Source organism: Mus caroli, unplaced genomic scaffold (assembly GCF_978045245.1).
Source record: "Mus caroli unplaced genomic scaffold, Mus_caroli_1 scaffold_2, whole genome shotgun sequence".
Classification (NCBI taxonomy): Eukaryota; Metazoa; Chordata; class Mammalia; order Rodentia; family Muridae; genus Mus; species Mus caroli.
This window is the reverse complement of record NW_028227257.1, coordinates 119,885,430-120,994,348: the sequence shown is the minus strand read 5'-3', so window position 1 is coordinate 120,994,348 and position 1,108,919 is coordinate 119,885,430. Positions and strand designations below refer to the sequence as shown.

At 42.7% G+C, this 1,108,919-nt stretch overlaps 10 protein-coding genes, 3 long non-coding RNA genes and 3 pseudogenes across 54 annotated transcripts in view; 8 read left to right on the top strand and 8 right to left on the bottom strand.

The window, feature by feature from the left end:
- The window catches only part of Tanc1 (tetratricopeptide repeat, ankyrin repeat and coiled-coil containing 1), a 237,244-nt gene extending 95,861 nt beyond the window's left edge, over window positions 1–141,383 (top strand). The window contains exons 4-27 of one of the 5 annotated variants that reach the window (XM_021177913.3): window positions 17,918–18,106; window positions 54,368–54,472; window positions 67,093–67,223; window positions 68,323–68,509; window positions 80,889–81,152; window positions 86,401–86,502; window positions 87,240–87,521; window positions 88,747–88,898; window positions 91,260–91,491; window positions 93,088–93,254; window positions 95,016–95,623; window positions 101,573–101,681; window positions 102,853–102,975; window positions 110,557–110,793; window positions 112,655–112,840; window positions 115,362–115,440; window positions 128,432–128,565; window positions 129,891–130,014; window positions 130,703–130,878; window positions 132,393–132,525; window positions 134,303–134,394; window positions 136,474–136,620; window positions 137,637–137,737; window positions 138,344–141,383. In XM_021177913.3, the coding sequence (XP_021033572.1) occupies window positions 17,918–18,106; window positions 54,368–54,472; window positions 67,093–67,223; window positions 68,323–68,509; window positions 80,889–81,152; window positions 86,401–86,502; window positions 87,240–87,521; window positions 88,747–88,898; window positions 91,260–91,491; window positions 93,088–93,254; window positions 95,016–95,623; window positions 101,573–101,681; window positions 102,853–102,975; window positions 110,557–110,793; window positions 112,655–112,840; window positions 115,362–115,440; window positions 128,432–128,565; window positions 129,891–130,014; window positions 130,703–130,878; window positions 132,393–132,525; window positions 134,303–134,394; window positions 136,474–136,620; window positions 137,637–137,737; window positions 138,344–139,772 (5,489 nt within the window). In that variant the 3' untranslated portion in view covers window positions 139,773–141,383. Of the gene's footprint in view, window positions 1–17,917; window positions 18,107–54,367; window positions 54,473–67,092; window positions 67,224–68,322; window positions 68,510–75,082; window positions 75,173–75,282; window positions 75,441–79,917; window positions 80,095–80,888; window positions 81,153–86,400; window positions 86,524–87,239; window positions 87,522–88,746; window positions 88,899–91,259; window positions 91,492–93,087; window positions 93,255–95,015; window positions 95,624–101,572; window positions 101,682–102,852; window positions 102,976–110,556; window positions 110,794–112,654; window positions 112,841–115,361; window positions 115,441–128,431; window positions 128,566–129,890; window positions 130,015–130,702; window positions 130,879–132,392; window positions 132,526–134,302; window positions 134,395–136,473; window positions 136,621–137,636; window positions 137,738–138,343 lie in introns of those variants that run through there. The other 4 variants (XM_021177906.2, XM_085834887.1, XM_085834888.1 and 1 more) reach the window with 4 other exon arrangements.
- A 10,266-nt stretch (window positions 141,384–151,649) lies between these two features.
- Wdsub1 (WD repeat, sterile alpha motif and U-box domain containing 1) lies at window positions 151,650–182,090 on the bottom strand. Of its 5 annotated transcripts, none has more exons than XM_029474718.2 (11): window positions 181,897–182,084; window positions 177,649–178,069; window positions 176,184–176,368; window positions 173,749–173,838; window positions 172,260–172,353; window positions 163,264–163,297; window positions 161,785–161,825; window positions 161,588–161,694; window positions 160,514–160,690; window positions 157,590–157,730; window positions 151,650–152,258 (listed from the first exon to the last, which is right to left on the bottom strand). In XM_029474718.2, the coding sequence occupies exons 2-11, from the start codon at window positions 178,044–178,046 to the stop codon at window positions 152,101–152,103; spliced, it is 1,425 nt and encodes a 474-aa protein (XP_029330578.1). In that variant the 5' UTR covers window positions 178,047–178,069; window positions 181,897–182,084; the 3' UTR covers window positions 151,650–152,100. The 5 variants fall into 5 exon arrangements, with proteins under 5 accessions (XP_029330578.1, XP_029330576.1, XP_029330577.1 ...); XM_029474716.2 differs by having other exon boundaries at window positions 160,514–160,693; window positions 177,649–178,050; XM_029474717.2 differs by having other exon boundaries at window positions 160,514–160,693; window positions 181,908–182,084.
- A 16,592-nt stretch (window positions 182,091–198,682) lies between these two features.
- On the bottom strand, window positions 198,683–589,263 carry Baz2b (bromodomain adjacent to zinc finger domain 2B). 27 transcript variants are annotated; one of them, XM_085834859.1, is made up of 42 exons: window positions 517,150–517,272; window positions 466,049–466,148; window positions 423,138–423,485; window positions 393,848–393,914; window positions 382,692–382,816; window positions 375,994–376,035; window positions 306,392–306,538; window positions 302,076–302,126; window positions 284,125–284,313; window positions 279,020–279,184; window positions 277,831–278,024; window positions 270,609–270,809; window positions 270,017–270,412; window positions 263,040–263,655; window positions 260,630–260,914; window positions 259,282–259,342; window positions 258,486–258,594; window positions 248,551–248,761; window positions 241,118–241,210; window positions 240,940–241,001; window positions 235,466–235,531; window positions 233,994–234,059; window positions 232,426–232,470; window positions 232,163–232,195; window positions 230,855–230,920; window positions 225,927–226,067; window positions 223,830–224,084; window positions 222,704–222,918; window positions 221,295–221,369; window positions 219,465–219,708; window positions 218,140–218,202; window positions 217,032–217,176; window positions 212,851–213,506; window positions 212,040–212,316; window positions 211,712–211,867; window positions 210,973–211,133; window positions 206,651–206,961; window positions 206,120–206,255; window positions 202,619–202,765; window positions 201,196–201,461; window positions 200,945–201,088; window positions 198,683–200,119 (listed from the first exon to the last, which is right to left on the bottom strand). In XM_085834859.1, the coding sequence occupies exons 7-42, from the start codon at window positions 306,534–306,536 to the stop codon at window positions 199,966–199,968; spliced, it is 6,600 nt and encodes a 2,199-aa protein (XP_085690985.1). In that variant the 5' UTR covers window positions 306,537–306,538; window positions 375,994–376,035; window positions 382,692–382,816; window positions 393,848–393,914; window positions 423,138–423,485; window positions 466,049–466,148; window positions 517,150–517,272; the 3' UTR covers window positions 198,683–199,965. The 27 variants fall into 27 exon arrangements, with proteins under 27 accessions (XP_085690985.1, XP_085690983.1, XP_085690986.1 ...); XM_085834857.1 differs by lacking the exons at window positions 382,692–382,816; window positions 393,848–393,914; window positions 517,150–517,272 and adding exons at window positions 540,309–540,408; window positions 589,148–589,263; XM_085834860.1 differs by lacking the exon at window positions 382,692–382,816.
- Window positions 396,205–399,127, bottom strand: LOC110289314 (mitochondrial pyruvate carrier-like protein). Its single transcript, XM_021155468.3, has one exon. The coding sequence runs from the start codon at window positions 397,266–397,268 to the stop codon at window positions 396,900–396,902; it is 369 nt and encodes a 122-aa protein (XP_021011127.1). The 5' UTR covers window positions 397,269–399,127; the 3' UTR covers window positions 396,205–396,899.
- On the top strand, window positions 438,666–439,734 carry LOC110289313 (L-lactate dehydrogenase A chain pseudogene; annotated as a pseudogene).
- LOC147005910 (uncharacterized) lies at window positions 515,789–532,181 on the top strand. Its single transcript, XM_085828445.1, has 3 exons — window positions 515,789–515,795; window positions 516,928–517,526; window positions 531,516–532,181. The coding sequence occupies exons 1-3, from the start codon at window positions 515,789–515,791 to the stop codon at window positions 531,888–531,890; spliced, it is 981 nt and encodes a 326-aa protein (XP_085684571.1). The 3' UTR covers window positions 531,891–532,181.
- Window positions 518,911–523,605, bottom strand: LOC147005911 (DNA excision repair protein ERCC-6-like 2). The gene is given in 5 exon segments (XM_085834886.1): window positions 518,911–520,463; window positions 520,466–521,431; window positions 521,434–521,741; window positions 521,869–523,007; window positions 523,009–523,605. Coding segments are annotated over 5 exon segments (4,563 nt in total).
- LOC147005909 (uncharacterized) lies at window positions 566,330–569,584 on the top strand. The gene is made up of 3 exons (XR_015046526.1): window positions 566,330–566,917; window positions 568,276–568,648; window positions 568,863–569,584. It is a non-coding gene; the product is annotated as an uncharacterized LOC147005909 (long non-coding RNA).
- A 37-nt stretch (window positions 589,264–589,300) lies between the features above and the next one.
- Marchf7 (membrane associated ring-CH-type finger 7) lies at window positions 589,301–623,096 on the top strand. The gene is given in 11 exon segments (XM_085834885.1): window positions 589,301–589,527; window positions 602,902–603,066; window positions 603,674–603,869; window positions 606,177–606,344; window positions 607,864–608,962; window positions 610,711–610,883; window positions 614,832–614,941; window positions 617,452–617,565; window positions 619,106–619,154; window positions 621,797–621,810; window positions 621,812–623,096. Coding segments are annotated over 10 exon segments (2,121 nt in total). The 5' UTR covers window positions 589,301–589,527; window positions 602,902–602,913; the 3' UTR covers window positions 621,857–623,096.
- Window positions 623,097–625,850: 2,754 nt separating this feature from the next.
- Window positions 625,851–753,694, bottom strand: Ly75 (lymphocyte antigen 75). Of its 4 annotated transcripts, XM_085834884.1 has the most exons (39): window positions 753,529–753,693; window positions 746,275–746,646; window positions 739,417–739,587; window positions 735,759–735,923; window positions 729,021–729,131; window positions 727,815–727,955; window positions 725,902–726,093; window positions 724,926–725,083; window positions 723,441–723,551; window positions 722,875–722,963; window positions 722,579–722,748; window positions 720,380–720,579; window positions 718,873–719,015; window positions 710,483–710,564; window positions 708,640–708,708; window positions 704,824–704,942; window positions 703,312–703,343; window positions 702,610–702,785; window positions 701,401–701,468; window positions 701,048–701,130; window positions 700,304–700,443; window positions 698,729–698,834; window positions 698,087–698,247; window positions 694,091–694,220; window positions 691,975–692,201; window positions 688,686–688,851; window positions 686,893–687,060; window positions 684,982–685,098; window positions 682,619–682,813; window positions 679,189–679,415; window positions 677,226–677,394; window positions 674,047–674,196; window positions 671,452–671,574; window positions 669,568–669,735; window positions 644,566–644,676; window positions 631,642–631,758; window positions 630,787–630,957; window positions 628,835–628,861; window positions 625,851–626,346 (listed from the first exon to the last, which is right to left on the bottom strand). In XM_085834884.1, exons 1-39 carry the CDS (start codon window positions 753,620–753,622, stop codon window positions 626,147–626,149), a joined length of 5,619 nt encoding a protein of 1,872 aa, XP_085691010.1. In that variant the 5' UTR covers window positions 753,623–753,693; the 3' UTR covers window positions 625,851–626,146. The 4 variants fall into 4 exon arrangements, with proteins under 4 accessions (XP_085691010.1, XP_021005612.1, XP_021005620.1 ...); XM_085834883.1 differs by lacking the exons at window positions 625,851–626,346; window positions 628,835–628,861; window positions 630,787–630,957; window positions 631,642–631,758; window positions 644,566–644,676 and adding an exon at window positions 666,587–667,208 and having other exon boundaries at window positions 753,529–753,694; XM_021149953.3 differs by lacking the exons at window positions 669,568–669,735; window positions 671,452–671,574; window positions 674,047–674,196; ... (29 more) ...; window positions 746,275–746,646; window positions 753,529–753,693 and adding an exon at window positions 656,315–656,760.
- On the top strand, window positions 656,894–663,809 carry LOC147005908 (uncharacterized). Its single transcript, XR_015045311.1, has 3 exons — window positions 656,894–656,969; window positions 658,525–659,817; window positions 662,935–663,809. It is a non-coding gene; the product is annotated as an uncharacterized LOC147005908 (long non-coding RNA).
- A 62-nt stretch (window positions 753,695–753,756) lies between the features above and the next one.
- Window positions 753,757–782,732, top strand: LOC115032789 (uncharacterized). The gene is made up of 6 exons (XR_003838422.2): window positions 753,757–753,865; window positions 754,570–754,698; window positions 781,536–781,634; window positions 781,739–781,824; window positions 781,954–782,112; window positions 782,475–782,732. It is a non-coding gene; the product is annotated as an uncharacterized LOC115032789 (long non-coding RNA).
- Window positions 782,733–789,745: 7,013 nt separating this feature from the next.
- Window positions 789,746–934,178, bottom strand: Pla2r1 (phospholipase A2 receptor 1). Its single transcript, XM_021186203.3, has 30 exons — window positions 933,899–934,178; window positions 916,442–916,822; window positions 912,143–912,316; window positions 904,867–905,040; window positions 891,892–892,005; window positions 891,210–891,350; window positions 878,297–878,491; window positions 876,277–876,434; window positions 871,578–871,676; window positions 868,389–868,501; window positions 850,326–850,489; window positions 829,747–829,949; window positions 826,513–826,658; window positions 823,331–823,415; window positions 819,738–819,870; window positions 819,167–819,202; window positions 818,286–818,443; window positions 815,075–815,139; window positions 814,140–814,243; window positions 811,879–812,015; window positions 803,935–804,052; window positions 803,160–803,290; window positions 802,567–802,714; window positions 798,654–798,892; window positions 797,759–797,927; window positions 795,715–795,855; window positions 794,592–794,708; window positions 793,079–793,255; window positions 790,779–790,811; window positions 789,746–790,673 (listed from the first exon to the last, which is right to left on the bottom strand). The coding sequence occupies exons 1-30, from the start codon at window positions 934,017–934,019 to the stop codon at window positions 790,384–790,386; spliced, it is 4,464 nt and encodes a 1,487-aa protein (XP_021041862.1). The 5' UTR covers window positions 934,020–934,178; the 3' UTR covers window positions 789,746–790,383.
- Window positions 934,179–948,374: 14,196 nt separating this feature from the next.
- LOC147005907 (TBC1 domain family member 15 pseudogene) lies at window positions 948,375–949,707 on the top strand (annotated as a pseudogene).
- Window positions 949,708–960,353: 10,646 nt separating this feature from the next.
- LOC110305814 (small ribosomal subunit protein eS21 pseudogene) lies at window positions 960,354–960,605 on the bottom strand (annotated as a pseudogene).
- Window positions 960,606–961,985: 1,380 nt separating this feature from the next.
- Itgb6 (integrin subunit beta 6) lies at window positions 961,986–1,086,724 on the bottom strand. 5 transcript variants are annotated; one of them, XM_021156163.3, is made up of 18 exons: window positions 1,086,493–1,086,724; window positions 1,037,381–1,037,462; window positions 1,036,744–1,036,795; window positions 1,036,138–1,036,213; window positions 1,035,369–1,035,448; window positions 1,031,910–1,032,114; window positions 1,031,096–1,031,342; window positions 1,017,359–1,017,524; window positions 1,015,860–1,016,021; window positions 1,012,640–1,012,735; window positions 996,792–996,881; window positions 991,834–991,968; window positions 991,254–991,671; window positions 983,728–983,950; window positions 980,479–980,573; window positions 975,630–975,749; window positions 969,238–969,404; window positions 961,986–964,652 (listed from the first exon to the last, which is right to left on the bottom strand). In XM_021156163.3, exons 4-18 carry the CDS (start codon window positions 1,036,196–1,036,198, stop codon window positions 964,554–964,556), a joined length of 2,364 nt encoding a protein of 787 aa, XP_021011822.1. In that variant the 5' UTR covers window positions 1,036,199–1,036,213; window positions 1,036,744–1,036,795; window positions 1,037,381–1,037,462; window positions 1,086,493–1,086,724; the 3' UTR covers window positions 961,986–964,553. The 5 variants fall into 5 exon arrangements, with proteins under 5 accessions (XP_021011822.1, XP_085690981.1, XP_029330287.1 ...); XM_085834855.1 differs by having other exon boundaries at window positions 1,017,359–1,017,521; XM_029474427.2 differs by lacking the exon at window positions 1,086,493–1,086,724 and adding an exon at window positions 1,069,749–1,069,875.
- Window positions 1,086,725–1,108,919: the final 22,195 nt, after the last annotated feature.

The following is a 1,108,919-nucleotide window of genomic DNA, read 5'->3' as shown; positions in this document are numbered from 1 at the left end:
ATACTTAGGTTGTAACTTTCTCTGTACAATTAAACTGAAAGACATCTTCCCTTGCAAAAGATGTTTCAGGAGGTGCCAAGCAGATCTGAGGATAGATTTCTAAATACAGTTTATAAAGACTTTATTCTAACACTTCCTCGTTCTTGAAGGTCTATTTTTGGAAGACCTCCATCCTCTGGTGGCTTTCCTGTGCCTTCCGGAAACTCGGGAATCTACCAGAAGAGGATGTATCAGGTGTGGGACATTCATCATGTGTTGGACACCCGCACACGTGTGCCATGGTGGCTTCACAATGGGCTTCCGGTCTGCTGTGTCACACATTCTTGCTCAGAGGGAAGGGACAGGATCACCCAGACCCTCCCACTCTGTATGGCCAATGAGGCGTCCAGGAAGACGCTTCCTGCTAGCGTCATCATAAAGGGGAATGCAAAGCTCTCAGCGCTTTGCCCTGAGCCCCCGCTGGATGTGTGTGTATGCAAAAGGAAGCTTAACCTCAGTAGAGAAATGATGGATTAGAAACTCAGTCAAAAATATTTGTTTGCCAGCCGTGGTGGTGCATGCCTTTAATCCCAGTACTCAGGAGGCAGAGGCAGGCGGATTTCTGAGTTCGAGGCCAGCCTGGTCTATAGAGTGAGTTCCAGGACAGCCAGGGATACACAGAGGAACCCTGTGTCAGAAAACCAAAAAACCAAAAACAAAAAAAAAAAGTTTTGTTTACCAAATTGAATTTCATTTCAGTTTTTTTTCTCCCATGAAAGGTGCTTTTCTGGTTTGTTTTTTTGTTTTTTGTTTAAAAAAAAAAAAAAAAGACTGCAGAGAGCCTCATCAGCCTCATCCCATAAAATCTCCATAATTTAGTTTTCATGTGGGCTGTTTGCATTTTCGGGAGAGAGTTCCAAGGCCTTATTTCTATTCTGTAAACGTGTGCAGAATGATTCACCTCACTGTCTAAACTACATACAGTAGCAACGGAGAACTTACCAGTTACATTACAGAGAAATAGATGAAGATGGGAGACACACAGTAGTAGACTCTATGTCCACTCACCTCCTTAGCAGTTTCTGAGAGGAGAATATGAGGAAGACCTGAGCTCACCAGTTCTCATTACAGGCTTAGGAGCAAAGTCAAACAAGGGCCGCACCAACTCATTTTAATTTAATGGCCAAGACTTGCCCATGTTTAAGGTGGTGTGAGAGCATCCAGGCTGTTAGATTTGACCCATGAAGGCTGTCCCAGGGCACCAGCAACGTCACATGCCCTGGAGCTAGAGTTACAGGCTAGGGAGCAGCCTGACATAGGTGCTGGAATTATCTGGAGTTTCTGTAGATCACGGGACTGGCTGACCAGCAAGGCTTGGAGCTTGACTGCGAACTCTAGGTTAAGGCTGGAAGTGGGAGTTACTGCTGATTGATTGTGCTGAGCTCCACTTACTGCTGATTGACTGTGCTGGGCTCTGCTTACCCACCCTGAGCAGTTTGGATGAGAGCTTTGTCTCTCCAGAAGGACAGTTTTCAGATAACTGGAGTTTCTTTTAGAAAATATTTTTCCTGAGTACCAGATGCGACAAAATATTTTTATTTTTGATAGTGTATTTCCTTATCTGCTTCGGCCACCATAACAGAGTATCTTTGATGGGGTGGCTAAAAAACCAGGGATTATGTTCTTTCAATGCTGAGAGCTGAAAATCTGAGCTCAGGGACCCAGCATATGAGGGTATGGCGAGGGCTTTTCTTGGTTGGTGGAAGGCAGCCTTCTAGCTGTGCCTGCACGTCGTGTAGAGAGGCAGCAAGCTCTCAGGGGCCCCTTCCTAGCCGTGTGTTCTACACTGACAAGGACTGTACTACTCCTGTGTCACATGGTTGTCCACCTGATTCTCAGAGTCTCATCTCTAAACACTGCCGCATGTCACACGTGTGACAGCTTCAGCTGAAGAGTTTCGGAGAGGACACCAAGTGCCATGACATTTGATTGTTCTTGGAGTGTAATGCCATAATTCATTGATGATAAAACACGCTACTGTTTTGTATACTATTAAAGAAAAATAAAACTGTTGTCCATTAAACTCCTACAGTACTTTATTGCTTAAGATACTTTTATCAAGGTTTTACCTAATCTATTTTAGAGATAGTTTTTAACACATAGTACGTTAAGGAGTTCTTTTGCGTTTACTTGTGTTTGTGTATGGTGTATGCCTGTGGCATGCCTGTGGAAGTCAGAGGGAAATTTCTGGGAGTTGGTTCTTTTCCACCGTTGGGTATTGAACTCGGGTCACCAGGCCTGGCGGCAAGCGCCTCCATCAGCCTGCCCTCACTTTATTTTTATTGTTATACTTTTTTAACTATAAAAATGAAACAAATTGATTAAGATCTTTTAAAAAAATTACGTGCAGAGTGCAGTCACTGTTAATTTTGCTTGGCATTTCTAGGTGTGGCGGTACAGGTTTGCAATCCCAACACTCTGGAGGCTGGGGCGGAAGGACGGCTGAGTTCAAGGCCAGCTTGGAGTACACAGGGAGGCTTTGTCTTAACACAAACATTTTTAAAAAAATGACTCTCTAATAGTAAAATCGAGAGTAAATATGGGTCTTTAGAGCAATGTCCAGCCTGGGAGAAGGGAGGTTCCCAGACTGCAGTCAAGAGTTAGGAGAAATGTATTCATTTTGAGCTCTTGGCGCCCTTTGTAAGTTGTTTCCAGAAATTCTCAACTGGTTGTCATGTATTTAAGTATCAAGCGCATGCTATTTGCTTGATTCTCCCTAGTCGTGAGTTTGTTGTGAATTTTACTAACGTGTCAATTCTGCAAGTAACACTGTATCTTACTGCTTTAAGTTAGGACCTTTTGCAATTGAGACCTTTGTGTGTATCTCTTGCTTACCTTTTACTGACCGGTGGTTTCTTGGTACCCCCTATTCTGTTGTCGTGGGGAAGGGCTTCTCAGCCTGGCTCTTCTCCTTTCCCAGTGTGGCCCCTGGTTTGTATTTGTGGTGTTTCCTTTTCTTCCCTTGACTTCCCTTATGAGATAGGATATTTGCTTTGTTGATCCTAAGCTTGGGAACCTCACAGGTCCTCCAGCTTCAGCCTCCCGAGTGCTGCCTTGCAGCCTGACTGGCAGGTATGCTGTGATTCATTTCAGCAGTTCACAGACAGTGAAGGTGCACATGCCTGTAGCCCCAGCACTTGGAAGCAACGCGAGTCCAGAGCCCGTGCTAACCTATTTAATGATTTCCTGGTCATCCTGGGCAATATAATGAGAACCTATCTTAAAATAAAAAGTTTTATTGTCTTTCTGGTCATATTACAAATCAGTTCTGAAGCGAATCTCCCTAAATGTGCTTATGCTTTGGAGAGAAGAATTCTTTTAAAGTAGTTTTAAAATTTTGTATTTTTTCAATTTTTTGCTGAAACACCCTTCAAATGATAACATATTTATCTAGGTCTACCAACAATATATTAGAATATGTGTTTGTTGGAATCCTTACCAACATTGTCATTAAATGATTTAATCTTTGATAGTATCAGGAAAGCCCCATTTTAATGTTTTAATTGTGTTTTTTTTTTGTTTGTTTGTTTTTGTTTTTTGAAGGTATGAATTCAGCACTGTTTGTATGTGCATGGTTCAGTTTGAAACCATCTGTCTGGGGCTGTGTGGCTTACCAGCTCTGTGGCCCTAGACAAAAGACTTGCATGCTCTGTGTTCAGGGCTGGCTCATGAGGAGGCCTCAATTAATATCTTAGAAGCATTTAATCTGGTCTTTGACACAGTATTGTATGGCTTTTTGTCAATAATTAACATTTGTTTCTCTGTTCTGCCTGTTGACCTCTTTTTCTTTTTGGTTTCGTAGCTGCTTTAATATTTTGATGAGTGTTTAATTATTGAGCGCTCACTAGCTAACGTTTTAAGAAAGACAAACATGTCTTATGTTTAATTTTGAATTACAAAGCCTTAAGATTTATCTAAGGCACCCTTTATATTTGGTAGGATTAAGTAAAGGAGTCTATACTAATTCTCTAAGTTCCATGTTAAAAACTGCAGTTACAAATCACTTTTTGAGGCGACCAACTCTCTTTCCCTGTTTTGTGCACGAGTTCGCTGCTTTTGTGGGTGGATGGAACTGCATCCATCTCCGACTTGCATCTGCAGCTCTGTGGTTCTGAAGCTGGGAGCCTTTAGAGGCCTTGCTCCTTCATAGGAGTCTCTGGAGGGCTTGGTCCTTCTTAGGAGCTCAGTTGTTACAGTGGCTGCCTGGGTCTCCAAGCAGGAGATCAGGTATCTTTTGATGTAGGGAAGTATCATGTTGAAATGAGTTAAGAGCTTTGAGAGCTTGCCTTCCAGTCAGGCTGATGTAGGATTGTAAGTTGGAGACCAGCCGGGCTGTGCAGAGAGCAAATCCTGATGGGCAAACCTAAAACAAAACCAGCGTCCCCCGAGGTAGCCCCTCAGTCCCAAGTTTGAAGGCACCTGATAGTTTCCTCAGAAGAGGTTGCCTTATTTCTTAGAACCTTGAGTTTTCTTGCCTATACAATAAAGATAATTTGTGTCAGCCGTGAGGCGTCAAACACAATGCATTTTGTTTGAAAATGGCATCATCAGGTGAGACTAAAAGGAACCCTACATAGCACCTTTGACCCCAGAGAGATGCTGTCAGCAAAGAGAAAGGATACCCATGCAAGCCTCCAAGCTCAGATCATGCATGTTGGTGTGAAGATGCTGAGGAAGCGGGAGGAGAGTTCATATTTTCAGAGTATTGAGGAAATCGGGAGGTGAGCCACAGTTAGCCAGAAAGCAAATTCTCTAGAGAACACATGATGGTCCTTATGAAACAGTTATTCTTCACTGCACACTGTTACGTACGTGATGTCCCGCATGCCTACGTTTACTAATGTAATAGATAGTTCATAAATAGGGAGGGTAAGGAACTACTGTAAGGGCTGGGGTGTCATAGTGGTAGAGGACTTGCTAAACATGCTCAAGGTCCCGGGTTTGATTCCCAGATCCACAAAGGGAAATCCATTCTGAAATACAGAAAGATGGCCCGGTTCTTAAGCTGGAGAGCGTAACCCTGTTTCTCTGTCCCTAAAGTTAGTGATTGGGTGCTTGGGTTTGGGTCCCAGCATAAGCTGTTGAGCCTCTTTCTGGTTTGTGTCTTGAAATGGGGGAGAAAACGATACAGAACTGACCTGTTGAATATTTAAAATCTGAACTAAAATCAGGAAAAAGCTACATGAACATTGACCACAAACAGACTTCTGCTTCGTATTCCTAAACAATACAGCATGCCCTCCAATTTACATAGCATTTCCATTGTATTAGGTATTGCCTAACATCTGTCTGTGATTTACAGTATACAAGAGGATGTATGTGGGCTTTATGCAAATACGGTGCGCTTTCCCAAAAGGGACTTGATCATCCCAAGATCTGATGGGGATATTGGGACCAATCTCCCACCAATACCAAGGGCAGGTATTCTCTCTACGTGGTTGATTCTTGGAAGAGTAAGTCAGTTAAAAGTCCTTATAACAACGTCGTTACCAGAGAAAGCAGGTTAGAAATATTTGCCCTTATCATTGATGGCATGTTCTATACCGTTCTGCGTTCTTTGCTTTTCTGTCTCTTGACACTCTTCCTTCAAACTTTGGTAACTAGTGGCACTTTGGACACGTCATTTCATTAGCTCACTTGCCTGTGTGGTCAACCCAGCCCTGGCCACTCCATCTGGTGCAGATGGAGGAAGGAGCTGCTTATTAGGCATGCCCTTAGCAGACTGCTGCAGGGGCAGTTGCTGTAAACAGTCTGGGAAGACATGTGTTTGCTAAGAGATTGGGGGGTGGGGGGAGAACGTTATAGAGGCCTAGATGCAAGGATGGGAAACAAGAGGCTTCTGTGTGTACAAAGATGTCTGTGCCTCTCAACTGCTGTGCTCGAGATTCACAGCTCACTTCATCGTGACAGGAACGGGCTCTAGTTTACCTGGTGTGCTGTGAGTCCTAACTCTGGCTAGTCCTTCACCAGATCTACTCAGTGTCACCTTGGAAATGACTAGGTGAGGACGACACATTTGCACCGTTGTGGGAGTTTGTGAGTGGTTAGAGCTTCGGGTCTGCTGCCATTTCTTCCTGTGTCACTGCAGGGACATCCCAACTAGTTATGCAACATTTTGTGTATGTGACTTTGAAAATGCTTAGGAAAAATACATTCTGCCATTATCTAGCAAACGGCGTTCTTGGCAGTCCTATAAAGACGAACTTTAAATACAGATACACAAGTACAGAAGCTAAGGGATTCTATTACAGAATAACAAGGCACATGATTTGATCAAAGCAATTTGCCTGAGTATTTCATTTGATTTTGTGTTTATGCTGATTCTGTGTGAACATCCGCTCGGTCACGTACTTACGCTTACAAGTTAGATACACAGTAAGGAGTAGCTACTGAATATAATTTTGCTGTTCAATTTACGTGATGTTAGAGGGCTTCCCCCCTAGAGACATACTTGAAGAATGAATGAAGCAAATGACTTGCAATCCATTTTATGTTTTGAGAAATCATGATTACAGTGGAATGCTAATATGGTTAGCTGCAGAGAGACAACATTGACATTGTTGCTAAGATATTTTACCAGACATGTCATTGAAACTGCTGTTTTGAAAACGGAGCTCTGTGTGTGTGTGTGTGTGTGTGTGTGAGTGAGAGAGAGAGAGAGAGAGAGAGAGAGAGAGAGAGAGAGAGAGAGAGAGATAGAGAGAGTGAGTGATGGCAGAGTGTGGATATAGTGTATAGAATATAAAAGACACAAAACAGGAAATGCAGAGGCATCTTCTTCTCTCCTCTAATCTGCGTACCTCAGAGTAGGCCTGAAGAGGGCTTTGTTAAATAGCTACTTGTACAGTGAATTTATATGTTCTTTTTCTGGAAAATGAAGGGAGATGGCTGTGCTGTGCTGTTTTATGTATATAATGGAGGTGTGTATATGTATGCACGTTCATGTGGTGGCCAGAGGACAACCTCAAGTACATGCCACCCACCTTGGATTCTCTCACTGACTGGGGGTTCATTAGGTAGGTTGGGTCCACCATGTAGTGAGCTCAGGAATATTCCCTCCTCCCTGCCTCTTTGCCCCTCCAGTGCTGGCTGGGATTGCTGGTATACCTCCATGCCTGTGGAGCTTTTTAAATGTAGGTTGTATGGAGAAAGCACAGGTCCTCATACTTGGAAGGCAAGCACTTTACTCTTGAATGGTTTTTATTGCTGTTTAGTTTTGAGAAACTTTACATGCTACCTAGAAACTTTGAGCCACCCCTTCCAACCCCTAACTTCCCTCCCCCATGTTTATAGATCCCACTGTCCATATAAGGACATTTCCTTTTAGTTGAAGGAAGAGAGAGAGCAGCTCCCTTTATTCTTGTCCTTTCTCTTGTGGTGAGTCTGCTGGCACACAGCTTCGCCATCGGGAATGCCAGGGTTTGAGACTGAGTAGTGGGTGAGGGGTGGTGTACAGGTTATGGTATTGTTCCAAAAGCCTTTCTCCCTCTACTTATTTTTCCACCCCCAAAATGTCATCATGTCCAATGTGACAGAATGTTCCCGATGATTATCCTTCAGGGAAACACGGCTTGCTAAATGATCTGTGGGTGATAGAATTTCTTAGGCACTGCACAGTGAGTTCTCCATGCTCTGTGAGCACTGTGGTTAGGGCATCTGCTACTTGGGCCAGCAAGCCAGTGTGATACTGTGATAGAGTCGTGACTAGAGTTAGGCAGCCTGGGTTCTAGTCTGTGGGCAACTTTGTTGTGTTCTTACCTGAAAGAAGGAGAAGTTGAAGCATCTATTTTAAATGGATTATGATGAATAAACTAATGTAAATAGAATGTTTAATAAGGTGTCTGGCACACTTAGTAAGGACTTAATGAGTACTAGCTTAATCATCGTTAGTAGGGAGCTGGCAAGATGGCTCAGCAGTAACCGTACTTACTGCCAAGCCTGACGACCTGAGTTCCATTCCCAGAATGTACATAACAGAAGGAGAAAACCGATCACTGCAAGTTGTCTTCCGCATGCAACAGCCGCTCCCACACATACTCAATCAGCAATCTTTATTAGTCCAGATACACTCAGTAGTATGATAACATTTATTATTAAGACATAACTACAAATTCCGATGTGTACTGTGATACCCACTTGACGTGAATTTCAGGAGTCAGTGAGCTTGGGCTGTAATCATAGGGCTAAGGCATTTTAAATGAGATGGGGGAATAGCTTAAGGATGGATACCCCGAAGGCACTGGCCGGTCCAGGCTCTCTTGCTGCTTGGTTTCAGGACACTAATGACATAGTTGTGAGATCTGTGACACCGTGTTCCTCTTACTTCTCATGTCGACCACAAGACATAGAGGGTTTGGTGAGAAAAGGCAGGTTGGTTGTGTTACTACAAATTAAGAGGGCGTATTTGGGTTGTGTTTAAGGAAATTTAACATTAAGACAAGAAAGCATGCATTCATTGGTTTAGGTTGGAATAAGACAGCCGGGTTATGGTTACCATGTGTTAATCTTAGTTTTGGGAGTAGTTTGAGGCCACCCTGGTCTTCATGGGGAGACCCTATGTCCACACAGGGAAAAATGGCAGCCAGACAGAAGCCAGTTTAGAACGTCACTGGAGAACAATCTTACAGCAGGAAGGCCTGGGTTTATGGGTCAGGTATGTTAGGTGCACAAGGACAAGACTGAGCCTGTGGATTGAAGTCCATAGTGGTTATGATTGAAAGCTTCTAGAAAGAGGAAAAGTAGCCCACCCTTTTGGTAAGTATCCAGTGAGATAGCTTTACTGGGTAGCCCCAGGAAGTAAAAGGAGATGGGTGTTAAGTTTCTGTTTGAAGTAAGTTTGTGCTAGAAAATCAAGTATACTTTATGAAACATTCGTGTCCTGACATTGCCAGAATACATGGCAGACTGAGAGCAGCCAAGGAAGAGGAAACCCATCCAGGCCTCTGAGCCGTAAGAACGGCCACCACCACCACGTTACTGGACTCCTTCTCTGATACGGGTTGTGCATCCCATTTTGCTGTTACTGTCATACAGTATATAAAACATTGTGTATACTGGCTAGGATGTTTATTCCACATAGTTTAAAAAAATGCCGATCATATGGCAAACTGTTTTCTTTTTCTCTCTTGTAACTTGTTCACTGGCACCAAAACCAGCCTTTGTGCCTCTGCCTTTGTCCAGTGTCCTGACCATTAAAATGCTAGCCGCTGTTAGCGAGTTCTGGCAGGACAGCTACAGTTATTATTTTAAGAGATCAGTCAGATTCTTTTTTTTACTAAGAGGTGAAGTGAATGGTTGAAGACCACATTTCCTGAAAGGGAAGGGGGTGAAAAGGGACAGTTGGCCGAAGTGTTACAAGGCGTGGGTTATATATACAGACTTTGTGAAACCATAGTGTCTCCATTGTAGTTGATGTAGGCGGCTCTCTGAAGTAATGTCTTCTTCTCTCCAGAGGAATATATGTCCTGTGTGTTGATACTGGGAGTATCTCAGAATGCTTTCGCTTGATAAGACGAACAATTGTAAACTTGCTTTAGGAGACTTGGTCATGGCTAGCCCTTCTCTCTAGATACAGCTATTGTTTTGTGACTTCTGGCTTTTGATGTTGGAGAAGGTAACGTGTTGAGCGTTGATTTGCATTTCCTGCCAAAGATAAGTTGAAGCTGAAACCTTTAATATCATGGCTGTGGAAATGACCCAGTTTAGAAATACAGTATTTACAGATGTGATTAATTTAAGATTTCGATAGAATTAGGTTGGTCCTAATTTCAAATCCTGGGGTTCCTAAGAAAGACGGAAACAATGTAAGACTGAAACAATGAGTGATGTTTGTACCCGTAATCCCAGGACCTGGGAGGTTGAGGCAAGCCTGAGCTATAGAGTGAGTTCTGGGCCAGCCTGAGCTACAGAGGGAGACCCTGTTTCAAACACACAGATACACATGGAGAGAGAACATTGTGGATTGATGAAGGCAGGGTTGGAGGGCTGGGTCTTCAAACCAAGAAACATCAGAGATGGCTGGCTAGAGATGAAGAAATAGGTATGGACTGACTAGTCTCCCGAGAGAGCATGATCCTGCCTCCACTTTGACTGTGGACGACTGTAAGGTCTGGAAATGACAGGAATTAACTTGTGGTTGGTTTTTGAGTTGCCTGCTTTGTGGTTCCTTCGTTCACACAGCTCTAGAACGGCTCAGTAGCCAGGTACCGCTGGGTTCTGCTCTTTGCAGCATCCTGTTTTATGCACATTGAAAAACACATACCTTGGTCTGTAACAATCTTTTCTTTAAGCTTTCGATACAGAGTTTTTACCAGGTGACATTAGGACTGTGTCTTCCTCCAGGGAAGCAGCATAGAACCTAATGGGTCCGTTAGACTATATTCCTCCTGTCAGAACAGAGTTTTGCTTTAATGACTTTATTTTCTAGGTTTCTTCTGAGAAACATCTTTTGTTCTCCATATCTGTAATCTTTTCTCACATCATTAAGCTTTCTTGCCATTTTCCTCTATGGCCTGGGGAAACTCTCCTGAGCTCTTTATCAGTGCTGGGTACTGATAAAGTAGTGGTGGATCCAGGTCTGTGCTGCATACTAAGTGGTCCTGAACAGCCTAGGCCAACCACTCCATGTTCCACCAGGATGCCCAGTGCTTATGAATGGTGTTCTCTGTTGTTTTTCTCTGAGTCTTAAAGATGCTCACTTTCCGAGGGGCTAGAGGGACGGCTCAGTGGGTAAGAGTACCATTTGTTCTTCCAGAGGACCTGGAGTTCAATTTACAGTACCCATATTGGAGTTTACAACTGTCTGTAACTCCAGTTCCAGGGGATCCAACACTTTCACGCAGACATACAGGTAGGCAAAACACCAATGCACATAAAATAAACCATTTTTTAAAAAGCTACTTACTTTCCTTTCATTGATCAACTATATAATTTGTCAGCTCCTCACCACTGAGGATTTTAGGGGAGGCCCGTTGTGTAAGGGGAACCTGTTTAATGGAGGTCCAGGAAGGGTTCATGCTGGGAGACTTGGGGTGAAGCAGCCTCAGTGGAGGGAGTAGGGACTCTATTGCCCCGCTGACTGGAATGTGGTTAAGCCACGCATTGTTGCAACAGCAAAGGATGCTCCAGTGTCCTCTTTTAGATTGCTATGGTTTTCCTAGCTATCTCCTGTTTCTTGGGGGTTTACCTCTTTGTTGACAGACATTTTACTGGGCTGTAGGGAGGCTTTGCGTAACTACTTGCCTGATGCGGTTTTACACACAGTCCAGGACTCATGCTTTACCCACCTGCAGCCCACCTCAACCCTGCCCACTCCTCCGTCAGCTGGCTGTCCCTTGCCAGTGACAGCCCTGGTAGTTGGCGCTGGCACAGAGACAGTGCAGGCTGAGAAAGAAGAAGTACCTGCCATTGGTGATGGCCTTCTGTTGCTCCTCTCCCTTGTCTCAGGGTAGCCTGCCAAGTGCAGACAGGTCACCTCTGGGTGGCAGTCACTTGCAGGTGTCCCTGAGCACAAAGCCTGTGGGATGGCGCTTCCTTTCACTCACTCCCAAGGGAGAGCAGAGCAGGTGGCCCACTTAACTCAAAACCCTTCACATATACACATAGCTCTATCCTTGGGAGTATAAATGTAAATATTTACATCACACATGCACATAGAGGGTGTGAGCCATATGTAAGGATTAACCTCTGCCCATTCTCCCAGTTGTTTACATCCTATTTGCAGAGGCAGGCCTGATACAAACTCCAGAGATCCTCCGTTCCCAAACAGTAGGCGTGTTGACATGTACACAGCACACACAGAGTTGTATATACATATGACATGAACATCGGTATATACACATACACCCCCAGGAAACATACATTTTCAAATACTGAAAACTTGGTTTGCAGGGTCATTTCCTATGGTTTTTCTTCTTTCCCTTTCTCTCCTGCTTGTCTTTTTATTTTTCCCCATGTTTGCCTTGACCTCTGGCTTCTTACCTCAGCCTTCTGAGCGTTGGGATTGCAGATATGCACTAACGTTCCCAACTGCCATTTCTTTTCTTTCATTTTCTTTTTTCCTTTCCTTTATAAAAATCAGAACACAAGCGTCTCAGATCCTGACCAGCTTCTTGTTCCAGTGGCGAGAGAAATCCCCGGTACACGTTGCGTTCATTACATTGCCCTCTTTGGGAGAACCTTAAAGCCTATGACTTGAGCTGCAGTAGTTGAGACAGCTACCCTAGCAGCAATTGGCCTCCTCCCTGAACAGAGGAGGTGGGGCCGCTGCCCTGATCAGATATAGCATTACAAGGCCTTGAAAGCCTCGGCATCTAAGAAGTGGGGAGGTCTGTGAGGTCAGAAAACATCTATGCGATGCTGAATGTAGATTAAGGAATTTGCATGCATCCCACAGACCTTTCCAGGCTGCAGTTGGTGGCAGCTGACCCACATTTTTATTCTTCCTCTGGGCCAGGCTCCCTGCAGGAACTGCAGGCCCATATGCTGCAAGAGTTAATGAATGTACAGTCCTGGTGAAAGAGAAGGACGCTATTTTGAGTGCTTGATGACTAAACACCTATGCTTCAGATGCTCTTGGTTTGTGTGACAGCAGCATAAGGTGCGACTGAAGGTAAATTAATGATCAGGAGGCCCGGGTACCTCCCCAGTGGAACGTTCGGGAGTGCTTGGATCTAATTAAGCAGCCGGCACAGAACTGGAAAGTAGACGAGGGAACAGCTTTCTTCCTGGTGGCCTGGGACTGCGTGCAGACCTATATATACACACTATTTTTGGTTTTCTCCATCGGGTACACAGAATGACGTCATATTGAAAGAGTATCTCAGCAGCAGTCTAAAAGGGGAGTGGCACCAGGGAGATGGGCAACATGCGGTTGCCTGAGTTCACGGTTGACACTGGCTGGTGCCCTCAGGCCCTCAGGCACGCTGCTTATTCCTGTCTACTTCTAGGTCTTCTCGTCTAGAAGAGAACTAGGAACAGTAACGGCTTGGTAGGGAGGCTGTGAAGACAAAGTGAGGGAGCGGGGTGCTCCTAGCACTCTGTCTGGGGACCTACCTGCATCCCTGAGAGCATTTGCTTTCATTTATGCTTCTGTAGAGTCTGAGAATGGAGGGTTTTCTGAGGTCATAGATTTTTTAAAAGCACTGTAGCTCTTGCATGGTGACTTGTTTTAAAGGAAAAGCTTGCACAGTCAGGGAGAAAATGACATTCTGTTTATGTTTCAGGATAGAGAGCGTGAAGTGTGAGGACGTTTGCTGACCCCCACAATGAGAAGGTGGACTGGCTTGTCTCATTAGCTAGTACTTTTTGGACCCTGGGGAATCAGCTCTGTGTGTGTGTGTGTGTGTGTGTGTGTGTATGATGGTACTGTGGTACTGTTTGAGAATTAGTCATGATTGTGTGGATATGTTTTGAGAAGTTGTCGACACAGGTCCACTTATTCTTTCTTTTTGAAAATGTACACTGCATATTCAGTGGCTGGGCCTAGAAGCCAGGGCATTGTGTAAGGTGCTTTGAAGTGTTTTCCATTGCAGAGAGAGCCTTCTACAAGGTTCCAGAAAGACACTGGGTCTTGCAGAGGAAATCTTTCCCAACGTGCTGGGTTTCTGTAAATATATATGAGTTATGTGGTTATAAAACCTTATGATGGAAAATATGTTTAAAAAGCAGTGCGCCCAGAGGCGGGAACCACATAAGATGCCGTAATACATCTAATGCCCTAGTTAAATGTATCACCCGAGTCCCGTTTTCCGGAGCTGGATAAACAGAACATCTTTCTATTCTAAACCTCCAGCCCCGCCTTCCCTGGCCACTTTATGGCACGATAAATGGAAATCTTATTTCCTGCCTCTGTAGACCTATTTACCTGAATGTGTGAGCTCACCCTTGCCACTCTCAGGGCCACCCGTTCTCAAATAGGCTTTGCTTTCATCCACCTGCCTTCTCTGCCCTCCTTTGAAAGCCGTCTCTAATCCTGCGGTCCATGTACTTTAATCTGCAGGGCTGACTGCCATTCTGCGTGGCCACCTTTAAATGTTCGTCTCCTAGATTCACATTTTTTTTCTTCCATTATGAATTTAAATTCAAAGTCTTTAGGAGTGTGTGTGGGGTGTGTGTGTTAAATACAGAACTATTGTCAAAAGCCATTTTTGCTGATTTACACGGATTTATTAGATGTCTTATTCTCTTTGGTGAGTCCGTTATCTTTTACGTACGGCTTTCACTCTTATACTTTATTATGTGTGTATTTTAATTTTGATTTATTATAAATACAGAAGACCTTACAAACATCCATTTATCCCCCATGTCCTTCCTGATCTTTTATTTTTAGAATGTAGGAAATTGGTGATTTTAAAGTAGGAAAAGGTGTGTGTGTGTGTGTGTGTGTGTGTGTGTGTGTAGACTGTATATAACTAACAGAGCCTGAGATACGATCGGCCCCTTTTACAGGAAAAGTGTGATTGCTCCTTACATATTTAGCTCATTTAGGATGTGTTTCTTTGGGGATTCTCCATTCTTCCCAACATCCTTATAACAACTGCAGAGTGTGTTAGGATCTGAGACGGCTGCTGGTTGGGTGAAGGTTCCAGCTGCTCCCTCTGTCCTCCCAGTTAATGCTGCTCTGCTTTCTAGCCTATGGGAGGGGTGCTTGGATCAGGGGACTCTCTGAGATGGACTCATGCTGGGTGATGCGATTCTCTCTGGGGTTTAAATGTTCCATGGGAAGCACCTGCCAGCGTTGGAGGGGAGCCTGGCAAATCCTGGTCCTTGATAACATGGCTTGTGTACCCTGGGGAGGACGCACTGTCCTGCCCAGTCTGGGCCTTTCTGCTGCCGCAACAGGAAGCGTGATTGACATGTGCTTCCTAGTACTTAATTGGAATGAGGAATAAAAGAGATGACAGTTAAAACAACGTCTACTCAAGGCCAAAAGAAATGCCCCAGTCACGCTGGCTGCTGCCGTGAAACAACCTTAATTCTTCTGAAACCCTTTTCAGCATCTGCTGAGGAATGTTGAGGGAGCCGGGGATTTCTGATGCCTCGCTGCTCTGAACACCCCATCATCATTCATGTGTGTGCCCCTACCACAGTTCTACTCTTGGCCTCTGGTGTCATGAGATGCTCTGGGCTGCCTTGGACCTTAACCTGCTGCTCTGTGCTGTTAAAGTTAAAGCTCTAGGACTCCAGGATGCTGTCCAGCCTCTGAGCAGGCTCATCTCCCACTTGGTACTCGGTGCCTCCTGATCTTCCATAGAGCTGCTCTCTCTGCCTTGGGCTTTCCCTATAAAAGGAAGCTGGAAGTTTAATTGTTTCTGGGAAGCCAAACAGAACAGCATGTTTGGGACAGATACCGTCAGGAGATGGCAAAGTCAAAGCTGGAATGGAAGCGCCCCCCCCCCCCCGAACCCCATCTCTAAGTCCCATTTTTATTGCAGCCTACATAAAATCAAAGAGCTGGAGCCCAGCTGGTCCCAAGGCTGAGGGTCCTCATGGCTGCCGCATGCCTTGGAGGCTCTGCCTTACAGACTTGCAGTTAATGAAAATATTTGCTGTGCTCGATACAAACAAAGTTTACGGGCAGGATTTGTGATTGGAAAATGCTGTAAATCTGCACTCCAGCCCCTGATTTCTCTTGTTCCGTGTTAGAGGACTCTGTCTCTGTCTCTGAGACAGCAACTCTTTTCTCAGGAGCACGCTGAATTTTTTAGCAGTTCCTGGCAATGGTGTGTGTATTTCCATTGCTTTGTGTTCCAATTGAAAGGAAGGGACTGGAAGTCTAGGTTTGCACGTGTAGGTCAGAGATCTTTCCGAGTGGGTAGGGAGGCTATTCCTTATGGCCTAGCGGGCCACCTCGCTGCCATTTACAGACCGAGTCTATGACTTAGGTAGTACATGAGGCCACATAGCTCTCTTCAAACACATGGAAAATCAGCCTTGCCTGCAGCTCCGCCATCCTCAGTAACTCTGTGTGTGTGTGTGTGTGTGTGTGTGTGTGTGTGTGTAACTACTTATATGTTCTTGTCCGACTCCTGTTGCCTAAATCTTGTAGGCACTGTATCTGCTTTAGAACCAAATGGTAGTAGGATCTGGTCATGGGACTAGTTGTGAGACGGAGAGAGTAAGTGCCCAAAACTCTCATGAATCTCTTCTGAGTATAAGCATACAGCCCCACTGGGAGATGTGCTCTGGTTGTAGCCTTGGCTCTGCCTTTCATTGGCAGCCACAGAAGTGGTTGTCAGGGTGCCTCATGCACTGGCTACAGATCTCAAGAGGTGGTATCGGCAAGAGTCCAGGGGGTGTAACATCCAAGGCAGGAACCTCTCCTGTTCACCTGGACAGTATAAAGGGCCTCTACTAACTCCTGTTTACCCTCCCCACTTAGGGTTTACCCTCTGCCCTTAGGGGTAGAATGCCTTGGCCACCTGCCTTTAGTGTGTTTGTTATTCTAGTGAGGGCTGTTTAGTAATTGTGCATTTCTTCCTTCCTTCAAATGAGCGACCTGGGCAATTCGTGATAACTCATTAGCGTCTCAGGTTTATTGAAATGCCTCGAGTGTAGTTGGCCCAGGTGAGGCTGAAGAGTCTTTGCTGGCTCTGCCTGCTTGCCCACAGCTTTGCTGTTGACAGCTCTGTCACTTTTGAGTTGCTTGGGAAGCCAAGGCTTCAGTGTGTTCCCCCAGTCTGGGGCAGGGTTAACAGCCCTTCCCATGTGAAAAGCCAGCACAGCAGCACAGCATGAATAATGGCGGTTTGGGTCACATCCCTTTCTGGCCTTATGCACAGAGATCTGGGGGGGGGGGGGGGGGGAATGAGTGCCTGCCTGGCTAGACATCTCAGAGGGTTCATCCCCCCACCCCCAAGGGTGGCACATGGGTTTCTTTTGTAGCCAGGAAGTCATGACAAAGAATAGTTGGAAGGAGTCTTTGTCAGACAGACAGGTTTTGCTTATGGAAAACTTACATGTCTCCTCTGAATTCTACTGTCTATAATTTAGAACTTTGAAGATGGTTTGTAATCTATGGAGTGATGACTCAAGTTTCTTTGCTGTCCTTGGTTGCTTCTTGGTGCATTCTGAGGAATGTGACTTGGGGTGGGGCGGCCGAGTTGGGGGAGGGGCAGGTAGGAGGAAAGTGTACCATCTGAGTGCATGTAACCAGCCACGCTTCTTCTCTAAGAGGCTTGTCCCTGCCGAGGCCTGTGTCCCTGTATTCTTTGTACACTATGATTGCATCCTCTATGTTGGAGAGGCCTGTATCCCTGTATTCTTTGTATACTATAATTGCATCCTGTATCCCTGTATCCTTTGTACACTATAGGTACATCCTGTATCCCTGTATCCTTTGTACACTATAGGTGCATCCTATATGTTGGAGGATCTGCTTATTCTTGAAAGTTTGATTTCATAATGGTGTGCTAGTTTGTTCCCAGGTTCCTTTGGGGGTCAGATCCTAGGGGAACCTGCTCAGAATTGAGCGCTGTGATGGGTTGGGGTTGGCTGGGGTTCAGTGAGGGAAGAGTAGGTGGGATCTGAAAAGAGAAAAGTGAGGCCAGGAAGCCCTGTGGGTGCAGTCCAGGTCTTCCATTGGGATTCCCATATTGGAGGAAGCAGACTTGGGCTGGAAGTCCAGAGAGTTCCTGGCTTTGGACTTTGTGTGGCAGTTGAGTAGGACAGAAGGCCTCCTGGCAGAGTTGTCTCATGCTCCTGTGGTAAAGCTTGAGTTCCCCTGCAGGCAATGGAGTTCAAGAGTGATCAGGAGAAGTCGTTTAAAGAAGTATGTCTGGTATATGGGAATTATATTCTAAGAATGTAGCTCTTGGAAATTAAAGTCTTATCAACTTGTCACGAGTGGTATAACCTAAATATCATCTTTCCACTCCAGGAGGTGACTTTGGCTCAGAGACGCCTGCCTTGTCCTCCAGTGGTGACTCTCCTGTGAACAGTTTGTCCACAACAGAGGACACCTATCGTGTGAGCTTGGCCAAAGGGGTCTCTATGTCTCTTCCTTCATCACCTTTGCTGCCTCGACAATCTCTCCTGACACAGTCAAGATCGAACAAAAAATCTCCAGGTAAAAAAGCATCCCAGTATCTACATAAGCTATCTTTATCTTGGTCATTTAAATTATATATATATATATATATATATACACACACACACATACATATATAATCATATATAATTGCATCACATATGGTCTATATATCATGTATACATCATATACATGTATATATCAAGATGAGTACATGTAAGAAATCTTCTGGGAGAGCCCGGTGTGGTGGTGTATGCCTGTATATGTATAATCCCAGCACCTAAGACAACAGAAGCAGAAATGCATGAACTTGGGAGTTCCAGGCCAGCTTAGGCAACATAGTGAGATCTCATCTCAAAAATACCAAATCTTTTAGGAGAATATTTTTTCAACGTTAAAATAACTTTTAGAAAAATTGGGTTCGAAAATTATTTCTATCTACATATATGTTTGTGCCTCTGTGTGTATGTGCACGCATGAATTCAGGTGCCCTCAGAGTCCAGAAGAAATGGTTGGGTCTCTTGGAACTGAAGTTTTAAGTGATTGCAAGCCTCCTGATGTGGATGCTGGGAACTGCACTCAGATTCTCTGTAAGAACAGAAGTTACTCTGAACTGCTGCTGCCCCCAGGGCAAACAACTCAAGTATTTCAACCTGCCTGCCTGTCGTTCCACCTCCAAGTATACTAATGAGCTGCCCAGGATAGACTTTCATAGAGATTCAAGAAGCCCTTAAAGTTATGGATATAGGCAAGTACCATTGACAACAGGCTGCCTGTTCATCCCTACCAAGCCTTATATAGCAGATGTGTTTGCTTGCTGACATTATCCAGCATTGGAGCAGCTGTACGGTTTAGAATCTGCTGACGACTCAGGCTTGTAACAGGGCAGGAGCCATGGGTCACTTGTGTAGGGCATCTTGCCTCCCTCTGTCATTACCAGCTTCATGCACGCTTGCCCATACTGAGAACAAAAACCAGCAGCAGTTAACTATGAGAGGCTGGGATTCAGATGTGAGGAAAGCCCTTCCTGTCCTCATCCCTGGCGTCCTAGCAGTTCTTTGATATTCTTTTAAATTGGCCAAATATTTGCTTATAAAAGGCAGGATAATTTGGGTTCCTACTGATCATGTGCCAATGAAAATTCCTCTCAATTACATGGGAACATATTCAGAGTTCATCTAAATTGTGCCCTGGGGCTATGAAATTAATTAGTTTCTGGTTTCCTAAATATTTGTGTTAACTTGGAATGACATATGCATTATTTTTTGAGTCCTGCAGTCGGTGTTTGAGATTTGTGCGTGGTAAAATGAAGAGGGGAAACCCTGAGGCGCTGCGTGTGAGAAATGTTGACGTGAATTCGGTTGAGTCTCCAGAATCTCTCATTGTTCCAGAACTTTCTTATTTTGGACAGCATTGTTTACAGTTCAGTCATTAGCTAGAAATTGGTTTTTGGTATGAGGTGATTTCCTGTGCCAAGGAATTTGACCTGTTTATCAGTATTTAGGGAAATTCCTGGGATGGCCTTTGCTGGCCACACTGCTGTATCTCTGTGTCTTTTCCTCCTGCAAATTGGGGTTCTCACAGGGCCTTTCCTGCTAGGCTCCCCTGGCTGGGCTGACTGACTCTCCTTGGGATCTGCACACATCTCTTTTTACTCAGCTGTGTTGCTTGTCTGTAGGTTAGTCAGTTTATCAACAGAAACTCTGCTTTGCCAGATTCCAGTTCGACGCATGAACCCTCTCCCAGACCTATCTGGGCCTTCTTATCAAATCCAGATTTAGTCAAGAAACCTGTTTTAGGGCTGGCGAGATGGCTCAGTGGTTAAGAGCGCTGACTGCTCTTCCTAAGGTCCAGACTTCAAATCCCAGCAACCACATGGTGGCTCACAACCATCCGTAACGAAATCTGATGCCCTCTTCTGGAGTGTCTGAAGACCGCTACAGTGTACTTACATATAATAAATAAATAAATCTTTAAAAAAAAAAAACAAACCTGTTTTATCAGTTTAACAAGGAAGTCTCGGCCCCACCCCCAGCTCTGCCACCATCTCCATCCCCTCCGCCCCCCTGTCTCATGACCTAACTGCAACAAAAGTTCTGTGAGCTCAGTGAAGTCCCCTCCTGATTTTTGATCTCTTTGTGATTTTTTTTTTCCTTTACTGACTGTCACCCTGTACCTTGGCAATGCATTCCTACTTGGCTGTGCACCTTTCAGAGTTGAGCCTAGTCGTACCTTGATTGAAAAATTCTACTGCAGTGGGGTCCACCATCTACTCCTGAATGAAGTGCACCTTCCTGAACTTTTACAAGTATCACTAAGTAATGTTCAGTTTTTGTTTTTTTTCTTCTTTAACCTTGTGGACTTCACAGATGTGGTTGGTAATTTAGGGCAAGAAAAAATGTCTTAGCCAAGCATGGCGTGAAGAACGGATGATTCTGAGCCTGTGTCTTACTAAGAACCTCAGTCGGAGGGAATGCCAAGCACAGAGGTTGACATACTGAGCCATGGTCAGTTGCTCTGACTATGAAATGCTATTGCTTTTGCCTCGGGGCTAGGGATCACCTGAGACTCTAGGGAATCTACATTTTAGACATAAGTTTATTACTGATGGCAAAGTCCGTATCTGTTCGGTGGGGCTTTCTGTAGAGTTGGCAGGTGAACCTGGGCAATGTGACTGGTCTGAGAAGTTTGGAGAGGCGAGCTGGGCAGTGGTGGCGCACGCCTTTAATCCCAGCACTCGGGAGGCAGAGGCAGGAGGATTTCTAAGTTCGAGGCCAGCCTGATCTACAGAGTGAGTTCCAGGACAGCCAGGGCTATATAGAGAAACCCTGTCTCGGAAAAAACAAACAAACAAACAAACAGAAAAAACCAAACAACAACAACAACAAAAGAGTTTCGAGAGGACTCTCAATATATGTATGGGCAGAGAAACCCTGACCGACTTGTCCCATATGAGATTTGGCTTTGAGACCAATATGAGATTTGGCTTTGAGAAATAACTCCCATAAAGATGAAATTTATTTCTAAGTTCTGTGGTTAGTCTTATAGACAGAAAGATGTAGCAGTCTTTCCAAATATTCAATCTTTTAATGGGTTCAAGAAAATACCTTCCAGTTTAGATGTTTTTGTTCAACTGAGCATATCCTTGCTAGCAGAACATTTTTTTGTGCACTACCCAAATCCATGTAGCAAATTAGTGTCTCACAGTGGTGATTTGGCACTATCATCTCAGTCATTTTAAGTTAAAAAAACTTAAGGCAAAAATGGCTGCTTAAAAATGGCAGTGACTCAGAAGACCTAAAATGATATTTTCATGGCTTTTAACATACATTTTTCTTTGAACCATATCAGTGGAAAAGCATTCAGAATGCTAATGTCTTACCTGTCTTTTTTTCCCCCCATTTTTAAGAAAGGTTGACATATGGCTGTGAACATGCAGTGGCTTTAAAAATACCCGTCTATTTTAAAACTAGCACTATTGCTACTAACGATACAGTAAATACAGTGTATCTGCAATTCCCAAGGATAACGACAAGCCAGTCCATCCCAGGTACCCATACCTTCTCCCTGTGGCCTGTGCTCCCTCACTGTTGTTCAAATCCAGCCTTCAAATTACCTTGCTGACTTTTGTTGTGATGTTTATAAAGTGGCTTTTTAAAAAAAATTTTAACATAAGTTTTTATTGATTCCTTGTGAATTTTACACACGTATACAAATCCCACTAATTCCCTAGTCCTCATTTCTGTCCCCCAAAAGAAATTAAACAATAATAAGAACAACAAGCAAACAAATAAACAAAACAAACCATCGCTCTGTGGAAGCTACAGTGTGTCAGTGTGTCAATGTGTCCGTGTGTCCCACAGTGTCACCGTTTTGCCCTAACAGCTTTACTTGCAAATGAGTCATTAGTCTGGTTGGAGGCCCGTTGGCTTCTGATATACCATCAACACTGGAGCCTCACTGACTCTTCTTGGGTATCCTGTTGTTACATTGTGTCATGGTGACCCTGTAGCTTTGGATCGGCAGGGCCAGCCTCTTCATGAGCACCAGCAGCGTACAGATGGGGTAGATGTCAGGGTGGACCAACCCAAAGCCCTGGATCTGAGCCTGGGTAGTAACTGAGTTGTTTAAACCTTCCAGCTCTCCCACACCCCTGCCACCAGGACTAGCTTTCCCACACCCATGCCACCAGGGCCAGCTCCCCACTCCCTATATAACTGCTGGTGCCAGTGGCAGTGAGGGGCAGGAACAGCTTAGCAAGGCCCTTAGACAACAATACTTCAGGTGGCAGCCCAGACTATGGAGGTCTGCATGGCCTTTGGTGATAACATGGGTACAGGCATTGCCACAGACCCTTGCTGCATTAGGGCCATATGACCCTTGGAGGCAGCATGTGCCTAGACATCACATGACCTCAGGTGGCAGTGGCTGTTCCTCACCCCCATTGCATCCCCAGTTCCTCCTCTCTTCATAGCGCATAAAGTGCTCCACTTCTCTTTCCCATCTCTCTAGCACATACTTGCTCATTGTAGTACAGCCTGCTGGCTCACACAGCAAGACCTCTCCATGTCTTCTGTCTGCCCAGGCGTGGGCCTCTCATGAAATTACTTTTAAAAGACACCAAACCTTGGAATCAAGACCAGGCAGGCTACACATAACAAGATTTTTTTTCTCCATAAACAAAACAAACAAAATATGTAGAGCACCCCCCCCCCCCCAAATCTCTAATCTGTTTTACTTGCCTGTATAGAAACTCTTCACTACCTGATGTTTATCAAACTTAAGGGAGGGCATGTAGTTATCTATTTTGCTTGGACGGAGGAATATCCAGATATGCAATTCTTTACTGATTGGACTGTAACCAGTGGATTGGGTGGATGGTCAAGAACTTGGAAAGAGCATGATTGGAAAATTGGTGAGGAAGACATTTGAGAAATGTGGTGGTTTGACTGAGAATGGCCTCTGTAGGCTCACATATTTGAATGCTTGGTCCCCAGTGGTTGGAACTCTTTGGAAAGGATTAGGAGGTGTGGCCTTGTTGGATTAGGTGTGTCACTGAGGATGGGCTTTGGGTTTCAACTTACACATTCTCTCCCTCTCCCTCTCTCCCCCCTCTCTCTTCCCCCCCCTCCCCTCTGTATGTCTGTGTGTGTGTGTGTGTGTGTGTGTGTGTGTGTGTGTGGTGTGTGTGAAACAGGGTTTCTCTGTGTAGTCCTGGCTATCCTGGAACTAGCTCTGTAGGCTGGCCTCAAACTTGGAGATCTACCTGCCTCTTCCTCTTGTACTTGCTACCTTGTTGATAAGTGTGTAAGCTCTCAGGTACTGCTCCAGAACCTGTCTGCTCCTCACCATTATGGGTCATAAACCTCTACGGCTATGAGTCCCAAATTTCAACCTTTTTCTTTTATGAGTTGACTTGACTTAGTCACAATATTTTTCTACAGCCGTTGAAAAATAATCAAGACAAGGAAGTATGTGGATAGATTTCTTTGAGTGGGAAAAGCATGGGTGAATGCTTGTGCCCCATAAAAATGCTCACCAAAAGGTGACTTCAGCAGAGTAGAGTCCAGTAATCAAGTAGACAGCGTGACTGTTCTGTGGACACCTCTTTCCATGGCCATCTCTGTCCTTGCCCAATGGGTTCATGAACAAAGTGGCCATGGTGGCAGAGATGTAAGTCATGCATGGGCGTGACAACATGTGCACTTCCACTCACTAAGGCTCTGCCTGACAGCGGAGATGCCAGCAGCTTGGTGGTGAGCTGAGTACACTGGACTACTTCCTTCTCGGAAAGAACAGTGCTTTGTCCTTAGCTTAGAAAAGAAACAAGGAACTGTCAGGCTGGAGCTCTTATTCCGTTATGAGTCAACTTCTGTATCTGTAATAAAGCGTCTTGATCAACACAACTTATAGTCATGAAAGTTTGGATTAGTACTATGGGTAACTACTTAGATCCTGGGACCTGTGGGCCAGGGATCATATTAAAGCCAGCTTGGGTAGCTCATGCTTGTTAACTGCCACACGTGGAAGTCAGAGACAGGAGGACTGGCACAAAAATTCAAGGCCAGCTTGGTCTACATAGAGTTCCAGGCTAGCCAACGCTGCAATGCAAGACTCTGTCTCAAACAAACAGACAGACAGAGGTCATTAACCGTGTGTTAATGTAAATTCTATGTGATTGAGTTTCTTGTTTTCATCACTTACTTTTGGAAGGACTGAGGATTGAACTCAGGGCCTCCTTTATGCTAGGCAAGTGTTCTCCCCACCCAGCTATCTGTCCAGCCCCTGCTTTGTATTCAGTTGTTTATATTTACCCTTCTGCAGCCTTCCTCTGTTTGTGCATATTTTATTCCTCTGTTTGCCAGAACATTTCCATTTTCTGGGTTTCTCCTTTCGATATTATTTGGACTAGATGATCCATTTTATGATAACCACAAACAAGGACGGACACTCATTAAGATATCTCTGTGGTTGTTTGTGAGCTCATGGGACTAGGGACTCGCCAGTGTCTGTCCTGTATCTTTGCTTTGTCTCCCAGAGATGAGAAATGGCCTTTTCCCAGGGCTTCTTCCTAGTAATATCATTAGCTCTTTCATCTCCGCAGGCTGCTTTGGCTCCATTAGGATTAGGCATGGATGAGAAGCAGCCTTGGAAATCTACAGAAAGTGATGACAGGTGGCCGTAGAGGTTGAACAGCCTTCATCTTGAAATCTGAAATGCCCCAGTATCTATGACTTTGAGAATTGATAGGACATCACACTCAACCCCAGGTGATTGGCAAAATTCAGGCACATTAAAAGTGTGACATACATTTCCTTCTGGCTGTGCCTACAGGATGCACACGGACATCAACCAATTCCATGTGGGTCCCACTAGCTTACCCCCAACCCCCCCCCCATGTCAGCAGCTATGTTCACATATTCTGAAACCTGGAACACTGGCTCCTGCACACCTTGGACTAAGGATCCTTGCGCCATGTTGCCCCCTGATACTTTTGGCTAGGGCGGGGCGACTAGATAACACTGGCTACTTCTACTTCTATCTTACATTTGACCTAACTGCTGTGGTGGTTGTACAAACTCGACGTGCTGTCTGTTTCCTTTAGAGAAAACCCTGGCGAGCTATGAAGTAGAGGTCATCTTCTTCGGGTGATTCTTGGACAGTGAGTTAATGTCTGCCAAGGCTTCCCTACTACTCTGCAAGAGTGTTGCTTAATTTGGAAGTCCCATCTAGGAGAGAGAAGTACTGCTGGCCTTTTCAATATGTTTTGCTTGTGTGTGCATGTGTGTGTGTGTGTGTGTGTGTGTTTGTATGTACATTTATGTGTACATGTGCATGTGGAAGACAGAGACTGATACTAAAAGTCTTCCCCCAATTTCTTTTCCACCTTATTTTACCATTGAGACAGGATCTCACAATATTCATGGCTGCCCTGAAACTTGCCATGTAGATCAGGCTGGTCTCAAACTTTGGAGATCTACCTGCTTTCACCTCCCGACTGCTGGGTTCAAAGACATGCCCACCATACCCAACTGTCCCACATTTCGTTGTTTTAAGACATATTCTCACTGTGCCCCAAGATTCCCCATTCATCTAAGACAGCCATCATCTTAGCCATCTGAAAGCCCCAAGGAGTCTCCTTTCTCAACACAGGGACTACAGGCACACACTGCTGTGCCTGGCTTTTTAATATGGGCACTGGAACTCAAATTCATGTCCTCATGTTTGAATAGCAGCTCCATCATTGGCTGATCCACACCCCCACTGTCCTCCTCTATCACACGTAAACCAGAGACCCGCATGATAGAAGGTTTTCCTGCTCTCTCCTTTTTCCCACTTAACATCACACTGCATTCCTAGTTTTCCTGAGGATCTTGATGTTTATTGACAGCTGTTTCAATATTTTATAATTGACTTTAGAACTAGCTGCCACCTAAATACTTATATTGTTTTTCATTTAAAGGAACTATAGCCATGTATTGTGAGACATGCATATAATCCCAGGGCATGGAAGGGCATGTTTTGTTCGCATACAAAACAAACCTTGTAGCACGACCTAAAATGTTTCCTGATTTGTTTGTAATTCCTGGAGTGATTTTTTTTAAACTGTAGTGTAACATGTATCACAATATGTATCATTTCCCATCTCGCCAAGAATCCGTGCATGCCCATAAGCCCAGTACTTATGAGGCAGAGATAGCAAGGTCAGAGGTTCAAGACTAGCCTGGGCTACATAAGACCCTGCCTATAAGCGTACATTTATCAGTAAGTCATTAGTGTTGTTGTGTAACCTTTCTCCAGAACTCCTGAGTCTTTTGTCTGGTAAATTTTATGCACATCAAATACCTCTTCAAGGACGGTAGCTTCCCAGAGTTCAATTTCTCAACCAAATGGACTGTATTTGTGAAGAATCTTGTTGCACACTGGCCAGTTGCTTTCCAGAAAGTTGTATTGATTTTGATGCTCCCTTCAGAGTTCACTGAGAGGTATTCTTTTTGAAGTTAACATCTTCTGGAAAATATCTAAATGGACGGTGCTTGTAGGCACTCTGTTTGGGCTAGTTGTGGACTGCTGAGACCTTAAAAGAGGGTGGAAGGGTCTCTCTGTAACCCTCCTCTTTTGAACTCCCCATCTGTCTGGGCTTCTTAGACATTTCCATTTTCTTTCTTTCCAGGGTACAGTGTTGGGGGGGGCATTATCACAGCTGAGTCAGATCAAGTTCATGTTTAGAAAAACATTCAGCTGGCGTCCAGTTGCATCTGTAACTGCTTGCTGTCTTTGATGCTTGGAGAGGCTCTCAGAGATCATGGAGGCTTCTTAGACTGTTGGACTTGGGGGAGGGCTCTTAGAACAGCTTTCTGGCTCAGAATTCTTTGAAGAAAAGGAAGCAAAGATCCCACAGTCATTATGGAACATGCCTGAAGTTTGTACAAGTTACTGATCTGTCAGTAGTAGTACCCATCTGCCTGTACGCTGCGGCTGCATGAGCAGAGAATGAGAGTGTGAATGTTTCACACATGGAGGAGAGCACAGGCTGAGGTGCATGTCTGGTGAGGTAGTTAGGTGTGTCTCTGAGGCTGGCTGCTTCTGGACATGGAGAATAAGGCAGGGGACACACAGCCCCTCTTCGCCTTGTAGAGACAGCTACTTTTAACCCTGCTTTCGGTTCGAGCGCCTCAGACTACAACTAAGACTCAGCCTTCAGTAGGGACACATCCCTCTGCTGCAGTGACTAGAACAGTGCTTCTTCCCTCCTGGAAGCTGTGGTTTGATAGCCTTCTCCAAGCAGTAGGCAGCAGCTACACTCTTTCTTAGACTAGGTGTGACTGTAACACAGGCATTTTCTGTTATTATAAAAACATGTGTTCACACACAGAGCCAGTGTGGGTTCCACTTTGTTTTTTAAGATTTTTTTTTATTTTATTTATATAAGTACAGAAGAGGGCATCGGATCCCATTACAGATGGTTGTGAGCCACCATGTAGTTGCTGGGAATTGAACTCAGGGCCTCTGGAAGAACAGTCAGTGCTCTTAACCTCTGAGCCATCTCTCCAGCCCTGTGTGTTCCACTTTGAATTCAAGGGCCTGAGTCCACTTATTTCTCTGATTATAACTCCTAGCTCCCTACGTGTCATTTGGCTATACCCAGAAACTGCTCCCGGGGTATCCAAAGAATACCAGCACACCGAGTCCCCTGCTAGAGCTTGCGAGTAAGGCAGTTGAGGAGTGGCTCGGGGTTTGTTTCTTTAGCATCCAGACTAATGCTAATATATAGCAAGTTGCCAGCCACTGATGAAGAATATATGATTACTACATATAAGTCCTTTTTAATGAGGGCAAGTGTATGTATATATGTGTGTGTGTGTGTGTGTGTGTATCATTAACTTCCAATATTAGAGATGAGAGTTGACAAAGAATTATTCATTCTAATATCTTGATAATAACTAATTATCACAGTTTATGATATTTGCCAGACATAGTGACATACTTCAGTGGTCTCAGCTATCTAGGAGGCTGAGACAGGAGGATTGCTCAAGGCCAGTCAGGTAATATTGAGACCTTAAAAAGCACGAGTGCGTACCTCTGTGTGTGTGTGTCTGTCTGTCTGTCTGTCAATGTCTAGTCCTCTGTCCCTCCTAACCACTTCTCTTGTCTTTGTCTGTTGTTTGTTTTGTCAGGGTCTCCTATGGATCCCAGGCTGGCCTCCAGCTCCCTGTCTTGCCTCAGCCCTTCTGTGGGACTGCCACTGGGCACCACCACACCTGGTCTCCTCCCTCTCTTCCACAGTGCACAAGACAGCAGTCACAGGTTTCCACGGTACCCCTCATGCTGGGCAAGTGAGGGGCTCGGTAAGGAGCAGGAGGAGAGCCCCTTTTGTTGTTGCCCGCCGCTTTTGTTCCCCCTGGTAAGAACACACTCAGGGCAACCGGAATCTTCTGCGGCACAAGCTTTATTGCTTACCCCATCAGGAGCCAGTGGAGAAGAGAGCCAGAGAGAGAGAGAGATGGCAGAGCCCCCTCCCTTTTATGGAGGACTGTCCTCCGCCTCGGACGTGTCACTCCCTGATTGGCTGCAGCCCATCAGCCAGAGTTGTCATCACGGGAAAGGCAGAGCACATGGGGTGGGAAACTACCCCAGCGCATGTGCAGATGGTTTGTTTACTACTTAGAACACAGGTGTCAGTGCCATCTTATAATGGCGAATGTGAGGACGGCTCCTTACATCTCCCCCTTTTCTTTTATTTAAGAGCAATAGGCCACCCATAATAATGAGAGTGGAGATAGAGGTCAAATCCCCAGTGTGTAAAATAGGGGCTTTACACAAAACCTCCTCCCAGGCTCATCACCCGAAGGGGTCTTGGTCTGCTCCCGTGTCGTTTTTCCTGGGGGAAGGACACTTGGACACTCAACCTTCTTGAAAGATGACATGTCTCCCTAGAATAGGCTCATATATGCCACAGAGCCCTTCTACTGCAGTGCTTAGCCATGCAACTCTCTCGGGCTGCTGAAGCACACTCACTCTATCCCGTGCAATGAGACTAGCCTCGTGGGGTGCAAGAGCTGAGTGGCCAGCGACCTATTGCTTAAGCATAGATAACCATATATCAGGGGAAGCACCATGTTCTAGTGCTGCAAGCGCCTGGGAAGTAACCACTTTGTCTCTCCTAGTTTGGGCCTTAAGCTTACAGACCAATCAGAGAAGCAACACTAATCCACAGCAAAGAACAGCTCCAAATAATTCCACCCCCACCCATTCTTTAAAGAAGGAAAATGTTGAAAAGATAGTCCTTAGGTCAGGGACAGGTCCAAGTGCGTGGGGCAAGTCTCAATTTTCAAAGGGTCTGTTCAAATTTAGCCGTCCAATTCTGTATCTCCCAACGCTGCTTTCCCTTTGTTGTTGTCGCACTGGACATCACCAAGACGAGGGACATCAGTATTCCCTTGGTCAGTCTGGATTTTTCGGGTGAGTCTTTCTGGTATCCAAAATGGGTTGTCTTCATTCTGTGGAAAAACACAAACAGCTCCCCTGGATCTTATCAAAATAGGATCCGGGCCTTTCCATTTGTTATTTAAAACATCTTTCCATTTAACCATCTCTTTGGGCCTATCTGGCTCTGAACAATGACGTTCAGCCGCTGTATCTTTGTTAATTGTCCAGTGGCTTCACCTGTTCAGGAGAGCGCCTTCCAGGCCTTAATAGCCATGGAGGAAATTTGGGCATAAGCTCCCCAGTGATAATTTGTTTGATCAGCGGTATAAGCTCCCTGACCCGTTAACAGGTCAAAGGTCCAATCTCTCTGCTCTGGAGTCAAAGCGGCAGCATTTGCTCGGGCCTGAGTTTGTGCAGCCTCTTGCCATAGAGCTCTCCATTCCATATATTTGCCCGCACTGGGGAGAGCGGCTTTTGCAATCATTTGCCAGACGGCAGGAGTTAATGCCTCGCCAGCAAGCCTGCCTAACTGCACCAAGGTGAAATTAGCATTGGCTCCATATTTACGAACCAACTTAGCAAGCTCTTTAACCTGTAAATACTCTACTGGAGCGTGGACATGCCCACCCTCGGCTCCTTCAAAGACTGAAAATGCCTGTTGTATCTTCCTTTGTGCCTCTCTTGAAATGAACGAGTCCGCGCACTGCCTCTCTGCACAGGGCTGACGCACTACGCAGGGAGGGGGCTCGTATAGGGCGGAGGTGCACTATGACCTTGAGGCCAAGCAGCAAGCTGGCCTTTGCCAGTCGCTTTTGGCTTTTTTCTTGACCTATAAGCTCGCATTTCTCTCTCATAATGAGCTGCTCCCTCCTCCAAGTCTGTTTCCTCAGAAGGGCTTATTTCTTTATCTGATTCACAGCTACTAAGAACTGGCTCCTTAAACTCATCTCTTTTCTCCTCTTTCCTTCCAATCTCTCCCCAGGTATTTTTCCCTGACATTAACTTTTCTTTTTTCCTTTGTTTTTTCTCCTCTTTCCTTCTAATCTCTCCCCAGGTATTCTTCCCTGACATTAACTTTTCCTCGGGTTCAAGACCCGTGGAAAGGCCTGTATACTTATTTGGCGCGCCATGTTTCCTCTTTGCTCCTGCTCTCTCTCCCCGCTTTACTTCTGATAGACTGTCTTGAATTTTGTCCAGAATTCTCCACCCTGCCTTAACCACTTGTTGACATGTGAAAAGAAATAAAAGGGCTTTTAACACTAGAGAAAGTTCAAGACCAGACATACCTTGTAAAGCTGTAACGAACACGCATCCGTTCCCCAGCTGAAGAGTTCTGAACCCACGCCGGATCCTTCTCAACAGTCTGTTTTGTGGGAACACTTCATTACCACAGTTCCCCAGCTGAAGAGTTCTGAATCCACACCGGATCCTTCTCAACAGTCTGTTTTCCGGGAACACTTCATTAACCGCTCCTTCCCCGTGATGTAGTAGCTCCCGGGTTTCGGCACCATTTGTTGCCCGCCGCTTTTGTTCCCCCTGGTAAGAACACACTCAGGGCAACCGGAATCTTCTGCGGCACAAGCTTTATTGCTTACCCCATCAGGAGCCAGTGGAGAAGAGAGCCAGAGAGAGAGAGAGATGGCAGAGCCCCCTCCCTTTTATGGAGGACTGTCCTCCGCCTCGGACGTGTCACTCCCTGATTGGCTGCAGCCCATCAGCCAGAGTTGTCATCACGGGAAAGGCAGAGCACATGGGGTGGGAAACTACCCCAGCGCATGTGCAGATGGTTTGTTTATTACTTAGAACACAGGTGTCAGTGCCATCTTATAATGGCGAATGTGAGGACGGCTCCTTACACATCCCTGCCTGGCTGCTTGAGCTGTCAGTCACGAATGTTGCACGAAACATTTTGGTCCGTTTTTCTACTTAAGTTATAGCATTTTATGACTGCCAGAAGTTTCTAATTTTCTAAAGTTAAGTCGACACATTTTTCCATTGTAATTCATCTTGTTGCATTTTTTAAAAAACAGGTTCATTGAGACATAATTGCATACCACATAATTCTGCTATTTAAAGTTTCTAGTGCAGTCTTCATAAGACATTTTCACAAGATTGCAACCATTGCTTATGGGCTAATTTTAGAACATTTTTTAACCTCACCTAAAAATACCCAAACAAACTTAACTTCAATTACTAGTCATTCTGCATCCCTCTCTGGCTTTCCTTCCCTACTCCCAAGCCCTGAGCCGCTTCCCTTCCACTTCCTGTGTCTCTAGATTACCTATGGTGGGCACGTCATACAGTTAGCATCATAACGAGGTGGGGTCTTCCGTGAGTGATTTCGGAGCATGCTTTGTGGTATGAATCTACACCATTCAGTTTTGTTACCCAATAAACTCATGCCGTGTCTATTTACCACGCGTCTACTTTCCACATTTGCTTCTCCGTTATGGACAATGGGTTGTTTCTACTTTGGGCTGTTATGAATACAGCCACCGTGAACATAACATCTTCGTAGTTTAACTTTGACATGCATATATATTTTTATTTTGTTCTTGCCTATGTATGTAGTATTAGTACCAGTGGGTCCAGCTAATGTGCCTTGACACTCGTGATGTCGTGAATTAATCTAGCTTCTCGCTCTCCTTCTCCTAAGAAAGAAAGAGAGAGAGAGAGAGATCTGCCTATCTCTCTGTCATTTCTACACCCTGGTATTTAGATCTGTGGTCCATTTTGGGTTAACCTATTTACAGTGTGGAGTGTGGACTAAATTATTTCACATGTGGAATAATTTAATTTAATTCATGTCTCTTACAGTGCATAAGTTCCTTGAGGACAGGAGTCCTGTCTTTGTTCTTGTTTGTGTCATTTCCCCCCCCCCAGCCCCACCCAGGAGCCCTGAAAACAGGATCTCGTCATTTTCTTTATGTGGACGATGGGACCCTGGCATGAAACTGTCTGGATGAGGAGAATTCTGGTGTTCTATGTTTACCAGCTCCGTGCGGTTGGTTGAAAATACCAATGGACACAGAAGCAATGTAGAAGTAGTGGTACCTTACATTCATAAAGCTTTTACCTTTTACCTTACCTATCCAGACCACACTGGACAGTTAAGGGCTGGGCTGTTCGTCAGCGGGGAGGGCAGGGGCGTGTGCTCCAGTGTGGATCTGTTGGCAGCCCCTGTGCTCACTTACCCTGCCCACACTCTCATTTTCCTAGGCTTTTCAGGTTTTGCTGCCTGTTTCCCGCCTCCTGCCTGCAGTTAATGACAGCTGGAGGTTCTAGCCAGGCACACGTATCGCAGTGTCAGCTGCACCCCGTGGCTGTGTCAGATGGCGGCTGGAACAAGCCCAGAGCCATGCTCAGAAATGAATGTTTTGCCTCAAAGAAAATAGGTGGGGGTGGGGACGGTGGGAATCTTTTTGATTATTGCTGATTCACATTGAAACCCAGAAATCACAGAGACTGGTGGAGGCTGTTCTCTCTGTCTCTAACATTAATGAGTGTTAGCGTGAGGTAGGAGCAGACAGAGAAGGCTGGTGCTCTGGCTTGAATCCTCAAATTTGTTGTGAAATGGAAATGTTGGTAGGGGGTCGGAATGGCTGGCTGTGTTGAAGGCAGAGTAGCCAAAGACGTGCAAAGCTGGGAACTGGGAAATGAAGGTAACAGGGTGATTTTTTTTTTTAAAGGAAATAGACTGTGGAGACTAATGTGCCTTTCCTTCTCGGGGTCTCCTCACGTGGCAATTGCAAAACCAGCTCTAGTCTCTTTCCCTAGTCATACAAGGACACATAAGATTGTCACAGGGTCTCTGCTCTCAGAAGCCCACCTATTGTGTGTTTTTTGAGACAGAGTTTCTCTGTATAGCTGTCCTGGAACTCACTCTGAAGATCAGGCTTACCTCAAACTCTAGAATAGAATAGAGACCCACCTACCTCTTCCTCCCAAGTGCTGGGATTAAAGGTGTGCACCGCGCTGCCCAGCTCGGCCCACCTATGTGCAATCATCTCCTCATAGCCTCTTTCCTAACGGCAGGCCATCAGGGCTTAATACAGATACAGTCTGTGTTCCTACCCTTGCCTCCATTAACTCAGGCCCTGTCATACACACCAGACAAACATGGCCACTAAGCTGTACCTCCAGTCCCTCTCAGGATTCGCTTTTTTCCTCTTCTTTTTGTGGTGAGCATGGAAGCCAGGACCTCAAACACATTAGGCAGATGCTCTTCCCCTGAGCTATGTAACCAGCCCCATAACCTTCATGGTGTAGAGCAGTGAGCACTGCGCCCAGGAAGCCTTGCTGAGAATAGGTACTTATCCAGAGTACTTGGCAGGGCCACACCTGGCATCCCTTCTTTAGGAACTGCTTCTCCGAGGAAATAGGATTTTCTCATTACTTCCTTCATCAAAAAGCCTGCCTTGCTGATCACAGGTGCCGAGTGCCAGCAAGCATGTCACCTTGAAAAGGCCTGGGGGATAAATCCACCACCCAAAGCCCCGGTCTGGGTAGAGTGATCCTTCTACCTGAGAGGGGAAAGGCCTCCCTGGTGCAGTCTGTCTGCAGTTCCTGTATTCACAGGCAGGCCAGACTTGGGGCCTCACAGCATGGTGTGTTGGGGCTGACCAGAGGTGTTTCCTTATCGGGGAGATGGGGCTCTGGTGCCCTTCTTACAGGTGTGATCTTGAAGGTGTTTCCTTAAATTCTCGTGCTGAAATATTAAGCTGTGATGACCTACCATTAGGGGATGGGCTTTGGGGAGGAAATTAAGTATAGATGGGCTGGAGAGAGCAGAGAGCCCACGGCGGCAGTACTATGTGTTCTTCTTATATAAGTAGGCAAAGAAACTAAACCTGGCTATACCACAGCCATGTGAGGACACCATGAGAAGACCAATCCTTAGCTTGAATTTTCTACTCTCCACACTGTATAAAATAAGCTGTTTAAGCTACCCTGTGTTTGGTTGTTCTGTTGTGGCAGCCTGAGCTGATTATACCACAGGGCAAGCCAAATTTAACTTAGAGGCTGATGTGTAGGTATGGTGGCTGCTATTTCCTTGGGAACCATACCGTATGAAGCTCATCTCCAGCTTCCTTCGTGGCTCAGTGGCCAACACTGAATTCCCACAGGATCCATCTTCCAGAGCCTTCATCCCCAGCCAGATGCCCTGCAGTGGGATTCCACCCTTAGATCTATAACTTCTGGCAAGGGTGTGTCATCCCGTTGGCTCTGACTCCTTCGAGGCTCTGTTCCTTTGACGAGGGCACAAAAGCAGTACAATGCAGCCAGATCCAGTTCCAGCTCTACCCCAGCTCCTGGGGTCGCTCATGGCCTCTGGCTTTGCACGTGACTCATGTGAAGTGAATAATAGGCTATTTGTGGGTAATTGCCTGGTGAAGGAAGCTGGCTTTCAGACCTGGTGATTGGAGTGAAGAGGCCAAAGAAAGAGATGGGGCTTGGCAGAAAGGGGGACATGTAGGTAGGCAGAAGTGCCTGATGATGTCCTGCCTTGGTATGTATGACAGTCCCCACATGTTCTCAGACATGAGAGGCCAGTGCTTCAGAAGGTGGTGGTGACTGCATACTCCATCTTTGCTCACTAAGCAATGGGAGCAGAGCTGTAGTGCAGTCAAGCTGACAGTAGTAGCCTAGTGTTTGGAGCTGTGCATAGGAGAAAGTCACTGTGGTGTTCCTTAATGCAGTTAAATGATCAGGTCAGTACTGGAGTGGAAGCCTTCGTGTCGGGTGCTTCAACATCGATTCTCTGCTCATGGCAGCCAGCCCCTCACAAACAAACTGTCTCTATATGACACCGCTGTTATTTTTTCTGTCATCGAAACAGATTGATGTTTACTTGGGTGTATACCAGATGGAGTAGAGAATTTGTACAGTGTACATGTAGCAGAAACATGTACCTTGTACATCACAATCCTGTCATGTACAGGACAAGTGTGGGCGGGGCCTGGCTGTGGGGCCAGCAAATGAGACTGCCATTTTTCTTTATGGAGAAGGTGCAGTAAGCTGCAGATGAGGGCACTGTGCCTAGTTATGACTCCACCCACATAAGACTGGAGGCTGTTGTTTGACAGTCCAAGCTCTAGGGACACTGCTGTTTTGGGCAGGACAGTGTTTCTCGAGGACTCTGGATAAAACACGTGTATGCTGGGAAGTACCCCATTGTGCCAGTCAGAAAAGTGACAGTCAGCCTCAAGGTCTTTAGTAAAAACACAATAGGGGTTTCTTTTCTTGAAAACATTTTGCATGTGTGTGTGTGTATATATATATATATGTGTGTGTGTGTGTGTGTGTGTGTGTGTGTGTATAAAATTTAGTGATAACAGTTTTTATTAGAGCCAGATGTATATGTTCTGAGACTTGAATGAATATTTATGCATTCATTTGAGTGTGTGCATGCAAAGAGGTGCTTGGAACAAGCAGCTGTGAAATCTGAGCAGGTATAGTCTGTACTAGGTGAATATGAGCTGTTGTATTCTGTTCCCGCTTTTCTTTTCCTGCTCTAATAGAAATTTTTTTGCACAGGCTTTGTATCATCCAGGCAGACAGACCTGGGTTCAAGTTCCAAGGCCTTGTCTTGGTAGTGCTATATCTTTGCAAGTTACTAGTCTGACCTCCCTGTAGAAATGACAATCAATCACCTACCATATACACTCCTCCCTCCCCCTCCCTTTGGGAGGATACAGATGCCGTTTATAAAGAGCTGTGTTCCCAGAACATGTTGGAGAAAAGCAGTGAATGTTACATCAAACCGGTGCTAGAGATCATACAGTTTGCTCTCTCTGGCCATTGCTGGCCTTGTAGATGTCATTTTAAAAACAAACAAACAAAACCTTTGACTTTCTATCTCTGACTAGGAAGCCAGTGCTGTTGAAAGGCAGGGACTTCTAAACTGCCTTGGATTTGGGTTTGTGAATGTTGATGAACCTGTTCACCTCTGGATTTGTGTTTAGACATTCTGGCCTTGGCTTTGGGAGCGAGTTGGGCCATCCATAGCTTCTGTAGAAAGGGTCTTGCTGGATACTGGTTTCCATTTCCTGTAGCATGTGTTGTTCATTCCTGGTCCCGTGGCCACTTTTATCGAAAGAGATGAAGATGAACCATGACAACATAAGTGAGCATGCGTGGAGAAGTATGAGCTGCCCTGCAGGAGCAACAAGCTGAAAGGTGCCTCAGATGGCTATCTGAGCCCTAGAAGATTCTGACAGGGGAAATGATGTGAGTGTCAAATCCAGGAAACCAACCCAGTACCTGAGGATTGATATGTGCTGTCTTTGGCTTTCACAGCACACTCTATTTTGTTGTAAGACTTAGAAAAAACGCGTGTTTGTGTGCATTTGCATGCACACATTTGTATATGTGCACAGGCGTACATACATACATACATGCAACATACATACAGGTACCTGAAGAGACCAGCAGAGGGCGTTGGGTATCCTCGAGCTGGAGTCACAGACTCCTGAATTGCTTGAAGTGGGAGCTGGGACTTGAACTCCTGTCTTAAGAAAGCAGCAAGCATTCTTAACTGCTAAGTCATCTCTCTCGCCTGTTTTCTATTTCCTACACTGTGTGGTGTCTTACTAATCAATTTACTGTTGAAGAAGGGAAAACAGAATCTTACTTGACCCCTGAAAGCTGTGATGATCCGTATTGGTGGCCCTCAGATTTCTGTCATAGACAGAGGTGAAAAAATAAAGTGTTCCATGAATTTGCTCTGAAGCAAGGAAGAAATTTCTCACAGATTACTTAAGAGAATCACACTTTTACTTGTGTTTTTGCATCTTTATTTCCATGGGTGACATCCCATGTTTTCTTTTACCCTGGAGATTCTCAGTAGCCTCGTCTTTTATATGAGGTGCTCAAAGGTCCCTTTCTGCTCCAGCTTTCCTGGACTCATTAGACTGTTCCAGCCAGGATGCTTTTCGTCACAAGAGGACACTGTGGAGGTGGCTCTCTGGTGGTGATGTTTATTTTTCCCAGTGGCCTCAGAGGCACTCTGAGTTCCTTGAGTCAGTCTTTCACTCTGTGGCTTCTCGAGCTTCCATAAACATTTGTTTCATGCGGGTTTTCTGAATCTTAGCTGGGTGAGCTCTGGGCTCGGGATGAGGGGGATGTAGAGGAAAATAAACACTTGGCTCCAAGCTCTAGGGAAAACCCGCTTGACTGAGCAAGACTGGTGATGGCGAAGTCACAGAAGAGTCTATAGACTGCTGACTGCTGGAAAAACGTGGGTCTCCTCCTCACTGGGGTCACTGGCTACTGGTCCAGAAGGACAAAGGAGGCAGAGTTGGTGACAGGGTTCCAGACTGACAGTGAGTACTAACTGAAAGGACAGTGTTCCAGGACCAGCTTCAGGGAGACAGATCAACTTTATTCAGGGTAAATCAAGGGGAAGTTCTGGGAAGGTAGTGGGGATTTCTAGGGTGGGTGCATGTTCCTGACTCAAGGCTAAGGGGATGAGACGCCTCGTTAGCAGCGGGAGGCATTTGAAGAATGGGCTCTCATCAGAAGAAAGGAAACTGAACCTATAATCTCACCAAGGCCATGAGACATTCCGCAGGGTGTAAGGGGTTTCAGGCTCTTCAGGCAAGGGCAGAGAAGGAGAAGCCCTGCTGGTAAAGGGAATATACCATTTTGTTCTGAGCGCATGGCTTTCCAGTAATGTCAGACTTGGACCTTAGTTAGCAGGGCTCGACAGAAAAAGAGTGAGAATCCCTTGGTTGGAAGCTCAGCCATTCCTGTGTGATGCTGGAAGGGGTCCTTAGTAGATGAAGTCCAAGGCAGACAGGAGCTCCTAAGGGGCTTCTAGTTGACCATGGAACAGCCCCCCAGCCCCCATGGTGAGAAGGAGCGTGAAAAAGTGAGTTAGGGCCAGGGTGGGTGGAGCCTGAGAATAGCGGGCAAGGAACTTTAGGGAGGAAGATGGAAACAGTTGCAGAGGGGCCATGGAGCCTGGGAGGATTTAAGTGTTTTGTTACTTTGTTTTTGTCAGTAATGTCCTTTGGGTGTTTTTATACAGAGGGATGAAAGAGGTTTGAGGTTTGGAGCAGTGTCTGTTTTCTGCTTGCCAGCTGAGAGTTGAGACGGGTTGGGACTTTTGCAGTGTTGGGGGATGAAGTACAGCGGCTTCATTCTCGGCAGTGACAAGAGAACGCAGTGAGGCAGAGGTCAGCCTGAGAAAATGTTAGGAGAAAGAAACTCTGGCTTGCGGTGCCGGTGCCGTATTTGCACATGAGAACTTGAGGGGATAGAGTATGGAGAGTGACTGAGGACAGGGACATTGCATCATCACACACAATGCTGGTGTAGCCGTGGTTGGGGTGTCAGTGGACCACCATTGAGGCACTACCCATGCCTCGGCTCAGCAGTCAGAGTTTGGGGGGCTATGTCTTGGCAGAGCCAGTTGGGAAATTTGCTAGAATTCCAGTTTGCTTTTTTTGGGTGAAATTTTATTTGAAAAAAATGTTGTTCCTTGTACCTTTGCATTTTCCCCTCAAATACAGTTTTTATGATATTTCTAAGGTGGGCAGGACTTCTACATTTTTTTCTTAAACATAAAAGCTCCAAGGCACTAATTGGTCCTTAGGCTCTAAGTTTGAGGAATGCTATTTCTGCTGGAACCCAGGTGGAGCTCGGGTGTAATTTACTACCATGAATACTAATTTGACTTAGCCTGCCAGGGACTTCGGATCTCCCAGGGAGTCCTGTTTGTGCAGAGCACAAGGGAGTCAGAATGCAGACCCCACACTCAGGTCTCAGGCCTTGAGGAAGAAGGTAGTTCAGGATGTTAAAGGTCAAGTATAATATGGAATGAAAAGTATCTGTTGGGCTGGTGAGATGGCTCAGTGGATAAGAGCACTGACTGCTCTTCCAAAGGTCCTGAGTTCAAATCCGAACAACTACATTGGTGGTTCACAACCATCCGTAATGAGATCTGACACTCTCTTCTGAAGTGTCTGAAGACAGCTACATTGAACTTACATATAATAATAAATAAATCTTTGGAGTGAGTGGGGCCAGAGCAAGCAGAGGTTCTAAGTTCATTTCCCAGCAACCACATGATGGCTTACAACCATCTGTACAGCTACAGTGTACTCATATACATAAAATAAATAAATAAATAATATTTAAAAAAAAGAAAATGCAAAAAAAAAAAAAGTATCTGTTAGCATTTGGAAATACACCAATTGACCAGAGTTGGCCATCTTCTGCCATGGGTCAGACAGGAACTACATTAGGCTACTGTGATCTCTGTTGTAACCATTGGATTCAGCTACCATGACACAAAGCAGCCATGGATAATATGTAGATAGATGGTCACAGCTGTAGTCTGGCACACACTTACAAAAGTACTCGGTAGTCATTCAGCCTAGACCATGGTTTTCCTTGACTTTTACCGCTTAGGAAGGGAGAGTTAGAATTTCTTGAGTGCTAGACTCAATACACACATTTTAAATCGCAGATGTAAGTACCAACCCCAACAACAGTTGGTGGGGAGCCCTGGGTGGCTAGGTGCTAGCTCTCCTGGCAGTTACACACCCAGCCAGTAATCGGCTAGGACTTGAATTCTCCTCTGATTTCAAAGCCTGGCTCATCCTACCTCACTGGCTTGCCACCCGTTGTCAAGATCATTCACGAGAGCTCTGGTTGGCACAGAAGACACAGAGGCTCACACTGCTGCTGTTGTCCTTCCTGTGGCCAGCAGTAAAGTTGAGATTTTCTGCTTCTCCTGTGTCCTCTAAGTGTGTGGGACCACAAGGCCACATGTACCACCTTGTGAATAGGCGCTTCCGAATTGGACAGCATTTGCCAAGTACTGTTTGAGCCTTGGGTGATCTTCGGGGTGTGTGTGTGTGTGTGTGTGTGTGTGTGTGTGTGTGTATATATCTTTAAAGACTTATTGATTTTATTTATATGAGTACAATGTTGCTGTCTTCAGAAGAGCATCAGATCCCACTACAGTTGGTTGTGAGCCACCATGTGGTTGCTGGGAATTGAACTCAGGACCTCTGGAAGAGCAGTCATTGCTCTTAACCTCTGAGCCATCTCTCTAGCCCTTTGACTTTATTATTTTTTTTATAAACATTTATTTTGGAGTATTTTTAGGCTTATAGAAGAGGTCAAAAGGGCAGTATTAAGAAGTTCCATATGGTCTATGGTCAATCTCTCATTGTGTGATACTTTGATATAATTAGTGAACCAACAGTGATACCTACTAAAGTCTGTATTTGTGGTTTTTTCCCCCCATTTCTAATTCACTTTTTTTCTGGTCCACATTATCCTATCATGTTCAGAGATCATGTCTCCATAGATACTTTTTTGTCTGTTGGTTTGGTTTGGTTTGGTTTTCTGAGACAGGATTTCTTTCTGTAGCCCAGACTGTCCTGGAACTCTACAGACCAGACCAGGCTGACTTCGAATTCAGAGATGAGCCTGCCTCTGCTGGGGTTAGAGGCATCTCCATATATTCTTGACTGTGACAGTTTCTCAGACATTCTTTGTTTCGATGACCCTGGTGGCTTGGGTATGATATTTTGTAGAGTGCCTGCTTATTGAAACATGTCTGATGTTTTTCTCACCATCGGCCAGGTCTTAGGAGTTTGGGGTGACCTCTTTATCCCACAGAGTCGAAGGTGTGTACCAACAGTGTAGTTCACCTCTCTTGGTTGATCTTCGTCATCCAGCCAAGGTTGTGACTGTTCACTTTCTCCACTGAACTTACCCTGTCTTCTTCCCTCCCTGCCTCCGTCCACCACATAAAGAAGACACTTTATTCTCTGCATGGTCACTGTGCAAAGCCCACAGGTAGGGCTTGGAGCAAAGCCCGTCACTTCTGAGCTTGGAGTATCTATATAAATTGTTGGCGATTATTCTGTATCTTGAGAGCTGCCTCTTTCCCCGTTCATTTATTCCAGTACAGACTTAAGTGTGCACGGACTTTCAGATTTTCCCCTGTGTAACAAGCAGCACTCAGGCCTTTGCATCCGCTTTGGTGCCTGGGTGGCTCTCCGTGAAGTCGGGACCTGCCTAAGTGGGTGTGCTGTGACTATCCAAGTGTACAATGGGCAGGAAGTTGTTGCCTCTGAGACTGAATTCCTTAGTGTAACTGCTAAGCATATATGTGTTACCTAAAACCTTAAAAACATCCAGGACTTCATCCCACTTAGGGTGGCGATCATTTCTTGCCTTGATGGTGAAGAAACCTTTCCCAGCAAGCCTCAGGGCTTTTGTCTGAAACTGGCATCGGAGCAGCGCCACCTTGTGGTAAATACTGAGTCTTCCAGGGACAATGTCTTCTAAATTCTGAAACTCTTAACTGTTCTAGCAGCAAGTTTTAAAAAGAAAAATAGTTTTGTTCTTTAAAGGGAGGCCGCTACTTTGGTATATGTTGTGTTATTACCAAGTTTAGATAAAAGATACATGAGTTATAGTTGTTCTAAAAACAAAAGGAAGTAACCGGGGCTGAACAGTTCAGGGATTAACAGTGGTTTCTGCTCAGTCACAAGGACACAAGGAGTTTGGATTCCTGCATTCTTGTCTGGCAAGTGCCTGTTAACTCTAGCCCCAACTCTTAGGGACCCGGTGCCCTCTCCTGGCCTCGAGAACACAGGCATGGGTATCCTGTGCACACATGGTTTTGAAAGCGTCAACCTGATGTCAATCTCACCCAGCTTTAGTAGGATAGTCAGATACATTGTAGCAGCTTTCGCTAATAAAAGCCCCACAGGCACCTGGGCTGTGCTGTGTTCAGGGTAGAAAGCCTTCTTTCTGTTGTCTTGAACCCAGAACACTGACAGAGTCAGCCCACTGCTGAGGGGGTTGCAGTGGTCTGGGTCCCTGCAGGGGAATGGTGACAAATCGCTCTGTCCAGAACATCACTGCATGGTGTCTGCAGATGTTTCAGTGCGCAGAAGGTGTGTGCTCACGATCAAGTCTGTTTGTCTGACACAAGCCCAGTCTGCTCTTCCACTTACTGACCCTGTACAGTAAGGTCCTGACTGCCGAGATGGCTTCGTGGTTGAGACCAGCGTGCTTCCTTCCTCAAGACACAGCCAACACAGCACAGCAGCGAGCTGCCTTGTACTTTCAAGGACATGGGCAATGATGCATGATGGGTAGCCTTGCTGCCTGGGTAGGAGCTGGAGGACAAGGAGGGACTTGGAGTTCAAGAGTCCCTTTCCTTCCACTAATATTTTGAAAGGAAGGCTTGACCTTACCAGGTTGAGAGACTCTTTTAAGATGAGCCTTTCATCTCTAAAATGAATCTTACATTGCTTTCAGTGTATTCTAGTTACAATTTAGAGCATGGTTTCCATAGCATTTAAACTCAGTTTCTGAGCGTTGCATTTATTAATTAATCTAAAATCATATTTAATATGAATATCACCTGAGACTGAGACACAATTCAGGTAGGACATGAAGGCTGCTCAGTCTTTCCGTTTACTACACTTTTTTTTTAAAGACTAGGAATTCTCTACTAGATATACTCTGGTTCTGGTAGAAGTGACAAGCGTGTTCCTAATAACAATCGTGTTGCTCTCTGAGTTTATTTCAGCTCTTCATTTAGTCGTAAACTCTGCTTAGGTTGTAGGACAGCTGATAAACTCAACCCAGGAGAGGTGAGATTAGGGACAGAAAATGTGTGTTACTATGTCAGGATTAAAGTTGGCTTCGAGTACGGAGCCCCGTCAAACACATAATAGTTGAAACAAGACACCTACTGCCCTTTCTTTTTAGCAGTGCACATTACCTACAAGTACCTTGGTGCCATGAAGTTGCCCCTCATGGGGGGGAGGGGCTGGGAGGAGTTGGGCATGGTGGGGCTCCCATGTTGGTATTGAAGCGTAGGTGTTCCCTGGGGCTATGGTGGCTTGTTATCTCCATTTGGTGGTTTCAGCTGTTTGTCTGTCTGAGCCGCAGGCACCATCCATAGAGTACTTGTCTGGGAAAATGCTTACCTTCTGTAGCTTCTGGTGGCCACACCCTCCACTCTCTACTTCTGTGGCAGTCTTATCCCCTCCTTTCTCATACTAACATGCATGTGTTTGGGACCTGCCTGGATGATTCCAGATGGTTCCTCACCTCAGGGATCTTATCCTAACCCCAGTCTCTGTAGGCCTCTAGAAATCAAGTGACTTGATTGGGGACATGTCTTATCTTATCACACACTTCTAACACAGTACTGCCTGAAGGCCTCATGAAAACTTTCTAAGTTACTCTGCAGACATGTCCACATCCCTTGCCAAAGGAAAGAGAGAAGAGGAAATAGGGACATCTCTCAGCACAGAGCCTCAGCTTCAACAAATGCATTGGAATTGTGTAAATGCCGGCACAATGAAGACAGAGAGCGGTTCTGCATCCCAGTATATTCATATATTCTGTTATAGTTGGCTGCACCCTGAAGCCCTGGAAACCCACGGTCTTTCTCCAAACCCAGAACTTTGCCTTTTCAGGATGTGATGTGTAGAGCCATCTAATGCACACCCTTTTGAGTCCAGCTTCTTGGCTGGGTGCACTTCAGACTCATGCATGTCACAGTGGGTATCGATAAACTTTTACTGCCTGTTTTACAAGTAGTCCACTGCATGCATATGCCACAGCTTGTCCATTTGCCAGTTGGAAGTCACTTGGGTAGTTTCCAGTTTGGGGTGATGATAAATGAAGTTGCTTTAACTGCACGCACACTGTCTTTTGTATAAGCACAAGTGTCCTTTCCCTTGGGGAGGGACTTAGGGGACTTAGGAGTGGAATTGCCAGGATCATATAGTATGTACGATATATTTTGTATGAAAGCATCAACTATTTTTGAAAGCAGTTAAACGTTTTGTAGTCTCACCAGCAGAACGGGAGCTAGGTGGTTCCGCATCATCTGCAGCTGCGCCTTTTGTGTGGTTGAAGGTGTTTGCTGTTCTGTAAGGTCTGCACACTGTCTGAGAGGGGCTTAGGGATCTTTGATGGTCTCTGTATCCAGCTCAGCTGAGAGGGCTTTGTTAACTGTAATTGATGCCACTGGATTTTCTGTAGCCCAGACAAACCTTGAGCCCACTGTGTAGCCAAGGATGACCTTGAACGCTCCAGCCTCCTGCATCTACCATCAAAGTGCTAGGAGTACAGACTTGGGCCACTGCATCTCACTTTATGTGGTGCTGGGGATTGAACTCGGGACGTTATGAATGCTAGCCGGGCACTTTGCCAATTGAGATACATCCCCAGCTCTCAGACTGTTAAAAAAACAACAACTATAATTCATCTTCTTTATAACCTGTAAGTCTTTCCACTTAACAGTCCTTCATAGATACTTCTCTGTAAGAGTGATTGGTGTCTGCATCTCTCAGGCCCTCTTCGCCCTGATGTCAGTGCCCAGAGGTTAGATGGATATGACGGAATGAGACAGATGATTCTGAGGGTGAGGCTGAAGGATAGTATGTGTGTGTCTTTGGGGTGGCCATTTCCTTGTGGTGTGGAATAGGCAGGTTCCTATACATGCTGAGAGGTGGCGGAGTATCCGTGCACACATGCACATCAAAGGTAAAGCCAAGGGAGATGGGCTACTCCTACCTTACCACTGAGAGTGAGACTCAGGATTGTTCTGCTCTGACCCGTTCCTGGATGCTAGGGAGGAAGAATGAAGCAGGAACTCAGCACCTTCCCACGGGGAGGGGATCTTTAGGTGGGTGAGACACCTGCTCTTCATCTGCCTCTTCATGTCTCTTATCTGACAGAAGGGCGGAGGGTTTAGAGTAGGTGTGCTGTAGCCATTGTACTAAATGAAAGTTTGAGGAAGTATTTGCAAATTTAATTTTTTCCCCCTGAGAAATATTACTTCTTAACAATTAAGTAAAATGCATTTTTTAGAAACCCCTTTCTTCTTGGGAGTCAATATCTGTGGGAAGAGACCTTCAACCTCTCAAGCATTCCCTACAGTGACTCCGCCCCCTCACCTGCAAGCATTTCCTACCGTGACTCCGCCTTCCTACTGTGACTCCGCCCCCTCACCTGCAAGCATTTCCTACCATGACTCCTCCCCTCACCTTCAGGTCCTTCGCTGGCGGTGCCTTTTCCTCTCTGATGCTTTCCCTAGTGACAGCACTGTGCCATGACAGCTCTCTCTCTCCTTTTTTCACTTGATTGTAAGCTTCCTCAGGAAGTAGGCAAGGCCACAATACCTATGGGGGGGGGGGGGGCGGCGGCGGTGGTGTGGCTCAGTAGTTAAGAGTGCTGGCTGCTCTTCCAGAGGAGCTTTGTTTAATTCCCAGCACCCACTTGGCAACCCCAGTTCCACTCTCACATAGACATACAGACATGCAGTCAAAATACTGATGTACATGAAATGAAAATAAATTTTACAACCCCCCCGCCCCCATGGGTGGGTAGCCCAGAATTGCTCTTGTAAGGTGGGTCTGAGAATGTGCATTCTGACAACTATAGGTGACCACACTCGGGAATGGAGTGCCCAGAACCGGCAGGGGAAGAAGGTTCCCAGGATCCTCTTCTCTCTCTTTGTATTTAGCTACTTCAAAGGATGCAGGATTCCTTTCCTGCCGTAGGACCAACCAACGGCAGAGCCATCTCCTCTGCCATCTCCTCACTGGCTGTTTCCGTCTCTTCGGAAAACTGGGACATGACCCTTCCAGGAAGGGAACAGATCTTTCTTCCAGGGCCACCATAAAATTAATGGCTCTCCCTTTTACTTAAAACTGGTTCATACCAGTTGACTACACCTAAGCTGAAGTGCCTTGAAGTCAGATTTTAGTGCTTGGAGTATTTATTAATACGTACAGTAAGATATCATAGAGGTGGGACCCACGTCTAAGCACAAAATTAATTTATGGTTTATATACCACAAAGACATGACCTGAAGGTAACTTTAGACAGTATTTCAGTGTGCTTGTGCTTTGATGGTGGCTTGTGACGTGAAAGCAGGTGGGACATTTACCACTTGTATATCAGGTCTCTGCTCAAGATCCAGGTTTGAGAGATATTCTCATATTCTCCCCTCTCCCTGCTCCCACCCCTTTCCCTCTCCCTCCCTCCCTCTCTCCCTCCTTCTCTTTCTCTCTCTCCCTCCCTCTCCCTTCTCCCCTCTCCCCTTCCCCTCTTCCTGCCCCTACCCCTCTCCCTCCCTCTGTCCCTCTTTCTCTCTTATCCTCTCTCTCCCTTCCTCTTTCTCCCCCTCTCCCTCTCTCTCCCTCTCTCTCCCCCTCTCCCCCTCTCCTCTGTCCCCCTTTCTCTCTGTCCCCCCCTCTGTCTCTCTCTCTCTCTCTCTTTGTGTGTATGTCTGCCTCTCCCTGCGTGTGTGTGTGTGTGTGTGGTGTGTGTGTGTGTGTGTGTGTGGTGTGGTGTGTGGGGTGTGTGTGTGTGTGTGTGTGTGTGTGTGTGTGTGTGTGTGTTATTTAGCCACAGAAGCATCAGATTGCCCTGGAGCTATAGTTGCAGGCAGTTGTGGTGCTGGAAACTCAACGTGGGTTCTCTGCAAGAGTAACAAATGTTCTTAACTTCTGAGCTGTCTCTCTAGCCACCACTGGCTCCCAGCAGCTTTTTTTTTGGTGGTGGAGGTGGAGGGGGGGAGTTGGTTATTTTTAATTGGTAGAACAAAGAATACTTTTGTCAGGGCTTGCGGGTGGAGATTGTTTGACTTTGCCTTTCTCAGAATGAATCTTCCCAAGATGCTAGCTTTGGCCTTTGGCTACATCTGTGGGCAGCCATCACTGCTTTAGCCCTCCCTGAGTGCAGGATGGGTGGGCTGAAAAGTCCCTGTCTGCTGCAGCCTCTGTTGACTCTAGTCTTCCTCCTCTTACCATATACCACGTTTTTACAGCTCCCACATTCTCTTTGGAAGTTGTGTTAGTTAGGGTTTTTATGCTGTGAACAGAATCCATGACCAAGACAACTCTTACAAAGACAGCTAAGTGCTGTCTTTATAATTGCGGCTGGCTTACAGGTTCAGAAGTTTATTATTTATTATATTATTTATTATTTATTATATTTATTATTTATTATTCAGATATTTATTATTATCATGGCATGAGGCATGGTGCTGAAGGAACTGAGAGTTCTACATCTTGTTCTGAAGGCAATCAGAAGACTTTCTTTCAAGCAGCTAGGAGGAGGGTCTCAGAGTGACACACTCAGAGTGACACACCCCCACAGTGACACACTTCCTTCAACAAGGCTCCACCTCCAAAGAGCACACTCACTATGGGCCAAGCATATTCAAACCACCACTGGAATACAGGAGGAAAGAGGTCAAACTTTAGAAGCTCTGTCTGTATATCCTGTTCTTCTTAAAAAAAAAAAAATCATTACAGATCTGTATGAGTTTACGGGCAGCCTGGTCTACACAGTGAGTTCGAAGCCAGCCAGAGTTACATAGTGAAACCCTGTTTTAAAAACAAACAATAAAACTAAACCAACAACAACAAAAAGAAACTCTTTAAGACCGGCCATGTCTGGTGCATGCTTCTAATTGCAGCACTTAGGAGGGGCACTGAGGGTGTGATACCAACTTGGCCTGCGTAGCCAGGTCCAGACTACAAGACTCTGCTTCTAAGAAAAGGTGTGTGCTCTGCTGCACTCTGCACTCTGCCTTCTTCCTTTGTGACTGGAACTGGGCTGATCTCTAGTATGCCCCAGCATACCTCGACGGTGCTGTGGTTACAGATGCATACCGATGGTCATACCTGTTTTTATTACTGTGAGCATTGGAATCAGAATGCAGCCTCTCGTTCTTGCGTGCAGCAAGTGTCCTGTCCACTGAGCCCTTTCCACCCGTCCTGAGCCAGTTTTTGTTTTTTGTTGTTGTTGTTGTTTATTTTGTCTTTTATTTATTGAGACCAAAAATCTCTAGAGACTGAGAGCAGCCCACAGTAGTTTGCCATTTGAATTTGCTAATGAAAATCATTGGCTCTAGATAAAGAGCACTCTGCCATCGAGAGAATCCTTAGTCTGTTTGATTTTCCTGTCCTGTGCCCATCTTCCAACATGAAAGGTGAAAACTGAGCCCAGAGAAAATTGATGGGACCTTTACTGCTGTGCAGTGGGCAGCCTCAACCCACCCCGATTATTGCGTGCACAGATACAGGCACAGAATTGTTTTTTAGCAGAAATGCTCTGAAATGAGAAGTAACTTCTGCCCTCCCCTCTTTTACTGCCTGGAGATAAAGCCCAGCTTGCTTTATTTCTATCATCCTCCTTAAAAACATTCCTTATAAGGCAGTTTCTAAGCAGCAAAATAGCTGTGTGATGAAAAAGTCCAAAAGAGTAGGAAGGCCGGCCTCTGGGAAGAGTGTGTGCATGCAGAGATGGAGTACTAGCGGGGACAAGGCTGAGCCTTCCGTTGGCAGAGTACAGCGACTGGGGTGGCTTTACCAGTGTCTTCCAGGCCCTTCTCCGGGATTAAAGCAGCTGAGCGTGTCTGCTGGGCTCTGGCCACTGAAACTCTGGGACTGTATCTTCTGTTTGGCATGTTTTTTCTTTGTATCCTTGGATTTTGAGGGTCCTTTATCATTTTGGGAGCCCCTTCATTAGCACATAGAGAGCTGAGGAAAGCAGATTGGTATAGGGAAAGAGATTTAAAGTTAGCTCACAGGCAGGGTAGTGGTGACATAGGCCTTTAATCCCAGCACTTGGGAGGCAGAGGCAGGCTGACCTCTGAGCTAGCCCGGAGTACATAGTGAGTTCCAGAACAGCCTATGCAGAGAAACCCTGTCTTGGAAAGCCAAAATAAATAGATAGGTAAAACCCATATGGAATAAGTTTGATTTATGATCAAGAATAGGCCATTCACCAGATACAGCTCGGATATCTGTAATCCTAGCCCTTAACAGGTGGAGGCAGGAGGACTGTGTTCTTAAGGTCAGCCTGGGTAAATAGTATATTCTATAATATGTCATTTTGGGCTACATAGGGCTAGCCTGGGCCAACTGAGACTCTGTTTGTTGTTGTTGTTTTTGTTCTGTTTTAAATCAAACAAAACACTGTTACCTTAAGCTTCTTAATCTAGACCAGGCTGGGACACAGCCATCTGACCCTTATTAGCCTACAGGAGTGGGAAAGTCACTGGTGGTCTTTGTGGGTCTCCCTTTTGCTACCAAAGCATGGTCTGAGATCCTGTCGACACCTCAGACCACACTGCATCAAGACTATCTGGGGACACCACTAAAGGTGGACAGCTTCTTGATGTGGCCTTGGGAGACCACGATTCAGGAGTGACCACCAGGAATAGTCATCTGGCCAACACGTTAAACACGTTAGCTCACACTCAGACCTGGCAGCCTTGTTTTTTAGAGCTCTTGCCGTAGTGCAGAGATGTAGCAGGAGCGTCATTCTCTTTGGGCACGTGCTTTGCAGCCTTGCCTTCTTGGTTTGTGTAAGGAGGAAAGTTGTTTTGCTTTAGTCAGTGCTGAGGGGATGTGTAGTGTCTGTTTTAAACAGAAGCCAGTGTGGACAGGCACTGGGCAGTAATTTTCCTCCGAGTGACAGGACTTAAGGGAAATGGGCTCTTCAGTACTAATCTGGGTCCATAGTTGTCTGGCTGTTGTATTTGGAGTGACTTTAAGCATGGACTTTACGCAATAGATGGCCACTCCAGGTGAAGACCAGTGGAGGTAACCGCACCAGTAAGGTCTCGGTCGTCCTCACTTTGAAGCTGCAGCCTGCGTGGCTGACACATTCCTGACTGACACTCCTGGTCACTGTACACTCTTGCTTTCTCCCTGGGGGTGTTCCTCCCTGTATTACCTCAGTCCTTTTATGACTCTGTTTCTTTCAGTCAAGTGACTTATGGGGCAGAATCTTTAGTTGATAGAAATCATCTACCCCCGTTCCCCCATATCTTTACTTATATATGGCTCTGCTGAACATTCAGACTGTGCCACAGTGTGCTCAGGGGTCTGCTAGCTATGGGACTTGGCAGGTCTGAGCTTCCCCAGAGATGTGCCCTCTGCATCACATCCTGCCTTAGTGTCCACCGTGTCTGTCCATATTACCACAGTTGAGTAGAGAGTAAGGGATGTGTATCATTTTGGCCCATTAGTGTGCACATAACATTTTTTTTTAATCCCAATTTATTTTTATTTTAACACTACACTTCTCGGGGGCTTTGAACTCATCCTTCCTAGAAATAAATTCACCTGCCAGGTTCAGGGAAGAAATATTCCTGGCTCAGGAAGAGGCCTCTTTTTCCACCCCGCTGGGTTGGCCTTGCTGGCCCCTGTCTCTGACTGGTCTGAGACTCTCAGGCTCTCTGACCCCTTGGTGTTTTTGTTCTGCTGCGTCCTCTGCTGCATGAATTCTCTTCCCTACCTCAGGAAGAAGCCAGGTTCTCACCTGTAGCTGTCCCCTTTCCTTGGCTGCTTCTGTTTAATCCCTTTACTGCGGCTTTCATGGTGTTTCAGAGGGAGAGAGGGCAGACGAGTCTTCATCTGCTTTGCTTGATAGAAGCCGAGCACGAATTCTCTAACGATCAATTGGGGCAAGAATAAAACCTCTCCGCCTATAAATGTATCTTGTTTTACAGCGTCGGAGGTTCCGCTGTTCGTGAAAAGCAATTTAAATAAAAGGGTCATGCTGGAGAACAGTTGTTTATATTCGCTTTACTGTTTCTGCTGCTAGTAAAAGTTAGGGGACATGCGGGACACACAGCATGAATAAAAAAGCCTTGCTACCTGCTCTGAAGCCCTCGCTCTTGCTCAAACTAGAGTTCCCCGTGGAGGCTCAATCCTGGGCTTCAGAAAGGCACAGACAGCTGTGTGGATTCCTCAGTGCTTGGAGCAAATTGTTGGATTTAACTCGAACCTCAGTTTCCCCGACCTAAAAATAGCGAATACTGTGCCTTTCTCCCCAGATTCCTGGCTCTCCCCAGGTTGAATGCATGGGTGATAATGGTTTTATTTACTTCCCTGTATTCTAGATCGCCTTTCATATCCAGCATCGTTGTTTCTGCCTGGGAACCAAATTGGTCTGGTCTGGGTCCTCATGGATTTTGCCCCCACTGTAAGAGCTTTGTCTGCCTGTTTGTCTCCTAACCCCAGGGGGCATAGTGAGATAGGCATAAGAGGGAGATGAGAAAGGAGGAGTATGGTGATTGAATCTAGATGCATCCAGATCTTTTAACATCTCAGTCCCTCCGGATTGGCAAGCATGAACTTGTAAGCAAGACTCTGAAGGAGGGATTGACTGTAGGCTGTGCATGTGATAGGTGAGTGCGCTCCTAGTGAGCTGTGTCCTTAAGCTCTTTTCACTTGGTGTTTTCAGATAGCCTCAGTAAGTTACCTGGGCTGGCCAGGAAGTTCCTCTGTAGCTGTGGTTGGCCTTGAACCTTCGACCCTAGCTTTGCTTCTCCCGTAGTTGAGTTGAGCCTACTGGACTGCTGTTCTGGGTGTGGCTTAAACAGATGGGTGTGGCTTCTGAAGGCTCTGAGTGACAGAAGGCTCCTGTGCCCACCTTTCACAGAAACCACTGGCTATGCCTGGGAAATGATCCACATTTTAAGAAAGCGCCGAGCTGTTAAGAGAGGGTGCTTTTGAGGGGATAATGGGTAAGTTCTTTGAAGCCCGGAACTAGATCCCTGGATTTGCTGCCGTTGCGCTTTGATGGGTTCTGGTGAGTGGGGCAGGGTATCCGGAGCCGTGGGTAAGGCTGGAGCTGCAACGGCTATACATCATTAGACAGTTGTAATCAGAGGCGTTGCTGCCTCTTTGCTCTTTAACTGTAAGAGATAGGATAGCAGCGCTCCGAGTTGCTGTTGTAGGGAGCTGGGGACAAGCCAAAGCCTGTATAGTTTTCAGCTCTCATGTGCCCCACTCTGTTTCTTTTGTTGTGGCCACCTTGCTGTTTCTGTTCTTCCTGTCAAATGCTTTGGCCTTTTTGTTTTCCCTCTTATGCATCTTGAGTGTGGACGTATATGTGTATTAGATACAGTCTGGATGCTGTTGTATAGGCAATGGTCCCCACTTAGACTGTGAACATAGTTCCCCATTTCTGTAACCATTATACTAAAATTCAAAACAGTCTTCTGACAGAGTTAGATAAATTTTTAAAACAACCATGCACTTCAATGCTTCATTAGTCATTTGTAATCATGCGTGCTAAAGTTTGAAGTAGCATCCTTTTCTAAGAAGAAGCTCCTTTGATAACACAGCCTGTTTCAGACGCAATATATTACCGCCGGCTGGAATTGAGTTGTTTTTCTATAGATGCTTTTACAGTAAGCCTTTAGATGGCAGCATCTCTCACCGTAAGCCATACTTTGAGCACACTCTTTTCAGACGTATGAGATGTACAGACAGGAGGTTGTTCAGAGTCTGTGTGTATCACCCTTTCACTGTGAGGACAAGGCAGGAGCACTGGCCTGGTTAGGGCACTGGCCTAGGCTGCTTAGAGGACAAGCATTGGAGCTTGCCTAGAGTAGTGTCTACCACCTTTTCTGTGACCTTGTGTAAGCTGTTACAAGGTCAAACAGGTGATTCTGGAAAAGGGAACGTAATATTTAGATGGCGCAAATAGACATTATCTTTGCTTTTCAAGTCACTGTAGGTATAGTTCATAGACCAAGTAATTCACTTATCCAGATATGTGCAGAACTGTCATTTTTTTTAGCATGTTTGCAGACATGTTATGAATGATTTGTGAAGTTTGATTTTAGAACATCTTGTTACCTTTCAAAGAATTCCCTCACTCACTACCCGACAAGCTGGCATATCTTTAGCCCTGGCAAGCATTCAAACCTTTGGTTTCTGTAGGCTCACCTACCCTGGAAGTTACATGTCGAAAGGCGTCATGTAGGATGTGGCTTAGCATATTTAAAGTTGGTTCATGTTACAGCATGAATAGGTGCTTCGTCTCTTCTCCTCTCCTAGTAACCAGTGTGTTCTGCTCTCTCCACTGATGGGCCTTTGGTTGTGGCAATCACGCTGCTGTGAACACAGTCTATCCATTTCTATGTGGATGTACGGCTGCATGTGCATAGAACTGCTGGACCCCATGAGAACTCTGTTGAACTTTTTGAACAACTGCTTAGCTGTTTTCCAGAGTGACTTCATCCTTGTCCCCAGCAGCAGGGAACGGGAGTTCCATTCAGTCTCATCAGGAATTCCAAGAGCTTTCTCTGGAGAGGAAAAAAAGAAATCATAAAATTATAAAGAATCCCAGTGGATGTGGTAATATATACCTGTAGTCACTCCAGAGGCTGAGGCAGAAGGATGGATGTCAGTTAGGCATGCCTGACTCAAAAATAAAACAGAAGTGCCAGATCTTTCTGATAAGTTTTGGTTGGGAGAGGGGAATAAGACTCTCAGCGTTCCCAGTTCCCAGATCTGTGCCGGACTGTTGGCCACACCCAACTTGAGGGCAGCTGCTTCAGCTGCCAAGAAAGCAGCCAGGAGTCATCGGTCCCATAAGAGGCCCACATTCAATGGCAGGTCTTGTTGATACCAAGGCCAGCTGTTTTGTAATTCACGAGTCCTGCCTTGTAGATACCAAGAAACCAAAGCATCTGTATCCCAGGGACAGGAAAATAGCATCTCAATAGAACAGCAGTCCTTACCGCTGTGTTGGTCTGAACATGTCAAAACCACCTATTGTCACACAGTAAGGACAGCCACGGAAACTACAGCAGAGGAGAGTGGCTTCGGTTTCGGTCAGAGTTTACGTTCTCCAAACGGAGCTCACCCTGGTCTCCTTTGGCAGGCCAGACTGGACATTCTTGTGTCTGCTCTGAACTGACAGCCTGTGTATTCAAGGGAGGGAAGGGCCAGCCTTTAGGCGTGTTTGGGTCTTGGTAAGGACACACATTGTATGTTCTGAAACTCTGTTTGTATCTGGAAAAAATTAGCTACACTCAGATCTTTCCCTCTGCAGGTCCCGTCAGGAAGCCCAAGTATGTGGAAAGCCCCAGGGTGCCGGGAGATCCAGTTATGATCCCGTTCAGAGAAGGGTCCAAGCCCTCAGAGCCCAGTGCAACTGGTAAGAGTACCTTTTCCATGATGTCTGCATCTTTCCCTAAAGACTGTGCATAGTAAGTAGCATTCTCCATTTCAGAAAGAAACCTGAGAGTCTCTTGCAAGAATGCTTCACTGAATCAAATGTATTTGGGAGGTGTTTTTCCCCTTGGGCAATTGACAGAGATTTGTTTAGCTAATGTGAATTCTTGAAATTGTATACAGTGGCAGAAATAGTTGAGTTGGGTGTATTTGCATTGTTTGAGGCTTGGGTCTTGTATCCTCTGAATTCTGACCTCGCTGGGTTTGGGAAGCATGCAAAGCCAGCCAGTTGACTTTGTTTTTTTGTTTTGTTTTTGTTTTATACAAACACATTACCCCTCCAGAATATTTAAGAGCAGGCTTTGGCTGAGAATCTGAGACTTTCACTAAACAAGCTCACTTAAGAGCACATGGTGACTTTGGAAAGCTTTTTAAAAGTTAAACATCTGAGATTTTTCTATAGAGGGAGCATTGGATTAGGGACAAAGAAAAGAAAATCCAAACTGATTGAAGCCTCTTTTCTTTTTGCCATAAAAGTCAATGTATCACACCCCACATACTTCTAAGTCAAAGTGTACGTATAACATGTGTTAATGCTTGTGGCGTTTAATAGATGCATTAATAGTTTGCGTTTGTTGTTTATTTGTTGAGACAGGGTTTCTCTGTATAGCTTTGGCTGTTCTGGAATTCACTCTGTAAACCAGACTGGCTTCGAACTCATAGAGATCCGCCTGCCTCTGCCTCCCAAGTGCTGGGATCAAAGGTGTGCACCACCGCCACCACCTTGGCTAGGTTTTGTTATTTTTTTTAATCAGCCCCAAGACTTTGTTTGTTTGTTCTTGCCTGGGATTTGATTGGTCCACAGAATGTTCTAAACCCGTAGTGTGTTTCCCTGCACACACATGAGAGTAAAACTCTTAGCCTGTAAAAGCTTGTTTTCTCCTCTGGGGAAGCAGAGGTAAGCGTCTAATTACTTCCAACACTGTAAGACAGTCATCCATGGGAAGAACACCCGGATCTCCACTGTAGAACGCCTATGGCCGGCTCCCTTCTGCCTCCCCCATGGTAGGAATGGAGAACCCCTTCCTTTCATAACCACTGTGTGCATTCTGTGTCTGCTGAGGCACGGGAAGACGTAGGGTAGGCTGAACAGTGGAGTGTATAGTGCTGACCTGAAAATGAACTGAAATGCAAAAGCTGGAATGGGTAAACAGGAGATGGTTTTGGGATGCACTGGACAGGCACTGGTGCTGATGCAGGCTTCCTGGCATGAGGAGACCACCCAGTACCGTTTGGGTAGTAGAAGCAGCGCACATTGAAGATTTGTGACTAGGGGGATGAAGCGGTTGATATATAGGTGTTGAAGGTTTGTGGTACGGACAACTTAGGTCAGATGGCTGTAAGTGAGGGCTTGGGGACACCACTGAACTGGCCACTGCAGGGATAGAAAGGAAAGTTTATTGGGGATCAAACCGAGACTATCTGGGGGGGGGCACAGAGAGGAGTTGAATGGCAGAAAGGCAAGCAGCTTTTTTAAATACCATTTTCTTTCTTTTTTTTAAGATTTATTTATTTTATGCATATGAGTACACTGTCGCTGTCTTCAGACATATCAGGAGAGGGCATCAGATCTCATTACAGATGGTTGTGAGCCACCATGTGGTTGCTGGGAACTGAACTCAGGACCTCTGGAAGAGCAGCCAATGCTCTTAACCTCTGAGCCATCTCTCCAGCCAGAAGCAAGCAGATTTTATATAACAGTCAGCAGGGTGACATCTTTGAGCTGATACTGGCTTTTCAGTTGATCGGTATTAAGATGCCCTTGCCACTTTGGGATAAATTAAGGAACTTCCTGGTAAATAAAAGCCCTCCTTTAGCCTTCTGTCTACCTAATAAAAATCCTTCTATTTACCTGGCCAAAGTTCTTCTGTTTAGGACTTGTCAGAGCACTGCAATTCTGGGGGCCACTTTGGACCTAACAGATGCTGTGACATAGAGAGAGACAGCCTCTCCCCCTTGTCTTTCTTCGTTGAAGGGAAAACAGAAATAGTCTTCAAACTTGAGTACTGGTCATCATACTCAATTCAGATGAATTCTGTCACCCCATACCAGAATCTCTACTGACCAAAGACTTCGTAGTCCTGGCTTGATTAAAGTCCTGGAGTTTTTACTATATTAGACATGGATACCATCAGGAGGATTCATGGGGCTTCTATGATGGATTCTACTGATGTGAGAAGAGGAGACAGACTTCAAATTTTATTGGACTAATAAGAAAAGTGGTTACAAATAATTCTCATTGTCAACTCCTCAGGCTTGAGGCAGATTTGGACGCCTTTCCTGGCAGGAGGAGGTGTGTGTATACTTGACCGTGGGCCAAGCTAAACTCAAGAGCAGCCATTGGTCTTGCTAGAGTGGCCAAACCTTGCACGTGTGCTCATTCCTAAGGTTGCAGCTCTCTGATTCGGCTTCCCCAGACCCCGTTAGGATGCATAGGTTGCAGATGCGAGCCCTGAGACATTTACAGTTGGCTAATTTTAAGAAACAAGGTGTGTTCCTCTTTGTGGGTGTGAGACAGGGGTATGGCTCGTGTTTCTGGGTACATAATCATATGTAGAGATAGCCACGATGTGGCACAAGCTCCAGGAGTTACTCTGTTGGCTGCTGGAGAGGCAGTTGCCTAACGAAATTGAACTTGACAATTAGCAAAGGGTGGCGTGATTTGCAATCCTCGTGGAATCTTTTAAGTTTCAATGGAGTTAATTAAGCCTGCCATATCAAAGTGTAAGTGTTACGTCCAGATCATTGAACCTAAAGTGGACGCTGGTGCTGAGTGGAACCAACCGAGCTTTGAATATTATTATAAGCCAAGCATGCACAGAAGCATGATGGGTAAACTCTAATTCCCAGAGTTTAATATCGGCATCGTAACTCAAGTTCCACTTGAAAGTTTGACCTCCTCGCCTCCCATGCTTCCTTTGGGTGCTCTTATTTATGTCCCTGTGACCCCCTGGCTGCTGTCAGTAGTATGTAACGTGACAGTATTCGGCAGATTAGCAGTCAGTCGAGCACAGCTCCTCCTGAGATGCCTTGGAAATTTCACTTAGACTTGTGCAGTATCAATTTATTCCAGATGTTTAAGTTACATGCTCCTCCATTAACTCTTAGTTTGTTTTTGTTTGTTTGTTTGTTTGTTTTTCCCAGTGTTTGGAATTTAAGTCAAAAGAAAATAAGACCAATGAGCATACATTTTTGTTTACTAAGCTAGCCATCTGGGAAGTAGGTTCAACCAGATGAACTTCTTTTTTTCTGGTAAGCAAAAAACTTGTTTATTAAAGTTTACACAAGCCTGTAAACATCTGTAAGGAAAGACGTACTATATACTTTTTTAATATTTTGAAATATGTTTGAAACATGCATTTTTTTTTAAACTCTGGCAAAAACAGTGACTTAATGGATTGAGAAAACAGCACTTCTCTCTTTCCTCTCCCCCCACCCCCGCCTCCCTCTGTCAAATGGTCCTCATAACCTATGCACCAAATAGAACAGGCCCTTTCTGCATAAGCATCCTGTCATTAAAACTCAGTGTGTTCCTCTCCCCCCCAAAACAATACCTCTTCCTCTACAGGGGAAGGAAGCTCAGGGGAACTACAGGTGATTACTAAACTGCAATAAATAGCTTTAGTTCTTCAGGTTGGGAACAATCATATTTCAGTTTTGGTTGTTTTACTAGATCATTTAGCAAAGTGTGCTATGCTAGGGTGGGGTGAGAAAGCTCCCTTATTTAATGAATCATCTCTCCACGGCAACTGATATCTCAAGGTAGGAGGAAGGAACCCTTTTCCTTAGCAGTTTGGTTTCCAGAGAAAAGTAAGAAACAGCACACACTAGCTGTGTGGTCAGTGCATGACTGTAGTCTCAGCACCCTGTAGAGAGGAAGTTTAAGGCTCGCCCGGTTACATAGTGAGTTGCAGGCCTACCTAGGCCACAAAGCATGACTGTGTCTTAAAAACCAGGACAAACCAAGAATGAAACAACATGCGTAACGCAGCAGTGTCACTGAGCACAAAATGATCTGAGAAGAGCAGAGGGCGTCTTCTGAGATCAATGTGGATGGCCGTATCTTATTGATTAGTTTACTTTTATAAATTATTTATACATACATTCGAAATGATGTAGGGAAGAAAGGAGACCTAAAGAGTAATGGCTTCTGTCTATTCCCTACCTAGTTTTAGAAATAAAAACCACTGTATCTCCCCTGATTATATTCTCCTTCGTTTCCTAAGAAACAAAGCCCAGCCTGGCTTATCTTTAGTTTTCAGCTTTTTAGGTGGCAGTGCACCCTGTTCTAATGGTTGGTTGGGACTCATTCTGATGGAAGTGTTGAAGTGGACGTGCCTAGTGCATGTTCAGAGGAAGCGAGCCTGGGAGTAGAGGAGCTGTTCATTTTGTTTCCTTCAGTAGATAGTCATTTGTGAAAGCCCTTTGTTAGGGACTGTTTGAGATGAGTTACCCAGCATGCATGGCGTCCTCTCTTCATTGAGCTTTGGTGTCTAGTAGGGGATTGAAGACCCGTGTACAAAGTGACTGTGATTCGGAGTGGGAATGGAAATGAATACAGACCGTGGGGAACTGGCAGTTCAGCAGGTGAGCTGCAAGGCTTGACGGCTGCAGCGTGCTTTAGGATTTACTGGTAGTCTATCTAGGATTCTGTGTCAGAAACACTACTCACCTCAGTAGTTTACCCAAAACAGAAACGGATTGCCCCCCCCCCCCGCGGCCCTCCCCCCCCCCCCCCCCCCAGGTTTTGAGGCCTAGAAGGTAAAAATCAAGGGGCTTGCAGATTTGTTGTGCAACAAAGGCTCCTTCCTGGCTCTCAGGGAGCCATCTTTTTGCTGTGACCTCATGCTGCTGAGAGTGATCACAAGGCCCTTCTCTCATATGTGACATGAATCTCATCGTGGAGGGCCATGTGTTTCAGTAATCACCTACCAAAGGCCCCATATTCTGTCACACTGAGGGTTGGGTTTTAACTTAGGAATGGGAGGGGACTTCAACGTTCGAGCCATAGCATCTGGCAGAAGAACAGATGGAAAGAGCGGGTAGTGGCTAGCATTCGGGAGAATGCTGAGGAAATGGTTTCCATAGTGAAATGGGTGAATACAGTCAGTAGAGCAGAGTCAAGAGAGGGGATGGGGGAAGGGCCTGAGAGGAAGAGACTGATGGCCCCTAATCTGTGTGTGTGTGTGGGTGGGGGGTGGTGAATACCGCGGATGAGGAGCCCCAACCCTTTGATGCAGCTTGTTTTAGAGAGGTTGCCCCTTGAAGATGGTAGAAAAGCTAATAAGCCAGAGTGCTGAACTGAGAGTGAGAAAATCATAGTGTGACCCGAGCTATAAGCTCAGTAGATAAACTGGAGAGCCATAGTGGGCACCAAGCTATAAGCTCAGCAGATAAACCAGGGACCCTTTGTCTTAGAAGCCAAATGAAGTGAGTTAGAAGGAGAAAGATCATCCTATTTCGAGAAGACATGGCTAAGCAGTCTTGTGGGGGTTTTTTTGTTTTTGTTTTTTTAAGGATTTATCTATATTATTTATATGAGTACACTGTAGCTGTCTTCAGACACACCAGAAGAGTGCATGGAATTCCATTACAGATGGTTGTGAGCCACCATGTGGTTGCTGGGAACTGAACTCAGGACCTCTGGAAGAGCAGTCAGTGCTCTTAACCGCTGAGCCATCTCTCCAGCCCCAGCCTTGTGGCTTTGTTAAGACACTGTAACACACAGAGGGTGCTCAGGGCGCAGGCAATGAGAAACCATGCTTCCTTTCTCCATGAATCTCCTAGCATTTACCACTCTCCACCTTGCAGGACACAGTGTGCAAAGTTCATAGAAATGGAGGAGTACCATCAAGATGCAGTGAGTAGGGCTATCAGGAGCGTGCTGGGGGTTGAATGAATGAGGTTACAGGTGAGTGGAGAAGAAAGCATTAGTAAGGACAGATGGTTTTTACCCCAGGGAGTTGAGAAAATGAAGGCTTGGCTGTAGGTTTTTTGTTTTGTTTTGTTTTTTCATTTCTAAGAAATGGGCTTTTCTTGAATATAATGGTAGACTTCGTACTGGTTCTCATAATGTGGTCTCTTAGAGCCAACGTGTCTCTAAGTTCCTGTCTGTATTTATTAGGTCAGACTTTTCTTTCTTAAGTAGATACTTATTTCTCGACAGTTTTACACATGCATATGATACATTTTCATCATTTTCACTTCATTACCATTTTTTGAGGCTAAAACTCTAAGAAGTCCTCTCCTGCTGTTGTGTGGTGTGTGTGTCTCATACACGCATGCGCCTCTGTCCTTGCTAGTTAGCTTTTAGTGTCAACTTGACACAGCTTGCAGTCACCTGAGAAGTAAGTCTCAGTTGAGGAGCTGCCCCGATCAGATTGGCCCACGGGCCTCTCTGCGGAGGCTTGTCTTGATTCTTCATCGACTGTAGGATTGCCTAGGCCACTTTGGGCGGCATCCATCCCTACGCAGGTAGTCCTGGGCTGTAAGTAAGAAAGGTAGCTAAGCAGGAGCAAGTGAGTAGTGTTCCCTGTCGTTTCTGCTGGGAGTTCCCATTCTGGCTTCCCTCTCTCAGTAGTTGATGTAACCTCAAAGATAGCACAAACCCTTCCCTCCACTGAGTTACTTTGGCTGGTATTGTGCCACAGCAACAGCAAGAAAACTAGAACAGTGACGCTGGGAACTCTCTGTAACAGTTACAACTATTCCTCAGTAGAACTTCAGCACCAATTGTCAGAGCAGGGTACTGCCTCTTGAGCGTCCTGATAGCCTTCCGTGCTGCGTGCTTGCCACAGGACTGAACAGTCACTCAAGCATTCCCCCGATAAGACACTGAAAATAATTAGTGTTATTAAATCCCGACCCTTGAGTACCTCTCTCTTTAGTATTCTGGATGGTGCAGTAGGAGGTCTGCACAACACATTTCCCCCGCCCCGCGCTGTCTGATAGCTGTCTACAGGTACAGCGTTTTGCCACCATTTGAATTGCAAGCCAGACTAGCAGCTTTTCAAATGAAACATAACATTTATTTGAAATAATGATTGGCAAACTGAGGTCGTTCACAGTTGAGCATTTATCGCACGCTTTATTCCAAAGGGGTGAAATGAGCAGGAAATGAGCCTGTCGCTTCAATTAAAGAAACAAATGTGACAACAGAGAGACACCTCACGGATTAGTCACCATGCTGAAGCTTGACCTTTTAAATGAAAGTTACTTTTTTGGGGAGGAACTTGGCGTTTGTCACATTGAGCTTGGTAGCATCTCAGGATTTTTCAGTTAAGACCTCATGTAATATTAATGATTACGATGGTTTGATATTGTGTAATAAAATGTGCTAACATTTTTAAGATTTGCAAAACCAGCATTTTCCCAGTTGACCCAATCCACGATGTTACAAAATCTCTCATGGCTAAATGATCCTTTTAAAGCAGGAGCAGGCTGGGGGGTAGCTCTCTGGTAGAGTGCCAGCCCATTTAGTATGCACGGTGCCTTGGGTTAATTCTCCAGCACAAAACAGAACAAAACCCATAAAACAGATCATTGGATTTTACAGGACCAGAGTACAGAAAGTTAATTGGTACACATTAAAGTCTGCGCTGGAATTTACCTTTAAGAAATCGCTATTTGTCAGGCATCGGTGAGGGGTAAGAGAATAGCCACACTAAAAGGGTCCTCTGTTTCTGAGGTTCTAGTTCTACAAGACTGCATCCCAAGGCTGACTGCTGTAGCTCAGAACAGTGAGTCCTTGCTTCTGTGCTCTGTCCCCAGCACTGAGAGAGCCAGAAACATGTCTCAGCAGGTTGATTGAGGGGTAAATGAGAGGGAAATACAGAGGTAAATGAGTTGAAGAACTTAAAGCTACCGTGTATGTAGGTATACTTTAATGTTATGGCCTAGAAACAGCGAATTAGCACATAGATGATCTGAGAGCAAAATACTGGTTTGGGGAGATAAGGAGGGAATTGTGGTGGTGCAGAAGAATTAACAAGGAAGAAATTAAAAGTATAACCCAGGCATGGTGGCACACACCTTTAGTCCCAGCACTTAGGAGACAGGCAGATCTCTGAGTTCAAGGCCAGCTTGGTCTACAGAGTAAGTTCTAGGACAGCCAGGGCTACACAGAGAAACTCTGTCTCAGAACCAAAGCAAGCAAGCAAACAAAAACAAAAACAAAAAAACAAGAACAAACAAAGAAGTTGAAATGTTTGTAGCAGCAGTCATAGAGACAACAAGTTAAGCAAGATGTAGGCCATGAGTAGAAGCGCCCGAGATAAGGACAAAAGGCCTGATGTCTGGTCCAGGGCCCATCTCCCCCAACACAGTTGATCAACAGATATATCCTAGGATTTTTTTGTGCTTCAGCTGTTCAAGGCCACATAGCTAGTGAATGGCCAAGAGTTGTCCACAGTAACCAGTGCGCCGTAGAGAACAAAGATGAGGGAGAGGCTTGCTTCTCATGGATGAGCTCCAGGGACCTCGGAGGAGCCCCACATCAGAGAGGGCTTAAATATGCAACTTAATAATGGACCTCAAAAGTCTGGGATGCAGGAACAGAGCAAACCCAAACCCAGTACACAGGAAGGAATAACAGAAATCAATGCAACAGAGACCAGAAAGACAACACCAGGACTCAACCGAGACAAGGAGTTGGTTCTTAGAGAGACACGCAAGGCTGACAGAACAGGACCTTAGCTGGATGAACCAAAAGACAGAGGGAGAAGATCCCGTTAGTGATGAGGCTCCAGTCCCAGCAGGCATCTAACAGTGTCTGCTTTAAGGAGTGGGGGAGATTATCTGGGAAGGGAACTTGTAAGTGTGGGTCTTAGTGAGAACGTTTGGTGTGCGCAGTAAAGCAGATTTTTTTTTTTCCTGGAATAGTGAGTTTAGAAGACGCTATCTGGACCATGAAAATGATAACCAGTTACATTTGTGGGAAAGAGAAATACAAGCAGATTTGAAAATACATGTGAATGTGGGGAACCAAAACTTAAATGCTAGCGAAGAAGTTCAGCCTGGCTGGAGAAGCTGGCGGGGCGCTAACCATCCTGTGGTTCGGAAAGTATTTCTCACGTGTTGCTGGGTTTGAGGTTCACAACCTACAGGAAGTGGGTATGGCCGCATCAGTAGTCAGGAGATTGAAGTTCTGAGAGAGGGTCATACCAGAAGAGGTGTCTGATAGCCTTGGTACAGGGGAATTATCTGGCTCCCGAGATGGCAGAGAAGGAAGGAAAAGGACTGTGAAGGACACCCAAGATTTGCAGTGGTGGTGGTGGTGGTGGCTGTAACAGAGAGTTAGCGTAGAGGTTGTTCTTTGATGTTTGCTTCAAATGTGTGTGGAAGTACTGTGTGTGTGGAAGAGATCCGTGGACTTCGTTTTCACTCTCCTCCGTATGGGCTAACTTCCCACAGTGGCTCCATCCTGAGGATCCTATGAGGATGCCATTGATGAGAGCATCACTGTCCACTTGCTCAGTGGGGTTACCTGAGGCCAGTTCTCTCAGTTCTGCATCTGTGCATCATAAATCTGGGACACGTGAGCTGAACTTAGGTACTTCCCCTTTCTAGTCCTTATTCCACAGATATTGGGCAAAGTATCCCCATGATTGATGAAGGAATTAATATTAGCTGTAAGATGAGGACAGCCTGTTTGTTCTGAGATGCCCAGTAGAGTGCAGTTTAGATCATTCTGGAGCACAAAGCAGCTTCAAGAAAAATCCTAACCTTAGCAACATAGTGGAGCAGCCCTGGGTGGGCTTCCAGACACCTCTCCTCTCCCAGCCTGCACTGCTATTCTTCACTCGGGGTGGGGGTGGGGCAACTCTGCCAGAGGGGTAAAGAAGATGCTGTGAGCTAGGCCAGAGAGATGAATGGCTTAGTGAGCACTAAGGGGGTCAGTCTGAAGGGGACCTTCTAAGGAGACAGTCGCTCAGAGGAAGTTTAGAAAAATTAGTGTCCCCCACCTCACCCCTTCAAAGAAATAAATAGAACAGTTGGGAAGCCTTTGGAGGAAATGAAATTTTGGTGATGTTATGGATGTAAAATGAAATAAAGAATGTGTGTCTCTTCATCTTCAACCATAGTGGGGTTTTAGAGCTTTGGTAATAGCCACACCGAGGCTGAACAGGGAACAGTTAGTTCATCATGAATTGTGATGTGTCTTTTTAACTCAGCCATTAAGCCTGGAGTTCCACAGTTTTCCAGCTCATCTGAACATGGAGATTGAATGAGAAGTTTTGTTTGGCAGGGTTTTTTTTTTGAGACAAATGTCTTCCCGTGTAGCCCTTGCTGTCCTGCATTTCCTATGTAGCCTAGGCTGGTCTCAATCCTGTAACAACCGTTCATTTTCTTCAGCCTAAATGCTATAGGCCTTTACTACCATGCCTGGCCAACTGGTTGTTTTTAGATTCTTGTAGATCTCGATCTCTCTCTCTCTCTCTCTCTCTCTCTCTCTCTCTCTCTCTCTCTCTTATGAAAACTTGGGGTTTCTACCTGCAGGTTCAGTATAGAGGTAGCAGTGACTATGCCAAGGAACAGTAATGTCCCTCTTCCGTGTACAGATCCTGCACAGGGTCTAGAACTTTCAAACGAGTCCCAAGTGAGCCATAGGCTATGTTTGTCAACAGGGTAAATTTTGTAGCAGCCAAGCATGCATGTACAGCTGCTTTTGGCCTCTAGACCAGCTGCCAACAGGGTGGAGTTTCTGGCTCTTTCCCCAGAGTGTTTCAGGTTGAACCAGAAGCTAGACTTTCTGGGGCTGGGACACAGTCCCAGTGGCGCAGCAGTGTGGAGATTGTTTTGGAAAGAGAGGGGCGGGGAGGTGTGGAGTAGAGAAGCTGCTAAGGTCTGTCCCCTCACCCACTCATTTCTCTCTCCATCGTCATCTCATCCCTGCCCCCAGTCATCTTGCCACCTGAGATAAGGAGCTGTCTGAGCCCCGAAGCACACTGCATGCAGAAGGGTGAGGTTTGTAGGATGAAGGTTGTGTGTGGGAGTGGGGGGTGGGAGGGAACCTATAGAACCTGTTTTCCCAACTCAGCCTTTGGGTGTGCCTGGGTTGTGTTGATTTGATTTGGTTTCCCCCGTCCTTTCCCAAGTGCCATCTCCCTTAAGAATTTGTGGTTTGAAGTCTCTAGTAGGAAGGGACTTTTTCTAGGGTTGTGGTAGGGGTGTGGTTCACCTGCCCTGCAGTGTTTCCCTTCACCTGTGTTGGAGTGGGCCCACGGATATAATGAGTTTAACCCAAATGATCTGGAAACAACAGGGCTCTAGACACAGAGCTGCCTCACCACTGTTGTTCTAGAGTGACTAAAAAGATCTATCTTGCAAGCAGGCCTCATGCCCTGAACAGGGAGGTTTTCCAGAGCGAGCAAGTGGTGTGTGTCTTTTGTTTTATGAACATGTCACCAGCCTGGTCTGTCTCACAGCTGCCGTTCTGGGTACCCGGTGTGGCAAAACTGCTGTGTAACCGAGGACCATCATCCATACGGTTTTCACAAAGGTTTTGCCCGCTTACACTTTGCAGATGACGTTAGAGCTGAACATGGCGGTGGCTCACAGCATGGCTGTTATCCACCCTCAGTCTCCTCGCTCATTGTTGGTTTCTACATGTTGGCAAAAGAGGTTCAAGCATGTGTAGGTCTCAGTGTCTTGACAAGTCGAAGAGCAAACAAAACATGGCTTAATTGTCTCGAGACTCACAAATTGTGCTTAAGTTCCAGCTTCAGGAAGCATGGCTAGCTTCTGTGTATCATCTCATCCCAGTGGGTGCTTTAAGTTGTGACAGAGGAGTTAGAATAATGTTGAAAATAGTTATTTATCAGCCATAGTTGACAAAATCTAAGTGCCCTTGGGTTTGGGGTTCAAGATTAGTCTCTAGCTGGACATGTAAGTAACTTTCAATGTGAATGCTCTCTCTAGTACAGAAATCCAGATGATCGGCCTTGGGTCATCCCATCCTTATGTGCAGTGTGCCCAGAACCTTTTGCGTGTGGCATGAACAGCAGTACATTAGGTCCTGTCCGTGACTGTTATCACTGTCTCTGATTCAGGTGGAGTCTTAGAATTGGCACCTGAGTGGGAAGTGGGCTTTGAGTCTCACTGCTCTGGAGTGTATGTCCAGCAAGTTTGCCACCCACGTCTTCCTGCAGCTGGGTCTTTGCAGCATGCGGTTTGGGTTTTAATGCTGGCCTCCTGTGGCACTGGACAGAGTGCTCTCTGAGGATAAGGTGAAGCAGAAACCCTTATCGGTGGTATCCTTTTCACGTGATGTAGGAATTGGAATGCTATCGGATAATGACATGGAAAATATTCTTTTTTCAGATCAAATATTTCCCCTTTTGCATTTGTGACTTTTTCGCAACCTTTCACAGCCTCTTAATTAGAGCGTGCTGCTGCTGGAGGACGGGCAGCATTGTCAAACTTGGTGCATCTTATAAGGGGGCACAAGAGCGCCAGACAGGCAGCTGGAGTGCCAGCTCGTCCAGATATGGAAGCCAGAACTCCCCATTCGAGAATCTTCACTGTTGTCTTTCTTTGTTCCAGAAGCGAAAGCCGATAATGAACCGAGCTGCTCTCCAGCAGCTCAAGAACTGTTGACAAGGCTGGGATTTCTACTGGGAGAGGGGATCCCGAGCGCCACACACATAACCATCGAAGACAAAAACGAAGCCATGGTAATGCCAGAGGAGGAAGCTGCATTTCCTTACATGCTCAGCGTGCACCCTACCGGCATGTGTGGGAGGAGTGGGGCTCTCATTACTGTTCGGTCAAATGAGTTCTGGGCACTTGTGTTTTGAAATTTAATACAACAGTTAGTTTCTGGGTCTCAGCTGGGGATGGTGGTGGAAATTGTTAAGGACAAACAGAAGGGATCAGAACTTAAGAAAATGTCCATATTAACCTTACAGCCATGACCCAGAGAATATCAGCTACAGGTTGTCTTGTAATAAGGGTACTTCTGTCTTGCGAGCACCGTTACTCTCACGGACTGCTTTGGTCTATGGTTTTCTGTGCTCTCTCAGCTGTTGGGATTAGGGGGTGAGGAGGAAGTCAGTGGGGTGAAGAGAATATTGATAGGAGATGAGGTAGAGACAAATTGGGAGAGAATCAAATGTCTTACCCTTCAGGGAGGTGCACTCTGTCTCAGGGAACCCAGCCACCAGGCTCCGGCCACCTGTGAATGTGCAAGTAGCAGTGCATAGAGTTGGGACTTCTGCCTCCCTCCGCCCAGGGTCTCTGTGAGGAGGCATGACTGGGGCAGAGGGTGGCGGGGGAGGGCGTTGATGGAGACTGCAGTGGTCACCAGTCTCCTTTCCTGAACACACAGCTTATAAATCTTGAGGAATAAAGTCAGGCTGCCGTGCTTGTGAAACATTAATAGAAACATGGTCCCCAGGTTTCCCCACACAGAGGTCAAATAACCCATTTGTCTTCTGCAGGCTTTAAATGAAAGGAAGTCTGCCTGTTGGCCATCTCTGTTTTTATGAATTTGTGTTCCCACTGAAGCATTGCTAAGACTGCCCTTTTAGTTGAAACCTCAAAGGAGGCAACCAGAACAAAGAAAGACACATCTCTTTTAAGCATTTTGGAAAATCGTGTCTGTCCCTATTTAGCTACAGAAGTTTTAAAAAAAAAAATGTCTCCGTTTGTCTTGTGTTTAAGTTTCATTATTTTGGCGTCCAAAACAAAAACATGTGTTGAAGCACACATACTGTGTAAGCCGTGTTAACCCCTCCCTCCCTCTCTTCCTCCCTCCCTCCCTTCCCCTTGCAGTGCACAGCCCTGAGTCAAGGCATCAGCCCGTGTTCCACACTCACAAGCAGCACTGCCTCTCCCAGCACCGACAGCCCCTGCTCGACCTTGAATAGCTGTGTCAGCAAGACGGCAGCCAGCAAAAGTCCCTGCGAGACCATTAGCAGCCCCAGTTCCACCCTGGAAAGCAAGGACAGTGGAATTATAGGTAAGAAACACACTATCTGGCAATGTAACGGCCTGACGCACGGCAGCCGGAGCACCGTAGCCACCTCGTGAGAGGGTTCCTTGTGGCCCGTGAAGGTCAAACTGCAGACACCCCCCACCCCCACCCCAGCTTTACTGCTGACAGCTCGGGGCTGCTTGCAGCCAAGAGAATGAATTTTAGCTTCTATATTCCTTAATGTTTATTTTATATCACTGCGCCCATATGCTTTTTTTTTTTTTCCTTAAAAAAACAAAAACAAAAACAAAACCCCTCCCACCTTCCCGGTCACTTCATTCCTTTGCATCAGGTCCCCTTTAGGGCACCACAGCAGGGTAATGAAAAGCCTGCAAATGAAACAGTTTTCACAACCAGATCTCAAGGTTGCTTTCCCGCCTGATGACCTATGGGGCTTGTGGTCTTTGAATGTTGCTTATAATGGGATCTGGTCACTGTTTTGAGGCCAGGGTTTTCTAAGAAAGCCTTCCTGGGCCTCCTGGTAGATGCAGTCCTGCTGAGTTGAAGACTGGATTCTAATGGACTTGAGCAACATTGAATTAACTCCTTCACATACTTCCTTGTCTAGAAAACCAAGGATTTCAGTTAATTCTGTTAGACCTGTGCGATATTAGAATCCAGTGACTCTGAGAGTGTTCGTTTCCGTACCCCAGCCCGGACTGATTGCTTGTGTGATCCTGCAGGCGTGCTCAGCAGTGGCAGAGCAGTGATCTAGCATGTCTGCTTTCCGCCAGCAGACGGGTACAGACGGGTGGGACCCAAAGGCGTCACTCAAGCCTTCTGCTCTACAATCGTGTTGATATCACAGTGGGCCTCTTCTGAACAGTTCCCGGCCCTCCCTTTGCTGGGCTATGGCCATGTCTTTGAGGAGCTGTTATGTGTCATCTTTCATCAGCTCCATAGCCACCTTAATACGTAGTCAAATAGACCTCTGAGCTCTGTGTTCTCCTGTCACTTGCGCTTTCATCCAAGTATAATTTAAAACCCAAATCATGCATTTATCCAGTTCAGACTTTGAAGATGCTCCTGAACCCCACACCCCGGAGAGTACTGGGGTCCCGCTGTAGATCTCTGCATGTACTGGGGAGGACTCAGCTACAGCCAGGAGGCTGATCTCTGTGGGACCGAACTCTTACGGATCCGTTTCATGTTGCACTCATTGCGGTTTCAAAATGTAATCTACACATAATATTCATTCCCTTAAACTATCGGTTAACTTCTAGTATGTTCAAAATCAGGTACCTGTTCTTGCAAGCTGGTCTTAGAACACGGTCGCCATCGCCACGAGTGACATTCCAGCAGCTTGAAATCGTTGTTTCTCCATGTTCTCCAGGTCGTGCCTGGGCATCCAGCGGCCTGCTTCTGTCTTTGTTGAGCTGACTTGGGGATTTCTGTATGAATGGAGGCTTTACCGCAAATCCTTATTTATTTATTTATTTATTTATTTATTTATTTCCCAGCCTCAAGGCCTTTGCCTGAGCTGATCCAGCTAGTTGGCTTTCTCATCTTCTCTACCTCTTCTGCTTTGTGAATTCATTTCAGCAAGCTCTTCCTGTGTAGCAGCTTTGCTTGTGCTCTGTGTCTGTGCTCTCCTCTGTAGACAGACCTTTGATGCAAATTCAGTGGTAGCCACACGACTTCCTTAGCTCTTGAAATGCCATGTCCTTCTGAGAATTTAATCTCCCTTCAAGGATTTGGCCACTGCTACCTTTTGGGGACAGACTTCTCATCTTTACTGTTAGCTCGAGACTTGGCGTTGCATGTGTCTCGATTTTAAAGGTGCCATTCAGGCTGGAGGTCAGACGTCTGCAAGCGTCTTCAGGAGCAGAGCCACCCATTTGCCATTTGCAAAAAGCAAAGGCACTGGCTTAGCTTTCTGCTCTGCCAGGGAAGGACTAAGCTGCCAGGAGGCTCCTAACTAACACTTGATTAATGTAATCTCCCCCCATCTCTGCTATGAGACTCTGTAGTCGATGCTCCCGCAGCCCCGTGGTGGTTTCCTTCAGTGTACTTATTATTTCATTTTGGCTCCATACGGATGAGAGCTGTGTTTTCCCCACTCTGGGATCCGAGCCGAGTACCAGGAAGGAGATATTAAGGAGAGAATTGCTGCCAGTCTGCAATGGCCCTGAAGCAGCCACCTTCTAGTTGCCTTATAAAGAACTACTCGAGATTTCTATTTTGAGTAGATTTGTTAAAACTTTTAATATCATGGTGTCTTAAGTTCTTAGGACCATTATGTCATCAACAGTGCTCCTTGGTCAATATTTTCCCTTAACTTGGCTAAGCATGAAGAGCTGAATAAATTGACATAAGAATGGGAAAGTGAGGGGGGTGGTTAGCAGTCTCTTGTGATGAATGGGAGACCCCAGCTCCTGGGGAACAGGCTTGCACTGCATAGGTCAAGGCCCTGGGTAGGTGAGAGAGGCTGTGCTGGCGACCGTGTGCCTCCGTTCTCTCTCCTCTGTGACCTGTGGCACTAAAGTCTGTTGCCAAGGTGTGGTAGGGAGGAGAAGGAAAAGAAGCAAGCATTTCCTCTCCAGGCTGACTTGAGCTGCAGGTGTCTGAAGAGGCCAGAGGGGAGGAGCAATCTCCTGCTGCGATCTCTGCAGGCTGTGCAGGTTCCCAAGCCCGAGCTGACAGGCATGGATGCTGTATTTGTGGCTCTGTGATTGCCGGAGTAGGACATGTTTCTGTGTTCTGAAGAACTTGCTGAGTTTATGAACTGCAGCCTGTGGTCCCAGCTATTGGGCATCATAGGTGTTTAAGAAAGTAAAAGATTTAAGAACCCCTTTATCTGTCTGGGCGGAAACAAAGGTCAAGCACTCTGGTTTCCCACCTCAGAAGCCCTGGCAGCACCTTTGTAGAATGTGTTGGAGAGGCTTTGAGTTCCAATGAGACACGGCTGGAAGAGAGGGGACCCAGCTTTTCTTTAACTTTCCATTTTAAGTAGGGGTAGCCACTTGAACTGGGGCAGCCAGCATTGAATGGCAAAGGCCCAGGCCTCCTGGGTATTGTGTGCTTGGGGCAGCAAAAGGCTCAAAGCAGTGTTCTGAGCACAGTTTAGTCAGGGCATTAGGGGACATTTCAAAAAGTGCCAACATGTCCTTGGAAATTCCTTAGTCTCCTCTTACTTCTTAGGCCGATTTCCAGCACGCTGATCATGTTGAACCTAAATCGCTCCGCCCAGCAGATGCAGGGAGAGTAGCTTGTGTTGCCACATGCCCAGGCAGCTTCCTCAGAGACCACAGGTACCCCGGCTGCATTGGGTTTCCACAGTTTAGCAAGGGGCCAGTGACTGTTAGAACACACTGGGCCCCCTTCCAATTCTTGCTCTGGGAGACCAGGGGGCTTAAGGAACTTCCCTGGGCCTCTTCACCCTTCTCATGTCATCCAAGAGGTCCAGGTTCCCCGGACATTCAAGTCTTTAGAAGTGCAGTGACTCTGTCATGCGGAAGTACTGGCTAAGCAGCTGGGACTAACTGTGTTCTCTGTGAGTGTCTTTATTTATTTATTTTAAAGACAAGTTCTTCTGGTGCCTGCTCTTAACTTACTGAAATCATTGGTATTACCTGGATGCTGATTTTCAGATTTGCAGTGTGAAAACCTGTTAAGTGTGAACCCCAGATGTACCAGTCACTGTAAACACAACTTGCTTTAAAAGAAAAGCTTTTATAAAGAAATGGCTTAAAAGGTGTTTCCTCTATGCCTCAGGAAATGTTTTCTTACTGACACCCCTTTAAGTTGCTTCCAACTGTTACAGGTAGAATTGTAATTTGTGTTAATCCCAGTTTAGGGGGAAAAGCCTATATATATCTAAAATCTATTTACTAATAAAATAAAAATGAATAAAAAATCCATTACTCTATAGAATATATATATTCTATATAGTAGTAGATTATTTATATATATATGTGTGTGTGTATATATATGTATATACTAATCTGTATTCAGAAATTTTTCAGAAATACTGTGTTTTAAGGCATCTTCTGAATTATATCTGTTCAATTTTTATGTCCAGATGATGATAAATATTTAAATGTGTATACTTATTTCAAGACAAGAGATGTTTTTCACTGAGGAAGACAGGGTAGACTCATTGAGGAGAAGAAATACAAATTAATCCTGGCCTTTCTACCAGAATTTGATTCATATAAATACATAGCTGTGAATTCGCTTCTCTGCTTTAGCTCTGCACCCACTCTTATTTTGACATGCCATGACCAGCTCAGTGGACACTTCTAAACGTGCGCCGCCCCCCCCCCCCCAATGCCTAACATGTACCTCCCCTCCAGTAATCTTGAGTTAACATCTTTTAAAATCTATATTTCATGTCTGCTACCCCAGACCCAATCAGGGGGATGGCCCCAGGGCCACTTTCCTGGCATCTTACATGTTGGCAGGCTTTAAGTCAGTTTCCTCTGCTCCCCTGTCATGGCAATTCTCTTCTCCTTCCCCTCTCTCCCTCAGTCCCTTGCCTGCAAAATCTAAAAGTCCCGCCTCCATCTCCCTGCCCAGCCATTGGCTGTTCTGCAATTCATTATTACCAATTGAAGCCAGCTAGGGGCGGGACCCTCAGCATCTGGAAGCAAGGCTTTTGGGGGCCAAATTAAGACAAAGCATTAGAACCAATTCCCAACATAAATATATACATACGTGTATGTGTGTGTGTGTGTGTATGCATGCATGCATGCATTGCCTGTGTCTGTGTGTGCATGTGTGTATATGTATGATGTGCCTGTGGATATATATGCTATACTGTTCATGTGACAGTCAGAAGACAATCCAGCAGAGTCAGTTTCCTGTTTCTGCCATTATGGGGTGGCAGGAATCATTTTTAGGCTGCCAAGTTTGTGTAGCAAGCAAGCTGTCTCACTTGCCCCAAGACTTAACAAACAAACAAACAAACAAACAAAACCATACCACCACAGTGTGTAAAGATTCTTCCTCTTTATTAACAATAGATATCCCAAGCAGAAGGGTTTCAAGTTAACCATTAGCCACTCTGGCTAAGGGTGGGGCTGTTCAAAGCCTCTTCCCTTCCATTGCCTTCTTCACTGCTTACTTCAACCTGCCCAGGTTCTCACTTGCAGCATCCTGCACCTGTTGCTTTTGAGAGATGGTGTTGGGGAAACTCCAGGAAGACTGGAGGGCTCTGTGCCATGGCCCTGCCCCCCAACTCTGAATCTCTCCCAGATGATGTGTCAGCTCCGTGCACCCGTCCCCCCCCCCTGCCACATATCCCCACCCCCACCCCATTTCTCGTCTGGACCACAGGGTCTGCTGCCTGACTCCCCCCAGTCCGTGCAGTTGCAGGTGGTGAATGCCAATCTCAGCTCTTTGTCTGTTTTTCTTCCTTTGCCTTCCTGGGGTGCTGATATTTGCCCCCCTTCCCTCACTCATTTAGAGATGGGAAGCAAATATAAGCTTTGATGGGAACACCTTCATGGAAACATTTCTCTTGCACGAATGGTTCCTACTAAGCTGTGGGGCCCTCAGGCCATCCCTTGCTGCCGCTCGGTAGGATGTGCTAACATTGGCTTCCATGACCAGTTGCTTAGAACATAAGCCATCTTCTTATCTTCTGTTGACTCTCTGTGCCCCCTCCCGACTTATGAAATGAAAGTGGTTCTGGAGGTGGCCCTAAGTCTGTTCGTTTCTGTGACTTTGTGTCTCCTAGGAAGGTGATCAGATGTGGTAATTTAATTGTACTTTCTTTTCATTTTAGAATCATAAGTCCCACCCTTTTGATTTTATACTTCTGCTGCCCTGCTGCCACCTGTATCGCCATCTCCCCTCCCAAATTAGAATGCTTTGAAATTGATTGGGTAATAACTATTTAGAACGTTTCAAATCTGGGTTAATAGTCATTTTGCTACATTGCCTGCAATTTAAAAATCATCCTTAATTATAGAAGCCTTCTAAAATCTCTTGGGTAAAGAAGGGGAGTTTCTCTTTACATTTATGATCTGGTAACATAGTAAACATGGGGAGAAAGCCTTGGTGGTCCCAGCCAGCAGCATCTGCACCAACTGCAGCCACTGTGGGTGTTTGGGTTTTAAAGGCTGTTCTATTGGAACAGGCAAGCATGTATGGGTACCTGCTGTGTGCCAGGACACACTTGTTCAGTATTGAGACAATAAAAAGTAAGGCACAGTATCTGTTTTCAAAATTGTCTCCTTATGGGACTATGAAATCATTCGTCCTGACACTGGCTTAAGTGGACCTCTCCCATGGAAGGTACTTGCTCTAGGTGCATAATAATGCCAACCACTGTTTGCTGAGAGCCCTTTTCCAAGGAGCCTGGAGCTCTGGGGCATCGCTTGAGTGTGCCAAAAGCTCCATTGTGGATGCGGTCCATGTATAGATTTTCAGAGCATTACCAAAGCACTGTATAACTTGTAGAAAAACTCACATCCAGGCCTTCAGACTTTTCCCAGAGACTTTCATTACCACGCCAGATCCAATTGTGGCAGTGTTCTCGTTGGGAGAGGCGGGTCCAGTCGCCTCCCTCCCACACGGCCCTGCCTGCAGCCATTCCTTCAGGTATTTCCACAATTGAAAGGCCTGATGAATGTACCTGAGAACGGCAGCTGGGTCGCCGGCCTCGCTGCGTGTTGTGGCAAAGCATACCTTGCGCAATTGCGGGTGAGTACAGAGCTGGAGATCTGGTACAGAGACCTGGCTGTCACAATCCAGTGCACAGGGTTCCCAGCACAACACCCAAAGGGCAGGGCTAGCCAGAAGTGCCAGGCTCTCATTCTGGGGCTGTGCAAGAGGAGAAGCCAGATAGTCCCTGGAGCTGAGGGTTTCCAGGGCCCCGTCTGGGCATTCCCTCTGGCAGGAGGGCTAGCTTGCATTCTTCCCAGGGAACCTTCTCCTTGCTGAGCTAATAGATACTAGGAGCTGGGAGCAGGTGAGCCAGGAACTATTGTGTGTGGTCTGTGCTAGTGTGTAGAGGGGTTGGCCTGGGGTTGGGGATTCGAGAGATGTACAGTCCAGCATACCTGGCCGGAAAGATGATGTCACGAAGAATTGAGCTATGCGGTCTTTGCCGGTGTACTCTGGGAATCTATCCTGAGCAACTGTTGGCATGAGGTGTGGTTTCAATGGAGAGGACTGAGACCTTTTGTCTGTCCGGGGACCTAGAGAAGTGCTACGGTGTTGCCTTGACTCTCAGCCTCAGAGTTCCTTTGCTGCGTTGAAGTGTAACCTCAGAAGTGGTCAGAGGACCTTCCTTTGGTCGGGGCAAGGAAGGCACTAAAAAGGCTGGATGTCCCCTTTTAGCCTATTTCTTTCCTTCTTCCACTTCCGGAAGCAGCCGTTATTTTCCTTTCCTCTTTGACTTTTAATCCATTGCTCTAGGTTTTAACTTTGAAGCTCTTCCCAGCATCCATTGAACAGGTGTTTCAATGCTACTTTGTTTGTCTTCAGTTGTCTGGGAAGGGGAAAGAGCTGTTGTGCTAATAATTTAAGAGGCACTTTAACCACGACCTCCTATTGAAATGTTTCCAACCCCAGGGAAGGGCGTGGTTCTCTGTAGCTCAGACTGTGAACGTGGAGAATGACTGACAGCCTATTCAGTGCTCGAAGAAAATTGTAATTTCTGTTTTCCTTTATTTATAATGTATATTTTGGGAGTATGTGCTTCATAGTAAATAAACTAGAGCAGTATATGTTCATATTTTATCAATGTATCAGGGTACATTCTGGGACTCGTGTGGCAGGATCAGAACAGCATTCTGAGGCATGTGACACTTCAGGAGCTGTGGGACTTTCCTGTCAGTGAGGATGGTATGGTAAGGGCTTAGGCCAGAGCCGGGTACACCGTAAGTAAGGAAGCCCTGTTATGCCAGGTGTGTCAACCACCGTAGTAGGCATATTATTTCTTCAGAATACTCATTACTCAATTTTTGCTCCTGGGGGGATAAACAGTGCTCATTCATAGATGTAGAGTGAACCTGGAGTTTTCTTTGAGGGTACGAGTCAGGCAAAGGAGATGAGCCCAGAGAGACGATGGAAGTCAGGATCATGCAGTTATACTTGCTCTCCTAGGAGTGGTCAGAAAGTGATGTTAAGTCCCCAGTGGGAAAGGGAAACACGGTTGCATGAGTTTATGTCTGTAAGATGGACATGAATCCCCTGTGCCATGTGCCTGGAGAATCTACAGTTCCAGTTCTCAAAGGGTGGAGAGCCCAGGTTGGATCTCAAAGCATTTGTGTTTAAGATACTGTTCTAGGTGTGTGTGCACACTGTGTATATATACCCTTTCTCTGCACCTATCCTTCCTCTCTAGCTCAAGTAAGACCCTGCTGCTATGTGCAGCTGAAACTTGGTCAGTGCACTAGGCATGAATTCGAGTTGTAATCTGCCTAGCTTGCTTAATGCTCTTTCAAACCTACAGTGTGATTAGGTCCTAGTGAGATACTTGGCTCTGAACCTACACTGGGTTTTTTGGGGTTTTGTTTGTTTTCTCTTATTTCATTTTAAGTGTACCTCCAACATAGAAGCTGAGATAAGGCAAAGATGGTAGAGGAAAAGCCAAGGAGGGAGCAGTTACTGTCTACCCTTACTCACTACATTATTTGGTGACTGAGTGGATGACCTGATGACAGCAAACCCTCCCGTAGCCACAGCCGCTCCTACATCCTGAGCTTGGGCAAGCCAGGGAGGTCTTGCCAATGCATTGCTTGCACAGAGAAGGGAGCTGCTGTTGGATATGCCACTAGCTCTCTCCAGGTCTGTCCCTGCCTCTGTAGAGTGGGGTGGGCTCCTGGCCTGGGCACCTCTTCCCAGATGCCATGAGGATCCTCTTTCTGTGTGTGCCTTCGAATCTCAGGAAGGTGTTTAGAATGTGTGAATGAGCAGGTACACAGGAAGATTGACAACTTCTCCAAGTGTGTACAGTAAGAGAAAAGTGTCCATCAGGTCAAACTCTGTTTACCACATTGTGGGGCACAATCTAACCAGACAGCTTGATGGAACGTGGGCTCATGTGCCTTATGTCCGTGGTGGAAGAGTGGCTCAGACTAGGTGAGTGATGAAGACAGGCATTTGTCAACAAAGGCTGGCATCTCTGCCAGCTGCCGGGTAGAAATGGTAGAATTGTGAGTGCTTAGATGATTTCAGATTATCTTTTGGGGGAGAGGGGAGATGTTAAACCATATTTAGAAATAACTTTAACATTTTGTTTTTATTTTGACTTTGTATATATCTGTGTACATGTCACAGATATGACAGTATCCACAGAGGCCAGAAGACTTCAGATCCTTAGAACGTGGGAATTCCAGGCAGTTGTAAGCTGCTTGATAGGGGTGCTGGCAGGGGCACTTACCTCAGGGCCTCAGGAAGAACAGCCAATGCTCTTAACTACTGAGCCATCTCTCCAAACTATGCTTTAGGGGAGGGGGTGTTTTCATATTTAATATTGCTCTAGGTGTGTGTGGCTGTGTATGCACACATATTCTTCAAAGAATGTTTATACTAATAACCTACAAAGGAGTTTATGCTGTTGTTAGCCTGGAATCTTTTGCAGCAGTATACTATTTATTATGAGAGCCAGATTTCTCTCTCTCTAGAAGACAGGACCTGTGCTTCTTGAGTGCAAGGAAAATGGAATCACTGGCCTTTCCCTGCCCCACTGGTTTGCTTCGGGGCCTTAGTGATAGCTGAGCTGAGCCAGCAGTCCACTGCCTGCGGTTTGGGCAATATGGCAATCCCACTGGGCTTCAAGAGTCTCTGGATACACACTCTAATGACAATGAGTCCCAACCTTTTCTAGCCTCCCTTCCAAGTGGCTAGCTCAGGGCTAAGGGCGTAGCTCTGCAGTAGAGTACACAGGGTCCTGGATATAGAAATGGCTACACTCCAGTGGAGAATTCCAGTGGCTTAGGGCTAACTTCTATCATCCACTTTTCTTTCTGTCATCACCAAGACTTGAGGGTTCCCACCTATCACCTATCACATCCTGGACACCATGGATAAAACCTTGTCTGTCCCTCTCTGAGAATTAAGCCTTCAGCCTGTCCTGCCACCAAGGAGCCCAGGCCAGGCTCTTCCGGCTGTCCCCAGCTGCTTCTTAGGACCCTGAGGCTGCAAGTCTGCTGTGCTGTCGCTTGTAACAAGAAGTGGGATAATCTGGGTCCCTTGTCCTCCTCTTAGGATATTAGTTAGAACTGAGGTATTTATTTAAGAGCACATGGTACAGAGGGATATCACCATGAGGGACACTTTTTCTTAAGGCCAGGTGATGCCAATAAAATAGCCAAGACAGGGAAGCCAAGCTACCACCCCACCCCCACAAACCCCCTACCGCACCCTCCCGTCTGGACATTCCATTCCCCTTTTATCTCGCCATCATTTAGATGTTGGAGCAGCCTTGAAAACTTAACTCATAACCCGATGGCTCAGGAGAAGCATTCAGAATTCCAAATACTGGATTTAAAACAATTTGTTTTATGGGACTGATTGTATTTTTATGCTTTTAACTTATTAACAGAGTTACTATTAATAATGAATCCCCATAAATAAACAATAAACTCATTAATAAGTTAAACCATTCCTGTAAGGCACTTGCAGCCTCTGGCGTAGAGCAGACCTCCAGTGAGTGTCAGCTGCTGCTGCTAATCCAAGACAGCATTCCCACAATGGGAAGAGTCACCACGCTTGCTCTACTTCCATGTAAACGGTCCCTTTCCAAACGCAGTGAAGGCTGGCTCAGTTCCAGAAAGATGGAGGCTTGGAGTGGTGCTGCTAGCACAGGCAGGAATGTTGGAGTTAAAATCTTGGTTTCCCACAAGTTGAATCAGACCCCACTCATACCGGCTTTCTTTTTTGGATAGGCACGGGGCCGTGGTCCTGAGCAGGTAACCGTGGGGTCAGTGGGGTATAGTGTCTGCTACAGGTGGAATTGAAATATTAATTGCTCATTCACTTGTTCATTCATTCATTCATTCATTCATTCATTCAGCAAATATTAACTGAGTACTTACCATGCTCCCTCCCCACCCCCCACTGCACTGTCTAGAAATGGAGAAGGTCAACTTGAGGTTCAACACTATAAAGGTTCCCACATGTTGAAAGGGCTTATATAGAGAAAGAAACCAGAGAACAGTGTGTCCAGGCTGCAGCAGCAAGGGCAGCCATAGAATTGTGGCAAGGTGTCCTACGGCCTCAGCAAGGAAATCATTTGTCTGCTAAACCTTCAAAATCATTTCAAAGCGTAAGCCATTCAGTCCTTTTGGTCCTAGATATGAGAGACTCTCTCCAAGCTTAATTACCAGTTGCTAATACAGTGTGCTCTTCATAGTGTGTGGATAAAGCTCCAGGCAGCTGGATCTGAGTGCACTCTGACCAGCTCTCTCCCATTTGCCAGGATCCCACTCAGAGGCCTGGTCTGCTGGGATCCAAGCAGGGCATTGGGCTTGGTTCCTATCCTCAAGGACACAAACCAGCATTAGGTCAACAGTTGGGGCCGTACGAGTGGCCGGGGTGACCTGTGGTTACAGGGCATTGAGTACTGCTCAGACAGTCTGGAAATCAGGAGCATCTCCCTGTAGCTGCTGTGGAGGGTGAGTTCTGGGCTTCACTTTCCCATCTGCTCAGTGCTTTTGCCTAGATGGTTTGGGGTTGGTTTTTTTTCCCCCTCCACTGTTTTCTCCACCCCTATTCCCAGCTCTGGTTTGCTTTCATAGAAGTTAAAATTTAATTCTAAAACCAGAGCAGACCTTCCCGTACTGGTCCTTACCCCAAACTGGTCACACCAAGTTTTCCATCTGCGTGTTATGAAACGAGGCAAGTTGATCTCTGTGCACCTTGCTGAACCTGCCTTACAGCTGTTAGTTTCAGGGATCAGATTCTCTGGACTTTAAATTGCATCTTTGTTTCCATATCCTGCATCTTTTCTGCTGTAGCTCTTGTGTTACCAGTGTCTTTCCCCAGCAAGTGTTTGGTGGGATTGGGTATTTAAAGATTCAGAGGAATTTAATGAGATATGAGCAATTCATCTTGGTGGTTAAAGGGAATATTCATTATCTCCAAATTACATAGATTCACTGTTAAATCTCAGATATTTTGACAGCTTTTTCATTATCTTCCTATCAGTTTTTTTCCTTTCCCATAGAAGTGATTTAGCAGTTTATTTCCCCTGATAAGCAACATTCTTTTAATTTACCAAAATACATTGTATGAAATATACTTTGATAAAAATCTCTGTAGACCAGAAAACTTTCCATTGGTGCTGGGGAGGGGTGTGTGTGTGTGTGTGTGTGTGTGTGTGTGTGTGTGTGTGTAAAACTCTCAGCAGTCCCAGCTGTGCCTAGACTCCTTCAAAGTATTTTCAAAGTATTTCGATCTCTCATTTCAGCCACAATCACAAGTTCATCGGAAAATGATGACCGGAGTGGCTCCAGTCTGGAATGGAACAGAGACGGAAGCCTAAGGTTAGGGGTTCAGAAGGGAGTGCTTCATGACCGAAGGGCAGATAACTGTTCCCCAGTGGCAGAAGAGGAGACTACTGGGTCCTCGGAGAGCGTGCTGCCCAAGGCGGAACCCTCAGCTGGAGATGGTCCGGTGCCCTATCCTCAGAGCTCCGGCTCGCTCATAATGCCACGGCCCAATTCAGTTGCAGGTAAGGCCATGCCTCTCCCCAAGCCTCAGGTCCCGGTTCCGTTTACTTAATCCAGACCCAAGCCAGGCGTGTGATCTTCTCCCATAGGCCTCAGTGCACTCACTGTAAGCTCACACGGGCTGTTAGTGGTCCTTTTACTCTGTATTGCTTTAAATCTGTGATTGGTAATGTTGACTCTTTGTAGACGAGGCGGGGAGAAGTTCAGTGACGCTGCCCTTCCTGTTTCCCTTAAGCATGTGTGAATTACGGCTTCTTAATATCTCTTGACATAGTGGGCGTTTTTTAAGGTGAAGCTGATAACGAGATCAAAGGATTTCTGATTCAATTGTAAAACTTTATTTTGTGTAGTGGAAGCCCGTCACAGCTGGGAGGTCAAATATTTCTGTAAAATTCAGCTATCATTGGGAAAGCATGTGTGGTAGTGGGAGCGAGAGCAAGCTGCGGCAGCTAGACAGACAGACAGACAGAGACACACACACACACACACACACACACACACACACACAAGCATGGGCTGAGAGTTGGGCGGGCCCGTGGAGGGTGGCGGGAGCAGCCCCACTCTTGTGCATCTTGAAGGTCCTTCCTTTCTATACTCCTGCTCTCCGGCTGAATTCTGAGGAGGTCCTCATTCAGGTAATTCTCTGTCGCCAGCCTAGTGCTTAAAAATGGCCCTCTCACTACCGTGCTGACTCTGTCCATCCAAAAGATCTTTCTGTAATTTATGCTGCTCCTTCAGTATGTGCTAGGTCATTCTGCCTGTTGCTGGCTGGTTTGGTTTTTTTTTTTTTTTTTTTTTTTGCTGGAGCTCTGAAGCAGCTGGTAAATAAATGGCCTTAATGGAAAAGTTGTGAGGTACAACTCTAATTCACTTTCAAAGGAAGCAAAGTGGCCTTGTGGCCGGTCTGGCAGGGAGGAATCGAGGAGAGCATTATACATACAGATTGATGATTCTCCCAAAAGCTCCTCTACCTCCACCCCCGCAGCCCCACCCCCACTCTTCCACCCCCCTCACTGGCTTGGAACATAATGCGTGGTACTCAAGACGTTGTAGACTGTAGTTACCTAGTTATGATGACTTGTAAGGTAACCAATCGTTTTTAAAATTAGGAAACTTACTTTTTAAGCGTGTTGACAGTACTCAGTTGGGGGTGAAGTGTCCCCTCTAGAAGCTCTTTGTGTTGTCTCTGGCTGTGCAAAGGGACAGAGGCGGTGAGCTGATGTTTTCAGAGGCTGCTTGGATGAAGGAGCAGAGCTGACTGGTTTCTGCTGTACTCACCTGTTATCACCTGTGTGCCCTTGAGCCAGGTCTCCTTACAGCAGTGGGATTTACCTCTGGGTTGGAGCAGACTCTGTGGCCTAATGGCTTTGCTCTTGAACTGTGCTGCAAACCAGATGCAGACATAGGTAGCCGTCCTACCTTGTGCTTCTGTTAACCAGTGAAGAGTCTGGTAGAGTCTTCACTGCTCACCTTCCTGCCACCCAAACTGAACCTCAGCCGAGGGAATGGCACCATGTGTCAAGGTTGTAGAAAAGAATCCTGTGCAGCTGTGTGAACTGGACTCAGCATTGCTTATCCAGCAGGTACGAGGCAGGCTGCAGACAGGGAACACTCAGCATCAGTATTGAAATCAAATGTGATGGGCCATGTAGTAAGATCTTGTGAAAGTACCTGCATGCTATCATTCATGTAAACACAGAGCACAGCTTGGTAGGAAACCTGGCCCAAGGGTTAAAGAGTGAGAGCTGATACCAGGCCTCTGTGATAGCTGTCCACATGGGACCTGTGGTGAAGGGACAGAGGTAGTCTCTAAGATCACCAGCCATTCCTGTTACTCAGCCTCCTGAAGAGAAGTGTAGTGAACAAGGAGTTGTCTTTATTTATTTATTTATTTATTTATTTATTTATTTATTTTTAAATCAAAGACTAAAACTCAGTTGACTAGGATTAGTGATTGGGAAGGTGTTTTTCAGAAGGTGGATTCATCTGCAGTGTTGTCTATTACATCAAAAGGAATAAGATGGACATTTTTTTCTTCGCTAAAAATTAAGCCTCAAAGCATTTAAAATTGTATCTTGGCTAGTCTAGAAGTTGGTCATTAAGTTTTACTATATTGAAAATGATGTGTGTGTGTGTGTGTTTTGGTATTTTGCCTGCATGTAGTTCTGTGTGCCATGTGTGTGTGCCTAGTGTCCGTGGAGACCATAAAGGGCTTTGAGATCTCTTGGAACTGGAGCTATGGACAGTTGTGAGCTGCTATGTGGGTGCTGGGAATTGAACCTGGATCTTTGGAAGAGCAGCCAGCGTTCTTCACCACTGAGCCATCTCTCCAGCTCATGAGGTTTTTCTTTTTTTGACTACTTGTCTAATCTTTTGAAACAATTTCTGAATGGATCAGAGACCACTGTGTGGAATTCTCCAGAAAACCAACAAACACAATAACCAACTGAGTTCCAGTTTTCTTGAAATACTAAATGGTGATTGCCCAGGACTTACGGGCAAATACCGTTCATTGGTAGTTGACCCACAGGTTAGGGCATCAGCACACACCGCTCTATACCTAGCTTAGGAGAATACTCCCTTAAGCAGTTTCCTATGGCACACGTTGAAATGAGCTCCTCAGGAAGCCGTAAAGCACCGGGTGTGCACACACGGGCTCTCGTGTGCCTATGCACATGGCCTAGTCACAGAGATGGTAGCGGCGGGTGTTCTATAGTGTGAGATCATTTAACCTCTGATTTCTTGGCCCAGAATGGTTTTTAGCATTTTAGATGTTTACTGTGTAGACTGACGTGAGCCTGACTCTCTGTGGAAGGGTGCAGAATGGCTTCATCACTTGGAGGGGGGTGCCTGGGCTTGTGGCTGAGCTTGTTCCTCATCTCAGGTGTCCTGGCGACTTCAAACGTGCCCTTAGAAGTAGAGCTCACTACAGCTGGTGCTTCCTGCCATACTGAAGCTTTGGGCTCAGCATAATCGTGTTTGTTTATCGTTTGAAAAAGTCTCACCTGGTAGGCTCAGTCTAACAGTATTTCACTACCCCTTGCCTCAGCCGCCTAAGTGCTGCAATTCAAGAATGTGCCCCATGCCAGCTCTTGGCTATGGTCGAAGTGTAGAATCAGCCAAGTGCAGGGGCGTTGATCAGTCTGCCCTGCCGAGGACTTTGGTACAGACACTGGTGGCTAGAAATCTGAAAATAGAGACACTTGATGTGTCCCCATCTCCTACATCCATGTCACACACACACACACACACACACACACACACACACACGCTCTCCCTAACCTCAACAGTGCTTTGATTTCAATCTTTTATAGTCTTTTATTGTATTTTTTCTTTTTTTTTAGTCTTTTCAGTTGTCACAAAATTACAAAGTGAATGTCATGCTCTAAGGGACCAGGGAGAGGGGAAACAGAAGCCTTTTGAAACTCAGTGCGTCTTTGTATTCCTTAGAAGCAAAGCCCTGGCTCTGAAGTGAGCTGTGGGCCATGGCTGTGAAGGCGCCTCTGCTTGAGCCCCAAAGGAGCTGGGATCCTAGGCCTCAGGCATGAACCTAGGATTGGGTTTCTAGTTGTGTTTCTGTCTGGAGCCTGGCGGGCTGGGGGTAGCCTGTAGTCGCTGCAGGAAGTTTCCCTCTGTGTGTGATCTTTAGAGATGCTTGAGCCCACCACTGGATTAACCTGCCAGTCTGAAAATCCTGCCTGAGGAAATTACTCCCTTTATTCTCTTGATTATATTTCCTTGAGGCAGAGCCTCTTGTAGTCCAGGCTAATGTCATACCGTGTAGGTATCCTATCCTTGCTTAAACTCCCCATCCACCCATCTCTATCACCTAAGCGCTAGGGTCACAGGCATATACTGCATGCCAGCTTGGCTGAATCTTCCAAATGCGGGAGCTGTACATAGTCTCTGACCATGAGCAGAAGAGCAGAACACTTACTTAAGCCTGCACAGGATGTAATTAGACAGTGGATATGCACCAGTAAGATGCAGAAACAGTTGCTTGATGCCTGGGAAGGACAGTTGGTAGAACACTTGCTTGGCTGTTTTTGGATGATATTCAAGAGGGGACTGGTCAGGCCCCAGGCTCTCCTCAACCTTTGGTGCTTGTGGAATAAAGAATGAAGAGTGTTGTGGACAACCAGAGGGTGAACAGGAAGGTGAAGGGGGCACAAAGGGTTCAGGATAGATGCTGCTCTGGGGAGCTCGTTGCTGCTAACAGCCTGAGAGTTTTCAGAGTCTCATAGCCCAGTTTGACTCCTGGACCTTGTATCCTGGTTTTCCTAGGGACTTCAAAAACCTTTGGAATGTAACTTCTCCTGGAATTTCTACTTGTGCTTAATGGCCCCAATACTATTTAATAGATACCTGTATGCTGTGACCCTTACTGCCTTGGTCAGAAGTAAACATGATAATGCGTATTAAAATAAATAAATAAATAAATAAATAAATATCATAGATAATATTACATATAATGTGTGGTAATGTATGGCATGATATATTTTATAATTAATGATAATCAATATATATTATTATATATACATATATTTTGGGTTCTTTTTGTTTTTGTTTGTTTTGTTTTTGAGACAAGGTCTTTTCTAGCCTTTCCTAGCCTGAAACTCTCTATGTAGACCAGACTGGCCAGGAATTCATGGTGATCCACCTGCCTCTATCTTCCAAGTGCTAGGATTAAAGATGTGCACCATCATGCCTGGCTTCATACACACACACATTTTATATATATTTGAACAACATATAGCAAGAGCTAGCCTTTAATGTTCTAAGTGCTGTGGAATTGTACATGCAGGTTCCTCCTTATTTAATTAGAAAGGCTGGAGTTCCAAAGAGCACAGAGCTTCCCAGAGCTGTAGAGAAGAATGGCTTGATGTCATCCGTGTATTAGTGGTAGGTTCTGGTCTGTTGCAAGACACTGGTTGTCAAAGGTTTTTTTGTTTTGTTTTGGTTTAGTTTTTTTTTTTTTTTCCATTAAAAAGAAATTATAGTGAAGTCAGTTTCTTTCCAGGAATAATGGTGAATCCTGGCAACTAGATCAGCGTAACATTAAGAATGAGTAGTCTTAATTGTTCCCATTTTTCAAGTTAACAGTCCCGCCGGAAACATGAGCTGGTGAAAATAATTATCCTGAGGTAAATTTTGTTGAACGTGGAGCTGAGCTGCTTAGTAATTTAGTCATTTATAACTCACAGTAGTTTTAGGTGTGGACATAAACCCAGTTTTGCTTTCATATTGCAGCGACAAGTTCTACCAAATTGGAAGACTTGAGTTATTTGGACGGACAGAGAAATGCTCCTCTTCGGACATCAATTAGATTGCCCTGGCACAATACGGCTGGAGGTAGGGCACCGGAAGTTAAAGGTACTTATTCTGGCATCCCGTGTCACGTTGATGAGCTGACCCTGAAACTGAACCATGAAAGTCCAGTAGCCAGCATCCAAGCTGTGCTGCAAGCATGATGTGAAGTGTGTTTGTGCTGTTCTTTAAAAACAATGGGATCTGGGGGGTCTGCTGGGAGCCAGCTCTGAGAACTCGGGGCTTCTTGCTTAAAGCATGTAATCAAATTAAAACTTCCGAAATGGAGGAATAATTCTGTGACAGGGTAGTTGCCACTCACAAAGCATTTTTGTTTTGTTTTTAGCCCCTTAGACCATATCAGCTATATCCTAGTGCCGTGTGTCACGCCCTGCTGTGTGGTCACAGGCCCTACCTGTATCATGTGGGCAAGGCACCCTTGCATTCGGATAGGGCTGTACCCCCAAATCTGGGAGTCTGTGTTTGGATTTCATCTGAGCAGGAGCAGAAGAAACCAGTCTTCCATGTGCTTTTAGATAAATGAGCCAGACATGATTGGGGCTTTTGCTTTGCTTTCTCTGTGTGTTTGAAAATAACTTGAAAGTGTGAAAGGACTGGGAGTCACTGTAACAGGATACCTGGGGGAACAAAAAAACAATGAATAAAGTATTATAGACAAATGTATAGAATCAAGTTAGACCTGTGTTTCTTCTTATCCTAAATGATACTACCTTCCCCTAATGTAGTTTGTTTGTTTGTTTGTTTGTTTGTTTGTTTTGAAGCACGGTTCGCTCCCTACAAACCACAGGAGATCCTGTTGAAGCCCTTGCTGTTTGAAGTGCCAAGCATCACGACTGACTCTGTGTTTGTGGGAAGAGATTGGCTCTTTCGCCAGATAGAGGAAAACTTGAGGAACACAGAGCTGGCAGAAAACAGAGGAGCAGTGGTCGTGGGGAATGTAGGATTTGGGAAGACAGCCATCATTTCTAAGCTGGTGGCACTGAGCTGTCACGGAAGCCGCATGAGACAGATTGCGTCCAGCAGCCCCAGTTTGTCACCCAAATGTATGTGCGTGGTTGCTATTTATCTGGCTTATTACATTAATATAAGATGGATGGCGGGAACTGCTGTTTGAATAAACAGGAATTAACAGTTTTCTGTAAGTTGTTCTAGCTATTGTATTGGGTCTGAGTTCATAGGTTAAGTGAGCTGTCAGAATATTTCTAGTCATAGTATGGTGGGATGTTTTGTTTTGGCACTTTTTCTGATTGGAGAGGGAGAGAGAGGGTCTCACATTGTTATGGGTGTATTAGCTACGGTCTGGGCTGATGGCAGCCTTCTTGTATCCTTCTAACACGGGAACCCTTGTCTCCCTTTTTCCACAAAGGGGGTTTGCATGCAAGGCTACGTTACTACTGGGTGTTTTGATCAAGTGACCAGGGGAGATTTGGATCGTAAAACCAAGTGGTCTGACTACTGGAAAAACAAGGCAGATAGAGTTTAATGTATTTCCTTTCTTTGTGTGTTTGGGTGTGTGTGTGTACACGTGTGTGCACACGTGTGTGCACACGTGTGTGCACACGTGTGTGCACACGTGCATGTGCTTAGTTTCCCTCCCTTTATCCCATGCAGAATTCTTTTAGATCCTGTTTGCCACAGCCTTTTCTTCTCTGCTGGCTTTACCAAAAATACAAAGACTAATTTAAAAGAGACAGAATAGCTAAACACTGGAGTTCTCACTGTGAGCAAGGACTCTCTGCATCCCAGGCTACCTTTGAACCTGAGATCCTCTTGCCTCTGCCTCCACCCCTGCTCCAAGTGCTGCGATCCAGGCGTACCTCGCCGTGCCTGGCTTCCCTGACTGTTTCAGGTGCTGTGAACCTAGGACAAAGAAACTATTCTTAAAATTTGAACAAGAACATGAGAGTTACATGAGATTTCTGTTTTGTTTTGTTTTCGCTTTTTTGAGGCAGGGTTTTTCTGCCCTGGCCAACCTGGAACCCACTTTGCAGAACAGGCTGCCCTCGAACTCAGAGATTTGCCTGCCTCTGCCTCCCAAATACTGGGATTAAAGTGTGTGCCACCACTACCCAGCAGATTTTTTTTTTAAAACTAGAAGAGATGTGACCTAAGAAGGTAACTCACCAGGGGAGGAGATAGGATGGGAGTGGTATGCATTTTGAGTTATGCTACTTCATCACTATTCAGGTTTGTCTGGGACTAATAGGGACGTATACTCCACATGTTATACCGCATGCTGACGTCCAGTCTGTGGTGCTCTCTCTCCAGCCTCAGATCCCACCCAGGACCTTCCTGGTACTCCATTACTTTCACCAAGTTCTTCTACAAGTGCTCTCAGTGTGACCAGAACACCTGCTGGGCCTGGGCCTGCTGACAGCCAGAGACCGAGAGAGGATGCGGTGAAATACCTCGCTTCTAAGGTAACCTGCTCTTGATTCACGGGGTCCTCCAGATAGAGATTTGCATGTGTGGCATTGAAGAACTGAGTTTGAAGGGGGATTTTTAAAACAGAAACAACTGCTTGGTGCTGAAGTGTAGTGTAGCTCTTGATAAAGTATGATTGCGTACTCCAAATAAAAGGCTTTAGTGAGAATAAGTCCTGACGTCAGCAGCAGAGGGTTTATGTCCATCTGAACGGAGCTCAAAGGGTTCCTTCCTTGAGGCAGCAGGAGAAACCTTGTGCTCACCACACATGCGAGGGCACAGGCGCATGCCCTTTCATCTGCTGTGTAAGCAGGAGATAAGAGAAGCCTTCATCCCGGCTCCAACCACCGTGGCTGCCTACACCCTGTTCACTGGGGCCTGTGGGCCTATGCTTCCTCCGTATCTCTGTCAGAGCTTTCTTGGGAGGTTGTAAAAGAACCTTGACTGACATCTCTAAATGCATGATCATGAAGGGTTTTCTGAACTCCTTCTCCTCCTGCTCTGTCCGACACTGGCCACCTCATAGGCCACCTTTCTGCATGAAAGCAGTCTTGCCTTGCTGAGCTGTCACTCAGCCCAGCCCCCTCCTACTGTCTCTTACCCTATGTCCTATAGCGTGCCCTGTGATTTAAATGAACTTTACCTGTGGTTACAGTTGGATTTGGTGGCCTGCTTTGGGTTACCAAGATGCTTTTGTCAAACATGTGCAAGACAATGTGGTACCGGATAGCTTACGATGATTGGCATGGGCTTGGGGGCCCTCGTGCAGGTTTCTGCTCTTCTCTGTTTATGTAGAAGTTGAAGGGCAGTGAGCATTTCTCTAAGGGCTAATGGTAGATTTAATCTACACTAGAAAATCCAGTTCTAAATTAGCCTAAGACATTGGGTCACAGCAAACCTCTCTCTCCAAACAGTAGCAGAATTACAGTTATGATATAGCAATGAAAATAATTTTATGGTTGGGGGTCAGCACAACACGAGGAACTGTATGAAATGGCCACAGCGTTAGGAAGGCTGAGAACCACTGCCCTAAGAAAAGCTGCATCGTATGTAGATACTCTTGACTCTCGCTAAGAGTCTTAGGATTTCTTGGAAGGTCTCAGACGGCATTGTCATGTTGATATGGTTTACCCTGCATCCATGGTCTCCATGACACACTGAAGCCCCAGTGGTCTGTGGCCTGTCACTGCAGCTTCTGCAGAGTTGGCTGGGTTGAACGGTGGAGACTCAGACCCCTCTAGAAAGCCCAGTGTGCCTCCCTGAGCGTGCTGTCCTTCAAACCCCTCCCTCACTTCTCAATCACGTTCTTGCTTTCATCCTCATTTATTTCTGTAAAGCACAAGAGTCACTGGCACTGCTGGGGCAGAGGTGGGAGAGGTAGCTAGCAAACAACCTACTGCCACTGCCAGTCTGTCTAACGGAGGGAGCTTGCTTGTTGGCAGCTCTTCCCTTCCTCCCCTCGTGCCCCTGCAATAGGTGCATATCTGGTAATTGCTTCTCTATCCCTTTGAATGTCTCTATAATATCCCTTGAAGTGTGGATGATGGGAGGAGGTGAGAGCCATTTCTGCCAGGAGGAAGCGGCAGCTGCGACTTTACAGCTTGGCTTCCTGGCTGCCAACTTGATCCTGTGCTTTTTGGATAAGCAGAGGGTTCCCTCAGGGTGCTGCTGTTCTTGAGAACGGAAATTCAGGGCAGATGGCAGCATTGGGAACATGGCTGGCTTGGAAGCGCTCTAAGCTAGGCTAGGCATTAGGTTTTATTTTTATTTTTTAAGATGTATTTATTTATTTTATGTATATGAGTACACTGTAGCTGTACAGAATTGAATTTTTAGGACCTCTGCTCACTCTGGTCAGCCTGCTCACTCCGGCCCAAAGATTTATTTATTATTATACATAAGTACACTGTAGCTGTCTTCAGACACACCTGAAGAGGCCGTCAGATCTCATTACAGATGGTTGTGAGCCACATGTGGTTGCTGGGATTTGAACTCAGGACCCTCGGAAGAGCAGTCAGTGCTCTTACCCGCTGAGCCATCTCGCCAGGCCGGCATTAAGTTTTATAAGTGACTTTTACTAATCTACATTCAATACAGAATACAGTCATCCTGAATTTTGTGTTAGTCAAGGTGGATTTGTGCCTGCAACTAGTCCTCTGCTGAGAACTTAGCAAATCACACCAGTGAAGAACAGAATGAATGTATCAATTAAGCTAGTCAGTAACACAGTTCTAGGGAATAGACACACACTCTGTGTCTTATCTCGGGAAGAATCCATTGGGTTCCTGTTTGAGTTCATGCAAGGAGCTGTGGAGAGGTGGGAGGGTGCTGGTGCTGATGCCTCTGCCTCTCCACAGGTGGTGGCCTACCATTACTGCCAGGCTGACAACACTTACACGTGTCTGGTACCTGAGTTTGTGCACAGCATTGCCGCTTTGCTATGCCGGTCCCACCAGCTGGCTGCCTACAGAGACCTTCTGATCAAGGAACCCCAGCTGCAGAGCATGCTGAGCCTCCGCTCCTGTGTGCAGGATCCCGTGGCTGCTTTCAAGAGGGGCGTCCTGGAGCCACTTACAAGCCTAAGAAACGGTACCTACCAGAAGCCTTGGGGTGCTTCCCAGTAAAGGCCGATGCCCAAGTGGTCCTCAGAAAGGTGGTCAGCTTAGCCCTGGGGTGGCAGGCACAAGATGTGGGTGACTCAATACACATCTGATCCCACCACATCTGTCCTCTGGGGGCGTCATTTCCAGTGCAACGTCTCTTGTGCTGATGAAATCAGCAACCGAGCAGTTCTAAGGAAGCCTTGGAACTGTAGGGAGCTGTAGGGAAGAGTAGACTTCCTGTCCTACAAAGGTTTGATTCTTGGTCTACAAAATGAGCCAGCGGTAGACATAACGGAGCCAGGAGAGCTTATTAATACCTCCAGTACATGATTGTGGATGGTTACTGAGAAGAGAGCTTTAAGACTCCACCTTCTGAAGGATCCTCAATAAAGGGTGGTAACTTTTAGGAGTGGTAAGATGTCAAAACCAAACAGGCAACAGCTTGGGCCTTCAGAGGCAGGACACTGGGAAGATGAATCCATGGGAAGATTAATGCTAGTTGCAAGGAGTTCGTAAGCTTTGATACCCAGACTTCTCTGCTTCTCCGGTGCCCGGGACCCTGCACTCTTCTTCCCTTCTCCTGGCTGTAAGCTAAAAGGGTGGGCAAGGGGCTGCCCCAACTTCCTTCCTTGTTTTTTCCATCACAGTTGTCCACATTTCAAAGAGGCATAATCTGGTCTCCCCCATGACAGTAACCCGTGTAGGTAATATACACACTGAAAAGTCTACATTCCAGACCTCGGGGGAAACAGTGCGATGTTAGGAATCTTCCAACGTGTTCTCCCCCCACACCCCAACCCCCAACCCCCAATTAGATGAGTTGAAATCTAAACCTAATACTATTTCTAGGAGTTTATATTTAGTTTTTCCTCCCCACCCCCACCCCCCACTTTCCCCTTCCCAAGTAGGATTGTCAGTGACATCATTGATCCATAAGGCTTCCATCCCTTACCCTGCTCCTTCTTTGAGTTACCCGTCTACAAAGCATCTTCTGCTAGAAGATACTGAAAAGGGGCCTGAAATGACTGTCATGCTTGCTCTGTGTCCTGAGCAGAAAGCTGTTGCTAGTAAATAGAAAAGTAGCTTTAGGCTGCTGTATGAAGGACCTACTCTGGGCAGCTGTGAAGCGGCACTTCACCCCTAAGAGATTCCAACCACACAGTCTTGGTGATAGTATGGGGAGCATTGGGTTCCTTGGAGTCAGGCAGCTGAGGGGTTCCAGCAAAGGGCCTGGTGTCTGTTCAGGTTTAGACGATCTGCATGTCAGTGACTTTGGCTGCAGGCTACCCAGGTTTATGAAGAACTAACCGTATTATATATAAGATTGAGATTCTGCTAATGTCTGTAATGCAATATGTTTCTGAAAACTGTTTTGTAAGAATTGATTTCATTTTGGCTCAGTTCTCTGTTTTTCATTATAAATTTAATAGAAAATATGCTTTGTTGAAAACATGTCTTCTGCCATATGTAAACCTTTTTAGGTTTTGCTAACACTTTAGGCTGTGTGTTAAAATGCACTGGGTGGTACCATGTTATAGAAACGTATAATTTCTTAATTTGGAAAAATTATTTCATCTTTTAGAGCAAAAAATTCCAGAAGAGGAATATATCATCCTGATAGATGGCTTGAATGAAGCTGAGTTTCATAAGCCTGATTACGGAGATACGCTGTCTTCGTTTATTACCAAAATTATTCCTAAATTCCCCACCTGGCTGAAGTTGATCGTGACTGTGAGAGCAAATTTTCAGGTGACAAAATACTTCCCCCCTTCTCTTTCCAAGTTCCCACATCCGAAGTATCCAGCGGCAAGCGCTTTGGCCTAGAGTTAAAGTCCGTTTGGCAACTGAATTGAAACCAACATTGAGACTTTGAAAAAGTAGTCCAGAGAGTCCCGTAGGGACAAGGATAGTCACAGTGTCAGCTAAGCATCCTAGCAGCATTGAGCTGTCCCTGTCCTTCTGAAATGACAGTGTGTAAGCCTGGCTTACTGTAGTGAGGTGTGCGCTGGCCAAGGTTTCTGGCCAAGCAATCTACTGGAGCTTCTAGGTGTGGGGACAGCTTGTTATAGCTCTGACTTGTTTCATTTCATTGAACTGGGTGGTCATGCTCATTTCTTTTTCCTTATTAAAACTTGTGATTACCCCAATGGAGGAGCTAGAGAAAGTACCCAAGGAGCTAAAGGGATCTGCAACCCTATAGGTGGAACAACAATATGAACTAACCAGTACCCCTCGGAGCTTGTGTCTCTAGCTGCATATGTATCAGAAGATGGCCTAGTCGGCCATCAGTGGAAAGAGAGGTCCCTTGGTCGTGCAAACTTTATATGCCCCAGTACAGGAGAACGCCAGTGCCAAGAAGTGGGAGTGGGTGGGTAGGGGAGTAGGGGGAGAGGGTATGGGGGACTTTTGGGATAGCACTGGAAATGTAAATGAAGAAAATAACCTAATTAAAAAAAACTTGCGATTACATTTAAATGGCACACTTATTTTCATCCACTTTCAGTCGTATTTCCCTCATTAAGCATAACCTAGCAGCTGGGTTAAAACTTGAACTGGTTCCTGTATGCCTCTGCTGAGTAGTGCTAAGGTTAGCTTCCATGCAAAATGGAAGCGGCTGCTCACTACCGTGTTTTCCTGCCATTCCTACCTTCAAGGGCATGGGCTTCAGAAATATTAGTGAGAAGTTAAATTGTTTCTTGGGGTTAGGACCTTATCTGGGATGACTCTAACATCCGTGACCCTGTGCAAGTCAGATTCAACCAACAGTTCGCTTGGGGCTGGAGAGATGGCTTGGTGATTAAGAACATGGGCTGCTCTTTTGTAGTACTTGGGTTCAAGGCTCACAACCACTGTAACTCTACTTCCCTGGCATCCAACACCCTTGTCGTGGGTACCAGGCATGCATTTGGGACACAGACATGCAGACAAAACAAAATAATTTGTTTTAAAAAGAATACTTAAAATTCTTTTAAGATGAGAACATGCCGTACTAGAGCAGGTAGTGATTTTTGCTGCCTGGTGTCCGGGGACACCGGGGGAACGGGAAGTCTCCTGTTTCCTGGTAGGGTTACACAGCCCTGGTGTCTGGCGCAGAGCGGGCACTTCTTGTCTCAGTGTCTGGCTGTGCTCTTAGATGTGCAGTGATGGTTTGTGTCTACCCTTGTTCTAGAACCAGCTGCTCAGGGATTATGGGCATCGGGTCACCTGCAGGGTCTCGCTGCCCCTTTGTTGGTGTGGCCTGGTTGCTGCCGTCTCCTTGGGCCCCTTCCCCTTGCTCACTTGGCTCAGAGTCCTCAGGGGGAGCTTTGGGGAAGATCCTATCTCACATCGGGATTTCTTTCACTTAAGCTTTTTATCTGTACCTCATCCTGTTACATGTTTTAATACAAAACAGAGAGTCCCCGTAATCCATGAAGATCCTCCTTGAAAGGGAACGAGCGAGCCTGCTTTAAAGGGAAAGGGGAAATTCTGCGGGCTAACACTGCCAGGTTTTGTTTCCCGCCTCCCTAGGAAATCGTCAGTGCACTGCCATTTGTCAAGCTTTCCCTAGACGACTTTCCAGACAACAAGGACATTCACAGTGACCTGCACGCCTACGTCCAGCACAGGGTCCACAGCAGCCAGGACATCCTCAGCAACATCTCCCTGAATGGCAAGGCCGACGCCGCCCTCATCAGCAAAGTCAGCAGCCATCTGGTGCTGCGGAGCCTCGGTTCCTACCTGTACCTCAAGCTCACGCTGGACCTCTTCCAGCTGGGCCACCTGGTCATAAAAAGTGCCAGCTACAAGGTGGTGCCCGTGTCTCTGTCTGAGCTATATCTGCTGCAGTGTAACATGAAGTTCATGACCCAGTCTGCCTTTGACCGGGCCCTTCCCATTTTGAACGTGGCCCTCGCGTCCCTCCACCCCATGACGGATGAGCAGATATTTCAAGCTATCAACGCCGGCCACATCCAAGGGGAGCAGGGCTGGGAGGACTTCCAGCAGAGAATGGAGGCCCTCTCTTGCTTCCTCATTAAGAGGAGGGACAAAACTCGCATGTTCTGCCACCCGTCCTTCAGAGAGTGGCTGGTATGGAGAGCGGATGGTGAAAGCACAGCCTTCCTGTGTGAGCCCAGGTACGGCAGGCACTTCCCTCCTTTGACCTGACTCTTTCCACCTGCATGGCAGGGCCATACGTGGGTAATATGTCTCTGCTTTAGGGAATAGCAAGCTTGCCTGTGACCAGGGAAGGGGTGGGTGTGGGGAGTGTGTGTGTCTTAGATCCTTAATCCCCTACCATTTCCTGACTACCCTTGGCCATATAGCACCTTAATCCTTTGGCCATTTGGCACAGATGTGTGAGGAGAAAGGGGAGCCCTATAATCCTGTTAGCTGTCTCCTCACAGACAAGGCCAGGCAGGGTACAGTTCTCACAACTCAAACCACAGAAAGGTGGGAGACAAGCTTGCTTGCCTCCTAGTACAAGGTAAGTGAGAGGTCAAGAGGCTCTTGCCTTTGGCCTCCGCCATTCTCAAGCCCTCTGTCTGTCTAGCCTGCATCTTTGCCCTCTTGAGCAGCTCTTTGGGTCAGGTTTGCCTCCTAGTCTAGTGATGGGCTGGCAAGCTGCTGGACCGTCTCCTCAGGACTTTGGTGGGCACTGGGCCAGATGATTGGGTCTGGATACGAAGTGGCCAGTGAGTACCTAGGAGGCCACATGGCCACCACCCTCCCGGCCTATAGTGATGGGTATAGTGCAGTCCTATGGTGCACTGTTTCCTTAGGTGACACTGGATTCAGGGTTTATTATCGTTCAGACCTGGTTTAGCTTAGCAGGTTGGCTACTCAAAGCAGATCACCAGAGGTGCCAAAGTGAGAGTGATGACATTGCTCACCGAGTTACAGAGATCATTTCTGAGGAAGGTGAGCTGCAGTTTGGGTTTGTAGAGAGAAAGAGAGAGAGACTCACAGGGTGTGGACGGCTGGTGTTAGAGCAGGAAGTGGCTGGACTGTAGTCATCAATGACGCTGCATTTTAAACGGTGGTGACAGTTCAACACAAGCATATCTGAGTGTGGTGGCTACTCCAGCAACAGTAACCACAGACACACAGTAGTCACCAGGACCTCAGGATAGCATCTCGTGCATGTACCCATTTCATAGGCTGTCCCTGAGCTGACTTCGCTCTCCTCAGTACGACTTCTGCTTTTCTTTTGTTTCCAACCATTTCGAGGTCTTGTTCATTCCAACGCCATCAAGGTTTGCCTGTTTTCCTTATACTCCGCAGCTTAGTCTTGCATTATAAGTCTTTATTTTTGAGCCAGTTTTTTTTTTTTTTAAGTAGTGAAAGATGTGTTCAGTTTTATACTCTTTTCTTTTTAAAGATTTACTTATTTTATGTATATGAGTGCTCGGTCTGCCCAGAAGAGGGCATCAGATCCCATTAAAGATGGTTGCGAGCCACCACGTGGTGGCTAGAGATTGAACTCAGGAAGAACAGACAGTGCTCTTAACCACTGAGCCATCTCTTCAGCCCCAGTTTTACACTCTTCTGCTCAACTGAAGAGAGTTCTTTCTTCGTTCTACGTTAGTATCACTTTTGTTAAAAATCAGTTGGCTGTAAGAATGTGAGTTTACTGTTGTATTCCAGTGGTCTTTGGGCTTTTAGTCTACTACCCTGCCGGTTTGATAACTAGAGCTTTGTGTTAGGGTTTGAGATCAAGTACATTCATGCACTCTGCTTTGTTCTTGTCAGTCATGTGTTTTCTGTCTTTCGTTTTGCAAGGATGCCTCAAAGATTGTGGCAACCATTTCTAAAAGGGGATAGACAGGCCAAGTAGATCAAAGTGCACACCCTTAATCCTAGCACCTGGGAGGCAGACGCAGTCAGATCTCTGTGAGCTTGAGGCCAGCCTGATCTGCAGAGAGAATTCCAGGACAGTCAGGATTACATAGAGAAACTTATGTCCAGAAAAACAAAACCAAAATAAACAAACAAAAAAGGTGATATGCAGTTTTAAATCTCGGTGCGATGCTAGAATCCCTGACCCCCATAGCCTGGGTTTCTCACCTCCTTAACCTTTCCCAAGGACTCATGATCTAGAACTGTTTGATCTAGAACAGTCCTGGCTATTTTCTCCGTGCAGTTAACTTGAAGAAGAAAAGGATATAAGATTATTAATAGGAAGAACAAGCTACTGCAGACAGGGAGAGCCATCAGAAGCAGCACGGTGCATGTTCTGGCAATAATACATCTAGTTTGACTGGAGCTCTCTCTCTCATGGCGTAGAAGACTGGGACGAGCCACCAGAAGAATACGATAGAGAAGACCTCTTAGCTGTCATCCCTGGAGAACTCTTGAAGGTTCTGCAGAATAGAGTGCCTGAGGGAAGGAGTGGGAGGGTACAGGGCTTAGGGGCTGCTGTGCCGGTAGAGGGAGAAAGTGGTAGGAAGGTAGGAGCTGTGGATCAGGTCTTCTCACGTCAGAACTGGCGCTGCTTTAGAGCAGTTGGAGCCTGTGGAGAACCTCTCTCAAGGGGCAGGGTTGGAGAAGTCGGTAGATTGAACATCAGTGACAGAAAGAGTGACTTGGTGAGGCCACTTGACATGGGGAGGGGGAAAGCTCTCTGTGTCTCAGGATGTGGAGGAGGGTTGGAGGGAAGAGGGTTGGAGATACTGAGAGAGGTTAAAGGCAATGAGGGTTTGGAGGAGACTATTAGAAACTAGCCCTGCATCCTCAGGAGACTCCATCTTCTGGGTTGTAAGGAGGCACAGGGGAGAAAAGGGAAGTTGTGGCTTGGGTTCAATAATGCAGGAAACTGGGATCTTGTAGGGGACATCACTGAGACTGTATTGCCCAAGGAAAAGGAACTGGAAATTCAAAGGAAGGGAAGTAGGATTGTTTCAGGCCAGGGCTGCCTCCTGTTTCTCTCGCCACATCTCTCTTTACAGGGTTTTTCATTACATGGTGATATATGTCCCCTCCAGTTGGGTACCTCCTGAAGGGGGTACCCAGTGCTGTTCTCCCACAAGCCCAAGCTCTTGAGTCTGGCAGACTGCCCACTTCTGGCTATTAGTCATTTGATCTTGGACAAGTCACCTAACCTATTGAGGCCATTTCCACATATAAGCAGACGGGCTATGAGAACGCTCACAAGGTCATGAGGGTGAAGGAAATAGTTTAGTTTGGTTTCTGGACCTAAAGTGGAGCACATGGAGCATGGACAGACCCAGTAGTGTGTAGTGTGGGGACTGCACAGAAACAGCGATAGGACTTTGGACAGGTGGGAAGCCATGTGCTGTGCTGAGAACCCTGGAAACCCTTGGGCTGGCCACTGAAGTCTGTGCTTGTTGCCCACAGTGGGGCCATCTGTAACTGCGTAATTAATTATATAGAGTACTAGTTTCATTGTACGCTTTCATGTATGTATTTAAGGTGTTTTGATTATATGCAGTCCCTCCCAGTACCCAAGTTTGCCCTTCCCTTACCCCCAAGAGGCCTTCTCCTCATTTCATGCTGGTTTCTTCTAGATGCCACATCTGACAGAAGCCTCATACACTTGTCCTTCTGAGTCAGGCTTACTTAACATGATGAACTCCAGTTCCAGCCTCTTCTGTAAATAGCTTGAGTTCTTTCTTCTTTGTGTCTGGACAGTACTCCACTATACATGTTATACACCATGCTCCTTCATTCATAAGCTTACTAGTAACTCATATAGGCTGATTCATTCCATAACTTAGCTATTGGGAAGGGTGTGGTGGTAAACACTGGATCTGAAGGTGTATGTTGACTTTGATTCTTAAAGGTACACATTTGGAGGAACCCCCATACTGCTTTGTATGGTGACTTGTACAGCCTACATTGTACAACCTCAAAAATATGTAAGGGCTCTCTTCTTGGCCAGCATTTATTGTTCTATTATTGCTGTTGTTTTGTTTGGAACTAGGTCTCAGGTATCCTAGGTCAGCAGGCCTTGAACTCATTAAATATCAAGAATGACTTTGCTATCAGATCCTCCTTAACCACAGACGTGTGCCCCTCCATCTCCTCTGCCACACTGGGGATTGAACCCAGGATTTTCACGCATGCGAGGCATTCATTATACCAAGCACACCTTAGCAGCAGCCTTTTTCCCTGATGATAAATGTCATCTGACATGAGATAGTTTCTCAGTATATTTTTATTTGAATTTTCCTAGTGCCTAAAAACGAACTTTTTTTTTTTTCCATATTGCTGGCCATTTATGCTTCTTTTGAGAAGTGTCTGTTCAGTTCGCTGGTTGGATTTCCTGTTCTTTTGTGGAATGTTTTTTGAGTTCTTGATACGTTCTGGATGTTAATCCTCTCTTGGTTGAGTACCCAGTAAGGATCCCATGCTGTGGGCTGTCTCCCCACACCTGGGAATCCTTTCCTTTGCTGCACCGACATTGCTCTCACAGTCCTCTCTGTCTGCTCTTTGCTACTTGCTGCTGTTTCTGGAGACATTGGACTCTGATTCAGAAAGCCATTGCCAATGTAGGTATCTGAGAGTGTTTTTCTTAGAAGATTCAAATGTTCAGATCTTACACTGATCTCTAATCAGTTAGATTAACTTTTGTGTAGGACCAGAGATATGTATATAGTTCCATTTTTAAAAAGGATTTATTTATTTTATATGACTATACTGTAACTTTACAGATGGTTGTGAGCCTTCATGTGGTTGTTGGGAATTGAATTTAGGACCTCTGCTCGCTCCAGTCAGCCCTGCTCGCTCCAGCCCAAAGATTTATTATAAATAAGTACACTGTAGCTGTCTTCAGACACACCAGGAGAGGGTGTCAGATCTCATGACATGTGGTGAGCCACCATGTGGTTGCTGGGAATTGATCTCAGGACCTTTGGAAGAGCAGTCAGTTATTCTGGCCTCTTCTGGAAAACCAGGTGGCCGTAGTCACAGTGTTTATTCCTAGGGTCTACGGTTGGGTCCAGTGGTCTATCGATCTGGTTTTATTCCAATGTCATCCTGGGTTTTGTTACTATGACTCTCTAGTATATTTTAAAATCAAATATTGTACCTCCAGTATTGTTCTTTCTACTCGGGATTGTATTTGGATTTTCCACATTTTTGTATTATCATATAAATCTTAAAGATTACTTTTTCTAGTTGTGTCAAGAATGCCATTGGTATTTTATAGGGAATTTTGCATTGACTATATAGATCCCTTTCAATAATTTGGCCATTTAAGCAGTGGTATATCACCAGTCTTGGAATGTAGGACATCCCATTTTCTATTATCTTCAAGTCTCTTTCTTCGATGCTTTTTAATTTTCATTGCAGAGGGCTCTCACCTCCTTACCGTGAATGGAATTGTTTTTCCTGGGTTCTTAGCAGATTTGTTACTAGTATTTAGAAACCTACTGAGTTTTGTACCTGGTACAAACTGGCTGTTTGATGCCTTTAACCCCAGTCATAACTTAGGAGGCAGAGGCAGGCAGTTCTGTGTGAGTTTGAGATACATGGCTTCCATCTAGTCTTCTACACTACTCCTCGGAAACTGTTGCTATGCAGAGCCTGCCTTTTCTTCCCTTCCCCCATAAGGCCAGACCTGTCTCCTGCTGGTTATGCTCCACTAGGGATAATGGGGTGTGAGGTGGGGTTGGGGGAGGGCTGAGGCCAGAGGATCGTGTTCCATCCTTGCCTATGTTCATCCACTAAGTACTTCCTTGTGTATCTGCTTAGAACTGGGCCCCTTGGTAGGCATCGTGATTATGGCTGTGACTTAATGCCATGCAGTTTGCATTTTTGTGTGACAGGCTTGAGCAAAACTCCAGGTGGTGAGAGAGTGAATGTGATGAGCAGGCAGTGATGTTTCTGGAAAGTCAAGCATCAGGGTCACCTACCGATAGGGAACCCCAGAAGAGGCCCTGCAAATGACTGCAGAATAATCATTGTTTGCCCTCGTTATAAAGAGTTAGCAGCCTGAATGTTCTCTGAGCTCATGCTGCCTCCCACCGATGACAGTTCAGGGGCACAGTGGGATGTCCTTATCTGAGGCCTGTGGTGTGAAGGGAGGGATCTTTTGTCATGAGCCTTTGTGTTTCTTGTCCTAGGAATGGACACGCTCTACTGGCGTTCATGTTCTCTCGACAGGAGAGCAAGCTGAACCGCCAGCAGACCATGGAGCTTGGCCACCACATCCTGAAGGCACACATTTTCAAGGTGAGTTGTGGGGAGTTTGTGGTTTGATTTTAGACAGTCTGTAAGCCATCTCAGAAGTGTCTGTGAGCCCTGCATCCATTCCCTAATGTGCATTACAAGTCAGAGAACCAGAGCTCCATCCATGGGTGTATAGTTTCATATCACCTTGGTTCTCTGACTCTCCTTGTCTCAAAGTGATGTGTGATGTGTCCCCCTTCCCCCCTGTGTAGAGCAGTGGTTCTCAACCTTCTTAATACCGTGACCCTTTAATACAGTTTTTCATGGAGCGGTAACCCCCAAACATAAAGTGATTTTTGTTGCTACTTACTAACTGTAATTTTGCTACTGGTATAAGTATAAATATTTACATTTTATTTTAAATTTATGTAAGTACCCTGTAGCTGTCTTCAGACACACTAGAAGAGGGCATCAGATCTTATTACAGATGGTTGTGAGCCACCATGTGGTTTCTGGGTATCAAACTCAGGACCTCTGGAAGAGCAGTCAGTGCTCTTAACCACTGAGCCATCTCTCCAGCACAATATCTGCATTTTCTGATGATCTTAGGCAACCCCTATAAAAGGGTCATTCCACACTGTCCCCACCCCCCACCCCCAAAGGGTTGCAACCCACAGGTTGAGAACTGCTGCTCTAAAGCCTTTACTGGGTGTGAGGAGTTTTTGTTTTGGTTGGTTGTTTTGTTTTGGTTTTCCACTTGCAAAGTACCAAGATTACAATGGTGAAAATACTCTACATGGGCAGACACAGTGCTAAGCTTGGGTCTTATTTTGGAATGCCACCGACCTTTGCAGGCCACTGCCTAGGACTTATAGATGGTGATCCTCTCTAACTTTACTATTTATTATTTCTCTGGTTTTCTTCTGCAAAAGGAAGCTTTCTCCTTATGCACACGTTCTCTCTCTCCCCTCCCTCCCCTTTTCCTCACCTCTTCCTCCCTCTCCCTCCCCGTCTCTCTTTCTCTCTCCCCCTCCCTCCCTCTCCCCGGTGTGCATATAGTTGACAGGGCCTGTGGTCTCCTGATCTTCCATCATAGCTCACCCACCAAGGTGTCCTTTTGTATAGTTGCTCTCTGTACAGAGGAGTATCTCCAGTGTGCTGGACAGACTCACTTTCAAACTGATGCTCAGCTGGGATGAGACGCTCACAGGTGTCTATCTTTGGTCGTTTCTAGGGCCTCAGTAAGAAGACTGGAGTCTCCTCAAGCCATCTGCAGGCCCTGTGGATCGGTTACAGCACAGAGGGGCTGTCTGCTGCCCTGGCCTCTCTCAGGAATCTCTATACTCCCAACGTGAAGGTGAGCAGCCCTCTGCACAGGAACCTAGCCTATTCCTCCTCTGCCAGTCCTGCCACCATGGCTCCTGAGAGGGCAGAGATTCTCCTGGTGATGCCTTCCCGTCCTCATCACACACACTTCCCCCTAGAGGTCTGGCTTTGCTGCTGCAGGGAGATCTGGGTAGATGGGGCCTTTTGGTGAGCCCATCAAGACCATTTCAGAAAGGGAGATGGTTTCCAAAGGTCAGAGAGAGAGCTTTGCAGGGAAAATGGATTTTTGGTGTCCCAAATTACTATAGCAACTCAACTCTTCCTGGATCATATGAAATTGAGCATTGAGGACACACAAGGATGGGTCACAGGAAGCTATCTGCAGGTTCCTTCCAGGAGTGCATACCATATGCTTCTGGCAATGGAAAGAGTGTTCCGTTGGTTGCGTGCAGAGCTGAGAACGTCTTGTTCTGTGGTTAGTGACTTTCCGATCGGGCTATTCCTGCTGTCCTTTTGCAGACAGATTTTCCTTCCCCATTTCCAGATTGTACAATACAGTCTTAGAATCAAAATCAGACCGTAGGCCAGGTCTTTCTGGTTAAGGCCACACAGACGTGCTGAGCCCCAGCTCCTGACACGCCCTGCCGCGGAAACCTGGAACTCTTTCCCAGTGGACTGAGTGCTGACAACCACTGTGAAGTGATAATTGTACCCACTCCCTCACAGCAACCCAGAGGAAGCTTAGCATGGCCATCCCGTGAGAGGAGGGGAGGCCTGGCATTCACTTCAGCTCAGGAAAGGGGCTGCATGCACCAGGGATGGAGACACGGGAGCACTCCAGAACCCTGGCGTGCCTGCTGTTCCTCATGGCACCCTCGACACTTCCCTCGGCCGTGGCTCTGGAGTGTGGACTTGTGGAGCCTTCCCCATTGCTTTGGGGTGCTCTGCCTTCTTCCTGTCCCTGAGGAGTTTGAAAAGTGAGGGCATCACATGTCCAAGGATCGGGGGTACCAGGGAGAACCTAGCAGTGGGTGAGTCTGGAAAGATCACCCACTACACTGCTGGCTAGTGTAGGATCTTGGTATGGAGCAAGAGAGTCTATTGCCTCTTGGTGGATACAGATAGGGTTTGTAAGGATAAAAAGGCTACCTGTGGCCTCCCAATCTCTGCTGGGCAGTTTCAGCATTGCCCTTATCTGGGTACCCTGGTGTGCTGCAATATACCCATGCTCCTTGGGACCCTGCACACAGTCTCTCCCTTTAGGCTCCTAGCTTTCAATGCCGTTTTCCTCACTAAACCTTGTATGCAGGTTCACGCTGCTCTCCATTGTCCCAGGTATCCCTTGCTTTCCGGATGGAGGTTTTCCCAAAGTGGATGACTCTAAATTTAGACATTGCGAAAAGGGTGCTATGTTGTGAATTTTTTTCCACGTGGATTTTATAAGAAATCAGGTTTAAAGCAAGATTTTGCTGAAAGGACCCTGATATAGCTGTCTCTTGTGAGTCTATGCCAGTGCCTGGCAAACACAGAAGTGGATGCTCACAGTCATCTATAGGATGGAACACAGGGCCCCCAATGGAGGAGCTAGAGAAAGTACCCAAGGAGCTGAAGGGGTCTGCAACCCTATAGGTGGAACAATATGAGCTAACCAGTACCCCCAGAGCTCGTGTCTCTAGCTGCATATGTAATAGAAGATGGCCTAGTCGGCCATCAGTGGAAAGAGAGGTCCATTGGTCGTGCAAACTTTATATGCCCCAGAACTGGGAAACGCCAGGGCCAAGAAGTGGGAGTGGGTGGGTAGGGGAGCAGGGCAAGGGGAAGGGTATAGGAAACTTTCGGGATAGCATTTGAAATGTAAATAAAGAAAATATCTAATTAAAAAAAAAAGAAATCAGGTTTAAGTGACTATAACATTGGTCCTTTTTCTGACTGTAGCAAGCTTTTGGCTTATCTGTAAAATGAGTAAATTATAAAAGAACAGAAGAAATAAGCTGGCAGCACCTGCCCTCCATACTTTAATGAATTCATGGGGATAGACATTTATTTACATAGGCTGTAAGTGTGGAGAAGGGTGGATGGGAAATGTCACACTCTCTTGAACACGGGTTTTCAAGACTGGATTAAAAGGCCTTCCTCGCTAGGCTGCCTGCTTTCCCCGGAACACACTAGCGATTCTGAGGTGTTCGTTTTTACTTTATAAGATTCCCGTGTTACCTACCTCTGCACCGTCCCCAGATTTACCCAACTTGGCTCTGGAATTCTCAATTCCCTTCATTATCTTCCTGTTTTGTCTTTGTAAGTCTTTGATGAGGGGGAAAACGGTTTTCACAGAATATTGAACAAATTACAGTAATTTAAAATTATGCATGCAATTAAGGAACTGTTTTTAGAGAGTATTAACTGTTGTCATACAGGAATGAATGTCATTTTGAAAATAATTGCAGTTTGCCACTTTGGCAAATTAAAATGACTTGTTCCGAAATGAGGGCTTGGTAATTTCGGAAGCATGCTGGTGATGGCTAGCCCTGTGGCCAGGGTCATGGCAGCCTGTGCCTGCATGGCCCACTGGGATCCTTGCCACACGAGCCTCCAGGCTCCTGCCCAGCTGGTTCTTGCCTCAAGTGTTGTCATATGGCTGGTGCCAGCCCCTGCCTATAGATCTGGGAGCATTTGGCTTCTGATGTTTTTCTCTCCTGAAAGGAGAGGAGACCAGGTATAAAAAAAAACAGCGACGTGGCCTGAATTTCCTTGGCTGGGCTCAGGGAGGTTGTACCTCGTGCCACAATCAAGGAGGACAGACTTTTCAGTGTCCCCGCTTCTGTAAGCTTGAGTTGGCTGGCGCTTCTCCGGGTCCTCACTGTCGGGGGTGCTTCAGTACCCTTCCGTGTCTCCATAAGTTGCTAGGTGGCCTTGCCACTTGGGAGTGTTAGCTAAAGAGAGCTTCCATGGTGAAGACTCTGAAGTCTCCTGCAGATGGGCAGGAGTGTATAGGATGAGTCATTTCCCCCTTTCCTGTAGGCCACATAGTATGGCCACATAGTATCTGCTCCAACCCTGCTGTGTGTCCTTGCTGCTCCAGGGACAGCAATTAGCTTTGTGTCCTGAGCTATCTTTGCCCCACCCGCTCAGAGCCTCTGGGTCCTCACCTCTGAAATGGAGACAACAAAACTGCCATCTCCCAGGGGTCAGAAGCTGGCAGGGGAAGCCCTTGGGGACGTGCCTGGCATGGCTCATGTCCCCAGGTGAGTTGTTTTTACTGCTGCTCCCCTCAGCTCTGGAAACTGTGACCGCACCAGGCTGCAGGCACCAGAGAACTTTGAGACGGTAGCTGGAACTGATGTAAGGGCTGCCAGCCTGCTGCTCTGGGCTGTGGATAGTCTAGGGGTGCACACAAGACAGTGTAGGTGGGAGACGGGTCTCCAGGGACCTCGCTCTGAAGACTCCACAAAACGATGACGGGCAACAGTAGCTGCTAATATCTATTTAACTCTTGAAATACTGGGTGTAGTGCTAAGTCAGTCTCTGTCTTTCTCTCTCCTTCCTTCACCCTCTCTCCTTCCTTCCCTCCCCCTGGCTTCCTCTCTCCTTGGTGGGGAAGGGAGTGTTATTATTTTGACACTCATTTTTAATCTTTTCAGCCACCTTGGCAATGGTACATTTGTTCTCATTTTTCAACTGGGAAGTGGAGGGCTGGGGGCACAGAGGATGGCGGGAGACCTGACTCTGAGCCTGCCCCAGTGTGTCTGTGGGTGCGTTTGTCACCTGGTATCTTTACAGCCCTGCCTGCCAAGTCCATTCTCTTGGGAAGCTAGGTTGCCAGGTCTCCAGGCCCTGGAAAGTCCAAATCTCCCCCAAAGGTTTCCAAAGAGACCATGCTGAGAGGGTGGGGAGACACTGCTCACATCCTAGAGGGACCTGGAACACTTAAAAAATGAAGACTGTTTTGAGAAGTCACTTATTCAGACCATTTAGCCTCTCTTTTCCCCCTTAGGTTCTTATGTATCAGGAAAGGATAGGGAGGGAACATGTAGTTGGCCAGCAAAATCGTCACACACTATTCCTGCTTGTCCTGTGGTGGGCCTTAGGAGTCTGTATTTATGTGTATGCATCCTGTTTCAAACTGATTTCTGAGGCCTTTATAAAACACCCACGCATTTCTTCAGCATAATGTTGTTTGTTTTTTCCATACTGATCTAGTTATTCAGAAGGGATTTTATTTTTAAAGAAAAAAATCATTGTTTTTATTTAAACTTACAGTTTTGAAATACCTTTGCAATTAATTGTACTTGAGTCAAGTGGTGTTGTAGGGAGTGGTAAACTTGTTTAACTGTGTTGTAAGAATCAGTCAGCTTGTTTGCTAGATTCTCACATTTCTGAGTACCTTTTCCTCTGTGTTCTACACACACATACACATACTCTCACACAGACACACACTCATACACACTCACACATTCACTCTTACATACACTCACACATGCACACACACACACGCTCTCTCTCTCTCACATTCACACAGACACACTCACACACACTCTCTTTCACATACACACACATGCACACACACTCTCTCACATTCACACACTCACACAGACACACTCACACACACTCACACAGACACTCTCTTTCACATACACACACTCACACACACACATACACACTCTCACACTGTCAGTCACTCTCACACTCTCAATCACTCTCACTCACACACTCTCACACATGCACACACACACTCTCACATTCACACACTCACACAGACACACTCACACACACTCTCACACAGATACACTCTCTTTCACATACACACACTCACACTCTCACACACACACATACACACTCTCTCTCTCACACACACTCACACATATACTCTCTCATACACACACACACATCTCTCTCTCTCTCTCTCTCTCTCTCTCTCTCTCTCTCTCTCACACACACACACACACACACACACACACACACACACACACACACAGTCACAGTGGGAGAGACTGGATTGGTGTTGACCTGGGTCTGGCTATACAATGATGATGATCCTTCTAATGAGGTAAACAGCCAGGCTGATGCCTGGGTGGCCAGATGACTTGACAGGGCATCCTCATTACAAGTATGTAGCTTACCATTTCTTGTCACTAGAATTGGCCCCAGTGATGAGAAAAACCCAGCGTGTGTGCGGTCCCTGACCATGGAAGAGCTTTTTCCTGCATCTCTTCTCTGTGAACTTCTGTTCCAGGACCAATGTCCAGTGAGTGCTAAGAATACAAGAACATGTTGAGAGATGAAGAGGGCTTGGAGTCTATGCGCTAGTGGAATGTGCATGAAGTAGGTCGGGGATTTCACTTTGCGGGTCTGTTGTTGAGTAGAGACCCATAATAAACAGCCTTTGCTGTCTGTGGAACAAACATCCAAGACAGCGGGGTCTGTTCAGAGTTGCTGGGGCAGGGGGACCTGCACTGGGGGGATGGCCCTACAAACAGTGTAAGAGAGAACACTGGGCAGGTGTGTGTGTGAGGCTGTCTTGTGGAGTTCAAGCTTAAGCAGCTTGGAGACATCTGAACATTTCATACTTTAGGTTCTACCATGTCCAGATGCCATCGAGAGCTGTACTTTCCCTACTGATAGTAATAATCTCCTGTAATAATTTGTAAATATTCCATCTGCTGCTCTATGGACAGGGCACTAAACTACCCAGACTTTTTATGTTGCCCATCTCCTGCCTGTAACTTATGATCCCCGATCGACTCCAGTCAGATCCAGGTCTCTGAGGTTTTCTGCATCTAACCGTCAGCCTTGAGGATCTCCCAGGGCAGGGTTGGACGGATGCGGATTGGAGTGGAGCTGTTGAAAGGGACCAGCTAGGTGTGAAAGTGCCATGGGATTTTTCCTCACAATCTGGAGATGGGAAGGAGAGTAGTGTGGCTAGAAATGTCCGTCTGTTCAGTGATTTCATTTTAATATGTGCAGATCAGAAACGCCCCCTGCTATCCAAGGCCGTGCTGTGTGCAGCAGTCAGTGTGAGCGGCAGAGGGCGTGCTGTCAGTGTGCTATGTCCTCAGGACACATGACATTGCTGTGCTTTCTCTCCTCCTTGTCGAGAGAAGGGACTATTTGTGTTTCCTTTGGGCTTTATCTCATTAAGGATTTAATCCTTGCTTATCATTTCATTGTTAAAATCATGAATTTTCTCTATTTGGTGGCTGGTCAGGTCTAGCCCCTACAGTAATAATACAAGTGTTCGCTGGAAATCATTAAAAATGTGCCACCCAGGGGCTGGAGAGATAGCTCAGAGGTCAAAAGCACTTGTTCCCCTGGAAAAGTCCCTGGGTTCAGTTCCCAGCACCTATGTGGTAGCTCATAATCACTCATAAGTCCAGTTATAGGGGACCTGATGCGCTCTTCTGACCTGTGTGTGCACCAGACATGCATGTCATGATGGCACGGACACACATGCAGGCAAAACATCCACACACGTAAAGTCAAAATAAATAAGTACGTTTAAAAAAAAAAAAAACCCACCACCCAGTGTAGGGGACAAGGGAGGAGGGGGTACTGTGTGTATAAAAACATTTTGTTGGGGCTGGTGAGATGGCTCAGTGGTTAAGAGCACTGACTGTTCTTCCAAAGGTCCCGAGTTCAAATCCCAACAACCACATGGTGGCTCACAACCATCTGTAATGAGATCTGATGCCCTCTTCTGGTGTGTCTGAAGACAGCTACAGTGTACTTACATATAATAATAAATAAATCTTTAAAAATTTTTTTTTTGTTTTCACTTGTGATGAACTAAAAGTCCATAGTAGAAAACATAACACCTGAATCATTTTTAAGTGTTCCGTTCAGTGAAGTATATTCACATTTAATGTTGTAAATCTCTAATACTTTTCATTTGGTCAATCTCTTTAGCCATTAGACACTCTTCTTTCCACTGTCCATGGTCTGGGAGCTGTGCTCAGCTTATGTCCTGTTTGATCACCATGGCTGCATCCTTAATAGTGTCATGTGATCACTGTGGCTGCATCCTTAATAGTGTCATGTGATCACTGTGGTTATATACTTAATAGTCTCATGTGACCACTGTGGCTGCATCCTTAATAGAGTCGTGTGATCACTTTGGGTACATCCTTAATAGTGTCACGTGGTCTTGGTCTTCCTGTTTATTTAACGTATTTTTTAATATTAATCTCTGCTGTAGCATCCCACAGGTGAGTTCCTTTCTAAGCCTGAGTTCTGCACTGGTGGCATGTCCCTCTCTGTCTACGTGTATGCTGTGGGCCCTAGGTGGGCTTCACGTCTCAGCTTGGTGAATGGTGTTGATGTGAATGTGTCTCACATTTCTTCAGGATTCTGCTTTCATTTTGGATGTAGCCCCAGAAGTAGGTTTGCTGTGAACAATGAAGTTCTGTTCTTTTCTCATGACTTGGAGAAACCTGTCAGGTTCCTACTAGTGAAGATGCACATGTGTGATGTGTGTGTGTGCATTTCCTGCTGGTACACCTCAAGCTTGAGATCCAGTAGAATAAAACAGGGAGGTTGCAGATACTTCCTGCTTCTCCGGTGCGTTAAAACTAACATACATATGAGATATTAATCTTGCCGGGGGACCATTGCCCAACAGGTGAGCCGGCTCCTGATTTTGGGAGGGGCCAACGTGAACTACAGGACAGAAGTGTTAAACAATGCCCCCATCCTGTGCGTCCAGTCTCACCTTGGCCATGAGGAAGTTGTCACTCTCCTTCTGGAATTTGGCGCCTGCCTGGATGGGATGTCAGAGAACGGTATGAACGCACTGTGCTACGCAGCTGCTGCCGGCCACATGAAGCTGGTGTGTCTGCTCATCAAGAAGGGGGCAAGGGTAAGCAGCAGAGGTTTTGACCTGGAGGGTGACAACAGGGTGTCTGAAAGGGTGGAAAATATCTTCCTGTCATTACTGGAATTGTTGGCCCCTGGGCCAGGCAGGCTTCATGGACTTCAGTTTGTCAGGTGCAGTGACTTGAGAAATTATAGAATCAGTGTAGAAGATTCAGTGTCTGACTGGGAGCCCCAGGAGGGAATGGTAGCCATGTATGCCTATGCCATTGCTTTATTGGATGTTGTACGAGGCAGAGTCTCAGCTACTGGCCACGTGTTCTGTTTTCCATTACTTAGAGGAACTGAGCAGTTCCTACTGGTGAGGATATACATGTGTTGCACCATCCTGAATTTATTCTAGAATCTAACATGGCATCATATTTGTTTGGAAGATGTTTTTTCAAAAGTCTTTTTCCTACATTTTGTGTGTGCTAGTGCGTGTGTGTGTGTGTGTGTGTGTATACATATATATATATATATATGCTATGTGGCATATGAGGAGTTCAGAAACCAGTGCACTGGAGGGAGTTGATTCTTGCCTTCTACTGCATGGATTCTGGGACTCAAACCTAGCAGCAGGTGCCTCTCCCTGATGAACAGTCTTGCCTGCCCTGGTGAAATACTTCATGCTTCATTGTCCCCTTCTTGTTCTATTCCATTTCGTTATTTTTTTAAAACAATTCCGTGAGTTCTCTGGTTCTTAGAGGTCCTGAGCTTGAGCTGTGGAAACTGCCTAATGTCATCTTTCCTTTTCCCGCCTGGGACACTGGGCCTCTGTCTGTTGGAATCTCATGACCCCAGGAGCCTTCTACCAACCTCTTGCTGTTACCATTAGATAACTGTCTGCTACAATGAAGTGAGATGAATGCTGAGCTCAGCATAAGCCCTCTTTAGCTTAATATGAGCGTTATATGCATTTCACAGGCAAGCAAGCCTATTGAGTGACAGTCAATAAAGCACTGTTTGTTGTCTGTAGCCTAGTTAGTTAATTTAGGCTTATCGTAGGTACAGAAATGTAAGTCCAGCATTTGGGACACCTGAACCTCAGCTCTGGTGTTTGAAGTACAAGCTTTATTGCTATGTGGCATTTGCCCCAATTTCTGGATACCAGCTATCTCTTAGCTTTCTTCTGAGTCCAGCAGTTCTTCCTCTGTCATATCTGAGAGCTTGCAGGAAGAGGATAGCTGTCATGTTGAGGACTCTTGCAGAGTCCTAAGTTATGAGGCAGCATGCCCCTAATTTTGCAAACATGTCAGAGCTGGGCTTTGGGCTCTTTTTCAGTCCTGGGACTCCTTTGCTTAGATAAGGAATTCAGGGGTGCCTGCAAGCATCAGGCCTTTAGGAGACATGCGGCACTCACACATTTCTTCTGACTCCCAGGCATCCCCCAACTTGTGTCTTTCCTTTATAATAAAAGCCAAGATGCCTCCCTGTATGTTTTCCTTTCTGTCCTTCCTATAGATCAATGTTCTATTCTATAGATCCCTTCCTTTCTTTGGCTCCCTGGTTTAGTGACCAACCTCCCTCCCATCTCAACATCTGAAAATACTTCATCTTAGTGCCCCACTGGGAAGCATAGGGCTTTGTCTGAGGGTTCAGTCTGTGAGCTTTATGTAGTCTGCTGCGAGATGCCTGAGTGAGGAGACTGTCTTGTGGTTACTAGTCCTGCCAAGGGAACCTGAGGCATGGATTAGTGTTCTTATCCCAGTGAAAGGAGTCACACGTTCAGAGCTGTCCAGAAAGACAAGTTGGAATGTGAACCCTTGCTCTTCTGCAGTAGCATGAATTTGCATGTAGCCTTCAGGGCACATTGCTCCCAGAGTAAAAGGATGCTCACCGTGACCTTTCCCCGACTTCTCCCCCAGGTGGACCACTTGGATAAGAAGGGCCAGTGTGCACTCGTCCACAGCGCACTGAGGGGCCACAGTGACATTCTCCAGTACCTGCTGAACTGTGAGTGGTCGGCAGGCCCTCCCCAGCCTGGCACCCTGAGGAAGAGCCAAGCCCTGCAGCAGGCACTGACAGCCGCCGCCAGCATGGGCCACAGCTCGGTGAGTGGGGCCATGGGGGTTCCTTCCGGAGACATGAGGCTTTGCGGCCCAGTTGTTTGGTCACAGCCTTCTAAGTTGAGAGCCACAGGCAACAAAAGGGAATGGAGATTTCAGAAAGTCGCTGTTGACCCTGACCAATGAAGTGCTTCTAGTGCTGCTGTCCTGGCTGTGACCAAGGTGGGGAGTGAAATGTTCTCCTCAGGAGCTCTGCTGGCTGTTCAGTCTCTCCCGCTCTCACTTCCCCTCCTGTTTGCTCTTCCCTCCCGGTCCCTTCAGTTCCTTCTTTTGTCCCTATAACCTTTAGACTACAATCACATGGAACCCTAGTTCTGAAATCATTCTGGAGTATTTGAAGGGTTTTTAAAACTCAAGCGTGGGTGTTTTGAGAGCCCGTGAGAATGAATGCTCATTATTTGAAGTTGCTTCACCCAAGCAGAGATTCCGCGCTCAGTTTCCTCCTGGATGTCACTGCTCTAGGTTTGGGGATTTAATCATCTTCAGCTGGCCTGGTTCTCTGCCTTGGCTGTGAACATAATAACGTTTGCTCCCGTTTTGCTGGTGTTTCTCACTCTTTGTAATCTTTGAGCAATTGGAGGTGCCAGTGTTTGGAAATATTCTTTCCCCAAAATGACTGAAATTTGAACGCCAAGCTGGCTGGCTGGCACTTGGCACTTATACATGATGGCAGATAAACATATAAGCATGTATTGCTGGCTGGCTAATATTTGGCATGCATAAATGATAGTGCTAAGTACACATATCTGAAAACTCAGACATTTTCCTCTTGTATTTGTCTTAGGTTTTTGTTTTTTTTTTTTTTTGAAACAAGACCTCAAATAGCCTAGTCTCTGTAACTCTGGATGTTCCTGCCTCTACCTCCCAAGTGCTGGAGTCACAGGCATGGGCCACCATGCTCTCTGCCTTGTCCTCCAGGCTGAATCTGTGGCTCCAACATGGGAACAGTTATCTCTGGGAGGTAATGAGCACATGCACACCCACACATGATGCACACACACACACATGGTGCACACACAGTGCACACACACATGATACACACATACACAGTGAACACCCACACACGGTTCACACACACACACATGATACACACACACACGATGCACGCCCACACACGGTACCCCCACACCCACACATGATACACATACACACACACGGTGCACACACACACACGGTGCACACACACACACACACCCACACACACACAGGGTGCACACCCGCACATGATACACAGACACACACATGTGATGCACGCCTACACACGGTGCACACACACACACAAGGTGCACACACACACACACACACACACACGGCACACATGCCCCGTGTATGGAATTGATTCTGTTTTTAAGTCATGTGCCCCACTCAGGAGCTGGCCTGGAGAACATGAGCAGAGCCTGCCTTAGCACAACCAATTACCAGTTCAAGCAGAAGTGCTAGAGTCTAAGAATTCTAGAATCAAAGTCCCGAAGAGGGTATGATTTCCTTTCGCCATCAGAGTAAATGCCCAAATGTTCAGCACACACTTAATCACCGTCTTGGGGTCAAAAATCTAAAACTGAGATGAGCAGAGGTCAGGCTTCTCTCTGAATGCCCTCAGAAGGGCCTTTATGGCTTTGCTAGCTTCTAGAAGCCACTGCCTTCTAGCTAAGGCTGCTTCCTCCATCTTCGTGGACACAACCTCCCTTGCTGCCCCTCCCTCTTACTCCCTCCTTAGACCCTGATGCCTCCTGTCCAGTCCTAAGAATGCTGTGGTTGTACCAGGTAAGCAGCAGACTGTACACCCACAGAATTGCTCCATTTCAAGGCCCGTGATTTCCTCCTGCTATTTACGGAGCTTGGAGCATCCTCGGATTAGAAATAGAGCCAGTCAGCCTACTGTAAACAGTATGGATTGGGAGCCTGGAGAATGGCTTTGTCCCAGTCGCCTGTCACTCAGGATGCTGCTGGCTCTGGTCCAGCAGGTACAGATACCTCATCTCCCCAAGGGCAAGCTCTCCTGCCTCCAGCTTGGGACCTGCTCTGCTTTTTAACAGGAAGATGCCCAGAAGGGAGAGGAACAGAGCTGTCAGGAGAAAAATCACCTGGACGGTACTGAGAGAAAAATTTCACTGTTAAAAGAAAATCACACCTTGTTTTCTTTCCTCGTAAAGAATGGCCTAATGGTGACTTATGCAGAAACTGCACTTTATGTGATCTGCTGGGTCCTTTGTTGATTACATTGGCATATTTGGGTCATGTTGGAATTCATTAGAATTCTGAGTATCCAGTAATCCTGAACAGAGTTGCTGCAATTCCCTGAGATTGTTGTATTTTTTAATTCTCCCCAGTGAAAGTGTGAATGGCATATGAATTATGCCGGGAAATGGCTTTCATTATGTTTTCTTCACTTGCACAGCACAAGATAATAATGGTTAAAAAACAACACTCTTTCCTTTGATCTATGGGCTATAATAAACACCCATTGCTCTGAGAGCTCATTAAATCACCTTGCCACATCTGACAGGTCGTCCAGTCCTTGCTGGGAATGGCAGAGGAACATGAAATCGAAGTCAACGGCACCGACACGTTGTGGGGAGAAACAGGTAATTATGCTTCCAGTGTTTGTAGTCAGAGGCCATGTGCGTGATGTCCCAGCCCCGATGTGGCCTGATTGCCTTAGAGTGGCTGGTGATGCCTGTACTCCTGTTTTCATTTTGTCACGAGGCATTTGAAGCCTTAAAGCCTTTTCAACTTGCCAAATGAGTAGTAGAACTCTGGAAGCAGTGAAAGGGACTCCTTTTGAGTTAGACGGGCTGTTACCCCGTGCACTTGAGGGGCAACTGGCACACGTCTTTAATCCCAGCACTTGGGAGGCAGAGGCAGGTGGATTTCTGAGTTCGAGGCCAGCCAGGACTATACAGAGAAACCCTGTCTCGAAAAAAACAAAAAACAAAAAACAAAAGAAAAAGAAAAAAAAAAAGAAATGCCTTAGTAAGGCTTCATGTTCGCACACGTCCCAACCCACCTGATCCTTCCTTGAAGCCTGGCTAAGGGATCCAGGCAGCAGGTCCATCGTCAAGCAAATCAAAGATGGCTCAGTAGGGAAAGTGTGGCTCAATGTGTCTTGTGGAATGAGGACAGAACTCAGGTCTCACAGACCCATCTAAAATACTTAATACAGTCTGGAGTACCTATCAGTTGGTCAGGGTAGGAGGGCTGCCTGACTTAGTGGGAAAAAAGATTAATATTCAAATTAATGAAGTTACTGCTGCTTTGAAAATTTCCATTCGACAGATGTAGCCAAGGTGCTTTCCTGGCTTCATACATGATGCACTTAGATGCTTTATTTATTTATTTATTTATTTATTTATTTATTGCACAGATTTGTTTCTGACTTCTTCTAGGTTATTTTCTTAACAGAACAGATGGTGGTGCGGAGAGTTTATTAGCTAGTTCACACTTGGGAGAAACCTTAGAGATTTTCCTGGTGGGAGAGCAGGCCTGCCCTCCAGAGTCACATGGCCTGCTCTTGGAAGCCACCATCAGCTGGCTTCCTATGGCTTGCTATGGACTGAAGGAGGAGTGAGCCATGGTGTGAGTTACGGAGACAGTGTAGATCCAGATGGTGTGGATCAGCCCCTTCCCCACTGAGATTCTGCCAGTTGGTTGATGTCTGAAGAGACACTTGAGAAATTAAAGACTTCTCACTTAAAAAAAAAAAAAAAGAAAAGAAAGGTCCACATTTATTATCTCGTAGATTCTGAGAGCCGGAAGTCTAGGCTAATGGGGCTGAGCTCCCAGCTTCAGAATCTCACCAACTGTCATCTAGGTATTGGCTTGAGATGTGTTCCCATCAGACTCACCCAGATTCTAAGCACTGAGCTTGGTCACAGGATTCCTCTCTTTCCAACTGTCCGGGGGTCTGGTGAAAAGTCAGACGCTGTGACCTGGAAACAGTTCTTATCATCATCAGTAGGGATTTGGGTGTATTTAATCAGCCAAGAGGCTTTATATTTGGGGGGTTTCTTCCTTTCATTTATTTTTTGAGAATTTCATACAGTGTCTTGATCATACTCTCCTTCCCTGCCCAGAACTCTCCCTCACCAACTTCATCATGCTCATTCAGTCTCTCAAAAACCAAAAAGCAACACAAAGCACACACACACACACACACACACACACATCCAATAATGTTGGCCAATGGAGACCTGCCCTGGAGTGTGGTTGACAGGCCCAGTGTCACTCTACTGAAGAAAACAGGTTATCCCTCTTCCAGCAGCTATTGGTTGGTTGCAAATGGCTCCTTGGTGAGGGGTGGGCATTTGTTCCCACCTCCCCTTCTCCACGCTGGGGTTTTGTCTAGTGAGGATGCCCCATAGTAGGAAACACTGGCTCTAGGAATCTCTCAAGTAGGGTTTGGATCAGTACAATTCTTGCCTCAGGGCCTAGTGGTTGGTGGATTGGCTGAAGTTCTGGTTGGAACTCGGGGCTCACACTCCAAGCAGTCCCGGATCTTTGAAGTTGGAGAGATGGGGGATAGGCAAGAAGCTGAGGACAGGGACTGATCTGTCCTCATTGTTTGAGACAGATTTGGCTGGCCTGGAATTCACTGTAAAGGACAAGCTAGTCTCTGACTTGTGCAGTCTTACCACCTCACCCTTTAACTGTCAGAATTATGTAGGCATTCACCACCATGCCCAGAAGTCAAGAGTTTTATTGATTGAGAGGATTTGAAAATGTAACGTTTAAAATAAGTAAAGGCCAGGCCAGCTGTCCATCGAGCTTAGAGAGCCACAGCAGCCCTCCAAGAGTCCCGGGCTTCCTTCATCCCTGATGACCGCAACCCTGAACCTTCCTGCCTGCCACAGCTGCCCATGTCAGGGGAACAGCCTGACACCTCACAAGGCACAACTTAGAGGAGAGAATATCAGCAGATTTGGGGCCCGACTGCACGTGTGCTGTCTGGATGCTGAGAGCTGTACTTCGGATTTGACCATTGGGGTCTATTACTTGACTCCAAGTGTGGCATTGAGAGACATGTGGGGTGGTGAGCAGGGTTCTGACTTAGCACACCCTGAAGTGACAGTGGTTCACAGGCCAGCGAGTCACAGCCTTCATCACCAGCTTCTTCTAAGCAGCAGGGCCTGGCCTTTCCTTAGCGACCATAGGGTAGTGCTCCCCACATGTTGTGTGGTGCTCCCCACATGTTGTGTGGTGCTCCCCACATGTTGTGTGATGCTCCCCACATGTTGTGTGATGCTCCCCACATGTTGTCTGGTCCTCATCACAGTAGGAATTCTCAGCAGTAAGAGTGGTTGCTTGGTCGGTGGCTTTGCCTGGTTCTCATTCTTTTTTGTTTTTAAGAATTATTTATTTTATTTTGGTTTTTCGAGACAGGGTTTCTCTGTATTAGCCCTGGCTGTCCTGGAACTCACTCTGTAGGCCAGGCTGGCCTTGAACTCAGAAATCCACCTGCCTCTGTCTCCCAAGTGCTGGGATTAAAGGTGTGCGCCACCACTGCCCAGCTTATTTATTTTATGTATATGAGTACATTATAGCTGTCTTCAGACATACCAGAAGAGGGCATCAGATTCCATTACAGATGGTTGTGAGCCACCATGTAATTGCTGGGAATTGAACTCAGGACCTCTGGAAGAGCAGTCAGTACTCTTAACCGCTAAGCCATGGTTTCAGCCCCTGGTCCTCATTTTGAGTGTTCTCAACAGTGCTTTGTGTCCAGAACATCCCAGGCCCTTGTGTGTTGGCCACAGGGTAGGCCAGGGTCCAGAGAATGACTCCTGTGCAGGGCGTGGGAAGGTAGAGGAACAACGGGAGCTTTATATGGGGAATGCACTCATTATTTCTCCTGGAACCCTTGTATCTATCTGTTTACAAGTCTTCTCCGTGTAGATCTAGCTGTAAACAACTTGGCTTTAAGATCCTAGCTGGGGGGAGGGGGTTGTCAAGGCAGTTTCCACATCTGTTTCAGGCACACCCACCCATGTTTGAAGGGTGCAGTGTCTCTGTGCTGTCTGGCACTCAGCATCTGCTATCACTGGCGTGTCATGCTGAGAGGCGAGCACCAGCTCCTGCACTAAGTATTTCTGCACTGTCGTCAGGACAGACCCGTGCAGGGTCTGTGCACCCGCTTCACAGCATCCATGTCTGGGCATCATGACCCCTACTGATTGAAAGCTGGAGGATGTCTGAAGTGACGCCCGCTCTCAACCAGAAAGGCCAGGGAGAGATGGGGAGGGGTAGCCGGGAGGAGGAGGCATGGATGGTCCTTAGTGCTTGAACTGATAGGTCCTCACGTGTCATCAGGAAGAGCTGGCTCAGAAGAGCAAGAGCTTTATTGCAGGTTCCAGAGACTTTCATCTAAAACAGTGTTTAGTCTGAGCACTGTGATGAACCCACATGTTTTAGAAAACTCCTAAGTACCTGCTGATTTGGGGAGCAGAGGGCTTTACTTAGAAACCCTTCCTTTTCACAGAGCTGCTGCTGCTGCTTGTCTGGGCGGTGTTTAGAGACAAGCCCTTCAAAGTGAGTTCTGTGGTTGCAATAGCACTGAGCCACTGCCTTCCTTTCCCCACGCCTCCTTCCTTGTCTCCTCTTCCTTTCTCTCCTCTCCTCGTCTTCAGAGGAGAGTGAGACCTGTTAGCAGAAACGGCACCACCAATGAGGCTGCCACTGTACCACCCACAGACTGTCAGATGAGGATCATCCCACAGTTTCTGGGCAGCCTGAAACATGGCGGGAGCCCATCAGATGCCTGGATTATCTGCCTCAGCATTCCACAGCCATGACGAGTCAGCCCCGGCTCCCACAGAGTCCCAACTGAATTGAGTTACTGTTTCCACATCAGTGTTTGAAGTGTTTGTGGAGAAGACCAGGGACACTTCACTGGCAACCTAATGCAGTGCTGTGGGAACTGACAGACCATGTTCCCAGCGCCAGGCTTCAGTCCGGCCTGAGTCTGCACCCTGCTTCTGGCTGTTTAGATGGAAACAGGGTTCTCACTTTGCAGCCTACTCTCTGAGAGCAAGGGCTTCTCTGCCATGATTCCCATCTGCCTGGTCTGCAGAAACTTTGTTTCCACAGACTGTCCAGCTGTTTCATCAGGATTAGCTGTGGTACACACACTGTGGGCTTCCCGAGGACCGGAATTCCTGTGTTTCTCACTCTCATGTGACTGCTTGGCCTAGTGCTGTCCTGGGAGTTTCTCCAGGGTAGAGGTGTTGGCCACTTGTATCACTTGTGCTATCAGTTCTACCTGTGGCTGCTGAGCAGAGGAGTGGACAGTATTGGGCTCATCTAGGACTTGCTGTGTTGGGTATTGACCAAGTGAGAACATTGAAAACAAAAGAAAGCTTTACAGCTTTAAGGCCAAGGATGTTCATTTCGTGGAATGATTTGGGAGAAGCACTTGGTAGATAGGGATAGCGCAAGAGAGACCAGTGACACGATTTTGTTTGGTGATAGTCCTGGCCTGCCATGTTGGATTCATAGCTCTGTGTATGTGTGTGCGCGTGGGTGGGTGGGGGCGGGGGGGTGAGTGTTGCTGCCAGCTGCTGAGTGTATCACTCCCTGGTGTAGTATAGCCATGGTCCCTGCACACCTTCTCCCCCTTGTCTCTATAACATCACCATCTCCTGACCCTTGCCTGCCCTCCAGCAAGCTGTTGTATATTGACTTGGTCCTGGGCTTTGTGACTATAGGATGATAGATGCCTCTGGGGGCTGTGCTTTCCTAGTTTCTGAAAAGGGGTGTCCCAGCATGTCCCATCAAAGTAGGTTAAGACTGACTGAGATGCTCTGTGTAAAGTGTCAGGTCTTTTGTTTTGAATCAGTGCTATTTTTGTTGGTGAAAATTTACAAGCGAGTTTGGCTATAGTAAATAATTGGTTCCCACCACCAAAGCTGTTCCTAAGGTGAGCCAAGTTTTCTCTTCTGTAAGTGGAATGAGAGATTTGGGTTAGGGAGTGTGCGCGAGCACAAGCTTCCTAGTCCTACTCACTGTTGGCTATTCCTGGGCAGAATGTGGCCACCTCTGTCCCAAGTATCACCCTGTCGGAGGGGTGCTGTGTTCTCCAGGCCTCCAGTTGTAGGGCAGCCTGGATGCATATACCTACCTGCACACAAGGTCACAGAGCTGAGAAAGCGTTTCATCCTTTGTAATTTAAGTGTCCCTCCTGACTCTGTGGACTCACTTTTCTTTCCGTTCTGTGGCTTTTGAACTAATATCTAAGGTTTAGGGGGTCATGGAAGCCTAGGTTTACCCATGGCTACCTCAGGCCTCAAAGAACGGAGTAGGGTGCCTTATTATTTTCTAATGACTGCTTGTTCATTTTTATTCTATCTTTGGTCTTTAGGTAGATTGGAGAGCTTTTAGTAAGAATTTATATTTTAACCTTGCTGTGTTCAATTTGGTCCTTACGACATTCAGGGTTTTGTTTTGTTTTGTTTTGTTTAAAACTTATTTATTTTATGTGAATACACTGTTGTTCTCTACAGACACACCAGAAAAGTGCATCAGATCCCACTACAGATGGTTGTGAGCCACCATGTGGTTGCTGGGAATTGAACTCAGGACCTCTGGAGAGCAGTCAGTGTTCTTAACCACTGAGCCATCTTTCCAGCGCCCCACATTCAGGTTTTTTAAATACACACATAAGTGTGTGTATTTACTTAAAATGTTTGGGACCAGAAATGTTTCAGACTTGTGAGTTTTCCAGAGTATATGGGTGTTTTCATAATTAGCAATGCTCTAAGGTTGAAAACTTGGAGCATAGTTAAGCAGGCATTTTTGAAGAGTTTCACAGTTTGGCTTTGAGGATTTGGGACACTCACCCTTTCTTTGTTCCCCCCATAGCACATGACCAGGTGAGAGACTAGAGAAAAGGCATGTGTCCAGTACTCGCTGGGGTCTGCCGAGAATGTGAAACACTGACCTAGAAATGTGACATGCCCTCCTGCCTTTGCTCGGACACCCTCTGTGATGCCCTCCACAGGACTCTGTCCACCTCATCTTGTGCTGAGATATTAGGGAGAGAAAGACAGACCATGATACATGTTTTCATGGCCTCGGTGACATTAGGCACGCCTTTGGTGTCTTGGCAGATAGCTGCATCTATCGGAAGTGTGAACACTCTCAGCATGCTTTGGGAGTGACAGCTGTTCAGAGCTGTGGTCTTCGTTCCGGTGTTAGAGGAACAAGGTGTTTGTGAAGTAGGAAGAATGTCAGCTGTGCCTTAGGAAGCTGTGTTCCCGATGCTCCCAAGGCATAGTTGAAATAATATCAGAATAGGGTCAAAAGTTGGGCAGGACTCAGATCCACGTAACAGCTCAGATGTGCGTGCTACACATTGGTACTGATGTGCTCGTAAGATGTTCCGCTGTTCTGGTCTCAGGAGCCCCGTGGCCAGAGTGAGAAGGGAACACAGCCATTGCACGCTGTTCATACTGTCTGTGGGAAAGCTTGGTAGCCCTTTGGGGGCACAGGATCTTGTTCTGGTCTTTTCCTTCTAAAGACATCCACATGTCGTTGTTTGTGAATTCAGTGTCTTTAGGAGAGACCTCCTACAGGCAGCAGTGAAGGAGCCAGGAACTCAGGTGGCATCCACTCTCTTACTTCGTGGACCCAGGCAAGCTGATGAGCTTTTCTGGGAACAGATGAGACTAGCTAGCGCGTGCCCCCCAGGAGTTGTGTATGAAATGGTTTCCTGGATACACAAAACTAGACGCTCTTCACACACGGTGTAGTGTATCATAGAGTAGGTTAGTGGGGCTGGAGGGATGACATTTGTTATATTACTTAATATCTTAGTAGTAATAACTTATCATAAGTCTAGCTGCATGTAACAGCTCTTGAACATCTGTCAGCCGCTGAGCACTGCAGAATACCACAGGGTAGGTTCTGTTTAACCTCAAGGAGCACATTTGAGACCGCTGTCTAGTACACTTGCGTGAGGTTAAAGGAACTGAGCTACAGAAAGTTCTACCTCTTGCCCTAAATCACAAAACAAATTCTCCTAATCTACTGGCTTCTAACCCGGCCACAATGAGGTGGCCTTTCTGAGACCCCGCCCCCCACTGTTTACTTCTAACTGCTGCCTTCCTATATACATATGTGTGTGTGTGTGTGTGTGTGTGTGTGTGTGTGTGTGTGTGTGTGTGTAAATGGGAAAAGCTGACATAACATGGAAATAAATTGAACAAACGAACACACACATCTAAACAAAACTGGGCTGTTGTGCTGACGGTGACCTCATGGCCAGAGAAAGAGGGTATAGCAGCAGGTGCGGGCTCTTGCTTAAGAGCTCAGGGGTATTCATGAAGGGCAGTTGGTATTTTCCATAGGTAATGTGTGAAAGGTAGTTATCTAGCTTGGAGGAGTGGTCTCTACCACCTTCCCTCCAAGCCTCCACGTCAGGTCTGAGAAGCAAGTAAGATGCATCCCTGGTTCTCCTCCTCGGGGCAGCATCCCTGGTTCTCCTCCTCAGGGCAGCATCCCTGGTTCTCCTCCTCAGGGCAGCATCCCTGGTTCTCATCCTCAGGGCAGCATCCCTGGTTCTCATCCTCAGGGCAGCATCCCTGGTTCTCCTCCTCGGGGCAGCATCCCTGGTTCTCATCCTCAGGGCAGCATCCCTGGTTCTCATCCTCAGGGCAGCATCCCTGGTTCTCATCCTCGGGGCAGCATCCCTGGTTCTCATCCTCGGGGCAGCATCCCTGGTTCTCATCCTCGGGGCAGCATCCCTGGTTCTCATCCCCAAGCCCTGTACCACTGCAGGGGCCCACCCTGTGTGTGCTTGAGTGACAGCTCTGTTAGAACACTTCATAAACAGCCTTGTCTGTGATGAGATGACTGTGTTCCCAGCAAGCTGACAGTTGAGAGTTGTTTCTTTTTTTAAAATCAAATCTTTGCCCGGAGAACTTCAATATGTAAAGGATCCTGGCAAATGATCCATTTTATGGTGCCAAGGAGTGTTTCTCCGTGATGTTTTCAGTGAGCTCGGATGGCTGAGTGTCAGTTAGGTTTTTCCTAAAATGAACATCTGCCGGGACGAATCTGCTCATGCTCAGAAGACAGCGCTGCCAAGGTGAAATCACTCAGGATTATCAGGATGGGGGGGGGGGGGGTGGCGGGGGGGGATGTGCTTGCTTTTTTTTTTTTTTAATTTAATCACACAGACGATATCTTGTTAAGCGATTGCCAAGTAAAAGCACTTGTGCCTGGCTTCAGTGCCTCATGTTCACATGGACTGGGGCCTTTCCCTTCACGTGTCCTTGTGTTTTATTGGCCGAACACAAAGCAGCAATGTCCTCTTTCCCACCCTGGTCCTGCCTTTCACACCCCACCCCTACCCCCACTCCTTTTTTTGTCTGATGAAGCCAAGTTCACTGACCCTCATTAGAGCTGGGGCCAAGGTTGGCTTTCTCAGCAGGATGGTTGGAATTCCTGAGCATAGCTTGTTTTGAGTTTGTTTGTTGTAGCCCTCCATGCTTCCGAATATGGGAATGTGGTATCCTGAAGTCCTCACCGCTGTGGAAACTTGAGATGCATCCCCGCCTGGGGAGTTTGGTGATGGAGCTAAAAATACTCACTCTGGGTAGAAGAGGAAGCCAGTGCTCCGGTGTCTGTCATCAGCGGTGTCTCCTTAGGAATTCCTGTATAGAACCTGATCTGGTTTGAGGCTGAGCAAAGTGGACCTGCGCTGACAGGTTCTTAATCCCCCCACAACAGATCTGCACTAACAAGCACACAGCAAATCAAATCTGGCTGTGGAGAAAGAAGGTGGAATCTGACCCTGTTGCCAGGCCTGGCAGGGCGGGCACGCTTGTCAGCTTGTCAGCTGCTCCAACGTCCGGCTTCTCTGCCGGCTGGTGAAACACACGAATCCTATTTTTAGCGCAGGGCTGTCTGATGTGTTACTGTCAAGACTTCAGCAGCAGCTGCAGCAGAGATTCCAGATTCCAACTTAAAGGCACCCCGTTTCTCACAGTGGTGAAGCCCCCTCACTAAATGAGAGGGGGGAGTGTTGAGGAGGTGGACCATCCAGTCTCAAATGCAAGACCAGACTCATCTCTTTCCGGGGACTCCTAGGTCTCGCTGTGCAGACACATGTGTGTGCTCCTGTGCACCTTTGATTTCTTTCTCCTCCTGCTTGGGTCCAGCCATGGAAAGAGGAGGAGAGTCCCTGAGTGGAGGAGAGTTCCAGAGCAGCAGCTGACTCCAAGGTCTTTTATGACCCACTTGAGGGCTCCTGCAAGATCAGTTGAGATAATGTATATTATAGGAGAAGAAAACAAAACAATTTTTATATCCTTCAGAACCCCTAGGGGAGGGACAGACCTTTTGTAACAAAAGGCACGTCAGCTGGAGCTGTGCGCACACCAGTGTTACTCTCCTTGAGGCAGAGGTGCACATGACAGAGAAATGAGCATGGCTCACAGAGACTGCACAGACCCAAGCTTCAGACTCAGCCTCTGCATAGGCTAGACAGACACAGGTAACGTGGGCGAGGCCACACGTGTGAGGTTCTCCAGTGAATCCATACCTGATCCTCCCTGAACAGAGGAGGTGTCTATCAAGGGAGGGTTCCCACAGGGACATCAGCTTCCCACATAAAGTGGAGCAGCTCGTCCATACTCAGGGCTTCTTAGGACATCTGAGCATCTCAATATAGCTTCTCTTTCTGCCAGAGGCAGATGGTGGTGCTAGAGCCTGTAGTTCCTGCCTGACTTCTTACAGGGACTGAGGCTAGCTCTACCACTTCCTTGGAGAGCAGAAAGGGTCCAGTGCTACTTCCTGGAGCAGCGTTCTAAGGGCACTGGACAGTGCCCTTAGGGTGTGCTGTGCTTTGTTTGTGGAACACGTTGACAGCCAGCAGATGTCAGCCTATGCATCCTCATGGTCAGGCCTGAAAAGGCTGGTGTCAGCTTCCAATCTGCTGCCTCCTCCGGTCACCCGACTTACTCCTTCTGTGCTGTCCGCTGCAAAATCAAGACACTTGAGGTCAGTCAGAACAGAGTCCCTTGAACACATTTTCCTGGAGAGCTGTGCTGACCTACTTCCTGAGAGAGAAGAAGGTGTTGTCACTGAGTGAGGAGGAACTCACACTGAGCAAGAGTGGTCTGGTGGAACCAGGCCAGCAGAATGCCCCTCACCTCCCCAGCGAGAGGGGAAGCTACTGAAAGATGGACAGTGCCGACTGTAGGGTCCACATTCATGCCTCAGGGGCTTGGGACCAGAAATACCATGACAACCAGCTTGTCTTTCTGGAAAGATGGTGGCTGCATGTTCCTGCTGTCTTCCTGGGCTTTAGATGCTAGGCCCCCGAGATGAGTCTTCCTGGTAATCTTCTCCCTCCCACGGCTCCTGCCTTCCTCCTTACTCCCTGCACAAGGCTGGGAGTGGGACTCAGGTGATATTAGCAATCTCAGAACCAGCTGTCTGGTCTGCAGTGTCTGTGTCTCTGTCTTCTGTCTGCCTGTCTGTCTGTGTCATGGTTAACTGCAGTCACCAGGGCCATGTATAAGGGAAGCTGGAGTAGTTATGAGCAGAGGGCAGAGGTTAGGAGCCAACCCTGGTGGCATAGTATTTATAGAAGGCCCCAGGAGGAGCAGGCGTCAGGCAGCTGTGTGGGAGGGGCCTGGAGAGACAGGTCCACGCATGCAAGTGGATGGGAAGCAGCCTCCCTGATCACAGGTGTCTGAGGTTCTCGTCACCATATCCCTAGCTCTGATGAGGAGGCAGATCTTGGGTCCCACTCTCTCCAAAAGGAGCATTCAAGGTCCCCTCTCCAGACTGCTCTTGCAGTGTGGGCTTTTACTCACCGAGTCGAGCGTGTAAGAAGGGTCTGTTGTGTTGTCGAGTTGTGTTTAGGTGTGGGGCATGTATTTTCATAGATGTGTGAATTTCCCATCCTATGTTCGCTGGCGTCTCCCACTACTGATGGCAGTGTGGGTAGTGTCCAGCTTGAGGCCTCGTGAGGAACACTGTCACACAAGTGTGCATTCACCCAATCTGACTCCCAACTGCTGTCTCCTGCCATCATTCCCACCAGTGAGGAGTGGGTGACCCCCTCATGCATCTCTCAGTTGCATCGGCTGCTGAGGAGGCGGGCACTTTCATATGATCACTGGCACCGCCTTGCTTTTGTGAAGGGTTTGTTTCTGCTGTTTCCCATTTGTAGCTGAGAAGTCCACCTCTTTCCCCCATTCATGGGGATACTGCTGTCTTCTGGAAGTGGAAATTAAGGATATATTTAAAAACAGTCTTCCAAGCAGGCACGAGAATGGCACCACGGGCATGCTTAAGCTGCTTCCTCCTCCTGGCAGCAGGTCGCTCCCTTCTAGGGAGCATCTATCCTGTGCGGCTCAGAGCTACGCTGCCCTACTGGCCTGGGTTGTCACTGGCACCTGCTATTGTCTTTTTTTGGACACAGTTCACGTGACAAGGCAGAAGCCAGGGCAGAGGTGAGTGGAGGCACTGAGAGTCGCGTGAGCGCTCTTTCCCGATGGAGCTGTGCTCCACACCACACCCAAGAGGCATCCACCCCGCACCTTAATTTTTTCTCTTATGATATGGGATTTTAACTTGTTAAAAGAGGTTTTATGGGCTGGAGAGATGGCTCAGTGGCTAAGAGCACTGACTGCTCTTCCAGAGGTCCTGAGTTTTCAATTCCCAGCAACCACATGGTGGCTCACAACCATCTGTGATGGGATCTGATGTCCTCTTCTGGTGTGTCTGAGGGGAGTGACAGTGAACTCACATATAATTTTAAAAAAAAAAAATTTTTTTTTTTTTTAAGAAAAAGTTTTACATTCTGGCAAAGCAGGAATGATGGGTGCTTTTGATTGTCTCAGTAATTTTTTTTTATTTGAAAAAGCTTTTGATTTTTGTTTATGTCTCTATATGTGCATACCACAGGAATGAGGGGGCCCTGGAGGCCAGGAAAGGGCGTTAGGTCCTCTGGAGCTGGAGTTACAGGTAGTTTGTGAGCAGCTTAATGTATGTGCTGGGAACTGAACTGGGGAGAGGGCCATATCTCCAGCCCTTCAATAATTGTATTTCACTGAATGGACTTGGACTTGAGGCTAAGAGGCCAGCTTTCAGTATAGCACTAGTCTGCCAGTGATAAACTTAGTGAATCTGTGGTTTAAACAGAGCATGGTACGGCCTGCTAAGGTGTCTTTGCTCTCATGGCTCTAGCTGGTATAGCTTGACTTGAGTTGGAGGCCTACGTAGGACAGCTGACACATGGCTGGCCCAACAGTGCTGGCTGGCCCAACAGTGCTGGCTGTCCACTAGGCTGTCAAGTCCGTGTGGCCTCAGTTTGGTCCTCGTGGGTCTCACTACAAAGATGTTCAGTTTTCCTCACAACTTAGCAGCTAGCTTCCAGCGCAGTGCAAACTGCCCATTTCCAGAGACCCAGGGCTTGACATTAGCGGCATGCCACTGTGCTCAGTGGATCCCGGCTATCATGGAGCCCACCCTGATTAAAAGGGCAAGGGCACAAGCACTGAAGGTGATAAGGCACTCAAGGCCCTCTCACTGCACCTACTGACAGTCCCCTCCTCCCTCCCTATCTAGCCCTGACGGCTGCTGCCGGGAGAGGAAAGGTGGAGATCTGCGAGTTGCTGCTGGAGCGTGGAGCTGCCGTGTCTCGGGCCAACAGGAGAGGGGTTCCCCCTCTGTTTTGTGCCGCCCGCCAAGGCCATTGGCAGGTACCCAGGGGCCCTTGGATGCTTCAGGAGCGGTGGGTGGGGATGGGGTTCACTGTTGAGACCACCTGTGGCCCATGAGGCTCTTTCTCCTCCCTGCCTTCCTCCCATGTCCTTGTGACTGCTTCTCAGAGGCCAGCATGACAGACATGTACAGCCAGCCAGATGGACTGAAAGCCACGCCAGAGGCACAGTTGGCTCCCTTAACTCCAAGAGGACTAGACTACAGTGGTAGAGGGTTCACTGTGGCAGCGTGGCTGCCGCTGTTATTTTTGTAGTATGTTCGTACACTGAAAGAGGGCTTCCATGGGAGTTCTTGGACTAGCCATTCTTACGCCATCTTGAATTCAAGGGAACAGGGCATCATTGTCCAGCAGCTTCTTCCTTTGTTTTGAAACAGTGACCACATCTCTGCCCGCACTCAGTACCCTGTGACACATGGATCGTGCACACAAACAACTTCAAGACCACTCATTCATTATAGAATAGTATCTGTGATAGCGTCTGTACTAACCCTCTGCCTGTCTCAGTGTTTCCTAACTCACGGGGAAGGTGGGAGGAGTTTGCTGGTGAATAATGTGAGAACCTGGGATGGTACTACCTCTGCCGCTCTGGCAATGTAACACGCAGGGAATGTGCCCAGGCAACCTCCAGGCCAACCGAGCGGATAAAGTGGCTCCCTCCAGCTCAAGGAGTACGTCGGACTCCTTCCTGAGTTTCTGATCTTTCTCCCCAACCGTTAGTAGTATTATGTGTGGCATAAAGCACATTGCTGATGCTGGAATTTTGCTGACAGTTGTCCTCTGAGGACAAGCCACCCCCTCGTGCTGCATCTTAGCAAAGCATGTAACCAAGGGTTCAGAGTCACTCTCCTGCCTTAGACCCTTCTCTCGTGTAACGGTAGTTACCCTCTCAGCATTACCTGCTGATGTCAAGTCTGAGGAAGCTCGATTCTCTTAGAACGGCACAGTATTTGCATTCCATCTACAGACTGAGTGTAACTGGTTGGTTGGATCTATCGCTGCAGAACCCCAGATCCACAGGGCACTGTGCTTCTCCTCAGGACCAGTTTGGAACATTCCTCTCCCCCAATGGCTGTCCTGTCATCACCTGTTGTGACTGGCATGTCTCACTACCGTTTCTCCCTGATACATGATTCTCATACACATAATAACTGAAAGATACATAGAAGACGGTTTTGTTGAAGTGAATGCAGTAGAAAGATCGCTTGAGTCCCACGCATCACACCGCTGGTGGGAGAGATGGAGAAAGCGGCTGTGGTGTGGAGACGGGCTTCTCAGTGCTGATTATTCTCGGTGCTTCTTCAGGTTGTCCGATTGCTTTTGGATCGAGGCTGCGACGTGAACCTGAGTGACAAGCAGGGTCGAACACCTCTCATGGTGGCTTCCTGTGAGGGACACCTGAGCACCGTGGAATTCCTCCTCTCAAAAGGTATGGCATGCTGCAGTGCGCTGGCTTCTCTTGCAGGAAGAACTTTGTACTTTTGGCTCCCCAGTTAGATGTTTTCTAAGGTATGATGCAGCCCAGGTACTGATGGTCCAACTTTGGTGAGGACTCTCTGCCATCAGCTCTGCAGACCTGCTCAGGTTAACACGTGGGACCCTCAGCAGCCCAGGTTTATTCATGTTCTGTGAATGTGTTATTAGTCTTGGGGCAACCTACACCCCTCTTCAGTATGCCGTTTAAAAGAACCGAATTAAAAGTAGAAAGTCAAGGGAGATTTACTCAATGGGAAGAAGGATGAAGATCTGGAAGCCTCAAGTCCATCTTTGGAGTCCTGAAGTGAAATATATTTAACTCCAGGGCCAAGGATAAGTGCATGTGAGCAGTCCTGTTGAAGGTGTGGTCCCACCTGCCATTGATCCGTCAGAGGCTGGACTTCCATCTTGTCCTGTTAGGGGCTCCAACAAGTTGTTAAAACTCCGAAATCTCTTTTGGGAGACAAGTTCTCCCTCTGCCTGGTGCTTTTCGTTCTCTGGGCATGAGATTCTTGGGGAATTTTCTATTCTTTAGGATCTACTGTTTAGCAGTCTGAGAGTAGATTGAGAGACCCAAGTGTCTCTTTAGAGCATCTTCGTGTCTGCCAACCAGTTATAAATGGACTCTTCCCTTCCCTCAGGTGCTGTTCTTTCTTCCCTGGACAAAGAGGGCCTGTCGGCATTGAGCTGGGCTTGTCTGAAGGGTCACAGGGCAGTGGTCCAGTACCTGGTCGAAGAAGGAGCAGAGATAGACCAGACAGACAAAAACGGCCGTACTCCCTTGGACCTGGCCGCTTTCTATGGCGATGCAGAGACTGTGAGTACCTGATGGATGTTCACTTCTGGTGTGTGCTCTTCCTCCTGTGTGCAAGATGGGTCAGCATGGAAGTTGGTTCATAGCGCCCTGCAAAGTTGTGTCTGTCATGGACTGTGTGTGTGTATATACACTTGCCCACATGGTGTATGGGATCTTTTCAATTATCTATAATTCTGTAGGTGCAGTTCAGTCCAAGACTATTAGTCAAGATTTTAATGTGCTCTTTTTTAAAGACGTAGTTATTTATTTTGTATACAACGTTCCGCCTGCATGTATGCATATTCCTGCGTGCCAGAAGAGGGCATCAGATCTTATTACAGATGGTTTTGATTCACCATATGGGTAGTAGGAATTGAACTCAGGACCTCTGAAAGAGCAGCCAGTGCTCTTAACCTCTGAGCCATCTCTCCAGCCTTCATGTACTCTTAAAAGCCTAAAAGTACTACCCTACATATACCGCAGACATGGAGGGCGGCATGTTTGCCCTGCCCGTGGTTTTATCTTATCATGAGCTGCATATAAATAAAATTCCTCCATAGGTCATTCAGAAACCACTTTCACCTAAGAAAATGCATTATTTAAGCAAATAGATAGATTATAATATACTAATTGTTTTAAATTATTTTTAGTTATAATTTTAATTGATAAGTTAGGATTTCCAGGGCAGACACCATGCCTTTACCAGGCTGCACATCCCAAACCTGAGTCACCGGCATTGTGGAGCTACTAGGGACTCTGCTTTTATAGTGGCATGTGTCTTGACAAGAGGATGGCCTTGAGAGATACATGCTGTGCCGTGGAACGGCACTGATCTGGGCTGCGGCTTTATTTGTCTGTCCATCCATCAGTAGAAATACCACTGGACAAATATCTCTTAAAAGACACCACTCAATCTTTTTAGCTATGAAAATGCTCAGAAATGCACTTGCCAGACCATATGGTAATCCTTTGGGTTTTTAAAAATAAGGCCTCACATAGCCCAGGCTGTAGAGACTGTAGCCAAGGTTGGCCTTGCACTCCTGATCTTTCTGCTTCCACCTCCCAAATACTCTGATGGCAGGCAGGTGTGTACCACTGTCCTTGGCTGTTGTTCTGTTTTTAACTTTCTAAGGACACCCCACCAGCACACAACCTCAGACTGTGTGGATCTGTATGTCTGGAACAAGCTAGAACTCATGGCAGAAGCCATTGCTAATTGCAGGTGAACAGGCAGAACAGGCACAGATCATGCACCTCGGCACACACCTGTCTGCCTGTGGGCATCTTCATCACTGACATTTGTCACTGACATCACTGACTGATGACAGCAGAGAGATGTTCGCGATTGTAGTGCCTTTCTTTTGGTGTCACATTGGTTTTATTTCCACATGCCCCCATCCCCCCACCATGACCAGAGCCATCTCAAGAGGATATAAAGCTAATACTGGTACCCCACAGTCAGAAGGCAGAACTGGGCAGGGGCCTGCTCCTGCCAGGGACTGCTTTTCAGGTTTCTGCTGGCCCTGCTGTTGTAGGTGCTGTATCTGGTGGAGAAGGGAGCCGTGATAGAACATGTGGACCACAGTGGGATGCGCCCCCTGGACAGAGCCATCGGCTGTCGAAACACTGCTGTAGTGGTTACCCTGCTTAGAAAAGGAGCCAAACTAGGTCAGTGAAACCCACTTCCATTTGGCAGAGCCAGAGGGTTGGCTTCTAACATCTTACCTGAAAGACCTAAAGAGTACCTGCTAAGGGGCCAGAGAGTGCAAAGCGCTCTCTCTCTCTCTCTCTCTCTCTCTCTCTCTCTCTCTCTCTCTCTCTCTCTCTTTCTCTCTCTCTCTCTCTCTCTCTCTCTCTCTGCCTTCCCACTCCTTCACTTCTGTCTCATTTAATCACAGACATCCAGAAAACTGAAGCTGCTTATGATTTTCCTCTTTTAAAAAATTACATATTATTTGTGTGCATGAATACAAGTTACACACAGAGGTCCAAGGACAGTTCACGGGAGTTAGTTCTTTACTTCTGTCTCATGGATCCCCAGCCTTGGAGACAAATGCTTCCAGCTGATGAGCCATATTGCTGGCCTTTAGCTTATAGCATTCTTTCCAGGTAGGTAGAGAGCAGAGGCCAAGGGGGAGGGGCAGTCTGGGGTCATGAATGGACACTCACATCAGGAAGTATTAGTGTCCTAAGTTTTGACTGTCGTGAGAACTGAGGCAGCCTGCAGAAGAAAGAGTTTACTGGGGAGTTGCAGTTCAGAGGGTGAGGCCGTGGCCAGGGCAGGGAGTGTGGCAGCAGCAAGCAGGCAGGCAGGCATGGTGCTAGAGCAGTAACTGAGAGCTTAGATCTACCACAGAAGCACGAAGCTTCGGATAGAACTTATCCTCGAGCAGGGCCACACCTCCTCCAACAAGGCCACACCTCCTAATCCTTCCCAAACAGTTCCACCAACTGGAGCCCAACCAATCAAATGCACGAGCCTATGTAGACTATTCTCATCCAAAACCCACTTAGGTTCTTAAATGCAGATGGACTGAGCATCAGTAGCTCAGAGAGCCCTGGATGAAGAGCAGCTGCTGTCCTGGAATTGTCAGGGACAGCTTGTTGAGAAAGTCATGGCTCCAGTACACACAATTTCTGAGAAGGAGGCACCGAGGAGGTCCTTGGAGCAGGAGTGGGCATATATGGGGGTGGCGTGGAGGCCCACATATGTGGCTAGCAGAGCATCACACAGATTCTGCTCGGATGCAGAGACTGCCAAAGTGCCCCTGGTTTTGTTTGCTCTCCAGGCCCTTTGACCATGAGTAGTTGTGGGTATGGGGGCTACACGAAGAACAATCTGTCCCGGTATTAAGCAGTTTCCCATTTTTACCTTGATCCTGTACATAAGTAGTGGGGATGCCATCTTTTTACACAAAAAACAGCAGGAACAAACAAAACACGGGAGCTCAGTGGCCTAGCAGTGTCCCAAGGCTAGGTCAGGGGCGAGAGAGAAGGCTGTAGCCAGTGTAGACCAAAAGAGAAGCTGGACAGGGAGGGGACAGGGGACCCAAGCTAGGACCTCAGAAGAGTGCAGGGGGCCTCAGGACAGTGGCCTCCCACCCTGCCATACTGGGTGCGTCAGGAAATGAGGAAGCCTTTGAGGGTTTAATGATGTCCGTAGAAGGCAAGCACCTTCATTTCTGTTAGCAGAACTAGGTAAGGAAAGCGTTTGTGGGCATTGGTGATTCCTCACGGGGGCTGGTGTGGATAAAATAGTTGAGACGCTTTAACCAGCTTGCCGGTGCCCCGCTGCCAGAAGCACCGAGACCCAGACCAGCACTGGCCTTGCTATGAGTTCCTGCAACGTATACTGTGGAATGGGGGGTGGGGGGTGGAAGGGGGCTGCAGAAAGCTGCTCCCTCTGGGCTGAGGAAGCACCCCTGACAGCGTGTTTATTTTGCAGGAAATGCCGCTTGGGCGATGGCCACTTCCAAGCCTGATATTTTGATAATACTTTTGCAGAAATTGGTAGAGGAAGGAAATGTGATGTACAAGGTACGTGGCTTGTCTCCCGTGCTGCTGCTGCTGTTGACCTGGGGCCGCCCCTCAGTTAGGTATTGGGTGCTGTAGCCATGCAGGGCAGGAACTCTCCAAGAATGGAAGTCCCAAAACATTCCAGCATGACCTCTTGTCTAGATGCCTGTTAATCTCCAAACAGCTGGACCTTAATGGGAAAGAACTTCTCTGTGTTTGAGGACAGTTGTTACTGATACTCCAGGCAGTGGCTAAGGTATGAGAGAGCCACTGCTGCATCAGCTGGCAGAGCCAAGTCCCTTGGCTTTTCCGCCTTTCAAAGATCCAGTTATGGCCCTGGACCTAGTTGGGAGGTACATGACAAAAGCATTTACAGAAGGAAAGGATGTTGAAGAGAGGATGGCACAGTAACTGCAGTTGTTGGCTGCTAAGCATGGCAGCCCAACTCTGAATCCTAGGCCCTGCTGGTAGAAGGAGGGAACCGAGTCTTATAAGTTGTCTTCAGAATTCTACACTATTCTGTGGCATGTGTGTGCCTACCTCATACAAATGTATACAAAATAAATCTTTAAAAAGAAAATTAGGGGGCTGGTGAGATGGCTCAGTGGGTAAGAGCACCCGACTGCTCTTCCGAAGGTCCAGAGTTCAAATCCCAGCAACCACATGGTGGCTCACAACCATCCGTAACGAGATCTGGCGCCCTCTTCTGGAGTGTCTGAAGACAGCTACAGTGTACTTACATATAATAAATAAATCTTTAAAAAAAAAAAAAAAGAAAAGAAAATTAAAACCATCCAGTGTCACCATGACCCCCCCCAACCTTTTACCTTTCAGATCTTAATTCTACAAATGTGGACGTTTTAAGTATTTTTACTGATATCTTTTACTTAATATAGACAAGTAATAAATTCTCAGTTACTCAAGAGATAGTTACTTTTTTCCAGCTCTTCCACGGTCCCTCAAAAATGCAAATAAGACCCACAACTTCATAAATTTGACTTTAAATTTTCTCCAAAGAGCTGCCAGTTTATCTCCATGGTGGGTAGTATGTGCTTCAGGCTCTGCGGTGTGAGCAGGCTAGCCTGCCCACAGCTGGTTCAGAGGTAGTCATGGGTTATAGATGCACAGGCAAGGGAGTGTGGCTGTGCCCCAGGAAAACTGTAAATACACGCCTGTGAGTGGTGGGTGGCCACACCTGGGTTAGGTAGTCGGGTAGGTCATTTGCATAGATGACTATTCTTTCAAGAACCTGTAATTAGGTAGAATTAAGAGTATGGGGGAGGGACCCAAGCTTACGACTGCTTTAATCCTTTTCACTACTGGGGAGATTTATTTGCTATGCTCTTGTTCCTTTCTTTTTCTTTTTTTTTTTTTTTTTCATAGTAACAAATAACTAGGCATATAGCATGACCCAGCAGGGTTCCCGGCTTGAAGTCGGTTGGAAATTGAGTTCAGGGTGTATACTGTTGTGGCTTTGAAGTGGTTTTAATATGGATTCTGCTAGGTAATTATGTCAGAAATATTAAGCCGTTTCCAGCAGGCGGCAGTTCCTGCTGTGCAAGGAGGCTGACAGAGCAAATGGGTTCCTTTGGCCTTGAGAGTGGTGTACTGTGTGTGGCTCTCATTTTTAAAGCCAATTCTTCGGTGCTTCTAAAAGAAAAATTACTATTCTACGTCAAGCTGCAGGTTTATCCATGAGGTTCTGGCTGCCTTAGAAACTACAACATTTTTTTTTCCAATCCGGTGTCTATTATACTTGAAATTAAAATGTATTTCAGAGAAACATGGTTCTTGAAATAACAGTGAAATTAGATGTGAGAAGATAACTGGATGCAGAAGGTGGAGACAGTGATTTTTTTTGCAGTTCGCAAAAACCTTCTTGCTGAGCCATCTTTTTCCTTGCCGTGTGACAGCCTGTGAGGACGGTGCAGTCTGAGATCGTTCAGACTTCTCAGTGGCCTGGTTTCTACTAAGAGGATACCTTGCCATCCGGGTCCTTTTCATGCACTGTGAAGATTTTTACAGGGATGGCCTTCAGAATGGCGGTTCATCTTAGAGCCCCCTCGGAAAGAATAACTTTGTGTGATTTTTGATTCGTAGAAAGGGAAGATGAAGGAGGCAGCCCAGAGGTACCAGTATGCCTTGCGGAAGTTCCCTCGGGAAGGACTCGGAGAAGACATGAGGCCGTTCAATGAACTGAGAGTCTCCCTCTATCTCAATCTGTCGCGATGCCGAAGGAAAACAAACGTAAGCTGGGAGCTGTTGTCCGTCCCAGTTCTTTGGCAGTCGGTGAGGGCCAGACCCTCGACCCAGTCTTGTGACTGACTGAGGTGCTGTGGGGGCCTGCTGCTGTCAGGGACCTCTCATAGGTCACAGCCACTGTCCACCTCACCAGATGCTGATGGAAAGCACTTGGGTTGATAGAATGTGCGTAGGTTGAGTTTCCTTTGCTTTAGTAAAAGCAGCAAAGGCCGACTGTGTCCGGTCCCCGCCAGCTGGACGAGGACGCTCTCTCTCCACATTCAAGAAAAGTCCAAGACAAGTGTCCACACCGTTGACCTGTCTTGCGGTCCTTGGGTTTGCTGTAAAATACTCCCAGTTTATAACCAGTAGTGGTCAACTTGTACTTTGTTAGTAGCAGACATTTTGTAGTTCTTCCTACTAAAGTTTTGAACTTCGCCCCACTCCCTGTCCCACCCCCAGCTCCACCCCTACCCTTACCCACCCCTAGCCCCTCCCAGCCCCACTCCTAGCCCCACCCCCAGCCCCACTCCTAGCCCCACCCCCAGCCTGCTCCCAGCCCCACTCCTAGCCCCACCCCCAGCCTGCTCCCAGCCCCACCCCTAGCCCCACCCCCAGCCTGCTCCCAGCCCCACTCCTAGCCCCACCCCCAGCCTGCTCCCAGCCCCACTCCTAGCCCCACCCCCAGCCTGCTCCCAGCCCCACTCCTAGCCCCACCCCTAGCCCCTCCCAGCCCCACTCCTAGCCCCACCCCCAGCCTGCTCCCAGCCCCAGGGCCTTCTGTGTGCAGCTGTGCTGCTTTCTCCTGAGCCATAATTGCTGCTTCTGTACTGGATGCTTAAGGATAGTCATAAGCTCTGATTATGTATCTTAAACAAGTGTGGGGGAGTCGGGTAAGGGAATGTGCCTGCCCTGCCCCCAGGACCCTGCAGGGTGCCCATGCTCTGCTACCCTTAGGGCAGAGCTCTTAAAGGACAGCCCTTTCTCTCAGTGCTGCTTCTGACTTTAACTGTTGCTACCAGGACTTTGGCTTGGCAGAAGAATTTGCTTCAAAGGCTCTGGAATTGAAACCCAAATCCTACGAAGCCTTTTATGCCCGGGCGAGAGCAAAAAGGAACAGCAGGTACGGTCTGGGGTCATCCACGTGACTACTGGGGCATTTCTCTGGGAGGTCAAACCTGCTAGTTGAGTTTGAGGGTGTTGTTTCCCTTCATCAGAGTTATTATATACACTTCTCATTCCTTTCAGTAAAAACCAGTGGCTTCCAAGAGGCATGGCTGTGGGTGTTACTTTTAGCGGCTAACCTTCATTTTCTTGACATTCTGGTATCTTGCCCACTGTACCAGAACACCCGCTGAGCTATTGTCTCATATGAGACAGACAAAGCGGGGTGACAGAGGAGCAGAAGAGGTTGTCTGAACTTTGAGTTAGAAAGGGACAAGAGGAGGGCCAGAGAGGGCCTCAAGCAGAAACCAGTGCTTAGAGGGACAGGATTCTGGCACCCTCTGCCCTGGTGTCTTTATAGATAGATCAGAGGCCCAGAGTCACCAAGCCCTGGGTTAGAGTACAGCACTGTTCTGTTGGCTCAGCAACTCGGGGCCAACCAGGACTTACCCAGCAAGTCCCTGGACCTCCCCCCTTTCCCTTTGAGGACAGCTAGCTTAAGGACAGTGCACCCAGAGCCTGCTCAGATGTGTCCTCTAATCTTATCTTATACTTTCATATGAAGGCAGTTCCTGGCAGCTCTGGCTGACCTGCAAGAGGCTGTGAAACTCTGTCCCAACAATCAGGAAATCAAGAGGCTCCTGGCCCGTGTTGAAGAAGAGTGCAAGCAACTCCAGAGGAACCAGCAGCAAAAGCAGCAGGGTCCCCCGCCAGCTCCAGCCAATGACTCAGATAATGAAGAGGATGCACCAGCCTCTAGTTTAAAGGACCACTTCCCCATTGAGGAGGCGGAAGAGGAAGACACCTCTTCACAGGAGGAGTCCATTTCCCCGACTCCCAGATCCCAGCCACCACCGTCTGTCCCTTCCCCATATATCCGCAACCTTCAAGAGGGATTACAGTCCAAAGGCAGGTCAGCATCCCCACAGAGCAGGGCAGGAATCAGCAAGTCCCTGAGAGAGACTGTAGCTCAGTCAGGCTTGGTTATGCAGCCTACCAAACAGGCACAGATAGTGAAGACCAACCAACATCTGGGTTCCGGGCAATCTAGCATAAGAAACAGTAGCACAAAAATACAAGTCTCTTCTCAGAACCCTCCCCCGAGTCCGATGCCGGGTAGAGTATCTGCAGCCCCTGCCATGAGCAGAAACCAGCATTTAGAGGGAACGGGTCCCTTCACTGCAGGAACTGGTTGTGGCCACTTCGGGGATCGACTGGGCCCCAGCCAGAGCCTCCAGCTGCAGCGCAGTGAGAGCGGCACAGCGTATCCTCTACCGAGCAAAGTCAAAGCTGCCGAGAGGCTCCTGGCTCATGCCTCGGTGGCTGTGGACATGGCTCCTCCAAACCAGGGCGGACCAGTGAGCTGTAGCGATGTGCGGCACCCGGCTTCCCTCTCTAGCTCAGGCTCCTCTGGCTCTCCGTCGAGCAGCATAAAGATGTCAAGTTCCACCAGTAGTTTGACTTCAAGCAGTAGCGTTTCAGACGGATTCAAGGTCCAAGGACCAGACTCTCGGATCAGAGACAAAGGTACAACCCAAGTGCAGGGCGGCACTGCGGAACACAGGCCCCGCAACACTCCATTCATGGGCATCATGGACAAGACCGCCAGGTTCCAGCAGCAAAACAATCCTCCGAACCGCTCCTGGCACTGCCCAGTGGCAGAGGGACTACTGACAAACACAGCCACTGCAGCTGGCCTGCAGTCTAACTCTGAGAAACCCACTCTCAAGCCAGGAGGATACTGTAGCCAAGCCAAACCGTGTTCAGTTCCTCCCCTGAGCATGGGTGTCCACAATGGGGCTCAGGTGAAGGAGCTAGAAGAGAACAAGTGCCAAATCCCAGCCCTCTGTCAAGATAACAGGATAACTAAGGGGGTTCCTCATCTCTACCCAGAGGGCGTCTCTAAGCAACCACTTCATGTCAGTACAGAAGCCCACAGGAGCCACCTCACTTCAGCAAAACCAAAGCGATCGTTCATAGAGTCCAATGTGTGAGCCTTAAGCAATCCCTGTGTAGAATCTGGAGGCAGTCTGTTGGCTCGTGGTAATAAATAATGTTTCTTTTTCTTTTCATAATAAAAATTACATGTTAGCCATATTTTCCACCTCTTGGGTGGATCTGATGCCATTGACATATTAAAACTGTAGGATAAAACTATAATTAGTAGCTAGAAATCAGCCATAAACAGAAGTACTAAACAGCATTGAACACTGTTGTCAGCTTATATCTGGCGATTTAAAGGCTGCCAAGAAGACATCAACTGATGCCGTTCTCCTAGGAGATTATTTGGTTTGCTCTGTGTATAAGCACATGTACTTAGAGAAGAAAAAAATCCACTGGTAAAAGTTTTTAACTCCTGACATAATATCTGGAAAATTCTGGAAAAGATGGGGAGGGAGGGTGTTTGAGTTACAGATCCCTTAAGTCAAACCTGTCCTTACATATGTGTAAAAAATCGCAACCTGAGTGATTTCTAGCTGAATATAAATGTGACTTTTATCTGCAAAATACAAGCACAGCCAAGTATCTTGTTGGTTCCTGAGAGAATCAAACACCTACTTCCATGATATGGTCATTTGTAGAGTATTTTTATAGCCCCCTTTTTGGAACTATACTTACGTTTCACCGTGTTGCTGATAAGAAGAGAACAGGCTAGCTCGAATTTTGATTGGTGTCCAGGTCAGAGTTGTGCAAAAGTACCAAGAGAAGCACTCTTAGTGACGGCGACAAATTAGCTCTAACTGGTTCCGAAAGTGTTCTGGACAGTGACGGTCCCCAAAACAAGCCTCTAATGTCCTCTAGGGAAAGTGTTCAGACAGGACCCTTGAGGTCTGGGTGGCGGTTTTGATTTCCTTACGCAGCCCGTTATTTCCTAGTCATGTGTCATATATATATATAAATAGCTAGCCTGTTTTATTCAGGCTTGTAAATAACTCGAAGGAAGTTAACCTAAAGGCAAACAACAGAGCCCGCCATCTCTCTGCATCTCTCTCTGCATCTCTGCATCTCTCTGTACACTCCATCATGCTGGTTGCCGCACTGAACGATGCGTTATCACGGCTTGTAACAGTATACCCGCAATGGCACTTTATCTCCTGTGTATGGACACCTCTGAGGTGCTACTTAAATCCAAGTGACATATTTTTTCACCTGTAAAGATAAGGTACAGGGATGAACCTTGGCTTAAGGTATTTTTATATGAAAATGGTGTTATTGGAAGATGTTCAAATGCTGGTTTGAGAGAGGTGGGGGAAGTATTTTATATGTTGAGATGTGAAATGTATTTTCTAGAATCGGGGAGAAGGAAGTTCTATATTTGCAGAATGTTTTAAACGTGAGTACCCGCGATGCTCCTATGAACATCATTAAGGTTTTGTACGAAAAGGAACCTTGCCGCGTCTTTTGGTGTGTCTGTTCCTGTGTGCAGAGTGCTTTGTACAAACAGCTAGGCCGTTTTTATAAGCTCTCTCTGAGTTCTGCTCCAGTTACTATGGCTTATTTATTGTTTCCCTTAATATTTGTGACAGTCTTACTCTTTCGTTATGTAGTTTGTTTCTGCACAACTACTGTACTTTTTCCACATGGAATAAAAACCATTACTCCAAGTGGGTTGGCATTCATTGCTCAGCGGGTAAGCAGGCAGGGACACCTCTCGTGGCTCTCTGCCTCGATTTGTCACCCTAAAGAGTAAAAAGCACTTTGAATACACCAACAGCATGGATTTTATTTTAATTTCAGAATAAGGTGGGAGCTTCTAGAAATTCCAAAGTACTCTAGTCTCATGATCTTTTTGCCTTAAATAGGAAAAATGCATGGGACGAGCAGTGCGGACTAATGGGTCTCGCTGGTCACAGATACCTGTACCCTGTAACCGCCAGTGCACCGTGCCCTCTCAGGACAGCTGCGTCTTCCAGCACATTTGCAGTGTCTTCCCATTGAAACTGTCCTTATGACCACAGATTTGTCTCAAACTGCGTAAGAATAGAGATTGTTTTGGTTGTATCATGATAAAATTCTTACTTGAAGTATTTTATATTTATATATTTTTTCATTTAAAAGATTTAGAAACTTCCCAAATGCATACTGTATTCACCCTGTCTCCATGGTTTCCTGTCGTCCATCCAAGGTCTCCTCCTACATGCAGCTCAAACTCATGACCCTTCAGGTATTGTCACGCTCTCACGTGCACGCGCACGTACACGCACCCCTAACCTGCTGAATCCAGTTACCATTGCTCAGATGTAATGCTTTTAGGGCATTACATGGGGAGCTGGCCCCTGGAGAAGATGAATTCTTCCTCTCAGCAGCCATTAATTGCCTATAGCTCTTTGTCCAGAAGAGGAGATCCTGTGAGATCTCCCTCATCATTCTTGACACATTTCTGGGTTTTTCTTTTCAAGTGCTTTTTAAAAACAATTTTTTTGAGAATTCCATACTTGCATATATGACCGCTCTTCCAGTTTCTCTCCAGCTCCCTGCATCCCTGTCAATGGCATGCCATCGGAACTTCATGGTTTGTTTTTACTAACCTACTAAGCGCAGTTAGTGCGCTGTGTGGGTGTGGGGCTCTCCGTGGAGCAAGGGACCCTACCACTGCAAACACCTTCTGGAAGATTCTCTCTCCCTTGGCTGCTGTCACCTGCCAGGAGAGGGCAACTTGGAATCTGAAGCTCAATACTAATTTAGGTTACTGTTTTGTTGGTGATGTTGCTTACAAACCTAAGCATCTCCAGTCCTCCACACTATTTTAAAGATAAAACACAAGAATGGGCCAGGAGGGCCAAAATAGGGCTGACTACTACCACGTCTTGACTATCCTGTTCAGTGAGCAGCCAGTGTGTGAGGAGAGGCAGCGTTACAGTTGCTGTTCTGATTTAGTTTGGGGTTCATTCAGGTCGACGTCAGGACAGTCCCAAGGTCCCCAGAGGACTCTCCTCACCACAGGCACCCTAGCACACCCAGGATCTTGGGATTACTTTTGAGTGGAATGCAACATCTGTTCCAAAACAACCCAGAGGGGCTTGTGCCAGCAGGAGAGAGAGAGAGAGAGAGAGAGAGAGAGAGAGAGAGAGAGAGAGAGAGGCTTTTAATGGTGACTCTCTTATATTAAAATGTTAGAAATAACAATTTCTCTCTAGATTGCAATGTGAAGCCCCACTCTATAGAACCCATTTTTTCCTGTTTTGCTCACAATGAAACGGTAGATCATATAGAATAAGACATATGACCTTCTATAATAGTAGATGGAGGAAGGGCTCTGCCCGGAAAACAAAGGAATACAGTTCAGCATCCGTCCAGAGGCTCACAAGGCAGTGGTTACAAAGAAAGGACGCTGCTTTGGCAGCTAGAGTTGGCAGTTTTCTGTAATGGAATCTACTCACTGTGTGTTCATGAAATAGGAGAAAGTAAACGGTGTGTTTACATCATTTATCCCTGATTTCTTTTTGTTTTCTTTGTTGTTTGGGGGGCTGGGTTTCTCTTTGAGGTCCTAGCTGTCCTGGAACTCACTCTATAGACCAAACTGGCCTTGAAGTTAGAGATCCCCTTGCCTCTGCTATCCAATGGGAATAAATGTGTGTACCACCACCACCCTTCCTTTCTTCCTTTCTTTTCTTTCTTTCTTTTTTTCTCTTCTTTCTTTTTTTAAATTTCTAAGCAGTATTTTATTTATGCACAGCAGACTGGGACAATCTTGTGATTAAATGTCCATAATGCTTTTCATTTAGAAAATGCTTTTAAGGTGTGTTTATTTCTGTGAGGATTTTGTCTGTCTGAAATAAGTCTGTTTGCTTTGTGTGCTCCTGGTGCTTGTGGAGGCCAGAAGAGGGCCCTGGATTCCCAGGACCTGTCGCGGCAGCGCTGTAAACCTGTGTGGACTCTGTAAACTGAACCCTAGCCATAAGGAAGAACAGCCAGTGCTCCTAACTGCCGACCCCTTCTCCAGCCCCTCATTCACAAGATTTTCTAATTTCTTATTTTCTGTGGTGCTACGTGAATGATAGAGCAGTTCTCACTGGGCCATCCCACAGGCCTTTTCAACATTCATTCAGTTACCAGTTTGTATGTTCACCCATACATTCACGTTGTTTGAGACAAGGTCTATTTATTTACAGCCCAGACATTTCCCCCCATAGGGTCTCTCCCAATCCCCCTCTCCTCTGAGACCCTCCCCCTCCCCCCACTCCACACCCCCACACACACACCCCCCAAGTCTCTTCAGGAATAAGCATAACCTCTCCTACTGAGGCCAGACAAAGCAGTCCGGTTAGGGAATGGATTCCACAGACAGCTTTGGAGACTAAGCTGCTTGTTTGCTACGTATGTTCCAGCAGCCTTGGTCCAGCCTGCTATGCTGTTTGGTTGGTGGCTCAGTCTCTAAGAGCTCCCAGGGGCCCAGGTTAGTTGACTTTGTTGGTCCTCCTCTGGACTTTCAATTCTTCCCCTAACTCTTTCAGAAGAGTCCCTGACGTCTGTCCAATGTTTGGCTGTGGGCATCTGCATCTGTTTCAGTCAGCTGCTGGGTAGAGCCTCTCAGAGGGCAGCTATATTAGGCGCTTGTCTATAAGCATAACAGTATCCTTAACAGTGTCAGGGGTTGGTGCTTGCCTATGGGATGGGTCTCAAGTTGGCCCAGTTACTGGTTAGCCAATCTCTGTTCTTTGTCCCTGCATTTCTTTTAGCCAGGACAAATTTGGGGTTGAAAGTTTTATCGGTGGGTTGGTTGGTGTCATTATCCCTTACTGGGGGGGAGGGGGTCCTGCCTAGCTACAAGAGCCTTTTCAGGTTCTATATCCCCACTGTTAGGCATCTCAGCTAAAGTCACATGCATTAACTCCCGGGAGACCCCCACCCCCAACCCAGGTCTCTGGGACTTCCTAGATATCCCCCCACCCGCAGCTGCTGATTTCCATTCTCCTGGCTTTCTGGCCTTCTGTTCCTCTCTACACTTGTACCTGACACTCCCCCCACCACATCCCCAGTCCTCTCTCCCACCTAGTTCCCACCCTCCATCTGCCTCCTATGACTATTCCCCCTTCTAAGTGAGATTCAAGCCCCTTGGCCTTTCTTGTTTAGCTTCTTTGAGTCTGTGGGGTGTATCATGGGTATCTTGTACTTTTGGGCTAGTACCCATTTAATCAGTGAGTACATACCATGCATGTGTTTTGGGGTCTAGGTTACCTCAACTCAGGATGATATTTTTTAGTTTCATCCATTTGCCTGAAAATTTTATGATGTTCTTGTTTTTAATAGCTGAATAGTATTCCATTGTGTAAATGAGCCACCTTTTCTGTATCCATTCTTCAGTTGAAGGACATCTGGGTTGTTTCTAGTTTCTGGCTATTAAGATTAAAGCTGTTATGAACATAGTGGCGCACACATGTCCTTGTAGTATAGTAGAGTATCTTTTGGGTATATGCTCAGGATCAGTATCAGCAGTGCAGGCTGCTCTGAGATGCTTGGAATAGACAGGCTAGGAGCAAATACATGAGGACATGCCCACCCCTCAGTCACTGAGCCACTGAGCACTACGTTATAGGCAGCACCCGTAACAGGTTCTTTCATGAGTACAGAATGGGCATGCATTCAGAGCTAGTCTGCAACTCACACTGTGGCCCACGCTGGCTTCCAACTAGTGATACTGTACCCTTAACATGATCAGGCCTGAATCACAACCAAGGTCTGAAATATCTGCATTGGATACGATGAGCAGGGACTGCCCAGTGGTGGTGGCACCCACTTTTAATCACACTCAGGAGGAAGAGGCAGATGGATCTCTGTGAGTTCAGCCTGGTCTACAGAGTGAGTTCCAAGATAGCCAAACCCTGCCCCCCCCCCAAAAAAAAAACAAACAAAAAATTAGGGCTGGTGAGATGGCTCTGGTTGAGAACACTGGCTGCTCTTCCAGAGGTCCCAGGTTCAATTCCCAGCAGCCACTTAGCAGCTCACAATTGTCTGTAACTCCGATTCCAGGAGATCTGGCACCCTCACACAGACACATATGTAGGCAAAACACCAGTGCACATTAAAAAAAAAAAAAGGCAAGCAGGGATTCTATGTGTGTCACCTTAAACTGCATGTCATCCCTGCAGGTTGCTTGTGGGTAGATTCAGTGGTGTTTCCATGGGGTGACAACCTCCAGGGGGTCTGGCAGCAATTCTCCATGGTCTTCTCTAATGTTTTTTGTTTGCTTGCTTGATTATTTGTGTGTTTTGTTTTATTAGAGACAGGCTATCACATGTCCTAAGCTAGCCTTTAACAGGTTTTGTAGCTCAAGGTGACCTCAAGATCCTCCTCCTGCCTTGCTCTCCAAAATGCAGAGTTGCAGAAAGGTGCCACCGTGACTCACCTGTGCTGAGGAAGTCTTTTTTTTTTTTAATTTTTAATATTTTTATTACATATTTTCCTCAATTACATTTCCAATGCTATCCCAAAAGTCCCCCATAGCGCCCCCCACTTCCCTACCCACCCATTCCCATTCTTTTGGCCCTGGCATTCCCCTATATTGGGGCATATAAAGTTTGCAAGTCCAATGGGCCTCTCTTTCCATTGATGGCCGACTAGGCCATCTTTCGATACATATGCAGCTAGAGACAAGAGCTCCGGGGTTCTGGTTAGTACATCATGTTGTTCCAACAATAGGGTTGCAGATCCCTTTAGCTCCTTGGGTACTTTCTCTAGCTTCTCCATTGGGAGCCCTGTGATACATCCAATAGCTGACTGTGAACATCCACTCCTGTGTTTGCTAGGCCCCGGCATCGTCTCACAAGAGACAGCTATATTTGGGTCCTTTCAGCAAAATCTTGCTAGTGTATGCAATGGTGTCAGCGTTTAGAAGCTGATTATGGGACGGATCCCTGGATACAGCAGTCTCTAAATGGTCCATCCTTTCATCACAGCTACGAACTTTGTCTCTGTAACTCCTTCCCTGGGTGTTTTGTTCCCAATTCTAAGAAGGTGCACAGTGTCCATACTTTGGTCTTCATTCTTCTTGGGTTTCATGCGTTTAGCAAATTGTATCTTATATCTTGGGTATCCTAAGTTTTGGGCTAATATCCACTTATCAGTGAATACATATTGTGTGAGTTCTTTTGTGATTGTGTTACTTCACTCAAGATGATACCCTCCAGGTCCATCCATTTGGCTAGGAATTTCATAAATTCATTCTTTTTAATAGCTGAGTAGTACTCCATTGTGTAAATGTACCATAATTTCTGTATCCATTCCTCTGTTGAGGGACATCTGGGTTCTTTCCAGCTTCTGGCTATTATAAATAGGGCTGCTATGAACATAGTGGAGCATGTGTCCTTTTTACCGGTTGGGACATCTTCTGGATATATGCCCAGGAGAGGTATTGCTGGATCCTCCGGTAGTACTATGTCCAATTTTCTGAGGAACCGCCAGACTGATTTCCAGAGTGGTTGTACAAGCTTGCAATCCCACCAACAATGGAGGAGTGTTCCTCTTTCTCCACATCCTCGCCAGCATCTGCTGTCACCTGAATTTTTGATCTTAGCCATTCTGACTGGTGTGAGATGGAATCTCAGGGTTGTTTTGATTTGCATTTCCCTGATAATTAAGGATGTTGAACATTTTTTCAGGTGCTTCTCTGCCATTCGGTATTCCTCAGGTGAGAATTCTTTGTTCAGTTCTGAGCCCCATTTTTTAATGGGGTTATTTGACTTTCTGGAGTCCACCTTCTTGAGTTCTTTATATATATTGGATATTAGTCCCTTATCTGATTTAGGATAGGTGAAGATCCTTTCCCAATCTGTTGGTGGTTTTTTTGTCTTATTGATGGTGTCTTTAGCCTTGCAGAAGCTTTGTAGTTTCATGAGGTCCCACTTGTCAATTCTCGATCTTACAGCACAAGCCATTACTGTTCTATTCAGGAATTTTTCCCCTGTGCCCATATCTTCAAGGCTTTTCCCCACTTTCTCCTCTATAAGTTTCAGTGTCTCTGGTTTTATGTGAAGTTCCTTGATCCACTTAGACTTGACCTTAGTACAAGGAGATAGGAATGGATCGATTCGCATTCTTCTACATGTTAACAACCAGTTGTGCCAGCACCATTTGTTGAAAATGCTGTCTTTCTTCCACTGGATGTTTTTAGCTCCCTTGTCGAAGATCAAGTGACCATAGGTGTGTGGGTTCATTTCTGGGTCTTCAATTCTATTCCATTGGTCTATTTGTCTGTCACTATACCAGTACCATGCAGTTTTTATCACAATTGCTCTGTAGTAGAGCTTTAGGTCCCGCATGGTGATTCCACCAGAGGTTCTTTTATCCTTGAGAAGAGTTTTTGCTATCCTAGGTTTTTTGTTATTCCAGATGAATTTGCAGAAGACATCCAAAACACCATCAGATCCTTCTACCAAAGGCTATACTCAACAAAACTGGAGAACCTGGATGAAATGGAGAAGTTCCTAGACAGATACCAGGTACCAAAGTTGAATCAAGATCAGGTTAATGATCTAAACAGCCCTATATCCCCCAAAGAAATAGAAGCAGTCATTAATAGTCTCCCAACTAAAAAAAGCCCAGGACCAGATGGGTTTAGTGCAGAGTTCTATCAGACCTTCAAAGAAGATCTAATCCCAGTTCTTCACAAACTATTCCACAAAATAGAAACAGAAGGTACTCTACCCAACTCATTCTATGAAGCCACAATTACTCTGATACCTAAACCACAAAAAGATCCAACAAAGATAGAAAACTTCAGACCAATATCCCTTATGAATATTGATGCAAAAATCCTCAATAAAGTTCTTGCTAACCGAATCCAAGAACACATCAAAACAATCATCCATCCTGACCAAGTAGGTTTCATCCCAGGGATGCAGGGATGGTTCAATATACGGAAATCCATCAATGTAATCCAGTATATAAACAAACTCAAAGACAAAAACCACATGGTCATCTCGTTAGATGCAGAAAAAGCATTTGACAAGATCCAACACCCATTCATGATAAAAGTCTTGGAAAGATCAGGAATTCAAGGCCCATACCTAAACATGATAAAAGCAATCTACAGCAAACCAGTAGCCAACATCAAAGTAAATGGTGAGAAGCTTGAAGCAATCCCTCTAAAATCAGGGACTAGACAAGGCTGTCCACTTTCTCCATACCTATTCAACATTGTACTTGAAGTCCTAGCCAGAGCAATTCGACAACAAAAGGAGATCAAAGGGATACAAATTGGAAAAGATGAAGTCAAAATATCACTTTTTGCAGATGATATGATAGTATATATAAGTGACCCTAAAAATTCCACCAGAGAACTCCTAAGCCTGATAAACAGCTTCGGTGAAGTAGCTGGATATAAAATTAACTCAAACAAATCAATGGCCTTTCTCTACACAAAGAATAAACAGGCTGAGAAAGAAATTAGGGAAACAACACCCTTCTCAATAGTCACAAATAATATAAAATATCTTGGCGTGACTCTAACTAAGGAAGTGAAAGATCTGTATAATAAAAACTTCAAGTCTCTGAAGAAAGAAATTCTAGAAGATCTCAGAAGATGGAAAGATCTCCCATGCTCATGGATTGGCAGGATCAACATTGTAAAAATGGCTATCTTGCCAAAAGCAATCTACAGATTCAATGCAATCCCCATCAAAATTCCAAATCAATGCTTCAACGAATTAGAAAGTGCAATCTGCAAATTCAGCTGAGGAAGTCTTAACCTCTGGAGTCAAACACACCTTTCTAAAGCTGGCTCCCAGACTTCTCAGATTCCTGATTCTCCACCCATAACATCTATATAGTGTCCCAAACCAACCTTCTCTCCAGTTCAGGGGATACATTTGTTCTGACTTTCTAATGCACCAGGACACTTACACAAATGTAAAATGAAACAGAATACAATCATTTTTGTTTGTTTTTGAAAAGGTGGTCCCAATGTAATCCTGGAGCTCACTGTATAGACCAGGCTAGCCTCAGCTCACAGAGATTTACCTGTCACTGCAGGGACATGGGCCTGTGCCACCACACTGGGGTAAAGTGATACCTTCAAACATTATCTCTAAAAGCCAGAAATATTATTCTGAAAAAAAGGAAAGAGTTTGATTAGCGCAGCCAGAGATGGCAGTAATTAGGAGGCTGGGGTCAGGGCTTCATGATACATTTGTAAAATTCCAGGATTCAGGAGACAGAAGCAGGAGAATTGCAAATTCCAGCCAACCCAAGCCACATAGCCAGTACAAGGCCAATTGCAACTGAGCAAAAACCTGGCTCAAGAAAACAGAACCATAAATTAACAAACAAAAACCATTTGAGATAAAGGCAAAGCTACCTTTAGAGAAAGAAAGCAATCTCTCTCAAGGTGAAGATTATGTTTCCAAGTTTACTGTGCCTTAGAGAGCTATAAAACAAAAACTGTCCCTCTTGCCCCAGGATGATAACTTTCTGTAATACTATTCTTGTAATCGCCTGGTCTTGTACAAACCGTGCGTTTTCCCTTCTGTAAACAAGCTTGCTTGCCCAACTACATGTAGGCAGGATGTGTGCATGACTGCACATAGGTGGGATGTGTATGTGACTACATGTATGTAGAAAGGACATCAGCACGTGTGTTTGCCCTTGATTACACACATGCCTTGTAAATTTTGCCTCTATAAACCCTCGATTAATGTAGTTTGGTGCTGCGTCTTGAAAGTGCTTTCTGGTGCCAGTTTTGTTTCAGGTCTGGGGTCATTTAGATATTCACCAGTAAGACCATGAAGACATTTAAATAAATAAAAGAGGCTTTATTAAATCCTGGCCAGATCCATACCCAGGATTTCCAGCGTATGGCTGCATGGCTAGCTGGCTTTTTCTTTTCCTTTCTTTTCCTTTCTTTCCTTCCCTTCTTTCTTTCTTTTTAAAATTTAATTAGGTATTTTATTTATATTTCAAATGTCCCCTTTCCTGGTTTCCCCTCTGAAAACCCCATCCCATCCCCTTTCCCCCTGCTCACCAACCCACCCACTCCCGCTTCCCTCACCCTGGCTTTTCTCTAAACTGGGGCATTGAGCCTTCACAGGACCAAGGGCCTCTCCTCCCATTGATGACCAACTAGGCCATCCTCTGCTACAATGCAGCAGGAGCCATGGGTCCCTCCATGTGTTTTCTTTGGGTGGTGGTTTAGTCCCTGGGAGCTCAGGAGGTAATGGTTAGTTCATATTGTTGTTCCTCCTACGGGGCTGCAAACCCCTTCACCTCCTTGGGTCCCTTCTCTAGCTCCTCCATTGAGGGGACCCTATGTTCAATCCAATGGTTGATTTCTTAATTTTAATCTTGGACACTTCTCTAGTGTTTGGGGACTTAAAAAGATAAAGGCCAAAGACAGTGTTCTACTCCCTGCCCCGGCGGTCTTGTCCAGCTGACGATGGCTCTGCTCTGGGGAACAGCTTTAGCTGTCATCTGAATGGTCAGTATGGGTAGCCTTCCTGAAGCTCAGTTCCTGTGTGGTAAGTGGAGATGCAGTGCTGGCGGTGTAGTAGGTACCAGGCTAACTCCTGGGCATAGCCAAGCCCAGTGTGTGAGAATGTAAGCACTCTCGAGGTTTAAAAGGAACTAGCTCGCCATTTCTTATAGTTCAGCAAAGTTAACAGGACCGTCTGACCTAGCCCACTCTGAGGTTGGACAATGGAGAAAATCCTTACGCTATAAAAAATTTAGAATACAACAAAATGGCTAGTCAACCTGCCTGGAGGGAGGTGTTTTTCAATTTATTAAACAGTTTACAATGATACTGTCAAAAGTTCTTTTATAAAGGTAACTGAGAATTATGGAATGACTGCTTTCCAAGCTGGCAACGCCCACAGAGTCTAGTCTATTCCAGGGTACAGATGCTACAGAATGGCCTACGCCCAGTAAGAACACACTTAGGCACTGCAATTTAAAGTCATAATGAAGTTTTATTTCTACATATTTTCTCATTATTGCAAAAAAATATTTTCACCTTTACAGAAACATCAATGACAATAGATATATAAATCTGTGTTTTAAAGATAATTGACCTTTTTTTTTTTGGTTTTGGGTTTTTTGAGACAGGGTTTCTCTGTGTAGCCTTGGCCTTCCTGAGACTCGCCCTATAAACTGGGCTGTTCTGGAACTCCTGATTCTGGAGATCCACCTGCCTCTGCCTCTGCCTCTGCCTCCTGAGTGCTGGGATTAAAGGTGGGCACCACCACTGCCCTGCTCATAATTTATAGTTTTTAAAAGTAACTAAATTTAACATTTGTCTTTTCCTTTTATTTTGCTTTCGTGATGGCTGCTTAGCATTTCGAATCATTTGCAGGGCATCACTGCAAGTGGATCCAATGCCTGTCAATGCGTTCACTTCTCATGCGTCTCCAGCCATCGGTTGATGGCCATCTTCAGTGTCCTGTTTGGGGTCAGTACCAGTGAAGGGAGAGCCAAATTTGTCATGGGGCTCGTGCGCTTCTTCTTGTGGATCCAGCTTTCCATTGCTTCTCTCTCGTAGGAGTAGCCATCTGCAAAAGGGACATGGCTTCGGTCAGGTGAAGAGCAGGGATCAGGATGAGTGAGCCGAACTGTACTCAGGCCAGCTGCCTGTTGTGAGTTCAATGGTCATCTCTCTTTGCCTGTACCGTGTCCTAAATACTCCAGCCACAGCAGCTGGCCCGTAGCCCTGAAGGCATGCTAAGCCCGGACCGTGCTCTGTGAAGTGTCAGTCCAGAACAGTACCACCACATACTTACCTTGTTCCCCTGAAGCACAGCGGCTGAGACCAGAACCCTGTTGCAATTCAGACACTGTGGTTGAAAAGGGGGCTAGCAGGTTGTGAAGATTTTGTGAAATTTTGGTGGAAATGAGAGGAGAAAAGAGCCTTAGGAATAACTCGGCAAGACCCTTCAATGTATCAAACGGCACAAGAAAGACGGCAGGAAGAGATGTGGCACCTAAGAACTAAAGCACCGTCATTTTTTATGCCACACTGTGCTGAGTTGTTTGCCTTCACACATGTGAAGTCTGGGGTCTCTGAAGGTGGGCAAAGGGGCCCAGCCCTCAGGAGGGGAGGCCAGTCAGGGTACCTGTGACCTTGGAGTTTCTGTGCTGGTGCCTTCGCTGCTAAGCTTGTGCTGTTCTTACTCAGGCTGATGGCTTGTTTCTCTCTGTGCTAAATGCACACCTGCACCTGCTGCATCTCATGCCGGGGCCTTGGCATCCCCTGCCTGCTCATGCATGCGTTACAAGCCGTGTGCCGTGGTGTGCGCTTCAGCTGTGGTTCCACTTGTGTCCCCTCTTAACACTGTATGGCTAGTGGCATTCTGCGATAGAGCTGTGCATCTGATGGATCTCTTCTCCTATTGACAGAAGCAAATCTGGACTGTTTCCAGTTCTGGGCATTCTCACTGCTGCGGTCTGTGCCCAGCTCCCCTTGCGAACCTGGGCACACACCAAAGATCTACGTTGTACGTTTTGGGGGAAATGCCTAGTTTGTTTTAACAACAGCCAGACTTTTCTGTCCTGTTTGTTTGTTTGTTGTTTGTTTTTTGAGACAGGGTTTCTCGGTGTAGCCCTGGCTGTCCTAGAATTCACTCTGTAGACCAGGCTGTCCTCCTGAAATTCAGAAATCTGCCTGCCTCTGCTTCCCAAGTGCCAGGATTAAAGGCATGCACCATCACTGCCCAGATATTTCCCAACTTTTTGATAATTCATTCTTTTCCCCAGCTTTTTGAGAGTAAGTCGTCAGTTAATACAATTGCCGTTTGGCTTTGACTTCCATTTCACTAGTGACCATGATACTGTACTGCTCTGTTGTAAAAAGGCTTATTCCAACTATTTCCTTTTTTTTCTCTTTTCCCTTGAAAGACATGATTTCACTTTGTAGCCCAGGCTAACCTCAAACTCATATCAATCCTCCTGCCTCTCCACTACTGTAATTACAGGCATGTGGCACCCTGTTGAGTTATAACAACAGTTTGAGCCAGAAAACCTCCATTTTATGGTTGAAACTGCATTTGCTGAGCTCTCTGTCCTTCCCACGACTGAAGACGACAAAGCATGTGCAGTTCAGCCTTACTCAGAGCCCTGCTGTTAGAGCCCTGGTGGCTAATTCCAGAGCTGGCAGGCCAGATGGATAAGTGTGTTAAGTGTATTTTAGCTGAGGTAAAGGATCTTTCAAAACTCCTGTCAACCACTGTGGTTGTGCCTATGCAGAATTAATATCTTGGATGCTGTGCATTCAGACAGAAACTTAAACTTTCTGTTTGCTCTGTTCCTCGTGTTCTTCTCCCTGCTACAGTTTTAGTCAGAGGTGTGACTAACTGTTACAGTGACTTCCCTTCCCAGGGTACAGAGCTGCTTCGTTATGGAAGCTGCTGTTGGCAACCATGATGACCATGCTCACAGAGAGGCAAGGTCTATGGTATTCAACAGTATTCTCTTTCTTTAAAAAAAAAAAATTATTTTCATTTTATGTGCACTGGTGTTTTGCCTGCACTTGTGTCTGGGTGAAGGTGTCAGATCTCAGAGTTACAGACAGTTGTAAGCTGTATGTAGGCACTGGGATTTGAACCCCAGTCCTCTGAAAAAGCAGTCAGTACTCTTTAATGGCTGAGCTATCTCTCCAGTGCACTTAGCAGTATTCTTATGTCTTCCTGAGATCTGGATTATGGGACCCTTGTTTTAGCTGTCCTGCTTTAGATTGCAGGTGGACTATGCTGTGAGCTTTTCTTTCTTTCTTTTATTTCTACGGATCACACATTCTTTCATTATAGAAATTGTTTCTAGGAATTTCTTTTGACCTGCTAGTTACCCTATTTTTTTTAAAAGAGGGCATTATAAGATAGGGTTCATTTGGAACCTATTTATAATATAAATAAGTTATAACCTAGCTAATAATCTTCTTTCTTTCTTCTAGTCTCACATGCATGCACACATGCATGCACACATGCATTCACAAATGCCAACATGCATACACACATCCTCACACCAGACGGTTCAAGCTGTCCTACCAAAGTTCATCCCAAAACAGAACTCCCAGGTTCAGAGGACCACCAGGGCTTTCAAACAGTCTACACTGCCTCAGAACATCTCAAATCCCCGAAGACAGACAACTGAGAACAGGTGTGGCTGCTGACTTTTCATTCAGATTTGCCTACGTAAAATTCAACGATAGTTCGGTAACTGAGCTCAAACAGGTCACCAGGAAGAACTACTTTTCCTTGTTTGCTTGTTTTCACTTTATGTTAGAGCTTTATGGTTCATGTGTGCATGGGTTTCAGGGTCTTACCCAGCAGGCCTGATACAAACTACCAAGTGCCCTACCATTAAGATACATTCCCAGCCCAGACCTAAGGACTGCAGACTTTACACAGAATGAAGAAAAGTTCCTAGAGAGATCCTGGGAAGATGGCCCAGTGGGTAAAGTACGTGATGTGCAAGCATGAAGCTCCGAGTCTGGGTCCCAAGAACTCATGTAGAGAGAACCAGGTGGTAGGGCAGGGCTCTTTGTCTCTCTGTCTCCTACAGTGAGACAGGAGGAGGCAGGGGAATCCACAGAAGCCTGGGCATCCTCCACAGAGTTGAGGAACAAAGACCCTGTCTCAAGCAAGGTGAAAGGTGAGGACCAAAACCCGAGCTGTCCTCTGACCTTTGATGGAGTTCATGGACAACCACATTCACTGACAGCGGGCCGAGTCCCTTCTAGCTTCTATTGTATTTAATTTGTATGGAAGTAGAGTGCGTGATGTGGTCAGAGGACAACTTGTAGGAGTGACCTTTTATCTTTTCACTGCACATGCTCTAGAGGTCAAACTGAGGTCACCAGGCTTGGCCAGCCCTAGTCTCAATGTGCTAGTTCCCATTTCTAGACTTTAATTTCTAGAGAGAAAGCAAATTAAGTATACTAAAACTTTCTTGCTCCACTATGTACTGAATGAAGATATCTTTAAGATGGGCGGCCGCCCTGCAGGGTTAACACTGAGAACTCACCGATTTCAACCTCTTAACATCTTTCTAAATAATGAGTCCATGAGCCGGGCGTGGTGGCGCACGCCTTTAATCCCAGCACTCGGGAGGCAGAGGCAGGTGGATTTCTGAGTTCGAGGCCAGCTTGGTCTACAGAGTGAGGACAGCCAGGGCTACACAGAAAAACCCTTTCTCCAAAAACAAAAAAAAAAACAAAAAAAGAGTCCATGAAGTACCATAAATGCTTACTGCTCAGTATACAGTTCCTACTACTTCATTATAAAGGAACTACGACTTCTATTCCACCACTGTCACAAGCTTATCTCGATTTCAATCGAGAAGACTTTCAAAGGTCACACAGGTATAGGTAATAGAACCAGGCAGCCTGGCTCCAGCGTGTACACTGATATTCCGCGTGCTAAGAGCAACGTCCAGAAATGACTCAACAACTCAAGTTGTGAGCACAGTCTCAGTGGGAAGGTAACGCGTTAGCAGACCAGGCCGCGAAGGTTGTCTAGAAAGGCTTAAGAGGAAAGGTGGAAAAGAATAGTATAGCTGACATTTTCCTACAGAAATGCCAATCGGGAAGAGAGTGTGCCCTGAACAAGAGAACAAATACATGCCGTAGCAATGCCTTGAAGCAACACAGAGCAATCCATTCAGGGAACTCAACCGGAGTCTGACTCCCTCCCCATTGTCAGGCCTTCAGACCACAGGCCAAGCAGTCAGACCTGTGATGGTGGATTCTAAGAATTACGAAATGATCAATCAACGTGAAAATGATGCAGTGGACTCTGTCGAAATCAAACATTGTTTTTCCCAAAGATGCCATAGAGAAAATGCAGGCAACGCATGGCCTTACAAAAGACACACCTAGAATATCAAACTGATAACACAAAATGAGAAAAGGGCTAGAGGGCATGTTATGAAAGACATAATGGGAGGCATGTGGAAGGATGCTTCATTGCAGGGAGAGGACTAACAGCACGATGTGATTCAGGATTAGACCAACCAACACCACCATGCAAATATGGGCAGAAATTGGAATTCTCAGTTATGAACTTAAAATGGTGGATTCCCCCTGGAGAAACGTTTGGGCAGTTTTAACATGCACTGAGTAAACCACCTACGAGCCCCACTGCTGAATATTTTATCGTGAGAAAATGAGTCCAGACAAAGAGATCTCTGCATGAATGTCACGGCAGCTTCAGACGTGACAGCCCATTCACTGCCAGCTATGGAGATAGTGTATCTAGTGCAATGGAACACCACTCAGCAATAAAAAGAGATCATTTACTGATGTAAAACAAGATACATCAATTAGAAGCATCTGTGCCGGGCGGTGGTGGCGCACGCCTTTAATCCCAGCACTTGGGAGGCAGAGGCAGGCGGATTTCTGAGTTCGAGGCCAGCCTGGTCTACAGAGTGAGTTCCAGAACAGCCAGGACTATACAGAGAAACCCTGTCTCGAAAAACCATAAAAAATAAAAATAAAATTAGAAGCATCTGCAAGTTTCAGGCTTCTACTGAGGGAATTATGGGAGTTAGGCAGATGGTGACAGAGAAAGATACCCAGCGTCTGCCTCTATGTGCGCATGCATGCGAACACACAATCCATACAGTCTTTGTGGCTGATAGCCACGTGAAATTTTGAAACTTAATCACTTTGTCTTGATTCCAAACTTAGTATGCCCAGTTTATTTAGTACAAAATATATAGTGTGCTATTTTTTGGATTTAATGATTTTTCTTTTAAAAAGGAGAAAGAAACCCACTTAATAGAAACAAAATGGGAGTTCTGAACATGGCCCAGTCACAAGCTTGTGAGAAGTGTTCTCCTGCCCTCCGGGGAGCGCTTCACACGCTGAGCCCCACAGCGCCCACACATACCTGATGCAATGACAGGGTCCTTCATGAGTTCTCTGGTTATTGGGCAGATGAACTCGTCAGGGATTCCGGAAGAGAGGGAATCCATCTTGGCCCTGAGCTCTTCAATACTCCTCAGGACTTTGCTGCGCAGCCCTAGAGATTCTAAAAGAATATCCGTTACATTAGGCAGCAAGGGAAGGTCTGTGAAGTGAAACGTGCCTGGAAAGGAAATGAACTTTCAAAACTTGAGGCTGTGAAGACGGGTAAGGCATGGAGCCATCGGTATTTTCTCACTGATGGAGTTAGTGATTCGCTTTCACCTAATGGCACAACACTCAGACCAACAAAAAGTGGAAGGAGGGCTGACCTGTCTGGAGGCAGAGGACTGCAAGGGAAAACTCTGTAGTGTCCAGCAAGCAAGAGAGGGAGAGGGAAAGTACAGGCAATGTGATCTCTCAGTTCCTAATGCCAGTTATTGACTGCAAGTTCCAAGCTCCACAGCACCTCGCAGTATTCCGAGGGCCTGGCTGTGAACTCAGGCCAGTGTGCACACACAGGTCTAGTGACTGGACTGAGGGCTGCACTAATCCTGTCCAGAATTGATTTTCTTGCTCTTCAGCCTTAACAGTATGACAATAGCATTCACAAACACACAGGCTCACAAATGCCTTAAAACGTCCCAACATTGTGGACGGATGCTCCTTGTACAAATGTATGTATGACATAAGGAGTCAGCCCTTAGGGGAAACAAGGCCTCTGAACGGGAAGCGTCGGAAGGTAGAAGATGAGCGGAGGACACATCCACAGTGGCGCGCCTTATTCACCCTTCTTGGGAACCTGGTTCTGATGAGACAAGACCTCACTATGAGGGTTTCATTGGCAACGCAGCAATTGGCTTACCTTTGGATAAACCACTCTCAAGGGGCATGACAGTGCTCAGTCTCTTAGCAACAGTTCCTGTGTCCACCATGAATGGATACGCTCGCTACCTTGGGACCACCACACCCCACTATGCTTTACAGCGAACGCATGGCTACTCCCACGCCCCGAATGGTTAACAGATCTGGATTTTAACTGGCATTAGGAACTGGGAGATTAAGCTACAATGACGAATGTAGGCAAACATTTCTGCGTGTAAAATGCAAGCATCAGTATGTACGCCACCAGTTTGCCTCTTCTACTTAATTTTCAATCCCAACTTTAATTCTGTCTCAGCCCAATTTACTGTCTTAAGGAAAAGTATGCTTTTCCTAAATCTCAAAACTAAAGAAAGTTCTTTGTAGTTTAAAATAGAATTTGAAGATTAAAAGTTAACTTCTATCCTGAAGAGAAATAAAACACCGTTTCAACGCCCTTCAGAATGGCTGGCTATGTGGCGTGCATGCCTATAATCATAGCCTGCGAGAGGCGGAGGCAGGAGGATCACAGCGTCATAGCCACATAGATCTTGATATATAATACTAAGATATCAGATATTTCAGAGTGATATGAAGGACCAGATGTCCCAGTGAACGTATTTTCTAGTTCTGCTTCTAAATTACTGAAATTGCCAGTTTTCCAAACTTTAAATCAGAATGTTGACATGTTGAAATCTGTCACCATTGCTTTCCAGCCGTAGGCCAGGACCAAGTATGAAAACAAGCAAATCACACAGTGGTGTTAAAGGGTGAGGCTTTGGGGACAAACAGGATCAGAGACCCCAGAGAGTGAACTTATCCATCCCACTGGGCGAAGGCGAGGGGCAAGGAGGGAAAAGCACTGTCCAGAAACCAGAAATCACTCCTGCCGAGACACCAAACCTGCCAGTCCCTTCAGCATGGACTTGGCAGAATGAAGAAATCAATTTCTGGTAGTACCTAGTTTATAGGTTTTGCGATAGCAACTCAGATGCAATAAGACAAAAACCTAATAAGTCAACAAGGAAATGAAAACCAAAACCTAAAGGAGAAACCATATCTGCTGGACGGTGCTAATAACAAGAGGAGCCAGGGCTGGGGAGACCAGGCCCGCCCCCAGTGCTGGTGGGACTGTATAATAAACAGCCTGACAACATCGCCAGTGTCACACATAGAGTCATCTATGATTCACCAATTCTACTCTGAACAGATGCATTCATTCATCTGAAAAAAGACATTCAAACAAAACTTCATGTTCATAGAAGTATTATTCATTACACCTAAAAGCACGGCACTGTCCCGAATTCTATCAGCTGAAGACAAGCAAAAGGAGACAGGATGGAAAGAAAAGGTCACTTGTGGCAAGTACTAATATAAAATGTCAATAACGGGTGGGTTTGCACACAAAATACGGTTCCAAAAGCTAGAAAGGGAAAGAAATAAGGGATGGGATTTCTTTTACCACTGATAAACATGTTCCAAAATTAAATAGTGATAATGGCTATACTACTCTGTGAATATACTACCCACCACTGCCTAGTGTACACCTCTCTTCAGAGAGTCATTTTGACTGGTGAGGTATCTCAGTCAGTCAGCTGTCACACAAGCATGAGGATCTGAGTTCAACAGCCAGAACCCATGTGACAAGCCAGGTGTGGTGGCCCATGTTTATAATCTTAGCCCTGAGGATACACAGCCTGTCGCAAAAACAGTGTGGCTGGCTCCTGAGCAACAGCAGTTTGCCCTGTGCCCCACCCCCACATGCAGACATGCCTGTTACACGGACTTAGACTCACAAACACAAAGGGTTTTGTTTTGAAAAGTAAATTTTAAGGATCTGAACTGTAATCAAGTTTTAAAATGTGTAACTTCCTAAAATTGTAATTCCAAGCGAGGTTTGGTTACATGAAGAAATGCTTTCTTCTTCCCTCTCCTATGAAGGACTAACCTGGATTAGAAGAGGAAGAGGGAAGTGTGTGCAAGCAGCTAAGCCCATCAGCAGGGGACCTCACTAAGGCCCTCACGACTGCCCAGCTCCACTGTCCTTACCGATTTTCAAATCACCAGCCAGACTTTCCTTTGTGAGATGCAATAGTTCTTTCCCATCGATGTTGTTTGCCCTGAAAATACCGACGAGGTCTTCCAAGCCTTGAGCACGAAGCCACACGGAGACATCCTCCTCTGACCATTCTTCAGTGAAATGTTTCAGCGGGTCGTTCACGCTTCCTGCTTTAAAACACAGCAGGCCAAGTGAATGGCGAACCCCGTACTGTTTCTCCAGACAGCCCCACTTTGGACACACTGGACAGCATGCTAACCTCCTTCTCAGAAGTGTAGCAGCTCTTACAGTAGGGAGCACATGCTACAGCAAACGCTATTCTTTAGGAACGTCTTCTTCACTGCAGAAAGACAATTTTTGTTTTTGTGGTGCTGGGGAACAAATCTCGTGCCTCGTGCATGCCAGCCACACCGACCTTCACTTCTAGTCCAATTTTTCTTCACACTATAATCCTCCCACCAGTGACGGGAAATTCAGCTTGCCCTGTCACCTGCACATCAGCATACCAGATCGTCACTGCTGACAGTGCTCAATGTGAAACGCCTAAGCTGTAGGCCTGTGTTTCTCGGTGAGACCAAGGAAGAAAGCCAGCACGGTAAATCGGTAATTCCTATTCTGTCCTCAGGCTACATTTACCAGAAAAACCTAGCTCCAAACATAAACAATGTAAAAACCATGGGCATCGAGACACACGTGAATGTACATGCAAGCATTTAACACCAGTGTAACACAGGACCCTCTAAAGTTAGTTTTATGGCATACTGAAATTGGATCTGTACGGAGTGTTGAGAAAGGCAATATGAATAGCATGCCAGCCAAAGGACGTATTAAAGTTTAGGCTTGGGAGTATAGCTCTGAGGTAGAGCATGCAGGCTCGATCCCCAGCACCACAACAAAGAAAGTATCCCCCCGCCCCCCAGATTTCTCATTAGTGTTGAGATGGGTTAAGGATGCTCATCGCTTGGCCTGGGGCTGGAGTTTGCAGAGAGCACTTGCCCAGCAGGACGGAGGCCCTGGGTCTGAGAGCACCACGGAACAAACAAGGATGGGGTCATCTTACTGACCTTGGCAAGGTGTTTCCAGGTCAAACTGCCAAATGTTCACTGTCTTGTCCATCGAACCAGTAGCAAGTAAGAGAGTGTTGGGTGCAAACGCACAAGTCGTAACATACCTAGATGATAGACAGACGGATGCAGTCGTTACACAGAGTCTGGCTAATTTGTCAGTAAACACAGTAAACACAGTGAGATTCACTTCTGACCTGGTATGCTGAGTCAGCGTGTGTAGCACACTCTGAGGGCCCTGAAAGACAACAGAGTAACTGTTACTTGGGCAGGTGACAGGCTAGGGATGACGCCTCACTTCCAGGATCCACACGCTGAGGACATTACTAGCAACTAACTTGTCGAATCTAGCTTAGAGACAACAGGAGAGCTGACATCCCTAAGACTTTAGAGCCCTCTATACAGGAACCCCTGCCAGTTGCCAATTCGGTCAAGACTGCTAATAGAAACCCAATTGCATAATAAAGTACCAAGTACTCCTACTGATATAGCTGATCTATCTGTACTGCAGGGTCAGCAAATGAAAGTCGCTGACACTCCCGACTACACTTAGGCAGCCATCGAGGTACAGGTATTATCCTCATTAGGGGTTCTATCGTGATAAATAAAACACCATTTCTAAAAGCAACGTGGGGAGAAAAGGGCTTATTTTGCTTACACTTCCAAACCACGGTCTATCACAGAGGTATGTCAGAGCAGGAACTGAGAAGGAGAGGCCGAGGAGGCCTGCCGTTACTGGCCTGCTCTCCAGGGCTTGCTCTGCCTGCTCGCTTCCAGTACCATGGCCTCAGGGTGGGTGGCTTCTCACAGGCATAATTAAGAGAAATGTCTGACAGACTTGCCTACAGGCAATACAATAGAAGCATTTTCTCAACTGAGGTTGCTCTTCCAAGATTAAATAGTAAGGACGGGTGTATTTAGCGAGGAGTAGCTCATGTTTATAGATGAAAAGCAATGTTATAACTATTTGTGAATATAAACTATCTCATAACAAGCTGGTAGGAAATACCACAGCTCTGTTTCCTTGAGTGTTTGTTCCCAATTTTTGCAAGAGCATCATCTGACTTTAGTTCCTGTGTGGGTAAGTAATCTTCGGTTGATGGCACACTCTGCCGACTTATGCCTCCATTAACTGGCTGGCTTGGCTGAAGCCTGAACCCAGTCAATGATGTACTAGGCAAGGAACTGCTCTCAAAGATCATTCTCACCAACTAGCCTTTTGGTGAGATGTAAAACTTCCATTTTTATTTAAATTCATGTAATTCAGTATTTCCTCATATAAATCCGCCCCCATCTTATATTTGTCCAAGGCTATGGTAACTTCCTCGCATACGCAGGTCCCTAAACCCACCTGTACCCTGAGAACTATCAGCAGGCCCCATTCAGCCAACCCTGCTGTATGGAAGCCACCTATGATGAACGTTTGGACACTGGTGCTCTCTGGCTCTGTGTTCCCTCTTGTTAGATCTAAAATCCCATCCATCATAAAGACATTATTGAAATATTTAAGGTTTTTCCAAGTTATCTTACTATTTCAGCATTGTGAGAATGTATATGATATTCTTGGGCACCATAAATATCTATATAAAAACAAATATATATTTTTAAATCAATCTGAAGTGCAGTGGTCACATAAACAATTTATATAGTTCACATAGGAGATATGAAGTACTTACGATACCATGTATGATGACAGATTTATCCACTGACCTGAAAAAAAAAACCAAAACAATGATGAAAAGTTCTATAAAAACCAAGTGCAGCCTCCTGGAAAAGGGGCAAGGCTGACGGGGAAGCATCTGGAATAGACTGGCCGTGGGGGGAGGGGCTCTTCCTGTAGGAGAAAGACTTGTAAGACACAGAAAACAAAGACACTGCACCAGTGCACGTGGCTTACACAATTGATTAAAATAAGTCTTTTTTTTTCCCACTCTTAGAAGTCTTTCTGCCAGCACCATGCCCACGGCGAGGTCAGCAAGGTGAGTGCTGAGACCGTCTTTGTAACTGTCTGTATTATGAAAATGGACTAGGCTACAGTGAAGGCGGCACACTTAACGTTACCTTAACGTTCTCTGCTCAGTAGGCGACTGAACACTGACAGTGTATACTCAACTCAGAACCTTCGTCATAAATTCAAAATAAGAATTATACTTTGAAAACTTCAACTCTATGACAGGAAACATGTAATATATTTTGCATACAAAAAATCCAAAACACAGAAGGAAAATTACCAAATATTGTATATGCCAGACATAAATTGATAGACTTTCTCATTTAGTCCTGAATTCTGTAAATTACAAGTTATCATTTCTGAAGAATCTAAAATTCTTATGGAAATATCCATTTTTTTAGCATCTTTTAAATAAACCCTAAAGGGTGACATTAGTAAATCAGGCTGGGCTAACACATGCCTTTAATCCCAGCATTCAGAAGGCAGAGAAGGTGGATCTCTTTGAGAGTTCAAGGCCAGCCTGGTCTACAGATTAAGTTCCAGGACAGCCAGGGCTACACAAAGAAACCCTGTCTCGAAAAATCCAAAAAAGTAAATAAATGTTTAAAATTAAAAAAATAAAATAAAAAACAGAGAAGGTAACATGGTGGATGGGACTTCCCAATTTCATAGCAACATCACTGTTGTCATTCATCCAAGATAAACAATAGCTGCACAACAGTAGCCTCTAACTGTGGGGCTATGGAGCTTGGGTATGCTGCTGTACCCAAGCAGTGTGGCTGGACCTCAGCACCACATTAAATGTTAAAGATGTCACGAAAGACAAATAAAAAATCCATAGCGCCAATATATGCACACTTGCACGTGCACACACACACACACACAGAGAAAGAGAGAGAGAGAGAGACAGACAGACAGACAGACAGACACTCAAATCGGCTTAAGCTTCTAAAGGAATGATCCCCATTCTCACATGCAGCTGACCAGAGCCCATTCATGAGTTTGTAGCAAACACAATCCTGGTCCACGTGACACTGTGTCTCAAATGTGTACACTGCTTGGGCGTCTGGTCAACAACAAAACAAAAAGGGAATGCCACTTTGTGACACTGCCTTCAGATGTAACGTCACTTAGGGGGCAGGACTATTGTCCGTGACTTATGTGTGCACTGGATTGGGACAAGTGTTATCGTAATGAGAGTAAGGGAAAGAGAGAGGCTGAGTTTTAGGGAGTGTAGCGTTAAGTCACCTTCTGCTAGTCACTGTGGCATGTAAGGGAGCAGGTGGCTGCGTCACAGAACAACAGGACCCAGTGTTCACATGCAGAACCAAATAGAAGTGGGTGCTGGTGGGGGAGAAGGAGCACGTGTTTTCAGGAATAGGGTTTCTGGCCTTCTGGTTCCTTCCTACTTAGCAGCCAGAAATCAGACGGACTGTAGTTTAGGGAAAGGCAATGGGGTCATGTGGCTCAGCTCCAGCTACACTCCCTGGTTTTCTGATGTTATTAATTATGAGTTATGATCTAATTAATATTAATTAATGAGTGTGGGACCATGCTGCCCCAAAGCCAAAGGCATGGTGTCTGGGATTTTTTTGTTTTGTTTTGTTTTTTCTCATTTTTTAACACAGGAAGAAACCAAAATATCCTTTTTTTGTCCTCAAGAGAATACTGACTTAAATGGACTTGATTCTTTACTGTGCCTTCAATACTTTCTCTGGCAGGTCTCACATGTCAGACCTGCTTCTAAAGCTGTGGCAGAGCTGGGGTCAGAGGTCCAGGGGTCAGGGGAAGAACACATACCGACCATAAACCAGGCCTAGGTATGTTCTTTTTTTTGGGGGGGGGGGTTTCAAGACAGGGTTTCTCTGTGTAGCCCTGGCTGTCCTGCAACTCACTTTGTAGACCAGGCTGGCCTCGGAACTCAGAAATCCACCTGCCTCTGCCTCCCGAGTGCTGGGATTAAAGGTGTGTGCCACCACACCCGGCTGGGTATGTTCTTTAGAACACAAAAGGGAAAGAAAGGCAGCTTCAGGGCTGTACTGGGATAACTTTAGTCTGAGTTCCATGGAAGTCTCTCGTGCCTTGTGCCTTTTTATCCAGCCTAGCCGCTCTGATTCTGTCTGTGTTTATCACAAATGTGTTAGAATCTTGGTCCTCGCCATGGGGACATAAGAGGAGGCGGACTTCTGAAGAGGAAGGCCTTGGTGGAAGGCCATTAGGTTCCTGGCTGCCCTCCTCTCAAAAGAGACTAAGGTGGTTCTTTTGGGACTCCAAGTCAGTCCTTCTGCAAGCAAGTTGTAAGGAAGCTTGCACTGACCCCTGGTTTACTGTCTCGATACATTACTTCTTGGCTGTGTATGGTGGTGCACAGCTTTAATCCCAGCACTTGGGAGGCAGAGGCAGGTGGATCTCTGTGAGCTCAAGGCTAGAGAGTAAGTTCCAGGCAAAATTTATTTATTTATATATTATTTATTTAAAATATTAAAATATATATTAAAATTTATTTAGTTATATATAACTAAATATATTTATTTATAAAAATAAAATATATTTATATATAAATATATTTATATATTTATATATAAAAATAAAAATACATAGGTATATTTATTTATATTTTATATCCATATATTATATGTATGCCACACATGTACAAGTGCCTGTAGAGACTAAGAGCAAGTATCAGATCTTCTGAGGCTGGAGTTAAGGCTGCTGTGAGCCTCCTGACATGGTGCAAATGAACTCAGGTCCTCTGGAAAGCCAGCAGGAGCTCTTTACCACTAAAACATCTTTCTAGCCCCATAACTGCTTTTCTTTATAAGATACCTAGTCTTCAGTATTATAATGTAGTGAGGTGAAATGGACTTACATGATACATTTTAATCAGGAACACATTTCCAGTTTTATATCCGCCTATCTGCACATTTAAATCCTACCACTTTTCACATGTCAGCCCCGTCTCTGCTTACAGCTTCCAACCCAGGATCTTACTCTTCTATTCATTTGCCCTTGAGCCACTGTGTGCGCACACTTCCCCTTCCTTGTGCATTGGTTTTCTCTGTCTCCCTGTCTCAGGCTCACAGTCTGTGTCTCCTGATGACTGAGTGCACAGGAAACCTTCCTCTCGTATTACCCACTCATCTCTTCCTGCCTCACCCAGGAGCCTGCTTTAAGAACTTAAATACTTGTATTCCACCAGCTTATTTCAAATCACTCACTCATTTGTATATCCAAATGAACTTAAAATATCTAGAAAAACAGTTGAATGGAACCAAGAACAGTGGTTCTGGACCTGTGTCATGGCCCCTTCGAGGGATTGCATATCAGACATTTACATTACAATTTATAAGAGTAGCAAAGTTACACAGTTATGAAGTAGCAACAAAAATAATGTTTTGTTACCACACCATGAGGAACTGTATCTAAGGGTGGCAGCATCAGGAAGGTTAAGATCACTGCCTTAGAGCAGGAGCATATACCTAAAGCATTCAAAATTGCAACTTTATGTTATAAAAAGCTAGCCACCTAAGAGTGACACAATACAAGAAAGAGTGACAGACAACAGAGCTCTGAGAAGAACTGGAAAGAAGGCACAGCCAGGGCAGGGCTTCTCCTGTGGTGTGGAAAGAAGGGAGCTACCAGGCCCCAGAGTAATCATCATGGACATCAACTATGAGGGCTAGGACTCACAAGTCCCCATGTCCTGCAGAGCATGTTCCTTGCAGAGTGCTCAGCACATGAGACAGCCATACACGTGTTTAACCTCACATGATCGCTCTGCCCATTAGCCTGTTCCTCAGCCAGGAGAAGAAACTCAACTCTGAGCTCTCCTTTATAAGTCCTGGGTCAACAAAGAATTTGCTCTGTCTTTTGAGCAAGGCTCACTCTGTAACCCTAGGCTTTAAACTCATAATCCTCCTGTTGCAGCTTCTTCGGTAATAGAATTACAATCACAGTGCCCATGGCCCCGAGCTTTTTTTTTTTTTTTTTAATATTTATTTATTATATCTTAAGTACACTGTAGCTGACTTCAGACACACCAGAAGAGGGCATCAGATTTCATTACAGGCGGTTGTGAGCCACCACGTGGTTGCTGAGATTTGAACTCAGGACCTCTGGAAGACCAGTCAGTGCTCTTAGCTGCTGAGCCATCTCTCCAGCCCATGCCCCGAGCTATATATATATATATATATATATTATTCATCTTTTGATATGAACAAGACCCCATCTAAAACAGTGGCAAATATGATTGCTTGGTTGATTGTGTGGCAAGAACGGGAAGACCTGGGGAAAAGATTCAACAGTGTAGGCCAGGTGTTTTAAGCACAAGTTAAGAGCGCATCCATCTTGGCATTAGTCTGAGTTGCTCTAAGTCTTGAGTGTGCGTTAGACTGCCATAGCCTTAGAGAGATTTTAGCCTTAATGTGCAAGAGCCCTAAGTTCAGACCCAGCATCACCTAAAGAAAGAAAACCCAGCGGGACATGTGCTTACACACACACACACAGAATACATATAGTAAAATTATATGTGATTTAAAAGGAAAATATTTGGTTATAGTGACAAAAGCAAACTAAAGTAAGAACTTAGTTTTCTCTATATTAAAAGTCTTCCAGAGGACTTTTACCTACAAAATCATTACGTGTAGAATCTATTTGTATAACATATGGCACTGTTTCCATTCTACCAGAAAATATGTTTATCTGATGTACTGTATATAAGTCAAACTGTACATTTGTGTTGTTTACAACACAAGTATACATTGTTATTTATTCAGAATTATATTTGTACTATATTTTCAAAAGGGTATTTCTTTTTTTTAATTTTTAATATTTTTTATTACATATTTTCCTCAATTACATTTCCAATGCTATCCCAAAAGTCCCCCATAGCGCCCCCCACTTCCCTACCCACCCATTCCCATTCTTTTGGCCCTGGCATTCCCCTATATTGGGGCATATAAAGTTTGCAAGTCCAATGGGCCTCTCTTTCCATTGATGGCTGACTAGGCCATCCAAAAGGGTATTTCTATTGTTGAATTCTGTCAGCTATTATAGTTTTTAGTTCATAATTACTGTATCTTTTTTTTTTAAAGATTTATTTATTTATTATATGTGAGTACACTGTAGCTGTCTTCAGACACTCCAGAAGAGGGCGCCAGATCTCATTACAGATGGTTGTTAGCCACCATGTGGTTGCTGGGATTTGAACTCTGGACCTTTGGAAGAGCAGTCGGGTACTCTTACCCACTGAGCCATCTCACCAGCCCCCGTACTGTATCGTTTTTATGTCATTAAGTCAAAGTGACTCTTCCTGAGTTCCATCCTGCGTGGCTGGTGAGAGCCAGCCCTCCATTCTAGCCACACCCACTGCCTCTCTAGGGCCTCAGAAGCTCAAGCTTCTAGCCCAGTGGTCCTCAGCCTTCCTAATGCTGAGACCCGTTAAGACAGTTCCTCATGTTGCGGTGACCCGCAACCATACAATTATTTTTGTTGCTACTTCATAACTGTAATTTTGCCACTGGTATGAATTGTGATGTATCTGATATACAGAATATCTAATATGTCACCCCAATGACATGGAGTAGTATGACTCGTGCAAGGTATGACCCCCCCAAAACTGGCCCCCTGTGATCTAACTCAGGCTCCCTGTTTCTCTAACTGCCTCCCAGAAGTCTTGTCACAGTATAAATCCATGTATCCCTCCACTAGGCCAGAGCACTTAGGGGCTGTCTCTGAGAACCTAGGGGCATGGCTTACGACCCTCCTGGGTCTCTGCTCTGCAGTTCCCTCCTTCCTACTGCTGTTTGTTTTTATTTAAAGATACAGATTTATAGCCGGATGGTGGTGGTGCACGCCTTTAATCCCAGCACCTGAGAGGCAGAGACAGGCAGATTTCTGAGTTTGAGGCCAGCCTGGTCTACAGAGTGAATTCCAGGACGGCCAGAGCTACATAAAAAAAACTTGTCTCGAACTCCCCCCCCCCACCACCAAAAAAAAGAAGATACAGATTTATTATTTATTTACTTATTTACTTGTGTGCTTATTATGTGTTTATGTCGGTGTGTATGCACCACATGTGTACATCCAGATATTTGAATTTGGCCACATGGACAAGAAAGAAAGGAGACAAATACAGTAATCTAATTTTGCTGTTACAGAATGTGTAAAATTATAGAGTGGGCAATAGTAAGTCTAGAATATAGAGAATCATGCGTCATTTCATTTCAAAACAGTAAGTATTACAAACAGAGGCAAACGGATGAATTTTCTCGGAAAGCTTTTCTGGCCATAGTGCATACTAAATTTCAAGAATGTTTAGGCACTGAAGCAAGGCTCCTCCCACTCTCCAATGAGTCAATCGTGGGTTAGCTCTGCAGTAGTGCAATGCCTGGCATGGGCAAGGTGCTGAGTCTGATTCCTAACATTGCCAAAAGAGGACAGAGGCGACTGGGGGAGGGGGCAGAGCGATGGCACAGTGCTGGTGCAGAGTACCTGTTTCAGCACCCAGAGCCCTCACCAGTACCAGGGTCACCCAGAGCCTTCATCATTACCAGGGTCACCAAGAGCCCTCACCAGTACCAGGGTTTTCTGCCACCGCTGGCATCCTTGGTACCTGCACTCACATGCACACACCCTGATATGGTCACACACTCATGCCCATAAGTATACACGATAAAATAAATCTTAAAAGTTAATGTCAAAGGAGGATGGAGCCTGTCTTATGGAAGTGTCTAGGAATTTTTTTAAAAAATCTAAACAACAAAGGGATCATATCTTTTGTTTTCATCTGAAAACAGGCTAGGATGTCAAACTACAATAACAATTTTATGAAGAAAAAAGATTATAAAGTAACTGAGCCAATCGTGTGTGTTCAAATGAAGCTGCATAACATTTGAAAGCAATGTTCCAACTGAGAATAGGAATCATAAAACTTGTCAAAAGAGCCTTAAAAAAAAAAAGCTGATGAGAAACTTCAAAACTGAAGTTTAAGCAAACTTGTAAGTCGAGAGACTGTTGAATGTAGTACAGTAGGGGCTGGAGAGATGGCTCAGCAGCTAACAGCACTAACTGGTCTTCCTCAGGACTTGAGTTCTAGTCTTAGCACCCACAACTACTCATAACTCCAACTCCAGGGCATTTGACATATGCACTTGGGACACATACATGTAGGCAAAACATTTGTATACATAAAATTAACTAATTAATTAATTAATTTAAAAGTTTTAAGTAGCACAGTAGTTGAAGAAAGCATTAGTAAAAGATTAATCAAGAATGAAATATAAAAAGTTAGAAATGAGCTGGAGAGATGGCTCGTTGGTTAAGGGCATTGGCTAAGTTAGCAAAGGACCTGGTTTGATTCCCAGCACCTACAGGGTGACTCACAACCATTTGTAAGTCCAGTCCCAGGGGATCTGACACTCTCTTCCAGCTTCCATGGGCATCAGGCATACATGTATTACACAGACTAAGCACTCATACACATAAAAAAAAGATAAAAATATAAAAAAGGCTAAAAGACATAACAGTCAGAGTGAGAAGGTACAGTTTGCATTTAACTGACATCTCAGAGAGAGGGAGGGAGGGACAAAGGCAACAGCAGAGGAGGTAAGAATCTCTAAAACTTGATGGAACATTATTCCACAGATTTAGGAAAAGGATCCCTAGCATTGCTGGCCACCGTGGTCCACACCATGCAATCTCTGCATTCAGGAGATGCAGATAAGCGATCACCAAGAGTTTAGGACCAACCTGGTCTGCAGAGCAAGTTCCATCCAACCAGTGCATTGTGGTCTGGCCGGATGGCTCAGTGCGTAAAGGTGCCTGTGGCCCAGCCTGAGGACTTGTGGTCACTCCCTGGTACCCATGAGGAAAAAGGAGAGAAGCCACTCTTCCAGATGCTCTCTGCTATTCACCCGGAGAGCACGCTGCCCCGCTGCCCAGCTTACTGGTCTAAACAAAAACTCCTAGCGAGGTAAAACTAAGCCCACATGTAGATATGCTAAAGCGAGTGTAGGGAACACCACATACTAAAAGTTTTAGGACCATCTAGAAGGGAAAACATGACTCACATTGGGAGTTTCCTTTCGCAATGAGACCGAAAGGTAACTTTCTCTACAGCAACAGATCATTTAAATATGCCCAAGCCTGTCTGCTGTGAGCAAGGCTGTTTACCTTGGAAATAGGTGTGATTTACCTGCTCATCTTATAAGAAGCACAGGGAGAAAATACATCACAACAAGCTGGCTGGTGGTGGTGGCGCACACCTTTGATCCTAGCACTCATCAGGCAGAGGCAGGTGGATCAAGGCCAGCCTGGTCTACAGAATGAGTTCCAGATCAGCCAGGGCTATACACAGAAACCCTATCTTGAAAAAACATAAGTTAAAAAAAAAAATCAAAATGAATCTCTACCATTATTGTTTGGGGGAGTGGATACAAACTAACCATGCTAACGTAGCACTATACCTCTCAATGGATAGAATTTAGAAGACCCAAATATGAAGTACAGGAAAGGATAAGAAACAGTGGGCTGGTGGAATGGCTCAGCAGGTAAAGGTGATTGCCACCAAGCTTGATGATCTGAGCCCCGGCCTAGAACTCATTGAGGGGAAGGAGAGGAAAAATCCCTACAAGTTGTGCTCTGACCTCCGCACACACACTATGGCACCAACAACAGAGAAGGTCTCTAGGAGCATTAAGGCGTTAATTATAGATAGCTTACCCCGATGCAAGCATCTTTCCATCATGTGAAAAAGCACAGGCCAGAACAGGGGCGCAATGCCCACTTAGTGTGCTTTTATATTTTAATTCAAAGCCTGTAATTAACAAGGTGAGAGAAATTAGCAAGCTGATTATGCCTACAGTTTAAGTCAATACTATTTCATTAATACACTTAATAATGTGAGTAACAAAAAATAAAAGCATAAAATTCTTCATGCAGCTTTGATATCCATTCAGATAAGCAGATAATATAATATAGTTTTATGAGAAATTTTTTAAAATTCAGTAGAAGCTGGGTATGTAGCCCTATGTCCAACACAAACATGGTCCTATAATAATTTTTTTCTTATAACCCATTAAATCGATCAGTGCTGCCAATGACAGCTTATTTTAAATGATATACTCTGCAAAAACTAGGCTGAAACAATTTTATAATAACCAACATTTTTAAACATGTGAAGTGTGTGCAATTTATCTGCCAGATAAGTTAAAGATGGGCTGGCCAACTGCCTAAAAGCCTTAAAAATATCGAATGCTTACATTTTGTAAAACCTGACACTACCAAACATTTTGTCTTCTGTACATAAGTCACTTGTAATTTACACATTCTACAAATCCACAATATCTATAGAACTCTTAGAAAGTACAACTATAGCTGGGCAGTGGTAGCACACACCCTTAGTCCCAGCACCCGGGGCAGAGGCAGGCAGATCTTTGTGAGTTTGAGGCCAGTTTGCCCACTGAGAAACCCTGTCTCAAAACTAACAAACAAAAGAAAGTACAACCATAAAATCCTTTTTATGCTTTTTAGAATTACTAAAAAATAAACACAACTCTCTTTAAAGTAAACACACAGAACTCAGTGTGTACTGAAGCCAACATATAGGATAGCCATAAGAGGTTATGGGGTATGGGTGACATCTGTGCTGAAGGGCCAGCTGTGGCCAGAGACATCCACATTTACCCAGACAGGAACGCTGTAAGAGCAACAAAGGCTTCAAGCTCAAAGCGGGACAAATGGGTTTTAACCTGGGAGAGCAGTAGGAACCTTAAGACACTGACAGACTCCAGCACACAAGGTGAGTTTTCAAGTGTTCATCTCAACAGTCAAACAGAAGTCAGCTACGTCACTGCTGACTGTGGAACTCGTACACAGAAGGGTTTATATGCGGGTCCAGGACGCAGGCTTATCTGTGCCCTGTGATACCATCAAGCAGAGTAAGGTGCAGAAACATGCTGTCTAAGGAGGCTTTCTCTGCACACGGAAAAAAACAGGCTGTAGCTGGAACTGACCTGCTCATCTTCCTGCTTTCATCTCCCAAGTATTCAGATTTTAAGTATGTTCCACAACATCCAACTAAATAAAACATTCTTAAAACAGGTTTTTACTATCATTTAAAATATCCAGAGTATCTTAAGTTAAAAAGAATTTTTTAAAAAGGTAAGAATCTTATGTAGGTCACAGGTAATTTTAGATGGTTAAAACCTACCTAAGACACGGGTAATAGTAACAATCCAGAGTTTGATTTCACAGTCTTGACCACATGACGCCAACTGGTAAGACTGGAGGCCTTCTCCGCCTAAAAACAGCAAAGCAGAAAAACACAAATAAATACCAAGAATTGATAAAACATTTAAACCAAGAAGTTTTCATCATATTGCGGTCTGTTAATGTGACTCACTTATGGCATGTAGACCAGGAATGTTTGTTAGCTAACACTAATAAAATGATTACAGAATTTTTTATGTATTACATAGTTTTATAACTTTAGTCTAAAATTGACTTCTTAAAAAAGTCCTTTAGGCTCAAAGTTCTGTTAACATTTTATTATTATATATTATAATATTTATTAAATATAATAATATTATCAAATAAGCCAGCATTTAGCCATGAAAGCAGAATATCTTCCAACTGAATTTTAGAAGTTACAAGGCTGTCATTAATGCAAAAGAGAAATTAGAAAATTCAGCTATTTTAAGAATGGTAAATGGTTAATCACACCCAACGTAATTGCCCTTTGAAGTACCAATTCTTAAAAGCCTTCTGTAATGCACAAAGAATAATAATAATTGATTTTCCATTTGATTTGGCCAAGAGGAAAACTTGAATTACATAAATGTAAAATCATATCAATCCAGCTGATCTGCTGGAAAATATTACACAGTTTAGCAAAATTAACCAAATCAAGTTGGCATCTCAGAAGTCGGTGGCAGCTCTTCCACAGCTGCTGCCTAACAGCACAGTCGCCATTTTACATGGTGGCTTCACATGCACACACCCTCCTGGAGGTAAAGGGTCGGCCCACCCGGAGGTGCTTGGTCTCCTGGCTTGCGTCACTGCAGACCCTTTGGCAAAAGTGAAAACTTTCTTGCCTAGTTAGTGTGCCTCTTTGCAATGTTCTTTTTCAGCAAGTGCATGCCTTAAAGACGTGGAGAAGGTACCACAAAAATGGGTGAAATGGTTCCTGTCTGTTATAAGCCATTCTGGGAATAAATAGCACAAAACAATCATCAAAAATGTTTAGCTAAATTAGGCAGAGACTTTGAAGGAAGAATGGGTTCGTTCAAATAAAACCTATTAAACATATATAAAATGTTAAAAGGTTAAAAAAGAAAAGATTTCATCTAATCAAGCAATCTTGACTGGCGAGCTCTAGTGTCCACTAGGTAAAGGGCTCAGAGGGAGATTGCTTGAAAAACAAATTCAATACAAGAGATGGAAAAAACTGCGTGGCGAGACCGTGTAAAGCCGGGACTGAGTTTCCACACTTCAATCAGGGTTAGGTTCGACATGCTAGACGGATACTGATGTATTGTGCTTTGGGATTTGAAATTTGACCTTCATTCTACTTGAATCACTGAGGGCTCTGGAATAAGGGGAATGTGGAAGCCACTCTGTCTTCTTGCTGTGCCAGGGCTGCCGCTAGCATCACAGCTAGCAGCATGAGGGGACTGAACCCTATGGTACACATACCAGATTTGAAAGGCTTCCTATGAGGGGGGAGTTTAGTTAATTTGTATCTATTATCATTCAACTGACATCCACCAGGGTAAGTTATTTACTCTTGTGGTTCCTCTGTTGCTACAGATACCTCAGATCTGATGACAAGACTAGAGAGGGCAGAGGCAGAATCTCTCCTCTAACAAAGGCAGGGAAAATGAACAAGCCTAACCGCCCTATCCAATGTCTCTACTGAAAACCAAGAGTTTAGTTTAATCAGGAATTCTTGTCGCATCTTTAAAGAAAGAATGAGTTATGTTGTCAAACATCTTAGTCTTTAGAAGATTAAATTAGTAAAGGTGAAATGTTACTTCTATTTCCAATGTGTTGAGTGTACATGTTCACGCGTGCACAGGCACACTGGAGCCAGAGATCGGTATTAGGTGGCTTCCCACAGATGATGAGAAAAGCTCTATCAGTCCCAATCTGGACCCTGCTCATCTGGCTAGGCTCATGTGCAGGCCCCAGGGTCCCCCTGACTCAGCTTCGCCAGTGCTGGGATTACAGAATTACAGGGGCGCACACGCCACTGCTGGATTGCTTGGTGGTGCTGGAGACTCAAACGTATGCCTCCTGGCTTGCACAGCAAGTTGCTTAGCAACTTTAGAGCCCCATCCCTTCCTGAATTTATAAACTTCCCGTTTCTACCTCAATTTTAATTTTTGAAAAAGACAGTAAAAGCAACGGTGCAAGCGAGCCTACTGTGAAGAGCCGAATTGTCCTGCACAGACTTTAAAAGAGACAAACTTTTCCTGTTAGAGTTCTTCACGATTCATGTTGATCTACAAAGAGAAGAGGCAGAAGGATGATTCCGAAATAGAATGGAGAGGCCCTCAGTACTAACGATGACGTGGAGACTCAAAGGACCAAGTCACAGGAATTACAGACAGGGAGCCCGCGCTTAAAAGAGTGAAGCCAACCAACCAGAGAGAGGCTGTGAGGAAAAGCTGCAGCAGGTGATCCCGAGATCGTGCGCCTTCTCGCTGTGTAGACACCTCATCCTGTCATCCCACACTGTCAAGTCCCCGCCGGAGGAGCCAGTGACAAAGAGGCCTCCATCGGGAGAAAACGCACAGGCCACCAATGAGCTATCCTTGACGCTACCACACCTGAAACAGAACAGAAAAGGAGGGCGTGAGGGTCAGAGGCTCTGACTTTCTATTACAGTCCCTTAGAAGTGACAGAACCAGGATGCCTACACAATAAAGCGTCAGACGCTACTCACGGACACACTTTCTACAGGGTACAGCAAGGTCTTAAACACAGTAGCTGATACCCATGAGCCTAGACCTGAGCTACAATCTCATATCTTTATATTTTCATAGCAAGTCTATGAGCACATTAAAACCTCAAAAAAAGCAAAAATCAACCAAGCCTAACAATGGCTTTATTTAAAGATTTATTTATTTATTTATTTATTTATTTATTTATCATAAGTACATTGTCGCTATCTTGAGACACACTAGAAGAGGGCATTGGATCCCATTAGAGATGATTGTGAGCCACCATGTGGTTGTGGGATTTGAACTCAGGACGTCTGGAAGAACAGTCAGTGCTCTTAACCGCTGAGCTATCTCTCCAACCCACAGTGGCCTTATTTAAAATATTCAGAATGATTTCTTACTGAAAAGACATGCTATTAAAATAAAAACCACATTGAATTTCTGTATTCAAATCAGATAATTCTAAGACTCTGCGCCTCAGCATCAAACAAGTTCATTATGAACAAAACCCACATGTGTACCGCAGTTCTCCTGGGAAGACAGTTCAAAGTGCTGTCCTGGCAACACTGGTCCTCAGATAAGAAAACAAACTGGAGAGCCCTGGGCAATTAGAGCGCTGTTAATCACATGCAGGAAGGAACCTGGGCCACAGAGGTGGAAATCACTCCTCACCAGTGGCAAGCCCTCCTTAGCCAGGCACCCATCCTTTCTGAGCTGTCTGGTTATGCTAGGTTAACCCTTGAACACCGCTTAAAAGCAACACTTTCTTCAGCTCTGAGGCCACAGAGGAGCAGCAGTTGTTGCCCAGCTCTACAGACACCAGGCAGGGAGAACATGAGATGATTTCAACTGTTCGCATAAAGAAGGTTACGGTTCTAGAGTACTTAATAATTTCAACGAATGCATCAACTATGTCTGTTTTACCACAATGAAAAATAAAATTTGCCGGGCAGTGGCGGCACATGCCTTTAATCCCAGCACTTGGGAGGCAGAGACAGGGGGATTTCTGAGTTCGAGGCCAGCCTGGTCTACAGAGTGAGTTCCAGGACAGTCAGGGCTACACAGAGAAACCCTGTCTCGAAAAACCAAAAAAAAAAAAAAAAAAAAAAAAAAAAAAAAAAAAATCTTAACGGGATTCAAGCCAGGCAGGGTTTAAACAGCCATACCTATATAGTTTGTATGTCTGTGCATTCCACAAAGCAACGGATCCATCGGCAGCCCCTGACGCTAGGTAGGCAGAGTCTGGGGAAAAGCAGCAGACGCGCACAGGGCTGCCACCCGGCTGCTCCAACACGGTCAGGGTGTGTCCGCTGTGCGAGCTCCACAGCACCGTAGTCCCGTCTGTCGAGCATGATGCTAAAACGTGTCCTGAGGGTGAGAAACAGCAGCAGTGGACGGCATAGGTGTGAAACTTCAGCGGGGAGTACGGCAGTTCAGCAAAGTCACTTAGGGAGTACAGGCGGATGGTCTTGTCCAAGGAGCAGGTGGCCAGGAGGGCAGCCGAGAAGGCGCAGCAGCTGACGTCATCACCGTGATCAGCCAGCGTGTGAATCAGCCTCACCATGTTCCTCACACAAAGTAAACAGCCTGTGAGTTTTTAAACCAGTCAAAGTCACATGTCACCCTAGAAATCAGGGAAATCCAAGCCTGCGTAAAAGAATCTACCCCACAAAAGTCCAGTTTTTAAGGACAATTCATTACCTGGGATAATTTGGAGGTAATGATTAAACAACAAACCCAAGAGAGCCTGCTTCATTTTTGGAGCCTAAAAACCAGCTTTACCTCAGACCTATTAATGTCAACTCAAAAAATGTTACAACTTTTAACTGTATCAGCTGATCCCTCCACCAGAGAGCCAAGCTATTTGCTTCACAATATGATTTACTGATGGAGGGAAAAATCCCAAAGTCTCCTTCAAAATGTAGCTGTATTGAAAGCTGCCTTGTCATGGTCTGCACAAAGACACAAAAGGTTTGAGGCTTGGAAACCAAATGCTAATGGAGCAGAGTTGTCCAGACCACACACAATCCAGAAACACATTTTAAAAACCTAAAATCCAAATTCCTTTCCATAGCTCATAAAAACATACGGTCTGATCCCTTTTTGTAAATTTCAGCAATGTTGACTGATTTCATTTACAAATCTTTGGTGTTCCTGGTGTTTATTCTAAGGTAATTTTTTAGACTCAGTTTGTAATAATTACAGGTTTCATCAAGACATTTTCATTCTGTTTGTCTTTTTAAAATTTCTCCACTCTCCTTCCTGATCTCTGGATCCGTTCCTTCTGGAAATAACACCTTCTGCCTTCATGTTATGTGATATGTATACATATATATATATACATACATACACACACATATATATGTATAAAATATGTGTAGTGTGTATGTGTAGCATATGAGTGTTTGCCTGTATGCATGTTTATATTCATGCATGCGGCATCTGCAGAGAGCCAAAGACGGCCCTGGAACTGGAGGTACAGGCAACTGAACTGCTATGTGGGTGCTGGGAATCAAACCCAGGTCCTCTGGAAGAGCAGCCAGTGCTCCTAACCATTCTCTTCCTGCCATCCCTGAGCTTTCTGCTCTTACTGAGTCCTTTCTAATTTCATGACCCACATATCCCCACACAATTATGAGAATTAAGATCCAGAATCTTATCTTCAAATCCTCAAATCCTCAATTTTGTGTGTCTAGTTTGGAATACATGTGGAAGCCAGGACACTGGACAAGGGTACTGGGAACAGGGAGACTTTAAAGAGCAGAGTCTCAAGGGCTGCTCCATATACAGAGTACAGATGTTCGGGTACTGGGGCAGAAAGACTTAGTTTGGGAGGATGGAAGAGATGAGGGAAGGAGAGTGTGAACCAAAATGAAGGGTTCCAAGAGTCATGGAAACCCCGTTGAAAAATATAAAAGTTCTGAAGGTAGATAACTTTCAAGACTAGCTAATACTGCTCTAGACACATGCCTGGTGGGACTTCACCTATTTTTGTTACTTTTCTGTTGTGGCGAAGACACTATGACCAGGAAAACTTATAAAAGACTTTATTGTGGCTGGTGACTCCAGGGGATCAGAATCTGTCATCTTGCTGGGGGATATGGCGGTAGGCAAGCTGGCCTGCCACTGGAGCAGTCGCTGGGAGCTTCTATCTGATCACAGGCAGGAAGCAGAGAGAGCACTAACTGGAAATGGCATGGGCTTTTGAAACCTCAAAGCCCAACAAGTCCTCCAACAAGGCCTCCAACAAGGCCACATCCCCTAATCCTTATCAAACAGTCCCACCAACTGGGGACCAAGCATTTAAACAGACGAACCTAAGAGAGCCATTCTTGTTCAAACCATTACACTTCCATGGGAATTGTTGGTTGGAGAAGCCCCAGAGGTACCCCCAAACAGCACAGGCTCTTGCCAAGCCTTGGTTGTCCACCAGAACTAGATGACAAAGCTCTACTGCTGAAGGTTCCACATCTCTTGGTTCCAAGATACAAAGAAATGAAGCTACAAGTGACCTGGAAACCTCCTCCACGCTGGCTAGCTGTTAGTGCCATTGGTGCTATGGAGAGAAAAGACAACTCTTAACTAGCCGAGACTCTATGAACTATAATCATAACCTGCCAGGCAAGATGGAGCCACCATTGTAATAGTGGCACAGCTCTTAGGGAGACAACCAATCCTTCTCTGACTGGATTTGTGGACAGATGGGAACCAATGCCCAGTACTGAAAAACCTGTCTATAGCCTATGCCTAGAGAGGTCCTGGGGGAAACTTATTACTGTTGTTGAGCTTAATTGATGAAGAGTCAAACTGTCCTTCTAAGTATCTGTGCTTATAAGCAGCATAGCCAAATAAATGCTGCTCTCAGCCCTAGAGAAACCTCTCTTTGCAATCGACGGTGAATGCAGAGTCTCATGGAATTCAGTATAGATACTGAGGCTAAGGAAAGCTGAGGAATCAGCCCGAAATAAGATGTTTATAGCATCCCTTCTAAGGCTTAGGAACAACTGTAAGACAGGGAACCAAAAGACTTCAAAGGCAGCGGACAGAGGAAGTGCTCTGAAATCCCACTCATTAGATATAGCACTGCCACTGCAATCATAAACGCCCAGCAACCTCGTTACTGTGCTGAGCTCGCACAAGGCTGGCCCTGTCAAGATGGGGATCAGGGGAGTGGCTTATGAGGCACCACTACTTACTTCTGAACTATTGGCCAATGGTAGATTCTGGGAGAGGGAGGCATTGTGTTCAGGTATCCATGGCTGACCAGCATTTGTGTGAGTCCGGCTTATTTCACTTAGCAGGGTCATTTCTAGTTCCATCATTTTCCCACAAATATCATGATTTCATTTTTCTTTGTGGCAAAGTAAAATTCTATTGTGTATATGTACTGATTTTAAAAATTCATTTGTATCAGTTTAAAAAATCCAACTGGCGACAGTCACCTAGGCCAGTTCCATTTCTTGTCCTATGCAGCCCTGTACCGCACACAGTGCATGTATCTCTGTGGTAGAACTTAGACCTTTGGCTATAACAAGAAGTTGTGCAGGCAGGTCGCATGTTAGTCTTCTGCGAATGCTTCATACTGATTCCTGCAGCGGCAGCCCCAGTGTGCATTCCCACCGCCAGTGACCATAAAGAAGTAGGCACCCTGTCCACATTGCTTATCTCTGCAACCACAGCATGCAAGGCAGTGCTAGGTACCTAACGTGCTCAAATGAAACTCCGTTTCTAAATATAGGTGGGTTTGCTTTTAAATGTTACATATGAAATCTAGCATGGAATGATTTAGAAAGTAAAGCTTCCAAAACAAAAATCTAACAGTGGACAAACAGTATAATTAAAAATTAGTGCCGGGCATCCTGGCCTGAGCCTGTAACACCAACACTAGGGAGGCAGAGGCAAGACGAGGATCAGGGGTTCAAGATCACCTTCAGCTAAACAAGGAGGTAAAGCCTACCTAACTAGTCTCAGAAAGCCAACAAACGAATAACAATCGCGGCTGAAACCATCCCTAAGAAACAGATGTGGACCTCGACTTGTAAAATGGATAATCTCTTGTCTTCATCTAGTTTACGGAAATCTCTACAAATAAATAAGTAAATGTTTTCATTTTCATTTTCTTCCCAAAGTTCAGCAGCCTTCCCTCCAGGTCTATCATAGCCTCACAAAACAAAACAAGCAGAAACACTCCAACAGGTTCTCGGAAAACAAGCTCAGATGGAGCTTTCTGGAGCCGGTCCAAATCCCCAGAGTGCCAATGCAGCGAGAGACTTTCCGAACCGGCTCCGGCTCTCTCTCGGCGCGCAGGAGGCCGGGCGAGCCGGCAAGCCAGTGGGGTGTGCGTGACCGCAGCCCACCCGGTGGCCCGGTCCTGCCCCCGCCCCAACGCCACCTGGCGTGCAGCCCACACTCACTTCCCTCGCACCCGGACTGAGAGTCCCGCCTCCGGGCGGCTCCTCCCCTGCGCGGCTCCGGGGTCGAGGTCACGCACCTCCGGGTTCTGAGGTCACCAAGTCTGCACTGCCCCAGGCTCGGCCCCGGGCTGGGCCCCGAGCTGGGCTGCTGGGCTGGGCTGCTCACTAGGCAGAGCCGGACTCACTGGGTCACGTGTTAACGAACTGAGGTGGGCGTGGCTGCGGGGCAGGGAGAGCCGCGCAAGCCCCACCCCGCGCCCGTGCTCGCGCATGCGTGCCCGCGGCAGCTCCGGTAGGACGGTTACCTGTGGGCTTTGGCAGTGGTAATTTGCCTGGAAGTTGGTTTTTTTGCTTGTTTGTTTTGGGTTTTGTTTTGCTTAATGGTCCAATTGGGACTATATCATACTGCCGAATGGTAGTTCAACTTTTTTGCTCACAGAAAAAAAAAAAAGTTAGATTAAGCTCCTTCGTACTTAGATCTCTATCCACACTTCTGAACCTCAACTAGAGCTAAATAGAAATGGGTGTATGAGCCTAAAAAATTTTCAGACTACATTATAAGTACCCAGTGGCTCTTCAGAGAGGCATGGTTTGTACTCTGAATGATATATGTAGAGTGGTGCCTGTCTCTCCACATTCTTGCCAGACTTGAGTGTTATCTTTTTCTATCTCCATAGTGACTGGAGCCCTGGTGAATGTATTTTGTTTGATATGGGCATAGCCGTATCAAGGAGCCCAGTGCCTTAGAGCCATGGGACTGGAAAAGCCACCCCTCCTGTCTGACGATCTAACATTGATGGGGTGTGCAGAAATGTCCTCTGTAGTTTTGTCCTCCTGGATGTTTACCGCCTGAAGACTGGTCCCCCACAGAGACTGCTCCTAGTGATCAGCTAAGCCTGTCTCCTTGTTCAGCTGTATACTATAAACCCTGCCATTTTAATTCAGCTATATGATGAACTGTAACCCCTCTCTGTGTCCAACTGTATGTATTAAACAGGCTGGGTTCCCAGGGTTCTGCAGCCTTTTCCATGAGAGAGCCCAGACCATGTGATCCCAGATTCTGTGGATGTGTGTCTGTCACGCCTTCATTCCTTTGAGGCCTGTTGCAAGGATGCAGCACATCTCCATCAATTTGACTGGCTAATAGTAAAATCTGTGAAATCTATGAAAGAAACCTAGGTGATAGTTAATATTGTCAATGTGTCCAGAGCTAGAATCACCATGGAAACAAAGTTCTGGACGTGGATGTGAGGGATTTTCTTGATTAGGCTAGTGAGGTGGAAAGGTCCACCCTAACTGTGGTGGTACCATCCCACTCGGTGACTTGGGCTGAAGGAAAAGGAGCACCAGTGTTCATCTCTTTCTTGACTTAGATGCAATGTGACCAGTTTCCCCAGGCAGTGCTGCCATGTTCCCTGTCACGATGCTCTTTATCCTCTGGAACTGTGAGCCAAAGTGAACCACCCCTTCCCCAAGTTGCTCTTGCTGTGTGTTTTATCACAGCAATTAGACAAGGGACTAGTAGACCCCACCTACAAACACCAGTTGTTTGCTGCAGCACGTTCACCCCACGGGACAGGTAGTTTGGGAGAGGCAAGCCCTCTCTGGTAGCTTGTCTCTTACTTAAAACCTTGGGATATGGAAGACTTTCTAAAATATGCCAAATAGGAATCATTTATAAAGAAAAGATTATAGAGTTAGGTCTCTGTTCTTCCCCAATTTGGACAGATGGACAGGTATGTCCTCTGTAGCACCACCTGAGTCCTTGAGACCAGATGGCAAAATTCGGGGGAGGGGAGCATGCGTAGTTTATTTTTGGCTTCTGGTCTCTACATTGGCTTCAACAACATGAAAGTGGATATTGCCACCATCAATCTTCCATTGATTTAGCCACGTGATCTCCATGTTCCAGTAATAGTCCACCTCCAGAAAGTTCCAAGGTACAGGTGGTGGTGCATGACAGAGCAGAATCCCAGCTTCATTGACAGGAGTGAAAAAGAAACAGAAAGGGGCACTCTCCCACTACCTGAATCACGGGTGTGTCCTCTACGATCTGATCTGAAGACCTCCCGCTGCCACCACCTTCCAAAAGTGCCAGGGCCTTGAGACCCACATAGACTTTTTCGGTACATCTCAGATCCAAACAAGTGCTTCCCCTGGGACCCGAGTGGCATGCTAGGACTCCCTCGAGAATCATTTCCATTGGTAGTCTGTGAAAGGCCAAACAGCGCTGGGGTCACTCACCTAGCTCTGAGACCACATGGGGAGGCATGGAGGCCCCATCTGTCCATCCAGGCTGAGTTCCAGTAAAGAGTCAGGACCCAGGAGAAGACCTGCCACCTCTCAGTAACACTCTTATGGCAGGAGCCATGTGCCGGACCCTGTCCTCATGACAGTTTATTTCTTGTCTGTCCCAAGGCACTGGGGCTGTGCGCTCACACAGCCTTAGGTGCAGTCTCCAATGCTCAACTCCTCATTGGTCTTCACTCTTGTAAGTTACTTGGAGAAATTTGCTGCCTTAGTGACTTTTTTATTGCTGTGACAAAACACCATGACCAAGGCAACTTAGAAATGACGTGTTTAACTGGGCTTCAGGCTTCAGATGCTTAGAGTCCATGATGTGGAGAAAGGGTTTGGTGGCAGAAACAGCTAAGAGCTCACATCTTCAATCACAAACAGGAGGCAGAGAGCGCTAACTCAAAATGGCACAAGGCTTTGGACTCCTCAAACCCAAGAGGGCCCCCACCGACATTCCTCCTCCAGCAAACCCACACCTCCGAATGCTCCCCCAGTCAACTGAAGACTAAGCATTCAAATACAGGAGCACACTGGGGCCATTCTCATTTAACCACATATGCTAACATAGTTTCTCTTTACACCACATGGGATAATTGAAACTTTAACCTCATAGTTACTGACTTAAAGAACTATTCCTGGATGCTTACCATACAGTTATAGTGGATAGCCAAGAGCAATGACAACCAACTTGTTCTTTTGGGGACTCTGTGGGGTCCCTGTGCAGTGACTCATAGGGAGGGACATCAAGCCTGGCATGGCAGTGTCTGCTTACACCCAGGTCTTCTAGTAGCAGCAGTAACCATCCATGCAGTCTCTGTCTGAACTCCTTTTAAATGCTATACTTAATTAGTGAGTGTTTCAAAGGCTTTTCATACATCTTTAGTTTTGGTTAACCCACTCCCCTATGCCCTCTTCTTCCCCATCGTACACTCCCTCCTTAACCCTTTAACCCCCAGTATCCAACCCTCTTCTTTCATATGAGTCATTCTTTTTTATTATTATATTTATTTACTTATCCCCTTTACAACCCAATATCAGCCCTTCCCCTCCTCCCAGGGCCCCCTCATGCACATCCTTCCCCCATTCCCCTTTGAGAAGGGGAAGCCCCTTTCTGGGTGTCAAACTCCCCCACTACACACACACACACACACACACACACACACACACACACACACACACCAAGTCACTGCTGGACTAGACATTTATGGGTCATTCTTTTTTTTTTCCAAAGATTTATTTATTATTATACATAGATACACTGTAGCTGACTTCAGAAGCACCAGAAGAGGGCATCAGATCTCATTACAGATGGTTGTGAGTCACCATGTGGTTGCTGGGATTTGAACTCAGGAAGAGCAGTCAGTGCTCTTACCCTCTGAGCCATCTCGACAGCCCTTATGGGCCATTCTTAATTAACAGAGGTCAGCACTGAATTTTTTTTTCCCCCAGAAAAGTCTGGTGTTTCAAAACAGTGTATCAATTAAATCAACTCCAGATCCATTTGACATCCAGAGCTAATCACTTTCTCGCCTTATACCTACTCTAAACCATTACAGACACATGTGTTCACGAGAGGTTCTACAATGACATTAAAGAATACAATTAAAACATTCCAGAAGCAAAATCAAAATTCACATGATCAGAATAAGAATACTGATGTCTTCCTGTTATGCAGATCACAGGGAAACATTAAAAGACACAACCCAACAATCTAAGGCTCCAAAGGAATGCATTCAATCCAACTCTCCTGCCCAAAGAAAACCATGCAATGTTTGTTTATCTGACACATGTAGATTGGTGGAGTCTTGCCCTGTGAAGGCTATGAAGTTAATGTTTCTCTAGTCGGTGAAAGGCTATATGGCTTCAATGCTTGCTCACATAGATGAGCGCTTCCTAGTCATACAACATAAGATAGGCGCCAAATGATTTTTCTTTTTGTCTGGGACATCTCTGAATTTTTATGACCCATCTTTCCCATGACTTCTTAAGTTTGTTATTTTAATTAATTACTTAAAGTGTTTCAAGACAGGGTTTCTCTATAGCCAGGTAGCACTAGCTGTTTTGGAACTCACTCTGTAGACCAGGTTGGCCTCAAACTCAGAGATCAGCCTGCCTGTGCCTTCCAAGTGCTGTGATCAAAGGTGTGCGCCACCACCACCACCACCTGGCTGACTTCCTAATATTTTTAATTGATCATATCATTTAAATACCATGAAATTCACCATAAACTTACCCATATAAGGTTTGTTTTTAATATATTTACAGCTGAGCATGATGGCGCATGCATTTAATCCCAGCACTCGGGAGGCAAAGGCAGGCGGATTTCTGAGTTCCAGGACAGTCAGGGCTATACAGAGAAACCCTGTCTCGAAAAACCAAATATATATTTGTACAACTATCATTACAATATAATTCCCTAGATGTTACTAACTAATCCCTAAGCAATAATCTCTGGTCAAATACACCGATCCACTTGCTATTTTTATAGCATTGTTTATTCTTGTCATTATATGTAGAGAGAGTCATATAATGTGGCTTTTATGACCAGCTCTTTTGTTCAGAATAGTATTTCCAGTGCTCTTACATATGTGTTTCTTCCTCTTCATTACGAAATGAAATTTCACAGTGTATGCCAGACAGCATTTCTAGCCATGTATCAGCTGGTAGTGTTTGGCTTGCTTCATATTCTTGACTCTTAATGCTGTTATGAGCACAAGCTTTTGAATGATAATATTTTTAAATTTCTTGACTATACACCTAGGAGCAATATTTTTGGGTCAGACGGTAAATGGAAGTTTCACATTGTGAAGAACTTTCAAACTGCTTTCCAAAATGGCTGTGCTGTCTTACAAAGCCACCAGCAGTGCATGAGAGTCCCTCACGGTCCCTACTGTCTGTCTCAGTTGTGACCGTCCTTAGTTCTGGAGTACGATCTCAGAAAGCCCAGTTTATCTGTCTTGTCCATATTTTATCCAGTAAGTGGTCCTGACTCCATTTTCAAAATCCTGTCTCAGAATTCCCAAGTGACCCTCTGACTGTCATGAGAGCACTCTCCTCTGAAGACTCGGTTCTTCTTTGTTTCTTAACTTCATTGTGAAGTATGAGAACAGTGGGCCAACTTCTATAAAATTGCCTGCTATGGAGGCTGGAGTGAGGGCTCAGCAGTTAAGAGCACTGACTGTTCTTCCAGAGGTCCTGAGTTTGATTCTCGGCAACCACATGGTGGCTCACAACCATCTGTAGTGGGATCCGCTGCCCTCTTCTGGTGTGTCTAAGGGGAGTGACAGTGAACTCACATACATAAAATCAATAAATCTTAAAAAAATTTTTTAATTCTATGTTTTGATATGGATTATGTGAAATATATAGACAAATTTAAGGATGTATTGTCATTATAACTTCAGATCTGTGAAAATGGCATTATTTTTTCCCATTAACTAAGGTTTTGTTTTGTTTCCCCTCCATCCCCACTTTTTTTATTTTTTTTTATTTTTTTGTGAGATAGGGTATGTGTTGCTCAGGCTCTCCTGGAACTCTTTGTAGACCAGGCTGTCCTGAAACAACCTGCCTGCCTCTGCCTTCTGTGTTCTGGGAGCAAAGGCATATGCCACCATCACTCCAGTAATGTCTTACAGTTTTAACAGAACAAGTCATAGGTTACTCTCACCTCCTATTCTCCCTCCGGTCCTTCCTGTATCTCTCCTTCATCCCTCCTTCGTCCTGCCTCTCCTGGGAATTAAACTTAGGGACTCCTCAGGGATGCCAGACAAAAGCTCTACTCTCATCCTCTTTCTACTTTTGATGTTGAGACAAGGCTAAGTTGCCAAAACTGACATTCTTGCAATCCTCCTGCCTCCACGTCCCAAACAACAGAGATGATAGGGTCTGTGCTACCACACCTGGACGTTGTTACATTTATTATAAATATTTTATTCTTTTTGGTGGGACTATCAATGGAATTATTTTAATTCTACTCACAGATTTTATTATTGTTAGAATAGAGAGGGAAGTGGACATGGCTCACCTGGTCAAGTGCCTGCAGTGTAAACCCGAGGACCTGAGGCTGGATCCCCAGAAGCCACACACTGGCAAGACAGGAAATGGAGATAGGAGAATCCCAAAGCTTGAGAGCCAGATAGCCTGCTGCACACAGCAGCAAGCAGCAAGGGACCCTGTGTCAAACAAGGTGAGAGGGAAGGACCAACACCTATGGCTGTCCTCTGGCTCCTACGTGTATGGCACAGCTCACACACATCAATACACGCACATGAGAACACAGAAGCACAACTGAATTCTTTTCTTTTTCTTTTTTTGGTTTTTCGAGACAGGGTTTCTCTGTGTAGCCCTGGCTGTCCTGGAACTCACTCTGTAGACCAGGCTGGCCTCAAACTCAGAAATCCGCCTGCCTCTGCCTCCCAAGTGCTGGGATTAAAGGCAGGTGCCACCATGCCCGGCTGCACAACTGAATTCTTATCTTGACCTTTTCCCCTCTTGCAAAAGATTCTTTTGTGGATTCCTTAGTGTCCTCTGTATCATAAGACCTTCCTCTGAAACAGAGGTTTGACTTCCCACTTCCTAGTCTCCTAGCCCTCATTTCCTTTCCTTTTCCACCCCTGCTGGTTCCTCTACTCGCTGTTGACTGGGGACCTTTCTTTCGTGATGGTTTTCTGGTAACAGCAGAGTTTTCCACAGTTAAGTTTGAGAATGATGTGGGTGTTTTCTTAGATATATTCATACAAGCTTACCATGGCCCAAAAGTCCCTTGGTATCTTAGTATCTCTGCATCTCTAACTGCATCGTTCTCTCCAGAGCCTAGGGAAAAATACATTTTTTTTCCTGTTTGTCTTCAAACTCAAGGCAATCCTCCTGCCTCAGCCTCTAGAATTCTGAGATCATAGGTGCAAGCTACAATCTCAAGCAAAGTAGAAAAATCTGGAGGAACAGGATGTGAAGCCCTTCCCCCAGCCTTGATTAGGCTAAAACAACCCCCCATGGATGGTTTTACAACTTAGCTGGAGTCCCTGCCTTCCTGCATTTTCAGTTCCCTAATGGAGCTTTGAGAAGTTGACTGCCAGCCAAGCTTCCTTTGCAACTCAATCCAGCTGAAACAAAGGATGAGTCTGTGGGTGTGCCTATATAAATGCAGAGCTAAAAATTAAACTTTGAGCCTTGGTCAGAAACCTTTGTCTTGGCTTCATCCCTCAATCGCCCATCCATCCTTTTTCATTCCCAGTCTCCCTTTCAGGTACCCGGTTCTCCCTGACTGTCAGACAGCTACACCCTAGTCTCTTAGGATATCCTAAGGTATGATGCAATCCCAATACTATCTCAGTCACTTAAAACCAAACTGCATTTTCTGTTCATGCTACAAGTCCATTATGAGGTAGTAGGAAGTGCATTGATTGTAGCTGGTCAGAATAAGAGAGCAGAAGTCATGTGAACATGCTATAGGGACAATTAGATATTCACCAGCAGTGCAAACTTCACCAGCATGTGAATGAATGTAATAAAATACCTACAGAAAATAATGCTTGTATTTGAAACTCATAGACCAGAGCTAGTCTTTCCCATGGCTCTATTTACCTACTGGGTCAAGGGAAATACAATCCCATCCTGAACAGTGATAAAAGCTGGGTTACGGTTTCATGGCAATCTCCAGCTTTAAGAGGAATGTGGTCAACATTAGAGAGCAGAGAAAATCAGTCTGGAGAACTTTCTTAAAGTCCTACTTTGTATTAACTTATTCATTTCAACTACAGAATTTACTGGGAAGCTCTTTTTTTTTATTTTTTAAGTTGGATATTTTCTTTATTTACATTTCAAATGTTATCCCCTTTCCTGGTCCCACCCCCATCCCCATGAAATCCCCTAATATCATATCCCCTCCCCCTGCTTCTATGAGGGTGTTCCCCCACCTACCACCCACCCACTCCTGCTTCCCTACCCTCAAATTCTCCTATACTGGAGCATCGAACCTTCACAGGATCAAGGGCCTCTCCTCCCATTGATGGCCAACAAGGCCATCCTCTGCTATATATGCGGCTGGAGTCATGGGTCCCTCCATGTGTATTGGTTGATGGCTTAGTCCTTGGGAGCTCTGGGGGTGGGATGGGGTGTGGGACCTGGTTGGTTGATATGGTTCTTCCTATGGGGTTGCAATCCCCTTCAGTTCCTTCAGTCCTTTCTCTAACTCCTCCATTGGGGACCCTGTTCTCAGTCTAATGGTTGGCTCCGAGCATCCAACTCTGTATTTGTCAGGCTCTGGCACAGCCTCTCAGGAGACAGCTGTATCAGGCTCCTGTTAGCAAGCACTTCTTAGCATCCACAATAGTGTCTGCGTTGGGAAGCTCTTATTAGAACCCTTTGCTATAAACCTCTTCAACATGTCCCTGGAAGCAGATATACTGTATTCAAACACTGCTGAGCTCCAAAAGCAGTATGACTGAAGAATTCATGAAATATCCAAGCTATGTATACAAATAAGAGCCAAACTTTTTAGCCAGGTATGGGGGTTCACACCTTCAATCCCAGCACTGGGGAGGCTGAGTCAGGAGGATTGCCAGGAATTCTAGCAGGGCAGCTTAGGTAACTGAGTGAGATCCTGTCTCACTCACACAGTGTTTGAATAGAGTCCATCTGCTCCCAGGGACATGTTGAAGAGGCTCATGGCTATGATAAAGGGTTCTAATAAGAGCTTCCAAGTTAATTCAGTAGTTGAAATGAAAAGGTCAATACAAAGTGGGACAATAATACAAACAGCAGTAATAAATAATATGCAAACCTTTCTAAGCAAATGTTTTGGAAAGCCAAATGTTTGTCTCAACGAAGCTGAGTTGAAATGATATGTAGAGACCCAGTCTTGACTCTGTTCTCAGGGTGTACTCGAAGGCTGAGCAACTCCTCAGTGGGAAGGCCTGCTAGGCAAAGATTTATTGGCATCTTTAATGTGGCAAATGCTATATTAATCATAAGTCTAAAAGTACGTGTGACACTCTAGTTGAGGACAGTACGCGTCCTCACTTCATGCCCACAGAAACTCTGGAAAGACAAGTCCCACAAACTCGCAAGAATGTCTGCATATACCCCAAGAGCTTGTCCATGAACACAGGACTCATAGTGAGCTCTGGAACGACCCGTAATTGTACTCTGATGGCCCGACAGGATTTTAAAGAGGCAGCATTACAAAATGTAACCATCAAGAAAGCCAAGGTATTTCAGTTCCTCAGTAACAGCTCTGTGGAACCAAACACCAGTCTGAAGGGCAGGATGGGCTGTTAAAGGTGCATTTTGTGGGAGTGCCCCGTTTCAGAAAGATTTGGCTATCTCACGGCCAAGGGCTGGCTCACCTGCCCTTGTCAGCATCTGGATAAAACACTTCTCAGCTTCATCACAAGCTCTTTGTGTTGACTTGGGTGCACAGATCGTCTTTCAGGTGAGTCATTCTCTTCCCAGGTATCCTGACATTGGAAACCCTGGCATTGTTCCCTGGTCACTGGAAAAGAATCCATCCCATTATGATCTAGTTGATAGGCTCCATTATGAGAGGGAGCAACCATGACTCTCCCAGACTTTTAAGCCCTGATAAAATAATTCCCAGAAGATTATTCACCTAGAAGAAAGTAGGTGATCCTGCAGAGCCTGTGCAGTTTGGCTAAGCAGCCACCTGTCCTTCTGGGTGGCTTCACAGCTGAGAATGGTAGCATCCACTTGGAGCTAGCTGACTGGGTGGATAAGCACCCATAAAACACCTAGCCCAATGCAGTACACATGCTAACACTTTCTCTGTGTAACTTCAACAGATGTGCTAACTCTGAACCAAGATGCAAAGAAAATACGCTCTGAAAGTTCTCAGTATGTAATCATTTGGCCTTGAACCTGTAATCTGCCTATCTCAGCCAACCGCGTGGTGGGATTATATAGGCACGTACTCGTGGCCATATTCCTGGCACCCTTATAATTTCGACGCCCGTCTGCTCAGCTGAACACTGCCATTTCTGTGTTCTCTTTGGAGTATCCTTATTTACGGGCAAGCAAGCATCTTCAAGTGGAAGCCTGGGTAAACGGAAGGCCAGCTTTCTTCTTTGCTCTTCAGAAATTATGCTGCTTGCAGCCAGATGAAAACATTTCCTTTGGTCCGACGGCACTGCTTACAGCCCGTTCCAGTTCTCTCCTCACGTACAGAGCAAAGTCTGCTTTCATTTTTTTTAGATTTTTTTTAACCCGAAATGTGTTCCTCTCTTACAAAGTCACCATCTGGAGATCACCCCACAATGCTGTCAAGGCTCCCACAGTTTTTGCCACATTTTGGTGGACAAGGGAATTGAGATGTTTGAAATAATGAGGAAGATTAATTAAAGGTGTCTGGAAGAGGCTGTCTGCATGCACACAGCCCCAGCTGTGCTCGGCTGCATGTGCAGGTATGGACGCCTGAGGTCCACACCTGAATTCCTTACTCTGCACGCACCCAGGGGGAAAAGCCTCAGTGGTCAACAGAACCTCCAAAAGGGCAGCAGCTATCAACTCTGTCACCAGCTCCTGCTAGATTTAAACACTAATGACAAATACCAAATGTAAATACTAAAATACTTATAGGACTCTCAGAGGAGGTCCTAACTGGATTCAGCCAGCTGTCATGTTAGGACTGTAACTTATAACTCTTAGGCCTATCACTTCTCAGCCCTCACCATGATCCTGTGCACATGTTCTTGGCAATGCCAGCCTCATCACCTAGCCAGAACTCACTGTTACCAGAACTGGCTGAAAACAGCCATCAGAAGTAGCACCCGTAGTTCTAAAGCCAGCCACAATTAGATTTTCTTACTACATGGGACAAAACCCACGAGAGAACAAACCACTACCAGAGCTGCTGGGACAATCAGGACAGCCTCATTCCAAAGTTCAAAAATCTGTGAAAATCACCTAAATACTAAGCATCAGTTCGAAGGCCAGACTGCCATCCTCTTCTGCGGCTGGAAGGTGCATCCACTGGAGTGTTCATTGCCCACGGGGCAGTGGGACAAGGCCGTGGGATGCATGCGCACATCCAACAGCTTGGGGATTCCGTCTCAGAGAAACTTTAACATAATTTACTGCAGTGTAACTAATGACGTAAAAAGGTGCATGGGTTAAAGTAACAGACATTAGGGCTTCACCCAGTCGCCCAGACATCCAATCCCAAGGCCCAGCCTGGTTGGGACATCGTGTGCTCTGGCTCAGCATAAAGAGTGCAGTCCTTGGGCCTTAGAGAAGCTTCTTTTGCAGCCAGAGACATTACAGAGCCACAGCGAGTGACAACGCAGAGAACGGGCCGCGGGGGGGCGCAGCCCAAACCCATGAAACACACTCTGGCCCTCGGGGCTTAAGGAACATCTTGTAAGAATGGACAGACACATGGTACACCCCAGAGGACCAAGAATGTGCCTTCCAGCCGTCACAGGGAAACCAGGCCCATGAAATCTCAACAGCATGGTTGTCTAAACAAGACCTACACAGTTTCAACAGTTAGGTGGGAGAAATGTCATGGCGCCCTGGATGAAGAACTACATGCAATTAGCATCTGTGGAGAGAGGAAAAATTATTCTTTCCCAGGGACGAGCCACCTGATTGATCAGGCATAAAAATATATACATTTAAGTAACACTAAATGTATCGGACAGATTGTATTTATGGTTATATTCATTTATATGGATATGTAACAATGATAAAGAAGAGGAGGCTATCAATTTGAAAAGGGGTTAGACATGGGAAGAGGAGAAATATTTTCAAAAATAAAAATACAATAGGTAAGTGTTTAAGGAATCATTTAAGTTCTTTTTTTTTTTTTTTTTTTTTTTCTTTTGGTTTTTCGAGACAGGGTTTCTCTGTATAGCCCTGGCTGTCCTGGAGCTCACTTTGTAGACCAGACTGGCTTCGAACTCAGAAATCCACCTGCATCTGCCTCCCGATTGCTTGGATTAAAGGCGTGCGCCACCACACCCAGCTATCATTTAAGTTCTTATTGATACAGAATTCCATGTACTTATTGAGAAGGAGCCCAATGCTTGTGTAACATTTAATCTTCACAAAACGTGAACAGACCCTTAAAGAACAAGTTTGTAGGCTTGATATAGATGAACTTCATCTGTCAACCGAATGGTGCTCCAAATATTTGACCAAAAAAAAAAAATTCTATGTTTTGGTTGGTTAACATTTAGGTCACTAGACAGAGTAAGCACACTTTAAAACTGTGAGTCAGTGTCATCTACAGAACCCATGCCTGAGCAGAATAAAGATGACCTCATCTCTAGTAAGACAGACTCCTGCCTCAAAGCCTTCAACAGGGACACGCGCTCCTATATGCTTCTATGACAAACTGCCACCTGTAAGGATATAAACTAGGAAGGTTATATACACGATTCTGTTCCCATTAATTACTTATGGATCTATTCTACTTTTCTGTACACCCCAGCAGACTACGATGAACGACCTAAATGAAAACAAAATATGATTGGTCACAGTTTATGTGGGTCATGAGTTCAAGAGTAGCTTAGGTAAGAAGGCCTGGCTCAGGATCTCTCAAGCAATTATCAGGATATTGGCTAAACTTCACTTTGGTATCAGGATAGATATAGACAGTGTCTCAGAGGACTGCCACAGGGCAAATGACCCCGGAGAGAAGCAGGAATGGATTTAAAGACTTGGTCTGGGAACTCACGTGATGCCAGTCTGTCTATAATGTTGATTATAAGGACCACCCTGCCAGGAAGGGATTCTATATGGGCATTAAATCAGAAGGCTTGGGATATTAAACTGGCTTCTATATTAGGATCCTGAATTGCAAGTCATAGCTGTCTCTGTCTTAGTCACAGAGACAGGGTTGCAGGCAGTATAAGTTTTTACCCCAGAGGAACTTCCTAATAAGACTTGGATTGCCTATGATTAAAAGTCATAATCAAGTCACAAGTAACAGAAACAATAAAAAAATAGTTACAGATAAAACTTAACGGTATGTTTTAAGGTGTCTATGGATATATATCCCATATATATTTCACATATTTTTTTCAAGATACAGTTTAAGTGCACAGAAATGGCAAGAGAGACATTAAAAGTAGTTATACATGATGGGTAACAGAACCAGAGAGTAAATAATAAGCTAAAGAAGACAAAGGGATTTGTAAGAACAATGTGGACAATGTGAAAAATGTGCCATGAAATGAGAAGGGACCATGGCAGCTGAGGCTCACACCCCCTATTGCTGGAAGCCTGCAATGTGGCCAAAGTGTATCCAAGAGATTGTAGGACGGGAGACTCTTAGCAGGGAAGGCTCTGCTCCATTCCCTCTGCTGTGTGTTAGTGAGAAAGCTCATTTGAAGTGGAAACTTATAGTTCATTGGAAAGTTAGTTATGTCAAACAATGTTTTGCTGGGGCACATAGGTGAAAGGATGTCTTGCTAAAGCAAACAGGTGAAAGGCTGTTTTCCTGAAGCAGACACAGGTGAAAGAATGTTTAGATATAACAAACACATGAAAGGAGGCTTGATGAAGGAATATAAATATGACATAGCGGGAGCTGAGCACTGAGCTCTGGTTTGCTCCACCTCGCTATTCTTCACTAAAGACATGCTTGTATTGGTTCACCTTACATACCATTGTTGAACTCACTTGTGATAAACTCAAAATAGAGAGAAACTCACTCAAGAATTGTTCAAGAGGTTCCTGTGGCAGCTAGCCAGGTCTGAGGCCTCAACTCAGGCCGTCTGGCGAGCCTGGCAGTTTCATCAGGATTGAACTGCAGCTGGCCGGTGTCTGCTTGCTGAAAGGACTAGACTGTAGCTGCTGGTTTTGCCTGGTGTCTGCCTGCCGAGAGGACTGGTCTACAGGTGCTGAACTGCAGCCAAAGATTAAGCTTGCCCTCAAAGAACTACTGCTGAACAGGTCCACTTCCCCCACCCTAATAACTTTTCTCTTCCGCTACTTCTACTGGGTGGGCTAGAGGTTGACTCTTATTAAAGTAGGTTGTAAAAAAAGTATGCCTGCTCTCATTTGTCATCTCCCTCAGCTCCCTGCCTCACAAACCTCTTGTACTGCTCAAGTGAAGATCTTTAAAATGAATAGTTTTGAGAAACATAGCCTAGAAATTAAATGTATAATAATGAGCGAATGATTCATCTCAGGTTTCCTTGCTGGGAGCAGACAAAAAGGGTGGGGCTGCGAGTTTCCTGCAAGGGCTCGGGAGTAGAACAGAGAAGAGAGTGAAGCGGAGAGGCGTATGAACATGTCAAGTGAGGTGCACACCTGTAATCCCAACACTGGGGAGGAGGAGGCAAGAAGATGCGGAGAGAGGGTGGGAGGCTTACATCAAAACCAGGACAAACCTTCATACTCTTGAACAAAATTACGGTTCAAAACAAATTGATAGTGGATTAAAAAGGAAAAGGCCACTTTGCATATGCAGCCATTTTCTCTTAAGTTTAAGGAGCACCTATAAAATTTCACCCAGTTAATCTTTACTGTTAGAAACTCAGTGATAATTAATTTGCTCTTTCATACTGATAACATTATCTGGGTTTAATAATCGTGGACTGACTGGTTATTTTTGGCTAGCCACTATTTGGGGGATCATCTGAATCTGAACTTGAAGGCAGGGTCCTTACTTAAAACGTACAGGACACTAAGTACTAAGTGGGAAAAGGTCGGAGCTAAAGCCTAGCGCATCTTACTGCAAGTGTGTGGTGTGGAGGTAACAGCTCTTGGGTTAGGACCATTTTCCTTTTATATCTGAGAAGAACAACAAGGGCTATTGTTATTGAGAAGCAGCAATGCGAGTGTACAAGTCGCCTGCACGAGCAGCTCCCATCTAAAGATGTCCCTGGTAGGAGCCCTAGGATCTCATCTTCTGCCTGTCAGTGGCTTCCTCTGCCAGTTACAGCAATGAGGACAATGAGCCAAGGTAGCCAGTGTCAAACTTTCCTTCTTCCAGGGCTATCTTATTCACTCATCTTATTTCCTGGTTTGGTTTTGGGTTTCCAAATGCCTCAGAAGCTGGCGTAATAGCCTCCATGTTCAGATGTGGAGTTTTAAAATGTCTGCTTTTAGAAAACGGCGTTGTACATACAGATTTAAGTATTTTCTCATTTATGGAAGCCCTAGAAACTGGAGGTGATATCATCTCATACAAATTAACCTGTGCAGCTCCTCTCTCCATATGGATAGTTTTCCATACGGAGAGCCCTTGCTGGACAGCAACAGATTTATATGACTGTGGCTGTTCATAGACATCTCCACAAACGATTTGAGAGATTCTAGAAAGTACTTTTAGCTCAGAGTATTTTAAAGCAAGCGATATTTCCTCAGGACATTTTTATTTTTCTTTTACCATGAAAAGCAGTGGCCATGGGCATAGTAAGTCAGCAGGAAAACATTTGCCTGCCATGTACAGTCTTGGGCTCCACTGGCGTCACCAGCACCGCCCCCACCCCTGACCCCTCCTACACAGGGGCCTGTTTGCAAATAGGGGGATGGGCTGTCTTGTCTCCTCCCCCCTCTGCCTACTTGGTGCATACCATGCTTCCTTTTCTCTCTCTCTCTTTTTTTTTTAATCTTCTCTCTTCTGTTCCTCCCACTCCCCGTCCCCCTCAGCGCCTCTCTCCCTGCCTCAGTACATAGATCAGGCTGGCCTCGAACTCACAGGCATCCACCTTGTGTGCACCACCAGGTTCAGCCTTCTCCCTGTGTGTGTGTGAGAGGGGTAGCGGGAGGCGGTATGCATGTGTCTTCTCCGGTGTACCTGCTCGCCCCAGAGGTTGGTGCTAATTAACTCTCTTCTTTTATCAAAGCTGTCCACCGTATTTTTCTGCGTCCCTCAGCAAACCTCACATGGATAAGCATGAGCTTGCCAGTGCAGGCTGCTCAGGGAGCCCCAGGGAGCCTTCCAGCATCGCCTTGCAGTTAAGCTTACAGAAGTGCCACTGTGGCTCTCACGTGGGTGCTGCAGATCTGAACTCCTCAGGCTTGAGCAATGAACACTGTACCAGAGTCCCATCCCCAGCCCTGCCTGGCTGGCTCACCAGTAGCTTTCTAACATCCAGCTTTGGCCCACCAAGATGTACAACTACGGATATCTCATGGCTTAATTTACAGGACTAACTTTATGACAACTGGATTACATATCTATAAACAGTTATTTCTCATTTCCTAATGCTTTCATATTGAAATTGTGGAACAAAACTAAGCCCAGAGAAATGTACACCCTCATAAAACTCAGAGAGGTGACTTTAAGCCAGGCTCTGTACTCGACCTGCTGCTTGCTGAGTCAATACACACACCAAGACTGCAAAAACCCAACTTAAATTACTGCCTTTGAGCAGAATGCATGTTCCAGTTCATTGAGAAAAACTAAAACAAAACACCACCACCAAAAACCCACCCCAGTTGTAAACTCTTACTGTATGCGTGCATAGTATACAGTAATGAAAAATAACACCCCTAAAAAAAAAAAGAATGCTACCTTTTCCACAACATTTTATTTTAAATAAAACTTCAAGTACTTTTACATAGGTACAAAAGAACTCTGATCTATGTGCCTCCAACAGGCCACAACACACAGTAGATAAAACACAGTGGTTACAAATGTCTTTTAAATTTATTTCTGAGGCAAGGCAGATGGGAGGGAAGTGTCTCTATGAAAAAATACTGTGTGTGTAGGAAATTGTCACGATTTTATTTCACATGGATACAAATGATTATACTTTAATTTAGGCCCTGGTGGCTTAAAATTATATAACAAAATAGAAACATGGAAAACTACTATCCTCTACACCCTGTTTCGAAGGCAGGCACTACCAAGATTAGGGAGACGCCACAGTGTCGGTAGAGGATAATTACTGTACACGCTGTAGAGCTGTAATTACGTTCAGACTCAGATAAAATGCTACAGTCCTTCTAAGGCATAAACAATAATGTCTCCAAACAATATATACACATAATACATATTAAAACAAGACTCAATATAAACAATAATGAACAATATATACAGGTCAATTTTCCACTGGCTTGAGATACAATTTAACTACACAAGTGATGCGCAACATATATATATTTATATATAAGTGGACTTGTGACTCTACAGTAAAGTTTATTTTTGGTGCTTTCTGAGCACATCAGTGTAAACAGTTTAACTTGGCTTTGTTTTATATTTTAAAACATTCCTTGTTGTAGTTTCAAGATTTAAAGCAATTTTCTAGTTCTTCCTTTTCACAGAAAACGAAGATTCTGGATGTGGTTTAATCATAAATAATTCATAAAATTAAATACATTCACTAAAAAATAAACTACAAAGTAAAAAAATGAAAAATAGATATTTATTGAGAGGGAAAGGAGAACCATTCCCCACGTTAGAGCTCTGGTGTTGGCTATTCAGTGCGGTTTGATAGAGTTTCGTTGCTATTGCACTATGACACCCTTTCCTTGGAAAACTCTTTGGGTGCGCTTCCCTGTTCTACCTAAATTAGCTGATGAGTCACACAAACCAGTGACCAATGGGCTCGGCTGGAGGAGTGAAGCCTCTAAAACTGGTGTCATTCTTCCCATCCTTCTTAAATATACGTGTGTGTGTGTGTGTGTGTGTGTGTGTGCACATGTACACATGTATACATATACACACACACACACACACCAATCTTAAGGAAAAAGTTAATATGCGTGTGCCTTGCACATCTGTGTGAATGCAGTTCACACCGCTGGTCTTGTTTGTCCTTGTTTAAAAGGGAAAAGGAGAAGAGGGAGATCACAACTTCAGCTCACTTTGAAGGTATCTGTCCACTTTTTTTCAAAGTATTTTCGCATACTGTGGCCAGCTCTGCCTATGTCCGAGTCATCTTCATTAAATGTTTCACAGTTGTCAAAAACAAGCCTGACGTCTAGAGCAAAGGTCTCAAAGTTGGGATACCTGAAAGGAAACACATCGTTATGGACGCTTTCAAGGCTGTGGACTTGACACAGAGAAACGAAGTTAAACAAGGCAAGGTGAGCTAACAGGAGCAGGGAGGCTGTGTTTGCGCAATAATTCCTCCCACATAACTCCTCCTGCGGAAGCAACACCTGGTTACATTCATTAGGCTCTGGGCCACACTGGATTAAAGACAGCATAAAAAAACCAAGTGCTCTCTTGGATAAAACTAGGTATTTTCCAGGACAGGCATGGAACCACATAACTCCTCCTGCGGAAGCAACACCTGGTTACATTCATTAGGCTCTGGGCCACACTGGATTAAAGACAGCATAAAAAAACCAAGTGCTCTCTTGGATAAAACTAGGTATTTTCCAGGACAGGCATGGAACCACATAACTGTGATCCCAGCATTTGGTTGGCGGAGAAGAGGAAAAGTGGGTGAGTCTCACTGAGGCCAGCATGGGCTAGAGAGTAAGACCTCATCTTGAACAGTAAGACCTCATCTTGAATAGCAACCAAAAACAAATATGCTTTTCAACTGTGCTGTGTTTCCCACATCCCATTTACTACCTGACTCCTCACAGTTTTGCTAGAGGACTCTGCAGCTCCGTTACTTGACTCACTCCTATGGCCAATCATATTCCTTATGCATCCTTTTAACCTCCTTCAAAAGTGTTACTAAGCCTCCACCCAGAGAGTGGGAGCATTCCCTACGCCCTAGAAGAATTGTGCTTCCGTGGTCGCTACACACACTTCGTGGTACGTCCCCACGCTAAACCTCCATCGTCGACACTGTTGGCTGAAGAGAAATGGATTACTTACTGTCCATTATTTAGTTTTTCTCTAATTGTAGAAAAATCCATAGGCTTCTTGATAACTTTCTTATAGCCGGGCACAAGTTTCAAGTTCACAGGAAGCAGAAAAGGCCAGGAGTCCTCATGTGTCTCCATTTCAGTCAGGATCATACTGAAGAACATAATGTTGGAAATCGGTACCTAGACCTTGGAACGGCCCAGAGGAAGAACAGCCACAACAGCTGAAGAGAAGAAGAAGAGAGAGAGAGAGAAAGATACCTGCAGAGAGCCAGGTCCCTGGACTCATCCTTTTTGGGTTTCTTAATGGAGGTGGCGCTGTCTGCTTTTGACAGGTTGAGGGAACTGGTTTCCTCCAGTTTCCTCTTTTTGAGCTCTTTGCTTCCTCTCTTGAGGGAGCTGCTTGTGGAAGCCGAGTCTTCATCCTCTGTGTCCCCGGCAATGTTTCCTTTCTTGGTTTTCTTGGAATCATTTGTCTTTTTTCCTTTGACATGAATTTTTTTAATTTTTATACTCTGACCACTTGCCTTTAATTAAAAAAAAGAAAGAAGTAAATAGGGTGTATAAGAAAGCAGCTGCTTACAGATGCTCTATCACTTCAGATCTTAAATGTTTGATAGGATTAACAAGAAGCCCTAGAAGATTGGTAATTCTCTTACAGAGGTCTGGGAATCTCTCCTGTAATAGACGAGTCACGCTCGGTAAAGCATGAGAAAAAGCTATCTTAAAAAAACTGGAGATGCAGCTGCACCTTTGGCAGTTAGAACTTACAGCCAGTGCTCCTGCAGTCTAGGCTGCTGACCAAGTGAGTATACAGGGCTCTTTCAGAGCACAGGACACATAGGAACAAATGTGGCTGAAAACAAATCCACGGAGGTTATCAACAGGAATGCTGACGGGGATACGAAGGTAGACAGACAGACAGGAAAATGAGCTCGAGAAGCGCCAAAGACATTTTAGTTTTAAAGTGATCAAATCTACAAAAAATTATATTCTAGATAAAGGATGATACGTATTTGCGACGAGAAGAGTTTTACAAGCAGTGGTTCAGAGCACAGGAAAAGACAGGGAGGAAAAAAAGAGCCATGAATCTGCTCGGGCCTTTCCAGCACGGTTTTAGTTACACCAGACCCATTTCATCCTAATTTATTATATCTACATATAAGTATATATTTCTATTGCTCTCTTAATTTACTTCACAAGTTTCTATTTAAATGTGACTGAAAAATGACTAAAAATACAGGTGTTCATTATCATCGGACCTAGACATTCTCCCACAGGCCAGGCATCTAAGGTAGAGTTGTTGGAGAGACTGGTACAAGACCAGTAAGAGAATCATCCGCAGTATCTGCAAGGTAGAAACAACTCAGATGTTCATTAGCTGGTGAACGAATAAACAAAACGCAGTAGATCCATATAAGCGAGTATTCTCCGACTATGGAAAGAAGTGCTGGGCTATGCCTGAGCATGAACTTCCAGCGTACTGTGCTTAGGAAAAGAAGGCAGATACACTGGATTTCTGTAAAAAGGCTTCTGATATTGAGAAAATGCTCTGGAATTGAACAGTGCTGATACTGCACAACTTTGTGAATACATTAATTTTATAAAATGTGATTTCTATCTTTAAACAAAACAAGCCACAAAATTCTAGTACTTTAAACAACTTAGTTTCCGACATTCTTACTTTAGAGATGCAAGCTGGGCAAAACCAATCCCCATCGGGGATAGTTGTAATCTTGGGCCTGTGGCAGTAGGTATGGCAGCCTTTGTCACAGCCGTCACAGAGTAGAAGCAGTTCTTCATTGTCGCCCTTTCGACAGATCTGGCAGTACTACAATACAAGGAGAGCACTAAGATCAGTCCTCCGATGTGAGTGCTGGCTGCTGGGTGTCAAACAAACCACGACTCCTCATCCATATTAGTAACGGACATTCCGCTTGCTAACCAATACAGACTAGCCACGCACATCTATGTATCTCTCATTACACAGATATGGACCACATGACAGGGCGAGCAATCTTTTGTGGTAAATGCACATCTCAGATACACTGCATAGAGCAAAGCTAAAGGTCGGATGCTTTCACACACTCCAGAAGCATGTACATATCAACACATGACATCATCAACATGACGTCAAGAGCACACGAAGCAATGGGGAGCTTTAGTGCATGGGACTTTTAATGTCTCATCTTTGCTTATCTTACTGTCCTTACGATATTCTGAGAAAGAAATAAGAATTAGAGTAGTTTTATTCTGAGAGAGAAAGGAGGGTTAGAATAGTTTTTAGTATCAAAACTCAGAAACTTGAATTAGTGTAGTTTTATATATATATATATATATATATATATATATATATATATATAGTCCTAGCTTGTATATTATCCATCTATGCTGTATAACTGACTAAAAACTGAGTCTAAAACAGGAAATGTTGAAAATCAACCAGAGTCAATTTCTGCCACAAACATAGAAAATTCATGTCATAAAATTATTTCCAAGAAAAAAACAATACAATCGTTTATAGTCATAACTTGTTTTCTATAACTAAAAAGAATTATTTTTTTATTCAAAAATGTGTGATACCATTAATTACTTTAGTATGAATAAAGAAAGTCTCAGAGAGAAAGGAAAAGCTGCACAGGATCTGAGGTCCTGTGAGGAAGGCAGGCGAACACCACCACCGTCTTAGGTCATGATGCAGCGCGCCCTGCAGTCAGGATTGAGACGGCTTTCTCTGTGGAGCCCTGACTGTCCTGGAACTTGCTCCGTAGATCAGGTTGGCCACAGACTCACAGAGATTCGCCTACCTCTGCCTCCTGAGTACAGGAATTAAAGCTCATAGCTTAAGTAAAAATACTTAAGTAGAAATGAGTTCATATTAAAGTCAGGTTTTATAATCACAATTCAAAGTTGCTTCATTTAACTTCCAACACATTATTTGTTAGCCTAGAAACTCTAAAATAATCTTATATAACTCAGTATGTATCCAAAGATATTGCTGAAAACTAACTGAAATGGGAGGCACACACTATTCAAGAAACAAATATGAAATCTATCTGGTAAGTGCATCAGGTATGTTATTAGTAAGATAGCCATGTATATAAGGGCAAAAGCTGCAGTAGTGAGTAACTTGAGAGGGTATCTCACCAAATCCACGCTCTGCCTTTAAAACCCTTGCAAAAACACTCGTTCAGAAACAATATTTTAAAACTCTACTGCAAAAACACTTGTTCAGAAATACCATGTAAGGTTATATTTAAATCTATAATATTAAAAATTGTATTTATGAACGTAATTTTCTGTTTACTGGAAAAACACCAGAAATACTACAAAATCTACTTGACATCTTATGCCCAATTTAAAAATATTCAATCTTTTCAGAGACAAGGTGTTAAATATAAAACTTCTGGCATTTTTGAAAAAAATCACAGTAAAAGCTCACAATTATGATGTGAGCGCATATATATTGATATTTGTTTTAACTCCTTTGGTACAAAAGTAAAAAAATATGCAGGCAGAGAATGACCTAGAAGTCAATCAGCAGTATCCTCTTTCTAGGACTGTTTTTAATGATACGGAACACATGACATGTTGTTTTAATTTATTGTGAGGACAATTATGGGGACTGACATTTATAAAAGTACGTCTTAATCTCTCAGCAGCAAACCACATCATATTACCCATCACCGTCACCACCATTACCACCCCTATCATCACCACCACCATCACCAACACCACCATCACCACGGTCTCCATCACCACCACTATTTGCAGTGCTGAGAATGGAACCCAAGACAGTGTGCATACTAGGCAAGTGCTGCACTGCTGAGCCATGCCCTTAGCAGCAAACAATGTGGTAATGAATATTTTTAAAATGACTCTTGTGATAAGGTTAGATTACACGGTGATACATGCGCATTACTAGTGTGGGAAGACATGAAGTTCAAACTGAGAGGGTGCAGGTGCAGGTGCAGGGGTGGTGGTGCTGCCTGCCTCCCACTTTAATTCTTGGGCGACAGAGGCAGGAGGACTGGGAGCTCAAGGCCAGCCTGGGCTATACCAGTGAGCCGCCTCACAAACAAAACAATCAAAGAGAAGTACACCCACAGAACTGTGCTCGTGGCTTCTTTAGGTTTAAAACAAAACTGACCATTAACATGACCTCAGAGGACAATAAAAAAGTATCAATTTCATTTTAACGCAAATTCAATTAATTGTTTTTATTCACTGTAGTCTAGATTTCAACAAATACATTTGCCCAAGGAGATTATTAAACTTGCTTTAATAATACTTTTAGGAGAATTACATTTCTAATAGTTTTCAGAGAATTATAGACCTTTCAGGTCTATGGTAAATGTAATGAGTTGAACAGGCCTTAAGTTTAGACACACTCTAAAACAGTGCAGATTCAGGTTCCACACATATCTTTAAGAAGAAATGAAAATCCACAAGACACAAAATTTGTATAAACTGCATATAAGGCCGTGAGCAGTTTAAGCACTAGGGTAAAACTGAGGGAAGGAAGGCTGGGTTACGGGGAAGGAAGGCTGGGTTATTGGGATCTCTTCTTTCCTTAGGAATGACTATTTCAATAAAGGAATTTTCAGCTTCAGCTCCTCCTGAAAACAAATCTCAAATACTTGAATTTTAAAGCTGGTCTTTAATTCAAAAGCAAATATTAAAGTGATTCATAAGAGTTTATACATTAATAAGTGTTTCTATGTGGGACATAAATAGGTACTAGGGCACCTCATCAGATACAAACCCTGAGTCTGAGCTCGGTACTTAGTATTCTGATTAGTACAGAGAAGTCAGACAACTAGGGCCTGATGGAGCAGAGCTGCCACGGGAGACAGGACTTACAGGAGTGAGCAGCCTTCATAGTATTGACATTTACATCGTGCTGAGAGAGTAGAGGAGGCGGCGTTAGGTTATAGACAAGTATTGAAAGAAGCCGAAAACAAACTCTGAGCGAAGGGAGACAATATATCTGGCAGGTTGCTACGAGAAGCTCAAGGTGAGGGAAAAGTAAGATTATATGCTATGTAAGAATTAGACATACTTCCAAGTACAGAATACATCATTGCAACGGTAGAGTAATATATAGTTAAGAAAGATCTGGAGGTTGGGGAAAAAACAAGACAGAGGGAATCAGTCATAGTATGTCTTAAATGAGAACACTTACAACTTTCATAATTGATTTTTCCCATGCTATTGATCTCTGTAACTGCTGGATGCACAGGGCTACCTGCGCAGCACTGCGAGCTTCTGCTAAGGCCCTTCTCCAGACCCTGAGCCCTGGAGCAATATCCTCTTCAATTCTGCATTGAGATACAGAGAAATTGAGTAGGTCACGGCCACATTTATGGTCACTGAATGTGAAACAATCATCACACTGAAAGCCAAGCAATGACAAAAACATGTAACAGCCAATAAGTATAAAGTTTAAGCAACTAAATCTGATGTAGTGCACAGACTGGCTACGTGCCTTGAAGCTTAGTCACAACCAGATAAATGTAAGATCACTTTGCAGGATTATCAATGCACATAACAAAAAAAAAAAAAAAAAAAAAAGTTTTTACAAAGCACCATGCAAGTAGCATGATCCACGTGGATCACAGACATACAAGAAGATACATAGATAACAGGCAATAGAAAATAGGCTCCAATTAGCAAAGAAGCACGATAATTTGTCAAGTTAATCTCAATAACCTACCCGTCACCATCACCACTAATGGATGGTGCAGGAGCAGGGACAGTAACTGTGCCCACATTATCCAGTTTGATCTGAATGGTGGTACTTAAGGGGCTCTTCAGATACCTTCTCTCAATGTTCCGCTCCAAATCAGCCAGCCTGGTTACAGCTATATCTAGGGGGTTGTCACTCTTCCGAGCCAGTGCATGCGCACTGTTTTCTTCGTCACCAGTAAGTTCTCCATCATGCTCCTTGAACAACTTAGTAAGTGACTTATGTTCAAAATATACCAAGTCCTCCCTTTCCGATGCAGGCTCTGGACACATCCAACCCTATACATCAAGAAAATAATGTCATTACGGTTTCTTCTGACAATGTTAGATGGGTGAGTTACCTTTACTTAAAATTCAGCCGCGACCACCAGTAGATCCTAGGGATCTTTACTAAGAAGGTTTACCTTGTGTTTCTCAATGCTAGGTTAAAAAGGAAAAGCAGTTGGTGAGAAAAGTGTGTAAAAATTGACATTGGTGACATTAGTGATGACTTCCAGCAAAGGGTTGCCAAGGTTTAGACTAACAGTTCGCTAATGCTATGCTTATACTGCGAAGGGAATGGCCTGGTGGCCTGGGAACTTTTCTCTTGGTTTTAGACCACATGCCTTCCACTGCTCCCATGCAGGTCGGCATACCCACCACTTCCGTTGTGCTCCACGACTCGGTATATGCAATTGTCCTTGACCGTGAAGTGCTTCCCTGTCTTTCCCCAGTAAGTCCACTCACTCTGCAGCACCCATGTCAAGAGAGCATTCCCTGAAGGAAATCCTTCCCTCAACACCTTCAGGGGTGACATCCTCCCGCTAAAGGCTCCCCTGGGATCCCAAACTGCTCCAAGGCCTTGCTTGCCCTGGCTGTGCCTTCTTGACAGCGTGATGACTGCATTAACAGCCTTCTCCCCCTAAATCTCATGAGGAGGGCTGGTCCATGGGAGCCTTTACTTGTTTATTTCCAGCACAGCAAAAATAAAATAATGAGCCACTCACTCTATAGGAATTGATTGAATAAATGGTTTTATAACCAAGCCACTCACTCTATAGGAATTGATTGAATAAATGGTTTTATAACCAAGCTGGTCCTTTGTCAAAGATTACCCAGCTTTAACAAGTCCCAATTGCTGACATTCAAGTTCCTCAATCTATGGTTCTTCTCACCTCCCACTTGGACTTCCACACTGTGAGGACTCCATGCCTGGCTCCCCTCTAACAGGGGAAGTTCCCAGCTCCTGGTGCTGCCCACACTCCCACCTCTTACTGCACTATTTATTCACCTGGTTTCTGCCTGACAGTCTCATGCATCTTCTTACACATCTCAACTCTTCATGGCTGGGATTGAGCTCTTCCAAATACCCAGCAGAAACCAGTCCACTCTTTAAAATTCACACACAAAACTATACTTCTTTATGGAGAGTTACTGGAATGCGCCATGTGCTCACACCTTACCTTTCTACTACAAGGCAAGCTTTCTGGGACCCAGAGGCACATTTAATCCATTTATGTAGTCTCTGCCACCTGATTAAACCTCTTTAGAAACTATTCACGTAGTTTCTGCATTAGAACCAGATCGCTTCCTTTATCTCAACAGAACATTTACGTTTAGAAAAGAAGGAAGCATGGGGAGCCGTGCCCAGAGTCCTGCCGAGCTGAATGAAACAGGAGGGGTTGTGAGTTTGTGGGCTGCAAGCATCAGGCCCTGGCTAAGGCAGAGAAGGACTTAGGAGACACTGAAAGTAAATCCTTCCCACATTCTAAAAGGGAAGCAACATTGCTAAATAACAGAAACCTTGTAAATATAGGGTATTTTGATTTCTGCAAGGTCTCCAGCAAGACCACAGGCTGCGCATGCACATGAAGATGGCTAATATCAAGTGTCACTTTAGAAAATACCCTTTATGCCAGTGTGTAAAGGCGCACCATTTGATTTGTTCTGTTAAAAAAAAAAGTCTGAATAACTTAGCTGATTGATCGCTATAAATCCATAAGATTTAAAACTAGAAAGCACACTTCACGCTGGGTCACAGAGTCTGACGCAAGTAGTTCTGTGTGCTGGAACGCACACTCAGACAACACTAATAATAACACTACAACAAAGACATGCAAAGTTTAGCTTTGATATTTCAGCAACGAATCAGAAAAGAATATAGTATGTGAAAGAGGTTCAGGGATGTTTTCGCTGTGGCTCGTACTTAGTAACGTCTGTGGGTGGGGGGATGGTAAAAACTGCCACCAGTGCAGTTAGTGGTAACGAAGACAGAAAATCCCACGCAAACCTGTGCATATCTCCACATACATATATGAATTCAATAGCTGAGAAAGGTTGTACACCCTCGTGGCTTTCAGGAAACACCAGGACCTTGGAAACCATTTCAGAGGGCTCATGATGAAGGGGAAACAAATAGGAGACAGGAGAGCTATCTAGGGGATGGGGAGTCACAGGATTCTAGCATACTCAACACCAAGACTAGGGTCAGACTTTCCTACAATGCACAAAGAAAACATCAACAATATATTATAGACCAACAGCACGGTTTAATGTGCCTTCATAATGTCAAACTCCTTGGGCTAAAAATATTTTCTTTTTAAGAAAAAAATAGACACACACATACACACACACACACATCCTCAATAGATACTAAAAGATTTCATTATTACTTTTACCACTTTTCATCACTTAAAGACAATTCAAGACTAATAAAATTATAATTCAGTTCTTAGAATATTACAGCACCATTCACAACTAGCTCAATGACAACAAGATGCTAAGACACTCCACTTAAAACAGCCAATTCCACTTATTTTAGCTGCCGAGAATGCTAAAATGTTCTAACTACAAACATTGGCATGAAAGCCAGTGATGTGGTAGGGCCAAGCCATCCCATCCCATGTGACTGTTCCAGGCCAAACTCTATAAATGCCTGATGTGCTTTCCCAACCCCTGCTCAGTTAATATTGGCAAATTAAAATAAGGTGAAGGAAAATTAAAAGCACATGAACAAGAGAGGGCAAAATCAGAGTGTGGAACTCAGATACAGTGCACTACCATGCAAGGGGACTCTATTGAGTACACATTTCCTAGGCCCACGGCCTGATAACTGGTCTTCATACTAATAATATTATGCCACCAAGACAATCTAAATTACATTCATTACTCTGAATTTAAGGAGGCAGTGAAAGACATAAACTAACGGATCCAACAAACATGCTTAAAAAAATTATGGCACTAAATGGAATAATTTCCACTTCTCCAGAAAATTAACTTGAGTGGAAGAGTTCCTTTGTTGAAGATGCTAGATAAATGAGGCGTGTGGACAGTGCGCAGGCTGGGAGGGGGAGATGCCCTGCTTTACAGCACAATAGTTTTAGGAGGTAATGCATTTGCTAGTAATTACGCTCGTGGCAAAAAAAGGATATCATATTAGCTCTGGAAAATGACAGAACAGGAGACCTTCAGAACTAATTATGAAGCAAAATATAAATGACTGGGCAGGACAGTCTTATACCATACATTTTCCTTCTGAATAAAGTATAAATAGCATGTGAAGTGACAGAAGAGTCCTCAGTTTTCAAAATCTCTGCAGGTTTCTCTGCTTAGTCAACATGCAGTCAATACTCACCTATTTGAACAACCTCACCACTGCCCTCTTTTTAAACCTAAGCCTCATGCGCAGCAAGAAAAGCCTTCCTTCTGCCTTGCCTCGCTCAGCTCTGACCGCTGCTGTGACATGCCACACCCCTCAGATGACCTATGAGCTTGCATATCGATGTTCAGGGTGTGTCTGCGTTGTAAGAACACGAATCCTAATATGTCTGTATTGTCTTTGAATTTAAACTGTACAAAGTAAAATTGTGACATGTAACAGTTATAAATAAGGGGGTTCTTGGTCTTCCATGAAACACTACAGTAGGACTCTGATAAAATCTACAGGCAAAATTGTATTTCTCACGGTGAAAACAAAAATTCGCTTGAGGTAAAGAACTCCACACCAGAAAAGATTTCTGTAGATAGCACTGAGGAAACAGGGAGCTGTGGGGAACCACAGAGACTGTATAGGGCAAAGAGCGTAGTCTGCATACATGTTTGCCACTTAAAATGATGATCGGAGGATTACTTATATTGATTGAGCCTGCTTCCTTACCGTTAAGATGGGAGAAATTCACTCAGGACAGTTTTGATATTAACTGAAATAATGTATAACTATCTAGTACAATAACGAGTCTCTACTACGCATATAATAAAAGTTAATTACCTTCCGTTATCCTAACCCCAGATTTTATGCCGCGCCAGCTTTACCTTCACTTGCAAACTCGCTGACGCGACCCTCCGTTCCAAGTCCTCCACTTGCTGCAGTATGCTCAGGTCCAGCCCCATTGCTTGCTCTTCCACCGACCAGTTCTCCACTAGATCGCGGGTTACCTGATTTTCTTCATTTTCGTTTAATTCAATAATAGCGACTACATTTGAAAAGAAATCAGTTATTACATTTATTTTTCTAACCCACCCAAAAAACGATTTCTTCCCCTAAATAAGTAAAATGGTAGGGACCCTACATATATCAACTTTTCAAGATCTACAAATGTACTTGTGCACATGTAGGCAGTGAGCGACTGAGTAAGACACCCATCAAACTGTATGTGGACAGGTGCTAAAAACGATAGGTGATACAATTAGAGAAAAGCAATTAGCCATCCTTAAGCAACATTTAAGTCCGTGTGTGTGTGTGTGTGTGTGTGTGTGTGTGTGTGTGTGTGAGTCTGAGTGTGTGTGTACTGGAGAGGTTTCTCAGTGGCGAAAAGTATGAACTGTTCATCCCGGACTTGAGTTGGATTCCCAGTATGCAAATTAGGCACCACCTAATAATTCCAGCTCAGGGGGATCCAACACCTCAGGCCTATCTATGCACACACATATCCATACCAAGAATTAAAAGATAATTGGAAAAACAAAAAAGGTAGAGACATATTAAAACATTTTAGGGTAAAACAACGAGTTTTCATCATAAAATAAGAGTAGAAGTGTCTTGGGCACACACCGTCCTTGTTCCTGACACAGGCTTGGGTAATGTAATCCAAGTGCTTCTGAATTTGCTTTTGCAGCGCCTTTTCCCGGATCCCGCGGAGGTGTAGCACTTTGAGCAATGTCTTCAGGTCCTCGGGGTCAATGATTCTCCACCAACCAAACTGCATTTCTAAGTCAAGAGAGCACATACATAGTTTACATGATTTTTTAATAGAAAATAGTGGCATTAAGGAAATCTCAGGACTTGTTAGCTACACAAATCCATCGGAGATCCATTTATAGATGAGGAACTGTCACCACGAGATACAGCAAGTGACTGCAGGCCAGTGTGTTGCACCTACCTTCTGGGATAGGTTTGGGGCTAGGAAAATCTACTGGCTTTGCTACTTCAACAGCCACTGGCTGAGCGCTGGAGGGTCTTTCAGCTGGAGGGACTGGAGAGTCACTTTTACTTGAAGCAACACTGGAGGTCAGGAATGAACCGCTACCATTTCCTTCTGGCAGTCCCAGCCCTGAGCTGAGAGCAGGCAAAGGTGATGTAAATGGGACATTGGAAGCGAGCACTCCAGCAGGCCACCCACAGAACTGAAGTCCCATCATAGACACACCACCTTTCACCTGTAAAACACAACATTTCAAACGCAGATTAGGGTTCTGTTCATAAGGGCACCTAATACTAGGCCTGATATCCCTGGGGCCCACATGATGGAAAGAACCAACTCCTGCAAGTTACCCTCTGATATATAATAATAAAACATTTAAAAATGTTGCATAATAATAAAAACATTTAAAAAGCCAAATACCAATTCATCTAAACAGTTGGAGGAATGTTTAGAAATTATTTTTCAAATTCTAAAACTCTTACCTTTTTACCAGAGAAAACCTAACTCCATTAGCAACAATGTTACCTTTCATGTTGTATTTGTTCCTGAAGAGTAATTACATGTTTGCTATCCTGCAACTGTAATGAACTGAATATTAAGGTCAACCTAGACACTGGTTAGACATTAGCGGTGCCAATGAAGCTTGGTGACAGAAATCCTGGCTGCTTGGGATTTCAGGCCTGTTAGGATATTTTAACTTTGATCTCTGTGAAGATCACTAAGGGTTCAGTGCGGTGCTGGCACAGTGTGTTTTGTCAGCATCACTAACCTGAAGAGGCGACAGAGCAAATGGGTTCAGTCCAGGGGGGCTCTGAACAGAAGAGGGTCCGAGCAGTGCAGCTGGGGCCGGCGAAGGTGACTTAGATGGTGGCTGAGACTGAGGAGTCACCAAAGTGGTGGACAGGTCAGCGTGGGTCAGGGACGTGTCATCACAAGGTGTTTTTGGCAAAAGGCTAAACCACTGCCTGTTCTTTTCAGTCAGTGTTTTTAACAGCTGGTCATTGGGGAGAGGACTGTAGAACTTCCCACAACTGCCAGAGCCCGAGCTAAACAGACTGGCGTCTGTCTTTCCCACGGGGCTCTGTGCTGCTGTTGCTGAGGGAACGCTCCCCAGTGGATGCTTCCCGCTGTTCTGATGAGACAGTGGGCCCCCGTTTGTACTAACATTCACTTTTGGGGGGGTCATAACATCTGACTCAGGAGGCATTTTAGCTACCTCCAAAAGCTTGCTTAACTTGGAGAAAGAGCCTGGTTTCTGAAGAAATAGATTTGTGTTATCTTTCTCTTTCGGGTCGTCTTTCTGCTCGCAGTGATCTCTAATGGAACAGCTTAATGTCTCCGCAGAAGTCTCGAATACTTCTTCTTTGATCTGGAGACTCTCTGCCTTTTTAAGCTTTTCTTTTTCTTTTGCAATTTCTTCTAGGCCTACAAAAGTAAAAGATTCTATTAAAGCAAATTATTACACAACAAACCACTAGTGGAGTTAAACTGTATTATTCACCAAATCATATGTATATGTAAGCAAACTCCTGTATTATCTTATATTATCTGCATTTTTTCCTACGGAATTTCTTTCACTCATTAGAAACTTAGTATATATTTGCTATAAAGATTAAACTATGGGGGCTGGGGAGATGGCTTGGGGGGTAGGAATGTTTGCTGTGCAACTGTGAGGACTTGAGTTTGAATCCCAGCACCCACATAAAGAATGGGCATATATGACTGCGCATGTGTGGAATCAAGTGTTGGAAGGCAGAGCAGGGAGCTCCTAGGAGTCTGCAGCCAAGAAAGGCAGCAGAAACAGTGAGCTCCTCGTTCAGTCAGGGACCCCAACAGAAGACAATAAAATCAAGAGAGGTAAAGAAAGACATCCAATGTCCTCCTCTGCCTTCCACATGCATGGCACAGACACACACACAACACATAACCCTGTCCTAAAGGTTCAATCATTAAAAACAAAATCTGCAGAGTGAAAACCACTAGATCTACATTAACACTCCAAGGAGTTCATCACTAGATCTACATTAACACTCCAAGGAGTTCACCACGAACCTCTCAGCCTATGTAATCTGAAAAAGGGAACCCGATCTAGACTAGCTGCTTAAATTAATTGGAAATATCAATAAATATATAACTACATCTACATGATTCTAAATGGATGACATCATGACTGACCTGTCACGAGACCAGGCAGAGCGTAACTGCCACTATTAACAATACATGATATGTATTTTCATTTTTTATTGTATTTTTTTCATATCTATTTTCTTGGGCAAATTCTTTAAAACATGCAACTTAAGCTATATACTTGTAACAGTTCTTGAAGCATACTTGGATCAACTGTACCCCAAATACACTTGTACCAGAAGCACACAAGGGTAGCTAGTTTTCTACATCCTCAACAAAATTGTATGCTATCAATATTTTTTCCTTGCCAATGCGCAGGAGCTAAAACACTAATCCGGATCACATCTGATCACTGGCTGACTAATTATCTTTTTATGATTTATTATTTCTTCTATGAATGCCAAATGATCCAAAGATGGTTTAAAAGAACTCTTAAAACAATAAATCTAATAATTCTATCAGAAAAGTAACAGACTTTCAGGTTACAATATTCAGTCATGAAGAGTGCAGTCCCTATCCACTCAGCCTTTCTTCTCCTCAGCAGTAGTCATGTTTAATCAATTCTATGTATGTACAACTTCCTTCTAGAAGTCACACATACCATTTAGTATCTAGCTTCTGGTGTTCATCATTTTTCATATTTATTTCTCATTTGAATGGCTTCTTTGGAGACACATTTGTTTATGTCCATTTTACATTGTGTGTATGCATGTGTGTGAACATATGTGTATGTGTGTGCTGCTTATGGTTTGCAGTACTGCATAAATAGAATCCTGTAAACTCCTCTGCAATATAGGATAAAATCCCAAATCCTTTCTAAGGCCTCAGCATTCTATAAGATCTGAGTGAAAACCCCTATAATCCCCACACCATTGGCCTTTCACCCCACTTTCTGCTTCTCAGTGTGTTAAGACTTTCCTTCAGGCCTTTGTGCTTTCTGATCTCTTGCAGGATAGTGTTCTATCTACTATTTCTTGGCCTCTGTGTCTACAAGAGCTGTTTCTTCTCACTCACCTTGGAATACTTCCTTTAAACACACTGAGTTAAACCATTAAACACACTGATCTCCCTTTTAGTCCTCCCCTTGTGTGTCCAGTGGACTTCAAGCCAATAAGCTCTCCTTACCATGGGGCCACTATAAAATAAAGGGTTAATACATGTCGAAGCGATGGCACTAGAGGACGGAGTTGGGGCCGCAGCTACAGTGCGCTGACAGCCAGCACTGCTGTGGCGTGCATTGGGCACCTAGGTTCAGCCCCTCAGAGTGTGGAGCATGTTTAATTCTCTCTGAAGCTCTAGTGAGAGCATCCCATGGCAAGAAGTGCCAGGAGTTTCGTTGTGATCATCTGCATGACACAGGGTGTCATTTGTCACCAGGTCTTGGGAAACATTTAAAAGCGCTCACTCACATCCTTCTCTTGACTTAGCTTCGAATTGGAATGAATTCTATAGATCATACTAATTCTTCTTCTGGGCAGCTCAGACAGTTGGGGACTAATGCGTGAAATAACCACACGCAGCTTACTAACCCAAGTGTGCTTGTTGGCTGTGAGCTCACAGTCACAGAGTCACCCCTCGAGCCACATTTGGGTCTGAAAGAAAATGTACAGGGAAAGGATGTGTCTGGAAAGGTGAGGGGTTCCTCCAAGGAAACTGCAATTCTGCGTTCTCTCTCTCTTTCTCTCTCTCTCTCTCTCCTCCTCTTCCTCTTCCTCCCTTCCTCTCTCTAACTAACTAAGATGTTGAGAGTTTACACAAGGCTTTTATTTAAAAACAGTGGTTCATAAAAACGTGTTTCGTTTACACTTTCTACTGTCTTCTATATGGTTGATCAATCCTCTCCCTCTACAGGAGACCAACCCTCTGTCCTCTCCCCCACCCACTTCTTGCTATGGTTCAGCCCAAGGTAGTCTCAAGCTCTGGGCCTCTCAAGCGCTGGGATTATAGAAATGAGCTACGGTGCCTAGCTATGAATTGTTCTATGTGTCACATGTGTCAAGAGCCAGCCCCTGGGATTTACAAGTGCTGACACGACCCTTGTGTCCCATCAGGATTTTGACATTTAGCAGTGCTAAGCTGGTACGTTCCGAAAAGCTGAGCTCAATGAACTTTCCTCAACACAGACTTTTTTTTTCCCCTGAGACAGGGTTTTTCTCTGTGTAGCCCTGGCTGTCCTGGAACTCACTTTGTAGACCAGGCTAGCCTCGAACTCAGAAATCCACCTGCCTCTGCCTCCGGAGTGCTGGGACTAAAGGCATGCGCCACCACCACAGGGCTCAACACAGACTTTTAAGCTGGATCACATGGTTCATGGAATGGGATGGGTTAAAGGAGAAATATCAAAAATGAGTGGTGACACCAGACCCAAGGAAGGAAGTCATCAGGTGCCCACAAATTTCAAACATGAACAAGATTTTCAACTGAAATGAAGACCTTACACTTACTGTTCTGTGATTCTGATAGGGTGATGGCCCAAGACTCAAGGAAAAGAGATCATGCAGCAGACTCCTAAGAGTAAAGGCGGGAGGACTGCTGCCGGCAGTACAAGACTCACGTGCTTGGTAGCCAAAAAAAAAAAAAAAAAAAAAAAAAAAACAAAAAAACAAAACAAAACAAAAAACAAAAAAAACTGCCATGGGCATGAAGGAAGCCCGGACCCCAGACCAGTGAAGGTGGCTTCAGGAGAATGGGGACACAGGGACTGAATATTCACTACACTCAGTCATAAAGCACTCTTGATTAAGGAAGGACACAGACACAGAAGCAGTGACAAGCTTTTGAAACCCCCCACAATATCTCATTTAGGAGATCAGTAGTTCCTACCTTCACCACTTTCCATGCCTTCTACAAAAATCCCTCCACATTGAGGGAGAATCCAGTATCTGCGTCGGTACCGATCCTGACCAAACATCATCGAGCGTAGTGAGTGAGAAGCATCAAAGAGCTTTCGTCTGTACTGGCTCTGTTGCTGTGGAAAAGCCGTCCACATGATTACATCGCAGACACTGAGTGCACTGTACATCCACTATGCCACCCTACTGCACAGCAAAGCGAGAAATGTTGCATTCCCAATGCAGGGATGATTCCAAAACAAACGAGGAGAACAAAGACCTTAGGTTCAAGTAGGGCTTAAATGGTAAGTCTAATTTACCAGGATCTTCGTAACAAAACTACGATTGCAGATGCCATCAAACATTACTAAGCCAAAGCAAATAGGCCAATTCCAGTGTACTGCCAACAACACTTCTGCATTAGTTAATCGTGCTCACATCTGCTTAGCTTTATACGAGTGCTTTGTCAACAATGACTAATTTCTGACATACAGCCAGGGGTTAAATACAGACACAGGAGGATACAGGCATTTCATAGTACTTAAAAACTAACTGTTCTGCCACGAGTCTGAAGGAGAGGGGGCTTCGAGGGGGGAAAGAGAAGGAAGAAATGATGTAATTGTCATCACACCCTCTCCACACATTTTTCTTATAAAAAGACTCAGTTTAAATTTTATTAACGATATTGGGATACAGAATATAATCAATAATAAAGACATAAATATACAGTTTATAAATCTAATGTAAATGGAACATAAATACCCAAATGTAAAGTGAAATGCAAATAACCAAACTATTACTATGAAACATATAGAAATTTGAGTAATAAGTTCCCAGAGATTATATCTTTACTGAAACTTTAAAGTTACAATTTGAAGCACCTGGAACGCGCCATAGCTTTGGATACACACAATGCATTCAGAGTCTTTGAACACTAGCATTGAGCCTGTGAGGCATAAGAGGGGACCTGTACAGAGTTCTTCTGTTTAGTAACTTATATAGAGAGCTTGCTTTTACTTAGCAGTCAGAAAAGCGACCCCCTTTCAACACGGATTTTAGAACACTGCACACACAAGTGGACACGGGTCTCAAGTGCTTACTTTGCTCAGTTTTTCAATCTGTTTTTCTAGCTCCTCAACGCTGGCTGTTTGGTCACCTTCATCCTAAACATAACAAAATGCAGTTATTTACCTGCTAGAAAGTTTCATTTTCCAAATACACGAACGTATCAAACCCACATACACACGCACACACACACATACACACACACATGCACACACACATGCACTCACACCCACCCACACCCACCCCATACACACGCGCACGCACGCGCACACACATACATACACACACACCTACATTATATATAAATTACATATAAAGTAGTAAACGAGGATGCACAAGGTCTCAAGGGTCTCTTCTGAGGGTATTTGTCTTCATTTTTCTGTTTGCAGCGCTGAGGGCTTTACAGATACTACAGAAGTGTCTCAGCATTGACCTGCCTGAGCTGTGCCCTCAGACCAGCGCTTGTTTAATGGTAGTGCTTAAAGATAAAAGTGAGGGCTGTGTCTACACACACTAAACATCTTCCCTATCACACCAATTAACATTCTATATCTATTCTGTATATTAAAAAAAAAATACCCAAAACAACCAAACTTCTTCACTCATGGTGAGGGCTCAGTGCCGTCTCCATCTTTAGTAAGGTTGCCCGAAACTAATGCTGGACATATACATCATTTTCACTAAGCCTGATAAAGCCCTTTAAGGCAAGAGCAGTGAGCAGGTATAGCACGGTGTGCCAGTGGTGTGAGAGATCTGATGATCAATCTACACAGATCTAGGGAGGACTGGAGGGAAGATGATACTCATGTGTTCCTAACAGCAGGGACCCACTCAGAGCAAATGCAGTTAGTGATTTCATGATAGTCAAACATCGTGAGGAAGACTGACACAAAGCAAGATGCCAACCATGTCATCAGGTGACACCAGCCTAGGGGACCACTGTCAGACGCCTGCTGAGTGCAGTGTCTGTACACACAAAGCACACACAGTTCCTTTCCTTCCGTCCAAGCGTCCTTCCATCGACAGCCATGGCACTGACTGACTTGTTACTTGATTAGCACAAAACAATTTAAGAGACAACTTCAACAGTACTTTCAGGCTGGGAGCATGGCATGGACAAGCCTGATTGGGGGAGGAGAGGAGGAAGACAAAGGAAGATGGGTGGGGGGAGACAAAGGAAGATGGGGGAGGGAGGAAGAAGAAAAGGAGGAGGAGGAAATCATCTTCAGATGAAGAAACCAGGGCAAGTAAATGTTACAAACTGAATTAATGATAAGCCCACGGCCTTCTATTTCGTGTTGTTTTTCGGCAGGTTGCATCGCTTCTGTTCCCACTTATACATGAACCTGACATGGATTACCTCATCTTCACAGATATCGGTCTTCTTTCCTTTTTTGTCATCTTTATCTTCCTCATCTTCCTCATCCTCATCAGCTTGGTCGTCGCTGTCATCATCGTCATCATCATCATAATCGCTGTCTCCTCCCTTCCTTCTCCGCTTGCGTCCTGGTGTGGGTGTGCCCAAGGGGTGTTGTTCTTCCCCGAGGTCAATGCCCCCTGAAGCGTCTCTCTTGCCTGTTTTCTTAGCATGAATTATCCTAAGCCTTTAAACATCAGAAGGCACAGAATAAAAAGGTACTCTTGCCCCCATTAAGATCATAATTCTCATGTGGTCAATGCTAGGCTTTCCGTTTCCCTTCTTTCTGAGGTACCGAGGATTCAACTCACTGCTTCTTAGTCATCAACCACAAGGTGCAGGCCCCACCAGGCCTTGGCGTCCTAACTGAGTCTTATTTAGTAGGTTAGCTGGCCTAGACATTTGTGATCCTCCTGCTTTCTCCTCCTAAGTGCGGGGATTACAGACAAGCAGGGACACAGCCACATGATAAGCTGAGTCTTAAACAAGAAAAAATGGTACTCAGCAATTTATCAATGGCAGTAAAAAAAGTATAAGAAAAATTAAGACATATGTTTCCACAAGTTACAGAATATATAAAGTTCTATGAACCACCTTGTGGTAATTAGAAGACATTAGACCAACAAAACTCTGAATATCTCTATCAATGTTCAAATGATACTTCCTAATTTCTTTTTTTCAATAATTCATTAATATTTTTATGAATTATTATGAATTTCATTTGCATTGTTATTTTGCCCGAATGTCTGTCTGTGAAGGTGTCAGATTCCCTGAAACTGGAGTTAGAGACGATTTTGAGCTGTCATTGTAGGTGCTGGGAACCGAATCAGAGACCTCTGGCAGAGCAGCCAGGGCTCTTAACCACCAAGCCATCTCCCTAGCCCCCAATTCTTCCTGATTTCTATACTGTGTGCCTGACTAAATTCCAGTTCAAATTACTGCAAAGAAACTAATCTTGTAATCTTTTTAAAAATTCAGTTGATTAGTTTTCATTTTATGTGTTTTCCCTGAATGTATGCATGGGCACTACATTGAGTGCCTGGTACCCACAGAGGACAGAAGAGGGCACAGGTGTCCTGAAACCGGATTTACAAATGGCTGCAAACCACCATGTAGGTGCTGGGAATTGAACTCAGGTCCTCTGCAAGTGCAGTAAGCACTCTCAACCACTGAGCCATCTCTCTGGCCCCCAAACTGCTCTGCCTCTGATTGTTTGTTTTAATTGGGGAACAGGTACCTCTATGTAACCCAGGCTGCTCTTAAACTCTGGATCTTCCTGCCTCAGCTTTCTAAATGCTGGGATTATAAGTATACATCAAAATCTTTGAGAACGATTCCCTTTCACAGTTAATAAATGTACTGGTTCCTGACTGGAGAGGAATTAAATTTTAATGATGAATAATTGTTCTTAGATTTTTGTAGAGGCAGTTTTAATAAACTCACTAAGAAAAAGGATAGTCTCAGGTATCAGTAAGACAGAAGCAATATGGTAGTGACAACAATAGTGGAAAACATGGCCTCCTTCAGAGAGGGAAAAAAAGAAGAAAGAAAGACCTCTTTTATGTTTGAAGCATGAATTCAATAAATCTAATTCTTTTTTTTTTTGTCGGCTATAGACTCTGAACAAAAGTTTTATTAACTGTAGAGTCCATCGTTAGTTTACTATGCCAGATTAAGCAGTATCTTTCCGGTCACAAGAGTTTAAATTCCATCTTTCCAGCCCACCAGCCTCCCAGAGTCTCACACTACCAGCAGGACAGCACATTAACTTACTTGCGGAGTTTACCTTCCACCATCCATTTATCTCTTCTCAAGTTAGACATGTAGTCAATGTTCTTGTCAATCTCACTGCCAATACAAAAATGCATGAGGAGATACAGCCATGTGTGCAAGGTACCCTCTTAGTGGGCATAATCACCTATTTTAGTAGGTAAAATGATACAACACCATTCCACTGCTACACGGCTTTATGCACACATGGGCATTTACTTTAAGAAGCAACCATTTCTTCATTAGATACAATATTGCTATTAGGAAATTTACTTTGGCTTCAAAAATAGAGCGCTGTGATACCATTTCACAATTGTTCATAAAAACAGCATTCTCATGTGGTTGGTATATATTGAAGGAGTGATCATTTCCAAGTTCGTCTTGGAAATGAGGTTGTACACGGATATTTATTTAAGTGTAAACACTTACTGGTTCACAGGGAATATCACTTTACACATGCCCAAATGGAAACTAAAGTGTGGTGTTAGGTGGTGGTGACAGACTAGTGCTGCCTCTATTCTTCTGAAACAGCAAATGCTAGTGCTCTCTGTATGCTGAGTTTACATGCGTGTACAAACATCTGAAGAGCCACTCAGCATTAGCACTGTTATCATGCTTATGCAAAGTCCAAGAATTCCCTCAGTCAAAGCTGTACATTCTTGGAAATACTCCCAAAGAATACAAGAAGTAAGTAACAATCATGTTAATATATCATAGCTAAGATATGGACAGAAGCCTTAACATGCCCACTAACGCCACAAATAAATGGCACCAAATATTTTCAAACACTGTTTTTAAAGGTAAAAGACTAAAAGTAATGTATTTCAATTTTTTAAACAAATGAAGACCAAGCACAGGATGAATGGTGAAGCTGAGAAGCCAGAACTTGAGATGCTAACTCTTTCATTCATAAAAAGTACTAGAGTACCAGATGGACTTGGAATCTTAAATGAGATTAAGTACTTTTGAAAAAAAAAGGAGTAAACTAATTCACTGGCAAGCTAGTAATGGAGGGTTATAGGAGCACACAACCAAGTAGTGGCTGAGTCAGTCTATGGATTTCTAAGGGAAATCGGGTCCTTAGAGATGTCAAGGAATGGAAGTTCTGCACTGCTATCATGGTTCTGGATTCCAGCACTGTACCAAACAATAAAACAAAATTTCCACCACACGAAGAATTAGCAAAATGCTTAAACAACACAGGGCATAAAGACTACAGAGTTCAAATATACAGAAAGATCATTATTTTCAATAGAGCACATAGAAATAAATTGAAATAGTATTGATGGCATCTCTAAATGATGATTTATGATTTTGATTTTCTTCTTGGTGCTAGTCTGTAACTCCAAAGTTTTCTATAAGCAATTTGGCTATCTCCCTATGCTCTTCAAAACAGGAAAGAGCTGACTTACCTTACCACACTCTTGCTGCATGCCAGCTCGTTAATGAGGAAGGCCAGGATGGACGCTTTCTGTGCTGGAGTGTGAGCCTGAAAAGCTTTAGTCTTCAGGCTCTCAGCCAGCTCAGTCTGTCCACAGTGGGCCTCCATGAAAATCTGCAAAACCTCGGACACATTGTCTCGATTCACACCAACATTCAGCAAATGTTCTCCCAGAGCTGTTTTTGCCTATGAAATTTGGCATTTTTATCAGTGTTTACCATAGTCATTCATGAAAAAAAAATAATGTTAAAATATTAGTTTATATACTCTAGATGTTATTGATAGGACTTTATCACAGATTTGGAGTGGAGATAAAAACAGATAAAATGATAAATAAATATTTGAGTGTTCATTCTGTTCTGTCCCCTTGTTAAGCTCTTACTTAATTCAGGTACAGAGAAGAACCTGAACCTAGGCAGCAAACAGATGACAATCAAGTCAATCAAGCATTCTTTGTCTCCAAAGCTGTTTTCTAACTCCTGGCAGAGTAAGGCTGATCAAAGGCATGGTGACTATTTTACCGCTTTATGTACGGCACATGTTTTATAGGTAAGACCAACACATAGGCATACGGGGAGACCACTGCATCTGAAAGCTTATCCTTTTACCATCCTATCTAAAGCCAAACTCCCTGGAGTGTGCATGTGAGCAGGAGAACAGACCACTGGGAACAGGGAGTGCCTATGACCACTACAGAGTCAGCACCTTAACCGATGATTCGACTTATCGTTCATAGCAACTGACAAAGGAAGACTTAGAATAAGCATGCAAGTTCTAAGTCCTTCATAAATTATGAATTCTGTTTTTTACATACATCACTGGACTATTTCCTTAAATTGACTGGGACTTTGCCTATAGCTAGAGCAATAGAGAGTAACTGAGAGACGGTCTGGTTGATACTCTTAAGGTCTAGCAAGATTCTTCTACATTTGCTAATTGCAACCTATTATAAATCTCCATTAATTCCAAGACATATATATATAGGGAAGCAATGAGATAGAGAGAAATCAACACAGTCTTCTGCTACCATGAAAGTTAACTAGAAACGCATGTAGAGTACACACTTAAAACAGTTGGTTATAGTTTGGAGTTTTTACCTTGTATCCTGTAATTAGACCTGGATCACATACAGCAGCTGAGAGGAGCCTCACAAGCAAGTCTTGTACTTCACCCATGCTGTCCCCTATATTTAGCAATCCCTCTTGAAGAACACTGAGGTTTGGAACATCAATATTCACATCAAAGCCCAAAACTTTACCAAAGTTTCGTAAGAACTGCACCACCATGAGACAGTCTGAAAATGTGGTTCCAGAGAGCACAAGTCCCGGGATGCGAGGCCACTCTGGCAAGGGCTGCAAGCAGAACACAGGTAAAATTGAAAAGTTTAAAAATCAAACCAGGACCTTATTTGTACATACAGTATTATGTATGAATTCAAGTGTATGCACACATGTTGACACCAAGTGCCTTCCTCAGTTGCTCTCTACCTTATTAAACATCTATCAATCTATCAATCTATCTATCAATCTATCTATCTATCTATCTATCTATCTATCTATCTATCTATCTATCTATCAATCATCCATCCATCCACCTACATTCCTACCTGTTTGTGTTCTACATGTACAGATATGAGCATACAAGTTACTGGTCTGTCTGTCTGTGTTGCATGTATGCAGGTATGTGCATGCAACAATGTGCCTGTGGTGGTCAGAGAACAACTTGTAGGAGTAGATTCTTTCCTTCTATCACATGGGCTCTGGAGGATCGAATTCAAATTGTCAGGCTTGATCGCAAACACTTTCTCATTGAGCAATCCCACCAGCCATTCCCCACATTTATGCACACACTTCACTTTTTGAAACAGAGCTTCCCACTGAACTGGATGCTCATCAATTTGGCTAAGCTGGTTGGCCAGGGAATTTCTTCCTCTTCTGTTCTGGGTTTAACTAAATATATTTTTGATAATTCACATGATTTAAGTGAAAAGAGAAGTTGCAAGAAAATAGCATCCAGTTCGAATTTTAAAAACCTGCTCACTGTAAGCTTAATAAGTGTGTTAGCTAACTTACAGGAAAGACCCATGCTAGTTAGGAAAATGTAAACATCCAAACACATGAAACTAGTAAGTTTACATTAACTTTTGTCTTACAAGGTATGCTAACTAAACTGAATACAGATACACACATGCAGACAGACACACACACACACACAATATAACCCTTAAGAGGCACTAAACATTTGCATTAAGCATGTTACCAAAGGAGACTGGATAAACCAGGTGATAACAGGAGGCTATGGCAGAACCATACATGAGGCTAGCATAGACCAGGCACAGTGAAGTACTGTGGGGCAGTTAGATAGTACACAATAGTCATACAATCTTCTACAAGCACTATAGTTAGCTATACTTAAAATTAAGCATATGTCTACTCCAGTAGAGCGCGTCATGCTGGTTCCAAGGTCATTCTGATCATAAAGATCACATAAAGAACAGCCACTCTCGGGCACTGCAGCAAAGCTGCATTTGCCTGTGAGACTGTGGAAGAGAAGATGTGGGATTCTGTAGTGGGACACAGTTTCTTGGATTTCAAGGTGATAAGGGGCACGGCTTCTATAGCAGACAAACTGGCTTCAATACACAGCTGCTTGTGAGCTGTGCGATCAAGGGCAAGTGTCTTCTTTTGTCTCTGTTTTTCACCAATAAATGGAGACAAATAGGAAGGAGCTCTGTGGGACTCTGCTGAGGACCAGATCAAAACAGGTCACTCAAGGGGTTCATGTAGCACAGTCCCAAGGGGTTCGTGTAGGTACTCAGCACAGTACCAAGGGGTTCCTGTTGGTACTTAGAACAGTACCAAGCATGTAGTAAACACCTCCTTTAAAGGTTGGCTAACAGCTACGTTTCTGCTAATGTACCGGAGAATTCATAGCTCACTCTAACTCACTAAGGACTCAGTGGTGTGAAGCCTTTCTGTGCCTCAGTGTCTGCGCAGTGTAAGATAGCCACGGAGCACATCTGCTTCCCTAACCTTTCCTTGCTGGTTTCCATGGCTTAGTTATGAAAACTGAGAGGTTTTCAGTGACACAGTGGCTGCCACCACAGGGACAGTTGACCTAGGCTTGGAAACTAATGGTTGTCCTGGAAAAAGGGACCTGGTGAGACAACTGGAGGAGGGCATGGCAGGAGTCACCTTTTGGTCTGCTAAGCACATGTCTTCCTTGGGTTTCTTTAGCTCCTTCGCCATCTCTAACTCCAGTCTCCGCTGCTCTAGTTTGCGTTCCTTATTCAATCTTTTCTCATCACGTTTCTCTTGCTTCAATCGTTCTTTTTCCTTAAAGACAAAATCATGCACACGAGCATTTAATCCTTACAAGTGTTTGAAAACACTCTAGTGGATGTATTTCAACAGTGATCAGATTATTATTATTTCAACGAACAAAATCACCCTAGGAAGCCTATGGAACAAGTTTAGATTACACAGCAACACGACTTACTCTGTTTTAAGTATCCCAACCTCTGGGTACCTTAACAGGCCTGAGCATATGTGCACATCTGTGTGGCTCTGCTCAGTTCTCACCTCAGCCATACGCTCCCGGGCCCCTGAGCTGAGTTGTAGGCACTTACAGGCTGCCTGATGTGGGCACTAGAAACTGACCATGGTCCTCTGCAAGAGCAGCATGCATCCTGAACCACCGAGCCATTCCTTCATCACTGGCAGCTACTGAATGTTTAACTAAATTATGGTTGGTAATCATATTATACATCTTTAATATATAACCAAAAACTTTTAAATCTCAGGACTATATACCCTTAATACTAGATTCAACAAAGACTTCTGTTATTCAAAACTTGTTTGACCTTTTGTCTTTGTATGAAAATCTACGGTATCTGTAAAGCGGAGATAACTGGTATCAGCAAGCTGTGGCTGCAGGATGTGCCAGGGAGTGACATTAAGAAGAGGACCTGAATGTGAACTTGCAGGAGCAGCTCTTCAAGGGCGATTACCTAGCCTCGGAGCATCTGCAATAAAATACGAGCTGTCATCCCAAACAACAAAGACAACACTGAAGGTAATGGCAAAGGCATCACAATGTTTGGGTGATATCAATACAGAAACGACTACCTTTGGTGGGGAATAACACTGTCAGAGAGAAATTAAGAAACTCTCTATTAACATTATCACTACTTTAATGTCACAGATAAAATACAAGTCTCATTCATTCAGAGGAGAAATAACAATCGAAGGTTAGGGACATTGGGTCACTGAGGAACACAGTGTTGTGTTCAAATCCTAAGATCAATCAATGTAAAGCCAGATCTGGTTGCTGTAACCTTAGCACTCCTACTTGGAGATGGGAGGTAGAGATGAGAAAATTCCTAATAGCACATTGGCCAGCTAGTCTGGCATATGTAAGAGAAAAACCAACCAACCAGCCAAACACACAAACTCCAAATACCTAAAAACAAAACCAAAATCTGAAACAAACGAAACCTTGAATCAGGGAACACTGTGCGGAAAGAGGCTCCTCTGCAAGTGACGACTGTAGCGATCTCAATTTTCAGCTGCTTCTATCTTACCAGGCTACAAACTTTATACACTAACTGCAGGTTAAGACATGTAAAGCCAACTCATCTTTCTGGATTAGCTGTTTTATTTTCTTATAACATAAGGCCTTAGTCCTGACTTCTCAATTCCCTCATCTCTTACTTTTAAGTTCCATGTCTGACTATTTTATACCCCATGTATGGCATTGTTTCCTTTCTTCTCTGTGTTGGCTCTCAACAGTCGATGAACCCATCTAGCACATGGAAATGTTAAACGTCCTTTTCTGTCACCCATTACTGTGGTCACAAGGCCTCACCTACAGAGCAGCACAACATGCTTCCTGCATGTGTTGGTCATCACACCACACCCCAGACCGCTCTAGCAGCAGATCACTGGTTGCTGAGAAGGCCATGGCCAAGTGCAAGATAAGGAGGAGCAAGCAAGACACAGCGCTGAGGACACTGCACATCTAACACTGCAAGCAGCCTCAAGCCTTAAGTCGGGGTTGCAGGTTAGTATAGCTGAATATTAGTAAAGAGCTAAAGAGGCCGATCGTGAGGGACCTTTTAATGCCACATGCACAAATCTCTGTTCATTTTACATTGTCTCTTTAGTTTCCAGGTTACTGATTTATATAGAATTTGGGAGGACAAATAATACTTATATTTTTGGACTATTTACAATAAAAATGTACAGTCAATTTATCTATTATATTTCAAAAGGCATTGTGAGGATATAACATAAAATATAACATTCAACATAACCATCCCTGCAATGCAGGGTTCTCTTGCAATTCAGTCTCCAAAGCCTGGAGAAACACTGCTAGTGTAGTCAAGGGTAGCAAAAGCCAACTGCAAAGCCACTCTCCTCTGCACAGAATCAAGACATTCAATTCCTAACCCCAAGAAAGGATACTCTAAGGACCCAGTGCAGCAAGAGAAGAAAAAACATTAAATATTGCTTAAGATTCACAACCTGCTGTTCAACTTTTTTTTGGATTTGGGATTAATCTAAACTACCTTAGCAATTATCAATATAATAACTGAGAATATTCTTCACTCAAAGTGGCAAACTGTTAATGATTATTTATGAAGAGAGAGAAAAGTCACCCAACACTAATGTCCATCTCAGGACATTTACTTCAAGCTCACCTGCACATTATAGATACACAAGCCACAAGGTAGCTCTGAATGCTTCAGATATGCATGGATGACATTTATAGTTATCGAGTGTCAGTTGTAACTAGTGGCTTGGAACATTTATCCAATTAAAAATATAGGACTATAATATAGAATAGATTATGAAGTTCACACTATTTTTTTTTAAATGCAGATATTCAGGAAGTCAGAAACATCTGTGGGACTTTTTCATTGAAGACAAGTATCAATTATCTATAATGGCAACATGGAGCCTGAGTATACATTGAGCTGTGTATGCCCTGTATATTCTGTGGAGCTGTGTATGATGTGTATATTCTGTGGAGCTGTGTATGCCGTTTATATTCTGTGGAGCTGTGTATGCCATTTATATTCTGTGGAGCTGTGTATGCCGTGTATATTCTGTGGAGCTGTGTATGCCGTGTATATTCTGTGGAGCTGTGTATGCCGCGTATATTCTGTGGAGCTATGTATGCCGTGTACGTTCTGTGGAGCTGTGTTTGACATATATATTCTGTGGTTTGGGTGTGACTCATATAGAAGCACCTGCTTCTGCCTCCCAAGTGCTGAGATTAAAGGAGTATCATTACCACCTGGCAAGACTTAAAATTAAAATATTTCAAAAGCTTGTCTTACTTTCTCATGGTTCTTAAACTAAGCTTGTTTATAGAGATAGGTAATCAAGACAAATGCGTTTCATCCTGTATTACTTATGCCAAGTTATAAAGATATTTATGAATTGTATAATATACTAATGATCCTTCAAAAATAGTATACAAAATAATTTATATAAATCAGGCTTAAAAAACCATTTATTTACATGAAGAGAAACATAGAAAGTAGATTTCTAAACCAGAGAACCAATAGTTTAGTAAGTTGGGATTCTTTTAGTAAGACTAGTATACTCAACACAAAGAACTATAAACACTACCTGTTTAGGCAAGGCCCTGCATCCTATCTGAACAACGAGTAAATGCTAGCTATCAACAACAGAAACAGCATGAAGTATAGAAACTCACAGAAACTAAACAACTCACTACTGAATGAAAAATGAGTCAAGACAGGAATCAAGAAAAAAATTTCAAACTTTTTAGAATTTAATGAAAATAAAAACATTTTTAAACAGTGGGATACAATGAAGTTCTATGAGGTAAAAACGGAGAGATCTCATATTAGTAACTTAATGATACCTGAATGCTCTAGAAAAAAAATAAGAAAAAATACCCAAAAGGATTAAATGGTAAGAAATATTCAAATGTAGGGATGAAATCAATGAAATAGAATAAAAATAACAGAAATAATACAAAGAATCAATGAAATGAAGAGTTTGTTCCTTGAGAAAAGCCAGCAATGTTGACAAATTTTCTAAATTAATAAAAAGATAGATTCAAATGAATAAAATTAGAGATGAAAAGGGTAACCTAACGGTAGACACTGAGAAAATCCAGAAAATCCTAAGAACATACTTTAAAATCTATATCTCACCAAACTGGAAAACCTGTACTGAGTGGATGAAGTTGGTGATACACACACACACACACACACACACACACACACACACATATATATATATATATATCCCACCAAAGTTAAATCAAGATAAAATAATCTAAACATACCCACAATCCCTAGTAAAAGAGAAACAGAAATTAAAACTCTTCCAAGAAGTAAAAGCCCACAGCAAAACAGATCAAGTGCAGAATTCTACCAGACCTCCAAAGAACTAAAGTCAATATTCATTAAATTATCCCACAAAGTAAAAACTAAAGGAAGATATGCTAATTCTTTCTTATGAAGACATTATTACAGCTGGGCAGTGGTGGCGCACGCCTTTAATCCCAGCACTTGGACGGCAGAGGCAGGCCGATTTCTCAGTTCGAGGCCAGCCTAGTTTACAGAGTGAGTTCCAGGACAGCCAGGGCTATACAGAGAAACTCTGTCTTGAACCCCCACTACCCCCCAAAAAAGAAGACATTATTACGTTGATACAAAAGGCATGGTCTTCCAGAAGACCTAGGTTCCATCCGTAGCACATGCGGCATGCCTAAATTTTATACATAGAATGAGCTTAAGAGTTCTGATGGCAAGAATTTATGGTTGGTATGATTAGCATTTGAATGAAGATTTTGGGACCTGTCTATACATGCTGTGACATTAGTTTTGTGACATAATGATTACAGTAATAAATAGGTACTGTTATCTAAACCAATACCATCTAATACTCTAAAGAGAATTATTAAAATCTTATTCGGGAAAATTAACATACATTCTAGCACTTGGTTGCCAACTTTAACCTTGGGTTTGCTTCTGAAGTCAGAGAGCGTTGACAAATCTGTGCTCCCCCAACATACAACTATCATTTGAGGAAAACAAAGTTTAATTTCTAAGGCAATATTCTTCAAAACACACACTTACTTCTGCTTTTTTACGAGCTTCCATAGCTTTCATAAGCATCACATGCTGCCGCCTTCGCTCCCGTTCCTGTCGGGCCAGATAAAAGTAGGAAAACAACTCAACCACAGTTAAAGGCTTGCTTTTCAAATAGAACACAACAACAACAACAACAACAACAACAACAGAAACAAAAACTCAATATAGCATGTTTAGCATTTATAGACAAGTCACGGTAAATACTGAATATAAGACAGGAATGGCCATTCTGTGCGTGGTTTAGTTCAGGTTTAGAAAGCAAATACAAGAGCAATCGATCAACAGCAAGGTGAGGCAATGGGCATGGAGACAGTGTCACAGAGCACACGAGGTTTACTGATGGTCAGCTGGGATGCTCCTGAGAAGCTGCCAGGACAAAGAGCATAATGGTTGGCTGGAACAGGTCAGTTACCTTACATCTGCTATCAGAGAAACCACAAAAGGCTATGGCCAATTGTACTCAAGGTTAGATGGTTCTTAAAATTTAAGATCGGGTAGAAATTAATCTATAATCACTTTTGCATCGTAGTTTTAGAATTAAGTTAATTTCAAGTACAAAATCATTTTAAAATCCAATAATCCACCAATAAATTAGGAAGATTTTTTTTTAAAAAAGTGTTTATATGAATTAAAATAGTCATGGCTCATATGTATATATATATATATATGTATACCAATGAAATGTGATATTCCTATTTACTGATGTCTGACGCTTGATGCACTGCTTAAGGAATAAAAAGCTGTACCGTGGGCTGATAGTCATCTAAAAAGCCCATTATGGAAGTACAGTAAGAATTATCTTAATTTGGTAACTAATTTTAATGTAAAAATTTCATATTATTAATGTTTAATCAGCATTTTAGTTCCAATATATTTGGTCCCCCCAAAGGGGTATTTCTAAAATTTGACTATAAAACCAAGATATATTTCATTATTTCATATTCTCTCATCAAGCAAATTCAAAATTCCCATTGCACTTAATGGCAGTTTTGCATCTACAAGGATGGGAGAATATGAGTCATGAGTGTCTCTAAATGTATATTGAGTCAACTTTCCATGTGACATCAGTAACGTACAGTTTTAAACAGGAGTTTTATGCAATTCAATGACAAATCTTAGAGACATATCACACTTCTTTATAGACAGACAAGCAGATGTATGCAATGCACTGTGCTGTAAAGCCATGCAGCAGTATGTAATGACAGCAGCCAGTGCTACACTTTATGCATTGCTATGACAACCATATCACAACCAAATCACAATGCGGTGTTAGATGTACAGAAATAAACATACCCATACCATATCTAGTCTATGCCTCTCCAACTCCTGGGAGAAAGAGTTGGCACAACATTATGGAACAGAAATCACAGAGTCATAAAACCAATTTAACCCCCCAAAGACACCAATACCAAAGCAAGGCAATAAACTGTAAGACAAAGGGAAAACTTAAGCAGAATTATTATTAAAGAATATATTTTTGAAGAGTTCCCCCCGCCAAATAGTTAAGCAAAGTAATGAAGCGCTGTCCACAGCAGTGTGGCTGTGTGCATACAGACCTGATGTTTCAGAAGGACAGCCTGCTGTCTTCTCAGTTCTTTCTCCTTAAAAATAAGAAACTTTTGATATATGGTTTTTAGGAGAGATTGGGAACACACTAAATAATAAAAATTTCACTTTCTGGTACATTTTTAGCCCTCTCATAGCTTTAGCTACAGAAAAAGCTGACCATTCACTCTTTCTTAACTTGCGATGGCTCTACCCATTTGCTTCTTACCACTAAGTGTATGGAGTGATCTGTAGCAAGGACATTTGCAGGAGCTACCTCAACTGAAAGGTCAATGGATTACTGGACAATAAACTTCCACAGCAACATCGTTGGACTGAATGAACAGATTGTCAAACATAACATATAAAAACCATACGTTTAAGTTACTTAATAAAATATGATTCAAGCCTTAAAATTAGCTTACTAAAGCCCTCCCCTACTCTTAAGTATGGATGCATGTGCATGTGTGTATCGACCAGTTCACAGTACAACCCCAAGGGGATGGGGAGTGTGTGTGGGGGGCACAATGCAAAACAATTCTATAAGATTGTTACCTATTGACTTTTGTATAGTAAAATAAAATCTAGGTGAATTTAATATCAAGGGTAAATAAATAGAAAGGAGTACAAAAGAATCAAGAATATTCTTTACTCTAGAGAACAAAGTAAAGGAGTTTATGTTCAAATAATCATGGAGTTATCCTAGCTAGAGTTAGGGTAGAGCGTAGGAGGACAGCTTTGCTTAGCTGGGTAAGTTCTGCTTCATCCCAAGCACAAACCTATGGTGTCTCCAAACAAAAACAAATGAGCTAACAGCAGAACCCTGCCTTGGCTCTCCCTGATAATACTGCACTGGGGCCTACAGCATCAGCAAGCTCAGCTGCCCCGATAAACACTCAGTACCGGTTAGGAGCTGAGCAGGGAGGGAACAGGACAGGGAATCATAATCAAATCACCGCCAAACTACAGTACAGTGATATAACGGACTGACTCCCCCAAACTACAGTACAGTAATATAACGGACTGACTACTATTAGGCAGCGACAGTCAACAGCTTTGTCTCTGTCTGGTTTTCCCTGTTTCTTTATTTGCTTGTATATTTATAGACAGGGTCTTGCTAGGGCACTGCACTGGGAGTCAGAGCCTCCTCAGCCAGCCTCCTGACTGTCAGTCAGCATTACAGGCAAGTACCACAATGCCTAAATTCTGCCTTTATTTTTAACAAATAGAACACTGCACATGAACAGAGAGAGTTATGAGGGACAGTGGGACTTGGGGCATGAACACAAATGACAAGCCACTAGTTTAGGAGATCACGCTTATCAAGCGAAACTTAAACCAGGAGCCATGCAGTACTTTGCACTTCTGATTGATGTCTTCCACTTACAAATATCAAAACTTCACATAAAGCCTACATTAAGAAATAAAAACATACAAAAATATACATACAAATAAGAGCACACATTTACACACAGTTTTCAATAGTAGTTTTGAGAAAACGATTTTCTCATGATTGGTGTTATGCAAATGAAGTTTTTATTTCTAAAAATAAAAACTCTTGATTCTCAGCTACACTAACCTTGGTTCGTTTCTCGGCCTCCAATAATTTGGCATTTGCCGCTTCTTCCTTCTTTTTCTTTTTAGCCTGTGCATGCAAAACAGGTCTCAAGTCATGCAACAGCACCGCTAAGACATGCCTCACCAGGTACAAAACGGTTATGTAACTAACACATGTGCAGACAATGACAAATACCCCCACCTCACAGCACAGTCTCCAGATTAATGGCAATATATATATATATAAAAGCACCCTTAGAAATCACGAGACAACAAGTTTTCTTCTACAAACTGACAAACATCTAAAATAACATATTAACTTGGCACTTAAGAAAACTGACTGTCATTTGCTGCATTTGTGGGAATGTTTAAAAAATTACTTTTTGAAAAAATTTAGAAAGAAATGGTACTAATGGACAATAGAACCTCAAAATAAATTAGTAGCTCGCTTTAAAATACACATCTACTTTTTGAAATTTCCATTCATACTTGATGTTTTAAATAAAGAAAACCATGATTTGGCTATAAACATGAACTGAAATGTAGTAAGGAGCTTTGTACACTGGGTTTTGATTCAGCACTTGTACTCTGACAGCCAGCAGGCATCACGCTATTACCCACTAAAATCACACGCCATCTAAGAATTTCTAACTATCTGCTGTTGTTGTTCATTTGTTTTAAGAAACAAACGTTTTAAATTTGAGAGTTGTGAAATGAACCGAGTGAAGGAGCGTGTGTGCATTCCTAGGAGACAGGACTATCACAGTGGAAGCTTAGGTCTGCAGGCAGCAGGCCACACAGTGGGCCATAAAGCAGCATTCAGGGACAGCTGAAGGTGAAAGATTTCAAATATGAAAATATGAAGGGCTATTTTCACAATATTTGAAGGCAATAATTTCAAGACCTATGTGGGTTTGAATACAGGCCAGGAAACATAATCTGCCTTTTCCTTGATGGGGCAATGGTTTCTAGCACTGATTATTACCTCAGATTGGGACCCAGTGACACTTGGGGGTGGGGGGCCTGTTGAAAACTGCTATGCAGACATTTGCTAGACCTGCTTGGAGACCTGTTCATGTTAAGCCCTCTTTTTCTGGATTTCCTCCAACTGCTTTCTACTCAGCTTGCAGGGAAGAGGGGAACCCTAGGAGCCCTGATAGTGATATGCTTCCTGCACTTAAAACTATACGTTTATAAACATTTGTTTCTAAATCAAAAGAAAGTATCTATGCCCTAAAGGGTTTCCTGACTGACCACCATGAACTGCAACCACGCAGGTCTCCCCGCTCCTCCTCTCTGCTGTGCGCTGTATTTGTGGCTTTCCAGCAGGTGATGGATGGACGTACTGAGGAGCTTCAGAGCCCAGCCCACCCACCCCTTTCTGCAGAGACTTTGTAGTGGTCGCATTCATTTGAACTGATGGGGAAGCCCACACATTTCACGCCCTCCGGGCCTCTGAGTATCATCTGAATTATATTAAGTTAAGAATTCTACCTCGAGAATCTGCTGAGCTCTCAGTTCTTTCTCCATTCTGATTTGCTGTATTCTCTTAATTTTTTCCTGTAAAAAAATGATGAAAATTCAGGATGAATAAATATTAAAGTAATAAGTTTTAACTGGAATCAGATAACTTAAAACATGAATAACAAATTAGCAAACGCTACTGAATCCAAGATTCAGTTATCGGTGAAGACAACTAATATTTCATGTCGTAAATTCATATGAGCGGAGAGATTCTCGTAATTGTAAGCTGTAAATGTTAGATGAATAAAGAGAAGATAAAACAAAGCTAACTACATTTATTATATATTCAGATAGCACTTACAAATAATAGAAATTACAAATAAAACAGAAATATATAGAAAATAAAGAAAAATACATAAAGCTACTGATAAGTTACTACCACTTACTGAACTTGTACAAATAACAGTATTTCTATGAAATAATTCATATACATGCCTTTCTCAGCTTGCTATTAATTTAAAGAATGCTTTAAAATGATAACTATGTATATAAGGCCATTGTTAAAAATAATCTCCATTCTGAAATTTACTTAACATGCTGACAAAATGATATGAACAATGCTTTCAACCATAAGAATAAACTCATCTATAACTGATATAACATGATTTTATAATGAATTAATTCAAATTTGCACACCAAGAAATTGCTTACATGGATAATCAGCATTACAATACTTAAAATAGTAGTTATATTTTATAATTTGACAGTCCTTTAAATTTTCGTGAGAATTACTATTTTTGACTTTAAAAATTACCCCCATAGTTGGGTATTGGCGACGCACACCTTTAACCCCAGCACTCAAGGGCAGAGGCAGTAGGATTTCTGTGAGTTTGGGGCCAGCCTGGTCTACACAGAAAACTCTGTCTCAAAAAAACCAAAAGAAAAAAAATTACCCTCATATGCTAAAATGACAGTTAGAAATTTTTATTAAAAAATGATCTTTCTGGAAGTTTCAAATTACCATGAATGGAAATAAATAGTTAACAACAAACCCCCTGACATTTCCTACTTCAAGTTAGATTTGTTCTAGAATTTCCATATCGAACACATATATGGTATATAAAACATTGTTTCTCTTTCAGTTTCCAGATGTCCTGTCCGAAGCGGTGCTTTACTGGGAATTTTCTTCTCTCTCTCTTCATATTATTGAGCCCATACAGAGGTGTATAATGCGATCATGATTTCTGAGGAGGCAATGATCTAGTTCAGAAGACTCATCACACTCTATGACTTTGCTGCTAATGCTGCCTCTGCCCCTTGAGTGCTGGGATTAAAGGTGTGGGCCCCCAACACCCAGCTTTGGGGGTAATTTTTAAAGTCAAAAATATTAATTATTACCAAAATATAAATGACTGTCAAATTATAAAAATATAGCCCAATTCAGGTATTGTTCATGCTGGTTATCTCATGTAAGTAATTTCTTAAAGTGCAAATTTGTATTAATTTATTATAAAATCATGTTAAATCATTTATAGATGGGTTTATCCTTTTTTGGTAATAGACTGCAAAATCTTTATTTGAATTATTTACTTGTATTTGAAGCTGACATTTTTTTGTTTGTTTACTTTTTGACATAGGGTTTCTCTGTGTGACCCTGTCTATCCAAGAACTCACTGTGTAGACCAGGCTGGCTTGAACTGTTTGCCTCTGCCTCCAGCAATGGGCATGAATGCACGTGCACCACCTCCTGGCATGGCAAACATCTTAGTGAACACTTCCTGCTCTTGTCAACCATAGGCTTTAAAGGGGTGTGCTCTTAAGTCAGAAAAGCAGAGACCCACTCTCTCATGTGCAAATATAGCAGAGACTCTGAGACTAAAGCGATGGGGCTTGAGTATATTCACTTTCACGCTTTACCTTTGTTGCCAAATATGTATTATAATACATATTTACACGTAAACAATATGGCAGCATACAGACTAACATCATTTATAAGTTTTATATATGTCTTAGAATAGTATATACCCAAGTATTGAGATGGTTTATCAATGAGTTTTAGAGTTAAAACTATATTCTTGTTGGAAATGTGAGGATACTGAGTTCAACACAGCAAATCCTTTAGTTTACGAAGAGTCACATTCAACTCACATCCCAGCGACTATGCTCACCCTATTTCATCGGGATGCTTCCACAATCTTGCAAAAAAAATTGCTTTAAGGGCTTCAGTTGTCTTGCGAGACACATAGCTTGCATAGTAGTCAGGTGCTTATGCAGCAACGCCCTGGGTTCAGTCTCCATCACTAGCAGGGACGGGGTGGGTTGGAGGTTTGAAAATGTGGTCCTCTGGACATAGCACAATCAGTGCAAAAATGACCTGACAGTAGCCATGGCTGCCTGTCTTGTGCCTACACAAGATGGCATTAGTCAGCAATCAGGCTATTGATGGATTCTGGGAAAGAGGCAGTCATTGTCATCGGCTGTGTAACCACTGAGGAATGCAGCAGGTTCCACTAGCTACTTCCAACCCATAGTCACACAGAACATCCTGGTTAAACTCAGGGAACTCAAAACAAAAACGAAAGTGCAGTAAAAACAAAAGACATGAATGTAGGAAAATGACTGGGAGGGCACAGGATTGAGGTATGGGATAGGAATAAGATTACAAAGTGAGGGACGGGTTTATTATAGCTAGAATGCATGCATTAAATTGCAAAGTTTTTTTTTCCAATAAAAATTACATAGTAAAAAAGACAGTAAGAAAAAAAAATATTCTGGTGATTTTTTTTTTGGTCAATATTTATGTCAAAAATATCCACAGAATGAGAAGAACAAGATTCGACTTTATTCTAGATCAATGCTTGCTACCTTGCAACAATCATTTCAGGGTCACATAGCACACATCTGCAATCCCAGCTACTCTGGTGACAGATGCAGGGGAGTTACAAGTTACAGGGCTGCCTCCGCAGTATGGAGACACCCAGACTCAAAAATAAATTACAGTAAGAGAAAATAAAATGGTCATTATTTAGCAAAAAATTTTGAGTAGGTTAGTGTTATAAATGTCTATATGTGTGTGACTAATTTGATTGAATTCTTGTCGCTGAGCGCTTTGAAGCCCAATGCTGTTTTAATTAGCAGTGTAGAATGGGAAGATTTACATCCCAGGCACTGGACTTTAAGATCTCAAAGCTGAATTTCAAGTAGTGGGATAATTTGATATATCTTTGGTCAACATAAAATCAAAGAAGCTACAAAAAGCATAACAAATGGCAATATTCTTAAAAATGAACCATAAGCACACATACTACTAAATAAAGGTTTATAACACTTCCTGTTCCACTCCCCAGCCACCCTTACCTCCCTTACAATAAAGGCAATGGAGACATGAGGGGCTCAAAGAGTCCAGGCAGGTCACAAATCCTTAAGCAGCAGAGCCCACATTTAACTCTGGGCTCTCTGATTAGAAACTCTAAGGTCTGAATTCCAACTCTACGGGAACGCACTCGGGTTCACACTTCTTTAGTTAATTCTGGAGGCAACATCAGAGATGAAGTCAGCGACTCCAAGCCATGCACTTTGGTTAGAGCTTCGTCCATAGTAACACAAGGGCTTCCACTTTAGCCTACCAACAACTACTTGCTCTTTCACAATCTGTAAGAATACACTTTCTCCCCGTCTCCTCTGCTTTAGTGATGCACCAGCTGGTGGATGGGAGATAGCTCACATGCCTTGCCACTTAATATTCTGCCAATTTCCAAAATTACTTCATTTTACCAAAATTAATTTTGAAAAGTAGAAAAGAGGGGACCACATAGATACAAGAGAGGATTCTGGGTAATACTTTCTGAGAACATTCAGAAGAAATGAGGGCAAGCTGTCTTTCAGAACACATAGATGTAGTTTTTTACTGCAGTATGTCCACTATTTACTTATTTTGATTAATTAAATGTATAACCATGTGGGCATGGTTATAGGTGTGGGGTGCACATGGCATGGGTCTTAAGTTTAACCAGACAGCTGTTAGTCACTCTCAAGATGCTGGTGCCACTGCTGCTACAGGGGACTCCTCTTTCCAGGCTGGGTTGCTCAGTTAACATTCTGTTAAATTGATACAGTATGCAACTGCCTTCTAAATACTCATCCTTCAACAACTGTAGCTCTTACCCTCTAAAACAAGTTTCTGTATTAGATGGAGGTGGTTACAGGGAAGCATGACTGGTCAAACTGCAGAAAAAGGGACTGTGTAGTGCCTACTGCATCTGTAAGACAATGACTCCACTGAAGGCTCAGAGACATCTGGGAAGAAGTGGCAGAAAAAAGAAAGGGGGCCAGAGCACCAGGAGACTGCATCAAAATAGTTTCTTTTGGAAATCAAAGGAATTCCATAGTAGGGTTGCCTACAACACCAAAGCAGTTGACATCCAAGCATGGGTATGGAAAAAGCTAACAAGGCCTTAGAAGGAGGGAGAGTCAATTTTTTTTCACAGACAAGCTCGTTGCTATATGGCCCATACCCCAAAAGTCAGTGCTACACCCATGTACATATGAACAATACTAGTCAGACTCAGAAGGGTGGATAGCATATACATGCTATTCATACATACACACACACACACACACACACATATATATGTGTGTACACATGTCATATATGTATGTATGTGTGTATATATATACATATATATATACACACATATATATATATATGTCATACACATGGGAGGAATTGGAGGGGAGGAAGGAGGGATGGGCATAATGAAAATTAAATGCACTGGTACATAAAATTCTAAAATATAATTAAAATGTAAAAATAAAACCAAGAGGGTTAAGATGGCTCAGTTAGTAATATTTACCTTACAAGCATGAGAACATAAATTTCAATTCCAAAACCCGTATTAAAAAAAAAAAAGATGGAGAGATGGCTTAGCGGTTAAAAACACTGGTTGCTTTTGTAGAAGTTCGGGTACCAGGATCCACTGGAGGCTCATCCCCATCTGTGATGCCAGCTCTAAAGCATCCAATGTCCTCTCTGGTCTTCGTGAGTACCAGGCACACACACAGCACAAATATATAAATGCAGGCAAACATTCATTCACATATAAGTCAATTTTTTTTTTTTTTTTTTTTTGGTTTTTCGAGACAGGGTTTCTCTGTGTAGCCCTGGCTGTCCTGGAACTCACTTTGTAGGCCAGGCTGGCCTCGAACTCAGAAATCGGCCTGCCTCTGCCTCCTGAGTGCTGGGCCTCTGCCTCCCGAGTGCTGGGATTAAAGGCGTGTGCCACCACACCTGGCTATAAATAAATCTTTAAAAAAATGTTAAATAATAAAAAAACCCCAGAAAACAGAAGGTGTCAACTTTCTAAACAGACAGACATTCACACCTAACAGTAACTACATAGGAGATGCCAGTGAGACCTATGCACATATCCACGTAGTCTTGCACACGTACACACAGATGCCCATGGAAGACCTGTTTAGAAGCCTGCCCCAGTGCATGACCATACCTGCTGCTTCATAATCTTCATCTGTTCTTTCTGTTTCCGCTTCTCTTCAGCAGCCATTATTGCTGTTGAGAGGAACCAAAGTACACCTCGTCATCCCGGAAACACAGGAGGAAGGACCCGCCTCTCAGGAGTCCCCGCTCCCACCTTTCAGATTCATGCACCTGAGTACCCTTCCTACCTTGTTGTTTTTTAGCTTCTTTGGCAACCCGTGCCTGTTCCTGCTTTTGAAGTTTCCTCAAAAGTTTGATTTGTGCTGCTTGTCTGGCTATTTCTGGAAGAAAAAAAAAATTTCAAACCACTCTGGAAATAAGTTGGTGGTTCCTCAGAAAATTGTGCATAGTCCTACTTGAGGACCCAGCTATACCACTCCTGGGTATATACACAGAAGATGCTCCAACATGTAATAAGGACACATGCTCCACTATGCTCATAGCAGCTTTATTTATAATAGCCAGGAGCTGGAAAGAACGCAGATGTCCCTCAACAGAGGAATGGATAAAGAAAATGTGGTACATTTACACAATGGAGTACTACTCAGCTATTAAAAATGATGAATTCATGAATTTCCTAGGCAAATGGATGGAATTAGAAAATATCATCCTGAGTGAGGTAACCCAATCGCAAAAGAACACACATGGTATGCACTCACTGATAAGTGGATATTAGCCCAAAAGCTCCAAATAACCAAGATACAATTTGCAGACCACATGAAGCTCAAGAAGGAAGACCAAAGTGTGGATGCTTCAGTCCTTCTTAGAAGGAGAACAAAACACTCACAGAAGCAAATATGGAGACAAAGTGTTGAGCAGAGACTGAAGGAAAGGCCACCCAGAAACTGTGCCACCTGGGGATTCATCCCATATACAGTTACCAAACCCAGACACTATTGTAGAGGAGTTAGAGAAAGGACTGAAGGAGCTGAAGGGGTTTGCAACCCTGTAGAAAGAACAATAATATCAACCAACCAGATCCCCTGGAGCTCCCAGGGACTAAGCCGTCAACAAAGGAGTACACATGGCTCCAGCTGCATATGTAGCAGAGGATGGCCTTGTCATGCATCAATGGGAGGAGAGGTCCTTGGTCCCATGAAGGCTCGACTGATGCCCCAGTGTAGGGGAATTGAGGGCGGGGAGGTGGGAATGGATGGGTGGGTGGAAGAACACCCTCATAGAAGCAGAGGGAGAGAGGATAGATTAGGGGGTTTCCAGGAGGGAGGGAAATCGGGAAAGAGGGATGTATTAGTTAGGGTTTTACTGCTGTGAACAGACACTATGACCAAGGCAAGTCTTATAAAAAAACAACATTTAATTGGGGCTGGCTTACAGGTTCAGAGGTTCAGTACATTATCATCAAGGTGGGAGCATGGCAGTATCCAGGCAGGCATGGCACAGGAGGAGCTGAGAGTTCTATGTCTTCATCCAAAGGCTGCTAGTGGAAGACTGACTTCCAGGCAACTAGGGTGAGGATCTTATACCCACACCCACAGTGACACACCCATTCCAACCAGGTCACACTTATTCCAACAAGGCCACACCTTCAGATGGTGCCGCTCCCTGGTCCAAAGATATACAAACCATCACATTCCACTCCCTGGTCCCCATAGACGTGTTCAAAAACATGAGTCTATGGGGGCCATACTTAAACATAGCATAATACAAAATGCATTTAGTGTAACTTTCAAAGTCCTCATAGTCTATAGCAGTTGCAACAATGTTAAAAGCCCAAAATTCAAGGTCTCTTCTGAGATTCATTCAACTTAATTAACTGTAATCCCCAAAGCAAGGCAGGAAACCAGCTGGGCAAACTCCAAACTCTGCATCTCCATGGCTGATGTCAAAGTGGTCTTCAGATCTCCATTCCTTTTTCATGTTTTTTGACTGCAACAAACTGCTTCCTCCTGGGCTGGTTCCACTCCCTGTTAGCAGCTTTCCTCAGCATGTATCCCATGGCTCTGGCATCTTTAACATCTTTGAGTCTCCAAGGCAATTTCAATGTTACAGCTTCTTCTTTCAGTGTCTGGGATTCCACTTGATCTTTTGGACTCCTCCTAAGGACTGGCATCACTTCTCCATCTCTGTCCTCTATAGCACTCTATGCTCAGGTTGATCCACTCCATTATGGCTGCTGTTCTTGGTGATCATCCCATGGTACTGACATCTCCAATACACTGGGGTGTTCCACTCCAACTAGGCTTCACCAATAGCCTCTCATAGGCTCTCTTCAGGGTGCCAAGCCTCAAATCCTTTGCATGACCCCTTCAATCCTGGGCCATCAACTACAGCTGAGGCTTCACCTTCTCCAATGGGCTTCCTTGGCCTCTCACAGTGCTAAGCCTCAGCTTCTCTCCATGATCCCTTCATTCCTTCACAAGCAGTACCACCTGAGTGACTCTTACACATTACCAAGTCCAGTCGCAGCATGAGGTACAACCTTGGGTATCTCTGGAACACAGCTTCTTTGTGCTCCCAGAAAACAATTTCCAGAAGATTTCACCTCAACGATGCTGGTCTCTTCTTAATCACTGCTAATTCCTTAGCTCCAGCTAACCAGCATCAATTTTCCCAGTAGTTCCTTCCATTCTTAACTCTACAGCCAGAGGCACATGGCTGAAGCTGCCGAGTTCTGCTGCTTACAGGAACTAGAACATGATCCCCTTGTATTATTACATTATCACTAGCTTTATGTTTTCTAAATCCTTCACTGCCTAAGCTTGGTTATCCTGGTTCTTGCTCTGTAGATTGACCTTGAATGTAGAGATCAGCATGCCTGTCTCATGGGATTAAAGGTGTGTACCACCATGCCTGGATCTAATTTAGCTGGGTAGGATCTTGCCCCAAGGTCCCACTCCCTTAATCTTTATCTCCTAGAACACAAGATTTTTGCTCCATTTCACTTCCTGGTACTCCTTTAATACTCAAACCATATATTTTATATTTTTCCTTTCTAAGCTTGCTATGCTTGTTCAAACTTTTCTTCATAAGACTTAACCAGAGAACAAAGTCTCTGCTGGGCTTTTTTGAAACTTCTTTTGTCAATGCAATTAATCCAAGTCTCTTCACCTTAGCCTCAGGCAAACTTTTCAGACAAGGGCAAAAAGTAGCCACATTCTTCACCAAAATACCACAAAACCAGTCTTTATGCCACATTCTGAAATTCTTCTCCTTTGAAATCTCTTGGGCCAGGTCAACACAGTTCAAATTACTCCCAGCAACAAAGTCTTCCATATTCCTACTAGGATGACCCATTAAGCCCCATTTAAAGCATTCCACTGCTTTCCAAATCCAAAGTCCCAAAATCCACATTCTTTCAAATAAAAGCATGGTCAGGCCTATCACAGAAATACCCCACTCCCGGTACCAACTTCTGTATTAGTTAGGGTTTTACTGCTGTGAACAGACACTATGACCAAGGCAAGTCTTATAAAAAAACAACATTTAATTGGGGCTGGCTTACAGGTTCAGAGGTTCAGTACATTATCATCAAGGTGGGAGCATGGCAGTATCCAGGCAGGCATGGCACAGGAGGAGCTGAGAGTTCTATGTCTTCATCCAAAGGCTGCTAGTGGAAGACTGACTTCCAGGCAACTAGGGTGAGGATCTTATACCCACACCCACAGTGACACACCCATTCCAACCAGGTCACACCTATTCCAACAAGGCCACACCTTCAGATGGTGCCGCTCCCTGGTCCAAAGATATACAAACCATCACAGGGGATAACATTTGAAATGTAAATAAAGAAAATATCCAATAAAAAAAAATTCAAAGGGTATTACTGACAACTTTAGCTATCTTCTAATTCTCAAAGAGTAACTGTGAAACTGTTGCTGCGTCCGTCTCCATGAATGATGACGCAGTCCTTCAGAATGCTGGGCAGGTATAGAGACACCAGGTAGGAGAACAGTTTGGTAGCCAAGCGCCTGCTCACTCCCCTCCCGGAAAGGCCTGCCATCCAGGGGGAGTGGATTCTGTGGGGTTTAACCTTATGGAGCACACTATTGGTGTTACTGGAAGATAAAACAAAGCTGATGCTAAAATCCACTTCCAGCTCCCAATCTTTCCAGGATTTGGAAAGCATAGGCATGGAAACTCGCTGAGTTATGCAAGAGATCATCGTCTATATTGTGAGTACCATAGAAATAAACACCTCTAGACTGACACATAGACAGCAACCTCAGATAATGAAATGCCACAAGAGTATCATAATAATGCAAGACAAATACATTTCAGTATTTTAATATTTCCAGAAGTGAATGGCTTTGTTTTTTCTAAATTGTAGACTAAAGACTCAACTTGGTCTTAAGATGAAAAGTACATGTAATTAGAAAACAGTTTCCTGGAGCTGGGGAGACAGCTCAGTGGTCAAGAGCACTGGCTACTCTTTCAGAAGACCTGGGTTCGATTCCCAGGACCCATATGGCAGCTCACAACTGTCTTCAACTTCAGTTCTGAGGAGTCTGACACCCTCACACAAGCATACATGCTGGCAAAACACCAATGCTCATAAAATAAAAATCAATAAGTTATTTAAAAAATAGTTTCCTAAAAGAAGCCACAGAAGTTGAAGCATGGGTTTAATAAATTCTGAAAATATTTTAATAAACCAAATAATTTTACTCAAAAGATATATGCACTACTGTGATGTCCAGTGCAAGGTACCACTTCCAGCTGCACACAACCTGAGGTGTTAGTGTTGGTCAGTTAACAAGCCGTGCATGCCCCGAAAGCCACTGTCACATCCACACTGTCAGATTTAAAGTTTTTTTCTCTAGTAACTTAAACGTTCTCACAGTTCTACAACACTTGGAAATACATTAAAAACTTGCATTTATCATATTCTCAACTATTCTGTGACTTTAATCAAAATTTTCTGAATAGTTTAATTCAAGTATGATGATAATATATAGCAGAAACTTCTAGAATTCTCTCAACTTCCTTCAACTGTTTGAAATAGCGTTAAATGATTGTTGCTTACATTTCTATAAAAAAAAAAGGAGCACAAAACAATTCATATATTTAGAAATCTAAACAATGTTGTTTACTTTTTTATTACTGTACACAAGTATATGATGTATGCCTGTGGGCAGCCCATGGCAGGCATGTAGAAGTCAGAGGAGAACTTGGGGGGACCCACTTCACTCCTACTTTTGACATGGGGATCCCAGGACAGAATGCAGACCACGAGGCCTGTACAGGAAGTAACGTTGCCCCCTGAGCTTTACTGCTAGCCCAAATGGAGTGACTGTTTATAGTTGAATGCTCGTGGAAAGAGAGATGCTCAGTGGATGAGGACTGTTTCCACCAAGCCTGACAGCCTGAATTTGATCTTGTGAACCCACATGGAAAGAAAGGAAAGAACAGACTCCTGCCATTTGTCCTGTGACCTTCACAATGTGCCCCCCCCCCCCGCCCCCTAGCCACTAACTACCCTTAATACATACATGTATACAAAAAAGAAAGTGTTGCATGTTTGTTTTCATGTAGAGAAAGAATACACACACACACACACACCACAAAGGTAAAAATGAAGCCCATTACAACAAGAGGGAAATAAATCATGGAATAAAATCAATTTGAAATTTAAGAGAATAAAATACAATTAGTTTCTTTGTTACAATACACCTGATTTTTCAAATTTAAATGTTCTATTTTTGAATGTATATGAGAATACATGTATTAGAAATGAAAACATAAGAAAAGTTAACATTTTGTCTACCAATTAACTTCAAGCACTCATTTTTTGAATACAATAAGGCTACCATTATACAAGCTTCAGAAGTGTCATGGCTTTAGTGATAAAATTGTTAAACCTCAGGGCCATCAATTGGCTGAGTGGGTGAAGGTACATCCTACCACGACTGACAATATGTGTCTGATCCATAAGGTCCAGGTGGAAGGAGGAGAAAATTGACTCATGCAAGTTGTCCTTTGACCTTCAGACATGTGACCATACATATATATACACACATGTGTGCACATACACAGAGAGAAAATAATAATTGAAAATGCAATTTTTAAAACTGTAATTTAAAAACTCATGCTTGTCCTTTAATATATTACTGCCTTTCTTTTATTAGGAAGATGATGCCTTAATTTAAACAAAATAACATTTATACATTGACTGAGTTAAAGCAGAGAAAGAATGAAGGTTTACTACAGATGCTAGGCAGTAGTTAATGTCAGTGCGACTAGGTGACTAGGAGTCGGAAGAGGCCTTTTCCAAACACAGAGGCTTGAATGTTGAGAATGTGCACGCATTTCTAGAAAGAGGATCCACTCATGAGTGAGAATGAGAGCTCCCTTTGAAAGTAAATTGTTTTGTGAGCCTTTCCCATAAGTTATGATGTATTTACAATGAACAGAAATATATTTTGTATATTTTTCTAGGTATTGCTATAGAAATAAACAATTCCTGTAATGACATAAAATTCTGATAGCCATTTAAGTAATTTTTTTTTTTTTTTTTGGTTTTTCGAAACAGGGTTTCTCTGTGTAGTCCTGGCTGTCCTAGAACTCACTCAGTAGACCAGGCTGGCCTCGAACTCAGAAATCCACCTGTCTCCGCCTTCCAAGTGCTGAGATTAAAGGCGTGCGCCACCACTGCCTGGCCATTTAAGTAATTTTAATTATTAAAAATTTAAGCAATCTTTTTTTATATGTATCTATTTATGTGTTCAAGACATTTACATGAGAGGAGAGGCTTCAGGCAGCCTGAAAGGGCTTCGCCTTTCTCCTCAGACCCCACAGCAGCAGACCCAGCTTGTCTGAGTCTTCCCTGGGTCCCAGGAACAGCTCTATGATACTGGAAGTGTAATACTGAATAGTAAGTACATTTTGATCGCTTTGGGAAATTTTAAGCTTAATAAATACACTCCCTGGTACCCTTATCAGACGTTGTAAAATACACTGACCATGTGAGCATTCTAAAAACACATGCCCAGACCATTTGGGGTATCTTACCAGTAACTTACCAGTAACCCAGAGTTCTCTGACTCAAAATTTACCTCACAAATCCATATTTTTGATATATTCTCATGTACACTTCGAGAAGTTGGGAGCTGTTAAGTAGATTATTGTGGAAGGAAGGCTACACAAACTTAGGGCATGTGACAAGCAAGTGCGAATTGATTCCTTTCTGTCCAAGTCTTTTTTTTTTAATTATTTTTAAAAATTATGTATTTATTTTTTATATATATATATATATATATATATATATATATATATATATATGAATTTACTGTAGGTGCCTTCAGACACACCAGAAGAAGGCATCAGATCTCATTATGGCTGGTGGTGAGCCACCATGTAGTTACTGGGATTTGAACTAAGGGCCTCTGGAAGAACAGTCAGTGCTCTTAACCAGCCATCTCTCCAGCCCTCTGTCCAAGTCTTAAGATCATAACACACACTTTGGGACTGTAGCACACCAGAGAGGATGAATCAGAACATAAGACTCTTAGGTAACGGTATGTATTCAAAAACCTCCACTTATTAGCAGGGCTCTCTGTTTCCTCTGAGAGCAGCTGTCAACCACTCCCACGTCAAAACTACTGGAAGGATGAGTATTGGATTTTCATATGACCATTAGTGACAGACAACGAGTGCTTCCTACCTTGAGCCTGCAGTTTCCTTAGTAATTTTGCATCTGTGTTATCTAGGAATTCTGCACTGCCAACATTGGGAGGGCGACCCTTCCGGCGTTTCATCCTGGATTCCTCTCTTGCTCTGGGTCTATCTGGATTGGGTGGTCTTCCTCTTCGGCCGTCCATTGCCCTGATACGAGGAATGACATCCTCTTCTTTCAAAAGACACCACTGCATTCCCTTTTGTGGAATAAATTACAGAAGTGAGTATTAAAAATGAAACAAAAATGAATATCAACATAATAGAAAGTTCTAGTTAAAATCAATTTTTTTTAATTTATAAGGCTGATATGAAATTTAACTTTTAAAAACTAACTTTAGATTAGCAATTTTTCATATTCTACAGTATAACTTATTTAAATCATGTACACCTCAATTAAGTATAGATTGATTTGTATCTATGTTTATAAGCATACAGAGATATAACATAACCATCACTTCTAAATAGAACTGCCACAGTTGGTAGATAATTGAAAGTATCATTTGTGTGATGACTTCCCTATGGGTTTTTCTCAAAGGTTACTTTCTCCTATATAAGTATTATAGCTAATACATGAAAGAGAAAGTTACAATATTAGTCTATTGTAATTGTTAATGAAGTAACAGTTGCCCTTGGATGGTTGCCTTTCGGTAAAGAGACAAGATGCCAACACCAGGCTCCTGAGGGGAGGCGCATGTCACTTGTGATCTTGCTCCTACCCCCAGGCAAACCTTGATTTGATCAAGATTCTAGATTTAATCACCATATCGAGATTGGATGGGAAGCATCTCTTGAAAATACCCATGAAACCCAGCCTGTAGGGAGTCAACAAGTAATTTGGCCTCGACAACAAATTAATTATGACAAGTTCAATGAATAATATAGGAAAATTAAGTAGACTTTAAAAGGTATATCAATTTATAAGCTTCAAGGCAATAGATTTAAACAGACAAACTTGAGATTGTAAGAACTAAAAATTGTAAAATATACTGATGTTTGAAAGCATCAAGAATAAAACCCCAACTATTTAAGTGTAAAGCCTGAACTTGTTAATTACAAATAGAGTTGGCAAAAGAGTAGAAAATAGAAATTCACAGTACAAGTCCTGGTTTGTTCCAGGCACACTGAAGGCATTGTGCACCTTGATCGTCACAAATCTCTGATGCATCTGGCTGTTTACTGTTCTTCTATTACAGCTCACAGATCTCAAACCAGTGAGGTTAGAGGTACAGAGAAAGCAAGGGAAAAAAAAACTGTGACTCAATCTAAAACAACCCCAAACTATCACACTGTGACATGACATGCTTTTGACTTTATATCTGATTTACAAAGACATTCTTATACCTTTTGATATGTAAGTATAAATTACATAAGTTGATGAATAACTGATCACAACATTTAGGACTATATCAAGCCAAACTTGGGACAAAAAAACTAGTGTGTATATTCCACATCTGCTTGCTAAAAGCAATATCGAACACTTTCTCTTTCTTCAGTGATTTGAATGTTAAAAATGTTCCCCTAAAAGATTAAAATAAAGTCAACAGAACCAACAAATCTACTGACTGCATTTCAGACCATATATGACATCAGAAGAAAGCCATCAGCACAGTTAGGTTAGAGCAGGCTGTGCTCACCATCAAGGGAAACTTATTATTAGGTTAGGTTGTCACTTCATAGTTACAACTTAGGCACCACAGCAGCATATATCACACAGATCACAAAATAAATAAATAAATACAAGTGACATTTGTGATGGCATCACAAAGAAAGCATATTAAGGAATCATAAACACTGTGTCTTTAAAGTATCTTATTAATAGGAAAATCTGTTTTAAGGCAATATTTAAGGATATTATATGATTACCTCTTCTTATTCAAATATAATTTTTGTGAAATTACTTTTAAAGTTGTTTGGGAAAATCTGCTTGAGTCAAAAAAAAGAGAGAGAGTATGCTCGTGTCTGGGACTCACGGCTTACATTTGTGCCCTCGGAGTTCAAAAGCAAGAGAGTGTGCTTGTGCTGGGACTCATGGCTTACATTTGTGCCCTCAGAGCTCAGAAGCAAATACTTTTTAAAAGATTGCACGTACGGGTTAGATATATCATCACCCAACTTGTGGGTTTCAGAAAACAAGAGAAGAATGGTTAGGAGATCTCAGGCTTATATCTCAACTTTAATTAATTGAACAGCCAAATAGCTGTGGATAAGAACATAACTTAGAGCTTGGCTCTAGGTAACCGTTTCTATAGGAAACTCAAATTTAACCCTTAATACTTGGTCCATGACTCTTGTGAGTCAGAAGTTATAGTTAAAAAGTTAGCTTACATGAGAGGTTGGCTTTGGTTACCCAGCATTAGCAGACAATGCTCTTTTTGGTCTCCCACTAATTTTTAAGGTTTAAGAAAAAAGTGTTTCCTAGAAATAATCTTTTGTGATTAAGATTTAAGATACTTATAAAAAGAGATGATATCGTGGAGATGGTCAAAGATTATATTTATTATTTTACAATCCCTTTTCTGAGCATTATTAATTTATATTCCATTTCATTTAAGAAGACTGAACAAAATGGATAACATATAAAGGAAATACACAATAAGGGACACTGTTCTGTCAAACGACAAAAGTTGATTCTTTTTAGAGTCAGACTCTGGAAGTCTGTGTTGTGTGGTACATTGTCAATCACCCAGAATCCTCTCCCTGAAAGTAATGGCACAGCATTTCTAAGTTTTAACAATGTATTTATTACTCACTGACGTGTTTGTGTGTCACACTGGGTTTGTGTGTATCACACCGGCTTGCTTTGTCCACCGTGACCTGGGTTCCTGAGTTCCCTTCCCCACTAAGTCATCTTTCCAGTCCAAAAAACAGCATGAAAAAAAACATTGTGTGTACATACGGGTATTTTGTCTGATGTATGAGCACCACTTACGGTACCTGCAGAGTCCATGAGAGGGTACTGGATGCCCTGGAGCTGGAGGAAGAAAATGGTTGTAGCCACCATTTGGGTGCTAGGAATCAGACCCTGGGACCCTGGAAGAGTAGGTAGTGATCCTACTGCACTGTGAAACCATCTCTCCATCCCCCCCATGAAAACAGCATTACAACAGCAGCACATTAAAAATATTCCCGAGGCTCAGGCTCTTCAAGTGTGGGTGACTCAGGGCCACATCACTTAGGTGACGTTAACTCCTGTATCATGAAGACTCTAGTGTGGAGCTGTCCCGTCCCTCCCTCCAGCAGCTGAGTTTCCAAGGGGACACTTGAGATGCTGGTGTTTTTTAATGGAATGAGGGATTTTTTTTTGCCCACAACGGATCTTGCTTGCTTGGCTTGGAAATTATTTTGTAGATCACGCTGGCTTCAAACTCAGCCATTTGTCTCTCCTCGGGTTAGAGGTCTGTACCACCACGGCACACGTGGCATGAATGGGGTCTTTATCATCTTACATCCTTGTCTCATAGAAGGAAAAGAACTGTGGTCTATGGTTGAAATCTAGATTAAGGCACATTTTTAGACTTCTTAGTCACTTACCAATTAGATTATTCACCAGACTTATCCTTAAACAACTTTTAGTAAATTTAACAACAGCTTAAAAACAACTTAAAACCAAAACCAAAGCTTCCCTCTGAAAGCGCACTTTCGGAATCTCTTACTTTCTAACGGCTTACATGAGACATTCAGAATGTCATACCTAAAAGAAAAAGGCTTTTTTTTTTTTTTAACTTATTTTATGTTTCTGGATGTTTGCCAGTGCATATATAAGTGTACTGCATGCATGCCTGATGCTTGCGGAGGCTGAGTCATCTGTGGCTATGAGCTGCCATGGAGATGCTGGGAACTGAGCCCAGGTCCTGTACGAGAGCAGCAAGTGCTCTCAAGGGCTGAGCCTTCTGTCTAGTTCGGCAGAGGAGGGATGTGAAAGACCTGGGATATGGATTTCCATTTCAGGTGAGGGAATCAAATCGGCATTAGTGCTTTGCTGTGACATGAGATGCTGAGTGGCATGGACTACACTTCTAAGAAAAGTCATAGGATATGAGCAAAAGCTCATGTAGCAAATACTTTTCAAAAGATTTTTCACAACTTATGATTTAATTAAAATGCTAAAATTAGGGCTGGTGAGATGGCTCAGCAGGTAAGAGCACTGACTGCTCTTATGAAGGTCCTGAGTTCAAATCCCAGCAACCACATGGTCGCTCACAACCATCTGTAATGATATCTGACACCCTCTTCTGATGCGTCTAAAGACAGCTACAGTGTACTTATTTATAATAATAAATAAGTCTTTAAAAAATAAACAAAATGCTAAAATTAACGTGAAGCAAAGTTAAGATTCTGTTGGGGTTTCCCATTGCTTTCTACCTCCCAAGCAACATTTAGCTCAACGTAGTTCACATGAAGGGCACTGGGAAGCCTTTTGTCTCTCCTAGTTACACAGTCCATTAGTGCTACACTCTATTTTGAGTAGCATTTAAGAGCTATACAAGACCAAAAATAGCCTTCTCTGGGAGAAGAGAGGTGCCGCCCATTAAACCGAGTGGAGAAAGGCACAGCGTTGATTCTGCTGTCTCAGTGATTACATCCATGACCGCTGCGGCCACAACTTCAGAGGCCTGAATGATTTCTGGGTTTAGTTCAGGAAAGAAAGGATGTGAAGAGAAGTGACTTTAACGTCAGAATGGCCCTCCTTATCCCCGCACGTGGGCTTAGTCCCTACAGTCCTACCTGGTAAATCGCTGACATAAATCCCCACACTCCCGCCCTGTCCGTGCTGATTGGTCATGTTCCCAGAGTCCATATGTGCCCAGACTAGGTTGTACAGGGGTGGCAGTTAACAGCAGAGCTGGATTAGAACTCTGGTTGTTGACTCCCAGTCTTTAGTTCTTCACTTAATTTAAAATAATTATCGTCACTATATAACTGTGCCTAAGGTAAAGCGTTGCCCATATAATTACAATGGCTTCTTTTACTTTTCACCAGGAAAGCCCTTTCACTGTAGCTGCAGCCGACAGATTGGTATGATATTCACCAGGTAATAATATGCTTCTTTGTAACTTGTATTCTAGTGGACTATTTGGTTTCTCCATCAAAATTAGCTTTTTCTTCAAGTTTATACTTTTAACTTTATTTCTACAGCAACAGGCATGTTCACAATTTCTTTTGTAGAAAAAAATGTCTTTGGGGAAAATTTGGGGACATTGGTCGTAAATATTTATAAAGTGATTTTTAAAATGACCATTCTCTGAAAGAAATACATTTTACTTTACTTATGGCATTACGCCATTAAATAGAATCCTTCAAAACCAATCTCAGAAAGTCTCTGAATCATCACTACTTACTTCTCTGTCCATCTCTCCTCCCCCACGCCCTCCAGGAGCTCTTTCTGTTTTTCTTTTCTTTTTTCTTTTTTCTCTTTTCTCTTTTCTCTTTTCTCTTTTCTCTTTTCTCTTTTCTCTTTTTTTCTCTTCTCTCTTCTCTCTTCTCTCTTCTCTTTTCTTTTCTTTTCTTTCTTTTCTTTCTTTCTTTCTTTCTTTCTTTCTTTCTTTCTTTCTTTCTTTCTTTCTTTCTTTCTTTCTTTCTTTCTTTCTTTCTTTCTTTCTTTCTCTGAATTAGAGTAGACATTCAATGTCCCAGTGCCTCTAAACTTACTCAGGGGATAATATGGAACCTTTTTAAAAGTTATTCTTAGCTACCACAGTTTACACAAATCCTTATCATAGCGCATCACCAGACATTTCAAAGCAACCCTTGTTAACAGCTATCACGCCTCACTGTAAGGCCTTCCTATATTCCTAGAGGTAAATGTGGATAAAAGGAACGGCTTCCAAACTTACCAAAACTGAGCCAGCACAAACATTTCTATTACTTTGGTAACCAAAACCAGTGAAATAAAATAAAACTGATGACAAACATAAGGACCGACACGTTTTTATGATGCAACGGAACAGAACTCTGTAAGGACAAATCTACTGGCATCCTTTCTAAGCTTGGCCCGGAGGCCAAATCGCCAGAGACTGAGCAGAGGCAGCCAGCTGGTAGGGCCTGGCCTTCAGAGCATCACTGCTTCTTAGAGGAAGTCAGCTCCCCTAAAAGGTGGGACTTTACGGGAACTGCTAATAGCATTTGAAATCTGGCTAGCACAAGGCTAACCACACTTAATGAATAAAAGTTTGTCTGGTCTCCTTCCTTTTTTAGCCTACTTCTCTTGATTTAAGGGCATCTGATTTAGTTGATTAAAAGATAACTATTCCCAGCACTCGGGAGGCAGAGGCAGGTAGATTTCTGAGTTCGAGGCCAGCTTGGTCTACAAAGTGAGTTCCAGGACAGCCAGAGTTACACAAAGAAACCCTGTCTCGAAAAACCAAAAAAAAAAAAAAAAAAAAACTATTATACTACGGTTCTTCACTTAAATTTCAACACACTTAAAATGGCTCTCACTGCTTATCCTGTAATATACACAACCACTATTTTCAACAAATGTTTGCTATTGTCAAATACATATATGATTACTAACTTAAGCTCCTGAATACTAAATAAAAATGGTGAACTTTCCCAAAATTATATTTTATCACTTCAAACATTACCTTCTAGCAGAAATTACCATGACCAGTTAAAACCATGATCAATTTTGCTATATTTATATTTTCCCACTGTTTGGGTTTTTACTGTTATTGTTATGCTTTAAGACACAGATCCAATATACAGACCAGGACTGCCTCAAATCTGCAATCTCTCTTCCTTTCTCATTGACTGTAGGGATTGTAGGGACACAATAGCATACTAGGCTCCTTTTGGTGTGTGTGTGTGTGTATGTGTGTGTATGCAGTTTTTACTCTAAGGTTAGCTATCAAACTTCTATACAATTTCTATAAAGTTACAAATATATACACATACAACTACTATTGTGTAACAAGAGTGCACTTGTGCCAAACACTATCCTCCGGAATGTTAGCTGATCAGATTTCCTTCCTGCGTTGTGCTTGCTGGCTGCTGCTGTACCCGACACGTTCAGGAAACGTGGGAATGTGGTGTTGGTCTTGCTGGATGCTAGGCCAGTGCTGACCCTTTATCACAGAGGGAATTGATGATCACATCTCAGATCATCCCTATTGCTGTGTGTGGCACAGTGCCTGCAACTGACCCAAAGTCCAAAACGTGACCACCACAGCCAAGAAGGAACTCACCAGGAGGTTAAAGATCAAGTCCTTTGTGACTATTTATAACTATAGGAGCATCGTGCCTACAAGTTACTCCGTAGTTAGCCCCTGGGGCACAACTGTGGTCAACAGGAATGAGTTCTGAAAGGCAAGGCCAGAGGGCAGCCTCGGTCTAGTCTGAGAAATGGTATAAAACAGTTTTGGGATTACATCTCAGTTTTCATCACTAAAAGAAAAAAACTCTTGACATCTTAACAAAATGATAACATCTGTTAATTTTCATAGAAAACTCTTACATAATTATATGTCTCCAATTAATCCAATGTGTAAACATATAAATAATAACAATATAAAGAAACATATAAGGCTTTGCACCTCTAAGACTTTTGAAAGCATGCACATTTCTAATTAAGTAAAACATTCTATCGGATACCTTTAATCACAGCTCTCTCAAAGGACCTTAAAGATAAATTTCACTTACTAAATTTTTTCTGAACTAAAAAGTGATCTCAGAATTTGTGTTATCTTCCCTGTACACTCTCAGAAAATTTGTTAGCTGAACGTGTTTCAGCTTCAGTAACTCATCTAAGTTCTTAACTGGAATTGATTTCAACAAGACACTATGCATTTGGAAGAACACTGATTGTGTTTAATAAAAAGTGAATGAATATCAAAGAACATTCTGCTCTGTGTAATGAGGCTTTATAGATCAAGTCTAATTATTATTGATACAATAACAAAAATCCTTCATGTATTGAATAACAATTAGCTTTCCTCTCAGAACAAAGATCTATTGAAATAAAAAACATAAAGATGATTTTTGTTATAAATAAAACAGGTAAAGATCTGAAACATGAACCAAAGATCAAAAATAAGAATTTCTAAATGTTCTTGCCTTCCAAAATGTTTGTGCTAACCAATTAAATTACTATGTAAGGAATGTATTAAAAGACACTGTGGTTCATTAAGTTTAAAAAAAAATCTGGTGAAAAACTGAGATGAAATTTAAAAATTAAACTTTAATAATTCAAAATAAGGAACCCTAAAATACACTTATATGCAGAAATTTAAAAAAAAAAAATCAAGATTTTTTTGTCTTGTAAACTAGCACTAAGGTGACAATAAAGCTGCACAGGGCATGTGACTCTGGGGACAATGGGAAAGGGTTCTGTATACGCAAGGAGCACATTTCCAAGTCTTCAGCTCCAGCTTTCGTGCTCCCTCGGTCACTGGTCCCTAGGCTGACACACTCCCTTACTTACACCTGCCACACTGTGGCTATGTGACCTTGGTGGGATTTGCTTCATCTTCTGAGCAATCTAATGCCCTGCACTGAAGTCTAGGACAAGACAGAAACAACTCCCTTTAAACAGAGAAAATAGTAGTTCCTGAAAAATAAATAAAACAGTGAGTTTCAGGACAGCCAGGACTGCATAGAGAAACCATGTCTCAAAAATCCGAAACAAAATGAAGCAAAACAAAGGAAAACAAAAAACGAAAATATTTCTGTGCCTTAAAATAGGTCCAAAGAGGAAGAGTCTCAATCAAGAGAAGAAGTGTCCTCTCTACCTCTCTGAGCACCGGAACCTACCTGAAACATTTTCTTGTGTATTATCTCAGGTTAGCTTTGCCACAATCTCATGAGGCAGAAATACTATTGTCTGTATATGATAAATAAAGAAATTGAATGAAAATGGCTAACAAGAATCTACGTTTCACACTCCCTAAATTAGAGACTCTCAATGGGGCTCGTAAAAAGTAAGAGAAAGTTAATAAACATAGGTGCAAAGTGACAGTCTGCAAGCAGAGATCACAGAGAGGAGGGAGGCTTTCTTGGAAGTTGTTTTTGGAGAGCGAGTATAAGGTTGTACATTTAATTTACAAATGTGCATAATGAATTTAAAGGTAAATTCCTATAAAACATTAGAATTTCTACTCACCAAATACTAACGATCTCGACTTACCAAATTTAAAAAGAAATGTTAACAATGGCTCACACCACATGGTGCGATCAAACGGACCCAATCCTGTCCACACGCCATATGGCTTTCAAAACTCTCTTTACGGTGTCTCATGAATCGCCAATTCAAACTGGGTTTTCTAAGACTGTTTTACCTTATTGGTGTAAAGCTTCACGCCAACACTACAGATTTCTTATACTTAGATAAAGTACAAAATTGTTGGTGCAATTAATAAGCAGAAAACTTTACTTAATATGAAAAACACCCACAGCATAAAGCTCTCTGTTGCTCACACAGTACCCCAAGGTCTTGGTGAATGACCATCAGGATGCTGTATGTCTAACTGTACGAGTGTGTTAAGAAAGGTCACTCTCTAGAGCAGAGAGATTTACTTCATTTAGATTAAGGTACTACTTCTGGTTCAAAGACTTCTTTAAAAGGCAGATTCTGCGGTCCATCGAAAACCTTTCCTAGTTTTACACTGAAGCTAACATTGCCCTTTGTCATATTCATTACTCCAGCAATTGCTGCTGAGATACTGGAAAAAAAAAAAAATCACATTTCTCCGCCTCAGGTCTTAGTAATTACAAGCCAGCTTTGATGTGCAGCTAGCTTTCAAGACATTAATGTTTTGAACATTTCATGATGAGGCTATGTTTGGGAGAGCAATTTAGGTTAAGCACATGAGACCCATACAAGAGACCACTTTGTACCGAGGAGCTCCATCTGACAAAGAAGTGCATTTTCCCCTGCATTAGTATGCCTAATCAGAAGCAAGACGGAAGGTGGAGAACAGTGCTTACCTTTATCATGTCAGGGCACTGCCTCAGCTTCTTCCCACATGGGGCATAATACGCAACTTCTCCTGGAAGACGCCCACCAAAGTTTCTCACCCTTGCCTCCCTCTGCCAGCTACAAAGTAAAAAAAAAAGAAAAGAAAAGAGCATTATAAGATACTTAATTTAAAGGTATTTACTTTAAAAAGTTGAAAAAAGTACACATGCTATTCAGAAAACATTTAAAAAAATGAAAACAAAAATAGACACGCAATCATATAAACCAAATACATCTATTATTGAAATGAATTACATTTTTTAAGCTAATTCACCAACAAAATTAAAGAGTGGTCTTGGAAACATTCAACTGTCAAGTATTATAGAAGTCATGCTGGAATGAGACATATGAGGAGTGCGAAAAGGCACATAAATTGTGTAGGAGCAGAAAGCTCCAAGTATGGAGAGCATACACATGCCTCTCTATGTATACATGCTGGCTAAACGGCTACTTGTAACTAGAACCCGTTAAACTAATCTCCCCTTGACTACTTCTGCCCTTCCAACATCTTTCACTGTCCTTTGTCTTGGCAGCCGACTGATACAATGGCTCCTGCTCTTTGATCCTGGACTGGCTGCTGGTTCAGTCACAGGAGCCTCTCTGAACCCTGCATCAACTTCATCACCTTCATCCTGGGTACACTTTCAGTTTTCTTGGAAGTCAAACACTTTGCCTCTAATCAATGAATGACTATGTAGAGAGGTGAGAAGGGAAAGTTGAGTCTGGAAACACACAGGACTGGCGGGAAAGCCTTCTGCTGCCTACCCGTAGTCCAGAGGGATGCGCAGCTCCTGTTCGTCTGCCACTCTTCTTCGTTTGGATGTACCTTTAAGAGAAGTCAGCCAGAACATGAGTGCTCAGTGTACAAAGGACAGCTGCATGATCATTCAGAAACTCCATACAAGTTCTAATGATAGATTATTCGTACAGTTATGAAAAATGCATTCTCTCTAGTTGTTTTTTAGCTGATCATACTACATAAGATACGTTTCCCCCTTCTGGCCTATGACAGACACAAGGCTTTCTCTACAGCAGCGCTAACACAGCAGCTTTTCCCCTACTGATAATTAGTCGGAAAGTCCACAGGGAGGAAGGGGACAGCTGCCAGGTTTCAAAATCCCATTCACTGTCTTATTTGGAAGCCTATGGCTTTTCAGATAGTTGCTACAAATGTTAAAGGTTTGGCTCAAATATTTAAAGACAATTTAATATCTATGTGCATATATATCCATAGACCAAAACAGTACCAGGCCTTAATTAATTAATTAATTAATTAAAACCGCACAGGAGAGGATTGTGGTTATATGTACATTTTAAAGGCAAAATATAGGTTTCACAAATACCAACATATATTAAATGAGTAGGGCATCATGCTTGATTATTGAAAATAAAAGCAAAGATTAGAAGATGTCAATCAGAGCAAAACAGTAGCAAAATAAACTCATGCTTTCTTAGTTATTTAATGAAACTACAGAGTATCAATATTGGATTGTTAAATGGAACCTTTTAATGAAAATGCCTACAAGTTTTTAAATAAATCAAACAGGTAAAAAGATCATATGCTATTGACTAAGAATGCCATTCACTCCAAAAAATGATTTAGACTATACAGTGAGCGTGTGGGCATTTAGTTGTCCAAGTAATTTTATATAAAGCACAAAAAAAAATCAAATTCTAAACTAAAGGATGAACATTAAAAACGTAAGGACTCAAAAATCAAGAGGGATTATTAATTATAATCTTAAAATAGAAATCATGGGGAAAAATCTAAAATATTGGGCAATGGATTAAATCTTCTAAAATACACATTTCTTAGCCAATTTAAAATCTAGATGTTGGTTAAGAGTACTGGCTGCTCTTCCAAAGGACCTGGGTTCAATTCTCAGCACCCACATGACAGCTTAACAACTGTCTGTGACTCCAGTTCCAGGAGCAAAACACTAAAGCCCTTAGAAATAAATAAATAATTTGGGGGCTGGAGAGATGGCCCAGGGGTTAAAATCTAGACACAGTATATGATTACAACGAGACTGTCTCCAGAAACCTGTGCAAATAGCAATCCTCGCTGCAGTCTGACTGTTACGTTACATCGATAAAAATAAACTGTAGATACCAGAGTGTGGACTTGAAGTGAGTGTGGAAGAAGAAGTGCCAAGAAAAGCAGGAGGCTGGGACTCAGAGCACAGGGCAGCAGGAGCAGAGCCTGGGGGGCTTCCTATGTGGAGGTGAGGTGCTGAGTGCGCTGTGAGACTGGAGGGAGGGCTTTTGGCAGAGGAGCTTGTCTGGGTCAGGTTCACAGCAGGTTTCTCGCCTTCAGTGTCACTATCTGATTCCTCCTGGTCTTTCTCCTCGTCGTCTTCTGAGCCTTCTGAATCTGACTGTGAGTTACTGTCTGATTCTGGGAAGTAAAGAAGCACTTGCATGTTACAGCTAGGTCAGAACCAATCACAGGCAGTTCGCACCTAGGGCAGGATTTCAGAGCCGCCGCTTGTGACCAAAGATTCAAGGAAGCCATTTCCCAAGAGGAAGTGCAAATATGAAAATTACCAACTTACAAGCTATTTGAGTAAAGTGTATGTAGACTACAGTTCCTCAAATCTCTCTTCAAACCATCAGTTTTAACATTTAAATCATAAAAAAGTCCCCACACGGTTGGTACTACTGATGCTGCAGTTCTGCTTCAGGCTTTCAGAATTACTTTACTCTCCATGGAGAAACCGTGGGTAACGGGGGGGGGGGGGGGGGGGACCCTGGCAGGCTCCAGGGGTGTGGCAGCTCCTTGCTCAGCTCCCTGTCCTGGAACTACCGTCAACTTTCCACCTGTGATTCTGCATTAAAAAAAAAAGATTTTCCCCCTAGGGAGTAGTTTTGGTTTTGTGCTTTGCTTTCTTAGCTGTAGCTTTTCAATTCAGGTAAAGACTTCATCAAGCTTTGAGAGATTCACAAACTATGCTCCCAGAAATGACTGTGGTAAGACAAGAGACAAGCTGAGGGAGGCAGGCCTGTCCTGGTTGTGAAGTCTGTGAAGTTAATACATATGTTAGTCAGCACATACTCCTCTAGACATATGACATACAAGAGTGGATTAAACACGGGATAAACAGAGGGCTGTACTACAAAGGTGCCCAGCCAGCATCTCGGTGGCACTGTTTGGTCTGGTATATTGCCCGCACGGGGGCTCAATGAAAGCTGGTTTTTAAAAAGCCCTGATACAGACAGTCAATGCCTTTCGGGATTGTACAATAGTAGAATGTTCAACTGTAGAAGGACTATTTTCCTATCCTCGTTAGTTACTAAAAAATTCCTGTCAGAACAGCAACAAATCCATATACAAACATTAATACATACATCATTTCTGTATCATTTCTGTATTTATATTTTAACTTATCTTTCATTTTATGAATTTAAAAGCAATCTCTATTTATAAAAACCAAACCAAACCGCTAGAGAGAGTAGATGAAGTCAAGGCATAAGATGATGACCCTATGTCGTTTAATAAATCCTGCAATCGAAAGGGACTTAAGAGCCGGGCGTGGTGGCGCACGCCTTTAATCCCAGCACTCGGGAGGCAGAGGCAGGCGGATTTCTGAGTTCGAGGCCAGCCTGGTCTACAAAGTGAGTTCCAGGACAGCCAGGGCTACACAGGGAAACCCTGTCTCGAAAAACCAAAAAAAAAAAAAAAAAAAAAAAAAAAAAAAAAAAAGAAAGGGACTTAAGGTTTTGGTTCTTTAAATGACCATGGTGCAAAATTTTCCATTTTAAAGATAGGTAGTAGTGTTTTAATAGGTAGCAGAAGGAAATGAAGCGCACCCAAGAATACCTGGGCAGCACTAGCTGGCCTTGGTAGGGTAATGGAGAAGGCGTTGCGGGAGGGGATGGGGCGTGGTGAGGAGCGAGAGAGGGGCAAGGTATGCTCAAAACACATTGAGTGAAATTCTAAATTAACGCATAATCCACCCACTCACCCCACCCTACCTCAGACAGGGTTTCTCTGCCCAGTCCTGGCTGTCCTGGAACTCACTCTGTAGAGCAGGCTGGTCTCGAACTCACAGAGATCCACCTGCCACTGCCTCTGCCTCCCAAGTGCTGGGATTAAAGGCGTATGCAGCTAACATGGGTCATAATTATTAGCTGCTGTTGTTGTTATTATTGTTATTATTGGTTTCAATCTGCCTGTGTGTTTCCACAGTGCTGGGATTGAGAGGACGAGTCACCACCACCTGGCTTAAAATTAGTTTTGAAAACATAACAGTTGCACTGTGTAAGTGGTCATGATGAAATGGAAACTCAGCAACCTGATCAAACTGTTTGATTCATGCACCAGCACTTTACAATTAGTCACTAATGCCAGGGGAACCCCAAGCTAAGATTTAACTTACAGTCTCAGAACCAATTTTACGTCTTATCGGCTGTAAGAAATCAGTGAGTGGCGGTGAGTCTAAGTGTGAAAATTAAGACGTTTTAGAAAACTTTCTGCTGCATACACTTAAAAACAAACTTTAAAAGTTAAAGCAGAAAATAACCTGATTGACTGTCATCAGACTCATCATCTTCATCATCCTCTTCATCTTCTTCCTCATCATCTTCCTCCTCGTCCTCATTTGAATCCTCAGAGTCCTTACTACTGGGAATGTCTGAATCTGTTCCTCTAAACTGTTCCACCAAGGCCGCTGCCGCCGCCGCCGCAGCCGGATGAGAGTGATGGTGCGCTTTGAGCGGGGTTGCGTCATTGCTGACCCGCTTTTCCTTCCCACTGCTGTGCAGGATGGGCGAGGCAGAGGGCAGCGCTGGAGTCTGACTGCCAGGGGTTCTCCTCCCACTCGTGCTCAGATTGACAGGTGAGGAGAACGGGGTGCTACTTGAGACATTTTCGTTAATCTTACTCTGCATTTTCGTTTTGGTAGTTAGCGCTAACGGAGCTTCTTGAATGACGCTTTGAATGACTCCATTTGGTTGGTGATTCCCTAAAAGTGCATTTGTCAAAAATGGATTAGGGTGGTTGTTATCTAGTGGTAGTTTTGGATGTGCTGGTGAGCTAGAGGTTGCTTTAGTATTTGACAAAGCTGCAATAACCTTCTTCAGGCTCTTCCCCATCTCCTGTTTCTTTCCTTGTGATGGGAATGTCTGCTTATATTGTTCCTGGTGAAACACAAGTTAAAAACAAAATGAGAAGGCCGGGAGACAGAGACTGCTTCTGTTTGTCAGTATCAGAACACAGCTGTGCAGAGAAACTTACACTGTGACGTCCAGGCGCAGGGAAAGGAATGTCAGCAGCCACAAGGGGCTATCAGACCTTGCTTAGACATCCTGTGTCCATACTCTCATCTGTTTTAACCACTCAGAACACACATGCCTCTTGACTGTCCCCTCTCCTGACTGCTGTTCTCATATTCACAATAGCCTAGTCTGAGGCCCTAAAACTGTCTCCCTCTCCCAGAAGTGGATGCTCACAGTCAGCTATTGGATGGATCACAGGGCTCCCAATGGAGGAGCTAGAGAAAGTATCCAAGGAGCTAAAGGGATCTGCAACCCTATAGGTGGAACAACAATATGTACTAACCAGTACCCCGGAGCTCTTGTCTCTAGCTGCATATGTATCAAAAGATGGCCTAGTCGGCCATCACTGGAAAGAGAGGCCCATTGGACTTGCAAACTTTATATGCCCCAGTACAGGGGAACCCCAGGGCCAAAAAGGGGGAGTGGGTGGGTAGGGGATTGGGGGGGTGGGTATGGGGGACTTTTGGGATAGCATTGAAAATGTAAACGAGGAAAATACCTAATAAAAAAAATAAATTAAAAAACAAAAAACAAAAAAAAAAAACAAAAACACTTTACCAGCTAGTCCATTATGCTGTCTTTGGATTCTTTCATGAAATATTGCTCAAATTTAGGATATTGCTGTTAAGTCTTCCTGTCCAACTCCTAGTAAATACCACATATGAATACAAACTTTGTATTGCATTAGTTTTCTTTGAGTAGCTTCAGGGAGCCCTGTCAACCTCAGTTAGATGCAAATCATTTCATGGCTAGTCACTAGGCAGCTTTCTAGCTGGTCGGGCAGCTGCTTAGACCTGAGTCACGTGGCACCTTCCTCCTCCCACATTTTGCTAAAATCCTTTGTCTACAGAACTGTTTCAGGAGCATGAAGCCCTGTCCATTCTTCAGGCAGTTTTCCACATTCCTCTCAGACAGAAACATCCCTCATTCCATCCCCAGTGCTCCACCCAGCTGATATTCCATGATCGATCAGTTGTTTGGTTTCTTTTTTTTCTTTGTTGAGACAAATTATCATTCATGTAGCTAGGCTAGGCTGGCCTTGAACTCCTAAATTCTGGGATTACAGCATGTGTCCCAAAAACTTGGTTCTATGTATAGTTTACATGTGTATAATGCTTTAAAGAGTTAAGTTTTCACTGTTTGATAAATTTCCGAAGCAGAAATTCTCTCTTAACGGTCTTCTAGAAACATTATCTAGAGCCCTGTTCTTGAAACACACCTGAAACGAATAACACTAGATTACAAAATGAATTTTTGAGGAAGAAAAAAATGGTCTGTTTATTTCTTACTTTTTGAGCTAGAATCTTATTCTAGAGTGCAGGTCACTCTGGGCACATTATTACCCAAGGTTTCTCCAACTCACTATAATTTTCTTGCTTCAGCCTCAGCTGACATTAGAGACATGAGTCATTATATTCAACTTATTTTCAAAGCAAAAATTTAAGGTACTGGGGGGGGGGCAACTGGGAACTGGGTACTAGGTTACTAACTGAATATTCCCAGCATACACAAGGTGCTGAGTTCAATATCCAGCACGGGAGGAAAACAAGTAGAATACAATTTTCTTGGGAAAATGTATAGACAATAAATTCACAAAATTTACTTCTATAGGTAAAAATTAGAAACCAGATATTAAAAATCTGAAATAGTACTTCAGGGGCTAAATTCAGGGGCACAGTGGTTAAGACCACGGGCTGCTCTTCCAGAGAACCTGCTTTAATTTCCAGCAAATAGACATCTGGTGGCTCACAGTTGTCCATAATTCAAGTACAGGGGTTCCCATAAACCCTTCTAGTCTTCCTGGGTACCAGGCACACATGTAGAACACAGACATACATGCAGAAAAAATATCCATTCACGTATAATAAGAAAACAATTAAATCTTTAAAAAGGAACTACTTGATAATAAAAAAGTAGATTTTACTGTTATAATTGAGATAATATATAATGATTTAGAATTATTAAAACATATTTTGCTAATTTGTTTTGTTTTTCAAGACAGGGTTTCTCAGTGTAGCCCTGCTGTCCTGTAGCTCTGTCAACCAGGCTGGCCTCAGTATGGACAACCACCTGCCTCTGTCTCCTGAGTACTGGGATTAAAGGTGTGTGCCACCACGGCCTGGCTGGTTTTGTTACTTTCTAAAATAAGAGGCTGGAAAGATAACCCAGTGGTTAAGAGCATTTATTGCTCTTTCAGAAAGCAACAGGTCATTTCCTAGAATCTATATGATGGCTTTCAACCAACCACAACTCCAGTTCGAGGGGATCTGACACCCCCCGCCCCTTCTAATGCCCTTGGGTATCAAGTACACACACTGCCCATTCTAGCTCAATACAGTGAAAGCAGGCACACAGAGAAAAAATTACATTACTCAAATAATTCTTTGTAAACAAATGCTACTACATTCATACAAAAAACAACCCCCAGGAAAATGTTAACTAGTTAATCATTCAATATGTCCCTTTGGTGTATATACTATGATTCTCAGATAAAATACCTTTATAAATCTGTGATACAATTTTCTGACAGAAAACTCCAATGTGTTGTATCTCTTAGAATATAGCTGGCATATAATATCCCTTTTACTAACATGATTTCTTCTAATATTGGGCCACATGGTTAAATGAAAGATAATCCTACACTGCGCATTCCTATTTTGATTTTCAGCAATTGCTCCTTGCTATAATTCTAAAGACTCTCACACCATAGGTTTACCCCACGGGTTAACAGGTTACAGGAATACACAAAGATTATTGCATTTGTCCCAAGGCTACTGTCAGTTAATCTCAAGAGTATACATGATGTTAGGAAAGGGTCTAAAAATAGTGTGTGCAATCACTGTTTTAGAGCATCGACTACCCGATAGCAAAGGGGAGAGGCAGGCTGGGTGTCATCCCCCACCCACCTGATGCCTTCCCCTCACTGTCCCTTGCCCTCATTTCAGCAAATGCAAAGTACCCTCCCGATCAGACCTGACTTACAGAGGTCTGTCAAGTTCTACTCCATGGCTATATACATTGAATTTATACTTATCCATTTAAATTACATGTTCACAATGTAAGCACTGAAGGAATCAATGATAGAAAATAAATCAGAAGTTCATAGATTAAGGATAAGGCCAAAGAATTAATAGCAGGTAGCATGGAACAAGAGAGACTGTCATAAAAAGTAAGCAAAATTCAGTATATTTTAAAATGTTCTATAAAGAAAATTATATCAAGAAAAATATGGACAAAATGCTCTGTTAACAGTAAATGAGGTGTGTGGATAACACTATTTAGAGCTGAATCTAATACAGATCTAATCACATGGCTGGAGAGACTATTGAGAAACGTTCTGTGGTTAAGAACCCTTGCTGTTCTTGCAGAAAATGCACATTTTGTTCACAGCATCCACACGTAGCTTACAACCATATGTAACTCCAGTTCCAGGGGATTAGATGCCTGTGCAAGCACCAGACTTGGACACACACACACATGTGCACAGCACGCACAAATACACACAAGAAATTCATACATAAAGGAAACAAAGTATCTGCTCGCTGAACTATTCGCAATGAATTATCATCATCTCAGTAACTTAGGTATACTTCTGGAATGGTCTTTATACAGTAAAAACATAATTTTTTAATTAGAATGCTTGTTTTAAACCCCTTTAACTCTGAACTTTCATTTGTTACAGCAATAGCAAGTGACTTTAACCTGAGTCTTACAGAGTTTCTTTACATGGTTTAGTACAGACATAGGACTGTATGTATAATGATCCTAGCTTTAGTTCATTAAGAGACTATGTAACCTATTTAAATTATTTATTATTTATTTAATGTATATGAGTCCACTGTAGCTGTCTTCAGACATACCAGAAGAGGGCATCGGGTTCCATTACAGATGGTTGTGAGCCACCATGTGGTTGCTGAGAATTGAACTCAGGACCTCTGGAAGAGCAGTCAGTGTTCTTAACTGCTGAGCCATCTCTGCAGCTCTGTAACCTATTTAATAAATGGCTCTTCAGTAACCATAGAACTACTCAGTTACTTTTTGTATGTGGCATGCATGTGCATGTACACATTTGTGCACTGCTGCATTGCACAGGCCAGAGATAGACACGGAGAGAGTTGCTCTATTGTTTTATGCTTGATTCCTTTGAGACAGGATCTCTTGTTGAATGTGGAGCTAGGCTAGCAGCTGGCAAGCTCAAACAATTCTCCCGTCTCCACTTCCCACAGTGGCAGGGCTCTGGGCACACATGGACGTGGTCTAGCATCTTATGTAGGTGCCAAGAATGCAAACTCAGCTGTCTCGCCTGCCCAGCAAGTGTCTGTTTGTTCCCACAGAGCATCGCCCCAGCAGGGAATTATTTTATAGAATTATTTATAAGCAACATTTAGGAGACCAAAAGCAAGTACTTATTTGGAGCAAAAGTAACTCATAAGATAGCTCTGTGAATTCATTTATCTGAAAGTGGAATAATTCATTAAGGAAACTCTAAAGCCAGACAGTGTCACTCTTAGCTTACTTAGCTTGCTGCTAGGAAGGAAACCACGTGGTGTTGATTAATCCTTGCTGGGTTTGAGGAGTACAAGTTATATCCGGATCACTGCTCATTGTTAGACTGGTGCCTACTGCATCTGGCTACACATCTCAGTTATCAAGGAAGCTTTAACAAGCCACACACTGTAGTTCTACCACATCAGAGTCTGGCTTAATTTCTTTCACAGAATATTTTTCTTAAACTTTCTCAGATGATCTAATGCAAAACCTGGCTTTCAGACCGTCATAATTTATTCAGATCATCTGTTTCTTTGATCTAGTTCATAACATCATCAGAAGAATTGAGAGTAAAGAACACAGGAAAGATTTTCTTTTCTCTTCTTCTCTTTCTTTCTTGAAAAGAAAAGAAAATACACTTGTTATATTGTTAAAGATGAGGGCGGTAGGGCTGGTGAGGTGGCTGAGCAGATAAACGGGCTGCCACTAAGCCCAAGAACCTGACTTTGATTCCCAGGACCTACATAGTAGAAGGAGAGAACTGGTTCCCACCCACACGTTTTAGGGCTCATGCACATATGTGCACATGGACACACAATCAACAAAAATGTAAACAAAGAAAGGAGAAAGAAATAAGGATTCTAGTACTATATAGCCATCATCTGGATTCTAACTACATCACAAATGTGATCCTGTGAGAGTTGCTATAAAGAACTGAATTATTAAATTGAGTTATATAAGATTAATTCTATAAATCTCAAGTTTATCACTTGTAAATGAAGCTAATAGCATTTAACACTAATATATGATATTAACTAATGAGTAAATGCAGGCTGGCACTTAAAAATCAATAGCTGGGGCTACAGAGATCGCTCAGTGGCTAAGGTGGCTTGCTCTGCAAACATGAGGACCTGAGTTCAAATCACTAGAAGCCACTTAAAAGGTTGGCTACTATAAATTCCAAAGGTCAGTTCTGGTAGGGCAGGGCAAAGGAGCTGGTATCTTTGGGCTAGCCGCTGCCAAGCTAGTTCTAGGTCCTATCTCAGATGGATAAAGTGGCGCTTGATAGAGCGGCATATCTGACATCCCTCTCTGGCCTCTATATACTCATATGTAGCCAGAATCACCGGCATACCAAACACACCAACCACAGACAAAGAAGATTAAAACCTACAATCAACACAAATACAGGAATACATACCATTCTAATGGTAAAAAGGGTTTTTTATAGTTATATTTTTAAAATATACTTATATTTATTCATATTTAATAATATATTTAATGAATTGTATATAATAATATATCATATTTATTAAATGTATTTATATTTTAAATATATATTTAACAATCTATAAATTCTAAGAGTAAAAGAAAATTATGTAAGAGTTAATCCTTTCTACACAGAATATAGTGTAAAATAAAGAGGCATTAATTTTAAACAAAATAGCTATAAAACATGCCTTCCTCAACTATAGTATCCTCTTACTGACAATGCAGGAGTGCATGGGGGTAGAGGTGGGATGACACACTAGTGTTTCAGAAGCACAGGAAACAGGTATGTACGTGAGGATAAGCCCTCTACCACTGAGTTACACCCACAGCAGAAAGCCTTTTTCTCCTCTCCTCAATCCCACTGCCATGCTCCGCGTTCGAGCATGTGCTCCACTCATCGGTACACCCGAGCCCCACTTGTCTTCTAGCAGTAAAATTCTTGTGTACGTGATATTGAGCTTACCCGTTTGGATCGCAATTCACTGGTCAAAGAACTAGATTCTTCAGAGGTATTTTTATTCCCTGCTTTAAGTACATCAGGAGAAGGAACTACGAGTTTCCTGTAAGTTTCCTTTTTGGCTTGATTTACCAAAGACAAAGGTTTCACATTGGACACCAGTCCCGTCGACTGTATTACACTGGTGTGTTTGGTCACAGACTCCTCCTTTGCCTGAGAGCTTTGGAAAATAAACGGAAGCTGCTGTGAGAGAACCTGAGGCTGCTTCTGCTGGGACTGGAATGGTGGGTGCGTCTGGGACTCAGACACAGGAGGTAATGGCTGGTGTGTTCTTCTTTCCTGGGCTTTGTCAGTTGCTTTCTGTCCATCTGTTTTTGGGTCTGAAATACCATGTAATAGCACCTGGAAAAAAAATGTAAATACTTGAGAAAGTTCTGCTAATCGCTGATGACAGAGACATGACACAAAGTTCCCTACAACATAACCAAAGACCCTTAAAGGTAGTGTTCTGTATGAAAGGACTGAAGGTGAAGAATGGCACCGAGTGGAGAGGAGGTGACTGCACTGGTCCTGAGCTCTGCATGCGAGCGAAACATACCTGGTTGTTACTTTTGTGTTGTGCTTCAGTCTCTGAGTCAGAATCGTCATCTTCACTCTCCTCCACGCTTTGATCGTCTTCCTCTTCCTCTTCCAGATCGTCTGAGTCACTGCTGCTAATGCCTTCACTCGAGGTGTCTGACGATGTGCCTGAGTCACTATCACTGTTGCTAGAACTTTCCATAGCCTTCTTCCTTGGTTTCTAGAGAAAGAGTCATTATTTGTCAAGATTATTCTTTAAAAATAAATTCAGGCCTCAGTAGAAGGCATGCTCTTTTAGTTTTCAAATGATAGCTTCCATATTAAAACATCATTAACAAAAGAGAGAGCATATGGCATAAGGGTTATTATTAGCCAACTTATCTGACAGAACACCATCAGTGTAAGTCTTGACATGGCTAGTCACTGAACCTATTTGCCCTATTAATCTGCTTAGAAAAAAACTCATTTAAAAAAAAATGTTATGAGGTGGGGAGTTTTGTAACCCGAGAAAAATCCCCTACACTCTTCTATTTAAAAATATAATTCTATTATGTTACTTAATGTACAAATTGTATTCTTATATATAAAACATAAAATATGGCTTTAATAGTAGACACTGTCACATGTAGAACAGTTAAAATATATATGTATACAAATATTGTACAGTTACCTATGTCACAGCCATGCTTCAAATAGTGCAACATTCAAAACTGCAGTTTACAAAATAATGACACAGATTTGATGTGGAGTAAGCAGACAGACCTTGACCTAAGACAGGCCAAACCACCTTTCCAGGCACCTACTATAACTGTGTGACCCAGTGAATCTTTGTGTACATGATGTCTAATGTCAGTCTAATGTCGGGGGAGAAGGGGAAGAGATTCTTAGTATAAAAGCCAACAATGACATCCAGTTCTGAGTGACAGCCAGAAGACAAGGCAGACAGCAAAAGATGTATGGTGTGGTGGTGAGGAGAGGAGTCCTGTATAAAAATGTTTCGTATCAACCCAGTGCTCAAGAGGCCGAGAGAGAAGTCTCCACCAGTCTTAGACTATCCGAGTCTACATAGTGAGTCCAGAACAGTGAGGGCGTCATAGGGAAACTTGTCTTAGGGGGAGAATTCACATAGGGAGAAAAATAAATTTCTAAAATATTCAAGGCTTTATTGGAAAAAAAAGTATTGAAAGCTGACAGAAAAGGATAATATAGTTCATATGAAAAAGAAGTCTTATGTTTAAGAAATAGCCAGAAGGGGTGGCTGCCTGTAGACCCTGCAGGGAGGGGTGGAAACAGTGTCTTCCTTGTTCACTGACATGTACAAGACCTGCTGAAGTGCAAGCCAGCAAAGGCTCCAGAAATGACAGGGAAGGCGCTCTGGTAGTTTCAGGGCTACTGAGAAGCTAGTGGCAACTGATGGCCACGGGGAGAAGCAAAACCACAGTTCTTAGGATGTGGGCAGTGAAGGGTTACTCACCCTCCAACGGGGTACATGCTCATGTACCCCGTTGGTAACACGACATGGACTCATGGTAATGAGGAGGAGGGAGTGAGGGGAAGAGGAGGGGACAGAGCACGTATGGGGAGGAGTACACACAAGTACACAGCAGCAAGCACATGGGGTTGGGAGGGGAATGTGGGAGAAACTGGAGCAAGAAGGAACAGAGAAGACAGACTGCAGCCAAACCCATTCTAGGAATGTATGGATATTAAATATCAAATAAAAAGGAATGAGTACTGCATAAAACATAACTGTGAGGTGAATTATAACAAACAGAGCATGAGATGAACTATAAAAAGTTATGTCACACTCTTACAAGCTAACTGATAGGAAGACAGCGAGGAAGGGATGCTGAAAGGATACCGCGGCACCATGACATACAACTCGTAGCCAGTCCCTATCACTCAGTAGCATTTACTGCCAGACAAAGAATGAAATATTGAAAAAAATAAATAAATTGCAAGTTTCAGTCCTCACATAAACACAGATGTTGTGACCACTGGCACTGGGGGACAAAAGACCGAATGGAAAACCGAATGGAAGCTGCAGCCTTGGCTTCCACAGACACGACCTCCACCAGGGGACTAAGTGCCTCGTCATTCCCTGTGGCATCTGCCTCATCCTCTCTGGGGCAAATAAACTGAATCTGAGTGGTGTGGGAATAGCAAGGTGAGAAGGACAAGATAGGTAGAGGCCAATGGGAAAGAACACTGTTAATGTTAAATCTACCATTTGGCAAAGGAGCAACTCCTCTGCAGCCAGTATCTGTTATAGGTATCTGAGTATAGCCAGCAAGTTATGTATCTGAGCTGAAGTGACCACTTCTGCCTAGAAAGCAAGTGAGTATGGCACCAACACATATCCAGCAGAGAATTTCATTTCAACACTCACACGACGTGTACACAATCTTATGTTTAAAGATAACAAGGGAATGGGGACTACACATCCTTCATGTGTACTTCTGGTGGAAGTCCTGAAGCTGAAAGGTAGATAAGAGTTCATTCACGAACAGGGAGGGAGGTCACCATTCCTGAACAGCCAATGTGATTCTGATAAGCTGGTCACTGCAGAGTATGGACTGATAATGTCAGGAAGGATGACAAACCCCCGGAAGCTCGGAGACAAGTATCAGAATTAGAGTGGCACTCGAGAAAGGGCAGAAGTAGGTTTGGATCTGAACAATTTCATTTCCACAGCTCCTAGGAGTGCTTTATTTGCAAATTAATTAGGTAATGTCGTTTACTTTCACAAATACTGCTTTAAAATCATCCTGAGTTCATAAAGAGGATAAAAGGAGAGACGAATAATTTTACTCCATCTGATCTCAGAGTCTCTAGAACTCTCATGAATGTTCATTTATCACTGTAAACTTTTTTCAGTATCTAACAAAGACATGTTCAAGACTATTATCTGCTAAGTATAGGTGCTGGACACTTTGGGGATTCAGGATATGAGAAAACTGAATTGGCTAGTGAGGACAGGAGACATGAATCCACATATGACTTGTAAACTTGTGAGTGTAAAGACCATTTATAAAACAGGAGCATTTACCACTTCACATGCTAGAGGGGAAGGCAAGGATTTGGTTGCTGTCATCAGGTACCCTGTGGGTGGAGGCCCCAGAGAGGACAGCAGCCTATGGAGATGTAAGGCTGGAACACTGCAGGACAGGAGGAACAGCATGGAGAAAGCCACTAACTGAAAGGTTCTGCACACAGTCAAAAGAGAAAGTCAGCTAGATCAGTTACAGCACAGTGAACTAGAAAAGAGCGCCAGGAGATAAGGAAGGGTGGGCCAGGAGACCTCTGGGTAAGAGCGAAGGGTGAGTGCATTTTATCTTGAGAGCAGCGGATACTGCTGAAGGAGTAACGACACAGGGAGGCCACCGAAAACCTGCTCTTTCCATGTAAACATTTGAGCATTTAAGTCCACAGCTCAGTACTATTAAGTACATTCAGACTGGTACATAATTATCAGAATATACGTTCAGAACTCTTTTCATCTTGTGACACAGAAACACTAAACCCATTAAACACAATCTCCTGGACCAGTCAGATGGTCAAGGACTAAAGTGACAGCCCACATAGTAGAAAGGGGAACAGTTCTCCAAAGTGTGCTCTGACGGCCACACGTGTGGTGACCTGAGCCCAAGCCCACATGCACAGGAATCTCTCTTAGAAAGAATCAAACTTTTTTTAGCTACCACAGATAATTAACCTAGGGGCTCATATATTTAAGACTCTTCATTTAAATATTTGAGGAATGCAGCCACAAATGGAATGGCTGGATCATACTATAATTCTGTAATTAATGCTTAATATTTTTTGGGGGGAGGGGTCACTGCATACTTTGTCCATAGCAGCTCTGTCATTGTATATTCTTTAACATCTTTAAAAGATGGCATTTGCTCCACAGAACAGAAATTTATATAGTTGCAAGAGTAGAATACATTCAACCTTATGTAACTTTCAAACCGGCCATGTCTATAAACACATGTGTTCTCACCATCCAGGAAAACCACGTACTTCTTAGTGGCTCTGCTGAGCAGGTCTGAGATCAGTGCTCTGCCCTCAAGGATGGACACACAAAATATCTCAACAAATTTCAGACTATACATGAGAAAAGCGAGTGAGGCAACTTTATAAAGCTTCTAATCTTGAAAATACAGAGTCAAGATGAAGGCGTTTATGTTCACTTTAATTAAGCAATGCTACCATAATACATGTTGGCACATGTATTACTCAAAAGTACTTAAGGTTATATGAAATCATAAATTTTGTTATGATTAAATTCTAAGATTAATTAAGACTTAGTAGTCAATCTCTGTACACTGAAACTTTTATTGAGTTGTTTATATGTGCCAATATGGGGCCTCAGATCTGTCTGAACAGTTGGCAAAGGAGGGGTGTCTGTAGTTAAGTTTCAATATGAGCTCCTCATTATCAATATGATAAGAGGTTTGAGTGAGGAGTGCTAATCTCTGTAACAATATCAGTGCAGATTCCTCACTTAGAAAAGAAAATTAGGGCTCTTTCACACTCACACCCTACAAGTGTTTTGTGCAATGCCTTGAACCTGTCAGAAGCTTCAGGTCAGATGACACAGACTTTAAAAGTACAGACAAGGGCTGGAGACAGGGCTCAGTGGTTAAGAGCACTGACTGCTCTTTTAGAGGTCCTGAGTTCAATTCCCAGCAACCGCATGGGGGCTCACGACCATCTACAATGGGATCTGATGCCCCCTTCTGGTGTGAAGACAGCTATTGTGTAGTCATAAAAATAAAAATAAATAAATCTTTAAAAAAAATTAAAAGTAGAGACAACTGGCATTTAATCATACAGTTCAGACAGATCTCCAGTGACATCATGCAAGAGATCTGTGCCACACAGCATGGAAGGCGAGAATATGCAGTGTGTCCCTCAGTGTATGACATGCAGAGAGGCCAGAGAGAGCTCAGAAACAGGCCCTTGTTGCTTAAACTGATAGGACTGTCCTTGGACATGATCCTGAGGGAGACCTAAGAACAGCCTGAGAGAGCAGGTGGGAGAGTGCCCCAGAGAGAGGCCGCTCTTCCTTCAGCTTTGCTCGGTGCTGTTTGAAGCAGAAGATCGTGTTGGTTTGGAGCCCTGTAAAGGACTGTGGAGACAGACACTCAGTAAGCTTCTTAGAGACACCAGATGACATCTGCCAAGCTTTTCTGGGGCGTGCTATATTCTGGGAAATATCTCTTCTCTGCTGAGAAAACAGAGATCAAGGGAAAGAGAACAAAGTAAAATGTAGCTGAAGCTGAATAAACAAAACCTGCACTTCATGGAAGCTGCCATGTCAGGGTTTCCCTTGCTTTATGTGAATAAGGAAGTCAAAAGCTCGGAATGATTGAACTTGGATGACTTTATCACAGGAGCAAATTAGATACTAATGGCACATCTGAAACCAATTCTATAGCAAAAAAAGAGTGATACATATTAGCAATCTTAACCAAAGAGGGTAACAAAGAATTTTCAAGTAGTTGGCTGGACAAATACACACCAGCCGCCTCAGCATGTAGGAGGTGAGGCAGGAGATGCTTAAGTTCCAGGCCAGTGTGGTCCACAAAGAAACACCCTGTCTCAAAACAAAGCAAGCAGAGCTCTAAGAATTACCTTGCAATTTTACTTGTAAAAGATGTCCTATGAAAACAATAAAGGGCACCCCTCTAAATAATACAGAGATAGCCGAGAGCCATTTTTCTGCAGGATTAAGGAGGGCATCTTCCCCATGATCCCCATTCACCGAAGGCTAAGCTTCAGATCTGTTGAGGGAAAGTAGCTCTTGCCCACCGGATCCTATGGGCCAAGGCCCTGGCACACAGGACACACTGTCCAATATAGAGCCCGGGGAATTAGACTGATGTCCTTTGAGCTGGGGTGCCAGAAAAATTATCTAGAAAGGTACCCATTAATTTCTCAGCAAAACTGGCTTATAAACTGCAGCAATGTCGATGAAGTACACTAGACGGTGTACACAATTTGGATTCTCTGTATGTACAGCACTACATGTATCTGGATACCACCAGTCAGGAGGCCCTCAGTTGGCAAGGAATTAACCCACTGACAGGATGGCCTAAAAGAAACAGTACATTTAACGCTGGACAGATGACTCAGTAGTTAAGACAGAGGCTGCTCTTCCAGAACACTCAGGTTCAATCCTCAGGACCCACAAGGCAACTCACAACTGTAACTTAGGCTGGGACCCCGACCCTCTTTTCTGGCCTCCATGTGTACTGCACATGTGTAGACAAACATGAAGGCAAAAAACACCATATACACAGAATTTAAAGAGAGACCGACACAGAGAGAAAGAGAAAGAAAAACTAAACGAGGAACAAAAATCTCCTCGTATAGGACACTGTTCCTAGTCTCTTGGGTTTTTGCTATTGCTCTGTTTCTGACAGGGTCTCTCTCTCTCCAGCAGCCTGGAATTTGCTATGTAGATCAGGCTGATCCAAGATCAGGACCCTCTCTTAAGAAGGCCTAATGTTACAGCAAACAGCAAAGCATGAAACAAGGAAGTTAGTGCTCAGAGACAGTAAACTGAAAGCCTGCATACAGAGACAGAACCTCCTCACTGTGGAAATTGTTCAGTCTATAGGAGTAACTGGTCTGCTGAGATTATATGAAATTTCCCATAACAGCACTTTCTTAGCTTTGTTGCCCCTAAACTATAGACTCTGGAGTTAACATGTTTGCCTTAAAATTCTGACTCAGCAGAATAACTACTTACAGAATAATTACTCTTTTCCCAGTGTGTTATTTTCCAATGTGTACTAGCACCCACCGAATACACAGGGAAAACTGAAATCACTATGTACAGCACTTAGAATAGAGCTGTCATCTAGCATGTCTCCATCAGCTCCACGGGAGCTGGAGCCTCACTCAGTGGCATGATGCAAGCTCCGTGTGTGTGTGTGTGTGTGTGTGTGTGTGTGTGTGTGTGTGTGCGTGCGAGTGCGTGCGTGTGTGTGTGTGTGTGTGTGTGTGTGTGTGTGTGTCCCTAGGTGCAATCCTCACCGCTGAAGAGCTTGGCCCATAACTGCTACTACCGATTATATTATTTGTATAGGTCCTCGGGATTTAACTGGCCAAGACATCTAGTCAAATGTCAGCACTACACTATAAAAATAGACACTTCTGGAAGCTTGGCTTCTAAAATACTTCCCTTCTAGAATGCTGCACTTTGTACTTTTCTTGAGGAAACAGCTTACCTTATCTTTGATTCTGTCGGCTCTGGCGTCCACAGGCTGGCTTTTGTTTTGCTCCTGATGACACTTTAGGGTTCCTCCACCTGAGCTTGTGCTTTGATTCTGTCCCATGGAACTTGAAGCAGGAGTGGCTAGTACAGATGCATTGACACCAAGTACTGATGCTGCACTGTTTCCATTAACGGACCCATTTATACCTTGAAAATAAACAGGTTTATATATTGGGACAGTATTTGGCCAGAACAAGGAGTAGGGTATGTATTGTTGTGTATGTGCAACTGTGAGTGAAAACAGACAGTCACGGGGCTGGAGAGATGACTCAGCAGTGAAGAGCACTGACTGCTCTTCCAGAGGTCCTGAGTTCAATTCCCAGCAACCACATGGTGTCTCACAACCATCTATAAGAAGATCTGATGCCCTCTTCTGGTGTGCCTGAAGACAGCTACAATGTACTCATATAAATAAAATAAATAAATCATTAAAAAAAAGAAAAAGAAAAAAGATACTCACTAAAAGTGACATATCATTCCTCTACATGAAGGATTCATCATGCATACTGTAGAAACAAGATACAAACTAATGCTCACAATGGGCCTGGGAGGGGTTTATTTTAAAGGGTGAAGAACTGTTGGAGATAAATTTTTAGAGTATGTTGGAGGGTGGCCAATATGCAACACTATGAACGCATTAAATTCAACTGACTAAGTCACTAGCATTAACCTGAGTGACTACCATAGACGTTAAACAAACATGTTTAGAAAACAAATCCCATGTAAGCATTGTCCATATGAATAAGCAATGGGCTAGCTACAACACTGCAACTTCTAAACACTCTTGTAACAATACTTAGAGTCCACAGAGATCCTGATCATTTAAAAGGAAAACACAGTAATAGGGGAATGGTTTGGATAAACTAAACTCGAGTTCTGCCTAAGAGATAATGACATACCAAGGAAAGAGCTGTAGGGCTGGGTTCAGATCCTGGGTAATTCACATCAGTATTTCCTAACTCGAGTATTTAACGGTGGTTGCAAAATCAGGAGACTTGAGATATGAAAGGATTGTTATAAGGATCAAGAAAGATGATATAGAAGCAACTAGCACAAGGCTGGAAAAATGTTCTTAAAACCAAACTGCTGCAAAGAGGTGTGGGGACAGGTTTCTGGTCCTTCACTCCTGCGGATGCCAGTACCTTTCTCAGGACCATTTCGACTGCTCTTCCCAGAAGTCCTCGAATGGAATGACGAATCGTGATTCTGGGCTGGAGGAGCAAACAGTGGTGGAATTCCCAGTAATGGTGGAAAGAAGGGTGTTCCAGCACGAGAGTGGCCATCTGTGGCTCGCCACCACTCTGCACCTTAAAACCAAGCAGGGCAACAGGAAGGACTGAGTGAGCTGCGCAAGTCAGGCAGAGGCTATTTGTTGCATCTTATTGCAGAAACAATGTTTCAAGTTTCTGCCAAGCTAGAACTGCTCAAGTCACATAGCTCTGAGAATCTTTTCACTGTAAACCTGTAATTTGAATTTGTATAACCATCTCCCTTATTATTAGGCCATGATTGAAGAACCTTCCCTTAACTATTTTCTAGATTCAAGCCAAAAAGGATGTTTTTCACAATGTTAAAAAAAAAAAAAAGCTAAAACTTAGAATATAAAAATAACCATTTAAATTCATACATCTATTTATTAAATTAATAAGGAAAAGAAAAGAGTTAAATCTGTATTTATCTAAGAATTTAGATTTGAAGTTCACACCTGCAGCCTCTTAAGATGTTCCTCCAGTTATATACAGTATCAATCTGGCTTTCACAAATCAGGGAGCAGGGGGGAAATTAATACTATCAGATAAGTCTAGCATATCTCAAATGTATTTACGGATGAAGTAATTCTATAGCCGAACAAAAACAAACATGTAGAAATAAGTTCTCAAAGAAAATTTCCAAAACACTTAGTTTTTAGTTAAAAATCTAGTCTTACAAAGCTTCTAGCTTTAAAATTTATAAAGACAGCTTGTTTTCCTTTACATTCTTCATGAATTACAGATGATAGTGAATTTTTTATAGTACAAAATAACCAAAATGAAAAAAAAACCATGGAACGAAATTCAGATATTCAAACAGTAGTTCTTCATTAAAACTCTTATGGGGGAGAAAAGCCAATTTTTTATAAAATGCATTTTTCAAGGAAGAGTGTAGATTAAAATGAGATCTGAACCAGGCAGTGGTGGCACAGGACTTTAGTCTCACAGGCAGGTGGATCTCCAAGATACCAGCCTGGTCTGGAGGCCGAGTTCCGGGATAGCCAGGATTACATAGTGAAACCCTGTCTCAAAAAAAAGGGTGGGAGGGAGGAGGAATTTGGTAATCATCCAAAGAATGATCCTGAATTGCCTCATACCACATCCTGGAAACAATCTTCAACTGGCTAATCCGCTAAATTTCAAAGTTAGTTCTCTTTCATACAAGTCTCCTAAACAATATGGCATTATTTCTTTGACTGGAACAGACACAAGAACATTAGACAAAAACACCCACATCGTGTCAGGAGATTGTACTATAGCATCTTTAAAAAGTTCTAGGAACATGCCTTCATTATGTAAGGGTGAAGCGTTCAAGGTCACTGGCATTCCCAGAGGTGTCATGAACAATGTAAGCAAAACACTGCAAAAGCCATTGATGCAACTGCGGTCATTTAGCGTACGGTACCCTGAAAGCTGTGTGAAAACTCCTGTCACTCAACCACTGTGTAGATGCATTTAGATGGGAAAAGGGAGGGTGTGTGTGTGTGTGTTGGGGGAGGGGAGTATCTACACAGCTCATTCCTATCTGCACGCATAGGTTTGCAACTTAGTTTCTCCTTAGTTGCTAAAAACAGACTCTGGCCATAACGCATTGTTTACACCTCTAACCCATGTTTTAAGGCTGGACGTAAGAATAGGTCAAAAACTAAGTAGTTAGAGCACAAGATTCAAATGTTATTGGAATAATCAAGCTCAGAAAAAAAATTACAATGTACCTCAGAATGTCAGTAGTAAGTAGGTACACAGCAGACATTAGAGAAAAATAATAGGGAAACTGTATGTCGGGAGAGGCCCGCTCAGAGACAAACATATACAATTGGTTAGATAAAGACAAGGACCAGTTTTGAAGATAAATGTCTGATATTATTTCAAATGAAATTACAACTTTTCAGTGAAAAATTTACACAGATTTCAAATTGAGGAAAATCAGAAACACATTTTAGTCACAAAATAACTTCCATACCAAATGGAAGATATTAAACAGGCATAACATAAGTAGGTGCAAGGTGAACTTCCCAGCAAACTGAAAATCCCAAGAAATGCTGCAGCAGCCACAGCAACCATTTCCAGGGAGGAGTGCGGACATTTCAGGCTATGCACCAAATCTCAGTCTGATCTGCAGTGCACTTCTCTGCCGCTTGGCTTGTTGGCACCACGGCTTCACTATTTAGCCCAGGCTGGCATCAAACTTGTGATCTTCTGCTTTTCAGGGTTGACACTCACCTACCTGCATACACTCACCTACCTGCATACACTCACCTACCTGCATACACTCACCTACCTGCATACACTCACCTACCTGCATACATTCACCTACCTGCATACACTCACCTACCTGCATACCTGCCTCTGATATGGCAGATTTTTAAAATCACTCATATATAAAAGCCTGATACAACCCAACACTTCACAGATTATAGCATTAAAATGTAAACACAAGGAATTTCAAATATTTTTAAATTAATTTCATAAAATATTATTTCAATATATGATAAAAATTAGATTATAGTAATATCCTATATAAGTTTATATTTGTTCTTTGAAATGAAAAATACCTTAGATATATGTATCTTCATAAAAAAACTATACCTTACTTAAAATTGCTAATAGTATCTATCTTCTTGTGACTTCCTCGTATTTATGGGGAGACTTTTTTCCTGAAGTGTTTACCGTTATGAATTATAATTTATTTAAGTTATTGTATCAAAGTGTAATTTAAAAGTAGGTTCTCTAAAATCAACCATAATCTCCGCCCATTTTTCAAAGAAGTTCATACACATACACGTACCTTACTACTTAGATTATAATGCTTCTGTTTTATAATTATCTACCCTTCAGCAATCCATAAAATAGAGTGCTGGTGTGTTTCTCCAGAAATTATTGGTAAATATGTAGGTTCAAGAAGCATGTTGCTTCTTTATGTCAGATGTTCTTAAAATACTTTTCACATATTTGTTGTATATGTGTATGCACACATTCATTCACACGTATGTGCATGTACAGGCCAGAGGGCAACTAGAGGGAATAGGTTATCTCTTTGTACCACATGGGTCCCATGAATTGAACTCAGGTCAAGGCTTGGCAGCAAGCTTTCCCACTGAGCTGTCTTGCTGGCCCTAGGTTGGTTTTTATATTTTGGAAGTACCATCGCATACAAGTTATTTCTTAATACTCATTTGATCATCTTTCCAATAATTGGGTTTAATACAGTATTTTAATATAAGTTATAAATGTTCAAAAGCAGCACTATAATAAACTATCACAAGACAATAAAAGTACTGAAGGTATCAGTAACTCCTAAATTACTGTGAACTATTTAGATTTTATTTCAAGCTCTTTGGTTTCAGGAGGTGGCTGTTGATACTGAATAACCATGTTAGAAACAGAACAAGCTAGGTATGGTGGTGCTCAGGAGGCAGAAGAAAAGGCAGGGAGAGCTCTGTAAGTTTGAAGCCAGCCTGGTCTAAATAGAAGAGCTCTAGGGTCTATATAGTGAGAAAAAGTTTAGTTCCTATTAATATATTAAGGAAATGTTATTAAGATTTGGTCAAGACTCTGTCCACTCATAAAACTTCTCTACCATCCCCTCTCTTCAAGGCAATAAAATTAAAGAAATAACATGCATCCAGAGATAATAATACTTGAAATCCACAAGTAACCACTTCTATATTCTCTCTCTAGTTTCAAAAGATACTTGGGTTCTTTTTAAAGAAGCAGTAGATACCTTGTCAGCCATTAAAGAGGAAAAAATAGTGAGTTAGCGATCTGGACTAACGCGTGCCAAACACTGTAGACATCTCTACACACGCTGTCTCCCCCAGTCTTTAGGTGGCCCTGGAAAGCGGGCAAGGTTTCAAGTTTACAGGTTTGAATACCCAAGGCTGAGAGGTCAGAGATTTGTCCAAGGCCAGATTTAAATCCAAGTTCTAGCAATTTAAACACTGTCCTAGTGAAACACACTTCCTTTCTAAAAGGTGACATTAATCCCTGCAGAATACAGTTAGATCATCCGGACTTTCAGGGAAAGTTGTGTGAGCTCAGCTACTGTGTGTCCGGTCTACAGAATCCCATCTCACACTGGCCCTGGCCATGCACAAGAGCCAACTGCCTAACTGTAGTGGAAATGTATTCCAAATATGCTTCGGAAACAGTTTTCAAATGGGAAAAAGTACAAAAAATTTAAGATTGAGCCTCACCTTCCTAAAAAGTAAAGAAACATAAAAACCTAAGTCTAGGTTTAGACTGTAAGGTACTCTTTCCCAGTGCTGGGTGTCTAACCCAGGGACTCATATATGCTACCCAAGCATTCTACCACAGAGGACACTGCTAAGCCAAGTTAAATACTTGACTTAAAAATTAGATAATGGGACTGTTTACATAATGGATAGTTTAGGCAGTTAAGCATGTGCCACTAGTGTGTGAGGACCAAGACCAATCCCATGGAGAAAGCAGAAAAAGTCAAGCACACACCTGGGAACAGAGAGAAATCTGGAGCTCGCTGGCTGCTCAATCTCGTGAACCAGAGAGCTCCAGATTCAGGGGAACCCTATGTCAAAAATCAGCATTAGAGTGACAGGAAGTCACTTGACTTCAAACTCTGGCCTTCCACAAGTAAATTCCCACATGGGTATCCATGAGAACATACAAAACACACAGAGACACATGAAAATGTACACATGTACATTGAACACACACACTCAAAGCTGAGAAGAATTAAAACTGTACACGCACAGTACATTTTCTACATCTAATACTTTGGTAAACGAACCAGAAACACTTGCCTTAATTATTCGTTCTAGGACAAGTGAGTATCTAATTGAGTGAATGATGCATGCTTTAACACACATATCGAGCTCCAGTTTGCTGCATGTGATAAAGTGGAGCCAATTCTTGCCCCAGAGTCTAGCACATGCCACTCTGCTGCTCAGTTTAAGAAACAAACACTGCCCGGGCTTTCCCAAGCTTTTCTCCTTTCCTACACCATAAAGGTTTTTTACCTGGAAAAGATGTTAGCTGGGGATGTGCGGCTAAGGCTGTGGGTGTACCAAGTGTCCCCAAACCACCAAATTCTGAATGCCCTGAGCTGGCTGAATGTAGACCAAAGCCTGGGTGGCTGACCATTGGGAAGGCACTCGGCACTGTGGACAGGTTAAACGGCTGATCCCCAGCTGCTCTGAATAAATGTCCTGGGAGGGGAAAAAAACACACTTAAAGTCGTTCAGAGACAACAGACGAGCGTTACCTAATTGCAGCATTCTCGAAGCTTACAAAAATAGCTATTCAATTTTTATATTATATTTTCTTCTTTAAGTTATACTCTTCAAACCCTACAGAATGTTTCCAGAAACACAAAACCATTTTAAGGTTATGACTAGAAGACACTCAGTAGTTTGAATTTCAGATGTTAGAACAGATGCCTAGAAAATAATTTTTGTATCTGAACTGAGGAAGTGGTCAGTTTTGTCAATACAGGTACATCGCTGTGACATTACACTCTTTTGTTCTTGAGAAAAATAAAACCAAATCTAACAATGAAAACCTACAAAATGGACCCAACTCCGTACCAAGCAATCATCCAAACGATCGGACAGGCACAGAGATGTCACTTTCACCTTCAAAGTCAGAGTTCTGTTCTCTGTCTGACTTTGCGTTGAGAAGAGCATCCTGATTCCCGAGGCAGCTTGGACCAGTGTAGTCAAATAGTGCCAAAGACAGCACAATTAATACACTTACTAAGGCCTTTCTAAATAAAGTCACAAATCCATTTGTAGTCAGCTGCAGAACAAGAAAAACAATCTTTCCTTTACTCACAGGAAATAATCAGGACACTTTCTCCTCTTACCATGAAAACAGAGTATGAAACCTTGTATTCTAGGTTCTTTAAAGAATTCACTTTGAATGGCAGGGCACACCTTTAATCCCAGGACTCAGGAGGCAGAGGCCGACTGATCTCTGTGACTGGAGGACAACATGGTCTGTGTAGTGAGTTCTAGACCAGCATGAGACCTGGCCTGAAATAAATTAATTTACTTTGCATATGAAGATGGTGATAATCGTCTGTAACTCTGTATTCAAAAGGTCAAGGCTGGAGGATTCAAAGTTCTAGGCCAGCCTTGGCTGCACAAGTTCAAACCTAGCTCCTGCTAATTAATGAAACTCTGCCTCTTGTAGATGCAGCATAATGGCAGTCAAGGGCTTGCCGCAGATTAGGATCTCCCAGGACTTCATAGGAAAAAAGCCCAGATACTCTGTGAATATTACTGGGCTTTAGTGTCCAAGAAGAGCAACGCTCCTGTATTATCTGTGGTCCACCTGTGACCCTGGATGACATTTTTATTAATTGATTAACTAATCCATGAAGTAAATTTAAGTTAAATTTAAATGGGAATACCTTTGCTTATCATTTAGCTGTCTATCAAATGTTAACTCTGATTTTCTGGTTCTTAAGAGCACAAGGGAAAAGCCTAAGGACTCCACAGACTGTTATGTTTTTAAACGAAATAATGCTAATAGTTTAAAATAAGAATATTCAAAGAGAAAAAGTATATCTTCTACAGGAATAAGTTTGGATTCAGGGAACTGCTCCAGACGGAAGCAGTAGCTCGTGACCCAGGCAAAGTCTCTGGAGGGCATTTACAAGGAAGGAGCACAAAAGTCTATAAGACAAGGGAAGAAGGAAGGAACACAGTGGCTTGGGGGAAGTGAGCTTGGGGGCTTGCTTTATTTTTTTCACTTGGTTAGTTTATTAGTTTGTTCTGTTGGCACAGGCTTTCCCTATGTAGCCCTGGTTAGCCTGGAGCATAATATATAGGCCAGGTTGGCCTCCAACTTACAGAGATCTACTTGCCTCTGCTTTTGAGAGCTGGGATTTAAGGAATGAGCGCTACACCTGACTGAAGACACGATCTTGTGTGTACATTCTAATCAGTCAACCTGGTCTTACTGGTTAATCAGAATAGAAATTTCGTGAGATTTATAAAATCGGAATTTACTTTTGAATTATTAAGGATTCTAGATATTGGCTTCGAAGTTGAGTTCAGACAAAACAGGGACAAATCCAGTTAAGTCAACGATCACCATCTCTGGTTCTAACCAACTAAGCCACTAAATCAACTAAATCAACTTCTTCACTCAGCTGTGCCAATCAAATGGTTTCTTTACAAATATGTGTGTGTGTGGGGGGGGGGTACACCCACCCACATATACGCTTCCTCCTCTACCTATGCTTCTGACAAATGAGTTAAACTCAAAATTCCAGTTGTATAGAGTATACAGTCATGTACTATTTACATATGAGTAAATATACCATATGTGTGCATATGTGTGTGCCTGAGATAGCATGTGGGTCCTACAGAACAAACTTGGTGTCATTCTCAAGCACTGTCCACTGTTTCCTTTGAGACAGACTCTCTGTCTCATTGGTCTGCAGCACACTGACTAGATAGGCTGGTGGGACAAGGCCCGGGAACCCCCGGGGCTCCACTTCCTTAGGGCTGGACAACCACACTAAGTTTCTGATTTTTCCTTTTCTACATGAGTTCTGGAGCTTCAACCCAAGTCCCTATGTTTACACGCATGTTGGTTTTGTTGACAGAGATGTTTCCCAAAGCCCATCTCTTTTCTACCTAGAAAGTAGGTAGTGTTCAATTGTACCTGCCAGCTGTATGTATGTAGCCATGGCTTAACTGAAAAAAAAAAAAAAAAAAAACAAAAAAAACCAAAAAGCAAAAAACTGTGGGACAAATTTAAGCTCCCAAATCTACACAAAATATTATGAAAAACTGAAAACACTAAAATTAGTGATAGTTAAAACCAACAGAAACAATTTTATGAGAACTAATGAATTAGCTTTAAAACATGCATAAAATGTAATTAAGCATTAATTTCTTTTTTTTTTTTTTTTGGTTTTTCGAGACAGGGTTTCTCTGTATAGCCCTGGCTGTCCTGGAACTCACTTTGTAGACCAGGCTGGCCTCGAACTCAGAAATCCGCCTGCCTCTGCCTCCCGAGTGCTGGGATTAAAGGCGTGTACCACCACGCCTGGCTTGTAATTAAGCATTAATTTCATTATTTTGAAGGAGCAAAAGAGCTAAATCTTAATCTCATGGGCAGAAACATAAAATAGCTGAATGCTTATCACTCCTGTAGCAACAATTAAAAATCAGGACCATATCTGATCACATTAAAAGATTTTTAACTATTAAAAAGTACAATAAAAAGAAGATCTGAATGTGTGATATCTTTATTGGGTCTTCTTTTCCTTCCTACAAATGCAAGTCCTCTTAAAGACTTTATCCTGTTCGTTCCCCCTTCCTACTTCCATAGCACCATGGTTTATAATCTCAGTGGGAGGGGACCGTATGCCAGGACAGGCTCCACAAGCAGGGATGGAATCTCGGTATTCCAGGGCCTCCCCATTACTGGACAGCCAGGCCACCAGAGGGCTTGACAGACTGCGACCCACTGTGGTTCTTTCCTCACACTCTCGCTTGCTCTTCGGAACCTCCGAGATGGTATGACTCTTCTCTGTGACTTGTTCTATATAATCCTATCTGCTCTTTACTATCTCCCCAAATATGTTTTTGAATATTATTATTCAATATCTATTTATATTATACCATGACTAGGATATAAAATTATGCAGGAAAAATTCATTTCTTAATTTTTACTATGTACAAAACAGTCAATGATCTCAGTACCTACTATAAGCAACAGAAAAACAGCTGTCTTTTAAAGGGCTAAACTAATCAAGCAAGAGCCATTCTTTAAATCATTAAAAATATAACATCTTCACTGAGGTTTATTTATTCACAGAAGCAAATCCAATATCTGTACTGCAACTTTTATCTTTTTACACAGCAAAAAAACTATTGTAAGGATTACCGGATGCTGCCAGGGCCATGTGGAAGCCCGTAGCTGTAATCCATCTTAAAATCTGAAGCTCTGACTCACAAGGGAATTACTTCTCTCATGCTGAGAGTGTTGTAGTGTGTGTGTGTCTGTTGTATGCGTGTCCACATGCATGTTCAACATTAACTTTTTCTCCATCACTTTCAAACATATGTTTTGAGAAAGGTTCTCTCACTGAACCTAAAACTCTACGATTTGCCTGGTGGCAAATGAACACCAGATGTGCCTGCCCTGACCTCCCCAGCACAGATTACAGCATGCCTTACCAGGCCTGTTTTTGTTAAATGTGTGCTGGAGATCACAGCTAAGGTTCTCACGATACTACACCATCTCCCAGTTCCACAATGGGAACGTTAAATTGATAACAGATAGGGACAGCATGCTGGCTCCTGTCACAGTCGACAACACAATTAAAAATGTAAATGACATTTCAAGTGAAGCTCATCCTGTATTACCAAGAGAGCAGGGCATGACACAAAACATGTCACAGAGGATCTAGGAACTCCCTGAATACAGAACGAGCTTATCTGAATATTAGGAAGTTCTAGTTTTAGAACAGTAATTTTTTTCTACATCGATATACCTAATGTTGATATATGCTCCCAAATCAATGTATCCTGATTAAAACCAAGTTTTCTTAAAGAAAATGTCCGCACACTTAGACAATTAAGGCAGTATTATTCCTTTGACTGAAGATGCTCAGACTGCATGCTGTGTGTGCAAATGTTATTTCACTTTTAGTTTTTGCTTTAACTGATGATAGGTAACCATGGATAACTTAGATAATGAAAATGTATGTACAGTGGCAATGTTAAGATTCCTAAATGATAAGCTGAATAGTTTTTAGCACAACTTTTCAACTCTATCAGGTGACACACAAGCGCCAATGTGTCAGTCATGAGGAATTATATTATAAAAGTCTTTGTTACCAAGCACTTTTGTTACTCTCAGTGAACAATAAGGTCTTTCCACCTCACTGGAAGCAAATAACGATACACAGACTGAACTAATTCCCTGAGCCTAAAGTGCCTGTGTGCAAAGTCTCCTATCACTGTGTAAAAGTCCAAAAGTCAACAGTAAACATAGCTGATATAAGAAACCAGTATGGGAAACATCTAATCTTTAAAAACGGAAACATCAAAACCCAATGAGAGCTCTCTATACAGACTGTTTTTCTGCATGCCAGAGCTGCTCTCGATCTTTCAATGCTGCACAGAGCTGCTGCTCCAGGTCTACATCTTTACACTGCCAACGTGATTTACATCACTGAGGAATCAGTCTCTGGTTTGTAATCTGCACAGCACTGCTCATCCTAGAAACTGGTGTTCATTCAGCTACATCCCATGGGTTTCTAGATCAGTAAGAAGGGAGCATATGAGTCAAAACAAACATAACTGAAATACTATCAATGGAATAATTCAATTATCAGTTAATACACTGAATTCTTACCCATTTCAATGTTTAAGTATTTGAAACTCAAAGTAAGGGAGATATAAATTTGAACTTTAATTAACAAACAACAAAAAGAATTCTTTAGTTCGTGTGGACAGAACATTTTTCCACAAATAATCTTCATTTCATTCTTGTATTCTCTTATTTGGAGCCACTGAAGCCTTATGTTTTAATATTTAGAAAGATGTATGGAATACAAGCAGATTCTAGTCATTCATTTATTTTCTTTCTTGAGACAGGAATTCATAATGTAGCACACACTAGCCTTGGACTCAGTATGTGGCTTAGACTGCCAATGTCCTGGAGCCTTTCTGCTTCAGAGTCTCAACTCAGGGATTACAACATGCATGACCAACCTAGCTTATTTTTATTTTCAAGTACTTATTCTGAGATTATTTTATAATCACAAAAACTGAAAAAGTAACAGCACGTCCCTATGTTCCTTTTCCATAGCCCCTCCTATCTTACATACAACTATAGATCAATCTTCAAAGCCAAGAAATTAACCTTAACTAGGCAAAAAATTATTGGCATTAATCCTAATCCTGTTTCCCATTACCACCATTCCTTGTCCCAAGAGTCAAGGATCCTTTATTACATTGAACTTTGTGCTTTTAGCTTTCTTCAGTCAGCTACAACTTTTGTCTTGTGCTTCAATGATGAATATAAACCAGAGACTGGGGTTCGTCTAATGCTTTGTAACAATCAGAAGAAGTTCTACCTCTCTGAGGATGACACTCAATGGCCCTCTCTCAGAGCAGGATACTCAAGGCCCATGTTTCTTTGCAGCACTGCTGATGTTAATTTTGTCACTAAGCTGCTGCCTGCCAGGATTCTCCACTGTGAAGTTAACTATTTCTCTTCAGTGTTTTTTTTTTTTTTTTTCCTTACCATAAAAACAAGTCAGTAAAATCATGGGTTGCTTTGGAAACAAAAGCTATTAATTTGTGCCACTTCAATCTAAGAGGTTAGAATAATTTCTTCTTTGTTACAAACATTTTTATTAAATCTACTGAAAGGAGTTAAAATGCTAATTTAAAACCCCACATATTTGATATACATTTAAAACATTCAAACACTGCTTTATTATTAAAAGGAAAAAATAACTGAGAATAATTTCAAAGAACGTTTTTTTCAATAAGCAAGAAAATGTTTCCCCACAATGAATAGAAACTATTATAACCAGCTTTCAAAACCACACAGAGCATACTGCTAGGGCTGCCCTCATAGCTTACTGCAGCCAGGTAGTTTAGAACAGACACTCCTGCTAGAGGCTTAAGTCAGCAAGCATGATGGCAGGGTCATGTGCCCTGGGCTACCTCTGGAGCACTAGGAAAGGATCTGCTCCATTGTCTCTGCTAGCCTCAGGCATTGTCCTTTGTCCTCACTGGACGTGCTGTGTAGGAGGGCACAGCCACTGCAGAGAGGGGGCTACTCACTGACTTCCTGTTAACTCACAGACAACTGTTAGAGCCCATCTCCAAGTAAGAGAACACACTGAAGCACTGCAATTTGGGCTCCACACATCTTTTTTCTTTGTAACAAGAAGATGCACTCTAACTCTAATACTGGGTTAGTTACCAATAATCACTTAACTGATTTGGACATTCTATTTTTCTTCAGTAACTTACTACTAAAGTCTCCAACAAAAACTACAAAGTTCTACTAGTAAAAGGTAAAATAACATTCCAGACATGCTTAGGTCCTTGAGTTCAACCTCCCATGAAATATTCCTCACATAAGAAAAGGTAGACAGAGACTAAGCAGACAGTTCAGAGAGTAACCGTACTTGCTGGGCAAGCCTGACGAGCTGAGTCAAATAACTAAAGCCCATGAAGCCAACAGAACAGGTGTGCATCTGCAATCCCAGCATGCCTCACCTGCTGTGCCCTGGGAGCCAGTGGAAATGAGTAGAAGGCGAGACCTGACGCCCAGCACGTATAAGGACATGTGGTAGCACACAATAAGGAAATGAATAATAATGTTTAAAATTAGAGAAAAGACAGCTGGACAATGGAAAGCCTTAAATCAAGACTCACAGGAGTCCTCAAAATTCGTACAGCAACTGCCGAGAAAAGTATTCCCACGTTAACCGTCAGTGTGATGGAGGCAGCGGAACCCTGCTTGTGTCTACTATACATCTAGGAAGACTGCTCGCATCCCTTACTGACCCTCTAGTGCTGGTAAACTTGAAACCTGGCTGTCTTTCAGTTATGTCTGAACTCGGTCTCAGGTTGGTTTTTAAACATTGCCTCTTCAGTATGTCAAATGGGTTTTTTTTTTTTTTATATTTACAAAAGAGCACTTTATTCATATGTATTAAACAATGTTAAACTAAAAAAGTTACACTCCATCTTGATGATAATGGACTAAACCTCAGAACCTTGTAAGCCTGCCCAGTTAAATATTGCCCTTTATAAAAGTTGCTTTGGTCATGGTGTCTGTTCACAGCAATGGAAACCCTAACTGAGATACCCCAGATGCGTACTCTCTAGGACACTGGTTTTATTTTGGGATAGGCCATAGCACCCGACACTCTGAAGTACTGTCTAATATGGCATCAGTGCACTGACGCTGACATGTCCTCCAATAGGCAGCACCTAAGCGTGTCACTTCTGTTATGCACTCCTTGGACTGTCAAGTAAAATATATGCATAATCTATAGACTCTGCCTTGTGTCAGCTGCTGAGTTGCCCCTGAGATTAAGCCTGGCAAATACAGCCTTGCCTAAGCAGTAAGAAAGAATAAAGGGTCACGGGAAGCAAGATACAGGGATTCTAAATAAAATATTAAGAGTATTCCTTTTATTATCTGAAAGTTGATGTTATAAATACTTCTAGTAAGTCTAAATATATACTCTGTATGAATTATGCTAAATATAAATTTAAAAATTTAATTTTAAAATTCAAATAATGCTAGCAGGATGACTTTTTTGGATGCTTTTGACCCTAAAACAGCACTGACCTCTCTCCTCTTTCTCCTCTTCACTGAACTAGGCAACAGACTGCTTATCACTTCAGTGAGGTCACTGATCAATTTGTACCAGACCTGGGGGTTAGTTACTGACCTTTGATTCAGCTTCATGAAGCCATTCAGTTCGTCAGTGCTGCTCGTGAACTTAACAAGTAGGACTCCCTGGATGGTGCCCAGGCTCTTACAGGTACTAGATGTATCTCAGGAATTTGCTGCAGATGATCTGATTCTGAATTACTGATTGATTGATTGATTGATTGATTGATTGATATCTCCTTCCCAGTTCTTCAAAATATCTGAGAAGAAAGGCCCTCTTTCTGCTACATCTGGGAGAGTTGCATCAAAAATATCCCTTTAGATTTTCTATTTCTTTAAAGCATAAGGCCCGGAGAGAAAGAAGAACCCAAACTGATGGAGACCTGAAAAGCCAAAACGTGGCTTAGAGGATTCATTGTCTTAGAATGCTGGAGGGAAGAAGGTGCAGGAATCAGCAGCTTCCATATTAAAAGGACAAGGCCCAAAGGACTAGCTAACAGCCCATGATGATCTGAGCACCTTACTGCTCCACAAGGTGCAGCCCCACTATGAGCTGCCCCACAATGCACTGCACCTCCGTCTGCAGCTCCTCACAACTAAGGAGTTCACATGGATGTTTTTGAGAGGTGACAGGCAGGCTGACAGCTGACAGGATGGCATTCTGCTGCTGCAGCTAGGACCTCTGAGGATGACAGAGCCACAGTGCCCCTGTGGCACGCCTGTAGGAGCCTTGAAGAGCACTGTACACTGTGCTCCCGGAGCTGCAATGTTTACCTCCCTTTTGCCTTTGTAAAATGCCACATCCTCCTCCACAGGGCACACTGAGCATGTGTTTCTGATTAGGGACAAATGAAACAGGGATGTCTTGAGTGCCTTGAGTCTTTAGTAATGAGGGAAGCCTTTTACAGCTTCTGCAAGTGACCAGAAAGCGAGGAATGAATCTGCTTTAAAAGAAAGAAAACAAGGAAACCACCCCCCACCCCCACCCCCCCAAAAAAACCGTATGTGGTTGGTCAATTCATTTCTCTATAATCCCTTGCACTTTTGCTGCTTACTTTTCATCTCAAATTTACAAAGTCATTTGAAATTACCAAAACAGTACCACAGCACAGCACAGCACAGCAAATGTGTAGCTCCTCCCCCACTGAAATGTTTGATTTCCATGCTTATGTTGCATCTTTAGAAACCCGAGGCTTTTCCGGATATCTGCTTCTCCTGGCCCATAATTCAAGCTGAGATGGTCAGTACAATGAAACCAAAGTAAGAGAACACTGCTCTGCTCCTTTCTTAGACCTTTCGTGCTGCACATCAAATCTGCATCCATCACTCCATGGTTAACCTGCCTGTCAGATCCACAACACTGACAGCTCTGTGATCCTTCATGATTCCACTTAGCCACGTAACAAGTTTTACAGTTTTGCCTGTGAGCCTAGCCTTGAACAGCTGAGCCATGGCTCCAGCCCTAGCAATGGCACACAGTTTTATCCGCACAGAAGCCTGAGGGTGGATGTGAAGCAGTCCTACCATGAACCTGGTATTTAGTGTCTTCTAGGCGTTCTTCACACTCAAGGGTATCTGCCAGGACATCCTATGCATCCTTATCCTGGACTGTAAGAGATGGTGGAAAGAGCCAGAAAATTACTAATCATCTAATTTTCAAATCCTATTCCTGCAAATTTTCACTCTCCTTCTCCTTCCTTCAATGATAGTTCCCTTATGCATTGGTTTTTTTGTCAGGTTTTAACCGAACACACTCTGTAGAAGAAAACAGATATAGTCCTTGCTCTTTAGACATAGGAAAAGGATGAATAAAACAAAATCAAATGTATAATTAGACATTGTGAAGAGTGCTGTGGAGGAAATGGATAGGTTCAGGGGTAGATAATAGGAGAGCAATGACCTAGCCATTATGATCAGTGGAGTCATCTATAATTAAGGTCAGTGCTAGTCAACATTCTTCAGAGATGTGGGACCTGAAGGAATCACTGATTATGAAGAATCAGCAAATATAATGATGGTGGCCCACCAGGAAAGCTACTGATAGAAATGCTAGAGCTGGAGAGTTGGCGGTAAGCGCGCGCTCTCTCTCTCTCTCTCTGTCGCTCTTTCGGAACTGAATAATGCTCACCAACACTAGGGAGGGCACTGTGCTCTTCTCAACCCATAGATTCAAATGCTAAGACTAATTTATGGACACATTCAAAAATACTGTTTACTTCAAGACCTCCTGCATCCCCAGCCAAGTGGACACAAAGTTAACCTCCACACCCAAGAGCAAGAATGAGAATCAGACAGACATAGGAAGAATTTTCAGACAAAATGGAGGGCATACTTCAGATACTGATCTAGAAAAGAAAGCTTTATACTTGAAGAAGTCAACGGTCAGGAGGCTGAAATATAATAGATCAGAAGGAACAGAGCACCAGACAAGGAAGAAGAAAGAGGGAAGGTTGGTAAAGGGCGGTGTGTGGCCTCATGGATTACACAGGTTGAAATATTCAAAACATCTCATTCGACCTGGCTATGTGAAAGGCTAATCTGATGACTCCCAGGTCTCAAAAGCTCTTGGGAAAGATGTCTCGGGAGAAGGAGCTGTGTTTGCACACTAATGTGCAGCTTCTTTCCAGGCTTTTGGATCTACACCCTCTGATGTCTCCATCGCATGGACATGCCATGTCTGGAGTGTGGGACCTCAGGTTAAAATACAAATTGAGAAGGTCTTTTCTTTTGAGGTAACAACTTTGGAAGAGGGTTGAAACAGCCACAGTAATCCTACACAAAATGGCAATTGTTTCTAATTTATAAAAAAGGAAAAAGAAAAAGACTGGCCAGGCCTGGTAGTCACTCCTCTAATCCTAGCACTTGGAACTAGAAGTGGAAAGATTCTGAGTTCAAGGAAAGATTCTAAGTCCACTACACAGCAGGTCTCAAGGCCACCCTGTAATAAATGAAAACCAACTTGGGGCTGGGGATCCAGCTCCATCAGTAAAGTGCTTACATGAAGACCTAGTGCCTATGTAAAAAGCTAGGTGTAGGGCTGGGTGCCTGGGAAGGGAGAGGAAGATTGACCCCAGGCGGCTGGCTGACCAGCCAGCTCAATCAACATTGCAAGGCCCAGGTCCTAGTGAGAAAGCATCCTGCCTCAAATGACAAAGTAGAAAGGAATGTCACCTAGGGAGACTCCCAACTTTTCACTTGTAAGGTTCACGCGCGCGCGCGCACACACACACACACACACACACCACACACACCACACACACAACCAATCTGAAGATTCTGAAAATCATCTGAAGTGAGATCAAAGCCAACGGAGAGCATCTGTAAAAGCAAGAATGTGCACTGGAGGCTTCCCATCCAATACTGCTGCATATGTCTCCCAGCCTAGTGCTACAGAAAACAGGGGAACCAGACAACAGCCAGCCTAGCTATATGGCATCGAAGATAGAATTCATAGTTAATAAACACTTAAAAATCAGATGGGGTAAAAAGAAAAATACTAGTGATTAATAACCACAAACAGAACAAAACCCAACCAAATTTAGAGTCTGAGGGATCCAAATGCCTAACTGTCAGTAAGCTACACAAACAGAAGAGGAGCTGGCAGAGAACATACAGAAACCAACTCTTGAAAATCAAAGTCATAGCCAGCAGCTCTGTTGACGGGATCCTGCTTTGTTATATATGCTGCTAAGGTTGGCTCCGGAAGAGAGTAGCGTCTGACAGGCCATACCACAGAGTCCAAAGCAGGAAGAGCAGCTGACATCCACGGGTAATCGTAAAGCAAGGAGTGCACAGACAAGATGCTCATTCCGTGGCTCTAAACACTTTCAAATGCACAGAGAGCGACAGGAGCTTCTCTAAAAATACCAGCAGCAGGTGTGGCATCAATAGTTTCTGATCACTATAAGCGGGTAACGATTTTTAAAATGCCCATGTTAAATTGCTCACTTCTATAAAAACCTGACAGTTAAAGGGGAATAATCAAAGAATAAGAAAATAACAATATTTTAAAATGCACAGCTTGCAGTAATGGTCATACTATAAACGATAATGTATAGCATTAAATACATATTTAACAGGACAGAGGTCCAAAATAAATGATTAATTCTTTTACTTTAAAAAAACGGTGAAAGCAGGCAGTAGTGGTGCATGCCTTAAATCTTAGCATTTGGGAGGCAGAAGCAGGCAGGTCTCTTGAGTTTGAGGCTGGTCTGGTCTACCGAGTTCCCGGACAGCCAGGACGACACAGAGAAACCCTATGTCAAAATCAAAACAACAATGACAAAAACAGAACAAAACAAACACAATGGCAGGAGAAAAGAAAAGGAAATCATACCAATAAAGACAAATAATAAAGATAAGAGATTACTGAAACAGACAAAAAGAAGGCGTAAGAAAATTCAATCAGATTCACAGCTCATTCATTAAAAAAAAAAAAAAAAAAAAAAAACCACTGAAATCAGCTAAGCTCTACAAAAGGCACACATTCTGGATGTTAACAATGAAACAGTACAAACAGGGCTCATGAATTCATCAACACATAAATCCCTTCAAAGACACCAATCAAACCTCACTTAAATGAAAAGATAGATAACCCGTGTTGTTTGCATCTGTTCTCCTAGGGATGAAACCAGGACATCCAGAAAGCAGGAGCAGGACGAACCCAAGAGCCATGACTGCTGTACAGAGTAAAGCTGTGACTTAGCATCTGATGATAAAAGTTTACAACACACACACACACACACACACACACACACACACACACACACACCCCTACCTCAAGGCTTACAAGACTTCACTGCTCAATTATTGCAAACATTTAGAAAAGTAAACACAACTATATCCTCTTCCAAAACACAGTAAGGATGAGGACTCAGCCAAATAATTTGCAACAGAGAATGACAGGGGAAAAAAAAAATGAACCAGTAATCCTGGTAGTTTGCCTAATAGAACTTCAACAATGTTTTAAGAAAACAATACAGCATAATTAATTGGAATTTGATCCCTGAAGGCTACAAAGGTTTATCATATAAAAAAATTAGTCAATTACTTCACCTTATTAGCAAGATAGAAATCAAAGGCTGTGTCAGCATTTCAATAGACGTAACCATGTGACAAAATCAATACTAAATTAAATAAAACCTCAAAAGTCAATGATGTTTGTTATTATCAGTTCTATTCAATTTTGTGCCAAACAGCAAAAGCTCATGACGCAAAGTAAAGAAACAAACATTACACAGGTTGGAAGGCAAGACAGCGCTAGCACGAATCCAGATGTATTAAGAAAAGATAGGAGTGACAAGTGCGTACATGGAATGCGCTCAATCTCACCATTCTCCAGAGATGTACATACTAAAGCCAGCACCAAGTGACCCACAGCTGGAATGACAGCACGCATGTGACTTATATGGGCTGAGCATATACTTCTTTGTATATCTCAAGTGTATATGTAATAATTAAACCCATGAGTGTGAATGAGATATAAGGCGACACATGAGAAGGGTAGGAGGGAGGAAAGGGAAGACAATGGAATTCTATCTAATTTCAAAAAAACAAAAGAATTAAAAACCAAAACCAAAGCCAGATAGATGTCATAATTAATACACCAGCTGGAATGGCACACTAAGCACCCTGACTATGGGGGGTCAACTCTTACACAGTGCTTGTAGAGGATAAATGTTACAGCCACTTTAGAAAGACACTTGCCAAATTTCAAAGTAGGCATATACTTAGAATATTCTCTAGCACTCCCCAACCTAGGTTTTTACCCAAGAGAAATAAAACCATGTGCAAACACAAGGGCTTGTAACTGGAACACTCGTGATTGCCTCAAGCTAAAACACTGCCACGCCTGTCACAGGTGAATGATTACACAAGTTCTGGCATGGTCATAAAACAAAGTAGTACTAGTAAGATAAAAGAGTGAGCTGCTATATAAATAATCATATAAACGTTTTAAAAGAATTATGAAAGACACAAGCCACAAAAGCATACATGACTTCATTTACATAAAAGTCCAGAAACAGTAAACAGTAGCAGAAAGCAGGGCCCCGCCCGCCAGGGTGGAGATGGAAGATCAAACACTGAAGGGAGGGTCTAACCTGGGGCTGCATGAGAACACACAGGCTTTCTCTTTGGGCTGACTCACAGTTTCATTCATTTCAAAGCCCAAAGATGAACTGCAGAGGATAAACTAAATTTGTCTGCTTATCATGTTCCAGTGTTAATAGACTGTAAGGTCTCAGAATTCTGCTTTTTAACACAGTGAGAAAACTAACACAGAGCAAGAATTTACAGTCCTAAATGTCCAAATCATCTCTGAACACTCTAAAGTCCTTGTAGAGTTTTATAAAAATTAATTCTTTAAAGTTCTTCTGTACAATGTATTTTGGCTATATTAACTTCCCGCCAGCAATTTGTCCCAGATCCACCCAACTCCCTAGCTGTCCACATAGTTTAAAACCCAACTGTAAACAAATACTTGAGGTTATTACTGCAGGTAAACTATACCTAAGAAAGCAACAGAAGTGAGAGGTCTTGTTTAACTGCCTTCATGGCTAGTGAGAGGACTAAATTGCACAGTGACTAAGCAAGGAGGCGACAGTCAGGAGGAACTGCACAGACACAGGAGGGAGGTCTTGGTGCCATGTACTGAAGTGACAGAGGGCCAGGAAGAAGATACCACCTGGAACTTTATTGTGAAGGTAGAACCACTGGGGTTAATATGTGGGCGTGGAGGAAAGTCACTGGACTTCCGGAGAAACTGTGGTTCTTCTGTGTAAATGAATGGGGAAGAATGTAAGAGAAACTGGTTTGGTAGAAAATGAAAACTGTTAGTTTGAGTTTGCTGCAGTTGAAATGTGTGTATATAAAGCATTTGTACAAAATGTACAGTTAGGATCTGAAAATGTTCCGACAGTTTTCATTCAGGTACACTTAAACAAAGAGCCTAGAGATAAAAGACCTCAGACCCAAGACCTAAAAAAATTCAGTAAAGAAACTAAACCCAAATCAAAAGAAAACAAATAAAAACTGAAGAAGCTGGAGAAATAGCAAAAAACTAAGAGTGATGTTATGAAGCCCAAGCAAAGATTGGTCAGTGGTCAGCTGCTAGAAGATCAAGGAAGGAAGATCTGTGCTGGGAGTCTGTGCTGGGACCTGGACCACACGGAAGGCTAGGGAACAGAACACAGAGCGCTGTCTCTCTGAGAAAACAGGATGCAGGAACTTTAGCAGAAAATAAAGTAAGGGCCAAGTAGTGGCCAGGAAAAGACGGGCTGGGAAGATACTGGTTATTAAGTATGTGATGTAGGAGGCCTTTACACTCATGGACATGATCAGAGATGACACTGCAGACAAAGATGAAGTTCTTGAGAAGCCCTCAATAATCTTTGTACAGGAAACCACAAGTATTTGTCTCCTAGAAGACTGAAAAAGCTGTGTCTTTGAGTTCGGCACTTACTGCATTTCATTTCTTACACAACGAGCACAAGGGAAATGTCTAAGTACATGTAGGCTTGCTTCTCTTCTCCCTCCCTCTCACTTCCTCCGCTCCTCTTCCGCCTCACCTTTCTTCTCATTTCCGCACTGGGATTGAACTCTAAGTGAGTACTCCACCCATGAAATACATTATTGGGCCTTTCTAATTCTGACAGTTGTCAAGATGTCTGGGCTGTCCTCCTTGAACTTACTATGCACCACAAGCAAGCCTCCTGTTTGTAATCTTTTTGTCTCAAACTCCTGGCCCAGGCAATTATTTATTTAGGAAAGGGCTGGAGGAACAGTTAGAGTCAACTGGACTGCAGATAAGGTGGGACAATCATGAGACTAGCAGTTGTGAAAGTGGCTTGAATTGAATCAGAGGTAAATTCCTTAACAAGTCAATTGGGCAGCAATATTCTGAAGTCAGTCATGGGAACCAGGAGCTGGTTACTCAATAGTTTTCAAAGTACCTGATTGATTATTTTGATTAAATCTCAGTCTACTTTGACTGTTCTTAGTGATTTGTGTTATCTTTATCAGACTTGACACATATTATAACCAAAGCTCAACAGGTGAGAAGTCTAAAACCCCAAGCCTGTGTTCAGTCAGTCTCACTGGCCTGATACCTAACAAGTATACTTTTCTAAGTAGTAGAAATAAAAAGGTTGGTGTTCCGTCCAAACTCATATGTCAAAACCACAATGAGACATCGAACTGTCGTGAGGTAGGGACTCGGGAACAAAGTTGGGAGAGCTGACTCCTCATTAATAAACTAGTGCTTTTAAAAAAAGTGTTCTGCAGCTATTGACCCCCAAATTCTAATGTTCACAGGACTCAAGAAACAAAGGGAATTTACAGGGTTCAAGGTTCTCCTGAGACTTAAGGATTCATAAAACTCCTCGGGAAGATAATGAAAGCAGCCATGTTTGGGAGGATAGACTCTTCAGCGCTCGGAGCTGCCAACAAGTTGTGCACAAAGGATGCAGCTTTCAAGAATTACCATCATACTAGTGTGGGACTTTGATGATGCAGGAGCTACTGATCAGCCATGTTCCTATGGTAACGCTTCACCCACACTCCTACCAGCAACTCAAATATGTCCCGTTGGGCTAAAGATGGGTGGCACTGTTTTTTTTTTCTTTTATTAAGGCATTTTTATTAGATATTTTCTTCATTTACATTTCAAAAGCTATCCTCAAAACCTCCCCCAGCCCTGCTCCCCAACCAACTCCCACTTCCTGGCCCTGGCGTTCCCTGTAATGGGGCATATGATCTTCGAAATACCAAGGGCCTCTCCTCCCATTGATGGCCGACTAGGCCATCCTCTGCTACATATGCAGCTAGAGACACGAGCTCTGGGTGGTACTGATTAGATCATATTGTTGTTCCTCCTATAAGGTTGCAGACCCCTTTAGCTCCTTGGGTACTTTCTCTAGCTCCTCCATTGGGGGCCCTGTGATCCCTCCAATAGCTGACTGGGAGCATCCACTTCTGTAGTTGCCAGGCATTGGTATAGCCTCACAAGAGACAGCTATGTCAGGGTGAAAGGTCGAGAACTACAACCTTCTTACTTTTCTTGAGGGCCTGAACCTTATTCCACTGGAAAAGCTATACTGACTTGCTTTTGATTTTTTTCTACTTTGAGGAAGGACACATGAAGAATGTGAAAATCTCTAAGTAAAAAGCTTTCAATGCTGTCGGTTAGATACACTTTGCTCCCTAAAATTCCATGTGTTGAAAGTTCAGTACTCAATATGTTAAAAAGAGGCGCATCTCTTAAGATGTAGGAACTAACAGAAACTATTAGGTCACCATCAGAAGTGATTAACTAGTTCTCCAGAACAGGTTAGATTTTGTGGACTGTGATAACAATGCCATACCGTGTTTGGTACATTCTCCAAATGACTATTTCCTTGTCTACTTCCCTTCCATGTTTGTTGTAAGTGAGGGGGCATTCACCAGATAGTACCATAATGTTTAGAATATTAATCATTAGAATGAAATGTCATGTAAGTCTCTTTGCATGGAAAATACTTGATAAAATATTGAGCCAGTATCATGTAATAGTAACCCCGGAACAGACTTAGACACTTACCAGACACTGAGTCAGGTGATACCTTGATCTTGGACTTCCCAGCTTCAAGTACTGTAAACACAAATTTTTAATGCATATAAATTACCAACTATGTGGTGTTTTGTTATAGTAGCCAGATTAGGCTAAGCCAAGAAGTGAGTCAAATCTTAAATATATATGCTTAGCCTTGAATGCAAAGCAGGACTTCCTCAGCAAGACACAGAAGCAACCAGAAGTGAGACCACTAAGATTGACTTCATCCAAGCTGGACGTTTTATTATCAAAAGATAATGTATAAGGAACAAAACCACGTACATATCAGACGGTGAAGAGGTGTCTCCACACGTGTAATTTAAAGGCATTTCATATCTAAAATAATGCACAAATACTCAAGGAAAAAAATTGACTCATTAGAAATACGATCCAAAGCCCTACGCAGGCATTAAAAAAAGAAACCGAGAAGCTAAAAGTCTTACAAAAAACTGAAAAAGCACCTCAATTAAGCATTGATTCACTGACCAAAAAATACCTCCAGCTCTGACGATCCCAGGTGCTGGACATGAGGACTGTAAAACACAGCTGTCAGGAAAAGTGATCCTACAGGCGTTAGAACATGCTTAAATGTATCTGTTTCTATACATAGTGATGTCCTTAACAGCATTATTTATAATGCTCAAAACTGGAAATATTGACATTTTCTACCAATAACAACACAGAATATAAATATATAGACCACTGGCGAATAATAAACATAAAGATAACCTAGTCCTGTATCCTTACAAATACATCTCCTCTTCACACCTCTCATTACATCGCCTTTCAGTAAACACGCCGGGTCATGTTAGGGCTTCTCTTTCTCTATATGCCTCCACATGGTCTTTCTATCTCAGATGAATCTGTTACCCACTGTCTCTGGAGCCTTGTTTCCTGCCACACTTCCAGTCCTCCTCAACCTGGGCCCACATCATTTTACATGTGAATAAATGTATCTATCTACAAATGTTAATATAAATGTAAGACCCTCTTCACCTCTGGTTGCATTCTTCATACAAACTGTCACACCCTGCCAGAAGTGTCACCTGAGATTACTGTCGCTATACCAAACCATTCTAATTGGATAAAGGATAAGAAAAAATAATGGTTACAATTTACCAGGCATCAACTGTAGGTCAGTCATTACTTCATTTATCATAATACTTAAACCAGCTGCTACTCCTTGTCCTTACAAATGAAACAAGTGAACCTTACGAAAAGTAATTCACAAAGCTAAAAAGTGGACAAGCCAAGGTTTAATCTCCCAGTCTTTGACTGCAAAGTCCTTGCCTTTAATCATTTCATTATTCTGCATAAACTCTTGTGCATGCATATTAGGTTCTAAGTATTCTGTCATGGCCTGCTCCTAGCATGGCCTCCTTCTTGTCCTCTATAAAGCCATAGCACATATGCCCATGCCAGCTTTCCTTCCTTTCTTCCTAATAGAAGGCCCATAATATGGTCTGTTAAAACCCACACTTCCTGTCCTTCCTTGAAGCCAAGGCTATCACTCACACAATTCTGGAGAGATGAAGTGAAAATCTCTAGGTGGGGCTTCTGGGAAAAGCATTCACTCTCTTGGCCTGCAACCCTGACTTACCTCACTCCCCTGGCCTCGGCTGAAGAGCTGTTCTGTCTAGAGAGGACATTCCTCATGAAGCTGTGAGGTACATATGTGAGAATAGCAGCCTCACACTTCCCGAGGCAGATTTAATCAGGAGCCTCAGGATCTGAGGTTACTCCCACTGCCTATCTATGTGTGATGTGTTTCCCATGCTTTGCCGTCATAGTTAAACATTCCTACCTAACCTACGTGTGTGTGTGTGTGTATGTGTGTGTGTGTAACACAACACTGAGAACTAATCAACCTAACAATTTCCTCATATGCACCATCTTGGCTCACACTTGTAGGGACTGAGATAATGATGTAAATATTCATTTAAAGAAAAGCATGCCTAGTATATCCTTAACCACAAAAGTCTTAGTTTATCAGCTTTACAGATTCGGCTTATTGATTTTAGCATTTGTTTGAAGGGATTGACCTGAAAAATGTACAAAAAGAAAAAGCAGTAGACTATAGTACAGATTGACTATGATTTAAATTACTTAATGTTCTATCTCTGTATTAGGTCAAACAGTCAAAATTCTCAAACAAATGTACTCTGTAAGGTTGGTGTGCGCAATTATATTAAATGTCATTCTCTCAACTTTTCCTTGGAGTCAGTATGTAGGTAGGTACCTGAGTGTCTGTGGGCTTGGTTATGGTGTGCAGCAGCTGCTGTTCTACACAAAGGCTCTAATGGCATGGATCTGCCTTGCTCAGGGCAGAGCAAAGGTTGTTCAGGATTGTTCTGTTCCTGGCAAACAAATGTCTTTATAAGCACTGGAGTGAGTGAGTGAGTGAGTGAGTGGGTGAGTGAGTGAGTGAGTGGGTGGGTGAGTGCGTGAGTGGGTGGGTACTCCTCTTGGCTTGCCTCTTACTCACTGCAGTCTTTGCTCCATATTCATGGCTTGCTAGATGTGATGGCTCATACCAGGAAACCCAGCACTTAGACCAAGGGCAAAGAGGCTCGGCTGTATCTGCAACACCAGGCTAACATCATTAGACACTGTTTAAGCAAAGCTGTCTTCCTTCAGTGAAGAGCTTTTTATTTTTTTAGAGCCTCTCTTTTAATACATTAGTTAATTGATTTTATTTAACATACCCAATTATTTCGGTGAGCACTGTCTAAATTATTTTTTAGGAAAAGATGGAGTTTTGGAGGGGTTTTTTGTTTGTTTAGTTCTTTGTTTTGGTTTTTCAAAACAGGATTTCTCTGTGTGTGGCCTTCCCTGTTCTGGAACTCACTCTGTAGACCATGCTGGCCTTGAACTCAAGTGGTTTATGTAGAAGAAAAAAAAAGTTCCTTCATGAGAAGAAATAATATTATAAAATTGTATTTTATAATACAATTGTAATATTATTCATAAAACCAATAAAACCCACATATGTCAATAGTCCTAACTGTTCTCATGGCAATGATACTTTTTGTCCCAATTATGGCAATCAAAGTGAAGGTTCCCCTGGTTTTAAACACCTCAAAATGTTATCGATCCAAGTCCCAGGAAGGCAAGGCCTTGGCTCTCTTGACCTGAGCTACTTTTCAGGACTGGACTTAAAATGAACAAGTTTAGGTGATTTAGAAAAAACAGAACAAAGCCCCCTGCATATCCTTAAAGAGGACACCTATCCGACTCACGATAAAAGCGGTGTTCTCAAGCAAGGTGCTCTTGACTGTCTCACAACCCTGCTCCACATCATCGAGCCACAGAGCTGATGTGGACAGAGGGAAGCCATGCTAGCCTGCTCCTGTCGTTTACTGTGCCTCTGATCCAGGATCTCACCTGCTCTGTTGGGATTCATCATAGCAACAGCCTCAGCTATGAGTGAGTGTAACTTCAGAGCTAGGGAAGGGATCGATTCAACAGAAAATAGCTATTTGCTTAGTGTCTGAAAGCAAACTCAATGTATATCCTTTAGTGCATAAAGGAATTTGTATAAGCACCACCAGTGACTAAGATGACAAAGAAATAAACTTTAGGATAACGTTTGAAACAGCAGGATGCTATCAAAGAACCCATGAAAGAATTCTTGAGGTTTTCTATTTTAAAGATGAAAGTTCTGTTTTTATTGTTCTCTATAGATCAAAAACATGAGATCAAACTGTTCTAAGATCCAGGGTGAAACTCGTTGTCACTCACACCATGACTTTAAATAAAAAGAATGATCAGATTAACACATGGGCCAATGCAGCAAATCAAGTAAGAAGACAAGAAAGCAGATTAGACTGAATTATATAGAACGGGATCTTCTAAAGCATCTTTGGGTTGGAAGACAACACACAGCCAGCCTGTCTACACCTGTGTATACCTGGACTTTGCCAAGTACAGTTGAACCAAAGGCTTCACCACTTATATATAGCCCTCAGCCCACACCGCTTCACTTTAAATAGGAAGTACAGTGTTACAAATGTTAAAAGCAAAGACTTTATCACCAGCACCAAGGGCTTCCCTTTTCCATGGCCCTGGGACTCTTAATCATGAAACTAAGACTAAACTCTCAGGGAAGAGTTACGGATGTGGAGAACAGGAGTAATCAGGACTCTGCCAGAGGAAAATCTAAATGAAGCAGAAAGAGCACACATTCACCCCAGCAATTATCCAACATGTCAGAAGGACAATATGCTACTTAGAGCCCAGTGTTATATGTACATACAAAATCCTGAAAGAACAGGTCTCTAAAGGCAAGCTTAAAGGATACTAACCACATGGGCTGGCTGTAGAACTAAGTGAAGCAGCTCCCGTGGAAAGGCTGCTCTTTGAAACTGCTGAAGCCACGGAAGGAGCAGAAGATGATGTTGGTGTAGTGGAGGAGGCTGGTGAGGATGGCAACAGTTCTCCAGACTCCATATCTATGACAGAAGAAAAAGATTGGATTAGGCCTAATTACTCAAAAGAATTAGACAGGTTTATACATTTTACCTATTTTTAAAAAGTCTAATATTGGGCTGGAGAGATGGCTTAGCAGTTAAGAGCACTGACTGCTCTTCCAGAGGTCCTGAGTTCAAATCCCAGCAACCACATGGTGGCTCACAACCATCCTAACAAGATCTGACATCCTCTTCTGGAGTGTCTGAAGACAGCTACAGTGTTCTTACATAAAATAAATCTTAAAAAAAGTCTAATATCAATTAGAAATAAAAGGTGAAACATGAACAAAATACTCCTAAGGCTTGAAATACTCCTGTCCAAACTCTCAGACTTAAGTCCTCAGTGTGAGAGGAGGAGGTGGGGTCTAGAAGACTCTAAGTCTTTGATGCCTTTCTCATAGAACAGGGCAGGAATGAGCAAATAATCTTATTCTTATAAAAATACATCTCCCCCTTTTTTTGGTGTAGCAGGTAGCCATCCAGGGAGGCCAACTCACGTGGTTAGCTGCTCAGATTTTCTATTTCTTGGACTTCAGAACTCTCAGCTTTATAAATCATTCAGTCCTAGGTGTTGCAGCAACAGAACGCAAACTAAGACGACCATTTAGGAACCAGGTTTAATTTTGTTTTTGAGACAGGGCTGTGCTCAAGCTGGTTTTAAACTCCCCTCCCACCCCAGTCTCATAGCTGGGGCTACAGGCATGCATGTGTCCCTGCAACTCAGCTTGGAGCAAACTGAATTCTAGGGGCACCACATCCATTAATCAATCTCATTTTGTGCATCTATAAAATGGCCTAGATTCATGCAAGTGTGTGAGGTCATCAACTTGGGAAAAATTGATACTCTCACTCTTCTCAAGGTTCTTAGGCCCTGTTCTGTATTACTGTGAAGCCGTTGTTAGCAACCTGTGACCCTCTTTTAGTGTGTGTGTGGGGACTGCGTATCAGATATCCTGCAGCTCAGATATTTACATTATAACTCATAACAGTAGCAAAATTACAGTTATAAAGTAGCAGTGCAATATCCTCGTGGTGGTGGTGGGGTCACCATAGCATGGGCACTGTATGGGTCACAAGGTCAGAAAAGGTGAGAACCACCATGGCAAGGGAAGAAGGCAGTACAGGCTGAGCATGGGTGTACACGCTTATAAACTCAAATGCTGAGATGGGGTCTCGCTAGTTAAAGGCAAACCTGAGCAACACTGGGAAATCCCCTGTAATGAGGAAGGAGGAAGGACAGTAGGGGAAGAAAATAGGAGGGAGGCTGAGAGGGCAAGAAAAGAAAGAAGACATCAATATAAACAAACGGTGTCTTCATCTTCTCACTCTGGACAGAAGCATCTTATGTCTGGATGACTCAGAAACTTCCAGGAATGGGGTGGGGGAGAGGAAGGGAGGGAGGGAGGGAGGGAGGTGGGGGGGGAGAGAGAGAGAGAGAGAGAGAGAGAGAGAGAGAGAGAGACCCCTCTTTAGAGTTTTATTAGAGCCAAGTTTCCACTATGGTTTCAATAGCCTTAGTATGAACTGTTTATAATGACCAAATCACTTCTTAGCATCCTTATTAATGCAATTCGCTGCTGTAGATTAAATCTAACATAGATTACAATTTCACTGAAATGGTGATATTCAAGCAAGAGGACCTAACAGACCATGGTCACTTTAATATCCCAACTAAGCACAGAAATCACAAAGTTTATGAATTAAGCAAAAAGAAGAAAAGATAGTGCTCATCTATTAGTGAATTTACGACTCATCACATGTAAGCTCTCACCAATAATAATCTTGTTACAAAATAAGTATCTGCATTATATGCTATTGGCAATTCAGACAGAATAGATTTTCTTGAAGAAGTTGTTCAATCACATCCTGAGATTTAGAGTGCTTAAGTACAAGGTTAATGCTGAAGCATCAAGTGAGTTCAAGCACACACATATTTTCTTGATAAAGGAATCACAAGAGAACGGGAATCTTGTGGCTCTCTTAAGCATTTTGAGTGAGACCACTTCAAAAAGCTTCCTATACAATTCAGTAGCTACTCTTAAAATCCCAGTACTGCCGCCAATCACCTCCTTAGATGCAACTACTATGGTATGTATCTCACGTTATTATAGAATCTTGGTCTTTATCAGTATTTGTCTAGGAAAAAGACAGAGGTCCTACTGATGGCTAAATCGACCAATGTTTAAAGGCTGGTTAGGGTCAGATACAGAAAAAATGCCCTTTAAGGTGTATGGCCAAGACCTATGGCTAACACCTTCTTCAGAAATTATTTTTTCATCAATTCTAATTTTTAAAAATAATTTATTTTTATTTTACGTTTTGCCTCGATGTGTGTCTATATGAGGGTGACAGATCTTAAGTAACATAAAGATGCTGAGATCAAAGAAGCAAATGGAAATGGGTAGTGAGGGTCTAACACTCTCGCTGTTAGCAGGGATCTAGGTTTCTGGCTTTTGTTTTGTTTGTTTTGGTTTTTACTAAAGTCTCACAGCAGAGACCGGCTGACCTTGAACTCCTGGCAATCTTCTTGCCTCAGCCTTCTAAGAGCTGAGGCTATGAGTGTGAACCATCACATCCAGACTAGCTTGTCTTAATAAGCAAAAATTTGTTTCTATAATTACCAGTGAATATAGGTGGTGGTAAAAAGAAACCAAAGGGATATCTAGAGTGCACATTAGTATTCACAGGCTCCGCATATATCTGTGTCATGTTCTTCCATTGCTTAGCCAAACAGATGTTGGCTGTGTTAGCCCCATGGGGTAGCCACCAAGCTTCTTTCCATGGCTGCTCTAACTACAGAGGAGCCTGCTGTATTTTTCTGTAATCCCTTCACTTTCCCTTCCAAGTAAACAGCTCATAGCTATCTTTGTATATGGACTTTTATTGTAAAACTTTTTAAATACGTTATAATACAAAAACAGATGATAAAATAGTCTGCTGTCGTAAGTATTCGACGAAGATAGAGTAGTTACAAATCGGTAAAATTAACTCATCAAGTAATTGAAGAAAAACTTGTTAGGACAAAAAACATTTAGATGTGTAGGAATGACCTACTTTCAGATTCTACCAGGGGCAGAGCTCCCATCTGACTCTGCTCCTGTAACCGCCCACCTTCCATTCTGACTTTGCTTTAAGAACATCCTTTTTGTTGGGATTCAAACCATCACCAACATTTCTATCTGCCTTTATAATCACAAAGTTAAGATGAGTGAATGCACTATGAGAACACCATTTCCCTCCCTAGCATTTTCCTGGGGTAAACTATAAAATACATGTAAGTGCATCTTTTGAGGTTATCAATAAGATTATACAGTTCTAGCCAGGTAGTGGTAGCACATGACTTTAAGCCCAGCACTCTGAAACAGGTCACCCTGCTCTACAGAGCAAGTTCTAGGACAGCCAGGGCTCCAAGAAAAACCTTGTTCCAAAAACCAAAAAAGAAAAAAAAATTACATAGTTTCTAAGGTATGACTTAAGACTTCGTTATTTAGAGAGTTGACCAGCTGCCAGGATTAGTGGTGCGTTTTATAGTCTCATCTATCAAGAAGGCTGTGCCCAGAAGGTGAAGACCCAGACGTTCAAATCCAGCCTAGACTACATTCCCAGATGGAGGGATAGATGGGGGGAGGGAGGAGAGGAGGGAGGAAAGGGAGGGGAGGGAGGGAGAGGAGGAGGGAAGGAGGGAGGGAGAGAATAAATTAGGGTAAAAATTACTACAACTAGAAACTTAACATAATATTATAGTACAAAATTGGGGGCTGAAGAGATGACTTTGTAGTTCAGTGCACTTTCCACTCTTCTGGGGGACCTAAGCCTGGCTCCCAGCACTCACACCAGGTGGGTTTTCTTCAAAGAAGTAACTCTAAACAACTACAATAATACAATGATTCAAGCTCATTTTACAAGCCTAAGCCAATGCAGTAAATGGAAAAATTATACTGGATCTATTTGGTCAAAGTACCTCTAAGAATTTAATATTATACAATTTTTCCTAATTGTGTAAAACTGAAATAAGTGGCATGCAGCTGTCATTTGTCACAGTGTTCATGCTAGAAAAGATAAACTCACTTCTGTGTTCTAAAGTGACCTTAATTTGTAACAATCCTGAGGACGTACTATCATCAGGATTGTGAAAAAACCAAAAAGGCCACAAAAATCTTCTTTGCACATGACTTTCTGTACAAAGAAGAAACCAACGATCAGATCTGTTGCTCACACGCATGCATATCAAATATTCTTTTGTGTAACCACAGGAGTTCGGAACACTGACACCTGGTAGGCATAGCCTCATCAGGTGCAATAGGGAAGGGAGACATGTTGATTAAAAGAATCAACATAGCAGCTAACTTCCTTGTTTCATATGCACCAATATTGTACTATTAAAAATATACCAGTTTAGGCTGGGCGTAGTGGCACACGCCTTTAATCCCAGCCCTTGGGAGGCAGAGGCAGGTGGATTTCTGAGCTTGCGGCCAGCCTGGTCTACAGAGTGAGTTCCAGGACAGCCAGGGCTATACAGTACCAGTTTTTTTTTTGTTTTTTTTAAAGTACTGGTTTGATCTGGAGTATTCCTCAGAGGTGGGGTGCTCCCCTACCACATGGGAGATCCTGGGGTTCATCTCCTCACTGGGTGTATGAGGAGCTAACAAGTTATTGCAAAAATATCTACAAATGTAGGTTTGGAAGCAAACAGTGCCAATGGGTCCCCGGCTCCTGTGGGCAGTGCCGGTTAAACGTCCATCTGTAAAGGAACAGGCTTTAGTTGTGTTCCCGGGAAGTATTACTAACAGTGGAAACTCTGCTAACACTCCAAAAGTTCTCTGTGGGAAGCCAAAGTACCAAAACAGAATCAGTGAGTCCTTCCATTTTCTGGGGTTCTTACTTGTTTGCTTCTTTCATTTTCAAGACACAGTTTCTCTGTGTAGGCCTAGTTGTCTTGGAACTCTCTCTGTAGACCAGGCTGGCCTTACATTCAGAGATCTACCTGCCCCTGCCCCTGCCCCTGCCTCCAGTGTACCAAGATTAAAGGTATGCACCACCACCACTTGGCTCCTTCCTTTTTAAATATAATGCCAATTAGGAAGAGGATCAAGGGACAGTCACTGCCTGTCTCTTACCTTAGTGGATCCACTAACCACACAGTGGTATAAGTTTATTATTTTCTAGAAGTTGTAAAGATGGTCCCATTCAAGGATTCTATAGCCAACAAGTGTAGCTCAGCAGGTAAAGGCATTTGTCACACAATCCCTAGAACTCACACAAGGAGGAAGAGAAATGACTCCAGAACACTGTCCTTTGACCTCTGTGCTGTGCTGTGGTGCATAAACACACAATAATAACAAATTTTAAAAATCATTTAGTTGATCAAAAAGTTGAATATATAAAGCTCCAAGATATCAGGTAGCAGACAGAAATAATGGCCAAACAGCAAACAAAAATGTTTCTACTAAAAGACTGTGGGAAGTATGTGGCATCAAGATCTTACCAGACAGGAAACACCATTACTTTGTGGGTATAATATATACATGGGCAAATAATTTTATTAAGAAACATTTATCAGCTGGGCAGGTGGTGCACGCCTTTAATTCCAGCACTGGGGAAGCATAGTCAGGCAGATCTGAGTTTGAGGCCACCCTGGTCTACAGAGTGAGTTCATGGGACAGCAAAAAAAAAAAAAAAAAAAAGAAAAAAAAATCAAAACAAAAGAAACAAAGAAAGGAAGAGAGAGAGAGAGAGAGAGAGAGAGAGAGAGAAAGAGAGAGATATGGAGGGAGGGAGGAAAAAAGAAAGAAGGAGCCGGTGGTGTCGCATGCCTTTAATCCCAGCACTTGGAAGGGAGAGGCAGGTGGATTTCTGAGTTCGAGGCCAGCCTGGTCTACAAAGTGAGTTCCAGGACAGCCAGGGCTATACAGAGAAACCCTGTCTCGAAAAACAAAACAAAAAAAAAAAAAGAAAGAAAGAAAAAGAAAAAGAAAGAAGGAAAATCTTACTATTTTTCAAAATGTTATTTCAAGCAACTAGACAGTCTGCTATGATTTCAAATACAAATATACAAAAGTATTTCACTATTTCCTTGTCAGTTCGCACTGAGCTACAACCATGAGCAGCTAGCTGGCTGCCTGTTTACATCCTGAAAAGAAGTCAGATGATGAGGCTCTGTGCTCAGTCTGATCTACTACTCAGTTTTGGATTCCCAAGATTGCTTCTGTGCCGGAACTGAAGTTAACTGCAAGTCCCAGTAAGTTTTCCACACTTGGTAGTTAAAAGACAACCCTCTCCTAACCAATAAAACTCCTAAGCCACCAGTGTGGCCTGTACCTGCTATCCCAGCAATTCAGAGGCTCAGGAAGACTGTCCCAAATCTGAGTCTATCTTGAGCTGCAGAGAGAATTCCAGGTCAGCTTGGACTTTAGAGTAAGGCTCTGTGTGTGTGTGTGTGTGTGTGTGTGTGTGTTTTCACACACGTGTGTATGTTATATGCATGTGTTGGATAGGTGTCTTCACAAGTGTACTTGAGCACAAGAATGTCAAATGTCACCTTAGTAACCTCATCTGAGATAGGGTCCCTCTCTGAATCTGGAGCTCTCTGCAGTAACAGACACATGCTGCTAGGACCAGCATTTAAGTGGATACTGGCATCCAAGCTCAGGCCCTCACACATGCAAGGCAATCACTCTGCCAAGGGAGCTTTCTCCATGGCCCAAATCACACCGTGCTAAATTACAGGTTTCTGATAAATCTTTTAAAAATTTACTTAAGAGATCTCAAGAGACCTGAAAATGAGAAAATAATCCAAAAGCAAATCACTGGCTTTTATATTTATTACTCAATAAATAATCTATTCAGGGGTATCTTTTTCTATCCAAAAGATTAAGCACTCCTTTGAAAGAAAATATTTGTAGGGAAGAAGTTATCCTAGACAAATAGATATATGAGAATAATAACAAAGGATTAGAACATGTCTGTAGATCAACTAAACCACAGGTCTAATCAATCTATGGGTTTAAGCTCAGAGATTTCTAACAAAGATACAAAGATTTGAAAGATAAAGACAGACAATGTCTGATTAACTAATCCAAACATGAGACACTCCAAAGAACAAACAAAAGACCAAAGCTTTGTTCAACTAAGAAAGACAACTCAAATTTTAGTAGAAATTGTGATGGCTGTTCTAGAAAACAGCAGCAAGCTATGTATTCAACAAATAAGCCATGTATCTAAGAGAAGTTGTTTAACCCTATATAAAATATGGACGCAGTTTAAGAGATGAACTAAGATAAATATTCCATTCCTCTCAGTGGGATCAGGTAGTAATTGGAAAAAATACATCCTTTCTAAATAACAAATGGTTAGAAACAATGAAGAACACATTTAAAACTTTGCCTTTGTTCTGGTCACCCTCATATCAGGTTTGTCTTTAGACTCTGACACTGTCCCTGCTCAGGCCTTCAAGGGTATTTATACTAGAAATGCACTTCCAGAAATGGATATAAATGAGTTCATTAGCATGTTACACCTGCAAAACAGTAAACAATGTGTCCATCAATACGAACTATTCAAGTTCGAACTGACTATACCTTTTTTTAAAGGAAGAGGTGGATCTGTGTTAGCTAACATGTTAAGTGAAAAAGACAGGGTTAGTCAGCACAGTCTCCTCTGTGCTCAGGATAAGGGGATGGAGGTAATGTCTAATGTGTGCATGTTGGCAGAATGTTTGTAGACAAAACTAAGAAAATGCCAACTGTAGGAAAAGGGCTAGAGACTTGGTGTCCAAGCTTTCACTGTACATATTTTTTTATGCCATTTTAATGTTTTGCCATGTTCATGCCATGTTCATTGATGGCAGTTAAATCCATGGGAGAAGCAGTCTAGTACACTGGGGGATCACAGTAAGTAGTGAAATGAAAATTAAGCAAAATCTGATCAAACGAACCTGTGGCTCTGCCAAAAAGAGTCCATAAGTCAACCAAGAGGAAAAAGACCCCTTGGTACAAGATGGCACAAATCTGAAAGGGGGGGGTGCGGCGGCAGTAGGGGGGTGAGTACAAATCAGTTTATGTAATGATTCTTCAATCATGAAGCTGACCCCACACAGGAGTCAGGACTTGATGCTCCGTGTAGAGGGATGGCACAGACATGTCCATCCTCTGACCTATCAGATCTATTTTATTTCTATTATGAATTTGAAATTTATCCACGTTTCTCCATCACCACAGCTACCACACTGCTCTGCCACGTCACTAAGACTGAAGATCTAACAATCTCTCTTTTACTAATGGTGACTGCTTCCACATAGCCACAAAGTAGCTGTGACAGACTATAGATCTATAAAACTTAGAACCTTTCTGACCCTGATGAGACTCCTAGCTGTTTACAAGTGTACTTGCATCTTCCTTATTAAAAACCCATTCTTCCTATAGGAACCATTGTTGAATATATATATATATATATATATATATATATATATATATATATTCCACAATTAAACAATGACAGTTAGCACCTTAACTCCTAGAATAACACTACAGTTACATTATATCACTAACATATGGTCCACGAAACCCTCCATTTGTATCCATAGCACTATAGACAGACACACAGACAGGCCTGTGCACTATAGACAGACAGGCAGACAGACAGACAGGGCTTATTATTAACACAGCAGCCTGGCAGCCAAGCAAGCCTTGGGGTAGCACATAAGAGAGCTGCAAACACACTTGCCATGGTAAACACCATGACCCCTGTCTTCGGCAATCTTACCAAGAAGCTTTAAAAACAACTCAGTGAAAATTTGTTTTACTTTATTTTGCAGTTTGGAGCATATAACCCAGGGAGGGCCTGATGCACAGTAGACCAGCACCCTACCCTCATTTCTAGTCCTAAAATGAAAACCATGTGGGTCTACTGTTTACTCTTTAAATTTTCCGATATACATCTTTTTATTAATTTGAAAATAATTAAAATGAACTCTCTGTTTTTAGGTGAGAGTTTGTTGAAGTAAATAAAAAGAATAATTATATAAAGCTTAAGACACAACAATTCAACAATGAAATAAGTTGGTATAAACAGAACTAAAAATATGACAAATATTAAGACTAGAAAAATCCTCAAAGAGAAATTTTTAAAAATCACATATGTACATACATTTACAGTGATATGTGTGTGGTGGTAGGTGAACTTAAACATAGCATCACTGTGGCAAACCACTGCCTGGATCAACACTGGTTCAACCTTCCCCCAACACAATCACATTATTTGTTGAATGTTTTTGAACCAGGCACTATGATAAGTAACTTCACTATTTTAATCAAGGCAAATAAACTCCAGGTATTCGTTTTTGTTTTTGGTTTTGTTTTTGGTTTTGTTTTTTTTTTTTTTTTTTTTGGTTTCTCAAGACAGGATTTCTCAGTAGCCCTGGCTGTCCTGGAACTCATTTTGTAGACCAGGCTGTCCTCAAACTCAGAAATCTGCCTACCTCTGCCTCCCAAGTGCTGGGATTAAAGGCGTGCACCACCACACCCGGCTCTCCAGGTATAATTGTTAATTTTTACAATAGTCATAAAAAGGTTAAGTAGCTTGCCATACACAGATAGTCTTAAGTGTTTGTCTATGACAGATGTAGGTCACACTTTAACAGGCCATAGTATCTGAGTTTTGGTCTGGTTTGGACTGCACAGTAAAACTGTGTGTTACCAACGTAAAGGGAGGGGCAGTCATGTAGCTCAGGGTGCTGATCTGCCTGCAGCGTGCAATGTCTACGGCGGTAGTGCCAGCAACTTTTTTTTTTTTTTTACAAGAAACCATTTGATTTCATCTGTAGTAGGACACAGCTAGAATGCCACATTCATTCTAGACATGGTTTTGTTTGTTTGTTTGAAGACTATAAAAAAGGAAGCAGAGCAGGAAGCCAGCTCAATAAAAAAAATAATTGGGGCAAGTGCGGTTCAATCATAGATCATAGCCTAGCAAGTAAGTAACAAGGAAAGTCTAGAGCCATATAAATGTCTCTGATACAGCCTTTTCTCCTAAATTACTTACAATGGTCCATAAAATCTAACCATTAAAAAAAAAGAAGCTGCTAACAGATCATGAAAATATTAGGAAAATTTTAGTGAGTAAAAAACCAATGATTTGATAAAAACTAAAATACTTATGTGCTAATGGTCTTATTTTGATACAGAGTGAAATAGAGAAGGAACATAAATAGCATGAAGAATGATCGCCTTGACAAAATAAATACATTTATTGATGTGATGGTATATAAAAATATTTACAGTCAGGCACTGGTGGTGCACACCTTTTAGTCCCAGCACGTGGGAGGCAGAAGCAGGAGGATCTCAGAGTTCGAGGCCAGCCTGTCTCAGAGTTAGTTCCAGGACAGCCAGGGCTACATAGAAAAATCATATATATATATATATATATATATATATATATATATATATATGTGTGTGTGTGTGTGTGTGTGTGTGTGATAATATATTAAGAAAATAAGAACTGACTGAAAATACTTAAGTTGAGGAGAGTTCTCGAAAATGGTCACAGTGGCTTCTCAGAGCAATGAGATTTTGTGCATCCCATTTCTTCGTATATTCTTACGCTGTAGGTCTGTCTACTCCAGTTTTATATTAAAAATATTGCTTGTATATTACAGGCGATAACTTTCTATATCTTAAGGGAGAAATGTAATGTTTTTATTTGATTGTTTTTTAATGTAGCACAGGAAAATGTGATGATGACCAGATAAAATGTGTTCTTAAAGGGACTTTAACAGGACACAACCACACGTCCAACAGTGCCTCCTGGTTGGCCAGTGGGTAGCACTTGGTGGGGGCAGTTGCTCAGAATAGTGCAAAACACATAAATGATCATCAGCTCTAGAGCTTTCTTCTCAATCCCCATTAACAAAGAGAATCACAAAATGACAAGGACATTTAACAATTTCCCACTAAAGGACCAGATGTATTTTGAAAAGCAGCTCATTCATGTTGTTGGCCGGCACTATCATTGTTTAATAATCAACAGCAGAGTGCCGAGACAATTTCCTCCCGGCTTTCGTCTAAACTTTCCTCTAGTAATGAATGGATGTCTTGGCCTACCACAGCATCTGTTTGTTTGTTTGTTTGTTTGTTTTTCTGGGCAGGGTTTTTCTGCATAACCCTGGCTATCCTGTAATCCCAGTGCCTCCTCTGGGATTAAAGGCTCAGACCACCACCGCAAGGCCCTACCATACATTCATAATTCTTGGTTCTTACATAAGTTATCCAGAACAAATTAAAAATGGCATAGGTAAGAGACACAAACACATATGTGTACACATGGAACTTGTGCACGCATAGACACAGAGAGAGAGAGAGAGAGAGAGAGAGAGAGAGAGAGAGAGAGAGAGAGAGAGAGACTCACTGAGTTATTCAATAGCATTAAGAAACTTGAAGAGACATCAGTAAAAAATGAGAATACACATTTATCAGCAAAGACTTGAGGACATATGGGTGAATAGCAGGTTCCAACATTCTCAGTAATCGTTTTGGACGGAGAGGATGGAGGACACAGAGCTGATATCTTAAGGTATAGACAGAATGGCTGCAGAATTTACATTTTCGGTTAAACACATAAACCTGATGATACAAGAAGCTGAGAAACTTGAGACTGAATAAATTCAAAGAAAAGCTGAACTCCAGACAGAAATAAATTTTCAATGAAATGTACACCTTTCACCAAGTGGAGTCAAGCTTCACCATTCAGGAAAAGCTAGTACTTTGGGGAGAGAACCAGAGGAAGAATCTGTTTTGTTTTGCTTTGCTTTTTCCTAGACAGTAAGGGAAGTGCTCCAATGAAACGACTCTTCTCTCCTTGCTTTGCTTTAGGGTAGAGGATGATTCTTAACTTTTTCCCAAGTTCCATAAATACTAGGGATTAATACGGAGCAAAAACCCTTTTCCTTAGTTCTTTTTGTGAATATTACACATTTACTTATAGCTAAGCTCCATAGCTGAAAAAAGTGAATCAAAACAGATAAAACTTTAAAATGAGACCTATAAGGTCATCAAATCTCTCCCTTGTCACACTTTCTAGTTTAAGCCTTAGGGTAAGCAGATTATTTCCCAGAAAAGTTTATACCACAGTAGTCGAAAAATAGCAGCAGAATCCATTCACACACTAAAGTTTACTAATGTGGATGCGTCTAATCTAAGCACAACCACATCTTACCAAAAGAATCAAATTCTCTCCATCTACTGCAACCATCTGGTGCTGTCAGTATCATGTTACTCTCTCCAGTATTGTTCATGCCTGACTGGTCATCTCACACCCCTCTTCCCCTCATGTTTGGTACAGACTCGTTGTGATGGTGCAACCTTACTCCTCCCCATAGTCACAAAAGAACCACAAGCGTCTTGGGCTGGGGCTCTTGTGCTGACCTTGGCAAAACTGCCATGCTTTTCCTTTCCACACTGCAGGGCACTGAGCCCAGGGCCATGTGCACGCTGAACTCACTAAGTTATGCCCTCAGCTTCTCAAAACTGCGTATTCTCCAAGCATACTACCACCACAGCTGGAGTCACCTACCAGCTCATTCACTCAATTCCCAAAACCTTACCTTAACTCCTATTGCATTGGTCTGCGTTCCCTCCCCCTGCCTTACAACCACATGTCAGATTTTTCCCTGTCCCTCAAAACTCAGTGTTTATCTGACTACCCAAGAGGAAGGTCACTGTGCCCACGTCCTCGGGACAGTGACAACAGAAAACAGGAAGAAGTCAGAGTTCCCCAACCGTCACTGCACTGGGCATGTTTTATCTGGCTACAATCATGACCTTGGATAAATATGCCTAACATCTGGACCCTTATATGAGTAGAGCTGGGTTTGTAATATGTCTTAGGTTGCTATTCCTATAGAACATCATGACTAAGCCTAACTCGGGGAGTAAAGGGTTTATTTTGCCTTACAAATCTAGATCACAGTCTATCATTGAGGGGAGTCAGAACAGGAACTCAAGGCAGGAACTGAAGCAGAGGCCATGGAGGACTGCTGTCTTCTAGCGTTCACCCCCTGTACTGCTCAGCCTGCTTCTTAGACCACACAAGACCACCTGACCAGGGGTAGCACAGCCCCAAGTGGAATGGGTCCACACACATCAACCATTAATCAAACAAAACAAAACAAGAAACAAAGGGGCAGAACTCGCCCCACAAGGCACTCTAGTAGGCACATTCTCAACTGAAGGCCAATCTGTCCGAGGCAACTGTCCTCCAACTGAGGCTCCCTCCTTGCAGATGTCTCTAGTTTATGTCAAGGTGACACAAAAAGTAGCCGGTACATGTCTTATATTCTTGGGAACATCTTAGGTGTGTGTACTCTCATTTATGCATCTTAAACTAATATTGTACTTGAGTAGAAAAGAGGAAATGAGCTATTTTCTGTTTCTTGACTACAAGCACACTGCTCCAAGCTCCTCCCCCTAGATCCCCCCATACCATGTACCCTCCTTTCTCTTTTTCTAAGATTTATTTATTGTATTTATATGAGTACACTGTAGCTGTTTTCAGACACACCAGAAGAGGGCATCAGATCCTATTACAGATGGTTGGGGGCCACCATGTGGTTGCTGGGAATTGAACTCAGGACCTCTGGAAGAGCAGTCTGTGCTCTTAACTGGTGAGCCATTTCTCCAGCCCCTCTTTTCTCTCTTAAGTGACTCTACGTCAAGGTAATTTATTATAGCAAACAAACAAACAAACAAACAAACAAACAAAAAACAAGTAGCTAAGATATACTGTAACATCTTCTGCTGTTGTTATTATCAAGATGTAAAATCCTGACTGGAGAACCGGTATTCTCTCAAGTCTATGTTAGAATGGCCACACATTGTACAAGGAAAATGAGTAAATAAAAGTAACTATAGCATTTTTTTAAAACACCACACCAACACTTTCAGTTCAAACTCATAATACAAACTTTTATTTTTATAACTACAGTCCTTATTTTTAATTTGCCAAAAATCTCAGTTCACACAAACACACACACACACCAGTTCTTGATACTTTTAGAAGTCAATCCATTACCACCTGTTAATCTTACAATCAGCAACCAACAGCTTCAGAATAAGTACAGCTACATTAACATAGTAAACACAATGCTTTCGACCCTCAGAATATATATATGTGTGTGTGTATGTGTGTATATATATATGTATGTGTGTGTGTGTGTGTGTGTATATATACATATATATATATATATGTGTGTATTAATGAATGTGAGTACACTGTTGGTCCCTTCAGACACACCGGAAGAGGGCATTGGGTCCCATTACAGATGGTTATAAAACACCATGTGAAGCCGGGCGGTGGTGGCGCACGCCTTTAATCCCAGCACTTGGGAGGCAGAGGCAGGTGGATTTCTGAGTTCGAGGCCAGCCTTGTCTACAGAGTGAGTTCCAGGACAGCCAAGGCTACACAGAGAAACCCTGTCTCAAAACAAAACAAAAACAAAAAACACCATGTGGTTGCTGGGAATTGAACTCAGGACCTCTGGAAGAGCAGTCAGCGCTCTTAACTGCTGAGCCATCTCTCCAGCCCAGAATATATTCTTTTAGGATTTAAGAAAAAAAATTACACTATAACATCCAGAATTAGTTGAAATAATCCTCTCTGTGGCTATACCTTTAACTCTACTTAAAAGCACGTCCCTTTGTTATAATTAACTGCAATATTTAAGGATGGAACTCAACAGGACAGCAAATATTTTTAATAACACAAATCAGTGTGCCCAAAATAACACATAATGGTGGAGGTGTGGCTTGGCTGGTAGAATACTTACCTTGTATACACTGAGTTCTGGATTGGATCTGGTCAAGATATAAACCAGGTGTGGCGGCTGATAACCTCAACACTTTCGAGATAGAGGCAGGAGGATCACAGTTCCAGAGTCACTTTCAAAATACAGCTCAAAGTCAGGCTGGGCTACACCACACTCCGCCCTCTCAGGTAACAAAAGACCATCAATGTTTACAGCTAGATGTGGTGGCTCCTACACATGAGCTCAACACTTGGGAGGCTAAGGCTGAAAACTGCCATAAATTTGAGGCCTGCCTGGGCTACAGAGACCATACCTCAAGCAACAAAACACATAAAAACAGAGCAAAAAATAATATATAAATATGCTTTATCCAGTAGGGCTTTTATTAATCGCATGCATAAATTGAACTGGAGATTAAAACTGAGTAATTTTAAGCCACGTCACTAATACTCCAAGTGTTTAATAACTGTAACAACATCCTTGTCGAAAATACGATTGAGCAGCAGCACCCTGACCTCAATGGCTGACATCGTGCATGGGAAAATCTGTTCCGCATTAGGAGGCTTAAGGTTGTCAGAGGGTGGACTGGCAGCTTTGGGGAAGGGACTGCCTTAGTCAAGTTTTCCTGTGAACTGATGCAAGTTCACGCGAAGCAGCAGTTCCTCCATGACAGAGCTGCAGCCTGACCATGCTGCATGCCTTCTGCGATGTGTGTATCTGACTATCATCAAGGAACTCCATTAAGTGAAATTTAGCTGACTTATAAAATGTCCATTTAAACTAGCTACTCAAAAGTTAATACCAAGTGATCCCAATTATGTATTTCATCATTTCTCACACATTTTCATCAAAACAGCCCTAGTTTAAAAAAAAAAAAATCACAAAAGTTCTGTGCTTTTGCAACACTGTTTAAATCCAGGTATCACTGGCATAGGGTCCACAAATAAACACATGCTGCTCTCTATTTCCCAAATTCACAGTCCCACTGTGATTGGAGAATAAACAGCAGGCAGAGAATGGCAAGGGAGAGCAGCAACAGCAACAGCTGAAGACCTGCCTGTTCACTGTGCTGAGGACGCCAATGGCTGCACAGCCCAGTCTCTCAACAGGAGATATTACGTCAGAATTCCAGAAGAACATCTTTTTTAATTTATTTATTTATTTATTTATTTATTTATTTATTTATTGGAGATTATAGTATAACTACTTTTCCTTCCTCTTCTATTCCTTTCCATACCTCCCATGTATTACCGCCTTTGGTCTCTTTGAAATTCATGACTTTTTAATTGTTGTTACATATACGTGTGTGTATTCCTAAAATAGAAATATAATCTGCTCATCCATACCTGTATGTATGAAAATATTTCCCACTGGTCAAAGCAAAAATGTAGAAAACACTGGCTACTAATTCAAACAATGGCTACCAAGCCTAGACTTCAAGGCTTAGAAACATATTTATTGAATAGTCATAGGTATAATACTGGGTTAAAAATTGTGGGTCATATTCCTTAGAAGATCCCTGATAGAGATCATGAAATCTATATAATAGGACCTCTTCTTTAAGCACCAAAATATTCTGGGTCACTGCAAATATAATCTAATGCATTGGAAAATATTGATCTATCTAGTTCCCAATAATTTGTGATTTTTACAGGAAAGAAAATCTTTTAACTTTCATATAATCAATAATGATAAAACTTTTCATAAAACCAGTTTACAACTTCCATACACCTCTATTCAGAAAGTAGGGGAAAAAATCACACATTATACTGTTGAAAACACAGGGACTGGCATATAACTCAGTTTAATGTGTAAAAGACCCTAGCTTTGATTCCAAAGTCATTAGACCCTACCCTAATGAAAAAAAAAAAAAAAACTTAAGAAGGCACGACTCACAGAAATAATGGCTGTAGAAATTTACCACGTTACTTGTCTCTGAAAGATGGTATAACCTAATTAAGTTCTGTCTCATCCCACAACCAAGGCTGTGAACCAGAGAACAAGTTAAACAAGAGTGCTGTGCCGCACTGCTCTTCGGCTGTATCACCTACCAAAAGCAACTTGGCGAGGAAAGGGCCCACTGCGGTTTACAGATTACAGTCCATTGTCAGGGGACCCAAGGCAGGAACCTGGAAGCGGGATCCATGCAGAAAGCCTGCTTACTGGCTTACCCAGCTTCCTTCCTATCCAACTTCCTTGTATGTAAGGTGGTTCAGGCCTACCTGCCTAGGGACGGCACTGTCTACAGTGGGCCGGGACCTCCCACACCAATTAGTAATCAAGAAAATGCCCTACTCCCCCAGGGCAATTTCTTAACTGAGGCTCCCTCTCCCCAGATGTCTTTAGTTTTGTATCAAGCTGACCGAAGCTGACCAGCACAGATGGGCTGGACAGGGGCTAACCCCAGGTCCTCTTCCTCAGACGTATCCTTTTGAGATTTTTCTATTCTCTGAGACTTTGAGTACATACTGTCTTTTTGCTTGTTTTCCCATGAGCTACTTTCCTTGCCACCTAAAGAGGCTAGCAGAGTATTTCTTAACAAGTACCATGCCACCCTTGCCTTCTCACTGGTGCTCCGGCTCATTTCATATCTGAGACGCTTCCCTTCCATAGCCCAAACACTGAGCGCCATCATACGGACCCACCAGCTGTTTGTTTTTTTAATTTAGTCCTATAATATTTTTGCTTGCTGCTTCTTAATAAGCTGAGCATACCCTGTGCCACTGCTGACATCATCTATGATGTCATAGGATGGCAGCCATCCACACTGCGGCCCATACACTGCAGTATTGAGGGCCACCTCAACAGTTCCAGATGTTCTCAGGCTAAAGGTCGGTACACATTTGCTAGGCAGTGTGGACAATCTCATCAAAGGTAACGTTCCCACTGTGTTTAATGCTCTCCTGCTTCTTTGTCTCTTGGTGGCTCCTGCAGGGCTGTGATGGTCAGGCATCTGGGTCTGTCTGTTCCAGATGGTCAGTTTCATCCTAGTCTTCAGACCTTTTCCGTTACTAGTGCCTTGGTGATGCTATCACCAACTTTCTCGTCAACAGACCCAGGAGGGGTCTGGAGAGCCAAGGGATCTGTGGTGCACACGGCCCCTCCAGTGCACCTGAGGTCCACAGTGTGGCACGATGGAGGCAACTGGTATCAACTGGATGAAACAGATCCAGGACAACTGAAGAAAGCTAGCTGCACAGTAGCCTCCTCTGTATTTTATCCCTACAGCTGTATGTGACTAATTCCAGGTCACAACTCCCCAGCTTCTAATTACAATGAGCTTGAGTGTCTGGCTCCCCACGAAGCTGCTGGTCACTCTGACTTTTTACTGCCCTCTCTTTCCCAGATTCCTTGTGTTATACAGCATGCAGCAATGGCAGCTGAGCCTTAGTTTCTAAATCAATAAAATGGAGTTAATTATACTTGAAAGAGCTTCATAAGAAAGGGAGGGCCTAGCATACTTCCAGCTAGACGTTTTAGTAGAAAACTGCTTTGATTTGCCAAAGGAAGAACAGAAAAGCTCAATAAGTCAACGTCATGTGTTCCTAAGTTCAATGTGACCAAAGGTGAGTGACATGCCCTGAGGATTTACAACAGCAAGCACCCTTCTTGCAGGTAAATACAAGCTGACTATAGCTTACCCACACCGTGGCAATTTAGCATCAAAGAGAATAATCATTGTGTGAACTTTAGACAACAGCAAAGATTTAGTCTATTCTTAAGTATCCGTGTTTTCCCCTTAGATGCTCATTCTTAATTTTATGACTTCATTGTTCAAAAATGAATTTTGTTCAGACTTCAGTTTTTCTTTTTTTCCCCCCAGTAATGTCCTTAAATTCTCAAGTTATTTCCTTTTGGACACTGATAATTTTCATTTTAATTATAAATTTTAATTAATATACATTAACTTATTCTTTTAAATATGTAATTTCTCATTTTTTATTATTTTCTGAATTTCATACTTTTGCCCCAACTGATATCCCCGAGTCTTGTAAGACCATTAAGTTGTACTTGGAAGGGTCAGGACCCTGTGTAGCAATGCTCTGACAGGGATTATAATGAGATCCTGGGAGTAATACAGCTCTTACCTTGACTGCCCAAGGCCTGGATTTCAATTGTGATCATCACAATCAAAATGGTGTACTTTCTATGCACATCCCAAATCTGTCTTAGCATGACATGCATTATATTTCTGAACCATTATTTGACAGAAAAATACACAGATATGAGCCAAAATGTTCTGTATATTTCAGTAAAGTAAAACAAAGTACTAACCAAGAGTAAAACATTCTAAAAAGTGAGTTGTGTAGTACTGGAGACAATTCTCCAAGTACCTTTAGAAAGACTCTGCAGATTAGGTTACTGTGGTCTGGGACTGAACCAGACAGTATATCTACTCCTCTGTGAAGCTGTCACTGCTTTACATGGTGAGGTAAGGCCCCACTTCCATTCGTCTCTGGGCTCCTCACGAAGGCTAAGCGTAAGAGTTACCATGTGATGTCTATTCTTACACGTCAATCTATTATCTGAACTGAATTATAAAGCTATATAAGCACTGTATGCCCTTGTTAACATCACTGTTTGTAAAATCTAGAAGTAAAAATAGCCCAAGTGATCGTTAGTGGGTAAATGACTGTGGTAGGGTATGAAATGAAATATTACCAATAAAAAGGAATAAACTACTACACATGCTGTAACAGAACGTTATTTTGACTTGACTCCCTCCTGATCCCGGACTCTGTTCAAGACTGAATGTAGAGTGCCTGTAACTTTTCTCAGGTGACACAGGGAGGCACTGAGGCAGGAATCAAGTCCCTCTCAGGTCCCTCTTTAATTCACCTTTCAATACCATGTTGTCCTCACTCAAACAACAAAACAAAAGGGCTCCTTGGACCAGGGTACGAGCTAACTAGTTGGCCACACACCAGACCTACCTCCTTCCACCAGTCACATGACTGGCCTTGGGGCTATAAAAGGATCTGCAAGCCCCGCCTCTGAAGCACAACTGACTCTCACCTGTGGATGTCTTTGGATGTCTTCGGTCTGTCTGTAACGTCCCTCAGTATTTGCTGTCAACACTACAATCTCCTTGCAAGGTGCCCCCCCCCCCCCGCCCTTCTTCTTTTCCTCCTCGTCAGAGTCATTAGCTACACTGACTTTTTTAAAGTAGTAATTCTGATAGAACACTGATGCCACTCTTACTTATATAACCTTATAGTGTATCTGTACCTCTCTGTGATAGAAATAAAAACCCAGGTCTTTGTGAAGATGAGAACATTCTCTTGCCCTCACTCTGAATTAAAAGACATTTTTCCCTACTCCCAAACAAATGAGTCTCCCCTTTGGCCCTCACTTGTGTCCGCTGGCACTCAGGCTGGCAAAGTCCTCATGGTCCAGGCTTCCAACTGCAGAAACATTCTGATTCACACAAGCCTGCTTCCTCCCTTACTCTTGCATATTTCTAATTAAATTCTAGTTAACCCACAGGCAGTGCTCTGAAGGGTGGCTTCCTAACATGCTGTGAGGCCTTGAGAAGCAGCAACTTGAGCTTGTAAGATTTCACTGAAGCCTGAATGAGAAAGAATGACAAGCAAGACAACGGCACTACTCCCCAAGTGTACACACATATGCTCACTCTACCCGAAAACCAGCCGAGAAGTAGGTAAATCGGGTCTTACTATTCCCACTTTCAGATGAGGATTCCTATTTTCTTTCATGACAGCAATATTGCAGTACTGTAGACAAGGCCCAGCAATTATCCTAAGCCAAGGTCAGTGTTGGCTACACTCCTAGCCCTGGACATTGAGCTCCCATCATTTGCAGATTTGTTCAACTACAAGAGAAGGCTAAGTGCGGTTAGAGTCAGAACCAGGGAAACAATTCTATATTATCATTTGATTTTTATTTTTTTAGTTCATGGGCTCTCCATGTAGCCCAGGCTACCCTAGAATTTTCTATGTAGACCAAGCTTCTTCTGGTGATCTTCTTGCTCCAGCCTTTTGAATGCTGTGATTACAGGTGTAAACCAGTAGGCCTGTAGTGACTCTAAATTCTTGAAATGTGGGCTGAGAACACTGGTGACATGGCTCCAGGCATGCCCGTGTCTGCACAGAGCTCCTCTGACTAGCCTCCTCAGAGTTGTTTCGCTGTTTATGATATGAGACAGTTGCTGTGACTATTGTCTGATCTCATCAGATCTACTGTTGGATCTGGAATGCTGACCAGCAGGTCTGCTCATCCCAAGACAATCACACTATTCTTGAGCTAGAGGAACCACTTCAAACCTTTCGTCACAGATGGTCATTCGGGTTTGGTAGTAAAAGACTAAATGGCAATACAGCCTTCAGAAGAGGAGAAGGCTCTGACCCTGTTTGACCTGTTCTGATCTACAGCAGTTTTATTACTGTTTAAAATCAGTAACAACTTGACCAAATGCCTGTCACGGGATCTTAACCCATGAAAACAGTTTTGGGGGAAAGAACATCGATCAGCTAGGTTAGGTAGATTAGCAGTTAACTTAATCTATCATTCAAAGCACAACAACAAAAGGACTACTTAAGGGGCCTGAGTCAGACCACTGGCCCATCATGATGCTCATTTTGAACAAAGCCTCCTATACCCACTCTGTTCTATTCTCTTGTTTCTATTAACTTTGCATTCTTAGTTTCCTTTTTTAAAAAAAATGTTAGTGTTTTTCTTTTGAGAGAGAATCCTACCAAGGTGGTCTTGACTCACAGTAATCCTGCCTCAACCTCCCAGACGCTGGGATTACAGATATGAGCCAAAAAGGCCTGGTGTCTTTATTATTTTTTTCTATTTGATGATTCCACTTTTTATTTATATAAGATCCCAGCTTTCCTCAGTGATCGTTTGATATTCACCAATTTCAGTGCTTCTGGTTGCTTCGTGGAAAGTCTTCTCATCCGTGTTAAAACCATTACTAAGCAGCTGTAACCCTGAATTACAACTCTTTCATTTGTAAACCCAACCACCCTAACCATAAAACACAAACAAACAGACAAAAAACATAATTTAATCTTATGCTTAAGTAATGGTGGCTGTTTTGAGTATTAGCATATGCAGTATGGTTCTTTCTGGTCTTTGGTATTCTTTTCAGCAACAACAGATTCATCTTTTTTTTTTTTAGGATTTAGTTATTGTATGTATGTGAGTACATTGTAGCTGTCTTCAGACACAGCAGAAGAGGGCATCAGATCTCATAATAGATGGTTGTGAGTTACCACGTGGTTGCTGGGAATTGAACTCAGGACCTCTGGAAGAAGAGCCAGTGCTCTTAACCGCTGAGTGGTCTCTCCAGCCCAACAGATTCATCATTGCTGATGTTTTCCTATCTTTCTGAAGCAGTCAACTTCTTTTAGGTAATTCTACACACTATCAGCAAGTCATAGAAAAATGCGATAATCCCATATCTAATGACCATCCTCATTTCATCATCCTATTTCAAGTTTTAAAAAAATCATATGAAATGAGCTGTCTGCTTTGTGCACGCCTGAAACTCTAGCACATGGGAGCGGAGGCAGGGAGACTGAAAGCCTGGGCTAGATGACAAGTTCTGGGACAGCCTACCTACATAGTAAGGACTTTTCTTAAAACAGAAAAAAAAACAAAGAAAAGAAAAAGTGAGGCAACCATCACAAACAAAAAGCAACAGAAAAGAATAAACATGAAGTTGGGCATTAATGGTGGCACACCTGTAACTCCAGCACTCAGGAGGCAGGAGAATCTGGACGGTCAGAACAGCTGCATAGGGAGTCTGAGACCAACCTGGATGAACTAAAACCCAGCCTCTCCTTTCAAAGAGCATGCCTGGGGATTAAAACTGGAGGCCAACGCAGGCTAGGCAAGTGCTCTTCCACTGCACCTTGAGAAGCCCTACCTTAAATGAAAAAGAAGTAAACAAAATAGAGTAAGACAGAGCACTGGGAACGGGAGCCTGGCTTTCCTGTCCGGCTTCAGCACTAGGTACTGTCATCTGACACTGACAACACGGCAATGTAGCTAAACCTAAACTTTCCTCTGCATAAACTCCTCAAGTAACCTTAAAAAGATGAACCAAGCCGGGTGTGGTGTCGCACGCCTTTAATCCCAGCACTCCAGAGGCGGAGGCAGGCAGATTTCTGAGTTCAAGGCCAGGGTGGGCTACAAAGTGAGTTCCAGGACTACATAGAGAAACCCTGTCTCGAAAAAACCAAACAAACAAACAAAAAAAAAGAACCAAATAGCCAAGCTTTCTTTTATCTCTGGATAAATATACCATAATCTATAATCATTAAGACAGATGTCATCTTCATTTGTATATTTCTCCTATTGTTCAATTAACTTGATCTACAGTGTATGTCATATAAAATTTTCTGATGATAGCTTCTTATTGGCACAAAAGCCTTTTCTAGGCATTCTTACTTTTTATTTAAAAATTACATTTTTAGCCGGGCAGTGGTGGCGCACACCTTTAATCCCAGCACTTGGAAGGCAGAGGCGGGTGGATTTCTGAGTTTAAGGCCAGCCAGAGTGAGTTTTAGAACACCCAGGGCTACACAGAGAAACCCTGTCTCAAAAAAAAAAAAAAAAACAAAAAAACCAAACAACAAAAAATTACATTTCTATTATTTCATTTTACCTATGTGAATGCTTTGCCTGCATATATTCTGTGTACCATGTGCATATCTCGTGCCCTCAGAGCCAGAGGAAGCCATCAGATCCCTTGGAATTGGAGTTACAGATGACTAAGCTGCCTAGAAGGTACTGGGAATCAAGCACTGGTCCTCTAGAACAGTCAGCACTCAACTGCCAAACTATCTACACACACACACACACACACACACACACACACACACACACACACCTACTACCTCTTAGGACATTAATTTTGGTTTAGGTTTTAAACAAATTCTCACTATGTAATGAGGGGTAGTCTCAAACTGACAACCTCACTTGAGCTTCCTGAGTGCCGAGATTATAGGCTTGTGCTGCTAACCCTACCTCTCCTGATTTCATAAATGGTCAAAACCTTGACATTAGACTTTGCTTCACTTATTCATTTGCTTATCCACATTTCCAAGGAATGTCTCAGATTCACGATAGCAGGGAGTTTGGGCAGCAAACCCTGCTAGCTCACTGGCCTTGCCTGGTTATGTTTCACTATGCACACAGCAATGCCCAGATGTGAAACAAGTCCCAAACTGAACACTTCTGACTTCTAAGAATGACATAAAAGACTGGTTCTACAGTTTTGAGGGAAGCCACATGTGCCGTTGCAGAGTGGCACAGGCTTCTGCTGGCCACCACGCATAGTTGCAGATATTTATATCCCAGTGTTGGGAAGACAGAAACAAGAGGTTATCTATCTGGGGTTCACTGCCAAGCCAGGACAACCTAATTTATTAGCTCCAGGTCAATGAGAGACTCTGTCCTAAAAGGAGATGTCCGGCAGTCCTGAGGGTGATGCCCAGGGTTGTCCTTTAACCTATGTAGATGTGCGCCTGCACCTGTGCCTGCGCCTGCGCCTGCGTGTTCGCGTATGTGCCTGTCTGCTGTTTGGGCTTTACTATATCTTCCTCTTAGGGAAATTTGGTGTTAGAGCAAAAGGCTTCTTCTTACTTCCCATTTTCACTATTAAGAAATCAAATATAAGAAATCCTCCGAACAGGCAGAAACACTCTACCTACAGAAGCATCAGTGCGTATTCTTTTTATTAAGGTCCTGAGAAATAAGTACTCGAAATTCAATCATCACAGTCTATGAAAGCCTTCACCCCGTCTGGGAATGCGTACACCCAGACTGTTCACTACTGGTGCTTCACTGAGAGCAAGCAGCAGCCCTTTGCACACAAACACCTTCACACACAGAACATTTGGCTGCTGTTTTTCTTTCTTTTTCTCTAAAGAAAAATATGTGATGTGCTGAAAGCTATAATCTTGTTCATATTTTTTTAATTTTACCTTATTACTATTTGGGCTTATGTGTGTGTGCATGCTGACATGGCTGCCAAGACAAGCCAAAGGGGGTTCTGGGTGATTGGTTGTGAGCTCCTTGACCTGGGTGCTGAGGATGGCGCAATAGTCCTCTGTACGAGCAGCAAGTTCTTTTAACTGTTGAGCCATATCTTCAGGACCTCCAAAAGTTCATACTTGGTCTATACAATTAAGGGTTTTCTGAACAGCTACTAAAGTATTTGACAATTCTCAAAAGGCTAAGCATAAAATGACCACATGAACTGAAAGCAGAGACTTGTAAAGAGTCTACCCACTGACAGACAAGTGGATGGCACACAGCATAGATGGTGTTTCTTTCGGGTTTTTGTTTACACAATTGAATCATGTAAAGTAGTAGGGTTCTGAAAGTGCTACAGAGGGACGATCCTGGGAAACTGCGCTAAGTGAAATAAGCTGCCCCAAAGAACCATACATTGTGAAAGTAACCAACGCTATGGAGTTATACACATCAAATGGTCCAGAGCCAGACATCATGGCGCAGCCTTCTAAGCAAAGCACTTGGGAGACAGACGCACACAGATCTCTGTGAGTTCAAGGGGTAGCCTGGCCTACATGCTGAATTCCAGGCCAGTCAAGGCACTATAGTGAGACTCTGTCTCCAAAGAAAAGGAAATGATGGTCAACATTGGGAGTATAGGTCAATGGTGGAACACTTGCCTAGCGCACCCACGAGCAAGAAAAACAAAAACAGCACCAGCAACAAAAACCAACCCCTTGGAAAACCTACTAGTGCAAATGGCCCGATTTATGTTAGCTTTCCAGTATGACGGAAAACAAATTTATTGAACTGTGTATAATAAATGGGTGATTTGCTGGAGAGTGAGCTGCATCTCTAGAAAGTTATTTCTTAAACTAGAGTTTGAAGCCTTTTTTGGGTGCTCAGGGATCTCACTCCAGTCTACTCTACACACAGTTCCGCCTCTAGCATTCTGCTTTCCACATTTCCTTTACTGTTAACTCTATTTTATCTTTCACTCTTTGGGCAATGAAGCTTGTGCCCTTTTTGAAATGTCTGATATCTAAAAATTACTATAACAGATTTATTATTTGATTATGCATTGCTTAAACTATCAAATCAATACTCATACTTAATATTTGTTTGGATTTTTATTTGCCAAAGTACATTTGTAGTGGTTCAGGTTGTCAAAACAGGAGCTAATAATACACTGTATGTAAAGGCACACAAATTTCAGCCCTACACTAGCACAAACACATTAAGTGAAGTTTTCTAAACAAGAAACGGTAAGGGGAGCAGTGCAGGAAGCTACCTAAGAGCTCTGGCCATCGCAAGCAATTCAGACACACATAATTCACTAGACTTACTTAATATGTGCAACCATGATATTTACACAGAAATTTGTGATTGTCCTTTAAAAAAAAAGTCTTCTCCCCTCCGCCTCAGCCCCTCTTCTCCTTCCTCACTCTGTAGCTGAGACTGGCCTTAAATAAATTATACCCCAGGTTGCCCTCAGATTCTAGAACCCCTTAGTGTTGCCCTCAGTGTTGGGAAATAAAAAAACTATGCTGTTCAAATAAATACTTTTAAAATAAGTAACATACTGACATTTAATGTGTATGTTAATATTTTCTATGCCTAGATAGAAATAGTCAAAATATATAATTCTAATTCTCTGCAGGGTTATTAAAAATGTAAAAATTACACATAATTTTAAGTACAATTCATGTAAAAGATATTTTGGAGGCCAACTAAATCATTTAAATACCTTATTTAATGATTATGATAACATTAAAATAAACTATACTTAACAAAACTTGTTAGCGTATCATAATAAAGTAGAAGACGTTAATGAAAGGTGTAAGAAGTTTGAATGAACTGTTTCTATTTGAAAAAATTAGCATACAACGTTAAACACTGTATAAAAAACTGAAGAGATCTGGGCTGGAATAACTGTGCCCAGATGTTTGGATGCTCCCCCAGTTGGTAAGTATGTGGAGAAGATAACCACAGATGCACAAAAGCCTTCCGAAGAATCTCTGTGTGTTTTTTTCTCTTAGGCTGGGATAAATCAAACTCATTCCTCAATAGCAATTAGATGGTCACCTTTTGGGTGAATCAAGTCCTGATTCTTTCTTTATCCCTACCCGACCCGGTTCACCAGGAAAGTTGCTGTTATCTATCTTGCAGCTGATGGCAGCAGCAGCCTTCTGGTCATCCTTTTCTCCCTCAACTCTTTTCAGTTTTACCTTTCAACACATTCAGAGTTTAAATTCTACCAAGCCACTCCCTCTGTTAGATTACTATAAGAACTCTTTAAACAATGTTCCATGAATACAGTCAATTCTCAGCTTAGCCAGCGGAAAGATCCTTTAAAAATACAAATTAGATCTATGCAAAAGCCTGAGTTGCACTAAGTCCCACCTGGAGTCTGAAAGGTCTCATGTGACAGCCTCTCCGCTCCTTACTTCTGAAATACCCAACACCTGTCCCCACTCACCCGATCCTCACTCCTCCCTCCAATCACAATGGCCTCCATTTACTTCCAGGTCCTAACAGGCATGCTTTCTGCCTGGAAGGTTCTCCCTCAATTACTTTGTCACTGCCCAATCACCACCTTGATTGTGTCCTTCCTAAGACTAGAACAGCTACAAAAATTACCCTGCTCCATTTTCTTCAGAGTTTTTCCCCCTTTTTCTTTTTTGTAATATTTACTGTCTAACAAGCTATGTATTTTACTAATTATTCTCTATAGCTTATCTCCACCTGAACTATGTGTTATACAAAGGTACACCTTTGGGATGTTTATTTGCTGTTATTTTCCAGGTATCTAGAACAGTCCAGACTACACGCAAATTCAGTATGTAAATGAAGTGGGCTGCACCAGCTCAGAGGTGGAGTGAGTACCTGCCTAACATTCTCGAAGGCTCTATCATCAGAATGTCAATAAAAACAACACATTGGCTCTCACCTCGTACGGCCGTTAGCTGTTGTGTCTACCTGCACTGTATCAGGTATCATGCCTGCTAAATTTTTGCTTCTTCTATTAAACTGTAAATTTTAGAGACACAGATTTTGTTTGGCTTCCTGCTTTAGGTAATTGTACTTCTTACAGTGTCTGATACTTTGGAAGCACAGTATAATATTTGATAAATTAATCCATCTAAACCAAAGATGTGAGCGCCCACCTTTATGATATAAAGTGTCTTAAAAGTGTGCCTCTGGCTTCTGCCCCTGTGTCTCGCCTGACTCTTACACTGGCTAAAAGACCTTAGTCCCATTATTTAGATTCTCTACAATGACTTCTTCATCAATGGAAACGGGAGCAATGATACCATGCCTAATGTGATTACCATGAATATAAGATGACAAATTAGCTCACTGGTTTCTATGTAACAATAAATGGCCTCTATTACCTATCATTACAAAATGAAACAAAGGTTCTGCTGTAAATTTTATCTTGATAACGACATAAAACATAATATTTAGAACCTTCTTGAAATACTACAATAACGTATTAAAAACTATGGAGTCAAATAAAACAAACTTGATGCAAGTTCTGGAAACAAAAGTAGCTTAATTCTCAAGAGGCGCTAGATTATTTATATTTCCCTAGAATACTTTCAAATGTTTATTTTTATTTTAGATTCTATAGAGCCTTCTTCAGAACTTGCAATTAATTTTTAATAATTTTAAAGTGTTATCTCTTACATAAACAAAATACCTACTACTGGAGCTTAATTATTAACGACAAGAATACTTAAGTAACTTACACTTACCAGTGTATAACTTACACTCATTCTTTTCTATTCTATGAAGAAGCTCCTATTAGAAAAGTCAGATGCATACTTGTGACTCCTACTAATTGACCATCAGCTTTCTGCGTATGTTAGTCATGGATCCAAGAATATCCATAATTCTTGGGTAATGAAGGTTTAAGAAAAACAGAGTTCTGCTTAAATTAGATAATCATTTTCATTGTAAAGTCATAAATCGTATACTTTTTATATAATAATAATAATAAAACATTCTCTACCTTATAAAACCCTTGTAAAACATGTTTCCTTTACATTTGTATTTCAATAAATAAACAAACACATTCTACTTAAGCACCTGGGTAGGAGACAAGAAAACAAGGCAAGCAGTTTAAATGACTGTCCCAAGGCCACAGATGGGGTGGCTGCCAGCTCCAGGATTAAAGCTGAGTGGCTATTTATTCCTTCTTATGCTTTCAGTACTTAACGTTCATTTTTATATCACAGAGCCTTTGTAATTAATGTAAGAAAACAATTTAATATAATAAAACAGTCGTCACTACATTGTGACAGCATATACACAGAAATTTCTTATATTAAAGATAAGTCAGAATTAATTCAGAGGGTCTGAAAACAATCTGATTTACATGTCATTTCAGGATTCGGCTTGGAGTACCAAGCAAGTGGCAGCTTACTACAATTTATCATGCTAGTGTTTTTAAGCTTGTTTCTTTAATCAAAATCTATAGTAAGTACCTGAGATAAATTTAAAATACAAAACAGACATATTAACGAATTTTTTAAAAAATCCTCCAAACTTAAAACAGTAGTTTCTACTCTAAATGTAAGTTCAAGTTCAAGAAATACTTCTAAGAGGCTCACCAATGAAAACAGACACACAATAAAGCACCGGCAACGCGCTCGTTAGCAGGAGAAAGACATTCAGCACGGAGCTCTGCTTACTGTGGACTGGCTTTAATCAGGAAGTAGCCATTATCCTTTCGATTCAGAGCAGAGACAGCACTGCACAGCCAGCCACGGTGTTTTCAGTTGAAAGGCTTGAAAGAATACTTACTATTGTATCCTAGCTCTGCCTGACCCCAGAGGTCACAATATGTCTTTTATCAAGCGCTATAATGAAAACACAAGCCAAGCAAGCATTTGCAATGCTCTGTTTGTAGAAACACCTAAAATCTACCTAACACAACCTCTCCCTCACAAAACATGGCTGTCTTATTCAGAGATTAGCAATTATTGTAATGAGATACTGTCGGAGAGGGTCAAATAGTACTTCCTGCAGTTTACACATCTTGATTTCCTGGTAAACAAACTGAGAGGCAGGTGGAGCCCTCGGTGCGCCGGTAACCGAGAGCGCTCACGTGACGACACCGAGCCAGGTAAGGGGCCCGCTCAGGTAATTGTTCTTTCTTAATTTTGTTAAGATTAAAACCTGCAATAAAGCGAAGGATCCTCTTCCTTTTGAAAGAAGGGTTTATTTCTGACGCGCATGATCTCAAGCTTACAATAAAGAATGCTAACAAGTCTTAAGCAGGTTTCAAAAATTGGTTTTGGCAAACAAATTGTAAAAATAAGGCACCACTAATAAGGTTTTTTTATAAATGAACAATGATAAAATAAATAACTGTTCATGAACCTGCTAAAGAATGACCTTTAAATTTCAAATGCTTTTAGAAGTAGTTACTCGAAGTCTGAGTTAGAATAAAAGGTTAAAATTATTTTTTTTTTTTGGCAAAGTACGATGCAATTTGATTAGACTACTATAAATATACAGCATTCGTTGAAAAATATCGTGTGTATCAAAAGTTTGCATGAGAGAGTGATTGCCTACATTTTAAACTTTTTTAAAAATAAAATTTATTCACCTGAGCATAAAAAATATTGTTAATTTGAAAACTGCATGTTCTTAGTTTTTTCCTCCCAATTTTCCTTTTCCCCTTTTCTCTGAAATTCGTAAAAATTGATCGCCTAAATTATCACAACAAAATCCGAAATACTTCATCAAAATGAAGAAGTTACTATTTTCAAGGTGTCTACGTGGTTTTTTTAAATCTGTAAAGTTCATACTTAAAAATCTGATATTTACTACATATGGTTTTGCACTCATGAATATAATATTCAATAATTTTACTGCAAAGAGTGATTAAAGACCATTTTACAATGATATAAGCATATTAAGCATTAAAGTCATGTTGATGAAGCTTACATTAACTCATTTTACAAAATAAAAATTTTATGTACGAGATAGAAAAACCAGAATGACAACAAAAGCAATAAGAAAAAAGCCAAAACCACCTGGACAGAGAACTCTGGGCCGGATGGACAGACGGACTCTCAGAGGTCTGTGTTATTTCTATGAGGTATTGAATCCCATTAGCACAGCAGTTGCTCTCATCACTAATGCTTTTAACTACAGTGAGACTGAATTTTCGGAACACTACAACTGGGGAGCTAAGAGCTCCAGCTCAAGTCTGTGGTCAAAGTAAGTGACATCGATATCCTATTTTCACATGGCACGCAAACATGGTCCTTATGTCGTCAGAGAAGATGGTGAATGGAATTCCTGCCACACAGACGCAGGCTGTGTATTCCACACACAGATTTAATTTTGAAGAGGGACAAGGTGATACGTGCATGGCTCTGTGACTTTTTCTTTCTGACTAGCCGGGCATGGTGGCACATGCCTTTAATCCCAGAACTCGGGAGGCTAGCCTGGTCTACCGAGTGAGTTCCAGGACTACACAGAGAAACCCTGTCTCGAAAAAACAAAACAAACAAACAAACAAACAAAAAACAGAAAGACTTAGACGACAGAAAGCTCTTGTCCCTCCTCTGAGGTTTATTTCAAGCCACCCATGGCTCACCCAGACACTTGTACAGAGCGCATTTATCACAGCTAACTGTAACTACGGGAGGCTGTAAAGACTAAGGGCCTTAGAAAGATCCCCACTCCCTGACAAGTCTAACAAACTAGAGGGCGATTTAGCATAGGTGTGAAGGAGCCAGTGGGATGCAAAATGAGAAGGCCTGTCTGATCCCTGAAACTTATAGAACAGGTTCCTCAAGTAGGTCCTCTCACCTTCACCCTCACACAGTAGCAGATCAATGCTTGCTTGCACTCACACTCACACATTCAAACCACACACATATCATACATACACATCATACACACATACCACATACATATCACACACACACACTCATCACACATATCACATACACACATACACTACATACCATACATACCACATACCACACACACATACCAAACACACATATCACACACATATCATACACATCACACATGCATATCACATACATCACACATACCACACACACAAACCAAACACACCACACACACATACCACACACAACACACACATATCACACACACACATCACACACATACCACACATATCACACACACACATCACATACAACACACACAGACCACACATATCTCACACATACATATGACACACACACTCATACACCACATAGACACATCACACACCACACAGATACACACCACACACATATTACACACACATACTACATACACATCACATACACATACCACACACACATCATAAATGTATCACACACACATACCCCCACCACACATCACACACATATCACATGCACACACACATCACACACATCAAACCACACACGAACAAATAAATAAGATAAAAATTATTCTGTAACAAACATTACTTATATTCTATCTTATACCAAAAAAAAATTTAAAGTGACTTACAGGTAGTAGGAAAAGTGTCTATTAAATGTAAATTCATATGAACAAAAGAAAATAATGTCCAGCTATGGAGCTGCACAGCTGCAAGGCTAACACTCAGGAAGCTGCAGGAGGAGAGTGAGTTGGAGGCCCCGCCTGGCTCATATGGACACTGTCTCAAAGCAAGAACAGCACAGTTCAAGGTCCAGCTGGACACAGAAATGCGGTGGATAGGCTCCTAGCAAGGGATCCGAGGCTCACGGCTCTGAACTGCAGGAAGTAGTCAATAAAAGTCTTCACTCATCATCAGCTGCCACTTCACAAACAAACCCAAAGCTTTACGGTAATCAACACAAACTTATGTTTCAATTAAAGTTTTCTCAGCACATGCATAGAAATTAGAACAATGACGTTGCTATGCCCATCCTCCTTTGCCATTTCCTGAGTATAAGCTACAGTCACAGAACAATAAAAGATGACTTATTGTTATTAGGGTCATGTAGCCAAGAACTCTACTGTATATAATCTGAATCCATATATATATGTGTGTGTGTGTATATTCAGATTATATATATATATATATCTTTGTTAATTTCAATTTCATATTCAAAATTCAGTGTCTTTTCTAAATTCAGTTTTTAGAAATTCAACTTAGCCTGCAGGCTGAGTTGATTAAGCATTCAGGGAAGGTGTGGTTTCAGAAAGGCAGGGGGAGTTTCGGATATAACTGAGGTACTTTACCAGAGACTCTAGCTCCTCTCTCATTGACTTTTCATGGGCTTGCTCCTTCATCTGCCTGTGAGCGAGTCTATGATGTCATGGGCTTTCCCCTTCATCTGCCTGTGAGCGAGTCTATGATGTCATGGGCTTTCCCCTTCATCTGCCTGTGAGCGAGTCTATGATGTCATGGGCTTGCCCCTTCATCTGCCTGTGAGCGAGTCTATGATGTCATGGGCTTGCCCCTTCATCTGCCTGTGAGCGAGTCTATGATGTCATGGGCTTGCCCCTTCATCTGCCTGTGAGCGAGTCTATGATGTCATCTGCCTGTGAAGGAGTCTAGGGTGACTTTTATTGTTATATATATTCCCACCTCCACACTGAGTTCTCATGTGCACAGGTGGAGCTTACTTCCCTGTGACTTTTCCCTCTTACTCCAGGGGAAAGACAGCAAAACAAAGAGTAAGAAAACTTCTTATGCCTGACTATATCATTTAAAAAAAGAAAACCCTCAAACATTACTCTATAATAAGTCAATTGATATGACATAGATTGCATACAATTGAAATTTAACAGTGCTCCACTGATTTTCAGGTGCAATAAATAGGTGATAGCAAATCCAACAGTCACAATGAGGTGGGACTTTTTCTCCCTTGTAAAGATGTTAACATTATGTCCTATGACTTCTCACTCACTATCAGTTCTAGTTTCCTCAAATCCAGGGTGACTCTCTCTTGGAGTCTTGTTAATTGGGCCCACAATCTTTCCCTCACTAACTCTGAAAGAGCTTAGAAATTTTTCATTTACATTGCTCATAATGAATGAAACTCAATATGCAGCAAATTCTTTCATCACAAATTAACTTACTATGAATACAGAACAGATCCTGTTTACTTAATATAGCCAAGATATTGTTAGGATTGAAGTTTGTGGACAAAAGGTCAGGTATTATCACATATGTTCTTGCATGCTATAAAACTAATCTGTATTTACACAATCCCAGGTCCTCATGTGGGGCCCATTCTTAAAAACACTAGCCCAAGCCAACGGACTTCAAAAAGTGCTGTCAAGCCACCAAAGACTGCACTGACAACAGTGTCCCCTCCTGTTCACTGGCTGAAGTCACTCAGCCTGTCTGAACTAGGTTTCAGTGCTCATCTCAAACAAAAACCTCTGGAATAGTTTATCTCAGCTGTAGTTATTTCTATATACAGTTTTTGCTATTGTAAAAAACAGCATCTTTCAAATCTTGCTTACCATATTTTGTAATAAAAAAAGACCCCAATATTTTAAAATGTTAGAAAACATATGCTTGCATAGCTAATAAAATTATTAGTGTAATCAATTGAGCTTATATGCTATTCACTAAAAATTTGTGATAATTAACATGTTTACATTATTTAACATCTTATAATTGTAAACAGAGGACAAAAATAGAAAATATCCATAACACAAATGTAAAGGCCTTTGAGAAACAAATTCAGCAACAATAGAATCCAATTTTCCTTCTTTTTCTTAAAAATATGGTAAAGAAAAGCAAAGGCAGACATATGTTCCAGTAACTGCAGCATCAGAGAGACACAGGACTGTGAGTACAAGATCCATTTTGCTGCAGCAGAACAGACATTGCATAACAATGAGATCTGCTAATGAAAGCAACCATCAACCTGAGATACACATGTATTAAGGCAGCCTCGGAGCCACTGCCTTCTGCATCATTTGTCCCTCCTCTGGCCTTTCTCGAGCCCCTGACCTGTTTGGTGTTTTTGTCCTTTAGACTGAAGAACTCAGTGCTGGGACAGGAACACCCAGACTCAGGTCAGACAGCACTGATCTTGACCCCCACATTTATTTTTAATGCAAACTCTAGCTGCACTGCTGCGTCCTTCAAGAAGACCAACGGCAGCAGGCAGAGCAGGTAGAGCAGACAGAGCAGGGCTTTTCTGGAGATGTGTAGAGCTGGGCTGGAAAGCTTACCCACAGTTGCTGTGAGTTCCATATGTGCACTGTCGGTGCAGTGTGAGCGAGGAGGATGAATTAAGACAGCATTAAGTGCATATTAAATCACTTTTAATTAATCCTCTAGAACTTTCTATCATTGACAACTACTAAATGCAATAATATAGAGCTGTATATTAACGATCAACATGAAAATTATTCTGTTTTTAAATAAAAATCAAATTTCTCCCAAAATGTTTCACTTTGGGGTCTACATTATGTTCATTACTAATTCCCATTTGTTAAAAATAAGTAATTCTGCAGACTTTTTCTAAAGATTGATAGTTTTGTTATGAGCATATTTAGTATTATTAATCGTGAAGTATGAATGCCCCAATCAATTTATACCCTTTTAAAGTACAAGCTTTTTAAGCACAGAGCTATGCATCCCTTTGGCTGTCAAAGCAGCTGTACCCGAGTCTCCCACTCACCTCTGATGCAGGAGACTGGCTCAAGGTCTCTCTTGTATGATTTCCACTTACTCTCAATACCTTTGGGGCTTACGGGGAAGTGGTGCCCAAAGCCAAAGTTAAATGGAACTCTGTTTACATTCGCATTTTAATATCACATTAATGTCAGGAGGGCGTTGCCCATGCCTTTAATCCCAGAACTCAGGAGGGAGAAGCAGGCAGATCTCTGAGTGTGAGGCCAGCCTGGTCTACAGAGTGAGTTCCATGATAGTCAGGGCTACACAGAAAGACCCTGTCTCAAACAAAACAACAAGAAAAACATGTAAATGTCTAAATTATAAGGCTATTCAAAAAGTAACTAAGAGTAATTATAAATTCTAGTTCTACTATAAAAATTAAAGAAAAATTAGACCACTTTCTGCCTAACTGTCTTATAGCTGAGGTCATTAAAATCTGGGGCAACAGGGTTACTCAGCAATACAGCACTTGGCTAACACACTTCAATGCCTCAGCTCAATCCAGTGTTCAAACAAAATAATACTGATCATATGATAACCCTAAAGAGTGATTTTAAACCAATGACCACATAACTCAGAGCAATAACTAACCCAGTCAGTATTTACTAAAAATCATAAATTTCCATTGATATAACAAAATAGTATAAACTGTACCGAATTAAACAAAAGTGTTTAAATAAAACAAGAGAAGGACAGCAATAAGGAAATTTCACTTCTATTCGGAGCAAAGGAAGCAACCTTAAGTGTGACCGCTCAGGGATTCATCCACAGAGGCCACAAGCCAAAGCCCATCCCAGAAGGAGCCCACACTCACACAGCAGAGGCAGGCTGTTCTCTGAGTTCAAGACCAGGGCTACAAAGAGAAACTCTGTTTCAAAAAACCAACCAACCAACCAACAAACAAGGAGCTACAACACCTACAAAACCCACTACTGTGAGAAAGTACATCAATTCCAGTCACTGTTGATACTCCAACAGCCCCTGAGTCCATACTCAAATAGAATACCCAGTGATAAATCATTTGTACCCCAATCTACTGTCTCTCTCCTAATTAGTTATTTAAAGTCTCATGGATTTCTCTTTTGAAGTTTGTAGTCCTGCAGGGAATCAGAGAAGGGCTCACAACCATTGTTTAATAGATTGGGAAATAGTAGCTCAAAGGAGCACTTTACATGGTTTCAGCAAAACTTTTTTAAAAGAATTGTTTAATTTATTTTATATATAAGACTGCCACTGTCTTCAGACACTCCACAAGAGGGAGTCAGATCTCACTGAAGATGGTTGTGAGCCACCATGTGGTTGCTGGGAACTGAATTCAGGATCTCAGAAAGAACAGTCAGTGCTCTTAACTGCTGAGCCATCTCTCCAGGTCAGCATAAATACTTTTCTAAAAATAAAATGTCAGGTAGACCAGTACAGTTAAAAAAAAAAAAATCAAGGTACCTCCAGTGTAGTAATATGGTTTTTGAGGCTAAAGGATCTAAAAACAAGGACCTGACAATGGCCAATGGGTAAAAGTGCTGCAGCCACACCTGACAATCTGTGAAATCTCAAAGAGCAAAGAGAAGGCCAACTGAGTCTGGTTTCTTCACATGGGCAGAGTGCACACCCACACACATGCAAACATACAGACGAGCTGGAAGAGGAATGAGTTTCTTTCTTTTTTTTCTTTAATTTATTTATTATATATATAGGGTTCTGCCTGCATATACACCTACATGCCAGAAGAGGGAATCAGATCCCAGTATAGGTGGTTGTGAGTCAGGATGTAGTTGCTGGAAATGGAACTCAGGACCTTTAAAAGAGCAGCCAGTGTTCTTAATCGCTGAGCCATCTTGGCATCACAGAAATTAATTTCTCAGAGGATGGTGTGCTATTTTCTCTACTGAGCTAATTTAAGCAAAAATAGGATAGTGTAATGGGAGTCTTGAAAAACCATAAACAAAGAGATGAATATTAAATCTATACAACTAAAATGCATTCTAATATCTGACTGATCAGAGTAGAATATTAAATATATGTATAATATACATACATATGTATATTATACATATATTTAATAAAATATACATATTATATGTAACATATAATATACAACATTATACAAGTAAAATCTCTCATCTACTACTAAGCAATTAATGAGATTCTGCATATCTTCCAATTTCAGAGGAGACTGGGTAAGTTCAGTCATAGGGCTATAGAAAACTAGACATTAAAATTTGTTAGACTATGTTACAGGCTGTAGCTAGGAGCTAGAAAACCAAGAACTAAGCAAGTGTATAACATGCAGAGCCAGAAATCCTTTGACACAAGTAGCTAGTAAGATATACATAAAACAATATTTGACAACACAAAACTAAAACTGCATGAAATCTATAACATGATAATTCCACTTAGACACTTCAGCAAGGAAAGTTCTGGAATGTGGATATAAGGAATCATATATAAGAAATGAAATTGCAAGCTGAAGGCAGAGTGGAAAAGCTGGAAATGTTGTGAATGAATAAATCAAAAGTATTAGGACATGTTTTTATTATGAAATAGCACTCAGCAGTTAAAAAGAATTGCACTTGATATTCCTCCTATGCCAACCCAGATTTGGAGCTGTCAGGGTCAGAATGACTTGCACTTCTGCTTATCTTGTTATTTAGGGCAGGGTTCATCTACAGCTGACAGTAAAACAGTGGACATGTGTTAGCTTTATCAGTGATGAGACTTTCTACAGGAGGCAGAAAGCTATACAAATCACAGGTTATGGAAAAAGTCTCAGCTCGAATGAGGAAGTGAAACACTTTCTGGTTCTCAGACATGAAGAGAAAGTAGGAAGAGCTGACCCAGTCCTGCCAGCGAGGTCTGGAACAACAGCTAAGCTACTCTAAGGGGGGACAGGAAAACTTCTGACTTCAAGGACTTCCAGGACAACACAGGGATAGCAAGGCCAGACTGGGCAATTTAGAGAGATCACTAAATAAAAAGTTAAGATAAGGCCGTAGGATAGCTCAGTGGTAGACTGCTTGCCTCTTTTGAGGCCCTGGGTTCAAGTCATAGAACAGCAAATTTTAAAAGCATTTTCTTTTTAAAATAACTGTGTTTGCAAGAAAATGTCAAGATGATACAACGATGACCCATATATCAGCCAGTGTTTCCCTAGTGACTTGCCTTGTATATGCTGACTGCGTGACAAAACCAAAAAGGCAGTTACAGATGTGTTTTCAGCTGTAACCAACACTACCAGAAAAGTCTCTCATGGTCCTCTTTAAAGTCACACTCAAGCCCTTTCCTCTGCCACCTTTAACCCCTAATAACCGCCATTGTTTTCTGGCTTATAAATAGCTATATATAGTATTGCTCTTTTGATTCAGGACAGAAATGGAGTCATAACCCTGCCCCCTTACTTGGTTTTTTGAGACAGGACTTCTTTGTGCAGCCCTGGCTGTCCTGAAACTCCCTCTATGGACCAGGGTGTCCTTGTACTCAGAGATTCACCTGCCTCTGCCCTGAGTGCTGGGATTAAAACAGGCACCATCAACTCCAGGTTTACAATAGCCTTTTATGGCTGGAGTATTTCCTTTAGTCAAATACACTTGACAAGGATCCAAATGGTTGTCTGCATCAATACTTACTGGCTATTTATTGTTTAGTATTTCATGGTAGGAATATACCATATTATGCTTATTCATGTGTTACAAACCCTTTAGGGTGTTTCTGTTTGGATGTACTATAAAGATACTATGGGAGCCGGGCGTGGTGGCGCACGCCTTTAATCCCAGCACTCGGGAGGCAGAGGCAGGCGGATTTCTGAGTTCGAGGCCAGCCTGGTCTACAAAGTGAGTGCCAGGACAGTCAGGGCTATACAGAGAAACCCTGTCTCGAAAAACCAAAAAAAAAAAAAAAAGATACTATGGACATGTTCAGGTTCCTATATGTACATAAGCTTTTATATTTTGTGGGATTAATGCCCAGAAATGTGACTGCTCTGTGTGTGTGTTTGTGTGTTTGTGTGTGTGTGTGTGTGTGTGTGTGTGTGTGTGTGTGAGAGAGAGAGAGAGAGAGAGAGGCAGACAGACAGACAGAGACACAGAGAGACATAGACAGATAGACAGACAGAGTCAGAAGAACTACCCAATTTGTTTTCCAGAAAAGTTGTATCATTTTACTTTCCTACCAGCAATGCATTTAGAATCCAATCTCAACATTCTGGTCAGGATGTGCTATTGTCACTAACATTTTACAACCATTTTCTTTATTTGCCTGTGTGCTGACCACGTGACCATGTGCGGTAGACGTGCATGTGTACACTGGAGTGGTGTGTAAAGAGGCCAGAAGGGGATGTCTGGTGTCCTGTACCCCTGGCCTTCCAATACTGTATTGGGGTTACAGGCTGGGCAGGACCACACATGGCTTTACACATGGGTTTGAAGGATTTAAGCTAAAGCCCTGATGCTTGCACAGCAAATGCTTAGGCCCTGAGCATCTTCCCAAACCCTAAGCTTTGTCCTCATTAGTGAGGAATGAAATGTCACTTTGGGCTTTTCCTAGTGCCCAGGGAAACGAATCATTTCTTTGTAATCTCAGAATGTATCCACAAAGTAACACAGTATTTTATGTCTTTTCTCCGTTTTTTTAATTAGACAGTTAACATTCTCAGTACTGACTTGTGTCCTTCTTTTATAGCCTACATATTCAAATGTCATCAAACACCTCCTCACTGCACCCCATTATCACCTTTTAAAACCAATTCCTATTATTTTTTAACTCGCTGGTCAGATTGCTGCTGTCATTCGTTCGTCATCTGCATGCTACAGCACCATGGCAGGGCACAGGGAGCCCACCATTGGCCACACTCCTAAAGAAAACACTCTCCTTTCAGCAGTAGCTAGCTAGAGACTGCCAATAACCCTCAGCTAGGAACAGGGACTTGAGAACTCCTCCCCACTCCATGCTGGACCTTTTATCATTGTCAAAGGATCTTCTGCAAAGTGAATGTCTTCACCTTTGATGAGACCCTATTTCCTGAGTGGTTCCCTATAGAGCTAACATACTTTTCTGTGAATCATAAATGAGAATTCATACTCAAGTTTGGGCTCCTTAATTTTCCAGTTTTCCTTTCAAAACTTCAGTTATATATCTTTAAACATTTTTCTGAGGCTTTTAAAAAATGGTCTATTTATTTTTATTTTATATGCATTGGTGTTGTGTGCATGTATGTCTGTGAGAGGGAATCAGGTCCTAGAGTTCCAGTTTGCTGTGAGCTGCCATGTGAGTGATGGGAATTGAGTCCAGGTTCTCCAGAAGAGCAGCCACCACCTCAACTGCTGAGCCATCTTCCCAACTCTATCCATTTTAATCTATAGTCCTAACAGGTTTATGAGTAAAGAAAGAGAATGGAATAAGTCTTTCCATCAGAATTTATTCCACTACTGAACAAATCTCAACTCTGCAGTATCTGCTTATGGGATCAGACGTTGGACACGATATGAATTGGACTGTATGGAAAGTGGGGAGAGCAGTGCTCCCCGCTCTGATAAGATTTATCCGGGAGTGCCTGTTTTCCCCAGAAAGATCTTGACTATTCCTGCAGATGATATCTACTCTGAACTTTTTGGGGGGTTGTTTTGTTTGTTTTTCAGGACATGGTGTCTTTCTCTGTGTGGCCCTGGATGACCTGGAACTCTCTCTGTAGATCAGGTTAGCCTTGAACGCAGAGATCTGCCTGTCTCTACTTCCTGAAGTGTGAACTGTCCAACATCTGAACGTTTAAAAATAAAAAAATCAGCCTGAAGCAGTGGTAGACACTTTAATCCAAGCACTCAGGAGGCAGAGGCAGGTGGATTTCCGTGAGTTCCAAGATGGCCAGAGCAACAAACACAGTGACACCCTGTCTCAAAAAAACAAGGCTCAGGACTCAGGAGGCAGAGGGAGGGGGATCTGTTTGTTCAAGGCCAGCCTAGTCTACAAATCAAGTCTAGAACAGCCAAGGCTATTACATAGAGAAACTCTGTCTCGAAAGATAAAAAATTAGGGTGTGTCACACAACACTGAATTAAAAAAAAAAAACCTGCATGTGCATCACCTACTTTAAAACAGTTAAATGATTCTAAACGTAGGGAGTGGTGAGTACCGGAAGCTGAGGCAGAAGTTCAGATAAAAGGAACAGTTTATGAAAGATTTCATGAGCATCCACAGTGCCAGCAAGTCAGTGCAGGAGTTTAGGCAGGCGAGTGACCTAGTTAGATCTGTGCTATCAGTTAAAGCATCACTGAGAGATGGATGAACAGCACTCAGCAAGAGGCATCAGGCTCTCAGCTTATTGCCACAGGCAGAATGAGACATCATGCCATTCTCCAAGAATACATAGGCCTTCAGCTTGAGAGTGGGGAGCTCAGGTCTGGCCTCAGCACTGGAGAGATTGAGGCAGGAAGATCTCAAAGGCAGTCTGGACTAGAGAACAAGACCTCGGCTCACACACACACACACACACACACACACACACACACACACACACACACGGGATTTAAATATCATAGAGAAGAATATACTTGAAAAATGTTTAGAAAGAAAAGGAAGGAATCGTGAAAAAAAAAAAGATGAATGTTTAAATAGAAGAACAGGCTCCAAGGGCTGCCAAGAAAAAGCAAAGTCATTGTGCAAGACCAAGTTTTGGGAAATACAGTACTAACCTGTAGTTAGCCTCTAGTACCACCTAGGGTGCGTCTACCGCAGCATGTACGAAGCATTTATAAGATATCCCTTGAAGGGTCAAATATGTTGTAAATTCTCAAACACAGTACCTTAAAAGATGCCCAGGGACAGCTGCTACATGAAAGAAACCTCTTCTACAATGCTGCTTTCCATCCCCCTTCCTTCCCAGCTCTTCTCTTCCTTCCTAGCTCCCTCCCTCTAGTTCTCCTTGGTTTTGAGACAAAATCATAGGCTCAAACTCAGGATCTTCTGACCAGAGCTTTCCAAACTGCCTTTACCAGAATGTGATGTGTGCCTGGCCTAATTTAACTCTCCACCATGGAAACTTCGCTTTATTTAATGCTCCATACAACCAATGTTCTAACAAAATCACTTTGGAAAACACTGGTTGGACAACAAGAATCAGGTAGGACGACTCATGCCTGTAAATGAAGCACTGAAGAGGCAAGAGGACATCATGAATTTGAAGCCAGCCTATGCTACAAAAATGAGTTATGGGCCAGCTAAAGCAACAATGCAAAATGTTGTCTTAAAAACTTAACAACAAAAAGACCCAAATAATATAAAAGCTCTCTGACTCCCTTTTTTACTTTGCTGGACACTCACAGAACTCCATCCGTGCTGGTTCGCTGGTCCTCCTTGGAACGCACCAAATATTTGCCTTTTCAACTGCAACTAAACCACTTTCTGGTTAGAAAAGCCTTTGGTGAGTGCTCTGTAACTAGTGCCCTGAACTTCAGTTGAGAGACCTTGCTGGTAAGAAGGTGTGTCCCGGTGTTTTCAATTGTTAAAAGAGCTAAGTGGGCAGGATTTTGGTATTGTCATTTCTACAGACCCATCACGGGGTTTTCTATATGTAAAAGATAAGAAGAAAGCTGTCATTGGAAAGGTCAAACAGCTCTCAGTGCCCAAGGCCAACCCTAAGAGACGTCAAAAGTTGTCTTGCTGCTGACAGGTTTGGACTAGAATGTGGGGTTCGGGGGTGGGACTTCTAGGCAGATGCTGAAGGAAACGGAAAGCCTAAGGAGCTGAATCCGGTAGTGAGAACTTGAGTCAAGAACTTAAGTTAGTAGCTCGCCGAGAGCCTGCCCCAGCAAAAGGCCAACTGCTTTAAAACAGATACAACTCTCCGGGTCTCAGTTAAACCTTACAAGGCTCCTCGAAAGCCCCGCAACACACTCACAGCCCTGAACTCACTTTATTTCTCTTCACGGTGCTGACGACTGTCCCCCAGCAAATTAAGCCTTATCTTGCCTTTTACCCATAGAATAAGTCACTTGAGTCTTTGTGTTGTCCTCTCCTCTTTAACCTTACCACTTTCTATAAATAGCTACTTACTAGGCAGCTGTTGAATAATGCAGTTACTATCATTTAAACTGACTATAATGATAGCAACAGGTGAAACTGCTACTGAATATTCACAAGGGGTGGTTACCTCACTCAGGATATTCTGCTCATATTCTTCATATCTATATTCTATGTAAAACGCATGACTGTTTTAAAAAGTTTTCAGGATTTTGCAAAGCTCAAATTTTTCTAATTTTCTCTTCTGCAAAACAATTATAAGACTTTTTATCTTCTCTTTATAAAATGCACAGACAGGATTTTAGTATATCTTATGGTAGAAATTTTCCCTTAACTGTAGACACTGGGTCAGGCTTGTCAGTCGGGACCTGAAGTTGTAGCATGCACCATCTAAGGCAAAAGGCCTTTTTCTCCACTGAAACCCAAGACTCCCTGTTCTAACTCTAGAGACTGACTGCTAAGTGCTATGGTAGATTTCAGATGTGTGGTGTTTCCATTACTTTCTAATGTTCATTAGTTATTGAACTGAACCGTTCTCTATATGGTAATATATACTCTCACAGGTACTTACAACTCCACTAAAAATCAAAATAAGGGGCTGGTGAGATGGCTCAGTGGGTAAGAGCACCCGACTGCTCTTCCAAAGGTCCAGAGTTCAAATCCCAGCAACCACATGGTGGCTCGCAACCATCCGTATCGAGATCTGGCGCCCTCTTCTGGAGTGTCTGAAGACAGCTACAGTGTACTTACATATAATAAATAAATAAATCTTTTAAAAAAAAAAATCAAAATAAATTCTCACAGACATGTACAAGAATTTTTTCAAAATATCTCAGAATACAATCTACAAAATGTTTTAAGTATTTTAATATCAAGTGCAGTATTTCTAAACTCACATCAGTCAACACAATACAAAATAGATTCTATTCAATTAGCAATCAAGTTCTATCCCGATAAACGCAGTGGAAGGGAGAAATGTTCTCAGCAGAAATATACACAGGGTAACACAGACCACTGCTGTTTAACCTTCTGACTTCACAGCTGACAGCCTGTGCCTTACTTCTGGCCATTCTACACCAATAGGTGGGAACCTATTGCTAGCCCAGCAAAAGCTCAAAATTCAAACTTTCAAGTAGAGTGATTGCTGAGTGCGCACAGTGCTTCCATGGCGTTACAGAGCTGAAAGGCGTGGGTGAACTGTCCATTCTGGCTGTGCGACTTGTATGAGCCCTCCCTTGCTCAGGACACAGACATTTCCTAGGTGGTTACAAGCCTGGTGCTCATCACTTCATAGTCCATACAAAACAACTATAAACTTTTGTTTACTCTAGTGATCACGTTTGAATGAAAGCTGCGATTTTAATATATATATAAAAATACCTGAAGCTGAATAATACATAAGACTCTCAGTTGCTTTTATTATAGAGCTATTATGAAGTATGCGCCTTCTATTTAGTATTTTAAATTTTACTTAAAGTAGCATTTACAAAATCGAAAATAACTTATATGATACGTACAACAAACCAAAATCTATCAATCTGTAAGTCATGATTGAATAAAAAATTAATAATAAGAACAGAGGGCATGACTGCTCCTAGGTTCAGTTCAATAACTAATGAACATTAGAAAGTAATGGAAACACCACACATCTGAAATCTACCATAGCACTTAGCAGTCAGTCTCTAGAGTTAGAACAGGGAGTCTTGGGTTTCAGTGGAGAAAAAGGCCTTTTGCCTTAGATGGTGCATGCTACAACTTCAGGTGAAGGTTTATTGTAGAACAAGGGTGATCATAGCCAGAGGCAGAACCATCTAGGAGAGTTCAAAGTGGCCATGACCCTGAGCCAGGCCATGTGAGGAGAAGAGAAAGGGGAGACCCAGAGACCAAGAGGCCAGGAGGGTAAAGGGTAGGTAAAAAAACGCTAAGTAACAAAAATGTCAGGAATGTACAGGGAAGGCCAGCTGGGGAAAGGAAGCAGAGAGCTCAGGAATAGGGCAGGGCATGCCAGCCATACCCTGTAAAAGGTAGGGACTAAGGAGATGCTGGGAAAATCTGGAGGCCAGGTCTGCTTTGATGTGTTTAACAGGCACCTCGGCCATTTTTCCTGATTTGAGACTTAACAATAACTGGCAGAACAGGTCCTGGATAGCCTGAGTCTTGGTCTCTTCATCTGTAAACTCGGTATGTTGGTCTAGGATTTTCTAGCGTACTTTCAAATTATAATATTCTTTTATCCTAAAACAAAGACTTTAAAACTATATTAGGTGCTTTTAATATTGCAATTCAACTGACTAACTCGGGGTTTCTGACCACAAGAAATGCAAATTCCCTTAAAAGCCTACTTCCTTAAAGAACAGACAATAAAACATGTTTATGCGTCTTCATAATGAAACACCTCAATTTGTACTCAAATGTAATGACTACTATTTATCTACTTTTGGAGAATAAAGGCAGAGGACAATTTATTAGAGCCTAGAAAAGTCTCTGAATACAGAAAGGTCACAGCCTGTGTGCTGAGTGGCTAGCAAAGCATCTATGTACTAGAAAGCTGCCATTTTTCTTCCTTGACAAAGACTCCATCTGCCACTGAGCCATTTACAGCCTCCAAGTTAGAATATCAATGATTTCCAACCATTCTGCAAGCCTGCTTTTCACCTTGGCGTCACCTCTGTAATACATCTATGGCAGATGATGAATCTCCTCACACACAGGCACCCAGAGGTTTTAAGTTGCCCTCTAGTGCCCCATTTCCATTCATGCTGGGCTGCAAAGGAATTATAAAGTGCATGCACTTCTGGTTGCTTTACTTACATACTTTAAGTTAGGCATATTCATAAAATGTTAAAACCCAGAAGACTCCACAAGGCAGTTCTCAATAAGGACTTCCGAACCAGAACAACAGAACGCTGTCATATCTTCCTGCTAGTGAGACCGCTCAGTGCAGGAAGGCCCTTGTCACCACCCCCATCCGTGTTAGTCTTCTGGACTCACAGGGTGGAAGGAGAAAACCAATGTCCACAAGTTGTTCATCCTCTGACGGTATGGATGTACACGCCCACATAAGAACGAGCACACAGACACACATAAGATAATAAATAACTATTAATTATGTCATTTAATAAAATCTGCTACCTTTTGGAGGGTGGAGCTATGAATCCAGTGCCTTCCTTGCTCGTACTACAAATCTTCCTGCAATAAATCCTTATCCACTCAAAACTGTTGATTTTTTTTTTAATAAAATTGCTCATCTCTTTAGAAAGTGACATTTACAATGATGTAATGTCTAGTTTTATTCTTAAGTCAGTGCTGTGAACACAGCAAGCAAGCCAAATCCAAAATAGAATGAACAATTTTTAATTATCTTCTGTTGTTTCCCACTATTTTGTGTTCAACAAAGCTTTAAAGACAGATGGTTACTATCAAGACTATTAAAAAGACTTTTGGGGGAGGGCACGTAGCCCAGTTGGTAAAGTGCTTATCCAGTATATACAAAAGTGCCAGTGTGGATCCATGACAGCATATAAACTGGGTGGTAGTACAAGTCTATAATCCCACTGGAGATAGAGACAGGAAGATTAAGAGTTCAAGGCACCCTCAGTTACAGAGTAAATTCAAAGCCAGCTTCCCCATCCCTTCTAAACAAATATAGCATAATATTTGTCTACTACTATCTTTAAACATGAACATACGCTTTTATTTAAAATATCACTTTCTTTTTATTTCGAGAAAAGGACTCACTTAAATAACCTAGGCTGGCTTTGAAGTCAGAAGCCTCTTAGCCCAGGTTCCCAAGTGCTGATACACAGCCAAGTCAAGCTAGAGACACTACTCCTACCGGAAAGTAAGCGTTCTCTACAAAACAAAGGAAGAATTAAAATCTGCTGACATGCAAACTATTATGGGGAATACAAAAGAGTTTAAAACAAGGTTCTTGGTCTTAAGCAAATAATAAAGTCTCTGGTGAAAGAGCACCTGTGTTGACTAGGCATTTTCCAGTGGGGGAAGTGTAACTCCATGGGAAGCACTGGATCTGAGGCAGGAGAGTTGCGTCTGTTTATGCCTCTGGCCTCAACACTCCAGATAGTTTCAAGTCCAGGAAAGTCACTTAGCAAAAAGTAGAGTGAGTGGAAGACATGACATACACAGCCTCCCCGCTCTTATCCGGCATCCCACGATAAGAGACGGCAAACGATAAAGACGCCTCTTGATTCCAGATTTTGCAATTCACACTCCCTTTCCGCCAGAACCCAAAAGGAAATCAATCTGAGTTGGGTATTCCAGGCTGTGCAGCATGTGACTACACAGAGATGTGAGAAAAGATTTTCCCACAAAAATAAGAATAACATAAATAAAAGTGAGAAAAAAGAAGTCATGACTTCAGATATGCTAATGTGGTGGTGTTATCCACAATGTGAGAAGAGGAGACATTGTCCTGGAAACAGAAAGTACTTAGTGGACAGAGCTGTCTAAGCATGAGCTGGAGATGGTAGTGGACGGGGAAATAAAGGACTTAAGCAATACAGGAGGTATATCACGTACTCTTAAGGGCTGGCTGCCTGAAGTCAGAGAGAAAGGGTAATCTACAGAGATGCCAAGAGGCAGTTTCCTTTTAAGGTGGAAACTGGTGACTTTTACACACAGTTGCTAGCAGGCCTGAAACAGGATCACTCACACATACACACACACACACACACACACACACCTTCCTGGTTTTGGTTGGTTGGTTTTTGTTTTTCAAGACAGGGTTTCTCTGTCTAACCCTGATAGTCCTGGAACTCACTCTTATAGACCAAGCTGGTCTCAAACTCAGAGATCAGAGATTCCAACTGCCTATGCCTCAGGAGTGCTGGGATTAAAGGTGTGTACCACCACTGACTGGCAGATCCTTCTTAAACCAACATGAGAGAGAATGAGTGAGTGAGGGAAAGGGAGGGAAGGAGGGAAAGTGGGAGAGAGGGGAGAAACAGAGAGACTGAGACATAGAGACAGACACAGAGAGAGACAGAGAGAGAGAACACACCAAAAGAAAATCACCTAATATTAAAAGAATACTAGATACAGAATTAAGACACTAATGCCACAGTCTATGCCATAATACACATGTCACATAATGTCACTCTAAAGTTCTCTTTTCTCCAAAGTGAGAACACTTGACTTACAATGCATCTTCAGTCCCTTCAGCTTTGTGTGTAATGCATGATCGGCCTTCCTCTACAGATTTCAAGTTATGGAGGTGGCCAATCTTTTAAAGATCTTAATTCTGACAGACTGAAGACCCAAGAGAAAGCACTATATCAAAACAAAACAAAGGAAAACTAGGAGAGCCTTTTCTCCAGTAGGTACATGCAGTTACACAAGAGCTCAAACACTCAAGGCCGAGTCAGCTCTTCAAAGCCTGCTCTGCTGCAAACACATTCCTCACATACCCCTTGGGAGGGCATAGGAAAAGCCTGGAGAAAGGAGAAATAGTCTTTGTGTGTAAACATAACTTGACTAAGTAGATTCACAAAGGAGGAGGAGGAGACATGTGGAATAGTAAAACCTGCCTTATAAGTGTGATCAATGCCAAGGAGACTGTCACTTACACTTGTCAATAAAAAGGCAGCAGAGTGCTTCATTGAACAAGGGAGGCCACAGGTAAACTAACATTGTACTGACACACTACATTGCTATTTTGCATGAAGAGTCCTCATAATTTCAAGTAAAAACTTGGGGGCTGAAGAACTGACTCAGTGCCACATCCCAGTACCAAGATGGTGACTTGAAACCAGCCCTAAGTCCAGTTCCAGGGACTCCAACACCCTCCTCTGACCCCAGCAGGTACCAGACATGCACATGGTATTCTGATGTATGTGCAAAACAGAATGCCTATACACAGATAATAAAAACTGTTGTAAAAAGCATTCATATTTGTGCCCATGATATGATATTTACTTCTGGACATACAAGTGAAATGAATCACTTTTATTACAAATGGAGTTCAAATTTAAATAATGTTCTGTAATGATTTTTATTCCAAACACATATTTTCAATTTGTGATTTTAATTTTCATAGAAATGTAATTGATTTTAAGAAACATACAAATAGGGATTAACTTAAAGCAACTTATGATAAATAATTAAAATCATATTCCAGAGCTTTTAAATTCCTCAGTATTTATTTGCCATTAACATTATACTCAACCCATGACATAATTAAATTAGCAAGTACTATACCCACTCAAACATGATAAATTTGTATTCTCTGGGGGGAAAATATGTCCCTCTATCCAAAGTCTTGGACCTCCCAAATCATTTCTTTCTGATTGAAATACACCTTTATTTTATTTGAGAAATAAAATGACTAGTGTTAAGGTTTGTATTTAAAGATCCCCCACGAGCTCCTGTGTTGAGTGCTTGGCTCAGTGGCTGCTGGCAGCATTAGGAGGACTCTGGAGGAGTCTTTACACGGCAGTACACACCAGGTGGAGAGGCCACAAGGATGAGGACTGTGGTTACAGGTGCCGGGTCCTGCTCTAGCTCTCTCACCTCCATGCCTGCATCCACACAGAGTCCATCATATGCTCCCACTGACACCAGCACTGCCATACCCTTCCTACCAGACTGAAAACACAAGCCTTTCCTCCCTTGTGTTGTTTCTGTTGAGCATTTAGGTCATACCAATGCCAAAGTAACCAACACAGCTAGTAAACTTCATTTTACCAAATCAATGTTGCATTTGTAAAAATGATCACAGTACAGTAGTTAAGACAAAAACATCTAAGAAAACAGTACTAGCTACAAAATACACAGATAACTTTGGCTAACAACTCCAACTTTCTCTTCACATAAAACTTTTATACAAGCCCTTGCATCTAGAGTTACTGTAACTGTTTATAATTCTTTGGCTAGCGTTCAATGTATGATGTATGAAAAGATATAAGTGACTTATTGTTTATGGTAATATACTATTGGTCCCCAAGTCTAAAATTATTAATATCTTATCTCTAAATGGCACTTCAGAAAACAGAAAATAATTGAGTCACAGTATTGTGAAATTATGCTGTATAAACATTTGCTGAACACATAACCAATGCCTACAAAGACACATTTTAAAAGTCAGTCAGTAGAGCAGACAAGACTTGGGGACTTAGATCCTAACACCAGCAACAAACAGAGTGGGGACGGCAGTTTTGTCCTAACGAAGCTCACAATCCATGAGAGGAATCTCTTCTTAAGATTTACTTTTATTGTCAATGATGTGTATCTCTGGATGGTTAATGGAGGTTACACATGTGTGTGTGTGCCCACAGATCCCCATGGAGGTGGTCACTGAGGCTGTAAGATCCTACCATAGGTGTTGAGCACCTTGGATTCAGTTTTCTGCAGGGGCATTATGTGCATGCTCTGAACCACTGAGCCATCTCTCAGGGATTCATAAAATAGTTTGAAAAGTTCATATTTTTGAATGGGATAGTAGTGCTTAAATTTCCAGTTCAGTAATAAACAATGGGATATCTACCATAAGCATACCTCATGTGTAGTACTGTGTACAGCAATCAGATTCAAATGTTTGATCCCTGTCAGAGCTGAGCACAGATACAGGTGCCATGATGGCTTGATAGTTCTGAAGCATGAAGTGCAGCAGTATGGAACTGAATCCCAGGGCTGGGATTACAAGCACACACTGCCATGTGAGAATCCCATAAAATTCAAGCCCTATTTTTTGTACAATTGTACCAGGCTGTCTCCTTGGTCCCATTTTATAACCATAATCCCATTTTCAAAGAACTAATTGGCAAAATTTGCTAAAGAGCCTCCTGTCAAACAGCAATTCTTTTACAGTATTACTTATAGTATTCATAGTACCTTGTGTGTGACAAGCAGAAGCTCAGATGCCCAGTACCCCAGCCCCACCACCAAAACTCCAACAACTTAAAAGTGTGGAGAATGAAAGGCAAAAGGAAACAGACAGGAACAGGATAATGCAGACACTCAGCATCTGTGAAGTTGCAAACCCAATGTTAATTTAAATATATATACTTAATATGTGCAAGCTATAGAATATTATAGCAAGCCCAGCTTATCAGTCCTGAGTCTACAGGGTAACTGGCTTGCTGCCACTGCCCAGCATAATAAGAGTTCAAAATTGAAAGTAGTTTCTACTGAACGAATGCTACTTTTGCAAAATGTTCAAAAACTATGATGGAACCATCCTGGGTCAGGAACTGCCTGTAATAGCATGACAATGCTTTTCAACCTTTATTATGAAAACCAATTCTACTTCTGTGTGTGTGTGTGTGTGTGTGTGTGTGTGTGTGTGTGTGTGTGTGTGCGCGCGCGCGCATGCGCGCATGTGCGCTTGCTTCCATGTATGTATTAATATATACCTGTGGAAACTTATTATAATTAGAAATCATAAGTGCTTTCAAAAGACAGTTTACAGTATCAGCACCCATGGTTCAAAAAGCAGACACACATACAAGTGGTGCCCCACGGTTGACAAAAGGCAGACACAAATACATGTGGCACCCCATGGTTGACAAAAGGCAGACACACATACATGTGGCGCCCCACAGTTGATATTGTGATCATCCTTGATCGTTCTTTCATCATACTAAGTGAGGCAGGGTCTCTGGATAGAAACCAGAGCTCTCTGCCATAACTGACTTCCCACCTTCCCAGGGCAGAGCTATAAGCAGGCAGCCACACCCATGGTGGTGCACACCCTTATTCTGGGCCACACCTTCTGCTGGAGACCTACATAAGGGCACTAGAAGAAGGAAGATTCACTCTACTTTACCACTTGCATTTACTTGCCAGCACATCTGTTAGAATCTACTTCTATAGAAGACCAGCTGAAACAACTGCCTGTGTGGGATGGAACAACTACTAGATCTGGGACTTGTTTTGTCCCAAACTGACCTTGAACTCAGAGATCTCCTTGCCTTAGTCTCCTGGGATTAAAGGCCTGTGCTGCCTTGCTTGGACCTAAGCTTTTCATTGCCTCTATGCTTCAAGATCTGCATGCCAAGATCCAGGTCAGAAACCTGTGTCTTCCAGCCTCAAGATCTGGATCACAGATGAGCCCTTCAATTCTGGATTGTAGTTCATTCCAGATATAGTCAACTTGACAACCAGAAATAGTCATTACACCCGTCATTTTATGTTCATAAGATATATAATGTACATTTTTCTTAAGGTATATAGTAATTCTGTTCAATTCATTTTATGTCACTTTTTCCCTGGACTATAAACTTGGAGAGAATGGTAACAGTGTATTTTCTACTTTTCTAAATTTAACAAGTTAAAAAGAATACAATGTTTATCGAACCAAGATAATGGGACTTTCTTAAGTATGCTACAAGTGTATAGCTTAGGGACAAAATCATGAAATAATGACAGAAATATATATTCATACAAAGCCTGAGGATTTATCATTATGATTTAATGTCACTAATGAATTAAACATGGTTGATTCCTTTACAGCATCCAATATAAAAAGTGTTACCTATGAAGCAATCGCATTAAGCATTAACCAAGGAGGTGGATATAAATCTAGGGACAGGAAACCTTCCAGTGGCTTTACTTTTACTTCACACTTAGAGGCTATGGCCCTAGGGACTGAACCTAAGGCTTCACACCTGCTAGGAAAATGCTCTACAATTAACCTTACCACCCTGCCCCCACATACACACAGTCCTGTGACTACCTCCAATAGCATCTGCTGGTTTCTATTCTCCCCGCATACAATATCCCTGCCTTATTGCTGCTGTAGCCCCATCCCCTCAGGTCTGCTGTGGCTGGACCCTCTTGGGAATTCACTTCTCAATGCAAGATCACTTTATCAAGGGGGCCACCCTAACTTTTAAGTGAATACTGCCCTAGGTTCAACCCAATTGCCTGTAAGCAGGACCACATCTTCCTCATTTTTAAAGTACTTATCAATATTTGAGAATATTTGTTTTTCTCTTCTTCCACACTCCAAGGTGAACTTAATGCCAAAAGAACTTTGTCCTACTAACCACATCACCAGTACATGGACAAAGAAGACAAGATAAACACTCTGTAAATATCTGTAAAATGAATAACAGCATAAAGGAATGACTGAATGCGAGCTAGTATAGTATTGATAGTAATGAATGGCTCATAATTCTTACCTGGGAAATATGTGACAGCAAGTAATTTTCCATTGGGCATCCCGCTGCATATCTATCCCATTACTATCTATACTATAACTATGTTACACAAAAATAAAGCTAAATAAGACCAAGAATAGTAGAGTATAAGCTGGTTTAGTTCTGTGACTCACAATTACCTTGGAAGCCATACTATGTGTTCATGTGCTTTTTCGGATCAATAGAATGAGCCAATGGTATCTAGTTCATACTTCTGGAGGCTGGAAGTAGAGAGTACTTCTGTCTTGCTTTTTCTTGAAACATAACATTGAAGAAGACATCATATGTTGAATATATGTATATATAGGGAGGGAAATTTCCATGCCTACCCATTGTAATTAAATTATCATGTTAAAAGTTCTTAATTCAAGGGGGTGGTGCCCTATAATCCTTCTTATAGAGAGGATTATATAGAGCCCTTATAGTACACAGCTTAACACTGTCACAATGGCAATTAATTTATAAGATGAATTTTGGAGGTGACTGTTAAATCATAACAAATTAGTTTATCTATAATCCTTTTCTTCTATTATATTATTTGTCACTTAAACACATAGAAAATATTTATTGACTATTATGCTTGGTTTTCCTTATACATATACTAGGACCTTTTAAACACAAATTAGTTTTACATTGAGCACATTATAATAGATACATCATTGTCTTTGAACATAAACCTTAGCTATAATACTTCCAAAGTGTGTCAAATTGGAACTGTTACTTTATATTAGTAAGTGTAACAAAATAACACATGGAAACTGTCTGACATATAATTCGTCCCCATAATTTATTCTCAGATAACAAACATTGAAAGGTAGAGAACATCACAGGGGAAAATCAAATGTCTGTTATAAGAGATGTGGTTGAGTTCCTCTGTTTACTTAGAAGCAATAGATGAAAAACAAGCTTTAAATGATGACTGTAGGGTGACTGCATTTTCAAAGTGTAAGACGATAACCCATGAGCAGGTTGGGCACTCAGTAATTACCTGTTGAAGTAATAAGGCACTGGGAAACTTCATGTTTCAGGAACTACAAGCTTGTAGTTTGTTTAGTTTTGGGGTTTGGTGGCTTTGTTCATTCGTTTTGAAACCGGTAAGTCTCAGTAAGTTGCTTAGCCATGTTTCTCCTACCTCAGCCTCCTGAGGAGCTGGAATTACAGGTATGTGCTACCATTTAAAATTTCTTACACATCTAGATTGTTTTAGGAATAAAGTGGCTCAAGTGCCAAACACGCACATTCATCAACTATGGTATAAGTTCTACCATCTAACCACCACTTCATCTGAGCAAGCTGTTTATCCTCTCTGCTGGATAGTTTTATATCAATTCGACACAAGCTACAGTCCTTTTTTTTTTTTTTAGGTTTTTCGAGACAGGGTTTCTCTGTATAGCCCTGGCTGTCCTGGCACTCACTTTGTAGACCAGGCTGGCCTCGAACTCAGAAATCCGCCTGCCTCTGCCTCCCGAGTGCTGGGATTAAAGGCGTGTGCCACCACGCCCGGCTGCTACAGTCCTTTGAAAGGATGGAGTCTCAATACAGAATATGCCTCCATAAGATCATGCTATAGGCAGGCCTATAGGTCATATTTTTAATTAGTGATTAATGTGGGAGATCCTAGACCATTTTGGAGGGGACACTCTAGGCTGGTGTCCTGGTTTCTTTAAGAAGACAGGCAGGGGCTGGTGAGATGGCTCAGTGGGTAAGAGCACCCGACTGCTCTTCCGAAGGTCCAGAGTTCAAATCCCAGCAACCACATGGTGGCTCACAACCATCTGTAACGAGATCTGGCGCCCTCTTCTGGAGTGTCTGAAGACAACTACAGTGTACTTACATATAATAAATAAATAAATCTTAAAAAAAAAAAAAAAAAGAAGACAGGCAGGCTAAGCAAATCATGTGGAGCAAACAAGTAAGCAGCATCCTTCCATGGCCTCTGCATCAGTTCCTGCCTGCCCTGTTTGGCTTCCTGTCATGAGCTCCTTCAGTGATAAACAGTGATGTGGAAGCATAAACCACATACACCCTTTCCTTGACAAGTCGTTTTTGGTCATGTGGTCACAGCAGCAGTAACCCTAACTAAGACACTATGTCCTGAAATGAGGTTACTGGGGACTACAGAGAGTTCATAAGTGTGAGTTACTGACAATTTCAATATGCTTCAAACAGAAAAGCAAGGTCTTATCTTATGCCAGCATTACTCATCTCTGGTTATCTGAACCACAATCCTTGCTTTCTAGATGACAGTCACACATGATTCTATTCTTCAAGCTCCTGTTTTTCCTATCTAGTTCCTTCTGAGTTAAATTAAACAGAGATTAATTTTTTTACTTCAACTTACCATCTAGGATCCTTTAATTCAGTCTAAAGAACTCTCATTAGCATTGCCTTTAGGGTGGGTCTACTAGTAACAGATTAAATTTCTAAATTATGCTTGAAGACCTAAAGGAAATCAAAGACAACAGAGAGAAATCAACAGGGGGAAAAATGAATAAAATCACATCAATAAAGAAACAGAAAATAGAAAATGTAGAGCTAAAAATAACACTAGTGTGAAAATTCACTATGCAAATTTTTAAAAAGATGCAAGAAAGGGAAAACAAGGAGCCAGCCAAGGCCAAGGAAGAAGACCTGGTCTGAGGTGCAAGCAGCATAAAGCACAGTGAAGAGAGCCCATTAATTTGCAACATCATCAATTGAGACAACACATCATTGTGAGTAAGTACAAAAGAGGAGAGAGAGGAGCACAAACACTGTTTGAAATGAGAATAGTGACATCTTCCCTAATTTGAGGAGAGATATAAATCTACAGATCCAACAAAATCAACAAACTCCATCTAGAAAGGTGAGTCCCCACCAAGACATGCTGAGATCTGCTGGATGGGAGAGGCAGTAACAGATGAGACCCTGCTTCTTAAAGACTTCAGGCACGTGCAGAAACAGCTGTATCTCCAGCCAACAGACAGTTTTAAAAGCAAAGAAGCAATTTATGAAGGATGAGTCCCCAACAAAATCAACAGCTAATTTCTACCCAAAAACATAGGGACCAAAAGGCAATGAAGAGTGTTAGGGAGCTGGGGTGTTGGGGCACACACCTTTAATACCAGCACTTGGAAGGCAGTGGCAGGCAGATCTCTGTTAGTTCAAGTCCAGCTTGGTCTAAATAGCAAGTTCCAGGCCAGCCAGAGTTTTAAGGTGAGATCCTGTCTCAGAAAACAAACAAACAACAAAACAAAACAATGCTAGGAAATAAGCAACAATAATTAGCAAGCAGAGGTCCTAAATTCAATTCCCAGCAACTATATGAAGGCTCACAACTATTTGTACAGCTACAGTGTACTGATATACAGAAAATAAACAAACAAATCTTAAAAAAGAAAAAAAAAAGACCACATAATGGGTAGATCTTGCTATGCAAGCCTAGGACCCAAGTTTAAATCTAGTACCCATTAAACATCCCAGGCACAGCTGCCTTTAGGCCCTGCACTGTGGGCCAGAAACAGTTGGATCAGCAGAGCTCACTGGCCAGCCAGCCTAGCTAAAAAAGAATGCTGCACCAGGGGGCTGGTGAGATGGCTCAGTGGGTAAGAGCACCCGACTGCTCTTCCGAAGGTCCAGAGTTCAAATCCCAGCAACCACATGGTGGCTCACAACCATCTGTACCGAGATCTGGTGCCCTCTTCTGGAGTGTCTGAAGACAGCTACAGTGTACTTACATATAATAAATAAATAAATCTTTAAAAAAAAAAAAAAAAAAGAATGCTGCACCAGTTAAGTTTTCCATTGGCATGTGTTTACTTGACATTTATGTCAGATTTTTATTAAGTCTCACATTTCTAATGTCACCATTATTAGTTATTATATTCATTGCAGTAATCTTCGAACAGTGGTGTTCATATCCGTGAAGCCTGAGGCAATATGAACTGCCTCCATATTAGAAGCTGTGGTGGTTTGAATGAAAGTGGCCCCCATAGACCCAGAGGGAGTAGCAGTACTAGAAGGAACAGCCTTGTTGGAGTAGTTGTAGCCTTGTTGGAGGAAGTGCGTCACTGGGGCTGGGTTTTGAGGTCTCAGCTGTTCAAGCCAGACCCAGTGTTTCACTCTCTTCCTGCTGTCCGCAGGTCTGAATGTAGAAATCTCAGTTCTTTCTTCAGCATCATGTCTGACTGCATGCTGCCATGCTTCCCACCATGATGATAATGTACTAAACTTTTGAACTGTAAGCCAGCCCCAGTGAAGTATTTTTCTTAATGAGAGCTGCCATGGTCGCGATGCCTCTTTATAGCAATGAGCCCTAAGACACTGCACTCAATGCACTCTGTGAGAAGAGCCCTGCAGGTTTCATTACTGGCTCTTTGGCAGTCTCAGGCATTCCTAATTCAGAAACACAACAATACTGAAAGTAGGTCAATTCATCCTACTTTTTTAAGTGAAAGGAAGAATCCAACACCTCTCTCATCTTTCAATGATTAGTCTTAGTGGGGAAGGCATATTGAAAACTGAGCCTGGCAGAGAGGTAAGCCTCTGTGTTGAATGGCCAAGTTATGAATGCAGAGGCAAAGTTCCTCAAGGAAACTGAGAAGGCGTTCTAGGGACTGTACAGATGTCTACTGACACAGAGCAGGCAGCCCAGACACACGCCCTCAGACAAACCTTCCAAACCAGCGCCAATGCCTGAGGGCTGAGAGCAGCAGCAGTGTTTGGCCATCTTCACAAGATGTCTGAAGCTACACAGGATGGCTTCTGAGACTTAAGAAAGACTCTGTCTCTACAGTATAACAGTGAACAGTGAAGCATCAAATACAGACGTGGAAAATGCAGCAAATTTTCCTAAGCAACTAAGATAACTGAAGAAGGTGCCAATCACAACACTAAGTGCAACTTGGCCTCATTTGCTTCCAACTGATGTGATGAAGACCATGGGACAAAGTAACTTGAGGAGAAAGAGTTTATTTTAGCTTACAGCTCTCAGTCCGTCGTGAAAAAAAGTCAAGGTAGGAACTTAGTGCAGAAACCTGGAAGCAGGAATTGGGACAGAGGCCAGGCAGGAACAGGGCTTTCTGTGTCTTGCTCAAACAGCTTCAGATGCAGCTCAGGACCAGGAGTAGTCTTCCTGCTGTGCTGGGCCCTCCCACATCAATCATTAATCAAGAAAATACTTCCACACACTTGTCTACGGACCAATTGGAGGGAGGCACTTTCTTGACTGAATTTTCCTCTTCCCAGATAACTTCAGCTTGTGTCAACAAAAAATTAACCGTACGTAGCTGTCCACAAAACAGCCTTCCTTTAGAAGGTCCCCTTATGACTTTTATAACATCAGAAGAGAGGTCCAATACCTAACTTTATGGCCTAAAAGTTCAGGGCAATTCTCTCATTGCAGGGTAATCTAGCAAGCTGTAGCCAACATTAATTTACCAGTCTGACAACCCTGGAGCCCTAAGAATCATCCAAGTCTACTTTTTGCTTTTGCTCTATGAATAGAGAAGGAAAGACCTGGATGACAACATATCTGTTTAAAAGGTTTGATAAATAAGGCTGCCGAGGCCTCCTCTTCACAGAAAGCGATTCCTTTAAAAATATTACTGCTTGGGGTAGGGGAATGATGCAGTAGGTAAAGCACCCCTTGTGCAAGCATAAGGGTCTGAATTCAGGTTCCCAGCACCCACATAAAGGTCAACCTCAGCAACTAAATCTGTAACCCAAATACAGGATGAAGATACGGGCCTGTCCATCTCACTGGCCAGCCAATCCAGCTAAGAAGTGTTCTCCAGGTTCAGTAAGAGACCCTGGCTCAAGAGTGCAGAATGACAGCAAAAGACACCTGATGTCGACCTCTGGACTCTGATATAGGCAGGCACTCTGGCATGAATATTTGCATATATATGCATGGACCACACACCAATATTACTATGTGTTGATACTAGTTACCCAGTGAAATGTAAAATAAGCTCTGTGTTACTTTCATGCCTGTCAACACAAAATCTACTGTGTAACCTGTGATACAAGAGTGACTTTTAACTTACAAGCATCACCACGAAAGAAAGACATTTACTGGAGCTATATGTGCCATAGATAACTACTTCTGTAATTACTATTTTTATGATTTTATTTCATGTATGTGGTTACAGATGGTTGTTATCAGCCATGTAGGTGGTAGGAATAAAACCAAGATCCTCTAGAAGAGCAGTCATGTTCTTAACTGCTGAGCCATCTCTCCAGTCAGATAATGAATTTTTGGCAAAGTAAATTGAAAACCTGTAAAGGAGCAGGGCATGGGGCACATGATGCATGGGGGCACATGATGCATGGGGGCACATGATGCATGGGGGCACATGATACATGGGGGCACATGATGCATGGGGACACATGATGCATGGGGACACATGATGCATGGGGGCACATGCCTACCACCCCAGCATTTCAGAGGCTGAGAACAGAAGATCACAAGTTTAGACCCATCCTGGGCTATTTAGCAAAAACATTGTCTCAAGAAAGGAAAAATACTTTGAAAGATTCCCGAATTTAGGCATCACTAAGAACATCCATGATTCGTGGGAAGAATTGAAAATATCAGCATACGTATGCAAACTCCCGAGATTTTGGGAGATGCTGATTACAGCCCTCAGCGGTGACTTTATGGCTTGAGATTTCAGTGAAGGAAGCAAACACGGTGTCTAGTGAAGGTGGCAGCTGAGTTTCCGTAGGATGTGGGGAACGTGATTCAAATGCTACAATACTGCCATGAAACATGATAAAGAACTGTTTGTTATGAATGAGCAAATGACAGAAAGTGAGATTAAATCTCCTCTGGGGAAAGATACTACCGAGAGTGCTAAAATGCCACGGAAGATTCAGGATATGTGACATAAACATAATAGGTAAAGTAAAGCAGTGCCCGACTGAGACAACTATAATTTTCACAGTTCTACTATGGGTAAAATGCTATCACACAGCACCAGATGCTACAGAGAAATCTTGTGTTTCAAGCTTCATTATCTTAGTTGAAGACAGTGCCACAGACCACCACCTTAGCCAGTCAGCATCCATTAATTCTTGTCAGGATAAGACCCTCTAGCAGCAGAAAGACAAGGATGGCCCGAGGGCTTAGATAATCACATTTTTTAAAAAAAGAAATCAAATACTTTTAAATGTAACATAACCATTTTTTGTATAGATAGTGCTAAAGTATAGCTAAGAGACCAGATAATAATATAAATATAGTTTACAAGCACTAGGAAACTGAAAAAATTGTGGTTACTAGCTTTACTGCAATATTTTATTAGGGTGGTGAGGAACAAAAACCTTTGTATTAATTTTAGCTTAAATGAAAGCAGCAGTATACTTGCAAGATATCAAAATCCTAGCAAATGTTTAACTCTATTCACCTAGCATGTGCAAAGCTCAGAGTTCCACCTCTTCAGCAATGCAGACATCCCTCCTTTCTTCCTCCCCCTCCCCATCTTTCTCTCTTCTATATATTTAATGTTGACAGATTATCAACACACTAAGAAAGCAAAAGGCCTACAAACTCTCTCTACACAGGCCACTCTACTGCACAAACATCAGCTGGGTTACTGGTAGGCACCAGATAATACTGCATCCTCTGCTGGAACTGTGAGAAGGGATAAGTACACTCTGTGCCTTCGCTGGGCTAGAAAGGGTCTACAGGTTAATCCGGGAAATGACTGAAGACATCATCAGCATACAAGGCACCCCAGAGCTTTACAATAATGTTATAAAACTTCACTTGTACACAAGCCACTTTTGAAGAAAGAAAAAACTTACAGTGAAGCCCTGTACCAACTTAGGTAGGTCCTTATCCTAATGCAATGTAGACAGACAAAACTATGGATAGAATGAAACCTTCCTCTGACTTCAGGATCTTACCCAAACATGACGCCAAAACAAATGAGCAAATGTGTTCACAAAAAAGCTAGAAAACCACCAGATTTCAATTTGGTATCACATGATGGCTTTATAAAACGTAATCATTACACTCATTATAAACAGGGCTCTGACTGCTACTTTCCTATTATTTTCTGACCTAGTTTCTTGGCTAAAGACAACTTAAGGGAGAAAGGGTCTATTCAGCCGATACTTCCAAGATACAGTTCATTACAGTCCACTTAAAAGGCAATAGAAACCAATGTATGCACATGAATGGTCAACTTGCTCTAACCACTTACACAGTCCAAGTCACACACACAATTCCTACAATGAGCAAGGCAAGATGTTAGACTTCAGAAAAACAAATAACCCAATTCAATATGGGGTACAGAGCTAAACAAGGAATTCTCAACTGAGGAATCCCAAATGGACAAGTAGCATCTAAAGAAATGGTCACCATCCTTAGTCATCGGGGAAATGCAAATCAAACAACCCTGAGATTCCACCTCACACCAGTCACAATGGCTAAGATCAAAAACAGGTGACACCAGATGCTGGTGAGGATGTGGAGAAAAAGGAACACTTCTCCATTGCTGGTGGGATTGCAAGCTAGTACAACCACTCTGGAAATCAGTCTGGCGATTCCTTAGAAAATTAGAATTGTTCTATCTAAAGACCCAGCTGCACCACTCCTAGGTATATACCCAAAAGATGCTCCACCATATCACAAGGATATGTGCTCCACTATGTTCATAGCAGCTTTGACCCTCAACAGAAGAATGGATACAGAAAATGTGATACATTTACACAATGGAATACTACTCAGCTATTAAAAATGAGGACTTCACGAATTTTTCAGGCAGATGGAACTAGAAAATATCATCTTGAGTGAGGTAACCCAAACTCAAAAAGGATATACATGCTATGCACTCACTAATAACTGGATATTAGCCCAAAAGCTCAGAATACCTACAAACCATATGAAGCTTAATAAGAAGGAAGACCAAAGTGTAGATGCTTCAGTCCCACTTAGAAGGGGGAACAAATAATTACAGGAGGCAGAGGCCTGGGTAGGATGGGGAGGGGGAAGGAAAAAAGGTGGGCAGGATCAAGTATAGAAAGAGACAGGAGAAAATCCAGATGGCCAGGAGAATGAATAGAAATATGTAACAGTAGAGGGAGTAGTGCAGAGATGGGGGGTGGGGGGGGAGGCTATAGAATGTACCAGAGACCTGGGAGTTGAGAGACTCTCAGGACCCAAAGGGAGGAACCTTAGATGAAATGCCCAACAGTAGAGAGATAGAACCTGTAGAGACCAACTCCAATATATAGGCATGGTCCCCAGTTGAGGGATGGAGCCATCTACCCATCTCAAAATTTTTAACCCAGAACTGGTCCTGTCTAAAGGAAATGCAGGAACAAAAATATGGAGCAGAGACTGAAGGAAAAGCCACCCAGAGTCCTCCCCACTGTTGGTTCCTTCCCACCCCCAGACACCAAATCCTGACACTATTGCTGATGCCAAGAAGTACTTGCAGACACGAGCCTGGTATGGCTGTCCTCTGAGTGGCTCTGCCAGCCCCTGACTAAGACAGATGCAGATACTTATAGCCAACCATTGGACTTTTCCCCAGTGGAAAAGTTAGGGGAAGAACTGAAGGAACTGAAGGGGATTGCAACCCCAGAGAAAAAAAATATCAACTAACTGGACCCTACAGAGCTCCCAGGGACTAAACTATCAATCCAAGCACACATGGAGCGATCCATGGCTCCTATTACAGATGTAGCAGGCATCCGTGGGAGGGGAAGTACTTGGTGCTGTGGAGGCTTGATGCCCCTGAGAAGGAGGATGATAGAGAGGTGAGGTGGGAGTGGGTGGATGGGTGGGGGAGCACCCTCTTAGAAGCAAAGGGGAGGAGAAAGGGGTGGGAGGTTTGTGAGGGGAAACCACTTAGGGGACAATATTTGAAATGTAAATAAATAATGAATAAGAGAGAGAGAGAGAGAAAGGGAGAGAGAGAGAGAGGGAGGGAGGGAGGGAGGGAGGGAGGGAGGGAGGGAGGACGGAAGGAAGGAAGGAAGGAAGGAAGGAAGGAAGGAAGGAAGGAAGGAAGGAAGGAAGAGAGAGAGAGAAGGAGCAAGGAAGGAAGGGCGGAAGCAAGGAAAACAAAGAAAGGTAGGTATGTCAGTTGATCGTCAAGGCCTTTTCTCACAGGCCTGGTCTTCCATGCATCTCCTAAGTGACTTTAGAGAGTAAGTGACAGCCCTCACAATTCCACCCCTCATCAATCTGACACCATAACACATCAGTTTTAAAAAATGATGTGCTATGCCTTAAAAATCAGTCCCACCTGGACAATGTGGCCAAGATCCTTCAGCTCAAGATGCAGGCTGCCTCCCAAGCCCTCGGACTACTGCTGAGCTTGGCTTGCTCTGCTGCTCCTAGGGAAACGTGTTTCTAGGCAGTTGCTTTCAAGGCTTGCTTCCTTTACACTTGGACTGGAGCCTTGTGTAAGAGGGGCTTTGCTCTCCTGACTCCTCTGTCACCCGGGAAGATGACAGCAGGCATATCCACAGTGGTGTAGATCTCAACAACCACAGCTGGCTTCTCAGCACCAGTGCGGCTCTAGCAAAGTACTCCATCATCTCATAATTTAACTTCACTTAGATTGGCAGGAGCTAGGTAAATAAAGCCAGACTAGTGGCCAACATATCACAAAATAGTCCATGTCCCACTTCCTGACAGACTACCTGTTCCCCTCTGAAACCTCATAACGTAGGTCAGAGCTATCTCCATCTCCCTCATCACTCCTACCTGCTAAGCTACTGCAGAACGACCCATCAAGCCAGCACTCCTGGGTAGCTGGGATTATAGGACTAAACCTTCAGGAGGGAATGGCTTGATTTGTCTGAAAAGACAGTGACTAGATATGGTTTTTCTAATCTCCTAAAACTCAAACTACCAAAAATAACAGTAGAATTCAAGTAAGTAACAAGGGGGGTAAAAAAAACCCACACAAACAAACCCTACAACTTTTGCCAATGGTAGAAGTTTTCCTTCTAAAAACTGAAGCTATCTTAGTGTTAACAAGGTTAGCTTAAGCCATTCATAGTAACACAAAACCAGCGTTTATGCAACACAGAAATTTAACTCTGCCACAAGAAGAGAAGACGTGAAACGCTGGGGCCAGCCAGGTACATCAGGACGTTCTGGAGACGTCCTTTGTTCCCCCTTCTCAGCACATGGTCTCCAGCCATGGTCCAATTACCACAGCTACATTTCAACAAGAGAGGAGGAAGCCACAGTGCCCCACCTCTTCCTGTGAGGAAGCCTTCTATTCAGCTGGACAGATCATGTCTACCATCCCAGCTCTCAGAAGACAAACAGGACAGCTGTGAGCTGAGTCCAGGCCTTCCAATAATGAGTTCCAGGCCAGCTAGAGCTACACAGATTTCCTTGTGTCTCAAACGATAGAAACACAAGCAAGGCACACTATGTACACACCATAACTGTTTACTCCTTACGCTTGGCTGCAAGGGAAAACTGAGATGTCTCTGTCCAAGTAGAGGTATACTAGGGACATAACTCAGAGGAGCGAGAGCAGTGGACGGTACGCACATGTTATTGCCAAATCTGATCAGGTTTTCCTTTTACCTGGGGACAGACGCCTAACTAACATTATAATTTATAACCTAACACTGACATTTCTAATCATAGAGACACTGTAAGATTATATTATTCTAAGTATCAATTATGAAGTTTATTTCTATTTGTATAGATCTACAAATTTGAAATAACATTCATAATAAAATTACCAAGGAAAAAGGGAATTTTAATAGAAATACGAACTACATTAATTTTTGTTGTTGTTGTTGTTGTTTGAGACAGAATTTCTCTGTGTACTCTTAGCTGTTCTGGAACTTGCTCTATGGACCAGGCTGGCCTCAAACTCAAGAGATCTGCCTGCCTCTGCTTACCAAGTGCTGGGATTAATTAGCATGTGCCACCACTGCCCAGCAAATTATTTATTACTTATCTTCATATTTTTAAATATGCTTTGGTGTTTTGCCTGCATGTATGTCTGTGTGAAGGTGTTGGAAGCCCTGACACTGGAGTTACAGACAGGTGTGAGCTGCCATGTGGGCGCTGGGAATTGAACCCAGGTCCTCTCCAAGAGCAGTCAGTGCTCTTAACCTCTGGACCACCTCTCTGGCCGCTCTACTTAAGTTATTTAAAGCTTGTTTATAACAGATTATTAAGTATATAGTAAAATATTAAGTAAGATTATTTAAAAATACAAGTAACTATAGTGATAGCCACTGTAATGATGCACACAAAACTGGATGTAAATAAAAATGTATATATTCTCTTAGAGAAAAAAAATTGGGGGGATTTGAGAAGAGAGAGAATTATTCTAAGCCAGCGAAATAGCTCAATAGCTACAGGTGCTACAACCCCTGCATGATGACCTGAGTTCGATCCTCGGGACCCACATGTTAGAAGGAGAAAATTCTTACATACTATCCTCTGCACAACATATGCCCACAGAGGCACGCCCCCTCAACATACACACACAACCTTCTAATGGAAATATCCTATTATGCTTTGTATAGATGCTATGCAGAGACTTTTAATCAAGTTACAGGATAATCATAAAACAATAATACAAATTATATCAGAACAAAACAAAACTAGACACTTGATATCTTAGGCGAGGAACTGTAGATAATGTATATGAGAGTCAAAAGAAGTCAGTATGTGCGCTCCTCTGTGCTAAGCGCCTTGGGAACATTATTCCTTCTTACACTCCTGAGATTGAAGTGCAATTCCTAGGGAAGAAAACCTGAATCTTTAAGTACAACTATCACATAAGCCACAGAGGGAAAATATAACCATTTCTGACCCACGTCCATGCTCCTAAATTCTGTACACAATATCACCCCTCCAACTCTATCCATATTCCAAGGTCCAGGCAGAACTGTTCTCAAGTTTATTCTGGCCTAGAGGTTAGCATTCTGGTCAAATAAGATTGCCTTCCCCAAATAAAAGGATATTACATCAGTAGCTCTAATTGAATGAATGCCTCCTTGTTAGAAATTAAAGTATCAGGAGATGCATGTGACTCTGATAAACTTATGTATGTTATAGATACATATGGAGTCTCAGGACATCAGACTAGCTTGTAAGGGGTATGATGTTCAAGTGTGAGGACCTGAGTTTGATCCCCAGAACCCATATAATAAGGTGGGTGTGGTAGCCACACTTGTAATCCCGGTGCTGAGGAGATAGTGGCAGAGCCCTGGGACTCACTGCCTAGCAAGCCTAATCTAATCTAGGGGCCTCAGGTCTTGGTGACCAAGCCTGGCTCAAAAAACCATCGTGAGGGCTGGAGAGATGGTCCAGTGGTTAAGAGCACTCACTGACTGCTCTTCCAGAGGTCCTGAGTTCAATTCCCAGCAACCACATGGTGGCTCACAACCATCTGTAATGGGATCTGATGCCTTCTTCTGGTATGTGTGAAGACAGCTATAGTGTACTCATATACATAAACTAAATAATTCTTAAAAAACGAAACAAAACACGGTGAATGGCTCCTGGGCGTTGATACCATGGTTGCCTTCTGGCTTCTACACATGCACCCAACACACATGTACACATACAGGGGCATGCACAAATATAGATAGAAGGTGGAAATTTATGGAAGCAAACATGCAAGGGCTATGATAAATTGTGAATATTGTAAAATTTGATGTGTAGGTCTTTATAGTTGATTTCATGTCTCTTAGCAATCTATAAAGAAGCAAGCGAGAAAGGTAAGACATTCTATTTAAATATTGGTACAACCCTTTCAAATAGACACAATGCATCACTTCATAGCTGACTATACCAGGGCATAAGGTTGCAAAGTAGCACACAGTGACCTCATTACTTGCACTCGACATCAACCTAAAACCTATCCTCCTTCCTGTGTACCCTGTTCAATACACACACTGAAATCCTCATTCAATTTTAATATAGGGGAAACTAAAGATACTAAGTAATTCAGCTACCAATACGTTTATGACTACCAACAAACACTTGCTGAGTACAGTAGAAAGTACAGTGAAAGGTTGATATATTCAAAATCAATCCAAAATCTGAGTCAATGATCAGTAAAATAAAACTAATAAAAATTAAGCATTACCAAACTGTTAGGGAGAGAGAATCACTTTCAATTAGGATGATTAGGGAAGCCCTCAGAGAGGTGACTGAATATACACAGAGCTTTGGGAGAAGATATGCTTGCATCAGAGTAATCGTTTAAACCTTGAAAAGAAAAAAGAATATTCTATATAAAAATAATGATATAAGAATGGTGTAAGATATATGTAATGCAGCATATGTCATTTATATGGGATACAACATTAAGTTATTATCCTTGAATGTTTTGATGCATTCAGGAGCCAATCAGGATATCCAATTAGAATATGGATCTGAACTAGCAAGAAAGAGCAAGTCACTAAACATCTTCTACTATGGAGATCGTTTTTACAAGACTGGACTTAGGATCATGCGCAAGCTTTGATGCAGCTGGCAGTGCTCCTCCTCACCAACACCCAACACCAACCAGTGCGAGCTGTACTACCTGTGTGAGTGCAGTACAGAGGGAAAGAAGAGCAACTGTCATTTCCTTTATGTTCTAAAAACTGTTAAAATATTTTAAAATTATATACCTGTATGTTATAGAACACAGAAATGTTGCCTGTAGCCTTAACTTTGCAACGCTAAAGTCCACAACTTACTCCTATGCCATCTCCTGATGTCATCCATGATATCGCATGGATTCCTGACTGGATCCTTTTCTCCCCACTGTCTTCAATAACTCGTTATCACCTTTCTCGCCCCAGGCTTGGTGGCCCCCAAAGTCAGTGCTGTTGTTCCCTCTTCTCTCCTGACTGGAGGGTGTGAGCAGAGACTCACAGCCCGGCCACTGTCACAAAGTAAAGTTTCTAAGCACAACCACTTAATCTCAAAGGAAGACTTCTTGTCTTTACTTAGTGCCTCCTCCTGAAATTCCTGGATTTAGAACACGTGCATTTAGCTACTTAATAATTATTTAGCTACTTAATAATTTTAACTTGATTAGCAGCAGGACATGCTGCATAGAAAGGTTCCACAGAAATGCTTTACTATGTTGTTGTAAAATATTCAGTTAGGTCAATAAAACTCAGATGATTACAAACAAAACAAAACAAATCAAAAACCCCCTTAGACACAATGTGGTGATCCAGCGCTTGCCTAGTGTGAGGCCAGGATTCCATCCTACCACAACAAAGAGTGAAGACAAAGGGAGAAAGGAAAAGGAAGAGCAAGGGAAGGGGGGAGGGGGGGAGGAGGAAAGGGTGTATTGAGAGAAAGTAACACTGCTTCCTTAAGCATCAGTGGGACAAAGCAGTCAGAAAGCCTTCAGGGAAAAAGAAAACTCCTCTAGTCAGCACAAAGCAGCAAACCCGAAACAACTTCCAAAAGAAATTCTGTGCGCAACTACTAAGATCTCCTGCGTATGGCTTTGTCTTAGGATGATTTTAATGCCTCTGCTAAAGACCGCTTCTATGCTTAGTTAAGAGTGTGCTGAAAGGAGGTCCTATAAACAATTTCCTCAACGCTCATTCTTTTGTTACTCAGAAAAATACTTTTTTTTTTAATGAGAAAAACAAAATGAAAAAAAGATGACAGTATGATTCACAATGAAATACACATGTAATAATTTTAGTTATGAATTAAATTTTCATCTTAAATTATTTTAAAGTTCTTTAAGGCATTTTACAAGTATTTAAATGCCTAGGAATATGACTTATGAGTCACTGAAAATGTAAACATTCAAGTGGCTGGTGGAGAGACGGTGGTAGTTTACTGATAAACATCTAACTTGGTTCTTATTCTCAGAGAAACAAATGGACTTAGAAGCTGAACAGTCACCGGTCTTACTGTGTCAGTGTGGTCAATCTTGTGACATCACTGTTGGGAAACCTGCAACAGAAACAGAGAATTGGCAATCAGCTGAATCACACTGGAACATTTCAGAAGCCATTTCCTTAGAACTTGTCTGAATTCTCCTTGAATTAACCTAACATGAAGGAAACACAAAACTGCCAAGACACAAACGGGAACAAAGCTCCTGCCGCCTTCAGTGTTTCAGGGTGGGCTTCGTCCAGAGACAGCAACATTACTTAGAGAGTAACCTACAGGCTTGGTTTATCTTCAGACAGTCATCAGGAAAAGAATCGCTGGGTCTTAAATGTATCACAAAGGACTGATTCTAAGCACTTCCTCTATGATTAGTAGCCCAACCCGCAGTCAAAATGTCATTTACTGAAAACAGGAGAAATTGCTACACACTAATCCTTATCAAAGATTAAAAGTATCTCCTGGACGAATCCAGTGTAAGCCGGGAACCCAGGGGAAACTGTACATTAAGCCACTTCCTAAGCTGTTAATGACTTGCAGTCTATCCCTGAGAAATCTGACCTTCTAGAAACTTCTTCATTAACAGGGCTTTATTTAAGACATCTCTTAAATGCTTTAGTATTAAAAAACAACACACTGTCAGTGTTTTCAGGTTAATAGCTTTCATGTGTTGCTTTAACAAATCCTCATAATAATCCCTTCAAAAAAAAAAAAGCAGAAGATGAATAATCTTCATTTCACTCTCAGGGAGAAGCTTGCACCAAAATATGAGAACTGGCCACACAGAAGGAGCTGTCATGGCTTTTGTGAACACCAGACATACATGTGGTGCACTAACAAACATGCAGGCACACTGTGAACATAACAAAGCAAAACAACAAAATACAGAGCAAAGGCCACCTTGATAGCCCACTCCACACTGTTAGCACTGAGTTCCTGAGGAAAGACGCCGTGAGCCCTGCTTCTAGAGATGGAACCCAGCAGCTGCTCAGTGTTCAGCTAAGGGAGAGAGCAGGGAGTTGTGGCGGTCTTACTGCATCTAGTGCAACTCCACCATCTATAGAGAGCTACAGATGTAAGCAAAAAGCACGTAAGATTACTACTGCCTATTTAAGTAAACTAAGTCACTGCAGGAAGCATTTAAAACACTTTCACTTTAGCAAGCAAATACAAGCAAATACGCAAAACAAGGTAGTGAGTGATGGAAAGCTGGGGACTGTGAATTACAGTAGGGTAATAAAGAGTCTGCAGAGTTAAGATTTAAACTTCTGAAAGCAATTGATAACCCAAGATATATAGTTTTTTGTTAAAAACTGTGTGTGTGTGTGTGTGTGTGTGTGTGTGTGCGCATCTACAGTGACAATAAAGATCAGGAGAACTCAGATATCACACTGAGTATCAGGCCCTTGCTTCCCACCTTGTTTGAGGCAGGATTTCCTCTTTGCCCTTCGCTGCTGTGGACAAGGGTTCTCCTCCTATCTCCTCCCATCACACTGTAGGTGGCTTCTGCGGACCAGACACTGGTCTTCATGCGTTTAAAAGGCAAAAGCATCATTCACTGAGCCCTCTCCCCAGTGGAGGTTATGAGGGGAATTCATGTTAAATTAACAAGACAGCAAAGCCCATAAAGTTTTAAGCTGCACAATGAATAGACAGGTAGTGGGAGAGTGTGGTGAGTTTGTTTCGAAAGCCAGTAAGATCCATGCTACTATCATTCATTCAAGTGGCGATGCTCCCTTAAGCAGGTAGAAGTTACAATGCTGTGTGCATGGTACTGACTGTGCGACACTCAGGAGAAGCTCCAGAGCCTCCATTTCAATCGTTGGGTTTATTACGTTCTCTAGACTTGGAGTCCGCTTCACTTTTGTGGGTGGTATTTTTATTTCCTACTAAGTTTTTTTTGTTTTTGTTTTTGTTTTAAAGTTTATTTAAAAATTTTAAAGAAAATCCAAGATTCGAAAATAAATCCTATAAAATTTAGTTCAAATTAAGAGTGCAGATGGGTTCACTAAGGTAAACGGAGAAAGAACAGAATATCCAGCAAAATTTGAGGGATTCTGATAAACTCGACTCACGAGACACGGAGAAGAGGTGTCACAGGCTCTCTGACTCAAAGCAGAATACTGAAAAGTCGGCAGAGCTAGGTGAAGAGCCACCTCTGCAGGGAGAGGGTACCGAGGAACTTCGGATAGGGTGGAGTCAGGGAAGCGGAGCCTGAAAACACTCCTCTTTAAACTACCTTACACTAGCAAAGCAAGAGGCTACACAGATAAAGACCATTACTGTATTGTCTGGATCCAAAGGATCCTTCAAAGGATGTCTTTCAAACAGAAAAAAAAAAAAAAAGTGACTACCATTTGAAACGAATTTCAGGTGTACGTGTTTGTTTCCATACTGGAGTGGGTGATGAATGAAGCTCGTATTAGTTACTTCTCTCTGTCCTCGCAGGGGTGGGTAGACACAGACAGCCTTCCTCTGTACCCATGAAAACATTATGCAATCCCTCTAATCAATACAATAAATAGCAAAAGAGTTAGTTCAAGAATAAATACACTTTCTATAAAACTCTGCAGTGCTCAAGAGGAAATAAAACTTGTGTAGATAGATTGAAAGAATATTCATAACTGGATAAAATATAAAAGTAAATGCTCCATTTTTTAAAAAAAATTACAAGACTATGCTAAAGCATATATGCTTTATTAAAACCCGAAGCTGACATTATCAAAAATTAAGTTTAATTGTGGCATTTTTCACATGTGACTTGGTAGGTACTTGCATGAGGGGGAAATGTGAAATGACTCTAGAGAATAAAGCCAGACAAATATAAAACTTCTCATAAAAATCTAAAGTGAGTTTTATAAGCAACAGATAACTACTTACAATCATGTCAAAACTTGGAAATGTATTCAAATCACACATATAAAAAGTAATGTTTTGCTGGGCATGATGGCACACACCTTTAATCCCAGCACTTGGGAGGCAGAGGCAGGTGAATTTCTGAGTTCGAGGCCAGCCTGGTCTACAGAGTAAGTTCCAGGACAGCCAGGGCTATGCAGAGAAAACCTGTCTCAAAAAACAAAACAAAACAAAACAAACAAACAAAAAGTAATGTTTTGTTTTATGAAAATCTAACTCAACTAAGATACTGGTTATGTACCATTTTTCTACAAGGAACTATTATAACAGATCCTTCAAGTTTACCAAACCTCAGAAAATACATATCAATGTTTCTCACCTACAGATGTGAGAGAACAATTATTAGTCATAAACATTTTTCAAGAGGTTAGCATGTACTGCCTTCATTTTTACCCTCACTCTGACCCAAATCAGAATGCCATCCAGGTCGTTGGCTTTGGCAGCAAGCATATTTTCTCACTGTGCCATCTCACCTGGCCAGGCCTTTCTCACATCCCACATCTTAGCACGCTACTTTACCTTTTACTTGACAGTGTTCTGTAACTTTCCATATCTACGATGTAAGAATACTCAGGTCTACTGAAAGGACTGAAAGAAACAATATCTACTTGCTTTATTCAGCAGCCAGTTAAACATGGAAATAAATATTGATGGCACCTAAAATCACTAAAAGCAATAGTTATAGACTATTAAATAGTTAAACAAAATAGTTTTTGTATCTTGTGTTGTACACTTTTTTAAAGAGGTAGCTACACAATAAAGAGAACCATGTCTGAAGATATACCTCTGTGGTAGGATGTTCGCCTGACATGTATAAGGTGTGGGTTTGAATCCCAGAACTCATATAATTATTTCCAAGATGTATATAAGAAAAATAATTTCAAAAATCACATGTGTATAATATGTTTCAAGCATTGCAAGCTTGAATTGTGGACATAAGCCAAATTTAAAACAATGATAAGCTTCCTTTTTCCCTTTTATTTCTGCTAAGAATAGATCCCAGGGCTTCACACCTAAGCTCTGAACTGAGACCCAGTATCCTGGGCATTTATTATAGGCATATACTGGAGGGATTGTGGGCAATTATTGTAGATGGAAAGAAAAGCACAGTCAAAGGCAGGGACAGCCAGAAGAGTCCAGTCTAGACATGACCCTGATCCACATGAGAAGAGGCCAGGGGGAGGGCAAGGAGGGGGGAAACAGGTGCAGCAGCCAAGCAAGCAAAAGGTCAACGGGGGTCATCAAAATGGCTGGAATTGTTTAGGGAAGGGCCTCTGGGGAGCGGGTGGGGTGAAATACCATCTATAATCTATAACAGGTCGGGATGTTGGGAGAAGCTGCTGGCAAAGTCCGTTTTGATATGTTCAATAGTCTCCTCAGCCGTTTGTCCAAGGATTTGAGACCTACTTAATACAGACCTCTTAGAGTACCGCACGATTGTGGCTCACAGACAGGTAAGAAGGAACATACATATACACATGAATATAAATAAACATTTTTTAAAGTAGAAATCCAATACTAGGGAAACTTTTGGTGATGTAATTTGTTCAGTTCTATGCAAAGAGGCTTTATGCAAACTTTAAATATTTAATTATTTGTTACTATTTCAAATGGTACAACTGTGCACTTTTTTCTTTATGGTATTCGGGGTAGAACCCAGGGTCTTGTGTACTCAAGGTGATAGCTTTATTGATTGAGCTTGACCACAGCCCCACATTTATGCATTTCTGGATATTAATACCAAGTTAAAATAATACTCTTAAATACGTCATTTTTATTTCACCTAAGGAATGTAGGCAGATCTCAATATATGCTTAATAAAGACAAGGCACTGAATTCAATCACCAGAATTAATAAACTAATAAATAAACCTACCCATCCTCCCTCCCTCCCTCCCTCTCTCCCTCCCTCCCTCTCTCTTTTCCGAGACAGGGTTTCTCTGGTTCAGTCCTGGCTCTCCTGGAACTCGCTCTGTAGAGCAGGCTGGCCTCAAACTCACAGAGCTACGCCTGCCTCTACCTCTTGAGTGCTGGGATCAAAGCCCCCACAACCCAGCAAATTTCTATTTTTAACAAAGCAAAATAGAAGCCCTCTCCATTCTGTGAGGTATAATATATTCATTTCAGTATAACAGCCCTACATTTGGAGAAAAGGAACTATGGTTTTTTTTTAAGTCTTACTTTATGTGTATGTGGAAGTGCCTGCATGTATGTACGTGTACCATGAGTGTGCCTGTTGCCCGCTGAGGTAAGAACTTTACTGTGGAGCAGTTATGACTACCATGTTGTGTACTGGAAACCGAACCCAAGTCCTCTGCAAGAGCAAGAACTCAACTCTGTGCCATCTCACCAGCCCCCATAAGAACCATCTTAGATCCAACAGTAATCAAGTTTATCTTTGGAAGAAAATGTTTATTTAACAAAGGAACCCATAATGCAAAAGTGTTTATAAACACAAATCGTCTTTATTCTTTAGTTTTAGAGGAAGGAGGCTTTTTGTGATTGGTTGGTTGGTTGGTTGGTTAAATTGTGAGGATGATATCACACTATGTTGCGAAACTGTAAAAGCTTAGGCTCAAGTGATTTCCCCGAGTAGCTGGGACTACAGATGTCTGCCACCATACCCAGGTGAATTGAGTTTCAAAATTTCCAGGTTGCCTAGCACTTAAGTTTCAATTTGCTTTACTGTGTCTGGCTCCGTAAATTTGCTATAATTCTTTTGCCTCTCTATGCAATGCTAAGGTGTAAAATCTCAACAGACCATAGAAAACAATAAAGTGCAGTTTAGTAACAATTTTAATTGTCTTAGCCATTGGACCCTCATTTGCTAGAAATTATTTGTTTCCTATGTAATATCAGAAAGAAAGTAGGCAGCTTTAAGAACACAGAAAGTTAGAGCATGTTTTGTTAGTTTTGTGTTTTCTGATTAATAGAGACAGTGTCCTACATACCAAAGGCTAGCCTTGAGTTCAGCCATCCTATTGCCCCTGCCTTCCAAGAGCTGGGGGCTTTGAACTTCCTACCACATTCACTTAAGGCAGAGTTTTAACTAAGCAATAAGCATCCTACATAAGAAAGCCTGCCATCTCAGTTTAAAACAGGCATAAAATAGAAGGTATTGGGGTAGAGTGTCAGGGGAAGCCAGTGCTAGGCTTACTCATGAGGTGGGGCGAAGACTCCACATTCAATTCCAGTACCAAACATAAATAAAATACAGTAAGCATCAATAGAAGCCATTCAAACAGTGTAGCACTACATTCTGTTGTGTTAAAATAGCACCAATTAAAGAAATGCAACGCAGCAAGGAAACGGCAGGCCATTTCCTGAGCTGTGCAGACACTATGGGGGAACCCAGGCCAAACAGTATTTGCTAATCTCTGCAGAAGAGATCTGTTTAAAAAAAAAAGAGGAGGAAAAAGACTTAACTTCAGCCACAATAAATTATTTTACTTGAACAAAGAGTGATTCACGAACCAAGCAGCATTCAGAACCAGAGGTTCTGATGGCTCCCTGGCAGTGACAGGAGTCGACCATGACAAGTCAAGGGTGGATCTGATTGGCTGAACTGGATGCTGCTTGGCAGTCTCACTGGAAAGCCTCTAGTTTCTGGTGTCTACTTTTTAATACTGAGCATCTGCTGGGTGGGGGCTGGGGCCTTATTTAAAGTGTTGGAGCTGCCTTCCTAATTTACAAAACAAACAAACAGAACCATTAACACATCCAAAATAGAAAAAGACGGGAAACAGCCAGATTGTATGAACGTGGTCCCAACTCCACGCCCGCACAAAGTAGAGAAGTACTCACTGACTTCAGTGTGAAGGCAAGTCAAGGAAGCACAAACGTAAAATGTGCTTTCTCTTTAAGGTTCAAAGAGGCTACGAAGACAACAGTTCCAATGATTCCTGCTGCCGCAATGATTCTCTGCTAGGCTAAAAAAAAAAAAAAAAAGAACAGAGCCTTAAACCTGGTAGCGAGTGACTCTGTGAAGTAAAGCGTCTGTTCACTGTAGTGATGAAAAACTCTGAGCCTTACAGGCTTCCCAACACAAAGCTATCCGTTTATTTTTAATAATATGGGTATTTTCTCTGTCTGTGTCTGTGTGGCGCAAGTATGCCTGGTGCCCATAGAGGACAGAAGAGGGTGTCAGCCCCCCTAGCAATGGCATGACAGAGGGTGGTTAGCCACTGTGTGCTAGGAACCAAGTTAACTCTCTAGCTCTCAGCCAGCGATTTTCATTCTGACCGTTGGCAATTCCTTATCAACAAAAACAAGAACATCAATAACATATAGTTCTACTTGTTGGGTAGTCTATATTTCTAACAGAAAAAGTAGACCTCTAACTCAATATTGGTCCCTAGGAAATCATTACAAGTTCACTGACTGGACTACTCATAAACCTAGAAGGTGATTCTATTCCCGCCCATGAAAAGTGTAGAAATCAATCAAATGATAATCTTATTTAACACCCTCCAATATTGTCAAATCACAAACTAAAAGACAGTAAGGTTTCTTAAGAATATTTTTTCCTAAGAAAATTTCCTTCAATAGTAAACAATAGCAAAGGTGAAAACAGAAGCCCAATCTATTTACAAACATTAAGAAGTACATTATCAAGATTCCAACTCTCACTGACAAAAATCAAAAATACACTTGCTATTGATCCCCATTCTTAGCACAGAAAACTCAAAATTCTTCAAATTTCCACCTTGGCTTGCTCATTACAAGCCTTTGTTAGGAACACTTGAGTTTATGCTAATCGGGCAATGGGGTAGAACACTCTACATAGCCTGAAAATGGGGCCTGTCACCAGAAAGAACAAATAATAGGAGTCAGAACCTTTAGCGCCCCAAATCTCAGGGACAGGTCGTGGGTACTAGAGATTAAGTGCTACAAGGATTACTAACCATGATGTCCATGATTTGATACACATCTAAGTACGTTATCAGGACGGTAGTCACCCCTAGTCCATGGAGACAGAAGCTCAGACACTAAGCCATGCACCAGACACTGTCCTCTGCTCTTCCTCATTTGGCTGTCTTCCTGCACCTTTAAAACGATCCATACGGAAAGTCCTAATTTACAGGGTATTGATTGGGATTTGCCATCTCAAGAGGGGGCACTGTTGTGACACTTGTTGAGGTTTGGTCTTTTGCTTGTATTGTAATGCTAAATACTGGCCCCCAAGGCCTGGATGCCCCAGGGATGAGAGAACCAACAGGAACCCAAAGGACACACCCAAGTGACTGCTAGGTAACCTTGCTCCCCAAGTTAACCCTGATTCACCAATACTGATGTCTTCAGCTAATGGCTGAAGAAGATGGGAGGGGGTTGTCTCCAGTTCCAGCGCTTGGGGTCTGGGGAGACTATGGTGGGGAAAAGAAGGCAGAGACGGGAGGAAGCTGCCACAGGGCAAGTGACTCTTGAAAACACGGCCATGAGGACTGGCCAAAGGGAGTTAAGGGATGCCCAGGTGGAACATGGCAAGTTATAAAATGGGATTATTGATGAGGAAGTGGATTCTAATAGCAGAGAAGTAGATATCTGCCCAGCTCTAGTGCTGGTTAAGGCCAATCATAAAAATCAAAGTTGTGTGTCTTTTGTCTGGGAACTGAATGGTCACAGGCAGGGTAGAAACCCCAATTTGAGATTAAATAATATCAACAACACTTGAGTCTTAGCTTCTGTGACCTGAAGCATGTGCCACACTGAAATAAGCTGCCATCATTTAGCTGATGTCAGTTAGAGAACGGCTTCCTGTGGGAAACACATCTGGTTCTATGAGTGAAGCATAAAGCAACACAGGGGAGTTGTTTGGGTTTTGGTTGGTTTTTTTTTTTTTTTTTTTTTTTTTTTTTTTTTTTTTTTTTTTTTTTTTTTTGGTTTGGTTTTCTGAGACAGGGTTTCTCTGTGTAGACCTAGCTGTCCTGGAACTCACTCTGTAGACCAGGCTGGCCTTGAACTCAGAAATCCGCCTGCCTCTGCCTCCCAAGTGCTAGGATTAAAGGCGTGCACCACCACTGCCTGGCCCCAGGGGAGTTTCTTTGGCCAGCTCCTCACATGAAGGAACTTATTCTAAGTAGAACTACAGATCTTTACATCGGTTCTTTCCTCAAACTGTAAACTGTATCAAATAGTCATCTCACTATCCTTTCTGGAAAGATACACATCACACACACACACACACACACATACACACACACATACACACACACACATACACACACACACACACACACATACACACACACACACTGCAGTCTCTCAAAATGTACCTACAAGCTGTATGTGATCAAAAACCTCACTAGAACACAGTTTCCCTAGGTTGATGCACAACTTTTGGCTAGAACGCACATGACAGCTTCTTACTGTTGTTCATGAAGCCAGACAAAGCAACACTGTCTATTGAAAGGTGGTAAACTTATTAAAAGTTACATACACACTGCTTGTCTTCCCACCTTACCACTCTAGTCTTTCAACACAAACCAGCACTTCTCAGAAAGCTCCGCTCACTTGTTCACAGCTCCACTTCTGAGGCAAATGGACACAAGAGGAAGGAGGTGGCAGTGCTGCCAACTGGGGCTGAAACATTCCGGAGGTTACGGAATGTGAGCCAATCTCTTGGGTGAAGTAACAGGCGACTGACTCACTTGAGAATAAGCAAAGGTTGTTCCCACTATACCTTCATCTCTTCATGGAATTCAATTTTTAGCAGTACAAGCACTTTAGAGTCAGGAACTACTTGAAATGGAAGTCACATTCCCTAAATATGGAAAAGCAGCTCATTCCTATCGAATCAAGCCTGTTGCAATCCTATCAAGAAATGCAGGGTCAAAATGCCATTTTCTCCTCATCAGACCCCTGCCTGAAGGGTGAGCTTGGGAGCAGAGAACTGTCTCCCATGCACAAAGCGCTCAGAACCCAAAGCCTTAGCAGTCACATTAAGAACAGACCCTAACCTGAACAAGCCAGCAACAAGTCAAACATATGCTCTCAGTTCTTACAAAGTTGTATGTACCATAGCAAAGAAAATAAAATGATACTATTCTAACCTAAATGAAAAATCCATATCAGAGGCTGGCCAGGAAGACTAACAGGGCAATTATCCAACCTAATATTACACAGGCCAAAGAAATAAATACTTCAGATTAAGCTGAACTAGACTGTAGGTACTTTAGACACTTTTTCTATTAAAATAATTTTGTTATGACTAATTAGGAATATAAACGAATTACTTCTATAGGCTTGGGTTTTTTTCTTTCCCCCTTAGGACTTTAGAATGATGTCATGCTATATAAGAAATCTGGCTTCAGGTTAGCAAGGAATATGTATGTGACTCTGACCTTAAATGTGACTTGTTCATGATGTCCTCAGGTGACCCATCAGGACTTCGGTTTTACTATACTATAATTACTAGCGTCACAGGGAAATGGTGAAATTGAGTTAGTTGAAATTGTAAACTATTTTGAGGTACCCAAATACGAGAAAGGGGTAGGACATAAATAAAAGTAATTGCTATGTACATGATGAAACATACTGAAAAACAATCTACGAAAAATATAGGTGAGCCTGAATGACATTATGATCAGTGGAATAAGCCAGTCACAAAGGCAAATGTACGATGACAGTCAAATTCATAGATATGGAAATTAAACAGCTGGGTATGTTTAGTGGGTACAGGGTTTCAGCTATGAATATGAAAAATGTCCTGGTGAGGAGCAGGATTATGCGTAAAGCTACTTAATGCACATTTAAATGGCTACAATAATAAATTTAATGTTTATGTTGCAACAACAATTCTAATAAGTGTGAAAATCAGGATATAAATCATAAACCAACCTTAAAACCATTATGTTGGTTAGGTTTTTGGCAACTTTACATAGACTAGAATCAAAAATGGAGTATCAGGAGCTATTTATTCTGTAGACAAGTCTATGGGGCACTTACATGACTAATGAGGAATGAATGTAGGTAGACTGAGTCCATGGTGGGCAGGGGCACTGTGTGGTCTCTGACTGTGTAAGAAAGCAAAGTGTGTAAGCCACAGGAAGGAAGCAGCAGTCCTCAAAGGTCCTGCCTCCAGTTCCTGCCTCCAAGTTCCTGCCTTCGGATTCTGCCCGATTCCCTGGAACTGTCATAATGTATTTCCTCCTCAAATTGCTTTGGTCCTGGTGTTTGTCACAGAAACTGAAAGTACACTACAACAACCTTCTAATTTATTCATTAAAACAATCTTCTAATTTACTCACTTGTTCCTGAACCATTAATTCAATAACTCTCTTATTCTTGGATGTCGTAAATATTTCTGGGTGTTTGTTTTGTTTTGAGGTAAAGGCCGAAGTATAACCTTATTTAAAAAAAAAAAAAAACCTTATGTTTAAGGGGGTTAACGCTTTAACCCCCTTGTAGCTCACCACCCACCAGAGATAGTGGAAAAGAAAGAATACAGAAGAAGTGAACCTGTTTGGAAAGGTTCTTTGGAGCAACTCCTGTCTGTCTTGTCTGGAAATCAGCAGTTTAGTTCACAGGTTAGCAGGCAGCAGCAGCTCGATCCACTTGCAAATACTTAACAGATACTCCAGCAGCCTAGTAACCAGAGTCCGGTTAGCAACAGCAGTGACACCACCTAGCAGAGACAGCCAGGCCTCAGCCTCAGCTCAAGTCAGCAGGAGGGACAAACAGAAACACCAGAAGCTCTGTGCCTCTCTTTGGCAAACAAAGATCAGCAAAGACTGAGCGACCCACAAGCGTAGCACAGCTAGCTTTCCCAGCAAGCCAAGCTCTGTCTCCATCACTCTGTGGAGCCCAAACATCACATGTCCTCCACGTCCTGCCTCAGCTTGTGCACCTAATCAGCCCTAGTCTGCAGTCCCAGCAACTGTAACTCAACTACGCAATGTAAGGCAGACCAATACATGCCTGTCGTTAGCAAAGAATCCTTCACCACGAGCCCTTTCATGGGCTTGCTTTCACAGAACAACCTGTCTCCTGTGTCTGCTTCAGCGAAATGTTCCTTTATGAGTCTGCCTTAGCCTTTCAGACTTGCATCCACTTTAACAAAACGTTGCTTCACATGTTTGCCCCAGCAAAACACATCCAACCAACTTTCCACAGAACCCTTAAGTTTCCACTTGACTGACGCTCACAGCCCTTCAGAGTGCTGGGACGACAGGCATGCACCATCATGCCTGGCTAGTGAGTACTGACTGTCTATGTGACACTGCTGGACCTGTAGCAGGCAGAAGACGAGTCTCCGTCTTTTAGAGTTTACAGTCTAAGTATGATGCTGAATAACAAGGACAGGGAGGAATGGCAAGGAAGGCAAATCTTGTGACCAGGATAAAGCCAGGATGAGGAGACGGACACGCTCCACGGCTTCTGCATGGGAAGTCCTGGGGTTCTTAAAAACAACAAAAATAAATATAATATAATACCAGAAAGTGCGGGGCTGGTATGGAGGAAGTTGAAACTGTAGAAAAGGGAAGCAGAGATCACAGAAGACCAGGAAAGCCCCAACAAATGGATTGGATAGACTCCCGCCCCTAGACGGTATGCTTGACTAAGAGCGGTGAGCCTGGCTTTACTGCCCTTTCAGAGTCACTCTAAGAACCTCGAAGTAGGGAATAGGACAGGAAAATCAAAACACAGACTAAGTTAGGGGCTCAACTATCACCGGTGTGGGGCAATTGTTGGGATCTGGTCTCTGAAAGACAAGATAAAAGGTTCATAGTGCAGAATAATTTAAGCAGCTTTGAGGCTCTGGGCTCAATGGGCAGTTGGGAAGAAAGGAGCAGGAACCCAGGACATTACAGTGCCCAGCACAACGGAGCAGAACGCTGGAGAGGGATCACCGAACCGGAAGTGACGCAGGGGGGGTTGTAAGAATGGAGGGCTCGGTTTTCACAAAGCTAAATAATAAAGTGAAGGGTCACAGGAAAGGCAGCAGGACAAACATGTTTTAAAACAACGCTGCTGGGAAAGCACTAGAGAGCTGAATTCAGCAAGGCAAATTTTAATGGTACTCACGACTGCAAGGTTTTTCCTGGAATCATGAGGACAAAGGCATGTACAAGGTAACAAAGCAGAAAAGGTCCAAGATGCAGCAGCATACACGAACCTCTGTAAGAGAGTCCCCGTGAAGGGGTACACAGGGGGCACTGCAACCTGCAGGAGATGATATCAAACGCCTGCATTTGGTGAACCAGGACAGCACATCTGTCTGCTGAGGAAAATGATGATGCAAAGCTACAGAAGCATGGTAAATTATTAATAAGCACCTAATAAATACAAGAAACTGTCCTGGCGGCTGGAAAATAAATGAATAGAAGATGTGGCTAGTTAAAGAGTTATTTGAGAACTACTGAGAATCTGAGAATATACCACATATAGATAACTAAATTAAAATTTCTTTGGAGACATCATTTTATAATAAAGGCTGTCATGTTGAAAATATTATGTAATGATGTCTCTCATGAGATGACAACAATGTCCTCCTAAGTGATCCACACACAGCTGTGGGGGATAAAAAGAACACCACGCACAGCTTTTACTTGGTTGCATACAGTGGGATTTAGATAGGATGCACACCAGACAGGCAGTGATGCATGCAATTAAGAATGACAAGCAGCTCCCTGCCTTTCCCTTTGTCCTCCTCTTATTGACCCATTGCTACGTGTTGATTTTCCTCCTCCCCTGATTCTGTAACTCAGCAAATAGTCAAAGAGCACGTCATTCCTCTAGCAGTCACTCAGGCAAGTCTTCGCGGGCTTCTAGGCTCCCCTCTGCTGCATACAACTTCCACCATGTTCCCTTGACTCTAAAAAAAAGTTAAGAATTTGGAAATTATAAGAATGATGGGGGGAGGGGGTAGCTGGAGAGATGGCTCAGCGCTGGAAGAGCACTGACTGCTCTTCCAGAGGTCCTGAGTTCAATTCCCAGCAACCACATGGTGGCTCACAACCATCTGTAATGGGATCTGATGCCCTCTTCTGGTGTGTCTGAAGACAGCTACAGTGTACTCATATATACAAAATAAATAAATAAATCAAAACAAAACAAAAAGAATGATCGAGGCTGTCGAGATGGCTCAGCAAGTAAGAGCACTGATTGCTCTTCCAAAGGTCCTGAGTTCAAATCCCAGGAACCACATGGTGGCTCACAACCACCCATAATGAGAGCTGACACCCTCTTCTGGTGCGTCTGAAGAAAACTACAGTGTACTTATGCATAATAAATCTTCGGGCCAGAGCAAGCAGGGACTAAGTGAGCAGAGTTGACAGGAGCGAGCAGAGGTCCTAAAAATTTAATTCCCAACAACCACATGAAGGCTCACAACCATCTTTACAGCTACAGTGTACTCATATATATAAAATTTAAAAAATCTTTAAAAAATTAAAAATAAAAATAATCACCTAATTACATATTAGTACAAAGCTAATTTAGGTACCTTACTCAAATACACATTTACATTTTTCCTTGTAATTATGAGATTCTTTTGCACTTAGTGTATTTTTATATTTTGCCCTGGGCTATCAGATAGGAGGCAATTTACAAAGGTACATAATATATAAAATAAAGAGTGCTGAAGAAGTTGAGAGAAAATAAGATGAAGGCAAAATAATGTTGGTATCAAAGACGATGTCACAGTAACCTATGTCCTGGCGACTAGCGTGTGCCTTTACATGTCCCATAACAATGCAAAGACACAGCGGGCAGTGCGGCCTCCATGTTAATGTTATTTGCCACGCTTATTGTGGGGACAGGACAAACATCTTAAACGCACATGATACAAGCATGCATCTTGGTGTCAGACGATTTAACTTCTGCCAGGGAATCAATGGCCCAATGCTTGAGCACTTTAGGGCCAGAATGGCAGGTTTCAGCTATGATGCCCATCACCATAAATCAAGGATAAGATCTGAAATATCCAGTATGCGATGTGCTTTAATTTTTAAAGTCACAATGTCTTTTGCTGAAATAAATATCCACCTTTTTCCAGGCGAGTTGGTGCACACCTTTAATCCTAGCACTCGGGAGGCAGAGACAGCTGGATCTCTGAGACTTTGAGGCCAGCCTGGTCTACAAAGGGAGTTCCAGGACAGCCAAGCTGTTCTACAGAGAAACCCTGTCTCAAAAAACCAAATTCACCTTTTAATTGGTTCAGAGTGGGATTCGGGAGTGGTGTAGTTCACACTGATGCATGACCATCACAGTTAATTCCATGTTATTGTATCTACTCCCTACCATAAGAAACAGCACGGGGTTAAAGCAGCAGTCCCCAACGCTTCCGGTTGCCCCTGGTAAATCCTCTTGCCCTCACACACTAGATATAGTGTCCTGTTAATGAGCAAATGATACCTACAGAAAGGCAACAAAAACTTCAAACCATCAGAAAAAAAAATATTAAATACCGAGATATTAAAACAGGCTGCATCACATGAAAAACTATGAAAATCAATAGATTACAGACCGAGAAGCAATAACATACCACTTATTTATCCTCACTTAACAAAGGGAGACAACAAAAGTGCCTCCCAGATAAACTGAATACTGGAAATCATTTTATTTATATAAAGTTATCTGTAAGCTACACAGGTTAAGCTTCTTCATCAGTTCTTCGTGCCAACTGCAGAGTTTAAAGTTCTTTGGTTTCTGAGTTTCCTGGTTTTAAGATTTGAATTTCAAATAATTTGATTGGATTTGCTGACAGGAGGGGACAGATAGTGACAGGTTAGCACTTTTAGTCGGATGACTAGCTGAGCTTTAGTGGGTCTCATCTTAGATTCCCTGCTCTCATAGGAAGTAAGCAAGCGGCTACCGTGTCGAGTCTGGCAAGAGGTCTGCTCAGTAACACTAACACCATCCTCACCATAACAAACCAGTCTTCGATAGACGGGGCCTTGCTACGTAGCCCAGGCTGGCCTCACCTCACAGCAGTGCCCGCCTCCACCTCCCAACTGCTCTTATTACAAACAAGCAGCCTCATACCTGGCTAAAAATCTTGTCTTCTTCTTGAAGATTTGATTTAATTTGATTTATGGATGTGTGTCTACATAACTGATGCCCCATGTGTAAGTGCCCAAAGAGGTCAGAAGAAAATTAGATCCCTTGAAGCTGGAATTATAGGCAAACACTGGTTCTCACAAGTGAACAGGAGGGCTTTTCAGTGCTCTCACCCAGTGAGCCATCTCCACACACACACACACACACACACACAGACACATGCACACATACACATACGGCACACACATACCCTATGATGTCTTGACCTCTAATTCCCGCATGTATTTGTTTGTTACCCCACCTCTGATACAGAAACATTACACATTAAGTCATATAACCTCATTCCCAAGCTAACCATAGGAGATGAAATAAACAAAAAGAAGTCTATGACTGTTGTCTTCAAACTGCTCATAAATTAAATGAGCAGAAAAGCTGGGATTCTTCAGTTTCTGAAATAAGTGAGGGAGGAACTTGTAAAAACGAACCTCTTCCTTAAAATCAATTTTACTCTTCAAAACTGACAGTTTCATTCTAATTTTTTTTAAGATTTATTTATTTATTATATGTAAGTACACTGTAGCTGTCTTCAGATACACCAGAAGAGGGCCTCAGATCTCATTATAGATGGTTGTGAGCCATCTTGTGGTTGCTGGGATTTGAACTCAGGACCTTCTGAAAAGCAGTCAATGCTCTTACCCACTGAGCCATCTCACCAGCCCTCATTCCAGTATTTTTAATGAGATTCTACTATACAGAAAATGTTAAAAGAGGAAAAAGTACAGTGTATTCAATTTTGAAAATCTACCATATACATATCCCTGAGGAAAGAGGGACGCCTTGCTTTACTGACATTTTCCTTCCATCTATAGCCCAGAACATTCTATCTTCCCCTCACCTCTCTCATCCCTCTTCTCCCTCTATGAAAAGCAGCATCTTCCAGAAAACCTTAAACCTCTGTCTTGCGCCCTCTGGCACTTGGCTGAATCTCCTATTCCCTGGCTGAACCAATACAACCTGAATACCCAGTAAGATGCTGTACAAACTTCAGACACTGAGTCACTAATTTATGTTGCCAGGGCTTCCTACTGGGGTCTTTTTTCATTTTGGAGACAAGGTCTTACGATGTAGAACTGGTTTGACTCAAACTCATAATCTTCCTGCCTCCAACCACTAAATTATAAGGACTTATCACCAAGCTCAGCTAAAATAGTCTTTTTATCAACTTGTTTGCTTTTTCTATCCATGGGGGCGAGGGGGTGCTTGTCTTCTATGCCCAAGGCTTGGATTCCATCCCCAGAATCAAAGAAGCAAACAAAAACAAACCCACTAATGGGAAAGCCAGTTTGTTTGCTTTCATCAGACTCCCTAGATAGTTAGTGGTAAGAGCTATGTTGATGTGGATGGAGTTCAGAGCCTTCAATAAAACAAGGGATGCTGGCAGACCCAGATCTTTCAAGCTGAAGGAATCTGGAAGAACAGGATTCACAACAAGTTTACCTGCTGGCCTCTGTTCTAAGTCATAGGTCCTAAAACTCCTAAATCTATCTTCTTTTGTAATCTTGAGATGACTAGCCTTTTGGTTTTTCCAGACAGGGTTTCTCTATGTACCCCTGGGTGTCCTGGAAGTCCCTCTGTAGAGCAGGCTAGCTTCCAACTCACAGAGACTTCCTCTGCCTCCCGAGTGCTGGAACTTAAGGCATATGCCAGCACCTGCTGGCTAGTCTTCCTAGAGAGATGGCTAGTGGACATGCTAGGCCTTCATGATGCGGTTCACCTCTAGAAAGATCAACAGCAGGAGATGGGAGTGGGGCTGGAATTAGAGTTCATAATTTAACCAATTTAACCACACGTTTAAAAAGAAAAGAATGCAGTGTCACATGCTGACTCCATGGGAGTCAGAGGCCCCTATGCTCAGGACCCTTTTGGATCATGCCCTTGTGTCTTTTCATCCAGGCACTTACTTTCCAAATCCAATGTGTCAGTCTGAATATGAGGCGGTCGTAGGACCCTGCAATGGAGTCACCCAGGCTGAAATGCAAACGGCAGAGAAGGCTCATTGTGGCTGACATCTGGGATGGTAGCGGCCTGAGACCCAAACTTGGATAATGCTGGAAATAACTTACACTACTGGACACCAATGTGGTATTATAGAACTACAGAGTTTGTTTTGGGAGTAAAAGATTCAAGCAGTACTCGCTATAATTATTTTGTATAACTTACTGTCTTAGTCAGGGTTTTGATTCCTGCACAGACATCATGACCAAGAAGCAAGTTGGGGAGGAAAGGGTTTATTCAGCTTACACTTCCACACTGCTGTTCATCACCAAAGGAAGTCAGGAGTGGAACTCAAGCAGGTCAGGAAGCAGGAGCTGATGCAGAGGCCATGGAGGGATGTTCTTTACTGCCTTGCTTCCCCTGGCTTGCTCAGCCTGCTCTCTTAGAGAATCCAAGACTACCAGCCCAGGGATGGTCCCACCCACAAGGGGTCTTTCCCCCTTGATCACTAATTGAGAAAATGCCTCACAGCTGGATCTCATGGAGGCATTTCCCCAACTGAAGCTCCTTTCTCTGTGGCAACTCCAGCCTGTGTCAAGTTGCCACACAAAACTAGCCAGTACACTTACTAAACAAGAGAAGAGTAAACCGAGGTACAAATGAGCAGTGTTTATTTTATTTACTACCCTGCACGGCCTTCTTGTTGGAGTCATTGTTCTTTTGGTGCGGAGAACTGACCCCAGAGCCTTGTGCACACATGCACAGCTCTAGCAGACAGACCTCCTGCCCCAGTTTATTAGTGGTTGTTCATGTAATGAGGTTTTTATATTCTGAAATAACCTTGCTTACTTGTACTTTTCTTAGAAATTTTATATCAGACTTTGATCATTTTATATACTTTTTAAAGGTGCATGTGAGGGCGTGGTGGTGCACGCCTTTAATCCCAGCACTCGGGAGGCAGAGGCAATCGGATATCTGAGTTCGAGGCCAGCCTGGTCTACAGAGTGAGTTCCAGGACAGCCAGGACTATACAGAGAAACCCTGTCTCCAAAAAAAAAAAAAAAAAAAAAAAAAAAAAAAAAGGTGCATGTGTTATTTCTTAAAATTTTCTGATGGTGGTGTTTATCATTGATACCTGTCTTCTCTTAGAATGTTTTGACATCTACTTTGTCTGCAATTAGTATAGCCTCTCCAGTTTCATGTCACTAATATTTGAGGAGAATATCTTTAAGTCCTTTTACTATTTCTTTTATATTTTTAATGGGCTTCTCTTTTGACAGCATAAAGTTATGTCTTGTATTTCATCCAAAATGGATATCAATTTCCTCTTTTTTTGGTTTTTTTTTTTGTTTGTTTTTTGGTTTTTTGGTTTTTCGAGACAGGGTTTCTGTGTGTAGCCCTGGCTGTCCTGGAACTCACTCTGTAGACCAGGCTGGCCTCGAACTCAGAAATCCACTGCCTCTGCCTCCCAAGTGCTGGGGTTAAAGGCGTGCACCACCACTGCCCAGCTTAATCAATTTGCTCTTAACTGGTAAAGGTAGGACACTTATACTCTACATGACAGCCGATGCAAAGTTGGGTTCACTCTACCATCTTTCTGGTTATTTTTCATGTGTTCTTTATTCCTTCTTTTCTCTTTTTCATTCTTTTAGAATTATTTTTCATTTAAAGAGAAAATGGAAAGCTAAAAGACATAAAGTTAGGGCAGCTTCAAAGCAAACTCAGTAACAGTGACAAACCCACTGCTCTGGTGAGCCAGGTCCATGAACACATGACAACACTGTCAGTACCTTACAGCTGGGTTGGTTCTATTGGAGGAATACAAGGACAAGTCTGGGCTCTAAACACTATGAACACCGATCACATTGATGGATGAAAGTTATAAAGTTACATTATTCCTCAAGAAAGAACAGATTCAACGCTTACCCAAACCCTTATCTAAGTCAGGTAATCAGAAAGAGGTGAGTGGGACTAGGGTAAGAAACTCAACTTGACAACATTAGCAGTCAAGAATGATGAATTTAGGAGCTTTCCCATTATGGGCAAGGAAAGAACCCTATGTGTTTATTATCATCAACTCTGTTCAGCGTGGCCTTTGACTCACGTAGGATTTTTGGCTAGGAGCCCAGCTGAAGTCTAATCACAACCAACATCAACCATGTGACACAACTGTCAAATCCCACGTCTAAGCTCTGTACAACAGGCATGGGACAGCCTTGCGAGGCCAGCTTCAAATAACTAATACAGAGAAACCATGAGGTATAATCTTTGTTTTAATCTATTAAGTTTTTGTCTACTCACTAGAATAATAAACATTTTTAAAAATAAATCACAAAAAGGCATAATTAGTTATGTGAAGCCCGCAACTGTGTATGTGCAAGCATCATCATACTAAACACTAGTAACTTTAAATGAACAATTTTAATTTTTTAGGTGTGTGCCTGTGTGTGTCTGTGTTCTGCAGGTGTGAATGAGTGTGAGCTGTATTGGAGGCTAGAGAACAACTTCCAGGAGTCAACTCTCTCTCTGCCCTGACGATTCACGGACAATGCTTTTAGCCAGTAAGTCATCTCGCTGGCCCGAAAGGAATAATTTTAAAGCTAACATACAACAAAAACAGTTTAATCAAACTGAAAGAACAAGATATGAGAAAAACATCTCCAAAGAATATTCTACAATATATATATAGGAAAAAAAACAATTTAAAAAATAGGTTCAAGAGATCGAGAGCAAACAGTTGTCAAATAAGATATAAAAGATATTCAACCAGAGGATAAGAGAAATAGAAATCAGCTACCAGTTTGCTTGTAATCAGTCAAATTAAAATTTTAATTCTCATAATGTCAAATTCACTTGGGACTCTTTTTTTTTTTTTTTTTTTAAATTAACCAAACTGGTTTAAATTGGGTTTGCAAACCAAAGTTTTCCTTGGCTTTTCTTTAGGAGGAATAGAGTCCAGTGCTTGCAAGCTGCAAAGTCCGGTTCAGGCTACCCCTCTCATCCCCCCCAGTCATCAGCTTATTTGGCAGGAGGGTTGGTGGCTTTGGCGGCTTTAGCCTTGGCTCCCCCACCATATTGGTGCTTCAGGTAACGGCTCGCCTGGATGCTCTGCGCCAATACGTTGGAGAAATGGCACGCCAGCAGCAGGTAGTTTCGAGGCTGGACACGGTAGGCAAAGCGCATGAAAGCCATGGAGTAGAAGATGAGGGCCGTTGTCATGCGGCCACTGATGATGTCAGGGGGGGCCTTCATATCCTTAAAGGCGGCCAGCGGAAGGCCCCAGTTGGCCACAGGACCCCAGAAGTGGGTGCTGGTTATATAATCCCGAAACTCCTTGGTCTTAAAATAATCTCGCGTTTTCCGCATTAGCGCTACTACCGCCGCCATGGTAGCCTGTCGGAGAAGTGCCAACGGCCAAGCTTCCAGCCACCAGTAGAGCACAGAATGTGGCCACTTGGGACTCTTAAGAAATTAAAACTTGCAGACAAATTTTTATAGATTGTTAACTGCTCAACCATCAAAGAAATCAATTTGTCATCAGCATATCATTTCAGGGTATCAACTGAATGTGAGATACACGCCCTATCCCTTTTCTAGACACAATAGTCTGATGCATATATAAACTCAAGAGACTATGGCAATCACACAAGGCTGAGCCAGGCAGGGTCCCAGCACTGAGATGGGTGAGTAGAAACGGGGGTTCTACTCCTAACCAAGAAGCTATCTGCAATTGATACCCACTGGCGAAAGTATAATCAATTTTCTACAATGAAGTGTCACTGGGTGTAACAACCACACTTCAGGACAGGCTCCACCATGCCCAGGAGTGGTAGCTGGAGAACACAAAATTACTGAATGATATTATTTGTGGACTTTTTAATCTGATTTACTTGTTTTGAGTTTTTGTAGGGTGGGGGGTTGGGGTGGGGGTGTGTTTCTTCTTGTTTGCTTTGGGGAATTTTTTTTTCCTTAAAGGACATAAAGTTAGGTGGGGAGGACCTGTAATAAGTAGAGGGAGAGGGAAACAGGATCAAAATGTATAGTATGAATTTTAAAAAGTATATCCCTTTTTACCATGTGTGGCTTGAAGAAGAATGGCCCCATAGAATGATGCTTGGTCACCGGGGAATGGAACTGAAAGGATTAGGAGGTGTGGCCTTGGAGGAAGTGTGTCACTCACAGATTTCCAAAGACAGTGCTAGGCTCTGTCTCCTTTCCCCTCCTACTCTTCCTTCACTTCTCCTTTCCCTCCTCGACCCTCCCCACCATACACACACACACACACACACACACACACACTTGTCCCTCCTGTTGGTGGGTTACTCCTCCAGCACCATAGCTGCCTCCTACCATGCTCTCTGCTGTGATGATAATGTACCACCCCTCTGAAGCAGTAAGCCAGCCCTAATGAAATGTCTTCCTGCACAGGAGTTGCTTTGGTCCTGGTGTGTCATCACAGAAATAAAGCAGTGACTAAAACACATGATAATAATGAAATATCACAAACACCATAAACTATATAAACATGGAAAGTAAAGATTCTGGAGAAGGCAAGGTGGAAATAGTGCAGAAAATAAAAGGCAGATTAAGCAACTCCGACTTGAAAACCCCAAATCTAAAATGCTTCCAATTCCAAAACATTTGAGCATCACTGTGAGCCCACAAATTGTCAATTCTACACCTGTTGACTTCACGTCAAAGGCTAGAGTCAAAATGTAGGCGTGTTAAAACAAACAACAACAAAACAAAAACCATACACAATACCATCCTGAGATTATCTGATTAAGAGATAGCACTCATTCCATGCTTAGAACTGCTTCCTGAACCTAAAACACTTCATGCTATATGTCCAGATACATCAAAATTTAAAAATAAAAGAAATTTAAAATACTTGTAGTCCTTAGCATGTTGTGTAAGAGATACTCAACTTGCATGGTTTTATCACATGACAACCAGTCTTGTAGATCATATATTCATGGAGTACAACAATGCAGAAACATTTGCATAGAAGCAGTTAGCAGGTACCTCAGGAAACTGAGGTGATATTTAAGATTTCAAGTCTATCTGTTCCTTATTTTTAAAATAAGACGAAATGGATCTGGGGAGGTGGCTCACTAGTTAAGAGTGATTGTTGGTCTTACAAAGGACCCAGGTTCAACTGACAGGACCCACATTGAGCTCATAACCATTTGTCCATCCACTTCGAGGGAATCCAATGCCCTCTGAAGGCATGGACATGCATGCAACCAAACCTTCCATACACGTAAAATAAAATAAATATATAATAATAAATGTAAAAGGAAGGAGGAATATGTAGTAGGTACATTTACATTCATTGTGTTATTTACATATATATTGTAAATAACAATTACAAATATATATATATATTTATATATATATGTATATATGTGTATATATACATATGCAATGTAGTTTAAGCTTTAAAAAAGGCTCTGAGAAACAATATTAAACTGTTAAATCACTTATTCTAGATTCCCCCTATTCCATTTTATGGTCTATGTTTATAAAACATTCTACTTGAATCCTTTGTCCTAGAAAAAGTGTGATCAAACTGCACAGTAAGCAAAGACACAACTCCTTGAGACACTGTAATTTAAATGCAGATCCTGACATGCAATATTTGAGTAGAAAATGCTTTGATTTTATTAACTAGTTAGAGAAAAGTCTATGAAATTTTTCTCAAATTTTCCTTACAACTTATAAGTTTAATCTTAGCTCCCAGTGTTGTTTTCATCATTTGTTGTTCATATCTGATAAGAAAAAACAGTAACACACATGACAGAAAACGTGGGCATAGCAGGATAATAGCAAGCTGAAAGCTGTTTTCTATCTATTACCTATGTTTCTACAAAGTCTGAGCCTCAGTAAACTGAAATTTATATGGTTTGGCTAAAATACATTCCCAATATATCAACATAATTGTGCAAATACCAAACTTTGACTGTTCATGGGCAATGCTCTTAAAATTTATACAGTATCTTCAGTTTTGCCTTATATAACCATAACATGCAGCCCGGCAGTGGTGGTGCACGCCTTTAATTCCAGCACTTGGGAGGCAGAGGCAGGCGGATTTCTGAGTTTAAGGCCAGCCTGGTTACAGAGTGAGTTCCAGGACAGCTAGGGCTACACAGAGAAACCCTGTCTCGAAAAAAAACCAAATAATAATAATAACAATAAAATAATAATAATAATAACAACCATGACATGCTCTATGTATGTGTTATAAATGCTGAGTGAGAGTTTGTGTGCACAGACATGCCTAATGTACACATTTAATTACAGAAAGGATATCAGTGGTTAAGAATCATCTGGCAAAATTCCATGACTGCCTCTGACATTACAGATTCCTACCTCACATCTATACATATATGAATCAGATTTTATAACTTATGAATATTTATGTCTTTATATTAGTTCATAATTTATCAGTGAAGGACAAAGAATAAATATCATTGTAGAAGAGGAAACTGAAGCTCAGAGATTAAATGACCTGAGTAACATGGTAAGGCACAGAGAACAACACTCTGTAAAGGTATACAATTGAAGGACTCTGGCCATGTGACATGAAAAGATGACAAAAGAAATGGGAATGAGGGCTGGAGAGATGGCTCAGTGGGTAAGAGCACTGACTGCTCTTCCGAAGGTCCTGAGTTCAAGTCCCTGCAACCACATGGTGGCTTACAACCACCTGTAATGAGATTTGATGCCTTCTTCAGTTACAGTGTATGTATGTGTAATAATAAATCTTTAAAAAAAAAAAAAAGAAAGAAATGGGAATGATCATGCCTAAGTGAGCACTGTGTGGCTACCTGTCCTTCTACAGTACTGCCCGGACACTCACGGCAACACAGAGGCTTTGTAACTGCAGCCTGCACCATTCTGCAAGAAATGCACATTTCACATACAAAACTGTACGAGGTAAGAAAATTCTGAATTAAGTAGTAATTTCAAAACCAAACATGCCCCAAGTGTGTTTGGACGGCAGGTGCCCTACAACTGAGGTATACTTCCAGCCCGCAAGATCCATGAGCATAGTGTCTTAGATAAATACAGGCACTTAGAGAGCTACCTGTTACTTTGGATTTAGTTACAAATATCCAAATTAACTGTGATAAATCTCAATGCTTCTGAAAATTGAAGAATGAATTAGATATTGAATATCAAAAAATCTATTTCACAATAGTCACAAATAATATAAAATACCTTGGTGTGACTCTAACTAAGGAAATGAAAGATCTGTATGATAAGAACTTCAAGTCTCTGAAGAAAGAAATCAAAGAAGATCTCAGAAGATGGAAAGATCTCCCATGCTCATGGATTGGCAGGATCAACATTGTAAAAATGGCTATCTTACCAAAAGCAATCTACAGATTCAATGCAATCCCCATCAAAGCAAATTCATCTGGAATAACAAAAAACCTAGGATAGCGAAAACTCTTCTCAATGATAAAAGAACCTCTGGTGGAATCACCATGCCTGACCTAAAGCTATACTACAGAGCAATTATGATAAAAACTGCATGGTACTGGTATAGTGACAGACAAGTAGACCAATGGAACAGAATTGAAGACCCAGAAAGGAACCCACATACTTATGGTCACTTGATCTTTGACAAGGGAGCTAAAACCATCCAGTGGAAAAAGATAGCATGGTGCTGGCACAACTGGTGGTTATCATGTAGAAGAATGCGAATTGATCTATTCTTATCTCCTTGTACTAAGGTCAAATCTAAGTAGATCAAGGAAATCCACATAAAACCAGAGACACTGAAACTTATAGAGAAGAAAGTGGGGAAAAGCCTTGAAGATATGGGCACAGGGGAAAAATTCCTGAATAGAATAGCAATGGCTTATGCTGTAAGATCAAGAATCAACAAAGATTCAACAAGAATCATAAAATTGCAAAGCTTCTGTAAGGCAAAAGACACTGTCAATAAGACAAAAAGGCCACCAAAAGATTGGGAAAGGATCTTTACCAATCCTAAATCAGATAGGGGACTAATATCCAATATATATAAAGAACTCAAGAAGGTGGACTCCAGAAAATCAAATAACCCCATTAAAAAATGGGGCTCAGAGCTAAACAAAGAATTCTCACCTGAGGAATACCAAATGGCTGAGAAGCACCTGAAAAAATGTTCAGGTGCTTCTGGACCATCCAGAGACTGCTGCACCCGGGGATCCATCCCATAATCAGCCTCCAAACACTGACACCATTGCATATGCCAGCAAGATTTTGATGAAAGGACCCTGCTATAGCTGTCTCTTGTGAGACTATGCCAGGGCCTAGCAAACACAGAAGTGGATGCCCACAGTCAGCTATTGGATGGATCACAGGGCCCCCAATGGAGGAGCTAGAGAAACTAACCAAGGAGCTAAAGGGGTCTGCAACCCTATAGGTGGAACAACAATATGAACTAACCAGTAGCCCCAGAGCTCATGTCTCTAGCTGCATATGTAGCAGAAGATGGCCTAGTCGGCCATCATTGGGAAGAGAGGCCTCTTGGTCTTGCAAACTTTATATGCCTCAGTACAGGGGAACACCAGGGCCAAGAAGTGGGAGTGGGTGGGTAGGGGAGTGGGTGGGGGAGGGTATGGGGGACTTTTGGGATAGCATTTGAAATGTAAATGAAGAAAATACCTAATAAAAAATATTCAAAAAAAATCTAAACAAGGGAAGGCTATGGACATCTCTTTCTGTTGCTGGATAACGTGCACATAGATAATCTATTTCCATTATTGGCGTATTTCAGCATTGTGATTATTCTTTGAAGCCTAATGGATAACATACATGACTTGGTAATGAAGTTAAAAAATTACCCACAACTGAATGCTGACTAGTATGTGGTTTAGGGCTCTGCCCCCATGTACTCTTGAGCATTCAGAATAAATAAACTATAAAAACAGAATAAACCGAATAAAGAAACAAACAAGTATAGAAGCAGAATACACGGAATAAGTAAATGGTCATCTAATTTGATTTTATTATATTTTACTTGAATATTGTTGTGTAAAGTAACCAAACTATCAGCATAGATCTTTATAAAAACTTACAGTGTTACTATATTTTCAAGTAAGAATTACAAATAGCTTTGTTTCTTTGGGCTGGACTAAACCAGTGGGATTATCAAAAGTTTCCTTCTGGTATACGCTGTATTGTTATTGAAATCATGTTAAAATATAGGGGTCTTGTACTCCTATATGAAAGCTTTAAATTAAGCGAGCATTTTAGTTCAGATTTGAAAATTCTAGTTTAAGATTTGATATAACTCCTTTTTAGTTTTTACTTGCATTTATAAGTTCAGCACAAAATTTGAAAGGCACCTTAAAGAATTCAGAGAATCCTCTCTTCCTCCCTCTCTTCTCTCACCAAATAAAGAAATAAATGTAATAAACATTCTTGCAAGGGCAGCACACGTAAGAGTCAGGACACCAGGACTGTAGCTCCCATTTCCCACTGCCTTAGTCTTTGTCTCGTATAAGATTATTGCTAAGAGTCCTAAATACTTACTAAGGAAAAAATCAATGGTATGGACTGTTCCTCATACAGATTACACAGCCCATTAAAAAAGTTTCATAGAGTTCTATGGTGAAATACACTCAGAAAATTGTATACACTATTTATTCTCTTTGGAGATCTATAATGCACAGAAAAAAATTAACTATGCATAAACCTCTGGTTTCCTAAACTTAGAGACAAATCTAATAGTTCTCTATAAAGAAATGCTCTAAGGTATTGATGCCTACTGTATACTCTTTATGAGAAAATTGTATACATACAGACATTTTATAACACAAGAAGAAAAAGAAAACTACCGATTAATATATATATTAGCAAATTTAAAAAAAAAAAAAAAGACCTACAGCAAACCTGTACGTGTGTGCACATACCCAAGAGTACATGTGTGGACCAGAGGTGGATGTCAGGGACTTCCTCTATCCTTCCGACATCATTATTTGAGACAGGCTGTTTCAGTGAACCTGGAGCTCAGGCTAGACTGGAGGGCCAGTGAGCCCAGAAAAGCCTTGCGTCGTCCCACCTCGTAGTGCTAGATTCCAGACACAGCCAGTCTGACACAGTCTGACATGGTTGTTGAGGACCAGAACCCACATCCTCCTTGTGAATCAAGCACATTACCTGAGCCATCCTCAACCTAACAGACTATTAAAAAAACAACTCTGGAATTGTAACTGACAAGGTCATGGGGAATAAGTTTACTTCATAAATAGATTTGAGCATTTCTAATAAAAATATAATTTTTGTAATGAAAACAAGGAGTAAAGAAAATCTAGAAGCACTGTAAACATTCACTTTCTTTCCTCACTGAAGTCCTGGGGATCATATCCAAGGTCTATACTACATGCAGGGCAAGAAATCTATCAGAGCTACACCAGTCTATTATATTCTATAATATGCATTCCTTATGAGTGTGTCTTGGGGTAACTAGATAAAGACTTTCTCTTTTTGCTATTTTCATTTCTAGTTTTTGATACAGGGTTTCTGTGTAGCCCTGGCTGTCCTGGAACTTGCTGCAGACTAGGCTGGCCTCAAACTTATAGAGATCAAGAGTGCTACCACCTCTCTGTTTGCTTGCTCTCTCTCTCTCTCTCTCTCTCTCTCTCTCTCTCTCTCTCTCTCTCTCTCTCTCTCTCTTCCCTCTCTTTTTTGAAATAAAAACTTTCTAAGACAACCATTAAAGCCTTACTTGTGAAAAGAAAATGTCATCAAAACTTATATACTCACAATAATTAATAGTTAAATAACTAAATTTCAATCAAAGACAACTTTTCAAAGTTATCTAATTTCCTCATGAACTACCTATATAGCTTGAAAACACAACAAAATATTAATTTCATAGAATATACAGCTGGTTACCAGGGACCAAAAGGCCTTAAACACATAAAGGGAAACATTCTGACAAGTTGTTTTGCTATGACTGATCCGTATAAAACAAAAAAGCACGTTATTTGATAAACTGCATTTGTACATTGCAAACTACCTTATGTTAAACACCAAAGGAATAGACTAGGAAAAAAAAAAAAAAAAGCCACAGCCTTTGCCACATAAGCAGTTTAGCATTCCCGGGGATGGTGGACCACACTTGCAATGCCAACACTGAAGCTAGGCATCTTAGTAATGCAAGCACTGAGGAGACTGAGGCTGAGGGATACTGAGTTCCAGGTCGGCCTAGGCTACACAGCTAGACACTGTCCAATGGAGGAGGAGAAGATTCCTCAGTTTAGGATCCAGTGGGATAAAGATAGTAACTGATTTTACTGGGAGGGCATGGTGACCAGGTCTTTAATCCCAGCATTTAAAAAGGCAGGCAAGTGACTGAGTTAGAGACCAGCGTGGTCTACATAGGGTGTTCCAGGACAGCCAGGGGTACAGAGAGACCTTGTTTCAAAAGAACAAGTAAATTTTCTAAGATGTAACTCATCTACTCCATAAAACAATGCATTTGATACCTGTTACAAGACTGTTGCTATCTAAGTGTTGCTCAGTAGTCAACAAAAGTGAAAAGCACTTCTTGCCTTCTTGATGAAAACAAACAGTATATTTCAAACAAATATCAGAAGAAAATTAAAATGGAAAGACACAGAAGCATGCAAAATTGAGAGTCTGAAATTCTCATTAGGGTGTTAAAGGGGGAGGCTTAGTGAAAGCTATATGGGAACAAGAGTTTGAAAGCAACAAAAGAATATTGAATGCAAATGTAGAGGAAAGTGTGTCTGAAACCTGACACACAAGCCATGGTTAGTCTCCACAGCAGGGTCACCAGGAGACACATTAGGAAATCATGTGAAGGTGACACTTGCTTGTCACCCTAGCACAAAGGAGGCCGAGGCAGGAAAACAGCAAGTTTTACAAGGATCTCTCAGCCTGTCTTAAAAAAAAAGGGGGGGAGGGGTTACATGAGCCCCCATCCGGAACTGCTGAGGAGGACTATAACACAACTTAGCTAGGAAGTGGCAGGTAATGATCAAGGGTCAGAATGTGAATACACTTTGTAAGGTCACCCAACATAATTTGTTGATGTGATTCAAGTAGAATATGAAAATAGTTACGATATACAAAAAGGAATAAAATATGGGGGTGGGAGTTGAGTCAACCCTTACATTTTTTTTCCTTCTATTTTGTTGTTGTTTGTTGTTTTTCAAGACAGGGTTTCCATGTGTAACAAACAGACCCCAAATTCACTCTGTAGACAAGGCTGACCTTGAACTCACAGAGCCCACCTTCCTCTGCCTCCTAAGTGTTGCTGTTAAAGGTGTGTGCCAGCACGTCCCGCATGTTTCCTTTTTAAAGAGAAATAATATATTTCACGTCCTCATTTGGGGAAGGTGAGCAAGCATCCACAGTGACCTTGTGGAGGTCAGAGGCAGTCTGTAGATTCAGTTCTCTGCTTCCACCACGTGGGTCCCAGGATCCAAACTCTGACTACCAGTGGTCCATGGTAGCAAAGTGCCTTAAGGGGTCTTGCTGACCCACCATGAGGTTTCCTTGTTGCCAACAAGAGAGAAAGTTGTCACTAGCCAAGACGAAGAGAACCATGGGAGGCAGAGGCCAGGGAGGAGAGCCCGTCCACATCCCTCACTGATTGCCATTCCTCCCTGGCCCTTATCAAACTGGAGACATCCACAGACATTAAGTAAGGATGAAACTTGGGTTATGAATTCCTAACTGTGGGCTAGGAACACTGATTGTTCTTCCAGAGGTCCTGAGTTCAATTCCCAGCAACCACATGGTGGCTCACAACCATCTTGTAAAGTGATCAGATGCACTCTTCTGGTGTGTCTGAAGACAGCTACAATGTACTTATATACACAAAATAAATATTAAAAAAAAAAAAAAAAAAGAGTTCCTAACTGTAGAAAGCCAAGCACAGGCCCAGTCCTGTGCATGTCCCTGTTTTCTACACCCATGAGACTGAATTTTTTTTTTTTTCACTAAAATAGGGCTTGGTTATGAAAGTTCAATCATCAGGGCACAGTGACGCACGCCTTTAATCCCAGCACTTGACAGGCAGAGGCAGGTGGATCTCTGTTGTTCAAGGCCAGCCTAGTCTACAGGAAGTTCCAGAAAAGACAGACCTACAAAGTGAGAATCTGTTTCAAAACAAACAAACAAAAAGAGATCAACCAGGTATTGACTACAGATACAGAACTAACTTTAAAACAATAAGATTCTAGAAGCAAAAGAAAAAAATAAGATTCAAGTCCAGACTATGCTACATGAGACTCTCAAAGTACTCAACAAACAGAACATTATTGGCTTAAATAAACATTTGTTTCTGTATCTCCTGGAAGCATGTTTTTGACAGAAGTCACTCTTGCTATTCTAACTCACAATGTTAAAGATGAGTCAGTCAGATTTCATACTCGGAACTGGAACCCCTTCCCCCCTCCACTTCTGCCTGCCTGCCTTCCTGTTTTTCTAATTGTAGACTTTCATCTTTTTCAATAAAACTCATTTTTAAAACTGCATCTCTTTTAAAACAATATCTACTTGTTAGTTGGCCTTGAACTTGGAATAGCATTTGTTTTTCTATTTGCAAGATTTTAACTTTCTGTGTATGAGGATTTTCCCTGAATGTGTATCAGTGCACCATGTGCACACCTGGTGCCCACAGAACTGGAGGTACAGATGGTTTTGAGCTATCAAGAGCCCACTATATTTGATTATCAACTTATTAATGATTGATACCTTAACAGTGATATTATGATTGGAATTTTTTAACTAACACAGTAAGAGGGGAGTCAAAGAAATCTCAAAACTAAAAAGTACTACTACCGAAGCCTTAAAAGATATGATTTCCTGTGGGCTGAGGACCCGCTGGCGGGGAAGCACATACTTCGCGTGAGTGAGGGCTTAGGGAGACCCCAGCACATACTTCATTTCCTAACCCAACAGTTTTGCTTGCTCTGTTGTGTTTGGTATGTGCTTACTAGAAACATCAGATCAGCCAATTCCACATACAAACTTGCTAGCAAAAATATAACTTACTAGTCTTTGCTTAAAATAAAGCAAACTTCAGGCATATTTATTTTACTATTTATTATTTTTGAAAAAAATTAAGCAAGGATATCAATACTGTGCTGTACCTGAACATTATACTTTTATAAATAAGAGGTCATTTTGAACATTTCTAAGTTAAAATTGTTTTAAAAGCTGGTCATGGTGACTCATGCCTTTAATCCCAGTACTCAGGAGGCAAAGCCAGGTAGATCTTACTTATGCTTAGAATATGCTTAGGTTTACATAATACAAACTCTAAAACCAAAACTTTATAAATGTAGGTTTAGATTTTCCATTACTATCTATTTGTTATTTATTTATTGTATGTATATGGTTGTAACTGCCACATGTGCGCATGCCATGCGTGTGCATGCCACGTGTGCGCAGGCTCTTATGTATGCATGCCGTGTATGTGCATGCTCATGTATGTATATGCCATTTATGTGTGTGCTCATGTGTGTGCGTGCCATGTACTCACATGGAGGCCAGGTCCGAGCATGGGACTTCTCTACCAAGCTTCACTGTACTCATGGAGTCAGGGTTCTGAACCTGGGGGTCCCTCTCCTGTCTCCATCCAGCCACAGCACGAGTGTTACAAGGTGCAGTATGACCATGCTTGACTTTTTATGTAGGCTCAGAGGATTTGAACTCAAAACCTCGTGCCTCCACAGCAAGTACGTTTATTGACTGACCTGGCTGGCCATTGCTCTCCTAACGCCTTATGTATCCGAGGTTCACTACTAAGAAATGATATTTCTGGGATATACATAGAAAAAAAAAAAAAACCAATAAAGCTGGGTTGAAGCAATAGGATCCACAAAAAACTGTTCACAAGAAGCTAGAGTCGACATCAGATTACAGCACCAAGCAAACTGTTTCTTCAGGAGTGCAGCACTGAGCCTGGCCGGGTAGTTCAGTGGGAAGAACCACAGGCACGCTGACCTGAATCCCACGGTTGAAGTGGTAGGAGAGATTCGACTTCCCAAAGTTGTTCTCTGGCCTCCACACATACAGTGTATGTAGTACACACATGCTCACACTCACATGTATGCAGCATACACACTTATACACAACAAATGTTGATAAAATAAGAACAATTTATAAAATTGGAATAGTAAAGACAGTTTTGAGTCTAAGATGAAATCATGAAGCCCGACTTTTACCATGACTAAGAGAAAAGTTTGCTCTCAATGTCTGACATGTGGACTGAGTGTGACCACCACTACTCATAGATACAAAAGCTACTGAAGGCAGAAGCATGGAGCCCACACTACAGAGAACCTACAGAGCCATCCTCACTTACGTGGTCAATGCCTTACACAGAACCACACATGTGAGGTAGTTTTTTAAAGTTAAATTAACTATTTTAAAATCAATTTTCGTTTAAAAAAAGAAAAAGGAAAAGAAAAAAAAGATGACACAGGGGGAGGGGGAGAGGACAACAAGGACACACAGAGAAAACATGGCTCTAAAAACCAAAATTTAAAAATGCATTTCTGAATTTTATAAGGATTTTTAAATTGTATAAAATGTTATAAGGACATCGTAAAGATTTTTCAAGTTTTATAAGAATTCTTTAGTGTATATATGCACCACATGCACACTCCTGCAAAGGACAGAAGACTGCATCAGAGGCCCTGGAACTGGAGTTCCAGGCAGCTGTGAGCCGCCATGCGGGTGCTGGGAACAGAGCCAGGCCACAGTGCTCTCACCCACTGAGTCATCCCAACATCAAGTCTCTAAAACCTTACAGGGAATCAGGTTTAAGGAAAACAGCACCGCACAAGAAAATGTTACTGTTATCATCTACTCAAAGGACTATCAGCAAACTCATCAAAAAGAGACAGAGACGGTCAGATGAAAATTTTCAGGTAAAGACATTTGCTGTGAAGCCTGGTGGCCTAAATTCAATCTCTGGAACCCACGTGGTGGCAGGAGAGAATGGACACCTGCGACACACACATGCCATGCGCATCTACCAGTAAATGAAAGCCAAAATTTAAAGAAAAAAAAAGTGATTTTATTCAAGGGACATAAGGCTGCTTCAACATATACAAATCATAAACATATTAGACACATAAACAGAGCCAGGGCAAAAAAATTCATACAATCATCTTCTAAATACAGAAAAAAGTGATTTCAGGGCCATCCTCCAACCGCACAGGATTCTCTGTGTAGCCCTGGCTGTCCAGGAAGGGCTCTGCAGAGCAGCTGTCCTCGAACTCGGGATCTGCCTGCCTCTACAGACTCCCAAGTGCTGGGATTAAAAGCATGGACCACTACTACCCAGTTCACTTCCACAGCTTTTAATGATTAAAAAAAAAATCCCTGAAAGATATAGGAGCAGAAATATCAAATGTCAATATCATAAAAGCCATATATCCCAGACCTATAACTAGCATTATACTAAATGAAGAAAAAAAAATTAAAGTTCTTAATTCAAAACAAGAGAAGAGGTCTACCATTACCAGTTTTAGTCAGCATAGGTCTACATTTTTAGACAGAACAATAAAGCAAAAGGAAGAGGCAGAGATGATAATACAAATAAGAAAGGATGGAATCAAGTTATCCCCAATTGCCTGTCAAGTGTTCCACACTGAAAAAGTCTCTGAAGACTCCACCAGAAAACTCTGGACTTTCAGTTACTACTTTCAGCAAAGTTAAAGAATCCAAAGTCAACACACAAAACTCAATGCCTTTGCTATATGCCAATGCTGAGCATGCTGAGAAAGAAACCAGGAAAGCCATCCTATTTACAGAAGCCTTAAAAACCTAAGAATGAATATAATCAGGCAGATAAAAGACACATGAAAATTCTAGGACACTGAGAGAAAATGAAGAAGTCACTGCAGGATGAAAAGGCCTAAGATAATCATGGGCAAGAGAATTAATACTGCAAAACTGCCATACTGTCAAAAGTGATCTACAGAAATAATGCACTTCCCATCAAAACATAATGACATCTCTCATAAAAATAGGAAGAGGTCATAATATCTACACAGAAGCACAGAAGGTTCCAAATAGCCACATTAACTCTGAACATAAAGAATATATGACGAAGTGGTCAACATATTTAGCCATGAAAGAAATGCAAACAGACCTGGAGTGAGATTCTAGCTCATCCTGGTCAGAATGCCTTCCACCAAGCAAACAGAAACAAAGGCTGCAAGCTGCAGGAAGGGACTTCTACACACGGTTGGTAGACATGTAAATCACTAGTCATTATGGAAATTACCACAGAGGTTCCTCAAAAACCTAACAGAAAGCACACCACGGGAGCCACCCATGCCACTGCCAAGTACACTCACAGACTCAGTGCCAGCATCGAAGAGCCATCGCTTGATCTCTCAGTATCTGCACAGTCAGGCTATATGTACCAATCAGCTGAGTGAATGAAGGATATGTGGTGTATAAGTGAAATGATGCGTTCTTGAGTTATAAAGAACAGAGTCGTGTCACTTACAGGAAAGTGGCTAGAACTGAGACTGCACTACGTCAAATAAAGTAAACCCAGTCTAACTCATATGCGGAATCTAGATGCAAAGCACGCCATAGTGCAAAGCACTACTGGGAATGGCACACACCTGTAATCCCAGCAGGCAGAAGGCAGAGCCGGGAGGAGGGCTGAGACTCCGAGGGCACTACGAGCTACACAGTGACTTCCTGGCACTCCTTAAGGCAAGAAAGTGGGCTGGGCATGGTGGCGCAGACATCAGCAGCCCCAAACCAGAAAGGAGACATACCCAAATCTGACTCTTCGAAAAGATAAAACTAACTGTTAGACGTCAGGCAGAGGTGGGGTAAATCCCAGCACTGGGGAGGTAGAGATAATCGGATCTTGGAATTCAAGGCCAGCCTGGCCTACAGAGCAAGTTCCAGAACAGCCAGGGCTACACAGGGGAACCTGCCTTTAAAAATAAATGAACAAACAAACAAACAAATAAATAAGGCATGGCAATAGAAGGGGGAAAGCCAGTGGGAAGGGTGGATGAACACAGAAGGCCAGATAGCAAGGTGTGTCATAGAACTGTGAGAAGCTATCAGGAAATGTGCATGCTTTATAGAATTAACATTAATAAAAACTAAGTGAAAACAAGCTTGTTAATCCTGATATACATCTTTCTCATAGGTATACTTCCCAGCTGTCAGTTACACACATGTCTGAAATGGGCATTTCCTCAGTAGAGTCACTAAGGGTATTGGGATTAAATCTGAGTATCCAGCATCATGACTGCAGTAGCCTTTTTAGTGTGGTTTTGTTTTGTTTTGTTTGTTTTGGTGGGGTGAGGGATTTTCATGATAGGGTTTCTCCATGTAGCCCTGGCTGTCCTGGAACTTGCTCTGTAGATCAGGCTGCCTCCACCTCCTGAGTCCTGGGAATAAAGGCATGGAGACCACCACAGCCTGGCTAATATGTTTATTCTTTTTCAAGGTGCTTTATATTCCAAACTTTCTTCTTCCTCACTCACCGAATTCTCTGTGGTCCCCATGCTCTATGGCCAGTTGACAGGCAGGGACAGAGGAACCCCTGGAAGCCTGGTGCAGGCTAGCCCTATGTATGCGGCACTGACCCAGCGCTCCTATCTCCAGGATGGGTGAGGATCAAGAGATGACACTTGTAGCCATCCTCTGACCTCCACTTGTAGCACATGCGTGCATATACTCAAATACACAAACTTAAAAACCTGAAAATTTGTAAGTTGAAAAACTATTTCACAAAGGTATGAAAAATCGCAAATCAAGGCACTGGAGTCAATGGACACTTGATTTGAAGAAAGTAAATCTCTATAGTCATGAGGCTGAGGGAGGAGAGAGCCAAGTACAAGACCAGCCTGGACTACCAAAAAAACTAAATGTGAAATCCTAGTCCCATTCTAGCTGGCCTTTTCCCTACCTTCCCGTTTCACACCTAGCGTGAAAACACCTGCAGTGCTCCCTCGCACTCCTGCAGTTCTGTGGTTTGGCAAAGGCTATAGAGAGGCTTTTTGAAAGGACCAGAAATGATGAGAGCTGTCCCCGTGCCCTCCTCCTTGACCAACTGATGAAGAGCATGCATGCGGCTTTGGTGCCTTTGTGTCGGAATAGTTGATTACTCTTTCCATCTTCAATGCTATTTCTTACGTTTGTATTGCTTGTTACTTGTCTTATTTTGTATGTATGTATATATGTACATGGATAAGAGGTCAAAGGACAACTTAAAGGAGTCACTCAGGTCATCAAGCTTGGTGACAGGAACCTTTAGCCACTGAGCCATCCGCTGACCCTCGTGTTCTCTATCTAATGGGGTTTCTGGTTTTATTGAAACTGTGCTGGTGCCACTGAAAGTGAGGATTGTGTTTTGCTTGCTGCCTTCTGTCCTTATGGGTAGCTCTGATTGGCTGCTCTGCTAGTCTGCCTAAAAGAAAGAGAAACACTTCTCAAGTTAGTGCCATCAAATTCCCTTGGAATGTCAGCCTGTCACCAGCCATGGGAGGAAAGCGCCCTGGGTCTCCTCTGTCCCTCACTATGCTCGCTATTCATTGCAGATACGCGCAGTAGATTAGAAAGAAAAAAAATTGACAAAAGCAGAGGAGAAGGAAAAAAGGGAGGAACTCGGTTAATCATAAAAAGACCAAAACACCTCTGAGAGAAAAGGCTGCTTGCTCCTGCTCATGGCGTTTAGCGTGCCCTGCACAGTCACGCAGATCCTGAATAGCTCGACTCATTAACCCACTTTATTCAGAGAAAGCCAGTCAACTCTGAAAGCAGAGGAAGAAGGGAACATTCCCATGATATCATCTTTCTGGTGCAAAAGGTTTAAGTCGAGATAATCTCAAAGTAAGTTGCAAAACTACGCCACGTTTTCCCAGTGGGAGAGCTTTGATGGGTCTGCTTAACAAGACTTGGCTCCTACAGCCATCCTTTTGTTGGGTCCTTTTCTGACCACTACTCAAAGTATCCGCTATTCGGTCACTTTTCTTGACCAATTCAGTGCTACCCGAACTTTAAAAATTATTCCAACCAGAAGCCATCTCTCCCCTATTCTGATCTTTCAAAGACTTGTGGTGTGTAAACTGGATGGGGTGACTCGAGTCTTTAATCCCAGTGCTGTGGAGGCAGAGGCAGTTCGATCTCTGTGTTTGTGGCCAGCCTGGTCTATAAAGTGAGTTCCAGGATAGCCAGGGCTACACAGAGAAACCCTGTCTTCAAAAGCCAAAGAACATGATGTATTGTGTGTTTGAATGTGGTCACGTATGTATCACAGTCATGCAGGCACGTGTGTGGAGGTCAGAAGGCAACATGGAGGAAGGAGTTGGTTCCCTTCTTCCACCCTGTTTTGAGGCAGGGTCTCTTGTTTCTGTCATTGTGCTGTGTACTCTATCTTCTGAGAGATTCTCTAGTCTCCATCTCCAGTCTTTCTGTAGGAATCCTGGGATTACATGCCCACTCTATCATGCTTCTTACATGGGATGGCCAAGCTTGCAACGCAAGCACTTTACTCCCTTAGACATCTCCACAGCTTCTGTTCTCAACTCCCAGGATACTTCTCTCCATAGCTTTCCAAATGCATGCTTAGACAGAGCGCTCAAATACAAACTTGGAGAGTTAAAGTTGTTCTGTCTTTCCTCTAGTGTTACTAGAACAATAAGTACTTAAAACTTCTCTCGTGGCTGATGCTGAGTCCATTCATTTTTTTTTTTCAAAAGAATGCTGAATTTTATGTTTTACTGATGTATCTAACCCTTCCTCTTCGATCCTCACAATCACCTGTGTGATGAGAACTGGAAGGCAAAATTCCAAACCTACATCTCAGTGAAAAGCTCCGGGAAATCTGAGGGAATCTCAGGAAGAAAGCCAGGCTTACAGCCTTCATGACACCCACAGCCCTGGGAGCAACCCCAGGGCAAAACAAAACAACAACAAAATCCTTTTCTTTCCTCTGCTTATTCACTGATGAGACTCTATGGATCAGAGAAATATCTGAAAGCACAATTGTCCAAAGGGAAAGAAAGGACACAGAATAGTTCACAAAATGACTAATTTCAATAATGGCAGTTTAACTACCTAAAGTTTGTAACTCATAGCTGAAATGCAACGCAGTGCCCTTTAATAACTTTTGAATTTATTATTTAGAAAAAAAAAGAACAACCTACTGCCAGGTAGATTAAACCTGGCCACGTATTCTGCTATATTACCAACATATCCAATCATTTGTGAAGCCAAGAAAGAGTAAAACACACCGTTAGTGCTGTTTCTCAGCCTTGAAGTGTGAGACCTACTCCAGCATTCTGCATGCAAGCACAAGTGTGAAGACACTACCATGTCATGTGGATAGCTCAGGATAACTGCATCATCACACATCCCTCGGGTATGCATTTATCTTAACACATACAAAGCAATGCACTCCTCCTTGTCGCCCCTAAAAAGATAAACAAACCAGCATTTACCACGGGTTCCTCCCACTCTGACTGGAAGCTTGGGGTGCTCAGGTTGTTCCCTTTTCTCTACTTAGAGTTACAAGTGACAGCCACGTACAGGAGGTTAGGAGAGCTGTGGTAACAGGTACCTTTTAAACGTGTAGGACTGCTCACTAGTCCTTCCAGCAACTAGAGTAGCTGTATAGCCTTCACATTATTCTAACCCAGTTAAAGGCCAGTCAGCTGCCTCTCATCTTGTTTTCACACTACCTATGAGCTAAGAGTACTACCTCCTTTCTCCATAAGAAGACAGTATTTTACAAAGTAATTGATAATCTATTGTGTCTCAAACTATTTGTAACTATTAGTTAAACTATTAGTAAACATTAGAATTCTTAAGTAAAATCAACTTGGTTTTTTATCTTGAACAAAATTATAAAATCTTATTATCCAATATTTTAATAGTTGTATAATTTAGGTTTCTTTAGGCAGCTGGCTGGATTTTAGACAAAATTAAATATTTTGCAGATACGTTACAACCATTTGTACTTGTTCCGTTCTAAGGTCCTTCGTTTTATTCAGAATTCAACTTAAAGAGATTATTTAAAATGGAAGCTGTTGTGTGTTGCAAACACAGCTAAAATGAAGAGCTTCTGGGGCAGCGGTGACTAGATTTTAAATGCAGGTAGATCAATAAAAAAAAAAAAAACCCACCTCGCACGGCCTCTGGGTGGGAGGAATGCTTTATAATAGCTTGCAAATGGCTGTGTGCTTGCTGCAACCAGCTGTTCTTAAATTATGAATATGCAACCAATTCATGCTAAAGCCCAGTCCCAGCACTATGTCTACCGAGAAATCCCAGTAGTTCTGCTTGTTCTCCATGTTAGCTCTGTTAAGGATACAAATAGCAGTAAGCTGCCGAACAAACAGGACCAAACTATTGGCATTTCATGCACTAGGTCCATTATCACAGCAGGGAATGTCAATCATTGTACATTCCTATAACAGCTCACGCAATATGACAATGATCTTGCAGGGTAAAAAAAAAAAAAAAATCAAAATCTCTGCAGCATACTCAAAAGTCCTTCTGACAACCTAATGCTTCCTCAGCACAGCCAATCAGACAGGCAGGCCTGATCTACAAGAAGACTGCACTAAGCTTGAAACATTTAAAAACATCAATCATAAAAACAAAGACAGGACATTGAATTATACAGTATTAACCTCCAGGGTTTGCATACAAAGACCTTAGATTTATTTATGTCCCAGTGAGTTAAGAGCGCCAGTACAGTCTTCTTCACACCAAGCTGACTGCCAATTTGATGAACCTCTCTGCCCTCAGCAGGAGTGCACGGTCTTTGATTAATGAGTGCATGTTTGTAGGAAAGTGTTAAGAGGAGAAAACAGAAAGTGGAAAAAAAAAAAAAAGAAAAAGAAAAAAAGAAAAAGAAAAAACCCACACAATTACGTAGACACAGAAGTGAAGTAGCAAGGCAGAAACTATCTTCAAATCATATGCACATCTTTCTGACATTATAAACCTATACAAACAAAATGAGTAAGGTTTCACATCTATGTATTACCTTTGTTATTATCCTCAGTGCTCAGCAATTTTTCTTTAAATGAACATTATTCCAAGGCCAAATTACATGCAAAGCCTTATATAAGAAGTATTTCTAAACAACTTCATTTTCAAAAATATATAATAAAAACAAATATGTGAGATAAAACTATTTCACCTCATAAACATCTATGAAAAACTAGATGCTTAACTGACATTAAAATTTTATAATGAATAGCAAGTTTTAAGTTTAACTGTTATGTATTTTATAGCTCAAACTCTTTAGTTGTCACAAATCAAACAAAACTCGAGACAGATTTAAAAGTCATATAAATCCATTTAATTTTCCTACTTCCAGCAGATGTTCCGAATATTTTACAACTCTCTATGTTTTTGCAAATGAAATTAATATTTTTATTATCCATGTATTATTTTGCTTTTGTTTTGCTTTTGGGTGTTTTGAGACAGGGTTTCTTTGTGTAGCCCTGGCTTTCAGACTGTCCTGGAAGGAGCTGACCTCAAATCCAGAGATCTGCCCTCTTTGGTCCCCCATGTCCTGGGATTAGAGGTGTGCACTATCAAGTCCCGCCAGCCATAGTTTCTAAGTAACACAAGCAACAGACACACATGCAAATTCAAGTTTAAACTCATACAGACTTGCCCAGCATTGTCCTCCCTTACCAATATCATGCTGGAATCTTCTGAATGAGCAGAGTGCCTGCTGGAACTACAATACCTCCTCAGACACTGAGCTAAACCTTCATGCATCTTTAAATAATTCTTAATAAGCAACTCAGTTCACCATAATTTGGTTTGTGTGACTATCTGGCCTGACACAGATATCTGTTAAGTAAATACAGTTCTTCAGACGCTAGACACAGGGCCAGAGAGATGTCTCAGTAACTCGAGGGGCCTGTGTTTAGTCCTAGAACCAATACTGGGTGGCTCAAAAGAGAAATCTGATTCCTCTGGTCTCTGGGGGTGGGGGACCTGCACACACCTGCACACAATCCTACTCCCAACCCCATCCCACCCCCCCCCCCCACATAATTAGAAATAATACAAATGAATCTTCTTTTACAATGAGATTCATACAGTTTAATTCAGCAGCATGATTTGCATTTTAAGGAACTTTATGGCTACAATACAAAGACTAGGGTGTTGTACTGCCTCAAGATAACCTCTAACTTTAGTGACAGTAATGCATGACTTCCCTAAAAGACTTATGATCATAAACTTATGATTTCAGGAAATAATCCCAGAATCACTCAGAGGTGTGTCATACAAGTTGAAAATTTGCTCATATTATACAGGAAGTCATTTTCTGTTGTTTTATTTGAGACAAAGTTTCTCTCTGTATCCCTGGCTATCCTGGAACTCACTCTGTAGATCATGCTGGCCTCAAACTCAGAGATCCAGAGGGCTGGCATTAAAAGCGTGCCCTGCCACTTTATAGGGAGTCTTTTTTTTTTTTTTTTTCCTTTTCTACAGGAAGTCTTTTTTGTTTGTTTGTTTTTTTTTGTTTTGTTTTGTTTTGTTTTGTTTTTTTTGTTTTTCGAGACAGGGTTTCTCTGTATAGCCCTGGCTGTCCTGGAACTCACTCTGTAGACCAGGCTGGCCTCGAACTCAGAAATCCGCCTGCCTCTGCCTCCCGAGTGCTGGCTGGGACTAAAGGCGTGCGCCACCACGCCCGGCTGGAAGTCTTTTTAATAGGAATTATTTCAACAAATTTTACCTTCTAATAATCAATTTTACATTTTATGTATATATGTTTTAAAGTATGTTATACTCTTTGAAGAGTTCTTAAATTTTATTTTACTTTAAGATCTAAAACTTTAGCCGGGCGTGGTGGCGCATGCCTTTAATCCCAGCACTCGGGAGGCAGAGGCAGGCGGATTTCTGAGTTCGAGGCCAGCCTGGTCTACAAAGTGAGTGCCAGGACAGCCAGGGCTACACAGAGAAACCCTGTCTCGAAAAACCAAAAAAAAAAAAAAGATCTAAAACTTTGAGAAAAATTAATAAATATTGGTATTAAAAAGGGTCTCAAAAATAATAAAACACACTGCATTCTGGCACCACCATCAGCTGTTTTCTTTCCCTCCAGTTTTCTTACAGCGCACCTCTGTCTAGTGAGACTAGTAGCCTTTATTCTTACCCTTTGCTCCTTCTTATTTCTACTCCTACCAACAAAACAGAAAAAGTACAAAGCTCAGGAAAATGATACAGCTGGAATACTAAGTCCCAGGCGAGCTGGAAGCCACAGGTAGAAGTGGCACAAGCCTGGGATGCCACCCCTCAGGAAGCCCAGGGAAGACCCTGGACAGGTCAGCAAGAAGCTGCAGTCAGACCCTGCCTCTCAAAACAAACACAACAGATGCAATGAACGCCCTTACTACAACGAACGCATGGCTTTAGTTTAAGAAAATCACTGAACAGCTACTAGGAGGAAAATTTGGAACAGGGTTTTATGAATTTTTAAAGTCTTATGAATTTTGGCCTCGTTAGAAAATTCTCGTTAGCAGAATGGTCTACTCTCCAACAATGATTTCCTTTCTGATCACTTCCCACAGTAAAAGTTTAAAGAAACATTAAGCCAAATGAGCCAATATTTATTAAATAAACCACGATATTTTAAGACTTTATTACTCAAAATATTTAATTTTCTGTAATTAAAAAACCTCCTAAAATACTTACTAGACAATTTGATTAATCCCTCAGGAAATTAAGTATATTAAACAATCACTGAACCCTGATTACATAATTTCTTACAGGGGTCAATTCCACTTTATGACTTTGCTTGCACTGAGCCATGTTTCTTTTTTTTTTTTTTTCTTTTTTTTTTTTTTTTTGGTAGTTTTCTAAGAAAGACTAGTTCAGTCACTCTGAAACTACAATTTCAAAGCCTTTTCTTCTATGAAATCTTTACACCTATGTGTTATCAAGGTCTAATGTGCTACCTTCCACCTACTCAAGGAGATAAGACAGAAGAAACCTTGAACTTCTGAGCAAAGGTGGTATCCCACATCTTGTATAGTAATACAAAAGTAGCAACAAAGACATTAACAATTGCAGTTCAAGCTGGGAGTGACTGTTCTGTTTCAATTCAATGACACCACTAATGGCTTCTTAGCAGCTCCATGAAATCAACCAGCTGTCAAGTTGATGCATCAGAAGGAGCAGCTATGCACTCCCACAAGAACAAGCAACACATCAGGATGTTTGGCAAAACATCTGCTCCTTTACACTGCAACTCTATAATAAACATGCAAACAAAGAAATGAGAGAGAGGGCAACACGGTCAGAATTCCTAGCTTTCCTTACAGCTTGTGTGCATTTTAAATGAGTGGCTTAGATACACTAAAAGCAAATTTCAGCTAAGTCCAATACTTTTTAAGGTAGTCTATTCTTTTGAAAAAGCTAAAGACACTCTGATTCTTCCAGAGAGACCAGAATCACACAGAATATTTACATTTATAAATAAATAGTAAACCACATTCATCAAGTCAAATCATAGTGTTATGTACAAAACTCAAATATGAAAACTAAAATATATTCTTTCACTTCACACACTATTTAGTAAATGAGGCTGACAGTATTGTAACCCATGCATTTGCCAGGACTGAGCAGCTAAGACCCCATTTTCACTAGCATAAAGAGTGAATGTACAAGCTTACCCGAGTCAGTGTATTAGTTTAACCAACAACATTTCAGATAGCACTATCTAGATTTTACAATACCTGTCTAGTTCTATTTTTCTGAAAACCATTACATGAACATACTAAGTTCTGATAAATAACTTCCTATTTTAAAAGCACACAACCTGATTTCCTAAAAAAATAAAACTCTTTGTCACGGTTGCTTAAATATACATTCAGCATTTGCTGCAAATATTTGTAAAATCTTCCTTTTCTACTGAGACACACAAATGCCGTGGTGTCATCTAAATTATTGATTGTGCAGCAGTGTTTACAATAGGTGTGAGACAGCAACGGACTTAACTACCATTTTCTTAACCTGCTTATCCTCTGTTGCTTCCATTTATAATCTGCCAAATCTTCTAGTCCTTTGTTGCATGTATAATTTAGAGCCATCTGTTCTATGTGCTTTTAACTATTTAAACATTTTTCACCTACCTACAGTTCACTAAACAGCAGACACTCAATTCAGTTACGATTTCTATGTAGCATTTTACACAGAGCACATTTCTGAGTAAATAGCAGAAAGCAGCATAGAATATCCCACAGACACTTCAAACATACCACTTACAATGGAAGTTTTCAAATATTAGACAATCTCCTTAATGTAGTTAGAATTTTTCTATTAGCTTCTTTTTGTAAGTTCATTGTAGTCAATGTTTTTTCCCCAACCCAGAAGACAAAGGGAATGCAAATTAAATACAAGCAGTTTCAGGTCCCTGTTAGAAGAGATGTAACTATGCTGACTGCAAATGACGACTGGAGACAAAGTTACGCTTGTCCATTCAATTTACTGTGCCTATTTATATACTCCTCGGTGAGTGTAGCATTAAGTAGGGTCATGTGACCAGCTCAACCTTTTTTTTTTTTGGTAAGGTGAAAAACTATTTTTGACAAACAAATTTAAATTGTAGTTTTTATCATTATTTTTATGATGGTTAATAAAGTTTACATCAAAAGACTGTAAATTATCTATTAAAGCTAATTCTGCCTTTTATGTACTAAATTTATATACTACATTTTTTACCAACCTTTTGACTTTAATATTCACTACAAAGATGTAAAAGTATCAAGAATCTGAATATTCTGATAGTCTGTGTAATTCTTTTAAAATGTAAATAACACGAAAGAGGAGAACACAATTGTAAAAGGGGGGTAGACACCCCAAGTGATGGATATATAAATAGTAACTATTCTCAATTTGTTAGATCTGTGGAACCTCCCAAGAAAAGAAATATATTGTTACAAATACACTTAAAATTTAAAAAAAAAAAAAAAAAACTCGTGCACAAAACTAGGTGGATACTATGTGACACAGTAAAAAGTTTCGATCATTTTTTTAAAAAATAACCTTCCACTTGTTAGCAAACATGGAGGGTTTTGCGATCCGTTCTGAATGCAAAATACAAAAAAAAAAAAAAAGTGCACAACTTATCACTAGCCTCTAAGTTACACGATTTCGAAAAACGAGAAAATTTTGAGGAAAACAAAAAACCACTTTGGGGAAATTTTCTTGATAAAAGTTTACATGACGTCACATGGCCCCCTGAACCGTTCCTAACTTTGAGCCTTATCCAGGCACACTTTTTGCATTTCTATGGCTCCTTTCCCTTCCTTAAAAATTAAAAGAGACAGACAGACTTGGGAATAAAAATTGCCCAAGATGGCGAAACGCTTGTTGTTTAGAGGGCAGGGGGAAAAATGGAGGATATTGTAATATACACAAAGGGATAAATTTCAACAACTCGGCCACGGACTGCAGCTGCTTCTCGCTTCACAAGGAAACAACACACAAAAGATAAACACTGAGGAGAAGGGAAGAGGAGCCAGCCCCCACCCCGCGGGGCCGGCTCCGAGTCCCGGCACACTTCCTAGCCTTTCCCGATCCCAATTCTGGGGTTCGCGGAACTACTTTAGGGGAGGGGAGCGGGGCGTCGCGGGGGAGGGAGGACGCGGAGCCCGAGGACCGGGAGCCCAGCCCGCCAGGCCGCCGCGGCCCCGGGACACCCGGAGCCCGCCCGGAGCCGAGCCGCCCCGTACCTGCCGCCCAGGGCCGCGGCCCCACCCCCACCCGGCTCCGGAGCCCCGGCGGCCTGGCGCGGGGTCGGCGGGAGCGAGGCTGAGGGCCCCGGGCGGCGGCAGGGGCGGCCAGGGCCCGGCGCCTCGGGAGCTGCCCCGCGGGGCGCCGCCGCGGGCCGGGCTGGAGGACGCCGCGAGGCCGGCGGCGAGGGCGGCGGGCACAATGGAGGGACGAGGCCCGCCCGGCCGCTCGTTCGCCCGCCCGCCCGCGCCCGCACTCGCACTCCCAGCAAAGTTTCCGTTCCGCGGAGCCCGCACCCCCCTACCCCGCCCGGTACCAGGGCCCCGCGCCCCGCGCCCTCCGCCCGGGACTCTAGTCGGGACCCCAGAGCCACCGCTGCGTCGCAGCCGCACAACAAAGAGCCACACCGGGCGGCGCGGGTAAACAGCGGCGGGCGCCTCGGGAGGGCTCCAGCCCGCAGCCGCCGCTCTCCGCCCGGAACCCACCTCGCCCGCACCCCCGCACCCCGGCTCTCAAACTCACCTTCACTTTCGAACTGAGTTGCGGGGGAAGGGATTTTCGCCCTTCCCGGGTGCGGGTTAAGCTTTTCGGAATCCCCACCGCCTCCTTATTTCTCTTCTAATTCCTGCCAGAAAGTCTAGGGAGTTGGAGTGGAGGTGAGATCCGTGATCGCGAAAGCCCTGGCTCCCTCCGTCCCCGTCTTCCGCCGCTCGCTCTCTGATTAGTTCCTATCCAGCAGCAGATTGAAGCAGGAGATGATTCTTCTCAAGGTTTGTTCAGCAGCTTCACTTCTAGGCGAAGGCTTCATGAACCAAGTGACGTCAACCAACAAGGCTTCTCTCTCTCTCCTCTCTCTAACAATGAAAGTTGCTGTTAACAAGGGGAAAAAAGAGCGAGAGAATTGTTTATACCATTTCAGTTCCAATAATAAATGACCTATCAGCTCTAAAAGGAGCCAAGGGAGGGGGCTGCTTCTTCATTCCAAGAATACTATATCTTTGAGTTTGCACCGCTCCTCGTCCCAAGAAAAAGTTAAGAAACTTACATGTTTTGTTTTGCTTTTCGGGGGGCGGGGGGGACAGAACTGAATACTTAATTTAAAAAAAAAAAACGTAAACGGACTGTTAGGGAACACAGATAAGCCATCTCCACCAACTTTTATGTTTGTAAACTAGGAATTGTGTTGGAGTCTGCACGTTAAATTAATATGCCAAGAATTTGTGCGTGCTAGGGCTTTAAAAAGCAGGGCGCAAGGCGATCTCAAGGTAAACTACTAATGCTTTTCCATGGACGAATTTAAATGCTTGTGATGTTCATGGTGTGAGTCAATAATATTCAAATGAATAAACACTAAGTTCTTTTACAGTTATTTGTATAACCTGTACGCCGTAATCTCATTTTTTCTAGTTTCAGTTAGAAAAAAAAAAAAGCTAGTTAAACTGTAAGAACTAAACACTTTAAAAGACCAATACAATAGCCCATTACCAACTAAACGCGCTGTGCTCCATCAGAGCCCCAGAATGTCAGCTGGCTGTCTCAATTTTTAACCTTCCACTCCCCAATTCCCTTCAACCAATCAAGTTAAACTAAAGGCAAAGAACACCCCATTCCCTCCAACAGTGTACCCGCAGTCTCCTAAAAACGAGTTAAAAAAGAAAAACCCTTAACCTTGGTGCACGTTATCACCCATGAAGAAAGAAAGGTAATTTAAAAATATATATATTAAGGTGTTCTTTTTCCCCTTAAGAACACAATAAACTCTAGAAGTTTGTGTAATTACAAATTAGATAATTTAGTTTTCATAATGAAGACCAAGTAAAGATTTAGTTATCAGAGAATGATTTGCCCAGATATTATTTTATGTGTGCATATGTGGCTAGATGTATCTTAAAAGATGCTATTGTTTTATGTTTCCTCCTCAGCCACTGGCTGTGATTTTAATTGTGCTGGAGGATCTTCATTAGTATTAACACATGGGGAGATTTCACAAAGCTGCTTCATTAGGAAGGAAAAAAAAGCTGGCAGACTAGGTCTTTTTGCATGCTCTGAGAATGTCAGCCTTACCTCGGTCATTTGTAACATAATAAGTGCAAGTACAATGATTGCGAGGCAGGAGCGTGGGGGAAGGGCGGCGATGCTGCTGTCTAATAGGGGCATCTGAAAAGACGGCTGCTCATTACATAGTAATGTATGCTAAAAATTAGTGAAGATGATGTCTCGGGAGACTGATGCTAAATAAATTAATGTGCTGATATGTTTTTAATTATTATTTTTGTAGTAGTTTATTTCAATCTTAGGATTCACATTGAGCAGCAAAGCTGTGCGAGCAAGCACTTATTGATTTTTTTCCCTGCCACATTCCCGGAATACAGATTTTAATCATTTCACTACACCACACTCAGTAATTTCATTAAAACCTGGAATCTTCCATCCCCAGAAAAGCATTTAATTTCAATGACATACAATTTCTCTTTTAGCAGCAGACTGTCTCTCTAGTAAAGCTGGCCTAAGGTTCAAATGCATGATTTAATCCTGAGTTTGCCAGGCTTTGCGCTCCTTACAAACTATAATTTCAGTAACTACCTAATAACTGTAATAAAGACAATAATTCCCCTACAATATATTATTAACTCATATTTAATTAACTCAGAGGCCAGGCTCTGCACATGTATGACCAGGTCACCAATTCCACCATCTCAGAATTGACTAATGTCCAGATAAACACAGATTAAAATGTAAATATAAAGGGTAGCATGTAGGTAGACCAGGATCCTACGTCACATGGGAAAACTCTCACATTATTCTATAATGGCGGTCAGTATTCAGATGGAACTTGGCAATAGCTCTGTATATAAAGTTGAATGTTGATATTTCAATATTTGTTACTGACACTCTACCTAGATAATATCAGCTTAGGAGACTGAGGAAAGGGGGATGCTTTCAAGTTGTCTTGATTTCCAGAGTTCTCTTTCGATGCAATTCTCCTTAAACAAAGATGACTGATACACCATAACTTCTACAACCAAGAATGTTATTCTGCTTAAATATGTCATGCAAATACCCTCCAGATATGTATTTTTACAATCTTTTAAAGTAAAATTTGATCTAAAGATACTACTAAGTTGGTTTCCAAACAATGGGTTTCATAAGGATATGTGACTTACATTGCTTGGCTTTTAGTGTGTGTGGGAGAGGTATGGGGAAGAAGCATAGTAACTAAATTATGGGAACAGCAGAAAGAAAACTATGTGTGTATACATAATAATCAACTAGTTACTATAAAAAAGTATCATTCCTGTGAATGATTATAGAACCAGAGTTCAAAATGTTTTCAAAGTGTGTACATGAGATTTACATTGAAGCCACCACCAACAAAAAGTTATCTTTCTCCTTTCTGTGACCTACAGCACAGTGAGCTGCAAACTGAGCCTGGGCCTTTTGAAAAGGTTTGAACACAAGAAGTGGATATAGGAAAGAGTTTTATATTAGTGTCTTTTCAGAACACTTGAAAACTTATAATCAAGAGTTTCTTACATAATCAGGAAATTCTTTGGTGGCAGTCTCAAACTGCCACAAAACATAAAATTTGATGTAAATCATATTTGATATCTAAAATTCTAAACCAATTTCTACATTTTCCTATCAATAATAAAAACTTCATTTTTATATTAAAATACAGCTTTGGCTCCTTTCATGTCATTTGGTCATTGAAAGCATACACACACACACACACACATACACACACACACTTTGTTTGAGACAAAGTCTCTCAACATAGCTGTGGCTGTCCTAGAACTCAAATTGTAGACCAAGCTAGCCTGGGACTCGGAGATCCACCTGCCTCTGCCTTCCGAGTGCTAGGATTGCAGGCGTGTGTCACCATGCTGGACAGTTTAGCCTATCTTTTAAACTGATATTTTAAAGTAATGATACACTAGGAACCTCAGGCTTATCATCCCAGCACTGGCACGTTCGGACAAAGCTGGGCTCTGCTTCCTGTAGAGATCATGTCATCCCTTTTCCATGTTTTCTCTTTGATCTTTGCACTGATTAACTCAAGAGTTGAGAAAAATCAGATAAAATAATTACTATAGTTATAAAATTATCTGGTTCCCACAGCACTTCGTCTTCTACCTGAGATCACCTAGTTCAGCATTTAACCATGTGCATACTTGTGAGAGGATTTAATGATGGAGCAATCTCTTCTACTCTTTATTCTGAACTTCTGTGTACTGTCTGTCTACCTGGTCTACAGACTAATTATGGACCACTATGAACTATAAAGTGTTATACTTGTTTCCATAAAGCAACATCTGGTTTAAGGACCAAGGTCGAGAGATCCAATTTATTACCATTAATACTGCCAGTGGTTCCGAAAGAGTAAGGATTCTATCTGAACAACAACATCAACAAAGCCCCCCCCCCCCCACACACACACACATACACACTATAGCAGAGATTCTCAACCTGTGGGTCTCGACCCTATTGGGGGTCAAGTATCATATTTTCATCATGATTCACCACAGTAGCAAAATTGCAGTTATGAAGTAGCAACAAAATAACAATGGTTGGGGGCACCACAACAGGAAACTGTTTAAGGATGGCAGTGTTAGTAAGGGAGGGGTTACAGCTCTGTAGTGCACTGAGCTAGCCAGGTCATATCTTGTTTCTGTCCCAGTTGCTTATGAAGCAGTGTTTGTTTTCACTCACTGAATTTGAGTGCTTGCTGTGTGCTATGTTTGAGTGCTTGCTGTATGCTACGCACTGTGTGAGAAGCTGCAAAAACATGAAGAACTCACTTTCTGTTTGATGTTGAAAGTGCAAAATTGCTAAGAGACAATCCACTTTATAAAAACACAATAAAGTTTTGTGAGATTAAAAATGGAGTTGCGAGGGCCACAGGCCTCATCCGGCCGGAACAGCACCGGGGTAGCTAGAGCGCAGGGTCGGCTGACACCCGCCAGCTACCCACAACCACCGCCACAGGATTTTGAGACTGCTGGTGAGTGGAACACAGCTTCTGCTCCAGTCCAATCACGCGGGACCTGAGACTGCTCTGGTTGGGGAGGCAGAAATCCGGCCTACATAGGGCCACAAGCCTCTTCCGGTCAGAAAAGCACCGGGGCAGCTGGGGCGCAGGGTCTGCTGACAGTCGCCAGCTACCCACAACACCCGCCACAGGATCTTAAGACTTCTGGTGAGTGGAACACAGCTTCTGCTCCAATCCAATTGCGCGCGGGACCTGAGACTGCATTAGTTAGGGAAGCAGAAACCGGCCTGAGTAGGGCCACAGGCCTCATCCGGCCGGAACAGCACCGGTGTAGCTAGAGTGCAGGGTCGGCTGACACCCGCCAGCTACCCACGACCACCGCCACAGGATTTTGAGACTGCTGGTGAGTGGAACACAGCTTCTGCTCCAATCTTTAAACAGTGACAACGACAACAACTAACCCCAGAGATTACCAGATGGCGAAAGGTAAACGTAATAATCTTACTAACAGAAACCAAGACCACTCACCATCATCAGAACCCAGCACTCCCACTTCGCCCAGTCCAGGGCACCCCAACACACCGGAAAAGCTAGACACGGATCTAAAAGCATATCTCCTGATGATGGTAGAGGACTTCAAGAAGGACTTTAATAACACACTTAAAGAAATACAGGGGGGCTGGTGAGATGGCTCAGTGGGTAAGAGCACCCAACTGCTCTTCCGAAGGTCCAGAGTTCAAATCCCAGCAACCACATGGTGGCTCACAACCATCCGTAACGAGATGTGGCGCCCTCTTCTGGAGTGTCTGAAGACAGCTACAGTGCACTTATAATAATAAATAAATAAATCTTTAAAAAAAAAAGAAAAACAGGAGAACACTGCTAAACAGGTAGAAGACATTAAAGAGGAAGCACAAAAATCCCTTAAAGAATTGCAGGAGAACACTGCTAAAGAGTTACAAATCCTTAAAGAAAAACAGGATAACCTAATCAAACAGGTAGAAGTCCTTAATGAAAAACAGGAAAACACATCCAAACAGATGAGGGAAATGAACAAAACCATACTAGACCTAAAAAGGGAAGTAGACACAATAAAGAAAACCCAAAATGAGGCAACACTGGAGATAGAAACCCTAGGAAAGAAATCTGGAACCATAGATACCAGCATCAGCAACAGAATACAAGAGATGGAAGAGAGAATCTCAGGTGCAGAAGATTCCATAGAGAACATCGGCACAACAATCAAGGAAAATGTAAAATGCAAAAAGATCCTAACTCAAAACATCCAAGAAATACAGGACACAATGAGAAGACCAAACCTACGGATAATAGGAATGGATGAGAATGAAGATTTTCAACTCAAAGGACCAGCAAACATCTTCAACAAAATTATAGAAGAAAACTTCCCAAATCTAAAGAAAGAGATGCCCATGAACATACAAGAAGCCTACAGAACTCCAAACAGACTGGACCAGAACAGAAATACCTCCCGACACATAATAATCAGAACAACAAACGCTCTAAATAAAGATAGAATACTAAAAGCAGTAAGAGAAAAAGGCCAAGTATCATATAAAGGCAAGCCTATCAGAATTACACCAGATTTTTCACCAGAGACTATGAAAGCCAGAAGATCCTGGACGGATGTTATACAGACACTAAAAGAACACAAATTCCAGCCCAGGCTACTATACCCAGCCAAACTCTCAATTAACATAGATGGAGAAACCAAAGTATTCCACGACAAAACCAAATTCACACATTATCTCTCCACGAATCCAGCCCTTCAAAGGATAATAACAGAAAAAAAAACAATACAAGGACAGGAACCACGCCCTAGAAACTACAAGAAGGTAATCCCTCAACAAACCTAAAAGAAGACAGCCACAAGAACAGAATGCCAACTTTAACAACAAAAATAACAGGAAACAACAATTACTTTTCCTTAATATCTCTTAATATCAATGGACTCAACTCCCCGATAAAAAGACATAGACTAACAAATAGGCTACACAAACAAGACCCAACATTTTGCTGCTTACAGGAAACTCATCTCAGAGAAAAAGATAGACACTACCTCAGAATGAAAGGCTGGAAAACAATTTTCCAAGCAAATGGTATGAAGAAACAAGCTGGAGTAGCCATTCTAATATCTGATAAGATTGACTTCCAACCCAAAGTCATTAAAAAAGACAGGGAGGGACACTTCATACTCATCAAAGGTAAAATCCTCCAAGAGGAACTATCAATCCTGAATATCTATGCTCCAAATACAAAGGCAGCCACATTCATTAAAGAAACTTTAGTAAATCTCAAAGCACACATTGCACCTCATACAATAATAGTGGGAGACTTCAACACACCACTTTCACCAATGGACAGATCGTGGAAACAGAAACTAAACAGGGACACAGTGAAACTAACAGAAGTTATGAATCAAATGGATCTGGCAGATATCTACAGAACATTCTATCCTAAAACAAAAGGATATACCTTCTTCTCAGCACCTCATGGTACTTTCTCCAAAATTGACCACATAATTGGTCACAAAACAGGCCTCAACAGATACAAAAATATTGAAATTGTCCCATGCATCCTATCAGATCACCATGGACTAAGGCTGATCTTCAATAACAAAATAAATAATAGAAAGCCAACCTTCACGTGGAAACTGAACAACACTCTTCTCAATGATACCTTGGTCAAGGAAGGAATAAAGAAAGAAATTAAGGACTTTTTAGAGTTCAATGAAAATGAAGCCACAACATACCCAAACTTATGGGACGCAATGAAAGCATTTCTAAGAGGAAAACTCATAGCTCTGATTGCCTCCAAAAGGAAACTAGAGAGAGCACACATTAGCAGCTTGACAACATACCTAAAAGCACTAGAACAAAAGGAAGCAAATTCACCCAAGAGGAGTAGACGGCAGGAAATAATCAAACTCAGGGGCGAAATCAACCAAGTGGAAACAAGAAGAACTATTCAAAGAATCAACCAATCAAGGAGCTGGTTCTTTGAGAAAATCAACAAGATAGATAAACCCTTAGCCAGACTCACTAGAGGGCACAGGGAAAGCATCCTAATTAACAAAATCAGAAATGAAAAAGGAGACATAACAACAGATCCTGAAGACATCCAAAACACCATCAGATCCTTCTACCAAAGGCTGTACTCAACAAAACTGGAGAACCTGGATGAAATGGAGAAGTTCCTAGACAGATACCAGGTACCAAAGTTGAATCAAGATCAGGTTAATGATCTAAACAGCCCTATATCCCCCAAAGAAATAGAAGCAGTCATTAATAGTCTCCCAACTAAAAAAAGCCCAGGACCAGATGGGTTTAGTGCAGAGTTCTATCAGACCTTCAAAGAAGATCTAATCCCAGTTCTTCACAAACTATTCCACAAAATAGAAACAGAAGGTACTCTACCCAACTCATTCTATGAAGCCACAATTACTCTGATACCTAAACCACAAAAAGACCCAACAAAGATAGAAAACTTCAGACCAATATCCCTTATGAATATTGATGCAAAAATCCTCAATAAAGTTCTTACTAACCGAATCCAAGAACACATCAAAACAATCATCCATCCTGACCAAGTAGGTTTCATCCCAGGGATGCAGGGATGGTTCAATATACGGAAATCCATCAACGTAATCCAGTATATAAACAAACTCAAAGACAAAAACCACATGGTCATCTCGTTAGATGTGGAAAAAGCATTTGACAAGATCCAACACCCATTCATGATAAAAGTCTTGGAAAGATCAGGAATTCAAGGCCCATACCTAAACATGATAAAAGCAATCTACAGCAAACCAGTAGCCAACATCAAAGTAAATGGTGAGAAGCTTGAAGCAATCCCTCTAAAATCAGGGACTAGACAAGGCTGTCCACTTTCTCCATACCTATTCAACATTGTACTTGAAGTCCTAGCCAGAGCAATTCGACAACAAAAGGAGATCAAAGGGATACAAATTGGAAAAGATGAAGTCAAAATATCACTTTTTGCAGATGATATGATAGTATATATAAGTGACCCTAAAAATTCCACCAGAGAACTCCTAAGCCTGATAAACAGCTTCGGTGAAGTAGCTGGATATAAAATTAACTCAAACAAATCAATGGCCTTTCTCTACACAAAGAATAAACAGGCTGAGAAAGAAATTAGGGAAACAACACCCTTCTCAATAGTCACAAATAATATAAAATATCTTGGCGTGACTCTAACTAAGGAAGTGAAAGATCTGTATAATAAAAACTTCAAGTCTCTGAAGAAAGAAATTATAGAAGATCTCAGAAGATGGAAAGATCTCCCATGCTCATGGATTGGCAGGATCAACATTGTAAAAATGGCTATCTTGCCAAAAGCAATCTACAGATTCAATGCAATCCCCATCAAAATTCCAACTCAATTCTTCAATGAATTAGAAAGTGCAATCTGCAAATTCATCTGGAATAACAAAAAACCTAGGATAGCAAAAACTGTTCTCAAGGATAAAAGAACCTCTGGTGGAATCACCATGCCGGACCTAAAGCTTTACTACAGAGCAATTGTGATAAAAACTGCATGGTACTGGTATAGTGACAGACAAATAGACCAATGGAATAGAATTGAAGACCCAGAAATGAACCCACACACCTACGGTCACTTGATCTTCGACAAGGGAGCTAAAAACATCCAGTGGAAGAAAGACAGCATTTTCAACAAATGGTGCTGGCACAACTGGTTGTTAACATGTAGAAGAATGCGAATCGATCCATTCCTATCTCCTTGTACTAAGGTCAAGTCTAAGTGGATCAAGGAACTACACATAAAACCAGAGACACTGAAACTTATAGAGGAGAAAGTGGGGAAAAGCCTTGAAGATATGGGCACAGGGGAAAAATTCCTGAATAGAACAGTAATGGCTTGTGCTGTAAGATCGAGAATTGACAAGTGGGACCTCATGAAACTGCAAAGCTTCTGCAAGACTAAAGACACCATCAATAAGACAAAAAAACCACCAACAGATTGGGAAAGGATCTTCACCTATCCTAAATCAGATAAGGGACTAATATCCAATATATATAAAGAACTCAAGAAGGTGGACTCCAGAAAGTCAAATAACCCCATTAAAAAATGGGGCTCAGAACTGAACAAAGAATTCTCACCTGAGGAATACCGAATGGCAGAGAAGCACCTGAAAAAATGTTCAACATCCTTAATCATCAGGGAAATGCAAATCAAAACAACCCTGAGATTCTACCTCACACCAGTCAGAATGGCTAAGATCAAAAATTCAGGTGACAGCAGATGCTGACGAGGATGTGGAGAAAGAGGAACACTCCTCCATTGTTGGTGGGATTGCAAGCTTGTACAACCACTCTGGAAATCAGTTTGGCGGTTCCTCAGAAAATTGGACATAGTACTACCTGAGGATCCAGCAATACCTCTCCTGGGCATATATCCAGAAGATGTCCCAACCGGTAAAAAGGACACATGCTCCACTATGTTCATAGCAGCCCTATTTATAATAGCCAGAAGCTGGAAAGAACCCAGATGTCCCTCAACAGAGGAATGGATACAGAAATTATGGTACATTTACACAATGGAGTACTACTCAGCTATTAAAAAGAATGAATTTATGAAATTCCTAGCCAAATGGATGGACCTGGAGGGCATCATCTTGAGTGAAGTAACACAATCACAAAAGAACTCACACAATATGTATTCACTGATAAGTGGATATTAGCCCAAAACTTAGGATACCCAAGATATGAGATACAATTTGCTAAACGCATGAAACTCAAGAAGAATGAAGACCAAAGTGTGGACATTGTGCCCCTTCTTAGAATTGGGAACAAAACACCCAGGGAAGGAGTTACAGAGACAAAGTTCGTAGCTGTGATGAAAGGATGGACCATTTAGAGACTGCCGTATCCAGGGATCCATCCCATAATCAGCTTCTAAACGCTGACACCATTGCATACACTAGCAAGATTTTGCTGAAAGGACCCAAATATAGCTGTCTCTTGTGAGACGATGCCAGGGCCTAGCAAACACAGGAGTGGATGTTCACAGTCAGCTATTGGATGTATCACAGGGCTCCCAATGGAGAAGCTAGAGAAAGTACCCAAGGAGCTAAAGGGATCTGCAACCCTATTGTTGGAACAACATGATGTACTAACCAGAACCCCGGAGCTCTTGTCTCTAGCTGCATATGTATCGAAAGATGGTCTAGTCGGCCATCAATGGAAAGAGAGGCCCATTGGACTTGCAAACTTTATATGCCCCAATATAGGGGAATGCCAGGGCCAAAAGAATGGGAATGGGTGGGTAGGAAAGTGGGGGGCGCTATGGGGGACTTTTGGGATAACATTGGAAATGTAATTGAGGAAAACATGTAATAAAAATATTAAAAATTTAAAAAAAAATGGAGTTGCTAAATTCTGACTGGGCCTAAAAGGCTTTATCAAAGACTGCATTTGAATGGGATCTCCTAAGAGCTTATCTGACCCAAGAGGTTAGGGACTGAGGGAAGAGAGGTATTCTAACTCATGAGTCACTGTTTACACAGCCCCTGCTGGGAAATGCAGTTAAGATGAACTGAGGCAGTGCAAGCCTTTAATCCCAGTACTTGAAAAGCAGAGGCAGAGGCAGGTGGATCTCTGAGTTCAAGGCCAGGATGGGCTATAGAGTGAATTCCAGGCTAGCCAGTGCTACACAGAGAAACCTTATTTTGAAAAACAAAACAAAATAATAATAATATTAAAAAGTATAATTAAATAGGAGCGTTCAGTGTGTGGAATGAAGACATGACAGAGATGGAGAGACTGCAGAGGAGGCGGCCATCTGATGCTGAAAGGCTGAGGTTTTATGGTAAGGTGGGGGGTTTATCTTGAGAGCCAGCAAATGTTAGTAAAGGATTAACATGATTGACCTTGGTTTAAAGGAATACTAACTGCACAGGCGGTGCAAATGATAGGCTGGAGTATGAAGAGAGTGTTTAGTTTAGAATAGTGGTGTAGGCCTGTTATCCAGTCACTGGGAGACTGAGGGAGAGTCCCACAAGTCTAAAGCCGGCATGGGTTACACAGCAAGACTCTATATCAAAATAATAACTAATAACAAATACAGTGAAATAAATAATTCACAAAAGACTGTAGAAGGTAGTGACATTGGAGGCTCCAATAATCTGGGGCAAATTTTCAGTGTGACTAAAGGATAACAGAATTAAGGTGAAGAACGAGTGGGGGAAGGGTAGAGGGATTGCTAGCTTAGGGAATTGGGTCAATGCTGGAGTGCCTAACTACAGTCCAGGTTGTATAGAAAAATGCCAGTCGTAAGATGGTTGGCAATCAGAGTTGTGTTCGACAGGCTTTTATTTTTAACAGTAGCTTCCAAAGTCAAGTATAAAACTTCTTCAAAATATATATACCCAGTCGGGCGTGATGGCGCACGCCTTTAATCCCAGCACTCGGGAGGCAGAGGCAGGCGGATTTCTAAGTTCGAGGCCAGCCTGGTCTACAAAGTGAGTTCCAGGACAGCCAGGACTATACAGAGAAACCCTGTCTCAAAAAAAAAAAAAAAAAAAAAAAAAAGAAAAGAAAAAAGAAAAAATATATATATACCCAACCTTGAACAAAGACTCCCTAGTTGGCCAGACTCCTCTTCTTCTCTTCTTCTCTGCTCTCACCTTGCCTCCCCCACTTGACTTCCTCTCTAAAAGTGTTTGTGGGAACTAACTGCCATAAGCAGAAACTCATTTCAACATTCATGAGGGAAAGAAAGCTTTAAAAAGGCAGAGTGGAGGGCAATCCGACTAGACATTGAATTATTGTGAAGCATTTATAAGTTAGCTGTTGCTAAGTGACAAGGATGCAAAGCCAACTCAAGTAACGACATGTATGTAACACAGATAAAAGGTGTGTCTCACAGCAGACACAGGTGTGACAACGTGTATGTAACACAGATAAAAGGTGTGTCTCACAGCAGACACAGGCAGACTTTAACTAGTGTTTAACTCACTGAGTTTCCATACTGAAAAAGATAAACTTCACTCTTTTCAAGAATTATTTTCAAAGAGATCAGATGGTTCCATATAAAATGTGAATCTTGTAGTGTAGAACTATAGGGGAATCCCTTAGAGGCAGGGAAAACCTTCCTAGCCATGTTGAAATCATATCCAGTACAGTGAAAACTGCTGAATTTCATCACATGAAATTAATTTTATGGAAAAGGGGGGACCCCTCAAGAGCAAAGTAAATCCATAAATGATGGGCTGGGAAATGTGCTTTCCCACATACACACACACAGCTCATAACCTGACATAAAATGAGGAGTTTTAGGCAGAGAGGAAAAGAACTGGGCAGCAAAATGCAGGAGATAGAAACAGATTTTACATGAAAAAAAATGCAAATGTTTCTTAAGTGAAAACACTCACAACCTTTGTACAATGAGAAATGCAAATTAAATCACTCAGATACTAGTTCTCATCCATTAGCTTGCCAAAAAGAAAAAAAAAAATTCTAAGTTTTACAGTACAGTCTCCTAGAAAGGCTCATGTGAGAAATGGGGTGGCCCATACCCCATTTTTACATTTTAGTTTATTTGAGTACAAAATGGAGAAGAAAATCCCAACATGGTAAATTTCACAGCTTCTAACAAAGTTATACAAGTATGAACTTTCAGAATAGCAAATCTCACTTTCAAAAATCCAACTGAAAATGGTGAAAATGGGTGAGAATGGGTGAGATACAGGTTCAGCTCTCAGAAAAGACTCAGAACTAAAGCAAGTGTCTGCTGTAGGACAGTGGACAGAAAACCCACGACGCGGCTACCCAGCAGAGTGCCAGGCCCATCTTCAGGAATGACACAATGCGACAAGGAGTACTTAACAGTAAACTGGGGAGAACACTGCACCAAAAAGCAGGTAAGGGGAGAAAGGTGTATGCGCTCCATCTCTGTATCTTACCCACGCTGCTGTCCAGTGAGTGATACAGGAAAACGGCAAACACAAGTTTACCCAGGAAGAGGCGGGGCAGGGCGGCAAAGGAAGGAGCGAGTTTGTGAGTTTCTCGTAAAATCTATTCAGTACACAGGGTTGGAGAACTTTGTAAACTCAAACTAGAATTGAGTATCTAAAAGACACTCCATGGAATGATGAGCTTGTATTTTGATGGCAAAACTGCATAGGAAAGAATCAGCCATGTCTTTTCCAAAGGCTCTGAGCGCTTGGGGTGTGGCTCAGTGTGGAACACATGCTTAACACCTGTGCGCCTGCACTCAGCCCCGAGCGAGCAGGCACCAAGTGAGCACAGGCGAATCCTACTCTGTAATCATACAACCCTGCAGAACCCTAAGAAAAAGAATCTCAGAGTAACAGTGAATTGTTATTGTTATCAGTAACAATGTCTTTGAGCTATTGCCCATGGGGTCTTCACGCATAGTCTGGGAATGAACAAATAAATAAGCCGGTGTTTGGAGGAAATTAACCTTTGATTGTGGGCCAGATGAGAATCGCGAAAAACTGCTCTGCTTTAAAATGAACTCATTCTGTAGTTTATATTTAAAACGGCCTATTTCTTAGCATGTGCCCACTGTAAATATCAAGAGGTGAGGACTAGTGTGACTTCACCCGCACACAAGCATGGTACTCAGGCTACAGCAGCTAAGCACCTTCTGCCGGAGAATTGCCAGAAGCAAGAGCTGGTTCCAAGTTTGGGGCAGGAATACTTAGGATGGATTTAGAATACCCTGCCATACTACTAAGTACGGAAACCATTAACAATTGTGGATGCCTTGTCAAGAGGACTTGGGAGTCAGTTCAAGGAGAGCAATATGAACATCTTCCATTGGCCACGGGAGACAATGTACATCGTTAAAAGCCACAGTCATGGGCCAAATCATAGCAAGCATTTTTTTTTTCTTTCTTTTTTTTTTTTTGTTAAAGATTTATTTATTTATTACATGTAAGTACACTGTAGCTGTCTTCAGACACACCAGAAGAGGGAGTCAGATCTCGTTACAGATGGTTGTGAGCCACCATGTGGTTGCTGGGATTTGAACTAAGGACCTTTGGAAGAGCAGTCGGGTGCTCTTACCTGCTGAGCCATCTCACCAGCCCGCATTTTTTTTTTCAAACTCACATTTTTAGCTAGGGAAAGGTCTGTATTAGTTACCTTTCTTACACTGATCAAATTCCTGACAGAGTCAGATTCAGGGAGGAGGGGTGTACTTTGGCTCTCCGGGTTCATGGGATGTAGCCAATCACAGCAGGGAATTCGTGATGGAGGCCAGGCCAGGCTGCTGCCACTTCAGCAGAACAGGAAGCTAGAACAGCACAGGAAGTGGTGCCAGAATATAGAGCCCAGGGCCTGCCACCAATAATAGATCTACTTCTTTGAGGTCAGCCCAAACTCCTAAGGGTATAGACTAAAACACTGCTGCTAGCTGTAGATCCAGAGTTCCAATGGGAGCCCTTGGGGGGCCAGTTTTTGTTTTGTTTTTGAAGGTTTTCACTGTGTAGCCCTGGCCCTGTAGTCCTAGAATTACTCTGTACACCAGGCTGGAACTCACGGAGATCTGCCTGCCTCTGCCTCCCAAGGCATGCGTCACCACTGCCAGGCAATGGCAGACATATTTTATACCAAGTATAACTGGAACATCTCATTATTTGTTTCTTAGGGGTTTGCTGTTCTTTTATCCATCTGTTTGTTTTGTTTATGTGTATGGCTGTTTTGCCTACATGTATATCTGTGTACCTCTCGAGTGCCTGCTGTCAGAGGAGGCAAGAAAGGGGTGTCAGGTCCCCTGGGACTGCAGTTACAGACTGCTGGGAGCCATCACCGTGCTGGAGCTGGGGGAGAGTAGTCCCTTGCTGTTGTCCTTTTTACCATGATGGGGATGGAATGGATGGCGTTTACAGCTTCCTATGCATCATACGGAAGTGCTCCTCCACCAAAGAACCAGCTCCAACTCATTCTTTTAAGAACTGATAAACAGGGTGGAGCCACTGTCGCAGAGCCCAGGCAAGACCCTGCTCACCTGTTGCCCGCCCCCCCCCCCCCATCGTGCACTAGCGGTCTCAAAAGATTCAAAGTCCAAGATGGCAACCCTCAAGGACCAGCTGATTGTGAATCTTCTTAAGGAAGCACAGGTCTCCCAGAACAAGATTACAGTTGTTGGGGTTGGTGCTGTTGGCATGGTTTGTGCCATCAGTATTTTAATGAAGGACTTGGCACATGAGCTAGCCCTTGTTGACGTCATGGAAGACAAGCTAAAGGGAAAGATGATGGATCTCTAGCATGGCAGCCTTTTCCTTAAGACACCAAAAATTGTCTCCAGCAAAGACTATTGTGTGAATGCAAACTCCAAGCTGGTCATCATCACAGCGGGGGCCATCAGCAAGAGGGAGAGAGCCGACTCAATCAGGTCCAGTGAAACGTGAACATCTTCAGTTCATCATTCCGAACAGTGTGAAGTACAGGCCACACTGCAAGCTGCTTATTGTTCAAATCCAGTGATATCTTGACCTACATGGCTTGGAAAACCACTGGCTTTCCCAAAAGCCGAGTTATTGGAAGTGGTTGCCATCTGGATTCAGCTCGGTTCCGTTACCTGATGGGAGAAAGGCTGGGGGTTCACCAGCTGAGCTGTCACGGCTGGGTCCTGGGAGAACATGGTGACTCCAGTGTGCCTGTGTGGAGTGGTGTGAATGTTGCCGGCGTCTCCCTGAAGTCTCTAAATCCAGAACTGGGAACTGATGCAGACAAGGAGCAGTGGAAGGAGGTTCACAAGCAGGTGGTGGGCAGTGCGTACAAGGTGATCAAGCTGAGAGGTTATACATCCTGGGCCATTGGCCTCTCTGTGGCAGACTTGGCCAAGAGCATAATGAAGAACCTAAGGTGAGTGCATACCATTTCCACCATGATTAAGGGTCTTTATGGGATCAATGATGATGTCTTCCTCAGTGTCCCATGTATCCTGGGACAAAATGGAATCTCGGATGTTGTGAAGGTGACACTGACTCCTGAAGAAGAGGCTGGCCTGAAGAAGAGTTCAGATAGCCTCTGGGGAATCCAGAAGGAGCTGCAGTTCTAAAGTCTTCCAAGGGTCCTAGCACTTCACTGTCCAGGCTGCAACAGCACTTCTAGGCAGACCACACCCTTCTCGTCTGAGCTGTGGTTAGTACAATGGTGTTGAGGTGGTGTGGGGAAACATCTCAGTGTCCACAGCTCTGCCCTGCTGCCAAGTGGTAGTTGTGTAGTGGTAACCTGGTTAGTGTGACAGTCCCACTGTCTCTGAGACACATTGCCAATTGTGCAAGCTTCCATTACCCTGTGAGCCTGCTGCATTGCTGCACTGCGCATCCTCACCAAACATGCCTAGGCCAACGAGTTCCCAGTTAGTCATAACCTGGTTCCAGTGTATACATCCATTATGCATATCTTTGCATAAATGTTCTATAGAATATTTTATGTATTGTATGTGTCTGTAGGGTACATTGCAATATTATATATTATAATGTATATTGAAGTGTAAGATCTGCATATGATGATGGAACCAACCACTCAAGTGTCATGCCAATGAAAACATCAAATACAGCTGGGCGTGGTGGCGCACGCCTTTAATCCCAGCACTTGGGAGGCAGAGGCAGGCGGATTTCTGAGTTCAAGGCCAGTCTGGTCTACAGAGTGAGTTCCAGGACAGCCAGGGCTGCACAGAGAAACCCTGTCTTGAAAAACCAAAAAAGAAAAAGAAAAAAAGAAAAGAAAAAGAAAAAAGAAAACACTAAATAAACCTTGAACAGTGAGAAAAGGAAAAAAGAAGAAGAAGAAGAACTGATAAAGAAAATAAGAGCCAGGCATGATGGGTCATGATTTTAATCTCAGATCAGGAGTCAGAGGCAGGTGGAACTCTGTGAATTTGAGGCTAGCCTGGTCTACAGATCACGTCCAGGACAGCAAGGGCTCTGTTACACATTAACATCGTGATGGGAGGCATGGCAGCATTCGGGGAAGTAGTGGAGAAGTAACTGAGAGCTACATGCTGATGCTCAGAAAGAGAGAGAATCTGGGCTTTTGAAAGTCCCCCCCCCCCATGACACACTTCTTCCAATAAGATCATACCTAATCTTTCTAATCCTTTCAAACAGTGTCACCCCCTGGTGACTATATTCAAAGAGAAGAGCCTATGGGGTCCATTCTTATTCAAAGCACCATAGCCACACAGGGAGGCACCTGTGTCTTCCCAGCTCTGTCACACTGGTAGGTTGGGGCTGTGAGGGGACTGGTCACACCATCGATGTGTTCATAAAGCAATTCTTGTAACTTCTGTTCTAGGTTTTGTTAAAAGTCTAGGACTTTTTCTCAGTTTCCACCCCTTTATTTTGGAGGGAGGTGAACAACCCTTTCACAGGGCTCAAGTATCTGCTATCTATACCTCTTATATCTATACAATTTATGACAGCAGCAAAATTATAGTTATGAAGTAGCACTAAAAGTAACTTTATTGTTGGGAGTCACCACAACACGAGAGACTGTATTAAAGAGCTGTAACATTAGGAAGGGTGAGAATCACCGGTCTAGACGTAAGCAAGGAAAGGGGAACTAGGTATGGTAGCATACACTTTTAATTCCACACTCATGCAGAGGCAGGGGGACATCTTAGGGTTCCAGACCAGTCAAGGCTATAAAATCCTGACTCAAAATGCTGTATGTGTGCGAGTAAAAAAAAAAAAAAGTGTGTGTAATACTATATACTATAATATAAAATATATGTAATACTATATATAATTATATATTGTAATATATAGTATATAATTTATAATATACACTATATAGTGTATAATTTAAAATATATAATATATAGTATTACATATATTTTATATTATATATAGTGACATATTACCTGTATATATAGATTAAATATACTATGTATTATATTATAATGATATAATATATAGTGACATATTATATATAGTGAATAAAATTTGAAATGTTACACTGAAATAACCAAAAATGAAAATATAATCTAATATTTGAAAGTTATGAACAATTCAGCAAGTTGTTGACATTGATAAAGAGTTTCAACACATCTTTTTATTGATGTAGTTTTCATTTTCTTTTGTTTGTTGTTCTTAAATTCTTTATCCTCCTGTCTTAACTGATTATTAAAGGAATGTACCACCACACTGGGACCCAACAACATATCTATTGTTTCACTTTCATCTTATTCACTTAATTAAACAAAAATAATAATGAGTTCTTGTGTCAGAACTACATCCACTCAAAACCTACACCAACAGACAGCTACTGTTAGGAATATAGAATAAGAGCGTGGTGAGCAAGGTGTAGCTCAGTGGTACAACACTTGTGTAGAACAAACGGCCCAATAACAGAGAACCAGAACCAAAATCCAGAAATCAAACAATAAGGATATTTTATTGAAAATTAACTAAAGCAGGCTGGAGAGATGGCTCAGAGGTTAAGAGCACTGACTGCTCTTCCAGAGGTCCTGAGTTCAGTTCCTAGCAACCCCATGGAGGCTCATAAATCTCTGTAATGGGATCCGATGCCCTCTTCTGGTGTGTCTGAAGACAGCTACAGGGTACTCATATACATGAAATAAAGAAATCTTGAAAGAAAGAAAGATTAACTAAAGCAGGTGTTCAGTGGTGGCGCATGCCTTTAATCCTAGTACTCAGGAGGCAGAAGCAGGCTGATCTCTGAGTTAAAGGCCAGCATGGACTATAGAGAGAGTTCCAAGATAGCCAGAGGAACACAGAGAAACCTTGTCTGGATAAACCAAAAAGAGAAAAAAGAAAAAGAAAAGAAAATCAGCTAAAGCATTCTGTGGCAGTTAACGGGCTATATGAATTTTATGATACTGCATATTTTATAATTTGTAGCTGTATTACAGCTCTTCTGTGTCTGGAAAATTTACAGTTTACATTTGTCTGCATTGTTTTTAAGGTCAGAAATCCCCAGTTTGTATCTGTGGGGAGAAAGGACAAACAACAGCCCCTAAGGAATACAGAGTCCATCCGACTAGCATTCACACGTCTGGTAAATGCGGTATGCGATCGCTGCTTGAATAGAGATAGTAAAAGGGAAGGAATGCACAAGAAAAGACATTTTTTTCTTTCTGGTAGAGATGACATAAGGAAAATGGCTGGGGTTTGTTACAGAATCTACCTCATTGCTACTAAACATTCTTTGGCTCCTAATCTGTACACACACACACACACAGAGGGGGGAGGGACATTGTGGCCAAACAAGACTAGAAGTTAGAACCATAGAAGTTCCTCAAATCATCTAAACAAGGGACAAAGGGAGCTTGGAACCGGATGGCAGTTGCTATGATCTTGGGGTTTATGCATCCCAAATTAATATGTTGAAATTCTAACTCCCAAAATAATGATATTAGGAAATAGAGCCTTTGGAAGGCTTGGGAGCCTCTGTGATTAAGTCGGGAGGGCAAAGTGTTCATTAATAGTAGTTGAACGTCTTTATAAAATAGACCCGAAGGAGCTCATCTGCCCTTCCACATGACCAAAGAATGAGAAGGCATTATTTCTGAACCAGAGGACAGGCCCTCACAAGACAACAAATTTGGTTGGATGCCTTTGATCTTGTACTTCCCACCGTTCAGAACTGTAAAAGAGACCTGCACAGCGTATATGAGCCACATGGCTTATAGTGTTTTGTTGCAATAGATCAGTGACTAAGACGGTGTTGACGGTGGTATTGGCAAGTGGTCAGATTCTGAAATTTTCTTGAAAGTCGAGTTAAAAGATCTGTTGGTGGATTGCCTAGATAATATGAAAGGAAGGAAAGAGTGAATGGTGGCTCGATAGATTTTTGTCTCCAGGAAACAGAGGACTGACGATTTATTTACATAGGCAGACTGCAAAAACAGACAGGCTTAGATAGTGAAGTCGGGGTCTGGTATAGATCAGTGGATTGCAGAGATATGAGTAAGCAAAGCAAACATGATGATATTAAGCATAAATAATGCTAATATATACAAATTGGACTTCAGGAAAAAGATTCAGGGTGGAAGAGAAATTTAGGAGATCTTTGCTTTTAGCATTTAAAGGCATAAAATAGTTGCAATCACCAAAAAGTACGGATGGGCAGACCTCTTTGGTGTTCCAATATTTAGAAGTTGTGGCAAACTGAAAAAGGAAATTGAGAAAGAGTGGCCAGTAAGGTCAATGCAAAGTCTAGAATACTATTCTAGAAATTAACTGTAAAATATGAAGGCTGTAGATGTAGCTCGGTTTGTCAGTGCCTGCCTAGCATGCAAGGTGCCCGCCTTTGACCCCAGCGGCACATAAACGGGGGGGGGGTCTCCTAACTTAGGAGGTGCAAACCAGAGGACTGAAGCTAAGGGCTATGAAGAAGAGAGGGAGCCCTGGGTGTATGACGGTATGAGTGGGTGTGCATTAACATGGGAATAGCCAGGTCAAAGACCACAGCCTCAAACCCAGGGCACACTAACAAAGCCCCGGCATGCGGAGGTGAGACTCAGAGACATGGCAAAGCCTTGCTCTGGTCATTTATGTGGATGTTGACAGTGTGTGTGGAAAATGTCCACCATAGTCTATGGCCCCTGGATCATTATGGCCCAAAGACTGCTCCTGTCCAGAGGCTGCTCCTACACAGAGTGGCAAAGCCTGTCTCCATGTTCAGTGTATATAATAACTCTGCCTTGTTGTTTATTTGTACGTATTAAATCCCCCTCCTTGTTCAGCTCTAAGTAACAGTCCTGCCTGCTGTTCAATTCTATATGGCAACCACACTGAGCTGTCTGGGTGCAGTAGCTTCCCTAGCAGAGAGCCCAGTCTACCTAATCCCAACATTTTACGTACATCTCTCTGTGTACATATTTGCCTTTTCTTTACTCCCTTGCTGTCCGAATCAGGTCCCTGGAGCCCTGAGGGAACCCTCGCAAGCACATCCTTGCCTACAGGTTGAGCTCAGTGAGGAATGAGAGGAGAGAGATGGAGAGAGAGGCCAAGACCATCGAGGATATTTACTGTGCGTTATTTCCACTGGCAATCTGGGTAAAATGACTAAAATTGGCAGATAAATTTGGCAACGTAGTTGGCACAGCAATTTTATAAAGTTATCAAAAAGACAAGAAAACAAAACCTCTCTAAGTCCAGCATAGCCTAGTGATACACACTTACAGTTCTATTAGTAGCTACTTGTGAGACTGCTGTGGGAGTATCAGTTGAGACAAGGAACTCAAGACTAGTCTGATAACCGTACAGAGACCCTGTCTCAAAAAAGACAAAGGGGAAAAAAAAATCTTTCAGTTATGAAGTCTGTCTTTCTGTTGTTGTCTCTGTTGCTGTTGTTTCAAGACATGGTTTCTCTGTGTAGCCCTGGCTGTCCTGAAACTCACTCTGTAAAACAGGCTGGCCTCAAACGCAGAGATCCACCTGCCTGTCTCTGCCTCCCAAGTCCTGGGACTAAAGGTGTGCACCACTACTGCCTGACTATGAAGTATGTCTTAATGAAGTATTTTTCTATATGGGTTTAAAAGAATTTTTTCAGCCGGGCGTGGTGGCACATGCCTTTAATCCCAGCACTCGGGAGGCAGAGGCAGGAGAATTTCTGAGTTTGAGGCCAGCCTGGTCTACAAAGTGAGTTCCAGGACAGCCAGGGCTACACAGAGAAACCCTGACTCAAAAAAAAAAAAAAAAAGAATTTTTTCCTGAACTATGGAGAATGTTTACGTTCTTTTCATTCACAAAATCTGAGCAAAAAGCAAACAAACAAACCCCCCTCTATTTTGTTTATGTATGGAGGTAGGTTCTTAATATGTAAACCAGGTTAACCTTGAAATCAGGGTCCTCCCACCTTAGCTTCCTAAATGATAGGATCTCGGGAACATTACCTAGGCTTGCCCAAAATCATCTTAAAATATTTTATATGTTTAAATTGTTTTAAATTAAAAATAGGTTACAAATGATGTTATGATTTCATGAAAACAGCATAGAACAACTAAACCAACTAATTAATATATCACTTCAAATCCTTATCGTTTTTGGTAGTGAAAACACTTCAATTTACAGTAAGCCATTTGAAATGCACAGTGCATTATTGTTTAATATACTGTGGCACTGCTCAACACCTCAAAGGAAACCCCCCTGCACATTTCTCCTGTCTGATTGAGGTGCACTACCTTGGACCTATCTCCCTTCCCCCTTAGCCTCTGATCACCAGCAGTCTACTCTCTGCTTTTGGTCACTTGTTTAAGATTCTGCATATGTGGTGATAATATGGCATTCTTTCTCTGTGCCTGGCTAATTCCACTTAACATAAAGTTCTCCAACTCATCTATATTGTCTTAACACAATTTCTTTCTTTTTTATGGTAGAATATGTCACTGTGTGTGTATGTGTACACATTTCTTTATTCATTAACATGCTAGTTGATACTTAGCTTGATTCCATAATTGGATTACTATTAGCAATGATGAATTGGACATGAATTCACAATGGATTTGATACTCTTGTTTCTTATTTCAAATCTTTTAGGGGGATATATAAAGTGGGACTAGCTGGATTTTCTTTAGGAAACCCCCAGTCTTGTAAAATGGCTATACAAACTTACATTCCCACCAGCAGTGCTAAGTACTTTGGTGAGAATAGGAAAAACACATCAGTATATAGATGCTAGCTGGCTTTCTTTGCCTCACATGCCCATGTGGTCATAAGGAAGGAAAGGGAATTATTCAGAGGAAAACCAAAAATCCCCAGTAACAACATGGTACAGAGTCCCTCCTTCTTACAGGCAATTCAGGGGACATTAGAATCGTCTGTTATCCAACAAGAAGGTCACAAAAAGAGATACTAATATAATTAAGGGGAATGGTTTTGTAGGCAGGGCAGCGAGGAAGACTCTGAGGAAAACTACCTCACGGGGTGGAGTACTGATGGCTTTACCATCCCAGGAAAATAAAACAGAGCACAGACCAATTTATCTCCAAGATGGAGTAGTTTGCTTCTTATAAGAAGTCATCAAAATAAGCCAGAAGGATGATAGACAGATGAAAAAAAGCCACTGCTCCCAACAGCTGCCAGTGGGAGAAAATAATGTCCACGATTATCCCCCAGGAATGCTAGGAATTGTCAATCCAGTTCTCTGGACAAGATCAGGAAGGGGTCTTTCACGAATAGTCAGGGAAGTGATTCTAACCAATCTGTTACCGTAATTATCGTAGGGGAGGACCAACACTGGATTTTAGCTCAGTCCAAACGAGGTGTAGCTACTTAGGAGAGAAGAGGTAAACAGGCTCACTCAGACCTTCACCTGGTGGACTGAGGAGTTCTGTAAGAGAACTGCAGGGCACAGGGAGTCCCTAAGGCAGTTAGTTACCTCGAGAGTGGTAAGCAATCTTCCCTCCCAGCAAAAACAACTTGATGTCTCTGTTGGAACTGCTATCACTTATCAACCTCTTGCAGCATACAAAACGCAACCATCTAGGAAGGCTGAGAAGGCTAATCTTACCCTCAAAAAGACCTTGTCAGTAAACTTCTAGTCCCAGCTAAAATTGCTACCCACGGCCCTTCCCAGAATAAGAATAGCTCCTAAAGATACCTTACAATTTAGCTTTTTTGATATGCTATGTAGGGCCCTTCCTGACTAAATGTTTACTTTTTGACTCAGAGAACTAAGAAATTGCAGTTATGGAGACAATCTAGGATAGATGCAATGAGCTATAATAAAATACGGAAAGGTCACAGGTGGGCATATTGGCACACAGCTACAATCCCTACACTTAGGTGTCTGAAACAGGAAGACAGTACCCAGGTCATTCCAGGGTTCCATAGGAAGACCTTGACTCATTAGGAAGGAAGAATGGAAGGAAGGAAGAAGAGAGGGAAGGAGGGAGAAGGGAATGGGGAATGGGAAAGAAAAGGGGAAGGGAATGGAAGGGAAAGGAGATTTAAAAAAAAAAGTCTTAACAGCTACTGAGACACCACCCCCACCCCAAGGAACTTATTATCATTTAAATGGTTCCAGAGAGATGAGTTACACCCTCTAATAACCCTAACGTAAAGAACCATACACACTCTGCTGTCAAGCTAAATGGAATACCTTTTGCATTCACTCTTCTAAAACAAATCCTACTGCTTTTGGGTTTTGGGGGGTACAGAAAACAACTTTGACCAAACCTACAACCTTACGGAAGGTCTAAGCCTTCTGTTCATGAGGAAACATAAAAGCAGGTATTTAGAATTTAGATCACCAGCTTCTAGCTGGAGGCCCTGGAATCATCACTGAGATGATTCGCCTGATTTTGCAAACCGCTGTGCACGCCCAGAGTGCTCTCACGGATTTCCCGGTTGCCTACTTAGCCTAGTCTACGTTCATGTTTTTCCTATCACAGTACCCCAATTCTCTCAAACACAAAGGAGTATGTCTATGTCCTCCTTGACCAAACCATACTTAAGGGCCAAAACATAACCAGTTTTTTGAGGCTGGATAAATAAACACCATCATTAACATGAAAGAAGACGATTGGCTGATACAGACTGAAACCCTCCCACCCCACCCCCTAGCCGCCATACCACAAACAGCGTTCGGGTTGGAAGCCTGCAGTATACACACTTGGGAGAGGTGATGCTACGGAAACACCCTATAAGGGACTGTGGTTTTTGTTTGTTTTTTTTTTTTTTTCCAGACAGGGTTTCTCTGTGCTGTCCTGGCTCTCCTGGAATTCACTCTGCAGACCAGGCTGGCCTCAAACTCAGATCTGCCTGTGTCCGCATCCCGAGTGCTGCGACTAAAGGTGTGGACCATCAATGTCCAGCGTGAGGGCTGTGGCTTTTTTGAGGCATGCTTTTTTGAGGCATGCTTTCTTGTAGCACACTAGCCCACTCCCATTTCTCAGGAGTTTGTTCCTTTCTCAATACACCGTCTCTAATTCTCCTTCTAGTCATGTGTCTCTGGTAAAATTCTTTGTCCTTTAGACACAAGAGTCTGGCAACTCCAATGGGTACCCTGGGACTCAAATCCACACCTGTAACAAAACCAGCAACCACACCTGGGAATCTAGCCATCTGTGCTAGGAACCCTTGCAAACCATAACAGAGGTTGTCTTAGACAGTATTAAACACATTTTCTCGTACTAATGCTATAGTAACCCTTACACCAACAAAGGGCACAGGGGTTCCTTTTATTCCTAACTCAAATACTTTCTCAGATACTAATTTTGGAGCTGACTTCAGTATGGCTAGAGACCCATTAATGTAAACGAGCTGTTTTAACACAGACAACCCCAGGAGACGCTCATCCTTCTCATATACCCAGGGCCAAGGCCTTATTTACTGCCTTTACCAGTCCTCAGGAACCACATGCTTATTGGATGTTACACATTTCTTCCCTTCACAGAACCCCATGTATTTGTGACAGAGCTTCCTATTAAATTATTCTGTATCAAAACAAACTACTAGACTTACCCAGAAAGGCATCCAACAGGCGGCTCACCTGGACTCAAAACACAGCCCCTCACCCACGGCACACTCTCTCTGCAGCCTGTTCGTGGGCTCCATGACTCAGTCCTTTCTTATCCTCTCTCAAAGGTCCACCTTCCCTCCAAAGGGAACTTAGTTCTAGAGCACGGTTTTCTTTGTGCCTAATGACCTTGACGTTTCTTAATTCCAGGCAGGGAAGGGTTGAGGTACATAAAGTGTAGATGGGAATCAAGTGGCCCTCTCAAATGAGACTATAATTATGTATAAGCCCTCATTCCCATTACCACTCTCCCATCTTCTTGCAGTAATCACAGAGTTGAAATGCACTGTGGCACCGAGTGGAGCAGTTGGAGGAAGAGCATACAGTGCTAACTGTTGTAAACAGTCTTCATGCCCGTGGCATAATTATTTGAGACTTCAGGTAGTAACTTCAATTCACTAAGGATCATTAGATTGATTCATTGGTTCACACTGACTTTGGACAACCACTTTGCCCCAGATTATTTGCTAATTTAGAGAGGCAGATTATGCATCCTTCCTGGTGTATGCACACATTAACATTACAAATAAGACACAGGAAGAGGTAAAAAAAAAAAAAAAAAAAAGCTACACAATGAAGTTTAATTGCTCCATTAGATTAAAAAAAAGCCAATGGGGTTCTATTTGAGCCACTCTTAAATCAGCTTTGTCCTTCCCCTTGGTAAGGACTGTTCCACCCCTCACACTGCATCCTTTCATTTTTAACCTCTGTAATAGGCATGCCTTCTACACTCCAGAAGCCCCTTGCTAAAATGATGGTCCTACAAGCTTTCCAGCTCTTCCCACTGAGAGACACCCACAGTGCCTCTGGCTTCTCTAACTTCCCGCCCCTGGGATTTGCACTTCCAAGGAAGGAAACCGTTCAGAACTCCTCCCCTACCTTTCTTCATTGCTAAGACTGCTGCTGCCCATGGCTGAGCCATCTTGTAAAGTCCCTTTATTCTGGTCTGTCAATGACAATTACAAAAACTGAAGTAATGTGGTTCCTAAAACTAAAACAACTTGTTCTCTGGATTCTTATCTTTCCTGGGCTATCAACTCCCAGGAATGGCATGCAGGCCAGGAGAGAGGTCTATAATCACCCAAGGATCTTTAACCTAACATGCCCTGCTTACCCCTAGCAATGGCCAACCTTAGGCCCCCCAAAAGAAACTTTTTCAACTGCTTCTTACTCACCACTTTCTCCCCTGTAAGTACCCCAGCCAGTAAGCAAACAGTGGGCTCCATTTCGGCAGGGTTTTCTTTCTCCCCAATAAAAGCCTCCACTGTTAAGTCCTCATTTCCTTGTCTTTCTTTCCCGCTTGCTGACACTATACCTATAAGGTCAGGTATGTGCACAAGATGTGCTCCCCAAACATGGCGGAAGCTCCTTGTCCTGAGAATGCCTGTGATCACCACTTGAGCATACACCGTTCCTAGTAATAAAAGCCTTCTCTCAGTTCTTTGTGTAACTTTCAATGGTAGAAACAATCCTGAAAGCTTCTTGGTGGGATGCCAAACCCGGCTGCCTAAATGGGTATCTGGAAGGAAGTTCTCCCTTTCTTCTACAGCTCTCCTCTGGGACATAGGACATATCCCTCTACACTGAGGGACCTGCATGAATTTTCTTGTTGAGTCCTACAGACCTGAGAGTGCTCAAAGCGCTATACATCATGAAATATAGATGCTAGACACAGAGAGAGTTCTTTTCCTTCCTGTTGTGATTATAAAAAGATGAAGGGCATAAGAATATGTTCTATGGGAGTGTGGTGAGGTGTGAGGGGAAGGGAGTGCCTTGGCGGGTGCCAAGGCATCTCTTCCCCCTGAAGGACCAGCCACACAATGATATAGTATAGAATAGAGTTTATTTAGAGCATAAGGAGGGGAGTTAAGAGGGTAGTAGAGGCAGAGAAAGGCAGAGATAGACAGACAGACAGACAGACAGACAGAGAAGAGGAGAAGAGAGGAGAGGAGAGGAGAGGAGAGGAGAGGAGGGGAGGGGAGAAGGGGAGAGGGGAGAGGGGAGCAGTAGAGGTGGGCCAAGACCACATGGAGAGAGGGGGGAAGAGAATGGGGAAAGAGGGGAAGCAAGAGGGGGTAGTAAGAGTCTAAGAGTAAGAGAGAGTAAGAGGGGAAGGAGGGGGCAAACAGCTCCTTTTTTAGTGGGTCAGGCCTACCTGGCTGTTGCCAGGTAACTGTAGAAGTGGAGTCAAGACAGTATACCAACACTTCCATCCTTCCTTCCTTCCTTCCTTCCTTCCTTCCTTCCTTCCTTCCTTCCTCCCTTCTTTCCTAGACAGGGTTTCTTTGGTTGTCCTAGAACTCACTCTGTACATCAGGCTGTCCTTGAACTCAGAGATCTGCCTGCCTTAGCCAGGTAGAGACTTCTCTTCTCTGATAACAGAAAAGAATTTTAAAAATTGAATTCTTAAATAGGTTCTTGAACTGATACAAATTAACTGGCCCCAACTTGTAATAACCAAATAAGATAACCCAAATTTTATCCTGGGTCCCATTAAAACTATACATACAAACTATAGGTAGAATGGTAGTATCTACCCTCAGATCTAAAAAGAAAAATTATTTAAGTAGCTTCTTAGCACTCTGCTAATGGGGAACCCAAGGTTACCCTGGGGTCCCCCTACTAGGTAATGATATAATTTGGCCCAAATAGGCTTGAACGTTTTCTGTTAATGGCTCTTTAAAAACAAAAACAAAAACAACTTCCTGATGTTCATGCTTGTCCTTCCTCAACTCTAAAGGCTGACTTCCCATCTGGACACTTCTTAGACCAAATACCCTTCCCTGATAGCAGCAACCCTGAAAAGCCTCCTACACAGACCCTTCTTCTTGGCCCAGGAAATTTTAAAGAATAATTTTATCCAGATATAATTAGAAAATCTGAGCATAAGGCTGAAGAGTTGTGATCTTCAGATGGCTTGCCAGTAAGACATTAGGTCAAGGCCAGAAGCAGTTCCAAGCGAGCCTGGGACCCCTCATGCAGTTTCCAAAGGCAAAGGAGGGGGCCCTCTTGTGGTTAAAAACGAGGGGAGGTCCAGGGATTCTCTGGAACCTACAGAAAGGGAATCAGGGACGCGTTTTCTATTTTGCCATGTTACAGATGAACAGTCCAGACTCCTCCTCCACAGTATGGCCTTAAGAATACTTAAGTTGGCCTTTCCAACTTGACAATTCCAGGGAATGGTTCTGACCAAACTCCATCTCTTGGTCAGTATTTAATATTTAATAAAGCTTGCTTTAAATTTGCACTCCTCCCAAGGAATACTTAAGTTTGACCCCCGACACCCCTATGGTCACCTCAGGTGATTTTCTGCCATCAAGTTTGGCCTGTCAGTTGGCAGATGGAGAAAAGAGGTCCCCAAAAGGCAGCATGAAACCACATGATTTTACAACTAGACTTGCTTGCTGGGAGGAGGGAGCCGGGTGTGAGGTTCCTATGTGCAAGCTTTCTTTGCTTTGAGAGAGAAACTAGTTTTATGGCAAAAATGCCACATGGATTCATAAACACAAGCTATGATTACAGCTTAACCCAGAAACTTTAATTACACCCCCTAGGCAGGGAAACTGTCCAAAAGACGGGGAAGCCTCCATCTAGGAAGGAGATACTTTCAGTGTCTCCTTGCTGCCCAAACCAGGGGAACCCAAACCCTAGACACCCTCTACCCATGTCCTCTACCCTAGTGAGGCACACCTGGGCCTAAAGGAAGACCTAGACTCCATTTTTCCTCCAAGATTTAAGACATTAGAAACCTAGGTACATTCTCAGAAAACCTCAGTAAGTATATAGAAGTTTTCTAGGGACTAGCCCAATCCTTTAATTAGACACTAAAAGATATCATGGTAATTCTTTTTTTAAAATAATACCTTAAATTTTTTTCATTTACGTTTTTTACTGAGTGTGTGCTTATGTATGGGTGTGTCTCTCTGTGTGTTTATGCATATGTGTGTCAGAAGACAACTTGCAGAAATCTGTTCTCTTCTTCTACACTGTGGGCTACAGGAACTGAACGCAGGTCTTTAGGCTTGGTGGCAAGCACCTGAAGCTGCTGAGCCATCTTGCAGGCCCTCCTGCTAATTTTTAACTAAACCTTAACAGCCACAGAAAAAGACTGCAATATTATAGGCTGCCGAACTGTATGGGAAAGGAATGTAGAAGACAAATCAAGAAGATAAACTGACAGTGACAGAACACTGGTGGGCAGACAGTCCCCATGAGTGACCATGAATAGGATTAGAACTGTCCCCCAGGGCGATGGAAACAAAAGCGTCCCTTAGAAGGTTTAAAATGAATCCACAATAAACCGTTAAATTACTCTAAGCTTTCTCAAGTAATTCAGGAAGCAGAAGAATTGTCTGAAGCCTTCCTAGAAAGTAACAGGAAGTCGCAATAAACATACCAGCACAGATCATGAGTCAAGAGAGATACCAGAATTTTAAAAATAATTTTAATCCACTTATCTTTATTTGTGTACACATATTTATAGGTTCACAGGGCCATATGTGAATACACCAGAGGATAATTTCCAGGAGTTGGTTCTTTTCTTCCATCAAGTGGGTCCCAGGGATGGAACTGAAACCCAACCTTTCAGGTTATCTATCTGACCTCTGTGGCCCTTGTCTTAGTGAGGGTTTTACTGCTGTGAACAAACACCATGACCAAGGCAACTCATAAGGACAAGATTTACTTGGGGCTGGCTTACAGGTTCAGAAATTCAGTCCTTTATCATCAAGGACGTAGCATGGTCGTGTCCAGGCAGGAGGAGCTGAGAGTTCTACCTCTTCATCTGAAGGCCACTAGAAGATTTGCACTTATACAGTTAGGAGGAGGCTCTCAGTGCCCAGCTCTACAGTAACAGACACACTTCCTCCAACAAGGCCACATTTACTCCAACAAGGCCACACCTTCTAAGAGTGCCGCCACTCCCTGGGCCAACCACATTCAAACCATCGCTGTCCTACTCAGGGTTGAAATCTTATTTAGAAGGTTGGTTAATCTTGGTTGTTAACGACTACATCTACAATCAACTAAAACTCAACCAACCAACTAAGCACACATGTCAGGAATTTTCTTGATTGGCTCATTGAAGGTGAGAAGACTCACCGGAAGTCTGGGCCATAGCCCACATAAATGGGCCTGGTAGACACTTTTTGCATTTTTGCTTGCTATCATTCTGACTGGCAAGCTCATCTATCCTGCTGCTGGGGCATTCCTTTATGGTATTAGGACTCTGTCTAGAGTTTCTATTGCTGTGAATAGACACCATGATCACAACAACTCTTATAACAGAAAACATTTAACTAGGGCTAGTAAACACTTCAGAGGCCATTATTGTCATGGTGGGAAGCATAGTGGTATGCAGGCAGACATGATGTTGAAGAAGGGACTGAAAGTCCTATACCAGGATCAGTGGACTGCAGGGAGAGAGAGTCACTGGGCCTGGCTTGAGCATTTGAAACCTCAAAGCCCACCACCTCCCAGTGCAAGGCTACACCTCCTAATAGTGCCACTATCTATGAGCGTATGGGGTCATTATGATTCAAACCACCACAGACCCACTTCTTTAGGGTTCCAAAATAAACTGAAGATGAACTGAGATATAGTGAACAACTCCAGAATTCTGTTGGGAAACAGCAATTGTAACAATAGCAAGACCCACATCCTGTAAGCTGCTCTACTAAATTTATGTATATGTATATATTCATTATATCAGTTCTATTCTTCCTCACTAATATATCTAAAGAGCAACTTACCTTCTTGAGCCCTTAAGACAAAGTCCTCCAGCATAAAAATGACTTCTTTCTTATGTCACCACAAAAGAAAATACCTAGATACCCACACACTTCTCCATTGTTTGGTGATAGGAGATATAGTATACCCAAGAACATGGCTAAACTGTGCCAACAGTTTAGTTTTATTTATTCTCTATTTTCTTTAGATTTAAGGAATTCTAAATATTGATGATTGGCACAATTTAGCCACGTTTTTGCAGCAAAGGGCTGGCCAGTATGTCTCACAACTATAGCTGCACTTGCTCTGGTGCATCCAAAGGCAACTAAATTGACTGTGGGAAACAATTTAATTGTACAACTCTCACACAACATGGCAGAACTGCAAGAGCACATTTTCTGTCCAGCTTGCACCTGCCCCTGGAAGCAGAGCCTCTGTTCCGCCCTCCCCAACCCACTGACAACCAGAGGCAGCTTGTGCTACAAGACTTCTGGCAGGCACAGGATCACAGGCTTGCACTGGAGACCAGGAGCAGACCTTGGGCTCTGAATCTCCACCCACTCTGCCCACACCCAGAGGTAGTCTGTCCTCACAGGAGTTCTGACACAACCAGAATCACAGGCTCACAGGGTCACAGGAGGGACAGCCTCCATTCAGAGACAGCAAGGCCAGCTAACACTAGATGGCAAGAGGCAAGCCCAAGAACATAAGCAACAGAAACCAATGGCACCATCAGAACCCAGTTCTTCCACCACAGCAAGCCCTGGATACCACAACACACCTGAAAAGCAAGATTTGAATCTAAAATCCCATCTCATGATATGATTGAGGACTTTAAGAAGGTCATAAATAACTCCCTTAAAGAAATGCAGGAGAGGGGTTGGAAAGATGGCTCAGTGGTTAAGAGCACTAACTGGTCTTCCAAAGGTTCTGAGTTCAATTCCCAGCAACCACATGGTGGTTCATAACCATCTGCAATGGGATCTGATACCCTCTTCTGGTATGTCTGAAAACACCTCCAGTGTACTCATATAAATAAAATAAATAAATCTTTTTTTAAAAAAGAGATAGAGAATAGAAATACAGAAGAACACAGGTAAACAGGTAGAAGCCCTTAAAAAGGAAATGCATAAATCCCTTAAAGAAATACAGGAAAACAAAACCAAAGGGGTGAAGGAATTGAACAAAACCATCCAGGATCTAAAAATGGAAATAGAAACAATAGAGAAATCACAAAGAGAGACAACCCTGGAAATGGAAAACCTAGGGAAGAGATCAGGACTCATAAATGCAAACATCACCAACAGAATACAAGAGATAAAAGAGAGAATCTCAGGTGCAGAAGATACCATAGAAAGCACTTCCGAAGGTCCAGAGTTCAAATCCCAGCAACCACATGGTGGCTCACAACCATCTGTAATGAGATCTGACTCCCTCTTCTGGAGTGTGTGAAGACAGCTACAGTATACTTACATATAATAATAAATAAATCTTAAAAAAAAAAAAAAAAAGGAAACACTGACATAACAAAGAAAAGGCAAAATGCAAAAAGCTCCTAACCCAAAACATCCAGGAAATCTAGGACACAATGAGAAGACCAAACCTAAGGATAATAGGTATAGAAAAGAGTGAAAATTCCCAACTCAAAGGGACAATAAATATCTTCAACAAAATTATAGAAGAAAACTTCTTTAACTTAAAGAAAGAGATGACCATAAACATACAAGAAGCCTACAGAACTCCAAATAGATGGTACCAGAAAAGAAATTCCTCCTGACACATAATAATCAAAACACCAAATGCACAGAACAAAGATAGAATATTAAAAGCAGTAAGGGAAAAGGGTCAAGTAACATATAAAGGCAGTCCTATCAGAATTACACCAGACTTCTCAACAGAGACTCTAAAAGTCAGAAGATCCTGGGAAGATGTCATACAGACCCAAGAGAACACAACTGCCAGCCTAGGCTACTATACCGAGCAAAACTCTCAATTACCATAGATGAAGAAACCAAGATATTCCATGACAAACCATATTTACACAATATCTTTCCACAAATCTAGCCCCGAAAAGGATAATATAGTTGGAAAACACTAACACAAGGAGGGAAACTACACCCTAGAAAAAGCAAAAAAGTAATCTTTCAACAAACCCAAAAGAAGATAGCCACATAAACATAATTCCATCTCTAACAACAAAAATGACAGGAAGTAACAGTCACTTTTCCCTAATATCTCTTAACATAAATGGACTCAATTCCCCAAGAAAAAGACATAGACTGAGCCGGGCGTGGTGGCACACGCCTTTAATCCCAGCACTCGGGAGACAGAGGCAGGCGGATTTCTGAGTTCGAGGCCAGCCTGGTCTACAGAGTGAGTTCCAAGACAGCCAGGGCTATACAGAGAAACCCTGTCTCGAAAATCCCAAAAAAAGGACATAGACTAACAGGACACATATACAGTATCCAGCATTTTGCTGCATACAGAAAACACACCTCAGTGACAGACACTACCTCAGGGGATAAGGGGGAGAGGGGTTGCAGAGGGGAAGCAGAGAAGGGGGATAACATTTGAAATGTAAACATATAAAATAACCAATCAAAAAAGTTTAAGTTACTTTTAAACTTATTTATTATATGTGTGCAGCACAGATGTGTTGGTCACAGGACAGCTTGCAGGAATCAGTTCCCTCTTTCTACCAATGTGAGAACTAGGGATTGAACTTAGGTCATCAGGCTTGGTGGCAAGCACCCACTGAGCCCCCTCCCAGGCCCCAAATCTAATGACTGGAACTGTTTGTATTCCCTGAGAGCATGCGGTTTGCATTTTTTTTTTTAAAGATTTATTTATTTGTTATATGTAAGTACACTGTAGCTGTCTTCAGACACTCCAGAAGAGGGCGCCAGATCTCGTTATAGATGGTTGTGAGCCACCATGTGGTTGCTGGGATTTGAACTCTGGACCTTCAGAAGAGCAGTCAGGTGCTCTTACCCACTGAGCCATCTCACCAGCCCGCGGTTTGCATTTTGTTATTGAAGCTTTCTCCTGAAACAATCAATCCTGGGTGTGTTCTTACAGGCCCTCGATTGCCAATCTCCCGTAGCTTCTCCAATTGCTCTTTTCAGTTTTGTGGGGGTCTGTGTGTTTCTCTTTTTCAAGTACCTTCATGAGAACAGCTGTGTTAGGTAGGATTAATGGGAATATATCATTTAAAAAATGCCTTTTAGTGAAATGTAACTTATTCACTATAAACATTTTTATCTGCAAGATGTGTTTTTGTTCTTTTACTTAAAGTTTTTTGTTGTTTTAGTGGCGGTATTTGCTTTTTGAGACAAGGTCTCACCACACTGCCCAGGCTGTCCATAACCCTAAGGTGCTCCTGCTTCACCTCTCAATTCCTGGGGCTACAGGTCTGTCTTTCACCGCGTCCAGGTTAATTGGCCATGTGTTAGTCATACAGAACATCACAGCAAAAAGAGTCTGTGCAAAGTTGCCCAACTTTTGGCCAGGAAGCAAAGAGAATGTATGGAAAGGAAAAAGAGACAAGACCAAGAAACAGCCTTCAAAAGCTGTTGTCTGTGATCCATGCCCTTCCGTCAGGCCCTACCTCCCAGCACCGTCAGTTTTTAAGTTCATCAATGGATTAATCCAATCTTTATGTGACATATTATGATGTAATCACTTCTGAAAAGTCCTACCTCTCACTATTGGCATACCAATACATAAGCCTTTGGAAGGGACAGATGACACAGACCAATAGGAGACCATTCATGTTGTGTTTTTAGATGTGGGGTCATAGGGACTGAAGCCAAACATACATGTACCTCACCACTGAACTCTCTCTCCAGCTCAAACTTGGCTCACCAAGTTCCTAGGAGCAGAACATATAAGAAGACAACAAACCCCCAACACACTTGTCCCAAACTATGGTTCTTTTTAAGGAATTATAAGTTTCTTGATGTTTTTGTTTTGTTTTGTTGTGGAGGGAAATGGCCAACTGCTTCTAGCCAATATAACTGTAAGCCCCCTGTTTATTATACTATGATTTTGTACATTAGTTGATGATAAAATAAATAGGAATATACCATTTAACCATTTCTAGCTGTGAACTTCAGTGACACTAAGCACTTCCAACACTATACAATTATTATTTCTTTTGATTTCCAAAGAGATTTCATCATCTCAAATAGAAACGCTACTCTTGTTAAGCAATAACTCCACTCTACCTCTGCGCTACCCTCCGCCCTAAAAACCTAATGACACTCATTGTCACATGAGTGCAGTCATATGCCATTTGCTTTTTGAAGTCTAGCTTATCTCGCTTACCAGTATTTTGACTGCTAACCATGTGTATCAGTTCTTAATTCATCCTCATGGATACATACTATTCCATGTATGATATAACATGTTTCTATTTCTTCATTTGATGAGACTCAAATTGTTTCTATCTTTTATCTATTCCAAACTATTCTGCTATGAATATTATACTGTTACTTCTTCCAGATGCACATTTTCATTCCTTGTAGTTGTTTGGAGATAGAATCTCACTATGTAGCTCTGGCTGGTGTTGAACTCACAGAGATTTTCCTGCCTCTGCCTCCCAAGTTCTGGGATAAAAGGCTTGTACCTCTATGCACAGCCACATTTTCTTTTTCTTTTTTCTCTCTTCTTTTCATTTCTGTTTTTCTTTAATTTTCTTTGTTGTTGTTGTTATTGTCTTGTTTTGTTTTTTATTTTATTTTATTATATTATTATTATTATTAAATTAAATTTATTTATTTATTTATTTTGTTTTTTTGAGACAGGGTTTCTCTGTATTGCCCTGGCTGTCCTGGAACTCACTTTGTAGACCAGGCTGGTCTCAAACTCAGAAATCTGCCTGCTCTGCCTCCCAAATGCTGGGATTAAAGGTGTGCAGTCAGACTCCATGGTTTTTGTGTGTGCCTTTTTGTTTTGCTTTGTTTTTACTTATGCTTAGTTTGGTTCTCATTCTTTGTTTTTCTTCCTTTCTTTCTCTCTTTACAGAGAGACAGAGACAGAGAGACAGAATATGAAGTTGCATGGGAAAGGAGGTGGGGAGGGCATGAGAAGAGTTGGAGAAGGGAAAGAACACAATCAAAATGTATGAAAAAGTTTTTAAATAAAAAAGCTATGTTTTTATTTTAGATATGTGTACATGTATGTGTGCTGGTGTGTGAACACGTGAGTGCAGGTGTTGTAGGGCTGACTGTGAGCTGGTCAACATGGGTGCTCAGAACCAAGCTCAGGTGCAAACTCAGCAAGCACTCAAGCCCTGAGCAAACGCTCCAGCACTTTACAAGCTAGGTTCTTCCCTTCTGTAGCTCTTTCTCCTTCCCCGGCCCCACCTGACCTCAGACCAGTAACCACCTACTTTACCTTCAGTGGGGATTATTCAATGTATTTGTTTGTTGCTCCCTGTAGCCCTGGCTGTTCTGGAACCCCTCTGTAGACCAGGCTGGCCTCCAGTTCACGCTGTTTCCCCAAAGGCATGTACCACCACTCTATTTTTAGGGTATTTCCATCAGTTATGTCTTCTGCAGCAGGCTCACAGTGCTGGACTTACAGGCATGCAACCTGGCTTTTAGTATTTTAGGAATGAAATCAGATGATAAAAGTGGATGGGCTTCTCCATTTAGCAGAATTATTTTGTGCTTCAGCTTTCCTGTGTCAAGTTTATATTACTTGTCTTTAATTTCTATATTCATGAGTCCCGTCATGGACACTTAGATGTTTCCGATTTGAGAAAGTAAAAGTCAAGCCCCTATGTAAGTCACTGTATCAGAAAACAAGAGTCTGCGTGAACAAACACTCCTTATTCTTGGGCAAACTCCTCAGAGAAGAATGGCTGGGGTCATGTGGCTCATCTGTGTTTAAATCTGGGGTGTGTGTTAATGTGTGTCTGTGCATCTCTGCACAAGTGCATGTGCATGCATGGGTACATACATATGGAGGTCAGAGGGCGATGGTACATGCCTTCCTCAATCACTCTCCACCTTTTTTGAAACAATGTCTCTCACTGAACCTGAAGCTCACTGTCTAGTCAGCCAGCCACCAGGATCCCCCTGTATTTGTGCCACCGCACTCCCAACACCATCCCACTCCAACCTCCCACCCCACCCAACCCCACAACCCGGCTGGGATGTGTTTTGTTGTTGTTAGGCTGTGCTTCTTGTGTGTTGTTTGTTGTTTATTATTGTTTTGTTGCTGTTGTTGTTTGTTTGAGACAGGGCTTCTGTGTGTGTGTAGCCCTGGCTGTCCTGGGACTGGGACTTGCTCTGAGATCTACCTGCCTCTGCCTCCCCGTGCTGGAATTAAAGGTGTGTGCCATCACGCCTGGCTTATGCTGCTTGTTTTTAAACATAGACCATGCTTATGTGACAAATACATTTCTGACTCAGCTAACTGCTCAGGCCTATGTGCAATTTCTTACATAATGGACAAGCTGTTTTAGAGTTTTGCATTCCCAGCAGCAGTAAACAGGGGCTCCAGTTCTTCTACAAAGGTAACAAGATGCAATACTGACTTGGACCTGTAAATTACTTCATTTGCTGTGTAAAGGCATCTGGTTGTAAGCTTGTCTCTCTTCATGTATTTTAATGTGGGAATTCACGCACTACAAAATTATCCATGTTAGGCTTGTAGGTACAGCTTAATAGTAAAACACACAGTTCAGCATGCACAAGGCTCTGTGTTTGGACATTCAAGGCCACACAAAAACACACATGTACACACACAGGCAAAAATTAAGCAGAACATTTTAAAGGGAGCAAGTTAGTGGCATCTAGTACATTTATAATGTTATGAAATTGCAATCCTAATGATAAAACATTTTTATTATGATATAGTTAAATCTCATACCCACAAAACACATGTAATTCCTTCTTCTCCGAAGAATGAGAAATCACTAAATTATTTTGTACTTATTCTGTATATTTCATATAAACAGAACCAACAAATCCAACCTCTTATGGTGGCTTCTTTCACTTAGCACGATGTCATCAGGGCTCCTCTGTGTGCAGCACTGATCTCTCTCTTGTCTCTTTCTGTCTGTCCTCTTAGTGAAAAACCCAGTGTATCTATTTTCCTAGGTTGTATCTGTGCACATATTTGGAAAAAAAAACCAAAGCCTCAACTCTTGGCACGTAGTCCACCACAGAGCGGTAGAGCCAGGCATTTTGTTGGTACATTTAATCAGCTTTCCAGCCAGCTCCCAAGGCTTTTCCATCTTAAATGTTCCCAGTGTGTATGAACATTTTAGTTGGTGCACAGTCTAACCACACTCAGTGCTGACATCATTTTAGTTGTAACAACTTTAATGGATATGAACACGGTCTCCTCTTGAATTTTCTATGCAACTAATAGTGCTAAGTATATTTTATGTTTACCTGTATATACAGCCTCTTTTTGTGGTAAGCCTACGCAGCCCCTTTTTTAATGCGACTCATTTTGTTCTGATTGGTGGACTGTGAGGGGAGGTTCTTTCTACATTCTACAAACAAGACCCTTGAGATGTCCACTTGCAAAGATTTCCTCTAATGCATACACTGACATCATTTCTTTCAGAATTTTTCAACGGCCTGATTTTTTTAAAGAAGTTAATATACATTTTTCTCTTTTACGGTTCATCCTTTAATTTAATAAAGAATCATTTCCCCATCTGGAGGGTGCAAAGATTTTTTTTTAACTTGGATATGTATAGTTTAGACTTCAAGTGTGGGTTTGCATTGTGTTATTTTTTTTGTTTGCTTTGTGAGGAAAGATCTAGTCTTTGTACTCTATGCATATCCTCACTGAGCTACATAGACACCAGGTAGAAACCCAATGCCCGTGGCACATAGCACTAAAACTGCATGGCTTACTCTTGGTTTTGGTCTTTAGCATTCAGATTCATTTTAGAATCAGGTTACCACATTCTCTCAAATCCCCCATTTGGAATTTTGAGAGAGTGTGTGGTTTTTTTTAATTAATTTATTTTTTATTAGGTATTTTCCTCATTTACATTTCTAATGCTATCCCAAAAGAAGAGTGTGTTTTTTATAGTGATCAATTTGGTTAGAGGTGGCATCTCAATAGTCTTGAGTATTACAAACCATAAACATGGTGTATCTGCTATTTGGGGTTATTTTAAAAATTCTGCTTATTCTTTCTTCAGCAGTACATATAGTAAAGGCTGTGATCAAAGTTTAAAATTTTCCAGATAGAGAGCATGTGTCCCCCTTATTTTCTTAAAAAAAAAAACTTATTCCTAGTACTATTTATCTAGTACAATTTTAAAAAACAAAATCTAGGGGTTGGGATTAAAGCATACACTTAGCATGCACAGGAGAGCCCAGGCTCAATCCCCAGGGCCTCCTCCCTAAAACATACATACATACATACATACATACATACATACATACATACATACAGTTTGCTACCAGTATATAAGAATTAGAAATGTCTTTTAAATCTTTTTTTTTTTTTCTGAGACAGGGTTTCTCTGTGTAGCCCTGGCTGTTCTGGAACTCACTTTGTAGACCAGGCTGGCCTTGAACTCAGAAATTCCCCTACCTCTGCCTCCCAAGTGCTGGGACTAAAGGAGTACGCCACCACTGCCAGGCTGTCTTTTAAATCTTAATGCTGTACCCATTATATTGTAGGATTTATTTATTTATTTTTCCTCAAAGTTTTGTTTGTTTGTTTGTTTGTTTGAGACAGTTTCCCTGTGTAACAGCCCTGGCTGTCCTGGAACTCTGTAGACCAGGCTGCCCTGGGACTCACCGAGATCCACCTGCCTCTGCCTCTGCCTCCCAGCTGCTGAGATTTGCCACACCACTGTCTGGTGTTCATCAGTCAGTGCTGTCTTTCAGAGTTAGATTGGCTGTTCTACTTTCTGGTTCTGGACTGCAGATGTCTGCTCTTGTCTGTCTGTCTTCATTGGATTTACTTTGTATTTCTCACTATAGCTTCTTCTTTCTGTTTCTTTGTTTTTTTGGTTTTCAAGACAGAATTTCTCTGTGTGGCCCTGCCTGTCCTGGAACTCCCTCTGTAGACCAGGCTGACCTCAAACTCAGAGATCCACCTGCCTCTGCCTCCCGAGTGTTGGGACTAAAGGCCTGTGCTGTCACATGTCACACTGGCTTTACAGTAGCTTCTGAGCCGGGATTGAATCTGGGGTCTAGGCAATGCTGCGTCACTCAGGACTCCCTGTGCACGCAGCCATCCTCTTTTCTGACGTAAGCAGCGCGAGCTTTGTGTTCTTCACACACTGATCTTCTTCTCCGAATTTCAGCACACTGTATTTTCATACAATCTGGACAGACTTTTTTTTTTTTAATTTTCCTTTTTTTCTCTAATTTCTTTAGTAGTCTGTTGTTATTTTTTAAGATATTTGCTAATTTGCCCCATTTCTCGAGCCCCTGGTATTCATTTTTAACAAAGGTGAACTTTTTATACTTATACTGGTTTTAGTCTTTTTTTTTTTTTTTCATTTTTGTTTTTTCAAGTCATTGTTTCTCTGTATAGCCCTGGCTGTCCTAAAACACACTCTGTAAAGCAGGCTGGCCTGGAACTCAGAGACTAACAGCCTCTGCCTCCTGAGTGCTGAGATTGAAGACGTGCATCACCAGCCACCACAGCCCACTTATACTCTTACAGATAGTATAGCTTGATGTTCTTTATACCTGCATTGACAATCTCTTTAAAATTGAAGTACTTAGCACTTAATATTTAAGGTAATTATTGATCTAATTAGATTTTTCAATTTTATCATTTGGTTCTATTTTTTTAACTCTTGTAATTGTTCCTATTCCTCCTCTAATTTAAATATTTTTAGCATTTCATTTATAAGTTTTTATTGAAAAAAATTCTTATTTAAGAAGAAAAATCTTGCCGGGCGTGGTGGCGCACGCCTTTAATCCCAGCACTCGGGAGGCAGAGGCAGGCAGATTTCTGAGTTCGAGGCCAGCCTGGTCTACAAAGTGAGTGCCAGGACAGCCAGGGCTACACAGAGAAACCCTGTCTCGAAAAACAAAAAAACAAAAAAACAAACAAAAAAAAAAAAAAAAAAAAAGAAGAAAAATCTTACTTAAGGGAAAAATTTCTTATTTAAGGGAATACAAATTCTCATTTAAGGAAAAAAGTTTTTATTGCTTCATCAACTATATTACTTTGTATTATTTAGTAGTTCCTCTATGATTATGATATATAATTCAGTCATTAAAAATTGATGTATCTATTACTTATCTTGTGTGTATGACATATACATGTGTATGTATACATATATGTGTGTGTATGTATGCGCACCACATGTATGACTGGTGCCTGTGGAGGGTATCAGATCCCCTGGACCAGGAGTTGCAGATGGCTGGCGCCATTCTGTAGGTACTGGGAACTGAACTTGGATCCTCTGGAAGAACAGCAGGTGCTATATAGCCACCAAGCCATCTCTCCAGCCACTCTAACCCAGTCTGTCAAAGTTCAACTAGAATGTTGTTGTTGTTGTTGTTGTTTTTATGTAAAATGTCAACAGAGATCATGAAAGCACATAGAACTTTCCTACTTCTTCCTATGTTGTATATTTTCTTGTCATTTTATAGAAGGTTTTTGTTGTTTGTTTGGTTTTGTTCATTCGATTTTGTTCTTGGGGGTTTTATTTTTGTTTGAGGGGGGTTTGTTTGCTTGTTTGGTCTCTTTATTTTTTGATACAATGTCTCTCCCTGCAGTTTTAGCTGTCATGGAACTCAGTAATGTAGACCAGGGTGGCCTCAAACTCACAGAGATCCTCCTGCCTCTGTCTACTCAGTGCTGGAATTAGAGGCATGTACCACAGTGCCCAGCTTTTTCTAACAGTTTTTTATTATTATTATTTTATTATTATTATTATATGTAAGTACACTGTAGTTGTCTTCAGACACTCCAGAAGAGGGCATCAGATCTTGTTATGGATGTTTGTGAGCCACCATGTGGTTGCTGGGATTTGAACTCAGGACCTTTGGAAAAGCAGTGGGCGCTCTTAACCACTGAGCCATCTCACCAGCCCCTAACAGTTTTATGTATTCGCGTTATTATATATGTAAGCAATAACTACATTGAAAATGCTAGGGGACTATTATGCTTTAACTATCCATACATCTTTTAATAGAGCCTAGAAGGATAGAAACAGTGTTTTATTGTAAGCAGATATTTACCATGTCTGCTGACTTGGTTTGCTCCTGAGGATCCACACGTTGTCAGTGTCCTTTCCTCTTCACAGGAGGGACTTCCATTGTCACTTCTGGTAGCACAGGTCTGCTGAAGACAAGTGTCTTTTAGTTTCCCATTTATAAAGTTGACTTAATTCTGTCATTATTCCTAAAGGATACCTCCATTGGACCTGGAAATCAGGTCTAACTTATCTACTGTGGCAGCTTTGAAGATGATATTCTATTGTCTTTTGGCATCTACATTTTTCTGAGCAAAACAAACTGTTGGCACATGAAGTATTAGTCTTTAGTATGAAAAGCACTTCTTTGTCTGGTTTACAGATTTCTTTGTTAAGCGTCAGACAGTCATGTGTCTAGTCTTTGTTTCCCAGGAAGAGCCCTCCCCATTCTAACCTGTACCTGACTCACCTCATCTTTCTGTCTGGTGTCTTGTCTACCAGGCAGACCCTCTGCATCTGGCCCCCACTGCTATCTACTTTCTTTACTTACAAGCTATCTATGCTAATGTTAAGCTGATAGACAAGTTGATTTTTTATAATTTACTTGGGTCACTGTAGTTCCATAACAAAACTTGACACTCTGCCTACAGTGTGCTGTGAGCCTTCCTAGACTCTCATCTGCTGTGGGCTATACATTTTGTTAAGAGGAATATAGTATCTAGTATGTCTATTAGAAACTTTCCAGGTTCAGGGGATTGAGGCACCATTAGACTTGGTGGTGAACGGTTTTAGCCACTAAACATCTCTCAGGTCAACAAAGCAGTTTCTACCAAAACGGTTACTCCTAGCATCTTTTTTTTTTTTAATTTTTTTATTAGGTATTTTCCTCATTTACATTTCCAGTGCTATCCCAAAAGTCCCCCATACCCCCCCCCCACTCTCCTACCCACCCACTCCCACTTCTTGGTCCTGGCGTTCCCCTGTACTGGGGCATATAAAGTTTGCAAGTCCAATAGGCCTCTCTTTCCAGTGATGGCCGACTAGGCCATCTTTTGATACATATGCAGCTAGAGTCAAGAGCTCCGGGGTACTGGTTAGTTCATAATGTTGTTCCACCTATAGGGTTGCAGACCCCTTTAGCTCCTTGGGTATTTTCTCTAGGTCCTCCATTGGGGACCCTGTGATCCATCCAATAGCTGACTGTGAGCATCCACTTTTATGTTTGCTAGGCCCTGGCATAGTACTCCTAGCATCTTTTAAAGATTTTTTTAAAAGGTCTTTTATTTTGTATCTCAGGGTGTTTTGCCAGCATGCATGCATGCATGAATGTAGGCTACTGTCCTTGGAGACTGGAAGATGGATCCCCTGGAACTCGAGCTATAGGTATTGTGAGTCATCATGTGGGTGCTGGGAACTGAGCCCAGGTTCTCTAGAACAGCCTGTGCTCGTAACTGAACAAATCCCAAGAAAAAGCCTCCAAAGCTTTGTATTGAAGTAATTACTCCCAGCTTTGTGTTGTTTTTGTTAGATTTACTTTAATTATGTCTATTTATTTATGTGTAAGATTTATTTGTGTGTGTGTGTGTGTGTCAATGCAGCCATCAGATGCCCCTGGAGCTGAAGTTACAGATGTGTGTGAGGAGCTATAATGGTGCCAGGGAGGAACTCAGTCCTCTGCAAGGATTCTCAGCACTGAGGTATCTTTCCAGCCCCTACGGATACATCCTACTCCTGTATCTCTGATACAGCAACAAAAATTTCTCTGGTTTAACTAGAAAGCATTTGGTTCATTTTTTGTTTGTTTGTTTCGAGACAGCGTTTCTCTGTGTAGCCCTGGCTGTCCTGGAACTCATTCTGTAGACCAGACTGGCCTCGAACTCAGAAATCTGCCTGCCTCTGCCTCCCAAGTGCTGGGATTAAAGGTGTGTGCCACATTTGGTTCATTTTTAAACCTTTAAGAATTATAAGATACATTTTAAAGGGCTATGAATATTAGAAATGGTAGTATCAAACCCCTACTTATCCTTTTAAAACAATTTCAGATACTAGGAAATACTTGGATATACTTGTTCTTGTTCTCTTTCTCTATTCCTTGCCTCAGGAGATTATCTGAAGTAAATCACACATACATTACTTCACTTCTGTGTGAGCGTGCAGCTCAGAACCACACTCAGGAGTCACACATCCAGGGCAAGCATTCTGTGAACTGCCCTACATTCCTAGTCCCACAGAACTTTGCTTTGCTTGTCTGTTTACCCAAACAGAGTTTCTCTGTAGCCCTTGATGTCCTGGAACTCACGCTGTAGATCATGCTGGCCTGAAACTCAGAGATCAACCTGCTTCTGCCTCCCAAGTACTGAGATTAAAGGTGTGTGGCACCACCAGCCAGAAAACTTTTGTTAGTAGAATAACTTGACATCTCAAAATAATTTTCAATATCATTAATGTTGGGAGCAATTGAAGGTTCTGGCACCCACAGATCACTAGGGAAAACAGGAATGTTAATAATCACACAGGTGTGTCTCCTCACAGGAGGAAATTCCTGTTTTCCCATTCAGAAGCTCGGTGATCTATGTTTTCTGCTGGGTTGGGCCATATCAAGCCTCCACAACCATGACTAGGGGCATGATGAGTAGTCTAAATGACCCTCATGTTATCTGTATAGCCAGAGGCTTCCCCAAACTCCTACCACCAGGACTGGAGGTGGCTAATATCTGTAACAAGCTTTACACTATCTGTATAACAGAGCCTTCCATAGCCCCTTAAGCTAGGACAGATAGCTTATCTCCAGAACCCATCCTCTTGGTGGGAATGACACATACCCTTAGTTGAGCTTCAACATGATTATGCTTCCTTGAGCACTGGGGATTGTGTTATACCTGGAAATGTTTTTTTCCAAATTATACTATATTTAAATGTGCTGCAATGAACCAATCTCCCGGCATCAGACTCTGGAAGTTCGTTCCATCCAGTCTGCTGACCAAGTTGGGCTGAACCAAGTTTTCATTTTTACTTCTTCAAGGTTCATTTTCCCAGCTTGCCATGACACCTGCAGGGACCCCTCACATCAATACACGAACATTAGACAGCTTTTCCTTCTTGTATCACTGTCTTAACTGCTAGGTGTTCTTATTTCAAGATGACAAACCAAACAGCATCTATCTAGTGATTTATTTGATACATTTTTAAAGCCTTTTAGAGGAAGGTTAATTTTATTTACTTATTTTTTGTCCACCAGTCCTATGGGTGCAAAGTCCTTCAAATGCTCCTGACATTCATGTTATTGAAAATTATTTTGAGATGTCAAATTGTACAGCAAATAGTTTACTAAAAAAGCTTTTGCCTGCACGTCCCACTTGCAGAGATGGCAGGCCTCCATCACTGCGCTCATCTTACTTTTAGTTCTGAACAATAACTGCCAGCCTTCCGTGTCGCATCACCTAGTCTCATCCTAAGCTGGCAAGCTTCACTTGTATTGTGTTTTCTAAAAACAGTTTTAAAGATTCTGTCCCTTTTTCCTAAGTAGTAGTGACATAATCAGAAGGTGTTGTTGCAACAAAGAGATAAAATAACCACATATTTGTAGGTTGCATTTAGCCAGGAACTCTGACATTTCCACTAAATTCCCAATACATTGCAATACTGCTACTTTATTTTGATATATTTGATATTTGTAATGGTGTCTCCCTCACTTTGTACAGTGGCTATTTGAGCCTTTCTTTCCCTCATAAATGACCACTTTACTTCATTTTTAAAAGTATTTCCTGGTTAAAATATTTCTTCAGTAAATACTGGTATGTGTGTGTGTGTGTGTATGTGTGTGTGTACGTGTACGTGTGTGAGAGAGAGAGAGGGAGAGAGAAAGAGAGAGAAAGAGGGAGAGAGAGACTGACTGACTCATTATGTAGCCCAGGCTGGCCTGGAACTCTGTGCAGCTCAGGCTGGAGCTCAGGACCTGCTGCCTGCGTCTGAGTGCTGGGACTTGACGTGTGCACCCTCACACCGTGCACCAATTCTTTTACCTTTATGATCGCTATCTTCTACTTTCCATGAATGAATCTAACATTTTCTCACATCTTACAGTAGGTTTCTAGATCACTGTTTTGGGGAAGGGGGGGCTGGGAGCTTTTTTCTTTGGGAATATGTGTATCTCTCAATTTGACTCTAAGAAATATATTCTAGAAGTTTATTTGTTTATTTTGGTGGTAAGGCTTGAACCCAGGGCCTTGACTATGATAACATGTGCTTACTACTGAACCTTGTCCTCAGCTTCACACGTTTTTACATATACACATATACTTAGGTATGTATGTGTTTTTCTTCACTTTAAAATACTCTATACTTTCCACCATATTATATTTTGCGGATACTTGCACTTATGGCTTAGTTTCCCAATCACAGACGCCACCTAGACATTGGTTACATATTCGTCCCGAGAGTGAAGCTCTTCACGTCTCCTCCTGCCGTCACAGTTCTCCTCTCCAAACCACTCCCAAACAAAATGGAGGACTGCGGAGCTTCCTGGCTTTCACTTTAAAACTTTGTATTTCATCTTTTTATTGATAGATGGGGAACAGTGCCACAGCGAAAGCATGGAGGCCAGAGGACAAGTTGCTGAAACCTTCAGGTTTGGTGGCAGGGGCCTTTACCCCTTGGCCCCTAAATCTAGAAGCCAGATCAGTAATTTATAGCGATACTTGGTGTTTCAGAGGTGTGGTGACATACAACGGTCTAGTGAGCCACGTCCTTCTGACAGATATGTGGTTTCTCTCCGCTCTACTGCTAACAACAGCATTGTAAATGTCCTTGTACATAAGTGATTATAAATATTTTCAAATTATTTGTACTTTCTTCATAAGATAGAGGCATTGGATCCCTCTGGAAATGGAGTTATAGGTAGTTTGGAACCACCCAATGTAGTGGAATCAAACTCAGATCCTCTGTAAGAACAGCAAGTATCTTGAACCAGTGAGATAGATGCCTCTCCAGCCTCTAAATTTTTTGTCCCCTTGAAATCCCAACCGTTGCTCTCTGTAACGGTTTCTATCTTTTCAAAAAGAAGCTTAATTAAGGATGAGAGTTACATTTATCTGTGGGCCTAGGCTATGCACTTAGATTACACAGAAACCACATTGGTAGGGCTACAGGGAAATGACTCACTGGGTAAAGGTACATGCTGCCAAGCCTGAGGACCTGAGTTCGATCCCTGAGACCCACATATTGGAAGAAGAGAACAAACCCCTTCAAGTTGCCCTCTGACCTCTACATGTACACCGTGGTACCCTGCCCGCTCCTAAGTAAATAAACATAAAAAAAGACACGAAAGAAAGACAAGAAATCACATCGGCAGTAATAGGTTCTCCTCTGGGGTCTATGGCCTCATCAGCCATGGGACAATGTTTAGATTTATAGCACCAGGCATGAATTCCCTCCTACTGAGCAGGTCTTAGGTCCAATTAGCTGTTGGCTACCCACAGGTAAAAGTGTCACTAGGGCACCAGATGAGGATATCTTGCCAGACCAGGTATCACTGTGATTCATGGGTTTTACAGCCGGTAGACTACTGATTGCTTTTGCTTGTCAGCTTGCATAGCACCTTCTGCTTCTCTGAGCCGTGGTCCTCAGGGAGGAGCCTTCCAGGCATGAACTGCAGGCTGCTCAAGCTTCACTGGTGCATCTACTGTGCAAGCCTATATATAGCTAAGGCTCAGGAGAAATAACTCATGAGGGGATGAAACTACGGTATGAGTCAAAGGACCATGACACTTACGAGTTAGTGTCTTTTTGACCTGAAAGAGAAGCTGCATCCATTAAATCTCAACACTATAATTGCCTAACCAAGACTTGCATGATGGTAACACCAGCTGATACACCAATGTGGATGAGAGAAATTTCACAGAGCCCCACCCCTGGAAGAAGAGCTAGAATCAGTCAGTGGCTGCTGAGGAAGGGAGAATCAGTTTTCTCCAAGGACAAACTCCCTGACAGCTTATCCCATCCCACGTGGTCATTCTTTAACACATGTGCACATGAGCAACACAGAATGGACTCAGTAGATCAATAGGTTCTCTCTCTCACTCGCTCGCTCACTCGCTCGCTCTGTCTGTCTGTCTGTGAGCAAAGACCCAGTAGCCAAAGATATTGAATCCATCTAGAACTTGATTAACAAGCAGTTACTGCCTGATAAGGGTGCTGGGATTTGAACTCAGGTCTTCTGGAATAGTATGCCCTTTTAACTGCTGAGTCTTGTCTCCAATCCATTTAGCCTTACTGTTTTATTTTGTTTTTTGTTTTTGGAAGACAGGGTCTCACTATGTAGCTCTGGCTGTCCTGGAACTCACTTTGTAGACCAGACTAGCTTCAAAGTCACGAAGATCTTCCTGCCTCCAAAGGCACGTGCCACTACCCCCTGCCCAACATTATCCTTATGCTAGGGATGGCTTGGCTAGGGATGGCTTTGGGTTTGGGGGCCTATGGTGATTTTGAATGAACTTGGGGACTGTTGTTATACATTTACATTTGACGGCATTGCACTGAACATATAGAATACTTTTGGCAACATAGACAATTTCACGGTATTAGTTCTATTGTGTGAGCTCCCAATTTGAGTGTCCCCTTCAATTCCTTGCTTCAGAGTTTTAATTGTAGAAATCTTTCGTTTTCTTGCTTAGGTTACACCTGTTTGGTTTTTTTTTTCCTGGTTCTGAGGTTACTGTGAACAGTGTTTTCTGTCAATTCTCCCCTTTTTCACTGTGCTTGTTATTGGTACATAGAAAACAAATGATATTTTTACATTGATATTGTAACCTGTTACTTTGTTAAAAGTGTATTAGATCTAATAACTTACTGGTGAAATGTTTTGCTTTTCTGAGACTCCGTACCATGTAGCTCAGGCTGGCCTCACACTGTGTAAATAACCTTGAACTACTGATCTGTTACCACAGCCCATGCTCTGGAATAAAGCCCTGTGCCACCACTCCAGCTAGAGCCTGTGAGGGATCAATCCCGGGGCCTAGTGCATGCTAGGCAAGAATTCCAGCAGGGAAGCTACATCTGTAAGCCTCTGGTAGAGACTGCAGAGTTCTGAAGTACAGGAACCTATCATTTTCAAGCATGGAGGATTTGACTTCTCACAGTGTCAGGCTCATGTCCTCCTCTTCCTTGACTGCTCTGCCTTACCTAACAATTCAACAATATCAACCCCTCCCCAAATGTTTTGTTTGTTTTTGAAAGGGCTTCTCTATGTAACCTGTCTTGGGTCTGACTATGTGGACCAGGCTGGCTTTGAACACACAAAGATCCACCTGCCTAGCAAGAAAGTATGTGCTACCCGCCCTGGCTCAGAGGCCAGCTTTGAAGAGAAGGTTCCCTCCTTGCACCTTGCTGAGACAAGGTCTCTGGCTGTTTCCACCACTGTGCTGAATGCACACTGCAGGAGAGCCAACTTTCACAGTTTCAGCCAATTCACCCAAGTCTAGCTCCCATCTCGTGGTAGGGATGCTGGGGTTGCAGATATATGCTGCTGCATCCATCTCTTTATGTAGGTTCTGTGGATCAAACTCAGGTTGACAGGCCAGTGTGGCTAGCACCTTTCCCTGCAGAGCCAACTTCCCAGCCCTGGAGCACATACTTTTACTCTGCTCCCAGTTTTCGAGGAAATGCATCTAGTTTTCCCTATTTCGTATGTTGGCTAAAGGTTTGTGCTATTTAGTCGTTATTATCCTGGGGTATGTTCCCTCTCTGCCTAGTTTCTTCAGGGCTTTTATGATGAAGGATGTTAGATTAGATTCTGTTGGCCACCTCTTTAAGCCACTGAGGTGCTCCTGTGAATTTGGTCTCCGGTTGTTATTTATGAGCTGAATTAAATCTACTATTATGCACGTGCTAAACATTCTTTGACTATCTGGAGTGAAATGAATTTGATGCAAGATTTTTAAAAAATTATTTGCTGATTTCATTTTGCAAGTATCTTATTGAGAATTCTTTTATCTATGTTCATCAGGAGAACTGGTCTTATTTATTGTTGTTTTTTTTTTTTTTTTTCTGGTTTACCAAAATCATGTCAATCCTCATGAACTCCTCCTGAGTGTTGGGATACAGTCACAAGTCACCACGCCTATTGCCCGCCGCTTTTGTTCCCCCTGGTAAGAACACACTCAGGGCAACCGGAATCTTCTGCGGTACAAGCTTTATTGCTTATCCCATCAGGAGCCAGTGGAGAAGAGAGCCAGAGAGAGAGAGAGAGATGGCGGAGCCCCCTCCCTTTTATGGAGGACTGTCCTCCGCCTCGGACGTGTCACTCCCTGATTGGCTGCAGCCCATCAGCCAGAGTTGTCGTCACGGGAAAGGCAGAGCACATGGGGTGGGAAACTACCCCAGCGCATGTGCAGATGGTTTGTTTATTACTTAGAACACAGGTGTCAGTGCCATCTTATAATGGCGAATGTGAGGACGGCTCCTTACATCTCCCCCTTTTCTTTTATTTAAGAGCAATAGGCCACCCATAATAATGAGAGTGGAGATAGAGGTCAAATCCCCAGTGTGTAAAATAGGGGCTTTACACAAAACCTCCTCCCAGGCTCATCACCCGAAGGGGTCTTGGTCTGCTCCCGTGTCGTTTTTCCTGGGGGAAGGACACTTGGACACTCAACCTTCTTGAAAGATGACATGTCTCCCTAGAATAGGCTCATAAATGCCACAGAGCCCTTCTACTGCAGTGCTTAGCCGTGCAACTCTCTCGGGCTGCTGAAGCACACTCACTCTATCCCGTGCAATGAGACTAGCCTCGTGGGGTGCAAGAGCTGAGTGGCCAGCGACCTATTGCTTAAGCATAGATAACCATATATCAGGGGAAGCACCATGTTCTAGTGCTGCAAGCGTCTGGGAAATAACCACCATGTCTCTCCTAATTTGGGCCTTAAGCTTACAGACCAATCAGAGAAGCAACACTAATCCACAGCAAAGAACAGCTCCAAATAATTCCACCCCCACCCATTCTTTAAAGAAGGAAAATGTTGAAAAGATAGTCCTTAGGTCAGGGACAGGTCCAAGTGCGTGGGGCAAGTCTCAATTTTCAAAGGGTCTGTTCAAATTTAGCCGTCCAATTCTGTATCTCCCAACGCTGCTCTCCCTTTGTTGTTATCGCACTGGACATCACCAAGATGAGGGACATCAGTATTCCCTTGGTCAGTCTGGATTTTTCGGGTGAGTCTTTCTGGTATCCAAAATGGGTTGTCTTCATTCTGTGGAAAAACACAAACAGCTCCCCTGGATCTTATCAAAATAGGATCCGGTCCTTTCCATTTGTTACTTAAAACATCTTTCCATTTAACCATCTCTTTGGGCCTATCTGGCTCTGAACAATGACGTTCAGCCGCTGTATCTTTGTTAATTGTCCAGTGGCTTCACCTGTTCGGGAGAGCGCCTTCCAGGCCTTAATAGCCGTGGAGGAAATTTGGGCATAAGCTCCCCAGTGATAATTTGTTTGATCAGCGGTATAAGCTCCCTGACCCGTTAACAGGTCAAAGGTCCAATCTCTCTGCTCTGGAGTCAAAGCGGCAGCATTTGCTCGGGCCTGCGTTTGTGCAGCCTCTTGCCATAGTGCTCTCCATTCCATATATTTGCCCACACTGGGGAGAGCGGCTTTTGCAATCATTTGCCAATCGGCAGGAGTTAATGCCTCGCCAGCAAGCCTGTCTAACTGCACCAAGGTAAAATTAGCATTGACTCCATATTTACGGAACGATTCGGCAAGCTCTTCAATCTGTGTATAATCTACCGGAGCGTGAACACACCCACCCTCGGCTCCTTCAAAGACCGGAAATGCCTGTTGTATCTTCCTTTGTGCCTCTCTTGAAATGAACGAGTCCACGCACTGCCTCTCTGCACAGGGCTGACGCACTACGCAGGGAGGGGGCTCGCATAGGGCGGAGGTGCACTATGACTTTGAAGCCAACTGCCCAGAGGCCGAGCAGCAAGCTGGCCTTTGCCAGCCGCTTTTGGCTTCTTTCTTGACCTATAAGCTCGCATTTCTCTCTCATAACGAGCTGCTCCCTCCTCTAAGTCTGTTTTCTCAGAAGGGCTAATTTTTTCATCTGATTTACAGCTACTAAGAACTGGCTCTTTAAACTCATCTCTTTTCTCCTCTTTCCTTCTAATCTCTCCCCAGGTATTCTTCCCTGACATTAACTTTTCTTTTTTCCTTTGTTTTTTCTCCTCTTTCCTTCTAATCTCTCCCCAGGTATTCTTCCCTGACATTAACTTTTCCTTGAGTTCAAGACCCGTGGAAAGGCCTGTATACTTATTTGGCGCGCCATGTTTCCTCTTTGCTCCTGCTCTCTCTCCCCGCTTTACTTCTGATAGACTGTCTTGAATTTTGTCCAGAATTCTCCACCCTGCCTTAACCACTTGTTGACATGTGAAAAGAAATAAAAGGGCTTTTAACACTAGAGAAAGTTCAAGACCAGACATACCTTGTAAAGCTGTAACGAACGCGCATCCGTTCCCCAGCTGAAGAGTTCTGAACCCACGCCGGATCCTTCTCAACAGTCTGTTTTGTGGGAACACTTCATTACCACAGTTCCCCAGCTGAAGAGTTCTGAATCCACACCGGATCCTTCTCAACAGTCTGTTTTCCGGGAACACTTCATTAACCCCTCCTTCCCAGTGATGTAGTAGCTCGCGGGTTCCGGCACCATTTATTGCCCGCCGCTTTTGTTCCCCCTGGTAAGAACACACTCAGGGCAACCGGAATCTTCTGCGGTACAAGCTTTATTGCTTACCCCATCAGGAGCCAGTGGAGAAGAGAGCCAGAGAGAGAGAGAGAGATGGCGGAGCCCCCTCCCTTTTATGGAGGACTGTCCTCCGCCTCGGACGTGTCACTCCCTGATTGGCTGCAGCCCATCAGCCAGAGTTGTCGTCACGGGAAAGGCAGAGCACATGGGGTGGGAAACTACCCCAGCGCATGTGCAGATGGTTTGTTTATTACTTAGAACACAGGTGTCAGTGCCATCTTATAATGGCGAATGTGAGGACGGCTCCTTACACACGCCAATATTTGCAGGGTTTTCTTGATACACAATCTCGCCAGTAGTCCATGTTGGCTTGGAAGTCACTCTGTACCCAAGGCTGGTCTCCAGTTCAGAGAATGTCTCCTGCCTTGGCCTCCCTTGTGCTGAGAAATCTATGGTTAGTATTTGTCTTAGTCACTGTTTTACTGTGTGAAGAGACACCATGGCCAAGGCATGTCTTATAAAAGAAAGCATTTAACTGAGGGCTCGCTCACAGTTTTACAGGGTTACATGACCATCATAGTGGGAAACAGACAGAGACAGTCTGGACCACCAGCTAGGACTTTCCATCCTGATCTGCAGGCTACAGGGAGAGAGAGACTCAGAGAGGCATAGAGTGAGACTGGCCCTGGCTTAAGCGTTTGAGCCCTCAAAGCATACGAACAATGACATACTTCCTTCAACAAGGCCACACCTCCTCCAACAAAACCACACTCCCTAATCTTTCTTACAGTTCTACCAATCAGGTCCAAGCATTCAAACATGAACCTATGGAGTCTATTCTCATTCAAACTACCACAGAATCTGTTTCCAACTTCTAATATTATTTCAGCCCTCCAATTTTCAGTCTATGTGTGCTTTTGCCATTGAAGCATGTTTCTTGCATATAATAAATAGCAGGGAAATTATATTTACTATTTAACTGTGTGTGTGTACGCACGCCTGAGTGTGTGTCTGTGCATCACATATGTGCAGGAGCCCGGAGAGATTAGAAAAAGATCCCCTGCAACTGGAGGCATGGGTAGTTGAGAACTACATGTGGGTAGATCACCAAACTCAGGTCCTCAGCAAGAGCATAAGCATTCTTAACCACTGAGCCACCTCTCCAGTCCATGGAAATTATTTTTTAATCCAATAAGCTAGTTTGCATCTTTTGAGAGTTAAGACCATTTTTTTTTTTTAAAGATTTATTTATTATATGTGAGTACACTGTAGCTGTCTTCAGACATTCCAGAAGAGGGCGCCAGATCTCATTGCGGATGGTTGTGAGCCACCATGTGGTTGCTGGGATTTGAACTCTGGACCTTCGGAAGAGCAGTCGGGTGCTCTTACCCACTGAGCCATCTCACCAGCCCCAGTTAAGACCATTTTATGTTATGTTAATATTGAGAAGTATTTGCTGATTCCTGTAATTCTGTTGATAGTTTTCCTAACTGGGTTAAATACTATTCAATTTTTCTTTTGTGCATCTCCTAGGGGCTCACTGGTATAGTGAAATAGATATGCTGACACCTCTTCTATCATAAACTTCATTATTTCCTGGGTCGATGTATGACTTTCTTCCTCTTCTGTGAATGGCCAGTCCTGGCTGCTTCTTTTTCTTTTACTATTCCTTCCTTCCTTCCTTCCTTCCTTCCTTCCTTCCTTCCTTCCTTCCTTCCTTCTTTCTTTCTTTCAGGGCCTTATATGTCCTTGGTTGGCGTGGAACTTGATTTGTAGATGAAGAAGACCCTGGGTTTCTGATCCTCCTGCCTCCACTTCTTAGGTGCTGAGATCACAGATGTGCGCTCCCTTGCCTCGGCTTATACAGTGCTGCGGATTCCAGAGCCTGAGGCTTCTTAGGCAAACACTTGACCCTGCTTTAGCTCCTGTGTGTAACATTTCTTCAAGCAGACATTCCCAATGCTCGTGTATTCCTTGTGAATTAATTTAGTTCGTGCTTATACTGGAATTCCATGTCTGGATTGGTTCTGAGAGGTAAGTGTGAGACATGGCAGTATTGGTTGTCATTTATTTATTGTTTGCACTTAAGAGGGGTCATTATGTGTTATAAAGACACAAAGTCTTTGTAAACAGGCCATCAGTGTTTACATGCAACTTTCTTCTAGCTGGTGTCCACAGCTTTTCCTAACATCCAGGATTTTTCTGCTATGATTCAGTTGCACATACTTTCAATGCCTTCACTGTGTTTATTAGGGCTGTCTATCTCTCACTCCCTTAACAGAGACAGAATTCTTAATATACGACGGTTGTGGTGGCGGTGGAGCAGGCCTCTAATCCTAGCACTCAGAGGCAAAAGCAGATGGATCTCTGAGTTATAGAGGCCAGCCAGGGCTACACAGAGAAACCTTGTCTCAAAAAGACCAAAAACAAAAACAAACACACAAACAAAAAGTTTAGAAATACTTTAAACATAGTAAAACTCAATTGTTAGAATTGGAATGGCTTCTTCCTGGATCCAGGTCTCCCAGGCCTGTGTTTAGGGCAGTGAGTGTTGAAGCATAGTCCTTTGCCATTTTGCCTGTTCTGGCTGTTTTGCCTAGGTTCAAGCCATCCTAGCAGGACTGAAAACGTTTTAAAGATACTTGGGTGCCTTCCCATCATACTATTGAAAACAGTAGCTCCAAGAAATTTGGAATTTTCCAGGGAATTTGATCCTGCGAGAAGAAAAAACCTGGGCACAGTGCTAACCACAGGAGGTGCTTGTCTCTCAGATGGGTGTTTACCTCACACAGTCCTGACAGCTAATCAAGCCAGGTCACTTCACTGGAGCCAAGCAGTGATGAACATGACCACACCTTGGCCAGTGTGCTTAGTCATGCACACCCTTGTCTTCCATTTAAATCTAAGCCTGAGCTGGCAAGCTGGCTCAGTCAGTGAAGTGGTTGCCACCCAACCATGAGAACCTAAGTTCAGTTCCTCAGAACCCACATAAAACAAAACAAAACAAAACAAAACAAAACAAAAACCCAAAAGCCTAGGTGTGTGTCGAGATCTTAGACTCCAGGTATTAAGTGGAGACAGACAGATTCCTGAAGCCTGGCTAGTGACTTAGGGACCTCCAGCTTCAATGAAAGACCCCATCTCAAAGAATAAAGTGGAGGTGGTGGAGAAAGATATTCCATACCAAGTACCTTCTGGACTCCAAGTGCACATGGACAAGGACACACACACACACACAGACAGACAGACACACACGCACATGCGCACACACACACAGACACACACACACACACACACACAGACATACACACACACACACACACACACACACTATACAAAAACTCAAGTCAGGAAGCTGAAGATGAATTTGAGGGATGGTTAGTATACCTTTGTTCCTCTTCCCATTCAATTGTGGCTACATGTAATAAATTTCCTTTTTCTGTCTTTAACTATGCTGTGTATGAGTGTTTTAACTGGCCTCTGGAGGTGGGTGGCTGAGCCACGGTGGGGCCAGGCTCTGACCCTAACCACTGTGGTGGCAAGGCTGGTCAAGAATCACTTGTCCGTCACACTGCATTCACTACAGATGCCTCCCTTCAGTGCACAGCAGAACATGATGCTGGTCACACTTAGCTTTGTAGTCTGTGGGGCCAGTAGGTTCTCACTTCCCCTAGACACCACTGTCTTTATGCAGCCTGAATTGGCTAAAGCCCCAGCCAATAGATGTTGTCTGAAGTGTGTCAGAAGTAACCAGCAGAGTTCTGCAGGAGGAGGGAGAACTTGGGAACTCAAACCCCTGTCTGCCAATGTTACTTACAACTTTCCAGTCCCACCCAGTGTAAGTAGCGGAAATGATTACTGAACTGAGGCAAGACAGAGACACTCGAGCAGAGCAGAGCAGAGCCCCTTACTCAGAAATCATGTTGATGCCTCTTCCCCTCAGAGATACAAGAATTGCAGCACTATTAACAACTGCTTAGAGCCCTTCTCCCTTCATAGCTATAAACCTGCAATTTTCTAGTAATCTCACCTGAAAGCCATTTATAGGGAAAGGATGCGTCCTAAGCCTGTTGTGTAGCCCTGGTGGCTTCAGAATTTACCTTATGAGACTGAAATTCCATTCAAGCTATGCCCAAATCACCTTATAATATCACTCATCTAAAGAGAGAGAGAGAGAAGAAAAACAACAAAACAAGGTCTCTTTGCAAACATGAAGATGTACCTTACGAACCACCAGAAAGGCATATGTGCCCAATGCTGAGACAAGTACAGCGCCCCCTTGAGCCCATACGCAAACTTGGCGACTCTGGAGCCCACAGCCATGCTCTCTAGCATGTCTTCTTAGTTTTTTCTGCTGACATGTTTAAAGTCTATATTAAAATATCTTTAATGAAGCAGGGCAGTAGGGGCACATGCCAAATGCCTTTAATCCCAGCACTCAGGAGTCAGAGGCAGGTAGATCTCTGAGTTTGAGGCCAACCTGATCTACAGAGCAAGTTCCAAGACAGCCAGGGCTACATAGAGAAACTCTGTCTCTAAAAACCAAAACCAAACCAACCAACCAACCAACCAACCAACCAAAAAAACTTTAACAAAAATCTCTGCTTCATACTGGCTAGTCCTGAATTTCTTTCCTACATCCAAACCACAAATCCCAATTTGGCCTGGGTTGAGGCCACTAAAAGATTAGTGGAGCTCCTCAGGCTGTGGAGGTTGCCAGCAGAATCACCTAAGCCCTGTTGAATCACCTTCTCAATGTGTATGCATCCAACTGAGACAGGCAAGCACACACAGTTTAGAGACTAAGGTATGTGCATCCCTCTTTTCTAATTATGGTCTTGGCAGACCAGCTCCTTTAGCTGCATGCACTGTGCACACAAACTGCTTGATGGCATGTATCTTTTATTCGCCTGAAGCAATTTTGTCCTCTCCAAGGCTTATTGCCTCCATCTGTTAACCTAGGCTTAGTCCTGGAAGCTTCTGGCCTCCATAAAATCTAATCTAGGCCTAGAATGTTTTCAGCCTCTGAGACTTGCTGTTGAATAAGCTCACCCCTCCCTAGTTCTTTCTGATTTCTGTTTACCTAGTTAACTTGGTTGTTCTGGCCCAAACTCCTTTCCATGCTGATTGATTCAATCTGGTTTCTCTTGGCCTCTCCTGAATTGCTCTGCCTGACCTCATACTAACTTTGGCAATATGTTCTGATGTTCTGGGTCCTTCTCATTCTCTGAGTCTTTCTGTCTTCACCTGCATCTAGCATGTTCTTTCTGTACAACTGTCTTAGTAAAACTGTCTCCTTCCCTTCTTTCTCTTTATTCATGAGAGTTGGGCATATCCTATTCTGTCAAATCTTTCTCTGGTTCATCACTTTGTCTGCCACTCAAATAGACATCACTTTTAGACATGGGTGCTTCCTTGTACAAACTAACACTTGACCTTCATTGTTTGAGATTAAAGGTGTGTTAGTAAGGGCTGAGCCACACCACAACTAGAAGCAGGGTTTTCCAGTAAACAACACAATCTTGGGGTTCACAGTGTGATCAAATATCCTACAACACAAACTCCTCTCCAAACAATGTACTCAACTCCAAACAATGTACCTGGCAACCAAGTGAAACCCCCACCTATATCAAGCTACCTATTCTCTGGACAATGATCTGTTGCTCTTCCCCTAACAATAACCACCCATAGGATGTTTCTTTTCAAATGAAATTCAAATATATATTCTTTTCAAATATAAATTAAAAGGCAATCCAGTCTAAACTGGTTTTGGGTGCTTGTATATTAATGCGAAACTGTGTCCTCATGTGAACTTTTAGAGAGGAAAGCCTATTTACCACCTTATGCCTACGCATGACTGAGTATGCTTAAGGTTAAAATCTAATGCCTTCTGGGGACATACACAGCAGAAAAAATGATTACATGATCCAATCTATCAACCAAAATATAGACCATTAGAAATCACTTAAACCCCATAAAAGGAAACCCCATACAATCATCAGGGCCCTTGAATACTCTGTCACGTGACCCACAGACACTCTTGACAGGTATCTTTTTCTAATCTGTACTACCACTTCATTTTGAAATTATATTAGCACTTCTGCAAATTTCTGTGAGCCTTTATTTTCAGTTCGTTGGACAAACGGCCAAGAACCTGGTAACAGGCATGATGACACAAGCTTTTAATTCTAGCATTTGAGAGGCAGAGACACAACAGAGAGATCTGTGAGTTCCAGGCTAGCCATGGCTACAAAAGGAAACCTGTCTCCAACCCATGTGACCCCAAGCACTGTAAACCTGGCCCTTCCTCCACCCTCCAGCACAGACACCACTCATCCTGGATTTCAGGTCCCCGAGAGCACTTTACTGTCTCTCCTTCAGAAGGGGTCATGATTACAGCAAATTCCTCCAATGGCTCTAAAGCTTGTGGAAAGCTCTAGGTTTGCCCTTTGGGTGGGGCTGCCAGTCTGGCCCCTCCCTCACCCCCTATTCCCAGGGTTGCTTCATTTATTCCCTGCTTCAGCTTCCCCACAGGGACTCACACCTAGAGCTTTGGTCTGTGTCTCACTTTTCCTCGGTTAACTTTTCTGTTTATGATTTTTCAGCTATTCTATTACTTATGAAGGGAACAATATTAGCAATGAGGCTAGGAAATATGGCTAGTCTGTATTTAGTAATTTATACAAGAATCTCAAGCTGCTAGCCACACAGAACATTGAACACCAACAGAGCAACACCGAAACACTTTAGCCTTCTGACTCAAAACTTTGACCCTGACCACTACTTGCAAGGCAGAGATTGCAGAAAAGGGAAGTACATGCAGATGGGCCCATGCTAGCCTCTCTGAAGTGCACCGGTCAGTGTGGATGGTGTCTCCCTCTCCCTCCCTCCTTCCCTGTGTGTGTGTGTGTGTGTGTGTGTGTGTGCTTATGCATGTAAGTGCCCTGTCCATGAAGTCCAGAAAAAGGAAGCAGACCCCCCAGAGCTGGAGTTACAGGCCTCGGTTGTGAGCTATTGGACCCACACGCTGGGAACGGAAATTAGGTTCTCTGTAAGAGCTGTCTGTGCTCTTAACCGCCGAGGCCCAGCCTCCTCTCCAGCCCCTGAAGACCTTTTTTTTTTTTTTCAATCTGAAGTTTGCTTTTACCTCTGGGTCTTCACTCATATCACTCCATGTTTAAATATCTTTTCAGCAATTCTGAACACATCAAAGCAGGGGAAGCCTTATTTATAGGTCTAGTTATCAGTTATACAGTCATCAGTTATATTTACTTTGCACACTGTATATATTTGGGATGAAAAATCTTTTCATTTTTATACCAATCAACAAGCAAAGAATTCTAAGATATAACAGAAGCTGCGTGTGGTGGAAGCAGAAGAAAACAACAACAACAACAAAACCCTGAGCCTACCTAGGCTACAGTGAGCTCCAGGCTAGCTTGCTGAGACACAGTTAAGCTGCAGATACAGTTGAAGAACACCTGCTAGCATATCATGCTGTGCAGAGTGCTCTGTTTTTTGTTTTGTTTTGTTTTGTTTTGTGTATGTATATGTGTGTGTGAGAGAGACAGAGAGACAGAGACAGAGAGAGTCAGAGAGACGGAGATGGGGAGGAGAGAGAGAGACAGAGAGAGACACAGAGAGAGAGAGAGAGAGAGAGAGAGAGAAGAAGAAGAAGAAGAAGAAGAAGAAGAAGAAGAAGAAGAAGAAGAAGAAGAAGAAGAAGAAGAGGAAGAGGAAGAAGAAGAGGAAGAAGAAGAGGAAGAAGAAGAGGAAGAAGAAGAGGAAGAAGAAGAGGAAGAAGAAGAGGAAGAAGAAGAAGAGGAAGAAGAAGAAGAGGAAGAGGAAGAAGAGGAAGAAGAAGAGGAAGAGGAAGAGGAAGAGGAAGAAGAAGAGGAAGAAGAAGAGGAAGAAGAAGAGGAAGAGGAAGAGGAAGAGGAAGAGGAAGAGGAAGAGGAAGAAGAAGAAGAGGAAGAGGAAGAGGAAGAGGAAGAGGAAGAAGAAGAAGAAGAAGAAGAAGAAGAAGAAGAAGAAGAAGAAGAAGAAGAAGAAGAAGAAGAAGAAGAGAAAATCAATTTAAACAGTAGTGAGAAAGGTAATTTCCTTACCTTTCTCAGAACATAGCTCAATGCTAGAGTCTGGCTAGTATGTATGAATCTCTGAATTCTAGGCCTTAAAACACAACAAATGACAAATTACCAAGATAAAATATACCTAAAAACATTACAAAATGTAATTTTTGAAAGAATGTAAAAATATACAACATTCATCAACAGAATGATTCAGCACTAGTAAAACATAAGTTCCAGTAAAATTAATTTATAACCAGTCTTGGCAGAGACTGAACAAGTTGATACTAAAGTTAGAATGAATAAGTAAGGATGCTGAATCCCCTGAAAAAGCAGCAGGAGAAAGCACTGGGACTGGGGTGATGGTTCAGGGATTAGGAACATGTTCTTGCTGAGGACATGGGTGCCGTTCCCAGCTCCCACAAAGCAGCTTACGGCGGCCTCTGGCTCCCACTCCAGGTGAGCCAACACCACTTCAGCCTCTCCTGTTAATCGGTACACACTCAGTGCACACACATGCACTCAAGTAAACCAACCACACACATAAAGTAAAAACAACCATCTTTTTTTAAAAGAAGAAAACGTGTATTTCAGGCATGAAAACATATTAGAAAGCTTTTATAGTTAAAATATTGTGGCATTGACATATGAACAGATAGGAGACTATAAGGGAGATTATTTCCAGAAATGTATATAAGCATAGAATTGGAAATTTAGTATGCTTTAAAAGTACTATCCATGAAGAATAGGAGAAAAAATACTTCTAATAAAGAATACTGAGAAAATTTCATAGCCAAAAGCAAAGCTCCCAAGTGGACTAAGGGAATGAATGTAAAACAGGAAGTGAGGTAGGAAGCTGGGCGTGGTGGCACACGACTTTTAGCCCAGCACTTGGGAGGCAGAGGCAGGCGGATTTCTGAGTTCGAGGCCAGCCTGGTCTACAGAGTGAGTTCCAGGGCTACGCAGAGAAACCCTGTCTCGAAAACCAAAAAAAAAAAAAAAAAAAAAAAACAAAAAACCCAAAAAACAGGAAGTGAGGTAGGAAAGGCAAGGGAGCTCGGGCTGACATCCTGCCGTCCTCTTTCCTCTCCTTCCTGTCCGTGTGTGTGTGTGTGTGTGTGTGTGTGTGTGTGTGTGTGTGTGTGTGTATGTCAGAAGCCCAGAGTTTCAGGCAGATGTGAGCAGCAACGAGGGTGCTGGGAATTGAACCGGGTTCTCTGAAGAGCAGACAGTACTCTAACTGCGGAGCCATCTCTCCTTTTAATTTCCTTGTCCTCCCCCTCACTTTGTTTCTCTTCCCTTCTTTCAGGGCAACAGAAGGACTGCAAGAGTGCTCTACTGCAGAGCCAAAGCCCCAGCCTTGCCAACTTCTTTCATTTTAGGTAAAAAGGACAATGTCATAAGTAGAACTCAAAATCCAGATGCAAGGGGCTGGAGAGATGGCTCAGCGGTTAAGAGCACTGACTGCTCTTCCAGAGGTCCTGAGTTCAATTCCCAGCAACCAACCATCTGTAATAGAATCTGATGACCTCTTCATGTGTCTGAAGACAGCTACAGTGTACGCATATACATAAAGTAAATAAATAATTCTTTAAAAAAATACAGATGCAATAAAAGAGTGATAAACACGATCTATTAAAATGAATATTTGCATGGCAAGCATGATAAGTACTCAGAAAGGTCACAAGTTCAAATCCAGAGTCTCAAAGCAAACCAAAGCAAGCCACAATAAAGAATGTCTTAAGTCCACAGACAAAGCACAAAGAAAGTAAGTGCAGCACAAACCCCAGGTAAGGAGTTAAGGGGAAATGCTCCTAATGTATCTGTCTCTTAAATCAAGGCCTAAAATATCCTCAAAAGACATTTACAGATGGCTCAGAAAATAACACAAAGGATCTCTTTGTTAGACACAAGAGGGCATATTAAGAGAAAAGTAAACTAGCACGGTACAGTCTCTTTAAAAAGGTACTATTTCTCACCTCGTAGACCAATAAAAAAATCAAAGGTTGACCATAAAAACTGTGGGACTTCAGGAAAAGAAGAATTTACCTCCTGCATCAAGGAATATAAAGTCTCCCAGTGTCTACAGAGAAGAACCTAAGAATGTTAATGAAGGATATATGTGGCTATCTCTGGCTAACAATCCCCTTCCTAAATACACGGTGAAGAAATACTTTTATACCTATAAAATACACATGGGCAAGGCCATGAATTACATTCCGTGTAATTCCAGAACTAGAAAAGCATAATGTCCCATATATTGGTAAGTTAAAACAGAGTATCTACACACTTGAGCACAATAAATCAGGAAGCTGTAAAACTAACAGGGAGGATTTCTCCGAACTGGCAAGTCACTTCGCAGACATAGTAGATAAAATCCAAGCTAATCAAAAGCATACAAAGTGGACATAAGTGGGAGCTGGAGGATAGCTCAGTGCTTTCAAGGCGTGCTTCTTGCTCTTCCAAAGGACTTGAGCTTGGTTTCCAGTACCAATATCACAATCTGGAACTGCAGCTCCAGAGGAGTCCATGGTCACTTCTGGACTGTGAAAGGTACTAGCATACTCATGGCAAATATTTGTATAGACACGTAAATATAAATAAAATTAAATATTTTTAAAAGCATTTATGATTTGTCACTGTCTTCTTTGAAAGAGCAAGTATAAGTATACATGGTTAATGAAACATAAATATCTGTTTACTCTTAAAAAGGAAAATGAGACAATAACAAACCACTCAAACTGGTTACTGAGTCAGTAGTAAAATAGAAGTTGTACTGATATTTTATTTGGTATACAAAATAAATTTGGTACAGTTAATTTTTTTTAATTGAAAAAATCATAAAACACATTTTGATTATGCTTTTCCCTTATCCAAAATCTATTTTAAGATAGATTGCCTCTACACTGCCTCTACACTGAGGCAGAGACAAGCAGACCTCTGAGTTTAAGGACACCCTAGTCTACAGAGCAAGTTCAAGCCAAGAATACACAGAGAAACCCTGTCTCAACCAACCAACCAACCAACCAAACAAACAAACAAACAAAAACCCAACAAATCTTATATTTGACCTGCAACATTTAAACAGATGGAAAATACTTTAAAATGAAAGATGCTTTGTAAGTCCCACCAACTTATATATATTTTCTATTTATTGTATATATTTATGTATATATGTACACATATTTTGATCTTTGTTCTAAGATAAAGCACTTCCCAGTTCTAAAGAACTGTCAGTTCTCTTCTTACTGGGAAATAACTTACACTACATATGTACAAACACTCTTGGGAGGCAGAAGCAGACACTGAGTGGCCTGAAACTGCTGTGGTCCACCTGACACACGTTCTGCAGACAGAGCTCGGGTCTTCTGTAAGAATAGGAGGTGCTCTTAACCCACAGGGTCATCTCTATAGCCCCATACTTTACCTTTTTAACATGTAAACATTTCTGATTTAATATAATTAAACATGTATCAAGAAATGTCCACAAGATAAAAACACCTAACAATTTCTGACCCTGGAGTCATTCAAAGTCAATGCTGTGGTTTCACAATACACCGTTTAAGCAAAAAGGACTTCATAGTTTCAGAAGTTGAGTTTCTCTAAATCCAGGCTGTCACAGCATTTACAAAGAGAAACCAAGTGCCTTTACGGACGGCCATGCCTCTGCCTTATCCGCTCTTCTCTGGGAACTACAGTGAAGGCTGTGTAAAGTTACTCTAGAGCAAATTATAAGAGAAACAGTGCTGTATTGTTTACATCCCCACCTAGTGGTCTGCAAAGCATTCCAAATAAATATTTAAGAATGAAGAAAACATAGATATATAAGTAATATTATACAGACTGAGCAGGTCCTATCTATCTATTTATCTACCCATCCATTTCATATATATATATATATATATATATATATATATATATACATGTATATATATATATATATATATATATACAGACACACACACACACACATATATATGTGTGTGTGTGTGTGTGTATAACAACAACATGTAAAAGACCATGAATTTGAAAGAAAGCAAGGAGAGTTTATGGGTGGGTTTGGAGGATGGAAAGGGAAGGGAAAAATGATGGCATTATAGTCTTAAAAGGAAAAGTATATACCTTTAGTCTCAGCACTCTGGAGGCAGAGGCAGGCAGATTTCTGTGAGTTCAAGCCTGATGTATGTAGTGGATTCCAGGACAGCCAGAGAGATATAGAAAGACCCTGACTCAACATACACCCCTCCCCTCAAAATCCCCAAAACTCAAGAACTTCTCTGGTAATAAAATCACACCATCAGACTTTCATAGACAAAATGAGTGCAATTATAACCTTCTTTCCAATTACAGCTAGAGGATATCTGTCCAAGACCATGTGACATCACTAGCAGAATCATGGAATATCTTCCTAGGGCTTTGTTGTTCCTTAATGCTAAGTAATTAAAACATTTCAGCACCAAAGCAAACTTCATTTGAGTAAAGTGCTCATTGCAAGCATTTTACTTTGAGAAGCATAAGGTCCAGTCTTCTCAATTACAGAAAAATAATCTGATGAGATGGGCAGTTAATTTCCCTGATCAAGTTCCCCTAACCAGACAGTGATAGAGTCAAAGATACAAACCACTTTACTGATATCCTAATACAAAATGCACATCTAAGTTACAAGTCGTGAATTGTTAACCCTACATTTCAGTTTGTTTTCTCTTTGCATATAGCTTCTCAGCTGTTTTCCCCAATTCTCACAATTTTCCTTTCATTCTTTTGCACAGCATACTCACAAGGCTACTAAAACTAAAAGTACCATTTTATGTTATTTTAAAAATCTGTTTAAAATTCTAAAACCAAATTGACTTGGAGTAAGTAGATAGTTTTATGTTCAAAAACATGAGTTGTTAAGATGCACTTAGGTCTATCTTAAGTAGTGGAATGCTTGCTTTACATGCGCAAGGCCCAGGGTTTGATAACCTGAAATACAAACAACAGAAACAGAAAACAAAACACACAAACGATATGTACAAGTTTCTAACTGATACCAGTCAGAGTACAGAAGTCACCTCTCAGTCAAATTCTTTTGACTAAGTTTTTAGAATCGTACACTTTTAACAGGTAACAACCATTGATTTGCTAACATTTGTCTTGTCAAGAACAGCTTATAAATGGATTACACTGTTCAGAGAATACTTTTTATTTCTTATGCCCTTGAAGTTCACGGTTGTTTAATGTGCTAGTACTTTATTCCGAGTCGCTGGCATTATTCTATAGTACATTATATATTACATAACACAGTAGGTAACAGTGTGAAAGAAGCATTAAGTCACAGTTTGTTTACACGCTCAGCCCCTAAAGAACATTTGTATGCTTAAAGTTCATAATGATTATGAATAGAGTGCTCATAAACTTTTATGCCTAGGTTCTTTTCTAATTTTTAAATATAGATAGTTCACTATCATATATATATGTCCTGGTTCTGATGTTTATACATAATGTTCTTAGAAAATGAAGCTTTCGGAAGAACAATGATTTGAATATAAATATTTTTTTTCTGGTGATACTGAGGGTTTAATTAAATGCAGGGCCTGATGCATGTGAGGCAAGTATTCTACCACTAATCTATACCTGCAGTCCTAATAAATATTTAAATGCCTAAATTACTTCATGATTATTCAAAAATTAGCATTAAGAAGACAATTATTCCTATTTGTATGGAAAAAATGAAATGATTGAATAATCATACTTCTTTAAGCACAGACATATGTCATAACTTACTTGGAACCTTAAGAGGGAAATGACAATGTGCCTCCCCCACTTCCTCTACAGGACACACTCCTAGTTATTTAAGGCCTTGAGTGTGGCCTCAGAGTGCTCAAGGAGCAAATCGGCTACATAACAAGGGATGATACTCCTGTTTGAGCAAATTTTCATCTCTAGTTTAAGAAAATATATTTGCAACAATCACTTCTATAAAATTACTGTAGCTTTACAGATGAAAAATAATCACAATGCTCAATAATATTCTTAAACCTTGGGTTTACTGTTATGTGATTTTTCTAAAGACTGAGCAAGAAACATGGGTGGGAGAGTCTGAATAGTCACTCATCCACAGAATCCAGGAAGGAAGAAAGAAAAAGAGGATGAGACGGTTACAATGTGCTGAGAACACATTATGAACGTTGTGAATACATTGTGAACAACTGGAAGAAAAAACAACAAGAGCTGCCAGGGTGGGCTGGAGGGGCAACTCTGGAGAAGAAATCGATTGTACTAAATTATCCCTCTAGTTTTTGTCCTATTCTCTGTGCTACTAGAATTAGATGCTGTATATAAGTACATACTTGAACTGTTTTCTCTGTAAGCTGATGAATATGGACGGTTACACTTGTGAGTGCTATATGCTAACAATGATTGGCATGCTAAGATATGCCCATGATGCAATAGCGCATTGACGTTATGGAAATAATCAATCACTTTCTGATTGGCTTTAAGGCTCATTCCACAGGAAAGAACTCTGATACTGTTTGATTCTGTCAACAGGGCTAAGAACCCAAGCCTAGGTAGGATATAGGCCACAGCAGAGAGCCTATTGGGAATCATTCTGCTAAATGGACAGACATACCATTAAACCAACTCCTACAGACTTATTGTTATAACCATAGATAAGTGAATTTCTTAGCCCTTATCAGAGAAACTTCTCTTCACAGTAGATATTGATTAACATAGAGACCCTCAGTTGGTCAACCTGCAGAGAATAAGAATTTGTGGAGTACAGAGCCCGATGTGGAACCTCTATCTTACACCGCTTTCTCCCGAGGCTCAGGAGATTACTGGGGAAGAGGAGGAGAGAGCCAGCGTCTTCTGGAAACGAGGCACTTCCATGTAACTTAACAGTGGCAGGGATCATTTGCACAAGACCTGCTCGAGGTCAAGCAAGACAAAATCCCAGAATGCACAGGTGTGGTTATCAGGAACATCCACCTTTCCCAGGAGCTAGGGCAACTGATGCCTTTTAAGCAGTGCAGCCCCGGAGAGGTAACCCATGCTCCAGTACATGCCCCTAAGTCACGCACATGCTGGCAACAGTTCGTGGATTCCCTGGATTTAAAGACGAACAAAACCAGGAACCGCGGGATTGGGAGGGAATAGTGGTGTGTGTGTGTGGGCGGGGGGGGGGGGGGATAGGGGTAGAGTTAGAGGAGAGAGGATAGGAGGAGGTGGAATCTATCAAACCATTATATGCACACATACAATTCTATCCACAAGAAGGAGGAACACAAAATGGGGTGGGCATGAAGTTTAGGGCTGGAGGTGAAGGACGAAGGAGTTAAATGGGAGGAATGGTGAAACTGAATATGGTCAAAATACATTGTATGCACGTATGGACCTCTGAAGACAGTAATAATCAGGGACCATGGAGGAAGAGAGCCAGAGGTGGTGAACAGGTACAATGAATGGTGTCTTGGAGACATCCAACAGAGCAGCTGCACATATGAACTCATAGTGACTGTCCCAGAATTCACAAGGTCTGTACAAAATCAAACCACACGAAGTTCTAGCATGGAAGGGGGATGTGCTCATTAGGTCCCACTTTTGGCTCAGCAGCTACTGGCAGCTGATAAGTACAGGTGTCCCACTACTCACTCAGGGTGTGGACAGGAAAGGCTCTCCCTACTCTAGTGAATAGATAGATGGCATTACGTGGACTCACTGGGTACAAAACAGAGCACACAAGGCTGGTAAAGGGCAGGGGATAGGAGGGATTGAAAAAGAGAGAATGGGGGTGCTTGAGTGATGGAGCACACAGGCATGCCTGGAATTCTTCAACAATAAGAAGGAGAAAAACAAAATAAATACAGAAAAGAAAGTGAGAGGCATAACTTGAGAGAAAGGAGGCACATTCAAAACAAATAAATATAGCTGGTATCAAAACAGTGAAGAGAAATACAAACAAGCGGGCTGCTTCTGATTGTCCTAGTCAGCAGTCCGACACATGCACTAACAGATGGAAATCGGCCTCTCTGATTACTCTACAACAATATGCTGCATGTCCTGAAAGGAAGAAGAGAGCCCATCACTGTTTGCTAGTAAAGAAAGGTGCAGAATGATGGTAAGGATATACTACCTGTTACGCCTACTCCAGGAGAACACTATGAAATATGTTATCAGTGGGCAGTCCCAGGCTTCAGTAAAGCTTATAGAAAAGTGTGGACCCAACGAGATGAAAAACAGCCTTGTGAGCACCTACTGCTGTCAGAGCAGCAGTGCCCTCCAGTAAACACTGCAGTAAAACAGCCCTGAGATGACTTCATGAAGCCTGCTCCTACACGGAGGCCCAGGTAAAGGTGGCCTGAAAATTGCTAGGGAGCAAGAGAAGAGAAACGTGAGAAGAGAAATGTGAGAAGAGTCATCTACTTAACCTGAGCCTGCTAGCTAATCAAAGCAATGACCTAGGAGAAAACCTTATGCTGAAAAAGTCTTCTACTTGATTAATCAGAACGTGAATTTGCTTTAATATTTGCTGACTTATTTAACTTTTATTATTTATTTCTTCTTTTGACACAGGCTGATCTTGAACTTGCAGGAGCCTCTTACCCAGTCTCCTGCCTTACTCATGTCATTGCTCCCCACATCTGGCATCTATAAGTGTCCACACCTCTTTCTAGAATGAGGTGCACTAAGGACAATGAGGATCAAAGCATCTGTGAGCATGCTAAGGACGCACCAAGACCTCCGCCAACGTGCACAGAGGCTGATGTGTGGATTTCTTTCTCTAAGGTAATGGCAGATCCCTACGAGGTTGACGTTGCTCTCTTTTTTTTTCTTTTATAATACAAATAAAGCAATAGGGATTTGATTACTTAGATGAATGTTCATTTCTGTTATTAACAATTACAAACTTGAGATCTGCTTAAAACAAAACAAACCCTCTGAACAGGATCCCACATAGATTTTACCTTTCTTCCTTCCTTTTTTCCTTTCTTCCTCCCTTCTTTTCTTTCTTTTTTCTTTTCTTTCCTTTTTTTTTAAAGACAGGGTTTCTCTGTGTAGCCCTGGCTGTCCTGGAACTCGCTCAGAGATCTGCCTGCCTCTGCCTCCTGAGTGCTGGGTTTACAGGTGTGTGCCACCACTGTCCAGTCAGACAGATTTATTAGCTTTTGATAGTCTTTGTGCATTTGCTATGTAGCCTAAGCTAATTCTTCATGCCGGGTGGCTCAGCGTAGTCACAAGGATGTAGACCCCTATATTTCTCTTAGTTTACTGGTCGCTGCTATAGTGAATTGCCAAAAACCATGTGTGTTGCCAAATTTTTAGTTTTTCATGTCAGAAATGTAAAATAAGTTAAATAAAGTCAAGGTGTAACACGTGCTGGCTCCTTCTGGAAGCTTCAGGTAAGAATGTGGTCCTGGCTTCCCCCAGCCTCTAGTGGCAGCCACTCTGGGTAACAGCCATGTGCTTTGCCTGCACGTTGGCACTTTCTCTCCTATTAATCTGTTTGCCCTTCCTAAGAGCCTTACATTACTACATTCAGGGCTCACCCAGCTAATCTCAGATAACTACCACATCTTCAATCGCACCCACAAAGTTTCAGTGCCATGGAAGATAACAATCTCACATTCTAGAAATTAAGATGTGGACCTTTTTAGAAGCCATTGTTCAGTCTATCACAAGAGGCAACTTTCCTGCCACCTGAATGCTGGAAACCACTTATCAATAATCTGTATAATTTCCCCTTTATTAGAATGTCATATAAATGTAATCATTATGGTATGTAGGTTTTTAATCTGGCTTCTTTTGCATCTCATGATGTTCCTGCAATGTACCCATATTGTTGTCTTTTCAGAGCTGCTCCTTGGTACTTGTGGAGGTTTTAGATCCAGAAACCCTCACTGGTACTAAAAACAATCCACAAGTGTTTATCTTTGCAGAAAGCCTACACAATCTTACCATGTACTATATATAAACATCATTATACTACTTATAATTCCTCATATAGTGTCAACTGTGTGCAAATAGTTGTTTTACTGTGTTGTTGGGAGAAAATGGTTTAGTCTGTCGATGTATAGTACTTATAAGACTGACGGATTCTAAATGTATTTTATCTACAGCTGAAATCCGAAGGTGCAGAAGTTCAAGCAAGAAGGGCTAACTGTAGCTTATTACATCACTGAGAATTTTCCAAACATGGTGTACCACACTTCAACCATTTGCAAATTGAAAGATTTGGAGATATTTCAATTATTGGACAAATATTAAGGGGACTGATAAGAATATCAATGTATAATTTTAATTCACATGAGTGTAAAGCTATCATTTCTCTTGGATCAGTATGTAGGAATGAAATTGTCGGCTGAATGGGCAGTGCATGCTTTGCATGCTTAGCTTTCTAAGAGGCTAACATATTTTATTTTAATTTATTTTTGATAACATGGTTGCTCATTATGTAAACAAAGGAAAATGTAATTAAGAGAGAAAAAAAGAAAGCCACTTTTAATGGGACAATACTGTCTCTGGCAAATATACTACGGTAAGAGAGTGGGGCTCAGCTGGTAGAGTGCTTGCTCAGAGTGCATGAAGCTCTGTGTTCAATCTCCAGCACCATGGAGCCAGGTGGTAAATGCCTGTAGTTTCCAGCACTGGGAAGTAGAAACAGGAGAACCAGAAATCCAAGATCATCCTCAGCTACAGTCTCAGGATAGCCTGGACTAGATGGGACCCTGTCTTAGGCAAGAAAAAGAGAGAGAGAGACAGACAGAGAGAGAGAGAGAAAGACAGAGAGAGAGAGAGAGACAGAGAGAGAGAGAGACAGAGAGAGGGAGGGAGGAAGAGAGGGAGGGAGGGAGGAAGAAAGGAAAAAAAGAAAAGAAAAAGCAAAAGATAACGAAATACAGAGACAGGATAATTCTAGGAATTATGTTATTATGTTTAGAATAAAAGAGGATCGGTATTTAACATGTGACAATCCAAATTTTCCATGCAATTAATGACTAAAATAACACACTATGTATATCAAACAGGGCAGTCATACTCAAATAGTTTACAACAGACATGTGACTGATAGGAATAAAGAGAGGGAGATCTTAAAAGCAAAAAGAACAGAAAATCAAAAGGAGCTATTTCACCTGCAGTGAGAAAAGGCAGATGATAAGAGTATTAAAGATCTACAGTTTTTCTTTATTAAAAAGACTATAAGCAGAAGTACTCTAGAATCTGTAATTTGGAGAAGGGGCAGGATGGGAGAGATTCATATGGCTTACACACTAAGGCATAGTAGCACATCCACGCTGCTCCCAAGAATGAAGCTACCAGATCGAGCTGAGAGCAGGGGAGTTGAAGGCAGGTCTGGAAGCTCTACAGCTACTGGAACAAACAAAAGTAGGTAAAGAAGGGTGAGAGAGCATTGTACTTCAGTGGGGGAGGGGGTGCTGGATTAGAGCATTATCCTTCAGTGGGGAGGGAGTGCTGGATTAGAGCATTATCCTTCAGTGGGGGAGGGGGTGCTGGATTAGAGCATTATCCTTCAGTGGGGGAGGGGGTGCTGGATTAGAGCATTATCCTTCAGTGGGGAGGGAGTGCTGGATTAGAGCATTATCCTTCAGTGGGGGAGGGGGTGCTGGATTAGAGCATTATCCTTCAGTGGGGGAGGGGGTGCTGGATGAGAGCATTATCCTTCAGTGGGGGAGAGAGTGCTGCATTAGAGCATTATCCTTCAGTGGGGGAGGGGGTGCTGGATTAGAGCATTATCCTTCAGTGGGGGAGGGGGTGCTGGATTAGAGCATTATCCTTCAGTGGGGGAGGGGTGCTGGATTAGAGCATTATCCTTCAGTGGGGGAGGGGTGCTGGATTAGAGCATTATGCTTCAGTGGGGGAGGGAGTGCTGGATTAGAGCATTATCCTTCAGTGGGGGAGGGGGTGCTGGATTAGAGCAGTATCCTTCAGTGGGGGAGGGGGTGCTGGATTAGAGCATTATCCTTCAGTGGGGGAGAGAGTGCTGCATTAGAGCATTATCCTTCAGTGGGGGAGGGGGTGCTGGATTAGAGCATTATCCTTCAGTGGGGGAGGGGGTGCTGGATTAGAGCATTATCCTTCAGTGGGGGAGGGGGTGCTGGATTAGAGCATTATCCTTCAGTGGGGGAGGGGTGCTGGATTAGAGCATTATCCTTCAGTGGGGGAGGGGTGCTGGATTAGAGCATTATGCTTCAGTGGGGGAGGGAGTGCTGGATTAGAGCATTATCCTTCAGGGGGGAGGGGGTGCTGGATTAGAGCATTATCCTTCAGTGGGGGAGGGAGTGCTGGATTAGAGCATTATCCTTCAGTGGGGGATGCTGGATTACCGGGCCTTGCTTCACAGACCTTGTTAATGATGCTCTCTGGGCTGATTATCCAAAAGAACATGAAGAAGTTAGTTGTAAGACCTTGTCTCCTCACAGCCTCTCCTGCTCAAATCCATCTCCTTTGTGCAAAGGCACACACTTTAATGGTTTTCCATTCCTGTACCAGAATTTAAAAATATGCTATTCTCTCTTCCCCTTTTGTTCTCCTCCTCATCCCCTCTTCTGTCTCTGTCTCTCTTGTGATTAAACCCTGGGCTTTAAACACAGCAGACAAATACTCTTCCTATATCCCTGGTCTTCAAATATTCTCATTTTCCAACTCTGAAAATATAATAATTAACTTTTGTCCCTAGTGTCTGCTACAGTGCTTTCAGGATTCTTGGAATTTCCTGAACTTCTTAGAGTAAAATTAGGTGAAGGGGCATTGTTTTGTTGTTCATAAACTCAGAGTTTATGCTAATAATGTGAATAGCCTAATAATGGAAGCTGGTTACAGGAGAAATTAAACATGTGATTAGATAGGAGAGGGTTCTACCTCTAGACGAATGAGGAAGGAAGAAGGGCTGATAGACGAATGAGGAAGGAAGAAGGGCTGAAGGTTGAGCCATTCATCAATGGTCAATACTTAATCATGCCTATATAATTCTTTCATTAAATCCCTAAATGAAGGGGTTTAGAAAAGAAGTTTCAGGATATTGGAGGAGGGAAGATGTACCGCAGCAAATTCCACAGAGACTGTCGTTCCTGTGTTAAGGATGCAGATGGTCTGGCAGTGGTGGCATATGCCTTTAATTCCAGCACTTGGGAGGCAGAGGCAGGCGGATTTTGAGTTCAAGGCCAGCCTCATCTACAGAGTGAGTTCCAGGACAGCCAGGGCTACACAGAGAAAGCCTGTCTGGAAAAAGCAAAGCAAAGCAAAGCAAAGCAAAGCAAAGCAAAGCAAAGCAAAGCAAAGCAAAGCAAAGCAAAACAAAACAAAACAAAACAAAACAAAACAAAACAAAACAAAACAAAACAAAACGGATACAGATGGTCCTCCCTTAGTTCCTTAAGCTCTTTGCCAAATTGCTGGATATATAAACAGATTCATGGGAACCACAATTTTGTATAGGACCCCTGAGACTTGGAACAGTAGCTGAAGCGGGTGAATGAATCTTGTGGGACCAAGCCAGTGAATGATTTGTGGTTTGGTGGTAAGTCTAGCTAGGTACAATAAACTTAAACTGGGGCTGGAGAGATGGCTGCTCTTCCAGAGGTCCTGAGTTCAACTCACAGCAACCACATGGCTTACAACCATCTGTAATGGGATCCAATGCCTTCTTCTGGTGTGTCTGAAGATAGCTACAGTGTACTCATAATAAATAAATAAATCTTAAAAAGAAAAGAAGCCGGGCTGGTGAGATGGCTCAGTGGGTAAGAGCACCCAACTGCTCTTCCAAAGGTCCGGAGTTCAAATCCCAGCAACCACATGGTGGCTCACAACCATCCGTAACGAGATCTGACGCCCTCTTCTGGTGTGTCTTAAGACAGCTACAGTGTACTCACATATAATAAATAAATAAATCTTAAAAAAAAAGTTTAAAAAAAAAAGAAGCCAAAAAAAAAATCTAGATAGGTAGGTAGGTAGATAGACAGACAGACAGATAGATAGACAGATAGATAAAGTTAAACTGTCAGCACACCAGTTGGTGACAGAAGTGTTAGAAACAGAGAAAACAGCTTTCTTCTTTACCTTGGACTCCAAGGAGACCTGTCTTCCAGACACAATAGGACTGAAGTACATCTGAGCTCACAGAGACTGTGGCAGCATGAACAGGGCCTGCCCAGGGACAAGCTAGACAGGGTCCCAGCGCTGAGAAGAAGAAATGGATACTGGCTCCCAAACCCTACCAGGAAGCTATCTGCCACTGGCACCTGCTTACAAAGAAAAAAATTAGACTTTTCCAATTTGTCTTATTGGTTTATTACTTGTATATTTTGATTTCAGGTTTGTTTTTGTAGGATCTGTTGTTGTATGTGTTTGACTTTCTTGGGATTTGCTTGCAGCTTTTGTTTATTTTTTTTTTAAAGGAGAAAGAAAGGAGTTGGGTGGCTAGAAGAGGTGGGGAGGACCTGGGAGAAGGTGGGAGAAGGGAAAGCATGATTAGAATACATTGTATGAAAGAAAATGTTCCCCAATAAAAATCTATCAATAAAAGGGCATATAAAATTAACTTTGTTATTCTAGTTCCAGGTCTGTAGTGGACTTTTTGGGTTTGCTGTTAAATAAGTACTTACAATATATTCAGAAGTGAAAGTACGAAACCCAATGCAAAGCTGTGCAGCTCCAAAACGGCTAGGTTGGCTCAGTAGAAGCCCACTGATGTTCAGCCTGTGGGTCTGCCTAGTCTCCCCATGTGATCTTCCTCGCTGGCACTATGTCATGTGACTAATGTTGTTCTGATGTTTGCCTTTATGTCACAGATCCTGCAGGATCATCTCAGGGGAAGAGCTCCTTTTAGTGATGTTACTAGGATGCATGTTTGTTGCATTGCTGAGAGCAGTGGCAACTTGGTAAGGATGTGTGTCCACTCTGAAATCACCCCTTTTCCATTTTGTGATTAGTTAATATTAGCTAGTATTTAAGATAAGAGGGAAATTTTTGAGTTTAAAAATATTTTTGCCAACTTTTCATGCATTAACATAGTAAACTATTTGTGTATGCATGGGACAATTCCTGATATCCTTACATATTTTTAAAAACAAGAATTCTGTATCAACTTGTTTAGTGTTGCAAAGATTATATGCCCCAAACAGGGGAATACCAGGGCCAGGAAGCAGGAGTGGGTGGGTTGGAGAGCAGGGTGGGGGGAGGGTATAAGGGACATTTGGGATAGCATTTGAATTGTAAATGAAAAAATATCTAATAAAAAAGTTGTTTAAAAAAAAAAAGGATGTCATGGTGTGTGTGTGTGTGTGTGTGGAGAGAGGGTGTATTTGGTTCCCAGCACCCACGTGGCTGTTTACAACCATCTGTAACTCTAGTTTAGGGGATCTGATGCCCTCTTCTGGCTCCTATGGGAACCAGACATTCACAACATGCTTGCACATACGTGCAGCCAAAAAACTCATGCACACTCACACATACAGAAATCTAAAACCAAATCGTGGTGTATTTCTATATAGGTAATACTACAATTATTAATTAGAACTATCTTTTTATTAGTTCAAATCTAGTTTATATTTTTTATGTTCTAAAGTTTTTTACAATCATTTCCGTACACTCCTTGATAAGGTTATTATTTAGTATTTTATTTCCCTTGTTGCTAATTGAGGTTTTCCCAGTTTAGCTTAGAAATTATTTTTTGCACTTGATTCCCATAGTATCTGACACCCGAGCTACAATGTAGGTATTTAAGGCTTTTGTTTTATTTTCCAAAGCTGAGTCTAACCAAGGAGTGTTTGCATGCTTAGGCAAATACTCTAGCACACTGATCTATTCTCAGCGTGAGTCTCATATTTTAAAACCTGAGATATAACTCATGTACCATAACATTAATCTCTCTCTCTCTTTTTTTTTTTTTTTTTTTTGGTTTTTTGAGAAAGGGTTTCTCTGCGTAGCCCTGGCTATCCTGGAACTCACTTTGTACACCAGGCTGGCCTCAAACTCAGAAATCCACCTGTCTCTGCCTCCCAAGTGCTAGGATTAAAGGCATGCGCCATCACTGCCGGGCCATAACATTAATCTTTTAAGGTCATGTTGTGGAGTAGAGTTCCTCACCATCACTCAGCTCCGTATTTATTTGTGGAAGTCCTAACATCCAGACCGCCGAACATGATGAATCAGAGGGAAGGCCTTAAAGGAAGTGGGAAGATAGAAGGTTGGTATATGGGGGCCTTATCTATTAAGAGTATTCTCCTTCTAGGAGTCTGTGAAGATGCAGGCAAGACACAGAGTGAAGGGTCACCATACAAGCACACAGTAAGAAGGAAACAAGGAACTGTCTTAGAATGAAATCAACTCTTATGACATGTTGATCTTGGACTTCTAGCTCCCAGGTCAGCTTATAGTCTTTGTAAAAGCATTCCTATCCACATGAACACATAAAACGTAATTTGTGGACTTTAGTGCAATTAGCACATCCCCAAATGCAGAAAACCATCCCTGCCATCAGCCGGAGGGAATCATCAGCACCTGGAGAGTAAACCCGCACTCACTGGTCGCCATTCCTTCTATGACAACTCAGGCTTCTCCTCCTCTCCAACAACCACTGATCTGGTTCCATCTCCACAAACAGGTATGCTCGCCATAGCGGCCTTTTATATTTGACTTTTCTCACTTATAATGACATTTTCAAGATTTCTTCATGTTAGATGTCCTAACATCTAACATGTGATGGTTTGTATATGCCTGGCCCAGGGAGTGGCAATATTTGGAGGTGTGGCTTTGTTGGAGTAGGATGCCACTGTGGGCATAGGCTCCTAGCTGTCTGTAATTGAATCTTCCACTAGGAGCCCTTCAGATGAAGATGGAGAACTCTCAGCTCTGCCTGCACCATGCCTGCCTGGATACTGCCATGCTCCTGCCTTGATGATTATCGATTGAACCTCTGAGCCTATAAACCAGCCCTAATTAAATGTTGTCCTTTATAACACTTGCCTGGGTCACAGTGTCTGTTCACAGCAGTAAAACCCTAAAGATAGGCATGAGGCAGAACTTCCATTTTCTGCATGAGTCAGACTACTTTAGTTACTCTGCTCATCACTGTGACCAAACACCCAACAAGCAACCTAAAGGAGGATTTGTTTGGGCTCACAGTTTAGGGATATAGCTCACCATGACAGGGAAGACATGGCAGAAGCGGGGTGGCTTGAAGTTTCAGTAGTGAGAATTTGCTCATACCTCGGTAAATCAGAAAACAGAGAAAGAGTGCTCAGCTGGCTTTCTTCTTTTTCCCTTTTCTACCCATCTCAGGACCCCCGCCAGCCCAGAGATGTCACTCCCATGTTCAGGGTGACTCTTCTCTCTTCAGCTAGCCTCTCTGCAAATGCCCTGTAAAGGCACACCTAGGAGTATGTGTCCTAGGTGACTCTAAATCTAGTCAAGCTGAAAATGATGATTAGCCATTGCACAGAGACATGCTATGTTCTGCTTATCTATCTGTTGGTCAATGAACACAGGCTTCACATCTGGAGCTACTATGGATATTTTATCTTGGATCCTTTGTGACATATGGTCCATTTTCTTTTTTCTTTTTTTTTCTTTCTTTTTTTTTTTATTTTTATTTTTTTTTGTTCGAGACAGGGTTTCTCTGTGTAGCCCTGGCTGTCCTGGAACTCACTCTGTAGACCAGGCTGGCCTCGAACTCCCTCCCAAGTGCTGGGATTAAAGGCGTGTGCCACCACTAGGCCTGGCTTGTGGTCCATTTTCTTAAGTCAATAGCATCTATAGGAATTAAACTAATGAGCCTTTCAGTAATTCTATTTAACCCTTTGAGGAACGGACAAACTGTTTTCCTAAGTATCTATATCATTTTATATTCCCAATAAAGAGGTACTATGGTTCCAGTTGTCCATGTCACCATTAAAATTTACCTTTTTATTGTCTTACTGTGTGAAAGATATCTCACTGTAGTCCTGATCTGCATTCCCCAAATGACTGATGTATCTTTTATGTGGTTGTCTATCTAAATCTTAAATAAAAGTTTGGTTATTTCTCTTCTCGTTGTTGGATTGTTCTGATTGCTTTCCTGTTTTTGTTTTTTTCTGTTCAGTAGCTCAGCCTGCCCTTACCTGGCAACCTTCCTACTTCAGCCTCCCAAGACATGAAGTTATATGTCAGTCCTACCATACCTCCATGTAGATCTTTTACTCACTGTAAATCATGTTTACAGTGTGAGGTGTGGGGTTCAAATTCATTCTTTACATGTCAGTTTCTTTCTACTCTGCATTGTTTAAAATATTTTCTTTCCTTACTGTCTTAGCATTCTTGAAATCAGTTAACCATAAATAAAAATGTTTATGTGTCTGAAAGCAAGTAAAATCAGCATGCCCAATACTTTTATAAAACTCATTTCTTTAGTTGGAACAGAAGAGGTAGTGAGAGAATACCTAAAACATTCCTCTGTTTCCTGCACCTCTATCACTGACCTACACCCCTAGGACAATCCTCTGCCTGTTAAAGACAGGGCCTCACTTGTCCAGACTAGTCTTGAATTTGAAGCTCTACTGCCTCTGCCGCCAGAGGGCGGCCATTACAGGCATGTGCTCAGCAGGCTTTTTCATATGGGGCTAGGAATTGAAGTCAGGTGTTCTGAGCTCTCTCTCCAGCTCCAAAATCCCCTAATCAAGAGGAGTTACCTATTTTTTTTTTTGTTTAAGATTCTCCATTAGGAAAATTGTTTTTATTTAAATAGTCAAGTTTAAGAAAGAGTTTATCGTCAAGTCTATCTAAGAAAGTGTTTCACAGTCTTAAACAATTTTGTCTTTTATGACCTGTGTTTAAGAGAGCTCAGACAGACAGCCGGGCGTGGTGGCGCACGCCTTTAATCCCAGCACTCGGGAGGCAGAGGCAGGCAGATTTCTGAGTTCGAGGCCAGCCTGGTCTACAAAGTGAGTGCCAGGACAGCCAGGGCTACACAGAGAAACCCTGTCTCGAAAAACCAAAAAAAAAAAAAAAAAAAAAAAAAAAGAGAGCTCAGACAGGCCTTTAATCCTAACACCTGGAAGGCAAAGGCAAGCTGAGGACAAAGTGAGTTTCAGAACAGAGTGGACAGAGTGAGTTTCAGAACAGCCAGGGCTATGTAGAGAGATCCTGTCTCAAAACAACCATACAAAACAACAACAAAAGCGCTCAAGAAATCAACTTAAAGGCCATGTTGTTAAAACTGGATGGGAATATCTCATATAAATGTTTATGCTTAACAGAAATCATATTAGAATACTCATTAAAGATGTGTAATTAAACTGCTGTGTTTTAGGGCATTAGTATTTGGATCCCAGCACCTCTATTGGGCGCTGCACAGCCACTGTAACTACAGATCCAGGTCCAATACCTGTGGTTCATGTGTATACTGACATACATTTACACACATACACACAATTAATTAAAAAATATTAAAAACATAAATTATGGGGCTGCAATTTTGGTATTACTACACTTGTTTTGTTTTACACGAGTTATATTTGATTCACAGGAATTTGGAATTACTCAGTTTCCATCAGTTAAATACTATGTGATCACAGATAAATAACTTTGACTCTCTCAGGTTTTTTTTTCATATGAAATATCTAATTATTTAAATTATATGTATCGACCATAAGAGTTTTGAAATTTTTAATTAGTATTTTTAAAGTACTCCAAATTGTCAGAATGAAAAGACTTCATGAAAAGTAGCTGTAATTTTGCCCAGTATATATTATAGTTGCTAACAGATGCCAGAACACTCTTCGTGGGGTCTTCCTTGACTCCTTCCTTCTTTTTCCTTCCTCCTCTCCACTCCCAGCCTCCTCCCCCTTCTCCCTCCCTCCCTCCCTACTGGAGAATGACCCTAGACTTGTCAACCAATAGGAAAATGCTCTCCTGCTGAGCTACCTGACCCACCCTCATTAGAGGAAAGCTGCCCAGATTATCCTTGAACTCACTTTGTAATGCAGGTAGACTCTTGAGTAGCTAGGATTATAGGCTTACACAAAGAGACCTGGACCGACCTGCCTTACATCAGTTCTTTGTTTTCTTAGCAACAAAGTCTTGCTTTGAAGTCAAGTTGCCAACTCACTGTGTGGCACAAGTTGGGCTTCATGTGGCAATCCTCCTGCCTCAGGCTATATGCTAAAGTACTGTTAAAAACATAGTTTTCCAGCTGGAGAGATGACCCAGTGGTTAAGAGCACTGACTGCCCTTCCAGAGGTCCTGAGTTCAATCCAGCAACCACATGGTGATTTGCAACCATCTGTAATGGGATCTAATGCACTCTTCTAGTGTGTGTCTGAAGATAGCTGGAGTGTATTCATATAAATAAATTTAAAAAAACCCTAGTTTTCAAAAATCTATTCTTTCTCATAACATAAAAAAAAAACATTTAGTAGGGGCTAGAGAGATGGTTCAACGGTTAAGAGCACTGACTGCTCTTCCAGAGGTCCTAAGTTCAATTCCCAGCAACCACATGGTAGCTCACAACCATTTGAAATGGGATCTGATGCCTTCTTCTGGTGTGTCTGAAGACAGCTACAGTGGACTCATATAAATAATAAATAAATGTTAAAAATTCTTTTTTAGTGAAGAGGACTAGAGTAATAGCTCAGAAGCCTGCCCATTATATCTAATCCTACAACTGAAAAAGCATTTTATTTTACTAAGAACTACTACTTCACATACTCTAAAAGTATTTAGACCATTCTAACAAATACTATCGTATAGTACTAAAACATAGTCTATTTTCTAAATATAAAATAATTTATTATAAAGTATTGCTACCTCTTACGTTAAGAATGTTCAACTTTTCTAATAACATTTATATTATCATGAGTGATTTTAATAATCCTCTGAATCAATGTTTTCTTTCCCATTTAAAAGTTTTTTAGGAAGTAAAGCCTACATATTAAAAAAAAAAAAACGTTTTCCAAAGAACTAATAACTTACATTTTTTTAATTGCTATTGAAAAATTTTAAATAATGAAATAGTATCTTGAACTGAAGCTATTTTAGTAATAAATGTCTTACCATCATATACATACTAGTACATAGTCAATGCTAGGAGATAATTACCACTTAAGTTTTCACAAACAACCAAAATACAAATGTTTTCACCACTATGATGAGTGTGACGAGGACCAACACACACCGAGTGCCCAGAGACTGCTCTTTGGTAACCCCAGACATCAGAAGTATCGTGTGCTGACAGAACAAACAATGCAGGTTGGAGTCAGACATGTGCAGTCTCCTCAGAGAGGGTGAGCACATGTAACTACAGCTTCTATAAGACGGCCACGCCCTTCCTATCACATGTTTTTGGATTATATAGCAAGTCAATATTGAAGGTGGCTTAACCACATCAAAGCTATTATTAAAAATAGGGTTAGAAACAGATCTTGAATTTTCAAAGTCTAGTCTTTATAGAGCATACAGTAAATTTCAGTGCACACCTGCTAATGTTTTGTTTCAGCACTGAGATGAACAGTGACCCTGAGTGTTTCTTCTTGTTTTCATCTTCTCTGAAGCCTAACCCTTCTTCTTGCCCAAACCTTAGTACCATATCCACAATTTGATTCATTCAAAATTTCAATAATGGGATTGCAAGCTGGCACAATCACTCTGGAAATCAGTTTGGTGGTTCCTCAGAAAATGGGACATAGTATTGAGGACCCAGCTATACCACTCCTGGGCATATACCCAGAAGATGCTCCAACATGTAATAAAGACACATGTTCCACTATGTTCATAGCAGCCTTATTTATAATAGCCAGAAGCTGTAAACACCCTGATGTCCCTCAATGGAGGAATGGGTATGGAAAATGTGGTATATTTACAAACAATGACTTCGTGAATTCACAGGCAAATGGATGGAACTTGAAAATATCATCCTGAGTGAGGTGACCCAATCCCAATCCCAATGCCAATCAAACACACACAGTATGTATTCACTGATTAGTGGATATTAGCCCAAAAGTTCGGAATACCCAAGATTCAATTCACAGACCATATGAAGCCTAAGAAGAAGGAAGACCAAAATGTGGATGCTTCGGTCCTTCTTAGAAGGGGGAACAAAATACTCACAGGAGGAAATAGGGAGACAAAGTGTGGAGCAGAGACTGAAGGAAAGGCTATCCAGAGACTGCCCCACCTGGGGACCCATCCCATATACAGCCACCAAACCCAGATGATATTGTGGATGCCAGAAAGTGCTTGCTGATGGAAGCCTGATATGGCTGTCTCCTGAGAGGCTCTGCCAGAGCCTGACAAATATAGAGGTGGATGCTCATAGCCAATCATTGAACTGAGCGTGGAGGGGCCCAGATGGAGGAGTTGAAGAAGGGACTGAAGGAGTTGAGGGAGTTTGCAGCCCTATGGAGGTAGCAACAGTGTCAAGAGACCACACTCCCCCACCCCCAGAGCTCCAGGGGACTGGACCACCAACCAAAGAATACACATATAGGGACCCATGGCTTCGGCCACATATGTGGCAGAGGATGGCCTTGTAGGACATCAGTGGGAGGAGCAGCCCTTGGGCCTGAGGGTGTTCAATGCCCCAGTGTAGGGGAATGCCAGGGCGGGAAGACTGGAGTGGGTGGGTGGGTGGGTAACAGGCAGGGGGAGGGGAAGGGGGAATGGGATAGGGTATTCCAGAAGGGAGACCTGGCAAGGGGAAAACATTTGAAATGTAAATAAAGAAAATATTTAATTAAAAAAGGAAAAAATAAGCATAAAAACCACACAATTTCAATACATTTTATTATCTCGGAATTCCTAAAACCTTATTTATCTACATCATTTTCAATTATAATATGCTATTGAGACAGGGCCTCATGCAGTTCAGACTTGATCATCCTATGATGTAGAACATCGGAACCGCCTAACCGCACTGCCTGAGTGCTGGCATTAGATCTGTGCCATATGCTTAGTTTACTTGGTGCTGGGGACCAAACCCACAGCTTCCTGTACACTAGACAAACACTTTACTGAACTATATCCCAAGCCCATAATATGCTGTTTTAAAGGTTTTCTCTCTCTATTTATGGTCATGTGTTACATAAAGATGTTTCCCAGCAGGCTCCGTATGTCACAGTGGTCTCATAAGATTACACTGCCTACAACCTCAACACAACAATAAAACTGCCTCACAATGTACTTCTCAGACCTTATGTGAAGCCACATGACTGTGATGATCACAGTTCCTCACTGCATGGAGAGGCCAGTGGTGCTGAGACATTTCCTCACATGGCATTACAATGCAAAAGAAGAAATGGAAAGGACATTACAGTTCTCTAAAATATTGCAGATGTCAAGTAATAAAACTGTGATACATTTCTAATTGTTCTTTTGAATATGAAATGGATAAGCTATTAATTCTATCTGTCACTAAGTGGAAATCACTTAATTGATTCTAAGAAATGTTCAACCTGTCAATGAGAAAGCATACAGAAGGTATGTATCGCAGTTATGGAGGCAAATAACATAGCAAACGATACATGAAGTTCTAAAATTCCATTCTTACCAATTACATTAAAACAGTCAATTTACTAAAAGTTTAAAGGCTCTGAGCTAGGGTCCAAACGCTTGCATCTGGCAGCTGTCAACAGCCACTAACTCCAGTTCCGGTGCATCATGCACCGCCCTCTACTGGACTCCATGGCACTCGCTCATGGGATTCCCCACACAGGCATGTCCATGCATGCTTAGTTAAAAACAAGAAATTCAGGACCAGTTAGGTTCCTCAGTGGGTAAAGGTGTCCGACACCAATCCCGACATGAGCTTAATCCCAGGACTCACGTGCGGCAAAGAGACAACCAACTCCTCAAAGTTGCCCTCTGCCTTCCATACATGCACACACGGAATCAAAATAACTTAAAATCTATCTATACATTTATCTTAGGTAAAGAGTAATGTTAAATAGCCTGCCATAATCCTTTTAGGTAAACATCCTTTCCAAAAGCTTTGAGCATGGGGTCTCGCTCAGTAGTACAATGCTTGCCTTGCACGTATAAGAACCTGGATGCAAACCATAGACCTTAAGGAAAAAGAATTTCCTCACCCCGAGACTTGGCATTAGTCCTGTAGCTCTAGAATATAGGTAGTTATAATCATACGGAGGAAGTTTCACGCACTTATGGTAGAAAGTTGGACTCTTTCTTTTATGTATAAGATGTTAGAGATATAGTTCTCATGGGAGGAAAAGGGTAGTGGTGCATCTGGAAAAACTGAGCAGTTATTAAAGTCTTTAGAATGGGATTCTGGCCTCTGTTTGCACCTGCGCTCACATACGCATTCCGTCACAGCACACATGAACATGCATAACTTAAAAATCTTTTAAACAGTTTTTAAGTGTTGTCTTCCCTCCCTCCCTCCCTCCCTTGCAATGTAAGGTGGTGCTCATGAGTCCCTTGAACTCACCATGTAGCCTAGACCAACTCTGTACTTCTGACTCTTCACTCCCACCTCCAAGTACTGGCGTAACAGCTAGGGTTGCAGGCATGGTCACCGTGGGCCCAGTTCTGTACTGCCCTGGGAACTGGACCATGCATGCTTCTAGTATGCCGGGCAAGCACTCCACCAGAAGACCTATATCGCCAGCTCCTTAAGTATTACTCTCGTCCTCTTAAATTCCTGGAAAAGTCATACTTCAATGACTTGCTATTAAAAGGTGTAGCATAAAAATAGTTCAATCATTTTGTTATTTTGTTATTAAGCCCTAGTATTTATAGATAGTAGCAACTCATTTAAGTAAAAGTTGGTCATTCAGCTACAACCTGCTGCCTCTCTTACTAGATTTGTATTGCTATAACAAAATAATGTAGACTAAACAATATATGCATAGTAGAAATTTATTCCTCAGAGTTCTAGAGGCTGGAAAGTTTAAGATCGAGGTATTTACAAAATAATATAGACTAAGAATCTTATACGTAGTAGAAATTTATCGAAGGCTGGGAAGTTTAAGATGTAGGTGTTTAGAGGTTTGGTATCTTGTAGAGGCTATCCTGTTTCCAAGAGGAGCTGTGCCCTCCACTAGGGAGGAATGTTCTCTCTTCTTTGTCTTCTTTAAGTGGGATAGTAGAACAGCTAGTCAATTCCTTCAGGCCTCCTGTAGCCCCTCCCCCCATGCTTTTTGGTTGTTTTAGGACAGAGTCCTACATATATTTCAGGCTTGTCTCCAACTGGAAATTTCATTTTTATTTTATTTTATTTTATTTTGCCCCAGTTCCCCAGTCTGGGACTACAGGACTATTCAACCTTATGTCCAGGCCTCAAGTGTTTTATCAGGGCTATGGGAGCTTTGCTCTTATGATTTAATTACTTTCCAAAGCCTCCAGTTTTTAATATGGTTGAATTGGCCATTACAGTTCAGCACACATAGGCTGGTAAGGTGCCCAGGCAGGCAACGGTTTGTGCGGCCAAGCCTGATGCTCAAAGTTCAATCCTCAGTATCTAAACTGAAGGAGAGACCCCACTTTTGCAAGTTGTCTAATGAGCTCGTGTACACCCACAGTAACCCGGTAGCACCCATTCACACACAAATAAACACAGGGAAACACAAACCCTGTCTCGAAAAAAAAAATTTTTTTTAAAAAACGTTTCCACGCACACATTTTTGCTGCATTTAGGTTATGGTACTTCGCTAACAGTGGAGGTGAAATTTATAAACAACGGTAAAGGAGAAGCTGCAGGGCTGCAGAGATGGCTCAACTGTCAAAGGCATAGACAGCTCATCTAGAGGACCCAGGTTCAATCCTCAGCACCCACAACTGTAGGCAGCTCACAACTGTAGTGACCACTGTGGAGTTCTGGTTTCTTTGAAAAGCAGAGAACTACTATAAGACTATGTTTTCATTTTAATCCCAGGCATGGGGTACAGGGCTGCTCCAGCCTGTCCACAGCAGCTGACCCGTGCACTAGCAGGGCTGTGGTTTTGCCAGCTGCAGATAGTTTCTGTGGTTGTGTGACAGCTGGAATTCTGGGGACCTTTCAGAGGGTATGTACACGCCAGAGCCCCCAGGGGTGGGTTGGTGGTTGGTTGTTGTGTGCAAAGAAGAAACAACAAGAAGAAATTAGGTATCCTGATGAAGAAGCTCAAATTTGCCCCAACGAGCAGGATGCCCCTTATCAGCAGGAAGTAGTCTAATGATAACATCTCTTTTCCCCCTCTATTTTTTTTTCTCTCTCTCTCTCTTCTAGTATTTGGGAATTAAGAGGGTGGAAGAACTCACAAAGTAGCTGAAGTCCAGTTACATACAACAGTCTGTAACTTCTGTTCTAGCAGATCCGACACCCTCACACAGACACATATGCAGGCAAAACACCAATGCACATAAAATAAAAATAAATTAAACCATACTGAATTGTTGAAGAAACAATAACAGTCTGATGTCATTCTAAATGTATATGTAGGAAATTTTTAAAAAGAGAGAAATTTCTACTATAGGATTTTTTATACTAACAGACAGGATGAGCATTTTCTCAATCTCACACAATAGAATATTCTAGATTATTTTAAAGATGTCTAAGTAAAATTTATATTAAATTTCTACATGTTATTTAGTTTTAATAGTTAAACATGATCTACTAATTGAACTATGTATTTATTAACTTATGGTCCTTCCGCTGACCTTAGCGCCTTTCGTATGCTAGGCAATATTCTCCCAGGAAACAACCCCCCAGTTCCTTAAGATCCAAGGTTAAATTTTATCCTGCTAAAACCCTGCCTTCATTGCCTCTTTTATGACTGCATGGCCACGCACAGAGAACAGAGGAAGGACACACAGTAGTTTCTCAGTGTGACTGCAGAGCGTGCTGGTGGTAGAGGCAGGAGAAGAAGAAAGAGAGACACTCCCCAAGCCTATATTAAAATAGCTAGGATGTGAAACATAATTACTATATATTCTTTAAAACATATCTATATACAAATATGCATGAATGTCTTAGTTTATTTTTCTATTACCATGACAAAATACTGTAGCAAACACAACTCAATAGAAAAAGGGCTCTTCTGGCTCACAGTTACAAGGTACATTCCATCTGGTAGGGAAGTCCCAGTGGTGGGAGCTGGACAGAAGTGGTCCCATGACATCCAAAGTCAAGAGCACACAGCAAAGATCAACAGACACATGCTACTGCTCGTCCAACTCTCTTTCCAGTCAACCCAGAGCTCCACCCAGGAAATGCTGTTGCCCACATTTAGGGTGGGGTTTCCCATGCCAATGAACTCAGTTAATAAAGTTCTTCACAGGGCTACCGAATCTACACAACCCCTGACATGTCGCTCCCAGGTGATTCTAGCCTGTATGGAGTTGATAATTAAAGCTAATCACCGTACATACACGTTTACATAGAACTCAAGTAAAAACTTAAGAAGGGGATGCAACCAAACTTCTCGGAGGGATTATCCACAGAATCTCTATCCGTAGTTGCTTCTGCTTCTAGCCTCTTGAACTATAAACAGGCAACGGAGGCCACATGTGGTTCTTATTATCACAATGAAGTGTGTTATGTGTTATGTATGTGCTTGTCTAGACTATATTATAGGAGCAGTGGCTATTTAATCTGGTTTTGTGGTTCCCTCTAGAAGTTTGCAGGTTTTCTGTAAAGAACCTGTGATGGTTAATCTTCAGTGTTAGCTTGGTGGTCTTTTGAATGACCTCGGAGACAGCCAGTCTTCTGGGCATAGCTAAAAGGCATTTCCTGATAGGTCTCCCTGAGGTTGAGGACCCATCCGGAGTGAAGCCCTCATCATTGTATAGGCTGGGGCCCTGACTAAATGAAAAGGGATTGAGCAGAGCACCGTTCTGTTTCTTTCTGCTTCCTAACTGCACAAGCACTGTGCCCAGCCTCCTCACTACCCTGACACCATCTCTTCTCTGCCATGGTAAGTACCCGAGTCTTAGGGCTTCCACTGCTATGGCAAAACACTATGACCAAAGAAACTTGGGAAAGAATTTTCACTTACGGTTCCACATTACAATCCATCACTGAGAAGCCATGGTTGGAGGCTGAAACTGATGCAGAGGTCACTGAAGAACACTGCTTACTCGCTTGCTCCTCCTGCTTTCTTACCCAGGACACCAGTCCAAGGGTGGCACCACTTACACTGAGCTGGGCCTTGCTATGTCAATCATTGATCAAGAAAATGTACCACAGGTTTGTCCACAGGCCTATCTGACCGGGGCACTTTATCAATTGAAGTTCCCTCTTCTAAAATAACCCCAGCTTCTGCCAAACTGACATAAAACTAGTCAGCTAGCACAGGTCTTCTTTCCAGAAGTTACTTCTGTCAGGTATTTTGTCCCCACAACAAGAAAAATTATGAATACAGGACCAGACAGTGAGTATTGTCTCAGGTACTCAGTTCTGATTCTGTAGGAAGAAAATAATCATACACACGTGATGCTAAATTTACAGTGTTGATTTAAGACTTCGGTACCCAGTTCTGCAATCAACCCTTATCTGGTAGATGCTGTGCAGGAGGTTTGTGTTTGTGGATCACATCTACAGCCTGCTAACTGTACATGAAGGCGATTACTCTCAACGATGTAGATGAGCCTCATCCAATCAGCCTCAAATGGACTGAGGTTTCCCAGGAAAGAGGAAATTCTCCCTCAAGACTGTCAAAGACTCCTGAATCTACGTGCCAGCCTGCCTTATAAATTTCAAACTTGTCAGCCACCCACCACAATGGTATTAACCAACCCTTAAAGTAAATCTCCTGTTAAGTGACAGATAATGTGTGGTATACGACTGCCCGTGCTTCTCTGGAGAACCTTGACTAATACCTAGACAATACGTAAACTAATGGGCATGACTGCCTCATTCAAAGTATTTACAGTAACAGCTGGTGGGGAAGATTCAGCCCAAGCTCTCCACACCCGAGTTGTGTCAATAATAAGAGATGGATGCTTTCACTAAACACATTTTAATTTTTTAAGATTTAACTTTTTAATTAGATGTGTATGTGTGTATCAGTATGAGGGCTTGTGCAAATGAATGCAGTGCCCTCGAAGGCTTGAAAAGGGAATCAGCTGCTTTGCAGCTGGAGGTACAGGCACTTGTGAGACACTGGATGCTGGGAGCCCCAAGCGCTCTTACCCTCTGAGCCATCTCTCCAGCCCCACACCCTAGGTTTTAAGCAGTGTAAAAGGAAGCTGTGCCCCGCGGATTGGAAGTCATCTTGGCTAGGCCAGCGTCTGGAAGAGCTGTGAGTGACTGCAGTCTCTGAAATGAGACCTAGGTGAAGGTGCAGTGTGGGAGCAGTTTCTCAGGGTGCAGGCTGGTTTCATTTCACATGCTCTTATACTTTCAAGGTTACCTTTGGAGAGCAAATTTTTTGCTGCCAAAAAAAGCAGAAGTCAATTAAAGGAATGTTTTTAGATATTCATTTATTAAATTTTGCACTTTTTCAACAAAAATTGTTGAGGAAAATTAAAAATTTATGAGACCATTAAATACAAGGGTTACAATTTTTGGCACAAAAGGAATTCTTTTTATCAAAAATGTACAGCACAGGACTTTCATGTAACATTTATTACAAATAGGGACTCTTAATCTAGAAAAATGGGACCTACCTATATGTTTATTTTTATTAGTTTTTGTTTATTTGAGTCAGAGTCTCATAGCCCAGGCTGGCTTGGAACTCTGTAGCCCAGGCTGGCCTTGAACTTGTGATCCTCCTGCCTCCGCCTCCTGAGTTCGAGTGCTGGGAATACAGGTGTGCGCCACCATGCCAGGCGCTACCTATAAATTTAAATAGTAGATTATCAAGTTAGTTGATGACCCCAGATTCACTTCTCTAGCCTAGGGATTAATAAGATTTTCATCTTAGAAGAAATTGGTATCCCAAAAAGGTTCTGTAAATACTTGTCTCAGCGTGGAGAAACCTGTTTGTCAGAAGATTAAGATAACCTATAATTGAAAATGATCAATTTGCAAAAAGCTAACATCACCCTATCTTCACAATAGTAAAGAATGCATAGAGAAGCCCCTAAGGAGGTTATATGGTACAAAGGTGGAAAGAGCAGACAGGTAGCTTGAAATGTAGTATCTGAATGAGAACTCTAAGTAATCAGGCAGATTAAACAATAGTAACCACAGTGCTTAAACCCAAGAATCAGGGCAGGAGGACCGCGGACAGATGACAGACAAGTTCACAAGGCAGAGGGATGAAGAGAATAAAGGCCACTAAGACAGTGTCTTAGGGAAGGGAGTAAAGAAGTGGAAACTAATGAAACGGTGTTGGCGAGAGGTCAACAGAGACCCTTGAATTCAGAAAGGAGCCATGGCTGTAAGGACAGATCATCAAAGGGCTGAGAGAGAGAGAGAGAATGCTGCCTCTCTCTCTCTCCCTCTGTCTCTCTCTCTCTTACACACTCCCCTAACTGTTCTCAAAGGATAAGCACATGCCCCTGTTTTGTAGCTATTACCTAGCACTAACTAAGAATTAGAATCCAGAGCCCGTGAGGTGGCTCAACACCTAAAGGAGCCCGCTGCAAAGCCTGCTGGCCCGAGTCTGAGTCCCAGGAATCCATAGCAGGAGAGAACCCATTCCCACAAGCTGCCCCCTGACCTTCACACAGGCTCTAGTGGCCAGCACCCCTCCACGTACACACACACACACACACACAGAGGAAGCTGGCACCACACTCACCTCTCATAGAATCCTCAGCACTGAGAGGAGACGAAACCATAATCGGCCAACACCTGCACTGTCCTTGTCAGAGTCAGGGGTTCTGTAGAGAAGTTCCCACTACCACGTTTGTCTACTATAGCTCAGGAAAATGGTGCAGTCGATCCTCTTAACACAAAATAAACTGGGAGAGATGTTCAAGGAGTCTCCACAAGGTTAAGTTCCAGAAAGGCCGAGTGGTGGCTTAGACACATAACGTAACTGTTAACAATTATGGAATGCTTGCTATGTTCTAAGAACTGACAGATCCCCTCATTTAATCCTTTCAACACCACCATGAAGTTTGGGGAGCATGGCGGGTTAGGGTTCCCTAACCCACAGGAAGAAGCCTGGGTTAAGGAATTCTTAGCAGCATTAAAGAACTGCTGAAGACAAAGGTAATCAGACAAAGTGCTGAGATATGAACTCATGAATTCTGACTCTTAAGGGTGTTACACGGCCAACAGAATAGAACAATTATTTCTCTTAAAAGGACAAATTAAATCTCCTCAAAAGTAATGTGTACTTAATTTTATCCTTTACCAGACACTTTGTCTACTACATGTCCTAAAAGGATGACACCTGGGTGTCAACTTTAACAAAATTAAAAAAAAAAAACCCAAACCCTTAAGTTTGTACGAAATTTATTATAGTGATGTGTGAAGAAAAATGAGAGATGATTACTGACTGCTATTCCACATTGATCAGATGGAATTATATATACATATGTGTGTGCCATATATATATATATATATATATGAAATGCCATATATATATATATATATACACACATATGTATATATATATACACACACATACGTATATATACATATATATATATATATATATATATATGGCATTTCACTTAGTCACTTAGTGGAATTATGTAGATCCGAGTTATTCTTTGAAACAAACACCCTTAAATCAAATAAGTCACTTAAAAACCCAAGTGCCCTCCCTGTGCTTCCAAGTTTCAGTAAGAACTTACCGTTAAATAACTTGCGTTTTGGTCCATCATTGAAACGCCACATAATTTGTGGCTTTTCCCATACTCTCTTGCATTTCTTAGTCCTCATTTACATCTTAGTTTAACCACATTCACCGTGGTTTCTGAAAGTTTCTTCTCGTATTCCTCAGACTACGTCACAGATTCCCTCGCTCTTTCTAAATAAGTGAATGTCTGCTGCAAAACCTGTAGCAGCGCTCTCAGAGCTTAAAAAGCCCGATTTTTTTTTTTTTTTAAAGATTCGGAAGTGATCGTCCAAATACCCCGTCGCTACAACTTATTTACTCCAGGGAAACTGCCAGCAGCAGGGTGTAGGAGTCAATCGGAAGGCTGTAGTAGGTGGAGGGAGAGCTGTCAAATCCTACAAGGTTGGGCAGGGAGGACGCGCCAGGGAGGCTCGAGGGGAGGTGGGGGAAAGGCAGCGTCGGACTCCATTCCGTAAACAGTCCCTGCGCCACTTGCCGAGCGCAGAGAAAACAAAATCCACCCCCGCAACCAGCCGGGCGGGACCCGGATCGGCGGGCCTGCCAGGGGCCCGCGGCGGGCGCGGGAGCCAGGCGGGCGCCGAAGCCCCTCGCACTCCGGGCGGCGACCGGCCCGCCCGCCCGGCCTCCCGCGCCGCGCCGCGCCGGGCGCCCGCACGTCGCCGACCTTCTGCGGCCGCTTACCGTGGCGCCTCGCAGCTTCCCCCGAGGCGGCCGTCAACGGCTGCCGCAGTCAGAGCACCACCCCGCGGCGGGGCACGTCTAGCCCGCCCGCAGCTCCCGGCTCCCCCGCAGCGCCGCCAGCGCCGCCGCCGCCGCCGCGCGGCTCTCGCGAGAAGCGGGCGAGCGAGCGCGCAGGGGGCGGGGGAGGAGGAAGGGCGGGGCTGCCAACGGCGGCGGCCACTTCTGAGGTGCATCGGGAGAAGCGGCCGCTATCGTGCTTCCTCGCCGACTTCTCTGCCGGTATCCCGAGAGCCGAGCCGAGCCTAGCGAGGAAGGCGGCGGCGGTGTGGCTGCGGGGAGCGCGACACTCCCTGCGGCGGAGTGCTCGGTGGAAGAGGGTAAAGAGCGGCGGCAGCGGCGGGGGGGGGGGGGGGGGAGGGGAGCGCTGGAGTGCGAGCCACCCCCACCCCCACCCGGGACCCCGGGGGCAGGGCGGGCGGATGGTGCGCGTCCCGTGGGGACCCGCGGCGCCGGGCGGCCGTAGTGTGGGGTCGTCCCACCCGAGATTTCGGTCGGTTTCCACCAGTCCCCTCGGAGTAGGTGGAGGTCGGTAGGCCTCTCGGTGGCCCCGCACCGGCAGTGGCGTGACACGGGCATGTGAGGCAGGAAGGCTGACTCTCCTGACCCGGGGCGAGACTCGGGTGTAAGGGGCCGACTCTAGACACGCAAGGTGTGAGTAGTAAAATGCACCCTCACCTTGGAGAAACTGCGTAGTGAAGAGCGCGCGCGCACACACACACACACACACATCCACCCCGAAACCACTCCAGTGAACATCCTCCTTCCCCACCCCCCCACAAAAGTACGTGTTGGTATATGGGGGTGGGAATCCGTGTGGGTCATAAATACGACGTCACGACCAGTGTGGAAACAGTTTGAAGAGCGGGTCCGGGTCACACCCCATTCTGTAGTTTTTGTGTTTTTTTTTTTTTCAATTAAAATCAAATGTTTATTCATTTCCTTTTACTTAAGAAATACAAAGTTAGGCTATAAATCTTTCTTTATATTTGCTAAATCGTAGTAATGTGAAAAGTTAAGGCATCGGTGTCCTGGCCAAAGATAAAAATCCCATTTCTTTAGCACCACAGCATACAAACTCCGAGTGGTTATAAAAATTAGCACTTTTAACATAATACCATACATTGAGTCCTCATTATTGAGTCCTCATTATAACTTTTATCTAAAATAATAGTAATAGAACATAATTCCAAGGAAGAAGGAAAACAGTAAGTTCCCAATACCAATGAGGAGAGGGCAGTGGCTGCCACTTGACTTTGGGGCATTCTGGAGTTTAAAAGTGGAAGGCTGTGTGTCAGTTATCTTTCAGATAATGAATGGGCAAGTCACTCATGTAAGGCCACGGAATCACACAGGAGGGAAGATGCCCAGTTAATAATAGTTATGACAAGTTACAATATGATACAATTACATTTGTTCTGAAGACCAAATCTGGGGCAGGAGATGTAGCTCAGTTGCCCAGAGTGCTTGCATAAAGTCCTGGGCTTGACCTCCAGGACTACATAAACTACATACATGAGTGTTAATGATTAAAACAGGTATTAGGGAAAGAACCCATGATAACATGCTAGGCTGTTTAGATTATACTAAAGCAATAATTTAATACACAAGTTTGTAAACAAATGTTCAGTGTGCCCCATACATGAACATCCATAGTCAGGGCCAGCAGCTCATCAATATCTAGGTTAATGGCACGTCCACGTCCTACTCTCTCTCTGTATTGCTTATGCTTTCATCGTCAACATCTGAGCTAAATGTCTTCCACAAAAACTTCTCGTTTGCTTTCCAAAGGGAAGCTTCCAGCTCATCTTTCCTTTTGGAGGCTGAGGTGCGGGGTGCTTTGGTACACAGTGTCTCTATCACTGCCAAGTCAGTGAGTTTGCTGAGACTGTCATCATTCTGTTCATTCAAGATGTCCCAGAAATCTTTTGGTTTCTGCTTTGCTTTTGCCACAGGCCCTGAAAGAACATTCTTTGGCAGCTGTGTGGGACCTTCCCCATGGCTTTTAAAGAGGTCGTTAAGAACAGAGGTGTCACCAAGTAAGCCATCCACAGGAGTGTTTTCTGACCCTGGGTTTTCTACCCTTTTGTTTCTCAACTTGGAAGGTGGTCTGTTTCTTGAACTGCTTGCTCCTGTGAGGTCCCACTGATGTCCCGGGGACTTTTCTAGCTCTGACTCCAGGGCTTCAGGGTTGCTGTTTGGACAGAAGACTGTTATGGTATCCTTGAGTGTGTGGTCCTTTCTCTCACTGTGAATCTCTTCAGTAAAGCTGACAGGTGATTTGTTAATCTCTGCATCACTAGGAAATGTGTCCTCTCTATGGAAACCATGACTCTGAGGCCTGACTGATTTCCCTTCACATATTTTTCGGTTGTGAACTTGAGATATCTTGTCGGTGGAATCATAACATGATAAAGTACTATCATTTGAGGGGTTTTCTTTTAAGAGAGATTCTTTTTCTTTAGATTTATTTCTCACCTTCTCTTCTTTCTTGTGGACAGATTTTATCAATTCTGAAGCAGAATCCACAAAGAATTCCTTTACCTCTGGGTGTTGAAGACTGTAGAAGTCTCTGAGCATTTTCTGTCGCTCTTCAGATGTGGCCCTAGTAACTTGTTCAGCAAACTCCTTTACAGGCAGCTTATAGTAAGAGGCCATTTCTTCAAACTGCTTTCTGCGGATTCCTCTTGGTGTTTCTCCAATGATGAAGGTAGTGTGGTTAGTTCGATATACATCTTTCTTTTTCTGGATTACAGGGTGGGATACGTACAGAGGAGAGGAAATGCCTCCATCACTTGGTGGTTGATCTTTCTCTGTAGGTGACACTATGTTTGCCTTCACCTGATTTTTGTATGTCTTAGAACTGCAAACAGCGACATTAGCAGGGAGCTGGGAAAACTGCTTCAACTCAAATACATCACGTGTTGCCCATCGGCTCATGTGGTTCTCAGCTCTGCTTGAGCCGATCACATTCTGATTTGAGTGGATATATGCCACTTCCTGAACACCATCTAATATTTTATCCATTGAGTTGCATATTTGCTCTTGACTGACAAATCCTTCATTTAGAAAACTTGGTGGTTTTCTTGATATAAAAGTGTTATTTTTCTTATCTGGGCCAGGCAGCTTGGGGGACAAGCTGATTTTATCTTTTACAGTTTCTGTTCTGTGACTTAGTTTAGTGAAACTCAAGTGGCTGACAGATAAATTGTCATCTAAGGATGAAAAATCCTCAATAACCTGAGAGCTACGGTCCCATCTGCTGCACACACTTGATTTGCTTCCTTTGCTGTTACAGGAGAATTATCAAGTTTCCTTTTGTTTTCCTTTTTTCTCTTAAATTTCCAGGAAGTAGTGGCTCTTTGCTTTCTTATTCTTGACTTGGGGAACATGTCAATGTCATCAGACTCATCGCTAATATCATCTGTACCTTTTCTTTTCCTAACAGATTTTGAGGTCATGTTCTTGAGACACAAGAGATTTGAAACTGGTCCATTTCCTCTGCCACTGTTCTGTCTGCCATCACCATGATTTACTTTCACAGGGTTTTCTGTTTCAGAATCTTCAGATTCACCTAACAGCAGCTTAAAGCGTCTATGGTTCTTGGGGGTTCTCTGAGTGGGATACTGTGTAGGAAAGATGACATCACTGTCTTCTGACTCTGTGTCACCCTGTCCCATGCAATGATGTCCAGCTGTGCGGTGATCCTTTGTCTCATCATCAGATTCAGAAGAAACATTCTGTTCTAAAGCCTTCTCACTTTTATCAGAAACACATTTTTCATCTGGAGTTTGGATGTTATCTGATTTCTGATGTTCTGAAGTACAAACAGAGTCCCAAGTCTTTTGACGAGCAGCCTGTCTGGCTTCTGCAGAAAGACACATGGGTTGCTCATCAGAACTTCCGTCACTGGAGACAGGGTTTCCATCGCCATCCTGGCCTGACTTATACTTTGCCTCAAACAACTTAGAGAATCCACACTGTAGCAAAGTGAGCTGTGCTGGGAAGCCTGGAGTTCTACTGGTGTCAGAGACTTTGTGTTGATCAGTCTTTCCCAGGGAATGGCCCACCGACTCCTCATCACTGATGTCGCTGTAGAGCTCACAAACATCTGTGGGCTCTTGACAGTCAGGGTCTCTAGGTGTTTCTAGTTCTTGTGCTGAAGGTTCCCCTTTCAACCATGTTGTGGCTGTCATGATGCCAGCTTCCACTTGGCCTTCCCTCTTAGTTTGAAGAGGTTGTGGACACCAAAGAGCTCTCCTCGATGTTCTTTTGATCCTTGTACTGCTTCAAAGTATCGCTTGGCATTTTCACTTCCAACCACCACACAGTGAAGTTGCTGCTTGTAGACCTGTCGTAAGTACATGATCTCCTCCACTGTCCCCAAGGATATTAGCCTAAGCACTTTAACGTCTCTACACTGTCCAATCCTATACGCTCTGTCAACAGCTTGAAGATCGTTGGCTGGATTCCAAGTTGGATCAAATAATATAACAACGTTGGCACCAACAAAATTGAGACCTAGTTCACCAGCCCTGATTAATAACCTTCCAGCTGTTCCAGGTAGGCTCCTGATGGGGAAACCAGGCATGGATTCGTCTCAGACACCCCAGGGAGCTCAAAAAAGTCCTCTGCTAATTAGGGGAACGATCTTCTAAGGGAATTGTGGAGACAAGACAAATGTTCACATCTTGTGAACTGTTAAACTCCTTCACAATCTTGAGCCTTTCCTCGAACTTTGTGCTTCCATCGAGTCGCCGGTAATCGAGGCCCGAGGCCATACAGTACTGCTGCAGCACATCCAGCAGCTTGGTGGAAAAGGAGAAGAGAAGAACCTTATCTCTTTGTTTCCTAAAATGATTCAAAAGCTGCTGGAGGACCTTCATTTTCCCACTATATTTAGGGTCAGAAAGTGTTTCAAAGGCTGCATCTTTGCTTTTCTGCACAAAATCTGGGAATCTGGAAAATACCCGATCACATATCCTCTTGATAATTGTTTCCTGATGTTTGGAGGTGCTAGCAGCCTGCAGCAGTGCAACATGGTTAGCTACTTTCTGAAGCACGGTCAGGTAACTAAGGCACAAGGTCCTCACTGTGTCACCCCGTGAGTTGGTCTTGTAACAACACTTTCTGCGCTTCTGGCCACTGCCACAGGTACAAGGCTGAGAGGATGTGAGGATCAGAGCCACATCTTCTGTTTCTAACACTGTTTGGTAGACAGCTTTCTGGAAGTCTGTCAAAGAACAATACACCATCCGGTCTTCTTTCTTAGGCAGCTGACCCTTGATAAGAGTCTTGGTACGCCTGAGAAAACAGCCAGACATCTTTTTTGCAAGCCTGTGCATAGCTTTTCGACCAGTAGCAAGTTCTCTTTTTGTTGCTGTGTGTCTCTGGCCATGTTCCACTGGGTCAGAAAATTGCTTCTTGAAGTGAATCCTGCTACCTAAAAGTCCTGGCACAGCCCAGTCCATGACACACCACAGCTCCTTCATGTTGTTCTGAAGGATAGTACCAGTGAGGCCAATGCGGACCTTACACTTCACAGCCTTCATAACTCGGGCTTTTGGATTCTTGATTCTATGAGCTTCATCTACAATAATAGCTGACCATTCCAAACTGTTAAGCTCCTCCAGACACAAGCGCAGTGTTTTATAGGTCGTCAGAGCAATTTCACATTTCCTCTGCTTTAAAGGAAGCAGCTCATTGTCTTTTTTGCTACCATGTAAAACAGTAACTCTGAAATATCCCCAGGTATCCAGTTCATCCTTCCAGTTGTAGAGGACAGATAGAGGAGCGACTATTCAAGAACATCTTTTTAGCTGTAGAAGGCGGCTTCTTTTTCATACTTTTTAGTAAAAACTCTGGCATGTTATTTTCAATATCTTCACGAGTTCCCTTTTTATGCAAAACTGCAGCCAGAAATGAAATAACCTGTATTGTTTTTCCAAGTCCCATGTCATCACCAAGAATACACCCTCTTCCCTTGATGTAGTGTCTGTAGAGAAACTGAGTCCCCTCCCTTTGGTAATCTCGCAAGTACCTATTAATAGTATAAGGAATTGAGTCTCCATCTTCAGATAATTGAAAAGCACTAGCCAAAGATGGAATTTTTCAATCTGGGAAATAAGGTTTTTCTAAATCTTCATCATCAAATATAAGACTTCTGGAGTAATCTTTAGTTGATTTTACTTCTTGAAGTCTTTGAAGAGGTATTGTCTCTTCTTGAAAGTCTGGATACAGGACAACTGCAAAAGGTTTCCCATTTCCATCCACAGTAATAGATTTTATGCTTGCTTCACAAAGCTTTTTGTTATCCAAAGATGGAGCAAGACATCTTTCTCCCGGACACCACCTGTCTTTGTGGGAGTCCGTGCGGGACTGCGGGGCGGAGATGTCCATCGGGCTAGGGGCAGGCACTCGGTGGCCAGGAGGGCACGGCACGTGGGCCGCCTGCCCAGCATCGCCCGCCCGGAGCGGGGGTCGCTGTGTGGGGCCTGACGCAGCGGTGTCCAGTGTTTTTTTTTTTTAATTGTCTTAAGTGTCCTTATTTCTTAAGTCCCTTCTACCTCCACCCCCCCACCCCCACCCCGTTTATATCCAGAACGTAGGGGTGAGTACCGAGATACCGTCCTGATTGACAAATTAAACAATAGTAGTCTCACAAGATAACCCGAAATGGGGTCAGTATTTCCTTTTGAGGAGCTCGTGTGTGTGTGTGTGTGTGTGTGTGTAGCAGCAGTTGTGCTGAGGCAGTCGCAATGGAACCAGAAACTCTGGCATCGCCATGGCCATAGTTATTTTACCTCTTCAGATCTCCTAGTTGAGATGAGTCCCCTCCACCCCCGACTCCTGGGATGCCTTTTTTAAGGAGATAGTGTGTGAGCAGTCATCAGGCACACTACAGGGCATAATACTTATACTGTGGATTTTTAATGACTCCAAACAGAAGGAATTTACCACCAGTTTTATCAAGCATTCTGGTCAGAACGAAACTTGGACTTTGTGAGTTGTGTCCCTATAGCTTCATGTTTTTATGGGTTGATTAGAGGGCTCTTACCTTGTGTTTCCCGCTGGCACTGAACTCATGATGTTATCCAGACCCACCTCTAACGTAAGATACTCTTGCCTAAGCCTTCAGAGCTCCGGGATTGCTGGGCTGTGCCACCAGATCCAACACCACCACACAGTTCTAGTTTTGCCCTAGATGTTTGGTATACCATCCACCTCCATCCCGCACCCCCCCCTTTCTCTCATACCCGTAGATTTTTTTTTTCATTATCTGACAGTTTCCTATATGTATATAAGGCAATTCAGTGTCCCCTAGTACCTTATTTTCAGTTACATGATGGGTCAGATTGTCTTCCGCAGTGTAGGGTCTCAGGGCATGCTGAGCGTTTGCTCTCTGAGCTATGTTCAAGACACCTCAACCCAGGTCAGGTGTCTTGAATAAGGAAGGTGGTTTTCTCATATAACTTCACAGATTTTTCTGTGTTCTACATGAAGGTTTTGGATAATGAACTTGAATGTAAGCCATCTGTAGCCTTTATGCAGTCAAATGTTATTCCATATCCATCTCACACACCTGTCATGTTATATCCACGTTTTAATATATTTTAGGAAAGTAATGGTCGAGTGGAAAATTTATCAAGTAGTATAAGCGTTGTTTGGTTACCAGGTTAGAACTTCCCTTTGCAGGAATGAGCTTGACGCAACATCTTCCAACAACTCACAGTTTAGTCATCAGACCAACGCGTAAACATGCACCTTACTGCCTTCCTTACTGTAAATACTGTACGGACAACTGTAGAGTGCTTGGCTAGGACCTGCTGTGATGATGTGCTGTTTTGGGAGGTGACAGGGCTTCCTGTGGTGGAAAGGTAATGAAGGAAAGTTAGAGCTTAGCAGCGAAGACTTGGAGTAATAAATTAGAAAGTTTAGTGCCCTGTGCCAAAGAGCTGTTGTACCCAAGTAAAACTATCTTTATCTTTGTTGACACATTCTTCTGTGTGTCTGTAAAATACCTGGGAATACTTAAGTAGAGTGTATAAGCTTGCATCAAGCTTTATATATAAAGCTTGTATATACCTTTAAGCAACAAATTAAGTCATGAGCTGGTAGACTGTAGATCAGCACTGGGCCAAATTAGATCACAACCTAAAAAGGAACAAGTTCCTACTAAAGTTCTTAGATCACGAAAGGAGAATTCTGTTGGAGTTAATCCAGTTATCTATTTTTTGTTTTGTTTTTACAAAAATTATTAGTAAAGTTGCTGAGATTGAATCCAAAAGAACTGAGTATAAATGGTAAAATTGCTTTATAATTTGACAGTAGACTGAGATTTGATGTTTGTGATTTTTAATTTTCTACACTAACATGAACTTAATGTGGCCAAAGCTGGTTTTACCTGTTCTCAAGTATATTTCCTCTGACTACTGGTTAGACGAGATAAGTTTGAACGGCAAGTTTTAAAATCACCTGCTCCCCTGTGCTCATTTTTGCCAGCAGCTGTAGAGAGGCTCAGCTTGTAAAAGCTAGTAATCACGTATTTCTCAGTTGGCATGAAGAACTCAATTGGTTTGCAGTTGCTGAATGAAGATCGAATTGTGTCACCCAAATAGCAAATTCAATTCAAAAGGTTAAGTGCTGTAGAACTGATAGACAAGATCATTTATATTTTCCAATGATGATGCTAAGTTTTCATATTCCAAAATTAGTTTTAAAATACCATAAAATATTAGGAATACTGTAAGTATGTGATAGCTAAGTATTCAAAGAGATTTTTCTAAAAGACCCCAGAAGTTTGTGTCTCAAATTTCTTCCCTCATTTGGCCACATTTAGCTTTCCTGCCTCATAGTGGTGTTGGTTGACATTTGGATCTTGATATTCCATGTGATCTCTTATGGTATGATGTTTCAGAGTAGCATTTGAAGAATGAAAATGGAAGCTATAAGGCCTCTTAGGACATTTTCAAATCGTACAGTATCATTTACAGTGCACATTTACACCTAAGGGGGAGACAAGAAAAGGGAAAGTTGGCTGTGTTCTATCTAGACCATCATCATGGCATTGCAAAGACACATTCAGACTAAGGTACGGGAGAAAGGCATAGCTGTAGCTTCTGGTTTGCCACAGATTTAGGTCATTTTAAGAATGTACATTCTTTACAATGCCATCATTGCAGTTGCTTTAAAATAATTAATACAGGAAGTGGTAAGTAGATACATCTGACTGAGTAATGAGAATTTGTTTACATTGTTGATTGGTATGTGGAAGTTACTTTTTCTTTCTTTTTTGTATGTATAAGAATTTAATAGGAAATTTAAGTCACACAGATCAGGTGATCTAAACTCTATTTTGTGAATGTGACGTCATCTTAGTCTTTATAAGCACAGCATCATTTGGTATTTACTTTGTAGAAGCCAAGGTTATAAACAGCTATGTATGTTTTGTGTGTGGGGGTCCTCAAGCCCATGTGCTTGTGTGTGGAAGCCAGAGGTCAGTGTCTGGTATCTTGACTGTCTCTACCACCTTCCACCTTGTTTTTTGAGATAAAGTCTTTACAGTTTCTAAATGAACCTGGAACTCACTGGTCATGGGATAGATTGGTGAGCTAGGCTAGCCCTTGGCATCTTCTTGTCTTAGTTTCACAGCTCAGATGTGTGTTACCATAATTTGCTTTTTTATGTGGGTGCTGCAGATCCAAACTCAGGTCTTCTTTCTTGAGCAGAAAATGTTTACATGTTGGGCAATTTCCCCTTCATTTATTTTTTAACACAAGAGTCTCTAGCCCAGGCTGGCCTTACGCAAGTGAGAAATACCTTGACTTTTTAATACACATGCCTCTTCTAGGTGCTGAGAGTATAAGCTAGGATTTTCAGCTGCACATTTCATGTATTTCTGCACACTAGATAAGTATTCTGCCAACTGAGCTATAGCCCTACCCCCGACCCCACCCCCTTTGTAAGAGGTATTCATTTATTTTACGTGTTTGGCTCTGTATGTGTGCACCATGTGTGTAGGAGTCCAGCAAGGTCAAAAGGATGCATCACATCCCTTGGACCTGGAGTAAGAATGACTGAGCTGCCATGTAGGTGCTGTGAACCAAACCCAGTCCTCTACCAGAGATATTACAGTAACTAAATTTGTAAAAGTATCTTTGCAGAGAATGAATTGTATATAGCCCTGAGTGATTCTTAAAGTCTTTTAGTATATGATAAAGGCAAATATCAAATAATAAGCTGGGCTGAAGAGATGGCTCAGCAGTTTAAGAATGCTGGCTGTTCTTCCAGAGGTCCTGAGTTCAATTTCCAGCAACCACATGGTGGCTTACAAGCACTGTAAGGGAATCTGGTGCCTTCTGGTGTGTCTGAAGACAGTGACAATGTACTCATATACACCAAGTTAAAAAAAGAAAAAAAGCCAGTATACTTTTTGAGCTATTTATGTGAAATTACTAGCTCTCTTAGTATTGTTTCATTAAAAACTAGTATTTGTTCAATATGTGCTGTGTCAGCTAATCTTACAATACACTTTTGAAAGCATTATCACCATTTTGTAGGTGAAAAACTTAGGCATTCGAGATTAAATACAGACTTACACCACACAGAGATTTCAAAGCTTCCTACATTCTACCATTTTTCTACAAAATATTTGAATTTGGTGTGTGCTAAAAATTAGGTAGTGGTCAGTTTATTTCCTGCAAAACTTGAGTGTCTTGGTTTGGAAGGAAAGTAGTAAATGAATTAAGTTTGTATTACTAAGTGCATTAGAATACAGGGAAAGGCTTAGGTGTAGGAGACAACCTCGGCTGATATGGATGGACTGGGTCTTTTTGTTGGCCTAGGATTATGGGTTATGTCTACTATGTTACTGTCTGACTTGACATACCCGAGTGAAACTGTTAGGACATTAGTAGGACACAGTGATCTGCAGAGTGATAGAGGAGGAAGCAGAATCAATCACAGCTTAGGGTCAGGCTTAGTGTGACCCAGCCTTTCAGTCCAGCTTGAGGCTGAGGTAGAAAGAAAGGAGGACAGCTGCAGGGCCATTCTGGGCCAACCTAGTGAGACCTGTCCCAACACAGTAGTTTGGTTGTATTTGTTTTTGAGATAGGGTCTCACTGTACAGCTCTGGCTGGCGTTAAGCTAACTACATGGACCACTTTAACCTTGAACTCAGAAGTCAGCTAGCCTCCTGAGTGCTGGTGTTAGGGCACAAGCCACTTATGCTTGACTCAAATAAATTGTTCAGGTTGTATCTCAGTGGTACAGTGCTTGCTTAACATTGTGAGTTTCCAAGTTAAAACTCCCAATACTGAAAAAAAAAGAAGAAAAACAACTTCTTCTGAGTTGTGCTGGTACTTCTCTGCTTTGTAAATTCACAGCTTTCCAAATTTGGGTAAGTGAAAATCCAAGTTTTACACTGACAGGCAGCTTGTGGTAGGGTTCAAACAAAATGGTTCCCATAAGCAGGTAACAGGTAACAAAACTCTTTCTTCACCTGTTTTCTATTACCTCTTTTTTTTTTTTTTTAATCATTGTGTGTGTGTGTGTGTGTGTCTGTCTGTCTGTCTGTCTATATCGAGATACCAGAGGGGAGAGGGTCAGGTTTCTTCTTGGAACTGGAGTTAGGGCATTTGTGAGCCACCTTCCATTGGTGTGAGTTTCTGAATTCCAGTCTTGAAGCAGCAAGTCCTCTTAACTGCTGGCCCATCATCTCCCTGTCTCCTGGTTTTTGGTTTTTGAGAGAAGGTCTTACCATGTTACCCATGCACTCATGATCTTCCTGCATTACACCTGAGTGCTGGGATTGTAGGTGTGCGTTATTATTCAATGCTCCAGAGTTTACTGTTAATTGGAAGAGTAGTGCTAACGGGTGGAAAGCGATGGGATAGGATAGTATGCGCTTGCTGGGAGTTGAACTTAGGACCTCTGGAAGAACAGTTGGTGCTCTTAACTGCTGAGCCATCTCTCCAGCCCTCTGGGAAGCTCTCTTTTAACTGCTGAGCATCTGCCTCCATTCTTTAAAACCATCTTACTCCTTGCTCTCAATTTCCTGGAGTAAAAGGGAAATAAATCATTAAGACTCATTAGTTTATTAGCATTACTGAGTAATTCACGTTCCTCTCCCTCTGGTTTTTAGGTCATTTCTCTGTGTAGCCCTTGCCATCCTGGAACTTACTTTGGCCTGGAACTCAGAAATCCACCTGCCTCTGCCTCAATACTGTTTTGGAGCCAGATTCTCTTCCAGTATCTTGATTGGTTGCCTAGCTAGCTTGGGGGGCAGGGCACTTCTGTTTGTTAACTGAGCTTGTTTGAAAATCTGGAGTAGCTTCTAAATATTTGTAGCATTGACTTCCTGTAAAGGGGGGGTTGGGCACCCACAAACAGTGAAACTCACTTTTTTTTTTTTTTTTTTTTTTTGGTTTTTCCAGACAGGGTTTCTCTGTGTAGCCTTGGCTGTCTTGGAACTCACTTTGTAGACCAGGCTGGCCTCGAACTCAGAAATCCGCCTGCCTCTGCCTCCCGAGTGCTGGTATTAAAGGCGTGCGCCACCATGCCTGGCTGAAACTCACTTTAAATACCTTTTAGCATCACAAAAAGTGCAGGGGTTATATAAGTGAATTTGTTAATGCTAAACAGATAAAAGTTTTGTTGGAATACCAGTTATTTTATTTCTGAAAGTTCTAGAACAGCTTGGAAGTTGAGACTCCTAAGTGCACACGCCTGAGCAGAGTACACAGTGCTTTTATAATCTGCAGAGATCTGCTCTCTGCAGTTAAGATGAGAACTCTGCCTGGCTCCTCTTCTGTGCATTGAATTGCACTCTTTGTAACATTTTCTGGCTTCTATTCTTAAACATGCTTTAGTATCTTTGTGGATTTTTTTCTACCTTAAGTTGTCAAAAGGTCATTTCAAATATTTCTGTGAAGTTGTCTTCATCTTTTTTTGGAAACCAATGTTTCCATAACACTTTAAGGTTAGTTTTCTTTTTAAAACTTTTATTGTGTGTACATAATAGAGGACCACCTGTGGGAGCCCGTTCTTTCCAACGTGTGGATTCTGGGGATTGAACAGTCTTCTAGTTGGCCCACATTTGGAGGGTTTTGTAATCATCTTCAGCCTTCTAAGTAGGTGTGATCTTAATTATCCTAGTTTGTATCTGTGTGCTCTATTTCTGTCAGGGTATAAATGTAATGGGTAGCGTTGTAATGGGTAGCTTCTATTTGCCTAGAAACTCCTCCAGCAGGAGACTGCCTACCACTGCTTTGTCTTTAGTGAGTGTCAGGCTAGAGGGCTGTGTGCTTTTGTCTCAGCTGTATAGTGCTGACCTTAGGGATTTTTGTTTACATTTTATTTTGTGTGTGTGGTGCAGGTGAGTGGTAGACTGCATGTGAAGGTCAGCATAGCTTGTGGGAATGGCTTCTCTTCCTTGGAATGTGTAGGTCCAGAGGTTCAAATTCAGGTTGTAGGCTTGGAGGCATGTGCCTTCCTGTTGGCCCCAACCTCGATGTTGTTTTAAGGTCCTATACCACACAGATTATACTACAGAGGGGTCTCAGGCTTTTTCCACAGTAGACTGCTTTTGCATTTAACTAATTGGAGCAAAATCATATTTAGGGAAGTGTTTTCCATCTTACTGGTACTTCTCCCATCTCAGGCGTGCTCTCTATTTCTGATTGTTTTTGAGAGGTGAGGATTTCTTAGTGTTTCTTCTGCCTTCCTTCCTGTCTTCTGTCTATTCTGGGGTCTAGAGTGCAATCAGATTTTCTATAAGCCTCTCGGTTGATTTCACCGAGATCAAACCGGGAATGTATGGTAACAAGTACCTATTAGTGTTCATAGACACTTTTTCCGGATGGGTTGCATTCCCCACCAAATCTGAGACCGCACAGGTGGTGACTAAGAAGATCCTCGAGGAGATACTACCCAGGTTTGGGATTCCCAAAGTAATTGGGTCTGATAAAGGACCTGCCTTTGTTGCCGAGCTAAGTCAGGGGTTGGCCGCACAGTTGGGCGTTAATTGGAAATTACATTGTGCCTATCGCCCTCATAGCTCAGGACAGGTAGAGAGAATGAATAGAACTCTAAAAGAGACCTTGACCAAATTGGCCATCGAGACCTGCGGAAAGGACTGGGTGGCCCTCCTTCCCTTTGCGCTCCTCCGGGTCCCGAGCACACCTGGACGCTTCGGACTCACCCCTTTTGAGATTCTTTACGGGGGACCGCCCCCCTTAACAGAGACTGGCGGGACATTGGTTCCAGACTCGGGCTCTACCTTACCTTCTGTTTTGCTTGCTCATTTAAAGGCTCTAGAAGTGATCAGAACCCAGATTTGGGACCAGATCAAAGAAGCCTATGCCCCAGGGACCACCGCAGTGCCCCACGGGTTCCAGGTCGGTGATCAAGTCCTAGTCAGACGACATCGAGCAGGCAGCCTTGAGCCTCGGTGGAAAGGACCCTACCTGGTGTTATTGACAACTCCCACCGCTGTAAAAGTGGACGGAGTAGCCGCTTGGATACACGCCTCGCATGTCAAGAAGGCCCCTGTTCAAGATGAAGACGGCCGTGCAGATAAATGGACCGTGGCACCTACTGGTAATCCTCTTAAGCTGCGCCTCCAGCGCAGCTCCAGACCAAAACCCCCGTCAGCCACAGAAGCTGACATGGGAAGTAATGAATGAAGAAAAAGAGACTGTGTGGTCAGTAACTGGCACCCATCCTTTGTGGACGTGGTGGCCCGACCTCACGCCAGACCTTTGCATGCTAGCCTTACATGGCCAGGCTCATTGGGGTCTAGATAACTATCCTCCGCACTCCTCTCCCCCGGGACCCCCCTGTTGCTCAGGAGACAAAGGGACCACACCAGGTTGTGCTAGAGACTGTGATGAGCCCCTGACTTCCTGCACACCCCGGTGCAATACTGCCTGGAACAGAATGAAACTGGCCCAGGTAACCCACAGTCCGAAGGAAGGGTTCTATGTCTGCCCTGGGTCACATCGCCCCATGTGGGCTCGATCGTGTGGGGGTCCAAGTGAATACTATTGTGCCTCATGGGGATGTGAAACAACAGGCCGAGCGGCCTGGAATCCAACTTCCTCTTGGGACTATATCTCAGTAGACAACAACTCGTCATCCCCACAGGCCAAGGAGGTCTGCAAAAACAATGGCTGGTGTAACCCCCTCGCTATACGATTTACAGATCCAGGAAAAAAAGTCACCTCCTGGATTTCAGGTCATAGCTGGGGCCTGCGTTTATATATATCTGGACATGACCCTGGGCTCACCTTTGGGATCCGTCTGAGGGTAGAAGATTTGCCCCCCTCAGGTGGTGGGACCCAACCCGGTACTGGACCAACGGTTACCACTCCCCAAACCCTTTAACCCAACCCCCGAGGCCTTGCTTTCCCCTTCTCCTATCCCACCAATATCTGCCCGGCTTTTTGGCCTCTTAGATGGAGCCTTTTTGGCCTTAAATCGGACTGACCCTACCGTCACCCAATCCTGTTGGATGTGTTTTGCTGCCAGTCCTCCTTATTATGAAGGTATAGCACAAAGGGGAGATTATAATACTACTGAAGATCATTCTCAATGTCCATGGGGAAACCAGCGAAAGTTGACTCTTTCGGCTGTGTCAGGGTCCGGTGTGTGCCTAGGACAGGTGCCTGCTAGCCATCGGTCTCTTTGCAATAAGACAATAGCTAGCCCCTCCAGCGGCTCAAATAGCTATATTGTGCCCCCTCCCAACACCTGGTGGGCTTGCGGATCAGGTTTAACCCCTTGCATACACATGGCAGTGTTTAATGCCTCCTCAGATTATTGTGTGTTAGTACAATTAGTCCCCAGAATTATTTACCATGATGATAATTCCTTCCTTGATGAGTTCGACCACCGCACCCGGCACAAACGTGAACCTGTAACCTTGACTCTGGCAGTAATATTAGGCCTTGGAATGGCGGCAGGGATAGGGACTGGTACGACTGCCCTGATCCGACAACCCATGTACTATGAGGAACTTAGAGCAGCAATGAATACCGACCTAAGTGCACTAGAACAGACAGTCTCAAAATTAGAAGAATCGCTGACCTCGCTGTCTGAAGTAGTGATGCAGAACAGAAGGGGGTTAGACTTACTGTTTTTAAAGGAAGGAGGATTATGTGCAGCCTTAAAAGAAGAGTGTTGTTTTTATGTAGACCACTCGGGAGTAATAAGAGATTCTATGGCTAAGCTAAGGGAATGCCTCAATGCCAGAAAGAGAGAGAGAGAAAACAGCCAGGGCTGGTTCGAAAGCTGGTACAACAAATCCCCCTGGTACGCAACTTTACTTTCCACCGTTGCTGGCCCCCTTTTTGTCATTATATTAATCTTGACCTTTGGTCCCTGTGTCATCAATAGAATGGCGGATTTTGTTAAAGAGAGAATAAGTGCAGTACAGGTAATGGTCTTAAGGCAACAATATAAGGCCTTACAAAATGAGGAAGCCTCGCTCTAAGATTAGAGCTATTTACTAGAAGAAGTGGGGAATGAAGAGTGGATGGCCATGAGAAACTAAACTTTTGACCCAGGGCCCAGGTGTGCTGGTAAGGGCCGTTGGTTTTGAGAAAAACATTTCCTGGAACAACCACAGAATGGTCAAATGTTCTAGGCCAGCTGCCAAAAGTAGGACATGAACCCGATGTTCTTGCCAGCTCAACAGATAGTTAGGCAGATAAAAATAGGCAGGCCTTACCTCCATTTTCCCCCCCTCCCCCTCACTTGTGGTTTTTTCCTTTAAAAGCCCCATGAAAGTTGTAGTCGGGGTCGAGATTCCTCTACCCTATGCTAGGTTGTATGAGTTTCGACCCCAACATGTTGGCTTGAGCTCGCTTTTCTGCTTATATTAAACTGCTTTGTGTGATTCAGACTTTGGTCTCAGCGTCTTCCTTGGATCCGCGCTTGATCCTGAGACTTGAGTGAGGGTCTCCCCAGTTCGGGGGTCTTTCAGTACATGCCTTCCTCAATCACTCTCCACCTTTTTTGAAACAATGTCTCTCACTGAACCTGAAGCTCACTGTCTAGTCAGCCAGCCACCAGGATCCCCCTGTATTTGTGCCACCGCACTCCCAACACCATCCCACTCCAACCTCCCACCCCACCCAACCCCACAACCGGGCTGGGATGTGTTTTGTTGTTGTTAGGCTGAGTTTCTTGTGTGTTGTTTGTTGTTTATTGTTGCCTTGTTGCTGTTGTTGTTTGTTTGAGACAGGGCTTCTCTGTGTGTGTAGCTCTGGCTGTCCTGGGACTGGGACTTGCTCGGGGATCTACCTGCCTCTGCCTCCCCATGCTGGAATTAAAGGTGTGTGCCATCACGCCTGGCTTATGCTGCTTGTTTTTAAACATAGACCATGCTTGTGTGGCAAATACATTTCTGACTCAGCTAACTCCTCAGGCCTATGTGCAATTTCTTACATAATGGACAAGCTATTTTAGAGTTTTGCATTCCCAGCAGCAGTAAACAGGGGCTCCAGTTCTTCCACAAAGGTAACAAGATGCAATACCGAATTTGGACCTGTACATTATTTCATTTGCTGTGTAAAGGCATCTGGTTGTAAGCTTGTCTCTCTGCATGTATTTTAATGTGGGAATTCACGCACTACAAAATTATCCATGTTAGGCTTGTAGGTATAGCTTAATAGTAAAACACACAGTTCAGCATGCACAAGGCTCTGTGTTTGGACATTCAAGGCCACACAAAAACATACATGTACACACACAGGCAAAAATTAAGCAGAACATTTTAAAGGGAGCAAGTTAGTGGCATCTAGTATGTTTATAATGTTATGAAATTACAATCCTAATCATAAAACATTTTTATTATGATATAGTTAAATCTCATACCCACAAAACACATGTAATTCCTTCTTCTCCTAAGAATGAGAAATCACCAAATTATTTTGTACTTATTCTGTATATTTCATATAAACAGAACCAACAAATCCAACCTCTTATGGTGGCTTCTTTCACTTAGCACGATATCATCAGGGCTCCTCTGTGTGCAGCACTGATCTGTCTCTTGTCTCTTTCTGTCTGTCCTCTTAGTGAAAAACCCAGTGTATCTATTTTCCTAGGTTGTATCTGTGCACATATTTGGAAAAAAAAAACCAAAGCCTCAACTCTTGGCACGTAGTCCACCACAGAGCGGTAGAGCCAGGCATTTTGTTGGTACATTTAATCAGCTTTCCAGCCAGCTCCCAAGGCTTTTCCATCTTAAATGTTCCCAGTGTGTATGAACATTTTAGTTGGTGCACAGTCTAACCACACTCAGTGCTGACATCATTTTAGTTGTAACAACTTTAATGGATATGAACACGGTCTCCTCTTGAATTTTCTATGCAACTAATAGTGCTAAGTATATTTTATGTTTACCTGTATATACAGCCTCTTTTTGTGGTAAACCTACGCAAAATTTCAGCCCCTTTTTTAATGTGACTCATTTTGTTCTGATTGGTGGACTGTGAGGGGAGGTTCTTTTTTTTTTTTTAAAGATTTATTTATTTATTATATGTAAGTACACTGTAGCTGTCTTCAGACACTCCAGAAGAGGGCGCCAGATCTCGTTACGGATGGTTGTGAGCCACCATGTGGTTGCTGGGATTTGAACTCTGGACCTTTGGAAGAGCAGTCGGGTGCTCTTACCCACTGAGCCATCTCACCAGCCCGGGGGGGGGGGGGGCAGGTTCTTTCTACATTCTACAAACAAGACCCTTGAGATGTCCACTTGCAAAGATTTCCACTAATGCATGCACTGACATCATTTCTTTCAGAATTTTTCAATGGCCTGATTTTTTTAAAGAAGTTAATATGCATTTTTCTCTTTTACGGTTCATCCTTTAATTTAAAAAAGAATCATTTCCCCATCTGGAGGTTGCAAAGATTTTTTTTTTTTTAACTTGGATATGTATAGTTTAGACTTCAAGTGTGGGTTTGCATTGTGTTATTTTTTTGTTTGCTTTGTGAGGAAAGATCTAGTCTTTGTACTCTATGCATATCCTCACTGAGCTACCTAGACACCAGGTGGAAACCCAATGCCCGTGGCACATAGCATTAAAACTGCATGGCTTACTCTTGGTTTTGGTCTTTAACATTCAGATTCATTTTAGAATCAGGTTACCACATTCTCTCAAATCCCCCATTTGGAATTTTGAGAGTGTTTTGTTTATAGTGATCAATTTGGTTAGAGGTGGCATCTCAATAGTCTTGAGTATTAAACCATAAACATGGTGTATCTGCTATTTGGGGTTATTTTTAAAATTCTGCTTATTTTTTCTTCAGCAGTACATATAGTAAAGGCTGTGATCAAAGTTTAAAATTTTCCAGATAGAGAGCATGTGTGTCCCTTATTTTCTTTAAAAAAAAAAAATCTTATTCCTAGTACTATTTATCTAGTACAATTTTAAAAAACAAAATCATAAAGCATACACTTAGCATGCACAGGAGAGCCCAGGCTCAATCCCCAGGGCCTCCTCCCTAAAACAAGCAAACATACATACATACATACATACATACATACATACATACATACAGTTTGCTACCAGTATATAAGAATTAGAAATGTCTTTTAAATCTTTTTTTTTCTGAGACAGGGTTTCTCTGTGTAGCCCTGGCTGTCCTGGAACTCACTTTGTAGACCAGGCTGGCCTTGAACTCAGAAATTCCCCTGCCTCTGCCTCCCAAGTGCTGGGACTAAAGGAGTACGCCACCACTGCCAGGCTGTCTTTTAAATCTTAATGCTGTACCCATTATATTGTAGGATTTATTTATTTATTTTTCCTCAAAGTGTTTGTTTGTTTGTTTGTTTGTTTGAGACAGTTTCCCTGTGTAACAGCCCTGGCTGTCCTGGAACTCTGTAGACCAGGCTGCCCTGGACTCAACGAGATCCACCTGCCTCTGCCTCCCAGGTGCTGAGATTTGCAACGCCGCTGTCTGGTGTTCATCAGTCAGTGCTGTTTTTCAGAGTTAGATTGGCTGTTCTACTTTCTGGTTCTGGACTGCAGATGTCTGCTCTTGTCTGTCTGTCTTCATTGGATTTACTTTGTATTTCTCACTATAGCTTCTTCTTTCTGTTTCTTTGTTTTTTGTTTTTCGAGACAGAATTTCTCTGTGTGGCCCTGGCTGTCCTGGAACTCCCTCTGTAGACCAGGCTGACCTCAAACTCAGAAATCCACCTGCCTCTGCCTCCCGAGTGCTGGGAATAAAAGCCTGTGCTGTCACATGTCACACTGGCTTTACAGTAGCTTCTGAGCCGGGATTGAATCTGGGGTCTAGGCAACGCTGCGTCACTCAGGACTCCCTGTGCACGCAGCCATCCTCTTTTCTGACGTAAGCAGCTCGAGCTTTGTGTTCTGCACACACTGATCTGCTTCTCCGAATTTCAGCGCACTGTATTTTCATACAATCTGGACAGACTTTTTTTTTTAATTTTCCTTTTTTCTCTAATTTCTTTAGTAGTCTGTTGTTATATTTTAAGATTATTGCTAATTTGCTTAACACTGTTGTTAGATACTATTTTAATTTTGTTGTGGTAAGAGAATATATACACTCTTTTAGAACATACTATATGTACATGGAAAAAATTCATATTTAGAACTTGTAGGGTGCAGTATTCCCTAAATATCTATCAGATCAAGACAGTTCATTTAGGATGCCAAAATGTCCCGACACCTAAACGTTTGTTTTAGTATTTTTAAAATGATAGCCAATACACACAGACACTTACATTTATACCTTCACAATAGAGCATGCACCGTGAATGTCAGAATATCACTGTTTATCGCTGATCTTACCCACTCAGCTCTCCTAAAGACATCATTCTTTGCATATGGTACTTATTTATATTTGCCTGTGTAACTTTGTCCATTCATTTACTTTCACTGTATTTATTTTGTCTGGATGTCTGACATAGTCCAGGCTATCCTGGATGGTGCTATGTAGCTAAGGTTCATCTGATTTTTTTTCTGATCTTCCTGCTTCTGCTTCCCAAATGGTAGGATTACAGGCATACACCCCACAGTTAGCTGCTATTCTTCAGTTTTTTTTTAAGATTTATTTTATTTATTTTATGTATATGAGTACACTGTAGCTGTGCTGATGGTTGTGAGCCATCATGTGATTACTGGGAATGAAGGTTGCTCATTCCAGCCTAAAGATTTATTCATTGTTATATCTAAGTACACTGTAGCTATCTTCAGATGCACCACAACAGGGTGTCAGATCTCATTACGGATGGTTGTGAGCCACTATGTGGTTGCTGGGATTTGAACTCAGAACCTCTGGAAGAGCAGTCAGTGCTCTTATATGCTGAGCCATTTCTCGAGCCCCTGGTATTCATTTTTAACAAAGGTGAACTTTTTATACTTATACTGGTTTTAGTCTTTTTTTTTTTTTTTCATTTTTGTTTTTTCAAGTCATTGTTTCTCTGTATAGCCCTGGCTGTCCTAAAACACACTCTGTAAAGCAGGCTGGCCTGGAACTCAGAGACTAACAGCCTCTGCCTCCTGAGTGCTGAGATTGAAGACGTGCATCACCAGCCACCACAGCCCACTTATACTCTTACAGATAGTATAGCTTGATGTTCTTTATACCTGCATTGACAATTTCTTTAAAATTGAAGTACTTAGCACTTAATATTTAAGGTAATTATTGATCTAATTAGATTTTTCAATTTTATCATTTGGTTCTATTTTTTTAACTCTTGTAATTGTTCCTATTCCTCCTCTAATTTAAATATTTTTAGCATTTCATTTATAAGTTTTTATTGAAAAAAATTCTTATTTAAGAAGAAAAATCTTGCCGGACGTGGTGGCGCACGCCTTTAATCCCAGCACTCGGGAGGCAGAGGCAGGCAGATTTCTGAGTTCGAGGCCAGCCTGGTCTACAAAGTGAGTGCCAGGACAGCCAGGGCTACACAGAGAAACCCTGTCTCGAAAAACCAAAAAAAAAAAAAAAAAAAAAAAGAAGAAAAATCTTATTTAAGGGAAAAATTTCTTATTTAAGGGAATACAAATTCTCATTTAAGGAAAAAAGTTTTTATTGCTTCATCAACTATATTACTTTGTATTATTTAGTAGTTCCTCTATGATTGTGATATATAATTCAGTCATTAAAAATTGATGTATCTATTACTTATCTTGTGTGTATGACATATACATGTGTATGTATACATATATGTATGTGTATGTATGCGCACCACATGTATGACTGGTGCCTGTGGAGGGTATCAGATCCCCTGGACCAGGAGTTGCAGATGGCTGGCGCCATTCTGTAGGTACTGGGAACTGAACCTGGATCCTCTGGAAGAACAGCAGGTGCTATATAGCCACCAAGCCATCTCTCCAGCCACTCTAACCCAGTCTGTCAAAGTTCAACTAGAATGTTGTTGTTGTTGTTGTTGTTTTTATGTAAAATGTCAACAGAGATCATGAAAGCACATAGAATTTTCCTACTTCTTCCTATGTTGTATATTTTCTTGTCATTTTATAGAAGGTTTTTATTGTTTGTTTGGTTTTGTTCATTCGATTTTGTTCTTGGGGGTTTTATTTTTGTTTGAGGGGGGTTTGTTTGCTTGTTTGGTCTCTTTATTTTTTGATACAATGTCTCTCCGTGCAGTTTTAGCTGTCATGGAACTCAGTAATGTAGACCAGGGTGGCCTCAAACTCACAGAGATCCTCCTGCCTCTGTCTACTCAGTGCTGGAATTAGAGGCATGTACCACAGTGCCCAGCTTTTTCTAACAGTTTTTTTTTTTTTTAAATTATTATTATATGTAAGTCCACTGTAGTTGTCTTCAGACACTCCAGAAGAGGGCATCAGATCTTGTTATGGATGTTTGTGAGCCACCATGTGGTTGCTGGGATTTGACCTCAGGACCTTTGGAAAAGCAGTGGGCGCTCTTAACCACTGAGCCATCTCACCAGCCCCTAACAGTTTTATGTATTCGCGTTATTATATATGTAAGCAATAACTACATTGAAAACGCTAGGGGACTATTATGCTTTAACTATCCATACATCTTTTAATAGAGCCTAGAAGGATAGAAACAGTGTTTTATTGTAAGCAGATATTTACCATGTCTGCTGACTTGGTTTGCTCCTGAGGATCCACACGTTGTCAGTGTCCTTTCCTCTTCACAGGAGGGACTTCCATTGTCATTTCTGGTAGCACAGGTCTGCTGAAGACAAGTGTCTTTTAGTTTCCCATTTATAAAGTTGACTTAATTCTGTCATTATTCCTAAAGGATACCTCCATTGGACCTGGAAATCAGGTCTAACTTATCTACTGTGGCAGCTTTGAAGATGATATTCTATTGTCTTTTGGCATCTACATTTTTCTGAGCAAAACAAACTGTTGGCACATGAAGTATTAGTCTTTAGTATGAAAAGCACTTCTTTGTCTGGTTTACAGATTTCTTTGTTAAGCGTCAGACAGTCATGTGTCTAGTCTTCGTTTCCCAGGAAGAGCCCTCCCCATTCTAACCTGTACCTGAATCACCTCATCTTTCTGTCTGGTGTCTTGTCTACCAGGCAGACCCTCTGCATCTGGCCCCCACTGCTATCTACTTTCTTTACTTACAAGCTATCTATGCTAATGTTACGCTGATTGACAAGTTGATTTTTTATAATTTACTTGGGTCACTGTAGTTCCATAACAAAACGTGACAACCTGCCCACAGTGTGCTGTGAGCCTTCCTAGGACTCTCATCTGCTGTGGGTTATACATTTTGTTAAGAGGAATATAGTATCTAGTATGTCTATTGGAAACTTTCCAGGTTCAGGGGATTGAGGCACCATTAGACTTGGTGGTGAACAGTTTTAGCCACTGAACATCTCTCAGGTCAACAAAGCAGTTTCTACCAAAACGCTTACTCCTAGCATCTTTTTTTTTTTTAATTTTTTTATTAGGTATTTTCCTCATTTACATTTCCAGTGCTATCCCAAAAGTCCCCCATACCCCCCCCCCACTCTCCTACCCACCCACTCCCACTTCTTGGTCCTGGCGTTCCCCTGTACTGGGGCATATAAAGTTTGCAAGTCCAATAGGCCTCTCTTTCCAGTGATGGCCGACTAGGCCATCTTTTGATACATATGCAGCTAGAGTCAAGAGCTCCGGGGTACTGGTTAGTTCATAATGTTGTTCCACCTATAGGGTTGCAGACCCCTTTAGCTCCTTGGGTATTTTCTCTAGGTCCTCCATTGGGGACCCTGTGATCCATCCAATAGCTGACTGTGAGCATCCACTTTTATGTTTGCTAGGCCCTGGCATAGTACTCCTAGCATCTTTTAAAGATTTTTTTAAAAGGTCTTTTATTTTGTATCTCAGGGTGTTTTGCCAGCATGCATGCATGCATGAATGTAGGCTACTGTCCTTGGAGACTGGAAGATGGATCCCCTGGAACTCGAGCTATAGGTATTGTGAGTCATCATGTGGGTGCTGGGAACTGAGCCCAGGTTCTCTAGAACAGCCTGTGCTCGTAACTGAACAAATCCCAAGAAAAAGCCTCCAAAGCTTTGTATTGAAGTAATTACTCCCAGCTTTGTGTTGTTTTTGTTAGATTTACTTTAATTATGTGTATTTATTTATGTGTAAGATTTATTTGTGTGTGTGTGTGTGTGTCAATGCAGCCATCAGATGCCCCTCTAGCTGAAGTTACAGATGTGTGTGAGGAGCTATAATGGTGCCAGGGAGGAACTCAGTCCTCTGCAAGGATTCTCAGCACTGAGGTATCTTTCCAGCCCCTACGGATACATCCTACTCCTGTATCTCTGATACAGCAACAAAAATTTCTCTGGTTTAACTAGAAAGCATTTGGTTCATTTTTTGTTTGTTTGTTTTGAGACAGCGTTTCTCTGTGTAGCCCTGGCTGTCGTGGAACTCATTCTGTAGACCAGACTGGCCTCGAACTCAGAAATCTGCCTGCCTCTGCCTCCCAAGTGCTGGGATTAAAGGTGTGTGCCACATTTGGTTCATTTTTAAACCTTTAAGAATTATTAGATACATTTTTAAAGGGCTATGAATATTAGAAATGGTAGTATCAACCCCCTACTTATCCTTTTAAAACAATTTCAGATACTAGGAAATACTTGGATATACTTGTTCTTGTTCTCTTTCTCTATTCCTTGCCTCAGGAGATTATCTGAAGTAAATCACACATACATTACTTCACTTCTGTGTGAGCGTGCAGCTCAGAACCACACTCAGGAGTCACACATCCAGGGCAAGCATTCTGTGAACTGCCCTACATTCCTAGTCCCACAGAACTTTGCTTTGCTTGTCTGTTTATCCAAACAGAGTTTCTCTGTAGCCCTTGATGTCCTGGAACTCACGCTGTAGATCATGCTGGCCTGAAACTCAGAGATCAACCTGCTTCTGCCTCCCAAGTACTGAGATTAAAGGTGTGTGGCACCACCAGCCAGAAAACTTTTGTTAGTAGAATAACTTGACATCTCAAAATAATTTTCAATATCATTAATGTTGGGAGCAATTGAAGGTTCTGGCACCCACAGATCACTAGGGAAACCAGGAATGTTAATAATCACACAGGTGTGTCTCCTCACAGGAGGAAATTCCTGTTTTCCCATTCAGAAGCTCGGTGATCTATGTTTTCTGCTGGGTTGGGCCATATCAAGCCTCCACAACCATGACTAGGGGCATGATGAGTAGTCTAAATGACCCTCATGTTATCTGTATAGCCAGAGGCTTCCCCAAACTCCTACCACCAGGACTGGAGGTGGCTAATATCTGTAACAAGCTTTACACTATCTGTATAACAGAGCCTTCCATAGCCCCTTAAGCTAGCACAGATAGCTTATCTCCAGAACCCATCCTCTTGTTGGGAATGACACATACCCTGAGTTTAGCTTCAACATGATTATGCTTCCTTGAGCACTGGGGATTGTGTTACACCTGGAAATGTTTTTTCCAAATTATACTGTATTTAAATGTGCTGCAATGAACCAATCTCCCGGCATCAGACTCTGGAAGTTCGTTCCATCCAGTCTGCTGACCAAGTTGGGCTAAACCAAGTTTTCATTTTTACTTCTTCAAGGTTCATTTTCCCAGCTTGCCATGACACCTGCAGGGACCCCTCACATCAATACACGAACATTAGACAGCTTTTCCTTCTTGTATCACTGTCTTAACTGCTAGGTGTTCTTATTTCAAGATGACAAACCAAACAGCATCTATCTAGTGATTTATTTGATACATTTTTAAAGCCTTTTAGAGGAAGGTTAATTTTATTTACTTATTTTTTGTCCACCAGTCCTATGGGTGCAAAGTCCTTCAAATGCTCCTGACATTCATGTTATTGAAAATTATTTTGAGATGTCAAATTGTACAGCAAATAGTTTACTAAAAAAGCTTTTGCCTGCACGTCCCACTTGCAGAGATGGCAGGCCTCCATCACTGCGCTCATCTTACTTTTAGTTCTGAACAATAACTGCCAGCCTTCCGTGTCGCATCACCTAGTCTCATCCTAAGCTGGCAAGCTTCACTTGTATTGTGTTTTCTAAAAACAATTTTAAAGATTCTGTCCCTTTTTCCTAAGTAGTAGTGACATATACAGAAGGTGTTGTTGTAACAAAGAGATAAAATAACCACATATTTGTAGGTTGCATTTAGCCAGGAACTCTGACATTTCCACTAAATTCCCAATACATTGCAATACTGCTACTTTATTTTGATATATTTGATATTTGTAATGGTGTCTCCCTCACTTTGTACAGTGGTTTTCTGAGCCTTTCTTTCCCTCATAAGTGACCACTTTACTTCATTTTTTAAAGTATTTCCTGGTTAAAATATTTCTTCAGTAAATACTGGTATGTGTGTGTGTGTGTGTATGTGTGTGTGTATGTGTACGTGTGTGAGAGAGAGAGAGAGGGAGAGAGAAAGAGGGAGAGAGAGACTGACTGACTCATTATGTAGCCCAGGCTGGCCTGGAACTCTGTGCAGCTCAGGCTGGAGCTCAGGACCTGCTGCCTGCGTCTGAGTGCTGGGACTTTACGTGTGCACCCTCACACCGTGCACCAATTCTTTTACCTTTATGATCGCTATCTTCTACTTTCCATGAATGAATCTAACATTTTCTCACATCTTTTTTTTTTTTTTTTGATTTTTATTACATATTTTCCTCAATTACATTTCCAATGCTATCCCAAAAGTCCCCCATAGCGCCCCCCACTTCCCTACCCACCCATTCCCATTCTTTTGGCCCTGGCATTCCCCTATATTGGGGCATATAAAGTTTGCAAGTCCAATGGGCCTCTCTTTCCATTGATGGCCGAGTAGGCCATCTTTCGATACATATGCAGCTAGAGACAAGAGCTCCGGGGTTCTGGTTAGTACATCATGTTGTTCCAACAATAGGGTTGCAGATCCCTTTAGCTCCTTGGGTACTTTCTCTAGCTTCTCCATTGGGAGCCCTGTGATACATCCAATAGCTGACTGTGAACATCCACTCCTGTGTTTGCTAGGCCCCGGCATCGTCTCACAAGAGACAGCTAAATTTGGGTCCTTTAAGCAAAATCTTGCTAGTGTATGCAATGGTGTCAGCGTTTAGAAGCTGATTATGGGATGGATCCCTGGATACGGCAGTCTCTAAATGGTCCATCCTTTCATCACAGCTACGAACTTTGTCTCTGTAACTCCTTCCCTGGGTGTTTTGTTCCCAATTCTAAGAAGGGGCACAGTGTCCACACTTTGGTCTTCATTCTTCTTGAGTTTCATGCGTTTAGCTAATTGTATCTCATATCTTGGGTATCCTAAGTTTTGGGCTAATATCCACTTATCAGTGAATACATATTGTGTGAGTTCTTTTGTGATTGTGTTACTTCACTCAAGATGATGCCCTCCAGGTCCATCCATTTGGCTAGGAATTTCATAAATTCATTCTTTTTAATAGCTGAGTAGTACTCCATTGTGTAAATGTACCATAATTTCTGTATCCATTCCTCTGTTGAGGGACATCTGGGTTCTTTCCAGCTTCTGGCTATTATAAATAGGGCTGCTATGAACATAGTGGAGCATGTGTCCTTTTTACCGGTTGGGACATCTTCTGGATATATGCCCAGGAGAGGTATTGCTGGATCCTCCGGTAGTACTATGTCCAATTTTCTGAGGAACCGCCAGACTGATTTCCAGAGTGGTTGTACAAGCTTGCAATCCCACCAACAATGGAGGAGTGTTCCTCTTTCTCCACATCCTCGCCAGCATCTGCTGTCACCTGAATTTTTGATCTTAGCCATTCTGACTGGTGTGAGGTGGAATCTCAGGGTTGTTTTGATTTGCATTTCCCTGATGATTAAGGATGTTGAACATTTTTTCAGGTGTTTCTCTGCCATTCGGTATTCCTCAGGTGAGAATTCTTTGTTCAGTTCTGAGCCCCATTTTTTAATGGGGTTATTTGACTTTCTGGAGTCCACCTTCTTGAGTTCTTTATATATATTGGATATTAGTCCCTTATCTGATTTAGGATAGGTGAAGATCCTTTCCCAATCTGTTGGTGGTTTTTTTTTTTTTTTTTTTTTTTAAAGATTTATTTATTTATTAAATGTAAGTACACTGTAGCTGTCTTCAGACACTCCAGAAGAGGGCGCCAGATCTCGTTACGGAAGGTTGTGAGCCACCATGTGGTTGCTGGGATTTGAACTCTGGACCTTCAGAAGAGCAGTCGGGTGCTCTTACCCACTGAGCCATCTCACCAGCCCCGTTGATGGTTTTTTTGTCTTATTGATGGTGTCTTTAGCCTTGCAGAAGCTTTGTAGTTTCATGAGGTCCCACTTGTCAATTCTCGATCTTACAGCACAAGCCATTACTGTTCTATTCAGGAATTTTTCCCCTGTGCCCATATCTTCAAGGCTTTTCCCCACTTTCTCCTCTATAAGTTTCAGTGTCTCTGGTTTTATGTGAAGTTCCTTGATCCACTTAGACTTGACCTTAGTACAAGGAGATAGGAATGGATCGATTCGCATTCTTCTACATGTTAACAACCAGTTGTGCCAGCACCATTTGTTGAAAATGCTGTCTTTCTTCCACTGGATGTTTTTAGCTCCCTTGTCGAAGATCAAGTGACCATAGGTGTGTGGGTTCATTTCTGGGTCTTCAATTCTATTCCATTGGTCTATTTGTCACTTTTTGCAGATGATTTTCTCACATCTTACAGTAGGTTTCTAGATCACTGTTTTGGGGAAGGGGGGGCTGGGAGCTTTTTTCTTTGGGAATATGTGTATCTCTCAATTTGACTCTAAGAAATATATTCTAGAAGTTTATTTGTTTATTTTGGTGCTAAGGCTTGAACCCAGGGCCTTGACTATGATAACATGTGCTTACTACTGAACCTTCTCCTCAGCTTCACACGTTTTTACATATACACATATACTTAGGTATGTATGTGTTTTTCTTCACTTTAAAATACTCTATACTTTCCACCATATTATATTTTGCGGATACTTGCACTTATGGCTTAGTTTCCCAATCACAGACGCCACCTAGACATTGGTTACATATTCGTCCCGAGAGTGAAGCTCTTCACGTCTCCTCCTGCCGTCACAGTTCTCCTCTCCAAACCACTCCCAAACAAAATGGAGGACTGCGGAGCTTCCTGGCTTTCACTTTAAAACTTTGTATTTCATCTTTTTATTGATAGATGGGGAACAGTGCCACAGTGAAAGCATGGAGGCCAGAGGACAAGTTGCTGAAACCTTCAGGTTTGGTGGCAGGGGCCTTTACCCCTTGGCCCCTAAATCTAGAAGCCAGATCAGTAATTTATAGCGATACTTCTCCTTAATTTCCATAGCCTGGTGTTTCAGAGGTGTGGTGACATACAACGGTCTAGTGAGCCACGTCCTTCTGACAGATATGTGGTTTCTCTCCGCTCTACTGCTAACAACAGCATTGTAAATGTCCTTGTACATAAGTGATTATAAATATTTTCAAATTATTTGTACTTTCTTCATAAGATAGAAGCATTGGATCCCTCTGGAAATGGAGTTATAGGTAGTTTGGAACCACCCAATGTAGTGGAATCAAACTCAGATCCTCTGTAAGAACAGCAAGTATCTTGAACCAGTGAGATAGATGCCTCTCCAGCCTCTTAAATTTTTGTCCTCTTGAAAACCCAACCGTTGCTCTCTGTAAAGGTTTCTATCTTTTCAAAACGAAGCTTAATTAGGGATGAGAGTTACATTTATCTGTGGTCCTAGGCTATGCACTTAGATTACACAGAAACCACATTGGTAGGGCTACAGGGAAATGACTCACTGGGTAAAGGTACATGCTGCCAATCCTGAGGACCCGAGTTCGATCCCTGAGACCCACATATTGGAAGAAGAGAACAAACCCCTTCAAGTTGCCCTCTGACCTCTACATGTACACCGTGGTACCCTGCCTGCTCCTAAGTAAATAAACATAAAAAAAGACACGAAAGAAAGACAAGAAATCACATCGGCAGTAATAGGTTCTCCTCTGGGGTCTATGGCCTCATCAGCCATGGGACAATGTTAACATTTATAGCACCAGGCTTGAATTCCCTCCTACCGAGCAGGTCTTATGTCCAATTAGTTATTGGCTACCCACAGGTAAAAGTGTCACTAGGGCACCAGATGAGGATACCTTGCCAGACCAGGTATCGTTGTGATTCATGGATTTTACAGCCGGTAGACTACTGATTGCTTTTGCTTGTCAGCTTGCATAGCACCTTCTGCTTCTCTGAGCCGTGGTCCTCAGGGAGGAGCCTTCCAGGCATGAACTGCGGGCTGCTCAAGCTTCACTGGTGCATCTACTGTGCAAGCCTATATATAGCTAAGGCTCAGGGGAAATAACTCATGAGGGGATGAAACTATTGTATGAGTCAAAGGACCATGACACTTACGAGTTAGTGTCTTTTTGACCTGAAAGAGAAGCTGCATCCATTAAATCTCAACACTATAATTGCCTAACCAAGACTTGCATGATGGTAACACCAGCTGATACGCCAATGTGGATGAGAGAAATTTCATAGAGCCCCACCCCTGGAAGAAGAGCTAGAATCAGTCAGTGGCTGCTGAGGAAGGGAGAATCAGTTTTCTCCAAGGACAAACTCCCTGACAGCTTATCCCATCCCACGTGGTCATTCTTTAACACGTGTGCACATGAGCAACACAGAATGGACTCAGTAGATCAATAGGTTCTCTCTCTCACTCGCTCGCTCACTCTGTCTGTCTGTCTGTCTGTGAGCAAAGACCCAGTAGCCAAAGATATTGAATCCATCTAGAACTTGATTAACAAGCAGTTACTGCCTGATAAGGGTGCTGGGATTTGAACTCAGGTCTTCTGGAATAGTATGCCCTTTTAACTGCTGAGTCTTGTCTCCAATCCATTTAGCCTTACTGTTTTATTTTGTTTTTTGTTTTTGGAAGACAGGGTCTCACTATGTAGCTCTGGCTGTCCTGGAACTCACTTTGTAGACCAGACTAGCTTCAAAGTCACGAAGATCTTCCTGCCTCCAAAGGCACGTGCCACTACCCCCTGCCCAACATTATCCTTATGCTAGGGATGGCTTGGCTAGGGATGGCTTTGGGTTTGGGGGCCTATGGTGATTTTGAATGAACTTGAGGACTGTTGTTACACATTTACATTTGACGGCATTGCACTGAACATATAGAATACTTTTGGCAACATAGACAATTTCACGGTATTAGTTCTATTGTGTGAGCTCCCAATTTGAGTGTCCCCTTCAATTCCTTGCTTCAGAGTTTTAATTGTAGAAATCTTTTGTTTTCTTGCTTAGGTTACACCTGTTTGGTTTTTTTTTTCCTGGTTCTGAGGTTACTGTGAACAGTGTTTTCTGTCAATTCTCCCCTTTTTCACAGTGCTTGTTATTGGTACATAGAAAACAAATGATATTTTTACATTGATATTGTAACCTGTTACTTTGTTAAAAGTGTATTAGATCTAATAACTTACTGGTGAAATGTTTTGCTTTTCTGAGACTCCGTACCATGTAGCTCAGGCTGGCCTCACACTGTGTAAATAACCTTGAACTACTGATCTGTTACCACAGCCCATGCTCTGGAATAAAGCCCTGTGCCACCACTCCAGCTAGAGCCTGTGAGGGATCAATCCCGGGGCCTAGTGCACGCTAGGCAAGAATTCCAGCAGGGAAGCCACATCTGTAAGCCTCTGGTAGAGACTGCAGAGTTCTGAAGTACAGGAACCTATCATTTTCAAGCATGGAGGATTTGACTTCTCACAGTGTCAGGCTCATGTCCTCCTCTTCCTTGACTGCTCTGCCTTACCTAACAATTCAACAATATCAACCCCTCCCCAAATGTTTTGTTTGTTTTTGAAAGGGCTTCTCTATGTAACCTGTCTTGGGTCTGACTATGTGGACCAGGCTGGCTTTGAACACACAAAGATCCACCTGCCTAGCAAGAAAGTATGTGCTACCCGCCCTGGCTCAGAGGCCAGCTTTGAAGAGAAGGTTCCCTCCTTGCACCTTGCTGAGACAAGGTCTCTGGCTGTTTCCACCACTGTGCTGAATGCACACTGCAGGAGAGCCAACTTTCACAGTTTCAGCCAATTCACCCACGTCTAGCTCCCATCTCGTGGTAGGGATGCTGGGGTTGCAGATAAATGCTGCTGCATCCATCTCTTTATGTAGGTTCTGTGGATCAAACTCAGGTTGACAGGCCAGTGTGGCTAGCACCTTTCCCTGCAGAGCCAACTTCCCAGCCCTGGAGCACATACTTTTACTCTGCTCCCAGTTTTCGAGGAAATGCATCTAGTTTTCCCTATTTCGTATGTTGGCTAACGGTTTGTGCTATTTAGTCGTTATTATCCTGGGGTATGTTCCCTCTCTGCCTAGTTTCTTCAGGGCTTTTATGATGAAGGATGTTAGATTAGATTCTGTTGGCCACCTCTTTAAGCCACTGAGGTGGTCCTGTGAGTTTGGTCTCCGGTTGTTATTTATGAGCTGAATTAAATCTACTATTATACACGTGCTAAACATTCTCTGACTATCTGGAGTGAAATGAATTTGATGCAAGAATTTTAAAAAATTATTTGCTGATTTCATTTTGCAAGTATCTTATTGAGAATTTTTTTATCTATGTTCATCAGGAGAACTGGTCTTATTTATTGTTGTTTGGTTTTTTTTTTTTTCTGGTTTACCAAAATCATGTCAATCCTCATGAACTCCTCCTGAGTGTTGGGATACAGTCACAAGTCACCATGCCAATATTTGCGGGGTTTTCTTGATACACAATCTCGCCAGTAGTCCATGTTGGCTTGGAAGTCACTCTGTACCCAAGGCTGGTCTCCAGTTCAGAGAATGTCTCCTGCCTTGGCCTCCCTTGTGCTGAGAAATCTATGGTTAGTATTTGTCTTAGTCACTGTTTTACTGTGTGAAGAGACACCATGGCCAAGGCATGTCTTATAAAAGAAAGCATTTAACTGAGGGCTCGCTCACAGTTTTACAGGGTTACATGACCATCATAGTGGGAAACAGACAGAGACAGTCTGGACCACCAGCTAGGAGCTTTCCATCCTCATCTGCAGGCTACAGGGAGAGAGAGACTCAGAGAGGCAGAGAGTGAGACTGGCCCTGGCTTAAGCGTTTGAGCCCTCAAAGCATACGGAAAAATGACCTTCTTCCTTCAACAAGGCCACACCTCCTCCAACAAAACCACACTCCCTAATCTTTCTTACAGTTCTACCAATCAGGTCCAAGCATTCAAACATGAACCTATGGAGTCTATTCTCATTCAAACTACCACAGAATCTGTTTCCAACTTCTAATATTATTTCAGCCCTCCAATTTTCAGTCTATGTGTGCTTTTGCCATTGAAGCATGTTTCTTGCATATAATAAATAGCAGGGAAATTATATTTACTATTTAACTGTGTGTGTGTGCGCACGCCTGAGTGTGTGTCTGTGCATCACATATGTGCAGGAGCCCGGAGAGATCAGAAAAAGATCCCCTGCAACTGGAGGCATGGGTAGTTGAGAACTACATGTGGGTAGATCACCAAACTCAGGTCCTCAGCAAGAGCATAAGCGTTCTTAACCACTGAGCCACCTCTCCAGTCCATGGAAATTATTTTTTAATCCAATAAGCTAGTTTGCATCTTTTGAGAGTTAAGACCATTTTATGTTATGTTAATATTGAGAAGTATTTGCTGATTCCTGTAATTCTGTTGATAGTTTTCCTAACTGGGTTAAATAGTATTCAATTTTTCTTTTGTGCATCTCCTAGGGGCTCACTGGTATAGTGAAATAGATATGCTGACACCTCTTCTATCATAAACTTCATTCTTTCCTGGGTCGATGTATGACTTTCTTCCTCTTCTGTGAATGGCCAGTCCTGGCTGCTTCTTTTTCTTTTACTATTCCTTCCTTCCTTCCTTCCTTCCTTCCTTCCTTCCTTCCTTCCTTCTTTCTTTCTTTCAGGGCCTTATATGTCCTTGGTTGGCATGGAACTTGATTTGTAGATGAAGAAGACCCTGGGTTTCTGATCCTCCTGCCTCCACTTCTTAGGTGCTGAGATCACAGACGTGCGCTCCCTTGCCTCGGCTTATACAGTGCTGCGGATTCCAGAGCCTGAGGCTTCTTAGGCAAACACTTGACCCTGCTTTAGCTCCTGTGTGTAACATTTCTTCAAGCAGACATTCGCAATGCTCGTGTATTCCTTGTGAATTAATTTAGTTCGTGCTTATACTGGAATTCCATGTCTGGATTGGTTCTGAGAGGTAAGTGTGAGACATGGCAGTATTGGTTGTCATTTATTTATTGTTTGCACTTAAGATGGGTCATTATGTGTTATAAAGACACAAAGTCTTTGTAAACAGGCCATCAGTGTTTACTTGCAACTTTCTTCTAGCTGGTGTCCACAGCTTTTCCTAACATCCAGGATTTTTCTGCTATGATTCAGTTGCACATACTTTCAATGCCTTCACTGTGTTTATTAGGGCTGTCTATCTCTCACTCCCTTAACAGAGACAGAATTCTTAATATACGACGGTTGTGGTGGCGGTGGAGCAGGCCTCTAATCCTAGCACTCAGAGGCAAAAGCAGATGGATCTCTGAGTTATAGAGGCCAGCCTGGTCTACAGATTCCAGGCCAGCCAGGGCTACACAGAGAAACCTTGTCTCAAAAAGACCAAAAACAAAAACAAACACACAAACAAAAAGTTTAGAAATACTTTAAACATAGTAAAACTCAATTGTTAGAATTGGAATGGCTTCTTCCTGGATCCAGGTCTCCCAGGCCTGTGTTTAGGGCAGTGAGTGTTGAAGCATAGTCCTTTGCCATTTTGCCTGTTCTGGCTGTTTTGCCTAGGTTCAAGCCATCCTAGCAGGACTGAAAACGTTGTAAAGATACTTGGGTGCCTTCCCATCATACTATTGAAAACAGTAGCTCCAAGAAATTTGGAATTTTCCAGGGAATTTGATCCTGCGAGAAGAAAAAACCTGGGCACAGTGCTAACCACAGGAGGTGCTTGTCTCTCAGATGGGTGTTTACCTCACACAGTCCTGACAGCTAATCAAGCCAGGTCACTTCACTGGAGCCAAGCAGTGATGAACATGACCACACCTTGGCCAGTGTGCTTAGTCATGCACACCCTTGTCTTCCATTTAAATCTAAGCCTGAGCTGGTAAGCTGGCTCAGTCAGTGAAGTGGTTGCCACCCAACCATGAGAACCTAAGTTCAGTTCCTCAGAACCCACATAAAACAAAAGAAAAGAAAACAAAACAAAACAAAAACCCAAAAGCCTAGGTGTGTGTCGAGATCTTAGACTCCAGGTATTAAGTGGAGACAGACAGATTCCTGAAGCCTGGCTAGTGACTTAGGGACCTCCAGCTTCAATGAAAGACCCCATCTCAAAGAATAAAGTGGAGGTGGTGGAGAAAGATATTCCATACCAAGTACCTTCTGGACTCCAAGTGCACATGGACAAGGACACACACACACACACAGACACACACAGACAGACAGACACACACGCACATGCGCACACACACACACAGACACACACACACACACACACAGACATACACACACACACTATACAAAAACTCAAGTCAGGAAGCTGAAGATGAATTTGAGGGATGGTTAGTATACCTTTGTTCCTCTTCCCATTCAATTGTGGCTACATGTAATAAATTTCCTTTTTCTGTCTTTAACTATGCTGTGTATGAGTGTTTTAACCGGCCTCTGGAGGTGGGTGGCTGAGCCAGGGTCGGGCCAGGCTCTGACCCTAACCACTGTGGTGGCAAGGCTGGTCAAGAATCACTCGTCCGTCACACTGCATTCACGACAGATGCCTCCCTTCAGTGCACAGCAGAACATGATGCTGGTCACACTTAGCTTTGTGGTCTGTGGGGCCAGTAGGTTCTCACTTCCCCTAGACACCACTGTCTTTATGCAGCCTGAATTGGCTAAAGCCCCAGCCAATAGATGTTGTCTGAAGTGTGTCAGAAGCAACCAGCAGAATTCTGCAGGAGGAGGGAGAACTTGGGAACTCAAACCCCTGTCTGCCAATGTTACTTACAACTTTCTAGTCCCACCCAGTGTAAGTAGCGGAAATGATTACTGAACTGAGGCAAGACAGAGACACTCGAGCAGAGCAGAGCAGAGCCCCTTACTCAGAAATCATGTTGATGCCTCTTCCCCTCAGAGATACAAGAATTGCAGCACTATTAACAACTTCTTAGAGCCCTTCTCCCTTCATAGCTATAAACCTGCAATTTTCTAGTAATCTCACCTGAAAGCCATTTATAGGGAAAGGATGTGTCCTAAGCCTGTTGTGTAGCCCTGGTGGCTTCAGAATTTACCTTATGAGACTGAAATTCCATTCAAGCTATGCCCTAATCACCTTATAATATCACTCATCTAAAGAGAGAGAGAGAGAAGAAAAACAACAAAACAAGGTCTCTTTGCAAACATGAAGATGTACCTTACGAACCACCAGAAAGGCATATGTGGCCAATGCTGAGACAAGTACAGCGCCCCCTTGAGCCCATACGCAAACTTGGCGACTCTGGAGCCCACAGCCATGCTCTCTAGCATGTCTTCTTAGTTTTTTCTGCTGACATGTTTAAAGTCTATATTAAAATATCTTTAATGAAGCAGGGCAGTAGGGGCACATGCCAAATGCCTTTAATCCCAGCACTCAGGAGTCAGAGGCAGGTAGATCTCTGAGTTTGAGGCCAACCTGGTCTACAGAGCAAATTCCAAGACAGCCAGGGCTACATAGAGAAACTCTGTCTCTAAAAACCAAAACCAAACCAACCAACCAACCAACCAACCAAAAAAACTTTAACAAAAATCTCTGCTTCATACTGGCTAGTCCTGAATTTCTTTCCTACATCCAAACCACAAATCCCAATTTGGCCTGGGTTGAGGCCACTAAAAGATTAGTGGAGCTCCTCAGGCTGTGGAGGTTGCCAGCAGAGCGGCCTAAGCCCTGTTGCATCACCTTCTCAATGTGTATGCATCCAACTGAGACAGGCAAGCACACACAGTTTAGAGACTGAGGTATGTGCATCCCTCTTTTCTAATTATGGTCTTGGCAGACCAGCTCCTTTAGCTGCATGTACTGTGCACACAAACTGCTTGATGGCATGTATCTTTTATTCGCCTGAAGTAATTTTGTCCTCTCCAAGGCTTATTGCCTCCATCTGTTAACCTAGGCTTAGTCCTGGAAGCTTCTGGCCTCCATAAAATCTAATCTAGGCCTAGAATGTTTTCAGCCTCTGAGACTTGCTGTTGAATAAGCTCACCCCTCCCTAGTTCTTTCTGATTTCTGTTTACCTAGTTAACTCGGTTGTTCTGGCCCAAACTCCTTTCCATGCTGATTGATTCAATCTGGTTTCTCTTGGCCTCTCCTGAATTGCTCTGCCTGACCTCATACTAACTTTGGCAATATGTTCTGATGTTCTGGGTCCTTCTCATTCTCTGACTCTTTCTGTCTTCACCTGCATCTAGCATGTTCTTTCTGTACAACTGTCTTAGTAAAACTGTCTCCTTCCCTTCTTTCTCTTTATTCATGAGAGTTGGGCATATCCTATTCTGTCAAATCTTTCTCTGGTTCATCACTCTGTCTGCCACACAAGTAGACATCACTTTTAGATATGGATGCTTCCTTCTACAAACTAACACTTGACCTTCATTGTTTGAAATTAAAGGTGTGTCACTAAGGGCTGAGCCACACCACAACTAGAAGCAGGGTTTTCCAGTAAACAACACAATCTTGGGGTTCACAGTGTGATCAAATATCCTACAACACAAACTCCTCTCCAAACAATGTACTCAACTCCAAACAATGTACCTGGCAACCAAGTGAAACCCCCACCTATATCAAGCTACCTATTCTCTGGACAATGATCTGTTGCTCTTCCCCTAACAATAACCACCCATAGGATGTTTCTTTTCAAATGAAATTCAAATATATATTCTTTTCAAATATAAATTAAAAGGCAATCCAGTCTAAACTGGTTTTGGGTGCTTGTATATTAATGCGAAACTGTGTCCTCATGTGAACTTTTAGAGAGGAAAGCCTATTTACCACCTTATGCCTACGCATGACTGAGTATGCTTAAGGTTAAAATCTAATGCCTTCTGGGGACATACACAGCAGAAAAATGATTACATGATCCAATCTATCAACCAAAACATAGACTATTAGAAATCACTTAAACCCCATAAAAGGAAACCCCATACAATCAATCATCAGGACCCTTGAATATGCTGTCACATGACCCACAGACACTCTTGACAGGTATCTTTTTCTAATCTGTACTACCACTTCATTTTGAAATTAACTTACCACTTCTGCAAATTTCTGTGAGCCTTTATTTTCAGTTCTTTGGACAAATGGCCAAGAACCTGGTAACAGGCATGATGACACAAGCTTTTAATTCTAACATTTGAGAGGCAGAGACAAAACAGAGAGATCTGTGAGTTCCAGGGTAGCCATGTCTACAAAAGGAAACCTGTCTCCAACCCATTTGAGCCCAAGCACTGTAAACCTGGCCCTTCCCCCGCCCTCCAGCAGACACCACTCTTCCTGGATTTCAGGTCCCCAGGAGCACTTTACTGTCTCTCCTTCAGAAGGGGTCTGATTTACAGCAAATTCCTCCAATGGCTCTAAAGCTTGTGGAAAGCTCTAGGTTTGCCCTTTGGGTGGGGCTGCCAGTCTGGCCCCTCCCTCACCCCCTATTCCCAGGGTTGCTTCATTTATTCCCTGCTTCAGCTTCCCCACAGGGACTCACAGTAGAGCTTTGGTCTGTGTCTCACTTTTCCTGGGTTAACTTTTCTGTTTATGATTTTCAGCTATTCTATTACTTATGAAGGGAACAATATTAGCAATGAGGCTAGGAAATATGGCTAGTCTGTATTTAGTAATTTATACAAAAATCTCAAGCTGCTAGCCACACAGAACACTGAACACCAACAGAGCAACACCGAAACCCTTTAGCCTTCTGACTCAAAACTTTGACCCTGACCACTACTTGCAAGGCAGAGATTGCAGAAAAGGGAAGTACATGCAGATGGGCCCATGCTAGCCTCTCTGAAGTGCACCGGTCAGTGTAGATGGTGTCTCACTCTCCCTCCCTCCTTCCCTCTGTGTGTGTGTGTGTGTGTGTGTGTGTGCTTATGCATGTAAGTGCCCTGTCCATGAAGTCCAGAAAAAGGAAGCAGACCCCCCAGAGCTGGAGTTACAGGCCTCGGTTGTGAGCTATTGGACCCACACGCTGGGAACGGAAATTAGGTTCTCTGTAAGAGCTGTCTGTGCTCTTAACCGCCGAGGCCCAGCCTCCTCTCCAGCCCCTGAAGACCTTTTTTTTTTTTCTTTTTCAATCTGAAGTTTGCTTTTACCTCTGGGTCTTCACTCATATCACTCCATGTTTAAATATCTTTTCAGCAATTCTGAACACATCAAAGCAGGGGAAGCCTTATTTATAGGTCTAGTTATCAGTTATACAGTCATCAGTTATATTTACTTTGCACACTGTATATATTTGGGATGAAAAATCTTTTCATTTTTATACCAATCAAAAGCAAACAATTCTAAGATATAACAGAAGCTGCGTGTGGTGGAAGCAGAAGAAAACAACAACAACAACAAAACCCTGAGCCTACCTAGGCTACAGTGAGCTCCAGGCTAGCTTGCTGAGACACAGTTAAGCTGCAGATACAGTTGAAGAACACCTGCTAGCATATCATGCTGTGCAGAGTGCTCTGTTTTTTGTTTTGTTTTGTTTTGTTTTGTTTTGTTTTGTGTATGTATATGTGTGTGTGAGAGAGACAGAGAGTCAGAGACAGAGAGAGTCAGAGAGATGGAGATGGGGAGGGAGAGACAGAGACACAGAGAGAGACACAGAGAGAGAAGAGGAAGAAGAAGAGGAAGAAGAAGAGGAAGAAGAAGAGGAAGAAGAAGAAGAAGAAGAAAAAGAAGAGGAAGAAGAAGAAGAAGAAGAAGAAGAAGAAGAAGAAGAAGAAGAAGAAGAAGAAGAAGAAGAAGAAGAAGAAGAAGAGAAAATCAATTTAAACAGTAGTGAGAAAGGTAATTTCCTTACCTTTCTCAGAACATAGCTCAATGCTAGAGTCTGGCTAGTATGTATGAATCTCTGAATTCTAGGCCTTAAAACACAACAAATGACAAATTACCAAGATAAAATATACCTAAAAACATTACAAAATGTAATTTTTGAAAGAATGTAAAAATATACAACATTCATCAACAGAATGATTCAGCACTAGTAAAACATAAGTTCCAGTAAAATTAATTTATAACCAGTCTTGGCAGAGACTGAACAAGTTGATACTAAAGTTAGAATGAATAAGTAAGGATGCTGAATCCCCTGAAAAAGCAGCAGGAGAAAGCACTGGGACTGGGGTGATGGTTCAGGGATTAGGAACATGTTCTTGCTGAGGACATGGGTGCCGTTCCCAGCTCCCACAAAGCAGCTTACGGCGGCCTCTGGCTCCCACTCCAGGTGAGCCAACACCACTTCAGCCTCTCCTGTTAATCGGTACACACTCAGTGCACACACATGCACTCAAGTAAACCAACCACACACATAAAGTAAAAACAACCATCTTTTTTTAAAAGAAGAAAACGTGTATTTCAGGCATGAAAACATATTAGAAAGCTTTTATAGTTAAAATATTGTGGCATTGACATATGAACAGATAGGAGACTATAAGGGAGATTATTTCCAGAAATGTATATAAGCATAGAATTGGAAATTTAGTATGCTTTAAAAGTACTATCCATGAAGAATAGGAGAAAAAATACTTCTAATAAAGAATACTGAGAAAATTTCATAGCCAAAAGCAAAGCTCCCAAGTGGACTAAGGGAATGAATGTAAAACAGGAAGTGAGGTAGGAAGCTGGGCGTGGTGGCACACGACTTTTAGCCCAGCACTTGGGAGGCAGAGGCAGGCGGATTTCTGAGTTCGAGGCCAGCCTGGTCTACAGAGTGAGTTCCAGGGCTACGCAGAGAAACCCTGTCTCGAAAACCAAAAAAAAAAAAACAAAAAAAAAAAAACAAAAACCCAAAAAACAGGAAGTGAGGTAGGAAAGGCAAGGGAGCTCGGGCTGACATCCTGCCGTCCTCTTTCCTCTCCTTCCTGTCCGTGTGTGTGTGTGTGTGTGTGTGTGTGTGTGTGTGTGTGTGTGTGTGTGTGTCAGAAGCCCAGAGTTTCAGGCAGATGTGAGCAGCAACGAGGGTGCTGGGAATTGAACCGGGTTCTCTGAAGAGCAGACAGTACTCTAACTGCGGAGCCATCTCTCCTTTTAATTTCCTTGTCCTCCCCCTCACTTTGTTTCTCTTCCCTTCTTTCAGGGCAACAGAAGGACTGCAAGAGTGCTCTACTGCAGAGCCAAAGCCCCAGCCTTGCCAACTTCTTTCATTTTAGGTAAAAAGGACAATGTCATAAGTAGAACTCAAAATCCAGATGCAAGGGGCTGGAGAGATGGCTCAGCGGTTAAGAGCACTGACTGCTCTTCCAGAGGTCCTGAGTTCAATTCCCAGCAACCAACCATCTGTAATAGAATCTGATGACCTCTTCATGTGTCTGAAGACAGCTACAGTGTACGCATATACATAAAGTAAATAAATAATTCTTTAAAAAAATACAGATGCAATAAAAGAGTGATAAACACGATCTATTAAAATGAATATTTGCATGGCAAGCATGATAAGTACTCAGAAAGGTCACAAGTTCAAATCCAGAGTCTCAAAGCAAACCAAAGCAAGCCACAATAAAGAATGTCTTAAGTCCACAGACAAAGCACAAAGAAAGTAAGTGCAGCACAAACCCCAGGTAAGGAGTTAAGGGGAAATGCTCCTAATGTATCTGTCTCTTAAATCAAGGCCTAAAATATCCTCAAAAGACATTTACAGATGGCTCAGAAAATAACACAAAGGATCTCTTTGTTAGACACAAGAGGGCATATTAAGAGAAAAGTAAACTAGCACGGTACAGTCTCTTTAAAAAGGTACTATTTCTCACCTCGTAGACCAATAAAAAAAAATCAAAGGTTGACCATAAAAACTGTGGGACTTCAGGAAAAGAAGAATTTACCTCCTGCATCAAGGAATATAAAGTCTCCCAGTGTCTACAGAGAAGAACCTAAGAATGTTAATGAAGGATATATGTGGCTATCTCTGGCTAACAATCCCCTTCCTAAATACACGGTGAAGAAATACTTTTATACCTATAAAATACACATGGGCAAGGCCATGAATTACATTCCGTGTAATTCCAGAACTAGAAAAGCATAATGTCCCATATATTGGTAAGTTAAAACAGAATATCTACACACTTGAGCACAATAAATCAGGAAGCTGTAAAACTAACAGGGAGGATTTCTCCGAACTGGCAAGTCACTTCGCAGACATAGTAGATAAAATCCAAGCTAATCAAAAGCATACAAAGTGGACATAAGTGGGAGCTGGAGGATAGCTCAGTGCTTTCAAGGCGTGCTTCTTGCTCTTCCAAAGGACTTGAGCTTGGTTTCCAGTACCAATATCACAATCTGGAACTGCAGCTCCAGAGGAGTCCATGGTCACTTCTGGACTGTGAAAGGTACTAGCATACTCATGGCAAATATTTGTATAGACACGTAAATATAAATAAAATTAAATATTTTTAAAAACATTTATGATTTGTCACTGTCTTCTTTGAAAGAGCAAGTATAAGTATACGTGGTTAATGAAACATAAATATCTGTTTACTCTTAAAAAGGAAAATGAGACAATAACAAACCACTCAAACTGGTTACTGAGTCAGTAGTAAAATAGAAGTTGTACTGATATTTTATTTGGTATACAAAATAAATTTGGTACAGTTAATTTTTTTAATTGAAAAAATCATAAAACACATTTTGATTATGCTTTTCCCTTACCCAAAATCTATTTTAAGATAGATTGCCTCTACACTTAGGCAGAGACAAGCAGACCTCTGAGTTTAAGGACACCCTAGTCTACAGAGTAAGTTCAAGCCAAGAATACACAGAGAAACCCTGTCTCAACCAACCAACTAACCAACCAAACAAACAAACAAACAAAAACCCAACAAATCTTATATTTGACCTGCAACATTTAAACAGATGGAAAATACTTTAAAATGAAAGATGCTTTGTAAGTCCCACCAACTTATATATATTTTCTATTTATTGTATATATTTATGTATATATGTACACATATTTTGATCTTTGTTCTAAGATAAAGCACTTCCCAGTTCTAAAGAACTGACAGTTCTCTTCTTACTGGGAAATAACTTACACTACATATGTACAAACACTCTTGGGAGGCAGAAGCAGACACTGAGTGGCCTGAAACTGCTGTGGTCCACCTGACACACGTTCTGCGGACAGAGCTCGGGTCTTCTGTAAGAGTAGGAGGTGCTCTTAACCCACGGGGTCATCTCTATAGCCCCATACTTTACCTTTTTAACATGTAAACATTTCTGATTTAATATAATTAAACATGTATCAAGAAATGTCCACAAGATAAAAACACCTTACAATTTCTGACCCTGGAGTCATTCAAAGTCAATGCTGTGGTTTCACAATACACCGTTTAAGCAAAAAGGACTTCATAGTTTCAGAAGTTGAGTTTCTCTAAATCCAGGCTGTCACAGCATTTACAAAGAGAAACCAAGTGCCTTTACGGACGGCCATGCCTCTGCCTTATCCGCTCTTCTCTGGGAACTACAGTGAAGGCTGTGTAAAGTTACTCTAGAGCAAATTATAAGAGAAACAGTGCTGTATTGTTTACATCCCCACCTAGTGGTCTGCAAAGCATTCCAAATAAATATTTAAGAATGAAGAAAACATAGATATATAAGTAATATTATACAGACTGAGCAGGTCCTATCTATCTATTTATCTACCCATCCATTTCATATATACATGTATATATATATGCATATATATATATATACAGACACACACACACATATATATATATGTGTGTGTGTGTGTATAACAACAACATGTAAAAGACCATGAATTTGAAAGAAAGCAAGGAGAGTTTATGGGTGGGTTTGGAGGATGGAAAGGGAAGGGAAAAATGATGGCATTATAGTCTTAAAAGGAAAAGTATATACCTTTAGTCTCAGCACTCTGGAGGCAGAGGCAGGCAGATTTCTGTGAGTTCAAGCCTGATGTATGTAGTGGATTCCAGGACAGCCAGAGAGATATAGAAAGACCCTGACTCAACATACACCCCTCCCCTCAAAATCCCCAAAACTCAAGAACTTCTCTGGTAATAAAATCACACCATCAGACTTTCATAGACAAAATGAGTGCAATTATAACCTTCTTTCCAATTACAGCTAGAGGATATCTGTCCAAGACCATGTGACATCACTAGCAGAATCATGGAATATCTTCCTAGGGCTTTGTTGTTCCTTAATGCTAAGTAATTAAAACATTTCAGCACCAAAGCAAACTTCATTTGAGTAAAGTGCTCATTGTAAGCATTTTACTTTGAGAAGCATAAGGTCCAGTCTTCTCAATTACAGAAAAATAATCTGATGAGATGGGCAGTTAATTTCCCTGATCAAGTTCCCCTAACCAGACAGTGATAGAGTCAAAGATACAAACCACTTTACTGATATCCTAATACAAAATGCACATCTAAGTTACAAGTCGTGAATTGTTAACCCTACATTTCAGTTTGTTTTCTCTTTGCATATAGCTTCTCAGCTGTTTTCCCCAATTCTCACAATTTTCCTTTCATTCTTTTGCACAGCATACTCACAAGGCTACTAAAACTAAAAGTACCATTTTATGTTATTTTAAAAATCTGTTTAAAATTCTAAAACCAAATTGACTTGGAGTAAGTAGATAGTTTTAGGTTCAAAAACATGAGTTGTTAAGATGCACTTAGGTCTATCTTAAGTAGTGGAATGCTTGCTTTACATGTGCAAGGCCCAGGGTTTGATAACCTGAAATACAAACAACAGAAACAGAAAACAAAACACACAAACGATATGTACAAGTTTCTAACTGATACCAGTCAGAGTACAGAAGTCACCTCTCAGTCAAATTCTTTTGACTAAGTTTTTAGAATTGTACACTTTTAACAGGTAACAACCATTGATTTGCTAACATTTGTCTTGTCAAGAACAGCTTATAAATGGATTACACTGTTCAGAGAATACTTTCTATTTCTTATGCCCTTGAAGTTCATGGTTGTTTAATGTGCTAGTACTTTATTCCGAGTCGCTGGCATTATTCTATAGTACATTATATATTACATAACACAGTAGGTAACAGTGTGAAAGAAGCATTAAGTCACAGTTTGTTTACACGCTCAGCCCCTAAAGAACATTTGTATGCTTAAAGTTCATAATGATTATGAATAGAGTGCTCATAAACTTTTATGCCTAGGTTCTTTTCTAATTTTTAAATATAGATAGTTCACTATCATATATATATGTCCTGGTTCTGATGTTTATACATAATGTTCTTAGAAAATGAAGCTTTCGGAAGAACAATGATTTGAATATAAATATTTTTTTTCTGGTGATACTGAGGGTTTAATTAAATGCAGGGCCTGATGCATGTGAGGCAAGTATTCTACCACTAATCTATACCTGCAGTCCTAATAAATATTTAAATGCCTAAATTACTTCATGGTTATTCAAAAATTAGCATTAAGAAGACAATTATTCCTATTTGTATGGAAAAAATGAAATGATTGAATAATCATACTTCTTTTTTTTTTTTTTTTTTTTTGGTTTTTCGAGACAGGGTTTCTCTGTGTAGCCCTGGCTGTCCTGGCACTCACTTTGTAGACCAGGCTGGCCTCGAACTCAGAAATCCGCCTGCCTCTGCCTCCCGAGTGCTGGGATTAAAGGCGTGCGACACCACGCCCGGCTGAATAATCATACTTCTTTAAGCACAGACATATGTCATAACTTACTGGATTAGAGCATTATCCTTCAGTGAGGGAGGGAGTGCTGGATTAGAGCATTATCCTTCAGTGGAGGGAGGGAGTGCTGGATTAGAGCATTATCCTTCAGTGGGGGAGGGGGTGCTGGATTAGAGCATTATCCTTCAGTGGGGGAGGGGTGCTGGATTAGAGCATTATCCTTCAGTGAGGGAGGGAGTGCTGGATTAGAGCATTATCCTTCAGTGGGGGAGGGAGTGCTGGATTAGAGCATTATCCTTCAGTGAGGGAGGGAGTGCTGGATTAGAGCATTATCCTTCAGTGGGGGAGGGGATGCTGGATTAGAGCATTATCCTTCAGGGGGGAGGGGGTGCTGGATTAGAGCATTATCCTTCAGTGGGGGAGGGGGTGCTGGATTAGAGCATTATCCTTCAGTGGGGGAGGGAGTGCTGGATTAGAGCATTATCCTTCAGTGGGGGAGGGGGTGCTGGATTAGAGCATTATCCTTCAGTGAGGGAGGGGGTGCTGGATTAGAGCATTATCCTTCAGTGGGGGAGGGGGTGCTGGATTAGAGCATTATCCTTCAGTGGGGGAGGGGTGCTGGATTAGAGCATTATCCTTCAGTGGGGGAGGGGGTGCTGGATTAGAGCATTATCCTTCAGTGGGGGAGGGGGTGCTGGATTAGAGCATTATCCTTCAGTGGGGGAGGGGTGCTGGATTAGAGCATTATCCTTCAGTGGGGGAGGGGGTGCTGGATTAGAGCATTATCCTTCAGTGGGGGATGCTGGATTACCGGGCCTTGCTTCACAGACCTTGTTAATGATGCTCTCTGGGCTGATTATCCAAAAGAACATGAAGAAGTTAGTTGTAAGACCTTGTCTCCTCACAGCCTCTCCTGCTCAAATCCATCTCCTTTGTGCAAAGGCACACACTTTAATGGATTTCCATTCCTGTACCAAAATTTAAAAATATGCTATTCTCTCTTCCTCTTTTGTTCTCCTCCTCATCCCCTCTTCTGTCTCTGTCTCTCTTGTGATTAAACCCTGGGCTTTAAACACAGCAGACAAATACTCTTCCTATATCCCTGGTCTTCAAATATTCTCATTTTCCAACTCTGATAAATATAATAATTAACTTTTGTCCCTAGTGTCTGCTACAGTGCTTTCAGGATTCTTGGAATTTCCTGGACTTCTTAGAGTAAAATTAGGTGAAGGGGCATTGTTTTGTTGTTCATAAACTCAGAGTTTATGCTAATAATGTGAATAGCCTAATAATGGAAGCTGGTTACAGGAGAAATTAAACATGTGATTAGATAGGAGAGGGTTCTACCTCTAGACGAATGAGGAAGGAAGAAGGGCTGATAGACGAATGAGGAAGGAAGAAGGGCTGAAGGTTGAGCCATTCATCAATGGTCAATACTTAATCATGCCTATATAATTCTTTCATTAAATCCCTAAATGAAGGGGTTTAGAAAAGAAGTTTCAGGATATTGGAGGAGGGAAGATGTACCGCAGCAAATTCCACAGAGACTGTCGTTCCTGTGTTAAGGATGCAGATGGTCTGGCAGTGGTGGCATATGCCTTTAATTCCAGCACTTGGGAGGCAGAGGCAGGCGGATTTTGAGTTCAAGGCCAGCCTCATCTACAGAGTGAGTTCCAGGACAGCCAGGGCTACACAGAGAAAGCCTGTCTGGAAAAAGCAAAGCAAAGCAAAGCAAAGCAAAACAAAACAAAACAAAACAAAACAAAACGGATACAGATGGTCCTCCCTTAGTTCCTTAAGCTCTTTGCCAAATTGCTGGATATATAAACAGAGTCATGGGAACCACAATTTTGTATAGGACCCCTGAGACTTGGAACAGTAGCTGAAGCGGGTGAATGAATCTTGTGGGACCAAGCCAGTGAATGATGTGTGGTTTGGTGGTAAGTCTAGCTAGGTACAATAAACTTAAACTGGGGCTGGAGAGATGGCTGCTCTTCCAGAGGTCCTGAGTTCAACTCACAGCAACCACATGGCTTACAACCATCTGTAATGGGATCCAATGCCTTCTTCTGGTGTGTCTGAAGATAGCTACAGTGTACTCATAATAAATAAATAAATCTTAAAAAGAAAAGAAGCCGGGCTGGTGAGATGGCTCAGTGGGTAAGAGCACCCAACTGCTCTTCCAAAGGTCCGGAGTTCAAATCCCAGCAACCACATGGTGGCTCACAACCATCCGTAACGAGATCTGACGCCCTCTTCTGGTGTGTCTTAAGACAGCTACAGTGTACTCACATATAATAAATAAATAAATCTTTAAAAAAAAAAGTTTAAAAAAAAAAAAGAAGCCAAAAAAAAAAAAATCTAGATAGGTAGGTAGGTAGATAGACAGACAGACAGATAGATAGACAGATAGATAAAGTTAAACTGTCAGCACACCAGTTGGTGACAGAAGTGTTAGAAACAGAGAAAACAGCTTTCTTCTTTACCTTGGACTCCAAGGAGACCTGTCTTCCAGACACAATAGGACTGAAGTACATCTGAGCTCACAGAGACTGTGGCAGCATGAACAGGGCCTGCCCAGGGACAAGCTAGACAGGGTCCCAGCGCTGAGAAGAAGAAATGGATACTGGCTCCCAAACCCTACCAGGAAGCTATCTGCCACTGGCACCTGCTTACAAAGAAAAAAATTAGACTTTTCCAATTTGTCTTATTGGTTTATTACTTGTATATTTTGATTTCAGGTTTGTTTTTGTAGGATCTGTTGTTGTATGTGTTTGACTTTCTTGGGATTTGCTTGCAGCTTTTGTTTATTTTTTTTTTAAAGGAGAAAGAAAGGAGTTGGGTGGCTAGAAGAGGTGGGGAGCACCTGGGAGAAGCTGGGAGAAGGGAAAGCATGATTAGAATACATTGTATGAAAGAAAATGTTCCCCAATAAAAATCTATCAATAAAAGGGCATATAAAATTAACTTTGTTATTCTAGTTCCAGGTCTGTAGTGGACTTTTTGGGTTTGCTGTTAAATAAGTACTTACAATATATTCAGAAGTGAAAGTACGAAACCCAGTGCAAAGCTGTGCAGCTCCAAAACGGCTAGGTTGGCTCAGTAGAAGCCCACTGATGTTCAGCCTGTGGGTCTGCCTAGTCTCCCCATGTGATCTTCCTCGCTGGCACTATGTCATGTGACTAATGTTGTTCTGATGTTTGCCTTTATGCCACAGATCCTGCAGGATCATCTCAGGGGAAGAGCTCCTTTTAGTGATGTTACTAGGATGCATGTTTGTTGCATTGCTGAGAGCAGTGGCAACTTGGTAAGGATGTGTGTCCACTCTGAAATCACCCCTTTTCCATTTTGTGATTAGTTAATATTAGCTAGTATTTAAGATAAGAGGGAAATTTTTGAGTTTAAAAATATTTTTGCCAACTTTTCATGCATTAACATAGTAAACTATTTGTGTATGCATGGGACAATTCCTGATATCCTTACATATTTTTAAAAACAAGAATTCTGTATCAACTTGTTTAGTGTTGCAAAGATTATATGCCCCAATACAGGGGAATACCAGGGCCAGGAAGCAGGAGTGGGTGGGTTGGAGAGCAGGGTGGGGGGAGGGTATAAGGGACATTTGGGATAGCATTTGAATTGTAAATGAAAAAATATCTAATAAAAAAGTTGTTTAAAAAAAAAAAAAGGATGTCATGGTGTGTGTGTGTGTGTGTGGAGAGAGGGTGTATTTGGTTCCCAGCACCCACGTGGCTGTTTACAACCATCTGTAACTCTATTTAGTTTAGGGGATCTGATGCCCTCTTCTGGCTCCTATGGGAACCAGACATTCACAACATGCTTGCACATACGTGCAGCCAAAAAACTCATGCACACTCACACATACAGAAATCTAAAACCAAATCGTGGTGTATTTCTATATAGGTAATACTACAATTATTAATTAGAACTATCTTTTTATTAGTTCAAATCTAGTTTATATTTTTTATGTTCTAAAGTTTTTTACAATCATTTCCGTACACTCCTTGATAAGGTTATTATTTAGTATTTTATTTCCCTTGTTGCTAATTGAGGTTTTCCCAGTTTAGCTTAGAAATTATTTTTTGCACTTGATTCCCATAGTATCTGACACCCGAGCTACAATGTAGGTATTTAAGGCTTTTGTTTTATTTTCCAAAGCTGAGTCTAACCAAGGAGTGTTTGCATGCTTAGGCAAATACTCTAGCACACTGATCTATTCTCAGCGTGAGTCTCATATTTTAAAACCTGAGATATAACTCATGTACCATAACATTAATCTCTCTCTCTTTTTTTTTTTTTTTTTTTTTTTGGTTTTTTGAGAAAGGGTTTCTCTGCGTAGCCCTGGCTATCCTGGAACTCACTTTGTACACCAGGCTGGCCTCAAACTCAGAAATCCACCTGTCTCTGCCTCCCAAGTGCTAGGATTAAAGGCATGCGCCATCACTGCCGGGCCATAACATTAATCTTTTAAGGTCATGTTGTGGAGTAGAGTTCCTCACCATCACTCAGCTCCGTATTTATTTGTGGAAGTCCTAACATCCAGACCGCAGAACATGATGAATCAGAGGGAAGGCCTTAAAGGAAGTGGGAAGATAGAAGGGTGGTACATGGGGGCCTTATCTATTAAGAGTATTCTCCTTCTAGGAGTCTGTGAAGATGCAGGCAAGAGACAGAGTGAAGGGTCACCATACAAGCACACAGTAAGAAGGAAACAAGGAACTGTCTTAGAATGAAATCAACTCTTATGACATGTTGATCTTGGACTTCTAGCTCCCAGGTCAGCTTATAGTCTTTGTAAAAGCATTCCTATCCACATGAACACATAAAACGTAAATTTGTGGACTTTAGTGCAATTAGCACATCCCCAAATGCAGAAAACCATCCCTGCCATCAGCCGGAGGGAATCATCAGCACCTGGAGAGTAAACCCGCACTCACTGGTCGCCATTCCTTCTATGACAACTCAGGCTTCTCCTCCTCTCCAACAACCACTGATCTGGTTCCATCTCCACAAACAGGTATGCTCGCCATAGCGGCCTTTTATATTTGACTTTTCTCACTTATAATGACATTTTCAAGATTTCTTCATGTTAGATGTCCTAACATCTAACATGTGATGGTTTGTATATGCCTGGCCCAGGGAGTGGCAATATTTGGAGGTGTGGCTTTGTTGGAGTAGGATGCCACTGTGGGCATAGGCTCCTAGCTGTCTGTAATTGAATCTTCCACTAGGAGCCCTTCAGATGAAGATGGAGAACTCTCAGCTCTGCCTGCACCATGCCTGCCTGGATACTGCCATGCTCCTGCCTTGATGATTATCGATTGAACCTCTGAGCCTATAAACCAGCCCTAATTAAATGTTGTCCTTTATAACACTTGCCTGGGTCACAGTGTCTGTTCACAGCAGTAAAACCCTAAAGATAGGCATGAGGCAGAACTTCCATTTTCTGCATGAGTCAGACTACTTTAGTTACTCTGCTCATCACTGTGACCAAACACCCAACAAGCAACCTAAAGGAGGATTTGTTTGGGCTCACAGTTTAGGGATATAGCTCACCATGACAGGGAAGACATGGCAGAAGCGGGGTGGCTTGAAGTTTCAGTAGTGAGAATTTGCTCATACCTCGGTAAATCAGAAAACAGAGAAAGAGTGCTCAGCTGGCTTTCTTCTTTTTCCCTTTTCTACCCATCTCAGGACCCCCGCCAGCCCAGAGATGTCACTCCCATGTTCAGGGTGACTCTTCTCTCTTCAGCTAGCCTCTCTGCAAATGCCCTGTAAAGGCACACCTAGGAGTATGTGTCCTAGGTGACTCTAAATCTAGTCAAGCTGAAAATGATGATTAGCCATTGCACAGAGACATGCTATGTTCTGCTTATCTATCTGTTGGTCAATGAACACAGGCTTCACATCTGGAGCTACTATGGATATTTTATCTTGGATCCTTTGTGACATATGGTCCATTTTCTTTTTTCTTTCTTTTCTTTTTTTTTTTTTTTTGATTTTTTTTTTTTTTTTTTTTTTTTTTTTGTTCGAGACAGGGTTTCTCTGTGTAGCCCTGGCTGTCCTGGAACTCACTCTGTACACCAGGCTGGCCTCGAACTCCCTCCCAAGTGCTGGGATTAAAGGCGTGTGCCACCACTAGGCCTGGCTTGTGGTCCATTTTCTTAAGTCAATAGCATCTATAGGAATTAAACTAATGAGCCTTTCAGTAATTCTATTTAACCCTTTGAGGAACGGACAAACTGTTTTCCTAAGTATCTATATCATTTTATTCCCAATAAAGAGGTACTATGGTTCCAGTTGTCCATGTCACCATTAAAATTTACCTTTTTATTGTCTTACTGTGTGAAAGATATCTCACTGTAGTCCTGATCTGCATTCCCCAAATGACTGATGTATCTTTTATGTGGTTGTCTACCTAAATCTTAAATAAAAGTTTGGTTATTTCTCTTCTCGTTGTTGGATTGTTCTGATTGCTTTCCTGTTTTTGTTTTTTTCTGTTCAGTAGCTCAGCCTGCCCTTACCTGGCAACCTTCCTACTTCAGCCGCCCAAGACATGAAGTTATATGTCAGTCCTACCATACCTCCATGTAGATCTTTTACTCACTGTAAATCATGTTTACAGTGTGAGGTGTGGGGTTCAAATTCATTCTTTACATGTCAGTTTCTTTCTACTCTGCATTGTTTAAAATATTTTCTTTCCTTACTGTCTTAGCATTCTTGAAATCAGTTAACCATAAATAAAAATGTTTATGTGTCTGAAAGCAAGTAAGACCAGCATGCCCAATACTTTTATAAAACTCATTTCTTTAGTTGGAACAGAAGAGGTAGTGAGAGAATACCTAAAACATTCCTCTGTTTCCTGCACCTCTATCACTGACCTACACCCCTAGGACAATCCTCTGCCTGTTAAAGACAGGGCCTCACTTGTCCAGACTAGTCTTGAATTTGAAGCTCTACTGCCTCTGCCGCCAGAGGGCGGCCATTACAGGCATGTGCTCAGCAGGCTTTTTCATATGGGGCTAGGAATTGAACTCAGGTGTTCTGAGCTCTCTCTCCAGCTCCAAAATCCCCTAATCAAGAGGAGTTACCTATTTTTTTTTGTTTAAGATTCTCCATTAGGAAAATTGTTTTTATTTAAATAGTCAAGTTTAAGAAAGAGTTTATCGTCAAGTCTATCTAAGAAAGTGTTAGTGCCATTATAAGATGGCACCGACATCGCCTGCCTCTGGAGATGAACAAGTGATCCGCGCATGTGCTGGCATTAACCGTTCATGGTGCCAGTTGCCCGCCTGACAACGTCACCTCGGGTGACAAGAATTTGGCCTATAGGGAATCGCCACGTCCGAGGCGAGAGAAATCTCCTATATAAGGGAGGCGGTTTTCGGGCTTGGGGTCTCCGCCTTGTGAAGCTGATGCTCTCCCTCTCAAGACGCATTAAAGCTTGCTACAGAAGGATCCTGTTTGTGTGCCGCGTTGTTTCTTGCTGGCGGGAAAATCAGCGCGGGACATTTGGTGCCGAAAAACCCGGGAATTGTGACCAGACCATCGTCAGCACCTTCGGAGACCCCTCGGCGACGGGGAGGGTTCAGAACTGTGGCTAGACTACGCATCGGAAAGGTATGCCTGAACATGAACTCTTTTCTTTAACTCTTTCCCAGGTATTGGGTTTGTCCGGATTGTGGTTTAGATTTCCAGAGGCCATTATCATCGCTATTTTAGCTCTTCTACTCTTCCTCCTGGCCAGTTATATCTGTGAACATAGGCGGTGGTGTTAACAAGTTTCCAACAGCATATCAGTCCGTTGTAGATAAGCGGCGTTGCACTCCATCGCGGCGCCAAATTAGTCTCTTGTAAATGAAAGAGCAGAAAGGCGAGCCGTACTTTCGGTTTCTCGCTGTTGGACGTAGATAAGCCGTGGGCCGCGCCAAGACATCTTTTTGATTCTAACAGTGACTTAAGGCGGACGTAGATAAGCTGCGGTTACTTTTGACCCGTTATGGGGTCGTCACAGTCAATCCAAACATCACTTGAAAATCTCCTTAAGAAAAGAGACCTAAAGCTAGGGGACAAGGTTCTTAAGCACTTTGTTGAGGAGGTAGATAGAGTTGCCCCTTGGTATGCCGTTTCTGGCTCCTTGACCTTGGCCTCATGGAAAAAATTGGGGAAGGATCTTGATTTGTGCCCCGACTTACGTATGGGCACCAAAGCAGTTTGGAAGATGATCAAAAACTGCCTTGAGGATGAAACATGTGAGGAAGTCAGAAAAAAGGGACAAATAGCTTTGGAGACCGTTCAGGATGGCATGTCAGAATCTGAGCGTAGTGAGAGGATGGGTGCACGTGCACAAACTAGGAAGAGGATCCCAAAGAATAAAAGTGAAAAAGGACCTCCCAGGAAGCCTAAGAGGGCGGGAGAGAGGGGAACAAGCAGTATACCTGCCTCCCCACATGAGGAATCGGACTCCGAGGGAGTACCGATTTTTCAACCTATATCTAAGCCTGGGTTGTACCCAACCCAAGAGCTTGAAGCACTCAATATTCAAAGCTCTGAAGAGTCATCCGGAGCAGAGAGTGGGAGACTAGATACAGAGGAAGAGGAAGAACTTGATGAGGAAGCAACCAGATATGAGAGAGAGAGGTATTATCCTGATGAGAGGCCGTTAAATAAACGGACCTCTAAACCTGCCATTTCAACAAAACCTAATGCTTTACCCAGGAATCCCGTACAGACAGTTCCCTCTGCCCCACCACCTTATGAGATACGCCCTAAAGCTTTCTCATTGTTACCTGAAAAGGTGCATCGCAAGCTCAGGCTCGCTTACCCTGTCTATGAGCAAGATGGTGGGAGAGTATATGCTCCTGTTGATTATAACCAAATAAAGGAGCTTGCAGAATCAGTTAGAAAGTTTGGAGCAAATGCCAGTTTTACTCTAATGCAGTTAGATCGACTGGCATTAACCGCCCTGACGCCCAGTGACTGGCAAACAGTGGCGAAAGCTGTGCTACCAAGCATGGGACAATACATGGAATGGAAGGCCCTATGGCATGAGGCGGCACAGGCCCAGGCTAGGACTAATGCCGCAGCCCTGACCCCAGAGCAAAGAGACTGGACCTTTGAACTCCTTACAGGACAGGGTCTTTATGCAGCAGATCAGGTCAATTATCATTGGGGAGCTTATGCCCAAATATCCAGTACTGCTATACGAGCATGGAAATCACTCAACCGTAAAGGAGAAACTAGTAATCAGCTCACCAAGATTATACAGGGACCTCAGGAACCATTCTCAGACTATGTGGCCAGGATGATGGAGGTAGCAGGAAAGATTTTCGGGGATCCTGATTGTGCCGGACCCTTTATAGAGCAATTAATCTTTGAACAAGCCACTCAGGAGTGCAGAAGTGCAATAGCGCCGAGGAAAAACAAGGGATTGTCAGAATGGCTTAGAATATGTAGAGAGATTGGTGGACCGTTGAGTAACTCTGGGCTCGCCGCAGCCATTTTACAGGCACAAAGGCGACCTCCCCCTACGGGGGGCAGCAGTCGCACCTGCTTCAACTGTGGGAAATCAGGGCATCTCGCAAAAGATTGCCGAGCACCTAAGCAAAACCAGAGAACTCTTACCCTATGTTCCCGATGTAGAAAGGGTTACCATCCAGTCAGTCAATGCAGATCAACTAGAGACATTAAAGGCAACCTCCTCCCGCCTGCTATCCCTGTTAGACAGGAGCCAAAAAACGGGCCTGCGGGCCCCCGGCCCCGGGGCCCTCAAAAATACGGGACCCAATTCGCTGGGACCAGTCCCCTGAGCGAGGAGGCAGATCAAGCCAAGGCACAAGAATGGACTTGTGCGCCACCACCTCAATCTTATTAACACCTCAGATGGGGGTTCAACCTGTCCCTGCCATGCCCTTAGGGCCTCCCATACCGGACAACGCGGTGGGACTTATCATTGGCCGTGGTGCCCTTACCGCATGCGGACTAATAGTCCATCCAGGCATAACAGATAATCAACACATCCCAAATATGCAGATTCTATGCTCCAGCCCTCATGGTGTATTTTCTATTAAAAAAGGGGACAGGATTGCTCAGCTCCTCCTCCTCCCGCTGCTGGGAGAATTACCCAATCAAGATAAAAAACTTATGGGATCTTCAGAAATGGATTCGGCCTATTTGACATTGTCACTTGATTCGCGCCCGAAATTAATCCTTAACATAAATGGTAAAAATTTTGAGGGCATTCTTGACACCGGAGCTGATAAGAGTATTATTTCCACACATTGGTGGCCTAAAGCTTGGCCAGTGACAAAATCTTCTCATTCTTTACAAGGCCTGGGGTATCAATCCAGTCCAGACATTAGTACCAACCGGCTGGTCTGGACGTCACCAGAGGGTTTAAAAGGATGCTTTTCCCCCTACGTTCTACCCCTACCTGTAAATCTCTGGGGGAGAGATGTCATGACAGATTTAGGACTGACTCTGACCAATGATTATTCATTACGTCTTAGAGAAATGATGGAGAAAATGGGTTATCAAGAAGGCCAGGGTTTGGGACGCCATGAACAAGGCGAACCGCGCCCAATCTCACACAAGGCCAATAAGGACAGAGCAGGCCTGGGTTTTTCCTAGGCGCCACTGAGGCAGTACGACCTATACCATGGAAAACGGAGGATCCTGTGTGGGTTCCTCAGTGGCCGCTAACCTCCGAGAAATTGAGCGTTGTAACACAAATTATTGCAGAACAACTAAAACTCGGCCATATTGAACCCTCTACTTCCCCCTGGAACACCCCCATATTTGTAATAAAGAAAAAGTCTGGCAAATGGCGTCTGTTACATGATTTAAGAGCTATAAATGGACAGATGTCCCTGTTAGGGCCTGTACAGAGAGGATTACCTATGCTGTCCGCCCTTCCTAAGGGCTGGAACATCCTCATTATAGACATCAGAGATTGCTTTTTTTCCATACCGTTACACCCTGCGGATAGACCTCGCTTTGCCTTTAGTGTCCCCTCTATCAATCATACAGAACCAGATAAGAGGTATCAATGGAGAGTCTTGCCCCAAGGGATGGCCAATAGCCCTACTATCTGCCAACTGTATGTAGACCAAGCACTCGCCCCGATAAAGAGACAATTTCCACAAATAGTGTCTATCCATTACATGGATGACGTCCTGCTTTGCCATAAGAATCCATCTGTACTGCAACAGGTTTTTCCTGTGTTACAGAAAACATTAGAGCAATGGGGGCTACAGATAGCCACTGAAAAGGTGCAATTGGCAGACTCTGGACAGTTTCTAGGTTCTTTTATACAGCCCAACATTATTAAGCCACAAAAAATAGAAATCAGGATGGATAATTTACATACTTTAAATGACTTTCAAAAATTGTTGGGAGATATCAATTGGCTTAGACCTTTTTTAAAAATCCCTTCAACAGAATTGAAACCCCTGTTTGATATCTTGGAAGGGGATTCTCATATCACCTCTCCTAGAAAATTGAATCCTTTGGCAGTGGAGGCACTTAATAAAGTAGAAAAAGCAATAAGTCAAGCGCAGCTTGTTAGAATAGATTATTCCAAGCCGGTTTTGTTATGTATCTTGGACACTCGAGGCTTACCAACTGCTGTCATTTGGCAAGAGGGGGAGCCCCTGTCTGAGACCCAGCGGCAGGCACCCTTGATCAGCACTGACAAGAAGGATGGACAACAGTCTTAAACAATTTTGTCTTTTATGACCTGTGTTTAAGAGAGCTCAGACAGGCCTTTAATCCTACCACCTGGAAGGCAAAGGCAAGCTGAGGACAAAGTGAGTTTCAGAACAGAGTGGACAGAGTGAGTTTCAGAACAGCCAGGGCTATGTAGAGAGATCCTGTCTCAAAACAACCATACAAAACAACAACAAAAGCGCTCAAGAAATCAACTTAAGGGCCATGTTGTTAAAACTGGATGGGAATATCTCATATAAATGTTTATGCTTAACAGAAATCATATTAGAATACTCATTAAAGATGTGTAATTAAACTGCTGTGTTTTAGGGCATTAGTATTTGGATCCCAGCACCTCTATTGGGCGCTGCACAGCCACTGTAACTACAGATCCAGGTCCAACACCTGTGGTTCATGTGTATACTGACATACATTTACACACATACACACAATTAATTAAAAAATATTAAAAACATAAATTATGGGGCTGCAATTTTGGTATTACTACACTTGTTTTGTTTTACACGAGTTATATTTGATTCACAGGAATTTGGAATTACTCAGTTTCCATCAGTTAAATACTATGTGATCACAGATAAATAACTTTGACTCTCTCGGGTTTTTTTTTTTTTCATATGAAATATCTAATTATTTAAATTATATGTATCGACCATGAGAGTTTTGAAATTTTTAATTAGTATTTTTAAAGTACTCCAAATTGTCAGAATGAAAAGACTTCATGAAAAGTAGCTGTAATTTTGCCCAGTATATATTATAGTTGCTAACAGATGCCAGAACACTCGTCGTGGGGTCTTCCTTGACTCCTTCCTTCTTTTTCCTTCCTCCTCTCCACTCCCAGCCTCCTCCCACTTCTCTCTCCCTCCCTCCCTACTGGAGAATGACCCTAGACTTGTCAACCAATAGGAAAATGCTCTCCTGCTGAGCTACCTGACCCACCCTCATTAGAGGAAAGCTGCCCAGATTATCCTTGAACTCACTTTGTAATGCAGGTAGACTCTTGAGTAGCTAGGATTATAGGCTTACACAAAGAGACCTGGACCTGCCTTACATCAGTTCTTTGTTTTCTTAGCAACAAAGTCTTGCTTTGAAGTCAAGTTGCCAACTCACTGTGTGGCACAAGTTGGGCTTCATGTGGCAATCCTCCTGCCTCAGGCTATATGCTAAAGTACTGTTAAAAACATAGTTTTCCAGCTGGAGAGATGACCCAGTGGTTAAGAGCACTGACTGCCCTTCCAGAGGTCCTGAGTTCAATCCAGCAACCACATGGTGATTTGCAACCATCTGTAATGGGATCTAATGCACTCTTCTAGTGTGTGTCTGAAGATAGCTGGAGTGTATTCATATAAATAAATTTAAAAAAACCCTAGTTTTCAAAAATCTATTCTTTCTCATAACATAAAAAAAACATTTAGTAGGGGCTAGAGAGATGGTTCAACGGTTAAGAGCACTGACTGCTCTTCCAGAGGTCCTAAGTTCAATTCCCAGCAACCACATGGTAGCTCACAACCATTTGAAATGGGATCTGATGCCTTCTTCTGGTGTGTCTGAAGACAGCTACAGTGGACTCATATAAATAATAAATAAATGTTAAAAATTCTTTTTTAGTGAAGAGGACTAGAGTAATAGCTCAGTAGCCTGCCCATTATATCTAATCCTACAACTGAAAAAGCATTTTATTTTACTAAGAACTACTACTTCACATACTCTAAAAGTATTTAGACCATTCTAACAAATACTATCGTATAGTACTAAAACATAGTCTATTTTCTAAATATAAAATAATTTATTATAAAGTATTGCTACCTCTTACATTAAGAATGTTCAACTTTGCCGGGCGTGGTGGCGCACGCCTTTAATCCCAGCACTCGGGAGGCAGAGGCAGGCGGATTTCTGAGTTCGAGGCCAGCCTGGTCTACAAAGTGAGTGCCAGGACAGCCAGGGCTACACAGAGAAACCCTGTCTGGAAAAACAAACAAAAAAAAACAAAAACAAGAATGTTCAACTTTTCTAATAACATTTATATTATCATGAGTGATTTTAATGATCCTCTGAATCAATGTTTTCTTTCCCATTTAAAAGTTTTTTAGGAAGTAAAGCCTACATATTAAAAAAAAACTTTGTCCAAAGAACTAATAACTTACATTTTTTTAATTGCTATTGAAAATTTTTAAATAATGAAATAGTATCTTGAACTGAAGCTATTTTAGTAATAAATGTCTTACCATCATATACATACTAGTACATAGTCAATGCTAGGAGATAATTACCACTTAAGTTTTCACAAACAACCAAAATACAAATGTTTTCACCACTATGATGAGTGTGACGAGGACCAACACACACCGAGTGCCCAGAGACTGCTCTTTGGTAACCCCAGACATCAGAAGTATCGTGTGCTGACAGAACAAACAATGCAGGTTGGAGTCAGACATGTGCAGTCTCCTCAGAGAGGGTGAGCATATGTAACTACAGCTTCTTTTTTTTTTTTTTTTAAATTACTTTTTTTTTTTGACTTATTTATTATATGTAAGTACACTGTAGCTGTCCTCAGACACTCCAGAAGAGGGCGCCAGATCTCGTTACGGATGGTTGTGAGCCACCATGTGGTTGCTGGGATTTGAACTCTGGACCTCTGGAAGAGCAGTCGGGTGCTCTTACCCACTGAGCCATCTCACCAGCCCTGTAACTACAGCTTCTATAAGACGGCCACGCCCTTCCTATCACATGTTTTTGGATTATACAGCAAGTCAATATTGAAGGTGGCTTAACCACATCAAAGCTATTATTAAAAATAGGGTTAGAAACAGATCTTGAATTTTCAAAGTCTAGTCTTTATAGAGCATACAGTAAACTTCAGTACACACCTGCTAATGTTTTGTTTCAGCACTGAGATGAACAGTGACCCTGAGTGTTTCTTCTTGTTTTCATCTTCTCTGAAGCCTAACCCTTCTTCTTGCCCAAACCTTAGTACCATATCCACAATTTGATTCATTCAAAATTTCAATAATGGGATTGCAAGCTGGCACAATCACTCTGGAAATCAGTTTGGTGGTTCCTCAGAAAATGGGACATAGTATTGAGGACCCAGCTATACCACTCCTGGGCATATACCCAGAAGATGCTCCAACATGTAATAAAGACACATGTTCCACTATGTTCATAGCAGCCTTATTTATAATAGCCAGAAGCTGTAAACACCCTGATGTCCCTCAATGGAGGAATGGGTATGGAAAATGTGGTATATTTACAAACAATGACTTCGTGAATTCACAGGCAAATGGATGGAACTTGAAAATATCATCCTGAGTGAGGTGACCCAATCCCAATCCCAATGCCAATCAAACACACACAGTATGTATTCACTGATTAGTGGATATTAGCCCAAAAGTTCGGAATACCCAAGATTCAATTCACAGACCATATGAAGCCTAAGAAGAAGGAAGACCAAAATGTGGATGCTTCGGTCCTTCTTAGAAGGGGGAACAAAATACTCACAGGAGGAAATAGGGAGACAAAGTGTGGAGCAGAGACTGAAGGAAAGGCTATCCAGAGACTGCCCCACCTGGGGACCCATCCCATATACAGCCACCAAACCCAGATGATATTGTGGATGCCAGAAAGTGCTTGCTGATGGAAGCCTGATATGGCTGTCTCCTGAGAGGCTCTGCCAGAGCCTGACAAATATAGAGGTGGATGCTCATAGCCAATCATTGAACTGAGCGTGGAGGGGCCCAGATGGAGGAGTTGAAGAAGGGACTGAAGGAGTTGAGGGAGTTTGCAGCCCTATGGAGGTAGCAACAGTGTCAAGAGACCACACTCCCCCACCCCCAGAGCTCCAGGGGACTGGACCACCAACCAAAGAATACACATATAGGGACCCATGGCTTCGGCCACATATGTGGCAGAGGATGGCCTTGTAGGACATCAGTGGGAGGAGCAGCCCTTGGGCCTGAGGGTGTTCAATGCCCCAGTGTAGGGGAATGCCAGGGCGGGAAGACTGGAGTGGGTGGGTGGGTGGGTAACAGGCAGGGGGAGGGGAAGGGGGAATGGGATAGGGTATTCCAGAAGGGAGACCTGGCAAGGGGAAAACATTTGAAATGTAAATAAAGAAAATATTTAATTAAAAAAGGAAAAAATAAGCATAAAAACCACACAATTTCAATACATTTTATTATCTCGGAATTCCTAAAACCTTATTTATCTACATCATTTTCAATTATAATATGCTATTGAGACAGGGCCTCATGCAGTTCAGACTTGATCATCCTATGATGTAGAACATCGGAACCGCCTAACCGCACTGCCTGAGTGCTGGCATTAGATCTGTGCCATATGCTTAGTTTACTTGGTGCTGGGGACCAAACCCACAGCTTCCTGTACACTAGACAAACACTTTACTGAACTATATCCCAAGCCCATAATATGCTGTTTTAAAGGTTTTCTCTCTCTATTTATGGTCATGTGTTACATAAAGATGTTTCCCAGCAGGCTCCGTATGTCACAGTGGTCTCATAAGATTACACTGCCTACAACCTCAACACAACAATAAAACTGCCTCACAATGTACTTCTCAGACCTTATGTGAAGCCACATGACTGTGATGATCACAGTTCCTCACTGCATGGAGAGGCCAGTGGTGCTGAGACATTTCCTCACATGGCATTACAATGCAAAAGAAGAAATGGAAAGGACATTACAGTTCTCTAAAATATTGCAGATGTCAAGTAATAAAACTGTGATACATTTCTAATTGTTCTTTTGAATATGAAATGGATAAGCTATTAATTCTATCTGTCACTAAGTGGAAATCACTTAATTGATTCTAAGAAATGTTCAACCTGTCAATGAGAAAGCATACAGAAGGTATGTATCGCAGTTATGGAGGCAAATAACATAGCAAACGATACATGAAGTTCTAAAATTCCATTCTTACCAATTACATTAAAACAGTCAATTTACTAAAAGTTTAAAGGCTCTGAGCTAGGGTCCAAACGCTTGCATCTGGCAGCTGTCAACAGCCACTAACTCCAGTTCCGGTGCATCATGCACCGCCCTCTACTGGACTCCATGGCACTCGCTCATGGGATTCCCCACACAGGCATGTCCATGCATGCTTAGTTAAAAACAAGAAATTCAGGACCAGTTAGGTTCCTCAGTGGGTAAAGGTGTCCGACACCAATCCCGACATGAGCTTAATCCCAGGACTCACGTGGGGCAAAGAGACAACCAACTCCTCAAAGTTGCCCTCTGCCTTCCATACATGCACACACGGAATCAAAATAACTTAAAATCTATCTATACATTTATCTTAGGTAAAGAGTAATGTTAAATAGCCTGCCATAATCCTTTTAGGTAAACATCCTTTCCAAAAGCTTTGAGCATGGGGTCTCGCTCAGTAGTACAATGCTTGCCTTGCACGTATAAGAACCTGGATGCAAACCATAGCACCTTAAGGAAAAAGAATTTCCTCACCCCGAGACTTGGCATTAGTCCTGTAGCTCTAGAATATAGGTAGTTATAATCATACGGAGGAAGTTTCACGCACTTATGGTAGAAAGTTGGACTCTTTCTTTTATGTATAAGATGTTAGAGATATAGTTCTCATGGGAGGAAAAGGGTAGTGGTGCATCTGGAAAAACTGAGCAGTTATTAAAGTCTTTAGAATGGGATTCTGGCCTCTGTTTGCACCTGCGCTCACATACGCATTCCGTCACAGCACACATGAACATGCATAACTTAAAAATCTTTTAAACAGTTTTTAAGTGTTGTCTTCCCTCCCTCCCTCCCTCCCTTGCAATGTAAGGTGGTGCTCATGAGTCCCTTGAACTCACCATGTAGCCTAGACCAACTCTGTACTTCTGACTCTTCACTCCCACCTCCAAGTACTGGCGTAACAGCTAGGGTTGCAGGCATGGTCACCGTGGGCCCAGTTCTGTACTGCCCTGGGAACTGGACCATGCATGCTTCTAGTATGCCGGGCAAGCACTCCACCAGAAGACCTATATCCCAGCTCCTTAAGTATTACTCTCGTCCTCTTAAATTCCTGGAAGAGTCATACTTCAATGACTTGCTATTAAAAGGTGTAGCATAAAAATAGTTCAATCATTTTGTTATTTTGTTATTAAGCCCTAGTATTTATAGATAGTAGCAACTCATTTAAGTAAAAGTTGGTCATTCAGCTACAACCTGCTGCCTCTCTTACTAGATTTGTATTGCTATAACAAAATAATGTAGACTAAACAATATATGCATAGTAGAAATTTATTCCTCAGAGTTCTAGAGGCTGGAAAGTTTAAGATCGAGGTATTTACAAAATAATATAGACTAAGAATCTTATACGTAGTAGAAATTTATCGAAGGCTGGGAAGTTTAAGATGTAGGTGTTTAGAGGTTTGGTATCTTGTAGAGGCTATCCTGTTTCCAAGAGGAGCTGTGCCCTCCACTAGGGAGGAATGTTCTCTCTTCTTTGTCTTCTTTAAGTGGGATAGTAGAACAGTTAGTCAATTCCTTCAGGCCTCCTGTAGCCCCTCCCCCCATGCTTTTTGATTGTTTTAGGACAGAGTCCTACATATATTTCAGGCTTGTCTCCAACTGGAAATTTCATTTTTATTTTATTTTATTTTGCCCCAGTTCCCCAGTCTGGGACTACAGGACTATTCAACCTTATGTCCAGGCCTCAAGTGTTTTATCAGGGCTATGGGAGCTTTGCTCTTATGATTTAATTACTTTCCAAAGCCTCCAGTTTTTAATATGGTTGAATTGGCCATTACAGTTCAGCACACATAGGCTGGTAAGGTGCCCAGGCAGGCAACGGTTTGTGCGGCCAAGCCTGATGCTCAAAGTTCAATCCTCAGTATCTACACTGAAGGAGAGACCCCACTTCTGCAAGTTGTCTTCTGAGCTCGTGTACACCCACAGTAACCCGGTAGCACCCATTCACACACAAATAAACACAGGGAAACACAAACCCTGTCTCGAAAAAAAAATTTTTTTTAAAAAACGTTTCCACGCACACATTTTTGCTGCATTTAGGTTATGGTACTTCGCTAACAGTGGAGGTGCAACTTATAAACAACGGTAAAGGAGAAGCTGCAGGGCTGCAGAGATGGCTCAACTGTCAAAGGCATAGACAGCTCATCTAGAGGACCCAGGTTCAATCCTCAGCACCCACAACTGTAGGCAGCTCACAACTGTAGTGACCACTGTGGAGTTCTGGTTTCTTTGAAAAGCAGAGAACTACTATAAGACTATGTTTTCATTTTAATCCCAGGCATGGGGTACAGGGCTGCTCCAGCCTGTCCACAGCAGCTGACCCGTGCACTAGCAGGGCTGTGGTTTTGCCAGCTGCAGATAGTTTCTGTGGTTGTGTGACAGCTGGAATTCTGGGGACCTTTCAGAGGGTATGTACACGCCAGAGCCCCCAGGGGGGGGTTGGTGGTTGGTTGTTGTGTGCAAAGAAGAAACAACAAGAAGAAATTAGGTATCCTGATGAAGAAGCTCAAATTTGCCCCAACGAGCAGGATGCCCCTTATCAGCAGGAAGTAGTCTAATGATAACATCTCTTTTCCCCCTCTATTTTTTTTTTCTCTCTCTCTTCTAGTATTTGGGAATTAAGAGGGTGGAAGAACTCACAAAGTAGCTGAAGTCCAGTTACATACAACAGTCTGTAACTTCTGTTCTAGCAGATCCGACACCCTCACACAGACACATATGCAGGCAAAACACCAATGCACATAAAATAAAAATAAATTAAACCATACTGAATTGTTGAAGAAACAATAACAGTCTGATGTCATTCTAAATGTATATGTAGGAAATTTTTAAAAAGAGAGAAATTTCTACTATAGGATTTTTTATACTAATAGACAGGATGAGCATTTTCTCAATCTCACACAATAGAATATTCTAGATTATTTTAAAGATGTCTAAGTAAAATTTATATTAAATTTCTACATGTTATTTAGTTTTAATAGTTAAACATGATCTACTAATTGAACTATGTATTTATTAACTTATGGTCCTTCAGCTGACCTTAGTGCCTTTCGTATGCTAGGCAATATTCTCCCAGGAAACAACCCCCCAGTTCCTTAAGATCCAAGGTTAAATTTTATCCTGCTAAAACCCTGCCTTCATTGCCTCTTTTATGACTGCATGGCCACGCACAGAGAACAGAGGAAGGACACACAGTAGTTTCTCAGTGTGACTGCAGAGCGTGCTGGTGGTAGAGGCAGGAGAAGAAGAAAGAGAGACACTCCCCAAGCCTATATTAAAATAGCTAGGATGTGAAACATAATTACTATATATTCTTTACAACATATCTATATACAAATATGCATGAATGTCTTAGTTTATTTTTCTATTACCATGACAAAATACTGTAGCAAACACAACTCAATAGAAAAAGGGCTCTTCTGGCTCACAGTTACAAGGTACATTCCATCTGGTAGGGAAGTCCCAGTGGTGGGAGCTGGACAGAAGTGGTCCCATGACATCCACAGTCAAGAGCACACAGCAAAGATCAACAGACACATGCTACTGCTCGTCCAACTCTCTTTCCAGTCAACCCAGAGCTCCACCCAGGAAATGCTGTTGCCCACATTTAGGGTGGGGTTTCCCATGCCAATGAACTCAGTTAATAAAGTTCTTCACAGGGCTACCGAATCTACACAACCCCTGACATGTCGCTCCCAGGTGATTCTAGCCTGTATGGAGTTGATAATTAAAGCTAATCACCGTACATACACGTTTACATAGAACTCAAGTAAAAACTTAAGAAGGGGATGCAACCAAACTTCTCGGAGGGATTATCCACAGAATCTCCATCCGTAGTTGCTTCTGCTTCTAGCCTCTTGAACTATAAACAGGCAACGGAGGCCACACGTGGTTCTTATTATCACAATGAAGTGTGTTATGTGTTATGTATGTGCTTGTCTAGACTATATTATAGGAGCAGTGGCTATTTAATCTGGTTTTGTGGTTCCCTCTAGAAGTTTGCAAATTTTCTGTAAAGAACCTGTGATGGTTAATCTTCAGTGTTAGCTTGGTGGTCTTTTGAATGACCTCGGAGACAGCCAGTCTTCTGGGCATAGCTAAAAGGCATTCCCTGATAGGTCTCCCTGAGGTTGAGGACCCATCCGGAGTGAAGCCGTCATCATTGTATAGGCTGGGGCCCTGACTAAATGAAAAGGGATTGAGCAGAGCACCGTTCTGTTTCTTTCTGCTTCCTAACTGCACAAGCACTGTGCCCAGCCTCCTCACTACCCTGACACCATCTCTTCCCTGCCATGGTAAGTACCCGAGTCTTAGGGCTTCCACTGCTATGGCAAAACACTATGACCAAAGAAACTTGGGAAAGAATTTTCACTTACGGTTCCACATTACAATCCATCACTGAGAAGCCATGGTTGGAGGCTGAAACTGATGCAGAGGTCACCGAAGAACACTGCTTACTCGCTTGCTCCTCCTGCTTTCTTACCCAGGACACCAGTCCAAGGGTGGCACCACTTACACTGAGCTGGGCCTTGCTATGTCAATCATTGATCAAGAAAATGTACCACAGGTTTGTCCACAGGCCTATCTGACCGGGGCACTTTATCAATTGAAGTTCCCTCTTCTAAAATAACCCCAGCTTCTGCCAAACTGACATAAAACTAGTCAGCTAGCACAGGTCTTCTTTCCAGAAGTTACTTCTGTCAGGTATTTTGTCCCCACAACAAGAAAAATTATGAATACAGGACCAGACAGTGAGTATTGTCTCAGGTACTCAGTTCTGATTCTGTAGGAAGAAAATAATCATACACACGTGATGCTAAATTTACAGTGTTGATTTAAGACTTCGGTACCCAGTTCTGCAATCAACCCTTATCTGGTAGATGCTGTGCAGGAGGTTTGTGTTTGTGGATCACATCTACAGCCTGCTAACTGTACATGAAGGCGATTACTCTCAATGATGTAGATGAGCCTCATCCAATCAGCCTCAAAAGGACTGAGGTTTCCCAGGAAAGAGGAAATTCTCCCTCAAGACTGCCAAAGACTCCTGAATCTACGTGCCAGCCTGCCTTATAAATTTCAAACTTGTCAGCCACCCACCACAATGGTATTAACCAACCCTTAAAGTAAATCTCCTGTTAAGTGACAGATAATGTGTGGTATACGACTGCCCGTGCTTCTCTGGAGAACCTTGACTAATACCTAGACAATACGTAAACTAATGGGCATGACTGCCTCATTCAAAGTATTTACAGTAACAGCTGGTGGGGAAGATTCAGCCCAAGCTCTCCACACCCGAGTTGTGTCAATAATAAGAGATGGATGCTTTCACTAAACACATTTTAATTTTTTAAGATTTAACTTTTAATTAGATGTGTATGTGTGTATCAGTATGAGGGCTTGTGCAAATGAATGCAGTGCCCTCGAAGGCTTGAAAAGGGAATCAGCTGCTTTGCAGCTGGAGGTACAGGCACTTGTGAGACACTGGATGCTGGGAGCCCCAAGCGCTCTTACCCTCTGAGCCATCTCTCCAGCCCCACACCCTAGGTTTTAAGCAGTGTAAAAGGAAGCTGTGCCCCTCGGATTGGAAGTCATCTTGGCTAGGCCAGCGTCTGGAAGAGCTGTGAGTGACTGCAGTCTCTGAAATGAGACCTAGGTGAAGGTGCAGTGTGGGAGCAGTTTCTCAGGGTGCAGGCTGGTTTCATTTCACATGCTCTTATACTTTCAAGGTTACCTTTGGAGAGCAAATTTTTTGCTGCCAAAAAAAGCAGAAGTCAATTAAAGGAATGTTTTTCGATATTCATTTATTAAATTTTGCACTTTTTCAACAAAAATTGTTGAGGAAAATTAAAAATATATGAGACCATTAAATACAAGGGTTACAATTTTTGGCACAAAAGGAATTCTTTTTATCAAAAATGTACAGCACAGGACTTTCATGTAACATTTATTACAAATAGGGACTCTTAATCTAGAAAAATGGGACCTACCTATATGTTTATTTTTATTAGTTTTTGTTTATTTGAGTCAGAGTCTCATAGCCCAGGCTGGCTTGGAACTCTGTAGCCCAGGCTGGCCTTGAACTTGTGATCCTCCTGCCTCCGCCTCCTGAGTTCGAGTGCTGGGAATACAGGTGTGCGCCACCATGCCAGGCGCTACCTATAAATTTAAATAGTAGATTATCAAGTTAGTTGATGACCCCAGATTCACTTCTCTAGCCTAGGGATTAATAAGATTTTCATCTTAGAAGAAATTGGTATCCCAAAAAGGTTCTGTAAATACTTGTCTCAGCGTGGAGAAACCTGTTTGTCAGAAGATTAAGATAACCTATAATTGAAAATGATCAATTTGCAAAAAGCTAACATCACCCTATCTTCACAATAGTAAAGAATGCATAGAGAAGCCCCTAAGGAGGTTATATGGTACAAAGGTGGAAAGAGCAGACAGGTAGCTTGAAATGTAGTATCTGAATGAGAACTCTAAGTAATCAGGCAGATTAAACAATAGTAACCACAGTGCTTAAACCCAAGAATCAGGGCAGGAGGACCGCGGACAGATGACAGACAAGTTCACAAGGCAGAGGGATGAAGAGAATAAAGGCCACTAAGACAGTGTCTTAGGGAAGGGAGTAAAGAAGTGGAAACTAATGAAACGGTGTTGGCGAGAGGTCAACAGAGACCCTTGAATTCAGAAAGGAGCCATGGCTGTAAGGACAGATCATCAAAGGGCTGAGAGAGAGAGAGAGAATGCTGCCTCTCTCTCTCTCCCTCTGTCTCTCTCTGTCTCTCTCTCTCTTACACACTCCCCTAACTGTTCTCAAAGGATAAGCACATGCCCCTGTTTTGTAGCTATTACCTAGCACTAACTAAGAATTAGAATCCAGAGCCCGTGAGGTGGCTCAACACCTAAAGGAGCCCGCTGCAAAGCCTGCTGGCCCGAGTCTGAGTCCCAGGAATCCATAGCAGGAGAGAACCCATTCCCACAAGCTGCCCCCTGACCTTCACACAGGCTCTAGTGGCCAGCACCCCTCCACGTACACACACACACACACACACACACACACACACACACAGAGGAAGCTGGCACCACACTCACCTCTCATAGAATCCTCAGCACTGAGAGGAGACGAAACCATAATCGGCCAACACCTGCACTGTCCTTGTCAGAGTCAGGGGTTCTGTAGAGAAGTTCCCACTACCACGTTTGTCTACTATAGCTCAGGAAAATGGTGCAGTCGATCCTCTTAACACAAAATAAACTGGGAGAGATGTTCAAGGAGTCTCCACAAGGTTAAGTTCCAGAAAGGCCGAGTGGTGGCTTAGACACATAACGTAACTGTTAACAATTATGGAATGCTTGCTATGTTCTAAGAACTGACAGATCCCCTCATTTAATCCTTTCAACACCACCATGAAGTTTGGGGAGCATGGCGGGTTAGGGTTCCCTAACCCACAGGAAGAAGCCTGGGTTAAGGAATTCTTAGCAACATTAAAGAACTGCTGAAGACAAAGGTAATCAGACAAAGTGCTGAGATATGAACCCATGAATTCTGACTCTTAAGGGTGTTACACGGCCAAACAGAATAGAACAATTATTTCTCTTAAAAGGACAAATTAAATCTCCTCAAAAGTAATGTGTACTTAATTTTATCCTTTACCAGACACTTTGTCTACTACATGTCCTAAAAGGATGACACCTGGGTGTCAACTTTAACAAAATTAAAAAAAAAAAACCCAAACCCTTAAGTTTGTACGAAATTTATTATAGTGATGTGTGAAGAAAAATGAGAGATGATTACTGACTGCTATTCCACATTGATCAGATGGAATTATATATACATATGTGTGTGCCATATATATATATATATATATATGAAATGCCATATATATATATATATACACACATATGTATATATATATACACACACATACGTATATATACATATATATATATATATATATATATATGGCATTTCACTTAGTCACTTAGTGGAATTATGTAGATCCGAGTTATTCTTTGAAACAAACACCCTTAAATCAAATAAGTCACTTAAAAACCCAAGTGCCCTCCCTGTGCTTCCAAGTTTCAGTAAGAACTTACCGTTAAATAACTTGCGTTTTGGTCCATCATTGAAACGCCACATAATTTGTGGCTTTTCCCATACTCTCTTGCATTTCTTAGTCCTCATTTACATCTTAGTTTAACCACATTCACCGTGGTTTCTGAAAGTTTCTTCTCGTATTCCTCAGACTACGTCACAGATTCCCTCGCTCTTTCTAAATAAGTGAATGTCTGCTGCAAAACCTGTAGCAGCGCTCTCAGAGCTTAAAAAGCCCGATTTTTTTTTTTTTTTTTTAAAGATTCGGAAGTGATCGTCCAAATACCCCGTCGCTACAACTTATTTACTCCAGGGAAACTGCCAGCAGCAGGGTGTAGGAGTCAATCGGAAGGCTGTAGTAGGTGGAGGGAGAGCTGTCAAATCCTACAAGGTTGGGCAGGGAGGACGCGCCAGGGAGGCTCGAGGGGAGATGGGGGAAAGGCAGCGTCGGACTCCATTCCGTAAACAGTCCCTGCGCCACTTGCCGAGCGCAGAGAAAACAAAATCCACCCCCGCAACCAGCCGGGCGGGACCCGGATCGGCGGGCCTGCCAGGGGCCCGCGGCGGGCGCGGGAGCCAGGCGGGCGCCGAAGCCCCTCGCACTCCGGGCGGCGACCGGCCCGCCCGCCCGGACTCCCGCGCCGCGCCGGGCGCCCGCACGCCTGCACGCCCGCACGTCGCCGACCGTCTGCGGCCGCTTACCGTGGCGCCTCGCAGCTTCCCCCGAGGCGGCCCTCAACGGCTGCCGCAGTCAGAGCACCACCCCGCGGCGGGGCACGTCTAGCCCGCCCGCAGCTCCCGGCTCCCCCGCAGCGCCGCCAGCGCCGCCGCCGCCGCCGCCGCGCGGCTCTCGCGAGAAGCGGGCGAGCGAGCGCGCAGGGGGCGGGGGAGGAGGAAGGGCGGGGCTGCCAACGGCGGCGGCCACTTCTGCGGCGCATCCGGAGGGGCGGCCGCCATTGTGCTTCGTCGCCGACTTCTCTGCCGGTAGCCGGAGAGCCGAGCCGAGCCCAGCGAGGAAGGCGGCGGCGGTGTGGCTGCGGCGAGCGCGACACTCCCTGCGGCGGAGTGCTCGGTGGAAGAGGGTAAAGAGCGACGGCGGCAGCGGCGGCGGGGGGGGGAGGGGAGGGGAGCGCTGGAGTGCGAGCCACCCCCACCCCCACCCGGGACCCCGGGGGCAGGGCGGGCGGGTGGTGCGCGTCCCTTGGGGACCCGCGGCGACCTGCGGCGCCGGGCGGCCGTGGTGCGGGGTCGTCCCACCCGAGATTTCGGTCGGTTTCCCCCAGTCCCCTCGGAGTAGGTGGAGGTCGGTAGGCCTCTCGGTGGCCCCGCACCGGCAGTGGCGTGACACGGGCATGTGAGGCAGGAAGGCTGACTCTCCTGACCCGGGGCGAGACACGGGTGTAAGGGGCCGACTCTAGACACGCAAGGTGTGAGTAGTAAAATGCACCCTCACCTTGGAGAAACTGCGTAGTGAAGAGCGCGCACACACACACACACATCCACCCCGAAACCACTCCAGTGAACATCCTCCTTCCCCACCCCCCACAAAAGTACGTGGTGGTATATGGGGGTGGGAATCCGTGTGGGTCATAAATACGACGTCACGACCAGTGTGGAAACAGTTTGAAGAGCGGGTCCGGGTCACACGCCATTCTGTAGTTTTTGTGTTTTTTTTTTTTTTTTAATTGTCTTAAGTGTCCTTATTTCTTAAGTCCCTTCTACCCCCCCCCAACCCCCCCCCCCCGTTCGTATCCAGAACGTAGGGGTGAGTACGGAGATACTGTCCTGATTGACAAATTAAACAATAGTAGTCTCACAAGATAACCCGAAATGGGGTCAGTATTTCCTTTTGAGGAGCTCGTGTGTGTGTGTGTGTGTGTGTGTGTGTGTGTGTGTGTGTAGCAGCAGTTGTGCTGAGGCAGTCGCAATGGAACCAGAAACTCTGGCATCGCCATGGCCATAGTTATTTTACCTCTTCAGATCTCCTAGTTGAGATGAGTCCCCTCCACCCCCGACTCCTGGGATGCCCTTTTTAAGGAGATAGTGTGTGAAGCAGTCATCAGGCACACTACAGGGCATAATACTTATACTGTGGATTTTTAATGACTCCAAACAGAAGGAATTTACCACCAGTTTTATCAAGCATTCTGGTCAGAACGAAACTTGGACTTTGTGAGTTGTGTCCCTATAGCTTCATGTTTTTATAGGTTGATTAGAGGGCTCTTACCTTGTGTTTCCCGCTGGCACTGAACTCATGATGTTATCCAGACCCACCTCTAACGTAAGATACTCTTGCCTAAGCCTTCTGAGCTCCGGGATTGCTGGGCTGTGCCACCAGATCCAACACCACCACACAGTTCTAGTTTTGCCCTAGATGTTTGGTATACCATCCACCTCCATCCCGCACACACCCCCCCCCCCCCCCCGTCTCTCATACCCGTAGATTTTTTTTTTCATTATTTGACAGTTTCATATATGTATATAAGGCAATTCAGTGTCCCCTAGTACCTCATTTTCAGTTACATGATGGGTCAGATTGTCTTCCGCAGTGTAGGGTCTCAGGGCATGCTGAGCGTTTGCTCTCTGAGCTATGTTCAAGACACCTCAACCCAGGTCAGGTGTCTTGAATAAGGAAGGTGGTTTTCTCATATAACTTCACAGATTTTTCTGTGTTCTACATGAAGGTTTTGGATAATGAACTTGAATGTAAGCCATCTGTAGCCTTTATGCAGTCAAATGTTATTCCATATCCATCTCACACACCTGTCATGTTATATCCACGTTTTAATATATTTTAGGAAAGTAATGGTCGAGTGGAAAATTTATCAAGTAGTATAAGCGTTGTTTGGTTACCAGGTTAGAACTTCCCTTTGCAGGAATGAGCTTGACGCAACATCTTCCAACAACTCACAGTTTAGTCATCAGACCAACGCGTAAACATGCGCCTTACTGCCTTCCTTACTGTAAATACTGTACGGACAACTGTAGAGTGCTTGGCTAGGACCTGCTGTGATGATGTGCTGTTTTGGGAGGTGACAGGGCTTCCTGTGGTGGAAAGGTAATGAAGGAAAGTTAGAGCTTAGCAGCGAAGACTTGGAGTAATAAATTAGAAAGTTTAGTGCCCTGTGCCAAAGAGCTGTTGTACCCAAGTAAAACTATCTTTATCTTTGTTGACACATTCTTCTGTGTGTCTGTAAAATACCTGGGAATACTTAAGTAGAGTGTATAAGCTTGCATCAAGCTTTATATATAAAGCTTGTATATACCTTTAAGCAACAAATTAAGTCATGAGCTGGTAGACTGTAGATCAGCACTGGGCCAAATTAGATCACAACCTAAAAAGGAACAAGTTCCTACTAAAGTTCTTAGATCACGAAAGGAGAATTCTGTTGGAGTTAATCCAGTTATCTATTTTTTGTTTTGTTTTTACAAAAATTATTAGTAAAGTTGCTGAGATTGAATCCAAAAGAACTGAGTATAAATGGTAAAATTGCTTTATAATTTGACAGTAGACTGAGATTTGATGTTTGTGATTTTTAATTTTCTACACTAACATGAACTTAATGTGGCCAAAGCTGGTTTTACCTGTTCTCAAGTATATTTCCTCTGACTACTGGTTAGACGAGATAAGTTTGAACGGCAAGTTTTAAAATCACCTGCTCCCCTGTGCTCATTTTTGCCAGCAGCTGTAGAGAGGCTCAGCTTGTAAAAGCTAGTAATCACGTATTTCTCAGTTGGCATGAAGAACTCAATTGGTTTGCAGTTGCTGAATGAAGATCGAATTGTGTCACCCAAATAGCAAATTCAATTCAAAAGGTTAAGTGCTGTAGAACTGATAGACAAGATCATTTATATTTTCCAATGATGATGCTAAGTTTTCATATTCCAAAATTAGTTTTAAAATACCATAAAATATTTGGAATACTGTAAGTATGTGATAGCTAAGTATTCAAAGAGATTTTTCTAAAAGACCCCAGAAGTTTGTGTCTCAAATTTCTTCCCTCATTTGGCCACATTTAGCTTTCCTGCCTCATAGTGGTGTTGGTTGACATTTGGATCTTGATAGTCCATGTGATCTCTTATGGTATGATGTTTCAGAGTAGCATTTGAAGAATGAAAATGGAAGCTATAAGACCTCTTAGGACATTTTCAAATCGTACAGTATCATTTACAGTGCACATTTACACCTAAGGGGGAGACAAGAAAAGGGAAAGTTGGCTGTGTTCTATCTAGACCATCATCATGGCATTGCAAAGACACATTCAGACTAAGGTATGGGAGAAAGGCATAGCTGTAGCTTCTGGTTTGCCACAGATTTAGGTCATTTTAAGAATGTACATTCTTTACAATGCCATCATTGCAGTTGCTTTAAAATAATTAATACAGGAAGTGGTAAGTAGATACATCTGACTGAGTAATGAGAATTTGTTTACATTGTTGATTGGTATGTGGAAGTTACTTTTTCTTTCTTTTTTGTATGTATAAGAATTTAATAGGAAATTTAAGTCACACAGATCAGGTGATCTAAACTCTATTTTGTGAATGTGACGTCATCTTAGTCTTTATAAGCACAGCATCATTTGGTATTTACTTTGTAGAAGCCAAGGTTATAAACAGCTATGTATGTTTTGTGTGTGGGGGTCCTCAAGCCCATGTGCTTGTGTGTGGAAGCCAGAGGTCAGTGTCTGGTATCTTGACTGTCTCTACCACCTTCCACCTTGTTTTTTGAGATAAAGTCTTTACAGTTTCTAAATGAACCTGGAACTCACTGGTCATGGGATAGATTGGTGAGCTAGGCTAGCCCTTGGCATCTTCTTGTCTTAGTTTCACAGCTCAGATGTGTGTTACCATAATTTGCTTTTTTATGTGGGTGCTGCAGATCCAAACTCAGGTCTTCTTTCTTGAGCAGAAAATGTTTACATGTTGGGCAATTTCCCCTTCATTTATTTTTTAACACAAGAGTCTCTAGCCCAGGCTGGCCTTACGCAAGTGAGAAATACCTTGACTTTTTAATACACATGCCTCTTCTAGGTGCTGAGAGTATAAGCTAGGATTTTCAGCTGCACATTTCATGTATTTCTGCACACTAGATAAGTATTCTGCCAACTGAGCTATAGCCCTACCCCCGACCCCACCCCCTTTGTAAGAGGTATTCATTTATTTTACGTGTTTGGCTCTGTATGTGTGCACCATGTGTGTAGGAGTCCAGCAAGGTCAAAAGGATGCATCACATCCCTTGGACCTGGAGTAAGAATGACTGAGCTGCCATGTAGGTGCTGTGAACCAAACCCAGTCCTCTACCAGAGATATTACAGTAACTAAATTTGTAAAAGTATCTTTGCAGAGAATGAATTGTATATAGCCCTGAGTGATTCTTAAAGTCTTTTAGTATATGATAAAGGCAAATATCAAATAATAAGCTGGGCTGAAGAGATGGCTCAGCAGTTTAAGAATGCTGGCTGTTCTTCCAGAGGTCCTGAGTTCAATTTCCAGCAACCACATGGTGGCTTACAAGCACTGTAAGGGAATCTGGTGCCTTCTGGTGTGTCTGAAGACAGTGACAATGTACTCATATACACCAAGTTAAAAAAAGAAAAAAAGCCAGTATACTTTTTGAGCTATTTATGTGAAATTACTAGCTCTCTTAGTATTGTTTCATTAAAAACTAGTATTTGTTCAATATGTGCTGTGTCAGCTAATCTTACAATACACTTTTGAAAGCATTATCACCATTTTGTAGGTGAAAAACTTAGGCATTCGAGATTAAATACAGACTTACACCACACAGAGATTTCAAAGCTTCCTACATTCTACCATTTTTCTACAAAATATTTGAATTTGGTGTGTGCTAAAAATTAGGTAGTGGTCAGTTTATTTCCTGCAAAACTTGAGTGTCTTGGTTTGGAAGGAAAGTAGTAAATGAATTAAGTTTTTATTACTAAGTGCATTAGAATACAGGGAAAGGCTTAGGTGTAGGAGACAACCTCAGCTGATATGGATGGACTGGGTCTTTTTGTTGGCCTAGGATTATGGGTTATGTCTACTATGTTACTGTCTGACTTGACATACCCGAGTGAAACTGTTAGGACATCAGTAGGACACAGTGACCTGCAGAGTGATAGAGGAGGAAGCAGAATCAATCACAGCTTAGGGTCAGGCTTAGTGTGACCCAGCGTTTCAGTCCAGCTTGAGGCTGAGGTAGAAAGAAAGGAGGACAGCTGCAGGGCCATTCTGGGCCAACCTAGTGAGACCTGTCCCAACACAGTAGTTTGGTTGTATTTGTTTTTGAGATAGGGTCTCACTGTACAGCTCTGGCTGGCGTTAAGCTAACTACATGGACCACTTTAACCTTGAACTAGCCTCCTGAGTGCTGGTGTTAGGGCACAAGCCACTTATGCTTGACTCAAATAAATTGTTCAGGTTGTATCTCAGTGGTACAGTGCTTGCTTAACATTGTGAGTTTCCAAGTTAAAACTCCCAATACTGAAAAAAAAAGAAGAAAAACAACTTCTTCTGAGTTGTGCTGGTACTTCTCTGCTTTGTAAATTCACAGCTTTCCAAATTTGGGTAAGTGAAAATCCAAGTTTTACACTGACAGGCAGCTTGTGGTAGGGTTCAAACAAAATGGTTCCCATAAGCAGGTAACAGGTAACAAAACTCTTTCTTCACCTGTTTTCTATTACCTCTTTTTTTTTTTTAAATCATTGTGTGTGTGTGTGTGTGTCTGTCTGTCTGTCTGTCTATATCTAGATACCAGAGGGGAGAGGGTCAGGTTTCTTCTTGGAACTGGAGTTAGGGCATTTGTGAGCCACCTTCCATTGGTGTGAGTTTCTGAATTCCAGTCTTGAAGCAGCAAGTCCTCTTAACTGCTGGCCCATCATCTCCCTGTCTCCTGGTTTTTGGTTTTTGAGAGAAGGTCTTACCATGTTACCCATGCACTCATGATCTTCCTGCATTACACCTGAGTGCTGGGATTGTAGGTGTGCGTTATTATTCAATGCTCCAGAGTTTACTGTTAAATTGGAAGAGTAGTGCTAACGGGTGGAAAGCGATGGGATAGGATAGTATGCGCTTGCTGGGAGTTGAACTTAGGACCTCTGGAAGAACAGTTGGTGCTCTTAACTGCTGAGCCATCTCTCCAGCCCTCTGGGAAGCTCTCTTTTAACTGCTGAGCATCTGCCTCCATTCTTTAAAACCATCTTACTCCTTGCTCAATTTCCTGGAGTAAAAGGGAAATAAATCATTAAGACTCATTAGTTTATTAGCATTACTGAGTAGTTCACGTTCCTCTCCCTCTAGTTTTTAGGTCATTTCTCTGTGTAGCCCTTGCCATCCTGGAACTTACTTTGGCCTCGAACTCAGAAATCCACCTGCCTCTGCCTCAATACTGTTTTGGAGCCAGATTCTCTTCCCGTATCTTGATTGGTTGCCTAGCTAGCTTGGGGGGCAGGGCACTTCTGTTTGTTAACTGAGCTTGTTTGAAAATCTGGAGTAGCTTCTAAATATTTGTAGCATTGACTTCCTGTAAAGGGGGGGTTGGGCACAAAGCAGTGAAACTCACTTTTAAGTACCTTTTAGCATCACAAAAAGTGTAGGGGTTATATAAGTGAATTTGTTAATGCTAAACAGATAAAAGTTTTGTTGGCATACCAGTTATTTTATCTCTGAAAGTTCTAGAACAGCTTGGAAGTTGAGACTCCTAAGTGCACACGCCTGAGCAGAGTACACAGTGCTTTTATAATCTGCAGAGATCTGCTCTCTGCAGTTAAGATGAGAACTCTGCCTGGCTCCTCTTCTGTGCATTGAATTGCACTCTTTGTAACATTTTCTGGCTTCTATTCTTAAACATGCTTTAGTATCTTTGTGGATTTTTTCTACCTTAAGTTGTCAAAAGGTCATTTCAAATATTTCTGTGAAGTTGTCTTCATCTTTTTTTGGAAACCAATGTTTCCATAACACTTTAAGGTTAGTTTTCTTTTTAAAACTTTTATTGTGTGTACATAATAGAGGACCACCTGTGGGAGCCTGTTCTTTCCAACGTGTGGATTCTGGGGATTGAACAGTCTTCTAGTTGGCCCACATTTGGAGGGTTTTGTAATCATCTTCAGCCTTCTAAGTAGGTGTGATCTTAATTATCCTAGTTTGTATCTGTGTGCTCTATTTCTGTCAGGGTATAAATGTAATGGGTAGCGTTGTAATGGGTAGCTTCTATTTGCCTAGAAACTCCTCCAGCAGGAGACTGCCTACCACTGCTTTGTCTTTAGTGAGTGTCAGGCTAGAGGGCTGTGTGCTTTTGTCTCAGCTGTATAGTGCTGACCTTAGGGATTTTTGTTTACATTTTATTTTGTGTGTGTGGTGCAGGTGAGTGGCAGACTGCATGTGAAGGTCAGCATAGCTTGTGGGAATGGCTTCTCTTCCTTGGAATGTGTAGGTCCAGAGGTTCAAATTCAGGTTGTAGGCTTGGAGGCATGTGCCTTCCTGTTGGCCCCAACCTCGATGTTGTTTTAAGGTCCTATACCACACAGATTATACTACAGAGGGGTCTCAGGCTTTTTCCACAGTAGACTGCTTTTGCATTTAACTAATTGGAGCAAAATCATATTTAGGGAAGTGTTTTCCATCTTACTGGTACTTGTCCCATCTCAGGCGTGCTCTCTATGCCTGATTGTTTTTGAGAGGTGAGGATTTCTTAGTGTTTCTTCTGCCTTCCTTCCTGTCTTCTGTCTATTCTGGGGTCTAGAGTGCAATCAGATTTTCTGTAAGCCTCTGTCACTTGTGCCAGCTGAGCTCTGCCTTATATTGGTAGAAGGTGTTAGCTGAGTGGGTTTTATACCCTCCCCGCTGTCTACAAACCTTTCTACCTAATATCAATACAGGATCTTTGCAGAAACTCAGATTTTTTTAGCCTGCCTTAACAGCTTATTTCCACCATGTGTGGAAGTTTCGTAGGGTTCTTAAAATTCTCTTAAGTGCAGGTAGGCTCTTTGTGATTAATGCTAAAGTTAAAAATCATCTCCCAAACTTCTAATGGTTTACATTAGGCCTATACTGTGTTGTTAACCAGACATATTTAACAGGCAACTTGGTAGGTAACAACTATCAGATGGAGATTTAATTTTCAAGTAATCCTATCTGATGATGACAGATTTTAGGCCTTTACATGGCTAAAAGAAGACTTCAAGATTATTTCCATAGACTAGATGTGAATGTATTTAACCTTGTTGATGAATGTGTGCATGTAAGTGTGTAAAGACCCTTTGGGTAGTATATTACAGACCACTAAAGTCATGAATTAATTGTAGAGGGCTCTGATGGGCTTCCTATGATTCTCAGGACTTATCTATAGTAATAGGAATTAATCTTTTTAGTAGCCGAAACAAGCACTGATAGCTACTGATTTGTCAGAATATATCAACATGGGAATTGTATACAGAACCCTTGGTGCATTTATCAGTCCCTATTAAAATGGCTTTATACCTCAGGATAAGTAAAATTTTCTTTAGCTAGTTATTTCTAGTTTTTGAGATAGGGTGTCATGTAGCTCTGGCTGTCTGGAAACTTATTGTGTAGACCAGGCTGCCTCAAACTCCCAGAGATCCTCCTGTCTCTGCCTCTCAAATGCTAGAATTAAAGGTGTACACCACCATACCTGGCCTAAAATAAATTTTAAAAATCTGAAAGAAAAGATGCTTTAAGGTGATACAGTAAAGATAGATGACACTGTAAATAGTAATCAAATAGTACTTACAGTCTTTCCCCAGAGTCTTGCTCTAGGGAGTTGAGAGTTCAATAAAGTAACAGCCTCAGACCCTTAGTAAGACTGTAATGGCTTTGTGGCTCATTGTGATCTTTTCTGCATTCAGAACAGTTTATAGTGATGAAATTGTGGTCCCTTAGTGCCTGTCAGTGCTTACTTGTTTTTGAGAGACATGAGTACTGACTTCTGGTAGACTTTGCATGGCTAGAGCTTTTGTGAGCCTCAGAGAACCATCAGTTCAGTGTACTGAAAGTCACATGAGAGTCACTAGTAGTGTGTTCTGATGTTATTCTTGATTATGCTTCTTCTCTTACAGAGTGTAACACTTACATAGTTTGTTCTTCACTAGACTACAGCTCCTTAATGTACTGCTCAACTTACCATTCCCTTTTTGGAAAGTTATACGCTCATCACATAGTAAACATTCCATAAAGATCTATTAAGTAAATGGATTTTTAAAAAATTCTTTCTAGATCTTTGTTGGGTAGACATTTTTCAAGGACCACATTTTATTTTATTTTATTTTATTAGTATTTTTTGTGCTTTTGACCTACAACTTATGCAACCAAATTATATAAGTTTTCACATAATACCTACATTGTCAAAATTCAATCAGTTTATGTAGCAGCATTGCCAAAAATAGTTTCATACAGTATCAAATTATATCTCTCAAAGGACACTGCCTCCTCTGCCTTGTCTCAGGAGGTTTGTTTTGAACAGATATCCTACTAAGGTACTTTCTATAAGAACTAGGTATGAATACAGTCACATTATGTGACTATTCACATTATGATTAATTATAGAAGGCAGAATTAAGCATTGTGCTTTTAAAAAACGAGTTGTAGACTTGTATCTTCTTTTTTTTTTTTTTTTCCCTCGAGACAGGGTTTCTCTGTGTAGCCCTGGCTGTCCTGGAACTCACTTTGTAGACCAGGCTGGCCTCGAACTCAGAAATCCGCCTGCCTCTGCCTCGGCCTCCCAAGTGCTGGGATTAAAGGCGTGCGCCACCACTGCCCGGCAGACTTGTATCTTTTAATGAATGTTGTCTTCCAGTTCAAAATCCTTATCCCAGATAATAGTCCTCTATTTCATAGTTTTGTAACTACCTTGAAAAAGTAACACATCTGCTTGTTAAAAGCTGTGCTTCTTAGTGCTGAAGACTCGTTGATAAACTTACAAATATCAGTGATCATGAATATTTTTTCTCCAGATATATGTCTTTAAATTTACAATGCAAAATTTTACTTTGTAATGAACAGTTTTGTATGGACTTAGCAAATAAGCATGTAAATGACAAAAAACAGGTGGTGGGAAGGTTTCTGAGTTAGATCACTGTTGCCTTTACTACCCAACAGCTGCAGTTTAAAGTGTGCGCACTTAAGTATCCCGGGGCTGGGGGTGGGCGTTAGCACTTAATCCCAGCACTCGCGCACAGTCTCTTGAGTTTGAGGCCAGGCTGGTCTACAGAATGAGTTTTAGGACAGCCAGAGTTATAAGGTGTGTTGCTTGTCTTCAGACAAACTTATCTTGGCATGATAATCCTAAATTAGGAGTTTGCAGATTTAGACTTTTATAGGTAAATGAAGTATGTGCGTCTATCTTACTTAGAAGGAAATCAGTCATTTCAATATTGTTTCCCCCCGCGCCCCACCCAAGATTTGTTTACCTTCATATTCTTACAAGATTTGTTTACAGAACTAATTCAGGATGTTTTTCATGCAATTTTTTTTTATCATTGTCTTTTTTCTTTAAATTCTTCCATCTCATAGTAAAATTCAGTATGGTCTTAATACTATCATGACTAAATAATAGCAGTCACTCAAGTAGAAGCATACCTCCAATCCCAGATAATCACAGTTGCCTTTGTAAAAAATATTTTAAATTAATCTATTTTTTTATACATGTGTGAGTGCATACATATATGGAGGTCAGGGCAACTTGAGAGAGACAGGTCTCTCTACCATATGAGTCTGAGAGATCAGACCCAGGTTGTCAGGTTAGGCATCTTTACTCACTAAGCCATCTGGCCCACAAAAATAACTCTTAAAATGTATATTAGAGGTGGGAAAGGAGGATGAGGTAAGTGAACTTGGGAATGGTCAGCATCGTGAGAGCCTTTCCCCCCCTGACAGTGAAGAGTGTGTACTGCACAGAGCTAACTTCCCGTAGAACAAGGCAGCGACTTCAGTCCTGGCTTTAGAACAGTGTAAGCAAAGCAGGAAAGCACTTCTGTTCTGGTCAGGTCTTTTATTTTGAGTTTAGTAACTAGGAGCTGGAATTAGTGCCACGGTATATGATGTTGATATGTAGATATATGATGTTAGATATTTGTTGTAGTTGCATTAGAACAGTTAGTTCCCACCTGGAACTGTGTTGAAAGGTGGGTCCTCTGGGAACTGGGGCCTTGCTGGAGGCAGTGAGTCACTTGGCTTGAGTGCTGTGCTTTGCCAGGTTAACGTCACTAATGTTGGTGACCAGCTAGCTGGTTTAGCTCCTGCTGCTGCTACGGTAGACTGTATCCCTTAAACTGTGAGGGAATAGTCTCCCTCCTCTCTGCAGTTGCTTCTTGTCAGTGCCTTCTGTTGTTTTATTTTCTCACAGCAAAGCTAAGAGTAATGTTTTCTTTGGTTTGGTTTCAGTTTTTATGCTTGGTCCCTTTCATTGTTTCTCACTTTTACATATATTGCATTTAGAATTGTTACAACTCTTAGAATCTTTGTTGCATATTCTTACTCATCTTATTTTGAGCCCTTAGAGGATGATGATGATGAAAAAGAAAAAAAAACATTGGTTTGTGTACGTGTGTGTATATGTGAGTGTGTGTGTGTGTGTGCATGTGTGTGTATATGTGTGTGTGTATGTGCTCGTGTGTCTATGTGTGTGTAGGTATGTGTGTGTATGTATGTGTGTGTATGTGTGCATGTGTATGTGTGCATGTGTGTATGTGTATGCGTGTATGTGTGTGTGCATGTGTGTATGTGTATGCATGTATGTGTGTATGTGTGTGTGTGTGTATGTGTCTGTGTGTGAGTGTGTGTGTGTGTGACCAGAGGTTTCTTCCCAGCATTGGACTTTGCCTTACTTGTTGCATCTGGAGCGTACAGATTCCCACCAGCATATTCTAAGGTTTCTTTGTGTCTGCCTTCCTAAGGCTGGGATTATAGGTGTGTCCCCCAAACCCTTTCTTTTTTGTGAGTGCTGGAGACTGAACTTAGGTTTTCATGCTCGCACAAAAAGTACCAAGTGAGCCACTTCTTTAAGTCACCATGTAGCCAGTTCCATTTCTGGTTTATGTATTTTACAAATCATTTCACTTAAAATAATACTTTCCAGTAATTTAAAGCAAGTTTTCTTACAAAGTCCAGGTAATAGAGTGAATCTCACAGTGTTGTTTTGGAGATGATAATAAATAATAATAATAATTAGTAATAATAAATATGTGTATGCATGTATGTGTGTGTGTGTATGTGATAATAATGAATAATTAGTAATTCCTTACCCCCCCAATATGATATTTGGTAAATACCAGCTATTGTGTTTATGTGTGTTATAATTTAGAGATCATGTCAGTGGTAAATGAGAGGAAAACACTGTTATGGAGGCTTGCTTTCCCTGTATAGTTGAGGCTTGCCTCTCCTATCAGGCTCTGGAATGCTAGGATACAGGCATAGGCATGTGTCACACTCAGATTCATGTTTATTTTGTTAGGATTTTCTATTTGTATGTTTTAAGTACAATTTCCCACGTTGTTAGGGTCAGAGCCTGTGTGTGCAGTTGCCCTTGGAGGCCTGAAGAAGGGGGATGGATAGCTTACCCTGGAGCTGGACTTAGAGCCATCTGATGTGGGTGCTGGGATCTCTGAGAGCCAGGAGGAGGATCACAAGGGTCTGCATTTCTGCCAGGACATTTACATATTCTAGGCAGTGATTTAGAGGTGTTTAAGTGATCCTGACTTAAAGAAATGCATTGTTGAAGAAGGGAAATAAAAATAACAGTCTAAAGTAGTGTGATGTCTTACTTAATAAAACCATGTGAGAAGTGTATCCAAAGGGGTGTGAGGATATATTTATTAAAAGAAAGAAGGATGGCATGAGAGTCAAGGACTACAAATGTATGTGAGGAAAGAAAAAAGTTCAGGCATTGGAAGACAGATCTGTGTGAACATGTTTCCATGTTGCTCAGTGAGCAGTAGTCTTGGTTGGATGCTACTAAATCTTTAGCCTTTAAGGAGAAAGTGGTAAGAGTTTCATAGTCTAGTAGTGTTGCACAAAGTTGACTATTTGATCCTTTTAATTTTGTACATGCATGCACAGAGGGCGGTTTTCTGGAGTCAGTTCTCTCCTCCCTCCTAGTTGAGGCAAGTATTCATCTTATTTCCCCAATAAATTGTATACTCCAAGTTGGCTGATAGAACTTCTCAGTGAATTGGTAGTTCTTATCTCTTCCTCCCATCTCTGCTTCTCTGTAGGAGCTCTGAGAGTACCCTCCCTCCACAAATAGGTCTGCATTCTGGAAAGAGCTGCTCACAGACTTGCTGGGACAGTTCTTGAATGGCTACTTTTGCATTAATGAGACCTAATTTGTGTCTTAAACTAAATGAACCTTTTCAGAATAAATTGTTGCTGCATGTAGGGGGAAAGGAGAGAGGGGTACTTGCATGTCTTCTCAGATAAAATTAATACAAATTTGCATTTCACAGGAAACCTTAAGAATGGAGTCTAAACCTTCCAGGATTCCAAGAAGAATTTCTGTTCAACCCTCTGGCTCTTTAAGCACTAGGATGGTGTCTGGAAACAGAGGAACCAGTTTAAATGATTCATATCATTCTAGAGACTCTTCCTTTAGACTGGATTCTGACTATCAGGTAGTATTTTAACTTGAATATATATATATATGTATATATATATATGGTCAAATTTAAAAAAAACTGTGGGTACATTTATTAGATTTTTTTTTAAGTAGCTGCACCTGAGGCATCCTACAATCTTAAATAGTTAAAATAGAAACAAAATAAATAGCTAATGATTTTCAGACTTTGGAGACTTCACAGTTATGGATAAGAGATTATAGTCTTGTATAAAATACTTTGTAAAATTCAAAAGCTGCATTTAGAAACAAATATTAAACTATTTTTAATTTAATACCGAAGTGGATGGTATCCTCTTTCTTCCAATCAGAATACAGAATACTCATTTGACTTTGTGTATGCACATGGCAGCGGGTAAAGTAAGAATATAGCTGGTAATATCCTGCTGTAATGTTAGGTGACTAATCGGTCTGTCTCAAGATTCCTCTCAGTGATAGTGAGTACCTGGGTGCCGAGAGCCTGGGTTCATCCCCAGCACGGCCCTCTCACCTGCCATTTAGGAAGCTGCATCACCAACAGCCTTCAGCTTGATTGTTTGCATGTTACTATTTTCTTGTAATTTCTAAGAATTTACAGCAGTTCCTTCGTTTAACTTTTTATGCAGTCTGCATCAGCATCAGCGTGTGCATCACCATGTCAGCCTGCCTGGTACAGTGAGTCTGAGATACCTCAGGGAGCACGGGCACGAGCACAGACCCAGCAGCGGGATCATGACTCAAAGAGACCCAAGCTTTCCTGTACAAACTGTGCATCTACCTCAGCTGGGAGGAACGGTGGGAGTGGGTTAAATACAGTGTCAGGTAAGCTTATGCACTTTCTGTTAAAGTCACTGTAGGAATATTCTGAACCAAAGCCGTCCCCCCACCCCCTAAGATTCTTAAGTTTTTGAGTTAAATAGTTTCTTTACAATAGTGGATTTGGAAATTCGGTAGTTTCTAAAATTTTACTTTAAACTGGTGGTAAAAATGAAATCAACTGGGGCTGGAGAGATGGCTCAGCGGTTAAGAGCACTGACTGCTGAGTTCAAATCCCAGCAACCACATGGTGGCTCACAACCATCCGTAATGAGATCTTTATTCCCTATCTGGTGCGTCTGAAGACAGTGACCGTGTACTTATGTATAATAATAAATCTTTTTTAAAAAATGAAATCAACTCTTCATTTTGCCTTTTTGCTTTACATACAGCATGTTGATAGATTTTAATTAGGTAGAATAGTTGTTTTGGTGTGGTTTTCTTGGAGACAGGGTGTAACCCTGCCTGGACCAGAACTTAGTGTGTGGATTAAAGACTGTGTCGCTTCTCAGCTCTAATGTTAGTATGTAGGAATCAAATTGGTGAAAGTTATGAGTGTTCTGTTGGGTATTTTGAAAGAAGTTTTTTAACGTGTTCCTATGAAAGCCACATCTGATAAGCATTAAGCATTTCCTCATCATGTGTTTTTGAACTGATAAACATAGTATATTATACTTTTCATAAGATGTGGAAACTCTTAATTAAAAGGAAGTTGGAAGCTAAGAGCTCTAGATAAGGAATGAGAAAGTCATGGTTCTCACATACTAAGTGTACCGGAATGGCATGTTTGCTTCCTTACATTGTATACTTAGGGTTATATGTATGTGTGTTCAAATTCCTCCAATAAAATGTTAGATAATTCCTAAAGTTGTAAAAGGAGACAGAACTTGTGATAACACACTTTTTACTTTCTTTCTGCCTGCCTTTTTGGTTTCTCAAGACAGGGTTTCTCTGTGTAGTCCTGCCTCTCCTAGAATTCACTCTGTAGACCAGGTTAAAACGCTTGTACGTTACCAACTGAATTAGTATGAGTAATTCATCTCCATTTTAATAGATAGGACCTTTGAGGGGGACGTTATACCTCTGAGGATTGCTAAAAGTAGTGAGATGGGTAAGGGCAGACTGGCTTCAACTTTGTAGGCACAGTTTTGCAGAGACATTTTGGTTCTCTTACACTATGTGAAGGTGTAATTAACATTAAACTCACTGAGTGCTTTTCCTCAGCGTAGAAGAGTTGTTAAAGCTAGGAAAGCCAAGCGAGGTGGAGTATGACTTAATCCCAGCACCCAGGCAGGACTGGGGTGGATCTCTTGAGTTTGAGACCAGCCTGGTGTACAAAGCAAGTTCCAGAACAGCCAGGGCTGTGTTATACATAGAAACTCTGTCTTGAAACACTGCGGGAAAAGAAAGATTCTAAAGCTAGAAAACGAAGAAACAAAATTTCAAGGTAAATAGTGAGTAGACAGTATATTTGAGAATTAATTTTAGTTTACTTCTATGTAAAACCATATCTAATAAAATTCAGAGTATGGTTGCAAAAAATAGATTAAATCTTAATGAGTATATGAAATGTGACAGGGAAATATTTCTGAAACTGATATAACATATGCCTAGAATTTGCAAGTACTTAAACCCAATTTCTAGCATGGAGAAAAACTTGTTTTGTGATAAAATTTGTTTGTCCTGTAATTCAATTACCATATCAAAAAAGCTTTGGCTTTGTTTTAATTTTTATTTATTTTGAGGCACAGTCTCACTATGTAGCCCTGGCTGGCTTAGACGTCACTATATTTATCAAGCTGGCTTAGAACTTCCAGAAATCTGCCTGCCTGATTCTGCCTTTGCACTCCTAGTACTGGGATTAAGGCCACCATGCCTGACAAGGGTTTTGGTTTTTGTGGTTTATGGCATCTCTTCAACTGTATATGAAGTATTCTGTACCTTGGCAAGTTTGCATTTTTAATCTATATTATTTTAACATAATATCACATTGTACGTGGGTAGGCGGAATAGAGTGAGTGAGACATTTAGCTTATGTATAAGGATAGGTTTGCAGTGCTGGTGACTTAATGCTTCACATACATAGATATACCATAGCTGAGATCCTGGATTAGGTTTAGCACCAAAAGGAAGAATGTTTGAGGAGGAAGATAATTTGGAGATGAATAGTTTATTAGTATATGATACTGTTTTGCTAAACTTGACTTGTGATTGGAGCTATATAACTAGGGATAGCTATAATGATAGCTTGAATTTCTAAAGATGTGTGAGCCTTGAAAACCTCTCATATAAAACTTGTTTCGTTACTTTAAGATTCTTCTTGGAGGCATAGTCAAGTTCCCAGATCTTCATCAATGGTACTTGGTTCTTTTGGAACAGACTTGATGAGAGAAAGGAGAGATTTGGACAGGAGAAGAGATTCCTCCATTAGCAATCTTATGGATTATAATCACCGAAGTGGTGATTTCACAACTTCATCATGTATGTAGAAACTGTATTGTTAAATATAGCTTATGTGTTATTACAAATGTTCCCTGGGTCATTATAAGACTACAGTGGAGGGAATGAAATGAATTTTAGTTTCATATGGAGATATCAGAACTGTTTAATGTTTTTTTAGTATCTTTGTTTATTCTAAAAAATATAAACAGTCTAAAACATGTTCTTGACTATTTGGATTCTCTATGCTTTAAAAAATCTTAATACATGTTAATAAAGTATTATTTATAGCTAATTCTTCTATATGACAGTGTGACTTGTCTAACAACAGTTTTAATGAGTACTTTTAGCTGAATTATGAACTATGTTGTTATGCTGTTTGTCACTATTTTATGTGTATGAGTGTATTTGCCTACATGTGTGGCTATGCACTACTTGTGTGCCTAGTGCCCAGGGAGGACAATACTGTGACAGATCCTCTAGATTTGATTTGCAGATGGCTGTGAGCCACCCTGTGGGTACAGGGAATAGAACCCATGTCCTCCAAAAAAAAAAAAAAAAAAAAAGCTAGTGCTCTTTCTAGCCGCCCTGACGTCATCATTTTAAGGATTACGTGGAACTGTATGATAATTACATTTTGAAATGCACGGTTTTTCTCTGTACGTAAACTTAAGCTTTTCAGAAGTGATCACATTTAAGTGAGTAACAGAGAAGAGTGCTGCTCAGAGTTAACAGTATCGTGTAGGAGCGGGGTTTGTGCTTCTTTTAATCACAGTCATATTTAATCACAGCACATATAGACTCAGCCTGTGGATAGTTTACCCTTCTGTTGGTCCCAATAAGTTAGTACAGTAATAAATGTACCTCTTACACGGGGTAGATGAAAAGTGTGTTTTCATAAAAGAGTAGTAGTGTTTGATTGAAACCCCACCAGTTCAGGAGGGCTGTTGTTTATCTGGTTGACCTTGAGGCAGGGCCACCCTGAAAAGCTGAGGAACCTGGAGATCCTCCTCCTCCCTCTGCCACCCAGGTGTGACAGGATCCCTCCTCCCTGCCTTGCTTTTGAAAATGCAGATTAGCAGAGGCCTGGACTGAGCACAGTTCCAAGCCAGTGTTAAAGGACTAGACATTCTTACTTGTTAGCAAGGCATAGCATGAAATTATATGGGCACTAAACATTTATGTAAAGTAATCTTCATATTTATTGCATAGAATAAGAAGAATCTTGAGAACTGTTTTCCTGGAATGCATATTTCTTTTTAAACCATTATACTATTATTTGGCCTAAAGTTGTGTGTCAGTATCTGATTCCCATTAATGCATTTCACTTGTGTCATCAGCTCTGTTTTTGAATTTGCAGTACTCTACTTTGAGTTTGTACTCTACTCGGGAGTACTTCAGAAGTAAATTTTTTCTTATAATAGTTAACACTGTTTGTTATAAGATAGATAGCATTTCATTTCAAAACCTAGTCTTTCAATTTGGCAGGAGTCAATAAATGTGCATTCAATAATGCTTAAATTATTTCATAATTGGTTACCTTCCCTTCTTTCAAAAATAGATGTTCAAGAAAGAGTTCCTTCTTCATATTCACAGGGAGCAAGACCAAAAGAGAATGCAGTGAGCACTTTACAGTTGAATTCCTCATCCACCAATCACCAATTGCCTTCTGACCATCAGACAGTACCAAGTTCTAGGGACTCCGGTAGAAGTTCTTTCAGATCACATTTTTCTCCAAGACAATCAGAATCTTTTCGCCACAGTTCACATCCTGCATTTTCATATTTTTCAAGTAGAAATGAAACTCCAACTATAAGCAGTTCAGAAAGGGGTTCATCTCAGAGACCTTATCAAGAACCTTCTGACAATGAAGGCAGGCGGACAACTAGGAGATTGCTCTCACGGATAGCTTCTAGCATGTCATCTACTTTTTTCTCACGAAGATCTAGTCAAGATTCCTTGAATACAAGATCGTTGAGTTCTGAAAATTATATTTCTCCGAGAACCCTGACTTCACAGTCTCGGAATAATGGAACCTCCTCATCCTCTGACGTCAGTGAGGGCAGGGCAGCTGAAGCATCTCAGGGATTTAGATTTCTTAGGCGAAGATGGGGGTTGTCATCGCTCAGCCAAAATCATAGCTCGGAACCAGAGGCAGAAAATTTTAACCAAGAATCAGAAGGTAGAAATTCAGGACCGTGGTTGTCTTCCTCACTTAGAAATAGATGCACACCTTTGTTCTCTAGAAGGAGGCGAGAGGGAAGGGATGAGTCTTCAAGATTATCTACGTCAGATGTACCACCTAGATCTCATATTTTCAGAAGAGATTCAAATGAAGTAGTTCATCTTGAAGTACAGGGTGACTCCCTTGGAGCTGCTGCCAACAGACCACAAGCATCTGGAGCATCAAGCAGTGCTTCTGCAGGTGGCTCCACCCCAGAGTTACCTCAGGGTGGAAGAAATCCAGGAATAACAGGGATTCTTCCTGGCTCCTTATTCCGGTTTGCAGTCCCACCAACACTTAGCAGTAATCTGACTGACAATGTCATGATTACTGTAGATATTATTCCTTCTGGTTGGAATTCAACTGATGGGAAAAATGATAAAGCTAAAAGTGCACCTTCAAGAGACCCAGAGAAACTTCAGAAAATCAAAGAAAGGTAAATTTGAATATTCAACATACATTGTAAGCTAGATCAGATTAAAGATTTAAAATAGCTCTTGTTATCTAAATTTTCTTACAGACAAATGGTGATGTAACCATAAGGTAAGTTTTGGGGCGTGACTTTTACCAAGAAATGATGTGTGGGGCGTGGGGGTGCACACCTTTAATCCCAGCACTCGGGAGGCAGAAGCAGGCGGATTTCTGAGTTCGAGGCCAGCCAGGGCTACACAGAGAAACCCTGTCTCGGAACAAACAAACAAACAAAAAAACAAGAAGAGAGAGAGAGAAAAATAAGAGGGGGGGAGGGAGGATGGATGGATGGATAGATGTGACATGTCTTAATTTATCTTGATACATACAAATGCAAATCAGTTTCTTCTTCCATAAATACAGTACTGCTAAATGGAATTTAGTTAGGAACAAGAACCAAATGGTAGCAAATTACCAATCTATATTAGCCTTCAATAAATTAATTTCTTACCACTTATTTTTTTTCTCAATTTTCCCTTTTAAAGATACACTTTAATGTGGGTTATTTTCTTGATTTTAAACTCCCACAGTTTTATTTTAAGGAAACATATACTCTCCCTAGTACTATTAGCTTTACCACTTGTTCATGATAGCAGTTTCCTCTGATTGTAAGCGATCTGAAGATTGTAGCTTAGGTTTCTTAACTTCAAAGATGGCTTTATTGATCCTGACTGTTTACAATAATGTACCATCCTGCCTGGTTAGGTGGGTTTTGGTTTTATTTGGTTGGTTTTTGCTTTTTTTTTTTTCCTTTTTGAGATAGTTTCACTATTATGTAGCCCTAGTTGGCCTGGAGCCAATAGAGATCTACCTGCTTCTGTCTCCCACGTGTATTAAAGACACATGCTTCCACACCACGTCCTAGATAATATAGTTTTAAAAGATCATTTATCTTGACAGAGTTTGTAGTATGTGTTTATTATATTTTAACCTCCTATATAAGGATTTTAAGACTACACTGATTGATAAACACAGAAAAATTGGATCTACTTAGTAAAATAGAGTTGAAACATGAAGGGAAACATGTTAAATACAAAACAAATGTTTAGCTTTTCAGAGTAGTTTGTGCTTAATGTCATGTTTCTGATTAAGCTAAGGCAGAAAGTTACCTTACATAAGTCCGTGTGTCCCTTTCTGTAAATGTCTTGCTAACTTGACTCTCACTGTCCAGGCTGTATTCATTCAATACTGTCTATTTATTGTATGCCTCTTTCATGTGCCATCAGTTAACTAACAAAATATGACTTAACAGAAAACTTTGCTTGTTAAAAGAGAATTTACATATAAATGGTACATGTTAGTCTGTTTATGAGGATAATAGAAAATGTGGGTTTTAATGATTAAGATTGTTCTGCAGTAACCTTGCAGTTGTATTGCAGTTGACAAATGACCTGTGTGTTACCCTTTACTGTTGGATTTCCAGTAACCTAGAACACCTGAATAGTTAAAAATCTCAGTGATTTTGAAAAACATGAACTTAAGATACATTTCTGAAAACAAAAGGTGAGCCGTTTGAAGATGACCAGCGGTGCGTGCAGCAGGCCTTAGTCGTGTCCACATTGTGTTCACAGTGGCAGGAACTCTCGGGTCACTCTCAGTGCTGCTTGCCGTACTCCTCAGTAGAAGTAGAAATGAAAGATTGAGATTCTGGATAATGAAATGGCTATTTAGGAGGAATTAAGATAGTTTTGAATTATGTGCCTTCTCTTTCAGCCTCCTTTTAGAGGACTCTGATGATGAAGAAGAAGGGGACTTATGTAGAATTTGTCAGATGGCAGCAGCGTCATCATCTAATTTATTGATAGAGCCATGCAAATGCACAGGGAGCCTGCAGTATGTCCATCAAGAGTGTATGAAAAAGTGGTTACAAGCCAAAATCAATTCTGGTAAGATTCACCCTTTTAGAGAATTGTTTTCAGATTCTTTTTCTAAAATATATACAGATTGTAGGTATTTCAGCTGACAAATCTGTATACTATATATAATTATAATTTAACCAGTGGTTATGACATATACCATCTTACACCACACTAAATGATAAATCAGACACACTCACCATTTAGCAGCTATGTATTTTGAGAAAGATTTATTGCCTGTGTCATTTGTCAGGTTGTCAGGGAATTCCTTTGTTATACCGGTTTTCATGGTGTTGGTTGTTAAGGGAGCACCTTTCTTAGGGTACACCTTTTAATTTTAGACCTTGATAATAAGAATCTGGCTTTCAGAAGGAAAAGAGCATTTTAGCAGAGAGAGCAGCTACTAAGAAAGACTTAGGTGTATTTAAGGAACTGAGTGGTCATGGTATGGCTGGCATCTAGAGGCTAGCTCATGCAAGACTTTTTAAAATAGGGGTTAGAGCTTAAGTTTTTATCTAGGTATAATAGGAAGCCCCTGAAGGAGGCAAAATTGAAAAAAAAAAATTTTTTTTTTTTTAAATTTTCCAAGATAGTTACTTTGTGTAAGCCCTGGCTGTCCTGAAGCTCTTTGTAGACCAGGCTGACTTCAAACTCACAGATCAGGCTGCCTCTGTATCCCAGGTGCCTGGGACTAAAGGTGTGTACCACCACCTGGCTGAAATGATCTTATTTGATTGATTGCTCTGGAGAATAGACTTCAGGGTAAGACCAGACCTGTAGCCAGGAGACTAAGCATAATCTATTCTCAAAACACTTGCTGGAGTTGGTGATTGATGCTGGAGTTGGTGATTGATAATTAGCATGTGGTATTGCTGGTAGTTTTCATAGAAATGGGATGGTATAGGTATGTTTTGGAGGTAAGTTTATTGAAATTTGCCAGGGAATTATAGACCTTTTACTGAAATAAGAAAGATAGAAATAAAATTAGATTGAGATAGGGTAACTCAGTTATATTTTGGATGTGTACTATATTGAACTTCATTTTAAGTAACTACATAGAAACATCAGATAGTCTGTTAGCTAGACAAGTCTCATCATTTCAGAAGGAGCACTCAAAATTAGTTTCCAGTACCACAACATTACTATGAGTAATGCTGGAAGCTTTGGGGTTAAAGTTTTAGAGAAAGACAAGGTATCAAAGAAGTGGGCTAAGACAAATCCCTGGGGCATCCAAGATGATTTGATTTGAAGAACAGCCTCCGGTCAGACTGTTGGTAAGAAGGTGAGAAAATGTTATTCTAAATAAGCCAGAATACTTATGTAGAAGTGGGTACTCAGCATTGATAAGAATTGAAGAATCGTAAGATGCTAACCCACGTAGTGGGCTAAGGATGTGATTTAACAGGATTCAGTGCTTGCTGTGCAAACTTGAGGACCTGAGTTCAGATCCCTCGCACCCTAACATTGCCCCAGTCGTAGCACTGGAGTTCAGCTAGTCTAGCCAAATTGGAGAGTTTCTGATTCAGTAACAGACACAGCAATCTTGGAAGTTAAGGGAGGTAGTGATAGAGGAGGATACCCAGTGGTAACCTCTGGCTTCCATGTGCACACACATGAACATATGTGTAATACATATACACAAATTTTTTAAGGAATAGATAAGCTCTTTTCCCAACAAGCTAAGATACAAGGTAGCAAATTAGGATATTATATGGGGTCAATGAAAAACATTTATTTTGAGGTAGGGAAACATTGGTGCGTGTTTTTGAGAGGGTGTTGGGTTGGAGCAGGGGAAATCCATGAAAAGAATCAAAAGAAGGCATCTGGAGCACAGGGTGGATGGAGGAGAGCTGTTTCATGTCCAGGAAGCTCCTGTAGATAACGCGTGTTGATCTGTTTATTGCTTTCGGGTGGAAAAATGTATGACCTGCTGTATAAATGTTTCCATTTTCTTAGAGAAGGAGATCTTTAATTGAGGGATAGGTTAGCAGATCTTTAGATGCTGGGAAATAACATTCTGGGGTGTATATTAAAATTTTTTAGGTAACATTAATGTCCATATAATTTTAGAGAGGGGGAAACGATTTAGTGGCAGAGTACCTCCTGTCATTTGTAAGGTCCTGCATTTTAATACTCAGCCCTGCCAAAAATATTGAAATGAAAGACATGCATTTTTTAAGAGTTCTTTACTGATTCTTTGACACAGACATAGATTGAAATACTTCGCTCCTTTGCTAATGAATATGATTAAAGATAAGTGCAAGATAATTTTGACTGTGGGAATTAATCAGGAAGGGAGAAAGGACATCAGTGTAATGTGTTATGGTTAAGATGTGCTGGAGAATAGGAAGCTTTCAGATGCACTGTGTTCTGATGGAAGCGTTACGGTGACTCAACAGTCTATAACAATTGGGTGAGAACATTTCACATACAGCTCAGGCAAATGGGCAGCATAGTGTCTCAGCTTGGTTCTTTTTCTTTTTGTGAGGTGCAAAGGACACTCCCAGTTCCCAAACTCCAAAAGGCAGAGATGAGCTCAGCCTGGACTATTAAGTATTGCTGCCTATTAGACAGAAACCAGCATTCCTAAGGGGCTTGGGAAACCAGTTCCTACCTGCCAGAATTAGTCACTTCCTTTAAGTCTGGCAGAAGGGACACATAGCTCTCTCTGGTGACGTATACCTATGGTTGCCTATCAAAGCTTTTGCTGGTCCCCAGGCTCCTTCGGTATCACGAGTGCCTGTTGTGTGACCTCCTCCCCACAGGTCCCGCCTCCATTCCCCTGTTTCTCTCACTGAGTTCTGTTTCCCCTCTGCTGCTCTCCACTCCTGCAGATAACTCTGTAGGAGCTTTCTCTGACTTGGATTCCTCCAGAGAGGACTCTGGTTGTTTTCTCTCATTCACAATAAAAACTTCGTACACTTTTTTTTTTTTAAGAAGGTTTGATGCTGCTCTTACTCTCTTTCTCAGTCTTCAAAGTCTCTGTAGATTTGTGCAAGTGCCTTTAAGATGATGAGTGGAGCTGAATTGAAACCTCTCTCGTCACTACTACTCATGAAACTTTAGGACAGGTTTCAACTGGTAGCTGTATCTAATAATCCCCAAATAGTAGGAAAGTCTACATAGAAAGGCCTACTAAGGTCTAACTATGAGGACCTACTAATGTGGAGCTACTGGCCTGTGATAAGCAAGTGTTGAATGTAACAAGTATCCCCCCACCGCCTCCAAAATTGTGAGAGTGTTAGTCACATTGACCTTTTTACAGTGTGTAATTTAGTGGTTACTTGAAAACTATTTCATCACCCAATACAGAAAGTTTGTAGTCAGTAAACTGTTAATTCTCTGCTCCTCTCCCTCAATACCTGATATTTTGATAGCCTTGGTCTTTTGGCCTTTTTTCATTTGCATATCTTAGCTACATATGAATGCAATAGTAAAATATTTGTTATATCTTTACCAGCATATCTTGGGGAGCCATGTTGTAAAATGTATGAGGACTTAATTCTACTAAATATTGAAATAAGCTACTTTTATTCCTTTTTCCTCTTTTAGTCAGCAGGGCAGATCTTTGCTTAGATCACAAACATGGCCTATATATGTATGCTCTGATACCAAAAATACTAATCTGTGTATGTAACTAGGGTTTGAAGTGCTAGGTCATTAAACAAAGTTTTCATTACATGTCGTCATACTTCAGGAGGAAGGAAGAAGGTACAGATGACATTCCTTTGCCTCATTGTCAGCTTCCCATAATTACAGGATAGATGAATATGTGGGATTTTTAAAAAGGTATCTAAATGATGGGTGGAGGCGTGAACATCATATAGAACCTATTTGTCATTGTACATGGTTAATTTTACATACATTTTATTTATTGCAATATTGTAATCTTGTCTTGTATGCTGTTCTACCCCTACTCTTTTAAACCTTGAGCTTAGGACAGAAAAGCTTTACCGTTTGCAATTTGATTTTTGTCAGGTTCTTCGTTAGAGGCTGTAACTACCTGTGAACTCTGTAAAGAGAAGTTGCAACTTAACCTGGAGGACTTTGATATTCATGAACTACATAGAGCTCATGCAAATGAACAAGTTAGTATATTTTGCCTAATTTGGTAAGTGTCTGTTGTGTGTTTAAAGGACAGCTCTTGAAGAAAAGATTAAGTCATGGTCAGAAAACCTAAATTAATAATATTCTTACTATAATTTGAAAGATGAGAAGTTTATCATTTCATTAGAAAATTCCCTTTAAATAAAAGATTAAATTAAGATAAACTGTCAGGCTTCATAAATAAACCTAAAAATTAATAAAAGTTTAGGAAATTAGGCTCAAAGTAGGTATTGCCAACCTTATCTCTCCACTATTGATTAAATGATCTGGTTGGAAGAAACAACCTAGTTTTTGTTTTTTCCTTGTTAAAGGAATTCTGAGAGAAGCATACATGTTCAAGGGGAGTCTGAAGATGATTTCATCCCAACAAAAATGAATCCACTGCTCAGCTGTTCCTTGCTTGCTTGCTTCTCTCAGTCCCTGACATCTGCCTCCCAGTGCTGTTTGGTTGGTGGGTGGGTGGGTGGGTAGGTGGTTGGTTCGTTAGGTGAGCTTTCAAGACAAGGTTTCTCTGTGTGGCCCTTGCTGTCCTAGAACTCTGTAGACCAGGCTGGCCCCTGAACTCAAAAGAGATTTGCCTGCCTCTGCCTCCCAAGCACTGAGTTTAAAGGCGCGCACCATTATTGCCTGTGTGTTGTATTTTACGGATTTGCCAGCTTGGGCTAATTCATGTAGATGAAATCACACAGTATAAGGCATTTTGTGAACAGTCTTTTGGAGACCTGAGTTGTATTCCTAGCATTGGTGTTGCACAGCTCACAGCCCTGGTATCTGAGGACACTTACACTCGTGTGTATACATATCCTCTTACAAACAAGCTTATATAGATACACATAAAATACATCTCCTAAAAACATAATGTGAGATAAAGAGATACTGTTTGAAAGTCTGATAAAAATCCTTGGACTTAACTGCATTCAAATATAAATTCTATGTGTAATTTAGTATACACTAATAACTGAAAGTAATTGCTTAGGTCCAGGTTTAAGAATCACTGCTCAGAACAATGAGACTTGAGTTGCTATAAGTATTACATATTGCCATTTGTAACGTTTCATTCCCTAATGAGCTAGTTGTACAAAAGAAACTCAGTACAGTGGTGTCTTAATTACTAAGGCATCTGTGTAGGCAGCTGAACATTGGTATTTTAAAGACCAGGGAAAGTAAGAAGGGTGGAATGAGACAGAAATGTATTGTTGTCTTAGACCAGAAGTCAGAAAGCTCTTTTCTGTGGCCACCTCTTGTCACATTTTTTCATTCAAGGGATTTATTTTTATTTAATCATTTTAATGACCTGCATTCTTACATAAAGGAGAAGTATTAGACAACTAGGTATAGTCATGTAAATGATAGTCTTGGCTTTATCTTAATTTTACATGAATCATGGATTCTAGTGGCTAGAGTTAATCCTAATTTTAAGTGACTAATATAACTTTATTCCTTTTTTAATTTTATCTTTTGCAAGTTGATAACCATCAAAAATTGTTGTGGTTGAACTGTTTTGTTTTGAGACAGGGTCTCATAGCATAACACTGACTGACTTGGAACTTGCTATGTAGACCAGGCTAGCCTTCAACTCAGATCCACCCTCACCCCCCCTCCCCAAGTGTTGGGATTAAAGGTCTGTGCCACTGCCTGGTTTAAACCATGTAAATTTAAAAAACAAAAACTAAAATAAATCTTTCCCAGGTACATGATTTCCTTTCCAGTTAGAGTAATGTCAAAATGATTAAACATTTAAAATTCTTAATGATAGAATTTGATGAATGGTTTCTAGAATTAATATTAGTGTACGGTTCTAAATTTCAGATGTGTCTATTTTCCAGATCAGACACAATTGGTCTCTTCACTGTGAAAATTAAAGGAACAGATTAGATTTTTTAAACCTCTGTCCTAATTTATGTTTAGAGCTGTGTTTATACTGGTGAAGTGCTAGCCTAAGTATTCCTTGGATCATAAGTTCATTCCCCAGGGCCACCAATACAGGCAAGACGACAAGTTACTCAACAGGTTTGAAACTATTTAAAAGTCTTCTATTCCCAACAACCCCCCCCCCCCAAAAAAAAAAGAAGATGCTAATATCAGTGTGTGTTTGCATGTGTTGTTACCTTTAAACTAATTGGGTTACAAAAAAAACAGTATAAATTATAGTGAGTATTACAGAATTAGGTTAAAATGAAACTAATTTATAAGAGTAAACTGAAACAATTATTAGTCATTTGTAAAAGAAAATCTTTTAGGAGCTTTATATAGAAAACTAAAATACATTATCACACCAAATGATTTAAAAGGTAAACTTAAATGATTAAATGGAGATAGACGGATGAAAAATACAGCCTGTGTAGGGCAGCCTGGTATTTTAATAGATGACTATATACCTTTCTAGGAGCTGTGTCTGAATACTTTTTTTTTTAAGTTTATCATAAACATTTACTATCAGTCACAATCCTAATTTCATTCTCTGTGTCTTCTCTTTGCTTCCCCATTCAAGGCTGAGTATGAGTTTATCAGCTCTGGTCTCTACCTAGTTGTCTTACTGCACTTGTGTGAGCAAAGCTTTTCTGATATGATGGGAAATACAATTGAACCAAGCACTCGTGTCCGAGTAAGTAGCATTGGCATTGGGGAAAGATGGGAGGGTACGATACAGTTGTTTTATGTGTTCATATTGTATTCCTCCTTACTGAGGCCTTACTTTCAAATGTTTAATAGTAAGTCTATATTTAAGGGAAAGTGCTGTCTTCTACGACAAATACCCTAATTTTGTCATAGGCTGTTTAGAGAAAGAAGTGACTTTTCAACTCTTGAAAGTGAAATATTTCAAGGAGAAACAGGGTTAGAATTAGAAATACCAAGAAAATTTTGTTACTTTTAATTTATAGAAAGAAAGCCTTTAGTATTACATCTTAGAAACATGAAATTGTGTTCCAGAGGCCAAAATATGGAAGATTGTTTGATGGTTATTATCCTGTAAAGGGCTACCCGCTAAGCTAATAATATTACCAACTAAAAGGAACTAGTTGCTGTAAATAATGTTTAATTGTACCTTTAAGTTAGCTTTCTCTTAGGTATTTGTAATCAAGCTTAGAATCAAAAGAAACTTTTACACTCTGTTTTGACCATTTTGTCTATCGCTGTCTTTTTGCAACATTTTGAACACTTCATATCTTGAAATGTGTTCATAATATGGTAAAAAGTGTGAGGTTTAACCGCTTTTATAATTCTTAAGTATATAAAGCTTTTAGAGTTCATGTTAATGTGAAATGTTTTCATTTTAATATGATAAAAAGTATATGCGAAATGCATGCTGCTATTCTAAATAATGCTACTAGAAATTAGAGTATTGTCACACCTGTTCTAATCTTCAGATTTAACAGGATTTGAAATAAATTCAGACAGCACATTTTCAGTTTATTACCATATATGAAAGTAAATTCAGAACACAAGTTAGGTTTTTCTTGTACTTCATCATTACATGGGTGTTTAAGTGACCTCACTGATGATTACTTACATTAAGAATTTAAAACCTCATGTGCTGTAGTTATGAATGCTCTTAAATTTTCTGTTAATTTCTAAGTACTTCAGAAGTCATTCTGCTATCTGGAGTTAATACCATTAAAAGATGTCTAAAATGGTGTGTTAGCTCTTGTGAATAAGAAACCATATAAATCATATAAGTAAGATCTATTGAATTTACCCTTTAAATAACCCTAATTCTACAGCTGTGGTAGAAGTCACTCTCAGCATTGTTGTACAGGCCCTGAGCTGCACAGCTCTCTCGCTATCAGGGTTGGCAGGCAAACATCAGTCCATTTGGGCCCAGAAAACAGTTTGCTTTCTCCCCCATACCCCTTGATTTCATATTTATTTTTTCAAAAGTGTTAGGAAGACAGCATTATTAGATACAACTGTTTGATTATGTTTTCTCCCAATTTTGTGTTACTGGTTTCCCCATGATTAATAATGATTGTATAGAACATAATATAATATACCCTTAATGTTTTAATTTTTGTTGTTGGGGAAGACCCTTATTTAAAGGATTAAAATGTTTTGACTTCTTAAGTAGAAATAAATCTCCTATATGATTCTCTTTAGATCCATTTGCAACATTTAAACTACTGTATTTCTTTCTGCATTGTTTCTAGTTTATTAACCTTGCAAGAACTCTTCAGGCACATATGGAAGATCTCGAAAGTAGGTGGAATTTTCCCTCCCCAGACTTGTTGAATGTACTTTTGCAAATTAAACCCACAGCAAAAAAAAAAAAAATCTTTTTTAAGTGTACTCTTTTCTAGGAAATTGAGCTTTGGCTTTAAGCTTAATACTACTAGAATTAATTGATTTGGGTGATAAAGGTTGAACATGAGAATTAAGTTTTTAAAATTTTTTTTATTTAAGGTGTGGAAGGAAGCCATTTTAACCTAATATTTTAAAGCACTAATTTTTATTATTTGTGATTAAAAGGAAAACAAACTTAATTACTAAACATATCTGTTAAGGCTTTGTATTTTTAATATATGAAAAAATTTTACTTTCTATTCAGTTTCAGATCATGAAAGATTTTCTTTAGTCTTAAGTTTGGTACCAGGAAAATAAGGAAGAAAGGTCAGAGCCCCTAAGAATAGGGTTTTGTTTGTTCTTCTTTTACTCACAGAGTTCTTTGTGCGCCTTTAACACATAGGCAGCTGGGATTTCCTAGGGGTCACATTGTCAAGCTCTTTAAGTGAAGACACATAAGCCCAAGTCACGGGCATTTCTGCAACCTGTTGTCTGTAATGTATTACAGTACATCTGTGTGCTTCATACCAGACAGGGACAACATTGGCTTTGGAACAATTTCTGGGAAAGATTAAGCCCATCTGATCATATGGAGCAGCAAGTTTCCATTCCAATGTATATATAGTCTTATAGAGTGTTTTAAATGCGTATTTTCATGCTGATTGTGCGCTTACTGTCTGCAGAATAATGTGTAAGACTATTACCTTTAGAAGAGGGCTGGCGGCAGCCTTTGAAGATAGTACTCGCTGAGACCTTTCATTTCCTTACATAGTTTAAGACATGGCCTTAGGCCTTTTAGAAATCCTGTTACACCTGTACTGATTTTAGGTTTTAACAGGATTTGAAATAAATTCAGACAGCACAGTTTTCAGGGAGCAGGGGGGTGGGGGGGTTGTTTGGATGGTTGGTTGGTTGGTTGGTTTTTTGTTTTGTTTTGTTTGGTTGGGTTTTTTTTAATCATCTGTGAAAATTAAAGAAGCCAGTTGGAATTACTGTCACTGTGTTTTTCATTTTTGCTTTTTCTTTTATTATAACCTTCATAAAAATACTTCTCTGGAGCCGGGCATCGTGGCACACCCCTTTAATCCTAGCACTTGGGAGGCCAGCCTGGTATACAAAACGAGTTCCAGGACAGGCAGGGCTATACAGAAAAATCCTGTCTGGAAAAAAACCAAACCAACCAAACAAAACCCAAAACACCTCATTGGCTAATACAAAAGTTTATCTTTTGTTTCTAAAAATTATAATTTCTGTTTTGGTAGATGTGGTGGTGGTGGTCATTTGTTTCATCATCTTTTTCCCTAAGATTTCTCACTTAAAAATATTCTCATTTAAAATAGAATTTCCTAAACATAGCATGGTCTTTTCCCTATATGTGAGAGAAGAGAAATATAGAGGTAAAATTATACAAATTCAGCTAAGAGTAAACGGTAGCAGTGCTTCAGGCATCTCAAATTAGTAGAGTATTGCTGTGTTCTGAAAACTAGCTCAAGTGTATCGTCCACCTAAAATCATGACATTCCCTTCAGTGTGATCCTGTGATGGAGAATTTAACAACAGGGTTTATGTCAGTTATAATGTTAACATTTTTTTCCTGCTTTGTCTGGGTTCATCCTGTATCCTAAAGAAGCCAGTTGGAATTACTATTCACCGGGGGCATTTTTGGTTTTTTTACTTCATAACCTTCATAAGGTTTGCATTAAGTTTATCTGCCCTTGATAATAGTAAAAGTATTAGTTAGATGTTTATTTGAAAGAGCTTAGATTTCCCCTAACATATAAAGCAGATTATAACAACGAATAGTTTCTCGTTACCTTATCTATCCCAAACATTCCAGGATGCTTTATCTTTATCTTGTCTCACTAATGGCCATCGAATAACTTGAGGTCAGAAGTGTTATAAAAATGATATTTCTGAGAGTTTGGCGACATGGGGATGATCTCAACAGCAGGGTTTTTGTTGTTGGCTTTGCTTTGTTTTTTCTGAATCCGATTATTTTAAGTTAGGCTGTGTCTATATAAAGCTTAACTTACTCAGTAGAGCTTTTTTCGTGGCATTGTATAGACATAGCTTTGATGTAACTTGCAAGAACATCCATAACCTGTTATTCTATGTACATTTTTTTTCATTCTCATCGGATGCATCAAACATGCAGCGGTAATAAGCCAGATTCTACTCAGGTGTGTGAGAGCACTTGCCTTAAATTCACTTTTCCTCTGGTGTATGTTTATATACATATCATTAGCTATTATGAACACAAGCTGGTCTCAGAAAACATTTTTTTTAAAAGATGCTCTTAAGCCACATTTTTAAGCATTTTCATTATATGGAAACTATATAACATCCAAAAAGATGTGGGGGTGGGGACATTGTCAGTGGGCATCACCCACAATCAGACCACCCTAACACTATCATGATAACTTACCATTTTGACCAAACAGTATACTAAATTGGGATTTTTGTTTTATGAGTCATTGCTGTTCTGGCTTCATGTTTACAAATCATTATCATTCCCTTTAAAAGTCATTCTTTTGATCATCCTGTTTTTCTCTCAACAGCTTCAGAGGATGAATTCTGAAGAAGATGGAGACCATAAGAGAATGCTTGATATTGCCTAACTTCATTTAAGAAAAAAAAATGGATGATCTGTGAACATGTTTATTAAAACTGGCAATTAAGTATGAATAATTTCATGGGGTAATGCCTAGTAGACTAATTGACTATACATAAAATGAATATATATATATACATGTATAAATGTAAATATATATTCATTCTCAAGTATTGCTGAACTGAAATTCTTGAGCTGGACCTTTTAACACTGGCCAGCGAATCTCATGTTTATAATATGTAATCAAAGCATTTTTCCTTTTGGTGAGTGGGAAAGCATTACCCTTGTTTGAAATATCTAAGCAGTGCTCATCAACTTTCTTCTTTGTTGCAATTACTGTAGTCATATTTATGGGAAAAAATGTTTGTGTATTAGTCTCTTGCTAGTGAAAAAAAGTCAGATAAAATGTCCTTTTGAAATAAAATGCCAATGGCACCTAATTAGTTTTTCCTCTTTAAATGCCTTAAGTTACAGCCACATTTTGATAATCATTTACTTCCAGTGTTTAAAATTTTTTTAAAAGAATGGGAAGTTTGAAGAGCATTATTAGGTTTCCAAATTTAATTTGAATTCTAAATCCACTTAGCAATAAAACCTAATTTTTAAGGAAAAAAAGTATGTAAAAGATGTAGTAATGATGGATAACTTTTGTATTGATTTGCAAAAAATGCAGATTATATTTGATAGGCCATGGTATGTAGGTATTCCTTTCAGGAATATTACAGCTGTAAATTATATCAGAATTGCCAATCAAATGATACTTGGTTAAAAATTACTGAAAATCTCAAGTTAACAGAATATTTTTTTAAAACCCACATTCAAAGTTTAAAACACTGGTTTTCAATGTGTTTTTAGTGTTGTCACTTCTTTATAGAGAAATATAACCTATTTGGATCCTGGTCATTTTTAGGTGTTCCTTGATAATTCTGAGCATTTATTTGATGATTGTTAATATTTTTCACTACCTTTGCAAAACAGATAAATTACTTATTCAACATTAATGAGTTTGCACTATGGTCTTGAGCTGTGTAAACTTGCGTAATGATTTCCACCGTCAACACCCTTAGGATATACATTACAATTGCGGGTGGTTTCAGATTAGTCCAATGTTGTGGCAACAACTAACTTTCAAAACCTAAATAGAAACCATGTACTTTGTCAAATGTGAATGGACAGTTTGCCTACATTTAGTTTGTTGGTGTTAATGTAAAACCTTGGCTTGAAATAAAGTGATACTGATTGATTTATTTTAGTTTGAACTTTTTCCTTTTAAACTGGTCCTCAATGAGAAACTAAGAAAGAATTTAATTAAAATTTCAACTTTTATTTCATACAATGGTTCTAAAGTATTTTCTCAAGTTTATTGTATGTCTGAGTGTTTTGCCTGCATATATGACTCTGAGCCATGCCCATGCTGTGTTCGGAGGTTAGAGAAGGCTTTGGATCTCAGGGAGCTGTAGTTAGAGTTGTTTGGGAGCTGACATGTTAAAAGTGTTTGTAATGGAGCCCAGATCATCTGCAAGAGCAGCAGAGAATATTCTTAACCCTGAACCATCTGTTCAGCTGCTAAACATGCCTTCCAACATTTGTTTTCTGTGCATTGTCTTAAGCAAAAGCACAAAATTTAAGAATGACTAAATATTTTCTGTCCTTAGGGAACTGAGCTTGAAATATTAAACACTTTTATAAAATTCATTATGAAAATGATTTTGGGGAGTGGGGGGTTCAAGACAGGGTTTCTCTGTATAGCCCTGGCTGTCCTGGAACTCACTTTATAGACCAGGCTGGCCTCGAACTCAGAAACCTGCCTGCCTCTGCCTTCCAAATGCTGGGATTAAAGGCCTGTGCCACCACGCTCAGCTTATGAAAATGATCTTAATCCACAAAATAATGACTTGGTAAAAAAATGTTCTATAATTCATACATAATTTGCTATTAGCCACTGGTTGATAGGTGCTAAAATGTGACCATCCAAAGATCCGTAGTAGGGCTGGCAGAGGCAGTGGCTCAGTAGAGAGTGCTTGCCGTGAGTTCAGTCCCTGGCTCCCATGTAGAAGCCAGGTGTTGCCTGTGTGCCTATAAACCCCCAGTGCTGTGCAGAGGTGAGGTTGGGAAGAATACTGGGGTTGTGGTTCAGTGAGAGAGAGTGTCGACCATATTTGTGGTGCTCTGACCTCTGTCATACATACATATATATGCTTAGACACCGCGCATACCAAAGAGAGAATAAATGGGAATAAAGAAAGTCATTGGTGGTTATAAGTTAAGCAAGAAACCAAACAATGAAAACATAGCTTAAAATGTTATGCTGTATACATATATCTACCCAAAATAAGAAGTGTGGCTCAATCATGGTGTTCCTGTCTGGCATGCACCAGGGCCTGGCTTCCAAACTTCTTCCCCACATCTTACTGCCATTGCTGGTTAGGCCAGGGTGGAGAAGATAGCAGTATTTTCATTTGGAACGCACCGCACTAGGCTGTCTGATTAAGGTTAAGAAGAAGACTGAATAATGGCTCCCATGCTCATCTGTCTATGCCAGCTGGATAATGAATGGCCTAGGGATGGTAAGTGGCTCCAGGAGATTGCTCGGTCAGTACAGCATGACTCTGAGGCTTTTCGGCACATAGTATGTGCTTTTAATTTCAGTGCTGTGGGGCTCAGAGATAGGCAGTTCCCTAGCTAAAATTCACTTGGCCACAGATCCAACTAACTCAAAAGAGAACCCAACAGTATGAGGAATGACATCAAGGTTGTCCCCCCTTCCTTGCACACGTTACACCAGCATACATGAACATACAGAAAATGTTTTAAGATTTAGCATTTACTACCAGGTGCCTCTAGACCAGATGAAAACTGAAATCACACATTGATTAAATGGAGTGAATTTCTAGAATACCATTCAGGAGCAGTTATCTTTAAGTTGAAAGGTCAATTCTGTAGCTACCCTGTTTGTTGGGTGATACTTTATGATGGAATGGTTTGCAATAAGCTGCTCGTATGGTAATAACAGACTGATTTGAGCACTTAAAATGCAGCTAAAACTGCTTTTTCATTTAAATAACCACATGAATCAGTTTTCGGGAGGTAATAGGACTGATGGGAGGTATTAAGAGGATGGTAGGGAAGGTAGGGGGAGATGGCCAGCTAATACTCTGAAAAGCAATCAGTAAGGCAGACCTCTCAGAATGCTTACAGCTATGGTAAACTAGTGTAACATTTGTTGTTTTAGTGTCCTGTATCTCTTGGCAGGTTATCACCAGCTTGTGGTTAGTACCATTAGATGCCATAATCCATTATGCCTGTAATCTCAACAGGTGGCATGCAAATTTGAAGCTACCCTGTACTACATAGACTGTCTCAAACACACAGATGTGTTGAAATAACTAGTGTCACCACTGGTGGTGATTAGGGGTGTTTCTGATGTGGTCAGTGAAAGCATGTAGCATAAGTATTTTCCAGGGCTGTTTTTGAAATATAAAACTTGGAAATAAATGAGTTGAGCTTTCTTCCATTTTTATGCTGTCAATGAATTTTTACTCTTGTGTTGGAAAGTATAAAGGTATCAGAAAAACGAACATTATTTGGTCTCCCTCAGTTTTGTATGTATGGTTTTGTGCCATCAAAAGATAAAATTTCCTCATAGTGAAAAGGAATAGGAAAAGGTACAAGGGTGGTTTAGGAAACCTTTGCTCAAGGGACACAGGGGTTAACCTGACAGGCTATCATCTCCATGACTTCTTAGCTAAAGCTGTAGTCTTCCCTTTAAAGAATCTATAACATAGTTGATTATATAAATACTACTTGTCCCAAATGGTCTATACAAGGGTGAAATTATGAACAAGTATGGAGTATAGAGTACTTAAGGGAAACACCCTGTTAGCACTCTGAATACCAATCAGTATCCCCATAGCCAGTAAGACAGGCTCCAGCTTGATGAGGGGGGTCTCAGTAAGAAGATTGCTAAGGATACAATGTAACAAAGAAGACCAGGCAGTGAGCAGCGTTTTACCAGCTTTATTGTACTTGCAGCTTTCATTTACTCAAATGAAAACTACACAGAAAACGTGTAAGTTAGATCCGGGATGCCTCCTTTTCTGAAACTTACATTTTTATATTTTTTATTTTATATATATTTTTTTCTTAGAAGGTTAATGTTTTGTCATTTAATACATGAAAATATTGATAGAAGAATAACCTTAAAAGGCTCAGTTTTTGTGGCAAGTTTTACATGAAAACCTTGCACAGGAAATTATTGTCAATGTATTCAATATGCTGGCCTGATATTACCAAACTCTTAGTCCAGCTGAACAGCATATTCATCATCTTCTGCAACTACCAGAGCACAGCCATCACTGTAAGGTGATAGTGGTGCAGGTGAAAAAGAGGTGAAGCCAGAGCGCGAGTTTCTTCTATAGAGGAACCAAATGATCGCTCCCAAAACTGCCAGAGTTACTGTGCTAGCAATCACCAGAGTCGATATTAAAATGTGGTTATCTGCAAAAAAAAAAAAAAAAAAGTCAAAATCCAGGAAATCGGTATACATGGTTTCTAACTAAACATAACTGTTACTTTAAGAACGTTGGTCAGGACGAGAATGTTTATATAGTATAGTTCATGTTCATTCCAAATTAGAATTAAACATTAGAAAGCAAGGACAAATGTCTATAAACATATAGCTAAGCAATTGGGAGGAGAGGTATATGTAAACAGATCAACAAAGTTCCAGAGGGAAAACCAGACAAATGTGTGATATACCAGGGGAGGCAAAGGCAGGTGGGTCAATGTTAGTTTGTGGCCAGCTTGATCTGCATATAAAATTCTAGGGCTACACAGTGAGACAAAACAGCAAATAAAAATCCAGAGTACAGACTGCAGTGAAGTTCAAGAACTCTGGCGTCAGGCATTGGAGTGGGAAGGATGTGTCCAGTGAAATTAGCCAGCTAATATTGCATTCGTGGGGGTCATAATACAGTGACTAATCAAGAGTGCCCCGAGGAGGGTGCAAAGGCCAAGTACTTGTGATCACATGTATACGGATGTGAGTAATACACATGTATAGAAATAACACTGCAAGAAAACTATACAACTGATAAGTTTACCAGACAGAGTCCAGTGTTTGGGTGGCGAGATAGACCTTTGGAGGGAAGGATGAGAACGTGGTGGTGGGAGTATTAACTATCTTGATTTGACTGACAGTTCTGGTGGATACATAAAACATCAAATGGCATTCAAGAGTGCATGTTGCACTTGTTAATTATACCTAATGATGTAGAGTTTACTAATTGGTGGAATTCGGAAACCTTCACAACAGATACTCATTGCCACTGGGAATGCAAAATAGTACAATTCTATAACAAGACCAATATATCAAATTTACAGATTATATTTTCAACATTGCAACCTCTAGATAAACATATATTTGTGCAAGGTGATTCTTTTTTCGAAGCATTGTTTATAATAGTGAATACAAGTGGAAGTGTCACACTGCTTAATATAAATCTTATACTGGCAGGGAATGCAGATCAATCTATATATAGATACTGAGCTAAAAACCCCACTGAGCTATTGATGAATAAGAGAGGCGGAGTAAGTCACACGTTTCAACCTCCTGCCTTACTCCCACACCCCCCACATACTTTTCCAGCTTAAAAAAGAAGTTAAAAAAGAAATTGACTAGAATGGTGCCCAATGAGGGTAGGCTACAGAAAGGCAGATGGGAGCCATGGTTGCCGCATATAGTTTGAAATTCAAATCATGCTCCTCTTTAAAACTGCATTTAAATCAGGCGGTGGTGGCGCACACCTTTAGTCCCAGCACTTAGGAGGCAGAGGCAGGCGGATCTCTTGAGTTCTAGGCCAGCCTGGTCTACAGGACAACCAGAGCTACACAGAGAAATTCTGTCTTGAAAACAAACAAAAACTCAAACACAGGTTTGAGTCTTAAGAATGCACTTAAAGACTAACATAGATAATTCTTTATGAACTGTACTTATAACTATGAGAAGAAACCTTTAAACAGTATAGAGTCCTTTTCCACAAAAACATTAAGAATTCCACAGAAAAGGATATTTAAATGCAGTCATTACATGCATAATTTACTTTAAACGTCATGTCTTTTAAATTTAATTTTTTTTTGTTTTATGTGTATGGGTGTTTTGACTGCATGTATGTTTGTGAACTGTGCATGTGCCTGATGTCTATAGAGGCCAGAAGTCCTCATCAGATCCCCTGGAACTGGAGCCGAAGAAGGTTGTGAATGACCGCGTGGTGCTGGGAATTGAACCTGGGTCCTCTGGAAGAGCAGCCAGCGCCCTTCACCTCTGAACCATTTCTTTAGTATGATGTCTTACCAGTCCCTAATGTGATATCTTACTTTAAGAGACGTCTTTAGGCGCTTCTCTTTAATCCCAGCACTTGGGAGGCAGAGGCAGGTGGATTTCTGAATTTGAGGCCAGCCTGGTCTAAGGGCTATACAGAGAAACCCTGTCTCTGGGGAAAACAAAAACAAAACAACAAAAAAGGAGACGTCTATATTCTGATAAAGTTCTTTATGTTATATAATATTTTAAGTGGGTGTACAGTAGCATCTTAACATGTGAGGCATTTTATGTGTGTGCGTGTGTTCAGTGTTACAGAATTTTTAAACTAACTTTTAAAAAGATTTGTTTGTTTTAGGTGAGTACACTGTTTCTGTCTTCAGACACACCAGAAGAGGGTATCAGATTCCACCGTAGAGAGTTATGAGCCACCATGTGGTGGCTGGGAATTGAACTCAGGACCTCTGGAAGAGCATTCCGTGTTCTTAACTGCTAAGCTATCTCTCCAGCCCTTAAATATATATATATATATATATTTTTTTTAATTAGGTAATTTCCTCAATTACATTTCCAATGCTATCCAAAAAGTCCCCAATACACTCCCCCCCCCAGTCCTTAAATACATATTTTAACGTGTGAAAATTTTAAAATTTGAATGTTACTTACCTGATAAGTACTTCTTGTCATATGGGGCTAAAATGCAAAAGAAAAATCAAAATTAAGAGTTTTAAGGATGCCTTACAAGATTTACTTTATATTCAGTTCTTTGAGATGGATGCTCTGTGAGCTTAATAGCCCCATTTTACTGCATCATCAAGTTTCTATCGTACCTGTTTCAAATTTACTTTTTTAAAATCAGTTTTCTAGACCTGACAAATGCATTGGCTTGGTTGGTAGAAAAAGAATAAAGGAGTGTCACAAAATGTAATAATAAATGAGAAATTTTTCTGGTTGTAGAGTCTGTAGAAAACATGTAAAATTAAACAGCTGTGGAATTTCTCAGTGGTTTGTTTTGTTTTTATTAGTTTGGGAGTGCATATATTTGAGTGTTTTGTGTGTGTGCATGTGCAATTCATCGCATACCCAGTGCCCATGAAGGTTAGAAGATGTGGGACTGTGAGAGGTAGCTTGGTCCCCAGTTGAGCTAAGGCTTGAAGCCCCAGAAACCCTGAAGGGATCGTAGGTGTTTTGCCTGATTCCCGGGCACCAGACCCTTGTCACTAGCCACAGACCCCTATAGATTTGTGGCCATCAGTCGCGGAAGGGGCAATGCCCCAAGCCCCTCCACATGTAGAGTGACCTGTGGTCACTTAGGCTCAAGACAGATCTCCATTTTAATGAGGTACCTAAAGGCCCGGAGGGCTTAGCCAATAAGCTTTTCTTCTCAGACATTCCTTCCCTGGAGTAAGCATGGTCAACTCCTGCGTCCAGCCTCCCTGAGCAGCTGTGCCCTGTGATGAAGCAGACTCGAGACCCATAACCCTACAGGAACGCCTGGAACTGGCTATGTGTGTGCTGAGGTCCTCTGCAAGTGCAATAAGTTCTTAAAATCTCTGAGCCATCTCTCCAGTCTCTGTGCCTGGTATTCTTAAGTTAGTATTGTTCTGTATAATGGTGCTCTCAAACACAGTAAATGAAAAGAACCAATTTGCATGTGTGTGTATGAGGGTGATTGTGGGAGTGTTTGGCTACCGCAGTGTAGAGGTCAGAAGATAATGGTTTTTAGATGTTTACATATGGGTGTTGTGCCTGTAGGCACGTCTCTGCACGTGCCCTTGGAGGCCAGAAGCGAGCATAAGATTCCCTAGGCTTGGAGTTACAGTTGTGAACTGCTATATGGTTGCTGGGAATTAAACTAGGGTCCTCTGGAGGAGCAGCAGTGATCTTAAGCAGGGAGCCATCACTGCAGCCCCAGCTCACAACACCCAAACACACACATAGAATAAAACAAAACAGAAATAAATGTTTAGAGTTGGGATGCATCTTCCATGAACCTACTCTGAGTTGGGGAGCGGTTGAGTAACGTTTTAAGTACTTACATTGGCTTACTGAGAAAATAGTTACTCAGAATGTTAGAAGAAATTACATTCAAGGTTTCACAGATAACATGAAAATTGTAGAACTTGTTAATTTTTGTTAAAATAAATATTAATAAATCAGGTAAAATTTTAATTTTAATTATTCCATTTTAATATAGAGCACATCATGAAGTATGATGCAATCTTAATGCCATTTTGTTTACCTAAACAAACACACTAGTTTTGTAGAGAATCTATTCCCTGAAAGTAAAATAATGGAAGTATCTTAACATTATGCCTTATTATTCTTTACTACGTCTCGGTCAGATCACAGGCAAAGAGAACATGGAAATTCTTTTGAAAAACAGAAGAAATGTATGGGCCCTTAGGAACTCCTCAGACTAGGCATATAGAATTAAATGATGTCTGCTTTCCATGATTTGGCTCCACTTTTGAAATGGAGGAGAAGTGCTTGACTTTCAAGAGATTAGCCCACAACCGTGCAGCGTCCTGAGAGACACAGCATACCTAAGAAATGTATTCAGCGCCAACCTTGTGCTCCCCACCCCTCCTAGGTTGGAGAAAAGATGGCCGACTTACTTGCTGCTTTGCAAAGTGTTCCCTCCACAGAAGAGATTTCACAGTCCCCCTTTCTCCATTCACCTGTCTTGGTGTACAGAAAACCACAGGTGTCAACTAGGTCCTCACCATCTTGATCTGCCCACTTGTCGAATGTCATATTTGAATGATCATACCACTTGAAAGTTGCATCTGTCAATTAAGGAGCATGATGACAGTTTTCAAAGGTGTTAAGACCCAAAGGAAGATAGTTTCATTAAAGGTAGGAACTCAGTAACATATTTAATGGTCTAATTTTTGGTTGTAGGATTAGAAGTTGTAGAAGGAACACTATATCATTATTTATATATAATCATCCAAGGGTATTGATTTTAAGAGGTTTCTGGAAAAGTTAGCATTTTTTTGTGTGTGTGTGAAGAAAAACATTTTGGTGAAATACTTAAAATAATTAAATATTAATAACCTTAGTCATTTCATGATATTTAAAACTGTGACTAACATCTATGTCTGTGTGTACATGCACACTTTGTATATTACACATTATATACTACATATAAATTATATAGATATTATAGAATACATATATGCTTTGTAGTTTTGTATAGCCAGGTGGTGGTGGTGCGCACCTTTAATCTCAGATCTTTGGAGGCAGAGGCAGGCAGATCTCTGAGTTCGAGGCCAGCCAAACCGTAGCTAGATTACAGTTGTGCAATAAGAGTTGTATGGCTGGGCGTCACGGTAACATGAGCTGCATTAAAGCCGCAGCGCGTTAGGGAGGCTGAGAACCACTGGGTTAGAGAATTAAAGAATCAAAGATCTTATGCCTTACTAACATTACAGAAACCAATCAAGCCTCGCAGGGCAAACACCACGTACCATCAGTGTCATAGAACATGCCTAGCAGGAGATCATCTGGGCCTTTCCATCGCTTTTGTAAGGTGTCCAGTATAAACGCGTTTTCCTCTTCATTGTGTATGCTTACCATGTCTGCCCCTGGAATAATAGAAAAGCAACTTCAAGAACCAAGTGGAATCATAAAGTATGTAAAAACTGTGAACTGCGTTTTCCCTTTGCATGCTCTTAAATAGGCAGGAACCTGGGTGGTTAACGACAGAAGGACAAAAGTCTGTGGTCCAAAAGAAAAGCACACCCCGGGCCAGCAGAGACTATTCAGCAGGTTAAAGGCACCTGGTGCCGAGCCTGGTTGAGTTCTGTCGCCAGGACCCACATGATGGAAGGAGAGAACTGACTCTTACAAGTTGTCCTCTGACCTACATACAGGTGGCTCATGTAGACCTGTACTCATGTTATCATACATATACAGGAATGGTTTCTTAAAACATACCTGTGGTGGCTTGATTAAGAATGGCCTCCATGGGTCATATGTTTGAATGCTTAGTCATCAGTGAGTGGCACTATTTGAGAAGGATTAGGGGCTATGGCTTTGTTGGAGGAAGTCTGTCACTGGAGGTGGCCTTTGAAGCTTCAAAAGCCCAAGTTAGGCCCAGTGGCTCTTCTCTTCCTGTGGCCTTACAGATCTAGGTTAGAACTCTCAGCTAGCTAGCTCTCCAGCACCATATCTGCCTGTGTGCTACCATGCTCACCACTATGATGATAATGGACTAAACCTCTGACCTGTAATTACATGTTTTCCTTTATAAGAGTTCCCATTGTCATGGTGTCCCTTCACAGCAAAAGAAAAAACCAAGCTTGGCAGGCCTTTAATCCCACCATTTGGGAGGCAGAGGCAGAGGCAAGCAGATTTCTGAGTTCGAGGCCAGCCTGGTCTACCGAGTGAGTTCCAGGACAGCCAGGGCTACACAGAGAAACCCTGTCTCAAAAAAGAAAAAACAAAAAACAAAAACAAAAAAACCCAAACACCCCCCACAAATACTGACTAAAACAATATTATCAAAGAGGAAAACCAGAAACTGAGCAGACTCTTATAAGATAGAAGCAAACACTTTAAAAGAAATATGAGAGTATTAAGCCAGGTGGTGGTGGTGGTGGTGGCGCATGCCTTTAATCCCAGCACTCCAGAGGCAGAGGCAGGCGGATTTCTGAGCTCGAGGCCAGCCTGGTCTACAGAGTGAGTTCCAGGACAGCCAGGGCTACATAGAGAAACCCTGTCTCGTAAAAACCAAAAAAAAAAGTCAGATGTGGTAACATCTGTAATCCCTGCATGCTACATAGAAATGGGAGGCACACACAGGAGAATTGCTTGGCACACTGTGGGCCCGCTAGCCTGTCGTGTGAAGGGCAGCAGCAGAAGTAAGAGAGCTCTGCCTCAGTGAAGCGTAAGTCAAGAACGGACTCCCAAAGGTTGTCCTCTGAACACAGACTTGCACATGGTGCATGTGCTTCTACAGACATGCATCCGCACAAAAGTAAGAGCTCTGTGAAAGATGGAAATTAAACTTTCAGATGTGCAGACTAGCCAATTTAGCGTGTGATGTAGAAAACTAGGAATTGATAACATGGGCAATCAGTAAATTTGGACTATTTTTTGTGGAAAAATTTGGTGATACATATCACAAGACCTAAAGCACATATTCTCTGAGCAATCCTTCATAACATATTCTGTGTTAATCATTGGCTGCCATTCCAACTAGGCACTATGATCAATCACACGTTGCACAGGGCACATAATTGCTTTTCTCAGGCAAAATCACTACAGCTTATTCAGGGCATTGAAAGATTGGGACCACAGTTAACAAAACGTTAACAATTATCTCAGAGTGGTCCAATTTAGGTCTTCTTCTTCTTTTCTTCTTCTTCTTCTTCTTCTTCTTCTTCTTCTTCTTCTTCTTCTTCTTCTTCTTCTTCTTCTTCTTCTTCTTCTTCTTCTTCTTCTTTTCTTCTTCTTCTTCTTCTTCTTCTTCTTCTTCTTCTTTTCTTCTTCTTCTTCTTCTTCTTCTTCTTCTTCTTCTTTTCTTCTTCTTCTTCTTCTTCTTTTCTTCTTCTTCTTCTTCTTCTTCTTCTTCTTTTCTTCTTTTCTTCTTCTTCTTCTTCTTCTTTTCTTCTTCTTCTTCTTCTTCTTCTTCTTCTTCTTCTTCTTCCTTCTTCTTCTTCTTCTTCTTCTTCTTCTTCTTCTTCTTCTTCTTCTTCTTCTTCTTCTTCTTCTTCTTCTCCTTCTCTCTCTCTCAAACTATTTTCATATATTTTTCCTAAATATTTGATAACAATTATTATGTGATTATGAAAGGGATGTTAAAAATGAATCACACCTTTAAAGCCAGAATGCAGCAAGGCTTTCTAAGTCCACCTTCTTAATCTCTTAGGCTTTTCATGCTTTTTATGTCCATAGCAATGGTGGTTAGACTGAGAACCCCTCCTCATATATTTGAATTCTTGGTTCCCAGCCAGTGGAACTGTTTGAGAAGGATTAATAGGTGTGGCCTTGTTAGAAGAGATGTGTCACTTGACAGGCTTTGAGGTTTCAAAAGCTCATGCCACTCCGTTAGCTCTCTGCCTGTTGCCTGTGGATTAAGATGTAAGCTCCCAGTTACTGTACCAGTGCTATGCCTGCTTGCCTGCTTCCCCCATAATGGTTTTAGACTCTAACCCTCTGGAACCATGAGCCCCAAATAAAATGCTTTCTTCTATAAATTGACTTGTCCAGGGTGTTTTGTCACAGAAATCAAAAAGCCACTAAGAAGGTACCACTCCCTGCTTGCCATAAGCTTGTCATATCATAAAGCAAAATACACTTCGTCCAACTTTAAAAGTGTCCAAAGTCTTTCAGAGTCTCAGCGTGGTTTCAAAGTCCAACGTCTCCTCTGAAGCTCAAGGAAATCTCTTAATTGCATGCTCTGCAAAATCAAAAGGCAAATTGCATACTTCCAACATACAATGGCACAGAATATACATCATTCCAAAAGGAAGTAATGGGGCATAGTAAGGAAATAGTGGACCAAAGTAAGACCAAAACCGAGCAGGGCAAACTCCAAATCCTATAGTTCCTTGTCTGTTTCCAAAGGGCTGAGAGGCTCTGCCCTTCCAGCCTTGCTGATTGCAATACACCTCTCTCTTGGGCTGGCTCTACTCCTGAATGCAGCTCTCCTTGGCAGACTTCCCACAGCTCTGGTGCCTTCTATATCCCAGTCTCCGAGGCAATCCAGGCTTCATTTTCACAGCTTTGAGCAATGACCTCTAAGGGCTTCCATGCAGGGACTCCCCTGCAACTCACTTGGCCTCAGCAGCTCTCCTTAGTTGTGGACTGGAGGAAAATTACAAACTTGTGTATCTTTCATGACTCAAGACAGAAGAACCATTCAGCAAATGCTGCCAAGTTGGCTACCTTCTTGGGATGGGGCCTGGTCCTCTCCTTGAACTACATTCACATAAGCTTTGACTGTTGCTCTTTAGGATAAGAAAAATCCCTCAGGCCTTTGCCTTCCAAGTTGTGGGTTAGCCGAATCCACTCTCACCCTGAGAGAACTACTCTCTCTATTCTGGTTCACATCAGGCCTCTCCTTATCTCTTTCAGCACAATCCTTGCCTCCAATCTTGAATTTCCTAGTGGTGTTTTTCTCTTCAAACGGAATCAAGGCAACTTATAAAAGAAAGCATTTAATTTGGAGCTCATGGTTCCAGAGGGTTAGAGTCCGTGGCCATCAGTGGGAGGAAGTATGGCAGCAGGTAGGCAGGCATGGTGCTTGAGTAGTAGTTGAGCGCTTACATCTTGATTTTATATTTCTTTTTGCCCTGCTTGCTCCCTCTCATTGTAGACTTGCCTAAGAGTGGTTACTAATAACTCTGTGACCAAGTCAGTGTTAGATTGCCTTGAAATCTCTTCTGCTCATGAAATTGGCCTAAAACTTTCCAATTTAGCCTCTGGCATATTCTTAGGACAAGAGTAAAAGAAGCCACATTCTTTGCCAAAATATCACAAGATATCTAGCTCAGTTGCTAATATTGCTCGTCTCTGAAATCCCTGGAGGCCTACCTCCATAGTCCACATCGCTCGTAGCATGACTGTCTTCCAGGACCTACTAGGATGACCCCTTAAGTCCCTCTTAGCATCCGACTGCTTTCATAGTCCAAAGTTCCAAAGCCTATATTCTTCCAAAATAACCCACATGGTCAGGGCTGTCCCAGGATAGCCCACTCTCTAGTACCAACTAATGTCTTTGTTACTTTTCTATTGTTGACAAAACACCATGACCAGGGCAACTTAGAAAAGTCAATGTTTAATTTGGAGTTCATGGTTCCAGAGGGTTAGAGTCTATGACCATCAATGCAGGGAGTGTCAGCAGACAGGCACGGTGCTGAGGAAGTAGCTATAAGCTTTCCTCTTGATCCACAAGCAAGAGACAGAGAAAGCTGACTGAGAAGGGCTTTTGAAACCCCAAAGTCCATCCCCAGTGACAACAAGGCCACACCTAATACTTTCTAACTGGAAGGCAGACATTCAAATATATACGAACCTATCGTGGCCATTCTTATCATAACACCACAATATCCCACCTATTGCCTATTGAAAAACATGTATTATATTTTCAGCTATTGTTACAAGTTTATAATATATATTTCTTATTTTATATGTATGTTATATAACATTTAAAAAGTTTTTTTTCTTGATTGATAAAGGGATGCAAAATATGAAATCCACAGTTTTGATAACTGAAAATTGCCAACTGTTTTTGTAGTACTTTATTATGTTGAGTATGGTACCTTTCTTTTGGCTCTTAGTTAGTAATTGTGGATTCTTTTTTTTTTTAATTGTGGATTCTAATTGGGATTTTACATACATAGCTTGCATTTTAATTCTTTGGTTCTTTACTATTTCTATTAACCCATAGCAATATTTTAAATAAATGTTATAGCAGCAGCCTACAAAAAGTTATGGTTTTTAAATTTTATTTTTATTTTATGTACATCAGTGTTTTGCCTGCATGCATTTTTGAATGAGGGTGTCAGATCCTCTGGAGTTACAGATGATTGTGAGCTCCCATGTTGGGGCTGGGAATTTAACCCAGGTCCTCTGGAAGAGTCGCCAGCGCTCTTAAGCACTGAGCCATCTCTCCAGCCCTCTGTTTTATTTTGTTTTTAATCAGGGCCAGCTGATACCACTTTCTGTCTAGTAAATGCCATATGTACTTTTAACTACGACTCTAACACCTACTGGTAAAGTGTAAACAAATTGCTACTCTAGAAAAATCCTCGGGAGAAATAGTTAACCTATAGAGGTGTCTTACTTAGGGTCTCTATTGCTGAAAGGAAACATGACCAAAAAGCGAGCTGGGGAAGGAAATTGCTTATGAAGCTTACACTTCCATGTCACTGCTCCTCACGGAAGGAAGTCAGGACAGGAACCTGGAGGCAGGAGCTGAGGCTGAGGCCATGGAAGGATGCTGCTTACTGGCTTGTTCGTCATGGCTTGTTCAGACTGCTTTCTTATAGACCCAGGTCCACCAGCCCAAGGTGGCACCACCCACAATGGGCTCAGCCCTCCCACACTGGTCACTAATTAAGACAGTGCCTTATAGTTGGATCTTATGGAGACATTTTTTCAGCTGAGGCTCCCTCCTCTCTCATGACTCTAGACTGTGTCAAGTTGACAAAAAACAAAGACAAAAAAAAAAAAAATACAGTCAGTACAAGAGGCATTGTTAATCCCACAGATGGGTGGAGATAGACCAACCCAAATCATCATGGCCAAGTTAATTAAAGGGAGCAAATTAACTAAAACAAGCTTTTTATTTGTGTACATGGGCTGCCTACCCTTAAGGTGGGGTTTGAGAGGTCAGCATTGACTGTGGCAAATTAATAGCTCAGAGGTAGGGGTTTTCCAAATTTGGGGGGGGGTGGTGGGCAACGTAGGTGGGATTACAGGAACAGGACATCTTAACAAGCTAGTCGCTCCTGCCACAAAGATAAGGTTGCAAGGTGGGCAAAACCAGGTAGTCATCGCAACAGGTCGTCATGGAAGATTTGGAAACAAAGGTAGGGTTGCAAGATGGTTACAGTCAACTCTTTGAGACAGAGACATGATTTCCATTCCTTGAACTGACATTACAGTAAGTTACAGGGGGTAGGGGCATCGCTTAGTCCTTAAGAAACAGAGGGTTAATCTTAAACACGAATGGACCTAGTTTCTCATTACTACAAGATGGTTTTTAAGCCTAAAATGGAGGCAGGCAGGTTCTTCAGTATCCAGAAATGAGTTTTCCCCTTCCTTTTCTTTGATCTTTCTGCAGCCAATGGAACTTTAATATTTTAAGCACTGTAATCTAATTAAATACTATAGAGACTTAAATGATTGTATGTGGCCAATAAGACACACTTTTCTTAAAATGACAGTTGAATCCTCAGGCAAAATATTTTTTCTTAGCCATAGCTTTTTTTTCTCACAAAATGTAAATCGAAAATGAGTGTATGGAGCAGACTTCAGCTCAGTTTGAAGTGTTTACCTTCATTTTTTTAATTTTTATTTTTAATTTTATTTGTGTGTGTGTGTGTGTGTGTGTGTGTGTGTGTGTGTGTGAGAGAGAGAGAGAGAGAGAGAGAGAGAGAGAGAGATCGCATACGTGGAGGTGGGGACAACTTGGGAACTAGTTCTCTCCTTCCACTGTGAGCACCATGAGTGCCAGGGACAGACCTCTGGTTGTCAGGCCCACTTGGCAAGCAAGTGCATTTTCCTATTGACCCATCCCATCAGCCCTTACCATTTCTAGTCAGTTATTTTACTAAATGAATAATACTAGTAAAAATACGGTCAGCTAGCACAAAACCTTGAGAGAACAGTAAATGCAGCTCCCTGCAACCCTCCTCAGTGACAGGGTTAAGATAGGACTTTTGTGTGATTGTATTTTTTTCCCCAAATTAAATATTCTAGTTTTCTTTATGCTCTCTGTTCATACATAGCAGAGAACACAGAAACCATAGTGACCCAGAAGTCTAAACAAAACACTACGTAGACCAAAGTAAGAAATACTAATATTGCTAACTTTCTAATTCACCTATTAAATGGGAATTTGTAGAGTGAAAGTCAGTGAGATTACTAGAGAAATGGTAGGATTATTAAAAATGTATGAGGAGCTTGTAAAAAAAATTCAGGTCAGTAAGACTTTATGTTTTGGGTGGGGTACGTGCTGGGGATTAAACCTGAGACTTTGCTCGGAGGAGGCTGGCCCGCTACCATTGAGCTATATCCCCAGTCTTAACTCAGAAAAAGACACCATTTAAACACGAGACCAATTTAACAATTCCCAAGTAGGGTCCTTGCTTCAACAAGAAGCCCAACAGGAGCTCACAGTCTTCTAAACAAGTAACAAGAATCAGGCTGCAAAACGGCTCAGTGTTTTAAAACCAATTTTACCTAATTTGCTAAAATACATTTGAGTCATACAGGAGGCCAGTCAGCCACTTTTGCTTGCGTACGGTAAACAGCTGCTCATCTGATAAATACATAGGTTGTATTTTTAATAAAAGGGTAAACAAGGTTTGACAATGCGCTAAGATAGGGTCATGTCTTTTTACGGTTTACAACCTCCAATACAGTTTACGTTAGTGGGATCTATGCTTATGTCTAATCTAACTACTGTACATTGTTGAGAAAGAGGAAGGTATCCGGCATGGCTGTGCACCCCTATAATCCCAGCACTTGGGAGGTGCAGGCAGGAGGGTCATGGTTAGAGCGGAGCTGGAGACCACCCTGGGCTGTCCAGACCGTGTGATGACCTTGCTTTGAAACGGATGTCGAGACTGCAAACGGCTTTTTGAGGACAGCTCATTTAACAAATCTCTTAAGGCTAGCGACATTGCTGTTCTGCTCAATTCCCAAGAAATAAACTGGGTATAATGGAAACTGTGTCTCCCCCCCTACTCCTTGCCCCTGCTAAAAGCCAACATGTCAACACCATTTAATAGCTACCAACTTCTCCAGGGGGAATAAATGTATTTATGTACAATGTGGCCATGCCATCTTGGTACACACACTTTTTAGAAATGATTTATTTTAATTTCATGTGCATTGGTGTTTTGGCTTCATGTATGTCTGTGTGAGGGTGTTGGATCCCCTGGAACTGGAGTTACAGACAGTTGTGAGCTGCCATGTGGGTGCTGGGAATCGAACCTGGGTCCTCTGGAAGAGCAGCCAGTGCTCTTAACCACTGAGCCATTTCTCCAGCCCACTTTTAATCTCAGGTCTCAAGAGTCTGAAGCAGGAGGATCAAGCACTCCAGACCAGCCTATGTACACAACAAGAGCCTGTCAAAACCACACCAAACTATGTGCTAGCTCAATAAAACTATACTTCCGTTTATTCCTTTCTATAATGAATATGATTTTAATTAAATAAAGGTAGAAAACATTATAGTCTTTCAAAATGTTTTACTTGTGATTTTTCGGAAATTGTGCTTCTTATTTAATTTTTTATGAGAGGGTCTATTATATTGGCTTATATGAAATTCTATAACGCCCATTTGCAAACTGGAGAGCTAAGGGGAGCTACTAGTGGCTAAGTACAAGATGCCTTAGAACAGGGAAAGCTGCCTTAGGGACAGTGCCTACATCTGGGGCTGAAAGCCAAGTATACTCCTAACAATAGCGTGAGACCCAGAGTCAGAGGCTGAAGAGGCTGCAATCAGGTCCAAGGGATGCAGCAACCACATCTGCTTTTGAAAGAAGAATGAGAGGGGAAGGACATTTGTCCCTCTGTCCTGTCTACTTACTTGCCCCAGCTGACTAGATAACACCTACTCACTCCAGGGCAGGCGCTTGCATACTGTTTGTGGATCCATAGGCTTCCCCCAACCCGCTCCGTGTGGACACTCTCATGAACATCCCCAGAAGTCATTTACCAAATATCCCAGGCGTCCCTCAATCCAGTCAGGTGGATGACTGGAATCAGCCGTCATGGTGGGCTTTTGTTTCTATTTTCACTTTCCCCCCCAGTGACATTGGGAACTGAAGTATGCCCCTAGCCCTTAGTTTTTGAGACAGGTTTTCACCATGACAGCCAAGCTGTTGACAACCCCTGGTCATCCTGCTTCTACTTTCTAATTGCTGGGATTATAGCTGGGCGTCACCACACCCAGACACTTCCTTGTCCCCCACCCTCACCCCCTCCTTTCACTTTGTAACCTTGGTAGCCTGGATCTGCCTGCCTTTGCCTCCAAGTGCAGGGATTAAAGGCAGGGAGGCCTCTCGAAGTAATGGAGTTGGGAGTTTCAAAAAAGTGTGATGAGGTGATCAAGTGGCTCTTAGTTCTACCACAGAAGGAAAAGCCCCTTTAAGGAACTCAAGGCCAGTCCCACCAGCTCATATTTCACCCTGAGGTCTGATGGTTTTAGATTTAACTAAAGGAATGTCAAGACAACAAGAGGGTAACAGAAGCTTGTCTTTTGGGACAGAGCCAGATATATGAGCTGTCTCTACTCCAAGTAAAGGACGGCTAAGCAGTTCACTGGTGGAGCACATACATGTGTGGGGACTTGGGCCTACCAGAGAGAATTCCAGGACACCCAGGGCAGCAGGGGCAGGCTGGGGCAGGGGCACACTCAAGGAGACAGAAATTTTGTTGGGGTCCTCTGACAAATGCTTGTAATCTACACAGGAGACTGAGGCAGGAGTTTAAAGCCAGCCTGGACAATGTGCATAATGAAAATCAGTCTTTTTTTTAAAAAAAAAAAGACATTTTGCTGAAAGTGTGAGATATGTCTGTGGTCCCAGCTACTGAAAGTCACCTACCTACCTACTTAAACAGTGAGAGAGCCTGTGTCAAATATTACTTGTTAAATTTGAACTGTAGAACTGAGATGCTCGAGTGGGTAAAATGTTTGCCTCACAAACATCAGGACTGAAGTCAGATGACCAGAACTCACTGACACTGATGCCACAGCCCATGTATGAACTCACAGTGTCCCTGGGGCTAGACAGGAGGTAGAGACAGAAGCCTCCAGAAGCCCACAGCCAGCCAGCCCAGGCATCTGAAGCAGTGAATAACAAGAGACCCCATCAAGCAAGATGGAAGGCGAGGACCCACTGCAGGCTGTCCTCAGTATTCAGCCACATCACTGACATGAACAGAGCTGCCTTGGGGGGAGGGGGTTTGTGGGGCTTTTTGTCTGTTTGTTATTCTATAAAATCATTTAAACTCCTTATAAAACTGGAATACAAAGAGAACAATTTGCCAAGACATGTAATAAGCATTGACTTTGCGTTTAGGAATCCTATAAAAGGGGTGGGGCTGTTTGTTGTTTGTTTGTTTTACAGTAAGTTGGTATTGTCAGTAAATTGTACGGGACCGTTAAGAACCGCGCTGAGGATTAAGAGAAGCTGATGAGACTATCTCTGCCCCCTTAAAACTCATTCCTGCCGTACACACTTGTTCCACTGTCACTGCTGCCCTGGTGTCTTTGGATTTTCCACCAAGAGATAAGTTATCTATACCCATTTTCCCAACCTTTCTTCCTGCCCCCCCCCCTTTTAAAATGTGTTTCAGTTAGGAATATGCTCTGAGCTACATAGAGAGTTCTGTGTAAATCATAAATGGCTCCCACATTAGGGTACCCAAGGGTGAGTTCCTGACCCCACCCCACCCCACCCCACATCCCAAGCTGGTAGCAGCATTTGACACAGCTAATTACTTCCTCTTCCTTGAATCAATTTTTTTCCCCTTGGCTTCCAGAAAATTTACTAGTCTTCTTAAGGCCGAGACCTCAGATGTCCCGCGGCTGTTACATGGAATTGAGGAAGCAAGACACTAAGGCCAGCCTAGAACAAAGGGGAGGGTAAATAGACTGTAAGGTGTAAGTGGGTGCTCTGGGAGCTTTCATGCAGTTATCTTTAAAGACTTTAAGCAACCCCCCCCCCCGTTTTCCTGTAGGAGGGGGAGGAAGAGGGAGGGAGCCACAAATGCAAGCCCAGCCCTGGGTCTGAATCTTGGCTTCTGTTGGTTGTTATTAATCTGTGTGATCTGGAACAAACACCTGAATTTGATTTTGATAAGGGAGACAAAATGAACAGCTCAATAGGTCTGTTACAATTATGACATCAATAAGTTTGTTATGATAGGTGAAGTCATGCAAACTATGAAGTGCTGAAGCACTTGGCACACAGTGGGAATGAATTTTCCAGGAAATGCATGTAGTCCACTCTCACTGACTGAACTTTGACCTCGCCTCGTAACCAAGTTAAAGATATGCTTTGGGGTCATTTGGATTCACGTACTCAGGCCGTTTACATACGGAGTACTTGGCCTGTTTCAATGTAACTTTCATTTACGAACACAGCGGAGAAGGCTCAAGAGTTAGAGCACTTGCTGCTCTGGACAAGCCCTGGGGCTTGATTCCCAGCACCTACAATCATAGGTAACTCCAGTTCCTGGAGACCCAACATCCGATGCTGACCTCAGCACACACCAGGCACACCTGTGGTGCACATGCATACATGCAGGCAAAAAGAGAGCGGGGCAGTGGTGGCGCACGCCTTTAATCCCAGCACTGGAGAGTGGGCAGAGGCAGAGGCAGAGGCAGAGGCAGAGGCAGAGGCAGAGGCAGAGGCAGAGGCAGAGGCAGAGGCAGAGGCAGAGGCAGAGGCAGAGGCAGAGGCAGAGGCAGAGGCAGAGGCAGAGGCAGAGGCAGAGGCAGAGGCAGAGGCAGAGGCAGAGGCAGAGGCAGAGGCAGAGAGGCAGAGGCAGAGGCAGAGGCAGAGGCAGAGGCAGGCAGATGGAGGGCAGCCTGGTCTACAGAGTGAATTCTAGGATAGTCAGGGTTACACAGAGAAACTCTGTCCCCAAAACCAACCAACCAAACCCAAATCAAACAAATAAACAAAAAAAACCCCACATAAAATAAATATTTTAAGAAAGTGTAATCAGTCTTGTTATGCCTTGGACTCTCCATGTCCTCAAGGTTTTACGAGCTAAGTTGAATGGATAGCTCTGATTTTAAACATTCTTCCCTATGTTTCCCTTCCATGTCACTGATGAGAGAGAGAGAGAGACACAGAGAGAGAGAGAGAAAGAGAAACAGAGAGAGAGACACACAGAGAGAGAGACAGAGAGAGAGAGAGAGAGATTGCACAATTAGTTCTAATATCATTGGTGAAAAAAGCTACAGTTGAAAGCAGTTCATCTCCCACAGTAGATGTTTCGAGCATCACATGGAGGCAGGTTAATAACACCAGTTTAAGGGTGTATGCGTGACTCTGGGTCAGTGACTCTGGGTCAGTAGACTTTAGAAAAAGCACTGTGTAAAACCCAGGTAAAAGATTCTTTAGGAAATGTTCCTCATTCCTTCCCCTTCCTCGCTTGACATTCTGTGCAAGAAATGTTGAGGACTGTCCTCTGTTGGAGAGAAGGGGACAGATGAGGCCAGGCTCACTCTGGGTTAGCGGTTCTCAGTCTGTGGGTCGAGACCCCTTCTGGCATCAACTGACCCTCTCACCCAGGTCGCCTGAGACCATCGGAAAACACAGATATTTACTCACATTATCATTCAGAACAGCAGCAAAATTACAGTTGTGAAGCAGTAATAAAGATAATTTTATGGTTGGGGTCAACACAACATGGGAAGCTGTATTAAAGGGCTGCAGCACTGGGGAGGTTGAGAGCCACCGCTCTAGGTCATTGGCCTCTCAGTCAGTGTCTCTCAGGCCACACTGTCATATCACACACAGTCACTAGGTACTCTGGTGTGCTGTATGGTTCTGCCACTCCAATTTGGGGAGTGCTGTTCAATGACCGTCTTCCAACCAGAGAGAAAGTATAGGTCCATTTCCACCGTCTGCACATCAATTTTTGGGACACAGTTAAAAGACTTTAGGAACACTACAATTTCTAAAGCTCCTTACCATGGTCAGTGCACTGTTTTCTGACATCCTCTATGTTTTCCACATTGATGGTTACTTGAAGAAAAGCGTAACAGCTGCCTTGGAACTGAACCCAGGTGGATGAAGGACAGTCTATTTGGGGGGGAAAAAGTACTATTAATATGAGTTCCAGATGCTAAGGATATTGAATATTAAAAGTCCATGCTTACACACAAGTCATTTTCCTTGTTCAAACAACAAATCAGCCAGTGTAAAAGGAATTCATTTTTCTCTATTCTACATGTAGGAAAAAAATCAATGTGCCAGTGATTCACTTCTGACTCCATAGTTTGGTGATAAGTCTGTCTCTTGATTGTTTATTAATTCAGACACACAAATTAAGCATCATCACCAAGCCAACCAGCTAGCAAGCGAATCAACTAGTCAGAGTTAAAAGCTCGCGCCATCACTTCTTGGAATACAGTTAAAAGAAATTATAATAATCTCTATATAAATACAATAAAGTATTATATAAATTATATAGTAAACATCTGAAGACTATCTTTACAATATATAATAATAATTTTAAAAGCCTTGCAAATTTTGCAAAATCTTTCTGTTCAAATTCTCCTTGCAAGAACTCATATCTAGAATATGAACATTCAGGCCTATTTTACTATTATACAAGTAAACAAGGCTGATGTTCATGTCTTCTTTCCTTTATTTCCTTCGTGTGATTGTGTGTGTGTGTGATTGTGTGTGTGTGTGTGATTGTGTGTGTGTTGCAGATGGTGGTTAGGATTTGAACTTAGGGATTCATGCATACTTGGCCACCTGCTCTCCCACTAAGCTATATTTTGTAAGCCCTGTATGACCTTAATTTCACATCTTATTAATAGAGACTCTATAGCTCTATAAAGCTGAGCCTTACCTTTTCTTCTCCTGCTATTTAGGAAGGACATCTCTATCTCTACCTTGATTTCTTTGTTCACTATAAAGATTTAAAACTTTTAAGCCTAGGACACAGAATATCATCACTTAGGACTCTATGCAATAAGAAGTCTGTAAGAACTTGATTTCACTGAAACAAGTTGGAGGAACAAAAGGGGATTTATTAATTTCAGTGGACATAAAATCAGCGAGATCTTAACTATATCGTTTTACTCTTAAGTTCTGTATGTGGTATAATTTAATATAAAGGAATAGAAGCAAGCGCTCCTATAAAGAACAGAGATGAATAATCAGCCACATTAATCTCAACTAATTCAACATTTTTTATTTTACTGAGCTCAGACTATGACATAAGCTATCACTAGTACTTAACCTTGGCCTCCCACAGCAGAGAGAACACTGGCACCAAAATAGATTATTTCCCAGTTCTCTGGAAAATGAAGGATGAGCAGAAGTCAGTCAAGAAAGGAGAGTGTTTCTCATATCATGTGTGGTGGTTTGAATATGCTTGGCCCATGGGAAGTGGCACTATTAGGAGGTGTGGTCTTGTTAGAGGAAGTGTGTCACTGAGTAGGTGGGGCTTGTAGGTTCATATACATGCTCAAGCCCTGCCCAGTGTGGAATAGAATCTCCTGCTGCTGCCTTCAGATCAAGATATAGAACTCTCAGCTCCTCCAGCACCATGTCTGCCTGCATGCTCTCATGCTTTTTGCCATAATGTTAATGGACTGAACCTCTCAAACTGTAAGCCAGCAGCAATGAAATGTTTTCCTTTATAAGGGCTGCCTTGGTCATGGTGTCTGTTCACAGAAATGAAAACCCTAACGAAGATACTATGTTTTTCTTTTCGTGTTGGCTCTTTTATATTAGCTACCGTGTGGCCAAAGGATGAGAGGGCAACGAGATTGATGGACCATAAAGGGAAGTGTCATATCACACTCACACTAGGTTAAAAGTCTCATCAAACCATGGAGGCCACTCATATGTCAACTAGGACAAACTAATGTCCATATCACTTAAAATCATCCCAAGTGTGAGTTGCATGTTGTCAATTTTAATAGTGAAATCATCCAAAATATGCTAGCATGAGGAAGTATTCCAAGACATAATTCATTTTATATACAGGTGTAGCTTTCCTTCCTGTTATCTATTTTGTTTGTTTGGAGACAGGGTTTCACTAGGTAGCCCTCGCTAGTCTGGAATTGGCCATGTAAACCAGGCTGGCCTCAAACTCATAGAGATCTACCTGTCTCAGCTCACCCAGTGCTGAGATTAAAGGCATATGCTACCATGCTCCTCCCCCCAGCCCCCGTGTGTGTGTGTGTGTGTGTGTGTGTGTGTGTGTGTGTGTGTGTGTAAGTTCATGAATGCCAACACATACAAGTGGAGATCAGAGGACACCTAGCCTCCCAGCTTTATCCTCCATCTCTGCTCCTCCTATGAATGCCTGGCCTTTTAAAAAAGATTTTTGTGGGGTGGTGGTGGCACACAGCTTTAATCCCAGCACAAGGAAGGCAGAGGCAGAGGCAGGCAAATCTCTGTGAGTTTGAAGCCAGCTAGGGCTATTAACATCAGATAGATAAGGCATGCCAAGCACACAGCATGAGTTCTAATATGAAGCAAGATTCCCAGAATATGTAGCTATTAGCAACCATGATCACTCTTCATGCTTTCCTCCCCTGGACAGGGACCTACACAGAGGATTTCAAATACTTGTCTATGTGACTAAATCCTCTTCTTCACTTTCATGTGCCAATTTATTTCCATCATCTTCAATGCTTTGAGTTCATCTGAGACTCAATAGTTTCTTGAATCTCCAAGTTTAACTCAATTGACTTTACCGCTAGTGCTAACACCTCACTAGTCCATTTTTTTAAATATTAACATGTCATGGAACACAGCATACACAAAAAAAGCACAAGCCATAACTATAGACCTTGGTAAATTTTCAAAAATGAAAAATACACCCCCACAAATCATCAGCAAAATGAAGAAACTAAATGTTAACCTTTTTGGGTCACCACCCCTTCCCAAAATGAAATTATTTCCCTAACTGAGAATACCAGAGATCAGTTTTTCTTGTTTTGGATTTTACAGTCATGAAATCAGACACAATGTACACTTGTGTCTGGCTTCTTGTGATAAATATTACTTTTGTGAGGTTCCCTTGTTTTGTCATTTGTATCTGTGGGCTATTATTTCTCATTGCTATATAATGTACGCCTTTATCCATCACTTCATAAATGCATTGCTATATATGCCTTTATCCCTCTCTTCATTGGTGAAGATGTGGACATCCTTTAGTTTCCAGCCTAATAGCAATAACAAGCAATGTCTCACTGAGCCTTTCCTGCATGGTTCACACTAGAAAGAGCTGAATGGGAGAATGCAGGGGTTCTAATGTCTTCCCCCCACAATTCATGCTGAAATTAGTTGAAATTTTATTGCTGTTTCAACAGTATTGAGAGTTAAGACCATATATAAGATACAAGAGGTCAGGTGAGCCCCAGGCCAGCCAGGGCTACTTAAAAAGACTGTCTCAAACAACAAAGACCCATAGCTGGTCATTCTCATTCAAGAGAGGCTATCTTTACTATTTGAAGTCTTGGACACATTCACTATGGCTTTATATTGTAATTACCTATTTCTCCAGTTGGATTATTAACTGCAAGTCAGCAGAGAGCAGGTCTTGATCTAATTATAACATCAGTAACAGCTACTCTGCTGTCTGGAGCACAGCCCAGAGAATCATACAAAGGAATGAGGTGATACATGGCCCTGCGCTAGCAACTTTAACCAAAGTTCCCCCACCACCTGGAAGGAAAAGTCTGACTCTAAGAGGATCTCAGGTTTACTACTTAAGCCTTTCTCTGCTCCAGTTTAGCTTATTTGTAGAACAGGGATGAAAACAGTAGCAACCTAGGTGCTTGGGAAGTCCACAATGACCAAAAGGGAAGAAAGAACCCTGTCTTTGTAATGCATATAATTTAGTGGGGACAGATACACAAAAGCAATGGAAGTCAGAGGATAGGTCAGTGGTGTCTTTGTTTCCTTTTCTGTTGCTGTGATAAAACACCTACTCTGACAAAATCAACTCAAGGCAGCGGGAGCTGGAAACAGCTAGTCGCACTGCATCCCTGTCAGAAGACAGAGGGCCATGCATGCATGCTACTTCTCCGACCTTTCTTTCCTTACACAGCCCAGGATCCCACTAAAGGGAACCAACAGGACCGCCCATAATAGGCATTAAGTCTTCCTACCTCAGGCAATGCAGTCAAGAAAATCCCAAAAGGCCTGTGTCCCAGGTAATTCTAGATTCTGTCAAACTGAAGCTACCCTTCTGAGATGGTGCATTAGCAATCTACTGCTCTGTAACAAATGAGCAGCTTAAAGTCAGAAACATCATCTCTTCTAGTGTCTCCAGTCAAGAACTGGAAGCAGCAGCTTTCTTGGGTTGTTTGCCTGAGGTTTTGCCCTGCAGACGCAGTCAGTGTGCTGGCTAGGCCAGCAGTCACCTGAACACTCAACTACAGTTGGAGTATTGGAAGGTATAACTGGAAGGTGAGTTGGTGTGACTGGAGACCTCCGTTTCTCACCACAGTAACCCTGGGGAGTCCCTGTGTGTCTTGATTTGAATGTGAAATGTCCTTTAGGGACTCGTGGGCTTGACTATTTAATTCTCAAGCAAGTGTCATTGTTTTGTGTGGATCCTTTCCTGTCCTCTCTGTGCTTTCTGGCGCACAGAAATGAGGAAGCATCCAAAACATCCATACGCTCCCGTTATCAGAGTCATGGCCATCCTTATACTGGCACGCCTTTCCCTCCATGCTGGCCTATGCTCACAGACTGAACCAAATCCCCCCTCCCCCGCCCCGCCCCCCAGGTTGTTCTGATCAGGTATCTGGACGTGGCAGTGAGAAAAGTAGCTCACCAAACCGATCAAGAGAATTAGGGTCACTGCTACTGCTGGGAGGAACCTGACCATATTCCGTAGGTTTTCAGAAAGAAGAATTTGGAGCTGGGGGGCTAGAAGGCTATAAGCTGAGCTTAAGGGATGAGCCTTGTGGGAGTGAGGAAGAAAGACAAAGGACATACAGCCAGGAAGGCTGTGATCATGACATTTCAGGGACCAGTCTTGCAAAGAATTCTGGCAAAGAAACTGACTTCGGTTTGCCTTTGTCCTAAAAACCTGAATCAGGGGGAAATTAAACCGTACCAGGCTGGTTTTGTTCTGAGCATGGCTGTACCGCTGATTGTGCTTGCCCAGATTTCCAGTGAGAGTGAGCGGGAAGTGAAGCCCCACGTGAAAAATGTTTGGTAATGAAAAGAGGGAGGGAGGGAAGCTAGAAGTTGAGACTAAGGCAGGTGAGGATTTAGTGGGCAATGAGATGGGTGTGATCCAAGAGCCCTGCCTCCTATACACACACTTCACAAAGACAGTAGGAAAGATGCTGTAAAAACAAGACTCTGCCCTTGGAGAGCACCAGGGTAGAACAATGCAAACCTGTTTTAAGAACTTTCACTTGAAATAGTGCTCCTGAACAAAAAACCATTCTGGGCAGCTGGAAGTGTTTTGTTATGTTCAGCCGTAGAGAAAGGATACTGCCGATGGTGGTGCAAGAGGGCCAGGTTATCATCTGGCAGTAGAACGCGCCATTGTCTATGTGGTGCTGTTTCTGTAGACACACAAGATGCAAGCACAAGGGCAAACATTATGGGAGACCTAGCCACGGTTCCAGGAAGCTGCCAGAGCCAGGCAATGTGTGACAGGCTCAGACTCCTTGCTTGGAGCTTGGTGAAGGTGAGACCTAGGGCGCACTAGAGATCTTAGCATACGGGAGATGCCAGAAACACAGGACATCTACCAGCAAAAGCTGAACACATTGACTGCAGCTGGTCCAAGGGAATGGTCATTTGCGCTGTGGGCTGGAGAGACAGCGCTACCCAAGCCTGTTGGAGCCCAGATGATGCCATGATGTTGGAATTCCAGCTGCCAGACATGGAGCAGCAGGTTAGGTATTGGCCGGGTTGAGTTTCAGTCTTGCTTTGGTCCGGTATTTCCTTGCTACATTCCTTTTAGGAATGAGAATCACATTGTGCCACTGTACACCAAAACCACAAAATTTTGTTTTTCTAGATTACAGGGACTTTCAGCCAGGAGTTTATCTTTATAAACTGCCTCAGGAATGTTAATTCTATAAGGATACTAGAAGTTGGACTCTGCACTTGGTATTATGAGATGGCTGAGCCAGTAGAAACCAAGTATGAATGTCTTGGCTTGAGTGCATGTGTTTCAAGCCTCAGTCCCCAGCTGTGGCTCTGTTTTGGAGAGTTGTGAAACTTTTGGAAGGTGGTGCCTAGCTGGAGGAAGTGGCTTGAGGGTTATAGTCAGGTCTCGTTTTCTGTCTTTCCTCTGTTTTCTGATCTGCTGAGATATGAGAGGCAACAACCTCAAACCCCTGTCACCACAGCCACCGATTCCTGCCACATAATGTCAAACTGTGAGCCAAAGTGGATGCTTCACTAAGTTACTCTTGTTAAGTATTCGGTCTTATTATGAACTAACCAGTACCCCGGAGCTCTTGACTCTAGCTGCATATGTATCAAAAGATGGCCTAGTCGGCCATCACTGGAAAGAGAGGCCCATTGGACATGCAAACTTTATATGCCCCAGTACAGGGGAACGCCAGGGCCAAAAAAATGGGAATGGGTGGGTAGGGAAGTGGGGGGGGGAGGGTATGGGGGACTTTTGGGATAGCATTGGAAATGTAATTGAGGAAAAGATGTAATAAAAAATATTTAAAAAAACAATTTGGAAAAAAGAAAAAAAAAGTATTCGGTCTTGTTAGGGATTTGTGGTCCAAGGGAAGTGTGAAAAGCCTTACAGAATCCAGTCTTGGTTGTCAAGCATTTCTGAAACATCCTCTTGACTACTGTGTTGGAATTTTCCAGGGAAACAGCACTAATGTAAGAAATATCTGCTATCTATCTATCTATCTATCTATCTATCTATCTATCTATCTATCCCTCCCTCTATTCATCATCTCTCATCTTTGTCCATCCATCCATCTACCCATCATCTATCCATTGCCCTACCTACCCACCTACTTACCCATCTACTTATCTAGCTCACACTACTATGGAAGCAAGCAAGCAAGCAAACAAACAAACTCATGATCTATCACCGGCAGGCTGGAGAACGTGTGACGGTGTTATTTAATCGTAGTCTGAAGGTCTGAGGATGGGATCATGGAGAGAGGGCAATGGTATAAATCCTTACCTGAGCCCAACGTCTGAGAACCAGGTGTGCCTATAGCAAGTTCAAGGCAGAAGATAATGGATGCCTCAGCTCAGGCAGGAGAAGAATTCAACCTTCTTAGTCTTCCTGTTCTATCTCAGGGGACTAGATGATGCCAGCCCAGGCTGAAAGGGGGAGATGTCCTTCACTAAGCCTTCCAGACACAAATGCTAATCTCAGCATTTAGTGGTTCAGTGGAGAAATTCTCAAATGCTAATGCAATCCAGAAATAGTGTTTCATAAGCGGTTTGGGTGTCCGTTTGCAGTGCGCTCAATTTGATACACAAAACCAAGCAGCGCAATTAAATAGGCCATCCCTATGTAGTGTGGGAGTGAGCTGCAAGCAAGTGAACACCAAGTGATAAGAAACTCCAGGAACATCTTTGAGACTGTCAATCACAGATACTTCCAAGTGCTAAAGACCTACCCCCAGAGCTCGTGTCTCTAGCTGCATATGTAGCAGAAGATGGCCTAGTCGGCCATCATTGGGAAGAGAGGCGCCTAGGTCTTGCAAACTTTCTTTGCCCCAGTACAGGGGAACTCCAGGGCCAAGAAGTGGGAGTGGGTGGGTAGGGGAGCAAGGTGGGGACGGGAGGAGAGTATAGGGAACTTTTGGGATAGTATTTGAAGTGTAAATAAAGAAAATATCTAATAAAATTTAAAAAAAAAAAGAAGTGCTAAAGACCTGATACTGAGGTCAGATAGAGCAAATAGGAAACCCAGGTCCCTGTGATGGAAGACAAGATCATAACAAAGAAAAGACAAAAGAGGCTACAAGTGATAAGAGCAGAAAATACAGTGTTGACACACCCACTCAGAACTCCCAGCTGCCTTCTGCTAGGCTCCTTTCAGCATTAGCTGTACCTCTGGTTTAAAAAGGAAACCTCTCCTTGAGGCTACAGGTCAGTGTGTATCCAAAAGTTTCCATACAGATTATATACCGTGATAAATGTATCATGTGCTAAGATGAATAAGAAGCAACCCCATGTGAAAACCATCAAGTGCCTATTTTCTGTGGTCATTTTCTATCACCCACCCAGGTTTGGTAAGACTCTCTCTGCTCTCTTGCTAGCACTCACTCACCTTCTATAGGCCAACTTTGGCAAGACAAGGACAAGGAAGGCTGTTTATTATATGTGTGATGAGTCCAGGAGGGAGAAGCTGGCCCAAATGTTCAGCCAACCATAGATTCTGTGCCTGTGCACAGGCTTCAAGGAACTTAAGCTGCCCTGACACCTGTCCTTTTTCGACATCACTTTACCTAGCCTCCCTTTCAGGGTGTCCACTTCTAGCTTTTGCTGTCACATGCCCATCCTCAATGACAGTTATCCACTGATGAGCTGTGTCACCGTCACTTTCTCACTGGGCACCACCGGTCTATTTCTTTTATGGATTAAATCTCCTGTTTCCCCTCAAATTTTAAAATAACTCATGAAAACAATCCTGTGCCTAACAGAGACAATGCAAGAAGACAATGCTCTTCTTGGCCTCGTTTTAAGCCAGATATGACTCCTATTGTCCAGATGGATTTGTGCGATACCATGCTGAAAACCATCTGTAGGAGTTTTCAGCCGCATATGTTTATTGGATATGTGGGTTTGGCCTGTAACCTTACACAGCCATGCAGAGTGGAACACACACTTTTTAGTGGCAGCATTGATTTTCCAACACAGCAGCAAATTCTTAAAAGCTTCTCAACCATGGAAGAAACCCTAAAATAAGAACTATTTGCGAATTCACCTGTTTGTGTAGAAACATTCTCACATCCAATCTGAGATACCGTCCCCTGAAATAGAGTTCCATCTACAACGGCAAGAAAGAGTGACCTTGATGGATTTAGAGGTTGCAAATGTTTCGAATTCAGTTAGAAGTTCCAAGATACATTTGGGAAGAAATCACAATTGCAGCTGACACCTCTACTGTTAAAATCATCCCATTTTTTCATCATTATTACCATAAAATAGAGTTTAAAGACACATCGAAATAAAACAAGCTCTTCAAGACAGCAAGGTTTCTGCTGTTGCAGAGCCTCTTCCTAGGAAGATGAGTGACGGTAAGAACGGAGACACTGGAGATAAGACACTGAGATGTAACCAAGAGTGTAGGTGTCTGGGGAAGGTCTTGGATATCACATCATAGTGAATATCTAAATAGTAGGGGAAGGATAACCACACCAACAGCAAGGGTTTAAGTAGCCTGTGTAGAAGAAAGAGGTTAGGGTTCCCACAAGCCAGGGTGGAGAAACTCAGTTAACAGCAGGGAGGGTAGTGAGTTAATATCAGAAAGAAGGCAGGGGCACCGAAACCATCGATTGCAGGTAACAGCCACTCAAAATCTGAGGCCTAGATGCCACCCCACATGAGGAGCACAGAAGGAAGGCTTACATTCACTCCTCCCATACCACTTGGGCGAAACCACTGACCCAATAGTCCCAGGCATATACTGGTAAGCGCGGGCACCGTCACAGAGAGGCTCTAGATCTAGAGGCGTGGCCCGGCGGTAAAGAACTTGGTGCACTAGCATGAGGATCTGGGTTTAGATCTGCAACCAGCACCTACAACCAACCAATCCAAAACCAGAGAAGCCACACAGGTCTGCCATGGAACCTCCTGAAGTTAAGTGATGTTATAGCCATTGTGAAATCTGAGCTGAGAACCAAAACCAACAAGCTCACGTTCACTAACATACTCCAACGTAATAGAAAAAAAAAAAAAAGAGCGATTTCCGCTTCAGCATTAAATGTCTACTTTAGGCTAGGTTACTGAGGTTCTTTTAGTGTGGGGATCTTGCCATTCAGCCAATTCTAATTCTTGATAAGCTCTTGTCAGTGTGCTCAGTAACTATAGCCAGTCGAGTGGCATGCTCACGATGTTTTCTGTTGATGCGATTACCTTTCTTGCTTGATGATAAGGGCAAAGAGAAGGAGACCAGGATTTCCCAGACCTGTAATAGGGATACTCACAACAGCCCTATGAAGTACCATTTCCACGTCACTGGGGGACACAGAAGGTGGCTAACTAGTGTGGGAAGAGCTCGATCATTTTTACCATAATCTTTAAAGTCTCCTGACCAACAGAAGCGGTCAGAGTGAATCCAGAAATCCAGACCAGATTCAGAAAAGAATAAAACTTAGGAAGCTTGTCCTCTCTGTGTTCAAACAATTTCACAGGTAATGCCAAAACCGAGAAACTCATTCTCTTTCCAAATTGTCTAGGAATGCATTTTTCTTCCCTTTTAACGGGGCTATCATCGTGTGTGTGTGTGTGTGTGTGTGTGTACACACGCATGCGCGTGCACATGCAGTGTATGCGCGTGCACATGCAGTGTACTTGTGGAGGTCAGAGGATAACTTTATGGCGTCTTTTCTTTCCTCGATTTGCCTGGTTACAGGGATTGAATGAACGAAGGTCACCCGGCTTGCAAAACAAGAATATTTACCCACTGCACCATCTCATTGGTGCAACAACAAAGTATTTTTTAAAATTAGCCTGGCATGGTAGAGAGAGAGCACTAAGAGGGAGTTCAGATGTCCCAGATAATGAGGGGAGCCTAAGGAGGACTCAGAGGTGGTCCAGGAAGCTCTAGTGCAGCCTTGACAAAATTAAAGTACTACGGCACATCTTGCTCCTCAGAGAGGCAGCACACAGCTTAACTGGTCATCCGTGCTGCTCTACAAGAACCCAAGAAAAGAGCTTTGCAAGCTCTGAGCAACTCAGTGTGCTAGGTCTTCAACACCCAGGGCCTTTAAAATACCTCCCACTGTCAGCAGATTTCACACAGAAATTTATTTAAAATGCAGTGAAATCCAGTGGAGGCAAAAAAAAAAAAAAAATCCCTTGCATAATCCTGTTACTCTAGCCCACACAAGTGTCCACTTAGTTCTTGTTTACTTTGCTCTTTCATTCTCGGAAAGGATTGGTAGTGTTTTTTGGAAGGAAATCTCCCCCAGGGTTTCCCCATTAACATATTTTGACCTCCACGGAAAGCCTGTTTTAAAAAAAACACATGCTCGGGAGAATTGTCTGTGTTCCTCGGGGTGTGTGTGTGTGTGTGTGTGTGTGTGTGTAAGCCATTTTGCAAGAATAATTATGTCTAATTTTTCAGATGTCACTGTATATCAGCCGACCAAAGGTTTCTCTAAATCGCAGTGTTTGTAGTGAGATCCCAGCCTGACTTCTCCTCCCTCTTGATGCAGGGGTTATTTGGCTGAACTCTTTTCCTGTTTTAACAACTTGCCCTCTAGCCATGGGACAGGGCCTGTTTCCTCCCTCCACCCCCAGGCCTCACCCCTTCCCTACTGCCACCCATTGAAGGACTCTAAAGTTCCTGTACCCTCTAGCTAGCTAACCGACTTGGGGGGTCTGAGGTGAGGATACAGACACTGTGGAAGTGGGGTCCTCTGCTTTGGCCTTTGTCCCGGGTCTGGCTCTCGGAAACCACCCAGCCTGAGAGATGGGTGCGGGATGGTCGGAGGACGAGGCATGTGGGCATCGGTGGGAGCGGGGACTCTGCGCTCTCAGGGGCGCGGCAGGGGAGGCTTACCGGCGACGATGGCAGTGGCGAGGCTCAGCAGCACTAGCGAGGACAGCGCTGCGTGGGGCATGACTGCGCGGCGCCGAGAGCGGGTCGGGGGCGGTGCTTGTCGGGTGCACAGCTCCCAGCTCAGTTGCGACGCCTCCCACTCGAGGCGGGGGAGTGGAGCCCAGGGTCGCACACACCGCAGACTCCAACTTCTCTCCGTTAAAGATAAACTTCTCATTTGAACTGAAGTAATCTCAGACTTTCTAAAATGTTGCAAAAATAAATAGAACTTCCCGTAATCCTTGCGGCAGCTTCTCTAAATGTTAGCATCTTACATAACACATCAGTGCAAGGATCGGAACCAGGACAGAGCATTGGTGGAGCACTGTTGACTAATCCATAGCACTTGTGGCATTTGACAATTATATCTGTTCTAGGACCCTATCCAGGAACAAGCACATCTGATGTTTCTTCTTAGTAGAATTGCTTGTGCCCTTTTGGCAAGAGTCATACAGAGGGACAAAGATTGATGGACTTTGGTTATTTAGTGAAGGTGGTGTCAGCAACCGTAATCTCCCTTTTCCTAATTCCCTCCTGGTGGACTATGCCTCTTAGAAAATATGTCTCTGCCACTAGTTACTGTATCAAGAGTAAAGGAGAATAACGGAACAGGAAGGTTTGACTGGGATGGGGGGTAGAAGCACAAGTTAAAGGAAGGAATATGGGATGGGACAGCTAACACAGCCTCTATGGGGCAGGAGGAGAAGGGAGGGAAGGAAAGAGGAAGAGAGGGAGGGAGGAGAGGGGAAGGGAAAGGGGGAGAGAAGGAGGGGGAGGGAGAGAGGAGAATTTTAATGGAGTTACCTTACAAGAGGGACAGAGGATAGACACTACCTAGCAAATAAAACCCCAGTACCAAGAACGGGTACTTCTTGAGTTGTTGCCAATGGAATCTCATAAAGCCCCAAGAACTACAGGTCAGTGCCAATAGTCTTGGCTATCTTCAGAACTTGTTGGTAAGCTCCTGTGGCTGAAGACACCACATCCCTGAGTCAGGTAAGGTGGAGAAGTCAAGGTGGCACTAACGTGGAAGCTTCAACTCTCCCAGTTAGCTTTCATAGCGCCGGGAAGTGCTTGCTGCGCACACAGAAGCAGGAGGAAAAACTTCTTCTTTCTCCTCCATTCGTGTACACAGCACACACCTCTATCTCATCCAGATATGAACCCTGTAAGGTACAGCGATGATGGGGCCCGACAAGATATGGGTATTGCTGTGGTAGTGGGATGAATGTTACAAAAGTAACCAACCATTTTATGATTGGATCTAAGGCCCGCCAGTACCATACCTGGCACTGTGCCAAGAACCTGTGGCTAAATAGATTGCAGTCCCGAAGGGGAAGCACAATGCTATTATTCTGCTAAATGGCCATAGTATTAAAGTAATTCCTAGAGACCCACTGCTTTGCCCATAGATGACTGTATCTCTCAGACTTCATCAGAAAAGTGTCTCCTCACAGTAGATGGCAATTAATAGACACCTTCCACTAGTCAATGTCCAGAAAATAAGAAACCATGGAGGGCTTGGCCCTAAGTGGGATTTGCATATTGCACCCCTCCCCTCAAGGTTCAGGAATCTTTGAGGAAGAAAGGTCAGAAAGATAATAAGACTCAGAGCTCCTGGATAGCATCAAGGAAACTGTCTTCTGGACACGACTGGGCAGACGCACATGTAAACTCACAAAGATTGTGACCACATGCATAAGATGTATGAAAGCTCAACCCAGACAAAAATCCCACCACTGAGGGGCTAGCTGGACACAGATTCTTACCAGTGGATGAAGACCTAATGGCATCTAATAGTGTTGAGAAAGGGAAAGTCAATTTTCTTTAAAGATGCGATCCTCTAGTTGGTTGACCACAGTCTATATCAGGCTTTGCTCCCGAAAGTAGTAGGGCAACTCCAGTTGGGCTTTGATGGAGAGGATGAAATAAAGAAAGCTACAAGTTGGGTGGAAAGGGTAGAGTGGATGGGTGTGAGAGGAACTGGGACAGGGGAGTGAATATAACTGTGGTGGTTTGAATATGCTTGACCCAGGGAGTGGCACTATGAGGAGGTGTGGCCTTGTTGGAGGAGGTATGGCCTTGTTGGAGAAAGTGTGTCATTGTGGGAGTGGGTTTTGAGACCCTCTCCTAGCCACACAGGAGTCAGTTCTTCTCCTGTTTGCCTTCAGGACAAGATGCAGAACTCTCAGCTCCTCCAGTACCATGCCTGCCTGGATGCTGTTGTGCTTCCTGCCGTGATGATAATGGACTGAACCTCAGAACCTGTAAGCCAGTCCCAGTTAAATGTTGTCCTTTATAAGAGTTGCCTTGGTTATAGTGTCTCTTCACAGCAACAAAAACCCTAACTTAGACAATAACCTAAACACATTGTATGGAATTCTCAAGGAACTAATGAAATACTTTCTAAAGTCATTTCATTTGTCTGTGATAAGGACTATGCATGCCATTCTGGACTCAAACTCATGGCCCTGGCCTGTACTTCCCAAGTGCTGACACTACAGGCCAGTTCTTTTAAACTATGCTTTTATAAATGATGCAACTATATTTAACTCAGGGAGTAAGACAAGCAAAGCCCCTTGGGTAAGTAAGCCTCATATTATTGGTGTATAAAATCAAGTCAAGGGGCTGGAGAGATGGCTCAGAGGTTTAGAGCACTGACTGCTCTTCCAGAGGTCCTGAGTTCAATACCCAGCAACCACACGGTAGCTCACAATCATCTGTAATGGGATTTGATGCCTGCTTCTGCTGTGTCTGAAGACAGTGACAGTGTACTCAGATACATAAAATGAACAAATAAATAAAAAAACCCAACAATCTGTGACTTATTTGAAAAAAAAAATCAAGTCAAACTCAATACAAAGAAAACAAGCAACAGGCAGAGTTGGAAGATACCTCTTACTCAAGAAGATAAGCAGATAGCAAATGAGCTTATGAAGAGACGCTCTGGGTCACATCATTCAAGGATTGGCAATGAAAGCAAGGATGACTCACATCCCAAAGATGGAAGCCATGTGCTTGGGATGATGTGGAGCCGCAGCCCATTGCTGGTGGGAATGCATAGAGAATGCATTGCACCAAGGGGACCTTCAGGGCCACTGTGAGGCGCTGGCGACAGTGTGGTCCAGGCTTCTTTCACTGCACTCCAGGCTCAGCCCCTTCGTCCGAATGTCAAGACTTTGCTTGTTATTCACTTTCAGACTTCATAAGTTGTCAACAATGTGTTCATATACTAAACAAACACTGGCAGCGGATTTTTCCCAAAGCGTTCTGTTTAGCTACGGAAACAACTTGATTCCGGGCTCTTTTGCCCGCTAACTACACGGCAACTCTCTGGAATCATGCAACGGACGCATCTCTCTTCACTGCCACCTTTGCATATTTACTCATGCGTGCTGTGGATGTGGTTTAACGCTTGTACGATGTTAATTGGGCCCTCAAAATTGCAGGAGAATCCACACACGGTAAGACACTGGGTCCCCGCCCCCAGTTGGTTTTGATTGGTAAATAAAGTTGCTGGTGGCCAGTGGTTGGACAGGGAGACAGAGGTGAGTTTTTTTTATAGAATTTCCCTGGCAAGGTGGTGGTGGCAGTGGTGGACTAGAGCTGCCGTGCCAGGAAAGGAGTAGCTACCAAGCCTGAGAGCTGCAGAACAGAGAGCATAGCAATCATGTAAGAGCCTGGAAAGGGTGGCCCCAGGGGCCCTCACCCCATCTGGGTCGAGGGCAACAACGATGAAATATAGATTTTAGTAAGTAATAACTCAGAAATATTGGAGGGGAGGTGTTAGCCACATGGAGGTTTGGAGGTGGCTCAGCCATTAAGCCATTTAAGGCATATTAAAATATAAGGCCGAGTGTGTGTGTGTGTGTGTGTGTGTGTGTGTGTGTGTCTTTCATTCAGAAACCCAGAACATTGGGGTGGGTATCAAAAGGTTCATGCTGCTGCCGCTGGGTCAGTTAGAGTAGAGATTAATTGGCAACTTCAACAAGTGTGGATTGGTTTGTGTTCAACTAATTTTCAAAGGCATCTTAGACATAGGATAGAATCCACCATCTAATGACTGGATCTAATTTAGCTGTGACCTACGTCAGCTGGGGTTTTTGCGTTACCATTTGAACTAGAGAAAGGTGTGTTCTCTCTTTAGGCAGCCCCGGTACACTCTGCCTCTTTTTTCAAGCTGAGACACGAGATATCATTACTTGCTGTTTCCGTGGGAGACGGCAGAAACACATCACTGATTATATCTCCTGCCTTAATTCTTTCTCTCCACCTCTCTCCCCTCTGGTCTCACTCCATCCCTCGCCTTCATTTTCCACAGCCTTCCATTCCTCTTTTATTCCTGTTGGCCTCCATCCCTTTCTTCTGCTGCTTCTTCAGTCTCCACCCCCCCTCCACCCTCATATTGCAACAACTAAGGACCACAAGAGAAACTCCATTTTCCCAACAGTTGTCATTACCCGTGCATCTGGGGCTCCATGTACCTCTTCTGCAATCCTCTTCTTCCTACCTTAGTCACTGTGTTCTCCCATCCCTCTCATTGTGTATGCCAAAGGCATTCTTACAGTCACTGAGCCTTGTCTGCTTTCTTGTACGAACCTCTTGCATCCTGCTGAGCAAGAAACCAGAGGCACTCACTGACTACCAGCTAGAGACAAACATCTTCAAATGCATATCTGCAGCTCTTCCTCTGTAGCCTTAGAGAGGAAGACACGCTTCCTCATCTCAGGCAAGCCCAGTTCCTTTTTTGTCAACAGAGAACCAACTCTCTTGTCTCATCTTCTCCAAAATTGTCTTCCATCGATAATTCCCATTTCCTCTGCATCAGTTGTTCTATGAAACTGTGTTTCCCCCTCCTCTTGTTTGTTTTTTTTTTTGTTTTGCTTTGTCTTGTTTTTGGTTTTCCAGACAGGGTTCCTTTATGTAGCCCTGGCTGTCCTGGAATTCTCTCTGTACACCAGGCTAACCTCGAACTCAAGGGATTCACCTGGATTAAAGAAATGTGCCACCATCACCCAGGCCCCTCCTGTCTTCTGAGCCCATGGATTTACCCTGGTCCTGGATGTTTGTAATTCAACCACTTAAGGAACAGGAGGATAAGGGGTTTGCCACAGGAGGATAAGCCTTGGCCACAGTAGTAATATCCTGTCCCAATAAACCAAGGACAGGGGGCTGTAGGTCAGTGGTAACTGAATCTGCATAGTATGCTCAAGAAAGTCCCCGGATTCTGTCCTTATCACCACAGAAACAAACCCTTACTTTCCATCTCTTTTGGAAGGAAGGAAGGAAGGAAGGAAGGAAGGAAGGAAGGAAGGAAGGAAGCAAGGCAGGCAGGCAGGCAGGCTCAAAGCTTCTATGGGCCAGCCTTTTCCCTCTATGGTCTGTCTCCACTAGACACAACTTTTTCAGAATATACTTCTCAGAATATTTTCATACTTCCATTTTATTTCTCAAAATCTCACATTTCCCATTTCTAAATTCTCTCTTTTTGGCTCACTTCCTGGGGACTCTGACCTCATTCTGCCGATGGATTTCTACTGGCTGGGCTCACCCATGATTTCCCAATTGCTACTGTCTGAGCTCTCAGTGGTTTCATAAACACCAACTTGAGGCTCTGTTCTAGTAAAAGGTTCCTTGGCCAGGGAATCAACCTGACCTAGGACTGATTATCAATCTACATTAGGTTCAGGGAGGAACTGACTAAGACCTGAACTAAGACAGTCAATGACTGGCAATAGCCCTCCTTGTCAGAGGTCTGGGTAAAACTGAGAACATCGTTGGACTGGGAAGAGGATGACAAGGATTGGAGGGCGACTTCTGGATTTCTAGTTAGGAGCCAAAAATGATGCCTACTTCATATTAACTAACATACACCTAACTAGTTGGGAAAATGAAGTAGCTTCTCAAATTCTACTTGTGATTCAGAGGAAACAAAGAAACATATGAACACTCAGTTTGTGGGGGTGAAGATATAGTGAGAATGGTTTAATCAGATACTCGGGGAATTGTAGTCAAGGGTACAGATCATCAGTTTTATGTTGCGATCAGGCTGAGATTCCCCTGTCTGGGTCAGTCTACGTTGTGTAAAATGGAAAGCTGGTGAGGACGTAACTGAATCTTATTCAGGGCCTTGTTCCAGCCCCAGCGAGCAGCAGAACTTGACAGCTTTGGCCCTGTAATTCTGGCTTTAGAGTCAAGGATAGAAGAAAGGGTATACAACTAAGTAAAGTCACTGAGGCCAGGCATGCGGCAGGGTGTTCCGGAGAAGCCATTGGGCAAAGTTGTGGAGGTGAAGCCTGGATTGCCGTGGAGACCACACAGGGCTAAAGATCCCAGAGCCGTGAAATACCTGCAGAGGAGAGCCGCTAACGGGGAAGTGCGTTGCAGTCAAGGAGTCTGAAGGACATTTTGACATCAGACATGGAGATGCAGAGTTTGCAGTTTGCCCAGCTGATTTTCAATCTAGCTTTGGTCCAGTGTTTCCTTACTGTGTCCCCTTTCCTTCCTTATGGAAAGGTAATTATATCCTGTGCCATTATATGTTGGAAGTACGGGATCTGTTCTTCATTTTTATCTTACAGGGTGTTATATCTAGGAGATGGCATGAATCTCAGAAGAGACCTTGACCTTCGGACCTTTAAACAAATTGGAGACTGTTATAGACTATGGGGACTTTTGAAATTGGACTGAATTCATTTCTGATTTTATGTTATAACTAACTATAAACCTATTGGGGCCAGGGAATAGAGTGGAATGGTTTGACTAGGTATGGCCCCTATCTATAGTCTCACCTGTTTGAATGCTTGGCTTATAGAGAGTGGCACTACTAGGAGGTATGGCCCTGTTGGAGGAAGTGCATCACTTTGGAGGCAGGCTTTGAGGTCTCATATATATTTAAGTCTGGTCAGTGTGACACAAAGTCTCTCCCTCCTCCTGCCTTTAGACCAGGATGTAGAACTCTTGGTCCTCCAGCCCCATGTCTGCCTGCTCACTGCCATGCTTCCCACCATGATGATAATAGACTAAGCCTCTGAAACTAAAAGCCACCCTCAATGAAATGTTTTCCTTTATAAGAGTTGCCGTGGTCTCTTCACAGACATGAAACCCTAAGATACATGCATACACACACACACACACACACACACACACACACATGACATGTAGATATGCTGTGTGACGAGTGACAGATGATCTAAGAGTTAGTGTTAACAAACTGAGCTCAGGGGCTGGAGAGAAGGCTTAGAGGTTGTATGCTACCGTTTTAGAGGACCTGAGGTTGGTTCCCAGCATCTCCTGGGAAGTACACAGTGCCTGTAATGCCAATACCAGGGGATCCAAGACCCTGTTCTAGTCTCTGCAGCCACCTGCGTTCATGTGCATAGTCTAACACAAAAATGACATTTAAAAAATTGAGATTGCAAGCCGGGCGTGGTGGCGCACGCCTTTAATCCCAGCACTCGGGAGGCAGAGGCAGGTGGATTTCTGAGTTTGAGGCCAGCCTGGTCTACAAAGTGAGTTCCAGGACAGCCAGAGCTATACAGAGAAACCCTGTCTTGAAAAACCAAAAAAAAAAAAAAAAAAAAATTGAGATTGCAAACTATGAACATGTTTGCCCCAAACAGACTTATGAAGGAAGCAGAAAGTACCTGGCAAACTGTTGCCATTGAAAGTGCTGTGCCTTGTGATTTAATTTTTAATACAGTTTGACATTGTGCATTGACACAAATATGTTTGTCTATGTTTATGTCATAGTTATGTCATAGTGCTTTTATAAAGACTTTGTTTATAAAGTCCTTCATTTGAGAGCAAATTCAAATGTCTCTTCCTAAGCAGGACACAGTTACTGCATTGACTACTAGCAATGAGGTCTCTGCTTCGGCAAGAAGGTCTTAGTGTTAAAAGCAGTCTAAGACGAGGGATTAGGGATCTCCAACAGTCTCTAAGAAATCTCAGCAAAAGAGTCAGGCATGGGGCTCACTAAGAATACAACAGCCAAACAATTGTTTTTGGTTTTGTTTTTAATCCTCATTTTCTTTAGCTGGGCATGCTTCTCAGGAGGCAGAGATAGGTAGGCAGGAGCTTGAGGCTAGCTTGGGCTATAGAGTTCAGGACAGCCAAGGCTACACTAAGAAATCATGTCTTAATACAAACAAATGAAAAACCCAAACCAAGTCAAAACAAAAACAAACAAATAAACAAACAAAAACAAACAAACCATGCCAACCCAGCAACTATTTAGTAGGGAGAATTTCCAGAGACTGTCTGAGGAAGGGAGAGGGGATTGCTGGGGAAAGGGGGGAAGAAAGTGGGGAATGTTAGGACCACTTCCGTATATTTACTCTCTCTGAGCTTTTATTGGCTCCACTGACTTGTGTTTTGAGGGGTCTGGCTTTTAGAGACAAACTTGACCAGACTTTATGCAGTAACTGAGTCAGTCAGGGAAGGCTGGAATGGGTAGTATAGTCTTAAGTTTCTGAGGCCGCTGGACTGGGAAATGGGGAAAGAAACCACTAGGGGCAGTTCTGGCCTTGTTGAGAAGAGCTTTCAAGTACATCCTCTAATGGATCCCTGGGAACGTGCTTTTGAACTCAGTAGCAAGTGCACTGGATCCTCTAAGAGGAGCACAAAGAATGAAAATTAATATAACACAGATGGGATCCCTGCTGAGAGATGCTAAGAGACACAATGAGGGTTTGAGGGATGGCTCTGTAAGAGTGCTCAGTGTGCAAGCATGAGGACCAGAGTTCAAATCCCAAGCACTCATGTAAAGAGACATATAAGACTTTGCATGTCTGAGACCTCAACACTTCTGGACAGACACAAGTGTTTCCGTGGAGCTTGCTGGCTAACTCACCTAGACAAAATGGCAAGCTTCCAGTTTGCAAGATAAGCAGATAGACAGCAATAGAGGAAAACACTTGATATCCTCCTTGGGTCACTTTCACACTCATGTGCATGTGCTAAACACACACACACACACACACAGAAGAGAGATTGAGAGAGAGAGAGAGAGCGCACATACATCACACACAAAAGAGAAACACTGAGCCAAGGAGATTAAAATAATTTAGACATACAAAGGTTTATTCTTTAAAAAGTGCTCACAAAGTCTTAATAAAATACCTTAACTCGCAATAGCTGGACACTTTCTCTTCATACTACACATGGGATACAATCAAACCTAATGTAGAGATGCTTTCACATCAGCCACGGCAGCAGCCGTGGTCACAGCTGTGGTCTCGTGGCATTGATTTAATTCTCTGAAGAAACTCCTAGTGATATTTAAAAGAGGCCTCAAGAAAAATATTTTAGGAAAACTGCAGATTGCATTAACACAGTCTTAGAAAATTATTTACAACTTTATGATAGCATAAACACCTCAAGCAAAATAAATCTGGATCTTGTACAAAAATACTCTAAAGTATAAATATGAAACACTGAATAAAACAGTCACCATATTTATTGGACACTACTAGTAAAAATATATTCCAGATGTTCAAATGGAAATTACATCCACAAAATAATGTGTCACTAATCATTTCAGTTTTAAATATTTCCACAGGAATCACAGAGTTCTGAGTTTCATTGTCTTAGGGACGGTGATTGTTTACAAATACAGAAGTAGCAAACAACATTATTCAAAGATCACTTTTATGTTTCGCTCAAGTAAAAAGGCAACAACATAATACATTCATCAAAAGGTGATACCCTGCCTGCTTGCTGGGGTGCTGCCAGCACAGTCTTTGATCCCAGCACTCCCAAGGCAGAGGCAGGGGATCTCTGAATTAGAGGCTAGCCTGGTCTACAAAGTCAGTCCAGGACAGCCAGGACTATGATGCACAAAGAAACCATGTTTCCAAAAACAAAACAAAACAAAAACAACAAAACAAAACAAAAAAACTCCAGCCACCACCAACAGAAAGCTGATCTCTTATGTGAAAGACATGAACTGTAAAAGCTGAAGTCTCATCTGTTATTGGGTCCTTGTAAAAAAGAAAATCATCAAACGCAGACATGCTGATACAGCACGCCCAGGCAACTTAACGCAACATTCCCAACTTTAGGAAACATTAACTTTAAGTTAAAGACAAAAACCAACTCACTGAATATAAGTAATGAAAAACAGAAATGTAACAATTAATTAGTACCAGTATACATATCTTTGAAATAGTATAAGAAACATCTTCCAAGAGGCTCTGTTTTCTGTGTAAAAAATACGCCTTATTTTGTATGTTTTCCCCCCAGTGCCTTAAAAGGCTATTTTGAAGCATCATTGATCTTATTTATAGTTGAGTTTTTGCCTGAGTTACTAACTTTGCATTTGGTCAGATGCCCATAAAAGGTAAATGTGGAGCCTACTTGTACTGACAGTTGTAATTTTCTATGAGGCTGTTACAATGCTAATAAAATATGTACGTATCTATTTAGCAACTGCATTTTTACAGAGAAAATTCACATTAGCTAAATCTATCCCCCTGTGAACAACCTGAATATCCATTTTGACTTTAAGTCTCTCTGCTCTGATAACTGACTCATTAGCATGGCCGTTAGGGCATCAAGCTGAGCAACTCTCCAGCCACTTAGAAACAAAGTAAACACTGATTGCGGGGACAGTGCTAAGTGGCTCATCTCGCTTCCGGAACATCCAGTGCCGATGAACAAACTCTCAGAAGAAGTTAGTCGTGGAAAGAAGGGAGCATCACCTCGTCTTCGTTGGTTCCATGTTCATACCGAACCGAGGAGAAGCCCGTCCAGCGGAAATGGGATCGTTGCAAGAGGAACCAAATCAGCCCGCTGATGAGCCCTAAGAGGCACAGCACGGCAAACAGGATGGCTATGCCTGTGTAGTCCGGGCCTGGAATCAGGACAGTGAAACATTGAAAGAGAAACGCAACAGTTACCCTCGTTTCTGATTCTAGTCAGTAAACAATGTGTAAAATACAAAGCCCTGTACAAATTACAGACTGTTCCATAGCCAGGACAGAGTTTCCCTTCTACCACCTTCGTTAGGAGATCAGCCTAACATATGTTATTGTACTTTCCATCCCCTACCTAATGGGGTTGGACCTCCGGACTTTGCGCAGGTTAGGCAAACACCCCCCCCCCCCAAGCTACATCCTTACCACTCGCTCAGGATTTCAAATGCTGCCCCTATGCTGGCTATCTGACTTTCTCATATATTCAGCTGCAAACTGTACTCTCCCATAATGGATTTCCATTATTGCTAACTCAAAATGGCCAAAACCAGAACTGCAATTTTCCTGTAATTTTAACCACACCAGTGCTGATTACTGTCCTCCAAATGCACAAGTTGCTTTCCACTCCATTCGGAAAAGAGCCAGGACTCCTGGACCATTGTTTGCAGCCCTACTAAGGGCTCTGCCTGTCTAGCATCCAGTTCTTTGAGCTTCAGTGGCTCCTTTTGTCATTGGAGTCTCTCCACCTGGCTCCTCTCTGCTATGCCTGTCTCTGAGGTGGCTGTGCTGACTTTAAAACCTTAGCCTCAGCATCTCCACTACTAGACCCTCTCCTAGCACATATATAAAAACCACCACGTGGTTTTTACCACGCAGAGCTTCTAACTACTTGTTGTTTCCTTCTCTTCAAAGAAAAACGTGACCTGTTTGTCACTAATCCATCTCCTCCCTCAACTGGAAAGTTTGGTAACTTGTAGCTGATCTGCATCGTTCAGATGCATTTCTGCACGGGGAAACAGGATGGAGCAAGACAATGCATGCATAGATGGAAACCATGTACTGCAATTGGAGCTTTATCTGTAATATTTATATACCAAAAATGGAAAACTTAAACGTTAGCTGTTTTCAAATGTTAATGTGAAAGGTTTACAGCCTTTCTCTGTAAACGAAGCTCAGTACCACTTTTACAGTTGTTTTACATATCAGTTCATGACAAAACTAAAGTTCATACTGCAATTTCACACGGATACCAAGAACATTTAAAATAGTTAGATCTAGTTTTAGGTGGTTTTAAAATTCTTTATAGCCAGGTGTAGTGAGTGGCACGTGCCTTTAATCCCAGTCTTTGGGAGGCAGAGGCAGGCAAATCTCTGAGTTCAGGGCAAGCCTGGTCTACATAGTGGTGGTTCCAGGACAGACAGGGCAACCTGCCTCAACCCCTCTTCACCCAAACGAAAAATCAAAAACAAAACAAATTTCACTATTAAAGTTTTATAGGACCTGAGAGAAAGGCAGCAAGCTAGCTGTGCTGGTTTGAATGAGACGCTTCCCCTAAAGGCTCGAGGATTTGGACACACTGTCTCAGTCTGAGCCCCTTTGGGGGGAGTTAAGTAACCTTTAATAGGCGGGGCCTTGCTGGAGGAGCTACGCCTTGGGGAGGCTTGGAGGGCGTGGCCTTAGTCCATTTCCTCCTGCTCTCTGTTTTCTGTGTGTGGATGGAAATGTGACCAGGCAACTTCCTGCTCCTGCTGCTCTGCCTGCCCGTGGCCATGCCTTCCCCAACATCAGGGGAGATCTGTCCTTCTGCTCAAGCCGAAGGACAGTCTTCTGTCCACAAGTTGCTTCTCTAAGCAACCACAGGAAATAGACCTTCACACTTCTACATAGGGAAACCGGAAAATAAAACACACCGGGAGGCTATCCTCAAAGCAATGTCTTCCCCCATTCTCTGGCAGCTCCCATTGTTAGTCAGAAGAGCTTTATACAGAATTTATATATTTATTTATTTAGTTAGAAGAGCTTTATACAGAATTTATATATTTATTTATTTAGTTAGAAGAGCTTTATACAGAATTTATATATTTATTTATTTAGTTAGAAGAGCTTTATACAGAATTTATATATTTATTTATTTAGTTAGAAGAGCTTTATACAGAATTTATATATTTATTTAGTTAGAAGAGCTTTATACAGAATTTATATATTTATTTATTTAGTTAGAAGAGCTTTATACAGAACTTGGCTGCTTAACAGTTTCATTTGGGAATTCTAGACATATTATTTATTTATCATTTTTTTTAAAATCTCTGATTTATCGAAGATTTGAGATATGCTTTATAAATACGTAAGGTCATGTGGGTAAAAACCAAGTACAGAGATGTGCTATCTATTTACTGGAAGTGCTGGTTGAACCTAGGGCCTCATGCTCCCTCCACAAGGGCTCTCCCACTGAGCTTCAGGATCATCCCTACATTTACTTCTTGAACGGATTCCTGTAAGGACAGGTTGCCTACTTACTCAGAGGAATTTTGCAGACAGCTCTCGCATAGCCACGTGAGCAATGGACTTTTCTCCAGGTTTCATTTGAAGCTATTAAAATGCTACATTTCCCATCAGCATCCTTAGTTTTATTTTCCCATTTGACAAATGTCACATCTAATCCATCCAGCCAACTCCAAGACTGATCTGAAGACAAATGATAAGTACAGTTATATTATTGCTACTAATCACAGTGCTAAAAAAACCCAAACCAAAACAACAACAACAACAACAACAACTCATGAGGCTCAGATAACCCATTTTCTTAGAAGGTTGTTATTTTATATTTATTAGTGGTTATCAACCCGAGAGTCATAACTGCTTTGAGGGGCTGAATATCAACTATCTGCATATCAGGTATTTACATTATGACTCATAACAGTAGTAAAATTTGAGTCACAAGATAATTTTATGGTTGGGGATCACCACAATATGAGGAACTGTATTAAAGGGTTGCAGCATTAGGAAGGTTGAGAACCACTGTTTTTATATGATGTTATTATTTAAAAACCCAAACCTCACAGGCTGTAGAGATGGCTCACTCAGTACAGTGCTTGCACCAGGGTATGAATCTGATCCCCTGTAAACCCATGTAAACTACCTGGGCACATGGACCATGCCTGTGAACCCAGCACTAGTGAGGTACAGAGCGGGGGATCCCTGCGCTTTGTTCGCCAGCTACTCTGGCTGAATCAGTGAGCTCTGGGGTCAATGAGAACTTCTATCTCCAATAATAAGGTAGAGAGCCACTGAGAAGTATATCTGATGCCGACCTCTGACCTATATATATGTACATACACATGAACATGTGCACACATAAATAAGGTGGAGAGGAAATTCAGGCAGCTACCCAACACTGACCTCTAACCCGCACATGCATGTGCACATAAATGCACATACAAATGACCATGTACACGTACAGTGTAAATGCACTAAAAATAATCAAAAGCCGTTAAGCCTTTAGTTGCACTCCCTACAGGTGAACTGATCAATGTGGCTAGTAACTGCTGTCTTGGACAATGAGAAATAATATTTCAGTTTTAAAAGATGTACTGCTATCACTTTAAATTATGTGTCGGTGTATGTTTCTGTACTGTGTCAGCGCAGGTGTCTATGGATGCAGACCTCTGGCAGCTGGAGGTATAGACAGGCGGTGAGCTACCTGATGTGCGTACAGGAGAAAACAAAACAAAACCCTAGGGTCCTCTGTAAAAGCAGCGAGGAACCTTAGCCACTCAGCCATTTCTCTCTCCCCCATTTTCATCTTTATAGAGCATTCTATTAGACAGTGGTACATGCATTTTGATAAAGGTACAGAATGCTTGCTTGTGCATTTATTGTGCGATAACTTCATCTGCAGGGATCCGTACCCTCCATTCCTTAAGTAAATGTGTCATTAAAACTATGCTACTGGGGGAGGACAGGTTAAGAGGTCTCAGGACCACCCCCACCCCTTTTTGTTTTTCCACAGTGTGATAAGTGTGAAAATGCCATCTACAATCCATTTAGATGGTATTGAGTCCACTCATTTTTTTTTGAAAATTACTTGATATTTTAGAGTTGACATTTATTTTATTTAATACTTGATTCTACGTAAGGTGTGAAACAAATTATCAAATATTATGTACGTAGCTCATCTTTATCAATTCCAGCTTCATCTTTCAAACCCTGCGTCAGTTCTTTACTGAAAAGTTCTTCCATACATTCTCTTTAGATTTAACTCAGCATGTCTGAAAAAAACCGTCACTGGTAAGACTTAATTTTGAACTATGGTAAAACCGTTCAGAGTGTTAGAGTACAGGTGTGGGCCACCACGCCCAACCTCAGAACTCTGCACGCTGAGCTCACAGACGCGTCACTTACCGAGTGAATGCTGAGACAGGCCAAGCCAAACTCTCATAGTAATATTATAGTTCTCCCTCATCAGTCTGCTCACAAACTTATTCTCGTTTTCATCTGCTATGGTGACAACAGTTGCCGAATGATCTGTTGGAGGAAAACAAATTATACCTAATTACCTCCATGTTAAGCATATAAAGAATGTAACTCCAAGTGATTGATTCTGAACTGGAACGTTTGGAAAAAAACAAAACCAAAAACAAACCAAACCAAAACCAAACCAGTATCTGTTGTGAACAAGACCATTTGGGAAATTCAAGCTTCAGTCAGAGAGTATCTTTAAACTTCTGGCATTTGTGTTAATAATTAAAAGTGCCGGGCTGGAGAGATGGCTTAGCAGTTAAGAGCACTGACTGCTCTTCCAGAGGTCCTCAGTTCAATTCCCAGCAACCACAAGGTGGCTCACAACCATCTGTAATGGGAACTGATGCCCTCTTCTGGTGTGTCTGAGGACAGCGACAGTGTACTCACATACATGAAATAACATGAAGTAAATAAATAAATCTTTAAAAAAATTAAAAGTGTTTCCACAAATAAAGTTTCAAAAAAGTTAGAAATATTTTTAAATTGAAAATTTGCATAAAGAAGTTTCAAAATTTAGAAACATGTATCTGGCAGGGTTTTTTTTTGTCTTGTTTTGTTTTGTTTTGTCCGGGAAGTGTCAAATCAGTAAGGCCTTTGTGTTTGAGCGGCTGACTGTGACAACTGGGGTTTGTGACCGCATGACTAAAATGCCATCTAAGTATTTCTAGGACTTGCCTCAAAAACCGCATTTCTGTATAACTTAGATTTGAATTTGTTTCTGTTCAAAATAGAATCTAAAGAAGCCTGGCTTGAGACCTGAGGAAGCACCTGCCCTCCTTCCATGGTATGTCATCCAAAATGTGGATGCTCATAATCAGCCCGAGTTCCACAAAGTGATAGAGGATTGAATGAGTTAATATGTTTCCTAAACACGTGTTATAAATAACATCAGATAGAACAGGAATAAATAATAAGTAGCTGGGAAATCCATCCTAAGAGGAAAGAAAGGCTTTGCCTTGTATTGAATATGTTTAATATTATGCAACCTAGGAGATAATGCCAGAGGCATCATCACCTCTTATAGAGAGTCAAGAAGATGCAGTGATTGCTTCCGGCTTACAGAGGCAGCCAACTAGAGAATTTAAGAAGGGGATCAAAACCTTTGAAAGAGTGGTTTTGAGTTCACCATCTTCAAAGCGCTGTGCAAACTTTATGCCACCTTATTCATTCCTACGATGCTCCCACATGTCCTGACTCCCGGGCACTGTTTGTGTTTGTCTAAGAAGAGAAACGACCCTGGGCTTTCTACAGCATCGCTTAGGGAGAGCCTGTGAGAGCATGAACCAAGGCCGTCCGCCTCAACGGCTCACACGCTACATCTACAACAGTGGTTCTTATCGTCTCTCTCAGACAAGACATGTAAACACATGGGCATATTTTATAATAGTTCTTATCATGTGTAAACACGGACACCACACCAAGGTTCTCACACATAATTCCTGTTATGCACTTAAGTTTAAAATGCTTTCTAAGTAGCCAACTGCCATACAGTTAGCAAAATAAATGAGTGAAATGCCAACTGCTGGGCTGCATAGCTACCTAGGGAAGACACAAAATAGCTCTGACTTTTGAGATAGCTTAGGTGGCTTTCTTAGAAGTCATTTTACATTCTCACTGAAGGCAAGGTAGTCAATCACTGGGGCTTTTTTCTGAAATGGCTACATCTGAAGCCTAACGTCTTGCCCCTTATTGAGGTTTTTAGGATGTGAGCAATCCTATCCAGAATGGATGGACAACTCACGGTCAGTTGTTTAATTACCCCATTCAGTGTCAGCTTAATATTAAAAACTAAGTGGACTACAGAGTCAGTTATATTTTGCCTCTTGACCCACCTTTTCTAAACATCTGAAAGCATATCTAAATTTTTTTCATTTGTTATTGCTTCTACTTAATATTAATACTTAATATTACTAGATCACTTAGCATTTTTACTTACTTCTTTCCATTTTTACTTTCAATATATTTACTCTCATTTTGATATTTACTCTCATTTTTATTATTTTTAAGCCTTTATCTATGGGAACGACCTGGTCTCAGGTAGCCCAGGCTAACCTGAAATGACATTGCCAAGGACGGCCTTGAGTTTCTGATTCTCCTGCCTCTGAGACATCTTGAGTATTGGGACAATAGGGATGTAGCACCAGCTCGGTACTGTGGCCCTGGGAATGGACCCAGGTGTTAGACAAGCACAGCTCTACCAACTGAGCAATATCTTTAGTCAACACCGATCCTTTGAAATGATTATAGCAAAGTCCCATTGAGATCTTATGCATAAAATACTTAACTGTTTACTGGACAACAAGGTGGTAATGCTACTATAAAATAGAAGTGCTCTTAAAGCACTTTGCAAGATATGGTCATTCCTCCCCCCCCCCAAACACACCCCCGCCCCCCACCATTATTTCCTTAAGGAAAAAAACATTGTGAAGAGTTAAAATTATCTCACCACGAGGAAAGAAGTGGGTTTTAACTTACCAAGCTCTTGACACACTTGTTTGGCCTCTGAGAAGCTGTGCAGTACCTGGTCCGAAGCGTAACAGTGGCCCCCATACTGGACCCACTGGGGACCATCCCTCTTTGCCACTGGACATTTTGATGATTGTGCATGAAAGACCAGCTCTTTATCTGTGGAAAAAAAAGTTAGACATGGCTGTAATAAGGCACACAGAGAGGTCAGCATTTCTCTCAAACCTCAGTAAATGGCCCCACATGAAACCTGTGGTGTGGAGAAGCAGCCTGTAGCTCAGCACACACCATCGAAAGCCCCAGTCTGGGCCCTACAGATACACGTTCTAATTATGTTTGCGATGCCATTGCAAACCTCGGTGGTAGATGGGTAGGTGCATCCTCTCGAGGACGGTGTTCAACCAGCTTAGAGCACATAGACAGACGGGAAGAAGCATGGGCAGATTTTGGTAGGCCTGCAAGTATTCTGAACTAATAATTAAAATCCATTCCCTTGGCCTGGCTTCCCTTCCAGTCTGAAAATGTAAACCAACATTTACCTAGTTACATAAAGACTGACATGAACGTCTCAACCACAAGTTAAAAAGTTGGCAATTTGTAATTCTCTCGAAATCGAAAGATGGTATCTTTTTTTAAGCTCTTAAAAATTCTTCTGGTTTCTACTCAGCCTGTTTTGTGTTTTCACTGAGTAAGACTAGAAGCCTAGGAAGTGAAGGTTGGGTCCCTTAAGGCTCATGATTAATTCCTTTCAAGAGCATAAAACTTGTGGGGCAGCTAAGTACAGATCATCGGAGTCCAATTTCTGGCCTTGTCCCAGGTGGGAGCTCAGCCCAGACTTTGGCTCTGTTGTGCATTCTATACAACCTTAAAACTCTCCCTGGGCTTTCTGTACATCACTGGTGGGAGGGAGTTTTCTTATATGTTACTTCTGTGATTCCAGAAAAAAAAAACAAAAAAACAAAACCAAACCAAAATAAAACAACACAACAACATCAAAAACACCGGCCTCTGACATTTCCTCCATCAAGAACCTTTTGTTGATCAGTTCCTTCTGCTTCTGTCTTCTGTTAGAAGTCAGTCAGGCTCAATCCTTTCAAATTTCAGTTGTTTGCCTTGGCCTCGCCAAGCCAATGCTACCTGTTTAAGCTTTGCCTGCCCCAGGCCCTGTCAGTTCAACAGGTGGAGGAGTGGGTGAGTTTCCCAACTGATGCTGACCAAACGCATCCACTAAATTCCTCATGGTGATTCTGGAGGAAGGAGCTGATACCCGAAAGTTCTTGCCTTTCTCACTTTGTGAAAGTAGGTGATGAGCCGGAGGGATATTGCTGTGTGCTGCTTCAGTAGGTGTGAAAGTGGGTTCAACCTGTAGCCACCACTGCACTCCAGGGGACACACAGCCATCTCGCCCTGGGAACCTTGTGGGCATCTAGAACTGTCTGCAGTTGTCCCTTCCCTTTCCAACCCTTATGAAGTTGTGTTTCCAACTCTTGGATTTTTTTTACTTTTATTTTATTGTGATACGTTCATTATAGTCTTTTTGTTGTTGTTTGGTGCTGGGAATCCAATACAGGACCTCCCAAGTGTATATGAACACTCTAACACTGAGCTACATTCCAGCCCTGTCGGATTCCTGCTTGGTGCGGTGGGTGGGGGGGTGGGGGGCTAGATTTTGAAACATTGTCTCATGCAGCTCAGGCTGGTTCAAGATGACCTTGAACTAACTTCTCATCCTCCCGGGTCCAACTCACAAGTTGGATATACAAGCATGTTCCACCACATGTCATTAAGAGCTGCTCAGAGAGGACTCAGGCTTTCCGTATGCTAGCTAGACAATCTATGAATTTAGCTACTACTAGAAAAAAATATATAATATACACTTTACCACCATAACCTTTTCTGTTTGTTTTTCTGTTTTGATTTGAAACAGGGTTTTGCTTCTGTAGGTTAAGGCCGCTCTGGAACACACTATGCAGCCCTGACTGGCTCAGCATTCACTCTCTGGGTGCTGGGATTACATGTGGGTGTTAGCACTCGCAGCACCATCTTGGCCATGTTTTAGTGTGTACCTCAGTGGCTCTAAGCACACTCATACTACAGCCAACACTGCAGCCCATCTATAGAGGTTTTCCATATTGCAAAACTGAAACCTTGCATCCATCAGCAGTAACTGTCTAACCTCACCTTCTCTAGACCCCGATGGACCAGCATTAGATATCCTGTTTCTGTGAACTTGAGAGTTCTAGGTACCACATATAAGGAGAATTATGCAGAACTTTCCTTTTTATTATTATTTTGCCATATAGTGGCTCATGTTAGCATTTCCTTCCTTTTTAAGCTTAAGTAGTTCTCCTGAGTATGTTTTGCACACACACACACACACACACACACACACACACACACACACACCCCATTCTACGTATCCATTCATTTATTGGAAGATTCCTGTATTCTCTCTGCATTTAGCTGTTATGAATTATGCTGCTATGAATGTGGTTGCACAAATACCAGTTTGAGTGTCTGTTTTTAGTTCTTCTCAGGCTATACCTAGAAGTAGACTTGGGTCATATGGTAGTAACACTATGCCTTGCATTTTGAACTGTCATGCCTCATTCTGTGAAGCCTATTTTCTTGGATGTAGATAGTTTTTTGTTTCTGTGTGCTTTATTGTATGTCATGTGTTCCAACAGTTTTCTCTACCATTTCTTTTCCTTCTGTGTGAGGAGCTGATGATACCATTTAGGGAATGCCACAGCCTTTGGGATTCATTTCTATGTAAAGCAAGAATCTTCAGGTTTGCCAGGTGGTAGTGGCACATACCTCAAGGAGGCAGAGGCAGGCAGATCTCTATGAGTTCCAGGCCAGCCTGGTCTATAGAGTGAGTTCCAGAACAACCAAGGCTACACAGAGAAACCCTGTTTTGAAAAAACCAACCAACAAACAAACAAACAAACAAGCAAACAAAATCTTCAAATTCTAAATTAAATGTAACTTGTGATATGATAAATGTCCTTGAGAACGAATTCCCTGACATGGTATACCAATTGTATACCCACCACAAAAAATCAGGAAGTGTTTTTATAGAATTTGTGGACAAGCCTTATTTAAATCTATAAACATGTTCATTAAATGATGTGCATACATTATATCATATTTCAGTAAATTCGCCGTACTTCCAAGTCAAGTCTTACCTTTTGGAGGCTTGTAACAAATAGCACCATCCTTAACAGACACACATTTTTCACGTCTCCAAATTCCTTTTGGATATAAGACAACACAGTCTCCGGGAGATTGTAGGCTCTGCCATGGGACATAGTCAAATGCTCTGCCATCGGACCATTCAAAACTCGATTCACTTCCCTGTTTGGGAACAGTGTGGACACCCTGAGCTCAGATGTGCGAGTTGAGAAAGAACGTAAGAAGAGTGCACACACGGTAGAAAGGGACTGCTGATGACCTGCTCATAGTACTGTAAGTAGAGGGCTATCTGCAGTGTCAGGGGTGTGCTTCTGATAGAGCAGTATGGAGCATGTGCTCGGGTGGAACACAAACAGGACTTTCCATTTAGAGACAGAAAGATAAATTTATGAAACGCATGCAAATGGCTTCCATTTACCCCTTTAGCATAATTAAAGATTGAGAACTCCAACATGGCATTGTTGTCCTGGAAATTTTCAAGTTGTTCTTAAACACTGTTCTCAAACATTGCCATACCCTGTTAAACACTGTTCTTTTTATTATTGCCGGTGCTGGGAATTGAACCTAGGGCTCACATGTTAGGCAAGTACTGTCATTTATTGAGCTGTATCCTGGCCTGGAAACCTGTTTCTTGGGCTTCATAGTTTTGTGGTTTGTGTCTGGGTCTGTTACAGAGGCCATCATACGCAGAGGCTAAAAAGGGAGACTCTCCCTAAGGAGGAAGACATGAGGAGACGACTTTCAAGTTTTGCTTGAAACTATGAACTTACAGCACCCTTCCTTCTTCCTTCCTTCCTTCCTTCCTTCCTTCCTTCCTTCCTTCCTTCCTTCCTTCCTTCCTTCCTTCCTCCCTTCCTCCCTCCCTTCCTTCCTTTCCTTGCTCCCTCCCTCCATCCTTTTTTCCTTCCTTCCCTCTTTCCCTCTCCCCTCCCTCCATCATTCCTTCCTTCTCTTCTTCCTTCCTTCCCTCCCTCCTTCCCTCTATTCCTCCTTCCCTCTCTTTCCCTCCCTCCTTCCTTTTTCCTTCCCTCCCTCCATCAATCCTTGCTTCTCTCCTTCCTTCCTCTTTTCCTCCCTCCCTCCTTCCTTTCCTCTATCTTCCCTCCCTCTTTCCCCCTCTCTCTTTCCCTCCCTCCCTCCTTCCTTCCCTCCCTCTATCCTTCTTTTGTTCCTTTAATTTTTTTGCCATTCTTTCCTAAAGATTATTTAACGAGGCCCACAGAACTCAATGGATGACTATTTTGGCATGGCAAACATTATTAAAAGTACATACATAATAGATACAGAATTCAAATAACGGTACCAAAAATGTGTTATCACATTATTAATCTTTCTTAAAAAGAATTTCAAAACCGGGTACTGTATTTATATCATTTCCCGCCCTGCCAATCTCCTCTCTAACTCCTCCTGTGTCCTCCCCTCCCAAACCCAAGCCCTTCTCACCCTTTAGGTCCTGACCATATTAAGAATTTTCTTTGCCTGTTATATGTGTTTTTGTGTTAAAATATGAAAGAAAACACTATTAGCTAATTTTACTGTAAAGTTTAAACAACTCATTAACTATCAGCTATTGCATAAATGGCAGATGAACCATTAATGCTGAAATTTAGGATTCTCTGGTTCTATGGTATTTACTTTATAGGAGCTTTCTAACTGGTCCTCCCAGACAAACTTCAGGGACCAGATGGAGCACAGGATATTATTGATCACTAAATCCACAACAAAATAACTCCAAATCAAACAGCCTACAAGACATAGTGTTGAGTTATTAACCCTGTGAACCTGAGATGGCTGGATCAGTTGCATTCTATAATTTTATTTATTCCATGCTATAAAAGGCAAGAAACCAGTAGGAATTAACCCACTATTATATTTTGAGTTAGTACCTTATGCCAAAAATCTCCAATTTTCAAAGCTACAGCTTTGGGAAATTTCTGGAAGCAAAATGGGACTTACATCATGACTTGAGAGCCCAACCCAGAGAGGGAATCCATCACGGTTCACAATGTCTTCCAGAAAGAGCTTCCCATCTGGGTTGTGAACACTCGCCAACTCTCCCCCACTTTGAGAGCACGCGTTCAATGCTTCATACCACGTCACCTTCTTCTGAATAACGCTGTAGACGCCGTCCTTATATGGAATGAATTGTGGCAGGGTGCCATTGTGTTTGTCCTCGTAGTCAACTGTAACATCGAAAATAAAAGGGCTGGTAAGTGTAAAGGGCTTCAAAAACACAAAAACAACAACACAAGAGCTCAAATGCCAACACTGCGTTTCCTGTCTTCACAGCACATATGAAAGTCCCCTAAATACTATAGTTGTCTTGTTGACTTAAAAAAAAATGCTTGACATGATGGCAAAGTTATTAACCACTTGGACATGTGAAGCTGACTAAAAAGGAGGCAGTTACCTGCATTTGGGGAGGGGGTCAGAAATATTGCTTGACAAAAAAACATGGAAGGAGAGAATGAACTCCACAAAGTTGTCCTTTCCTAGATATGCATGTGCTTGTGCACACACAAGTGTGCACACTCACACACTTCTAAAAATAAAACCAGTAACTGAACAGCAACAAAGCTACAGTAATGAAGGTACAAATAAAAGACTGAATGAATTTTAAAATGAGGACAAATATCTTGTACAGGATTCCAACTAATCATATAGATTCCCTACCCCACCCTAAAGATGGAGGATAGCGCTCTCCTCCTGTAACTGAGGGCTGAGCACATAACATCTTTACAGAGAGTATATAGCATGGAGAGAAGACAAAGGGAACTTTACCACTGAGAAATTAACATCAAAGCCTTGACCAGAGAGATCAATGCTGAAATCAGCAGTGATGCTGACAGAATTCACCATTCACAGGCTATGGCAAAAATGACTCTTTCTTGCAGGGCAGTGGTGGCGCACGCCTTTAGTCCCAGCACTTGGGAGGCAGAGGCAGGAGAATTTCTGAGTTCAAGGCCAGCCTGGTCTACAGAGACTGAGTTCCAGGACAGCTAGGGCTACACAGAGAAACCCTGTCTCAAAAAACCAAAAAACCAAAAACAAACAAACAAGCAAGCCAAAAAAAAAAAAAAAAAAAAAAAAAAACCAAAAAACCAACCCAAACAACAACAACAAAAACCGCCTTCTCCCAAACTCAAAATCATAATCATGGGAAAAATAAGACAACCAGATAACCTCAAAACTGTCAAGTCACACAAAATAAGAGATGTCCTCACAGGGGGCACCGTGGCTAAGTCTGATGCAGTATTCTGAATGAATATCTGAATAGAAAAGTACACAAAGTAAAAACTATGGGGATACAAGCCTGGGCTTGGTGGCGCACGCCTTTAATTCCAATACTTGGGAAGCATATCTGAGTTTGAGGCCAGCCTGGTCTATGGAGCAAGTTCCAGAGCAGCCAGAGCTATACAAAGAAACCTTGTCTCAAAAACCAAAACCAACCAATCAATCAACCCCAACCAGCCAACCAAATCTAAGGTCATCTGACTAATGCACAGGCTTTGGCTAATTCTTATGTACCAATCAATGTTGTGATAAATGTACACTAATGACAGACTAAAGATGTCAGGGAAATTGTTTGTGGGGTAGTGAGAATTTTCAGTTCTAACTGCAACTTCCCTGCAAATCTAAATCTAGTATAAAATGTATATTGTATTAAAGTGTATTATTAAAAGACAGAAACCATTTTGGTGAGAAGAAAACAAACAAACCTACCAATAAGTAGCTGTATATACAGAAAATAACCAAGTTGAGAAAAAGATGTTCAATGACAAAGAAGGGGAAAGGTGGGAGAAGCTTAGACGTTAGGCAGAGAGGCTGGTGTCTAACATCTTAAAAGCTTATAAGAACTCAGAGCGACTGACGAGACGAGAACACTGGAGGGGCAGGTCTCTCGCACATTACACTGCAGCACCTGGAGCAGAGACTGTCTGTGGGCCCTGCCGTGGGCCCCACCTCAGCAGAGGGCTTAGAGAAGGCTGATCATAATAAAGTTTTTAAGCTGCTGATGAATTTTACATAACTTACACTTCAAAATAGGTTTGTTTAAGGATTAGACAAGACTATAAGACATGCATTTTGTCTGGAATGTAAAAATTCTATCCACACATACTTTGTTATAAAAGTTCTATCCCTCTTTCAAGATTCAATTATGAAGTGCTACCTCCTAATGCTCACAGAGCTCTGTTTACCAAATAACCTAAGGCTTGCCTCCAAAGGATAAAAAGTTAACACACACTGTCTCACCAGCAATGCTTCCCTGGGGTCTGAGACCAGGATTGCAAAGGTCAGGGTTTTATTTATTATTTATTTATTTATTTTGGTTTCTTTGTATCTTCTGCCGTTCCACATGTGGGACTAATGAAGAGCAAGCTCTGCAGACATACATGCTGTTACATGCATGTCCCTAGCGGAACTAATGGTCTTACACCCTCCTTTTCTGGAATGACACCACACAGTCTCATATTTACGGCTATGGTTTGAATATGAAATGTCCCTGCTGGGCTGAGCTGATAACACTGTTGGAGAAGTTGTGGAACCTTCAGGCAGAGCCTCCTTGGAAAAAGTGGGTCACTGGGGTGGGTTTGAGGCTACATAGTCCTTCTGTACTTCTGTACTTCTGTAGAGTATGTGGCTATGTGACAGCCTTCTGCTCCTGCCATCATGCCCCACTCCTGCCTGCTGTCATGTGTTCCCCACCATGATTGACCATATCCCCTATAACTATAACCCCAAATAAATCCTTTCTCTCTTAAGTTGTTTTTGTCAGTGCTGTTGGGGTGACCTTCCCTTATACTGTATAAAGGTGTCTCCCCCACATGTTCAGTTGTTGATTATTGTACTGACAGAGAGCTAAGTGCTGGCAGGATTTTGAAATTTGTAATTTCTATGGTCCATCACCGGGTTTCTATTTGTAAATGCTTGTCCTTTTTCACCTGCCCAAAAGATGAAGGTCAGGTAGCTCTCCTTGACTTAAGACAAGGATCAGCTGTTGTCTTGCTGCCAATCGCTTCAAGCTGGAATGTGGCTTTTTGTGTAATAAAGAACTGACTGCTCAGAGCTGGCGCAGGAAGTTCAGCGGTGGGACTTCCGGTCAGAGAAGGATGCAAGAGACTCAGGGAGGTGAAGGGAGATTTGGGAAGGAGCCGAACAGAGACAGAATGGAGCTTTAAGCAGGCAGCTTGAACCTGGTGCGGAGATGGGGTGGTGGAGACCTTAGGATAAGTATAGACGGGCTAGCAGAGAGACCGCTCTAGCAAAAGGCATACAACTATAGAGAAGTCCCCGTGTGTTAATTAAAACCGCAGCCGGGTTCCACGGAAGCCCCACAATACAGGGTATTTTATCACAGCAACACAAGGGTGACTAAGACTCTTACCCATTTCAATTTTACAAGCAGAAATACTGTGCTGGTAAAAACGAAGTGTTTCTTCGATAACATTGAAGGACTGAATATCCCAGAAGCCATCAGTACTTAGACCAGCCAAAAATTTGCCATTTTTCACAGTTGGTCTTCCCGTTCTCCAGTGTGTGTAGGACAATGCAGTTTTATCAAACCACATCAAAGAATTGTCTAGTAAAGAAACACATTGTTCTATACTTAAGAGATTAAATCAAAATTTCAGTTTCGATTTTAGTATTTCAAATCACTGACTTATTTTCTCCTTTCCATACCATCTAAATGGTTGTCTGATTAACTATATGTTTAAAAAGTGTCTTATAATGTAACAGTAAACTGTGTTCTTTTTAAACTTGAAAATATAAATTATAAATGTGAAAAATTTAACTGTAATTCCACTCTTTAGTAGCCTGTTACTCTTCATCAAATATCCATTCTTCATTCTTACATATACTTTTTAACTGTAACATAAATGACCATAACATTTAAAATTTTTTCCATTTCTTATAAAATTAATAAATTATTTCCTCTGGATACAATTGTGCATACTCAAAAGTGAAAGGTTTTTAATATATTTCATTTTAATGCAGAGAACAGCCAGAGTTACACTGAGACTCTGTCTCAAAAATAAAAAATAAAAAAATAAAAATAAAGAAGGCTTTAAGACTCCAAACTCTTTGCATATTCTAGACATACTTTGGAATAACTAAAAATAGTGATTCCTAGGTATAAATTAGATCAGTAAGAATTACATTTAAACTCCACTTGCTTAAAAGAACTTTCTATACATTCCTCAGATGTCCATATATTTTAATAAAAGAAATTGTTAGTTATATATAGTTAGGGCAATGTAATGGGAGCCTTTAGATCTGAAGATGTTTTTATAGAGAATACATTTTCAGTTGTTTCTGATAATACCATGACAAAGTACACAAGAGGATATAATTTATTTCACTAAGTTTGTAAGTTAGCCTAGAAGGCAATGGCTTCCTGATGCCATCTTCATGCATTCTGTCCCCTGTGCCATTCCTGTTGCTCTCCCTCCCCATATGACTGACAATCCCTTTCTGTTTTTGTGTCATATGCATTCCATTCCCAGAGGGTAAAATTCAAGTATTTATGCCCGAGTTTGACCTCTTCTGCCTCTGTGCAATCCTTTCCAGGGGAACAAGCACTGAGCGCTGTACCCTAGAAAACTTGTCAACCTTGAGAATATATAAATTCTTATACATAGTCCCACATCTTGTGCATCTACCTACACTGACTGAACTCTGGTGAAAAGGGCTTCTTGGGAAAGCACAGCTCTGAAAGTGCCTACCCTAGGGGATGCACAAGAGAGGGCAAGGAGAGCCAGGAGCACATGACATTCTGGGACCAGGCCTGAATCTGCTCTTCCTCTAAAGGCTGTAATGCTTCCTTCCTTGTTCTAACGCAGCTCTGCAGCTCGGTCTACCACTGTGTCCATTTGGACTTTTCTCTTTCCGGAGCTCAAGAGCCATGACTAATGCTAGGGTAGAGAAGAAATGCCAGACCCCCCAGGACATGCCTGCAGACTGACTTCCCTCCCTAATAGCAAGACTTCCACCAACTTCAGAACCTCTGATTTCCCTTCTAAATTGGTCTCATTTACTCCATTAGGCACAGGATTTTAAGGTTTGTCCATATCAGTGATGTTTTGGAAACATGGCATTTAATCCCAATTTCAAATATCCTACCCCACCATCAGACTATGAATCTTACTCTTCTGTTGCTTGCCACACACATCCCCTAAGATCATGCTATAAACCCAAAGGGGAAGCATCAATAGAAATAACGCTGTGTTTGTTCTTCTCACACAAACTGGGGACTTAGATAGGAATGTGGTAATTTTTAATTAGTCTCGAGTTGCCAGAAGGAAGAGTGGAGATGCAAAATTACTCTCTACTCTATAAATCTAAGATTGAGGGTAAGGCTGTTTTAGTGACAGAGCAGAGGCAGCGAAACCTTACTGGTATTATTACATGCGGGGTTAAATATATAACACATGTTGATTCACCATTAAACATGTGCTCTAAAAGACTATATTTTGTTTTGTTTTTTAAAAAAAGATTTATTTATTTATTTTATGTATATGAATACACCACCGTTGCTCTCTTCAGATACACCAAAAGAGGGCACCAGGCCCCATTACCGATGGTTGTGAGCCACCATGTGGTTGCTGGGAATCGAACTCAGGACCTCTGGAAGAGGAGCTGGTGCTCTTAACTTGCTGAGCCATCTCTCCAGCCCCAGGACTGTATTTTGTAATTTGATAAATAGGTTATGATGAAGTGCTAACCGAGCAACCTGCAGTTATGACTTACTTTCATAGGTTATTCCTAACATGACCCATGAGGCAATATAATTGAAGTACAGAAGCTGTTCCATAACAAAGGTATTCTCCTCCTCATTCCGAACACTCAGGCTGTGCGCTTTCGAATCTGTCAAAATAAGAGGTCAATTTTAATGACTGTTTTGTACAGAACACTCTGCTTTGCGTGAGTCAGGAAGTTCTACTCCCCAGTTTTGTTCCTTTCAAACTTAGTATTGGAGTGCTAGAAACACACACTCACGAGCGCGTGCGCGCGCGCACACACACACACACACACACACACACACACACTGAAACTATATGCGCTTACACAGACGACAGTGTCTAAACTTTCTACTGTATATCTGGCCCCATGGGACGCGGCGAGTTTGGTAGCTGAGCAGAGAACGTAAGGCACCCACTTTATGTTCCCTTCAGCTAAAGCTCACTTTCCGATGGCACAAATCTACATGCTATTGATGGGATGCAGTTAAAGACTACCCTGTAATAAACAAAACTTTATTATAATTTTAAATTAAAATACGATGATCTCATTTCCTTCTAAACCTCTTAACGGGCTACAGTAAGTCAGGCCTGCTTCTTCCTTAGACATTGCTGCAGCATTAGAGTTAAAGAAAGTTATTTTTTCCAAAGTGAGTTGCTCAGAAAAAAATTAAAAAAAAAAGTATGCATGGATAAGACATTTGGAAGCACTAGATACAAAGTTAAGTTAGTTCATTTATGCCAGTGTTTCTTTTTTATTGTTGTTTTTATTTTATTTTTTATTATTGAAAATAGATTTTTTTCTTTATGCAATATATCCTGATTGCAGTCTCCCCTCTTTCTACTCTCCTTGGTTTCTCCCCACCGCCCCTCCATCTGCATACACCCCCTTCTGTCTCTCATTAGAAAACGAGCAGGCATCTAAGGGATAGTAATAAAATAAAACATAAGAAGACAGGACAAATATCAAGAGAAGGAAAAGAACGCAAGAAAAGACACAAGAAAGAGATACAAATGCAGAGACCCACACATTCACATGCTTAGGAAAACCCATAAAAACCAAAACCAGAAGCCACAATCTATATACAAAAGACAGTAAACGATAAAAATAAAAATAAATAAACAATTAAAAAAAACAGTTAAAGGAAAAAGCCCTGCATGACATTAAGAGACAAGGACGCTCCAAAGATGCTGTTGGTTCATTTTCTGTTGGCATCAACTGCTGGACCTGCAGTCTGCCTTTAAGAGTTAGCTGGTTTCCCCAGTGAGACTCCTTTGGAGAAATCTACGTTTTCATCTGTAAGTGGTTATCAATTAGATAGCTCCTGTGTTAGGGATGGGAGTGTGTGTCTGCTTTTCCTTCTGGCTCTAGGACGCCATCAGGCCCTGTGTCTGCCACCTCAGTCAGTCTCTGTGAGCTCAAATGTTATGCCAGCATTTTTAAAATTTCTCTCAATGTACTTTGATACAGAGGATACACAGGCTAGTGTTTCTCAAACCTTACCCTATCATTTTTTTTTCTTTTAAATAAGAAAACAAGTGTTCCTAAGGCACAGCACACTTTGGGGGACAATGACATAATGCTTCTCATAGGACCTCTGCACATAGCTCATGGTCCCTTCCCTCCCATTATTCACAAGTTACAGACCCTCAGGGTTTTACTGGAATCACTCCAGGTCGGAGACCAAGGTCTATCTCTTTGACCTTGGCTCCAATTAGTGGTGTAACTGAGTTTCCTGCCACATGGGGTGACCTGTGTCTTCGGTCAGTCCAGCCTGCTTCGGGACCACTTCTCTGTTCTCTACTGTGAGAACTAGGAGAGGTCATCACCAGTGCTACCCTGGGGATGGATCCTCATACCAGGTGATGTGAAGAGCGAGTGTGTCATCCCGATACACGATGGCAGTGGGACATTACTTACGCAGCTTCTCGCACGTGGACTGCACTTCCTCCGGTGTGACTGTCTTATGCCTGTTCTTGGTGATCATGAAATTGTAGCAGGAGTTCTGGAATGGTATCCATGGAGTGCTCTGTACAGGAGACGGGCATTTAGCAGTGTCCAGGGCTCTGACCTCCCCCTCAGTCTCATCTGGGGGAATAAAAGTTAATGGTAAGAACTCTCATTTCGGATGTAAATGTTAAATCCTGTTCACAGTCATTAGACTTGATTTGTGGGAAATACGAAGGAAGTGAGGAAGTAACAGCCTTGTTCTGTTTACACTTGAATATAGCATGAAGCATGCTGGCTTTCTGTGGCGAGGAAATTATTTGACATAATTTTCTTACTCCTGCTGTGGAGTGGAGGAATGTGAAAAAAAAAAGAGCGTTTTTAGGTTACACGAGTTTCTGTCTTCCTGTTTTATTAAATGTCAAGTGCCGGGAGCCTCCTCAGAGGGACTCTATAAACATATTAATTAACAATAGGCATCTAACTGCAATCGTGAGATTTACTCTCACATTTCTGCTTACTGATATCTCTAATTTTAATGAAATAACTGCAATGAAATAGCTATTCTTTTAACAAAATTAAACAGAAATATCATTTAGAAAATGGCCTTTAGAATATCTCATTTTTTTTTATTCTATGAAAGTAATATATTCAAGAGGATGCAACTATAGATTCGCTAAAGTCAAAATAATTCAGATTCATTATGTCTTAGAGACTATCTGGCATTTTCCTCCCATTTTGCAGCAAACCCCTTTGTCTCAGAAACAGTGTGTTCTTTCTACCACAAACCCAAGAATGTGGGCCCCTGACTGGGCCTGGGGATTGCATATTTGACTCAGGCTGAGCCCAAGGGATTCTAGGAGCTTGAAAGGTGGGACTCAGACATCATTCACTCACCTCAGTGATAGGCAGAAGAGAGAGTTGCAGAGCAGCCATGTTCTGCTACCGGGCAGAAAGGGCAGAAAGTTCACAAGGGGCAGAGTGCAGACACAGAGAGAGGCAGAAAGGACAGGCGCACACATGGTACATCTCTGGGTTTCTGTTTTCTTGTTGGTGTCAGGAGATTTTTTGGTTTGTTTTATTTTTGTGTTTTGAGACAGCGTCTTGCTATGTAGCCTTGACTGGCCTGGAATTTCCTTTGTAGACCAGGCTGGCCTCATGCTCATAGAGAGCTGCTTGCCTGAGGCTCCCTAGTGCTGGATGTCTGAAGCCCATTTCCGGGTGGTTGAGTTCCATCCTTGTTTGCAGGGTGGTGTTCTAAATTCCCTTCTGACTGAAGCTGCCTCAAGCGAGTGCAACTCCCCATAATCAACTGAGCCTTTGTTTGTTTCTGAGACAGGGGCTTGCCTGGCAGCCCAGGCTTGGCTGAGCTTTGCCTGGTCTTCTGCTCCACCTCTGAGTGTTGACCTTAAAGGTATGTGCCACCATGCCTGGAATTTTAACAGTGGCTCACAATGTTAGTCATTGATGTTAAGAATTAATTAAGGCCAGGCAGTGGTAGTGCGTGCCTTTAATCCCAGCATTTGGGAGGCAGAGGCAGGCAGATTTCTGAGTTCGAGGCCACCCTGCTCTACAAAGTGAGTTCCAGGACAGTTAGGGCCATACAGAGAAACCCTGTCTCGAAAACAAAACAAAACAAAACATACACTATGATAATGACTTTCTTATAATCCCCTAATACAAAAATAAGAGTTTGCAAAACCAAACAGACACAGTTCTCCTACTCGGGATGGGTAAGGGGATGGAAACAGTTGCAATCCACATACTTCCTGGATAGTAGCAAATGGCACCCGGCTGGTTATCTTCACAGTCGGCTGTTTTCCAGAATCCATCGGTGTCTAATATCACGCAGTCATCAAGCTGCTCATTGCTTCCAGCCCAGTTACTAAATTGAAGACGTTTCCCATCTGACCAACCAAAGTTGAGCTCATCCTGTGAGGTGCAGAAATTCGTTTCAGAGACAACATTGACATTATTTCTTTATATTATTTTAACCCATGAGATCAAATGTTTATCAGTTGCATTTTGTACTGTGTTAAGCATTGCCTTAAATGTTTGAATCCTTGTGAAAACCATTTGAGAGGGCCCTGGCATCCTTTTCACAGGTCACTGAGAGTGAGTGAGTGTGGCTGAACCCCCCCCCCCCCCGCCCCTTCATGCGATTAAACCCTAGACTCTGTGGCCCTAACTCTAATGCTGCTCACAGACATCAGAACTGTTTGTTGGAAACCAGAAAGCTAAAACGGAGTGAGGACCACTCTGTGTAGGGAGGACTCTGGAGACAACATGGTATACCTGAAAGAACAGAAAAGAAGGAACCTGTGTGGTTGTCAATCATGGTCCAATCGCTTGTGAGCATTTGATTTGTGAGACTGTCCCTCCAACTTTCCAGCCCTCCATCTGTGAAGAGGCTGAGACACAAGACTAGACTAGTGTAAAACGCAGAACCAGGAGCAGGCTGGCACCTAGAGCTAAGAAATGCTCATTGCCTTAGTCTCAACTCTTCAAGACAGTGCATCTTACTGTTTTCACACTGGTCTCCGAGACAAGGCAGCTTCCTTTTCAGTATTATAGATCAGTCCAGAAGCCTCTAAACACTTGTCTTTAGAACCTGACAAGACCAGATCACCTACCTGTCTTGAGAATGGTTTTATGCAGTTGACATAGGAGTTCTAGGATAGTTCTAAAGTTTTCTCCTGGTACTATGAGGGCACTAGGCCTTAATAACCAATGCTGGCCCGATTGCATTAAAGGGTTAAGCCTTCCTGAGGCCCAAGGGAGGGTCCAAACTAGGAAATGGCCAAACCCAGCACTACCAAATGCTTCATTATTTTGGTAAGGTTAGAGGTTGGATCCAGGCCCTCATGGATGCTAGGTAAATGCTCTATCCGTGAATTCCTAAGCCAATGTGCAGCTTTAAACTTGCCCCCTAGGAAACATAGCTGTACCTACGCTTTGCTGACACTCTCCTACATTCTTCCTCTGGGCTGCATTTGCCACCAGCCTCTGGCAATGGCCTTTGGAGCTTCCTTCCACCACAGATACATCCTCCTGCCCCACCTCTCCGTATTGAATGTGAATCCCCTCATCAAGACTATAAATACCTAAGCTTTTAACATCTACTCTTTCATTCCTCTTGATTTGAACCTGGCTTTTCCATGCCAACACTAGGCTTTTAGCTGCACAAGGGAACCCTGTTCATTTTTCTGTTCTTAGACCCAAAGGGCCTTAAGGAGGGGCAGGGGGCAGTATCTCCTTTGCTGTCCTTTCATGTACAAGCAAATGGACAGGATCCTTGTTTCTCTCTGTCAGGTCTCTCACTTGAGGCCTTGTTTCCCCTGCTCCTTCCTGATAAACACTGCAGTGTCCTGAGTCATGCCTCATCCCTGTCCCAACCGTTGACTTTGAGATGTCTTACATACTTCAGTGACCTATGCTGTGACCCTGCCCTCATGCAGCTCACAGTTGCTATACTTTGAGATCCAGTGAGCATGCTTTATTTCAGGCCAATGTTATTTTCTTTATGAACGTATATAAAAACAACTGTCCTCCACAGCTCCAGGGTCTACGCTCCTGTCTTTCTATACTTCCCTAGCGACCTGTTACTCAAATAAAGGAAAGTTACATTGTTTCTGTTCTGTTTAAAAATCTTCAATTGTTTCCAATATACAATGTTACAATCATGTTATGTTGCAAAGACTTAAGGCAGCTTATGAAAACATAGACAACAGTCACCCAGAATAAGTAACATAAGAAAGAAGGGAAAGAGAACCACCTGTCAAGACTGAAAAGAGAGAGAGAGAGACTAGCAAGATGGCTCAGGGGGAGGAACACTTGTTGCACAGGCCTGACAATGTGAGGTCCCTCCCAGCAACCTGCACACAGGTGGAAGGAGAGACAGATTCCACAAAGTTGCCCTCTGATCTCCGCATGTGTGCCCCCACCTCTCTCTCTCCCCCCCCACACCCTCTTTCTCTCTCATACCCTCACAACCACCACCACTAATAATTAACAACAACAATAATAGAAAATAGACTAAAGAAAATGTTACAATCATGAAGTGGGAAATGAGGAAAATTATGAGACATCACTCTAATTGCTTTAAAGGTAAATCCTTACACAGTAAAATACTAACCCATGTGTAAACTTCTGATTCTTTGATAACAGCGACTTTCCATTAAACAGTGAAATTTTTACTCTACAGCTAGGGCTCACCTGGAACTTGTTCTATAGCCCAGGCTAGCACTGAACTTATGACAATCCTCCTGCTTCAGGCTCCCAAGTGTTGGACAGATATGAAGGCAACACACCTTGATGATAGTAACGATAATACAAGTGATTTTAATTTTTCTTCTTTTAATTTATTATATTTTAAAATGTAAAGTTATATATGTATGTGTGTGTATGATGTGCACATGTCATCATGTGTGTAATGTCTGCATGTGTGTGTGATTTCCAAGTGTGTTTTTGTGATGTGCACATGTGTCTAGGTGTATGTGTGTGATATACATGTGTCTTTGTGTGATGTGCACTCTGTGTGTATGTATTGTGAATGTGCACATCTGTGTGTGTGTGATGTGTGCATGTCTGTGTGTGTTTGTGTGTGTGTGTTGTGATGTTCATGTGTCTGAGTGCGCATGTGTTCATGTACTGGCACACATGGGCCATAGCTCAGGTGTGGAGGTCTAAGAGCAATGTTAGGTGCCAGCCTTTACCTTTGATCTTGTCTGAGACAAGGACCTCTTGTTTGCCTGTGTGTTTTAACTTCTTTCTGCTAACTCTGAAAATAATGGAAAATCCTCCACACTTAACCACACCACACCCTACTGGTGTTGGAGACCTGACAACTTCTGATTCTAGCTCAGTCAACAAAGAAATATAAAAAGAAGTGGTCACTGAGTCACACCCACTTGAATGCTTTTAAAACCTCAAATCTCTCACTATATGTCAAAAGACATAGAAATAGACATTCATGGAGTTAACTGCATACAATTTTAAGATGCTGCTTTCTTCTTAGTCTACGAGAGGAGCTGTCAGGAAGGATGGTAAACGTACATCTTGACTGGAGAGTCCGATCCAGAAGGAGCTGTTGCGCAGGGTGGCCTGCACTGCGAGGAAGGCCTGCTGGTAAGGGTCTGTGATGCTCACCAACCTCATCTTCTCTTTCATGCACTCCTTCAGAGCGCCGTGCCATGTCAGGGGCTTCGAGATGATTTTGTATAGGTTATTTAGATACTTCACCGTTTTCGAAGTGTTCTCCCAGGGCTGTCCGTCTTCAGTCTCTATTTAAAAAGAAAACCAGACCAACAGCTCCTCCCACACACTGTGCAAAGGCAAGCAGGTCTGCCAGGTTTCGCCCCTTCCTGGTTGACTTCAGATATCACTTGACTACTTATTTTAGCTTTTTGTTGAGTGACTTAGACATATCTTGCTGAATGGCTTAGGTAAAATAACTGACTTGGGAACTTCCCATTTCTGAAACCAGGACACTCTTGGTTAGGTGCTTTCATTCGGGAGGAGAAAGCCACATGGGAGGTATGTACTGCTTTAGGGTTCGTATCTAAATAAGGAAGTCATTAGAGCGAGTGGGATAAAGGGCAAAGATTAACTCAGCAAGAAAAGCTTTGCTAAGGTACATGACAAATATGCTTCAGGCTCTCATTATGTAACCAAACCGTCTATTTAAACACTCATTAAAACCTTATCATGGTCAATTAAAAATAATGCAATATATTATAAAAAAACAACAACTGGGTGGTTGCTATTTCATCTTTTCCCCCTCTTACTATGGAGCCCTGGCTGTCCTGGAATTCACTATGTATATCAGGCTGGCCTGGAATTTACAGATTCAGCTTCCTCTTCCTCTTCCTCCCAAGTGCTGGGGTTAAAGGAGTGCGCCACGCAGTGGGGGTGGCTTCTACTTTTGAAGTACATGTTTTACCTTATTTTAACTATGGGAAGGTACAGACTGCGTCATACACAGTGTTTTTTATCATTTCTGTCCGCTAAATTTAACAGTGCTTGTATCAAAACTCAAATCTGCAAAGTGTCTGAATGGAAAGAACATTGAACCCTAGCTTATTAGAGTACTGAACTATGACTTTCATTTCTTGTCAATTCCCTTTTCTCCCTCCCTCCCTCCCTCCCTCCCTCCCTCCCTCCCTCCCTCCCTCCCTCCCTCCCTCTTTCTTTCTTTCTTTCTTTCTTTCTTTCTTTCTTTCTTTCTTTCTTTCTTTCTTTCTTTCTTTCTTTCTTTCTTTCTTTCTTTCTTTCTTTGAGACAGGGTTTCTCTGTATAGCCCTGGCTGTCCTGGAACTCACTTTGTAGACCAGGCTGGCCTTGAACTCAGAAATCCGCCTGCCTCCGCCTCCCAAGTGCTGGGCTTAAAGTCGTGCGCCACCACTGCCCAGCTTATGACTTTCATTAGACAACTATTAATGTCTTCTACCATAGATTTAATTTTTATATTTAACTGTGGCAATAGTACTTGGGGAAAAAACCCCACAGTCTTTATGAGATAATCTACTGCACTATGTCAATATGAACTTGTCTATGCTCAAAATGTAAGATATGTAACTATAAAATTACATGAATTCATTTGTAAGACTTTTGGCAAAAAGGAACCCTATGTATCTAACAGCATAAAGTGTGGTAAATATCTAGGTGACAGTTTATACTGTGAGGGCTAAGGTTATGTTTTAAGTTTTAATTACTGTGCTTAAGAGATTTATAAAACAAACAAACAAACAAACAACGCCTCTAACCTGTAATACCCTGTAAGCCCCACTTGCTCACGATAACTTCCTGAATGCTGGGGCTGATCCCGTAAGATAGCAAGCCATATGTGCTCACTTTTATAAACAAAGTTGGTTGTCCCAACTGCACAGGATGCGCTTGATCACATGTAGGTGGGGGATACATAGGCAGGAAGTACCTCAGGATGTGTGCTTGCCCCCTACTGGACAAAGCAAGGAAGTACATATTCTTATTTTGGGGCTATTGTCTGGAAATCCCATGTATAGACCTGGCCAGTGCCTATCTTCCTGGCCAGTATTTAATAAAGCTTACTTCAAATTTGGCTCGAAAACAAACAAACAAACAAACAAACAAACAAACAAACAAACAAAACGGTGGTAGTGATCTTATTGTTGCCCAGTAAGATTAATAATACCTGAGTATTTCTGACAGAGAGACAAAGAGTGGCGTTCTGAACAGGAAGTAAAATTCCAGGTCCCAGTAAACGGTGACTTTTTGAGATTAAGAATCAAGGCACAGTGGAAGTGGGACTCATCATCAAAGAACTACAAAGAAAGGCAAATATTAGTGTGGTAATGGCACTAATACTCTGAAGATCCTTGAAAGAAAAATTTGGATTTTAAGTTGGTGTTTCTTTTTACCCCACACAAACCAACCAACCAACCAACCAACCAAAAATAAAACAAAACAACCCCCCCAAAAACCCAAAACAACAACAACAACAAAAAAAACCCCACACAAAACAAAAACCTAAAACCAAAACAACAATAATGAAAGACCCAAAACAACTCATGAAAGAACTTATCATGGAATTTCTAAAGAACAACAACCAAAACATGATGGACATTTGAGACCTAGAAAAGGGCAGTTAACTTTAGAAATTAAAAAGTGTTCACATAGATACACATAGTTTAAAGCAGATAGTCTCTTAGGAATAGGGCAAAATCAACTACAGGTATTCTAGACTCTCTGAAGTCAGTCTTGATAATCCAAGTAAGCAAAATACAATTAAGTAATTTGATTAATAGCTGTGGCTACTTTGTGTGTGTGGACATGTTTGGGTGTATGCTCTCCAGCACGTGTGTGGATGCATATTTGCAGTATGTGGGTTGGTTTATTTTTTTTTTCTCAATTGTTTCCACTAAATTTTGAGACAAAGGTCTCTCAGCTGCTGCTCTCTGACTCAACCCAACTAGCAGGAGAGCAAGACTAGGGAATTTCCCCTCTGTCTGCCTCCCCAGTGCTGGGATATGGGCTTATGCTACACACCTGTCTTTTATGTAGGCTTGGGGACCAATTCATGTCCTCCTGTTTGTATTACCCACTGAGACATCTTTCCAGCCCCTTTATGAACATTTTATAATAATAAACTATAGTGCATACTAGAAAATTTGCCTTGGGGTTCATTGTCTACATTACTCATTATGGAACCTTTATATTAAAATAAAAACACCGAGGTGTAGTTCTATTATTAGTATTATTCAGCATGTGAAGCTAAGAAAAGGGGCTGCGAGATGGCTCAGTAGGTAAAGGTGCTTGCAGCCAAGCCTGACCACCTGAGTTCCATACCTGGATCCCATGTGGTGGAGAGAGAAAGCCAGCTCACACCGGCTGTCTGCTGATATCCTCACATGTACAGTGGCATGAACCCACATGCAAACGTGTATGTACACATGCATGCAAAATAAGTAGACATATACCAGGAGTGACAGATTAAAAAATTAAATCACTAAATAAGTGTTAAATGAAAATAGAAATAAAGTAGTTAGAGAAAATAATGAGAAATATCCAAAGGGGGGTATGATCAAAACTTATATAGAGAAAATAGGCATTATTAAATATATTTAAAAGGGGGAGAAGTGAATGAAGAATTCAACGTGAGAGACTGGATAATTTTAAGGAAAACAGAATTGGAAAATATAGATGTACTGTTGATCACTATACGTAAAGGACTGCACTGGAGGTTGGAGACAGCGCAAAGAACCAAAGACATGCATCTGATTTTGTTTTGCACAATCACTAAATGATGGGGATTAGAAAGCAAAACCATATGCATGCTTATTTTCACAGACTTCAGAATGTCAGTGGAATAGACAAGTTCCTTCCTTCAACATTAAACCCTCTAAATGGGCCAGTATGCCTGGAGAAAATTGGATATTGATACTGGTGGATATCGAAAAACACTCATGTGTACTGGACTAAAACTCGAAGTGAATGATTTTTATCCAATTATTATATTGACCCTAAAGTAGCACTGGGACTTAGAGTGGGAAGTTGATCTCAGAAAGATCTAAGTCAGCTTCCAAAGGCATCCAGAGGCCGGGCAAAGGCCTTGAGGTTGGGGGACTCCTTATCACTCAAGAGGAGTCTAGCATTGTGTACACAGTTCCGTCCTTAGCGCCGGTGGGGTTGTAATTCCAGAACATGGACAAGACAGAAAGCTGCATGCTCTGTTTTGTTATGGCAGCATGACTGGAAGAAAGTGTCGTACCAGAGCTTTAAAAAACCAGCCGATGAGCAGAGACACAAACATTCCCAAATGAAAGGCTGTCAAGTCAACCTTGGAACACCAAATACTAATCTCCTCAGAACAATTAGATTTGGTGCTTGAAACATAATCTCTCAGTGTCCTGTGACTTACAATTCCCCCCCCCCCCCCCCGTCAGCCTGATGGGAAAAACTCCGGAATACCATGGACAGAAACCTCCTGAAACCACGGTTCACAATAGATGTTCCTCCCTGAAGAGTTCAGACCATGCAGTTACCTTGACCCAAAAGTAACCAACACAGATGCCTATTGGGAAAAAGGAAAATCCGTATACAAGTCCCCAGGCAACAGCTTTCTAGGTGTGAGTAAGACAGTCAGGAGGAAGCTAGAATGGCATGAATGAGGAGATGCTCTATACCACATTTCCAAATTAGGTGGCTGACTAGAAGGGTCATATTTCCTCTAATATCTGGACAGAATCTCACCAGGAATTTAATTTGTTGTGGCAATCTCAAGGTGTCTGTATAACTGCTTCCAATACAGTGCCCTTCTCCTTCCCTAGTGCCTTATTTCCCATTAATGAGACCATCACCCAGAAATAAAATCTATGCCATTTCACATGTAGGATTTGTTTTGTTTTGTTTGTTTTAGATGGGGTTGTTTTCCGTAGCTCTGGCTGTCCTGGAACTTACTTTATAGACCAGAGATCTTCGTAGAACTCAGAGATCCACCTACCTCTGCCTCTCTACTGCTGGGATTAAAGATGTGTGCCTCCATCCCCTGTAGCTCTGACAGAGAAATCACCCATCACAATTCTGCCTTTTTGTCTAGCGAGAGCCAAGTGGATGGCTCACATTAGGTAAGACATTTATATCGATTTCTGGACGGTCACAAGGCTGTGAAGTAAGTGCTAGGAATCTGTTGCTGTGAAAGCCAGGCCCACCCACCTGGAGGCTGTGGTTCTCAGAGCTTTATTGAGTGGCAACTCACCTACTTAATGTGTGCAGTGTGGAGTTTTGAGTGTATGTGCAAAGTGGACAGCTCTCACTCCAGACAGTGTTAGATGACATTCTCTTTTCTAAAAAGAAGCCTCGCACCTCACGGCATCAGAGCCTCCCTTGCAGCCTCCTCAGCCTTCGGAAACCACTCTTAACTCTAGCTTAATTTTGGCGGAATTTACTTGAACAAAGAAATGATTTACAAATTAGGTCATTCCCCGATCCAGTTAAGATTCAAAAACTCCACCTAGTGTTGTGGCTAGTCAGTATTTAAAGACAGAAAAAAGGAAGCAGTATACAGAAATAGCCTAGTAGCACTCGATATTTGCCTAATTTGGGCATGTCTGAGTACTTAACAGCTTGTGACTGACTTAAGTTCTTGACAGCTATGATTGTCCAATCCTCAGGTAGTTGCCATAAGTACACACTCCTTCCTTAGAGAGCGTGTATCTATTTACATATTAAATAAGGTTACAATTTTCTATGTATATGAACAGTTTTAGATTATATTCTATTAATATTCTGTACTTTGTAAAATGGGGGAACTCTAGCTTTCTTAATCTGCCTGTTTGAATATGTGTTATAAATGGAACTGTGCATTGGGCCACTCCTTTAGTGTTATTTAAAATGTTTTGAGGCAGGGTCTCCTATATCCCAGACTGGTCTCAAACCTACTATATAGATAAGGGTGCCTGAACTGCTGACCCTCCTGGCCCTGTCTCCCATGTGTAGGATTACAGGCTTGTGCCGTGCTACCTGGTTTACACGTTTGCTGGAGACCAAACGCCGGGATCTAAGCATGCTTCAAAAGTACTCTACTGAGCTATAGCCTCAGTCCCTAGGCTACCACTCTGTATCTAGTAATTTCTGGAGAGTCAATCGTTTCCCAGCATTGAGTAAGATGACTGGCATACGACTCACTCACATTCGTTGGTATGCTCAGCCTCCGACCGACCAGCAGTGGGTGAAAGTTGCTGTAGGTCAGCTCTCTGTTGTCTGTCCATCTGTTTATCCTTTCGTAGGCAGTCCAGCGCAGACCAATCCATAGACTAGCTTCCATTTCCGGAAGCAAGGATATAATGAAATCTGTTACAAAGAAATTTTTAGGAAAGCAGTTAGGGCCAGAGAGCTAGACAGCCCTGAGGACCTGGGCTGCATTTTCAGAACCCACACGGTGGAAAGGAAGGACAGACCCCTTCTTGCATGTCATTCTCTGATCGTCACATATGAGTGTGTAAACACACACACACACACACACACACACACACACACACACACACACACACACACACATATACACACACACACAAATAAATGCATAAAAAAGTAAAAAAGCATTTGGATTATCAAGATAGCCTTTTGTCTTCTCTAACGGAAAATCGTTTAGCTGTATGATTTTAGCTTCTCAAAACTAACTTGGCTCCCAAATCATACCAAAGCAAGGTTTCCAGCATATAGCACTTTCCAAGCTGTGCTGAGGCCCTAGTTTATCCCCATTACAAACAAACAAACAAACAAACAAACAAACAAACAAACAAACTGCACGCTTTCCTAGAGATTCTGGTACCTTGTTCACCCCGGCTCAGCACGGAAGGAAGGGTGCCGCCGTAGGAATGACAAATGCCGCTTGCTTGAGAAAACGTAACGGGCCCAGAGTTGACTTTTAGAAAGCACTGTAAATAGAGACACAGAGGAAGCCTCAGCCCCAGACACAAGAAAACCACCAGAGCAGGAACACCTCACCCTTAGCGCGCTGCCGTCTACCTGTGAGATGTGCAAATAAACGACGTGACTTCAAATTCATACTTTCAATATAAACATGTGACGAGCTGTTTTCATGTTATTTATTACACGCATCTTTAAAATGTCTCACTTGTCGAGTGTGTCTCCTGCTTGCCCTGCGGTTTTTGTGTTCGGTCAGTCATATCCTTATCTCTTTTAACTCTCAGAACAAACGAGAAAGCTGAAGCAAGTCAAGCAACTTGACCCAGATGCAAAGCAACTGCCGAGTGGTGAAGTGGTTATCTCGAGCCTGTTCTATCGGAGAGCAAAGCCTGGGCTCTCTCTTAGTCATCGCTCCTAATCTCTGACACATATCTTTTCTTCTGGGTAGGACATTTTAATTCAAGTTTATGTCACTGTGCAAATCAGCATAGATACAGCACCTTTGAAGAACTAAAAAGATTATCCTGTGTTTTTTTTTCCCCCAAGTCAAAACATGGCTGAGATTGTAGGTCAGTGATAGAGCTGCCCCTCCCCCAATCCAGATGGTCAAGATGGTCCCTGCTTCACTGTGGGCCCTTCTGCTGGCAAATCCATCTATCTCTTCCTTTCTATGTGATTAGGAGCACAGATCAGGGTGGGATAGTTTGTCTCAAGCCGTGTTCCATTCTACAATTTTTGTTCAGCCTTCTTATAGGCTGGATGGTTAAAGGAAGTTGAGCCACAAGCAAAGTCACTGGGTGATTTCCAGAAACAGTCCCAGAAGGACGACCCTGAACCCCATGGGAGATGTCCTGTGTTGACTATGGCAGGGCAGAAACAAGGGACTTGCTGCTTTTGAAGGCTTTGTGGGGTCTTCACAGCAGCCTAGACTATACCCGTCTACACATCTTCCAAGTGAGAGAACACTTATGTTAACATGAGGTGACAGTTTCTTCCTAGCATCCCAATGAATCTGTGATACACAGATACAGCTGCAGTAAGGCTCAAGCATCCCCAAGAGGCAAGTACAGAACTCGCCATTCACCAGACCTATTGCATCATCGGTCTCCCATGGGGGCAACATCAAGGTTAAGTACTTTGTAGCACTTATGGGGTCTCTGACCTAAGCTGATTGACAGAGGCTACTTTTAAGGGGGAAAGAAAGCAGCACCCTGAAATGGAGTCACTTTCCTCAGGCTGTGGGGTTAGGATCCAGCCAGTGGATCGAAAGTTATGGTGGGTGCTGGGAACAATGAATACAAAGGCCGGTAGGCATGACAGCTTGAGAAATGACTTTGATGTTGCTTGTGTTTCTGGAAGCAGAGGCCACGTGGGAGGTGCTCTCAAAGAGGGATCTGAGAGGCTGCCCTTCTACCACAGGCTATCCAAGCAGCACCAAAGCAACCAAGGTTGGCACAGTGAACCATTCTCTTCTCACCTTATTTTGAAAAGGAATCCACTTCTCAGTGCACTGTACTTTGGCCGCAGGATCTGGGCTGTATTTCTCTAATGAAGATACATTGTATCTTTCACAGATGAAGGGCAACTTGGCATTACAGTCAGCTCGTTTACTTAAGTCTGAAACGGGAGAGCCGGAATTGTGATGATGAGAATTTTTCATTGAGAGCATTAAAAAAAATGGCTAAAAAAGACAAGGTCCTACTTTATCATACAGTTTTTGGTGCTAGGGACAGTCTGAAGACATTCCTGATAGTTAAAATATATGCTTGGTCTTTACTGGTCATTTCTGCCTCTACTATTTTTCATGTCAAGAGGTTTATATGATAATGATATTGCCTGTAAAACTTACACATTTGATAAAGCAACCATATGTTAAGCCAGAAAAAGGCGGGGTGAAACAGGAAGAGAGCTGGCAGGGATGTCTAATGAGGGGATACAGAGCTACTGCCTGCTCGCCCCTGCAAACGTGTCTGTCTGCTTATCAATTATACAAGCACTAAGCTTAGTCTAAAAGTAATAAAAGATAAAAGACCTGAGGAAAAATGAACTGAACATATCCACATTGGAAAGAGCTTCTCTTGGCAATTTGAGCTACTGTCATCAATGGTAAATTAAGAAGAAACCACTGGACGTTCACTGAGAAGGAAGACAGATTTAGGCAGTAACTGAATATGAAGTTCAGATTACACAGTCAACATGGAAGAGTCAGAATGAAGTTTACCAACAAGCCACGTCTTGGCTGACATGTGCAAACATTCATCTCCAAATGTCATGGGGAAATGGTGCCACAGGCGGCGGCGCGAGCTGAAAGGAAGGGGGCGGGGTGAGAACTTGCAGTGCAATTACGAGTCCTCTACATCTTCCTTACCCTAAATCATCTTAATTATCAACTTAATGTTAACGTTATCGTTTTTTAAGCCACTCCTTTGATCCCAAACATGCAGAGAAATCTGGTTTCTCAAATGTATGGACTAATGTTTAAAACTTTAGGAGTCGTAACCTCCTCGCACAGGGGAATGGGGACTGCTTCTTTTGTGATAAATTGATCCAGTTGGTATCTAAGGTGTCACATACCCTAGAAAGTAACGATCAATTGGATTCTCGCTCGTTTTCACCCACCACTTCTGTTCCTCACCAGAAATCTGAAAAGAAACCACATACATGTGCTGGATACTCTAGTACACTTTTCATTTAAATATTTTGTTTTATTGTAACCACAAAACCACAAAAATCTCCCAAAACTCCATTACTTGGTTTCAAAAAATAATATACACTGGGATCTTTCATCAAAAATAATCAGACATATCTTACTTTATATAGCCATAGGTCCTATTTTGGATACAGAAAATTACTGCTATAATCATTCATATATATATATATATATATATATATATATATATATATATACACATATACACATATATAAATTATATATACATGTATGTATATACACATATATAGAGAATATATAATTGGATCAATGTATTAATTGTGCATATAGTGTCTTATTATGGTTAATTATAAACTTTAGACAATACTAATTTCCCATCCAAAGGCTATTCTGCAATTTTATTTTATTTTCTACTAGTAGAAACAGAAAGTTAAAAAGTAAAAAAACCCATGATAATGAATAAGGATCATTTATATTCTCTACTGATACATATCTATCAAGTTGATATTTAATATCAGTCATGTAAGCAATTCTCTTTAGCCTTTCTAGCATGATTTTGGATGCTGTGAAGCCCATTGTATTTTGTATGAGGATTTAATCAATCTCTCTCTCTCTCCCCCTGTATTCTTCCCTCCTACTCTCCCCAAGCCCTCCTCTGTCTTGCTCTACAGTTCAGGATGATCTGGCCTCAAATTCACAACTTTGCTGTCCCAGCCTTCCAAGGGCTGAGATTATAGACATATACTAACTTGCATGGTCAAGTTTGGGCTTTATAGTCTTTAGAAATATTAAGTGAGATATTGTATAAATAATATGTGAAATAATAAGTGAAATAAATATAAATATAAAGAATTAAAATCCATTTGTTCGGCTGGAGAAGTGGTTCAGTGGTTAAGAGCACTGGCAGCTCTTCCAAAAGATCCAGGTTCATTCAATTCCCAGCAACCACACACTGGAGCTCACAACCAGCTGTGACTACTGCTCTAGAGGACAGTTCTAGGGGGTGCCCTCTTCTGGCCTCTACAGGCACTGCATAAACACAGTTTAGGCAAATACTCATATACATAAAATAAAAATAAATAAAAATCTCAAAACACATCTGTTTATATTACATTTGCTAGTTTGTTTTTGATAGCTTTTAGTCCTGTGAACGATGTTATCGTGGCAAGAAAGCTGTGATTGCTAGCACAGTATAAGACGGCTTCTTCGTAGTTTAAATGGGGATCAGCAACAAACCAGTATTCACTTCCTTCAATTATAACTGGGGGCCCATGAATTCCAGTGCGCTCTAAAGAAGAAAACAGAGTTACAGTTGTGATAATCAAACATAAACGGCTAAGCATGGGGTGTTCAAAATGAATGATACATAGTAACCACCCCCACATAAGTAAATGGCCCCCCAAAGGCCTGATGCTTCCCTGCCCAAGATTCTGTTGGCAGGTGGAAGAACCATCAACCGGGAGGGCCTAGTCGGAAGTCTGGTTATGCTGGACTGTGCCCCTGGTGCCTCCTTTTTCTCTGTCACTGTCCAGCCACCTTGAAGTGAGAAGCTTATTACCTCACTGCTCCCTGGAAAGGATACCTTGTATCACTACAGGCTACAATGTTGCAGGCTACCAGTGGAAACATCAGTTGTAAGACAAAAAAGAAGCTCTTGTCTCTGCTACCTCATCCCATCCCACACATATACCACCTCTGCAGCCTGCTGGCATTTTACAAGAGAGCATGAGAAGAAAGTAGCAATTAACAGCAAATGACATGCATTATCCCAAAAGGTTCAAACTGAGATGCCTACATTTTGATGCTCAGCTTACCTGGATTATACCAGTCTGGCATCTGGGGAGTGCTACCTAGGCGAGAAGAGAGCAGTGGCTTATGGTTAGTCCTGGATCACAAAGCATGCATCCTGTAAATGGAGACACTTAGGTGATGGGAAGCATCGGGGAGGCTCGTTCATTTTGGATCAAACTGGTTCATGTCCAGTTGAAAACACCAAAGTGGGATTTCTTAGGGTTTATACGAATGCTTGCTTTAGTACTGACCTTTAAAAAAGGCAGACCTATTAAATGTTAATTAAGTATTGCTAGTAGCCTGGGGTACGCAGCTCAATGGTAAAGCACTTGCCTTGAATATGCAAGGCCATGGGTTCAATCCCCATGATGAGAACAGAAAGAAAAACTTTTTGGCTTTTAGTTTGTATTAAGGAAGTCGCACACACACAAAAATATAGCCATCAGATGGGAAGCAAAAATAGTGAGATTCTGTAGCCGTCACACACACACTCCAAGGGAACTCCAGCAAGGAGTAAAATTACATCGAATGGAGCCTGAGACTCTAGCCTATAAAAGTGGAGTGGATTTTCACCAGTTGCCAAGATGGAGCTGGGAAACATACAATGGCATAGTAGTGACTTCTTAATGAAGACTAAACAAAGCTGAGAGGAAAATAAGAAAGTCACTCGGGAGTTCTGAATTGAAATGGGAAAGACGGCATGCTCGGTAGAATTCTGGGCTTTGGCACTGGGTGGCCAGATGTCCATACACACTTTGCCTCTGTCATACCCTGGATCAGATCCCTGACACCCGAGCCTCCAGTTTCTACTCTGTGAAAGAGAGTCTCTACTTACAAAGGCTGTGAAGATCACACCATTGTGCCTAAGAGGCACCTGGACATTGGTTCTCACAGAACTCCAGTGGCTTCCCACCCCATTTCAATCCAGCTGCAGCCACACTGATTTCAAATAAATACGTACTTTGCTTAATCTTAGAGCATATAGGGTAAATGTGTTGGCCCTAATTTCATGTGGTCTTGGGACCCAAAGCATTGGGTTTTCCTCAGAGCACTGCCTACATATATCAAGTGTGTTCAGTTTTCCTCTTTGAGACAGCTCTCTTCATTTTGGATAGTTTTTACCAATAGCGCTGGAGCCCAGGCTGACATCCAAGTCGGGCAATCTTGTCTTGGCTGCTACGTGCTAGAGTCTACAGGTGTGTACCACTATGCCTGACTTCCTCCCTCCCCCCTCTCTCCCTTCTTTCCCTCCCTCCCTCCCTCCCTCCCTCCCTCCCTCCCTCCCTCCCTCCCTCCCTCCCTCCCTCCCTCCATCCCTCCCCTTTCTCTTGTCATAGCAGGTTCTACTGTCATTTTTAACTGGTTTCTTGAATTCAAATTTACATCAACTATTAGCATCTTGGAGTTCACTGAAAAATCACTTCTAAATTTTACAAGGACCTGCCCAATTTTGACCTCTGCACTGCTGCTTCGTTCTTCCCAGAATACCTTCTAGGCCAGCATTTGCAGCGTTTGAGGCTGGGGGAAGCAGTGACTTGCCTTTTGGAATCTGGCACACCCACTCAAGCTTGGCATCACAAGCAAAAGGTTTCCAGTAAGCATAGTCCTTGTCCTCATAGAGATGCCAGATTCTTCGCCAAGGTACATCAAGGACCTAAGGGGTGAAAAGGATGGTGGGATATTCTGAAACGGTTGCATTCCTTTCCCAAACGCTGGAAGCTATGGCCTCCACCTCTTCTTTAGTTCCAACACCTACCATACTTATGAAAGAATGGGACATTGAACAGTAACTTAACAGCTCGGTTTTCCAAGTGACAAAGGAAACAAAGGTTGAATTTATGTCCAAAATACTAATTGTTGTCCTCTTTTTTGATGACATGACACTCTCTCTTTTGCATTTTTCCCATTTCTTTTTACAACGAAACCTTTTCCTCATATGCATTCATTGTACTCTGTGTTGTAGAAGGACAGTTTTATGTTTGTATACATTACATGCTGAGCATCCTGCACTTTTCAAGTTTGGGAGAGACTAAAGTAGTATCCAAGCCAGACTATATCCAGAAAGTGACAGCGACTCCTGGGCCCAGCAGCGCAGGCTCCGGCTTTGGTGTTGCTGTTCTACTTGTAGGCTGTGTGATCAGGACGGGAAAGGAGTGTTGAAGGCGCGAGCTGGGAGGAGCCGCCATCACTATTACGATTCTTTCTCTCTTAAGGTCAGATTTATGAGTATTGTGGTGAGAAAGGCATGAATCTCTGAACAGGAGACCAGGGCCCTAGTTGGCACCTCTTCTGTTGATTTATTTTATTTTTGGTAAGTTTAAAATCTCTCCACACGTGGAGGCCTATGTACCTTTCAAGTCCAGTTCATTGCATCAGTGTTCTAGAAAATTATGAACAGCACATTAACTTCTCTGAGGCTTGTACCTGTGCTGAGTTGTAAATCCTTTAAAGTGAACCTATGCAGTGACAGCTGCCCACGAGAAGAGTTACTCTGAAGGCAGCCTTCTTTCTGGTTTCATTTGCATTCATCATGCATTTCTGACCCTTTCTCGAGTTATGACATGAAGGCGTTACACACATATCTCTTCATCCCTTGCTTTCTTTTACTTTCTATGATTTCCTAAAAACTACTTCGTGGCTTTTTTTTTTTTTTTGCATTCATTTTCCCCCTTTCAGCCCTGTTCTCCAGATTTCAACTTACTGTCGCGTATGTCTTATACCTATGCTGCATTTGAACTAGTTAACCACAATATATCATACCCTTTGAAAAACATTGCTTCTTCTGCCTCTTTCCTTCCTTCCTTTTTCCTTCCTTCCTTCCTTCCTTCCTTCCTTCCTTCCTTCCTTCCTTCCTTCCTTCCTTCCTTCCCTTTTCTGAAACAGGGTTTCTCTGGGTTACAGTCCTGGCTGTCCTGGGACTCACTTTGTAGATAGACCAGGCTGGCCTGAACTCAACAGAGATCTGCCTGCCTCTGCCTCCTGAGTGCTGGGATTCAAGGTGTGCACTCAGGCACCCAGCTTTCTGCCTGTTTCTATGAATATCTTACCAGCAGAATAAGGGGCAGAGGAAGCCCTGAGTGAGTAAAGTCCTGAGGGAATGTGTGCTGTTGACTCGGCAGTTGTGGATCCCAAAGCCTTCACCAGGGATAAGAATGTAGATGTTGAGTGTGCAGAAAATGTCTATCATAGTTTTTTCCCTTGGGAATTTACAGCCTGAGGATTGCTCGCCTAGAGACGGCTCCTACTGGATTAGCTGAGCCTGTCTCCTTGTTTAGCCATGTGCAAAAAACCCCGCCTCTCAGGTCAAGTCTATATAATAAACAATGTAAACTTCAGAGGTCCTGTGGTTTCTCCAGCAGAGACTCCAGTCCTCCAGTTCCCAGCCTGTATGTGTGTCTGCATGTCTATGTGTCTGTCTTTTCTTCATTCCTTCACCACCCTGGCCAGGTCCAGCCCTGGAGGTAGATGTGCTAGGACGTGGTAAAATAGCACAGGGGTAAAATGTCATGGATCAGGACATGTGTGGGTGTAAGTTTGACTTCTGACACATCTAAGCTGGAATTTCATTCTCAACTTGATGGTTACAGTCACTGCACCTACTTCACAAGATTGTGTATATTTAAGCTCCTACCCCAGTGCCTGGCTCATAAGGGATCTATAACTAATCGATACTACCCTCGTAAGACCATTACATTTTCATTCTTACAATAAGCCCTCATTGCCTATGCCTTCTTGTTCACCTATTGGAGCCCTTAGCCAATGGTATCAGAGCTTATTGAACTGTCTATCTCTTGCTATGCTGGAGTCTTGTGAAGAACCCTACCACTGGTACCTTCCACCGTCTTGATGGGCCTCCCAGACCCATCACTTATAAAATGGATAAACAGATGGATTCTGTAAGACATGGCTCGTGTGTTTGTGATAGTTCCCAGTCCTAGCTGCTGTGCCTTGGAAATGTCTCTCAAGATAAATCTTCCTCACATTCTTGGCTCACAGTCACCATCTTGGCTCATTTTATCTTTCCTCAGTTTTAAAAACATCCTTGTTGCCTATGGAAAATAAACCAAAGCAAACCATCCAAACAAAAACTCCCGCAGAAGTCCAAGCACCTTAATTTGACAGCAACCTGATTTGACAACACTGTTTTTAAAAATTAATTTGATTATATGCATACAAGGGTCCTACTTGCATATATGTTTCTGCACCACCAGAGTGCCTGGTGCTGGTGGAGGTTGGAAGAGGACCATGGATCTCCTGTACTGGAGTGATGAGACATCAGGAGGAAACCCAGGTCCACAGCGCTGGAAGAGCAGCCAGCACTCTAAGCCACTCCGCCACCTCCCCATCCTTTAAGGACTGTCTTTAGTGTAATTCCAAATAAAACTGGATACTTCCTGCTCTTCTCACTGTTGATAAGACCTCCACTTGTATTCTTGCACTACTGCCCATTAGAAAGCCTTGTCCTGTTGCTCCTGCGTAAACTCTGGTCATCCTTAGAGACCAAGGCCAAATCCCAACTCTTTCTGGACAGACCTGAGCGGTCACTTCCCCTTTCGACTTCTCCTCGGCTATCTTCCGCCCACTCTTGAGGCACCTTACTATAGAATGACGATAAAGCTGTGGTTTTTAATATAAATGTGGAGAGCTTTTGTTGCCCCTTATAGCAATTTGTTGCTTATAGAAATTTGGCAAGTACTTGTCACTGGGCTCGGAGGAGGAAGCAGGATCAGATAAGAATATTCCTATCTGGGCTAATGCGAGGATCAAGGTGGACACAGCCAAGGAACAAGTGACTTCCCCTTTGTCTTGGCAATCCTGCTAAGCCCCCAGACCCAGTGACTCTGGGACTTTTGCTTATTGCCTTGTTTGATTACTACCTGCTGTGATCTCTTTGTTCTTTGCCCTTGTTTAATCACTTTGTCTTTGATCTAAGGACTGACTGTTTTCTGCTAGTACTGAGAATGGTGTAAAAGCTGGCTGGGAAAAGTTAAAGGTGCTTCAGCCTCAGCACTGGCTGGAGTCGTGTCATAATGTTTCTCTAATTGTCATTTTCTTTGCAGTCCTCACTCCTGCACTCCAGACCCCGTTGACTGACTGAGCTGGCTTGGTTCTTAAATTAAGTGTAAGTCAGACTGCTTGGGTTTGCTTTCCACAGCTCCTGTAATCACCACGCTCCATGGACAAGAGAGATTCTAGGAACGTTTTGCCTGAGCTTACGTGATGCCAGTTTTGGGTGCAGTGAGAAGGGTGAGCTCAAGGAGTCACATAGGTTAAGCACGAACTCTGTCTCTGAGCCCTGATGTCAGTCCTGGGATTTTATTTTTAATACTGATTTTAGAGTTGGTACTAACCTTGATAGCAGCACAGTCTCTGATGTCAAAATCCTGTTGAAACTCCGGCTCCATCATCACAGCAGACACCTGAGAAGATAAGTCAGCCTTGAGAATGTGGGCTGACACAATATTTGCAACTTCCATACAGTTTAGGCAGCTTCAATATTATATATATACATATATATATATATATATATATATATATATATATATAATGAAAGCATTTCATACTTTGTGAACGATCTGGATGCCAAGTCATGAGAGGCCTCGGGGACTGCAGAAGCACCCTTAGTTTCCCATTAAGCCACAGTCTCAGAAGTGGGGTTGGTGGGGCATTAAATCACCCCCAGGGCCAGAATCAACAGCTCAAAGAGCCTTTTTTAGTATTTTGAGATGTGGTATATAAAACTCCCTTGGCTGGTTGATATTTACAGGAGGCCTCTCATGAAAGGGGAGAGGGAAGGAGGGGCAGATGGGGGTGTGAGGGAGAAGGACTGGGAAGAGAACAGGGGGAGGAAGCTGTGATCAAGATGGAAAGTAAATAAATAACTCAATGAAAAAAGGAAAAAGAGAAAAATCTGTAAGAATAGCTAAGAAATTCTTATCCCTAGGATACTGAATCTTGTCCCTATTTTTTCCTGTAAGAGTTTTGATACCAAGGGATATTTCGAAATGCCAGTTTGTCAATATGTAAAAGTCCAGTAAGTTAAACACACACACACACACACACACACTCACACACACACTGCCACGTAAAACCTCTTTAGATGAGATAAACAGTCAACAGTCAAGTATTATTCAAGGTTCGACTATTACATTGTAGGTTCGACTATTATGGCTAATACAGATATTTTTCACTATATAATTAATGCTTTTAGATGATACAAATAACTATTTCCCACTATTAATTGATAATAGAAATAAACACAGAGTAGCACAGATGAAAGCTTTGGAAAATAATTTGTACTCTCCAAAGATGGCCAGGATGTCAGAATATCTCCTTTTTTTAAACTCTATGTAGAGACACTAAATATACACATTTTTAAAAAGGAACAGTAAGTGGAGTACGTGAGATGGCTCAGTGGGTGAAAGTACTTGTGGCCAAAGCTGATGAGCCGAGTTCAAGTCCCCAAATCAGCATGGCAGAAGGAAAGAACTGACTCCGGAAAGTTGTCCACTGACCTCCGCTGCCCTGCCCCCAAGGCACACACACACACACACACACACACACACACAATAAAAAAGTAAAAATAAATAAATAAAGAAAGATGAATACTTTGTGTCTTCCTTCTCACATCCTTTAAGTAAATCTGTTTCTATTTCAAAACATGTATGTAAATAAGGCTGTTATGGTTTGCAGATGGATATTTGCCTTTTTAATTGAGGTAAAACTGCTAATGTCCTTACGATGTTTTAAAGAGTACACTCGTCGAGCCACCGAATCTAGTCAGGTAGCATACAGGTAGCATCTGCATTTCCTCTGACAGTGACCACAACGTGGTGAGAACAATGTGCGGTTGTTAACTATGGTCCCACATGGCGCATCGGTAGATCTCTTGAACTTCTTGATTATCTAAATAAAATTCTGTATCTTTTGACAAACCTTTCCCCTTCCTCGGTCTGTCCCAGTATCACATCCCAGCATGCTAGTATCAATATGCTGTAGCTTTCTCAGGTAGAATGACATACTTTGGTGGAATTACATCCCCAGAGTTGGTGGAGACTTCTTTGACTAACCAGGGTCTTCCATAGTTCCATACAAATTTTAAATGTGGGTGTCTTATTTAACAATGAATTTACTTGTTTTTAAAAGAAACACTACTTCCATGTTTTTTTTTCCAACATGAAAGTTGTAACTTACTGGTGTCCGGTCACTCCACTGCCAGGACCCTTGTAAATCAGGGCTTCTCTTATTCAGACCAATCCACAACCAACGCTGCCCACTATGTTAAAAAACAAAAACAAAAACAAAAACAAAAACAAAAACAAAAAAGGAGGCAGTATTAGAAGTTTAGGACAATACCTGGTAAACATACTTAGCACTCACATGTTTTAAAGCGACTGAGTCACCTGTGTGTATTCAGGAGTTTGACACCAACAGAAAAGACAACCTTAAGCTATACAAAGAAAGAAACAAAATAAAGCTCTTATCCCGGAGCAGCCATAGATAAGGTACCATATGCTTTTTTACTTCATTTACTTATTTATTCATTCATTCATTCATTCATTCATTCATCCTGATTGCAACGCCCTCTTTCTCCTCTCCTGCCAGCCTCACCCTTACAAATCCCTCCCCACAAGGTATCATATGTTTAAAACTAAATTTTAAGTTGTCTTCTGTGTATGAAAGGCAAAAACAAAAAAACAAACAAAAAACAAACAAAAAACCTATTCTGCTTTGGAATTTTTTTTTTAAGATTTATTTATTTATTATATGAAAGTACACTGTAGCTGTCCTCAGATACGGATGGTTGTGAGCCACCATGTGGTTGCTGGGATTTGAACTCGGGACCTTCGGAAGAGCAGTCGGCACTCTTAACCACTGAGCCATCTCACCAGCCCCTGCTTTGGATTTTTACATAGAAACTATGATCGTTCTAAGTTCTTACTGCAATGTTTCATATCAGGCAACATTTTCAGATAGAGTCAGTGGCAATAATGGCCGTCTGCCTCTGTCTTCTTTTTCTAGACTTGGAATTACAGATGTTGTGAGCCATGATGTGGGTGCTGGAGATCAAAGCCGGGTCTTCTGTAAGAGCGACAAGTGCTCTAAACCACGAGTCGCCACTCCAGCTGCTCGTCTTGTTTTTGAGATGGGGTGGGGTGGGGGTCATGTGGCTGACAATGGCCCTCAGCTCCCCATGTGCAGTCAAGAGTGACCCTGCAGTCCTCATCCTCTTGTCGCCATCTCCTAAGTGTTGGGATTAGAGGCATGAAGACACCATGTCTTATGTGAGGCTGGCACTTGGATTCTGGGCTTTGTGTGGGTACTTGATGAAGTGACCTACATCCCCAGACCAACAATGGCATTTTAAAAACAATGTCTAGGGGTTACGGGTGTAGATCAAAGGTGGAGCACTTGCCTGTAATGTTCATGGTCCTAGGTTCCATCTCTCTTTCTCTCTCTCTCTCTCTCTCTCTCTCTCTCTCTCTCTCTCTCACACACACACACACACACGCACACACACACACACTTTATAGCACTACCAAATGTCTTCTCTTTATGATGCTAAATAAGCTATTTGGTTCAAATTTAATTAAAGGAGAAATTTAAATACTTTAATTCCCACTGTCCGGTAATTTTAAAGTAAGCAAGTAGTCATTTTTTAAAGTCTAAATAGAAAACACTTAAATATTATGGTATTGTATTTAATACCATTAGCTTTCTATGTCTGTGTAATAGCACTGAGCTGGGTACAGTGATGCCTCCTGTCAAACAGAAGATATCCCAGCCAAGTTCCAATGTAGGACCCAAATTGGGTCCAATGTAGGACCCAAATGCAAAAATAATCAGAACACATGAGCCCACGGGAGTTACCAAAGGAAGTGTGTAAAGTCTACACATTATCAAACTACAGCACATAGAGAGGTCACAAAGGACTGCAGTGTACAAACACTTCCTGAGGTCGGAGGAAAGAGTCTTCAAAGGATGGCTAATATTTCTTTGGAGCAAGAAATCCAAGCACTTACCATTCCTTAAAACCTAGACTCCTCAGGCTTAAATAAGTAGCCAAATTCTATACTTTTAACTTAACTTTGTGTTGGGACATGGAACAATGGTATAAGCTCAGCACACATATACATGCATATAAAACATATACATAAATATGATATAAATATGCTATACATATGTGAATATATAAATATAGACACATATACATAATATATACATAAATATAATATGAATATATATTTCAGAGAATGTAGGACCCAAATGCAAAAATAATCAGAACTGTTTAGCTTTGAAGATTATACAAAATATATAGAAGGTACAGCTATAAAGTTATTGAGAAGTATAAGCCTGAATATTTTTATGAATTTTTTTCAGTGAGCTAAAGTACCAACCTAACTTTATAGCATCTTCTTACTTTTTAATTAAATAACTGCAGCTGGCCATGGTCACACACACCTATAGCCTTAGTGCTTAGATATAGAGCCGGAAGGAGGACTGGCATGAAGCCAACGTGGGTCAGGTAGCCTGTTCCAGCTCACTCGGAGCTGCACAGCAGGACCTTGTGACAAGACAAGACGAGATAAAACCAAACAAAACAAAACAGCAAAAACCAACAACAAAACCCCACATGCTTTCTTTCCTTTTCTCAACGTTCCCCAATAGTTTAACAACAGTCAGTATTTTCTCATGTTTTCAACTTGTTTAACTTAGAGAATAGGAGAAATATATGACAGCATTTGCTATGCTGTTATATTTGTGGAAAATAATCACTAGTTCGCAGACCTGATGAAATCTAGTGGAGATGATTAAGTCCAGTTTAAATCCAGCAGCTATAAGGAATTCCCAATTCTCAGCTGTCTCTCAGCTCTCTCACAGCCTTCCTGCTGTATCACAAGTCCCCAAACCACAGGGTCTAGACAGTGACCACACACAGGTCACCTGTCAACAGGTGGCAAAGGCAGAGGGGCTAAGTTTTCTTCCTCAAACTCACATGACAATGTAACTATTTCTTCCAAGTCTTTGCTTATTATATACTTTGGCCTGGGAAATTCCCTAATGTATCCTTTAGAGTATTTATCTTATTTAGTAACAGTTTGTTCCTCATTTAGGAAGAAAGACCAAAGTTCACTTGTCGCCTAGATTCAAACAGCTACCATTACCCCTAGGCTTTGCCATGGTCTCTGCCTATCCTTCCAGGGCCCCTGGGTCTCTCACCCGTCTCCTAGCCAGCAGTTCCCATCCTCTGACAAACTTCTCCACTTTAAAGTTTATTTCTGAGTCCTCGGCTGAAGACCGGAAGGTGGCTTCTTACAGGAAGGGTTTGCTCGGTTGTTCAATATCTCTAACCATCACCGCTTCCAGAGAATGAACCCCACTTCAATCCTGACTTTAGTTTTCAGCTGCATTTGAAGGGCTTCCCTAGAGCGTCATAAATACAGAGAACAGTAGGTACTCATGGTGTGTGTGTGTGGGGGGTGGGGCATGCATGGGGGAGGAGGGTTAGAGGAGAAAGTAATTTCTGAATTTCAACTTGTTTATAGAGTTTTACCTCCCTTAGCTGCTGCCAGATAAAGGAAAAAAAAAAAAGCTGGACACTACATTATTCACTGCATACTGCTAAGCAGATTTCAAGAAAGCAGGAGAGAGAAAAACTGGGGAATCATATCGAAATGAAATATTCCATTTTCCTTCTAAACTGTCTCTACTCCACACGCTAAGCATATAGTTTCAAAGCTATTTGGGGATGCTGCATAAAGGGCTAGCAAGCGTAAGTGTGTTAAAATTCTGACTCTCAATCCAATTTCCAGTAGCATTTGGTTACTAAGGAAAACTGTATCTGACCCACAACCCCCAATAAATACTATTTGATGAGGGCTCTTAGTCTGCAAAGCCTAGATTTATATCTAAAGCCATTTATGCCTCTGCACAGGAGGGAACACACACAACAGCAATGGCTGCAAACAAGGCTTTCTTCTCTAAGCCCAGGGCTATTTAGGCTCCACAATGGTTTCCCATTGGGATGCCGTCAAGAGTCGCAATGGTCTAAGAGCCTTAATAAGTGGGTGTATCATGAATCTTTTTTTTTTTTTTTAACTGAAATCCAAACACCGATATAGAACCTAGACTGAGAAATAAAACAGTCATCAGTCTTAACTCCGTGGCAAGTGATACAGATCTGGGGTGGGCAGCAGGCTTCTTGCTGGGAAGGTCAATTCCAGTAATAAAAGCTAACACATTCAAGGAGCGAACTTCGCAATCATTTTCTAGGGTAAATGACCCAGCTTCCTTCCTTTCCTTTAAACTGTTGTGGCCATCTTGGTTTTAAAGCATGTGCTTTTTCAAAACAAGGCCCAAGCAAGTCATTGGCTTTAAAATGAAGCTCTTAATAAGCAGAAAGCACAGCCTGTTTAATATGGTCTTTGCTGGCCTGCTGGCACGAGTGTACAAATAAACTATGATCCTACGGGTGATGGTATTAGAGTGCCTTTTTGGTTTGTTTGTTTGTTTTGCTCTACACGTTCATCTTTTCCAACTTCAATATGTTTTTCCATCTACTTTTGTAGATGGAAAAACATTTTAATTGGTGTATTTTTCAGACACTTTTATGAAAATGTGTATACAAATGGAAGGAAATGGAGAGGATTTCCACAAAAATGTTGTCTTATATAAGCTATATTTGAAATGATTTTCATTTTCTTCATTACTTTATATCCCTTCTAAGTTTTACATATGAACTCATATCGATTTTTAAGGAGGGTATTCAATAGTGCTAAAAAGGAAACAAATCAATAAAATCCTCTTTTACACAGGATTGTCTCCCTGTATGATCCCCTCTGCCCATAGATGTTCTGAACAGCTATTTCTACCATGTAAGATTATGATAATTTTCTATTAATTGATCCCCTCAAATATCTGCAGATAGATGGCTCAGCATGTATCCATGGCTTCCTGTTCCAAGGAGATAGTAACTCCTCGAATAGAACTGAGAGTTTGTTCTGTAAATATTTTCTAAGAATGCTTCACCTAGAGAGTAGGATGGTGTGACAATGTGTATGTGTCTGTTTGTGTATGAGTGTATGTGTGTGCACACGCGTGTGTACAGGAGCTCATGTGTGTTCGAAGCTTGTGATCTTATTAGTTGCCTTGTTCAAAATCCAAACTTCAGGTAAGATTGGTAGCGTATTTAAGGGGCTCTCTTCCAGAGGCAGCTACCACAAGGACCTCTCGGAACCTATGGGATACCAAAGCTTTGCTTTTTCTGCTCAATGTCACAAACAGGTCGATCAGTAAAATTTAGACGTTTGATAATCAGTATGATCTCAGAAATGGGTTTTAGATAATCAATAAGGTCATCCTGAGCTACATGAGACTTTTGTCTCAAAAGAAAAATGAGAGGGCTGGGCATAGCTCTATGGTAGAATGCTTGCCTAGTGCTCATGAAAGTCAGGTTCAATCCTTAAACTCCCTATGTAGCAACTCTGAATTCCTGGTTGTCTTGCTACAATGCCCCGAATGCTAGAATTGATTGCAGGAGTATGTTGTCATGCTCCCCCCACCACACATATGTAGTGGCTATGATAAAGCAAGCCTGTAAAAAAAAAAAAACCCAAATTTCTAATGAAATATTTCAGATCTTGCTTGCTAGATGTAATACCCATTGATTATTTCTATTTTTTGCAGACTTGTTTCCAATGTGAACAGCATATTTTTACAGCTTTTATAATCTCCTTTTCTCTTCACTGAAGACAATATGTTACGCATAATAATATTTCCTATCTTAATATGTATTAAATTACAAAATAGCTCAACAACAGTAACAGTCATAGATATTCTTACCCATTTCTGTCTTTTATGAGAAAGCTTTGTAAAGTGCTCTCAGATACTGACTTAAATGCTATATTTATAATACAATACAAACTTATATATCAATTAAACATATCAAATATATGGTATATTTATATGTTAAGCCAGAAATAGACAAGGCATTTTTCTAGGTGCAGTTTCAGTGCCTATTATAATCGGATCACACAATATCTAGTTGTTAATTCCTTTGCTATTTGAGTTAACAAAGGACAACCCCAACACAGCACAGACAGCACAGGCAAGCAAAATGTATCAAAATGTAATAAGCCAGGGAGGTAGCAACTGAGTGACACCATGTGGGTAAGCCCCTTACACTCTATACACAAAGCATTACCACCCCCCTCAGCTTTTAAAGAGAAGGACTCTACTGAAATGCACAGCTTTAAAACATTCTGTGTTTCCATCCACAGAGAATGGCGATACCATAATCTCGGGCCTGGACAAGCACTAATGGCCACATTTGTTTTATGCATTTTCTAGCAAAATAGAATCGGATTTCATTATTGAACAAATTTGTAGACTTGGACTTAATCAAAACTGATAATGTACAAATTGGGCCTTTGCCAACTTATTTTATGCTAGATTAATCTTTTGTTATTTCATTTCTTATAATTCTCTACATGAACATCACACAGCTTCCCTCCCCTCATACATCTGACCTATGGGCACATACTTTTAAAATCTACTGCATGTTAAATGTCTCTAAAATATGGTTTCCAGAGAAAATGAATAATTTATTATACTTTCATATTTCCACAACTATTTTATGTTTCTACATTCCAGGTTTTTATTTAGAAAGTGTTAAAAACCTGTTATTTATTAAAGTATTCCTTTTAAACTTAAAAAAAAATGTATGGGGGCATATCTGTGCCATGGTGTGTGTGTGTGTGTGTTTGTGTGTATGCACGTATATGTGTCATGTTTATGTGCACACATATGTGTGTATGCATGCGTGCAAGTATGTGTGTGCATGTGTGTGTACGTCAAAGGACAACTTTCAAGGCTCAGTTCTCTCCTTTGACCTCTCAAGGCAGGGTTTCTCTTGTTCCTGGCACATTGCATTTTCTGGATTGGGCAGCCCACGAGCTCCCAGCTATTTCTCCTGTTTCCGCCTCCCATCTCACCACAGGAGATCTGTGGATGTGAGCCACTGCATGTGGCTTTTATAAATGGCTTCTGGGGTCATCGGGCATGCATGACAAGTGCTTTCACCTGCTGAGCCATCTCCACAGCCCCTAAAACCTTCCTTTATTGTGTTTTTTTTTTCTTTTACCGTTTAGGATAGTTTTGTTCTGTTCTTATAATGACATACATTGACTTGGGGTTATACTATACTCTTGTTTTAAATTCTTTTATAATAAATTACTTATTTTTGTGTGTTCTTGATTTTTTAGACTCACACCCGAGCTCGTGTATGTCTTTGGTATGCTTTTTTCAAAGGATGCAATATACACTGTTTAGATCAGTCTCTTTAAAAATGAAGTTAACTGGGAACTAAACACATCGCAAGCGTCTCCCACCTTAATATGCTTTAGATACCAATCTTCACACATCTTTTATAGTTAAATGATATGCAAAAGAACAAGGCTGGTTAGATTATTCTCACTTTTCTAGTAAACTTATATTTCGAGGGGAAAGGGCTTTTGTTGGGTTCACAATCATAGAGAAAATATTCACTAGAATATGTTCATTTTTTTTAAAAGCCATTTATCCTAGTACACCTTGATTCAACAAACAAACACCTTTTAGTGTTCGGAAAAGTGAAGAAAAGGTAATTTTGTGGTGTTGAAGCCCCTAATCTCTGTGACAGTTTGGAAAGTGTCAGCTGACCTATATTTCTCTATGGTATCCTGAGAGACAACAGAGAAATCAGGTCAGAAAAGCCTTCCACGCTGACATTACAATGACTGTAGCCCACTTTGATAGCTTCCTTTTCTTACTGTCCTCACTTCATGTGGCTTCCAGGGGGGCGTTGTGGTAGTTTTCTAACTAGTCGCCCCCCAGAGTACCTTCAGACCCACTCTTGGCTGTTTTTGGATTCCTGGGGATAGAACATCGAACCTCACAGATGGTAGGTGAGCCTGGCACCACTGATCCACACCCTGGCTCTGTCTGTGCGATTACACATGCATCGTGTGTTTACAGGTCCATAGGTGGCTTATAACAACTAGCTTTTGCATGACTGAAATAATTTGGAGACTACCTTCGTTTGACTCTTGCCCCCTTAGGATCAGATGTCTTCCCTGATTAGCAAGCTATTCCGTTTTTGTCTCCATTCCCACTTCCTGTGGTTGTTTGCTCCTCAGCAGCCCACACAGTTCTCATAACTCCATTCCTGTTTTGTGGCCTCTGGCTCCTTTCTCCTCTCTTACCTTTCAAAACACTGTGTACCTTCTAAGAATCAGCCTCCTTCGTGGCGTTTGCCCTGATCACACCAGAGACACTCCTTCCCCTTCTGGCTTCTGCTCAGGCTCTCCTTGTCTTTGCCCTACATCTTTGCCATACTTTTCTTAACCCAGCTGTTGGTATGTGCTACACATAGGGTCAGGACTATGCCTCGGTTGGCTTTGAATCTCTATGGTATTTGGTAGTAAGGTACTTGATGTTGCTTGACTGTGAAGCATGGAATGGCTCTTTAGATGCTAAATCACAACAACTTGAATACCAAGATGACATCAGGCTTAGGGCAAAAACACTTACTCTAGCAACATTACCTGAACTGGTCCTTTAACAAATGAACAAAGTCCTTAATTTCCTCTCTACGACTGAAGCTGGGTAGGTGCGCTCCAAGGGCTTGGCAGAACCTTTCGGCTTCTTCCCAGTTCCTCTTTCTTACGATTCTTTCTATATGGAACACCTTAACAAAAAAAAAACAGAATATTGTTCTTCTGGAAAAATCATAAAATATTCATAGATTTATCAACTGCAGTCAAATGGGTGGGTCTCTGATATGAATTCCTTCGGGGGAAATGGAAGCACAAGTAAATGTATGTACAGCAAACAAGACAAGTCCTGCCCAGGGTAAACCAGAGGCCCGCACAGTGGCGGCTGCATCATCAGGTGAGTAGCCTTCTCTAGCCAGGCTGGAGAACCGCTCCAACAAGCATCTGCATACCTAGGACCGTGGAGAGAAAGTGCCCCAAGGGTCAAGGCTGAGAGAGTACCCAGGAACATTCTGGAAGTAGTCTTCTACAAAGTGTGCCAACAGTGTCATTCTGAGCATCCAACACGAAGCCTGCAGAAGAACAAGGCTCGCCTTCTGATCACGAACAATCAAAGAGCTATCTATACGAGCGTGAGAACATTGACAGATGGTGCCAAATCAAAATCTAGCACTTTTGACTGTTTCTTTGATTTGTGACGATTAACTCTACGCCGAAAGAGCCTAGCTATTTCAAAGAAGAAAGGGGAGTGGAGGAGCGGGCAGAGAAGACAAAACATTGCTGTCAGATTAGTGGTCCTGACTCTTCAGTTCCCTGTCATGTATTCACATACATCACTCTAGCTGTGACTCCTGGTGGGAGTATCATCCTCCTCTCCACCTTCACACGGGACCTGGCCATGTAGTATGCTGAAGCTAGAGGCCTGAACTGCACCAACTTGGTTGGGCAGCCCTTCCTGGGCTCCAGGAATTTACTACGAGGAAAACAATCTGACAGCTGCCACGCTTTAGCCTGAGCCCTAGAGTAAAGGGTAACAGACACTAGATTACAGCCCAGACAGCTGACCAAAATCTGGAAGAATTTGCAGCCCGTCCATCAAACCCTAAGTGAGCCAGAGATCTATACATGTGATCGCCTTGGAGTTGGAGAGTGGTATTGAAAGGTCTGTTTGTGGAACTACAATCAATGATATAGACCCCAAATTGTTTTGTTTATAAATACAATAAGAACTGGCTTTCATTATACAAGAAGGAATTTTAATCCAATAAGAAGAATTAGGGGCTTAGGAGAATCCTACATACAATGTCAGCATGCTGCAGGTCACTCAACTTCTCAGAGGGAAAGAACCATGGGTCACTCTGGCTTTAGTCTTGCTTTTGAAGGCAAGACGTGGGTAGAGTTGAGTTGTCTGATACCAGAGACCCATGATGCTTTGCTAAGGATGCTATGCTCCCAAACACTGGTGTGAGGCACTGTGTGCATACAGGGAGGGGCATAATTTGTACAACGGCATGAACAAAGATAGTAGAGCAATGACCGAATGAGACCTCTACTTTACCTTATAACAAGAAAGGCTAGAGGGGAAAGTGTGCCAGCCTTCAGGACAGGGGTCGTCGGGCTTGGGGGCTGCTTCTTCGGGCTCCTGGGGTTCGCTCGCTTTCTTGCATATTGACAGTGCACGGAAACTTCTGCAGCTCTTCACTTCCCACTTGCCAAGAGTCTTTCCAGTAGACATAGCCACGCACCCGCCTGGAGACGCTGGGGTTGGGTCAGAAAGGTTAATTAAACATTAGAACTTTAAGAGGAGATCAGGTGCAATCAGGGTGGTACAAGGCCACAGACAAAAATGAAAACTTTCCAAGTTTAAACAGCTACTCTGTTTGTGCCAAGATAGTGGTGGTTGTTGTTTTGGTTTTTTGAGACAGGTGTTTCTTTGTGAAGCCCTGGTTCTGTAGGCTGGCCTCAATCACAGAGATCCTCCTGCCTCTGCCTCCTAAGTACAGGGATTATATTTTAAGAACTCTATGTTTTACCTATTAGTATATATTTAATTTAAGTGATATTTAACCAGGATTCGCAGCTCTATTCTACCTTCTCTACATAAAAAGAAAAATTTGCTATTATTAGTGCTACCCACACTGCTAGTCATGATCATGAGTCACCAAGTTCGTGAAGACTATTTCAAATATTGTGTTTTATTGTTAAGATAGCACAGTCCAGTTTCCATGCTATAGAGAAATACCAAAATGATCACATTATATCAACACATGACAATATCAGACATCTGAAAAGAAGAAAGTAAAATGACTTATTTGATAAGCCAGTCTACACAGCATTGGCTTGGAAGTCAGGAGATATGGATTTTTACTGATCAATCACCCGGTATATTTTGATAAATGAATCATTGAAATCTATATTTTCCCAGTTCTAAAATCAGGTGGAACTTCTACATTAGTTCTTCTGGTTTCCATGGTAAAGTATGATCAATGTTTGGGGCTGTTTGAAGAAAGATGAACTAACTTTAGAAATAAATGCTATCTTACACTGCCTCCCTAATTTATTCTCACAGAGACTAATACCAATACATGTTTAATCCTGCAGGATGAAGTCAGGAGACAGAGACATAAAATGCAAAATACTTCATAAGAAATGTTTAATTTTTATTTGAGACTTACATTAAAAGAGGGGGAGAAACACCCATCCGAAAGAAACCAAGCCAACAAAACAAACCTAACCCTCACACTCATGGTTGCTTCTGAAAGATTAGGCATTATCTTTATTATACAAACGAGAGCTTTCTCGTAGCGCAATTGGTACCACTTTGGTGGCATTACCCTATGCCACCTCCTTTAAGTCTCTCAAAGCTAAACAGGAAGAGATGGCACCCCTTCTTCCCTCAGACCTTGTCAGGAAGTGGGTGTCGACAGCGCTTCATGCAGATCTCACTAATGTCACTCTTGTTTTAACCTTGGATTTCACATGTGGTTTTTGTTTGTTTGTGTTTGTGGGGTTTTTTGTTTTACTGTTGTTTTATTTGTTTGGGGTTTTTTGTTTTGTTTTGTTTGTTTGTTTTGGTGTGAAGCATCTGGCTAGCAAGGGCTTCTGTGCTTTACTGAGCCTGTGCCCTTTTGTTTTTCTCTATAGGTTATGCAGCTCTGGCTATCTGGAACTCACTATGTAGACCAGGTTGGCCTCGAACTCACAGAGCTCCACCTGCCTCTTCATTCTGAGTACTGGGATTAAAGGTGTATGCCACCAGGTCCAGCTGAGCCTGTGCCGTCTTATCTTGCTCTCTATTTTATCCTTCTCTAGCCATGTTCTACCCCCACTTCAGCACTGCAACCAGTTGGCATGAGGACATTAATCTTCAATGAGTTAGCATTTAGAATAGTTATTCAATCTGAAGCAAGAGAATAGTTTCGGCTTGCCCAAGCTCCCCACTCCACCTTTCACCTTAGCATGAACGAGTTTTTGGAAAAAAAATCATAAAATCAGAACCACAGGTAGACTTGGCACGATGGTAAAGTCATAGCCCCCTGTGACTCACTCTGTGGCTGCTTGTTTCTGTCCCTAGTGCCACAGGGTCTTCTATGTCTCCCGGAGAAACCTGAATAGGCAGACACAAGCAAGCTTTGCAGACTAGGTTAAGGCAGCTGCAAATCTGGTGCTATGTGAAAGTATGAGGCTCAGCGCTACCCCAACGCTCTCCTTGTCTGCTCTTTCCTAAAGCATTGCCAGCCCTTCAGAAAGCACTCACCCGGTTCAAGAAAATTCCAGTTGGAAAAGGTCACAGCCTGCTTTACTCCCCGAGCAACGGCCCAACTGTACTCTCCTCGGGAGTCAGCGTCTCTCAGGCCGGTCCAGAAGTACTTCCGAAGGGACTTATCATAGTTCTTCATCATATAATTCAAGAATTCCTGCTCGAACCTACAAAGGACGAACTGGCTCAGAGTTTCTGAAATAAAAAGCCCTTCACCCCCGCTTTTTTTCTTAGGAGACTGTTTAGGCAAAGTCAGTTAAAAGTTTCCTACTACTGTGTACTGATGGTCACACCTGCTAGTGATGGTCAGGTTGCAGTGCGTTCCGAAGGGAGCCTCTTTCTCATAAATCTTGTAGCAGGTTTCTCCATGTCTCCTCCAGCCCTAAGTCAGAAGAGGAAGACCATCACACAGTTTGAGACTTAATGACAGCCCCTGGCCCCAGCCTCTGACAAAATCGTCTACCCTGAGGAAGCAGAGGACATGGCTGTCCTCACCTGGGAAGGATGCAGCTCGGTTTCACAGGTCACCTCCACACCACTGAGGTGTGGCATATTTTCTTTGCTTTTCTCCCTGACCCACGCTATTGCAGCTGTTGGTTGGATTCGTTTTCAGGAAGAGTACTGTCTTGGAGGAAATCTAACTATCGACATCGTCATATTTACATATTTATAGGTAAGCTTTTTCTTTCCACAAGAACACCAGTGTTTTATGATTCTCGTCCTTCTCAATTTTTCTTAAATGTAGGAACAGAAACCAGTACTTTTACTTTCCACGTTTGAATTGTTTAAGCTTCAGAGATCATCTTTAACCACAGAGGGATAATTCCGTTTCAGGAATGCACAGAGGCATTTCACCTACCTCATCTGGCGGACACAGCTTATCCGACTCTGCATCCTTAATTATTTCTCCCTTTTTCTTGCATACGTATCTGAGTTTCTTTTCACAGGACTGGACTTTCCACTGACCTAACTTTTAAAGACGAAAAAACCAAATCCTTATCAAACAAATTATTTGCCAAACATTTAGAATGAAGTCACGGTAACTATGGAGAAGGCGTGGAGGGTGTGTGTGCGCCGGGAAAGGTAGAACCTGAGCCCGCCATCTCCACAACACACTGTGCACAAAGTTCCTTTTCTTATAAGCTTAACAATAAAACAGCCAAAGGACATTTAGATAAGAAGTCCAAGACAGAAGAACCCTGCTAAAGCTGCCGGGATTCTAGTCGCTTCCCTGTGACCTGTCTGAAGTTTGTTCAGAGATTAAAATCTTTGGGACACAGCAACTAAAGGCTGGTCACGTTTCCTCATCTGCATAAGGATGGTGGTGGAGACGAGAGCTACTGCTCCAGAAGTGTACGGTCGAAGGTTTCTTTCAACTCTACTCCAGTCTAGACATCAAAACTGTCTCTTTCAAATATGCTACATAAACTTGATTTTGCTTAATTGGCCTAGTTGCATTGCTTCTTGAAACTAAATGTTGGTGGCTTGACTGCACCCAGGGTCACGTTTGAATTCAGGCAGGCTGTGTAGCTAGGCCTGCCCTTCACTCTTCACTTTCACTTCGGATGACATGCTGAGACATCTTGGCTTTTAAAGTAGGGCACCAAGTGTGACACTTCTAAAACACTTCTTTGCGATCGGACACTTCTAAATATGCACACAGTTTGACACTTCCATTTACAGTCTCTCTAGAAGTCTGGGTGACAGTCACCCTGATTACCAGGAGGGACAGCTGCCTATAGGAAAGAGATACAAACAAAACTAAAAGAGGTGTTTAAATCCTTCTGTGCATGATATAGCCTATTTTAGGCTCCTAGCCAGAGCATGCTCAATGAGTGTTTAGCAAGCTATATCTCAGGAAAAGATAATTTTCTGAACAAATCTAACCCAATTTTTAATATAAATATTAAAAACTACTTAAATTTTTTTTATTAAAAATTGAACTATTAAAAAGCGTTTTCCAGTTAGCCTCAAATCATGACTAATTCAAAACTTAATCAGAGCATAAAAAGAAGAGTCTTTCAGGCTGAGCCATGGTTACCTGCCAAACATCAACCGTAACGAGCAGAAAGGCTCATGGGGACTTGGGCCCTTGAAGAAAGCAGGCCATTTGACACCAGAGTTCTAAGGAGTCTGTGTGTCTTTTCCAGACTGCAGTGGGTGCTTAGACAGGGAGCAGACTGCTCACTCAGGGATCAGCTCTCAGGATGACAACCTACGGGATGTTACCTTTTCCTTCTCAGCTTGCACCCAAATCCCGTTCCTAGCACAATGGTAATATTATTATTAGCGCTAACAACAACAACAAAAAAAGACCATAAATAAACTACAGGAGGTGTCCTACCTTTCCTAAATAGGAAACACAGTTGGGAGTCTTATTGTAGGGAACACTCGGCTCATTCTCATTCCAGTACGTTAGAGTAACTTCCGTTCCGTCCGACCACTGGAACAAAGCAGGGCTGTTTGTGTTCTTAAGGCCCGTCCATACTTCTTTTTTGACATCTAAAAGAGAAGTGTTTTCTTTGTTTGGTTTTGCTCCGTTGTATGTTATATCAGGCATGGTACTGACTTTTACGCGCTGATAGGTAGTTTCGGGGCTTTGCGGTATTCCTTAGTCGATGACTAAGGGTGTGGATGAGCAGACAGGGTGGGTCTCCAGGCCTGTAATGCCCCCCATACTGCACACAGGGAGAAGAGCTGCTCTAGGATGTGCCAGCTCAGTGTCTCTCACATCTGCTGTGCACAAACTCTGCTTTGTGGGTAATTAGTGAAACTCTATAAACACAGTCATAGATTCTCTAGTCAGAAATGTTCCCTGTCCACTGTTATGCTGAAATGACTACTGTCTTCACACGGACAGCAATGAGCGCCGTACTGGCATAGAACAGGTACTTCCGCTGTCTGCCTCTGAGAAGAGGGCGGAGTCTAGGATGTCTTTGTTTCTCAGTCCAGTTCCAGATAATCACAAAAGCAAAAGGATCATCAAGTAGGTCTTTAGAAGAACTTAAAGAGGATTTGGCATAATTCTGGGCAGGGAGAGTGTCTGATTAAATAGTGGCCATAATGCAGAGAAATGAAGATGAAACAAAACTGATACTCCAGCTCCTCATTTTTTCCTAGCTACCATCCAGGAGGTCAAAAGCCAGGTGGGGCCCGGGCCACGCCCATTCCGGGCCACGCCCATTCCCACTGAAAGGCCCCTGGATATGCTCCTCCTACTGGGAGGGCTGAAAGCCTCTCCTTCTCACTGAAAATAGGGAGACTTGAGATGCTTTACAGCATCTAAAACAGGATGTTTAAAACAAGACAAACAAACTCACCCCCGCTATGGAGTTTCGTGACAGCCACCTCCACATCTGCTAAGGAGTGCATGCTGATGAGGTCTGCACCGAAGGCTTTGCATTTCAAACGTGCTGCGTCCCAGGAACTACTTTCATTCGCCAGCAGATAGCAAAACCCGTTATTTGGCAGCCAGCCCACATGGCAGTGGGTATCTGTGTACGTCCAAACATCTGGGGTGGAGGGGAGGGGGAAAGCATCGATTGTATATTCCAGTAAAGACAGATATATTTTGAATCCACAGCCCTCAAATGGTTCTTCCTTGAGTCACAAGCTTCTGGAAAACTGGGAGATGTGATGTCAGCTATCTGTGACATGAATGTTATGCTGTGCTTCCTATGTATCTGGCATTATAAGAACTCATGAGGAGATTCAGGCACGAACTGTCCTGATTCTGAGACACATAAGGTATGTGGCAGGACAAGAACATTTAAGGGGTATAGACACGGTCGGGAAAGGGAACGACTTTAGTTGTAATAAGTGGAAGACAGTTGTGGAGTAGACCAGATGCTGACAACCTTTTCCAGGTCGGAGATTTGGAAGGTCACCCCCACCCATGTCTCTGAGATTAGGAAGACTCAAGCCTTCTTTTCTAATGTGATCGGCTTGGTAAGTGGATGCTTGCTAATACTTACTGTTCAATAAAGGGCAGGTAGAGATTTAAGGAGCAGGGCGTGGAATTTGTTTAGTGCACCCTCGGGAAATGGCAGCAAAGGAGGGAGGGGAAGGACAGAATGGCTTCTTTAGACCCATCCCTTCATCCTCTCTGAAAGACCAGTGAGTCTCAGACCATGATGAAGCGCGCGCATCTAACCTTTCAGAGGCAAAGGGCTATTACTCTCGGTAGCAAAACCAGAAAGCAGTTTTGTTGTTCCACTTACCCAGATCTTCTTGCAACATTTATTTTGTTTTATTTATTTATTTTTTACAAGCAAACACAGTCATCTTAAAAATGTGAAGGGTTTTGTTTTTTTTTTCAAGATAATAACTCAGTTAACTTAGGTTCTAAATAGCATTCATTATTCCTATGGGATATTTCAATTATAGAAAGAAACAGAGAGAAAAACCACATGTAAATGAACTCAAACAATCACCCACACACTCTAGCCTTTATCTCCACAAAAACATATTTTCACAAAGTTACAATGATAGGTAGGCATATCATTTTGTTCTGCTCTTTGAATTTTCCTGCCGGCACAGTTGGAATAGGCACATATTATGGAAATGCCACAATTTATTTAATAATGGCAACTTCAAGATATTTATTTATTCTATCATCAGTTCTCGTACATTCTCCCTTGTGCGGCATCTCTATTATGTTTTCTATATTTGGTAACTTGAAAGACAAATGTTCATTTCTTCCTACTATCATAAGACATTCCCCTACATTACTCTATGCAACTATTTTTTAAATTGCTCTATATTCCTTTTTGGATAAGAAGTCAGCGCTGGGGAGATGGTTCAATGGGTAAGAGCCCTCGCTCTGCAAGCACAGAGACCTAAGAATCTGAGTTCCAATCCCTAGCATTCCAGAATGAGAAAGGTGGATCGTGTGTGTGTTTGTGTGTGTGTGTCCAAGGGACAACCTAAGGTGTCACCCTCAGGAAAGTCATCAGCCTCCTTTGAGGAAGTGAGATAGAATCTTTCATTAACCCAAAGCTTATCAATTAACATAGACTATCTGGATAGTCAACCCTAAGGATTCGTCTGCTCTGCCCATCCCCCACCTCCAGTACGAACATATACAACCATGGCACTTTAGCATGGGTTCTGGGGATAACAAACAAACAACCATTGGCAGTATCCAGTAAAGGAGAGCAGTTATCTGGCATGCATTTACTTGAGTTCATAGAACTCTGGTCTCGTTTGTACACGTGAGGAAGTGGGGGCACACCTGGGAGCTCCAGCGTGTTGTTCAGTGGCTTCTTGCAGACGTAAGGCTGCTGAGATTCACAGGAAACACTTTGCCACAGCCCGGACTCTGTGTCCATTCTCGCACAGCTTGACCCACCGATCACAGGTGCAACGGGCGTGCCTTAAAAAAGACAGATTTTCAAGGAGTTAGAAGGAGGTTACGGATAGAGTGGACTTAAAATTATCCAAGTTCATAAGTTTCTGTCTAATGGAGGCTCATGGTATGGTTAAAACTTTCAACTAAACTGAAAAGTTATTGGCCGCAGTGAGCAACAGCATGCTCACTTGTCCCTCTTCTGAAACACGAGATGGAGGGGCACGTTCTGATCCATGAGAGCTAACTCACAGCAGAAAAACAAACCTATCTCTGCTCTAGAGCTGCTTCCACCACACACACCTGTGGCTAGAGCCTCTTAGTGTGTATTAAATTTACCCTAAGGCAAATATTTACAACCAGACAGAAACATTAACGTGTGGTTCTGCCCTGAAGACCTTAAATATCAATTTAAGGAGTGGGACTGTTATCTCAGTAGTAGATAGAGCACTTGCCTCGCATAGTCTATTTTTGACTCAATAGAGTATCACTTTGTTCACTAATAAAAATACTTAGTTGATGACAACATCATGGTTGTTTTATAATATTCAATCCATTTCTCTTCTATGTAGGTAGAACACTGTTATTCATGTTATATTATTCAGGTTTTAGGTTTCAAAAGGTTCCTCATCTTTTCTTTGTAGACAAAGAGCTTCTGGCTAAACAGGATGTTATTTTTGTTGCTGTATTTATTTGTGTAATAAACTACATCTGTTGTGTTCTTAAGTGTTTAGGTGCTATTGTGGAAGTAAGGGATTTTTCTCCATTAAGGGCAAGCTGAAGACTAAGTACAACATTGGGAGTCAAGACCCTATGGGATATAGAAGGATTCTTGGCCATGCCGTAGGGTTCATTCTGTTTTTACTTTAAAAACGCAGGGATGCCCTAAAGCCCAGGTGCCAATGCTCCATTGCCCGTGGCATGGCTAACTTGGCTGAAATAACACCACAGTTAAGGAGGTCTGAAAAAAATTCTGACGAAGCAAGCATGAGATCTGACTGCACAGGAAATTTTTATAAGCTCTGGATGAGTAAAAAGGTCCTAGCTTTTGAAGCTTTTTCTCTGTTTACATTGCTGGGTACGAGCATTTACCTGGATCCCAGTTAAGAAATTTGAGCGGCTTGAAGTCTGACCATTCCCAACCTCTTGCAGAATAGAGCTGATTCAGTCCAAGCCAAACAATTCTAGCAATGTCCTCTTTTCCTGTAGGAATTGCATAATGTGTTAATTAAAAGCACATCTTTTTTTTTTTTTTTTGTCTTCCCTGAGACAGAGTTTCTCTGTATAGCCCTGGCTGTCCTGGAACTCACTTTGTAGACCAGGCTGGCCTCGAACTCAGAAATCCGCCTGCCTCTGATTCCCAAGTGCTGGGATTAAAGGCTTGCACCACCATGCCCAGCGAAAGCACATCTTTTATACAATATATTCTGGTTATGGTTTTTCCTCCCCTAGCTCCTCCCAGAGCCTCCCCACTTCCCCACGCAACCAAGTTCACAAAAATAAGCATATAAAATAATAATAATCATAAAAATCAAAATGAAGAAACCAGAATAAGACAAAGATAACAAATAGAAGATAAAGGGCCAAAGAAAAAGCACAAGATACACACACACACACATATATACACACATATATACGCAGAGACACATAGAATTACATAATTTCTAACAATGACAAAATTATATAAATCAAAGTAGGTTTTTATTGATAGACAAAAAAATCCCCAAAGTCTTAACTGAAACAGGAATCTCACTAGGACTGTCTAGGCAACAAAGGCAGGCCATGTTAAGAGACAACAAAACTTCATTTTTTTTGAGAAGGTCACAGTCTAATAAATTTGTTCAATTCTGCTTTCCCAATGCCCAGTTCTCTCTCCTCTGCGGTAAAAGAATGTTCTGAGTGGCAGTCTCACTAAGTCCTTACGGAGAAGGCTTCCTGAAAAGCAGTTTCCATCCTCTGCCCAGATTCTGAAGATCTGATTGTATCCCAAACTGACAGGTCAAAGCCATAAAGCCCATATATTTGCCAGGCTTATGAATATAAAAATCAAAACCATAAAGTATTTACCACATAGAAAGTTCAGTTTCGTGGAGGGGGACAACTGGGGACCCCTCAAACAGAAAAGGATTTCTGGGTTACAAATATGTATGGGAACCGTTTCATGACTATTATGTTGTGTGTTCAATGTGGATATGAGAGTTTTATATATATATACACACACACACACTCTTGTTGTCAGGAAGACATATCATACAATCTTATTATTTCATAATCAAAACCGTCGGGAAAAGAAGGGAAGGGGACAGGGAAGTATAAATAATGTCAACAGTGAGACTAGTTGCCTATATGCTACCTGATGTGGATACAAAATATGGATGTGCCCATGCTTGTATGAGTCCTTACATCATGAAGAAAGAACATAAAGAACATAAGGATGGTTGTAAGGATTTTTACTGTGGTGGTTTGAATAAGTTTGGCCCCCATAGACTCATGTGTTTGAATGCTTGGCCCACAGGGAGTGGCACTATTAGGAGGCGTGACCTTGTTGGAGTAGATGTGGCCTTGGTGGAATACATGTGTGACTCTGGGCATGGGCTTTGGGGTTTCTTGTGCATAAGTTCTACCCAGTATGGAAGACAGCCTCGTCTTGGCTGCCTCCAGATCAAGATGTAGAGCTCTCATCTCCTCCTCCTGCACCATGTCGGCCTGCATCCTGCCATGCTTCCCACCATGACGACAATGGACTGAACCTGTTAGGCTGTAAGCCAGTCCCAATTAAATGCTGTCTTTTTGGAGGAGTTGGAGAAGGGACTGAAGGAGCTGAGGGTGTTTGCAGACTGGAGGGAGCAACAGTGTCAACAGGCCAGACCCCCCGGAGCTCCCAGGGACTAGACCACCAACCAAAGAATACACATGGAGCGAGCCATGGTGCTGGCCACATATGTGGCAGAAGATAGCCTTGTTGGACATCAGTGGGAGGAGAGGCCCTTGGGCCTGAGGGTGTTCAATGCCCCAGTGTAGGGGAATTCCAGGGCAGGAGTGGGTGGGTGGTGGACACCCTCATAGAGGCAGGGGGAGGGGGAAAGGGATAGGGGGTTTCCGAAGGGGAGACATGGAAAGGGGAAAACATTTGAAGTGTAAATAAAGAAAAAAGAGAGAAAGAGAAAAGAAAAAGAAAAGAAAAGAAAAGAGAAGGAAAAAGGAAAAAGAAAAAACTAAGACATCATCTAGAGGTCATAAACCTGGAAAGAAAAACTTTATCAAGACCATGAGGGAAGAATTTGAAAAATTAATTGAAGGCCAGGTAGAAGAGACAGAGCAACAGATGAAACGGTCTATGAATGACAAGGGGAGGCTGGGATGGGATCTTTATAAACTTGTTGGGTATTTTCAGCTGAAAATTACTTAACAGTTTCCTAATTACTCACAGGGGAATATGTGTATTATTACACCATGCCCCTATCTATCTCCCTATAAGGTGCCTATGTGTAAGTATTATAGACTATAGGGATTACACAGAGAAAAATCATATTCAGACTATGAGAACCTTTCAAGAGCGACTTTAACTATACCTAATCTTTGCCTCCCTGACGACTCTAGAAGCCAAATGTTTAAAGTAGGCCTTTTGGGGGCTTACCAAGGAGCTTCGTTAAGAAAGGAGGAGGGAGGCTCCCAGGACCCAGACATAAGCATATCTCCAATGGTGGATGTTTACGCAGGGTGTTGGCAAATGAAAGAGTCAGCATCGTGATCGGGATGGGAGCGTGGGAGTACAGCCGGTAAGACACATAGGTCTTGGGGAAAGGGAGGAGTTTTGGAGGAGCTGGAGGGACCACAGTCTAGATACAGCTAGAAGTAAGGGGGTGAGAAAGTTTGCCCACCTTTCCCAAGGAAGTAGACGGCAGCGATGCTTTATTGAGTAAAGAGAGGGCAGGTGTTTGGTTAGAAGCCTTGAGGTTGGGCAAGAACTGTGAATTCTTCCTTCTCCTTTTCCCCACAAGCTCCTGCAACAGCTGCTAGAACCATTACTGAGCACACTTGAAGATGAAATCTAATGCATGGTTCCCCTTGTTAGTAAAAGCAGTTGGTTTTCCAGCATTCCAAAAGAAGTCCTGCAAACTAAGAAGTATTTCTGGTGCTCCAGACTTAACCATGTCCCCTGATATTTCGAATGCTGTTTGTATTCACTTCCACCTTCCTGCCATGGTTCAAGCAGGATACTAGGAGTACCTTCCTATCCACTACAGATTCAGCCACATCCTTCCTACAAAGGTTTCTCAGATAACCCCCCACAGGACGTAACTACTGCTGCATAACCCTGGTGCGTACCTGTAGGCAGCAAGGACAGACTAACATAATGGGATCTTTTTGAACTAAAGTCCCGGATTCGTCTCCTTACTGTCTTTTTAATTTGTATTGGCGTCACTGGAATTATAAAATTTAAGTTTTCTACCATGCTGCTAAGCCAGTGGATGTAAATGAGAAATGGGTACGTCCTAAATGTACTTGTCGGGTAGATACGTAGGACAGAGACAGCTTATGTAGACCATCAAGAGCTGGGCTTTTTCTTTACTTACAGCCCAGGACACTTGCACTGTCTTACAGATGATTGCCAGCAGAGAGCCTTGGACTGAAGGAACAGGCAAGTCCTTTACTCTGTTTCCTTTTGTCTGTTTTTAATTGGCACATAGTAACTATATGTGTCTGTGGGTCTGTGTGAAACTTTTGACGTACTGTGCAGTTGAATCAGGGAAATGGGCACACTTATCACTTTAAACACTTATCTTTTCTTTGTGATAAAAGCAGTCAAAATTCTCTCCAGTTATTTTGAAATATACAGGGTATGACTGACAACTACCATCACCTACCTCATTGTGCAAGGGAACACCACCACTCCGTTGTAAATGTTACTTTGTACCTACTGACCGACCTCTCCCCATCCCCCGGCTTTCCTTCCTGCTGCTCTCCGAAGCTTTCCCTTCCCACTCCTCTCAGCTCTTAGGAGATCAGGAGTTTAGATGGCTCTTATGACTGACAGCCTGTGGTGTTCCTCTTTCCGTGCCTCCCCTTACTTCACCTAGCGTAATGTCTGAACTGTCACAAATGCCAGGGATTTCTTCCACTGAGTATATGCCAGTTTTTCTTTCTCTCACTGGGTGGTTGAAATCCTTGTCGATTGCTGTTGGTTATTTATGTTGGTCACCGTGAGTAGCGCTGCCATCAACGTGCAATAGTGGGCATCTCCTTGGCATGCTCTTTTCCTTCCTAGGCTGTGTACCTAGCACAGGAGCTGCCAGATAGTCCTATTTTCAATATTCTGGGGAATCTTATACTAACTTCCTCAATGGTTGCACTACTTTTCAGTTTTCTAGACTGTCCTCATTTGCACAATTATTATTATTATTAATTTATTTTTAATAGCCACTATAATGTAAAGAAGTGATATCTTACTGTGACATTAGTTTGTATTTATCTAGTGGTTAGTTATTTTGAGCATTTAAAACTCCAACCTATCTGTTGACTAGTTTTGTGGCGTTTTACAACTTTCTATTTAGGTCTATAGCTCTTGTTTGATCAAATTTTGCTATTGAGTTATTTGAGTTCCGTACAAATTCTGAATAGTAACCTCATGCCAGATACATAACTTGCAAATACTTCCCTGAGACACATTTGGCTGCCCCTGAGGTTTCTGTTCAGGTCTGACTGCCTATTTCTCTTCCTCCTTCCACAGTGAGCGATGACAAGCCTGATAACTTATGCCTAAATTGAGCCACAGAACTCTACAGCTCCTTCAGAAAGGCTGCAATTGCCCTAACCTGGAACTGTCCTAGCCTTGGAACTGTCCTGGCCTTGGGACTGTCCTAGCATGGAAACTATCCTAGCTTTGGGATTGTCCTAGCTTTGGGATTGTCCTAGCTTTGGGATTGTCCTAGCCTGGGACTGTCCTAGCTTTGGGATTGTCCTAGCTTTGGGATTGTCCTAGCTTTGGGATTGTCCTAGCCTGGGACTGTCCTAGCTTTGGGATTGTCCTAGCTTTGGGATTGTCCTAGCCTTGGGACTGTCCTAGCCTGGAACTGTCATAGCTTTGGGATTGTCCTAGCCTTGGGACTGTCCTAGCCTTGGGACTGCCCTGGCCTTGGAACTGTGCTGGCCTTGGGACTGTCCTGGCCTTGGGACTGTCCTGGCCTTGGGACTGTCCTGGCCTTGGGACTGTCCTAGCCTTGGGACTGTCCTAGCCTTGGGGTGCAGGTCAAGCAGCTCAAGGTGGAAAATTCTCAGGGTGAAGACAAATTAGGAAGTGTTCCTGCCTGGGGCATGTGGGGTTCTCTTTGGAGTTTTAGGGGGACCTGGTTGGTTGTAGGTCCTGAGAAGGGCAGTTATATAGGAAATATGATGAGTCCAAACAACCCAAATCTATCACCACATCTATGTATTGACAGCAACAATAAACCTCAAAAGAAATAACTAAGTAGATGCAAGACAGGTAGAAAGAAAAAGAAAACCCTTTAGGATTTCCAGGGACTCACTAAAGGGGCCACCTCTTATTTCTGGAAATAGATTCCCAGTGTCAATCAAGCACTGATTGCTAAAATGAAAGGCTTTTGGGGAATGATATTTTCATTATATACAAAATATATATCATAATATATAACTAAATACATGATATATCATATATTACATATGTGTATATATGAATTTATGTATGTATATAATATTTTAAATTTCTACTACCCTGAAGATAAAACAAGACCAAACAAACTCCACTCTGCATATCCTTGTTATTCATCCACTTTAGGACTCCTTTTATTTTCTGAGATTTTAATAGTACAATGACATCATTTCCCCCTTTCCTTTCCTCCCTCTACACTGCCCTGTACACCTCTCCCTGCTCTCTTCTAAATTCACAGCCTCCTTTTTCAATGATTGTCACGACATGCATATATGTATATGCTATGTACATACACCGAAATACAAAGACACCCTGCTCTGTGTGTACAATGTCACTTGTACGGATGCTCTCAGGGTTGACCATTTGGTACTGGATAACTAGTCAGTGTGCTCTTCCTCAGGGAGGACTGCTCCTCCTACTCTCAAGATTTTTTAGTTGCTTATAATTCTTTGTGAAGCACTGAGGCCGGGTGTGCGTTCCCCTGTCCATTTAAGCATGTCTTTAGCACTCCTTCCCGGGGCGGAGGCTCCACTCCGTGGTCAAGGGTGCAGATGACCTGTATTCAGGTTCCAGCACTCATGACAGTCTGCAACTCTAGCTCCAATGGATTTGATGCCCGTTTATGGCTTCCCAGTGTACTGACATTCACACATGAAAACACATGCATACACAGGCATGCACATGTGTGCATATGCACAATATTTTAAAAACATTGAAAGAAAATCCTAAACCTCCCCTTGTCCCTGTGCCTTCCTCTCCCATATGAAGACTTTCCACTGAGGTCAGCTAGCATGATTCACTACCAGCTCTGTCTTCCTCGAATTCTCTGTTCTGTGGTGTCCAGGGGTTTAGTGTTCGCCCTCTCCTCTCCATTCTGTCCGTTTAGGATTAGGGCACTAACTGCATCCTGTACTCTAACTTGCTTTCTAAACATCAGTTTCCCCTCTTGTTTCTATCACGAGGTGCATTTCAACACATGGAATATGCTTATGTTCAACCCCCCTTCCCTTTTTTGTTGTACGCTTCAATGTGAAGGTATAGATTTTAAGAGAGGCCAGAAAGGATATCATCAAAAGAGCATGCCTGGTTATTCAGTGTAGAAGAAGAAAGCATCTTTACAATTCCAGCTGTCTGCTCTACCACATGCAAGTTAAACCTACCCGTAATATAGGCTAATTCGGCAGCACTGTGGATACTCAGTAAGTCAGCTCCTTGGTTCTGACAGGAAACATAAGCTTCTTTCCAAGACAGAACTTCCTGATTATTAAATTGGTAGCAACTTCCAATCTGCTCATTCTTTTCCCAGTTACCTTCACAGCCACTTTCTGTTGATAAAGAGATAAATTAATGATCGTAAAATAAGGAAATAGTGTTTTCTGTTACTTGGCGTGCTTACAAGATGGCAAGTCAATTTACATTCTCTTAGGACGTGCCAAAACGGAGGCCGTCACCACATGGAAGATATCTGGGTCTTTTCATTATTCACTGAAATGAAAGTCAGAGCATACCAAATGACTCAAGCGGGCTAACTCTTCTACTTTCCCTCTATGTCCTGTCAGCTACAGTGCCATGTTTGTACCAGTGTTCCTTCATGCCGTTTGCCTGATGATGGAGGCTTCAGTATATGCAGGTGTGGCTCACTAGGCCAATGGAAAATAAGCTCACTTGAACTTGGCAAAGATTGTTGTCTGTAGCCTGACTAGAAAGTACCATATGCACAGAGATGCTATTAAAATGGCCAAGACACAGTGCATAGTGGAAAATGGCTATGACACAGAGCATAGTGACGTCTTTATTTCAGAACTTGAGCCCAAATTTCTCCTTTATATTTGGACAGATGATTGACTACATGAATACAATTAATGATGTAGAACTCACATTACATGTGCACATATAGGCATAAAAACATGAGTGTGCAGTACAGAAGGTTTATAGTGTGTGTGTGTGGTTTGTGCAAGCATGGGTTTGTGCTCATGTTTGTGCTGGCAGGTGCCTGTGCTGGTGTGTGTATGTGCAAGCAGAGACAGGAGGGAGACATCAGGTGTTCTGCTATATCTCTCTTCACCTTCCCCTGAGACAGAATATATCAGTTAACCTGAAGCTACGTTGGCAGCCAGCAAACCCCAGGAATCCTCTTGTCTTCGACCTCCACTGCACTGGGGTTACTGGCAGGCATCCTTAACTATGTATAGCTTTCTCTTTCAAAATTTGGGTGCCAGGGATTTGAATTCAAGTTCTCATGTTTGCATAGCAAGCACTCTTATCCACTTAAATACCCTCCCCCTCCAAGCTATGTAATAGACAGATATAGATATAGATGTAGATGTAGATGTAGATGTAGATGTAGATGTAGATATAGATATAGAAATGTGTGTTTCAGATAAAGAATCTTCACATTGTACCATGATTAAATTATATAGATATTGAGATAACTGGTTCAACATATACTCATTTTCCTATGTGATCCCAGAGAGAGGGAAAACCAATTCAGGCTGGATCACGTGACTTAATGCTCCATCCAGGGAGTTTCAAAGGGGCTTTCCACTACTAGTTACACACCAAATAGTACCAGTTATACCCCGAATAGTACACTCGTGGTTCTATACACTGGAGAGGCTCTCAGAGATCCACTGCTGACTGCACAGAGTGTGTTTGCTCTTCCACGCTACCTCCATGGCTTAGCAAGCCTCAGATTTGAGAATGTGGCAACTCTGGTAGATACACAAATGCACGAACACCCTCTGCCCAAGAAGGCAGCTAGGTACATAGGCAGAGTTCAGTCAAGACAACAAGGCGGACCAGGCAAATATGCTGCAGAATGGGCATCTTACTGGCTTCTCTACCAGGCTTCACAGAAGTGTGGTCTGACTCTGGCAGGACTTTCCATCAACCAGGGCTTCTTCCTCTCACCTGAAATCTCTGACCCAAGCAATAGTGGGAGTTAAACAGAACACTTAGCCACAATTCACTTGTTATAAATGATAAGAAGCAAACACTGTGCACTTTTAAAAATATTCCAGGTGTTTAAAAAGCCCGGGCCTTGGTCTAGAAGAGCAATTCTCATAGAGAGGTCCTCAGGCTCAGCATCATCACAATGACCTGGAAACTTGTGAAACGACTCCACCTCAAATCCACTGACTCAGAACCTTTTGAGGTGGCTCTCTGTTCTAACAAACACTCCAACTGGTATTGGTGTCCCCTAATGTATAGAATTGCTGGCCCTGTCTAACTTCTTCAAGTTGGTCAGAAGCTTAGGGTCTCTTAAGAAGGGATCAGCATACGATACCACCAGGCTACCTTTTCTCTGGGCAGGAAAGTAGAGCCATTTGGGGCAAAGGCTTCACAGCCAGGTTTCTTGGACCTTCAAGACCTTATGCAACTACGTGGTCCACCTTGGCCTCACTGTGCTTTTCTGTAGTTGTTATGGGGCCTGAATGGTTACAACAGATGTTGAAGGCTTAGAACAGTGCCTGACGCTGGGAATGGGGTACTGACAGCCTTATGCCAACTTGACACATGATAGATTTATCAGACGGGAGGTTCCTCAATTGAGAAACACTGCTGTAAGATCTGTCATAAGACAGAGCTGTAAGGCACTTTCTTACTTAGTGATTGATGGGGGAGGGCCCAGTCTATGTGGGTGGTGCTCTGCTGTGCTGGTGGTCTTGGGATCTATAAGAAAGCAGACTGAGCAGGCCATAGGGAACAAGCCAGCAAGTAGACCACTGTATGACCTCTGCATCAGCCTGTGCCTCCAGGTTCCTGCCCTGTTTGAGTTCCTGTCCTGGTTTCCTTCAACGGTGAACAGAGACACAGAAGTGTAAGCCGAATGAACCCTTTCCTCCCTAACTTGCCTTTTGGTCATGGTGTTTTGTCACATTAGTGTAAACCCAAACTAAAGCAAGAGGTCATTTAATTATTCACTATTATTATTATTTACATCGAAGTTCTCTCTCTCCTTTTAATAGACTCTTTCAAACTATTGTCGTTCATTTTCTTTGAGAGATTATCCCCACGCTTCTACAGCTCAGGCTGACCAGAAACTCATCGTTCTCCAGGCTCAGTCTTGTGAGTGCTGAGGTGGTGAGAGTCAGCTCTCACACTTGGCATTCAATGTTTCTTAAGCACACAGCCAGTTACTGTGATTTACTGTAGCTCTCGCCCATTGGCTAAGAAACTGTCTCTGCTATATACCAGACCGTAACATGAGCACGTCTTTGATTTGTCCATTTCTATAAAGAGGAATGAATGCTTTAGCACCCTGGATAGGTTTCTTCTAATGAGAAACAACTTGAAAGCATACCCTTATCTGTTGATGGCGAGCATGGCATGGCGAGCAAACACCATCACTAATTGGGAGAGGGCCAAAGGTATCTCTTTCTCTTCCAGCCTTGGCTTCAGGGCACAGATTTATTTTAAGTAGTCACAATCCTAAATTTGGCTCAGCTCATCTGTACCTGTTGCTCTGGTTTGCTTCAGGAAACTCACAAAGGCGATCTCCTTCTAGACAAGCTCCCGTGTCCCATGCCCCACTTTCTCCTGAAGCTATGACTTCCCACCTGCTGTGCTGAGCTTTCCCCAATGCCCTCCCCCAATCCCATCTTACACAAACGGTCCTGCTTCTCTTCTTGAGCAGCTTCTGAAGGCAAAATTAAAGCTGTACCCAACTTTCTCCCCTTACTGCAAACGCACATTCCTTATCTTGGCTAATATCTGCTGCAGACACGTTAAGTCCTCTTAAACTCCTCCTTCCTCCCTTTGCCTCCTACAAACGCTACTCTCTTCTTGCTATTAGAGAGTTCACCAGCCCATACATACCTGGTAGTAGGCAGATGCCCCACTTTTGATCATATTCATAACTTAGGGTAGTGGCACACCATGGCCCACTATGATCTTCATCACGAATGCAGTCATGGTACCATGTCTCACCAATCAAGAAAGGGAATTCACACGGCCTCCCGTAGGAATTCCCATCTCTGGTGTATATTTCTGTGGGACGGGGAGGAAGAAGAGTAGAGTTCAAGGCTGAGCAACCAGCGCAGGATAGCTAATTTCTAAAACATTTAAAGGAAGAGTGTTGATTTTTACTTCTGAGCCTACAATATCTGAGCGGGCCATATACTGTGGAAAGAGCACAGAGACTGACTGCTCTCCTCTGTCCTTTGAATGCTGGAGTCTCTTGCAGGCGTAGTTTCTGCATTTCGAACTGGGACTATCTGTGTTTAACTCCAGGGTTGCCCACTGTGTATTTAGCAAAATGTAAGGTTTCTTTTCTGTGATGTAAGGTAGCAATGAAAGACCCTGGCTTGATCAAGTGAGAGGAGACTGATTCCAGAATGGAGGTGGGGTGGGCAGACACGGGTACTTCCTCCAAATGGGTATCTTGACAGAGATCCAATTCATCCCCATTTCTTTCCTTTTTATTCAATTTACATTTTGCTCTCTGCCCCCTCCCTGCCATCCACAATCATTCCTCCCTTTCCCCTCTCCTTCTCCACTGAGCAGGTGGGGGATCCCCCCTGGGTTTCCCTCCACCCTGGCACATCAAGTCTCTGTGGGGCTAGGCGCATCCTCTTCCAGAGGCCAGACAAGGCAGCCCAACTAGACTCACCTCCATTTCTTTAGTGAGTGTGAGACTGGCATCACTGACCTATGTGTCGGCTTAGGAACCACTTATGGGATTAGAAAGATGGACAAAGGCTATTGTTGCCCAACGGAATTGAGGCTGTGGCTTTGAGGAAGTGAAGGAAGAGGGCTGCTAGATTCCTGAGTAGATGCGTGGAGTGAGTCAGGATATAGTAATTCAGGTTATGAAAAAAAAACTGGCCTTAATAGGGCAGTCATGGGAGAAGTTGGTGACCAATGGGGTAACTTTTATTTTGGTGATTTTTCTGGTCCCCAGAGAGGCACTGGGAAATTATCACAAAGCAGCTATGCCTGGGAACTCCAGAGGAAGTGCTCAATACTATGTCAATAACTGTCTTCTTGGAAACATGCTTTATAGAGCAGCTAACCACGTATCTATTCCTGTCACCTTTTGTCTATAGCTTCAATTTCTTCAAAACTGGTTATTATCCCATGAAAGAATGGCCATTCAGGAGAGCGCAGGCATCAGATCTCATTAATCTTCATTGGGCCTTAGAGTCCCTCAGAAAGACTCGCAGATGTGTGTTAAAGGATGCTTGAGATAGCATATAATTCTATCTATGGCCTTCCTCATCCTGCAGTGTTCATATGCCCAAGTGAGAGACGACTTGAGTTTGGAAGGTATTACACAGCAGTACAGAAGACGTAGGAACCATCCGGATGCTCCTCTGTAGAAAAAGCATCTTTGTTTTGTTTCCCTATGGCACACAGGTGGCTTTCAAGGGAAGGATTCTGCTAAAGAGGGTGGTGTGACCTTTTGTTTTATAAGGAGCCTGCTCATCACATATGTTTCAAATCTGACCGCACCAAAAATGTCCCCAAGGCGCATGACCAATCTCCCTTCCTTATGACAGTACCGAGAGGACAATCCCTGAGCCTGACGCAACGCTGCTGCTGGGACCTTCAGGGTTTTCTAAAACCTTTTATTTCTGTGTGCAAAGTGCTTTCAGACACATTTCTGTCCTTGTGCCTCACCACAAGCCTGTGAGATCAGAGATGTTGGTGAGATTTCCACTTTTGAGAAGAATAACTACTTTCACACATCGGGTCCCAATCATCACGGACCACAGGGATAAGGACAGCCTCTTGGAGTAGTCACTGGCACACACCAACAACTTTACACCAGTAACTGCTTCTGCAGGTCTCCAGGTACCCATGGCTCAAAGACGGTTGTCACAGTTCTCTGTGTCACATAGTGCACTGCAAACCAACAAGCAAACAAGAGGCAAGCTGGATGCAGGCGGCTAACTATGCTCTCTGTTAACATAAGCGTTTTGTTCTCAATTGTCCTTTGCTGGTGTTGGCCTGCCTGGATCCCATGGATGTTTTTATTACTACAGGCGTCCTGACAAGAATCCTCTCTCACTGTGTGGGTTTAGGCTGACAACATCTTCAAACCAACAACTGAAGATGCCACTGTCACAGACTTGTGAGGTCAGGTGCTTACGTGGAAACCGAATCCGTTAGTAATTGGGGTTTGGCAGGCTCCAAAGAGCCACCAAGCGCACATAGCTTCCGCCCATTCTCTACAGGAGTCAATAAACACCTGTCATTTTAAGATGCCAGCTGAGCCAAGATATCTTAGGATATAACTGTATATACCGGATCTAATTAAAAGCAATTCATTCATAAACTTTTTTTTTTACAGTTAAAGCATTTTTGTGTAAAGACGATTCTTACGGTAAAGTTTGAGGGAGCCCAAAATATAATGGTAAATAAATGCTAATATTGTTAAAGTATATATATATATATAATATATATATATTATACAGGCAGCAAAAGCTAAGGGAGGAATAGAAACGGTTATGTAGGGGAAATGGATCTTCACTTTGATCCCCAGCTTTTCAACAACAGGCTGGGTAACTTTGGACTTTATGTGGTGGGGGCTTGAATATCCTGCTTTCTTTATCCTTGTAAAGATAGACCACGGGGGTGGGCATGGATCAGTATCAGGAGTTAGAGAGAGCGGGCCCAGAGAAGGTTCCTCGCTTTAGAATAGGAAGGGGCACGTGCAAATTTGCAAGTTAGGATTGGCAGGATTAGTATGTGGTTAAAGCTAAAGGTGGGAGGAGAAGAGGGACAACTACTCACAAGGGACCTGCAGCTCTCTGACTGGTAGAGAGTGAGAGGTGTCAGTTACCCAGACAGCCTCAGAGCACGGAGGTAGCTTTGGCCTTGACCTCTGTGCGCATTAAAATCGGGTATAAATTTTTCTCTCTCTTTTTAATATTCATTATTTTATTTATTTACACTCCAGATGTTGCTGCCCCCCCAGTCCCCTTCCCAGTCCCCCTCCCACAGGCCTTCATCCCATTCATCCTCCCCCTTGCCTCTGAGAGGGTGCTCCCCTCTCCCTGAGGATACCTGCTCCCTGGGGTATCACGTCTCTACAGGATTAGGCACATCCTTTTCCACTGAGGGCAGACAAAGCAGTCCTCTGCTACATGTGTGCCAGGGGCCTTGGAGCAGTCCGTGTGTGCTCTTTGGTTGGTGGCTTAGTCTCTAGGAGATCCCAGGGGTCCAGGTTAGTTGAGAGTGTTGGTCTTCCTATGGGGTTGCCATCCCCTTCAGTTCTCTTAGTCCTTCCCCTTCAATAGCGGTCCTGACCTCAGATGTAAATCCTTATTAGGCAGAACTCTATGTGTCTAAAAGGGCATTTCGAGTATTAAATTCAGCCCTGTTGGCTGTGCTCTGGGCTCTGTTGCTCTCCTGGGTACTGATGTGCAGGGCTCTTAGTCTCTCTCCCCATTTCTGTGCTGCTGATCACTTATATATTGATATATAAATAAGAAAACATAAAATAAGAAAGAAGGCAAGTTTCGCTGAAATGAAGACACTCTAAGGACCGAGGGAGTCCAAGATAACAATTATTCTCTCGGACGGAGGGCAGAAAAGCAAAGCCCCAGGGGAGTGTCGCCCCTGATGCATACGCGTGTGCACACACACACACGCACACACACACAAATGCACTCTGAGCCATTCTTTTGGGTTCAGTGTTTCCTTCTAGTTGCCACGTTAGAGAATCATGTTGCACAGTATTTAAGCTTGTCCTTAAGGGGTATCCAGATGGCAATCACTTTAAGTTCAAGCGACAACTCTGTCTTTCCCCTGTGCTCTCTGTCTGTCCCTGTCTGTCTCTGTCTCTCTCTCCTCTCTCTCCCTCTGTCACCCATTTCTTTCTCTGCAGTGCATGTATGTTTGTATGTGTATGTCCTCTTGTGTACATGCGTATGAGGCTAGATGTTGACATAGGTTTTCTTCCTAGATTGCTCTCCATTGCTAGCCAGAGGTCTTGTCTCTATCTCCAGGGCATATAAACCGGCTACCACGTCCAACTAGGATTTCCATGGATGCTAAGGATTCCAACTCGGATCCTCATGCACAGCATGCAGAGCAATCCATTTCCCCACAAAGCCAGCTCCTTGACCCTCAGGTAACAATTCTAAAGTTCAGAGGAGGCTGGCCAATAGACACACTTGAATGATTCAATGGTCATGACCTGAAGGAAAAGAAAACCCCCATCTCCGAGTTTCCAATATTTCTTTATTAAGAGCAGAACCAGACACTCCTGGATTTTATTTTTATATATTTTTTGGTCTTCACAAGAAAAAGAATGAGATTCTTTAAGCAGAAAAATCTGAGCAGATAATGGTTTGGATGGGACTTAAATTGTCTTCCGGAGTCTATGGCCAGATTTAGGAGGAAGTCCTTATCTTCCCTTCAAACTCTGTAAGTTGAATAGACTCAGAAAGAGGGAAGAAAGCTCTCAAAACAAGGGAGGATAGTAGAACTCAGGTGGTATTTAAGAATTTACTTGGAGTTACCCTACATAGGGATAATGTACCTTCCAGAAGCCAGAGGTTTGTCAAATAAAAGCAACCTTCACCAAGAATGTGGTATATGTCCCCTCAAGCGATTGGCCAGAGGTGTCCCAAAGATCCCCCCACAATCAGGCTATTGACACTGCTCTTGGTTGCCCATCAGAACTTAACAGTGAGACCCTATTATTGAAGCTACTACACATACTGGTCACAGGACATGGAGAAATCAGGTGGTATTGACCAGAAAGTTTTCTCCTTGCTTGGGTAGCTTCCGGAGTGCTGGAAGATGCTATCCAGTCTGCCAGGACTGGGAGGGAGTCAGCGACAGTATTACCCAGCTATGAATGCTGTGAGCTACAGTGATAAGAAGTGGCAAGAATTGCCCTTAGGTGGGATGGTGGCATAAAGGTAACGGGGCAACCAACCAACCGATTCCCAATTGCATTGAAGGCCCACTCCACAGGAGGAAATACATGCCTGGTATGTAAATACAGTCAAGATTTATAGTTAGAGATCTCAAAGGCCCTAGGAATGAACTTACTACTATCATCTGCAATGATATAAAACCACTATCTAAATTTATATCTCTCTACCTGTTGACTGGTTCAGCTCTCAGACTTCATCTCAGACACCCCCCCCCAAGTCTTTTTGGTGAACACAAAACCTCACAAGTGGCCAAGCACAACAAGTAGAGTGCTCTGACACAAGCAGAACATCCATAGCACACCCCCTTCCCAAAGCCCAGGAACCATCTCAGGAGAGCGACTGGAAAAGTTGTAAAAAAGCCAGAGGTCTGGGAGAAGAGGAGTGACCTTTGTTTTCAGGATATGACAGGACTACTGCCCTCATGATCTCTTAGCAGCTGTGGAAGTCTGCATAAGATATGTGCACAGTCAAGCCAGCCAACATTCTAGCTTGGCCTGGGAAGGAGTCCTTGAACCCCCACCCCTAACTGAGGACCTGTGACATCAATGGAGGGGAGAGTGGGTTTTCTTTAAGAGTGTGTTGGTAGGCTGACCACATTCCAGAGGGAGGTCCCGCTGCTAGGTCTACATGAACAACACAAAGTAGAGTCGGTGTGTTATTAAAATAAATAAAATAAAATAAAATTGGAAGCTCAGAAGGTCGGGGGTAGGGTGGGGGTGGGCCTGGCAGGAATTAGGAGAAGGAGTTGGGAGTAAAAATGATCAAAATATATTGCACTAAATTCTCAGAGTAAAGTAATTTTTTTTTTAAACTTGAAGACTCTTGGTAATCTAGAGCAAAGATCATGACAATATTGATATACTTGATTTTGGAAATGGCCAAAGAAAACTTGAAAGTTAGAATGACAAATCAGAAATACAAAGAGCAACATGGGACACCTATGCCAAAGATGAAAGTATTACAAACACTAGTGAGGCACTCAAAATAGTTCTATTATATTAAAATTCCTAGGCATGAAAAATAAACCACCTCTTTTCCTTTCTTATATTTTTAAATTTAGGGTTCGGTTAATATTATTAGATTATGTGCCTTTAGCCTATATGAAATATTTCCTGTCAGCATAGCATTTCCTAATGGCGTCGCAGGAGGGAAATGAACAAGGCATAGGAATTCAAGTTCTAAGTTTACCACACCAAAAGGCTGCATGACCTACCACACCTCAGCTTTTCTAGCCCTGTCTACAAAGGGGAAGGGTGGGGTACCGTTAGGTGTGGTAAGACTGTAGCTCACAGTGACTGCTCATTGTGACTTTATTTAAACTGAGTTGTGTGTGTTCAGTTGTGGGGAGCCGAGGAAGTAGTGCCCAGTGAATAAATGACAAGGGCACAGCCAGGTCTAGACCAATGCCTCAGAACCACAGGAAGTTGGCAAAGCCGTCTCCATAATGGATCAGGCTCAGAAAGATATGGTTCAAGTACGAGTGATTACCAACCAGGGACCGGTGTGTGCAAAACCTTCAGCTCCCTTCTCCTGGATGTTTACAGCCTGACATGGCTAGCCCACAGAGGTTTGCCACCAGGACTAGCTAACCCCTCTCCCTGCACTACCCCTAATAAATGCACTGGGCTTCTGGGATACTTCAGTAGTTGGTGCCACTCCATCAGACTGCACTCGGCTCCCTTTCACCCCAGTCAGGTTTCCAGGACAAAGCTGTGCTGGGTATGGCATTTAAATGAAACAAACATTACAGCAAAAGAGTCAAAGTCCCTCTCTGGTAACTCACCGTGATAAGGCTGGGCACAAAGGTTTTCCTCGGAGCCTCCCTTCTTCCAGACATCAGATGTATTCGTACTGGCTACGGCATATCCATCTTTCAGAGCTAGCCTGTACTGGGCAGCGGTGTACAGCGAATGGTGCTCACATTTCCACCACAGCATGACGGTGGAGTCACAGCTGAACATTCGCAGGTTGTCCGTGGCTTTGGTAATATCGAGGCCGAGGCACTTCTGGGATTCCAGGTGAAAGAGGCGGTGCTGGGACACCCACTTCCACAACGCGTTGTTAGTTCCACTACAGTCCTGGGCCACTACCCAGTCAGACAGCGGCTGGATGCACTTGCCAGTGTTTTCATGGACGATGGTGAATGGATCATTACCTGGGTTGAGACAGTAAGGGGAGACACTTTGGGTCTCGGAGTCACGTGACAAACGCACCTTGCTCCTGCTTGTTTGCTGAGGAGTCTGATTAACACTAGACTGCATCCCCGCCTTGGGCTTGGTAAACTCACGAACCTCACAAGAAGTGAGGGTCACAGTATGCCCTAAAGCCAGTCTGCCTGGGCTCGGACTTTGCCTCTGCTGTGCTACCTATGAGATCAGAGCAAATTATTTAACTTTTGTGCTTCAGTTTTCTCTTAAGTAAGGCTGTACGTACTTCACACTGTGGATGCAAGGATACTGACATGCGCAGATCCACGTCAGTAGAGAGTAGAGTGTGTACATGATTTTTCTAGTCCATAAAAGGTTCCCTTTTCTTCCACAAGTGGTCTGTGGCCAGGGTAAACGCATCCTGAGTAACAGCTCTGTCTTGCTGTTTTGGTTTCCACAGCACAGTGGTCAGGCCATCAGAACCTGTGCTCACTTCAGCTTCTTCCCCCTTACCAATGGCGAAGGCCAAGGCTCTAAGTTCCCGGGCTTAGTACAGGTTCCTGTGGCCATGCAACGGGGGTGAAGAGGGTGGGAGTGGGGTCTACATACAAACCACTTCTCCTGAGCCTTCCGTGGAAGCTGTACATAAATGGAGGGAACCCTTCTGAGAAGGCAGGGGTAGAAAAACTGGGGTAAGTAATGGGAGAAAATAGAGGATCTGGGCTCTGAGGGCAGGGAACCTGTGGCCAGCCCCACGGCAGCACTGCCAGGAGAGTCGGAGGCTGGGGATTCACCAAGTAAATCACCCAAAGGAGGCCAAACCCTGGGTTCCAGGAATAGCCTGCACTACCAGGTCTCATGTCTCGCATGTGTGAGCAAGAGAAAATGGGAATTAACCTGTGGAAGCTAAAGACTAGAGATGAGGCCTCTTTAGCTGATCTCCCTGCACTCTGAAGGAGCTGGGGAAGATCTGGACAGAGGTGGAGATAAAAGCATTGACACCTTAATAGGATGGGATCTTGGAATCAGATTTAATTGAGTTTCTGAAACCAAAGTGATTTGGTGTTTCTTATACACCTGAGTCTGAGGACCAGGATTTACATATATTACAGTAAACCACAATGAAACACATTGGTCAGCTCTTTTACCAAGAAAGAAAAGAATGGCCTAGATGGTCATGTTGATGAGCAGAAAGCTGGACTATTTTAGACAAGTTTAACAGTCATTGTCAATGAACCAGAGTTCAGCAGAACAGCACGCAAGGTCTGGTTCCCAAAAGGTGTTTTCATTTTGAGTTCAGCTTTACTGTTGCTGGGTTTACAAACGGGGGAAATTTTCTCAAGTCATGGGTTAAATTGTTAAAGACTGTCCTGCCAGGCACCGTTGGCTAGACGGGAAATTTCACAACATAAGTCATAGCTACAAAATTCTATCTGATCGTGTGAACTTTGGATGGAATTTTTGTTTTGTTTTCTTGTTCTGTCTCAAGTAGCAGCCGTAAGACAAAACAATAAGGAACAACAGAGAAAACCTTAAAGCAGTAGCTATTTATTTCTGCTTTCAAATTCGAATTTAAAGGGATTACAGAGTATTGGGTCACTGGGTGAAAGCACTCGCCTTGCAAGCATGGGGAACTCATTTCGAATCTTCAGAACCCACTAAAAGCTGGATGGGAAGCCTGAGCATTTGTAATCCTATTTTTTTTTTTAATTTATAATCCTAAGGCAGGGGCAGGAGGCCCCAGGGGCTCTCAGATCAGCTAGCCTGGCATAAATGGTAAAAACCAACTAACCAACCAACCAACCAACCAACAAACATACAAACAAATAAACAACAAAACGCCACACAAAGAAAACAACCAAGATAATCCTATCTCATATGAGGTGTAAAGTTGGGACCAACACCTAGAGTTGATCACTGTCCTCCACGACGACAGTGTGTTGGTGAGCAGTGTGCGTGTATGTGCACATACACACAAATAAAAAACAAAACAAAACATTGCACGGAGCTGCTGTTAGGCAGGTTGGTAGAGCAGCTGCTGTCCTTTCTTCTTTGACACCCTCTGTCACTCTTTCTTTGATGGTCACAGGTAGGGGGGACAATGAGTCAAAAGGAAGATTCTCCTAATGTGCTCCTCCAACATAGTCACTTGCCCCTCAAATACCTGACTTACTATCTTCCACATCTCCAAAGTATCTCAAGCTACAGCAGATAAGGGACATCTGTTGCATGTGGTTCCCCACCACCCCCCAAAGTTGTTTGCTGACCTCCATAGGGATAGTGTGTGTCCCTTAAATCCCTAATTCAGATGAAAGCTGTGGAATGATTAAAAAAAATCATTTCCAAGCCAGGCAGTTGTGGTGAACACCTTTAATCCCAGCACCTGGGAGGCAGATACAGATGGATCTCTGTGAGTTCGAGGCCAGCCTGCTCTACAGAGCAAGTTCCTGGACAGCCAGGGCTACACAGAGAAACAGGTAAGCCATTCCAGAGCTAGCATCCCATGCTTTCTCTAGGTAACAGTGTCCTAGCTCCCCAGGTCTTACGAACCTTTGCTCAAGTCATTGCATGTTCTTGCAGACACCCACATTATTAGCTCATACCACTGTACTGCTAGTAGCATCTGACGTCATTCTAATTTCATTTATAACGAACATGTGGAGTTAGTCAAGAAGGCCTCGTTTATCAACACTCATCGGAAGAAAGTTTTACTTTTCATTTCTACACTTACGGTACTTTCAGGACACTTGTAGACTTAGCATCTCCGTCGGAACCGGACTGCAGTGAAATGTGGCGTCACATGGAGTGGTAAAGGAGGAGAGGCTAAGTGTCTTAAGTGATTTGTGCTTTTGAATGTAGGTGTGCGTGTCAGACTAAACCCATGCTTGAACTGAGTATGTAGTCAATATCAGTGCTTGGTACTTACACCAAATGAGACTTCTCAGGACAACCATTCATAATTAATGATTGAAGGAACTTGTCATTAGCTTTCATATATAATGTATGTGTAAGCATTAATAAATAATATATTTGCTGCAGAAGAGCTTTATTTGTTCATAATTAGTTTTCTCTATCATTCTTAGCCCTGAGCAACAGCTGTTCAGTCTACCTGCTTTGTGGCGTTATGGGACTGTAGATTGAAGAGTGGGGAGGAAAACTGATAAACTCGAAATAATTTCTTATTTAGAAAAATTATTTTATAAGGGCCTATAAGCCATCTGAGAAATGTATTGCATTTTGGAAAGGTAACTACAAATTGTAGTGATTGTTTCTGTGGTGCTGGGCACCACAACCAGCAGCTTAAGCCTGCGAGACAAGCATTCTTGCACTGAGATCTTTCCAAGGCCCAAACTGGATTCCATCTCTAGCTTTATATCACATCCTGTCCACTTTCCATCTTTGCACTGCTCTTCAATGGAGTTTTTACATTCATCTCCAAATTTGTGTTTAGGACAAATCTAAAGGGCAGTGGTTGATGGTAAGAAGCCAAACATAACTTGGAGTCCTTTTTATATGCTTCATATTATATAGAGATTTTAGTGAGGCTTAGGGGAATAGCCAAAGAGCACTGTCATTATTACATTTTATTTGTTTGTTGAGACAGTGTTTCTCTGTGTAGCCCTGGTAGTCCTGGAACTTGCTCTGTAGACCAGGCTGGCCTCGAACTCACAGAGATCCGTCTGCATCTGCCTCCCAAGTGCTGGGACTAAAGGCGTGTGCCACCACTGTCTGGCTTGGAAATTATTTTTTTAAAAATCATTCTTATTTAGATCAAAGAAAATCATCTCTTTTAACATTTTCTTATTTTCCAATCTCTAGGGCCAAATTTTAGGCCTGCACAAAGAACTCTGCATATCTTGGGAGGGACACTGGATATGAGCATCTATCAATTATAAATGCAGAGGAAGGGAAAAGGCACCGGGAAGCAGAGAGGACAAGGATGCTGACACCGATCATTCCCAGGGAATCCTCACAGCTTACGTTGTTAAACGTTGTATAGTCTCTGTCAAGTGTAAAGAACATAGAGATGTAGGAGGACAGACACAGCAGTGTGAGCTTGCTACTCAAACAAGTCTTGAAGAGACAATTGAGTCATGGCGGTAAACTAGGTATCAGAGAGCAAATAATTCTAGATTGGATGGTAAGGGTGAGATGCTCAGAAATTCCCAGATTAGTGGTTCTCCTGTGACCCTCTGATACAGTTCCTCATGGTGTAGTGACCCCAACCATAAAGCTATTTTTGTTGCAACTTCATAACTGTCATTTTGCTATTGTTATGAATCATAATATAAATATCTGTGTTTTCCAATGGTCTTCAGCAATCCCATGAAAGGGTCATTTGACCCCTAAGCCCCGTGTTGAAAAAATGCTACCCTAAAGGATCACATTGCTCCACGCTGTTAGATCTCCAAGGAAGCAAAAAAAGTAAGCTTGGCCTCTCCCCAAGAACAGATACATTTTCAGCATTTGGGTGGCCAGGCTTGCCCAAGCTCCCTGCATACACATGACACAGTGAATCTAGCACCCTGAATCTGACCCACAGCTACACAAGCTAATAGAATAGATAGAAGCTCAAACTCCAGTTCTGGGCTAGAGAGATGACTCAGTGGGTAAGAGTGCTTGTCAGTCAAGCTTGAGGACTTGAGTTTGAAACCTAAGCACCCACATTAAATTAAAAGAAAGAGAGGGGTTAGGGTGGGGGCATGACTCCAAATTCCTGCAACCCCACACTTGTGAGGCAGCGACAGGTAGATAGATCCCAGAAGCTCCATGGCAGCCAGCCTAGACAAAATGGTGAATTTGGGATTCAGTGAGAGACCCTGTCTCAAGAGTATAAAGTGGAGAGTGATGGAGGAGGAGATGGGTCCCCTTCTCTGGCTTACACACACACACACACACACACACACACACACACACACACACACACACACACAGACAGAGAGACACACAGAATAAAACTCTCAAACCTCTCCTTGTGTTCACCCCAGTATGAGGCTACAAGCCTGGCCTGAGGATGAGAGAAAGCCACCCAGGACAGCTGTTAGAAGTGCAGTAGAGGGGCTGGAGAGGTGGCTCAGCGGTTAAGAGCACTGATTGCTCTTCCAGAGGTCCTGAGTTCAATTCCCAGCAACCACACGGTGGCTCACAACCATCTATAATGGAATCTGATGCACTCTTCTGATGTGTGTGTGTGTGTCTGAAGACAGCTACAGTGTGCTCATATAAATAAAAATAATTAAATTAAAAAAAAAAGAAGTGCAGAAGAAGGGATGGAAATGCCTGTGGGGAACATTTGTTATGGGAACAAACTTAAGCCTAACATTCTCTGCTTTGGGTTCCTGAGACAGGATGGGGTCTGGAGACTGTGGTGCTTCAGTCAGAGTTCCCATTGTTGTGATAAACACCACAACCAAAAGCCGCTTGAGGAGGAGAGGGTTTGTTTCAATTTACAGTTTCACAGCAGACTCTGTCATCAAGAAGTTAGGGCAGAAACTCAAGGCAGGAACGGAAATAGAGGCCATAGAGGATTGCCTTGCTTCCCACGGCTTGGCCAGTCTGCTTTCTTAGACCATCCAGGCCCACCTGTCCCTGGGAGGCCTCGCCCACAGTCTGCTGGGCCCTCTCCAGACTTGTCTATAGGTCAATCTGATGGAAGAATTTTCCCAATCAAGGTTCCTCTACCAGATGACAGTAGCTCGTGTCAGGTTGATGACAAACAAAAAACCCAACAGGGACATTTGGATATTAAGGGAATCTTAAAATGTGTGAAGGAAGCAGAACAGGACTCCCAGATGTAGGTAGAAACCAAGAGAGAAGCGAGGGAAGGTAGCATGCTCTCTGCTGTAGACTGCTGCAGGTAGATTTTTCTCCTCGGATTATGCAACAGACAGAATTGAGCTCTCATATCACTAAAAGATTCTATTATATTATTTCCTTTGGTTGTTCCAGTGCGGAAGGTCAAAGGACCATCGAGAAAAGTCAGTCAAGACAGGACTCATTAAAGGGTAGGTTGATGACACCTACTCTTGCAGGGCACTCTTTCCATAATTCTGGACACCATCTACATCAGAAAGTAACTAAGCGTAGCTCCAGAGAAAGCCAGAGGCATACTCAGAACTTCCTAAAACACATCTTGACCACCTTTTCCTTCTTCACGCAGGTGAGATAGCAGAAGTAGCCGGTGAAGGTTTGCAGCCTGTAGGCTGCCATTTATATAGTTCAGTTAAATAAAAAAGGTCCTTGGCACATCTTTTGTTGAAGCAAAAAGAGAAAGTAAAAGCAAAACTCTAACTGCTAAGTGGGATGGTGCTGCTGGCACTACGGTGAGCTTTACAGAAGGCATCCTTTCCCCACTGACAGGAAGTGACCTGCACTTCTGTTAGGGGCCAGCTGAGTTGGGGAGCATTTGGAAATAATAACCAGATTAGATGAGCCTCTGCTCATGGGGACTGGGAAGGGCATCCTAATACTCCTTCCGGGCTGACTTCTGGGGACAATGGTTGAACCTGATTTCCTTTTCCTTGCGTTAAGTGGGCACAGTAAAGTCGTGATGGCTGGGAGTCCTTGCGGTGTTGGGTGAAGGCTCATCATTGTCCCGGAGGTTCCAAGACGATCAAGGGGCGACAGGGATGTAAAAGGAGGTGGTGAACCCCAGGAAAGCATGATTTCAGGGGACAGTGGAGGACCAAGGGGCAGAAAAGTCTCTGGGAAAGAGCTGTGGGCCTCTTCTAGGCAGAGGGTCCCACATGGCACCACATGGCCTTGCCCAATGCTCTCCTAGGCCAGACCTCCCTGCTTGTCTGCTCCAGAGACACAGAAAGCAAAGCGATCGCGACCCGACCCGAAGGAGGCAAATGCTCAGAGCAGCAGCGTCGAGGTCGCCCGGTTACCTGAGCGCTCAGAAGGCTCCACAAGCCCGAAGGACCGCAGCAACAGCAGGAGTAGCCCCGCCGCCAGGCCCGGGGTCACCCGGCGCGTCCGCATCTCCAGTCCCAAGCCTCTCCTGCCCGCACCAGCTCCAGGGGTGAGCCCCGCCGGCCTCACCACGCCTCTGGGGCAACCTCTGGGGCGCGCAGACCCCGCCTCCGCCGCTCTCGGCCAATCAGAGCTCCGCTTCGGGTCCCGGGCCCAACGGAGGCTTGCAGGAGTTCCCCCCCCCCCTCGGCAGACGTCTGCGAAGGCTCGGGACCTCCAGAAGGCGGGAGAAGTGCACAGGAAAACCACAGGGTATGGGAGTCCACTACCTCTCTTCTTAAGCAAATTTGGGGAAGCGCGGCTCTGTCAGTGTAGCATTTGTCCTTCCTTGTAGAGAGACAAGGCGGTGAGCTAGGGCTTCGGACCTTGGCTGGTTGGAAATGTGCACACAACCAAGGTCACTATGGAGCATGGGGTGGGGTGGGGGGAGTGCACACTTGGATCTGTGGTGACCTCAGTTGTGCTTAACAACATCATAGTCATTTTGGAAGTATGAGTAAAGGTGGAGTAAAAGAACGTTAGGGATTGACCTGAAATTGTCAAACCTTATTAAAAGTGACAGTTATTCCAGCGATTGTACTACTTTTAAGGAGATTTAACTATTGGACCTTTGCAGAGTTTTTTTTCCCCCATTAATAATCTAGTAGTAACAATCCATTTGAAATGTGGAAGTCTGCACCCAGAATCTGAATTCAAGCCCATTTATTCTGTCCCTTGGACAACGCTACCACAAATAGGACAAGTTCCAAACTAACTAACTTGCCTAGAAGTGAAAATTTTTTTGAAATATTTATTGAGTATAGGGTAGTTGAGATAGCTCTCATCCCTGTTCCCCAAAGGTGGCTATTATCCTCGGGATTTGTCTAGGTCTACTTTCCAAGTTCCAACTGCCCAGGTGGTTCCAAACTCATCCTGGTACCATACTTCTCCTCCCATGCTTTGGCCTTTGTGTTTAGTGGCTACGCAGAGCACTTATCATAGTAAAGAGGCACACCTCGATTGCTTTCTGGCCTTATGGAAGAGTTGAAGCCTACACAATAACTTGGGCAAAGTGCACAGGAGGATCAGACAGAGCATCCAGAAAGGTAACTGCTCAACTGGAACTGGAGAGATGGCCGGGGTTTGGGATGGGGAAGTAAAATAGAGGCAAAGAATGCAAAGTGAGCTTGGAGGTCCAGTGTGACTGATAGTAGGGGAGAGAGAGAGAGAGAGAGAGAGAGAGAGAGAGAGAGAGAGAGAGAGAGAGAGAGAGAGAGAGAGAGAGAGAGAGAGAGAGGAGGGAGGGGGAGGAAGCAGTTTCATGACCTTAAGATCCAGACAGCAGAAAGCTTTAGCCCAGCACCTGCTGCTTCTGCAGCTGCAAGCCCTTGCTTTGGAGCCCACCTGACTTGAAGCTCCTTGAAGACGGTGGCTGTCTTTACAAAAATACTTTTTAACTTTAGGGGAGGGGGTTGAGGCTTTCAGGAGAGTTTCAAAGAAGACAATGACCCCCAAAGGAAGCTCCATCTAAGATAAAGTAAGTCCCTCTGCCCTGTGACCCTTGCTCTTTTAACACCAGTACCACCTTTTTATTATTTTCATCAACTTGACTGAACTGGCCTTGTCTGGTCCAGTCTCTCCCAAACTCACATTCAAAGCACTGCTTGAAGCAAAGGAGAAGCCAGCCTTTTCCAACTGAGTGTAACTGGGCTTATCAACCATACTCCAGGGCAGGCACCTTGCCCAGGAGTTCTTGGCCAGCAGGCATGAACTCAGTGGCACTTCTGTGGACTTTTTCTTTCAGTTTGCTTTGTTTGGGCTTGTGTGTGTGTGTGTGTGTGTGTGTTTTGTTTTATTGAGCTTTTGCTGATTTTGATTTTTAGTTTTTTGTTTGCTTTGTGCTTTTTTTCGTTTCCGTTTTTATTGTTGTTTCTTGTTTCTTATTTTGTTTTGTTTGAAAGGGGGAGAGAGAGAAAGAAAGGACATAAAGGTTGGGGAGTACAGAAGGTGAGGAGGAGCTGAGAGGAACCTGGAGAGGGAAAAAATGATCAAAATCCATTGTATGAAATTTTTTATAGTAAAAGAAAAAGAAAGCGCTTCTTCTTTCTTTTCAAAAATACAAAACCTTGTTATGCGTGTCAGCCTGGCCTTGAACTCCCAAACCTCCCACCTTAATGCTAGAAGAGTAAGTGTGTGGCTCCACAGCAGGGCTAGGACACCCCACACGCCCTGCCTTATTTCCATTCTTTTCTTTTCTTTTCTTTTCTTTTCTTTTCTTTTCTTTTCTTTTCTTTTCTTTTCTTTTCTTTTCTCTTCTTTTCTTTTCTTTTCCCTTCCCTTCCCTTCCCTTCTTTTTTTCTCTTCCCTTCTTTTTTTCTCTCTTTCTTTCTTTCTTTCTTTCTTTCTTTCTTTCTTTCTTTCTTTCTTTCTTTCTTTCCTTCCTTCCTTCCTTCCTTCCTTCCTTCCTTCCTTCCTTCCTTCCTTCTTCTTTCTTTCTTTCTTTCTTTCTTTCTTTCTTTCTTTCTTTCTTTCTTTCTTTCTTTCGAGACAGGGTTTCTCTGGCTGTCCTAGAACTCACTCTGTAGACCAGGCTGGCCTCAAACTCAGAAATCCGCCTGCCTCTGCCTCCCGAGTGCTGGGATTAAAGGAGTGCACCACCATGCCTGACTCCATCCTTTTCTTAACTCTTTAATCAGAATTCACATTTTATTTAAACCTATCTATTAAAGGCACTCGGAGTATGCCCTTCAAATATCTGCATAACAGTGTATGTTCAGTTCCCTCAGCAGTTAACACTCGGTGCCCCCGATGCTATTTATCCCTTTGGGTCCATGTGCACAGATATGCTGCTGAGGTTACAAAACGTCAACAAATATTGTCAGTGGTGACATTAGAAGGAGCTATATCTTTCAGGCCTTCTCCGTCACTGTCATCTTCTCTAAGAAATCTATTTTTCTGGACTGATTGGGCTAGATGACCTTCCGTTGCCACAGGTTTCCTAGACACCCTGACAGACCCTGGCACTTCTGGATTAGATAATTATAGTCTGCCTCCTCACTTTCTTCTGCCTCGTCCTCCCTCCCTCCTTCCTTCCCTCTTCCCACCTTCCCTCTCTCCCTCCCTCTCTCCCTCCCTCTCTCCCTCCCTTCTTCCCTCCCTCTCTCCCTCCCTCCTTCCTTTCCTCTTCCTTTCTCCCCTCTCTCTTCCCTCTCTCCCTACCTTTCTCCTTCCTTCTTTCCCCCTCCCCTTCCCTCCCTCTCTCTCCCTTCCGTCTTCCTTCCCTCTCCTCTTCCCTCCCTCTTCCTTTCTCACTCTTTTTCTCTCCACCCCACTTCTCTCTTCCGCCTCCTCCTCCTTCTCCTCCTCTGACCTCCAGAACACAAGCACTATGGGGAAGTGACTGTGACTATTATTGACTTCTAAGTTTGGAGTGCCTGGCATAGTTTCCTGGATGAATGAGTGAATGAATGAATGATAGCAGATGTCTCATAAAATGGTTCAGGCCACAGGAGTTTATTATATTTGGAAGAAGGAAAAATGAATTTGGGCAACATGAAGGGTCTTCAGACCTGGACTGGATGTCCTCGGGTGGCTGTGTCAAGTCTGAAAAAGCAGTGAGGAGAAAGGACACTACCAGCTAAAGCGATGGTGAGAAAACAGTGAGAATGGCATGGTATCTGCTGACCCCTGGCTACCCACCCACCGGGCTAAGCATTTCTCATAGTCAGTCTAATTTGGTAATCGCCCTATGGAGTAGGCCTTCCTGCCACCCTCTTTTCGTAGATGTGGAAACTAATATAACAGGAAGGATTGATACCCGGGCCAAGGTTAATAACCACAGTGAAGATATCAGTGGCAATCTCGGGGAAAACCTTGAATGAGTGTGAGAGATAACATTTAATTAAGTACAATAAAGTAAGTTGCCAGTAACAATTAGGGAGGAGGAGAAGTGAACCCTTGGGCCTTTGAAAATCTTGCTTTTCCTGATAAAATATTCTGTACCTAAAAATGAAAAGTCTATGTACTGTGGGTTTCTTCTGACCATGTCCACCTTTCCTCCTGTACAGAGGTAATCACTCCTCTGAATTTTGTATCCGTCTTTTGTGAATCTCTTTTCAGTGTTGGGAATTAAACTCAAGGCCTTATATATGCCCAGTGTGCGCTCAACCACCAACCTTAGACCCCAGTTGATTATTCCTTTCCTGGTAGTTGGTTTTTCTTTCATAACTTTTATTTGATTTTGTAAGCACGTATGTGTGTGTGTGTGTGTGTGTGTGTGTGTGAGTGTTAGTGCAGCAGTCACAGAGTCAGTTCTTTCCTTCCACCTGTGTCTTTCAGGACTTAAATTCAGATTATCAGGCTTGGCAGCAAGTACCTTTATCTTCTGAGCCGTCTTATCTTCTCCAGTGGCTTGTTTTTTGTTTTTTGTTTTTTTTATAGTCTTGCCATGGATGTATAACTCAGTCTGTAAAGAGTACATATAATTTTGCAAAATTTTTCTATTAGATATTTTCTTCATTTACATTTCAAATGCTATCCTGAAAGTCCCCTATACCCTCCCCCCACCCTGCTCCCCTACCCACCCACTCCCACCTCTTGGCCCTGGCATTCCCCTGTACTGAGACATATAAAGTTTGCTAGACCAAGGGGCCTCTCTTCCCAATGATGGTCAAGTAGGCCATCTTCTGCTACATATGCAGCTAGAGACACGAGCTCTGGGGGTACTGGTTAGTTCACATTGTTGTTCCACCTATAAAGTTGCAGACCCCTTTAGCTCCCTGGGTATTTTCTCTAGCTTCTCCATTGGGGGCCATGTGTTCCATCTTATAGATGACTGTGAGCATCCACTTCTGTATTTGCCAGGCACTGGCATAGCCTCATACGAGACAGCTATATCAGGGTCCTTTCAGCAAAATCTTGCTGGTGTATGCAATAGTGTCTGCATTTAGTGGCTGATTATGGGATGATTATGGGATGGTTTCCCGGGTGGGGCAGTCTCTGGATGGTCCATCTTTTCGTCTTAGCTCCAAACTTTGTCTCTGTAACTCCTTCCATGGGTATTTTGTTCCCTATTTTAAGAAGGAATGAAGTGTCCACATGTTGGTCTTCCTTCTTGATTTTCTTGTGTTTTGCAACTTGGGTATTCTAGGTTTCTGGGCTAATATCCACTTATCAGTGAGTGCATATCAAGTGACTTCTTTTGTGACTGGGTTACCTCACTCAGGATGATATCCTCCAGATACATCCATTTGCCTAAGAATTTCATAAATTCATTCTTTTTAATAGCTGAGTAGTACTCCATTGTGTAAATGTACCACATTTTCTGTATCCATTCCTCTGTTGAGAGGCATCTGGGTTCTTTCCAGCTTCTGGCTATTATAAATAAGGCTGCTATGAACATAGTGGAGCATGTGTCCTTATTACTAGTTGGAACATTTTCTGGGTATATGCCCAGGAGAGGTATTGCTGGATCCTCCGGTAGTACTATGCCCAATTTTCTGAGGAACCTCCAGACTGATTTCCAGAGTGGTTGTACCAGCTTGCATTCCCACCAACAATGGAGGAGTGTTCCTCTTTCTTCACATCCTCGCCAGCATCTGCTGTCACCTGAATTTTTGATCTTAGCCATTCTGACTGGTGTGAGGTGGAAATCTCAGGGTTGCTTTGATCTGCATTTCCCTGATGATTAAGGATGTTGAACATTTTTTCAGGTGCTTCTCAGCCCTTCAGTATTCCTCAGTTGAGAATTCTTTGTTTAGCTCTGAGCCCTATTTTTTAATGGGGTTATTTGATTTTTCTGGAGTCAAGCTTCTTGAGCTCTCTGTATATATTGGCTATTAGCCCCCTATCAGATTTAGGATTGGTAAAAATCCTTTTCCACTCTGTTGGTGGCCTTTTTGTCTTATTCACAGTATCTTTTGCCTTACAGAAGCTTTGCAATTTTATGAGGTCCTATTTGTCGATTCTTGATCTTACCGCACAAGCCATTGCTGTTCTGTTTAGGAATTTTTGCCCTGTTCCCATATCTTCGAGGCTTTTCCTCACTTTCTCCTCTATAAATTTCAGTGTCTCTGGTTTATGTGGAGTTCCTTGATCCACTTAGATTTGCCCTTAGTACAAGGAGATAGGAATGGATCGATTCGCATTCTTCTACATGATAACCGCCAGTTGTGCCAGCACCATTTGTTGAAAATGCTGTCTTTTTTCCACTGGATGGTTTTTGCTCCCTTTTCAAAGATCAAGTGACCATAGGTGTGTGGCTTCATTTCTGGGTCTTCAATTCTATTCCATTGATCTACCTGTCTGTCGCTGAATTTTGCAAATTTTAAAAAATTCTGTAAATATCATCATTTTGAGGTAAGTTCTTTTAATGGTTCTCTCTCTCTCTCTCTCTCTCTCTCTCTCTCTCTCTCTCTCTCTCTCTCCCTCCCTCCCTCCCTCCCTCCCTCCCTCCCTCCCTCCCTCCCTCTCTCTCTCTCTCTCTCTCTTTCTTTCTTTCTTTCTCGCAGAATTATGCCTGTGACCTTCGTGGTGTCTCTTTGTAGTTCATTCATTTTGGTGTTCTGTTATAAGAATACATGCCATCCACTGTCCTGTTGGTGGACAGCTGAGTAGTCCCCAGCTGGATTTTCTGTCCACAGTAATATGTAGCTGTCTCTTGGTTCTTGTTGCTGCAGTTTTCTGAGGGTGTGTTTCTAGACTCAGAGCTCCCAGAGCCTAGGATGTGCTCAGCATCACTGCTGTCAGACCCAGCATCACCACTGTCAGACGTGGCCAGTGTATTCTTCAACTTGCTCTCTCATTGTTGTGGATAAGCATTCCCATTGCTAAGCACAGTCATCAACATTTAAACTTGCCTGTGTTAATATTGTGTTTCCTTAATTACTGATGAGATTGAACATAATTTCCTATGCTTAGAGGTTACTTGGATTTTTTTCCCTCTATTTTTGTGCTGATTGTTTCCCTGAGTCATTCCCTGCCCTTCTGTGTTTGAATCCCAAGGGACTACCCTGAAAATTTCAGACTCTCTTACCCATTGCCTACTGGTTATGTTAATCCAGTGGGGGATTCCTCAGAAGAGGTGAGGCCTGAGCAGAAGACTCGAGGGTATTTTTCTTCCCCCCTCTTCTGTGGGAAAACATCTCTCTCAGGGGCTAGAATTCCTCTGTGGCTCCAGCTCTTATCTGGGATCTGCACTCTGTGATTCAACAAGTGACTAGCACCAGGCCTTTAACTCCTAGTGTGTGGTCCTATCTCCTAGGCTCCAGCTCCCACAGGGTAGCCATGAGTCCTAGCCCTCTTTCCCCACAGATCTCAGTAGCTTCTTCCAATTGATGCTTTTTAGGCACTTAGGATGGGTTTTTTAAAAAGCTCTACTGGACCTTCATTATACTGATTCAATGCAGGAATGAGTAGGTCCTTGAGACAGTATCTAAAGTTGAGATGTCACGAGGAAGAAGGAGGAGGAGGGGGGGAGGAGGAAGAAGAGGAAGATTAGAAGAACTCCACATGAAGCATATCCAACTGCACAAGTCCTTGTGTAATAAAGGAGCCAGTGTGGACTGCATCTGAACTGTCCACAGAGGGTCTCAGGTGCGGTAAGCAGGACCCAGGGGGGTTGGATAAGGGCTTGGTTTAAAAATACATTTTAAACAATTCCCACGGCACCATCATAATGATCTGCCTTTATTCTGGGTCATAACTAAACTCTTGAGGATTATGATCAAGGTGTAGGTAGACCAGAAATGGCCAGTATAAGGGTATACTTCAAACACACACATGTGCAAAAATAAGAAATAAAACTTCCTTCAATAAGTTTTAAACTGTAGAATTCTCCAACAAAGAATCCCTTCGTTAAGAGCACAGACTCACACCTTCCTTAGCTTAACATGCAGAGACACCAAAGATTGGAGAAGTATAGAGATCAATAGGTCTTGGGATCTGTTGCCCCTTTGCTATTTAGACAAAGAAACAGAGGCCTAGAGAGTTCAGTAACCCATGCAAATACAAGAAGCATCTGAGGTTAGATATGTACTCCTGGAGTTAGGGAGATGCCAAACAATGCTGGCTACAGCTTCAAGCCAACCGCCTAACAGAACACAGGCCATGAGGGATGGGTCCCAGAACACCGGAGCCTAACAGAACACAGGACACGAGGGACAGGTCCCAGAACAAAGGGCATGAGGGATGGGTCCCAGAACACCAGAGCCTAACAGAACACAGGACACGAGGGACAGGTCCCAGAACACCGGAGCCTATAGGCATGGGTTTCAAGTATCAGTAATGTGTTCTAGATAGAGCAATATCTCACAAATAGTGAGCAGTTTCTAAGAAGCATTTTTGCATATGTGCAAGCCACGAATGATAATAATAAAAACAATTTCAGAGGAACAGATAATTTCCTGAATAGGAGAAAAGAGGTGAAGTATTAACTTTTGATTTTGACAGACACATGTTCTCTGTTTTGGCAAGGAGCTAGGAAGTAGGGTGATGTGTTTGATTTTTACATATGTAATTGGGAGCACTTTCACTTTCCTCCTAACTAACTAACTCATCGTCAAAATCCATCTCAAGAAAACAACAGTTAAGAGGATAAATAGTCAAATCCCAGGAGTCTGTGTTCTTTAGGGAAAATGATCGTGCTTAAAAATATTTTTCCAACCTTATCACAAGAGGCAGGGGAGAAGAAGAAAGGGGAGAGGAGGGGAGGGGAGGGGAGGGGAGGTTCAGACCATTTAACCTCCTAGGTCAGGAGAACTTTAATAATACTGAGTTCTTGATTTTTGTTTTTGAGACATTTTTATGTAAGGGTTCTACTAAGACATTTTAGCACCATGAAATATATTATGACATCACTGTATTTATCATGTTTACCATTGGTTCTGGGCTACTTGTTACTACCCTCATGAGTATAACACACAGACACACAGACACACACACACACACACATGCACACACACACTCTCTCTCTTTCTCTCTCTCTCTCTCTCTCTCTCTCTCTCTCTCTCACACACACACTGGCTCCTACCCATAGCAAGAATGAACTGCCTTTAGCTTCCCAGGTGGTGAGGGACCACATGAGCCCTTCCCATCCTGATGGATTGATGAGAAGCCCACTCTTGTGCAGGTGGCCACTGCTGTGTGAGTTCCCATGTACAATGGCTTGTGACTTCCAGAGACAGCATCTCTTGACATTCCTTAGTGTCCTCTGGTGCCTACTTTCTATCCATCCCTTCTTCTGAGATATTCACTAAGCCTTGGGGTGGGAAGCCATGTGGATGCCCCACGTGGGACCAGCATCCAACAGTCACTTCTTTTCAGCACTTTGACCCAGCATGAGTTTCTGCCTTCACCACCACCCCACTGCAAGAAGCTTTTCTGGCTAGGGCTAAGGGCAGCACAAATCTATGAGCATGAACAAATATGTAGAAGACAGTTTGACAGCATGTCACTAAGCAGAACATCAGTGACTCTGCTCTAGGGTCTGTGACCTCTCTAGCCACAGGTCAAGCAGGTTTTAAAATTCCTTTTATTTTTAGCTTTTTACTGTATATTTTTAAGAACTAAAGAAAAGCGAGAGAAAATGGTGATATGAATTCACTGCTCCCAGAACAGTTACAAACACAGGCTGACTTTGTGTCATCTCTACTGTCTGATGCACTCTGCTCCCGACAGGTCAGTCTGAAGCCAATCTCAGAGGCAAAGGTGTTTCATCTGTAAATATGTCAGAATGCATTGACAAAAGGTGAAGGGTCCTGGGCCTGAGTGCAGTTCAGTGGTAGAGTACTTACATATCAAGTCAGAAGCTCTGTCACCAGCACATCACACACACACACACTTACACATATATACATACATACAAACATACTCAAATACACATACACTCACACACATTCATATACACACATATACACAGAGAAACTCTCACACACACATACTCTCCACACACATATACACTCACACACACACACACACATACGCTCACATGCATACTCATACACAGGCACACATACTTACACACACTCACACACACTCTCGAGTACTCACACTTCATAAATAAAACATTAATTCTGTTAAATGCCTGTTCAATGTTTGCACATCTCCAATTATCTTAGAAAGGCCTTGTTTAGTTTTCACAATTGGTTTAAACCAGAATCTAAATAAAATTTCTACAAATTAAATCTAGTTGCCACATCTAAGTGTCTCTTAATCTTTAAGGACCTTGTTTTTATACATTTTAAGATTTCATTATCATCCTTCTCACTGTGTGGAAAAAGAAGCCAGCTCTGGAAGGGTTTTGCAGGTTGGATCTTGGTCGCCTGCTGTTGTGGTGTTTAGCGCGTTCCATTAACCTTCCTATTTCTTTTAAATTAGGGTTGGGCTTATGAGGTTTAAATTCAATTTATTTCTAGCAACACTATTTCATATGTTTTGTGCCATCCTATCAGGAAATAGACATCATTCCCCCTCACTGGATGATATTATCAGCCCTGATAAACGACCTAATGGGAAGTATAGACATTCCATTACTTTTCATTCATTTCCTGGATGCTTCCTTAAGGAGAAACTTCCTCTCTTTGGGAAACTTTTATCTACAAGGTTATAGATCAAATTACTTAGTTATTTCCCTTTATTTATGTATTTTGCTAATAATGAGGTGGTCCCACAGCATCCCCGAAAGATGAACAATGGGGTTTAACACTTTATTTATTACTTAAGGGTGTTGCGGACCCTTTGCTCTTGCCGCAGTGGATGCTGCTGCCCCGTCCCATGCTCATTCAGAGTCGACACTGCCACGGGAGCCTCCGGTGGCTTCTCTGTGACCTGGATGACAACGTTTCAACCACTGTCTGTGCATTTCCTGTCCCAGACTTGCGATCAGCCATTTCTCTGTTTAGCAGAAAATGTTACTTAGAGACCACAAGTAGGCATTGGGAGCATTCATCCTTGCTAGGTTGGTTCTTATTTCTAGTGTAGGTTTTGAAGTTAGATGAATGTGGATTTGAGCCCACTCTACAACTGGGTAGATACACTGGTAGGCAAGATACTTAATTTGGATCATTTTTTTTCATTTGTAAAAGAATAGATAATAACATGTATTTCATACAATTATTGCAAGCTATAAATTATCTACCATAAAGTAAGCAATCTAAAGTGATGTCTGTGGCCATATTATATCTTAATTACCACAGCTGCTCCTGCTCTCAAATAGTGGGATCTCAGTAATATGGCCCAGGGAAGGAGACTGAGGGTTAGGGAGACCCAGTTGCTCACACTAGGTGACTGAGCAGTGGCACAGAAATAATCTAAAGTCAGGTACAGGTTGCCTGGAAGCTTCCCTCTTAATGGAAATGCTTATGTGCCAGGGCACGTTCCCCACCACTGGTACACCTTATTGCCTTCACTCCCAAAGGATGGGGAGGAGAGGATGCCCACGTCATGTAAGACAGTGGAGATAAGTCGCTATTTGAATAATCTACAAGGAAACTGGTGACTCTATGACTCTTTGGGAGCGCGTGTAAATTTTATTTTATTTTTCTGGGATACGCAAGTAGGTGAGAAATGACTAGATGCTTGGATATTTTCATGACAAACATGAAGGAGGCTGCCAATCATCTTAAGATCATACCAAGTTATGCTCCCAGTTTCTATCATCCTATGTGGAGGCCAGCAGTTGGCTGACCATCCCTGTTTATTGCCTGTGTTTCCAACTTTGTGACCTGATCGTCCTTGTTTTGCTCATCCCTTCATACATTTAGATTTTCATTTCCCTAGACGGCAGGGCCTACTGTAGATTTGACTCTGTGGTGAGAAATAGAAACAATGTTTATATCTTAGTCAAGTATACCAAATTCATTCTTTCCTTATTGTCTCGTGGTGCTGCCCAGGCTGTTTGAGCTTACCCATAAATTTATGGGACCATATATGGACACTCTCTCTATAGGTTCATTTAGTAACAAAACATTTTTATGCATTAGGTCTTTATTTTTCAAATTGATTTTTCTTTTCTTTTCTTTCTTTCTTTTTTTATTTTTCTTTTTAGAAAGGGTCTCGTGGGTCCCAGGATGCCTTTGAGCTTACTGTATAAGCATGACTTTCAGCTTCTTTTAAAATTTAGTGTATGTGTGTGTGTGTGCGCGCACGCATGCATGTATACTACATTTGCACATACAGGCATCCACTCACACTCGTATACACACAGAGGTCAGAAAAGGATGTTCGGTGTCTTTCTTTATCCCTATCTGTTTTATTCTTTTGAGTCAGGGTCTTTCACCGAACTTCAGACCGGCGAGACAGCCAGCAAACCCCAGAGATTCTCCTGTCTCTGCCCCTCCCTAGGGCTGGAGTTAACATTGTGATCAGCCATGCCTGGCTTTATTGTGTAGGTGCCGTGGATCCAAACAAACACCCTTTTGCTTACAGAGTCATCTCCCCAGGACCACATTCTATCTTTAGAATAAGTCATCTCAATTTCTGGTAAGATAAGATATTATACCTGATTTATTTTGCCCATCCATAATTATCTTCAATATTCTTGTCTTCTTGTTCCTGTTTATGAACTTGGAAATTTGCATGTCAAGTTTAATAAAAAAACAGTTTGCCTTCATCGAAACTGTGTTTAATGTAAGGGCTAATTTGGAAGGAAATTGCATTTGAAGCAGACTGATCTTCCCTTCATGAATTCGTGAACATGGTATTGCCTTAAAAAAAAATAAATAAAAAAAACAAAACCCAAAAAACCTCTGGCCACCTTTTTCATTGGGCTGAATGCTTAGCTGGGGGATGTGTGCCTGATTTGGTAATTGCTTGAGTCTCATTAGAGATTTTTGAGTGGAGACAGTGCCTTAATGAGAGCCATATAGCAATAATATTAGTTTGAGAGTAGTAGCAATTTGATTGGAGGTTTGATGGAGAGATCAATCAGGACTCTTATAAAGGTCTAGGGAAATAACGCAAGTCTGAACATCAGTGGAAGCAGCGCTAATGAAGATATGATAGCTTGGAGAAACATTCCAGAAATTAATTACTCTCTTCTGTAAGGAAAAGACACCGCCAAGCTTCCTGTTTCTCCTGTAAGACAGTTGGATGAAGATGCTAAGGTTTGGAGGGTTTGCCTTAACCTGTGTAAACAATGGTTCTCGCTGGAATAAGGACATCTCATTCCTGGCCTTGTCTTTGGGACATCCGACTTACCTTGAAGTGCAAATGAAGCCAACCTTCATCCCACCAGCTAGAATTCTAACTGCGTTATAGGGTTTCTTTTGTACATAAATTCCTGTGGAAGATGTCACAAAGACTTATATTTTTATTCTCTGGTGTCTGGCATAACCACTAATTTTCCATCGCATCTTTACTTATTTAGTGTGGGGTAGGAGGGTATGTGGAGAGCAGAGGACATCTTGAGGGATTCACTCTTCTTCCACCGTGTGGGACCCAGGGATTGAACTCCGGTCTTGCATTAAGCACCGTCACCAGCTGAGCCATCGTTCCAGCTCACAGTTACTCTTAGTGCAAGGAGGGAGCACTGTCTGTCAATGCTGGACACTAATCTAAGAGTAAAAGTAAAAGCCTTCCCCTGTTCCACTGGTGGATGCCCGGCTTTCCTTTTCCTTCTGGGTGTTCGCTCGGACCACTGTGTTCTATGACATCACCACAGGGAACGCAGGCAGAGTCTTTATGGGTATCTGTCCCTTGCTAGTTTTGTTGTTAATTTGACAGGCCCTTCTCTGAAGAGTTGTCTTCCATCAGCCTTTGGGTATGTCTGTAGGGTATTGACTTGACTGACGATTGACATATGAAGGCCCCGCCCACTGTGAGTAGTGATGTCCATGGGCATGCGTGCCTGGACTGTATAAGAGGGGTAAGTGAACATGAGCCTGGGAGTGAGCCAGTTAGTAAGCAGAATTCTTCCATGGTTTCTAGTTCAGTTCCTGCCTCCACGTTCCTGCCCTGCCTTCCCTGGGTTATGACTGTGTCCTATGAGCTGAAATAAACCCTTTCTTCCCCAAGTTGCTTTTGGTTGTGGCATTTACCACAGCAGCAGAGAGAAAACGGACACTTCTGACCTTGATTTCTTCTAAGATACCTGTAAGTTTTGTGACTTCATTTGTTGTTTGGCTATCTTACAGTACTAATGGTGTTTTGTGATATCTCTCTATGAATTATGTAGTTATTAAATTTGAAGTGTTTTGTTATTCTTATGGAAAAAAATATTTAATCTATAAATCACTTACCAGGTTCCTTTGTGCTGTTTGCAGCATGAAAGGTACGTACTTAAAAATTCAAAAAATTGAAACAGAACATAACAATAAATAAAGGTGTCTCTTTGCCACCTTGTAAACAGCTGTAATAGGTTCCTGCCCCGTGGGTGGCCAGACCTCCCGTGTGAGTTAATGGAAACTGTGGGGGTCTTGTTAAAGTGTGTGGCTCAGTTTCCTATTGCTTTCAGCAAGATGGACAAATTTCTGGAGCTTTTATACGTTTGGGGGTTATATACACATGCATATTGGTATGCATGTCTGTATTTTCTCTATTGAAGCTAAGCTCATGGGTTTGTTTCCAATGCGTATAGTTTTCCTATTTAAAATACTGCTTTGAGACTGCAAATGGCACATTGTTTCCACACAGAATACAGACAACACTTTTGGTTTCTCCACTTCTCGTAACTGTTGCCCCAATTTGCTGTCACCTCCACCTAAAAGAATTGTCTCCATTCAAATGACAAGCATCGGGAGAGGAGTCAGGGATCTTTTGAAAGTCATTGTAGTTTTAACTATAATGATAGTATAGTGATAGTCTATTGTCCCCAAGAGGTGTCACCATGAAGAGTTAAAATATAGTTAAGATACAAACGGAACGGGAGAAAATGGTTGTGAAATGTCACTACGTAAGGATCGCACTGATAGATGCTGGTGAATTGCTCATTAGAATTTCAGCACTATTTGGAAAGCCGTCATTGTCATCTCATATTTAAACTATTAAGTGCATATTTAAACTGCACAGAGTGCTTGCAGTCATTTCATGGCTAATCAATCCAGTCTGGAATCGTTTGCCAAACAGTAATGGGATTTTCTCTAACAGTGAGATACTTAAGTCACTAGACACCAAATTATAAGATTAAAAAAAAAAATCAATTCAGCATCCCAGGTAATTATAGGCTTAAAACAATATTGTGTTGAGGTCTGGCACACTCTTCCTAACAGCAGATGTCTTTGTTTGGGGCCATTTTGATTATCTTGGTAACTCTAGCATGATAAACCAATGATGCAAATTATTTTTTCATTTAGATGTTACATGGTAGATTCAGCTGTTGGCTTTTAACATTACATATTACCTGTTTCAGCCAGCACCCAAGTTAGAATGGCAACAGTGGAAAGGGAGAGTAGGTGACATTCTACAGCTGTAGGAAAAGTATCTTAACACAGGAAGCTGACAGATAATTCTAGGCTTCTAAGTGAGAAACTGGCAAATACTGTAGCCATTTGCTGTGACAAAGAGTTCAGGAGGGTGGGGGGGGGGCGTAAAGGCAGATCAGTTCTTTTTCATAACAGATGAGTGTAAGGTACCCATCATATAGATAAGAATTATCACTTAGCTGCCTCCTGGAGGTTGCCCCTGTTATTGAAGACACCGTGTGTTTCATCCCAGAGGCCCCCGAGCTGGAACTGACCTAAACTCTTTTCCCCTGAGAACTAGCTTTCATGTTAGCAGAAAACACTGCAAGCTTTCAAGGGAGGAAAGACATCAAAAGTCCTACTCAGGTACGACACTTATGAGCCGTACCAACAACTAGAAAGGCACCATAACTCTAAGCATGCAATAGTGGCACACATATCGTGGTGGTAACCAGTAACTCTCTAACTGGACGTAGGACCTGTTCAACAAGAAAGAAAGCATGCCTGGTATTGGAAACCTAGCTAACTATCCAGAGCTAATGAAGTCATGGACCTTGAAGGAGAACCTACAACCACCACTTTCCTAAACTAGCACAATCCCTAACTACATTCTAAATATTTGCCCCTATACCCACAGATACATGTAATCCTTCACCAAGAAAACTTTCCTTGGCTACAGGCAGAGACCATTACAGGAAACCAGAACCAATCAAAATAAAGAGGTGTAGACCCGAGTACCAGTGGATACATTTACCAGACAACTCTTGACCCTAAGGCTAAGGGTACATTGTCTAAGAGTGGGAGGAAAGATTATAAGGCCCAGAGGACAGTTGGCTGTGAGATTGTGTCTCCTAGTAATGTCAGAAGCTTTGTCCATACAGTCCCGCTAACATGACTACCTAAAGAGGAGCTGAACAAGGACAATGGTAGACATGCCAAGGTGGATAGGAGAAAGCCCAAGTAGGGCATGTGACAACAACTAGAAAGAGGCCATTAATTTGAAAGAACAAGGAGGGGCATGTAAGAATATTTGGAGGGAGGACAAGGAAGGGGGAAATGATGTAAATATGTTATAATCTGAAAATTAAAAAAAAAATCACCAGTCCTTTCAGAACTAAGGAAGCACTATTCATGAAGAAGAAATAAAGTTATTACATAAATTTCCAAACCATGAATAAGTTGGGGGAATATTAACAGAGAAAGAGGAAATAAAGAGGAGGCCTGAAGGTAGCCACAGAGAAAAAGCCAGAGTATGGGAAGAAGACCACGAGAGACCATTACTTGCAAGGGCACGGCTTAAATTAGACATCTCCAAACCTGTCTAAATTTGTACCAAATCAATATATTACATGTATTTTAAATTATGGATTATATGCATATATATTTTCATATATATATATATATGTATTCAACCCACATAGTAATTATTAACAAACCAGTTTACTAAAAATTTAGACACAGACAAAGTGTATTTTCCCCTCCTAAGGTGCATATTTCTCCATTTCATTATTATAATGATGCTATCAGAGGCCGTACATGCAAGAGCTTAGTCACAATGATCATACTGTCACTGCTTATAAGGTCAAATAAATTTGTAAACTTAAACAAAGATAAAAGAAGGTTTTCTCTCTTAGCCTTCTCTTCCTTTTTTGAGACAAAGTATCACATAGCCTTGGTTGGTCTCAAACTTGCCACATAGCTCAGACAGGCTTTGAACTCCTGACCCTATCGCTTTAATTACGAATTATAGGCCTGTGCTCTGTTTTTCCTTCTTGGGTTTTTTTTAAAAACAAATTTAATTAACTAATTTACTAATTAATGTGTGTTCACGGCACACATGTGGAGGTCAGAGAACAACTTGGAGAAATCAGAGCTTTCTTCTTCCACAGCGTGGGGCCTGGGGATGGAACTCAGGCTTTGTTGTCAGCTTGGCCGCAAGCCCCCTTCTGCCATCTCAGCCTTGTCTCTCCTTCTGAGTGATACATAAGGATCCATCTCTCCTCAGTCAATAGGAGCTGTGAGTTTTTCTTACAACCAAGTGGATCATCTTGTGTGTCGCACTTTGAATACTGGGTTTAAGGGGCAGGGGTAGGCAGCTTGAAATACCTTAGGGAGATTAAATAAATTATTGTTTTAAAAATAAAAACAATCTTCATCAGCTGTATCAACGAGGAAGTCAGCGGAAGCCTTGGTGGGGCAGGCTTAATCCTCGAAGAAAGGCAGCAGCTGTTAGAGGTTTGGGGCTTAGATGATGACAGGTTACGCCGATCCATACCTACTGCCTGCAGACACTGTGCTAGGACTTCTCATACAACCCTTAGATGCTATGACTATTCCCAATCTAGATACAGGGTGTGAGTGCTCTAGGTCACATAGCTACGGAAGTAACTCTAGTGGAACTTGAGCTCAGGCTGACCATCTCACAGGATGAGCAGGATGCAGTGTCTGCCGGTGTGAAACTGCTGGGGATGCAGAATGAGATGCAGTGTCTGCCAGTGTGAAACTGCTGGGGATGCAGAATGAGCATAGAGTATTATTTTAGATATTAAGGTAGCTACTAAATTGAGAACAGAGAGCGTCTGAATAGGGTGAATGAAGGGTCCTCCTTACTATCCTTATCACCATTAAAAAACATTTCTGTAATGTGTAAGAATTAAACACTGTCAGTCAGAGAGTGGAGAGGGCAGAAAGGGAAATGCTTTGAAGTAATTAGGCAAGAGAGATGGTAAGGAAATCACACGGGATTAGGAACAAACATGGAAGTTAGGCCACAAGCAGGAAGAGGCTGCCTCCTCCACTACAGAGAGAAAAGCTTTAAGTTGGAAAGGCAGCTGCAGACACATGTGTGGATCTGACCCCAGGAGAAGGGAAGACAGGAAAACTCCTCATTGCTGATACTTACTTTCTCTGTGGAATAGGAGCCAGGCCATGGTCTAGAGAGTGTGAGATGAGGAGGTGGGTGGGTAGATCTGATCTGACTCAGATACTTTCATGCTGCCAATGATGGAGCTACCAACACTAGGACGATCTTGGCTGAGCCCACATATTATTTCCTCCTGGATCCAAAACGACAATTTCCTAACAGTGGTTTCTGCAGTTCACACATCTTTTGTTTCTTAAATTCCATCAGAGGCTCCCCTGACCTTTGTTCCTCTGTACTTTCCAGAGACAGTGACAATCTGGTATACCACCTATACCAAATCCCTTCTTACCTAGCATGCTCAGGGGGGAAGGCTGTGTTTCTGTTTTACTGACATAACCATGGCTAATATTTGCCTAGTTCTTCCTTGAAGCTGGAATGTGCGCTTCCTGAGTCAGGATGTTTGTATGCAAACATAAGAAAAGCTAACGAACTTAAAATGCAAAGCAATTTATTTAAAGGGTTTCCGAAGGCTTGCAGGATTGCGGGATTGGAAGGGTAGACAGTCAGGCTCTGAGAATGAATCTCGGCAGGTAGTCGATATGACACAGGCAGAAATCATACCACAGAGCTGGTGTAGTGACAGCCACTGCTGGACCCAGGAAAGTATGCTTAGCTGACAAACCTAATCCACACCCCTGTGTCTATACTTGAAGTGGCAGGGAATATGAACATGGAACTCAACTCTGAGACTCAGATGGTAGAGTGACAGTTGTGTCTTTGTTTTTTGTTTTGTTTTGTTGTTGTTGTTTTTTCAAGACAGGGTTTCTTTGTGTAGCCCTGACTGTCCTGGAACTCACTCTGAAGACCAGGCTGGTCTTGAACTCAGAAATCCGCCTGCCTTTGCCTCCCAAGTGCTGGGATCAAAGGAGTGCGCCACCACGCCCGGCTCCACAGTTGTATCTTAGAGATGGAGAAAACTCAAAGAAAGGGGATGAGTAAAAACCCACTCCATCCCATTTCTGATGTCAAGGATTAAACACTGGGTGTTGTGAATGCTACACAAACCGTCTACCAATGAGCTACATCTCCAAGTCATTTAAATGTCTATTCTAACACCCAGTGTGTTGCGGTAAATCTCCAACCCAAATAAGCCCGTGCAAGAATACACAGCTCAATTAATATGAATACAAGCTGCACACCTAGATCGAGCAGATCTACCACAACACTACTCTATTCCCCAGCTATGAGATCCCTCATAACCTGTGGTTTCTCCAGGTCATATGCTTCTGCTCCATTTTCCTTCCACTTCCTCCTCTTCAGTCTTCCTCTCCTTGTTCTCCCCGTCCCTCCTTCTCTCCCCCAAACTTTTTAGCTCCACCTCTCTTCCACTGCCCAATCACTGGCTCTAGCCTTTATTTTACAAGTTAGAATGGGGAGAAGGTTCACATGAAGTCACCTGAGTATGTGATTTACTCCTCAAACCAGGCAGCCCCTCTTGGGGAAGCAGAATTAGCATCAACATACAAACAGCACCAGGGCGACCCACAACACCAGTGTGCCCGGGCAGTGGTGGCGCACGCCTTTAATCCCAGCATTTGGGAGACAGAGGCAGGAGGATTTCTGAGTTCGAGGCCAGCCTGGTGTATAGAGTGAGTTCCAAGACAGCCAGGGTTACACAGAGAAACCCTGTCTCAAACAAAACAACATCAAAACAAAAATAACCACAACACCAGTGTGTGTGTGTGTGTATGTGTGTGTGTGAGAGAGAGAGAGAGGGGGGTGGCATTCACTGTCTTCTTGTCTCCTTGTCCTTCAGGACTCACCCTTGTCCTTGAAGCCCTGAAGCTACAAGCATTTGTTTTCTGCCCCCAAACTCCCATAACAATGTGCATCTTGCTTGGTCTTATTAAATTCTCACTTGTTTGTATTGATATTTGCAGCTTAAAATATTAAAGTGCTAACACATTTAAGGCCGAATGAACATCAGCCGTCATTTAATCTAATGGGCCCTGGCTCATCAACTCACAGAAGTCAGGAGACCGTTCCTATTCATGTCTGTGCACGCCGCAGCTTCCAGCCTAATATCAGCCTGTGATAATATCTCACACCGGCTAAACTAAATCAAGGAACCCCTCCAGGATTTTCTTGTCCCCATGCCCTTCTCCTGTACAGCCATCCCTCTAGCCATCCCTCTTTTTAAATTAGACACTCCTCCTGCACTGGCTAGGATCAGATTTCACTCTTTCACCCTGAACTTTCAGTTGCCTTTGTAGACTCCTGCACACTGGTCTGAAATACAGCTAAATGTCCATTTGTCATCACCAACCTTTCTTGTGGGTCTTCCCTTGGATCTACCAGGTTGTCATCATATTTGGCCCCCATGACCATTTCTTGTCTCTTGCCCGGCCCCATTCTCACTGCCCCTCCCCATTTCCAATCAGTTCTTTGTGATGGTAATATTGTCAGCTTGCTAACTAGGAGGCAGGCCTCTGGGTATACATAGGTTTGGAAACTTGCCGGAAGGCCAGAGAATCAGGCTCTGAGAATGAACCCCAACAGGCAGTAGTGATGACACAGGCAAAGTGGGTGGTACACTACCACTGAGGAAAATGCCTTTTCCTCTCAGCAACACTAACTGCATTTTTATCCTCAGGGAGGGCTAGCCTCATGGTCCACATTCCTCCCCTGACAGAATATCCACTCGCACAATCTCATGCGTGTTGTGTACACTCGAAAATGCTGAGAGTTCAAGAGCACAAAACCACGTCATTCCAGGAAGATCCCACTCTACAATGCTCCGTTGCTTCATCCAGTTCCTGTAGCCTTCCCACCCCCTCTTCTACGATGTTCCCTGAGTCTTTCGGGCATTGATATAGATGTCCCATTTAGGGTTCAGCATTTAACCGTCAAATTAATTCTTAGCACGTGACCAGCTATGAGTCACCCGATAATGGCTGCCCACTTAGAAAACAAGCCTGTCTTACCACAGAAGACAGCGGTACTAATCTACGTGGGCACAAAACAATATTTAGAAGGCAAAATTGAGAAGCACATTACTCCCACTTAGTAGACGGATAGCAGTGGATTCCATACTAGGTCACGTGACTCCCCTAGCCACTGGCCTTTGATGGGGTTCACAGTAGCAGAGATGAGTTTCTTCCTGTGGAGTGGGCCTCAGAGCCAATTGGAAAGTGATTGCGCCCTATAACAGCCATGTTGCTACTGCACCAGAGTGCTCCTGGTGCTCGGATAGTCAACGTTATGGTACACAGAGACCACAGCTGAGCATGACTGTTAATCAGAGTGTCTCCTGCAGCCTGTATAACAGCTTCCAACAGTAAGAGGGCCGCGTAGTAGGGAGGAAGCTCCTAGCTCAGTTACAGTTTGACTTGTCTTATTTCAGTGACCTACATGTGAGGTGTCTTCAGCAGGAAGGTCTCAATGCTAGCGGGAAAACAAGAACACTGGCAGTAGCTCGTGACTTGGGGGCCTTCAGGAGCTTTCTGGAACCACCACCCCCAGTCCTTTCCTCCACATTTAAAAAAGGGGAGTTGAAGTACAGACCTCACTCAGCCTCTACTGTTTTCTTGAAGGCTGGCTTTTACTTTCTCACCCTTGGATTGACCGCTGGCCCATGACGTTAACTGCCAATAGTGAACCACCCTTTGCTACATCCTCCTGGGCATCCAAATTGTGTTTGATACAGTGATCATGTGACCACGCCTTTCTCCTCTCCTATGAGACTGCAGTACCGATTTCTTTGCTGCCTTTCTTCCTCCTTGCCTTAGTGGATATTTGCCAACTTCCTGATCTGTCTCTGTTTGAAGAAGTAGTGGGAAGGTCGTAGAATCCATGGGGTTACGGATGGAGGCTGTGACTTCTCTCTCCTCCTCTCTCTTCCTTCTCCCTTGTCTTTGTCTCCCCTTCTCCCTTCCTTTCCCTTCCCTTCCCTTCCCTTCCCTTCCCTTCCCTTCCCTTCCCTTCCCTTCCCTTCCCTTCCCTTCCCTTCCCTTCCCTTCCCTTCCCTTCCCTTCCCTTCCCTTCCCTTCCCTTCCCTTCCCTTCCCTTCCCCCTTCCCTTTCTTCTCCCCTCACCTCCCCTCCCCTCCTCTTCTTGCTACAGTACTAGACTCCAACTAGTGTGCCACCCACCAAGACTGTTGCATGGGACAATCAGAAATAATTTCTAGAGGAAGATGAAACAAGAACTCAGGACCACCGACAGTGTAATAATGTCAGCCCTGATGTGCCCTGCCTCCTGCAGCCACTGCAGACATGACCATGATGGTCTCAGCAAACCATTCATGTGGCCTCCTTGAGTTTGTCTGAGCTCACAGCTGCCTTCCTCCTCCTCCTCTTCCTCCTCCTCCCCCCCCCCTTTCATTTTCTAATCTCTGTTCTCTAGCCTGTACTCCTGTCCTATCAAATCTGCCTAGGGATGGGGGCTGTGGTATGCTCCTAAGATATGTGGCCGGCACATTATCTTTTCTTTCTCACTTCTGAGTGAAGGTTTTCTGGACACTCTACTCTTGCCTGCCTGCCTCCACCTTTGGAAAATTCACTTATTTCCCAGGTATGAGTGACCTCCTGGCCTTTTTCTACATTTCCCCTTCTCTCTTCAGGACTGCTTTAATCTCCCATTATCAAGTGCACATCCCCAGGATGAGATCCTGATATCAAAATTATCAAGATTAACCCAGATACGTTAAGTTTCATCCTGATAACCATTATTTCTCTCTTCCTGCCGGAACACTCTTCATGTAAAATTTCAACCTTCTCCATCCCTTACATCCCTGGCCAAATAAATAGTCCCATGTTCTGTTTATTTTTCCTGCCCTGCAACTCACAACGCTTCCTTTTCCTCATACCGTTAGTACTTTGTTCTTGTCGGAACAACTGCCATATGTCTCCTGTCCCTAGCTGTTTACGGAATGAACTTGATTAGAGAACACGGCATCTCACCTGCCCTTTCCTGTAGCTTCAGTAGCCCCGGGTTAACGAGGAAACTCTCCCAGGTGACCACTCACAGTCCAGTCCTAATGTACTCCCTAGGCGCTCATCCTATATGTAAGGTCCAAAACCACTTCGTGATCTCTTGTGGTGTTCTGAGCTTCCCCATCTTCATACCCCTGCTCTGGATATTTTCATGATCCGAAGTGTCTTTCTCGCTAGTTAATCCCAAGTAACAACTTGGTGCCATTTCCTCTGTGAAGTCCACCTTGTCCCCTTGGAAAGGGCTGCTCGACCTTCAGTATACACAAAGATCACATGGGCACCTTGATGAAATGCAGGTTCTGGCTCAGTCATTCACAGTGATGGTCTGAGAGCCTTCCTCACAAGGTCTCAAATGACAGGGTGGGTCTCTTGAAGCACACTCGGATTTAGAGCAGTGGTTCTCGACCTGAGGGTCTCGACCCCTTTGGTGATTGGGTGAGCCTTTCACAGCGGTCACATAAAAGATATCCTTCATATCAGATACTTACATTATGATTCATAGCAGTAGCAAAATTAATTATGAAATAGCAATATGAGGAACTGTGTTAAAGGGCCACAGCATTAGGAAGGTTGAGAACCAACCACTGCCCTAAAAAGAAACACAATCTTATTCTAAAGCACAGGGCAAGAGCCCCCTACACACACACACACACACACACACACACACGCACACACACACACACACACATGTGCAACAGCATCTCCCATGGAGCCCCAGCTGGCCTAGAACTTGCTGTGTGTAACAAGACCTCAAGTCTGTAGCAATCTTCCTGCCTCTGTTTCCTGAGTGATGTCAATATAGGCGTGCACCACCACTGCCAGCCAACAGGCAGGGTCTTTGTATTATTCACATACAATATGCTGCAATTTTAAAAACACTCATTTTGTTTCTTTACCAACAGCGAATGACTTTGATGAGTAGAAAGAGTGAAGAAGAATTAATTTTAATTAAAGTGAATAAGATTCCAATGTCACCTTTTAAACTCTGCTCCGTGGTTACTCATACATCTCAGTTTATCCACATTTTCCATGGATGAACTTCTAGGAGAAAGAATACTGAACCTGGGATCCCTGCATGGGAGGATAACCCAACATGTCTGAGACAACGCTAACAGAATTGTACAGCCAGAGCTCTGAGTTGCACCAAAAGGAGCCCTTTCTATTTCCAACAGAAAAGGAATTTATAAACATATATTAGAGAACTAACTCGCCATGATTAGAAAGAGCACTGTAGTCCTACAATCCCAGCCTCTGAGTTTTCAAAAGTCTGTGTGCCCTCCTCCGCCACTCTTACAGATTGGATTCTGGGCAGGGTCGGATTCTTTGGGTTGGTGTTATTATCAATGTGAAACCGCCACAAAGCCAGAGGCTTAAAACATCAAAAAGAAACTCTATTTCTTCAACTCCTTAGTATGTAATTTTTCAAACAAACCAAAGTAGGCCCCTCCTTTGCCTGTCCCCTTTCCCAGTCAGTCACTATGGGCTTCCTTATGTTAGCGACTTCTCCCCAGCTTCTCTCACCTTGAAGTAGCAGGTGATATCTTTTTTTTCCCCCGATCATTTTGCTAGAAAAAGCCCCCTCGGATGATCTTTAGCTGACAGCTCTTCAGTGACATGGTGGTGGTGGTAGACATCTCCAAGGTTGAGCAGTGTCCTTACTGTGGGGAAGTAGGGATGCATTTAGCTGGGCTTGTGTGTGTTTAAGGATGAGAGAGAAGCAGGTTAAAAAAAAAAGATGATCAAAGACAGCACTTATGCAAACTGCATAGACGGCACAGTTATGCCGACTGCATAGACGGCAGTCTAAGTAGAATGAGTTCTTGTGTGCAAATAATCTCCCGAGAGCATTGCTTTTATTGTTGACGTTTTCCTGTTGATTTCTGAGACACTGAAAAGTCAATCTGTTCCTTTGAGTGCCTTTGTGAATCTAGCAGCATAATAAAAAAAATTCTTTTAGAAGGCGCAGAGAACTTTAGAGCGCAGAGTGGGGTGGGAGAAACTAAAGTTAGGTGAGAAAATTTTTTTTTTCTAACATTGGATGCTTCTTCTCCTTCTTCCTCTTCTTCTTCTTCCTCTTCTTCTTTTTTTTTTTTCTGTTGAGAGATTTCCTCAGGAAAGGCCTACAGTGTGTGATGTGATTGACAGTAGTTCCAGCAGCCCCCAAGCACTAGCTGAGAGCAAACTTGGGGCAAACTCTCAGCCCTGCTGTGTCCCCCCTCTGAAGTAAATACCAGGTCGCCTTCCCTGTCCCTGGCACGGTTTCATCCCACTGTGCCTTAGACATGGCTGACATTTTAGGAGCAGCCCATCTCAGTGCTTGTGTCTCTCTTCTTTGGTTCTCCAGCCGCTCTGTTTATCTCCAACCCTCACGGAATCTTTTGTCATCAAACTCTGATTCAAGTGACCTTTTTGGTGGGGGAGGGGAGGAAGGAAGAGGGAGGCCTATAGGGTTTTTTTTTTTTTTTTTGGAAGCCTCACTCTGAATTCATTCTTCTGCTTCAGTGTTATGTTGGTATTTGATCAAACATAAAAAGCTTGAAGCTTTAATGTCCTGCTGACACCAGTGTCAACAAGGCGCCGAAGCGGAAGGTTTCTGGCAGCTGATTAGAGGGAGGTTTTATGTCCCTAGGTTTAAGACTAAGGATACCTTATTCTCAAGGATAAGCGACATCGTGCAGTATAAATCAAATTCAAGAGCTTTATTAAAGGGCCCCTGATAATTTGGTAATATATTACCACTCAGTTTTGGAAAGGCGATAAATGACTGCGTTTTATAGTGTAATCTAAAATAATAATATGGATTACAGTTGTGTTCAGTCATGAAAGTATAATTTAACAGTTTGAGTTGATAATAGCCTTTTCCTCCCTTGACGGTGTCCACTCTTATTTCAGTTCAAATATGGTTTACTGGGGGGGAGATGATTTGCCGGGCTTGCATTTGGAGTCCAGTAGGGCTGAACAAGGGTTTAATTGGAATTTTATGTTGTGCTGGAAAAGCTTCATATGAAAAAAAAAGCCCCACCACACACACGCGCACACACACACACACACACACACACACACACACACACACACACGCACACGCGCGCGCGCGCGCGCACACACACACACACACACACACACACACGCACACGCGCGCGCGCGCGCGCGCACACACACACACACACACCCCATTCCCGAGAATCTAGTCTCCTAAATAGTAACAATTCCAGCATCCCAAGTGGGGCCCATGCTTGTCCTTAGGGCTCCCCCCCCCCCCCCCGGAGAGCTTGCTCCCTGAGAGGGGTGTTTGAAACCGGCTTAGAAAAGGTGTAAGGTTAAAGTCCAGCTCCACCTGCAGGCATTGGGGAACTTTCCCGTCCCAGGCCTCGAGAAGCTTGTGTTGTTGGTAGTCTCGGACCCGGGAATCCTGTGGCACAGACAAGCAACAGGCAGAAGGCCTAGAACAAAACGTGGCCTCCACGGGGCTGCAGGAGGTGAGAAGGGAGTTAGCCAATCCACAGCCCCGGCTTGGCTTCCCTGGCTCCATCATTGATTCTTACCCCCTAGCCGCCATTGGGCTGGACCTAACTGAAGCGCCACAGGACAAGGACTTCTAAGGGATGTGGCTGCGGCTCAGAGTGTAGTAGGCTTCTGACGTTATGTTATTCCATCTCATGAAAGTATCCCTAAGAATACTTTAAACACTAAAAGTTTCCTGGGTATCTTGGTCTTTGGTCACTTAGCTCAACCATAAATCCCTAAGGTAAACTGGCCTCTGGACCTGCCCGCTCGTTCCTGTACAATGTGACCCGTGAGCTAAAGGTTAACTGCGGAACCTGTAACTTGTATCTCTCCACCTCTGTAAACAATGCCTGCTTGGGGTAGATGTTCAGAGCTGCTTTTCCATATGTGTCACAACTGCATTCTGACCTTAAAAACTCACAGCAACTGGGGGTCAAGGCTGCTTCCTGCTAATCTGCTTGGGACAGCCCCACTGCCTGTTCATGAAGACTCCATTTGACTTATTCAGGTCGAATAGAGTCTTTTTATTTGGGTACCCCAAAACAAAAGCATGGTGTGGAAGTGGGGGTGTGTAGGTTGGGAGGGAAAAAAGCTATCTCACACAAGGCTAGGAAGGACAAATTTAACGACTGTGATGTTTAAAAATTTTCCTCATATTTGTTATAAATTAGGATTGAACTTATTTTCTTTTTCTTTTACTGGATATTTTCTTTATTTACATTGCAAATGTTATCCCCTTTGCTGCCCCCCTCCCCCAAAGCACCTATACCATCCCCTCTCCCCCTACTTCTATGAGGATGTTCTCCCATCTCCCCATCCTCCCATTCCTCTACACTGGTGCATTGAGCCTTCACAGGACCAAGGGTCTCTTCTCCAATTGAGGCCCAACAAGGCCATCCTCTGCTACATATGCAGCTGGAGCCATGGGTCCCTCCATGTGTACTCTTTGGTTGGAGGTTTAGTCCCTGGGAACTTGTGTGTGTGTGTGTGGTTGGTTGATATTATTGTTCTAAGGACTTGATTTCTAGTTGCCAAGTTCCACTTTGCTCTCTCTCAACAAGTAAAAGGGACTCCTTTAAAGTTCTTTGTTACCTGAAGTTTCGTCACTTTCAGAACGGATTGTCTTGCATTGTAGTTAAGATGGAACGCAGCCTCACCCACCTTTCTTGGAATGTATCCCTTTCTAGGAGCGGGACCGAAACAGAAATGGGCATGCTTCACAATTGGATCAGCTAAACTCAGAGAAAGTTTTATCAGTGCAAGATTCACTAAGGGAAAATGACTGGGTAACTTTGCTTCTCCTTGTTTGTGGTTGTTCTGGGGGGGGGGGGCTCCTCTGGGGTTCTCATCCCACCTCCCTGCTCCTCCTTGTTTAACATCCTGATTTCAGAGCTTCCCTGGGCAACCCCCCCCCCCCCTGCTCCAAACACCAGCTGGGATTCCAAAGCAAAAGTCTTACCTCCCTGGGTGTTTGAGGTAAGTATGGAGACTGTTTGCCCTTCTCTGATTTCCTGGTCAAATAACAAGTTCTCTTTGACGGTTCCTGGCTCTTACTCACATGACTCCCTCTAACCTACCTCTTCTGCCCTGTGCTATGGACGTCAGTCATCCTGAAGGCAGCATGTGCTACTGATGAGAGCTCGGGATTGGAATCATGAATGGTCTTGGATTCCAATCCTGCCATGTGTCAGCTGTGTATCACCGACGACAACAGAGAATGCTTCTGTCTTGCTTTTGTCAACTGTAAGATGACGTTCACAACAGGTTTGTGAGCTTTTAAATACTATGGTGAAATAGTTAGGATGAGAATAGGGCATCTATTAGGAAGCCTGGATGGCTTTCCAGGAAAGAAGACAGGGTAGGGGTGGGCTGGACCCCAAAGATTGCCATTGCTCTCAGGGATTGCTTCCTGTCACAGAAACAGACTGTTTTCTGGCACAAGGGAGTGTAATACTTTGGCTGACTCTAGTTAAGCAGCTGCTGAGGTGGGTATACTACAATCAGGTTGTGACTGCTTTGCCAGTTAAGTGACCAGCACTAAAGTCACAGCACTGGGACAGGTTCCTGGGGTCTAGATCTCCTTTCTGATGAGACCACAATGCCTATACCTCTCTTCTATATCACAGTGCCAGCGCTACCACGGCCACAATAGAGTCAGCTGTACTCAAGACAGAGGAAGACGCCATGATGTCAACTGTACTGATGGATACCTAGGAATCTAAGATGAGGGCTGGGGAGATGGCTCAGGTGGCAAAGTCTTGCAAACATAAAGACCTGAGTTTGATTCCCAGAACCTGTGAAAAAATAAAAATGAAAATGAAACGGGACGAAAGTGTGGTGGTATACCCTTATAATCCCAGAGCCGAGGATACACAAACAGGTAGATCTCTGATTCTCTCTGGCCTGGCAGCCTAGATCATGGAGAGACCCTATCAGAAAAGGTAATGGCTGAAGAGCTGCTAAGTTTGAGCCCTGGCTTCTACAAGCACGTGTGCACATGTACCCCCCCCCACCCCACATACACACACAAGGACATTTAAGATCAGAATATTTACATAATCAGTACCTCTGTGTAAGCCAGTTGAAATTTAATTGCAACTATAAGCCTTTGCGGGGGTTTTTGTTGTTGGCTTGTGTTTTAGCAAAGAAAATCACTTTTCTAGGATGCTAAGAATTAAAGTCTGGGAGATCACATGTTTTCTCAGTAGTAGGCAAACCCGTCCTCAGGATACAGGTCTAACCAGTGACTCTGGGGAGCAAGGAAATAGAACAAGTGAAGTCGTTATGCCTAATAAGTCATCCATCTAATAAGATATCCTTATAGAATTGAAATCTGAAATGTCACAGAAAGCCTCGCCTTCAGAAGCCCTGGTCCCACGCCCCAGGCTTCGGCGGATGCCTGTCTGGGCCTGCTTCCTTGGAGATCGCGCCTGCTTCGTCAGCATATTCTCATTCCCTAGAGATGTTTCACCAAGTTATCATCTGGACAGGTTGCTTGGAGCTGTCTCCAGCTTCTGGCTTGTTTACATTCAGAGCCAAGCGGTGAGGATTTCAGAGTTAAGCTCAGAGGCCAAGTCTCCTCCCAGGATCTAGAGGAAACCCTCAGGCACTATGGAACCCCAGAAGCTAAGGACTTAGCTACCCCGTTCACTCAGCCAAGGCTTTTGTGCAACAAAGTGAGGCCCAACTGCTGCGCCCACTGATTCTCTAACACCGTCTTTAACACCGGCTGCTTCATTTGTTCACCAACCCACTTACGCCAGATGTACCAGGCTCTGTGAATTACGTATGATTTATTTTGAAATGTAAAATGGGGCTACAGGAGTTCTTATATAAAAACTACAAAAACGGCTTTGTGAAACAAAAATATGAATATCTATAAACATTCTGTTATTGAGCAAGAGAATCTCAGATATGGGAGAAAACTGCAGAGATTTTAAAGCTGCTCAAACAGGACCACGGGCATCAGTAAATTTTTTACCTGCTAGCGACAGTGAAGCAGATGCTTATGGAGCCAGACTGATTAGACCAACTACAAAGAACAGTCTACTGATTGGTGCTGTCCTTAAACCAAAAGATGAGTGAACACATCTGGGCGTGTTCTAATAGAAAATACATGTATAAGCTAAGAGTGTATCTACCAATGTTCTTTTTCTAAAAAATATATATATATATTAAAATAAGATTTATTTATTATTATACATAAGTACACTGTAGCTCTCTTCAGATGCACCAGAAGAGGGCATCAGATCTCATTAGGGATGGTTGTGAGCCACCATGTGGTTTCTGGGATTTGAACTCAGGACCTTTGGAAGAGCAGTCGGTGCTCTTAACCATTGAGCCATCTCTCTAGCCCCCATGACCCCCTTCTTACAACTGATTTAAAAGGAGGTTCTTTGAGGTCTCAACTGAGTCAGGTATTACTGCATTACATGCAGTGTGAGTAATAATAGCACACGTGAAAAGTTCAATGGCTGCCCTCCGTAAAACCCCACGTGGGAGCAGAAACAAGCTATGGATTAGTCTGTAACATTCATTTACCATTAACATGCTGTTGGGGGCTATCTTCTTTCTCTATATGCTTTCTGTTCCTGCTCTTCTTTTGGGAAGTTTAGTATAAGGTCCAATGCCAGTGCCAGGGAGCTTCCACCATCGGTCCCATTTTCTCAAAGCTCTTGGACCCCTCCCTATAGTCGGAGGCAATAGCTTCTCCATCCCATAAACTCCTGGTCAGTGGGCAGAGACTAGGAGTTTTGTTGTTCCTTTTGAGGCGCCATCTAGAATGGAGTGAGAGCCAGATCAGAGGCATCTTGCTTAAGCACTCCCTGTGGGGGTGGCTTGGATAAACACTGCCTATTGAGGCTTGCTCCACTGGCCAATCAGTTTCTCCCCAGCCCCAGTGTGGCTCTAGCAGCCAGAGCTTACTTCCCGCTGACTGAGTTCTGTGAGTCTCTTCCCATGTTTTTCCTTTCGTTCTACACATCCCCTGGCAGGTTCCAGGGTCTACTGGGAAAGAGGGCTAACCATTAATTAAGCATTAACTAATTGATTAATTAACTAAGAGAGCTAATCATATCTATGGCTTAGATTTCCAGCTCCCACAAAGCCCTACCCACTAAGAAGTTAAAGTTCAGACAGCCACTGGGGCCATGCCCTCATCAGGTGGGAGACAAAGAGAGGAGCTCCAGGCCAGGCACAAACCACCCGTGGAAACAACAATAAAGCTGTGATTTCAGGGCTGGGGAAGAGGCAAGAGGAAACAAAAGTGATTCTTTAACTGGTTGTCACATTAAATTTAAGATTTATCTATTTAAAAATACCCAGGAGTGCATACAGTGAGTCAAATGTAGATAGGAGACTTAATGGGAGCAGTGGAAAAGGCATTTATTAATCTTCAAACTCAGTGATCATTAATAGGAAACATTAGAAGAAACACAGATTGGGATTCTTTTAAAAAAGCGATATTGGAATTCATTGCTTTTCATCAATCCCGGAAACGGATGATAGCATTTTAGATGCATTAAATTTGGTCCATCATGCTCACTTCATGGTGGGAAGAAAAACAGCACTTGAGTGATTTTTTTCCCCTTAATTTGTTCTAAATTATAGCGAAGTGCCCTGCAAGAAGCAAGTGCTCATGTTAATTAACTCTGAGTAGAGAAGGTCACTGTCACACATGGGTGGGGGCTCAGTTTCTGGCTTTAGTGAGATATTCTCTTCTGCAATTAGAACCTTCATCAGGATTAGAGGCATATGCAGATTCTCACTACTTTACCCAGCTCTTCACGTTTGGGCACTTTTGTTGGCTCTTCTTTAAAAAGCACTGAAGATGTAGTAACAATAATGAGATGAACCGCCGGGCATGGTGGTGCACACCTTTAATCCCAGCACTTGGGAGGCAGAGGCAGGCGGACTTCTGAGTTCAAGGCCAGTCTGGTCTACAAAGTGAGTTCCAGGACAGCCAGGGCTATACAGAGAAACCTTGTCTCGAAAAACAAACAAAACAAAACAAAACAAAATAATGAAATGAAACACACAGTCTAGATATTTATTTACAGGTATGCCTACAGTATTGGCCTTTTCTTTGAGCCTGAATCTTTTGTAAAACCACATGCAAACATCTTGACAGTGCTTCACAACATAAAGAATTAACAAGACTGAATTTCAGTTGTCTTATGTTGAACTGTTAAGACCAGACATGAAATTATAAATGCTGTGCAGTCTGGTAAATCACCCTCCAGGATCCTCGGAATTCCACCGGGGCTGAGAGAGCTATCAGCAGCTGAACCCATAGTTCTAAAACACAGAATTTTTAAAGGCTCTAATTTTCAGTTACCCCTAGTTTCTTAGAATGTGTGCTGTTATTTTTTTTAATGGGATGTTTGCTTTATTTACATTTCAAATGTTTTCCCCTTTCCAGGTCTCCCCTTCGGAAACCCCCTATCCTTCCCCCCCTTCCCCCTGCCTCTATGAGGGTGCTCCCCCACCCACCTACCCACTCCCATCTTCCCACCCTGGCATTCCCCTACCCTGGGGCATCAAGGCCCAAGGGTCTCTCTTCACGCTGATGTCTGACAAGGCCATCCTTTGCCACATATGTGGCTGGAGCCATGGGTCCTTCCATGTGTACTCTTTAGTTGGTGGTCTATTCCCCAGGAGGACTGGGTGTGGGGTCTGGCCTGTTGACAGTGTTGCTCCACTCTTGGGACTGCAAACCCCCTTCAGTCCCTTCTGCAACTCCTCCACCAGGGACCCCCAAGCTCAGTCCGATGGTTGGCTGCAAGCATCCACCTTTGTCTTTGTCAGGTGTGCAGTTATTTTTATGCCTCAAATTATGAACACTATAGCACATGTTGATTTTGTTGGTCATACAACACATGGCATGATACAGGTGTTAAACTGAAATTGTTTATGTGAGTTAATATTTGAATGTTAGACATGATGAGGAATCCAGATTCTCTTGCCTCTTCTGATCCACTACAGTATCAACTGTGAATCACTATAAAAAATGACTTCAAATGGATTTAGCCACAATGTAAAGGTAATTATATACGTCATTCCTTTGGTTGTGTTTGTTCTGGATCTAGACGTTAACTATATATTAATTTGGCCATTTTAAAGAGGTAAAGAGACTTCAAGACTAAATAGTCACCTAAAGAGACCATTCAGGCTTGGAGCTTTCAATGACAATCAAACCCGAATGGCTCTTAGAATAGGAAGAACTCAAGATGTTATTAACTGAAAAAAATCCAAGACTTTCCAATTCTTGGGAGTCTCTAAAGAGACTCCGATCAGTCACAGGGGAAAAACTTACATATATACATATTTTAATTTTTAGTGGTCCCAAGGTCCAGTAAATTTTTGATCAACCCAGGATCAAAGACCCTTCAGGAAAATAATATATTTTAAAGGGATGAATATTAATCATGAGTGAATTTTTATTTTATTTTTTTTAGATTTATTTATTTATTATTATATGTAAGTACACTGTAGCTGTCGTCAGACATTCCAGAAGAGGGCACCAGATCTCGTTGCGGATGGTTGTGAGCCACCATGTGGTTGCTGGGATTTGAACTCTGGACCTTCAGAAGAGCAGTCGGGTGCTCTTACCCACTGAGCCATCTCACCAGCCCATGAGTGAATTTTTAATCCTACTCTCTTTAAGAATTTTTTTATGCTGTAGCTATGAAATTAAGTTCTGGGGCTTCTCTAGAGGACGTGGGTTCAAGTCCCAGCACCCACATGACAGCCCACAACTGCCTCGAACTCCAGTTCCAGGGGATCTGGCACCTTTATACAGAGACATACATACAGGCAAAACACGAATGCACAGTAAGTAAATAAGTAAGAAATCAAATTCTGATTAAAAATAAATGTGCATTCCACTCCTAACCAAGAAGCTATTTGCAATTGATATCTGCTGGGAGAAGGGCAATCAATTTTCTCCGTTGGAGTGATACTGGGTATATCAACCAGTTGGCCAACACAAAATGAATGCCAAGGGTTGCTTTATGTGTGTGATTTTTGTTTAGTTTAGGTTTTCTTTTTTTTTTTTTTGGTCTTATTATTTTGTTAGTTTATTTTAGTTGTAATGTTGTTGAGAAATAGAGAGAATATGAAGTCAGGTGGGGAAGGAGATGGGGAAGGTCTGAGAGGAGAAGGAATATGATCAAGATATAATGCATGAAAAATATTTTTAAATTAATGAAAGAAGAGGAGATCTATGAAAAGGATTTTAAAGGGTTCATATGTGAAAGAAGCGAGTCCCTTAGTAATCTCTGTTTCTGAAATTTCAGCAGTGGGAACAAGTGCAATTCGGTTCATGGGGACAGGCTGCAGGGAAGGCTCAACACAGGATTTCAAAACAGAGCCTTGACAAGCCATGTCATCTCTTTCAGCAAGGCCACGGCTGCAAGGGCATACTTTTGTCCAGTTGTTATGTGTGATTCTATACTTTTACTGGGAGGCTAATTGACCACAGCTTCATCAAATCCACCAAAATAAAAGGAATTTTAATTTCACTTGAGAGTTTTTTAAATTGAGTCTTTATACCATCGGGTTAGTTCTTTTGAGTCATAAATATATAACTGCCACCTAATATAATGTTCTTTTAAAAGTTAAGTCCTATGACTTGGAAAACAAAATGAAACTCAGGTGTCCCAGTGTGTCAGCCACACAACAGCAGTAGCAAAGAGCTGTGACCGGGAGCTGTAGTCATTGCAATAGTCTACAGGGTCTTGAGTCTTCGGGCTGTACTGAAAACGATCCCAGTTTGCGGTGCAGAACACATTCATACTTTTTCTCAGAGCGCCCCCTAGTGACGAGTGGCAGGAAGCACCAGGGCCATGGATTGTACTGGCAGAAATGCACATGGAGGCAAGCCTGAGAGTGCCCATGTTTATCCCAGGGACCATACTTAATTTTCATAGCTACCTCCTGTCGTCTGTGTATAGATTGCTTCCCTGGGAATAACGTGTCATGAGCATAGAAACCACCCTGACTGCTGCTAGAACAGAAGCTCTGTCTTTATAAAGACACCCAGGAAACACTTAGATGGCAAATAACCTCTTACTCTTGATTATGGAGACACTTTCATTTATCATAAATTAATGACGGAATATCAAACCTGTGACCTTTTAATACACAGGAAATATACTTAAAATTTTTAATTTGTGTGTGTGTGAGGATGCATGCACATGTATGTGTGTGGGCATACAGAGGCCAAAGGCTGACATTAGGTGTCTTTTCCCATGATAGTTTTTGAGATAAAGTCTGTCACTGAACCTGAAATTCATCAGCTTGGCTAGACTGGCTGGTGAAAGAGCTTCTGGGATTCTCCTGGTTTTGTCCCATACCCACCCCAGAGCTGGGGTTGCAGATGTGCACCACTGCACCTAGTCTTTATGTGGGTACTAGGGATTTGAACTCAGGTCCTCAAGATGACACAGCAGATACTTTACCAACTGAACTGTCTCCTGGCCCCAAATATCATACTTTTAATCCTTATTAACCAACCAAATGGCATCAACTAATCCAAGACTAAAAGGAGATGGTCAGAATTGACAGTTTATTTTAAAACACCTTCTCCCGGGTTGTTTTGTTCAATATTTTTTCAACATCTTGTCTAGTTTGGTTCTAATGGGAGCACAATTCAGATCTTCAATTTTTTTCTCTTTAAGTTTGAGTTATATCTATTCTGTAAGTCCTGGTTAGACTACATATTGCCTGGTAGTGGTGGCACACACCTTTAATCCTAGCACTTGGGAGGCAGGCAGAGGGTTTGAGGCTAGTCTGGCATACAAAGTGAATTCTAGGACAGCCAGGACTGTTTATACAAAGAAGCTGTGTCTTGAAAACAAAACAGAACAGAACAATAACAAAAGACTGTTATATAGTATTTTATAACTTTAGAGTTTAGTTTTTAATAAGTAAGGCCCATGAACTTTGACAATATTAAAATCTCAATGCATTTCTTTAAACTTATCTAAAAGATATCTTTAAATCAAGGTAATAAATTAACAGGTGAGGGTTTATGGCACATTTTAAACTGTATGGTTGTTCTTGAGAGTGCCTGCCTACTGAGTTCTTCATATTTAGGAGAAGGTGATATTTCTCCCATTTAACTTGAGACTCAGATCTAATATAACTTTGTCATTCAAAGTATTAGTTGAGAGCTCAGAACCTGAAGTTTAAAATTTAGGATTTTCCCAAACCACACCATTTAAAAATGGTTGATTTAGAGTTAAACAAGCACTGTCTCGCAGAAGTACCATCCTGTCATATGGAGTGAGAGGCCACGCCCCCTTTCTCTTAATGTATCGAGTGTACCTACACGCTGAATGCTTACCAGACTGGCTTGAGAATTCTATTTAATAGTTCTTGTCTTTTAAAATAATAACCAGTGCCCCTTTTCAGAATGGGCCACAGTTAAAGGAAATGAATACATTAAACCCCATCTGATTTGGTTAAAATTCAAAACCAGTGCTTGAAGATTAATTAAAACAGAGGTGCAATTCACACTATAATGGCATCTTGTTAAGTGGAAATGCAGATAGGATGCCCTTTGTGGCCTCTTTTGCTCTCCGGAGCTGGAGCATCTCTAACTTCTTCATCATTGGTGTTCTTCTCAAGATCAGAAATGAGAATGTTCTCTTCTAAATGTGCTGTGCTGAAGTTGAGTGTGGGGTAGTAAGAACCCCGAGACCCCGTGAGTCTCTGGAAGACGCCATTTTTCTGCTTATATATCCAGAAGCAAAGCATGAAAATGCCCAGGGCTATTATCAACGTCAGTGTTACTGTGACAGGAATGATGCTGTGGCTTTGTCCTGGAGAAAGACAAAGAAACACAGAGGACAAATACTTTCACATGCTTGCCTTCTATCATATTGATTCTAAGAAATATCTAAATATTCTTTCCCTTCCAAACCTACCTTTCTCTGGATGTGCTGTTACAGCTGGGATGCCTAAAATCAAATAATAGACAAATATTTCTTTAAATTCATCAAAGTTACGTCATTATTCAAGCAAAGCAGGAATCAGACTATAGCTCATATACCATGTCTAGTATATGAATGATGTTTTATTAGAGCTCTGATAGTCATTCATTCATGTATTCTCCTCTCTCTCTCTCTCTCTCTCTCTCTCTCTCTCTCTCTCATGTGTGTGTGTGTGTGTGAGAGAGAGAGAGAGAGACACAGAGAGACACAGAGAGAGAAACACACACACAGAGAGAGAGAGAGAGAGAGAGAGAGAGAGAGAGAGAGAGAGAGACATAGAGAGACAGAGAGAGGTGTCAGTCCTATGCCATGGTGCATGCACCATGGTTTGTGTGTATAGGTCACATGACAAGTTGTGGGTTCTCTCCTTCTACAATGTGGGTTCCAGTGTTTGGATCCAGGCTTGGCAGCAAGTGCTTTTACCAGCTGAGACATATTGCTAGCCCATGAGCCATTTATATTGATAAGTATTGGTGTTCATAACACAAGTGTTTTTTTCTCTTCCTTCCTTCCTTCCTTTTAATTTACTAAAGCCAAAAAGATTTCCATATAGTCTCAGAACTATCATAGCAGAAATATATGCAAGACATGGTCCTTACTAGCAGGAAGTCATCATTTTGTTGGGATTAGATGGAGAGTTTGCCCAGCAATAAAAGCCCTGCTTGTCTGTATGTAACATCTTTACAGTCAGCACATTTCTCATCTGTGATTCCCAAGAGTCTGGAAAGGAATCCATGGACTCTCCATTCCGAAGTGACACAGTTTCTGTTTTAGGGCATTTTACTGTAAGAACATTTTTCATTTAAGAAGATTATCTCAAGGGTTAACAGTTAACCTCTGCAATTTCAGGTCTAGGAACAGAAGAGAGGGAGGGAAGGAGGGAGGGAGGGAGGGAGGGAGGGAGGGAGGGAGAAAGCACGAGAGAGTGCTGGAGAGGTGCTTGCAAGGCTAGAGAAGGAGGGTTTCTGGGAGTCTGAGGGCAGTCTGGACTTTGTAGCGAGTTCCTTGCTAGGCTGAACAAAGGAGTAAGAGCTACTCCAGGAAGCTACATTAAAAACAAGCAACAGGAAAGAAATCTGGTCTTCTATGCAGCCTGTTTGGACAGGCACTTTTTTCACCGATAGGATGAGTATGTTTGAACTGATCTAGGGCCTTGAAAAGTTGCCATACTTTAAAACTGGACACTATAGGGTGGTGTTTCTGATTTGCTCTTGATGCTTATATGCCAGGGAAAACATGGGCATGCTGTTAGCCTTTTGTCTGCTATAATGTTGCTGCATTTTGGGGTTTCAAGCATCCTGTGCTCCAGTTGGCAGCCCTTTCTCTTTCTTTGCCGGTGTCTTGTCAGTTTTCCTACTTCTCCCTGTGTTTTCAGTCAAGTCACTCAAATCACGGACACTGTCCTTTGCATCTAGTGAGTGTATTTCACTGTGGGTGTCTACCCTACACCCAGGGCATCCTTTGCTCCACCCGGAATCTCAGCTCCCTAGCTAAGCACTGGATCCAGCCTCATTGGTCAGCACCATGTGTATGGTGCTAGACCATACACTCCAGTCTAGTGCATTCTCCGTGGCTGCTTTTTAGCAATGCTGGGCCTTTGGTCTAACATATCTGTCCTTCTCTGTTCCAGCTCTCTACACTCCTCCTCCTCCTTCAGAACCCAGTGTCTCGTTTCTCTGAAGCCTTACCCAGGAGCCCAGAGGCACTCTAACCTTCCTTCTTCCAAAACGAGACTCTAGGAATGGTCTGATTATTATAAACACGAATGGTCCTCATGGTACGCTAGCTGAGGAGCCTCCGCTGCTGTTTGCAAAAGGCTGGAATTTTCTGGTTTCACTTTCTAAAACCAATTTCTATTGCTGTAAACCGTATTGCTCACCATGGACTCAAATATGACTTTTCTTGGCAAAATCTACTCACAAGGCAGAATTATACCTACTTCTCTGTAACAAATACACCAAATAAACAGAGGATATTTCCTACGACCAAAGATGACCCTACAGTTTCTCCTAGCACGGCACAGCTCTTTTTGGTGTAAACTGCATGTCTTATTTCATCTATATGATTAATGATTCCCCCCCCCCCCCTTCATCTTAGAGGAGCTGAAATGTTCTGACGTGTGTGATGTGGAGCAAGATGACGGTGCCAGAATCTATCTGAAAAACTCTGATATGGCGGGTCGGCACTAACCAGGGAAGGGTCAATATGAGGAAATTCTTTCTCCTTTCACACACCTGCTTCCATTTTACATATGAACCCCTTTTTGTCCTCGCATGGGGTAAAGTGCCATATTCCTTCTGGGATCCTGAGGACAACACATGGATGGGGCTTGAGGTGGTCCATGTCTGGCTTCCGAAGGCCCCAGTTTGACTGTTCTGTGGGTGTTCCGTCAAACCACCTTAAGGTTTTGTCTGTGGGAAAAAACATGCTGGCTTGTTATGAATGAAGTGCACGATTAACGATCTAAGACTGGGATCAGTCCTTATAGCAGCCTCTAAATTTAAGGAGGCGCATTTAATTCCATGAGTATATTCATGAACAAAACATCAGAAAAGTTATGTATCCAGCCAGGCAGTCACATAGTAAATAAAATTAATGTATAGAAAATCCCTTGAAATTCTAACATCAACACCATAACAAGACGGTTCATTTCCCAAAGCCATTCTTATACGGGAAGTGGTTCAGTGGGAAAATTCAGCCCATACATGGTTAATATGGTGTGTGTGTGGTATGTGTGTATGTGTAAGTGTGTGTGTGTGTGTGTGGTGTGTTGCACTGTCTGAAAAGAATTTACAACTAACATCAAAGTTAACTACAAGTTGGCTTGCCTTTGGTTATCGCCATTGGCTAGAAATTCAAACAATGTCCAGGATTAAAATACCCCTTGTGAGGGGGGTCTCCATACCCACCCTCCTGCACCACTGGGACACACTCTATGCCAACTAAAATACTTTCCTTTACAAGTACTTTTCAATAACATCAGTGTACTGGCTAGTTCTGTGTCAACTTGACACAGCTGGAGTTATCACAGAGAAAGGAGCTTCAGTTGAGGAAATGCCTCCGTGAGATCCAACTGTAAGGCATTTTGTCAATTAGTGATCAAGGGGGAAAGGCCCCTTGTGGGTGGGACCAGCTCTGGGCTGGTAGTCTTGGGTTCTATAAGAGAGCAGGCTGGGCAAGCCAGGGGAAGCAAGCCAGTAAAGAACATTCCTCCATGGCCTCTGTATCAGCTCCTGCTTCCTGACCTGCTTAAGTTCCAGTCCTGACTTCCTTGGTGATGAACAGCAGTATGGAAGTGTAAGCTGAATAAACTCTTTCCTTTTCAACTTGCTTCTTGGTCATGATGTTTGTGCAGGAATAGAAACCCTGACTAAGACAATCAGTTACTTAAAGAATAGTGTGCCTCCGATTACACACACTGGTGTCTATAAGGATTCAAAGAGCACAGCTGTTCACTCAAACAGCTCCCCCATTCTGTTGTGGTTTATAGCAAACGCTTGAGAAAGTGGGGTGTTTTCAGGTCAACGTGGCTTGCCTTTGTATGACTAAGCCCGGGGACAGAGCTGGAGCTAGCAGCTTCAGTGTCCCAGTGAAGGTTAACTTGTCCATTTGTTTTGTTTGGGAGGTGTGGCTCTAGGGTTCACACTATATTTTCACAGCAATTGTGTTCAAGAGGCATCCTGGGGCTCCCAGAGGCCTTCAGGACTGCCTGTTTACTTGCGCCTCCTCTGCACCCATGGCACTTACTGTTATTATCAAACTGAGCATTCAACCAAACCATCTGCACAGAAGACCCAAACGCAAGAAGCTCTTCCAGGAGAAATGAATTTTCAGCCGCATCCCTGATTGCCAACAGATTAGATCCTGTAAAAGGGACAAGCAGCCAATAAGCAAGGGGAAATGTTTCTGGGCCCTGATTCCTGAAGCCCTGGCTTTGAAAAACAATCGTTCGGTTACTCAACACACAGCTTCCCTTCCTACTACTGGGGGCTAGAACTCCAGGGCCTTGCCATGCTAGGCAGGAGCTCTAACAATGATCTGGAGCCCCAGTTCCTGGTTTTTATTGTTAAAAAGTGATTGAGTGGATGATGAGCCACTAAAGTGCCTGCTGCAGAAACCCAAGGACCTAAGGCTGCCTCCTCCTCAGGACTGAGGTAAAGAGCAGGGGGTGGAGAGGCAGAGACAGAGGGGTCCAGTAGGGCTCACTGGCCAGGTTCAGTGAGAGACTCGGTCTTAAATATACAGAATGGAGAGTGGTTGAGAAAGACACCTGATATCATCACACAGACACGGACACACACACACACACACACACACACACACACACACACACACAAATTCAAGGTGATTAAAATAAACAAAACAAATAAAATCAAAGTCCCACTATGTGCCCCTGGCTGGCTTGGGACTCACTATGTAGACCTTGCCTTAAGCACATACCGATCTTTCTCTGCCTCCTGAGGACTAGGATTAAAGGCCCCACGTCACCACACCCACCTACAATGTGATGTATGATTTAAGTATAAAAGTGTACAAGCTTTCATTTAAAAGTTAAAATACTGATGAGCCAGTTTAGAGAACACTGAAATTTCACAATGCCCATGGCTTCAGAAGGAAGAATTTTGTGGGAAAGCTGTACACCAAGGCACACTCTTGGGTTTTCAAAGTCTGCACTGGGACTTGAACTGCCTATCATAGTTGTCCCTCTAATAAGCAAATTCAATAGTGTTTTTTTATATTTATTTTTTATTATTTTTTCAGTTGTCCTCGTGGCCCCTAAAGTCACTGGATAATCAGCCTGGGAGAAAGCACACTGTTTACTGAGCTGCCAAGAGGACATGAAAGCATTTTAGCACCACAGAAGAATTACCTTCACGTTTGCAAAATTCTTGAGCATCTTCAAAACTCCTGCTGTCCAGGACCGTAGAAAAACTGTAGCAGTTACCTTTAAATTTTATCCAGGGAACTGATGTTTCTGAGCACAGCACTGGGTGCTCAAATGCCTTTGTTTCTATGAAGAAAAACCGGGTATGGTTTTAGGCTGGTGTCTGGGCTCGTAGACCGAGATAACCCTTATTTTCCATTCCATAAAATGTGCACATGAAGGTTTTCATCAGAAGACCCCCAAAGGCTGGATTTGATGCTGATGGTTACAGACTAGGGCTAACCCTAGTTCTTGCATTTCTGTTAGAAAACTCTTTCCCTGAACATGAAGGGTGGATAAAAGTGTTTTGTCGGTTTGAGTGCAGCCTGGTGAGGGTGGCTGTCTACTGCCATTCTAAAGTTGGGACATCAGTAAGATGCACTGCAGAGAGGAAACAGTAGCTGAACGATGCTGAGAAAAGGATGTCTAACGGTATCACACGTGTCCTGTGCAGGGCTAAGTGTCACAGATGTCTAAAGCCCCTACTTGTGTGTACTTACCTGCCTATAGGTATCGCTCATATCTAATCCTGAATTGTTTTCCTCTACAATTACACAAAGTATGTGTGCTGTAGGTAATAGTATCCACAATATAAGTAAATAATGCAACCTTATGAAGTGGGCGATTTAAAAGGAGACCAGAGGGTCTCAGAGCATAGTAGCGCAACAAAGAAGAGAGTGGGGGAAACAGAGTAAACACGTCAGAAGGTGAGGACAGAGCCCCTGGTCAGGGCACTGTCGCTAGCCGGATCCTTGGGAATGTGTTGAGTGATCTCAATTAAGTTTCATTGTCAGTAAAGGGATTGTGTCAGCTGAACTTCATGTAAATAGGATATTGTGCAAAGTGTGGTGTAGGGCTTATAGTCAATGTCCAAACGGTGTCAGCTTACCACCACCCTACTCATTGCTCAAGAATCTACCAGCCTTTTCTTAAATGTAAACCCTCACAGTTCAGATTCTCTATAAAGCTGTGGCCCACCTTTCTTTTTTTTCTTTTTTTTTCTTTTTTCTTTTCTGTTCAAAGCAGCTTTATTCATAATAGGAAGAAACTGGAAGCAACCCAGATGCCCCTCAACCAAAGAACGGACACAGACAATGTGGTTCATTTATACAATAGAATGCTATTCAGTTACTAAAAACAAGGATACCATGAATTTCATAGACAAATGGATGGAACTGGAAAATATCATCCTGAGTTAGGTAATCCAGACTCAAAAGGGCAAGCATGGTATGTACTCACCAGTAAGCAGGCATTAGCCTTAAAATACAGAACACCCATGATAAACCCTTCAGACACAAAGAAGTTAAACAAGAAAGAAGGGCCAAGCATGGATGCTTGAAGCACACTTAAAAGGGGGAACAAAAAGGTATAGAAGGTAAAGGAAGAGAGATAAGTGGATGGAAGAGGAGATGGGAAGGTGAATGTGTGGCAGGTGTGGAGAGAGACAGGAGAGTGGCCCGCCTTTCTTATATAAGGTCTCATCGTCCTTTTTACCCTAACCTGATATGTTGGCAAACTCAACACCAGCTTTGCGTGTGGCTCCCCCTCCTGTACTCCTCTCTGCCTTCCTTTATCGAAGCTTCTCTCCTCCAAATGCTTCTCTGTGTTGTTGTTGCCCATCTCTCCTATCCACTCTGCAAGTTCCGTCTGCGCACACTGTCATGTCCTTCAGGAAGCCTTCTGTCTTCCCCCAAATAAATAGGACGCTTCTTAAAACACAACATCAAGAAATTATTGACTACACTGCACACTGTGGTGGGGAGGGCAGTATCCTGAGAACACACAATGCATTCTTTTCTTGATAACCCCTCATCTTCTAGACACACCTGGCATGACAGGTATTTGTCTTTATATGATAGACCAGAGAGACTACAGGCTTCCTGAGAGCTGAGACCTTTTATTACACATGTTCGTAATCATTGCTGAGCACGATCATGCATTCGATAGTAACATAGGACACATTCCTGGAGTTGAAGAGAATCGTACCTACCAGTGAGTACGTGACAAATGGCGCCTTGCAGAAATGACTCGCAGGCTGTGCTATGCCAGCGTCCGTTGGTGTCAGCAAAAGCACAATCACCAAGAAAGGCTGACTCCTCATCCTTCCAATAGGTGAAAGGGGATTTGGTGCCATCCGACCAGTCAAAAGTCTGACCATTCTGCAGAGGGGATTTGAAGCATCACTTCCTTGCCAAGACTGCAGCTGGGATCACCCAGTTCTACCTGAGTGCCCACTCCTCCCAAGTTCCACACTTCTTCCCCAAAGACCCAGAGGCCGTGGAGGGAACACTGTTTATTTTTCAGCAATTTAAATATGTAATAGTCTTGTTTTTAAGAAGCAAAAACAAAACAAAACAAAAAATCAAACTCACACAAACAGGACTCTGCATGTTGTATTTCAAAGGTAGTGAATTAATGAATAATAAACTTTCTGAGCAGAAAGCAGCAATCATTTCTTTTTTTAAAAAAATGGAGATTCTGGAAATCTAACAAATTACCCACATATGGTATTTGAGTTTGAGATGTATTTCGTTGTATAAATGAGTCAGTACTCAGGGATGCTGGAGAATTTTCAAAGGACCCTTGGGGTCCTTTGAAACCAGGCAAGGGCATGTTTATCTGGAAAAGATTTATACTTTTGTTTATAGCCTTGGGATTCTCAAACCACCACCACCACCACCACCACCACCACCATCACCACCACCACCACCACCAAAATATCAAAACCAACCAAGCAACCAACCAAAACCCAGTAGTTTTTTGCATAAATCAATTATTGAAATGTTACAATGTTACTATTGTGTCTGGGAGTGGTTTTTGCATGCTGATTTCAGTGGTTGTTTAAGTAAGGAAGTAGACAGAAGGGAGGGACTGAGAACACCTACGTCTGTGGTGGAAAGTCCAATCCAGTGGGTGTGTCCCAGCCTGCTGAGGAGAACCGTGAGGAAGGCTTGGTGAAACACATCTGGAATGCTGGCCAGTTCTGCTCTGTGCATCCGGCAGGACTTTCCTGCTGCATACCAAGTCATATTACCACGGATTATCTTATAAGTTCTGTTTCCATATTCTAACGTACTGGGGATTGCAGACGCATCAGACACGTTTACGTGGTGTTCAAGGGTATCTGGAACAAGAACATTAGCAAAGTCACTTGTAGCATCTGGACTAGAGAGGAGGATTTCAAATTTAACGTGCATCTTTGTCATGGGATCAACACTGACCAGCCTTTTTCTTCCAGAAGTGATGAATTCAAGTCAATGGCACTATACTTGGAAGTGTGTGTGATGCTAGAGCACTGGAACAGTGTGGTTGAATGACAGTGGCCTCCGGAGGCTTATACATTTGAATGCTTGGTCTCTGGTTGGTGGAACTATTTGAGGTTTAGGAGGTGTGGCTTGTTGGAGGAGGTATATTATTAGGAGCTTTGGGGCTTACAAAGCCATACTCTTTCCAGTTAGTACTCTCTCTCTCCCTCCCCCCTCTCTCCCTTCCTCCCTCCCTCCCTCCCGACTCTGTCTCCCTTATGTATGTGTGTGTGTGTCTATATGATTACTTTCCCTTTAATATATATGCATCTTTCTTTTCTGTCCTGCATTATGTTATAGCTATAGAACAGGCAGAATTCAGAAAAACTAAACCAGGAAAACAAGGTAAACTTTTTCTGCCCTAAGGGATCTATAGTGAATTGCGTCCCTCTAGGCTGAATACTAAAACCAGTAAGTGGCTTGGGTTTACTAAGGGGCATGCTGAGATGAAAATGGCTGAAGGCCTGGACTTAGCCCATTCCCAACTCTACCTGGCTAAGAGACCTGGAGAAAACTCATCCATCTGCAGCTCACATTTCAGGTCTGTAAGGATTGATAAGATCTTCCTTAGAGACGGGTGTGTAGGATTCATTGCAGCGATATCCACACTTACTGCATCTGTGGCATATCAAACACTGACAAATGCTGTTCCTCACTCCCGTACCCTGTTTTGGTCACGTTCTCCATGATAAAATGGCAAACTGGGAAGTTGTCTTTGCCTTTGTTACCGTTAACTCGATTTGAAAAGCACACATGTAAACTCTGAGCGCACATGTAACATGAGCCTCCTTATTAATTAACCTGTGATGGACCGCACTTTGTCACCAGTGTGTTCTTTCTTGGAAGTCTGTTTGCTGCCCTATGCCCCCACTTTACGGTTAGCTCTACAAAATCCATACAACACCAGAGTCCCATGTTAAAATGACAATTAGTACAATTAATGTAACTGAGAACTTTTGTTTCCTTCCACTGGGGTGTATTGTTGCTAGGAATTGCTCACAGCACATTTTCAGCAATGTGGTTTTGTAACTTCTTATGCTGGAGAAGAACCATCTATGTAAACTGAGTTGTTTCCAGCTGTCCAGTCTTGGCTCCCCACCCACCAACCATGCCCCTGTGTGTGTGCTCATGCATGTGTGTATGCATGTGTGTGCATGTGTGTGCGTGTTTGTGTGTATGTGTGTGTACAGAGACTTGTGTGTGAATGTAAGCCTGTGTGTGTCATGGCATGCATGTGGAGGTCTGAGGACAATCATGAATATAGGTTCTTTCTTTTATTTGAGTCGAGTCGAGGTCTGTTGTGTGGCTTTTCTGCTGTGTTAGGCAGGTTAGCTGCTCTGTGAGCTTCAGGGATCCTCCTGTCTCTGTCCTTACTCTGGGATCACAGATGCTTTCACCATGAACCTAGCTTTTACATGGGTCCTGGGGATTCAAACTCGGGTCCTCACGCTTGTATGGTAAGTTCCTTCACCCACCAAGCAGCCTCCCCTGGCCTTTGTATCTTTTTATACTCATATTTCTTTATTCTTTCAGGAACGTAGCAATTTTTGGCTTAAGCCCAATATAAGCATATATCTATATGGGAAATGTAGGGCGTTCATTGTAACAAGATTTCAAGGTTAATAATATTTTGCAGGAATAATTTTTAAAAACTGTCACTTGCTAAACACATGCTGGGAACTGTGCTAAACTTTAGGTATATTTGAGTATATGAAATAGTCCTCACGTCATTATTTTATAGAAATTGAGGCCCATAGAGGATAAGTCATTTGACCATTTACAGAGGTGGAATGGAGCTTGCATGACCAGGCAGCAGGCCTACTCCCTGTCTGCCCTGCAATGTCACCAAAGGAGTGTCTACGTTGCTTGTCCCCAAATGAAAATAATCAGAGAAGAGGTTATAGCATTACAGAAATAGAATTGTTACATTTAACTGAAGTTCTGTTTCTGCGATTAAAGTTCCTTATCTACACAACGGGGAGACTTTGACCCAGTTCCTGGAATGGTACTAAAGGATTTATGGCATAATGTGCATAAGCCCAAAGCGTGGTGCCAGGCACAGGGAGAACAGCAGGTAGTGAGAGCAAGAAGCCTCTTTGCTATTTCTATTATTTAAGGTCACTCTAGGACAGTCACGCTGCTCATTCATCCCTCTGGATATTTGTGACAGTCTGACACTTTAGTTAGCATCTTAAAGGTCCTCCTAAGATCCAGTGTGTTCCCCAGAGTGTTGCCACTGAGCTAATGGGACATTTAAGGGGTGAGGCTCAGTAGAAGGTCTCACGTCACTGTGAGTCGGGTCACACTAAAGAGAATAATGGGAGCTTAGACTCCTCCCTTCCCATACTTGTGCCTTCCAGTCATGAGGTGAGTGGCTTTGTTCTGCCCCCATCCCTCCATAAGCTTCTGCTTTTGCTACAGCCCCAGAGCAGTGGGTCCACTTAATCACTGGCCAGAACCCTTAACATTGCTTTGTCAATATACGCCTTCTCTCTTTATAAGTTGATTATTTCAGATATTCTGCTACAGGGAGGTGAAGCTATCACATATGGCTTTGCCATTACACTCCAGAAACCACAAGGGAGTTTTATCTGCCAGATCTAGAAACGCACTATACATCCTATTTAGCCACAAACACTATTTTAGGAGCTTAAAAAAACAAAACAAAACAAAGGAGTGAGTGTGAAATGTTTATTTTTATGACTTTTGCTGATCTTGTTTTTAGTCAGGGTTTTACTATATAGCCCAGGTATAAGCTAAGTATAGTTCCTTATCTATCTATCTATCTATCTATCTATCTATCTATCTATCTATCTATCTATCTATCTATCTATTATTTGTTTGCAGTATTCTGGGGGAATTGTAAAAATAGCCACAGTAGTCTATGTTTAGGTCTGGTGTCAGTGTACTCTGTAAAGTGTTATCTGGTAGAATTTAATCCTCACTATGAAGTATTAAGTGGGTAGAAACACCATCTGGCTGTGAAGTTCAGAAGTAGGGTCTTTGGAGGGTGCTAAGGCCACAGGGTCCCATGATGAATTTTGGTGGCTTTGACTGGAGAGAGGGAATAGAACGGCTCACGCCATTCTCTTTCTGTGTAATGTGCCTCCTTGGAAGTCTGGCATAAAATATTCTTCAACAGACATCATCACGTTGCCTTTGGAGCAGAATCATAAGTCAAATGAAAGTGCTTTTCTTTGTGTTAATGCTAACATCATCGGAGTGTGGGGAAATGGTACAGAGTCCTAAAACACAGAGGAAAGCTGTTTAGTGGTCCTAGGGTTAATGCATAAACTTGGTGATCTGCCAGATGGTCTCTGCAGTCCTGAGAACATAGTTGAAGGGTACAGTCCTAAGAAGTGGTGGATTTGTGGTTAAATAGACTTAAATACAGGGGACAAGAAAACTCTTGTTATTAGCAACAAAGCTGGTAGACAACAGGTGTGGAAGAAAGGTTGGAAATAACAGGAATGAAACCCCGATGATCTCTTACCTTGCATTTTTTCACAGACAAATCCATAGCTTTCTTTCCCACAGTCATCGAAATACCATTTTCCAGTAAAATGGAAATTAGGATTTCTTGACATGAGGGCACAGAGAGGAATATGCTTTTGAACTTCAGTGGTGTTATAACTTGGTATCTTTAAAGAAAAACACATGTTACAAAAACATGGTAACATATAACATTATTGTCACATTGAAAATTTATTTAGGGCAGAATTTTAAAAAGTAAAACACCATTATTCTCTTATTTACATCTAATAAACCAACCCAGAGTCTCCTCATAGCCTTCAAAATAAATATTCATCATGATGTGTAGTATAATTGTGCTGTGATACTCATGAAATTGTTATAATAGTACATTATTAAATATTTACATATGACCAGTCAACTCATACAAATATATAGCTTCAAAATGTGGGAAGAAAGAAATTTTAGTCATTAAGTCTCAGGTATGATCTCTTGTTAAAAATGTCAAAAAAATTTAAAACTTAAGAGTCTTAGGTCACAGCACAATGGTTAAAGTGTAGAAGACCCTGGGTTCAATCCCAGAAAACCCTGCCCCCAATAACATTTGAAACTTACATTTATTATATCCGATGGAGACCAGTTAGAGTACACCAGAGGCTTCCCATTTACCCATTTCTCATGATTAATACTTTGTAACCCTATCCACACATTTGTGGTCTGGCCAAAAAGATTCATAGTAATAAAAGCTGGAAAAGAGAAATACATTATCTAATAATACCACACAAGTCATCAGGTGTCAGCAAATGCTGTTCATAGAAATGATTATATTCAAATGACAGCAAATGTCATTATGCATCAGTTATAGGAGTTCTGTACTTTGTTCCTGTAATGAGTCGTCTTTCATTTTGGTTTCAGTTTACATTGACCTAAACAAGCTGGATAACCCGAGATTTCATCAGATCATTAGCAAAACAACTTCCAGTGTTTACTATTGTTTTAAACAAAGGATAATTAATGTACCATATTTAAACAGATATGTATAATTGCCTAAGTTTCAAACTGAAATGTATAGGTTGAACTCAAAATGATCTTTAAAAAGCTTATCATGCTTTTTAAACCTAGGTGTTCCAGAGGAACTATTTTAGCCATTTTAGAGGATGTGTTAAGTCCTTATTCTCTTCAGTTCAAACCTCCAAAGGTAGCAGTTTCTAGGCAGTCTACTGACTCACAGATGTCATAGCAGAAACCCTGATGCTCAAACTGAGATTTCCTGTGTCTTAGCAACATGATGCTTTAAGTGTTGATTTGTAAATGCAAGTTTGAGGTGCTGTTTTGATTAAGACTTGAATGCCGGTTGCCATTTTGGCTTGGCTGAACCCTCAGACTCTACCTTGTTCCAATTCACTTCCGATGGAGACCAGCGTCCCACCCTTGGCAACGCAGAATTCCTGAGCACCTGTCCAGGTCTTCAGCTCCCGGGGGTCCTTGGGAATTGTCACCAGGAAGCACTACAAATAACAACAACACTAACTGTTCATCCCTGCAGTGTTCTATGAGAACTCAAACAATTTCCCAAAGACACCGAAGGTCAGCCTTGGAAATGATAATTTTCTTAGGCAGAGAACTCATTTGTCTTCTGCCTGCTCTGCAGGCATTAATGAAGCAAGGACAGACACTGCTTTGGGGCGAGTGATTTGTCTCATTCCCATGAAGCAGAGCTGAAGAAGAAGCAGAGATGTGTTTGTCATGTGGAATGTCACAGCACTGTCGTCTTCTCAGTGGAGAAAGGCGTTCTTCCTAAGAAGGAGTCAGTCTGCCTGCAAGCTTTATAGTAGGGAACTTGGAAGGAAGGAGTAGCTTAGCTAGACTATCTATAAGCAGAGATGAAAGGACCTGGAGGATTCAAGTTCACTAGAAGCTCATTTAATAGAAAGCACACAGGAAGTTACAGAAAAACAAGAGAAGGGGTGAGAAGAAGACAGAGAAATAAAGATGACCGAGGAACCAACTTCACCACTGATGCTAAATGGAACACAGAAATACAGGCTGAATTCTCACAGTGAGATTGGTCACTTTAACAAAAACTTCATCATGTCACACACATGAAGGTCAGAGGACCACTCTAAGGGGTCAGTTCCTTCCTTCTAATGTGGGGTCCAGGGATCAAACTCAGACTATCAGGTTTGTGCAGAAAGTGTTTTTATCCACTGAGCCATGCTACCAGCCTGTGACTGTATCATCACAGGGATATCCTCACAGTGAGATAGGACAGGAATCAGAATGATACAGTTGGCCCGATGTGCCCACCTTGCTCAATAAATGCAGACATGCTAGGGACAGCTGGAGTAAGTCATGGGGAGAAAGAAGACCGAGGCTCTAACACTTCAGGACAGGATCCATAGAAGTCAGGGGAGATCCTATGCAGGTTACATCCCATTCAGAAAGTGCTAGCTAGTTCTCTTTACAATTTCCTCCTCAAAGAACATAGCCAGCCCTAGTCATTGGCAGGGCTGATCCCAGGATTGAGCTATGGAGAAAACTTCAAAGTAACCCCAGTTGACCCAGAAACTCAAATACAAGAGCGTCAACTCTCCTGTCTTACTCTGGAATAGTGTCCTCCTCCCTTTATTCTTTCGTTTTTAATCTGTCACCTCTGCCCAACCACCATGACTCCATAAAAGCAGAGATGGTTAGCTGCCAAAAGGCATCACTAGAGACAATCCCTAAACACCATCCATGGGATGAAAGAACAGACTGTGAAATGATCGTCAACTTTGATCTACTAAGAGAGACAGGAACATTTGAGCAGAACTGTTCTATTAAAGTGTCATTTAAATATCTTTCCCTTAAAAAATTTCTTTTTCTACTGTAAACATTTTTGGGGAAACAAGAAAAAAAAACCCACCCAGTTACAGGGCTGTTGAGATGGCTCAGTGGAAGAGCCCTTGCCACAAAAACATTGGTGACTGGAATTTGGGTCCCCAGAACTCAAGTTAAAAGCCAGGTGACACCAGGGCTCTCCACTTGTAATCCCTGGAGGTGGGGCTCGCTCCAGGAGAGCTAGTCAGATCCTGCCTCAGTGTATAAAGTGGAGAATATTTGAGGAAGAAAACCAATGTCAACCTTGGTCCTCCACACAACTGTGGACACAATTACATGCAACTATATACTCGTGTGCACTTACACACACGCAAGTACTTGTACATACACTCCCATGACACGTGCATTTAAAAACAGGAAAAAAAAATCAGTCAAGGGGCTGGTGAGATGGCTCAGTGGGTAAGAACACCCGACTGCTCTTCCGAAGGTCCAGAGTTCAAATCCCAGCAACCACATGGTGGCTCACAACCATCCGCAACGATATCTGGTGCCCTCTTCTGGAGTGTCTGAAGACAGCTACAGTGTACTTACATATAATAAATAAATCTTAAAAAAAAAAATCAGTCAAGATTACTAAGCCTACAGGGGTACTATAACCCATTCTTTTGGGCACATAGAGTAATCTTGTCTCTCTCACTACAACAATGAACCGGTACTTGTGTTTTCCATCTCTGTGACACTGAACCGAGCATGCCCAGAAATGTCCACATCCTGTATCTTAACCTTGCAAACTACACTATGACCTTGAGCAGAGAATGGCCAGAAATGGGCCCATTATCTTTCCTACTTAAGCCAAGCCCTTAAACTGAGCACACCCATGAATGTGCCCACCGAACAGTGCGTGCATCTCCAGATGAGTAGGTACAGACTCTCTACAGAGATCCCACACCTCCTTTCCTTGAGGAGAGCAGCACTCTGGGGACAACCCCAGTGCTCTCCTTAACTGATACAGGCAGCAGGTCCTCCCCTCTCTTATCTCCTGCTGGATTTCTTCTGCCTCAGCTCTCTTCCTGCCGCCAACTCCCTGCAATCAATGACACAATGATGGTCTCAGGCATTTTAGATTTACCGCAGCGGCTCTCTTAGGGTACGGTTTTTACCCTTGGGGATGTCTAAGGGGACATTCTTAGTTAGTCCTCATTTGGAAAAGAGTTTTCAGGGGACATATAAAGTTGGAGGCAAGGATGCTGCCAGTTTCTGCTGTGAACAGCCGTATTCCTACCGTTTCTTCCATAATAAAGAACTATCCAGCCCACGGTGTAGATAGCACCAAAACTCAGTCCTGATGATGATGATGTGTGTGTGTGTGTGAGTGTATGTTTTTAAGGACTTCAGGCCTTCTATTCTCCCACCCCCTTTAGGATTAAAGCCCAGAAACTGATGTAGCCTGTGTTACTGATCAAGAGAGGGGTGGGCTTCCAGCTCCCGCTGCACACCCCTTTCTTGTTTGCTTCACAAAGAAACGGAATTGGCTGTAAAGGCATTTCCTTTTATAACAACCACCCTTTTATCTGTTCCTTTTTTATTCTGCTTCTTTCTTCTAATTACAAATTCCAAAGAATGGCACACACTAATTATTGGGAAGTCTTATCATTTAATGTGAGTTCACCTTGTGTTCAGATAGTCACTAATGAACCATTCATAAATACCAGTGACTCTTGCAGGCTCAGGTTCTCCACCCTTTGCGGGAAGACTCTCTCTCCTCACTGCCTTCCGTGTTCCTCGAAGCCAGCATTTATTAGTTTGACAGTGGAAGTATGGCCTCCTGTTACCACAGGCGTGTTTTTCTAAAATAGACCATATTTACTAACACACTTTGAAACAGTCTTGTTAATAACTGAGGCTGAACAGCTGGAGGAAGGACGGCAACTTCGGTTTTAACTTGTTTATCTTCTGACAAATTTGCAAAATGTGATCAAGTTTTATGCATCTCTGATCATAACTGTGAATTAAGGAGGCCTTATAATATTCCACATGTGCTAGGAATAATAAAACTTTGTTTCAAAATAATCTCTAGTCAACATTTGACAAGAGAATCTATAATATTTCCTTCTAATTTGGTCTTTTCTCAGTTTTCCTTCTGTTGTTGAATGGAATAATTACCTATAGCTGAAACAGCCTTACTCTCTCACCCATCTCTGCCTTAGATGCTGCTGAAGGATAGATACACTGGCACTGAACCAAGGTCTGGAATAAAATGTGCAAAGCACGCACACACACACACACACACACACACACACACACACACACACACACACACCCTATACAGAAGTAGGAGAGGAGATGAGAAAAAGAGAAAGAAAAATGATAAAGAGGAGCTCCGTCTTGGCTCTGTTGACTAACCCTTCCTAGGGTGACACAGCATCAGGCTTCGCATACCTCATTAAGCTGTATCATCAAACTTGGGGAAGATTTATGAGACATGGGAAAGGGACGCCTAGCTTGCAGATACCTCGTTTTTATAAAATTCTTAGAAGGTGATTGACTTGTCAGCCGAGTTTTTTAAAGTAATAAAAATTAGCCCTTGAAAGAGTTCACCAACCAGTGAGAAGATTTAATGGCCCATAATGCATTGAGATTGGTTCAGAATGTATCCCCCACTTTCTTTTCTATAGCTTTAAGAGTTAAGGGGGGAAATGGCCCAATGGTGCTTGCTGCTTCTCTCAGCAACAGTCCTTTCCTCACCAGCTTCTCGAGTATCTGGTTAGCCCATGAATACTGGTCCCTTTAGCCATAGTTTCCACTTTATCAGTTTCAAATACCCACAGAGGAGAAAGTGCAGAGCAGTGACAACAACGCTCTGGTCTGTGCGTGGGAGAGAGAGAGAGAGAGAGAGAGAGAGAGAGAGAGAGAGAGAGAGAGAGAGAGAGAGAGAGAGAGAGAGAGAGAGGGAGGAACAGGGAGGAGGCACCCTCTTCATTTTGTTATAGGACAGCATTTTATTTTATTATTGCTTATTGTGATTCATCCTTTTTAAAGATTTATTTTTTAAAGAATATGTCTAGGTTAGTTCAAGTGCCTGAGGAGGCCAAAAGAGGGTGTCAGACCCCTGGAGCTAGAGTTGAATGTAGCTGTGAACTGCCCCATGTTGGTGCTGGGAACCGAACTTGGGTCGTCTGCAGGGTAGCACAAACTCCTTACAGCCGAGCCATCTCTGCAGCCCCTATGGTTTCTTAACCTGTCTCACTTATAAATGGAACTTGATTAAAGTTACTCAGTCCTTAAAAAGACCCTCACCTAAAGACATTCTCTACAGGTGCCCACACTGGGAGGTAAGATGGACATTTTAGAGGTGAAATCTAAGGAAAAGCTTTAGAAATTGAGGTGTGTCCTCATAAAGGATTAGGGCACCTTAGTCTCTGTTTGTCTGTCTACTCTTTCCAACTCCCTGATATAAGTTCAAGATACAAATGCTTGCCTTTTGATTCTGTTTTAAAGTAAACATTTGAGATGAGAGAGGCAGTTGTTTGTATCTGTCTATAACAACCAATTCTAGGATGTACTTGTTCTAACAGCCTTAGGAAACTAACAGCCATGTGAATGAAATAAAAGTCAATCCGAATCCAAATCTGAGCCAAAATCATGTAGAAGATGATGTGGGGGAAAGTATTCGAGACACGTGACTTGAGGCTGCGTTCTTGGGTGTCAGACCAAAAGCACAAGCAAGAGAAGAAAAAGTCGATACATTGGGTTTTATCAAAATTATAGAGATGCATGCATCAGAGGGCATTATAATTATAAGGGAGAATATAATTATAATTATTAGAGGTAAAGATCATTTACCTGATAGGAATTCATTACACATAACACTAGAAAGAATTTCTATAATTCAACATTAGAAAAACCAAATGACTTAATTAAAACATGGACAAAGATTTAATTAAACATTTCCCTCTCCAAAAGTATATGAATGAAATCTCCTCTTATATATGCAATTATAAGTTGTTTATGTGCTCGGAAAACCCATTTGTCAGTTTCTCAACTAGCTAAACAAGAGCATCCTATAACTTAGCAATTGTGCTTCTAGGTTTATCTCCAAAGGGAACGAAAACTGGGATGTGGAAATGTGTGCACTGATGCATATCGTAGCATTCTTCTTCTTCTTTTTTTATTTCTGTGGAAAATACCAGCAGAATCTTGATGAAGATTGGATTGGCTCTGTAGATTGCTTTAGGTTGTGTTGATATTTTAATAATAACAATTCTTTGAAAAATAAATCTAATACAACTTTTAAAACAGGGAAATGGTATGTGTGTGGGTGTGTTCCTGTGTGTTCTTGTAGAAGAGCCATGTACATGTCTTATCAGAGGACCACCTTGGGTTTCACTCCTTGCTTTTCATCCTGTTTGAGACAGGGTCTCTCTTGTTCTCTGCCATGTAAACAAACTAACTGGCCCATGAGCTTCTGGTGATCCCTGCCTTAACCTCCCAGGTAGAAGCGTCTGCTGGGATTAGATACATGTGTGCTACTGTAGCTGCTGTTTTATATGGCTTCTGCCTCCAACTTCTATGTAAAAATTGGAATAATAATTATGTATATCTTGAAATTTGAGTTAAATGAGAAATGTTTACGAAACTGCCTAGTAAAATCACCCAAGTGAGAACAACACTAGGTCTTCGTGATAGACAGATAGATGGGTGGGCAAGGGGGTCATGTATTGTATAGGACTGTCTTCTGAATGAGACAGCTGCCATCTTCAGTGCAGCTGTGCCCCTTGCAAAAGATTATCCCAGCTGGGTCTGTTGAATGTTTATTCTCATTGGGAGGAGAGGAGTCAGGAGACTCTCATCCAGCTGTGAGTTCATCCAGCTGCTTCAGACACCTATTGTATACAGCTCTGCCCTAACTGCATGTGGCCTGGGGGAGAGGCTAGGGTATATAGGCAGAGAAAGACTAGGGGAAGAAGATGGTCCGAACCATGTGGCTATGTCATTGTCTCTGCTAGGTAAAGACTTTCCCATAAGCAACCCTTCACCTACACTCTGTAAGGAAACCAAGTGGTTCTTCGGTGACTTTTGTAGAATAATACAACTTTCAAACAGGGAAATGAAGCTGGTGTGTGTGTGTGTGTGTGTGTGTGTGTGTGTGTGTTTGTGTGTGTGTGTCTTTGGGAACCTTAGGAATAGGGGTAGATATAGTTTATATTACCCCCTGGGAAAGAATTTTGGCAACACATATGCTATAGAATATTACCCAGCCTTAAAAAGGGAAAAAAAATCCTGTTACATGTTATGACATTGTCAAAACTTAATGACATCATACTAAATGAAGTGAGCCAGTCATCAAAGAATAGATATACTTCATGGTTTCATGTACAGGAGGCACATACAGCCTGTCTCAGAGAGGCATGAAATAAAACAGTGGAGCCATTTCTTCAAGAGTCAGTGTGATGGGGAAAGAAGAATAGGGTGTTGTTATTATTTAATGAAAGCAGAGTTTTGGTTCTGCAAGAAGAAAAAAGGACCCAGAGGTGCACTGTACAGCACAATGATACTGAGCACCTACAAACCACACACTGAAAACGATTAAGGCAAAAAATCCTATGGTGCGTGTATTTCACCAAAATCCAGTTAGCCATACATCACTACCTATATATGTACCGAATTCAGGTGACTCCACTGCCTCAGTTAATAGTGACATTAAGATGCTGAAGAAAACGCCAGCCGGTGTGACCAAACACTTAGACTTGAAACTGGCGGTCCACAATCAAAGAGCAATTTCATGTTAGTGTACGCAATTATGACACCATCTCATTTCTTAATCCTCTAAGAGTTAAACAATCCCAGTTTGGGTTTTACTTTAATCACTCCCAGCCAAGGCCTATAAAGTTATTTTATTACAAAACAGAAGGAGTGGAGGAAAAAAACCTCCGCCTTAATTGAAGGCAGCATCGGAAATCATAAACCTGGATGGCAGTGTCCCTGCTGGCAAGCCTTTTCTCTTAAATTGAATTCTGCACCAAGTGTCAGTTTTATGAGGCTCAAGATGACCCTGACCAAATGACATCATGAGCTCATCAGTTTGCAGGTAGGAGGAGGCGAAGATGAGGGGATAGAGCCTGGGCCTGTACATGTATAGTTTATTTGTAGGCAGGATCTAGATAAGCTGGCACGCAGACACACATGTGTACACACCCATGCACTGCAGACACGCACACACATCATATCCTGTAACTCGAAAGATGGTCACTAAAACTGCCTCTACAGATGAGGTATGGAGGCATGGCCGCCTTACACAAAACCTTTTATTTGCCTAAAGGAAAAGCTTCTAAAACCATTAGGATGTGATAGTGACATCTCAAGTCCCTCAGAAAACTGGTGCTTAAAAAAACAAAACAAAACAAAACCCCAAACCCCAAACCAAAACCCAAAAAACCCTACCCTGACTTTTAATAACTTTTCAATTGAAGTTCAATAAAGAGAGACAAAGATGACTTCACAAGAAGAAATTTACCTTATAGTTAAAATACAGCCACCCCTTGGGGCACGTCCCAGGCTGTGTTGGTGGCTTCTCCTTCTCGATGACCCATATCTTCACTCGCTTACAGATGCTGGGCAAAGGAACAGAGCAGTTCTCAGTCCCCCAGAGCCCTGCAGGAGGAGACAGGTCAGAAAGTCTCAGGAACAAGGACGACTCCACCCAAATTCTTATGGGTTGCTTTTCATGGATGCTCTGATTTTTCATTTTTTCTTTTTTGAAGTCTAGAAACTGAACCAAACTACTAACTACAGAGATTTCTAGTGACACCGACCTGGGCAAGGTGAGACCTGAGCAATTACAATGTAAGACTATAAGAACTTTTGACTAAAGTAAACAAATGCTAAAACTGAAACAGCATTAATTTAAAGTCCTACGGATAATTGACTTGCGGCACGAAATAAGATTTCATAGTTTTTAAGTATCCAGCTTCAGTATACAGGGGGAACGATTCTAAGATTGTCCTTTGTAAAGATTGTAAAACATTTCAAAACTTTATAAAATGTCTTCAGAAAATGCAGGTTGGATATACCCAATCTAAATTCTAAAACTGGCAAGTCCGGCTTAGCATCCCCAACCTGTAAACTCCAATACACTTCTTATCTTACTCGGATAAAAGATCTTCCGCGTGCATACTAATACAGAAAGGTCAAGTCAGGAACTTCTCACAAAGGAAGATTTCTCAGTCTTGACCCTTAACTGAGACTGGCTCCCATGGGATCCTGTCGTCTGTAAGATAGAGCCCCAGCTTCCCAGCCTCCTGCAAACTATCTTTTAACTTAGGAGGGCTCCTCTTCCAGAGGAGAGGTGTCAGGGCACGAGTAAACAATTGCCTGAGTAGAAGCTGAGGCGCAAGGCAGGCTAAGCTTCTTGTATCAGAACAAGAGTAAAAACTGGGGCTTCTAAGGTGGGGCTGGGCTGTGATTGTCACTGGAACGCTCAGCTCTTCTTGCAAACAGCCCTTTCCACAGGCTGTTGTGACACCTGCTGGTAAAGCCAGCAGATTAACTACAGCTTTCTCCTAACTCTGCTTGCCCACAGAGGATTTCCTCTTCATTTCTTTTCTGACCAAGTTAGTTATATGTTTTTCTCCTTGTTACTTTTCTTCCTCTCTCTCTCTCTCTCTCTCTCTCTCTCTCTCTCTCTCTCTCTCTCTCTCTCTCTCTTTCTGTCTGTCTCCCTCCCCCTACCTTTTTCCCCTTAAAGTATGGATTGATTCAGCCTAGACAGCACTGTTCTTAGAACATACAGAAGCCGGTCTCTAGCCTCACTGTACCGTGGGATCCAATTTGCAGACAGGTTCTCTTCTAAGATGCACATTCATCAGAGCCAGAGATGATGAGGATGGTGGGACAGTGACCCGAGCATAGGTGTTTTATTTAAAGACTGTTTATTTTTATGTGCACTGGTGTTTGCCTGCATGTATGTCTGTGTGAGGAGGGTACCAGATCCCCTGGAACTGGAGTTACAGACAGTTGTGAGCTTCCATGAGGGTGCTGGGACTTGAACCTGGGTACCTTAACTGCTGAGTCATCTCTCTAGCCCAAAATGTAGGGTATTCTTCTTCCTTTTTTTTTTTTTTTAATGTGAGGGAAGATGGAAGTAAATGTCCCAGAGATTAAAGTGTCAGTCAGTGTACAAACAGGAAAATAGAGATGTATGAAGAAATAGCTCCCCACTGAAGTCTCACAGAGAATAGCATCTACAAGGCAAGTTTTTTCCCCACTGTATCTGTCCAAATTAGTTAACTCTTAATTGTTTTGGGTGGGTACAAGAAACATTTTTTTTTTATATTTGATAGGGAAATGCATACTTGTCTTTAACAAAAATACTTATTTTTATTGTTTTGAATGCATGTATGTGGACCACGTGTGTGCCTGATCCCAGAGGAGATCAGAAGAAGACATTTGATCTCTGGAACTGGAGTTACAGATAGTTGGGAGCCACCACATGGGTGCCAGGAAACCAGGTCTTAGCCTCTGGGTCAGAGGTGCGTGTCTGTAACAGTGTCCGTAGGTTCCCTTCGGGTTCTGTTGGCTCTTGAGGACTTATCTATCTGTAAGTTATTTACAGGTATGTGAGTGCATGAATTTCATAGTATGAGCAGTCATCCAGACACCTGACAACTGGTGAGACTGTACAAGATCAACAGAAAACAGAAATAACCACATGGAGGAGACTGGTGACCTCTAGAGGTGGTTGCAGTATAAACCCAAACATCAAAAAGGAACAGTGACCTGTTATGGAGGATATGAAGACACATCGCGTTGTCTGTCTATCCACCCTTTCTTCTCTTCCTTTGTCCCAGTTCTGGAATATCACAGGCGACCCGTTACTCCACCTGTAGGAAAGTTTACAGAGATTTATTTTTTCATGTAAGTGTCGTTATCACTGCGTTTGTGTGTATTTGTGCTGCATGTGTGTAGATGCCTGTGGAGACCAGAAGGGGACGACGTCAGATCTCCTTGAGCTGGAGTTACAGGTGATTGGGAGCTGCGCAGGGTGGGTGCTGAGAGCGAAATTCTGAAAGAGAAGCGAGTGCTCTTAAGCCCTGAGCCATCCTTCCAGCCTCAGGAAAAAAACCAAACCAAACCAAACCAAACCAAACCAAACCAAACCAAACCAAACCAAACCAAACCATTAAGGCCTCATTTTGCATGTTCAGTATCTGCATCTATCCTTGTAGTTCTGGAGTATAGACTTGAAGGATAACAGTTTATTCAATTTGGTTACGTGTACACGTAGCATCTTACTCGTAGTTAATACTGCACTGTACTCACAAAGATTTCTAAATTTAACTTTATACTGTGTTTCTCTCCCTCTTCCCCTCTCCCCCTCTCCCTCTCTTCCCCTCTCCCCCTCTCCCCCTCTCCCCCTCTCCCCCTCTCCCTCCCTCTCCCCCCTTTCCCCCCTCTCCCCCCCTTCTCTCACACACACACAAAATAGGGCAGGCAGAAGCCTGCACAGGAAATTGATGTGTTTGTCGGATAGTTTGGTGATGGTTTCATTGGTACTGAACTGAAAAGCACTCATGCCTATTGTTAGGCAAATGAAAATTTGTAAGTTAACAGGTAAAGGCCATTCAGTGAATCGATCATCAAAACCCAGTCCAATCATTCCGCACATACAACTTGTCAAATAACGTTAAACACGGATTAGTGTCAGTCCGTACTGAATTTGATCTCTGGCTCCTCCTTCTTCAAGTCCGATCCACCACTTCACTCCATACTTTGACAGCTATTGAAGGGAAGGAAAGAGAACATGTCAGCGTTTGTTGCTCTTGTTTACATTGCTCTACTATTTGGATCAATGGGGTTGCTGTTGGTTTTTTCATTACTACGATGTTACCAGGTTATGCAAAGAAGAGTAACTAGCTAAGGGCTAGTGTCTAGAGAAGACACGAAATTGAATTATTCTAAAGCATTCCCTGTTCATTATGAAAGAGAATGATAGTGAACTACTGAAAATATTTCTGTTTCATTCAACTTGAAAGGCAAGGCTTCTAACTCTGTGAGAAGTCACATGACATAAAAGAGAGACGGGTGCCTCTTCTGACTATAATTAGTGGCTTCTTCTCTCAGTGATTTATGGAAGCTCCCTGCAGATGTCACATCTATTTGACAAACAAGGTACAAAGACATTAACAGAATAAAGATTTAGAGTCTAAGCATGTTAGTCTGTGAACCTTTAGACAGTGTCCACACACACACACACACACAGAGAGAGAGAGAGAGAGAGAATAGGACAAAAGAACCCTACAGAATTCCAATGTCTGAAAGCTAGCAAATTATCCATTTTATTAGTCTACAGCCAATTATTAATCACCCAGTCTAAGCACAGTGAAGTATCAAGTGGAGAAGCATGGACATGCAGGTGCACACTCACGTACACACTGCACTGCAGATATCATGCTGGACTTACAGTCCAGGAAATTGAAGCCTTCTCCTTAATCACAAAAGAGGAAGGGACAGATGAGATTTCACTGAGCCCTCTCGAGCAGTGTGCTTTATGGTGTATCTGCTCCCTCTGTATGTGCATCAAAATTCAAATTAACTTTTATATGCCCAAACCCTATTAAGGTTAAGGCCTTACGTATTTAAATTTGTACTCTTATTTCCTTTTGGGAGGGCTTGGGGATACATTTTAAGATACATTATTTATTTCCATATGCATTGCAAGTCACCACCACAGAACCCGATAGCTTGCTAACATTCTTATTTTGAAACAAGTGTGCTTTTACTTCGTAGCCAGCATGGCTGTCTGCCAGAGCAGCAACGTGAGAATATTGCAAAGGGGGAGCCACTATAACTTGAGATCCCTGAGGCACTGTTCTGTGGGCGTGTTCCCACATGCTGAATTTAGAGCCCCATTTTCATACTTTGCAGTGCTTCCGTTGCGATTGGCATGGATACGGCGGGAAAACTACAACTTCATTGCACCTAAGGAAGGCACATGGGCAACAGCAGTCAAAATCATGGCCTGACCCCTCACTGTCTCAGTTTAGGACCTTTAAGGGGAAGTTATGACATTTATATCTTATTTTTCTTTTTTTAAATTAGATATTTTCTTTATTTACATTTCAAATGTTATCTCCTTTCTTGGTTTCCCCTCTGAAAATCTCCTCCCCTTTCCCCCCTCCTCCTGCTCAACAACCTACCTACTCCTGCTTCCTGGCCCTGGCATTCCCCTATACTAGGACATAGAGCCTTCACAGGACCAAGGGCCTCTCCTCCCATTGATGACCGACTAGGCCATCCTCTGTTACATATGCAGCTGGAGCCATGAGTCCCACCATGTGTTTTCTTTGGTTGGTGGTTTAGTCCCAGGGAGCTCTGGGGGTGGGGGTACTGGTTAGTTCATATTGTTGTTTCTATGACATTTATATCTTAAGTGGTTATTTATCGCCACCTGATTTAAGATATGATCATCTGCCACATAGCGCATCCCAGCTGTGACGTATGTGGTAGAGAACTTCACAGGACAAGCTGAAGGATGACAAAACAGCCTGGTATGGAAAAGTGAATATTTTAAATGTTTGCTAGGTATATATAGCCATAACAACTGAAACCTAATAATAGGTGTTTGAAAGAAGAAATGTAATATGAGCATGCATTTCACAAATCAATTATATTTTGTTATGCTCAAATAGCCTTATGGTTAACTGACAGGAAAGGTCATTTCCCAGTGAGCTAGACTCACAAGCCAACATAATCATCTATTCAACTTTCTTCAGCAAAGGCAATCTGTCATCACTTAGGTTTTTACCAAAGTGATCAAGGGCGTTAGTTTAAGGGTTTAAACGTCCAGATTTTAAGAAGTAATAGATTTGATATATAGTTTTAGAAATGTTTACAAACACAAAACTTAAAAGAGTGAATTGCAGTTTTAAAGTGCAAATACTGTATACGACAGATACAAGTGATTGATTGGCTGACTCTCAAGTGCTGTAGATTTTAATGTTTTCATCGTTGATCAGAAAGAGAAGATTAGAGAAAAGAAAAAAATTCAAAGCTCACTCTAACACCCCATGGTCTGTTATCAGAGAGTCAGAGAAAACATAAGCATTCTTCAAAAGAAAAATTGTTTTTGTTAGAAAAACTCTACCCAGCTTTCTATCTCATATTAAATTCTCCTACACTCCAAATAAATGTTATTTTTGCCTTTCACAGTCTTAGTGACTATTCTTCATAGAAAAGTGATATGAAACCCTGCTATTTCAAAGTAATTATTTATTCTAACTTTTTTGATGTTTTTAGGCCGGGTATGGGTCAAAAGTGATCGATATCACCTTTGCTGAGTTTGATCCCTCATCCTAGAGTCAGTAAGTCCCCCTGCATCCACCAACTTGGCAAGCATATTGGTAGACATGAGACATCTTACATGTGAAACGCTAGTGCTCACCATAAATACCACCGTGCTACTGACAACCAAAAGTACCAATCGTGGGTAGAAATAAATACTGCTTGGAAATCTACAGCTAGATCCTGCCACACCGAGTGTAGATGTCTCCTCCCTTCCCAGTCCTTAATATTGAAATCCTAACTCACAAGATGACATGCTGGGAAGTGCGAGCCTCTGGTAAGTGATTAGATCAGCGAGCCCTCACGAGTGTCGAGTGGCCCAGAGAGTGAAGAATGACTCTCATGTAATACCCTTGCTATTACAGAAGAAACGGAAGTCAAAGGATAGAGGGGCATAACAAACCCATGTCTCCATAATTTTCTATGAATCTGTATAGTCAGAGGGAAACAGTCTGAAAAAAAAAGCCAGGACTTTTATGGAAACTTAAATGAATGTGTAGAGTCAAATTTTAAAAATATCGCCTCCCCCAAGGACAGAAGGTGTAAACTATGAATTCCGTGAAGTGATTTGTGTTCGTGTACCCCTTTGATTTTGCTGTGGATGAATTCTTGCTCCTGAGCAGAATAAATTGTGAGGAAGTCACTTCGCAGCCAGCCGCAGACAAATTCAAAGGTGGCCCACTCCGCTGGGTGGGTGTGGAAGAGGTACTCGGCGTTCTGATAGAAGAGCCACGGCGCATCTGCAAGGAAACCATGTGATCATGAGGATGCTCTCAGGACCAGTGAGAGATGTAAGGTGGGCTTGAAGGAGTGCGGGCTGTGATTGACTCCCAAACTGTAATCTGGTCGTTTGACATTTTAAAAAGGGGGTGTAAGGATGTATGGATACACACACAGACGTGCATGTGTGCACACCTATAATTCACTTATTTTCTTAGTCTACCTCACTTGAGAACCCTTCACTAGTTTTCTTCTTTTTTAAAAAATAATTCTTTTCTAAAAAGATTTATTTGTTTACTTCCTCTTATTTCATGTATGTAAGTACACTGTAGTTGTCTTCAGACACACCAGAAGAGGACATCAGATCCCATTACAGATGGTTGTGAGCTACCATGTGGTTGCTGGGAATTGAACTCAGGACCTCTGGAAGAGCAATTGGAGCTCTTAACTGCTGAGCCATCTCTCCAACCCCCTTTACTAGCTTTCATAGGCCAGGAATAGATCCATATTTTAAAATACTGTGCCGTGAAAATGGAGGTGTGATGTTAATTTCAACCCCACTTAATGAGTATATCTATTACTTTGATTATGCCCTTCTTGATCTGCTTTTGAACTAATTTGAACTAATCAGTCCCATATTGATATATAAGAGAATGGGTGTGTGGAAAGATAGTATAATGCACTAATACCAGCCTCTCCTTGGTGTGATTTAGAAGTTAGAGAACTATCAAGTTGTCCCTTACCGTACTGGTACCAGTCTGGAAAATTGGGTCTCACATCTGCAGAGCAAAAGCAAAACACATTGCCTGAGACTTCTGCACAGTTTCTGAACTCCCTCAGCTCTAACCACACTATTCTTACTTCACCTTCAAAAAAATAAGTTTAAAGACAGATATGCTCTGTACTGTCTAGACTCTGTGAAGAGTTAGAATGTGCGGGGGAATCTCCTGAGTCCTAAAGCAAGGACCTGGTCACATGCCAGCGACTACTGTGTGTGAGACACTGTGCTGGGTGCATCCACACACTCAGAGTGCAGCACTCCTGTGTGCTTGTGATGTCAGAGGGATATTTCTATCTTCTGTGCTTACTCTTAGTGACCTTCATTCCTAATGCACAGCCTGGCACAGGGTACTTCGCTGTTTTCCCTCCTTTGTGCTCCCGGCTTTAACTAAGCTAGCATAGCTAGGTTCATCAGGCAGATTGTTGGCAGTGTGGCTCAGGGCTCTAGTGCTGAGATTATGAATCTCTGGGACCCTTCATTTGAGATAGTGCTGCGTATCATTCAAATGCAAACATACAGTAAAGAGCTGGTACCTCTTGGAATTTTGCATATCCACTCGTGTTTGGAGGCACAGTTCGAGGGCAACAATGTTTTGTTTGCCTTATACACAGCACAATTTTTTGCATCTTCTTCAAAATAAGCATTGTCTAAAAATGAAGAGACAACCTGCGGCAGACGAAGTTCATTATTCCTCAATGATGATCCCCCCAAAAGGAGTTTCAGAAGACTCAAGGCACCCAGGAATGTAAGCACTGTTGGCAGTGGCTCTCAACCCATGGGTCGCAACCCCCTGGGGGGTTGAACAATCCTTTCACAGACCATCCAAATACTCAGGCATTTACATGATGATTCATAACAGTAGCAGATTTACAGTTAGGAAAAGCAATGGAAATCATTTTACAGTTGGGGGTCACCACACCATGAGGAACTGTATTAAAGGGTCAGAGTGTTAGGAAGGTGGAGAGCCACTGTTTAAGGGACTTCAGAGGGATCTTCAGAAAAGTCTACATGTCATTCCAGGGTAAGATTGATCCACCTTTGTGAAGACTAAGGGTACTTCACATTTTTTTTCCTGTTTTTTTGTTTTTGTTTTTGTTTTTGTTTTTTTTCTTACAAAAAGGCATGCAGAGCTGTGGAGATAGGACAGCTAGTCAGGTGCTTGCTGTGCCAAGCATAAGGACCTGGGTTCAATCTGAAGCACCCACATTGATGATTAAGGGGAAAAAATCCCGTAGAGCAGTGCATGCCTGCTGTCCCAGTACTGCGGAAGTGAAGGTAAGAACCCTGGGCTTGCTGGGCAGCCAGCACAGCCTAATTGATAAGTTCCAGGTTTAGTTGGGAAGTCCTGTCTCAAAAAAGGTAGAGTGTGGTTGAGAAAGACACCTGATATAGACTGCTGGCTTCCCCACACATACAGACGTGCTCAAGCGTGCGTGCATACAAGAATCTTTCTACTGTTTTCTCCAGAGGAAATCAGATGCACACTTTATTCTGAGCTTGTAATGTCATAGTGGTTTGAATAGCAGCCCCCCTTGGCTCATAGGGAGTGGTACTATTTGCAATGATTAGGACCTGTGGCCTCGGAGGAGGAAATGTATCACTGGGGGTGGGCTTTGAGGTTCAGTTGCAGAGCCAGGCTTAGACTTCCCTCTCCTTCCTGGTATCTGCCAATCTGGCTGTAAAACGCTTGGCTCTCTCTCCAGCAGCATGTCTGCCTGCGTGCCACCACGCTTCCTGCCATGTGATAATGGACTAAACCCCTGAACTGCAAGCCAGCTCCAATGAAATGTTTTCCTTTGTAAGAATTGCTGTGGTCGTGGTGTCTCTTCATGGCAAGAGACCGTTGACTTAGACAACTCTTTCCTGGGGTTTGGGGTAAGCTTAGAGTTTTAGGGATGTCCCAGATTTTGGTATCATCTTTGATGCCAGCTATTTTGCTAAGCACTTAAATAAAATGCTAAGCATTATGTTTTAAGGACTAAAGTCTAAGTCTTTTTGTTTGTTTTAGTTTTAGTTTTTTGAGAAAGGATCTCAGAACTTAGCCTTGGCTGGCCCAGAACTCATTGTATAGACCAGACTGGCCTCAAACTTATAGAAATCCGCCTGCCTTTGTCTCTCACATGCTGGATTAAAGGCATGTGACTGTATGCCTGGCTCCAGAGATAGCTTCCATAAACCAGAAAACTAGCATTGTTCTGAGTGACCACATATTATATATAATTCCTACAACAGACGTTTTAAAATGAGGTGTAAACCTTTTCAACTATTTAATGATTACCTGACAGAAATGTAGATGAACCACAAATGAAATTAAGGTTAAAATGTAGAAAAATAAAAGGATGTATTGAAACAACTTTGAACTATTTAAATATGCACAAAGGCATATATCAGCTTATCCGGTGCGTCTATTCTCATGTTAGGAGAATGACATGAGTTACGTCCAGTGGGCTGTGCTGAGCACCATCAGGACATCAGTGTGCTTAGTCTCATTGGTTCTTAAGCAAATTGTTGTCCTTCTGTTATGACCGAGTTTGAGTGACTAAAAGAAAGTATTTCAACTTCTAATGTGTTTCGTTTCATTCCCCAAGAGCAAAATGGCTTTAGCACTCCTTCCATTTCTGGGTCTCAGCTGCTGCTTTAGCAAAAGAAATGGGCAGAGCTGAGGGATCCAAATCCTCTCCATGTCTCTTTACACTCTATTCTTGACACCCTTTTTCAAAGCAGCAATGTTGGCGTGGAAAATGGGGCTAGGATCATGTTTAAACTAGCATTTCTCTGCTATTATTGTTCCCTGTAGAAGAAGCACACAGGTTTTCTTGTTTGGTTGGGTTTTTTTTTTCCTTCTTCTTCTTTTCTTTTAACTCTCCTCTCAGCTACAAATTTGAACCCTGTCCTTTGAATAGGCTTTTTCCCCCCTCCCAAGCTGGTCTTTATCTACACTTGGCTGCTGGTATTGTACAAAGTGGGACAGCCCTGGACAACCTGTGTGCAGATCCTGGCTGCCCTGCGTAGTACGTTATGTGGATTAATTGTTCTATTGTCCACTGGCACAGGCTCTTAAGAAGGTCTGGGAAACAGAAGCTGTCTCAAATGGTCCCTGAAGGCTGGCTCTAACCGCCCCCTTTCAGAGTTGAAACGGTGTCATGTAATTTTCCTTGTCACCTTGATAGAAATCTGAGAGTTCCTCAATGCACCTGGAAAAACAATGCACCATCCAGGTCCTTCCTTCCTTTCCCAGAGTTTGTGAGTATGGAGTGGACTGAAAAGCAAACCTTTGCCCTTCTGAAACTACCTGGTCTGAGTTATTTCTAAGTCTGATGTCCTTTGTCCTTTTTCAGAGATAGAGTAAAAATACTCTCGGTCTTGGTCTTGGTCTCGGTCTCGGTCTCTCTCTCTCTCTCTCTCTCTCTCTCTCTGTGTGTGTGTGTGTATGTGTGTATGTGTGTATGTGTGTATGTGTGTTGGGGAGTGGGGACAGGCAGAGACCAGAGAAGGGTGTCCTGTGTCTTTCTCTCTGTTGACCTCTCTACATTATGGCTTTGACAGAGGATCTTCTCACTGAACCAGAAACTCCCTGCCGTTCTGGCCAGGCTAGTTGGCCAGCAAGTTCTAGAGACCCACCAGTCTCCTTTCCTGAATACTAGAGTTATATGTAGTTATGCTTAGCTCTTTATGTGGGTACTAGAGATTTGAACTCAGGTCCTCATGAGTACAGAGCAAGCATGCTTTCCATTAAGCTCTCTCATAAGCTTCTGGGTAGTTTCTTTCTCACTGTGACATGGAGAAAGGCTACATACTCACACAGTCAGGCAGTCTGCAGAAAAGGAGGGTGGCTTAGAAGCCTGGAATTACTGTAAAGACCAGCCGTTTCCCTAAACTGGGAAGCAGATTAGGGGAGTATTTTTGGAGATTTGGATTTCCTTTCAGGATGAAATACAGGCATCTCAGAAGAGTATAGTCACCTGAGATTTCCCAGGACCTTAGTACAACCACTGTCTTAGCCAAGGCCTAGGCAAGTTTCCCAAAGTGCTACAGCCACTTCCGGGTCCTCTTGATTGTTTTACCGAGTGAGTACCAGACCACCTGGCTTGGCTACATCTCCTGTATATAGTGTGAAACAACTTACAGGCGACCCATCAGACCACGCCCAAGAACCGGCATTTAGTGGGTTCCTTCTATTAAATCCGATCCAGAACTGCCTTTCCTGTGTCCTGGGAAGAGAAGAAACAAAAGCGTTCTTTTCAATCTCATTCCTAACATCAGATGGAAGGTTCTGTGAGCCGGTGAATCGTGAACAGAAAGAACCGATGCTAGCTCCTTGGGTACTTTCTCTAGCTCCTCCATTGGGGGCCCTGTGATCCATCCAATAGCTGACTGTGAGCATCTACTTATGTGTTTGCTAGGCCCCGGCCTAGTCTCACAAGAGACAGCTATATCAGGGTCCTTTCAGCAAACTCTTGCTAGTGTATGCAAGGAGCTAAAGAGATCTGCAACCCTATAGGTGCAACAACATTATGAACTAACCAGTACCCTGGAGCTCTTAACTCTAGCTGCATATGCATCAAAAGATGGCCTAGTCGGCCATCACTGGAAAGAGAGGCCCATTGGACATGCAAACTTTATATGCCCCAGTACAGGGGAACGCCAGGGTCAAAAAGTGGGAATGGGTGAGTAGGGGAGTGGGGGGGAGAGTATGGGGGACTTTTGGGATAGCATTGGAAATGTAATTGAGGAAAATACCTAATAAAAATATTAATAAAAAAAGAATAAACAAAGTAAAAGACAGAAAAAAAAAGATCTGATGCTAATTGGCAGGGTCAGACAATAAATGGATTAAGCATCCTTTTGCATGCAATGTCCTGCGTTTGTGAAATGAGGAGAGGCGTCTAGATTCACATGCTCCTGTGTGGCTTGCTCGGAGCTCATGGGGAGAAAAATAAACCTATACTGAGAATAGGAACTTGTCATCAAGAATGGAAATATCCTTCAATCAGGCCATAAGCACATGAAAGTGTAAGCTGCCTGGAAATCCTAGAGCTTAGCATCACTGGATGACTTTAACTGTGCTACTGCTTACTGCTCGACTTTGCGTTCTGCGCTGTTTTCCTATGGTTTGGTTTATTTCTCTTTTACCAACTGTTTGTGTATTTTATACAGGTTTATTCCTATCATCCCCATCTACTAACAGGGACACACAAAGTTTGCAGAGTTTTTTTTCCTTCCAGTTTCCAACATAAATAACTCTGAGGCAAATCAGCCTGGGCTATGGTAGATTAACTTGAGAAGTCGCCACTGGTTTAGACTGGGCAAGAAACTTCACAGAGAATCATCGTCTCTCCTATTAGGCAGAGAACAAATCTGTCAGATTGCAGGGTACTCAATAAATCAAGCAATAAAGCCTAATTGTATGACGAACCATCTCACTGAGATAATTTTCTGAGAATAATTTTGAAGAATTAAAGATTTAAGAGACTCAGAAGTCGTGACAGATGCTTTCTCATGCTTAACGCAGAGGAGCGCGCTCCCTCTGCGGGGTCAGTTCTCCCATGTGTTAGACAGAGGTCAAAGGTAAATGAAAAGCCTCTGAGGTCACTGGTGCCTGGGTGGCTACTGGTGATGTCACACTTCTGAGAAGATGAGGGTGACCCGTGGAAGCCAGGTCAGGGCTGTTAACCTCCAGGAGGCAGGCTAGGAACCAGCTTCACGCTCCCCACACTGGGAACATTTGGTCTATTCCTCACTGATTTTCCCGTTCTTTGTTTTCCCTGTTCTACTGGCTCACAGAAGACAAATTGATATTTATTTCTCTCCACTAATTTCCTAAATTGTGTAATTTTTAAATAACACACATTTGACACAGCTGAATTCCCTTGGTAGCATGAGCAAAAATAAAGCATAAATCATACAACATTCATGTTCAGATGCTAAAGATCAATATTTTGAAAGATGCACAGAGTTCTGGTAGGAATTTTAAGTATGGACAGAAAGAATGTCATTACCGTCAATCTTTAAAGGGAAAGTGTTTACAGATCTGGTCTATGAGCAGAATGTGTAAGCATGGCTTGCAAGGGGTTAAAGTTCCAAAGGACAGCGGAACATGGGACAGTGGAGGCTGTCCCTCAGAGCTGGCAAGCACCCCAGCCTCACAAAGGCTGAGGTGCCATAGGGGGCTCTGTCTCCCATGGTGCCCAGTATGTAGGCTCCGACTGAAACCAAGGGCTTAAGTCAATGGTTCCCTTAGGAACAAGTGGTTCCATGGGCTGTTAAGATTATTTCAGGGGGAAAACCATTTGTAGAGAAAGCACTTCTTGCTAGAAGTCTTCATAATACTGATTATTCATAGCATATTTCTAATAGTGTACATTGTTTTTTTTTTTTTTTTAGTTTTATTTGATCCCTCTGATGCTATATTCCTTACCCCTCTCAAAGAACAATAACAATAGCTTCTCCACCAAATCCTTTCCATATGGAACCGCTCTAAGATCACATGCAAGGTCATTTTTGTAAATGTTAAAGGTGAATAATTATGGGAGTACCTTATGAAGCCTTTAGTTACTTCCAATTTAAACTTAGTTAAATTTAACTTAGTTAAACCGGGGTTGGGAATTTAGCTCAGTGGTAGCATATACCCTGGATTTGGCCACAAACAAAATGAATAAACCAACCAGCCAGCCAGCCAGCCAGCTAACTAACCAACCAACCAACAAAAACCAGACTACAGTTATAACTTCATGAGTATGGGCATTCTAACAGTTGATACACACTAAGAGGTGACCATTGATTTTTTCAAATGTACAATTACAGCCCTGGTTTGGATTGTTTTTAAACCGATGGGATTCCCTTCCCCAACAAAATCTTAAATGAACTCTAATCTATGGGAAATCCTTATCAGTAGAATGGCATTATGTTTTCTGGGGGCTCGAAAGCAAGGAACTAAAACTCCGCCCAAATAGTCCCATTTAATCTAAGACCCCCTGAATCCTCAGACAACATGTTGAAAATCCACCAAACTAGATACAGTTAGAAGCAAAGCTCTGAAAAATATCTGATAGAAGACACAAAAAAAATATTTGAATATCTAAACAATGATCATTTTGTTCTTTATTTTTATGCAATGTGAACTTGGTGCAGTATAAACACAAAACTATATGAGGATAATATTTTTCTTTCACAAGCAGCGACCAGCTATTTTTAAAAGCAAAACAAATGCTGACATTGTAAACAACCACTTGGGATAGTCATCCCTAAGAAGGCACTGCTAAGAGACAAGTTTTGACTATAATCTTCTCAAAATTAGTAAGTATTTACCAATTAAATTTTGAATGTAGAAGCTCATTCACGAAATTTTCTTCCTCTATATGGGCAAAGCTTGCGAGGTGAGCCCCAAACTCCTCACAGAATGCTTCTGCTTCTCTCCACGATCTTTTCATCAGGACTTTTTCGCTATGAAACACCTGTAGAGCAACACAAAGCTGCCAAGTGTTCCTTTTCTTTACTCTATTGCAGGGGCATTCAGGGGAGAAGCGGAGACTTCCTCTATGCTGAGCATGGACTCTTTCCACTGAGCCAGACATCTGCCCCTTTCTTATTCATCTTTGAAATTTTGATTTGAAGGAGTAACATATATCACACCAGAATATGCCTAGTTCTTAAAAGATTTTCTGCTTCCTCTACCTTCCTTGGCTTCTTTTTCACTAAACCTCTTATGACAGACATAGAGCTTTCTCTTAATAAATGTTTGTCAGTATATAAGGAAAATCAGGTCAAGAGACATTAAGAATACCGTAAGGTCACACACCTATAAACTTGGCTTAGGCCCAGAATACCTTGTTTCTAGAATCTATCCATTTCTATTCTGGCAGCCTGCCTGTGGCAAGTTAGAATTCAAGAAATGACAATGACGTTGTTGGATCCATCACAGGCAAGGATAAACAAGGCCCAAGGCCTTGAGCAGGTCTGTTTCTAGGGTCTTTGGGCCTTCGATGAGCTGACAGTGCCATGATGTCTAACTTCTCTGCCAGGCATCAGCTGTTGTGGTACCAGGAAGTAGTTGCTTTTGGAGCGTCTGCTTTTGCCTTATGATCCCACAGGAGGCCAAAGGCCCAGAGCTCCCAATCTGGGGCTCTGCACCCTTGCTGTTTGTAAATAAGGTTACTAAGCTTGGCCCTCTGATGCTGCACATACAATCTCTGGCCAGCTTTCCCTGGGCTCTGATTTGCCGAGACCAGAATGAATGCCTTTCCAAATCCTGTGGACCACAGCACAGCCTTTCCATCTTTTAAATGATACGTCAAAACTTGCCTCCTTTGGGAACCTCTGCCTGAATCACTCTAAATTCATAAATCCACCATCACGCACATCGGGCACAACTTGCATTTGTTGACACGTCAGGGTGACAGATAGTAAAATACCACTGTACCGCTAGTCCCAAGACCCAGGGATTTATTCCAACTTTGTCAATAAATAATTGTGATTTTGGGCCAATCACTTCATCATACTGGCTTTGATTCACTCATTTCTGAAGTTTAACTTATTGCTCCATGAGGTTGTATCTGGGTTCTTTATTTACGAGTTTTAAGTAGGGATTTCTTGTGTATACATTTTAAATGAAGAGTGTCCAGCCGTGTTTCCGGTTACATTCCTACAGCAGTGTTTGTGGAGTTCTGTCTGTCTCCATCTTGGATGTGCCCATCGGATGGGGAAGGACTTTCCCACAGGTTTGGAGAATTTCTCCCTATCAGATGAACCAAGAGAAGACTACCAAACATAAGACTAATTTTTAAAACGTGGGTATTTCTAATAAGACAGTTGTGAGAATTGGTTTAAATCTCGGATCTAAAGCAGATTTGCAAGCAGACATTTCTTCCAGGATTTTGCATGTATATCATGTGTATGTCTCATGATATACATAGATAAGTAGAACATTTGTAATCTGGAAATGGAAGTTATTAACTGCTTTTAACATCTAAAACTTGTGTGGAAGTGACATTCTTGCCTTCTGACTGTTGTAAGTGGGTACACCATTTCATGTTCTAAACACTGCATAAAGTGACCTTCAGGTCATATGTACATAGGGTATATAAAACAAATTTACTTTGTATTTAGACTTAAGTCCCAACCCTAAGATATCTCCTTATGTATATGTAAATATTGTAACACCTTAATCTCCAAACCTTCTTGCTTTAAGCATTTATGTGTACACACACACACACACACACGGATATATATATATATATATATATATATATATATATATATATATATATATAATATATATATATATCCATGTGATATATATATATGTATAAACATTATATATAATGTAAATATATAAAATGGAGAGCTGGCTCAGTGGTTAAAAGTACTGACTGCTCTTCCAGAGGTTCTGAGTTCAATTCTCAGCACTTACATAGTGACTCATGACCATCTATACTGGGATCTGATGACCTCTTCTGGCATACATGGAGACAGAGCACTCATATAAATAAATAAATAAATAAATATGTAAAAAAACCTTTAGGGAAATTACATGTATATAAATATATATCTTTATGTAAATATATACATAGACATATAGGTACATATGTATATATACATACACAAATACATATACATATCAACCATCTGTATTACCTGGCTTGATCTTCAGGTGTCTAGCAGGTTTTAAAGTCTTTCTTTAGTTTAAGAATTATTTTATAACAGTACTTTATGTGTGGCTTACAAACAAGACAGGACATCACAATGTTAATACCCACTGAGTGCTGGCTTCCTTTATTTGCTACATGCTTGGCAATACAAACAGCACTGACTGGCCTTTGTACTTATTATAGGAAGACAATTTCATAAGTGACCATGGCTGGCCTTACTTTGCTCCTTCTTGATTGCAAATCTGCTTTAGAATGTACTGAGAATGCCACACTCTGAGGAAAGGAGGGACTGTCCTTGTCCCTCCCAGAACAGGGACTCCTGCAGTGTTTCATTCCAGTGGACCCAAGTCGTTTGTGAGCCCATAGAAGCGGGCTTTCCTAACCCCTGAGCTGGGGTAGAAATATAGTCCATCTGCCACCCTGGGTAGCTGTCCTGAGCCTCAAGGGATAGGCTTGTCAGGATCCTAGGCTTCTACTGTTTCTTGTAGCCTATCTGTGAACAGTAAAGTAGATTTGCCTGACTTATGGGAGTGGTCTGCCATACTGGACTTGAACTCTGGCAGGTGAAATTGTACAAAACTTCCCACCAGTTCTAGGAACTGGTCAAACATTTAGAATCCTTTCCTAGGGTGCTGACCTCATGCATAGGGCTCTATTCCTTGGGATTGATACTGACACATGGTATTTCTGTTTTTAGTGACATTGGGGATAGTTGCTATTTAAAAAGAATCATAATTATTTGGAATATAAACACAGGAGAGAGGCAATGGATAGATGGATAGGGGCTATGCATATGCTGTGTACTAGGCCCTGTGACAGAAAGCTTAGGAAGAAAAAAAAAAAAAAAGAAGAGGACCCATGGACCAAATGAATATGCAGAAAGCTTTGACATCACCTTGAAGCAATTGGCCAGACCAGTGGCTGATTCCCAATCCATATAGCACGGGTGAAATGGCCAACCCCCTTCAAACTCTGTTTTCTTCCAGATTTTGACTGGTGTCTTGCACAGAGACATTGCCTTAAAGTTGCTACAATCCTTCACTTCCCAGCGACCAAGCGAACTTCCTCCTCGCACGACAACACAGCCACCAGGATTGCCTAAAAGCAGAAAACACGCCATCTTAATATTATACGATTGGAACAATTTGTGTTCCAAAAGACAGCTCTCTGGAGTTTTGAATAATTGACACATCATAATGAAGCACCAGAGAAGAACAATGGAGATGAAGAAAGATGCTTCATTGGCACAATTATCTCATTTCTCTTCATCTCTGGAGAGAAGAACAGAAAACAGGATCATGAGAGAAAAGAGGCTGTGAAGCCTGAAATTTGGACATTGTCTGCTTTGAGCTCACATGGTGAGTGAGGGGAAGTGAGGTGCAGTTCCGATGTGAAGCTGAAGAATGCCCCACCGCACCTCATTGCAAGGATCACAATGAGAAGTGCACAATGCTCATCCCCCGAGAGCGAGGTGCATCAGGGCAAACTAGTCAGATGAATAATGGATTCAAGGCAGACAAGAAACACAACAAAAGACCCAAACTCTAAGCCACAAGCCATGGAGAATGGAGAAAATGAGATAAAGTCTTGAAATGGGATCTCAGGGGGTTGGAGGCAGAAATGGCAGCTATCAGGGAAATGAAGGGAGAGAGGCTTCTAAACGAGACACAAAGCACACTGAGCTCAGTGAGTACTGTGTAAAATATTAGAGGTAAAATGTCTTCAGTTATGGATGAAACTTCACTTGCTCTTTTGTGTGTGTTGAGCATGAAATAACTCTTTCATAGAAACAAGTGTTCAGAATTCTAATGAAGACTTTGAAGACATGGATTTATTAATTAGTCCAGGCTGGGTATCATGTTTGTGATCTTCCTTTCTCTGTCTCCTGAAAAAATGTGTGGACCACCATGCCTGGCCCATCAAAACAACATCTAGACTAAGTGAAGTTTCTTAAGTTTGTACAAAATGTATACAATTTATAGGACCACCAAAAACCTACATTTCACATTTCAATGGATATTAGCTGAAAACAATCCTGTTATAAAAATTGGATGAGACCGATAGGAACTGAGGAGCAGCCTGGGACAGGATCCTTCCAGTTTCTGTCTTTGCCCTGGAGCTGACCCTGTGCCACAGCTCTCCATACCCAAATCCCACTGGGAGAGAGCTGGTCTCCCAGAAGTGGTGACACACCTGAGAGCACAGTTGAGACCACCACTTCTGCTCAAATTCCTGGCCCAAGAGGGATCTTCCCAGAGCCATCAGGACACAGGAACCAAGGAACAGCAGGGGACAGGATCCTTCCAATTTCTGTCTGGGCCCCAGAGCGGACCCTGTGCTACAGCTCTCCATATAGAAATTCCACCTAGAGAGAACTGGTGTGTTCCAGGAGTGCTGACACATAGGTTTACAGGAGGAACAAGCCACAGCCAGAGACAGCCAAGACCAGCTAACACCACAAATAACCAGATGGTAAGGGCAAGAACAAGCAACAGAAATAAAGGCTACTTGGCATTATCAGAACGCAGTTCTCCCCCTACAACAAGCCCTGGATAGCCCAAGGCACTGGAAAAACAAGACTCTGATTTAAAATCACATCTCATGATGATGTTAGAGGACTTTAAGGACATAAATAAGTCCCTTAAAGAAATACAGGATGTTTTAGTCAGGGTTTCTATTCCTGCACAAACATCATGACCAAGAAGCAAGTTGGGGAGGAAAGGGTTTATTTGGCTTACACTTCCATACTGCTGTTCATCACCTAGGAAATCAGGACTGGAACTCAAGCAGGTCAGGAAGCAGGAGCTGATGCAGAGGCCATGGAGGGATGTTACTTACTGGCTTGCTTCCTCTGGCTTGCTCAGCCTGCTCTCTTATAGAACCAAGATTACCAGCCCAGAGATGGTCCCACCCACAAGGGGCCTTTCCCCCTTGATCACTAATTGACAAAATGCCTTACAGTTGGATCTCATGGAGGCATTTCCTCAACTGAATCTCCTTTCTCTGTGATAACTCCAGCTGTGTCAAGTTGACACAAAACTATCCAGTACACAGGAGAATACAGTTAAACAGGTAGAAGCCCTTAAAGAGGAAACACAAAAAAATCCCTTAAGGAATTACAGGAAAGCACAACCAAACAGGTGAAGGAATTGAACAAAACCATTCAGGATCTAAAAATGGAAATAGAAACAATAAAGAAATCACAGATGGAGAAACACTGGAGATAGAAAACCTAGGAAAGAGATCAGGAGTCAGATGCAAACATCACCAACAGAATACAAGAGATAGAAGAGAGAATCTCAGGGGCAGAAGATACCATAGAAAGCATTGACACAACAGTCAAAGAAAATGGAAAATGCAAAAAGCTTCTAACCCAAAACATCCAGGAAGTCCAGGACACAATGAGAAGACCAAACCCAAGGATAATAGGTATAGAAGAGAGTGAAGATTCCCAACTTAAAGGGCCAGTAAATATCTTCAACAAAATTATAGAAGAAAACTTCCCTAACCTAAAGAAAGAGATGCCCATGAACATACAAGAAGCCTACGGAACTCCAAATAGATTGGACCAGAAAAGAAACTCCTCCTGTTACATAATAATCAAAACACCAAAAAATGCACAAAACAAAGAAAGAATATTAAAAGCAGTAAGGGGGAAAGGTCAAGTAACATATAAAGGCAGACCTATGAGAATTACACCAAACTTCTCACCAGAGACTATGAAAGCTAGAAGATCCTGGACAGATGTTATACAGACCCTAAGAGAACACAAATGCCAGCCCAGGCTACTATACCCAGCAAAACTCTCAATTACAATAGATGGAGAAACTAAGATATTCCATGACAAAACCAAAATTACTCAATATCTCTCCACAAATCCAGTCTTACAAAGGATAATAGATGGAAGACACCAACATAAGGATTGCTGATAGGAACCTGATACAGCTGTCTCCTGAGAGGTTTTGCCAGATCTTGATCAATATAGATGCTGATGCTTGTGGCCAACCATCGGACTGAGCATAGGGACTCCAATGAAGGAGTTAGGGAAAGGACTGAAGGAGTGGAAGGGGCTTTATCTGGTATCAATGGGAGGGGAAGCCCTTGGTCCTGTAAAGCCTTGATGCCCCAGAGTAGAGGAATGCTAGGGTGGTGAGGCGGGAGTGGGTGGGTGGGGGAGCACCCTCATGGAAGCAGGGTAAGGGGGGATGTGATGGGGGTTTGCAGAGCGAAACTGGGGAAGGGGATAACATTTGAAATGTAAACAAATAAAATATCCAACTTAAAAAATAAAAGAGGAAGGAGCCTCAGTTAAGGGAACATCTTCATGAGATCCAGCTGCAAGGCCTTTTCTCAATTAGTGAGGGGATGGCCTAGTCCCTGTTGGGTGGTGCCATCCATGGGATGGATGTGGTCCTGGAAAGTGGATTATAGGGGAGTATGTGGAGCAAGCCCTGTGAGTAAGCCAGTAAGCAGCATCCCTCCATGGTTTCATCCTCAGCTTCTGCCTCTAGGTTTCTGCTCAGTTTGAGTTCCTGTCTTGGCTTCTTCCTTCAGCGATAGACTACAGTGTGGAAATGTAAGCCAAATCAACCCTTTTACTTCTTAAAAACAAATTGGATGAGACTAAGGACTGGTCTAGCTAGCTGCTTCAAGGAACAGTGCCATTGTCCCTGTTTCCCCTTGAGTCCAGGCTGATCATTCAATGAACGAAACTGACATTCAACAACTACCAGAAAGGATGCATCTACAACATGCTCAGATACAGGGTAGGGTCTGCTCAAAGCAGCCAGGGGGTGTGGGGAGCTCAGAAGGAGAAACAGAGTCTGCCCAAAGAGCTCTGTCAGCAAAGAGTTGGGGAGGTGCCATTTGAGCTGATTTTTGAAGGATGAAAAAGGAAAAGGGTTTTCAAGGTGGCCTTATAAAAATCAAGTGACACTGGAGGAGAGGGTACACCTGGAGACTCTTCATGACAGTTTTGGACATAAAAGCATTTTAAAACTATGAAGTTGTTTGGCATGAGGTATGTATCTGCTTTAATTTCCTCTTAGAAGAAATGGCCACTTTTTATTTTTAGATAGCAGGCAGCTAGAATTGTCCTTATGTATACAGACAAGCTTATGCATCAGACAGACCCACAAAGGTGAAACACGCAGTTGTACAGCAGGAAATACACTAAGCATGGCTTACATTGAACAAAGAAGAGTGTTGGGTTATACAAAGGCCAACTAACGGACATCTACAGTGGCCCAGATAACTACTCAGAACTCATGATGGAGTTGGGATAGGGTAGGGAGGAGGTAGGCAGCAGAGTTCATGACAATGTTTTCTGGTCCAGTGAATATAACTTTGGGATGAGGCCTGTCACCCAGCTGGATCGTAGGCACTAGAGGGAAGCTATGTGCTTTCTGAAGTTAAGTTGAACTGTGGAACCCAGATGCAAGGCCCATACGCACTACTACACCACTGGGCTGTTGTGGTCCATGGGAAACACACAGCTCATCTGATCCCCCCACCCTTCCTTTGAGGCCTCCTGTTGGGACTTTCCCACAGAGGTAGGAGGCCTTCTAGAAAGAATTTCTGAGCCTTAAGTCTGGGATTCTAGTCTCTGCACAAATATTTAATAACTTGACATTTGAATGGATTAATTAACCACCACAAGTTTTGTTGAAACTAGATAATCCCTTTTCTTCTCATGGGTCTTCATGAAGATCAAATGAAATCATTATTAAAAAAGGACTTTGTGAAACAGAAAGCTAGCACCATCTTTATACTTCTTATGGGCATTTTTATTATAAAACTGGGATTTTTTTTTTAATGATACAAGTTCTGCTGTGTGTTCAAGAATGTTTAAAAGGTTTGACTCAGCAAGTTTACAGTAATACTTTTTTTGTTGGCTTTGCATTTTGTCTCACTTCCCCGCATTAGACAATGATTAACTAGCTACGGTTTTAGACGCTGTGGATATTCCAGTCATCTTCATTAGTGAGGAAGGAGATGTTTGTGGCCCACCATGAAGATGGAAAGTGCTGCAGGAGTGTTATTGGTATTCTAAAGTGGTTAACTTAATGTATCATTTGACCCAAATTTTAGTGTCTCAGCCCCAGAGCAGCAGTAAACTGGTGTAATAAAGGGATGTTGGGCTAAGGGAGACACAAGGAATTTGTAAGTCAGTTTGTGGGGAAGCTTGCCGAGCCAAATAATAAGGGAGGGATAGAAAAAAGGGGCAGAGGCAGGCTTCTCCCAAAACTCTGCCCTTCCATTGGATAACCCACTTATCATTGGAGAAGGACTGATACCATCCTTCTCCTCATTGGTGAACCTTAAATCTCACATTTTAATGTATTCTCTTGACCCACCATTCCACCATGCTCCCCTTCACCATCTCCCTAAACCACCAGCAGAGAGACTTCCTGTAACTATGAAACTCAAATTCACGAATCTAGATTTTTCCCATGTGCGGCAGCTAATCATAGAAAGTGAATTGAGCTGTGGAAGCTATCAACTTTGATCTCTCCGGTCAAATCCTTAGGTATAAGCCAACCAAATCAAGCCAATTGTGGTCTCAGGGCAGGAAGGAATTGTTCTGGGCCATGGCATCTCTAGAGAGTAATTTGATTTGGTCTGGTGAGTTCCCTTCCACAGGACTCACACATTCTTACTTCTCAAGTCTCTACCTGCCTCACCTTCCCTCTCCCCTCTTCCCTCTTCTACAGTAAGACAAGCTTCTGGGACAGGGAAGGTAAACTTTGCTGAATACCCGCCATCTGCTTAGCACTGTGTCAGTCACTCTATGCTGCCTTTCTTCTGTTTAACTTCTAAGACTCTCGGAGGCAGAGACTGTGGTAGCATTTTCTGATAGTAAAATTGAGGCTCAAAGATGGTATCACTTGCCACAGGCTGCAGACTTAGAGCACTTGATCCTAGCCTAGAAACTGGACTTATCAGAGTCTAACTGTGAGATGGTACTGAGACCCAGAGATGTATACACAGCTCCTGAAGGAACAAGTTCCGTTGAGGCTATGGACCCTCTGGTACTGCTTAGGTCTCATCAGCTTGACATGAACTGACACATATCTGTGAGGAGGGAGCCTCAGTTGAGGGCTTTCCTACATCAGATTGACCTGTGGGGCATTTTCTTGATTGCTAATTAATGCAGGAGGCCCAGCCCACCGTGGATGGTGCCATCCCTAGGCAAGTAGACCTAGGCAGTAAAGAAAGGTAACCAAGCCAGAGTGAACAAGCCACTAAGCAGTGTTCCATCAAGGTCTCTGCTTCAGTTCCTGTCTCCAGGTTCCTGTCTTGAGTTCTTTGATGATGGACTGTTATGATCAGAATCGTGTAAGCCCCATAAACATTTTCCTTCTGTCTTACATAAGCAATTCTTATAAGGGCAAACATTTAATTGGGGATGGCTTACAATTTCAGAGGTTCCTTCCATTATCATCATAGCAGGAAGTATGGTGGCATACGGGCAGACATGATGCTGGAGAAGTTCTACATCTTAATCTGAAGTCAGCCAGGAGGAGACTGTCTCCCACAGGCAGCCAGGAGGAGGCTTCTGATTCCACACTGGGCAGTTTTTGAGCATAGGAGACCTCAAAGCCCATCTACACAGTGGCACACTTCCTCCAAAAAGACCACACCTACTCCAATAAGGCCACACCTCCAAATAGTGCCACTCTTTATGGCCAAGCATTCAAACACATGAGTCTATGGAGGACATAACTATTCAAACTAGCATACTTCCTAAGCTGCTTTTGGTCAGTCTTTTAGGAAAGCTAGTGAGAATAGGCCTCCTCTTGCACTAAGTTCACGCCCTGTGTACCATCCACCTCCAGTACCCTCCACCCAGCATGGTTCTCTCCTTGTATTGCCACAAGATTCCCTTGAAGAACGCCTATCACTGGTTACCTTGCTTGGCAATGAAGCAACCTGCAAATATGCTCAGAAACAAGGCTGGGCACATACTCAGTATGTGGCATTTCATTTCAAAACCCAGAGGAGCCTTAAACCTGACCATGCTGACCATGGTTTATCGATGTGATGGGTTTCCTAGCCCTTGCTCTGTGAAGGGCACCTTGAAGGATACAAGACTGTCTGGCTTTGCTGGGGTCCAGTTGCCCTTAACTGGCAGGTTTCAACTGATTTGGAAGAACTAGTGCCCAGGTACCCTGGATAGTCCTACATGACTGATCAAGGAATGTCCTGATGCAGAGCTGAAGTTACAGAGTGCCATGAAATAGTGATTTCAGGCCTTCTTTTAATCTGTTGGGACACATCTGAGGCACACACTTACCCTAGAAAAGCTTTGTGCCACCTTATGAGGAAACGACCTCCTGTTTGCCCCTGTAGGGCTGTCTTCACTTACTGGATCTGTTATCTCAGATCAAAGAACATTTCTGTTTCTATGCATTATTCTCTCTCTCTCTTTAATCAGTAGCAATGGCTAGTGTGGTTCAAAACTAGCTTTCATGGTTTAAGGAATGTTCTACTTCTCTCAAAATACTAAGGCTGGAGAGTCCTTTTGCTGTTTTTTAAAAAGGAGAATGTCAGAGTTTCCTGGTGTTGAGAGACTTAAGGATAAAATACAGATAAAAGGCAAATTAAGCAATAAATCTGTGGTCCTGAATTGAAACCGAAATTATGGGTTTGAAAAAAAAAAAACTCATCCTCACATGTGCAGTGCAAGCAAACACACAGGCAACACATTTCCCAGACACGTCCAAGGAAAGAGCTGATAAACAAGAACAAACTCGCAGTGAGCCCCCTTATGGCCTGATTAGTGTAGAGATTACATTACTTCCCATCAAAGGAAAACCTGGGGCTTCCTGATGCCTGGTGCAGGAATTCACTTCTGGTCATAGCAACAGCAAGGGCATGTGGAAGACTGCAAGGGTCGCATCCCTGAAGACATTGCCATCCAACAGACGGGGCATGAGTTTTAGGAACAGCTGCTGTGGATGGAGATAGACCAATGCTTAAAGTACTTACTTCATTGTGAGGCTGGAAGCACCCCTTCGCCTCCAAATGCTCACAGTTGGGAGACACTATCGAGGAAATAATCCTTCTAGAAACTAGGAAACTAGGAAGAGAGGTATGCGAAGCATCTGTGCTGGCTTTCCTATACCATCTGTACCACAAAGCAAAGAAAACACCCACTGTAAAGAGCTGCTTTCTTATGGAAATATCCTGGCTATAAATTGAGACACTTAGAACAGGCCAGGGGATGCAGTTTGGTAGGGGAGCCCTTCCTTATCAGGAAAAGACCTTGCGTTTAGTCCCCAGACCAAAACAAGCAACAACAAAACCGTACTCCGTCAAATCAACAAATCTATGTGCTGATCATCAAAAACTTCCTGTCACAAAGAGAAAATTGGACACTCTGATACTCTACACAGAACAAGTAACTACCTAAAAATAGTTTTTCTCAAGTAAAATAAACCTCAATATTGATCAGGTCTTTGATTAAACAGTGAGGTGTGGACTTTAGAAAATGTATAGGATGGATAACCTCTTACATCAGTAAATAAACTACAAAAGGAAAAAGGGATGGATAAGAAACCTAGATGTTAAAACAAACTTTAGGAAACTTTACTAATAAATTATAGTATGTAATGTTATTTAGATCCTTTTCCAAACAAACCTTAAATATACTACATAGTAGTTAGAATATATATGTGATTATCTATCTATCTATCTATCTATCTATCTATCTATCTAATTTAGATATTTGAGCATTAACTGAAAGATTCATGACATTAAAGAATTATAGTTTCCTGGAAATCAGTTTGGCAGTTCCTCAGAAAATTGGACATAATACTCCCTGAGGACCCAGCCATACCATTCCTGGGCATACACCCAGACGATGCTCCAACATGTAATAAGGACACATGCTCCACTGTGTTCATAGCAGTCTTATTTATAATAGACAGAAGCTGGAAAGAACCCAGATGTCCTTCAACAAAGGAATGGATACAGAAAATGTGGTAAATTTACACAATGGAGTACCACTCAGCTATTAAAAACAATGAATTCATGAAATTCTTAGGCAAATGGATAGAACTAAAGTATCATCCTGAGGGAGGTAACCCAATCGCAAAAGAACATATATGGTATGTATGCACTGATAAGTGGATATTAGCCCAAAAATATCCAAATAACCAAGATACAATTCACAGACCACATGAAGCTCAAGAAGGAAGACCAAAGTGTGGGTGCTTCAGTCCTTCTTAGAAGGAGAACAAAATACTCATAGGAGCAAATATGGAGATAAAGTGTAGAGCAGAGACTGAAGGAAAGACCATCCAGAGACTGTCCCACCTGCAGATTCATCCCATATACAGTCACCAAATGCAGATACTATTGTGGATGCCAAAATGTGCATGCTGGAAGGAGCCTGATATGGCTGTCTCCTGAGAGGCCCTGCTAGAGCCTGACAAATACAGAAGCGAATGCTTGCAGCCAACCATTGGACTGAGTGTGGGGTCCCCAATAAAGGAGTTAGAGAAATGACTGAAGGAGCTGAAGGGGTTTGCAACCCTATAGAAAGAACAACAATATCAACCAACTAGATGCTCCAGAGCTCCCAGGGACTAAGCCATCAACAAAGGAGTACACATGGCTCCAACTGCATATGTAGCAGAGGATGGCCTTGTCATGCATCAAGGGGAGGAGATGTCCTTGGCCTTAGGAAGGCTTGATAGATGCTCCAATGTAGGGGAATCGAAGGCGGGGAGGTGGGAGAACATGGGTGGGTGGGTGGAGGAACACCCTCATAGAAGCAGGGGGAGGGAGGATGGGGTAGGGGATTTCCGGGACGGGGAGGTGAACCAGGAAAGGGAATAGCATTTGAAATGTAAATAAAGAAAATATCCAATAAAAAAGAAAAAAAAAGAATTTTATAGTTTCAAATGTGATCATTGTAGTATGTTTCTGACAGGGAACTCCTTGTATTTTAGTTATAATATTTTGCAATATTTGTGGATGAAATATTCTGACATCTGAGATCTGTTTCAAGAAAAGACTCAGACAGGACTGGGGTTAGAACTGAAACAACAATGATCCAATTATTGCTTAATGGTTCATTACAATATTAATGAACATAAGACAAAGTTGAAAAACATGGCTGAATTATGCTATCATCTTGGGTTGCTCATCTTGTGGGTATACCTTAAGGACAGCCTTGGCTGAGTTTATAAAAAGCTTTTGGCTTCCTGTTCAGTGGTCAATTTAGGTAGTCAGTTTATGCTGGATTAAGAGTCTGCCATGGGGCCTGAGCTAATGGATTCTTTTGTGACAGGCAGGAGAGGAGATGTGATTTAAGGTGGTGTTTCTACAAGCTGCAATTTAAAAGGAAAAGGGAAACACAGGGCCTTTTATATTGCTATTTTCCCCAGAAACAATTTACATTTTCATCTTATTCAGAGACAATTTACTCAGTGCCAGTCAGCACGTGCAGCCCTGCCAAGCATCACAGCATTATTTTTGCTTCAGGGAAAAGAGAGAAGAGTAATGCCACTCAAATAAATTACAGCAGAAACTTATGAATGACAGGACGCTGCGCTTCATTTCCAGATTTTAGACATCTAAATATGCCCTGAGGAAGTTAACATGGGAAACCAAAAATTTCGTCGGCTCAAAATGTATTAATTTATTTTGACAGGTATAGAGACTCCTAACACAATTCCAGGATACAGACGTGATCCTTGAATGGCTTCTTCTTGGTAGCACAGTGATACAAAGTGACACAGTGGCGTTCAGAATGCAGAAGGAGGGGACTGTCCCATAACACCGGCCATGGCACTCCCTATCTCTGAGCTGTGTGAAGTCAACAGAGTCCTTAAACCAATGCGTGCACACGCACACGCACATGCACACGCACAGGCACACACACACACACACACAATTTGCTGTAATGTCACACAAAAAATGACTAAATATTTAAAATTGTAATTTTAGGTCTACAGAAAGTAAGATGGGATGGTGAATGTTCCCGTACAATCCCTTCCTGCTACCTGTACAGTCCCCTCACTATAGATGTCACACCACAGTGACACATTTGTCACAACTGATGGACCCACAGTGACACATTGCAATCACCCAGAGCCCCTTCTCATCCCTGTTAGGCACTTCATTTATACAGGAGAAAATGCAGGCCTGCATTTCTATATCATTTTCCTTGTGAGGCAAGGCCAGCTGGCAAAATGTCCTTCAATTCTTATCTGTAAAAATAGTTCTCCTTTAGTGTCAGAGGATAATTTCACAGAGCAAGAACTCTTAGGGGTTTTCCTCCCACCTTCATCACCAGATATTTCACACACTCCTTCTTGCCTGCCTGATTTCTGAAGAAGTCAGGAGTAATCCTTATCTTTTCTCCAGGGCATGGATGGTGCTTTCTCACTATGGCTCCTTTGTCTTTTACTTATTCAAAGTTTGAAAATGATATGTGTAAATTCTTAGTCATCTGGGGAATGAAATCAAAACTACTTTGAGATTTCATCTTATACCTGTCAGGATGGCTAAGATCAATAAAACAAATGACAGGCCCTGCTGACAAGGATGTGGGGTAAGGAGAACACTCCTCCATTGTCGGTGGAGTGCAAATTACGGAAATCAGCGTGTCAGTTCCTCAGAAAGATGGGAATCGATCTATCTCAACATCTACCTATACGATACACTTAGGCATATACTCAAAGGATGCTCCATCTTACCACAGAGACACTTGTTCAACCATGGTCATTGCTGCTCTGTGCACAATAACTGGAATCTGGAAACAACTAGATGTCCTTCAACAAGGAATGGATAAAGTAAATGTGATATATTTACACAAGGGAGTATTGCTCAGTTCTTAAAAAATGAAATCATAAAATTTGCAGGTAAATGGATGAAACTATATTAAAAAAAATCATCCAAGTAAGCCAGACTCAGAAAGACAGATACCGTATGTATTTACTTGTATGTGGATATTAGCTGTTAAAGCAATTAAATCAGTAATAACTGTCTTAGTTAGGATTTCTATTGCTAGGAAGAGACACCATGACCACTGCGACTCTTGTAAAGGACAACATTTAATTGGGGGTTGTTTATAGTCCTGAAGTTCAGTCTGTTGTCATCATGGTGGCAAGCAAGGCAGCAGGCAGGCAGATATGGTACTGGAGAGGGAGCTGAGAGTTCTACTTCTTCCTGCTGGCCTGACACTGGGCCTGACTTGAGCATCTGAGACCTCAAAACCCAACCTCAGTGACACACTTCCTCCAACAAAGCCTCATCTACTCCAATGAAGTGCTACTTTCTATGGGTCTGTGGGGTCCATATTCACTCAAACCACCACGATAATCCATGTGCAATCCATAGAGCCACAAAGGTTAGGTATATAGAGAGGGACTGGGGGACAGGGAACAAATATATTTCCCTAGGAAAAGGAGTAGAATAGATCGCTATAGATGGAAGGTAGCAGAGGCAGGAATGTGAGGATCAAGCAGGAAATGGGAGAGGAGAGAAAGATGAGGGAGGGGATAGAGGGAGAGACAGCTAAAATTAAGGGCCATTGAGGATCAGGGCACAAATATAATACAGTTGAAGCTTTGCAAAACATATCCACGTTTATGAAGGTGACAAAAATAACATCTCCAAATAAGGTGGTGGTGGTGGGGGGACAGAGCCCCATTTGAGCATCCTTGTCACCAAATGAACCTTTCAGTATTGGGAATGGGCTGTATCTAATTGAGTTGTTGACCAAAGGGGGTCCCATGGGAATCCCCAAACAAGCCACCCTGATGCCAAGATTGTTCCCCACAAACTGACAACAAGGCCCTGTTGCTGAGGGCAACCCCTGTACAACTCACTGAACATGGAGAAGGTGAGCCGGTGCCTACCTAGAGTTTTTACTCCTGTGAGTTAGTGTTCTTGGTACTAGAAGACACTCTGCACACTGTAAAAGTACCTTTTATTCATCTGATGTAATTGTTATCTTGGAGGCATATTGCCTGTCTGCTAACCTAGGCCTAGTCCTGGAAGCTTCTAGCCTTCATACAATCTAATCTAGCTCTAGGATGTTTTCAGCCTTTGAGACTTACTGCTGAGTGAGCTCACCCTTCCCAGGTCTTTCTGGCTGATCAACTCAACTGTTCTGGCTCAAACGACTCTCCAAGAAGACAGATTCAATACAGTGTATCTCCCTCTGCCTCTCCTGCTTGGCCTCAAATTAACTCTAGCAATTCATTCTAATCTTCTGGCTCCTTCTCATTCTCTGGCTCATTCTATCTTCACCTGTGTCTAGCTTGTTCTCACTTTAACCTGTTTCTGTAAAACTCTCCAGGCAAAACTGTCTCCTTGTATTTCTCTGCATTGCTCTCTGTTAAGTAGCTTCCATTTCCTCTTTTCCCCTGAGAATCGGACATATGCTATTCTGTCAAACCTTTCTCTGATTCATTTTGTCTGCCACTCAATTAGACATCACTTTTAAACATGGGTGCTTCCTTCAACAGACTAACTTTACCTTCATTGTTTAGGATTAAAGGACTAAGTATTTCAGCCAGAGGAATTAAAGGTGTATGCTAACGGCTGAGCCTCACCACAACTAGAAACAAGTTTTTAAACACAATCTCAGTTCAGGGTTCACAGTGTGATCAAATATCCTGCAACAGCATACTACCAAAGGAGAAAAATAAATACCAATTGAGTTACAATGGTCTCCTGCCTGCAAGATATGTTAGGGCAATGGTGGCCATAACACTTGTGGGAATAATCAACCAATATTTGATTTGATTTAAGGTTCACTCTATGAGATAGAACCCATACCTAACACAGCTTACATGCTTAACGACCTAAGACTAGATGGTCCAGGGACCTAGGATAAAACCAAATTCTACTGTCCTACTATAGGAACATAACAATGAGATTACTCCTAATGGCAGTCAGTGCCTTGTTCAGCCATCATCACAGAAACTCCCTCCTACAGCAGATGGGAACGAATGAATGAACAAACAAACAAACAACCCCCCCCACAGATCCACAGACACTATTGTGACATTATTGTAACCCATTATAACTGGGTTGGCGTTTATGCACAAAGTGAAAGAGAGAGTCCTTGGAACACTCATCTCTAAGTGGGATACTTTCATCAAATCCCTCAAGGATCAGGGAACCTCCACAGAAGAGTGTAAGAGCCAGAGGGAATGGAGGGCACCTTGGAAACAAGGCTTCATAAATACAACAGGACTGAGCCACATATGAACTCAGAGATTGAGGCAGCATGGTGCCTGCACAGGTCTGTACTAGAAGGGTCCTAGAGCTGAAAGGAGAAGTGGGCACAAGCCCCCATCCCCACCCTATCTCCAATGGATAACCACGTGTAAAGGAAAGATTAGTGTTCTCCCAGGGAGTCTCACTGGGGAATGAACTACTCGTAAGGGCAGGCTGCATGTCTAGCAGTAGATGCCAACAGAAAACAGCTCAGTGTCTTCTTTGAGGGCTCCTTGTCTCATGATGTCATGTTGGATCTTTTTTCTTTTAAAAATATTTTCATTTTTGTTTCTCTTTTAAGATACATCCTTTGTGTATCTATATGGCTTCTGGTTTTGTGTTTTTATGAGATTCCTTAGTATGCAAATGAGCCTTTGGTTCTCCACATATTTCTTGTGCCTTTTCTTAGGCTCTTTCCCTTCTATTTGCATTGTCCTATTCTGATGTGTTTGGCTTTGTCTTGTTTTACTTTATTTTATTATTGTCTCTTAGATGACTGTGTATCTTCTAATGGGCAGAAAAGGGATGGATGTGAATGGGAGGTGAGGTGGCTGAGGAGCTGGGAGGAGTAGAGAGAGGGGAAACCGTAATTAAGATATATTGTATGAAAAAAGAATCTAATCCAGGAGGGGGATAACAACTGGACTTTAAAAAAGGGTTTAATAATGATGATGATGATGATAATAATAATAATAGTAATAAAAAGAAAAGAAAAGAAAAAGGAATCTAATTTCAACAAAAGAAACACAAAAAAGAAAATGAGAGGAAGGACATTATTCTTGTTTGGTGTTCTCTGAACGTCAAGAATCTTTGGCTTGGGGACATTCAATGTCTGAGGATTACTCCCACTCCCATCTCTCTTCCCATCCTTCTGCTGTTCATCACATGCATTTAAAAATATTTTAATGACACCACAGTTCTTGTGTAGTTTGCTTTGTCTTTCATTTTTTCCCCTCCGTTTCGTAGGTTTTCCTACATTCCTCCATCACAGCCTGTACTACACCCTGTACTACAGGGTCCCCTCGCTTAGCAAGTGCAGGATATTAATAGGCCACAGGTGCCCTTCAATTCGGTCGGAGTACTTTGTGTCTCTCATTTGCTCTCTTGTCTCCTTCCTCAGAATGCCCATTACTCTGCTTTCCATGAAAGCCTTCAGAATATTGAGTATAATTCCAAGGTTGCTTGAATTGCTGACTGACTGGTTCTGATGCTTGTTCAGTTTTTTCCATCAGTCCATTCTGCCTCTGAGATCGGGGCAGTTGTGCTGCCACAGGATGTGACTCGCTTGGTAAAAGGAACTTGGTGAACATCTGAGGTCGCGTGTCACGGAGGGGTGTGCTCTACGCCCTCTGAGCCTGATCATCCTGGTTTGAGTTCCCAGTATTCAACTGTGAGGGCTTTCCTCTTCTTATAGGGACAACATGGCTGGAGAAGGCTGGAGCTGAGTACCACACTTCCTCCCAAAACAGTCTCTTCTGCCTCTCTCCCAGCTAGAAGCATGAGGAAATAGTTTTCCAAGGCTCACTGTGAGAACCTGACATTGTTCCTGAAGGCGGAGCTTACAGAATGGGGGTAGAGAAGCCCCCTGTGATGGCACCCCCAGAAGGTAGTCTCTCAGTTGTCCTCACCCAGCCTCTAGCATCCTCATAGGTGTGTGTTGAGTTATCTTGTCTCAGCCCTAGGCCCCTGGGGGGATTCTGCTTGTAAGTTTCTGCCCTAGGAGGTTGAGGTTCTGTAGTCTTGTCTGTCTCTTCAATTTAAGCAGTGGTTCTCAACCTTCCTAATGCTGTGACTCCCTTAATCAGGTTTCTCATGTTGTGGTGACCTCCAGCTCTAGAATTATTTTCCTTTTCCTTTTCCTTTTCCTTTTCCTTTTCCTTTTCCTTTTCCTTTTCCTTTTCCTTTTCCTTTTCCTTTTCCTTTTCCTTTTCCTTTTCCTTTTCCTTTTCCTTTTCCTTTTCCTTTTCCTTTTCCTCTCTCTCCCTCCCTCCCTCCCTCCTTCCCTCTCTTTCTTTTTCTTTCTTTCTTTTTCTTTCTTTCTTTCTTTCTTTCTTTCTTTCTTTCTTTCTTTCTTTCTTTCTTTCTCTCTCTCTCTCTCTCTTTCTTCTTTCTTTCTTTCTTTCTTTCTTTCTTTCTTTCTTTCTTTCTTTCTTTCTTTCTTTCTTTCTTTCTTTCTTTCTTTCTTTCTTTCTTTGAGACAGGGTTTCTCTGTATACTCCTGGCTGTCCTGGAACTCACTCTGTAGACCAGGCTGGCCTCGAACTCAGAAATCTGCTGGGATTAAAGGCGTGCGCCACCACCGCCCAGTCCTAAAATTATTTTCATTGCTATTTCATAATTGTAATTTTGCTACTCTTGTGAATTGTAATGTAAATATCTGTGTTTTCTGATGGTCTTTGGCATCTCCTGTGAAAGGGTTGTTTGATCCCCAAAGAAGTTGTGACCTATAAGGTTGAGAATTCCTGGTTTAGATGGTAGGGTTTTGCCCTCTGAGTTTTTCTGATGCATCTAAGAATTATTAGGCGTGCTCAGGTTTTTATTTGATGGCATAGCCACTTCTACGCTTCTTGTATGTTGGGTTGAAAGCCTTTGGAAAGCACAGCTATTTAAACCATGTAGCTAACAAAGAGAATATAAATGTCCTTCTTTGATCTTTCCATGTTTTTTTTTCTTCTTAATTCAGGTATTCTAAAGAAATGTTTTAAAAACATTTAAAGCTGGGTTATAGGTGTTAAAGAACAGAGACTGAGCCAGCTTTTCCTTTGGGGTCTTACACTTCTCCAGAGTGCTCATGTAGTGGCTGGCCCATCCCAGAATGAGAGTATATGCATATAGAGCATATAGCTGAGAAATCCTAACAGGCTAGCCCAGATATTCTAGACTTAAGTGAGATATTACATACACATTGTGATAAGAAAGGCTAAGATTACAATGCAGCAGACACTGTAATATTTTATTTGATCCTCACAAAAATGTATTAAGGTAGACACTATTATCTTTAATACTTGATCTTAATCATCAAGAAACAGAGATGGAGAAAGTAACTTTCCTAAAATCATTGCACCTTGAATATGACTCAGTAGTGGGTACTCTGTACATATTAAGCTATCCCCCACATGATTTCTCATGGCCATTGGTCTCATCTTAATATCTTCAGTGGAGACAAGCATTTTTGGTGTTAAGGATGGAGCCTAGAGTCTCATGTAGGCTAGACAAGCACTAGCTATATCCACAGCCAAGCAGTTCTGATCTTCGTATTTACTTGAGACAAACTGTTAGGCCTCCCATACCTACAGAATAATGGGAAAATCTTGAGCTTAGAATTTTAAACTGTGGGGCTGGAGAGATGGCTCAGAGGTTAAAAGCACTGACTATTCTTCCAGAGGTCCTGAGTTCAATTCCCAGCAACCACATGATGCCTCACAACCATCTGTAATAGGATCTGATGCCCTCTTCTGGTGTGTCTGATGACAGCAATGGTGTCCTCATATAAAACAAACAAACAAATCTTTAAAAAACTATTAAGCTGTGGTTTCACTGCCTTTGGACTTATGTTTCATAATTCATCTCCATATAACTTACCCTCTAGTCATGTGGATTCAGAAATCTCTCAGCACTGCTTTATGATTCCTTGGCTCTGTATTTTTTCAAACTTAGTAAATTCTATTTCCATAGACATCAAATTTGACCATTTTTTAAAAATTAGAGGTGGAACAGTCCTTCCTCTGTGGAAGTCTATGATAGCTCATTACCAATGTTCCTGGCTTTAACCATTAGAGTGCTGTATTTTATATTATATACAACACACATCCCGCATGTTTCTATTGCTGTGGCCTGAATGGGAATGTCCTTTTAAAATTGACACGCTGGAAACTAATATCTATTGAGATACTAAAAGTACTGATTTACAAATACTGGTGTAGAAAGTTCTTCAGGACAGACCATAAGTTAAAAGATAAAAGACTAGGATTAGACAAATGATGCAGTGTTTAAGAGATTTGGCTGTTCTTCTATAGGACCTGGGCTCAATGCCCAGCACCCACGTGCTGGCTCACAACCATAGTTAACTCCAGTTAAAGGGGATCTGAAACCCTCCTCTGCCTTCTGTGGGTACCAGTCAGGCAAATGATGGATGGACATGTGTAGGAGGAATGTAAGTCCTTTTACTCACAGATCAGCTCTAGGGGAACCAGGAATGTTAAACCCATAGGTTTATCTCTTAAAGGGACAGATATGTAACCTGTTTTCTGCTGAGAAGGCTGGAAGTGGATGCAGTTAGTCACCTGGTGACCTTTGCACTATGTGTGTGTGTGTGGGGGGGGGGGCACACTGACTCCTTCCCCAGTCTGTTATCTCGAGCCTGTTCCCTAGTTAATCTACAGAACTCATCTTTATGGAAGAGGTGACTTGTACTTTACAAAGTATTTTGATGTAGTCATGTCTTAAGTTTTGTTACACATGTGGGACCGAGTTAGTTATCACCAGGAAACCTTTTCCAAATTGTGCTACACTTAAATATGCCTAAAAATAAACTACTTTGAGTCAGACTCTTGAAGTTTGAACCAAAATGGGTCATGTTGAACCAAACTATCTTTCTCTCTATTGTGGATCGACACTCTGATAACTATGATGTCTGCAGAGACCCCCATAGACACATATGTAGACAACACAGCTGTACACAAAATATAAAATAAAAGACTGTAAACACATACCCCCAAACCAGTGAGATGGCACTAGTTAAGAGTGGAAAATGTTGGCATTAGGAGGTGAGGAGAAGACAAACAGTCTTGTTTTTCTTACTGTATTTCTCTTTTCTTAAAAGTACTATATAGCTCATATAGAGTCATCTCAACAGATAAGGCTAGAACAAACATAGGTGTACTTAATTGATGCAAGATAACAGATACAGATCAGAACTGATCAGGGAAACTCGTGACATACAGTCATGTTATCCATAGTGAGAATTACTGACAACTTCATTGTTCAATTTTATAACCCAGTGTCACTTTGCTTATCATTGTTTTTGAGTTAAAATTAGGAATTAATCTCTGGTTAGACTTTTATAGTAAGGAAAATAAAGAGGGGGAGAGACTGGCTAGGAAGATGGCTAAATAGATAAGACACCTGCTGCCAACCCTGACAAGTTGAGTTCAACCTGGGACCTGCATGATCTTTCAAGTTCTCCTCTGAAACTTGCTCTGTGGCACACACATACTATAAAAACAAAACAAAACCCAATTGTGTGGCTTTTTAAACATGATTTCTATATAGTCCAAGCTGTTCTCCAGCTTCCTATACAGCCCATGCTAACCTCCACTCATGAATTTTCTGCTTCAGCCTCACTCCAGTGCTGGGACCACAGGGATGTTGTGTGTGCCTTTCCTTGAGTTGTCTCATACCATTTCACAGTTCACTAGTACTCATCCCTCTCTTTAGCTTGGTTTCTGGATGGACAGATAGATTTGTACAAAGTTCCCATGACCTTCTGCGAGGATACAGCTTGAGTCCTCACACACATTTCCTTCAGATTCAGAGGAAATCTACTGCCTCCTTTGTACTGATGAAACATCACAGACAAGAAGTGGACCAAGCCCTTCAAATGTATTGATGCTGAAATAAAGAAGGAATGTATAGTCTAGGCTGTCAACCTAAGCTTCCCAGCACCTGGAGATTATTCTTACACAGGTTCTATTGTAGGATGTGGCCAAAGCCAAGAGCATTGCTGAAATTGGTCAACCAGGCACAGATTTGTGCACTGGGACTCAGATGAACTAATAGGGCTAATAGCTTTGATATCAGAACTTCAGGAATCCATGAAGACCCACAAGAACAGCATTCCAGGGATGCCATGTGGTAACAACTGTGAACTGGTTAGATGGCTCATTTCTTATACCTGGATTATTCTAGACTGGTTAATCCCTTGTGATTCATGGACCATAAGGAGAGTCTGTAGGGAAAGACGTAAGGAAGACAAAAGTTTCCAATAACTAAGGCAAGTGTGGTCTCCAGCAATAGCTGAATCCCTGGAAATATCACGATACATATAAACTTTAAAATGGCCACCCTGTGTTGCCTTACATAGACCTGTAATGATCATTTTAGTGACAAGAAATATTAAGAAAACATTAATGGAGAATTGAAGGAAATGACCTAAGGTAGAGAGAATTCAGGGTCAAGGAAATAGGTTTGCAGGGGTGAGGGTGGAAGTTGGGATTATGAGGGACTACTCACTGGGTTGATGTGTGTTCCAGTATGTGTACTGCACCGGTTCCCTCTGCCCCGTGGTCTTCCAAGTGTACTCTCCTGTATTGTTTTGGTCTTGAAGAGCAATCCAAAAATAACTGTCCTTTTCTGCCACACTACTGATCAAACTGGTAATAAAAGCTTGTTCAAATCTTGATAGAAAAACAAAAAACAGGAAATTGTTATACTAAGTTTCTGGATGATTAAAAGTGTCATTAAAGCGTAATAAAGTGCACAGGATGGAACCTGAGTAAGCAGTTCTTGTTAACTCTCTAGAAGGCAGGACCAGGAAAAGCACAAGACTTTTGTATTGTTAATAGACATGAAACATCAGTGCAATCCAGAGATACAGGAGTGGAGAGAACGTGACTCCCTGATTTAACTCTTGTAACTGTCCCGAGGGCCAGAGTCCAGGTCTGATGCTGTGGTGAAATGGCAGCCTTCACACACACAGCAATGCATCTCTTGGAGAAAGATGTCTATTTTACATGTAGACTGCATACCACACACTGTATGCATGGGCTAGGGGAGGCAGGAGGGAGGAGGGAGGACTTTATGCTTTTCTGACCATGCATTTTCTACCACGTAGCATACTCGTGCCTTCTCCCCACGCTCGCTTAGTAAGAAGGAAAGTGGAGGAGGAACAATGCTACGCCTCCTGAATCAGTCTGTGCACGGGCATATGGAGTCTTATTCAAATGTGTTCAAAAGTGTATTTTCACTGAAGGTAAATTTCAACAAATCCAAGGCATTCCACCCACTCTCATTTCCCCCAAGCAGCTGAATGAATTTGCTCCCAATGATTGCTGGCAATGCTCCCTTTCAAATACAGATACATCCAAAGCAGATGCAAACAGCTTGTGTATACATGCTTACACACACACACACACACACACACACACACACACACACACAGACATACACACAACCGAAGCATGCATACAAAACTCAACTAGCATTGAATTCAATGCTTAGTTTAACAGTGCATTCAAAGCACATAAAATTAGAAGGATGTTTAAATGGTGGTGACGTCTGGCCAGATCTGCTGAGTCAAGAGAAAATGTAAGGCCTGGTACAATTACCCAAGAAACCTCAGGAGAAAGGGCATTGGACTTTTAGCATTCACTTTTGGATTCTTTTTATTACATGCATTATTCACTTGCTACAGAGAGCAAAAGCAGGGAGGCCCTGTGTAATCAGAGGAGACTCAAAGGGAAGGGAAGGACAAAAAGTGGAACAGTGAGGCCACCCCAGGGGATTTCAGTGAAGTACCTGAGGTGTTCCCTTTGTCAGAGCATGTGGGCTTCATCCGGCTTTAGTAAATATCCCCTGCAAATGCTCTGTCAACAGTCTAAATCTTACATTTTTAAAATCAGAAACATTACTTTTAGCTACACATCAGAGGCAGAACGATGCACACGCACGTTTCTGAGGAAGATATGTAAAGCTAAATATTGGCTAGATGCTGTGGTGATATTCCTTATTCTTTATTGGCTTGTGCGGTCACAATAGAAGATCTGCTGTATGGTGCCTTCTGCTACCTAGAATTGCTGTGCTACAAGCCAGAGACTAGTTACTGTGTTGTTGCTAAGTCCAAGGGTATGATTGGTTCTTCCATTAGTTTATCAAATTGTAAAACTTCCTTTTATTTACCTGATGTAATTGTCATCTAGTAGGCTTACTGTCTCTGTCTGCTGAGCCAGGCCCAGTCCTGGAAGCTTCTAGCCTCCATGCATTCTAATCTAGGCCTAGAATGTTTTCAGATGTACTGCTAACTAAGCTCACCCTTTCTAGCTTCTGAGCTCTGGCTGGTTCAACTCAGCTGTTCTTGCTGAAACTCTTCTCCAAGCTGACTGATTCAATCTGACTTCTCTGTTTTGTACTGTATTGCTCTGCTTGGCCTCAAGCTAGCTAACTTTGGCAATTTTTTCTTTCTTCTGGCTCCTTCTTGATCTTGGCTTCGGCTGCCTCTGCTGACCAGCACTGAATTCAACTGACTAAACAGAGCTGACTCCTGAGTGCTGAGATTAAAGGTGTGTACGACTCCTGGACCTGAGCTTTTTTGGAAAAAAGTACCAAAAAAGGTACCTGGAACTTGCTCTGTACCAGGCTGGCCTTGAACTCAGCGATCTGCTTGTCTCTGTTTCCTGGGATAAAAGACATATCTGTATTTTGGCCAGTGTAGTCAGATTGCTGGATTAAAATTCTTCTACCTCAAATAATAGCAAGAAATGACTCTGTCTGTAAACTTGGCCTTGGGTGTCATTATTTGAGACAACAGAGTGTTTGTACCCTGTTGGTTATAGATTTATTCACTCCACTGTGATTTGCTATTTTATCTTCATCATTGTTTGAGACAATAAAAACCTGTTTTTTGATTTGTAAATGCTATTCTTATGGAGCACATATACTTTTTTTTTTTTCCAGAAAAGCTCAGGTCCAGGAGTAGTACACACCTTTAATCTCAGCACTCAGGAGTCAGTTCTGTTTAGTCAGTTGAATTAAGTGTGGGTCAGCAGAGGCAGCTAAAGATGAAGAAGGAGCCAGAACAGATTGCCAAGCATTCAAAACACACACACACACACACACACACACACACACACACACACCCCAAAAACAAAACCCACTAAACTTTCCTCAGTCCAGTTTACAAGATGGTACCATTAGTAAAATAATTCAGCAAGCTCATCTAAACCAAACATGTTCTTTTGAAGCTGTCCAGGGAGTGCTTTGGGTGACCATGCATGGTCCAGGGCAAGCTCTTGAGTATCTGTTTCCAGTTAACAAAGAAGCAATTGTACATTCTTTACCATTTTCTGTCTGGTTTCAAACACTGGATGAAAAAACTCTGGTTACAATATGTAGATGATATCTGAGAAGAGACACCATGATGAAAGGATTTAATTTGGGTTCATGGTCCAGAGGGTTAGCATCTATGACCATCTAGGTGGGTAATATGGCAGCAGGCAGGCAGGCATGGTGCTGGAGCAGTAGGTAAGAGCTTACATCTGACCCACGAGCATGAGACATAGAAAAAGAAAGAGAAGAGAGAGAAGAGAGAGAGGGATAGAGAAGGAAAGAGAAAGACAGATGGAGAGGGAGGGGAGACGAAGAGAGAGAGAGAGAGAGAGAGAGAGAGAGAGAGAGAGAGAGAGAGAGAGAGCAAGCACACTAACTGGGAATGAAGGTAGGCTTTGGAAACCTCAAAGGCCACCTTCACCATTAGTGATACACCTCCTCCAACAGTTTTAAACTTTCCAAACAGTTTTTCAACCAAACCTTCAAATATATGAGCCTATGTAGACCATTCTCATTCAAATGGCCACAGATAATAACATTTACAATATTTTTACTCTGGTGTTTTAGAAGTATTTACTGAAGTTCAGAGTTAGCTATATGTCATCTGGTCATTTTGTTTGAATTTACTGATGTTAATTCAAATGTTGCTATGGTGTAAGAAGCCAAGATTTTTGTATATACATAGTTTTATGTTATCCTTTGAAACAAGAGAAGTTGTCTTTCTATCTCTAACAATAACAATTAATCATTTATTAATGATCCAAAAATGAAGCTAAGGAAAGAGTGTCATTTAACTCTCTAAAATGACATCCTTAGGAACAAAGACAAACAGGGAATAGAATGTACCAAATAACAAAAATTGCATGATGCTAATTTAAAAAAATATCAAATATATAAAATGAATTGGATGATATCCCACATTTACAGCTGAGAAAGCTTACTATTAGCTTGTCCACACTACCATAGTGGACAACAAATTCAATGCAATCACTGAAAATTCCAGTGATTTGTTTTTTCAGAATACATAATTCTGCAATCTATGTACAGTTTCAAGGGATCTTGAATCCCTCAAACAACCACAAAAAAGAACGAAGTTGGGAGTCTCAGATTTTTTATTTCAAAACCTACTTTAAAGCTACAGTAACCAAAACAGTGCTGTGCTTCTGTGAGACTGACTTATGGGAGATCCGTGGAATAAGATGGAAGAAGCCACAAAATAAAACCTTGCATATGTGGGCTAATAATTTCCAGGAAAAGCACCGAGAACATTCCATGTAGAAGGTCCATTCTTCTAACAAGTGGTGCTGGGAAACCCAGATAGGCATTTGCAAAACAGGACCTTACCTTAAACTGTGTTAAAAAATGAACTCAAAGCAGATCAAAGACCTACAGATAAAGCTAAAGTTGTAGAATTCTTGGGATAAGAAAAATCTTATGGCACTGGGTTTGGTAATGGTTTCGTGGATATGACACCAGAGAGACAGACAACAAAACAGCAGATAATCTGGGCTTCATCACAATGAAAAGCTTTTGGGCATCAAAGATCAAAAACAGAAAAGGCAAACACAAATTGAAGAAAATATTCCCAATCATCTATTAGATAAGGGTTTAATATACAGACTACATGAAGAACTCTTGTAATTCAGCCATACAGATCCTAAGTTTTAAAAGGGCCATGGATTTAAATAGAAATTTCTCTGAAGATGGTATACAAGTGGCCAATATGCACATTAAAAGGTGTTCAACACTGATAGTCAAAAGAAATAAAAACCACAGTAACCATGAGATACTTAGTAGGATGGCTATTATCAAAACAGGAGAAAGGAAGACAATTGGAAGATAAGAAGTAAAGCCAGAATATGGCGACACAGGTGCCCTGTGTGCTGCTCAAGGTGCAAAATGGTATAATCATCATGGAAAGCAGTTTTGTAATTTTTCAAAATATTAAAAATAAAATCACATGATTCACTAATCTCTCTTCTGACTATATCCTCAAGGAATTGAAAGTAATAACTCTTATTTATTTATTTATTTATTTATTTATTTATTTATAGCATCATTATTCATAGTAGTCAGATGCTGGAAGCAATGTTTGGTGGTTTGAATAGGTTTGGACCTCATAGACTTGTGGGTTTGAATGTTTGGCCCATGGGGAGTGGCACTATTAGGAGGTGTGGCCTTGTGGGAGGAAGTGTTTCACTGTGGTGGTGGGCTTTGAGGTCTCTTCCTATGCTCAGGCTCCGCCCAGTGTAGAAGAGACCCTTTTGCTGTCTGCTGTGGGAGACAGTCTCCATCTGGCTGCCTTTGCATCAAGATGTAGAACTTGCCCTCAGAGATTAGTCTGCGCAGGTGAGAGTGTGGACTACAGAAGCTAACAGCTTCTGGGATAGGCAGAAGCCACACAGCTTCTGGGGCAGACCCTGTTTCAGGCTCCAGACATCTGGGTACCTTCCCTGCCAGAGGAGAAGTGTCTGCCTCACCCAGGAGGGCTTTGCCGGAGTACCTGGGGGAGCCATCTCTGGTCCGTGATCTCTCAGAGACAAGACAGTGTAGGTGAGAGTGCCGACTACAGAAGCTACACAGCTTCTGGGACAGGCCCTGTTTCAGGTCTTCATCTTCTGCCAGGAGGCAGGTCCGAACGCCAGATATCTGTGCACCTTCCCCACAAGAGGAGAGCTTGCCTGCAGAGAGTACTCTGATAACTGAAACTCAGGAGAGAGCTAGTCTCCCAGGTCTGCTGATAGAGGCTAACAGAATCATGGGAGGAACAAGCTCTAGCCAGAGACAACTATAACAACTAACTCCAGAGATTACCAGATGGCGAAATGCAAATGTAAGAATCTTAACTAACAGAAACCAAGACCACTCACCATCATCAGAACCCAGCACTCCCATCTCAGCCAGTCCTGGATACCCCAACACACCCAAAAAGCTAGACCCGGATTTAAAAGCATATCTCATGATGATGGTAGAGGACATCAAGAAGGACTTTAATAACTCACTTAAAGAAATACAAGAGAACACTGCTAAAGAGGTACAAGTCCTTAAAGAAAAACAGGAAAACACAACCAAACAGGTAGAAGTCCTTGAAAAACAGGAAAACACAACCAAACAGGTGATAGAATAGAACAAAACCATACAAGACCTAGAAAGGGAAGCAGACACAATAAAGAAAACCCAAAGTGAGGCAACACTGGAGATAGCAAACCTAGGAAAGAAATCTGGAACCATAGATGCAAGCATCAGCAAGAGATTACAAGAGATGGAAGAGAGAATCTCAGGTGCAGAAGATTCCATAGAGAACACGGGCACAACAATCAAAGAAAATGCAAAATACAAAAAGATCCTAACTCAAAACATCCAGGAAATCCAGGACACAATGAGAAGACCAAACCTACGGATAATAGGAGTAGATGAGAATGAAGATTTTCAACTTAAAGGGCCAGCAAATATCTTCAACTTAAAGGGCCAGCAAATATCTTCAACAAAATTATAGAAGAAAACTTCCCAAACCTAAAGAATGACATGCACATGAACATACAAGAAGCCTACAGAACTCCAAATAGACTGAACCAGAAATGAAATTCCTCTCAACATATAATAATCAGAACAACAAATGCACTAAATAAAGATAGAATATTAAAAGCAATAAGGGAAAAAGGTCAAGTCATATACAGGCAGGCCTATTAGAATTACAGACTTCTCACCAGAGACTATGAAAGCCAGAAGATCCTGAACAGATATTATACAGACACTAAAAGAACACAAATGCCAGCCCAGGCTACTATATCCAGCAAAACTCTCAATTACCATAGATGGAGAAACCAAAGTATTCCATGACAAAACCAAATTCACACAATATCTTTCCACTAATCCAACCCTTCAAAGGATAATACCAGAAAAAAAAATACAAGGACGGAAACTATGCCCTAGAAAAAGCAAGGAATTAATCCCTCAACAAACCTAAAAGAAGACAGCCACAAGAACAGAATGCCAACTCTAACAACAAAAATAATAGGAAGCAACAATTACTTTTCCTTAATATCTATTAATATCAATGGACTGAATTCCCCAATAAAAAGACATACACTAACAGACTGGCTACACAAATAGGACCCAACATTTTGCTGCTTACAGGAAACCCATCTCATGGAAAAAGACAGACACTACCTCAGAATGAAAGGCTGGAAAACAATTTTCCAAGCAAATGGTCTGAAGAAACAAACTGGAGTAGCCATTCTAATATCGAATAAAGTCGACTTCCAACCCCAAGTTATCAAAAAAGAGAAGGAGGGACACTTCATACTCATCAAAGATAAAATCTTCCAAGAGGAACTCTCCATTCTGAATATCTATGCTCCAAATGCAAGGGCAGCCACATTCATTAAAGAAACTTTAGTAAAGCTGAAAGCACACATTGCACCTCATACAATAATAGTGGGAGACTTCAACACACCACTTTCATCAATGGACAGATCGTGGAGACAGAAACTAAAAAGGGACACAGTGAAACTAACAGAAGTTATGAATCAAATGGATCTGGCAGATATCTACAGAACATTCTATCCTAAAACAAAAGGATATACCTTCTTCTCAGCACCTCATGGTACCTTCTCCAAAATTGACCACATAATTGGTCACAAAGCAGGCCTCAACAGATATAAAAATATTGAAATTGTCCCATGCATCCTATCAGATCACCATGGACTAAGGCTGATCTTCAATAACAACATAAATAATAGAAAGCCAACATTCATGTGGAAACTGAACAACACTCTACTCAATGATACCTTGGTCAAGGAAGGAATAAAGAAAGAAATTAAAGACTTTTTAGAGTTTAATGAAAATGAAGCCACAACATACCCAAACTTATGGGAAACAATGAAAGCATTTCTAAGAGGAAAACTCATAGCTCTGAGTGCCTCCAAAAAGAAACTAGAGAGAGCACACACTAGCAGCTTGACAATACACCTAAAAGCTCTAGAACAAAAGGAAGCAAATTCACCCAAGAGGAGTAGACAGCAGGAAATAATCAAACTCAGGGGTGAAATCAACCAAGTGTAAACAAGAAGAACTATTCAAAGAATCAACCAAACGAAGAGCTGGTTCTTTGAGAAAATCAACAAGATAGATAAACCCTTAGCCAGACTCACTAGAGGGCACAGGGACAGCATCCTAATTAACAAAATCAGAAATGAAAAGGAAGACATAACAACTGATCCTGAAAAAATCCAAAACACCATCAGATCCTTCTACAAAAGGCTATACTCAACAAAACGAGAGAACCTGGATGAAATGAACAAAAATCTAGACAGATACCAGGTACCAAAATTAAATCAGGATCAGATTAATGATCTAAACAGTCCTACATCCCCTAAAAAAATAGAAGCAGTCATTAATAATGTCCCATCCAAAAAAAGCCCAGGACCAGATGGGTTTAGTGCAGAGTTCTATCAGACCTTCAAAGAAGATCTAATTCCAGTTCTTCACAAACTATTCCACAAAATAGAAGCAGAAGGTACTCTACCCAATTCATTCTATGAAGCCACAATTACTCTGATACCTAAACCACAGACAGATCCAACAAAGATACAGAACTTCAGAAGAATTTCACTTATGAATATCGATGCAAAAATACTCAATAAAATTCTCGCTAACCGAATCCAAGAACACATCAAAACAATCATCCATCCTGACCAAGTAGGTTTTATTCCAGGGATGCAGGGATGGTTTAATACATGGAATTCCATCAACGTAATCCACTATATAAACAAACTCAAAGACAAAAACCACATGATCATCTCGTTAGATGATGAGAAAGCATTTGACAAAATCCAACACCCATTCATGATAAAAGTATTGGAAAGATCAGGAATTCGAGGCCCATACCTAAACATGATAAAAGCAATCTACAGCAAACCAGTAGCCAACATCAAAGGAAATGGTGAGAAGCTGGAAGGAATCCCACTAAAATCAGGGACTAGACAAGGCTGCCCACTTTCTCCCTACCTATTCAACATAGTACTTGAAGTCCTAGCCAGAGCAATTCAACAACAAAAGGGGATCAAGGGGATACAAATTGGAAAGGAAGAAGTCAAAATATCACTTTTTGCAGATGATATGATAGTATATATAAGTGACCCTAAAAATTCCACCAGAGAACTCCTAAGCCTGATAAATAGCTTCGGTGAAGTAGCTGGATATAAAATTAACTCAAGCAAGTCAATGGCCTTTCTGTACACAAAGGATAAACAGGCAGAGAAGGAAATTAGGGAAACAACACCCTTCTCAATAGTCACAAACAATATAAAATACCTTGGCATGACTCTAACTAAGGAAGTGAAAGATCTGTATGACAAGAACTTCAAGTCCCTGAAGAAAGAAATTAAAGAAGATCTCACAAGATGGAAAAACCTCCCATGCTCATGGATTGGCAGGATCAACATTGTAAAAATGGCTATCTTACCAAAAGCAATCTACAGATTCAATGCAATCCCCATCAAAATTGCAACTCAATTCTTCAACGAATTAGAAAGGGCAATCTGCAAATTCATCTGGAACAACAAAAAACCTAGGATAGCAAAAACTCTTCTCAAGGATAAAAGAACCTCTGGTGGAATCACCATGCTTGACCTAAAGCTGTACTAGAGAGCAATTGTGATAAAAACTGCATGGTACTGGTATAACGACATACAAGTAGACCAATGGAACAGAATTGAAGACCCTGAGATCAACCCACATACCTATGGTCACTTGATCTTTGACAAGGGAGCAAAAACCATCCAGTGGAAAAAAGACAGCATTTTCAACAAATGGTGCTGGCACAACTGGCGGTTATCATGTAGAAGAATGTGAATTGATCCATTCCTATCTCCTTGTACCAAGGTCAAATCTAAGTGGATTAAGGAACTCCACATAAAACCAGAGACACTGAAACTTATAGAGGAGAAAGTAGGGAAAAGCCTCGAAGATATGGGTACAGGGGAAAAATTCCTGAATAGAACAGCAAAGGCTTGTGCTGTAAGATCGAGAATCGATAAATGGGACCTCATAAAGTTGCAAAGCTTCTGCAAGGCAAAAGACACCGTCAATAAGACCAAAAGACCACCAACAGATTGGGTAAGGATCTTTACCTATCCTAAATCAGATAGGGGACTAATATCCAATATATATAAGGAACTCAAGAAGGTGGACTCCAGAAAATCAAATAACCCCGTTAAAAAATGGGGCTCAGAACTGAACAAAGAATTCTCACCTGAGGAATACCGAATGGCAGAGAAGCACCTGAAAAAATGTTCAACATCCTTAATCATCAGGGAAATGCAACTCAAAACAACCCTGAGATTCCACCTCACACCAGTCAGAATGGCTAAGATCAAAAATTCAGGTGACAGCAGGTCAGATGCTGGTGAGGATGTGGAGAAAGAGGAACACTCCTTCATTGTTGGTGGGATTGCAAGCTGGTACAACCATTCTGGAAATCAGTTTGGTGGTTCCTCAGAAAATTGGACATAATACTACCAGAGGATCCAGCAATACCTCTCCTGGGCATATATCCAGAAGATGTTCCAACTGGTAAGAAGGACACATGCTCCACTATGTTCATAGCAGCCTTATTTATAATAGCCAGAAGCTGGAAAGAACCCAGATGCCCCTCAACAGAGGAATGGATACAGAAAATGTGGTACATTTACACAATGGAGTACTACTCAGCTAGTAAAAGGAATGAATTTATGAAATTCCTAGGCAAATGGATGGATCTGGAGGGCATCATCCTGAGTGAGGTAACATATTCACAAAGGAACTCACACAATATGTACTCACTGATAAGTGGATATTAGCCCAAAAACTTAGGATACCCAAGATATAAGATACAATTTGTTAAACGCATGGAACTCAAGAAGAACGAAGACCAAAGTGTGGACACTGTGCCCCTTCTTGGAATTGGGAACAAAACACCCATGGAAAGAGTTACAGAGATAAAGTTTGGAGCTGTGAAGAAAGGATGGACCATCTAAAGCCTGCCATATCCAGGGATCCATCCCATAATCAGCTTCCAAACGCTGACACCATTGCATACATTAGCAAGATTTGGCTGAAAGGACCCAGATATAGCTGTCTCTTGTGAGACAATGCCGGGGCCTAGCAAACACAGAAGTGGATGCTCACAGTCAGCTATTAGATGGATCACAGGGCCCCCAATGGAGGAGCTAGAGAAAGTACCCAAGGAGCTAAAGGGAACTGCAACCCCATAGGTGGATCATTATTATGAACTAACCAGTACCCCAGAGCTCTTGACTCTAGCTGCATTTGTATCAAAAGATGGCCTAGTCGGCCATCACTGGAAAGAGAGGCCCATTGGACTTGCCAACTTTATATGCCCCAGTACAGGGGAATGCCAGGGCCAAGGGGGGGGGTGGTGGGTGGGGGACTGGGGGGGAGTGTATTGGGGACTTTTTGGATAGCATTGGAAATGTAATTGAGGAAAATACCTAATTAAAAAAAAAGAAAAAAAAAGAAATTAGGGAAACAACATGCTTCACAATAGTCACAAATAATATAAAATACCTTGGCGTGACTCTAAGGAAGTGAAAGATCTGTATGATAAGAACTTCAAGTCTCTGAAGAAAGAAATTAAAGAAGATCTCACAAGATGGAAAGATCTCCCATGCTCATGGATTGGCAGGATCAATATAGTAAAAATGGCTATCTTGCCAAAAGCAATCTACAGATTCAATGCAATCCCCATCAAAATTGCAACTCAATTCTTCAACAAATTAGAAAGGGCAATCTGCAAATTCATCTGGAATAACAAAAAACCTAGGATAGCAAAAACTCTTCTCAATGATACAAGAACCTCGGGTGGAATCACCATGCCTGACCTAAAGCTGTACTAGAGAGCAATTGTGATAAAGAACTGCATGGTATTGGTATAGCGACAGACAAGTAGACCAATGGAATAGAATTGAGAACCCAGAAAGAACCCACACACCTATGGTCACTTGATCTTTGACAAGGGAGCTAAAGCCATCCAGTGGAAAAAAAGACAGCATTTTCAATAAATGGTGCTGTCATAACTGGTGGTTATCATGTAGAAGAATGCAAATTGATCCATTCTATCTCCTAGTACTAAGGTCAAATCTAAGTGGATTAAGGAACTTCACATAAAACCAGAGACAATGAAACTTATAGAGGAGAAAGTGGGGAAAAGCCTCGAAGGTATGGGCACAGGGGAAAAATTCCTGAATAGAACAGCAATGGCTTGTGCTGTAAGATTGAGAATCAACAAATGGGACCTCATAAAATTACAAAGCTTTTGTAAGGCAACGCACCGTCACTAAGACAAAAAGGCCACCAACAGATTGGGAAAGGATCTTTACCAATCCTAAATCAGATAGGGGACTAATATCCAATATATATAAGGAACTCAAGAAGGTGGACTCCAGAAAATCAAATAACCCCATTAAAAAATGGGGCTCAGAGCTAATCAAAGAATTCTCACCTGAGGAATACCGAATGGCTGAGAAGCACCTGAAAAAATGTTCAGCATCCTTAATCATCAGGGAAATGCAACTCAAAACAACCCTGAAATTCCACCTCATACAAGTCAGAATGGCTAAGATCAAAAATTCAGGTGACAGCAGGTCAGATGCTGGCGAGGATGTGGAGAAAGAGGAACACTCCTCCATTGTTGGTGGGATTGCAAGCTTGTACAACCACTCTGGAAATCAGTCTAGTGGTTCCTCAGAACATTGGACATAGTACTACCAGAGGATCCAGCAATACCTCTCCTGGCATATATCCAGAAGATGTCCCAACCGGTAAGAAGGACACATGCTCCACTATGTTCATAGCAGCCTTATTTATAATAGCCAGAAGCTGGAAAGAACCCACATGTTCCTCAACAGAGGAATGGATACAGAAAATGTGGTACATTTACACAATGGAGTACTACTCAGCTATTAAAAACAATGAATTTATGAATTTCCTAGGCAAATGGATGGACCTGGAGGGTATCATCCTGAGTGAGGTAACCCAATCACAAAAGAACTTACACAATATGTACTCACTGATAAGTGGATATTAGCCCAGAAACAGAATATCCAAGATACAAGATACAATTTGCAAAACACATGAAACTGAAGAAGAACGAAGTCCAAAGTGTGGACACTTTGCCCCTTAGAATTGGGAACGAAACACCCATGGAAGGAGTTACAGAGACAAAGTTTGGAGCTGAGACAAAAGGATGGACCATCCAGAGACTGCTGCACCTGGGGATCCATCCCATAATCAGCCTCCAAACGCTGACACCATTGCATACACTAGCAAGATTTTGCTGAAAGGACCCAGATATAGCTGTCTCTTGTGAGACTATGCTGGGGGCCCTAGCAAACACAGAAATGGATGCTCACAGTCAGCTGTTGGATGGAACACAGGGCCCCCAATGGAGGAGCTAGAAAAAGTACCCAAGGAGCTGAAGGGGTCTGCAACCCTATAGGTGGAACAACAATATGAACTAACCAGTACCCCCCGGAGCTCTTGTCTCTAGCTGAATATGTATCAGAAGATGGCCTAGTTGGCCATCATTGGGAAGAGAGGCCCCTTGGTCTTGCAAACTTTATATGCCTCAGTACAGGGGAACACCAGGACCAAGAAGTGGGAGTGAGTGGGAAGGGGAGCCGGGGGAGGTTCTGGGGGACTTTTGGAATAGCATTTGAAATGTAAATGAAGAAAATACCTAGAAAAAAAATTAAAAAAAAAATCTAGAACTCTCAGTTCCTCCAGCACCATGTCTTTCTGGACGATGCCATGCTTCCCACCATGATGATAATGGACTGAACCTCTGAAATTGAAAGCCAGCCCCAATTAAATATTGTCCTTTATAAGACTTGCCTTGGTGTTGGTGTCTCTTCATAGCAATGGAGACCCTAACTAAGACACAATCCAAATGTCTATTGATGAGTAAGTTGGAAAATATACTGTGCATACAAACAATGGAATATTAGCCTTATAAAGGCAGGAAATTCTGACATACGTTGCAATGTGTATAAAACTTGAAGACACTGTGCTAAGTGAAATGAGCCAGGTACAGGGTCTTACTTAAGGTTTTATTGCTGTGAAGAGACACCATAACCAAGACAACTGTTATAAAGGAAAACATTTCATTGGAGCTGGCTTATAGTTTCAGAGGTTCAGTCCATTATCATCATGGTGGGAAGCAGGGCAGTGGGCAGGCAGACATGATGGCGGAGAAGCCAAAAGTTTAACATCTTGATCCAAAGGCAGCAGGAGGAGACTAGATGTGTTTCAGACTGGATGTAACTTGAGCATTTAAGACCTCAAAGTCTCACCTCCACAATGACACACTTCCTCTAAGAAGGCCACACCTCCTCCAATAAGGTCAAACATCCTAATAGTACCACTCCCTATAGCCAAATATTCAAACACATGAATCTCTAAGGGCCATACTTATTCAAACCACCACATGTAGCAATACAGATATAAGATGGCCCTATTAATATCTGATACCTTGGATGGTCCCTCTTCTGGAGACTGAAAACAGAAAACTGGTCACTGGGAGCTGAGGGTGGGTGAGGGATGGAGAATCAGGAAGGATTCCTGAAAGAGTATGGAGTTTTGCCTATCAGAAGAAGAACCATGGTCCGGAGACAGATGGTACTGGTGGATGCTCAGCAACGTGAATTCATTTAAGACCACTGATGCTCTCTTAAGGTCAGGACAGTGATACACTTTACTTCATGAATATTTTACCAGGCTAATTCTAATTGTGTTTAGGGGAATATGGCTTTAAAAACAGGAGAATGTGAACTATGGCAGTATATCTCTTTTTGGAGGGCAAAAAAAAAATCATGCATCATTTGCATTATTTTGTACAAAACTTTTCAAGGCTGACTGGTTCATGCTTCATTGACTTAGCTATTAAGCATGTGGTATCATGGTAATTCAGTTTTGTATCCTGTTCTGTCTGGAAGCAAAGTGACCAGACCTAAAAAGAGTTTTTTGTTTGTTTTTTGTTTTTGTTTTTTAACAGTAGTCCAGTAAATCAAAATCTGTTATTCAGATGGAAGGGTCTGTTTTTTCCCCTTTGTATTCCACAATGAATTTTTAAAAAGTCCTAACCCTGAACAAAAACCCAGAACAAAAGTCATTTTTAGCAGGTGTTCTAATTGCACCCATCAAACCTGTCACTCCACTGTGCAGACAGTGGAAAACCAATTAACAACTACAAGCTCAGGTGCTCAGAGTGGTGGAGAGTCAAACAGGATGTCAGTGATGGAGAGACGTGATTCCCAAGCCTGTCTGTGGGAGCTCCTGGGTTTGAGAAGCCTTCCCTCACACTGCCCATGTTTCTCAGACAAGTCCTGCTGCAGAATGTTGCAGCACTGATAACCACTTGCCTTCTTCCCTGATGGGGTCTGAATGAAATGAGGGCCCACTTTCCTCGACCGGAGAGTCTCATGGAGGAGCCTCTGCTTTGGATGTGTCCTTGTTTGTGGAGGTGAGTCCTGATACTGACCGACTGAGTGGGAGAGAGATCACATCGTTGGCCTCATACAGTCCTGCAGGCTCTGTGGAGACTGGAGGCATGCCAACACATGCCAGTACAAGGTAACCTGGATGGGCCTACATGCCTTATGCTGGCTAAGTTTTATGGCAACTTGATGTAGACTAGAGTCATCTCAGAAGAGAGAACTTCAATTGAGAAAATGCCTTCAGAAGATGGGCTATGGGTGCAAAAGTCTGTAGAACGTCTTAACTCGTGATCAATGGGGGAGGGCCCAACCCTTGTGGATGTGCTATCCCTGGGCTGGTGGTCCAGGTGCTGATAGAAAGCAGGCTGAGCAAGCCATGAGGAATAAGCTGGCGCACAACCCTCCTCAGGCAGGGCCTCTGCATCACCTACTGCCTCCAGGTTCCCACACAGTTGGAGTTCCTACCTTGGCATCCCTCAGTGAGCTGTGATTCAGGATCTGTAAGCCAAATAAATGCTTTCCTCCCAGGTTGCTTTTGGTAATGGTGTTTTATCATAGCAATATTAGCCCAAAATAAGACATGGCTGAAATTAACATAAAAAATAAATTGTGTGATACCCTGCTTTAGAGTCAGAGTGATCCTAAGGGTTGGCTGCTAAATACAGTGTGCAAAGCAAACAACAACAACCGACAAACAAAACACCCCACAGATGTTTACAGAATCCGCTGGTATCCAGTTTGGAGGAACTGAAGCTCTCTAACAGTTGAGTGAGGTAGACTATGAGAAATGTGAACTCTAACAGATTTCTGTGTTGGATTGGGCTCTATGGCACTCTTAGCAATCTGCAAGGCTGCTACTCCACCTCCTTGACCTGTTTCATGTCTGCAATGTTTGGTCTTTTCAGTTCTATGCTGCAGAAGGCTCAGTCACACCACCTGCATTTCTTCAAATAGCATGTAGTGTTTAGTATGGAATCTTTTACAAAATTGGTAGTCAATGAGTAATTTTCTAATAAACTCTTGAATATATATGAGGACACACACACACACATATATGCATGCACACACACACACATATGCACACACACACACACATACACACACACGCCAGATAGATAACCTGTGTAAAGTAATTAACATTGCATGAGAAAGTGATTGCTTTACACGGCTGTCTCACCAGCCAGCATGTGCCGAGGGGTTTTCCTAGCTGGGTTTCTTTACCTCCATGGATAGATGGGTGAGGTGGGTCACAAGACCCTCATCTGAGTATTAGCTGTTCTGTACTGCCTGATAATTTAGGTCTGAAAAGACTGAGTGGGGAGGATTCTCCAACAAAGTAGCTACCTAGGAGCCCTCTTCCCTGCTGGACAAAGGATTTCCAGGTGTGGCTGGTTGGGGAAGGAATATTCCATGTTCCAGTAAATAACCTATGCTTGAAAGAAAGCCAAATAAACTCAATGGCTTCCCAGAATGAACTTTAGCAGAATTGGGCCTCAATTTGTGATTGGGACCTTAGGAGGAGGGGTAGCCCTTGTTTATATCTCCCCAGGGAAAGAAATTTGAGTTACAGTGATAGACACTCAACGAATATTCAAGAAAACTGAGATATTAAGAAGATGAAACAATTAGACTTCTGGTTTTCAATGAAATCATAATTAATAAAGGAAGCTAGTCTCATTGGGCAGGCTCCTATAATGTCCTATGTTGGATCTCTAACTGGGAGACCTGTGACTCCAAGTGCTCTTGGAGCTTTGAGGAGCTGAGGACAGAGGGGCTCCTTCTGCCTGGAAGCTGTGTCTGGGAGGGAGAAAGAGAGACCTAGAAATGGCACAGAGATCTAGCAAGCTTCTGCTGTGCCCCAGTGAGAGCCACTCAGCCCACTAATACCACCTGCCATTCGGTTCCTTTGGGTGTCAGTCTCATTCCCAAGCACTGTGTGGATGACAGAAGAGGGTGGGAGGGGAAAGGCCATGATAATGGCTGTCAATGTGGACTTCCAAAGTAGGGAGAGCAGGGTGCCTGTGTGTGTGAGACAGAGTCTCTAATGTAGCCCTGGCTAGCTTGGAATGGACTGAGTAGACCAGGTTGGCCTTGAATTCACAGAAGTGGCCCGCTTGGCTGATACAGTTTCCGATGGAACTCCTGAAGAATTCTACCCGTGTTAGGGATAGAAGAGTTGGTCCCTCAGCCCTCAGTGTCCTGGGCATTGCCATGACACATCTTTCTTATGACATTTTTTATCCCCTTTACACATTTGTAACCTGCTTCAAATTGTAAATACGAAAAACAGGCAGAGTCTCTCCGTTGGTATCAGGAAGACAGCCATGTACAGAGCAATCTAAGTTTAAATAAAACCCCTAAGACACATTTGCCTGCCCCTTCAATTTCCTTCTATTTCCTCTTCTATGAAACATACCACAACTTCTAACCATCACACTTAAAAGTACTGTTCAGTGACATTTTCTTCTCATTACAAACAGAAGACAAACCCAAATATACCTGTCTATGTCAACCAAGCTAGAAACCAATGAACGTTCTTGGAAAGTAAAGGCTACTTTAAGCTTTAGTGTTGGTCATTAAAAAAAAAAAATCAAGTTAGAAATATAACACCAGATTTCGACTCTTCTCCACAAATACTCAAAATCAGTTAATATTCTACTGCACACACGTTTTAGACGTGGGCGAGCCCAGTGGACTGATGTTATGCCATTGTTCAGCCCAGGCCAGAGAAGAGGCAGCTTAGAGAGTTCGCACTTACCGGCTGGTGATGGTCAGGAGGGCGGGAGAGCAGTGATAACCACTCGAAGCCTCCTCAAAGCTTCTCAGGACTGTGTCGATTTTGTAACAAAATCTGCCATGTCTCTCCCAGCCCTTAGGGGGTGATAAACAAGAACCAGAAAGTAAGGATACAGTGTGACTCAGTTAAATGCCCGGAGAGCCCCTCCTTCCCACTTGCTCCATTTTCTTTTCTGACTTGGAGTTTCATTTTCATAGAGCTCTATGTTTGTTCCCTCTGGAAATGCCACCAGTCATAGCCCGGTCCACATTTAATTAAATACTCAGTTTACATTTCAAAAAATATAACCACCTTAAAAACAAACACAACTGAAAATAAAGGTGAAATCCTGCAACAAACAAACAAACAAACAAACAAAGCAATAAAGAGATACTCACGCAAGAGCCACCATCCTTTTTCTTAGGCTCACAGAATTTCTTTCAAATGGATGTGATGTTTGGGTTAAAATAATTATTGACCATCGAGGGAGGATGGTTTGAATCGGTTTGAATTCTGGGTTCCCCACTAAGCTACTTTATTTATAAATAATGGATGTGCTTTAAAAGACACAATCTCTCCGCATCTAGTTTCCTCATCTGTGGGTTGAGGGTAAGAATAACGTGCGTGGCTGTCCCAAGGAGCAAAGGAGAAAAGGCAGGGGAATCCTTGAGTAGGAGAAAACTCGGGGGAGCTGTGAGGCCGGGCCTCTACGTAGTGTGGAGCGTGATGGATGGAGTTTTCAGTTTGATTTCACAAATAGCTGTTTTGGGTTCCTAGGGGCTTAAGTAGAGTTACTAACAGGTTGGTCATCTGGGTCTATACTGAAGTTCTACCTAGTTCTGAGGCACTTTTTCGTTGCTGCTGCCACTGCTGCTGTTTTGAGTCATGGTAGCCCACACCTGTCAAACCTGGTGCCTCCTAAGTTGCCGAGGCTATACTCAAACTTCTGCCACAACGTCCTGCGAGTTGGGATTACAAGAGCCATTGAGTCCAGGTGAAGCAACTGTTTTTTTGTCTTTTATTGCCCATGCTGTGCATGGAACCCAGGGGTCTTTGCACACTTGGCAAGTCCTTTGTAACTGAGCTACATCCCCAGTCCCCAGGACAGTCTTGTTTGGGCCATAATGTTTCCAAGTAGTAACTAGCTCACTAGTGCAGAGACGACACATACACATATGGCTAAGGTGTCCCCCAAATTAAGGGATTGTCCTTTGGAGTAGTAAGAATGTAAGTTTGGGGACTTAGATGAAGGTAAAAATTTGTAGCTCTGTCAGTTAGCAGTGGGAGCAAGGTAGGGCAGGTCTCTTCCTTAAAACCATATAGTGAAGTGGCTATTCATTTATTCTAGCACACCTGACTTCACTTCTGCTCCCTACACCACCAGGTCCCATGACTCTGTCTGTCCGTGTTTGCTTCCTCACCAGTTTAAAGTGCTCATCATTTTGTGCCCTGTCAGTGAACACCACCAGCTTTTGATCAGACACAAGATGGTTTCTAGGATATTTCTTGGAAAAGGAATTAGTTCTGTGGTTAATTGCAGAACACTTTAGAAATTGGCTAATTCAGCTAAAACAACACCCCAGGAAGCAAGCCAACTCACTGCTCCGTTTTCCTCCTGTCTGTTCTGGGGCCAGACTCAGCCCCTCAGGTACCACTGGGCTGTCCTTGGAAGGACAGGAGGAAGAGTGACTTATGTTTGACTTTTCTGACAAAATATTTCTTATTTAATAGTAATTTTTTGGCTAATAAGATAGAAGCATTGCTCACACAGCCCAACACCCCAAAATTACTCATCAGGAAATAAAAATTACTGTTTTGCTTTTGAGGTAATCAATGTTTTTGGTTTTGTTTTTGTATTTTTAAATTGTTGCTGTTTTGTTTTTTAGACAGGGTTTTATTATGTAGCCAGGCTGGCCTGGAACTTGCTATAGAGTTCAGGCTGGTCTCAAATTCATGATCTTCAACAGCTTCTTGAGTTGTAGTACATGCCTGGCTTCTGGACTCATTCCATAAATTAATTATACATGTGACAATTACTTAGCAAGTTTTATTGAAACAATGAGCTAAAACAAAACAAAACAAAACAAAACATTAGGAAGTGATAGCCCTAATCTGATACAAAATAAAACCAATGGGAAATTTCCCATAAAACTAAAGAATTATCTCTGGACATGGAAATCTCTGGATGTGGAATCTACTGTAAAGACTGGTGACGCATGCTTGGGAAAGGAAGCAGAAAAGAGTTCAAAGGGCACAGCAGTCTTTTGGGCTGTGCTCCCGCAACCCTGCTGGCTTGCCTTGGAAGGCACAGAAAAGGTAGATTTTAGGTCTGTGCTCAGCTGGAACTCACTCAGGACTGGCAGTCCTTAGATGGAATGTCTGGTGGTGTGTGGGCTATGGCACAAGTATCATCCAGCCGGAGTATGCAGGGTCACTCATGTGTGTGCACATTGATTAATGAGGAAAGTGCAGCCCCTGATGAAATGGATCACTCCTTAGTTGGATTGCCAATGGGTGGATTAGGAAACGAAGGGGGGGGGGAGGAGATACAGAATTCTAAGAGACTAAAACTGACAGTATAAAATTTTCCTGCAAAATAGTAAATGCATTAAAGAAATTTGAAACATTGTGGCTTTTAGATTTAAAGCTAAAGTGATATATTTTATCTAAAGTATGTGAAAATACCTTGCCAGTTACACCAAACATAGCCTTAGCCTCCGTTTCCCCGGGAAACATACTTTCTGAGCACATTGCTGTATTCATGCCAACATTTAAGAACGAGAAGGGTATAAAGAGAGGCAGGATCCTGGCATCAGAACCTCGAACTCTGCCCCTGAAGAGTGCATTCACACTCCCAGGCGCCCTACTTGAGAACTGTGAGAACCACATAGGAGATGGGGCATCACGTGATCACCGTTTTTATCGAGGGGATGATGGGTTCGTTTACAACTTTATCTTTGTAAAAACAAAAAAAGTAGTTTGCGGTCAAAGAGCACAGTAGAACATGTCCCTCTGAGGGCTGACAAGCATTCTGACACCTCGACAGGAAATCTGACTCGGAAGGGGGAAGTCTCACTCAGAAGCGAGGCTGCTTTTACACCACGGTGGGCACATTTCTATAGTCCCGGCGCCCCATGGTGAGCACCCCATGGCAGTGCTCGCAGTACTCACCGCTGGACATCCGGACTCCTCATCAGCAGGGACTTGCCCTGCTTTCTTACAAATATAAAAGAGTCTTTCTTTACAATCTTTCACTTTCCAGCGTCCGTCCTAAAGGGAAAAGTGTCATAGGATGAATGAGTGAACTCTGGACTTTGCTCAGTCATGAGCCGAGCTCTGAATAGCAAGTGTTCCCAGTGGGTGGTGTTCCAGAACCCTGCACGGTCACACAACAGCCTGGTAGCTGCTTCCTGCCTGAGGCAGTCTGCTCGTGGTCCAGACCTGGGTGGACCCCAGTGAGATCCAGAGCTGGGTGGTCCCGAGTGAGGAAGGGATTTGGTTGGTGCTGGGAATCCCCAGAAACTGCCATGACTCGTCCTCAGGGTTAAAATTCATGTTCAACTCCAACGTCCTTCCTCACTAAGCTTCCTCTTTAATTAATCAAATATTTTTATTTTTTTGAGAGTAGGTCTTAACTATGCAGTTTCAGGCTGACCTAGAACTCAGCACACAGCCTAGATTTGCTCCAGCCCAGCAATCTTCCTGCCTTGGCTTCCTAAGTGCTAGGGCTAGGATTACAGACATGCCTGGGCCCAGCGTTCTTCTCTCCTTTCCTGTCCCCTCCCCTCCTTCCTCCCTCCCTCCCTCCCTCCCTCCCTCCCTCCCTCCCTCCCTCCCTCCCTCCCTCCCTCCTTCCTTTTCCTTCCTTCCTTCCTTCCTTCCTTCCTTCCTTCCTTCCTTCCTTCCTTCCTTCCTTCCTTTCTTCTCCTCCTCCTTCCTCTCTCTCTCTCTCTCTTTCTTTTTCTCTCTCTTATTGGTGTATATATGGTGAATGCATATGTTCATGTGTATGCAGATATGTATATGTTAGGGGGTTGGGTGTGTATGCACGCATGTAAACTAGAAGTTGACATTGCATGGCATTCTCAATTGCTTTTCTCCTTATTTTTTTGAACCATGGCCTCTCATTGAACCTGAGCTGATCATTTGGCTAGGCTGGCTTGTCAGTGAGCTCTAGGGAACTGCCTGCCTCCTTCCTCCCCACTGCTGGGGTTACAGACCCGACACCATGCCTATGTCTTTACAAGTATGCTAGGGATTTGAACTCAGGCACTCACGCTTGCTGAGAAAGTACTTTATAGTCATGGAGGCGTCTCCCCAGCCCCAGCTTCCTCTTCATATACAGACCCCTTTAGGTCTTCTCTTACGTCTGCCCAAATCAGTGGTTCTCAACCTATGTCATGAGCCCTTTGTGTGGTCATTTATAAGCTGTCCTATATATCATATATTTACATCATATTTTATATCAGTAGCCAAATGACAGTTATGTAGTAGCAACAAAAATAATTTTATGTTTGGGAGTCACCTCGACATGAGGGACTATATTAAAGGGTCACAGCACTGGGAAGGTTGAGAACCACTGGTCTAAAGCTTTTCTCTGATCCTTTACTGATAATAATAAAGTAGTGAACAGACCAAAATAGTGTCTTCCCAGACGACCTGGAAATCCTAACACAAAACAGATTATTAGGTGAAAACTACTCAGTTCAAATTTCAGGCAATGCTTTGGTGTTCAGAATTTTAGGGGGATATATGGAGTCCTTTGACTGCCTTCAGGGAAATACTATGTCAGGACCAACATCGTCACCAGTAAGAGAAGTGCCAGGCCTCTCCATGGAACCTGCCAGAAAATGATTTCCTGCTATAGGACAGTGTCAGACACACTGCAGGTGCTTGGTATCTGTTGGGAGGAAGTGTGACTGAGCTCTCACCTTCAAATTTAGGTGTGAGGTAGATTTATGTAAAGTTAGTAATCATAATTATTCATATAATAATAATTATTATATTCATACTGAGAATTGTTTGATGGAAGTAAATGTTAATTTCAATGTTCCATCTGCTTACTGTTTAAGGAGTTTATAAGCTGCAAAAAAGAGGAGGTGCTGCAAATATCTCAGAGCACGATTGCTCTGACCATGCAACCATACTGTCTAGTTAGGGTTACTAGCGCTATGATGAAACACTATGGGCAAAAGCAGTTTGAGGAGGGAAGGGCTTATTCAGCTTACACTTCCGTATGTATCACTGTTCATCCTCAAGGAAGTCAGGACAGGAACTCAACGGGCAGGAACCTGGAGGCAGGAGCTGATGCAGAGGCCATGGGGTTGATGCTTACTGGCTTGTTCCCCATACTTGTGCAGCCTGCTTTTTTATAGAACCCAGGGTCACCAGTCCAGGGATGGTACCTCCCACAATGGTCCTTCTCCATCAATCACTAATTAAGAAAATGCCCAACAGCCTGATCTTACAGAGGCATTTACTCAATTGAAGTTCCCTCATCTCAGACAATTCCAGCTGTGTCAAGTTGACAAAAAACAAAACAAAACAAAACAAAACAAAACAAAACAAAAAACCAGAAACAAACCAAAAAATAGGCAGCACAAATATCAACATTTGTCCTCATTTTCTTAAAATTAATCCCTATTCAGGAATTAGAGAGCACAATTAAAATAAGCCAGACCTAAAGACCATAAGGACAACTACCCCATGTTTCTCTCTTATGTGGAACCTAGGTTTTACACACACACACACACACACACACACACTCACTCACATATACACTCACACTCACACACACATTCACATACACTCATACACATTCACACATTCACATACACTCACACACATTCACACATTCACACACTTACATTCTCACACACATTCACACACACTCTCACACCCTCACATTCTCACACACTCATACACTCACACTCACACACACATTCACATACACTCATACACATTCACACATTCACATACACTCACACACATTCACACATTCACACACTTACATTCTCACACACATTCACACACACTCTCACACCCTCACATTCTCACACACTCATACACTCACACTCACACACATGTACTCACACTCGTACATACATATATTCACACTCACACTCTCACAGACATTCACACACATGCTCACATGCACTCACACTCTCCCACACTCACAAGATGAGGACTCCTGGAGGAAAGAGAGAGGACTAGTGTCAGGAAGAAGGAGACGACAGGGTAATGAGGTCTGACATGGTCAAAGCACGTGACATGCTTGAACAAAAAGTCACGATGAACCCATGAATGTGTACAGAGAATATACACTAATTAAAACAATCCCTATCCAAATGTTAGCTTTCCCTCTATAAATATGGTAAATGAAATAGTCACACCAGACAATAGGAAATGAGGTCATCTTAATTATCTCAGAACCCCTGACTCAAACACCATCAACTCCCGAAAATGTGCTAGGTTTCAGCAGAGCTGCATCCATGACAGACATCTAAAGAGGTTGCTGCTGCTTCCTTCCCAAATGCCACTCAGACCCACACTGGTAGCATGTATAATTAGGAGTGCACATGTTTCTGCAAGTCTCAAAAGATACAGAAGTGAAAGGTGTCAGAAAAATAAGCGCTTTGAAATTTTCATGTTTGGTTGCTACAATTATTTTGTCAAGCTACCTAAGTAGCATTTAATGAGCTCTTTCTTGGGGGGGGGGGGACTTGACACCACATCCTGTGGCTAGAAAGAATGAGGACACTCATCAAGTCCTGGAGTCTTCTTAAACTCAGCCAGTGCTCCCCACAGCTGTTTGAGCAAAGAGAGGCTATTTGTTCAAAATGTTTAATAAACTATTCTGATGGTTCAGACTAAAGCTATTTCTGCAAATCTGACATCTTGGATAAAGGGGAGATGGGAACACAAGAGTGTGCATAATGCTAAGGTCGCTAGCTCCATTCTGGTCACGTGAGAGTGAGATTTGGCATTGATCCATAGTCTTCCAAGAGGTGTTTATAAGCTACGGGAGCTTTAAAACTATCACTCTCCAGTGTAACCTTCCAGCCTTCCTCCTCCCCATCTCTCCAGCAGGATGGTCTACCCCACCACTGTCTACCAAAGTGGTGTTCATTCAAGTAAAAAACAAACAAACAAAATTTGTTTCTGGCCCTCCACATACAATTTAGTTAGCAATGAATCTTGTTATTTGAGATACCTTGAATCTTTTTTCTTCTCAGCATAGTAACTACACTAGGTCAACCATGGAATAGCCTTCAAATGGTTTCTCAGTTTCTGTTCTGTCCAATACATTCGGTACGTTATGACCAAAGTTATTTTCAAGTCAGGTTTTTCCACTGGGTCCTTGAAACACTCTGATGGCCTATATACCTTGGTATATAAGTCTGTATTTTTTTTTTAACTCCCCTTGTCCCATATCCTATCACCTCCTTACTAATGGTCACATGTCTGGCTATTGAAGATGACAGATCTTCACCAACCTTCAGACCAATGTGTGCCTGTGTGGTTTTAGGGGAGGAAGCACCAACAATCTCTCTAGGGCTTTGCCTACCTTTGTGTTTTTCTTAGAATGATTTTCCTCTGTTGTGTAAGGGTTTTTGCTTCTTTGAAGTCCTAACTTAAACACCAGCTGTTCAGAGAGGTTTCCCACCCCTGTCCTGTCTGCAGCTCCCACTCTGATCCCAGCTTTGTCTTTCTTTCCTCAGAGTTATCATCTGCATAGTAACAAGCATGGAAGCCCCGCGAAGTGTAGGAACTGCCTCTCTTGGTCTCGACCACGACCCAACTCCCTAGTATAGGTGGGTCTCAGTATCAGTGCCACAAAACTGACCACTGATCAAATGAATCAACTTACAGATTGCTCGGCTGAGACACACAGTTGTCTTCTGTTTGGAAGAATTCGAGGCTCCAGAGGGTACCAGTTAGTGAAGATGACAGAGGAGCCACTGGACCACTCAAAGGAGACTGGGATTTTATTGCTACTCAAACCAATCCACGTTTCTGATGCATTTTCTGTAAGAAATACATAGAGATTATAAGATATCGTTTGCTTCTTTTTATGACACATGCAGGTTATTAGTAAGCTATACTCACTCACATGTGATTCTTTTTGTTTGTGATAAACCTTGTTTGGGACTCACTACGGAGTACTTGCCCAGTCCTCTCCCCTCCCCTAATATCCAGGTTTGCTCAATATAGGTCTTCTAAGGAAGGCGGAATGTGAGCTAAACCAAAAGCAAGCACTGGCCGGAGCAAGTCAGAGTTCTGCGACTCCAGAATGTGGGCTCCTCCTGTGCGAAAAGTGACCTGAAATATCTAGTTTTGCTTTTGCATAGAGAAAAGGAAAGTTAAGAGGCTAATTGGATTTTGGAAAAGGGAATATTAAAACCACTACCACCATCACCACTACCACCACCACCACCACCACCACCCAAACTCTTTTAACATGGTATAACTTGTGTGTTTTTTCTCCTCTCCCTCCTCCTCAGCCCCTCTCAATAAAACAAGCAGAAGCTCCCCACGGCTTACACAGAACAGCGGGGTTGCCAGAGACACAAACAAAACCTCAGAGCCCCATGGATGCTATGAGAAGCAGTAGGCAGCAGAGAGGCTTCAAGTGTCCTTGTTTATACAGGGGACACTGCAGGATTCTTTTAATCCCAAATGCAAAGGATTAGGGGAAATGACCTAGAAGTATTTGTGTTTGCGAAAACATTGCAAAGGTCACCAGCTAGAGCGTAGGGATTTTTTTGTTAAACATTGGAAAATGAAGGTATAATTTCAAGGAATTTTTTTTGGGGAAGACACCATGTTTAATGTATGACATGGGTAGGGGTGGGGGTGGGGCAGCTTGCTCTGAAGAAAGGAAGAGGGAAGGCTCAGGAGCCTGGAACCTCGGGTATGACACACAGCCTGAAAACCACTGAGCCAAATGAAGTCAAATTATTTACCTAAGACATTACCTTTAGGGGAGCAGAGCACATGGCTGTCCAGCAGCCATAGGCTGACTTATGGGTTTAGGGTTCAGATAGAAGTTCTAAGGAATGGCTTTATGACTTCTACCCCTTGAGATTCTTTTTCATTTATTTATTTTTTTTAATTTTGAGAATTTAATGTGAGTATTATGTTTACATTGTTTCTACCCCCTTCTCTCTCCATCCATTCAGTGTTCCACTGTACCCACTCTCAAATTCACTATATATATGTATATGATGTATATGTATATGTGTATGATCTACTGAGTCCACTTAGTGTTGCTTGTATGTACGTGTGTTTAGGGCTGACCATTTGGGACTGAATCACCTCTCATCCCTGAAGAAAACTGATCCTTCATCTCTCTGTAGCCATTGATTGGCTACAGCTCTTCATCTAGGACCCTGTGAGATTTCCCCTATCTATGTTGTCATCAACTGGTGTTGTCATTACACAGATCTTGTTTAGTCAGCTATACTGTTAAGATTTCCGGGTGCTACTTCCCTATCATAGCTAGAAGCAGCATCTCACAGCAGACATCCTGGTTCTCTGGCTCTCAGAATCTTTCTGTTCCTTCTTCCATAATTTTTCCGAAGCCTTAGGTATATGGGTTGGGTTGTATAGGTTGGGCCAAAAAAGAATACATATCTATTTGACAAATGTAAATATGTTACATAGCTTCTGAATATATGACTTTAAAAAATCCAGTGAATTGTGTTTCTGTGTATTTTTCAGAAACTTTGACTATATGTATAAGTATATATTCCATATATTAGTGTATACATCATATATACACACCATAAATTATCACTTTAAAATAATTTAACTTGTTTTCAACTCTAATTAAAAAGTAGCTACTTATCCTATTTCATAGGCCTCGAGGCAAAGTCTTTAGTACTCACCATCCCTAAGGAGGCTTACAAGAAACTCCACCTCTGCCAATGAAGCTACATCCATCAACACGCTGTCATTAGATTGGCAAGAGTGCAGAGCCCCAAGCCAGCTCATTTTGTCTTTCTTAAGTTTGTAGCATTTACGATTGAAGGGAGTCCAGTCGGGATCACAGTGAGTGGCATGGTATTTCCAGGAGTCCTTTTCTTTATAAATCAACACAAAGAACAGCATTTGCACAATTACATCCAGTGCTACCCAGCATCCTTTATATAGTCATGAGTATGATTACTTTTAGTAAGTAAAACACAGAATTGGTTCCTAGCACCCACATAGTGGCTTACAACCACCTGTCACTCTAGTTCCAGAGGATCTGGAGCCCTTTTTTGGGCTACATAAGCACTGGGCACACACAGTACACATACATATATAAATAAATGCATAGAAACATACACATTTATACAAACAGAGAGAGAGAGAGAGAGAGAGAGGGAGGGAGGGAGGGGAGAGAAGAGGGAGAGAAAGGGGGAGAGGGGAGGGGGAGGGGGAGAGAGAGACTGTTACTGGTCTACCTATTTAAAAATGATTTCATATTATCAAAAGGCTGTTATGAAACATAATTTAAATGGTATTCCAAGGATTTTATACAGGGTAGGTATCCTTATTCTGGAGCTAAAAGAGCCTAAAATTCTGTTCACTTCCTCTAGAGCACAGATGATGAAGTTTCATCTTATCATTCTCCTGGGGTCACTGTGGTATCTGTGATGTCATGCTGGAGGGGTGTACAAAGCTCCCCCCTTGAGTTTCACCAGACTTTCTTCAGAAGAGCTAAGAATAGCAGCTAGGATGCTAAAGCGGCCCCTTTTAGTATGAGCAAATGGAAAGGCAGTGAGGATAGCAGGAAAGAAAGCCTTTGATCCCTTCCCCACCTCCAAGCCCCAGAGCACAGAGACTCCTCTTAGGGGAGGAAGACCAAATTAAGTGTAGTCTTACATTTGAGACCCAGCACCAGGGCTCCCCTGGTGAAATCCAGTGCTAAGCAGAGCCCTGCAACTCCCACCATAAAGCTATTAACTGTAGGCTGAGTCTTGCATTTGTTCAGGAAGCTGACTGTAGCAAAACTGGCCTTCAGGAGGCAAGGCAGAGGTCAGGATGCCATCTGCTAGAGAGCAGAGGGAAGGCTAGCATAGAGCTTCCTATTGCAGCACAGACTGGTGGCCATAGCTATGACTTAGGTCGATTCTTGATGACTGTGTAGTAATGGGCAGAACCCTTCAGTGTCTGACAGTGAGTGATGCATTTGGGTGTACCTGGCTCATGGGGGCAGACTTCTCTCTCTAGATACTCTCTTAGTTCCTTTTGAACAAGATACCAACTACACTGGGTAAAAGCTGACTTGGATTACTGCCTAATAAGAGTGACAAGGTACCAATACCAAGCTCTTAGTCAATTGGACTTGAGCATTATCTGGTGACAAATGGCCCAGAGAAAACAGGCATCCAGAATAGTATTTCTAGAAGGATTGGCATGAACAAAACTAGATTAGGAAAGGCAAGATAAACAGTCCTTTAGTGGCTAGACACTGCTGCATGACAATAAGTATTGGAAGTTTTCAGGAAGCCATGCCTGCGTCTGGTAGTCAAAAGAACGTTCAAGAAGTGGACTAGCTAGTGATCAGTCTGGGAGAGCTCCCATAAAAATTAAAACAGCTGCTTGATAGAAGCACATTAGATTTAAAAAAAATACACAAGGCATATATTAGCAGACTTAAGGGAAGAGAGAGACTCCAATACAGTAGTAGTTGGCAATTTGCACCTCATATTTAGTGATATACAGACTGTCCATACGATAAGCCAACCACACAACGGCAAAATCAAACTGCAACCCTGGCCAAATGCCCCTAGAGACATCTACAGAACATCCCAGCAGCTGCCTAATTCACAATTTCCCTCATCAGCATAAATTATTCTCCATGACAGATAATGTTCCTGGTCACAAGACAAGCGTTGACAAATCGACAAAAACTGAAATCACATCAACTACTTTTTTTTTCCCCTACACAATGCAATAAAACTAGAATTCAAAAATGAGAAAGAGGAAGCTATCCTTATTCATGGAAATTAAATGACTTGTTTTCGAACAGGCAATAAATCAAAGAAGAAGAAGAAATTTTAAAAATTCTTTTGAAACAGGTGCATGTAGAGATTCAACATGCCAAGCTATATAGGCTCAAGCAAACTCAGCATTAGTGGGGAGGCGTATAGGAATCCTCTGCTTACCTATGGAAGGTAGACAGTGTCACCCGTTCCCTTGCTGCACCTCAAGGGGTTTGTGATCAAAACAAGAACAAACCAAGGGAAAGAATAATAAAGACCAGAGTAGGAATAAATGATATGGAGGTGACAAATTACAAAAGGTCACTGAAATTAGCTACTGGAATTCTCCAAATACAATAGACAAACCCTTAGCCTGACTAAAAAAGAAAAAGTTCAGGTAAAACCAGAGATGGAAAGGAAGACATTGTCACTTTGGGGTATGTACTGGCTATTTTTGTGTCAACTTGACACAGCTGGAGTTATCACAGAGAAAGGAGCTTCAGTTGAGGAAATGCCTCCATGAGATCCAACTGTAAGGCATTTTCTCAATTAGTGATCAAGGGGGAAAGGCCCCTTGTGGGTGGGACCATCCCTGGGCTGGTAGTCTTGGGTTCTATAAGAGAGTAGGCTGAGCAAGCCAGGGGAGGCAAGCCAGTAAAGAACATCCCTCCATGGCCTCTGCATCAGCTCCTGCTCCCTGACCTGTTTGAGTTCCAGTCCTGACTTCCTTTGGTGATGAATAGCAGCATGGAAGTGTAAGCCGAATAAACCCTTTCCTCCCCAACTTGCTTCTTGGTCATGATGTTTGTGCAGGAATAGAAACCCTGACTAAGACAAATTGGTACCAGCAGAATGGGGTATTCCTGTGACAACCTGACCATGTTTTGGGGAGGACTGTGGAAGGACTTTGGAACTTTGGGCTTGAAGATCCATTCGTTGTTAAGAGCTCTGTCAGATGTTGTGTAGGAGCTTGGAAGATAATGCTGAGAACAGTGCAGAAGATGGAGGCCTGTTTTGTGAAATTTCAGAGGGAAAATTAAAGACTCTTTTCAGGGCCATTGCTGTTTTTATTGTGAAGATTTTGTAGTTCTGGTTAGCTGGGGCTGAAGAATCAGCTGTGATTAACAAGATACCAGAACTACTAAAGCAAAAACTTTGCATTACTGGGACTATTGATGCTGGTTAGCTGGAGCTAAGAAATTAGCGGTGATTAAGAAGAGACCAGCATCGTTGAGGTGACATCTTCTGGGAAGTGTTTTCTGAAAGCACAAAGAGGCTGTGTTCCAGAGATAGGCAAGGTTGTACTCCTTCTGCAGTGGGACTTGGTAATGTGTAAGGGTCACCCAGGTGGTACTGGTTTTGAAGGAATGAAGGGGTCATGCAGAGCAGCTCAGGCTCGGCACTGTGAGAGGCCTTGGAAGGCCATTGGTGAAGGTGCAGCCTCAGTTGTAATTGAAGGCCCAGGACTAAAGGGGTCATGCAGTGTTTTGGAGATGCCAGTACCATGAGATGACCACCAAGAGCAGCAGCAGCAGTGGAGTGCAGGCATCTGGAGCCCAGAGGATGACGTGTGTGATACAAAGGGCATGGCTGGAGAAGTGACCCAAGCCCTTGGAGGAGCCCAGAAGATCGTGAGTTGGATCCCAGACGTTGGACGGTTGGAGATTGATTTTTGCTTTGATTGTGACTGTGCCCTGATATTTTCCCTCTTGAAGGAAGAAACTGTTTTAGTGGAGCCCACAGTTAAGAGACTTTTAATTGTAAAAAGACTTTGGATTTTAAAAGAGATCGATATTTTGAAGAGATTGAAATTTTAAGAATATGTAAAGACTGTGGGACTTTTAAAGTTATTTAGATCTTGGGGATGAATAAGAATGTAAGGGTTGAGGCTTACTAGTGATGTGTTTGTGTGTCAAGTTGACAAGGGGTCAATTGTACTGGCTATTTTTGTGTCAACTTGACACAGCTGGAGTTATCACAGAGAAAGGAGCTTCAGTTGAGGAAATGCCTCCATGAGATCCAACTGTAAGGCATTTTCTCAATTAGTGATCAAGGGGGAAAGGCCCCTTGTGGGTGGGACCATCCCTGGGCTGGTAGTCTTGGGTTCTATAAGAGAGTAGGCTGAGCAAGCCAGGGGAGGCAAGCCAGTAAAGAACATCCCTCCATGGCCTCTGCATCAGCTCCTGCTCCCTGACCTGTTTGAGTTCCAGTCCTGACTTCCTTTGGTGATGAATAGCAGCATGGAAGTGTAAGCCGAATAAACCCTTTCCTCCCCAACTTGCTTCTTGGTCATGATGTTTGTGCAGGAATAGAAACCCTGACTAAGACAGGGTAACATGGTAGACCAAAAGCTACCCCTGTAAAAGCTGCAGTTTGACAGCTCTGAGCTCTGAAGCCACCATCTATCTGTAAGTCACTGGGGTAGAGACTGAGAATTCTGAAGTCCAGAAGGTGTGTGTGATACCCACCACACCGTCCCTCCAGGAGGCTCACTAACACTGTGGTGGTTTGAATGAGAATGGGCCCCATAGAATTTATGCTTGGTCCCCAGTTGGTAGAACTGTTTGGGAAGAATGAGGAGGTGTGGCTTTGTTGGAGAACGTGTTTCATTGGGGGTAGGCTCTGAAGTTTCAAAGCCTCCTATTATTCTTAGCGTGCCCTCTCTGCTTCCTATTTATATAGGTCAAGAACTCTCAGCTGTCCTTGCCACCATATCTTTGCATTGCTATCATAGGCTCTAACCCAGTGACTGCAAGCCTAATTAAATGCTTTGTTATATAAATTGCCTTGGTCATGGTATTTTGTCACAGGGTGGAAAAGGAACTAAGACATTACTCAAAAAGTAATATGAAAGGATGGGTTTTCTGCCTGCGCTCATCCTAATGCTATGGTACCTTCCCACACACTCCATTGCATTTGGGGACAACCATCAGGTAAAAGATTAGCCATCCCAGGGGATATCACCAAGAGTCTGGGGAGGCTGAGAACATTTATCCAAGTCATAGAATGCAAAGGTAAGCATGGACAGCAGAGGCCACTGGTATTGCAGAGAAGGCAAACCCCCACTATGAAGACAACTGGGCAGACATTAACACTTGTCCAATCCAGCTTTAGCAACAACAAAACCAACAGGACAGTAAAGAGGTTTTTCAGGTTCAGCCATGAACTCCTCCATGTTTGTAGCTGGCAGTGGCCAGTTTCTGGGGAGCCTGAAAGAAGTGGCCCTGTTGCTCCTCTTTTTCCCTCTGGGATTTTAGTATTGTCCCTTCTGAACTTCCCCTATACTTTTATGCTTTCATTTTTAATTTCCCTTCATAGACTCATCAAATCTTGTTCTTGAAAGTTTTTCTATTTTGGGTGATATTTTTTATACCCCCTCCCTGTTTCCTCCCTCTACCCTATTCAGAAGTATTATGAAATGTTATTATTGGTGGTGGTGTTAAATATAGGGCCTCATGTAGTCTAGGCTGGCCTGGGGCTCCTGCCAAGGATGACCTGAAGCTCTGATCCTCCTGCTTCTACCTTCTGGTGTATGTGGTACTTAGGGTTGAACCAAGAAACCCTTTATTGCTTTTTAAAAAAAAATGCTCCCTAATATAAAGTGAACAGAGCAAAGCTGGAAGCTTTCTCCTTGAGTTCTGTTACAAGGGTGCCCACTTTCACTACTTCTGTCTAGTAGTTCCCGAAGTGCTCACTAAAGCAATCAAGCAAAAGAACGAAAAGCATTCAAATCAGAAAAGAGGGTTCCAAATTGTCATTGTATGTAGAGGCCATCATCTTATTATATATGCAGAGACACCACCAACCCCACAGAAAACAGTTAGAAATATAACTGAATTCTATATAACACATCAAAAGTAAGGACTATTTGGTCTGGCTTGGTAGCTCAAACCTTTAATCCCAGCACTCTAGTCTCTGTGAGTTCAAGCCCAGACTGGTTTACAAAGTGAGGATAAAGTAAGGTCCAGGAGAGCCAGGGCTGTTACACAGACAAACCCTGTCATGAACAACACAACAACAACAACAACAACAACAGTCAAGACTGTTGCTATATGCTAACGGTGAATTATCTAATAAAGAAATAAAACCTGTTTACAATAACTGGAAAAATAGGATAAGAAAAAAATTCCTAGGAATAAATTTAACCAATGAGTTGAAAAACCTCTGTTATGAAGTTTATAAAACAGTGAAAAAATTAAGGAGATTATAAAAATTGAAAGGCTATTCATTGGATTGAAAGAATCATTATTGTCAAAGTGTTCACAGTACTCAAGGTGATTTGCAATATCAGTGCAATTCTTAACAAAATACTAATGATGTTTTTCACAGAACTAAAAAAGGCAAGCCATAATTTTGTCTGGAATCATAAATCACTTAAACAGTAAAAACTGCTTGGCCCATGGAAAGTGGCACTATTAGGAGGTATGGCCTTATTGGAACAGATGTGGCCTTGTTGGAGGAGGTGTGTCACTGTGTAGGCAGGCTGTGGGATCTCCCAGTGCTCACACTCTGCCCAGTACAGAAGAGAGACCCTTCTGCTGGCCACCTTTGGAAGACATCTCCTCCTGGCAGCCTTCAGATCAAGATAAAGAACTCTCTGCTCCTCCAGCACATGTCTGCTTGAATGCTTCCCACCATGATGCTAATGGACTGGACTGAACCTCTGAAACTGTAAGTCAGACCCAATGAAATGTTTTCCCTTATAAGAGTTGCCTTAGTCATGTTGTCCTTTTGCAGCAATGAAACCCTAACTAAGAGAGAAGTTGGTACCAAGGACTGGTATTGCTGTGATAGGCCTGACCATGCTTTTGTTGGAAGAATGTGGATTTGGGGACTTTGGAAAGCAGTGGAATGTTTTAAGCAGGGCTTAACAGGTCATCCTAATAGGAAAATGGAATTCAGTGGTGCTGAGGTTGATTTGAACTTTGAGGGCTTGGCTCAAGAGGTTTCACAAGAGAAGAATTTTAGTATGTTACCTAGAGATCATTCTTGTGATATGTGGTGAAGAATGAGTCTGCTGAAGCTAAAATAAAGAGATTTAGATTAATTGCACTGACAAAGGAAATCTCAGAAAAGCCTAGCATAGATTCTGTACTGTGGTTCACTCTTGTGAAGAGTGTTTTTGATTAAAGGTAACAAGCTGATCAAGAGTAACAAGCTTAGAAAGAAAAAAATACAGAATGTATGGTTCAAAGAGTAAAGGGACATGAGGAAGTGGAATGGAGTTAAATTCTGTGTTCAAGGATATTGAATGGAATTAAGAGAGTGGAGACCTCGGTACAAGATTCTACCCACCTAAGCTTATTGTTTGCAATTGAATAAGGGATACTTATATTATGCTAGGTGCTATTATTACCTGGTTATTGTTTCATTTGGACATAAGGAGATATGATTATGTGTCAAATTGACAAGGGATGGATTGTGATGGTTACTATCAGTGTCAACTTGATTGTATCTGGAATGAACTACAATACAGAACTTGTAAAGATCTTGTGAGGGGTAAAGAAAGGCTTAGGTCCAGGCATGGTGGTACCCGCCTTTAATCCCAGCACTCAGGAGACAGAGATATGAAGATCTTTGAGTTCAAGGTCAGTCTATAAAGCAAGTTCCAGGACAGCCAAGCTTAAGCAGTGAAGGAAACCACTGAAAACAAAAAGTTGGTAAAGATGTAATAGAACAAGGGAGCCATGTTTCAGTCTGGTGAGCAGTAGAACTTGGCAACTTTGGCCGTGTGGCACTGGCTTTAGAGTCAAGAGTAGAAGGGGTTACTGCAACAATTGATGCTGGTGAGCTGGAGCTAGGAAATTAGAGGTAGTTAAGAAAAGACCAGCTGCGGGATACCTGCCAAAGAAAGCTTCTAACTGAGTGGAACCAGCCCAAGAGGAAGAAGTTTGTAGCCATCAACAAAGATGAAAAGAGTGGGAGATCTGAAGAGCACTTTGACATCAGAGATGGAGATACAGTTTTAAACATCACTGGGGTGAAATCTTCTGGTGTTTTCTGAGGGCACAAAGAAGCTGTGTTCCAGATACAGACATTGTGCTGGCATCTGGACTTAGCAATGTGTAAGAATCACACAGATGGTATAGTTTTGAAGGTTATGGAGAGTAACTGAAGCTTGGCACTGTGAGAGACGGAGAAAGCTATTGGTGAAGGTGCAGCCTCAGCTGTAGCTGACAGCCTAGTACTCAAGGGGTCATCCAAAGAAACTGAGGCTTAGCATCATGAAAATAGCCTATAAGAGACTGTTGGATGAAGCCTAGTTGCAATGGAAGACCCCAGTGTATTGGAGATGACAGTACCACGGGATAACCACCAAGAACAGCGGCAGCAGTAGAGTAGAATTAATCAGAGCCTAGGGTGCTACTTAGGACAGAACTGGAGAAGTAAGTTCTGAGCCGCAGGATACCTGCCAAGGAAAGCTGATAACAGGGAGTGGAACCAGCCCAAGAGGAAAAAGCTTGTTGCCATCAACAAAGATGAAAAGAGTTGGAGCTCTGAAGAGTGTGTTGATATCAACATGGTGATGCAGTTTCAAGTTTGCCAGCCGGTTTTCGGTTTTCGTCTTGCTCTGGCCCAGTATTTCCTCACTGTGACATTTGGAATGGTAATGTATATCCTGTGATGTTGGAAGTATGTGAACTGGTTTTTTATTTTGATTTTATAGGGGATTAGAGTTAAGAGATTGCATGAATCTTGGGAAGGGACTTTGAACTTTGGACTTTTAAACATTGTTGAGACTGTAATAGACTATGGGGACTTTTGAAATTGGATTTACTGTGTTTGAACAAGCCAATGGGGGCCAGAGAGTGGAATGTGGTGTTTGAATATCCTTGGCTTGTAGGAAGTGGCACTATTAGGAGGTGTGGCCTTGTTGGAGGAAGTGTGTCACTGTGTAGACGGGCTTTGAGGTCTCCTAGTGCTCAAGCTCCACCTAGTTTGGAAGAGAGAACCTGCTGCCTGCCTTCATAAGATAGTCTCTTGGCAACCTTCAGATCAAGATATAGAACTCTTTGCTCCTCTAGCACCATATCTGCTTGGATGCTGCCATGGTCCCCATCATGAAGACAATGGACCAATCTGAAACTGTAAGACAGCCCCAATGAAATGTTTTCCTTTATAAGAGTTACCTTGGTCATGGTATCCCTTTGCAGCAATGAAACCCCAGCTAAGATAACTGTGCTAGGTGAAGAGAACAAAATTTAACTCTGGAACATACTACAAAACTCTAGTATTCAAAGGAATATGGGATCGGCATAAACACAGACTCATTGTGTAGAACAGGATAAAGAAGTGAGAACTGAGTCCATGGATTGTAGCAAATGATCTTCAACGAAAGTTAGAAGACCACAGAACAAAGAAAGAGAAGTCTCTTCAATAAAAAGTGCTGGAGAAATGGGGTATGCATCCGTGGAAAAGTAAAAATAGACCATGTTCAGCATTTGCAAAATAACAAATAAAAATGAGTTCATAACTTACATAAAGACCTTAAGTTATGGAACTGTTTGAAGGAAAAAGGGCAAGTACATTAGGATATTGAAATGGGTGAGCATCTTTTGAACAAGAAGAATCTGAAGCACAGCAATTAAAAGTAATATCAGACAAATGAGTATTGTCAAACTAAAAAGCTTCTACATATGTATATATATGAATTGAAATTAGTATTTCAAAAGAACAGCTGTACTTCTATGCCCATTTTAGCATTGTCAGAACTTGGTCTGAGAAATGTGAGGAGAATTTTGAGTGCTTGTGAGAAAGCTCCAAGAAAACAAAACAACATCTTGTGACATCAGTTTCTTCAAAACACGGGATTGTTCTTGGAATGGTTTCCGTACCCCTCCCAGGTGTAGCAGAGAGGAGTGGCTTTACTGCAGATGACTCATTATTGCTTGCTGATGCTATTCAATTAAACGCTTAAACTATCCTTTCTATGCCTCCATGGAAAAACATGGTTTGTTTGTTTGTTTGTTTGTTTTTGCCACGTGTGGCTTGTTACTGAGATTGTATACAGCTTAACTAATGAGAACTTTACTGGGGTGGCCTTTCTTCACCCTCAGAGTATAAACTGTCTGATGCTTTGAGTAAAGTGGCTTTTGCTTGAGACGTTAGTCCACCCATTTCTCAGCTCCATTCTCCCAGGTCCTATCTCCTCTAGACCAGTGTGACATGGCATTATTTACTTCAATAGTCAAGAACAGAAACAAGGGAAGTGTCACTCAGCAAACAAGTGAATAAAAAGATGTGATATATTTACACCATGCACAATATATTTAACGAAGTATTATTCAGTCATAGGAGTGAAATTCTATCTTTTGGATGACATGGGTAGACCTAGATCATTATATTAGGTATAGGAAGCCAGGCATAGAGAGACATAGGCCACATGCTCTCGTTCGCATGTGAAATGTAACAACATTTTCACAGATTTTGATGTCATCATTTTGTGGTGAAGTAGAGTGACAGAAGTGAGAGGCTGGGCGGGGTGGGGAGGTGCTATCCACAGCTAGGTGACGGTGAGGTGGAGGGGACAGTGATGGGCCGAGCATTCGGAAACTGGGAACAAGCATGCAGGTTTTCACTAATGATTAACATTTGAGGTCATAGGTATACTCAACCTGATTGAAATGAACAATGCATACTTTATAGATTCATCAATTCTCTACTGCATGAGCACATTAAAATTTTATTATTTTTTTAATGTGTCATTTAGCAAAAAAAAAAAAAAAAAAAAATTCCTGGCAGCTCAGAAACATAGTGTGATCCCACTAGAGTAAATTATCAGACCAATTCATTAACTAGATCCACTGATGAGATCAGCAAGTCAAACAGAAGAAAATAAAGGTGACAAGAGAGAGAGGGAGAGAGAGAGAAAGAGAGAGACACACAGAGAGAGAGAGAGAGAGAGAGAGAGAGAGAACAAAAATTAAATGAAGGATGAAAGAAGAAATGGAGAAATAAGGAATGAAGAAACCGGGGCTGGTGAGGGCTCAGAGGGTAAGAGCAATGACTGCTCTTCCGAAGGTCCTGAGTTCAAATCCCAGAAACCACATGGTGGCTCACAACCACCCATAATGAGATTTGATGCCCTCTTCTGGTGCATCTGAAGTCATCTACAGTGTACTTAGGTATAATAATAAATAAATCTTTGGGCCGGATCGACCAGAGAGAGCAGGAACAACCGAAGCGAGCAGGGCTGACCAGAGCGAGCAGAGATCCTAAATTCAATTCCCAACAACTACATGAAGGCTCACAGCCATCTGTACAGCTACAGTGTACTCACATACATAAAATAATCTTTGAAAAAAAATGAAGAAAAAAATCAGAAAGTAAATGTCCATAACAGCCAGAAGCAGTTCTAGCAAATGCTTGAAATAATGGAAAAATCGCTATATAAGATTATGAGTGGAAGCTGTCCCCCTCTCCCACACTATGCCCAGTTCTCCAACACTGCCGGTGTCAACTGCCATTGGAGGGGGAAAATACAGTTAGAACCCAAGTGGCAGAGGCAATGTTTACAAATTATGATTTAGTGTATTTTTAAAATCTAGAGCTGTTTCTAATTATCCTTGTAATAATTCTTTAAAATTTGGCCTTGTTGTTATTTTGACTTTTACGTTCAGATTAAAAGTTCCCACAGAAACTAAATGAGGCAAGCTGCATTAGAAATGGATATAATTAGGGCTAGGAAGATGGTCAGTGGATAAGAGTAATGCTGTGCAAGCCAGAGTATGTGAGTTCAAATCCCCAGAGCCCATGTAAAAAGTCAGGCATGAGTCTTAAAATCCTAGTGTGGGAGGAGACTGCAGAGGGAGGATCATTGTTGAGGCTTGCTGGCTACTAACTAGTCTCCAGGCTACTAACTAGTCTATCTCCAGGTTCAGTAAGAGACACAGTCTCAGGGGAAAGAGGCAGAGAGTGAGAGAGCAGGATACCTGATGTCCTCTGGCCTCAGTATGTTCACATGGGTATACACACCCATATACACGTGCACATACGCCAAGTGTATACATCTTGTACAAAAACATAAACTGATCACTGTCAACACATATGTCAGTATTCACTCATACTCACAGACGAATAACAACGAGTGAAGATGATAGGCTTGGAGTAGATTACAACTAGGAATTATTTGTTTTAATTATAACCAAGTTTTGTTCATTATTTTAGGGGGGATAGCACATTACTAATAGGAAATTTGAAATGTGGCAGAAACATGAAAATACTTGAGTAGAGGTCTGGAGTTCTGTTTCATACCGGTGACCAGAGTCTAAACGGTGCACTGTAATATGTTGAAATAGCCTTAAGAGAGGCGTTGGAATGGTCTCTTCACAAAGAAATGATAATGTTTGAGGCAATGGCTATGCTGATCATTGCACAACACACATGGAGCAAAGCACATTGCACTCCATAATTACGTACAGGTATTATGTTAAAAAGCGAGCAAAAAGAAAAACAAAGAAAATCAGCATAATAAATGTACTGCTAAGTTATTCTCTTTTACCTTTAAGCTTGAGGAATCCCACAAATAAAACTCAAAACTATACAAGAAAGCACACGTCGGTTTTCTGATGTGGAATGATGGAAGGTGAAATCCTTTAAGAGCAAGGACAGGAATGTTGACTTGGCTAATGTCCTTTTGCTCTGGTTTTGAGCATTTGTGGTAGGCATAGTACTTCAGGATGGTCCGGGTCACTCACACATTTTTATTCATATAGCCACCAACCTGAATTTTCCAAGCCCTAATTATGAATTATTTACAAAAACAGAGAAATTTGAAGGGGTGGAGGGGACATGTCAACAACCAAGGGACGACTGAAGGAGCACTTACCCAGGATTCCCTGCGCAGTGTGGTTTAGATCCCGTTTGCATATATAAGGCAAGGTGGACTCGCAGTCCCTGCTCCTCCAGGCAGCTAAAGCAACCTCCAGGGTTCCACAGTGATGCTCAACAAATGGCCCAGGAGTTATCTCTGAAAAACAATACACACAGAAATGCTTGCAGCACAGAAGGTAGCCCTTCTCTTTGCCTCTGTAGCGCCCCCTACAGGACACTCACTAGAATTGTCTGTGATTTTGAAGTTCAAGTCTAGATCTGACTAGAGAACTACTTTGGTTGTATCAAAGCTGAGGAAATATTTTGCAATTTGTTGCTATTTTGAAAATGGCAGTCTCTCTTTGACCTCCCCCCTCCTCCCATAGTCCCGGGATGTTAGCTAAATAGATTATCTTTCTGGCTTCTGCCTTCTACAAAACTCGCCTTGTAGGAAGTCAGGAACAATAAAACAATATTTATAAACCCCCAGGTGTGGTGGCATACACCTGCAGTCCCAGCACTTGAGAGGTCAAGGCAGAAGAACTGAGAGGTCTTGGCTTGCTTGGGTTACACAGGAGAGCCTGACCCAAGGAGGTAAACATTAACTTCTCTCAGAATAAAATATTTTTGTGGGACTGCAATGTCTAAGTCTGCAGCATACCCCAGCGTGTTGAAGGTAGATTAGGTGCCGTGGGTACCTTGGCTCCAGTTCAGGTAGCTGAGTGGTGTTCCATCAGACCACTGCCAGCCAGCCTTCTCATCCAGCTGGTTCAAACCAATCCACACTTCCTTGGCTACCTTGCTCAAGTGCTCTGAAAAGAAAATCGCGGCATTTCAACAGGAAAGAGAATAGACAACACTAAAAGAAAGTCAAACTCGATGCTTCACTGCTTTCTGGAACTATTTCGTCGTGTCATAAAGCCATAGGTAATGCCAGACTAGGATAGAAACAGATGCCACGACCTCTTTGCTGGGGCTTTGGTGAGACAAAGCAGGGCTCTGAAGAATTACTGACAGCAATGAGCAATGCCACGCTCTGGTCTATCCGAAGGTGCTCTGTTCGGAATGTGAGGCTCTCCCACTTCCTCCAGCTCACACACTTCCAGTTTTAGACGTTGGAGGCAGAGATGACCACGGCCACGCCCACAGAGTGAATGGAAGCAAGCGCTCACAACGAGGGTGAACTGAAGACCGAGCTGAGCTGCTGAAGGAAAGCATCAGAGAGCAGGAGCCCAGTGTTCTGAGGCTCAGCACGGGGGACCCAGCCTGGGGGCCCACACACTTGAGAAGAGGATTTTTGTGGTTCTGTGGTCCCTGCTTCTGAACACGGCACGGCACGGCAGCATCTCCCCAGTTAAGCCAACCCTGTGTCTTCAACGGATACTGTAGAAAACAGGACTAACATGCTAACACCGAACAATGTGTCCAACGAAATTGTATAATTAAGGTTTTTCTTTTAGTGTGCCTAAGTTGAAAAAAAGTTTTTTTTTCTAGTATGAATGTGTACTACTTGTACAATAAAATTTTCAGTGAAAATGGCTAATTCTGTGGCCCTCTGAGATATTGCTGTTTTGACATATTTTCTGTAAAGGAGAGCACCGCTTTCTTCTGATTCGTGTGCTTCAGATAATCTTACCCACTCCCTTCCTCACCCTCTCTTCCCTTTCTCTCTTCTTGCCTCTCTTTATCACGCTATTTCTCCATGTATCTCTCTGCCTATCTCTTTGTTTCTATCTCTTTTTATGTTTCTCTGTGCGTGTCTATCCTTGTTCTCTTTGTTTCTATTGTGCGTTTCTCTCTCTCTCTCTCTCTCTCTCTCTCTCTCTCTCTCTCTCTCTCTCTCTCTCTCTCTCTCTCCCTCTCTCTGTCTTCTTTCTAAACGCAGGGACCTAGCCTGAAGTTGCAGGCAGGTTATATCCAGAGAGTGAGTGTCTGGGCTTGTTTCCTTCCTATCATTTCAGCCTGTTTACTCTCCCAGGCTCCTCAGTTTGGTTGTGTGGTTATCAGGACAAGGACTCAGTGTATTCACATGTTAAGTCTGCTGCTCAACAATTAAGTTAAAGTTTAAAAGTTAAAGTCAGGCTTCTGCTCCAGTCCAATCACGCGGGACCTGAGACTGCTCTGGTTGGGGAGAGAGAAATCCGGCCTACATAGGGCCACAACCCTCTTCCGGTCAGAAAAGCACCGGGGCAGCTGGGGCACAGGGTCGGCTGACACTCGCCAGCTACCCACAACACCCACCACAGGATCTTAAGACTTCTGGTGAGTGGAGCACAGCTTCTGCTCCAATCCAATTGTGCGGGACCTGAGACTGCATTAGTTAGGGAAGCAGAAACCGGCCTGAGTAGGGCCACAGGCCTCATCCGGCCGGATCAGCGCCGGGGTAGCGGGAGCGCAGGGTTGCCTGACACCCGCCAGCTACCCACGACCCCCGCCGCAGGAATTTGGGACTGCTGGTGAGTGGAACACAGCTTCTGCTCCAGTCCAATCACGCGGGACCTGAGACTGCTCTGGTTGGGGAGAGAGAAATCCGGCCTACATAGGGCCACAACCCTCTTCCGGTCAGAAAAGCACCGGGGCAGCTGGGGCGCAGGGTCGGCTGACACTCACCAGCTACCCACAACACCCACCACAGGATCTTAAGACTTCTGGAGAGTGGAACACAGCTTCTGCTCCAATCCAATTGCACGCGGGACCAGAGACTGCATTAGTTAGGGAAGCAGAAAACCGGCCTGAGTAGGACCACAGGCCTCTTCTGGCTGGACCAGCACCGGGGTACCGTCAGCTACCCACGACCCCCGCCGCAGGATTTAGAGACTGCTGGTGAGTGGAACACAGCTTCTGCTCCAATCTTTAAACAGTGACAACGATAACAACTAACCCCAGAGATTACCAGATGGCGAAAGGTAAACGTAATAATCTTACTAACAGAAACCAAGACCACTCACCATCATCAGAACCCAGCACCCCCACTTCGCCCAGTCCAGGGCACCCCAACACACCGGAAAAGCTAGACACGGATTTAAAAGCATATCTCCTGATGATGATAGAGGACTTCAAGAAGGACTTTAATAACACACTTAAAGAAATACAGGAGAACACTGCTAAACAGGCAGAAGACAATAAAGAGGAAGCACAAAAATCCCTTAAAGAATTGCAGGAGAACAATGCTAAAGAGTTACAAATCCTTAAAGAAAAACAGGATAACATAATCAAACAGGTAGAAGTCCTTACAGAAAACAGGAAAACACATCCAAACAGATGATGGAAATGAACAAAACCATACTAGACCTAAAAAGGGAAGTAGACACAATAAAGAAAACCCAAAATGAGGCAACACTGGAGATAGAAACCCTAGGAAAGAAATCTGGAACCATAGATACGAGCATCAGCAACAGAATACAAGAGATGGAAGAGAGAATCTCAGGTGCAGAAGATTCCATAGAGAACATCGGCACAACAATCAAGGAAAATGTAAAATGCAAAAAGATCCTAACTCAAAACATCCAAGAAATACAGGACACAATGAGAAGACCAAACCTACGGATAATAGGAGTGGATGAGAATGAAGATTTTTCAACTCAAAGGACCAGCAAACATCTTCAACAAAATTATAGAAGAAAACTTCCCAAATCTAAAGAAAGAGATGCCCATGAACATACAAGAAGCCTACAGAACTCCAAATAGACTGGACCAGAAAAGAAATACCTCCCGACACATTATAATCAGAACAACAAATGCTCTAAATAAAGATAGAATACTAAAAGCAGTAAGAGAAAAAGGCCAAGTAACATATAAAGGCAAGCCTATCAGAATTACACCAGATTTTTCACCAGAGACTATGAAAGCCAGAAGATCCTGGACGGATGTTATACAGACACTAAAAGAACACAAATTCCAGCCCAGGCTACTATACCCAGCCAAACTCTCAATTAACATAGATGGAGAAACCAAAGTATTCCACGACAAAACCAAATTCACACATTATCTCTCCACGAATCCAGCCCTTCAAAGGATAATAACAGAAAAAAACCAATACAAGGACAGGAACCACGCCCTAGAAACAACAAGAAGGTAATCCCTCAACAAACCTAAAAGAAGACAGCCACAAGAACAAAATGCCAACTTTAACAACAAAAATAACAGGAAACAACAATTACTTTTCCTTAATATCTCTTAATATCAATGGACTCAACTCCCCGATAAAAAGACATAGACTAACAAACTGGCTACACAAACAAGACCCAACATTTTGCTGCTTACAGGAAACTCATCTCAGAGAAAAGGATAGACACTACCTCAGAATGAAAGGCTGGAAAACAATTTTCCAAGCAAATGGCATGAAGAAACAAGCTGGAGTAGCCATTCTAATATCTGATAAGATTGACTTCCAACCCAAAGTCATTAAAAAAGACAGGGAGGGACACTTCATACTCATCAAAGGTAAAATCCTCCAAGAGGAACTATCAATCCTGAATATCTATGCTCCAAATACAAAGGCAGCCACATTCATTAAAGAAACTTTAGTAAAGCTCAAAGCACACATTGCACCTCATACAATAATAGTGGGAGACTTCAACACACCACTTTCACCAATGGACAGATCATGGAAACAGAAACTAAACAGGGACACAGTGAAACTAAGAGAAATTATGAATCAAATGGATCTGGGAGATATCTACAGAACATTCTATCCTAAAACAAAAGGATATACCTTCTTCTCAGCACCTCATGGTACCTTCTCCAAAATTGACCACATAATTGGTCACAAAGCAGGCCTCAACAGATATAAAAATATTGAAATTGTCCCATGCATCCTATCAGATCACCATGGCCTAAGGCTGATCTTCAATAACAAAATAAATAATAGAAAGCCAACCTTCACGTGGAAACTGAACAACACTCTTCTCAATGATACCTTGGTCAAGGAAGGAATAAAGAAAGAAATTAAGGACTTTTTAGAGTTCAATGAAAATGAAGCCACAACATACCCAAACTTATGGGACGCAATGAAAGCATTTCTAAGAGGAAAACTCATAGCTCTGAGTGCCTCCAAAAGGAAACTAGAGAGAGCACACATTAGCAGCTTGACAACACACCTAAAAGCACTAGAACAAAAGGAAGCAAATTCACCCAAGAGGAGTAGACGGCAGGAAATAATCAAACTCAGGGGTGAAATCAACCAAGTGGAAACAAGAAAAACTATTCAAAGAATCAACCAATCAAGGAGCTGGTTCTTTGAGAAAATCAACAAGATAGATAAACCCTTAGCCAGACTCACTAGAGGGCACAGGGAAAGCATCCTAATTAACAAAATCAGAAATGAAAAAGGAGACATAACAACAGATCCTGAAGACATCCAAAACACCATCAGATCCTTCTACCAAAGGCTATACTCAACAAAACTGGAGAACCTGGATGAAATGGAGAAGTTCCTAGACAGATACCAGGTACCAAAGTTGAATCAAGATCAGGTTAATGATCTAAACAGCCCTATATCCCCCAAAGAAATAGAAGCAGTCATTAATAGTCTCCCAACTAAAAAAAGCCCAGGACCAGATGGGTTTAGTGCAGAGTTCTATCAGACCTTCAAAGAAGATCTAATCCCAGTTCTTCACAAACTATTCCACAAAATAGAAACAGAAGGTACCCTACCCAACTCATTCTATGAAGCCACAATTACTCTGATACCTAAACCACAAAAAGACCCAACAAAGATAGAAAACTTCAGACCAATATCCCTTATGAATATTGATGCAAAAATCCTCAATAAAGTTCTTGCTAACCGAATCCAAGAACACATCAAAACAATCATCCATCCTGACCAAGTAGGTTTCATCCCAGGGATGCAGGGATGGTTCAATATACGGAAATCCATCAACGTAATCCAGTATATAAACAAACTCAAAGACAAAAACCACATGGTCATCTCGTTAGATGCGGAAAAAGCATTTGACAAGATCCAACACCCATTCATGATAAAAGTCTTGGAAAGATCAGGAATTCAAGGCCCATACCTAAACATGATAAAAGCAATCTACAGCAAACCAGTAGCCAACATCAAAGTAAATGGTGAGAAGCTTGAAGCAATCCCTCTAAAATCAGGGACTAGACAAGGCTGTCCACTTTCTCCATACCTATTCAACATTGTACTTGAAGTCCTAGCCAGAGCAATTCGACAACAAAAGGAGATCAAAGGGATACAAATTGGAAAAGATGAAGTCAAAATATCACTTTTTGCAGATGATATGATAGTATATATAAGTGACCCTAAAAATTCCACCAGAGAACTCCTAAGCCTGATAAACAGCTTCGGTGAAGTAGCTGGATATAAAATTAACTCAAACAAATCAATGGCCTTTCTCTACACAAAGAATAAACAGGCTGAGAAAGAAATTAGGGAAACAACACCCTTCTCAATAGTCACAAATAATATAAAATATCTTGGCGTGACTCTAACTAAGGAAGTGAAAGATCTGTATAATAAAAACTTCAAGTCTCTGAAGAAAGAAATTCTAGAAGATCTCAGAAGATGGAAAGATCTCCCATGCTCATGGATTGGCAGGATCAACATTGTAAAAATGGCTATCTTGCCAAAAGCAATCTACAGATTCAATGCAATCCCCATCAAAATTCCAAATCAATTCTTCAACGAATTAGAAAGTGCAATCTGCAAATTCATCTGGAATAACAAAAAACCTAGGATAGCAAAAACTCTTCTCAAGGATAAAAGAACCTCTGGTGGAATCACCATGCCGGACCTAAAGCTCTACTACAGAGCAATTGTGATAAAAACTGCATGGTACTGGTATAGTGACAGACAAATAGACCAATGGAATAGAATTGAAGACCCAGAAATGAACCCACACACCTATGGTCACTTGATCTTCGACAAGGGAGCTAAAAACATCCAGTGGAAGAAAGACAGCATTTTCAACAAATGGTGCTGGCACAACTGGTTGTTAACATGTAGAAGAATGCGAATCGATCCATTCCTATCTCCTTGTACTAAGGTCAAGTCTAAGTGGATCAAGGAACTTCACATAAAACCAGAGACACTGAAACTTATAGAGGAGAAAGTGGGGAAAAGCCTTGAAGATATGGGCACAGGGGAAAAATTCCTGAATAGAACAGTAATGGCTTGTGCTGTAAGATCGAGAATTGACAAGTGGGACCTCATGAAACTACAAAGCTTCTGCAAGGCTAAAGACACCATCAATAAGACAAAAAAACCACCAACAGATTGGGAAAGGATCTTCACCTATCCTAAATCAGATAAGGGACTAATATCCAATATATATAAAGAACTCAAGAAGGTGGACTCCAGAAAGTCAAATAACCCCATTAAAAAATGTGGCTCAGAACTGAACAAAGAATTCTCACCTGAGGAATACCGAATGGCAGAGAAACACCTGAAAAAATGTTCAACATCCTTAATCATCAGGGAAATGCAAATCAAAACAACCCTGAGATTCCACCTCACACCAGTCAGAATGGCTAAGATCAAAAATTCAGGTGACAGCAGATGCTGGCGAGGATGTGGAGAAAGAGGAACACTCCTCCATTGTTGGTGGGATTGCAAGCTTGTACAACCACTCTGGAAATCAGTCTGGCGGTTCCTCAGAAAATTGGACATAGTACTACCGGAGGATCCAGCAATACCTCTCCTGGGCATATATCCAGAAGATGTCCCAACCGGTAAAAAGGACACATGCTCCACTATGTTCATAGCAGCCCTATTTATAATAGCTAGAAGCTGGAAAGAACCCAGATGTCCCTCAACAGACGAATGGATACAGAAATTATGGTACATTTACACAATGGAGTACTACTCAGCTATTAAAAAGAATGAATTTATGAAATTCCTAGCCAAATGGATGGACCTGGAGGGCATCATCTTGAGTGAAGTAACACAATCACAAATGAACTCATACAATATGTATTCATTGATAAGTGGATATTAGCCCAAAACTTAGGATAACCAAGATATAAGATACAATTTGATAAACGCATGAAACTCAAGAAGAATGAAGACCAAAGTGTGGACACTGTGCACCTTCTTAGAATTGGGAACAAAACACCCAGGGAAGGAGTTACAGAGACAAAGTTCGTAGCTGTGATGAAAGGATGGACCATTTAGAGACTGCTGTATCCAGGGATCCGTCCCATAATCAGCTTCTAAACGCTGACACCATTGCATACACTAGCAAGATTTTGCTGAAAGGACCCAAATATAGCTGTCTCTTGTGAGACGATGCCGGGGCCTAGCAAACACAGGAGTGGATGTTCACAGTCAGCTATTGGATGTATCACAGGGCTCCCAATGGAGAAGCTAGAGAAAGTACCCAAGGAGCTAAAGGGATCTGCAACCCTATTGTTGGAACAACATGATGTACTAACCAGAACCCCGGAGCTCTTGTCTCTAGCTGCATATGTATCGAAAGATGGCCTAGTCGGCCATCATTGGAAAGAGAGGCCCATTGGACTTGCAAACTTTATATGCCCCAATATAGGGGAATGCCAGGGCCAAAAGAATGGGAATGGGTGGTTAGGGAAGTGGGGGGCGCTATGGGGGACTTTTGGGATAGCATTGGAAATGTAATTGAGGAAAATATGTAATAAAAATATTAAAAATCAAAAAAAAAAAGTTAAAGTCAGCAATTAAGTCCTCAACCATTGGACATTTCAATACACAGTGGCAGTTTGATGAGGCTGGACACTTAAATAAAATGGTAAAAGGTGCTCTAACACTAAATAGAACATATTATATATGAACTCCTTATCATAAGTTTTTGTGGCATTATATCCAGTCTCTTTTTAAGTTAACCTTCCCATGAGGTCAGGGTGGATTGGAAGATTCACTCACAGGAAATGGAGAAGTGATATTGTAAATAACATAATTCACATATTAATTATTCTTAGAATTACTCCATGTACTTAAAATCATGCAATTGTGCTTACTAAAATATATAAAAGGATCACACAATTTGTAATTAGTGTTTTAAAGTACACACACAGAAACTAAAACAAAAACAAAATATCACCCAACAAAACAATCAGACAAAATATAAACCCAACCCTTCTCCCCTAGTCTACCTACCTTTATGACTAAGTTTACCCTTAACACAGGGTAATACAAACTCAGGACTAAATTCTTTTGGATGTTTCTTGTCATTTGTGACAGCCTAGATAATTCTTTATCTCACCATTTGGTGACTAGCTAGAGCTATTAGACTCCTTTCACCACTAAAAATACTTTGGTTAGGACAGTTTCTGTCTTCATGAATAGACTTCTATTTGCCCAAACAATCCCGAAAGCCTAATTATAGAATTGAAATGTTTAAATAAAAGCCATTGACATATCTTATTTTTTTAAAATTGCTATTCAAGCTTGATGAATAGGTACAAATTCTCCCATGAGAAACCATGGCAGTTAAGATAGATAACAACTGTAATTCATAAATGGTGTGCAAGCTTTTGCACAAGACTCATTACACATTAGTAATGATTCGGGAAATTGTCATTTTATTCCAAGAAGATTCATTCAAATTAGTTTTGACGATAATTCCCCACTTGTGCAGAGCTGTGGAGGAAGGCTGAACAGGCACTGTGCACCCATTTATCTCAGTCCTTCTGGACGATGTCTCTGCCTTTGTAAAGCTGTAAGTCTGCCTCTTTCACCATCCAGTAAACCTCATTCTAAGAATACAGATAAAGTAACTGGGACGCAGCACATGTATGTGTGGGAATGGTTGGCAACAGCGATAAACAAATATCAAAGTAATTTTATCTGCCTACTCCAAAGGCAGATTGAGAGATTGACCTGTTACTACAAGTTACACTGCTCAGTAATAATTAAAATGAGATGTAGGCCGGAGAAGATGTCTTGGCGAGTAAGAGTGCTCATTCTGCAAGCATGAGGGCCTGAGGTTGCCTTCCCGGAACCCACATCAGAAGCTGGACATGCCTAGTAAGCTCGTAACCTCAACATTTTGGGGCAAATAGAGAAAGACTCCAGAATCTCACTGGCCAGCTAGCCTAGCTGAGCCTGTGAAACGCTGGTTCAGTGAAAGACTCTGTCTCAGGAGAGTAAGGCAGGGAGGAATGCAGAAAGGCACCTGCCATCTGGGTCTGCTCTCCAACAGTGTGTGCAGGGATATATGCATCAGCATAGTCACATATATACATGTCACACACACACACACACACACACACACATGGACCCCACAATACAGAACTATATATCCACCTTTACAAACAGGAATACATACAGGTAAATTAAATAAGCAGATCATAAAATTATGCACACAGCTGTGTGCGTGGTCAGCCCACGCCATTTGTTATGCACGCCAGACAGTTTCCTAAGGCTTCCTCTGTATTATAAGATACATTGTATACCACCAACTAGTTACTATCACTATTTCCACTTCCTAAGGGGAAAGTTGAACTGTCAAGAGGCTAACTCACTTCTTGAGTAACCCTGCAAGCAGTGGTGGTGGTGGCAGGACTCAGACACAGAGAGGAGTCTCTCTCTTCTGTCTGTCCGTGTACTGGAAAGTACCTTGGACTGCACAGGCTCCTTGTTTTTTTATATTGTACCGATCTCTATAGATACTACTGGTTAGGTCTTATTTGTTGTAGTTACCAATCTGACACAAGCCAGAGTCATCTGGAAAGGGGGAGATCTCAACTGAGAACATTCCTCCATTAGATTGTTATAGGGCATATTCTGGATTCATCATTGATATGGGAGGCTCCAGCCCAATGTGAGTGGTGGCACCCCTGGGCAGACGGTCTTCAGTGGTATATGAAAGCAGGCTAAACAAAGCCAGGAAGCAGCATTCCTCCATGGTTTGTGCTTCAGTTCCCTCTCTAAGTTCCTGCCCTGACTTCCTTCCGTGATGACTACCTGTAAGTGTACAAGGAAATAAACCCACAAACCCTCTCCTCCCCAAGTTACTCTTAGTCACGGGCTTTACCTCAGCAGCCACTGCAGTATGTCTGCATGCATACTTACTTATTTTGGCAGAGCATGGTTATCCCTAAATTGTAGAACTATGGCAGATTTTTTTCCCCATTTGCTTTCCTTTTTGTATGGCTGAACTTCAAAGGCTAAAATTACTACAGATGAAGCAAAATTTGAGGAAAAAAAAAGTGTGTCCGAAACTCAATCAAATCAGTGAATTTGATAGTTCTTCATGTTTCTATTATTAATTATTATTAAAGAATTATGAATATATGTGTGGAGGTGCCTGCGCGCAGTGGTGAGTGTGTGGGGGCATGGACAGCTCTTGGGACTTGCTTCTTTCTTGCTGCATCCTGGGATTGAGGATTGAACTGAGGTCATCAGACCTGCGCACAAGCACCTCTCTCTACCCACTGATCTACCTGGTCAGGTGGAAGAAACACACTTTCCAGCTCATTTTCAGAGTTCTGTTTGAGGCAGAAAACAAAGACAGGAAAAATGGTGGACGCGTGGAAGGAAAGCATGGAAAAAAGTCTTTCATCCCGGGCCTGGTTTATCCATCCTGTGGACGGAGACAAGGAACCTCAGGCACCATTGATCACTGAGAGGGCCAAAGTTGTTTACGGAGACAATATAATTTTTCCCTCAAGCTACCTTGTCAAAGATAAGAAACAAGTTGTATATGATTTAGCCTAAAGTTATATAGAACTTTGAGCTCCCCACTCTTCCGTCCCCTCCTAAACCCAAACAGTACCTTTTATAAATCACCTTATAACTTTGTGCAGAAGAAAATTATTTAAACCAAAACAAATATCAATTTCATTTTGTTAAAAATTAATTATTTGTTTTTCGTACACTACTGTTTTGTCTACAGGTATATCTGTGTGAGGGCGTTGATGCCCTGGAGCAGCAGTTACAGGCAGCTGTGAACAGCCATGCAGATGTTGGGAACTGAACTCAGGTCCTCTGGAAGAACAGCCAGTGCTCTTAACCACTGAGCCATCTCTCCAGCCCCAGAAGAAAATTCTTGAACTTTTAACATTGGTGTAGAAATGTTTTGAAATGGGGGAAGAATGATTTCTGAGCAATCTTTAGATGTAACTTGAGTCCAGCAAAATTCTACAAATATCTATTGCAAAGATAACTAGATAGAGACTCTCTTGAGAAGCTGGTATCGATGTCTGGGTCTGCCTTATTTTTTTCCTGGGTGCTTCTCTATTAGCCTGCGTTTAAGATCATGTTAAAAATTTCATTAAATAAATCTCTAATTCTGCTTCATATTGGGCCACCTATATCTCTTTTCTTGTTTTTTCATTGAGCAACAAACTCGGCTTTGTCTGAATGGAGGTTCCTAACGGGAAGGAACCCCGTCAGGCTGACGTGGAGGATGGAGGGTACCCGAGCTTCTCTGCTTTTCCCCATTGACAACGTGGGGGCTTGTCTGGGACCCAACTAAATCACTGGTGGATTTCATTAGCTGTTACTTGGCTGATCAGCCTTGATAAACGCAGCTTGTATTTCATCTTGGTTTGTTTCTGTTTTCTTGCCAAAGACCTATTTGATGTTTATTAAAATAAGTGTGATTAGAAATGAAGGTAAAAATCTCCCAGCATTGTCTCCATCCCATCCTTGGATCAGATGAAACAATGCCTAGCTTATCTAGAACGATATTTCCATGGGATCTGATTTACCAGTGTCAAGTCATGCTGTTGCTTTAAGGAGAGCAGGCTGAGACACCATAGGAAAGCTGTTTCCCCAAACAGCACATTCCAGAAACATGCCAGAAATGGCCACTTCGAAACTTCGTTTTGACCCTGTATCTCAAGATCTATGTGTCTTTTAATACATCTCCAACACTATCATATTGTGTATCCGTAAAGTTATTTTCTTAGCGCAGTTTTGCCTGAATGGAGGTCCCTAAGGGAAAGGGACCACGTTAGCCGGACGTGGGAACAAAGTAAAGCCGTTTCCCATCCCCATTGCTGCTGGCCCTTTGAAACACTATTGTCTTATATGTGCCAGTGTTTTTTTTATTTCTCCACTAACGTTAAGGTTTTGGTATTTACCAAAGGGCCTGTGATGGGCCTGGACACCAGGATGGATAAGCTAGCAACAAGTAGACTGTGTAATTATTTACCAATGGAATTAAATGTCAAAATTCTGCAGGGGACAAGAATCTCTTATGCTGAAAAACTCCTGTGCACCACCTGCCAGAGTTGTTGCTCACGTGGGTCACGTGCTATAGTTTCAAATTCCCTTCCCCAAGGTTGGGGGGGTGGGGACTGAGGCATAAGTAGTGTGAAAGAGAGTGGTACACTGATCATAGAAATCACATTCGGGACTAGAGAGGTAGCAAGATGGTTCAGTGGGTAAGGGCACTTGTTACCAAACATGACAAAAGTTTGATCCCCAGAACCCATATGCTTGAAGGAGAGAACTGACTCCTAAAAACCTGTCCTCCGACATCTGCATGTCGACATGTACACATATGTTGACATATGATGTCCTCTGACATCATACATGCACACATGCACACATATACACACACACACACTCAAAATGAAGGTTTTAGAATTCAGAATTAAAATTTGGGCTATATTAAGAAAAACATTTTTAAGGATACATATTTTTTTTGCATCCAAGGATAGAATGCCCACAGTAGCCATGTTATTGCATTATTATCCATGTGCACCATTTCTGTACTTACTCCTTATGAAATCTTCTTCATCTTCATCTGCAATACTTAGCAAAGCACCTCCTTGCATCAGGCATGAAGAATGGGCCTGGTTCCAAGACAGAGACGAAAGCAGGTTGAACTGGTAGCAAATGCGTGAACTGCCATTCCTTTGCCACGTAGCATCACAGAACACCTTCATAGAGGCTGAAAACAAAGTCCATTAAAAGCACTCATGACAGTGTTCTCTCCACAGTGATATCTAAGATGCATTTAAATAAGATGGCTCCAGCGTACATGCTCTCAAACTTCAGTGCCTTGACTAGGTCTTTATGTGAAATACACATTGCTGTTCTATTAATATCTTACAGTTAAACACATCCTAAATTTACCTGAGGAAGCTCAAGAGATGATCGGTAAAGAATCTCTGATACTTTCAAGGGAATAAGAGAAGTTAGTTTTAAGAGAAAGAAATGGAAATGAGGTTTTTTTTGAAAATAATATTTTGATTTTTCAATAAGCAAGCATTTAGAACTTCATGTTAGACATGGGAGTTAAATATTTTCTTGGGATAGACCTTAATGCTGTTTCCCAAACTAAAAGTAAACTGCCAAGATGGAGTGACTGTGGCGTAATCACCCGGCATAAGGATCATGATACCAGCTTTAAGTAGTTCTTTCAGACAAACAGAAACAAAATCCACTTTTAAGATATTGGCCAAGATTTCATAGTATGTTTAACAGCAAATTTAATAGAGTATGAAGTGTAGATCTGAAATCTGGAGTTTATTGAAATGACAGGCAACAAAGGCCTAGCCGTGTGCTTTTGCTAACGTTCTAAACCAACCCCCAAGGTGAACCAGTTCTTGAACTCGAACTCAGTCATACAAAGTGTAGGAAATGTGAACCATATTTTAGCATATGTGTAACTGATGGACAGGCAGCATGCTACAGTCTAGACTTTTCTTTTCCTCCAAGTATAGTCCTGAAAGTAAGGTGACAGCAGGATACTTCCCATGATGATTTGGTACATCATGACTGTAGGGTGTCCTTTTCAAATCCATCATGTACATTCCTGTGCTGTAGAAGCCTACTTAGTACTAATTCAATATATGTCACACTGACTTGACAATGAAATCTTTTTTGTGTGCTCCCTTTTTTTTTTAACCTAGAATACTTCGATAACTCCCTTGAAAAATGTGGAAGTTTGATTTCATGTCTAGTTACTGCATACCTTTTCAAGAACCAAAGCAGCTAATTGGAAGTTAGTTAATAATTTACAGCTAGGGACATCTACAGCATTTCCTGGCTGATACATGTATTTATGAATGAGTTCAATATTAAAGACAACAGAAAAAAAAAAGATTGTCACCAAAAAAAGTTTAAGAGAGGGAAGGGAAGAGGAGGTGGAAGAAAAGGGGAAATTTTAGAAACCACTTTGCTGGGGTGGCTAGAATGCTCTCATTGAGATGGGATCCTTCATTGTTGGCTTAGGTGGAATGGTAGGATTTCCCTGGTATGGCCAATACACTGGGTTTAGATTTTAGATTGGCCATGTTCCCCTGGTGTGACTGCTGAGACCCTGAAAGTTGATTGGCAACTTCAGGTGGGATGCGGAGAGTAACACAGTCCATGGAGAGAAGCAGCCCTTTGGAGATGAGCTGCCTGCACAGAACTATAAATTCTAACACCCGAGTGAAACAAACGTGAATGCTAAACGAACTGACTTCTAAGGAGAATGTGAGTGTCTACTGCAAACATTTGACAGAAGTTTCTCTATTATATAACCTTCAACATCATCACAGATAGTATAAACCCAAGTCAAATCTATCATACCCCAGCTCTAAGTCCGGAAAGAAGAACATATTGAAAGTCAGGACCAGCTCTTGACAAAAACAGAACCCGGGTGGCAGCTTTTCTTATGCGTATGGCTGTGGTCTGTGTTATAATTAAGGCTTACTGTCAGGTCTTTCTCCATGTCAGGAGTGAGCAACAGGTGCCCTGTTCCCAGGACTAACTTCTGCCTGTTACCACCCTCGAGTCACCACTGGCCACCCAGATACGCCTGCCTTAGGAAAGGCTTTGACGTTTTTTCCTTAAAGACAGTGTTACTTAGGGTTTGTTTCATGGAGCATCCGGTTTGCAACCTGGAACAAATTGTAAACGTGTATCCTTGAACCCCATACCAGACCTGATCCAGGACCTCCGAAACTGAGAGCGGGGAATCAGCTTGATTTCTTTTTTTAAAATTCTGCTACAAAATTCATTGCAGGGTCTCAGTGGTCATTCCAGATGAACATGACCAGTCTAAGGTCTACACACAGTGTATTGGCCATCTCAGGCCATTTTACCTAAAGGCAACAATGAAGGATTCCATCTTAATGATGGCTTCCATCTTAATGTGAAAGGTTCCATCTCAATGATGAAGGATTTCATCTCAATGAGGATATTCTAGGTACCCCAGCAAAGTGGTTCCTAAAAAAATTTTCCTTTCTCTTCCTCCTCTCCCCCCTTAAATATTGTTTGGGGACAACCTTGTTTTCTGTTGTCTTTAATATTGAACTAACTCATTTATAAATACATGTATCAGCTAGGAAATACTGCAGACATCTTTAGACATACAAGGTCTCAGCCATTGAATCTTCCTTGGACCTATGCTTTCCTATTGAGAATTTCCCTTCTATACAAACAGGTTAATCCTCATATTGAGAATTTCCCTTATATCTAAAACAGGTTAATTGGTGAGTGTTTGGTCAGAACCCCACTTTTGTTTTCTGTGCAACCACATCTAAGTCATCAAGTGATTTCACTTCCCTGCACCTTTAGTGCCTCAGTTACCCCATTTCCAGATGCATTCCAAAATGGCTGAGTATCTTTTGTCTTTAAAAAGGAGTAAAAAAAAATTCTCCCTAATTTGTTCTCCCTATCCCAGCTATTGCCTTCTCTCTGTTTCCAATAGTTACATACTTTTATGCACATACTGTCTATAATTCCTCATCTCCTAAAGTTTTTATTGCAACATAAGTCATACACCATGTAATTCACCCACTGAAATTCCATAATTCAATCTTCAGTATAATCAGAAGAGTGTGGAAGCATCATAATTGCTTTAGAATGATTAAATCATTTAAAGAAGAAACACAGCACTCTTGAGGACTGACTCCCCATTTCCCTTGCGGTCCTCATTGCTACCTGACTCCAGCCCATTTCGCTTTATTGTATTATAATGGCAGTCACTAATGTAGTTTCTGTATCTATATGTTTGCTTTTATCCATTCCATATAGCTGATATTATATAGAATTATATAGAATGTGTGATTTTGTGCCTGATTTCATTCTCTTAGAATTATGTTTTCAAAGTCATTTATGTTGTGGCATGGATCAGTATTTCATTTTTTAAAAAAACTTCCTAATAGTATGTGCTATATGATATGCTACTTAGCAGTCTGTCCATTTGACATAACTAGAGTCATGCTGGAGGAGGGGACCTTAACTGAGGAGTTGTCTCCATGAAGCTGGCCTGTGAACATGTCTGTGGGGCATATTCTTCATTAATGGTTGACCTGGGAGGGCTGTGGTAGACTGAATAAGGAGGGCTCTCATATTTGAATGTTTGGTTCCCGGAGTGTTTGAGGGGTCACAGTAAAGAAACTGCTGACATGACCGTTCCATTTCATGGTTAAGGGGAAAGTTTTTATTATAAGACAGAGAGAGAGACAGAGAGAGAGAGAGAGAGAGAGAGAGAGAGAGAGAGAGAGAGAGAGAGAGAACATGGCCAGAGCTCCCTGTGAGAGGAGGTAAAATAACCAGAGATAGAGAATGGAGGGCATGAGGTGAGAACAGACAGGTTCTAAGACAGATGAGTAGCTGGGGGAGGGAAGCCCATTATCTGGAGGGACTGAGGATAGAGGAGGAGGTGAGAGGAGCTAGGATGCTAGTGTGGACTTTGAAATCTGTAACAAGTACTTATGATTCTGAGGGTTCTGGAAGCTGATATGGGCTTTGATATACAATGTCAATGGAGCCATCCATCTCTTCTGCCCAGAGGTAAGGGAAATGTCATGTCTCCTTTTGATGAATGGGAACTGGTTTTACAAGTTCTGAGGAACGCTGGTTTACCTCCAGAAATCCTCCTATAGTATTTATTTGTAGAACCTTTTGTAGTTAGGGAACTGAAAGTTTCTTTGGCTCCAACGCCCAGGTGGTGAACTATTTGGGAAGGATTAGGAGGTGTGGCCTGTTTGGGGAAGGTGTGTCCCTGACGATGGAATCTGAGGTTTCAAGAGCCCACTTGTGCTTTTCAAGATGTAAGCTCTGAGGGACTGCTCAAGTGTCACAGCTGCCTGACAGCACACATTTTCTTGTTGTTTGGGATTGTTTTTGTAAATTATTACTGATGAAGAGAGATGTAACACATTGCTGGTCCATTTTAGGGACTCTGGTGAGGGTGGTAATTATTGTTGGTACTAATATATTCTATTCCATCATTCAAATTCCTGATCAAAACTATACTGAGTAAAAACCAGCGGTGAATTGGATCATTCCAGAGGATAGAATTCCAAAAGTATCTCTAAATGTGATTCTCTGGCACACAACCCAAACAGGGCCGGCATGGCCCAGACTTTACCTCTAAACAAGCCAGAGTCGAACCCTGTTTGTTATGCTCATTTCCTGATGGGGTTTAACTACACTCTTAGGGCTAGTATGTTTGTCCAGGTGTTAAGTTTAAATCTTACTCCTTTGCAATCAACTTTTACTAAAGGCAGCCATCATTTTATACATAGAGATTTAAAAAAATATATTCCTTGTAAAATTACATGAGACACAGGAGTGTGAATCTTTGTTTCGTTTCTCTTTATGTCCTGTCTACTTCTTGACTCATGGAAACGGGTCTCAGTGAACTCAGCTTGCAATTCCTTGACCCGCCGTTTTGAGTTATATTGGCCACCAGAACCCAAAAGCTATAAGGAAGCAAGAAAGATGGCTCTAATGCACACCATGTCCACATGTTCTCTGCTGCTGCGGGGAGGTCAGGGAGCCGTAAGCAGGTGGGCAGAAAAAGCACCCCCTGCTCTCTACCCCTGCCTCCTCAGCGGAACAAATAGCCTGAGGGAATCAAAAAAGCCCAAAGCTCAAGAAAACCAAGCTTCCAAGGGGGCAGGGGGGGAGGGGGGAGGGAACTGAAATTGGCTACAAATGACAGGGTGGGATGACAAAATTCTTCTCAGGAACTTAAGAAAACTGTTTGTGCTGGTCAGTTTGTCAACTTGACACAAGCTTTGGTCATCTGGGAAGAGGGAACCACAATTGAGAAAAATGCCTCCATTAGTATGGCCTGTAGACAAGTCTGTGGAGCATTTTCTTGATTAATGTGTGTGGGTGCCCTGAGCAGGGGCTCCTAGGTTGTATAAAAAAGCAAACTAAGCAAGCCATGAGGTGTGAACCAGTAAGCAGGGCTCCTCCCTAGCCTCTGCTTCGGTTCTGCCTCCAGGTTCCTGCCTTGACTTCTCTTCACTGTAGACGGGTTTGGGACTAGGAGCCAAATAAAGCCTTTTGGCCCCTAGTTGCTTTGTTGATGTTTTATGGAAATGCCATAAGAAGTAAACTAATTTATGGCTGTTAAATTTCTTCATGACATTCTGGTGTGTAGCTAGAGCAAGCCTGAAATTACTTGCATATTGGGGAATTCCCTGGTGAGGAATTACATGTACTCGATTCACCTTAGCACTTGTCAAAAATGCAGATGCCTGGGTCCCACATCCTGAACTATCCAGTCTCCTGGGTCCCACATCCTGAACTATCCAGTCTCCTGGGTTCCACATCCTGGACCACGGGGCTTCTTCTCCCAGGTGATTTTAGTGCATCACCTCCAATATTGTCTGCACTTTTTGGTGCAGAGCAAGACTGTCCCTCCTGCCTTAAATCTAGAAGCCAGTTTCTTTGAGGGCAGTATCCAAAGCCTTAAATTTCTTACCAGTCACCACTATCTCTTCCCCATCTAGTGGTAGGACGAGCCACGATGAGGCTAGATCGTACATTCATAAGTAAAGGAACGCATGCTGCAAGGATGGGGATGTAGCTCAGTGGCAGAGTGCTTGCCTTAGCCTGATAAAGCCTCCAGGTTCTGTACCCAGAGCTGCCAAAACGTGTGCTGAATAGTGACAGCCTGTCCCCATGTGTACTAACTGAGCGCCGGCTACTCTCAGTGTCTTCGATGCACTGTTGGATTGAACATACACAATAACCCTAATAGGCAACACTATGGTCTTCACTTTGTCAGAGGCACTTTCCTTGAGATTCACTGCTGGGAGGAAGTTGGACTCATCTTGGTTTGTTTAAATTAAAAAACGCCACTCTTTCCTATTTACCAAACCCTGCGGCTCTTACACTGAAAAATAACTCTGCAGATAGCTTATAAATCACACCATTGGGACTTAACTCTTTAGTTTACGTTTTTTTTTTTTAATTAATTGTTGTATTTTATTGTATGCATGGAAGGGAGGCAGGCATGGAGGGAGAGGAGGTGAGATATTCTCTGATTCTCAGGAACCAGAATTCAGACAGCAGAAGCTATAAGTACCCCCTCAAAACTTAGGAACAATAGGAAATCTTTTAGTTAAATGAAAAATAATAACCATGCACTGCCTGAAAAATACAAGTAGTTTATCTATCTCTATCTATCTATCTATCTATCTATCTATCTATCTATCTATCTATCTATATCAGTTACTGTTATATATTATATAACAGCTATTATAGCTGTCACTGGACTTTGAAAATTAGGTTAAGAATTCTCGAAAACATTTTTAAGCCTACACAGAAGGGTTGGAAATTCCGAATTCAAGATGAGACCTCGTGGTTGATGAGTAGGGAGCGTAACTATGATGCTCCAGAAAAATCATCAGGGGGCAGCTGATGTCAGACTTGAGAGTGGTCCAGACAAGCCGTCTGGATGGGGGGACACTATGGCGGCTCCTAGGAGGTGCTGGATGGAAAGGATGGCTGGCATTTGTCTGCACTCCCGTGGTTTGGAAGCACCCTGCTGGGGAACCGCCATTGGCAAGTCCACAGAATAGCATCATCTGATTCCAGCTAAACCATCTTTATGCATCGCACCGAGCATGATGAAGAGAAGCTAGTTAGCATCTTTTGAATGTCAAAAACAAACCTCCAATCAAAATCTAGACTGGTGGAATCAGGAGGCTCATTCAGACATCAACCCGTCAGCCCTGGTGTTTTTCCTTCACTACAGATAAGTTTCCAATCATCCTGGATTCATTCATGACATACGGAGACATATTTATTCTTACTAGGATCTGGGCAGAATCCCCACTTCTCGTCTTCTTCGTATCGGCTTGTGGTGGCACACCACAGCAGGTGCTCTTTATGTCCTTCTCGGATACAGTCATGGTGCCACTGACCTTTGAACTGGAAAGGAAACACGCAAGGCATGCCATGGGCATTCCCTTTTAATGTATATACATCTAGGAGAGAAAAAGAATTTACAGTCAAAGCTGGTGTCAGTTTCTTCTGGGGAAAGTATCATCTATTAGTGCATTTTTACTGGTTGAAAACTTCCCCCCAGGAAGGCACTTGTTAAAAGCTCCGTGAGCCCTCGGGGCCTCACCAGCTGGGTTGCACAGACACACCAGGCCTTCAGAAGCAGTGGAAATGGTTTGTCCCTGTGTTTATCTAGTTCTTTGTTTACGATGGCGGTTGCTCACAGCAGCATACAAATTTGTGAATGAAATAAAAAGGAAGACACAATGGAATTTTCCCCTTAAAGTATTTGCCTGCCCCTATCACCCCTCACTGTCTGAACTCTAACAGTTTTGTGGCCATCTACCAGTTCATTTGGTTGACATTGTAGATCACAGTCTTACAGCAAAACAGCTGTCAACGTCACCACATCAGAAGTGTCCTCATTGGGCCCGTGAACTGTTGATGGTCCCTGATAGAAGGAAGGGCTGGGGAAGGTCATAGGACTTTCACCTGAGTAGCTAACTGTGCCACTCCACCCACATTCACACTATTTGTTGGTATTCTGTCTGGACTCCACCCCCACAGATACCTGACAACAGCCAGGTATCCTCCTCCTCACAGTTACCTGGCAACAGCCAGGTATCCTCTTCCCCACAGTTACCTGGCAACAGCCAGGTATGCTCCTCCCCACAGTTACCTGGCAACAGCCAGGTATGCTCCTCCCCACAGTTACCTGGCAACAGCCAGGTAGGCTTGGCCCACTATAAAAGGGGCTACTTGGCTCCTTCTCTCTCTCTTACTTTCTTGCCTCTCTTGCCTCCTCTTGCCCCCTTGCTCCCCATTCCCTTCCCCCCTCTCTCCACGTGTTCATGGCTGGCCTCTACTTCTCCACTTTCTCCTTCTCTCTGCCTTTCTCTGCCTCTACTACCCTCTTAACTCCCCTCCCCTTGCCCTAAACAAACTCTATTCTAAGCTATAGTGTGTGGCTGGTCTCTCAGGGGGAAGGGATGTCTCAGCATGGGCCTGCTGAGGCACCTCCTCCCCCCACACCCAGATAGAGCATATTCTTACAGCTCTTTTTCTTTTTATGATCATAATGCTATTTGCATACAAATTTGTATAACTGGTCTGAGAGACTCACAGAGGCATTTGAGTGCAAAGGCTGGGGAAGGCGTTCACTCATGCAGCCTGGCAGAGCTCTCATTCACGTTAGGCACAGACCTTCCAGTATGGCTGCTTTCGGCGCACCCATGCTCCAGGCCATGCCCCCTCACCCATGCTATGTAAAAAGCCTAACAAAGCATTGCTTGCTAGGGGTTAACTTTGGTAGTCTCCAGAGACCGTTGGTTTGTCATTGGGATCTTATGTAGGGGGTAGATAGTTATGTCTCCCCAGGGAAGGAATTTTTACATCAGCCAATAGATATTTGGGGGGGGGTGGCAACATGACTAAATGTTTTATAGCAATTCTTCCTCTTGCAGAGCACCTGGGTTTGATTCCCAGCACCCACATGGTGACTCAAAACCATCATAACTCCAGTTCCAGGGGATACAATGCCCTCTTCTGGCCTCTGTGGGCACCAGGGATGCATGTGGTAAACATACATCCATGCAGGCCAAGCATTCATGCATAAAATAAGAATAAATAAATCCCTTAAAATTAAAAAATGAGTACTTATTGATCATGAACATATCCTGCACTGGGAATATGGTAGTGAACTGTAGAAATTTCTTTTTGCTAACAAAGTGGCTTGGTGGAGAAATAATAAGTGATAGCAAATACACAAACATAGAGTTTCGAGTAATAATAAATCTCATGAAGGAATAAAACAGGATGAGAAGATCGTGTGTGTAGTGGAGTGTCCCTGGCATCTGATGGTTGTTGTAAAACCTCTGTGAATACATTGAGTAAGTGAGGATGCTTGTCTGGGGAAAGAAATTGTCCCTGCAGAAGGAACATCAAGTCTAAAGAGCTGGAGAAAGGAGTGCTTGTGGAATAAAGAAGGCCCCAGGGAGTGGACTCCCGGGAGCAGTTTCTCCAATTGCTGTTATGCTCTCCTGTCTTTATTCTGAGGGTGGCAGGAAGTCATTGGCAGGTTTCAAATGAGAAAGTGACAAAATCAGACTTCTATTCTTAAAAAAAAAATCACTGAGTACACTGTGACAGTCCGAATGGAGAGAGCGACACGGGCTAACCAGTGAGTCAGCAATATTGAGGTTTCCTTGGTAACAGGAGTGTCCTTCTAGGGTTGCTAGGGTCTTGGACGTGGCCAGCAAAGCTGCTTTCACCCAGTGCTACCAGACAGTGCTTGTCTCCCGAATTCAAAGACTGAAATTCAAAGATTTCAGCCAAAGAGGGAGAGTTTTAGAAACCTATTTTAGATTCACAGGTAAGGGCTTACAAGGTGGTGGTGGGGGGGGCAGGGCTATAAAGCAGGAAGGCTCCTGGGAAATCAGGTACCATCCAGCTGCCAGTCTGGGCCTTTTAAAGGACTTATGGAAGAAACTGGGCTGAGATATGAGGAAGAAGGTGAACTGATCAGTCTAGTTGCCCAACCACAAGGTGTTCTGCACCTCCTCTTGGTCTCTGTCAGGCAGTTATCATAGCCTCACCTGCCCTTTTTGGAGATGAAAGAGAAGCAGGAATCAACATTCCTCTGGCATTCCAGGCCTCCAGCAAAGACATTCTCAGAACCTCAACCCATCTGACCAGTTTCTAGTTCCTATTCTCATCAAGATGGCCAGGCAGAGCCAATCTGCTAACTGCTTGCTTAGACTCCACCATCCTTGGCCACTGTGGCAATTAAAGCCCCCCAGGATTCAGCTGGCAATTTCTAGGATGCAGGTATCAATGAAGTTATCTGGTCTTCATCTAGACAAGGGGGTCAGCTATGGACATTCCTATACAGTCTCACAACTGGCAAGGGCCTGACCGAGTTCACAGCACATTGCCAATTTTCATAGGAATTAGAGATATTTCAGGACCCAGCCTTTTATCTCTTCCAGTCCCCTGTTTTTCACTCAACAGCATGGGTGTTGTCAGTATGGGCCGAGGGTTAAAATGCTAACATAAAGCAAGCATCAAGCTCTTCCCGAGAATCGTGCGGGTGTCAGCATGCTGATAAAGCTCTTGCTTTATTGTGGTATGAAAACCTAGAAAAACGTCTTAGCCTTGGCCCCGACTCTTCACTCACATCAGCAACAGAAGGTCCTGTCTGAGGACTTAGGACTTTCTTGCTGCACTTCTAACCCTGAGGAGAAGGACGACGTCTGTCTTGACCTTCGTACAAGTGCCTAACACTGTGCCTGATCCATAGTCAGCACTCAAGAAAAAATAATGAGTGCCAGATGGAAGGATGAGTGTACAAATGACTAGATCTGTGGAGGGACAGAACACACGTGTCAGCATTTTACTGTGTAGCTTTATTTCTGTATCTTCCATTCTTTTTCCATTTAAAAAAAATGCCAAAAAGTAAGAGAACTGTAGAAAATGAAAGTCTCCCTATAAATCATGCCTCCCCACAGTCCATGCTTGGTGCGCAACAAATAACCCTTGACAATAGTGTCTCATTTATCTTCCAGCACCTTGTAGCATGACTGTCATAGGGATGACAGCCAGGCTTAGAAGCATCTGAATGCCCCCAGAGACATGCCCCCAGGGTGGGGATGAATTTCTACTGTCAGAGAAGCGGTGCCAAGTGGGTGCGTTGTACATGGCAATGTGAAAACCTTCCCTTCTAACATGTTCGGTTTTGTTTTCCCTCCTCTTTCTCTCTCTTGCTGGTTCTTCTTTGTATTGATCCCCAAAGCTAGTTAAGTACTTTCCTTCGGTATCTTTAAATTCTGAGATAGTCATTTCTTTAGTGCATCTGTTTCAAGATTCCAATAATCCTTTTACTATAAGCAAAGAAGCTACTAAAATTTTCCAGAAGTCTCAACATGACAACAAGCTTAGTGTGTTCCTTTTACATATAAGATTATACCATATATATATGTATATATACATATATATTAACCTATAGATAAATATAAAATTATGCTTTTACACAGATATGTATATATAAATATACATGTGTTTTATATGGGAAACACGATCTATGTATTCTATATATTGATGACTACATTTACCTCTGCTAGGATGCTCACAAATGTCCCCACCACTGGACGTGTAGGCGATCCACCTATGGATCTGTTTTCTTGCCACCACGGTGTTGTCAGGCTTCACCTGGACCTTGTACTGGAGTGGGCCCACGATCATCTTCCTGTCACAGTGCCATCTCAGGGAAATGAGGGTGGAATCGCATTCATAGAGCCTTAACGGTTGCTCCAGAGCAGATATGTTCAGGCCTAGGCAGCCACTGCCTCCCACATTAAAGAGGTGGTTGTCGGAAACCCATTTCCACAGCATGTGCTCGTTTGGCTGCTTGCAGTTCTCCAGGGTCAGTACAGAGTTACCTGCCTGAATGCATGTCTTCAGGCTCTCGCTCTGGATAATGAAAATTCCTTTATCTGTAACAGAATAAATGAAAGACATGGTATGCAATTTTCATATATAATTAGCTAGGGCTGTGATGATCCCAGTGTGTGTATCTAAGCCGTGATAAGTCACAGCTGCCAGTCATTTTTGTAGTTGAGGGATAGAGCCCACCAGAAAGTCTTCATTTGCATAAAATACTTTCCCAGCAAGCAGAAGAAAGCGTCCTTATTGGCAACAATGGGAGATCACTGACCTAAGAGGCTCCTAGGCATGGAAGACCAGAGTTTCCTGACAGTCAAACCTCTTATAACACTTAAACAGAGAGCAACGGTATGCAAGAAGGACATTGGGTGTCCAGGGGGTGGCCATCATTTATTACTTTTTTTTCAGTGTTTGGAACACGACAGTTTACTCAAGAGCCATTGAGGTGAAAAATCTCTAGCCTCATGTTCCTGTAAAGAGCCACAAGGTAATTGTGTAATCAGAAGCGCCTCTCTGCAGCCCTTTGAGAGAGGATTCAGTGCTGGTGAGAGCTTAATGCTTCTGCAGGCTGCTTTTAGTCTTGACCCATCGGGAGTGTGAAGGTGGACCAGCTGATACTCCATCAGGAGTAGCCTAGCAAGCATGCAGCCAGTGGCATCAATCGAATGCCGGACCCTAGCTACAAAAGAGGCATGGATTGCAGAGGCAGTAGTAGAAAATGACACAGGACATGACAGGATGTTCCCTTGAGTCTCCTTAGTTTGGATCAGTCTCCTGTGAAAAAGCTGGTAGGATCCAGCCAGAGAATGCTCACCTGCTGGCCGAGCAGTCATCTACTTCATAACTATGCACACATTTTGTCACAGGTATTCTAAAGACAATAGTGCTGTCTTAGTTCTGTGGTCTAAACTCAACCAATGCCTGACGCTGATTGGACACGTCAGCATCTTAGAGCTCTCGGCAGCTGAGCTTTCAGATGGCCCTATCTCAGGATTCCTGCTCACATCCACAAGTTGGTTTGTCCTCCTCTCAGTCAGGCTCCCATATTACATTTTACTTCCCATTTATTCTTTAAAACTCTGTGGGGAACTTATCAGTTTCCTCTAAATGACTGGGTTTAGGGCAGCAAGAGTTATAGAGAAGGAACGGCAGAGACAGGTCGAGTCGTAGAGAGGTTTGGAACAGGGTAGACGACCCTCCTAACACATGGGGGCTGAGGGGTTAATGCCTCCTTTGGGTGGAAGTTCTTTTGGTTTCCTCCAAAACTGATTTATAGCAACACAAATTGCTTAAGACTCTGTTCAAAACATTGTCAACGTATCCATTGAAAGCTGTGCCTCATTTAAAAACTGATAACCTTTCTTATAACCATGTGCTTGAGGAGTTGTTAGGGGTCAGAAAAAATGCTTTGATTATCGTACACTGGAGCCGAAGAGAAGGGAGAGCCAATGGCGTGGGTAGAGAATGAATGGTTCTAGGGGAGATTTCATTTAGATCAGGAAATTTGTTTTTCTAATGGAAGCCATCTCAGGGTGGCTATTAGTAACAGTCGTTCAAAATCAAATCCATCCCTCGTCAGTGTGATGTGGATTTCAACCATTAGCCTTCCTTCCAAACCTCCCTTTCACCTTTTCATGCCCGGGCAGAATGCAAGTCCTAATTTCTGCTGTAATCTGCTAATTGCGTTCTAGCTAGCTCAGAGTCCCATTAGTTTCTCAATAGAGGATAATTATTCTACCGTGATCATCCTGTAGCTCAGCTCCTATCTGATGTGCATATTCGAGTGTATCCAGCTCTGCTGTCTATGACTGGGCCTCAATTCATGCATCTCAGATGAATACATTGAGTCACTGGGTAAGATCTCAGGACACAGGTGGGCCCACCACGGACCGGCTGTGTATCTCTGGATCAATGACTTGATCTCTGACAGTCTCACTTTCCCTATTTGAACTGGAACTGTGTACACTATGAATCTCAGAAGGATGTGAAAGACAGTCTCTTAAATAAATAAACCATGCAAGACTCCATTGGCAACTGAGAAGGCCCCAGGAAACATGACTTAGTAGTACTTTTCAACTTCTCAGCCGTCTTGATTCTGAGAGCCAGAGCCCACTGTAGACCCGCAGATCTACTCTGAACATCTGCTGAACACTTATTTTCTTCTTAGATATGGTCAATAGTAAAAAGTTTACTTCTACTTTTGTTTTAATCATACGCACTGAGGGCAAAGTGCTCATGAAATATTATGGAGGAAACATAATCTTCAAAGCACCAGATTTTAAAAATCCTTGTCTCACATTTTCAAGTTCATATACAATTATTATTATTAAGACTCCTTATGTTTTGTTTATCCGTACTCCCTGCCTATAAAGTATGTACTGAACCGTAAAAAGAAAAAAAACTAAAACATAAGAAAATTGTGTAACATGAACAAGCAGTATATTGGAGGCAGGATGAATAAGTAAACAAAGAAATTGCACATCACTGGGATTTTGGGTGAAAGAATAATGTTTTACGCTTCCAAATGGTGACAGTGGTATATGTTTGGCCCAGGGAATGGCACTATTTGGAGGTGTGTCCTTGTTGGAGTAGGTGTGTCCTTGTTGGAGGAGGTGTGGCTTTGTTGGAGTACCTTTGTCACTGTGAGCATGGGTTTTAATACCCTCACCCTAGCTGCCTGGAAGTCAGATAGAGATGTAGAACTCTCAGCTCCTCGAGGCTGCACCATGCCTGCCTAGATGCTGCCATGCTCCCACCTTGATGATAATGGACTGAAGCCTGCCCAAATTAAATGTTGTCCTTATAAGAGTTGTCTTGGTCATGGTGTCTGTTCACAGCAGTAAAACCCTAGGATACAAATCAATACGCATTTAAGGGGAAAGAGTTGTAGAATTAAGGATGGTAGTAATCACCAAAACCCTTTCCAAGGCATAAAAATACTACTAGATTAGCACATGCCTCGCTGCTGAGTTCTGGAAGCCATGACAGCTCCATGGAACATAGCTTCAGGAAAGCGAATCTGTATGTATTTTAAAGTAGGTATGACTGGCCTACCTGAACAGACGTGCTACTTCACAATGAGCCAAGCTAACAAATGACCTAGGCCACTTTCCCATCTAGTCACATCAGAATCTGATCCTAATATTTCATGTCTCTGTGACTGTCCAACCGCCCCTCTACTTAGAGGCACAGGCTAGTCCTGAGCTCCCTCCTGCCCTAGCCTCGAAAGCACTGGGATCACAGCAGGGAGCTACCACACCTGGCTTCCAGCACCAGCAATCTCCTCGAACTCACTAACAACAAAACAGTCTTCCAATGAACCACGAATAGACAGACTGTAAGCATCACTGTTCAGGTTGCTACTGTGTGCTCGGAATAGTTGCCCCTAACAACACCGTAATGTGGAAAGAGGCCACTACTCCTTAGCGCGTGCAGTTGTTGGATTGAAAAAAGGATGGAAATCGAGGGTGGGAGGAATCAAGATTGATTACATATGTCAAGGTTATCAGTTCTGCTTGAACAGTGATTAAGTGATTAATGAAGTACTGCCAGCATCACTAAATCTCTTTACAGGCAAGTGTTATGTTCTTCCCTTCTTAATGATGAATTTGGGTGTGGAAGAGGTATGGATTACTAGAAGAAACTTACAAGCTAATTTACACCCCTTTAAAACGCAGGCAGACTAGTCCCCTCTTTCTGCTTCTGAGTTTCTAAGAAGTGAGAAGGGAGCTCTACCCTGACCGACTGTTCTGCTTATTCTAAGGTATTGTTCTCATGATGGCAGCTGGGACATTGACTCACTCATTCATTCAGCAAACACTCATTGGTGCCAGCCATGCGGGAGGGACAGGCCTGGAGGCCAAGGACTTGTTAGTCTATCTGTCTGTGGAAACTTTCAATCTGTGTGTTCTGGAAGCTTGAGAGCTGCCCTAACTAAAGTAATGAAGGAAGTCCTGTCAGCGCTGAAGAGACATTACTCCAGTTCTACTCAAAGTGAGTCTGTGAAAAATAAGTAATTAAAGCCAGGATCAAGAAAACTGATCACAGAAAAAGACGCTTAACTGAGCCTTCAACTGCTGTCAGTAGGAAGTAGACGGAACTCCCACATAGGAAGCATGCATAGACACGTGCTTGCCTGTCTCCCAGGAAGGATAAGCTGAGCAGCACTGAGTTCAGCAGGGACACAAGCTCTGCCCAGACAGGCCTGGAGAAGCTGTTTAATTGAATCATTCATTCATTACCTTTTTAGTTTCATCCCAAACCCATTTTCTCTTAGGATATGAATTCGAAGTTTACTGAGGACTGTATTCTACTGTGAATTTATTTTCATATATCCTGTCAAAACATTGAGAAAGAAGAACCAAACAGCTAATAGATTGCTCACGTGGACAACTTGAAATTTCCAGCAACAAACACGTTGTGAGTGATGTGTTAGGAACCTGCAGATAGAAGGCTAAGTTAAGACTAAGAGACTTATAGCTCAAGGTCACGTTTATATTTCACCTCACAGACGTCCAACGTGGCAGAAGCCAGGGGTAAAGGGCATTGTTCTGGTCTTGAATATCAGAGAATCACAGCCCTCGTATTTTCACCCAAGAAGTACTGACCAGGAGCTTGATATCTGTACCACAGGTATGCACTCACGGGTCCCTGAGAGGAGACCTGTCTCTGCTTGTCAGATAATGTTCAGAATAGCAGGGGCATGAGTCAATAGATACACTGGTGACCAACTGAGGAAGCTTGCAGGCAGGATACCCAGGACACAGAGAGTGTCACTAAAGCTCAGAGATGATGAAGTCACTCAGCCTTTGAGTTAAGACAGCATAATTATATAGAAAATTTGGACAGCAGGAACATGTGACATTAGAATGACTCTGTTGTGCTTGGGGGTCATCCTATTAAGATCTTGAATTTTACTAAAAAAAAACCTTTTATATTATTAATTATATTATATGAATATAATATAACTTCGAATAAAACACAGATGGGGCTGTGGCTTAAAAGATGATCTAGGGTCAAATAGATATAATAGATTCAACAAAAACATGTGTCATGTATCTTCTGTGTGCCTAGCATCATTTTAGGTGCCCAGACAATGAAAGACCAACCAATTACCAAGCTCCTGATTCAGGTGGAGAGAGATGGTACGTGAATGGGTTTGAGGAACAGTGTTGAAATTATAATTGTGGTCCAGAATTGGAGATTGAAGTCATATGTGCAAGCCAGGGAGCAGCACCAAGGGGGAGGGAATGGCAGGGTTGGGCAATCAATGGAAGGTAGGTGGTGTGGCATGGGTATCTTCCAAGGGCTCATGTGATTTCCTGTCTTGCCAGTGACCGTCCTTCTGCCATTGCAAAGCCGTCTGCGGTGCCCTAGTGATCTCCTCACTAGAACTGACCAGATGCTGGTGTCCAGCCGGTGAGCCTCTAGAGCTCGCACATAATGAGACACATTGCTCTATAACTCTACGAACTTAATGAGATACATTGCTTTATGACTCCACGGCCTTGGCTGTTTCGTTGCTGAATGTTACCTGAGGATTCTAGAAATGAACAGAAATTCCTGAGAAGAAGCTGTGTCTGGCTGTGAACAAAACAGCTCCTGGGGTAAGTCTCTGTGTCTGCATTGACTGATGGATGGGATGGATTCTCAGTATTGTACAGAGATTTGCAGTTTTGTAGTTCAGGGGCTATTTTATCTTAGGCTGGTTTTAGCCTTCTGGAACAGACACTCCTTGTTCCACTCTGTATCTTAACTAACACCTCGGATATTAAGAAAACAAAAACAAAAACAAAAACAAAAACCTCTTAGAAGCCAGTAACTTAGCAGAACACTGGCTTCCACCAACCCACGAGCTAAAAATGTGTCTTGGGCCTATAGAATAGCTCTGCTTATCTCTCTGGTATACCCACAAATATATTTTAAACTTACCCTGACTTGTGACTTTCTTTGTCCTGTAAAAGTGTATGCATGTATACATATATATATATATATATATATATATATATATATATATATAGTGAAACTGTTTCCACATTGGAAGTTGGAATTTGCAGTAATCATCTAAATCTTTGTCCCTGAGGCCGTGGTCCCTCAAAAGAGCTCCAGAATAAACTATCATACTATCACACACCCTTTAAGATGAGAATGTCTACATCCACAGATATTTACACTGGCTAGGCTTTTGGCTTCATGTATTCAAATGGCTATCAGATTTCTCCTAACTCCCTTGAGGTCAACGTGAGAGGCTAGAGGCAGACAGATTCCTAGAGAGGCAGACAGATAGGGAGAGGGACTGGAACTATGTAATAAAGATGGTCAGCGTCCAACATAGCCAGCTAGCTTCTTCCCCTTCTTGACTGGAGACAAAAGCTTGGCTCTGTGAAACCAAAGCCTTTGCCTCCCCACTCTCCCCAGCCAGGAGGGCTTCTGCTGTGGACTAGACCATCAAGTTCAAAGGGAACATGTTTACATAACAGTGTCTTTTTTCAAACTGACCAACCCTAAATTAGGGGAGGAAGATCCTTCAAAGACTTAGATAAGCCCCAGCCCTCAAGGAGGAGTACCCTGCCTGCTTTGAGGAAGGTCTCAGTGTGCTTGTTACAGAGGGGGTGGGGAGGAGTGGGGGCAGGTGTCTCTCACCCCTAATAAAAGTCTTTCTTCACCAACAGACAGCAGTTTGAGAATTTCTCAGCTGTTACCTATCACGCAAGAGATTATTCCTGCCTTTTCATTCTTTAACCACCAGAGAAAATGAACCCAATCCAGACCACTATGCAGTAACAATAGTTAGTTACAGTACAGCTGCGACTTTCCTGCTGCCAACTAGAGTCACCTGTAGGAAGTGTCCCTTGAGGCCCTTGCATTGGAACCCTCCTGGTTTTCTCTACACCTGTCTTTAGTGTCTCCTGCTTTAGACAGAGCTTCTATTAGAAGCAACCTCATGAAGATAGAGAGTGGCTAGGACGGGGTTTGAACTGTTAATTCTCTGTCTCTCAACTACCTCTTAGCACTTCTAACAAACACGCCTTGCAACAAATAACCAAACAGAAGCCTAAAGCAATCCTCTGCTCTGGCAGCTCTGTAGGCATGTGCAGAGCTCTCGAGTAGTCAACAGGTCACACGGTGAGGAAGTTGCCCTCTGCGGTGCTCTGTGTCAAGGCCCCGGCAAAGAAAGGTCCAGTGCACAGTTCATATCTACTGCAATGCTTAAGACAAACTATTAAGAAGTCATGGCTTGTGATCTGCGTCTGTCTGCGTCTGCTGTCAGACTCTTTTTCCAGTTCCCTGAGTTGGAGGCTTCTGTTAGTCCAGCACCCAAACATCACCCATTGGCCTCAAAGGGGGCATTGCAGCTTCTCTTTGAGTCAGTTTAGTGGTGTGTGTGTGTGTGTGTGATAGATGTATATGGTGTATACATGCGCACTTATGTGTGCAGGTAATCATGGAGGCCAAAGGAATTGGGTGTTCTGCTCTGTCATTCTTAAATGTATTCCTTTGAATACAGTGTCTCTCACTGACCTGGAGCTAGGCTGGAAGCCAGCAAACCCCAGTGATCCTTCTGTTTCTGTCCACCCCACTCCCCCAGTGCTGGACTTACAAGAGCACATGCAACCACATCGGACTCTTTCATATGGGGATTTGCACCCAGGCCCTCATGCTTGCATACCAAGTGTTCCTACCAGTTAACCTGTCTCCCCAGCCCCTCTGACACAATTCCTGTTTGAGTCCAGAAGAGTGCAGGGGTTAGTAGGGACTGCATCTCTCTGGAACTAGGCTGAAAGTGGGAAGGTTCTCTCTGGAGACATACTCACTTTATCCACTTCCTGGATTTGGATTTGTCAGCAGCCCTGTGTAAACACGGGAATTCAGATGCAGCTGCATTGATTCTGATGGGGTAGCAGGAAGGGGTGTTGTAAGGTGTGGAAGCAACACCCCCTCGAGACCCCCTCAGTGATAGAGAAGTCTGGTTCTCTTCCACAGGACTCTGTAAGCCAGAAGCGAGAAACTTCCCATGCTCACAGCAAAGGCCTCTACCTGGTCCTCCAAAGAACAGATACACAAAAGAAGAGGGAGAAAGACCTTCCTTTCCATGGCTCTCTGCTGAAAGTGTACATTTTATCTGAAACCATTTGGGTACCTTTAACAGTCCTTGGGCTCCTGTCTATTGCCTTTTATTAATGAACTAAAAAGTTACTTAAGTACAAAAATACATACATACATACATATATACATACATACACACATACAATAAAACCAAAAGTCCCAAGCCATAAAACTCCTTCCGTCTCAGTGCTTCCTTCTCTTTCCATTGCCCTAGCACTGTCCTTGATTCTGAGGTAGCTTTAGTCTCCTGCTGCTTGTGAACCTGAATAGTCACCCCCTCCCCAGGCCCACAGGTCCCCTCTTGCTAAATCTTTAACTTGTTCCTGTTCCCTTTCTCTCTAATCGTCCCAAATCACTGCTTCAGGTTCTAGGAGGCACACAATACCCTTTGTCACAAGTGGGGGAAAAATGAAACCTGGCTTAATCAGCCTCACTGGGCACACTTGTGTGAGGCTTCAAATTGCCTCTTACCAACCCCTGCAGGTGCATTAACCATTTAGACAGCGTTTGAGGATCTCAGCCATCCAGGCTCACTCTCATAGCCCCCACAAAGCCCCAGCCAGGCTCTTTGCCATAATTTTGTATCTTACTAGGAAGATTTCACATGGAGCAAGGAACAGGTTTCATCCTTTTCGTTTTCAGGCTATCCCTGCATCGTTTTGCTTTCATTTAACCAGAAAGTACCCAGCAGACAACGCTGGGGTAAAAACTCACTATTCACTGTGGTTCTGTTATTTTCTTACGGCCAGTGTTGAAACTATACCATCTTAGTCATGAGGGAGCATGCTTGCAAAGAGCAAGTTAAGGCAGGACTGACATGTTAAACTCCTTGCCCAAATGCCCACATGTTAAAGCCCTGGGGGAAAGGACACAGACTGAACAGAGCAAGCAGACAGAAAACAGCCCCACTGTCAATTGGAAATGCAGTGTGACCTCTCTAAAGACAAACGTGTTTACACAGAGCTGTCTATCCCAAACTGCATTAGAAATGTGGCTGCTTAAAAAGTCAGTGGCACTTGAGGTAGGTGTTTTAGAAAGCAAATACAACATGATGTTTAAGGTGGGCTATTTGTTTATATCTTTATTAGTCCGCCACAAATAGTGTGGCCTAAACGATAGAAATTTATTTATTTTTCCTGATTCTGGAGGCTGAAGGGTGGGGCCAAACTGTGGAGGGTTGGGCCTTTCTGAGGCCTGGAGGGAAGGAGGATCCTCTATCACTGGCTTTAGGCCACCTTCCTGACTCTCTTCATATCTCTATTTTTTATGCATATTTCACCCCCAAATTCCCTTTACTATGAGAATACCACTGTATAAGGTTAGAGCCATACTAACTAACTCTTTTTTACTTGCTTCTTTTTGGGGGAAGGTCCCCCTTTTTTCCTGAATAAATTCTCATTCTGAGGTGCTGCGGGATTAGCCTTCTACCTATGATTGGGGGTTGAGGACAGTCCCCATCTGTGAAGGTTTGAATAAAAATGCCCCCCAACCCCCAGACTCAGGTATTTAAATAGTTAGTGATACTATTGGGAGAGGAGGGTACAGTGGCCTTACTAGAGGAAACATGTTACTGGGGACCAGTTTTGAGAGGTTGTAGCTTTGTCCCATTTCCAGTTTCCTCTCCTTCCTTTGTTTAAAGTTGAAGATGTGATCTAGATTCCTGCTCTGACCTCCTGCTGCCTTGTCTCCCTCACCATTGAAACCATAACCCCCCCCCCCACTCACTTTTCCTTAAGTTGCCTTTGACCACGGTATTATATCACAGCAATAGAAAAGTAACTAGTGCACTGTCATTCATATTAACACTGTTTGCAGACTCCAGTGCAAAATGAAACGGTGTGTCTCTAGCCTTAGGCCCACAAGGATCACACTCCTAATCCCATAATACTCTTGACACACACTTAGTATCTAGATTGGACATAGGGGATCAGTTCTCAATCTTCTTAGTGTATGAGGTAAGTTTGCTGGCCAGTGGGCAGTTCACTCTCAGGACCCAGGCAGTTTGCTTGCTACCCTAAGTGGATAGCAGCAGTGGCCATGAGATGTACCAGGGACAAGAGCCTGTCTCAGAGAGAAAAAGCCAGGTAAATTGAGTCACGGGCCTCTGGCTTGTTCTTGCCTATCAGACATATATGAGATACCTAAACTCAAAGATAAAAATTATTAAGACCCCGGACCATATTGCATTAAACTATGTGTTGGGGCCTCTTCTGAACACAGAACTTTGAGAAACTACACCAGGTTCATGCCCATGAATCCTTCCCTGATCTTCTTTGACTTAAGTTAGTGCTGTAGGAAAAAAGGACCATCAGGCTGCAAAACACATGCTTGAGACTCAGAGAGAATCTGCCTTGGATACCTTGCATAACAGGGTTCATTCTAGTGCTGGCACCATAGGTGCTGATGGGGGATACCCTTAGTCATGTGGTTCACTTAGAAAACTGAAAATAATTCTTAACTTTTGGATGTAAGGGCAGTGAGAAAAGATAGTGCTCACTTGGAATTTCCTGTTTATTTTCATCCTTGCAATTTCCCAACAACCAGAATAACATACTCCTTTGGAACAACTGTAGACCGGAAAGTATCATAAATTAACAAGTCATGTGACCACTCACAGACGTAGGCAGCTCTTGCTTTCTTTAGTGGCCTATCACAGAGCTCATTTCTCTTGAGTGGTTTTACTTCACAGAAATATGGTAGTTCATCTTGTATTTATAAGGTGCTTTTTGGTTTGTTTCATTTTTTTTTAAAGGATAGTATTTCTTTTCATTTCCATCAATTCAAGCGATGACTTATGTTCTCAGCTATGTGCCGGAAGATCTCCTAAAAAGCTCTCAAGGACAGTTTCTGAAAGCATTTGGAAGGAACAGTACAGAGATATCACAAATCTGCTACTCTGATAGATTGAATGAGGACTCGCTAGCTAGGAGTGAGTTCAGAAGAGAACACAAAAGCACTGTTGTTTCAGGACACCCAAGATATAAATAAATGAACTGTCAGGTCAAAGAAGAGGAACTGAGGGAACAACTGGGTTCCCTAAGTGACTTAGCTTTTCTGGTCACTGGCTTGGAACCTGTTTTGGATGACACTTGTTACTATGACAATGACCAATGGGAAATGAGATGAGTAGTTCAGTGATGAAGAGTTAAAAGGACCAGGCAAACCAGAAATCTATGCTACTGTGCAAAATAAGTGAGTGTGGTAAAGAGCCAATCAGAGGAGGTGAGTGAGGTAAAGAGCCAATCAGAGGAGGTGAGTGAGGTTAAGAGCGAATCAGGGGAGGTGGATGTGGGAAAGGGCCAATCAGAGGAGGCAAACAAGAAAAACACAAAGGGAGAGATGCTGAGAAACGATGGGCAGAGATGTGCTGAGAAACGATGGGCAGAGATGAGAGAGATGGAGTCCAGAGGGTTGGAGTGGCCAGGGAAACAGCTAAACCAGACTGGTCATGTTTTTGCTTAAATTCCCAATCTCCAGATTAGTTAGGAGAAGTGCGTGTTGCCTGAGGACATAGGAGTTGCCCAGATCAGTGAATAAAACAATACATTTGGACCTTTTTTTTTTTTTTTTTTTCCGAGACAGGGTTTCTCTGTGTAGCCCTGGCTGTCCTGGAACTCACTTTGTAGACCAGGCTGTCCTGGAACTAATTTTTGCTTTATGAAAATATTCACTTGTACATATGGGATTTGAGAGCAAGGCGCTGCAGACAGTAAAAAGACCTATTGATCGTCCTAGGGCTAAATGGAACTCATGTATGTGTATGGTGTAGGAGAAAAGTCTATCTTGCCAGTTACTACCTCGGTGTGATGATATTCAGTGTGGGTGCATGTAAGCTGGCACAGAGTCCTCTCTGGTGTTGGGAACTACTAGGATCAGGAAAGAGGGCATTTCCACTTCTGTATCAGAAATGGCCCTGTTATGGGAGAACATCAGAGCTCCGATCCTTCCCCAGCTCTGCCTCCAGTTTGTGGCTTTCAGTCTCCCAGAAAGCTCTCCCAGGTGGTAATCACTCTTCTCCTCCACTGGGGACTACTGCTCTGAACCACTTTTCCTTACAGGATGATTCTGGCAGTAGCAGCAAGCTCCTCTTTGTTCTCTTTATCAGAAAAAGCTTTAACTTCTAAATGCATACATCAAGACTCTAGCCCAGTGCTTTGTCTACTGATGGCTGTGCCTATTAATATAGCTCATGGAATGAATTTAGTATCATAACCACTATGACAGAATAGACTAAAGAGTATAGAGTAGAAAAAAAACCCACTCTGATGTATTGTGGAAGGGCATCTTCTAAATGAAACATTTAGTTAAACATATATCCCACATTTACCGTGCTTGTGGGATGAAATATTCCTGTGAACATCAGATTCTTGGCTCTGGGTCTAGTATGGCTCTAGACAGTTGGTTTCTTGACTTCTTCTGCTTCAAATATCTTTTTTTTCACTTCCTGTCCAATTTCATGACTGCTCCTGGGACTACGTCTTCCCAGGAAGCTCGAGAGCTATTACATTTGGTGCCACTATCCAGAATGGATAAATCTCCCCAACTGCAAATTCCCATAGTCTGTTACCCTTCCTTTCTAGGACTGACTTAGCGCAACCTTAGCTTCCTAGATGAAGTCTTTGCTGAATGGGTGATGGGGGAGGGGTGTCTTGCTTCTCTCCAGTGTCGAGTATTTTTGAGTCTCCACAAGATGCTTGTGGAGCTTAGAATGTGCCTCACACTTGCCCCAGTGACCTTAGCAGGTGCTTTTCCTTGCACATAAGAAGAGACTCATTGGGAACTTTCAGCTCATTGAACTTTGACGGTGGCTGATGGTCTATGGCTTTCACATAAAATATGACTTAGTATCCTACCTCTTTTTTCCCCATATGCCAATTCTTTATTTATCCTTTAGGACATTGAGAGCTCTTTGACGGGTCTCCAGCTCCTCAGGCCAGTCCCTCCTCTGCAGCCCTTCAGCCATTGCTTGCTGTCTTACCACCTACTCTACTGTCTTGCAGTTGTTTGAGTTTCTGTGTCTGTCTCTGGCTTCTTGGAGACCGTGTCTTTTGGTCCTCTTGTTTTTATATTCTCAGCATGGGGGTATGGAGTGGATGCTGCTGGCTCAGTACTCACACCTGCTAATCCAGTGCTTGTTCACCTGCACTCAAGTTCTACTCGCCCGACAGAGTCTGTTTCTACCCAGGTTTCAGGCAGGCCAGAAGCACCCAAGAGTGAATGTCTCAGGAATGACAATAAGTAAGGGGAGGGAGGTTGTTGGAAACAGCACGGCTTTCTGTCTGTCTGTGGGCCCACTGAGAATTCACAGGTCCCTGAGAATCTGAGCCTCAGTTGCCCATAGAGGTCATCTTCCCTTCTCTGCTCATTGCCTTTCTCCCTTACCTTGCTTCCTAGAACTGCCTCCCAAATAAATAGACATCTCAGGGATTGCCTTCTAGTGAGCCCAAAACTGCACAGGGAAAGAGCACATACCATTTATCAGAGAGAAACCAGGGAGGCCTTCAGCCATTGCTCGCCGCTCTTCCCTTCACCTACCTTGCTTCACTGTCTTTCTTTTAGGCAAGAGCCACGGTCAAGGTATTGACCTCACAGACACCCTCATTGTCTCTTTGCACTAATTGTCCAGAAGAGCTACATCAGCCCGATGGAGCTCACTACACTTGTGCACTGGGGAGCTGACACCACGGGAGGAAAAACTCACTCTGCCCTGATCAGAGCCACTTGACAGTTACGGCTTTTAGCCTTCAATGTAGTTTCACCTGTGATTATTCTCAATCAACTTCCTTTAGCAAAAACCTTGCCTTTCTTTCCCCAGGGTACTTTGCTCCCTCTTCATTTTCCCTTTGCCTTCCCAGTATCTGGAGTCTGTGAGTGGTCAGCCTGACAACTTGACCCAGCCTAGAATCACTGGAAAAGGGAATCCTAGTTGGAATAATTATGTTTATTGCTTTGGCCTGTGCACGTGCCCGTGCGGCATTTTCTTGATGGATTATTAGATAACTGTAGGCCTAACCCACAGTGGGCGATATCATGTCCTGGACAGGTAGTCCTGGACCATATCAGGAAGTAGGCTGAGCAGAAAGCCTGAGCCAGCCAGCAAGCATTGCTCCTCCATGATTCATGCACTGAGGCCCTGCCTTGACTTCTCTTAGTGATGGATTACGACTCACGTATAAGCCAAATTAACCTTTTCCTTCCCAAGTCCCTTTTGGTCAGAGTCTTGTATCACAGCAACAGAGAACTAAGCAGAACAGTGGTGTTAGCAAGTTTTAGCACATGCTAGAAGACAGACTAGCTGGTGAGGGAGAGTGAACCACAAAAAGGCCTTGGTTTAGTTGACATGGAAGTGGAGGACCGGGTCCACCAAGAGCAGTGCTGAGGATGAGAAACGATGGACACAGGGTTGTCAAGATAGTCCTGGCCAGAGGAAGAAGCGGCCATGAAGATCATAAGCTACGGACAACACATGCCATTATAAGGCTTGAGACAAATGAAGCACAGAGACTAAGTAACTCATTTAAGGTCTTGTAAATATCATACCCAGGCTGTCCCTGAAGCTCAGAGATCTCTCCGGCCATATGATGCAACATTTACTGATTTTCCCATAAAGATTACTGACATATGATAGAAAAAGCACAACATGTTTGCCTCCCAGGGCTGGTATGCTTGAACGCACAGAACAATATTGCATGTGGAGCCTGTTACGCATTGCTATAAATCTACTCTTAGTGGGTATGCAACTAGAATAATTTGGATTATCATCTTAACGGTTAGGCGGGATGCCAGTCATGGCTAAAGGTAAACCAGTGCAGTGCTCAAGCAGTGAGAAATGGAGCTGTCACAAAACATGGCCAAGCACATCGTAGCCGTTTCCCGGTTCCTGCGCCTGACTATATGAACTTAACCTCTGCTGCCAGTTTTATGTCAGCTTGACCCAAACTTGAGTCATTTGTGAAGAGGTCGCCTCAGTTGAGAACATGCACCTATAGAATGGCCCATGGGTAAGCTTGTGGTACACTTTCTAAACTGATAATGATGTGGGAGAGCCCCTCTTTTTACGATGATGACTCTCTTGTCTGTGCTGTCCAAACCCTAGTGCTGGTGCTTTAAGAAAGCAGGCCAAGCAAACAATGGGGAGCAATCCAGAAAACACCCTTCTTCCACAGCCTCTGCATCAGCTCCCATCTTCAGGTTCTTCCTGTCTTTCCCTGACTTCCCTTCACGATGGACTGTAATCTGTGAGGTAAACGAAATAAGCCCTTTCTTCCCCAAGTTGCTTTTGCTCATAGTGTTTACCATAACCAGCGAAGCCACTCAAGGGCCAATTCCTGGGTGTGGGTCAAATCTTGGGTGATGCCCTGGTGAACCCCCAGCAGCAGCTGCTGCAGTATCGCTAACCATTGCACCATCAGGCATGCTAGGTGATGCCCTCGGGAACCACAATCATGCCCTCTGCTCTGGACTGGGGTGCAGGAGACAAGAGAGACCTCCACTCTTTCCCCAATACCAACATTTTGTTTTCCCTTCTTTGCTAATAAAACCTCGATTTCAGGCGTGTCTACAATTCACTTGCAATTCCACTGGTGCAGGTGATGGGGTCAGGAAGAGAGACTGTGTGGTAGCTAGTGCAGAATGCCTATACTTTTAGTGCATCAACCACAGCGCCTGTGTTTGGAGAATCTCTGGGACCGCAATGTTGAACTCCAGATTTGCAGGCTGTACCTGGGGAGTATGGCAGGGAGCTGGTGGCTTTCATATTCAAAGTGCCCTTGATTATGGAAAAGAAGGCCTCTTCAGCCACTATCTCAGGTCAGGATTTGGGTCTGCCAAATATAGAAAGGATTAGCTCCCAGTGGGTGCTGACCCTGACTGTGAGGATCTTGGATCAGGCTTCTGGTGGCTGAGTCCCAGCTAGTCTCACAAGCTGCTGCCCTTTCCTAACACTTAAGCCCAGGCAAGACCTCCATGCTAAGATACAAAGTGGCAAACTGACTATGAGAATGCTTGCCCATGTGTACTTAGAGTTTTACTTAACTGAAAAATACCTAAGAGCATTTCTGGCTGCTTCAGAATAGGAAGAGCTGGTGTGGTTTAGCCTTGGTGAGGATAAAGCCCCTAGAGTGCTCCGAAGTACAGCTGAGAAATAAAATTTAAAAAAAAATCTTAAAAATGTGTGCATATGTTGAAGGAAAAATAAAAGAACAAAGAACTGGATTACATCGTGTTTCATGCCTTTTCGCCAGAGGTTTTCCTAGGACAGAGTGCACAGGAGCTGCCAGGAGGCTCCTGGTTTAAGGCCACCTGCTTGCCTTTGATCATGGCACAGTCACGCGTTCAGGGACACACCTTTTATGTCTCAGAGACTCGGTCCTGAGTTGCTCCTTGCAGACACTGATTCTTTTCCTTGGGTTTCCTTCTATGCTCACGTTGGGGCCTTACTGTATGTGGGTTGATGCTCAAACCTATGCTGCATTTATCAGTTTGTACACGTGTCTGGGGCTGTGTAACTTATTTGTCAGTGGTTCATGAATGTTATAGAGCCATTGTTCAGCCTAGAGAAACGGAGGACCAGAGGTACAAATCCCATCGCTGTCCACCCCACTGAGCCCCACCTCCCCAAGGGGCGTAGCAGACAGGCCTGTTTGGGGGTTATCTGTAGAATGTAGATTCAACTTCTCCCTTTGGAAGGTAATGAAACGAGACATATTTTTGTCAGCATTATCTGAAAGGTGACCCTCTTAATCAACCCATGTAAAGTTTGCATTTTGAAACTATCTCTACTCTCCTAGGACCCATAGGTCCCGCAAGCCTGGAAGGCAATACCCTGCCCCTTATCTCGCCCTAATTTGGAGGACAAGAGGATGTGCGGAAGAGACTGTCCCATCTGCCCCGGGACAGTACACAAGCAACCACAATACAAACTAGGCCTTGCTCTTATTTGTCTTGCTCAACTCCTACCCGTTTTCCGCCCTGAATCCCGGGTGCCAATCTGCCCCCACTTCGGCGCTGCGGACACTCACCACGCCACTCGAGGGACGGTTCCTGGATGTGAGTCACATCTTGGGCGCTGCCCTGGTGAACCCCCAGCAGCAGCAGCTGCTGCAGCCAGAGCAGCTGCAGCATCGCTAACCATTGCACCATCAGGCACGCTAGGTGACACCCACGGGAATCAGAACCGTGTCCCCTGCTCTGGACTAGGCTGCAGGAGGCAAGAGAAGCTACCACTCTTCTCGAGGACCACGCCACCCCGGAGCCCTAGAGATGAACTCGCCTCCCTTGTCGCCACAGCGTGTACACTTGGGGCTCTGGGCGTGGAGACGCAAATAGCGGAGTTTTCCCCGCCCCGCCCACACTGCTTTGGGGAGGGAGCAGGAAGAAGGGCCGGGCCTTGTGCAGCTTAAACACTCCTGCCTTTTGGGGTTAGGAGAAAGCAGGGCTAAGGTAACAGCGTGGCTCCCTTTCCCCGCTCCACGAGTGCTCAAACTTCTCTCTCGGGTTTGCTGCAGTCCCTGGTCACCCGTCCCCAGCGTGGTGAGCGAGCTAATCCTCTCCAGGAGAAGAAACCTGCCCGCCGGATTTGCAAGGGTTTGGCTGCCCGCAGAGGAGTCAAAAAAAAAAAAAAGAGCTGCCGGGTAAACTCAGGCCCGGGAAGCCTCTGGAATGCAGAGCACAGGAGACACCTAGGGGCCCAACCTGGTCTTCAACATTGCTCTAGAGTAACCAGAAGTCACCTTCAGTATCCAGCTTTATCCTAATTTAAAATAACCCCAGGCTTCCGTTTTCTTAGATCATCTTCATCTAATCAAATATCCCACACTGTAGAGTTGAAGAACCCAGTAAGAAAGGCATGTGACTGGATCTCCGTTACTCCTTAACTCAACAAAACTTACTCCCTAAATTAGTAAACAACAACAAATAAATACAAAACATCGGGCTGCCCAAACCGTGACCAGTCGCAGTCTTTCTAACTGCCCACCTTCCCCGCCAAATAACTAACATTTATTATACAGGAAGCATTCGATACATAAGAGAGCAAGCAGTCTGATACAAGGCCCTTGCCTAAGCAAGACCTTGGCATAGCGGGTAAAACAGAAGCGGGAAGGCAGTAAAAGGGAACCTGGGGGAAAGGAGGACAGATGATGGGATCTTGGAGGACCTGTCTTATTTTGCCAATAACAAAACCGACAATTACAGGCACCACAGTGCCAGACTCAGGAAATGTGCCTCTGTCTACAAGCTATGCATAGCCAGGAGTGAAGGTCGGAGGGAGATAGGGCCTTAGTCTTGCTGGAACCTAGACAGCTCGCTGGTGGAGGTAAAGTAAGCCTTGAGTTCTGTGCTCTAGCAAGATGTGTATACTTCAGTCACAGTGAGAGTCTTGAGAAGTCTTGGGATTGGAGGCCTCAGGGACATGGCTTAAGGAAAGATGTCTGGTTGTCCTCTGAGAAGGAAATTGAAGGACTAAGGCTGGAGAGGAAGATGAGAGAAGACTCAATGTGTACTTCTCGAGTCTATAGAATAGCAGTATACGCAGAAGTCTTTCCTGACAATAGGCAGAAATGGCATGTTGTGAGCACCGCATACCACACAGTCTGCAGTCACTAACCCCGACTTTCTCTCTGTTGGCCTCAAACCACACTACTGTGGGAATGTTGACTGTAGTGGGAAGATTCAGCCCTCATTGGGATGACCGGCATCAGTTGTGGCAGCCAGATGCAATCCATGTGGCCTAATTAGATAACCGAGTTGGTTGCTGATATTAATCTCTGAGGGAAGCAGGGCAGTGAGACCAAAGGGGAGCAAGACAGGAGGAACTGGAATGGGCTCTGATGGCCACACCATGAGTGGTGATGGTGGGAAGGAGAGGTTGGCTGAGACCAGAAGTGGTGAGAAACAAAGGTTAGGATGAAGCGCTTATCAGAGAGGATGTGTGACAAGCTGGAACAATGCAGCCACCAGGCACCCTAGGACAGCAGGCAACATGGTTAAGCCTTTAACTTGGTAGGGCCTCAGTTTTAGCTTCTGTATAATGAGGCAGGGGAGTCTTTCTCCATCCATGCAAATAATATTCTGAAGTGGCAGAGCCCTGACTAGGAGGAGAAGAGAGGGAAATAAGTCGTATTTCATCCTCAGAGCAGTTAGTATAATGAAGAGGGGTGAAGACAGCTTCCTGGCCTATGACACTGCATATCATACTCAACAGTAAAGACTCAAAAAGAGCTACTGTGTTCTTGTCTTCCCACAACATTATGGCTTCAAGGCAGAGATCCGTGGCGTTTTTTTGTTTGGTTGGTTTTTGTTTTTGTTTTTTTTTTTAGTCTTTGAGAAAAAGAATCATTATGTTTATCCTGGACTTCCATTTCAGGTTTTTGAGGCCGTGAGAGGGATGGTGGCAACTTGTCGGCACTGTGACTAACTTTCCCTAAACTTTTGTCTGTAGAATGGGCAGAAAAACATTAGCTCATTGTGGGATGATGTTCAGAATGTTGTATTAAATGAGTAATGGACTTAGCACAGTCTACCGTGTGTGTGTGTGTGTGTGTGTGTGTGTGTGTATCCACCTCTGGGATCTGCCAGTGTATGGGGCAGGAGAAGTAGGCCAGCAGAGCAGGCTTCAAGCAGGACACAGAGGGAGGCTGCAGTGTATTGTGTCCCCGGTACTGTCTCCTGCCTCAACAAGAACACCCCTGGTAGGATTCTACACCTGTGACCTGCGTACATCTTTCTTATCCTCTTGACTTTGGGCTATCAGTTTACTTCTATGTCTCACCTGACCATGAGTACCTTAAAGAACTGACTGTATGTTACTTCTCTGAATCTCCAGGACATCACACTTCCGGGCACTTCAAGAGCTTCTGCTGAGGCAAGCACACATAGAGAGTAGTTTAGCCTGGCACCCCACTTTATTTGGGTAACACATACACCCTTTATAACAAAAAGCACTTGACAGCTTGAGTCTTTACTTGCACACAGGATGCATACACATACGATGAACTAGGCTTCTCCTCCCCTTAGCAACAAACTTAGACCAATTCTGTTGCCCGGTCTTTTGTCCAGTCAGGAAACTAGAAAGCCTAATTGGACTTGAGTTCATAAGGCAAAATTATCTTCAGGTTGAACATTTAGGGAGACTCTCCTATTTACCATCTTATGACTATGTACAATTGAGTCTGCATATAATTAAAACAAGATGAATTATGAGAAGGAACATGCACATTGAAAAAATTTCTATGCCACCTGATTTTTTTCAATCAAAATAGAGAGCCACCAAAACTATACCCCTTAGTAAGCTGAGAGTCTGGGATCATTCAGATTCATCAATCTGACTCGAGTTTTAATTTTAGTTAAAAAAAAAAAAAAAGCCAAAACTGGCCAGGACCAAGCTGGAGAGTTCTCTAGGTAAGATCTTGACTATTGTTAGTGTAATTTAAAGGTGAAACCCACTGTCTTAGTCAGGGTTTCTATTCCTGCAGAAACATTATGACCAAGAAGCAGCTGGGGAGGAAAGGGTTTATTCAGCTTACACTTCCACACTGCTGTTCATCACCAAGGAAGTCAGGACTGGAACTCAAGCAGGTCAGGAAGCAGGAGCTGATGCAGAGGCCATGGAAGGATGTTACTTACTGGCTTGCTTCCCCTGGCTTGCTCAGCCTGCTCTCTTATAGAACCCAAGACTACCAGCCCAGAGATGGTTCCACCCACAAGGGGCCTTTCCCCCTTGATCACTAATTGACAAAATGCCTTACAGTTGGATCTCATGGAGGCATTTCCTCAACTGAATCTCCTTTCTCTGTGATAACTCCAGCTTGTGTCAAGTTGACACAAAACTAGCCGGTACACCCATAAAAGTTTAATTTTGGGGAGCAGGTTAACTCTACCTTGTTTAGATGCAGACAAAGCTTGATTTTGTAAGAGATGTCTAACAGATGCCTCAGTCATTCAGGCAAGCAAGTGGTTGATACGTGAGAGTAAAACTTAGCAGGTATCCCATGAATCTTGTGACCCATTATCTTGTAAGAATAGCTGAGGCAGTGAAGGCTTTTACAGCAATCATCAGTTTTTAAGAATAACACAACTGCACTGGGAACCCATCCATCTTGGACAAGGTAGCCAACACTGATACATTGGGAGTCCCTTCCTCGTGGCTTACAAGCTATCAAACCATTTTTGTTCTTACAAGTCTTTTCAACACAGTAAATTATCATCTAAACATAATGCTAACCATCACAGTACCCCCCCCCTCGCCTTATAGACTACATAAAAACAGGCAGTTACTTGGGCCCTTGAGTATCTTCAATGGGTGGCTTGCTGTCAGTCGCTGTACTATATTCCTTTTAAATCTGTACCATTGCTTTGCTTTGAGTAAAGTTTCCTTACTACTTTTCAATCTGCGTGGGCTTCTATTTCACTCTTGATTGAGTCCCAGAACCTAGAAACACCATGTCTAGACCCTGACCATCATTAATAATGTCAAAGAACGATAAACAGGAAGGAGGAAAGAAAGAAAAAGAAGGGGAAAGTGTGGGTTTGGGGAGAGGAGGAAAGGAAGACAATAAGGGAAGAAGGGATGGGCTTAAAAGGCGTATAACATTTGAAGTCACTTGAAAACTGAGAAAACCATTTGGAACCTGAATTGTGTAACTAAAAATGAGTTTGCATGGGTTGTGGTTAGGGGCAAAAATAATGGATTGTTCTAAGCACTGAAGGAATTAAAATCTCAGCAAGAAAGGGTGAGAGAAATCAGAATAAAAATTTACCAAAGTACCACATTTCTGACTGGACCTTGTGTCATTTCTATAGCTAGGCCTCAGAGAATAAGGGTTGAAAAGTGTGAGAGGAGTCTGCTGAGAGAACTCTGTCCTTGAGATAGGAACATCTGAAGGAGAGCAGACCAACTAAAAGCGACTGACCCAGCCAGGGAAGAAACTGACTGAAAAAAGAACTTCTATTGTCTGCCTACTCTGATGGCTTCCCACTGGCCAAACCTCACAGGAATTCAGCAATCAAGCAAGTCCACAGAAGTCAGCTCCCTGTATCACTGAGCAGAGTGCAGTGCTGTAGACAGAAAGTCTTGGGAGGCAGATGAACAAGTTGTTGCACTACAGAGAGCAGAGCAGGAGCTGCTTTGACCGTGTTCCTAGTGGTGAGAGGCAGGGAGAAGCCATAGCCTGTGAGAGCAGAGGCTGGTCTATGGCACGTGGAATGCACTTGGAGTACAAGGACTCAAAGGCTTGAACCTCAGGAATCATAGGTAACTGCTAACAGCCACTATCATCACTTGGTTATAGTTGTAGCACGACAATCTCTGCTTCTGTTGTCACATAGCCTCCCCCCCGCCCCCGGGACTCTGCCTTTTTCACTTGGCTTTTCGATAGCAGTACCAGCCATTGGATTTAATATGTATCCTGACATAATGTGGCTCCATCCTAAATGATTCTATCTGCAAAGACTCTTGCTGCCAAAACCCCCACACTCTGAAGCTCTAGTGGAAAGATTTGGGGACACAATTCAATTAGTTTAGCTACTATGTGAGTAAGTTGATGTACTCCTGGATATTTGCTCAAAAAAAAAAATGAAAGCATGCATTCATTCAGGATTTGTGCATAAGTCTTCATAGTAGCTTTACTAGAAATAATCAAAGAATAAAAACAATACAAAAGTGTATCGCATGAATGAAGAAATAGACATCAGTAATGCCATACTTTGCCAAATGAAATGTATCATTAGCCAGTGTTATCATTATGTGCACATTATAGAGTATATTCAAGCTAAATGTCCGTGTTATCACTGGGAGACATTTTTGGGGGGCTTGTTTTAGTTTCTTTTCCATTTTCAGTGACAAAATACCCTGACAAAAGCAACTTAATATAGAAAGAGCTTATTTTAGCTTGCAATTCCAGCTATCATCCGTCATTGCGAGGAAGTCGAGACAGCAGAAACTGTAAGTAGCTCTTCACATTCACAGTCAAAAGTCAGGGAGAGAATGCTTGTATTCATGTTTGCTCACAGCTCACTCTTATACAGTTCAGGATCCAAATACAAGGAACAGTGCTTGCCCATGTCAATTAATATAATCAAGAAAAGCATGCATGAACCTACCTAGTGTAGTAAATCTCCAACTCCAATAAGCCTGTGCAAGGAACACAAAACTCAGTTATAATATTTATAAGATGTACACCTAGATTGGGCAGGTATACCACCTCACTGGTCCCATTCACAATCCTGTTTGGGTTTGATTAGAATTGAGTTAAGCTTGTAATAACCATGAGACCATTGACATCTCCACTGGTTGCTAGGTCTGAGAGAACAGAGGGAAGAATGTACACCGTGCATTTAAGGAACTCACACAGCAGTCAGACTGAGTATTGCATGGAAGTTAAATACAAGAGCTGGTGCCAATGTGACCAGAAAGCCACTCTATGGCTTTACTGTGACCAGATTTATTTTAAATTTTACTCAATAGATAGATAAATAGACATCTTCTAGAAGCAGGCTGGTTCATCAGAGTCACAAGAGAGCAAATACAGTGCACTCTGCACTCTGGAGGTAGGAACTTCAAAGCAAATCTCATAACTTGTGTAAAGGCCAATGAATCCTGAATTGAATTTAGGGACAAGGTTAAGGAATGATTTTGGGAAGATTTGCTTGTTTTCTGGTGTTAAAGATATAACGGAGGGTCTCACAGATGCCAGGCAAATACTCTACCACTGAACTACACCCTCAGCCCATATTATATTCTATTTATTATTTAGTTGTGTATTTGTTTAGGTGCTTGGGAGTGAACCCAGGGTCTTGTGCATATGAAGCGAGCACGGTATCACTGAACTATCTCCTCCGCATTAGGTTGTCTCTGGGCAAGCCTCTTGACCATGTCTAAATGGTAGAAAGGATCCAGAGAGAAAGAAATCAACAAAAATTCAGAATAAGGTTCTAGAGAAATCAGAAAATTTTTGTAACAAAAAATAAAAGGGCGTGCCTCCTAGGGAGAAAAGTGACTTATCCTATATAGGAAGGAATGGAGATAGAGTTGGTAACAGGGCCACAGTGTATATGCCGCAAGCATAGTTGAGACTTATCAACTAGCCAGTGTCTAGCTTCTATTTTGCATACTGTGAAGTAGCTGGGACCTTTACCTCCTCCTCCTGAGGTGTGTGTGTTGGGGGGGGGGCACAGTGGATGAGGTTGGCTTCAATAGGGGCAGAGACCACAGCCAGGGAAATCAGCTAAGATAAGAAGATGTGGGCTGGTGAGATGGCTCAGTGGGTAAGTGCACCCGACTGCTCTTCTGAAGGTCCAGAGTTCAAATCCCAGCAACCACATGGTGGCTCACAACCATCCGTAACGAGATCTGGCGCCCTCTTCTGGAGTGTCTGAAGACAGCTACAGTGTACTTACATATAATAAATAAATAAATCTTAAAAAAAAATAAATCTTAAAAAAAAGAAGATGTATTGTAGGACATTTACAAGGGCTCAGGTGTTTTCCTCACTCCTGTTCTGTGCCCAGGTAGGCAGGTGAGAAAGTAGACAGCAGACTTCTCCAGACTGACAGACATCACTAAGTCAGGAGAAGCACGTGACTGAGGTGACGGGGTTGGCAAGTAAAAGGTTGCGTTGGGACTTTGAAACAATTGTCTCTATGACCATGACCACAAACAGACCAGTGGTGACAGGCAGAGGGGACTCTGGGGATAGTTCCCAGATGGGGCCAGTTTTGGGTTCTTTATCACCAGTCCAGTGACCTGGGAAAGTTGTTAAACTCTATGTTAATTGCCTGTAACATCTGAGTAACAATAGCAGTGCCCGAATCCTTGGCTTGCCCTGGAGACTAATACCGGAACAGTCCACGGTAACAGGCATGTGGCAGTCTGGAGGTAGTTTTTATTATTATGAGTTGCTGTTGCTTAAAGTTAACAAAAGCATCTTTGGGAAATTAAAGAATGAGGATGACTGGATGTCTTATTGGGTGGAGAGAGAAAAACTGTAAGACAAAAATCCTTCTTTCTTCTCAGCAACAGCCATTCCCAGAGGGCTCATAGGAATCAGGGTTTTATGTGTGCCATGCCTGTGGTGTAGTTTAGTTGGAAGTTTAGGCAGCTAGTGGGAATCTGCTCTGAGAGCAGTCTTTGAACCTCATGCAGTCTCAGTTTCCTTTCTTGAAAATAGCAGTCACAGAGTATCCAACGTATATGACAGTCACTAGAAGTCATTCACACCCTAGCAAGTGTTGAGCTCTGGTGAGAGGGAACTGTGATTATTAAGGAAACACAAATGTTACATTCATTATGCTTTGATAAGGACACTGGAGGAGGTCACATGGCATATGGTTGAAGCCCTACCCTGAACAACCCACGACTTGATGTAATAAGCTCCCATTAAGAGAGAATTCTACATAGATGAAAGAAAATATTCACTTATATAAGACACAAGTTTTCTAACCTATTTAATATGTATGCTTAACAGATCTCTCCCAGTATTTATTAAACACTTTAGAGTGTGTTCAAAATATTATTTTATGTTATGATTTAGCAACACCGCAGTACTTTCATAATGCCCACCGTTGCTAAAGTACTTAGAAGTGAAAAGTCACTGGGCAGAGGGCCAGTTTTAGCAGCAAATTAATAAATGAGCTTTTTTACCATAGTCCAAACAGCAATTTATATCAATTTAACTCAATTAACAGAATTCCCAGCACGTGGTGCTCAGCCAGAAAAAAAGGTTCCACCCAGTCAGAAGTTTCCAGCAAGCCTCTGTCTTGGTTGGTTGTGCACAGGATATCTTGGGTACTTTTCATGCCCCCATTCCCACCCTTACGTGCAACTTCCTGTACACAACTTAGCTATGTGAGTGAAAAAGTTGAGCTCACCCAGACAGTGCCCCTCAGCCACATGTGTTTCTGAAGCTCATACAGGTGCAGTCAAACTTAGTTCTACCAGTGACCAGAAATGGTGCAGAGCTTCTGGGGCCACCAGTAGTCACTCAGCCCCTCAGCCCCTCAGCCCCTCAGCCCCTCAGCCCCTCAGCCCCTCAGCCCCTCAGCCCCTCAGCCCCTCAGCCCCTCAGCCCCTCAGCCCCTCAGCCCCTCAGCCCCTCAGCCCCTCAGCCCCTCAGCCCCTCAGCCCCTCAGCCCCTCAGCCCCTCAGCCCCTCAGCCCCAGGGATTCCAGTTCAGGAAGTGACCCAATAGAATCCAACACATCAATATCTTCAGTATCTTTTTCTAAGCTTCGAAGGTGGTGGATGCTAATGGGCGGGCTAGGGTGGATCGTGTTGGGTTCTCAATAACGAAGGGTAAGAGCTCATGCTTAGGACATGGCAAAGAAATGGAATCAGCAGGAAACCTCCCAGAGTGTGGAGTGTTATAGCAAGAAAGGACAGGACAATGCATAGGAAGCCATAGCAGATGAGTGGCCACTGAGGGAAGAGGCTGCTGGCTGACTCCAGGAACCCCACTTTAGGATGTAATGCTTTCAGGACATCTTGGGGCATTGTGGGTTCTGCTTTCACCCTGTAGACTTCCCATAAAGGGAAGGCCAGGGAATGAATTTATGTTTACTATCTAGAGATGGGTTTATAGTAATTTTGACATTTTCTTCCCTTTAATATTGAAGAAAGCATATAAGATCACTTCTTTAGTTACCAACACACCTTTAAAATAAAAATAGTAAAATATAGAAACTGATATCTTTTGATTCTATGAAGTGAGTCCCAAATAGAAGTGGAGAACATGGTCATGTTTGTACCTGGAAGGAACCAAGAAGGGGACAAAGAAGAAGTAGGCAGAGAGTAGCAAGCAGTTGGGGAACGGGATGCCAAACTATCTTCTTAAAATTATATCTTACATGTACTTCTTAGGTCAAATCACATGACCAGGCTGAGTTTCCCTCTTTTACATATGGAGCAATGAAGATCTACCTTGGGGTGTCACTGTTCAATGAGGAAAGGTCTGAGCCAAATGCCAGACACAAGGCAGTCCCTCTGAAGCAAGCTCACAGCCTTTTCTGGACAGAGACTTGCCTTCGGTATCAGAGCTAAAGTGGTTGTGATGTGTCTACACTTGTCCCATCTTGCTTCAGAAGGTCGGTGACTTGGTGAAGTTTTATTCTAAACAGTTCAGGACACTAAGGTTCAGAGTGGAAGAGATGGAGTGGATTAGACATCAGACCATTTTGAGACTATAGCAAGAGACTTGGACATTAAAGGTCTTCACGTGTCCTGGTTAAATATTAAAGTTGAGCAACTTTAGGAGATCTTCAACGCTAGGTGAACAGAGAACGAAGAACTCAGCAAACCTGCTTTATGTATGTATATATATATATATACATATATATATAATTAGACTCCACCCCCTCAACAGGAATCATAGTGTTGTCAAATGTGTAGATTTTGTAAGAAAAGGTGTGCATGGCCGAGGGACCAGGAGCTAGGAATATGACTTAATTTTTCCCTTTGAAACCAGCCAATACATTACAGCTACTCCACATCAGGGCATTATTTATATCTGACCGGAGAAAAACAATTTTCTAATAGAGAGGCAGTAAGCTCTGTTTTTTTTAAAAAGAATGAACGACTGACCTATTAAGTTGACAAAGAACACATCTTTAGTGAAATTTAAACGTGTACCAGCCCTCTGTGGTAGCATTATTGATGACAAACAGTAAACACCACATTTAAAGAATAGGTTCTCATTTAAACTATAAATTCTTGCTCTGTAAACTTGTGACATGCATTTACATCCATGAAATCATCACCACCGTCAAGATGATAACATACCCAGCATCCCTGCCAGTTCCCTGTGTTCTTAGGTAAGCCTTTTCTCACATCCCTCCCCACCTCAGTGGTCTACAGCCAACTATCAAGCTATTTCACCAGTATAGACTAACTTGTCATTTCTGGAGTTTTATGTGAATATATTCATATAGTAATTACTCTTTTTATTTGGCATGCTTCTATCAGTATATTTTCAAACACAGCCGTGCTGTTACACATATCAATGATTTATTGTTAGGTGGGTGGCATAGGCCTGTGAACTCACCTACTTGGGACATCAAGAAAGGCAGAATTTTGGCTCAAGATTTGACTTGGCTACAGAGAGTTCAGAGTCAGCATGGAAAGCCTAGTGAAGCCTGTCTCCAAAAAGGAGAAATTTTAAAAAGGACATAGGTCAGTGAGAATAGATGCCTAGATCTGCAAGGTTCTAGATTTAATCCATAATAGCAGAAGTTCTTCACTTGTGAGCTCTGACCCCCTTTGTGTGTGGGGGGGGTCAAGCAATCCTTTTACCGGGATTACTTAGGACCATCGGAAAACAAAGATATTTATATGTCGATTCTTAACAGTAGCAAAATTGCAGTTATGAAGTAGCAATGAAAATTATTTTATTTTATGGTTGGGGGTTACCTCAACATGAGAAACTGTATTAGTGGGTTGCAGCATTAGGAAGGTTGAGAAGCACTGCCTCAGAGTATAGGCACAGAGGGTAGAGTTCATTAGTTAGTAATTTTTATTGCTGAGTTGTATGCGTGCACTACAGACGTTTTATGCATTCCTCTGCTGATGGCCATTTGGAGTACTGCTTAGCTTTGGGTGAATACAAGCACAGCTGCTATGAACATTCTTGTACAAATCCTCATGTGGAAAACTGTTTTGGCAGCAAATGAATATCAGTGTCTAGGACGATAGGATCATATAGTTTGACATTTAACTTTTTTGAGAAACTGCTGAATCGTTTTCCAGAGTAGTACCATTTCACATTCCTGCCAATAGTATATGAGAATTCCCGCCCCTCCTCCCTTTACTCCTATGGGTTGAACTTTGTCCCTCTAAAGATGTTAAGTCCTAGCACTGAGAACCCATTAATGCAAGTTTATAAATATGATCTATTCTCAAATTACAGTGAAGTCACTCAAAGATCCATAATCCAGTATGACAGTATCCTATAAAAAGGGGAAATTGGGAGGCAGTTGAGGTGGCACAGTTGACCAAGTGCTTGCTGTGCACACAAGAGGATCTAAGCTCAATCCCAAACATCTGCATAAAGCCAGACTCCATACGGTGCATCTGTTCATCCAGGATCCCTGGGGCTCTAGGATCAGTGAGAGACCCAACTCCAAAATGGGATTAAAAATGCTTGAGGTACACACCTAACCCTTAGCACACACACACACACACACACACACACACACACACACACACACACACACACGAGGGAGGAAGAAATTGGACACAGAGACAGACATGCAAAAAGGAGACCATCAAGTTTACATGAACGCAGAGATTGAGACTGATGCAGCTATAAGTCAAAGGAAACCAACAGCCACCCACAACTCACTAGAAAGAAGCTGGGAGGTGCTCAGAACAGGCCCCCCCATAGCTCTCAGGAGACCCCCAACATGATAACTCCCTGTCCTTGCATTGCTCCAGAACTGTGAGACAATCCAATGCTACTGTCTGGGCCCCTCCTTTGACATGTGTTATGAGAAGGGACCTAGGAAATGAATATGCATACAGCACTGGGCGTGGCTTGTGCTCTCAATCTTAACCATCTGCTAGGAGCATGATGATAATTCCCTGTGGTCTGCATGTGCACTTCTTTAGTGATTAATGATTTTGAAGGCTGTTTCATGTAGTCATTTGTTATGTATTTATCTTCTTTGGTAGAGTTATCTGTTCAAAATCCTCCTTTTGCCCATTGGGTTGTTTCACTGAGTTCTGAGGGGATTTACTTTTTATTATTTATTCTGGGCATTAATAATATCCTTACTTGATATATAATTTGAAAGTATTTTCCATGGTCTATAGTTTTACATTCTCTCCTCTTTATATTATCTTTTGAAAAGTGCAAGTTTGTTTGTGTTTGTTTTTGGTGACGTGTGGTTATGCATCCCTTCTTTTATCGTTCATACTTTTGAGTTTAAGGAATCTTCAGCCCAAAGATGTAAAGATTTTCCCCTATGGCTCTTTTCAAACTGCTTTACTGTTAGGTTTGCGGTTTATTTGGAGTTAAGATTTATATATGTTGTGACATTCCACTTTTCACATAACTCTCCAAATATTGTGACACATGTACTGAACAGACCGTCCTGCCTCTACTTAATGGCCTTTGAACTCTGATTAGAAATGAGCAGTCTTGAACTCTGGTGTCCAGCTGAGGGGCTATTGATAGTTGATGGCTCCTGGGGAGGGAGAGACAGTCTTCTTTAAGGGCTGTGTCTGACAGGTTAACCATGGACAGTGGGCAGCTGCATGCTTGAGTATGCGTAGAAAATATAAGTTGGACTCGGTGGGCTTAAAAAAAAAACCAACATGAAGTTGTGTGTGAGGTTCTAGAAAGAGAAGCAAGGAGTGAATAAGACCAAACTACATTATGTGCATGTATGGGATTCTCAGAATTAATAAGGTATCATATTAAAAATGAGCCATTGAAAGCTGGGCAGTGATGGCACATGCTTTAATCCCAGCACAGGGGCGGCAGAGGCAGACAGATCTCTGTGAGTTCAAGGCTAGCCTAGTTTACAGAGCAAGTTCCAGGACAGCCAGGGCTAGACAGAGAAACCCTGCCTCAAAAAAAAAAAAACAAACAAACAAACAAGAGAGAGAGAGAGAGAGAGACAGAGACAGAGACAGAGACAGAGACAGAAACAGAGACAGAGAGACAGAGAGATGTTTATGTATTTGTATTTCTGGGTTGTACCCTCTACACCCATCTCTTTGTTTAGTAATACCGGGTCATGCTAATCCTCCAGCTTTGTTCCTCTTTGAAGTGTTTGGCTGTTCTAGGTTGTTTGTGTTCTTTGATTTTTAGAAACAGTTTGTTAGTTTCTACCCAAAGCTTGTTGGGATTTTTGATTGAGATTTTATTGGGTTATAGATCAATTGAGATAAAAGGGTGTCTTAATAGTATTAAATCTTCTGCTCCAAAGAGTAAGGGCTATCTGTCCATTTATTTAGATTTATTTAATTCTTCTATGCACTGTTTTACGGGTTGTTTTCTATGTTTTTGTTTGTTTTGTTTGTTGTTTTCATTTGAGAAGGCTCTCATTATATACCCATGGCTGCCTCCATCCTTTGGTCTGTGTTCTTCAGCCTCTCAGATGCAGGATGTCAAGGCATTTCTTGGCTTGTTTGGTATTTTTAGGTCTAGCCTTTTTACATCTTTTGTCAGAACTATTTCTAGATCCCTCCCCCCACTGTTGTGAATAGCTTTGGTTTTCAAATTTTTATTTTTCGATTATTCATCTCCAGTATATAGAAACACAATTGATTTTTGTATATTAATCTTATATGCAATCTTGCTAAATTTACTAATTTTTTTCCTTTATGGCATTTTTGTAGACTTCACTGAATTCTCTGCTTGATCACATTGGCTGGAAACTTTAGTACAGAGTCTTCCACTAGCAGCCTTCAGGTGAAGATGTTGAACTCTCAGCAACTCCTGCACCATGCTTGCCTGGATGCTGCCATGCTCCCGCCTTGATCGTAATGGACTGAACCTCTGAACCCTGTCGTCACAAGATAGTGGAACACTTCTTGTCAATTGTCAGAATAAGAGTCGTTCACAGTCTTTTGAAAGTCTTCTTGATGAACCAGCATATGGCTTAATAAAAAAAATTTAAGAGGATCCTTATACAGCAACCATGGTGGGATTTTTCCAGTTACAAACTACATTTTTGATAGTTTGCAAGGCAGCGATCCATCTACACATCAATGACCACCTTCAGAAATGGCAGATTTTCTTAGTGATGGTATTCCAGGTCTAAAGATAAATCAGCAAGAAGAACCAGGATTTGAAGTCATCACTAGACTTGATTTGGGAGAGTGACCTGTTGTTCAAAGGTGGGAACCAGTATTCCTAAACATAGAGAGCGTGAAGCAGATGATATTCAGAGGGGGTCTTAGCCATTCATTACGAAAGCAAGCATGGAAATTTCTCCTGGGTTATTTTCCTTGGGATAGTACCAAAGAGGAAAGAACTCAATTATAAAAACAAAAAAAGTGATGAGTACCTCAGGGTGAAACTGCAGTGGAAGTCTGTGAGCGAGGCACAGGAGAAGAGACACTCACACTTGAGAGACTATAGAAGCCTGCTCAAGAAAGATGTCAACAGAACAGATCGAACAAACACGTTTATGAAGGCCAAGATAACTCGGGGCTGATTCTGCTTCACAATATTTTGATGGCCTACTGCATGTATGACTTTGATTTAGGATACATGCAAGGAATGGGCGACTTACCCCCCCTCCCCTTTGTATGTGGTGGAGAATGAAGTGGATTACCTTTTGGTGCTTTGCCTACAGATGGCACAATGCAAGGAGTTGCCAGATGCATCAAAAATTTTGAAGAACCAATGCAAGGTATGAAGACCCAGTTATTCCAGTTGAGCACCTTACTCAGATTATTGGACGGTGGATCTTTTTTTTTTTAAACTATTTAGAATCCCAGGACTCTGGGTATCTATATTTTTGCTTCAGATGGTTTTTTTTTAATCAGATTTAAAAGGGACTTTACTTTTCTAGATATACTTCGATTATAGGAGGTAATGTGGACTGAACTGCCCTGTAAGAATTTTCATCTTCTTCTGTGTTGTACTATCCTGGAAGCAGAAAAGCAACAGATAATGGAAAAGCACTATGGCTTCAATGAAATCCTTAAGCACATCAATGAATTGCCCATGAAGATTGATGTGGAAGATACACTGTGCAAAGCAGAAGCAATTTCCCTACAGATGGCACAATGCAAGGAACTGCCACAAGCAGTGAGATTCTGGGACCTCAGGACAGTGAAGTTACAACGACAGAGTCTGACACTGATGAAAGTGTTTCTGTGTGTTGACTTGTGAGTTCTGTTCAAGTGAGTCTCTGTTAGTAAAAGCGATTATTTTCTAGAAGGGCTAAGCACAACTCTGAACTGGGCCTGACTCTTGTGCTTGAACTTTAGATCTTTAAAGAAAAAAAAATGCATTCTGTCCCTTGGGCTCTTTATTTCCATAGATAGCTGTGGCCATCTGGCTTCGATCATTATTATCAGTTTTGCCTGTGGGTCCTCATGACCTACATTCCTTTACTCTGTCCCGCACGATTTTCTCAGCACTGTCCCATTTCTCAGATATGTTTTATGGGCTATTCCTCTGGGAAGACTAGCCAGAGAAAGAACTGAGTAAGATGCTCAGGTGCGCAATTACTCTTGGGCCTGTGCAGTGACCTCTGTGGGTCTATAAATGCTAATTTGAGAAACAACACTTTTAAGTTGTTTTTCCTTTGTCATATCCGATACGTGTCCACTCTTGAAGTCCCAAACCTTTCTAAGCATCAGTAGCCAGCGGGTATAAATAAGGTATTTTAAACATTCGTCCTGGATCATGTAGACAGCACCCACTCTAGGATACTTAGAGGGCTAGAAGCCTCTTGTAGTATTCAAGAGCTTTCTAGCTAGTGCTTTTCACGTGCTTCATGGTTTTCGGTTTTGTTTTTTTTTCTGATTCTTGTTTTTTGCTTTACCTCTCGTCTTCCTCTTTTGCCCAATCCCCCAACCATGGGCATTCTGCCCTTTTTCTAACATGGTGACCATAGGATGCATTCATTCAGGTGATGAATGCAGGTAACACTTTGAGTCTATTATGCCAAAGGCTTTAATACTCCCATATAATTCACAATGACTCTACGGAGTGGCTGGAGACAGAACACAGAGCCAGGTGTCTATTGAGTTGCTATTTTTCCCTTGTGTCCCTCTCAGTGTGTGACATTAAGACACAATCAGTATTCACAACCAGATGCCAGTTCCTTTTAGGCCTAGGATATTAACAATCCTCCATATGATGAGAAAGTTGACTTACAGCTACAGCATAAAAATTATATGTGTGCTTTTCTGTGTCTCTCTGCAACTGTGACCATTCCAGGTTTTGAATGAATCACAGATTTTTATTAAAATATGGGTTGGTTATCTCTTAAACGAATATTAGATTTGATTATATCAAGCAGAGGCTGAACACAATGTGACTAAAACCAAAGAAGCTTCAGAGAAAAACATTGTATATTTTCTTTTTTGTCTAGATAACAAGTTCATATCTTTTATTATGCCCAGTATTTCCAATCTTCTGCTGTTTATATCTATTTTCTCAACTTTTATCTTCTTCATAAAAAGGGTTCTAAAATATGACACATTTCTTGAATTGATGAGATGGTTATTTAATATACTGAAAGTAGGCAAAAAAAATACATTTAACCACCTACTTAATTTAAACTTTCATTATTCCACTATAATGTTTATAAAGCCAGTAGTAATCTGTGGGAAGATAGTAGAATCTAGTCATTTGTTGCAGAAGGAAATGAATAAACAAGAGACATGAAAAAAATTTAATAAAATATTTGTTAATCATAGAGATGATAAAATAACTATTAAGGTTATTGATAGTATAAAAATACTCCAAAAAATCTCATAAGGCATTTTATAGAGGTGATTATACCTAAATTCATGCATTTTACTCAATACAGACTAAAAAGATATTTTATTGTTATTTCATTCTAGGTATATATGTGTGGATGTGTGTGTGTGTGTGTGTGTGTGTGTATGGTATGTGTATTGACATGTTTTGGCACATACATATACATGTGTGTGGAGGCCTGAAGCTCACTGATCTCAGCTTGGCATTTCTGTTCAGTCAGCTTCCAATGGAGAAGCCCCAGCTCTGCCTCTAGAGAGCTGGAATTACACATGGCCTCCACCCTCACCTGGCCTTCAAGTGGGAATTGGAACTCTGATTCTCATGCTTGCATGACAAGTGTTTTACCCACTGAGCCATTTCTTAGTGGGTAAAGCCTGGATCTCTCCCTCCCCCTCCCCTCCCCCTCCCCTCCCCCTCCCCTCCCCCTCCCCTCCCCCTCCCCTCCCCCTCCCCCTCCCCTTACTCCCTCAAAGTCTTTTATTATTATTATTATTATTATTATTATTATTATTATTATTTTATTATTATTAATGCATGTGATCTGTCATTGAGGTCACTGTGTACAGACATGAGAAGAGTCTTTCATTTCTTCTTCTCTTCCTTCATGGGCTGAGTCAATGATCTTCTCTCTCTTGACCAGGAAGCATTCTTCATGTGTTTGCATGCTTTCTTAGTTTTAGACTAAGGCTCTTCTGTTTAGTCAGCTTGCATGGTCAACCAAGAGCTTCCTGCAATGCCTGCCTTCTCTTGTATTTATGAGAATCCACTTGTTTTGAGCACAATCTGCTTCCCCTTCAGATACAGGTCATGTATGAGGTGATCAATCTCTTAGATTCACCATGTCTCTTCATACACAGGATCTATTTGTACCCTTCTCATCTGAGTCACCTTAGCAGGCGTTGGAGCATCGGCCGTGCGTTATGTCCTTCTTATATGCTTTCAATTCTATGGACCCAAGATGTTTTCTGGCATTGGGCCATGGAATAGACAGTCACCAGCCTATGATGGTCAACTGGTCTTTGATCAGTTTCTAGCTCTGCTGAGGAGAGTTGTCTTGGAAATTTCATTGGTGTCATTGGGGTCCAACCAGACCTTCTCACCATAGCAGATGCAATCCACTCCCCAAACCTGAGCATACTCATGGCCATGTCCACAGCGGCCAAAGGAAAGCAAAAGGATAGAAATTAACACATAGTAACTAAAAATCTTAAAAAGATGCATTTCCATCTGTCTCCCGTAGCCTTGGGAAGACAGAACAATAGAAAGTAAAGACAGGGGTTTCAAAACAACTTGTATTCAAGAGTTTAATATGTCATTCCTATCACCCCCCCCCCTGACACCCACCCATGTTTGCCTCTTCCAGTCCATCAGCCAGCAAAGAGGAACATCTTGGCTCGGGTACATTGCTCACTCTTGCCTTCAGCTTCTTGTGTGAAGCAGGACAGGTCCTCTGTCCTGGAGCAGGCACCAGGCCCTGAAGCAGAGCTGTTAAGGTCGTAGGGTAGTAGCATAGGAGCTCAGGGATGATGGTGTAGGTGGTAACTGTGTCCCAAGACAACCAATTCCACCCATTTGAACATAAAACACTATGTGGCAGTTCAGTCTTTCACATGCAGCTTGGAGTAGATTTCTGCCATGTGTGCTGGTTGAATGAGCAATGTCCTCTTTAGTCTCTGGATTGGAAAACTTGGTCCTCAGTTGGTGGTGCTGTTTGTGGGAGGTATAGGAAACATGGCTTTTCTACAGGAAGAATGTTACCGGAGGTGAAATTTGATATGAAAAACCTCCAGGTGCATCAAGTTTGTTCTCTTGGCTTCGCCCTTGTGTTTGAAGAGGTAAGCTCCCAGCTTCCAGCTCCTGCTGACATGCCTGTATACCATGAGGAGCACTTACCCTTCAAAGATAAACTCCTTCTAGAAGTTGCTGTGGTCACAGTATTTTATCACAGCAACAGAAAAGTAGCTCACATACCATGTAATATCCCTGTCTCCAAAACAATCCAAGCCTCCCTCTATACTGAAATAAACCTTGATAGATAAATGTAACTGCAGAGTGGAGGTCCTGTCTTCGTCTGATTTAAAGGGTGGAAATTGGGGTTATAGAATGAGAACTAGGCAGGACACTCCCACACCCCATTTCCTTAACATGTTGGCCAGAGACCAATTCCCTGCAAAGGCCTTTATTTCTTAGTTGGCTTTCATGGTCATCCTATGGTTAGGTCTACATCGACCAATGTGAATCCATTATTGTACCCCGAAGAGCTACTTAAGACAAATCCCACAGAGCAGCTCAAGAGAAGCACCTTCCTCATACACCAAGATAAGGAGAGAGAGAGAGAGAGAGAGAGAGAGAGAGAGAGAGAGAGAGAGAGAGACCCACCTTTAGGGATATCAGAATAACATGGTACTGAACACTGCAACCAGGCACATTCAGCTCCTGGTCCCACCTTTGCTCTTTATAGACTCAGTGACTCTGGAAAAATCCATATATGTTTATTCCTGCATACACACTCCCATCATGAAGTCAACTGGCTAAAAGAATAATAAAAGATGTGACTTTTCAACTAGTCAGCTATTGACAAACAATAGGGTTTCATTGTAGTATTTGCAGCTATTGACCTGGGATGCAATCAACTGGCAGACAAACCACAAATGTCAACACATTTTAGGATTAACCCAATAAATATTATCTAGCAATAAAATTTCTTCACATAACTCATTCTTGCAAACTGCAAAGGTTATATCGCCAGTTCTAAGATTAACAAGATCCTAAGTCTTGCCCTTATCAATGACACCTTATCAGGAATGTGAAGTGCCCAAGTTTGTGTCCTTGCTCTCCTGGTACACTGAGAGCATACCTTCAGGGAAGCTTATGGGATGGAAGGATTATGGATTACAGTTTCTTCCTAGGTGGTTGTGCAACCCAGTGGGCAGGAATAGATCAGGTTGCCTAGCCTTTTCTCAATGCAGAGTGATTTTGCACAGGAGGTCAGCAGCACAGAAGCAGCCCTGTGTAGTCTACAACACAAAAGAATCAACAAATTGGTCCAAGGTCCACTTAACCACTAACACCCTCCTAGTAGGTGCTGCATCCAGAGTTACTGCGCTAAGTGACAGAACTCCTCAGGCCAACTTACTTGTCAAGGGAGCCACTGTGAAACCACAAACACCTTTTCTTGCTTTTGCGTTGTGTTGGCCCGAATCTGTTGTAGCAGTGTAATGAATTCTAATGAAAGTCTTCCTACTTACTACATTTCACTTATGCCTAGTTTCTCCTTTCTATCTGTACTTTTTTATCCAGATTTATAAGAATGGTAGGGAATATTTATGAATCATCAACCTTTTGGCGAAGAGATGGGTTAGTAGAGATTGAGCACAGGGCCTTGCCCATGTCAAGCAAATATTTTATTACTGAGCTATAACCTCAGCCAGTATTAATATTTAAGTGAAGGCTTTGAAGGCCATTCAACCTTCTTTAGTAGTTAAACATTGCTGTTAGTGGGATAGCTCCTGTTGTGCCATGAGCCTGCAAGAAGGTCTAAAAGAAATCGGCAATTGAGAGATGAAAGACTATTGGAGTGCTTTCATTGAATTGGGGAGGTTATTCTGAGTCAGACATGTTATTTGGGTGTGGGGGGTTCAGAAGAATATTTTGGGAAACACTTGTTTCTGGTGTTGAAGAGGAGTTGAGAGTCATCACATGGACTGAGAGCCCCAGATAGCTGGCCTTCCAACTCTTATCACAGAGCTAGACCTGCTGGCTGGGCTGGCAAAGCAACTGGCAAAGCTACTCTGAACATGGTATAGGAACTGCTGCAGCTGGGTTTTACTACCAAGAGTATGGTGGCACTTGGTGCTATGATTAGGTTCCTCGGGGGTAACTGTCTCAAAAGAATGAGTGAATGTATTAAAAAACAAGTGGCCAGCCACCTTTCATGCCCATAGTTTGTTCCCAGTATCACCCCTGCCTAGGATTTTTTTCTTTCCTTTTCCTAAATTTACCAACACTCTCCAACCTCCGCTAAACAAGATATTTCTTTCTTCTCTTGTCATTGACTCAGTAATATACAGTTCACATTAGCCTAGCATTGCATTCTTCATTTGAAACTTTGATTTCCTTATTAGCTAGGTCCTTTACAATGCAAGAGCCTCTGAAAGTTACCATGGCCATTACTCCTGAGCCCTAAAACAGTGGCAAACTCCAAATAAACCAAATCATTACTTCTTTAGAAAGTGAAAGAGAGATAGCCGAATACTTGGCCAATTTTTTTTTGAGGCTATTATGTAACCTTTTATGGTCAATTACTAGGTCCAATAGTGAGTAGGGACCACCCAGCTTGTGTGGTAAGTGTTTTGCTTAAATAACAACAGTGGACTGTTTGTTTTCAATCTGGCCTTTGATTTGAACTGTGTCTTGGTGACGGGGGATTTTCAAAGCTTAAGAAAGCATCATGTCCGAAAAACAGTGGTTTTGGTTTAAGAGTCCGGTGAAATCATTCGGTTCTACTTTTTCAGCACACACTTGCTCTTCTTTCTCCCCCAGTTCACCTGCTTCTTTCTTAAGTATGCTGGTGTTGACCCCTGGCACCTTTGTACTAAATCACTGTCTTCCTACACAGGTCCTGGCCCAAAAATTTGAACTGTGGCTGTCGGTGCCTCTTCCTACGTCATGGGATGACATTACATCCTGCTTTATGTTCTGCAATGCTCGCAACACTGCTAGGCTGTGTTAGTTCAGCTTCTCCATAAAACAAGGGCCTGCAGCAAAGTCTCATGCTAATGTTTTATTTGGAGGTGCTCTACCAGGGGAAAAGACAAGTGTGGGAAGGGGTAAGAGATGGCAATCACCCGATGATGCTGTAGGATGCTGGTGACCTGGTTCCCAGAAACTGCTGCTGTTGACTCAGCTCCAATGTGTCTTCTGATTCCTTCCCATTTCTACTTCTTGGGTCTCTTCATGCTTCTTTTGGGTGCTAGCTCTCCTGCATTGTCCTGTTGTGTTATTGGTCCATTAGCACACCAATTGGCAAACTACTCTGAACATGTTATAGGAACTAACACCGATGGGTTTTACTACCAAGAAGATGGTGGCACTTGGTCTTATGACTAGTCCAGACCCAGACCTGAGAGGCTAGAAAGGCCTAGTAGATGTGAGATAAGCAGATATTTGTCTACTGTCCCAACACTACATTCTTAAGTATATATTATTATCTTCCCCATTGGTATAGAGACTGATTTGTTCAGTGCTCACAATATATCCACAGCCATAAGGAGTATAAAATAAATATTTGTTGAATTAGTTTACTGTGTGTCAGGGATAGTTAAAGAAAACTAGAAGAGGCAAAGATTGTTACCATCTTACAGATGGAAAAATTAAAAAGAAAAATTACTTTTTAAAGTGGTATTCAAATAACAACAGGTATTGGATTTCTAGCTTTTGGAGCTTTAGTTTCTAAGAAACAGTTCCTCAGAGGTAGAAGATAAACACCTATTGATGGATGAAGAGATAATGTATTCAGACACAGGACTCAAAGACCCTTGAGCTCATACTGACTGGAAAGCCTCCTCTCTGAAGACTATCAGAAAGCACTATGCCAGCCTCAAAAGGAGGGAAGAAATCAACAGTACTACCCAGAAATGATTCCTAAGAGCTACAAGAATGGCTAACATGGCATGCTAACCCGGAGGGTGCAGTAGTGGCACACATACATTGGTGGTAACCAACGACTTTCTTTTTTCTTTTCTTTTCTTTTCTTTTTTTTTTTTCCCATTTTGGTTTTTTTGAGACAGGGTTTCTCTGTATAGCCCTGGCTGTCCTGGAACTCACTTTGTGGACCAGGCTGGCCTTGAACTCAGAAATCCACCTGCCTCTGCCTCCTGAGTGCTGGGATTAAAGGTGTGCGCCACCACGTCCAGCTTTTTTTTTTCCAACGACTTTCTAATTGGACTTATGACCCTCTCAGCAAGAAAGAGATCATGCCTGGTCCTGGGAACTCAACCAGAGCTCTCAAACTCATGCATCTTTGAAGAGAAACCACAACATCCTCTTTACTAAAACAGCACAATCCCTATTTATAGTCTGAACTGTGGACTCTCAACTGATACATCTTCTGCACCTAAGAATTAGGGAGCATTCTGAGGAGGCTAAAAGATTGTAAGAGCCAGAGAAACAGAGATCTCACTGTGGAATTTTGTCTCCTAGAAATATAAGAAGCTATACCCATAAAGTCTCAACATGGCTGCCTTAACAAGACCTGGACAAGGATGACACCAATAGGGGGAAAGCTCATGAGATCTCAAACCTGTAGTTCCAGACAAAGACTACAGGCAACGAAGGAATTCAGGAGAAGGAGAAATGAGCACATCAATTTAATATATCATACCAAACGATAAGCTCTGAAAACATGTGCATACAAGTGACATTATATAGACAGAGCAGGTTGTATTTAGGTATATACATTTATACATATACACACACACATTTTATACACACACACACACACACACACACACACACACACACATATGTATATAGCAACAATTAAAGAAAAAAGAGGCCATGAATTTGAAGAACAGAGACGAACATATGGGAAACTTTGGAGGAAGAAAAGGGAAAGAAGAAATAATGTAATTATATTATCATCTCAAAAAATTAAAAAAAGAAATAGCACATCTCAGAAACAACTATTCCTGATTCGAGTTTGCATTTTTCTAAGGAATGGAGATAGAGAGAGATTAATCTGACTTTGTGAGCATTACTTCTTCTTAATTCTCTGTAACCATGTATTCATAAATCTGGTATGTCTATTTATCAATAATAAGCATTCTGAGAGGGGAATCAGGAAAACAATTGCATTTATAATGGCTTTTAAAACCTAGTAATAAACGTAACCAGGAAACTGAAAGATCTCTAACAGTGAACAATTCAAAAACATGGAAGGAAGAAATTGAAAAAAACCGGAAGATGAACTTTCCATGCTCATGGGTTGGCAGAATTAAAGTAGGGAAAAAAGGTGTCTTACCAAGTGCAATCCCAACATACTGCTAATGACCATCTATATAAACAATAAAATCAACTTCATAATTCACAAGAAAGCATTAAAGATGATAGATAAACAAAGCAAGTCTGAGCAAAAAGAAAACTACTGGAGCTATGACCATACTTGATTTCAAGTTACACCATAGAGTCACAGTAACAAAGCCACATGGCACTGTCACAAAGTAGCATGAAGATCAAGGAAGTAGATTAGAGGATACAGAATTAGCCCCCCTCCCCAATAGAAACAGCCATCTGATTTTTTCCAAAGATGCCAAAAAAAAAAAAAAAACAAAAAAACCCACACACACATTGTGGGAGAAAGATAGCCTCACACATGGTCATGGGAAAACTTGATATCCAAATGTATAAAAAACAAAGTCTCAATCTTATCTGTACAAAACTCAAATGTAACAAAAATCTTAATCTGAGAGGAGAAAGTCTAAAAGTAATAGAGGAAAATGCGCTAACACTTGAAAGTCTGGTCATTCTGAAAGGGACTCCAAGAACTCAAGCAACAGCACCAAAAATTGACAAATGGGACTGCAAGGAATTTTAAAAAGAATTCGTCATAGAAAAGGAAATAGTTTGTCAAGTAATGAGACATCCTATAGAATGGGAGAAAATCTTGGTTAGCTCTACATCTGACACAAAACTAATATCCAGAATACATAAGAACTCGAAAAATTAGATTAAAAGAACCCAAACAAGGGGCTGGGAGAACGGCTTAGTACAGTGCTTGCTGTGCATTATCAGGACCCAAATTCAGATCCCAAAAACCTATGCAAAAGCCAGACATGGTGGTATATCTTTAAGCACAGTGCTGGGTAGGGTATGGGGAAAGACTATGATAGAAGGATCTCAGGGCTAGGTGGCTAGTCAGTCCAGTCAAACTGGTGTGTTCCAGGTTCAGTGAGCAATTCTGTCTCAAAAAACAAGGTGAAGACTGACTGAAGAGGATACCCAATGTGGAATGCTGGCTTTCTATGCATATACATGCACACATACATCACATACATGCACACAAATATCACATGCACACACATACATCACATTCATATACACATGTACATCAGAGAAAGAGAGAGGGAGAAGGAGAGGATGAGAGAGAGAGAGAGAGAGAGAGAGAGAGAGAGAGAGAGAGAGAGAGAGAACAATACCCTATCAACTAAACCAATAAACGGTAGAATAAGGTTCTAAAAGGTGATATGTAAATAACCAATAAATATATGAAAAACCGTTCACTATATTTAGCCACCATGGAAATACAAACTAAGTCAAGGCGGTGGCTCTGATGTTAAAGTCTTGTTCCCCAATTGGTTCTTGATTTGTCAGTAAAGAAGACTGGGGTCTAATTGCTGGGTGGAAGGTACAGGTGGGATTTCTGGTTCCCAGGAGGAAAAAGGCAGATGTAGGGAAGGGAGAGAGGTTTTTTTTTTTGTTTTTTTTTGTTTTTTTTTTTTTGCCATGCTTTGCAGGAGGAAGAATGCAGCAACCATGTGAGGTCTCTGGGGGAGCTGGGACTGGTGGTCTCTGCTACAGGCTGGTGGCCAAGGATGTTTGGCAGGGGCTAGGTGGGACTAGCCACTGACGTTTAGGGCAGGTGGAGAGACAGAGATAATAAATGGGTAAGGGCACGATTTTCCAGGCAGGAGACTCTGTGTGTGTGTGTGTGTGTGTGTGTGTGTGTGTGTGTGTGTGAGTGTGTGTGTGAGTGTGTGTGTGTGTGTGTTTTCTTCTTCTTCTTCTTCTTCTTCTTCTTCTTCTTCTTCTTCTTCTTCTTCTTCTTCTTCTTCTTCCTCTTCTTCTTCCTCCTCTTCCTCCTCCTCTTCCTCCTCCTCCTCCTCCTCCTCCTCCTCCTCTTCCTCTTCTTCTTCTTCTTCTTCTTCTTCTTCTTCTTCTTCTTCTTCTTCTTCTTCTTCTTCTTCTTCTTCTTCTTCTTCTTCTTGTCACAGGTACTTATCACTTTTATTTGTAACAAATTATTTCCAATTTCTTCTGCTCAAAAGTTCTTTGAGACAATTCCATCAGCCTTAGCCAATCAGAGAATAGAATCATCTGGCTTGCTCATCCTGCAAATGAACCCACAAATGCCATAGGTTTTAAACTGGCCATTAAACCAGCCTGTGACCCTAACAACCTCGACCACATTCATATGAAAGGACGAGTGGTCCTTGGCAGCAAAGATGTGGTTGCTCCTGGAGCATTTCCATGGCACATACAGGTCCACAAATTCACCAGCTTCATTCTACATTCTGAGGCCATCCTTGCTCACTGGTCCAGAAAGAGTGCAGAAAGCAGGTTATGTCTTTTATTCTCCAATTCAAGGGTCGCAGGAGGGGACAGGTAGCATGGTCACCTCCTGGACTGAATGAAGGCTGTAGAGCAAAAGGGAAGCTGAGTAGGGGCTCCAGAGTGCAGTTGTCCAGGAGCAAAAGGTGGTAGTTTAAAACTAGATGCTGGCAAGGATGTAGAGAAATGGAAACACTTCTCCATTGCTGGTGGGATTGCAAGCTGGTACAACCACTCTGGAATTCAGTCTGGCGGTTCCTTAGAAAATTGGGCATAGTACTACCTGAGGACCCAGCTATACCACTCCTGGGCATATACCCCCAAAGATGCTCCAACATATAACAAGGACTGAAGGAATTGAAGGGATTTGTAACCCCATAAGAAGAACAACAATATCAAACAACCAGACTCCCCAGAGCTCCCACGGAGTAAACCACCAACCAAAGAGTACACATGGAGTGACTCATGGCTCCAGCCACATATGTAGCAGAGGATGGCCTTGTTGAGCATCAATGGGAGGAGAGGCCCTTGGTCCTGTGAAGGCTCAATGCCCCAGTGTAGGTGGATGGGGGAACACCCTCATAGAAGCTGGGAGAGGGAGGGTGGGAAAGAGAGGTTCTGGAGGGGATACTGGGAAAGGGGATAACACTTGAAATGTAAATAAAGAAAATATCCGATAAAAGAAAAACTACATGCAATAACTAAGACTATTCCAAGAGTCTATCCTACTATAGTCATGTTGGCTATCAGAAAGAAAAAATAACTCTGGTATGAATGTGGGAGACAGAGAACAGATGATGATGAGAATATAAGTTTTACAGCAAGATAGAAATCAACATGGGAATTCCTCAAAAATCTTGATGATGGAACTGCTATTTCACCCATATGTGACATTTATAGGTACATATACAAAGGACTGTAAGTAAGTAGTGAGGGCCCTGTCCTTGGTTTATGGATGGCAGTCTTCTTCCTGTGCCATGGAATGCCCTCTGTGTTCATCTTTGTCCTCTCCCCTCTTCTTCAAAAGGACATCGGTCACCTGGTTTAGGGCCTCACACCGAAATTTATGTGCATCTTTAAAAATCCTATCTGTAATTTTACAGTCTAGGGGTTAAGACCTGGTTCTTTAAGGGCAGTATTCAGGGCAAATATTTAAGCTCATAACACCAATACTAAAGAAATTGGTTTTACCAAATGTGGGATAATGTTCTGCTCTTCTCCTTGGCCCTTGACTGAAATCACCAAAGCAAGTTAGAGTAACTTACAGAAAGATCCAGAAATGTAAGAAAGGGGTTTGCACCAAGTAAATAAAAGGCATTACCATCCAACCAAGGTTCATTGTTTAAATTATGTTTATTTATGTCAACGCAAAATACAATAAAACCACTTTAAAAAAAAAAACAACCATTTCATCTCCATGTAACATAATTCTTCAGTGAACAGAAGCACTACTGTTAATGTTTTGGCTCTTTCAAGGTCCTGCCTTGGGTCAAAACGGTAATTAGAGAAAGAACAAATTCTTCCTGATACACACATGAGAGAAACTTCTATTTCCTAACATCTCATTTCAGCAATAACACAAAAACAGCACAAACAGCCCCACGTATCCTCAGCAGCCTCGCCACATCACTGGGAGTGAGTCTGCTGGTTGCTCCAGACTCCAAGATCTTGGACCACTCAGGGATCCAAAGGAGATTCATCAAGACGTTTCTTTTAAATTTAGCTGTGTACTCCCTAACGGGCTAATTTACCTGAGTTATTTAAAAACCAGAAAAGAAAGAATCTAGATGATGTGGACACGTACACAGACCTATATGGCAGGAGTGAAGGAGGTTTGAGACCAAGCTGACAATTCAACAGACAGCTGTCGAAGCCTCCACTCACAAACACAGAACTGTTCACCTAGGGCGTGATTCACCTTAATATCCAGTTAAGGCAATACACACAGCACAAAAATACAGCAACCGGCCCACATTCCGGGGACCTATGTGCTATTTGTTTTGTGTCAGTATACTTTCAAACTAAGACAGTTATACCATAACTAATACAATCCTTCCATCATTTTACTGACAAAAGAGTCTCGTGCAGTAGAGAGAACAAAGGGCTTGGAGTTATAAGATTGAGAGTCTATACCCACCTCTTCTGCCCATCCTCTCAGCATCTCTGTGGAGATCCAGTGAGATCAAAGTGGTTTGTAATGCAGCTGTAACTATAAGAAATGAAACCCTCCAGAGACTATCCCTCCAATCTTCTACCTGTTTTGTTTGTTGCCTTGCATAGATTTTGTAAGTGGTTTTACTTTTTAGAGCAAGTGGGTGGCATGCCCACCTCCTGAAGCTGGGATGTGTGTGCTGGGTGGTACATATGGGATAGGAATGTCCTACATGAAGGGCAGACTCCATGCGGGACTTCCACAGTCTTGACACATTTGATATAAAGCTGTGTAGCCTTTGATTCTGTTACCTTAGGTTTCTTTTCTATTCTTGAAATTCTAGTTGATAAGCGAATAACTTAAAGTGATTTTTTAAAAAGTGGATGCTTTTATATGACAGTTGTGGAGTTTTGAAGACTGTAGTTGAGTGCAATAATTGAGAAATGTGGAATAATAGGAGGGAAATTTGGGGACCAGAGGGCAATTGAACATGGAGGACCCATATCTTCAGTGTTACTAGCAATGCAATTTATAAATTACCCCTTCCTCATCTTTCAAACAAAATACTTGTGTCCATGTCTTTTAAGAGTACAAGCCCAGGCTGGAGAGATGGCTCAGTGGTTAAGAGCACTGACTGCTCTTCCGAAGGTCCTGAGTTCAAATTCCAGCAACCACATGGTGGCTCACAACCATCTGTAAAGAGGTCTGATGCCCTCTTCTGGTGTGTCTGAAGACAGCTACAGTGTATTTAGATACAATAATAAATAAATCTTAAAAAGAAAAAAAAAGCCGGGCGTGGTGGCGCACACCTTTAATCCCAGCACTTGGGAGGCAGAGGCAGGTGGATTTCTGAGTTCGAGGCCAGCCTGGTCTACAGAGTGAGTTCCAGGACAGCCAGGACTACACAGAGAAACCCTGTCTCGAAAAACAAAAAACAAAAACAAAAAACAGAAAACAAACAAACAAAAAAAAGAGTACAAGCCCATGACTTAATTTTCAATCTCTCACTTGGGTAGTCACTCTGGGAGAACTGGATTCTTTCAGCTGGTGGGAAATCAGACTCTCATTTCTCATACATAAAAGTTAAGATCTCTGAGCATGAAGTGGAAGGCAGAGACAGGCAGATCCATGGTTATGAGTTCAAGGCTAGGCAGCCTGGTCAGTTCCAGAATGGCCATAGAGACACCCTTTCTAAAAGAACAAAAGAAAGAAAGAAAAAGAAAAGAAAGAAAAAAGAAAAAAAGCAGAAGAAAGGAAAGAAAAAAACAAAACAAAACAAAAACCAAACCAACCAACCAACCAAAGAAACAAATTCCTTCAGGAAATAGATTTTTCTGCAAGTTTAGAATAATCGGCCAGTATGGGTACACAATGCATAAGGACTCCAGGATTTTTTTGGAGACAAAGACTTTAGGTAGCTGGATTCCTGAAGCAAATGAGATTCTAATTCTGAACATTTTTCAAATGCAAATCAAGTTCCTGGGAATCATTTTGATGATTTTTTTTAGGCATTAATGCAACAGAGTTCATATTCTTCAAGCGATCTTGAATTCATCTCTTTGCTTGGGATATTCTTTTCTTGATTGTTTCCAATCTGCAAACAATGTCTCACCTTCATGCCCTGAATGACTGATTGTTGAATGACCTGTTATTATCTTAAGTCAACCTCCTTTTGAAGTGACAAAGCACGATAAACCATACAATGCATTAACCTTTAACACAAGCGGAGTTGACTTTCTCTGGCCGAAGGAGGTCTGTCTACCCATCTGAGGAAAGGCCTGCTTTGTGCTTCTCCCTGTGTTTGTAGGTCACGTTCTTAAAAGTGCTGGTGGAGCCTCGGTACAGAGGATTGGTTCCCTAAAGAACAGTAGGGGGAAAAAACGGTTCAAAGAAAAGATGCATTTTGTTAGTACACCATTTCCATATCTTTAAATATTTGTGTTATAGTTCAAATTGGAGAGTCAAGTTCTATCTTGGAAGCTATTTGAATTTATTTTGATAAATTTTAAATTTTATCCACCTTTATCTCATTTATGTCATTATTTCATATTATATGCATATGCACATCTCTGAAATTATTATTTTTAATTTTATTAAAATAAATTAATTAGTGTAGCAGAAGGGCACTTGTGTGCTGCTGTGTGCCTGTGGAGGGTACCTTGGGAACTAGCTTTGACTTTCTACTTTGAGGTCCGAAGAATCAAACTGAGTTCAGCAGGTTTGACCACAATGTCTGTTACCCTCAGAGTCATCCTTGCTGGCCCTCCACCTTAAGTTCTGAAAGAGTCTCTCAGTTAACAGGGATGGGGCTGGCATGGGGCCAGGGTGGAGCCCATCAGTTTGGTTAGACTTGGCTGGGTAGCATTCCAGGGTTATTTGTAGGTTTGTGGGAGGAGGACCCACACACCTACCTCCTACACTGGAGGGGGAGGAGGGAAAGGACCCCTCCAATTTGACTACACTGGCTGGTTAGTAGTCTCCAAAGCTCTTTATGGAAGGAGTAGCTACACACTCATGGTCATCCACCCTCCTGTATTCTGTGAAGAAGCCCAATAAACTTTGCAGTTCTCCAGAATGAACTTTGGCAGAATTGTGCCTGGTTTACCATGGGACTTTAGGATGAAGGGTAGATATAGTTTACAACCCCTCAGGGAAAAGAATTTTATCTATATACTAACAAAATTGTATTTGCTATCAGAAGAACTGATGAAAACAAAAACATTTCCTGACCTCACCTAACCTTGCCCTTGGATTTGTGATAACACTCCCTCTGAATGGGAATTGCCCCTATGACTACGTCTACACTGCTTTGAGCTAGTGATCCAACCTCTGACCAAGTGCTCTTGGTCATGTGACTTCAGAGAGACCAATGCCACATCTGCATTGAGGACAAGAAAAAGTTGTTCCTTGGCTAGAGCTTCCTGGTTGATGAAAGCCAGCTTGCTGTATTGTCTGTACTCCTAAGGTTAGCCTGGATAGTTAATCCAGATGCCATAAGCAGTATAAGCTTTAAAAGGTGAATAGTAATGGCTATGGTCTCAGGTAGGTGTAGAGTCTCATTTGCAATAAAACTCAGAAGTTTTATGAAGTTTAAGGACTAGGAATTATTGATGAAGGCATTGGTTAAAGAGGCAAGATTAGAAAATGTGGGCAAGATTAGAAAACTAGGCAGGGATCATCATCCCTGAAGCCTGAAGCCTGGGATGAAGGGAGGGAGGGGTTATGGAATCAGAAGAACAAGTAGGCAGTGATCAAAGGCCAGTTTAGGTCTTTGTAGGACTAGTACTTGCTCGTAGGTCCTACCCCATATCTGTCAGTCATATTAAAATATTCCCACCCCCCATTTCAATAGAATTTTGTGTGTGTGTTAAAGATGGGTGTGCAGCTATGCTTGCCTGTGCATGCATGTGTATAGGAGGTGAGAGGTAAATTCTACATATCTTTTATTGGACCCCACCCCTACTCCCTTTGAGACATAGTCTTTCGGTGCTATGGAGATCACCATTTTGGATAGACTGACTGGTTAGTGAGCCCCAGGATCTGCCAGTTTCTAAGCCCTCCAACACAGGAGTTGTAGATTTGAGTTACCAGGTCTGGCTTTTACATGGTTGGTAGGAATAGGAACTCAAGTTTTCTTGCTTGCATGCTTTACCCACTGAGCCATCTCAGTAACCCCACCAAATAGATTTTATAGGCACTCTAGAGGGGATGGCTCAAGTTTCAAGAGACAGGGCAATACAACTCTGTTTTGTAGATAGTTGATTATCTACTTTTGTGCAGGTCTCAATTACTTCTAAACTTCACTTACTCCAGTCTGGACTAGTTCAGGGATCCCTTGCAGAGAGTCAATGGACTAGGAGTTCACCCTAGTTGGAAGGGAAGGAAGAGATGTTAACTGGAGAAGAAACAAGTCCACAGTCCCGTGGAGGTGAAGGAAGGAGGTGGGACCTGACCTCAGCTGATGGTGAGGGTTCAGTAAAGCATGCTAGCATTTGTGCTTTATAAGCAGGAGTGGGAGGGGAGGTGGTCAGTGCCATCTGTATTCTTTATTGACTTCCCTTTGTGAGATGTCCACTTGAGACTCAGGCTTAGGGCCCTTGTGTGAGTGTCCACATTTAGACAAGGCCGGTGTCTAAGTACATAAGGTGACCAGGCTGATTTCCCCAAATATCAAGGCCATGGCATAAGGCTAGATTCTGCAAAACCATGGCACATTTTTTTTTCACACTTCAACAGAAGCACTTACAAGAAAGCCCCATCAAGACCCACAGATTTTTTTAATGATCGCCTAACTGCCAACTGCAGACACGATTTGTTTAGCATAGAACAAAATCAATCCATGACTCCTAGAAATGTCAGGCTAAACCATTTTTTTTTTTTTTTTTTTGGCCTCAAGTTAATGACTTGTCATCCAAGAGAAAAAAAATGTCTAATCAAAGATGAATTTAAATGTCTTCCATTTGTGTTTTCAGAAGAAAAATGCTGAGAGGTGTTTTTTTAACTTAATATAAGGGAACCATTCTGTATAGACCTGACAAAATATTTCAGGAGGTCAGGGCAAGGATCTCTCTTCAACTCTGTCCCCTTAAGCATCCCAGGAGCCTGAGGGGTCAGGTCAGCTCACTGGGTTTTAAAGATCAGTTGAGTTCATCCCTTGAGAAGAAGAAATAGATTTTAGATTTTTAAATAGTTATACTGAAGACCTTTAAATGTATGCACTGAACATACATTTGTCCCAGGAGGAGGGCATGTTTGTGTGATTTGAACTGAAGTTTGGAACTGAACCCCTTTTGCATGCAAATGAATCATTATTACCTACTTGTCATCTACTCGGGAACATCAAACATTTGTTATTCAAAGAAACTCAATTGAGCGAGGGAATAATATTTTCCATTTATGCTGTTATCTGTTTAATGCATTGTTTTGTCCCATTTTAGATGAAGAAATGGCTAAAATTTGGCATTTGAATTTCAGTCATGTGTAGCTTCCCGAGGGAGGACAATTCACGTTTTGGAGGAAATTAACTGTTAATTAAAACATTATTCTAAAGATATTAATCACTCGTGCCTGTGTCTGAGAACATTAAAATATGCTGGTTAGTAGACAGGCATCACAAAATAGCCACATGTTTGCTTGCAGAGTCAGAATACCTGCTTATTATTTCCAGAAGTTTTAACCAAAAGCTGTTCTTAAAACAAATTAATAATCAGGGCTCAACTCTACCTGTACCAAAACCTCGGGGAGCTCCCAAACTTTTGTCTGAATTAGTTGAAACCCCAAATCTACTTTCACTTACCTTTATGCCTACATAAGTGTTTGGCTCACTAAAAACTACAGATATGTACTCTGTAAATGACCATACCTGTGTCACACCTAATCAAATTAAACACACGTCTCTGCCATCATTTTAGTATCTACTGTGTGTCAACCTTTTCCCAGTTGCCTTAAAATATAGTCTTACAGTTGGGCTTTTCAAGTCAGAACTCAAACAAGGTCCACAGGTCACATTTGCTTATTATAGCCAATGCATTTTTACTCAAAAGATAAGACTGATTAAAATCTTTATTGGCCTTTGTCCTGTGATATACATTATGATTAGTTTGAAATCATTCCCCCAAATATAAACATTCATTATCAAAAATGGAAAATTCCATTTGCTTTCAGACCTGAGGATATTGCTATAGGCTTAGGGAAAATAGTGTTAACATCAATTTATTTAGGCAGATGAACCCAAAGGCACAGTGTGTTTGCCTGCGTTTTCTCCAGTGAGCTCACTGTTTTTGAAATCAGCGGTGTAAGATAATTGCTATTAGATAGCTAGACACACCATTAGCGATTGAGAGATGAAATTAAAACCATGAAATTGTTTCCAGGGGTCTCTAGAAATATAATTATCTCTCCTGTGGAAAAGAAACACTGAAAATTGTAGTCCTGTTTTGTGTTTGCCTACTGAGATGACATTTAAATTATATCTATTGAACATATACATTTAGAGGTTTATTTCTTGTAGCTACTTAAATTTTGTGTTATTTAGAAAATACTGCCTGGTATTTGAAAAGGCCTGTCAACTTTGCATCTGTACACCAGTAATAAGTATTTCCATGGAAATTGGCATGAACTGTCATGCTAGCCATGAACATTATCCCATTAGATAGAACACAATCAGTTTACAGAAATGTTTAGATACAGTGCCTATGCTTCACTTCAGCAGGTTGCCTCCACAACAGCCCCAAGTCACCATAGCTCATACTTTCATGAGCCTCTAAAGCTGTTACAAGTTCACCCACTAAGATGCCCTACAACATGAGAACAACCCAAGTCTAGTCAATGGCTTCTTCTGCTCTCTAAGCAAGATAGAAACTAAAGCTGTTGGGACTACACTGACAGTGGTCATAGATGTGATGTCTGACCTCTACCGAGGATGGCTCCTGAGTCCACATACCGTTTGCCACTTGGCCTTAGAGCGTTCTGCTTCAAATTTAGCAACTTCCTTCCGGTCATGAAATGATACCAGCAGCTTCCAAATGCACAGTAGCACAACTCCGATGAGCAGGATTGCCAGTGACACCCCCAGCATGATCATGGGAATGTTCGGAGGTTTGGGGCAGTCTGTAGGAGCACATAAAATAATCCTTAGAAGCTGCCCAGTGACACCCCCAGCATGATCATGGGAATGTTCGGAGGTTTGGGGCAGTCTGTAGGAGCACATAAAATAATCCTTAGAAGCTGCCACAATGAATGTTTCACCGTAAGAAGGCTTTTCCACCCCTCACCACGATGCAGGCGTTGAAGTCAGAGCATAGGACATTGGACAATTCTTCTTCTGCTAAGCCCCATGCCCATCTCATGGGACGGTAAGACCTTTCTCATTAGATTTTCTATTCACATATTTTCTACAGGAGGGAAATGCTGGTATCTTCCTGACTTGTGGATTTTTGTTCCCTAAAACTGAGTTACTTGTTTAAAGATAGGTTTGTATTTATTCTCAGTAAAACAAATGATTCAAACCGACTCAAAAATGAATTTATAACCAGCCTTGTATATCCTTGGTTTTGTATACAGAGATTCAATAAACTGTGGATTGAAAATATAAATGTGCCTTTATTAAATATAATATGCCCTGTCTTTCTTTCCTTTTGGTGTTACTTTCTAAATGGTAAGTATAATAAATATTGAGACAACAGTTATATTGTATTTGGTTTCTATTCTCTCTGTCCTTTTGTTCTCTCTCTGTCTCTGTCTCTGTCTCTGTCTCTGTCTCTGTCTCTCTCTCTCTCTCCCAAAATAATGTCTCTTGCATGGCAGGCTGGCCTCAAGTTCTACAGCCAAAGATGGCCTTGAACATCTGAACCTCCTGCCTTTACCTCCCCAGTGCTGGGATCACGGTGTTTTCTACTGTACCTGGTTGTACACAGTGCTTGGGATTGAACCAAGGCCTTCTTATATGCTAGGCAAGCACTCTACCAATGGAGTTATATTTCAATCCTCACATCACATTTTTTAAGTAGCCTAGAAATGATTTCAGGTATATGAAGATGTAAATTCTAGGCACATATATGGGCCTTCGGTATTGACAGATTTTGGTATCTTTGGCACAGGAGGATCTGGACCCAAATCTCCTGCAGACAGGGAGAGTTGACCATAGATTGGATGGCTGACTTTAAAGCTTTAATAAAACAAAGTGGCAATTAATGTACATGAAATATTTAAAGGACCATAAAAATACTACATTTTAATTTCCAAGATAATCTCTTCTGAGTATATTGCAACTACTTTGGTACATATAACTATTTTATCAAGAATCTCCCTTAATTGAAAACAATCTCAGAATTATATTAAAAATTATTACTCTAGCCTGGTTGGTCATGCCTGCAATCCCAGTATCCATGAGGCAGATACAGGAGTTTGATGCCAGCCTTGGCTACAAAGCAAAGCTCTTCACTACAGGTTCCTTGCCCCTTCCCCCTTTAAAGACAGAAGACAATTAGCGTTGTGTTTTATGCCATGCTCTGATTTCCCATGTTGTATTTGGTTCAGTTCTCATCTGATGTACAGCCGTTGTGTGGATTCTACTGAGCCCCTTGACCTCATCTGCGAGATAAAACAGAGCGCTCCCTCAATTTCCCTGATGACAGAAACATGCTGAGGTGGTCTTTTATCAATGGCCTCCTAGACCCCCCCCCCAGCCCAGGATATTCTGTTTCAGAAAGTCTTGGGTAATACCACAGGTTATATACTATTAACAGTATCTAAGTCATTCTTATGTCAGGGAAATGTAGGGAATTAGGTGTGCTCAACTTGAAAATTCCATGCTAGGCTAGTTTGGCTTTATTGATAGTATTGATATAATTTTGCAGTTAGATAGTGCCTTCCTTTGTTGATAGCAAGACAACTGATCATCCTTGCTGTGTGTCTACGAGATGATGACTCTCTTAATGGAGCATTATAATTAAGTCTTTCTTTTGCTTTCCTGGGAAGAAATTCCATATCACATGATCATTAAATATCTGCATCCTCCATCAGAGGTGAGGCAAAACCACAGCAGTACCCGGGGAAGAAAGGAATCAGGCTTAGCCTAGCCTCTTACTCTTAATAATGTTACTCTCAGATAGTTAATAAGGAAGAGTTGAACATTGAGGCTGGATTGTTTGGCGTTTCAAACCTGAATCTAAGGGGACTAATGACCCCCTAACAGTGTGATGCCTCATCTCACACACTTTTTCTGGGTAGAAAACCATATAAGGACATTATGAAGAAAGAAGAATTGCTAATGGCCTACTTACTATAGTGCCAAGAGCTAAAGGCTATATTGTAGCAAGCAAATGAATAGGGAAGCTGTGTCCCTGAGAAAACACATTGATTCAGCTAGATCTGTGGCCAAGAAATGTCTGGGCAGGGACAGAGCCATTTTCCTAGTCACAGCAGAATGTAGCTTGTTAGGATCTACACCTGGAAGGCGAATCAGGAGGGTGTTCAAGTAGGAAATCAACAAGGAAAAGGTATGGCTTAGGAGAGAGAATCATTTTAAATCTTAGGCTCATTGGATACTGTGAATTCCTCAAGAAAGGATTTAGCTCAAGTTCCAAGGGAGGTATCAGAACACAGACCCTTACTTTTCAGGCTCTCCTTATTCCTTTGGTGACTGAAGATAGCGACCTAGGTGGGAGGAGAGGGTTAGCTCTACTACTATGTGTAATGTCACCTGTCAGGTAGGGCCACTGGTATACCTAATTCTGAGGTTTTGAATATCCAATTCTTAGCTCTGTCTGAGCTGTTAGCTGTATCATACTGTGACTATTGTGCACTGGAAATGTGACATCTAAATCCAGATGTACTACAGATGCTAGAGAACCATCTCACAGACTAAGCATGAAAAATGTAGAACACCTTGATATTTGTGTTGATTTCATGTTGAAATGAGAATAGTCTGGATACTGTGGTGAAGAAACTGAACTTCACCTCTTTTAACTTAAATGAGGTTTCTAGAAAATGACACATTTTATATAAGGTTTGCCTAACAGTCCCTATTGGACAGTGCTGGCATCTTTTAGATTCAGATATATATTACAGTTGTGTAGCCAGTGGGAGGCAGTGTAGTACAGTGGTTAAGAGCCTGGGCTCCAAGCCAGGCTGTTAAGAGTTGCTCAAGCAAGCAGATCTAGGTTCAACCACTGTGACACCTAACAATGTGTTTGCCTCCATGCCTCGATTTTCTCACCTGTAGAACAAAAATAATGCCCACTCTGTGGGGTTGTAAAGAATACTGCGTGACATCGGCACATAGAAAACATGATGACTGATATGTTGGCTAGACATGTGGACTAGTAAGGGCCCCGTACACAAAGGGACTGTGACAACAAATGCATTCTTCTCCTTTTTCTGTCTCCCAGAAGGCAAGGGCTTGGATCATGCAAACTCAACTTGTACAAAATCAAGTGATGAGTAAGTGACTGGCTTCTTTCTGCAAAGAAGGCTGGGCTGGGCTGGGTTTTTTTGTTTGTTTGTTTTTTGTTTTGTTTTTGTTTGTTTGTTTGTTTTTGTCTAACATGGCTTGTAGGCTCTAACATTCTATGCAGATAGAAGAAGGAAAATGAGTGATGCCCTGCCATGCCTGCATCTTCAGCAACAGTGAGCACCCTGGACCAGTTAGCTTCCTTTTCACTTTGCTTAGAGGACACTGGCAATCATTAACTTCTCCCTCCTTTTCCTGACGTTCTTGCTTCTCCCAGCATCTACCTTGAGAGCTACGGATCTCAGTGTTGCAGGAGGAAGGAACTACAGTCTCTTTGGGGTAGGCTATGGCCTTGGAGGTTCTGGAAGCACCAGGCCTGTCCAGGAATGGAGATCTGAAGTATCCTTGGGCCTGTCAGTAGATCAGAAAGTGAATTCTCAGGGAGATAGCTTTTCCTTCTCTTTCCCTTACTACAAAAGAATAGGGATAAAGAAGACACTATACTACATACACAGATATCACACATCTGTGAGGGATCCAAAGCATGGCGCGTGGTGTGTCACTCACACTGTGTCCAAGAATAAAAGAACAGACAACAGTTCAGTAACAATACAGCATTTCTCAACTGAAAGCATGTTCCATGAGTGTGGAGGGTAGGGGTGAGGGGAGACTGGAAAGGAAAAAAAAATCAAACCAGTCAAACACAAAAGCCTGCACACTGAAAGCAAGGCCTTCTGCGGAAAGCGGCTTTGTTGTCTGGGATGGAGTTTTCCAATAGAATCAATATTTTAAGGGATGGCTTTGATTTCAGGATATGGTGCTAAAGTCACTACAGCAATTACAAACACAGAGTTGGGGTGCAGCTGGAGAAGCTGACTTTACAAAGCTGATAACAAGGAGGCAGGTTTTTTGTTTTGTTTTGGTTTGGTTTGGCTTTTTTTTTTTTTTTTTTTTTTTTGTCTTATGAAGTAATCTGGTCTCACAGAGCATGGCTCACCCTCTTAACTGATGACTGCACGATGCCTTTTGTGTTTGCATAGCTCAGTACATGGAGTGTTTATGTGCCTGCCAACAGGAGCTCCCTGCCCCCATCACAAGTAGCAAAACCATGTTTACAGTCACCCCCACATTTCAGGGGTTGTGCCTAACCTCCAGCTGTCTTGCCCTCACTGCCGTGATATGATGTTTTCTCTCATCACTTTCTTGATTGGAACATGAGGTTTAAACCCACATTGCAGATATTTTGGTATTATTTGGATTTTCAACCTTTAGGGTGATATCGATTTGATAGCCTTGGTTTCAAAGTCAGGATTTAACATTTTACCAGCATGTTGAAAACCACGTACCAACACCAAAACCCTTCTTTTTATACCCTTTGTGTGGTGTTATTGTCTGGGCTGGACCTTAGGCTCCAAACCCAATTCTGATGAAGCCTGAAGATGCAGCTGTCGTTTCTCAGGGAAATCTTAGGGAGGGATAGGTCATTGCTAAAGACAGAAAATTCAGGACACCTGTGAGTGTCTAAGAACTCAGTCAGGGTTGTTAGCACGGTGGCTCTGAAGGAGAGCTAGGAACATCTGTGCTAAGTTGAATTGTCAGAATGTAGACTCAGTGCCCGCAGGCCTGCTGCCTCAGGATACAAGCATCTTAGATAAGCTGCAGAAGAGTCAGATACCCACACAATTTGAAAGCTTCTAAAACCTTTGTTCTCTACTGCTTCTCTTCTGATGTAATATAAACTCGTCTTTTCCCTTGGCTGGAAAGGGAATAGAATTGGAACGTTCCTATGTTAGAAACTGATTCCATGCGTTGACAGGGTTGAAAATCCACAGTAACACAGAAGCAACGGGCTCCTGCCTGGCCTGATCTGGTAGGTACCACGGAGCTGAGGCTGCCATGAACTCAAAGCAATCCTCCTGCTTCATTCTCCTGAATACTGGGACTATATGTATATGCTGGCTGGCCTGACACTTTGCCATCTTCTGTGGTCACACCCTTATTTGTTGTCTTGTATTTTCCTGATCCAACATCATTGGTGATGGCCATTGCTGTGAGGACACTTTTTGGCACACATGTTACATTCCATAATATTCCACTTATTCTTTGAGTCGCCTCTTAAAAGATTGTGCCATTATTCGTCCCATTGTACAGATGAGGAAATAAGAGGTTCAGAAAGACAAGTATATCCCACAATCTCAGGGAGTGGTTGCACAACAAAATAGTATTTGAACCACCACTTAATCTTGTCTTAGTTATGGGTTCACTGCCGTGAACAGACACCATGACCAAGGCAACTCTTATGAGAACAACATCTAATTGGGGCTGGCTTACAGGTTTAGAGGTTCAGTCCATTATCGTCAAAGTGGGAGCATGGCAGCATCCAGGCAGGCATGGTACAGGAGGAGCTGAGAGTTCTACATCTTCATCTGAAGGCTGCTAGCAGAATACTGACTTCCAGGCAGCTAGGACTAGGGTATTAAAACCCACACCCACAGTGACACATCTACTCCAAAAAGGCCACACCTTCTAATAGTGCTACTCCCTGGGCCAAGCATATTCAAACCATCACAGTCCTTCTTGCTAGTTTTTCTGAAAAGATAGGTCTGTTGAGTATATCCTTTTCTTGGTTAACCTTTCTATAATGCCAGTATGTGGTTTCCAGGGAGTGATACCTGGTCCAAATTAAAGTTATCATGTTACCTTGTCTTAATAAAAGACATGGGAACACAGCAACGGCTTTAATGGGATCTTTTAACCGTTGGAGAAGCACTTCACCCCAAATTTTGTAATGTCTTTCTTGGTAAGCCACCTCAGCTGACTTTCCGGATGCCTTCGACCAGCTGGTGTCACTTGACATAGGCAGTGGAACACAAGCTACCCACCTTTTTCATTGATGTTGTGAAGGATGGTTTTCCCTTCATTATCCATAGTTATTAGGAATGTAATAAGACATTCATTTTCTCCTTGTAGAGAGCAGGAGACAGAAGTGTCCTTTGAAAAATCTGCAGATGAAAGAGTCATTCATTAGGTTAGATGAGATTTCAAAAGCGATAATTTTTAAAGCAAAGTGGCATTGAGTTTAACATGCAAATTAGAATTGGCAATACCGTCGAATGGGAATTGAAAGGCGTAGGGTTTTCCCACCAAGTGAGAGCTTTGGTTTTTACTTATGTTCCAGAAGAACGGCTCCAGATGTGGTCAATCAGGACTGACCATCAAAATTACCTATCAATCTGATGGAGGCAGATTTCAATAGAGTGAAAGTAGCTCAAAGCAGGTGCCCACAGCTGCCTGGGGAGTAGAATGGCCTTGATTATGGTAATGAGGGGGGCTGCACGGTCCTCTCAGCACAGAGCATCTGGGAGAGTGGCTAGATTACACTGCTGCTCAGTGTATAGATGGATACTGATGCTATTACAGAGGGCTTTCTCACAGTGGTGCAGCCAGGACTTTGGGCTTTGCATTGTTGCATGGGGAGAAGAAATTAATATCAGGAAACCGAGGCAGAGGTGTCATGTAGCTCAGAGACCCAGGATAAAGGGAAACTTCAGATTAGAAGGAACCCAGGATAAGAGCTGTGGGACATTCAGTCTACACTCTTTCTTAACGTGACCCTTTCCTCAAATTGGACATTTTTCCTCGTGAAGCTCATTCAAGAGTTAGAAAATGAATTTCATGATAATAATTGTTCATAAAAATTTTAAAGTCCTAGGTCACACATCAAAAATTCTGGTGTCCCAGCTACCCTTGTCCAAATTATCTAGCATTTTCAGAATTAAAGCAAAACAAGTTAATTCCATAATTCTCATTCTAAATTGGAATTTTTTGATGACATTATTACCGTTTTTCAGAAACCTGTAATTAAAATAACATTTAGTCTAAACTCCTATGTTATATGAGCCAATATTAGTGTGTAAAGACAGATTATGGTAATCTTAGACCTACTCTTACTAGATAGACTGTGATTTCTCCCATTAGTTTAAGATGGTAAACATCTAAAGATGTTAATAAAATAGAATTCATTTTGTGTGTGTGTGTATGTGTGTGTGTGTGAGTGTGTGATATGTGTGTGTGTGATGTGTGTAAACAGCTCATTTAGAGATATTTAGGTCACAGAAACGCTAGTCATAAAATATGGAAATATTAAGTTGTCATTGTTTGTCGTTTTTGCATTTAATTTTTAAAAGAAAAAAACCGATAGGACCCGTGACTAATATGCCTTCTATCATTCACGACAGTAGGAACCAGTAAATAATAAATTCAGCATTCTAAATGAGATTTTGTACAATAGATTTTACGTGAACTAACTAGTTTTGAACTCATTAGAGGCATCTATTTATGTTCACATGAATATTGGGAAATATAATGCAAATTACCCTCCTTTGGTCATTTCCATATGCATATGGCCATCTGACTCACCTGGGAGATTCGAAAATACCAATTCTGGGAGCCTATCTGAGGTGTTTTAATGGGAGAGTCTGTGATCAGCACAGAACTTGGGCATTAAGCAATGATTTAATAAGCATTCTAATTGGATGTCTTGGATGGGAAGATCTGGGAAGCTCTTGGCAACCAGACGAGCCCGGCTGGGGTTATTCCATGTGTTGATGGTAAATGGCAGGCACCCTTATTGAAGCCGTAGTTTGGCCCTTTTTATATGACCTTCACCACTGCCCCACTTCCACTCCAGTAACTAAGATTCACGGACTCTTGGGGAGTGTGTGTTTGCATTTTGCATCTCTTTCTTCAGTGTGGGCCACAGCTGTGAGAGTTTTGCACTGCTCTCTTGAACTCCCTTAATGGGGCATCAGACTCTCAGGTTGAAAGTAGTGCATGGCTTATCACGCTCATTTCAGTAACAGTAATCCTGCCTCTTTCTTTTCTTTCACATAGCCACACTGAAGCATAGGGGCCTACTTTCCTTGGCCAGGATTATTTAAGTTTTAATGGAACTACGGACCTGACCTTTGAGCCGCCACTCCCCCCTTGTGCTTTAATTACCGCACCTCTTCTTTTCTTGACTGTTGCAGCTTAGCTGTACCCTGTTTTGTAGTGTTTGGGTGTTGAAATAGTATTATCGGATGTGCAATGAAAGATTTGCATAATTAGCTGCTAAGGTTTTCTTTTGTTGTTTGTAGAAAATGGCCCTTTCTTGCTCGATGATTCCCTCCCACTCCTCCTCTGCGAGACTTGAATTACTGCCACTGAATAATACAGGGAAACTAAGATCTCAGGCAGCCAGGGAAATCATGCTTAGTAAGGAAGTCATATAAATACTATGGAGCGCGGGACAGAGGGGTGGGGGCGGAGCTTCGGGTCTGGGAAGGTTCAGGGAAAATGTAGAAAACACGAATGTCTGCACTGTTGATGCACAGCCCTGAGTTTTAAGCTCTGTGATCAGCTTAAAGTCCTGGGGGTAAAGAGTTTCCCAAAGGAGAAGGTGGAGATGAGGGTTGGGGGTGGGACTTCCTTGGTGAGATAAATTTGGGAATCTCTTTTTCTCCTTACTGCCTCTCCTGGTGACTCACACTCATGCTTAATTTAGTGTTACATAGCAATCCTGAGGACTTGCAAAGCCCCAGGCTCCTTAGTTTCCCATTTCTGGAGTGTGTACATATAAGGCTGTGGATGCTTCAGTTCATGGAACTTCTCTGAGATAGGAGTTTGGTGGAACCAACGTTGAGCAACAATGATCTGAGTGTCTGGAATGGTGGGGTAAATTAAGAAGCATGAGTTTTTGAGTAAACCAGAATGAATAAAGTCAGGTGGGTCTACCACATCCCCTCACCCCATCCCCCCACCCCATCCCATTGCCCATGCAAGATGGGTGAGTTTGTGAGTTACATAGTATGTCTGTCTTACTCCATGTCCTGAGCAGAGAAAAGCAGGTGCTAAAAGACCTTTAGCTGAGCAAATGTGATGTTATCTTTTCAGAGTGGTGTGACAGTGACAGTAGAGGCTGTTAGAAAGGTGTCTTTTAAACTCACAGTCGGACAAATCCACCTTTCACTCAGGTTCGTCCATGTTAGTTTTTAAGAGAGGGTTAAGGGTCCACTGGTTATTTTCATTTTCCAAGTTAGAAACAGTAGTCTGTATCCTTCTCTCTTAAAGATACTTTGGTCCAACACAAAAGAACCTAAATATTCTAAATGCCCTGGAAGCTATTCTTCCTCCCAAGCACAAGCATTTTTGACGATCTTCTCTGAAAACTGTGAACCTGGACACAGCAACGGCCCCATTCACACCTCTGTGACTGACATGCTTCCTCACAGCCTCCCCAGCACACCGCATCTCCCACGTTGCTGGAGAACTGAGTTTAGTCATTTGCAGGCATTTTCTGCAATTTCTGCTCATTTCACCGAGACAGCCGGTAACTATCCCCACTGCTGTGAGAGGAGCCCGGAAGATCCAGTGAGATTCGGACTAGTTACTGATGTGGTCACACCACAAATTCTGTGCTTTTTCAGTGCTTCATCGGGGCTCACCTTTGGTGTCAGACAAAGCACATGACATCTCATGCCGCTTGCTGCTATTTGGCATATTTATCTGCAGTCACCAGCAACGCACAGATGAGGGGTTTTATGAGCTCTCATCCTGTCCTGCCACACCAAGGAATTCAATTGTACCATCACAACAATTTTGAAACAGAGTATTTAAAAAACATATAAATGTCTTTCTATATTCTGTTTTGAAAATACATTAATTTCCGTAATCTAACTCCATCCATTCAATACATGTGTCCTACAGGCCATATATTATCCTTTCCTGCCCAGATAATATGCAGTTGTGTTTAATATTTGTGATGAGTCTTTGCCACTAGATTCTCATTTTAAATAATTAGACATGACAGATGAAAATGGAAACTCAATGTGATTACCAGTTAGGAGAGGGATTTCTTGGATCTGGAGATGAGTTCAGAGGGATGGAGGGATGGAGGGATGGAGGGATGGAGGGATGGTGATGTACCATGGCTGGCAGGCTGGGATGGAGGAATGGTGATATACCATGTCTGGGAGGCTGGGATGGAGGGATGGTGATATACCATGGCTGTGAGGCTGGGATGGAGGGATGGTGATATACCATGTCTGTGAGGCTGGGAAGGAGGGATGGTGATGTACCATGTCTGGGAGGCTGGGATGGAGGGATGGTGATATAGCATGTTAGGAGGCTGGGATGAAGGGGTGGTGATATAGCATGTTAGGAGGCTGGGATGGAGGGATGCTGATATACCATGGCTGTGAGGCTGGGATGGAGGGATGGTGATGTACCCATGGCTGGGAGGCTGGAAGTAAAAGCTACTGAGCAGAATACTTCCAGAATCTGGGAAGGGCAGTCAGGCCAACCATGACTCAGGCTTTATCTTATCACAAAATAAGGTAATCCCGTGATAAAGGAAAATTTCAGGCTGCCAGTGGGAGTTAACAGCCATTTCTTCAATTTGCTTCTTACTAGTTTGGAAAATAGAGCCTTGTAGAGTTCTCTGCTGTCACCCCTGTCAATCAGGGGTGAACTCGCTAACAAAGCCGGAGACCAGCTGACTAGCCACAACTTTAAGTTGCTTGTCCCTCCACTCATCATTTCTTCAACTTTAGAAAATGCATTTATTCCCAAAGTGGGGGCAGGGAACTGGGGTGGCTGGCTCCTGGTACAAGTGAAGTCAGGTTACCGAGAGTCCCCTGACTCACACGGCTTCTGCCTCTCAAAAACTACGTGATTTAAGAGAAGGAGCACCTTCCTCACTGACGGTGGCACCAATGGCTTTACACTTGTCAGAGCACTCTTCTTGGGCCTGGCCATCTGCAGACAGGTAGCACTCGATGCAACTCCTGTGGACGGGACAAGAGAGTTCATCAGCTCATGGTGGTGGAGAACAGTCAAGCAGCTAGCATGCCCCCAAGCAGTCTCACTGGTGACATTGACCTCTTGGTACTTTCAGAAAGAGAGTTGAGTGGCATCTAAGAGGATGCTAAATTGTTCCGATCTCTACTCCATAATCAGTGTCCCCAAGTCAGCCTTGATAACAGCCTCTATCTATCATCATTTTTTCTGTAGTGATTGCTTCTGATTGGTTAAAAAAAAAACCAAACACTTCACTATTTGATTTAGCTATATTTTCATTTCACGTTTTCAACATAAGGGAGTGTTTATATCCATAAATATGATTAGAGTCTAGACAAAGTTATGAATTTCTTAACACAAATGATCCATGTCTCAGCAGGGATTCTACAAATGGTGAGTGCTCTTAATATATGTCAAATGTGATGATTCTAAAATTCAATTTTCTGCTACTCTTTTGAATACGTATAAGTCTTGATAGTGGGTTCTTAAAGTTTAGGATTATAGCTGGATCTTCATTAATTCAGGCTTCTAAATAAAAGATTGCTGCTTTTATAGAAAAGTGTATTTCCAAGGATACAAGGAAATTATACTACTTTAAAGATGTCTGTAGACCAAAGTAAAATGGAGGCCTTGAATGAATCTTGTGTTACAAATAGATTTACAGCTAGATTCAGTTTAGAGTAAGACAAATCTGCAAACGTTTTATGTCTTGAGAATGGACAGCCTTCAAAAGGGCCCGAGAGCCTCATGCCCATGGGATCTCATCTGAAGCTGTACTTCCTTTACTGTGGTGACCCCCAACCACAAAATTATCTTGTTGCTTCATCACAACTGTAATTTTGCTACTTTTACAAATCCTAATGTAAATATCTGATATGCAGGATATCCGATATGCGACCCTGTTGGGATCTTGACCCACAGGCTGAGAACTGTTGTTCTGTAGGCAGGGCTCAGATCAGCAACCATGTGGGAATGGGAGCGCAAGTCTTGTCTGAAGCTGCTTTTGTGTCTTAATTATATTTGGGCAGGCTGGGTGGGGGCCTGGAGCATACTGTAGAGACTTTTCAAGCTACTTTTGTGCATGTGACTGTGATTGCCCCAGCAATGCTGGTCTCCCCTGCCCTGTAGTTCTATAGCATTTTCTATGTCTCCATTGTGGCTGGAAGCCCAAATATCTCTGTTAATTACTTGAAAAAAATGGGATTAGGAGATGGCCATGCAAGTGTGAGGACCAAAGTTCAGATCCCCAAAGCCCACATAAAAACCAGGCAAGTATGGCAACCACCTGCAATCCCATCCCTCAGGAGGCAAAACAGGGGATCCGTGGCAAGCTGGCTAGCCAGATTATCAGGAATTGGAGAGCCCACTTCAATAAATAAAGGAGAAAGTGATCAAGGAAGATGCCTGATGTTGAACTACTCCTGACCCATACACATGCACCAGCTGTACACATGTACTACATACATGCAAACATGCACACACACTATATACACATACATAGGCAAAGAATAAAATCCTATCTTTTCCTTAGACCCTTAGCACTTATGAAGGTAGATACCATAACTGTTTTGCTGTGTGCATATGATTTGACACCATTCATGGTATACAGCAAATGCTTAATACATGTCAGGTAAATGAGCATGTGTCTGAGTAAAAGAAGGAATAGACACACCTCAAAACTAGCATCAACATCAAGTAGATGATGCTGGTTCCCAAACTGGAACAACTTTAATTGTTAATTTCCCGTCTTACAAACCAGATAAAGCACTGACTAGTGGTTACAAAGGAGATGAAATAGAAAAGCAATGAAAGAAACATTGTGATGGTTTGGATATGCTTGGCTCAGGGAGTAGCTGGATTAGAAAGTGTGGCCCTGTTGGAGTAGGTTTTTCACTGTGGGTGTGAGCTTTAATACCCTAGTCCTAGCTGCCTGGAAGTCAGTATTCTGCTAGCAGCCTTCAGATGAAGAACTCTCAGCTTCTCCTGCACCATGCCTGCCTGGATGCTGCCATGTTCCCACCTTGATGATAATGGACTGAACCTCTAAACCTGTAAGCCAGCCCCAATTAGATGTTGTCCTCATAAGAGTTGCCTTGGTCATGGTGTCTGTCCACAGCAATAAAGCCCTAACTAAGACAAACATTTTGAAGAGACCTTACTTTTTTGTTGGTGGTTGTGTCGGGGATTGAACCCAGAGACACATAGGTGCTAGGCAATCACTCTGAACTACAGTAGAAAGTTTACAATTGATTTTATTTAAGTCCTTTGAATCAAGCTCCATGCTCTGGCATGTGTCTCAGTTTGCCAGGGACAGTGACAGAAAAGACTTGACACCTGGTTGGTGGGTAACCACTGGGGGAAATGGATTTTCTCCCTCATTTACAACAGAAATGCAGAGGTCACCCTTCAGGAATCAGAGTCTATGAAAAGGATGGGCTGCTCGGTCCCATTGGCTGCTTACCAGAGACAATGTGACCACAGTTATTTGGACATCTATTCCAGACTTACAAAGTTTGTTCCAACTCTGTAAAGTGAAACTGCTAACCAGAAATCAGTCTTAATAGAAAAACATGGGTGTATTTAGTTGTTGTTATTGCCTTAGTAGCATAACCGCCCCCCCCCCGTATATGTGCATAATGATAACCACACTGAAGTGCCAGAGAGCACAATGATGGGGGTGGGGGTGGGGGTGGGGGAGAGAAGTAAAAGCTAAGAAGATTGTCTTCCTGCTTCTGCCTCCTTTGGTCTAGCAGGATGGAACAAATCCCACAAGGTCAGCCTAGATGGGTCTACATAAGAAGGATGTCTGTTTCCCCAGAAAAGATACTGACTGCCCAAGTGTCAGCAGGATACCTCCAGGGCATTTGACTGAGAGGCCAGCTGATGCTATCAGTGTGGGACACCAGCTGCTGCTGGAGAAATGTGACATTGTGGTTTTGGTTAATCAGGACCCAGAACGGCAGGTGAGAGGCTGACATTCCAGGCTGAGGATGACTGGGGCCCTTGGGCTATGAGTTTTGATGTCTGCCAGAGACCAAACCCAGATGACACAATTAGAGGTCTGATTTTACTAGATGTCATTCAAACGTTGATCATACAAAGAGCTAGCCACCGAAGAGAATAAAGAAGTAGAGACATTACCGTTTAGAGTTACAGGGGTCGCCACAGGTAGGACAGCGTTCACAGGTGGGTCCTGAGGCTCCAGGGTTTCTGCAGACACACTTGCCACAGACACAGTCCCCACGTCCACTGCACAGCACTCCATCCTCAGATGTACACGAGTCCCTGTTGGTTGTACAGTTGCAGTATTCACCTGTCCAACCATCCCGGCACACACACTCGCCACAGTCACAGTCACCGTTATCTGTAAAACACATAAAACACACCCAAATGTTGCTTATGGTCCAAACCGCTTCCAGGATGGGAAATATCTTCTCTTCTCTGAGTACCTTTAAACACTATCAGAGGTTAGGGGTGGGACAGACAGAGGCAAAGAGAGAAGCAGAGAGGCAGACAGACACACAGAGAGACAGAGAGATGGGGTGTGGGGGGCAGTGTTGCTTGCCCTCTGTATTTACTAAATTATCTCCTAGCTGAAAATCACTTACAGCAAACAGAATGAAGAATTGGCCAAAATGAGACTATGTAGACAAGACCATTGAAGCTCTTTGGTGAATTTTGTTCATTGGGTTTTAGGATGGAGATGGAGGGCATACCTGGATTAATACCCATTAATTAAAACTTCTAGTTCTTTGGAAAGTTAGTTATGCCAAATTATGGTTTGCTGGGGAACACAGGTGAATGGATGTCTTGTTAAAGAGAACAGGTGAAAGACTTTTCCTGAAGCAAAAGACACAGGTGAAAGGATGTTTGGCTACAGCAAACATATCAAAGGAGGCCTGATGAAGGCATATAAATATGACCCCACAGACAGCAGTAGGGGAGCACTGATCTTTGTTTTGATTTACTCCACCTTGTTATTTCGCTAAAGACACACATGTATTGTTTCACCTTATGTCGAGTTGTTGCTGAGCTCAACTTGTGATGACTCTGACATTGAGAGAAACTGCCCAAGAACCGCTCTTGAGGTTCCCGTGGCAGTTGTGGCTTCTGTGACCTTGTCTCAGGCCAGTTGGCCAACCTGGCAGTTTCTTCAGGATCAAACTACAGCTGTCTGGTCTGCTTGCTGAAAGGACTGGACTGTAGCTACAGGTTCCTGTGTGGTGTCTGCCTGCCGAGAGGACTGGTCTGCAGTTGCTGAATTGTATTTGGTGTTTGCTACAGGACTAAACTGCTACCCAAGAAGATCAAGCTCGCCCTGAAAGAGCAATTGCTGCACAGGTCCACTTCCCCCATATCCTAATAACTTTTCTCTTTCACTACCTCTGCTGGGTGGGCTAGTAGAGAGGTGGACCCATTATTAAAAGTAGGTTGCAAAAATTTTATGCCTACACTGAAGAATTGAAAATCCTCCCTTATAAAATAAAGGGATAAAAATCTACTTCCAGTGGTGTGGCTATGTGAAAAATTCTAGTTTTGCTTCCTTTGGTTAGCTATCTCATTAGCATATGCTAAGCACTGACAAATTCTCTACTCAGTAGATTCTAACTGAGCATATATTCTGTGCCAGAGAGTTTATAGGTGATGAAGATGTGGTAGTATAACAGGCCTCCCATGCAGAGAATAGGGTCAGCCCAGGTAATAGCAATAGCAAGCAGAGCCACGCCCTATGGAAAGAATCTAGAGATAACATGGCTGATCACTAAATCTACCTACCCCTGGTCTTTGTTCCAGGAAAGCAACTAGGAGGTATTTTCCTCCCTCTTCCCAGTGGCTCAAATTTTAAGAATCCTAATTTCATTCACCAATTTTTGATCTGACTTTTAGCTTTAGAATGTGGTGGATAATGGAAACTAAGAGTCAATTATCTATCCCATCCTGAGTGCATTTGGCCACAAAGATGCAGAATTCAACAGCACAAGATTACTGAATTTTATCCTCTAGTGTAGAAGGCAGGCAAATTATTACTACCAGCGCTAATTATAATATAGCACATGGAGCCTATGATACAGGGTGGAAGACTTTCTAAAGTAAATAGGGTTTTGGGAAAGCTTCAAGAAGTGATGTTTGAGCTGATTTTGGAAGATAAAGACAGTAAAAGAAGTGAGTTGCATACATTTCAGAGAGAGAAAACCATAGGAGGTGAAGGAAATGTGTACAATAACCACAGTAGACTCGCAGGGCCAAGGCAGTGGTGCGGATGTCTGTGGCAAAGGGGAGATGGGGAAGTCCACAGCGTGCCTGAAGTGAAGATGAGAAGTCACAAAGCTACAGAAAGAATATTTTCTCAAAAGTTTATGAAATTTTACATGAGGCAGTGACCTGAACAGGCAGGTGTGTTTGTAGAAATCCCGGCATCACAGAAAGGTCAAACGAGAGGCAGGAAAAGCGGTTGCAAAATCTTGCAGGAACAGAAACTTGACCCATGGCAGCAGTTTTGAGAGCAAAGATGAACTGATAAGCAGTGTAAGCTGAAATGCTCAGGTCAGGGCAAGACTGGTAACAGCCCAGCATGAAGAGAGATGGAATTCTCTCCAGGTCAGCAGGCTGGATAGCCTGCTGGTGGCATGGCTTCCTTTTGACTTGATGTGGAAGCTGGCTCATGGTCACTGCTGTTCTCTAATCTCTGTCATAAAGTGGAGATCACTTGGTGAATGAATGAGTGAGTGAATGAATGAATGGCTCCAAATCAGAAAATGAAAATCAGCTTTGGATGGGTTGGACAGTAAGTCTCTATGGTTCGGTTGAGTTTGGAGGAGAAAACACGATTGGGCATCTTAGGAGGCAGTTGAAAAGGATAGAGAAGAAGTTTGGGATTCATTAGGAAAAGGCTTCAGGGAAGGCGGTTTTGAATCATCTAGGGCAAGCAGTCATAGCACAAGATCATCCACAAGCTCTGGAGACCATTAGCCTGCAAAACTTGAACAGAAGGCTCCTTGCAGGAGAGGCTGAGAGGAAGAGGGAGATGTGAGTACCGCTGTGCTGAGAGCAGACTCAGCGTGCAAGAGGAGGGGCCTGAATACTCGGATGGATAAATATAGAAGAAAGGAGTTGCATACATTTCAGAAAAGAGAAATGAGGGAGGTGATGCCTTGGTAGTTCTACAGGGCAGAGCCAGTGATGCAGGGGGGTGAGCATTGCTCCCTCCGGGGTCAGGCCGCGGGATAGCTTCTGAAACGCTCTAAAATGGTAAACAGTGTGTTTCAGATAAGTATCCTTTCTGTAGACTTTTGAGTGCCATGGGTATTAAAACAAGCATTTGGTGTTCCAAACAGGCAGTATTTATTTACAAAACCATAACAGATCCTTTCCTTCAGGAAGAAAAGAAAAAGATGGCACACATACAGGCATCTTACACAAGAAGTTTTGCCCTTCCAGCAAAATCTGCAGTTACCTAAGTTAACATGTCCCCATGTTTACCATGGTGCCTGGCCCAAAACTGAGCTCCACAGGGCCTAGTAGAATCATCTCTAAATGTTGTCTGGAGGAAGAGTTTGCAAGCCAAATCAGCCATCAGGGATAAAAGTTCTATACCTTTATTAAAAACAAAGTGAACATAAATAAATGATGCACACTTCTACTTATAGAAGATGCTGGAAGGAGGTTGCCATGGGACAGAAGGCTGCCTTCTCTCTTGTAGATTTGGTTCGAGTAATTGGCTATGCTTCTGGCTTTGTGACTGGGCCTCAAGAGACTGAGAACAGAAGAATCCTGCATTATGCTCTATCAGGCTCCAAACCTCAGTGGTTTCACTGCTGGGCTCTCAATGTTCCTGGGATGTGTGTGTTCTCTGTGTGTGAGGTTTCTCTCTTTATTACTCTATATGGAATAATATTTTAATGGCACACTCTTCAGATGGAAGCTGGATCCAGATTTATTTGGACCCATGTCAGTAAGACTTTTCTGCTGTTTGTCCTATGGAATTCATAATTGAGCCAAGAATAGTAAAAACTATGGATGGTAAATTATTTGGGTAAAAACCAAGAATTAATTTTTAGGTATAAGTGATTTTGAAAACCCCAACTTCTCCCTCCCCCCCACTTCTTCAGGAAAGGGGAAACATTTACAAAAGCAGAAAAAAGCTCTAGGTTATAATATATTCTGAAAATTAACAAGATGCATAAATGTGCATTTCCAGGTGTCCTGAGGCCATCCAGTGTATCTCTGCACACAAGAATGCCTTGGCAGAAGTTTAGAAAACCTGTCCTGAAACATTGACAAAAAAAAAAGGACTGTCACAGCAAAAGCATAAAACATACCTTTCAGAACTTAGAAACCCTCTACTCTGTTGGCTTTCTAGGAGCAATGGCTAGGTCACCGAAGGTGCCAGTCGATGTCATTGGCAACAAATTATCTACAGGTACCTGTTCATGCTACCAAACCAGCACCTTCATATTAGACTCATGCTGGGGAATTTTATATTTTATGTTTTTTCAGAGGGATAGATCTTTCTGGGATGCCACTGGAAAATAGCTTTGAGTATGTAATCACAAGAAGCTTTCCTCTAATACCATTTGGCTGGTATGGCTCCCAGTCTCTTAGAATCAAAATAGACTAATGGAATTTGGGCAAGGATAAACAGAATCAATGGAGCCTTCTATCTCTGAGTGCTTACGGATGGATGAAAAATGCAGTGTGACGGAGAATACCAAGATAAAAGCTTTTCAGACAAACAGCATGCTGTTGAGGGTGTTACTGGTGAAGTAAGTGAGATCCCTGCAAGTTGTGAGTGGCATATCTGCTAAGTTTGGCAAATCCCAGCATCTCTTCACAATATGTTGTAGCTTCCATCCCTGCACTGTGCACATTCCCGGCACAGGGAGACTACTCCACCAATCCTGACTGGGGGTTTGTATTTACTTTCAGTGTACATTTTATTTATTTATTTATTTATTTTTATTTTTATTTTTTTTTTGGTTTTTCGAGACAGGGTTTCTCTGTGTAGCCCTGGCTGTCCTGGCACTCACTTTGTAGACCAGGCTGGCCTCGAACTCAGAAATCCGCCTGCCTCTGCCTCCCGAGTGCTGGGATTAAAGGCGTGCGCCACCACGCCCGGCTTCAGTGTACATTTTAGAAGAGAAGGTTACTGGCTACCAAGTATTTATTATTATTAATTATTATTAATTTTACATTTGCTGAAGTGTGAAAGAACTTGCCACTGGTGGAAGTTTCTAAGTAGAGTTTCTTGCCATTCCTTCATCTGCTTTGAAGAGCAGTGTTACTGTCTGACCTTCCTAACTATCAGGTATATGGGTTGAGTGTATTGCCAATATTCTGCACACATTTTTAAAAAGAAAAAAAAATGTGTGTGGGTGGGGGGATGGCTCATGTTAGTTAGCAATTCCTGCTGTTTTAGGTATTTTTACCAAGAATTTAGGAGCTGGAATATTGGGACGATGTTTATGCTATTAGATTAGGCTAGATAACACTTCGGCCCTTCAGAAAGCATTTTTTAACATGTTTTTGTTTGTTTGTTTGTTTGTTTTCTTTTTTACTAGAAAGGCAGTGAGGGGTTCTGCAGATGCATCCTTCCTATGATTTGATGGTGGCTTTGCCATTGATTGTTCTTATCATCTACAGGCTGTGTCCTGCTTAAATCCAATAAAAACATAGATGTAGGTTTACACACACACACACACAGGAATCAGAAAGTGAACCTTTGAATGAATGAAAAGGGAGAAGAAATTAATTTTCTTTGGGAAATGCTTTCATGTGTTTCATGTGTTTTTCAGAACACTTGGATTTCTTTTAGCTTCCCTTCCTCCTTCTTCTCCTTCCTTCCTTTTCCCAAAAATAAGGTTTTTTTTTTCCCTTTCTGTCTTTTTATTTTCTTCATTTAAAGAAAATTGTCAGATGACCTGCTTCTGATCCCACTTCAACCTCCTAAGCACTGGGGAAACGGTTCTCTTTTCTACGTTTCTGACACTGTGGTTTGGAAACACGACTTGCTTAGTTTTCTGTAAAGATAATGCCATTGTGTTTTGACGAGATGTCTGCTTTCATCCTGTGATAAGTAGAGTGTCTGGGCTTAGTCCACAGCCAGTTAACACTTCCCTTGCAGACCATGTTTATACCATTTAAACCCATGTTAATATTTGTCTTTCCTGTTGGAATAGGTTATAATTAAATACATGCATCAGAATAATGTTTAACATAGCATATTCTCCCCCCTCCTTTAAAAGATTTACTTTTAAACTATTTTCATTATTTGTACATATGTGACTGTGCACACAAGTGCAGGTACCAGCATAGGCTCTGATCCTCTGCAGCTGGAGTTACAGGCAGTTGAGGGTCCCCTGAAATGATGCTAGGAACTGAACTAAGGGCCTCTGGATGAGTAGCATGTGGTCTTAGCCAGCAAGCCATCTCTTTAGCTCTTAAGACTTTATGCTATTATTTTTATTTATGTGTGTGTGTCTGTATCAGCGAATGCCACATGTGTTCTGGAGCCCATGGAATAGGAGATATAGATGCTAAAAGGCATCAATAGTGCTGGAAACAGACTCAGATCTTCTCAAGAACAGTATGTTAACCACTAAACCATCTTCCTAGCATCTGAAATATATTCCCTTCATTTGTTTGTTTATTTTTGTTTTGTTCATTTTTGAGAGAGCAAAATGGGGGTCTTACTATGTAGAACTGTAAGTTCAGTCTAAAACTCACAGGCTGGACTGGAACTCAGAGATCTGGCTACCTCTGCTTCCAAGTACTCAGACTAAAGAAATGTGCCACTGCACTTGGCTTCTGCAGTATATTCTTAAGGTATATTGTTTTTATATGTACAAAAGCATCTATAAAAATATTAATATGTACATTTTAAAACTTTCCTTGAAACTTTAAAGAAATCCCAAGCTATTTTCTACTTTCATTCTTTTCATAGGCCTTTCCTCACATGCGTTCTTGCCTAGCATCACTTGACCTGGTACAGAATATACTAGATTAGTAGGCAGTTAGTAAGTGGCTAAGTATGACGTAGTCATCTGGACTATAAACACCTGGGAGACTGAGACAGGAAGACTATGAATCTAAGGAGGGAGGGAGGGAGGGAGGGAGGGGGGAGAGAGAGAGAGAGAGAGAAAGGGAGAGAGAGAGAGAGAGAGAGAGAGAGAGAGAGAGAGAGACTCTCAAATCTACTTAGTATCTATGTGTCTTCTTCCCCTTGATTCTGTTCCCTTGGCAGTCTCTATTAGCTTATTTTTTCCAACATAAAAGATGCAAGAATCAGGTCAGACCCAGCAACTTAATCTAGAAAAGGTCTGACAGACAATGAAATTCAGATCATAGGCAGTTTTGTGGAATCCCGGTGGCAAGTAGAGAGGCAACATTCCAACTTTTATCTGCTTAACTTGAGGGAATAGTGATATTTAAATATAATGTAAACGTAAGTTCAGTGGACAGAGCTCTGACTCCACGGGAATGTTAGAAACGGCAACAAATGCAGGAGACAGTCCAGTTATCCCAGTTCTAATGAGTCACCCGCTGAAGCCACCAGCAAATATTTACAGAACAACTGCTGAGCCCAGGAATGTGAAGAAGAAATGAAAGACCAAAGTCCCCAAACAGCTGCTGCACAAGAGGTAGGAAGCCCGTAGGAGCCCATCACCTACCTCCACAGAGAAGGCCTTTGTGTCTCAGACAGGAGAAGTTGTCACACTGGCAGTAAGGTCCGTAGATGCTTCCGTACGGTGATAAGTGGCAGATGCACTGCCCACAATAGCAGTCTCCCCTTCCGCTGCATGAAGGGTGACTGGGGGACTCCTTGCAGGAATCCGTGCTCACCATATCCTCACCACACTCGCAGTGAGGACCCATGTGGCCGGGGTTGCAGGCACACACCCCACACTGGAAGGAGCCATTCCCATTGTGACACTTAGAGCTGTTAGTTTCTATTTCTCTCTGGCAGTCGCAGTCACATTCTGCACTGACGAGTATTTCTAGGGTGTCCCCCAGCCCCACTGGCTTTATGATGAGGTTCCTGCTTCTTTTTTCACAGTTGGATACGCTCACAGTCACATTGAAGGATGCCTGGTAAAGAAAATGCTGGTTATTGCTTCCTCCATCCAGCAACCTGCAGGATTTGAGAAGAGGCTGGTGGAGACTGGCTTCGCCAAGAAACCCAGCTTCAGCAAGCTGAGCCTGTAACCCATCAAATTGTTGTTTCTAAAGATCTACCAGGGATCTACTTACTGTGTCTCCGACTTTCATGTGGGAGCATTTCTTTTGGTGTGGGAAGAGGACGCCATTGTTACAGAGAGCTGTGAAAGACAGGTTGAGTCCTTCTGTGTCCCCTAACACTTCCAGTTCCACCTCAGACCGCAGTTCCTTTAGTGTAGACAAGAAAGGGTTAAGGGAAGTCATAAGTAAAAAGGAAATCCAGCCAGAAGAAGAAACTGCTTGATGCTAGGGAGATGACTTAGTGCGTAAAACTCTTGCTGTGGAAGGAGGGCCTGAGTTCTAATTCTCAGGACCCATGTAAAGAGGATCCCAGGTCTTAAGTCTGTACTCTCCAACCTGTGATGTGCTGCCAGGCAGAGACAAGAGAAGCCTGGCTTGCTTTCTGGCATACGTAGCAGCGAATTAACAAGAAACAAGAGACTCCCTATCTTAAACAAGGTGAAAGGTGAGAACCAACACCCATACGCATGCTTAGGTGTATGTGACTGTGCTCGTGCATGTTCATGTGATATACGCATATGAGAACAAAGTAAACAACTATAAATTCATAAAGCTAAATTCATCATTTCACTAATCAAGCAGGACTGTGATATATATTATATATGTGATATATACTGTATGTGTGTGTGTATATATAGATATATAGATATATAGATATAGATATATACATTGTGTGTGTGTGTATTCCTCAGACATTGTCAATGTTGAGATATACTATCTCATGGTAAGTAAGCTATGACAATATTTCTGAAGGTGCTTTTGCACAGCATGGGACAGACAGGAGCCAATTATTGCCTGCAAGTTGTTTCATGCACTCTGAAGGATTCAGCAAGTTCTCCTGACCTGGGTTGCATAGCTTGGCATCATAAAGACCAGTGGTGCATATGTAACAATGTACAGATATGATAATGGTACCCTTCACTTGTACGCATCGATGCGTCTTGGTTCTCAGAGAGCCCCCCATGCTGCTCTCGGAGGAGAGCAGGCTCTCATCTATCCCTAGCAATGAACACTTACTTCACTGATAGCAAATTTACATTCTGCTGTTTTGTTGGGTCCATTTCTGCATATATAACAACTGTTCATTTCAATATTGAGTCATAGTTCAAAAACTGTTAGCATATCTTACAATAGCTACTACACTTAACATTTTAAGCAGCAAAAGCGAATGTGATGATATGAAATGGCAATAATCGCGATTGTGATGAAGATGATAATCTCTTTGCCACCTGACACGTAATGGCTGTAAAGACCTCACTAATTACAAAATGGACCTATATTTGTTCTCTTACCATGATGGATGGGAATCAAACATAGGTCCTATATAATGCCACCCCAACACTCACCAATGAGTTATACCTCCAGACCCCCCAAACCTTAGAGGTGGTAAAGTGTGGTGTGTGGGAGAGTTGTACCTTAAAGTTATTTGGGGGAGTTATTATGCCTTGACTGTCATCAAGTCAGATCTTGGATAAGACTGAATGTCTATTCTGAGAGGTTCTCATCTTGCTTTTTCTATTCCTCAGTTACTTATAACATATATAAGGAAACAAAACAAAAATGTCAAACAACAAAACCTAATAAAGTACTTAAATATCATAAGTTGAGTTATATTTCAATTCAGACAAAAAGTTTTGAGTTCATACCTATTTTATTGTTGGTGTATATCTTGTATGTATGTATGTATGCATCTATCTATCTACCTATCTTCTATCATCTATCATCTATATACCTATGACACTGGGGGTATAATGTGCTCTATCCCTTTCCCTCAATTTTTGCTTGAATTTTTTCTGAAGTATAATTTTTTCCACTGCATGGAACAATAACTCGACTTCTTCCAGAGTCTGGTGTACACATGAAAGTATATATGCTCATGAGCTCATGCACACGAGGGCACACTTGTGTAAGTGTGTGTGTGGAAGCCACAGGACAACTCAGGTGTTGGTTCCAGAGACCACCCATTTGGTTTATTGAGTCAGAGTCTCTCATTAGCCTCCTACTCACCAAATTGGCTAGGCTGGCTGGCCAGCAAGCTCTAGGCATCTGCCTGTCTGGGCCTTCACAATGGGATTGCAAATGTGCACCATGCCAGCTTCTCTGTGTGCCTTCTGGTGATCCAGCTTAAGTGCTCATGCATGAAAGGTAAGTGCCTTATTGAACAAGCTATTGTCTCAGCCCTCCAAAGTGTGTTATGCTAAAATCACCAAGAATTAGGGGGGAAATAATGCTGGAGAGAGTGGAGAGTTGGTCAGAAGCTGAATAAGAAAAAAGGGATGTGTGTGCTGGTGACAATAAGAACTAGTGGGTGGCATTGTCCAGCCTAAATGACAGGAATCTCAGCATTGAAATAATTGAGTACTAGTGTGCAAATTTTATTGGGAATATTACTAATGTATATTTCCCAAGTAAAGGATATAAACACTAACTTATTTGTCTCATCATTCCACTCATTAATTTTTTTATTTTTTTATTTTTTTAGCATCTCCTACAAGGCTGGGCAAAGAACACAAATGAATTCCTTCCTAGAGGTAAAATTCCAGTAGAGCAGCCAACCCCCTGCGGCCACGCTTCAGTTGCCTTTAGTATGTAGTAAGGGAAGGAAGGAAATTAATGAGTGGGTGAGAGAGTACACAACCAGTTTTAAGTGTTTTCTTTTTTATATCAAGACAGCATTTAAAAACACTTAGCTAATGTTTGTAGCGACAAGGGGCTTCTGCCTTGCTAGAAGTTAATCAATCTCTCTCTCTCTCTCACCTAAAGAAGAAATTCTGTCTATAGGTTTTTCTATTCGAAAGTCTTTTCCAAATGCATTTAAGAATAACAGAATAAAAAATAATATTTCTAAACAAGTGTCACAATCTTTTACACATGTCACCTCATGAATCAAATGGCTACAACAAGAACTCTAGACTAATGTAACCTAGCAGATTGGTAGGTGCTTCTTGCTATTTTCCTTTATGTAAATGAGTGTTTTGTCTGTATGTATGCCTGTGTATGTGGGCACACTATGTATGCATGCCTGTGTATGTGTGCACACTATGAGTGTATGCCTGTGTATGTGTGCACACTGTGTGTGCCCAGTGCCAGTGGAGGCCTGAGAAGGGGCACCATATCCTCATGAGCTGCCACATGGGCGTTGCGAATTAAACCCACACCTTCAGCAAGAGTACCCAGTGCTCCTAACCCCTGAGCCATCTTTCCAGGCCCAGTCCTTGGTGTTTTTTGAGGCCATAAATTAAGACCCCAAATTCCATTCAAATGTGTAATGACTTGATTTCAACTACCTTGCAAACTGCATGAGCAATCTGGAAATTCTAAGTGAGACAATCCCTAGAAGGAAGCAAGTAGGGGCGTGGATGGGGTTGGCCGACGGGCTGAGTAATAGCCACTGTTGCCTTGTTTGCCTCATTTCTTTGAAGTGGTTAGCAGCCAACACTTTCTAGAGTATAAAACTAAAGAAAATGGAATGCAGCATAAGCCAGGGAAGGGATTGCTTTGTGATTCTATTTGAGTCTACACATTAGAACTTTAGTTAGTATATGAGAAAGTGGAGGCACACACGGTGTGTGTGTGTGTGTGTTGTTGTTGTTCTTGTTGTTGACAGGTCTTTCTGACTGGAAGAATTTTAAGGATGAGCTGACATGTGATTAATTTTTGATGAGTGCTAAGAAAACTGCAACATCTGATCATTGCTAGGGAGCAAAATCGCCCAGCCTTGTACAGCGGTAGTGGATACCGCTGTGCTTCATTCTCTAAAGAAAATGGAGTCTTTGAGAAGGGGTAGCTTGCTTTCCACCTTGTTGCACAAGTTTTGAAATTGGTGAGGTAGTGTCAAAAATCGCATGGGGGTTATTTATCTTCCTAAACCCTGCCTCTGCCCTTCCTCTGAACAGCTCCAAGATGTCTGTGGAAGGAATCGCAGGAGGACTAACTTTCTAAAAAGCTGCTCAGGCGATTCTGCCTGTAGTTTAGATAAGGAACACTGGCTTCATACATACCCAGCATTGGGGTAGATCATTACATATGGATCATTAATGGGCAATTTTCAAACATCAAAATTTTGGAGAAATTTATTATTACCATTCCTTATTAGGTAATTGCTCTTTGAAAAAAAAAATCCTGGAGCTATACTGACTTCTAAAAGTTTTTCTTTTTCTTCTTCTTTTTTAAATGCCTATCCAAATTTTAGGATTATTTATTGTTTATTTATTATTTATTTGTAAGGAAAGACAAAAAAGGAAAATGATGTTTAGGACCAAAAGACCAGCATGTGGCAGTTAGAGGAGAGCCTGCCTTACTCTGATCATGTGACCAACTGTCCCCAACCCCTGCCCTGTGACTTTCCCCCTCTGATGGATGGACTCTGAGCTGGAACTGTGAACCAAAATTGAGCCTTTCTCCCCTACGCTTCTCTTCTCGGGATGTTTTATCAGAGCAACCAGGAAAGCTTAGACAGTGGCCTCTGCTCCTTTGGAAATACTAGGGAACCTGATAGATATACCCAGTGCTTACTGAGCTTTTGGTATTTTGGCGTGTGGTCAGCTCTTGTAGTTTTCTTTGTGTTTAACCTTCTCCCTTTGGACCTGTGGGGTTAGATCCCCACATAACACACTGGCAATTTATGCTGTTGTTTGTTTGTTTAGCAGAGAGGTGTTCACTCATGACTCAGAGTCTTTTCCGTTGTATTAAAGTTTTCCCCGAGGCCACACTTCTGTGTAGGTTATAATCCTAAAACAACCTCAGTGTGGAGGTCTTTGGTTTTTCTACCTACTACTCCCTTTGGAAAGATGGGTGAAATAAGTAAATAAGAATCTGTATTTCAGTTGCATGGATGGAGAGGGGCTTTCTTGGATGAACAGTCCTTCCACAAACAAACAGAAGTGCATTTCCCTACCTACATCTTAGTGTCTGGATGGCAATGAGGTACTGTAAAGGGAGCCAACTGCTTGCAAGGGGAAATAGCATACTTCATAAGAAGAGATGATCAGCTGAAGGATGTTCCCAGAATCCTTCTGAAGCAGTCCAACAGTTGCTCCAGGAATGAGTTTCGCATAGTTCTGTAAACAACAACAGAACAGGGAATAAGGTCAATGTTTGGTGGTTCACAGTTACTACTGAGAAATGCTAAGGGCAAAGTTCAGCTTGCTGTCAGTGGTACCCTCTGACTAACTAGCCCCAGGATGCTGGCTACAGGTGGGTCTAAGTTGCCACTGGGGAATCTAGGTTTGCCATATTCCACAGCTGGGATTTAGACCACATCAGAGTCAAGTCTCAAGTCCTAATGAGATTTATGTAACATCCTTTGACCAGAAGTTTTGGTCAGGCCTCCATGAATGTCTTTCTTTTCCCATTGCTGAAGAAACCACATTTTGGTGCACACAAAGGGAAGTAGGGAACGAGGTTGCTTCTGTCGTTGGGTCTAGAGCTCTTAACGAATGATCAGCTGGTGGAGAAAAGGAGGGAAGGCTTGCATGTTAGCTGTTAACTCTCCAACTCTCCATTAACTCTCTGCTTCTACTTGTGATGAGCAGCCCTGTAGGGAGTCAGGATAGTCCTAGAACTAGTCGGAATTGCTCCTACCTGCATCTCGATTCATTAGAACCAGTCCTGACTAGTTTGCATTCTCTGTTTACATCGCTTCTCCTGGGATGGCCTTTCCACCCCGGGAGGATGTCCACTATTGGTTTAACATTCTAGGCCTGGAGTGTGGCTAGAAGATTAGGCTTTGCAAAGAAGAGTCAAGTTATACATTTAGGGCATCTCTATAGGTCCAAGGAAATTTTGACACCCTATCTGTCCTAGCTAGTTTTAGATCAACTTATAGACACAATCTATAGTCCTCAGAGAAGGGTGGGTGGTCACTCAATTGAGAAGATGCCTCAGTAAGATGAGGCTGTAGGCAAGCCTGTAGGGCATTTTCTTAATTAGTGATTAATGCAGGAAGCCTCAACCCATTGTGGGTGCTGCCAATTCTGTGCTGGTTGTCCTAAGTTCTACAAGACAGTAGGCTGAGCAAACCCTGAGGAATCAGCCAGTAAGTAGTGTTCCTCCGGTCCTGACCTCCTTCGGTGATGGACTTTATAAGCCAAATGAACCCTTTCATTTCAAGTTCCTTTTGGTCATGGTGTTCCATCGTAGTGATAATAACCCTGACTAAGACTCTCTTATTCCAGAGACCATTGAAGTGGTTCAGGAAAAGCCCAGCACTCGATTAGAACAGTCATCACTAATTGCCATAGTGACTCTAAGAAGCCAGGCCCAGGGGAAGGGAGAGAAGCAAAGGAGCCCTGAAGCCGGCCCAAGGTCATAATGCAAAGGCACCTGGTGGCCCCAGGGGCCTGTCAGAGGTATGCACCTGGGGAAACCCTAGCTCTCTCCACTTCTAGTACGGAAACAATGGGCTTCAGTTTTGGGGGTGGGGGGTGGTTTGAAACATTCTACTTAGTCCCATGTTCATGTTCAAAGTCGCTGAAATCTGAATCCTCACAAGTGTCAGCTGCTGCCACTTTGATGCTGTGCCTTAGTACTGAGGGGGCCAAGGGCAGCAGTGGCAGGTGACACTTCTCATCTTACTCCTTCCAATCACAGCATGCTGGAGAAGGCCCCTTACATTTCCCAGAGTAAGGGAGAGCTTGTGAAAACTGAGGACGGCCCTGCCTCACCGACTTACCTCTTCAAATAAACACATGTCACAAAAGGCCATGAAGCATGAGCCTGAGCTTAACAGCAAATACCTACATAGGAGCTTGGATTCCAGTGGAGTGGAGCCGGGGGATGTGTGCAAATTTGCCTGATCTTGGAAGAGACGGCTGCAGAAACCTTTGTTCTAGACAAAGAAAGGTTTGGATCCTTTTGAAAAGGAATCTCAAGGTCCTTAGCTGGGCACAGAATTGCCACTCTTGAAGGACATTTTAGTATCTCCAAGGATGAGATGCTGTGTTTTTTTGCAAGCACCGGTTCAAGTGGCTCTGCATTTGGGGTTAATTCTTGGCTAATGATGCTGATCCCACCCGCTTCCTAATGTGTAATTACCATCCTGCATGCGGTATGACATTTGGCATTTGGCTATTAGGACAAGTGCTTAATGTTAATCACACTTGCTGATTGCCACTAGAGCCAGGGTACAAAGGAAGCTGGCAGCCAGTAGCAGTAGCCAGTGATGACACTGGCAATTATATGGAGGAAAACTATTAATTAATTTTTGGAGGCTGATTTCTCCCCCAAACTATTTCAAATAATTAACTAGAAACATGACAATTTGGCTTAATGGTCTAAGACTGTGAAAACTTGTGCTTTAAATCTGTACAGCATTATGATTATTGTAAGTATGTATCAAATGCCTTTCCTTCATTAAAACCTTAAAGCGTCGTTCTAAATTGTTGTGGTTAAACGTGTTTAAAGTTAGAGAAGAGCTGCCTCTCACGCCTGCTGATGAATTACAGCCCTATGACTAAGACAGTGGTGTCAGCAACAGTGAAGGCTATAAACACGATGGCACAGGAGCTCATTAGAAATGCAGTCTCATGTGTGGCCGCAGACTCTCTATTCTCCCTCCGAGGATTATCCTAATTATAGAGCTTCTTGGATCCCCCTGCTGCACCGCCCAGGACTTCCTGGCTGTGTGCTCTTTTGGATCACCTGGGTTTTCTTATTTATTTGTTCACTCTGCTTCTGTCTCAAAAACGGATGGCTTGTTTGCTTAACAGTGCATGTTCGCACGTGGCAAGGGATCGCTCAGCCGGCAGCCATTGGACAACACCGTGTCCGAATTTATCCCCTAACACTCCAACCTTCAGAGAGCATCTCCACACTCAGTGGCACTCAGTGCCCAGCTGTCAGGCCAGTTTTAGGTATACACATTGTCTTGGCTAAGAGCAGGGGGATGTATGATTACCTGTGTCACCCGTGGACTGGCAGGGAGTGGCTTTCTCCTCTGATAGAATGACTGAGGACCTTGGTAAGCATTCTTTGCTTTGGGAGGGCTCTTGACATTTCTGCCTTGCAAGGGACAGACAGCTCCTGACAGGATGTCCATTCCTGCTCTGGTGCACTTCCTCTAGAGGGACTCTCAAGAGGTCCACTGACTTCTGCGTGGAAGTTTGGTATTAACTGTCGTCTTTCAGGCCCTCCTGATTTGTTTTTTTGCCCTGGAGGGTGGTGACTCAAGCCTAGATCTCTCCACATCCTCCTCTTGTAACATGGCTACAGTCTTGAGGACTCCTCACTACCTCCAAGCTCATTGGCCATGGTTTTCTACTGCCCACACTCTTCATGTCTCTTGTTCAATGGAGGAAATCAGGTGTCAACGTTCCACACATCCCCTGGAAGCTTGCATAAACAACTTAGGAAACTCAGTGCTTAGCAGCCACTGCTGGTTTCCGTCTGGGCTTGTGCTTGCTTGCTCCTCTCTATGCAGCCTCAGTAATGTATCACGGGTACCACGACTTTATCTTATGCACAGCACTGTTTTTATCTCGGCAACACTTATTCAGCGTTGTATCAGTAGTCTACCTCAAAATACACTTGTTAACTATAGTTTACTGAAATGCATTTACCAGGATGTTAGCTCGGATCTAATCTGCTCACAAATATTTCATCTAATCTAACAAAGATTTTTCTCACTTCTTTATCTTTACTTCTTCCTAATAGGATTCTCCCATCCTATATTTTTCTCTCTATAATGCACAAGTAGCATATACCCTCTGAAAGTAGGAAGAAGCCCAAAGCTTCCAAAGCTCACTGCCCTCAAGTGTCATACTTCCTCTAACAAGGCCACACCTCTTACTCCCCTTAAATGATGCCACCAACTAGGGACCCAGTATTCAAGTCTGTGAACCTATGGAGACATTCTCACTCAAACCACCACAGCCTTCCTGGGCTTGGGCTAAAAAAAATGTTTTAAGTAGAACACAAAACTCACTACCTATAGAAAGAGTGATGAATAAGACTTCAAAGGAAGAATTCCGTCTATAGATCTAATGCTGTCCCCATCAAAGTACAAACAAGTTATTTTGTAGATCTCAATAAACGGATGCTAAAGTCTATAAGAAGCAGCAAAAGGCCCAGAATAGCCAACTGAAATAGAGGAAGTGAACTTCAAGATTTACTATAAAGCTCCAGTCCTCAAAAAGTATGGTATCGACAAATAGATCAATTAAAAAGAACAGGAAGCCCAGAAACTGGCTAACAGAAGTAAAATCAATGGATCTTTCCCAACAAGCAAGAACATTATGAAGAAGCTAAAGTAGTCTTCTCAGCAAATGGTACTGGAACAACTGTCCACGAATCTACGCACATATGTGCACCCCATCCTTTGTAAAATCTAACTCCAAAAGGAGACTAGCCTACTTGAAAGACTGAAAAACATATCTCATGAAAGATATCACAGGAGAAATTTTAGATGGTCTTGATTTTGGGTGATGATATTTTGCTACCATACTGAAAAAACTGATCCACGAGGCAGATGAAAGATGAGCTAGGTATAAAGAAAAACAGTTATGATACGGGAAAGACAACTTAAGAGAACGAGAAGACAAGCCACAGGCTGAAGAAGAACACTTACAGAGGATACATCACATAAAGCTATTACTTCGGAGGACCTCTTAAAACTCAACAAGAAAACAATCTTATTTTCTTTTTTTTTTAATTAGGTATTTTCCTCGTTTACATTTCCAATGCTATCCCAAAAGTCCCCCATACCCTCCCCCCTACTCCCCTACCCACCCACCCCCACCCCTTGGCCCTGGCATTCCCCTGTACTGGGACATATAAAGTTTGCAAGTCCAATGGGCCTCTCTTTCCAGTGATGGCCGACTAGGCCATCTTTCGATACATATGCAGCTAGAGTCAAGAGCTCCGGGGTACTGGTTAGTTCACAATGTTGTTCCACCTATAGGGTTGCAGATCCCTTTAGCTCCTTGGGTACTTTCTCTAGCTCCTCCATTGGGGGCCCTGAGATCCATCCACTAACAATCTTATTTTCAAAGGGGTTGAAGACCCCCTAGATGCCTCACCAAAGACATGCAGACAGCAAAGAAGCACCTGAAAATATACTCCATGCCAAGCCACCAGAAACATGGATTCCCTAATTCCATTGTCCCACGGTGCCTTTGCCTCAAGTATCTGACACTCTGTGCCTCCATGAAAGAACACTGTTCCTGTTAGATTAAGAGTCCATGTGTGATACATGGTGATTTTTGTCCCCATTGAGCCTACTTAAGGTCATATTTCTAGTAATGGGAGTTGGATACCTTTCTGGGGGGGGGGGCATCGTGCAGAACAGAGGGGTATATGCGTTGTTCACTGTAGCCTTACACCTTTAGTTGAATCAGGGCAGGCGGCATCTTGCCCAGGCACCAAAGTTTAGGTGGTGGAAGCAGACTGTGGCTCTAGGCCAATGCTCGCTGTCTTCTATTAGGCTGCCGTGGGAGGGATGGGTACAAATGCCAACAGCAAATGAACACGGGTGTCTCATTAGAAAGTTAAGATCTCAATGCCCTCTATGTATGCTTAGTGATTCAGATTTTAAAACACTTTCCTACCCAGTGCAGGAATGTCAAACTCGAATGCTGCGGCTCAAAAGAAACGTAGGAAGGAATGAAAAGCTGGGTGGGGCTGGATGGGGTAGTACGTAGGAAACCAGTACTCCCTTATTTATCTTGTCCTTGGTGGTAAAGCCTTGCTTCTGTGGAAAAGCATGTGATTCTTCCAGAGTTGGAGCCTGGACCTGCTGACATAAATGATTCTGGGTTCAACTGCGAAGGCTTTCTGCTTCAGGGCCTTTCATTCATTCTTGTGGGGTTTTTATTTCCCCAGTTCTCACTGTCCATTATTAGTAAATACAGGGCTCTGGGTATTATGCAAAAGTTTACCCCTAGGCTTCCCTCTGTTACCAGGACACCCAAGATTCCAAGAGGAACGTGTCATTGTTTCTGGCAAGAGGGTGGCATGACTGTCTGTCTCTGGGTTGCATGATATCTGCGTTGACTTCAGGCTTTCCATTGTCAGCATTCCTCGGGCAGGCAGGCAGACAGGCAGGCAGGCAGGATGGGAGTGTGCTAATTAAATCAGGTGCTTGATCTTGAAGTCCGTACCAGCAATGACTAGGTAGTCAGGCTTGGAACTTTTGAGCACTACCTGTCTTTCTCCCAGTCTGCCCGGAATGTAATTATCTTGTCAGCCAGGAGCAGTAGCACACACACAGCTGAGCGAGTGCTCTAGAGCAATCACTGTGATAAGGGAAAAACGAGTGGGCCACAGTGCAGACTGTTATGAGACAAACAGATGCGCACAGGCATCTGAGTGGAGGAGATTCTGAGAACAAAGGGGCTGTGTGGAGTATTTGTTACCCAGGACACTTCATGGCTCCTCTTAATGAGATTAGCCTGCTTTCAGAGATGGAGGGCACACCTTGGCTACAGAATGAACATCCAGGCTCTCTAAGCTTTAGAAAGGCCTTTCAAAATGAAAGGGGGAGATGGGTTTCAGTAACAGCCTGTGTGTTCTGCAGACCAATGGACAGGTAATAAAACTTTGAAGAATCGCTGGAAGGAAGGTTATGGAGGGGACACGAAGATAACAAACAGAGTGTGCGCAAGGACTGCTACAGAGCCGTGAGCCTCCGCACTCCAAGTGCTGCAAATGGACCACAGCATCAGCATCTCCTTGGAGCTTGTCACACATGCTGAGTTATAGACATATCGCATAGACATCTGCATCAGAGCCTGCATGTTCATAAGGTGCAGAATGGTTGGCTATGCAGAGGAAATGGAAAGATGCTGACCTCAGTGTCTGATCCAATGGTGTCAATTTAATCAGGTCAGGATGTGGCCTGAGCAATAATTTGGCTTTTAAAAGCCGCCTAGGACAGTCTGATAAGCACCAACAACTGAGAACCATATGTAAACAATAGTTCTTGACTTGGAAAATAAGGACATTATATCTTTAAGACTTGGATCTGTTAGTCCTATGAAGTGTTCAGTATTCAGCTGGCCATATGCTTGTGTGAGCATCTCTGCTTTGCTACAAAGGTGGTATATTTTGTGTGTCTGCTTTCCATGGACCTGCCTTCTCCTTCTACCTTAGGTCACTCCAAGCTGACTGACTTTTGAATGTTCTTATTCTGTTCCTTGTATATTCTGGGGATGGGTTGTTTGCTACCCCAGGGCCTTTGCATGTGCCTACTCTCAATGCCTCTCAACTTTCTGGTTGTTAGCACAACCCCTCTTGGATGGAATCTTCCCTGAAGATCCTCTTCATGGAAAACTCTCAGTCTTTCCATTTGGCTGTTCTCCATTGCTGAACACCATTCCCTTCCATTCCTTGGGCAGCACATTTAAAAGTCACTCTTTGTTATTTCTTCATTTGTCATTTTTTTTTGTCCACTTCCCTTCAGTAGACTAAGCCCACAAGGACAGAACCTGCCTTTTATTCTCTGTTCTCCCAGTGCTCCGTAAGTAAAGCACACAAACTATTAAATGAATGAATGAATGAGCAAGCTATGACCTGTCACCCATTTTTATAATAACAGGAGCCCATGAATCTTCATATAGTATGGTAGAGTTGTATGCTCATAACTCAGAAGGCTTGGATGACCTTTGACCCTTACCAATAGGCTCCCAAAGAAAATAGAGCATGGTATGGTTTGAGCCCTGATGACGCCTGCAGGCTTCTGCTTTGAACTCTTGTTCTATAATGGTTGGTGCTGTTTGGCAGGTGGAACCTGCCTAGTTGTCGAACCTCTAGGAGATGGCAGTGGCTGGGGCGGAATAAGCAGGATGACTGAAGTAAGGTCCTAGGGAGGGGTTTCTGAAGGTTGTGGGTAGCCTCTGTCATCTGCCTCCTCTTGCTTCCTGTTCTCCTGTGATGTGAACGCCATTTGCACCATGTGGAATTCCTCCAGACTTTCTTACCGTGATGGGCTGAAACCTTTGACACTGTCAGCCAGAGTAACTCTGTCCTTTTGTAACCTGTTTCCTTGGGAGCTGTCGCCATAGTGGTACAAAGGTAACCACTACGCAAGTTTTAGTTGGGTTCCACTAAACAATGAACATTTTCTAATTTAAGATATCATCAGTATTGCATGGGACATATTTTTACTAAAAAGGATTTGTTGTTTATTTGAAATTCAATTTAACTACCTATTCTGTGTCTTATGAACAAAAAATCTTTTCAATCCTATGAAATAAGTGTTCCAGCCCCTGAAATAACGAATGAAGGATGTCCAAACTATTCAAATTCAACAGCTGTTTTTTTTTTCTTTAATTTTTCTGTTTACTTTCTGACGATTCAATATGGCAGGGAGTACAAAGTATTCAACTGTTATTAGAATTAGGCCCTTTTAGTATATCTTAGGTTCTCTCTGAAAATTGGGCATGAAATTAAAATACATATTTCTCCCAAGCTTTATGTCCAGTAGGCCACCGGTTTAACTTGCTCTCTTGGGTCAATGCTCTAGTGAGTGTTGAAAAGGCAGTGCCTACTGAGTGGAAGATAATTCGTTACAGTTAGACCAGTTAGACTGCTCCATACAGTTGGCAAGTGCCCCTGTGCACTGTTGGGATTTGGCCATCACAGCAGTGACACCCAATAGCCATTACAACCGTGAGAATGCCTAGAGAAAGCAGAGAGCGGAGTAACACAGCACTCTGAGGTGCAGACTTAGGTCCACAGATAGTGGATGGAGTCCTGAGCAAAGCGACACGGTCAGAGATGTGAAAATAGATGCTAAAAATAATTACTTGGCTTTATGAATGTTAAAATTTGGTCATGGAAACAAAGAGAAAGCACATAACATGAGAACATGTGAAAAACTAAGTCTGGGGTGGGGGGAGTGACTTACCTCTATAGTTTAGGGGCTAATGGGGAGAGAGACCAAACACCATCTTATTTTTACTTTTGGTAATACCAAACACTGAACTCGGGGGCTTTGTTAACACTGGCAAGTGTTCTACCACTGAGCTACATCTAAGCTCTCTTTATTTTTTATTTTGAGGAAAGCTCTTAAAAGTTGCTGCGACTGGCCTTGAACTTGTGACCCTCCTACTTTAGCTTCTAACTCAGCTGGGAACACAGACCTGTGCCACCAGGTGTGGCTCAGTTTGTTTTTATTTTACAGCCGAAATCCTATAAATATAAAAACCATCGGCTTAGAATATTGTAGAGTAACCTTGATTTCGAGCTAATGTTATTCTTGTTAATAAAAGTGATTGATGTATAACTTCATACAGTTTAATTCTTATGCTTTTCTAAGACTATAAACATATAAACTCATTAAAAAAAATGGGAACATACTTAATATGTACAGTATGGTAGCAATTATGTTAAAATATGCAAATACATTCAAAGAAAAAGGAAGAAAGGCTTATTCTAAAATGTCAACCGTGGTTAGCTCTGTCTGAGGCGTTGCTTTATGAGTGACTTTTTTTTCCTCCTGCTTTTCTGCATCTCATTCCCTCCCTCTCTTTTGTGCAAATGCTGCATCAAGTTTGTAACTAAAAAGAGAGAAGGTTTGGTTTGGTTTGGTTTGGTTTGGTTGTTTGGTTTGGTTTGGTTTGGTTTGGTTTGGTTTGGTTTGGTTTGGTTTGGTGTGGTGTGGTTTGGTTTGGTTTGGTTTGGTTTGGTTTGGTTTGGTTTGGTGTGGTTTGGTTTGGTTTGGTTTGGTTTGGTTTGGTTTGGTTTGGTGTGGTGTGGTTTGGTTTGGTTTGGTTTGGTTTGGTTGTTTGGTTTGGTTTGGTTTGGTTTGGTTTGGTTTGGCTTTTCCTAGCTTCCATCCTTCATTGCTGGTAAGACAGTATGAAATACAAAGTAACTTGCCCAAACTATAAAGGTACCTTTGAAGATGCCATTTCCTTGGGACTCAGAGGCCTCACTTAAAGATGTGTGGATCCATGATGTAAGCGCAGGGAAGGGCACAGCGACATCACCCACAGGGCTGCACAGTTGCACGTGACTGAGTGCCCTCAGTTACAGAAAGATGTGGATGGAGTCACCTGACACCACAGATATCTCCCTGGATCGAACACAGACCGCTGAGCATGGCATGGCCAATATGCTTAAGGCCACAAAACTATGCACTGAAAAATGAATTAAAATAAAGTATATATCATACATGCTTTTTACTGCAATATGAAAATATAAGGAAAATATCTCCCTGCCCCCCTCAAGCCGTTAGAATTCCTCCTTTCCCAGAATCAATCACTGACTGCTAAATCCTGTAGGTCATTGAGCTCAGTTCTTCAATCAAGCGAGAGGAAGATGGGCGAAATTAAATCTGCACAGTGAAATGTGCTGGCATGTCATTAACACAGAATCAGTTATGGATGCGCTTATATTTTAATAGCGTAAAAACAAGTGTAAGAATGATGAACACAACATTCAGGATCCTGGCTGCCTCACAGAGAGGAAGGCGGAGAACAGACAGGAGGTTAGTCAGTGGGCACATGAGATGCTTTCCTTCTTCAGAGGGAGCCACTATGATGGCATTATTAGATTGGGGGTAACTTAGCGGTGGCCATGCCACTCTAAGCATACCCTGCTTTTCTGTATGCTTAAATTATGTCAACTTAATAAATCCATAGCCTTCGTAGAGTCCTGTCCTCATTTTATCTCTCTCATTGGAACCAGAGATAATGAGAATGCTAGATGGGAAAATGGGTTTAGATGGCAACCCAGTGACTTGGCTAGGTGGCTTCTTTCCATCACAGGGAAGAATCACTGGGCTCATTTCAAGTCTGTAGAGTCTTAACTTGCTTCATTCATCTAAACTAATGGCAACACTAAAGGACCTTAGGTCAAAGACTGCCTGGCCTTGAAGACTGTCATTTAGAGAGTTCCTCTCCTGGTTCCCGGGTCAGACAGCTCTGCTTCACCCTCAGGCTCTGGGCCTTTACAGGGTTGTTTAAAGCTGTCGGTGAAAGGCTCTTGGCTGGTGGCCTATTAGTGCTCAGGAGTTGCTGTGCTTTGCTGCTACCACAGCTTGGGTGTGGGTCAACTGTGACTTTTCCCAGTGGTTGTGGCTACAGACTCTGGTTATCTGGGTCAAAATTCTGCCCCATACAAGTTGCTTGGCTAATCTGTGGTGATATGTGGAGATTCAGTGATAAAGCGAGTGTAAAACTCTCAATCTCCAGGTGGCCACTCATTGTTCTCTTCATCATCATGGTCATTGCTCTATGCCATCCCCAGGCCTCAGCTTTCTCCCCCACCAGGGACAAGGCAAGGTGTGCTACTGTTGGCATCAAAACCAGTTTTATGGTTGCCAACTAATCTGCTACCTCTTCTAACAAAGATAATGAATAGATAACAAAACAAACACTGATTAGCAAAAGTCTGTCAAAGAACGTCGTCCCCCTCCTCCTGGTCTCTACAGTGCTCTCATCTTATTTTTGTGGGTTCATAACTGACTTACAAGTCTGTTAGTAATGCTTGAGACCTCTTAGGCAGACATCGTACCTTTTTCTTGTGGTCACACTCTGGCTGGTCTTCTAGGAGGTGCTCAAGAGACAGCTGATGACTGAAAGAGTGGGTGGCAGACTATGTAGTCAGCGGTATCATTGCCCAATGATACCCTAGACATCCTAGGTGTTACTCTAGTGTTCAAACATTCAGCCTGTGTAGTGACGAGATCTCCTATTTGTATATGAGAGGACCCAGTAAGGGAATCTCATGAAGGCTCTATTTCAAACTCATGTTTTTCGGCTCTCTTATGTTTGGAGTATAAGCCTTTGGATCCTTTAAGAGAAAAGTCCCTGTGTGTTAGCCTAATTCAGTAGGTGCCTACGAATCTGAGGACACGAGTTTTATTTCCAAATCCTCTCTTTCTGAGGGATATTCCAGTTAATGAGGAAAGTGTAGGCAGCTGGCTCTCCTCAGGCTTTGGTCCTAGATACCATCAATTAAGGAGAAATCAAACATCTTCCCTATTACACTCGAATCAAGAGCAATTTATTAACTCCATGGTGATGTCACATAATCACAAAATTGCCTTTTCTCCCCGATGATTTTATGTGCATTAAAATCCCAAGTTTGGAATATCCAATTATAGCCTGAGACTGAGAGGATGGGGAATAGCTTCTTAAGATCAGCCAGACTTGCTATCTGTGTGGAGATCATCCGAATTCTTGGCCAGTTCCAGGGCTGGTCACTGACTGCTTAAAATGGAGGTCATCTGGGCCTAGTCTTTTTAGTTTACAAATACTGAGGGCAGAGAGATCAAGGGATTGCTATTGAACTGGAATTGTTTTGATCTTTTCCAACAAGAACATTAGAAAACAAAACTACAATTGAACGAATTAACGGACAGCAAGGAGGTCCCATTTTTATTTTATCTCCCTCCAGCTCTCCATGCCTCCGACCCTCCCTTGCTACAGTGACTAGCTCAAAGAACAGTCAAAGGAAGAAAGGGAAAAAGAAAACCGGGGTTATTGATTTCTGAAACATGGACACTTATGGACAGGACGTGATTATCCTGAGCCATGCAAGAACACACGGCTTGCAACATGTCTCGGCAGCTCTTCAGACTTGCTATTTGATCAAATGTGTGCCAGTGGATAATTGCTCAGGGGGTCTCTGTGCTATGGCCCAGTGAGAAGGGAGGCTGCAGAGCTTCTCCAGCAGGTCTGTCCTGAGACAGATGGGATGGCTCAGCTTTCCTCTCTGGTGCCATCTGGGTCCAGGATGGAAAGTAAGGGGACACCTTAGGCTTCAGTGCATCCTAGCAATGGTCAGGAGCCCACACCTGCTCAGTGTGCCCAGGCTTCCTCAACCCTGACAAGCATTTGTCACACTAAGCCCCAAGTCCCCCTTTTTATTGCATTTTTATATTCATTTAACAACTTCATTGAGACTTGGCCTAAACAGAACGACACATAAGACACCATTCTCTTCAAAGATCTAGCAGCTGAGAGCTTCCTGTCTCTAAGAGAAGGGGTCTCTGAAGATGTAAGGACCTGTCTGTACTTCTGTGCTCAAGCTTTAGACATGTCATTCTGTCCTAGCAACCACAGGCCATCAATGAGGGAGGGTGTAGACTGTGGCGGAACTGGAGATGCCTGCTGTAGATGGACTCATTGCCTCAGGCTCCCACCATAAACAGGAGCTCTTGGAACTGGCATTGCTGCTAGCCCTTCACGCCTCTACCCTCCCAGCTAGCTGCAGACATTTTGAAAATATATAGATATCGTAAAGCCTTGCAAATAACATGCAGCAATTAATAACATGATTTGACGGTATAGTAAAAATATTGATCTATAACAATCGTTTCTCACTAAGAAGGAAAGACCCTTCAACTTAGACACTTAGACTTTAAGCCTGATACTGTCTTAATGTAAACTAAGAGGGAACATCCAAAACCAACAGTCTGAAGTATAAACTTTTTTTTTTTTTTTAGCTTGGGTAATCGAATCTTGATTTTTAAATAGCATTTAGTCCTTGGATATAATATACTACCTAGTGCTCAGCCAATTATCCATCATTATCTCTTGGACTCTGTAATTGGACGAACAAGAAACTATTTATAATAATAAGTTTGTTCCTAATTGCCTGCTTGCTGGAGTCTGGGCTGTACACGCAGTCATACAGAACTGAAAGGAAAGTGCTTACTGAATCCCTCCCTTTGTTTGCTTGGCGCCTTCCAACAGTGCGCCCACAGCAGCCCTCCATACCTGCACAGTCCAGAGCATCCTACCCAGCTCACTGAAACAACAGCCATTCTTCCTGACGTCCATGACTGGGCAACATAAATCTTTCCTCCTCTAAGACAGAGCCACCATTGAACCTCACCCATCCCCTGCAGGCTGTGCAGGCACAGAGCTATCTTTACTGCATAACTCAAGCAAATTATGTACCTTCTGGAATTTCCATTAGATCTCACCACTTGGCTCCTTAATTTATCCCATTGCTGGCTTTATTTTTCAGTAATTCTTTGGTCCTTATGGTCTTTATTTCATAAGCACGCCTCCATATTGTGTAGCCCCAGCCTCTAACACACATAATGCATGTTCTAAGAGGTTTAAATTGAAAAGCAACACAGGTCATTATTGGCCTATTTTCTGTTTTCATTATCAATAAAACAATAGATCAGCATTTGCATGCTATGTGGGACCTTCAGGTCAGAACGTGTGCTGTCATTATCTTCAAACCAAGTTGCCTCCTGGCCCTCTAATACAGATGGCACGATGAACCATCAGAAGGAAAATGGAACAGTGAGACCCAGTCATAGAGTGGGCTGCTGACCTGGGCTGCTGAGTTGTGGCTCCCTGAAAATGTCCCTTTGAATGTAGTGGCGCCCGGATGGCAGAGATCACAGATCATGACAGAACATAAATTCTTCTCCTAATGAGATTAGTAGGCAGACAAAACAAATGTCCTGCTGTTATATTAGAGGCAGCTATAATCTGGTGTTTTCCTTGGAAATGATCATTTCTTCTGCAGCCGGGGACCCATGTGCAACTAACTTGAATGCAACAGATTCCATTTAGCCACACAGTTATTTTTCATCCCCCTCTGTCTTCTTAATGGCAGACTGGGGGAGGCGTCTAAATGTTGGGAGTCTTAAAGACTATTGCCAATGTGAATAATGGGAGTCTATGTTCATGGTCATCCATCGTGGTCCCCAGACTCCCTTTTGCAGGCAAGTTCTGTGCAGCTCCCCCTCCAGGTTCTAAGCCACAGTCCTGCTGGGGAGGAAGTGTTGTGACCCACTAGGTCCTCTCACGTTAGCCTTGGGGATTAGAGGCAAGATAGACTCACTATTGTACTGAAGGTACTTAGTAATTTAGCTTTACTGCAACTCTACTACTTAAAACCAGTGGAAACCAGTATCACATACTAAGGAGACGTAAGAAAAAAAAAAAAAAAAGCCCAGATCAGGTGAATGGAGAAACAAAAGCGCTGAGGATGGAGCTTGATTATAATGGACTTCTGAGTGTACAGAGAAGGCACCCTCACCTGGCACAACAATACCCTCCTCATTAAAAATGCAAGATAGCATCTCCTCCTGGATCCTTCCCATAGAACTTGATGCAAGTTCATGGGCTGTGCCAATTGGACAAGTGAGTGCATTTCATAAAAGCCTTCTGGGAAATAATTGGACTTTGCCCTGCAAAGTCACCAAGCATATTAAAAGGTCCTTTCGGAAGGAATGGGGAATCAGAGTCTGAATTTAGGCGGATCTGACACTTTTACATAGAAAGGATCATCTGCGTTTTCTGAAGTTGGGGCCTTTCTACAAAGCTACATACAAGGCATCTCTGTTATCCTCGCCCACAGTTATCTCAGCTCGCAGCATTTGACATCTTGTTGCTCTTAGGTTGTAAATGGACCACAGAAATCTTAGATTTGCATAGGTGTTTTACATTGTCAATGGCAGACTGTAAGCATCTTTAACCTATTGAAAGACTCTCCTTCCCATACTGATGCTTCCTTCCAAATACCCAAAGTACAGACACAATTACATTGGTGTGTGTGTGTGTGTGTGTGTGTGTGTGATTATATTTTGGCCCAAATTAATAATTGTTTTTCTTTTAACTTTCCATCTCTCAAAGGCCTGGAGTTGCACCTCTGGCTTGAGACTTTCTATGTTTGCAAACATTCAGTCACTGCCCTCAAACAGTGGTTCTGTTGCCTGTTAACCCCTTGCCAAACAAAATGCCTGTTTTAATGCCAGTGGATGACCCCCAGTCCATGCATCTGCACTCTCCCATTTACCCTTTCATTTCCAACTCTTTCTCATTGTTGTTACGGGTGTGCCCACATTCCACTGGTCTTCATGGCGCACAATGTCCTTGAAGGAGTCTCTCAGATCGTACTTGCTTACCTCATACAGATGGACTTGTTCTTGGGTGACTGCAAAGATCAGTAGCACGTTGTTTTGTACCAGTTTATCAATGAGTTGGCCGATAGTTGGATATTCCTAAAATCGATACATAGATTAAAAATAGCATCCTAACAAAAGAAGGTAAAAATTTGAAAACGTTCCTTTCACAGTTGAGAGAGTCGATATTCACAGGAGTTTTAGCTGTTGTTTTCAGAAAACACACATTACTGGTGTTATTCACTTATCTCAGGAATGGTCCCAAGTCTTGTAAGTTCAGGGAAGTCCTAAGAGCAAGCAGACTGGCAGTATGCCACACCAGGCCATCTTACTCCTAAGCAGGCCCCTTGGAATTTATCTCAAGACTTCTACTGTGCCATATTATCTTCCCCAAGTGCCACTCAGTAGCAGGTAGGAATGTAAGGCCAGAAGGCGGGGTGGGTTGACTATGATATACACGACTGAGGTGGCTCTTGTAAGTCTTAGGAATTGGACAAGGTGATGTGGAGCTTGAGGGCAGGATGGAGTGCTGATAAATAACACACTATAATTCCACAGCTGTCTGATCTGAGACAGCCCTACGCCAGTTCCCGGGGTTGGTTTTATTGCCTTTGCAATGTCATAAATTGGTGCTATGAGATCCTATAAACTTTTTTTTTTGTTTTTTGTTTTTTGTTTTTAAACACAGCATGACTGAAAACAATTTGTCCTTCTGCCACAGACACAATCACTCCCAAGAAATGTGAATAATCTTTTTAAAAAGAAGTTATTAATTATCAAGTTTACAGATGAGTCTATTTTTTGAGTATAGAAAACATGAAACACGCTTGCCTCCCCTAGGATACCAAAAGTGGGTAGTGCACAAAGAGGAGGGGCAGAGGAAGGAGGAGCCCATGGCCGATTAAAGTGCTAGGCATGTGGGCATGACTGTAGTCTGTCAACGGAGCGAAACATTGACAGAGACGCCTTCTGTTCACTGATGCAGGCTGCTGTTACATTCTCAGGACTGCTAGAGTATTCTTGTTTGAGACTATCATTAGGTACAAGGTTCAAGTGGAGCAAAAGGTGTTCCTCTTTCTATATTACCCAGGGAACTTCCCAACTGTGACTCAGGCTATGAATGCTGGTTTTTTTAATTGCATTTAGATTTTTATTTTTCTAATGATTTATTTATTTATTTATTTATTTATTTATTTATTTATTTATTTATTTATTTATTTATATGTCTGTATGAGAGTGTTGGATCCTCTGGAGTTACAGTCAGTCAGAAACTGCTAGGAATTGAACCCACATCCTTGGGAAGAACAGCCAGTGCTCTTAACTTCCGAGCCATCTCTCCAGCCCCGACATGACCAGATAATGGAATTTTTCCTTAGTCTGACATATTCAGTGCCATTTGCTTTTCAATTGTCCAAACTTTAAGCATCCTTCACTCTAAAGCCCAAGGCCCTCCAGTGCTTATACTACTTCCATAGGTGCACACCTGTATACAGCTTCATGTGGAACCAGGGTCATACCACACAGTCCACACAGGATGCTGTTTTATGTTTGGGTGAGATCTCTTACTTTAGTTCTCACAATTCTATTGAAAACGCAAGGCCAGAAGCAGCTGGTGTTTGATGGTCCCGGGAATCTGGCTTGGCTTTCAGCACATGGAAGAATTTACAGGACTCAGAGGGGTTGAAATGGCTCACGGTTTCTGTGCTTATGCAGAAATCTACTCCGAATACTGAGACAAACATTTATTAAATGAGAACGACATATGAGGTAGCGGGTGTTGTTTGGTTCTATGATCTTTTTGTTCCAAGATCTCTACTATGGGGTATAGTTAATGGCAAAGGGAGCCTTTCCTGGAAACTTGTTGACTAAAAGATAAACCATGGCAATAATCATTATGATTCTCACTATTGCCGATAAGAGACCATGAATGTTCAGGGTCTAAAACTACTCAAAGATAAAGGTGAAATCTAAGTTGAAGTACAGAATTAGGTCAAAGAATGACCTAAATTTGTGAACTAGTAAAGTCTGTATAGGATAGCCTTTTTTTCTTTTTAATTGACATTGGAACTCTAGATTTCCCCCCTCTTCTTCCTGTGCATACTTCTATAAATCACCATTTGAAGAGCCATGTTATTTCTTGTGTTAAATATACATAATATGACTTTCCAAGGCTGGCGCTTTTTTTAAAAAAAAGATTTATTTATTTATTTTATGTATATAAGTACATTGTAGCTGTCTTTAGACACACCAGAAAAGGGTGTCAGATCTTATTACAGATGGTTGTGAGCCACCATGGAGTTGCTGGGAATTGAACTCAGAACCACTGGAAGAGTAGTCAGTGCTCTTAACCACTGAGCCATCTCTCCAACCCAGGCTGATGCTTTTGTTGGTACCCACTGAACTGTCAGGAAACAAAGATACGAATCTAGGCTGTGAGGAAAGTGCCATGAGAGCAGTGAGCACATTTCCATACAGAGATGGGCACGAAGACATCCATAAATAAAGGCGAAACGAGAAGTGACTGCTTTGGGATCTAGTGGAGGTCAGTGGGGGCTCTCTGGGTTTGAAAGCGCAATTTAGTTTCTTGAGTACAGGGAGTAACCTTTCCAAGCACAGCAGCCTCATGGTCTATTAATAGAAACAACAGTTGGACAGAGAGACCGGTTAAAGATCAGATGAGACCACTTGAGGCAAAGACCTCTGAAATTTTTACTTTGTTTGACAACAGTCAAGTTTTTCTTTTTTAAAAATGTTACCAGCATTTTTCAACCACAGAAAATAAGCTATGCGTTACTAAGCACCAACCAAGGAGGACTTGATTAACTGTTCCAAAGAGAGCACGGTGGTTGTGGCACGACTGAGGATGGCGATGCTCAAAACTCCCTCAGTGGTACTGTGCTGACCTGGACCGGGGTTGAGAATAGAGAGCTCCCTGCACTGCTTTCTGTTGGCCTCGGGGTCTCTGAGAAGCTAGGAGGATCTGGGCTCACCTGTGCCATAGCAGATTTAGACTCTCAACATATGCCCACCTAGTGGAGGTCACCTGGCTTCTATGGGGAACTGTGATGCAGGTGAGATGAAAGAAAGCAATTTCTAGCTCCCAAAGCAGAAAATAATACACGATTTTCATTAAGCAGGAGTCATTTCATACGGCTTCATAGCAGTTGCCACCGCGTGGGCCAACTTCTGGCTCAGAAAGCTAAAGACACTGAAGGTTACATACCAAGACAGTTGACATGGCATATTCATTCCTGTGGTCCAAGTGACAGAGCCCATCATTGGGAATGACAATGCCTGCCAGCTTGCTGTCCATTCCAAAATGAGAATCGGCATCACTCACAAAAACCAGGAGGTGGAGCGAGTCGTTGCGCCAGCCAATCTTTTCCTAGGGTGAGAGGAAAGCCATGGGGTACATGGAGATGGGCGGGCCTGAGCTAAGGAGTGTGAAGCTTCTCCCGTTTGGATCCTGAGAGCAGTGCCTGGAGAGCCCATTCTAGCCTTTCTATTCACAGAGAATGAATAGTTTATTAGAGACATGAAATCCCATAGCATTTGCTTTTTTCTGGACAACTTTCAGATTTTCTTTTTGCATCACAAAAAGTTGTTCCAGTACAAGTGGTGGTTTGCCTCGACTTCTAGCTATGGATCTTAATTGCTCAGCTCTCACTTCATGAGGGGGGAAAAAATAAGAAGAGGTAGTGAGGAAGGTCACAGCCATTGCAAATTCAAGCTAAATGCAATGCAAATTGGTTATAAAGTAAGTCTGTTTCATTAAAGTGTCACCCAGCATTTAGGCACGTATTTCTAACCATGTCACCTAAAAATTATAAACCTAACACAAGTACAAGAGCTGCTGATTGAAATGGCCCCAGGGTCCTGCCTACTGAGATTGCCACAGTCTGTGTGTTTAGCATCAATCTCCCAGAACTAATATAAGTCTAGGAAGCCTTTGAGCAAAAAGTCATCTTGGCTGTGTGGCCTACCTATCCCTTTCCTTCCTGCTTTGACTCCCTGACCCTTCTGCTTTCTTGGAGCCTTAGTCCTGCCTGTCTCCCTGCATGTCCCATGAAGGACTGATGTCTAGATGGACAGTCATTCTCCTAAGTACTCCTCTAACAGTGAAGGAAGAGCTGAGTCCTGACAGTGCTGTAGAGACCGTGTAACCTATGATCCTCATTTTATTAGTTCAAAACAATAGATTCTTATCTTGAGCTGTATAATCGAACTCTGCCTCTAAAAGCCAAGCTACCTCATTGGTAGAGTTGCTATACTGTTTGCCTATCATGTGAAAGGCCCCACACCATAAAAAAAAAAAAGGCAAAAAAAAAAAAAAAAACCAAATTATGTAACTATGTGTTGTATACTAATTTTAAATTTGTTTATTAATGTTCTGTCTTTAATTTTTCCTACTATAGTTAATTGAAAAACAACCAATCTGATATTTGAGCCAAAATTTTCTTATACTAGAAGACTTTTATTAGAATATTCAAATATCAGATATATGAAACAATTCCCCACTTCAACATGATAAAATTATTTAATAGACATTTTATCTTTTAAGAAAAGGAGCAAATGTAGAAATATGGTAATCAAAGGAAAGTCAATTGGCTAAGCTTTCCAGAGCAGATTTATTAATAAAAGCAGAAATTTATGTTAATAGGATGGATCACTGACACCCCCCCCATCTCCTCACCCCCAAGCCCCTCATCCCCCCCCCCATACCTTACACACAGCAGCCTGCATGATTGCATCAAATCCACCTTCAGGTGTGTCAATATTAGCAGAGATCTTCTGTTTCCTCACGATTTCATTGAATCTCTCAGCATCATCAGTCAATGGCAAAATGTGCTTGAATCCAAATGTAGGTAAGCAGAAATAGGGGATACTACTACAAAAGGAATATAGAAAAAAATCAACTGTGGTCCAGGACAGTTAGTAGGTCTGATAGTTTAGGAATGTTTCCTTAAATAATGACTGATTTTTCGAAACAGCTTCACTCTGTGACTTGGCCACAATCTTTCAGTTAAGGTTGCCATCTTCTCTGTGTTGATCATTAACTAACATCTATTTGAAGCTGCTGTGTATTGCCATGCACTGGCTCGGACTGGGGTGGCAGGTAATCCAGTCTCTAGACCTCATTCCATGGCGTGTAATCAGTTCTTACAATTGCCTATCAACCCAGCCAATAGCTACTTGATAAGTTACATTTACCTGATAACAGCTGCATTGTGTTGCTTTGTACTCGAGTATCTTGACTTGTTTTTAAGCATGAGTCATTATGTAACAGTGGAGAGAGGAACATGTCTCCTTCCTCCTCTGCTCCCAACCTCTGGTGGAATCACCATGCCTGACATTAAGCTGTACTACAGATCAATTGTGATAAAAACTGATGGTACTGGTACAGTGACAGACAGGTAGATCAATGGAATAGAATTGAAGACCCAGAAATGAACCCACACACCTATGGTCACTTGATCTTTGACAAAGGAGCTAAAACCATCCAGTGGAAAAAAGACAGCATCTTCAACAAATGGTGCTAGCACAACTGGCGGTTAATATATAGAAGAATGCGAATTGATCCATTCTTATCTCCTTGTACAAAGCTCAAGTCTAAGAGGATCAAAGACCTCCACATAAAACCAGAGACACTGAAATTAATAGAGGAGAAAGTGGGGAAAGCCTTGAAGATATGGGCACAGGGGAAAAATTCCTAAACAGAACAGCAATGGCTTGTGCTATAAGATCAAGAATTGACAAATAGGACCTCATAAAATTGCAAAGCTTCTGTAAGGCAAAAGACACTGTCAATAAGATGAAAAGGTCACCAACAGATTGGGAAAGGATTTTTACCAATCCTAAATCTGATAGGGGACTAATATTCAATATATACAAAGAGCTCAAGAAGCTGGACTCCAGATAACCCCATTAAAAATGGGGTACAGAGCTAAACAAAGAATTCTCAACTGAGGAATACCGAATGGTTGAGAAGCACCTGAAAAAATGTTCAACATCCTTAATCATCAGGGAAATGCAAATCAAAACAACCTTGAGATTCCACCTCACACCAGTCAGAATGGCTAAGATCAAAAATTCAGGTGGCAGCAGATGCTGGAGAGGATGTGGAGAAAGAGGAACACTCCTCCATTGCTGGTGGGGTTGCAAGCTTATACAACCACTCTGGAAGTCAGTCTGGTGGTTCCTCAGAGAATTGGACATAATACTACCAGAAGATCCAGCAATACTTCTCCTGTGCATATACCCAGAAGATGTTCCAACTGGTAATATGTTCATAGCAGCCTTATTTATAATAACCAGAAGCTGGAAAGAACCCAGATGTCCCTCAACAGAGGAATGGATACAGAAAATGTGGTACATTTACACAATTTACTCAGCTATTAAAAACAATGAATTTATGAAATTCTTGGGCAAATGGATGTATCTGGAGAATTTCATCCTGAGTGAGGTAACCCAATCACAAAAGAAGTCATTAGATATGCACTCACTGATAAGTGGATATTAGCTCAGAAACTTAGAATACCCAAGATACAATTTGCAAAACACAAGAAAATCAAGAAGAGGGAAGACCAACGTGTGGATACTTCATTCTTCCTTAGAATAGGGAACAAAATACCCATAAAAGGAGCTACAGAGACAAAGTTTGGAGCTAAGACAAAAGAATGGACTATCCAGAGACTACCCTACCCGGGGATCCATCCCATAATCAGCCACAAAACCCAGACACTATTGCATATGTCAACAAGATTTTGCTCAAGGGACCCTGGTATAGCTGTCTCTTATGAGGTTATGCCAGTGCCTGGCAAATACAGAAGTGGATGCTCACAGTCATCTATAAGATGAAACACAGGGCCCCCAATGGAGAAGCTAGAGAAAGCACCCAAGGAGCTGAAGGGGTCTGCAGCCCTATAGGTGGAACAACAATATGAACTAACCAGTACTCCCCGGAGCTCGTGTCTCTAGCTGCATATGTATCGAAAGATGGCCTAGTAGGCCATCAATGGAAAGAGAGGCCCCTTGGTATTGCAAACTTTATATGCCTCAGTACAGGGGAATGCTAGGACCAAGAAGTGAGAGTGGGTGGGTAGGGGAGCAGGGCAGGGGGGAGGGTATAGGGGACTTTCGGGATAGCATTTGAAATATAAAGAAAATATCTAATAAAAACTTTTATTCTACTAAAAAAAGGGGGAGCATAGCACTTGATTCTGGTCTTAGGATTTCTATCGCTGTGGTAAAATACAAAGGTACTTGGGAAGGAAAGAGTTTCATTCATCTTGCAGCTTGTAGACTATAACCCAGAGAAGTCAAGGCAGAAGCCTGAGGAAGAAAATGATGCAAAGGCCCTAGAGAAGTCCTGTTGGCTTACTTGAGCCTTAAGATTTATTCAGCCTGCTTTCTTATAGTACACAGGACTACCAGTCCAGGGTGGCACCTGACACAGTGAACTGGGCTCTCCTATATCAGTTATCAAGAAAAAAAAAAATGCACCACAGGGCTTGCCTACAGACCAATCTGGTGGAGGCATTTTCTCAGTTGCGAGTTTCTCTTCTAAAATGACTCTAGCTCTACCAAGTTGACCTAACTCTAGGCAACAATCTTTCCAACCCCACAGTGATCGACTCTCTCTGCAGACCAGCCCAGAACTAAACTGTCTTGGTAGAATGAAAGCTGCATCAAAGAAACACAGCAAATGAGGAGAACTGAGAGAGGGTTCAGCCACATTCATCTTTAAAAGCCAATTACTTGCTGTGCACAGAACTCTGGAAAAGGTATTCAACCCTTTTTAACTTTGGGCTTTACTTTGAAAAAAAAACAAACAACAACAACAAAACAAACAAATGAAGCCAATGGTATAGACCCAGGTTGTCTTTGAACTATGAGGGCTCCAGCATCACTGGTAGAAGGGAAAGATCTAGTACACTACTTCAGACCATCTGTTGAAATCCTAAGGGCAGCCTTAGCAATCTGTGCATCAAGCCTTTCAGATGCAGGCTAAGCTTTGCTAACCATTTGTGTAGAAGAATAGAGGAGCAAGGAGGAGCCTCGCTAACAGTGTGGTATATTGCCTTAGGATAGCGCGTTGACAGCCATGGAGCCCACACAGTTCCCTGGCCTCTGCTCTACAGCTCTAACAGTTGGTCTGTCAGCACACCAACAACAGTACACCTACCAGACTCGGGCTTGTTTTACTACATCCACTAGTTGAGGTGGACCTTGATCCTCATTATTTTTAGATTCCGTATTTTTTAATTCACCAAATCACCTACTTGCTAAAGTATATCCAAATCACCAAGCATGTATATGTGTGTGTGTGTGTGTGTGTGTGTGTGTGTGTGTGTGTGTATTTGTTACTTTGGTAAAGACGGGGTCTTACTCACTGAGGCTGGGTTTGAACTCCCTGAATAGCCCAGGCATGTGTTGAACATGTCATCCTCCTGCCTCGGCCTCCTAGGTAGCTGAATTACTTGCTTATACCCAGTATGTATTTCATTTCTTATTCACGGATGTGAACAGAGAAAGGAAACAAGGTTTCCCTACACAAATTCCTAGCTGAGTTCAAGCAAAGTGAGGCTCTGCTTCTCCTTCAGTCCAGGCATACCCAGCACAGACATACAAATGTCCCCTTGATAGTCTAGTCAGTGTCATCTGGGTTAATTTTCATTTTCCCTGTTTTTTATCCATGACTTCACTGTTTGAAGTGGTTCACATGTCTAATACTGTGTTCCTAATAAAGCTAGACTACTAAAGCTGTCTAGTGTTCCTAAGTGCAACAAGGCTGTTGAGTACTTTGTGTAGAAATAAACTTCCTGCAGACATCACAGCTCAATGGTAATGCATCAACAATACTGATTAAATCAAATGTCCTTAGACTGAGACACATGTAAAATAAAGGTGCTTATCAGTATATTAATTGAAGTAAACACGCACAGGATCCTAATTCCTTGTGGAGCAATGTTCAGTACATTACAGGCCAATCAGCACCATGAGCCATGAGAACTGAGATGTCCACAGACCCGAGTAACTGGGGATCTTATGAGGACAAGAATGTTGATGTCCGTGAAGACTGTCATCTTTTGGTTAGCAGACATACATAGAAAGAACTTCAGACTCTGTTCCCAAGCATCAGAACAAGATCACTGAAGAAGGCTAGCACTGACTGGCATTGCTCCAAGGTCTTGAGACAGCCATCCCCAGAACAGAAGGTCTCCCCCTCCTGCTCCTTGTTCCACTTCCTCAGCCAAAGGGAGGTTTTAGAATCCCTGGCAGCCATGGGATTGGAAACATAACAAGAGCTTTGAATAGATGTGGCCCACACTTGCCTTGCTGCTGCTCTGCTCTGTGCTCCCAAGACATTCAAGGGTTGACTAGTGTTTCAGCTGTGTGGGGACACTGGACCAAGTGTGAGTTTCCAGGCCACTGTCTCTATGTCCTCTCTTATTCAGGATGTTTATGTATAATGCTCAGAATTCAGGGTTAATTCTCTTCTTTTATCATTGAGCACTGGATTTCTTTGAGACTGAAGTGCTGACCATGCATGGTGTCTCCCTGGCAGGGTTGTTGTGAGACTTGGAAAAGATTAAAAATGCTAAACAGCACAGCATGATGAGCCATGTAAAGGTGGTGTCAGTCCCCACAGAAATCACTTTCCACAGACAAGCATGCACCCAAGGACAGAAAACAGTTTTGATCAATGATGCCACTAGAATCATGCCTTCTTTTATAAGAGTAATATAAACATGAATGTTCATTGATGAAAATATGTGTTTTATACAAACATGGGAGGGAATAAGAACACATTTTAATGGCTGAGAGATGTCTTATAGTTGCTTTGATCATCATTTGTTGCTGAAAATTCATTCTAAAAATCTGGTGGCATCTTATATCTTTCTCAATTGCATCACTGGGTTATATTAAGTGATAATATCTGGAATTAGTAAGAGCAGTCTATGGTATGTGCACTGTGACCTGGCATCGAATCTTTCAAACTGTTTCTACCATCCAAGTGACATGTGATTCTCTCTCTGGTGTCTCTGACATGGTGTCACTACTCTGTGACTCACCAGAGTTGTTGTAAAAATTAATGGCTTGTTTCTGTATATTTTTGAAGTAAAATATTACACAATGAAAAAACAATAAACCATGGGTACACCGTGAAATGTGCACCATGAAATGCTGCCTATTAGATATGACATGACCATTGCTATCGTGAACACAGAGCAGCTAAGGCTGCTTGCACAAGACCTGCATGTGTGCGTGCATACACACACACGCACACACACACAAAATGTGCAGGGCAGTTATAAAGCACAACATCAAGAGGTGCTACTTACATTTTGTTAATTTTAAAAATAAATATTGATAAAAGAAGACTATATTTACATATTCCAAAAGTTATCTTTTTCTGGCAGAAATTATTTTTTTGCACACAGTTTTCTTATCTTTGCAGGAAGTCCTTTGCTGGGTCCTAGTACAGAAAATCCCTTTAGCATTTTATAGTTGCCATTTGCTTTAATGTGTGATGTTTCACTGCCAATAATAGGAGGGCAATAGTGGGACTGGGGCCTCTGACATGTTGAGGTAGTTACATCAAGCTCCACGCTGTGTCCTGATAGGTGTTTTTAGAAAGCACTGGGGAATAATAAAAGAGGAAACGCTAGTTTCACTTGGTCGTTCTTGAGTAAATATTAAAAATCATTAATTGTATTAGCTGTGCATCTCTGAATAGATTTTTTTTCAACACATGGAGAGTTTGCATAAAGCATTTCTGCTGCCCATGAAATTCAGAGAGGAAGAAGCATTTGCCTGATGGAGCTGAATTGGCTCTTTTTCCTGGAACATCATTTTCACCTTAAGGAATGATTGACAGCTAAACTTAAATTAATCCAACTTGAATATTTGGCAGACATGTTCTTAAAAACGAACAAAGGAAGACTGTCATTTCCAAGAACACAAATGCTGGCATTTGCTGTCAACAGCAAAATTCAAGGTAACCAGAATATTTGAATTGAGGAATTGCTCCTTTGGTACTCCCAACATTTTCCACACCTTCAAGACACATGTGATAAGGTTGTTGTGTGATACTAAGAAGCATGAGTTTTGATATCATGGATTCCGGAGGATCCAAGTAACTCAGTGAGTTCATAGGTTACAACTGACTGATGTCTAACATTGCAAAATCATGAATGGTAAGGGTCACTCACAAGCAGGCAGAACAATGGACTGCAATGTAACACAATAAGAAGTGTTCATTGATACTTGTACTGGCTGGTTTTATGTGTCAACTTGACACAGGCTGGAGTTATCACAGAGAAAGGAGACTCAGTTGGGGAAGTGCCTCCATGAGATTCAGCAGTGGGGTATATTCTCAATTGGTGGGGAGGGCCCATTGTGGGTGGGACCATCCCTGGGCTGGTAGTCTTGGGTTCTATAAGAGAGCAGGCTTAGCAAGCCAGGGGAAGCAAGCCAGTAAGAAACATCCCTCCATGGCCTCTGCATCAGCTCCTGCTTCCTGACCTGCTTGAGTTCCAGTCCTGACTTCCTTTGGTGATGAACAGCAACAGGGAAGTGTAAGCTGAATAAACCCTTTCCTCCCCAACTGGCTTCTTGGTCATGCTGTTTTGACCAGGAATAGAAATCCTGACTAAGACAAATACTGTTTCAGATTCTACACTGAGTCACCTGTCACCTAGTCTAGTGTTAGAGTAGAGAAGTGAACACAGTCATTGGAAATAGATATCAGGTGAGATTTTCCTTTGACGAATCCATTTCTGGATGAGGCTTGACTATCTTTGTGGGTTTCTACCAAAAACATTGCAATAGGTCAAATGCCTAAGTAAATATAGTAATCCAGTTGCCTTCCATTAGACCAGATGCTTTAGAAATTTGTAAATATATAGACTACTATCACTCTATTTGAGAACAAAAAACTTGATGATTATTTTTGTTTTGGGAAATTAGTTATTATTTATTAAAACATGTTATAATAACATGCAGTATTTCTCATTATAAATATTAAATCAACAAATTGATGCTTATTCTATTATATTCTGACAAGGTAACTGTTAGTAGGTATAACCCTCATAAACTGAAGCTTCCTTAGAGGTATATCATTATCATTATCACCATCATCATCACATCATTATAAGCAGAGTCTCTTGTAGGTCAAATTAGCCTTATGCTTAGGGTTCTCTTGGCTTAGCCAACTGAGGGTGGGGGCAAACAACATGCAATACCACACATGGTGACATATTAATTGTTTTTGCATTGTTTCTGTATATGTGTATGTCTAGTTCTTTCCTAACATGGGATCCAGGGATTGAGCTAGGTTTGTATGGCAAGCACTTTTGGCTGTTGATGGCCCAAGAGGTGTTAATTTTTAAGGATATAAAGGAGTCCTGAGATTTGAAAGTTTGGATATCACTAGATGGAAATAACTAGAGATGGGGTAATGAATTGATGAGAGAAAGGAATTTGATGCTGCTATGGAATGTTTATTGTTCTGAACTCATTCAATCTCCTGGTTACTTTAGAGTCAATATCATCCCTATATATGGGTAAAGAGACTAAATGCAAAGGCCATTGCATGTTACAAAAACTCTTCCAGGCTTTCCTCTTATCTTTTTTTTTTTTTTTTTTTTTTTTGTTTTTTGTTTTTTGTTTTTTGAGACAGGGTTTCTCTGTATATCCCTGGCTGTCCTGGAACTCACTTTGTAGACCAGGCTGGCCTCGAACTCAGAAATACACCTGCCTCTGCCTCCCGAGTGTTGGGATTAAAGGCGTGTGCCACCACACCCGGTCTTCCTCTTATCTTTTATTGTTTTTTTACTTAATAACATTTTATTCCATACTTACAAGTTTCAGTTTAGTTAAAAATATGTAAGTTTTCATCTTGTTGTCTATATGCATGGGTGCTAATTGGATAGAGACATTTAGAAAGCTAAAGATACAATGGAAAGAAAAACACAGTACTACAGTGTTTTTCTTTTCTCTTCTCTTCTTTTCTTTTCTCCTCTTTAAAACAGTATTTTCTATTTATAATTTGAATGAAAAAGTTTTCCAGGAAGAAATAAAGAAGCAGCTTTAGTCAACAAGATCCTTTCAGGAGACCAAATGCATAACCATCCCTCAGGCCTCTACAAGCTGCTCAGTGTGCAGGGCTCCGGTCTCCTCAGACCGTGCTCAGGGGTTGCTAATGGCACCTGGTATTATTGAGAACTTAGCAACATCAGGTCAAATGCTTCTGTTCATGGTCTGACCCAGTCCTTACTATGAGTTCAGATTTATGACTCTCAATTTACTAAAAAAGAAACTGATGATTTGAGAGGAGAAATGACCCAGCTAAGGCCATGTTAGGAATGTCTTGATGAGCCAAGACTTCATCCAGACCTGATTCTGGGACCTGTGCTGTCATCAAATGTGCCTGGCCACTAAAGAACCTCAATTCCTTGTGGAATGGGGCCAGATGCCCCACCCCCAGATAGTTCAGCACCTTGTATGCTCCTTGAGACTCTGTAAAAAAAATTTTTAAGCCAACAAATGACTGAAAAACTACTTGAACAAAAGCCAAGCATGTTTGCTCACACCAATTATCTCAGCACTTGGTCTGAGGCAATTTGGTTGCTGTAACTTTAAGGCCAGCCACTGTCCGGGGCACGTTCAAGGCCAGTCTTGGCTATAGTGTGAGACTGTCTCAAGCAAAACAAAACTAAAAGAACAAAACAAAAGCTGCAATTAAATATATACATAGAACTAAAGAAAGAGTCAATCCATTTTGCTTTTTCTAGAAGCTTGCTTAAGGACTAGGTTTCATTGCCAGTTCACAATGCTGTGATTCATCCCCAATTGTGCTGAATTAATTGTGCTGTTGTTAATTTTAATTGTTTCTTTGGTAACATTCTGTAGTTGTTGGTTTTCTATTGTATGTCAAATTGCTACATCTTATCTGACCTGAGACAGGAAGAATGGTGCCCAAGGATTTGGTCCTGATGGAACTGCCTGCCATTAAAATATACTGGAGCTTGTTCCAAGAAGATATGTGATATGCCAAATAATCATGTACAAACTTCATGTGGCTCTTCCATTTACCAAAGAAAAGGCCAGAAACAGAAGGGACACTTTTATATTAGATGAGATGGGTCTTGTAACAAATTTATTTATCTTTACAGAGGAATCTAGTAATTGATAACAGCAGCCTACCTTACTAGTTACTGTTTGGTAATTTTTAAAGAATTTATTTGAATCATTTTTACTCTCCCTAGACATATACATGTCTCATGTTACAGAAATTGCTACCTAGTGTCTTTCTATCCAACAACAGAATCCTGATTATCAGTCATGAGTGTCCTTCTTTTTAGCTACCTGTGGTTATGGTCTAAGTATAAGATTTAGGGTAAAATTTCTGGCCAAACTTCTTAAATTTGGAAAATAAAATTCAGTATTTATTTATAATTAAAAGAAGAAATGTATCAAAGCAGGGCTGGAAGGGGCCTTTCATGCCCCTTATAAATGAAATTGAAAAACTCACTAGCTTACAATATACCCAATGTGAGACTGAGGCTTTCCTGGAAAACCCATTGACATGACAGAATCTGTCCTCGTACATCACATCAGTTAAAAGTCATGCTGGTGATCCAGCCTACAGAATAAAGCAAGAAAAAATAAAAAGGAGAATGGCTACTGAAAAAGAAGACAGATGACGTGGCTCCAAACACAGGTTAGAATTAATGAGAGAAAAGGTATAAAGGTTTCAGGACAAAAACGAATGTTCAAAATACGTGCCTTTTGATAAATTACTATTGAAAACTGAGACATAAAAAAAAATCTCAAGGAATATATGGTGTAAAGAAAGACAGAAGAAAATAAAGTGGTTTAGTGGTTTGGGTTTTTTTGTTTTTGTTTTTGTTTTTTTTTTGTTTTATTTTTTGTTGTTGTTTTTTGGGTTTTTTTTTTTACACTAAAAAACAATGAAGTGGTTCTCAGAGACATTTAACAAGACTCAAAGAAGCAGAGATATGTGTTATGTGACATGACCCAAAGGTTCCAGAATTTAACACATCCGTTTTCCCCAGACTGGCCTATTGTTTCATTATGATCTCTTTCAGAATCTCATCATGTTTTCTAGAGAAATTGACAAATAGATTTTAAAATCTCTGTAGAAATGCAAAGGATCTAGGATAATCACATAAAGGACAAAGTTGGCGGACTTACTCTCTTGGTTTCTCCTTTAATAACGTTGTTGAAAGCAAGACTGAGGCATGTGCTGTTTTATGAGCCAGAGTCAAGAATGAGTGACAGAGAAGTGAGTGTCTACTTCAGACACACAAAGACATCGAGCTAATTCAACGTGGAAAGTCTTGCTTAACTATCAGTTCTGGAATAACCACTTCTTTGTGGAAACAAAAGAAAAAAACTCAATGTTTGTCATTCTCAATATAAAAACTCATTTGGTTGTGATCAGGGGCCTAAATGGAAGATCTTTAACCTTAAAGTTTCTATAAAAAAATTAGAAGAAATTTTTATCACTTTAGAATAGGCCAAAGTTTCTCAGAACAACAACAACAAAAATGAACTAGAAATAAAAATTGATACACTGATCTTCAGCAAATATTTGAAAAGAGACATGGTTAGTATAATAAAATAAAAGCTACAAACTGGTAAGAGTATCTGAAAAACATATTGGACAAATATCTTGTATCCAAAATACGTAAAGAGGGGCAAGAGAGATGGCTCAGCAGCAGGCAAGAGCACTAACTGCTCTTGCAGAGAACCCAGGTTCAATTCCCAGCACTCACATAGCAGCTCAGAACCATCTGAAACTCCGATTCCAGGGTTTCTGACACCACCTTCTGAACTCTGAGGGCACTGAACATATGTAGTGCATGGAACAAAACACATACATAAAATAAAATAAAATAACCCATATAAAACAATATAAATAAGGTAATAAAAGATTTTAACTAGTTAAAATATTTGAAAAGGTATTTCCCCAAATAAGACATTAGCACTCAATTTCCAAAACTCATCAAACCTCATTGTTGGCTGTATGCCTTTTTTTTTCTAGAGCATATGAAAACATTAGAACACATGAAAAGATGTTCAACATTGTTCATCAATAAACACAAATTAAAGCAGTATCAAGATAGCATTGCAAACCTATAACAGTGCCTAAAATGAAAAGGACTGATTTTTGTAGTGACAGTCTAGTAAGTTGGATGCTGCTAGTGCAGCACCCATTAATGATGGTGTGGGTGTGAGCATGCAGAACGCTTGCCAACCATTCTTAGAAATAAAAGGTGCCACCTCTACTTTGCAAGAGTCTGGTTGTTTCTTGGGGAAAAAAAACTTTAAAAATTATCAGATAATCCAGGAAATCTATTCTATCTATGCATCTACGAGAAATAAAAAAATACATCTTTGTAAAGATTTATATGCATGTGGTTATACCAATATTGTTCACAATATCTAAAATATCAATGGAAACAGCACAACTGTCCATCAATGGACGGATGAACAAACAGTAGCTGATCCATAAAGTGTGCTAAAACAAAGAGAGACAGGCTGCTGACTTGCACAACAAAATGATAAAGAAATCCAAAAGTGTTTTGTTGAAGAAAAGAAGCCAGACACAAAGAGTACACACTACACACACTTACGTCTATATGAGATCCAACAACAGGCAAAAACAATCTAAGCAATAGAAACTAGGAAGTGGTTGCTTCAGAGAAAGCAGAATTGGCTGTACTGAGTCATAAAGAATCAATCTGAGGGATGACAAGTGTGGTATGTGGATTTTCTTGCCATACTTAAGTACCAAAACTCATCAAATAGCATCGTTGCCTGTGTGCTTATATATATATATATAGGATATATATATAAAATATATATAAAAGAATATATATATATATATTCTTTGTTCATCTGATTACTTTCCTTTCTATCTAACTTCTTGGAATAAAGACAGAATTAGTGCCCCAGCAACCTTCTTAGACCATGAAGATAAAACCCCACTAATGGCTGAGCAGATAGCAGGGAAGCCTTGCATTCCTGTGTGTGGATCTGCTAAGTTAACCCTGAACATCCAGAAAGAATTCTCCTCCTAAGCCAATGTCTCTGTTACTTGCAAGTAAACACAATTCCTAAGAATTATAATCAGTAAGAATTTCCTTTCAGGTTAAAGCGGCTTTGGATTTGCTTTGGATTGTGTTAGATTAAAGTTGAGAACTAAAGTAAATTTCTTTTCTTTTTCTGTGTATTATTTATTTACTTTGTTGTTAGTTTAGTTTCTCTGTGTAACCCTGGCTGTCCTAGAACTTGCTTCGTAGGCCAGGCTGGCCTCGAACTCAGAGATCTGCCAGCCTCTGCCTCCCAAGTGTTAGGACTAAAGATGTCCACCACCACTGCCTGGCTTATGAGAACTATATTAAACTTTTAAATTGACATAACACCATTATTTCTTATATATATGGCCGCCTTTGATGTATTAAAATATTAAATGCTAACACACATTTGGGAAATGTGTGTGTGTGTGTGTGTGTGTGTGTGTGTATGAGAGGAAAAAGGGGAGGATTGTAGTAAAAGGATAAGGTTTTGGATCAAGCTAGATCCTTTCAGAAATCTTTATTTAGTAATGTGGCCTTGGACAAAGTGCTGACTTCTCTGAGTCTTCTGTCACTTCCTCTGAGAACCGGATTGCACACAGACCAGCTTTGGCCCACCATCCTTATAAGGATGGGATGAGATCACATATATGACAAGTTTGGCATAGAGGTTGACACTGAGCACATGGTAGCTCTTTTTCAGTAGAAGAAGATTAAACACTTTGATTCTGAATATGTCATTGACGGTACAGATAAGCCATCACAAGGCAATCCGACCTTGACTATTACTGGCATAATACATGTTTTTACTGGCTGATTATGGCATATTATAATAGAGGCACTGCCTCATTTCCTCTTGACTTTAATTGCAATGAAGGTTGCTGCTCTCAGCGATGAGCGAAAGCCACATTTCCCAAAGTGCGTCAGAGGAAGGTGCAAAAATTGTTATTTTGATAGAAAAACTCAGAAAAAAAAAAACCTGTAGGTTAGTGTCCAATAGCCCAAGGAAGTGGCAGTCACTAGGAACTGAAGATCTCTGAGGGACTGGTATGTGTGTCCTGTGTAGCCAATGGTGAAAGACAAAATCTTCTTGGGCACAAACAGGAAACCTAGTTGGCTCCATCCTGACCTGCATACCTGGCAGATGATGCAGGTTCTGCAGGCTAGATCGTGGAGCTCTGATGACCCCACCTTGGCTGGAAGCTACCTAAGCCACAGAGAATTGCTGAGATCCAATCTCGAGGCAGAATGCCAGGGTTTTAACAAGCTGCTGGCACAGCAGCCTAGGTGTGTGGATTCCATCTATAGAAGGCAATGCTCAGGGATGCCAGGGAGTTCACTCACTTACCTGCAAGGGTTGGTGATTTCCTCTGGGGTTGTTTTCATAAAAGGAGAAACGGGCTTTTCCACAAAAGAGCCAAAGCCCAGTCTAAAGTTGCTGGTTAGTTTAGACATCTCTTTGGCCAGCCGGGAGCCAAGCTCTTTGATGGTGTTGAGGTCGTCATCCATAGAGGCGGAGAGGTCCATGAGGTAATACAGATCTACTGGGTAATCTTCAGTCTGGCGGACCTGCACTTGCAGAGTCTGCTCACCCCCTGCAGTGTCCGGGGAGAGAGGCAAATCCTTTAGTTACAAACACAGCAGTCCTTTGTAACTAACCCATCTTGAGCTAGCTGGCTACTTTATTTCAGCGTGACCTTATTAAGCTGCAGGCAATCTCATGAACTGTGGTAACATTTATCAACAAACACAACCATGCAAATCCCTCAACAGTGAGTTTTGAACGACAGAAGGAGGTGTATGTTGGAATATTTTATATCTCCTAGGGAGAAGTAGCATCCATTTAGATGGGTGATAAGCTGCCCTTTTTTGGTGTGTGGTTGCAGAAAAGGTGAGCCAAATAAAGGAGAGATTAAATCTATTTTTCAGTCCTTGCAGACATATGCAGTAATGTGGTCGACATCTGAGTAATTTGAATGGGCACCATTAGAGAAGCTGTCTTCAGTGACACATTTGAAATGCAATGAAAAGATGTGCTAGCAATTCCTCACTTCCTTCATATTGGGAAATGAGAATCCCAATAACCAATGATGGGTGATGGGGTGCCAGAGGGATTATCAGAAAGCAAGGCACAGACACAGCAGTAGGAAACTATAACCTACCTGGTCTCAATTTAAGAACCAAGCTTTGAGGAGCAATCTGAACAATGTCAGAACTATTCTTCTGTCGGCCTACACTGAGAGGCTTATTTTGAAGAACTTCTACTCGGGAAACAGGGTTTTCGATGAAGGGTAGTTGACATCCTTTGGCTAAAAGATTCGCTGGGGTGTCGCACCGTTCACCAGCTCCAGACAGGTGGGTGAAATTCTGCAGGGGGGGGGGAGGGAATAAAAACAAGGAGGAAAAGACAAATCTGCATCTCTTTGTACGATTCCAGACATTAAATTTGTATGTGCTTTGTGAAATAAATACATGCTAGGAACATCACATCCCCTACACGACTGGTGGTGATTGACAGATGGAGTTCTGTGATAGCTGAATAACTGGAGAATTTAGCCAGCAATATTTTTGAATAAACCTGAGCTGCTGCTTCTTCTTTCTTTCTTTTTTCCTCTTACTACATTCAGTCAAATTCATCTAACAGGTTTTTTTTTTTCTAAAGCCCATGTTGTAAAATTTCTTCAGTGATTTGAGTGGATCTTTTAAATGTCTGAGTTCCCAAAGTTGATATTTTCCTGAGAACTTATTTGTTCCGGGTGAATGGCTGGACTCCTAGCCTAGGACTGTTAGCCAACCCAGAGAGATGTTTGCTGTGGGTTCCTAAAGGACAGGGCTCCTGGCATCTCCCTGTCTGGCACTCTGCTGCTTTCATGGGACGGTGTGTTCCCGTCGACTACAGCATCCCTTCACTTGAATTGACCTCTCAAGGACGTTAAGCTCAGTGTCTTAACAGATTCTAGTTCAAGGTCTTAGAGCTCCCTCCACCACCCAGGTCTGGAGGCTGAGAGAGAAGATGCTTTAATGGTACACGTTCTGTCTGAGGTTTCAGAAAGTCCCAGTCCTTCAGATCCATCCAGAGAGAAGGTGGGGAGGTGTAGGGCTCAGCAGAGATGTGGCCATTCTAATCTTGCAGTACCCAGAGCAGGGAGATGGAGCCAAGGCATGGACAGAACAGGTGCTACTGACAGGACAGGCAAAGCTGGTCCTGAGCTGAATTGACCTGAGGCCCTTGGACTCTCGTGTGGTGTGGTGGGGTGTATGTGTGTGTATGTGTGATGTGCACATAGAAACCAGTTTCTTGCCACCTTAGGATTCTAAGCCATTACTGTTATTTTCACCAACTAGGAAAGATACACTTCTTTTGAAATTGACTTTCAAAAATACGATTTGTTCCCTGCCAATCAGACCCATACAGATTTACAGCTATAACTTGGGTCTGGCAAAATGCAACTTCCTGTGATGTAATAAAGGCAAACAGGATCTGCCCAAGGCCTCAGAATGCATCCTCACACAGTACAATGGCTATCAGCTCTGCTCAGCCTTTGCCAAAAAAATAAAGTTGGGGAGGCAGTGGGGCTGGAGAGATGGCTCAGCGGTTAAGAACACTGACTTGCTATTCCAAAGGTCCTGAGTTCAATTCCTAGTGATCACATGGTAGCTCACAACCATCTGATCTGATGCCCTCTTCTGGTATGTCTAAAAACAGCTACGGTGTACTTATATAAATATAGTAAATAAATCTTTTTTTTAAAAAAAGAAAGAATAAAGTTGGAGAGGAGCAGTTTGTGAGACTGTGTATACTCTCAGTTTTGCTCATCTTTTGTGCTAATGGCCACATCTGCCTGCCTCAGCTGACATACTCATGACTACTTTTATTATTGGAGAGACCTCTAAAATGATCTGGCCTTAAAACTTGATGATCACTTGACCAGCTACAACTAAAACCCTCAGTAACACCTTAGGAAACACTCGATTATGCTAAAAGTGAATTTAATTATAAATTCTAGTGTGCTGGAGAGAGAGGTCAACAGCTAACTATACTTCTAGAAGACCCAAGTTCAGTTCCCAGCACCCAAGTCAAGGAACTCACAACTGCCTATAAGTGTAGTTCCAGGGGATCTGATTTTGTTTTCTGGCCTCCATGGGTAACACACACAGAGTAAACATAAACTCCAGATTGACACAGTATTTTTTGTCTCTGTCATGAAGCTAATATTATCTTCTAGACAGTGTCCAAAGAGTCTATGGGCTTGTTCCTTGTTGAATATTCTCAACCCTGCATTTCATGTTTAACCTTAAAAGAGAATAATTGCCTTGAATTTTATTTGTGGCCTAAGCAGTTAAGGTAGTGTGAGGGGCTGGGGGGTGGGGTGCATGGTTTATGCTTCTGCGCGTGATGCAACCCTCCACAGATGTATAATAAATGGGGAATTTGGGTGCTAATAGTTACAGCCCAGTTCTGATCCAGGCATCTAGATTCCTTTCCCTTTGCATGCTATTTGGCTTTTGCTGTTGGCATTTGTAATTGACACTTAGATTCTTGATTGACACTTAGATTCTTTCCAATGGATGGGACTTAAAAATCCAGAAAACCAAGGCTGCTTTTTCTTAGTGTGAATCATTTACACTACACCTTGCTCTCTGCATCACAACATAGCCTGGGACTTGGTCTGTCTTGTTATTTAGCCCTCACGGCCTCCACACTTCTTCATGCAAGCTTCACTCTGACCAGACTAGGACTGTTTCTTTAAAGCAGTGGCTCTCAGCCTTCCTAATGCCACAAACCTTTAATACAGTTCTTCATGTTGTGATGAGCCCCACCCACAAAATTATTTTCGTTTATACTGCACAACTGTAATTTTGCTGCTGTTGTGAATTGTCATGTAAATCTATGTGTTTCCCAATGATCTCAGGTGACCCCTGTGAAAGGGTCATCCAATCATGACAGGGATCCTGACCCACAGGTTGAGAGCCACCACTTGAGAGTTTCCTGTGCTCACTCTGTTCATGACTTTGCAAAAGAATTGGCTGATGACTGAATGGTAGTTTTCCCTTCTCGAAGTACCTAGCACAGACTTACACTGGCTCTCAGGTCCCTGATGGGAACACAACTACATTGTATCAACATTCAATGTCTGCTTCACTTTGGACAATATCTCTGTGGCCACCAATTATCCAGACAGAGTGTTACACCCGCAAACAACTAGGAAGACTTTATAGCAAGAGAAGTAACCAGATGGCTGGCAACACTGGCCCGGCAAAGGCAGCCACCTCTCTGTGAGTTCCAGGCCAGCCTAGTCTACATAGTGAGCCCCAGGACAACCAGTACTATGTAGTGAGACCTTGTCTCAAAAATAAAAATAAAAAATAAATAATTAAGTTAAATAAAAGAACTGTCTAGATTTAATAAAGGATGTTCAGGTTTTAAAGAACAATTTGGCATCCGTTCCTTCAGTAAGTTGTTCCCAGAGTATAGATGAATCCGACTTTGATCCACTGACCCTCATGCTCCTTTCTTAAACTTGGTTACTCATTCAACCCCACAGAGAGAAGCGCTTTCACTGAGGATGCTAACTGATGTAGAAACAGTGTTAGAAACAGGGTGAGAGGCAGGGATTTACCTCCTGGGAGCACCAGGCGCAGTGGGGTCCCGTGAGCAGGCAGTCTGAGCAGGTTTCTGCACCACCCCAGGCACAGCCACCTAAGAGCAAAGCCAGTGAGAGGCAAGGATTAAAGCCCACTCCTCCATCCAGCTTATGGGACTAACCCCTCTTACTAGAGCAAAGCTATATAAAAATTTACTTTATAAAACTAATCCTCCAGAGGCTAGCAACTCACATCAAGTTTATAGCTTAGACCCATCACATTGGAAATATCTACATCATGTAAAACAGTGTCTCAGACCGCAACCGTGTCTAACTGCTCAGTACAGAATCATCGCATTTAGCCTCCTGTTCAACACCTGCCGCTTAATTTCAAAAACATGTCTGTACGAATTCAAAAGGTTTCTCTTATAAATTCAGCATTTCTGTTGCCACATCCTCCACTCTCATGATTGTGACTCCCGGGTGGACAGCCTTGTTGTGCAACAAAACAGGAAAGCTTCCGAAGTGGCTATCAGGACAACACTCACAAGTCCCATTGTTCAGGAACGCTGTCTAACCCTCCTCATTAAAATGCCCGTGAAGCCTTTGTGTTTATTTACCTTGTACCTAGAACATTCACTGGGGGAAATGCTCGACGGCTGCCTGGAGTTTGTGAAAGTGTCTCAGTGGCACGAGAGCCATCAGACAGATCAAATGAAAAATGACTACAGGTCTGTTTTCTGAAGCAAATGACAGTTTGTCAAGCTTACGATGAGAGCGATATCTGAGAGAGCTTCAGGCTTACCTTGGACGTGATCATTCCTTCCTAGAAGTAGCAGAAACAGGCAGACCAGCTCAATCCCCATTCGGCTCAGTTTTCACTGTGCAGACAGATTAAAAATGAATTACCTTCAGGGTTACAAGACCAAAGCTGGAAGCCGTGAAAGTCTTTCTTGCCGGGGTTTTTGGTTTTTTTTTTTTTTTAAAGTAAAACTACTCACACTGCTTTGAAAAGTAACTTGAGCTGTAAATTCAAAAGCTTTCACTAAGACTGAAATGAAAACAGAAGCTACCTGGACAGGCAAAGCAGAAAAGCTGTGTTTAAAAGCAACTTCAACATGTTCACTTCCTCATTCACCTTATAAGGAAGTCAGGTGTACAATGCCCGGGAAGGTGGGGAGACTTAGTGCAGGAGACGTTTGCATGGGTGTCAATTCTATTAGCTGTACTGTATCCTAGAGCAAATGAGTCTCTTTAGTGAAATGCTAATCAATGAGCTGTCAAAGACCGATTTAAATGTATGGTGTTCATAACAATTTTAATTTAATGCTGTAAGGATGTGAATTAAAACACCCGAAGTTAAGCTTAAATGTAAGGAAGCTTAAAAAAAAAAAAAGCCAACTCAAAATACCTGAGAGGTTTGGTTTTCATGTTAGAGCCTCTGCAGAGAATTGAAATGAGCTCTGAAAAATATAAACATTATTTTACAGTCAAATTAGAAGTTAGGCAAAGTAGAACAAAAAACACTGTTTTCTTATCTTTCAAATTATATAAGAGCTATTTTTCACACGCTTAGAGTTCTTAGTTTTAAAAGCGTATTAAAAGCACTGTATATGAAGATCAACTAGATCAAAATAAAGCCTCGGCACAATAGAAACAATGGAGAGAGAAACAATGGCAGTCATGACTCTGAATCTCTGTCTCTAGAGCATTCTTCCAGGGTGGTGACCAAGGAGAGAGCATTTGGTGGCACAAGGAAGGTCCTGTGGTCCACCAAACACCAAGACCGCAAGCAAACAGAACATTACGATAAACAAGGTTAAAATAATATAAAAGAAAGGAAAGGCTTCCAGCCCCTGGCTTGACACATATGAATCATTTACTTGTTATATGAATGACAGCTCAAAATGTGTATATGCTACAGGTAAATCTGTGAGGTTTGTATCCCCCGCCCCCTAGCCCCCACCCTCCCTTCAGGGGCCGTTGGGGATTTGTAGAAACTCTGAGCAGGTAGGAATCAAATGCTCTGTCACGCTAAGCCATCTGACCTCAGGCAGGCTCCTTTCTGTCTGGGCTCACGTCCTGGGAGACTGTCTTTTGAAGGTATGTTTCCAGGCAAGCGTGAGAAACCTGGAAAGAGAAGAAAACAAATTATAGACTACTTAGATTTTTTTCCAGCAGCCTATATTCAGTTTTCAACTCTGTCATATACAAAACCCAGGAAGAAAACAGAAAGACTCCTGCAGTAAGAATCCAGATTAGAGAGCTGAAAACAGAGCCTTTGAGAGAGAAAAAACAGTGTGTGAAATGTGTGCCTGCATTTGAAGGATGGTGGAACTATGACTCTACTCTCTGCCTATGATGTGGCCGCCATTTTTAAAACCCGTTGACAAATGTTTTCTGAGCATTTGTGCCAGATATGTTCTTTTAAGATATACTTTTATTTTTAATTGACACAACAGTTGAATGCACCCTTAGGGGGGAGAGAGAGAGAGAGAGAGAGAGAGAGAGAGAGAGAGAGAGAGAGAGAGAGAGAGAGAGAATGTGTATGTATGTATGTATGTATAATTTCTTTGGGGAATGTGTGAAATCCTCTGTGATAGCTTTTTTAAAATACTCAATAAATTATTGTCAACCAAAGTTGTCCTGCTGTGTTTTAGAATATTAGACACTATTCCTTCTCAAATGGCATACTGGTACCCTGTAACCATCATCTCTCCATCACTCCCTCCCATCCTTTTCTGGCTCCACTCTTTTGTTTGCTACGTTTTGTTCTCAACTATTCACTCTGTGTGTGTGTGTGTGTGTGTGTGTGTGTGTGTGTGTGTGCGCATGTGCCTGTGTGTATGTACCAGTGTGTGTGTGTCTGTGTGTATGTACCTGTAGTATGTGTGTGTGTGTGTATGCCTATGTGTGTGCCTGTGTGTATGACCAGTGTGTGCATGTGTTTGTGTGTGTGTGTATGCCTATGTGTGTGCCTGTGTGTATGACCAGTGTGTGCATGTGTGTGTGTGTGTGTGTGTGTATGTGTGTGTGTGTGTGTCTGTGTGTATGTACCTATGGTGTGTGTGTGTGTGTGCCTATGTGTGTGTGTGTGTGCCTGTGTGTATGTACCAGTGTGTGTGTGTGTGTGTGTGTGTGCCTGTGTGTATGTACCAGTGTGTGTGTGTGTGTGCGCGTGTGTGTGTGTGTGTGTGTGTGTGTGTGTGAATGGCTGGTGATATACATGTGTGATAACATGAAGGTCAGAGGACAACTTTTTTGGAGTTGGTTCTTTGCTTCCTTGATGAAGCAGGGTTTCTTTCGTAGTTTCTGTTGCTGGCCAGGCCGAGAGCCTCCAGCCCATTCACATCTCTCCCTGCCATCTCGCCATAGGAGTGCTGGGATTATAGGTGTATATACCCCACTACCTCCAGCTCTTATGTGGATTCCAGGGATCAAAATTCCGTTATGTGGCTTGTCTGCTCAGCTGTCTCCCCAGATGGGTCCTTTCTGTTTTTGAGAAAACTCTTCCGACTTCCCCAATGCAGATATGACGCTTTAAATTTTTTTAAAAATTTTATTATTTATTTTTATTTTATTGTATAAATGTTTGCCTACACATACCTAAGTGTACTACGTGCCTACTACCCACAGAACCCAGAAGAGGGTATTAGATCTTTTGGAACTGAAACTACAGACAGTTGTGAGCTGCCGGGTGGGTCTAAGATACAAACCAAGCCCTCTGCAAGAACAGCAAATGCTCTGTATCCAGCCCCGGGTATTATTCTTAAAGCAGAGGTTATGCTAGGAAGATAAACGAAATAAAGTGAAACAAGTGTTTTCTTCAGACAGCATTTATTTTAGGGTGGGTCAGTGAGGGAAGGGAGGGACAGGGATCTGGGCTGTGGGCAGTAATAGAGCTGAGTTAAAGGTAAGAGGGGTGTGTTCTCCTGTTTAGGGACATCAAGAGCGTTCTTCTGATTCTTCCATCTGACAGAGTCCAGGATGAGCTGGGAAACACTGGCAAAGCACCAAAGCTTGCGGAAGCCGCTCAACAGGGGTTAAAGGAAAGGCGAAAGGGGCGGGGCTGGAAGTGTGATTGTGTCCAGAGGCAGACATCAGGACATCCTCAGGATTAAACCTGAATTTTATTATATTTGAATATATTACATCTTATCATTTGAAACCATTATATAGTGTCAAATGTCACTGGCAGGTTAGAACAAAAGGAATGATATGGTTTCCCCTCCTTTAAAAAGAATCTCCGTGGCCCCGTGCATGTTAGAGTGCATCCAGCCAGGCTGATGGGTGTATGGTGAGAGGGGTGTGTTCTACTATTTAGGGAAGTCAAGAGAGGTTTTTTGGATGCTTGCTGACTGCCCATCATGAAAGGGGTGTTCGCGGGGATAGACATGGTGCTAGTTGGGGCTAATCTGTTGATATGTGAGTAGAGAGACACTGGGATTCAAGATAGATCTGGAAGTGGACTGTGTTCAAGGATTAGATGTACATATGAAAGGAAGAAATGTTTATCACCCTGAGAGGTACTGCTCTTGACTGAGAGGTTATCGAGGAAGCAGCTTTCATATGAAAGATGAGCATCAAGAGCACAGGGCCCCCAATGGAGGAGCTAGAGAAAGTACCCAAGGAGCTGAAGGGGTCTGCAGCCCTATAGGTGGAACAACAATATGAACTAACCAGTACCCCCAGAGCTTGTGTCTCTAGCTGCATATGTAGCAGAGGATGGTCTAGTCAGCCATCAATGGGAGGAGAGGCTCTTAGTCTTGCAAAGATTATATGCCCCAGTACAGGGGAATACCAGGGCCAGGAAGCGGAAGTGGGTAGGTTGGGGAGCAGAGGGAGGGGGAGAGTATAGGGGATTTTGGGAGAGGAAACTAGGAAAGGGGATAGCATTTGAAATGTAAATGAAAAAATATCTAATTAAAAAAAAAGCATGATTGTTTGAGCTCCCAAACCATGAATGCAAACAGATATCAAAGCCTGGAACTTGGGGCAGTTTCAAAATACAAAGTATAGAACTGGGTACATCATCTTGGACTAACAGCTATGGGGCTGAAGATGTTCAAATACAGGAGGAGCCTGAATGAGATCTTGGAGAAACTGGAAATGGGTGAGGAAGAACCCCGGGCCTGGGCCTAGCTGTATCTAACAGTGAAGGGAGTGGCCCAGAATAAAGGACACTAATAACTAACACACACTCCATCTTGCCAAGGAGGAAGTGTCTCTTGTTACCACACAATTCTCTGACTATCTCTAATGTTTCATTTCTCTGACTCTTCTTGCCAGCTGAGCCAATGGCTGCGTTTGTTCTGGACCCTGGAATGTTTAAGTGGGCAGTCTCTAAGGAGAGACATAGAGTCTCTCTTTAAAGCCCACGGGGAATTGCTTACAGCTTTGAAAGTTCCAAATTGTGTCTCTGTCCAGACTAATGGACAAGTGTGCTTACACCTTGCAAAGTGTGTGTGTGTGTGTGTGTGTGTGTGTGTGTGTGTGTGTGTGTGTGTGTGAGAGAGAGAGAGAGAGAGAGAGAGAGAGAGAGAGAGAGAGAGGGAGAGAGAGGGAGAGAGAGAGAGGGAGAGAGAGAGAGAGAGAGAGAGAGAGAGAGAGAGAGAGAGAGAGAGAGAGAGAGAGAGAGAGAGAAGGCAGGCATGCTTGCTGAATGCCCATTATGAAAGGCTTGAGTCCTCTAACCCAGGCTTTCTGTCTCGGAGCCCAGCCTACACCAACGGTAGGCATCTCTTTCTTTTTGTGTCGTCTTGAGAGAACTGAGGTTGGGTGACAGATAACAGAACGTGCTGACACTCTGGCCATTGCTTTGGCTGTGAGCGATAAAGTCCTTTATCTCTGACACAGACATATCGTGTCTCAGTCAGTACCCATGAATCCGTGACAGGCTTGGCATTACATAGAAACCCCAGAGGCCCCTCAGCCCTTCCTGGTTTGTGACAATCTTCTCAAGTCGTGCTTCTCTCTTCACACTGAACATGTGGCTTTTCAACATTGCTTTGGGAGAAAAGATCTCGCATCGATAAGGTTGCCTCATGTGACTTATACCGAGCACTGATGGCCATCTCCAGAGGCATCCCAGGCTCCAGAGTTGTCTCCTCTCAAACCTCATGGGTTGCCAGTGTCAGTCCCTGTGGACAACTTGGCATCAGGGACATCTACACAGCTTTCCAACTGCCCTGTCTCTAGAATTTTTGCTGGGATTCTATCTGCCACCAAACACCTCTTCTTACAAGACAGGGAACTACTCCTCAGCCTCTTTTGTGACTAAGAGCTCTAGTGATTGCCCTTGCAAATGGGATGTAAGTGGGGCTGGTGCACAGTTTCTCATGCCCTTCTGCCAAGCGGATGCAGGCACCGAGGTCCTGGGGGAAATTGGGAAAACCCAGTTGGACTTTGAGATTGAGTACCTTTGAATTGCATTGGACTTTTAATGCACTATTTCATATAAACACTTCCATCCTGGTCAGGAGAATTGCAATTAGCCCGGGATATTTGTTTTTGTGTTCCCAGTCATAACCCTCAGTTGTTCATGCTATCCCTCCTTTCTAGGGCCACTCACTTGGCCCCTGCTGCCTGTAGGCCTTTGCCTGCCTCCCACCTGCCCAGTTTCGCTCACTGCTCTTGATCTCGGAGAGACTCTTGGGTCTCTCATGTCCTCATTTTCCATGGATGTCGCAGGGCATCCCTTACCACTGCTCACACTTTCTGAATACTGACCTCTCTCCCTCTCTAGACTGTGAGGTTTTTTTTTTTAAGCACTAATTTATAGAATGAACATTTATTGAACTCTTACTATGCAGCAGGATGGAATTGCATCTAGCTAATCTTTTTGCGCCCAGTGAGCAGCACAATTCGTGGCACTTCATCAGTAGTCAGTTATGCTTATGGGGCAGAGCAATGGAATGTATGTTCTCACTGCCTAGCTTTTCACCAGCGACAGGGCAGTCCCTCAAGACATAATGAATGAACAGATGCGCAGATGAGTGGACTGTTTGGGAGGGTGCAGAGTACAGCCAGGGGAAGGGGCATTATGCTCCCTGCTTGGGTTGCAATGAGAGCTGACAAAAAGCTTCTTATGCAGGGAACAGAAAATGAAGGAGGGACTGAAGAGAAGACAGAGTAGGAGGGGGTTCGAGAAAATAACCCTTCCACCGTGTACACATTGATGTGGTCTGAACATCGTATTCAAAGCTATAAGGTATGGGGGAAGGCTTGGTCTTTCTTCCTGAAGATGCAGTGCCCAATGTCCTGTCCTCAGAAGGGAAGGGACACAGTCCTCCCTGATCATGCTACAAGCAGAGATCCCACTAGTTAAAATGTCCTCAAGGAAACTTTGTCCCTTAGCCAAGCAGGTAGTGGTCCTCCTTATCCACAGGAGACAAGTGTCAAGACCCCTGGCTGTCCCTGAAATCTAGATGATACCAAGCCCTATGCTGTGGTTTTTCTTCTATGTAAGTCCACAGATTTCACGCCTTCCCTGTCTTAAGCAGATGCACACGCCATGGCTCTAACTGTTGCAGTTTGGGGTGCAACAGCAAACTTGCACAGATTTCTCTTCCTTTCTCATAGCTTCACAGATATTCTGGTTCTCAATATAGACGTTAGCTACCATGGCATACATTTTTCTGCTTCTGCATTGAGAATTTTCACCTTCTCTGCAATTCTTTATGGCTCTACTTTGCATAACTAAGTTCCAGCCTCACCACGAGTATTCTTCAAAGGCTTCCCTCCCCCAGCCCCTGAGTAAAGTAAGAACTTCTTCAATACAATTCAGTAGCTGCGTGGCAGCTGAAAGCTGATGTAACCGAGAGGGGTAATGAATGGGTAGCCCGTACTAGGCAAATACACTCAACAAAGGGGTCATTCATGCCCTAGGTGGGAAGAAATGAGATGGTGCAAGATTTTACTCTGAATGGTTCACAACTGAAATCTTAAATTGTGTTTATTTCTAGAATTTTCCATGTAATATTTTTAGAGTGTGGGTTGACTATGTACTTGAGTGTGGGTGTAACTAGAATCTTAGGAAGCCAAACTGTAAATGGGCGCATATAGGAGAAATACTATATGCAGCTGTAGGTGGGAGATCAGAAATCTTGTAATGAGGGGTAAATCTGACAAGAGGGACTGGGGAGAGAGACAGGAGCACACCAGGCTGGAGGGAACAAGCCTCTTTCAGAGAGAATCCACAGTTATGTGGAAGCCAAAGACAGAGGAAAGATACCAGGTCAGAGATAAGCATCAGAATAAGGCCATCAGTAGTTAAAGGCACTGAGCCACATACATGGATAGACAGAGACCAATCAGATCCCCACACTCACTGTGCTGAGAGGAAGCCATGACCCAAGCTTCCCTGTGGACACAGCTGCTCTCTTAGGTTCATCTCACTAAGGCTCAGCTCCTCCTAGCTTTCCCAAGCACCCTTTCTCTGTTGGAACAATAAATCTTTAATAACAAATCCGCATTTATTGTAGGTGACTAAATCTTTGTATTTCTTACCAAGATCCTGCCATACGGTCTACACTTTCAGACAGGGTGGTTAAGCTTACAGAATACTGCCTCGAGGCTCCGACTCCATTTGAGAGTTTGATCTCTTCAAAGAGTATGAGCTGAGAGGTAGACCCTCAGCTGGTCTTTATTCAGAAGGTGTAGAAGGAAGTCCCTGACTTTGGGAAACTGTATTAAATAGTTTGACTCACTGTGCTTAACTTTGGCCCAGCCATTCATCCATATCAAAGAATGGCTGTCTAGAACCACTAACCTACCCTAGCGCTCATGTAAACACTCCTGGATTGGGAAATGTGAGCTAACCTGGAAGGAGAAACCAACTGGATCATGGGAGGTCTTAGTAATGACAGTTGGCTTAGGCTTGGCCCTTGCTTGGCTACCTGCTTTACTTAAGTGCTAGTGACACATCTATTTGGGTTGCTTGGTTATTTGTCTGTTTGGTTTGGTTTTTTGATAGAAGTTAAAAGGAGAGAGTGTAAAATGAAAGTGTTGTCTTTGAGTCTGCAGAGGAATGTGTTTGCAGATATCTACGCTCATTTGTGTGTGGGTAACACAGAGTCGTGGAATCTGGAAGTGGATATCTTTGTCTTGAATTTCAGGACCTTTAAGAAAATTGTTTTTAAAAAGGTATATGTTTAGTCTTCTTGCCATCCTCCCGTTGTGGGCACAATGTCCACATGCACAAACTGCCCCTTGACCTACAGTTTAGGTAAGAGTTATATATGTATTTTTTAATTATGGTATAATACACACAGCAAAGAAGGTACCACTTGAAACATTTTAAAGTATATATCCAGTGGCAATGAATATGTATCATTAATTATAATATAATCCAGTGATACTAAGTACATTTCACAAGCTATACAATTCTTACCAACTTCTGCTTCAAGACCTCTTTTATTATCTTTACCATTAAACGATAACAGCATTCCTTTGCCCCCATTGCCCAAAACCCTCGTTCTGTTGTCCATATCTGAATTTAACTATAAAAGACTCTCTCTGTGGAATTCTTTGTCCTTTTGTGACTGTCTTATTTCACTTAGCATAATGTCCTGACATTTCACCCATGGTATAGCCTGTGTCAGAGTTCAGTCCCTTTGAAGGCTAAGCAGTCTTCTGTTGTACAGACAGGAGACATTTTGTTGATCCACTTCGCTAGAAATGAAATTTTAGGCTGTTTCTGGCTTTTGACTCTTGTGAACGACAGATCTATGAATGTTAGTGTTTGAGTACCTGCAGAGTCTAGAGCCTGTTTTCAATTTCTGATGCTTGTGCTGACAGGAACTTGGGTCCAGTAGGGAGAATTGAATGTTGACTGTAAGGAGCTTGGGATCAAACTACAGCCTTGCCAAGCCCTGCTGTCCTGTCTGTAGGGATAATGTCTCCACACATTTGTTTCTGGATTATAAACTAATAATAACTTTCACCTTTCAGGATATCGGGGAAGACTGACTTATACCGCTTTGAGATGGATCCAGGCTTTTGTAGGAACTGAGACTGAGGAACATGAAGAAAGGAATGCAAAACTGGAAATAAGGAACAGATTTGTTAATTGCAGTAAGACAAGAAAGTCGTGACAAGTTGCCGAAGGCTTGGAGACTGCAGTGCTCCTGATCAGTTTGCGTCTATCCTTGATGTCACCTCAGGCAATTCACCAGAAATCTTTACCTAGAATCTGCTCCCTCCTCATCTGGAGCCACTTGCAGTTCCCACTAACTCCAGGAGCCTGAGGGAACTGGCAGGCTGAGCTTAGACTCCATCCATGCCATGGTAATCACCATCTGTTTCACTCAGGGTTCGTGCCTGCTGTAGACAGTGTTGTTGAATGCTTACCAAGTATGAGACATGGCTACACAGTTCATTAGTTTGCCTCATTTCAGTCACATCCCAAAGGAAAATCCCATAGAGGTCATTTTATACCCATTTACCAAATAAAGAGACTGAGACCTGGGGAAGCTATCCAAATGCTACTGCTACTCTTGGGGCAGAGCTTTGAAGATAGGCACTTCCCCTGCTCATCCCCCTGACCACCCTAGAGCTCAGCATCACTGTGCAGATAAGAGACATTCATGGAATCCTAAGAGTAACACAAAAAGAGATGTCAATAAGATGGGAGTTTTTAAATGTGCCTCTGTGCCCTGAGGTTTCTTGTCCTAATCTGGCCCAATCTGTATCCATGCAACTTTTGCTTTCTTCATCTTGTGGGTCATTTACACTGCTGAAAACGAGTCAAGGCTGCTATCCTGGAATGCATGGTCCTTCTTAGCACTTCTCTGTTTGAAGTTTAGTTCAAACCACTTGAACAAAATGAAACAAAACATGTTGCTTGGCCTCATAGAGGAAGCTGCAGCCACTGGTGGGCAGCCAGGCACTGAGTGCAGCCTGACACTTTATGGGCTGGGAGATGTCTAAGAACTCAGGCCTGGTGCTTGCCTGCCACCTGCCCACTCTGGAGCCCAGCAGGCACACAGGGATATTCCCTCTGAGCTGGGCATCAGCTGCTTGGGCAGCCTTCCCCCTCAGAAGTCAGAAATTACCTTGAAGTCTGAGCTCTTTCTGGCTTTTTGCTTGTGAAATAAATTCAAGGTGAGATTCTCCCCTCTCCCTCTGAGATTCTCCCCTCTCCCTCCCTCACAAAAAGATACAAACAAGTAGAAGTTGATTTTGACTGGCATCTGAGGAGACTCATCATATGCTTTCCCCTAGTTCTACCCTACCTCCTTTTTTTCTTCTACCTATGAACTAAGCAAATGGTTTGCTATGGCAAGAAGTTCATGTGAACAAATAGACACCGAGAACCGAGTGATTTATTCTCAGCTTGCAAACACAATAGGCATAGCAATCCTTTTCATTCCAAATGATAAATCCAACTGAGAGTCAGGATTTCTCAATTTTGAAAAAAAATATATATATATACATACATACACACACATATAGTTTTGAAATATATACATTATTATTCTTGAAACTGTAATAGGGCAAGCATTGTGAGTTCAAAAAAAATAGAGTCTCATTTATTTCTTCTTTCTTTAATTCATCAGCTACCTATTGAGATCGCAACCCACACAGAAGACTGCTCTGGGAATACAGTGCAAATTAAAACTGACAAAGCACCTGCCACTTGGTGTTTATAGTGGAAGAGACAAATATAAACACACAAAGGTACCAAGAGCTGGGCTGTTAAAGCTAAGGAAACAGCTATTAGTTAAGATCCAGAGAGTTCTCAAAAGGAAGGCCAGAAAAGAGCTATGCTAGGGAGTAATTTAGACAGAGACTAGAGAGTTACATGGCTGCCATGGTAAGACTGTGACCAGGCTGCTGGGAGAAGAGAAGTGAGGCTGGCGTGGTTTCTGTGGATAAGCCTAAAGCGGGAGACAGGCCACAGCGATCTAAGAGCCCAGGGGCCACAGTCAGGAAACTACATTTGTATTTTGCACAAAAAGAACATCTTTTAGGGAAGTTTTGGCAGTGTTTTGAAGAGATCACTCTGAACAGATCGTAGACTGTAGGTAGAATTAGCACAGATGGAAGCCAGGAAGCTCACAGGAGGCGTCAAGTGTTTGGCTTGGATGGTGGTGGAAGTAAAGAAACTAGTGATGAGCACTTGCATTCTATATCTATACCCAAGGTCGACCAGATGTATAAATGATGGCTCGTGGCTGGGAGAAAAACGAAGTGAGCAAGAAGAGCTGGAACAGTTATATAGGGTCTATCAGATAACCTCACCATCTCCAAAAGACTTTTCTAGATCAGGAACCCATCCATCATCAAAGTCATAGTGAGGTCTGATATATTCTAATGACTTGGGAGTCATGAGGAACTTAGCATTGCGAAGGGAATTGCAAGGCGGAGCCAGAAGAGTCTAGACATTGTAGGCAAGAGCTCTACAGCCAGACTATTTGTTTATATGCTATGTAAACGTTCCTTCAGTCCAGTAAAAGTCAGATTAGCTAGTGTCTTCAGTTCTGGAATTTCCCAAGCACCCGAAGAATAAAAGAAAATCTGAAAAGTCCCTTTGGCCCCATGATCTTCCATGACTGTGCTGCTAGACTATTAGGGATTAGTTTTGATAGAAAAATAGCCTCCCAGTTAACTTAATATGTTAATATCTATTCAGTATGTGCACTAAAAATTATATAAATATGTATGACTCCTCATTAACCCACTATAAGGCAGGTGAAGTTGGTAATCTTATGCTAAAATGAATTCAAAATGGAAGAAATTCAAACTTCTTCTGTCCTCAAAGTCAATTTATGTAGTTGTGATATGACAAAAACTGTCTTTTTGTTTTGTTTTGTTTTGGTTTGGTTTTTGTTTTTTTGTTTTTTAGGTTTTTTGAGACAGGGCTTCTCTGTGTAGCCCTGGCTGACCTAGAGCTCATGCTGTAGACCAGGCTGGCCTCGAACTCAGAGATCTGCTTGCCTCTGTTTACAGAGTGCTAGGATTAAAGGTGTGTGCTGCCATCGCCTAACTTATGGGAGGTGTTGAGAAAGTCAGGAAAGCACCTTCAAGTCCTGAAATCTCTGTTGTCTGTTTTGCATGGAGCGTCTCTTGTTCTCTATCCTAATCTAAAGCCCCCTTCTCAAAACAAGATGGCTGTTGAATCCAGGCATAAATCAACCAAAGGCTCAGTAGGAGTTCAACATTAAAGTAAGAACATGATTTTTTTATATATATTTTTAGCTAAAGTCTTGTTGTGTATCCCAGGCTGGCCTTGAACACTAGATCCTTCTACCTTAGCCTCCTGATGCTGAGATTACAGGTCTGCACCAGCATGCCCCATAACGATAGTTTTGTACCAAGAAGTTAATTAAAAGTTCTAAAATTATAGCAAAAAAAAAAAAAAAAGCTTTCTGAGAGAAGAAAGTTGTTCTCTCATGTAAATATTTTGGAAGATGTTGGGAGAGTATATATACCTTACACACCTTGCATGTATTGAAATGTTATAACTCTTAGGCGTCCATAGACTAAGTCTCCACAGCATGAAGAACATGGTCGCCAGCTCAGGCGTTGGCGGATTGTTGGGCTCCTTTTGCATGGTGTCAGGTGGTCTTGAAGTGATTTAGGGTCCAAATTTTATGCAACCAAAGATTAGGAGGATGGGATTTAAAGTGACACAATGATTTATTTTATGAATGTCACTGGTAGAAGTACCTGGTTTCCCAAACTGTGTTCTACAGAAAGCTGTTAATCCTCACCCTCATAATGAAATATGCCATAGTTTATTTAATATAGCCCATTAAATCCCCTCATCAGAAAGTCATGGTGCCCATTAATCTAGTAAACACTCCAAAAAGCTCCACAGGGGAAAAAATTGTTAATCTTTCCTTAACAGTTAACTAGGAACCTACTTTCCTGGGAAAGCCTGTTTCCACATGTGGATTTTGGCATCTCTGAATCCCTTCCACCTAATATAATCTCAGCTTTACTGGAAGAGAGAGTCCATATCTGAGATTATTGGGATTTTACTGAGCCTACTGTCAAGGAAACCCAGAATCCAGTATAATTTGCCTGCACAGCTGTCAGATTTCATGAGGAAGCTCTGCTTCTATCTTCTGAATGCATTGTCTCCTCAAGACTCCCCAGACAGGCTTCCTGGAGGATAGGGTTCTCTAAGAGAAGTTCAGAAGGCAAGTCTGTTTTAGGGATGGTGCAGATATGGCCTCTGAGATATCTCCAGCTCAGAGCCAAGCCTTGACCTTGGCTGCTTAAAAAGACCAGACACTATATTTTCAGTGTGAATGACCCACTTGGATTCCCTTGTGAAACAGGCCCTAAGCTATTCACTGCTTCCCACTGATATTTCCTCTTTCTGAACAAGAGTCTCCTGTGGGGAGCCACATGTGCCGTTGCAGGGTGGCGCTGGCTACCACTGGCCACCACGCATAAGTTTGGGTAAACAACCAATGTGTACATATGCAGTAAGTTTTTTGCCAAGACACTGCCTGGCCTGGGCATGATAATGAGGTTTTGTGAGGTACAGAGAGTATAACCAATCAGATGTGAGACATGCAAATGAGGTATGTTAATGAGGTTTTGTGAGGTACTGAGAGAGTATAACCAATCGGATGTAAGACATGCAAATGAGGTGGAAAGCATAACCAATCTGGGTGTGAGACACGCCTCTCCTAGGCCTATATAAGCAGCACCAGTTCTGGGCTTGGGGTCTTTTCGCCTCTGCAATCAAGCTCTCCCAATAAACGTGTGTGGAAGGATCCTGTTGTGGCGTCGTTCTTGCTGGCGAGTCGGGCGTTCACAAGAGTCTCCCATTTCTTGCTGTGTCAGTCTTTAGCCTGATCCTTTTGGGCACAACATCCCCACGTCCTCATTTCTGTCCTTCTACCTATCTGGTTTGCAAAGGGTCCAGAAGAGTAGTTCCCTTAAGGCTACCACCTTCTCTCCTTGGAGTAGGATCCCTCCTGCCAGGTGAGGATGCTGGATTATATTTCATATTATTCTCATTGTGATGTCTGAATCCTGTGGTGCTGGTGGCCTTCTCCACACAAGGCAGGAATACTGTTTGATTCTGGGTTTCTTCTCTCAACATACCTACTCTTTTAAGAGCACCTTCACTTCTTTTTTTTTAATTCTTTATTTATTCTTTATTACAGTGACCAATAATCACTGCTTGAATTTTGAAGATTATCATCAATTTAGTCTCATCTTGGCATTTTCCTACAATGACATGGTTTTATCAGAGATTCTCCTGTTGCTGTGGAAATTAAAGTGAATTTATAGGGTCTGTGTTGTCTGTCTACCTTATTGGACTTCTAACAGTTGAAAGGGTCACCACGGCTTATTTTGTTTGGTTTTCTAAGCAAATCTAAGATATAACATGTTTTTTTTTTATTATTATTGAATTCAGTAACAGATCACTGTAAACCAGAAGACAGACCATGTTCAAGGGTATATTTGTGACTTTCAGGTTTCCTTTTCTTAAAATTTTAAAGGGCAAATTAAATCTTAATCTTTTGAACAATATGCAAATAGTAGGGTTGACACCAATTTGAAAATATCTGATATACAAGAATCACTGAGGTATTTGATTTAGTTTTACCTATCGTTGGAATGAGACAAAATTATAGTTAAAGCAATATTTCCAGATAATTTATTTCACAAATGTAGGGCTATCTCATTTTTTAAAATCAACAATCTGTCTTAAGACATGAACTATCTTGCAAATAACTGAAATGCCAGTGGCTGGCAGTGATTCTTGCTGACAGTGACTTAGTGGGGATGCTGGAGTCAAATCCAAGCAGTCTGAGGATAATCATATGGTTAACCTTTGCATTAACTTACCATGTGCAGGGCACCTTCTAAATCTCTACCATACTCTAAGGTGACACACGTTTCCCCACTCAGAGATATCTGGTAAAATGTTTTTAGTTCAGTGATTTCATAGATGGATTTCTGACAAAACCCATCCCCACATTCCCTATTTTCCTTTATTATTAACCTTCCGGCTTGTACAATGCAGTTTTTACAACTAAGAAATCAAGACCAGTACATTGGTTCTCTGACATCCATCTTCATTCAGATTTCCTCGTTTCTATCTTACCCTTTTCTGTCTACAAATTCTATTAGGACATCACATTACACTTGCTGACATGTCTTTAGGACCTTCTGTGGGCTCTTCCCCATTTCACTGAAGAACAAGTGAGGCACATATGGAGGGTAACTAGCTCACTACTGCTTCCTAGCTACTTAGTGGGGATGTTGGCCTCAAATCCAAGCAGCATAAACATACGGTTAACCTTTGCACTAATGTATTGTTGTTACCTTAATGGCATTATTTCACATTGAAGCACATGGTTCTTTGTCAGTTCTGGCAGACAGGTTGGCAGAGTAGCATGCATAACTGACCTGGTGGCTTCACTGAAGTAGAGAAACCACTCATATAGGCAGTTTACAACAATGGAAAAGTAGGTCCCTGGTTCCTGAAGAGCTTCTGGCCATCACAGGAGGCTTATAAAACAGAAATTGATTCTCCTTCTGGAGGCTCCAAGTGAGCCCTGGGCCTCTCTCCTAGTTCCAAATGACCCCCCAGCAATCCTTGGCCCCCTGGAGTTACAGATGTGTCTCTCAGATGTTTCCTTCACACATCTTCCTACTTGGACTCTTGGCCATTGAAGTTCTGACCATCTAAAATATCCAGGATGCTGTCCTCTCAAGGAGACCTTTAGTTCTATCTTTTCCTGGCATGCATGTGTGTGTATGCGTGTGCGTGTGCGTGTGCGTGCGTGCGTGCGTGCGTGTGTGCGTGTGTGTGTGTGTGTATTGTAGTTTTTTGAGACAGGGTTTCTCTATATAGCCCTGGCTGACTTGGAACTTACTCTGTAGAGCAGGTTGGCCTCCAACTCAGAAATCCACCTGCCTCTGCTTGTCAAGTGTTGGGATTAAAGGCATGCACCACCACTGCCCAGCTCTGACCTATATCTAAATGACCATTTTTCCAAATAAGACTCCATTCACAGACATCAGGAAGTTAGACACAGCTTTTGGATATAGCCACTATTCAACCCATTACAGAGATTAGTAATTCACATAGGCTTGTTGGGTGGAGTAAATGAGACAAAATTATATAAGATCCCTGCATGGAAGGACTGTTTAAAATGAGTTGTTGTTATCATTATTGTTATTGTTACTATTATTATTGTATATAATACAAGTTTTCTCAATACACAGGTATGTATTAGGTTGGGTGAATATCCCAAATGAAATCATGCCACACATCCATGACTAGTTAGTATGTCTACCAGTAACCTTACTGTTGTGTGAACATTATGGTTCTGGTTGTATCTTTGTTTAGTTCTATCAGGAACTTTACAGGGCCGTTCTAACTCTGGCCTCTTTCTGTCTGTGTCTGTGTCTGTGTCTGTGTCTGTGTCTGTGTCTGTGTCTCTGTGTCTGTCTCTGTCTCTGTCTCTGTCTCTCTTTGTGTGTGTGTGTGTGTGTGTGTATCTGAGATAGAGCAGGGTAGAGGGTACCCTACATCAAGACTTTTTCCTAAGGACATTTGTCCAAAAGACAAAAGCTCTTAAGCTTACAAAGGGTTTCTTCATCCATTGAGCTGGGGAGGAGGATGAATGCATTTCCTGCCCTTGCCCAGGCTGATGGACAAGCTACAGGAAAACAGCTGGCCAGCTCAGCTGCTCCCCGCCCTTGGGATGGCCTCTGCGGTCACTGGTGGCAGCACTTCCGATTTCTGTTCAGGATCTTTATCTGAGAGGCAGAATTCCAGCCGTGTACTGAGTGCCAGGCTGGTCTCCACCCCACTACACTGCGCTGCTACTCCACCCACTGCCTCTGCTGTCTCTGTGGTCTGGCAGCCTCAAGACTCTGAGCTGGCTAGGGCGAATTCCTTCTGCATTTGTCAGAGTCTTAGAATGTCAGGGCAAGCAGAGAACGTAATCAAGTCCACTCCGTTGCCTCTCCATTCCTTCCTTTCTTGAGCAGACATGCATTAAACATTCACTCCCACAAGGCCCCTCCTAAGCAGCGGGCAATATGCGATATCAAGCAAGTTCAAAGGGCAATGGATATGCACCTCTCAGTCTGAGTAGATGCTTGTATAGTCTCCAATAATCATTGACAGTTTATGTTTTGCTTAGAAACAATTTAACATACCTGCTTTTAACCTGATGGCTAACTACTGGCAGAACTTACTGGCTCTATGATTTTGGAAGGAGAAAAAAGATTGCATCCTCATGTTCAACAATCCTACGTTGAACCTAACTAAACATTTCTTTCTATTATGACAGCTGGCACCAAGAGAAGTCCAACATATTTTGACTATCATTTTACAGTTGATACAAATGTCTCAAAATGGTGTCTACATGTAGCATCCTGTCAAAATCACAGTGGACATTAGGGCTGCCATTGAACCTGTTATCTACAGTGCTACCAAAGAGGTACATGTGTTGCAGAAATGGACATTTGTTTTTTTTTTTTCAGTATTTCAATAACTGTGTTCAATCTAGTTAGCTTTTTTCTTTCTTTCTTTTTTTAAGTTGGTTTTTATTTATGGTATATATTTTATTTTAGAATTTAGAGATGTTTCATTTTCATTAGATTGGTAATGGGGTCTAGCGAAGGATAGTAGTCATGTAAACTGAATCCTCCTTTTGTGGGGCGTTCCAGAGTAGGACAGGATATTTGGTATAATGTGGTACTGGTAGTGTTTCACATTTAGAAAGGTGTAGTCGATTTCTTTAAGAATATTTTTTTAGCATAAGTAAATTCCTTAACTCTTGAGACCTGTGAGTTTCAGGCACAGTTCATTCATATTGCACATCCACTAGGGTCTAGGTTTCTAAAGAAAAGTAGACAAGAAACACAGAAGTACCCCGAATATTTGAACACACACACATGGGGGGGTTGTATTATTACTTCCTACTTAACATACTTGAATTGTTGAATTCCCTGTAGGGTAACTGAAAGCAGTTGACTTTTGACCCTCTTTGATATTTAGTTTGGCCAACACTACCAGAACTTTCTGAATTACAAAGTTGAAAGAGACTCTGAGGTTTGAAAAATTACAGAAATGTGTCCTGACAGAAGTTTTGAAGTTGAAGATCGGAAGATCGAAACCTCTGACTGGGTGGGGTGGCACACACCTTTAATACCGGCTCTTGAAGACAGAGGCAGGTGAATCTCTGTGAGTTCCATGCCAGCCTGGTCTATAGAGTGAGTTCCAGGACAGTCAGAGCTACTCAGAGAAACCCTGTCTTGAAAATCCAAAAATGAAGGAGGAGGAGGAGAAAGAGAAGGAAGAGGAGAAAAGAAAGGAAAGAAAGCAGACAGGAAGGAAGGAAGGAAGGAAGGAAGGAAGGAAGGAAGGAAGGAAGGAAGGATGGAAGGAACCTTTTAATGAAAGAAGGGCTCATTTTTTTTCATTTAACTTTCTCACCTTCACTCCAGTATGACCCACTGGTGATTCACACTTAAGTATCTACACACCAGCAACTCTGGTTATACACAACCAAGTTGCCCACTCCTCCATTTGGGAACAGTAACGTTTTTATTTATCGAAGTTCAGGAAAAGGAATATTTTGTTGAATAAGTTTGTTTCATTTGTTGTTATTGCTGTTTTGTTTTGTTTTGTTTTAAGTATATGGGGCAAATAGAGCTGATGATGCTTTCTCTTTGTGAGAAGAAAAAAAAAGTCACAAAATTGGAAACCACTAGAGTTAGCCTCATGTCTCTGCTCACTGAATAATGGATGTATTGCTGAAAGAAAGGGACAAAATTGTGTACATGCACACACACACATTAGAAGTATGACTTTTTAACGAATAGGAAGACCACATCATGGGGTGGGGGAATGGGCAAATGTAAAACTTTCTAAGTCTCTGAGACAGAATCTCCCATCTCATTACATCCCCGTGTAGACACATCTTACATCCTTATCTTACAAACCTGTTTCAGGAAATTAAAATGGGGTGATTTGAGCAAGCAATTAATAATATTTACAATTCCTTGTTTTCAACACCTATCTCCACAAATGACAGCTACAGATTTTATACTAATGAAATGATTTCCATCACCCTAACCAAAGCTGCCTATCAGTGTCAAGATCTCCATTCTCGGGTAGGTGACTTAAGTATCCTTAATCTACTTCAAGAAGCTCAAGTGGTCTCACCTCCATGGCCTTGTTCTCGAACTCACACATACACAGCTGGCTCCTGTAATGCTCTTACAGGTGGACTTTTAATTTGCGATGACACCTCACAACCTACAGAACAATATCTAAAAATTATTGGCCTTACCCTAGTATTCTTCAGAGCCCCTCCCCCCCCCCCCAGAGCTTTACTCCAGTCTGTCATTGATTTACTGTGTAGGCAATGCCATTTAAAAAAAAATCTCTGCATATCCTTTTCTTTGCTGGAAATTATCTGCATATTTCCACAGAGGTATTTTGATCATACAAACATTGTATATTCCTAACTGCCAAATTCAAGATCCAATCTCTTTACTGTACCCTGAGGTCATAATGCCCTTCTTACATGAATCTCACAGCCCCAAATATACTGCTTGTTTGGAATTTACTGTGGAGTATTTTTAAGTTGTGACATGTATACTTTAACTCAATTATATTTCAATGTCTTCACATTGAGAACCTAACACCGTTCCAGTTACACAGTAGATATTCAATAAACTTTGCATCTGTCATGTATTGATTACTTTATTTGTCTGTCTCGAAAGTTTTCTTACTGTTAGCACGATAATAGTTGAGACTTCACATGGCTGATGGATTTAGGGACAGCAAAACAGAACTATACAAGGACACCGTTCTCTTGGCCACTGCTTTCCAGACCTGGGCGCCTTTTGCAAGTCTGATGCTGTAGCCTGTGCTATTTGCTTGCCTAGTGGAATGTGGGCAGAGGCGGTCTCAGTCTGTCTCCTTCCCGTGCTCCAGGTAGTGTGACCTCAGTAGAGCCAGACAAGGAGGAAAATGTAAATCTTGGTCTGTAGCAGGCTTGACTTGGCCTGTCCCTGCCCTGGGCCAAGTCCTTTTCCTCTAGTTGGCTCTGGGCTAGGGACAATCAGATGAGCACCTGGAGGATTGGAGGAGGCAGGGCTGGGGTAGTAATGCTGTCCACATTGCCCTTGCACCAGATTCATAGGTCTCGAGAACAACTAGAGGGCCAGTCATCTGCAGATGAGAAAAAACTGTGGCAAGGGCCAGATTGCTCATTGTGCTGGTCATGATGGACATCACAGTTGAGCAAGCTGAAGGTTACTGGCTACTCAGTTTCTGTCCCGAGTGAGGGAGGAAACTCAGTGCAGGTAACCATAGCCTAACAGGGTGTTTGGGGAAGCAGAACTCTTGTTGGGACTGTTGGTTTGTTTATTATAACAATTGTCTCAGACATTTGGTAATAAGGCACTTTGTATCTAATTTATCTAAAGGCACTAAGTGGGCACCAGTGGTCTCTTTAGACCCCTTCCTCCATCACACCCTCAGCTCCATTGAGTTTTACGACCATCTTTTGGTACTGGTGAGCAATTAAAAGCAGAAATGCCTTTTCTAGACACGTGTCATGCCCATATTCCCTACACTCAGGAAGCTCAGGCAAGTGAATTGCCAGAGGTTCAAGGCTAGTTTGGATTGTAGTTGTGAGACCTTGTTTCAAAAAAAAAAAATGACAAGAATAATTTTTTCCCATTTGTTTTGGAAAGGGAAGAGTGTGAAGAAAGCTGGGTATGTAGGGAACAGAATGAGGGAAAACGCTGTAATTTCACCTCTTTATTCAGCAGGAGAGAGTCTAACTTAGAGTCACAGGACAAATAGGCAAGGTAGATGAAAAGCACCTCTTGGTTTAGGTGTGGCATAGCTAGTGGACTTCCTCCCAGCCTGTCAGTGAGATGTCAGTGGAAAGCGCTGCCCTCCCAACCCCCCCACTCTCCTCCTCAGATCTTCTGCTCACTGAAAGAGAGAGAAGCAGCAGCCTGGCAGGAGCCCCTAGTAGCCAAGGATGGTGGGCTCGTTCCTCAGGCTTATGTGTTAGCCAGACTTTCCATCCCCGTGGCAATCATCGGAGTAGACCAGTGAGGAAAAAAGAGGCGTGCTCTGTTTCAGCTCCCACTTCAAAAGGTTTCAGTTTGATTCTAGGGTCCCGAGTCTGCTCTGCCACAGGGATCAGCTGCTCTGGGAGGCAGGACACAGGAAGTTTGACCGAGCTTACCCCAAGCTGTCGCTGGGCGAGTGTTGGGCCATAGGGAAGTCATGGGACACTGCTCCTGGGACTACAGTCTGAGGCACTGGACTGCTGGACCTGGCTGGGAGCGGGGCAGGGGGTGAGGGTCCCCTGGCCTGTGATGAGGCTGAAGCCATCTAGTTCTCAGGCGCTGCTGGGAGAACAGAGTTGGGGCCCGAGGGCTGGATGTAGCCCGGGGCCGAAAAGGGAAAGAGGGGAGTTCCAGCTGATCCAGTGGGTAGCGTCCTTTGCTTGGTGGGCAGCAGTCTTGGGCTTGATGGTAGCTGTGGATGTGAGCACAGAGAGACCTTCTACGGGAGATTAGACAGTGGCTCTGTAGGTGAAGGCCTTCTCCACGGCTCCCCACGGTGGATCCCGACGAAAAGAGGCAGTCTATGGCATTTATAGTCATGGTGGAAGGTGGGTGAGTAAAATCGAATCCCACTTCTCAGGGCGGGCCTGAGGTTAAATACCTTTTGCAGGGAGGAGTGTCTGGGAAGGAAAGCTTATTGGCTACGCCTCCAGGCCTTTAGGTCCCTCATTAAAATGGAGATTTGTCCTGAGCCTACGCGACCATAGAACACATCCTCTACCTGCAGAGGGATTTGGGGCCTTGCTCTTATGAGACTGATGGCCACAAAGCTATGGAGGACTGCGGCTAGTGACGGGGGCCTGATGCCCAGGAACAGGAGAAATGCCTATGTCCCTTCAAGGTCTCCAGAATTTTGGCCTTAGCTGAACCGGGAACACGGCTACCTTTCACAGGCCCACACATGATGTCAGGGAAATCGTGGCAGAGCAGCTCGCCAGGGTGACCAGGAAGCAGAGACAAGGAAGGTCTATACCGGCAGAACCACTTTTCTTCCTTTTTGGATCCACTGAGGCAGGGTACCGGGCTATTGGGTGATGACGCCCGCACTCAGAGCCAGCCTCAGTCTGGGAATGTCCCACAGATGTGCTCTGAAGTGTGCTTGCTTGAAGTGTGCTTCAGGGCACTCCCCAGTCCAGTCAAGTTGACAGACTAGATTAGTCACCACAAACAGAGACAGCGGGACTCCAGAATGACAGGTGTGGCTAATTCAGTCTGCTTGTATGTGTCATTCGGAACTTCCCAGGTTTAAGAGACAACTGTGGATGGAGCAAGAGGTCAGGCACCTCGGAGGAGTTTGGCATCTTGCTGGTTCACTCACCATGTAGTTACTAGCTTAGTAGGAAAAGCCACTTGCTCTTTTATTTAGGATATAGTCAGTGGTTCTCTCCAAGGAGCTAACTCAAATGGAGAAGCCCAACAAGAGGCAAGCAGCATCACTGGAGGAGAGGGAGGGCATATGGGTTGCCTGTCAGGAGGCTTTGTGTGCCAGAAGCTGCAAATGAGCTAATGGGGCCGGATCCATAGATATGATACGGAAAGGGTGAGGGCAGGTGAGATGAGAGACTGGTTTGAAGCATGCAGAAAGGATGTTTAAATCGGAGGCCATTTTGGAGTTTGCTTACAGCAAAGGCGCAGCCACTGCTATCACTATGACTAGCACAGAAATGGTAAGCCTAGCTTAAATGAGAACTCAAATAGCCAATATGAAGCTGAATAAACTTAAAAAAAGAAAATCACGCATGGATACTGCCCCTCTGTGGTTGAAGAGACCCACTGTGCTGTATAAACTCCCTCCTTCTACCCTGGTACTAGGTGTGCCAGTGTCTTCCGTACCTACCCAGTCCTTTCTGACCTCTGAGGTCTCTGTCCTTTTCAGGCATGCTCCTAGGTGTCTGGAAGGCCCACCTGCAGTGTTCTCTCTAATGATGTCAGTGCTTTGGGGTTGGGGTGTTATTTGGATTTATGAGAGTGCCCCACCCCTGCCCTGTGATTCAGAGATTTGGTCTCATTAACACCTGTACATTTATTTAATTGAAATCAAGTTCAAAAGCTGAGGGTTGGGAAATTGCCTGTCTGATAATGCGAATCTATAAACCCTTCTTCCTGCTGTTCCCCGGCTGCCTGCAAATACCCTGAAAATTCAAGCATCCCTGGAAATGATTTCACTGCTCTGCTTCTGGCCCGATGGGTAGTAATAAATAAAAATGAAAGGCACTGGGAGAAAAGCTGGGTTAAATTTATTTGAGGCTTAGCAGGGCTCGGCTCTGGTTGGGGGATGTTAAGGGCAGCTGGCTTGTCCCTGTCACGTCTGGCTTGGCTTTTGAGTTCTATACCTTCGTCTTCAGGGTCAAAGCAGGGATTTCTTGTCATGTGGATGATTCATTCACCTTTAGCTCTCATGTTCATGGGACACATGAGTCACTGCCATTTCAGAAAGAACAGCCAATGGAAAGAACCTCCGTTTTCAAAGTAGGGCTGCTTTCGTTATCCAGAGCAAGCACTGAGCCAGCAAAGCCCACCTGTGAGTCCTTCTGAGCACTTCAGACTGATGGGATTCTAGAACACCCGAACAGGTGAATACTACAAAGCTTACAAGTATAAAGGCAGGGTGTCAAGTAACCTGGATTCTCTAAAATGACTGGATACCATTTCAGGACTGATATATTTCCTCAAGGATACATCGCCTTCTGAGTGACTGCAGCCAGGCTATGCAGCAACAGCAGTCACAATGGGTCCCGTGGCTACTGCATCATGCTGCCATCCTGAAACTGCCTGAGCTACCCTGACAGTCCCTATGGGACCCATCAGGTGACATCCAGCTGTGAGACAGATAGACAGACGTCCTAAGGCTGGTGGTGACTCTGTCTGGGTTGCACACCAACCAGCATCACCAGATAAACTGCCGCAGGGTGGCTCATTTAAGGAGGGCAAATTAGAGATGTGACACCCTTATGCCACTACAGCCAGTCTCTTAAAACACTGTGAACATTGTCATGGCCTTTTGTTACAAAGCCTCCCCTTCTTGTTTCGCCCCATCCCATGCTCTGATTCAAGGCTTGCTTTTACAGCTCTTGCTTTATAGGTCTATACAACAACTGCACCTTGCCCAAAGCTTAAGTTTACAGTTCCCGTACCTAAGAACTTATATTGTAGCTGCTTAGCTGGGGCATGTGCAATGCTCACCCCTGTGGCCCCAGGCTGAAACAATGTCTGCCATCCTGTTCACCTAGCACATAAAGACAGGTGTATACGCATCTCATAGATCATGCATGCACATGTAAACACACACACACACACACACACACACACGCACGCACGCACGCACGCACGCGCCTGCATACACCACTTCCAACAAAAGGAGTGAAATCAAACGTGTGACTCTTGCAGAACGGACACTGCTGAATCATGCCATGGGGGAACCATTTCATCCTCTCATTTTTCTCCGATGCAACTGGGTTTCTGTAGAGTTTGTTTCCTGAGAAGGCTGGTGAGGAAAAGGACCTGGCTTGCTGGGTGTCAGAAGCTAAGTGTGTCTGTCATAGCACACTATATGGTTTTGCTCCTTGGAGCTAAGCACAAGATCAGAAGGAGCCTTTATTTCCTGAACACATGCTGAGTACCTACTATGTGCAGGATCCCAGCCAGACTTTCCAGGCTATACCAAGCACTAAGGTAAAGCCTCTGTCCTCCGATCCCGTTCTGAAATTACTTTGCTAACAATATAAAAGACAAGTTACATGTGTTCATATTTAACTCTGAAATAATAACTTCGTAGCTCAAGTCTCTCTGGAGTCTGACTGCTACAGATATTTTGATCTTTTCCGTGGGAATTGTAGTGCCATAAGAAGGAAGCTCTTTTTCCATATTTTGTAAATGTGTGTAGACTGCAGCCCCCGGGCAGAGCGATTACAGTCTGCTCATATTAATTAATTATGCCTATTTCGATGCAGAAGCTGAGTAGAGATGGGCCTGGAGCATCATGCCGGTAGCCTGTGGGATGCTGGGCTCCACAACAGGGTTGTTGTTCTGCCCACTGTTGCCTTTGGCTTCCCCTTGGCATTGATACTTAATTGCATTCCAACTGGGTAAGTCTGAACCTGTCTGCTGAGCCTTCTTGGCAGGTGTGTAACCAAATGTCCCCGGGCCTTGCCAGTCTGTGGGGGCCAATTAGACCTCACTTCTACTCAAATGTTTCTAGCTGATTGCTCCAGCTGAGAAACTCCCAGCCCTCCCGGAATCTTCTTTCCCAAAGTTTCTCCTTCTGGGATAAGGCCACAGGAGGAATCAAACATGCTCAGAAACGGTTTGTAGATCTTGGATGTTCATGGTTTGTTGGCCACTGGAAGCTGTCACTATGTTGATGCCTTGTGTCCCAGTTCCTCTGTTGGGGCTAAGTCTTTCCATCAGCACATGAGCTTTGGGGTACTGAGGACATGGAGAACTGGTGGCCTGAGAGAAAGCTCTGAGGGAGCTAAAACAATTCAGAGCACCGGGCAGCTCGTGCAAACTCTTACCACACATCTCTTATGTAGGCCATATCTTCCAGCGGCATGAAGCTAACCCTCAGTCTCTGCTCAGCTGCCAAGTGCCTGCTGCAGAGCCCCACATTCCCTGCATTCCTCCTTCCTCTAACCATGACCCTTTTGCCTGCTGGGAAAAGCACCCTCACCCACTTGCTCTGCTTGCCTTTCATAGTTGGAATCCCAGAGCTGCTGGGCTTTGGCTTCTGGCTCTGGCTTTAGTCTCAGCTAGGGCCCAAGTCTTGCTGGGCCACCCTCCCTAATCCTGCCCCAACTGCCCCCATTCTTCCTTGGGGCCCATCCTCCACGTGCCAGATCCTCCTGGACTAGCTAAAAGACAAGTTTGCCCTCACTGGCAGCTGTGCTGAGACTGTGGGTGAATCCCAGGCTTCTGGGTCTTATTTCCACCCAGCACTCTCTCTGCCCCTCCAGGAAGCGAACTCATTTTCCTAGCATTAGGTAGAATGCAGCTTACAGTATCTCTGCAGCAAGGCCATCGATTTCTTTTCGAATGGTCCTACAAGGGTTGAATGAGCTAAAGTAAAAGTTGAAAGTTATAACTGCTGCAAGTGGCCAACTCTGGATCGTAAGAGGTTAGACCTTTGTCTAATGCCCCACAGATACTGTGGAATGGCTACTGGCCATCTAATAGCCCACTGACCAATAAGATGCTTAGTGAGGTCAATGTGGCAGCTTATGCCAATCATTCCAGCACTCAGGAGACCGAGATGGGGGATTGCTGTGAGTTTGAGGCCAGCTTAGGTTACATAGTGAGTTCCAGGCTAGCCTGGGCTACATTCAGTTCTAGACCAACCTAGGCCACAATGGTATATATAATTTCCATGGAAGTTCTTTTTCCCCCCCCCCTAGACAATATCTAAATAGGAAGAGATGAATGGTAAATAAATTAATCAATAAGAAAATTAATAGTAAAATGTCTGCAGACAATTGATTTGGGGTGATATAATAAGGGGTATCTAGATGAGTCCTTCAAGCAGAATGCCAGGTAAGACATCCCTGAGTAAGTGATAAAATTAGATTGAAGGAGATCCAACCAGGCAAAGATCAGAGGAAAGAGAATTGCAGAGAAAGGAGCATGGAGAGCAAGCAGTCTGGGAGCAGCTAGAGCGTTGACAGAGGAGTCCCTGAGGATGGAGTCTAGGGAGGGGCAAGGCAGAACTCAGCTGCAGCTGAATGGAAGAAAGACAGAAACTAGTACAGCGTGGTCCTGTCCATCCGGGAGGACACAGACAGCCTTGGGGTCTCCACAGGTCGGGCTGCCTGGACTTACTGATAGGTCACATGCCCTCGAGGAGAATGAGAAGATTCCAGTATCTCTAGATGACAAGAATGGACCGCAGAAGCTCCTGCCTGCTCAGGCGCAGGTAGTCTGGACTAGGTGGTCACCAAGCTGCCTAGACAGTGGTACATCCAACAGAAAGGAGAGGATGCCCTCCCCACCCTCACTGCCAGATGAATCCTTCGGTTTCAAATATTTCAAATTACAGTCTTGAAGAGCAAAGGAGGCTCTTGCAAGCAGCCCAAGGAGGGGAGTGTAGTACACGCACATGGCCAAATGTTCTGTTTTTTTACCTGATGAACTATCAGTAGCAACAAGGGTGACAGCTGAGGGCGGGGCTGGCTGGTGTGTGTGTAGTGTGTGTGTGTGTGTGTATTCTGATAGCAGTCTCATATCAGATCAATTAAGTATAAACCTGAAGGCCTGCTCTCATGAAAACCTTCAATCCAGTCTCTAAGGGCCTCAAACCCAGACTTTCAAAGGGAACCTTGCTTTGCCAACAGTCACCATTTCACTGTGTTTGCTAATTTCCCAACTCCACGAAAACCTCCAAAAGGGTGGAGATGGGAGAACAGAACCTTCTGGGAGCCCCAGGAACTTACGGATCCCTGAATGTCATCATGACGTTATCTCTAAAGTCCACACTGTCCCTTAGGGGCTTTTATTGACAAACTGCAGAGAAGTGAGTCAAGTCTATGTCACGATCATCTTTCCCAGAACTGGGAGTTCCTCTGGCCTGACAGACACAGGAACATTTTTTTTTCCTTCTCCTCAGCCTTACTCACACATGGTTGCTCATCGCTTTGAGGGCATGGAGAGTTTCCTCATGGCCCCTGTACATTCTGTGCTGCTTTGCTGAATGAGGAGAGGTGCACAGGACTGCACCACTGTTTTCAACTCATTTTTCAGTTTCACCTGGGGCCAAAGTTTTCAGTATCCATATAGTTTGATTGCTTTCTGACTCACTGTGATCATATGCTTTGCAGGACAATTCATTCTTTCGCTTGAAGATATTAATAACACACAGTGTTAGTACTCTTAAGCAGACATGTAAAAGAAAAAATTGAAACTCAGGAAGACTGAATAACTCACATTCGAGGTCTAAGAGATGTGGCCGAGACAGGAGAATTAGACAATTGGAGACCTTCAAACCATGGCAGAGCTTTGTGGCTTCAAAGAGAACTATGCAGTTTTCAAACCCCAAAATTATTTAATTAAACAGGACTTAAATATCTATTATAAACCCAGCCTCATGACACAGAAATATATCCTGTATTTAGTCAATAAAATATTTTAAGTACAGTATTGTACGAAACACGTAGCCACAGGGGCCTTGTCTTTAAGAATCCTCTGGGTAGTTAGATAAAAAACCAAATCTCTGAAGTAGTTTGATGACAGTGTGAGGTAGTGTGTGAGGTAATAGATGCTGGAGGTCAGACGAGTCCCTGCCTGACATAGTCAACCTGACCCGAAAGGCCACAGGATATGACTGGGGAACACTCTAGAACAAGGCACCTTGGAAACAGGAACAGTGTGCGTCAAAGAACTGAGCCGGTAACCATTAAAGTGTTCGTGCGGTCTCTCAGGTTACTTGGTGAGAAGATTTGTCAGGGACAGGGGAAAATTGTAGACTAATTTTGTCACTTGCTGGGGTAGAAGCGATAATGTCTCATACTTTGTATATGTGTGGTTATGGAATCGTAATCTTTATTGTTGTTATTATCTGCATGAGTCAGGCTGGAGCTAGAGCTCATGAGAGAGTCCCCAGGGAATACGAAGAGGAATGGAGGTACACTCATGCCAAGTGAGGTATCACCATCAGTAGCTAAGGATTTACCCATAGTGCATTGAACCTCCACTGAAAAGGCTCAGTCTCAAGGATTAGCTTTTTATCTGAGACCCTAAAATGAACCTAAGGCCATGTGTGCTGGTACACACCTTTCATCCCGGCACTGCTGAGGCACGTGGATCTCTCTCAGTTCTAGGCCTGCTCCACATAGTGAGCTCCAGGCCAGCTAGAACCACATTGTGAGATTCTGTCAGGACAAAAACAAAAACTTCAATGGGCAAGAGATACCTTCAGCTGAGAGGGCTCAATGGACATAAAACCAGAACGACTGGATAGTGCCCAATTAGAAGTTCCTCTGGCTGTTAATGTATATGCGTACGGTCCTATAATTACAACATCCTTGTTTCTTCATCTTTAAAATATGAAAATGTTTCAGAGAGTTTCACATTCATTTAGAGTCATTTTCTCTCTGTTAGGAATAAAATCGAACCTATTTTCAAAGTTGAGGTTGGTCCTGTTACTCTCCATTTGTATGACTTGATACCTAATTTCCTGAGCCTTGGTTTCCCACCTTGTAAGGACTGGATAACAGTGCCATTCAGAGCATTCTAAGCATGAAGACAGATACAACAGCAAAGCACCCAGCTTACTGGGGGCAGTCAGTGAAACACACCTAAACTTAATCTGCTTTTTGCTAAATGTTTCTAGTCATAGTTCATAAGGCATTTTTATGAACTTCACAATAGCTGTTTCTTCTTCTTCTTCTTCTTCTTCTTCTTCTTCTTCTTCTTCTTCTTCTTCTTCTTCTTCTTCTTCTTCAATTTATTTATTTATTTATTTATTTAATGTATATCAGTACACGATCTCTCAATTCAGACACACCAGAAGAGGCCACTGGATCCCATTACAGATGCTTGTAAGCTACCAAGTGGTTGCTGGGAATTGAACTGAGGTCCTCTGGAAGAGCAGTCAGTGCTCTTAACCATTGAGCCATCTCTCCAGCCCCTACAATAGCTTCTTAAGCTAGATACAGTTACTCAGAGTTTTAGAGGTGAGAAAGCAGACTGAGACGCCCTGAGCATAAACAACAGTGGTCGAAGGAATTGAGGCAAGATCGTGAGCCCAGTTCATCAGATTTACCCTTTAGCTACCATTTAGCTGGGACGCCTAAGTGACAATAAAACAAGTTATTATATTTTTATATAGCACAGAATTGGGACTTAATAAGGGTGGCTCTCTTCTGAACCCCACCAAGTGGTTGGGAGATTTCTAGGCAAAACTTTTAAGTTGATCAACCATTTCTTGCCCTTCTACTGTCTGTTCAGTATGCTGTTGCCATATGTAACCAACCATGGGGCCCATGAGAGGTGAAGAGTCTAAGTGGAGATGTACAAGTATCAGCTGTGCATCGAATATTAAAGGTTTAGTGTGATCACCTTTTAAAAAGGACATTATATATCCAAATCATTTTTAATTGGTCCAAATGAAACACAAGTACCTCATTTTCTTTTTCCTTTCTTCTGGTCTGACTTCTAGAAAAACGTTCACTTGCATATCTGGCTCAGGTTTGTGGTTTCTGTTATCTTCCCCTTAGACTCGGGAACTGCCCTGCCTAATCCTTTGTCTTTCCAGAGGTGCATTTGGCTTGCAGTTCCCTCCCTCTGTCAGGAAGCTAATGGCTTTCTGTGTGAGGAGTAGTGTTCTCACCCACTTCATGCTAGCACATAAATTTCTGTCTTGTGTCTCTCTCTCTCTCTCCTCTCTACCTCCTTCCCTCCCTCCTTCCCTCCCTCCCTCGGTGTTTCTTGTAACTCTCTTTCCCCTCTCCCCGACTCTCTCTGTTATCTCCATATCCATCTCCACTTCAACAGATTTTTAAGAAAACATCCTTAGCAGGGAGTTTTGTGTACCCAGCTACTGAGACTTGCCGGTGGCCACAGGGATCTGGAGGATGCCACCATGTAGAACAGCTGGAGGTAGAGACCAGAGAAGAGTGGTAGAGACTGAAAAATGGAAATTTCCATGCCTTGGATAAAGGTAGCAGACACCATCAAGCTCCAGCTAGTTGTTGACTTGTTCCAATGTAAGCCCAAAGGCCAGACCCTTTGAGTTCTCATGGGTGTCTGTGGACTTGCTTACCTATTGATGAACCCCACTGAAATAAAACCTGTGAGCACACATAGTAAACTTGTAAATTGTAAAGCCTGCCTGAGACTCTGTGTAGCACGCAGCCTCAGCTGTCTACAAAGACCTGCTTGGTAAAATGGTCGGTAAGTGGTAAACTGGACTGGTGGTTGCTGGCTTTTGACATGTGGCATGATCAAAGCTGGAAAGTCCCCTCTTTACATAGATGAGCTGTAGAGTCACATGGGAACTAGTGCTCATCCAGGGACATGGTCTATCCTTCAGAACAGCTATGTCAAACTCCTGCTCTGTGTGGCCAGCATTTAAGCAGAACAAGGATAGTTGGGTTTGCCTTTGAGGAATCCATGGTGGGCACATCAGTAGGGGAGTCTCAGAGTAAATGATGCTGAGTGCCTAGGGGTCTCCAGCTGACAAGAGTGATGGCTCAGATGGTTGTCATCCTTCTTGAATTCATCTCATTGCACAGCATTTATTCTACAAGGACATGCACTAATCATTTACTAGAGTGAACTGAAATCCCCAAATAACTCAGGCAGAAAAAAAAAAATAATAAGAGTGCCGAATACCTGGGTTATTTATAGACAGGTCTGCATTCCAGATACCTGAGTCAGGCCCCCTGGGAGAATGTTTCCTTATTCTGCAGTTGACACAGGAAGATTTTGATCTGGGTCATACCCTGAATGCTTGTAACCCCCACCCCCCTTTCCAATTCTAAAGTGCACAAGGCCTTATCCAGTCAGGGGAAAAAACGTAGATAAGAAATATAAAACTCGCTCAACACAGCCTTTGTTCTTTCCTGGCCTCTCCTTGTGCAAATACAGCTTTTAGAGCTCTTAAGATTTGAGCTGCCCACTTTTGTTATTGATAATGATTCCAGAAGAATGCCAGCCCCAGAGTGATCCTGCTTCGTTCGCACCAGCCTGCAGCTTTCCTGAGTGCTGTCTGAAGGTGGAAGTTTCCCTAGTCCCTAGGTTATGAACATGGTGGCCAGATGTAACTGCTTGGTAATTTATACTGCCACTCATCTAGAGTTTTTAAATCCTTATGAACAGCTTCTCTTCTAAGATGCTATCGGTCCCGCTCACTGTCTAGTGAGGTCAAGAAGAACAAGCATTATCATCCATGTTCAAAGGATGCAGAAGTGGTGTCCTGGCAGGCCAACTCTGTGACTCATCTAGATGGCAAGATCAAAGGGCCTCCAGCTCCCTGAAGGTTTGTTCCTCTTCTATCCAAAGCATGGAGGCTCTAAGGACCCCCCAGCTCACCCTACTAAGAGGAGCTCAACTCCATGATAGCACAGTGCACTATGGTAAAGCGGCATTTGTAGGAAGACAAAGACTTACTAAAATATCTACCATACTTGTATTGATCCTATTCCCAAATCTCAGTCATCATAACATTGATTTTAAAAAAAAATCTAAGCAAACAAAACCAAAAGGGGAATTATTGAATTTTTTGATAGTTGCCAATACCCCTGAACAGCATTTTCTCTGTAGGAAAAAAATTTTTTTTCTCCATAGAATATTTTGTTCCTCTCTATGTAGACATTTAAGCAAGAGATCACAGGCTACCAAACAGGGCCAGGCAAACTTTGAGGTTTGAAGGTGTTCTTCCTTGTTTGAGTTATACAATGGGAGGACGTTTCTGCTTCCATATAGTTTGTATCCTGAAAGGGGTAGACAATGAATTATTGAAGATATATGATAGGGTATACTATAAATAAAAAAGTGTTAAAGAAAGCTAGGTGTGGTAGTACATGCCTTTAATTCCAGCACTTTGGAAGCTGAGGCAGGTGAATCTCTGATGAGTTTGAGGCCAATCTGATCTACATAGCAAATTCTAGGCTAGCAAGGGCTACATTGTGAGATTTCATCTTTAAAAATAAAATAAATATGCCCGGCATGGAAATCCATTCCAACCATTTGATAATAATCACTTGTCACACAGAAAAGGCTGGGAATATAGCCCAAGGAGATAGCACCAGCTGACTATGTACATGGTCTGGGGCGCAATCCCCAGCAAAAACAAGGACCAAAATGAAGTTCTCTGCCTTCCTCATCTCCATCCTGACCATGCATCAAATGAAAACACCCTTCCCAAATCTCAACTCCCACAGAGTGTACCCTATGTTACAGAGAGTTCCAACCACATACATGAGCTGAGATCCATGAACCAAACTATCAAATTGCTTCATTCCCTCTGCTTTCTTAGCCTGTGTCAGCCTCCAGTGTTAACCATTGGTCCACATTAGCTGTTTGCTTCCTTCCCTCCACCCAGTTAAAACTGCTCCTTTCCTGCCCGAGCCTTGAACTCCCATCCTATATGCAGCGTCTGTAGCAATCCTACACACCTACTACCCAAGCCACTTTCCCAACGTCAAATGTGCAGGGTTCCCCCTCCAGGAGGCACCTACAGCAGCAAGAGGAAGAGGAGGAAGATGGAGTCCTAGACTCCTAACCCACCCAGAATGCCCCTTGTCCATCCAAATTAAGCATATTGTCTTCATGTAGAATTTCCTTCTGCCCACTACCCTCAACCACAACTCGTGTCCTCCCACTCTGTAACCCTCCTACCTGGGCAGGTTCGACACCCCTTGCCAGCAGCATAAGAGCCCGGTTCCCATCACAGTAGGATACAGCTTCGACTTCTACAGAGGCCTAGAGAGAGCACCATCCTCTCCATCTGCGGTCTCACACTGCCTCGGTGTTCAGCCCAGCTATGGGACTCTCTCAGGCTCCTGTGCTCACTGAACCCAATCCTTCTTCACGCTTGCTTGCCCTTTAGCCACCCCTGACCCCCCATTCCTGGAATGGAATCCACTCTTTACCCTGAGCTGTAGCACTGATCGTGACCTGATGCTCACTATGTATTTAGCTAGTATTCCTCTCAACACCAGAATTGTAAGCTCTGTAAAGATGAGTGTACTGTCTATTGTATGACTGTTCTCTCCTCAAGCATCTAGCACTCAGTAGAAGAGTGTTTGGTGCACTGGAAAAATATTCATTGTTCTTGATGGCTTTGTTTTGTTTTATTTAGGGTTTTGTCTTGTCTTTACATAGACTAAAGTCATCCGAGAGGAGGGAACCTCAACTGAGAAAAATGCATCCGTAGGATCCAGCTGTAGGCACACAAGGTAATGCAGTTTCTTAATTAATGGTTGACGATGGAGGGCCCTGCCCAGTGTGGGTGGAGATAGTCTGGGTTCTATAAGAAAGCAGACTGAACAAGTCATGAGGAACAAGCCAGTTGAATTTCTCCATGGCTTCGGTGTCAGCTCCTGCTTCCAGGTCCCTGCTATGAATTCCTGTTCTGACTTATGTGGAAGAGAAAGGGAAATAACGCCCCCGCTCCCAACTTGCTTTTGGTCACTGTGTTCCATTATAGCAACAGGAACCCCGACTAACTAAGATGCTCATTAACTGCTTATGGATAATGAATGGACGGATGGGTGGACAGACAGACAGATGGACGGGTAAATGGATGGAGACTGCCAGATGGCCTTTTACAGTTTCCAAGACTCCGAGATCTAACTTAAGCTATACCTCCCCTGTCTTTACACATTCTGACCAAATTCCCTTTTCAACTGTCCCACACCCCTAACAGTGTTGTCTTACCTGGTGGACTCTTGCCCCTAGAATGTTCTTCTTCCATCTGTCTGGTATAGCAGATGTCATTCAATTATTAGTCCTCATCCTCCTGCCTGAAGTGTGTTCCCTGTCCCTGCCACCCAGAGGTCTACTCTTTCATAGATGTCTCAGTCCCCATCTCTATATGTGAATGCACTGACACCCTGAGCTTGCCAGATCTACTGCATGCAAGATGGTACCTTTAGTGTCCCATGTGTTTAGTGACATCAGAGCTAGGAGGAAAGAAGCAGTGGGTGGCACCTAATAGCAGTGGCACTCTAATTGACCTGTGGATGTTGCTAACTCACAGCAGTGCGACTTTTTCTTCCACAGGCAAGGTCTGCCAAGTCCTTTTCAGCCTGGCTTTGCCTTCTGCTCTTGATCACTTCCAGCAGCACCAAGAAGCCCCTTCTAATTCCTCCGTTATTCGTCCCCCTGCCTGAAGTGCTCACACTCCCACAACTAGCTAGACAGTCTCCTTGACATGAACTTAAATAACTTTTTCTGAGAACCGTAGCTAGTACTTCTCAAGGCGAGGTGTGCCTGGTGAGGGAAAGATTCCATCAAGAGTGTGTTCCACATGTTAAATGGTCTATGATGTTCTAGCATCATTAAGTTAGCACATAGATATTTTTTAAACTTTCAAATCTGCAGAGTATAATTATATAAATTATATAATATTTTTATGAGTGATGAAGATGTACAAGAATGTTTGTGAAATACATAAGCTGAGAAATGATCTGCTGAAGGCATCATGGTGCACACACATAGGGATGAGATAATACCCAGCGGCATATAGCCACCCTGGAAGTATAGTCACCTGTGTGTGTGTGTGCTCTGTACTCACTGGCCATTGCCCCAAATCCCACTCCACTTTCTAGTCCTTATCAATCCCACTTTCTTAGTTAGGGTTTTACTGCTGTGAAGAGAGACTATGACCAAGGCTACTCTTATAAGGACAACATTTAATTGGGGCTGGCTTACAGGTTTAGAGGTTCAGTCTGCTATCATCAAGGTAGGAGCAGGCCAGCATCTAGGCAGGCCTGGTGCAGGAGGAGCTGAGAGTTCTACATCTTCATCTGAAGGCTGCTAGGGAAAGACTTACTTCCAGGCTGCTAGGTTGAGGGAGGGTCTTAAGTCCACACCCACGGTGACACATTTTCTCCAACAAGGCTACACCTCCTAATAGTGCCACTCTCTGGGCCAAGCATATTCAAACCACCATACCCACTATAGGCAGAGCATGAGTCCACTAAATTCCCACAGCTACTAAGTGGCAAGAAAGGTCTTCACAGCCACAGATCTTCCCTTCTCAAGCGACCTCCTGTAACCCTACTGTGATGGCGCACGATACATGGACCCTTGTAATCACCGGCTGCTGCACAGTGCAACAAGCTCTTCTCATACACCATCCCACTTAAAGTCCTCAGTCACCTTATGGAACAGGAGTTGTAGTTGACATCTCAAATCGCCTTGATAGTCAGTAGTCTGTATCTACATGCTCTTTCCATTCCTGATAGCAATAAAACATTGTCGTAGGGCCCATTAGCACTCCTGGATACCTATTAAGACTTCCATATGACTATTCCTTTGCCAGGATTCCTTTAAGAAGGAAGGATTGTGGGGAAAGACTTTTCCTTAACTGCTCATCAGCACAGGATCAGTTTCAGTGTTTGGAGAGGGAAGGCATTATTCACCAGGGTGCATCAACATCAAGATAGGCTTTATTTCTTCTTATTAACAAATGTGTGAGGACAGTACTAAAAGACTGAAGGGGTCTGTAATTTAGTACAAGTGACATTGTTGAGCAGGTGGAAGGAAAGCCTGTAACGGGGGTCATATGCTGAGAAAGGAACACTCCAAACAGAGCTGAATCGTTCTTGAAGTTGTGTAGGCACTATCCCTCCCATACAAGTGAGTATTGCAATAGGAGACAGGATAGTGACCAAAGGAGTGTCTGCCATTTTCCTGTATTCTCAGAAGGATGAAGGTAGCTGCATCCAGGCTGACCAAGTCCGGGCTTAGAGGAGGTTTCTGTGGCTTGGATGTGGTGTTTCTCTACAGGATCACGTGCCAGAACCTTGGCTCCCATTGTAAAGGTACTGAAAGATGAGAAATGCTTTAAGACACGGGGTCTCAATCTGATGGTGTCAGGAGCCTTTTGTTACTTCTCTGAAGCAGAGAAAAAAAAAAGAGAAAGAAAAGGTCTGCCTGCTAGGCAGGGTCAAGGCAGGTAAGGGCCTGTTGGCAGATTTCCTGGCCTGCTGAGGCATAGAATGATAAGAGGAGGTGGCTGAGTCCCAAGGTAAGGGGCTGAAGATTCTCAGTGGAAGGAACAGGGAGGTTTGGGGGATGGGAACACATGTCTTTTGTACATTTTAGCAAAATTGTTTCTATTAGCTTGTGGCTTTGCTTCCCACAGTACTGAAGGCCATGAGAAATATACTTGCTGCTGGTGTGGTAATGACCTGCATCCCTCCCATAGCTGTCTCTTGCATCTTCTTTCTATCTTCCCTATAATCAGCCTGGCTCCTCGCTCAGAGGACTGTTCCACTTTGTACTGGCTGAGCCAGGACAGTTGGTTGCAACTGCTTTTGGAGGTTGACTAACATTTTGGCAGGGGTCACATATCAGATATTCTGCATAGCAGATATTTACATTACGATTCCTAACAGTAGCAAAATTACAGTTATGACGTAGCAATGAGAATAATTTTGTGATTGGTGGTCATCCCAATATGAGGAACCGTATTAAAGAGTCACAGCATTAGGTGGGGCCAGGGGGACTATGATGTCATGGGACTTCACTTTGGGAAGGATTTATACTCTTTCCCGTAAGAGCCGACTAGTTCTCTAACAGGATTGGTCACTACAAACACAGCTGTTACTAAGGGATCCTGGCCCCTCCTTCAGTCTTTCCCACCTCATGACTTCTCTTCTGCTGGCTGCGTCAGCATAAACTGAGTTGGGTGATGCTATCTACCAAGTTTTGAGGTCACCCAAGGTTCTCACCTGAGCTAGGACTCTCAGCCTTCAAAGCTGTAAGCCGCCACCACCACTTTTATTTTATAAAGCACTGGTCTCAGCTTGAGCAGTGTGAGAAGCTGAAGTGTGAAGTAAATGGACCCCCTCATTGTCTGTGTCTTCAGTACGAAGGCTGCTGAATGATGGTGGCATCCATGGCTAGGATATCGCCAGAGCACTTGTGGGTGGCAGAGCCCTCCCAGGTGTCTACATCACTCAGATGACAGAAGAACCCCTCAAGGGGAAACAAACAGGGTCGCTTGGCTTGCCCTTCATCATGCTGAACATCAGTACTGGCTCATGGACTCTCCCTCGAAAGTGGGTGGATAATTTTCAGCAGAGGAACCAACTGTTAATTCAGGGCAAATATCTGAATTGTGAAAACAGGGGAAACTTACAAGACCTGGAAAACGATGTCAGCAGATGTTTAGCATGGATATATGTGTCTGCCATCTCATGATTCCTGAGGGGCCTCGGGGTGGGAGCAGTGGGTACCAAGTCTCCTTTGGGAAACACGTGGACCCAAAGTAAGGCTCAGTTCCCAGTGTAAGTTTGGAGGCACTTGGAAAGGACAAGGAAAAGCCAGGCCATGGAGCCCGCAGAGCCGGTCTGACCTGCAGTTCTCCTATTCCTGCCATGGCCTCTATGAGCCTTGGATTTTCACACTGCCCAGTTCATATATAAACAATAATTCAAAATATTTTTAAAGATCAACTGAAATGCTCACATAGACTGTAGGCTGTGGTGTGCTATAAAACATGAACTGCAGTTTATGAGATGGCTTTTATCTGAGTCAGGTCACCTGGGTTAGGCACAGGACTCCAGGCGAACCACCTGTTGTTCCCCATCACCTCTCCAGATGTCAGCTGCAACAGCTGCACCCCTTATGTTCATGTTGGTATCGGCTGTAACAGCTGCACCTCTTATGTTCGTTCATGTTGGTGTCGGCTGTAATGGCTGCACCTCCTATATTTATGTTGGTGCCCTAGAAACAGCAGAAGCTGCAGAGTGGAAACGTCATAGCTCTTAAGGATCTCAAGTAGTTTATAATCTTCCAAAGAGCAGCACACTTGTAGACAGACATTAAACCTGAATTACAGGTCAGCTCAGACTGGGCAAGGGGGAGATGAAGAGGAAGTGGGTATGGGAGAAAGGGAGGCTGTGGAGGGATTCTAGCAGTCTGGTCAGAGCTCTCTCTCATGTGGTCCTGTAGTGGGCCAGTGGGTGGGAGGGAGTCCCTGAGAGATTGGAGAAAGGATGCTCCTGCAGAGGGCATTATTTGGTGGCAGACTGTGGAAGTTCTCAGACAAGAGCTGCTTTGAAATCATGGAAACTGCAGGGTTGCCATGCTGGGGCTTCTGAGTGGAAATTGAAATGGTTCTAGGACCATCAAGAATGGTCTTGCAAAACTCTAGGAGGTGATCTGTAAATCATACTCATTATAGGTTTGCATCATATTTATAAGACTGTCTTAGAGCAACTGAAAACCGAGTCTCCGGGAAGAAACTGACTCTTATTTTCCATTCACCCAGGGTGTGTTCTACGGATTCAGTCCCTTTTGCCTGAACTCTGGCAGCACACACAGGTCTTGGTGATTAACCAGAGCTCTTTCTTCTCTTTGTGGCACTACCCACCCATCTCAGAGGAAGAGGAAAGGGCTGGTCATGTTCTTTCTCAGAAAGAGAGTCCTGGTGACAGCTGGTCTCAGCCTGGTGGAGCCTGTCCGAACTCGCTTCCGGGAGAGGCTAACAAACCCTTCCCTTCCCTTCCCTTCAACCCTTCCAATAGTCTTGTTTCTTTGCTGCTTTCTTTGTGTTTCTTTTTAAATGAGATTTTTAAAAGAACAAGATAACATAGCTTAAAGACCTACTTTTGAAAGGTGGCAAGACTCTCTGCAAAGAGAGTCCCCTTATCAGGCACCTTGCCTATGCTGTGTTTGTGTTCAGTAAGGAACCCAAACCAGGCCTTTCCCGAAGCTTCCAGGCTGAAGGGAAACCCCACGCCTTCAGGAAAGGAAGTGAGGTCATGTTGAAGAGATGTACTCACACCAGAGAGGGGAATTCTGAAGAAAGTCACCTGCAGATAAGGTGGATAAGACAGCTTTCTCCTCTCAAGGGTGTGTTTCTCCTGGTACTCCAGTATTGCTTCTCCATCGTTCAGCATCACAGAGCCTGCGTACTCAGGACACCTGGCTCTTCTGTTTGTCCTGCCTTAAGCCACTGCCTGAGACCAGGGACTGCCTGTTCAGTTATTACACCGAGCACTTAGCACACTGCCCTGCACCTAGATCAGGGGATGAGTGACTTGCAGGGTTTATCCACACATGGCAGGGCTCTCTGACATATAATGGGTGAATTTAGATACACAAGACACACAGAGGCCTGTGGGTGGTGATGGTGGTGGTTGTTTTGTTGTTGTTTGTCTGGTGTTTGGGGTTTGTTTGTTTTGTTTTAAAGAATTGGCTCATCCAATTCTTGAGGCTGGCCAATCCAAACTCCTTAGAGGCCTAGAAAGTTTGGAATATCAGGGCTAGTGCTATTGGATTTGAGTCTGGATTCTTTTTTTGCTTTAAAGGCCTGAGCTGATTGAAGGAATGTGAGCCAGCCAGGCTATCAAGAGCAATCTTTAAAACTAGCTGATAGCAGATGTCAGTAACAGCTATCTCAGGAATATCTGGATCAGGGTTTAAAGAAATAACTGGGTGTTCTGGCCCAGCCAAGTGAACACATTAAGCTAAGAATCATGCCCTGTGTCACAAAAACACTACCAACAAACAGCCCAGTCCTGAGCAGATATCACACCAAAGTGCTAAGGAACAGAACAGGGCTCACACCATGCCACTTCCAGCAGCCTGCGGGCCATCAGAACACCACCAGCACCTTCCTCCACCTCTCTCCCCACCCACCCCTCACACAGAGACTTCTCTAATCTGAGAAACAGTCCAGCAGACAGAGCACAAGTTACAAACTTCTATTTTGGATGAGATGAGTAACTTAAGAACACATCTGAGGTCGGCCAGGTTAACCTTCAACCTTAGTTGCCTGCAGAAAGAGTTTAAAATACTTTTAATAACTGGGCTATGAAATGACCCAAGTGCCTTTTTGACAACATATGTCAAAACACCCCAGGCAATTTGGGTCGTTGGGGAAAACCGTGCAAGACAGCCACTCGCCTCATTGCCAGAGGGTTCCAAATGCCAATCAAATACCCTGGTCAGTCTAGATCTAGCTCTGAGGTCCTTTGGATAAATTCCCCCAAGAAACTGATGGAGAAGACAGATAAGTGTTTTGGCTCTGGGTTGTCTACTGCCTTGGTGGTGATAAATGTGCTCCGGCTGAGCTTGGGCTGAGGTTAGGCGCAGTCTATTTCTAGAGTGGTAATATTGTATCCTGGTTGTTTCCCCAGCAGGTGCAAGTGGACAGAAACCATCTGTTCCCTTGAACAGCACTGGTGGCTTTTCTGAGGTTACTGTCCTTCCGTGCTCTTCCCAACACTATGTGTGCTCTAATAAAAGGCTGGCCTCGTGGCCACAGTGCTCACCCAACAGTGCTGTTACTGCATTTACCCCTTGTTCTCTAGTTCAAATCATACAGGCAGATGCCAGTATCCCTGCATTTCTACACCACATGGTCAGAGCCACAAACAAGACTCCAAAGCTGGGCCTGGAGTCTGATGTTGCATCTGCTGCTGGGTTTGGGGACCCAGAGAAGCTGAGGGGGGCTAACAGAAAAGCAGTGTGGCTGTGTGTCTGCCCTGTCTGTCAGCGTCTGAGTAATGGGAAAACTGCTTCAAACCTGTAGCCTAAGGGGAGTCTAGAAAGACACCCCTGTATTTCAGGAGGCTGGGATCCAAAGGCTCACAGGAAAAAAAAAATACAATTTGTACCTTACCTGCTTCCACATTGCTTCCTGTTGATGTTGTAAGCATTTATTACCTTAGTAACTGAAAAGAACTGTAGCTTTTAGTATATCAATATATCACTGTGTATTTAAATTATAAACTATAAACACAATGTATCAGTGTCACTGGCCCTAACATGGGAATACCTCTTGACCCACTACACATACTCTTTAAGAGAGTAGGTGACTCAGAGCTTTCAACTATTGTGGTGGCTAGTGTTTGAAAGTTCTACCTGTGTGTGGGGCCATCCCCCCCCCCGCCGCCCCAGAGCACTATTAACCTCTTGATAACTCTGTGCTAGAAAATCTAGCACATGACCACACTTCTGCCCGATTGGGGCTGGGGTAGGTGTTAGACAGTAGTGGCCATCTGAGTGTACAGTTGCCAACAAGATGATGTAGCCAGGGGCTGACACAGTACTTAATTGCCATGGGGGAGCTGCAGCTGGCTGGAGCAGCCGTGAGTTGGCATCTGCTTTGCAGCGCACGATTTTCTGCAAATAATTAACCAGCAGAACTCTTGATTCTCTCTAATTAATGAAGAGGAAGCCTGGAATCTTCAAAGTCCACAAATGTCATGCTGCCATTGTGCCAGGATTGATCTTCTTTGTTCTAGACCGAAAAGCATGCCTCTGCTGCCTCGCCTAATTTTTTTTATAAATTGAATTTTCCTATTACTCGTTGTGACAGCCAGGGAACATGACTTCAGAAATTCACCCGCAGTTCATGCCAGTATTAGAAGCCTGAATAATAATAATTTTTTAAAAGAACCATAATGGAACGGGCTTTCTGTCTCTGACCCAGAATTAATCACAGGGAAGACACTGAAAGGAGCGCATTAATTAGTGCTAATGCATCTTGCTAGGTGAAGGCTGAGTTCTTGGGAGTCTGCAGGGGAACGAGGGGACTCATCTTCCTCTCTGGCCATCTGTATGCTGAGATCCACGGGGATGCGATTGAAGGGACTTTGCTCCTGGGAGACAGAGATGTATGACATGGGACACAGCAGAGTTAAGCGGGAACTGACCAAGACTAACAATTCTGAGTTACTTCCAGGAAGGAAGCAGAAGTGGCTGTTATCAATGCAAGTGATCTTGTGGTCTCATCTGAACTACAATGAAATTCACCACAAATGCCAAAGTGGAGCCCTGTTAAACCCTAGGTCGGGCTGTGTCACTGTGTGTTCCTAGAGCCCTGGAGAAGAATGCAGACTTTATACATCAGTCTCCGAGGGCCTACCCGTCTGGCCACTGTTCTCTCAAAACCCTCATTTTTCTGCCTTTGTTCATTAACCCTTTGCGTTTCCTGTGCATCAGGGCCTCTGCACTGGCTAAGTGAAACATTATTCTCTACCCATGGGCATTCTCTTCCTTTTACCCGTTGCTTAGAAGTCACTTTAATGAGCATATGCCCTGTAAAGGAGAGTCCTCTCCCCATTCCTGTCCTGCTGTGTGTTCCTCTCTCATTCTGTAGCTCACCCTCTACTCCCCTTATTTATCCGTGTCTATTGTTCAGCCTCAGCCTCCTCCCATTAGACTGCAAGCTCCCAAGGCCAGGATTCACATCTGTTTTGTTTGCTGCTGTATTCCCAGAACCTAAGACACAATTGCCAGTTCAGTAAGTATTCACAGAGTGGAGGAGTCGGCTGGCACACTTCAGAGTATCTGAGGTCTGTGTGAAGCCTGTGCGTGTTCACCCCATGTGCACGCACAAGCACCTTGTGAAGGCTGCTCCTTTTCCCAAACGACGAGTGGAGTGTTTTTGTTTCCTTTGGCTACCAAATGCTAATCATTAAAGCACACCCTGTGCTCTGCATTAAATGGTTCTTGGAGTGCTTGCCTTTCCCAGGAACTTCTGGTAGGAAGGGTGAGACTAATGAGGCTATTCTAGAATAAGGCTCCACAGCAATGTCGCTCTGGGTGCATACTCTTCTTCCTCAGTCCTCAGAGTGAAGGGCTTTAGGGAGTGATGCTCAGGGATGTGACAGGAAGGAGGGGGGGAGAGACAAAGAAGGGGAGAGGGAGAGGGAGTGGGAGGGGGAGGGGAGAGGGAGGGAGAGAAGATGCATTCAAAGGCATTTAGGAGGATCACATATCAGTGTCCTGGCCAGGCCCCTGCAGAGTGCTTTGGCCAGAGATGCAGGAAGGGCAGCATTGCCTGCTACCTCCATGCCAAGCTCCCATAGATTCCCTTCCTATATTCTTTCTATTGAAGAATGCCAGGCAGGCCCTGGCATATGCCTATACATTTCTAAGAGTTCAATAAAAACCTGGTCCAAGCCGAAGCGTACACAGACAAGGGCCCTGAGAGGCTGAGTTAAGCTGCCATGCTCTGCTTCACGTTGTCTGTCAAATGAGTAAGCCTGAGCCGAGGAGAGTCACCAGCCAGCAGCTGCTGGGGTTGCGGGTGGGGAGGAGATGCTGTCGCTACACCCAGGCTCTAGCCCTGAGTCTGCAGATGCTCATGGGGTCACTCTGGCCAGTCCTCTCCTGCGTCGTGATATCACTGTGGTTTAGATATGGTTTGTCCCAATCTAAACTCAGGTTAAAGTTTCGTTGTCAGCATACTGGTATAGAGAGGTGGTGGGGGCCTTAAAAAGAGGTGGTCAGGTCACAGGGCACTACTGTCTCGAAGGGATTAATGTGGGTCCTAAGAATTCACCAGTCATCTTGGGTAGGCTGTTGCAAAGTCAGTGGTGATGCTGTGTCCTGCCTTTCCTGCCTTGTGTCAGTTTAAGTGATGTGTATGGAACAGGGCGAGATCCTCACAAGAAGCTAAATAGATATCCACAGCATCTGTTTGGACTCCCAGAAGTAGGAATCAAAATCAACTTCTGTCCTTTATAGATTGCTTGCCTCCAGCTATTCTGTTAGAGCAATGGGCTATAGGCTAGAGCCCCATATCTAATTCAGCCATTTGAAATTCATTTCTTATTTCTATTTATGCATATGTGCCTGTGTTAATTTAAACACATGATGTGCATGCATATTCTGGAAAGGCCAGAGGGAGTCAGACCCTTTGGAAGTAGAGTTATAGGCACTTGTGAACCATCTCATGTGGGCACTAGGAACCTTGGGTTCTCTGGCAGAGCAGTAACTGTGTGCTATTAACTGCTGAGCCATCTCTTTAGCCCTCAGCCCTGTTAATATCTTATAAGAGATTTGCACCTTTTTCTTAATGAATAACTTTCCTTAATTTGAGAAAAAGAAGGAAAGGGCCCCATCGGTCAAGGTACTTGCCTAGTTCCACACTGTCATTAAAAGGTAGGACCTAGACCTGGACCCAGCCCACAGATGCAGCTTTTTCCACACTATCCTTTGATCAGAAGGACCCTGTGATATTTCCTGTTGGAGTCATAAATAATTGTTCTCGGGGGGGGGGGAGACATTACAGTGGGTACAATTACAATCTGTACACTGGATTGTTACTAAAATTGCCTCTCAGAATTAAAGGATGTTCAGAGGTCATACAAGTCTGAATTATTATATTAGATGTCCAAATTTCTAATCCCAAGTCTATTTGAAGCTTTGCCCCACAGTTAAGTTAGGCAGAATGCCCTGGTTCTAAATAGCAAAATTGACCTTTCCTCCTAGACTTGAGCCCTGAACCCTGAAATTTCTTCCAGACTGCAGCCCCTCGCCCCTTTAAGCAGCCAATGGATGCTCCTGCAGATGTCTGACTCCAGTCTTCCACAAAGGAATGGAGAAGAGCCAGCCGGGGATATGGATAGAATCCCTAGCATGACATACCAACATCACTACAGCTGGGCTGGTCACTGACTGACGCACCACTAACTTGCTTCCTGAAGTAAGCCATTTGTTGAGAAACTGAAGGAGACTTGTTTCTCCGTCCTCACCCACAAAGACTAAGGCAGAGGCTGCTGGTGGCTACTGAGCATGCGCTTGACCGTGACTCCCACCGCCAGCCCGGAAAGCCTTTTCTTGTTCAGTTTCTGTGTCAGTGGCTTGTCTTTGATGAGTGTCTGTGACTGTTGCGTGTGGTGCCCTTCTGTTTCCTGCCCTTACAGATGGACTAAGGATGAGAAGGCGGGATGCAAGCCGCAAGCTCCAGCTGTCGCTGGTTAAAGTGCAGCGAGTAGGCTGTGAATTGGCCATTTGGTTCAGGCAAAATAAAGAAGGGGTTCCCCTTCCCTTTCAGAACCCGGAGCCAAGCTTCCAGTCCATCAGTCAGATATTTAAGGATGCCCTCTCCACTTTGCCCAGAGTGCAGAGAGTGACAAGAAGAAAGACCTTTCAGGTTACTCAAGACTTGGCTTGGGAAATAGGTATTCATGCATCAAGAATGAAAACCTCAGATGAGTATGGGGGTCTGGGTAGGCAATGTGAAGGAAGGAAGGTAGGAAGGAGGAAGTGAATGGACAGATGGATAGTGGATAAAGCTATTACGTAATAGCATCTCTAAGGTACTTTTTCTTTTCCTACTCAGACACATTCTCCACATATATTTCTCACATATGAATATCCTTTCCTTCAGTGGCTCAGAGCCTGCTAATGTGTCTCTAGCTTTCTCATTTTCAGTGGAGACTAGCATATTGTCCCCAGTTCTTCACAGTGGGTTCAGAGCCGGACAAATGGTAACCAACACCTGCTTCTAGTTCTAAAAGGTAGTTGAGGTCATCGAACATCCCAGAAGGAATCAAGGGGGACTGCATTCAGTTGGAGGGCATGTGGCTAGGGGGAGGGAGCTCATGTGGACCACACTGCCTCGTTGCTGCGAAAGAATGGAACCCAATAATGTCCTACATCCCCAATACTTTCTGCAACAGTATGTTTGCCTGTACCTCACAGGACATGTCACAGTTTCTCTTCCTTAGATATCTTTGGAGTCGTCTTGTCTTTCCATTCCTGTAAGCTCTGGGGGGGGGGGGGGCTCATCGGTTATTACAGGAGTGTTTGTTATCTGTCTGTCCTCAGAAAGCCGGGGAGGGACTGCTTGGCCTTCATTAGGACAGACAGAGCCCTCTCTCCAGTGTCTGGTCAGACTTACATCAAGTGTCATGGTTTGTGGTGGTGGTTGTTGAGGAAGACAGGGGCCTCCTCAGACTTACACGTAGGCTTCAGAAAGACAGCCCTGAGATGGTCTCTGCAGTAGATTGAGAAATGGCCCCCAACCCATGCCTTTGTACACAGCAGCCTCTTTGGACTCTTCCTATCTCTACTCCTTAGTTCTGCTTTGGACCATGTGACAAAGGGATTCTAGCAGACTGGTACAAACTGGCAGGGATCTGAAAAATAAAACCGGAGGCTTGCAGCTACTGCTACAGTGTATCCATGGGGCAACGGTGGGGCAAAGGTGAAACTAGGGTTAAACTTACCTGTGAGGCCACCCAGCTGAGGACACATGCCAACAGACTGCCTGTTCTCCATGACATGTGCTCACAGGAGTCTCAGCCTGCCCTGATCATCTGGGCCCCAAAGAGACCTACAAAGGAACCACACCCACTACACCTAACCCAAATTGCCAAGAATTTTGAGCAAATAAATGAGGGATGAAAGGAAAAAAAGATAGGACATGCTATGCCTAACAATCAATTGCTGAGAAATCCAGTTGGAGGCCAGATTTTGCCTTCTACCATTCATCTGTTCCGCGCTGCGGTCATAGTGACTACCTAGCCACACGGTTGACCACAGGAAGCCTGTGCAAGGATAGAGGGCCAGCACAGTCTGCCAGTTTCCCCCAGTCAGCCTTTCTGCATGCCTCTTTTAAAAGGGCTAGATCACACACCGGGGAACAGTGGGAGGATGTGTGCTAGTTACAGGGCTGGAAGCTGAGTTTTCCAGGTTCACCCTTCATGGACACGGGGAATTTACAGATGATCCAAGTGTACGGTCATTCAATGAGCAAGTCTGGAGGCGTAGCATGTGTGAGGTGTGAGGTGCTTGCGGTGGTTGTCTCTGGTTTTTGTTTGTTTTGTTTTTTGTTTTGGTTTTGTGGTTGTTGTTGTTGTTGTTGTTTGCTTTGTCAAGACAGGGTTTCTCTGTGTACCCTAGATGTCTTGAAACTTGCTCTGTAGACCAGGTTACCCTTGAACTCACAGAGATCTATCTCCTTATCTCTGCCTTCTGAGAGTTGGGATTAAAGGTGCACATACACTACCACCCATAGCACGCCGCCGTCTCTGTGTGAATATCCCCTTGGTTTCCAAGTCTTGCAGCATTAGGCTGTCCTCACAAGGCAGCAAACACCAGCCACTAGCACACCCTTGCTCCTTCCACCTTTTGACTTAACTCCTTACTCCCCAAGACATTCCCAGTTAGTCTTTTAGCTCCCCAAGTCAGTGGGATAAACAGGCCCAAACCGGTAGACCAGGGTTATAATTCCAGATCAGCTCCTAAGATGGTGGTAGGTTGGAGGCATGGAGAAAAGATGACCTGTAGTTACACGACCATGGGAGAGGAGAGGACTCCAGCAGATGTTGGCCCATCTGCATGGATAAGACCTGGCCTGGCTGTGGCTGGAGGCTGGGACGAAAAGAGGGTAAGGGAGTCTGAAAGAGCCTGAGGTGTCCTGTGCAGGCAATCGGTGAAGCAATTTGATGACATAGAACCACGAGTGGGTGAGCTTTTTTTTTTTCCTGTTCCACAAAAGATTCATTTTAATGTCACAGTATGACATACCTGTGAACCTGCCGTAGGGTTCCCCTAAAAGGTAGGACAAAGTGAGCCAGAAAGGTCGTCTCGTGTAGGGCAGAAAGTAGTTCAGAATGACTGAGTAGAAAATTAAATGCCGGCAGCCTGAAGGGCAGTCAAGGGCTTTCTCTTAGGAACTTCGACTGAAAATAGCAGTCTTGCCTGGCCTGGCTGGTCTAGCCAGCTTGGCAGAGCTAACTAGGCACTGTGGCTAGGTGTGGGTACTGTCCCTGTGAGCAGTCCGGGTAGGTCCCCGGATGACCTTGGTCTATTGTTAGCACTCACAATCAGCTGGGGCCGGTTTTCCTGGTAGCAGTAATAGCTACAGACAGCTTTGGAAGCCTAATTTGTTTTCAGTAAAGAAAAAGTAGTGTAGTCAAAGCAATATAGTCCCCCACGGTGAGACCCTGAGTTTGACTCAGGGCTTCTGTGACTGTCAACATGCACCAGCTTTCTGGAAGGCCTTTAAGAAATCAGTCACTTTTTTTCTGGAGTCAAATTTAAAAACCTTGAACCTCTTACGTAATCAAAATGTATGCCCCCCCCCGCCCCCCCCCCCCCGCCTTGGGGAACATGTCATAGTAATGCCTGATTGCATGCCTTAGTTATTAGCATCATTTACCTTTCTGCATATCACAATAGAAGCAAATTCAGATGCAAGGATCCAAAGCAGAAGAGGGGTTTAACCCTTAAGAACTAGACACAAAGTCAATGGCTCTTTAGAGGTCTGAAGATGGGTTTGAATCCTCAGATGAAAAATCCCTGACATCACATGATGCCCCAGTCAGCACATCTAGCTGTAAGTTTGCTTTAACGTATGGTGTCTGGGGAAAATACTGAGACATCGCAAAAATATCATTATATTTCTAATTTAAACTTTTGAGACTGCACTTCATGCTGCTAACACTAGAGGGCAGAAGTCAGAGAGAAAAGGCTACCCTGGAAGGAACTGCTCTGGGAAGACAGGATTTGTATTTCACTATGACACACACAATTTTACTTAAGCAGACACTAATGCTTGTAGTGTGACCAAGTGACTTTATGGTTGGAATTCAGTATTAAATTCCTATGATCTGCTGTAGCTGTCCAGAATCCACAACAGTGAGGAAAAAACTATTGCTCTCTAAACAGAATCTATATCCTGCCCATTTTAGACACTTTGAGGGCCAATACAATATAGTTATGTCTGCGAGTCCTTAATTTTAGGGGGTACATTTCTTAGATGAATAACCTTTCACATATATTGAATTTTTAAAAAATGCAGTATTGGTCTTACTTAGAGTTCTCACAGTGAATGGTAATGACAACAGGCTTTCCACTCACAGAAATAAAACATGCTCTCTGTAGAAGCTAGGAGTGACTGTCTTCCCATCTCCTCTTCCCCCATGATTTTCCTGTATTAGCTGGACATTAAAACACCACTGTATAACCAGGAGACACTAAAGTTAACTGGTCACATTGGCATGTCAATACAAACATATATATATGTACATATATGTATGTATATATATACACATGCATATAAACACACACATATATTCCTACATATAAACATACACACATACACATATATATGCATGTGTATACATATATATACATATATATATATATATATATATATATATATATATATTCTCAGTTGATCAGTCATTTTGTGCCTTTTGGGAATACCAGAAAGAACCAATGAAGTCTAGTCTCACCACCCATTTAAAAGAGAATCAGTCACTTCAAACAGAAGCAAGTATCTTAAAATATTCTTTAAAAAGACCACCTAATTCATGATTAAAGCATGATACCAAACATATTACCAAGCATCAAGTGAATATAAATATATGAACTACTGTCCTTTGACTACTACAAAGTTCTTGAAGCAGCTGATTATAGCACGTGTGGGTCTGAGTGTAGGAAGAGAGAATAAAGCACACTGAGCTAAGAAGGGGGGCTCTTTTATAAATCTGGGGTCACACTCGTGGGTTCCCAAGTGCTGAGAAAGTCGAAATGCCATTATGGATCCCCAAAGCAGAGTTGGTCTGTAATGATCCGTGGCCACATAGGAAACACTCAGCTCTGAAACTGGGGGTTGCGTTTGTTAGCCATGCAGAAAACTTGGTCCACTTACCTCGCACGGGAGACCCTCTAATCTCAGAAAGTGCTGACATGCGTTACTGTACCCGTGAGCAAAGTCTTTGGCAGAAGTGCCATTGATCCTTGTGGTAGTGAATAGACTTAAAACATTCTGTTGTCACCATCCCTGAAAAAGCACATTCATGGGACTATTTCTTCCACCGGCATAATGAGACATTTCATAAAGGCATGTGGGTGTACACCGCTAGGCAGAGATACTGCTGCTGAGTGACAGAGCGCCTGGCTGATTTACACAAACCCCCAAGCGCGCGCAAGCGCGCGGATGAGAATAGGTTAGGTTTAGATTGACGAGCAAATGTGGAGCCAGACTTCTGGCTGACAAATGGCAGAGCTATGCCAGCGCATTCGCTCCTCTGGAGGGAGACCAAAAGTGAAACAGGATCAAGTTCACTCTGAAAGGACATCCAAACCTAGCGGATGGCTGGGTTGGTAAAACATATATAGACACGAACCCCCCAAAATAGAATTGCGAGAGTTCATAGTTGAGCACATACCCAGGCCAGTGACAATACTTGCAGAGAATCTCTGGACCCTGTGTGTATTTATATTGACATTCCTTTAGAAGAGCCCTGCTGTTTTCAAGATAAATCTATTTTATTGGCAGCTTAGGTTTAAACTCACTACTCTCTAAAAATGGCCTGTTTGGGAAAACCAGAGACTGAAAATAACAACTGAGGAGACTAGTGTTCAAAATGGAGCCAAGCAGTAACTGGGCCAGATTGGATTAGGTTTATTTTGGCCAGGCACAGCTGAGAACAGAAATGTCCAAACAGCGTTTGTCAAGAAGAGTGAATTATTATGACCACTCTTTCTAGGCTAAAGTTGAAAGTTCAGGTCTCTAAGAAAGTGGTGTGACTTTAGTGATCGACACTACTTCTGAGCTCCTGTGGCATGCCAAGAGCTTCACCCAGCACTTGGTATGCATTGGCCCATTTATTTTCCATCCTAAAGCCATGGGGTAGAGCATATAGTCCTTGCTTTATAGATGAACCTGCTGTTCAGAGAAGTCAGTTAAGCTGTCCAGAGCTACACAGCCCCTGAGATTCAGGATTTAACATTTCTGGCTCCAAAGCCCTTTGAGTCATGCTACATTGCTGCTTGAACATGCAGTGGGCATGCTGATACGGTTTAGCAGCTTGCAACTGCTGTAGGGTTTGAGGTATGTTGGAGCAAGAACAGAGAAAGCTGAGAGACCCGGGTTTGAATCCAGACTCCACTGGCTGTGGGATTTTAGAAAAACTGCTAGCATCTGGCATCTGAGCTTATCCATCAGAAGTGTATGTGTGTGTGTGTGTGGGGGGGGGGGGGTAGGGTATAAGTGTGATAAAACTTCCAAACCACCTTTTATATCTCTCTTGATTCCAGGAGCCTTCCTTAATGGGCTGTTAATTTCCTGTAATGGAAGCACATATTTGTCCTTTTAAATGAACTCAGATGTGAGAAAACATTTCCATTTGAAATTCAAAACCTGATTCCAGTTTTGTCACAGGAGTTCCTCTTCTCTGTCAAGCTCCTTTCCTGGGTGGCCTCCCTGACCTAAAGGACCTTCCTTCTCCCTGGTGAAAGACTCCACCTGGCAGTGCATGAGGTTCCACTTATAAGTCAGCCATAGGATGTGCTGAAACGGAAGAAAAATTACCTGTGGGGGTTAGTCATCACTGTCATCTTGACTGGAATTAGAATTACCCAGGAGACACCTCTGGGCATGTATGTGTGGGTATTTCCAGAGAGGTTTAATGGAGGGAAGAAAATCCACTCTGAATGTAGGTAGTACCATTCCATGCTCTGGAGTTCTGAGCTGACAAAAGAGACAAGAAATGAGCATCAGCTTCCCTCCGTCTGGTCCCACTTCCCGATTGTGCATAGAATGTGACCAGATTCCTCCACTCCTGCAGCCTAACCTTCCAACTGTGATGGTCTGTACCCCCAGACTGTAAACTAAAGTCAACTCTCTCTCCCTTGCTTTTGACACAGAGGCAAGAAAAGTAACTACCCGCTATGGTGCTTCACACCGACAAAGCAAACCACTAGATTTGGCTTTCATATGAAGATACTGCTGCTACTTCTGAGGGAGTTAAAAGACCACGTGTGCAAGTGTTCTGCTCATTTTGTAGGTTTCTTTTCACTTTTGTTAACTAATGAATGCTCTTTATTTGTTGCAGCCACCTTTTTGTCTAGACTTCAATGTTCCGTGCAGATGAGATGAACTTTCCCATCTGAATATGGCCATCTCCTCTCAGTGTACCAACTCCATCCGTAGTCACTCCTGCATCCCCAGTATCCCTACCTCCAGCTCAGTTGACAGAAACATAGACATAGGCTCTCCTACCAGGACACAGGTCACTGCTGCTCAGCATTCTTGAGGCTTTAGTGACAGGAACCATGCTGTTTGGGGAGGAGGGGGTGTGTGCAATGACTGAATACTCCTTTGATGGTGGCCTCATGACACTCACTGACTAAATCCAAGCATTTGCTATTTGAGCAGATGCCAAATGCACTAGCCTGGATATCTATGAACTTACAGAAAGCTGGATGCCAAAATAAGATAAAAGCACCCAGGACCATGTCTCCATACCATTTTTTTCAGGGATAGCTGGGGAAGAGCTTTGATTAATTGGAAGGCTATTTAAGAAACATATTTAGCTAAGGTATGATACTTCAAAATCCAATACTTCCAAGAATCCTATACAAAGTATCTTATAGCATTTACTGTTGAAGAGTTTTCTTCTATTTCTTTCCAATACTTTTTTTAGGTAGTCCTGTTATTACAAAATGGGATCTACATCTAATATTACAAGAGTTTAACTTAAGTATCATCCAGCTAGGGATATGGAGTAGAAAGCTCAAACACTCGTTTTTTAGACGTGCCAGTTCTCCATGCTCGAGTATACTCTATTGTTATTTTTTTAAATTTCTGATAGCAAACTTTTATATGTGGAGCTATTAGATCAAAGGAGACATAATCCATCTCACTGCTACCAATATTCATTGGGATTGCTTTCCTAAGTAGTTCCTCCATACTGTTCCCCCAATCATTGTTAGATAAGTTTATCTTTACCATCTCCATGTACGCACACACACACTTTATTTTTTAAATGATGAAACAAAGTTCTTTTAAGAAATCTCCCACATTCAATATTTGCTCTCTACAGAGGGCACACAAGAACTAGAACATGCTTTAAATTAGAAGGACAGTTTGAACATCAATTTTTTTGAATTCTTAATACTATATGATGGCAAAGCCAATAGTTTAGAGATGACTAGATACCACGTTTCCCAAGTCCATATAACTATTGTCAGAAAAGAACTTGGTCTGACTTCTTTTGAACCCAGGCATATTGTGTTCTAGGGAAACCATAGCAGCTCCTTAAGTAACAGCATGGGGCCAGTCTAATGAGCCTTTCATGACAGGCTCAGAGAGGTGCGGGTGTGAATGGAGTAAGGGTGGAAGAGACAAGAGGCTCTAGAGATAAGAATGTCCAATTGGGATTGTTTCCTTGAAAACCAAACACTTTACCCAAAAGAATAAAACAGTTTTGATTATTCTACTCATGCCTTTACATTCTTCTATATTCTTTATGCACCTTTAAGAGGCTGGGTTTTTGTTTTGTTTTGTTTTGTTTTTAGGTACGTTATTGAATAGTGCCCAAGAGTTGGAGTGTTTTAGCTAGACTCAGATGCACATGAGTAAGTTTAGTTGGAAGTTGTTCGTGCATATCGGAAAGCAGACTACGGCCTTTTGACTTTAGCTTATTAAACACAAGGAAATTCATCGTTAAAATTCCACTCTCAGCTCTTCAGCCAAGATGGAAATGGCCCCAGCCATAAAACATGACAGACATGCCTCAAGTCCCAGGAACCTGTTGGAATTGCCAAGGGTGCAGTTCAAGTCACGATAAATCAAGATGTCACCTTTATTTCTCAAAGCGAGAGCTTGGTTAAAAGTGCATGTGTGTCATCCTTAAGGGGGAGGAGGCAGAGACAGACTTTACCAGGAGCTGAAGCAGGGGACTGAGGAAAGAATAAACACCGGGGGGATGCTGGATGCACTTTGAAAATCCTCTTGGGAGAATTTGCTGGCATGAAAAGGGGTAAACCCAGTTTGGAACCCACAGTCCTGAAAAAAGGCAAGATCTGCTCACACCCCCCTCACAGTGTGGTACAGAGGACACTGCACTTGTGTTCACCCAGAGACTTTTAGTGCTTTGATGGTCTTCTGTGAGCTGAACAGGGGGTTGAAAAGCAGGATTTATTCAACGCCTGCCCTGATGGATAGTCAAAAAAGCAAACAAACAGCTAAGTGGTAACAATGAGCAGGTATTTAATATACAAAGATATGGTTCAGGAAGTGTTGTGCTGATATCATCAGTTTCTTCTTGCTAATTGCAGAGAAGGCTAGTTTCCTTCTTCAAGGGTTCTGTCATCTGGAGGCTTGTACAGGGATATGAAACTACTTTTTGGTACCAACGATGGTGGTTTAGACTTGTCTGCCTTTGAAGGGAATATCTAGAGGGTGCAGGATACCTTCCTGGAGGTGCCACATCTCCACAGGTCCCTCGATTTTCAACCAGATTTTAATTTTAATCAGTGGGAAATCCTGAAAAATGCAGCAACTTGGAAGCAGCTTCCACTTTCAGAACCCTATAACGAGATTCCTGCTCCAGGAATGTATTTTCATAGCCATTTGCTTGAAAATCCAGGCAATAAATAAGTATACAGTTCACAGCTCTGCCTGAGGCTGAGCTCTTGTTTTGCTGGCGGCATCAGAGAAAGGGCATGCTGAGGGATCCCAGCTCCAGGCTGGTCCCCTGTCTAGTCTGCATGGCTCTTCTCTGCCTGCAATGTTTCCTGTCAACTCCAAGCTCTGCATGCTGTGATAACATTCATTTCCAGGGTTCCTGCCCAAAGTGACACTCAGGAATGCCTTTGAGATGCAAACTGAGTTGGACAAGATTACTGTCACATCCAGCCTGCCCTGCCCTGAGCACAGAAATGGTGAGGAGCTGGCCCTCATTTTGACCCCTGTTGTTTTTGGAAGGCTTTTTTTTTTTTTTTGGTACTAGTGGGTGGTCCCTTAGGTCTCCAACTACAGTCCGAATATTTCTAAAATGTTCTGAGAGGTGGCAGTCAACCAAATGTACACACTCCTGACTCTGGCAAGGCTCTTGGCCCTCACATTCCTTATTTTGTTTTCTTTGAAGTCAAACTGAACACAGAAAATTTTCGAAGGCCTAAAACTTGGATGTCCATAGACATTTCCTTCCTCCCTCCCTCCCTCCCTCCCTCCCTCCCTCCCTCCCTCCCTTCCTTCCTTCCTTCCTTCCTTCGTACAAACCCTGTGGTTTCTAAGTTTTAATAGCACATCATGGTAGCCAAAGATTTTAAGCAGGTATTTGCAGCACATATTTATAAGTCATATGTGTAGGCCACTAAATCAATACATTGTGATAATTAAACAGAACAGTTTAAAGATGGAACATGAAATAATATTGTTCCATATTTTCCCTATCCTCGCCTCTACTGTCTTATAAAGGTTGTATACTGACTTTATATCGATATGGGCTGAATTTAATATGTGTCATTTGATGAGAGAGGCTTAGCATTTTGTGATCTAAGTCACCTGTGGGTTAAGTTCTGTTTATTTTTACACCTGGGTTCTGTGCCTCTTTTAGCTAGAAGTTGTGCTATGGAGAAAACACAGGAGAGACAGACACACCGTCTGTACTAAATCATTATTGCTGTGCTCCCAAGAAAACACAGGGGGGCACCGTCTGCACTGAGTCACCCTTTGCATTTCCCCTGGTCTCATCTACCAGCTGAACAGAGAGAGGTTCTATTCAAAAGTCCCCAATAAATTTCCATCTGCCTCAGTGTCAACTAAATGCTGTAATAATCTAAAGAAAACCTGTTGCTGCCCATGTGTCAAGCTGATGTGCCATTTTCTCCTCACTTATAAGTAATGACAGAAAGGTGATTAGAAGTCCCATGGAAGGCCTCTGACCTTAAACCCTTAGGACATTTTCCTCCCACTTCCTCCTCACCTCGCTTCTCATCCAGAGCCAACCCCCTTCTGTCTCTCAAAAACAAAAAGACACTGGGCATTCCCCGTGCACACCTTCAATCCTAGCACATGGGAGGCCAGCCTGGTCTACAAGTGAATTCCAGGACAGCCAGAGCTACACAGCAAAACCCTGTGTTGGAAACAACAACAAAAAAGAAAACAAACAGGCTTCTGAGGGAGAGAAATAAAATAAAAAGAGAAATAACTAACTATTGGAGTTGAACAAGACAAACAGAAGGAAGAGAGCCCTAGAGAAGGCACAAGAGTCAGAGACCACTTGTTTGCACACTCAGGAATCCCATAAAAACTCTAAACTGGAAAACATAATATAAATCCAGAAGACCTGGTACAGACCCATGCAGACCCTGCACTTGCTGCTTCAGTCCGTGTGTGAGTTCATGTGAGCTTTGCTCATGCTGACTTAGAGGGCCTTATTTTCTTGGTGTCTTCCACTCCCTCTGGCTCTTGCACTCTTCCCACCCTCCCTTGCCACCTCTACCCTCCCCATCTCCTCCACTGGGTTCCCTGGGCCCCTAGGGGAGGAACTTGATAGAGGAATCTCACTTAGTGTTTTTCTCTTTAGTAATGTCTAGCTGTGGGTCAGTTCCCATCAACTTTGGGAGGAAACATGTCCGATGGTGGCTGAAAACACTGATCTATGAGTATGGAAGAACACCATTAGGTGTCATCTCATTGCTATGTGTTTTTATTTTTGTTTTTGTTTTTTTAAGACCAGTAGAATTTGGTTTTGCCCCTGGTCTCTGAGCTAGTTAGTCTCAGGTTCTTGGTCACCCAAGCACTGTTGGCTATGGGTTCCATCTTATAGAGTGGGTCTTAAGTCCAATCAGACACTGGCTGGTTAGTTCACACAAGTTTTGTGCCACCACTGCCCTGTCATATCTGGCAGCTGGAACAACGCTGTCAATCAAAGGGTTTGTGCTTGACTTGGCTTTTGAATTCCTCTTTCAGTGTTTACATTTTTCTTTTGGTAGCCTGGCTGAGTACCTTTCTGCTCCAAAGACACTAGAACACAGAGGTGAAGGCTCTATGTAGACACCAGCTCAACATCTTCATGTTCAATGAGTTGTGTAGGTGTTGTCTTTAGCAATGAGAACTTGCCATCATTTTGTGGAGGGCAACTTACAGTCTTGGCAACAGCCTGGGTTCTTTGGGGAATTTCCATGAAACCAACCTCTTTGGCAAACAAGTCAATTAGATAGAATCCCACTCTGGTATTAGAAGCTTCATTTGATGACAAGAAATGGCCAGTTGGGGCTTGGTCTCCTCATTATTGGATGATTTCACTTAGGTCTCCTTCATATACATATATATTTTAGGAAATTTCTACTGTATTAGATTTCCATACTACCCCTGAAATGGCCCTTATTTTTAGCTGTTACTCCTCATATTCCTCCTTCATCCCTCTCTCCCTTCCCCCTCCCCTCTTGCTATTCCTGTTGCAGCATCTTCATCCATCCACAACTATTCCATTTCGCTTTCCTAATGAGATCTATGTGGTTCTATGGATCCACAAAGCTAATATCTACATATAAACAAATACATACCATATTTGTCTTTTTGGTTCTGGGTTACCTCACTCAGGACCATTTTATATCTAGTTCCATCCATTTACCCAAGATTTCATGATTCAGTATTTTTTAACAGTCGAGTAAAGCTTCATTATGTAAATGAACTACAGCTTTTTTTTTTTTTTTTAATTGTCTGCTGTGGGACATCGAGGCTGTTTCTAGTAATCTGGCTATCATGATTATAGCAGCAATGACCATGGCTGAGCAAGTGTCTCTGTAGGAGAATAAACATCCTTTGGGTATGAGTGGTATTGTTGGATCCAGAAGTAGATCAGTTCCCATAGTTTTGAAGAACTGCTATACTGATTTTGTTAGTGGCTGTCCAAGTTTGGATTCCCACCAGCAATGGATGAGTGAGTGCTCTTACTCCATATCCTGAAGGATGTAAGATGAAACTCAAAACAGTTTTCATTTGCATCTCCCCAATGGCTAACAATATTAAACATTTAAAAATGTGTTTCTCAGCCATTTGAATGTCCTCTTTTGAGAATTTTATGTTTAGATCTGTATCCCATTTTTAATTGGGTTATTCGACTTTTTGATGTCTAGGTGTTTTTTTTTTAAAGATTTATTTATTTATTTATTTATTTATTTATTTATTTATATGAGTACAGCATCACTGTCTTCAGACACACCAGAAGAGGGCATCAGATATCATTACAAATGTCTGTGAATCACCATGTGGGTGCTGGGAATTGAACTCAGGACCTCTGAAAGAGCAGTCAGTGCTCTTAATCGCTGAGCCATTTCTCCTGCCCCTTGCCATCTAGTTATTTTACTTCTTTATATAGCTTAGATATTAGCCCTCAGATATGTAGTTGGTAAACTATTTTTCTATTCTATAGGCTGCTTCTTTGTCTAAATGAAGGTGTTTGAAACTTCTCAGTTTCATGGGGTCCCATTTATTAATTTTTGTGCTAATGATGTTCTGTTCCAAAAGCCTTTTCCTATACCAATGAGTTCAAGGCTATTCCCTATTTTCTTTTTTATCTGGTTCAGTATATCTGTTTTTATGTTGAAGTCTTTGATCCATTTGGAGTTGAGTTTTGTGTAGGTTGATAATGAATTTATTTGGATTCTTCTACATGTAGACATCTAGTTTAACCAACACAATTTGTTGAAAATGCTGTCTATTCTCCAGTCTGTTTCTGGCTTCTTTACAAAAATAAATCAGGTGTCCACAGGTGTGTGGATTTATATCTGGGTCTTTAGTTAAATTCCATTGATTAATGTTTTGGTATTGTGCAATACCATCAAATACTAGTCTTTATTAGTATAGCTCTGGAGTACAGTTTGATTCCATTACAGATGGTTGTGAGCCACCATGCAGTTGTTGGGAATTGAACTCAGGACCTTTGGCAGAACATTTAGTGCTCTTAACCACTGAGCCATCTCTCTAGACCCTGAAGTACTATTTGAAATCAGGTAGAGTGCATCTTCTCACAGTTCTTACACTTTTTAGGATTGTTTTAGCTAACTTTGAATTTTTGTGTTCACATAAAGCAGAAAATTGTCCTTTCAAGATCTGTGAAGAATTATGTTGGAATTTTGATAACAATTTCATTGAATCTGTCTATTGCTTTTGGTAGGATGACCATGTTTACTGTATTAATCCTACTGATCCATGAGCATGGGAGATTTTTCTGATTTTTAAAAAATATCTTTCTTCAATGTCTAGAAATTTCTATCAAATAGGTCTTTTACTTGCTCCATTAGAGCTACCAAAAGACATTTGATATTATTTGAGGCTACTGTGAAAGGTGTTGTTTCCTTGATTTATTCCCAGTCCATTTGTCCTTTGTATATAAGAGGGCTACTGACTTTTGTGAGTTAACTTTGTATCCAGCTACTTTGTTGAACGTGTTGATCAGCTCTAGGAGATTTTAACTTTTAGGGTCAGTTATGTACACTATCATATCATTTGCAAATAGCAATACTTTGACATCTTCTTTTCCAATTTGTATCCCCTTGATCTTCTTCAGTTGTCTTATTGTTCTAGCTAAGACCTCAAGTACTATATTGAATGGGTGTGGAAAGAGTGGGCAACCATGTCGTGTTCCTGATTTTGGTGGAATTGGTTTGAGTTTCTCTCCATTTAAGTAGATGCTGGCTATGGACTTTCTGTAAATGAACTTTTATACATGTTTAGGTATGCCCCCTGTGTTCCTAATCTTTCCAGGATTTTTATAATGAAGGGGTGTTGAATTTATGTCAAAGGTCTTTTCTGCATCTAATGAGGTGATCATGTGTTGTTTTTCAGCTTGTTTATATTGTGGATTACATTTATTGACTCATATTTGTTGAAACATCACTACGTCTCTGGGATGAAGCTTACTTAATCATGGTGAATGATCTTTTTGATATGCTTTTGGATTCACTTTGCAAGTATTTTATTGAGTACATTTGCATCTATGTTCATAAGGAAAAATGGCTTGTAAATTTCTTTCTTTGTTGGATCTGTATGTTGTTTGAATATCAGGGTGACTGTGGCTTCATATAATAAATTGGGCAATGTTCTGTTTGTATTTTGCAGAGTAATTTGAGTAGTATTAATGTTAACTGTTCTTTGAAAGTCTGGTCGGATTCTGTGCTAAAACTATCTGGCCCTGTTTTTTGTTTTTATTCTTTTTATTTATTTATTTATTTGGTTGGAAGATTTTTGATAACTGCTTCTATTTCACTAGGTTTGTTTGAATTGCGTAGCTAATCTTGATTTAAATTTGGTAGATGGTATGTATTGAGAAAATTATCTATTTCTTTTACATTTTCCAATTTGGTAGGGCACATACTTATAAATTATGTCCTTATGATTCTCTGGATTTCCTTGGTATCTGGTGATATGTCCCCTTTTCATTTAATCTTATTAATTTGGATATTTTTCTCTTTGTATTTTAGTTAATTTGGATAAGAGTTTGCCAATTTTATTGATTTTCTCAAAGAACCAACTCTTTGTTTCATTGTGTGTATGTTCTTTTTTGCATGTTTATTTCTATTTTTTCTATTTTTATTGACTTAAGCCCTGAGTTTATTTACTCCTTTCAGGTGTGACATCTTCTTTTTGTTCTAGAGCTTTTAACTGTGATGCTAAGTTACTATTATGCTAAGGCTCCATTTTTTGTTTGTTTGTTTGTTTGTTTAAATGTAGGCTCTTAGTGCTGTGAACTTGCCTAATAGAACTGTCTTTATTGTATCCCATATGTTTAGATAGGTTGTGTATTAAAAGTTGTAAGGGAAAAAGAGCAAGTAACCTATAAAGGCAGACCTATTAGAATAACACCTAACTTCTTAATAGAATCTCCAAAGGCTAGAAGGGCCTAGACAGATGTCATGGCGTCTTTTCACAGCAACAGAAAGCCTGAAGAAAAAAAAGGGTTTTCTTTGCTGTATACATTTAGTGTTTTGATTATTATATGCTGAGGGGATGTGCTTTTCTGGTCCAATCTATTTGGTGTTCTGTGTGCTTCTTGTACCTTGATAGGCATCTCCTTCTTTAGTTTAGGAAATTTTTCTTGTAAGATTTTATTGGAAATATTTTTTGTGACTTTGACCTGGGTTTCTTCTCCTTTATCTATTGCTAATATTATTCAATTTGGTCTTTTCATAATATATCAGATTTCCTGAATGTTGTGTGCCCATATTTTTTAAGGTTTAACAAATTTTCTTTGACTCAGGCATCCATTTCTTCTGTTGTCTTCAGTGCCTGAGCTTCTTTCTCCCATCTCCTGTATTCTGTTGGTGAGGCTTGCCTCCGAGGTTCCTGTGCAAGTTCCTACATTTCTCATTCCCAGATTTCCCTCAGTTTGGGGTTTCTCTATTGATTCTATTTCCACTTTCATGTTTTGAACTGTTGTATTCATTCCCTTCCACTCTTTGTATTTTCATAGATTAAGGAATTTATTAATTTCCACTGTAAAGACCTTGATCATATTCATAAGGCTTATTTTAAGGTCTTTGTGTGTGTGTTTGGACCTGCTGTGATAAGGTTCCTGGGCTCTAGAGTAGACACATTATATTGGCTGCTACTGACAGTGTTTTCACAAGGCTGTTTGGGTATCTGAAACTGGGACGATTGCATTTCTAGGTGCTGATACCTGGTCTCCACTTTATTGGGTGGATACTTTGTTCCTTGGTTTCTGTTACACAATCTGTTTCTTAAGAAAGTGTGGTAGCTGTGTGTTGCCTGATAGGAAATTCTGCTGGATTCTGGTAGGTTTACCCACTGAAGGTCCAGGTAAAATGTGTTTCTGGGTATTGGGAGTGAACACTAAGGAATTAGGGAGTCTGGTGAGACCCCAGGATGGAGGAAAGCAGGGTGGACCATTAGGGCCTGCTTGTTCCCTAGGAATGTGGGCAGAATTTGGGTAAGAGAGGTTCACAACAGGTCTGCTATAGAGCTGGGGATGAGACCAGTGAATTAGACTTCAAGGCATGGAGGGAATGGTGAAGATCTGTAGTTAGCCTGTTTGCTTCCCTGGTCTTCTGGAGTTGGCGGCTGCTGGGATAAAGCAATGAGTGGGAGAGAGAAGTTAGAAGGGAAAGATCTGTGTGATCCACTGCAGATCGAGGCAGGATGTTGGAAGAGGCAGCAGAGCTGGGAGTGAAGCTGGAGGATTGGGTCTGGAGTCGAAGGAGAGGGTCTGGAGTCGAAAGATCAGCAGTTGGCCTCCTTGCTTCCCTGGCAGGAGGCAAGTCTTTTGAATATGGGTGTTCTTATTTAGACATGAAATATTTTCTAAAAATGGCTCAAGTATTAAAGGCTTGGCTGCTGATGCAAGCAGTAGGCAGAGAGCTTTGCCTGCCCCAGTGGATCAATCTATCAGCAAATTCAAACTTGAATAAACTATTAGAAGACGGCAGACCCTGGAAAATGCAGGCTGGGTTCAGAAAGCTCCCTGGAGATGTCTCTAGGCTTCACCTTGCCCTGGCTCCTTCTTATTTATTGCTGCTTCTCTCTGCCTCTTGCATAACATGAGATTCTTCAGTTTTATCTTGGGTCAGTAACAATAGCACTAAAAGCCGATGAGCTAAGGATGCTGAATCAGGGAGCCTGCCTTAGGGTTTTACTGTTATGAACAGACACCATGATGAAGGCAACAGGTTACAGGTTCAGAGGTTCTGTCCACTATCATCAAGGTGGGAGCATGGTAGTAGCATCCAGGCAGGCATGGTGCAGGAGGAACTAAGATTTCCAAAGACTTGTCTTACAGGCAGCTAGGACAAGGGTCTTTTTTTTTTCCTTAAAGATGTATTTATTATATACAAGTACACTGTAGCTGTCTTCAGACACACCAGAAGAGGGCATCATGAGATATTCATTACAGATGGTTGTGAGCCACCATGTGGTTGCTGGGATTTGAACTCAGGACCTCTGGAAGAGCAATTAGTGCTCTTAACCACTGAGCATCTCTCCAGCCCTAGGACAAGGGTCTTAAAGCTCACACTACAGTGACAATCTACCTCCAAAAAGGCCACACCTATTCCAACAAGGCCACACCTCCAAATAGTGCCACTCCTTGGGCTAAGCATATTCAAACCATCACAGAGCCTAAATAAATCTTTCTTCCTCAAACTACTACTCTGAGGTATTTGGTCCCCATCTGAGTCCATTTCCTGAGTATCTTGGCCGACAGTTCCATGTTACAGTCTACCACAGTGGCTGCGGCTTGAGTCTTCAGTCAAGAAGCAAAAAGTTGAATGTGTGTTTACTACCCAGTTTCCTTTTTCTACTTACAGTCTAGGATCCCCTGCTTAGGAGATGATCCCACCTACAATTAAGATGGGTCTTCCCACATCAATGAACATAATCAAGATAATCCCTCAGACATTCTCAGAGGCTAACTTTAATCTAGATAATCTCTCGCAGGTGTGCCTGGAGACTGATCTCCCAGGGAAGTCTAGAGTCTGATGAATTGACAATTAACAGGAACCAATCACACAGTAACCAAAGAGCTATCTAATAGAGGTACCATTGTTTCAGAAACAAATGTGCACCGTGGTGAAGAAAAAACAATTTTCTATCCTTCCCTTTGAGGCGTGAGAATATAGAACAGTGGCAAAGTGCTAGCCTAGCATGCCCAAGGCTGTGGGTTCAACACCCAGTTCTATATATCTACAAGCAAGATAGCCTTCTTCTAACCGTTTTTTTCCGTTTTATTTTTCACTGCAGGTATAATGTCATCATTCCCAGGGCAGGACCTCTGTTTTTGCAGAACTAAGTGCTTGGTTGTATATTCTAAGAGGATCACAGATTCAGAAAGTCTGAAGGGTTTTACTCAGTAATATGGAGATGCGGTGCTTCCCCGGTGGGCTGCTGTTTTCTCTTCTCAGGGAACTCACATTTAGGGACAGCATAGGCAGCTTGTAAAAGGATCAAAATGAATGTCTGTGTCCCTGCAAGTGACACCAGATGTGGTAAGTGACGTCACTTGAATAAATGCAACTGCCAAGGCTGGGCCCAGTTCAGAGAAACCAACACTGACAGGAAGCAACAGGGAGCCTGCTGCCCTCCTCAAATCTGAAGGGGAAAAGGGAAGAGCCCACAAGGCACGAGGAAACCATAGCCAGTAGATGTGGCCGTGGTTACAGGAACTGTCTTAGCCATTTGGATTTCCAAAGCATGATGGCTTAAGCAATGGAGACTTACTTTCCTGAAGTTCTGAAGACCTGGTGCCCAAGACCCAGGCTCAGGCAGGTTGGTTTCTTCTGAGGATTCTTTCATTATTGTCTTTACCCCGTGCCTTTGTGCAGTCTCCCACTGTGCTCTGTCGCTGTGCCCACATTTCCCAGTATTATATGGACTCCAGCTACCTTAGAGGATGGCCACGCCTATTGATTTTATTCTCACTCACTTGCCTATCTCTGGATGTCATAACATCCTGAAATAGCGGGGGTTAAGTACTCTTTTGGATGCAGCTCTGTTCTGAGACACTAGGGACACACTTCCTCCACACCTCCTAATAATGCCACTCCCTGGGTCAAGCAGATTCAAACCACCACAAACTGCAATACTAAAAAAAATAATAATAATGTTTAATCAAGTGGTTTAACTGGCGGGCCATGTCCCCAAGTGCCACGAAGCTGGTTCTTGGTAGGTACTGGAGAACTGGGAGGTTCAGGTCTCTCTGAAGATCAGTGTGGGACTTGGCTTTATGATGTCCAAAACGGCAGCTCCCTGTTGGTATCTTAGAAACACGACGGCTCCTTTAATGGAACTTAGCCACCAAAGCTGGTGGCTAAGAGTTTGTTTGCTAGGTCACAGCTCTGAAAGCTGAGGGAATCAACTGCTCAGTGTATCTTCTCTCCCTCCTCTATTTTTCTTACACTTTCCAGCCTGGCAGGCCCCTTAGAACCACCCACCATTTTGTTCCATTCTCTCTCTCTCTCCTTTGTGCTCCTATTCTTACTTTCCATTTCCTCTCAGTTTCCCAGTCACCTTTCCTGCTCATTAGCTGTCCCAACCTTTACCATGTGTCACAGGACAGAGATGAGGAGATTTCAGGGGACCAGCTTACTCCAGAGGGCACTCCTGTGACACTGTATGGTAGAGCCCCTCATAGCTGCCTGCTCTGGGTGATACAGGGCCACTTCCTTGCCAGACTGACCCCACAGTGGGAGGAGATGGAGCCTGAAGGATCCAGACTGAAACTTGTAACTTGGGAAGTAACCAAGATGGGAGACTAACTGGTTAGAGGAGGACTGATCGCATGGACAAGTTAACCAGGGATACCAGGTTTCTGCTTGTCAGAAATATAAACATGAAGGAAAGTGAATTCTATGGTTTGAAATTACTGGTATGCAGGCATAAATCTGTGTTTTCCAGCGTGTGTTCAGAGTAAGGCAGATGTGTAATTACTTGCATGCGCTCCCTCTGCACGGTCCAATGTCAAGAATTAGGAACAGTGACATGTTGGGAATAAACTCTACATGTCCAGATCTTAGCATGTAAAACCCACGTTCTACCGAAAAGAGGTTGAGAGAAATAGATGATTCGAGCTGGAGTAGGGAGTGACCAGGGCAGACCAAAATGCAAGACAGTGTTTATAAACTGACCAGGTGTGCCTGAAAGACACACTAGCTGGCTGCACTGGCCAAACTTGGGATAATGTTGTACTAAAAGTGTAACTAGGGGCTGGAGAGATGGCTCAGCAGGTAAGAATACTGACTGCTCTTCTAAAGGTCCTGAGTTCAAACCCCAGCAACTACATGGTGGCTCACAACCATCCATAATGAGATCTGATGTCCTCATCTGGGGTATCTGAAGACAGCTACAGTGTGTGTGTGTGTGTGTGTGTGTATGTATAATAAATATATATAATATATATGTATATATATATGTGTGTATATATATTATACATATATATATATATATGTATAATAAATCTTTTTAAAAATGTAACAACTTACAACCCATTGAATAAAATAAGAGAACCTAAATCCCTCTTCATCCAGATAAGGGGGTGAGTAACAGGGTGAGAGTGTTTCCATGATTTCAAAGCACTTCCTCCAAGCTACTTTGTAACTGCGAAGTAGCAAAGGGTAACTGTATGGCATACTGGCTGGCAGATGTCACTGTGGCTATGTGGGAAGCAGGACATGCCTGGAAACAAAGCAAGCTGACATCATGCTTTCTTGATGGGAGCCAGCTTTACTCGGTGGTAATCCTGCCAGTGGCGGGTGACCCAGAAATGTCAGATACCAATTGGAGGATATGTCCCCAAATAACTGGTTTATAATCCTCAATTGTATTGAAGTCATGAAAGTCAAGGACAGATGAGCTACTTCATACTGAGAGAAAATAAAAACAGGACCATTGAGTGCATTGTGGGATTTCCAGCTGCATCTTTTTGCAACAAAGAACAACTCGAGACTCATTGATGAAACCTGACTGTGGTCTGAGGGCTTATCTGTGGTAACATTACTTTCCTTATTTTCATAGTTGAATTGTGATAGTACAAGAATTGTCCTCTGTGTGGTGTCATAAGCCAGTATTTTTCTTTCAAACAGATCAGAGAAGATCTTTGTACTGTATTTGGCATTTAAAAATAATTTAAATATTTACTTCATCAAATGTCTTTCCAATGGGGACACACATTATAGCAAACAGAAATTTCTTGTTAATTTAGGAGAAGGAATGAGGACTAATGTTAACAGCGTTTGACCATAGGCCATTCAGGACCCTATGTTTCCTGTCCTCAGTTCTCAAGGATCTGCTAGCTGGCAAACCAGGGATGCACTATCATTTCTGAGAATCCTCGGAAAAGGTACCTTGTAAGGAAACAGAAGTTACTGTTTGCTTGTTCTCCAGTGTGCTGGCTATGGAAAAGGCCACTTACCCAAATGTGCAGTCTAGTGACAGCCTTGAACTGCTGTTTCTGGTGAAGCAAAGTAGACAGTGTCCTGAGAGTAGCTTAAAATGCTCTGTAAGCCACTAGGTATTGTGATCTCACGCGCACTCTCAGTGTGAGTGTAAAGCAAGAGAAAGGAGCTCTAAGAGGGATGAAGTACATGGGCTAAGAGCCTTTGACTGGGACATAATTCAGCACACCGGTTAAGAGTCTATAGCATCTCAAAATCACTTGCAGAGAACGGTCCTTTGCCATACCCAAGAAGAAACCACCTATTCAATGAACAGATATTCAAGAACCATTACAGGTATCGGCTGATTCATAATCTGTAACGGAGGACAAATGATAGATAGTTAAAAAATTCAGAATGCTGTATAGAAAGCATCTGATATGCTACTCGATTAAATACACAAATAGGAGACAACATAATGCCTTCTTGTTACATCAGTGACTTCAGACCAGGAGCAGCATAGCAATGCCCACTCTTGGGACTTCTGCTCCAAGCCTCACTTGGGCAAGGGCAGAGCTGAATTAGCTGTTTGTACCTGTCACAAGGTCTAGAAAGCAGTGAACGCTCTGGAGTAGTTCTTATCAGAGATGAGGAATAGGTTGGTGTCTCAGAGCTTCTCAGGAGAAAGGCTGTGGTCCCTCACAGATCTCCCAAACTTCTTACATAGCTCTTGTTTTTGTTATTTGACATTGCCACATCAAGATGATAAACTTAACATTTCTCCGTCAAGGAACAATTCATTTGAGATCATGTCATGTAATCTTGCTTTCCAATGTGTTATACAGTATCTTAAGGAAAAAATTATTTTTATGTCTATCCGGGTGCCCACAGAGACTGGCAGAGGGCACTGAATCTGGAGTTACAGGTGGTCATGGGCTTCCTGGGAGCCAAAGTTGGATCCTCTGAAAGAGCTGCTCCAGTCTTAACCAATGGGCCAGCTCTCCTGCATTTGCATAATCATTTGCATAGTTTTAGACATAGATAATAAAAATGTTCCACACGCCTTTCCATGAGGTCTTTATCCACTAAGCACTCTGAAATACAGTCTCAACTTTCATACTCAAATATTTCATACTTAAGGTTGTATTGTACCTACAATTCTGTACTCAACACCTTGGCATGACTCTTCTGGTCACCAAAGTTCGCGCTTCACATCTCAAGAATCTATCACGCTCCCAGTCAGTCAGGAAGGAAACTGTTGTGAGTCTTTGGATGGAGCAGGGCAGGGGGTGATCCTGGTGACCTAGTGATTGCTGTCAGCTGAGGTACATGGGGGCGGCGAGCTGCTGGGGTGGAGTGTGCAGCCAGCAGTAAGGGGAAGAGAGAAAACTGAGCTTCTCTGGGATGTTCAACCCAGAGAAGTACATCACTGTTGAGTGACAGTTGCTCACTTCTTCTGGAACAGGATTCTGGCTTATTCCAGTTGGCAGAACCAACACTAGGAGGTGAAATGGCAAGAGTCTCAGCTTGGCAAGAAGATGTGAAGGCTGTTAGAGAGATACTCTGTGAAGTGTGGGGAAGCATCATTAGAGGCGTTCAAGCAGGGGAACAGCTTTAGGGGCACCAAAGGGTGGGGGATGTCTATTCTTCTTTATGTTCTGTGCCCATGTGAATGATCAAGTCTTCCCATTTTAGAATAATAATAGCATTACTGTGTGTGTGTGTTTAAGCCAATGCCACCTGCTTTTAATTCTGAGCAGCTAGGGAGACCTGATGGTACTTTGTGCCTAGCTATGTGCTTGCCAGCTCTTTGGCTTTTTCTGTTTCGTGGCCACCTCTGGCCTTAGAAATCCCACCAAAGTCACTCTGCAGTCTAAGCAACAAAGCCCACAATGTGGGTGCTTGCTCCCATCTCTATGATAAATACGACTGTTTGGGGGTCTTCTGTTGAAGCCCAAATTTGAGCAGTACATGCTCTGAGGCATGCAACACTCTCTGGCAGTTGGCCTTGAAGTTTGTACTGCCTCTGGTCTCTTTCTGGGCTCACACTGAAGGTTGAATAATAAAATCCTCCCTCTAGTGGCTCCAGCTCAAACATGACCTTACCTTACAGAGATGGAGCTCTAGTGCCTGAGACACTCTGGAGCCCATGAGTAAGTAAGATTCAAATTCCACTGCTGAGCACTTGATCCCCCTGAAAGCTATCCATGCACACCTCCTGGCTGTGCCAGTGACCCCAGATCCTGACGATCCTGACCAGTGCACAGCAGCCAGCCACAGAGCACATGGTCACCACCCTGTCCCCAGCCATGGCTGAAGATGCTGATCTCACTGCTTTGCTATTTGAGAAGAAACCGCTTAGCTTTCTTCAAACCCAAGTTCTGAGTCTTCTGCCCTCCCCCAACTACTGGACATGTTAGGCTTTTTGTGGCAAGGGGAAGATGGAGAATGTGACAGGTTGGTGATCTCTGTAGCAGTGTTCCTGGATCTGTCTCTTCTTGGCTGTGCAGATGGGGAGAAGCTACTTACTGTTGGTTGTGTGTCCAAATTTAAACAATCCCTAAGGGGCTAGAGAGCCTCACCTGTCTCCCACTGATATTGTATTTGTGCTCCCTTGGACATACAGAGGGCCACCACTCATCAAGTCAAGGATGCTGGGGTACCGGGACTCTAGCACTCCGCAATGCCACCAAAGGCAGCAAGCACACACTAGAGAACTGTTGTATCCATACTTTTCCTTTTTCCAACCTTTCCACTTCATAGACTAGTTGACACAAGCTAACCTCCCAGCAAACTTTGGCTTATCCACAGAAGTGCTGCCCCTTGTCTTTGTATATATACTAAGTCAACTACGTCAAGCTCCATGTACATAGGTGTTCCTAAACTCCTGGAAATGGCTAGCCCATGTCCATCATTCTGCATGAGAATTAGAGAGTCTTCAATGAAATATTTAAGGGAAAAAATACCTCTGCATTGCACATGCATGGACTATCTTCCTGTCATTATGAATGCTACAATATAACTATTATTAGACAGCATTTTGTTTCACTAGGCATCACACAAGATCTAGCAATGACTCAAACTATATAGGCAGTTATATGCAAATACATTTATTTATTCATTCATTCAATTTATGAGTACACTGTAGCTCTCTTCCATCACACCACAAGAGAGCCTCTGATCCCATTACAGATGTTGTGAGCCACCATGTGGTTGCTGGGGACTGAATTCAGGACCTCTGGGAAGAGCAGTCAGTGCTCTTAACCACTGAACCATCTCTCTACCCCCAACAAATTACTTAAGGGACTTAAGTATGTGTGGATCTTGGCATCTATGGAGTCTTAGGACCCATACCCCCTGTGGATACCAAGGGATGACTGTCTAATGTAGTCAGATGGATGCACAGGGAACGTGAAACAATAAGGTTAACAAAGCTTATGATGCCATGCAACTTAGTGATTCCTCTGGCTTCTGCCGTTATTCATAGGGAAGGGCACATAGGTATGTACTTAGTAAGCATGGTGGCATCTATAGCTTAAGTTCCGAAATGACCTTTTTGTCTGAAGTCATGTTCCGCCTGGCTTTGTCTTTGTCTCTGAAGCATTGGTCATCATCAAGGGGACATATTTCCTCTGCTCAAGGAGCCATCAAGAACTGGGTATGGGGTTTCTCAGCTGTTCCAAGTAAAGGGATCTACATGTTTCTTACCTAATTCAGACAGCACACCATGGACCTCAGGAGTCATTCAGAAACGAGGGCCTGCGGGATGGTGTAGCAAGCTGACTGAATTTGATCTCTAGGGTCACATGGCAGAGACAGAACTTAACTTACACAAGTTGTCCCCTGACTCCCAAGTGTGCACTGTGGTTTATGAGCAGCCTTCCATCAAACATACACAGAACAACTGAATAACTGAAAATGAGAAATGTAGTGGGAATTCTACCCTCCACTCTGGTCAAGTCAACTATATGGACAGTACCATATAAACTCCATTAAAACATTTACTCTACTGTGGGTAGGTGTCAATTTTTGGTATTATATGCCTTCAATAAAGCAAGTCAGGAAGGGAAAAGAGAGGTCCCATTCCCCATCCATCCCCATCCCACAAGTGCATCATGGGTACCTCCAGTTGTGAACAAAGAACCCACTTTTAAAAGGCTGTGGTTTAATATAAGGTTATTTTGACACATTAGTGTTGGCTGCAAATAGGAAAACATCTTTATTTTGTTCTAAGCAATGGGTAGTTAATGCAAGAGCACCACCTAGGATGTCTGAGGCCAAGGACTGTTGCCAATACCACAAAAGAACCAGAAGCTCCAAAGCAGACCATGAGTGGGGGTAGTTTGGGCTGGACTTATGGCCAGGTGATATGTAATAGATATCTAAGGTCATAGCACAGATTTAAACAAGTAGCAACACAGGGGTGGGAAGGTTTCTTATTTTTTTCAAGAAAATGGAATTTTCCATCCATATGGAATCTGACATAATTTTCAACTCAATTTTGAACCAGTCTACTCAGCTGAAGAGCGAGGTCAGAGATGAGGTGACATTTTGATGCGTGGCTTCATCTACTTTCAAAAAACTGACAGGAAGAAGAAAGTTTCAGATGTTTTTATTCAAAGGTTCTCAAAAGAAATAAAACAGAAAAAGCTAACAATCTGATCAAATGTACAGTTCAAAAATGTCTTTTGGCGTTTAACAAGTCCTAGGAAAGAAAACTACAGAGTCATCTTGAACCGGTAAATAAGTCACCACTGGCAAGTATGTAGCACTAGTAGAACAAAAATAAAAAATTAACTCTCTTGATCATATAGATATCTCTATGAAAATCTTTTTTTTTTCAATCTGTACAAAAGGTCTTTCTTCATAAATTAATTTTTTTTTTATAATTTAATGGCTGTCTACTATGTGATGTTTAACTGACATTTTTTTTTCTTTTATATGTACAGAGGTTGTTTCCCAAATCTGACCCAGACGAGTATGGCACTTAGTTCAGACATACCTAGCAGCAGATCTCCCCTCCCCTACTGACTGAGCTATCAACTTTCTGTCTTAACTAATGGAAAAAAATATCAAGTAGTGAGAGTCTCGGGCTGATCAACATACTCGATCCACGGAGGGTGTGCTGCCTTCAGTCTGGACTTCACAAAGCAGAAGTTTTAGGGAGCGTAGAACCAATAATAGCACAACTTTAAAAAAACAAAAACGAAACCAAGAACAAGAACAAAAACAAAAAACCCCACATTTCTCTTATGACTATGTAATTTTCACTAGAATCTACACTTTCAGAGCAGCAAGGACTTTTGAAACTATGAAATGTCGCTGACATCTATCATCAAATACAAGCAATAAAATTTAAGAACTAAAAAATACTCAAAAGAAATAACTGCTTAGCCCTAGCTCCTGAGCTAGGAGGATTTGGTCGGTGGAAACAGGGAGGGCCAGCAACCTGTCCCA

Excerpts from the sequence above, each read along its gene's own strand:
- Wdsub1 (XM_021155470.3), bottom strand. The coding sequence starts at position 178,046 with ATGGTGAGGCTGATTCACACGCTGGCTGATCACGGTGATGACGTCAGC. Across the intron at positions 161,826-163,263 it reads CTGTCATCATACATGGTATC|GGCCCTCAGAGTGTGCTACA; the intron begins GTAAGTACTTCA and ends GTTGTCTTTCAG. Across the intron at positions 160,694-161,587 it reads CCTGGAAACACCTTGCCAAG|CAGGAAGCGTGAACGACCCG; the intron begins GTCAGTAAGATG and ends TGTGTTTTAAAG.
- Baz2b (XM_085834857.1), bottom strand. The coding sequence starts at position 306,536 with ATGGAGTCTGGAGAACTGTTGCCATCCTCACCAGCCTCCTCCACTACA. Across the intron at positions 232,471-233,993 it reads AGGCCGAGAAACGAACCAAG|GAGAAAGAACTGAGAAGACA; the intron begins GTTAGTGTAGCT and ends CTTATTTTTAAG. Across the intron at positions 211,868-212,039 it reads CCCCAAACCTATCCCAGAAG|AAATGCAGTTTGGTTGGTGG; the intron begins GTAGGTGCAACA and ends CTCTTGACTTAG.
- LOC110289314 (XM_021155468.3), bottom strand. The coding sequence starts at position 397,268 with ATGGCGGCGGTAGTAGCGCTAATGCGGAAAACGCGAGATTATTTTAAG.
- LOC147005910 (XM_085828445.1), top strand. Across the intron at positions 517,527-531,515 it reads GGAGTGCTCGGTGGAAGAGG|GCTCTAGAAGTGATCAGAAC; the intron begins GTAAAGAGCGGC and ends GCTCATTTAAAG.
- Ly75 (XM_085834884.1), bottom strand. The coding sequence starts at position 753,622 with ATGCGGACGCGCCGGGTGACCCCGGGCCTGGCGGCGGGGCTACTCCTG. Across the intron at positions 722,964-723,440 it reads AGCTGTGTCCGCCAGATGAG|GGCTGGAGGAGACATGGAGA; the intron begins GTAGGTGAAATG and ends CTTCTGACTTAG. Across the intron at positions 671,575-674,046 it reads ACAAGTGTGTCAAGAGCTTG|ATCATTCGGCAACTGTTGTC; the intron begins GTAAGTTAAAAC and ends TTCCTCCAACAG.
- Pla2r1 (XM_021186203.3), bottom strand. The coding sequence starts at position 934,019 with ATGGTGCAATGGTTAGCGATGCTGCAGCTGCTCTGGCTGCAGCAGCTG. Across the intron at positions 891,351-891,891 it reads CTACCTGAACTGGAGCCAAG|AGATAACTCCTGGGCCATTT; the intron begins GTACCCACGGCA and ends ATTGTTTTTCAG. Across the intron at positions 850,490-868,388 it reads CTCCTGACCATCACCAGCCG|ATTTGAACAAGCTTTTATTA; the intron begins GTAAGTGCGAAC and ends TTTTCTATCAAG.
- Itgb6 (XM_021156163.3), bottom strand. The coding sequence starts at position 1,036,198 with ATGGGGATTGAGCTGGTCTGCCTGTTTCTGCTACTTCTAGGAAGGAAT. Across the intron at positions 1,032,115-1,035,368 it reads GCGCCTGGTGCTCCCAGGAG|AATTTCACCCACCTGTCTGG; the intron begins GTAAATCCCTGC and ends CCCCCCCTGCAG. Across the intron at positions 996,882-1,012,639 it reads AACAAGTCCATCTGTATGAG|AACTATGCGAAACTCATTCC; the intron begins GTAAGCAAGTAC and ends TGTTGTTTACAG.